The sequence below is a fragment of the Odocoileus virginianus genome, chromosome 1 (genome assembly GCF_023699985.2).
Source record: "Odocoileus virginianus isolate 20LAN1187 ecotype Illinois chromosome 1, Ovbor_1.2, whole genome shotgun sequence".
Taxonomy (NCBI): domain Eukaryota; kingdom Metazoa; phylum Chordata; class Mammalia; order Artiodactyla; family Cervidae; genus Odocoileus; species Odocoileus virginianus.
This window is the reverse complement of record NC_069674.1, coordinates 20,309,854-21,273,257: the sequence shown is the minus strand read 5'-3', so window position 1 is coordinate 21,273,257 and position 963,404 is coordinate 20,309,854. Positions and strand designations below refer to the sequence as shown.

Sequence of the window (963,404 nt, the reverse complement as noted above, 5' to 3'; positions counted from 1 at the left end):
TAAAGAGCTCTCCTGCCAAAGCAGGAGACATAAGAGATGCAGGTTCAGTCCTTGGGTTGGTAAGATCCCTTGAAGGAAGGCATTGGCAACCCACTCCAGTATTCATGCCTGGAGAAGCCCAGGGGCTGAGGAGCCTGGTGGGCTACGGTCCATAGGGTCACAAAGAGTAGGACACGCCTGAAGGCAACTTAGCACATATGCATGCATGATGCTAGTGGTTAGGACTCAGGGCTTTCACTGTTGTGGCCTGGGCTCAAGCCCTGGTTGGGGAACTAAGATCTTGTAAACTCTTGCAGCACAGCCAAAAAAACTCTGTATTTTAATCAAAGAAATATATCACATGGCTGAAAGCAAAAAGGTAGGCTTTTGCTGGTAATAGTAGTCCCCTGTCTGAATCCTTGTCCACTCCAGTTTTTCTTGATTCTTCTAATTCCCTGAGTGTTTATTTTAATGTTTTAAATAACATGTATATCCTGTTATTTCTATTTTAAACATTATCTGTTGATGACCCACAATAACAAAGGAGAACTTAGCTCATTTACACCACTTCTGCTATCATTCACCCCATGACACACCATCATCATGTGTCAGAACTTTTGGTTAAATCAATAGTCATTTTTTTTATATTATAGTGATTAATATGACCTATACCCATATTTCATCATATTTAAGATGTCATCAATTATAAGGCCTACTATTATTTTACATGCTACTCAGAAGAAAAAATATGGCAAATTTAGCATGACATACCATCAGTTATGTGGTGCAGTTTCAGAAATAACATGGGGTGAAAAAAATGTTATGTCGATCTACGTCCCCAAACTAGACAATCAGATCCATAAAAGCAAACACTCATTCTGTTTTAATCACTTCTGCGAGCACAGTACCTGACATGCAGTGGAGGTCCAAGAAGAAGTGTTGCATGGATATACAAATAATGCCGAAATGGCACACTCCACTTGCCTGCACAACTCAGCAGTCAGAACAAATCACACAGCTCTGCCCAAAGGCAAGGGGATGGAAGTTCAGGCTTCCGGGAGCCTGAAAGGAGATTAGAGGCAGATATTGACAAGCCCTGTGATGTCCATCATGACCACCTTCTGAATATCTCCCTTGCAACGGCCACAGTCACCTCACACTCAACAAGTCTGAAATGGAATAAGTCTTCTCTTATCCCATCTACCCTACCTGGGCCTAAACTGTGTATTCTTGCTCTTATAGATCCATACCACCACCCATCCAGTTTGCCTAAGTCTGAAACCCGATCACCACCCTGTCCCTTTCTCTCTAAATACGATTAGTCATAAAGTCTTCTTGATTCATTAAGATATTTTGATTTGGTTTTCCCTCTCTATCTCTAATATCATCTTAATTTCAACATCTCTTGCTTTTTAAAAGAGGCTCCTTTTAAACAGAGGGTAGAGGAGTGGTTACCAGAGGCAGGGGGGTGGGGTGCGAAGAAAATGGGGAGATGATGGTCAAAGGCAACAAGCTTCCAGTTCTAAGATGAAGTTCCCTAGACCTAATGTACAACACCGTGATTGTAGTTAATAACACTGTATTATGTACTTGAAAGTTGCTAAGAGTTCTCAGTCATGTCTGACTCTGTGGGCCCATGGACAGTATCTCTCTGGGCTCTTCTGCCTGCCAGTCTCCTCTGTCCATAGAATTTTCCAGGCAAGAATACTGGAGTATGTTGCCACTTCCTACTCTAGGAGATCTTTCCGACCCAGAAATCAAACCCTCATCTCTTGTATCTCCTACATTGGCAGGCGGATTCTTTACCACTAATGTCACCTGGGAAAACCAAGTTGCTAAAAATTGTTGTTGTTCAGCCACTGAGTCATGTCCAACTCTTTGCAACCCCGTGGTAAGAGAATAGATCTTAAATGTTCTTACCACAGGAAGAAAAAAAAAATGGTTATTATGAGATGTGATGGAGGTGTTAGCTAATCTATAGTGGTCATCATTTTGCAATATATAAGTGCATCCAATCAACACCCTGAGAGTTGGACCGTAAAGAAGGCTGAGCACTGAAGAATTGACGCTTTTTAACTGTGGTGTTGGAGAAGACTCCTAAGAGTCCCTTGGACTGAAAGGAGATCCAACCAGTTCATCCTAAAGGAAATCAGTCCTGAATATTCAATGGAAGGACTGATGCTGAAGCTGAAACTCCAATTTGGCCACCTGATTTGAAGAACTGACTCATTTGAAAAGACCTTGATGCTGGGAAAGATTTAAGGCAGGAGGAGAAGGGGATGACAGAAGATGAGATGGTTGGATGGCATCACTAACTCAATGCACATGAGTTTGAGTAAACTCTGGGAGTTGGTGATGGACAGGGAGGCCTGGCGTGCTTCAGTCCATGGGGTTGCAAAGAGTTGGACATGATTGAGTGACTGAACTGAACTGAACTGAATCAACACCCTGTACATTTTAAACTTACACAATGTTACATGTCAATTATATTCAACAAACCTGGGGAAAATGTTTCTCTTTATCCCTCCAGTCTTCATGCTCCAACCCATTCTCCTCACAGTTGTCAGAAGTAACCTCAACAAGTCAAATAGCAGGACTTCCCCAGCGGTCCAGTGGTTAAGGCTCTGTGCTTCCAATCCAGGGAGGGAGAGTTCAGTCCCTGGTTGTGGAACTAAGATCTCACACGCCGTCTGGTGCAGCCAAAAATGTTTTTTTTTTTTTAATTTAAAAAAAAAGGTAAAATTCAAATAGCAAATGTCAGTCCAGCCCTTATGATACTTCACTATCTTTAGGTTATGGTTCAGATTCCCTGGGGTTGTGGAGATGTCTGTCATTTGCTCCATAAATGAGAGCTTAACCTCCTCTACTCTGAACCCTCCCAATGATCCCCACTTCACAGTTAAGAGCCAGTATCCATCTTTCCAGGGTCCCACAAGTATTGATAAGTCTGCCTTATCAAACACACAGCTCTCAGTCCTCACACCTCACCTGCCCCTCGCTCACCTGCCCCAGGCATGCTGGCCTCCCCACCATCCCTCAATACAGCAGTCTCTTTATCATAAGACCTTGCATTGGCTGGACCTTCTATCTAGTATACTCTTTCCGCAGCTCTTGATGTGATTAACTCCTTCATCTCCTTCAAAATTTTGCTTAGAAATCACCTTCTCTGCTCTCCTCACTTATAATCCTCACTTATAACTCATCCTCTCCTCACTTATAATCCCATTTACTCTCCTTTTATCTTATCTTCCTCAAACAATAGCTTCTGACATACAATTTATCTTTTATTTTTCCTTGTGATTATTTATTTTCTGTCTCCTCCCTACTAAGCTCCCTGAAAGTAAGAAACAAAATTGTCCATTTTGTTCACTGATGTGTCTCAAGCACCTAAAAAAGATACAGTACATATTAGGTGCTAAGTGAATACATGAAAGAGTGAAAAAAATGAATCTCTATTGTATTACCTTGAATAGAATACTGTAATTTTCAACTGAATTTTCTGCTGCTCCCATTCAAGTGTGGATTATTTTATTTCTATGAGCCCAGTTTGATGCCTGATACATACATGCTCAATAACTGTTTAGTTAATCTATAATATAGGATAAACCTATAAGGCTACTGAGGCCTGCAGGGCTTGCTCTATGTTACAAAGGGAATAAATGGTGGTATGCATGTTAGTCACTTAGTCATGTCTGACTCTTTGCAACCCCGTGGACTGTAGCCCACCAGGCTTCTCTGTCCATGGGATTCTCCAGGCAAGAATCCTGCAGTGGGTTGCCACGCCCTTCTCCAGGGGATCTTCCTGACCCAGGGATTGAACCGAGGTCTCCGGCATTGCAGGCAGTTTCTTTACCATTTGAGCTACTTGGGAAGCCCCCATAAAGGGTGAGGCCGAAGCTAAAATCCAGGTCTTCAGTGACTTTGGGCTGAATCTCTCCAGTACACAGCCCAACTCTAACTAGAAATATTTTAAGGTACATCAGGTCTTCCATCTATGATGTAAATTTATTGAGATAGGGGCAAGGTACCAAGCTGCTTTGAAGCTCCAATAGTGCTAGGTAGATATCATACTTATCCCATAAATATTTGTGATTTGAGTGCTCAGTAAAAATATTATTATGGTTAGCATTGTTTCCACTTCCAATGATAATAACCTCCCAGCAGTCTACTTTAAATGGGTTCAAGACACTGAAATACAATTTTAACAGTGTCTTCCATCAGCTTGCTCCCCGGAGAGCCAAAATGAGTTCATAATGAGATTCCTGCAATGAGTCCAAAAGCAGAGAGAATGAGTGCAGAGTTTTACTGCAGTAGACACAGATGTTTCATTGGCATGTGGAAGCCCATTTTTCCTCTGCTACTCAGGCCATGGCGGGAGGGGTGGTAGGATGAGTCCTGTCCCAATGCTGAGCACCATCCTCTGTCTTGAGCATCACCCCTTCTGTGCTGGTTCATGTGTGGCTTAGGACTGGCAGAGAACTGTTACTCTGAAAAAACATAGAGTGCTACCAGCCTATGGAATGCATAGGCACCTTGGAATCACACACGGAATAGCAAATTGATTAATTGCCAGCCACCACGAAAGGTTATTTTCTCAGTAAGAAATTGTTGCAAAGACTTATTGCAAGCTTCTGCTGCTAATATGTTTGAGTTGCTTGATTTTAAAGTACAGGTTGATACCATCTGGTGTTTTTAAGCTTTAGTGATCAAAGTGTGAGTTCAATAGGATTCTGGGCCAGGGGTGGCCAAATAAATAATTGAATGGGTAGAAGCAAGTTTTCATCATATCCTTTCATGCAACTAATGTGTCATCAGGAAAAGGAATAGAAGATATAGGGAAAGTTAGTCTGGACTGGGGGCTTCCCTGCTGGCTCAGATGGTAAAGAATCTGCCTGCAACGCAGGAGACCCGGGTTCTATCCCTGTGTTAGGAAGATCCCCTGGAGGAGGGCATAGCAATCCACTCCAGTATTCTTGCCTGGAAAATCCCCATGGATAGAGCAGCTTGGCAAGCTACAGTCCATGGGGTCACGAAGAGTTGGACACGACTGAGTGACTAAGAATAGCACAGCACAGCCTGGATTGGAGGGGTTCTTAATAAGCTATTCTGTTCTTTTTTAAATATTTATTTTAATATTTAGTAATATTAAATATTTATTATAATGTTAATTAATATTAAATATATTCATATTTAATAATATTTTACTATTTTTACTTATTTATTTTCCAGGTCTTAGCCACTGGACCACCCAGGAAGCCACAAGCTGTTTTGTTCCTGATATGCTGTTCTCCATCTAGGGTCCATCAGGAGAAGACAACCCAATAACAAACTTCCAGAATGCTGTGCTGTTTATTCCTACTCCTGAGCTAGAGTATCCAAGGGTGTTCTTCACTCTCAATGACTCTCTGAAATAAATAAATGGGAATTTCCATAATTGTCCAGTGACCAAGACTCCTCGATTCCAATGCAGAAGGCCCAGGTTTGATCCCTGTTCAGGGAACTAGATCCTGCATGCTGTAACCAAGACCTGGTGCAGCCAAGTAAATAAATATTTAAAAATCAAATAAATAAATGAACACCCTTATTTCCTGGGCTTGTCTGTAACTCTGTGGCATCTTTTCTGACCCTAAGTGTCAAGCCACTGAGCTGCTGTAGTTCTGGCCAGGGTGCCCGAGGGTGACCTCCTCTGCGTGGGCAGTGTCTGCACGCACGCTCAGGGTTCTGCTGGGGCCATCTCAGCACTTTCCTGTATCCTCCCCATCTCCCAAATAGCGCAAACAAGTCCATGTAAAAGAACTCAAATTCCAAAGGCACTGCAAAGTTGCATACATTTTAATAGATTTTGTGATAAGACAGAGGGGAGAGCTATATTACAGTTTACTCAGCAACATTTTATCAAGATCCTTCTAATTTCATTTCAGGACCCAGGGGCCTGCCCTTCCCATTCCCCGATAGCTCAGTTGGTAAAGAATCTGCCTGCAATGCAGAAGACCCCAGTTTGATTCCTGGGTTGGGAAAATCCACTGGAGAAGGGATAGGCTACCCACTCCAGTATCCTTGGGCTTCTGGCTCAGCTGGTAAAGAACCCTCCTGCAATGTGGGAGACCTGGATTCGATCCCTGGGTTGGGAAGTTCCCATGGAGAAGGGAAAGGCTATCCATTCCAGTATTCTTTCCTGGAGAATTCCATGGACTGTATAGTACATGGGGTCACAAAGAGTCAGACTCGATTGAGTGACTTTCACTTTCAGCTACTTTGAGTTCAGCATCCTCATCTCTGCAGCTCCCTTTCCCCTTAGAATCATTTAGAGCTTCTCTTTGCATCCTCACAAAAGAACTTCCTTGGCATCCATCGTTCTTAGAAAAGAGGGAGATTGGAAAATGACATTTGGGGGAGTCAAAATGTACAAACTTGTAGTTTGAAAGAAATCAGTCATGGGAATGTAATTTACAACATGGTGACTACAGTTAATAATGCATCACATTGCATGTGTATTCAGTCGTGTCCAACTCTTCGAGACCCCATGGACTGAAGCCCACCAGGCTCCTGTGTCTACAGGATTTCTCAGACAAGAATACTGGAGTGGGGGGCCATTTCCTTTTCCAGGGGATCTTCCCGACTTGGGGATCAAAACCATGTCTCCTGCATTGGCAGGCAGATTCTTTACCACTGAGCCACTTGGGAAGCCCATAGTTGTTAATACTGGACCAGATATCTGAAAGTTGCTAAGAGAGTAGGTCTTGAAATTCTCATCACAAGAAAAAATAAGTTTTGCATCTTTGTATGAACTAGACTTTTTTTGGTGATTATTTTGCAATATATACAAATATCAAATCATTATGTTGTTCATCTGAAACAAATATAATGTTATACATCTATTGTACCTCAATAAGAAAAATAGCCCAATAATGACTGGATAGTGGTATTAGACTTATACCTTAGTTTTCTGACTCTAAATCAATGCTATTTCTATTGAATTGTGCAGTTTGTCAAAAATAACATTAAAATCTATTGAGGATAAAAAAGAAAATAACAGTTTTACCTTTGTAACATTATGTGAAGGGGGTTATTTAATGGTTGTTAAGTACTGAGACATGGGTTCCTCAAGCACCAACTGATACGTGATTCAGCTCATAAGAGACATGTGTTCCATCCCTGAGTCAGGAAGATCCCCCGGAGAAGGGAACGGCAGTCCATTCCAGTATTCTTGCCTGGAAAATTCTATGGACAGAGGAGCCTGGCAGGCTACAGTCCATGGGATCATAAAGAGCTGGATATGACTGAGCATACACACACAGGGATCACGTCTAGTGAGACTCCCGGGTCCAAGGGTAAGATACTGGCTGGGAGTTCAGGTGTGTGGAGGAAATCCCTTTACCCCTTTCCTCCTAGATGAAGTGAAGTGAAAAACACCTTCCCTGCCTCCTCTGTAGGGTGAGATTCTAGATGAGAAATTGGGAGAAAGAATAATAAACACACCCCGTGAAATGGCATCATCCTGGCTAAGATCTGTGATTTCCTTCCCAGTCTCACAGCTTCTAGTGGTTTCTATCTGTATGTTTGTCTCGTTTCCCCATAGTGGCCCAAAGAAAGCCAGATACAACCTCCAAACAGCTGAGTGGCTCGAACCATTAGCACATCCACATCCATCTAGTGCAGTGCTTCCCTTATTAGCCCTTTCTCCCTGCCTTTCTTATTACTAAGAGATACATTGCATTGAAATGAACCATCATTCCTTTTCTATTCCTGGTATTATTTCTCTTCACTGAGAGTGTATTTTCCAAGGCTTCTAAGGAAAATGCAGGGAATTACAATCACAATGGTAAGTTGAATTACATCCTAGTAGAATGGGGACGATTCTCAGGTTTAAAAAATGGTAATAATGTATGAGACATCTTTTATAATTTTTAGCAAAAGCATTTCTTAAAAGATATTTCACCAAATAATTTTTCTATTAACTTGACATCCAATTTAGCCACACAGGCATAAATAGGCAAAGCAGAGGCGGGATTGAAAGTCTAATTAGATCCAGGATTTTCTCTTCCTCTTTCTCTTTCTCTATTTTGCTCCAATCTATTGTGATCATAAATTGTGGTGGGAAGGATATGATCTTCCATCTGGGCATTTGTTGCCACTAAGAGAGAAAAAAAACTAAAAAACAAGAGTGGGTGGAACTTTTCTTTGATGCCAAATTCTTTTGCAAAGCCTTTCAAAGGACATTGGTCGACTTCATTTCATTTTCAAAAAATTTCAAAGCTCTTAGCACTGCCTTGACGATATCCCTGAGTCTCCTGGGCTTCTGTCTCTGCTCTGACTTTCTGAAACTCCCGTCTTGTCTGTCTCTTTCATACTTGATGGACCTGTTGATTCCACAACATGCCAGCACACGAATCCATCTGTCATGATGGCATGGTGCCCTTGCTTCAGCATGACATGCCAATATTCACTAGCCCCAGTGCCAGCCAAAGTGGCATTAGCAACAATGCCCTGCGTGACACAATAAACTGTATACCATTCAGCAAGGAGGTCTTCCCAGGGAAGGCACAAGCTGCCAAATGAGGAACACATCTCTCATTATGGAGAGTCACACATGGCCCATTTCAGTGTATACCCTCTCCCCTGGATGCTATTGGCTCTGTCTGCATGGAGATACTGGTCCATCTAGTCAAAGCTATGGTTTTTCCAGTAATCATGTACGGATGTAAGAGATGGACAATAAAGAAGGCTGTGTGCCAAAGAATTGATGCTTTTGAGCTGTGTTGTTGGAGAAGACTCTTGAGAATCCCTTGGACAGCGAAGAGATCAAACCAGTCAATCTTAAAGGAAATCAACCCTGAATATTTGTTGGAAGGATTGATGGCAAAGCTGAAGCTCCAATACTTTGGCCACATGATTCAAAGAGCCGACTCATTGGAAAAGACCCTGATGGTGGGAGAGACTGAGGGCAGGAGGAGAAGGGAACGAGAGAGGATGAGATGGTAGGATGGCATCACTGACTCAATGGACATGAGTTTGAGCACGCTCTGGGAGATAGTGAAGGACAGGAAGCCTGGCGTACTGCAGTCCATAGGGTCACAAAGAGCTGGACACAATTGAGCAACTGAACAACTGTGATAGCAACTCCTCTATACCAACAGGGCACGGAAAACTAGCCATTGTCAGAACAGCCATATGGTGACCAACTGATGCACGAGGAACGGAGGGTTTCCTGGGATGCAGGACTTGTTTGATAAAAATAAGAAAGTCTCAAACAAACCAGGATGAGTTGGTCACCCTATCTGTATCCAGCCCTACCGGCCCTACCAGGTAAATTCCTCCTGGTCCTCTCTGGGTCTCCATCTGATCTTGTTTCCATTTTCATGTTATGGTATGCATCCTCTGAGATGGCTCCAGTGACCTCCCCTTCTGCTTCTCACGACTTTTGTAATTACATTTTGTAATTACAAAATCCATCGAGCATGAATTAGATTTATTTGCTCCCTTCTAATGAGAAGAGGATGGAATTGAAAGAATGTCATTCTGTTAAGGGAAACACACTGACTGAAACCACCCACCGTGGCCACCATAGTAACCATTTGCATGAGTTATTTTACAACAGAAGGTCCTGGTAAGGAACATGGAACTAACAAACCACCACCAACCAAAAGTGTCCGGGAAAGGCCAAAGGGAGACACCACATGTACTACCACCACCTCCCAGAATCCTTTTCACTGGCATCCATCTTGGCCTAGCAACGTGTGCACCACCAGGAAGGACCCTGAGCAGATTTACTGGCCAGAGACGACCCAAAGCCTAAGCCCATCACCATAAAACTCCAGACTGGGGGCCATGTGGCAGAGCAGTCCTCCTGGGTTTTACCCTCCTGCTCTCCACTCAGGTGCCCCTTCCCAATAAAGTCTCTCACTTTATCAGCATGTGTGTCTCCTCGGACAATTTATTTCTGAGTGTTAAACAAGAGCCCGCTTCCAGGCCCTGGAAGAGTTCCCCTTCCTGCAACAATTCTGAGACTAATTTAGAAAAAAGATGATAGCTTCCTTCTCAGGTACTCCCTCCCCCTCTTTCCTCCTCCTCCTTTGCCGCCCCCCTCCTCCCCTGACTCCCCTCCACCACCAATGCTGCCTGGGTTCCAGCAGCCCGTGGAGAAGCCTACACGGCAAGGAATCCCTGTCTCCACTGCCAGCCAGCGAGGGTCTAAGACCGGCCAGCAGCCACCAGATTGGACGTGGACTCAGAATCTCCCTCCGTCCATCCCTGAATTAACTGATGACACCTTCCCTGTCACCTTGTGAGAGAGCCTGAGCTAAGACATGCTGGGATACCCAACACACAAACAACGAGGCAACACGTGTTTGCTTTTCAGCCACTAGGTTTTGGGATATCCTGGTACTTGGAAATAGATAACTATACAACTTGAAAGTCTGAGGGAGCCAGGCTGTTCAGAAGCACCCTGGACTCAGAATATCACGCTATTTAGAATTTACAGGGAGGACCTGAGAGCTCAACCATTTGGACCAATTCACTAGGAAGATAAGAAGCCCGAGCTGTAAGGAGGTCAAGGGACTTGTTAGGAGGCGAATGGGGACAGCTGGCCTGTGTCTTCTAATTCCTGCTCTGATGCTGGTTCGTTCAGTGTGGCTGCTCAGCTTGGCTATACCCAGCAACCCAAAATCCTGTGATCTCTGATTTGGTTCACAAAAGGAGACTTCCTTGAATGCACTAGTGTCTTCTTAATCATCTCTTCCATGCTAGAAGCCCTTGTAACTCCTATTAGCTGGCTGGATACTGCTTGTAAAGCTTTCTTGGTAGAGTGGAATGTGAGGCCCATCCTCCTCTTTGGTTCCTTTTAAAGTTGCATCCTTTCTCTGAGATGTTACAGGGAGGGACAATAAATCCAGCTTTGTCACAAGGTTGATAAACATAATAAAATCCTTTACACATGATCTAGAAACACTGCAGCTGTTTCCTGGCTCTGAGAATCAAAAAGCCTCTTATCCTGTTTAAATCAGATCTCTACAGAGTGAATAAACTATCATGTTAATTTAATTCAGCAAATATTCCTGGAACATCTATACCTATCATCTGTTCTAGAAGGGCTGGAAAAGAAGAAGGTAGGAATGGAAAAAATATATGACATGATTATTACGCTCAAGGAGAATTTCCGGGTAGACATCATAATCATAGTTATAGTGACACTTTGCACTGGAGACATATCTATGTTTATTTATAACATATTATTTCTTTTATTTAAAAATATCTGAAAAAATGATGAAATGTTAACAATTTTTAATTCATGTGATGAGCACATGGTTGTTATATTATTTTCTTTTTGAAAAAATACACTATGTTTTTAATAATGTACTTTATAATATATACTAAACCATATATTATACTTTTAAAATATAATGTATTTAAGTACAGATTATATTTTCTGTATGTATTTTGTTAATTAAAAGTATCTGATATTTAATGAGGATTTACTATCTCCAAGGCACTGTAACAAGCCCTTTAGCATAGGATTTCTCATTGATTCCTTCCACCAGTCCTTGGAGGAAAGTACTGTTTTTACCTTGTCCCAGTTCAGAAAGATCGAGTAACTTATCCAAAGTCACCCAGCTAATTAATGGAATCAAAATTTAGTTCTGAATATTCCAAAGCCAGTGATCTCAATCACCAAGCTTAAATTCTTTCTTCATTTTTTTTTTTTACCAAACTAAATTCTTACCAAGAAGCAATATATCTAGGTGGAAAAATAAGAGATACATGTGTAAAATAAGTTCCAGAAAGTTTAATAAGCTGCCACACTAGATATAACTAAAAGGGCGAATACAAAGTACTGAGTTAGCAATCAGAAAAGTGAGAAATCAATACTAACTAACCTCATAAGAGAAGGCTTCATGAAATAGGAGCCTTCCCACTTCCCAAGTGGCATAGTGATAAAGAATGCACCTGTCAGTGCAGGAGATACAAGAGACTTGAGTTTGATCCCTGGGTCTGGAAGGTCACCTGGAGAAGGAAATGGCAAACCACTCCAATATTCTTGCCTGGCAGGCTACAGTCCATGGGGTCTCAAAAGAGTCAGACACGACCCAGCATGCACATAATAGTAGTCATGAAACAGATTCATTCATTCATTCAACTACTAACTCTTAAGCCTCTGCTCTATGCCAAGCATGGGCGCTGGGGATAAAGTGTTGAACAAAACCAGCACTGATCTAGTGGGGCTCACATCTAGTAGGGAAGGGTAGACAATAAGTACACAAATAAGGTAATTTCACATTATGCTAGATGCTATGAAAAAATAAATGGAATGAAAGAGTGACAGAAGGGGGCCTCTTATTAATAGACTGATTTGTTTGGAAGATCTTGTTGATCAAAGTTTGAAATCAGTTTCCCTTTCTATCTCATTCCTCTGAAATGGAGAGCTTCACACAACCATGGGACCCAAAATTTTAGTGGATAAAGTTTGTAGGGACTCACGTGTAAAGATTGACTGTGTCAAGTGGAACATGAGATTCTTCTACTCATACAATCTCATTTAGGGATATTTGGATATGTTAGCTGTAGAGAGGAATGAAGTAGGAAGAATGTATGTAGTGTGAGAGAAAGAAATGCATCCTGAGTTTGGGCAACAGATCAGATAAGTGAGGGCAAGCATATACACTGGGAGTTAGGGAAAAGGTACTTCAGACTGATAAAGAAGGATCAAGGACTTCCCTGGTGGTTCAGTGGTTAAGTCTCTGCACTGCCACTGCAGGGGGCATGGATTCAGTCCCTGGCTGGGGAACTAAGACCCTGCATGCTGCATGGTGTGTCCAAAAAGTAAATAATGATTGATTTAATTTAAAAAAAAAAAGAAAAGAAGGATTGAACTTTTAAAGTCAGGATGTGGCCTTGGAGAAAAATGAGAGCCAGAGTAGATACTGCAGAAGAGAATAAAATGATAGAAAGTGATATTTTAAGTGGCTTATCCTGGCTATAGATCACACAGGGCAGACAGCGGTGGGAGGCAAGAAAATCTTCCAGAAAACTGTAGTTTAGATAAACCAGATGGAATCCTCATCTAAGAAGGAAATGGGAATAGAAAGGGTGTATCTAAGAGACACTGCAGAAATTCAACTGCCCAACGCCAAGAGCTACAGCTGGGAGACCTTTGGATGTGAGTTGCTTGAGCTCTCTGTCAGAGGTGGCAGTTTTATTTTTGCCCAGAAGTTCTGGAGGATGGGGTTGCTCTGGTCTGTTGATGTCTGAACAGATTGTGAAAATGATCGCTCCAACTTTTGGGTGCTGGACTTGTGATGGAAAGTTTCTCTGTACTACTTATGTGGGTAAGTGGGAGGATGACGCGTAGGACTTGAGCTTCCGGGGGCAAGAGAGCGGCTGCACAGATGGTTGTCTTACAGAACACAGAACTATGATCAACTCCAGCATTTAGGAGATTTCCTTTCTCACTAAAATTTGTTTCACCCTTTGAGAAATAACAAAAGAACTTGTGCCATATGCTTCAAATATCACTAATTGCTCCAGGACTTTCCAAAAATATTTAAACTCCTATTCCCTCTTTTATAATTAACACCTACCCATCAGCATATATAGGTTTTAATGGGATTCTGAGCTCCAAAGAGATTTGCCCGAGTTAACCTCCAAAGAATACAGGGCAGAGTGAAGAACTGTAAAGATTTGTAATGGGACCCAAACATGGGACTCTTCCTGTGTCAGAATCTTGGATCAGGCTTCCCAGCTTATGATTTTTTTTAATTAATTTATTTTTGGCTTCGCTGGGTCTTCATTGCTTTTGCATGAGCTTTCTCTAGTTGCATTGAGCAGGCTTCTCATTTCAGTGGCTTCTCTTGTCATGGAACACAGGCTCTAGGAATGTGGGCTTCAGTAGTTGTGGCTCACAGGCTTAGCTGCTCCGCAGTATGTGGGATCTTCCCGGATCCAGGGATTGAAACCATGTCCCCTGCATTAGCAGGCAGATTCTTATTCACTTCTCCACCAGGGAAGTAGCCCAACTTACGACTATAGGTGCAAAACACCTTACCTTCTAAACTGTGGTGAGAGGCCATTGACACAGAACAAAAAGGGGAAATAGAAAACATTTTGGCCAGTATTGGTATATCACCTATCCTCAGGCAATATAAGAGAAGGCAAATTTATTAAGGAGAAGAGAGGTCAAGAGTTGGGATATCTTTGGAAAGGGCCTTCATGTGTTGCTTATCCACTGTCCCCAACCCACCCCTTTACCAAATATGATTGGTGCTCTGCCCTACCCTCTTGCTTTCCCACTTTAGTGGGCATTAATCCCACCTCCTCCAGCCTGTCCTGCCTTTCTTCGCTTGAAGCTTTCTCTGGCTCTTACAACCCAGACAAGAAGTGCTGGTAATCAATACCTCTCCACCCTTTAGCCGGTGACTGTAAGCAGCCTTTAAGCCGATGACTGCTAGGAGTTGGTGTATAAATTTCCCAGGTCCCTTGTCCTTTGGGTGGGGTATGCTTCTGGAGACCCCAATCTGCCACACTATTTTATATGATCTCAGTACTTGGAAGTGAGTGGTGACTTCTTTTTTTTCCTAGCACGTGGTCAGTTTTACACATCTTCTCTAGGGTCTTAAAAAGCATAATCATCTAAAGATGTTCTTTACTGTGTTGTTGGGTGCTTTAGGCAAAGTTTATCAGTTAAAATGTTCATTTTTCTAGTCTTCCATCTTCTTACTGTGATTTTTGTCTGAGAGGTGGTTACAACCTCTTGCTAAGATTGTGGATTTATCTATTTGTCTTTTTAATTTCGTCCATTTTTGCTTTACATATTTTGAGACTATATTAGTAAGTATATTTTAATTTAAAGTGATTATATAATTTTTGGCTCTGTAATTATATCAGTAAGAAGTGATCATTTTTATCACTAACAATACTATTTTTTACTATTTTATCCATTATTCATATGGCTAAACTAGATTTATGTCAGTTAGTATTTACCTGGTCTAATTTTGTGCATTAAAATAATGACTCACCCTCAAAAGTTTCTTTGTACCCCCTCCTCTTCCCCCTGATACTCCTTAAGTTCTCCCCAACCAGTTTCCAGGCAGCCACTGGCCTTTTTCCTGTCACTATAGTTGGCTTTTTCTAGAATTTTATATACAGGCATACCTTGTTTTACTGCATTTCACTTTATTGCACTTTGTATATAGTGCATTCAATTTTGCAAATTGAAGGTGTGTGGCAACTCTGTGTCAAACAAATGTATTGCACCCTATTCCCAATAGCATTTGCTCACTTTGGTCTCTGTCACATTTTGGTAATTCTTACAATACTTCAAGCTTTTTCAGTATATTTGTTACAGTGTGATAAGTGATCTTTTATGTCAATATTGCTAAAAGAGTACAACTTTGATGGTTGAAATTATTAAACAATCAAATATTTTTCAATTAAAATATATACATTATTTTTTAGACAATGCTATTGCATAACTTAACAGACTACAGTATAGTGTAAGCATAATTTTATATGCACTGGGAAACTAAAAATTTCATGTGACTCACTTTATTGTGATACTTTCTTGTTTCAGGTAGGAAATTAAATTTGATTCCTGTCATTCCATCTTGGCTGGAAGCATATGTTATATCCATTAACTTTCTATACTTTATGTATCTTTACACATCTTATATTTCCCCATATCTTATCTATATCATTCTATAGCTTCATATTTTAGATGTAAATAGCATGTACTTGGATCTGAAAATTGTTGTGTTTCAACTAAAGCATTAGTCTGTTTTTATTAAGCAATTACTGACTTTCAGGTTTATATCTACCATCACATCCATATACTGTTCTTCTCTATTCAATACTTATTTTTTCCTTATTTGCCATTTTGCTTTCTTTTATAACTTTATTTACTTATTTACCTATTTTTGGCTGTGCTAGGTCTTCATTGCTCCTTGGGCAAGCAGTGCTACACTCTAGTTGCGGTGTGCAGGCCCCTCATTGCAGTGGCTTCTCTTCTTGTGGATCATGTGCTCTAGTGCACGCAGCCTTCATAGTTGTGGCACATGGGCTCAATACTTACAGCTCCCAGGCTCTAGAGTGTGGGCTCAGGAGCTGTGGCTCGTGGACTTAAGGTGCTCCACAGTGTGTGGTATCCTCCCAGATCAGGGATTGAACCCGTGTCTCCTACACCGGCAGGGGGATTCTCTACCACTGAGCCACTAGGGAAGTTCTTGCTGTCTTTTAAATAGATAACTTTTTATTTGCCTCATGTTTCCCCTCTGGACTAGTTTGAAAATTTCTAGGATTTTCCACTTCATGGAAGCAAGTTTTATGAACCTGATAATATAGTCAGTAAAATTCAGAATGAGGATAGCTCAGAATCCAGGTGCCATAATGAAATCACAACAGGCCTCCAAAAAGAGAATTTAAAGAATGAGGAGTACTCAGTAGCATACTACTGAGTAAAAAATTAATTAATAATGGGAGGGAAGATAGCTGAAAAAAATAACTTGTTATTACCAGAAAGATTCTGGTGGAAGAGGTAAAATGGCAATTGCTACTCTAGTTTTAATTACGCTTGCATGCCTTATGGCGCCAAGTAAGCAAATGAATTCTTAAGAAAAGCATCCCAGAGATGATAGGAGGTAGTAGTATAATAATCTAAGCTTTCTGCACCTTGCTCTTTCCCTAAATAAAAGGTCTATTCCTCAGGGAAATAATAATAATTATAATGACAGTAATGACAGAGTAGCTAACAGTTTTTGAGTACTTAAGTATGTGATGTGCAATGCAGCGTTACATGGTTTTCTCATTTAATCCTCCCAATAATACTTTGACACGGATTTGACTGTATAGGACTCTCCTTGCGCGTGCCCAGTCACTTCAGTCGTGTCTGACTCTTTGCGACCCTGTGGTCTGTAGCCCTCCAGGCTCCTCTGTCCATGGCATTCTCTCCAGGCAAGGATACTGGAGTGGGCTGCCCTTTCCTCCTCCAGGGAGGGCTTTCCCCGTATACCTCTTCAAATCCTCTGAGCCTCACTTATCGGTTAATCTAGCCAGTGCTCGGTGACCAGTGCTTCACAAAGTCCAACCAGCTTCATAAAGACAAAACCTGGTGATACCTGCCCTCAATCTCATGCTTTCTGCCCTGGGGCCTCTCTGCTTACATTCAGCACGGGTTGCTATGAGAAAGACCCTGAATATGTCCTTGGAATGGATGTATTCAGAAGTTGGCAGAATCCTCTTGTTAATTCTCTGACCTCTAGAATAAAAGCCACTAGTGATACGAAAGACAAGGTGGCAATTCTTGTCACTGCCCTCCTGCCCCACCTTTCTGGCCAGGACAGTAAAGCAACAATAGATCTCAGAGGAAACTGTGAGATTAGTGCTACCATCACAGGCTTAAAAGAGGCAGGAGTAGTGGTTCCTATAATGTTCCCATTCACTTCACCTATCTGCATGCTGTAAAACAAAAAGAGAAAATCCAGGATAGAACATGGTGCATGACGATCGTAAGTGTTAACTAGGTGGTAGCCTCAAACTAGCTGCTGTGCCATCTGTGGTTGCCTTACTAAACAGATCGTGTGTATGTGTATGTTTGTGTGTTAGTGTGTGTGTGTGTGCACTTAGAATGTCTGACTCTTTGCGACCCCATGGACTATATTATAGCCCGCCAGGCTCTTCTGTCCATGGGATTTTCCAGGCAAGAATACTGGAGTGGGTAGATTCCCTTCTCTAGGGGATCTACCCACTCCCAGGATTGAACCTGGGTCTCCTGCATTGCAGGCAGATTTTTTACCATTTGAGCTACTAGGGAAGCCCCTATAACCTGCTAGGCTTGTCTGTCCATGGAATTTTCCAGATAAGAATATTGGAGCAGGTTGCCATTTCCTACTCAAGAGCATTTTTCCAACCCAGGAATCAAACCTGTGTCTCTTGCGTCTTTTGCATTGGCAGATGGATTCTTTCCCACTGCGCCACCTGGGAAGCCCCAAACAGATCATCCCAGCCCCTAACTCTTGATATTTGCCCATTGATCTGGCAGATACCTTTTTCCCCATCCAGAGCTGTAGAGGAAGGATCAGAATCAGTTTAATTTTACACGAGTGGGACAGAAGTGCATTCAGTGTCTTGCCTGAGGGCTATGCTGACTTTTCTAGTCTCTGCCCTAGTAGAGTCTGCAGGGACTTGATTGTTCTGAGATTCCACCAGGACATCAATACCATCATGCTAAGGGGATTTGATGAGAATGGGATGGCAAACATCCCAGACACTCTTGTAAGTGAACCAGTGCCTGGAGATAAATTTTACAAAGACTTAGGTTGCAGGCACTGGCAATATAATTACTTACTAATGATTCTTAAAATTGTAAATTAAAATTATTTTTGAAATGTTGTCATAGAAAATTGCACACATGTGTTGGGTTGGCCAAAAAGGTCTTTTGTGTTTTCCATAAGCTGTTACAGAAACACCCAAATGAATTTTTTGGCCAATGTATAGTATTAGGCAGAATAATACAACAAACCACCATGTATCCTCATTTAGCTTCAATAATTATCAACTCTTAGATAATTTTGTTTCAACTGTAACTTCATTCATTTTTCTCCTTCCATATTATTTTGAAACCAATCCCAGACATTATATCCTTTCGTTTATAAACCTTCCATATATACAGTACTTCTAAAAGACTTCTTTTCAACATAAGTATAATAACATGTTTGCATCTAAAAATACTTAATAATTCCTTAATACCATCAAATTATCAGTCATTTTTCACATTTTCAGTTGTTGCATAAATGTCACAAAAATGTTTTAAGTTGGTTGTTTGACTAAATATAGAAAAAACCCTACACATTGCAAATAGTTAATATGTTTTTAAAGTCTCCTCTAACAGTTCCTCTTCTATCTTGCTGGTTTTTTCCTTTGCAATTGATTTGCTAAAGAAACTGGTTCATTTTCCCTGCAGGTTTGATTTGGTTAATGTCATCCATGTAGCATCTTCTGGCATGTTCCTCTATATGTTTCCTGTAAATACGTACTTAGTGATAAGAACTTTTAGAAGTCCGTCAAATCTGGGATGACCACGGGCGTTTGGTCTAAGGTAGAGGACAAGTCTTTGTATCTTACACATCCTATCATTAGGAAGGAGGAACAGTGTTTGATGAGCCTTTGTGGATTTTGGCCCCAGCATGACCTGCACTTGAAAATACTATTCTGACCAATTTCTCGGGTGGTCAGAAAGGCTTCCATTTTCAAATACGATCTGGAACACAAAAACAATTCAGAAATAAGTCTGGACTGTGCGGCAAACTGCCCTGTCGCTTGGGCCAAGTGACCCAGCAGATTGAGTAGTGCCAGGGAGATCCCTGGTGGGTAAGAATGCCAGGTGAAGATTCTGGCAAACCCTGCATGAGGATGAAAGCAGGTTTCTGGAGCAAGACCATCCTTCTGAATCGGAGAATTGTTCTCCTTTTCAGCAATAGTTCGTGGTATCCTACTGGGCTCTAGGAGAGATTAATACCTGGGCTGCCATATGGCTCTGAAATCCAAACTGAGTGTTCTGAGCTCACTCTTACCAGAACTTCCAAGTCATAGAGTCAGTTCATATAATGCATACATTCAAAATCCTATCAGAACAGGTCCACAATGCACAAGCAAATTTTGTGATTAATTGGCCTGGCTCCCATTCTACCCATGTTGCACGGCATTTGCCCCTCAGCTCGTACTAATGACTTTATGGAGTGGGAGGAGGGTGTCCTCATACCTAAATGATAGACGAAAGAAGAATTTACTTCACAGATGGGTTGGCATTATATGTTAGTGCTGGATTTCTTCCAAAAGTGGATTTTAGAAGTCCAGTGGTAAAGGGAAATTTTCTTAGTAGCCAGAGCAGTGATCAATAGTATACTTAATTGTTCCATGTTCTAAGGGAGGAGAGGTAGCCTGAGGTATGGTTAAACACAGATTCCTAGGGAGTGGTGAATGCTTATGATGATTGGTCAGGGACTTGAAAGGAATGAAACTGGAAGAGAAGTCTGGGGAAAAGACATGTGGATGGACCCCTAGGGATAAAGAGAAAGTGTATAGATCTTTGTATTTCTCACTGATGTCCAACAGAGAACATTCCTTGCAGAAGAGGCTTTCAACAGTCAGGTGAATAGACAGGTTCACTCATCCTATGTTGTCAGCCAGTCTCCTGCTAAGCCACTCCAGTGACAGACAATGAGTCTAGAAACAGAGTATCCTTGGTGGCAGGAATGGAGACTGTGCATGGGTCTGCCTTCACCAAGTCTGAACATTCAGCGTCCAATCGGCAAACAATGACCATCGTTTGTGTCCTTGATACAGCACCATTCCTCAAGGTCACCACCCAGACATTTGGTGTCAGGTTGATTATATCACATCCTACTAACCCAGAGGGAGCAGAAATTTGCCCTTCACAGAATTGACACTTCCTCCATATAGGTGTTTGCCTTTCAGCCCACAGTGTCTCCACCAGAGTCACTGTTATTGATCTACTGAACGTTTGACGAATTAACATAGAATAAAGTACTACATTGCCTTAGTAGAAAAGGTCCTTTGTTATGGAAAACAGGTGCAATGATGGCTACAGCACCACTGGATCCTCTGGTCTGACCACGTGTCCCCTTATTCAGAAGCAACCCTTCTAAGAGAACACTCTATTGAGGAGTGTCATCCCCAATAAGGCTCCATCTCAGGACTAACACCCTGCTGAGTTGTGACATTTTGCTCCCGGTTATAGTATGTGCATTGAGCCAAAGGAAGTTACACGGTGCTGTTTACCCCCATAGCTAGACTACACAGCTGTGGGGAGGAGGATGGCACCAGGGAACTCAGTCATCGAACTTACACCTGATGGCACTGGGATCCGCATGCTGAAGGACAAGGAGACTAAGAAAGGAGCTGGCAAAGGTGATTGACCCAGATTGCCACGGGAGCTACTGCTATACAGCTCGAGTAAGGAGGACCAAGACCGCAACCCAGGGATTCAGTGGGGGCATCTTAGTGATGGTGAGGATTTCAGTGATCACCGCCTGGCAAGGCAAGGCAACCAAAGCTTAGACTGTTCCGAGATGAATATCTGTATCACCTCCAAGGAGGGAAGCAAAGAGGGTGGGAGCCAACAGGTAAATGTTTCCCACCCTCTCCATTCCCCAGACAAGTGAATCTGAGTTGTACATTATATGTCTTTTCCAGAAGTCTTGCAAAAATCAAATTGCTGTTTGCTTATAGCTGGGACCCATTCAAACATACACTGGCAACTGGCTCACTCTCTGTTCCTCCTTCACTCGCCCCCTTATCCCATCCTTTCCTCCTGTTCTCTGCATGACACTTCCCAGTAAAATATTTGTGCAACAGGCCTCTGTTTTAGGCTGTATTTTCTGGAAACCTAAGCTGAAGCAGATACTACTGTTATTTCCCTTTTACTGATGTCAGTGAATTACTTGTCCATGGTTACACAACTACTGAATAGTGTGACTAGGATTCAGCCTCAGTCTGCCTGACACCAAAGGTTGTGCTCTCTGCCATTACTGACAATAGAATTTTCTGTAACCATGAAAATGTTCTCTAATTGCCTTATCCAATGTGGTAGCCACTACCCAAACATGGCTTTCAGGTGTGAAATGTACTTGGGGCAATTCAGGAACTGAATTTTTAATTTTATTTAAGGTTATTTAAAATTAGTCACATGTAGCTTGTGACTGTCACATTGGATGATCCCTGATTCCAAACCAAACATCTCCAAATCACTTTTCTCAGTTGACACCTAGGAAAGTTTAAAGGGTAAGCTATGAGGCACCATTGATTTTATGTTCATAAAACAGTCTGAAAGCATAGTAGCTAAAACCAATAAAGGTGTATTTGACTATTCTTACTGAGATCTAATTGTAAGAAATCCTCATGTTAGATATAAGAAGTTTATTTGACACATTCAGCACAAATTTGGAGGCAAGCATTGTGTTAACCAGTGGGGAGACAATGGTAAATGAGAGTGATGTGATCCTTGCCCTTCTCTTGGATTCAGTCAAGTCCAGATATTGCAGGAATGTTATCAATTTTTGCCTTCCTTCATCATCAAACAAGCAATCTGTGTAGAATATACATTTTCTCACCTATTCCTTGATGTATGATACTCTCATTGTGAGGTTATCCTCTGACCCAACTTCTTCTGAAGTACTACATGTGAAAAAAGCATGCATTAGTCCTAGAGTGGGGTATATCTGAATTTAAATCAAATTCACCTTTGAAAGACTTGCCCTATATTACATAGTGACTCACCACTCTGAGACTTAGTTTTTTTTTCATCTAGAATGGGATTGTAAGAATTAAATGAAGTCATATAGTCCCACAGAAATGTTATCCCTCTTTTTCTGATTCTGTCCTTTAGGAACTTCCTGTCCTAGTTCTCTTTAAACATTTCTAAGAATGTTTCACTAAACAGTCAACTACATGGCAGGGGAAGCCAATTCTAGGAGGCTGCTGGCAGTGACAAGTGAGCAACAAAATAATAGAAATAATTTACAAAGGGAGATAAAGTTATAGTTCTGGTAATCACATAGCCTTTTCAAAACAAAGAGAAAGTTTCCAGCCCATAATCACATAGTCCTGCCACATTCACCATGGAAACGTGTTTGGGTTACTAACCAGAGGCATGTAAACACTAGATAATAAAAAATAGATGACACTAGAGCTATGCTCTTTTTATTACTTTAGGAAATTTAAAACTGCTCATTTTACATGCAAGGCAGTATTAACAAATGCTTTTTTGAATACTCACTGTGTATTTATCACTGTGCTGGTCCCTGGGGATAGAAAGATCAGTGCAACTCGGCCAGCGTCCTCCACGCTGAAGTGGTCAGGTACCATGTTCAACACATGTCTGAGGTATCATGTGACAGCTGTCAAACTCAGTACAGCTTCCTGGTCCTGAGCTGCCTCGTGGACCTGGAGAGTAGACACAGCAGTGATGCGGAGGGGTACCAGCCAGGCTTCAAGGACTTGGCCAACTGGTCAGGTCAGGGTCTGCAGCAGGAGCTATACTGGGGGCCTGAATGATATTAAGAGAGGGGTTCTGGGCTCCTCTTTGAAGCCAGGTGAGATTTAGTTGCAGCTCAATTACCCAGTTCTGATGGCTCTCAGGGATCGAAGTGGAGGCTAATAGAGGTGCCTGCTCTATTCTAGCTCCTAGGTAGGGACTTGCGGCAGTAGTATCCTGAGATGCTTAGTGAGACCTCAGGCTGGACCATCAGCTGATGTCACTTCAGATGAAAGAGCTGGTTGTGTCTGAACACCCATTTTGGTTTCCTTATGGCAAAGGCTGAGTCCTCCTTGGCCCAGGAACTCTTGCTGTGGCTTTCTGTGGCAGCCCAACTTCACTGAGGGGTTAAAGCTCCCTTCTTGGTTCTCTCTTGGGAGCTCTTCTTAGGTGCTCTGATGGAATATGGTCCTCTGATTATATTGGGGTCAGTGGCACCTCTCTGAGGCACCTCCTGTTGCATCATTGAGTGTCCACTGAGAAAGAGAGCCATGAGGCCTGAAGGGATCAGGAAAGGCCTCCCAGCGGTGAGCCACGAGGAAATGAACAGCTGATTACATGGTGGTCTGTGTGAATGGGGTTCCCAGAAATGTGCAGTGCACAACGCTTGTAGCTGTATAAGGCATCCTGTGGACAGGAAGAGAAGAAGAGAATTAAGCATTCCTGAAAGTGAAGACAACACAGGGAAAGACCCAGAAACTCTCAGTAGATTCACATTCACTTATAACCATTTTAGCTTCCCTGGTGGCTCAGATGGCAAAGAATCCTCCTGCAATGAAGGAGACCTGGTTTGATCCCTGGGCTGGGAAGATCTCCTGGAGAAGGGAATGGCTACCCACAACAATTCCATGGACAGAGAAGCCTAGTGGGTTACAGTCCAAGGAGGTGCAAAGAGTCAGACACAACTGAGCACAGTAACACACACTCAGCGAATGCATCACTTGTTATTACTTCATTAACTCCCTCTGTATCTCTGGAGGATTGCTTTGTGGCAAGTATTATTACACTCACAGCAACTTCAGTGGAATACATTAAAATTAGCAACCTGGGTTCTGAGAGTGAATTATTGGCAGAGATGGGAAGCAAAAGCATCTCATCCCTGGGGTCTAGCTCCTTTCCAGTCCTGTCTTAGATTCTATCACTTACACTTAGGGAAAAAAAAAAAACCTGATTTTTTTAAGAGTGATGGAAGAAAAGTGAGCTGGTCATAAGTGCACTCCACTAAACAAGGGCCAAACCTGGAAGGAAATTTTTAAAAATCATGTATCCTTGTGCGGTGGCAAACTGAAGTTGCTATAAATGCCAAGAGAAAACAATACAGAGAAAATGGATGAGGATACTGGAAACATGTTCATAAATTTATGCAGTAAATGTGCTGTGTGATCTCCGATTGGCAAATGTCTGATATAAGACAATATGAAGGTACTGCAATATCTAAGTTAATATAACATGTCTCCACCACACTCTTTAGATTTATTGCCTGATTTTTATGGGTTTTAAATGGCCTTATCTTGACATTAAATATTTAGCCATTAACAGTTAATTCATCACTTTAATCGCAAATTGTTTCATATTGCATAATATGACAGGAGTTGGGAGGGAAAAGGCAGTGTGACATGGCTAATTCCTGGATTTGTGGGGAAGTATGGGGATGAATCTCTTTTCAGATTCTAGTTAGGGCAAAGCCTTAGAAACAATAACCGTCACGGTAGAAAATAATAATAGTTGCCATGTTTTGAACTCTTACTGAGCACTGTGCCTGTGAATGTAACCATCTCATTTAAATATTCTGACAATCCTTTGAGAGAGGATTAGCCCTGTTTTCCAGGCAGAGAAACTGAGGCTTAGAGAGTTAAATAAAGCATTAAGTCTCACAGAAGAGAGACTTCCCTGATAGTCCAGTGGTTAAGACTCCATGCTCCCTGTGCAAAGGGGTGCAGGTTCAATCCCTGGTCAGGGAACTAAGATTCCACGTGCCATCTGGCAAAAAAAAAAAAAATGTTACAGTGGAAGGCAGAGTTGACATTAGAACCCAGGTCTGTCACTCCCCAAGTGCTGGTTTAACTCTTATGTTGAAGGTGATCTAAACAATGATCTGGAGGAGATGGTCAAAGGAAGTCCTCAAGACTGATCATTGGGGTCAACTCTACCTCCCGTCTGGAACCATCCTCACATCTAGGGGCCAAAAGTGGCAGCATATTTCAGACTGCGCTCCTCCCCTGGACACACACAGGACTCTGTGGTAGGAGAACAAGGGAGGGGGCATGGTGAAGATGACTCTAAGAATGAGGTCTTCCTTGGTAAAGGTTTCAGCCAGACAGCATCCTAGCAATTGGATTTTGTCTGAAAGGCATGCTGGGTTCTCAGCTGCAAGACAAGGTGAGAGGGAAAAAGCCACAAATAGGTAGGGCTGGGGTTGACATGTTCATTTTACTGTCTGGGTGGTCCTCATGGGATGGTAGCCCAGTGAGGAGGGAGAAAGGAAGGAAGGAAGGAAGCAAGCAAATCCACAAGACCAAAGGGCTATAGCAAATTCAGATTTAGTCTGGGATGGCATAAATAAGTGGGAGTCTGGACTTTCCTGGTGGCTCAAATGGTAAAGAATCCACCTGCAATGCAGGAGATCTGGGTTCAATCCCTGGGTTGGGAAGATGCCCTGGAGGAGGACATGGCAACACACTCCAGTATTCTTGCCTGGAGAATCCCCACGGACAGAAGAGCCTGGGGAGCTGCAGACCATGGGTCTGCAAAGAGTTGGACACGACTGAGTGACTAAGCATGCCTAGCCCACTGGATGAGCCACATCAGCAGAAGTTACTAAGATGCTGAGATGCTTAATGGTAGAAAAAATGGCATTATCAAGGTTTAAGAAGTCCAACCTTACCAGAGCCCCATACTAGGTGGGCGTTTCCCAAGTACCAGATAGCACATCAAGGCCTCAGTCAAAAAAGCCTAAGGTTTACATAGAGAACAGACTGTGGACACAGCTGGGGAAGGAGAGGGTGGGACAGACTGGGACAGTAGCACTGAAACATACACATTACCACGTGTGACACAGGCAGCCAGCGGGAAGTCGCTGTGTAACTTCCCACACGGCGAAGTTGTGCAGCAGGGAGCTCGACCTGGTGCTCTGTGACAGCCTAGAGGGGTGGGATGAGGGCAGCGGGGTGGCAGGGAGGCTCAAGAAGTGGGGGATATGTGTTATACTTACAGGTGACTTGTGTTGTTGTATGGAAGAAGCCAACACAACATTATAAAACAATTATCCTCCAATTTAAAAAGAAAAATTATAAGGTTCAGAGCATGGCTTTTGTTCCAGCAGAAACACTAGAGTTTATATCAGCTAGTCAAGGTCATTTGACCTGGAGATTGGTCCCCAATTATCCTTTCTACTGTACCCTGGTTTTGCCCCATCCAATACTCTGGTTGACAGTGATTCCTGCAAATAGTACTGTAAAACCCACCAAAATGTCCTCAAGAGAAAGGTCCATTTATTAATTATTCTTTTTGTATCTGCAGTTTCTAATGCAAGGCGTGATCTAGAATGGGTCCACAAAGATGTCTGTTGAAAGGATGAATGGGAAGGGGTCTGTCCAGGGATACAATACAGGAACTTACCTTTTGAAGCCAAGACAATCCAAGTAGATCAGGCCTATTGCTGGGTTCAATTTCAATGACGGACTTGACTCTAGTTACTCATGACTTGAAAGGTCATCACAGAAAACAGCAGGTCAGCTCTCCAAACTGGGTTTAATTTGGATCTTCTTCAACCGTAACCATCTTATTTGAGCTGTCTGAGACAGGAACTTCCTTCCAATCCCAGGTGTCCTCACATAGATAAAGCTGTAAGTGCCAGAGAGCAGAACTGGGAAAAGATAGCCACAAGCTGAGGGTGGTAAGGCTGTCTCTCTGTGGAGTTGGTCATCCCATTTCATGAGCATCTGTAACGTTGCTACTGGAATCCAGGCTCCAGTCACTCTGAGTAGAAGGCAGCCAGAGCACCCAGCTCAGAAACCTCAAGTTGCCCAGACTTTGATAGAGTTAGAGGAGTAGGGCGGCCCAGCACAGCTCAATCTCATAACATAATTGAAATCTTGTTGACATTGCCTTTGCTTCTTACTAGATTACCAAGGCAGCTTTGAATTCAACCAATCTGAATTCTGTAAGCACAGGTTCTTTAGAGACAATGGGGACAACACCTTACCCTGAATCAAGTCCTTTCCTTGTGGAAGCAACAGTTGAAGCTGTGTCTGGGATAGCCAGGATTTAATGAACGTCTCTTCTGTTTCAGGCTTAGGGACTGTACAGATGCCAGCAACAAGATTTGCACTTCCATCTCTCAGTTTCCATCTTGTATCTTCCAGAACCTGTTGAATGAATGTAACATGCTTCTTACCCAAGGAACGTCTAGAGGTGCTGGAGGAACTAGAGGTTCTGAGACAGCTGGGTTCTTCTTCCTCGTGTAATATCTATTCATTTTTGGAAAAGCATGTGGATCGCTATGGATAAATGCTGTGACATACTACTCATATCTCCCAGTGAATGAGTTTCTCTAGTTCATTATTCATTGTATTTTTTAAATATTTATATTTATTTATTTGACTGCATCGGGTCTTAGTTGCAGTGTGCCAAATCTTCGATCTTCATTGCAGCATGTAGGATCTTTAGTTGCAGCATGAGAACTCTTAGATGCGGCATGTGGGATCTAGTTCCCCAACAAGGATTCAAACCCAGGTCCTCTGAACTGGGAGCTCAGAGTCTTAGCCACCTGACCACCAGAAAAGTCCCTCTTCTTTGTCTTGCTACAGTCTGGTCGGTCCAGGATTGGACTGTGCATGTTAGCTAGTCAGCCTTCCTAGAAGGAGTTCCAGAGCTACAATTCCAGATGCTGACTCCTCCACTGACTTTGATAAGACCACAAGGAAAGCCGTTTGCCATTTTTGTCTTAGGACCTTTATCTATTAAGGAAAAACAAGGATATCAAACCGACTTTTGTGATTGGGGGAAAGCATATTTGTTAGGTTGTCAAATTCTCAAAAATAGGGAGCTTAAAAACAATGGGAAGCAATTGACATGACACATGTTGCTGACTGCAAATTCCAAATACGGCAGTGGTGGGAAAATCTTTCTGTGACAGATGGGTAACTGTGGGCTTAACTCTTGCTTTTGATTTATCTTGTCTTTAAGAACAGTGAGCATTTCTGCCCTTTTGTGTTTAAAACCAGAGGGAAAGCTCGAGAGATTGACTCCAGAATTTGAGAGTTTCAGCTTTAAAAAAATCATTCTTTCTCCAAATGGCAGAACCTCAGAACTAGTGCTCCTAATTACTTTAGAGAAGGAAATGCAGTTAGAAGTAAAGGATGAAGTGGCAAAGGAAGGACAGCAAAGGACCCCTGGGAACCAGGCGGTGGCAAGCCAGAGCTGGCCCAGGGAATGGATGTTTCTAGATTCCCTCTCCAGCCCCTCTGTCATAGAACACTAGGTACTCACTTCCCGTATCTGCAAAATGGAATTGGTTATACTTGGTGCTTCTATCCACTGTTGTGAAAATGAATGGATTTAAGCAGAATAGATCTTTTCATAACAGTTTCACCTAGACTGAACCAAGACGTGATGAGCAGTGAATTCCAGATGTTGATGATCCCCTCCTGCTATCATTTCTCTCTGCGCCTGCCTCTTCTTTGACAGCGCAGGGTACGGATGGCATCCTAAGATGCCTCACTTTGCGCTCCATCTCTCCCCACTCTCCTCTTCTCCCCTCTCACTCTCCCTGCTCATTTCTCCTTTTGACGAAAACTGTCTTCTACCAAGGTGAAATACTTTGCATAGATTTAAAAGCAACAGGATATTTTTTTTTTCCTCCCTAGATATTGCACAAGTAGCAAACTCAATCAAAGATCAACTGCTTGGAAATATGAAAAGTGCTTTTCCAATGGTCCCAGGAAGGCGAGATACATTTAACGTGAAGAGGTTTACCAACTGTCACCTAAACGTAGTCTTTTTTTTTTTTTTTTCAGGAGACAAAGTGGGCCAGGGCTCAGGAAGGTCCCACTGCTTCTTTATTATTTTTTTAAAATTTCAAAGAAAAGTCCTGGTCAAAGTTTGATCTGTTTGTCAGAGATAGGCACCTTTCTATAAGTTTTCATGGTTGCTTACAGTTCCTTAGTGCTTGGAAGTGGAAGCTTTGATCAACAAAAAGGTAAGAAAATGTCAGTGTACCCAGTGGGTAATAAGACACACCCTGGGCCAAGAGAACCCCTCTTCTCCAGCAGACTTCCCCTGCTGGGAAGCACTAAATGTGCACAGATTAGATTCTTGCAAGCTATCAGTGGGCAGCTAACAATCTCTGAAAAGTCGCCTGTGTTACAGAAGAAATGAGAAGGGGCCTCTGACAAATAGGAAATAATAACAATAATTGTTGCTTAGTCACTAAGTTGTGTCCGACTTTTACGACCCCATGGACTGTAGCTTGCCAGTCTCCTTTTTCCATGGAATTTACCAGGAAAGAAGACTGGAGTGGGTTGCCATTTCCTTTTCCAGGTGACCTTCCCAACCCAGGAATCGAACCTAAGTCTCCTGTATTGCAGGCAGATTCATGACCCCTGAGCCACCAGTAATAATGTCAGATTTATATGGCAAAGTTTGAAACGTATTTTGTCCTCATCACAAATGTATGAATTAGAAAAGGCATTTTCTAGTCTCCAGAGATAATCAGCATACCAGGATCAGTCAGAAACTGATGGTTAATTGTCTGTGTCAACCTGACTGGTCACAGAGGGCCGAGAAATGGCTAAACATCATTTCTGGGTGTGTTTGCTGAGATATTTCTGGATAAAATGAGCCTTCGAATCAATGCACTCAAGTAAAGCACTCAGTAAAGCAGTTTGCCCTCCCCAACCTACTGTGGGCCTAAAGAAGAATGAATATATATTATATAATATATTAATATACAGTATATATTAATACACATTGTTATATGTTATTATAAATATGTGTTATATATAATATTACACATATATTAAAGTGAAAGTGAAAGTTGCTCTGTCATGTCCGACTCTTCACAACCCCAAAAACTATACAGTCCATGGAATTCCAGGCCAGAATACTGGAGTGGATAGCCGTTCCCTTCTCCAGGGGATCTTCCCAACCCAGGGTCCGAACCCAGGTCTCCCGCATTGCAGGCAGATTCTTTACCAGCTGTACATTAAAAACTGAATCACTTTGCTATACACCTGAAACTAAAACTGTCTTGTAAATCAACTATAGTTCAATTTAAAAAACTGTAAATATAATCTTATCCCTTGGACTGGGCAAAATCAAGCAGTGGCAGTTTTGGCCAGCACTGCCCTAGATCCCCGAGAGAGGGAATGACTGGCCACACAGCCGTTCCTCTGTGTTTTTCACAGTTCCCGGCTCACAGAATGTGCTCAGCACTTACTGAGTACATCAATCAATAAACGAGGCCAATGCCAGCCCTTACACTGCTTCCTAAAAAAATTCACTTACTTAGCCTCACGTCCCACCTGCTGTGAAGTCTCCCAAAAGGCAAGAAGCTCCCCCAGTTTTATGCCCCTCTCCTCAGCACAAAAGGCTCTCTGAGAAGCACTTACATTACACGGGTTTGTATTAATTGGCTGCATCACAAAACCTCCATCCCCAGCCTTGTTCCCCTAATTTCCCAGCAACACTTTGACCCAGTAAGCCAGGGAATTTGGATGTTGAAAGCACTGAGGAACATAGGTAACAGGTGTTTCTGCAACTCTCACCAGGAGAAGAGGAAAATTTCAACCACGTGAAATCATTGTGATGGGAATGACACATAGACCAGGGGAGAATAATGTTAGTGATCTGATCAAGCAGCATTACCAGCTTGGTATCATAGAAGCCCATCCGTGAGATGACTTCCCGCATGGATTCTGTCCTCAGTCCGGATAACCATCTGCGGACTCAGCCTGAGGGATTGATCACCTTCTGGTTCTGTGGCCAGAACAAGCACCCACCATCGATAAGATCAGGAGGCTGATTTAGCAAACTGAACTTTAAGATGATTTTCCTAAGAAAATTTATTATCCTCAGTCCCCCTCCAGTTTGTTGAAACTGTCCCCTCAGGAGATAAAGAGATAAGGAAGTCCCCAAACCATCCAGCCTTTGGACTCAGCACTATCCTGATTCTTGTAGACTGTGCGGACACACGGGCCGCATCCCAAGAACTCCCAGAGAAACATGGTGAGGTCAGAAAGAGCCCGTTTTCCTGAAGATGACAAAGCCCTGCAGTCTTTAGCCGGTGCTCTTGGGCTGACCCCAGGCGAAGACAGGATGTGAACAACAGCCCCAAACTCTCATCCCCAGCTGAGTCTTCCTTTAATTGACATGTCCCCACATAATCCTCTTCCCCAAAGCCAGGTCCTCTGGTTTTTAGTGGCTCAGATGCTAAAGAATCTGCCTGCAATCCAGGAGACCTGGGTTCAATTCCTGGATTGGGAAGATCTCCTGGAGAAGGGAATGGCAACCCACTCCAGTAGTCTTGCCTGGAGAATTTCACAGACAGAGGAACCTGGTGGGCTACAGTTCATGGGATCGCGAGGAGTCGGACATGATTGAGTGACTAACACTCACATCTATCAAAAGCTGCTCTCAGAAGGATCACTTTTTCATTCTGCAATTCTGGGCTCCCTAGAATAATTATTTATAACCAATTGTTTGTTGTCTGTCTCTTTCCACTGGAATATAAGCTCCAAGAGGTCAGTGTGAGCTATTTCCCTGACTTGAACAGGTGCTTAGCAAATCTTTCTTGAAAGAATTAATGAACACATGGTGTGTAGTTGGCTGCACAACTGCTGTCTCACTGACCCCAAGAGAAAAGAGGGGCTTGAAAGAAAACAGGGTCTGCTTTCTGCTTTCAAAAGGGTCAGAGACTCCTAGGCCTACATATAATCAAGTGATTATACTTGTAAATTGGTATTTTTCTATCAATTTAATGACTGTAAAGAGCTTAGAAAATTGCCTGGCTCAGAGGAAACAATATATAGGATTCTTTAGCAAACAAGCATAAATAAACAAAAAGCTGGCAAACCTTTCCCCATCACTGAGACAAATTAGAAAAGATAGTCTCACCTAACATCTCCCCTCTATCACCCTTCTTTTCCACCTTTCACCCCCATTTCTCTCCTTGCTCTTACATGAAATTCCTTGTTGCCCCTTCCGTGTAAGGTTATTGCTACTGTTTATTCTTGCCAGGTTTCATAGGTCTGAGAATGTAGGAATGGGAAGTGTCCCAGGTACCTTTCCCTTAGGGAGCAGTCCTTTTAAAAGCTCAGTGACCCATGTGTACCTATATAATCCCTGTTGCATTATCCCTGGACTAAAGAAATACATCTCTGAAGGTGTAACTTTGGGGATAAGGAATGGGCCCAACCGCCCCCTTCCCCTCTCACCTCCAGGTCTTATTTGAATATGTAAAAACCCCATTTGAAAGACCAGACCTTGGAGGAAGGTGTCTCTTCAGATTTAGTTTCATTTTCTAAGCTGGTAACCGTTGTTGTTGATGATAAAGATATAAAGATAATAATGATGAAGATGAAGACTGACCTGTAATGCATGCACTGGCCATGGACTACTCACAGGCTTTTTTATGAATTATCTTGTTTCACCCTCAGTCAAACAGTCAGTTCAGTTGCTCAGTCGTGTCCGACTCTGCAACCCCATGGACAGTAGCACGCCAGGCTTCCCTATCCATCACCAGTTCCCGGAGCTTGCTCAAACTCAAGTCCATTAAGTTGGTAATGCCATCCAACCATCTCATCCTCTGTCATCCCCTATCTCCTCCTGTCTTCAGTCTTTCCCAGCATCAGGGTCTTTTCCAATGAGTCAGTTGTTCGCATCAGGTGGCCAAAGGATTGGAGTTTCAGCTTCAGCATCAGTCCTTCCAATGAATATTCAGGACTGATTTCCTTTAGGATGGACTGGTTGGATCTCCTTGCAGTCCAAGGGACTCTCAAGAGTTTTTTCCAACACCACAGCTCAAAAACATCAATTCTTCAGTGCTCAGCTTTCTTTATAGTCCAACTCTCACATCCATACATGATCGCTGGAAAAACCATAGCTTTGCCTAGACAGACCTTTGTTGGCAATCAGTCAGTTCAGTTCAGTCACTCACTCATGTCCGACTCTTTGCGACCCCACAGACATAGTTATAATTTTATCCCCTGTTTCACAGACTTAGAGGTTAGCTAACTTTCCCAAGGTCAAAGTGTTTGTAACTGTCAAGGCCAGATATTCAAACTCAGGGCTGTCCTTATTCATGAATACTCTTCATGAGGCACAATGCTACAGACAATGCTTATATCACCCCCTAATTCTTGCCACAATCCTGCCAGGGAGGTCTTAGCGTCTCTCTTTCATAGTTGTGACAAATGAGACTCAGAGGAGCTCAGTGACTTTTCAAGGTTGCAGACAAAATGATGGATCCAGTATTTGAACTTAGAATTCTCATGTTCTTTCAACACGCCAGCATTATGGGTCATTTTTATTTTCTCCTTTAAATTTTAAGAACAGTTTTCACATTTTTGAAAATAAACATATATTATTTTTATCTTTTTATAGTCTCTTAATTACATTAGTAATGCAGGAAGACATGCTTACTGTAAGAAATTTAACACTGTAGAAGATATATTACTTTTATAATGAGCAGGAAAGATTACAGAAATGTTATTGTATGTTTCTTTGGGTTTACTAATGACTTCACTTTTGTTATCACTAGCAATTCTTACAGAGAGAAATGAGGTAGGCCTGTGGCAATGCTTCCATTTTTCAAATGGAAACCCTGGTAAGTAGGGAGATGGTTACTGACCATTAGTTTATGTTGAGAGATTAAGTACATCTCTTATCTTCCTGTATCTACTTGGCTGGCATGCCCTGGGCAGTTAGGTGGGCTTCAGAGTACCAAAGGATGCAGGTTTCTCATATTCTCCTAGAGAAGTGCCAACTACAAATTGGCACTTGCCATCTACCTCTGTAAGGATTAAATCATGAGCTGCTGCAGCTGCTGACCTTCAACAACCCCTGAAAAGAGTTCAGGATGAAGATCAGGAATGAGGCACTCTGTGCTCTGGGAAAAACTGGCAGAAAATGTCTTCAGATAGAAATTTTCAGGAGAAGATTTCATGATTCTTATATCTCCGTGTATCTAGAAAAACACTAAAATCATTAACGGTGACATCAGCTCCTCCTGACTAGTAGCAAGACTCTGCCAAAATGTATGCTCAACTGTACGTACCCCCTCCTTCACTAAAGTTGTATATATCACTGACCTTCCCCTTTACCTGTTTGGAGCAGTTTTTAGAGCTATCTGAAATGCTGTTTCCTGGCCTATGGTCCTCATTTGGCCCCCAGATAAAACAACTCACAACTCTCATCCTGTGCTTTTTTTTTCCAGTCAACAGGAAAGTGTAGGCTATACGCTGGTGGGACTGCAGGGCATCAGGGAGTGGACCCAGCATGTAAGGGAGCATTGGTGGGAATCAGGGCCCAGAGTTCTGAATATCAATAGGATCAGGGCAGGATAGGCAGCCCATTCAAGTGGGGAAATTGGGATGAGTTTAGTGAATGGGTCTTTTTACAAAGGTATGAGCGGGGTTAAAATGAACCAACAGGTGATAGTAAAATATCTGGATATCAATAGCATCAGTTACCAGCCTAGGGATAAAGGAGCAAGAGGAGGGAGTGGTTAGGGAAACTTGGATAGAGCTTTTGAGAGGGGCACCCAGGCAGAGATCTGGCTTTAGATGGCACAGCACAGTCACCACCAACCCACAGCCAAGGAGTAGGGCCACCAGGGGAATAAATGGTCCAGCTTCCCTCTCCTTCCACTTTATCACCTCCTGCCTGTAATTTGCACCCACAGAACCCAACAGAAGGCAGAGGGCAAGGGAGCCCAGTTGGTACAATTCATATGGACAACTTCTGGAGATAACAGAGAAAGCGTGATGAGTGGATAGGAGGGGCAAACAGTATAGCCACCCTCACCCTGCCATTCTTTTCAAAGTGAAGGAGGGCAAAGCAGGGGCTGTAAACGTCCCAGAAAGTGGAGCAAAAGAGAAAGGGGCCAGGATGGTAGCCCTGACGACCACAGAGCCTGTCACCCCTTTTTATTTTTATTATGTTTTTAGTGACTATTTTAGCTGCGCTGAGTCTTCACTGTGGTGTGTGAGCTTCTCTGGTTGTGGAGCACCAGCTCCAGAGCGTGTGGGTTCATTAGATGCGGTGCGAGGACTTAGTTGCTCCCAGGCATGTGGGATTGAACCTGGGTCCCCTGCACTGGAGTTAGAGAACAATGGAAAAGATAATACAAAGTTTCCATATACCCTGCATCCAGTTTCCCCATTATTAACACCTCAAATTATTGTGATACAACTGTTATAATTAATCAACCAATATTGATACACAAATACTATTAACTACAGTCCATAGTTTTCTCAGATTTCCTTAGTTTTTCTCTAATGCCTTTTTCTGACCCAGTTTCCCATCCAGCATATCACATTACATTCAGTCATGTTTCCTTAGGCTCATTTTGGCTGTGACAGTTTCTCAAACTGTCTTTGTTTTTGATGACCTTGACATTTTTGAGGATTTCTGATCAGGTATTTTGTAGGATGTCACTCTATTGGAATTGGATGTTTTTCTCATGATACAACTGGGGTTTATAGGTTATGGGAAAGAAATCTGCAGAAGTAAGTACCATTTTTATCATATCAGATCAACAATACATACTATCAACATGATTTATGACTATTATGTTGACCTTGATCACTGGCTGAGGCAGTGTCTTTGTTAGTTTTCTACACTGTATTTTTCTTTCCTTTCGGTTCTGTTCTCTTTGGAAGGAAATTACTATGTGTGATACCCCATAATAGGGGAATTCTGCTCCCTTTCCTTGAAGGTGAAGTATCTACATAAATGATTTGGAATTCTTTTGCATGGGAGCTATCTAGTTTCTCCTCCATTTATTTTATTCAGTCACTTATTGATCAGTATGAATCATGGATACTTATTTTCTACTTTGGGTTATAATCCAATACAGTTTTATCTATCCTGTTGCTCACACTGTCTCAGCTTTGGCCATTGGGAGCTTCCCAATTGGTTTTTGTACCCCCTTGACATATCTTCATCAATGGGTTTTGATTTGTGTGTGTGCGTGTGTGTGTGTGTGTGTGTGTGCGCGCGTGCACGCGCGCGCACATGCGTAGTCTTACTTCCTGGCACTATAAGATTCTCCAGGCTTTTCTTGCTGAAAGAATAATTTCCTCTATCCACAGAACATTTCTGATGCCAAATATCTGGGGGTTTCATCATATTAAGCAATTCTGACACTAACCACCTGGAGTTAGCTAAGACCCTATGAGGTTAACGGCCCAGTCCCACAAGACTGCACCCGCCCCCATTTCAGATGCCATTCACAAGCAGTGGGCCCACAGGTCATCGGCGCTCGTGTCTGACTTGGCTACAAATAGGAGGTTCTCTCTCCTTGGTTCCATAATTTGCTTTAATGGCTTCAGAACTCATAGAAACCCTGAACTTACTTTATTAGATTGCTATAAAAGATACAACTCAGGAGGAACCAAAGGGAAGAGACACACAGGGTAAGGTGAAGGGAAGAACCGTGGAGGTTTAATGCGCTCTCTGGCTGTCAGTCTCCCAGCACCTCCATGTCGCCAACCTGGAAACTGTCCAAACTCCATAGTTTAGGGGTTTTATGGAGGTTTCACGATGTATGCATGATTGATTAAATCATTGGCCATTGATGATTAACTCCATCTTTAGCCTCTCTTCCTTCTCTGGAGGGTTCAGCTCAGCTGGTAGAGAATCCACCTGCAATGTGGGAGACCTGGAGAGCAGAGGGCAGGTAGGGCTGAAAATTCCAAATCTCTAATCACACAGTTGGTTTCTCTGGCAACCAGCTCCCATCCTCCAAGAAATCATCTTGTGAGCATAAACTCTGGCATGGGCGCACGGGGCATATCATGAATTAGAGACGACATCCTCCCCACTCTACCACTCACAAAATTCTAAGAGTTTTCTGAGTTCTCTGTCAGAAATTGGAATGGTGACCAAATACATATTTCTTATCATGTAGGAGAAAACTGTGCTCACAGGTACTGCTTTTCAACTTCAACCGTACAGACTCACCAATCTCCAATGTTATTAATACTTAGGTCGGCACCATTTCCCATTTAGGTTCCTTGTCATAGACTGCATTTCCTCCTACAAACCTTCAACCCTCTAAATAGTTTTTTAAAATTTAGGAACATTAAGCTTCAGTCTTTGTGCTATACAAAGTTCTACAGGTTTTGACAAAAGCATAATGCCATATATCTATTATATCAATAGAATCAGACAGAATAATTTCACTGCCTTAAAAACCCCCTGTGTCTCATCTATTCATCCCCTCCCCACCCCCTTTCACCTGAGCCCCTGGAAACCACTGATCATTTTACTGGCTATATAGTTTAGCCTTTTCCAGAAAGGTATGAAATTGAAATCAAACAATGTGTGGCCTTCTTGACTGGCTTCTTTCACTTAGGAGTTTCAAGGTCCAACACGCGTTTTGGCAGCTCGATAGCTCATTTTTTAAAAATTCCTGACTGATACTCCGCAATATGGAAGAACCACAGTTTATCCATTCACCTCGAGAAGGATATCTTAATTCCTTCCAGTTTTTGATTATTAGGAATACAGCTGCTCTAAACATTCACATGCAAGTTTTTGTGTGAACACACCTTTTCAAATCAACTGGATAAACACCCAGGAGCACGATTCCTCAATTGTATGGAAAGACTATGTGTAGGTTTGCAAGAAAGTGCCAAATTGTCTTTCATAGTGACTGTATTACTTTGAATTCCCACCAGCAAGGAATGAGGGGTCCTGTTGCTCTAAGCCTTCCCTTTGAATTCAAACCATGTCACACACAATGTGAAGTAAAACTCCTAGCCAATCTCCACTGCTCTAGAAGGCAGGGTTTCCATAAGAAATAGTGGTGTCTGGGGCACAAGGGCTCAGAATCCACCATGCCATAGCTCTTGGGGCCACCAATTCCCAAAGGGCCCCTAGACAAGCAATACTTTTGCAGTATAAGAAGGTAATAATTCCCTGGATGAAATAAGAGAATATCATGTTGAGGATACCAAAGATGCTAGGAGTTCCCATTATAAAGCCAAAGAGTAGTTCTGGGATATCCAAAAGGAGTTCCACTATCCAGACCCTCAAGATGCACATGTGTTACCTTGGGTCCAAAGGTTTTCCCATGTTCACTACAGTTAGGACAAGTTTACCTGTAGGCATCTTCAAAGTGAAAAGATGTGACAAAGAGAAATTAAGAACTTTCCAAGTTTTTCATTTGCCAGTCCTTAACCACAGAGATGTGTGGAGCCTGTCTATGGGCCAGTGATTGCACAAGGTACTACATCCCAGAACTCCTACAACAATGGAGGAGACCAACACATCCACAGAGCATCACAGCTCAACACAACACACAGCACAACAGAGGGATACATGATGATTTTGGACCTGACGACACAAGCCTGGTTAGTAAACAGGAACAAGTGCAGTGGCAATTTTGACAAAAGCTTCTGTATCCATGAAACCAAGCCAGGCCACCCGAGGGGCCATCATTCCTTTTTCAGGCTTATGCTAAATTATTGCAACTACGTTTTTGTAGATGGATTCAAAAGAGGGGATGAATTCCTTTGTATTTTTGAGGCTATTGCCGAGGAAAACATGGCAGGAGGTAGAGGAAGAAGCCCAGCGGTGGAGCAGCCCTGGGCAGAGAGAGGCAGAGACATTTATTACGGGAGCAGCTGCACCCCACAGGCACCAGTACCCAAAGTTCCCCTATCATTTGGAGAGAAGACAGAGCACAATTTAAGGACACAGTGGAATGCGAGCGATTGATGGGTCAACACGGCTGGCTGGGCTGGTGATTTTGTAATTATGAAGCAGATTTTTTAGACAGAATGGTTACCCCAACTGTGTAATTAAGAAGATCGTTAAGGAGTGTTGCTGGGCTGTGCTTCACCCCGGGGCTAGAGCTACCACATGGTTACAAAAGAAAAATGCAAGCAGGCTTCATCATAGGGCCATTGCTAATTAATTGAAACAAATATTTGCAATAACAATTCCTATGTATGATATATTTGCAACAGTTGAATGCTGAGAATCTTAATAGAGGGGTTGGATCAGAGGGGACAATAACAGAAAAACAGGTGTTAGGCTCCAGGTTAGAGAAAAACCAATGGGCCAGCTGAAATTGAATGGCCTTGGGGTAGTTTTGGTTGAATCCAACTCTGTAGCGCTGGTTGGCACCTTATTTTGTGCAGCATATTTACCCTGAAGTGGGCCTGGGTAAATTGGAAGAGTTCCAGAAACAAATAGGAGTGATTCGAGTTGGAAAATGGCACCTAAGGGGAAGGTGAGGGAAAAAAGATGATTTAGTAGACTGGGTGGTAAATCTGCATAATATATGAATAAAGACCTTTAAAACTCTGAGAAGCAATTTTTTCCAAGGATGAATATTCACCATCTCCATTTCTTCTGAGCACAAAGAAAAAGTAAGCCTCAACCACAGAATGAAGAATTTTAACAATGTACAAATTTTGATGTTTTAGATTCTAAAACAGAAAGCTACACAGATATTTGATCTAATTCCCTCAAAACCTTTAGAACTGCAGAGAGGCCATGAATTCCCAACACAGGTTGCCTCCATGCTCTGTACCAATTTGTATTTTTCTTCATATTATTCTGAACATCTTCTTTGTTGGAAATCATTATACAGCCTTTGTTAGATGAAAGAATTACCTTGGAAAAAATACAGACCAAAGCTTTGACAAAGGAACTGAACTTAAGCCTGAGAAGTGAGGTCAGTCTGTTGTTTATAACTGAAGACACTTAAGGCTTCGGTGTGGACAATATATCCTTTAGAGGATTCTAATCTTAGGATAAGAATCTACTAATCTTAGGATGCTAGAAATTGATGATCATTTGCCTTGTATTTCCATTGCCTGCTACTAGGCCCAAAACATAGTATGTGCTCAATAAATACTGTTACTAAGGGACAACATGCAATATAATTACTCAAGGCCCTTTGTAACAGGGAACTTACAAGTTTAATAACCTCTCCAAGTGATTTTTCAAAATAGCATCAGTTATTTATTTATAATTTTTATTTTTGGCTGTGCTGGGTCTTCGTTGCTCCTTTTCTCTAGCTCTGACGAGCAGGGGACACTCTGTAGCTGCAGTGCGCAGGCTTATCACTGCGGTGGCCTTTCTTGTTGCAGAGCCTGGGCTCCAGGGCCTGTGGGCTTCAGTAGTTGCCGCACATGGGCTCAGCAATTGCAACTTCCGGGCTCTAGAGCACAGGCTCAATAGTTGTGGTGTATGGGTTTAGTTGCTCCACAGCATGTGGGATCTTCCTGAATCAAGGGTGGAACCTGTGTCTCATGCATTAGCAGGCAGGTTCTTTACCACTGAGCCCTGAGGGAAGCCCTCCAAGTGATTTTTGTATTGTTTTGTTTTGATTGCACCACATGGCTTTCAGGATCTTAAATCCCTGACTGGGAATGGAACCTAGGTCTTTGGCAGTGAAAGTGGTGAGTCCTAACCACTGAACCACCAGGGAATTCCCCCTCCCCAAGTGATTTTGAAAACCCCTGGCCTAAGACAACCAAACTTTGACACTGAGCTTGTGGTTCTCTCTGCAAACAGCATCCTAGGACAGAATGCTAGTGATCAGGCAGGGAGACAGTTATCTGGTCAACCAGTTCAGTCTGTATCTACTCATCCAGCCAGGTTGTCACAGCATAGTTAAAAAATGTGAAAGACCTTCTGAGATGAGCCTGCTTGTTCGCTGTGTGTCATGGTATCTTACTGGGCGTGAAGGGAGGTTCTGGGAGAGATCGGCACAGGTGTCACTCTCGAGTCTAATTACAAATCACTTTATTGTGATGGCCCCCTGTCTTCTGAAGGCTCACCACTGGTGGCAGGCCGAAGACTGCCACATCCTGAGTGCCCCCAAAGTTCTGTTCCTCCAGGCATTATGCTGAGTGAAATAAGTCAGACAGAGAAGAACAAATACTGGATGATATCACTTATATGTGGAATCAAAATAAATACAACAAACTAGTGAATGCGACAAAAGAGAAGCAGATATACAGATATACAGAACACAGGGGTTACTTGTGAGGGATGGGGGAGGCAATAGAGCATTTAGGGAGTCAGAGGTACAAACTATTGTGTAAGATAGACTCAGTATTGTATCGTACAACACAGGCCAATATGTTTTAATAACTATAGATGGAAAGTAACTTTTAAGCATTTTATTTTTAAGCATAATTTTAAAACATTTTTTTCTAATTTTAATTCTTAAACTATCATCGTCAGGAAAAAAAGAAAAAAAAGAAAAACCTGCATTCCCCCAGCTGCAATATGCAAAACCACGGCACAAATTGAATGCCTTCGTGGTTTATCAGTTGTATTCAATGTTCAGTGTTTAAAATCATTTTTCACATTAAAGCAAATGTGTTTGCTTTATATTATAGAATGAAAGATTCACATGAGCTTTGAAAAGAAAATGAGAGTCTTTAAAGAAATGTCTCCCCTGATGAAGTCCTGGCAGAGGCTCCAGAACCCCAGGGATGTGCATTTAGCCTACTCTGTCTGAGGACTGTTTAGAGCAGCACCATCCATAAAACTTTCTAGAGCCATAGAAAGGCTCTATACAGACACTTGTGCGATTGAGCACTTGAAATGTGGCTAGTGAGACTGAATATTTTCTTGTATTCCATCTTAATTTGTTTAATTAATTTAACGATGGATGCTGAAGCTGAAGCTCCTATACTTTGGCCACCTGGTACGAAGAACCAACTCCTTAGAAAAGACCCTAACGCTGGGAAAGATTGAAGGCAGGAGGAGAAGGAGGCAGCAGAGGATGAGATGGTTGGATGGCATCACTGACTCAATGGACATGAGTTTGAGTAAACTCCAGGAGACAGTGAAGGACAGGGGAGCCTGGCATGCTGCAGTCTGTGGAGTCACACGACTTGGCGACCGAACAAAAACAACAATTTAAATGTACATAACTGCACTTGCCTAGTGGCGACTGCCTTGGACAAGTTTCATGGAAAAGTTTATGTTTTATTCCCAACTTCTCTTAAGAAAAATTTCGGGAATTGAGGAAGACTTTAGGAAACGGAGCAGAGCATGAGGCTTCTAGAACATTTTCCCTCAGTCGCTCAGCTCCCTCGCCCCTCTTCAAGACTCTCCCCTCGGACTTCCCTAGCGGAACAGTGGATTAACCTGTTGGTGTAGGGGACACAGGCTTGACCCCTGGTCCAGGAAGACTCCACATGCCATGGAGCAACTAAACCCCTTCCCCACAACTATTGAGCCTGTATTCTACAGCCCGTGCACCAAATTCCTGAGTCCCATGCACCCTTGAACCTGTGCTCAGCAACGAGAAGCCACCACCACGAGAAGCCTGAGCACTGCAGCTAGAGAGTGGCCCCACTCTCCACACCTAGAGAAAGCCTGTGCCTAGCAACGAAGACCCAGAGCAGCCAAAACTAAAATAAATAAATTAATTTAAAAAAAAAGACTCTCCACTCACCGAGACCTCCTTCCCCAGTCTGTACAACTGAGTATATGAAAAAAACCTGCTTCTGGGGAAAGTTCAGGAATGGTGGCGAGTGTAGGAAGAAGTTTGGGGGCCCATCCTGGGCTCTCTGCTCAGCGAGATCTGTGGAATCTTAGATGAGTCACTTTTAAGTTCATCTCATCAAAGTGGAAACTGAGCCTTGGGGGTGGACATATTTATTGTTCCAGCCACTGGGTGAACGTGATGGAAACAGCACTTTCAGCCTCCAGCCATCGCGGGCTGCTCCCAGGAACGAGCCTGGGACCTTCCCAGGGGAAGGCGGTGGACTGCTCTACACTGGCCCGCCAGGCTGTTAAGATTTCAAAGCCAGACGATAGTCTTGAATTTGACACCATGGATCAGACGACCTAGAAATGTCCCTGTGATCTAATAATTCCTGTGCTAGTAATGCACAAAGTAAATCATGGGGAAATGTTGATAGTGTTATAATTAAGTGGAAGAAAGAAGTGCACAAATTATGTTGTATATTTGTATACAATAATATATGTTATATATTATATAATTAGAATACATAATATAATCATTATATAATTACATATACCAATATGTATTTTATATATAATCCTCAAGAACTTTTTAAAATTTTACTTTTAATTTCTTTCTTGGCTGTGCTGGGTCTTTGTTGCTGTGCGGGCTTTTCTCTAGTTAGGGTGTGAGGGCTTCTCATCTCAGTGGCTTCTCTCGTTGCAGAGCAAGGGCTTCAGCAGTTGCAGCTCTCAGGCTCTAGAGCGTGGGCTCAGAAGTTGTGGCACAGGCCTAGTTGCTTTGCAGTGTGTGTACCCCAGATCAGGAACCAAATCCGTGTCTCCTGCGTTGGCAGGTTGGTTCTTTACCACTGAGTCACCAGGGAAGCCCTCTCAAGAATTTTTTAAACGCACCTGCAAGTCTACTACAAAAGTTGGGAGAAAATATACCAAAACATTAATAGCTATTATCTCTCAGTGGTAAGATTATGAATGATTTTCATTTTCTACTTCCTACTTTTTGTATTAATACTTTCCTATTTTTCTTCAATAGATGTTACTTTCATAATTAGGAAAGCCAGTTATTTATACACACCAACACCTGGTTTATGAATTGTGATTTGCATTTGGTGAGAGCCCACAAATTTCTCTTCACTATGGTGAATTATATTGTCAGGCTTCGATTCTGCCCTCAGGGAGCAAGTGTTCTGAACAGCTTGTGATTTTAACCATCTTTGCTTTCCATGTAAGTTTTCTCTGAAGTAGCCCTGCCTGGAGACAGTCATATCCAAGAAGCAATGATGATGAGTAAGACACCAGGGTAGCCTGACTCAGGAAGTCTTCAGGGATGATGCTGGCTAGAGATCCTCTCCAGTGACCTAGAGCTGATTGAGGGCTGATCTGATAGCTCATGGCTATTGTCAGAAGGTGCAGGGTATTATTCAGGCACCTGGTAGGAAAAAACGGTGCCTTTTTCTAATTTACAAAACAGAGACCTCTAGGTGAACAGGAGCCTTGTATCGACACTTTGATATCAGTGATTTGCTTGATCGTATTCAGAGCCAAACACACATTCCTGGCAACAACCTGGGAGATTTACCGGGGAATCTGCCTCAGGCATCAAAGCAAAGGCCAAAATATCGAGCCTGCCTGGTTTCTAACCACAGACATGTAATCCTAGGCTCATCCCTTCCCTGAGGTGGCTTTAGGTTGAGGCTGATGGACTTCACTTTCTGAAAGCACTTACTGATCCAACTGGGTAAAAATGCAACTTCACGCTGGTGTGTGAGGTGTTGAGAGAGTCCATTACCCTCACGAGCCAGCTCCCTCAGCCCACCAACAGATGTAGGAACAGGGGCGAGCAGGGCTTTTTGTTGTGACAGGCTGCTCCCACTGAGAACACACTACTCCGCAGGCAGGACACGTAACATCGCGTTATACATCACCCAGCTTGCCACATCCCGTTAGGCAGCAGCCCGTAAGCCTAAGCCGTGATGGAGGCGAACACAACCTGGGGTGACAGGCAGCACTTTGTAATGCATCGTAACACTTACATCTACATCGGTCAAGTTGCACACATTGGTTTGGACACTAGATGTTCGTTATTCAGAGGATGAGATTTCATGTGGTGAGAGTATAAAATGCATCAGGGGAGAGCATCTGTGTCGCCCTCCATCTGAGAGCCGGAGTTCATTCACGACGCTGAATTACCAATTCTCCGCTGGAAGACTCTACACCGCTGGGTCCTTACGAGAGAAGATCAGACAAATGAAAGTCCTCCAAGCTCTTGAGAGGAGGATGGTGCTTCCCATCTACTGTGGGGTGGGTCATGCCCTGTAAGGAGATCTTCAAATATGTATGCTGCTGAATAATTGAATGCTGGTGTATTAACATCAGGCTGTCTAGGAAGCATACGACTGGATTGGGCTTCCAGGTGGCTCAGTGGTAAAAAGTCCACCTGCCAATGCAGGAGATGTGGGTTCGATCCCTGGGTTGGGAAGACTGCCCCTGGAGAGGGAAATGGCAACCCACTCTGGTATTCTTGCCGGGGAAATCCCATGGACAGAGGATCCTGGCAGGCTGCAGCCCACAGGGTTGCAAAAATGTCGGACATGCCTGAGCAAACAAACAACAACATAACTGGATTAACAGCTGTCACCTCTAGAGAACAGACTTATGGACACGGGGAGTGGGGGAGGAAGCAGAGGGTGGGATGTACGAAGAGAGCAACATGTAAACTTACATCACCATATGTAACACAGATAGCCAATGGGAATTTGCTGTATAACCCAGGGAACTCAAACCAGGGCTCTGTAACAACCTAGAGGGGTTAGATGGGGAGGGAGGTGGGAGAGAGGTTCAAAAGGGAGGGGACATATGTATACCTATGGCTGATCCATGTTGATGTTTGGCAGAAACCAACACAATTCTGTAAAGCAATTATCCTTCAATTAAAAAATAAAATTAATTAAAAATAAAGAGCCATCACCTCAAACTGGAATAATACTAAATGACTTTCTTACAGTTTAAACTTAGGATCTTGTTTTCATTATTCTTCTAACCAATGCATTAGTTACATGTGACTTTTCAGGAGCACTGTGATGGTGGGTGATGTCTGAATGAATGACCTGGATCCTTAAAGCCAGTTCTTCACTATCAAGATTTGACACCAGAATCCTACGGTCTCTTCTTCCAGTTGCTTGCTGCCTGAGAGACTGAGACCTGGTAGTCATGGAAACCCTATGTTCTCCAAACCCATCCCAAGGAGAAGTAAGGGAGCTTGGGAGGGTACAGCCCTCAAAGACTGAGATGCACTGGAGTGAGACTCAGGCTGTCATTTGTCACAGCAGGATGGGGATCCTCACAGGTTCCCTGTTGAAAGAAGGAGTCTCTGCCATTTCAGGAGGGCTTCGAGAGCCCACAGATGCCTTTAGGTTACAGATGCTTCCTAGTATACCCTTTTTAAAACATTCATATTCTGAGGTTTCCTTGACCCAGTCAGAGGGGGAGGAAAGCACCTGGGAAGAGGGGTCAAAGCTGTATTACTTAGGACACTCCTTTATTAAGTAGAATCGGAAACTGCCTGTAGATAAGGAGACACCCAACGACTTGCTGATAAGTAGCCGGCCTAGGGGCAGGGCGATATCAGGTAATGCTTTAGTTTGCATACCTCTGTCAGTCTTCCCTTCAGTTCAGTTCAGTTCAGTTGCTCAGTCATGTCTGATTCTTTGTGACCACATGGACTGCAGCATGCAAGGCTTCCCTGTCCATCTCCAACTCCTGGAGTTTACCCAAACTCATGTCCATCGAGTTGGTGATGCCATCCAACCATCTCATCCTCTGTCGTCCCCTTCTCCTGCCTTCAATCTTTCCCAGTATCAGGGTCTTTTCCAATAAGTCATTTCTTCGCATCAGGTGGCCAAAGTATTGGAGCTTCAGCTTCAGTGTCAGTCCTTTCAATGAATATTCTGGACTGATGTCCTTCAGGATGGACTGAGTGGATCTCCTTACAATCCAAGGGACTCTCAAGAATCTTCTGCAACACCACAGTTCAAAAGCATCAATTCTTTGTGCTCTTCCCTTGATGTAAACAAATTCTTACCTTCCAGCCTTCTTCAAGACTATTTCATTAGCAGTAATGAACTCACTCAAAACCCGCTCAATTAAAGGAAGTTCAGGGAATTCACTGACTGACCAGCAGTTAAGGCTCAGCATTTTCACAGGTTCAATCTGAACTTGGCCCGGGTTCAGTCCCTGGTTGGGGAATTAAGATCTAGCGAGTTGTGTGGCACACCCCACTTGCCCCCACAAAAAGTGCAGCTAGAACTTTCTAGAACGAGAACTGGAAAGTCATCTGAACCAAAGCAGCTCCTCTTCTACCTCATTCAGTCCCTCTCTCTTGCCAGCTGGCCTCTCACCTTCACTTTCCTCACAGAATGACTCCCCTCCCCTGCCCCCCAGTCCCTCCCTGGACCTCGCTGTCTCTCTTACTCAGCTTTCTTTGCCTTTCCATGTGCACATGGACAAATACGGCTACCTCAGCCTGTTCTAATTCTCCTCAAGAATGAAAATGACTGTCTGAAAAAAGTTCAGCCGACTGTCTGAATAAAGTTCTAGTATTTTGTAGTGCCAATAAAAATCCCCAGAAGATTTAGGCTCGTGTTTGGTCTACTCCTGTCCAATCAGTATTGTTCACTGATTGTCCACTTAATCCACTCTGTGTGGCCAGGCAGTAAGTCCATAGCTGCCATCATCCATTCCTAGGTGTATAGGTAGTTCTCAGGAGTGGGAACTGGGGGCTGAACATGCACCTTAAAAGGAATTCTTGTCACTTGTTTTCTAATCACACCTTCCATCTTCTGACTTGAACTTCAAACCAATCATGGCATACCCAGAGCCAATAGGCTTGGGAGTCAGGTAGACTTGGGTTCAAATACTGGGTCTATAATTACCAGCCATATGTAAAGAGCATGAACTTCCATTTCTCCAGAGAGGAAATTGCATCTATCCCAAGAGGACATTGAAATAATGAATTATTTTGGAAAGAGTCACCTAACCTTGAAGTCTTCACTTTTTCATTTTTCATTCATTCTACACACATTTATTTCTGGTTTCTGCTTCTACCTCTCCCTTGAAATTGTTTTTCATTAAGGTCAACTATAACTTTCCTGTTGCGAATGTTTGTCCTAATGTTACTCTTTTTTTTTTTTTTTGGAATTGACACTTTTGACCATTCTCGCCTTTTAAAAAATGTTCTTTTTATGGCTTCTATAACAATATATCCTATGTCTTACAAATCCATACCGGTTTCTTTAAAATTGTTTTAATGTTTGTAAATGAACAAAGAGAAATCAATATTTTCTATCAAAACCACATATTAATTACTACTAACATGTTCCTCTTTTCTGTTATTTTTTCTTTAAGAAAATCACTCCCTTTTGTAAAATCTTACTTGCACATGATATAAATGAAATTAATATGAATATTTGAAAAGTATTAGAAATTTACAAAGTACTCAAATCCCTTTACCCTGAAATTCTATTTTCACTTAGGATGACACAACCAAACAGTTTGTTATCCACAGCATCTTTTAAAAATGCAATATGAAACTAGGATGCACCAAGGAAACCAGATCTGAAAGAGACACGTGCACCCCAATGTTCATCGCAGCACTGTTTATAATAGCCAGGACATGGAAGCAACCTAGATGCCCATCAGCAGACAAATGGATAAGGAAGCTGTGGTACATATACACCATGGAATATTACTCAGCCATTGAAAAGAATTCATTAGAATCAGTTCTAATGAGATGGATGAAACTGGAGCCCATTATACAGAGTGAAGTAAGCCAGAAAGATAAAGACCATTACAGTATACTAACACATATATATGAAATTTAGAAAGATGGTAACGATAACCCTATATGCAAAACAGAAAAAGAGACACAGATGTATAGAACAGACTTTTGGACTCTGTGGGAGAAGGCGAGGGTGGGATGTTTCAAGAGAACAGCATCGAAACATGTATATTACCCAGGGTGAAACAGATCACCAGCCCAGGTTGGATGCATGAGACAAATGCTCGAACCTGGTGCACTGGGAAGACCCAGAGGGATCGGGTGGAGAGGGAGGTGGGAGGGGGGATCGGGATGGGGAATACATGTAAATCCATGGCTAATTCATGTCAATGTATGACAAAAAACACTACAATATTGTAAAGGAATTAGCCTCCAACTAATAAAAATAAATGGAAAAAAAAAAAGAAAGTAGGATGGCAGGGAGGTTCAAAGGGGAGGGGATACATGTATACTTAAGGCTAAAATGACAACAGAGGGTGAGATGGCTGGATGGCATCACGGACTCAATGGACATGAGCTTGAGGAAGCTCTGGGTTGCTGGGGATGGACAGGGAGGCCTGGTGGGCTGCAGTCCATGGGGTCACAGAGTCGGACATGACTGAGCAACTGAATTGACTGGAGGCTAATTCATGCTGTTGTATGGTAGAAACCATACAACACAACTTTGCAAAACAATTATCCTCCAATTAAAAATAATAAAGGAAAAATTGCAAACATGAAACCAGAAACTAGAAAAATAGAAATGCATTTTAAAAAATGAGTTCACGCTATAGATGCTACTTTAAGAATTAAACTTAATTTTACTTTAATTTAGTAGATATAAAACAGAACTGTTGAACTTCAAATAAATATTTCCTTTAGTACAATAGAAACAATTTTCTAAAAGATCCCTCCAAAGCTAAAAAGAGAATATGCAACATATTAGGAAGCTAAAGTCATTACATTTTTCTGTTTTAGACATCAGCACCCATAATTTCTTCCAACTCTCTGCCCACTTTCTGATTTGTGTTAGCTGTGTTGTTCCTTTATCCACACTTGAAACTTTCACTCTAATTTCTGTGCATAATTCCCACAGTTGTTTGAAATTCACTTTGGTTCAAAATTTGACTATATTGAAATGTATTTAATGCTCACAACATTTTTATCATGGAAAGTCCATTCTTGACTTCTTTATTTTTATTTACCTCTATGTGAAATTTTGTAATCTACAGTTTTTTCACAAGTGCCCATATCTCTGTATTCTTTATTTCATGCGTAGTTTTTACTTGAAGTCTTCTTGAATAATGTCAAGTTCACAGGTCACTCTGTCTCTTAGAACTCTGATAATGTTCCTCCTTTACTTTTCTTCCAACATTTAATACTCGTGTGGAAAAATCTGAGGTCAGCCTTTTCTTTATTGTTCCATACTGGATGCATGGGGCTTCCCTGGTGGCTCAGCGGTAAAGAATCTGCCTGCATTGCAGGAGCCACAGGGGATCTGGGTTCGATCCCTGGGTCAGGAAGATCCCCTGGAAGAGGTCATGGCACCCACTCCGGCATTCTTGCCTGGAGAATCCCATGGACAGAGGAGCCTGGTGGGCTATAGTCCATAGTGTCACAAACAGTTGGACACAACTAAAGCAACTTAGTGCATACACTGGATGCATGGAAAAATTTCCTTATCTGTGTTCATATACTGGGTTGGCCAAAAAGTTCATTCAGGTTTTTTTATACCATCTTACAAAAACCCAGATGACCTTTTCGGCCAACCTAGCATATAACTAGACTCTGCCTTGATATTCAGTAGTCTGAGTGATTGAGATACTGTATATGAAATGCCCAGAAAAGAATCTAAATAGTCCCAGGGCCTGACCAATGATGGCCCATAGACCAAACTAACCTACAACTATTTTTGTAAATGATTTATTGGAACACAACCAGAACAATTCACTTGTGTCTATGGTTGCTTTCCTGCTAGATGGCAGACCCAAGTAGTTGTGGTAGAGACCTTATGGTCTGCAAACCAAAAATATTTACTACTTATCCCTTTACAGAAAAATATCTACCAATTCTTGACCTTGACATAATCTTTTCCCTGATATTCACACTCAGTCTCTCTCCTATAGAATCAGAAAATGTGGCCATTGAAAGAAACTTTACATATCATTTTCTAATCTAACACCTTGTTTTCTGCAAGAAAAGTTTCCATAAAATCTAGACATGTACCTCCAGAGAAGAGAAGTTCACCTCCATTCTGTAATTTCCTAATTATATGGTATTATCTTTCAAAGATGAATTGATATCTATGTCCAGAGATGCATCCATAATTGAAGCAGAAAGATGCTTCATTTTAAAACTATCTACATTCAGAAATTTGCCATATTAACCTTCATAGGATCACATGGGTCATACCCACTTGTAAATAACAAATTGATATTAACCACAGCTCCTCGACATAGAATAAGTCTATTGAAGTAATTTTGAAATGGTTCAGATTTTTAAAGGGCATTACTCTAGTGACTGGGAAATGCACTTGAGCGAGACCCACCTGCTCCTTCCTCTTGGAGAATGGGCAGCTTTCAGCATAAGGAATACCTGTAGAGATATTTCCAGTTCTGAACTGCTATCTACATTCACTATCTCTTGTATACCAATTTGCGGAGAGTGATGAGGTTGACAAGATAGGAGAAAGGATTAATAGTCTGCTTTCTAAAGACTGGGAATGTTGAGAATAGATATTTAACAGAGGGTGAGATAAGGAATCCATGCTTTATGTGTGTTTGTACATGAAAGATATTATCAATATATCAGCCTTTTAGATATTTGCCTTAGGTCAGTAAAAATTAGAGGCAGAGACTTTATTTAACTCTGTTATCTACTCTTTGCAACTTGAAGGAGAGGTAGAGTAGTTAACATGATATCTTCAAATGGGTACATATTTGTGATTTATATATAAAAGGCTGAAATACAGCTTTTTCTATGTCCCCTTCCATGAGGGGCAGAATAAGCATCTATAAACCTGATAATTATCATGAACATACCACCCGAGAATCAACAGACCTAGAATGTGTGGACCTGGGCAAATCTCTGCACCTGCTCTGCCTTGGTTTCCTGATCTTTAAGATGAAGAAATACTAACCTTAACTATGTGCTACATGTGATTGTATATGATTCCCATTAATTAGTCTCATTTAATTCTCACAGCTCTTTAAGGTGCATACCATCGTCTTCTCTTGCATGAGGAAACTGAATGAGGTTCAAGCCATTAGTAAGAGGGATTTAAACTTGGCAGTCTGACTCCAGAGTATTAGGGAGTTTGTTAAAAACATTATAGAAAGAGAAAAAGTTCAAGTAAATTTCTTATTATGTGCCTGTATCTAGTAAGCATACAGCAAATGGTAGTGATCTGAAATAATGATGACCATTATGATGAAAAGAATTGTGGGGAAACTAACAAAGAATGTGGAGAAATTAACAAAATGGCATTAGCCAGGCTCTCCCACCCGACTCCTTCTCACCCTCTCACCCTGTGTTCTTTCTGTAAGCAATGATTTTGCTGACCTTGCTTGGTTATATAACAGTTGAGTTCACTTGTAGCACTGTGCATGCACATCCCATTGTACCCACTTGGCCCCAAGTCACTTTTGTTCTGTACAAGTGTGTAAGTCCTACCTGAGGACCCTGGGTTGCTGTTGCCCAGAGAAAATGTCTGCAGTTCCTATGGCTCCTCGGGTGCTTTTCCATCTTTCCCAATCGCGCCTTGTCCACCCTGGGTTCAACGAACAGTGTGAGAAGCAAGACATGAATAAAAACCAAAGTGATTTAGAAAAGGTGTGGTTAAAAGGTGAAAAAAGCTGCTAGCCAGCTAAGTAAACTATCCCCCTTGCCAGAGAGAGGGCTCTCTTTACCTGAGCTTGGGATCCCAATTGGGACCAAGACTGTTTCCTCCTGCCACACTGATGCTAGAGTCCAAAGCTGCTGAGATCATTATCAGGTTCTGGCTTTTGACTTTTGACTGTGGGGCTTGTGCTCAGTTTTTATCTTCTGCCAGAATCCCCAAATCAAGGGTGATCTTCCCACATATTCATGATGGCTGCTGGGTAGAAGTCAGAAAGTATTACTTGTAGCTATGGGAGGCTTAGGACTATTGGGCATCAGTGAGAAAAGATGGCAGTATCCCTCCTCTCGGAGTCCAGCCCTAGGCTTCTGCCTCTTACATTGAAGGCTGATGGTGAAAAGGGGGCTTGGGAAAGAAACTGGAGTCTATGAGCTGAAAACGGACTCAGGGAGGGCAGATGATGAGAAAGGGTGGAATCCAAGTGGTCACAGTAAAAGCAATAAGCAGGAACTCTTAATCACAGGGAGATGGAAGTTGGGGTAGAGTCACATGGTGAAGGAGATGCACAGTGCAACTAAACAGTAGGCAAAAACCAAAAGAAATGAAAGCAGGGACTCAGATATTTGTGCACCCACATTCACAGTAGCATTATTCACAATAGCCAATTTAGAATGTTATAACTATAAGATGTTTTATATAAATCTCATGGCAACCACAAAGAAAAAAAACCTCTAGTAGACACAGAAAATATGAAGAGAAAGAAACTGAAGCATACCACTACACAAAATTACAACAGCCAAAAGGTGGGAAACAATCCACATGTCCATTGATAATAAATGAACAGGTAAACAAAATATGGCCCATCCAAACAATTGTTACTGTTCAAATATTTGCTGCCCAACATGCATAGAACTCAATATTACAGCACTGTCTTTTGAGAAAAGAAAGAGCTTTATTGTGAGGTCCACTGGCAAGGATGCAGAACTAAAATCTGCTTCCTGAATCCAGAGTTTTGAGTGAAATTTAAGAGGTTTGGGGAATTTCAAACTTGGAAGCTGATCGGCTAGTCTTGAATCAGTGAGTGAAGTCTACACAGGGTCCTACAAGTCAGCTTTTCCTCATCAAAGGACTTCTTACTTTGTAAAGGGCTCTGGTGGCAGCATTTCTATTTTTTTCATTTCACTGACTGAAGATTCTGAGTTCTGGGGTTGGCCTGAGGACAGGCCACACATGTCTTGCACATGCGCAGTGCTGTCTATCAAATAACTCAAGTTTTGATTGAATCAACAGACTATTTAAGGAGGCAAAACCAGTGTAAGCTGGTCAGTGTTTTATGTGCTATTTCACACTGGAATATTATACAGCCTTAAAAAGGAACAAAATTTTGATATGTGCTACAACGTGGCTGAACTTGAAGATATTATGTTAAACAAAAGAAGCCAGACACAAAAGGGTAGGTATTGTATGATTCCACTTACACAAGGTCCCTAGAGTGATCAGATTCATAGAGAGAATCTAACCAAAGTAGGTTGGTGGTTGTCAGGGGCTGCGTGCCCAGTCGCATCTGACTCTTTGCAATCCCATGGACTGTAGCCCGCCTGACTCCTCTGTCCATGGGATTTCCCAGGCAAGAATTCTGGAGTGGGTTTCCATTTCCTCTACCAGGGGCTCTTCCTGACCCAGGGATGGACTCTGCACCTCTTGTGTGTCCTGCATTGGCAGGCAGATTCCTAACCCTTCCAACACCTGGGAAGCCCTGTCAGGGGCTGAGGGGAGGGGAAATGAAGAATTACTGGGGTCAGCCTGGACACTGTTTAATGGGTGCTGAGCTTCAGTTTGTGAAGAAAAGTTCTGGCAGTGGATGGTGGTGATGACTATAGAACAATGTGAATGTACTTTACATCACTGAACACTTAAAAATGATTAAAATGGTAACTTTCATGTTACATGTATTTTACCATAATAAAAATAATTGAAAAATAAAAGAACTTTCACAAAGAGTGTGCAAACATGAATGCTATGACTTAATTACAGCAGTTACTTTCTAATACACATCTATTATACAGACTTATTTTCCTATGTAGTGATGGTGGCAGCTGGGGTGAAGAGGAGACTGGTTAAATGTGTATAATTTCCATGTTTTGCCATTCTGAATCTACTGGTCAGAAATGAGGCCTATAATTTTTTCCAGAGAGCTGTCACAAACTGTGGGCAGTCCTGCCCTCCCATCAATTTCTCTCCAGAGAAGCCCATGGTGCCCAAGGGTGGCCTGATGGAGGGGGTCATCACCAGGACCCCTGACAGCGACAGCTGGTGAGAGCAGAGCAACAGGAAAGTAGGTCAATGGAGAAGCCGTTTGCCAGCTTCTGGAGACTTCGTCTGGGGAGCAGAAGGGCAGGGCTGCTTCCCGGCTGTGATTCAGGGCACAAGTGCCTTCTTATACGCAGGGGTAAAGGTGGTTAATATCACGAGGTGGCAAAGAGCTCTCTAGAAGCCAAACAGCAAGGCTCAGAGACTCTGGCAAGCTCCCCAGTGCTGGCAAACCAGGGCGTCACGGGACTCTAGTCTCCCTACAATTAAACAGATAATTAAGAAATAAGAACATATTTTTCCAATATAAATTGATAGGCGCTGCTTGGTAATGTTAGCATCAGGAATAAATTGAGCAGTAATCTGCAAAGGATGTTATTGCTATTGTAAAAATAAAGATCTGTCTCCGCAACCAATCAATTCAGCAGATATATACCAACAATCAAATTGTTAAAAATGACTCCTATAAATTACCCAGTGTTCCATCTAATGGTGCCAGAAGCAGCTGTGATACAATTTAGGGCTGAGATAACCATACATCGAAAGCGCTTCTTCATTCTGATGTTTTTTAATTCCCTTCTAAGCAGTTTTAGTCGAGCCCACAGCTTTGTTTAATGCCCCCATGTGAAAACAAAGTGTATTTCACTCCATGGGTTAGCAAAGTCATTTTGGCAGGAACACTCAGGAATATATGCATTTAATGTGGAAAGAATAATTCAATTTTCTCTCTATTATTTCAGCTACAAGGTTGCAATATCCTTAATTCTGCATTAAACCTTCTGGCTTGTGAGGAAGTTGCAATTCTTTATCAGCTCTCATTCCTCTTTCAAATGAGTGTAAAAAAGCCCCACGAAGGGATAGTTACAATCATAAATTTTTCAGTCTCATGTAATAGCCATTTCAATGAGATGATAACAATTTTGAAATTTTTCTTGATGCCTGCAGAACTTGAAGACTTCTTCTATCCAAACTTTGATTGTTAATGCCTAATCACCAAGCCAGCCTGTGATCTGTTTGTTTTTTTTTCCCTCCTTGCATATTCATGTAAGGCTCCAAAGCAGTTAAATGATGGCTGAAGCAATGTTCCCAGTTGGGAGCCCTGACACAACAGGCATCTATCTTTAATATAACTCTTCCAAACTTAGTTCTTTCATTGATGTTTGTCTAGTAGGCTTAGATGGTGCCCAAGCTGGGCCACAGTTCACTCCAGACAAAATTAACAGTGAGAGCAAAAACAGAAATAGCTGTCATTCATCTCCTATTGAGTGTTAAGTTCTTTCCTCAGAAAACAGGACACCAGGAGACATATCAACACAATTAAACATGGTCCCTGCCCTCAAATAATATCATGAGGAAATGGCTAATGGTTTGGGAATAACTAAGGAATAACTAAGATCATACTAGAATTCCACTTGGGCTTCCCTGGTGGCTCAGATGCTAACAAGTCTGCTTGCAGGGCAGGAGACCCATGTTTGATCCCTGGGTTGGGAAGATTCCCTGGAGAAGGGCTGCCCACTCCAGTATTCTTGCCTGGAGAATCCCGTGGACGGAGGAGCCTGGTCGGCTACAGTCCATGGGGTCAGACACAACAGAGTGGCTAACCCTTTCAAGATCATACAAACTAGGGTGAGTCCCATGGAAGAGACCTGCTTTAGGAGAGAAAGTTCCTAGTTCTCCCCAAGATGGAGGTTGACAAGCTCTACACAGGAGTTATAGAGGGTAAGACGGAACCACATACCCGTTTTGAGTTCAGTGACCCAGTGACCTAGCTGAGGAAGAAACTTAAAGTGATAGGTCATATAATAAGGTGAGATAAATAGATCTAAGTGCAAGATCAGGGGACAGAGAGAGGAGTTAAAGAGGGCTGAGTTCAGGGACAGGTTTGGAGGGGAGTGAATGAGACATACTCAGTTTGACACAGAAATCATGCCCAGCAATCAACCAAAATCAGTCTGGAACTCAGGAGAAAAGTCAAGAACAAAGATGATAGGTTCAGAAGTCCTGTTTTGTTTGTTTGGCCACACAGCTTGCAGAATCTTAGTTCTCTGATCAGAGATCAAACCTGGACCAGAAGCATGGAGTCCTAACCACTGGACTACCAGGGAATTCCCTAAAAGTCCTGCTTTCAACCCTCAAAAGTATTTAATTTCTTCCTCGACAAGTACTTATCCTAGAACTCCCATTGAAAACTCTCCATCTTTATATGGTCTTGGCCACTCAAGATGGCTGCTCTCCTGCGCTCTCTATATCCCCTGCCAGACCAGTGCCTGCCTCACCTACACCCTACTCACGTGACTGGCCTTCCTACATACTTGCCCCAGGCCCCAGCTGGCCCTTGTTCCAATCAAGAGGGCGGGTTCCCCCCTGCTGGTTTCCCTGGTAACTAATGAGCCCACCTGATATCAATCTATGCTCGAAACCACCCCCCCCACCACCACCACCAACCCGAGAGTGAAGACCACTGCCACCTCCAGTTCTGTCCACCATAGCAACATGTGGGGTGTCTCTTCAGGACCTTGCTTCAGACGTGTATGTTCTCCCTAGCTATTAAACCGTTAATGTTTCCATTGCTAACTTTGGGTTTTCTTTGGTCTTAAAGCTGGGCAAGTGCAGGCTTGCTGAGTGCAGCCCAACAATCTTATATTTTAACTTTTATTTTTTTTTAATTTTTGGCTGCACCTCCAGGCATGAGGGATCTTGGTCCCCTGACCAGGGATTGAACTGGCAACCCCTGTGCCCTTCAGTGGAAGCACATAGTTTTAACCACTGGTACCCTTTTCTAACTCTTTTAATACAAAATTCTTAAAAAAGATTTCTTTCTTTATGGCATGCCGGGTCTTCGTTGCTCCATGCAGGCTTCCCGTAGGTTGCAGTGAGCAGGGACTCCTCTTTGTTGCAGTGACGGGCTTCTCGATGCTGTGGCTTCTCTTGTTGAGGCCCCCAGGCTCTAGGGTATAGGCTCTGGAGTTGTGGCACGGGGGCTTATTTGCTCTGCGGCATGTGGGATCTTCCTGGATCCAGAGATTGAACCTGCATTGGCAAGCGTATTCTTAACTGCTGAACCACCAGGGAAGCCCTGGTACCAAAGTTTTGATAACTCCTAATTGGTCTGTGTACCAGAGATTTTTCTCAATGCACGTTCAGATTCTCACCCTATCATTTTTCATCCTGCTTTGTGACCCAGAGGCTGACCTTGCTGGACTGCATTATCTTGCCCTCTGGTTGCATAATAGTTTGGCCAATGGGAGACCCAGGCATAAGATAAGATTAGCAGCAAAGTAAGATCAAGGTGTCTTATGTCAGGGATCACTCTTCGCCCAGGATGAGGAGCTGGCTTTCTGTCTCTGCAGTTACTTGCCTTTGGTTCTACTAACCACGCCCCTCCCTTGCCAGTCTGGTCTTGAGGTGGTGACGTTTAGTGATGTTAGCCTGTGGGGTATAACACCATCCTTTGTTAGCGTCCTTAAATCATGCCTACACTTTTGTAAATAGTAGCATTATTAAGTGTCATTAACTTTATCAGACTTTGGAAAACTCTTCTCATTTACCTGGTTTGAATGCACTATTTCCTGACATGACTCTGATAGTTGTTGTTTAGTCACTAAGTTGTGCCCAACTCCTTTGTGACCCCATGGACTGTATCCCACCAGGCTCCTCTGTCCATGGGATTTTCCAGGCAAGAATTCTAGAGTGGGTCACCGTTCCCCTCTCCAGGACTGTGACAGAGTCCTTTGCAAATATTGATTGGCTAACTGTATTATCCAGTCTTGGTTCTAATATATCTTCCTTTAAAAATTTCTATAACATAGTAATGGTATTTGGGCTGATTTCTCTTCAAGAAAGAAAATACTTTAAGATAGTTTTCCCCAACCTAAGTATTCATCAATGAGGAAAACGGTTGAATAAATTATAGTTCATTTCTACATATGATACAGAAATAGAAAAAAATAAAGACAGTCTTGCAGATATGGACATGGAAGTATCTTCAAGACACAGCAAGTGTAAAAAAATCAAGTGACGGAAAAATAAACTCAGTATAACCTTGCTTATGAAGACAATATTAAACAAAATAAAACTAGACATTTCATATGAACTCTTGGTCCTTCAAACTGTGTCCTAAACTTTTCCTTTGCCTCATCACTACTACATTCCTGCCTTAAATTTACACTTCAACTACATTATACAATAGCTAAGCTAGACTAGGCATTCAATGCTTGTTGGATGAATGAATGAATGAATTACAATTTTCAAAAGTGTCCTGCACCTTCTTTCCCCCCTTCTTTATTTACATGTGAAGTGAAGTGAAGTCGCTCAGTTACTTCCAACTCTTTGCAACCCCGTGGACTGTAGCCTGCCAGGCTTCCCCGTCCATAGGCTCTCCCAGGCAAGAATACTGGAGCGGGTTGCCATTTCCTTCTCCAAGACACGATTGAGCACAGCACAGAAACACTTAAGATCTACCCTCTTAGCAAATTTCAAGTGCACCATGCAGTGTTAGCTGAATTTACCCTCTACTGCCGGGACACCACCATAGTGCTTCTTCATACTGTTCCATCCGCTCAGAGTGCTATTAACCCTTCCTTCATCTACTGTGATTAGATTAGTCCTCCACCATCCACTCCAAATGCTTCCTTATCTGTGAAGTCTCCCCCAAACACCTCAAGGTAGAACTTCCTGCCCTTCTTCTTCTGCTGCTGCTGCTGCTAAGTCACTTCAGTCGTGTCCGACTCTGTGCGACCCCATAGACGGCAGCCCCCCAGGTTCTGCCGTCCCTGGGACTCTCTAGGCAAGAACACTGGAGTGGGTTGCCATTTCCTTCTCCAATGCATGAAAGTGAAAAGGGAAGGTGAAGTCGATCAGTTGTGTCCGACTCCTAGCGACCCCATGGACTGCAGCCCACCAGGCTCCTCCGTCCATGGGATTTTCCAGGCAAGAGTACTGGAGTGGGTTGCCATTGTCTTCTCCACCTCTTCTGCTATTCTATAGCAATTTGTAACTTCATCTGAGCACTCAGGACATCTTGCTTTGTATTCAGATCTAGTTTGTCCATAAGATTCTAAGATCCTTGATAAAGCTTTGGCAATTTTGTATTCCTAATACATAGCCCAGCAGCTTGCACATAGTAGGTGCTCCATAACTCATTGGTACATTGTCTTGAATGAAATCTAATTGATGTTAGGGTTTAGCAGAGCAGGTCTTACTGCCTATTGTAGACTGTTAATTGAATGTCTTCCAAACTAACTAAATGGATGAATTTAATTATGAAATTGAGTATCACCATATTTTAAATAATTTAAAACTTCAGGTAATTTAAATCTAAGACGAAAAGCAGAGAGGGTGAGAGCATAAGTAGGGCAATTTTTTTTAAATGGTTGGTTATCAAAGTCAACTCAGAGAAGCTAAGAGCCTCAAGTAAAGTCCCGGCCTGGCCAAGGTAAGAATGGAGAACAGAGTTGGCACATATCTGGGTAACCTCCTCTCCCTTGTTCCCAGGAGAAAGAGCATATTTTAATGTCTCCTTTAGCAGCCATTACCCCGTATGGATTTCCCAATGAATCTGAAGCCGCCTCTTCACATACTCAGAGTCCATAGCTTGTCAGTAATTCTCAAATCTAATTTATTAAAAACTCATTTATTTTCAACAACACCAGATTTCTGATTAATTCCCAGCACCATGGGTTATTTAATGCAGTGGGTTTCATTGTCATTTCTGATTTCCCAAAGTGCTTGATTGATGGAAGCTATTGTGGGCTTAGTCTGTCAGCGTATTGTTCCTTCGTCAAGTGACAACAACAACAAAAAACCTTACTGATGAAATTGCTGGGTGTCTCTTAAATAAGGCAGAAATACCGTACGGCATTGGAGACCCACAAGTATTAGGCATTCACTAGAAAACTAAAAGTCATGCTTAGAAACTTCACTGAAATATAAGGCAGACATTCCTGTCTATAGCCTGCCTAGAGCAGTTTGCCAGAAAATGTATTTGTGTTTTTGTATCTAATGCCAAGGAAGATAGAGGTTTATTTCCATTTTGCCTTTTTATGAGGGTGATGAAATTCAGTGAAGTAGATTCAGAACCATAAGTCACCTTTAAAAGAGGCCAGCCTTATTGCGTGTTTGTTCTTTTAATTTTTCAGAACATTAAAGACCCATTTAAATCTTTGAGGAGAGTAACCCTTAGAAGATAAGATATGGTCATAAGGCTCAAACAAAACAAAAGTAAAATGTAAAAAAGTAAGAGACAATGTCATGATGTTTGTGTAGGTATCTGCCGCGCTCAAAGGGAACCCTCTTTAACCCCCTTGACCCCATCCCTGGTCCCAGATGACATCCCCAGTGTAGCCATGGATACAAGCTTGGGCATTAGGTATAAAAGTTGCCATAAAATGTCCACAAAGGGAAAAGAAGCAGGGCCTCCATACACTGGAAAAGTGCTTCCACAGTCTTGTGTACTCTTTCTGCGACACCGTGGCAAATCTCTCCTGTATACCTTCTGCTTGTGTTTTTGTGATTTGATCTCTATACTTCTAGATAGGCAAGGACCCTCATTGGCCTTTAAAAGGAAAATCCCATCCCCTCTCATTTCTCAGACATGAAGATAGATAACTTCTTAGTGAGGTCTTTCTCTTCTGAGCAGCGCTTTCCACCACCGAAGGGGATGGTAGTCCAGAGATTTCTATTAGCTTCCGTGTCAAATTTCTCCCTTTAGCCTGGTGTCTAACAGCTGGGCTCACGTGCTCTTTGGGAGACGTTCACTGTCAAAGAGACTCTGTACCACCTTGAACAGCTTAGAGGACACATACTGTGTAAAACTAAGAGCTAAGAGGGCAGGAGCCTGAGAAGAAAACATAATATAGGATAAATTTCCCATTGTCTCTCCATCACCTCTACTTGCCTCCCTGGAGGAAATTCCGAGAAGACAAACTAGAGAATGATGGCACAGACTCTTAAGATTCTACATCCTGAGCCCTTTATTATAAACAATCCAGCCCACTCATGTGCAAATTCTCATAAATAAATACAACTCTCCTGGCACTGATAGTAGACACCCTACTGGCACTCCCCTGTCAGAAAAGTGAAACTTTGAGATATTTTCCAAAGAGGTATTTATAGTAATTTATCTACAAACATCCGTATGCAAGGGCATGGATTTACTGAATAACTGTATTTAGGATGAATGAGGTCTCTGTGCCGTTTGCAAAATATATTGTTAAAATTGTGCCACCTCCAGTTTTCACTAAGATTGACTGAGATTAAAAAGTTAACTTATTAAGATGGTAAAGATAGGGAAGGGACACTTTTACATGGTTTTAAATAAATTGGTGCAAACTGTATGGAGGACAATTTGGGAATATCCATCAAAATGAAAATGTGCTATCAGAGATTTCCAATTTTAAGGTAGGATAATAAAGTTTTTCTGCCTCTCTTCTCAGCCACAGCCAACAAGGATGATGAGAAACAAAACATAAACTCCACAGTCCAGGAAATTAGGAAGTATTTATAACTACAAACAATAATATATGAAAATGAATGTAGGAGTTTAAAAGATGCAGCAGAGTGGACAAAGCCTGAGTAGTTGGTTACTGATAGGATTTTTAAGACACTTAATATCACAGAAAGTAAGAGTCAAGGAGGGGCTAAATAAGAACAGTTGATTAAAAGTCTCTCTAAGGAGCAGAGAGAACCCCTCAAAACCGCATCCCATCCAGAAGAGCCAGGTGAACTGTTTCTCACTTTACCTGGACCCCAGGGGCTCAACGGTAAAAAACCTGCCTGTAATGCAGGACACACAGACGTGTTTGATCGCTGGGCAGGGAAGATCCCCTGGAGGAGGGCTTGGCAACCCACTCCAGTATTCTAGCCTGGGAAATCACGTGGACAGAGGAGCCTGGCAGGCTATAGTCCATGGGATTGCAAACAGTCATACATGACTGAAGCGACAGCACACGGTGTGCACCTTCAAACTCAGGGACACCAGCCTAGTGGAAGGGCTGTAATAGGCACTAGGCTAAAAAAGAAGCTAAACAGACAGTGAAACCCATCTCCTACTCCATGTTCAGCTGCTGGGACACTGGGAACCAGCCTTATTGCCTTGGCCTCCTCCTTCCTTCACCACCTTCTACCCAAAGAAAATAAATTGTAGAATTCTTCTTTGGGATTACTGAATATCCCAGAAAAATTACCTAGAGACACAGATAGTGGTGAATTCGTGTAAGCAAATGACTTAGAAATACAAAGAAACATGAAGATTAAAACCAGAAGAAACAAATAAAAGGATTGAAAGTGGAGGACTTGGCCTGTGGGGTGTCAGGAAATGGTGGGGCAGAAGACTGTGGTTTTTGGTTATGTCTTTTAGCACTAATTGATTTTTAAAAATTATCCACCTGTGATAATTAAATAAAAAGTAAACATTTGTTTAAAAATAATAACTAAATCATATTAGGTGATCTTGAAAATTACATCTAGTCTTAAAAGGTGCTTATTAAAAACTTAAAAGGTAACAAGCTACTTGGAGGAGAAAACTATGCAATTGGCATGCTAAAGGACAAGACAGAGACTTTCTTTCTGCACAGGCTTTTTATTTCTTCTCTTACACTAACTCTATTGGCTTTGGAGCAGAAAAGAACATCTTTATATGTTTAGAACCTACCTCTGAGCTTTTGTTGTTGTTTAGTCGCTAAGTCATGTCTGACTGTTTTGTGACCCCATGGACTGTAGCCAGCCAGACTCCTCTATCCATTCGATTTCCCAGGCAAGAATACTGGAGTGGGTTGCCATTTCCTCCTCCAGGGGATCTTCCTAACCCAGAATCAAACCCACATCTCCAGCATTGGTAGGTGAATTCTTCAGGGAAGCCCACCTCTGAGCTTGGCCTAAGTTAATTTCCTAAAGAATACTGCTCAGTAATAAGAGAAAACTAACTTCTGATATGTGCTACAACATGGATAGATCTTTATGCTAAGGGAAAGAAGCCAGAACCACAAGATTAGATCATGTATGATTCTGTTTTATGTGTCATTCTGAAAAAGGTAAAAACTACAGGGACGAGAAACAGGTCCATGGTGGCCAGGAGCTGGAGGTCGAGTGTGGGGTTGACCAAAGGTGCTCAGGGATGCTTTTCTAAGTTAGTTAATTAACTTGTGGCTGCAGCGGGTCTTCATTACTGCGCGGGGTTTCTCCAGCTGCAGTGAATGGGGGCCACTCTGCTGCGGTGCACAGGCTTCTCACTGTGGTGGCTTCACTTGTTGCAGAGCACAGACTCTGCAGCATGTGGGCTTAGTAGTTGCAGCTCTCGGGCTCAGTACGTGTGGCATACAGGCTAAGTTGCTCCACAGCATGTGAGGTCTTCCCAGAGCAGGGGTCAAACCCCTGTCCCCTGCATTGGTGGCTGGATTCTTAACCACTGGGCCACCAGGGAAATCCTCAGAGAGAATTTTTTTTTTTTTTTTGAGGTGGTGGAATAAGTCTATATTTTGACTTTTCTGGGTGTTGAGAAACTATGCATTTGTTTTCATAGACATATGAAATTCATAGACACGGACACTAAAAAGGGTGAGAATTGTTACATATACATTGTTGGTCAGTCACCCAGTTGTGTCTGACTCTTTGAGACCCCATGGACTGCAGACCCCATGGACTGACATACATTACATATATAATGTATAATTTTGTTTTTAAAAGGATAATACCACATCTAGATATCCTTGTAATACTGAAAAAGCTAGGTACCTGAGATTAGAAATGAGTCATTAGAGAATAGAAATAAATTAGGCTTCTTAAAGTTTTATAAAATAGCACTTTACACCTTAAAAACCCTTGTTCCTTATAGGAATTTGTTCTCTAGTTATCCTCACAATGGTGTGCATTAATGCCATTCACCAAGTGAGCCCTTATTAGTCTAAATAAAGCTTTATTAGAGCATAGCCTTATCCATTCATTTACATATTCTCTGTGGCTGCTCTACAACGGCAGGCTTGAATAATCTGGATAGAGATTGTGTGTGGTTTCCAAAGCCTAAAATATTTGTTATCTGGTCCTCTAGGGAAAAAAATTGCTGATTTCTGGTCTAAGCCACTGGCTGTTGAACTTGAGTGTGCCTCAAAATTACCTGAAGGATCTATTAAAATAGATTGCTTTGTCCACCCAAATTTTTAATTCAGCGGGTCTGGATAAGGCCTACAAATCTGCATTTCCACTTCTTTATAATGATCCTCAAATTACCCTGCATAGGCAACTACCTATTCTGTGTTCTCTCTGAGCTGGTACTAGAAGGTCCTCAATCAAAGTGGCAGGTGTAATTCTGGGCAGTGCATGTAGTGTGGCATTGCTCTGCCCACTATGCCCTGAGCATTCTGCCCAGCACTGGGGTTGAGGTTGTAGCTTTCACTTCATCTTATCATAAGTCATTTAATCTTCCCTCCAGGTATTTGGTATTACCTTTGAATGCAGAAGCTACTTATTGGGTCAAAGGAAAAAAACATAGAACCTGGAAAAGAATAAGACCTGGGTTCCACTATCCAGTCTGCTGTGCCTTGGATAAGCCAGGGTACCTCGCTGAAGCCCTGGAGTAATCAAATGCTCTTAATGACTTCACATGGCCATTGTGAGAAAATGGGAAATTCTACACAAGTGATTCCATCAATGTTAACATTTCATAAATTAAAGTTATAATATTATTGTATATTATTGTTAGTAATCTATGGCATTAATAACATTGCTGTTATTGATAACCCTAGCAATTCAAAGCAGATGTTGCTAATGAATAGAGAAAAAGGCTTTGCCCAGAAAGAATTAAGAAAACATTAATGGAATCCATCTTTGATTAAAAGGAAGAACTTCTTTTAATTAAAAGGAAGAAACACCCAGTAAGTAGCTTCAGACATTATTCTGCATTCAAAGGTAGGTATTTGTCTTCATTTTTGGCAGAAAATAAAAGTGTACAGGACTGGCAAGTGGTATTGAGAGATCTGACTTGGCAGATTGGAAGCCCAAGCTGACCCTGCCTATGTTCCTGCCAGAGCCTCTCCTCCGTCTTTGGGTTCCATTCCCACTGGAGGCCAGCCTCCACAGCCATGCTGGCCTCTGAGCACCTCCAGTGCCTCCTGCTCAATTGCTCCAGGAGAACCCAAAGCAGTAAAAACAGCTGCCCACATAGGAGAAAGCTCAAGGAACCACTGCCAGTCTGTCCGCTCCAAACCACAAAGAGCCACCAGCTGACAATAACCCTTGGAACAGACACCAGTCTCCGGGCATCGATTCACTGCCCTATGCAATCCAGCACAGCTCATCACCATCCCCTGCAGCCGCCCACCTCCCCAGAGGCACCTAAACCGATGCTTGCTGGCTGATCTTATAGAGTGTCTCTCCTCCAACCTCACTGCTGTACTTCTTGGGGAGGTTAGCCGGAGGTGGAACCCTGCCTCTCTGCTTCGTGTTTTCTCTGTAGCTGTTATTTCAAGGTCAGCTTAACTCACTGGCAGCCAAGCCCCAAGTTACCCATCAGGCTGGTGTACGCCGCTGGACTCATGATTCAAAGCACAGTGCTTGCTTTGCTCTCCCACGCCACCCTCCCCGAGGTAGAGATCTGCTAATTTCAGTGTCTGTGGCCTTCCAGCAATTCCCAAGTGGCACAGGAGACAGGTGGTCTTCCTTGAGATCTCTTGGCTGATGCCACGCTGTTCACATCTCAACAGAAGGAACTGAGAAGGCTCAGTGACCACCAGGGCTATTAACTGCCTTGGGAGAACAGGTGTTTATCTAGTCTGCATGGAAGTGGAGCCTCCTGATCCAGACTTTTTTAGAAAGTTTTGTTTCCAGAAGGGCTTCCCTAGTGGCTCAGTGGTAAAGAATCTGCCTGCCAGTTTAGGACATGAAGGTTTGATCTCTGGGTCGGCAAGATCTCCTGGACAAGAGAATGGCAACCCACTCTAGTATTCTTGCCTGGAGAATCCCATGGACAGAGGAGCCTGGTGGGCTACAGTCCATGGGATTGCAAAGAGTCGGAAACAGCAACTCTGTCCAGAATGAGAGTGCAGATGGTTTTGCCCATTGGAAGAGCTGAGATCATGTGTGTGTTTGGGTTTGTCTGGACAAGACCAGAATACTCAGGCAGGCTTCCCTTGGAGTAAGGGAATAAGTCAGAAAGCTAAGTCCGGTTCCTGGTTTGCCACCAGGTTACTTTGGGGTCTCACATAAGTCACATAATTTCTCTGGGCCTTGGTTGCCTCTTTGAAATAAATGAAGGAGGAAGTTGCATTATGATGTGTATGGCTTCTTTGAGTGCCAAGGTTTTATGATTCTCTTGAACTCCAGGGCTCCCATTCCTACCACTTCCCCCGACACAACACACACACACAGACACACACACACACACACACACACACACACACACACACTCTCATAGAGAATGCAAACAATTTTTTAATATGAATCCAAGCAAAATGTAATAAGGAAAGTAAATTTGCTGTACAAATTTGCATAATGTATTCTCAAGCCAAGCAGAAATGGCATTTGGACTGTTCCCTGTTTTGAATTATCTGCACCACCGCACCCCTGCATTTGTGCAGATAATTGGGAGGGGACTGTATGTGGGGAAGATACACAGTTGTCACACATGGATCACACCATGGTAGTAATTCTCAGTTTGGGTTAACATGATTAACTCAGTTGGTGAAGCCCAAGGGAGAACATGAGTCGGATCTCTGTAGTTTATATAGATATGTATGTAATTTTATTTATTCATTTCTCTTTGGCTGTGCTGGGTCTTCGTTGCTGCACAGGCTCTTCTTCAGTTGTGGTGAGCGGAGGCTACTCTCTAGTTGCGGTGAGCAGGCTTCACATTGCCGTGGCTTCTCTTGTTGATGAGCCCAGGCTCTAGGCATGCGGGCTTCAGTAGTTACAGCTCATGAGCTCTAGAGCACAAGCTCAGTAGTTGTGGCGCAGGGGCTTAGCTGGGCCAAGGCATGTGGGATCTTCCCGGACCAGGGCTCAAACCTGGGTCTCCTGCACTGGCAGGTGGATCCTTAACCTCTGAGCGGCCGAAGAAGCTGGAGGTGGCACCCACCCGCTGAGCAGACATTCAGCATCTCAGCTCTGTCCTTCTTGTATGCAGCAACTTACTCAAACGCTGTGAAGAAATGATGTTACTCTGACACTTCCACAAGGCAAAAAAGCTATCAGCTTATCTGTGCAGGTGATTTGGAATGCATCTTGGAAGAAAGCCGAGGGCCTGTGCAAATGTTCCCGTTCACTTGGATTCAGACATGTGAACAGGCCCTTGTGGGGAAGGTCTTGGGGGCCACTAAGGCAGAACCAAGAAGCTGTCTCAAGGGCTTGGAAGGGGTGATTTTCAGACAAAAACAACAAAATTACTACTTGACAAAGCAGGTAGTAAAGAAATGAAACATGCTGCCCCTGAAGGCGATATAGGCTGAAAATAGAAATAGGTTCGAAAATTGCTTTGGATAAATTCAAGACTTATAAATCTACAATGGAGGGTTTTTCCTCTGTAAGAGGAAAGCTGGGTGTACTTGACACTTGACAGAGAATAGCTGAGCTTGCCCACAAAGCACCCTTGTCCCCACTCTCAGACACGGCTGCTATCCTTCTGTCATTGAGTGCCAGGTGATAACGAAAAACCTGATGTGTATTATCTTATTTAATCCTCAAAGGTACGCAGTATTAAGTATTATTATCCCCGTTTCAGAAGAGAGGAAACTGAGTATTGTACAGACGTCCTGGGTTGACTGTTTAGTTCATACAATACCTTCCCCATGTGAGTACATCTATGTCACATGATTCCGCCCCCTCCCTCCATGGTCTGCTGATACATGGGTGCCCTGACCCGAGCTAAGCTGCCTCGGTTGCATCCGCTGTCCCAGAAATGTGAGATGTGAAGAAGTAAGGGCGCACAGATGTGGAGTGTGCCCATTAATGGCAGAAATTCAGTTAAATAACATATCCTTAGAGAAATTGTAACCCACTCCCATTGCCGATGAGAATGTAAAATGGTGCAGCAGCTGTGGAAAATGGTTTGGCGGTTCTCCCAAAAGTTAATCATAGAATTGCCATATGATCTGGCAGTTCTGCTCCTAGGTCTATACCCCAAAGAATTGGAAACAGGGATGCAGACTACTTATGCATCTTATGCATCAGTGTTCACTGCAATCTTATTTACAATACGCAAATGATGGAAACAACCAAAATGTCCATCTTACAGATTAGGAAACTGAGGCATGGAGAGGATAGGTCAGATATTCAGAACATGATCACATAGGTGAGAAATGGTGGAGCCTGGATTTGAACTCAGACCGTCTGGCCCTCGAATCCATGCTCTGAACCACTACACACCACTGTTAGAAGAGCGGATGTTTCACTTCACCTAATTATCCCCAGCACTCTCTATCTGAGATCCATTCTGTTCTCATTTATGTCAACCTGTCAGGCTTCTGTAGACATTTGAATATGAAACCTTAGCATTATATATGTTGTAAAGGAAAGCCCAGCCTCTAAATTCAGCATTTTCTCTATAAACTCCTGGATACTTATCACACCACCAAATTACTAACTCCTGGATCTCAGAGCAAAATCAGTTCAGTTCCATCACTCAGTTGTGTCCGACTCTTTGCAGTACACCAGGCTTCCCTGTCCATCACCAACTCCCAGAGTCTACTCAAGCTCATGTCCATCGGGTCGGTGATCCCATCCAACCATCTCATCCTCTGTCATCCCCTTCTCCTCCCACCTTCAATCTTTCCCAGCATCAGGGTATTTTCAAATGAGTCAGCTCTTCGCATCAGGTGACCAAAATATTGGAGTTTCAGCTTCAGCATCAGTCCTTCCAGTGAATATTCAGGACTGATTTCCTCTAGGATGGACTGGTTGGATCTCCTTGCAGTCCAAGGGACTCTCAAGAGTCTTCTTCAACATCACAATTCAAAAGCATCAATTCAGCGCAAAATAATTCCAAACATTTACCCACATGTATTAATTTTTCAGTTTTTAACCACCATTTGTTACAGTCAATTACCCACCAACCCTCATTTCCTGTGGATTTTAAAAACACTATTTCTTTTTGGTCAATAGTTTAACAAATAGTTGTGTTATGATATGTTAAGGTCAACGTGATTTGGCAGGCTAAAAGCCCTTTAGGCCTGGGAGTTCAAAGATGCTGACAGAGTGGGGCAAAAGGAAGCATTGTGGGACCTGGGACCAGGCAACAGAATGGTGTGAGATGATTTGAAGGAAAGCAGAGGTTTCAGAAAAGAGAAAATTATCCGAGCAGAGGCAAGTCATTTATAGAGACTTGAAAACAGACAGCAAAGCCTTGGGGGTCAGGGGGCAGCAGGCGGTGGGGGGGCGGGGGGCGGTGCTCATATATTTCCACTCAGTTTGAAAGCTCTAGGAGAAGGAAAAGGGGGACAGAGGATGAGGAAAACACTGCTTAATTTGATACATAGCTAAGAAATTAATTTTCTGATTGGAAGGACAAGAGGTTCCTAAAAAGGGCAGAAAAGGACCTTGTTACATTTCTAGGAATGGAGAGAAACAGAAAGAGAAAGAATAGATAGTGGACATTGACTGCTTGTGCCTTCCTCAAACTCCTTCCCCTTTTCCTTCACCACTTCCAGCCTGTGTCGTTCTGTGGAACTGACCCCCTACAACAGGTCCAGAAATTTGCATGTGACCCAAGAATGGCCAGTCATTTTCCATCTGCTGATGACACTGGCTAGTTCGGTGATGGGTATGCAATTTAATACTGGGATTTTTACTGGGATTATTGAGAAAGATAAACTCTTGCATATACTTCTACTTCTAGCTATTAAAACAAGGAAGATAGATGCTTGAAGCTGCTGGAAGCTCCCATATGGGGAACAGCTTTTTGAAAATGATGTTTATGTAGATGAGAAAGAAGAAGAAAACTGAGTTCTAAGTATTTGATGTCTTTTAAGGCCCCTGGATCCAGCCATATCTGAAGGTCTGTACTTTGCATCAGGAGAACCAAGTTCCTTTTGTGCTAAAGTCAGTTTGAGTTAGATGTCTGTCACTTGCAACAACTACCAAAATAGCTTGACTTCTTTCTTTATGCTCAAATTATAATCCACAGCTAATCACCTAAGACATGATAAAATATAAACCCTTAAAAATTAAGCAAGTGGGGCTTCTGTGGTGGTCCAGTGGCTAAGACTCTGAGCTCTCAATGCAGGGGTCCGGGTTCAACCCCTGGTCAGCGAACTAGATCCCACAAGCTGCAACTAAGACCCAGTGCAGCTAAATATATTAATAATATATATTTTTTTAAAAATTAAGAGAAAGAGGAAGCAAGAGAAAGAGATGTGGTTAATAAAAGGAGAGAGAGATTGTGTCTAAGGGTATATACCGCAGAACTGGCAAGAGAAAGGTGCTGCTGGGAAAGAAAACCAGAGGCTCCTTCTGAAGCTCATGGGTTTGTGGAAGCAGGTTGGGCTGAATGAGGCCTAGGAGTCGCTCCCTCCCCAGTTTGAGTGTTCAGGTCCCTACACTCTGGAGGGCAGAGTCTGTATCACATAGAAGATGTGGCTGACAGCCCTGGAGGGAGTAATGATAAATAGTTTTGGACATAAGACTTGGTGTTTCAGAAGCAAGAACTTTGCCTCTCTGGGGGATATGTTTCTGTTAGTGTCACACTAGCCATCTCCTACCCTAGCCATTTAATCAATGATTTTTCTTGGAATTTCTTTTAGTTTTTTCAACACTTTCAAAGTTCATTTATTTGTGATTTCAATATCCTTTTTTAAATTGACTTCTGTTAGTTGTGATCACCTCTTTCTTCCCATTTTTTCCTTCTTCCTACTTTCCCTTTCCTTTGGGCCAATATTCTTTATATTCCATTTTTACATTATTTTCACTCTACTCTTCCTCAAGTTCAAGAGAGGTAGCTGAGATTGCCATCAATCATTATTTTATATATAATTGGGTTTTGATTAATACCTATGGAATAAGGTCACATCCTTCACTTAGAATTTCTGGCAGAGTGATGAAGGTGTAGCTAATCCTAACCCTGAGCCCCAAACTAAAATACTATGGACTGGGACCAATCAGCTGTCAACATTATTCAACATATACAAACGTAAATTGGAAGGGTAGGTTTCTTAAGTGTTGTAGTCATCTTTACTCACCGGAAAGGGTCTTACGTGAGCCCTGATTTCCACAACTGAATTTTCTAATTTAAAACTATATTTGTATTTTTTAAAGGTGGAGAATATGAGATACCATAATTTTCTTGTTTTTGATCAAAGAGTTTCAGGAGAACACTTTTCCTTGTAGGTTTTATCTTTACTTGACTAAAAAAAGCCTTACTTATTCCCATTGCAGATGGACCTAAGTATTAGTATCATGCGTGCGCATGTTAAGTTGATTCCGTCATGCCCAACTCTTTGCAATCCCATGGACTGTAGCTCTTCAGGCTCCTCTGTCCATGGGGTTTTCCAGGCAAGAATACTGGAGTGGGTTGCCGTGCTCTCCTCCGGGTGTCTTCCTACCCAGGGATCGAACCCGTGTCTCTTATGTCTCCTGCATTGGCAGGCGAGTTCTTTACCACTAGCGCCATTTGGGAAGTTGAAAGCAATATTGGAAGACTCCTCCCACTGTAATAAAATATTTATAGGATCTTAGAACTACAGAGCCTCTTGATGAAAGCGAAAGAGGAAAGCTTAAAAGCTGGCTTAAAACTCAACATTCAGAAAACTAAGATCATGGCATCCGGTCCCATTACTTCATGGCAAATAGATGGGAAAACAACGGAAACAGTGAGAGACTTTATATTTTTGGGCTCCAAAATCACTGCAGATGGTGACTGTAGTCATGAAATTAAAAGACACTTGCTCCTTGAAAGAAAAGCTATGACCAACCTAGACAGCATATTACAAAGCAGAGATATTACTTTGCCAACAAAGGTCCACCTAGTCAAAGCTATGGTTTTTCCAGGAGTCATGTGTGGATGTGAGAGTTGGCCTATAAAGAAAGCTGAGAGCCGAAGAATTGATGCTTTTGAATTGTGGTGTTGGAGAAGATTCTTGAGAGTCCCTTGGACTGCAAGGAGATCCAAGCAGTCCATCCTAAAGGAAATCAGTCCTGAATATTCATTGGGAGGACTGATGCTGAAGCTGAAACTCCAATACTTTGGACACCTGATGTGAAGAACTGACTCTTTAGAAAAGACCTGGATGCTGGGCAGGATTGAAGGCAAGAGGAGAAGGGGATGACAGAGGATGAGATGTTTGGATGGCATCACAACTTGATGGACATGAGTTTGAGCAAGTCTGGGAGTTGGTGATGGACAGGGAAGCCTGGTGTGCTGCAGTCCATGGGGTCACAAAGAGTTGGACACGACTGAGTGACTGAACTGACTGACTGACTTGATTTGGTTCTATGTCCGTGTAACTATTGACATGCCAAAGTTTTTGTAAGCTAGTAGGTACTTTTCCAACATACCCATATATATACATTTTAGTCTCTGCATTAGCTTCCTAAAAAATCAGAGCTACACTCAAATTAGTAATCCTTTTTCCCATGTCCCATTTCTACCACCCCATGACATTCATCCCTCATTTCTCAATCCCTCTGTTTCTTTTTTCTTTCTTATTGAAGGCCAATTGTGTTCCAGCATTGTCTACTCTGAAATGACACTAAAATGTCCCTTCAGTTAAATTACAGCCATTATTGTTCCCTATTATTTGACTTAATCCACTGAGGGAATAGTTTTTAATTTCGTCGCTGGAAATTTCCTCAGCTTCTGATTTCCCCCGGGGATTGTGTTAAGCAGGAAAAAAAAAAATTAGTCTCTCTCATTTTTCCTCCTAAGATCTCAGTGAGTTTGAGGGTTGATATACATCATTGAAGTTTTCTATTAACATTAAGTTAGTTAATTATGGCAAGCACATAGTCAACATGCTGTGATGATGGAAGAGAGAAAGAATGGCCCATCAGTCAGAGGAGACTCTCAACGATTTTGCTCTAATCGGGGGATATTGAAATTGATGGGTCTCAGCCCATCAACCAACCCAATATAGCATCTAGCTCTTACTGAGAGACTGTGCCAAAAGTTTTAAGGAACCTGAAACCTAAGTGGTCTGAGGATGGGTTGCATCATGTCACACTTGAACAAAGAACTATTTCCATGTCCCACACTTGTCACTAGCACAAAGACACACTTGGCCGTATTCTCTACACAATGTACTCTTTGAGCCTTACGTCTTTCCTGACTGTTCCATTGCTAACAGACATCTTCAGCTTTGTCCCTGAAACTTGTGACTTGACCACCTGAATTACAAGTGGTCCTGATGGTGTATGCTCAATGTCGCAGCCTCTACCTTCACTCCTGGATCACACCACCAGACAAATTGTTTTGCTCCAAGCCAGGACACAGGGGTGGAAAGCACCCACCAGCTAGGTCACAAGAACCAGGTGGCAGAGCTCCTTCCCTAACTTGATTAATCTGTGGCTGCTTTGGATTATTAACCCTGAATATCAGCGAAGAGCTGGAGGACACTTTACCACTTTAGTATTCTTGCCTGGAAAATCCCATGGACAGAGGAGCCTGGCAGGCTATAGTCCATGGGGTCACAAAGAGTCAGACACCTCTGAGTGACTTACATCACATCACATCACGTCAGAGATGGAAACCCACTCTCCTTTAGGCCCTGTCAATTCCCTTCTCCTTCCCTCACATTCTTCCTCCAGTTACTTAATCTTCTTTCGCTTCATTTTACACAAATGGGTATATTCAGAGCTTCCCTAATTGCACCAGGAGTCCTGGACTAAACTCAGGGCTGCTGTACAGAGAGATTTATAACCCCAGGTTGGCGCCGTGGAAGCTCCACCAGGGTCATTTTCCTATCAGAAAAGATTTTCGAGTCTCTTTACCAACCTGCTCTAAGTGTTCTCTCTTGTCTTAAAGCTTGTCTTTGTCTTCATCTGCATACATTTTGTCTCCTTAATAAGAGCGCCAGCAGCCTGGAGCACATAATTTTTCCATCCTGACCTCTTCTGGTGAGAGCTTCCTTTGACTGTGTATCATTTTCTCTGAATAAAACTGAATATTAAAGAAGAACACAGATTTTAGACCAAACAGGATGACAGCATTTCATCCACAGAGACAGAGGGTGTTAAAATGTTCTATAGTTGTGTGCTGAGGAAATTTCTTTCTGCTCACACCTTTGTGACGCCTGGAGCTGTGTCTAACAGGCTTTCCGTGCCACGTTTAGCACATATTTACAGTCTCACAGCTCCTAGAAGGGGATCTAATCTTGTTTCAAAACAAAGTCAGCTGGGTTGACCACCTTATCAGTCTGAACCTATTAAACCTGATTTCTTTCCCAGCTGCTAGGGATTCAGGTAATGGTTATTTATGTAGAAATTTGGCAAATGTCAGACGAAGCCAGTGATGCTTGTGTGGAGTCCTGTTTGCGCGAAATGGCAGTAAAAGTGTTCTTCTGTGTGCATTTCCTAGCCTTATTCTCCTAAGATGACCCTGTTTGTGGTCTTAGACAGCAAGACAGAGCAATGTCTGAGTGAGAGTGAAATGGTATCACTGACTGGCTCGCTGTGAGCCGAATGCTTCGGGAAGTATTATTTGCATCAGTTGTGTCACTGCTCTGCAAATTTACGGTGCAAAGATGTTCACAAAAGTCCTTTTGCTTTCCCTATTATGATTTGCCCTACCGCAAAACGTTCCCCTAGGCTTACTGGCAGAAAGCCCCAGGATTTCACTCTGAAGTTCACCTGATACTATAAGAATCAGTGAACACCAAAGACCTAATCCCCAGGGAGAAGATGTTGGGATGGTGGTGACAGCCCACGATAAGAGGCCAGTTTACCATCCTGCGCTACAATCCTTGAGCAAAGACACCCCTTCCCTGTGTTTCCCTTCTGGAGTTGTCTTGCTTCTCTGTCCACTTCACCGCCACCCCTTCCTTCTCAGAGACAAGCCCTTATCCTAAGAAGTACTGTCCGTAAGCAGCCTTGCCACCTTTCTCACGCTGCAGCCCCCCTCCCCTAAATATACTTGAGGTGGTCTGCTCAAGTGAATTTCTCTTTTTTTAATTTTTCATTTAATTTTTAAAGACATTATTTTGGCTGCATTGGGTCTTCATTGCTGTGCGTGGGCTTTCTCTAGGTGTGGCACAAAGGCTTTTCATTGCAGCAGTTTCTCTCGTTGCAGAGCACAGGCTCTGGGGTATGTGGGCTCAGTAGTTGCCGCTCGTGAACTCTAGAGTATGGGCTCAGTAACTGTGGTACGTGGGTTTATTTGCCTCAAGGCATGTGGGATCTTCCCCAACGAGGGATCAAACCAGTGTCCCCTGCACTGGCAGGCAGAGTCTTTAACCACTGGACCACCAGGGAAGTCCTCCCCTTTTTTTCCCTTTAAAGACTTTTCTATGTGGACCATTTTTAAAGTCTTTATTGAATTTTATGCTTTGGATTTTTGGCCAGGAGCCATGTAGGATCTTATCTCCCCAACAAGGGACTGAAACCACAACCCCTACACTGGAGGGCAAAGTCTTAACCACTGGACCACCAGGGAAGTCCCAAATGAATCTTCCTTGATAAGACAAAAACAGTCTTCCCTGGAAAGGTGGTCATTTTAGGTACCATTGTCACTGTATAAGCTCCCCAACTAACCCACATATCCAAAATCCACAATCTTATGGCAAAAAGTAAGATGCTTCCTTTGTTGTTAAGACCCAAGGTTACAATACTGCTGAATGCCACTTGCCAGACCTCAAGCCCCCCATGGTTTCTCCCAGGAGGCCCCCTGGGAGCTTGACTGTGGTAGCATCCAGGAGAGGGAGAATACATTCACTCTGGAGGCCATCTAGAGAGTCAACAGCAGTGGGACCTGCTGGGTCTCCTGCTGGCCTTGAGTCTCCTCTCTGTCCCCTGCCATCAGGCTCCTGGAATTCCAGGAGAGGCAGCCAGCCACATGACTCCCTGGCTGTCAGAGGGGTACAGCTCTTTGAGTTTAAAGCTATTTCACCTTGGAGGTCTCAGGTGCTGGGAAGGCTGGGTGAGGCCACAAGTTCTGCTTCAAACCAGCACTGTCTTTGGACAGCCAAACCACTCATTCTAAGTCAGCCACCAGCCCAGATCTCCTCCTCTTTTGTGGTGCCCTCTCTCAGGGACCCAAATGTTCTGCAGTCTGGCCCTAGGCTGGAGGACCATATGCCACAAATACTTTATGTCTTTCATACTCAGAGGGAAGGAGAGAAGGTCTAATATATTTCCCTCAAAGAAGTGGCACTATTTCTTCTTGTTTCTGAACGCAAATAGATGAGGATAAGGGTGGGGAATTATCGCTCCATCTGGCAGTGGCCAACACCCAACCTAATCCACCCCCCTTCACTACCCACGGTTAAGCTCCATTTGTTGCCAAGTCTAAAATGGTCTTTTACATGATGACATGTTTAACATGTAGTGACAGCAATACACTTCACTTACACTGTCCATTATATTTGTTTCATATTGCTGCTGTAACAAAATTACTCCAGATTTGGTGGCCTAGAACAATATCAACCTATTATCTTAAAGTTTTGGAGGTCAGAAGTCCAAAATCAGTTTTGTTGAGCCAGAGTCAAGGGGTTTGCAGGGCTGGTTGCCCAAGAAACTCTGAGTGGAGGATCATTTCCTTGTCTTTTTAAGCCTGTAGAGGCCGCCTACTCTGCTTGGCTCAAGGTGCCTTCCTCAAATCACTCCAATTTCTTGCTTCTGTCATCACATCTCCCACTGCTCACTCTGATCTCCTGCCTCCGGAGCTCTTACAAAGAACACTTGAGACTATATCAGGCCTATCCAGATCATACAAGATAAGCTCCCCTTCTCAAGATCCTCGACTTAATCATTTCTTCAGTGGCCCCTTTGCTATACAAGATCACATATTCACAGCTTCCAGGAATTAGGACAATCTTTTGGGCTATCCATTACTCAGGCTGCCATACTCATTCTGTTTTTTCAGGAACATTTTTAGATAAATTATCTCAAGTAATGCTTAAGACAACCTTCAGAGGCAGGTTATTATTTCTATTTTACAAAAGAGGAAATTATACAGGCTGAAGCTGAAGTGTCCAATATGGTAGCTATTAGCTACATATGGCTATTGAGCCCTTGAAATGTGGCCAGTCCAAATTGAAATGTACAATAAGGGTAAAATGCATACTGTTAGGTCCATTTGGTCTAATGTATAGTTTCAGTCCAATGTTTCTTTATTGATTTCCTATCTGGATGATCTATCCATTGTTGAAAATGGGGTATTAAAGCCCCCTCTGTTATTGATTTGTTGTCTATTTCTCCCTTCAGATCTGTTAGTATTTGCTTAATATGTTAAGGTGCTCCAGTGTTGGGTGAATGTATTAAATATATTTATAATTGTTATATCCTCTTGATGAATTGACCCCTTTATCATCATTAAGTGACCTTATATGTCTCTTGTAGCCAATTTTGACTTATAGTCTAAAACCCAGATATTTTGTGTTGCTTTTTTTTTTTTGTTTATTTGAACCTCAGCTTCAGATGGTTATATTGATTATATTCCTCTGTTCATTGCACACTGTCAACATTGGTTAGATTTGTTTTTCAAATCCTGGAACTCAAAGAAGTGTCTTTCATTACTGTATTCTTTTTAGAACCTCCACCCTCCCTGACTATTCATTGATTCATAAGATAATCATATTCACAGAGAGCAAATAACTCGATATAGAACAAAAGAATTCTTTATTCTCAAATACTAAATCATAGGATAAGATACTTGAGTGAACTTTGACTCTAAAGAAAATATTTTTATTTGTGTGGTATAAAATGGAAAACTATAATGCAAATTTCTTCTTGCTCTAACAACCAGGTTGACATCTTTTGCTTCTGATAGCTTGTGGACTGAAACAAATAATATAAATCTGATTCTACTCTATCTCACTTGAACAGCACCCTTAAGTAAGTTTTGAGGAGCAGAAATAGGAGACCCCATTCCTTTTTAGTAGCAACTATATTGCTCCTTCCCATTCCTTGGAACTCATACCAATATATACCTTTTAACTCATTCCTTATATATCTTTTAGATAAGCTGGTTGCATTCTCTCTTCCCATAGCAAACAGGAATATAAGCATCCTTTTCTTTGGTGTTGGCATAATCTTCAGTTCAGTTCAGTTCAGTTTCTCAGTCATGTCCAACTGTTTGTGACCCCATGAATCACAGCACGCCAGGACTCCCTGACCATCACCAACTCCCGGAGTTTATCCAAACTCATTTCCATTGAGTTGGTGATGCCATCCAGCCATCTCATCTTCTGTTGTCCCCTTCTCCTCCTGCCCCCAATCCCTCCCAGCATCAGGGTCTTTTCCAATGAGTCAACTCTTTGCATGAGGTGGCCAAAGTATTGGAGTTTCAGCTTCAACGTCAGTCCTTCCAATGAATACCCAGGACAGATCTCCTTTAGAATGGACTGGTTGGATCTCCTTGCAGTCCGCAGGACTCTCAAGAGTCTTCTCCAACACCACAGTTCAAAAGCATCAATTTTTCGGCACTCAGCTTTCTTCACAGTCCAACTCTCACATCCATACATGACCACTGGAAAAACCATAGCCTTGACTAGACAGACCTTTGTTAGCAAAGTAATGTCTCTGCTTTTTAATATGCTGTCTAGGTTGGTCATAACTTTCCTTCCAAGGAGTAAGCGTCTTTTAATTTCATGGCTGCAATCATTATCTGCAGTGATTTTGGAGACCCCCAAAATAAAGTTTGACACTGTTTCCACTGTTTCCCCATGTATTTTTCATGAAGTGATGGGACCAGATGCCATGATCTTAGTTTTCTGAATGTTGAGCTTTAAGCCAACTTTTTCACTCTCCTCCCTCACTTTCATCAAGAGGCTTTTTAGTTCCTCTTCACTTTCTGCCATAAGGGTGGTGTCTGTTTAGCAATTATACTCAGGCAAACAATCTCATTGACTCTTATCAAAAAGAAAAGCCTTAAATTAATTGTGCCAATTTCAAAATAGGCACCATAGTTATATGTGCTCCAGACTAAAGAACATTTATTTACCAGAAGATATTTTAGCTATCCAAAGCTGTTACCTGAGAAAAATTTTGGTGCTGTTTGCATATACACCTGAACCCTACCCAGGCTACAAATGGAAAGACCTTCTATCTAGGCAAGAATATAAATCAAGCTTCTTAGTTTTCATAGTAAAACTTCAGCCTTGTCATCAGCACATCAGATACATGCAGCTCCTGAATCTTATATTAACAACGTGGAGGGACTTCCTTGTTTGTCCAGTGGCTAAGACTCTGTGCTCCCAGTGCAGGGGGCCCAGGTTCCAGCTCTGGTCAGTCCACTAGATCCCACAGGCCACAACTAAAGATCCCACGTGCTGCAACTAAGACAGTGCAACTGAAATAAATAAGTACTTAAAAAAAAATTTAGAAGATCTATGCTTTAGTTCTAAAGTTTCCTGCCATTCATTGTCTGTTAATTACCCACCTGAGACAACTGATAATTAAAAAGAGTTTTCTAAGGAGCATACCTAAAAAGAAGCATTCCTCTAGCCTAAATTCTCCTCTGGCCTAAGTTTTATTTTCAAGCCAGGTTAAAAACTAGTACACTCCTATGATAAACTTCTTTAAACTACTTCTGAGGAAACCTTAACAAATCTATGACTTAACATCTGGTACAAATCAAGGATATACTGAGAACTTTCCATATAAAAATGTTCCTATATCAGAAATAAAATTAAAGATATTTAAATTTATCATATTAGTTGAATATCTCCATGACAGATAAATTCATTTTAGAATTTGATTATAGGAAATCTTTTTTTAAGTTGGTATATTTAATTTAATATATAGTGAAGACTTTCTGTCATTGTATTTCTTTTTTTTTCTTACTCTGTTGGGTAATTTGTTTTACACCAAAAACATTTTGTATTGGGGTAGAGGCAATTATTCTTGCCTGAGAATTCCCATGGACAGAGGAGCCTGGTGGGCTACAGTCCATAGGGACACAAAGAGTCAGACATGACTGAGCAACTGAGAGAGAGCAAGAGATTGCCAATTAATAATGTTGTGATAGTTCAGGTGATCAGTGAAGGGACTCAGCCATACATATACATGTAACCATTCTCCCCCAAACCCCCCTCCCATCCAGGCTGGCAATCTAACATTGAGCAGAGTCCCATGTATTTTGATTATAGGAAATCCTTTTTAGGTTGGCATATTTAATTTAATAAGTAGCAAAGACTTCCTGTCATTATATTTCTTACCTTAACTTCCAGAGAGCTCAGAACTGTTTAGGGATCTTGCGGTAGTTTTGCTTAGCCTAAATTTTTATGACACAGCTGTAATTCACATGTTGCTTGGCTTTTATTCTTTTGCCATGGTTTAGTGGTATTCTAGTATCTTAGTCTTTTTTATAAATCACTTCAAATCTTTTGGGAAGTAGATAAAATCAAAATAATATGTGGATAAACTGTACACAATTTTTATCAGCGTATCACCACTACTCTAGAAATTTGATAGCTTATAGTTAGAGAGAGAATGAATTGCCACAGGAAAAAAAGAAGGCATAGGTAGAAACAGAATAAAGGTAACTTTCTGCCCAAAAGGTAGAGCAGGATAAAATAATCTAATCTATAGAGCACACTTATTTTCTAAAATGGATTTGAATTTGCATCCACTCTAGTTACTGAGATCTCCTACTACTGCTTTGGACAAACAGTTAATAACCTGTTAACTGAAAGAGAAAGATACCATCTCAGTGATTGATTTTAATATAAGAATAATGAAAAATTATGGAGATCTCTAGACATGATTATTTATAATGGTGTATGTCTGTAGCTTCCTTGCTTGTTTAGGAGGATTTTTTTTTTTCTTTTCTCTTGCTTCATTTCGCTCCATGGACTATTCCTAGTTTTGTCATGTCTAAGCCCTCTTGAGACCACCAGCACAAATGTGTTCGGCAGAGCCCCTGTCATCAGCCCATCAGTCCTCTGTCCCATCCTCTGTGCCAACCCCCCTACTCTCAGGCTTGTAATTCCCAGTTCAGAAAGAACTGGCTGGGTGGTGAGTGTCTCTTGTGTCCTTCCATCACTTCAGCTGTGGGGTTGGGCTGTTGCCAGTCGACAAACAAGGTATCAGTCTCAGCTGTTTCAACCAAAGAGATTGATCCTTTTTAAATAAAATCTGTTGGGGTGAATAACACGACTCTCAGGTGCTCTGACAGGGAAGGGCCATACTAGCAAAGAAATATCAGGCCACAGTCAGAGAGGAATGTATATGGTAGCTCTAGATCTCACCAATTACAGAAAGACAGCTAGGGGACAAGTTTGGGTGAAAGGATGGCAATAAGGTTAATGTTTTTTTCTGGGCGGGGTGGTGGGCAATGAGCCAACTGATTTTGTAGTATAATTATAATCATAATATTGTAGAACTGAAAAGATAGCCACAATAAGCAAAGTCAGGGTGTATTAAGTGACAGTCTGTGAACTGCCTTTACATTTAATGCAGAATTGTGTAGATGCGTGTAAACATTTGTTTTTCTGGAAAAAAGAGTCATATTTCCATCAAATTTTCAAAGAGGTCAACAATCAAAGAAAAGGTTCAGAAGCTCTCACTGATCTAATCCAGTGCCCTCATTTCGTAGAACCCATCCAATCACAACTCGTCAAGTTGCTGTGCTAAAGCAGAGTTGCCAGGTGAGGGATTAGGAGAAATCAATCACAGGAAAGGAGCTTTCCTAATGAGACTTTCTAAATCCTTTAGCTTGCAACGCTAAAAATACTGGGAAAGGACCAAAGAGGGGCTGCAACATCTAGAACAGTAAAGACACTGTTTTTCTGTTCTGAATATTTCAGGTATGATATTTTCCACAATCATTTTCTATGTTCAGGAGTACAATTTCTCCAGAGATAATTGCATCACTTACAATAGCGGAACCTGCACATAGGAGGTGCTGACATCAGTTAGCAACACATGCCTGGACTCTTGTGAATCTTCCTCTCACCAAGAATACACAGATGACTCGAAACCCTGATCAATCAATTCCTGGGTTCACTCAAAACCAATAAAAATCACTTTCACGTTTTCTCTTTGCACTCCTATGGACCAGAGCCTGCCAGGCTCCTCTGTCCATGGGATTCTCCAGGGAAGAATACTGGGGTGGGTTGTCATACCCTCCTCTGGGGGATCTTCCCAACCCAGGGACTGAACTCTCATCTCTTAGGTCTTCTGCACTGGCAGCTGGATTCTTTACCACTCAGTTCAGTTCAGTTGCTCAGTCGTGTCCAGCTCTTTGTGACCCCATGAATTGCAGCACACCAGGCCTCCCTGTCCATCACCAACTCCCAGAGCCTACCCAAATCCATGTCCATCGAGTTGGTGATGCCATCCAACCATCTTATACTCCGTCGTCCCCTTCTCCTCCTGCCCTCAGTCCTTCCCAGCATCAGGGTCTTTTCCAATGAGTCAACTCTTCGCATCAGGTGGCCAAAGTATTGGAGTTTCAGCTTCAATGTCAGTCCTTCTAATGAACACCCAGGACTGATCTCCTTTAGGATGGACTGGTTGGATCTCCTTGCAGTCCAAGGGACTCTCAAGAGTCTTCTCCAACACCACAGTTCAAAAACATCAATTTTTTGGTGCTCAACTTTCTTACTGTCCAACTCTCACATCCATACATGACTACTAGCACTTTACCACTAGCACCACCAATAAGTCAGACACAACTGAAGTGACTTAGCACACACAACACTTTCTCAGCCATTTATTTCCAAGGTAGCATCGCTCGATCTTGTCATCATCTAGCATGTCTCTGTTTCCGAAAGCTTTTGTTTTATGATTTTTAAAAGTTTTATATAATTTTTAAACATTGCTCTTTTGTAGTTACTACAAAATATTGTCTATATTCCTCATGTTGTACACTGTACCCTTGACCTTATCTTATGGTTTGTACCTTCGTCACTGCAACTCCCATATTGTCCTTCCTCCCCACTCCCCACTGGAAAGTGTTAATGTTAGTTGTTCAGTCATGTCTGACTCTTTACAACCACATGGACTGTAGCCCACCAGGTTCCTCTGTCCATGGAGTTCTTCAGGCAAGAATCCTGGAGTGGCTAGCCATTCCCTTTTCCAGGGGATCTTCCTGACTCAGGGATTGAACCTGGGTCTCCTTCATTGGCAGGCAGGTTCTTTATCATCTGAGCCACATGAGAAGCCCCCACTAGTAACCACTAGTTTATTCTCTATATCTGTGGGTCTGCTACTTTTTTTGTTATATTCAGTAGTGTATTGTCTTTTTTAGATTCCACATATAAGTGATATCACATAGTTTTTGTCTGAAAGCTTTCATTTAAAGTTCTCCTCCTGGCAACTACTTTATCTACCCATTATTCCCCTTTATCTGTTCATTTACAACTGTGAACTGTCTACTTCCCTGACCCTTTAATTTTCCCCACACTCTTCACCTCTGTTCCCCTGATTTATCTTTCTTCAACTCTCTTGTCCCATTGTTTTCCCATTCAACCACCTGGCCAGACAGCATTCCTTGACTGATCCAACTGCCCACATTCTCTGTTTCTGAGTCCTTTATAGAATATAGGTGTGTATTCTATGTGCTGTGTTCTCTCTATGTAGAATTATATATATAATTAAATATGTACAATTCTCTCTAAATATATATGTCCTCTATGTCTAAAGAATTATATATGATTATATAGAGAGACATCTATATTACATAAAATTATGTATCTCATATATATTATATATAGAGAGACAGAGACAGAGAGAAATTGAGATTCACTTAAGGAATTAGCCTCTTGTAATTATGGAGGCTGAAAAGTACAAGATCTGTAGTCCCAAGCCAGAGAGATCAGGAGAGTCAATGGTTCAAGCTTCAGTCTGAGTTCAAATTTAAAGGCAAGAGAAAACTGATGCTCCAGCTTAAAGACAGTCAAGCAGAGAGAGAACTCTATCTTAGTAATCCTTTTAGTCTATTCAGGTCTTCAATGAATTGGATGAGGCCCACCCATATAGTTTTATTTTTTAACGTGTTTCGATAGTTTTGTTGAGCTATAATTGGTATACAATAAACTAGACATATTTTAAATATACAGTTTGAAAAACTTTTACATATGTCTACACTCATGAAACTGTTGCCACAATCAAAATATTAAACACATCTGTTGCCCCCTAAGATTTCACTGTCCTCTTTTGTAATCTCTCCTTCTAGCCCCTTCCTCCACTCCCTGTCAATTGCCATACAACTACTAATCTGCCTTCTGTCACTGTAGATTCATTTGAATTTTGTAGAATTGTGAATAAGTAAAACCATATAGCATGCTCCTTTTTTCTTGGCTTTTTTCAATTATCATAATAATTATATTCATCACCGTCATTGCATGTATCAGCAGTGAATTCCTTTTTGTTGCTGAGTTGTATTCCATTGTGTAGATACACTGCCATTTGTTTGGTCGGTCACCTGATGAACATTTAGGTTTGCAATTTGGGGTTATTACAAATAAATCTGCTATATATTACATTTGTGTATGTCTTTGTACAGACACATGTTTTCATTTTTCTTCAGTAAGTACCTAGAAATCAATGGCTGGGTCATATGGTAGGTGTATGCTTCTTTTCTAACCTTTTAATTTCATATTGGAGTATAGCCAGTTAACAGTGTTGTGATAGTTTCAAATGAACAGCAAAGGGGACTCAGCCATACATATATGTATATTTCCATTCTCCCCCAAACTCTTCTCCTATCCAGGCTGCAACATAACATTGAGCAGAGTTCCCTGTCCTATACAGTAGGCCTTTATTGGTTATCCATTTTAAATATAACTGTGTCAGTCCCAAACTCCCTAACTATGTAGGTGAATGTTTAATTTTTAAGAGGCCACCAACTATTTCTTAAAGTAGATGTACCATTCTACATTCCCACCAGCAGTGTATGTAGTGAATGAGAACGCCAGTTACTCCACATTCTCTCTAACACCTCGTATGATCAGTCTATAATTCTAGCCATTCTAATGGGTATGTTGTGGCATCTCACTTGTAATTTTAATTTGTATTTTTTAATGGCTAGTGACATTGAGCACTTTTTCATGTGATTAATTGTCATCTATATATCTTCTTTGCTGAAGTGACTTCTCAAATCTTTTGCCCATTTGAATATTTTAATACAACTGTTTCTTAATATCCTTTTTTCCTTTTATGGTTTATATTTTTGGTATTGCATTAAGAAATCTCTGTCTAAAGTCACAAATATTTTCTTCTGGAAGTTTTACAGTTTTTAGCTTTATAGTTACATCTAAAATCCATTCAGAGTTTTTTTTTTTAATTTGGCATAAGGTATGAATCAAACTTTTTTTGCACATAGTTGTCCAGTTGTTACAGAATCATTTGTTGAAAAGACTGTCTTTAACTCCACTGAATTCCTTTTGTGTCTTTGTTGAAAATCAGTTGGCCATATATGTGTGCATCTGTATCTGACTTCTCTAATTTGTTCCATTGCTGTACTGATCTATCTTTATGCAAATATCTCACTGTCTTGATCACAGTATCTTTATAGTAAGTCTTGAGATCAGGTAGTGTTAGTCCAAAATTGAACACATTCTCTCTTTTAGCTTAATCTTATACTTTTTTCTTTATCTCAATGAATGGTGGCATCCATTCAGGCCAGAGCATCCTATTAGACTTCTTCCTCCACGCCTGCATTTTATCAATTACCAGCGCTTCTTTCCTCTTTTACTGTGGCTAGTCTCAGCCACTATCATCTTTTCATTAAATATTCAAACTCAGTCTTTCTGTGAGTGTGTCTATCTCTCTCTTTCTCCAAATTTTAAAGTTCATAAAGACAGAAATCATATCTACCTTGTCACCATTGTATCCTAAGTCCCTTGCATGGGACTCAATAAACATAAATTCAATGAACAGATTAATTAGTTAACTTATCACCTAGATTCTTCAACACATACAAACCGTCTTTTCATGGGTTTCCTCTAGTCTTGGCCCAAATAATCCATTCGCTGGAGTAATTTTTTAAGCAGTTGTGATAAAGTTCATTTCCTTGTAGGCCTCTTCAATGGTCCCTCATTTCCGTCAATATCATTTCCAGGTTCCTTAACTTGATTCCCACCTCCCTCCCTAGCTTGGTCATACTTGGTTCTCTGGCCCCAACTCTCCTCAGATGCATCCCTAACGTTATGTTGTATGCTCTCTCTCACCTTTTGATCTTAGTGTGTGCTGTTTGCCTACTTGGCACAATGTTTTACCCTCCTCTTTCTTCTTCCCTTATATCAAGCTACTTCCTGGTTGTCTTTCATACTTAAGTTGTGATGTTATCCCTGACTTCAGCCCACATGGGTTCAATTTTTTTCCTATTTGCTCCTAGAGCACCAGGTATTTCCACTTATCACTACATGCCATAGTTATCCATACCCACAGGAGGCTCTGTGAAAACAGGGAATGTGACTATTTTGTTGATCATGTATTCCCAGCATCTAGTATAATACCTGGCACAAAGTGGGTGCTTGATAAATAGTTGTTGAATAAATGTTGCACACCCTGACCTACATAATTTAAACTTGAGTGATGTTGAAAACAAGATTAACCTTGTTTCAAATGCATTGTTCCATACTAACAAAGTTAAAACTCTTTTGAACAGTCAAACTTATTACCTTCAAGAAAGGTTTCATTTTGATATATATGGATGACTTTCAAAGAAATCAAAATCTAAATCAGTGCTTCTTAAATTTAGTGTGCATGGAATCATTTGGAGAATTTGTTAGAAGTTTCAGATTCCTGAATCCTATTCCTAGAGTTTCCAGTTCAATATAACTTGAAATGGAACAAGGATACTATAAAATTTTTAAAATTAATATATTTTTTATTGAAGGATAATTGCTTTACAGAATTTTGCTATTTTCTGTCAAACCTCAACATGAATCAGCCATCAGTTCAGTTCAGTTCAGTCACTCAGTCGTGTCCGACTCTGCGACCCCATGAATTGTAGCATGCAAGGCCTCCCTGTCCATCACCAACTCCCGGAGTCAGCCATAGGTATACATATATCCCCTCCCTTTTGAAACTCCCTCCCATCTCCCTCCCCATCCCACCCCTCTAGGTTGATACAGAGCCCCTGTTTGAGTTTCCTGAACCATACAGCAAATTCCTGTTGGTTATCTATTTCACATATGGTAACGTAAGTTACCACATTACTCTTTCCATACATCTCATTCTCTCCTCCCCTCTCCCCATGTCCGTAAGTCTGTTCTCTATGTTTCTCCATTGTTGCCCTGTAAACAAATTCTTCAATACCATTTTTCTAGATTCCATATATATGTGTTAGAAAACAGTATTTATCTTTCTCTTCCTGACTCACTTCACTCTGTATGATAGGTTCTAGTTTCATCCACCTCATTAGAACTGACTCAAATGCATTCCTTTTTATGGCTGAGTAATATTCCATTGTATATATATACCACAACTTCTTTATCCATTCATCTGTTGCTAGACATCTAGGTTGCTTCCATGTTCTAGCTATTGTAAATAGTGCTGCAGTGAACAATGGGATACATGTGTCTCTTTCAATTTTGGTTTCCTCAGCATATATGCCTAGGAGTGGGATTGCTGGGTCATATGGTGGTTTTATTCCTAGTTTTTCAAGGAATCTCCATACAATCTTCCATAGTGGCTGTATCAATTTACTTTCCCACCAACAGTGCAAGAGTGTTCCCTTTTCTCCACACCCTTTCCAGCATTTATTGTTTGTAGATTTTTTGATGAGGGTCATTCTGACCAGTGTGAGGTGATATCTCATTGTGGTTTTGATTTGCATTTCTCTAATAATGAGCAATGTTGAACATCTTTTCACGTGTTTGTTAGCCATCTGTATGTCTTCTTCGGAGAAATGTCTGTTTAGGTCTTTTCCCCACTTTTTGATTGGGTTGTTTGTTTTTCTGGCATTGAGTTGTATGAGCTGCTTATATATTTTGGAAATTAATCATTTGTCAGTTGTCTCATTTGCTTTTATTTTCTCCCATGCTGAAGGTTTTCTTTTCACCTTGCTTATAGTTTCCTTTGCTGTGCAAAAGCTTATAAGTTTAATCAGGCCCACTTGTTTATTTTTGTTTTTATTTCTATTACTCTAGCAGGTGGGTCATAGAGGATCTTGCTTTAATTTATGTCATCAAGTGTTCTGCCTATGTTTTCCTCTAAGACTTTTATAGTTTCTGGTCTTGCATGTATGTCTTTAGTCCATTTTGCATTTATCTTTGTGTATGGTGTGAGGAAGTGTTCTAATTTCATTCTTTTACATGTAGGTGTCCAGTTTTCCCAGCACCATTTATTGAAGAGGCTGTCTTTGCCCCATTGTATATTCTTGCCTCCTTTGTCAGAAATAAGGTACCCATAGGTGCATGGGTTTATTTCTGGGCTTTCTATCTGTTCCATTGGTCTGTATTTCTGTTTTTGTATCCGTACCATATTGTCTTGATGACCGTAGCTTTGTAGTATAATCTGAAGTCAGGAAGCTTGACTCCTCCAGCTCCATTCTTCTTTCTCAAGACTGCTTCGGCTATTCGGGGTCTTTTGTGTTTCCATATGAATTGTGAAATTTTTTATTCTAGTTCTGTAAAAAATGCCATTGGTAATTTGATAGGGATGGCATTGAATCTGTAGATTGCATCTAGTAATATAGTCATTTTCACAATATTGATTCTTCCTACTCAGGAACATGGAATATCTCTCCATCTGTTTATGTCATCTTTGATTTCTTTCATTAGCATCTTATAATTTTCTGTGTACAGTTCTTTTGTCTCCTTAGGTAAGTTTATTCCTAGATATTTAATTCTTTTTGTTGCAATGGTGAATGGGATTGCTTCCTTAATTGTTCTTTCTGAGTTTTCATTGTTAGTATACAGAAATGCAAGTGATTTCTATGTACTGATTTTGTATCCTGCAACTTTGCTAAATTCACTGATTAGCTCTAGTAATTTTCTGATACTATCTTTAGGGTTTTCTATGTACAGTATCATGTCATCTGCAAACAGTGAGAGTTTTACTTCCTTTCTGATCTGGATTCTTTTTATTTCTTTTTCTTCTCTGATTGCTGTAGCTAGGACTTTCAAAACTATGTTGAATAATAGTGGCAAAAATGGACACCCTTGTCTTGTAAGGATCCTATAATTTTAATAAGTATTGTATTAATCAAGGTAGCCTTCTGCCGTAACAAATAACCTCCAAACCTCAGATGGTTAACTTGATAAAAGATTTGTTTCTTGTTCATATCCCAAATCCAAATGGATTAGCAGATTTCCACACAGAGTTTCAGGAATCCAGACTACATACATTTTGTGGTTCTGTCACCTTCCACTCTGTGGAAAACCCTGTATCCAGCAAAAAAAATGAAGGAAGGTGGAGAATGTGGTGTATATAGTACATGAGAGGTTTGACAGTTTTTACAGGCTGTCGTAGCAGTGACCATATAAGTCCAGGGCCAAATTCAATCCAGAGGTCTCCCCTAACTGTACATTGAGAATGTGAATGTGGTCTTGTAGTATGTTTATGTAGAAAAGGAAGGGCGTGGATATTACTAAGCACTAGCATTCTATCTCTGGTTCCATTTGCTTCAGATGCAATATTCTCTGGGTAAAAGTCGGGAAAAACCCAGCTAGGTGGCAAAACTCAGTTCATTTCTTAGGAATTCTAACCGTGATCATTCATAGCATAGTGTGTTTTCCCAAGACTTGATTTTTTAATATCTTGGTAATTTCTCTTTAATTCATGTTTAAAGTCATATAATATGTCAGAGGGATCAGATCCATAATTTTATTGACTTAGAGCAAATAGTTGTTTTGTACCTTCTGTCAACTACTGACTGTCTGTTAAAAGAATTGTTTCAATGACTCCTCCTTTCTCACAGCTTCTGTTGAAAGCAGTTCCTTATAAGTTTCAGCTCTTCACATCAATTCTTTTCATGGAGCAGGGAAAGGAGGTGATTGCAACTAGATAAGGCATTTTAGCACTTCAGAAAAAAAACTTTTAGTAATTAATTCTATTTCTAGATCTCTCTTTGCTTGAGTGCCTTTACATCTTTGCATTTTATTTTCTTTTATGTGAGACCTCACTCCATGTTATAATCATGTGATTGATATTTTATTCTGCACATAAATGATTTTCCTTAGTAACTTCTTAGCAACTGACAACTTTCAGAAACTGCCTTCTTAAGTGAACTGCTTTCTGCGGAAGATTGCATAAGAAAGTAGTTTGTAAAGATTATTTGTTGTAAAAGTCCTAATAAAAATGATTGTGTGCAAATATTTTTGCCTTTAGAATTCACATGTGGAAGAGCATTTTAACATCAAAAAATGCAAATGGCGTAAAGGGGATTTTAAACTTTTTTCATGACTCAAGGACTGCAAAAATTATTTGCATGATTTGATGAGGGGCAGGGTGGCAAAGAAATTATTACTTCAACTCAAAACATATGGAATCCATCTTCACCTTCATTTTCTGCCTTGTAGAAAGACAGCTACAGACTAAGTCTAGGGAATAATCATTCTGAGATGCCAAGAGATCATTGAGGGCAGAAGGGAGAAAAGTGGAAAGCTTCTAGAACTCATTGTGTGGTCAGATTCTCAAATTCCCCTTTTCCTTTTCTTTTCTTTTTTTCAAATTGAAATACATATTCTCAGGTGGCTCAGTGGTAAAGAATCTGCCTTCAATGCAGGAGATGCAGGTTTGACCCCTGGGTCAGGATGACTCCCTGGAGGAGGAAATGGTAACCCACTCCGGTATTCTTGCCTGGAGAATCCCTTGGACAGAGGAGGCTGCTGGGCTACAGTCCATGGGGTCACAAAGAGTCAGACATGACTGAGTGTGAGCAAACACAAAACATAGTTGATTTACAATGCTTTGGGTATTCAGCAAACTGATCCAGTTACAGATTTATATTCTTTTTCAGATTCTCTTCTCCTATTAGTTATTACAAGGTATTGAATATAGATCCCTATACTCTACAACAGGTCCTTGTTATCTGTTTTATATATAGCAGTGTATATCCCAAATTCCCAATTTACCTCTCCCCGCCAAAAAAATATCTTTTTCTAATCTTGGGTAACTTGGACTGCATCACTCCCCAACTCCCTGACTCAGTTTTCCCACCTTGCAAGCCAGAATATCCTTCATTAATTTACAAACTTGAGAATCAAAGATAGAGGAATTGCGCCAAATCTGAAAATCACTTTGAATTCTGTCTTTAAAATATAATGAAATGAAAGACTGATGAAAATAGTGTTGGCCAAATGGGGTTCTGTCTCCATTTATTAAAATCATTCTGACTCTCAGACCTTTCTCAAATGGCCAGGGAGAAGGGTGGAGAAGAGGCTCAGCTCCCTTCCAAACAAGCAAATGTTAGCTCTTCTAATGCAATCTAAAGTTCAGAGGATAAGCAGGTGGAACACATCTGGGATTCGGTGGCAAAGGCTCTGTACACATTTCTTGGAATGAAATTCCCTTAAGCCCTGGAGAGGGCCAAGAGCCTGGTGAGGTATGGCCTTTCTCTCCCACTGCTGGGCTTCCTCTCTTACTACTGCTCTAAATGTTGCAGAAGAAGGTTTTGGTAGTGTTTCAGGATACTATTTCCTAGGCTCTACTCTTTGGGCCTGGGTGCTGGTGGGGGGTGGTGGTGAGAGGTGCGGTTGATGTCCCAATTCTAGCTGTGTAGAGTGGCTTCTGGAGAGAGTTCATCAGGATGGTGGAAGTGGCCCTGACCTCGGAGGTCCTACTCCCTTATCCTTGGCTTCCCTGATGGCTCAGCAGGTGAAGAATCTGCCTTCAATACAGGAGACACAGGAGATGTGGGTTCAATCCATAAATTAAGAAGATCCCCTGGAGAAGGAAATGGCATCCCCCTCCAGTATTCTTGCCTGAAAGATCCCATGGACAGGAGCCTGGTGGACTGTAGTCCATGAGGTCACTAAGAGTTGGACATGACTTAGCACACATACTGACTGACTGACCCCGTTGTCCACCACTGAGATCCTGAGGTCTTGGAATTTACCTTCTTTCTGCCTTAGTTGGTGCTGTCAGCACTATGGTTGTGCAAAGCGGTGGCCAGGGGATAACAAATTATTGAGCATTTTACGGGAAGAATTTCCCTATGGCTTATATGCCTGGACATTCATCTCTCTATGCTTAGATTACTTTTATGTCAATAGAAAAGATTAGGATTACTTTTATGTCAAATATAAAAAGAGGCTAATACTAATGCAGTATCTCATATTAACTTGAGGGCTTATTTAACAGTTGCTAATAAAAGTTCATTGGAATTAGCATAATTATAGCCTCTCTTAAAATCTGTTCAGTTGAATTTTTTTTTAATATTCTTTTACATGATTTTGGGAGGCTGAAAGCAATACAAATTTATTATAATTCAATTCTGGAGATCAGAAATCCAAAATGGGTCTGGGCTAAAAAAAAATCAAGTGTCAACAGGGCTGCATTCCTTTCTTGGAGGCTCTAAGAGAGAATCTATTTCCTGGTCTGTTCAGCTTCTACAGGCTACTGTATCTCTCAGATCATGACCCCTTGTTCCATCTTCAAAGTCAGCAAGGATGGGTCAAGTACTTCAGCACTGCCATTTCTCTTGGTCTTTTGCCTTCTCTTCTGTTTTTAAGACTTGTGATTACAAGTCTGATGATTACAGTCAGCACACCCAGAAATCTACTTATGTTTTTCTTTCTGCATTAAAATGTTTAATTATTATAAAATACACATAACATAAAATATACCATCTTAACTATTTTTAAGTGTCTAGTTCATTAGTGTTAAGTATATTCACATTGTTGAGCCTCTCCCTGTGTTAAACAGGAAATTCAATTACCCTAAAATACAGCTTGGATATTTAGAAGACCCTTATAATAATTCTTGACTTAAGAAGGAAATCAACACCAAAATTACGAAAGATTGACAAATGAATGGGCACAGCAGCCCTATATATCAAAACCTGTGAAGTATCACCAAAGAAACTTTATAGCCTTGAATACACTTACTGAAAAATAAAAAAGACTAAAAATAAATGAACTAGTAATTCATTCCAAGAACGATTCAAAAAACCACAGAAGGGGAAGTATTATAAAAATTAAAGCAGAAATTGATGAAACAATATAAATATGGTGGATTTGATCAATATAAACAAAAATGGATTGTTTTTTAAAGAACAGTAAAATAAACATCTTTGGCAATTCTTACAAAGATAAATGAGAAAGAATAAAAATAATAAACCTTAGGAAAAAGAATGCAAATACACTAAATGGCAGTAGTTTTTTAATTATAAAATATTATGTAAATTTCATGCCATTATGTTTGAAAATATAGGTGAAATGGATGGTTTTCTAGAAAAAAATAAATTTATATATTAGTTTAAGGAGAAATAAGAGATAGAACTGAACAATTCAGTAACTATAAAAGTAAGTAAATAAGTAATCAAAGATCTATCCTTTAAAAGGCTCAGTTCCAGACAATTTAGAGATAAGTTCTACCAAACTTTGAAGAAAGATAACTGTTTTTTAAAATTTATTTTATTGAAGTATAGTTGATTTACATTGTTGTGTTCATTTCTGCTATACAGCAGAGTGATTCAGTTATACATAAATACACATACCTTCTTTTTCATATTCTTTTTCATTGTGGTTTATCACAGGAACTCCACAGGTCCTTGTGCTATGGAGTAAGGCTTAGTTGTTTATTCATTCTCTATATGATAGTTGCATCTACTAATCACAAACTCCCAGTCCACCCTTCTCTCACTTTCATCCATCTGGGCAACCACAAGTTTGTTCTGTATGTCTATGAGTATGTTTCTGTTTTACAGATAAGTTCATTTGTATCACATTTTTGATTCCACATATAAGTGATATCATATGATATTTATCTTTCTTTTTCTGACTGACTTCACTTATGATCATCTCTGGTTTCACCCATCTTGCTGCAAATGGCATTATTTCATTCTTTTTTATGACTGAGTTTCTCTGATGGCTTAGACAGTAAAAGCGTCTGCCTGCAATGCAGGAGACCCAGGTTCGATTCCTGAGTCAGGAAGATCCCCTGGAGAAGGAAGTGGCAACCCACTCTAGTACTCTTGCCTGGAAAATTCCATGGATGGAGGAGCCTGGTGGGCTACAGTCCATGGAGTTGCAAATAGTTGGACAAGGCTGAGAGACTGAGCGATTTCACTTTCACTTTTCATGGCTGAGAAGCATTCCATTGTATATATACACCACAGCTTCTTTATCCGTTCATCTGTGGATGGACATTTAAGTTGTTTCATCTCTTGGCTGCTGTAAACAGTTTGGCCAAACATGGCATGCATGTATCTTTTTGAATTATAGTTTTGTGCAGATATGTGCCGAGGTGTGGGATTGCTGGAGTATATGGCAACTCTATTTTTAGTTTTTTAAGGAAACTTTATACTGTTTCCCACAGTGGCTGCACCAATTTACATTTCTACCAACAATATAGGAGTGTTCCTTTTTCTCCACATCCTCTCCAGCATTTGAAAGGGAAAGGGAAAGTAGCTTAGCCGTGTCTGACTCTTTGCCAACCCATGGACTATACAGTCCATGGAATTTTCTAGGCCAGAATACTAGAGTGGGTAGCCTTTCCCTTCTCCAGGGGATCTTCCCAACCCAGGGATTGAACCCAGGTCTCCTGAATTGCAGGTGGATTCTTTACCAGCTGAGCCACAAGGGAAGTCTCCAGCATTTATTACAATACAAATAGTGGTGGTGGTTGAATAGTATATGGTTGTTTGGAATACTATCAATTTAACACTAACACTCTTTAGGTTGTCATCAACCTTTTGCTGTTTCAAGCAACATTATTACAAGTATCCTTGAATATGTGTAAATATACAGTATAAGTTATTTTAAGTAGAATTTCTGGGTCATGAGCTATGTGCATTTTAAGTTGCTAGAAATCTCCTTTTCTTCCCAACAGTTACATATAAAATCTGTTTTCAGTATAATGTGTATATAAATATTGTTCTCTGCTGAGCCAACAGTTGTGCCAAAATTAAATTTATTTTCTTGGGCAAATTTTTGCTTTACCTGGAGTTAAAAATACACTCATTTTTCATTTGCTTAATATTCTTTGAAGGTAGAGTTAAGCTTTCCTGTACACTCACAGAGAAATGGAAAATGCCACTACAAAGAATTTTCTTCAGAGTCAAACTTGTCAGGAAATTGATCCATTCTAATTTTTATTTCCTGGAAATATTCTTCTTGGTACCACTTCCTTCCTGCTCCGATTGGGACCCTCACTGGCTTAATTTCTCCAGATAATAAATTTCTTATCTCCTGCAGGAGTGGGTGAGTAAGTGCCCTGGATTTGAAGTAGAAGTGGGGACAGAAGTGAAGAAGATGCGTGTTCCTAGACAGCCTGCAACACCATCTTCTCTGTGTTAATCCCTTTGCCTCACCCCTGCTTCCAAAGAGCCTGGTGCTTCTAATTCTTGAGTTTCCTATGCTTTGCAAAATCATTTCTCATTTCTCATGCAATTTCCCATCTTGACGGGGTATGATGTGAGGTTATACAGGACAAAAGGGAGTTCATGCTTCTGTTCACAGCTCTCATTCTTGTTTTGGGGGTGATTTTGGAGAGGAGAAAGGAGGTATATTTATTTAAGGTCCCAAGAGGAAACATGGCATACTAAACATTATAGTTTGGAGAACATTCAGTGTAGACATATAGGCTATTTACCAAGGTATGAATTAGATGTGTGAACCATGGGGTATTCAAGACGCCAGAGGCTATAGCAGAGCTGTTACCACTCCAGCTCCCGGCCTAAGAGGGAATATAGGGAAAGTAGCCAGGATCCAGAACGGAGAGTTAAACATGCTAGTGTGGACTTCCTGGGTGGTCCAGTAGTTGAGAATCTGCCTTGCCATGCAAGAGACACTTGTTTGATTCCTGGTCTGCGAAGATCCCACATGCAGCAGGGGCAACTGAGTCCAAGGGCCGCAACTAGTGAGGCCATGCTCTGGAGCCCCACTACTGACCCCGTGTGCCCCAGAGCCTGTGCTCCACCACAAGAGAAGCCAGCGCAGTGAGAAGCCTGTGCATTGCTCTAGGGAGTAGCCCCCACGCACTGCAACTAGAGTAACAAAGACCTGCTGCTGCTGCTGCCAAGTCGCTTCAGTCGTGTCTGACTCTGTGCGGCCCCAGAGACGGCAGCCCACCAGGCTCCTCCATCCCAGGGATTCTCCAGGCAAGAACACTGGAGTCGGTTGCCATTTCCTTCTCCAATGTGTGAAAGTGAAGTCGTTCAGTTGTGTCCGACTCTTCGGGACCCCATGGACTGCAGCCTACCTCCTAGGACAACCTAAAAGAAAAAGAAAGGCTAGTGAAGGCAATTTCATGTGCCTGATGCACCATAAGGTCAAACAAACCTAAATGGCAGAATTTGGAGCAGAGAAATTTTTATCATGGGGCCAAGCAAGAAGCCAGGTGGTTCATGTACCTATCCCCCAAACCTCAGACTCCCCCAAGGATTTCCCAGGTGAGGAAAGCAGGTTGCAAGGTATGTGACCAGTTCCTGCACAATTCTTTGATTGGTTGATGGTGAAGTAACAGGGTGGTGTCACAAGAGTTAATATTATCAATCCTTAGGGTTTGATTCCTGGGTCAGGAAGATCCCCTGGAGGAGGGCATGGCAACCCACTCCAGTGTTCTTGCCTGGAGAATTCCATGGGCAGAGGAGCCTGGTGGGCTACAGTCCATAGGGTTACAAGAGTTGGACATGACTGAAGTGACTAACACACTCCAGGAGGTCTGGAGGCTGTGTGCTCATGGTCACCAAGTAGTTAATACCTTCCATTTGCTGCAGGGTTTTCACATGTGTAAAACAACTCAGGAAAAATGTGCATTAGTTACTGCTATCTAGGCACTTTAGAAAGGAGCTAAAGCAAAGTATGAGGGAAGGGCCTGCCCTGGGAAGGCCCCACAGGGTCTCGCTCAGTTACAGAGGAAGCCACCTTAAGAGACGAAGCAGTGGCCTTTGGCTGAGGTCACCACATAAACAGGCAAGCAAAGGCCTTGTTCATCTTTCCTCCCTCTCATCTCCTGGGCGTGGAGGAAGGGTGCTCCCCTCAGGTGGAGCTCAGCCAGGAGCCAGGGGTCAGTGAGCCCACACTGATGGCTGCAGACATGCATATCAAGCGCCTTGAGGCAGAAAGGAGGGTAGAGAGGAGGAGAGGGCCTGGAGGGGCAAACAAGTCATCTGGCACAGGGGTAAGAATGCCTTCTGCAACTATTTTAAAACTTTGCAAGCTTGATCTCTTGGCTTTAAAGGTTATCTTTGTTTTTTGACCCCTAAATTGATGTTACATGGCCTAAATTTGTATCTCAAATCTCAGGCTTTAAAATCTAGCTCCAGCTGCCTATTTAACAACTTCACTTGCATGTCTGACTGACTGACATCTCAAACATAACATGTTAGAAACAGAATTCCTGATTTTCACCTCCAGATGTGGGCCTCTCCAGTCTTCCCCGAATTAGCACTGCCAGTCTCCTAATTGTTCATGTCAAAAATCTGAGCTACCATTGACTTTTCTCTTCTTCTCACTCTTTACTTAACAATACTGTTGATTCAAAACTTCTTGAATCACACCGCTTCTCTCAATATCTGCTGCCCTCCCCCTAACCTGGGCCCCCCATCATCTACTGCCCCAGTTACTCATTTAATGCCCCCCTTTTTTGGGGGGCCACACTGCATGGCATGTGGGACCTTAGCTTCCCCCATGCAGGGATCGAACCCACACTGCCTCTTGCATTGGAAGCATGGAGTCTCAACCACTGGACCACTAGGGAAGTCCCCCAGTTATTTTAAATAGCTTCTAATTGGTTTCCCTGTATAACTATTGTTCTATGATTTATCCTTCACACAGCAGCCAGAGAAATTTAACTGAAAACATAAAGCTAGATAACAATCCCACGCAGAAGATGCTTTCTTTCCAGTAACTCAAGAGTAACTCATGAGTGAAATTCTTGACTTCAAGAATGAAATTATAACTGCTGATCATGTTTTACAGGCTTTGGTCTGTCTGCCTCTCCAACTCCTTATGTTCATTCAAATGCAGACTTACACTTCATGCTATTTTTGTAATTGGCCCCTGAGAACAGCGCTCAAACAGTGACTGTTGGGAGTTTAGTTCAGTTGCTCAGTTGTGTCCGACTCTTTGCGACCCTGTGGACTGCAGCATGCCAGGCTTCCCTGTCCATCATCAACACCCAGAGCTTGCTCAAGCTCATGTCCATTGAGCCAGTGATGCCATCCAGCCATCTCATCCTCTGTCGTCCCCATCTCCCCCCACCTTCAATCTTTCCCAGCATCAGGGTCTTTTCCAGTGAGTCAGTTCTTCGCATCAGGTGGCCAAAGTATTGGGTGACTGTAGGGAACTGGTGCATAAATGCTGGGGAAAGCAGACTATCCAGTCCAGAACATGACTGTGTGATTTCAGGACAGGCCACTGCAAAATATACTGCACTGGTATATTGATTTTTTTTGAATTGTAGGTACTTGAAAAACAGCAAATGCGAGGAGAGGTGTCTCCAAACTTTGCTTATCTGCCTAAAGAATACGTCACTTATCTGTCTAAAGACAGATCCTCCAAAAGAAACTCAAGTGTCATGAATTCCTTCCCCAAGAATCTTATCAACTGGGGAAGACTGACTCATCTCAAGAGATGAAGCTAGAAGTCAACACCACCTGCAGACAAATGTGTCATAAATTATCACACATAGTCTTCTAAGGATCCTCTTACCTTTCCTAAAGATCATTTACCTTCCTCTTGCCCTATTAAGATGGTATTCAAGCCCAATTCTAAGCCACTTGGAGAGGTAATCATTTTTTCCCCAGTGTCTCTTGTGTATGTAGGAGGTGTAAGGTTAATGAATTTCTGTTTGTTTTTCTCTTGCTCATCTGTCTTGTATTAGTGAGGTCTCAGCTAAGAACTCAACGTGGTAGAGGGAGAAAATATTTTTTCTCCCCTTCAATTTCCCATCTCCTTCAACTCCGGGCTTGGATGATGCAGATTTGTGCTCTGGGCCAGCAGTCCCCAACCTCTTTTGGCATCAGGGACTGATTTCGTGGAAGACAATTTTTCCACGGACGGGGAGGGCAGCAGTTTAAGGATGATTCAAGCACATTACACTTATTGTGCACTTTATTTCTATTATTATTACAGAAGTTCCATCTCAGATCATCCGGCATTAGATCCTGCAGGTTAGGGACCTCTGTTCTATGCCATTTACCAGAGCTTCTTATGGGATTACTCTTCAGTATCTCAAGTGGGAGTCTCCCTGGTAATGCCCCTTCATTGGCTGCTTTCCTGTCCCTGTCTCAGCTCCCTGCTCCCTTAAGGAGTCTGCTTCTCCAGAATAAATTAACTGCTCTTGAATACTTGTCTAAGGGACTTCTTACAATAAAATTCAAAAGTGAGGCAGTACCACGGATAATACTGAACTGAGAGGAATATTATATCTCATTCTCCTGCCCACTTGCCCTCCCATCCCTCCTTCCATAGTACTTTAGTATGATTCCTAAGATTGAAAATGAAATAGGTCTAGCCATCAAACCTGGGTTATACAAATGAGGGTAATGCATCCAGGGTTCTTACACAGCTAGATGGCCCAATTCTAAAAGACACAACTCTGACTATCGTTTCAGCCCATCTGATCTCTGTGTTCAGTGGACATTTGAACTAATTTGTCTTTATTGCTGGGCTGGTTGCATCCAGTTGTCCTCCACTTTTGCAGTTAAATTGATTAACTCATTCTTTCACTGATCTGTAAAATTTCAACTTATCAGCAGTTATACAAAGTAGGTTAATGCCTTGTTTTATTTGAGCTTAAAACATTTTAATCCACATTGGGCTCAGTAACACTGGCTAATAATTTGATAATGCCATATTTAATGCTTAACATCCAGGCATTGAAAGAATTAAGGGGAAAAAATAAAAGCAATATAAAAAATATGAAAAGATTGAACATCTGTTAGACAAAAGTTATTGTCTAGAGGGTACCAATTTCTGTTTGGGATGATGAAAACTTTCTGAAAATGGATAATGGTAATGCTTGCTCAACATTGCGAAAATACTTAGTGCTATTTAATTGTACAAGTGAAAATGGCTAAAGTGGTCAATTTTCTGTTGTGTATATTTTAACATAGTAAAAATAAAACCACCCGCAACTTTTAGGTTCCAAAGTCCTTGTCCTGCCACTCTTTTGTACAAGAACCTTTCATTATCCAGGAGACCATTCCCATTGTTGAATGCCCCTCTGCCATGCTTCTCTCCTTGTTTCTTTAACCACTTGTTTAGATTCTTGATTGAGTGAGTGAGTGAGTGAGGTCACTCAGTCGTGTCCGACTCTTTGCGGTCCTGTGGACTGTAGCCCACCAGGCTCCTCCATCCGTGAGATTCTCCAGGCAAAAATACTGGAGTGGGTTGCCATTTCCTTCTCCAGAGGATCTTCCTGACCCAGGGATCAAACCCAGGTCTCCTGCATTGCAGGCAGACGCTTTAACCTTTAAGCCACCAGGGAAGCCCGATTGCCCAGTCTTAAAACACTCCTGTCCGTCTCAGAATAGGGCACTGAAATGAGCTCAAGGTCAAAATTCAGATACAGTCTGTCAACTCCCTGTGAAGTGAGAGCCTTAGGTCCTCACCATGTCAGACTTGGTGTCTAGTCTTTTCTCACCCTAGACCTTTAGAATAAGCATGTGCAGCCTGAAGGCTGCCATGCTGTCCTTCAGAACCACTGAGGTACCAGCCCCTCACTTGATCCCACCTCCTACCACCTCCATCTTGGTTTGTCGCTTCTGCCTTGGTTCTTTAACTCCTGTGTGCATTAGTCACTCAGTTGTGTCCGACTCTTTGCAACCCCATGAATGTGGCCTGCCAGGCTCCTCTGCCCATGAAATTCTCCAGGCAAGAATACTGGAGTGGGTTGCCATTTCCTTCTCCAGAGGATCTTCCCAAACCAGGGATCGAACCCAGGTCTCCTGCATTGCAGGCAGATGCTTTACCGTCTGAGCTACTAGGAAAGCCCTCTTTAACTCCCATCTCATCCCAACCAATTGACAGCTAATCCTCCCTACCACATGCTCAGACCAATGGGTACCCACCCCCATCACCTTGTAAACACAACATGGATAGTGCAATGTGGCGGTGTACTCTGATCTGGGAGGTACTGGGAAGTGCTCAACAGTGGTTCTCCGGTCTAAACAAAATAACATGCAAAGAAACAGCAACCACTGGATCTTTGTACCATTTGCTGATTTCTGCAGTAAAATACCACTACCATGGCCAATTTCAAACAGTCCAGGTGATGTCACTGAATGTGGAGTAGGGAAGAAATACAGAGTACATATCATTGTATTTCTGCCTGTGCCAGCCAGCCTCCAAGATAACCTCGCTGGTATTCACATCCAATGTTTACTCTTCTCCCACATTGTCCCAGAGTTGGTTTGTGTAACCAATAAATTACGGCAGATGGTATGTTACTCCCAGGGTTAGGCTATAAAAGACACTATAGCTTCTCATTCTCTCTCTCTCTTTCCTCTTACTGCCCCCTCTTTTCCTCCCTCTCGCTGTCTCATCACTCACTTTGAAGCTAGCTGTCCTGTTGTAAGCAGCCTGATTAAGAAGCTCATGTAGCAGGAACTGAGGCCTCCAGCCGAAAGTCATGTGAGTTAACTTTCTTAGAAGCAAATCCTCCAGCTCTAGTTAGGCCAGGAGATGGCTGCAGCCCCAAAGGTCATCTTGGCTGTAGTCTCATGAAAAATCCTGAGCCAGAAATGCCCATCTAAGCTGCTCTCAGATTCCTAATTTAGAATCCTGGTGAGCTAATAGTAGATAACTAATACACCACTATACAGATGAAATAAATGTATATAACTTCAAGAGCATAGATGACGGTAAAATAATAGTAGTAAGATAATTACAAAGTGTTAAGTTTTGATATTTATTAACTTTTGTTTTTAACATAATTTATGTCACTGTAAATTTTATATAATCAAAATTTTAATAATTGTTGTATTTAATAGATAGCATAAAAAAAGAACCCTGAAAATTTAACCATCAGCTCTCATTGGCCTATGTGAGCCAATTCCAGCACATTGACTTTTACCCAGTGGTTGCTAAAATTTTTTTTTGTTGCATATAGCTGTCAGCAAAAATTCTTTGAGTTTACAATCACAAAATGTTGACAGTTTTACATTATATACATATACTGCTTTATTAATACGGCCATTAAATTATTAAGGGAAAAATACACAAGACTTAAAAATAGATTTTAGTTCATTTATTTGTGTTATAAAACTTTTTCTTTTCAAGGAAACAAATTTTTTAAGCAAGAGAAATGTGTCAGCGCTATTAGATTATCACTGATTTCACCTATAATGTGGTTGAGCTAGAGCTCAAGCCGCAAGAAGGAAAAGTGTCAGCTTCGTCAATTTCTTGCTCTTTCTTTGTGCTTGCATCGTCAACGTTCAATTCAATTCATGGTCTCTCTGCAGGAATATTTTAAAGCTATCAATACTTCTTCATTTGGTGGATTAAAGTTAAACCACATAATCTGTAATACTGTGTTACTGTATACATACAAATGGCAATATTTCACAATTCTATGAAATAGAGTGAATGAGAATGAGGGTCATTGTTAGTCTCAATTGATTGTGGAATCTCCACTCTTTCCAAGACCCTTGGCATATCACTGATGACAACTGGCTGGATGGACCGAGTAAGGGTGGCATTGTCAATCCATAAAATAAATATTCTAGGTCCTCTCTCCATTCTCCTTTAGAGACCTTTGGTCTAATCCTTTGCTGGCAACTGGCACTGACACATAGTGTTAAATGGCCTTGTAGGTCCTCCAACAAGGACTCCTGAGAGGCACATCTCCTCTGTAAGACGTAGGGAATAGCTGTAACTTGGATTTATAAAATTGGATTGAATGCAAGGGATATAAGAACACAGACAGCTAGAAAACACTTAGCTATCTCTGTGGGGTGTAAAAGAAGAGCCCATAAAGAAGGATGCTTTAAAAACAAAACAACGAAAATTCACAGTAGAGACTCAACACAGGTGATGGATGTAACCATCAGGATTATGCTTTACTGAGAGCAAAAGTCCAAAGGAAGCCAGTAAGATGAAGAGAGGAGTTAGAAGTGTGATTTGCAAGCATCTATAAAGTCCCTAAATTTTCCTTTTCTGGGAAAATTTAATAGATGAATAAAGCAGTCACCCATCCTCCTGCAGAACATCTATAAATGTGTTATTTCCCCCCCACAAAATGTCTTCAAAGATAATCATTCAAATGCATATTTTTCTGCATATTATAAAGTAATTTGTCACTTCCTTTGTGTTTTGATAGATGTTTCCTGGTGTTTAGCTCCTTTCATACCTCTGAAGCTTTAAAAAGCTTGTCTCCCAACCATCACCTGCTCCCGATGGAGGGGCTTAACTCAAGAAATTGGAAGGTGCTGGTTATTTATGCTGGAGGCTGCACTTGACTTACCTTAGTTAAGCTTCTTCCTCACTACTTACAACACCTTTAGTTGTTGGGATTAGGGTGAAGCTGAAGAGAATATAATAACAGTGTTTCTTTTGTAGAAATCAAAGCAGGTATTCGATGTGGTATTCCAAGAGGAAAAAATATATAATAAAATAACCCCCATAATCATAGCCCTTCACATTTTCTAAAGTACTTTCACATGCTTTTCTGGAGCCCCCTTGTAGGTGTAGGTTGAGATTATTTTTATTTACAGTTGAAAAACCTGAGGTCAAGTGGATTTCCCAATTTACACAAAGCTTGTTTCTAAGGTAAATGTACACAGACACAGCAGGTCCTGGATCCTGTCATATGTGGCAAAAGAGTAAAGTAAAACAGATTTCTTTTTCCTTCTCTTTTGCTTCACATTTCATTACTTCCCTACCCCCTCTTGATCCAGCTTGAGGTAAGCTGATCATCCTCATTGTCTTTCCACTTGTTTTGAGAAGACTCTAGAATAAAAGTAGACCTCAGGACAGGATAAGGAAACAGGGAGAAGAAGACAGTATCATTGGAGGCATAAACCATGAAGTTGATTGCCAATATAAGGAACAGAAGAGGTTAATTAGAAATCTCTTTGGTCATAAGGCACAAAAGACATGAGGCAGTAAGGGAGATCAGGAAAGAAAACTCCAAATCCTTTATATCACTAATTTCCGTTTTCATATCATCTTAAGGTAAAATGAACAGAGACCCTGTTTTACCGTGTGTGTGTGTGTGTGTGTGTGTGTGTGTGTGTGTATTAGTCCCTCAGTCGTGTCCGACTCTGCAACCCCATGAACTGTAGCCCAACATGTTCCTCTGTTCATGGGATTCTCCAGGCAAGAACACTGGGGTGGGAAGACATTCCTTTCTCCCGGGGATCTTCCCGACCCAGGGATCTAACCCCGGTCTCCCGTGTTGCAGGCAGGGAAGCCCAGGTTTTGCCATGTAAGACTGTGTAAACTGGCTGAGTTACATGTCTTTGTGTCTGTTTCTCTCCTTAACTCACACAGAGACATATCTTTCCTTAATTCAGGGTTGCCAGACAAAATACAGGCTATAAAATACAGGGTATGCAGCTAAATTTGGATTTCAGATGAAACAATGAATCACCTTTTAGTCTGAGTATATTCCAAGCAATGCATAGAATAGACTTAAACACTTTAAAAACATGCAGTTGGCAGCTCTTGCCTTCTGAGATGGCCCACACTTTGTCTATGCAACGTGTTTCTTTCTAAATAAATCCATTTCTTACCCATCAGGAAAGATAAAAATGTGCTCTTTATCTGCAATTCATATTTAATTAGATGCCTTGTATTTTTGTTAAATCTGGCAACCTTTTAAATTAGGTTAAATTCAGTCAGTGCAGTCACTCAGTTGTGTCCGACTCTTTGCGACCCCATGAATCGCAGCACGCGAGGCCTCCTTGTCCATCACCAGCTCCTGGAGTTTACTCAGACTCATGCCCATCGAGTTGGTGATGCCGTCCAGCCATCTCATCCTCTAATTAAACGTCAGATCCACTTTCTACCCCTGAATGTGGTCTAGTCAGAGCAGAGGATGTTGTCACTGTCCCCTGCTGGCCTATGTTGAAACAGTTATTTTCTTACATTAGGACATGCACACTAGATGCAAATAATGCTTAGTTTCTGTCTGTCATTACTCAAAACTCACACTTCATGTGCTGTTCTCACTCTGCCGTTGCTGGGGGAAGCTTTTCAAGTAGATAGATCTTGGAATTTGTTCTCTCCCCAAATTCCAGAGATGCTCAATTTCTTCCACAACCACCAAGAAAGTTTCCTTTGTCAAGCCAGCAAACACCTCCGGTCAAGTTATAAGGTGAATTTCACATCCATTTCCTTATGGACCACATAGAATATCCCTAAGAAGGCTTAATCACCAGTGTCAGATGATTCTCTTTGGTAGGTCTTACAGATCCTTCTTCTGGGGTATAAGATCACAAAAAATTGTAGAATATCCTCCCCAGGAGTTAATTTAAGAAAGGTCATCTCAAATGGATTGAAGTCAGGTTTACCAAATGGCAGGGGCAAAAACTAAACAATCCTCAGATTAAATCAATTGCAATTTTATTTGCAGTAGCCATTTCTCCTTTTTTTTTTTTTTAAGAAAATCTATGAAATTGGATTTGCAGGGACAGTAGACCACTGCACACAAAAAATGTAGAGGAATACTCCTATCTCTGCACTCAACCATGAATCTGACCCCATCAATAGCACCCACATTCAAAACAAAGTATGATAGCTTTGTGAGCCCTACAGGGTTGCTATGGTGCATAGGAAAAAAAACCCAAACATTTAGAGGTTTTTAAATTGCAGTTGAATGTATTAAATTTTAATGAATTAAAGCCTAAGTTTAACCTGTAAGGTTTTTACTGAGGTGAAATTCACATAAAATTAACCATTTTATTTTAGTCTTTAAAACATGTGTTTATTTTATTTTTGGCTGTGCTGGGTCTTCACTGTTGTGCACCAGCTTGCTCTAGCCGTGGTGAGTGGGGGCTACTCTCTAGTTGTGGCGCCCAGGCTCTGGAGCACAAGTTCAGTAGTTGTGGCAGATGGGCTTAGTTGCTCCATGGCATGTGAGACCTACCCAGTACAGGCATTGAATGGGTGTCTCTTGTTTTGCAAGGTGGATTCTTAACTGCTGGACCATACAAGAAGTTCCTAAAATTAACCATTACAAAGTGGGAAAAAAAAAAAAAAGCAATCCCATCAATTCAGTTCAGTTGCTCAGTCATGCCCGACTCGTTGCAACGCCATGGACTGCAGCATGCTACGCTTGCCCGTCTATCATCAACTCCCGGAGCTTACTCAAACTCATGATCATTGAATCAGTGATGCCATCCAATCATTTCATCCTCTGTCGTCCCCTTCTCCTCCTGCCTTCAATCTTTCCCAGCATCAGGGTCTTTTCAAATGAGTCAGTTCTTCACGTCAGGGGGCCAAAGTATTGGAGTTTCAGCTTCAGCATCAGTCCTTCCAGTGAATATTCAGGACTGATTTCCTTTAGGATGGACTGGTTTGATCTCCTTGCAGTCCAAGGGACTCTCAAGAATCTTCTCCAACACCACAATTCAAAAGCATCAATTCTTCTGTGCTCAGCTTTCTTTATAGTCCAACTCTCACATCCAAACATGACTACTGGAAAAACCATAGCTTTGACTAGATGGACCTTTGTTGGCAAAGTAATGTCTCTGCTTTTTAATATGCTGTCTAGGTTGGTCATAACTTTTCTTCCAAGGGGCAAGTGTCTTTTAATTTCATGGCTGCAGTGATTTTGGAGCCCCCCAAAATAAAGCCTCTCACTGTTTCCATTGTTTCCCCATCTATTTGCCATGAAGTGATGAGACTGGATGCCATGATCTTATTTTTCTGAATGTTGAGTTTTAAGCCAACCTTTTCACTCTACTCTTTCACTTCCATCAAAAGGCTCTTTAGTTCTTCTTCACTTCCTGCCATAAGGGTGGTGTCGTCTGCATATCTGAGGTTATTGATATTTCTCCTGGCAATCTTGATTCCAGCTTGAGATTCATCCAGTCCAGCATTTCTCATGATGTACTCTGCATATTAAATAAGCAGGGTGACAATATACACCTTTCCCGATTTGGAACCAGTCTGTTGTTCCATGTCCAGTTCTAACTGTTGCTTCTTCACCTGCACACAGATTTCTCAGAAGGTAGGTAAGGTGGTCTGGTATTCCTATTTGTTGAAGAATTTTCCACAACTTGTTGTGATCCACACAGTCAATCGCTTAGGCATAGTCAATAATGCAGAAGTAGATGTTTTTCTGGAACTCTCTTGCTTTTTTGATGATCCAGCGGATGTTGGCAATTTGATCTCTGGTTCCTCTGCCTTTTCTAAATCCAGCTTGAACACCTGGAATTTCATGGTTCACGTATTGTTGAAGCCTGGCTTTCAGAATTTTGAGCATTACTTTACTAGCATGTGAGATGAGTGCAACTGTGCAGTAGTTTGAGCATTCTTTGGCATTGCCTTTCTCCATTTTCTTTTTTTTTTTTTTTTATTTTTTCCATTTATTTTTATTAGTTGGAGGCTAATTACTTTACATCATTACAGTAGTTTTTGTCATACATTGAAATGAATTAGCCATGGATTTACATGTATTCCCCATCCCAGTCCCCCCTCCCACCTCCCTCTCCACCCGATCCCTCTGGGTCTTCCCAGTGCACCAGGCCCGAGCACTTGTCTCATGCGCCCAACCTGGGCTGGTGATCTGTTGGGACTGGAATGAAAACTGACCTTTTCCAGTCCTGTGGCCACTGCTGAGTTTTCCCAATTTGCTGGCATATTGAATTCAGTACTTTCACAGCATCGTCTTTTAGGATTTGAAATAGTTCAACTAGAATTCCATCATCTCCACTAGCTTTGTTCATAGTGATGCTTTCTAACATGGGCTGAGTTGCTCCATGGCGTGTGAGACCTACCTGGTCCAAGGATCGAACTGGTGTCTCGATTCAGCCCACTTGACTTTGCATTCCAGGATGTCTGGCTCTAGGTGAGTGATCCCACCATCATGATTACCTGGGTCATGAAGATCTTTTTTGTATAGTTCTTCCATGTATTCCTGCCACCTCTTCTTAATATCTTCTGTCCTTTATTGTGCCCATCTTTGCATGAAAAGTTCCCTTGGTATCTCTAATTTTCTTGAAGAGATCTCTAGTCCATCCCATTCTATTGTTTTCCTCTTATTTCTTTGCATTGATCACTGAGGAATGCTTTCTTATCTCTACTTCCTATTCTTTGGAACTCTGCATTCAAACTGTTATATCTTTCCTTTTCTCCTTTGCCTTTCACGTCTCTTCTTTTCATAGCTATTTGTAAGACCTCCTCAGACAATGATTTTGTCTTTCTGCATTTCTTTTTCTTGGGGATGGTCTTGATCCCTCCTGTACAATGTCACAAACCTCTGTCCATAGTTCTTCAGGTACTCTATCAGATCTAATCCCTTGAATCTATTTCTCACTTCCACTGTATAATCATAAGGGATTTGATTTAGGTCATACCTGAATGGTCTAGTGGTTTTCCCTACTTTCTTCAATTTAAGTCTGAATTTGGCAATAAGAAGTTCATGATCTGTGCCACAGTCAGCTCCTGGTCTTGTTTTTGCTGACTGTATAGAGCTTCTCCGTCTTTGGCTGCCAAGAATATAATCAATCTGATTTCAGTACAGACCATCTGGTGATGTCCATGTGTAGAGTCTTCTCTTGTGTTGTTGGAAGAGGGTGTTTGCTATGACCAGTGCATTCTCTTAGCAAAACTCTATTAGCCTTTGCCCTGCTTCATTCTGTGCTCCAAGGCCAAATTTGCCTGTTACCCCAGGTGTTTCTTGACTTTCTACTTTTGCATTCTAGTCCCCTAAAATGAAAAGGACATCTTTTTTGGGTGTTAGTTCTAGAAGGTCTTATAGGTCTTAATAGAATCATTTAGCTTCAGCTTCTTCAGCATTACTGGTCAGAGCATAGACTTGGATTTATGTGATATTGAATGGTTTGCTTTGGAAACAAACAGAGATCATTCTGTCGTTTTCGAGATTGCATCCATGTACTGCATTTTGGACTCCTTTGTTGACTATGATGGCTACTCCATTTCTTCTAAGGGATTCTTGCCCACAGTAGTAGATATAATGGTCATCTGAGTTAAATTCACCCATTCCAGTCCATTTTAGTTAGCTGATTTCTAAAATGTTGATATTCACTCTTGCCATCTCCTGTTTGACCACTTCCAATTTGCCTTGATTCACGGACCTAACATTCCAGGTTCCTATGCAGTATTGCTCTTTACAGCATTGGAGTTTACTTCTATCACTAGTCCCATCCACAACTGGGTGTTGTTTTTGCTTTGGCTCCATGTCTTCATTCTTTCTGAAGTTATTTCTCCACTGATCTCCAGTAGCATATTGGGCACCACCAACCTGGGGGGTTCATCTTTCAGTGTCCTATCTTTTTGCCTTTTCATACTGTTCATGGGGTTCTCAAGGCAAGAATACTGAAGTGGTTTGCCAGAGTAAAACCTCTTACCCGTTAAACAGTTTATCCCTATTTCCTCCTCCTCCCAGACTCTGGCAACCACCTATCTTCTCTATTTCTATGAATATACTTATTCTGGACATTTCATATACATGTAATCATATAATCTGTGACTTTTTTGTCTGACTTCTTTTACTCACAAGGGCTTCCCTTGTGTTTCAGCTGGTAAAGAATCCGCCTGCAATGCAGGAGACCTGGGTTTGATCCCTGGGTTGGGAAGATCCCCTGGAGGAGGAAAAGGCTACCCACTCCAGTATTCTGGCCTAGAGAATTCCATGGACTGTATAGTCCACAGGGTTGCAAAGAGTCAGACATGACTGAGCAACTTTCACTCACTCTTTTACTCAGCATATAGTTTGGAGATTCCTCCACATTTTAGCATATATCAGTAGTTCATTCTTTTTTTTTTTTAATGGTTGAATATTTTCCTTAATTTTTTTAGTTCAGCTTATAAATTGTATTCTATTTCACAGAATTTGCAAATTTTGAACAATAACTTTTAAACTGGCTGATTAATATTTAGTCCATTTACCTAGTTAATTAACATTCCTTGAAAATTTCAAATAGCGCATATACTTAACATATTCAATTTTCTTTAATGCCTTAATGAGTTTTTTAATTGAAGTATAACTCACAGAGAGAAAAGCACACAATGCATAAGTATGGAACGGCATGACTTTTTCTCAAATCAGCACCCCTCTGTAGCTACTACCCGGATCAAGAAACAGAACATGACAAGCGTTGCAGAAGCTCTCTCTTGCCCCTGTGTGTTTTCCTGTGAAAGAATTCTCTTTAAGTCCTGAATCTTTCTGATTTGTGGCAGAAGATGTGCTTAACTGCCAAGTGTTCTACTAATTATTGGCTAGTCACTTGTGCCCTTTAACAACAAAGGCTGCATGGTACAAAGGACAAGATTCAGAAAGAAGCTCCATGTCAATCTTGGGGCTCTTGGTATCCCCAACATCGGATTGTTCTCTCTGAGCTGAGTACACAGCACATGTTGCCCTTTTGTGTGAAAGGATTAAAAGTGCAAGAGAATGACATTGTCTATCAACTATAGCTCAGGTCAAGATGAAGATCAACTACTAGTTACTGTATATAAATGTCCTACTGTTGTATGGACAGTGAATCCTTCTGTTATGAAAACCCTGTGCGTAGTACCAGGGATAGACAGAGGGTCTGAGAGGGCTTTAATGGCACTTGCTGTCAAGAGGTTTGGGTAAATATGAGAGAGGCTTTGAGAAGAATTTGTTGTTGTTATTTTTCAGTCGCTCAGTTGTACCTGGCTCTTTTGCAACCCCATGGATTCTAGCCCACCAAACTCCTCAGTCCATGGGATTTCCCAGGCAAGAGTGCTGGAGTGGGTTGCCATTTCCCTCTCCAGGATCTTCCCGACCCAGGGATGGAACACACATCTCCTGTGTCTCCTGCATTTGCAGTGTTTTGTTTGTTTGTTTACTTGTTTACCACTGAGCCACCAAGGAAACCCCTTGAAAAGAATTACTTCTTGCTGAAATTAACTTCAGTAGCAGCAGCTAGATGAACAGAAGACCCAGAGCTAAGATAAATGGGAAAAGCAATGTGCCATCCAGCAGAGGGTTTTGAAAGCTAGGGGAAGAAATCAGAGGGTTTTGAAGGGAGAACTGGTCAGATGCTGGTCACCCTCCTCCCCTTGGTCATGATTTGTATTTTTATTTTCAGAGGGGGTTTCTGAAGTGTAGGATGGAAGAGTGATTTGTCACCTAGGTGGCTTGTTGGGGGTGGGGGATGAACCTGTTCAGGGAGGCCTTTTATCAGCCCTCCAACCTAACCATGGTGTTGGTTGCCTATCCAGGCTACAGAGGAGTTCCGGACATGCTACCCTCAAATATGCTGCGTTGTCATCTTAATTACTTGGAGCTGAAGTTACATAAAAATAGTAGGTGCAGGAAGGGCTCCCTGACTTTTCCCATTCCACTAAAAAATGGGCCATGAAATTCCTCATGAGAAAAATGTTTTCCCTGTATTAGGAAGCAGAGACACATCCTTGTCACCAGAGACTGGGAATTGCTTTTCTACCTAAAGAATGGTGCCCGCTTGATATGTTTGACTGCAGAATGCTAGGAGGGTTTGTTGGAGTAAAAGTGGTTTAAGATCCAAGGCAAAATAACAAACAAAGCATGATGTTCTGAGTGCTCAGCACATGTTGGACTTCCTGCACAGAACAAAGCCCTCTGGGAATGAGCACTTAGAAGGAAAGATGGTTTATTATCATAATGGAGTATTCAATTACTTGCTCTGATGAGAGGTGGAGGAGTTTCCAAATTCATTGTAGTAATTTAGAGTTTGAAGGGGAGGAAATAATTAAAAATGTAGGCCACCTATGGGTGCTGCGTAATGTGGATGATATAATGTGGTTATAATGGGAATATGATACATTTTATTTATACAGTCTCTGGCTACAAAGAGTGTACTAGGTATTTTGCGGTAGACTCAGAAGCTCAAAACAAACAAGATTAAAATCAGCAATAATGCAGATCAGGAGCCTCTAGTGAAATTCAGCAATAAATTTGACACAAAGCCAATGAGATAGGCCAAAGACCTTTTAGAATTTGCTGCAGGTGGATGCTTGTGTTTTCTTATTTTAGTGATATGTGAGGATATAGAGCGTGGGGTTGGTGACCATGAGGTAAAGGTCAGCCAGGGCACACTTCCCATTGTAGGAAAAATGATCGTGATTTTGTGGGGAGAACAGAATTTTCATAACCTAGTCTCTAGGACAGCAAGGAGATGAAAATATCAAGGGAACAAGGAGCACCCCCTCCCCACCCTGGGCCAGACCCCATGTGCTGTCTTTCTCATCCCTGTCACAGCCATCACTACAGGACTTGAAGACTTCACTCCTGACCCACAGACAGCTTCCAAGGCCAAGGCTGAATCGTCTGTTCTATTGGGTCAGTACCTATGTCATATCACTCTTACTGTTTTAAATATCACGCGTGGATTAAAAGAATGAAAATCTCAAATCAACATATCCCAGGTTACTCTGGGTCTGTTTCCATTTTCTCCATCTGTTAAATGAGATCATTGTTAAAAAAATTCTTTTAGAACTTGATATTTTATCAAGTCACTTGATAGGTATAGGATTAAACAGTATTTTACTATCTAAGGTGTTACATCATCCTCTTAATTTACAATTCACTACATTTTGCCTCTCATTACACTCATACTAATCTATGGTTTATAACAGTTCTATTTATGTCTTCTTGAAGAAGAGTACATTTCCTACCTCATCACTGCAGCCAAAGAATCCAGCAGTCAGTGCTCAGGTGAAAACCATATTTATTAATCTACACATATTGGCACTGAACAGGTAACAGGTGGCAATGATGTTTCTTTTTTTTTTTTCCAGAATTGTGTGCATATCTGAGAATTTATTTACTTAATATTTTTGAAATTAAGTGTGTAAATTTCACAAACCTGTAAAGTTAAACAAATGTCACCTATTTTGCCATGACTTCATGCATCAAAGTGTTTGGAAAAGTGCAATTATTTACAGTGTCAAAGGAGTTGAAATTTTGAGCAATCATTTAATTTAAAAATTTTAAGTTTTAGAATGTGTAGAAGTAAAAGAACTGTGTATAGGGAACCCTGAAAAAAAAAAAAGGTATCAGAATTGCCAATGAAGTAATTAGGAGAAACTTTTGGAGTCTGAAATGGAGCATGGATAAAAAATGCTGAATAAAGAAGATGATTAGAAATAAAATGCCCTAGAGTTTCTCGAACAGAAGCTAATAGTCAACAGGCTGTTATCAGCTTAGCACAACAGCATGAGCAACATGCAAGCAGGACATTAGTGACAGAAATAGAAAATAAGTAAAAGCCAGAATATCAAAATTATTTTTCTGTTAAAACAGTATATGTTATATCAGGTAAAGTTCATTGTAATAATTTATTTAAACTACAATTTTTGAACAGATAATACATTTATATGGTTTAAGTTTTTAAAAATACATTCCTATCCTTTAGACACCCAGTTCCATCATCAAGAGGCAACCAAGATTATCATATTATCAGCTTCCTGTGTTCTTGTTTCCTTTGTTCTTGTCACTAGGTCGTGTCTGACTCTTTTGTGATCCCGTGGACTGTAGCCCACCAGGCTCCTCTGTCCATGGGATTCTCCAGGCAAGAAGACTGGGGCAGATTTTCACGCCCTCTTCCAGGGGATCTTCCTGACCCAGGGATGGAACCTGGGTCTTCCACAGTGCAGGAAGATTCTTTACCATCTGGGTCACCAGGGAAGCCCTACAATCCATGTATAAGGATAACCTACTCAGAATATAGATAAATTCAGTGCATTCAGAAAACAATGTATTTGCCAGTGCATTGTTTTCAGTTTCAGAAAAGTTAGTAAAATAGCACATAAAAGTAAAATACAAGTAGGCTATAAAACAAAGTCACTATCTCTGTAACCTCACCTAATCCAGCAGAACATTACCAGTTCCCTTCCCCTCCAGGCGACTCTTACCTAGAAGTTAACCATTGTTTTGAATTAGTATAGTTTATTTTGTCTGTTTTTGAACTTTAATTAAATGATAAACAGGGTGCATTCTTTTGTGTCTGTCTTGACTTTTTCCATATCATGTTTTGGAGATCCATTCATGTTGTTGGGCATAGCTGAAGCTGGCTTCTTTTTCATGGCTTGAGAGTAATCTCTTGTATGGGTCAGGCATTGTTTATGCATGCCACTCTTGGTGTTTTTCTGTAATGTTCACTTTGGGGATATTATGAATAATGCTGCTGTGAACACCTTTTACATGTCTTGGTGCATATGTCCTCATATATCTCTTGGAAATATATATATACATAAAATACAAGTAAATTTTAATGTTACCCTTCTTTCGATACACACAATGAATTTGTTGCAAGGTTATTAGTTCAGTTCAGTTCAGTCGCTCAGGCATGTCCGACTCTTTGCGACCCCATGGACTGCAGCACGCCAGGCTTCCCTGTTCTTCACTAACTCCTGGAGCTTACTCAAACTCATGTCCATCGAGTCAGTGATGCCATCCAACCATCTCATCCTCTGTCGTCCCCTTCTCCTCTCACCTTCAATCTTGCCCAGCGTCAGGGTCTTTTCCAATGAGTCACTTCTTCACATAAGGTAACCAAAGTATTGGAGTTTCAGCTTCAGCATCAGTCCTTCCAATGAATATTCAGGACTGATTTCCTTTAGGATGGACTGGTTGGATCTCCTTGCAGTCCAAGGGACTTTCAAGAGTCTTTTACAACACCACAGTTCAAAAGCATCAATTTTTTGGCTCTCATTGTTCTTTATAGTCCAACTATCACATTCATACATGACTATTGGAAAAACCATAGCTTTGACTAGATGGGCCTTTATTGGCAAAGTCTCTGCTTTTAAATATGCTGTCTAGGTTGGTCATAGCTTTTCTTTCAAGGAGCAAGCGTCTTTTAATTTCATGGTTGCAGTCACCATCTGTAGTGATTTTGAAGCCCAAAAAATAGTATGTCACTTGTTTCCATTGTTTCCCCATCTATTTGCCATGAAGTGATGGGACCAGATGCCATGATCTTAGTTTTTTGAATGTTGAGTTTTAAGTCAGCTTTTTCACCCTCCTCTTTCACTTTCATCAAGAGGCTCTTTAGTTCCCCTTCACTTTCTGCCATAAGGGTGGTGTCATCTGCATATCTGAGGTTATTTATATTTCTCCCAGCAGTCTTGATTCCAGCTTGTGCTTCATCCAACTCTGCATTTCACATGATGTACACTTCATATGAGTTAAATAAGCAGGGTGACAATATACAGCCTTGATGTACTCCTTTCCTGATTTGGAACCAGTCTGTTTGGAACCATGTCTGGTTCTAACTGTTGCTTCTTGACCTGCACACAGATTTCTCAGGAGGCAGGTAAGGTGGTCTGGTATTCCCATTTATTGAAGAATTTTCCACAATTTGTTCTGATCTACAAAGTCAAAGGCTTTGGTGTAATCTACAAAGTCAAAGTCAAAAAGCAGAAGTAGATATTTTTCTGGAATTCTCTTGCTTTTTTGATGATCCAATGGATGCTGGCAATTTGATCTCTGGTTCCTCTGCCTTTTCTAAATTCAGCTTGAACATCTTGAAGTTCACGGTTCATGTACTGTAGAAGTCTGGCCTGGAGAATTTTGAGCATTACTTTGCTAGTGTGTGAGATGAGTGCAATTGTGCAGTAGTTTGAGCATTCTTTGGCATTGCCTTTCTTTGGGATTGGAATGAAAACTGACCTTTTCCAGTCCTGTGGCCACTGCTGAGTTTTCCAAATTTGCTGGCATATTGAGTGCAGCACTTTAACAGCATCATCTTTTAGGATTTGAAAAAGCTCAACTGGAATTCCATCACCTCCACTAGCTTTGTTTGTGGTGATGATTCCTAAGGCCCACTTGACTTCGCATTCCAGGATGTTTGGGTCTAGTTGAGTAATAACACCATTGTGGTTATCTGAGTCATGAAGATCTTTTTTTTGTATAGTTCTTCTGTGTATTCTTGCCACTTCTTCTTAATATCTTCTGCTTCAGTTAGGTCCATACCATTTCTGTCCTTTATTGTGCCCATCTTTACAAGAAATGTTCCCTTGGTATTTCTAGTTTTCTTTGCAGCCAAAGATGGAGAAGCTCTATAGAGTCAGCAAAAACAAGACCAGGAGTTGACTGTGGCTCCAATCATGAACTCCTTATTGCCAAATTCAGACTTAAATTGAAGAAAGTAGGGAAAACCACTAGACCATTCAGGTATGACCTATATCAAGTCCCATACTATTATACAGTGGGAATGACAAATAGATTCAAGGGATTAGATCTGATAGACAGAGTGCCTGAAGAACTATGAATGGAAGTTCATGACATTGTACAGGAGGCTGTGATCAAGGCCATCCCCAAGAAAAAGAAATGCAAAAAAGGTAAAATGGTTGTCTGAGGAGGCCTTACTAATAGCTTTGAAAAGAAGAGAAGCTAAAGGCAAAGTAGAATGGTGAAGATATACCCATTTGAATGCAGAGTTCCAAAGAAGAGCAAGGAGAGATAAGAAAGCCTTCCTCAGTGATCAGTGCAAAGAAATAGAGGAAAATGATAGAATGCGAAAGACTAGAGATCTCTTCAAGTTTATTATTATTATTAATTAATTTATTTATTTTTGATTATGCTGAGTCGTAGTTGCAGGGCATGGCTTTCTCTAGCTGTAGGAAGCAGGGGCTACTCTCTAGTTGTGGTTCACATGCTTCTCATCGTGGAAGCTCCTCTTGTTATAAACATAGGCTCTACAGGACAGAGTCTCAGTAGTTGTGGTACACAGGCTTAGTTGCTCCATGGTATGTGGGATCTTAGTTCCTGGACTAGGGATGTACCTGTGTCCCCTGCATTGATGGACTCTCTTTTTTTTTTTAGAATAAAAAAGATATTTTAGTATTGGCTTACATATTTTTAAATTTAGTGAAATTCTGAGAAAATTACATTAAAAATATTTTTCACTTAGTACTGTTTTCAATTTCTAATCACATGGCTATGCACAGTCATCTTCATTGTACTTAGGGACTTTAAAGGTCTTCATTTGACCTGGTAAGTAGATTCTTAACCACCATACCACCAGGGAAGTCCCTTGCAAGGGTTTTTATTAAACAGGACTAATAAAGGCCTGTTAATTTGGGAGAGGTAATCAAATTATGGGGGCTTCCCTGGTGGCTCAGTGGTAAAGAATCTACCTGCAATGCAGGAGACTGGGGGTTTGATCCCTGGATCAGGAAGATGCCCTGGAGAAGGAAATGGCAACCCACTCCAGTTCTTTCCTGGGAAATCCCATGAACATAGGAGCCTGGTGGGCTATAGTCCATGGGGTCACAAAAGAGTCAGACATGACTTGGTGACTGAACAAACAGTAATAACAGCAATCAAGTGATAGTGAACCAATTCAACCTGATCATCTCTATTCAACAGGTGTTCAACCCATCAAAATTATTGATCCCATCTGTGAATCAGGTTTCCATGTGATGCTTTCCAATCTCTGGATATCAAAGGGCATTTTCATAATAAAATGATCTCTGAGGATGGTTGAAAATCCTCTCAGAAAAGTTGAAGATGATCATGCTATTGTAGCTGAACCCATTGCAATGGAAAATGTCGTTTCAGGGTGACTGAATTTCTTGAGACATTAATACAGGTATTCCTCGTTTTTCAAAAGTTCACTTTATACTACTTTCCTTTTATGAAAGACCTACATTGGTACCTATGTTCAGTATCTGAGAAATTTGAAGAGGATTTTCACCTTTATGGAAAAAAAAAAGGCTAAAAGCAAAAAAGCATTCAGAGTTCATTCTGCAGCAAGCCATTATAGAGGCAGCACATACCCAGAGCAGGCAGAATGGCCCTGGCAAGCTCCTTCCCCAGAAATTATACTCCGCACCTTAGCATCAAGCTGCCTTAGCTCTGAACTGTATCTGTATGCATTTGTGCTTTATTTTGATTTATTTTGTGCATCTCTTAACAAGATCTTCCCAGAGGTAACTGCTTCTTCTCTTGAGGCCAGTTTAACTTACAAAAGGTTTCATAGGAGCCCTCTAACTGTGGACAGTGGGGGAAACCTGTACTTGAAATCTTAGAATGGACAGCATCACTATTAATACACCACTGACTGGTACAAGTTTGCTTTGTTTTCTAAATCTCTGCTGAGCCATTTAAGGACAAAAAAGAGCATCAGATAAGTAATTAAATAGTAATTCAAAAGCTTTTATATTTTGTATATTTGCCTCATTCCACAATAAACATCTCTAAGCATTTTTACAGAACAAGCACATGGATTTTTGTATTATCTACAATTTTACTTATACATGTGAAAAATTTAAACAATGCATTAGAGAATTTTACTCCAGACAGTATGAAAAATTTCAGATATGAAATGGTGGTGCTGATTTTGTTTTAATGTTCCTTCTGATTTTACATATTAAGATGATATTATAATCTATAAATCTATCAAAATGTTTCTATTTTTGTTATTGCTCCCAAAAGGTAACTTAAGTTTGAATGAATTCAACTAAATGGTGAAGTCTTTTTAAAATTGCTAAAGGAAATACTGTGTTTGAATCACTTGTTATTAGTCTGATGACTGCAGTGACTTTTACCAGCCTCTCTGGTGTAATTTCCCATAAAACCAAGTATTTTTGGAAGATTTAGCCTCATTCTCATCATATAATATAGTAGAGAGGAGGCTTCAGCTCAACAAATATGGAGTCCCTTCTCTGTGGTAGGCACTGAGTGTATGAAAATGAATTCAATCAACTTTTTGCGCTCTCATTTACAAGTGAACAAGACTAAAGGGAACAAGTACATCCTCTAAAACCATTATGTTCTCTTGTCATAACTGCTACTAACCAAGAATTAAGGCAGCTGCGGTGTGTACATGTGTCGAGTGTAAGCGCTCAGGTGAGCTACTGACCTTGTAATGGAGCAGGACCCTAGGCGGCCTTCTCAGAATAGACCCCCACCCATGTCCTCCACCTGCCTGTTGTCTGCAGAAAAACCTTAGTCAAAGGATAAACTTAATCAAAGAAATAAGAAAATGCAGAAAGAAAGGAAAATAGTCAAGCAAGACCAAATAATAATACTTAGCTATTAAGCAAAGTCAAGGACCTTTAGTTCTTCCTCAAGGACTGTAGATAATATTCTGAACCATGTCTGCTGAGCTGCCTTGCAGACACTGAAACCCTCATCAAGTGAAAGAAGTTACCTGTGTACTGCCCACAAGCACGTGGACCCCAGACTGGTTGGAACCAGAAGGTTGATGTTGACTCCCAATTACCTCAGCACCAACCATCAGAAGAATGTCTACAAACTGATCATACCCTACGCCTTCAGCACTGGAAGACTCCTCACTACCCACTCTGGGGTGGAACACACAGTCTTAAGGGCATCGGTCCACTATGGCCCCCTTTGCCTGACAAAGCCATAAAGCTGTTTCTTTCTACTTCACCCAGAACTCTGTCTCTAAGATTTAAGCCATTACCTGTGTACTGAGACCAGATTTCAACAATAACCTTTGGCCTTAAAATGTAAGCACAATTTGCTCCCCCCAGCCGCCTCCCCACTCCCAGAGCTGTGCTAATTCTGTAGCTCTGTGGCAAGCCATGGACCTGGTGCTCTGACTTGCAGGATGGGGTTTATCAAAGTTGTCAATCATAAGACCTACTTCAAGACTGTGCTTGGGCTTCCCTCATAGCTCAGTTGGTAAATAATCTGCCTGTGGTGCAGGAGACCTGGGTTCAGTTTCTGAGTCAGGAAGATCCCCTGGAGAAGGAAGGAGTAACCCACTCCAGTATTCTTGCCTGGAAAATCCCATGGACAGAGGAGGCTGGCAGGCTACAGTCCGTGGGGTCGCAAGAGTCGGACATGACTTAGCGACTAAACCACCACAACCACCAAGAGTGTGCTCAGTCACTAAGTTGTGTCCAACTCTTTGCAACCACATGCAACCACCAAGCTTCTCTGTCCATGGGATTTTCCAGGTAAGAATACTGGAATGGGTTGCCATTTCCTTCTCCAGGGAATCTTCCCAACCCAGGGATCGAACCCACATCTGCATTGGCAGGCAGATTCTTTACCACTGACCCACCTAGGAAGCCCTACTTCAAGTGATACCAAGTTAAATTCAGAAGATGGAGAGAGGGCAAAACTGCTCAGAAATAATTGGTAATCCAAGATAAAAATATGTATAATACATGCAAATATAGAATGATAGTTCATGTAACCAACAGGGATGTCATTTGTCAGATTGCTTAGGCCCATATAGAAGGAGATATGATAGCTTGTGCAGTTTATGCTCATGAACTCCCAACGTATGGTGTGAAGGCTGACCTGACAAATGATGCCGCAGCATATTGTAGTGGCTTGCTGCTGGCCAGCAGGCTTCTTAATAGGTTTGGTGTGGACAAGCTTTATGAGGGCCATGTTGAGGTGATAGAGATGAATACAGTGTGGAAAACACTGATGGTCAGTCTGGTGTCTTCATGTGTTATTTGGATGCAGAGCTTTCCAGGATTGCTGTTGTTAAGTTGCTAAGTCATGTCTGACTCTTTGCAACCCCGTGGACTGCAGCACATCAGGCTCCTGTGTCCTCCCCTGTTTCCTGGAGTTTGCTCAAATTCATGTCTGTTGAGTTGGTGATGCTATCTAACCATCTGATTCTCTGCTACCCTCTTCTCCTTCTGCACTCAGTCTTTCCCCACATCAGTGTCTTTTCCAAAGAGTTGACTCTTCACATCAGGTGGCCAAACTATTGGAGCTTCAGCTTCAGCATCAGTCCTCCCAATGAATATTCAGGGTTGATCTCCTTTGGGATTGACCGGTTTGCCAGGACTACTACTGGAAAAAAAGTTTTTGGGGCCTGGAAGGGAGCTATTGATGGAGGCTTGTCTATCCCTCATAGTACCATGTGGTTCCCGGGTTATGATTCAGGAAGCAAAGAATTCAGTGCTGAGGGACACCAAAAACACATCATGGGGCAGAATACTGCAATTTATATGTGTTACCTGAATGAAGAAGATGAGGATGCTTACAAGAAACAGTTCTCTTAAACAGATCACCAGCCCAGGTGGGATGCATGAGACAAGTGCTCAGGGCTGGTGCACTGGGAAGACCCAGAGGAATGGGATGGGGAGGGAGGCGGGAGGGGGGATCGGGATGGGGAACACATGTAAATCCATGGCTGATTCATGTCAGTGTATGGCAAAAACCACTACAATATTGTAAAGTAATTAGCCTCCAACTAATAAAAATAAATGGAAAAAAAAAATAAAAGAAGGAACTAAAAAAAAAAAGAAAGAAACAGTTCTCTCATTACGTAGAGAACAATTTAACTGCAGACATGATGGAGTAAAAGCATAAGAAAGCTCACTCTGCAATATGAGAGAATCCAGTGGATAAGAAGCTGCCTAAGGAAAAATGTTAAAAAGAAAAGGTAGGACATTCCCAAAATGTCAGTTGTCCAGAAGAAAGATTGAGTAGTTCAGAAGAAGGGAAGCTTCCTTAGAGCTCAGGAATGGACTGCTGAGAGTTGATAAACCAAACCACAAATTTCTATCAAGATTTTTCAGATAAAGTCAATAATAAAGTTATTGCACAAGGCTAAAAAAAAAAGCAGAATTTTAACCAGGTGAATTGAAAAACATTTTTTCTTAAAAAATAACTGTAGGCTGAGCTTCCTTACAAGCACGTCTTACTATCTTTCCAAGTGTGAAAGTATCAGTTGCTCAGTTGTGTCTGACTCTTTGTGACCCCATGGACTGTAGTCCACCAGGCTCTTCTGTCCATGGGCTTCTCCAGGCAAGAATACTGGAGAGGGTAGCCGTTCCCTTCTCCAGGGGATCTTCCTGACCCAGGGATCAAACCTAGTCTTCTGCATTGCAGGCAGATTCTTTACCACTTCAGTCACTGAGTGTCTCAACAAACCTGAAGCTAGGTAACCACATTTTCACAGATGTGGTATCTAGGCTCCAAGACATTTTAGGTTGAGCACAAATAGGTAGGAAAAAGAGAAATTTAAGAATACCTGGTAAGAGTTCCCTGGTGGTTCTGGCATATTTGGGTCATGGCTAGAGAGTCGGGTACAATGGGAAGTAATTGACAAGGAAGCTGGGAAGACACTCTAGAGCTGGATGTATACTAAACAATATGAAGAATCATGCTTTGGACAGTGGGAGACCTTAGAGGTTTTTCATGTGGGAATAGAAGGATCAGATTCCTGCCTTTTTTGTTTGTTTAGAGGAGGGATTTATTTGAAGAAATACTACAACATATGAAAATGACACAAAGCCTTAATTTCTACTCATAGAGTGATAGATTTGATATGGTGCATAATATAATTGTTTGATATAGTGCATAATAAAATTTTTTAATCCATGGTGCAAAGTTCGATGACTAAGTCATTTGTTGATAAACAAAACCTCTTAGAACTGTTTAATATCATCAAGGGTCACAAATGCTGTGTGCAGTGAATCTGAACTGACAGATTTTGGCTAGTGGGGTAAGTAGATTGGAATGGAGGTGGTGTAAGAGGGGGAGCAAGTGGGAAGCTAATGAAACAGTTGACAGGAGAGATGATAAAGACCCAATCAAGCGGGTGGGAGTGGGAATGCTGAGAAGGGGATACATTTAAGAAACATTGTGCAGGTCAAATTAATAGAACTTGGTGACTAGATGAAAGATGACTTAAAGAATTCTACCATGATGTGTCTCCTCTCTCTCTCTCTCTCTCTCTCTCTCTCTCTCGGATAGATATAGATATCTTTTTGGGTAACATTTATAATAGTAGATTAACCATTTTAATGTGTACAGTTTGGCACCATTCAATAGATTCACGGGGTATGTGGCACTCTTTAGGTCCAGAACATTTAGACAGTTTATATTTAAATTTTGGAGGAGCCACCAAACTGTTGTACCAAGCAGCTGCACCATTTTATATTCTCACAGGTTCCATTCTCAGTAGGGCTCCATTCCTCCATACACCTGCCAATACTTCTTATTTTCCTGTTTTAAAAAGTTTTAAATTATAGCCACCCTAGTGGTTGTGAAGTGGTATCTCACGGTGGCTTTGTTTGCATTTCCTCAATGACTGATTTTGTTGAGCATCTTTTCCTGTGAGAGTTGGCCATTTGTATATCTCCTTTGGAAAAATGTCTATTCAGATACTTTGCTCACTAAAAGCATTGGATTATTTGTCTTTTTGTTGCTGAGCAATAAAAGCTTTTTATATTTTCTGGATACTAAACTCCTGTCAGATATATAGGATTTGCAAATATTTTTTTCCCATTCTGTAGTAGGTCATCTTTTCAGCCAAGAGTTTTTTTGAGCCATTTACTGAAACAGCAAACACAGAAGAAGAAGCCAACAAGGATAGAAAGAAGGTAGGAAAAATAAGTTCTCTTAGTGGTGTTGATTGGAAATCTTCAGGGGACCCAGTCAAAGGTATCCGGCTCACGTGGTGCCTGCAACATCCTATGCATTTGGTGTTTCTTGATTGATAGAATCTAGAGAGAAGCTGGTGGGCAGTTGCTGCCTTAGCTATAGGCCTCCAGGCTGTATCCCACAGAAACAAAGGACACTCCCCTTTCAACAAGGTTGTCCTTTATAATTGAAAATACTAGGACTTCCCTGGTGGTTCAGTGGTTAAGACTCCAAGCTTCCACTATAGGGAGCATAAGTGCTACTTTGCTTGGAAAACTAAGACCCTGCACGCCCCCATGGAGTGACCAAAATAATTAAGTAAAATATCAAAAATAAAATTAAAATTTTAAAATATCAATTTTGGTCAACTTCCTAAAACAGAAATTCAAATGCAACTTGAATTAAGCCACAATTCTGAATCAGACAACACAGGCTAAACCAGGTACGGAGAATATGAAAAATAAAATCGACCAGGGAGAGACATGGCCTACTGTGATCTACTTATACTCTTTTCCTTCAAACAGAAAACAACATGTGTATATCTTAATCTAAGCTTATATTTATGTAAGATTTATTTAAACCAAAGTAACTGAAAAAGCTGATATAAAATTCCAATCCTGTATAAATAAAATAGTCCCTTCTTTCATGCTGAAAGCATCACTGACTTTCGCCTTCAGTTTATAATCTATGTGCTCTGCCTTGATTTACTCAGCCATGCCTAAAGCACTCTTTTTATATCTTGGGTGAGCAGGCAATGTTGATGGGGGCATGAAATAGCTCCTTTTTCAGAGTTCTGCCCACATGGCTAATATTATGAGACACTCTTTTTAAAAATCCCTTGGATCTGTGCTGGGTGTCCTGCACAGACTCAGGTCTGGCATTATTATTACTTTTTTTATGAATCTCAGGGAAACCATTCTGCTGCTGAGCTAGCCTCACTCACACATTTCATTTATCTGCCATAATAAGAATATCAATACCTTGGATTTATACAGAGCCTCTCATCCAAAGAGGTCAAAGCTTTTTAATTTAATTGGATGTTCCCATGGCTTTAAGAGCCTCTGGGTATATTTACACATGTAATAATAAGAAACAGTCTGCCCTGGTTTACAATATAATAGACAGCATAAAACAAGACCTGAGCATACACTGCTTCTCACCTTCACTGCACAAACATATCTGATGCCTGGCCGTAGGGTTCAAGGTCCTTTCTGAGTGGATCTCTGTATTTTTTCACCCATGACTCCACTTTTTCTCTATGAATTCTTTATTTTACTCAAATTAATCGTTTAAAATAGGAGCCATGTCTTCACTTTGTATTGTACCTTAACCTGTTCTACAAGGCCCTTCACTTCCTCCTTAGGTGTTTTAAGTCTGTACTCTTTTTTGGGGCGGTGGGGGAGGTCAAGTTTACTTATAACCCACCTATTCCATGAAGACCACTGTAGGAAACTTTCCTACAGAAAGGAAAGCTTTCCTTGCTTGTTTCCCACTGAAACATCTGCAACATTATGCTCTTGTTCTTTGGGCATTAATGCTGTGGTTTATGGTCATTTCCTTTTCTTTTCCTGTATAGCATGTCAGCCCTTCCATACAGAGGAGTATATTGTCAATCCCTTGCTTGCATGTGTGTGCTCAGTCGTGTCCGACTCTTTGTGATACTGGGGAGTGTAGCCCACCCGACTCCTCTGTTCATGAGATCTTTCAGGCAAGAATACTGGAGTGGGTTGCCATTTTCTCCTCTAGGGGATCTTCCCAACCCAGGAATCTAACCCCAGGTTTTCTGCATCTCCTGTATTGCAGGAGATCAAATCACTTTGATGTTCATAGCCTTAGTTGGTCCAAGTAGGCTGGTGAGTTTGGGAATTTGCATTTAAGGTTGAATGTTACAAACGAGCAGACACACCGTGCCTTCCCCTTAAATTTTCCCTGTTGTTAACAGTTTAGTGCAAGTTTAGAATTAGTTTAGAAGATCACCTAGGATAGAAGCAATGTGAAAGGGTATGGTTGTCACCTGAAGATGAAAATACAATAGTACAAAGGTTTCCTGTAAAAACAATGTATTGAATGAAGGTTTAATTGGGGTGTGTTGATTTAATTATCATGTAACTGCGTTTCCAGTGATGAAAGTGGCCCATCATTTTTGATGCTTAACCAATTCTTGCTTTTTTTTTTTTTTAAAGTTCTGCTTACAAAAGCAATGCCTATTCAGGTAAAATTTGGAAAACACAGTAAAGTGTTAAAAATAATGAAAAAATTACCTTTTTCCTGCTCCTCAAAACAACTTTGTAATACCCAGTTCAGTTCAGTTCAGTCGCTCAGTCATGTCCAGCTCTTTGCGACCCCACGGACTGCAGCATGCCAGGCCTCCCTGTCCATCACCAACTCCCATAGCTTACTCAAACTCATGTTCATTGAGTCAGTGATGCCACCCAACCATCTCATCCTTTGTCGTCCCCTTCTCCTCCTGCCTTCAATCTTTCCCAGCATTAGGGTCTTTTCAAATGAGTCAGTCCTTTGCATCAGGTGGCTAAAGTATTGGAGTTTCAGCTTCAACATAAGTCCTTCCAATAAATATTCAGGACTGATTTCCTTTAGGATGGACTGGTTGGATATCCAGTTCAAGGGACTCTCAAGAGTCTTTTACAACACCACAGTTCAAAAGCATTAATTCTTCAGCACTCAGTGTTCTTTATAGCCCAGCTCTCACAACCATACTTGACTACTGGAAAAACCACAGCTTTGACTAGATGGACCTTTGCTGGCAAAGTAATGTCTCTGCTTTTTAATATGCTGTCTAGGTTGGTCATAACTTTCCTTCCAAGGAGCAAGCGTCTTTTAATTTCCTGGCTGCAGTCACCATCCGCAGTGATTTTGGAGCCCCCAAAATAAAGTCTGTCACTGTTTCTACTGTTTCCTCATCTATTTGCCATGAAGTGATGGGACCAGATGCCATGATTTAGTTATTTGAATGTTGAGCTTTAAGCCAACTTTCTCACTCCCTTCTTTCACTTTCATCAAGAGGCTCTGTAGTTCTTCACTTTCTGCCATAAGGGTGGTGTCATTTGCATATCTGAGGTTATTGTATTTCTCCTGGCAATCTTGATTCTAGCTTGTGCTTCATCCAGCCCAGCATTTCTCATGATGTACTCTACATATAAGTTAAATAAGCACGGTGACAATATACAGCCTTGACATACTCCTTTTCCTATTTGGAACCAGTCTGTTGTTCTATGTCCAGTTCTAACTGTTGCTCCCTGACCTGCATACAGATTTCTCAAGAGGCAGGTCAGGTGGTCTGGTATTCCCATCTCTTTCAGAATTTTCCACAGTTTGTTGTGATCTACACAGTCAAAGGCTTTGGCATAGTCAAGAAAGCAGAAATAGATGTTTTTCTGGAACTCTCTTGCTTTTTCAATGATTCAGTGGATGTTGGCAATTTGATCTCTGGTTCCTCTGCCTTTTCTAAATCCAGCTTGAACATCTGGAAGTTCATGGCTCACGTACTATTTACAAAGTGCTGGTCATGTATATGTCATAGTCTTAATATAATTGTCTGAAGGAAGTTCTATCATATGCTTTATAGATAAGAAAACTGAGGCCCAGAAAGATTCAGTAACTCATCTAAGACAGTCTGCTTCTCTGGTGGCGCAGTAGTAAAGAATCTTCCTGCCAATGCAGGAGACACTGCAGACTCCAGTTTGTTCCCTGGGTTGGGTAGATCCCCTGGAGGAGGAAATGACAACTCACTCCAGCATGCTTGCCTGGGAATCCATGGACAGAGGAGCCTGGTGCACTATAGTTCATGAGGTTGCAAAGAGTCGGAGACAACTGAGCATGCACACACTAAGATAATCTAACAAGCAGGTGAAGGGCTGGGAGTGAATCACAAGGAACCCTGCGTCTATAAAGCAGTTGCTATCCATTCCCACCACCTCTCAACCCCTGCAAATCACCCATCTGCTTTCTGTTTGTATGAATTCCTCTAATCTAGGTATTTTTTAAAAATAAACGGAATCATACACTATTGAGCCTTTTGCATCTGGCTTCTTTCACTTAGTATAATGTTTTCAAGTTTCATTAATGATATAGCATGTATTAGTATTTCATTTCCATTTATGGTTGAATAATATTCCATTGGATGTTGATATGTCACATTTTGTTATTACGGCACATTTTGTTGATATCTCAATCATATACCACATATCAAACCATAGTTTTTTCAAGATTCTTCTTGGCTATTTGAGGTTCCTTGCAATACATGTAAATCCCTTGTATTTAAACTTTTGGATCAGGTTTTCCAATGCTGCAAAAAGACTATTGGAATTCTCATAAGGATTGCACTGAATTTGTAGATAGCTTTAGGGAGTACTGACATATTAATGATATTAATTATTCCAAGCCATGCTCACAGGATGTCTCTCCATTTATTTACATCTTCTTTAATTTCCTTCAGCAAAGTTTTGTAGTTTTCAGTGTTTAAGTCTTTCATCTCCTTGGTTAAATTTATTCTTAAATATTTTACCCTTTTTGATGCTATTGTAAATGGAATTGTTTTGTTAATTTCCTTTTTTGATTGTTCATAGCTAGTGTCTAAAAATACTATTGATATTTTTGTTTTGATATTGCATCCTGCAACCTTGCTGAATTAATTTATTAGCTCTAATAGTTTTTAAAAAATTCTTTAGGATTTCCATATGTCAACCACCTTGTCTACACATAGAGATGGTTTTACTTCTTTCTTTCTAATTTGAATGCCTTTTATTTTTTACTTGCCTAATTGTTTTGGCTAGACTTTTCAGTACTTCACTGAACAGAAATGGCAAAGTGGGCATCTTTGTTTTGTACCAGATCACAGCTGAAAAGCATTCAGTTTTTGACCACTGAGTGTTAGCTGTGTGTTTTTAATAAACAATCTTTATCATATTGAATAAATTCCCTTCTACTTCCAGTTTTCTGAGCGTTTCATCATGAAAAGGTTATTCAATTCTGTCTAAAGCTTTTTCTGTATCTACTGAGGTGATCCTGTTTTTTTTTTTTTTTTTTCTTCTTACTGCCTACATCATTAGCCACTAGGCTCAATTACCCCTTTTCACATACGTGCATTCTTTAATTTTATAACCTGCTTTTTTGCAAGTATATCATGAACATCTTTTCTTCATTAAAAACCACTAAAATTATGATTTCCAGTGGCTACATGTTATATTCTTGTGTGGATGTTCTATAATTTATTTAATACTTCTATGCTGTTTTAAAAATTAAAAAAATTTCTTTTTTCTGAATCTCTTATTTCTCTAGAATCAGAACCCCTAGAACTGGAATTGTTGAGCCAAAGGTAAGGAACACTTAAAAAAAATATGTATGTGTGTGTGTGTGTGTGTGTATCTGCAAGTTATTTTATAAAATCACTGTGAACCTCTGCCAACTGACACCTGCCTAATCAAAGTAGTGGAGGTGCTCTGTGCTTGCTGTTTCACAGCTCCAGGACCTCTCTGTTTGCTTTCTATTCATCTCTGAGGTTCTTTCATCTCCACTGCTACTAAGCAGATCACTCGCCCTTCCCGCCTCAATTTATGCACTTTCCACTCTTATGGTAATCTTATTCTGTTCATTTCATCTACTGAATTTATGACTAAGCCAGTTGAACCAGATGCAGGACATATGAAAACTTACCAATAAAAATCTTAATAAAGCACATTTGTGCATTATTGCCAGTTATATTTTATTTAGCTTGAGAAGAAAAGGGATCTGCAAACTGGTCAGTTTTGCTTCTGGGTTTTTGTTTTCTTTATCAATATCCATTTGTGTGTTACTCCTTGCATGTTTTTTAGAATTGTCCGGAAATAACAAAATAACTGAATTCACACATTAAACTAATGCATAAGCATTTAGTTTTAGATAATACTACAGAAAAGAATTTCTGTATCTATCCATTTTCGCATTTTATTGGATTAAAAAAAAACTACTTGTGTTTAAAGTAAAAACTGTTATACAGACATCAAACACAGACCCTACTGAAATACACACCCCAAGTACGCATTTTGGCATCATCAGATAAATATGATTTAAAAACTAATAAAATTCTAAAAACAATAAAACTGGGGGAAAAACTCAAGATCAGAATAAATACAAATAAAGATATAAGAAGATTTCACCACATCGCAACTGTATTAGTTTTCCTGCGCGCCCTGGAACCGCGGAAGGAAACTACAGTTCCCAGAGTGCTTAGAGCGCGCCTGAAACTTACTTCCTAGGTCCCGCCTCCTCTCTTCAGCGATTGGGTTAGCCAGTTCCGTGACTTTGGACTTCCTTTCTCCCATTGGTGCATTCTCCAGAGAGGTCAATCACCGAGTTTACACTTGGTTCCTTCCAGCCCACCCGCTCTCCCCCTCGTACCAAGATGGCGGCAGAAGGAGCTGGTGGGAAATACAGAAGCACAGTCAGCAAAAGCAAAGACCCCTCGGGGCTGCTCATCTCTGTGATCAGGTGAGGGAGGCAGGAGGCAGGGGCAGGGGACAGGGGGCAGCGGCTCGATTTCCGCTTTGGAAGGGAGAAGGGTTAGCTGGGTTCCACCCTGCCGACCCCTCCCTTTCCTCCTTGCCTCCCCCCCAGCCCCTCCCAAGGGCCCCCGCAGTTCTCAATTTTTCTCTGGGGTTGGGCCAGAGGGAGGAGCCTGGCCTCTCAATGTTTTTCTAATTTACTGCCAGAGCTTTCCACTAGGGTCCCCGGGCCCTAAAAGCACGCTCTTTGGGGTTTGGTAGAGAAAGCCCGGTGTGTTCACTTATTCATACATGTATTGATTGATTGTCTTCAGCATCGCTCACCTTGGTCCCTGGACTTCTGGGTGTCAGGCCCTGACGTCCGCAGACCTCTGTCACAAATTGCAGATTTTGTTTTCACAACGTTGAACACCTCCAACCACCTGTGCATGGCTCAGCCTCAAATACGGTAGCCTGTCGTGAGCTGGTTAGAAGAGTTGTGGATTTGAAGGCACACGTCCGTGCTGATTTTTGTTCTGCCTTCGTATTCCTATCTAGTCTTTAAAAAGCAAAGCAAATTTCAAGTTATCCTCTATGCATATCATTTTCCCAGACTATATATGGTGGGAGTAAGGAGTGGTCGACCTTCTAGGGGCCACTTTTTCTTAAAGTAAATTATAGTAAGAGTGGAGAATTCATTCAGATCCTGCTAAGGATGATTCAGGGAGTGGCTAAAAGCAAGCTGAACAAAATGTATTATGACACTTTATGCTGTTAGCACGTGAATTTCAATCCATGTATTTTTTCATAAAATGAAACATCTCCCTCCCCCTTTCCCCCACCTATGCTAAACTTTTGGTTGAGTTTTGGAGGGCTTCTGATGACCTTTTAAAAACCCAGGCTCAACAGTATCTGGTTAGTAAGCATTTGAATGAATGAACAGATCTAACTTTTAGAACAGCCCACCTGCTCATGGACTGATAAAGACCCATCTCATGGGTATTTAGGCTTCTCTAGAAGTAAGATTGTGACATACGAAATCATTATTACTAAATTTTCTTTAGGATCAAGAGGATAATTCTTCTCTGTATTGGCATATGTGATATACTTGGTAGGTCATACAGAGGAAATGCAGTTTTCTTGTGGACCCAGTCTTGCCAAGACAACACACCAGTAGTGTAAATGTTTATCATGATACTAAAACTCCCAAGTACAATATTTTTAGTTCCCCAGCTTCATTCCTGAGGAACTATAATACATGAATTTATTTGGATTCCTTTTTCAACTTGTTTATTTATTTTTGCTTTATAGTCAACATTCATTTAAACAAGTTTAGTGTCTGTTGTACAGAGCCTGGCACTTACTATGTAGTTAGTAAATATTTGTTGAATGAATGAGTGAATGCCCTGAGTTTTGCAAAGATGAATCTGACATGATGGTACCCTTGAGAGTATAGACTACTTGAGGGATAAAATATGTAAGTAACAACGTGACATAAGACTAGAAGAGACAGATGAAATGTGCTGGAAATCTCGAAGAAGGAGCAGTTATTTTCAACAAAAGTGGAGTGGGGATTAGGGAAGATAGCAGTATATACAAATGTACCTTCTCAGTTATGTACTTATGATTTTGTAGTCTTTGCTCATTTCTTGTATTTTGTATATCAGTTTCCTTAAAGGTCATTTAAGTTTACCCAAAATGTCTTATATTTGGAAAAACCCTTTATGTTAAACTAAAGCTTTTTTTTTTTTTAACTTATACTGATTGGAAACATTCGTTGCCTTTGGTTGACTGTGCCTATATGTTCTTCAGGGGGAATCTCCTGCTGGGTGTTATGGAATATGATTTGGTGGTTGACCATGTGTTTCTTATTTCCATCTCTGTTACCTTCACATTACCACCATGATTTGGACCTGGACATTTTTCACTCTGACTTCTGTTGTATATTGTTAACTCATTTTTCTTCTCTGTCCTTGGCCACCTCAGACCACTTGAATAACATTTTTACTTTATTATAATCTGTTACCAGCATGCTATATTGGAGTGTCCAGGTCTAGCATCCTGGGCAAGGTTAGTAAGGATTGGGGTTCATGGTTACATAGGACCTTGTTTAAGACTGGATGTTACTGGTGTCGGAGTATTTCAACATTTCTCTGAGTCACAGGAAAATTTTGGTGTTGGAGTGAAAATTTGGGTGTTGCTAATTCCTTGTCTCCCACCTGATGTGCTCTGAAACAGCCAGTGGTTTCCATTTCATAAATAATAGCAGCGAATGAGAGGAAAATGGTCATTTTACTTTGGTATTTGGGGTGGGGGAGTTTCGGGAGTCGTACTTGAGGGAAGAATGCAAAGAGGAAAGTAGTTACTAAGAGAGTAGCTCTTAAAAGTTCTTATCACAAGGAAAAATCTGTGGTGATGGATGCTAACTTACTGGCTTAATCATTTTGCAATATACGTATATCTCAAATCATTATGTGTGTACCTTAAATAATTACAATGTTGTATGTCAAATATGTCTCAATAAAATGGAAATAAAAAGAATGGAGGATTCATATCTCTTGTTAGTAGATTGTTCTGTGACTCTGAAGTTGCTGCTTTGTCTATCTGTTCAATTTGTATTCTTCCTGTTACTCTTCTTGCAACATTGTATTCATGATTGTAAATTCCTCACATGAAACTTTGATTACCTCCTCTTATCCTTAACCTCTTTTCAAATTCTCTCTCAAAGACTGTAGCTTTCCTGGTTGCTTTGGCAACAAGCCTCAAAAAGGAAAACCATTTTAGACTCATGTTTATAAAATCTGAACATCCCTGAAGATGTGTCTGGTACATGCCAGTTCTCTTCCAGGCTTCTTTGGACCTGTCAGTCTGTCACAAAATAAATGACTTGTGAGTGATAGAGTCCATTGTCCTTTGAAGAGTTTGATTAGTTTAGCTTTATCTTTTTCTATCAATGGGCAGTTGTTTTCCTTTTTTGAATAGTGAATGTTAAAAATTCTCCTTCAGTTCTCCTGCTCTGATATGTAAAAGTGTCATTTCTGTACTCTATAATGTATTAATATTAGCATGGCACTTTATATTCTCGTACTATTCCTATTAGTTGGAACACCATTTATTGTTAGAAGCATCTTTTAACTGGAAAAAGACTGTAGGTGGATGAGGGTTTGACCTGAGGACAGTGTCAGAGTAGACATGGGGAATACCCACGCTTCATCACTATTTGCAGCCATGGTACCAAGTAATTAAATGGTGACTATTTTGCTTGTGTGATAGTGCATCACTTTAAGGCATTTAAAAGTCAAAATGATGTAAAAAAAATAGCGTAATTGTAGTGGAGGGGTTACATTTGGTGGATGATTTATTTAAGTGCTTTCAGACTCATAAGTGAAATTCCTAACCATTTACAAAGTACTGAATAAAACCATTTCAGGGCGGCCAGATGATTCGGAGGGTGCACTCTGGGATTTAACAAAAGCGGTTCTTTCGTGAGGCGGGGCTTTGATGAGGAGGCATAGTGTTTGGGATTGAGTTTAGAAGCTGCTGTTAACCACAGCTTTTGGTTTAGGTCTTGCCCCTGACCCTTTAAAATGAAACTAGTCAGGTGGACAGAGACCTGATTACCTGCTGATGTACAATTTGGACAGTTTTACGGACACACGCAGACATAGCATTTCCTGCTTCTCTATTGATCTTTTCCCCCCTAACCTTTTGCTTGGTGTGAAGTTGGGGCAGGCAGCCTCTCTAAATGGGAAACAAGCAAGATGGCATTTTGGAGATGCTATTTTATTTTTGTGAGGTCTTGTCAGATTTTTAATTGGGAAATGTGTCTACCACTTACTGTTAGGTGATTTACTTCCCAATTAAGTGTTGACTCTTCTCTTTATAAGTTGGCCTTTAATAGCCGGCTTAATTGGGAAGACAAACTTCAGCTGTGACTGGAGGAGACCTCCTTGAAACCTCAGAGCAGAGCTTTTGTGGACAGGCACTGCTTACAGATGGCAAGGAGGTCTGAAGGCAGTAAAAGGAGCACATTGTCATCCACTTTTGTGTCTTCACAGAAGTTGGAATTTCAGAAACGTAGAAAATGGTTTATTGTAGACACCTGTTAAAGCCCCTTTCTCTTCAGAGTATTTTGGTCAGCCCTGTATTTAATTCAAAGTACACTTTGTTGCGGGAGTCCACATTTTGGTTATAGCTTTGAACAAGCAGCTTTGAGGTCCATGACACAAATTGTGGCAGGAAGGCTCACTGGAGCAGAGTCCTGGAGATTGTCGGCTTCGCTTGTGGCCCAGTGGTAAAGAATCCGCCTGCGATGCGGGGGACCTGGGTTTGATCCCTGGGTTGGGAAGATCCCTTGGAGGAGGGCTTGGCAACCCACTCCAGTATTCTTGAGCTTTCCTGGTGGCTCAGATGGTAAAGAATCCGTCTGAATGCGGGAGACCTACATTTGATCCCTGGGTTGGGAAGATCCCCTGGAGGAGGGCATGGCAACCCACTCCAGTATTCTTGCCTGAAAAATCCCGTGGACAGAGGAGCCTGGTGGTCACAGTCCATTTGGTCACTAGAGTCGAACACAACTGAGCAACTAGACCACCACCACCACCCTTCTCCAACCTCCTCTCCCATCCAGGCTGTTTAATGTTGGGTGATTTGCTCAGCAGGAGTTTTTCATCTTAGTAAAATTCAGCTGTCACTTGTTTCTTTCATGGATCATGTCTTTGATGTAGCTAAAACCTCATTGCTGTACCCAAGGTCATCTCAGTTTTCTTCTTTGCTAACTTCTAGGTGTTTGATATTTAGATCTCATATTCATTTTGAGTTAATTTTTGTGAAAGCTATAAGATCTCTGTCTAGACTGATTTTTGTGGTGAATGTTCAGTTCTCACACCATTTGTTGAAAAGATTATCTTTTCTCCCTTGTTGTATATATGTGAGGTCTTCACCAACATTTTTTGTGCTTTTTGTTCTCTTTTTATGCATGCTTGTCATGGCAACTTTTCCCATTTTCTTTTATAAAAATTGTATCAGACAAACTTAAGAAAAAATAATCAAAGAGAAACATTGTCTAAAAATCCCATTTCTCAAAATACTGTTTTTGTTTTTAAGGTTTTCATGTAGATCCTGTCCAGGTACATACAGAGGCTTAATAGTTGTAGTTATGACAAAGTTAACATATTTTTAGCATAACAAAATCATATAAATATTATATATTTGTAATTGTATAAATATATAACGGGGAATTAAAAAATAAATTACTCATAGTCTCTTCACCTAGAATTAATCATTGTTAATAACTTTTCTTTAAGCTTTTAAATATCATTGCATTGGTATAAAAATGGTACATACTCATTATAAAGTAATCAAACCATGGAAATGCAAAAAATTGCAGATGAAAGTAAAAAAATATCATTCCAAACTTTATTTTCCTTAAGTTACCATCACTAGTATTAGCTGAACTTCATTTCAGATTTCTCTCTGTCTTTCCCTTTCTCTGTGTCTATCTCTCTGTATAAAAAATAATAATAATAATATCATACTCTATGTGTTAAACTTATAACTCTACTGTCTCCATTTTTAGAGTATATATACATATAGTAAAGTGCACACATATTAAGTATATGACAGTTTTTGCTTTTGTAACCACTACCCATGTCAAGATAAGACATTTCCAGCATCCTTGTTAATTTTTTTTCCAGTTTAGTTTTTTTGTAAGGATATCCTGTTGTTCCCAACACCAGTTGTTTAAAAGACTGTTCTTTTTCCCCTGAATTTCTTTTGTACCTTTATCGAAAATCGGGTGGCCAGTGTGGATCTATTTTTTGACTCTCTAGTCTGTTTATCTTAATGACAATGCTACACAGCCTTGATTTCTGCCTTTATAAGTCTTGGAGACAGATAACATAAGCTTTCCAACTCTCTTCTACTTTTTCAAAGTTAATTTTGGCTCTTCTAGGTTCTTTGCATTTCCATGTCCATTTTAGAATTAGCCAATCAATTTTTAAAATAAACCCACTGGGATTTTGGTTAGGGTTGCATTGAATGTCCTGATTAATATGGGAGAATTGACATCTCAACAATATGTCTTCTGATCCATAAACAGTATTATCTCTCTTCACTCAATTCCTCTCAGCAGTTTCTTTGTAGATTTCAAATGTAAGTCCACGTGTTGTCATGGACTGTCAGATTTACCTCTAAGTAGTTTAAGACACTTCCTGTCATCCCACAGCTCCCTGAATACTGATACTGTCTTTCTCTCTGTTTATTTTTTGGTCTTTTTTTTTTTTCCTAGGTGGGTTTCCTTTTTTTTTTTTTGGATATGGTTTCTGTTACTGTGTGTTAAACTTCATTAATCTTTTCTGCAATTCCCATTCTGCTATTAACTCCATGTAATGTAATTTTTATTAGATTGTGGTTTTGCTCTTTCAGAGATTTAATTTGGGTCTTTAAAAAAAAATATTTTCAGTCTTTCCTGTAGTTTCTTGAACATATGGAATACAGGTAACTCTTTAAGTGTTCTTATTTACTAATTTTATCATGTCATCATTTTGGGGTTCGTTTCAGTTGATTAATCTTCCCTCCCCCCATATGCTTTGCACCTCTTGGATGCTAGACTTTGTGATTTTTACCTTGTTAGGTACTCATGTTGGATATCTTTGTTCTCCCATAAATATTCTTGAGTGTTGTTTTCTGGAATGTGGTTAACTTACTCAGAAACAGTGTGGCCCTTTGAGGCCCTGTTTTAAATTTTGCTAATTGGCTTCCCCCCATGGTTCAGCAGTAAAGAATCCACCTGCAATGCAGGAGCCAGGGGTTCAATCCCTGGGTTGGGAAGATTCCCCTAGAGAAGGAAATGGCAGCCCACTCCAGTATTCTTGCCTGGGAAATCCCATGGACGGAGGAGCCTGGTGGGCTACAGTCCATGGGGTTGCAGGAGTCAGATGCGACTTAGCAAGCAAGCAACAATCAGGAGCCAAGCAGCGTTTAGTTTAGGGCAGTTTTATCTCAGACTGTGGCAGGATCCTTCTTAGTACTCCAGCTAGTGCTCTGTGAGTGGTGAGGTTTTTCACCCTGGCTGTGTGTGATTTCAGATCGTGGTTCTCGCAAGCGCTTTCAGGTGGTTCTTATTGTGGCCTTGAGTAGTTTTCTACCACACATGCTTGGGTGAAGACTCTAGGACGCTTCTCCACAGATCTCCAGGGTGCTCTGCTTAGCTCTGTCTTCTCCAGGACTCTGCTCTGCAAACTCCAGCAGCTTTCATGTCCAAGGTTTTGAAATCTTTTGTGTGTTGTTTTGGATGGGAAGGTAAATCCATTTCCAATGATTTCATCCATTCCCAGAGCAGAAGTCTATCAGTGCTTCATATTTAAAAAAAACCAAAATCTCAAAAGGTTAATTTTCCTGGGCCCAAATTTTGGGTTGCCTGTGCTCAAAGAGGAAGCATAAGATGCTCTAAAAAAAGTTGTAGCCTGAAAGTGAACTAGATACCTCAGCACTAATGGTCTTTCTGATTTTGCAGTATTTTGTGGAGTATTTAAAGTTAACTTCATATAGTTCTTTTTAAGGGGCTTTTCCTTCAGAACTCTTAGAAATGCCTTGGAACTAGTTTGTAGCTGTTTATATATTTATTTTTAAAAATATAGTTGTTTTATTTGATGCCTGTGATGGTATTGCTTGTTAGCCTGAGGTCCAGTGTGGCTAGTAGATGGATTTTCTTTGGACGGCATAGTACTTAGAATGTTTCTGTTGGTTGTTGGTTTTTTGTTTGCATTGGGGTGTTTCAGCTTGTGCTGGCATTTTTCAGTTTGCAGTGGTGAGCTCTGTTCCCTCTGGTCTTATACTCTGCTGCTCCTTACGTTTTTGTTAATGGCTTTCTAGCTATGGAATGAGTTATGACCTTGGTCTGTAGGTCCTTTGTGTGTTTCACCTTGAAAAACCAGGGACCCCCCCCCCCCCATTTAACAGGAAGTTATAGGGGAAAATTGTGTATCATGTGACATGGTAAGAAACATATTTCAAGATCCTTAGGAGAACCTTTGAACCTTTAATGGTTTTACTTTTAAAAATTTTTATAAAGCCCTTTCAAAGAATACCATGGCATGTAATTCACACGGAAAAATTTCCATGGTGTTTTTCCATTGGAAACTTGCTGTCTAAACTTAACTATCATTGCACTGAATATTACGAGCTTGTTAGAAATGCAGAATCTTCGGCACCACCTGAACCACTTGACCCGAATTTGCTGTTTTACAGGAGTCTCAGGTGAGTCCACCACTCATCAAAGTTTTGAGTAGCCCTTTAAGATGTAAGTTGGGAAAGTAAGATACAAGAAACCAGGTAGTGTTGTTAACTTGTTTTTAGCTGAGATAATGATATGACTATCTTTTGAAAAATATTACTCTTAAGAGATACTTACTGAAATAAACCAGTAAAATATCATGTCTAGGATTTGCTTCAAAATAATACAGAAGAAGGTTGGAGTCAGTGAGGGTATAGACCAAACAAGATGGGAATGTGCTGCTGATTGTTGAAGCTGAGTTTGATGAGTTCCTTAATTTCTGTTCGTGTTTGGAAATTTCCATAAACATGCACATGTATGTGTATAATATATATGCTGGGGAGATGGAAGGTGGTGGGAATGACAAGGTTCTGTAGGTTAATAAATTGCAGAAATGCTACATAATATATTCATGTTCTGTTCACTCCGTCCCCACCCAAACACTCTCTCCCAGAGGCACCTTGAACATTAACATATTAAAGTCTCCTGAAAATGAATGTAGTTACGAAACCTGCTTCAATTTGTGTAACCCAGAATTTCCAAACTAGCCTATTAGCATATAATATGTTAATATCTTATAAAGCACTATTTCTGAGGAACTCATGAGAAACTCCTCATTAGGAAATAGTCTACACGTTTAAAATGATCAAATGCTGTACTGGGTTGTAGTAAGAAAGACTCCACTGGAGGTGAAAAATTAGATGACTGAAGACATGCTTTAAGGATTAAAATGGGAGTGGACGAGAGGTGGAGTTTGGTTCACTAAGGGTGGGGGAGATTTTAAGTTGACTTTGTCAACCCTTGACTACTGTAGGCTTTATTAGGAGTGATTCTACTTAATTTTGGTAATGGCCTTCTCTGTTGGCTACAAGTTTACTGCTTTTGGTCCCCAGAAGTGTGGGTTATATAACTGAATTAATTGAAATACAAAAAACTGCACGCGTCGGGTGTGGTAATTGGCCCTAAGTGCTGTCTGAAGCAAGACACCCGTGAATTTTCCATTGACTTTAAAGCAGAAATTGTTTATTGTCACTTGATATGAAGTGAGTTTCTTTGGAGTGAATTAAGGGATGTTTTTATGCCTCAGAAAATTTTTTCAGAGGAGCTTGTCATTGTGAATCTCCATCAGTCAGGGTAGGATTGTCTTGTATTTTGTGGGATCTAATAAAACGTAATTAAGAAGTAGTTGCATTGTCTAATTGAATGTAATAAAATCTGATTTAAAAGTGTTATATTTGGTTATGCTTTGAGTGACGATTTCATATATAATCACGTATATAGTGATACATATCACATGTATTTAATGTGTGATCTTTTTTTTTTTTCTGACAAAACTCATAATCACGATGAGGGTCTCTTGTTTTCACAGTTCATTGGGAGCCTTGGGATTCCTCTTATCAAAGGATGCTGCTTCACATAACAGGATTTAAAGACCAGTTTGAAACTTGTTCAGGTTCATAGTCTTAGTAACCTCTCTTTTCATCATTGTAGTTTGTACTTAATGTTACTCAGAACTGTGCTTAGGGCCCTCCCTGACATAACAGGTATATGTTACTATCAGGGGTGTCTTAGGTTGGCTGTTATTAATACTATTTTTGAGGAAAAGAAAATTGGACTCACACTTTGAGATAAGGGCTGTGGTGGTGGTGGGTTAGTCACTAAGTTATGTACTCTTTGCGACCCCATGGACTGTAGCCCGCCAGGCTTCTCTGTCCATGGGATTTCCCAGGCAAGAATATTGGAGTGGGGTGCTACTTCCTTCTCCAGGGAACCTTCCTGACCCAGGGATCAAACTTATGTCTCCTGTATTGCAAGCAGATTCTTCATTGCTGTGCCACCAGGGAAACCCTTGAAATAAGGGCTAAGTGGATCTGATAATGTAGCTTAATATCTTCTAGTTAAAAGCATTTTAACTAGAAAAAAGCAGAGTTCACAACTTCAAGAATCATGTCAGCTCTAGACTTTTTTTTTTCTTACATGGGGCCAATAATGAAGAATATTATGTTTTAGAAAGATCAGTAAATTGTTTTCTTCCTGCTTGGAGTGAGGTTCTAAAATTAGTTCACCCTTGAATATCTGAGAATTTAACAGTTCTCGGTTTGGGCCTTATAATATGTTAGAACGTTGTAAAGATGACTCCTTGTCTTCTCTCTGTGAGGCAGTTGAAAAAATTCACAAGAATTGTCCTAATGAAAGAAGGCCATACTGATGGAGGGATTCAGGTGCTTGATGAGTGGGGAAAAAAAAAATGGAGGGGCTCAGTGAGAGTTCCGTTGAGTACTTCCCAGAATGGGGATCTCTGAAGAGGTTTAATTTTACTGTGGGTTTTGCTGTGTAGAGCTGTAGCATCCCGGTAAGTTATTTCTGGATATGTGGAGCCTTACTTGTAATTAGTTTTTCTGAGTTGCTTGGAGGGATTTCCATTAATTGTTCCGTTAATCTTTATTATTCCTGGAGGAGAGGTCACTGGATGCCGACAAGGAATGCCCTTAGTAGACAATTAAGCATATTAACTGTTTTCAGAAAGTCAGACCTAATGCTAATTATACCGCAGGTGTCACCAAAATTCAGGTGTATGATATTAAATATTTCTTATAGCAGGTTAATTAATTCAGTTATCTGAGACTCTTAGCAGGCAGCTGACTCTTCTCGTGGAAGAATCTGTGTTGCTGTGGTTAAGTGGGGGGGTAACTGATAACATCTGCCTTGAGATTTTACCTAAGCAGAATAACACTGCTTGTGTTTTACGGGGTGGTGTACTTGTCCGCTCAGGCAGCGGTAAAAAAAATAGCACAGCCTGGGTGACTGGGAGACTAGAATCTCCTAGTCTCTTCTAGGAGACCAGAAGTCTGAGATGACGGTACAGTCAGGGCTGGGCGATGGCCGCCTTCTCCTCGTGTCCTCAGATGGCCCTTCCTCTGTGAGCGGGTGGAGAAGGAGGGGGCTCTTCCGTGTCTCTTCCCCTCTATAAGGACGCCAGTTCCATCCCATTAAGACCCTGCACATGTGACCTGATGGAATCTTTATCACCTGCCTTCTAGGCCCTGCCTGCGAGTGCAGTTATGTTAGGGCTTCACCGTAATGAATTTGGTGGTGCTTGGTGGTGTGTGTGTCTGTGTGTCAGTGTCACAATTCAGTCCATAACATGTGGTACTCTGCGTTCTTATTTGTTAAAATATCCTAAAATGCTTTCAGAGTGATAATCTGGCAATCTTGAGAAGCAGGCAAGAGCCCTGCTTAGGCTAATTGTTTGCAACTGGTTGTCAACCTTACTACCTGCTTTTCTGTCTTATAATGTTTAATAGTCCTCTATTAGCCCTGTAATACCAAATACTTGTACTGTGGCCTCTCTTTAGAGAATTACTGTCTGGTTAGCTTGAACTATCAAAAGGCCTGCTGAAAGGCAGAAGTTAATGAAACATGATTTGATCCACTTAGTCCTTTAAATTCCCTAAATTCTCTTCTTAGATGAAAATCATTGGAAAGCTTAATACTCTGGACTATATTCAGGGTCTTTGAAAATCTCTTAGGTCTGAGTTGTGTTTTAATGTTACATTCTTGGAGGAACTTATAAGAAATGGCCATGTAAGATTTGTTACTGTTCTTAGAAGGTTGTTGAGGACATTGTTCACTGTATTGTATAATGTCTTCTTATTTTAAATGAATTATTTAAAGAGTTTAGTATTAAAGTTTGCTTCCTTGGAGGAACTGGAATCTGGCTTTTTAAGAATAAGAATTGGATTACTGGCTAGATTTCCCTTTTTGCATCGGCTACTAGGAACCTCAAAGTTGAATTGGGGGCTCATTTCATACACACTACATTTGTCCATATGACCTGCATACCTGTTTTACATTTATATGGCATTGTTGTTCTACATCTCTTTAACTAGTTCCCCTTTCTCGTTTCTATTGTCCGAATTCTTGTACTAACCATCTCAGATCTTCTTTGGAAAGAAGTGGAATAGAATTGAAATGAAACTTGAAAGTAATTATTGTTACTCATTATTCACCATTAACTGTTGTTTGAAAGCTCTCATTCTTTGCCTTGGTGCTAACTCCCAAGCGACTTGAGAGAACCCTCTGGAGTAAGAGCCCGAAAAGCTGTCCTGATTTGGCTCCCAGCCTCTTCCCTGACCTTGTCTCATCACTTCCTCGCTTCTCTGAAGCCACGTTGACTTCTCAGCCATTCCTCATTCCTTTAACCGGCCAACTATGTCCTACCTCAGGATCTGTGCATCTACTGTGGTCTCTGGAATCAGTGTTCCTGGGTAGTTAACTCCCCACCCCCTTCCACCCCAGTTTTCTAGAAAGCTCTGTTTAAATGTCATCTTTTAATTTTTTTCATTAAAATTTTTTTAAAAAATTATTTTTAATTGAAGGATAATTGCTTTACAATACTGTGTTCATTTCTGCTATACATCCACATGAATCAGTCGTAGATATACACATGTCCCCTCGCTCTTGGGCCTCCCTGCATCCTCCCAGCCCACCCCTCGAGGTGGTCACGGAGCAGCAGCGTTGGGTTCCCTGCATCATGCAGAAAGTCCCTGCTGGCTGGCTGTCTTACATGTGGTGATACGTGCTTCCGTGCCCCTCAGTTTGTCCCAACCTCTCCTTCCCGCACTGTCAAGTCTGTTATTTTTACTTTTTTCCTAATTAAAAAATTTTTTTTTGTCTTTTTCCAGGTCTTCATTGCTGTGTGGGCTTTCCTTTAGTTGTGAGGCTGGGACTACTTACTCTCTAGCTGCCGTGTGGAGGCTTCTCATTGCGCTGGCTTCTCTTGTTGCCGAGCGTGGACTCTGGGGTGCCAGGGTTTCGGGAGCGGGGGCTGCCGGGCTCTAGAGCACAGGCTCGGTCGTGGCGCACAGGCTTAGCGGCTCTGTGGCACGTGGGATCTTCCCGGACCGGGGATCGAACCTGTGTCATCTGCATTAGCAGGTGGATTCTTCACCGCTGAGCTACCCGGGAAGCCCCTCAAACGCCCTCTTGATCTGAGAGCCCGTTCCTGGCCTCCTTGTGTCAGAGTCTCCTCCATACCCTGCCTTCACTTTCCTGTAGCTGCTCCCTTGCTCTCCCGGCCTCCATGGGTTGTATGCACGGCTGCTTTCCCCACTAGACCAGACTGCGCGCCTCCTGAGGGAGGGACTGGTTTTTCTCACAGCTCTGTCTCTAGTCACTTCACAGCCGTGCCTGTGGAGGTGTGTCGGAACTGTTTGTTCTGTGACTGAATGGACTAAACAGGGTCAGGGGAACTCTTGTTGGCCCTTTCCTCAGATTTCTGAACAGGCATTTCTTTGTGTGAGATAATCTAGCTGCAGTTTTTCTTCAGGCAGGAAACCACCCTCCATGACCTCTTCAGATCCTGCATTTCGCTGCTACTCATTATTTAGCTTTGCCTAAGCACTTAATGTGCCAGGCACCGTAAGAATACAGAGAAAAGGTCTGATCTCAGTTCATAAATATCCTCAGGCATTTTCCAGCAGGGGAAGCTTTAGGGGGTTGGGGCTAACAGTGTTGTGATTCACAAATGATTTATTTCATTGCTAATAATGTTTCTACCCACGCATTGAGGGCACTTTATAATTTACAAAGTGCATTCATAACGCTTCTCCAATCCTCATGATAATGTGGTGGGGCAGGTTCTCTTATGATCCAGTCTGTTTGACAAGGAAAGAAACAGGCCCAGACATGTTCAGTGACTTGCCCAAGGTCAAAGAGCTTGAAAGTTTCACAAGATGCCTTATCTTTGACATTTGGTCAGTGTACTAAGACACTTCTGTATTCCTGATGGTAGAATTCTAGATTTTTTTTATTTTGCACCCACTTATTCTGTCTTTGACAGGAAGTTATTGTTTCTCTTGAGTGATGGGTTACCTTTGGGTGACTAGCCCTATTTTCATAGATAGGCATTTTCTTTTATTTGATCTTTCCTTTGTCTTTTTTAAGAGTAATAAGGACTTTTGTGTACTTTCTCTTGTCTGGACATCATCACTCTATTACAGTGAAAGCAAAATTGCTCCATAGAAGGAGCCAGTTATGGTGACTAGTTATTTTCCTTTCAAAACACTTGACTTGCTACCCTGAAATATAGAAGCTGGTATCAAAAAGGAAGCTGGCAAACTTGGTTTTAGATCTACAGTTATTTATCCTGGGTTTTTATGCTTGTTTATAGGGCTTGCTTGGAGCTGATGGCTGTGAATTCACTAGAATAATTTAGTGTACATGTTCCTTATAGCTTAGTGTAGGTACCATGGTCCTTGAGGTCCACTGGGGAAAGAAATTCCTTCCTGGGATTAATTAGTCACGGCCAGTGATATAATTCATCATGCAAATGCCAGAGCTGTCTTAGTGATCCAGAAATGTGTGTGTCCAGCTTTACTGAAATCTGTGCTTTTATGCTCCTCTATGGACTGGATAGCCCATGGGGTCACAGAGTCAGACATGACTGAGTGACTTTCATGAACTTAGCAATAGTTTGTAAAGCATAATGATTTTGAGATAGGAATCCAAAAAGTTCTGACGAATGATTCTGTATCTTGAAAGCATCTTGGGATGGCAACTTCAAGTAGTTTCTCCTCTGTTCCCTGTCTTCTTTTAGGTCATGCTTTTTAAACCTTCTGTCCAGATTCAAGACTGTTACTATTAATACTAAAAAAGCTGCTGGGTGCTCTCCTGACATCTCCTGGCTGTCCACTCCTCTCTTCACATGTGGACTGTAGCTTGATCAGGGTGCAGTCCTGCAGCCCAGTAGCTGAAGCCAGGAAAAGTAGGTTTCATAACATGTATAGTGGGAAGGGCATGGATTTTGACATTATACTTTGTTTTCATTTCTGATGTTAGCTGTGTACATTTGTGTAAGTTACTTTACCTCTCTGTTCCTTTGATTGCTGATCTGTAAAAAGGCAGTGATACTGTCTCGCAGGACCATTTTGAGTGTTACCTTAAATTGTGTGTACAAAATAACCACTTCATTGTTTGTATAATCAATAATCAGTAATTTGTATTCTGTGCCTCACTTTGATCTTCTTTACCCAAAATGGTGGGACCCAAGAAGTCATGTAAATTTGTGTATTTAGTTTGCAAATCTCCCAAGTAGATGAAGAGTGAAAGCTGGATTGTCAGCAGTTACTGTCAAAGGGATCTTGGATCATTTTTGGACTCAATATTTACAAAAATGCTATGTAGTTTTAGGTTACATTATTAGAAAGAGAGTGCTCTAATTTATGGGTTATAAAACCCCTTTCTATTTGTATGGTCACATTATACTAGGAGTGTGTTGTGTCAGTTGTGAGTACCACATCTTGAGAGGCAAGGTAGGGAACTGCTGAGGACCAGACTATCCAGGTTTGAGGCCTGGCTCTGCAACTTAAAAGTTCTGTGCCTCAAATGCACAACTCTGACTCTTCATATGTAAAAAGAGAACAATGGCACCTACTTCACAGGTTGTTGTCTGGAATAAATTAATATGTATAAACCACAGAGAGTAATGCAGTAAATCCTATTTGTGAGTGTCCCTTGTTTTCGAGGGGACTTCAGAAGAAATTAACAAGGCTGGTGGGCTTCCATGTTGTAGAAGAAATGGATGAAGAAACTGGATCTATTGAACGTGAGAAAGTATTAAAGAATCCTTTACTATTTAAAGAAAGACTACATAAAAGAGGGAATATACTGAAAAAGGCAGAACTAGGATCAGTGGGTGAAGAATCTGCCTGCAATGCAGGAAACCTGGGGTCTATCCCTAAGTCGGGAAGGGTCCTGAAGAAGGAAATGGCAACCCATTCCAGTATTTTTTCCTGGAGAATCCCATGGACAGAGGAGCCTGGCGGACTACAGTCCATGGGGTCGCAGAGTCCAACGGGACTGAGTGAATAACACTTTCACTCTTTTTCTCCCCAGCATCAATGGGTAGAAATTACAAAGAGGAGGATTTTATTTTAATGAAAGACCTTGTAGCAAGTAGAGCAGTTCAGAATTGTGGGGAGTGGCTTTGTGAGCGAGTGATCTTTTCTTTACCCAGAGGCTTAGCAGGCTGAGGAGAGATTCCTGACCTGGCTGGCAGGGTGAGCTCAATCACAAGCCTTCTTTTCCATCCTGCTCTCAGTTCAGGTCAGGTGACCCGCTTAAAGCAGGATAATTCCACACTGAAATTCGCTGGGTTTCAGGAGCATGTGTGGGGACTCTCTCCCTAGAATTAGTCTGCTCTTATGGTCAGTCAGTCATTCATTTTGCAGATATTTAATGTGTGAGGTGTTGTATTTCTGGCCTCATTTTGTTGAAAACAGGTTGGAAATGAATCTTTGTTAATGGTCGACTATTGCTCGACACTGTGCAGTCCCTGGAGGAACCCAATCAATTAGGTTTCATTTTTGTTGGGGGACAGTTCTCCTTGGGAAGGTTGTGTTTCTGAGGTTCTTGTGAGCAAAGTATGGGTGGCCTTTGTTTTAGACTCTCAAGGATGTTTGTTTGACCTGTTTAGAAGGTAGAGATAATTTTTCCCTCCAGAGCAAATGGCAGGCATGTTTACTGTCTAGTGTAAAAAATTCAGTTTTCAAAGCTCAGAGTCCTCTTCAGCAACTCAGCAGGCATCCATTTGGGCCCATCTTCCCACTGCCCATGGGGCTCGGGGGCAAGCGGTCTGCTACAAACATGCTGATGCTCTTGCTACTTGCTGTGCTATGACTAATGAAGTCCTTAGCTTCTGACCCACCCAGAAGTTTTGTGACTTCTCCCAGCATCCACGAAACTGTGGCAGGCCAACTTGTTAGCTTCTGAGTAGAATAAAGGCTCAGACTCTTCACAGTTCTTGATATTAAGGAGAAGTAAAGTGAAAGGGAGGTCAGGCCTCTCCCAGAGCCTAATGATCCAGTATTTGGGGGTGCGGGAGTTTGAACCTTTGTCTCTAAAGGATGCCCTTTCTGTGACATTGTGGAAAACTGTTACTGCCTTTATTACAGTTAACTACTATTACCATAACAATGGCAGCCACCAACCTTTTTTATGGAGTGCTAGTGATATGCCAGGCCTTGTTTAATTTCATCCAATTCTCACCTGCAACCCCATAAGGAAGGTATACTTACTATCTCCATTTTATAGGTGCGCAAAAGGAGATACTGTGACCGTGGTCATGTGGGCAGCAGCGGTGGAGCCTGGGTTCCAACCCAAGCAGTTTGATTCCAGGGTAGCCCACCAATCTGTAGGAGACAGGAGCGTAATCTGGAAACAGACTGATGTGGGTTTTGAATTCCTGTACTATCCCTTAGGCTTCCAGGTGGCGCAGTGGAGCCTGGGTTCCAACCCAAGCAGTTTGATTCCAGGGTCGCCCACCAACCTATAGGAGACAGGAGTGTAATCTGGAAACAGACTGATGTGGGTTTTGAATTCCTGTACTATCCCTTAGGCTTCCAGGTGGCGCAGTGGAGCCTGGGTTCCAACCCAAGCAGTTTGATTCCAGGGTAGCCCACCAATCTATAGGAGACAGGAGCGTAATCTGGAAACAGACTGATGTGGGTTTTGAATTCCTGTACTATCCCTTAGGCTTCCAGGTGGCGCAGTGGTGAAGAATCCACTTGCCGTTGGAGGAGAGGCGAGAGGCTCGGGTGTGATCCCTGGGTCGGGAAGATCCCCTGGAGTGGAAAATGCAACCCACTCCAGTATTCTTACCTGGGAAATCCCATGGACAGAGGAGTCTGGTGGGCTACAGTCCACGGGGTTGCAAAGAGTCGGACACGAGTGAGCAGTGAGCATACAGGCACACCCTAGCCCTTACCCTCATTGTCTGAGATGGGGCAGATTTACCGTCTTAAATCTCGGCTATGGCATCTGTGAAAAGAGAGAGGAAGTATGTTAACAGGACCCAGTTCAGTGGGTTGTTCTGTGAATTGAACATACTTTTTATAAAATGTGCAGCCTCTCTAGATATTAGTGGCTATTATTGCTGCTTCCCTTTTCTCTAATTAAAAAACAAAACACTTTTTAAGGACTTCTGTGGCAGTCCAGTGGTTAAGACTCTGCACTTCCAGTACAGGCGGCTTGGGTTCAATGCCTGGTTGCGGAAGTAAGATTCCACATGCTTCAAGGTCAAAAAACATAAAACAGGAGCAATATTGTAACATTCAATAAAGACTTCAAAAATGGTCCACGTAAACAAACAGATCCCAAAGCACAAACAAAACTTGAATGGTTTTGTCCTCTCAGAGTGCTCTTATGCAAGAAATTTTTGACTAAAGGCAAATGTCATTCAGCCCAGTTTACATCTAGAGGATGAATTTTGGATGTAGGGGCAAAACATGGCACAGGCTATTTCCTTATACAGATATTTTCTCTGAAAATGAACATAGGAACTGAAGCTCACTGAGACCCAGTTTATTCTCATCTTCATTTCAGTAACCCTTTTGGTTTTCTGAATCATTCCTAATGTGTGGTGATGTGTTACAGTGACAGCTGATGCCCACGAAGATGGTCTCTCAGCCCAACATTTTCCCTGATGGTAGTTGTACTAGTAAATGTGAATGATGTCAAATGCTTGGCATGTTTCCTTCCACAGATGGTGGGGAGGAAATCCTGCAAAGCCTCATAAAGATGGCAAACTGACTGAGTGTAGCTTTGAAAAAAGTCTGTGGCCATTTGCTGCGAACAGGGGGAACTAATAGTTAAACATCTAGGAGCGCTTCCCTTTGGGACAGTTGATAAATTGAAGGCATTTTCTGATTGTGCTTTATTCTAGATTAACAGCCTGGAAGGTTTCAGATTTAAAGAGCAAAGTTATGTATCATAGAAACAACATGATGACATGCTCAGCCACCCTGTACCCAAATATTGCAAGTAATACTGGTTGCTCTATCTTTGAAACCAAAACTCCACCCCCCCCCACCCCAAGGTCTCTACTCTGATTTGCTTAATTAGCTCAATGCTTGTGTATTATTTTCTTCCTGGAAGTAAGCTTCGAGGTAGTCTGGTGTAGGCTTACCAGTTGACAGAGGAGGACACAGGATCTGGCATGGGAAGTTCAAGTCTTGGGGTTCCCAGTGTGTATCCGGTACCGCTCCCTCCCCAAGCGGTGCCTTTTGCTTCATTCCATTTCTGTCCCTCCTGTTCCCCCATTTCATGCTGGACATCATCTCTTGACATCCCTTAACACATTTACAAAATTCTTTTTAGAGGTTAGATTAGTATCAGACTGGCCTGCTGAATCTCCCTCTAAATTGGAAGATATTGTTTTGTAAATTGTGTGACTCATGAATTAAGATCTTTTGCTCTAAATGACAGTTTGGAAAAAGACTGTTTTACAGTAGTTTGCTTACAAAAATCTGGAAGGGAATAGGTGATTGATTTGCTGACAGACCATCTCCGAAAGCAGTTCTAATGATGGACTTTATAATTGATTGCATCCATCACAGAAAGCCTAAACTACCTCCTCCCTAAATTAAAAAAGATAAATGAAATAAAGTATGCTGAATGTATAAGCTGACAAATCTGAGGGAATTTAATGGAGCGAAATTACGGCAGCCAACAGATAAGAGGAAAAGGTTTCTTTGTTACTGATTATAACACTTAATTAAAAAAAAATTACTCAAGAAGGATAATAGAGGAAACAAAGCTCTGTGCCCATGTATCAAACTAAGTTATTGAAAGATTTTTAATAAGTGTATCTATCTCACTCGCTGCTTATTGTTGATTCATATCAATCTTGTTAGTGCTGTTGGAAGAATAGTAAATGCAGGGGCTGTCTGGTAGGATAGCTGATATTATTGCTGTTGTAATGGTTTTTAGAATTACCATGACCTTATTTCTGGGTCGCTGGGGGCTCTGAACCAAATTCAGGTAATTTGAGTGAACTGTTTGGAAGGCAGTTCCTCAGTGTAGAAGCAGTTTTACAGTAAGTATGCTTTTGGCTCTGTTATAAAAGACCAAGTGAAAGTGACATCAGCAATGGATATTTATTAGCTCCCCTCACAAGGAGTCCTGGGGTGAGGCTGCTGTGGGTTGTCCACTTTGGTGGCCCAATGATGTGATGGCAGTAGCTTGGCGTTTCTCCTGGCTTTTCCTTCTAGGATTATCACATGGCTAATGTATGATTATCTGAGCTTTGTATAACAATACCCAGTGTTGGGAAGAGGAACTTGCTTCCTGTTAATCTTCTTGGAAGGAAACTACTCCTAGAAGTCCTTAGGTCTTATTGGTCAGACTTGTCACTGATAAGGGATGTGCACATACTAGGATTCATTCAAACAAATGGAGACGTGCCCAGGCTCTTACAGAGTTCATGCCGCCTCTTTCCTGATCATGCCAAGGGGAAAAGTGAAGGGGAAGATTCCTTATTTAGAAAACATATAAATCCACTTACTAGGCTACTGGAATTTACCACCCAAATGTCTCATGTCTTCCCTTAATAACTTGTTTCATTTCCTAGGGGCATGTACCCTCACTGACTTAACTCTATTTGTTTCTACTTTCAGCTTTTAAGTTTGACTCAGCCTGATACATTCTGTCTTAAACAGGACCCTGTCTACCAGTGATGATGTTGAAGACAGAGAAAACGAGAAGGGGCGTCTCGAAGAAGCCTATGAGAGGTGTGACCGTGACCTGGATGAACTCATTGTACGGCACTACACAGAACTGACAACTGCCATCCGCACCTACCAGAGCATCACAGAGCGCATCACCAACTCCCGAAACAAAATCAAGCAGGTGAGGCTCCATCCCTCTGAGAGTGGCTGTCGCATCTTCCGTTGGTCCAGGTGTTGTGACTGGGGGAGGTTCCCCGGTGGTGGTGATGACCCTAACAGAGTGATTCAGGTTTCTTTTAGCCCAGGCTGCAGGGGATCACAGAGGGCAGCTGGCCTTGCTTCTTTCTCCCCTAAGTCTGACCCTCGGCTTCTGCCATGATTTTTGAGGAAGCCTGAAAGGGGAGCTGTTCTAAGACACCGGGGCCTTTTACTGTTAGAGGCTCTCGTTTTAATGTAGCAGATGTAGTCACACATTGTGTGAATTGCTGTAGCAGTCGAAAATTTAAAAAAAATTTGGTTTTGAGTATGTCGCCCCATTTAAAGTCGGTTGTGATTTTCTCCACAGTCATTGTACCTTATTGGTAGTTTTTAAGAAAATCTCACTCACAAATTATTTAAATGTATAATGAAGTATTTATGAATCTTGAAATTCTTGAATATTCTTCAGTAGTGACAAGCATGTATTTTCATTTTGTAATTGTCTTGCATATTTTGGAGCTGTTTTTCTTTCACATTTTCTTCCTCACTTCTCTCTTCCTCTCCTTCCTTCTTCCTTCTTTCCTTCCTTCCTTTCCTCTCTCCACCCTTCCCTACTCCCCATCCCTCCCCGCTTCCTTTCTTCTGTGATTGGTCTTTGAAAAACTTTTGGTTCCCAGGTACTACATCTTTACTTCCTAAAGAATAAAGTGGATTCATAAGGAGTATTTTTATATTTGGCCAAAGGATGAATTGATCAAATAAAGGTTATGTACTGTCACATCATAGTTACATGGTTTTAGGCTGTGTATTTCGAGGGTCACTTCTTTAATACCTTCTATGACAGCTCTCTGATAAATAACAATTGTTACCACTTACTGATCACTGATTCTTTGCCTGGCAGGATTATGTCTGTTCCTCAGTCCTCAAATTTAGGATCTGAACTCTGGTCTCCTTGCTCTGAGGTCCTTGATTCTGGTTTTCAGACATCTTTTAAGCAGTACCCTTCCCTACCCTCCCGCCCCCAATTCTTTGTAAATGAGATTTTGCAGAATCTCAACATCCCAGTCGCCTCTTGATTCGTATTGGGGTGAGAGATGCAGAGCCTGATGCTGGGTCCCATCCTTAGCACTCAGCTGCTGACTCCCAAGCACCTCTGTGGCCAGAGGGCTGCACGGACCATGTGAAGATTAGCGCTGCCCTGTGGTGTTTTAGTGGTTTGAGAATTCTCTGGATGTATCTGCCTAGGATGGCTGTGCTTCCAGTCTTCTCACATGTTTTCTTTCCTGCCTTCTATACCTTATATTATGATGTGTAAGCAGGTACCGAAATTATTTTTCTCAGATGCTGTTATATATGAGTTTCAGCCTTGAGTCCAGTTCCACAATCAGTAGGCTCTTAACCTTTTTTGAAGCAATATGCTGACCTCTCTACATTTTAAAATTAACTGGACATTTTCAAAAGGAATACTGTAATTCTTAGCCTTGACAAGTGGCGAGTTCATCCCATGGATTTATCTGTGTTACTAGGTAAAGCTATAGATCAGTCGCCCTAGATTTAAAGTGAATGGTAGTCCATTTTGACCCAGTATACTGAGCTCAAGAGGGGTCAGAGAGTGAATGTATAGAGCTGCTGACCTGCCGCTTTGCCTCCGGTAATCACAGTAAGGGTGAAGGACCTCGTGGTATTTGTGTTTTCTGATTAGTCTGCTTGACTGGAGGGACTTTGTCCTGATCACCAGTGAGGCACTGCAGTGGTTTCTGCCTTGACTTCTATCTCTCTGAGTTGATAGCTTCTCTGCCCAAACAAAGAGTGTTTGCTGATACTAAGAAAGAGAGGCTCATTTTGATGATTTCACACTTGTTTTAGTATCCACAGTCTTTTTTGCCATCCTCATTTTTAAGTATGCCGGAGTTTAGAGCAAAAGGAAACAACAACAAAAATTTTGTGTTTATTGTATTAGATAGTTGTCGAGTAAATGTTATATAACTGTGTTATGAATTAGCTTCAATGTGGGGAAGAGAAAGAAAGGACTAAAAGTCTCTATTCAGGAAAGCCTTTAATGATACATGGGAGAAGAAAAATTTTGGGGAAACATGAAAGGGAATTGGTTTTCATTGTATAATTGGACAATTTTGTACTGTAAAAGTCTATTCCTTATCACCAAGGAAACACTGATGTTTCCTCGTTAATCTTTGCCTATCATTTTTGGCTTTTAATTGCACTTTAGATTATGTACAAAATAAAGGTATGTATATTTCTAAAGTAGAAATGGGGATGATTCACTTCTCATTGGATTATATTATTTCAGAGCCAAGCAACATGTTGAGAACATGTGAATATGAGTTGAAATTTTCTTTCTGTTCTCTGCCAAAAGAATGGGATGAAGATTCACTTAGTAAATATTTGTTGAGTGCCAGCTATGTGCTGGTGGTGTTTTAGATACTGAAATCTGTTTTAGATTTCCATATAATGGACAATCAATCCCTGTACAATCATGGACCTTACCTGCTAGTAGGAAGGCACAGGAAAACAGATGCTATTTAGCATCATTGATTTTGTCTCTGTATATTATCTGTTTTGTTCTGAGCATTGCTCTGGGTTCTGGGATATAGAAGTGAGTAAAACAGATAAAAATGCCTGTCCTCATGGAGTTTACCTTCTAGTCAAGGAAAGCAGGCTATAAATGAGTAAGTAAGAAGGTATAGCAGATGGTAAAGAAGTGCTGTGCTTAAAAAGAAAAAGAATAGAGCATTGCTCTTTTGAATAGAATGGTCTGGGAGGGCTTCACTGACTTTATATTCAAGCCAGCACCAGAGAGAGGGGATATCAGGTACAGAAAGATCCTGAAGCAAGAACATGATTGAAATTTGGGGCAGCAGCAAGGTTGGAGCTGGAGCACAGTGGTAAGGAGAGGGGGGAGTGGGAGGGAGAGGAGAGAGCTGGAGGTTGGGGTGTCTCGGAGTGGGTCAGGCCACGTGAGGTCTTGATCATTGTAAAGATTTGCATATGAACGCTTGAGTGTGGTGGAAAATCGTTTTAAGGTTTTGAGCACAAGAATGGCCAGTTGTGTCTAACATTTTAAAAGGGCCACTCTAGCTGCTCTGAGAATAGATTTTATTGGGGGCCAGGGAAGATGAAGATGTCCACATTCATACTTGGTTACCTTTTAAAGCTTGAGAACATGGAAACGTTTACACTGTTTACATAAAACTGTTTACAACTTGGTATTTCATGTGTGGATTTGTGTTGGTAGAATCTCTGTCCTTGAGGATATATGAGTTGACAGATGGATTTGATTCTTCTCAGATGCCCCAAACTTCTTTACATCAGCCAAGTCCATTTGGAGTTTTTTCAGGATTAAATGTGTAAATGCAATGCCTTGTACAATTGATCAGATCAGTCATGTGGATAAGTAAAACGGGCTATCTTCTTACCGTTGAATATGTTGTTATTGAGTACAAACGAGATGTTAGTACATTAGAAAGCTTCAGAATCTATAGGACCTACCAGTGTCTCTTATGATGACTGTTATCGCAACACCAAGAATAGATGAATGTGAATGGCTATGAGTTGGGGACTTGGGCTGTGTGGGTAGTGACTGTTGGTTGTAGTTGAATTTGAATGTTTCTCCCATCCTGTACTAAGTAGATGAGAAGACACCAGATTTCTTTAAAGATGCTAAGTACTCATCTAATGCTTATGGAAGTAGGTAGGCTGAAGCTGGGAAAGATTGAAGGCGGGAGGAGAAGGGTATGACAGAGGATGATATGGTTGGATGGCATCACCGACTCAATGGACATGAGTTTGAGTAAACTCCAGGAGTTGGTGATGGACAGGGAGGCCTGGCATGCTGCAGTCCATGGGGTCACAGAGAGTCGGACATGACTGAGCGACTGAACTGACTGAGGCTGCAGGAAAACACAGAAAATTGCCTCTGTTGTGATGTGTGCACAAACTTTTTATGTTTTGCCCCAATTTTGGCTATTCTGTTGGTGCTGGACCAAGCTGTTAAATAATTTTTCTTGCCTGTAATTGGAAATAACCATATGTGAATATTAAAGTGAAGTTGTTAGGGCTTAATCACTGAGTAATGTAACATTCATTATTTAATATTTAAATAAAATAATTTTGTCACTTTTTATATGAAAGTATACATTGAAAAGTAGAATTAGAGTGAAGAATAGCCTTAACTAATATAAAAAAGAAAGTCACAGGAGAATAAGATGATTTTGGTAAGAAGTTATTTTAAGCCCAGATGTAAGATAGAAAACCCTAGCTGCTTGTATGAGAAAGGAAAAAAAATCTAGAAATGGACATGGTACACTGTGGGCAAGAATGAGGTAGCATCATTGAAAATCTAGGCAGTAGTCTGGGTCATGAATGTAGTCACAGGAACTACAAGGGAACCTTTTCATTAAGTTTAACTGTATCTCTATTTATGTTCTGTATCCAGACTCAGCAGCTCAAAAGGATGGTGTTGCCTTTAGCAAGGGTTGAGTGGAACCTCTCAGAACTTAAGTCCTTAAATTGGAAGCTGAAAAACTAAGGGGCAAAAAGCATGGAAAGTAAGTTTGATTGTAATTTAAAAAAGATCTTTGGTTCCAAAGGGCTTTTAAGCAGAGCAGTAAGTAGTGTTTCTGAAGCTCATTCTTTTGAGATACTGTCTATAAGACTGTGGAAAAAGTGGGTTGGACACAAGTAAGGAGGATTCCCATAAAAATGCTTGTTATATAGGTTTGTTTTTTACTACAAAAAAGAGAAAATGTGATACTTTTAGAAATAAGAATAGTGTTGATTGCTAGATTTTCATTTACCGTCCCTTGTTTCTAGGGAATTTTGCAGGGTATTTCTGGTCTACAGTATCAGGTGCTTGCACGTTTGTTGGACTTTATTACAGATAATGCAATGCGTCCACTCAAAGGCCTTCCCCTCCTCGCCTGATCTTATACTTAATCCAAGCTCAGTGCTTTTCTGGTTTTAAGACTTTAGAGTTAAGGCCCCCACATCCCCTGTGCCTCCCCCAGCATCCTCCTACCAGATGCGCCCCCATTGGTTTCCTCCTCTCTTGATCTTTCCCAAGGCAGGGCTGCAAAATCTTGAGATATATATATATATATTTTCCTGCTTTATGTATCTCACATATCTATTCACAATGACCTGTTGGGCCCTGTGTTCTTTTATTTTCTCTTTTTCTAATAGTCTCTAATTAAAGTGACTTAGTTCTTACCATTTTTTTGAAACTGAAATTCCTGCTATTTCTGAGCAGATGATTTGGAGCAACTATAAAGTTACTAAAATTCTAAGGAAGCAGAGGAAACTTGTGTTTGAGGAAGGGTTTCTTTACTTGGGTTTTGATGTCACGATTTCAAAAGCTTGACTCTTCATGGATTTATTTAAGGAAGAAACAGTAACAGAATTTTTGAATCTTGGCTATCTTGATAAATCAGAATGGAATTAAAATGCTGTCACCACATTTCTAAAAGAACAGGCATTTGAGAAATAAAGGTTTAGGTGGAATATGATATCTTTCTTACATTTAAAAGGCGCCATTATTCACTGATAGTTATAGTCCTGTTTCTCCCCTCCCTGTTTCAAAAATTTTATCTATTGAGCTAGAGATTGCACACAATGAAGTGGATTATTTTTAGAGTACAGTTCAATGAGTTTTGGCAAACATATGTATCCTTAAATGTGTTTCCATTGCCTCAGAGCGTTCTCTTCTGCTTCTTTACAGGCAATAACCAACCGCCCCCCCCACCCCATCCTGCTTCAAACAAATACTGATTTGAAATCTATTCGCACATATTTTTGTTTCTTCTGGAACGTCGGAGTATACACTCTTGCGTCTGGCTTCCTTTGCTCAGCCTTAATGTTGAAATTCATATTTCTTCCCTTTTATTGCTGACTGGTATTCCCCCCATCACCCTGTTTTAAAAGAACATCTCTTCATAACTGTGACTTTCTGGTCAAAAAGCTGAAGCCTCAGGGCAATTCAGTTTTAAAAGTTCTTGTAGCTTTTTACGTCTGCATCTTCAGCTAAATTCAATTTAGGGAATCACTTTGGTGATGTTCATTTTCCACACAGCCTGATGCCATCTCTCTTACCCCCAAACCCACCCACACCTTTTACCTTCCTTTTTATTTTTCCTCCATTTAGTAAGCAAAATGAGGAGTGAGCGGATTACATTGTATATCCTGTATGAAATGCCATAATGGTCTTTTTCCAATCAGAAGGGAGTTTGCCGAGCTTTACTGATACACTATAAGTTTCTTTCACTCTCTTGATCAGGAGCCTAGTTGGGTGTTGTATGACATAAAATTTATTTTTAACTGTTGCCATAGTAACCATTACACACAGAGGAAAAAGCTGAGAAGTATAGAACCAAGGTGATATGAGTAGAATATCGGAAATTAGATTTTGATAGATTTCAACTAAGATTTAAAATAGAATGGATTTAATAGCTAGAGTTCTTAACCCAGGGACCAAGAACTCCTAGAGGGATCTAGGAATGGCCTTGAGAAATGTGTTTTAAAAAGTCAAATAAAATCACAAATGCTGATTAAAAACCAGCTCTTCCCTACCTCATCCTACCATAATACTAATTTTATACTTCAGTATGAAATTTCTTTTATTTTTTCGCCAGATAGTTGTATTTCTATATTTCAAAGTAATAAGCTTATACTACGTTTCTGGATTTTTCTATTTTGGACGTTATGTGTGTTAGTTGCTCAGTCGTATCTGACTCTTTGCAACTGTATGGACTGTAGCCTGCCAGGCTCCTCTGTCCATGGAATGCTCCAGGCAAGAATACTGATGGTGTTAGTCACTCAATCGTGTCCAACTCTTTGTGATCCCACAGCCTGTAGCCCACCAGCCTCCTCTGTCTGTGGAATTCTTCTGGCAAGAAAAACAGAGTGGGTAGCCATTTCCTTCTCCAAGACATTGTATATGAGGTTCCAGTTATGGTTCCCCCCTTCACTTCCCCCCCCCCATCTCCCCTCATCCTTTCTGTATAGTTGTATCCTAGTTTTTGGTTAAATAACTGGTGCTTATTTTATTCAGTTCAGTTCAGTCACTCAGTCATGTCCGACTCTTTGCAACCCCATGAACTGCAGCACGCCAGGCCTCCCTGTCCATCCACCAACTCCCGGAGTCTACCCAAACTCATGTCCGTTGAGTTGGTGATGACATCCAGCCATATCATCCTCTGTCGTTCCTTCTCCTCCCGCCCTCAGTCTTTCCCAGCATCAGGGTCTTTTCAGATGAGTCAGCTCTTTGCATCAGGTGGCCAAAGTATTGGAGTTTCAGCTTCAACATCAGTCCTTCCAATGAACACCCAGGACTGATCTTCTTTAGAATGGACTGCTTGGATCTCCTTGCAGTCCAAGGGACTCTCAAGAGTCTTCTCCAACACCACAGTTCAAAAGCATCAATTCTTCAGCACTCAGCTTTCTTCATAGTCCAACTCTCACATCCATACATGACCACTGGAAAAACCGTAGCCTTGACTAGACGGACCTTTGTTGACAAAGTAATGTCTCTACTTTTTAATATGCTGTCTAGGTTGGCTTCCTAGGAGTAAGCATCCTTTAATTTCATGGCTGCAATCACCATCTGCAGTGATTTTGGAGCCCAGAAAAATAAAGTCAGCCACTGTTTCTGTTGTTTCCCCGTCTATTTGCCATGAAGTGATGGGACTGGATGCCATGATCTTAGCTTATTTTATTATAATGACAGAAATGTTTACACATAAGCCATCCAGAATACTGTTTTTGTTTGTGCAATATTTTTGTTGTTTTTCTTGGAGTTAATGACTGGAGAATCCCCTAGTGTTTGTTCTGCATCAGTTTCCCCCTTTGCTGGATCCTGTGTATGTTCTCTTGTTTTCCTCTTGTATTGATGGAGTGTGTTCTTCAGTAGTTTGGTGAGATATAGCACAAATGAGGTCTATTTTTTTGAGAGCTTGCGTGTCTGAAAGTGTCTTCATTTTTTTCTTCACACTTGATTGAAAGTTTTTCTGGGAAATAATTCTTAGGATTTTGAAGAAATATTATTCCTTTGTCTTGTAGCTTTTAGTGGTACTATTGAGATGTGTTCTGATTCACAATCCTTTGTGTGGGTTTTTTTTTTTTTCTTCCTTTGAAAGCTTTTAGAATGGTCTATATCTCTGTGTTCTTACAAGTCGGGATAAGGTGCCCTGGCTTTGGCCTTTTTTCACTCCATTGTCTTGAACACTTGGTGTGCCTTTTCAGTTGGAAAATTCATATCTTTTGCTCTGGAACATTTTATCTAATTTTTTTTTCCTCCACTCTCATTTTTTTCCCCCTGGTATCCTTCTTTGGATCAATCACCCCATTTTCTTTTCTCACCTGTTTTCCTTTCTTTGTTTTTCTGTGTCTTACTCTTTGGAGATTCAAGAGTCTCTTTTAACCTTTATTGGATTTTTTTTTTTTTGCTATCATACTTATAATTTCTGAGAGCTGGTTTTCATTCTCTGAATTTATTTTTTGTAGCATCCTATTCTTGTTTCACTGATGTAATATCTTCTCCCCCAAGGGATACTCATCATAGTTTCAAAAATTTCTTTTTCCTCCCTTAGTTTCTGTTTCCCTACTCCACTCAGCACCTTTTTCTTTTACCTGTCTATCCATATTACAGGCTTTCCTTGACTGTATCGTGATCCTTGGCTGACTGCATGGGTGGGGGAGGAAGGTGCACAACACAGCTCGGAGTATGTGGTGGGACTCCCTTGTGATGGTTGGGTAGGTACCCAACAGTTTCCTTGGTCGAGCTTCAGATGTCACCGTTGATAGTTCTTTTCAACTGGTTGTTTTTCCCAGGGGAGAGCCATATGTTTCCCATATCGGGGCTCAAGAGTCAAGCTGAGTTTTACTGGAGCCAACCCAGCAAGGACGTTGAGGGTCAAAAGAGGGCTGAGGACCTTACTTGTTGGTGGGTCCGCTTTGACCTCATCTTCCTGTTTCCTGCCCACTGCCTACCTCCCTCCTCTCAGTTGGCTGACATTTCCTGGTCCAGATTCCTTCTAGTTCAGTTTCTTCAGATTGTAAACCTATTTGGCCAGGGTTGAGGGGAGGGAATTACATGCCTGTGTGGTTTGATGAAGATGGTTGAGGACTCAAAATACTTTCCACTCTGTACCTTTTTTTGGAATAAATTGCTATCTATGGGTCTGCTGGCTAAGTTTTTTGGCTGCACTATGTAGCATGTAGGATTTTAGTTCCCCAACCAAAGATCAAACCCACAACCCCTGCACTAGGAGCATGGAGTCTCCATCAGTGAACCACAAGGGAAGTCCCTCCACCCTGAATTCTTGCCTTTAGTATCTTGGTGCTTCCTTTTCAGTCTTAACTAACCCCACTTGATGCTGTCCATCTTCTTCAGTTTCCAAGGATTTCTTGCCATCCTTGCTGTTCCCTTCTCTCTGTTTTCTCTTTTCTTAGTGTTTTATGCTAAAAAGGAGTTATTTCACTATCTCTTTAGGATTGCAGGAAGGATTAGGGGTCATTAGAATCTTCTTCGCCAGATTGTTAAAGGGGTCTATCACTCCCTCAAAAGCTAAGTAATTCTACTATGCTTCATTCTACTATGCTTATCAGGAGAGAGTACAGAGTGCCCTTACTTAGGGCTCTTTTTACATTGGAGAGTTTGATAAAAGTATGATTTAAAAAAGGATAAAAGTTGTCCTTAAGTTGTAGGATTGGATTAGATGCTGTCTCAAGATACCTTCTCATTTTAGCATTCAGTCATCCTGTTTTCCATGTTTTTTGGAAAGATGTTAAAATTTAGTTTTATAATCATCAAAAAAAAAAAATAGCATCCTTGAGTCTGTGTGCCACAACACTAAATATTGTCGAAGACGACAGATACTTTAATTGTTACAAACATGGTAGACTTTCTCGAGTGATGGGAATGTCCTATACATTAATGAACGTTTGAATTATGCAGGTGTGTATACATTTGCTAAAACTCTTCAAGTGATATCCCTTCATGTATACATTTTACCTCATACAGAAAACCAAAACTGTAAACAAATATGAAATTCTAACTTAAGTAAAGACACATGTAAAGGACTGTCAAAAGTATATAAAAGTAGTTCTGTAAATTGTGAAAGCTCATGATTTTTACTGTATCATGCTATAAAAATAAAAATTTTTTAATTAGGGTAGGAAGTGGAAATGCACTTATCCTGAACCTTGTGACTACCCCTCCCTGCTTCTCTTCTCCTTTGTTATCAAGCTTTGCTTATCAATGCCGGCGCCAAACTGTGCAGATCTATGAGAATGCTGGCAATTGTCTTATTTAATATCTAAAAATCAGAATACATGGCAAAAAATTCTTGGCATGTTTTAATTCTCTTTATTTCATGATTGCCTCTGGATGTGTCTGCTCTCCTGGAAGCTGACTTTACTTTCATTTTAGTCAGTTGAGATGAACATCCAGTTCCTTGGTTATAAAATTCAGCTAAAGTTTTAGACCTCCAAGGATGAGCCAAGTGATTCATCAGCTGAATAGGAACTATGCCAGGAAGAATGGAGAAGGATTGATAGCGTGGTCTCTCAAATTAGTCACTCCCTTCTAGACATACTAACTTAGGTGTGGAACTTCCTATTTTCAGAGTGCTTTGTAGCCTGAGTAATTTTTTTCTAAATTACTCAGAGGTAGGTTAGGAGTAATTCTCTCATCTCACAGGAAAGAGAATACAGAGAAGTGGAGACCTAAGCAAGTGAGTCTGTGTCTTAACCAGGATTAGAATTCTGCGTATAGATTAGCCTCAGGAGAATGGGTGGCAGTGAGAACTAGAGACTGTTACAGCAGTAATGGTGAAGAATACAAACCACGTTGTAGGTTTAGTCTGGCAAGACTTTGGACTGACCCAAGATGGAAACTGTTCTGTTGCAGGTAAAAGAGAATCTGCTTTCATGCAAGATGCTATTGCACTGCAAACGAGATGAGCTTCGGAAGCTGTGGATTGAAGGAATTGAACATAAGCATGTTCTGAACCTGCTGGATGAAATCGAGAATATCAAGCAAGTGCCTCAAAAGCTGGAACAGTGCATGGCCAGCAAGCACTATCTCAGTGCCACCGACATGCTGGTAAGAGCACTGCCTGAACTGGGCGTGTCTGCTAAGATAGAAGAGTGCTTCCTTCTGTTCCCTCTGAATTCTGTCCCTCTCAAAGCACATGACAAACTGCCCTCTGGGCATTCATGAGCCCTTGCAGGTGAAGCCTGCCTGGTCCTCCTCCTGGTGTCAGTGTTTGCAATGGGAGGCTATGGTTATTTACGTTGTCTGCCTTTGGAACAATGGCAAGGAGCCTGATGGTAAGAAACCAGGACCTGGCATGTTGGAATGGCAATGAGAGGTGTTAGTTGGAGTGTCAGAGGAAGATAGTTCAGTTCAGTCGCTCAGTCGTGTTTGACTCTTTGCGACCCCATGAATCGCAGCACGCCAGGCCTCCCTGTCCATCACCAACTCCCAGAGTCTACTCAAACTTATGTCCATTGAGTCGGCGATGCCATAATGAATCCCATTTTGAAGAATGAAATCTGCATGAGAGAGAACTTTTGGAAGTTTCTGAACTATAGGTTGCACAAATTCTGTGAAAGAATGTTTACATTAGGGTTTTGTTTTGTTTAAGTTAATAAGAAAATAATTTTCAGGGGAATAATTCTGGAAGTAACTTTGTCCAGCAGCAGTATGCCATAGACTAGCCTTTATCCTGTGTCTTCGTTCTTTCTGCTACTTTCTGAATTAGAAGTGAAAATTCAAGAGATGGTTGCAGCTGGTGGTACACATGGCTGAGAGTCAGGATAATGAATAAAAAATAAAAAAAAATACAAATCTTGCTTCCTAAAAACCTTAACCTTCCAGAGCCTGTGGCTCTGAATGGGGGCTGCTCATTCTGCCTCCTCCTTCTACACCAGCTCCCTATTTCCTTCTCACAGTTGTCTGGGGATGAAGGAAACTCTCAGAAGCAGATGGACTGTATTTGGATTTTCTTTTCCATGATAGGTGAAAGTCCCTTATCTTTGTTTCAGCAAATTAGATTGCCTGTAACTCTGGAAGGAAAAAAACCAAGACACTGAGGGGAATTAATGGGAGCAAAACAGGTTAAATCCTCTAAGTGGTTCTAATTCATTCTGACTTTCAAGAAGAATTTTGCTTGAAGTCTGTCATAGGAAGGTTTAAAGGAAACTTGATAACCAAGAGATGAGATGTGCCATGATATTCTCTCATATATTAAAACCTGGTTATGTGATAGTGAATTTCCACAGTGGAAGGAGGTTAATAATGGTCTTTTCTTCAGAGTGGCAAAATAATTGGTTATTTTCAGTATCTTTATAGTGTCGTCTTCCTTAATAATGACTATATGGCGTCCAATAAAAAATTTACTTACCTCTCAGCTTTACTGTTGGTTTATATGTTAGGACGGCATGCATGCATGCAGACTCAGTCACTTCAGGCATGTTTGACTCTCTGCGACCCCATGGACTGTAGCCCGCCAGGCTCCTCTGTCCGTGGGGTTCTCCAGGCAAGGGTACTGGAGTGGGTTGCCATGTCCTCTTCCAGGGGAATCTTCCTGATAGAGGGATCGAACCCATGTCTCCTGCCTCTCCTGCGTTGGCAGGTGGATTCTTTATCCACTGAGCCACCTGGGAAACTCAGGAAGGCATATATGTACTGAATATTCAAGACTTAGCAGTCAGAATAGATAAGCTTATATATATACACATATATATATTTGTGTAGCGTATATACATCTATTTGAACTGTGATTTTTTTTGTACTGGGCCTGTTTTTAAGTTAGTGCCATATATTAAAAATAGGTTGTTAATGTTTATTTTGGTGTTATGTTCGTTTTAGGATTTCAGATTTTAGAACTAGCCTTTATTCCTCAAGGGCTAATTTATTTAAGAGCTAATTAATGATACCATATATATTTTTTTGAACTTATTTACTTAAGGACCTCATTAAATATTTCTGTAACTTCTTAGTTGTAAGTTGCAGAAATTCAGCTCTAGCTAGCTTAGGTAAGAGAATTGCTTTACCCATGTAGCCAGTCTGCTAAAAGAATGGGCATCTATGTGGAAGGCCATCTCTATGGTCTTCCTGCATTAAAAAAAATTTTTTTCTATAGACTTTTTTCCACATGTGGACAGAGTTTTGGTGTTTGGGGAAAAAAAGGGTTGTAAGCTATTATCTTACATCTTTCCAGCTTTGCAGAGGAAAATAATCTTTTAATTCAGAAATATGGGCTTAGGATTAATTAGTCAGCTTGGGTACTATGATTATCAACTCTAAGTAAAACTATGTGATTGAGGGACATGGGAGGCCTGGGGAGTTGGTTGAGAAGAAAGGGCAGTCACCTCTAAAAAAGAGTGAGGGTGAGAGGTACATTTCTCAGAAGTTCCTCTTTTTTTCTGTTTGTAGTTCTTTATGTACTCTGGATACTAATTTTTTGTTAGATGGATTGTAAATATCTTTTCCTGGTTGGTAGTATCTTTTTGTTTATGGTATCTTTTATTAAACAGTTTTAAAATTTAATTCAACAATGTTTTTCAGTCTTTTTTGCCTTTGTTATGTGACTTCTTTTGAGAAATTTATTTTTTTTTATCCCACTGTCACAAAGATAATTTCTTATACCGTTGTCTTTAATCCACTTAAAATGTATATGGCATGAACTAGAGATCTGATTTTACCTTCTGTATAGCTGCTTGGCTCAAGCCGTTTATTGAATTCATTTCCTACTGATTTATAATTCCACCTTGGTCACATACCAAGTTTGCATATGTGCATGGGTCTGCCTCTGAGCTCTTTATTTTGTTTAGTTGATCTTGTCTGTATCTGCACCAAAACCGTGCTGTTTTAATTACTATAATTTTATAATATATCTTGATAGCAGGTGAAGACATTCCCTCACTTTGCTATTCAGAACTATGTTATTCTTGACACGTTTTATTTTTTAATTTTACTCTTTACATATTTATTGTTTATCTTCACACATTTATTATTTTACTCTTCCATATGGATTTTAGTATCAGCTCATCAGGTTCCATGAAAAGCATGAGAGGAACTTTAAAAAAAACTTCTTGGCCATGCTCTGCAACATTTGGGATTGTAGATCACTAACCAGGGATGGAACCCCATGTCCCTTGCATAGAAAGTGTGGAAACTTCGCCACTGGACTGCCGGAGAAGTCCCAACATGATGAAATTTTGATTAAATTTAGGAGAATGTCATCTTTGTAATAGTGTCTTTCAGTGAACAAGCTCTCTCTCATTTATTGAAGTTTTAATTTGTGTCCTTTATAATAATAATGCTTAGTAATGTACTCCTTTAGTGGCATTACATGTATTTGTTCGTTGTACTTCTTACTGTCATTTTCTGGCTGGTTTTTTTTTTTTTTTTTTATCTGGCTGGTTTTTAAAGCAGTGGCTCTTAATTATAATTTCTAGTTATTTGTTAATGATGTACATGGGTGGGATAGATTTCTTTTTTTATGAATCATACATTTCTTTAAACCTAATCCTTATCCTTCCTACTTGGAAAATGATGATTTATCCTTTAAGATGTGGCTCAAATTTCATCGAGTTTCTGAATGCCCTAGGTAATTAGATAATTACCTTGTTTTTTAAAAAATGAATTATTATATATTCATTGTAGTGTTAATGCTTAACATAAGTATATTTATTTCCATAAGCTGGATGTATTTCACAGGAATATAATTGCTTTTGTTTGTATGGTAGGTCATTAAGGGCAGGGGCTATGTCTTACCTATTTTTGTCTACCCTGTACTTAGCATAATGCACTTCACATAGTCAAGTTCACTGACGATTAGCCAAATGGGTAGCTCTGTGGAAGACTTTCATACCAATAAATAGAAAAGGGCACTTCCTTTCTACAAGCTCGGGTCTGACTTTTTCCCTCTGATTTGTGGCTTTTGTTATGTTTTCTTTTTGTTTTCTTAATGGCAAAGTTCTCTTGTTCTAACCATTCCTTTCTACAATGTTGAAATGAACAACAAAAGTATAATTATAATAATAGCTAATATGTATTGAGCCCTCACTATGTGCTGGTACCATTTTAAACATGTTACCCTTGTTGACACTGAATTCTTACAATACTCTTATGAGAGAGAGGTTTCTGATATCCTCTCCATTTTCCAGATGAGGTAGTTGCTTTGCATGACCTGGGGGGTTAGCATTTCCTAACATACAATGAAGATTTCCTGGAGGTTGGATTTAAGATGTGCTCAAAAATTTGGAAATATTCTTCAATTTGCCTTTCGTATGTGAATAAATAGTAAGATCTATAATTGCTTTTTTATTGGACTTCATATGAGAAAATAATCACATTGCTTTTCCCCGTGGTTATGTGCTCTTAGAAGTAAAATCTACTTAAGGCATCTCAAGAGTCCAAATGAAAATCTGTGCTAAAAGACATCAGAAGAAAGTGAAGGCAGAACAGTCTAGTCTTTCAAACCCCTCTGATTTCCTTGGATCTTTTTATCAAAAGATTTTGCATTTCCATTTTGAGGCAGGTGCAGATGCCCACTAATTTAATCCCTACTCAGGTTAATAAATCCAGAGTAAATAAATCAGTGGTGACCCATAGCTCGTGTCAGCTCCTGCAATTCTTGTTTCACCATCAGAGTGGGCTGATGGCTACAGACTTGGCTTCTAGATGGGATATTTCTTTCTTTTGATATGATAACCTGAGAATTGCATAAAATAATTAAATTGTCATGACAGGGGATGTCTGCAAATAGGCCTGGCCTTTTGTTTCCTCTTTCAAGGTAAACAGCTGCTGTTAGCTTATGAAGAGCTAAAAGTGATCCAGCAAGAAGCCTGTACCCGTCATGTGGAAATCAGAGACTTGATTAATATTGTAGCCTGTAGCTTTGTGATATGTATGGTTTAAATTAGACCTCTGTAGTCATTGTGCCGGGTTGATGCAAGCACATTAATGACATAATTTCTGGTTGCTGCATCACATTTCTGCAGTCTGTCCTTTGTATTCCACTCACATTAATTGAAGTAATTTTGCCAGTGAAGCGTGTTTCAAACCTCTGCATTTAAATTGAAATTTTAATTCCCTTATTGTCTTGAAAAGACGGCTGAAGATGCCTTGTTACAGGTTTCATTATCACTCAAAACACTCCAGCTGCTGGTTCTAATGTACAATGACTGATTAATTCTGGGAAGAATTATTAATATAAGAATAGCAGCTTCTTTCCAGTGGCGTGAGCTAACCAGGAAGGTATTTCATGATAGTTAATATTTTTATGAACTATTTTTTTTTTTTAAGGAGAGTTTTGGGTGGAAGTCTCCATCAAACCGAAATTGCACAGATGAGCTTTGTAAACCACTTACACAAGTTCTGATTGATCAACCCGTAGAAGTCAATTCATAATTGCATTCAATCAGTGGAAACCAAGCCAGTGCAAGTAGTTTTGAAGCACTTTAGCTGACAGTCAGAAGGCTTGTGACTAAAATAATTTTTTCATTTCTAAGGCTTCCTGAGATTGTAGAGGTTTTGAATGTATTGTGATCATCTTTTTTTATTTATAACACCTTTGTAAAAAGAATCCATAGCTGTATAGCAGGATAGAGATTGTTAATGATAATTATAATAGCATATTTATGTTGGCTGCCTTCTTAGAGGTCCCAGAGTGCTTTGCTGAGAGAATGGTATGGTGGAATTATTTCACTTACCCTATGAAATTGTGGCCACATTTGGAATAAAGAGAGTAAAACAGCTACTTAATTGCATAGTTTTCAAAGATCCTATGATAAAAATAACTCTATTTGTCATATTTTTAGTTTTCAAGATCCTTTGCAATTGTTGGACAACATTCAAGGCTGTGAATATGAGCATGGGGCTTACTGAGGGTCGGGTGGACCTGGACTTGAATCCCAGCTTTGACTTTCACTAGCTGAATGACTTGGGGCTAATTATTTAATTTGGCTTAGCTGAAAGTTGGAATTAAGAATAATTGAATGCCCTCAGGGTTGTTGAAAGGATTAAATGAAAAATTAAGCTCTGGGACTTCCCTGGTGGTTCAGTGGTTAGGACTTCCCCTTCTGGTGCAGGTAGTGTGGGTTTGATCCCTGGTGAGGGAGCCAAGATTCTACATGCCTCGTGGCCAAAGAAACCAGAACATAAACAACAGAAATATTAAGCTATGTATCTAAAGTGCACCAAGTATCTATAGTAAGACCTTAGAAATGCTGTTGGTAATTAATTTGTTTACTGATACTGTAAGAAAGGACGTGGTGATTGCTACCATGTTATACTCTCAAAAACCAGTCTGAGGTGGACTTGTTTTGAGCTAAGAGTTGAAGTCGGACTAACTTAGGCAATTCTGATTCCTTTTCTTCTTGCCCTGAGTGAAAGACCAGTCCACATTTTATATGCTCAAGGAATCCCTGCAGGCAGAGAGAGAATTTTTCTCAGAACACACATCTCTTCTGGTCTTAACACATGCATAGTTGGATGACCAAGACCTCAAAGTTCTAGACCATGTTTTTGAGATCTGGTGTGAACAAATTCCAGATTGTGTTATCAGTCACCTCTTAGGCCTACATCAAGTATATATTCAATGGGTACCCATTGACTGTCCAGTGATAAGCAATGTAATTTGTTGGTAAGCTACCCACGATCAGTTTTTTGCAAAATCTAGTCTTAGGTGACCAGATGTGTTAATCTGTTGGGTATTGTAATCAGATATAAGCCAGTTCACTTTTAGAGGATGCCTATCAAAAGTGTTGACTTTAGTATTAGAGTTGTTATTCTTTCTGTCACTGCTTAGATGGCAGGACCAGTGAAGTTGGTCCCATTGGTGCCAGTAAACCTGTGTCATTAGCAAATAGCTTTTCTTCTCATTTTATGGATAGGCAAGGGGTGATCATGCTTCCATTATAAAGTAATGTACAAGTAAGAAACAAGGGGCCAAAATGCATATCCCCTTATGTGGCGTGAAAGTTTCTGAGATCTCACAGGACCTTTTTTTTTCTCTCCTGAGTCTGGAAGTGGTATTGAGATGAAAGCACTATGGCTATCAGGAGCTGAAACATTCTAGTGAACTTACTGGATCTAACGTGAAAGTGGTTCAGTGCCTGCAAAATGTTTCAACATTCCATATAGATTTCTCTACAACCTGATTAAAAAAAATGTATCCGTGATCAATAATGAAATAGCCATCATTAAAACCCATCTGTTCCTAGTGTAGAATATTGATCTTAAAAACTGATGCCAAGATTCTATACTAATAATTTATCAGCAAAGAATTTGGCATGTGTTTTGATAGATGGACAAATGAATATGACAGTGCCATTGTTGGTACATGGATCTTGAAGGTGACCTTAACCTTGAAGGAGCTTATATGCTAGTAGGAAGAGACAGATGATGAAGAAATAAACAGCATCTCATATCATGATCAGTACCACAGGAGTTCCAGGAATACAGGGGCTGGGAGTGGGGAAGTATGGTTTGCCATTAATATTTTAATAGGCTGGTCAGCTGTAGCTGCTTTTAGCTTTCTTTGGGAACCCTGAATTAAAACACCTACATCTAATTTTCTTGGCAAAAAGATTAAGGAAAAGCTAAAAATAAAGTTAGTAAATGAATAACCTTGGTTTTTAGATCCCTAATTAAGTAAGTAGTTTTACTGTGGCAGCATTATTTTTCTCCTGGAGAGTAAAAGTACAGGCTTTGTAGTAACTATTTTTCTCACTCACTGACCTTTTATTTTTTGTTTATTTTTTATTGAAGTATAGTCACTTGACTGTATTTTGATAGTTTGTGCTCTACAACAGCGTGAGTCGGCTGTAAGTGTATATGTCAATGCCACCCTCTCAGCTTGCCTCACTCTCCCTTTCTGCCCCCTTTTCCACATGTTCGTTCTTCACATCTGCGCCTCTATTCTGCCCTGCAAATAGCGTTACCTGTACCGTGTTTCTAGAGCCTCTATATGTGTGAATATGCAATATTTGGTTTTCTCTTTCTGACTGACTTCACTCTGTTTGACAGACTCTGGGTCCATCCACATTACTGCCAATGACCCAATGTCGTTCCTTTCTATTACTTAAGTAATATTCCATTTTGTGTGTGTGTGTGTATTTACCACTGCCCTTTTAATTTATGTTTGATTTTGAAGGCTGGGGTTTTTAAAAGCCACACTGTTTGATAGGCACTGGCTTATTGTAGTAGCTTCCCTTCTCTTTTCTTTGCTTTTTGTATCTGCTTTTCATTTACCTCTTTTAAAGACGTAGAAACTGTGTTACTCATTAAACCTCATAAGGTTCAGCAGTTTTCAGTTGGCTCACTTGGCTGTAGGGCAGTGGTTCCCAAACTCTGTACATCAGGGAATCCTTCAAGAACCCTAAAGCCCAGGTTACACCCTAGGCTTGAAATCTCTGGGGATGGGACAGTTGGCATTCTCCAAGTGATTCCAATGTTTGGACAGGTTTGGAACCAGTGATATAGTTTATAGCCTATGCTGTACAATAGACTAAAACCAATTGTCCTGGGCTTCATTTAACACCTGCTGTAAGTAGTAGGTAGAAATAAAATATTTGTGTTAAGACAGATCACATGGCAATATTCATGTGTATGTAGACATGTTGAAGGTTGACTAAAGTTACTTGTTGCTTTCCTCTAGTTCACCTTTCAGATAGAGCTGATGAGTATCAGGCTCTTATTCTGATTTTTTAGTCTGATTCTTTGGTCAGTGTGAGTTTTGTTTACTGGGTAGATTAGATGCTCTCCAGGGCTGAGCTGACTTGGAACCCTTTAGAGCTGTCATTTTGGTGCTCTGACTTCTGCATCTTTACTGTGTGTTCTTATCTGACTTATTGCTGGGATTTAATGGATTGAAATTGGGGCCCACATTTATTGACAGGTGGTGGCTAGGTCCAGCATGGTTTAGTAAAAACAAAAAGGTGTTGAAAAGCCAGAAGTTCTTAATTCTAGTCCTGACCCAACAATTTACCAGTTTTGTGAGGTTAGATGAATGCATTGCTTTCTTTCTTCCAGTATCCTCTTCTGTAGAGGAATACTTACCTGTCTATATTATAAAGTGGTGGTGAGAATAAAAATAAAATTTTGTACATGTGAAGTCCTTTGTGAAATGGAAGGCAGTTTACAAATCTGCTGTGGTGTAGGGGGCATGATTGTCATCACTATCACACAAGGCCAGGTGGAAAGAAAAAGTGGTAGTCCCGGGCTTGTCACATTAAGCGGCATTTCTCTCCTGATACTACCGTCACCGATGCATACCTGTTATAATCAGATGAACTGTAATTGTGCGTGCTTATGTTTATACACTTCAGGTCTGTAGGGGGAGTGATCTCAGTGAAGAACAATACACAGGTGCTTTGCAGTCTTTGCCTGTAGGGACTTGTTGGAGCAGGATTTTGAAGGGTAAGTTTGTGGCCAGGTGGGAACCCTGTGTGTGTGTCAGTGACAGCAGATGGCAGTGCTTGTCGTCGTTGGGATCCCTCTCTCGACCTGATAGTGGCCTGAGAATGCTGATTGGAAGTTTTGGTTGGCTTTGACAAGATAGGGGGAACTTGCCAAGGAAGTCTATTTTCCCTGAGATTCATCCCAATACTAATTACTTATGGTTGTCTACCTCCATTTTTAAAAAATACATTCACCTGCAGTGTTTTTTTTTTCTCAATAGAAAAGTACATCATCACATCTGCAAGCAATAGGATTTTTGCTTTAGCCCCAAACTCCCAATTTCTTACCACTTTTTGTTCTCACATATTGGCTAGAACAGCCATTGCTGTTGTTCACTCACTAAGTCATGCCTGACCCTTTGTGATCCCATGTACTGCAGCACGCCAGGTTCCTCTGTCCTCCACCTTCTCCCAGAGTTTGCTCAGATTCATGTCCATTGAGGTGGTGATGCCATCCCACCATCTCATCATCTGCCACCCCCTTCTCCGTTTACCTTCGATCTTTTCCAGTCAGTTGGTTCTTCACATCAGGTGGCCAAAGTGTTGGAGCTTCAGCTTCAACATTAGTCTTTCCAATAAATATTCAGGGTTGACTTCCTTTGGGATTAACTTGTTGATCTCACTGCTGTCCAAGGGACTCTCAGGAGTCTTCTCCAGCACCATAGTACAAAAGCATCAATTCTTCAGTGCTCAGCCTTCATGCTAAAAGATAATGCTGTGAAAGTGGTGCAGTCAATATGTCAGCAAATTTGGAAAACTCAGCAGTGGCCATGGGACTGGAAAAGGTCAGTTTTCATTCCAGTCCCAAAGAAAGGCAATGCCAAAGAATGCTCAAACTACTGCACAATTGCACTCATCTCACATGTTAGTAAAGTAATGCTCAAAACTCTCCAAGCCAGGCTTCAACAATATGTGAACCGTGAACTTCTAGATGTTCAAGCTGGTTTTAGAAAAGGCTGAGGAACCAGAGATCAAATTGCCAGCATCCACTGGATCATTGAAAAAGCAAGAGAGTTCCAGAAAAACATCTATTTCTGCTTTGTTGACTATGCCAAAGCCTTTGACTGTGTGGATCACCACAAACTGTGGAAAATTCTGAGAGATGGGAATACCAGACCACCTGACCTGCCTCTTGAGAAACCTGTATGTAGGTCAGGAAGCAACAGTTGGAATTGGACATGGAACAACAAACTGGTTCCAAATAGGAAAAAGGAGTACATCAAGGCTATATGTTGTCACCGTGCTTGTTTAACTCATATGCAGAATACATCATGAGAAATGCTGGGGTGGATGAAGCACAAGCTGGAATCAAGATTGCTGGGAGAAATACCAATAACCTTAGATATGCTGATGACACATATGCCGAAAGCAAAGAAGAACTAAAGAGCCTCTTGATGAAAGTGAAAGAGGAGAGTGAAAAAGTTGGCTTAAAGCTCAATATTCAGAAAATGAAGATCACGGCATCCAGTCCCATCACTACATGGCAAATAGATGGGAAAACAGTGGAAACAGTGTCAGACTTTATTTTTGGGGGCTCCAAAATCACTGCAGATGGTGATTTCAGCCATGAAATCAAAAGACACTCTTTGGAAGAAAAGTTATGACCAACCTAGATAGCATATTAAAAAGCAGAGACATTCCTTTGTCAACAAAGGTCTGTCTAGTCAAGGCTATGGTTTTTCTAGTAGTCATGTATGGATGTGAGAGTTGGACTGTAATGAAAACTGAGTGCTGAAAAATTGATGCTTTTGAACTGTGATGTTGGACAAGACTCTTGAGAGTCCCTTGGATAGCAAGGAGATCCAACCAGTCCATCCTAAAGGAAATCATGTCCTGTATATTCATTGGAAGGACTGATGCTGAAGCTGAGACTCCAATACTTTGGCCACCTGATGCGAAGAACTGACTCATTTGAAAAGACCCTGAAGTTGGGAAAGATTGAAGGCAGGAGGAGAAGGGGACGACAGAGGATGAGATGGTTGGATGGCATCACTGACTCAATGTGTGTGAGTTTGAGTAAACTCCGGGAGTTGGTGATGGACAGGGAGGCCTGGCATGCTGCAGTCCATGGGGTCACAAAGAGTCAGACACGACTGAGCGACTGAGCTGACGGCCTTTTTTATGGTCCAATTCTCATATCCATGCATGACTACTGGAAGAACCATAGCTTTGACTATACTGACCTTTGTCAGCAAAATGATTGTCTTTGCTTTTTAATATGCAGTCTAGATTTGTCGTAGTTTTCCTTTCAAGGAGCAAGCATCTTTTAACTACATGGCTGCAGTCACTGTCTGCAGTGATTTCTGCTTCACCCCAAATTCTATCTCCAAGGCTTGATTTGGCACCAGTGTATAGAGAGGCTGAACTTTGGGTAACAATGGGAACTGAGGATGAACAGATCATAAGATTAGGAACAAAGAAGGATTTTTTTTTTTGAGGGGGGGAGCAGCTTTTCCATAAGCAATTATAATGCTTATCTTAGAAGATCTGAGGTATAGTTTAATTTCATTAGGAAAGTGATTGTGGACAGAGCTCTTAAAAGTCCATTTAGAAAAAATAAGGCTCTTAATATGGCATTATGCATCAGAAGCCCGAAATAACTTTGTTCCTAGAATTCTACTTCTTAAATGTTAAGTAAAAAATTCGGAATTTTAATTGTAAGGTGTTCCAAATAATATATATACAAGGATAATTATCACAGTAAGATTTATGGAAGTAAAAAAAAAATTATCAGTTACTTAATATGGAGTTGGTTTAAATCATTTATGGGATATTCATATTATGTACTAGTATGAAAACACTAAAAATCATGTTTGGTGATGGGCGGATGTTCCCAATATATTGCCAAGTGGAAAAAAAACATGATGGAAAGTAACTGTGTTTTTGTAAAAACTTTCTGTGGAAAAATAATTGATGTCAGGTTAAAATGTATAACTTTATCTGACTGGATATGGATCTTTTCTGTTTGGTTTTTCTGTTTTTTAAGTTTTTTTGATTGTGCATCTATTACTTTTGTAATTTCAAAGAATAATAAAGGTTAAGAATAAAGATTTGGGCCCCACTTTTTTTTTTTTTAATCTGTAAAATTGGAGTGGGGCCTCAATCTTTAGAATTTTTAAAGGCCCCTTAAAATAGAAAATTCTTACCTTTCATTTTTCAGATGCTGTCATTCTGTGCTAATGGGATGGATATCTTAGAAGACCTGGTTTCCAGTCTTTACAAGAGGAAAAAAAATGATTGACTTTAATATAAGAATTAGATGTGGTAGAATGGTCGGATGTTTAAGAAAAAGCAAAAATAAGGGAGAACATTCAGGAAAGGTTAAGAGTAGTTTAAAGACTGGTATGCTTTTATTTCACTTCCCTGGTGGCTCAGATAGTAAAGAATTCCCCTGAAATGCAGGAGACCTGGGTTCAATCCCTGGGTTGGGAAGATTCCCTGGAGGAGGGCATGGCAACCCATTCCAGTATTCTTGCTTGGAGAATCCCCATGGACAAAGGATCCTGGGGTCACAGAGTCAGACATGACTGAGCAATTAAGCACAGTGCATGCTTTTATTTGTTTATTATTTGTTTGGCTCTGCAGAGTCTTAGTTGCCACATGCAGGATCCTTAGTTGTGGCATGCAAACTCTTATTTGTGGCATGTGGGGTCTGGTTCGCTCCCTGACCAGGGATCAAACTTGGGCCCTCTGCATTGGGAGCGTAAAGTTTTAGCCTCTGAACCACTAGGGAAGCACCTCTGTATGCTCTTAGAACAAGCCAGTGTTTCATGGCAGTCATAGGATAATTAAGATCATGACATCCGGCCCCATCACTTCTTGGCAAATTGAATGGGAAAGAGTGGAAACAATGACAGATTTTATTTTCTTGGGCTCCAGAATCACTCTTGATGGTGACTGCAGCTGTGAAATTAAAAGATGCTTGCTCTTTGGAAGGAAAGCTATGACAAACCTAGAGAGCATATTAAAAAGCAGAGACATCACTTTCCTATCAAAGGTCTGTCCAGTCAAAGCTATGGTTTTCCAGTAGTCATGTATGTATGTGAGAGTTGAACTATAAAGAAGGGTGAGAGTTGGACCATACAGAAAGCTGAGTGCCAAAGAATTAATGCTTTTGAATTGTGGTACTTGAGAAGACTGTTGAGAATCCCTTGGACTGCAAAGAGATCAAACCAGTTAATCGTAAGGGAAATCAACCCTGAATATTCATTGGAAGGACTGATGCTGAAGTTCCAGCACTTTGGCCACCTGATGTGAAGAGCCAACTCACTGGAAAAGACCCTGATGCTGGGAAAGATTGAAGCCAAAGAAGAGGAGGGTGGTAGAGGATGAGATGATTAGACAGCATCACCGGCTCAGTGGACATGAATTTGAGTAAACTCTGGGAAATAGTGAAGGACAGGGAAGCTTGGCGTGCTGCAGTCTCTGGGTTCACAAAGAGCTGGACAATTTAGTGGCTGAACAACAGCGGACAGGATGAGATCTTTCATGAAGCTGGAAGGCACATTTGATTTCTTTTGAATTTTGTTTTCTAAGGTCTATTTGAAGATTCTTTAGAGGAGAAATTCACAAGTAAAAGGCCTTTTTTTTGACTTTATAGGTCCTCCTCCTTTCTTCACTTATCAATAACTTCATCTCATTTGCTTTATCCGGTAAATTCCATTATCTCCTCAGCAGTCTATTGCATTAAGCCTTTAGTACCTAATATGGCCTCATTTACATTGACACATGCTTGACCTCAGCCCTTGTCCTCTCTTTGTTAATGCGCCGACAAGCACTGACATTTCTCTGGAGCATTATCATTTGGCTGTTAGCTCAGCTAATAACAACCCTTCATTTGAACTGATGAAGGTTTATTAAATAAAAACATGCAATAGCCCTGGCAGTAATGAAGGGAGAGCGGAGGTAGCCAGCACCCTTTTCGTAGTGGTGAGAGCCTGCTGAGTCTGCGGTATAGGTATTGGGCTTCCTGAGGGAAAGGAAGGGGCACTTGAATGGGGCTGATCAATATTATTAATATGTTAGCAGACTGACTTTAAGAATGGGCTTTTTTGGTGGCCTGATTTGATCGTTGTTGATTGGCTACAAGCAGAGGAGTTAGTGGGGAGAAAATGTGTGTTCTTGCTCCAGGTACTCAGCCTTGCCCTTTACAGCTTTCTTGGGAAGTCCGTCTTTTAAGTACCAAACTGCCAATAGCCCTGAGGTCTTCAGTCAGAGGCCAGACTGAACCCTAGGGAGCTGAACCCCTCTCAGTAGTCTCCAGTGAAGTTGGGATCAGGGATTCTGGTTTTCTGCTGAATTCCTAAGACCCCCCTGACAAAGGTCTGTCTAGTCAAGGCTGTGGTTTTTCCAGTAGTCATGTATGGATGTGAGAGTTGGACGGTGAAGACAGCTGAGCGCAGAAGAACTGATGCTTTTGAACTGTGGTGTTGGAGAAGACTCTTGAGAGTCCCTTGGACTGCAAGGAGATCCAACCAGTCCATCCTAAAGGAGATCAGTCCTGTATATTCATTGGAAGGACTGATGTTGAAGCTGAAACTCCAATACTTTGGCCACCTGATGTGAAGAGCTGACTCATTGGAAAAGACCCTGTTGCTAGGAAGGATTGGGGGCAGGAGGAGAAGGGAACAACAGAGAATGAGATGGTTGGATGGCATCACCGACTCAATGGACATGAGTTTAGGTAGACTCTGGGAGTTGGTGATGGACAGGGAGGCCTGGGGTGCTGTGGTTCATGGTGTCGCAAAGAGTCGGACACGACTTGAGCGACTGAACTGACTGACCTGAAACTGCTGCAACATCCTGTGCCCTTTCTTTTCCCTTGTATGTCTCATACTTTTGTGTGCAGAGCGTGCTAAGTGCTAAGTCGCTTCAGTCATGACCGACACTTTTGCGACCCCATGGACTGTAGCCCGGCAGACTCACTCCTCTGTCCATGGGATTCTCCAGGCAAGAATACTGGAGTGGGTTGCCATTTCCTTCTCCAAGGGATCTTCCAGACCCAGGGATCAAATATGCATCTGTTATATCTCCTGCACTGGCAAGTGGATTCCTCACCACTAGTGCCGCCTGAGAAGCAAGTCTAAGCCATCTTTCCTTAGGCCCTGTGTGGTGGCTGGTGTCATGCTTTAAACACAAATGAGCAGATGATGTTTATAAATTCTATTATTATTTATGTTTAACAGGTAAGATTATTGTGAACAAAGTCCTTTGGGATCACATTCTTCTCTGTTTTCTGTCCCATAGATATAATATGATAGTATATTCTGCAAGTAAAATTGTTCCTAGTTCCTCTATGTGGTTTAATACCTATTAGGACTATAAGGACCGCAACATTCTACTAACAGTACAGTGCTTTCCTGGGTGCATCAAGGCTTTCAGACTGGCCCCTTAATCTATTAGATTGAACCATATGAAACAGCCAATATTTGATCATTTTGGATAGGTAGAAACAGTAGTTTCATATGGTTCAAATTTCAAACTAATACAAGAAGTCATGGTGATTTTTATTTTTTTTAAATGTGCCCTTGGTTTCTTTTACCAGTTTTCTGTCTGATAAAATCTCTGCTTTGGGAAATATGGTATAGCTAAATGGGAATGGTTGGTAAATGAATGGTGAGAATAATCTTCCCCGCTTGTGTCAAGGTGGGTGTGAAGCATACTTCATTTAGACTGAGACTTTTTGGGTCCATCTGGGATCTCATGAGCCCATGGGGAATTCAGGGTGAGAACTCTTGAGGATCAGGCCTTGAAGACACCAGGGTTTGCCTTCCCACAGTTCAGGGGCCCAGTGGTGCAGACTGGTGACCTGGGTACTGAGTAAATCTTGGGTCCCAAGGCATGTTTCTTTTGTTCATAGCCAGAGATTTTTGGTGTTATTTAGTTGAGATTGTTCAGACTTTTATCTTATATACTTGTGGGATGAGACAGAATCAATTCTCTGAAATAGTCTAATTTCATATCTTACTATAACGTCTGGAAGTTGGGCCACAGTAACATTTTCAGAATGGTTAGATTGTTTAACTAGAAAAATGCTTCCATATAGGAGACTTACTGGCCTATTGGAAAGTGATAGAACATTTTGGAACCATGTAATTGTCAGAGTCCTGAAGAAAATACTTCTTTTGGACTCAACAGTGGCAACACATTTGTCTTTTTTAGGGAACAGTGTTGCCAAAATAAGCATTTTTATTAGCTAGCAGATGGTTTAGTTATCAGGTTGGATTTTTTGGCTTATATTTAAAAGGTTTTTCTTTTTGTGGTTGTTGGTTTGTTTGCTTTTGTTGTTTGGCTTGAACCTTAGTTCTGTTTAGAAAGTTGCTATCGTCATCCATCTTTGTGTATCTCAATTCCCCCAACCAGAAAAATAAATATCAGTGGTTTCTTTCTCAGCACTTTTTTCAGTGAAGCAGATGTTTGAGAATGGCCAACTCTGGTGTTCCTCAAAGACATTTCCATTGGTTCATGTTAAGCACAAAACTAGATCTTTTTACCTAATCAGCTTGAGTCAGGCTGGTAGAAGACACTTAACCATGAAATAATTATTTCTAACTTAAACTAAAATGCAATTGAGAAATCGTTATCTGGGAAAGAATATTTAAGGGCACTGTAGTTCTCATTATGAAGGTAGCCTTTTTTGTAGATTCATCTCTCAAAGAAAATTTTTTTTTGGAAAACATCAGACAGTTCTTGATCGTGTGCAGTTTATCTGTTGTGTTAGTCACTCAGTCGTGTCTGACTCTCTGTGACCCCATGGACTGCAACCGCCAGGCTCCTCTGTCCATGGAATTCTCCAGGCAAGAATACTGGAGTGGGTTGCCGTTTCCTTCTCCAAGTTTAACTGTACCTTTGACCTATTTCTTGAGTTATGAAAATATTTTTCAGAACTTATTTTCCTAAATGGATTTTTTTTTTCACTTCAGCCTTTTATTTTGTATTGGGGTATAGACAATCAACAGTGGTATAGTTTCAGATGAACAGCGAAGTGGCTCAGCCATGTATAGACATGTATCCATTCTCCCCCAAATTCCTCTCCTATCCAGGTTGCTACTTAACATTGAGCAGAGTTCCACTGAGCAGAGTTCCAAATAGTAGGCCCTCATTGGTTTAAATGGATAAGTTCTTAATAGTGAAACACACTGCCCTGTTCTATATCACGTGTTAGAACATTTTGTAGATGTTTGCATATGTTTGTTGTCCTAAAAGAAATATTTCTTTTCAATTGCAGAACAGATTTATCTGTATGAGCAGTTTCTAACCCTGGTGAGTTAGAACATTAATGCTCTTGTTATATTATTATAGGTGTTCTGTGAAAAAAATTCCCTGTTGGTAGTATCTATCTCTCTTACCTGTGCACCCCCCATGCTGATTTATTTTTGAAAATATGTGTAAGAAAGCTTCCAACTACATCTGGTTGGTTCATTATTTAGTAGTCTATCTTTAAGACATGGTGTGGTATACTTGAGAGGTCATGGTAGACATCATTTGGTACTTAAATTCATGGTGTTGTATCTGTGAGATAGACAACATTTTCCAGTGAACTATTCCACTGTATGTTGTCTGTTTTACTTTTCGCCTGCTGTGTCTTGTCCTATAATTTTAATATATATTTGTGACATTATTCAGTGTTGTATGTCACACTTTTGAATCCAATTTTGATTATTTCTCAAAGAGTGAACCTGTTGCTATCCACTAATTCATCTGCACCTCTTGAATTTCTGTTGATGTTTCATCAATGTGTTATTTAAAAAGTGCTCTGTGGTCACTGAATTTAGATAATGTGAAATAATTTATAAAATGATCACTTCCCATACATGAAAAAATATCCTTTAGTGATGTTTTTTCATCAGTAGTTACACACATTTCTAACTGTGTGTGTTGCTCAGTCATGTCCAACTCTTTGTGACCCCATAGACTGTAGCCCGCCAGGCTTCTCTGTCCATGTGATTTTCCAGGCAAAAAGACAGGAGTGGGTTGTCATTTCTTCCTCCAGGGGATCTTCCTGATTCAGGGATCAAACCTGCATCTTCTGCATTGGCAGGTGGATTCTTTACCACTGAGCCACCTTGAAAAAGCCCCATAGATGGATATTTAAGGATTTCTCTTCTAGTAAAGGCTGAATGTTAGGAAATACCTAAAAATCCAACCCCTCAGTGTAACAGCATTAAAAGTGGTGGTTGGATTCACTGCCTACAAAGTTTTCCTTATACATAAACTTTATGGTACAAGTTACTTAAAACCACAGAAGATAAATATCAGGTTTCTAAACTGATGTTCTAGAGATCAAATATATGCATTTACAACTATTTTCTTCAAATTGTTTTGAGTACCACTTAGGAAGGTTAGAGTCGGGGAAGACAGTGGCCTTGCTTAGCTTCCATAATTATAGCTTTATAAGTAGACTTTTCATTTGTGAAGGCCAGAAAATAAAGCACTGTGTCTTTGTACAGAAATAGAGGCTATTTCATGGTAAGGTTTTAAATCTTTGAAGTTCTGAGACTATTCTTGATTGTATGGTAATTGTACTTGTATTTTGGGTCAAGAAAACATATTCAGAAAATTTGTAGTCTGCATGGTTAATAATAGTTCTGTGATAGAAACAGCACTTTACTGCAAATGCCGCTTTAAAACATGTTGGAAACACCCTCTGAGGTTGCTTTATCCATGTGGTAAATAGGTTCTATTAAAAATAATTTGAGTGAGCACTCAGTATAGGCCAGGCACCGTGCTAAGTGCTTTAGCTATATTTAAGAAAAATTAAGTGGCTTTGAAAGTTAACATTGTCATATAGTTTTATACTTGGAACACGAGCTGTTTGGGTTAAAAAAAATCTTCATGCAGATTCTTACAAGCAAATTGAGTGTGGTTGTGCAGTGGGTGGTTTTTAAGCTTTAATATCTCAGCTGGATTTAATTACCTTGAGGGATAAGGCTACATGATGGGCCAGTGGTTTACCAAATTATTTTTCATTTTCTGAATCTTGATGTCACTAAAGGTTAATGCATCCTCTTTTCTCTGCTAGAGACCCGAGTTAAAAATCCATTTTAGAGCATGAGTATAAATGAATCTGTTGTTGTTTTTCCTCCTTGGGGACACTTTGGTCATTTCGCAAGGCAGGCAGTCTTTCCATCTGGAATTGCCTGCAGCTTGCACCAGGCATAGGGTCTCTCATAGCAGGGGTGGTGGCAAGCCAGCGTGAGCAGGGGCTGGCAGGCTTCAGAGGGCAGAGCTGGCCCAGGGCTTGTCACTCTTTCATTCCTCGAGTCTGTCTTGGTTAACTTAAGGAAACTTATTTGCTAGTGACATTTGATTATAGCACATCACAAAACAAGTGATGTATTTATGTCTAGGCCATTGCCTTTTCCTCCCTATCTTAGGCTGCTTTGGATTCGGCAGCCACAGAGTTTTCTGTATTCACTCTCCATACTCCCCTAAATTACTGTGTATGTTAGGATAGATCTGTGATCAAGATTTTTGATCACTGATGTTTTATGACTTCTACTGTCTTTTGATTGCTTTTGTATAAATGCATGATTTTTAAGGTGCGTGTTTATATCCATAATTACAATTACCCTAAAGTAGTCCCCTTGGTTGGGTTCCCCAGGTGGCTCAGTGGTAAAAGAATCACTTGCCAATGCAGGAGATGCAGGAGACATGGGTTTGATCCCTGGGTGGGGAAGATCCTTTCGAGAAGGAAATACCAACCTGCGCCAGTATTCTTGCCTGGGAGATCCCATTGACAGAGGAGCCTGACAGGCTGCAGTCCTTGGGATTGGAAAGAGTTGGACATGACTGCGTGGCTGAGCATGCACGTGCATAGTGGTGCTGGTTATGGCCTTTATCTGTATGAATGAGGACTGTTTAGATGTATAAGCAAAGCATGGGACAGTCATTGAACATTAATTCCTTGAGGGAGCTTGGTAGGGCTCTTTTCCCTGAGTTCGCTTGTAGTCATCTCTTCTCTATTATTACTACTACTACTATCATTATTATTGTTAGTCTTGGTGTTTCTCTTTTCCTATATATATAAAAAGACAGAAATAAAATTTTATATATATGGATGCCTGCTGCTGTTTAAGTCACTTCAGTTGGGTCCGACTCTGTGCGACCCCTGTAGACGGCGGCCCACCAGGCTCCCCCGTCCCTGGGATTCTCCAGGCAAGAACGCTGGAGTGGGTCGCCATTTCCTTTTCCAATGCGTGAAAGTGAAAAGTGAAAGTGAAGTCGCTCAGTCGTGTCCGACTTGTAGCAACCCCCTGGACTGCAGCCCACCAGGCTCCTCTGTCCATGGGATTTTCCAGGCAAGAGTACTGGAGTGGGGTGCCATTGCCTTCTCTGATATATATGGATAAATGAGATTATATAATACATACTGTTGTTTTTTTTCCCCTCCTTTGCACTTAGCACTTTGTTTCCCAAATTCCCTGAGTCCCTCATCTTCTCCATTTGTTGTAGGTATTGCTACACCATTTTTATACATTCAGTGCTTTTTGTCTTAAAATGTTCCAAATTGCACTTTACACCAAGAGAATCTGCCTCTTCATAGCTTATCTTCTATTCACCTTTCAAATCCCATTTCTTCTATCAAACTGAGTCAGTGCAAGGAGAGGTGAGAACTGCTGTTGTTTGCTTATAGCTTTCATGTAAAACTGCCTTTCCCTCTATGTGTATGTGAATATGAGAAAGAGCCAGAGAGACTTGACTATGTGTAAATATGTGTGTAGACTTAGGCTAACCAAGCTCTGACTCATAATGGCCCTGAGAATTACTAAAAAAAATTGATAGAGTGTGCTTTTACTGAGTCTTAATCTGAAAAGGTAAGTTTGACTAAAAGTTGGTCTAAATTATTAGTACATGAACTTCTGGTAAGGCTATAAAAATAATTATTGGGAAGTCATTTTATATGTGTCCATTGATAGGCAGTGTGTGTGGGAATAAATAGCACATACAACATTGAGGTTCTTGAGGTGCCTTCATGTTTATCATGGTTGTTTTCTTCAGCAATATCTGTTAAACCCTTCAAGAGCAGAACCAGGTCTAGCCACTCAAAGTCTCCTGTGTACTGATGAGGTTCTCACAAACTCTTTTGACAGTATCTTTGAAAAGATGAAAGTGAAAGTCGCTCAGTTACGTCCGACTCTTTGCGACCCCATGGACTGTACAGTCCATGGAATTCTCTAGGCCAGAATATTGGAGTGGGTAGCCTTTCCCTTCTCTAGGGGGTCTTCCCAACCCAGGGATCGAACCCAGGCCTCCTTCATTGTAGGCGGATTCTTTACCAGTTGAGCCAATAGCCTTTCATATTAACAATATTGTGGGACTGTTTTGTTGCCTGAATCGTTTTCTTCACCCTCTCCAGGTGTCCGCAGTCGAGTCTTTGGAGGGCCCACTGCTCCAGGTGGAAGGACTGAGTGACCTTAGGCTGGAGTTGCACAGCAAGAAGATGAACCTGCACTTGGTTCTCATAGACGAGCTGCATCGGCACCTGTACATCAAATCCACCAGCCGCGTTGTGCAGCAGAACAAGGAGAAAGGGAGGATGAGGTTAGTCAGAGAGGCTCTTTGCCACAGCATCTTGTGGCCATGTAGAGCTTTTAGGGGTATTATTTGTTTTCCAGAATATGGTTGTAGTTTATTTTACTTCTCTTTTTAACGTACTGTCTCTGAAAATGTAAGACGGTTTTGTGATAACAAACGCTCCCCGTTCTGAAAGGCTGACACTCAGTGTTTGTTCATCCCCTCACTTCACATTTCTTGTGGTCCTTTTATGTCAAGATACATAGGAAACATTTACTGTGGGCTTTTAATGTACTCGATCAGAGAGACTCTGGTATATCTCAGAAGGGAGAGAAAAATCCTTAAAATGATAGTGCAGTCCTCCTAATTAAGAAATACAGGCATATGAACTGAAGTTAGAAGATTGTTACTTAGAGCTGTGTATAATCCTCTTTCTGGGGCAGTTCAGGCGAGCTTGAGAGAGAACACTTTTGTTTTATCCTTGGTCTGGGCGTAGCACAGTCTTGTGATGAAGGGCCTGGGTGGACTCAGAACATTTATTAAGTTAGGGGGGACCTGGTAGGGAATAGACCAGATGGTAAGATGGTAGGACAGTGGTGTTACTAATGTGTGTCAGATAGCTGTGCACGGTGTGTGTCTTTCCAACATTGTTTCAGTTCAGTTCAGTCGCTCAGTCGTGTCCGACTCTTTGCGACCCCATGAATCGCAGCACACCAGGCCTCCCTGTCCATCACCAACTACTGGAGTCTACCCAAACCCATGTCCATCGAGTTGGTGATGCCGTCCAGCCATCTCATCCTCTGTCGTCCCCTTCTCCTTCTGCCCCCAATCCTTCCCAGCATTAGGGTCTTTTCCAGTGAGTCAACTCTTTGCATGAGGTGGCCAAAGTATTGGAGTTTCAGCTTCAACATCAGTCCTTCCAATGAACACCCAGGACTGATCTCCTTCAGGATGGACTGGTTGGATCTCCTTGCAGTCCAAGGGACTCTCAAGAGTCTTCTCCAATACCACAGTTCAAAAGCATCAATTTTTTGGCACTCAGCTTTCTTCACCGTCCAACTCTCACATCCGTACATGACTACTGGAAAAACCATAGCCTTGACTAGACAGACCTTTGTTGGCAAGGTAATGTCTCTGCTTTTAAATATGCTATCCAGGTTTAAAATAACCTTAATCTAACTGAAGAATTAAGATTCTTCAGAGGGCAGTTGAGTTGAGCACTGTGTCATTATTGACACTTTCTCATCGGCTATAGACGAGAGGAGCACTGGAAGCAGTGAATGCTGGGAATGAAGTCTGTAAAATCCTATCCTGTTCAAACCCAAATCACCAACTCTGTGATCCTTCAGTTCAATCAGAGCCCTGTGACAGAGAAAGAGGAGTTTCCATCTCTTTTCTGCAGTTGGGCACTGGAAAATCTTAGGCAGCTATAGGCATGTACCTTAGACTTAACCAAGCACTGGATCTGCATACAGCCTTGTTGGAGAGTCAAGTGGTGGGTGGGAGCAGTGATGAGGAAATTCCTTCCAGAGTGCCTGGTGGTAAGTAGTGGATCTAAATAGATTTTTTCCTGTGCAAGGATTAAAAACAAGATCCCCTTCCCTTATAAGCATGAGGGAAAAAGCATTACATTGAAGTCTCAAAGAAGAGTATTTACTTGAAGGTAAGGATTTATAAAGCTAAATAGGAAATGTTTTAGGAGACTCAAGCTCAAGGTCTGTCAAAAGATGCAAGATGATGTAGATTACATAATTGCTCAGAATTATCAGCCTTCCCCCTTCACCTGACTGGGAGAAGTGTGTTTCCTTCTCTCTGATTCTTGGGCTCTTGCTTTTGCTGATTGTTAGCATGTAACATGAGGGGCCTGAAATGTGCTTGTGCCAGGGAGCATGCCCTGTCATGCCTCTGTCACTGCCATGATGTTGTTGGTCCCTGGAGGCCAAGTTCAGCTGAGCTGGCTAGCCTGAGTCAGCCAGTCACCAAAATGTGCTCATTATTGAACATGACTGAGATTCTGTGGCTGTATGCAGCAAACAGATAGTTTCTATGAAATGATAATGAGGAGTTATATGAATGGGATTGGGCGAGATGCAAAAAGAACTAAACAGGAACAAAATGTAAGGAAAAATCAAAATAATAATAGGGAAATTAAATCTTTTTAAAACACTGGAAGAATAGAATCAGTGATATGGAGGGAAAACTTATCATGAGGAAGGAAAAGACAAGATGATGAGAGAAAGATAATAGGTGTGAAAGATGGAGAATAGTGATCAATAAATGATTTTAAGCACTGTATAGAATGACATTAAAATGATAGTGTTATAGGTAGAATTGTGTCCCCTTAAAATTCATGTGTTGAGATCCCTACTCCTAGAACCTGACGGTGACTAAATTTGGAGCTAGGGTCTTTCAAGAGGTATTTTAAATTAAAATGAGGTTATTAGCATGGGTCCTAATTCAACATAACTGGTGTCCTTATAAGAAAAGTAAGTTTGGACACACACTTCTGAAGAGGGAAGACCATGTGAAGACACAGTGATAGGACAACCATCTACAAACCTAGGAGAGAGGCCTCAGGAGAAACTACTTTGCCAACATCTTGTTCTTGGACTCCTCACCTCTGAAATGGTGAGAAAACAGATTTCTCTTGTTGAAGCTGCCCAGTCTGTGGTGCTTCGTGATGACAGCCCTAGGAAACTAATACATAGAGAAATAGTGGCAGTACTTACAGTGTAAAGAAAGAGACCTACTTAAACAGAAAAAAAGATCTTGGTCTGCAAGTCAAAATGATTCAAGGTAAAATTAGTGAAAAACTGACTCTTAGAATCAGAAAGCTTTTTATGAATTTAACAAAGAAATACTATAAGCACCAGGGAGAAAAATTATGTTCCCTGCTCTGGCAGAGATAGTTATATGCCCACCCGACCCATTCTCACCTTTATTTTTTTTAAAGTTATTCATTTACTTTTTATTTGTTTTTGGCTGTGCTGTCTTTGTTGCTATGCGCGGGCTTTCTCTGGTTGCGGAGAGCGGGGGCTACTTTTTGTTGCAGTGGGTGGGCTTCTCATTGCATTGGCCTCTTGTTGCAAGGCACAGGCTCTAGGTACGCAGGCTTCAGGAGTCGTGGCGTGAGGTCTCACTTGCTCTGTGTGGCATGTGGAATCTTCCCGGACCAGGGGTCGAACCACAGCTTTGGCAGGTGGATACCATCCACTGTACCAACAGGGGAGTCCCCTTTCCTTCCTCTTCTAATGACAACTCTTGTTTTGTTCATGGTGGCCATATATCCAGCTAAAAGGCTACATTTTCCATCCTGCTGCCATCCTTCTGTGCACCTAAAGGTGATTAGTGAGACTTCTACTTGCAAGATGTTGAATCAGGACTCATAGGAACATTCTTCAGAGGTGCCAGGAAAACTGGTATGCTCACTGTTTACCCTTTACCTGCCTTCCTTTACTTCCTGTCAGGGACTTGGATTGGGGCTGTCATTTTGGACACTAGGTGACCTTGAGAATGGAAATCAGATCTTAAACGCTTTAATGACATGGAGCCTCCATTATACCTCTGAGTGGCATTTTTGTATCTTTATATGAGAAGGAGGAAATCCTTTTGATTTACTCAGGTCACGGCTGTTTGGGTCTTCTGTTTATATGTAGTTGAAACAAGTCCTGATAAACAGAAAGGAGCAACAGTGAGACTCACCAGGATTTGCTTTAACACAAAATACTGGAAGACGGCAGAGCAAAGTCTACAAGGAATGAAAAAGGGTTGGGACCAAAAATCTCTATATCCAGCCAAGTGTACAGAGACAGCACAGCAACATTCTCAGATATAAATTAACACAAAATACAAACCTGGAATTCTTTTCCTGAGAAAAATGCTCAAAGATGAACTATAAGATAAGAACCAAAATCAGGAGCTTGAGAACAGTGAAGTTTGAAACTGCTACCAGGACTGACTACACAGCATTAAATATGTAAATTTGTATATGAACAACTGAGATAGTTTTTGTAATAGTTTGAAATATTTTGATCAGAAATATAAGCTGAAAACTTTTTGAAAAAGAAGGTCTCTGTGATTAAAGAATACTCTGTAAGAGTAAACAGAATTTATATCCCTATATTAAGTTAGTAGATACTGGGAAATATGGATAAGCTGGAGATGGAAAGGAATGCTGAATTCTTAAGATGAATCAGAAGGATTTTAATAATTATAGAGAAAATATATTCTTTTAATTTTGTGTTTATTAACCTAGATATATATAAAGATTTTTATATTTAAAAGTCAGAGAAGACAGAAGCAAATAAAACATATTCTTTATTATAGAGAATGATGTTTTAGCCAATATTCTTGACTGCAAATAGCAGAGTCAGTCCTGGTAATAAACAAGGAAAGAAATTTAGTGGAAAGTTATCAAGTAGGTCACAGCATCTAAGGAAAGTGAGTCTCTATAGACAGGCTCTAAAACCCTGGAGGGACCAAGGGAGATGAAGCAGCTGGGTGTACATCACAAGCAAGCCACAGGAAGGGTCTGGTCGGGTTGTGACATCATGCCCGCAATTGCTGAATTTTTAAGGTGAATGATCTCTAAATGTCACTTCTCTCTTTATTTTCTCAAGATTCAGAGTGTTGTCTGGAAGCTTCCAGTTCTTGGAGCCTGAGACATGTCAACTTGTATAGCAGGAAGAAGTGCCCTCTTTTTCCTGCTTTGACCCAGATCATGGAGACTCTTTCCAAATACAAAGACTGTTCCAGTTGTTGGTATCCAAAAGCAAACACCCAGCAGCAGATTTGTACTGTAGGAGAAAATGAAAGAAGTCACACAAAGGCACAGAGAACCTAGGGCTTAATGTTCTATACAGGGTGATCCAGACGCTGTTGAAAAAGCACGTGTACATGATTGTGTGTGTGTGTGTGTGTGTGTGTGTGTGTGTATGTATGTGTGTGTAGGGATGGAAAGACTCCTTTCTGTTAACTGTTTTGAAAGGCATGCATGCTCAGTCGGTCAAAGAGTCATGTCTGACTCTTTGCGACACCATGGACCACCAGGCTGCTCTGTCCATAGGATTCTCCAGGCAAGAATATTGGTGTGGGTTGCCATTCCCTTCTTCCGGGGATCTTCCCAACCCAAGGTTTGAATCCAGGTCTTCTGCATTGCAGGCACATTCTTTACTTTCTGAGCCACCAGGGAAGCTTATTTAAATTTTCTTTATATTTTCAAAAAAAAAAAAAAAGAATACTTAGTACCTTTATAAGATGAAATCAGTAAAAAAGTTATTTTAAGAATGGTTAGTCCATTTACTACTTGCGTGCATCCTGAGTTTAATACTTGATTTGATCTTGCTTCCTTGGACACTCTAGCTCATTGGGGAGAAAATTTCAGACCCATGGATTTTGGTGACCATATTTGTCCCTGGGTACATAAAGGGTGTCCTTGACTCTGTTGTATTATTTACCCCCTAACTATTTTGTCTTTAAATTTTTTTCCTTTTTATGTGTATCTGTTTTGTTATCTTTCAGGGCTTTTCCCCTCCCTCTTTGCTTAGATATTAGCTTCACTTTATTTTGTATTGCATGTCTTCTCTCTTGGGTTATCATTTGATACCATGACTGTTTCTGACTTCTCTACCCTCTGAATCATTCATGATTCTTTCTGTATGTTCAGGCAGATCTTAGAACTATAGAGAATTGCCATGCAAGGCATTCCTGATTCATTATTCCATTATATTTTCTCACTCAGGGCACATTATCTTCGACAGATCATTCTTAGCTGAGTTTGACTTAACCAACTTTTACGAGCACCTGCTCTTTGACAGGTCCTGCACCAGCTGTTGGGTTATAGGGTGAATATATTAGTTATTAGATTTACAACTTAGAGTTCAGATCACCTCTGTTAAGTTTTAGCTTGACAATAAAATCAACCAAATGAGCTGCTGCTGTGAATTTTGGATATAGGTGGACATATTTATTATTAAATGGAGGAACAGAAATAAGCTCTAATTAAAATGCAAACATTTAATAAGCTGTTAGCACTTCTAACCTTTCTTAAAAAAAAAAAGAAAAAGACATTATGGCTTGAAATACTGAAATGATACACATTTTGAAATAGATCCTTACTAGTTGGATGGACGTTTAATGGTCAGAAAGTCCTAGGGGTTATAGTGGTAGGGGGTGGTTTTTGGTGTGGTTAATTTTGCTTTATAATTTTCCTATCTGCCACCATGTGGTTATTAAATATCAAGGCACTCAGTTACAGTATACAGTTCCTGAATTTGGAAGGAGGGGTGCTATCTTATTCTAGAAGGATTTATGTGTATCATCTCTTTTTCAAGTCAGTTGTGAACGATTCTGAATTGATTTAAAATTTGTAACCATAGATATTTAAAAAGAAAAGTAGTTTCTATTAATATTTCTTTGAAAATAAAGCCATTTAGATGATTCATAATAATTAGAAGCAATTCACATTAATTGACAATCTATTTTTTACTTAAGGTAACATTGATTTTTGCATTGTATGTTTCTTGACTGCAACATTGTATTTTGACTTCTGTATGCACTTCAGTGTGCTCATCACCAACAAATTAGTTTTCCTTTTAAAAAATATTCTTATTTATTTGGCTATACCAAGTCATAGTTGCAACATGTGGGATGTAGTTCCCAGACCAGGGATTGAACCCAGGTCTCCTGCATTGGAAGCATGGAGTCTTAACCAGTGGACCACCAGGGAAGTCCCAACAAATTAGTGTTCATTCATCACCCTCCAGTTAATCCAGTTTACCTGTTTTGCCCTCCTCTCTCTTTTCTCCCTGGTAACACTACTCTGTTCTCTGTGGTGGTTGGTGGTTTAGTTGCTCAGTCATGTCTGTTTGCTAACTCATGGACTGTAGCCTGCCAGGCTCCTCTGTCCATGGTATTTTCCAGGCAAGAATACTGGAGTGTGTTGCCATTTCATTCTCCAGGGGATCTTCCCGATGTAGGGATCGAACTGCTGTCTCATGCATTGCAGGCAGATGTTATTTGTTTTGTTTTGATCATTTGTGTTTGATTTTTATATTCCACATATGAGTGAAATCCTAAAGTTATTTATCTTTTTTACTTTTTTTTCACTTATCCCAATACCCTCAAGGTCTACCCATGTTTTTGCAAATGAGGAAGATCTCATATTTTTTTTATTGTTGAATAGTATTCTATTGTAGGCACCTGTATATATATATACATACATAAGCACAATAGAAGATGTATATATACACACACACATTGTGTACATATATATCCTCTTTATCCATTTATATATTGATGGACACTGAGGTTGTCTCCTTATCTTGACCACTGTAAATATTGCTGCTATGAACATAGGGTGCACATATCCTTTTGAATTTATGTTTTCATATTCTTCACATAAATACTCAGAAGTGGAATATCTGGATCATGTGGTAATTCTAGTCTTAATTTTTCCAGGAATCTCCATTACTGTTTTCTGTAGTGGCTATACCAATTTGCATTCCCACTAACAGTATATAAGGGTTCCTTTTCCCCCACGTTTTCTCCAACATTTGTTATTGCTTTTAATGATAATCTAGTTTTTATTTTATTTTCTTGTTTTCAAAAATATGTCCTCTGAAAGATTGAAAACCCTTTGAGGCTACTAATACTTCTCAACTTTATTTCTGATGTACAATGAGGACAGGCCTTTTCTCACTTCCTAAATTGAAACTGAGAGGTTGGTATGTGATATTCTGTATTAGCAGGTACCCTTCTGTTGAGTTTCCTATCTGTAGTAACTAAATGAGTGTGTGTGCCCCCTTTCTTTTGAACTTTTATGACTAAGTTCTTCCATAAAAGAAGAAGAGAAAAACCAAAAGTCATTTCCAGAGTTACTTGCCTTTGGGTTAATGTTCACAAAGGAGAAAATTGAAGCCCAAGGGAAAATTTTAGAAGGAGAAATGAGTCTATGAAAATAGTTTCGCAGTAAATTGACTTTCTAAGAGTTTATTGATGGAGTTAGAGGGCCCTTCTGGCTCTGATAATAAAGTCAGTGGGTTATGTTTTTTCAGTGTTAAAATGGCAAGCTGTTTATCACCCTATATTTAACTGAAATATGTTTTTAGGTTAAAACTGAGAAGGTAGTTGTATGTTTTAATCTAAAGTGAATCGTGTGCACCTCCGTATTTACAGAAGTGTGTATTATGCTCACATATACATATGACTGTGCACACACATGTGTACTAACTGCTGCCTCATTTACAGCTGTGGCAGGCAGTATTCTGGCTGTGTACCTCAATTTCCTGTTAATAGATACGTTCATTTATCAATGCTTTAAAAATAGCTCTTCCACTTCTGTTATGAGAATACTTATTACATTTATCAAGTCTTATTCCTATTATTTAAAGTTGAAATTAACTTTTTCCTAGTTACTCAGAAATAGCACTGTCAACATTAGTGGTTATCCTCTGTCTCTTTGGGCATGTGTGTCCAGAGGCTAGGCAGGTGTGTAGAGGAATTTTCCAGTTATGAATAAGATAGAGATAAAAGAGAGGTAGCTGAGGAGGAGAAATGAGAAGATAAGAGTAGTCAGTGTACGAAAGCTGAGTGGATAAATATGTGATTGAATTGGTTTTATAATTAGATGATTATAGCAAATCAGTGGATTGGAAGGCTCTTTTAGATTTTCTTAAGATAGTGTAGGCAAATAGGAACTTACAGCTTTATATTGGAGAAGAGTTACTGGAGCTAACTATGTCAGTTCAATTCCTGGTAAATGCTATTTCTGTAACTTTTATGTCTTATTCTTCACTTGAGGTTTCGCATTAGTCTGCAAGTGATTTCAGCACTTGGAAATGTGTGAAATTGGGTTTAGCTCATATCTTAGTCATACTTCTTGGATGCTCAGCCCTGAGCAAAGTGCCAAGCACATGGCAGATGCTGAGACTTGTTTGAGTAATGATTCCCCCTTCCTAGTCATAAGTGAAAAGGGAGAAATTAATGACAGTCATAGCTACCCTCCCGGCCAAGGATGATGGCTGTCAACATTGTTCATTTCAGTCGCTCAGTCGTGTCCGACTCTTTGCGACCTCATGAACTGCGGCACACCAGGTCTCCCTGTCCATCACCAACTCCCGGAGTTGACTCAAACTCATGTCCATTGAGTTGGTGATGCCATCCAACCATCTCATCCTCTTGTCGTCCCCTTCTGCTCCCGCCTTTAATCATTTCCAGCGTCAGTGTCTTTTTAAATGAGTCAGTTCTTTGCATCAGGTGGCCAGAGTATTGGAGTTTCAGCCTCAGCATCAGTCCTTCTAATGAATATTCAGTGCTGATTTCCTTTAGGATGGACTGGTTGGATCTCCTTGCTGTCAACATTGTTAACATTCAATAAAAATACCTTAATGGATAATTTTGCCCTTTAATAAAAGTTAGTTTCTGAAAGTTTTCTGAAAGAACTTTTTTTTTTTTTAAATTTGCTTAAGGATGCACACATACCTAGGTTATATACCTTTGGTTTCAAAGGAGTGGTGGGATACAGGTGGGGATGTCACTATCGTTGATGCTCCAACTTCCGCACATTTTTTTCCTCCACTTGGAGGAAGCTTCCTTGAAGGTGTAGTCTTGTTCCTGTTCACCACTGTGTGCTCTCCCTTCCCAGTTCATTTGAGAACCACTTCCATGGTAGCCACTGTGACTGGTGGTGTTACTGGGACTGGAAGGAGGTGAGAACTATGGCTTTGACCCATCTGTCCTTGGAACATGAGTTAGAGAAGCTTTTCTGTTGGAAATGCAGAGTGATTAGATGATTCATTTTCTTCAACCGGTGTTATTTGCCTTGGCGCCGCCTACATTCTTGTACTTAACAGATGTCTATAAATGGGACTTATCTTGAAAATTTGTTTTTTATAGTCTTTGTGTCACTTAAAATTATTGTGTTTATATGGAGACACTAAAGTTAATAAGATGAGTTGCTGGACCTTTTTGGAAAAGGTGAAATGGGCAATCGAATGCTGAATTAACCTATTTGAGATTCCTTAAATCATCTTTCATAGGTGTGATTCTCAGCTTGATGAAATTTATGAACTTTGTTTTTTTTTTTTTTAAAGGAAACTAAATGTAGTGAATTCCCAGTGTATCTTAAAAAAATAAAAATTCCAGCTTGGTAAACACAAGTTAAACTGAACTTAACTATTTAAACTTTCATTCATTTATCACAGTAAGGTGTTATTTGCTCTTCCTTTGCTAATAAGTTTAATACAGAAATAAAGAGGTACTGAAGTTGCATGCTGTAATTGGGTTATAAGGTGGTTATCCAGATCATCAGAATATCCACTAATCTTCTAAGCCTAGTATTGAAGTAAAAAGGTAAAAATGTAAATATTTGGAATCCTTAATGCATCTTTATCCACTTGTCTGTGACAATCACTGCTTTATGAAATAGACTGGGGGGATACTTGAAATTAGAATGTCAAGAGGGTTCATGACAGAAAGAGAGGAATAAAGGATGGGCATGTCCTGGGATGTAAGTGGATTTTGGAGAAAGTGGTGAGTAACTACTGCTCTTCTTCCCCTTCAGCTCCCTGGTGAAGGACGCTTCTCCTGTCCCTCTGCTGGATGTCACAAACCTTCCTACGCCTCGGAAATTCCTCGACACCTCTCAGTATTCTACTCCTGGAAGCTCCAGTGGTAAGTATTTAACTCTTTAGCCACTCAACTGTTTTTAATGGGCTGCAGTTCCTGGGCCCAGGCCAGGGTGGGCATTCCATCTGAGCAGCGCTGCTTGTTTTCTTTGAAGTTGAATGCTTTTTGATGGTGTGTGTGTGTTTGCTCTGACTCCTGTTGAGCCTATTAGCTTTTGCCCAGCTGCGGCACGTAGTGCATTGCTTGCCGGGCCCATGAGAGCTGTGGAGTGTGTGGCCTCTGCTCTGTAGCTACACTCCTTGTGTTTTCCCAGTGGCCTGTCCACGTCTACCTGCGTGTGCGTGCGTGGACCCCTCAGTGCACTCTGAGGACATAGCCGCAGACTAATCTTGTTTCTTCGTGACCTATCTAATATGGTGCTGAATGAGACAGAGGACAGCCATTTTTGCCGATATTTAAGTTGGGGAGGGAAGTTGTATTTTTGATTATGGAAGCAAAGTTTAAGGGAATTCTGGAGTGGCTCAGACCTGCCCCATCGTAGGGTTCAGTTCATCTCAGTTGGGCTCAGAGCTTCTGGGCCGCTGCAAACACCTGTCCTGCCGTTGCAGCCTTGGGTTGGGAAGATGGTGCCTGGATTTTTTTGTGTGTGGGCTCTTCCACAGTTGCCTTGGTATGACCTTACAAATGCTTTTAAAGAAATAGTAATGTCTTTTAAAGGAATAACAATATTATTATTAGTGACTTTCAGATAAAACAGTTCTTACTAGTTCTGTAGTCCTATACAGCTTGAAATGATGAAAAGGTGGAAAAATAATTTGAGTTTAGTCAACGTATTTTTGTGCAACTAACTGAAAGTGTTCCTTTTGAGAGCCTAATAATATACTGTTGCTGACGCATATTTAATTACTTTATAAAATAAAATTTAATTAAAATTTAGGATTATTTAAGCTTGGAATCTTGAAATTTATTGCTTTTACTGTAGGAAAAGTATAAGAATTGCTTTTTTAAGGAGGGTTGATTTTCGTTTTTTATTGAGTTATAGTTGATTTATATTGTTGTCCTAATTTCTGCTGTAAGGAATTGTTTTATAATAAATTTTACTCATTTTTTTAAAACCCAAGCACATATTATGACAGTTTACAAAGCTGTGTATTCAAACTTCTTCCTGGAGTAAAAGGTTTTGTTTTCTGCCCTCTTTCTTTGCTATACCGCTGTTCTGTGAGTTTTGACACTGCTTTGAGCTGTTGTAGAGTGTGGAATTATGATCCAGAAAATACATTTATACTCTTGATTTATATTTTACCTCTGCCTTTGGTGGAAATTACCGATTGTTAGATCTTTGTCTCTTTATAATGTGAATTGCCACTTAGCCCGGTTATATCAATTTAGGTAAATATTGCTGAGTCAGTGGCCAAGTGAAATAAAAATTTTAATTGTTCATGAAGAGATGATGGGGCAGGCGTTTTGAAAATGAAAAGCATAAATACCAAATAAGCTGAAAAAAGGCCAGTGATGGCAAATTTCAGTGGAAGCTAATTCTGCAACATCTATTACTTTTAATGAGACAGCTTTTCCTTTCTGTGCACTTTTTCTGTCAGGCCCTGCAGTTAGCCTTTATCACTGAGTGGAGCTCATGGTGACACTTTGACTTCAGCCATCTGTCCCTTCGTTTTTGGGAATGACTCTGGAAGAACTGCGTGATAGATTAGTAGAGCTTGGGACCATTATGAAGATGGCTTGTAGATCTGGCCACAAAACTTTCTTTTTAGAAGGGCTCATTTCCTTTTCTGTTTGGAAGACTGCTCTCTTGATTTTTCTGGGGGTGACTGAAAAAGAAGATAGTTATTGATTAAAGTCAATAGTAACAGTAGTTAACATGTGCTTAGTATACCTTCTATCTGTGAAACAGTAGAAATAAGTGCTTTACATGAATTAACTCATGAAGTCCTTCAGTGATCTTAGGAGAGAGGCTCCCCATTTTACAGGTGAGAAAGGCAAGACTGAGGATGGTTAATGATAGATTTAAGTTGATGCAGCTGACACATAGTAGCGCTTGTGATTTCACATCAGGAGCAGGGTTCCAAAGCATGCACAGTTTTCCTGCAAATAAACTAGATACTAGATTTCTGTCACTGCTTCAACAGATTACCACAGGAAACGTGTATCATCCTATAGTTTTGTAGGTTAAAAGTCCAGTATGGGTCTCACTGAGCTAAAATGAAGGTTGTGGACAGCGCTGTGTTCCTACCAGAAGTTCTGCAGGAGAATCCATTTCCTTGCCTTTACGTGCTCTTAGAGGCTCTTGCTTTCCTTGACTTGTGGCAGGCTCCCTTTCTCCATCTTCACAGCCAGGGACAGTGGGTCACATTTTTCTTACCTTATACCTCTCTGACCCACTCTTCTGCTTCCTTCTTCCTCTCTTGAGGGACCATGTCATTAAATTGATTCCCACCCGGATAACCCAGGATCTTTTCTCTTTCTCAATATCCTTAACCTGAATCACATGTAGAGTCTCCTTTGTCATGTAAAGTAACATATCCACAGATTCTGGGGATTAGCTCATGAATATCTTTCATGGGCTTCCCCAGTGATGGCTCAATGCTGCAGAATCTGCCTGCCAATGCAGGAGATGGGGCTCCGATCCCTGAGCCAGGAAGATCCCCTGAACAAGGAAATGACAACCCTCTAGAGCCAGTATTCTTATCTGGGAAATCCAATGGACAGAGGAGCCTGGTGGGCTACAGTCCATGGGGTTGCAAAAGTGTCAGACATGACTTAGTGACTAAGCAACAACAATGTTTCAGGGCCCATTCTACTTGTCACAGTCTGCAAGTACTTATTTTCTGACCTAAGTTATTTTTAGAAGCCAATATATAAAAAATTTGACTTTCTTGAAATGATGTGTGAAGTCTTTGCAGTTCTCATTTTTAGGACGATATTAATCTGGGTCACATTATTAAAGGGGATTGTATAAATGAGAAAAATGTAAATTATGTAGAGAACTGCATAAAATGTTTCTAATAAGTACATATAAAAGTGTGGGGCTGATGAAATATACTGTAATAAAGGACAGAAATTTTGTCTTATTCTAAATAATGGACAGTAAGTCCTGAGAATCTATTTGTGAAGTGCTCTGCAAGTCAGCCTAGAAAGTAATAGTCTTTTTCAGCAGGGAATTTAGCATAGGCTCTTAAAGCTCCCTTCTCATCTTGTGAAATAGTAGGATTGAGGGTGTAATCCATTAGAGCTGACATTTCTATAGAGGAAGTTGCAGTAGGGAACCCCTGGGTAAAACAGATCTCCCATCGGGGTGCCATAAATTAAAGATGCAGGTGATTTCTGAGAACTTTCAGACTATTAATTACATGAGAATTTTGGTGGCTTGTGAATGAGTGATTTTTCAAATGTCTTATTTAGAGAGAGAGTTGTGAGTGACTTTTATGTGAGAGGTGTTCTATCATAGTTTACATGTTGCCGTTAGTAAGATCCTATACATCATTCACCTGATGGAGCGGTCCTAAGAGGTCACTGGGGCAGGTACTGTTACTGTCATGATGATTATTATATTTATGTCATGTTTAAGTGTATTGCCAGATATTTAAGTTATCATACAATTGTATGGAATTATCTGTCTGTGCATCATCTAATTAAAAATAAAACTTTTAATTATAAGATGCAAATTCCAGGCACAGATTGGCAGAAGCAAGTAACATATAAAGAGAAAAATGATTAGCATTCACTTAATTTTCCTACGTAATCATGAAGAAAAGCAATGGCATAATAAAGAACTGGGCAAATGGGCAATTCACAGAAGAGTCTATATACATGGAAAGATGGGCATTTATCTTACAGATGTTAAAATATCAAGAATATATAAAGAATCCCTATAAATCAGTAAGATAAACAAGTAGAAAAATAAAAATGTGAGCAGGCAGTTTGCATAAAGGGACAGCTATATTAGTCAATATATGAAAAACTGCTTATACTCTCTAGTTAATCAAGTGTTATTTTTAAAATAATATGAAAAATCAAATGTCATTTTACGAATATGGAAGCTGAATTCAGGGATGCTGAGTGATTGGTCCAGGTTCAACCAAAAAGGTATTTGCTGGAGACTGGCCTCATACTATCCTCACTCTAAATATGTAAAGGATGTATTTTGCAAGCATTTTTTTTCCTATTATTCTCATCAGTCATAGTATTTTATAATGTACAGGGAAACTAATGTCTAATTTAGATGTAGTCATTCAACTATAACTTAAGTAGAAGCATGAAAAAAGTGTGGAGAAAAGCCAATAATTATAGTAAAATGTTGGTTTAAGCTTTTGGATTCTCAGTATGTCTTTTTATTTGGCAAATTGCCTTTGGAACGTTCTGACTGAGCAATTACTCCCAAGGTAACACAGGCATTTCATTTGTGGCTTCTTTATTCATTTTATTCACACTCCTGCTGGGATTGCTGTGAATATAACTATAATGAAACTGGACTTTTCTCTCCCTTGCTTTCTGGTACCAGTATAGGTTAAGCAATAAAACGTAAAGAGCACAAATGAAATTATTTTTTCTTCTTTTGCTGCTGTTTTCTTGATGTTTTTGTTTCATCAAACCTTGTTCTGAGACTTGATATTTATCTCAGGAATTTGGGGTTCAATATTTTAAAAATTTTCTACGTGGGTTGGGAGCTATGAGTCCTAACAGAAAGGAGCTGAAGCACCTCTTTTTGGAACTCAAATGTCACTTTTAGAACAGTGAAGATCTGATTCTCCAAAATCTTGACATCTTTTGTATTACTTCTGTCCTTATGATAGGGTCTTCCTTGGTATTTTAAATATAACTGTTTCTTAGGCATCCATGCATTTGCTCTTATTAAGTACCTTTGATTTCTATGATTGACCAGAAGTAGATTTTAGGAATATCTACAAGGGGACAGAATAAGACTAATAGTTCAAATGTTTCTAAATAGAAAAATGAAGTAAGACCAAAGTTTGTTTATTAAAAATATATTAAACTGTATTAAACAATGTAGTTTATGTAAATACTATATATAACATATACACGTATATAAATATATAGACCCCAAATTGCAAAGACTTGGACATGACTGAGCAACTGAACTGAAAATTGCCAAAGTAATCCTGAGAAGAAGGAACAAAGCAGGAAGCATCCTCCTAACCTTTAGACAATACTACAAAGCTACAGTAATCAAAACAGTGTGGTACTGTGACAAAAACAGACATACAAATCAATATATAGAAACAGTGCCATCCCAGTCACTAAATTGTGTCTGACTCTTTGCGACCTCAAGGACTGTAGCCTGCCATGCTCCATTGTCCGTGGAATTTTTTAGCAAGAATACTGGGGTATGTTGCCATTTCCTTCTCTAGGAGATTTTCCAGATCAGGGATAGAACCCACATCTCCTGCATCTTCTGCATTGGTAGGTGGATTCTTTACCACTGAGTCACCTGGGAAGCCCAATACATATAATCTACATTTACACATGTACAACATGTATACCCTTATATGTACACACTCATAGTAAAAGTATGAAAACAAACAGGAAAAAGATACAGAATATAAGTACAGGAATACCTCAGAGATATTGTGGGTTTGGTTCCAGACCACCACAGTAAAGAGAGTCACAGGTATCTTTTGGCTTCCCAGCACATATATGTTAAATTTATTCTATATGTAGTGTAAATGCTATGTAAATAGTTGACAGCAAGCATCTGAGTTCAAGTTTTGATTTTGGGAATTTTCTGGAATTTATTTTCTATCCACGGTTGGCTGAATTTGGATGTGAAACTCATGGATATGGAGTGCCAACTTATTTGTCTTTATCCATTTAAAAATTTTATTTTTAATCTATTAATATCCATTAATGGATTTCTTAATATTGAACCAATTTCTCATTACTAGAATAAATTGCCCTTGATCATACTGTATTATTTTCTCAATGTAGTATTGAATTCTGTCTGCTAATATTTTATTTAGGATTTTTGCATCATGTTCATGAGTAATAGTGGCCTGTGGTCCAAATCATACTAGATTTTGGTTTCAATGTAATAATTTGCTGCATAAAAGGAATTAGGACGTTCTCTTTCATTTTTCAATGCTCTGAAACAGTCTGTGGAGCTCTGGGAGTATCTGGTGTTTGAAGATTTAGGAATTTCTTTGTGAAACCTTTTGGATCTGGTATGTTTTAATACATTTACCTTTTATTCTTCAATAATTTTGTTTCATCAGTGTTCTGTTTAAACTTTCTGTTTCTATTGGGATCAATTTTAATAATCTGTATCTCCCTAGGCAATTATTGATTTCATTTATTCAATTTTATTTATATAGAATAATGTATATAGAATAATGGCATCACTGACTCGATGGACATGAGTTTGAACAAGCTCTGGGAGATGGTGAAGGACAAAGAAGCCTGGTGTGCTGCAGTCCATGGGGTTGCAAAGAGTCGGACGTGACTGAGTGACTTAACTGAACTCATTTATATAGCTGTCTATAAAGTATTTTCTTACTGTTTTAAAATTCTTTTGTTTTCTTTATGTCATCTAATTGTGCTGTTTCCCTTTTCTTCTTGATCAAAGTAGCTAATGGTTTGTCTTTGGTGTTAGTTTTTTCTCCCAAGAAATAATAAGAATTTTGATGTATTGATTAGGTCCATTTTTTTGTTCTCTACCTCATTCCTTTATGTTTTTATTCTTTCTTCTTCATCCTTTCATTTGGTTTATTCTTTTCCTGCACTAGAAACTGAAAACATGCATTTTAATTCTTTCATTTTTTACTAATAAAAATATTTAGTGATAGAAAATTTTCTTTTATTACTACTTTAAATGTATCCCATAGATACATATCATTTACAAAGATTGTCTTATTTCAGTTTTTATTTCTTCTTTGATCCAAGTGTTTTTAGTAAAAGAATTTTAAGGATGAAAGGGTCTTTTGTGTGTTTTTTTAAAAAATATTTTCTAGCTTTATTGTGTTGAATTGAGAATGTTGCTTGTAATATTTTTAATTTATAGAACTTACATTTTCTTTGTGACTTAATATATTATGGTTTGTTATTTTTTTAATATTCCAGGGGTATTTGAGAAGAAGATGCAGTTTCTCTATTAGAAGAGGAGTTTGATGTATATTTGTGAAATTCTCATTATATTGTTTAAGTTGTCTATCTCCATTTTTATTTTTAGTGTTTTTCTTCTGTGTCTCTTTGACTCACCTATAGTTTTTGTTTAAAAATGGTGATTGCTGTTTTTTGGTATGTGAATAGTCATGTGTTGTAGTTTCATTTGTGAATTGTGCTTTTTGACATTAAAAAATGCCCTTCATTGATGTGGCTAATGCTTATTGATTGACATACTGTTCATTGAAATGTGGAAAATTCTTAAAGAGAATTCTTAAAGAGAATTGTTAAAGAGATAGGAATACAAGACCACCTGACCTGCCTCCTGAAAAATCTGGTCAAGAAGCAACAGTTAGAACTGGACATGAAACAACAGACTGGTTCCAAATAGGAAAAGGAGTACGTCAAGGCTGTATATTGTCACCCTGCTTATTTAACTTAAATGTAGAGTACATCATGAGAAACGCTGGGCTGGATGAAGCACAAGCTAGAATCAAGATTGCCAGGAGAAATATCAATAACCTCAGATATGCATATGACACCACCCTTATGGCAGAAAGTGAAGAACTACAGAGCCTCTTGATAAAAGTGAAAGCAGAGTGAAAAAGTTGGCTTAAAGTTCAACATTCAGAAAACTGAGATCATGACATCTGGTTCCATCACTACATGGCAAATAGATGGGGAGACAGTGGAAACAGTGACAGACTTCATTTTTTTGGGCTCCAAAATCACTGCAAATAGTGACTGCAGCCATGAAATTAAAAGACGCTTGCTCCTTGAAAGAAAAGTTATGACCAACCTAGACAGCATATTAAAAGCAGAGACTTTACTTTGCTAACAAAGGTTCGTCTAGTCAAGTCTATGATTTTTCCCATAGTCATATATGAATGTGAGAGTTGGACTATAAAGAAAGCTGAGCACCGAAGAATTGATGCTTTTGAACTGTGGTGTTAGAGAAGCCTCTTGAGAGTCCCTTGGACTTCAAGGGGATCCAATCAGTCCATCCCAAAGGAATTCATTCCTGAATATTCATTGGAAGGACTGACGCTGAAAAACTGGCTACCTGATGGGAAGAACTGGCTCATTTGAAACGAACCCTGATGCCAGGCAAGATTCATGGTGTGGGGAGAAGGGGATGACAGAGGATGAGATGGTTGGATGGCATCACCGACTCGATGGACATGAGTTTGAGTAAACTTCGGGAGTTGGTGATGGACAGGAAAGCCTGGTGTACTGTGGTCCATGGGGTCGCAGAGTCGGATACAACTGAACTACACAACTGAACTGTTCATTCTGTATTTTTAGTCTTTCTAAATTGGCTTTAGTATGTATATAGCATATATAGTTTGGCCTTGCTTTGTAAGCTGAATTAAAACCTTTTCTTAATAGATGAGCTGAATCCATTGATATATATTGATATGACTGATGTCTTCTGTCACAACTGTATCTTAGTATTTTGTAAATATGTGTATTATGTATGCTATGTTTCTTTCTAAGATATGTGTTCTTTTATTTTACTTATACAGAAATTTTTTGTCTAGGAAGTCCCCCACCCCCCACCCAGTGTTTGTCTTTTAATGTATACTTTTAAGAAAATGCTCTTAGACACTTTTTTTTTTTTGGTTAAACCTTTACTCTCAGATTTCTCTATTTTTATTGGTATACTTTAGTTTCCATCTTTTGCCTCCATAATAAACAATCAACTTGCTCTACTTTTCTCTTTTTCTTCTGCCATTTTTTTTAGTTGCATTTTTTTTTACTTTTTTACAGCATACTACTTTCATGTAGTTGTTTTCCACAACTGTTGTTTTTGTATTAAATCTACATTTAAATGTTCTAAATGTTCATGAGTAGACATTTTGTTCAAGTTGCCTAGTCATTTCTTGGTTGAATGAAGTTCATTATCTAAAAAATTCCTTGAGGAGTCATGGATGCAGAGTTTCTTTATTTGGAAACTTTATTTCTTTTTCCTAGAGCCTTGATACTTAAGGGCCACTTGGGGATACAAATGCCTTAGGTTACACTTTAAATTATTATTATTATTACAAAATACTAGCATTTTTTTTCTTTTTAGTGCTTTTTGAAATTTCTGATTCCTCAGGGTTTTTTCCCCTTATTAAAGTTCTTTGATCCTTAGGTCTTACAGATTTCTTTTTAGTCTTAGGAACTGAAAAGATTTAGTAGGATGTACCTTGGAGTCTTGATTTCTTTAGGTATTAATTTTCCAAGATACCCAATGGGCTGTTATTTCATTTTGTGCATTCAGCTTTTTCTTTTTTTTTTTTTTGTAAGTTTTCTTGGTTTACAATTTTAAATGTTCTGTTTACTTTTCTTCTTTATCACTCTATTTTTCTTTGCCTGTTTTCCATTTCTACTACTCTCTCTTTCATCTTTTCATTTCTACTACTTTATCTTATTCTCCTTTTTATCCTCCACTTGAGTTCCCTGCATTTACTCAATGTCCTTTATCAAATAAATCTTTTCAATCTATTCTGTCTTGCATATTTTATATTGTATTCTTGAGGTATGAGATAATATTGCTTTTTCTTCCCCCTCTTTCCTGATTTTTGTAAGTTTTCCTTTCACACTTTGCTTTTGATTGTCTGTGTCTGTCACAATTTTTCGATTTTTGACTCAAAGTGGCTTTTCATATACCCAAATTCTTGTTTGAGTATATTAATTCCACCTAGAGTGTTATCACCCAGATTTCTTGTGCTTCATGCTGATTTGTTGGATGAACTTTTCTTCTTGACGTCTGTTGGATTTTTTTTTGTAATACTCTCATAAGAATGCGTTCATTATATTTTCTATTCATTTTTTAAATGATGTTGGTGGTGTGTTTTGTAGGATTCCTAGCTCATTGGCTCCCTCTCCTGTCATTACAGAAAACTGCATTCTTTTATTCCAGTTCAGTTGTCACTAAGTTGTGTCCGACTCTTTAGGATCCCATGGACTGCAGCATGCCAAGCTTCCCTGTCCATCACCAACTCATGTCCATTGTGTCAGTGATGCCATCCAGCCATCCTCTGTCACCCTTTTCTCCTCACACCTTCAATCTTTCCCAGCATCAGGGTCTTTTCCAAGGAGTCGGTTCTTTGCTCAGGTGGCCAAAGTACTGGAGTTTCAGCTTCAGCATCAGTGCTTCTGCTGAATATTCAAGACTGAGTTCCTTTAAGGTTGACTGGTTGGATCTCCTTGCAGTCCAAGGGACTCTCAAGAGTCTTCTCCAACACCACAGTTCAAAAGAGTAAATACTTTGGCGTTCAGTTTTCTTTATAGTCCAACTCTCACATCCATACATGACTACTGGAAGAACCATAGCTTTGACTAGGTGGACCTTTGTTGGCAAAGTAATATCTTTGCTTTTTAATATGCTGTCTAGATTGGTCAAGGCTTTTCTTCCGACCAGTGTCTTTTATTTAATGGCTGCAGTCACCATCTGCAGTGATTTTTGGAGCCCCCCAAACATAAAGTCTCTCACTGTTTCCATTGTTTCCCCATCTATTTGTCATGAGGTGATGGGACCAGGTGCCATGATCTTAGTTTTCTGAATGTTGAGTTTTAAGGCAACTTTTTACTCTCGTCTTTAGTGGACCTTTTATTTTGGTGGTGCGGTAAACTTGTTTGCTCTCTGACTCATGACTCTCCTGTTCGTCACCCCATAGCCAAAGGGCTTTTATCTCTTTTTGTCTCATTTCTCTCTAAGAGGTTATGTGTTTCAGACACTGCTCTTTCAAATTATGTTTGCTTTTAAGTGCCTATAGTTCAAGCTGTGATCTGCTTGTATACCTTTTTAGTTTTGAAACTTAGGGTTGACTTTGTCTTTCTCAAACTTTGATTCTAAATCAGTCTTTAGGTTCATCATTAACTCTTTAAATTTCTTTATTATAGCTTTTCACAGTATACTTTTGCTTGTAACAAAGACTTATGGCAAACAAGTGGTGGGAGAGGAGCATGATATTACACTTCCTGGGATTTGGTGATTTTTTTTCTTCTTCTTATTTTTATTTCTAGTTATTTTGAGTTTGGGGCAATTTCTGTCTTTCAAGTTATCCTGAAAGCATGTTTTTTTTGAATTTTGTTTATTTTTATTGTTCTCTTTTGCTTCTGGAGGAAATGTTGAGAAATTGTGATCTAAGCCACCATCCTTGTCTTCAGGAACCCTGAAGTGTTAGTAAAGCTAGAGGTTTTAAAAATTCATTTTTATTTTTAAAACATTTGGTGTTTTTCCTTGGTGTTCATATTATCTCATTTAATAGGCACAATTCTCTTGATAATGTTATCTCCTCTTCACATTTGAAGAAATTGAGAGAACACTCAACTGGACATGATAATTCAAAGTGATGCCAAGCTTTTTGTTCTTTCTACTATATCATTCTATCTCTATGGGCAATTGAACTTACAAAATCATACATTAACAGCAGACTGTAGCCTAATAAAGTTTAGTGACATATTATTAACATAAACGATCAATTTATTCATCTGTTCCTTGTCTCTTATCCTGTATCCCTGTTACATTTCTAGTAGCCTCTTCTCCATTGATTGCTACTGTTTGTCCAAAGGGGCATCCTTTTTGCTCTAGGCAATATAATGGGCAGTTACTTCTGCTTTATTGGCTATGCCAAAGCCTTTGACTGTGTGGATCAACAAACTGGAAAATTCTTAAAGAGATAGGAATACCAGACCACCTGACCTGCCTCCTGAGAAATCTGTATGGAGGTCAGGAAGCAACAGTTAGAACTGGACATGGAACAGTGGACTGGTTCCAAATAGGGGAAGGAATACCTCAAGGCTTTATATTGTCACCCTGCTTATTTAACTTATATGCAGAGTACATCATGAGAAATGCTGGGCTGGATGAAGCACAAAATGGAATCAAGATTCTGGGAGAACTATCAATACTCAGATATGCGCATGACACCACCCTTATGGCAGAAAATGAAGAACTACAGAGCCTCTTGATAAAAGTGAAAGCAGAGTGAAAAAGTTGGCTTAAAACTCAACATTCAGAAAACTGAGATCATGGCATCTGGTCCCATCATTTCACGGCAAATTGATTGGGAAACAGTGAGATTTTATTTTGGGGGGAGGCTCCAAAATTACTGCAGATGGTGACTGCAGCCATGGAATTAAAATACACTTGCTCCTTGCAAGAAAATTTATAACCAACCTACATAGCATATTAAAAATCAGAGACATTACTTTGCCAACAAAGGTCAATCTAGTCAAAGCTATGGTTTTTCCAGTAGTCATGTATGGATGTGAGAGCTGGACTATAAAGAAAGCTGAGCACCGAAGAATTGATGCTTTTGAGCTGTAGTGTTAGAGAAGACTATTGAGAGTCCTTGGACTGCAAGGAGATCCAACCAGTCCATCCTAAAGGAATTCATTTCTGAGTATTCATTGGGAGGACTGATGCTGAAGCTGAAACTCCAATACTTTGGCTACCTGATGGGAAGAACTGGCTCATTTGAAATGACCCTGATGCTAGGAAAGATTCAAGGTGAGGGGAGAAGGGGACGACAGAGGATGAGATGGTTGGATGGCATCACTGACTCGATGGACATGAGTTTGAATAATCTCTGGGAGTTGGTGATGGACAGGGAGGCCTGGCATGCTGCAGTCCGTGGGGTTGCAAAGAGTCGGAGATGATGGAGTCACTGAACTGAACTGAGTGTTTTATATCACCTATGAAATTGATTCAACAGATGTTAGTTTTGTTTTTTATCCTAAGAGAGTATTCCACTCTACCTTCTCTCCAAACAAACCATCATTTTCTCCTCAGCCCACTTTCACTATGGAAGGATCAATGTATGTTCCTTGTGTTTTCAAAACTCAATGCAATGTGGGGTTCCATCTTCACCTCTGAATTGAAACTATCCATATGCTGAGGCTGTAAAATCTTCTAGCTCCTTGGAAATGATTGCCCCCAGTAGCATCAGCTGTCAACAGCTTTTGGCAGCCTCCTTTCAGGAGTGGGGTATTATATTGTCTGTAGTTTTCTTTAAAGTAATTTAATCTGCACCTTAGGGGTGCTTAGTTAACAGTTTTGAAGTACCTTAATCAGGAATGCACACTCTGGGGGTAGTTAGTTAACATTTGAAAGACCCTAATCAAGATTCTATACTCCAGAGGCAACCAGTGCATCAGATAGTGCTCTCTCAATATGCAGCAGTGGGTGCACTAATTAGAATAAAAGATGTTAGAGGTAAATTTTCATTGGTGAACCCAATGGTATTTAAGATAAGTAGTTGACCAAGTCGCTCCACTGGGGCATAAATGGAGGATAAGGATTTGATGAGGCCAGTAGCCTACCAGTGTGGGTCTGGAGCTTGGTTTGGTACTGTGCTTGCAGCCTTCAAAGGATTTTTGTCATCTCAGCTGTCCACTGGAGCATGCTAAGTCTCTAGCTCTACGTGGGCCAAATCCTGCCTGCCTTTGCGTGCTTCTCCACCCAGAGCTCATTGGACACACACTCTGGCTCCACTTGTTTGCATTTCTTGTCCACAGAGGTGATGTTGTCAATTTTGAGCTAACTATTTCTTTTTATTTTTTTTTATTTTTTATTTATTTTTTTTTTACTATTTCTTTTTAATTTCTTATCTTATATTTTATGTATAATTGAGTTTTGAGCAGATTGTGTATCTTAGGTATGAGTTTACAGTGCCAGCTTGATCAGAAGCATAAGAATTATTTTTAAGCGGTAACTCTTGTTTTCCCCTTAAGAATATTGTCAATGTTCTGAGGCTAGGCTCAGAACAGTGAGGGCAACATTGACAATGTGCAATTCTGTTGATACTTTGTGGTCTAATTAGGCTTGGTAATTTTTTTGAAGATATTTTTTAAATGCTGAATTCTGATTAACAGTGATAGTTCTCTTAAACAGGGATAATGTTCTTGAATATAGCTTGTAAATTCTACAGGTTGAAATCATATATATGAACTTTACATAATTTATGGACCCTGCGTAGTGTAAGGAGTGACATCTATAGAAATTTCTATAGGAAACACTACCATTAACTCTTTTGCCTTACTTGACATGTGTAACTATAAATGATAAATAAAATGGCATATTCAAAAAAAGGTTTAAGTGTATTACCAGGGCCCTTACCTTCTGCAGTTTAATGACATGCGTATAGGCCTGGCCTGTGTTACCTGTCTTCTTACCAAACATTCTGAGAAAAATAAAGCAGCCAGGGACTGGTCTAGGTTGCTTTCTATATTTACTGATGAACTGAAAAGTAGTTTTCTTTTATAAGATATTTAGCTGCATAAATGGACTATTCACCTTGCTTGTCTGTTACTAAATGGGCTCTTATGATTAGCTGTAGGCCTTAGAACCAGAGATACCTAGAGTTAACTATGGTTTAATGGAATCAGGGAATGATAGAGCTTGAAAAGACCTTAGATAGCATCTAGTTAATTCCTTTGTGACTACCATAGTATCCTAGTTAAACCCACCTTCCACAATCCCACAGATCCACTGAGGTGTAGATATATATGCTTATCTGTCTGCCCTGTCTTAGCTGTTTGCCTGTTTAGTAATACGTGTGTGTCTAAAAGAAACAACTGGGACCAGTAACATTTCAGTAGAAAGAATTGGTTAAAAGACATTGAAGTCTTTTAACATTTAGCACAGTCCTGTAGGTTAAAGTCTTCTAAACGAAGTTCAAGAAGTTCTCACTTCATAAGATCCTCAGCAAAAAGGAAAAAGAAAAAAAAAGTAAATATAAAAAATCAGATAAGAATATTGGGAAAGGTATAAAGTATTTCTAATTTTAAAGTGTTCTAAAACACTGAATACATGTTATAATAATAGAGGTACATGCAAATGGCGGATTCAAGTCAATGTATGGCAAAACCAATACGAGGTTGTAAAGTAAAATAAGTTAATTAATTAAAAAAGGAGTGATTTAGGGTTTATCAGTTTTGATATATGCGTATTTTGTTCTAATGGTGGTGTGAAGACTTGCTGAGTTTCAGCTAAATTATTTTTATACAAGGCTTTTTCCTTAAAGCATCAATAATTCTATCTGACCTCACCGGGTTTTTGTGATTATTAGATGCGTCTTCATGGCTGATGATATTATTCTTTAGAATCGCCTTTTAATTTTCAGCTGATGCAAGTGAAATAGATAATATAAATTAATTAATATTGGCTCTGTTCAGTGTTTATGCTCTAGGAGATTTCGGGAGACAGATAATTTTGTAAGCAAATGTGCCATTTGGGGCTGTGGCATTTTATTATTCATACCTTGCTTATTTGTTATTTTTAATAGGCTATCTGTCATATTAGTGTGCATATAAGTATCTGTATGCCATGTAGTCTAGGGGCTTGTTGATTTCAACTGCGTGTACCTTATCACCTAGCACTTGTCATCACTCAGAACGTGTGCAAGTTGTGACGTTTAGGTGGCCCTCTGATATGTCCTGTCTGTGACTCATGTGCTCTTTCGTGACGATCATTCTGTCCCAGCTGAATTTCTACTACTTTTTTTCCTGCCTAAAGCTCTGCTTAGAGGTTTTGCTTCATTTTCCCTCTCTGTCATGCTACATTTAGATGGCTCCCTGGCCGCTAAGTACTTTTCTACTGTTGAGGTTGGTTTTGCAGGATGGAGTACTTCTGCAGCCTGAGGTGTCCAGTTCTTTATGTGTAAAACAAAACCAGTAACTAAAATGTCTGTTCTTGGAATGTCATGGCTGGAAATATTGATGACTTTTTTTTTTCACTTGACTTCAGAACTGTCATGTCAGTTTAGAGGCTGAAAGCTTCTTGGTTCTACTCCCAGTTTGCTAGTATTAAAATATTTAAAATTAATTACCATATTATCAGATGCCCTCTATGCTGTGAAGGAAACCATATGGATTTGATCATTCTGTCTCCTCTCTTGTTGTGGGTTTCCAGGGTCTAGTGCGTTGAAGTTAAGGCAACAGCATTGTGGATGATCTGTAGAGGGCTTATTCACTTAGGGACAGATTTGTGTAATTATATCATGGATGTCATTAAGTGAAGTCATTACCTTTGTACGTTAGTGCATTTTATGAGTTGGGAGCAAAAGAACAAATTGAGGGGAATAGCGCACATACTATCTGAAGTAGAGGTTTCAGAGACTTTATCCAGTGGTTAGAAGGACTCATCCCATATACTGGGATATTTTCATTCTTCCCTAAATAAATTTCAAAATACTCCAGTGAAAACTCCTAGAGGAGAACATAGGCAAAACACTCTCCAACATAAATCACAGCAGGATCCTCTATGACCCACTTCCCAGAATATTGGAAATAAAAGCAAAAATAAACAAATGGGACCTAATTAAACTTAAAAGCTTTTGCCCAACAAAGGAAACTATAAGTAAGGTGAAAAGACAGCCTTCAGAATGGGAGAAAATAATAGCAAATGAAGCAACAGACAAAGGATTAATCTCAAAAATATACAAGCAACTCCTGAAGCTCAATTCCAGAAAAATAAATGACCCAATCAAAAAATGGGCCAAAGAACTAAACAGACATTTCTCCAAAGAAGACATACAGATGGCTAACAAACACATGAAAAGATGCTCAACATCACTCATTATCAGAGAAATGCAAATCAAAACCACAATGAGGTACCATTACACGCCAGTCAGGATGGCTGCTATCCAAAAGTCTACAAGCAATAAATGCTGGAGAGGGTGTGGAGAAAAGGGAACCCTCTTACACTGTTGGTAGGAATGCAGACTAGTACAGCCACTATGGAGAACAGTGTGGAGATTTCTTTAAAAACTGGAAATAGAACTGCCATATGACCCAGCAATCCCACTGCTGGGCATACACACCGAGGAAACCAGATCTGAAAGAGACACGTGCACCCCAATGTTCATCGCAGCACTGTTAATAATAGCCAGGACATGGAAGCAACCTAGATGTCCATCAGCAGACGAATGGATAAGGAAGCTGTGGTACATATACACCATGGAATATTACTCAGCCATTAAAAAGAATTCATTTGAATCAGTTCTAATGAGATGGATGAAACTGGAGCCCATTATACAGAGTGAAGTAAGCCAGAAAGATAAACACCATTACAGTATACTAACACATATATATGGAATTTAGAAAGATGGTAACAATAACCCTATATGCAAGACAGAAAAAGAGACACAGATGTGTAGAAGAGACTTTTGGACTCTATGGGAGAAGGCGAGGGTGGGATGTTCTGAGAGAATAGCATTGAAACATGTATATTATCAAGTGTGAAACAGATTGCCAGTCCAGGTCGGATGCATGAGACTAATGCTCGGGGCTGGTGCAGTTGGATGACCCAGAGGAATGGGATGGGATGGGAAGGGAGGTGGGAGGGGGGGTTCAGGATGGGGAACATGTGTAAATCCATGGCTGATTCATGTCAATGTATGACAAAAACCACTGCAATGTTGTAAAGTAATTAGCCTCCAACTAATAAAAATAAATGGAAAAAAAACCCCAAAAAACAAAAAATACTCCAGTGGTGCTGAAGAACTTTGATTGGGTCTGTAGTATAGTTGAGCTTGAATCTACTAAAGAAGAATGTACACAGTCTTTCAGGAGCCACATTTAAAAAAAATTCAAAAGCCTCTAAAGATTTTGCAGTGTGGGCTTCGGCAATTGTGGCACTCAGGCTTAGTTTCCCTGCGGCATATGGGAGCTTCCTGGACCAAGGATCGGACTCGTGTCCCCTGCATTTGCAGGTGGGTTCTCAACCACCGGACCACCAGGGAAGTCTTGAAGGGATCACATTTTAAAAGCCTTTGAGGTGTTTAGAAGAGTGAAGGAGAGAGGGGAGGATGGGAACAACTTGATTAGGGTCCATCCTTAGGCTTTTACTCACTTTGCTTTTGTCTATTGTAGTCCACCATTCGTAAAATAAGAAAATTATTTTTAGGCGAGAGGTTTTTAATCTGTAGTTCTTCTGGTTGTTGTGGAAACTCCTGAAGTTATATGAGAAGTATTACTTGTATGTTTGTTAGTTTGAGGGAAAGGCCTATGGTTTTCAGTAGATGACAGACGTCTCAGATCCCAGGCCTGCCGTCTTTCCACTCCCACAGGGGTTAAAAGCCAGTGTTAGAAGCTATTTCTTTCATCCCCAAACCTTACAGTTTAGATGAAAGCTGTCGTCTAAAGATCTACTACTCAGAAAACTTCCACGGATTGGCAAGACCTGTCTTTAGTAGATAATGATATTATGTTAGACATGTATTTAAAGAAAAATAGTAAGGTTTTTTTTTTTTTTTGTATTTAGGGAATATTCTTCTATTCTTCACAGTTGTTTCACTTGTACATACTGCTTTTCCTTTCTTTTTCTTCATCTCTTACTCTGTTATACTTCTAACTTATGTGTCTTTTCTTTTCCACATGTATTTGTCTTTTTATCAAGCTACTTATCGCTCCTAATTAATAAATATGAATTTAAGACTACAGTGTGGCTCTTTGGAATTCTGCAGCATCAAGTATGGCATTTTATAAACAGTGAATGTTGATAAATGTCACAAACCAACTGACTCATTGCAGAAGTGTAGGAAATTTTCCGTGAAGTTTTGCTTACTTTTAATGTTTCTACCCCTTATTAACTGATGGTTTGGGTATAATTTGAGGAACATAATTTTTTTTTCATGATTCTTTGAGAGTTACTGTGTAAGTATAATTTAATTAGATTTAATGAAAAGCGTCTATGATTCCTTTTAAGGGAGTGGTCCCAATTTTTAGATCCATACTGGGTTTTTTTTTTTAAACTTTTTATTTTGTATCGGGGTAGAGTCAGCTAACAGTTTGGTAGTTTCAGGTGAACAACAAAAGGTACTCAACCCTATGTATATATGTATCTATTCAGACCCATGCTAGTTTTGGATGTGGTTATGCAGTCTGTGGCTACTGATTGATTTTTCTTTTCTTTCTTTTTTTTTTTTTATAGCAGTGAAGGATTTAAACCTCCAGGACATCAAGGAGGATTTGGAGTTGGATCCAGAGGAGAACAGCACCCTCTTTATGGGCATCCTCATCAAGGGGCTGGCCAAACTGAAGAAGATCCCAGAGACAGTGAAGGCAATCACAGAACGCTTGGAGCAGGAACTTAAGCAAATTGTGAAGAGGTCTACAACCCAGGTGGCCGACAGTGACTATCAGAGGGGAGAGAACCTCACGGCTGAGAACCAACCAAGGTAGGTTTTTGCTAATTGTATTTACTATACCTTTTGAAGGGTAGGGAGTGGTAAGTATTATATGTATCTTTGTTGTTTAGTCACTAAGTCATGTTCGGCTCTTTGTTGATGTTATTTCTTTTTTTTTCTCAAAAACTTTATTTTGTACTGGGGAGTATACCTAATTAACAAATAATATTGTGGTCATTTTAGGTGAACAACAAAGGGACTCAGCCATACTTATATTAATATATGTATCCACTCTCCCCCAAGCCCCCCTTCCATCTAGGCTGCCGCATAACATTGAGCAGAGTTCCCTGTGTGATACAGTAGGTCCTTGTTGGTTATTCATTTTAAATATAGCAGTGTGTACTTGTCTCCATCCCACACACCTTAACTATCCCTTCCCCCAGCCTTTCCCCCTCTGGCAACCAGATGCTCCTTCTCAAAGTCTGTGAGTCTGTTTCTGTTTCATAAGTAAATTCATTTGTATCATTTCTTTTTAGATTCCACATATAAGGGATGTCAAAAGATATTTCCCCATCTGACTTACTTCATTCAATATGACTCTCTCTAGGTCTGTCCATGTTGCTGCAAATAGCATTATTTCATTCTTATGGATGAGTAATACTCCATTGTATATATCGTACCAAGTTGATGTTATCTCTTGAACTTTGGATGCTGTGGACCATACAACCTCAGATTGGTGAAAACAGCTTGAATGAGCATAGCTCAGCTGGTATTGGATGTAGTTGAGTTGTCCATACTCAAATGTAAGAAAGTAGCAGTTATTGAATATTTCTTAAGCACTAAACTGTATTCAGGGAAATTTATGTATTGCCTTATTTAATTTTCATTACAACTTTTTGAGCTACTCACTTAGTATCCACATTTTACAGTTAAGGAAACTGGGGGTTCAGAGATGAAGAAATTAGCTCAAGGTCCCAGAACAAGTGGCTAGTCTTGGAGTTGAGTGCAAGTCCTTGGTCTTTCCTCTGTCCTGTGCTTTCTCCTTCAATGTGTGGTCGTACTATATTTGCCAATAGGCAAATCAGTCTCAGGAATTCCTTTATGTAGTTAGAATAACTAATAAAGTTTGGATTTCATAATTCTTGTTTCATGGGGGAAAACCGAAATCATCCTCTGATTCTGACTCTCTTGACTGTCATACACTGGGCTTAAAGCTTAATACTCTAGAGTCGTCTGATGATGGGAAAATATTTCTCCAATCGAGGCTTTCCTAGAAAATCCAAGATTCACTCTACGTGGGTCTCTGTCCCTCCTGCTTCTCTATTCTATTCCTCAGCCTTCCATGGGCACCAGATATGGGTGAGGCAAGAATTTGCCTTCAGAGGGGGAAAGGCCAATGGAAACTACTATTTTATCTGAGAACAGAGGGCAAAGTAGGCATTTCTTCTGAGTTGCTCAAATAATATGAGTTCCTGGGAGGTGCTGGACTGTGTGTTCCAGGCAGTATCATAATCAGGCTAGCGTGTTGTGAAGGCAGTTCTACTCTCTGTACTTTGGACTTTAAAAACTTTAGAAAGAAGATAAGCAAATTTAAAGAGAAATAATAGCTTACTTAGTGTGGAGTCCCCCAGATGTACTTTAAATTTTTGAAGAAATTGATGTATTCTACTTAGGTTTTTTATATTCTTTGGATTTTCTAAATAACACTGATTTTAATTACACATTCATTCCAGTTCAGTTGCTCAGCCATGTCCGATTCTTTGCAACCCCATGGACTGCAGCTTGCCAGGCTTCCTTGTCCTTCACCAACTCTCAGAGCTTGCTCAAACTCAGGTCTATTGAGGCGGTGATGCCATCCAACCATATCATCCTCTGTCTTCCCCTTCTCCTCCTGCCTTCAGTCTTTCCCAGTATCAGGGTCTTTTCCAGTGAGTCAGTTCTTCGCATCAGGTGCCCAAACTATTGGAGTTTCAGCTTCAGCATCAGTCCTTCCAGTGAATATTCAGGACTGATTTCCTTTAGGATGGACTGGTTGGATCTCCTTGCAGTCCACGGGACTCTCAAGAGTCTTCTCTAATACCACAGTTCAAAAGCATCAATTCTTCGGTGCTCAGCTTTCTTTATAGTCCAACTCTCATGTCCACACATGACTACTGGAAAAATCATAGCTTTGATTAGACGTACTTTGTTGGCAAAGTGTGTCTGTGCTTTTTAATATGCTGTCTAGGTTGGTCATAACTTTTCTTCCAAGGAGCAAGCGTCTTTTAATATCATGGCTGCAGTCACCATCTGCAGTGATTTTGGAGCCCAAGAAAATAAAATCTGCCACTGTTTCCACTGTTTCCCCATCTATTTGCCATAAAGTGATGTGACCAGATGCCATGACCTTAGTTTTCTGAATGTTGAGTTTTAAGCTAAGTTTTTCATTCTGCTCTTTGACTTACATCAAAAGACTCTTTAGTTCTTCACTTTCTATGAAAAGTGTGTTGTCATCTACATATCTGAGGTTATTGATATTTCTCCTGGCAGTCTTGATTCCAGCTTGTGCTTCATCCAGCACAGCGTTTCTCATGCTGTACTCTGCATATAAGTTAAATAAGCAGGGTGACAATATACAGCCTTGACATACTCCTTTCCCAATTTGGAACTTAAAAATTAATTCTCTTGTAAGCTTCATTCTAAAGTGCGATTGGTAAAGAAAGCATTTTCTACCTCTCTTCTGCCATGGAGTATGTCAAAGCACATGTTTGGAAAAGCATGGATTTTGGAGTTGAGCAGACTTGACTTTGAATTTCAGTTCTGTAACTGAGGAAAATGCTGGGTTGGTCAAAAAGTTCTTTCGTTGTTTCATAAGATGTTATGGGAAAATCCAAGTGAACTTTTTGGCCAATCCATTAATACCTGTCTTACAGGCTAAGTCTTGTTTGATGAGGATATATGGTTATAGTTTGTTAGAGTAGTGCCAGTCAGTACCATTCCATGCATTCGTTGTGTATGAATACATAAGTTTGTTTATTTTTGGTTCCTTTGTCAACTTTCATGTTCATTGATCTTTCACGCTGTGGTCCAGAGAAGCTGGGAATGGTTCCAGATTGAACTGTGCTTGTCTTTTTTCTTTGCCCGGAGCCTGGATTTTCCTGAAGGCTTTTTACCTCCTTACTAATGAACCCTCCAGAATTCTGATTTGCTATTTACCCTGTTGCTGCAAGTCCCTGGATGAAAACACTGAACTTTCATGGGGAAATAGCGCAACTATAATATATACTGGAAATAAAAGGAAAAGGGCATGGATCAATAACTTTTCTGCAGTTCTCATTACAGTCCCCTTAAAAGCAATGCATCTTTCCTAGGATTTTGATCTCTTCTGCTTCCCTTCCCTCAGCCCCTTCCAAAATTCACAAGTTGAAATTACAGCAATAGAAGTGGAAATTGAGCATACTGCCCTAGGAAATAATAAATGTTTCTCTGTGAAGAATGAGTCAGCAGGAGGGTTTTTTCCCTTCAAGTTTCGTGTTTTGTCAGTATTTTAGAGGCTTTTGTGGGCAGAATATATTGGACACTGGCATGCGAACAAGCTGTTTGTCTCAATTTCATGCCTATAACATGATCTCCATTTTACAAAGTCTACGAACCTGAAATTTGGGGCCAAAACTCTTTATTATACAATGGCACAGAGAAAGCAAATGTTTTGATTCAACCATTCTTTTTGAAAGTCAAAGACTAAATTCTTGGGTTGATTTTCCAAATAACTGATAATTTGGAGCAAGTCTGTAGTGGCTATGTGCCAACAAATGCTATAAAACTCCAAGAATTAATTACCTGGGAAACTTCATTCCAAAGTGATGGCACTGTTGCTTCTAGAGGTCTAGAATTTTAGAGAGGATGTTGGCAGATGATTCTTGAAGCTTGCATGGTACTTCGTGTTAAACTGTAGTGGGAGGTGTCAGTGATACTATTTTAGAGAGAAGCCAAGTCTCAATAGTTTGCATTATTATTATTCTCTTTTACCCTTCAAGGAATCTTATCCTAAAGGGGCAAGAGTTTATTTTCCTTAAAGGAAGATGGAGCAGAGGCAAAAGAACCATGAATCCTTCTTCCACAAAATTCTTCTCTCCATCAGTCCCTACTTGTTCCAGTCGTTAGCATATAAATGCTACTCTGAGGCTAGGTACCAGAATATAACTTTTCCTAGAAGTTTCATTGCTCAGCAGCATCATCTTAAATATTTTCTGGTTGTGATGCATTGCAGGCCTGTTTTCATTTGTCTTTATGTAAAGTGAATTAATGTTGTGTGCTATTTGTCTAGAAAAGTAGTGGGAGCCAGATGAGTGAATTCTTTTTTGCTTTCACTTTCTGCAGAGCCAGAATACTTTGACAGCCAATTTCAAAAATTACCAGGTCCCTCACTTTTTATTTTATTTTATTCTTGACCCCCAACCTATCTATTGTCTATTTATAGGAGAAATATTTTGTCCTTCTATCCATTTTCTAGTGTCTTAAAACCTCTGTTTACTATGAAAGGAAAATATTCAACTACTGTTGTCACCAACTTGATAGACGTTAGGATAACATGTGCTTTAAAATCTCCCAGAACTACCTGCTACCCATAATTTCCTCAGAAGCCAGGTGGTATCTTCAGTTTCAGATGGTTGGTGTGGCCTGCAGCCTGTGCAGCTCAGAATCAATTTCTTCAAGTCCCACTGCCTAGTTTAGTTATTGGTTCTTTTCCAAAATCTAGCTCATGAACATTTCCTGTCATTTTTGTTTCAAAAAAGCTGGATGAGTTTCTTTATTATTTAGCAAATAAGTCCCTGGTGGTGCAGTGGTAAAGAACCTGCCTGCCAATGCAGGAGACACAGGTTTTATCCCTGGCTTAGAAAGGTCCCATGGAGAAGGTAATGACAACCCACCTCAATATTCTTGCCTGGGAAATCCCATGGACAGAGGAGCCTGGTGGGCTACAGTCTATGGGGTCACAAAGAATTGGACACGACTTAGCAACTAAACAACAGCAAGAAAAGCATGAGGAATACAGTGAAGAAACAAAATCTTCTCAAAGCTGTTATAGCTTGTCAAGAATATGGAAGAGAGAAGAACTGGGAAAAGAGAAGGATTGGCCTGTTGTAACAACCACTCGACTCATTTGAAAATGATCCTATTTAAAAGTGAAAGCAGGATGGGGAGGTGCTCAAGAATCCTTCCACCTTGGTAAGACTGCTGGTCGGGCAGGCGGATGCCATGACTGCCAGGGAGACCTGTTCCCCTTTTGGAAGATCATTCTGCCCTGTACCTTCATCTCTGTTATGAATGAGGGAAGATTAAGTGTCTGATATAAAAAGAGAACATTGCATATTCTGTGCTCACTGTGGTATTGAGGAAAGATTCATGGGAAAAATGGGAGAGAAATATGCTTTAATGCTAAAAATAGTTGTGTTTGGATAGTGAGGTTGTGGGTCCCCCTCCCCCAATTTTGCAGCTGTTAAGTTAATGTGAAAACTAAACTCAATATTTAAGAATTAATTTACAGTGTCACACAGGTTATTTAAATAAAAAGAAAGTATTATAGGACTTCCCTGGGGGTCCAGTGACTAAGACTCTGTGGTCCTAAAGCAGGAGGCCTGGGTTCGATCCCTGGCCAGGAAGTAGATCCCACATGCCACAGCTAAGACCTAGCACAGCCAAGTAAATAAATAAAAATAAATATTAAAAAAGAAAGAAAGAAATCATTACAAATGGAAATTCTGATCAGAGGTATTAGTGTGGAAAAATACAATACCTGTTTGTAGACCAGCTGGATCATGTTCATTAAGTTGCTTTTTGTGATGTGTGTGTGTATATGTGTGATTTTCTTGACTGTTCCTGGAATGGAATCTTCAAGAGCAGAGAGAATGCTTTTGCCTTGTTCAGTACCATATCTTTAGAATGTAGGCACAGTGTCCACCAGACCCATAATAAATATTTTTTGAATGAGACAATGAATTCCATTTACATTGAATGTCTGTCATAGACCAGGAACTGTCCTAAAATATGAAACACATATGAATGATCCCCATCCTTATGGAGTTTAAAAGTCTAGAGGGGAAGAAGGGCATTAATCAGAGAATCCTTAGATAACTGTATTATTACAAATTGTGTTTAAGTGCCATGGAGGAAGAGCAAACGTGTCCTAAGAGCATATACCCATGGGAATGCAATCTGGTCTGGGTCAGTAGGCATCAGGGTATATAGTATGTATGTTTTAAATAAGTAAGGCAGCTTCTACTTTTTTATGCTATCTCCACTCATTTGATAGCACCTACTTCTAGTTACTACTAGTTATTCTAGTTGTGCAGTTACCTTGACATTGACATATAAAATGTGAGAAGGAGAGCATCCAATTCTTGATGTGCCATTTTCAGTTTTTTTTTTGCTGGCTGATGAGAGTTTTATGGTTGATTAGATTTGATCATTATTGCCAAGTGTACTTTTCTTGGAGATAATACCAAGTTTTCAGGTCATCAGTAATGTTTGAGAGGTCCTGTATTTCCTAGTAAACAAATTGTACTATGAACATTTTTATCTTTGTCAGTCTGATCAGTGAAAAATTGTATTTTCAAGGTGGTTTCGATTTGTATTTTTTAGAGAAAATTTGAATGAGATTAAACTTGCTCTTTGTGTGATAAACTTTTTGTTATGGTATTTATGTTATATCTGGATATATTACTTCAAAATAATCTGGGTTGAGGGTGTGTGTAGTGATAGCTAAAACAAGATTAATGTTAAATGATAATTGTTGAATCAGGGTGATAGGTGCAGGATGGTTCATTATCCTTTCCTAAAAGTAGACTTATTTAAATATTGAAATTTTCAGTAATACAGTGGTCAAATCGTGTTTTATGTCCTTTTCTGTGAACACCCATTTTTCTATTATGTTTGCCTTATTGATTTGAAGGAACTCTTTATATATCAAGAAAATTAGTTCTTTGGAATTTATATTGTAATTTTCCACCAGTTGCTTTCTCTCTTGACTTTATGATGTCTGATTGTATACATTGTTTTTATTTTTATGAGATTGTATTTATTAATATTTTATTTTTAAAGGGTCTGGGTTTTGTGTCAGAAAATTTTCCAAACTTTCTTCTAGTACAGTTTTAGTATTTATGATTTTGAGAGATCTGGTATCTGAAGGAGTGGCCATGCTACTTTTAAACATCTGTAGCACGTATTACATTGTATTGTAATCAACTGTATACCTTTTTCATTTCTGCCCCGTAAGTATCTGCCATGTAATGGATTGTCAGTGTGAGATGAATGCTGGCTAAATAATTGCAACATTTACTTATCTGCTTTATAGTTATGTTTTTCTTCGTAGTTGGTATTTGCCTCATTTCCTAAAACTTTTTTTCCCTCCTGATTTCTCAGTCTACACAGGATATAGATTTGTGGAGATACACTGAATTATTGCTGTAAAAGTTGGAAAAATATACCTTCAAATATTTTAAAAATTCAGAGTCCAGAACTTGAAATAAGCGCATACTGTTTTAATAGGCCAGTCTTAAAAAGTGGTTTTATCTCTGAGACATCTAAAGGCTCAAGTCCCAAGGTTAGTTTTGTGGTCCTGGAAAGAGAAGCGAAATATTTCTCACGATTTCTTTATATCTGTGGCTAAAGTCAGGCATATATTTTTCAAATAAGTAACATTTCCTTTCATCTCTTCTTTCTCTATTGGTTCTCTTCTTCAAAATATCTGAAGGCCTGGTATGCTGCGGTTCATGGGGTTGCAAAGAGTTGGACACGACTGAGCAACTGAACTGAAGTGAAATATCCAAAATACAGGATTTGGTGAAATTGGCCACTTTATTTTACAGAAAAATTGTTTAAGAGCAGCTTTGAAGCAAGATCAGGTGTTTGTCCTGGTGGCTTCTTGTAGCCATTCCCAAGCACTGTATGTAGCACTTGGACTTGCTTGAAATCAGGGAGGGCTTCGATGTAATTTGGATGAGTGGTTAATTCAAATCCAAGCAAGCGGGAAGCAAGTAAATTTAACTTCAGTGATTATGATTCCATTTGATTAAATCTGTACTTCTGATTACACATATCAGTGAGAATATGCTCTAAATACACCCACTGTTAAACACTGAAGGGTATGAATAAGATGACCAGAGACATACAGAAAAAATCCCACTGTTCCTCAACTGGAATGTAATTCCCTGCAGCCTAACTGAAATATTTTTAGAACAAATGAAAAGAACTGCTTCTTTACCTATGGGACTTATTATACTGTTTGTTAACTGAAATATACAGCTTATTACCATGAAAGGTAGTATACTGGTCCCAAATCCACATACTTTCTTATAAGGCTTAAATTCATTGATGAGATCTCCTTGACATATCAGGTGAATTAATAACATTACCCGTGTTATGGGTATATTTATAGCTCTTCGGTAAACGTGTGGTTGGACAGCTGTCCTTCCTATTTTATGTTGTCCTTTGGTTATAGCCCCTGGAGAAAGGGTGCTTGGCTGAATGGGCCAGAGGTCTTACTCAGTGTTGAACTTTTCTTAAATTTTTGTTTTGCATTTGTCAGGGTAAAAGCAAAACATTGGCTTTTGATTTCTCTTGTTTTGCATACTATTGCTACTGCTAAGTCACTTCAGTCATGTCCGACTCTGTGCGACCCCACCCCTGGGATTCTCCAGGCAAGAACACTGGAGTGGGTTGCCATTTCCTTCTCCAATGCATAAAAGTGAAAAGTGAAAGTGAAGTCGCTCAGTCATATCTGACTCTTAGCGACCCCATGGACTGCAGCCTCCCAGGCTCCTCCGTCCATGGGATTTTCCAGGCAAGAGTACTGGAGTGGGGTGCCATTGCCTTCTCCTAGGAAGTTCAATTAGAGATTGAGTCAGTTTAAGGAAATGATGGATAAAGTGTACATTTCAGATTATTGATAATGTTACTTAGGTGTCAGCTTTCATGCAGCATCAATGCCACTTCCCTATTTGGCGGATGGTAGGGACTGCCTTAGATCTTGTCATTTTCTTCTTGCTTGTTGGTGTCTTAATATAGACATACTCCACACTTAAACTGGCACTGACTCTTTCTTGTAGCAAAAACACACAAAAACAGACTTGGGTCAAATGAAATTCTTCCCTTGGTGATGTTTAGGAGTGAGGTCAGATGTGATTAAAGTACCTTTGTGTGTTTCTTAGGCTGTATTTCCTATTTTCTGGGCTCCTCTAGCTCCTGGCCCATATTCTCATTATGTTCTCTAGTCAGATTGAGATGTAAGTTTATAAAAGGGGGGTTCACTTTCTGTTTGCAGCCTGACTTAGGGCTGGGCACATACTAAATGCCCAGGAAGTTTAATGAATGAATAGATAAGAAAAATGCAAAGAAGGTAATTTTTAAACAAGAGTAAGCAATTTTTCTATTAAAAAAATTTCGCAGCAGTACACATAGTGGGGTCTAAGGATCAGCAATACTGCTGTCACTTGAGATTTAGAAATGCAAATTCTCCCCATGGTGGAGAAATGATTAAATTGGAATCCCTCAGTGCAGGGCCCACAGGAGTCTCTACTTTAGACGACTGTACGTATGCTAAAATTTGAGAGCACTCTTTATAACATCAGAGACATCATGGAGTTCTGCAGTTTTGTAACATTTATGCTTTGCAGAGCAGCCTGCCATCTGGCGCCTCACCTGAGTGAGGCTCACTGTTGGCCTCATCACAGGCAGGGGCATTGTTATGAATCTCAGATTTGCCCAAGCAAATGTGAGAGCCGCAATCACTTGTCAGTTCACAAAGCTGGTTGGTGATGGTGGATTTCAGAGAAGTTGCCTCTTATCTGCCGTGGAAGTTTGCTTTCTGGCTTCCATAAGGATGGTGGTCCTAACTCATTTCCTGGGCCCGATTTTGTCCTTCCTCAGAAGAATGGTATTCATGGCCACACATCCCTTCTCCCACCCATGCTCCCTGCAGTGATCAGTGGCAGCCCTCTCAGCGACAGCTGGACTCCTTAAGAAGTGTGATCAGCCGCCACAGAGTAAATGAGTTTTAATTGGCTCTCTTGAGATGCAGACTGATGACCTAGGTACCTAGACAGTTCCCCTAGAAACCTTGTACATCCTTGTACTAAAGACTAATATGTGACTAAGTGATAAGAATAAACACATGAAATCATAACTTTTCTTTAAGAAGTGGATTTGTGGATAATTTTTCCAATGTTCTGTTATGACAATATATTATTTTTCAAACGGGGGAAAGGCTTTTCTTCCTCCTAGCTTTATTGAGATGTAATCGACAGATAGCATTGTGTAGGTTTAAGGTGTACAACATGTTGATTTAACACACTTAAATATTACACAATGATCACCACCATTAGCTAACATCTGCATCACCTCACATAATTACCATCTCTTTTTTGGTGGTGATAACTTTAAGATCGACTCTCTTAGCAACTTTCAAGTATATAATACAGTATTAACTATAACACTATGCTTTACTTTAGCTCCTCAGATCTTATTCGTCTTATAACTCAAAGTTTATACCCCTTGACCACCATCTCCTCTTTAACCACTCTGGTCTATTCCTTTGAGTTTGGCTTTTATAGTTTCCACATATGAGTGAACACATACAGTGTGTGTCTTTCTCTGTCTGACTTATTTTACTTAGCCTCATACCTTCAAGGTCCACTTCATATTGTCGCAAATGATGGGATGTCCTTTCTCATGGCCGAATAATATTCCACTGTGTGTGTGTGTGTGTGTGTGTGTGTGTGTTTTATCTTTTCATTGACTGATGGGCATTTAGGTTGTTTCTGTGTCTGGGCTGTTGTGAATAATGCTGCATGAACATGGGAGTGCAGATATTTCTTTGAGAGTCTGTTTTCATTTCTTTGGGATATATATACAGAAGTGGGATTGCTGGGTCATATGGCAGTTCTACTTTTAATTTTTTGAGAAGCCTCCATACTGTTTTTCACAGTGGTTGCATCAGTTTACTTTCCCACCCCTCAGTGCACAACGGTTCCCTTTATTCCACTTTCTCCCCCACACTTGTCATCTCTTTTTTAAAATTATATTTTATTTTTCGAGTGTAATTGCTTTATAGTGTTAATGTCTACTGTACAACAAAGTGAACCAACTGTTATATGTATCCGTATGTCCCCCTCCCCTTGAACCTTGCTCCTCACACCATCCTGTCTCTTGTCTTTTTGATGATAGCCCTTCTATCAGGTGTGAGGTGACCTCCGTGTAGGCTTGATTTGCGTTTCCCTGGTGATTAGTGATGTAGAGCACCGTTTTGTGTACCTTTTGGCCATTTGTATGTCTTCTTTGGAAGTAAGTCTTATTCAGTTTCTGTGCCCATTAATTGGATTGTGTTTTGTGTTATTGGATTGTGTGTTCTTTATATATTGGATATTAACCCTTTATCAGATATATGGTTTGCAAATATTTTCTCCCACTCATAGGGGGCTTTTCATTCTGTTGCTGGCTTTCTTTGTTCAGAACCTTTTAATTTGATGTTGTTCCACTTGTTTATTTTGCTTTTGGTGTGAAATCCAAAGAGTCATTGCTAAGACTAATGTTGAGGCCATCATCCCTGTGCTTTCATGTAAGTTACATGGTTTCAGTTCTAGGTTCAAGTCTGTAATTCATTTTGAGTTGATTTGTGTGTGTGTGGGGGTGTTAAGAGAGTGGTTCAGTTTCATTTTCTTGCACGTGACTACTCAGTTTTCTCATCACCTTTTGTTGAGGAGACTGTCCTGGCAAAGGCTTTTAAAGAGTGATACTAACACTTTAATTCAAAGAAAGAGGGCCTGGGTTTATTTTCTAATCTCAGTCAGTAATTTGCCACACGTTAGAAGTTCATTCGAGGTCATCTACTAAGAATTCAGAGACTGGGTGCCAGGGGCTGACTTGACAAGTAGGGAAGTGACACAGAAAGGAAGTTACTAGAGCCAGGACCCAGCTCTTTTCATTTTCAGTGTGTTCCAGCCTATATTGCTAATCGTTTTTTCCCTCTTCTTTTCATAGCACAGATGGAGAATTAGTCAGCACTCCTTAAATAGTAACTTCTTCTTATGTGAAGATTGTTGTTAATAAGTGGTGAAACTAATTTTCATCCCTTGGAAGTAGGTATTAGATAACCTTGAAGATTAAATGGCATCTGTGTCCTGTTTGAAATGAAAAATACTAGTTCAGCCAAGCTTATTATGAAAATGTGTATGTGAGATATGGGAGTGTAAAAACTAAGATCACTTTGATATGAAATAATCAATGATCAGTTTCTTTTAATTTTTCATAGAAAACCTAAGCTCAGAGGTTAGTGTTTTCTTGTCTTTTAGAGCATGGAGGTAGGGAAATAAATATTCTGTGGTTATTGCCTTTGTCTGTCCGTGGGAAACGCAGAACGTGATATTAAGGTCTCAGCAGATAAGCAGTAGAACAAAACTGATTTTCCACCTTGTGTGTGTGTCTTTGTTTCGTGACCAAGTAAGGCAGCTTCTTGGCTCCTAAAATGGGTTTTCCAGCCAAATGACTAATTCAAGGTTCCCTGGATGTTAAATTTAGATTCAGATAGTCGATAGTCGAATCTCACCTTAAATATTGAACATTTTTCACAGTTTGAGGATACAGCTTTATACCATAGACATTTCTTGCCTTGTGCAACTGTGACTATTCTTTGACATTCTCTTCTTACTCCTCTGCTTTTTTTCATAGTGGCATTCCAACATGAGCTGCATAGGACAGCTCTGGGTAGGAAGCTAGTGGGATACCTAAGGGAATAGGTAACATTTTGCTTGCCTCTGTAAGCAGGCTATTTTCAAAACCTGCCAGGTAATTGTAAGGATGTTTAAAGAACAAATACTTGCTTCACCTGACTCTTCCCTTTTTTTTTTTAAACACAAGATATATCTTATTACATTATTTTTCAAGTTAGCTCTGAATGCATATATCTTTCATCTTGTAACTACATTTCTTTTGGTTCTTGCATTCAGGTTGATAAGGCTATCTTTTGAGAAGAGAATTTTGTGTGAACTGTTTTTTGTTGTGGGGTGCTAAAGCCAGGAGGTTATAATATCTAATACGTATTTCCTCATCACTTGTTATCTGCAATTGGGTCTCCATCTCTCTCATCTACTAGAGCTCATTTTTTCATTCATTGATTCAACAAATATTTATTGCCTGTCATATGCTTACTCTTATGACAAGTACTGGAATACAGTGATAAATCAGGCAATTCTTAACCTCATTGAGTTTACAGTTTAGAGAGGAGGAGGTGAAGACTAAGGGAAAGGCAACTCCTCTAAGGGCTGTTTCAGCAATCCAGGGAAGAGAAAATAAGGCCTATGCGAGCAGAGCAACAGTGGCAATGGGGTGAAGCCCATTCTAGAGACAGTAAATAAAAGAAGTTGGTAATTGATTGACTTTGAGGAAGAGGGGGAGGGGAGGATGACTTGCTGGGATCAAGTGACCCCATTCACTGACTTAGGTAAGTGGGAAAGCAGGTTTGGGGAGGAGAATGATGAGTTTTATTTAAGAGATGTTGGAGTTGAGGTCGACAGCTCAGGAGAGCCATCTGGACAGAAGATACGTTTGGGAGGATTAGCGAGTGGTGATTGAGCTCACCTAGAGCGAGCGTGAGGATTGAGCAGAGTTGCCAGCAATTAAGGAGCAGGCTGGGGAAGAGGTTTCCGATAAGACACCACCAGAAAGGCAGAAGCAGAGTGGAAGAGTTGGAGGAATGAAACCTCTGACTTGCTGGGGCAAGTGATAACCTTGCTGGAACATTTGCTGGAAGGCAGTGTTTCGAGGAGGAGAACATGGTCAGCAGAAGCAAGTGCTGCACCTTCTTGAATAAGGACTGAAGAGGGTCTTTCCTTTTTCCTTCTTTCCTTTCTCTCTCTCCCCCTTCTTCTTTATTAGTATAGTTGACTTACAGTGTTGTGTTAGTCTCAGGTGTACGGCAAAGTGATTCAATTATACATATATATCTATTCTTTAGATTCCTTTCCCTTACAGATTGTTACAAAGTATAGTATACTGTTTACCCTGTGCTATAAAGTAGGTAATTGTTGGTTATCTGTTTTACATGGAGTAATGTACATATCTTATATTGAGCAAAATGCTGACTTGAGACTTCTGTGAGAATTAGTAGCATGCCAGACGTGAAAACTGGTTGGCAGTGAGAAGGTAGAGGCATTATGGGCAGTTTCATTGACTCTTGGCCGCCTTGGTTTCCCTAATGTCATACAGTACTAATAACTCTCTGTCTCTTTTCTTGAATTACTTCCTTTTTTTTTTTCCTAACACCATTTAAAAGAAATGCTGTCCCAAACTGAACACTTTGTTCTCTATTTCTGAGCTTTAGTTTTTTTGTTTATAACATGGGGAATACACATGGTGCCTTGCTCATAGAGTTGGCTTGCAGATTAAGCACACACTCCGTGCAGTGCCTGGCCTCTTTTCTTGAATTAGTTCCTTTTTTTTTTTTTTCCTAACACCGTTTAAAAGAAATGCTGTCCCAAACTGAACACTTTGTTCTCTATTTCTGAGCTTCAGTTTTTTGTTTATGATGTGGGGAATACAAATGGCGCCTCCCTCGTAGAGTTGGCTTGCGGATTAAGCGCACACTCCGAGCAGTGCCTGGCCTGTTGTCATCAGTGTGGCCGGGGTGATGTAGTGGTCCCTGTCATGGTCCTTATTTTGCCGTCATTGTTATCACCTCACTCCTGCCTCACTGTTCAGAGAGCTTGTCCATCATGAGAGCTTCAGCTGTGGGCACCATGCAGGAGGAGTCAGCAGGGGGCTTCCCCGGTGGTTCAGATGGTAAAGAATCCCACACGTCCACAGGGACTGTGTTCTTACTCTCTGGCCCAGAAGGCCATACATGTCACTGTTTTGTCCCTTCTCTTAGTCCATTGTGACCATCTGTTTTTGTTTGGAGGGATTATACAGTCAAAGAGGAATGAAGGAATTGACTCTTACTTATAATGTGAATTTGGGCTTCCCAGGTGTTGCTCGTGGTAAAGAATCTGCTTGCAGGAGATGCAAGAGACTCAGGATTGATCTCAGGGTCAGGAAGATCCCCTGGAGAAGGGAATGGCAACCCACTCCAGTATTCTTGCCTGAAACATCCCATGGACAGAGGAGCCTGGAGCCTGGCTGCATTCCTCCAGCTCTTCCACTCTGCTTCTGCATTTCTGGTGGTGACTTATCAGGAACCTCTTCCCCAGCCTGCTCCATGGTGTTGCACAAGAGTCAGACATGACTGAGAGATTGAGCAACGTGAATTAGGACTCTCTTACTTATCAGTGACAGAACCTGCCTCCCACTAACGTAATTAAAGAAGGGTTCTGTTGGGATGGTACTAGTGTATCTTAGGCAGTGCAAGCAGGACTTCACTAAGCTGGGGGAAGAACAGAGATGCCACTGGCCCGTGGGGACATCTGAAGTATAACTTGTCTCTTCCTGTTTTCCCGCTCCAGGTGGTAACTGTTAAAGATACAGAAAGCAGTTTACTATTGCTCTGAGTTTGCTATTCAATATACTTCCACTTAGAGTTTTCTGTTTAATTCTCACAATTTATAATGAGGAAGTTCACCTGAGGAAATTTGTGTTTTGAGGAGCCTGAGATTTGGAACAGTCTCATGATATGTTGATAATCTCATGGGTGTTCAGCAGAGAGCTGGTACCAAGTCTAGCTTTGTAATGCCAGTCCTGCATATAGGCATTTATGCCACATTGCCATCTCAGGACTGAAATTTTCTTTCACCAACTGTGATGTTATATTGAATATTATTGCATACTGTTTTGTGACTCTGGAAGTAACCTCTGTGTGTGTGAGAGAGAGAGATTTTCTTCTGACTGGTAGAAATTGTAGTTAATGGGAATTCTTATCTCTATGATTCTTAGGCTTATTCCTATCTGAGATCTTTTCTTAGTTCAGTTTAAGGACTGTCTGGTAGTTTAATGACTCTGCCTGCTCTTTTGTCTTTTGGATCAGTGGTGAAAAACTTGAGCCTAACGGGATTTAAGCAACTGAGCTAGCTGCAGTGTCCTGTTTTATTTCTTCTTTAGTTAATATTTTGTGGGGAGGGGAGAGTGGAGTGGAGAATGACATTCCTAGGGCTTTGTGTGGGGGTTATCCTGAGTGTGTCTGCCGCTAAAGGCAAGCACTTGTTTTCTCAGTTTAGTGTTGTGAGGGCAGTCGGCGAGTGTATACGAATATTAACAACATATTTCCGTTTATTTCTGGTAGCTTTAAATTGGAACAGACCAGTGCAGTGTATGTCCTGTTTATGTGAGTGGTGACTGGTCTCTGTTTGCTGCACTGGGAGAGAGTCATCTTGCTTTTTCATTTTCTTTTTTAGGCGGGTATGTACTGGTGAGGAATGGTGGGCCTTGGCAAAATGTGGGACTGACTTGGATTCTTCTTTGTTATTGGCCATTCACTCCTCATCTTGATGCTGAGTTCAGTGTCCGTTGCTCCCCTGGAACCCTTTCCCCAAGGTCACCAGGACCTGTGAGTTTTACGTTTCTGTCTTGACCTCCAGGCCTTGACTCTGTTGCTCTTCTCTTCTCCTTTGTCTCCTACGGTTCTCCTTCCTGTCTTCTTTTCTCCCTCCCCCCTTGCTTCCTAACCATCTTTTCACAGCTGCTATTTCAGGAAGTGTTGACGCTGGATCTGGCTTGCTTTTCTTACTCTGCATATTATCCCTGAGTAATCTCACCCCCTCAAATATTTATCACTTTGTAAATTTCCAGTATCAGTCTGTCTCCCGAGCTCCTGACTTGCATATGCAAGTACTAGTACATAACACCTTAAACTTAACATCTTCAGATCTAAACCCAGAAGGAATCCTTCAGTAATTTGTCTTCACTTTAATTCATTCTCATTCCCTTTGCCTCCCCTCCCCACCCCTCTGCCCTCCCCAGTCTCTCCATCTTTCTATCAGAAAAGATAACTGTTGTCTTCAGAGCTGCTCAACCCCAACAAAGGGATCCTGAACCCTCCTCGCTCTTTAATTATAGCACCATCACCTCGTCTAATTCTGTCCCCTTTCTAACGTGCTCCGTCCTTCAGTCGTGTGGGGTTCCTGGAACAGCTATTAATTACTGCTTGGTTTTTCAGATGGGGACACTTGGAGAAGTTGACAGATTTTCTCATAATTACGGGGTTGGGGATTTTCAGTGTTAGAAAGAATGCGCATCGTTTGCTTCTTTGAAGGCTACTTACATGAGAAAGGGAAAAACAGACGACAAGTGAACCAAAAGAGGAAAGCTCATGTCCTCCTGGTAGTGAGAGTCCACAGGAATCAGTGTTTACTTCACTTTTTGAGACATCAGGTTCCTTTTTCACTGTTGTATATGTTTTTGCTTCACCACAGGGGATGGCTTGAGACCTCAGTGTCCTAACTCAGAGCCACAGCTGATGGTTAAAAAAAAAAGATCTATTGAGATATGGTTCACATACTACACAAATCACACCTTGAAACATGGTTTTTAGTATATTCACAGCGTGGGAAACCATCACCACCATGTAGTTCCAGAACATTTTTGTCCCCTGCTGCAAAACAAACCCCATATGCTATGGTGGGCAATTCCCACCTACCTAAGTAACCACTGACATATTTTCTGTCTGTAGACTTTGCCTATTCTGAGTATTTCATATAAATAGAATTACACAATATGTAGTCTTCTGTGGCTTTTTTCACTTAGCATAATATTTCCAAGGTTCATGTTGTCGCATGTATTAGTACTTCATCTCCTTTGATAGCTAAATTATATTCTATTGTATGAATGTACCACTTCTTTTTGGTCCGTTTGTCAGTTGATGGATATTTGGATTATTTCCACTTTTAGGATTTTACTATCATTGTTTTACTAATATTTTAATATTATGAATAATGCTGTAGTCAGCATTTGTGTTGTACATGTTTTTGTACATATATGTGTTTTTGTTTTTCTTGGGTATGTACCTAGGAGTGGAATTTCTGGGTCCATACAGTAATTCTATGTTTAATGTTTTCAGGGACCACCAAACTGTTTTCCAAAGCAGTTGCAGCATTGTACATTCTCACCAGCGCTGTTTGAGAGTTCTGTACATCCTTTCCAATGCTTTTTTGTCTGTTTTTTTCATTATAGCCATCCAGGTAGGTTGAAATGGTATCACCTGGTTTTGGTTTGCATTTCTCTGATGGCCAAGATGTTGAGCATCTTCTGTTTGTTTACTGGCCAGTCATATATCTTCTTTGGAGAAATGTGTTTAATATATTCAAATCCTTTGTCCAATTTAAAATTTGATTGCCTTCTTGTTACTAGTTACAAGAAATCTTGAGATGTTTTAGATACCAATCCTTTATCAGGTAAATTATTTGCAAATATTTTTCTCCCATTTCTTGAGTTGCTGTTTCACTTTCTGGATGATATCACTTGCAGCACAGAAGTTTTAAATTTTAATGTCCGAGCTGCAGGTTTTATTGGTATAGTCAAGACTGTTCCGTGAGGAGGCAGAGGAGAGTTTTCCTGTCTTAGAAATTGGTGAATGTTTCAAAGTAGGCAGAGTGGCAGGTCGAACCTCTCCACTTCTGGCCTGGCTCTTCTCCTCCTTTTCTTCCCCAGGTAGCCTCTCTTATGACTCTTGATGGTCACACTGCAATAGATCTATCTTGGTCTTGATCCTCCAGGTGCAGTGGCCCGGTCTCAGCATTTTAATCGGGGATTGCTATTTCTGTAACGTTAGGATGCCATCCATCTCATTTTACACCTCAATTCCCCGTTAGGTCTCTTAGGGGCAGGCAGTGCCCCTCATGGCCGAGTTGCTCTTGTCCTGAGCGGTAGCCACGGTGTGTGCAGTCGTGGAGTCTGGTGGCCCCGGAGGTAACCAGAACAGCCCCCCCCTTTGGAGGAGCCACTTCTCTTCCAGTGTGTTTTATCTCGGGGTTGTTAGGCCTGTACCTAGAGCTTCATGCCATCGGGAAGTTGGGCACCAATTTGTCTCATGCTTTTGAATGTCATAAATCAATATTTTATTTCATTTCATTTCCATCAATATCATTTCAACAGAAACAGACTCGGATTTGGAAAATAAACTTAGGGTTGCCAAAGGGGAAAGATTGGGGGGGGGATAAATTAAGAGGTTGGGATTAACGTATACCCAATACTATGTATAAAATAATGAACAAGGACCTACTGTATAGCACAGGGAGCTCCACTCAGGATTCTATAATAACCTATATGGGAAAAGAATCCAATAAAGAGTAGGTAGTTGTTCATGTATAACTAAATCACTTTGCTGTATACCTGAAACTAACAAAACATTATAAATCACCTATGCTGTGCTGTACCAAGTCGTCTCAGTTGTGTCCAACTCTTTGTGACCCCATAAAAGTTCATTTTGAAAATGTTGGGGTATAGCTTAGTGTTACTAGATTTTAGTTTTGTCAAGTAAGGACTTTTGGCAATGTAGCTGCTGTCATGGAAATAAAATTTTTCTTATCACGAGAATACCAAAAGGATAAAATTAAATACATTTACTTTTGTAAAGTGTCAGTGTATGGCCTTACTTTTCTCTCTACCACTGAAAAATGCATTGTGGTCTGTGGACTGACATTTGGGAACCACGCTTTACACACTCAGCACAAATCATTATTTGAAAAGTAGAACCTTAGCTTAATCAGGTATATTTTCTGTATGATGCCAGGTACCATTCTTTACACAGATTATTTACCTACACTGAAGTTAACTATTTCAGTTGTTTACAAATACAGTATATAATTCTGAATTATATATGTATATTCTAGACTGGGAGGGCTACATAAATTTTTATTGATTCTGTCTTGCCTAAATTAAAATGTCAAAGAGATATTAGGGTTTTATCATAAGATGGTTACTGGCTGTCACGTTGGCACATTAGTTATAGTAATTGGGCAGTAAAGAAGCCATAGGAATAGATAATATGCTATACATTTTGATGAGATTGTAGTTATAGCCTCTTATTTATGGTAATAAAATCTTGTTAATCGACTTGCCGACAAGCTCTTGTGCTTTCCTTTTCTACTTTCCAGGTTGGTTCATAAGTCTCCTTAGGAACTATGAACTGAGAGCCACAGTCACATTCCAAGATTGTCTGTGCTCGTTCATGGTATACACATGAAATTCATTTAGCAGATATTTGCTGATCATTCTTCTGAGTGCTCCAGTGTATACAGTGATGTACAAAGCACTGTCTGCTCTATAAGACTAGTAATGGGGAAGGGAGGTGAAATGTCTGTATAGAAATAAAAGTGACCCACCTTGATTGAGTCACATATGGCAGCCGCGTGTGATAGGTTCCTTAAAAGTGGGATATACTACTATTCAGGTTCAGAAAAGGAAAGAATGATTCCAAGCATGGGTGATCAGTGATGCTGTAAGGCTCAGAGATGGGGGAGTTACTCTGCATCCATGATATGAGCTCTGCGCTATCTCTGAATATACATCTGCGTTGTAAAAGTACAGTGAGAGGTAGATGGCGATGGCTGGATGCACTGACATGGAAATCAGCTTTGTTCTAGGCTCAGCTGCCTTGCAACCTCATTTTGTGCCCTTGAGTATATAAAATTGATGTAATAATATGTGTCCAGCATCTCTCACTATGAAAAATGAGATAATGCGGAGGCCTTAAGCTGCTCCCTGTGGTGAAAGTCAGATTGCTTGGCAGGTGTGTATTTTTTTTTTTTCAGGCAAGTTAGGCCACACATTTGAATGGGAGTAAGCTCAGCTTTCCATGACTAAAAGGATTAGTGTCCTTACCAGAGTGCCCAATTTATTGCTAGAGAATAGCATATTCTGTGTAACATTTGAACTGTTGTCTGAGAGATTGCCTGAATTCCTTAGAAAAACTTCTTACATGAACATACAGTATAGTGATCACTGAATGATGTTAAAAAGGAAACAGTTGTGTATTGAGCTGCTACTGCTGGTTTATGGCCTTTACAATTGTCTTTAAAATTTTTACACCATGTCCATTTTTTAAAATTGAAATATAATTGATTTACAACATTAGTTTCAGATGTACAGCAGTGATTCAATTCTCTATATATTTATGTAGAGATTCTCTATATATTTATATATTATTCTCTATATATTTATATATTTTCCTTTACAGTTTTATCATAAATATAAATATTTATACTTATATAAATATTTAAATTAGTTCCCTGCACTATACAATAAATTCTTAATATCTATTTTATTTATAGTAGTTTGTATTTCTTGATCCCATACTACTAATTTATCCCTCCCCACTCCCTTTCCCATTTGGTAACTATAAGTTTGTCTTCTCTATCTGTGATTCTTTTTCTGTTTTGTGTATAGATTCATTTGTATTATTTTTTAGATCTCATGTGTTCACTGATATTGTGCACTACTTGTATTTCTGTCAGATTTCACCGTGTCCATTTTATAACAGAGGAACCTGGGGCCTCAATAAAGTTTCAGAGGTTACTTAGACAACTATTTGAAGTGCAGACTGTTGAAATGCAATGTGCTGTTTCGCATGGCCGTGTGCTACTTTAGTGTGATGTTTTTCTTGTAGCCCAGTGTCAATCAGTTGTGTGTGTGTGTGTCTATGTAAATGTTTGTTTTTTTCACTAGGTTACTTCTAGAACTCCTGGAGCTGCTGTTTGACAAGTTTAATGCTGTAGCCGCTGCGCACTCTGTGGTCCTGGGATACCTGCAAGACTCTGTGGTGGCTCCACTGAGTCAGCAGGAAGATGTCAAATTGTATGACATGGCAGATGTGTGGGTGAAGATCCAAGATGTTCTGCAGGTAAGGTCCTTTGACAAAGGGTGCCGTCTTGATTCAGGATAACAAGTAAGAACATAAAAAAACCAGCCACCTAAAATATTTCCTTACTCATAAACAGAGTGAGAATGTAGTGTTTCTATTTAAAGGTGATCGTTGCTGATGTTATGGAGTTCTGTCATCTTCAAAATACCTTTAAAACAAAGTTTTTTTGGCCGGACTTTAAAATTGGGACATTCTTAACATGTAGCAATCAGGTATCTATAGTATTTGACTTCCTGTTGTAATGTACATTACTTCGCTGGAATTAGTCATATGTTTATGTAACAGTGTGAAAATATTCTTAAAACACTGTTTTTAAACATACATGTAGCTTAATTTTATGACCATTTTTCGTAAAGTCAGCTCTTGAATATGTTGGGGTAAAAGACAGGTCAAGAGCTTATATTAAGAGATGAAGATAAACCTGTAAAGTATAAATGCATCACTTTGATTTGTTGATGATCGGAGCAATGATATTAGTGTTTGGTGTGATGCTGCAGAGGTGGTATTTAGAAATTTTATTATATTTTCTCTCTATGTGCCAGGAAAATGTATTTGATTTGGCCAAATGAAAATGAGAAATACAATTAAAAGTTAGCTGAAAGAAATTTGACATAGCTCAATAGAAGTGACTTGGTTAGACAGCATCTACTAATAGGAAAAATAATAAGTATATACAGGGAATTGAAAAATGTAACTGTAGAAATGAAATTATTTGCATGGCAAATAGGAGTCTTTGCAGGAAAAAATAAATCATGAATGTAAATTGTAGTCATTTTCGAGAGTATAGGCATGCTCTTGGTGGATTGATCGATTCCTGGTTATTCATTCATTAGACAGTTTTTTGGATGTAGTTTGTGCTTTATTGATGGTTCAGTAGAAAGAATATAGATTGCAACTATATTCTGTGAGTTTGTTTCGCTGCTCTGTTGATTACCATGTAGCCATAGTAGGTGCTTGTTGAATATTTGTGTATGAATAAAACATCTTTATTCCTCGGAAACTGGTTATTTAATATTTTATGTCTTGGTTTGTTCATCTGTCATGGAGATATAAGTTTTTCAGATTACATGCTTATTTTAAGGATAAGACAGTAGATTTTTTAAAAGTAATTTTTATTGATGTATAGTTGCTAAGATAATAGATTTTTAAAGCTGTTTCAAAAATAGTTAGAATTAAATTCATCTAGTTCTGTCCATGATGAGGTTACCTCCTACCCAAAATGACTTGAAAACTGGATGGACTCAGGTGATCAGCATGGTTACATGAGGTCAGTTTCACGTTCATCCCAGCTTCTTCTCTGGGGATGCTTTCCAAAGTGTGACGTAGGAAAGTGAACAGACATCAGCAGACTCTAAGCAGATGAAGCAGAGGTCAGGTTTCAGGGATGTGGGGGCAGCTGCAGTTTGTGGATTAGGGTACCAAAGGAGAGGGGATTGCAGAGTGAAGGAGCCCCGGAAATCTGAAAAGAGTGCTGTTGAGCCTTTGGTCAGAGATGAAGTTTCACACACTCCAAGGCGTGGCAGATAGCTGTCCTGGGACCGTGAGCTGAATGGAAATTGCACAAGTTGCCACATGCCAGCCAGCATTGGAGCTGAGACCAGTCAGTGTAAGGAGAACTTGGTGAACGTCCTGTGCTTTCAGATGTGCCCAGAAGGGTTGTTTTAGGACTTGGGCTGTTCTAGCTGTATAATAAGGGATGCTATACTTCCACATAATAAAGCTCCAAACCAGGTTTCTATCGTGTTAGCCTGTCCACTCGTGAATTAACCACCTGCCAGAACGAAACTGACTCTAAAGTAACATAATCTGGATTCTCAATAATGATTCACCACCTTGTCCAGCATACAATTATTATACTTGCAAAAAAGCTGAAAAATATGACTCATCACCAGAATTTTAAAAATGTAATAAAGATTAATGCCTGAAATGAAAAATATACCAGATGTATTTAGCCACAGATTGCGTGCTGTAGAAGAAAGAATCAGAAAACTTAAAGAAAAATCTATCGAAACCAACCAAAACTAAAGTACAGGGAGAAAATAGACTGAAGAGAAAAATGAACAAAGCCGTAATGTCCTATGGAACAATATCATGGAATCCAACATTTGTGTGGCTGTGAGTACAGACAGCGGGGAGAGAGATTGGGGCAGTTAGTTATTGGAAGAAGCAGTGACCCTAAATTTCTAAATTTGTTGAGAGACATAAACCCACAGATACAAGAAGCACAACAAATCACAACGAAGATTGACATGAAGAATACCATACCTGGACATATGATCATCAGGTAGCTGAAAAGCAAAGAAAAAAATCAAGGTAGCCAGAGGGAAAAAGGACACATTGCCTATAGGGAACCAGTGATAAAAATTTTTTTTCACTAACTTCTCATCAGAAATAGTACAAGCCAGAAATCGGTGTATATCATCTTGAAAGGTCAGGAAAATTTACCTCTAGTTTGATACCTAGTCCCATCCTTGACCTTCTGAATAAGAATCACTGTGGATAACCACCGGATTTTGTGGGGTTGTTGTTTCGGCTCCTAAGATGATTAATTTGTCTGAGATCCTATAATTGGGAACTGTTGCTTTGGGCCAGTGGTTCTCAAAGTATGTTTCTTGGACCAGCAATATCTGTGTTACCTGAGAGCATGTTAAAAATGCAGATTTTTATTCCTACTTCATAGTTACTGAATCAGAAAGTCTAGGGGTGTGGCCATACATTCTGTATTTTAATAATCCTTTCAGGTGACCTATATGCACGTCCAAGTTTGAGGACCTTTGTTTTAGGTGATACTGGCCCATTGTGGATTTTGACTGGTGTGTGGTGAGACGAAGTTGGCTTAATATGGTAGCGCTGAAAGGGCTGGATGTACAGGCTGGAAACTAAGGCAAGGCTACTATTAGTATTTTGTAGGCTAATGGAGAGTCAGTGGGTTATATTATTTGGAGATGTTGTCTTATAGTGGAGTAAACGACAGGCTTTCATGGAAAATGTTAGAGGAGTACAGTGAAGAGAGAAAGATTTGTAAACCTTTAGGAGTCTTTTGGAAACTCTAAAACCATCTAGTTGACTTTTGCTGCTTTTTCGTATGACAGATATTTAGTGACATTTTAGTGTTTAAGCTGTTGGGGCCAACTGTGTGCTCTCATCATCTGTCACCCCCTTCTCCTGCTCTCGATCTTTCCCAGCATCAGGGTCTTTTCCAGTGAGTTGGCTCTTCTCATTAGGTGGCCAAAGTATTGGCGCTTAGGGCCAAGTTAGTTTTCTTACACTTGTTGTGGAATGCTCTTTAGGTTAAGATCATTCCTGGAGAACAGATAAAGTTGAGAACCATAGATGCCTGCAGTTAAGCATGTACCTGCATGAATGACGGTGATGGGATCATATAAATGGAGTTTCAAGTGTTTAGAGTTCGAATTTCAGTGTTTCTTTGAACAGAAAGTGTTTCTTGCTGAAAAATTGAAATGCTCTTTTGTGTATTAAATCTTGGAAAAGAAAACAATTTTTGATCATGGAGAGACTTTGGCAGCCTTTCTCCACTGGAACCTGGGCTGTCCCCGGCAGGCAGAATGTGTCGTGTAGTTGGAAGGCTCATTTGTCTCCGTGTGTTTGTGCCTGGAGACAGCCGTGTGTGGAGACAAGGCTGTAGCTATCACAGTAACAGGGTGTCAGCGTTTTCTCCTGGTGTCGGCTCTGTGACCACACACCGCTGAACTTCCTTTTCAATTTTACACTCTTTTTGAAACTGTGATAATAGGAATACATGCTTTTGTCCCTCTGAGCAGCAGCAGCACATTCCAAAATGTCACCTGCTTGATGACATGCCTGTCATACCGTTGACTGCACATTTTCAAGTGTATCAGACTGCGGTACCCTAGAAATACAAAATACTCCATTTCTTGTGGGATTTAACAGAGGAAATAAGAGGATCACTTTGAACAAACATATCTTTCAGGTGTTTTGATTCTGGAAAAAAAAATCTAATTTTTTCCCACATTGCTTTTCAAAACAAAACTGCTTGCTTTGTCATTGTTGGCTTATGTGTGTAACCAACCCCTGAATGTACTAGGTAGGGTTGTGCAGATGGAGGCAGGGGGTTGTAATTACACTGTCGAACCAGTGGCTATGATAAACAAGAACACTTCACTTTACAGTGCCCCGATCTCTTTTTCGGGAAATGAACAGAGACAGAATGGAACATCATCTTACTTTTGCTAACTGCCACTGAAATGTTTAAATAGTGATAAAACTACCCTCATGCAGAGAGAACTTGAAGTTTGCCATCAGATATGAACATCCACAAATCGTATTGGTACTGACCCATGACCTGGAAGGTTTTTCAAGGAGACAAATGCAATTTCTATTTTGAATCCACGTCTGAAACTAGGTTATTCTTAGATTTTTATTTCATTTGATATTTTGGTTAGCTGAGGATTCCATTCACCTTAAAGGAAAACTAGGTTCCCCTCCTGCCCCCAAGTATTTTAGGCCGGATAACTTGTGAGATTATTCTTGCAGAAATCATTTCTCTTCATTTCTCAGCCTTTAAAGCTCTTTGATAGCCTCTATTTTGAGTGGCATATTAAAGACATGCTGTCAGCCAGGCCGTTGAATCTTCAGAAAGGTGCTAGGATGTTTGTTCTGTCTTGTCAATGGATAGTGTGTTGCCCGATGAATGGAATGCAGTTAACATGTGAGAGTTAAAGTAGAAATCTTCCTCTAAATTTAAGTCAGTTCCATAGCCTAGGACTCTCCGTAGGTTGTTTTATGTTCATTACTGAAAGCAAGGATTGCTGGGCAGTCAAGGAGATCCCTCTGGTTCCCAGTGCATTTATGGCAGCTGCACAAGTTCAAGGTTCCGTTACAGCACCGAAGAGTCATATGTAGAACTCTGCTTGCCCTGGCCTTCTTTTAAAATGTTTCAGTCAGTGATTTAAATGCCTACCTTGGCTTGGACTTTGACATGTTGACATTCAGCTGGAAAATCTATGATGTTTTTAGTTGACTCATTTAATCGAAGTGATTTTAGTTCTTGTATTTTTAAAGATTTTGGGTTGAGATATGTCTTATTAGGAATTTTACTAAGTGTCTGTACAGAAGTTTTACTTATACCTGTGTATGTATACATGTTTTCAAATTGTGAAAATTAAGAATTTCAAGATTCAGTGGATATCAGTCACTGAATAGAGATTTGGCTTTTCCAATCCTAAAATGCCAGGTATTTTTTTAGGTTCACTAAAATTGGTTTAAGCCCTTGCTTTACCCTATAGGGTCAAAAAAATGATCTCATTTATGTTTTTGCCAGTGGCTTCAGTTTAATAACCTGAATGTTCTGAATATCTTAGTAGTCACAACTATTAGTAGTCATTGAACCTTCCTCACAATCAGAATGATCTGTGGATCCTACATCTACAAAGCCTCTTTTAATAGAATTCCAACTGATTCTAGTGCACAATCTGGTTAAGAGCTACGATGAGCAAGTAGTTATAGGTGTGGTCATCTTAAAACCAAGAGTGTTAGGAGACAAGTCTTAAGGGCTGGGAGAAGTTTATAAGAAGTGCGTTTAGCTTTATTTGGAAAGATGTGCCACTGTGGCATGTTTAGGAGGGAGTGTGTGTTCTATGAAGTAAATGATGATAGGTGTTGAAGCTCCATAAAGACAGGAAAATGCCGTAATATCTACACACTTTCAAGAGGAAAGGAAAACTAAATGACAGTGCTGTAATTAATCTCCATTTAGAGATTTTGGTCAACTTTACTTACTTATTAGCAGCCCAAAGACAGCAAACGTAAGAAACAGATGTTTTGTTTCTTCTCTCCCCACCCCTGTTTATTACTTGTATGAGTTTTTCAGATTTAATGGAAGTTTGTTTTTGTTAACTAAGTGGAAAGGTATTTCTTTTTTAAGATGTATATGTAAAAGAAGTTTATGAAATTCCTTTTAATCTTGCAGGGAGTTGGGATGAAAACATAAAAAATACAGAGCTGTTTATGGTCCCAGGTTAAAATTTCAGAGATCACAGAGGAAGAGGTCAGAATGGGTTAAAGTACTTGAGCTCGTGGGCAAGGAGAGATTTGGAACATCCAAACATGGTTAGGGTTGAATATGTAATACAAATAGTATTATAGAGGGCTAGGGAGAGTGGAGGTTTTTTTGATCAGTTTTGGAAAGTATTACCGAAAGTAAGTTTGAATAATTTTGACTGCCATAGAGATCTTTAAATAATAGAGATAGGGCAATTTGGACTTGCCCCTTTTGTCCATAGGCTGCCATTACAGGTTTTTGGTTTTTTTTTTGGTTTTTATTATGGAAGATATCAAACATGTTCAGAAATACAGTGAAATGTATAATGAACCCCATGCAACCATTGTCACATTTTACAGTTTGCGAGGCAACCGATTTATAGTACTGTTGTCTCAGATCTACCCCTGCCCATTTCCCTTTCCCTTATTTTAAAAAAGTCCTAGAGAGCATATTGTTTTATCTGTAGTCCAGTGTGAATCTCAGAAAGATAAGGTCTCCTTTTAAAAACCATAATCATACCTAAAGGCATAATTTTCTTACTATCAGATATCCAGTCAGTGTTCACATTTCCCATTTCTCAAATGTCCTAATTGCATGTTTTTTACAGTTTGTCTGAATCAGGATTCAGATAAGGTTTAAACACTACAGTGTGTTTATTAAGTTTCTTAAAAACTATTTTAATGTGTAATTTCCTGTCTATCTCATTTTTACTTCTTGAAATTTATTTATTGACAAAGCCAGATCATTTGTCCTGTAGCATTTCCTACATTCTGGCTTTTAGTGATTGCTTCCCCATGGTGTCTTTTGCTCTTTATTGATGTTCCTAACTTAGGTCAAGAGGCTTCATCAGATTTAAATTGTTTTGAGGAGGGCATGATTACTTCATAGATGATGGTTAATGTTATACTTTTTCAATAGAAGAATGAAATGGTGAAAGTAGTATTTTTAGGATGAGTTTTCTGTGGATTTAGTATTTAGTTTTCTGTGAATTTCTGTATTTTTAGGATGCATTTTTTAGGCAGCAGTGTTCACAGTGAATCACTGGAGAAGGAAATGGATGGAGAGATACCAATTAGAAGGCAAGTTCAATCAATACAGGAAGGAGGGGCTAGACTAGGGCAGGGCCCGTGAAGAGAAAGAACAGATAAGAGAGATGTTGAAAGAGTGAATTTTCTGAGCATTTTAACATTGACTTTAAGAAATGGAGAGTCTCAAGTCAGGGTGGAGTTTTGAGCCTGTGTGGTTAGGAATTAGGATCAAGAAGATACTGCTTTGTGTTTGTTAAATGTGAGGTATTAACAGAATATCCCCATAGAATTGTGTTTCAGGCAACTAGAGATGGGACACTGGAGGCTAGGGGAGAGCTTAGGGTGGGAGATAGAAATGTAGGGACCATCTGTCTGCCTGTGGATAATAGCTGAATCTGTACTAATGGACCAGCCCAGAAGCTCATGAGTGTAAGAGTGAAGCAAGGACTGTTTTCCTTTGGTGCATGCGTGCGTGCTCAGTCACGTCCGACTCTCTTGTGACCCCATGGACCATTGCCTGTCACACTCCTCTGTTTATGGAATTTCTAGGCAGGAATACTGGAGTGGGTTGCCATTCTTTCTCCAGGGCATCTTCCCAACTCAGAGATGAAACATGTGTCTCCTGCATTGGCAGGCAGATTCTTTACCATTGCGCCACCTGGGAATCCCTACTTTCCTTTGGTAGTCCATCAGTTTAATCAGCTCTCCAATGTTGCTCCAATGAGCATATTTTATAGTTCCCAGAGATTGAGACTTCTTAACAGTGATGCCACCTTTTGCCTTTCTTTGCATCTGCATTTTTCCATTATGTGTGGTTGATACGGTAGCAATTTTTGAGCAGGACCCAAATGCTATTCCAGTTAGATAGAGATGGTGGCTTTCAGCATCTGGCCATTCCTTAGGGGGTGTGGACAGATCCTTGGAGAGGGAATAAAAGCCTGTTTTAACAGATCTGCAAGTGACCGCCAGAGGAAGTGAACAAACAAAGCAAGCAGGACAAAAAGTCCATTGGGCCAGCCATTAGGAAGAGACCTTGGAGTTGGGGTGATTTGAGGTTTATTTCCCTCATCCCTGGACCAGGCTACACCGTGGCTACATCATGACTGAGAATTGGTATGTGAAGCTGGCACCAAGTGTTTCCTGATACGTTCCCTGTTTCTTCTCTCAGATCCACCAGAACTCCAGGAAATGTGGTTAATGGGAAGCCACAAAAAGTAAATATAGTCATTAAAAGTCCTTCCTAGCTTAAAGGAACTTAAGAAGCTGTTACTCAGAGATCTCTCCAACTGCTTTACAGCATCTCATTCACCACCTATGTGTCATGTACACTTTTGCTTAGTTATAGAAGGATGGATAGAATACAGTTTTGCTGCCAAATCTATACCTGTAATACCATTCAGGTGCTGAAAAAACCTGAGCCCTTCACAGAAAAATTGTCTTTAGAATCATTTTAAGTTATTTTATCCTTAAGATTATAGCCAATTGTATAGCATTCAAAGGTGCATTTTTTTTTTTTTTAAGTATTTCTGGTCTTCCTGAAGTCTTTGTTGGTGTTGTTGGAGTGGCACAGTAGTGAGTGGCATGAATCCTTTTTGATGAGCTCCCTAAAAGTTCTGAAGGAGTTTTAAAAAATACAAAGTGAACAATGACACAAAATGCACCACTTGGGATAGGATTCCATCTCAGGAGAACAAGGGCTGCCTCCAAATGGACTGCAGCAGATGACGAAACCTCAGCACGGAATAGCCAGTCTCACGGGGGTGATAAATGACAGCACATCAGTTATGTGTTAGCAGCGTGATATGGCAATGAAAAAGGCCAGCACTATTTTGGGCTGTGCTGCACGAGCAGCGTCTCCTCCTGGAGCTGGGACTGATCATCTCCATCTACCCGGTCTTGGGGAGGTAGCATCTGGGTTGCTGCCGTGAGTGTCAGGCGCGTGTGCACCAGAATGACAGACAAATGGGTGGGAGTCCCAAGCCGAGCATCTGTAGTGATGAAGGACTTGAGATGAGGCACATTTCAGTGCTTTTTGGAGAGCTGGCATGTTTAGGAACAAGCACGGAAGCCAACAGAGGTTAACCTTTTCGGAGATGGGATGGCGCTGAAGAAACAAGCGTCATTGTGAAGTTAGTCACTCAGAGAGTCCTGACTCTTCAGTCATTAGCACTGACTCGATACAGAGCCCTTTTGAGAGGTTGCTCAAGTGTTATCACAGAGAGTGGATCATCAAAAAGGGCCCCAAAATAAAATGAAGTACTTGCTTACAGTCAACCAGGTTTTTAATCAAGGGATCAACAAGGATGGAAGTGTCTGCTTATAGTAAGAAAAGGAATAAAAAATCATGATGGATAATGTAGATCTGATGCTTTCGATTGGAAATTTGAATGCAGGTATTGAACTTGGCAACAATGGGGGTGAGACCTTTACAGTGATTTTTTAAAAATTCAAATGTGAAATGAACACAGTAGTATAGATGAGCACAGCAGAAAGGCACGCAGAATGTCAGCTGACATGTCGGGGTATTTCTACAGTGAGAACTGGCGGGACATAGGATGGTCCCCTAGGAAAGTGGAGTTGAATTTCATTGGCCGTTTGATCCTGACAGAACTGAATGTGTATCAGTTGGGAAATAGACTGAATATCTCTGCAGCTCTTTTATTTCTTTCTTCTCTGATTCTGGGTCCTGTTGATGATCTGTTCACCTGCTGTGATCAGAAAGAAACACCACCTCTTGTTTTCCCCCACCCCAAGGGGAGGGAAGCACATTTTAGGTCCTCTGCTGATTGACATAAGCTAAAGTGGAGATTCATTGCCCTGAGGTTGACCCAGCAGCAAAGTCGCCTGATCTTAGAGAATTACTCCCCTCTGTTTGAGATGCAGGTCAATAGGGTCCCTCACTGGAGGTGGATACTTTTGATCTAGAGGGGTGCTGGGTATGGGGTCAGGATCTTCTTTAGAGACACGTAATAACCCCGTAGGGTTGCCAGCTGGCCTCCCTGGGGTGCAGCGGAGTAGAAGACTTCAGGAGTGAAGACCAGTCCCATCCCACCTGCTCCTCCCAGGATTTTAATTTAAGGAAAAAGGATGTTGAGGTTAGGTGATCATAGACTCTTCCTCTATCCTGTAAAAATGTGATAATTCCAAGATTTTCGATGATTAAGGGCTCCAAAAGAAAATCTTGACTTCTTATGGTGTGGTGCATGTGCCTGTCTTTGTAGTAGCATCATTGTATAGTAAAAGAAGCAGATTGGAAATGCAAATTAAATTTAGGTTTATTACAAATGATCTATCTCCTTGTATTAATTAGGTTGTGCATAAGGTTTTTTCTTTTTTTCTTAGTCATTTAAGTGCTCCCACAATTTGGACAAAGCCTATTTTTCCTTCTTTAGTTTACCCTTGTCCTATGTGCTATGCTGTGCTCAGTCATGTCTGACTCCTTTGTGATGCTGTGGACTGTAGCGCTCCAGGCGGCTCTGTCCATGGAATTTTCCAGGCAAGAATACTGGAATGGGTTGCCATTTCCTTCTCCAGGGGATCTTCCCTCCCCAGGGATTGAACCCAAGTCTCTTAGATTCCTGCTTTGGCAGGTGAGCCATTTGGGAAGTCCTATGGAGATGCTGTATTCTAATTAAATTAGTCTCTCTCTGTCCTCCAAATATGACACTGTCCCTTCTCACAACAACACTGTTGATCCTGTACATCCTTCCCACTGTCTTTGCCCTCATGCCTGCATACCTTCTCTAATATACTCCAGTCTTCTCAGTCTTATCTCATCTGGAAGCATTCACTGAGCATTTCCTTTCAATTCAAGGGCAACTCATTGCCCTTGTATTACTACTTGTTTAACATGTCTTGTAGTTCTGCATCTTTTCTTTGCTGAATCTGCATCTTTTCAGTCAGATAGAAGTCCTCTGGAGGATCATTTCATATACGTTATTCAGTTTCTCACCGTGCTTTCCCACATTCAGTTTTTAATTCCTTTTTCAACTAGTCTTTAAGCTTTTCAAGAGAAGGAGTGGAACTGTTGTTTATTAACTGTGAGTTCCCTGCCTGCCCCTAAATTTGGTACTACTTCCTATGTTCAGTATGCACCTAATTAACATTTCTTGAATGGATGAATAGTAGATAGCCAATACATATCAGTTGATCGGTTGATTTTAGGATTGTGTTTTATTTACGTTTTTTAACGTATTTATTTGGGCTGCACTGGGTCTTCGTTGCTGCATGTGGACTTTCTCTAGTTGCAGCAGGCAGAGACTGCTCTCCAGTTGCGGTGCATGGACTTCTCACTGCAGTAACTTCTCTGGCTGCGGGGCACAGGCTCAGTAGTTGCGGTGGGTTCAGTTGCCCTGTGGCATGTGGAATCTTCTTGGGCCAAGGATCAAACCTGTGCTCCCTGCACTGGCAGGCAGATTCCCAACCACTGGATCACCATGAAGTCCTAGGATTGAATTTTAAATGCTTTGTAATTATGATGAACTTTGTAGATTTAAAAGTCATGTATTAATAGCAGAGGACTCATAAAGCTTTGTGACGATGAAGACTTGAAAGAGTGCTGCATTCCCAGGAGAGCAGTTCATCCTCTCCTTCACTGGATGGCAGTGAAATCATCCCTGGGGTTTCTCTTGACCAGGCAGAATAGCTCCAGGTTCCACACAAGAGACATGAAATAATGTTGGCAAGAGAAACTGTTAATAATTGAGACCATCACTGGCTTGTTAGTATTGGGTTGGCCAAAAAGATCATTAGCATTTTTCTGTAGGATGTTATGGAAAAACCCAGACAAATTTTTTGGCCAACCCCATAGAACAGTTTTTGCTTATCAGCATCATTTTTACTATGAAAATGACAATACTTTTTAGGAGCTTCCCTGGTGGCTTAGATGGTAAAGAATCTGCCTGCAATGCAGGAGACCCAGGTTCGATTCCTGGGTGGGGAAGACCCCCTGGAGGAGGAAATGGCAACCCACTCCAGTATTGCCTGGAGAATCCCACAGAGGAGCCTGGCAGGCTACAGTCCTTGGGGTCTCAAAAAGAGTCAGACACGACTGAGCGACTGACACATGAACTGATGATACTTTTGGAATATGGTGACAAATTTGCTAGTTGGTTAAGTCAAAACGATCCCCAAACTGCCCTAAGTTCTTTGGGGAAAAAAAAGATTTTACGGTTTGATTTTGCATTTCAATTGTCTTATCCGCATTTAAGAAAGTTCTCGTTCATATCTTGTTGTAAGTGAACCACACTTGCTGTAAACTGAATCCACTTCTTTCAGGGATATGTTTTGTGTATAATTGCCTTCTTTGAGTGCTAAGTCTTTCTTTAGAATCATTAGAGCTGCTATTATGGAATTCTTCTGAGTAGATGCTAGTTAATAAGAGCATGCATTTTGCTGAGGGGCAGCTGCCAGTGAGCGGCATGGAGGTGTGTCCTCAGATGTGGTTTGTGAAGTGGTCTGTGGTCCGCCAGGGGTGAGGTGCTGTAGAAATGTAAGGCTTTTATTTTAACTCCTGGGCCACTATACAGAAAAAAGCTGTGCTAACATTATTGATGATTCTTTGGCATACCAAAGAATTAAACAAAAAAAAGTCATCTTAATTTTCAGCTCCATTAGAGATGCAAGAGTCACAAAAGATGTTTGCCAAGTGGGAAGGGACTAAATTGGTAGGCAAAAAAAATTTTTAATTTCAAGCTTCAAGAGAATGTTACAAACCTAGCATTAAAAAAGATCCAACCAAAGGTGACAGTGCCCTTTTTAAAGACCAGCAAAGTTACAAGAGAGGGAAAAATGGTCAAAAGGAACTACAAGAATATGAAATTAAAATTGCCATAATTGAGTCAGTTTATGGTAGTAAATTACTTCTGAGAGCCTCAATTTGGAGGTGCCCAGCTAGTTTATGGTAATTAGTATAATTTTGCCACGGTCATCAAGTCTTTACATGTTGTTGCTGGTTGAAGAGTGGTACTTTTGCCTGGTTTTTTTTTTTTTTTTAAGCTGGTAGCAATTGGAGATGATGAAAATCCATTTACTTGGGGAAGGGTAAAGGTGAAATTCCTAAAATGAAACAGGGATGCTTAAATTGCTCACTTGGAAGGAAGTTTGCATTTTTAATAAAAAAATACTCTTATAATTTTCTTCTACCTACATATAAACACCATTCCAGTATATATGAAGAGCTGTTGTTTGTCTTCTCGGATCATTAATCCTAGGAATAGAGATGAGAAAGTGTATGCCATGAAGAGCTGTGCTCTTTTCTTTAAAATAAAAACCTGGAGGCAGGCAGAAGAGCTTGGGAAAACCCTCATCTTTATATTTATTATGCTCTTGACTTTATATCTACTGCAGCTCCTTTCATCCATGGCCAACTCAGAACTGATAGGGTAGGAGCAGTTTACAGCAATGAAGGAGCAAGTGAATAGGACCTCAGAATTGTAGTTGTGAATGCAGTTAGATTATTTTATTTAGACCCTGTATGACTCTGGAGCCAGTGAGTTTTACTGCTTAAGTTTAAAAAAAAAATTATATGTTATACACACAGTATTTAGAAAGGAAAAAGCCATCTGTTCATTCTGCCTACATTTCTGTGGGGAGTTAATCTGACATGAATCACTTGGGATTTGTACAGAATAAAACTAAGCTAACATTTTATGAAAAAGGCTGTTGGTTGGGACAGGGGGAACCAAAACTTTCTCTTTAGGGATTATTTAGGTCCCAGCTCAGTGGATGTTTTCCCCCCTCCTCCTTCTTTATTGCATATGTACTTGCAAACTAGTATGGTTTTTAATGTAAGTCAATTCTGACTCCCTCTGGAGTCTTAAGAAAATTTCTTAGACAGTAGCATCAGAAATGACTTTAGACAAATAATTCAAAGTGTGGTCCCCAGACCAGCCTCATGAGCATCACGTGGGAGGTAGTTAGAAGTGTGAGTTCTAGGACTCTACCCCAGCCTTACAGCTTAAGAAACTCTGGGGGGATGGGGCTCTTCAGTCAGTGTTTAACAAACCCTCCTGGTTATTCCAATGAGCAGGAGAACCATGGAATTAGACACCAGACTGTCATAAGGAAATACTAGTGTTACTTTGGGAAGTTTCAGCGCTACATATACTAATGATATGACCTGAGCCAAGCCTTAAATACATGATTTCCTTCAACCTTCACAACCCTTCAGAGAGCTTGGTGTTCTTATTCCCAGGCTCGGATGAGGACACTGTGCCTAAGCTGATCACGGGTAAGTGACAGAGTGAAGCTTTGCATCCTGGTCTGATTCCAACATTCGTCTAAACTACTTCTGAATAGGAAGACTCAAAACAGTGATTTTAAGTGGCTGTTTTGTGACTTTTTAGTAACTAAGTATATCATCATTAGGAAGGTACCCAAGAGTTCCTGTGGCAAGTTGGGTGCCGTGGGCGAACCAGAAGATAAACCTGAAACTCAGTTCTTGCCACATCTCTTCCTTCATTCTTCCTCAGTCATTTAATCTTACTCATTTACTTGATTCCTTAGATGGTTATCACTGCCTATGAAGAGTGTCACCTCTTTCATAGAACCAGGCTTCCACTTTAAACTGGAAAAACTAGCAGAGTGGAGTGACTTTTTCAAGGTCTTCATCTCCTTTCAGTGGAAGAGCAATAATTTGCTTCTATTCGTAATGATGTTGAGATGGCAATTGCTACCATCCTTTTTCTAAGAGCAAAGAAGTATAAGCTAACCAAGATGCTGTAGTTCACTTTCACCTACATTTTATTTAGGAGTTCCTTTGGTAAACCTAAAATATTTCTTTGACTTGCAACTTGTTGTTTATCACAACAGTCATGGTTCTATCCATCTCAAGCCTTAATTCATAACAGCCTTTGAACCCGTCTGGATCTATCACAAAAAGAGTCGATCTGGTCATCTTACCTCTCTCTCTTTTTTTTAAAAGCCCCCTGCCTATCACCTAAAGTTGCAGTCTCTGTAGCTGAATTATTAGCATATGGGCATCGAGAACAACTTCTTTGTTTTTTTGCCTATGAAGTGTTTCATAGCAGGCACTCAGAAATTTCATACAGAATTAATATTTCAATCCTGCCTTATCTTGCTATATTTTCCTAATATTTTCAAGCCTATCCTGTAAGTACTATGTCACACATCTTTCAATATTCATAATTCATCCTATGTTACCTCTAAGCATTTGTATTAACACTTACCGTTCCTCTAGAATGGACACACGATTCTTTTTCCTCTAAACTATTTTCTCCATTAATAATAAAAAAATGTAAAAATTATAGCTGACATTTACTGAGCATTTGCCACATTTAGTACTTTGTACACATTATCCCATTTAATCCTCACATTGATAATGCCATTATTATGCTTTCTCTTGAGGTGACAAAAATAAGATTTAAAGAGGCTAAGTGACTTGCCCTAGCTATTAAGTGGTGATGCTGAGATGTAAACTCAGATTTGTCTATTCCCAATTAGACACTTAACCACCATGATATATTGTCTCTATTGTTTTCAAAATTTATATAAGCATTTGTGACTTTGTCTCCTTCCCTTTATTATGGTATCTTACCATGTGTTAGGCTTGTTGTAATCTGGTGTGTGTTGGGGGGGGAAGATACATAGAGGTTATTAGGCAGACCTTCCAGGCCAGAACTCCCACACATAAAGTCTTGGGAATCTTCTACAAGATGGACCTAAATATCATAAGGACATAGGGCTATAACCTTCTGGATTAAGTTTTATTTCACATAGCTCTAACCATCTCCTCACTTTAGTTCATACTTCAGCTTGAGTGCCATTGGACTCAGCTGAGTCCAATATAGGTGTAAGGATGGGGTGTGTTCATGATCCTGTTAGGAAATAGGGTTACATCAGCATTTCCCTAGGATGGTTACAGACAATTCCTTTCATTCCTGGATCTTAGTGACTTTGTATGTGTGCATGTGAATCTTTTCCTTTACTTTACACTCACTGTCTGCGTTTGCTTTATTCACGTATATGCTTCAGTCGGTATGTGGACTAAAACATAATGGGGCCAGATTGTCATTTTAATAACATTTCCTTTCCAGATATTCCCCCCAATCCTTTCTTTCTTGAAGTCAGGATGACAAAGGGAGCTAAAAGCAAAACAAGAAGTTGAGTTTTGTTGTCCTCATTGTCCACCTTCTCCACTGAAGTCCTCAGGACCAAAGAGAACTGGATTCCCTGTAGTTCTTTCAGTGTGAGCCTAACTTAGTGACTTCACCTCCATTTTCTCTAAATGGAATTATTTGCATGTATTTCAGAGGATGACCTGTGGCTTAATTAGTATCTCTAAGCTGATTAGAGAACGTAAAGCGGTATGGAAGTGCTTATTATTTTTAAATTACATTTATAAAGGTTAAAATATTGATACCTCAACCATCATTATCATCATCATTTAGAATTTGTATGCCATTTACATTTCCAAAGTGCTTTATTCATGTAATTAGCTGGTCCTCCTGGTATTGCTATAAATTATGTTGGTATTATCCTCTGAAATGTTGACATTTTTAGTTTATAGTTTTTATTTCAGCTGAACTACACCTTGTTAAAAGGGTAAAAGTGATTAATAGCTTTTAAATCACCGAAGGTAAACATTCTTAAATATCCTTGTAGATAACTACATGCCTGGGGATGACTGAGATGGCTTCCAGGCCAGTATTTGAGAATGAATTTATTTCTGTTGTACAGATTATTTATCGTAGGTTTTTCTTTTTTAACCCTCTTTCACCTTGTCTATGTTTATTTTGTATTTTTTATAAATAGAAGAATGTATATATGTCATAAGTCTATATTTTTCCACATATTTTTATGAACTAAGCATACCCCTGTTGTCAACACCCAGGTCAAGAACTAACACACGTGAGGGACTCGGAAGCCCTCTCATCACTGGTTCATTTGAGGGCAAGATTCTGTCTTATAGACTAGAGACATAAAGATCAGGATAGTTGAAATGTGGGGCACATTGAGTTTTGATGCTGAGATGTTGCTTCAGTTATGAAACTCATCGTTATACATTCCACATGTTTTATGTCACCAGTTTAAATTAGCCCCTAGTGGTGTAGACAGAATAAGCTCTTGGACATCCCAGGAGTGAAGTTGGCCCCTTTTAGAAAGGCTTCACATGGAGGTGAGGTTAGAGCCAGGCTGCTTCTGGGGATAGAGAGCTTGGTTGAGTATTGAGTTATTTACTCCTGGGGGTAGAGTAAGGTTGAGTGAAGAGATGGAAAGAGGAGGAGGGTAGAGTGGCATGCATTCCAAGAAGGGAAAAGAGAAATAACCTTGCGTGTGGCATTTCTGGTTATGGGGAGTCACTGTCCCTCTTTGTTTGTAGTAGGTGGTTATTATAAGGGCATAGTCACCACTCGAGTTTGAGAGGGGAGTAGGGTCGGATTTTTGAGGATCTTGAATTGTCAGCTCAGGATTCATAGTAAACGGACACTTAGTGAATATCATTTGTATGTTAGGCATAATACTCTGTGCTTTTTGGTGTACCCTCAGGACAGTTGGTTCTGTGGGGGCTCTAAAGACATACAAGCAGCCTGGAATAAAATGGGGACACTGGAGGCAGAAGCAGCCGTTAGAAGAGGAGGGTTAATCAGACGTGACATGTTGGGACCTTGGATTAGGCTTAGTTCTGAAATTTTTAAATCCAGCTACATGCAGGTCTTGGACCTAGAGAATGGAGACTTCAGATTTTCTTGATGATTTTACATATTATCTAATGTAAGAGTTTAAAATAATGAGTATTTACTTGGTTAGATACTTCCCAATCACCTACTATAGATCCATCTCTACTGAATTTGATGGCTTGCTCACTCTGCCCCTCTGCTCACTTGGCATTAGTTAAATTGGGGCAGCCATTTAATAAATTGTTTCTAATATTTGTATATAACCTATCATTTAGGAGTCTCAGTGCTGACTGAAGATTGTGGTTTTACAGTGTTCTCTTCATTTTTCTTAGAAATTTTTTCTTTTTCACAGCAGCACGCCAGTGTCAGATCACTGAGTCTAGTTTATAGTTTCTTATATCATCATTTAGCAATCAAAGCCAGATCTCTTTGAGGAATTACATCTGACCACTTTTTCCTAGTTTTAGTGCTTGCTGGCCGTAACAACCATCCATGGTTTGTCTCAAGCCCTTCTTCGCTTCTCTCACCCTACCAGGAGGTCTTGTTCCTGTCTCATTTTGACATGATGAGTTAATAAAATTAGGTAATGAGAGGATGACTATAGAGATAGGTGGGATATGCTGCTTTGTAAATGAGTGGGAATTCTGGAAAATGTATTGAGTGCTAGGGAAATAAGGAAAGAAAGAAGAACAAGTACAGGAAGTAAATATACATGAAAACAGGAAAAGTATAAGACTTCGGAGTGGTGACTTGAGCTGTGTATAGGCATCGGTTCATGGTTGAAGTCAGGTTCTGAGACTCTTTACCAAGTTGTACAGGAAGCAATACAAGTTATCAAAAGGACTTTCAAGATCTTTTAACCAACTGGGAGAGTTGCCATGACTTTTCATATCACTTATATGCAGAGTACATCATGAGAAACCCTGGGGTGGATGAAGCACAAGCTGGAATCAAGATTGTTGGGAGAAATATCAATAACCTCAGATATGCAGATAACATCACCCTTATGGCAGAAAGTGAAGAAGAACTAAAGAGCCTCTTGATGAAAGTGAAAGAGGAAAGTGAAAAAGTTGGCTTAAAACTCAACATTCAGAAAACTAAGATCATGGCATCCGGTCCCATCACTTCATGGCAAGTAGATGGACAAACAGTAGAAACAGTGGCAGACTTTATTTTTTTGGGGCCCTAAAATCACTGCAGATGGTGACTATAGCCATGAAATAAAAAGACACTTATTCCTTGGAAGAAAAGTTAGGACCAACCTAGACAGCATGTTAAAAAGTAGAGGCATTACTTTACCAAGAAAGGTCTGTCTAGTCAATGCTATGGTTTTTCCAGTGGTCATGTATGGATATGAGAGTTGGACTATAAAGACAACTGAGTGCTGAAGAATTGACACTTTTAAACTGTGGTGTTGGAGAAGACTCCTGAGAGTCCCTTGGACTGCAAGGAGATCCAACCAGTCCATCCTAAAGGAAATCAGTCTTGAATGTTCATTGGAAGGACTGATGTTGAAGCTGAAACTCCAATACTTTGGCCACCTGATGTGAAGAACTGACTCACTGGAAAAGACCCTGATGCTGGGAAAGATTGAAGGCAGGAGGAGAAGAGGACGACAGAGAATGAGATGGCTGGATGGCATCACTGACTCAATGGACATGAGTTTGAGTAATCTCTGGGAGCTGGTGATGGACAGAGAGGCCTGGTGTGCTGCAGTCCATGCGTGCTGGGTTGCAAAGAGTCAGACAGGACTGAGCAACTGAACTGAACTTCATATCACCATGAAAGTCGCCTAAGAATCCTAGTTATCACTGCTGTTTATATACAGTATCGTTCCTTCACTGTTTATTGGGCAGTCTGAAGAAATTGAACTCTTTGTAGTAGGTTTTATATTAATATTGATTCAAACACGGAGAAGTATCTCTTTTCTTCTCTGCCCATCCAGTCAGTTTTTGAAACTCTCAGTGATATTAGCTGTCCTAAAATTTGGTCTGTCATAGATGGACAGGGCTTTGTGTTCTTTAAGAACTCGAGGACAAATCTTTTGATATTGAGTTCGAACATAAATCACAGTGATAAGAGAACAGACTCTGTATGATTTCAGTACCTTTAGACCATGAAATTTTGCACTGTATCTTATGTCCCTGGATATGTTGCAGTGGTCTCCTAGTTTATAATCTATGGGAACTAAAATAGAATTTATATCCTACTGTTGTGTGACATTCATATAAATTTTAATTATGTTGAATTGGTTCATGGTGCTTTTCAGGTCTACTGTATCCTTCTACTTTTCTATATATTCTTTCAATTAATTTTTGAGAGTTTGATATTGAAACTCCAATCAAGAATCTTAATTTATCTACTAAAAAATAATTACAATATATAGTGTTCCTCTATGGAACTTTCTTCTGTATTTTTCAAGTGTCCTGTAAATGTGGTATCATGCTTTCATAATAAAATAGAATTAGAGCATAAATCATCAGTTTGATTCTTTTTCATTGAAGATTTTTAAAAATAACTAGATATTAAAGAGTGTACACAGTGATTTTTGCATGACTTTTTAGTCTAAATTTTTGATGTGAGTTTAGCTTCTTCAACTTTTTAATCTATTCCTGAATGTATTATTTTTTAATAGATGTGGTGTTTATTTTGGAGTGGGAATGTTAATTACCCCTTTTAAGGCAAATCGCTATCCAAAACACATTAACCGTGCCTCCACTAAGAACCGTGGTAACACATTTTCACCTGACAAAAGGGGGTGGGCAGAAAATTAGCTAATGAAATAGTTGTTCCAGACTAGTATATAATTAAGGACTTTGCAAAACCCTTTGGGAAACTAGAAAACTGGAGATGAGTTATAAGTATGTAAATTATCTATTGTTCTCCTAAATATATGTGTAGTGGAAATGAATTTTTTCTCCGGAAAGTATTTAAAACAAGAACAAATCATAATTATATTACTGCTGCCTAAATATTCTGGCCTACTGAGTGCAGAAGATCCTAGAGTTACTTTTTGACTCTGTGCTGCTGCTGCTAAGTCACTTCAGTCGTGTCCGACTCTGTGCGACCCCATAGACGGCAGCCCACCAGGCTCCTCCATCCCTGGGATTCTCCAGGCAAGAACACTGGAGTGGGTTGCCATTTCCTTCTCCAATGCATGAAAGTGAAAGTGAAAGTGAAGTCGCTCAGTCGTGTCCGACTCTTCGAGACTCCATGAACTGTAGCCTACCAGGCTCCTCCATCCTTGGGATTTTCCAGGCAAGAGTACTGGAGTGGGTTTCCATTTCCTTCTCCAATGACTGTGCTAATTGCCATTAAGCACTAGTGTGGGCTTCTTTGTAAGCTGCAGAATTTGAAGGCTGTTGTTGAGTTATTCTTTCAGGTATGAAGGGGGCAAGGCTGATGGTTCATTTTAGCCTTAGGGAAATGAGTTATGGACAAATCCCCTAATTCAGTGCTTCTCAAGCTTTCCTGCATATAAATCACCTGTTGCTCTTCTTTGAATGTGGACTTTTATGCAGGAGTTCTGGGGTGCGTGTGTGTGTGCTCAGTGACGTCCGACTCGTTGTGACCCAGTGGACCATCACCCGCCAGGCTCTTGCATCCATGGGATTTTCCAGGCAGGAATACTGGAGCGGGTTGCCTTTTCCTTCTCCAGGGGATCTTCCTGACCCAGGGATTGAAGCCCCATCTCCTGCATCTTCTGCATTGCAGGCAAATTCTTTACCAGTGAGTCACTGGGGAAGCCCCAGTTCTGGAATGGGGCTAGATAATTTGTATTTCCAGCATGCTATCAAGTGATGGCAGTGCTGTGTGGACCACACTGTTTTTGAGTAGCAAGACACTAATATCTCTTAAAGTGAGAAATCTTTTTTTTAAAAAAATATACTTATTTGGCTGTGATGGGTCTTAGTTTGTGGCGTGTGTGATCTTTCATTGCAGTTCACAGACTCTCTAGTTGTGAAGCAGGGACTTAGTTGCTCCACGGCGTGTGGGGTCTTAGTTCTCGGACCAAGGAGTGAACCTGCGCCCCCTGCATTGCAAGGTGGATTTTTACCCACCGACTACCAGGGAAGCCCCAGAGAGAATTCATGGTATTCATGGGAAACACACGCATGCCCTCATGTAGCATTTCTCATCTTGAGAGGTTGGAAGCTGTTTAGTCTGTAAAGAGCTGTGGTCACTCCTCCTGTCTTTTCAATGTCCTCTTCCCCTGATTCTGCTATCCTGCCACATTTGTGCAAGGACTGCTGGCTGAGTATCACATGTGACCCAGAATTCAAGTTCTGAGCTTCTCTGTGGGTGGTCAGTCTTGGTAGGAATGAATATGGCCTATGATAGTGGTTGGCCATTATGGGGATGCCGACCTTGAGTCCTGTTATCTTTGCTTAACTCACTGCTGGGTGCCAAGCCAGCTGTGTTCTCCACCTTTGTGACTTCTGAATGTTATCATTCTAGATGCTCCACATCTTTTAAACATGTCCTACATTAATCACTACAGTTTAACAATTCCACACCTTCACATCTCCAAACCCCTCTAATTTCTCTCCCACTGCAAGACCACAGTTTTATTTGGGCCACCATTTACTACCCCAGGTCACTGTACCATTCTGTTAACCCTTCTTCTAACCCTGTCCTGATTTACTCCTGACATTGTGTTCTTAATGTCCCCACTGTGAAGGTTAAGTCCAGACTTCTTGGCATGGCATACCAGGCCTTCCTTGAGTCTGACCATGACAGCTTTTTCATTTTACTTTTGTTCTTTGATGGGGTCCCAGTTCTTCCTGCCTCCAAACTTTTGCCCTTAACTTACCCTCTGCCTAAGATATTTTTCTTAACTTTCCTTCCCTGGCTAACTCTTGATTTATCTTTCATTTCTCAATTTTGATGTCAACATGTCTGGGTCTTCCAAGGAAGGATTCGGTATCTCTTTTGTTGGCTTCCTGAAAGCTCTGTGTCCTTTCCTCTGCACAGATGTACTTTTTTTTTTATTCTGGTAAATGCACATAATGTAAAATATGTCTTAACCATTTTAAGTGTACAGTTCAGTGGTATTGAATGCATGTAAAGTGTTGTGAAACCATTACCACCATCTATCTTGATAACCCTTGTAAAACTGAAATTCTGTACATATTACACAACAACTCCATATTCCCCTCTTCCCACAGCTCTTGAAAACCAGCATTCTGCTGTCTCTGATGCTGAATGCTCTAAGTATCTCATTTAAGTGAAATCAAACAGTACTTGTGATTGGTTTATTTCGCTTAGCATCATGTGTTCAAGGTTCATCCATGTTGTAGCATCTATCAAAATTGCTTTCCTTTTTTAAACTTAGAAAGAAATTTAATTGGAGGATAATTTCTTTACAGTGTTGCGTTGGTTTCTGCCATACAACATGAATCAGCCGTAAATGTGCGTATATCCACTCCTTCTTGAGCCAGCTTCCCACCCCACCTCTCTAGGTCGTCATAGAGCACCAGGCTGAAAACTCACGTGCTATACAGCACCTTCCCACTGGCTCTATATTTTATACATGGTGCTGTACATATTTCAATGCTAATCTCTCAATTCGTCCCATCCTTTCCTTCCCGCACTGTTTCCACAAGCCCATTGTCCACATCTGCGCGTCGGCAAATAGGTTCATCAATGCTGTATTATTCCATTATTTGTATATACTTCATCTTGCTTATCCATTCATCTCTCAGTGGACACTTGGATTGCTTCCATGTTTTAGCTATTGCAAGTAATGCTGCTGTGAACATGAGTGTGTAAGTATCTCTTTAAGACCTTGCTTTGAATTCTTTTGAGTATATACTCAGAAGCTGAATTTCCGGCTCATGCAGTAATACTGTTTGCAGTTTTTTGGTACAGTGGCTGCATCGTTTTATATTCCCCTGAACAGTGTGTAAGAGTTCCAATTCCTCTGCATCTTTGCCAACACTTACTATGTTTTCTGTGTGTGTTTTCATAGTAGCCGTCCTGACAAGTGTGAGGTGGTATCTGGGTGTAATTTTGATTTCCATTTCCCGAATGACCAGTGACATTGGGCATCTTTTCATGTGTATATCTTTTTTGCAGAAATGTTTATTCAAGTCATTTATGCATTTTTGAATTAGGCTGTTTGTTTTATCATAGAGCTTAGGAGTTCTCTATATATCCTGGATATTAATTCCTTATCAGATAGATGATTTGCAAATCATCTATAGAGATCCATGATTGCTCCCATTCTTTGGGTTGCCTGTTTACGCCTTTGTCTTTTCACACACATGCTTTTTCAGATTCTCATGAAGTCCAGTTTGTCCTTTGATTCTTCTGCTGCCTGTGCTTTTGGTGTCATGTCCAAGGAATTTTTCAAACCAGAATTGTAAAACTTTTGCCCTGTGTTTTATGGTTTTAGGTTTTGTACATTTAGGCCTTTAGTCTCTTTTAAAGTAATTTTTGTATATGGTGTTAGGCAAGGGTCTAACATTCTTTTGCTTGTGGATATCCAGTCTTCCCAGCATCTTTTGTTCAAAAGACTCACAGCTGTATTCTTAGTGTTGGGCAAGTAGAAATATTTATTGAATGAGACTGAGTGAAAGAGTTAAAAGTTAGATATTTTATCTTTATTTTGTCCAAGGCAGAATTTATGCTTTTGGGTCTATGGAAATGTTCTATTTGTAAACATCATACAATGTTGATTGGGTAGTAAGTTTTAATGATGCATGTAGAATAAATGTCAAGAAAACAAAATTTATAATGTTATGTTAGTATATAGGCAGTGACCCAAAAGATCTGCAATAATATTCCGAACACTAATAACAGATATGTGAGAAGGTATAGAGAGGTTGTGGAAAATGGAAAAAATAAAGTTTTTTTTTTCCTTTTTGTGGTTTCTTTATTCACATCATGGTCAAATAATGTAAGTATTGCTGGCAAATGTTCATATTACAATCTCCTGTTTACTGGATGTGGTTTTTGTTTGCCTTTTGGGGCAAATGTACCACCCTAAAATGGTTATAATATTGTAATTTAGAGCTAACAAAAGAGAAACCGCATCCATCAATCCATCCATCTACCCACCTATCCATCCACCTCCACATCCCCAGTGTGCCTACTGTGGGCAAGGTACTGTGTTAGATGGCGGAGTTGTAAGCAAAATAACTATTATCTCAAAGATAAAATATGTCCAGTAATTAGAAAAACATCTCAAACGTGAGTTTGCTCTGGTGTTCTCAGAATAGTCAGTAGCTACATAGTGATCTACTGCTTGAAAAACTCTTTCATGTGCTGTGTCTCCTTTTATTCCTATATCACAGATGAAGAAATGGAAGCTGAGAGTAATTTACACAAAGTCATATGCCTTCCCAGGGGAGAAGGTAAACTTGGGCCCAGGATAGATTTCGTTTCCCATGCTGATTTCTTGCATGAATGATCTGTAATGCCACCATGGGCAGTACTGTGTGAGGACCTCACAGGACTCTTAACACATTGTTGAGATCATCATTTGAAAAATATTTTTATTTTTTGTATTTATGGTACATGTTCCAATGCTTAGTGATATTTGAGTGTTGTGGACCAACGTAACTAAATTTATGTTCATTATATCACCTTTTGGATCTCTGTTTCTTTTAAACATTAAAAACATGGTTTTATCCTTACTGTTTTCTGGGATTGTATTTTTAATTTAGTGGTAAAAAGGGTGTGTATTTTTTAAAATTTCTTTAGATTCTTTTCGCCTCCTAGAATTTCTTTGTTATACTGATGAAATGCAAAGGATGAAGTTCTTACAGCTAGGAAGAACTTTAGAGAAGGAAATGTATTATTGGAATTCTAGCATATAAATTAAATATAGTTTTTATAGTTCACTTTAAATTAGTTTTGTATCTGTTTGTACAGAAAGTCTTCATTTAGGCAATGGTAATTTATCAGTCAAAGGTATCATTTTATAGAAATGAATGTATCTATGCCCTAAAGTTCAGATGGTAAAGAATCTGCCCGCAATGTGGGAGATTGTGCTTTGCAATCCTGGGTTTGATCCCTGGGTTGGGAAGATCCCCTGGAAAAGGGAATGGCAACCCACTCCAGTATTCTTGCCTGGAGTTTTCCATGGACAGAGGAGCCTGGCAGGCTACAGTGCATGGGGTCGCAAAGAGCTGGACGTGACTGAGCAACTAATGCTTTCACCTTCACTTTCTTTCATGGTTTGTTATATGTCACATGCGATAGAAACATAAAGTGGTATTATCATCTTCAACTTGGGCAGCTAGTGAGAGGGAACAGTCTATTGCTACCAGTATGTGTGTCCCAGAGAGTGTGCAATGAGCCTCAAGTTCTTTATTAGGACAGCTCCTCTTGCCCTCATTCTGGGATTATTTACTCTTGTATTTGAAAGACTGTCAAATTTTAGTTAGGCTCCTCTAGGCCTGTTCTTGACTAGGCCTTGACCTTGGGCATCTCTGTTCCTCTTTACTGAGTCCAGTTTTAGCAATAATCCTAAGTGAGTTTAGTAGGGTATTTGATCACTGTTAATAATTGATTTCTAAATGTATACTTGGTTTCATTTAATGTGTTTTTGTCTTCTCAGTAATTATGCAATTATGAGTGGGTGCTGGTAGTGATAATGTAGATATTGGTGGTGATGCGGCAGGTGTTGGTGGTGATGATGTAGGTGGTGGTGGCATAGTGGGGGCATTCTTCACCTAAAGGTTTCTTTTGTTCTAAGCTCTGTGATGATCTCATTTTACCTATAATGTCCTGTCGTGTTTTACTGCCTGCTGCCAAGTGGCAAGGATTGGGCTTGAACCTAAATCAGTCTGACACCAAAGTCCACCAGAATGTACTTCCCACATTTTCTTCATTCTACCATGTGTGAATTCTATACATTTTCACAGAACTGTGACACTAGCCATGGGTTCTCTGTCTGTGGGGCGAGAAGGAGGTGGTCAAACAGATATCAATGATTTGTTTCACTTACTTTTGCATATTTTAATAGTCAGTACTTTGTATAGAAGATCAAAAGCCCTTTCTGAAGTACCACACGTAGCCTGTGTTGGGACCGTCTTGTATAGACAGTTTTCTCTGGCTGGAGCTATCTCGAGTGGCTGCATGAAAAGAGACGTGTAATTGAAATCAGATAAACTTCCCAGTAGGTTGGCACATAGATAAATCATCATCCTTCTTACTCACAGACTGTGCCTCTGCATTGCTCATCAGGGATTGTATATGTAGCAAATGTATAAATGTTTATCTAAATTACTATAACCGGGATGCTCAAGCCTTATTGCTACTTTATTGAGGTTTGGTTTTCCTGCTACAGAGCTACCATTTTGATGGCCTAAAAATGCCAGAATTTTAGCAGTCTTTGGTTTACTTTTACCAAATTCATTTCCTGTGCAGAAGCTGCCTGCCGCACACAGGAGGGGAAAGATGCGTGTCACATGTGTGCTCAGCGCCATGCTAACCCCATCTTCCCAAAGCACTTGTATGGGAATGTCACCAGTTCCGAGAGGCAGAAGGTACTGGAGGCTTCATTTCTTTGTTTGTGTTCAAAATGTTTCCAGAAATGGCCAGAGGAGTTGACTGGCTTTGACTTTTGTGAGCCATTACTACCTTTCAAGATCACTAGCTCAGAGTGGTGGGTGCGACTTCCTTCCACCCTCATCCTGACCCCTTGTTCCACTTCTCTTACTGTGGAACATATCTATTACCAACTAGCCTTGTTCAGCCTTATTCATTTGGCAGCTGTGGTCATTCAATTAATTCCTTCTTTCTGTTCTCTATGTTTTAATTACCCCAGGGATCTGGTATTCTGAAGAATGTTACTTTTGGCCAGCTCGATGAGTGCTGGAAATTCTTGGCTCTTCATAGCTCTGGGTTAGTTAGCCTTGCAGGGCTGGGGAAGGGAATTCAAGGAAAGAACTAGAAAATTATTGGACCTTACTTGCTGGGAAACCTGATGTCAGTTAACATTTTAAAAGAATTTTGCATTTTTCTTGTTCTTTATCATTTTTAATTAGTCTGTTTGAGTGATATTCTTAAGAGAACATTCAGAATTATTTGCCGTGTTTTACAACTACAGACATTAGAGACTCAGCATATGAATTTGCAGGGAGTCTCTTTTTGGCGCTAAGAAATGAAATGCTATTTTACCTGGGCCTGCCTGCTTATCACCTTCTCATTTCTTCCTTACCTCCAGACAGCCCATCCTGCTGAGCCAATATGCAGTGAGTGTGCTTTTGAAATGGTTTTATGTCCATGAGCAGTACACAGTTAGCCCGCTGGAATCTTCATAATGCATTTGGCATTGTGTTTCAAGGTAGCCCAAAGTCTTCGTATCAGGACTTATATCTTATAGGGTATCAGAGGAGGCAAGGAAGGCATTGTATTAGAGAAAAAACACTTATATTAGGGAAACTAGAGTTTTACATAGCTTTGTCTGAAGCACATTAAGAGTGATGAATGTATGTCTGTATGTGTGTGAATTTCTTCTTTGCATGTGTCTCTCTACATGTTTCACACTGTGCATATGTGGGCATCTGTTACTGTCTTGTTTTGTATTTTTTTTTTTTTTGATAAATACATCAAAAGTCCCCAAAAGATGGTTGTAAAGTTTATTGTTTGAAACCGACATTAACATCTACAGACCTAGACCATTTGAATCAAGCTAGGTCAATATCTCACATCTTATTTTACTTAAGTTTAGGACCAGTACTACACTGAAAGGGGCTATGATCTTAAGAGGCTGAAGTTACAAATATTGGCTCTCTTTGGGTCACTTAACTATGTTTTATTTTTTTGGCTGTTTATTATAAATTACATATCTATGTAAATAAGTTGTGGTCAGCTATCTTAAGATATCCATCTTTTATATTAAGAGGAACTTGGCAAAAGAATGTGTGCACATTAGTGTAAAATCATATCCTATCCTCTTATTAAAAAAAAAAAGTTAAACTTCATGCCTTACATCTGTAAAGTCATTTTTGGATACAGAGGAAGGAGCCTTAAATAGTTGATTCAGTATTAACCAAATGCAAGGAATTTGAAGCATCTTTCTACCACCTACAGATCGTAGATCCTCATTGAATCACTTTACCTGTTAAAGCATTGTCTCTAAGAGTTTATTATGACATTAGAAATAAACTTGAGAATTCTTATCATTAAATAGAAATCTTCTTAGTTATTTATGCGTTTTAAAGACATCCCCCCTCTTTCCCATGCTTGTCCTGACCCCTGCCAGTATGTTTAGCACATCCTTACGCTTGCAGAATTCTAAGTGGATCTTATCACAGATGTGTATCTGTAGATTTAATGTCTTTAGCACTCAGCATCAGCAAAAGCGGAACAAGTTCTTGGTCTTTACATTTCATTTAAACATGAATTGACATTCTCAAAGTCGTTTGAACAGAAATCCCAACATCAAATATCCTAGTGAAGGCACCTGAAGGGGCAAATTATGACCAGATTATGAGTGACTTATCTTGAAGGTCGCAAAAGCATGCTGGCTTAGGAGAAGCTGTGTCCCAACGTCAAGTGGACCATGACGGTTTATTTGGAACGCATGCTGTGTTGCTTAAACTGAAATACTCGAATGTATGTTTTCATCTGCTGTCCGTCTTCAGCTCTCTGAAAGTCAGAGGAAATCATGATAACAGAACACTTTTTTGCCCTTCATGTTGAGTTGCAAGTTTTTTGTTCCCCTCTAACACTACAGTTTACTTCTATGTGTGGCCTTTGAAAGGAAGAGGTAGGACCCCAAATCTTAAAGCAAATCATTAGATAATAATTGCCTTTCACTGAGTTTGTTTGTAGGGAGTGTTGCTTTTGAGGTTGTTACTTGGCTGCTGGCCAAAGTTAGTTCTGCTCTGTAGTGGGCAGTCCTAACTGTAACCCTTGTGGGACCTTCTAAGTTATGCCTTATTTCTGACTTCATACATGCTGAGTACTTGAGATTTCAGCTCTTTTGGGCCAACAATTGGTGGGCTGGCATTAGCTGATAAAAAAAAAAAAAGTGGCATGTTGTCATGGGGCATTTGGAGGATTAGACATGTTTTTGTTGGAATATATTTGAATAGTTTAATAGTCCCATCTTTATTTGGATATAGGTCTAATTCTTTTTCTTTATAATATTGTTAGTTTCGACTGTACAGCAAAATGAATCAGCCATCCAGATATGTATTTCCCTTCCCCTTCAGGTCACCACACTGAATTAAGGAGAATATCCTGTGCTATGCAGTAGGTCCTCGTTAGTCATCTTTTTTATACATAGAATCAATAGTGTTTATGCGTCAATCCCAATTTCCCAATTCCTTCCACCCACCCTTCCATCTCCTTGGTATCTGTATATTTGTTCTCTGTGTCTGTGTCTCTATTTCTGCTTTGCAAATAAGATCTCCTTCCATATTCAAGTACAAGGTTTTTTAGCACCTAAAGGTAGCCCAGTTCTGCAGCCTCACAGTTATATGTTCATCCCAAACAACATGTAGAATCAAATAACCTGTTAATTAAAGTAGAGTCTGGTCATAAGCCTAATTTTTATGACAACAGCAACCATAAGAAAAAAAAGCAATTATAAAGGACATTTTCCCATAAATAAACTCCCAAGTGGTATTAAAATTCAAGGGGAGAGATCAATTTTGAGGGTTTCTTTTTTCCCCATGGAAATAGAACCCGAAGTTTATAGTCATTCTGTTGTCTTTCTCAAAACACTTGTTTGATGACAAAGTACTAGGCAAGTACCCTGTCTCTTTCTTAGAGGTGCTGACGGCATTGTTGGTGCTCAGTTCGTGTTTAATAATAACATCATTCAGGGTTGAAATGTGGCTGGCACACCAGGGTTAATGCCAGTGTTCTTAGGAGAAGGGTGATTGGCATTTTAATCAGTGCAAACGTTCAGAACCTTTGTCTGAATGCCTGTATTTCCAACTCTTCAGTTTCCCTGCTCTGGCTCAGCACCGATTCAGAGGGGAGAGCTCCATCTACTGAAGGCCCATTTCATAATGACTCCTTCCATTGAGTTCAGTGATTTTCCTTTTTGCACAGCTTATTGAATTTCCTTTGGATTTACAAGCTTTGGTGGAAATTATGCTGAAACTGATGATTTGGTCATTTCAAAACCAGATTCCTTGTCATTTTGCTTAGCGCTTACATCCAAAGGATTTATCAGAGAGCATTCTTAATTTACTCTATTTAATAGTCATGTTTTGTTGGGACTTAGATGGTGAAACTGCCCTTAGGACAATGTTGCTGTAGATAGTCTTTCTTTAGTCATCCCTAGCTTGAATCTCCTTCCATACCCTCACGTTGGCATTTTATTGTTGATGCCATGGATACTTGAGAAGTGACACTTGGGTGTCACATTGAAGCTTGACTTTGTTTAGCCGCTTTGGCTGCCTCTGGGATATTGTACAAGTGAATTAATTTTTGTAAACCTCAGTTTTCTCATAGGGACTTGTGGGCCATGCTCACTGAGTTTGGACTTTGTTGGAAGGACAGTGGAACATGGGACTGTTCATAATTGTAGTGTAGGTGAGACTAAGTATGTCAGTGCCCAGGACTCTAGCTATGGAGCCCCTTCAGAGACTGCCAGTGCTGCCACGGGCTGCATGGCCCAAGATGCCTTTTCTAGGGCTGGCTTCCATTGAGCAGAGAGAGAGCAGAAAGGCCAGGCCGTCTCAGCCAAACTCTGGGTGGCTCCGGAGGGCCATCTTAGCCCATGGCTCCACCTAGTGTCAGCCGGTGCATCGTTTGGCCTTTATTAGGGTTTAACATCGCTCTCTCTCTCAGCTCCATCGGGCTTTTATTACTTCTCTGAGAAAGGAAGCTATGGGTGCTAATCTCAAGAGTCCTCTTAGTGAACATTCTGTACGCCAGACTCTGTCTCAGAGTTGTGATTTCTGGGCGTCCCAGTTTGGGAGTTTGGAAGATACAGATTAAATTACAGAATTTGGATGGTTTCCTGTAGTTACAAGGGGTCACTGAGATGATTTGAGCCCTGCTGAAAGCAGTGTATGAGGATGTTTGATCTGACTTCCATATGGGTCACACAGGGGAGAGTCTGGAGTAATAATTTTGAGATTGAATGAAGCAAGAGTTAATATGTACTAATGAAACAGGGGAAGAGAAATGGAGTTTTGCCGCTTATCAGCTGTGTGGCCTTGAAATTGCTTAGTCTCTTTAAGCCTTAGATTTCTGCTCTGTAAAGTGAAGGAATTAATATAGATATCATAAAGCTATTGAGAGGATTAAATGAGTTTATGTCAGGCCCATATTTTGCTGCTTGGTAAGTGGTACTTCCTTTGAATAGATTTGTTAATCACCACATCACTGCATGTCATGTACACAGACACACACACACTCCTTCCACACCCTTTGTTGTCTTTTGGTTAGAAACCTTTCAGCTTTGCCTTTCACGAATTCAAAGAATTGTGGGGTAGTCAAGCACTTCTCCTCTGTTGTGGTGCTTCCCTCTCACCTTCTGCCCTTCAGCTTCCCACAGTGCATGCAGCAGTCCAGAGCATTTTATGTTCTTCATGCTTCTTTGCTCGTGTACGTGCTTTTTACTTTTGCTGATGTGCCCTGGTGATGCTCTGGTCCATCTGGATTTATCCTAGGATAAATCCGGTTAACTTACAGAGTTTCTGCCTAGATAACCTACTCCTTGAAAAATTGACTTCCTTGTCTGTGTACGGTATACATTTCTGTTTCTTAGCCTTAGTACTCTGTGTGGTCATTCTGTGTTTTCTTAACCATCTTCGTTATGACCTTCTTGGACCCAGTCCCATCACTTCATGGCAAATAAATGGGGAAACAATGGAAACTGTGACAGACTTCATTTTCTTGGACTCCAGAATCACTGCAGATGGTGATTGCAGTCATGAAATTAAAAGACAGTTGCTCCTTGGAAGAAAAGCTATGACCAGCCTAGATAGCATATTAAAAAGCACAGACATTACTTTGCCACCAAAGGTCCATCTAGTGAAAGCTGTGGTTTTTCCAGTAGTAATGTGTGGTTGTGAGAGTTGGACTGTAAAGAAAGCTGGATTGATGCTTTTGAACTGTGGTGTTGGAGAAGATTCTAGAGAGTTCCTTGGTCTGCAAGGTGATCCAACCAGTCCATCTTAAAGGAAATCAGTCTTGAATATTCATTGGAAGGACTGACGCTGAAGCTGAAACTCCAACACTTTGGCCACCTGATGTGGAGAACTGACTCATTGGAAAAGACCCTGATGCTGGGAAAGATTGAAGGGAGGAGAAGGATGACAGAGGATGAGATGGTTGGGTGGCATCACCGACTCAGTGGACATGAGTTTGGGTAGGCTCCAGGAGTTGGTGATGGACAGGGAGGTGTGCTGCTGATGGGGTCGCAAAGAATCGGACATGACAGCGACTGAACTGAACTGGACCCAGAGCCCATGTTTTGCTTATGTTTTACCTTGCATCAATCCGAATGGTATTTATGGCACATCACTCACTTGCTCAGTGTGTCCTGCTCTTTGTGACCCCATGAATTGGAGCCTGCCACACTTCTCTGTCCATGGGATTTTCCAGGCAGTAATACTGGAGTGGGTTGCCATTTCCTATGGCACATCACAGGTACTCAGTAAATGTTCACTGGAAGTAGGTTGATGAAAGATTCTGGGCTGTACCAGCTGTGATCAGATTCTCATGGGGTTGAGACAGCTTGGTTGTAGCCCTGACAGGTTCCCAGAATCTGGGGTTCCTGCACAGTGCCGGGGTGCGTGTGCTCTTGCTTTGGCAATTGACAGGTCTGCTTTGCAGATCAGTGACTTGCATCTCAGAATCTTGGGTTAATAGAAGCGCTGATACCTTATCAGCTATACCTTGTGACTTCAAGATGTCTTGTCAGTTGATGGCTTTCTTGTCCTGAGAGGTCTGAAATTAGAACAAGTCTGCATTCATTCTCTGATGAGGAAATGTCTTTGGATTAGCGTTTTAAAAAAGTTCTCCTTTGATTTAGCTTGTTCTCTCACAGATTTATAATCTTAGCCCCTCACGGACTTATGCATTCTTTACTTTTTGGTCAGTTTGGGAGAGAAAATTTTTAAGCTATAATTGTAAAAAAATGAGTAAAATTGGCTTCAATAAGTCATTATTATAGTATTTATTAATTACCAACCTAATAATATCCTGCAAGTTGACTGCAGTATTTTGAGTCTAAATAATAAAGTAGATGCTAAAAGAAATTGGAAAGTGAGAAAGAGAGGCTAATTTTTTTTAATCTTAGAGTAATATGTTTATCCTAAGTATGTTTATTTTAATATTAAATAAAAAAATAAAATGTCCAGAAAGTGAAGTCTCTTAAGTCGTGTCCAACTCTGTGCGACCCCATGGACTGTAGCCTACCAGCTCCTCTGTCCATGGGATTGTCCAGACAACAGTACTGGAGTGGGTTGCCATTTCCTTCTCCAGGAGATCTTCCCTGACCCAGGGATTGAACCTGGGTCTCCCACATTGTAGGCAGATGCTTCACTGTCTAAACCACCAGGGAAGTCCCTGAAATGTCCAGAGGCAGTAGTAATTCAAGACATAGTGGAGAGAAGCAATATAACTTTCACCCCAAGCTCTTTTTGGGGAGGGTTGCAATTTTAAACATTGAAAAATCCTGAAAGAGTCATATAATAAAAACTAATATATCCTTCACCTAGATTTGCCACTTCTTAACATTTCCCAATATTTAATTTCTCTCCCTCTGTGAATGTATACATTTTATGTTGTATGTATATACATATCTGTACAAAACTATGGAAATACTTGTGTATTTATAACACATATGACATAGCACATATCAGGACCCTTTACTCCTAAATATTTTAGTGCATATCTTCTTACAGTAAGAGCACTCTTTTACATAGCTTTAGTATCATTTTCACATACAATTTAATACTGATGCAGTCATATTATTTAATATGCAGTCCATATTCAAATTTCACCAATTATCCTACAATATTTTTTACTTTTTGATTTTAAGAGTAATTTGGGATCCACACAAGGGTTGTGTATTAAAGATTGGTTTGTCCTGCTTATTTGATTTTGTTTAATCTAGAATAGTCCTTTCACCTTTCTTGTTTTTACAAGATATTTTTGAAGTCCAATCTACTTGTTTTGTAAGAATATCCCACATCTGGATTTGTCCAATTAATTCTTCCTGATTAGATTCAGCTTGGCAAATTTTGGCAAGACTATTGTAGAGGACATGTATACTTTCCATTATGTCTTTGCAGGAAGTATATATTTATTGTGTTATTGGTGATGCTGAGTTTGATCTCAAGTATTTCTTCCAACTGTCTGTTTTGAGACACATCTCCTTCATAATTAGTAAGCTATCTTAGAGTGGTACTTAGAGACTATTTGCTTAACCGCTTACTAGCCTATTACCAAATTGTTGTTGATTTTTGCCTGAATCAGTTATTATATTGATGATTATAAAATGGACAATAGAGATTTGAAAGTAATGTATCAGTTAATGATTAGCAGGGGTAAGGATGGATTTTATAGATAATAAATGACCCTAGAGCTGTTGGCTATTGATTTGGACAAAATTAAAATTAAATGTCCACCTCTTACTGTATAGAAAAATGAGTTACGAGTCTAAATGTGAAAAGCCAAACTCTAAAACTTTGTTAGGGGTAACACACTTGGGAAGAACAAGACATAGAAATCACAAGCCCTAAGAGAAAAGACTGACGTTTTGGAATAAATTAACATAAAAATCTTCATTCTAATAAAAAGCATTAAAACAAGATAAAAAGGCAGATGATAGACTGGGAGTATTACGTTTGCAACCCTTCTTTGTGATCACAGTTAAGCATTCAGAGTTCAGTTTAAAAGTCCTCTGATCAATAAGGAAAAGACAAACTACTCAGTAGAAAATGGGCAAAGGATGTGACTAAGCACTTCATAGAGGAAGAAGGCTGAATGGTCAATTTACCTAAGATGCTCAACATTGCTAATAATCAGGGAAATGAAAAGTAAGACCCTGGTGAGATTCCATTTTACACCTATTGATTGGCAAAACCTAATAAGTTTGCTAACACCAAGTGCTGGCAAGGATAAGAAAACAGGAGCTCTTGGACATGACTGATGGTAATAAATTGCTGTTTTATTTTTAGTGATCAATCTGAAAATACCTGGTACAGTTGAAGATGTACATATTTCACAACTTAGTTCAGTTCAGTCACTCAGCTGTGTCCGATTCTTTGCAACCCCATGGACTGCAGCACGCCAGGCCTCCCTGTCCATCACCAACTCCTGGAGCTTACTCACACTCATGTTCATCAAGTCGGTGATGCCATCTGGCCATCTCATCCTCTGTTGTCCCCTTCTCTTCCTGCCTTCAATCTTTTCTAGCATCAGGGTCTTTTCCAATGAGTCAGTTCTTCCCATCAGGTGGCCAAAGTATTGGAGTTTCAGCTTCAGCATCAGTCCTTCCAATGAATATTCAGGACTGATTTCTTTTAGGATGGACTGGTTGGATCTCCTTGCAGTACAAGGGACTCTCAAGAGTCTTCTCCAACACCACAGTTCAAAGGCATCAATTCTTTGGTGCCTAGCTTTCTTTATGGTCCAACTCTCACATACATACATGACTACTGGAAAAACCATAGCTTTGACTAGACGGACCTTTGTTGGCAAAGTAATGTCTCTTCCTTTTAATATGCTGTCTTAAGTTGGTCATAGCTTTTTTTCCAAGGAGTAAGCGTCTTTTTTTTTTGAGCAAGCATCTTTTAACGTCATGGCTGCAGTCACTGTCTGCAGTGATTTTGGAGCCCCCCAAAATAAAGTCTCTATTTCCATTGTGAGAGACTGATCTGACAGAGAGCCTGAAGAACTATGGATGGAGGCTTGTGACATTGTACAGGAGGCAGTGATCAAAACCATCCCCAAGAAAAAGAAATGCAAAAAGGCAAAATGGTTGTCTGAGGAGGCCTTACACATAGCTGTGAAAGGAAATGAAGCGAAAGGCAAAGGAGAAAAGGAAAGATATCCCCATTTTTGGAGAAGGAAATGGCAACCCACTCCAGTATTCTTGCCTGGAGAATCCCATGAACAGAGGAGCCTGGTGGGCTCCTCTGTTCATGGGGTCACAAAGAGTCGGACACAACTGAGTGACTAAGTACATACCCATGTGAATGCCGAGTTCCAAAGAATAGGAAGGAGAGATAAGAAAGCCTTCCTCAGTGATCAAAGCAAAGAAATAGAGGAAAACAATAGACTGGGAAAGACTAGAGATATCTTTGAGAAAATTAGAGATACCAAGGGAACATTTCATGCAAAGATGGGCTCAATAAAGGACAGAAATGGTATGGACCTCACAGAAGCAGAAGATATTAAGAAGAGGTGGCAAGAATACACAGAAGAACTGTACAAAAAAGATCTTCATGACCCAGATAATCACCATGGTGTGATCACTCACCTGGAGCCAGACATCCTGGAATGCAAAGTCAAGTGGGCCTTAGGAAGCATCATTAGGAATAAAGCTAGTAGAGGGGATGGAATTCCAGTTGAGCTGTTTCAAATCCTGAAAGATGATGCTGTGAAAGTGCTGCACTCAGTATGCCAGCAAATTTGGAAAACTCAGTAGTGGCGACAGGACTGGAAAAGGTCAGTTTTCATTCCAGTCCCAAAGAAAGGCAATGTCAAAGAATGTTCAAACTACTGCAGAATTTCTCAACTCAACCATTGTAAATACTTTTAGGGTTCAGAAAGTTGTCACATGTATAAAACCAGGAGACATATACAAGGTTGTTCATTGTAGTGTTACTTCAAATAGAAAAAAAATAGAAGAGTTAATGTAGTGTAATTTATCTCCTCATGCACTGCAACAGTTAAGATAAACTAGTTATTCTAAATAAACATAGTAATAAGTGAATAATCTATAAGAGATTATATGTGTAAATTAATTTATAAATGGATATAATGTATGTAATATAATTGTAACCTAATACATATATACCATGTTTATATGTATAAGGATAAACCAGCCTCATTAAGAAACAATCCACATATCATACAATCCACCTCTACTAAGTATACAGTATTCAGTGACTTTTAGTATATTCAGAGTTGTGCACCTATCATCGCAGTCAATTTTAAAACATTTTCTTTACTCCTAAACCCTTAGCTGCCAGCCCCACCCCAAGTCTCCCATCTCCTCTAGTCCTAGGTAGCTGTTAATAATCTGCTTTCTGTTCTTATAGATTTGCCTATTCTGGACATTTCATGTAAATGAATTCATATGATGTGTGCTTCTTTGTGACTTGTCTGTTTCAGATAGATCATGTTTTCAAGGTTCATTCATGAGGTAGTATGTTATCAGTCCTTCATTTCTTTTTATTGCCAAATACTATCCCATTGTATGGATATGCCACATTTTATTTATCCATTCATGAATTGATGGGTGTGTGGGTTATTTCCAACTTTGTGACTATTTAGAATGTTGCTATTAACATTGTGTACAAATTTTTATATGGACATGTGTTTTCATTTCTCTTGAGGTTTGTACCTAGGAGTGGAATTGCCAGACTACATGGTGACTAAACTCTATTAGAACCTCCAAACTGTTTTCAAAAATGGCTACATCCTTCTACATTCTCCCCAGCAGCATCTGATGGCAGTACTTTCTGCCTATCCTTGTTGACCCCTTGTTACAATCTGTCTTTATTATAAGCATTCTAGTGAAGCAGCATCTCATTGTGGTTTTGATATATTTTCTTGATAACTAATGATGTTTATCATTTTTTACATGTGTTTATTGAATATATATACATCTATAAAGCATAGAGAATATTAGTATGTATTCTTTCTCAATGCTTATATGTATAATCAAAGTGTAAAAGTGGTAAGAGATGGGAAAATGGAACTATAGCTATATTTGTATTATTTTACATCTTAAATAATGAAAGACCTGACATAAGTAAATATTAGCATTTGTTGAATCATAGTGGTAGATACATAGTTGTCTGTTAAATTTATATTTATTTCTGTGTATATGTATATAAAACCCTGTATCTCTGTATATTTATATGTAAGGGCAACCGTAGCACAGTTATAGTTGATGTGAGAGTAGAAAATTTTCCTGAGGAAGAACAAGAAAATGGAAATCCCAGGAATGCTTTGGTGCGTTTTTGTGAGATAGGAGAAACAGGAGATAAAGACTGGTCCAAAAGGTTTAAGTTGTCAAATGATATATTAGTACAGATACCATGTAGGGGTTGTCAGCAATGTCACATGTTGCCGAAAGGGGAAGAATGTGGTCTTGTTAAATAAAAACAGCAAGACCTTTTATTTCAAAATCAGTTCATTAATATTCTCCAAGGATGAAGTTTTTTTTAATTTTAGAAGTGAAAGTTCAAATTTAAATTGTAGTAGGGGAACAGTATATGGTATGTGAACTTGATTAAGACACAGTAAGAAGGCTGTCAGTGAATTGAAGGAGTGCAGTAAGACAAGAGCTTAAAAGGAAAGATGGATCAAAGAACTTTATTTAGCCTGTGCATTAGGCTTGTACAGTGCTTGACCATCATTTGTGGGAACAGCTTGGGATTTCTAAGTGCCACAGCAGCAGTGCTGTTCTGATTTGGAAGCTCAGGACTGAGTGCTACTTATTCACATCTTCCGTCCTTCCTCCCTCGTCAAGAACATGATGTTATTTGCATTTGTGGCTCTTTCTAGCTCAGGATCCTTTGGGTGAGGGAATGATGGGTTATCCATCTTTGTACCCCTGCCAACCACAGTATTTTGCACGTGCTAGATGCATGAATAATATACCTTAACTTAAAAAGAACAACTTTTTCGACATGGAGACACTTTATGGGAAAACCATCAAAGTGATGGAACGATTGATGAATGTGTATACAGAGTGCAAACAAAACACTTAACTTGTGGTCCACAAATGTCAGTATTCCCTCATGGCGCCTTCCCCTCCTGGACATTTGAGAGGAAATAATTAAGGAAAACCAATTGAGAAGACTCAGAAAGGTTGGCAGGGTTCAGTTTGGGATGGAGGGAGGGAGCAGAAGGCAGTGTTGGAGGGAGAGGAGAAATGATGACAGGTTGTGTAGTCTGTGACCTCCATGGGGTGAAGTCGGGTCCTGCGCTGATGGAGGAAGCAATGTGGGTATTGAAGGGAGTGAAGAGCCTTTGGAATATCTTTGTGTGAGTGAAGAAATAAAAGGCCAATGGCTAAATACATTGGTAACATTGAGAGTTCACTTGAATTTAGATATTAATAGTCTGAATGAAAACATCTTTGTGAATATGCGATTTTAATGCCTTGGTAGCTGGAGTTGAGGAAAAGCATACACAATATGTAATATCAGGGGGATTCACAGGGCTGCAAAGGAAAGATTTGGCGGAGACACAGGCATTTCATTTTAAATATTTGAACAGGCCCCATATCAATAAGCAAATCTTTTAATTCTATTTTATTAGAGGACTAAACTCAGGCTAAAGAGTTGGAGTAAGATTCCTGCTCAGTGAAAAAGCAAAAACTTACCAATAATGGGAGCTATCTGATATTGGAATATTCTATTTTGAGAGATGGGGCGTTTCCCATCATGGGGAAGGATTCAGAGAAGGGGTGAGATTTGAAGATGGAAGATCTGACGGCATGTCAACTGAAAACCTTTTTAACACTTAAGGTGTTAAAACGGTTTTATGATCAAAAGGTTGGTGGGGTAAAAAGATCTAGTTTGTAGTTAAGAGCAGAAAAAAAATTTAGTGACTGTGAGGCCAACCCAGTAGATTGGACATCTGTTGCAGCCAGAAAAGAGCCAAAGATCTAAGACAGCCAGGGACCATCCATGCTATAGTTACAAGCTTTTTTCTGCCTCCTTACTCTTAACATTATCAATATAGTCTTATCAGTTATAGCTTCATTACTTGCAGTCTTGCTCAACCATCCTATCTTATCAGGTCATTTATACTCCATGTGCTTTCACTCTCATTTAAAATTTCATTTTAGAGTGAATTAACTTCTTTGAAATATAAACCAAGGAGTTTTAAATTTGTTTCTGGATTTCACATGGGATACCCAAATATTTTAAATACATTTCCAGTTTTTGCCTGATTTTCTTTTCACTGGCATCAGTCAATAGGTGAATTTTTAATTTTGAGTGAAGATTACTAGTACTAACTTAAATTTCCCTATTTTTATTATGAATTCTGAAATAATAACTATTTCCTCACTTTACTACTGCATTTCATCTCCTCTTAGTAGTTTTATCAGTTTTATTCATCTCGGGGAGAGAACGTCAAATGCTCTAGGAAGTCCAGGACAAGGGACAGCTGATTCACATGTAATTCACAGATTGGTTTCTTTCTCAGGTCAGTGTTAAGTGTATGTAAGCTGTAAGCTGTGATCTTGTAGGATCCCAAACTCAACAAAATTCTTTTTTTTTGATGTGGTACATTATATCTGGAAATTTAGTATTGATTATTGTGATTTCTCTTGCTTGATCTCAGTACAAAAGGAGTGGGAAAGTAGCTTGTATCAGAAGGTTTGCCAGTTAGCTTTTTTTGCTTGCTTGCTTTGTGCAGTTGGTTTCTAGAGAACACTGAATACTATGTCTCTTTCGTGCCATGCTGCAAAGATACTATTGACTTAAAGTCCCAATATTGATGAAAAACTCTGTGTTAGAAATTACTAAGAAGAACATCTACAATGTATTATACAGAGGTTGGTGAAGTACTGGTGTGAAAAAACTGGGTCACTACACTGATTCTTGTGGGGTAAGGATGGGGACTACAGTCTTCAAGGAACCACAGCAGAATCTTTGGTTAGAACTTTTCTAAATACGCATAGTCCATGTCCTGAACCTCCGCTGTAGCCATCACTCCTGGCATTCTACTTTTTCTTTATCCTACTTTGAATCACTATATATACTCATTATCTGTAACTGCTGTTAGGATTATTATGCTTATTGTTAGATACAAGGTGAATATACTCTGGGGCTAGGAGACCATTGTAATTGATTGCCTAGGTATTTTATAGCAAACTCTTAGGTAGGATATAAGATTAGATAAAGCCCTCATACATAATAAGCTTTTAGAATTTTAATTAAAAATGAAACGAGAATGGACACTTATGGGGAAATACTGTAAGGATGTTATTTTCAGTGTTGAGAGAAGGTCATCCTTGACTGTGTTTAGAAGTGATATTCAATATGGAAAGTGGTTCACTGTGCTTTTCCTGGTATGAGTGAATTTAGGGAGTGCTGAGCAACAGAAGACACAGAAGAGACTCCTGGAAAGCTATTTCAAGTAGCAGGACGTTGAAGCAAAATGAAAGAAGGTAGAGTAGTAATTTCAAGAAAATAACAGAGAGGTTTTAATTTGAGGAACATCAGAGGAATCATCTAGTGAAAATTTTGGTGATTATGGAATAACATCACGGGGGCAGATGAACTGATGTATGGTCTGTAGGATTGGGAAAAGGTGCTGAAACAATAGAAAAGGGGGTTCATGGCATAGAACAGATTAAAGGCTTACCTTCAGATACTCATGTTTGAAATCCTCTAGTTCTTCAAGTTGGTATTTGTCATTGAAAGAATTAAGTTTTTTATACCTTACAATCTTCCAGTTATAAATAGGTACAGTCTTCCAGTTATAAAATAAATAAATCTTGGGATATAATGTACAGCATGGGGTATATAGTTAATAATACTCTATTGTATATGTTAAAGTTGCTAAGAGAGTAGGTCTTAAAAGTTCTCATCACGTACACAAAAATTAACTGTGTGTGGTGGTGGATAGTAACTAGACTTAACTGTGGTGATCATGTATATGTGTGTATGTGTGTGTTTATATATATATATGAAAGGAGAGTCATTATATTAAATCTGAAACCAATATAATATGTATATTATATAATAATATATCAGTTGTTCAGTCACTGAGTCGTGTCCTACTCTTTGTCACTAGTCGTGTCCGACTCTTTGCAACTCTATGGACTGCAGCATGCCAGGCTTCCCTGTCGTTCACCATCTCTTGGAGTTATATCAGTTATATCCCAATTAATTTTTTATAAAGTTTTAAGAACCAACAGCAAAGAATTTTACCACCTGTCTAAGGTGTTTTGATATGAAGCAGATTTGAAAAGAAAACTAAAGTCTGAATGACTGACACCAGGAAGGTAATGCATGATCAGATGCAGCCAGTTCTGAAGTGGTCACTGAATATGTCCTGGGAATCTTGGTGTATGTGGTTGCTGTTTAAAGAATTTTGTAGTCTGATTGAGACCAGAGCAACTTGAAAGGTCCACCCAAATGGAGGACAACTTAGACTGGTGTCAGAGGAGTACTGCTGCTATCCAGAGTGGGCATCTCTGGTCTGAGGCCCCAGTCCAGACCCACTGTATTGGTTTTCTGTGGCTGTCTCACAGATGACCACACTCTAAGAGAGGTGAAGCAGCACATACGTTATCTCCCAGTTTCTGTGGGTCAGTGGTCCTGGCAGCATAGCTGGCTCTTCTGTCAGAGTCTCTCACCAGGCTCCTGTCAAGGGGTTGGCCAGGGCTGGGTTCACCTTGGGGGATCCCTGGGAAAGATGGTGTTCCCAGTCTTTGTTGGCTGAGTTCAGTCTCCTCGATGCTCTAGGATTCATGGCGGTTTGCTTCTTCAGAGCCAGCTGACAATGGAGACTGACTGACTAGTAGAGAGTCAGTTTCCCTTGAAGACAGAGTCTTAACATCTTGTCATCTTTATCACATTCTTCAGCTAAAAGCAAGTCATAGGACCCACTTACACCCACGGGGAGGGAATTATACAAAAGTGTGGACAACAGGATGGGGGAATCGTGGGGACCACCTTGAAGTCTGTCTTTGACATGTACTAAATCAGTATCTACATTTGAACTGTATTCCCCAAATGATTACATTTTAAGAAGCCGAGTTCTAGATGATAGGTATCAAAAGAGTTTGATTTAGTGGGGAGAAGGAGATTCTTTGGGCATGGCTTGGCTGGGTCGACTTTTATGACCAGCAAGATAGTTTGTTTTATAAAGTCTTAGTCACATCAGAGAACTTACTATATCTCTTAGAACTACCCCACCCCACCCCACCAACTCCAGGTAGTATAGTGTTTTTCACTTTTGTGATATTGTTGTCCACTTCTCTCTGTGAGAGTCTTTGAGTTCGTAACTTTGACTTTTTGAAAAGAAGTTGTCCTTTTCGCTGATTCTGTTTTGATCGTGAGAGTTGATTGGTAGTACTGGGTTGGAGATTTTTCTCTGCAACTGAAAACTGCAACTGCAGCTTTCTCTGATAGCTGAGCAACTTACGGAAAGTCAGAGGATCATCCTTGGCCTCAGTTCTCTTGTGTGTGAATCTGTCACTTGTCTCTTAGATGATGATTGTGTGAATGTTGCTGAAACTCAGCCTCTGTTCACCGATGCCAAAGAAAAACATGGAGATGTAGTTTTGAGTTGAAGTAGAAAAGGACAGCTTTTTTGCTTTGCCAGGTAAAGGGGGCCACCACAGACTAATGCCTTCAAAACTGTGTGTCCCACCCTGGATTTGGGTGGTGTGGAGCTGTGTTTAAGGAGCAGAGTGTGGTCAGCTCGTGGACGTTCTTCTGATTGGTTAGTGGTGAGGTAATTGGGAGTCAGCATCGTAAGCCTTTTGGTTTCAAGTGGTCTGGGGTCTCCGAGCTTGTGGGTAGCATACAGTTAACTTCTTCCCCTTGGTGAGCGTTTCAGTGTCTGCAAAACAGCTCAAAAGGACATGGCTCAGAACATTATCTGTAGTCCTTGAGGAAGAACTAAAGGTCCTTGGCTTTGTTTAATGGCTAAGTATTATTTTGTCTTGCTTGACTATTTTTCTTTCTTTCTGCATTTTCTCACTTCCCTGATTATTTTTTCTCTGACTGAAGTTTCTCTATAGACAAAAGGTAGGGGAAAACATGGGTGGGGGTCTATCCTGGGAAGGCCTCATAGGATTGAATGAATTAAAGAATGCTCAAGTTCTTGGTGAACTTAAAGCACTACTTAGTGTTGTTGTGAACTCCTTTTGTTGTAAATGGCAATTCACAGAGCTCCCCTCTTTCCACAGAAGCAGGTCCCTAAAAGCCGTGATTGTACTTTGGTCTTGTCTGTCTCTCTGAGCACCGTGTATCAGAGCAGTGTAACCAACAGAGCCATATGGAGTTTTCCATCTTGAAGTTTGAATTTGGGGCCAAAAGAAGACCGGTCTGGCCTTGCTGATCTAATGTAAGGAGAGTAGAAACCTAGTGAGCTTTACTGTAGCTATCTTTCACTATGTGGAATGAGTGACAGAGGGTAGAAGGAAGTTAGAACATCATAGAGGATCAGAAGACTCACTTCTAGGGGTCCTGTCTGCTTCCCATTTCCTACTTGCTTTACCGGGTTCTGGCTACATTTTTGCTTTTGAGTTGTGTGTGTGCATGTGCTCAGGTGTGTCCAACTCTGCGACCCCATAGACTATAACCCACCAGGCTCCTCTGTCCATGGAATCTTCCAGCAAGGATAGTAGAACCATTGCCCTTTCCTCCTCCAGGGGATCTTCCCAACCCAGGGATTGAACCCTTGTCTCCTGCATTGGCCGGTAGGTTCTTTACCACTCGTGCTGCCCGGGAAGCCCTTTCAGTTGTGTAATACACCTCTAAAATTGTATGGTAAATGCCTCCTTTTATTTGTTTAGGCTGTTTTGAGTTGTTTTCTCTCGCTTGCAACTAGAGAACTGAAATGAGGGCCCAGTAAGTCAGGTAAACATTTTTGTTAAAATCCCTTTACTCATGGCTTTTTTTCTCCTCTCATGTCTCCATAGTTTGTTTTCAAAGGCTCATTATAGTCCTTCCTTTATTGAACAGTCATTGAGTGTTTTTTTTCAGGGTACATTAGAGATGTGAGATGAAGAACTGTGATCCTTGCCTTCAGGTAATTTTTAATGTACTGATGGAGGTGGACATGTAAATGACCAGGTGATTTTTTTTGCAAGTAACCAGCCTTTTTGTCTCTGGTTGATTTTAAGGTCTTAACTCATGCTCCAGACTTGTTTTTGCCTGTGCCTCTGAGATCCGTAAGCAGGCCAGGAAGTCAGGCCATGTATGCATTTCTTAATTAAACTAGGTAGTAGGAATTAAAATGATGTAGGCAGAACTGAAAGCAAGTCAAAAACAGAAGCTCAGATCTGAAATTAAAAATAAATATAAAACTTCCTCGGTGAAGTCATTAGCTCTCCTAAGGTAACTAAGTCAGCCTTACCTGGGGTGATTTGAGTGTTTCCATATTTAAGGTTGATCTTATAGGTTCTGTATTCCCTATAGCTTGCATTATGTATAAAAGAGTGCTTATATGGTTCGTACTATATACTAAAAAAGGTATTTAGTAGAAAAACTCTGTTCTCTATAGCTAGCAATATGTAAGGAAAGTGTACTTATGTAGCTTGCATTGCGTAATAAAAAAGTTAACAAATATAAGAGTTCTGTGTGCCCTTTAGCTTGCATTACATTATACAATGAGTGTTTAAATTAGACAGAAGCCAGTGAAATTATAGTTAAACTGCATAGGGCTGATTTTAGAAGCACGTTTTCTTAACATGGAGGTTATATAGGTTATATGTTTTATTGGCTTATGCAGCTCTTCAAAATGACCCAGTTCAGAATGACATTCAGCTTACAGCTGATTGAAGTGGGCATTGGAGGAATATCCCTTGGGGACTTACGGAGCAATTAAAAAACTAGGAACCTCATTCTTTGTAATAACAGAAAAAAACTACTTATAAGGAATTTTGGAGAAACATGTGAAGCTTTATCTTACTAATGAAATTGTGGGAAATGCTTAGTTTTTTTTTTTTTTAGAAAAAGAACTAATTAGTCTTATTTTGAAAATATCATTAGGGAAAATAATAGAATTAATGGAATAACCCAAGGATGAGCTAAATAATTTTCTTTGAAAGAAGAATTATTATAGAGATTAATTCTAAAATTGTCCTGGAGACTTTATAATACAGAGGAATTAAACCTCTATAGGTAAAACTAATACTGGTTTAGATATTCTATCCTGTCTTCTTTTCTTGTTTTAGATAAGCATCTTGTAGTTTTTTTTTAATATTACAGCACTCTTTATCCTACCTTTATATCATTTTGCTCATTTTGTAATTGTGTATGTATGTGTACATGTGCCTGTATGCACTCATGCATGTGTGTACGTGTATACAAATTTATTTACATTTGTGAGTTTCTTCTCTGATAGATTAAGTTCATTGAAAATGAGAACTATGTGGTTACCTTATTTTCACCGTGTACCCAGTACTGAGCACTGCCCTTGGACATAGAGGCACTTAGTAATTATTGAATGAATGGATATTTATTACTAATTCATATAACTCTGCACAGTACGAGTATTACTCAGAGATATGCCCAAAATACTTATAAGTAAAATCATTTTTTTGGCTCTTAGAATATTGTATATTTGATGTAAGGTTTAGTACGATAAATGTAGTCAGTCAATACTCCATAAAAAATGTGATCACTTTGACTCTGATTTCTTTCGTCTGTCAGAGAGAAGCTAACCTTAGTATAAGAAAAGAAGAGAAGAATGATAGAGGGATCAGTAGATGGGATGTTTATCATCCTGAACCCATGACTTGGCAAATGATTACTACAAATCTTAGGAAACGAAGCTTCTAGTAACTCGGTTAGCCAACGCACAGACAGGCTAGTGGGAGTTCTTGCAGCTGCAAACTAAGTCAGTGGTGGCGGCAATTCCAGTGAAGGAAGGAGTGCTGTTTTCTCCAGGCCAGAGCTCCAGAAATGGGCAAGACACTCTCATGGTGCCCCGTGCAGGAGGGGGCTGTGCCCCATGGATTCTAGTTACGGGCCTCTAGGGAGACTTTCTAGCTTTGAAGGCTGTGAGCTGAGCAGCCATGAAAACTCCAGAGGATTGGACACTGGTAGGGAGTTGCCCTTTCACGGGAGGATGGGATTTACCAGCTGGATTTAGTGTTAATTGTACCCCCCATCCCATACCCTTATATGTTTTTCCTGGTTCCAATAATGTTTCTCACACAGAATATATCACTGGCCAATGTGCCTGCCCAGATAGTAGAGGTGTTAACTGAATTCAGCCTTGATTAATTCCACATTTACTTTAAAGTTGGTGACATGGTGCCCCAGTTGGGAGTTACGTCTTAACCACCACAAAAGCAGTTCTGCACGTTTTGCCTGCAGATGGCTCTGAATCTGTCAGGGAAGGAGCAAGATAAATATTTTCTTATAAATATAAAAGGAAGAGTTAAACACTTATTGTTTAGAAACCAAGCTGATAAGCATATTACATTGTCTGAGGCACCAGAAGTAAGCAAATTAATTACATGCAAATAACTGTTGCTCATGAAGTGTGGGATAATAATAGTATCTGTTTGGATGTTTATGGTAAGTTTATTTACATGGCTCAATTTTCTGCTAATTTTCCTGTGGAAAATGAACAATACTTGGTTCCCTATGCCTCTCTTTCAGAAATACTTTGTAGAAATTGTGGAAACCATTACTTTGACTTGCTATCATTGCCTTGCCAAGGGCAGTTCTAAAGGCAGTATTTGTGTATGCATGGGGAGGAAGGAACTGTTGATTATGTGTGGGTTTTTTCCTGCCTAAAACAAGTGGACGTCATTATTAGCTTCATTACGTAATATAGAAATTCTTATTATTGAATTATTGTATGCCTGTCATTCAATCCATATTGACTTTCTGTTGATGTTTTTCGTGAACATCTTTTGATGTCAGCTTCTTGGTAAACTTCAGACGTTTCTTCTCTTAAGGCAACAGAGGGAACTGAGGAGTTTATATCGACAGTGCGCTCCATGATGTGGGTCTCTGCCTTTTCCGCTAATGAGCGGTTGGGTTCATTTTGAAAACATGGCTCTAAACTCTGCCTAGTGTTCCACACACTCAAAAGAACCTCTTGCATCCCGCTGTGTGCCTCCATGCTCCTGTATGTGTGTGTTCCTTGAGGTACATCAGAGGTGATGTGAGGAGTTCTTTTCTTTTTCGAGATAATCAGTTCTCGTGGGTCATTAACTTGGGATTGTGTATCAGCTGTGTCATAAGCTAGGGAACATTTTGGTCAGGATGAAGAGTTACTTGTTTTTCTAGCCAACTTTCCAGGCTTGGCGTATCTGTGGACTGCCTCCCTCGATAGGGTGGTTCTCACCCCTGCTAGGTTACTATTTTGTTCATTCTCTATGCTCAGTCTCAGGCATTTTGTTCACCTCTATGCATTTTCTCAGCAACGCTGCCTTTTTGACAGAATTTGGAAACTATTATCTTACAGCATGCCAAACAGTGTGGTTCATCATCTGCTCTTCACAAAACAGAGAGTAGAACAGAAACGGACTTTTGCTTGAATTGTTACTGGAGAAGGAATTTTTAACATCTAATAAAAAAGGAAAACAGCATTTTCTACCTGGAATTAGCATGTGTCAGCAACTCTCCAACCTCATTTTTCCATCTCGTGGTTAGGTTCCATGTGGGTAGGGGTGTAGGAGAATATGGGAGTGGTGTAGGAAAGTTAAACCACTGGATTCTGGAAATTCACAGCTTGCCTTGGGGGCTTCCTTGGTGGTCCAGTGTAAGAATCCGCCTTGCAATGTAAGAGGAAACTGGTTCGATTCCTGGTCTAGGAAGATCCCACAGGCTGCTGAGCAACTAATCCCATGCGCCACAGCCACTGAGCCAGTGCCCTGGAGCCAGTGCCCAGCAACAAGAGAAGCCACTGCAATGGGAAGCGCATGCACTACAACTCGAGAAAGCTTGCGTGCAGTAACGAAGACCCACCACAGCCCCTCCTGCCAAAAAAAAATACATCTTTTAAGAAATAAAAGAGATCTTGTCTCGGGGACTCTCTTGGCCGGTCCTCTATGTTGATTGCTGTGGTGGAGATTAGGGTTTGAAAGGCTGGAGGCCAAATATTTTGTGACTGTGTTTCTGGAGGATGAAGGGTGAAGGATGAAGGCAGAACGCATCTACACAGCTTGGGCTCCCTCAGTACCGCTGCTCTTCCTTTCAGATTGAGATACCCAGGTGGAGAACTTTCACTACCTTTAATAATCCCGATTAAAAGAAAGGGCAAAATCTATGATTAGATTCTGTGGAGAAAATCGATTCCCTTAACAGAAAAAGGATGAGAGACATAACCACCTTGTGTTTGCAAATTATTTGCTTTCAGTCTGTGATCCTTTCCAGAGTTTGAAAAATAGGGTATTTAGCTTCTCAACTTATGACTGATAGGATCATGGTGAAAGTGCTCCAGCCTAATGGAAGTTGAAAATGCGGCGCTCAGAATTGCTGGATCATACTTGACAGTGATTTGTATGTCTACGGATTATTAAACCTCAGCATAGAGAATGTCCTGATTTAAAAATTTCCAATTTTATTCCGTTGGTCTGATTTGAGGAGCAGCTATGCCTTCTATATTTTGTATAGTAGAATGCCGATTTCTCAGCCATGGGTAAGTTTCTGATCAGAGCCACCCAAACTGAGCTTCAGGATATTCTTCCCTCTGGGAGTTGAATTACTCACATGTCTTTGACCTTTGACTTTGTTCTTCATTGACATCAAATGCTATTTGTTATTCCAAGCAGCTTAACCTGTGCCACAGACTGAAGCACATGCCTTGGAATGATCAGGAAGAAGCCACTCAGAACAAATCTCCAGTTCAGTTCAGTTCACTCAGTCGTGTCCGACTCTCTGCGACCCCATGAACTGCAGCACGCCAGGCCTCCCTGTCCATCACCATTCCTCCTCCTCAGCAATTTGGCAGTCACCAGTCTACTCTCTGTCTCTATGGAGTCATCGATTTTGGACATTTCATATAATGGAGTAGGACAATATGTGATCTTTGGTGACTGATTCTAAGGTTCATCCATGCTGTATCATGTATGAGCATGTCATACATTTTGATTGCCTAATAGTATCCCATCATATGGTCATTTGATTTTTCTGTTCATTGGTTGATGGGCATCTGCGTTGTTTCCACTTTTTAGCCGTGATGAGTAGTACTGCTCTGAACATTTATATAAATGATTTTACATTAAGATATATGTACAGTTTCAGTATACCTAGGAATGGAACTTTTGGTCACATGGCAACTCTGTGTTTAACTTCTTCAGGAACTGCCAAACTGTTTTCCAATTGATTGCACAATTTTATATTCCCAGTATATTGGATATGTTACTTGAAATTTAAGAGACATACTGTTAAAAAAAAAAAAGTTTAGTTATCCATTGTTTCCTGCCCTTTTGGACATCATGTTTACTGGAATGAGTTATCACCTGAAATTTTGAAAGGTAATAGAATTTTAGAGCTGGAGAGATTCTAGTGGATTCATCTTACCGGAATGGAAGGTCCCTGAGGTTCAGGCATTTTGCTCAATGCTTTTACTCCTCTGAGATCAGTGCTATAAAATTGTAGGTGCTCAGTATATATTTCTAAATGAATGAATCTTTTCAATTACCTCTGTTTTAATGAGAAAAATGATGCTCAGAGAAGTCAGGTGACTTCCTAAAGGCCACAGACTTAACTGGTAGAGCAGTGGCTGGAATATTAGGTTCAATTTCCTTGCCAAGATCTTACCATCACCATCATCTTGAATTCACAATTCTTACTGAGCTTGGTGGTCCATGGCTGACCTGGTACAGCATTTTCTGACAGTTCTGTAGCTTGGCTCTGGGGGTTTATTGACGCTTAATGAGTGTTTTTGTTCTTGTGAAGTCATTTCCATGTTTACTGCTGAAGCCAGCATTCATATAAAGGAGAGAAACATTTAAATAACTGCATTTTACCTAGGGAAGATAAATTGCGGTTGTCCATCAATAAATAGATAACTTTCATAGCTGCCAGGATTATTAGATTGCGGAAGACAATAAATTTGTCCCCTCCCTTGGGAATCATTTGCCTTAAAAATTCACAACTAATTATCTGAAAGGGAGACAAGTTAATGCAGACTCGCTTTCTATTTACTAGCATTCTTTCCTTCCCTAATCACCCTTGTGGATGGGAGAATCCATTTTATCAGTCTTTCCTCCAAACTGTGCTCTTCCAGAGTAGCTTAGCGTAAGTAAGCATAGATTAGCCTGTATCAGAGGCAGTGTTCTTGGAGCCACATTTGCATGTTAAGTGAATTGTGTGCCATGAAGGATAGGTTTATAGACTGGACCCATAATGAAGTCGAGAATCACTGTGTAAAGCCTGTAGGCTAGGGGTAGAAATCTAGGGCCTTTGAATGCAAAGAGTGTCTATTATACCTGTAAATGACAAAGCCATTATTTTATGAGGCCTTATGGGGGACAGTTCGGTTCCATTACTTTAGTTACAACTCATTCCAGGAAACAGAATATCAAGACATTCTTTGAAGGTATTGAGATTAACCCTTTTCTGAAACTTTTCATCAGCTAATCGATACCTGGTATTAAAGTAACAGGTTTAATAGACTATTAGGAATTTTCGTGGTATTTGTCTAAATCTGTGGGACATATGCTAGGGAGGATCATTAAGGCCATTAGGGGCCTAATTGTATTTCTAATCTACTACATCCCTGTATTATTGAAAATATAAAAGAATTCTCCTTTTTGTTAAAGTAAGAACTAAAAGTTTTTTTTTTTTTTAAGGGATTAGCTTGGGATGGTAGGGAAAAAACGCAGGGTTATATTTTGAAGATTTATGCTCAAATGTTGGTTCTATGGCTCACTAGTTGTATAATCTTCAAATCACAGAACTTCACCAAGGCTTTCTTTGCTCATTCGTTAAATGTGGATGATAATTCCTTACGATGTAGATCTTGTAATTTGTTGAGATACTCTGTAGGACACGTGGTAGGCGTTCAGTAGTTGTGGAATCTGAACCCTGGGGTTCTTTGGACTTCCTTAATAAACTTTGTATGTATACATATGTATAGGGCTCTACGTATACATATGTATAGGGCTCCCCAGGTGATGCAGTGATGAAGAATCTGCCTGCCAGTGTAGGAGAAGCAGGTTCAATCCCTGGGTCATGAAGATCCCCTGGAGAAGGAAATGGCAGCCCACTCCATTATTCTTGTCTGGAGAATCCCATGGAGAGAGGAACCTGACAGACTAAGGTTCATGGGGTCACAGAGTCAGACACAGCTGAGCAATTGCGCACGCACAGACATATATACACACGTGCACATACACACAGCACGTGCATGCATGCTCACATCCCTCTTACGCCCGCTGTCTCCACCTCACTTCTTGTTTCTAGTGGGATTTAGCTGGCTCAGTGGTTGACAGGGTCACTCTTATATGTGTATGGAAAATGGGAACCTTTAAAAATGATCTTCAAGTGTTGTTTACTGTAAAGACTTGTTCATAGTGGTTCATAGTGGCTATAGATCCCCCATGTGCTTCCCTTTCTCTTCCAGTTTCTGTCAGCACCACCACTACTACTTACATCATCCAAGTTGGAAATCTTTTCTACTTGCTCTTTGATTTGTGATTTTGTCGTCCAGTAGGCTCTTTCTATGCAAAATTAACACTGCATAAAAGATTGTTGATGCTGATGCAAGGTAGACAGTTTATTAGTCAACAGATCATTGAGGTGATAAGCTTCATGTCCATTTTTACTCAGAAATACAATATAATCCCAGTTTTAAAGTTTTTATTCCATGTTTAATTCTTATTTTCTAATAACCTGCTAAATGCTAAGCTGATAAAATTGGTCTCTTTTACCTAAATAGTGTAAGTGACAAGAACTTTATATTCCATTAACAGCAAGATACCAGGTGTGGGTAAACAGAAAAACCTCTAGCAGTCTGAATCTGAGGGTGTGGTAGATTGGGTTACACTTAGCAATTATTCATTCCCAGCCCACTCCACCACCACCCAGCCCTGCGTCTGTGAAAGCAATGTTTCCTGCTACCGTTGACACTGGGGCTTCCCTGGCGGCTCAGCGGTAAAGAATCCACCTGCCAATGCAGGACATGTGGGTTCGATCCCTGGGTTGGGAAGATCCCCTGGAGAAGGAAATGGCAGCCCATTCCAGTATTCTTGGCTGCAAAATCCCTTGGGGAGACGAGCCTGGAGGACTGGGCTGCTGTCTGTGGGGTTAGTCAGACACGACTCACTGACTAAACAGCAGCCAGTCACTGATGTTGGGTCCAGACATGTGGCTTACCACGGCCAGTGCAGTTGTGTACCGATATGCCACTTGTACAGGCTAGAAAAGTGCTTGTGCACGTGGACTCTGTCTTTGGTGAATCCCAGCCCACCAGCGTATATGTGGGCAAGCCTACTAAGTTCTCAGGTGGTCACTCAGTATTGTTGTGGCAGTGACTAACAGATACAAAGGAATGCTGATTTCTTTTCAAGGTTTTCTTTGGGCACTGATTTGGGGGCCTTAACCCTCCCCGGAGAAACTTCTCTATTTGGTTGTCCCTATTTTAATGCCGTTTCTGTGTTCCTTCGGGATTGCAAGCTCAGTTAAAAGGAATGGGAACAATTCAGAACTGGAAGAAGGGTACTGGTTGACCCTGGCTATCTGTGCAAGCCTGTGTGTACTTGGAAGTTATTCTAGAAAAGGATAATGACCAGTGGCTCCTTTCTGGTTAATATTTCCCTGGTGGCTGGTGGAAAGGGCAATGAATACACAAAGCTGGTCTCTTTAATTATGGAAAGAAACTATTAAAATTCCATTTTGTCTGTAGAAGTAAGCATATAAAGGAATCTGAAGGAGCCCAGACACCTCTTTAAAATAATGATTGTCTTGTGCTAATTCTTTCACTGTGCCTGTGGCATCATTAGATGCCAGTCCTACTGCGTAGGATCATTTGCAAACAAAACTGATTAGAGAGGGGAGGCTGTGTCCGAGACTTCCCCTAAAGTGGAGTTTCAGACACCTGCCCATTGTTTAAACCCATTACCCTCAGCAGTGCTTTTATTTATTTTCCCTCTACCTAGGGGAAAAAGATAGGGGAAAAAAGATTGTTTATTTCAAAGGGTATTGGAACTCATCCTTCAAAAGAGAATACTGAAAAAAAGAGAAAAAAGGATATTGTGTAAAAGTGCTGAAGGTTTCCAGAATTTCCCTTTCTTCCCCATTAGAAACATGGTCTTTCCCTTTGCTCTGAGCTCCCCCCTCTGGCATTCATGGTATATTTCTCTTTCTATTATTACAAACTTCAAAGCTCTCCCGCCATGTCATTTTGTAAACTCTCTCGACTGTAAGTGATGGTTTGGGCTGCTTTTATTTCCTAGAGTTTGGGGGGTTGTGGATTAAGGAACGCAGAGGAACTGCCTGGAACATTTATTAACTTTTAATTCAGTGCAGGAAAGAAAAAGTCGGAAACCCAGTGCACCATTGATGTTGCCTCAAAGATGCTTTGAGCGTGTTTAACCAATTTTTAAGGCTTGTGTGCTAGGACTGAAATGAGGTGCCTTTTCACAGACCTTAGGATTGTGCTGCTGTAACAAATAGATCCATGTGGCTCTTTGTTTTTGCAATTCAAGTGTTATCTTTATGCTTTTTATGTTTAAATGGCTACCTTTGTTCTGATGAAAGCTGATTATATTGTCAGTAAACTCTTAACTATTGAATATTTTTTTTAACAAGAAGATTGGTAATGCCCAATTTATTTAGCACTGTTTAGGAATCAGATTGTCATTGTAGCTTTATTTTTCAGAAAACAAAATCTCATCCTTTTGAAGCACCAAGGATTGTAATTTAACACTTTTAAATGGAAAATTTTGTACAGTACATTAATACATTTTTCTCAAATTCGGTCTGTAGGGGAGGAAGAGGTTTTCCTTTCCTTTAGGGTCCCTGGCTGCGTCTGAGTGTTAAACTGATGGGAGACATTAACAGAAGAAAAGCAGCCAAATTTGTTTAATGTTAGTTTTACGTGATAAGGGAACCTTCATAAGGGAATGAAGACTCATGGACAGGTAAAACCTACTTGCCCGCTTCCTTAGAGGTCCAGTGGTTAAGAACCTGCCTTGAAACACAAGGGATACCTGTTCGATCCCTGATCCGGGAAGATCCCACTTGCTGTGGGGCAGCTAAGCTCATGTGAGACAACTACTGAAGCCCACCCACCCCGGGGTCCATGCTCCACAACAAGAGAAGCTACTGCAATAAGAAGCCCCTCCACCACAACCAGAGAAAGTCCACACGGCAGTGCAGCCAAAAATAAATACAAATTAAAAAAAAAAAATCTTACTTGCTTTCTTATATTAGGTTGAGCAAAGGGAGGCCAACATGGAAAAATGACTCAACTCTGTGAGGAGGCCAGAGGAAGATAAGATTTTTTTTTTTTTTGAAGGGGGTTGCTGTGCCATGTGGCTTGCAGATCTTAGTTTCCTGACCAGGGATCGAACCCAGGCCCCAGCAGTGAAAACACCCCCTGGACTGCCAGGGAATTCCTGAGAAGGTCTATTTGTATAGAATCCTTTCTGTCTCAACTTCTTACCCTTCATGGTAAGAATGTTACTTTCCTTCTGGTATAGAAAAGAGAGCTTTTACGGAGGAATTGCATCTTTTGCCTTTAAGAAACAGAAGAAAGATCCAAGTGTTTTTCTTACGTTTGGTGTTTCTCAAGTGCCTCTGATGCACAAGAGTTAACTTGCCAGAGTGACATATTTTGGGGTGACATGCTCTAAACTCCATCAGTCTCTTTTGTCACAAACTCCTGAGCACATTGGGATTTACCTTGATCGAAGGGCACGATTTTGAATCAGGTTAACTGATGATCCCTTTGGACTTTGCAGCCCTGCCCCTTACTGAGTGTGTTGTGGTGTCAGAGGTCATGTTATTGTCCATGGAGGCAGGTGAAATGTTGCCCTCACTTGGAACCAGCCCCAGACTTCATGTCTATCTCCTTGTCTGCTTTTCATGCCACTTGCCTTTTCCCCGTTGCTGTGTGGTTGTAGGTTATCATATCTAGCTGTTGATTGTGTCTGTCTCAGACAAGCTCCTCTTGCCTTTGGAATTGCCCAACTCTTTGGTATAAGCTCAAAGACAGGAAGCAATAAAAGAGGTTAGAATTCTGTGAAGAGTAAGGAAACAGAAGCGTCCTCTGGTGTCAGGTGTCTGAGTTATAAGTTATGAGTTTTGTAGCACAGGAAAATTTTAGCTGTGGATATCTCCTTTTTTCTTTACTGTTAAGTTCTCAGTGGTCTAGGTTTTCAGATAAATTAGGTATTATTAGGCTAACAGAGGATGAGATGGTTGGATGGCATCACCAACTCAATGGACATGAGTTTGAGCAGACTCCAGGAGAGTGAAGGGGACAGGAAAGCCTGGCATGCTGCGGTCCATGGGTTTGCAGAGTCGGACACAACTTGACTACTGAACATCAACAAGGCTAACAATGGCAATCGAGTGATACCTAAAACAGGTTATAGACACGCATATACACATACATAGCACATTTTTCTTATCCATGTTTCTGCTGATGGCCACTTAGGCTGTGGCATTATTCACAACAGTCAAGATATGGAAACACTTAATTTGTTCTTAAGGATAGCATAAGAGTTTTTGCATTATCTTAAGCAGTTTTTTTTTCATGTGTTGTTATAAAAAGATAGGATTTACCCTTGACAGTTGTTGTAAGAGGTTGGTGCTCTTATATCAGTTTGATTTTTTTTTTTTTTTTCCTTTTCATCCAGACAAACTGGATATGAACTGGTCAAACCTAGAGTGGTCTGGTCCACCCTTGTTCTCTTTTTGCTATCTCAGCTAGTATGCTCATCTCTCCACTCTGAGTTTGGCCTTCTGATTGAGAAGGTCTCCTGTTTGACTGTCAAGTCCTCTTTAAACCAGAGCTATTGTTACTCATGTAAATGATATTATTATCTTTGAGTCTGCTTTCTACTTTGCTCTGCATTTGGCATTGAGACTCAGAAGTAATGAAACCCACTTTCCCCTTAATCAGGACCGATACCCTTTACCTTTTCTCTTCTTTGTCTTTTTCCCCGAGAGAAGGCAGTGTGACCAATTAAAAAAAAAAAGTCATAACATTATTCTGATCTTATGCAATAGTCTGCTAACCTAACCCTTCTTTACTAAGGGGTCTGTAGGGGTCAGTTTTAGGAACCTGCTCAGAGGACTAGACTGACCTGTGAAGTAAATAGCCTTTGTAAGTATCATATACCTTTCCTGTATGTGAGTTTAGTGGTTTTCAATTTGGTTTAATCAGAGTGTAGTTATTAACATGTACTACATGGAATGCACTATGCTGTACACCCAAAGATAACCCCAAGGGAAGTCTCCCTCCCCCTTTTAATTTAGCTTGTAAAAAATGCAGCAGGTAGTCTTTTTGGCTTATGTTTATAATTGAGATCTTTTCTTATTAGCTTAGTGTCAGCCTCCTGAAAGAATACTCCTCTATGTATTTTTGCCTGTCTGCCCTGACTATAGATTGAGGATAAATTAATAAAAATAGATTTGCGTGTTTGTGGCTGGGGGTTGTGTAGAAATATGTGTGTGAGGAACTTCTGTGAATCATTAAATGGTATAATGATCACAATAAAGGTAGTTTTTAAGATTTTTGTTTATTTTTGATTTCTCTTTAAACTTAACATGTCTTTCAAATACATTAGAGGATTTTTTTTTAAAGAAAGTCCTGAGAAAATTTGCTCAGATTTATGGTATACACTGTCCTTTTTTTGGCTTTTATTTTGTATTTCCCAAATCTACTGTATTTATGTTAGTAGAGTTTTTAGGCTTTTGTTCTGATTATAGTTGATGATTTAATTACCCACCAGATGTGCAAGTATTTTACCTTTTGCTATTATGTTATTTCCTACATGAGAGAAAGATAAGCTATAATCTTTCTCTGTGGTTTAACTTTCTACTCAGAAGAAAAGGAAAAGTTTGGTGGCATTCACTTTCTAGCTCTTGGAATGTGTCCACGTTCAACTATCTGACGGTCACTAGCTGTTTGCTGCAAACTTGGTGCTCATGTTGGATGGTGTGGAACACGGTTTCTGGCCTCCTGGAGTTCACAACCTGTGTGGGAGAGAAAGTTGCTGATTTTACCACTAAGCTTTTCTTATTTGTTTGTTTATTATTTGTTTTCTTTTAGTTTTATTGAAGTATAATTGACGTACAGCACTGTGTCAGCTTAAGGCATTCAGCTTAATGGTTTGACTTAATGGCCATCATGAAATTATCATAGCAACTTGAGGGAACATCTACCATCTCATACAGATGCAAAAGTAAAGAAATAGAAAAAACAATTTCCTTGTGTTGATAACTCTTAGGACTTAGTCTCAACAACTTTCACATACAACATACAGCAGTGTTCATTATATTTATCATTACATTACATCCCTAGTAGTTATTAGTAACTGTGAGTTTTGCCTTTTGACAACCTTCATGGTGTTCTCCCTCTGTCAATCCCCCTGCCTCTGGTAACCACAAATCTGATCTCTTTTTCTATGAGTTTGTTTTTGAAGTATAACTGACCTCCAACACCATGTTAGTTCCTGTTACACAACATACTGATTTGATATTCCTACACATTTCAAAATGATCACTGCGATAAGCCTAGTTACAATATGTCACCATACAAAGATATTACAATCTTACTGATTATATTCCCCACACTTTACATTTCATTTACCACTAACACTTTCCATAATGTCTCATTGTAACCATTTTAAGATTGATAGGATATTTCATTATCTAATTTCCTCCCCTTCAAATCTTCTGTTTCCCCATTTTCTGTGATGTTTCCATAATGATTGGAAATGACTCCTCAAGTGTGTGAGTGAATTCCCTTAAGAGGCTGAGCTTCCCATCATGTGGGCCTACTGATTGGTATGAGTTCAGTTTTGTCAAGTTCCCCATCTGCTTTTGTCAGTCGCTATTTTTGCAAAGTCTTCCTTCTCTCTAATTATACAAATATGTCTTCTTCATTTTTCTTGTCAAAGACAAATTAAAAAGGATCAGTTCAGCTTCTGAGTGAGTATAGTCTTCATTAATTCCATACCCCAACTCTATATTTAGCAGCATTTTTCTTTTCTTCCTCTCCCCACCCCGTTGATACTTTTAAAAGTTCGTCTTCTCATGTCTGGCTTATTTGAGTAGCGTGAATTAATTTGCTCCATCTGATTCTCTTCTGGAAGTTTTAGCTGACTGTAACAAGATACTTTTCACTTTTCCCTGTATTTAGTTCAGATTTGTCTTTGTCTACAGATATTTGAAGAGTCATTTGTGAAACTACATTAGGTGTTTCTTGTTCATTATCGTTTTCCCCAAGAGGAATTTTAATCCTATGTGTGTTAATTATTTAATTATCTTAATGAAGTCTCATATGGTACTCCTTGGCCTCTTGCACACTGATGGAATTAATCCTTCATCCCAGGGCTCTTCAGCGTTCCTGGTTCTTTGATGTTTGTACATTTGTATGTAAATCGTTCTTATTCCAGTATTCTTGCCTGGGAAATCCCATGGACAGAGGAGCCTGACGTGACCGAGCGACTAACACTCACTCACTTATTAGTTTGTGACTAACTTCCCCTTGTTCACCCCCACCCCATCTCCCACGTTCTGTCTCTTTTTTCTCTGAAACCTGATGTTCTTTAGGTATAAATTTTTATTTTCCATGATGTTTTCTTGTTTCTTTCCATTGCCTCCAGGGCACATCATTATTTTCACATACACTCTGGTTTCCAAACTTTAATGGCCATGAAAATCACTATGGATTGCATATTAGAAGTTCAGGTTCCTGGGGCCCAAACCCAGAAATTCCATTTGGCCTATGAAGAGCCCAGATATTTTCATTTTTAACAGGCAAGCAAGAGGTTTTTGATGAGTTGGTCCACCAACCACACTACTGTACACTGTAGCTGCTATCTGCTAATTACCTTAAGTGCAACATACATCCATAAATTAATTTACAAAATGGCTACTCTTTGCAAGGCACTGTGCTGGGCACTCAGAATATCATAGTAAGCAAGATGGACTTTGTCTGTGATCTTGCAATGCTTACACTGTATTGAATCCTGTTCATGTCTTACTCAGTTCAAAAACGTCCTTAATTTCCTGTTGTTTACATGTAACAGTGAGTTCATCAATATTCTTGCTTGTGGGCTTTTAGAACATAAGAGCAGTGATTGAGAATCAGGAAATTTGGAGGCTGGGTTTATTTTTCCCTCCGACTCTGTGTGTGTTGATAAAAGAAGGTGGATTGGCTTAGTTCAGTAATATTCCTTATTCTTGTTAGTGGGCTTTTAGAACATAAAAGCAGTGGTTGAGAATCAGGAGATTTGGAGGCTGGCTTTATTTTTCCCTTTGACTCTGTGTGTGTGTGTGTGTTAATAAAAGAAGGTGGATTGTCTTAGGTCACTAATATTCCTTGCAGTCAGTGTTTGAACCTCTGTTGGTGCTCTCTGCCTTTAAGTTCTTATAGTTGAGTTTAGATGAAATGTACCTGTTTCTGGGCATACACACTGAGGAAACCAGATCTGAAAGAGACACGTGCACCCCAGTGTTCATCGCAGCACTGTTTATCATAGCCAGGACATGGAAGCAACCTAGATGTCCATCAGCAGACGAATGGATAAGGAAGCTGTGGTACATATACACCATGGAATATTACTCAGCCATTAAAAAGAATTCATTTGAATCAGTTCTAATGAGATGGATGAAACTGGAGCCCATTATACAGAGTGAAGTAAGCCAGAAAGATAAAGACCAATACAGTATACTAACACATATACATGGAATTTAGAAAGATGGTAGCAATAACCCTATATGCAAAACAGAAAAAGAGACACAGATGTACAGAACAGACTTTTGGACTCTGGGAGAAGGTGAGGGTGGGATGTTTTGAGAGAATAGCATCGAAACATGTATATTATTAAGGGTGAAACAGATCACAAGCCCAGGTTGGATGCATGAGACAAGTGCTCGGGCCTGGTGCACTGGGAAGACCCAGAGGAATCGGGTGGAGAGGGAGGTGGGAGGGGGGATCGGGATGGGGAACACATATAAATCCATAGCTGATTCACCTCAATGTATGGCAAAAACCACTACAATATTGTAAAGTAATTAGCCTCCAACTAATAAAAATAAATGGAAAAAAAAAGAAATGTACCCTGTTTCATCAGTTCTAATATGTCATTTAAAAGACCTCTCTCAAGATGAGCGATGTGAAAATGTGAAAGAATAGGCATCATACAACCAGTGAAATACTGCCTATGTGTTTGCATGTATTTGTATTTATGAGGATGATGACACTACATGAAGCTACCTTTAACTCCTGAAACATGATTACCTGGACAGCCCCCTCCCACCAAAGGAAAAAAAAAATGTATCACTGGCCTGGCATTCATGGAAGAATCAGAATTTATTAAAAAGACACAAAGTCTATAACACAAAAGAAGCAAAGGCAGTGGGAGTCTATCATTCCCTCAGTTCTGATGACTCCTCTTGTGTTCCCCTTGGATTTGCCTCACTGTTGAATTGTGGAGTGTTTGGAGATCTCTGACAGCAAAGTAATCAGGGTGACCATAGCTCAGTGGGCGGGTCTTCCATCCATCACTCAGTTCAGACAGCTCAAAGAAACCAAACTCAGGGTAACACAATGCTTCTAGTGAGTTACAGCCTCTTTATTTTTTCCTTTTAATTAAGCATGTTCATTTAAAAACATTTTTTAAAAGCAAATGTATAAATAGTGATCCAGTGGAATAATCACTTACTGGCACTCTCTCTCCCCTCCACATACTTTTAACTATGTTTTTATGTTTTAGTCCCTAAGTCATGTGCAACTCTTGCTCCACCATGGACTATAGCCCGCCAGGCTTCTCTGTCCATGGAATTTTCCGAGCAGGAGTAATGGAATGGGTTGCCATTTCTTTTCCAGGGGATCTTCCTGACCCAGGGATCAAACTCATGTCTCCTGCATTGGCAGGTGGATTCTTCACTGCAGAGCCACCAGGGTTGGTCAAAAACTTCATCCAGATTTTTCCATAAGATGTTACGGAAAAAACCCAAATGAACTTTTTGGCCAACCCAATATTTCCAGGCTAGGGTCTTGCATGGATTATTACATCAACCACATTTTTAAACTTTCCAGTAAGTTATCGTAGTTGTTGGAAGACCATAAGGGCCATTTTACTTCTTTTCATGTTTTCACTGAGTCTTGCTGTTGCTGAATCACATATTAATGTATACGGAGGAAAGTGCTAGAATCAACACTGTGCTTTTGTGAGAGCTCTCCCTCTTCTTCTCATCTTTACTCCTGGCTGCCCTCTCAATTCCCTCTTCCTTTCAAGCACTTTTAGCCTTAGAATTAGCTCCTCATGCTCCATTTGGTCATCAGTATTCATCATTTGACTGTGGAGTTATTTTAGTACTACTGGGAGATTCTGGTTGAAATCTTCCATTTCAGAAGTTGTAACTTTAACAGCTTGTGGTACATGCCAAATAAATGATGTGGCCTCCAGGTAGTAGGGAGTTAAAGGGAAGGAGAGTCCACTTGGTTATTGGAAAATGTTTCAAGATAAAAGTGGTGTTATGGATGAGTAAGCAAGTAAGGTCTGGGAAGCAATACTAGAAAAAGCTAAAGGCAGAAAGTGCAGGGAGTGTGTGTGGGGGTGGGGGATAGAACCGCACTAAATGGACTAGCACAGAGGCTGTACCTATGACATGTATGGCAGAAAATCCTGTACAGGTGGGATTGCACTGAGTCATGGAGGGTCTAGAAATCCCAGTGAAAGATAGCCCATTTTATTTTTTATGGAGCATGAATTTTTTAACATCTTAACAAGATATTTATCACTCCCTGTAAAGCTCCAATCATTCTTTAAGGGTTAGGGCTTGTGAATCACACAGTGGGGCTAATTCTAACTAAAATCACTAAACCTTTGTGTATTCTGTATATGTATCTGTGTAGGTTTGTCTACAAGTACAGTATACATCCAGTAGATATTCTTGAGATGAGAGGCCCTGAAAGGAGTGAAGGAGAGGACAGCACTGCTGGCTGAGTTTTCCTATTGTAAACAGTCCCGGAAAGCTGTGAAGTGAAATCCTGACCTCTTGGTTTTTCAGATCTCTTAATTTCTAATAATCTACCTGCCATAAGCAATGGGAAGCATTGGAGGATTTTTGGTTGTCTTGTGTTTGTGTTTTAAATGTTGGAATTGATATGAAATGACTGTTTTAGAAAGGATGTGTACTGGATGTAGTTTTCTGATGAGTTGGAGGGAATAACTCAAGGCCAATTAAAAGGACCCTTTTGAAAGTGTAGTGTGAGATGAGGAGGGACAGAATAAGGATAGTTAGAAAGAAAGGAACATAGGAAGAATTTATTCACTTAGTAAACATTCATTGAAATTTATTATACTTTAGAGATTTAAAGTTGAAAAACCTGGAGTCACTGCTTCATAGAGCCCTCACTAGCAGGCAGGCAGACACATGATGGACTTAATGATGGAACAGTGCTGCAGTGCTATGGAAACAGAAGGGGGAGCATTCCTCAGCCTAGTGGGGGAGGGAAGGGTCTCATGGGGAGCTTGAGAGAGGTGGTATTTGAGCTTATTTATAAGCTAAAGGAGAGAACCTAGTAGAGAAGGAGGGGTTGGTTTATGTTCAAAGAGAGAGAAAAGAAAATTTGATGAAAATACGGAGAAGGTAGGGGGTAAATTGATTTTGACTTCACGGAGAAGGCATTTTGGGGGACTTGAAGATTGGCTGGATATGGAGGAAAGGAATAAATCACAACTAACTGAGTAATCAGTTTTGTGTAACTAAAAGGATAGTGGTACTGTTTGTAATAAAGAGAAGATGGATTTGTTCTAAGCCCATTTGAGTTTGAAATGCTGACAGTCCAATAGGAAGCTTGTAGTGAAGCTTGATAAGGTTGACCAGTGAAAGATAAGGTTGAGCTCCTTATCAAAGAGAAGGTGCATAATGATGATGTCATCTATTATACTGAGTGTGTGTCTGCAGGGATGGGGGAGCTTGTAAGAGGGGTAGTTACTATGAAAGGAGGCATGGAATGAGTTATCTCATAAAATAAAGTGTATCCCTTTTGGGGTGGCACCATAGCTTCTGGTTCTTCAGATATTCTTCCAGAGGTGACACATTTGTCCAGGACGCCAGGTATGGAATGATTGTGGAGGCTAGACCTGGTGTGGGAAATGGAAGTAGTGCTAAAAGCAGAAGGATGACTTTGCAGGAAGTCCTAGCAGCAGAGGCAAGGGGAAAGTTAGGCAGTAGACACACCAACTTCTTGGCAAACTCCGCCCTGTGCAGTGTACAGTGTGGGCTCATTGCTGGTTTCTTCACCAGAGAGCAGCTGGGTAGTCTTAGATGGAGTCAGAAATCAGGCCTGCAGGTAAGAACTTGGTCTGTAAAGTGCACAGTTGCCCCCAGAGTCTGTTGTTACTTCATTCCGGTGACGGAAATTCGAGTACTGAAAGCTCGAGTTCAGGTGATCTGGATGAGGGCTTCTTTCTACTGCTCTACAGATTCAGCTATCTGCCTAGGGGCTTGCCCTCATTCGGGGGGTGTCCATGGGTGGTAAGAGTGGCCTTTAGGAAAAGTTTCCCTGTCTTCTTGACTGTGATGAAGGCATAGAATCAAGCATAGGACCTAAGGGCCCTGAGGCTGCATCTCTGTCTCTCAGAGTTGTATTCCCAGGAAGGTCAGCTGGAAAATGCTCCCTCAGGGTAGAATGTGGTTAAGTGAGTTGTTGTTTTCTGTGCACAGAAAAGCCAACAAGAAACCCCTGCAACAAGGTTCGTGCCCAGACAACAAAAGCAGGAGATGGTGGGGGTGGTGGAGTGTTGTCCTAATGTTGGCCATTGTGCCAGAACTGGGGACAAATGGCAGAGCCCAGGAGCCATGTGGTTTGGGAATTATGATCACTGTCTGTTCTCTTGTTCCCAGCAGACTTGGGTGTACTGCTCTCTTGGCCAAAAACGCATGCTGAGAACCAGATCTGCATCAGAGTAGGGTGCAGTTCACTCACTGACTATGGTTGGCCAAGGTGTCAGTCTGAGCATTGCCTTTGGGAGGAGCCAAATTACAGAATCCAGCTGGTTGACACCAAGGGTTTACTCTGAAGGGGTAAAGATGATTCTGGAGGAGAGCCACCGTAACAGACCAGAGACCAGAAAAGGAAGGATCAGAGCAGAGAGTAGCAACTAGTCTGAATAAGTGTTTTGTACCAGAGTGAGAACCTTTATATAGGGGTACATGGAATCTCAGGTGTGAAAAAGGAGCTCTTTAAAGAGAGTTTGACCATTTATGAGTAGTTTATTCCTTTTCTATTAATCTGCTTGAATCTTTCTCCTACTGTTTGCCTCTATTTAGATGCACACACAGTTAGTTGTAGAGTAATATTTATTGAGGACTGACTTTGTATCAGGTAATGTCTTAGTGTTGGGACCACAGCAATGAACACTGTAGTTGTGGGGACAGAGAAGAGTGCCTTCCCCCATGGAGCTTACATCCTGATGGGGAGATGGAGACAGTAGGCCCATACATGCATATATACCTATGAACAATAAGTTCCTTCCTGATGAGTTCTTATGAAAAAGAAAAATGAAGGGGCCCAGCGCTGTAGGGTGTGATTTGTTCTGGAGGTGTCTTCTTCAAGCTAGAATGGTCTCTCTTTGAAGGGCTGACATCTGATGTCCTTAATGGTGAGAAACAGTCGCCACATGTGGAGTGGGAAGAGTGGCTTTCTTTGGCCGTGTTGTTTGTGGTGTCTGTGAGGCGTGAGATACAGAGCTAGCAGGTGGTCATGTGCTTCTGGGTGCTCAAGGGAGAAACCGGGGCTGAGGGGTTGTATTTTAAAGTCAGAGGACTGGGTGAGATCGATTTACGCTTTTGTGGGACTTTTGTAATTGTCTGTTTGCCTAGATAAAGTCCATATAAAAGTTTTCCTTTAAATAGGACATTAAAAAGATTAGGCAGAAATTTGGGAGCATAGATACAATTTTGTATGCATATTTCCCCTCATATTTCTGAATCATGTATATAGTGATTGCTAGATTTCCCCTACCATGTACTTGATTCTAACAGCCAGCATTTCTCAAAGTTTTCAACTTCTGTCCTGAAAAATTGAAATTTTTCTAAACTCATTATAGAATCTACTCAAGTGTGCATATGTAGTCATAGGTTTCTGATCTTCAGATTTATAAAGAGCCCAGAAATCTCTCTTAGTACATTTTGTATTTGAAAAGGATTGCTGAAGCCTATGGAAAGCGCTTTCCAGTTAACACACATCTGACGTTCCGAAACGCCTTACAGTTGTGCAGAACAAGGCTTTGGAATGGGAAGTGACTTGACAGGGAAACAACTGAAACTTTTTAAGGCCAGCCGTAGAACCCATGACTTTAAGGTTTGTGCTGAAGCTCTTTCTACTACCTTGGAGGTTCTCAGCCTTGCCTGTACATTAGAATCATCTTAAAAAAAGTTACGCCCGCGCTCTGCACTGGAGGCCTGGACTCTTGAGTTCTGTATTACAGTCCCCCGGGCATTCTCCTTTGCAGCTGGAGCTGTGAGCCCCTGGCCTGAACCAACTGCCTTCCTAGGAGCTGTGCTGACACCAGATGTCTTGTCTCTTTTACTCCAAGAGTTTACTGAGTCGGCCGGGACTCTTTGTAATGACATTGGTAAGGAAGGCCTCTCTTTTCTTTCCAGTAAAGTTCACACAGAGTCCTGACTCTTTTGGGGACCGTTTTCAGTCTCTGTGAGTTTGAAGCATCACACTCTATTTCTTGGGCCACGCTTATTATCTCTGTGGGTCCTTGCGACCAGTGAAGCTGGACCAGCTTTTCATCTCTCAGCTCAATATCATTACCGCACAAGACTGTCAATAAAGCTGTCTTCTCACTTAAAAGGGGACTTTGTCCACATTTTAGGATTGAGAGATAGGTTTTTGTAGTTTTTGCTCCATTTTTCATGCTGTAATGTTCTCTCTGGTGATTTCTTTGTGTTTTGAGTACAATGCTGTGTACTCCCAGCTTTGAAAGCAGGTTTGTCTGTGAAATGAAGAGGGCTGCTTCTCTCATTTGCTCACTATTAACTGGTGACTACATGCCAGCTTCTTGCTTGACCAGATGAATGCCACTAACCCAGCCACACCAGCCAGTATGCTCCCTGGGACCTATCCTCACTGTCGTAAGTCTGGAGATTGAGATTGAACACTTAGAAACTCTTAGTGATTGGACAAAGTAATTTATGTCTATTGAGCTGAATAATCAAAATAGAGTTGGAGCTTAGGTTTTGTTCATGTGTCTTTCTAAAATGGTACTCTTTCTGTGTATTGAGAAAATATCAAAACTGATCCCTCTTCACAGATGCTTTCAGAAGCCATGGACTATATCTCTGAACCCAGCAGGAACTCGGAGGACTAAGGACCACCTGTCTTTTTGCAGAAGAATGGTGATATGTTTGATTTGGGACTAGTTTTGAGGATGTCGAGTGACAAGCTGTCTAGTGGTAAACTTCAGGTTTTGGCAATGGCAATCAGCCTACAACTCAGTCTCAATTTACAAGATAAATTTCTAAACCTATTTCTGACTGTTTATTTGCCACCTGGCTTCTTTAGGCTGCAGTTCTATTTCCATATGTTTGTTTATCCCATCGAAGACACAGGGACATTCTGGTAGGTTTAATGTTGGATTTTCAACCATGAGTCAAGAACTGAAGGGAAAGAATCATTTTTAGTTTGCTTTGTCAGTTTATGTTTCCATTTTCAAGAGAGTCTGGCTAAGTCAATTAAGCATTTTATCATTTTTTATTTTCAGATGTATTTTGGCTCTGCACTGTTATGCTCTAAAAGACATATATCATTTTCTAAAGCATACTGAGGTATGAAAACAGTATTGATCCTCTCTTCCACACATTGTTTAAGGCAAACAGGGACTTCCACTTGCTTTTTTCCCTATTGGGATGTCTAAATTTTACAGATGAAAAAGAAAGATTGGTTCACTCTCTGTAATTTCTGCAGAGTCCACCAGGACTCTCCCCTTGTCTCTTATATTATTATTTCATACTGTAAGAATAAGACATGGCCGTTACAGAAAATTTGGGAAATTCAGAAAAATAGAAGGAAAGTTAACTTTTCCACGTTCATGGCACCTAGAAATAACTGTTGTTACATTTTAGTGGATCTTTCTTCTCCATATTTTTGCTTCATTTAAAAAAAACAAAAACAAAATTGCCATTGTACTGGGAATGCAGAAATCTGTGCTTTTTTTTTTCTTTCTTTTAGCAGAAAGAGGTTTATTGCAGGTCTGAGCAAGGAGAATAGGAGCAGCAGGGTGTGGGGGTTGGCTCATTGTCCAAAAACCCCCAACTCCCTGAAGGGCTTTACAAAGCCTTTTTATTTTAAATTGGAGGATAATTGCTTTATAATATTGTGTTGTAAAGTGTGCAGCACTTGTTTATATAAGCCATTTTATTCAGTTTATAAAGCATATGCACTATAGATATGCTTAGAAAATAGAGAAAGTATAAAGTAGAAAATTAAAAAATCATCCAGAATCCTACTTTCCAGGGATGAATTTTAACTTTTGAATTTTTAAATGAATTTACTTTTGATTTTTTAAAGGCATAGTTGAGTTCATATCCTAATTATTACTATTGTTATCATCATCATTATTATTTTTGGCCATGCTGCATGACCAGCAAGATCTTAGTTCCCTGACCAGGGGTTGAACCCAGGTCACAACATGAAAGCAGCGAATCCTAACCACTGGATCACCAGGGAGTGTCTGCTATCCTAATTATTTTTAAGTATACCTGGTATAGGCATAGCCACAAGAAGTAAAGCAACGAAGAGTTAATGAAAAAAAAAAGCTAATGATTTAGGTTATTCAGTATGAGTTTCAAAGTTGTGAAAAATTATTTCTCATGCTTCTTAGTAAAAAAAAAAAAACCCACCAAAAAAGGCTAATATGTTACCCTATGTAATTATTCCCTTATATTGAGAAAATATAATTTTCATTTAGGTAGTTTTCCCAGGAATGTTGTCCTAAATGTGTCTAAAATAGTTGCGCTACCATTAGTTGTAGAAAAAAATTACACTGTTCCTGACTTGTGTGTATGTGTTCAGTCGTGTCCGACTCTTTGTGACCCCGTGGACTGTAGCCCGCCAGGCTCCTCTGTCCATGGGATTCTCCAGGCAGGAATACTGGAGTGGGTTGCCATTTCCTTCTCCAGTTCCTGTCGTATACCTAACTAAAAGATTTTGTTTGTGGGTCAGAGAAGTGGTTCACAGTGAAGGGCAGGAGAGGAAAGGCGCAGGTCTGGGAAGCTTTGAATGAGTGCTCTGGCTGTACCTGGCCCTTAAGCTGCATGGTATGAGCGCCCCAGTGTATGCAGTCTGGTTGGGTCATTGACATTGGGGTTGGGAAAATCCACCAATCATTTTGTATCATGACTTCCTTATGCTTTCAGTCCTAATTTCTACTTATCCCTGCTGGCCTTAAGTATATCTTAACTGTCCCAGTATAATGGATAGAATTGTGCACCCTCCCCCAAACTTGTGTTCAAATCCTAACCTCCAGTACTGGTAAATGTAACCTTATTTCGAAATAGAATTTCTGCAGATGTAATCAGGTCAAGAGGCGTGCATGCGTGCGTGCAGTGCTCAGTCATGTCTGACTTTTTTCGACCCCATGGACTATAGCCTGCCAGGCTTCTCTGACCATGGGATTTTCCAGGCAAGAATGCTGGAGTGGGTTGCCATAGATGAGGTCAAACTGTATCAGGGTGGGCCCAGACTAACCTAAAGACTGAAGATTACTTTTCTTATAAGAAGGGGAAAAAGACACGCAGGAGAATGCCATGTGATGATGGAGGCGATCTGTCTATGAGCAACCATCAGAAACTGGGGAGAGACAAAGAAGGATCCTCCCCTAGAACTTCCAGAAGCAGTATGGCCTCCCAACACCTTGATACTGTGAGAGAACCATCACTGTTGCTTTAAGCCACCCTGTTTGGGTCATTTGTTACTGCGGCCCTAAGAAACTAGTACAGTCCTGAAAACATTGGTTCCTTATTTTCTGAGCTCTCAAATAAGTATTCCGAACTTTCTTAAATGTGAGAATAATTTATTTTGGCATGCACGTTTTCCGTAAAAATCTGTAGACATTGTTCCATGGTCTGCTCTGTCATGTAGTATTGCAGAAAGGATAAAGCTATTCTGATTTTTGTTCTTTTTGTAAGTTCTTAGTTGTGCCCCCCCTTTTCCCCATTTGCCTCACAGATTCCATCTATCTAGAAAAGTTCATCATTACCCACTGCCCCATGCCCCCAAATATGGTAAACTCTTGTTTTAGTCATGGTCTTTTTTCTCCCAAAGCAAGAAAATATACTTCAGGTTGTGTGTGTGCGTGTGTGTGTGCTTGTGTGTACACATATCTTTTGTAAAAAAATAAGAATTTTTAATTAAATCCATTTTCTTGGATTAAATCCTTGTTCTCAATTCTTCATTTGTTCTCAACCTTTTCAACCTTTGCTGTTGTTTTTCCCATCTGAATTTGGAGCTACTTCTTAAGTTTGTTTTTTATACCTCTGATTTGTGCTTAATGGAATATTGATGATTAACTTTGTGCTTTTATTATATAGCTCTCTTTGGTTATGACGTTTCCTTTTATTTTCTTTGTAATTTTTCTCATTTTTCCTTTGTGTTTTTTATCTTATCCTAGTGTCTTTTCTTTTCAGCCTTTCATCTTTTTAAAGATTTTTTTTCTACTATTGCAGGAGGTCACGTGGTTTTATATGCTACTTGAAGATGTGAGAATTTAAGCTTTCTTTTTCCTAATTTATTGAATTCTATCTCTTCCTCACTGTTTCTGTTTTCCTGTATACTCATTCTCAAATGAGAGAAAGTTCGTGTAGACACAATTTTTGCCAACTTTTCCAATAGGAAGACTGCTTGTTAACCCATTACTTAAGCATTTAGGTACTAATGAAATAATTTTCTTAGTTTTACTGCTAGAAGTCAATTTCATGTGTCTTTGCTGGCTCAGTTCCTAGTTTTCATATAATGCAAATCTGTTTCCTTGAGATGGACTCGTTATACTACATTACTACCTGATTCCCTGGTACACAGAAAATAGATGACATATTAAAACAAGCATAAACATACCTTCCATGATTGTTTTTTTACATGAGACGATTCTATTTGTCAGATCCCCATTGCCAGCCTTATTCTGCTTTGTGAAAGGGAAAGCATTGGTCGCTCATTGTTCTTACTCTTTGTGACCCTTTGGACTGTAGCCTGCCAAGCTCCTCTGTCCATGGGATTCTCCAGTCAAGAATACTGGTGTGGGTATCCATTCCTTTCTTCAGGAGGTTTTCCCAATCCAGGGATTGAACCCGGGTCTCCTGCATTGTGGACAGATTTCTTTACTGTCTGAAGAGCATATTGTTGAATTGGAAGTGCTATTTCCAATGGATATTGGATAGGAAGTGTTAATGTCAGGTGGTAAGCGGAAAGGCTAGCTGCCTCTGAAGCCAGCATCTATGTAATTGTGAATGGTTGAACAGTTTGGTTTGGTTTTGAGAGTGCAGACCGTTGGGACACTGGGAAAAGCTTTGTGTACCTATTTCTGAGCAAGCAGACTCAATTTCATTTCCACTGGTGCAACAATTACCATTAAATTTAAGCCAAAAAGGTGTAGGTTTTAATCCCTATTCCATCAACCTTGTATTTTGTGGAAATTCTTTAAAGATTCTGGTGGTAGCTGTGTGTGGGTCCAGAGTTTTGGCATTATTAATTGTTTTCTTCTTCTTTTACACTCACAGATATTTTAATAAGTATGTGGGAGAAGTTGTGTGGGGTGTTGCTAGCCAAACACCATTTTTACATTTTAACTTGAAAGTCTGATGTTGATTTGTTATTTCCTACTGATGGATTTCCTGTTGATTTATGACCTAGGGCAAATCATCTTTTAATCTTATCTTCAGCTTTGAATGGGACTTTAAATGTATATTTTCAATGCAGATAAATGTAAATACCCAAGTAATTTACCAGTATTTCTTAATATATGACAGCATTTTTTTTCTTGTGTTCTTGACCAAATGAATTTTTCTTTGATTCACTTGGTAGATGGATAGTATTTTAAAATATTCACTTTCCCCCCCCATTTGTGTATTTTGTTTTTCTTTATCTCTAAGCATATATTATTTTAAAAAGCTTGAGTCAGAGAAAGAGTTAAAGGGGTTTATGTATGGATTGTTTATTGTTTATTTATTAATGCATGTGTGCATGCTAGGTTGCTTCACTCGTGTCCTACTCTCTGTGATTCCATGGACTGCAGCCTGCCAGGCTCCTCTGTCCATAGGATTCTCCAGGCGTGAATACTGGAGTGAGTTGCCATTTCCTCTTCCAGGGGATATTCCCAGCCCAGGGGTTAAAGCCATGTCTCCTGCCCTGCGGGCTGACTCTTTACTGCTGAGCCGTTGGGGAATTCAGTGATGTTAAGTATATTCACGTTGTTGTGTTGCATTTAAACTTTTTTTGTTATACTACTGGGAAGGGGCAAAGCTCTAATATTTTGTCCGACACACTGTAATTAGTTGAACAACCCAGCTTTTCTCATGAAAGAAGCATATAAGAAACACCTGAAGACAAAATAAAATGTAAAATAAGAAATGCAGGGAAGAAGGATAAAGCCTAGATTAGAAATAGTCCCTATAGCAGCAGTATTAATGAATATTTCATTTTCTCAATCTAAGTATAAGATTAGGGAAAAAAGAAAAGTTATCTTAAATGTGTACGTCTGTTGTTAAAAATAAAAACTGTCGATAATTATTTATAAAGATATAATTGCAACCCCATGGACTGTAGCCCACAAGACTCCTTTGTTCATGGAATTTTCCAGGAAAGAATGCTGAAGTGGGTAGTCATTCCCTTCTCCAGGGGATATTCCTGACCCAGGGATCGAACCTGGGTCTCCTTCATTGCAGGCAGATTCTTTACTGTCTGAGCCAGCAGGGAAGCATCCCCCCCCCCAAAAACAAACAAACAAACAAAAACCAAAAACCAACTGTTGATAATCATTTATAAAGATATAACTATTTTAGATATGTTACACTGTGAGAAAATCTGCATCACACAATCTAAGAAATACAGGGAGGTGTTAGGTACGGTGATGAGAAGCAGTGAATGTTGTGTCTGAGGAGAAAGCCAGTGACGGAAGAGGCAGGGTGGTGTCGGAGCATGGGCGTGGAGAAGGACCAAGGGCCTTCCTGCCAGCCCCACAGCCACGGCCTTCTTCATACTCCCCCCAGCCTGTAGCTCTCTGCCCATCTCAGAGGTCCAGAACAGCTAATGCTCATCGATTCTAGGTAATAGGGGTTTTTTTTTTTCCCCCTGTAAAATTTATTTTAAGATAGATTTCTCTGATTCTCCACCACTATGGGCTGTTGACAGCAGCTGACAGTCTAACAAATGGATACTGTGGAAACATGTTCTTAGTGATAATGACTGAATAGCCAACAGAATGTTACATATGTGAGCTACTAACCTTTGTGTTTGCTCTGAGCAAATGAGCAATACATAGATGCTTTGAAATATGTCTGTTTAAAATTCTGTCACGTGAGCTTAGTTCAATTCTATAGTCCATTTTCTGCTTTATTTTTTCCTGTGAAAAGTGCCTTATAATGGCATCACCAATTGTTCGTCAATTTCCTTTCCATTATGTAAACTCCTTGTGTGTCCACCCTCTGTTGGTCTGTAAGTTTATCATGACATATATACATGGAATGGATTATTACCTTTTCTGGAAGGAGAATAAACCATAAATATGAACGAGGCTTTAGAAGAACCTAACATAAATCACTGTGAAAAATCTGTAGTAGGCTGTGAGACTATAAAAATCACTGTGAATTATAAATAAGACAGCAGGGTTATAGAAATCATTTTATATGAAAGTGGATATATATTTCTTCCTACAATAGCACTCAGTGATTTTAATAACATTGGTTGACCATATTCAATGTGAAATATAGTAGAAAGTTCCATAGGAAAAATCCTGGGTTATAATTGATAACATGAAACACTGATGCTACTTATGCTATTGGAATTGCATTTGCTTTATGTTATTATCAAAGTATTGTCAAAAGAAATCTTTCTCCTTTTTCTTTACATCTGTTCTTAGAAAATAAAATGTAGATTTTCAGTCTTTTAAAATTAAAAATCACTACTGAAACATCTCATACTTTGTTTTATTTATTTATCTGAAATTAGTGATTATCTTTTGGGTTACTTATTTATGAAGCATCTAGAGAACCTCCTTAATTTTTTTCCTATCTTAACTAACTTTTCTAAGGAAAATTAATCATAAATATATAAATAAACTTTAAAACATGTTTTAAAGAGAATATTCTATATATTAAAGGTATCATTTTTGGTTAATTAGCTGTTTTAGCAAACAGGGTATATTTTAAGAAGTTTTCTTTAAAATATGTAGCTCTTACACAGGTAAGAGTTATATGTTAAGTGTACAACTTTATTTTGAAAACAATGGTTCCATTTCTATGTTAAAAGTGCTTTCTTTGTGTCACTGGAATTGAGCAACCTCTATAGATAATGTAGGAGATAAAGAAAAAAGTATTAAGACAGTGCTTGTTCTTCGATTGCTTCCTAGTTGAGATCAAACTAATATTATTTTTAACGGCACTGACATTTCAAGACAATATATGATTAAGTTCTAAATTGTGTGGTTCAGGCTGCTTTTAAATGTCAATGTTAAAGGAAACTAGAGACAGGCTACTATTACTTTTTTACCCCTATTCACACATAACTGGACTGAAAAGCATTCTAAATGTTCAGCTTCCAATAGATTAGGAGATGTTTTCCTTAATTCATTTCTAAAAGGAAATTTCTTTTGTATTAAAACAACCCCTTGTTTTTTATATTTTGTATTATGTTCTAAGTTCTCCAACACTGCCTTTATTCCTTAAGAGGATTTGCTTGGTTTGTTGTTAGGCTGAAGGTTAGAAACACCAAACTCCTTCCCTACTGAGAACAGAGCACATCTCTAAGGTGGCGATTTGTTGCTACTGTTGTTTAGTCGCTAAGTCATGTCTGACTCTCTGCAACCCTCTGGACTGTAGCACCCCAGCCTTCCCTGTCCTACACTGTCTCCCAGAGTTTGCTCAACCTCGTGTCCATTGAGTCAGTGATGCTGTCTAACCATCTCATCCTCTGTCACCCCTTCTCTGGCCTTCAATCTTTCCCAGCATCAGGGTCTTTTCCAGTGAATCAGTTTTTCGCATCAGATGGCCAGAGTATTGGAGCTTCAGCATAAGTCCTTCCAAGGAACATTCAGAATTGATTTACTATAGGATTGACTGGTTTGATCTCCTTGCTGTCGAAGGGACTCTCAAGAGTCTTCAAAACCATCAGTTGTTTGAAAGCATCAGTTGTTCGGCAGTCTGTGATTATTGTTGTTTTAAAATGTTTGCTTTATTTTTGGCTGTGCTGGGTCTTTGTTGCGGCCTGCGGGCTTTTCTCTCGTGGTGAGTGGGGGCTACTGTGTAGTTGCATGGACTTCTCATTGCAGTGGCTTCTCTTGTTGTAGGCCACAGGTTCTAGGCACATGGACTTCAGTAGTTGTGACTCCTAGGCTCTGGAGCACAGACTTAATAGTTTTGACACATGGGCTTAGTTTCCCTGTGGCATGTGGGATCTTCCCAGATCAGTGATCGAAACAGTGTCTCCTGCATTGGCAGCAGATTAATTCTTTCCCACTGAGTTACGGGAACTCCTGTGATTATTATTTAATAGAATTTTCATCTTGCCAACTTGCAGCTCATCTGTGACAAAGCTCAGGCATATCACCATCTACATTCATATCATTTATTTTTAGTTCACATATTGTGGTTGACAGGCTTCCCTTGTGGCTCAGCTGGTAAGTAATCCAACTTCAGTGGGGGAGACCTGGGTCTGATCCCTGGGTTGGGAAGATCCCCTGGAGAAGGGAAAGGCTACCCACTCCAGTATTCTGGCCTGGAGAATTCCATGGGCTGTGTAGTCAATGGGGCTGCAAAGAATCGGACACGACTGAGCAACTTTCACTTTCATGATATGAGCTATAAATTGAGATTATATCAATATGATGTATATAGGATGAGATGGTTGGATGCATCACCGACTCGATGGACATGTGTTTGAGCAAGCTCTGGGAGTTGGTGATGGACTGGGAAGCCTGGTGTGCTGCAGTCCTTGGGGTCGCAAAGAGTTGGACACAGCTGAGTGACTGAGCTGAACTGATTGAGGCTGACACATGAGGAAAAATAATATTTTTTATTTCCTAAAGTTGTTACCTGTAGAACCTTTTTTTAATGGAGAGTTTTAGATTTCTTTGAAAACTCAGAGTTGATGAATCTGAAAATTCAAGTGGTAGATATATGTCTGAACCAATGTCAATAGATAAGGTTGAGCTGGTGATTGCTTGCATAGGAAAATGCTGACTGCAGCTTTGAAACTGCATGTATAATATGCCTAATTGACACTATAGATTTATGAGTTTTAACTTACTGCTATTTTGACTTAAAAATTATCCAAGTGACATTTTAAGCAGCAAAAGTAACACAATTCCATAAACATAGGCAGTGCAGCTCTTGCCCTATTTATCATGTCCCAAATCATAACCTATATTATTTATTAATCTGAGAATTACTGATTATTTAAAAAAACATGCTCTGAGAATATAAATTCTAAGAAGTTAATTATATGAACAGTCTGTTTCCTTCCATGTTGGGCTGAACTAGAATGTCTTTGGTTGCTGTGCTATATTCTGTACTCATTTTAAGTGTATTCTGCCTATATTCATGGAAGCTATTATTTAATGGGAAATAGGTGTTTTTCAGTTGAGAGTAAATGCAAAGGAAATGAAAGCAACTGTATTTCAGCCTGTACATGGTCATTAATGAGTTACTGTAACTGAATCCTACAATCACCATATTCATATGGGTCACCACATTCCGAAGCGACTAGAAAATGTTTAGATAATGACTTCATGGGTCCAGAAGAAAGAATAGCTCTACCAAAGCCTATTTTGAGGCATTAATCATTACATGTCCCCCACGTGGAAGTACAGCACTCTCGGGAATGATAAGTTTTGTTGCCTTTATGGAGCACAGCAGCATCATTTACATTCATGTGGTCATGTACCTGAACCCCTTCAGGAAGGGGGAGGAACTTCCAGTGGAGCTACTCTGGTAAATTGGGTCATAATAGCAAACTAGATTTTGTTCTGTCTAATCAGTGTCTCCTGTAAGAGAAAACTTAGATGATGCCATGAATTGAGCTCTACGAGTTGCTCTGGATGGTGGGGGTCATCATCTTGTCTTGAAGGTTGATGTATCTTCAGGTCTCAGAGCTTACTATTGGGTTGTGGCTGCTACCCAGATAGAATAAGTTATCAGAGCCTGTGGTTGAAGGACATAATGGGTGATGTGGAGAAATGGTCACTCCATGTAGTCAGTGAGGTGACAAATGAAGGTACATTAGTGCTTTACACATAGAAAGTGAAAGTCGCTTAGTCATGCCCAACTCTTTGCGACCCCGTGAACTGCAGCCTGCCAGGCTCCTCTGTCTGTGGGATCTCCCAGGCAAGAATACTGGAGTGGGTTGTCATTTCCTTCTCCAGGAAGCTTCCCTACCCAGGGATCGAACCCAGGTCTCCTGCACTGCAGGCAGATTCTTTACTGACTGAGCTACCAGGGGAAGCCCCAAACACATAGCTTCCAACACATAGAAGACACTCATAAATATTACATAATAAAAGAAAGTACAGTGACAAGCCAGAAAATATGGGGAACAATGATAGGAGTCAAGTCAGTGACTGGAGTCTCTTCTGACTTAGTGGTACTTTTTTGTATATATACTTTGGTGTCACATTTGTAGTATTTTAAAGGTTAATTTTATTTGCAGAATTATTTGTGTAAGTCGACAGAGAAACTGCTATAGTTCAAAGGAGTGGAAGATCCTTGCACACTGCTGCAAGCTCTTTCAGGGCACAGACCATCTTATGTACAGTGCCTTGCAATCAAAAGTGTTGGTTGAACGAATAGAAATGTCAGTGAAAAATTGATGTTTGTGCTGGGCCTTGAGAGGTGGTTGAATTTGATGTAGCAGAGGGAAATGAGACGGGTTTGTAAATTAGAACACTGAATAAAGGCACAGATGTTGGAATGAGTTTAACTGATTTTGCAAGACCCTGGAGAAGTCAGTCTGATTAGAGGCCTGTGGTGGATATTGTGGTGGTAATGGTTGTATGGGTTTGTTTTAATGACCGATTCCTCAGAATTTTGTGTTCTGTCTTTGTTGATGCTCTGTCTTGATTATCTTGTTGGGTAAAACTACTTTAGGAGAACAGGTTGTTAGTGAGGGCAGGCTTATGGTTTTCATCTTCAAAAAAAACATTCATTCAGTTGGTATTCATCGCACAAACACACAGAGTAAGTAAGACTTCTTTAGGGGAAAAGAGATGGTTCTGCTGAGGTTGTCACAGACTAATGTCAGAACTTCCAACCAAGTGCCTTCCTGTATGCTGTTGGTGGCACTAGCAGAAGCAAGTTTGATAACTCAGCACACCACCATCCTGCAGCTGCGAGCTCCCCAGATTTGAGGAGGGTCATTTCTTCAGTCAGGTTGCTTATTAAAAGTCTTACCGGGCTTCCCTGGTGGCTCAGTGGTGAAGAATCCTCCTGCCGATGCCGGAGATACGGGTTCGATCACTGATCCGGGAGGATCCCAAAGCCGCCGAGCAACGAAGCCCATGCACCGCAGCTGCTGAGCCTGCACTCTACAGCCCGGAGGTTGTAACTGCTGAAGCCCAGGCGCCCTGGGGCCCGTGCTCCGCAGGAGAAGCCCCTGCAGTGAGAAGCCATGCCCTGCAACCAGAGTGGCCCCTGCTCGCCGCAACTAGGAAAGCCCGTGCGGCAACGAAGACCCAGCGCAGCCAGAAACAAATAAAGTTTTATATATATTTAAGCATATGTCTCTCTCTCTATGTATGTATCTTACTGATACTTGGTGTATTGAAGCAAATGTAAAAGTCTGAAACTATCCTCAGGAGGAAGGAACCCCCTGTAGTTTAAAGTCATTGTATCCCATTGTGCCAGCTTTTGAGAGGCACCTACGGATGCTGCTAAAAGGACCACATAATTTAACAGAAGCACTTTCCAAAATAGCCATTAAAGAAATTCTTCTCTGCTTCTTCCTTTTTCATCTTAAATTGGCTAACTAGTATATTGTATTACATTTTCACTTACGGATTTTTTTTTGTTTTAAACTCATGAGCTTTGGTTTGTTCTTCAGAGAAATGTAATCCTAATAACTACAAGTATTAGAAATACTTCTGACAGCGCTGGTAGATGTAGGCCTGGTAGTAACACTAAGAACCCATGCTTTTCCTTTCAAGTATGTTGTAGGTACTTTGTGCTGAGCACACACCGCACTGTTTTTCAGACGTTTAGAAGGAATAAAAGAAGCAAGAATTAGAAGTATAATCAGAGACAAAAGCAGAAAATGTAGGATTGTGAACGGGATCGTTTACTTCCCTAACTGTGTACGTAGATTAAAGAATCATTTGTACTGGCTAGATAGTACACTACAAATAATTTACAATTTTGAGCTCCGCAGATATTCTGTCTAGAGCACTACACAGCTGTTTATCTTTGTCATTGTTGTTCTCAGCCATGGTCATACCCCAGCTCCTTTTAGGCTGCAGAATCTGAGATTGAGTTTTAAAGCTGGAGTGGAGACCTGATCTGGGGTTTGGGATCTGCCGTTTATCCTGTGGCAGTGCTGAAGCACCCACACTTTCGGTGAAGTGCACTCCAAAGATGTGGTTTTGCTTCCAACTGTGATGGCAGTATAATTGATCAAATATATTCTTTCAAAGAATCATAAATTCTTATTGGAGTTTGAGGGGATGTCATGTTCATTTGTCAACATGTCACTCCGGGGACACAGGTGCAGCAAATTTATGGAGGACTCGCCTCGTGTTTCTCCTGAGCCACATAAATATGAAGCCGTCTTGATTGGAAACGTGTGGCTTTCGATTACTCCTCAGATGGAGAGCAATTAAGATCTCTCCGTAGAAGGCATTTCACTGCGAATCTCAGGTTTTCACACAGCACTGGCGGGGATCAGGTCTGAGGGGGACACCAGAGAAATTTTTGGAGATCTGCAGATGTTGTCTCAGGAAAGAATACTAAGGCCGTTCTTCTCTGGCAGAGTGAATATTGCACATTTTCGTCAAGTGCGTGATTAACTTTGACATTTGAAAATAGAACTTTACGTAGAAATAAGCATGGTACTTCTGCATGTTTAATTAAGATGCTTAGTTCCTGTCAAGACTGATAGTTTTTTGTTTTTTCCCCTTTGAAGGGCAATATATTCTCAACTTCTGAAATTTCAGAAACCTGTACTTAACCTTTAATCGTCATTCCATTTACATGGAAATCTGATTAACAACTTTTAAAGTTCATGAGCTCCTGGTAAATGCAATTAAGACCTTTTTGGAGTTTGTTATTAAGAGCTGGCATTTACAGAAGACTAGGACCTGGCTAGTGTTGCTGTCTTCTCCATTGCAGGCTGTCTTAGGCAATTAGCAGAGAACATGAGGTACACGAATTGTACTGTATTGCTTCTAAGTTAACATGGTTGATATTTAAATAGCATGCAGTCTTTTTCTTTCCTCTGACTTGCTATATGGCATGAGCTTGTTACTGCGTGGTAGAATAGGGCCAAGGATAAATGAGGTGGAGTTATAGCAATTTGCGTAACTAGGAGGTTGGGGCTCCTCCTTCTTTCTGAGATATGCTGAAGTCATGTTTACAAACATTCATTTTCAGGTTGTAAGGAGTCAGGTTAATCATCCTACTATATTGCATATTTATTTTTTGGGGGGATGTGCCATATGGCATGCAGGATCTTAGTTCCCTGACCGGGGATAAAACCCATGGCCCCTGCAGCAGGAGCATGAAATCCTAACCACTGGACCTCCAGGGAAGTCCCTACACTTGTTTTGAATTATAGTTGACTTAAAGTATTATATTAGTTTCTGATATACAGCATGGTGATTCAATATTTTTGGAGAATAGACTCCATATAAAGTTATAAAATATTGACTATTATACCTTGTACTGTACATTACATCCTTGTAACCTTACTTATTTTATACCTAGTAGTTTGTACACTATAGTCCCAATTACCTATTTTGCTCCTTCCTCTCATCCCTCCTCCTGGCAACCACCAGTCTGTTCTCTGTATCTGCTTCTGCTTTGTTCTATTTATTCATTTGGTTTATTTTTTAGATTCCACATATAAGTGAAAACATAGTGTATGCATTTTTAAAACTGCATTCTTCTAGAGGGTGCGGTAGTCTTTTTGAGAGTTAAAATGAAAATTGTACATTTTGGAGAGAGAAATGATTCAGGCATGCAACTTCTTTCTAAACTTTTAGCCTTTTCAGCTATTGAGACATTTTCCTTGGATTGTGGGGACAGAAGAGAGGACGTAAAAGTGTTAGAACAGGTCAGCATAGCATAGTTAAACACTCTGGAATGTGCTATGATGTATGGAGAATGGGAAGTAAATAGTTAAAAGCGAGAAGGATCCTATTGGGCATATACTGCCAATCTGGCAGGTTTTTTTCATTGCCAATAGAATTGGACTCTCTGATAGATGCACAATGCATTTCTTAGGTACTTTGTGCAGAGCACTACTTATTAGCATTTAGAGGAATGACAGGTGAAAATAATGGAAATATCAACAAAGGCAAATCATTAAAATATATTGTATATAACAATGTTACGAAAGAATACTTGAATGTTTACATGTTTCCATATCAGCTGAATTTTTTATGAGCATATATTGCTTTTAAATAAAAGATCAAAATAGAGAAATGTGTGGGGAAAAATAAATTTAAATAGAAAAACTGATCTGAAATAATTAAATTTGATGCCAGAAATATCAATGAAGCAGTTCTCCATTTTTGGACCCTAGAGCTTCTATGCTTATTGTGAACTTAAACCAGCAGTGCAGTTAACTGGTTAATCTTATAAATTGTAGGCTAGCCTGAAATGTAGCAAATAAATGAGAATAGTTTAGTCACATGTTTTGAATAACATGAAAGATTTCAGTAGAAATACCATTTAGTAATTGTGGGCCTCTTACAGATTTGGAAAATTATTTTCTGGCCACAAAACTGATAAAACAGGATTACTACAACCAAGCTGTCAATGTTTTTTTTTTTTTTTTAATCAGTTTAATATCTTACTTAAGAGAAATATGTATGCACATATATACATGTATATAATTTCATCACTTTCAGATAGAAGAGTTTTGTTTATTTAATAGACAAAATCTTTCTTACAGATGTAAGAGTGAGTATAGAAATGAGTGATATTAAGTTGCCCCTTCAATTTTATTTATTTATTTATTTTTTGCCCCTTCAGTTTTAAAGGATTTCAGTTAAGGTATTCCAGTTGGCATGAATCTTTGGAAATACAGGGATGTATTAGAGTGCCTTCTCATCAAGTCATGTTGGGCATTTAAGAACTAAGTAGAAGTGAAGTGAAGTTGCTCAGTCTGTCTGACTCTTTGCTACCCCATGGACAGTAGCCTACCAGGCTCCGCAATCCATGGGATTTTCCAGGCAAGAATACTGGAGTGGGCTGTCATTTCCTTCTCCAGGGGATCTTCCCAACCCAGGGATTGAACCCGGGTCTCCTGCATTGCAGACAGATGCTTTACCATCTGAGTCACTAGGTAGAGGTAAAGTTAAATATCCAGCAGTGTATGATTAATTGCCAAATCTAGGTAATCAACTCTGGGTCCTGTAGGAGTTTAAAGAGATTACTTAAGATAGATTGGTTAGAGAAGGTTTTGTGTATTTGGTAGGAGCTGGCCCTTTAAGGGAGGCTAGGCTTTAGGGGAGTGGGAAGATCCTTCTAGGTAGGTATGATGTTACATGTATGACAACGGTAGGTATTCACTGAATTTGCCATATGCACAGTTTGTACAGAGTGGTGTAAGATGTGATCAGAGAGATAGAAGCCAGGTTCTGAAGAGCCTTAGAGGAATTCAATTGAAATCTTTGTGGACCCTTTAATGAAAGGAGCTGCTTTTTCCTTGTGCTTTGTACTTCTCCGTGCCTCCAAATCTTGTTATCTCCCAGTCTTAACAGTATTTCCCTCAAGCCCTAATGGAAGTGTACTTAACACAGTTCCTGGCACTCAGTAGGTACAAAATAAAACGTTAATCAAGTCTGAATCTGCACTTGTTAGTCCTAAATAATCCATTTTGAATGAACTATAAGCAAACATTGTTTTTCTTTTTTTTTTTTGGTGGGTGTGTCAGTGTTCACAGATTACAGATAACCAATACAAAGGAGGCTCTAGTAACTGAACTGCTAATTGAAAATTCTGGGTCATAGCCACTTAATTGAATAAACTGTCTCCAGAGAGCAATTTGGGTCTTTTCCAAGATGCATTAACTCTTTCAGGTCATTAGGGTAGCACTTATCTCATTGGAGCAGAAACTTAATAAATGGTATTCCTGTGATGTGAGTAAATTAATGTACCTCAAAAAGCCTGGTTTCACCATGGGTGTTACAGTTCTACTCCAAGGAGCTCGCCTGTGAATGTAAAACATCAATAAGTAGCTGCCCTTTCAAGCATCTTACTTTCAATTTAGGTAACCTACTAGGGAGCATCTACTTTGTTCAAGGCACAGTGCTAGATGTTAACAGAGACACAAAGAAAAGACATGGTTTGAACTCAGAGGCAGGAGAGAAGGCAGATAACCATAAGATAAAATCCTTGAGAGCTGCGGACTACAGTGTGGGTTTTAATGAGAGCAAGGTATCATAGTTAACTGTTAGGATAGATGGTAACCTCCCAGAAGGTAGGGACCTTGGCTTCTTCACACAGTGTTCTTGTTCATGTTTATTTTCTCAGTTGGGAGTTTAAGAGAGAAGTCAAGGAACAGTTAGAGATATATAGATACACACACATAATGGTAAGATATGAGTTAGATCAATCTGAAGCTTTTTTTTTTTAAACAACAGTTTACACATATGTGCTTTTCTCCCCCCTGTGAGATATGAATTATTAATGTCTGCTGTTGATCTAAAATGAAAGTGGTAAGGATGTGAAAACCAGAAAAATAAGATAGCATCCTTTGGAGATATGCTCACTGATTGTCTAATTGTCTCAATTTGTCTGTCAGCCTACTGATGGGATATTGACCTTCAGGTAGTAAAAAGGATACATAGAGTCTCTTCTACTCACCAGCACATGTTATACATTTATGTTTGCTGTGAAGGTAGAGGCAGCTATTGTAAGACTAAGGGTAAGTGACAGACCACGGGGGAAAAAAGAAAGTAGAGACAACACCTCCATAGGAAGCTAAAACTCCCAAGATGTAAGGCCAGCCTCTGCTTCTGCATGCGTGGGATTGCTGTCTCCACTGGGCACGTGGGCAGTGATCAGTAGCATCTGGATGGGGCACGTGTGTACTGTGTTAAAAATGAGTCAAGTTAATACTTAAATTCACTTTCTTGACCTCATTCTCTCATATGCTTGATTAATGGTAGTGGTAGTTACGAGCAGGGGGAAAAAAGGATAAACTTAGACATGATGAAAACCCTTGGGACCAACTTGTGGAATATGAAACTGTCTAGATTACCCAAATGGTAATTATGTAAATACAGCGAGTAGGAAATATGGTTGGAGAAGCCAGTCAGGGTTGTGGAAGGTGCTGAATGCCAGAGAGGAGATACAGGTTATTTACCGGCAAGGAGGACGCCATTGAGCAGAATGATGGCGCCAAGCTCTGTTATGAGCATAAGGGGTGAGGGATAGATGGTCTTAAGAGGTGTAAGGAGGATGGGAGATTGTTGGACTAAGCTCTGTGAAGGATAATGAGGATCAGATTTAAAGGCACGAGGGTCGGAATGAAAATACTTAAAAGAGGGAAAGGACATGAGATGTGTAGTATAATATAAGACTTGGCAGTCGATTCGGAGAGTAAGACGGAGAAGAGTGAGAGCTAATTACAGGTTATGGTCCTGGGAGGTCAGAGAAATAACAGTAGTGCTAACAAAGAGGGAAACTAAAGGGACCTTTCTTTCTCCCTTCCTTCCCCCTTTCTCACCTTTTGAAGGGAGGTGACGATAAAGAGTATGCTTGGCCAGGCGTTTGTTGAGCTCATGCCCCAGTACTCGCATAATGTCTGCTGTGCTATTCTCACTTCCTACTGTGACAAGACCCTCTTGCAGGCAATGGCAGTGCATCTCTGGAGCTTGGAAAAAAGTGCAGTGTGATGGCAGAGGAAGGTTTAAGAATCATCTGGAATACAGGTATAACTAAATGGAAGAGAGCAATAATAAGAGGAAGGCTACTGGACATTCAAATACTTAAGAAGACAAATGGTGTAGTCAAATTCACTGAAGTGAAAACATTCCAAAGTTTAGTGATAAATATTAGCAGAAACTTAGATTTAGCGATTGAGAACACTGGCTTCCCATTGTGGTGGCTTCTCTTGTTGAGGTCTATGGTGCGTGGACTGCCAGAGTTGAGGTTCACAGGCTCAGTAGTTGCAGCTCCTGGGCTCGAGAGGGCAGGCTTAATAGTTGGGGTGCAGGGGCTTAGTTGCTATGCAGCATGTGGGATCTTTCTGGGCCAGGGACCAAACCAGCGTCCCCTGAATTGGCGTGCAGGCTCTCAGCCGCTGGACCACCAGCAAATTTCTTCCTTAATTATTAATGAGGTTAAATATTTGTGTTTTTTGAGTAGCTGTGTTCCTCTTTAATCAAATACTAATGTCCTTTGCCCTTGTGATACCTATTGGAGTTGCTTTCTTTTTCATATCAAGTTACAGGATCTCTTATATAATAAATATAATTTATATGGCAAAAAAATAAAGATGGGGAACCAAGGTTCTTGGATTCAGAAGGGTAATATCTTAGTTGCCTGGTTCTTGGGATTCATTTAAGAAAAAATAACAAATTTCTGAGTCTTCTTTTCAGAGGTAGTAGCATTTGTGAGCCAGGCATTTTCAGTTCAGTTCAGTGGCTCACTCATGTCTGATTCTTTCTGACCCCATGGACTGCGGCACGCCAGGCTTCTCTGTCCATCACCAACTCCTGGAGCTTGCTCAAACTTATATCCATTGAGCCGGTGATGCCATCCAACCCTCTCATCCTTTGCCATCCCCTTCTCCTCCCGCCTTCAATCTTTCCCAGCATCAGGGTCTTTGCCAGTGAATCAGCTCATAGATCAGGTGGCCAAAGTATTGGAGTTTCAGCTTTAGCATTAGTCCTTCCAGTGAATATTCAGGACTGATTTCCTTTAGGATGGACTGGTTGAACTCCTTGCAGTCCAAGGGACTCTCAAGAGTCTTCTCCAATACCACAGTTCAAAAGCATCAATTCTTCAGCGCTCAGTTTTCTTTATAGTCCAACTCTCACATCCATACATGACTACTAGAAAAACAATAGCTTTGACTAGACGGACCTTTGCCAGCAAAGTGATGTCTTTGCTTTTTAATATGCTGTCTAGGTTGGTCATAGCTTTTCTTCCAAGGGGCAAGTATCTTTTAATTTCATGACTGCAGTCACCATCTGCAGTGATTTTGGAGTCTAAGAAAATAAAGTCTGTCACTGTTTCCATTGTGATGGGACTGGATACCAAGATCTTAGTTTTCTGGATTTCGTGTTTTAAACCAACCTTTTCACTCTCCTGTTTCACATTCCTCATTCACTTTCTGCCATAAGGATGGTGTCATCTGCATATCTGAGGTTTTTAATATTTCTCCCAGCAATCTTGATTCTAGCCTGTGCTTCATCTAGCCCGTGCTTCATCTAGCCCGGCATTTCTCATGATGTACTCTGCATATAAGTTAAGTAAGCAGGGTGACAGTATATAGCCTTGACATACTCCTTTCTCAATGTGGAACTCACAAGAAACTGTGGAAAATTCTTAAAGAGATGGGAGTACCAGACTTCCTTACCTGCCTCCTGAGAAATATGCGTGCAGGTAAAGAAGCGACAGTTAGAACTGGACATTGAACAACAGACTGGTTCCAAATTGGGAAAGGAGTATGCCAACCTTTTTATGTGTGTTTATTTTAATTCTGTGAAGCAGATTGTATTGTTACACTTATTTCACAGTTGAGTGAAATACAGTTTAGCAAGGTTAAGTAACTTAACAGGGTCACATAGCTGGTTAAGTGGTAGATTTGGTTTTAAGCACACACTTTTTGTATTTCTAAATTGCCCTCTCAATTTATAGTTCTAAGGTGGGGCACATGAATCTTTAAAATAGTTCTTCAAGTGATTCCTATGTATAGATCAGTTTTTCTTAATAGAATTTTAGCTTAAACTGAGAAGGAAAAAAAAAGAAAGGAGAAGGAAGAGGAGTATGTATTTTGGGGGAGGAAGTAAAACATTGTGGTCAGAGTTGAGAATTCAGAATTGGAGATGTTGGAGGTGGAGTATTTCCAAAGAAGAAAGAATGTCAAAGAGCAATACATAGAGGTCATTGAAATTAAGGAGACTGAGAAAGACCATGTAATGGTAAAAGGAGTCATTAATATATCCTAATGAAACATGTTAAGCGTTAGTGCAGAGTAAGACTGTATCATCAGTAGCTAACATTTTGTAATGGTGTAAGAAAATCATGGAGCTTGTGTCAACTTTGATGAGGAAAGGGGAGAAAGTGATACAAATATACAGAATGACCCTTAAAATATAGTCATTTTAGTCATTTTATTTTAGTGAAATGCACAGAGAATATTATGAAGCTGTAGTTAGCAATAGGCCTTTGGGCACTGAGACCACATCTGTGTTTTCCCCTTCATAGCCTCATTGCCTTCTGTTTTTTTATGGGTGAACAATAAATAAAAAATCATGAAAATGCTATGGGATCTAAAATGCATAGAGGAAAAACTGACAGAATTGAAATCAGTGAAAAATTCAACAATTGTAAAGTTGAAGATTTCAATACTCTTTTAAAATAATTAGTGGAACAACTAGACAGAAAACCTATAAAACTTGAACTGTACTATCAAGCACCATGACTTAACATGACTACCACCATCAGAATACAGATTCTTTTATGTACATTGACTATCATGGTAGATCATAGACGATGAAGTTCAAGTCTCAGTACATTTAAAAGGATTGAAATCACAAAAAGTATGTTCTCCATCCATAACAGAATTAAATAAACATCAGGAAGAAATTTTGGCACGTCTCAAAATATTTTTAAGTAAAACAACAAAGTTCTAAATACACCATGGGTGTAAGAAGAGAGACCTAAGATCAACAATCAAAGTTTGTACGCTAAGATCTTAAAAAAGAAAGGGGAAAAATGAAACCCAAAGCAAGCTGAAGGACAAAAATGATAAAGATTAGAGTGAAAAATCAAATAAAAATCAGCAGAAGATTTAAAAAAAGTAATGATGTTAAAATTGGTTCTTTGAGAAGATAAAAAACTAATAAATCTTTAGCTAGACTGATAAATTAAAAATGGGAGAACTCTCAAAAAATGATGAAATTAGGAGTGAAAGAGAAGGCATGACTGTAGACCATATAAAAGTTAAAAAAAATTGTGATGAATAACCCCATTTAGATAACTTAGACGAGGTGGACAAATTCCCAGAAAGAAACAAAATACTGAAACTAGTTCAGGAAGAAATAGAAAATCTAAATTGTCCTATAGTAAATACAGGCATTTCTTCTTTTATAGCAGTTTGCTTAATTGAGCTTTGCAGACATTGCATTTTTTAAAAGTTGGAGGTTTGTGGCAATCCTATGTTGAGGAAGTCTGTTGATGCTCTATGTTCAATAGCTTTATTTTAAAATTACAGTATGTACATTTTTTCAAACTTAATGTACATGTATAGGGTAAACATGGAGAAGGCAATGGCACCCCACTCCAGTACTCTCGCCTGGAAAATCCCATGGACGGAGGAGCCTGGTGGGCTGCAGTCCATGGGCTTTCGAAGAGCTGGACACGACTGAGCGACTTCACTTTCACTTTTGACTTTCATGCATTGGAGAAAGAAATGGCAACCCACTCCAGTGTTCTTGCCTGGAGAATCCCAGGGACGGGGAAGCCTGGTGGGCTGCCGTCTATGGGGTCGCACAGAGTCAGACACGACTGAAGTGACTTAGCAGCAGCAGCAGTGTAAACATACATTTTATATGCTCTTTGAAACAAAATCTTGTGACTTGCTTTATTGCTATATTCACTTTATTGGAATGGTCTGAAACTGAACCCACAGTATCTTCAAGTTATGCCTATAAATTAAATAATTAAAAAAATTTCTTGCATGTACATAAGTATACAAGTATTTTATCAAGCATTTGAAGAAGAAATAATACCAATTTCTGTTTTGGGAAACAGAGATGAGGAAACATTTTTCAGCATATGCTGTGAGTCCACTACTTGATAAAAATTTGAGATAGCAGAGGAGACTATAGATCAGTGTTCTTTATGAACATAGATGCAACAACCTCAAATGAAGTACTAACAAATTGAGTCCTTTAACATATAAATTGTGTTATGTAACGACAGTTAACTGGGATTTATCACGCAAAAAAAATCAATGAATGTAATATGCCATATTCATAGAATAATGGGAAAACCCACGTAATTATCTCAGTAGATACTGGAAAGCACTTGATACCCACTGATGACTGAAGAAGCAAAAGCAAAACCTTTTAGCAAAATAGTACTAGAAAGAAACTTTCTCAATCTAATAAAAGGCTCTAAAAAATCTGTAACATAATAAGGGAAATTTTTGGAATGTTAGAAGTATTTTAAAATGACTCTGGTGCTGGTTGCACAACCTATACATTTATTTAAAAACTTAAAAACATGACAATTATGGTATGTAAATTGTACCCCAACAATGCTGTTCTAAAAATACAGGATAAAATCAGATTACAAATATTCAAAAATAATGTCCTTCACAGTATCCTTCAGAGAACTCCTAGACAAACACTTAGCGGTCCTAATGGAAGTTAATTAGTGTATAAATCAAGGAAATCTCATCAGCATTATTTCCCCTTTCACAATTATGTATTTGAGGGTGCACATGAATATTCATATGCTTCACAAGGGATTATATTCCAAACTAAATTTATTGTTCCTATCAAACTCATTTTTCTGTATTCCTGATCATTGTTCATGGAACCATATTTTTTTAGTCCCTTGAATGTGCAATCTTTTTTGCCATTTTAAAACTTGTCTTCTTTCCTTCTGGAGTAGCTGGTTAAATTTTTTCATATTTTTTCTAGACATCAACTCAGAAATGTATGCCTAATTGTAAAGACTCATTACCACTACTTTAGCTTAAAATCCTTTTTATTTTTTAAAATTCATCTTGGTGTAGGTCTTTTTTCCCCTTGTCCCCTCCCTTTATCTTATTTCTTTAATCATTCATTTTTTCCCCACAAATCCCATTGCCTTCTAATCTATTATTGTATATTCTAGCAGATTAATTTACTTAGATTATATCCATCAACATTTTATTTACCTATTGAAAGCCTTTTCCTTCCTCCTTATTCTGTACTTGACTTCAGTACTGGGACTACAGACCCTGAGAAGTTTGTGGATTTCCCATCTTTCCAGGCTTCTCTCTCAGGCTTCATTTTTATGTTACCTGAACTATTTTGTAGTTAATGGAAGACACCTGAAATTTCCCCAACACCGTTTCTTAATTTTTTCTGTTCTTTCTGCCTTTTTTTTTGTTTTGCTTTTTACCCATTATAAGATTGTATTTTTGTCCTATAGTGCTGTGATCTTGAAACTCTTTATTGTCCTGTGCATGCTTAATCTCTTCAGTCGTGTCCGACTCTTTGCGACCCTATGGGCTGTAGCCTACCAGGCTCCGCTTGTCCATGGGGTTCTTCCAGGCAAGAATACTGGAGTGGGTTGCCTTGCCCTACTCCTGGGAATCCTCCCGACCCGGAAATCAAACCTGTGTCTCCTGTGTCTCTTGCATTGCAGGCGGATTCTTCACCCACTGAACCACCTGGGTGGGAGTAATCTTATCCTGTAAATGCTCACAACAATTTCTTTGACCCAATGCTTTCTGCTTTCTCTCTTGTGTTGTAGTCATCCTTGTGTCTCTATGACCAGATAAGCAAATTGAGGGAATGATTGATTGATTTGGCTTGATTTGACTTTTAATTCCTTTAAAATTTTAATTTATATGTAGTAAAATTCACTTGTTTTGATATTAGGACTTTTTTTTAGTCTTGCTTCCATATCTAGGACAGTACTTTGCATAGTTTACATGTTAAGTAAATATGTTTAAAAAGTAAATGAAAACTTTCTTTTGAAAGCTGTCTAAAATTGGGATTTCTTTGTTAAAAACTCTTCTTTTGAGGGGACTGAGGGGAGCTAAATGTCTCTTTGAGACTTTTCTTATCAGGAATTTGACAGAGGACCAGAAAAATACTTGTGTAACTCTTGGAATTTGTTGGTTTCTTTTACTTTGAACACTAAGGAACTATTCACAAGACCATATGCATAGTAGTCTTGATACAATTGCCACTGATAATATAGTTTATTTGCAGAATGACTGTTTTTCTTATGGCAGAATATTTTAGTCTTTAGGGAAACAAGACTGTTATTTTCAAAAGATAACTTTTTCTATTTTTCTTTGTTACAAATATTTCACTCTTTAGCAACCTTATGGGGGCAATCTGATAGTTTGTAGTAATTGTAAATAGTGGTCCTCAGTTTTTAAAATATCATTACATTGTTTCAGTCTTACTGTTTAATGTGTCTGGAATCAAGGTGATAGTCTGAGGGGTGTATGACTCTGATTTTGCTCCTCTTCTTCCTCCGGATTTCTGTTCTCAAATTCTGGACCTCCTGGTCTGCCTTTACCTGGGCCTTGTGTCCACCATCCAGAGAGACTGGAGTTTCTGCTTGGTTTCTACTCTAACTCCGTGGTCACTGAAAGGGGTTCTCTGCTGGAAAGCCAAGGGAACTCACCGAGTGTGCGTCCTTTCTTCCAGGTTACTGCCTAATTTGGTTCCTCTCCAGCGTCTTCAACTTTTGTGTTTTTTTTTTTTTTTAATTTTTTTTCCAGGTTTTATAATTATTATCAGTATGAGCATTAATCCATTAGAAGCCACTTCGCTGTTCCTAGAACAGAAACTCCTGGGCATCTGTATTTTAAAAGAGCAAATTATTAAAAGCTGCAGTGTTTATTATAGGCATATACAAGGCACCACATAAGGAAGTTGAGTCTTAGTTCATAGTGGGAGCTCAAGGTGATTTTTTTTTCCCCCACCTCAGTACTGCTACCATCATGTAGTAATCTAATTCTCAGATTCACGGTGGGGAGGGGGTTGGTAGGGGGACACAAATACAGTATGGCTTTGATATAAATCAGTGAACATCTGAAGGTTGTAGTCTGAAGAATCACTCTCCTAGTTGCAGAGGTTGAAATCTGCACAAACTACTGCTCCTGTTTTCATAAGATACAGTGTTTTACAAAGAGAGTATTTGTGATATAAATGTCACTAGATGCCTATTTGTATATCATTAGTATATATTCATTAATACATAGAATATATTCTGTATACATAGAATATATACATAGATGCATATTAGTATATATTCATTTATCCAGAGATAGCTTAGTGAAGAAACAAAGACTCATTCAGATTATTATAAGGAGAAAATAAGGCAACATACTGAAGACTGTAAGGATATATTGCGGGGCCCAAAGGTAGAAAGTCTAAGACCTTATCAGATAAGTTTGAGACCTTTACACTGTGGAAAACTTAGTTTGCAAACTGTGAATCTTTCTCCTGTGAGTCTTCTGTTTCTCTGTGGTCCTCTGGTTCATTCTTTATTCACTCTGTGCAGATTGGCTTTCTGTGATTTTTCATCCACATGGTAAAAGATGGTTGCCCCAGAGTATTTACATCTCCTCACTTACATTCACCAGCATGGACTGTATCCCACTAACACATTCCTGGGAGAGAGAAATCTGACTGGCTGATTGAGGGTTGGCTGTTTCCCTGGCAAGGTAGATTCTGACCTAGAGAGATCCCAGGGTACAGGCCTAGCTCCTCCCATGTCCATTAATGGCTGGGAAACAGTCCTTATGTGAGGTGAGGATTTTGTAAGCTGGAAGACACTAAAAAGCATCTACCATATTAAGTATCTAGAAGGATCTTGATGTTTCAGAAAGTAGCTAGTTGGATAAATGGAGAAGCTGATAATAGGAGATGTGTTAATTCTAAGTCTGTAAATCTTGCATTTATTTTAAAACAAAACTCTTCATGTATAACCACAAGCAGCCACAGTTAATATGTTGAATAAAGAGGACTATATAGTAAATGAGGGATTCATTCAGAGTGATGTTATCAGTGTTAGAGCATGTTATAAATCTCAACATCTTGGCCCTGCTTTATATATCATGGAACTTCTGACTCGCATTTTAGCAACTGCTAATCAGTATTCTAGCAGAAGAGATGCCTGACCTCCCAGTCTGTATGCTCTGCTAAAGCAGTATACTTCTTTGCTTCTACCGCAGAACCATCGAACATACCAGATACTCAGTAAATACATTTGAATCTTGATATCACTGGTATATATAGATTTTTCAGGTACTTTTCAACTATATTTTCATATTTCTTGTCTTCAGTTTTATTAAGTTGAACAGAAAGGTGGGATTTTACCATAATACCATATAGAAAAACCCTGAACAAACATTTTGGCCAACTGAGTACAAATGAACACCTTGTAAGTTAAACTTAAAGCACAGATATTAACTATGCCTTTTAATTTTTTGAACTCCTGATCAACAAGAAATAGTACTTCCTGGTACTTACAAAGAGAAAAAGGATGCATGTCTGAGATTAGAAAGAATGTAAAGCCAAGAGTTATCTTCTGCAGATTTTCTGTGGGCGGACTGTATTTGATACTATATGAATGCCCTTTGACCCCAGAATTCCAATCTTGGGTGATTTTCCCCAGGCAAAAGACAAGCTGTATAGCTTATTTCTTTTCATAAAAATGGAAATTTGAACTCATCTGTGAGCACTTAGGAAATTTATGTACAATTTAGAAGATGCAGTATGTTATCCACAATGATGTAGAATCACCGAGAAATGATATGGTTATATTTTTACCAAGCATCTGGTGTTTGTGTCAAGACTCTGTAGTAGATTTAACCTAATTCAGACACATTTCAGGCATTGTAGAGTAGGGGCTATTTGTTCTTTGAGATATTAAAAAAAATAAACTACACCTTTGCCAATTTGAGTGTCAACATAAAACTTATACCTGTTTTAAGGCAGTATTTTTCAGCTGGTGGTGAACTTTATTAGGAAAGAGAGGGAAACACAACGAAGGAAGCAGACATCACAAAGCCTGTGGTTAAAATTGCACCTCTCCTTTTTTTGCTTTGTTCACAGTGTAGGTTTTTGTACTCTGGACTCATTTATAGGGCTCTTTATGCTTTGGAGACTATCGCTAATTTGCATCTAACAACATATATACATCAAGGCTTCTCATCACTTGCTTTATAAAAAATTCAGTGGTTCCCTATGTTTTTTGGTTCACTGATATGTTGCATGGCTCTGTGGTGGAAGTAAAGAAATATAATGCTTTAAGGAACATAAAGTTCCTCCTATTTATTAATGGTGAGGCATCTTTTCATTATAATAGCTAACAGTATTGGGCAGTTTTGGATGAATACTTACTTACTGATATGTAAAGTGGGTACTTGAGGAGCTCAGAAAAGGAGACAGCTCATCTCCAGTGGCCTGGGAAAGGAGTTGTTGAAGAGAAAATATTGGAACTGTTTTCTGGAAGGGTCTGTTAGGAGAGAGGGTAATCTAGGATAGACATTCCAGAAATGAGAGGGCCCAGGCATGTATAGGCAAAAGTTAAGTCTGTGATCTTGATTGGAGTGCTGGCTTCACCTTAAGGAGAATAAGATATGATTGGAATATTGAGGTCAGATTGTTGTAAATGATGAGATGAGGAGCCTAGTGATGGCAGCAGCAACTGTGTTTGTTTGTTGGTTTTTTTCTTTATGATTTTTATTGGAGTCGAGTTAATACTGTGTAAGTTTCAGGTATGCAGCAGCATGAATCAGCTATACATATATCCATCCACTCTTTTCTAGATTCTTTTCCCAGGCGGGCCATTTCAGAGTACTGAGCAGAGTTCCTGTGCTATACAGTAGGTTCTTAGTTCCCTTTTTTATGTGGGCTTCCCTGGTGTCTCAGATGGTCAAAGAATCCGCCTGCAATGCAGGAGACCCGGGTTCGATCCCTGGGTCAGGACCATCCCCCGGAAAAAAGAATGGCAACCCACTCCCATATTCTTGCCTGGCAAATCCCGTGGACTGAGGAGCCTGATGGGGTGCGGTCCAGGGGTCGCACAGAGTCAGACACAACTGAGCGACTCACACTTTGACTTTGTTCTTTGTTTAGTGTGTATATGTCAGTCCTGATTGCCCCTTTGCCCCCTGGCAACTGTGCACATTTCTTTTCTACGTCTGTAACCCTATTTCTGTTTTGTAGATAAAGTCACTTTTACACTTTTTTGGAGCAACATTTTTTTTTTAAGGAGGACCACTCTATTGAAGGTGTAAGAGGATTGGAAGAATAAGAGGTGGGAGACAGAAAACTCAGTGAGGAAAACTGCATGAGTTGAACTAATGTGGTGACTGTCAGAATGAACCAGAAGGGGCAAATTTACAGAGTTGAGAAAGATTAATGAATTTGGACACTAACTCCTTTGTGAATACAAAGGATAAGGGAATGTATTAAAGATTGTTATGAAGTTTTAAACCTGGAGATCAGTGACAGTAAGAAAATAGTAAACAGAAAGTTGAAAGAAGGAATTACTAATTTTTATGGGAAGAGGATTTAGGTTTCAGAATTTGGGATTGATTTTATGTGAAATAAGTGAATAGGTCAGGCATGAAGTCACAGATGTAGGATTGAAGCTTGGGAGAGAAAAGAGGGATAAAGACCATATTATGGTAGGGGACATAATATGTGTGGAGACTGCTTTTTGAAGTTTAGAACCAAAAGACAGAAAGGAAAAAAGGTAATAGATTGTGAGAACCAAAGCAAGATATTTGTCGACAAAAAAAATGTATTAGAAATAGTACATTTGTATAGATAGAATGAGAGAAGCTGGTGAATAGAAAGACTAAGAATCCTGAGCTCTAATAATTAAGGGGATGTGGAGAAAAAGAACAATGATCATAAAATACCTGGATTTTAAGGATAGTGCTTACTTATGTCCTGGTCAGTCAATATTTTATTATAAAAGGACAGCCATTGATTTCTAGGACAATAATTACTTCAGAAGAATTACTTTGGTGTAGTGTGGCTTTGGTAGAAACATAATTCTGTCATGTTGGTGTAATAAACAACGTTTAAGTGAAACCAGGGTATTTGTAGACATCATTCTATGTTGAAATTTGAAAGATGTTAACAAGTTGAAATTCTTTTCTGATTTACTCACCTTGTTTTGATCACAGATTCCTGCAAACTTTATTAACATCAGTGCTAAATCTGCAAAATAATTGAGTCCCTCACTGGAATTGTTACTACAGATCCAGTTCAATTGTCTGACTATTGTGCAATTTGCGTGATATATTAACAGAGATAGTACTTGTCATTATATTACTTCATCAGCATACTGAGTAATACTCCAGGGACCTCATAAATAAAAAAAATAAAACTTTGACCAATCTCTTAACATGTTTTATTCTTTCCCAGTGAGCTCTTTATTATACAGAAAATAAAATAAAGTACCTTTATTGTGCAGAGGATGAAATAAAAGAAGCCCATAGGGGCTTCTCTGATGACTGCAATGGTGAAGAATCTGCCTGCCGTCGCAGGAGATGCAGGTTTGATCCTTGGGTCGGGAAGATCCCCTGGAGAAGGAAATGGCAACCCACTTCAGTATTCTTGTTGGGAAATCCCATGAGCCTGGTGGGCTACAGTCCATGGGGTCTCAAAAATGTCAGACACAACTTAGTGACTAAACAGCAACAACAAAAGTCCATTCACTGACACCTGTCTTCAGTCTCATTGATAGTTTTTATGCAGTTAGTGAGAGTGGACTGCCATGGGCAAGAAAACAGACTGGTGTGAACTAAACCTCAGTTGAAATCCTGACCTGTTACACTGTAAATATAAGACCTTAGGCTAGTTTCTTCTTTCCTCCTTCCTTCCCTCTCTTTTTCTTTTGAGTTTTTTAAAGAGCATTTTAAAGCTCATAGTAAGTTGATGGGGAGCATACAGAAAGTGAAAGTCACTCAGTTGTGTCCGACTCTTTGCAACCCCATGGGCTATACAGTCCATGGAATTCTCCAGGCCAGAATACTGGAGTGGGTAGCCTTTCCCTTCTCCAGGGGATCTTCCCAACCCAGGGATCAAACCCAGGTTTCCTGCATTGCAGGCAGATTCTTTACCAGCTGAGCCCCAAGGGAAGCCCAAGAATACTGGAGTGGGTAACCTATCCCTTCTTCAGGGGATCTTCCCAACCCAGGAATCGAACCAGGGTCTCCTGCATTGCAGGCGGATTCTTTATCAACTGAGCTATCAGGGAAGCTGGAGCGTAGAGAGATTTCCTGTTAACTCCTGCTCCCCCACACCCACATGGACTTGTTTGTTTAACACTGCTAATTCTCAGTTTCCTCATCTCTAAATTACAATTAGTAACAATTCATAGATTTGAGGATTGAGTAAGATCATGTTTTCAAAATGCCTGATATGTGGTAAGCACTCAGTAACGTGTATGTGATCATAATAGAGACATAATCGGCTTTAGAACTAACTTGGAGCAGTATATTCACAGGTGCTTCATAAATGTTTTTTGATGATAATGCTTAATATGGTTCTCACACTTTGAATGAATGATTACACACACACACACACACACATATACATACACATACCCCTACCTCTATGTAGGGATACTAGTGATTATGGGATCCTGAGTCTGAAAAGCTTTCACTTCCCTCCTGAATAGAATTGTTTGCCTACATGTACTGTATACCACTTGGTTATAGTGAAATTGTAAATGTGGTAAATAATTATAGAAGTGAGTTGATAGACTTTAGCCCCAGGTTAGATATTCTTAGGAACTGTGGTGATTTCTCTTCTAGATCTGTTGTTTTCTTTCCGAACAGTGGGGGCTTTTTACTACACTTGTACTAGAGATAGTACAGCTGATTCTAGCCTAGGCCCCCGAACCCTTGAGGCTCTGAAGTGGATTGATTTTTATAAGCAGGACCTCCTGGCAGTAGTGATTTAAAAAAAAAAAACCCTGTTGCTTTTGTTGCTTTGAAGCTCTGCAGATGAGAAGTGGCCCTCGAAATTATTTGCAGGTCAAGACCACTTAGTCCACTGTGGCCTCCGCTGGCCTGGTTGGCAGGTGTTTTAGGTTGCTGGTTCATTTCCTTGTCTATGTTCTGAGAACTGACCTCCCTGATAAGATTTTGTTCTTTAAATGAAGTAACACATCTAAATGGATTGGCCCCTTGCCTGCAGAATAGTAAGCCCTCAGTAAACATTATGGCATTACTGCTGATGCTGCTCTAATTTGGAATAATGAGGATTAAATTATGACTGCAGGATTATATTGCTTGACTCACCCAACTTCATGCCTGACACATAGTAGACCCTCAATAAAAACTTCCCATTTACCCCCATGTGCAAATGCCCACTATACCCTGTTCTCAGTTTTAGGCATGGGTAGCAAATCGATGACTTTCTGGCCATAATGAATCTTTCCTTAGGTCTACTACTAGAAATAATGAATAGCTAGGTTAATATCCTTCTTAGTCAAGGAGGTTTTAGAATTAGGTCTTCATGGTTTTAAAATTGCTTTTTCCTAATAGCATATCGTAAAGGTGCATGTTAATTTTAAGTGTTTATCTGTTTGTACAGATGCTGTTGACTGAGTACTTGGATATGAAAAATACACGTACAGCCTCTGAACCATCAGCTCAGCTCAGTTATGCCAGCAGTGGACGCGACTGTGCAGCCTTTTTTGCCAAGAAGAAGCCTCAAAGGCCAAAAAATTCTCTTTTCAAGTAAGTATCTCCCTGCTGGTAAGATAGATGTTCAGATGTGTTAGATCCAAGCTGAATGGTTCTCTACTTTATTAACAGTCATTATTTCACCCAGTTAAAGTTGATTTGAAAGAATTATGATAGCAATATATATTCCTCTCATATACTGCATATATATATTCAATTTTGTGTATTTTCGTCTTCTGTAAGAGAAGTGGCTATTTTGAACTATGGTTGCTGGACTATCTAAAATTTTCAAAAAAAAATTTCTGGAATTCATTTCTGGGTATTTTTATATAAAATGAAGAGAAATTCCCTTCTTGTTTCTGGGGAATTTTGTATGGAATGAAAGGAAATGAAGTAGTATAGCCTTTGCAAAGGCCTCAAGTGCCAAGAAACAACCTTTGTTAATAAAATTATAAAGCTAGCTAAGTAGTATTGGGTTTTACTTGAAGTAATAAAAGAATAACGTGGACATTCTTTTTTCCTCATTATGATCAACTACCCTCCTCAGCTGGTCATAAGTTGGTGTCAGTTGGTAATAGCTAACAGTTAATATTATTATTAACATTAATAGTAATAGCAGTAACAGCTACCATTGCTCAAGTGCTTACTATGTACCACGCATTGTGGTAAATGGGTTTTTCAGGAGAGTCTCAAATTAATCATAATTTAATTCAGATTATATCAAATTTGGGCAGCAAGAGTAGTGGTTAACACTTCTGAGTCCTTACTAAGTGTTAGCCAAGGCATGAAGCCATTTTCATGGATTATCTCATTTACTCATTCATTATAAAAATCTTATGGGTGTGGGTACTATTTTTCATCCTCTTTTACACATGAAAAAAAATTGAGGCACTAACCTCTTAGACACATACAATTTAGTAAAGAAGACAGACAAGTAAACACTTGTGATGGTACCATGAGTGCATGGTATTGGTGGAGGCCATGAAGGGACTCCCAATCGAAAGCAGCTCTTAAGCTTCTCAGGAGACTGCTGAACCTTCCTGGGAGCAAAGCCAGCCCTTCCCCTGAGTTAGCAGTGCTTTGGGAAACAAAGGCTACCAGGCACTACTGGTATCGTTCATTCTCATGGCCAATGACTTTCTCTGCTCAGCACTAGCCAGAGGGGATTATTGGACAACATACATGGTAAAGAAAAAGCTCATTGGAAACTGAAGTCTATTTGTCAAAATTACACATGATCTAAATGCAGTGTGGTATCCTGGAACAGGAAAAGATTATTAGTGGAACACTTTTGTGAGATTCAAATGAAGTCTGTAGTTCAGTATCATACTCATGTTAGTTTATTAGATGCAACAAAATGTATTGCAATTATGTAAGGTGTTAACATGAGGGAGGGTTTGGGGTGAAAGGTGTACAGAAACTCTTTGTGCTGCTTTGTATCTTCTATAAACTTGATTCCAAAATTCAGTTTGTTTTTTAAAAAAAAATTTAAAACTTGACACAGAAGAGGTTAAGGAACTTACATAAGTTCACATAACTAGCAAGTGGTAGAAACAGGATTTAAATCTTGGCTGACCTGTGTTCTTGTGAGGATTAATAAATATTTAAAAAACATATCTGCAAATCTAAGCATGTAAAGTGAGTACAGAAATACATCCCAGTGTTGTCAATTCCTTCTTTTTGAATATTTGGAAGTCCAGTATCTTCTGTTGATTCACTTTGGAGATTTGTTTTCTATCAGGAGAGTTCTTAATCATTAAGGTTTCAGCAGTTCATTTATCTTGTAGTTTTGAGGAGAGGAGATTTCCTGTGCCCACACTGTAGTAAAATCCATTCTGTTTATTGAATTTGTTATTTAAAAAAAGCAAAACAAAATACAACACAGTTTTATTCACAGGTTGTTTGCAGTATGAGTTAAAATGCTTTAGTCTGCAAGTAACATAGGACCCCAAGTGAATAGGTTAACTTGTAAGAAGGTTATTACCTCACACATAAGAGTGACTATAGAGGACTCCTCAGTTCACCAATACAGTATCATCAAGGACTCCGTCCTTTCCTTTTCTCTTTGCATTCAGTCCCACTCCAGTAAAAATGGTGGTGTTAAGGAAAGTGTGTGATTCACCCCACAAATCTTTTTTTTTTTAATTAGTAGGCTTAATTTTTTATAGCCATTTTAGATTTGCAGAAAAATTGATTTCCCTTATGTATGGAGATTTCCCTTATGTTCCTCTGCTCCACGAGTCTCTCCTCTGATTAACATCTTGCTTAGGCGTGGCACATTAGTTACAGTTGAGGAACCAACATTGATACATCATTGTTAAAGTCCTTTGTTTATATTAGCGTTCCCTCTTCTGTGTTGTATGTAGTTCCACTGGTTTGGAGAAATACATGATGTCATGTATCTACCGTTATAGTATCTAAGGGAGTAATTTCACTGCCCTAAATATCCTGTTTTTCACTTACTCATTCCTCCTTCTTTTCCTTACTCCCGAACCCCTAGAAATGACTGATCTTTTTTTGTTTTTAAACTATCTCTGTAGTTTGCTCTTTCTAGAATCTTTTACAGTTAGAATCATACGATACTCAGTCTTTTCAGACTGACTTCTTTCACTTAGTAATATGCATTTAATGTTCATCCATGTCTTTTTGTGGCATCTTTTGTGTTGCTAAATAATACTAGTTTTGTGACTGTACCACAGTTTTCCCTTTCAATTACTGAGAGACATCTTGGTTGCTTCCAGCTTCTGACAGTTATGGATACAGTGGTGATAAACATTCATGTGCAGGTTTTAGGGTCAGTGTCAGTATTTGACTCATTTGGGTAAATGCCCAGGAGTGTAATTGCTGGATCACATGGTAGGACTGTGTTTTAACTTTGTAGGATACCATGGCACTGTCTTCCAAAATGGCTTTACCATTTCAAATCCTTTTTAATTCATGAGTAATGGTTAGTCATCCATTTGTTAATCTTTTCTGCCAGTGGCAAAGCCCCTCTGCAAGTTTTCCTCAAGAAAACTAGGCCTGAGGCCCATTCCTGAACCAGTCACTGGCAAGGGGAAGGAGACCATGGTGATTGTCTTTAAACCAGTGAGAGTTCATCTTTGGTAATAGGTCTCTACCTGGAGAGGGGGCCCCTTCCCCTGATCTTCCTGCTGAGTGAAGAGGGAAGGAGGACATAGATGCCCAGATAGAATTGAGGCTGTGCCAGCAAGCAAGATACAGTGGGAGATAGGTGATTGATGGAGGCAGCTATGACTGCCTCAAGTACTGCCTAAGGCCTGCTGTTAGGCCTTTTCTTTTCCTCTCTCCCCTGCCTTCCTTCCTCCACCCCTCCTCATCCTCCTATTCCCTCCTCAAGCCCAACTGACCATTTTCAGTCTACGCATGTTGCCAAAAGCAAGTTTCAGGGTGTTTGGATTTCATGCTGTCACCCCTCACCCCTGACTTTGAACATCAGACCATATAAGCATTTTTAGACACCTAACCAATCTTGAAATTGTGGTTTTGGAAAACATAAGTTATTGAAAGTAAGTAAGTGAACTTAAGAAATCATTACACCTGTATTATTAATGCATAGTAATAAGAATCATCACTCACACAGAATTAGGCCATTCTTACAGATCTGCCGCTTCTCGTCTTGGTTCCACCACTAATGAGTCATGTGAGTCAGGGCTGTTCTCCTGTCTTAGTGGCCTTTAATGCCTTCGGCTGTAAAATGAGGTGAGACTGGCTAATCCTTCTTGTCTCTGTAAAATTTACTGTAAAATTGTATCAATCTGTGGCTTGTTGCAAACACAAAAAGGATTCCCAAGTAGTAAAAATGCACCAGGTCATAAAGGATTCAGATTCTGGCAAGTCCTCTGTTCTTATCACATCCATGAAGAACTTTATTGCTCTCTTTAATTGCCCCTAGCCAAGGTTAATTGGGTGTATTTAAGTCTTCTCTTATGGTATTCCGTGTGCCTTTCTAGTCTTTGCTCGAGTTTTTTTTTCTCCTTGCCGATTCTGATCAGTAGCTGTCAGTGTGTTTTCTGGAGGTCAGTGGTTTCTTGTCAGCTCTTGGCTGGCAGGTGGCACTTTTGAAGTCCTGCGCACTTTGCCTCCTTCTGGCTATTCGTGCCCTCAGTACTTGGCAGGGTGCAGAGAAGGATCAGGTAACTCAAGTGTTTCCCTCACACTGACATTCATCTTGGTATTCATCTTCCTTGTCCAAGAATGGATAAAGAAGGCATAATTAAGAAAATACTGGTGCTCCTTTGTTGTGACCAGAAACCTGTCCCATTGTCACTGATGCTCATTCATTGTGTTTACCCCCGAGCGGCTATAATTCTTAGAAGGATTTCTCCTGTCAGCCTGTTATCCTGGCTTTGAAAGCCTCAGGTTTGAAAGGGGATTTCTTAGCACATCGAAGGATTTACTGTTTGATATAAGCATAATTTTTCCTGTTTGTTGTTGTTCCTTATCTGCAAGTTACTCTTTTTTTATTTTTTAAAGAATGAGTGAGTGAATGGACAATGCCTTTACCTTTTCTTTTTAATTAAAGAAATTGGTGCCTTTTAATTTATTTATTGTTGTCTGCCCTGTGGCATTCAGGATCTTAGTTCACTGACCAGGGATTGAGTCTAGATCTCCTACGTTGGGAGCCCAGAGTCTTAGCCACTGGACCACCAGGGAAGTCACTCTGCAAGTTACTTTCAAGACTATGATTTGTTTCTGTTTTTATTCACTTTGTTGTCATTTTAGCTTTTTAAGACATGTTCTAGATTAGGAACCCATCCACCATGTTTCTAGCCTCTGAAACCATTCCTGGGGAGATGTAAACAGACATTGTGTAGCTTGTTATTTTTAGAAGTATTTTCTGTGGCAGGTGGCAGGTAATAATCCCAACAGCTGCTTAGAAAGTATATGGTTTTTGAGGGCTGTTAGGGAGAGACCACAGATGTCTTATTTCTCTGGTGTAGCTATTTAACATCATTTCAAACAGCCCACTGTGCTCATCTTCTCACTAGTTGGAAAGGCAAGAGTTTGGCTCCAAGGAGCCAGTATTTCTGTGGTGGCAGCTGGAAGCCACTGAAGGCTTTTGGGTGGCATAGGAGGAAAGTCTGAATGACTTTATGAGATGCTCTTGTGGATTGTGTATAGGGATCCTGGCGATGGATCTGAAGACCAAAGAAAGTTGCAAGAGATCAAGTTGTATTAGTTGAAATCAAGAATGAGCAGAAGATCCAAATACTGTCACGGAGGAGCATTTCACCAAGAATACCATTCACAAATCTTGATCCATGGCAGCCTGCCCTGGATCAGGACGTCTTGGTCATGGAACACTAGGGAGCATCCCAGGGATGGAGTAGGATACTTTGGGGATGCTGGACACCACCTATTTGGTTACTCCCTCACTGTGTGTTTTTTGCTGCATTTCATTGCAGGTTCGAATCTTCCTCCCACGCCATCAGCATGAGCGCCTACTTGCGAGAACAGAGAAGAGAGCTATACAGTCGGAGCGGAGAACTTCAAGGTGGGTAACTGACCCTCCCTGGAAAAACTCATTTTCTGGAGGAAGATCTGAAGTGTTTATAGCATGTGAATTTGAGGTCTGCATTCATAGGATTCTTTGACAGTAGCAAAGATTTAAATACTTGGTAGTCTGTTTCTTCTATCATTTCCCATCTGCCACCAAGCCGCTAAAACTGTTAGTACGGCCGCAGGATTTATAGACCTGCCACCATTCAAGTGTGAGCTCAAAGTGAAAAGAGAAGGAGGGCAATTTCTTCTTGCTTAAAGATGACGGACATGATTCTAGTCACCGTCTAGAGGAATGCCCCTCTTCTGTGGCTGCCATGGTTATTTTAATTATTGTTTTCAGTACTTTCTGGAGTATCACAGGAATGCTTGAGATTTGGAAAAGGGCAGACGCTACCTCTGTCATTATTTAAAGGGAAGAAGGATGCCTTTAGACATTGTGTGCTGATGAACATAGCTTTGATACACAGGATATTTGATACTTAGGTGTGGTTACTAAAGAGTTGAAATCTGAAGGAGAAAATACTTAAGAAAATAAGTAAATTTAATTAAATAAAAAAAAATCATGCCAATAACATTTTTTTCCCTGTGATCAAAAGGACGCTAATCATGGTAAATGTGATCAATCAAGAAAGGTTCGTGAGGCCTGCTAAATGCAGCACAGGCAAGCACTGAAAGGGGTGGAAGTTGTCTGGTACAAATAAAAGATAGAGCCTGAAGATCCAGTTGTGAAAATAAGGGAGGAATATCAATATCAGGAACTTCCCTGGTGGTCCAGTGGTTAGGAATCTGCCTTGCAATGCAGGAGATACAAGTTCGATCCCTAGCTGGGGAGTTAAGATGCCCCATGGTGCACCTACAACAAACAAAAAAACCCTTCAGAAACCAAGCAGTGTCAGACAGTCAGTGGTTAACAGCTAAGCAGGTGGTAGGCAAATTGCAAAGTTTGTTGAGGGAAGGGAATGATTCTTTAGATTGAATTTCTAGAATTAAAAACCTAGAAATATGTTTGAGGATGTAAGGAAAAGGACATTAGCTTACCAGCATCTTATTTAGTACTAAATATTGCTATATGTTCTAGAAAACATGAAGTGTGTGTCTTGGAGTCTTGAAGTGGAGGAGTATGGAGAGTAGTTAGATTTGGAATAAGTGAAGGAGTGACCCGCTGTGTGGTCAGACAAGGAGTGAAGGAGGAATGTGATCCAGGTCGCTGCAGCCAGCGACCTCCTAGCAATGCAGGATGAACTACAAAGCTTGGAAGGCAATGACAGTTTTGGAACACACATTCTTGTAGGACTGATTATACTTGAACTGCCAGGTAGGGGGTCTAGCAAATCATCTCACAGAGTTCATTTGTGAATTCAGAGTTGGCCTAAGGAATAGTTTAAAATTTACCCATATAATTCCTTTTCACCTGGCTTCTAGTATATGATCTAAGGTTGGGAAGATCTCCTGGAGAAGAGACTGGCAACTCACTTTGATATTCTTGCCTGGAACATCCCATGGATAGAGGAGCCTGGTGGCCCACAGTGCTTGAGGTTGCAGAGTCAGACATGACTGAGCACACATAAGTATGCACTAGATTCTTCTTTTTGGTTAGATAGTAAGCCCAGTGAGTAAGCAGTCTGCTCTAGCCATGTGGAGGGATTTTCTCTGCTTCCTCCCCAGTCGTGGTCCATGATCTCTTGAGAGACAGTAATAGCCAATCAATGAAGAGTAGAGAATTCTGGGCCCATATTGCCTGCATTTCAAACCTAGCTCCCGATTTCCTAGCTTCAGAAGCTCTATGCTTCTGCTTATCTGTAGATGGGGATAAAAATAGCAGTGCCTACCCCATGAGGTTGTTATGAAAATTAGGTGAGTAAAGCTGTGAACAGGGTTAAGAAAAGTGCCTGGCATGTAGTAACTCTAATGCCTTCCTCCTCAGATGTTGTTATTACTAGTTCTGTCACTGTAGAGTTTTCACATACATTCTGTTTGTCTCCTCATTGGGCTAAATGCAACTCAGCTTTCCTACTTAAATTTGTCATTTACTCTGCTGGTCCCTCCTCTCCCTAACTAACCTCCTGCCCACCACCCAAAAAACCACACACACACTGTTTCTACCTCTCTCTGAGCTCATTCCCCCTGCTGTGTGCTCACACATTTAGTGTTCCCTTTCTGATCACTTTCTGCACTGGAGTGTGGATTAATGCTCACTGTTTGAGTCGGCCACTGAAGTATAAGCTCTGAGAGGGAAGTACTTCTTTATTTCCTGTGCTTTGCACAGTGCCTGGTATGGTATATGTTCGATAAAGACTGACTGACTCACTGACAGGAGGAATATGGGTGGTAGCGGTCTAAAGTAGGATGGACAAGGTCTAAAACAGGATGGACAGCTTACCACTGAGAAGTTAGGGGCCCAAAGGAGATGGGACCACTGACAGCCATTACCAGCTTCCTAGGTTTCCATTTGCTTTTAAGTTTAGGCTGAAGTAGAGCCTATACATGGAGAAGGCAGTGGCACCCCACTCCAGTACTCTTGCCTGGAGAATCCCATGGATGGAGGAGCCTGGTAGGCTGCAGTCCATGGGATTGCACAGGGTCGGACATGACTGAAGTGACTTAGCAGCAGCAGAACCTATACATAAATACATTTTTGTTCTTTGCAGTTATACATGGCTTTATTAAGTACAAAGATTGCCCTTGAGCTGTCTGGCCTATGACAGCATTGCTGTGTATAATTGAAAAACATTAAAATCCAGTTAAATTACAGAGGACTTTCATTCTGCAAGGGTGGTTAATTGAAGAATCATCATCATCTTAACTAGGAACTTCCCGTCTTTCAACAAGTTAATTGAAATATGGAACTTTCAAGCAACAGTCTATTGTACTTACCTGTGTTGAGCAAAACAGGCGCATTTATCTCTGGTTACAGGTAGAGAGTAGCTAGCAAACATGTCATGTTCATAATAGTCATTAAAAAATAATTGAACTGAACTGACACATCACATGCTTGGTGAGAGACTATATCACCTGACCAATTATTGTACAAGTCTGGTAGTGTTTCATTTAGCAGCTAGAGTTTCTCTGAAGAATGCTTTTAATATTTCAGGGGAAAAAGGTGGGGAGGGTGTCATACCAATTTTTCATTAAAAACGGTCATTCTTTCTCAGTTATTCTATTAATCTGACCCGTCCGAGGACCACAGTGAGATCCACATTTCAGCTTATCCTGAAAAGGTGTAGCTTAATAGTTCAGTCACATCATGAGAGACTGGCAGGGGATTTTTGTCACGTCTCTTAACACCACGTAGCTGCAGTGGTTTGGTTCATGAGGTCAGCTCTTCCTTCTGTATGTAGGAGCATGGTAAAAGACAGACCATCAAAGTAACATTAAAAAGCTCAAATCTGACAAAAGTTCAGTTCCTGCCAACACTTCCAATTCATCATGCAATTAAAAATGTTACCCAACCTAACAACCCACAAGGGGGAAGAAAAGAATAAAAAAATGAGATTTCTTTGGTACCATCAACCCATCTCAGTTGGCTCTGTCAGGGTACAGATGGTTCATTATATAGTCTGCTGTTGGCAATTGGGCTGAGGACGTGGGGGTGCGATTTCCAAGTGTGCAGGGTAACAGGTGGAAATCAAACTTGTGTATGTGTCTCCGTTAATCACAGACGTCCTGTTGTTCCGAGCCTCTTCACTGACTGGTTCGTTGTTCCGCTTAGGCAGCCATGTGGTCGCTTAGAAAGATACTCATTTTAATGAATGTTTAGCTTGAATATAGCATCTCAGGTTTAGTGCATGATTCTCCAGGAGAATAAGATAACTGATGAACACATTATCTCATGAGGGTTAAAAAAAAAAAAAAAAAAGGAAAGTCAAAATACTCACTGCAACCCATGACTGAAATAAGCTCTTCGGTTAATCAGTCCCCTGTGCCTCGGACCTCTCATTTGAAAAATAGAGCTGTTATCATTTCTGACTCTTTTAGGGGGATATTGTGACTGGTAGACTCGATATTAAACTCTGGAAAAATTAGAATAGCTGTAATTGATTGAAATTAAAATGGTGTGTAAAACAATTGATTGTTGCTGACTGAAGGGCGCTGCCCCCTCTTTATCCCTCATTTTCTCCTCCCCTCCACTCCCGTTGTTCCTCTGGGTCGGCTCTCCTCAAGGTCACCAGTGACCTCCATCTTGGCAGATTTTGTGTTTCTTTTCTGTCTTCATCTCACCGCCTCTCTCAGCAGCTATTTTCCGTTCCTCTTTCTCATGTTCTTTCTGCATCTTCTCGAGGCCTCCGCGGAGCGTCTCACGGTTTGTCCTGGAATCTCTCCTGTGCTGTGTGGCTTTTTCCCAGACGAGCTCAGCCAAAACCAAGCTTTGCCTGCGGCCTCGATACAGATGACTTCCAAGTCTGGGTCTCCTGCCCAAATCTCATTATTGTTTCCCGATCTCTTCCAGTATCCTGTCTCCCCTTCTCGCATCCTAACATTCTTAATCTCAGCAGGTTTTTTATTTTCCTCATGATACATTAAAAAATATATATACATCTTCTTAACACGTTATTGACTGGCGATTTTTTGCAGAAGCTACTAATCCCTATGGTTGGCGATTTGTTATGTAAGTGAATTTTGAAACACTCCGGTCAATAATATTTGGGTAACAAAAGATGTACTAATACTCCTCTGGTCAATCAGTGGTTAACTTGTTAATTTTCTACACATCCCTCAGAATGCAAGCATCGATGGTGTGTTCCATGGCCTGGGACAATGCTTGACTTGAATTAGGCACTTAGAAAATACATGATGAAGGAGGAGGCCTCTGTCCTCAACATCTTACATGTAGGTTCAAGCTTACTTATTTGAGAAACCCTAGTGGGGGGGTTTTAAGAAACAGACTTATAGTTCTGTGATTTGTCTATGTTCATTTTTAAAGATGTTGGAACTCATGAGTGGGTAGGGTACATTAATTGTCACTGATCCAAGTTGAAATGTACGCTCAGTTTCGATTCCAGTTTCTTCTGTGTCCTGGGGCTACTTAGTGCTTCTATTTGTTCTCAGTCATATCACCTTTAAGAGTATTAGTTTTATTCCCATTAGTTTAATGAGTAGCATTTCTATGGCCCTGACATTGAAATAGTCTGTAAAGCTCCAACCACTTGAGAATTGACTTCTCTAAGAGGATTTGCTTTACATAGTAAATACAGACGTACTGGCATCAGGGAAAACTGGGCTCTTACACTGACCTGACCTGAATTTTCTGAGTTTTTCTCTCTAATGGGTTGTTGGTTACTGGGGTTGTGAATACTTAATAATATTGTATGTAATTAATCTGCTTGGAGGTGCCTTGCCTTAAGGTAAGGCAATATTTGAAATAGATTAACCATGAGTTGATTATCCTTTTCACAGAGAATTTATAATAAGAGTCTCCTAAGTAGCAAGCTGTTCTATAATGGAACATTTAAAGCAAGGTTTCTCTTATGCATATATTTTCAGGGACATTTTGGCTGAAGTGAGGCACAGTGATTTCATACTCATACCACTCTTTTGTTCCACAGCCTTAAATATAAGAACTTGTAAAGCTTTATATCCTGAAATCTGATAAGAAAATTCTTTGTAGTCGTTAAAATTTTGCTTAATGACTTTGTTAATAAATCAGTAACAATATGCAGGTGACATGCATAAAAAAGAACTTTTTTTGGTTAAAATTGCGTATAATTATTTCAAAATAACCTTTATCTGTTAGAGTTAGTGCTTCTGTTTTAAGTTCTAAAATAGTATATGAAAATTGATTCCCCCTCCTTTGGGTATTTAATATTCTTTTTAAAAAGACAGATCATAACTTACTTATATGTAAGATTTGTCTCATAATGAAATTATAATCAAATTTTTATAAGTGCTAATTCTAATTTCTTTGTCTGTTCCTAAGAAGTAGTATTATAATAAATGTACTTTCCTCAGGTCGTGAGCAGACAAATGCATTATTTCAAATCATGTAGAAAATAAAATGCCACGACTGTTATTGAGTGTACCAACTCTTAGCCTTAATCTATGAAATGTAGGTATTTTATTTAATTTTTTTTGTTTTTGTGGATTTAGTTTATATAAGTATTTATTTTCTGAGTAAGTCTAGTTCATACACCATCCTTTCTACATAGTGGACAAATCACTGGTAGCTGAACCATGGAGAAAATGGAACAGGGGAGTGCAAAGAGGCCATTGCAAAGCCTCATTTAGTAAAGTCTAAAAAACTCACTCTTGACAAAGGATCCTTGGTCATTATGCAGAACTAGTTGATAACATGTAACCTTATTTTAAAAAAGCTTTTGTCCTACCCATTTATTATTCATCCATACAAATAGGAAAGAAGGGGAAATGCTGCTAAATGAGATATATATATTTGAGTTTTAAAAGTCATACATATGCACGTCTATTTATGTTATACTTCAGTTAAACTTTTTTTTTTTAAACCCAAGTATGAAGAAACTACACCAAAAAATTCTAACATGATGCAATAGAATTTTGAAAGTTAGCTTCTGTGATATTTATCATCATTTGGTTCACATTAATTTTTTAATAATGTGAAGATAGCAGCTTCCTGCTGTTCCTTATTTTCTTAGACTTTCTTTAGGATCATAAGAAATTGCATTTTGACATCTCTAGTAGTTTCTATGATGCAGCTCATTCGGACTTGAGATCTTTTAGAAGATAGAGAAGACCACAAGCATTTATGGTATGTAGTGAGGAAAGCAGTTATTAGGAACTAGTGGGAGTGCTGTATAACAAGTTTATCATTGCCTCAATAAGATATAATTCATAAGGTAATATTATATTTTCAAAATGTAATACTAATGAAATACTAATAGAGATTACCTTATCGAAAGTGATCTGATATAAAAATTCAGAAGTTGAAGTAAACTTGCATATAGTATGACATCTAGAAAATAAAGCAGTCGATTTTTAATGCTAGAAAGTGCTATGGAACTCATAATCTCGTGCTTTTAAACTCATTTTCAATCATAGAGCCCATCTTCTGTTTATGTCTCGTTTCACAGTTCAGTATAGAAAAGAGATGAAAGTGGCTATGATTTGACTCAGCGAGGCTGGGGGTCAGCCCCTCCCCGACTTAGACCCTGCCTCTGTCTGCTCCTTTCCCCTTCCTCTTTGGGTAACTGGCAACTCTCAGAAGTAGACACCTACCCAAAGGAAAATTTGATATTGGGGGAGAGAGGATATTATAGGTTTGGAGGGATAGGACAGACTTATCAATAATGAGTGATGAGACAATTGAGTACCTGTAAAGGAAAAAAAAAAAAAACGTTGGATTTGAACCTCATATCATTTAGGAAAAGACATTTTTGGTGGTCAGAGAACTCAAATGTGAAAGGCAAAACTTATGGACAAGTATGTTCATAGTAGCATTGTTTGAATAACAGAAAATTGAAAATAAATGCTATAGTCTGAAGAAAGGAAATATATTAATAAATCATGGTATAGCCATGGTTGCAAGTGGAGGGATAGTAAATAGCAATGAAAAAGAATGAACTCTGCTTTGCATTAGTTTGGTTGGATCTCAGAAGCAATCACATAGGACTGTGTATAGGCTTAATTCCATCTACATGAAGATCAGAAGCAGTCAGAACTGAATAGTATCTTCTTTAGGCATATGTCTCCTTATGTGATGAAAATGCGAAGAAGGTAAGATAGGGGCATAAATATAAAACTTAGGAAAGGGATCACCTCTGGAGAAGATGGAGGAGTATATGATCCAAGAGAGGAGCACATGAGCCTTGAAAGAGAATAGGAGTGTTGTGTTTCTTAAGCTCCTTGGTGGAAATGCTAGTGCTAGTCTTATTATTTTTAAAACAATACAAATGCCAAGTACACTCTTACATATATTATACATTTCATTAAGAGTAGAAGTATAATAATTAATTTTTAAAAAGCCCTCTAGGTCTCCGGAGACACAATCATACATTGCAGTATAATGCTACTGTTTAGAAGTCTAAACTAGATTGGAGTTTTCTGCAATAGCTGGGTTCGTTTTTTTTTAGGCCTGCACCATTTCATTGGAACTGCATGCCCCTGCTGAAGCCGTGAATGATTACTGAACTAGTCCTGTACCTTACGGACTTCATGAGAGGACAACTTTGGAGTTAGGAGGGCTCCGTCTCTGACTTGCGCCTTCCTCTCTCTCATCCTGCATCTGGGTGTCAGAACCTAACTTTAAGTCAGCTGCTGTTCTCCTTTTTCTTGCTGTGTTTTCTAGGACTTCCTGTTGATTTATTGAATTGGAATGGATTTATCATGTGTATTTGTGCTGGACACATCACTAGGCCATTAGGGTACAATGATGAACAGAACCAGGTTTTGAGTTTTGCCTTTTAAAGTAAAAAAAAAAAAACAGAAAGGGACTGTGAGTGTGTCACAGAGACTGGCATTTGTCTCCCAGCAATTGTTCTGTATTGACAGAACCCCTAATTTTTAGCTGTACACGTGGCTACCTCCAAATAGAAACACGTCTAAGCTTTCCTTGCAGCCAGCCAGGGACACATAATCCAGCCAGCTGAGGGTGAGTAAAAGTGATGTGTGGAACTTCAGGTCTTACGTTTAAAGGGAAGGAGAAGACTCTTCTTCCTTCCCAGCCTGGTGCGTGTGTGCCGTGTGATGTTCTCACATACACAGTATGAATGCAGTGTGGTGGGGAGTCATCTTAGACCACGTGGGTGAGGCCACTCTGTAGGGATGGTTGGGCAACAAGTGAAAAAAGAGCTGAGGTTTCTGGTCCCATGGAGTGTTACACTATGATGACCAGAGCCACCGTCCCACCTGTACGTCTCCATGAAAGAGGAAGATGCAGTCTTGTTTGTCACTAATAGTTGGATTCTCTATAACTCGCAGCTCTACTTATGTTGCAGTTAATTCAATGTACAGGCAAGTGATCACAGTGCTCTGATACGTGCTATGATGGAGCTGTATATATATGTATGTAACTGAAATGTGTGTATAAGTTCCGGAAGAGGCAGGGTGACTTTCATAAGTATTTAAGGTTTGAACTGCTTATGAAGAATGGAAAGTAGCTTTCCAGATAAAGAAGGAAGGGGTGGGCATTTCAGGCAGTGGGTGTGGAGGGATAGAGGCATGTAAATGTGAAAGTATAGGCTTTTCTTGTTTTGTAACATTAATTGGCTATAACTTTTTCTTTAATTAAGGAAATCAGTTCATATATACAGACCTCTACTGATTATAATTTATAACTTTGGGGAACCAGAGATGACAGAAAGGATACCAAAGCTGTTGTGAATGGCTCTGGCTGTTGTGCATCATAGCATTTAAGAGATGAAGAATTGATAGAAACCAGTGGTGTGCTGGTGATGATAGGAATATAAAAGATTATACTAGACCAAAAACTAAATATAATCACATACTGGATTTTCTGAGTGGTGTTCAAGTAGTATAGCCTTACCACTTTATTAAAAATCCTACAGGAAAAAATAACTGTTTTAAATGCAATTGCGGTAACAGTATTGTATCAGACTGTACAGTAGTTTTGGCTGGAGATCCTGGCAGCACCTGGATCATGAAGGACCAGCCCAACCTAATTCCAAAGTCCCTTGTTTCAGCTCAGGCTGCAGATGGCAGCTTACTTCTGTATGGAGGTGGCAGAGTTGTGTGTACTCATATTGGATTTCCAGCTTGTCATTGTGGTGTGGATGAAAATATACATCAAGTCACTGTTGGCTTCACCACAATTTTAAACTGAAAAGCCCATATTACAGTAATATATGATAGTCTCTCTGAATGCTACATGAATATTGTAATAGTCATAATATAGGATGTTCATTCCTAGAATTGTGATGACATGTACTGAACTGCAGCCAGTTCATTTGCATATTCATGCCCACTTAACTCAAATAAGTCCCTGTTTGTTTGCACATTAGTGCCTGATTTCAGCACCAGTTAGCTCATTTACATATCCCTGTTCAGTTGGTTAGTGAGGTTTGTATGTGGAATATTGGTGCGGCTGTTTGCGCTTTGAGCAGCTATGGGAGCATTCTTGTTTAGTGGAAGGGGTACTTACTTAGTATTCACCTTGCTTTTACCAAGCAAGGTATTTTACGTTTCTGAGCTCCAGATTACTCATCTGTGTAACAAAGCCAGCAGTACTCTTACCTTGCCTCTTTCTTAAGGTTCTGGTAATTGACATGTTGGCTGTGACAACATAGTCAACGTTTTCAGGCCAACCATATTTTAGGTGCTGCTCCTAGGATGTCTGCATGTGGAAGAGTTCTTGGTTCTGTAGGAGACAAGACAGGCCAACAGTTTTCATAAATGAGTACCTTGGGGAGCACGGAGGAGAAAACAGAACATTGCTGGGATAGCCATAGAAGCTGTTACAAAGGAGGAATCTTTGTACTGAAATGGGATGGACTTCCCTGGTGGTCCAGGGGTTAAGAATCCAGCTTCCAGAGCAGGGGACTCAGGTTCCTTCCCTGGACGGGGGATTCAGTGTCCACATGCCATAGGTCTGCCCCCACTGCCGCAGCTAAGACCCTATGAAGCCCAAAGGAAATAAAGAAATATTAAAAATAAAGTTGAAAAGATGAGTTAACTGGACTGACCAGGGGAAGGGCACTCACCGCAGGTAGGGAGAGGCTGTAACACTATACACAGCTGTGTGCGAGCTTCAGGGAGATGCAGGTGTTTTGCTGTGGTTGAAGCACAAGGGGAAGGTTGGACCCAGTCAAGGGGGACAGTTGGCAGATCTCAAGGGACCTGGTATGACAGCAGGAAGGCTTGTGAGTGATGAGGAGTCGTCCAAGGATTTAAAGCAGGAGAGTCACCTAATCAAATCTGCATTTTAGCACAGATATTCTGGTGGCTTATGGAAGAGAATCGGTGCAGTGAGACTGGAGATAAGAAGGTACATTGTGGAGCTGTTTCAGGTGAGAGCTTATAGGAGATTATGCCAGCTTTTTGGAAGGGTGGTAGCCAGTGAGGACGGAGAGGTGGGAGGAGATCCAAAAGCTAATTTCGGGGCAGAGTCACGTGGACAGGATTCATTCTGTGTGGAGTCTGAGCAATAGATAGGCTTGGTTCCCAGTTTTCCAATCTGGTGACTTGGGTAGATCACGATGTTATTTGTTGTAAGATAGGAAGTACAAGAAGAGAAGTAGTTTTTATGGAGTGTTAGGGGCGAAGATAGCTTTTTATAATACCTATTTTCATGTTTCTCTTTTAGTTTTGTTTAGATCTATTTAACCTTAGCTAACCTAACTAATTGGATTAATCTGTTATCAACTCTGGTGATTAAGGCCTTCAGCATGTTTGATTACCATTACCATTCCCTTCCCTAAGTGTAATGGAGTTAAAGGTTTTTCCCCCCCTCCTCTTCTATTTTTAACTTGCAAATACTGCTTTCTCCTTTCTAGGATTTAACTGATCTATTAACTTTGGTGCCCTTTCTATGTCTCTGAAGAAAAGGAATTCTTTAATTTTTGTTTCCAGATATATCCTCTATTTTTGCTATTAAAATCAAGCTACTATCCATCTTTCTTAATAACTTGCTTTTTCGATTCTGTACAAGTTACTTTCTAGTTGTCTTAATTGTAAAAAGAAGTTAAATGACTTCTCTGAGTCTCATTCTGCCCAAACCTCTGGATTCTTGAGTCTTAGCCTCTCAGTCATTCTCTGTTCTGAGTCTGAGGACTAGGAGTATGGTCTCTGTAACAGGTTTCCTATCTGGGTGACTTTGGGCAAATTAGCTCCTTTGTATGTCAGTTTTATTTTCTATAAACTGTAAATGTATCTATCTCATAGGACCATAGTGAGGATAGAAAGAGTTATTAATATGCGTAAAGTGTTTAGAACTGTGCCTGGCACATACTAAGTGCGGAATAGTTGCTCAGTCATGTCTGACTCTTTGTGACCCCATGGACATTAGCCTACCAGGCTCCACCCTCCATGGGATTCTCCAGGCGAGAGTACTGGAGTGGGTTGCCATTACCTTCTCCAGGGGATCTTCCAAACTCAGGGATCGAACCCGGGTCTCCCTCATTCCCGGCAGACGCTTTAACCTGTGAGCCACCAGGGAAGCCTGAATAAATGTTAGTTATTGTTAATTTATCTATATCTGCACCCCTCCTGCCCCCCATCCCCCACCCCAGCACTTAGCATCATTCTTCATATATGGGAGATACTCAAAAATAAATTCTTCTGAAATTAATGATTGAATAAGCTTGCTAATGGACAAAGAAATTCTAGTAAAATCTCCTATAATGGTCCTCTTTTGCTTCTTTTCTGTTTTCTTTGATAAAAGCCCTTTTAGTTAAAGACTTGAGAAACCATGTTTAACGTGGTGATCATCCCAGTCTTATAATGTTAAGTGGCTTTCACAACAGTAATCTGGATGGAATTCACATATATCTCTAACCAAGAGGGCAGTGCTTAGTGCCTCTATAGTGATCTGCTCTTCCTAATTATTTCCCCGAAATAAATATGGCCATCATGAAAGTAGCCATTTCTCTTCAAAGTTACTTTGCTCTTCAGTGTCACTAAGTCTGAATTTTACTACAAAAATAATTTAGATTGATTAGTATATAGCAAAATAAAGAGGCTAAAATGTAGTGGACATGCCTTCTATCTATGAAGTAACTACTTTAGATATGAGCATTTGGCAGTGTTTTATGTACCTTGTTGTTCTGCCTTCCTCTTTCCTCCAGTTTGAAATCATTGCTTTGCTACTTGTGAAAATGAAAAATAAAAAAAGTTACACTCTAACTCATGATTTGCTAACAACTCAACTTAAAATATCCTCGAGCTAGCAGAGGGATCAATTTAGTATCATAGAGAGAAATAAATTGAAATGATCTATTGAAAACAATGCAAATTCTTAAAAACAACAAACTGTATGACTGAAACAAAGTAAAACAAACAAACAATTACAGCTAATCTGAAAGGGGAGTTTTTGACTTGTCCTGAAAGGTTAGCAATGAGCGATGTGTGGACAATATTTCCCACCACGTGGCTGCAGAAAGAGAATTGATCCAAGTGAGGCTATGAATGGGACAAACCATTCACTCATTGATTATCTACCCTTTTAGATTCTTTGACTTTCTGGAATCCATTGGAATCAATAATTCCAACTCCTCTAAAATGTGTCATTTAAATTTTTTTTCAAGAGAAGGTCTCCTGCCACAAACATTGTTTTGTATCTAATTTGAGTGGTTGACTACCATTTCAAATCTGTTTACTCTGATTAATGTAATAGATGTAGTTTCCTCAGAATAGCCACAGAACTTGGTCTTATTTCCTAAGGAATTGGATTCCTTTGTCATCCCCAAATCAGTCAGTATGGTTCCTTTTTTTTCTTTTTTTCTTCACTTTCACTTCTAGGACATTTTGTGGTAAATATAATGCCCTAAGGGAAATAACTAGCTCAATTTTAGATGGTGTTTGCTTAGTTTCTAGCCATAATTGTTTTATTTTACACTTTGAGATTTGTCATTGCCTCAGATATTTTTAGAGTAATCATGTAAATTATATAAACAGGAATTGTCTATAACATGTGAGCCTTAGAACTGAATCCTTTCTGTTTCTTCTCCCTTATTTTCTTTTAATGACTGCCATTTGTTATATTTTACTTATTATTGAGGAAGGATATACTACACTGAGGGCTTCCCAGGTGGCTCAGTGATAAAGAATCCACCTGCCGATGTAGGAGATTTGGTTTTGATGTCTGAATCAAGAAGAATCCCCTGGAGAAGGAAATGGCAGTCCACCCCAGTATTCTTGCCTGGGAAATCCCATGGATAGACGAGTTCTGGTGGGCCATAGTCCATGGGGTTGCAAAGAGTCAGACTCAACTTAGTGACTCAACAACAACAGTACCTACACTGAAGTGTGTGACATATGCTTGTCTTGAATATACATACAAAATTTGACATATATATGCAGAATCATGTAACCAGCACCCAGGGGGTTTTCCCATGCTTTTTCCCAATCAGCCTCACCTCCACAAGGCAACCACAGTTCTGATTCTAATGTATCACTTAGTTCTGCCTATTCTTTCACTCTTTATAAATAGAATCATAACAGTGTCTTATGTATCTGGCTTCTTTCATTCAGCATCATGTCTGGAGATTCATCCATGTTATTGAAGGTACAGTTTGTTTTTATTGCTATATATTCCGTTGTATGATTGTCGAAAAAATTATTCATTTCCTCTGTTAACAGACATTTGTCATTTCCACTTTGCAGCTGTGATACATTAATATACTGTGAGGAATTTTGTACCTCTGCACTCATTTCTCTTGAGAATTAGCCTAGGAGTGGAATTGTTGAGTCATGAGTTAAGCATGTATTTCGCTTTAGAAGATAACTAACAGGCATTTTAAAATTACAGAAATTAATGAGAAACTGTATGAAAATTTCATCATTCTACATTCTCGCTAATGTGATTGTATAAGCCTGTTAAGTTTTCTCCATTTGGATGGATGTGTAGTCTACTTTATTTAAAACAAAACAACCCTCTCCACCCCCAAACTCTAAGATCCCCCTACTTCTGGATATGAGTATTCCGTTTAGAGGCTGCTTCGTGATTCCCTGATTGATTTCAGTACTACAGGTTTTCATAGTATGTGAGCCTGTATTCCTGGGAAGTCCTGCTTCTGTACATACAGTGTTACCCAGAATTCTTGGGTGTCTTTTTTTTTTTTTAGAAATCACCTATTAATCTCTTATCACTTTTGTGATGGGATATAATGATCTTCTGTCTTCTCTGTCATTTTTTTTTTTTGGTCAGTGACTTTCTACTTTGAATTACATCTTTATTACAGGTATCTTACTGGTATTCTTACTGATATTACAGGTATCTTACTGATATTTAGAGTTCTTACAGAACTCTGAACTGACACCAATGACACGTGACATTTATAATTCCTCCTCTTGTGTTTGAGCCAGATTGTGACTATGATGAAATATCATCCCCTTGCAGATATGATTAAAGTTCCTAATGATTTATCTTTGAGTTAATCAAAAGGGAGATTATCCTTGGTGGGCCCAACTTAATCAAGTGAGTCCTTTAAAGGGGCCAGAAGTGGTACAGATGTTACCCTTGAAAACATAATTCTTGTGAGAAGAGTGGGGTCTGTGGCAAGAACATGAGGTGGATTCTGGGAGCTGAGAGTGACCCCAGTCCAATAGCTCGCAGGAATACAAAGACCTCAGTTATATAACTACAAAGAACTGTATTCTGCCAACAACCTGAATGAGCTCAGAAGAGGACCCCTAGCCTCAGATAAAATTGTAACCCTGACTAGCACCTTAAGTTCAGCCTAGTGAGATCCTGGGCACAGGACCTAATTAATCCATGCCTGGACTCCTGATCCACAGAAGCTGTGAGGTAATCAAGGGTGTTGTCTTAAGCTGCTAAATTGGCAGTAAGTTGTTACCCATCAAAAGAAAACTAATATAGTTCCCAGTCTTGATACTTCATGATTCTTCCTTTGAGACTCTGAAACATTCTCTTAGATAAACGGATGGAAGTTGCTAACCTAGTTCCCTTATTGTAAGTAAGGAAAAGAATCAGCTTTTTTCTTCCTACTTCAGATTTACTTGAGCTGCCAATCTTGCAATTATTCCTTGTCCCTCTAGTTCTCTGACTTTAATTTAGAAGCTGAGAGGGACCTTGAGGAAGGATGCAGTTTCTAATATATTTTTGTGTCTGTAGACTTTATAGTATGAGGTAACAGTTTAAAATTTTTAGTAGTAATTTATATATACAATAAAAAATATCATCATGATAACCCTTTAATGCAAGTCAGAGGGTTACCTCTCTGGGTTCTCATGGGCAGCAGACAATGAACATGTCCAAATTGAACTCATGATCTCCTTTTCTCCCAAGCCTGCTCTTCCTTCAGTGTATTCGATTTCATTAAATGGCATTCTTGGCTTATTAATTGCTAAACCCAGAAGTCATTTCTGTTTTCCACCTTTGCATTATACAGTCTGTTACAGACACGGCTGATACCATCTCCGCACCCATCTACCGTGATAGACCCATCTACTGTGATAGACCCATCTACTATTTTTATAAATGGCTCTTGCCTTACCCAGGTTCTAACTACTATCAGCTCTTCATTGTTTACTGCCTTGAATTCTTCCAAACCATCTGCTTATACTGGATCCAAAGTGATTTCTTATGTCTCTTGTACTAAGCCGTATGTCCTTAATATGCCCAATAAGATCTGCATGATTTGCCTGCCATTTATACACAGCCTCTTCCTGTTCCCTTTTTCTCACCGTGAGCTTCTCATTGCACTTCTTATGACTGACTGTCGCACTTCTCAGAAGCTGCCAAGCTTATTTAGGTCTTGGGTCCCCTTTATTTGGAATTGGTTTCCCCTATCTTCTCCTTCTCCTTGGTAAACAGTTGTCATCTGAAAGGTAGTTCTTTGCTTTATAAAAATAGTTTTTAAATAAAGCTTATTAAATACCATGTGTCAACCAGTATTTTTAAAAATCTTGCATGGAGTATCTTCTTTTGTCTTCTTAACTATTACTTTCTTCAGGGAGCTTTGTCTGTTTACTTTCTCCCAGACAAGGTTGGTTTCCTTGTTTGTAACACATAGCATGCTTATGGTTATTCAGCTAATTGCTTGTTTGTTTGAAATGTGTACTTGATTTAAGTTGCACACAGGCAGGAACCTTATCAGTTGTGTTTACCTTACACACCAAGCTCCTAGTTCAGTGTCTTGCATATAGTAAGTGCTCAGTAATTATTCATATGTCTTACAAATGAAAAGAAGCTCAGTGTTAAACACTAACCAGATGGTGAATTCGGCAGAAGTTTAGGTCTTTTCTCTCCACAAGTTTAGAGCTTTTTCCAGTGTGTTAGTAATACTGGAGATATATGAGTATATCAGAGGTTTTATGAGGAAGGAGATAAGGGAAACTAATACTGAGGAAAGAGAGTGAAGTTACTGAGACGTCATTTTTTGAGTAGGGACATAATTCTCAGTGCTTCTCTGGCGGCTCAGTGGTAGAGAACGCACCTGCCAAGGCAGGAGACTTCTGTTTAATCCCTGGGTCAGGGAGATCCCCTGGAGAAGCAAATGGCAACCCACTCCAGTGTTCTTCCCTAGGAAATTCCAGGGTTAGAGGACCTGATGGGCGACAGTCCATGGGGTTGCAAGAGTCAAGACATGACAGAGTGACTAAACAACAACATAATTATCACTTGATTCTCATAGTAATTTTGTCAAGTAGGTCTTGTTTTCTAATTTTTTATAGCTAAGAAACCACTGCTTATGAGCGTTAACTAACCTAACCAAAGTCACAAAGTGGATAAATGATTGAGATGAACAGTTAATATAATCGTGTTTTATTATATAAGGTTTGCAAATTAACTTGCATTTGAGATGACTTGTGACTTTCTCTGTTTTATTGAGATAATGTAGCTTATTGTATGTGAATTCATTTAAAATGAACCATTTGATGAGTTTTGATGAGTATGTATACCTGTCAGGAGACGGCCATTCTCGTCACACAGAAGGTTCTTTGTGGCCTTTTGAAGTGTGCTTCTCCCTCCATTCCCAGCACTAGTTGTTGTTCAGTCATTGCTCTTTGCGATCCCGTGGACTGCAGCATGCCAGGCTTCCCTGTCCTTCACTATCTCCTGGAGTTTGCTCAAACTCATATTCATTGAGTCAGTGATGCCATCCAACCATCTCATCCTCTGTTGTCCCCTTCTTCTCCTGCCTTCAATCTTTCTTTCCCAGCATCAGGGTCTTTTCCAATTCAGTTCTTTACATCAGGTAGCCAAAGTTTTGGAGCTTCAGCTTCAGTCTTTCCAATGAATATTCAGGGTTGATTTCCTTCAGGATTGACTGGTTTGATCTCCTTGCTGTCCAAGGGACTCTCAGGAGTCTTCTCCAACACCACAGTTCAAAAGCATCAATTCTTCGATGCTCAGCCTTCTTTATGGTCCAACTCTCACATCCATACACGATTACTGGAAAAACCATAGCTTTGACTAGACCAACCTTTGTTGGCAAAGTAATGTCTCTGCTTTTTAATATGCTGTCTAGGTTGGTCATAACTTTTCTTCCAAGGAGCAAGCGTCTTTTTAATTTCATGACTGCAGTCACCATCTGTAGTGATTTTGGAGCCCAAGAAAATAAAGTCTGTCACTGTTTCCATTGTTTCCCCTTCTATTTACCATGAAGTGATGGGACTGTATGCCATGATCTAGGTTTTTGAATGTTGAGTTTTAAGCCAGCTTTTTCACTCTTCTCTTTCACCTTCATCAAGAGGCTCTATAATTCTTCTTCATTTTTTGCCATAAGGATGGTGTCATCTGCATATCTAAGGTTATTGGTATTTCTCCTGGCAATCTTGATTCCAGCCTGTGCTTCACACAGCCCAGCATTTCACCAACATAGAAGGGTGACAATATACAGCCTTGAAATACTCCTTTTCCAATTTTGAGCCAGTCTGTTATTCCATGTCCAGTTCTAACTGTTGCTTCTTGACCTGCATACAGGTTTTGCAGGAGGCAGGTAGGGTGATCTGGTACTCCCATCTATTTAATAATTTTCCACAGTTTGTTGTGATCCACACAGTCAAAGGCTTTAGCATAGTCAATGAAGCAGAAGTAGATGTTTTTCTGTAATTCTCTTGCTTTTTTTAATGATCCAGCCCCAGGCAGCTACTGAAATGATTCATGTCATGAGATTAGCTTGCAATTTCTACATTTTATATAAATGGAATCATGCAGATACAATTTTATGTCTGGCTTCTTTCATTCAACATAATGATTTTGACATTCATCCATCTTATTGTGTGTATCAGTAGTTTGTGACTTTTTATTTTGTTATTGTTTAGTAGAGCTCTGTTGTATGGATATACCATAGTAGATATGGACATGTCACATTGTTTAACCTTCCAGCTGTTGGAATTGTTTACAGGTTTTGGTTGTTGTAAATAGTGCTGCACTGAACTTTCATGTATTAATCTTTGTGTGGGATGTATATTTTCAATTCCCTTGGAAATACTTGAGTGTGGGATTGCTTTATCATATGGTAGATGTGTGTTTAACTTTGTAAGGAAGTACTAGTTTTCTAAAGTGAGTGTGGTATTTTATATTGCCACCAGCAGTGTATGCCAACCTTGGATTTTTCAGTCTTTAAATTCAGACTTTCAATGAGTATGTAGTGGTGTTTTATTGTGGTGTCTTGTACATTTTTAATGTAATATTGATGTGAAAAGCGGTGCAACTGTGGATTTGAACATTCTAAATTCAAATTAGAATCCACCTCAAATATTTTTTCTCTTGTTGTAATGACTAGCATAAAAACAACTAGACCTATGTTGTTACTTTTGAAATAACTTTAAACATATTTAGCTCTATGACATTTCTAAGTATAGAGAAAATAGAAATCCCTATTTCACAAGTCAACTGGATATATATATATATATATAAGGTAACTCAGCTGGTAAAGAATCTGCCTGCAATGAAGGAGACTTGGTTTCGATTCTAGGGTTGGGAAGTTTCCCTGGAGAAGGGATAAGCTGCCCACTCCAGTATTCTTGGGCTTCCCTGGTGTCTCAGGCAGTAGAGAATCTGCCTGCAATGCAGGAAACCTGGGTTCAATCCTAGGATTGGGAATACCCCCTGGAGGAGGGCATGGCAACCCACTCCAGTATCCTTGCCTGGCAAATCCCCATGGACAGAGGAGCCTGGCAGGTTGCAGTCTATGGGGTCACAAAGAGTCGGACACAACTGAGGGACTAATCATATAACATATATATATATATATATATGTATGTATGTATGTACACACACACACACACACACACACACACACACTCAGTCGCTCAGTCATGTCCGGCTCTTTGTGGACCCCATGGACTGTAACCCTCCAGGCTCCACTGTCCATGGGATTTTTCAGGCAAGGATACTGGAGTGGGTTGCCATTTCTTATTCCAAGGGATCTTCCTGACCCAGGGATCGAACTTATGCCTCCTATATCTCCTGCATTGGCAGGTGTGTTCTTTATCACTGTGCCACCTGGGAGGCCCTGTGCCACCAGGCCGATATTCATATGTTAACATTTTTATGTTAAAAACAATGGTTGTTAAAAGTACTGATTATTGTATATCTGTATAGTTCCAGCATCTTCTGGAAGTGTTTAATATTTTTAAACAGCAGTGAGTAAGTTCTAAATAAGTCCTGCTCTGACGCTAAAAATTCCCAATTGTTGCCTTATTGGTAATCACAGGACTAATGCAAAGTGCTGCTAATTAAGACGTTCTATTTTTCTTTGCATGCCACCACAGCAGCAAATGGTATCTTAAACTGACAAGCTGTAAATTAAAACCTGCCGAATGCAAGACCTAGCCTAGGGAAAATGAAGTTATGTATAGGTGACTTGTTCCATTTGAATTAATCAGAGAGCTGCTGGTGTAGACCAGCTGTGTTCTCTGATGACAAAAACGAATCTTGACATTTGGGATAATGAAAATTCAGTTCAGCACCTCTTAGAGATGTATGATAATATATTGTCAGTCAGAAGCAGAGAGAAAGGAGGAAGCAAAAACCCCTGGCTTATTAAAGTAGACAGTGTGACAAGTGGACATTGCTGGATCCCCAGTTTCTGGGGAGAAGAAAAACTGTCAAGGGAAACCTCTTTTACAAAATGATAGGAATAGCTGTTTGTGGAAGGAAGGTGAAAAGATTGGACTTTTGATGTCTGACCTCTTTGGCAGTTGGCTTTGTTCATGATTCCTAGTTTCATGGTTTATCTTAACTTGGGTGCAGGGTGAGACATGAAAGGCCTGGAAAGGAGACTCACTGTTGGTTTGACAGTATTAATGCAATCATCTAGTTCCTACCTTGTAAGCCCACTTATTATTTCCTCTGCGTGTGTTTTTTCTAGTTTAGCGGATTAGCTGCACTGTCTCTTCAAAGGCTATCCAATCAAGGAGGGGTTATTAAAACCAGGGCGATTTATGTCTGAGAATTAATTAGAGAAGCATTTTCATGCAAAACATCCAATTTTTTGATTAGCAATGGAGCAGGGCCGCAATTAACACTCTAGGAAGCTTAAATTTCCAGCTTTTTGATTCTCAGGAAATGAGATTATCAAGCCAGGGTCAGACACTTGACAGCAAAGCAGGGGTGGGAGAGTGTGAAATTATATGTAAGAAAAAAAATTGTCTTTTGATTTTAATTTTGAGATTGCTATCAAGGCAATGGAAAATTGAGAGACATGGAAGAGCAAAAATCTGACAATGCAAGTCCCTGAAATGCCTGATTCTTCAGTGGTCTATTTGCTATGCAAAGTATCTGTTATAAATGTTTGCTTAGAATATGTTTTAGAAACACAGCAATATATTTTGATTCTGTATTATTACTTATTATTCAGTCTTTCTCCAATAAATTCCTTTTAGATATTCAGTGGCTGAACAAATATTTAAAGTGTTTGTATGCTTTGGAGAAGAGCCAAAATTCTTTCTCATTAGAAAAGGAAGTTTCTTTTCTAAATGGTGGTTTGCTGTTTTTTGGAGTCTATTTATTTTCATTGGTGTTTTTAATTATCTTAAATCACTTGAGGCATAGTTGAGATATTGAGTTATCTCAAGACATAGATTACCATTTAATAATAAGTGACCTTTGTCAAGCTTAGGCATCTGTGATAAGCAAGGCAACCCCAGACCTCCTGTAAAACAAAGTGGATGCTGTCATCAGCATAATTGGTGCTCCCCAAGGAAATACAACATAATGAAAATTCATTTGTTCTGGAAAATATTTTTCACCTTCTCTTCTCTTAATTTAGACATCTAATTTCAATTGAGAAATAGGGGAGCAATGTATCTTTTGTGTTAGCTCACTCCATTAGGGTAGCACTCTGTCTTTCCCTTCTTTATCCGTTAGGTACTAAGACTCCTGGGTAAAGGGACTCTGTCAGTACTTTAAAATCACCAGCCCTTCTCTGCAATGATTTTTTGCGCTTTGGATGGTGCTTTGTGTATCTAAGGTGTTGATATGTACTGTTTATGGACTGCCTGCTGAATGCCATCAAGGAAATCATTGGCATCCAGTGCTAAGATGAACACAGGGGAAGGGTCCCTTCTTTCGCCTGGGACAGAGGTTGAGGGTTAAGATTTGTTGAAAGGCCTGTGTGATAGTGGTTTATCTCATATTCTGCCAGACTTTTCTATTTCCATAAAGGGTAGGAGCTTTTGTTAGACTCTTGAGGGTTATTTTTAAAAACAGCTTTGTAAGCAGCTTCTGGGCTATGCTAACCATGAATGGAGGAGACCACGTGACATCATATAATCAGTGATTTCTGTGATGCCATTTTTCTTCCTAAAGCATCTTTGATTTGGGAACATGATTCATTGATCTAGTCTATCATTTTTACAATCCCACTATGGATCCTCAGCTTTATTTGTCAGTTTTGCTTAATCCTTCTTCCATTGTTGGTGAAGAGTGTCCATCACTGGCTGGATGACAATTGGCTGCAGTTTAATCTTGGAGAGAGAGGAGGAAAAACTGCCGTTCAAAGGCTGAAGTGTTGGTCTTATCAGATTTGTAGCCGTGTCAATGCTGATCTTCATGTGTTTGGATGTTGATGATTATATGCTTTTTTGCTGAAATATTTGCTGAAGAAATTATAGTGTTAGGTTTATAGATCTTTCTTTGTTGTTGTTGGAAAATGTTTCTGCATTTCCAAATCTATAACATAGGGATTTAAGCAGCTGAATTAGGGATTGATAACCTATGTGTGCATGTGTTGGGGGAAAAGGTGTATGGATGGCCTACAGGGAATCTGTAACCCCATCATTGTATACAGATCTGTGGGGGAGGGGGAGAAAGGTTGCCTTGTTTTCATGAGGTTTGTAAAATACTGTTATTACCTGTATGTGTAAACACACATTCATAAATACATATACAAGTATAGTTCTGAACTTTGAGAGTCTTATTGTTTGTAAAAGAAAACAATCAAAGACTTCCCTGGTGTCCAGTGGTTAAGACTGCACTCCTGATGCAGGTTCGTTTGATCCCTGGTCGGGAACTATGATTCCACAGGCCGGGTGATGAGGCCAAAAAATTAAAAACAAAAACAACAAAAACCCAATCAAAAAAAAAAAACAAAAACAAAACCCCAATCAAATAACTAATGAAAACACATAATATGATGCCCTTTTGTAACAAGTATGAATTAAATATGTGTATATGTATATTCAAATGTTTAAGTATCAAGGGTAGGCAGAAATAAATGAATTTATAAAAACTGGAAAAATTAATCAGGAAAAGGATAGTAATTTAATATGAATCATTCTAAAGAAAGCAAGGATTCTGGTTCAGTGGAGTGGAAAAACCAAGAGGATTCTAGGGCCTTTTCTGTAATCGTAGGTTTTTAAAAACTACAGTTTGATAGAGCTCAATCAATTATTTAAGGAACTTGGTTTGCTTTAAGAGGCTTACAATTGGTAATAACATTATTACATTCTGGATTTCCCAGGGGTGTCAGCTATTCTACTGGCAACATTTCTGCTTTGTTTGGTTTGCTGTGTGTTGTTTATACAGTGGTGAATGATGGACCTGGAAGATTATTTAAAAATTTTTGATGATGATAGAAAAGAAAGCTTTCACTTTAACTATGATACAGTCAACCTTTAATAGTGACTGACTCATGTATGTTTATATGATTATACATATACACATATAGATATTTAGCTATTTAACCTGTAAATACTGATTTGGGTATAGTAAATATTCATAGGTTTTATGGAAACCTATAAATACTTGGAATTTATACTGGGCAACTTACATTGTTATTGAGTATCTGAAATTCTCTAACCCAGTTTCCCGTTGAAATACTTGATTTGATAAGGATATCCTATTGGTTCCCTTGGTGGCTCAGACAGTAAAGAATCCACCTACAGTTCAAGAGACCTGAGTTTGATGCCTGGATTGGGAAGATCCGCTGGAGGAGGAAATGGCTACCCACTCCAGTATTCTTGCTTGAAAAATTCCATGGACAGAGGAGCCTGGTGGGCTAGTCCATGGGGTTGCAAAGAGTTGGAGACGACTGAGTAACTAGCACTTTCACTTTCTTTTGACGCTTCCAAGGTGGCATTAGTGGCAAAGAACCTGCCTGCCAATGCAGGAGACATAAGAGACATGGGATCGATCCCTGGATCAGGAAGATCCCCTCGAGGAGGGCATGGCAACTCACACCAGTATTCTTGCTTGAGAATCCCTTTGGACAGAGGAGCCTGGCTGGCTACAATCTGTAGAGTCACAAGAGTTGGACATGGCTGAAGCATCTTAGCAGGCATTCTAACAGAAATAGCTAGTAGTTAAAAGAAATCCATTTTCTGAGGATTCTGATCAATCTAATTTATGAAATTAGATTTTTATAAGCACAAGGGTTGGTGTTAGCCAGTTAAATGAAGGATTGAAACCTCAGGGTTCAAAGCAATGGATTAGAAGAGATTTAGATCAGAGATTGAAATATAAGAGCCATTTGTGTGGTAGCTATAAACTGGAATTGCTGAGCTTTTTAAAAATAAAAAGTAGGGATAAATGCAAAGAAAAGCTCAGGATTGTTTGAAGAAGCACAGCTCATGAGACATAAGGCATATCTTGAATAAGTTAGGGAGAAGGGTGTGCATGAGGATAGCTAAGATTTGTAAGTGTAAAAATTCTTCCTCCATCATCTTCTTTAAAAACTCAACTGGATGAGGTCATAGTGATTCCCAGCAACTATAATCAAATGTTTGCTTTTGCTTCTAGTGCCCTTTTATCAGTTTTGATAATTATACCCTTGTCTGTGAGCCTAAAGTGTCCAAAGCTATGGATTTATTTTAATGATGTAATAGTATACTCTTGAATGCAAGTTTCTGAGTTAAGATTGTAGGACTTTTGCAACCACTATAATGATCAGTGAAATATAGTCTTTGAATAAATGATGGCATCACATCTTTAAATGTTTTGCTGTGATGACATGAAATGAATCAGAACCATGAAAATTTTTCTGACAGATAACGTCAAGAATTTCTCTCTTTTATAAACCTTCTTTGAAGCCCAGGTAATTGCATAACCTCCCAAGTTCCTGAGAGTATGCCAAACTCACTCTGATTCTTCTAAGAATTTAGTAGTATGAGAAATCATAGTGTTTTCTGATTCTCTCTAGTCGCTTGATACCGAAATAGCAAAAGCTTGATAATATAACAACAAAAGCTTGATGTTCTACAGATGATTCCCTTAAATAATATAAAAAATATTATAAATGACTGTAGCTCGGATGACTTCTCACATCTTTCTCTGGGAGTCCTAAGTGCGGTGTTTTTGTGGCTGTGTTCAACTTCATTGCAGTTAAACACCGCTGCAGTCTCCTGTTTACTCACCGTACAGTTGGTGCCTATCGGTGGTATTTAGCATAAGATGAATGAACAGTCCTTTCTTTGCGTTTTCAGTGAATATCTACACACTTCAAAGGTTCTTCCTCAACCTGAGTCTCTTTGAATGGGAGATATGCTGAAGAAATATTTTCAGAAATACTTATTCCACAGAAGTTGGCTTATTTGGTAGTTGCATTAGATTTGGCAATTGGATGACAAGTTGTATCTTAGAATAGCTAAATGAATTAGGAAGATATTTTTCTTGATATTTATGTATGATTGATTTAAGTTGAAGGTAAAACTCCATGGTAATTGAGTAATCTAAACATAGTAATGTGTAAATGAAATTTGGATGGTTTCAGTGATATTAAATCCCTCAAAATATATTTTACTGTGGGGCTTGGAAACATCTTTTGAGATGATATGGTTTAGTGGTTTTAAAACTGTTTTTATTCTAGAACACTTAGAAGCTTGAAAAGGTTTATGAAATAGGGCAGTCAGTAATCCTAGTGCTCCCTTGAGACCTTCCACGAGGACAGCTTAACGTCTTTGCTTTTTTGGTTGTATTTCGATTCAGTGTAAGGTTTTTTCCTGCCAGTGTTCCTCTGTAAAATTCTGTTTGTTTTGAATTTTATTCATGAAATTATGGTCCATGGTGATGGAATTTTATACATGAAATTGTTGTGAACCTTTAATAAAACCACTTAACCTCTCATTCCTGTTCATCTACCCAGATGATCCACTGGAAGGAATTTAGTATGCATCTTTCTACTTCCTGGTCTGTGTTTATAATATGTATCAAGTGACCTCACATATACATATTTTCCAAACTGCTGTATCACAAAAGTTGCAGTGAATACTTTCATGAACATTTTTGAATACTCCTTTAGAACAAATGTCTAGAAGAGGAACTCTGGTAAGAGGAACTCTTTGTTAAGAGGATGTCTCTTCAAAACTTCAATATGAAAATGTGAATCTCTATAGATTACTCAATTACACTCCAGAAAATTTACCAGTTCACACTCCCTCCAAATGCCCATTTCTGTGTGTCTTTGATGTCATTTGACATTAGTTTTTGAAAAGCTTTACTGGAGTGTGTACCTGCTTATTAGTCAGGTTTAGCATCTTTTTCTTCATTTATTTGACATTGTAGACTGTTCACTGAATTACTACTACAGAGTTGAAAACCCTTTGAATTTAACCCCTTTGCTACTTTTTTTGGGTTGTTAGTCTGTTTTTACTTTAATGATTTTTAGATATTTTTTATATGTTCTAAATTATAAATACTTTTTTCTTCCAGACTCTTGACACTTAGGCAAGATTTAATTTGGGAAAAAGATTATTTTTCTAAAAATAATTTTAAACCCACTAAACTAGTAATGTTTTTGATGGTATGATTTCTTTCAGATGAATGGATAGTTTTTTAAAGATTCTTAAGTAAGTAGCTGTTACAGTTTTCATTGGGTAATCAATTTTAATGTCTCAACTCTTATAAGCCTTTATTTCTCAACTTACAAAAGCCTTATAAGGAATTATGAACATCCTCAATTAGTTTGAGTATCTATTCAGCTTAATTAGCAGTCTAAAATATTTTTCTTATCAACATAAAATATCAAGGTTTTATTGTCTTCTAATTAATGTTTCAAGTTTTCATTACTTAGTAGCAACTTGATTCCAGTTTTTCTTCCTAAAGTTAGTTTGTAGACCGTAATCATCATAGTATCCCTTCTAGATAGATTGTGTATGCATATCTGCACTCTTGAAGGGAAGAACATCTAGATGTCTAGTAACTTGCTGTGGGATCGTAACACAGCAGAACCAGAAATCAGAATCTTACTTTGTTTAGATGTGCTCTCAATTTAAGATACATTTGGCTTGCCAGTAGGGCATAACTATTTTGTCTAGCAACACGTGACTCAACCTGTGGTCTTTCTTGTAAAGGGCATGAAAATCACTTGTGTTCTATTACTCCAGAACTCCATGAGGAATCACCACGTGGTGGCTGATCACCACAGCTGAGCGTGGCTGGAAGAACTCTAGTATAATGAGGTGACTTTTTCCTCATCCTCAGCCGCTAGTGGTGAGGTGTAAACCAAGATGGAAAGTACATGCGTGCTCAGTTGCTCAGTCAACTCTTTGCAACCCTGTGAACTGTAGCCTGCCAGGCTCCTCTGTCTGTGGGATTTTCCCAGGCAAGAATGCTGGAGTGTCGCTATTTCCTCCTCCAGGGGATCTTCTTGACCCAGGAATCGGAGCTGCATCTCCTCAATTGGCAGATAGATTCTTTTTATTTATTTTTTTCCATTTATTTTTATTAGTTGGAGGCTAATTACTTTACAATATTGTAGTGGTTTTTGCCATACATTGACATGAATCAGCCATGGATTTACATGTGTTCCCCATCCCGATCCCCCCTCCCACCTCCCCCCCTACCCCAGCGCTCTGGGTCTTCCCAGTGCACCAGCCCCGAGCATGTCTCATGCATCCAACCTGGGCTGGTGATCTGTTTCACCCTTGATAATATACATGTTTCGATGATGTTCTCTCAAAACATCCCACCCTCGCCTTCTCCCACAGAGTCCAAAAGTCTATTCTGTACATCTGTGTCTCTTTTTCTGTTTTGCATATAGGGTTATCAGCAGATAGATTCTTTATCACTGGGCCACCTGGGGCATTATAACTCCTCTCACAATCCAAAATCAACAAATGCAACATTTATTTTCTTATCCATGCCACAGAGGTACCTTATTGAATGTGTAATGGTATTTATTTGTCCTTGAAAACTTACATCTTTTCAGTGAAAGAAGTGTGATGTGGGTTATATGCTGAGACAGAATTTTCCAACTTCAGGGTACACCAGAAAGCCTGGAGGATTTGTTAAAACAGGGATGGCTGTTCCCCATTTCCTGAGTTTCTGATTCCATAGGCCTGGGGTAGGGTCTGAAAATTTGCATTTCTAGCATGTTCTTATGTGATGCTGATGGCTCAGGGAACTCATTTGGAGAATCTTTCCTCCAAACCTAGTAATAAAAACAAGAAAAGATGGTGCTAATCAGGTTAGTCCTGTTGTCTCTGACCAGCTACTTTTGTTGCCTCTTTTTAATGCCACAGCACTTAAGAATTATCTTATTTTCCCTGGAGAAAATCAAACCTAATAGAATTATGCATGTGCATTAAGAGATCATCAACCTTACACCTTTTCCCCTGGGCCTAGAGCAATTTGAAAAGAGACATTCCCATCAAATGACATGAAACCTGTAGCTATAGTAACAAATTAACAATTACCAGGCTTTATAATTGGGTGTTTGTGTAAGTCTCCTTCATTTGGGTAAGTCTCCTTCATTTGGGTTTATACATGAATTACAGAGTTGGAGGTGGGAGAATGTTTAGGGACAGGGTGAAGGACTATTTTTCAAACTCTGTTATTCCAATAGAGATTGCAGACTCTTAATTTTGTGTTAAAAATGAGTAGTCAAAAAAAAATGAGTATTCAGTTTAGACGTTTGTATAGTAGCATCACATTCTTGAGAAGAATAAAATAGTATACAAAGATATTGTCTTTGTATAATGTCTAGTTGTATATTAGAGTTGAGTTTTTATTCCACACTTTCTTTTAATTAGTTTTGGTCCTGAGGATTTTAAAGGGAATCTAGCAGAACCTGCTGGTTGCTTAGTCAGATCCATTTACCTGCCTGTGTCTCCTTTTTTTTTTTTTTTAAAAAAAGAAAAACATCCCTTTTCTGGTTGTATTCTAGATAATGATGTTCCTAGCTTAAACACATTTCCAATTGTTGTTTGCAAGTGGGAATGACCAGTGAAATATAAGCAGAGGTAGTTGGATAGAACTTTTGGGACAGTTCCCTAAAAGGAGCTGACTCAGGAGATACCTGTTTATAAGCCCTTCTTCTTTCTCTCTGCTTGAAGTCTGGATGTGATAGCCAAAGTTTCAACAGTCATCCTGATCCGAGGCCACCTTGATCTTGGAAATCAAGCACTGATGCCAGTTGAACAAAAACGACCCTCGATACCTCATGACCCTGGGTCAGCATTCCAGCTCTGGACTGTTTACCTTCAGATTGGATAGAAAAATAACCCTCTGTTTTGTTTAAGCATTTACTTGTACTTTCTGCTATTTGCAAGTAAACCTTGTAATTAATATTAGAGGTGGCATTTCCTCTCTTTTTAAAGAAGGGCTGATCTTTAAAACCTATGGGGTATTTTCACTGTTGACCCTGTAAATTCATTATAAATTAAGCCATATGTGTGACTGGATCCCTGTCATCTTATACCGCTTTTTTTTCTTCTTTCCTCTTGGTGAAATTACATATTTTCAGAGCTGGAAACACCTCTTTTATTCTTATCAGTTTTATTGAGGCATAATTAACATTTAAGATTCACCCATTTGAAGTGTACAATTCAGTGTTTTTGACGAGTTTACTGAGTCGTATGGACATTATCACAATCCAGTTTTAGAATGCTATTCATCCCCCCAGTAAGATCCCTTGTGTCCGTTCACAGTAAATCCTTACCCCAACCTCAATCACTAATCTGCTTTCTGTCTCTGTAGGTTTGTCTTTGGGGACATTTCATATAAATAGAATCCTACAGTTATGTGGTCTTTTGTATCTGGCCTCTTTTAGTTAGCCTGCTTTTTTGAGGTTCATCTGTGTCGTGTTACACATCAGTAGTTTGTTGCTTTATATTGATGAATGGCATTTGGTTACATGGTTATACTGCATTTTGTTCGTTCATTAATAATGGACATTTGGATTGTTTCCGCATGCTCTGAATATTAATCTGCAAGGCTTTGGTGTCCCTGGCTTTGAACCTTAGCTCCTCCACTGAATAACTTGGTGACTTCAGGTAAGTTGCCTAACTGCTCATCTCTAAGAGATGTGATTTCCTCATCTCTCAGAGATCATGATACAGTCTTCCTTGTGGAATTGCTATGAGAATTAAATGAAGTACTGTAACAGATCATTTATTGAGAAATCTAAGCACTGGAGACATACAAGCAGTAGCATTGTTTTGAAAGCACACATTAAAATAAATCACCCAACTGTAGTGATTTTCAGTGATGCCCTGTGGATGGTGATAATGTGACCTGCGAATGACTGGTTAATATTGTCATGATCGTTTGTTAAGTGCGTTATGGGCAGGGTGGTACTGATCACAGCAGAAGTGGTAATGACTGTATTACTATAGTCCTGGTGATGCATTATTTGTGGTGTTTGGTTGTTCAGATGGATTGGCAGGTCAGAACCATCTTACAGTTCTAAATCTCAGTGTACAAATACATATTTTAATGAGAGAGGCCATGAGAATTAAATAGAAATGCAACTTTTAGTCCTGTGTTTGGTATTATTTTTATCTTTAAAATGTTTACCATTTTCTGAAAAACAAAAGGCTCTCTAAAATATTTCATGTCTTTCTGAAGAGAATATTCTAAATATAAGATAACTTTATTGATATATGTGAATCATCATTGCATACTTCAAGCAGAATTGTATACTTAGGTTTAAGTCTGTTTGTTCTTGGTCCAAAATACCCAGCATCCTGACTCTGTGTCTTCTTGGTGATTTACATTGCTGTAGGTGATTTACATGTCTTAATGATATTGATAATGTTTTAATTTAATATAATTTAGTTTAATTTTCCCACCCCTCCCTCCCTTTTCTTTTTGTCAGATATTTTCTTTTGCTCTGGGCTTTCTTCCTTCTAGTCATTTTTATTCTCATTGTTTTTTCTTTAGACATAGAAGTGGGATATAAGACTGTGTTGCTCTCTGTAAAGTACAAATAAATAGACTTGAGGTGAGTAGTAAGGCTTATGAAATTTGTAACATCTACCTTGTCCCTTTAGCAGCCTTTCGTGTTTACTTCTATTTCTTGATTATTATCTGGATTCCTGAAATCACTGGGTGTTCGTGAGCTCTGTCTGTTCTCTGAAATGCTGGGCAGCAACTGGGCAGGAGATGTAGCCAGTTATTGGATTGAATGGTGTTTTTCTGGCATCCACTATTTGTGGCTTACACATTGTTTCGTATCATGTCTGTAGTGTGATGCATAAACTTTATGAAATGTCTGTTATATCCAGATATTGCTCGAGGTGACTTACATGGATTAATGATATTGATAATATTTTCTTACAAGTCATGGAATACAATTTGATTTAGTTCTAATATTCAACTCAGAAGAGCATCCTTATTTTTAAAACAAGTAGCTATTTTTTCTTCTTCATATAATTTCTAACATTTACTTTTAGAATGACTGTTCTAGAAAATTTGACAGTGGGTGCTTCTGTACATCACCAGATAATTCCTTTAGTATTTAAATAATTGATAGGAGGCTCTCTAGTCTAGGGGATTCCCTGGTGGCTGAACTGGTAAAGAATCTGCCTGCAGTGCAGGAGACTTGGGTTTGATCCCTGGGTTGGGAAGATCCCCTGGAGAAGGGAAAGGTTACCCACTCCAGTATTCTGGTCTGGAGGATTCCTTGGACTCTCTAGTCCATGGGGTCACAAAGAGTCGGACAGGACTAAGCAACTTTCGTTCACTTGCTTCCCAGTCTAGATTTAGAGACTGTCCATGGAGGCAACAGGGTGCACCAAAAGTTTCATTTTTTGTGTGTGGTGTTACTATATTATTGTTGGTTTTAATTATTATACTGTGAGAGGGATAAAGAAGTGGACAAACATTTTTTTTTTGCAATTGGTTTATTTCAATGCACAGCACAGTGTGTTGCAAGAACTTCAGAATATACTTTCTTTAGGCAAGCTCTAAGAGCTTTATGTCTTCCGACCCTGGAGGTCGCTCCATCAGTAACACAGTTCAGTTCAGTTGCTCAGTCATGTCTGACTCTTTGTGACCCCATGGACTGCAGCACGCCAGGCCTCCCTGTCCATCACCAACTCCCGGAGTTTACTCAAACTCATGTCCATTGAGTCAGTGATGCCATTCAACCATCTCGTCCTCTGTTGTCCGCTTCTCCTCCGGCCTTCAATCTTTCCCGGCATCAGGGTCTTTTCCAATGAGTCTGTTCTTCATATCAAGTGGCCAGAGTATTTGAGTTTCAGCTTCAGCATCAGTCCTTCCAATGAATATTCAGGACTGATTCCCTTTAGGATGGACTGGTTGGATCTCCTTACAGTCCAGGGAACTCTCAAGAGTCTTCTCCAACACCACAGTTCAAAAGCATCAATTCTTCGGTGCTCTGCTTTCTTTTTAGTCCAACTCTCACATCCATACATGACTACTGGAAAAACCATAGCCTTAACTAGACAGACCTTTGTCGGCAAAGTAATGTCTCTGCTTTTTAATATGCTCTCTAGATTGGTCATAGCTTTTCTTCCAAGGAGCGAGCATCTTTTAATTTCATGACTGCAGTCACCATCTGCAGTGATTTTGGAGCCCCCCAAAATAAAATCTGTCACTGTTTCCCCATCTGTTTGCCATGAAGTATTGGGACAAGATGCTATGATCTTAGTTTTCTGAGTGTTGAGTTTTAAGCCAACTTTTCACTCTCCTCTTTCACTTTCATCAAGAGGCTCTTTAGTTCTTCTTCACTTTCTGCCATAAGGGTGGTGTCATCTGCATATCTTAGTTTATTGATATTTCTCCCAGCAGTCTTGGTGATTCCAGCTTGTGCTTCCTCTAGCCCAGTGTTTCTCATGATGCATATGAGTTAAATAAGCAGGGTGACAATATACAGCCTTGACGTACTCCTTTCCCGATTTGGAACCAGTCTGTTGTTCCATGTCCAGTTCTAACTGTTGCTTCCTTACCTGTGTACAGAGTTCTCAAGAGGCAGGTCAGGTTACCTGGTATCCCCATCTTTTTAAGAAATCTCCACAGTTTGCTGTGGTCTGCACAGTCAAAGGCTTTGGTATAGCCAATAAAACAGAAGTAGATGTTTTTCTGGAATTCTCTTGCCTTTTCATGATCAGTTGCATGGGGCACTGAATTTTCAAATGGCACTTGTTTTCATCAAGCCAAGTTTTTATAGTAGCAAAAATAAGTGCTCTAGTTCGACCAGTTTCTTAAGAATCTGTCAATAGCATGTCTTCTTACAGTTTAAAATCCTGATCAAACTAGTGAAAATATGCCATTGAAGAGCCTTGTTGTCAGTAACTGTGGTTTCATCACTCTTAATAGAAAATTTATCTTTGTTAATTGACGTCTCATCAATACATCTTTGAGTGGAATCATTCCTCAATGTCAGGACTTTTAAAATCCTGGAAGGATTTTGGTGTATCACTGCTACAATTACTGTGTCTAACATGGGTCATATGACAGTCTCAGCAACTGGATGAACAAGAGAAGGTTTTAGGGAGCTTTTTCTTGAGATGTTTTGCATCTTTTTTTCTGTTACTTAAAAAACAATCTGTATTTTTGGCTGTGTTTGGTCTTAGTTGCTGCATGTGGCGTCTTCACTGTGGTGCACAGGCTTCTCTCTGCTTGTGTGTGGGCTTAGTTGCCCTGTGGTGTGTGGGCTCTTGGTTCCCGGATCAGGGATTCAATTGAACCCACTAACCTACATTCAAAAGTGGATCCTTAGCCACTGCACCACCAGAGAAATCCTTTTCTGTTACTTTTTAATGCAGAACTTTATTGAGATATCATTCACATGACCATACAAATCACCCATTTAAAGTGTATAATTCAGTGATTTTTCGGGTATGCACAGTTGTGCAACCATCACCATTATAAATAAAACAAATGGAAAGGCTAAAACTTTTTTGCTCAACAACTTAACACCATATTTATTTTTATATTTTAAATCTATATGAAAGATGTATTCCTTTGGAAACCAGCAGATTGGCAAAGCCAGCTCAGAATATCTGAGAAACTGTATTTATCTGTTTTACTTGTTTAGGGTGTGAAGTTGACCTATAGTATTTTTTTTTGATACATAACAATAAATTGATGTTTTAATAGATTGTGTTTCATACAAAGGTTTTACTGGTGGCTCAGTGGTAAACAATCTAACTGCTAGTGCAGGAGATGGAAGTTCAATTCTTGGGTCAGAAAGATACCCTGGAGAAGGAAATGGCAACCTACTGCAGTATTCTTGCCTGGAGAATCCCATGGACAAAGGAGCCTGGTGGGGTATAGTGCATGGAGTCATAGAGAGTTGCACAGGACTTGGTGACTGAACAACATTTCATCCAAAGTTATTATAAAAAATTCACTGTGCATACTGTGCTTTTCATTCCATCATTTTAACTCATTTATGCCTAATAATTTGTACTTCTTAATCCCCTTCATCTATTTTGCTTCTCCCTGCATGCCATTTGTTCTCTATGTGAGTCTTTTTCTGTTTTATTAGATTCATTCATTTGCTTTATTTTTCAGATTCCACATACAATTGAAAGCATACAGTATCTGTCTTTCTCTCTGAATTATTTCACTAAGCATAATACCCTCCAGGTCCATTCATGGTGTCACAAACAGCACAATTTCATTATTAATCAGATGCAGTCCTGTTTTGGGTGTACCAGAAGACCTATGCATTTCTCTTAATGTACCTACCACGTTCTTTTTGTATTACTGTGTTTGTATCTGTGTTATTCTGTAGGGGTACGTTATTCATTTTGATGTTTTCAGGGACAAGCACAGAATCTTGTCCATAGGAGGAATTCAGTAGCATCTGAATGTGAAGGAATTGGATTTTGGGGCCCTTGTTTTACTGAAATGTGAAATGTTGACAAATTCATTTGTCAGTTGATGAACCTGATTTGAGAAAAGGGGAAAACAGTGCTCAGTTAAAGTACTGTACAGATTTTATTTGTACCAAATACAGTATTTGGTGCAGAATGTTTAAAAAGAAAAACATATTCTGATGAAAAAGAATGAGTACTGAAGTTACATTATAAATGCAAGTGGGGCAAGTTATTAGTTTACATCAATTAGTTATGGAAGGGCATTCTGTTGCTCTTGCTAATTCTTCTCCCTTTCCGTTCCAGAAGTCCTGCCTTCATTCCTCCTCTCTTTTTTCACCTCTCTCCTGTTTTTGTCCTTTATCTCTTCTCTCTGTTCCTGCTTCTTGTTTTTACCCCCTCCTCCCTCTTTCCTGCCACACAACAAACTCAGCACGATAGTGAAGATTTTGAGTTTCATTTGTGCATTTCTCCACCTAGCCATAAAAATCAACCAAGTATGTATTGAAGATGGCCTGAGTATGATGGGAAGTAAACTTCAGATGCAGGATTATTACTGTCGCTGATGCTGTATAAAGGATTTCATGTGGAATGTTGACCCTTCAGGGCTAGTATGCACTTATTACCTGATTTGGATGGTAAACTGAGCCAGCTTAATAATACTGGCTAGTGGAAATGACAGTGTTTATAAATCTGTACATTGACATTTATATGAAATCAGGCTTTAACTTTTATTGCATTGAATACACTTACTATTGTTATCTTAATCATTCTTTTAGAGCTGTTTATGCTATGGGAAACACTAGTCTATAACTTGAAATCTGTAGAAATCAGGTGATTTTTTTATGTTACCTCATCTTTCATATTGGTTGTAATTAAGATTTTATTTGTAAATCACCCTGCCGTAGCACATGAGAAAAAAGCTTTTTCTTTCATGAAGAAAAAAGCTTTTTCTCACTGAAAATAATTTTTGTCATTTCTGGTTTTCAAACACTCCCTTAAACCATCAGCGTTCCTTATTTATTTCTATAGTTTTTGAAATTTGTTTTGTCCCCTGTGTATTTCAACAATAATGGGAAAAATGAAGGATAACCTGGAATTACCCCCCAGAGCAAAATATCGTGTATTTATTATTTGTTGTTTATTCCACTTCTGTTTCATACAGTATTTGTTACTTTAGCAATGCAGTCATAATAATGTGGATTCAGCTTTCCTTAAAAATGGATTTAAGTAGTTTATATAATGATCTTATTTATTAAATCCAAACCAGCAAAGGCATTTCATCAAGACTAACATTTATCCTCTTCAGCCACTTCAGTAAATTTTAAGAAGGGGAAGTGAAGTTTAATATCTACTTTTAAATGTTAATACATTAAAAAAAAAATAAATGTTAATACATTTAAATGCTGATACTTTTAAATGTGCTATAGCTTAATTTTTAAAATAATCTAGCTGGGAAAAGCTTTCCCCAAACAAACAAGCAAATAATCCCCCAAACTACACGTGTGGGCCATCATTACATTTTCTGACTTTTGTGCCTATAATGTGTTTCAAGTCTCTCTGAGGTGCATAATACATGAGATTTGTTTGAGTTTCAGTCATTATGGACTTTACATATAATGAATTTCACAAAATACATAGCAACAACTTCTGCTTGTACATAGGCAGTAATATGATGGAGTGATCAAATACAAATGCTTCTTTAATTTATTTTACCAAGACATTTATCTATGTTTTATTTATAAGGCAATTGAAGTCATTCATTTTGTATGGAACTCTTCCCCTCTGAATAACAAATAATATATTATCATATATACTGCACTGGAGGAGAGAGTGATGAAAACCATACTTAAAAATAAAAGTTTAATATTTTGGGCTCATTGGGCACAATTATAGTGGCTCTTCCTTTGTTTTCAACTGAATCGTAATTGCATGTGCAGATTTTTTTTTTAATTGAGATGGCACAGTGGTGTAGAAGATAGAAAATTTACTGTTCAAAGAGAGGAAAGGTGTTTCTTTTTAGCTGCAGAACATTTTAAATGCACAGAATCTGTCTTAGACATATCCCTTTGTGAGGTCCTTGCACACACATGCCTTTAAGTAGCATCATTTTAAGAGTGACTAGAATAAATCAGGAGCCTTCCTGCCCAAGGATCCATGATATGGCCATCTGAAACCCGTGGTCTACGGTTCCATTTTGAAGTCTTTTCTGAAACAATCTTATTTGAAGGGCATCTACAACATTTCATTTCTGAACCAAGTCAGGTTGCCTACTGGTGCTTCACTCCACTTTGTGTTTGCTTTTGCCTGATGCCAGACAGAAGTACTTCTAAAGCTGCATTACAGTGATAACTGTTATTTACCCTCAGTTAAAATTCCAACTAGTAACTGTAATGTGCCACCACTTCTTATGCACTCATTGCTTGAGACTGCCCACTTCGGGTTTAATATAGAGGAAGAGTCATGAAAGAGAAGTTGAAAGTTTTAGAATCTTGTAACATAAATGGGAGATGGTAGTTAGCTCTTGCACACCTCTGTTTAACCAGAGGCTGTGTATTGAATTCAGTGAGGACTTACATATATTAATGGTCAACAGATCCCTATAAATTAGTTCCGGTAGATGCATGCAACGTTGAGATAGTTTACTGTCACTTTTTCCCTAACCATGGCCCTAGACCACTCAACTCTTTCTATAAGATCCCTGTCAATGATAAGTCCTTTCTTAGTATCTTGAAAGTATCTGACTTAAACCACAGTTTCAGGAATATCTCTTATGCATGGTGATTGGGCTATCAAAATATATTTGATAATTACAAAGATGTTGATTTATGATCGCTTTAGAATTTCACGAAGTTATTCTGTTGTCAGGCATTTTGAAATCCTTTCACACAAACAGCTTTGGCCTGGTCCATCTTGTATGACATCTAGCCATTGGAATTATCCTCCATGGCCCTTCTGCTTGGTACTGCTTTCATACCATGAGGGCGGTATTTGGAGTCACTTCAGTGGTACCTTACATGAGGTGTTCCCAACCTCCAGGGTCTATTGCATGAAGATCTGAGGTCAAGCTGATATAACAATAATAGAAATCAAGTGCACAATAAATGTAATGTGCTTGAATCATCCTGAAACCATTCCCTGACCCCATCTATGGAAATAATGTCTTCCACAAAACTAGTCCCTGGTGCCAAAAAGGTTGGGGGCTGCTGCCTTAGGTAGGATTTTGGACTGAGGAGAACGTGACTCCTGATGACAATTTTGCAGAATTATCTCTGGGCTTCCTTTGCCTGTCCCAAAACAGCCACTGTTGTTAGATTAATAAAGGTCATTGTTGTTCAGTCACCCAGTTGTGTCTGACTCTTTGTGACCCCATGGACTGCAGCACGCCAGGCCTCTGTGTCTCTCACTGTCTCCTGAAGTTCGCCCAAGTTCATGTCCATTGCATTGGTGATGCCATCCAGCCATCTCATCCTCTGATGCCCTCTTCTCCTTCTGCCCTCAATCTTTCCCAGCATCAGGGACTTTTTCAATAAGTCAACTCTTCATATCAGATGACCAAAATAGTGGAGTTAAAACTTTAACATCAGTCCTTCCAACAAGTATTCAGGGTTGATTTCCCTTAAGATTGACTGGTTTGATCTCCTTGCTGTCCAAGGGACTCTCAAGAGTCTGTTCCAGCACCTGTGGTTCAAAGGCATCAATTCTTTGATGCTCCGTCTTCTTTGTGGTCCAGCTCTCACAACCATACATGACCACTGGGAAGACAGTTGGCCTGACTATACAGACCTTTGTCGGCAGAGTAATGTCTTTGCTTTTCAACACACTGTCTAGGTTTGTCATAGCTTTCCTGCCAAAAAACAAACGCCTTCTGATTTCATGGCTGCAGTCACTATCCACAGTGATGTTAGAGTCCAGAAGAGGAACTCAGTCACTACTTCTACCTTTTCCCCTTCTACTTTCCGTGAAGCAATGGGACTGGATGCCATGATCTTAGTTTTTTTTTTAATATTTAGTTTTAACTTGGCTCTATCACTTTCCTCCTTTACCCTCATCAAGAAGCTCTTTAATTCCTCTTCACTTTCTGCCCTTAGGGTGGTATCCTCTGCGTACCTGAGATTGTTGATGTTTCTCCTACCTGTCTTGATACCAGCTTGTAACTCATCTAGCCCAGCATTTTTCATGATGTGCTCAGTGTATAGATTAAACAAGCAGGGTGACAGCCGACAGCCTTAATAAAGGTCAACCAATTGGTAAAAAATTATTTCTCTTGAGAAGTGAAATGCAAAGGAGAAAAGGAAGGATATACCCATCTGAATGCAGAGTTCCAAAGAACATCAAGGAGAGATAAGAAAGCCTTCCTAAGTGAACAATGCAAAGAAATAGAGAACAATAGGATGGGAAAGACCAGAGAGCTCTTCAAGAAAATTAGAGATACTAAGGGAACATTTCATGCAAAGATGGGCACAATAAAGGACAGAAACAGTATGGACCTAACAGAAGCAGAAGATATAAAGAATAGGTGGCAAGAATACACAGAAGAACTATACAAAAAAAGATCTTAATGACCCAGATAACCATGATCGTGTGATCACTCACCTAGAAGCCAGGCGTCCTAGAGTGCGAAGTCAAGTGAGCCTTAGGAAGCGTCACTATGAACAAAGCTAGTGGAGGTGATGGAATTCCAGCTCAGAGGAAATAGAACATCTTAATCTTTTTTTAGGTTTTATTGTTTCCAAGTAAGATTAATAAACTGGTTTTGTTTCCTAACACATTTGTGGATTTCAGAGAAGAACAATGTGTATATATATTTTTTTCTTGTTCTTCCTCACAATGGGGTTTATGCTGGTGTATCTGGGACTACTTAGGAACATTCTCTGTTCTCCATCCTACTTTCTTCTTTTAAAAGGAGAATTCTTTGGGACTTGCATGGTGGTCCACTGTTTAAGACTGCCTTTCAATGTAGGAGGAGTGGTTTCGATCCCACGTCAGGGAACTAAGATCCCACCTGCCTCACGACCCAAAAACCAAAACATGAAAAGAAGCCATATTGTAACAAATTCAATGAAGACTTTAAAAAATGGTCCACATCAAATAAAAAAAAACTTAAAAAAAAAACTGGAATTCTTTGCCTTTTTTGAATCATGAACTCCTTAGAATGAGATAAATGCCTTAAAAATGTATAGAGGCACAAAAGGAACCAACTACATTGAAATAGTTGTAATATTAATAAATAACCAGTATCTAATGGCAAGTCTAATGACACTGTAATTTCAAGGCAGTTATGAGCATTAATGTAGTTTTGAGATACTTAACAACATACGTTAATGGGCTATAACCTTATATGAAATATTGATTTCTATTGGTGACAGTGCTACATGTATGTTAATATTATTGTAGTTATTACCTAGAATCATAATGGAAGAAAATGCTAAATTTCAATTAACAGTTGGTAAGTTAAAGAGATTTTTTTTCGCCTCCATCTGAGGTCATATGCTCCTTGAATTCTATCCATGGACCTCAGATGAAGGTCTCATCTTTTCAAAAGGGATTCTTGCCTGCCTGATCAGTACTTTTCCTGAGCTAGTATTCCAGAGAGAGATTGTTATCTACCTTTGGTTCGCCAAGGGCTGACTTCTTACCCATTAGCAGATGAGGTCCATAATACTGTGACGACTTCAACCTCTGTAGCGTCTTCTGCCAGGAGAGACATATGTTCAGTGCATCATTTTCATTTCCCTAATAATTGGCTCTTTCTTCACTTGAGAGACCAATACCATTTTGTTACTCCAACTGTTGAGGAATTTATTTCTTTGGAATGGTGTAGACCAAAGCATAAATCAGTTTGACAGAAATCCCCACTCTTTTTCTTTTCAATTTGCTCAAATAAGTTAATCTCATTTATAAATGTTGACTACTCCTCCTGTATCTAAGTTGATGCCAAGTTAGGAATTTGTGATAGAGGTTCTGTCACCTGAAATAAACCAGTGATTCACTGGACTAAGAGGAAAGACCAAACTGATTTGTGGAGAATTTTTTTTAAATACATGATCTAAGATTCTCTAAAACTTTCCCCATTGATCCTGCATTCCGTTGCTCAAGAGAGAAGTCTACATAGCTGAGCACATCAGTTCACAAAGGCATTTCACTTCTCTGAACACATTAGGGAGAATCAGCAGCAGGAATGTGACTGATTTTACTGGAGAGACTTAATGGGACATAGATTGGGAAGACAATAGACAAGGGAGCAAAGTTACAGGGACCCTAACCATAATGAGAGTGAAAGTGAAAGTAGCTCAGTTGTGTCCGACTCTTTGCAACCCTATGGACTGTACAGTCCATGGGATTCTCCAGCCCAGAGTACTGGAGTGGGTAGCCTTTCACTTCTCCAGGGGATCTTCCCAAGCCAGGGATCAAACCCAGGTCTCCCACATTGCAGGCAGATATTTTACCAGGTGAGCCACAAGGGAATCCCCGAATAACATCTCTATTAATTGTATTATCCTTGTATCAAGCTGTAGTTGATTTGAGGTAAATACCATGTGTTTAAGTTATGTAATAGTTGGAGCCTTTTATGTGGTTAACTAAGGGCTCTGAGCATATGAAGAGGCCATTATCTAGGACCAGAAATGTCTGCTGTATATATCTCTGGATATATATCCAGATATCCAGATATCCAGAGCTGTAAGTTAAGGAATGAGAAGATTCAGGCAGTGTAATGGAAGATATTTTGGAAACGTTTGGAAAGCCTCTGGAAAACTAAAGGTAAGTTAAGAATCCTATTAAATAGTTAGAATAAATTTCAGATCGTATACAAGGGAACAATTGTATGTTGGTAAAACAAATGGTTTCAGTTCATTTTGGGATGCACGAAAAAATGTGATTTGCACCTAATTGAGAAAAATGGCAGTAGTTGAAAGTGTTCTGTTGGTCTACAGTGTAGGCCACTGTAGCAAGCCCTACAAGACAGTGTCACCATTCTTTAAATGAAATATAACATTGTTCTAAAAATTATCAAAATGCTTTTCTGTTTTTTTTCGGGGGGAGGTGTTGGAAGGAAAGAAAAGATGAGAAAAGAAAAAAAAGTGGTAGGGTCACATATTTACTGTTCAGTTTTCCCTTTTCTCATGGTCAGGCATCCTTGAATATATTAGTCATTCTCAAACTTTATTTGTATTCAAATCTCCTGGAGGCTTGATAAAACCCAGACAACTGGATGTGTACATACCTTCACACCCCCCAAGATTTCTGATCCATTATTGCACTAGGAGTGGGACCCCAAAATTTTTATTTCTGATAAGTTAGGTACCACCCATTGAGAACCTCTGCACTGTATTATCCATGTAATTGTTTCCTAGCAGTAGTGATGACTTACCAGATAATCTTTTGCTTCATCAATCTGCATGATCAATAGAGCACCTCATCTAATTTAAAGTAAAAAGTAGTAGTTCCATAATTAAAAGAAGCTGTTTGATAAACATACAAGATGCTCTGAACCTTGATCTCAGAAACATTCATATTCTTTAGTTTGGAGAAAGGTCCATTATAACATGTTTTCTTGTGGTTTTAGCAAATATGGAGGTGAAGATGTGAATGTGATGTTAATGTTGTTAACTGTGAAAATTCTGATTGTTAGAAGTTCACTTTAAATGTTATATTCAGACGATTTTGAGTTTGGCTTTAGTGATGGCCTGGTTAGGTTTGATTCAGTCTGTAGCTATACATTTAAAATTTTTCTGACACATCATTATATTGTTTTCAAATTGTCACTATCACTTGGTTTATGCAGATCTAAATAGGGTCTCAAATTCTCTACTTTGGTCATTGTATTTATTGGTTCATTCAAATTCTGGGTGATCATTTAATGGTTTAAATGAGCCAAGACCCTTAAAAATGCTCAGATTGAGAGGATATATGGGTATTCATACTATTTAGTTTTCTGTAAGCCTAAAATTGCCCTAAAATATAAAGTAAGTTGATTAATTCTTTAAAAAGTGCTCAAAGCCAACAAAAAAAAGGAGGGATTAGAAAATATACATAAGTTTGACAGTTATTGGAGAAGAAAGATCCCAGATGTGCAAGGTGATTTTTTTTTTAAATCCCTCTTCATTTATACATCCAAGCATCAACAGATGTATGATTTAGCATTTGCCCTGCACCTCTGGCTCTAGGGACTATGGAGTTTTTGTATATAGATTCCCTGCTGCAGTGAACTCTGTCATTGTTATGAACAGCTGGGAATGGAGTATAGCTCATTAAGACAGGAGATGTTATCCAAGCCTCCCCTGGCATCCTGAAGAGTAGTGAATATGTTTTGCTTCCCCACATCTAAAGTATCCATTTCGTTACCACCTAGTGTTCTCTTTGCTTTTATTGAAAAAAGCTACTGGCCCCATTGCCTCTTTGAATGATGTGCACAGTTGATACCAGCTGTTCCCTTGTTATCTCTTCTCCCTCTTCTTTGCCTTTTTATTATGTTTATGGGGAATGTTGTGGCTTTTATTTCAAAAAATAAAGCCCTAGTGTAATTTGTACATATCACTTGTTTATGCAGTTTGAAAAATCTTAAGAACAGATTTTCACAAATAAATCCCTAATGTTCAGACATCCTTGCTCCCTTGGGGATGAAAAGCAACTTTGCTGTGGAAGGGGTTGCAATTTAAATTCATCATGCTTATCAGGGAAGGGCTGTCACATTTGAATGCTTATTCTGTGCCAGGTGCTTCTCTCATGTCACTTCATTTGATTGTGGTAATAAATCTGTGAACTTTAAATACTATGATCCCATTTTGTAGATGGGGCACTAAACATCACAAAGATCTGATAACTCAGTTGTGGAGCAGGGATTCAAACCTGCATCTTTCTGACATTGTAATCTCTCTTTCTCTATTATGTATGCAGATTTTTGATGAGTTAGATTAATATATGAACTCAAATGCCCATGTTCATTTTTCACGTTGTTTGCATATGAGGCATATGGGCATATGAGGCATTGTTTGTATAAGAGGCATGATTATCCAGAACAAAAAGACAACTAGAGAAAGCATGTTAAAAATTCTGTTTTTATCTGGAGGTTCAGATTCATATTGAGGTCATCATTTTTCTATTTGGAAGATTATTCAGTCTTTGCAGATGAAATTGGCAGGGCTGATCAGAAATAGTAATCTGGAGCTTTGTTTATAATAGGAAAGAAACATTTTAACCTCTCTGCTAACATATTTTGGGATTTGCAATGTGTCAGCCACACATGTGTGTTATTTCACTTAATCCTCTAGGAAGTGTAGGAAGAGATGTGGAAAATGAGGGCCAAAGCAGTTAAAAATTATGGCCAACATAACCTGAGGGGAAGCAGTGAGGAAGAGCTGCCTTTAGATTCCAGAACTCACTGTCTTAATCTGTGGTACCTTGCCAAGAAGTGGAAGTTTGAAGAGGTGATATCATAGCCTAGAAAAGGAGAGGTAATTTATTTGAATACCTACATCCACCCCTCCGCTCCCCACCATCTATGAGCTAGAAGTATTAAGCAACTGGAAGGGCATCTGCCCCTCCTTGAATACTAATCTCATAAAGAGAAATTGAAGTACATGTATATTTACCTTGTATACTTTTGTTTAATCCAAGAAAGTTGGTTATATGATTTCCAAGTCCCTCTGGTTGGGTATAAAAAGAAAGAACTGGAGATTTAAGAGAATAGAGAAGTTAAAAGCAGTGATGGAGAGGCTAGAGGCTTTGCATTTGTACAGCTTTGTCAAAGGTAAAAAGAGAGATGAAGGATGTGAACCTGATTCACTTTTTTATCTCAAAGCATCTGTGAGGAAGTCTGTGAGTGATGTCAAGTGCTGTGGCCTGTTGACTGCATAACCTTGAGTGTAGTGGCTGGGCTTACCGTGATCTTTTTTTCCTAAAGCACAATAAGATAGGTGACTTTTCTGACCTCTAGGCCAGACTCGGGGAGGCAGGACCTAGTAGAAACGGCAATCACTGAACATTTGAATGGAGTAATAGACAGTTCTTAGTATCCATATACATGCAAATACCTCTCAATATGCAATACATATACAATATACAGTATATTTGCTTTGCTGCAGAAGTGTAGCAGAAGGGTGAAATTTTGAATGAGGAAAAGATTTTAATTAAAATTATCAGTATGGTATTGTTATTCATGCATCTTAAATATATAGCTGACATTGTCTTTATATGAGAAGTTATTTTTCTTTTATTTTATTGACTGTAAATGCAATTACATGGTCTTTATCAGGTTCATTCCTGAACCACAGATTCTTCTATGGGTGTTTTACGGAAGCTTTTCTTTCTTTTTCTTTTGCTGTACAGTTGATTTACAAGGCGGTGTTATTTCTGTTGTACAGTGAAGTGAATCAGCCGTACATATACATATGTCCACTTGTTTGTAGACTCCATTCCCATCTGGGTCATTTCAGAGGCCTGAGTATACAGAAGGCTCTTACTAGTTGTCTATATAATATATGTATATTGTGTTTGTATGTCAATCCCAGTCTTCTAATTTATCCCTCCCTCCTGCCTTGCCCACTGGTAGCCGTAAGTTTGTTTTCTATATCTGTGACTCAATTTCTGCTTTTGCAAATAGGTTCATTTGTACTGTTTTTTAGATTCCATGGATAAATGACATCATTTGACTTATCTTTCTCTGACTTCACTCAGTCTGACAGTCTCTAGGTCCATCATGTTGCTGCACATGGCATTGTTGCATCCCTTTTTATGGCTGAGTGGTATTCCATTGTATATGTGTACCATATTCTCTTTATCCATGCATCCGCTGATGCTTCCACATCCTGGCTGCTGTAAATGGTGCTGCAGTGAACATTGGGGTGAGTGTATCCTTTCAAAGTATGGTTTTCTCCACATATATGCCTAGGAGCGGGATTGCTAGAAAATATAGTACCTCTAATTTTAGTATTTTCAGGACTCTCCATATGGCTCTCCATAGTGGCTCTACCAATTTACATTCCTATCAACAGTGTAGGAGGGTTGCTTTTATTCAGCACTCACTTCATTTATTGTTTGTAGATTTTTTGATGATAGCCTTTCTGATCAGTGTGAGGTGATACCTCATTGTACTTTTGTTTTGCATTCCTTTAATAATTAATGTGGTAGTTTGAGCATTCTTGGAGAAGGAAATGGCAACCCACTCCAGTGCTCTTGCCTGGAAAATACCATGGACGGAGGAGCATGGTAGGCTACAGTTCATGGGGTCGCAAAGAGTCGGACACAACTGAGTGACTTCACTTACTTACTTGAGCATTCTTTGGCATTGCCTTTCTTTAGGATTGGAATGAAAAGTAGTCATGTTTGGATGTGAGAGTTGGACTATAAAGAAATTGCCGAAGAATTGATGCTTTTGAACTGTGGTCTTGGAGGAGACTCTTGAAGAGTCTCTTGGACTGCAAGGAGATCCAACCAGTCCATCCTAATGGAAATCAGTCCTGAATATTCATTGGAAGGACTGATGCTGAAGCTGAAACTCAAATACTTGGGTCACCTGATGCGAAGAACTGACGCATTTGAAAAGACTTTGATGCTGGGAAAGATTGAAGGTGGGAGAAAAAGGGAAGGACAGAGGATGAGATGGTTGGATGGCATCACTGACTCAATGGACATGAGTTTGAGTAAACTCCGGGAGTTGGTGATGGACAGGGAGGCCTGGCGTGCTGCAGTCCATGGGGTCACAAAGAGTCGGACACAACTGAGTGACTCAACTGAACTGAATAATTAGTGATGTTAAACTTCTGTTCATGTGCTTCTTGGCCACTTATATGTCTTTGGAAATATGTCTCTTTAGATCTTCTGCCCATTTTTGATTGGGTTTGTTTGGTTTTTTGATATTGAACTGCACAAGCTGTTTATTTTGGAGATTCATCCCTTTTCAGTTGCTTCATTTGCAAATATTTTCACCCATTCTGTGGCTTTTCCTTTTGTTCTGTTGATGGTTTTGCTGTGCAAAAGCTTTCAAGTTTAGAACATCATCTAACACCACATACAAAAATGAATTCAAAATGGACTAAAGGCCTAATGGTTAAGACCAGATACAAACACAGGCAGAACACTGACATAAATCACAGCAAGATTTTTCTTGATCTGTTTCCTGAGAGTAATGAAAATAAAAACAAAAGTAAACAAATGGGACCCCGTTTTATGGAATCTTAACCATCCATGTCAGAGGTATCCATGCTTCTTCAGTTAGGCTTTTGAAAACATTTTCTGTTTATCTTTAATCAATTTTAATATGATAAAGCATTTCATGTTTAGCATTTTTTATTTATAGTATAGTATACTTGAATTCTAACTACAGATTCATTAACTGAATTTGCATTTTTTGGTTAAATTTTACAAGTAGGTGAAAGTTGGAAGGGAGATGAACTTTGTAATAAAATCAAGAGAAACTGTTGTCAAGGTCTGTGCCACTAGCACTTATTTTGAGACCAGGATAGGCTTGCGAGCAGGTCTGTCTACCTCAATAACAAAAAAGATATGAAAAAATCTTTTTTTCATGTGAAAAAAATGTTCTCATCTTCAGGATATGGCTCTTTCTTGGAGTTTTCAGTTGAGAATTCAGTTATACTGCATCGTTTCAATGAAGCTGACTTTTAATAATATACATTTTTTAATATATAAAAAGCAAAACCTTTCCCACTGAATAGTTTTTAGAAATTAGTTTTGAACAATAGAGACCTACAAGTACCCAGTGTTTATTATTTCTCATTTTGGGGAACCCAGTTCTTTCTAGGAGTTCTCTGAACTTTTTCTTTCTCTATTAGTCTGAAGTTGGCTTCTTAATTGTACTCATTAACATATGGCCCATCATAATTTAGTATTTTAGAAAAATAAAAGGAGAGATACATTCAAAATGACAAGATTTAGGGTGAATTGCTTCAGTGAAAACCCTCTTAGGAAGTGAGTGTCCATTGTTTTCTCCCACTGGAGAGCTCTTCCCAACAAAGAGCCTGGAAGCCAGTCACACTAAGAAGTGGTGCTTAGTTCTGTGGTGGTGTTTTCCTGAGTGCTGAGTGCTTTTCATGCTATGGTTGTAAGTTAATGCCAGGAAACAAAGCCCCAAAACTGGAAGACAACCTTTGACCTACAGGAAAACCTGTCTGTGTTGATACCCTTTTCTTGTAGAGGTAAACGGGACTTGGGTGTTGCCAAGACATAAATTAGCATTATCTGTTCTTAGGTGTGGAAACCATTGAGTTTGAATCTTAACAGAATGACAAAAATGAATTATTTACTCCCCTATAAATTTGTTTGAAGGTGTTTGTAATTGGCTTATTTGAAGCAGTAAGGTAATTGAGCTAATTTCAGAAAATTTGCTTTTGAGAAGGAATTCTAATAAAGGATAATTTAGACAATTATGTGTGAAAAAAGACTGTTTACTAAAAAGGGAGTAATGCTAACTAAAGATAAAGGTTAAAATGAGAGATTCTGCCTGAAAATAGTCTCCTCTTGGAGGTTGCAGAGTGAAAATTACATGGATGAAGTATGACCTAGAAACAAGCCCTGTCAATGATTGCCACTGGGAAGACAGTAATTGAAGATTTTCCTGTGTTGATTGACTTTCAGTATCTGATTACAGAAGCTCTGAGCAGTGTATCTTATTCTTTGATCTGCTTTGTTACCTCTTTTCAGAAATGCTTGCAAGATGTGTCTGGTTTATCTATTGATTTTTGGAGTGTTCGAAGGTCATTTAACCATTTAGTAGTTATCAATAGACTATTTCAGATGACAGCATTATTAACATTATAAAAAACCTGAAGTTTACTAGAATTTACTAGAATTCTAGGACTGATGTTTTTCGCATATAATAGACTTTTCTCATTTATTCTTTGTAGAACCTCAGGTATCTGAATGTTTATGTTGAAATCCTTATTGATCTTCAGTGCTAGGTTAAAGGGCCGATGCAAGGGCATTGTAGCTTCTGGATACCAGCCCTTTTAGAATGACTCATTGGTGCAGGTGATATTTTGAGTAAATCCTTCTTTAGGAATTTAACTCAATACTGTCAAAATGAGAATCTGGTTACTTTATTTAGAGTTTAACACTGACAGAATGTATTAATGGACTTAAGAAAAAAAAAAAAGATATCCGTATCCTATTCTACTGTATCTGTGGGGTAGCCTGCGCAGTGTGGATTGCTTATAGTCAGCTGTTATTGTTCAGCCACTAAGTCACATCTGACTCTCTGTGACCGCGTGGACTGCAGCACACCAGGCTTCCCTGTCCTTCACCAGCTCCTGGAGTTTGCTCAAATGCATGTTCACTGAGTCAGTGATGCTACCTAACCATCTCATCCTCTGCCACCTCCTTTTCCTTTTGCCTTCAACCTTTCCCAGCATCAGGGTCTTTTCCAATGAATCAGCTGACAAAATGTTGTTCACTGGAGGAGGGAATGGCAAAGCGCTCCAGCATTCTCGGTGTGAGAACCTCATGAACGGTGTGGTCAGTTCCTTGCCATAAAACGCTGTAGTGGTGCCGCAGCTGACTTTCCACTTCTCTGTAGATTTTCTCGTTTTGCTTGTTTTTTTTTGTTTTTTCCTGAAGCAGTACTATGCTACTAGAAACTTTGGTGGATGGATTAAGACTCCATTGGAAAATGGACATACCTTACTAGTTTATTTTTGCCAGGATTACATTTTGACTCTTTAAAATCCAGCAGTCTACTGCAGTTTTCCCATATATTCTGATTTGGCCTGGGTTCAGGGTAGTGAATGATGAGCAAAGGGAAGGTAAGGAAGGAAGGCGATGTCATTGTCCTGAAGTCTGTGTATGCGATACCTAACTCCAAGTCTCTGAGAGGGACAAGTGCGTGAAGTCCACATGCTTTTCCTAAGCATTCTTGTTTAGCATAGATCAGGGGATTTTATTTCAGCTCCAATAAGCACATGGTTTGTGTTTCTAGTATACCCCGTATTTTCACAATCAAACCATACCCTCTACCTTTTGATGTTTTGTTTTGCTCAGCACTTTTGTTCATTATATTCATGTTTTTATTGTCATTTTTGATTTAGTATGAGACTTGAATATTATTGACCACCTACATTTTAAACAGTGTCACGTTGGCAATGTATATTTGTTCAAATTTATGTGTAATCAGTAAACATATGTTTTTGGTGTTTCCTTTCTGTGTGACAGATGCGTGTTTGGCTGTGGTCGTTTTCAAAGCCCCTCTATTTTGTCCTGGGTTGCAGAGCCTTAGCTAATTTTAATCATCCTGAGCTGTCATTTCTGTTCATCACTGTCACATTAGCATCATTCCTGTTCATCAGTGTCACATTAGCAGCAAATCTGAACTTGCTGATTAGTAAAGTGGATGGAAATCACAGCTCTGTGTGTGTCCAAATAGCTACTCATCAGCAAGGCTTGTAATGGGGTCTGATGGTTTAATGCCGGCCTTAATCAAGGGCTGAGAAATGTTTTCTATGCAGCTTAACCTCGTAGTATTGAATTGCATTAACATGTATATACACTGGCACACACACACGAAGTCGTGTTCCATTAGTGTTCAGAGTCAGTCAGTCTGAATCAAACAAAGGGAGAAAATGAATAGCCTTCGAGGATGGCTTCTCTTGCGGTTTCAAGTCAATAGAAACAGCGTTTTTACCTTTGGTCTCATTGAGTCGTTTGTATCCAGACGAAGAACTGCTTGATTGAAAATGTACAATCTTTGGGGACAGAAAATGGAAAACTATGAGGTCGATGGGGTAGCTTTTCATGTTTAGGACTGATATTATCCCAAGTGGTGGTTTATGGGTTGCATTTAAGAAAAATTCCTCATATCTTGTGCTTATAATCCTATGTGAGTGACCTCAGATACTGTGACTCCTCACTTCACCTAGGGTGAGCATTAATGTTAGAAACATGGTAGAAAGCAAGGCTGACACCAGGATTTACACCACCATTCTCTCAGAGGATTGTAGGATTTGCATTCACACTGTTGACAGCATGGGGATGAGGAATCTGGCACTATTGATGTTTAATGGAAGCCAGTGTAATACATCGTTGTAAAGTACCATCAGTTCTTTTATCTGATTAAAAATGTATTTTTACCTTTTGGTAGATTTTTATTTTCTTTTATAGAAACTTGTTCTGGAATAGTAAATGTGTGTCTTCTAAGCATGCTTTTACTGTCTTCTAAGATTAGTTAGAAGTTAGTGCATGTTTAAGTATTTCCAGCATGTTTTGTTGCTGTTATAAACTCTGAGTGAACATACTCATTTTCTTCCAAAATTTCTGTTACTATCACACTATCTTTCTTTTCTAGTGGCTCAGATTAATAGAGTGCCATCACATATATTTTTCCTGTCTTTTATACCAGATTGGGTGTTTTGCTTTGCTTCTATTCTGAGTCCAGTTAGTTTTGTTCAGAAATTTAACTTTGAGGCAGCAACAGCATGAAATGGAAAGTTGTGCACCTTTGAGAGAGAGACCTCTGAATCAGGATTCTTCCTTCTCTGCTTACCTGCTTTTTGAGTCACTTTTTTTCCAGCCATACTGTGGGACTTCCCTGGTAGCTCAGCTAGTAAAGAATCCACCTGCAATGCAGGAGACCCTGGTTTCATTCTTGGGTTGGGCAGATCCCCTGGAGAAGGGATAGGCTCCCCACTCCAGTATTCTTGGGTTTCCCTGGTGGCTCAGGTGGTAAAGAATCCACTGGCAGTACAGGAGACCTGGGTTCAATCCCTGGGCTGGGAAGATCCCCTGGAGGAGGGCATGCCTACTCACTCCAGAATTCTTGCCTGAAGAATCCCCGTGGACAGAGGAGACTGGCAGGCTACAGTCCGTGGGGTCACAAAGAATAGGAGACGACTGAGCAGCTAAGCTCAGCACAGCCACGTTATGCTGGTCTCTAATCAGAGGGATTAGTTGGTTTATTGTGAAGATTCTGTAGGGTAACTGAAGAGAGTGAGTGTCCCTTACTCAGAGTGAATGTTAAATAAATTATAATTTTCTTTTAATATGCAGTACTCCTCCCTTTCTCCCCCTCTTCCTCAGTTACCCCCTGTCTCCCCATCTCCCTCTCTTTGTCTTTCTCTCTCTGTTTACAACTCCAAAATCTTAGTGGTTCTCAGGAGGTTGCACTTACCCACTTGGAAGATTGCTCTGGTCATTAGCTTAGATAGGGTCATCAGTATCATTTCTAATCAGATTGTTTATTAATATTTGAGCAAAGTATGACTTCATCATGCTACTTTCTAGTCACCCATTGTCTCCCATGTTTCTTAACTATTTTATCTGAGCTTCTTTTTTTCTGTCAATCCATTTTAAAACTTTCCTTATCAAGTTGACAGATTTCCTGCCAAACATCTTTATCTTGGCCATAGGAGTAGGTTTGGTTATAAACAACAGAGACTCAACCTAACAGTCGTGTAAACAAGATAGAATTTTATTTCTCATTCCTGTCAAAGTCTTTACCATCCAGCCCTCACAACCATATGTAACCGCTGGGGAGACTATAGCCTTGACTGTACGGACCTTTCTCGGCAGGGTAATGTCTCTGCTTTTCAACACACTGTCTAGGTTTGTCAGGAGAAGACTTTTGAAAGCCCCTTGGACAGGAAGGAAATCCAACCAGTCTATCTTAAGGGAGATCAACCCTGAATATTCACTGGAAGGACTGATGCTGAAGTTGAAGCTCCAATATTTTGGTCATCTGATGCGAACAGACGACTCTTTGGCAAAGTTCTTGATGCTGGGAAAGATTCAGGGCAGAAGGCAAGAGGGCGTCAGAGGATGAAATGGCTGGACGGCATCACTGATGGAATGAACATGAACTTGGGCAAACTCCGGGAGATGGTGAGGGACAGGGAAGCCCATGGTGTTGCAAAGAGTCAGACGCAACTGAGCGAATGAACAGCAACGGCATGTCAGAGTCTAGAAGTCAGGTCCTGGCGTGGTGACCACCATGGTGCCTCTGGGACCCAGGCATTTTCTTCTCAAAGTTTCTTCCTGTGTATGCACCCTGTTCCTAACGTCTCCTGTTTGTCCACTATGGGTACCTGCCATCACATCTTCTTGTTATTTGGCAGGAAGTAGGCAGAGGCAAAGCAGGACATGTCCTTCTTCACATATTATACTTCATCTTTTTGAGTCTGCATTGTCTGTGACCATGCGTTCTCTGGTGGCTCAGCTGGTAAAGAATCTGCCTGCGATGCGGGAGACCCGGGTTCAATCCCTGGGTCGGGAAGGTCCCCTGGAGAGGGAAATGGCAACCCACCCTAGTATTCCTGCCTGGACAATCCCATGGACAGAGGAGCCTGATAGGCTATAGTCCCTGGGGTCGCAAAGAGTCAGACACGACTGAACAAGTAACACTTATCTGTGGCAATAGAATACCACCTGTCCTCCTTGTTCATCATTTTCTTACTAAGAGAAAAGTGTCCCTGCTAGTCAAATTCTTTGTTGCCTAATGAATCAGTGACCCTGATCTTTGGCTGCACACTTAGCAGTTCTGATAGAACGCCACATTGGGTTTTTTCCCTCCCTGTTCCTATGAAAGTAATTCCACATGTGGATATTAGTACTGTTTTCAACCAGAATAATGTTGTTGTACAACTCTTCAACTATTTTCATCTAAGTGTCTGTGGAAATACAGCCCATATTTAAGATATGTCAGTCCTCAGGTATAGTGGTGAACTGTTTTGAAGATGTCATTATAAAAAGTTGGACATGTTGGTCACAGCAGCTCATTCTTTTGGTTCAGTTTGTTTTCTTTTATCAATAAATGTTTCCTTTCTTTAGTAGCAGCAACAAGAACTTGCCCTGTCTTTTCCACATACGTTATTGTGGTTGACTGGCCATATGAGCACTTTTAATAGATGAGGCAACTGGGTTCAGGGGTAACTTGTCCAAGGTCATAAGTAGCAGATCTAAGATTCAGACCAAAATCAAGTCCAGTTCCTTTTGCACTTTGGTAAATGCAGGAGCTGGAAACCAAGCACAGTTTCGGAAGTCTTTCACTTACCACAGATTGTGAATGCTCAGAATTCCCTGTTGCGGCTTTTTTATAATGGATGGATCAGCCTTCATGGGAGAATCCCTACTTCTTCGAAAATGTTTAGCTGGAGCAGAATTGTTTTTATTTGTTGTTTAAAGGTTTTCTTTTCATCCATAGCATAGAAAAGATCTGTTTCCCCTCCTTAAACTCTTTTGCTCTTAGTTTTTTTCCTCTATGACTGAATTTACTTGTTAAAAATTTGTGGCTGTGCTCTCAAGGAATTTACATTTTCATTAGGGATACACGATGTATGTATCAGAAACAGCCACGTTGCCACACTTGTCTCAGTGAAATTGCTGCCTGTGTATGTTTTTCTCTCCTTTTAGTGTTCTTTATCCAGTCCATTTTTAATATAAACTGATATTGCTCTGTCATCCTCTACTCCGGGAATATTTACTCCAGGAATGTCATGGGTACAGTTAAGGCTTTGTATTACTCCAACACTTCTGGAAAGGACAATCTTATATTTATGCACACACACACTCCATCATCTTATAATTATAAGAAGTAGAACAGGAGGCAGTGACAGTTTTCTACCTGGCATGAAAATGGGGATCGCACCATTCTTCATCCTGACCTGCTTTAAGCATTGTGATGCTTTGATTAAGTAAGAATTTTCTCTTCTTTTATTGCTGTCAGCTGGTATCTGATGCAGATAGCCATCTCTCCTGTATCTCATTTTGTCCTTAACCTCACCTCCTGGGCTATATTTTTCCATTTTGCATTACTGCCAATGTCTGAACTTTAAAATGAGTTTAACTCATCCTTACTAAAGTTCCAGATCTCAGTTGCTTTCTACTCTCGGCTGACTTAACTGAAGACAGGCTATCATACATAGTATCTGTTAATCAAGAATAGAAAAAAGCCATTTGTCTCAGACATGCACGCGTGCATGCTAAGTCACTTCAGTCGTGTCCAAATCTTTGCGACCCCATGGACTATAGCTGACTGGGCTCCTCTGTCCATGGGATTCTCCATGCAAGAATACAGATTGGGTTGCCATGCCCTCCTCCAGGTGCTGTTCCCGACCCAGGGGTTGAACCTATGACTCCTGCATTGCAGGCAGTTCTTTACCACTGAGCCACCGGGGAAGTCCTGTCTTAGACATAGGTCCTCTCTAAAAGCTAACCATAATATCTCTGTAGGTTGTGATAGTTTAGTAATTGGGAATTTTTCCCTTTATGTGACCTAACAGTTTTCCAGATAGGAAAGGAAATTATCACATAGTTTCATAAGCAAGAAAACTTTCCCTAGTTCCCATCATGGATATAACTGAATTTTCAGTTGTTTGTCTGGAAAAAGTCTCAGTAAAGTTTATGAGTCTTTGGATCTGAAAGTTTATGGACTCTTTGCCAGAAAATTATAAGGGGGCGTTGCGACGGGCACTTCAGCTCTTTAGAGGTGGTGGATTTGCTATAGATAATCTCTTGGAATCCCTTCTTGTTTTGTGATTCTTTGATAAATATCTCTATAACTGAGATTAAAAAAAAAAAAAAAAGAGTACCAGCAACCTCCAAAAACCTGGGAGGAGCAGAGAGCCATTTTCTGTCAGTAGTTTTCAGTATTTTAGAAGGAAGGCATTAGATAAACATAAGGCATTTTTTGTTATTACTGTTACCATTACTTGTTATCATTTATGGAGCACCTGTCTCACTAATGCAATTGCTTACAGGAGCTGCAATTTTATTCCTGATGGCCACTTTTTGTCATTACGTAATCAGTGGTAAATCACATACCATCTAAATGTTGTGGTTGGATTTCTTTTTTCTTTCAAACTCCAGCCTTAGAATACTGTTTCTGTCCCATTTGTCAATGAGCCACTAATGGAAATTTTTTAGGAACATATGGTGCTGGGTGCCCAGGAGAAGAAAACATATTAAAAACCAAGGAAACTCCAACTGATTACCCCATCACAGTTCTTATTACCTCAGAAAACTATTAAAAGAACATTAATAAGTTTTCCATGCCTGGATTCATTTTTATAACCAATTGCTAAATTGCTAAGTTGCCTTTTTATTTATTTCCAAATTGACAAACATAATTTCCAAACCTGTGCTTTTATTCACTAATGCATAGCTCATTGTATATAAGTATATGTGTGTTTTTCTGGTAAATTACCATTTTTTTTCCTTATTCAGAAACTTTGAGTCTTATTCTGCAAGATTCCTGCCAACAGTTTTCAGTTTGCATGTCATGGGATGATATAGTGACCTGATGGACTTGGGCAGTTTCACTTGCAAAACTAATAGCTTCTTCTGATAAAGTAGAGAAAGACTTGGCTGCAGAAATCAGTTTATTTATTCTTTATTTACTTCTCGTCAAAAACCTTAAAAAAATATTGATTTGAAATTTGGAATCCCTTGAAGTGTGTGGTTTTACATGATGAATCAAAGCACTACTGTCTAGCTATTACCCTTTCTCTGACATTGAAGAGAAATGTTAGTTGCTTAGTTGTCTCTGACTCTTTGCGACCCCAGGTTGTAGCCGGTCAGTCTCCTCTGTCCATGGGATTCTCTGGGCAAGAATAGTGGAGTGGGTTGCCATTCCCTTCTCCAGGGGATCTTCCTGACTCGAGTATCCAATCCAGGTCTCCTGCATTGCAGGCAGATTCTTTACCATCTGAGCCACAGAGCGTGTGCTTTTTTTCCGACATTACTAACATTTTTTTTTTTAAATTCTAGTAACATGGAAGTTTTCCCATTGTAAAGATAACAATAAGGAAAATCATGGTTCATCTTTTGGATATTTATGTCTACAAGAAAGAATTAACCTCAATTAAGCTGATTATACAGGACTTCCCTGGTGGCTCAGATGGTAAAGCGTCTGTCTACAATGCAGGAGACCTGGGTTCGACCCCTGGGTCAGGAAGATTCCCTGGAGAAGGAAATGGCAACCCACTCCAGTCCTCTTGCCTAGAAAATCCCATGGACGGAGGAGCCTGGTGTCCATGGGGTCGCAAAGAGTCGGACATGCCTGAGCGACTTCACTTTCACTTTCAAGCTGATTTTAGTCTGTTTTTTTTTTTCTCTTTGGAAATGATTCTCCCTGTTTTTTTAAACAATTGAGAATTTGTGCACTACACAGAAAGCATAAGTTAGATGTGCCATTTCTAAGAATCTGTGCCCAAATGGCACTTGCATTAATTTTCCATGTCTGAAAGACCATCACTGTTACCTGCTTTGTTTGGGGACACTACTGGTTAGCATCTCCTTAGTTACTTTGAAAGCTATTGGCCATAGACACTTGAGAATATTGATGCATGTGTGCGTGCATGCTAAGTCACTTCTGTTGTGTCCAACTCTTTGTGACCCCATGGACTGTAGCCCGCCAGGCTCCTCTGTCCATGGGATTCTCCAGGCAAGAATACTGCAGTGGGTAGCCATTCCCTTCTCTGGGGGATCATCCCGATCCAGGGATCGAACCCACTCTCCTCCATTTCCTGCACTGGCAGGCAGGTTCTTTGCCACTGAGCTGCCTGGGAATTCTCAATAATGATGCATGTGAAAGTCACTCAGTCGTATCCAACTCTTTGCGACCCCATGGAATCAAAAGTCCATGGAATTCTCCAGGCCAGACTACTGGAGTGGGTAGTCTTTCCCTTCTCCAGGGAATCTTCCCAACCCAGGGATTGAACCGAGGTCTCCCACATTGCAGGCAGATTCTTTACCAGCTGAGCCACAAGGGAAGCCCAAATTATGATGCATAGTGCCCCATAAATAGTTGTGTTGTTATTTTTTAATTGTTATTATTTTTTAAACTATGGATCATCCGCCCAAGTGTATTTGTGTGTGTGTGTGTGTTTTAATATTCGTTTGTTTGTTTTAGGCTGAATCAGGAGGAAGGTTGCATTGTGGTGCGCAGGCTCAGTAGTTGTGGCGCTTGGGCTTAGTTGCCCTGCAGCATGTAGTATCTTTTTTCTCAGACCAGGGGTTGAAGTTGTGTCCCCTGTGTTGGAAGGTGATTGTTAGCCACTGGACCACCAGGGAAGTCCCATTATATTTGTGTTTGAAAGAATAATTCTTATATGTATTCCTGGCCCTTTAGTTGGTGGGTGCTTCAGCAGTCTGATACAGTGAAAAATTCTCAGCAGTGTTGAAAGTAATTTTGAGGTAAGAAATTTTGTCCAGGCCTTATATCTGCATCATGTGAGTGAAGGGTTCCCAGTGAGGAAGACTGGGTTCAGGGTTCTCTTGTGGGTGGTCTTGTACTTCTTAGCCCAAGGTGTTGAATTCTCATATCAGTCTGTCTCTTCCTTTAGTACACAGTGTAAATGTCTTTTATAAATGTTTTGGGGGAGAGGAGCTCAAAACAACAAACATTTATCACCTCACTGTTGCTTTGAGTTAGGAATTAAGGAGTCACTTATGTTGATGGTTCTGGCTCTTGATTCCTTGTGACATTATAATTAAGATGCTGGTCAGGACAGTTGTCATTTAAGACTTTACTGTGGCTGGAGAGTATGGCTGCTAGCTGAAGACCTCAGTTATAAACTTATTTTTAAAAGTACTTTGAGAGAATATGTTGCTCGGAGACATTTATTCATTTTTTTCCTTTCTAGTATTGAGATATAACTGACATATAACACTAAGTTTAAGGTGTATAGCCTGTTGGTTTGATATGTTAATGTCTTGCAGTATGATTACAACATAGCATTAGCTTACACCTCTATCACGTCACATAATTATCATTTCTTTTTTTAGTGGGGACAATTAAAAATCTGGTCTCTCAGTGATTTTCAAGTATATAGTGCAGTGTTTTTGTTGTTGAGTATCACTGTGCTGTGCATTAGATCTGGGTGCTTGGTGGTTTAGTCCCTAAGCTGTGCCTGAGTCTTATGACCCCATGGACTGTAGCCCGCCAGGCACCTCTGTCCATGGGAGTTCTCCAGGCAAGAATATTGGAGTGGGTTGCCATTTCCTTCTCCAGGGATCGTCCCGACCCAGGAATCGAACCCAGATCTCCTGCATTGCAGGCAGATTCTTTACTGACTTAGCTATGAGGGAAGCCCCATAGCTTCCCTGGGACTTACTAATAAATAAATCTGGGACTTATTATTTGCTAGGTCCTTGCACTGCATCTCCCCACATTCTCCACCCCCAGCCTCTGGTAACTACCATTCTACTCCATGTTTTTACAAATTTGGCCTTGTTAGATTCTATGTTCTGTCTGACTTATGTCACTTAGCATGGATCTATTCACCTTGTTGCAGATGGCAGGATTTCCTCCTTTCTCATGACTGAATAATATTCCACTGTGTATGTGTGTGTTTATGTATATGTGTACACACACATGTACACACACACACTGCTCACATCTTCTTTATCCATTAATCTTTTTTTATTCACTAATCTGTTGAAGGATACTTAGATTGTTTCCCTGTCTTGGATATTGTGAGTAATTCTGCAATGAACGTGGGAGGGCAGTTTATCTCCTTGCCGTCCTGTTTTTATTTTCTATGTATATATACCCAGAAGAGAAATTGTTGGATCATATGGTATTTCTATTTTTAATTTTTTGAGGCGTCTTCATTCGGTTTTCTAGATAGTGGCTGCGGAAATTTGCATTCCTGCCAACAGTGCACAAGGGTTCCCTTTTCTTCATATCCTCAGGGACACTTGTTGTTATTATTTTTATTTTAGGGTAGCCAGAGAACGCCCATGTAAAAGTGTCCACAAAATGATTTGAAATGGTTTGAAACTTAATGAATGACGTTAAATTCTGTCTGATTATCTGTATCCAGAAAAATTTGAATTGTTTTTTTCGTTGTTTTTGTTGTTTATGGATTCAGAATTAAATTTAGAGATTAAAAATCATATTTGTGTTTAAAATAGAAATATGCCAATTGAGAGCCATAAAATGATCAAGGTTATAAAAAGAAGCTTTTCCTTCTTTTTAGTTAGACCACAGACATAGCAGCTTGCGTGTTTTGGGAAACTTGAGCTTTTTAGATTTGTCCTTCAGCTCTTGGTTGGCTTTGCAGTCTATGTGTTTGATATTTAGTTCCCTTTGGTAATGACTTAAGAAGGCAACCAGATTTTTTGTAACTCTTCCAAAATCCACTTTGTATGTAAATTGTATATCCTGACATAATCCTAGTGGCCTAAGATTTTTCCCTAAAGCGGATTTTTATGTTTCTATTTAATTTTTTTTTCTATTTAATTTATTATTTCTATTTAATTCAGTATTTTGTGGGGAATCTCAGCAGATTATGGTGAATATTCCAGATAGAATTTAATTAATTCTATTGACTCCATCCAAGCTGCTGTTTCGTTGCTATTCCCTAGTATCCCTTTTCAGATGAGTACTTTTTATAACTTTCAGTATCTAACGCTTATACTGTGGGCACGTCCCGTTCTTCATTTTATGTGATTTCTTCGTTCCCATTTTTGCTTGAGTTGCTCCCTTGAGCAGCTTCACCTATCCTTTATACAATAAGCTTTCCTATATTTAATAACTATTATTAGATTATCCTTATGCTGTCTTTTCTTCAGCCATAGTAATCTCACTTCCTTTAAGCTTTATTTCTATACTCCTTTTATCCAGGCCTTAATGATTTTAGTGGCTTCTTCTAGATCTTCTTTAGAAAAGAGTAGGATGAGATTATAAAATGAACCTCCTGCTAGAAGTGTGCTTATCATTTATCCTCTTTATCAGTCAGATTCTTGAGACCCTCAAACTGAAGCTTCTATGGGAACATTTATTATTTGTTCAAATATGGCCATAAAAATCGACTTTGCAATCATATTGAGTCATCTTGACAGTGCTGTGAATGACAGAAACTAATCTTATCTGCTGGCTAGCATTTAAAAAATGATAAATGGGCCCTCAGTCTTTAGTTAGCCTATAAATTAAATTAGGTTTATCTTATTTCTCCAAGAAATAGCATTACTTAGAAAATTTTGAATTATACCTTTCTGAACAAAGTTAAATAGTAAAGGCTAGGGGCTACATTTTGATTATTATTATACACATAATTTTATTGCTTGGATTTTAGCATCCAAATAAATGGTGCTCTGGGAATATGAAAGTGTTAAGAACTCAGCACATATTTCCTGAAGAGAACAAAAGAGTCCTCATCATCTATGCCTGCAGCCATTCTTAAAAATTATACCCAGATAGACTGAAAACTACATGCTTAAATTTTTACCAGGTATTTGTGCTTTGATTTTTTTTTTTAGCTCTAAAATAAATTTTAAAATCTTGATAATCACACAGCATGTCTAGGACTACTGTTTTCATTGTTTTAGCTGCTTTCCATCTAGTCTCCTAATCATTTAGAGATCAAGTTAAATTGAAATCTAGTACAATTCCTGCTGGTAAAGTGATTTTTATAGTTAACTTCTGCCATTCATTTGTTTTCCTGGTAGGACACTGATTTACTTTATTTTTTTATGTGGTTCAGATATCTTTGTTTTGAAACTGTCTTTTCTTTGTCCATCAGGATCAAGGACTTTAGAACCCATTTTTATCAACCCCTTTAACAAATTAAATTAGGTCATCTCACAGTGTCTAATTCCTTTTTCTTCTACATTTTAGCTGAAATTTTAGAATCTGTAACCTTGTTTTTTTCCCCTTTTCTTCCATTCTTGATCTCCAGGACCATGCTAATAAGTTTGTTAGATAGTGTTTTGTCAAATGAGAGGTTTAACCAAATCAAGGGAATTAAAGAAGTTACCTTTTATGTTCTGTTTCTAAAGCAACAGGATATTGATGTGCTGTGTTGATTGGCTGCGGGAAAGACCTTGTTATCTTCCATTTGTAGATTTCCTTCCTTCTTTCTCCTGGTCAGCATGTTTCAGAATTTTGTATCTCATACATCAAATAAGATAAGATTTGAATGAGTAGGAGGATAACTCTTTTCCTTTTGTCCTGATTATTATTATTTCTTTTTAAATTCTCCTTCAGTTTGCGCTTTTAAAGTCAGGAGATCTGTATATATGCTTGATGTTTGAGAAGTTGCCAGGGAAACAAAAGCCTAGTTAAACAATTTGTTTTTTAACTATGTTATTTCTCTGCCAGATACACAGAAATGACAGATTTAACCCCTTTCACACTTTAGGTCAGGACTCCTGCTTTTTGGAGAAAACAGTATAGTAATGCCTCATTTGTTAGCATCATTAAGAAATGAAGTATCTCTCAAAAGTTAATTTTCCAGATAACTAAATTCTCTCTCTGAGAATCAGATTGGTGTTCAGTGGACATGTAGTTAAATTCAAGTAAGAATCTGAGCTCCTCCAGTGTCTAGATGTTGAGCTAATGGTTGAACTTCTCTGAGCCTCAGTTTCCTCTTTTCTAAAGATGAAGTTGTAGTAATATCCACTTCAGTGGGTTATTCTGAACATTGAATGTGTGTAAATTGGACAGTACTTGATACCAAGTAGTCATTTAATTCATATCAGGTTCTTTCATTTTTCCTTTTAAATATGATAACTTGATTTACCTTCCCTTTCTCTTTTTTCTTCAGATTCTCATGGTCATAGAATCATACAGATTTTACATTCAAGTAATTTTTTTTTAAATCTTCCTTTCCATATTTGCTGTAGGTTCCCCAGTTCAGATGTTTTTCATCACTGCCTTGAACTATTTTCAGTAAATATTGAAGGGTCTTAAAAGTCGTCTAGTTTGACTACTCTTCTAAGACTTGTTCTCTCTGCATTGTTTCCTCAAGTTTTCCAGTCTGTCTCTATTGCTTACACATGCTGGTCCTACTTTGACCCTGTCTAGCCTCAGAGAGTGTCTGATCCCACTCTCTCATTGCAGCCCTTGCGGTACATGAGGGTGGCCATCATGTTCCTAGCAGTCCTCTTCTTTTTCAGGTGAAAGCCCTCAGTTTCCAGTTTATATTTCTGTGTTTCCAGTACCCTTGGCTTCTTTTTGATATTCTTGCCTATTTCTGTTGGTTCAAATCTCTCTTTAAAAAAAAAAAAAAAAGAAACTTTTTTCCAGATAAGATTTTCCCTATCCAGAGGAGAGTTGGATGATGTACTTTTCTTATTCTTGATACTGTATATCTGCTAATTTAATCTAATGTTACTCTAGATATATTTTAGAGCTAGTTACTGTGTTGATTCATACTGACTTTTAAGTGTTCTTCATTGGTGCTATTTTAAAGCTAAATTTGTCCACTTTGTTTTTTATCAGGATCATATTTGTCAAATAAGCGTTCCAAGGGCAGTCCCCTTGTCTCTCTGGCATCTGATAACTGTGACCCCAGCATCACATAGGATTACAGACATATAATAGGTGCTCCCTAAAAACAGATCTTTAAGTGTAGGCCTGACCTGTTTCATAGCAGAATGTACTGTGTTCAGTTGTATAAAGTACCAGGCACCTTTTCGGTATAAGAGGAATGGCTTTTCTATTTTTTACTACCTCCAGCAGAATCATTCATTTAGGCTTTTCTATATTGAATCACCCATTTTTATAAATTACAGAAAGCAGAAGCACCCAAACTTGGCTGAGAGACAACTTCAGGAGTGCTGTCTACTGTTGTCTAACCCCACAAATGAGAGCATGGTGCCAGATTCTGCATTATTACCTGTGATTCTCTTTCTGATGTGTCAATTCAGCTAGGCTACAATCTTTAGTCAGTGCAGTAAAACATTAATCTGGTGTTGCTATAAAGCAGGAGTCCCCAGCCGATAGGCCACAGATTGGTATTGGCCCATGGCCTATGAGAAACCGGTCCTCACACTAGGTAGTGAGCAGTGGGCAAGCTAGTGAAGTTTCATCTGTATTTACAGCTGGCCTCCATCGCTTGCATTATTGCCTGAGCTCCACCTTGTCTCAGAGCAGCAGTGACATCAGATTTTCACAGGAGTGAGAACCCTCCAGTGAACTGTGTGCGTGGGAGGGATGGAGGTTTTGCAGTCCTTATGACAATCATCCTGGAAGCATTCCCCCTCCTTCCCCCATCCTCTGTGGAAAAATTGTCTTCCATGAGACTGGTCTCTGGTGTCAAAAAGTTTGGGGACTGCTGCTGTAAAGATCTTTTGTAGATAGAATTAAAGCCCATAATCAGGTAACTTGGTATGGGAGATTATTCTGGGTAATCTGGATAGCCTGATTGTGCTTGCAAAAGGTCTGAAAGCAGAGCTGCAAGCTTCCCAGAAGGAGAAATTCTGTGACAGCTTCACCTCCTGCCTGCAGGTTAGTGCCTACCCTGTGGATTTAAGACTTCCCTCACTAATGCCCAGACCATCTCACCTGCCTGCTGAGAAACCTGGGTGCAGGTCAAGAAGCAGCAGTTAGAATGGGGCATGGAACAACAGACTGGTCTCCAAATTGGGAAAGGAGTACGTCAAGGCTGTCTATTGTCACCCTGCTTGTTTAACTTACATGTAGAGTGCATTGTGCAAAACGCCAGCTTGGATGAAGCAAAGCCAGAATCAAGATTGCCAGGAAAAATATCAATAACCTCAATAGGCAGATGATACCACCCTTATGCGAGAAAGTGAAGAACTAAAGAGCCTCTTGATGAAGGTGAAAGAGGAAAGTGATAAAACTGGGTTAAAACTCAACATTCAAAAAACTAAGATCATGGCATCCGGCCCCATCACTTCATGGCAAATAGACGGGGAAACAATGGAAACAGTGACAGACTTTATTTTCTTGGGCTCCAAAATCACTGCAGATGGTTACTGCAGCCATGAAATTAAAAGATGCTTGCTCCTTGGAAGGGAAAGCATGACCAGCCTAGATAGCATATTAAAAAGCAGAGACATTACTGACAAAGGTCTGTCTCATCAAAGCTAGAGTTTTTCTAGTAGTCATGTATGGATGTGAGAGTTGGATCATAAAAAGAGCTGAGTCCCGAATAATTGATGCTTTTGAACTGTGGTGTTGGGGAAAACTCTTGAGAGTCCCTTGAACGTCAAAGAGATCAAGCCAGTTCATCCTAAAGGAAATCAGTCCTGAATATTCATTGGAAGGACTGATGTTGAAGCTCCAGTACTTTGGCCACCTGATGCAAAGAACTGACTCCTTGGAAAAGACCCTGATGCTGGGAAAGATTGAAGGCAGGAGAAGGGGATGACAGAGGATGAGATGGTTGGATGGCATCACCAACTCAGTGAACATGAATTGAGCGAGCTCTGAGAGATCGTGAAGGATAGGAAAGCCTGGAATGCTGCAGTCCATGGGGCTGCAAAGAGTTGGACATGACTGAGCGACTAAACAACAACAACAGTTGTTCCCCAGTTCCTTGTTATCTCTTAATCTGTATCTCCTACTGGTTCTTTCTCTAGTTAAACCATGACTGATACATTGCCCTGTTTACAGAGCTGGTTCCTGATTATTTAATAGTGAATAGTGTAATGCAAAGCATGGATTCTAACTCATCAGTCTATTCTTAAGTTATAGGTTATAAAAGACTTTTGCATTTTGAGAAATGCCTCTGTTTTGCAGACTTTTCATCTTGTAAATTTCTGGTCTAGAGTATATAGGGAGATAATGTTTCTGTAATTTCAGTTGTTTTGAAATTGCTCTGTTTACTTTTTTGGAAGGAGAAAAGTAACTGCTAAGCTTTTTGGTTTACCGTATTCAGTTGTTCAGTGTAGACCATGTGAGCACAAGGTTTAAATGTGAATGTTCTAGAGCACCAGTGCAGAGAGCTGATATGGGGGAGTGTCAGTTATTCTGAGGTTGCATTCCAGGATTCTGTCACATGCTGATATAGTGCCAGAGCATATGGAATCTCCATATGGTGTTTCTTTTGGGCTTTTTACCACCTGTAATCTAGCTGATTTTCATTCATTTAAATTTGTCCAAGAGGTAAGCAAACTAAATATGGAAATGGAAATAATATGCCAGTGTTAAAATGCTGAAGTTTGGGATGAGTTACTGTTATTATACTAATTACCAAGGGGAGAAAAATCATTAAATGAGTGCATTAGTATGACAGCAGTAGTGTTTCTATCACCTCATTAACAGCGGGAAGCAGCGTATCCATTTCTGACTTGTGGAGTGGAGAGGGAAATTAATTTTTTTATTTTATCGAGTCTTCATTTGAAGATAGAGTTAGATCATTTGGGGCATCTTTAAAAGTAATAATGAATTTAAATATGTCTTCATGGTTCAGGAATAATGGTATTGTGAATGGCATTTGGCGTTTTGATTGTGTTATAAAAAGTAATAAAACTGGTTGCATTCTGACTGCATTGTATTGCAGTTGTTTTGTATCATTAAGAACCTTTGATTTCAGAAATGAAAAAGCAAAAAAAAAAAAAAATTGTTCCTTTGAACCATGATTTTCAGACCTCATAAAGATGCTTCTCTAAGCTCCAGACAGAGTTATTGGTTTATGTGTCAGCTAGCATTGTTTTACCTTGCATCTTAAATGTTTTAGCTTCTCTTCAAACAGGCTGTCTTAACAGACAGGGCAAAAGTCATCAAAGGTGTCTTGGTGCTACTGTTGTTATGTAAAAACCAAAAGATCCTTCTTGTTTACAGGCTAGTGAACATTGACAACTTTTAACCAGAGGTATTTTATTTTACCCCCATGTTAGGGAAATTGAGGGATAATTATTGATATTTGAAATTATTCCAAAAGCCAGATACCCTAGGCATTACCTCCTTTCCACCACAGCCAACTTCTAGGAACATGTAGCAGATCAGACAGTTGCTGTAGGTTCCCTTTGCTAAAACTCAGTGGTGACTTGGAATGGGGGAGGCAAGAAAGAGATTTCTCCCAACTGGTGATCATACACATCTAATCAACACAGCCAGCCCCATCAACCCTCACCATATTCATAGCCCCTGGCAGTGTCTGGTGCAAAGTACTAAACATCATCTTTTCTTGAAAGTAACAATTAATGTTTTTCATATTTAAATGTTTCTGAAAGCAGGGCACGTCTTACCATTAATGTTATGTTTACCCATCTTTTCAAGCATTTTTATTAAATATTTGAACACAATGTGTTTGAGCTATCAAAGGAAGGAGCACAGTTTACCCTTCCTTATCTCTGATCTCTTTGCATGTTGCATATTTGAAGGGTATCAGATTAATACACCACAAAGCTCTAATATGACCCTTGCCATTGACCAGCAGATCAGTAACATTGGGCAAGTTGCAATATCTCAGGCACTGATTCTTTACTGATAAAATAGGAGCAGCATTTTATATCCTACTTAATTTACAGAATTATTGTGAGAATCAAATAAGTAATGCTATTTTATGCTTATAATAAATACTCTATGCATAGAGTATTTTGTGCAGTGTGATATACATGTAAAAGATTCTCTTATATTACAATGCATCTGTAATTTAGTTTTTTCTTTCCCACTGCCTCAGTTAACTCGTCTTTTCCTTCCTCATGTTGGGGTTATGCCTGATTTGCTACTAAATAAATTTCCCATCTCTGGCTTTTATAGACTGTGTCGAGTAGTGCTGAAATATGATTCCAAATATGCCACTTTCCTTTTCAAGACTTCCTGGTATCACTGGTCTCCTCTGCCAGCTGTTATTTTTCTCCTTATCCTTCTTCCTCCCATTTCATTCCCTCAACTACTCGCTATGCTTTAAATTCTCTGCTTGCCACCTGTATGCCTTTGAATGTGCTGTTACTTCTACCCCGAGTCCTTTTCTCCCTTTCAAACCTAGTTTGTATTTACTCAGTAAAATCTGATCTGTCTTTCAAGGTCCATCTCAAGTATGAATTTCTACCTTTATTTATTTCCCGTACTTTACCAGACCTGATTTTAATTTACTAGAGATGGCATAGACAATGGGAACCAGGAATAAGGGTTGAGAGGCATTATGACCCAATTTGACTTTCTGTTGTTCCCAACACAGTGAGAGGTGATCTCAGGTTTTATTCTGCTGTTGGAAAATTAAAAGTTGTGATAGGTTTTTATCTGTCGTGTAGCATGTCACCCACCACCGTCTTCCGTCCCCACCCACATCTCTTCTATGGTACTTATATTTTCCTTTTCTTATTAAGTGGATTGATGGTACGTAGATCTATAAGTATTCCCTTTTTATATAATATACATTTTAAATAAATCTTATAATGTAAATTCTTAGAAAGCATGCTGTGTTGAAAGTAAAAATTCACTTGATATATTGAAAAATTTCACAGTTTATCTGTTATATAAATTTAGATTTTTATACATCAGCCTTTCTTAAATAATAATGATACTTTGTCTCATGTTAAGTGGTAATGTCTATAGGAATGTATCCCTGGCCAATTTCTGAAAGCTGTAAAATGCTCATAGGCCTTATTACCTTAGGTTGCTCAAGTTTTAAGTTTTAGTTCTCAGTCATTTAATACTGTGCTCTAGAAGTCTTCTTTGCTAGTACAATTTGAGTAACAAGAATTGTGGAAAATAGGTTTACATTCTAACTTTCTAAGCTCTCTACATCAAAAATAGATTTGTTATAATCTTTGTCAGTTTCAAAATAAAGCTCTGGATCTTTGGTAGAGTATTTCATTGCTTCTGTCCTCTTGCCTTTATTCAGTGCTAGGCCAGTATTCACATGGGCCTGCATGATCTGTGTTTCAAAACATGCCACAAACCGACTCACCCCTTGCCACCCCCAAAAAAATTACCATGAACCAGAATTCCAATCACAGGGATCATTTCAGGTTTTAGGTTTTGTGGCCATTGTCATTTCCTTTTCATTACTATACCTTAACATGCTCTTTTCCTGGGCCTGCCCTGACATGTTACTTTTTATCAGGAGAGCCTCACCTGATCTCTCAAGAGTTTAGTGTCTTCTCTTTCCTGTTCATTAGCTCTTTATATATTAGCAGCCATCACATTGTATGCATGTTTTTATTTATCTGTTTCTTTCCACAAATCAATTGTGAGACCCTAATGGGCAGGGTCTAATTTACTAATTTTTAAAAACCCTGTGCCTTGCAACCTACATGCAGCAATAAGATTCCTTCTGTTCTAATTCCCTGTAGGCACAGCACTGTGTCATGAAACATAGAGAAGCCTCCAAGACTGATATGGATGAAAAAATGTTTGGGAAAGCAGTGGATTAGAAGTTATTGGAAAAACTGAATCTAGCCTGTAATGCCCCTTGGGTATGGATTAATTCCTGTAACATAGAATGATCTGAGGCAAGTTATTTATCTAAATAACAGTGAACAAATATTTATTGAGTCCCTATCAGCCTAAGGGACTCTATTAGATGTGGTTATTCTGTGTATAGATTAAGGTGTATAAATAGATTGTCAAACTAGCAATCATTAAAATGCCTTTTTTCTTTGCTGGTCACTGAGCTTGTGGCGGTTAAGAAGATGCTAGTACTGGGGTAGCCAGGAAGTGCATTCATAAGAGCTTACAGAGAAACGTTAACAATTAAGTGAAAGTTGCTCGGTTGTGTCTGACTCTTTGCAACTCCATGGACTGTATAGTCCATGGAATTCTCCAGGCCAGAATACTGGAGTGGGTAACCTTTCCCTTCTCCAGAGGATCTTCTCAACCCAGGGATCAAACCTGGGTTTGATCAAACCAGGTCTTCCACATTGCAGGTGGATTCTTTATCAGCTAAGCCACAAGGGGAGCCCAACCCAATACATTAGCCATGTGTTAATAACTATTTTCGCAGGTCAGACATTTCAAGTCTTATCTTCACAGATAACCTGTAACTTTATTCTTTTAAAGCTGCTTTAATTTCTTTACAATAGTAATATTTTTGTAATACCTATGTTCCCCTGTTTTTAATTTTTTCTTTTTAGTAAATTCAAAGACATTAAACTTGTCCCTCTGAGAACCTAGGTTTATATTGAGAAGCCTTCGGGTGTCTTGAGATACATACAAAGAGAAAGCACACAGGCTTTTGAATCGAAGGGCCTGGGTTTAAACTTTGGCTCTGCTATTTCAGCCACATGATTTGAAACAAATTTACTTCAGCATCTCTGCCATTTTGTTGTCTACAAAATACAATTGGGTTATCTACGTCATAGGTAGATAGGGCTTCCCTCATAGCTCAGTTGATAAAGAATCTGCCTGCAAGGCAGGAGACCTTGGTTTGATTCCTGAGTTGGGAAGATCCCCTGGAGAAGGGATAGGCTACCCACTCCAGTATTTTGGGGCTTGCCTTGTGGCCTAGCTGGCAAAGAATCTGCCTGCAATGTAGGAGTCCTGGGTTCAATCGCTGGATTGGGAAGAGCCCCTGGAGAAGGGAAAAGCTACCCACTCCAGTATTCTGGCCTGGAGAATTCCATGGACTGTATAGGCCATGGGATCACAGAAAGTTGGACACAACTGAGCAACTTTTACTTTCACCTCATGGGTAAGTCTGAGGATTAAATGAGATAATGCAAATAAGACTCTTTAACAATGATGATTTGCTATTATCACATACATTTCATATGCAACTGTTTTTGAAGTAAAAATTCCAAATTGGCATATCCCTCCATAGCATGAAAAATGAGGTTTTGAACTCTCAGAATTTTGAATTTTCACATTTCGTATGTGGAACCAGATAAGGTAAGTACCTAAGTGAAACTTGCTCAGTCATGTCCAACTCTTTGCAACCCCATGGACTGTATATAGCCTGCCAAGTTCCTCTGTCCATGGAATTCTCCACGCAAGAATACTAGAGTGGGTAGCCATTCCCTTCTCCAGGAGATCTTCCCGACACAAGGATCGAACCTGAGTCTACTGCATTGCAGGCACATTCTCCTTTGCATTGCATAGCTACCATATGAAGTAGTTATGCTTTTTATTATAGCATTGTCAGATTAGGTCATTCCTCATGTAAGTAGGGTGTGTGTATCACTGAGAAGATGTTCATCCCTGGATGATTTTTTCGCCGACTTTATTTTTTTGTCAGGTGTTGCCCACAGTTAAGCTGCTGTAGTGTAGCTTGGTATCTGTGCTCTTCAGCTTGTCACCAGATATATTCTTAATGGATTGTTGTAACTTTAATGAAATCCAGTCTTGCTGAGTCACTGAACCTGTTTTCTCTTGGAAGACTCTTTACAGGACCTGACAGATCACCTCTCCAGAGCCTTCAGACATCCTGGCCCTCTAATTCTTCTCCATAACGAGTTCTGTGCTGCATGATAAAATATTCATGTTCAAATAGGTTCTAAACTAATTATCTGCAGCCAGCAGTTGCCACTGCAGTCATTTGCTGTTAGCTTGGCTCAAGTTAATGACTTGTATTTCAGTACAAATAGTCCCTTCTGGCTGTTGCCTGTCGCTGATTCTTATCCTAAATGGAATTTCCCTACATATCTAGAGTTAATTCTTCTTTTTTTGAAAGGAGATTTTTTTTTTGCCCTATTGTTTCCATCCCCATTTTTCCTCCCATTTTAAGATGACTTGTTCCTTGTGATTCACCTCCCATCTTCAGTCCTGCATTACTGACAAATTCACGACTCTTATTCTGTCCAAATAGAAAAAGTCAAGCCCCAAGTTTGCATTTAGCAGGAGGTACTGTGTCAGCTTTTTAAAGAAACAAAGTCAAGTACTGTGGTAGGGATGAGTGTGCGTATAAGAGAAGCATTTCTGCGTAGATGCTGGAGACCTACAAAGGGAGTGTCATGATAGGAATTATCCACTTGGGGAAGAATTGGGGGCTGTATATGAGGGAGATAGGGCACTGCCGGACTGTTTGTGTGTGTGTGTCTGTGTGTGTTGGTGGAAACGATGAGTGAAATGCTGAAAGAGTGAGTGGATTCAGGAACAGAGATGACTGAGAACTTGGTCTTGGTCTTGGGGAAATCCGCAGTGATGAAGCAGTGAGAAGGAAAGCAGCCAAGCCAGCAAGGAAACCCTCCTGATACCTAAGGACTGGATCAGCTTCCCTGCCCAGGACTTTCTTAGACACTTCCTGCTTCCTTCTGTTTCAGCAGCAAGGGCGTGAATGAGTGTGAATGGAGTTAAGTCAGAGAAAGAGAGTACGTTGTTAGATTGATGGAGGGTGGGCTCCTTTGGAGTGTTAAGTGTCTCTGCCTCAGTGTTGGTCATCTGCCTCTTCAGCAGAGAGCAGCTATCCTAAAACAGATAACCGGGGTTTTAGACCATGGAGACAGATACTCAGCCCTTCAACATAAATAACACAGCTTTTATTCAACCTGATTTTCTTACAATGCTGTGATCATTACACTCTCTTCAGCACCACCCAGCCTCTTTCCTCCTTCCCAAGTACTGGATTCTATAAAATGCCTCTGAAGACCTCAGACAAACTTTATGGCCCACCCAATAAAACAAGCACAAAAATCTCAGATTGCACCTTGGTTCTCTGCCCATTAGCTGATACATACATTTTCTAAATGGCCTAGAGATTTCATGAGCCCAGCGCTAATGATATGATTTTAAAAATCAAAGGTTTCCATTTTTAATGAACTTAAAAAATGGGAATTTTATTTTGAATAGAGTTGTTACATTCATACGCTTAGAACCTGTCAGGATGTGAGATACAGGTGTTTGGTACATAAAACATGAATGATTTTTACTGAGTTCTGAACAGTAAAGAAAATTCTCCTGACACTAACTGTCTAAATTCAACAGTTCGTTCTCCTTCGTACTTAAAAGAGCACATGCGTGAGGAATTAGAATGCTAAGTGTTTTCCTCTCAAGCGTTGTTTCTGACCTGTGTCATATGTTTGTTAATTCATCTGCTTTTTATTCCTTGATCAAAGCCAAAATATGTCTGTGAAAACACCCACGGTGAAATGCTTCCTGAAGGAACTGTTAGCTGGCATTTTGGTTCTTTTATTTTTATTTTTTTTAGTAAAAACATTTTTGCCCTGGAATCTGTTATAAATGTAATTCCCAGGAAATGGGTAAAAGGAACATCGAATAACAGTATTAGAATTGTGGCTTCTTAGAGTTCAGAGAAAGTTTGAAATTAATCGAGAATTACTGCATATTTTAATCTGCATTCATTTTCTAGGTCAGTCAGTCAGTTCAGTCGCTCAGTCATGTCTGACTCTTTGCAACCCCATGAATCGCAGCATGCCAGGCCTCCCTGTCTATCACCAACTCCTGGAGTTTACTCAAACTCATGTTCATTGAGTCAGTGATGCCATCCAGCCATCTCATCCTCTGTCGTTCCCTTCTCCTCCTGCCTCCAGTCCCTCCCAGCGTCAGGGTCTTTTCCAATGAATCAACTCTTTGCATGAGGTGGCCAAAGTACTAGAGTTTCACCTTCAGCATCAGTCCTTCCCATGAATACCCAGGACTGATCTCCTTCAGGATGGACTGGTTGGATCTCCTTGCAGTCTGAGGACCTCTCAAGAGTCTTCTCCAACACCACAATTCAAAAGCATCAATTTTTCGGCGCTCAGCTTTCTTCACAGTCCAACTCTCACATCCATACATGACCACTGGAAAAACCATAGCCTTGAAGAGATGGACCTTTGTTGGCAAAGTAACGTCTCTGCTTTTTAATATGCTGTCTAGGTTGGTCATAACTTTCCTTCCAAGGAGTAAGCGTCGTTTAATTTCATGACTGCAGTCACTATCTGCAGTGATTTTGGAGCCCCAAAAAATAAAGTCTGACACTGTTTCCACTGTCTCCCCATCTATTTCCCATGAGGTGATGGGACCAGATGCCATGATCTTAGTTTTCTGAATGTTGAGCTTTAAGCCAACTTTTTCACTCTCCTCTTTCACTTTCATCAAGAGGCTTTTTAGTTCCTCTTCACTTTCTGCCATAAGGGTGGTGTCATCTGCATATCTGAGGTTATTGATATTTCTCCCGGCAATCTGGATTCCAGCTTGTGCTTCTTCCAGCCCAGTGTTTCTCATGATGTACTCTGCATGTAAGTGAAATAAGCAGGGTGACAATATATAGCCTTGATGTACTCCTTTTCCTATTTAGAACCAGTCTGTTGTTCCATGTCCAGTTCTAACTGTTGCTTCGTGACCTGCATACAGGTTTCTCAAGAGACAGGTCAGGTGGTCTGGTATTCCCGTCTCTTTCAGAATTTTCCACAGTTTATTGTGATCCACACAGTCAAAGGCTTTGGCTTAGTCAATAAAGCAGATATAGATGTTTTTTTGGAACTCTCTTATTTTTTTGATGATCCAGCAGATGTTGCCAATTTGATCTCTCGTTCCTCTGCCTTTTCTAAAACCAAGTTGAACATCTGGAAGTTCACGGTTCATGTATTGCCGAAGCCTGGCTTGGAGAATTGTGAGCATTACTTTACTAGCATGTGAGATGAGTGCAATTGTGTGGTAGTTTGAGCATTCTTTGGGATTGCCTTTCTTAGGGATTGGAATGAAAACTGACCTTTTCCAGTCCTGTGGCCACTGCTGAGTATTCCAAATTTGCTGGCATATTGAGTGCAGCACTTTCACAGCATCATCTTTCAGGATTTTAAGTAGCTCAACTCGAATTCCATCACCTCCACTAGCTTTGTTCATAGTGATGCTTTCTAAGGCCCATTTGACTTCACATTCCAGGATGTCTGGCTCTAGGTGACAGATCACACCATCGTGATTATCTGGGTTGTGAAGATCTTTTTTGTACGGTTCTTCTGTGTATTCTTGCCACCTCTTCTTAATATCTTCTGCTTCTTATAGGTCCATACCATTTCTGTCCTTTATCGAACCCATCTTTGCATGAAATATTCCCTTGGTATCTCTAATTTTCTTAAAGAGATCTCTAGTCTTTCCCATTCTGTTGTTTTACTCTATTTCTTTGCATTGATTGCTGAGGAAGGCTTTCTTATCTCGTTGCTATTCTTTGGAACTCTGCATTCAAATGGGTATATCTTTCCTTTTCTCCTTTGCCTTTTGCTTCTCTTCTTTTCACAGCTATCTGTAAGGCCTCCTCACACAACGATTTTGCCTTTTTGCATTTCTTTTTCTTGGGGATGGTCTTGATCACTGCCTCCTGTACAATGTCACGAACCCCTGTCCATAGTTCTTCAGGCACTCTGTCTATCAAATCTAATCCCTTGAATCTATTTTTCACTTCCACTGTATAGTAATAAGAGGTTTGATTTAGGTCATACCTGAATTTTCTAGTGGTTTTCCCTACTTTCTTCAATTTAAGTCTGAATTTGGCAACAAGGAGTTCGTGATCTGAGCCACAGTCAGCTCCTGGTCTTGTTTTTGCTGACTATATAGAGCTTCTCCATCTTTGGTTGCAAAGAATATAATCAGTCTGATTTTGGAGTTGGCCATCTGGTGATGTCCATGTGTAGAGTCTTCTCTTGTGTTGTTGGAAGAGGGTGTTTGCTATGACCAGTGGGTTCTCTTGGCAAAACTCTATTAGGCTTTGCCCTGCTTCCTTCCATACTCCAAGACCAAGTTTGCCTGTTAACTCCAGGTGTTTCTTGACTTCCTACTTTTGCATTCCAGCCCCCTATAATGAGAAGGACATCTTTTTGGGGTGTTTGTTCTAAAAGGTCTTGTAGGTCTTCATAGAACCGTTCAACTTCAGCTTCTTCAGCATTACTGATTGGGGCATAGGCTTGGATTACCGTGATATTGAATGGTTTGCCTTGGAAACAAACAGAGATCATTCTGTCATTTTTGAGATTGCATCCAAGTACAGATTTCGGACTCTTTTGTTGACCATGATGGATACTCCATTTCTTCTAAGGGATTCCTGCCCACAGTAGTAGATAAAATAATCATCTGAGTTAAATTCAACCATTCCAGTCCATTTTAGTTCGCTGATTCCTAGAATGTCGATGTTCCTTCTTGGCCATCTCCTGTTTGACCACTTCCAATTTGCCTTGATTCATGGCTAACATTCCAGGTTCCTATGCAATATTGCTCTTTACAGCATCAGACCTTGCTTCTCTCACCAGTCACATCCATAGCTGGGTATTGTTTTTGCTTTGGCTCCATCCCTTCATTCTTTCTGGAGTTATTTCTCCACTGATCTCCAGTGGCATACTGAACACCTACCGACCTGGGGAGTTTCTCTTTCAGTAAGCTATCATTTTGCCTTTTCATACTGTTCATGGGGTTCTCAAGGCAAGAATACTGAAGTGGTTTGCCATTCCCTTCTCCAGTGGACCACACTCTGTCAGACCTCTCCACCATGACCCGTCCGTCTTGGGTGGCCCCACATGGCATGGCTTAGTTTCATTGAGTTAGACAAGGCTGTGGTCCTGTGATCAGATTGGCTGGTTTTCTGTGATTATGGTTTTAGTGTGTCTGCCCTCTGATGCCCTCTCGCAACACCTACCGTCTTACTTGGGTTTCTCTTACCTTGGACGTGGGGTATCTCTTCACGGCTGCGACCTTGTCCAAGGTAAGGAGCAGCGGCTGTGCTTTGCTGGAGCAGCAGTGAAGAGATAGCCCACGTCCAAGGTAAGAGAAACCCCTTTTCTAGGTACAACCTCATAATAATCAATTTCTTCAATTAAATGTATGAATAATGCTTTCTTTTAAGTTTGTGAAATACCTGAGGCATTTTTAGGGGAGTGGGTAAAATATTGACGAATTTAATGTGAAAAATGTGTTTAAACTAACCCCTCTTCCCTTTAATGGTGGAACAATAATCTTGGCAATTACAAAGAAATGTTGTACATAGTCTTTACATTTCTATTCCTTTTTTTTCTGTTTTCAATTTTAAAGGAGTTAACATATATATATATATGTTTTTCTGGTAGTCCCCTTAGGCTATGGTTATGCTCACTGAAAAGATATGAGATATGAATTTTGTTTAGTGGCAGCCTGATTGTTTAAGATATTTGACAGTTAACCCTGTTGCTACTTCTTCAGATCATTTCATAAACTTTCAATTGCTCAGCAAAGGAATGCTGCTAATGACTGTTTTTAAGAGTGAGAGGGCAGAAGCAAAGTCTGTGCTCAGCTGTGGTACCTCCAAGGGGAACAAGTGGCCAGCTTCATTAGCCCTCTGTACTGTTTTAAGACTAAAGAATAAAAGATGAGAAATATATGATAATATACAGTAATTATGTAAAATGCTCATTACATCTATGATTTTAAGCAGTTAAACTATTTACTCCAAACTTTGGTTTGTATTTGGTATATGTTTCTCTTTCTGTTTTTTTTCTTTCTGAAGTGCCTGTTCTAATCTCTTGACCATTTTTCTGTACCTTTTTGTTAACTTTTTTGTATGTATTATATTATATCCTTTCTCTTATAAGTGTGGCACAATCATTTTCTTCCAGTCTGTTGTTCACTTTTTAAACTTTGTTTATGGTATCTGTCATGCAGAAGTTTAAAATTTTGTGTCAGTTATTATCCTTCCTTTTTTCTTTACAGCTTCTTATTTTATAATGTTTTTGAAATAAACCTTCCCAACCTCAATGGACTTCCCTGGGGAATCAGATGGTAAAGAATCTGCAGGCAGTGCGGAGACCTGGGTTCAATCCCTCAAGAAGATCCCCTGGAGAAGGGAATGGCTACCCTCTCCAGTCTTCTTGCCTGGAGAATGTCATGGACAGAGGATCCCGGAGGGCTACAGTCTGTGGGGTTGCAAAGAGTCAGATAAGACTGAGCAAGGAACACTTTGGCTTCACCTCAGTATTAAAGAGAACACTTTTCTCTATAGTCCATAATTAGATTTTTCCTTATTATAGTTAAAACTTTCCATTAGTCAATTTTCCTTTATCATATCTAGGTCTTTAATACATATGGAATTTATTTTTGTGTAAATGTGCAATAGGACTTAATTTTTTCAGATGTGAAATTGGTGATGCACTCACCTTTTATTGATTAATCCTGGCCTTTCTCCAGTGGTTTGAAATGTATAGTAGTCTCCACATGCATAATTAGGTTTTCTTGATTTCAGATGAAAAGGAGGCAGCTTAGTGAGCTTAAGAGAAAAGAGGTCATTATTCAAAAGAGTGGGCTTTTTCTCTGAACCCCAGAGCAGGAAATGCGGCTGAGCCTTGGGAACAACTCTGACCAGTGACTCAAACACATCAGGTTTTCATTCTCTTTCTCATTTCTTATCTCTCTTTTTGTCTCTACATACTGGCTTTATTGTTCTTTCTCACTGTAGACTGTCTTTTTCTTACTGGTTCCTGAGCTTTTCATCTGCCCAGAAAGAGAGGGACTCTCTTGGTCTGTAGTCCGAAAGTCTCAGTTTGGATCAGCTGCCTTTCTTGTGTCCTGGAAATGAAGTCATGTAAAAGCACAGCCAGCCCACCCAGAGCCATCTGGAAAAAGGTGTGGTGACTAGTAATTCTTCCTTAGATGTCTACTGTTGCTTGGGTACGTGGATTTGGTTCTAAGCTCTATAGAAATGATAATTTAGCTGTTAACCCATGCCTGTTTTAATTTAATGCTGTGTGCTGTTGTCCTTAAAAAACTGTAGGGCAAGTACCTTCTTTTTTTTTTCTCTTTAAGAAATACTACTGGCTGATATTTATTCTTCCAGATGAAGTTTAGAATCAGCGTGTCAAGTTCCATTACACATGCCATCATTTTTTACCATGGAAGTATATTGAATTTATAGATTTATAAACTGAGAATTGGCTTCTTATTCTGATACCCAAATCATGGTATGCCTTTTTTATTTTTTTATTCAGTCTTTCTTGAATGTTAAGCTGTCTTACATGGCCACATTAGTGTCAAATGAATGTTCATTCCTAATGTGTGCTTAACCAAATAGTGCTTCATGGAGTAATAATAATTTAGAACACATGTGAGTGAAGGACGTAAATAAAGATATCCCCCCTTCCTGCCGTTCAGGAATAACGGTTTACGTTGAGGGACATGATGGGACTGCATCTTCCTTGGGGTAAAGACTGTAGGATACAGGAATTGGCACTTGTTTCCGTAAGAAATGCATTCACTTCTAGGTATCAGGAAGCCCCATTATACAGCAGGAGTTTAATACATGAAAAGTGTGAAGATGGGCAGTTGGTTCCATGACTCAAAGAAATCAGAGCTGATTCTGTACAGTTCTTTTGGCTTTTGTCTGCTGGTCACATGATGGCTGCTGCAATGACAGTCATTATATCCATGCTTGAGGCCGGAGAATAAGGGATGGGGTGTGTGATTTAGTCCCCTTGTCAGAGACATGAAAGGTTTTTCAGGTCACCTCAGGTCTTGTGGCATGACCATTCCTTTCTGCAGGGAAGGTTGACAAAGGCAAGAGTATGGCATTTGAGTCTCTGTCTTAGGAAGTGGTGTTGGATTGGCCTTGTGTGGCCATTTAACACCATCTGTCTTTGCAAATAAGGTGAAAAGTCACTCTTGAAAATATTTTAAGTTGTGTAACTCAGCTTTGTAACATAGGTGGTTAAGTTCTTCTGGATCTTCTTTAACCAGGATTTCCCTGTATCCCTTAATTGATTCTTCACTTTTTCCCCCCCTCAGGGATTTCTAAGAAGCCTTTTTTCCTACTGGCCTACCACCCTGACAGTGCAAGACAGCGTCCTGGAAACCCTGAAAGTCCTTTACATTTCATTCCCATCAGTTTTAAAGCTTTGATTCTTCGATACTGGATTGCCTCGGTCATGCCTCATGAGTTGGAGTGGTGACTCTTATTTGTGTTTGTCCATTTCCTCTTTACTGTGAAGAAATAGTTGAACTTCTGTGAAGGTGCTTTCGCTCTCTCCATCAACTTTGCTCTCCTGTTTTGGACTGCCCATGCCCAGGAGCAGGTTTCTGCTCCAGTGATAAGACGGCCACATCTGACCCCTAGACTAGTGACTCATGGTGCTTCTCTGATTCCTGAGTCCTGCTTTACGAGGTTCCTCTGCCTCCCGGAATCGCTGCCTTGTGCTTCTGGTTCACATGCTTCTCTAAATCCCATTCATCTGGCACTTGCAGACTTGTCATTTTTATTAGGTCTCATTGCTTCAGCAGTTATGGCAGACCCCTGACAAATAGAGTTCTTTCTTACCTCGGAAAAATGTTAGCTTTATTTTAGCCATAGCTGTTTTCACAAGTGTGTGAAGAACTGGAAAATTGCAATTAGTTTCAGATAAGCACAGCTGAAATATTCTTGTTTTGTACTAAGGCAGTAAATTGAAAGACGGTTTGAGGGCATTGAGTCATTGTAGTTTCTAATGATACAACGAATGTATTATGGGGTTCATGTGTCCTTCTGGGACCTTGTTAGTTATGAAATCTGCAATAAAAGGATCTTAATGTGTCCTTAGTAATCCTCATGTCTCTTAATAAGAGCTTTTAATTTTTAGTCCCCGAGTCATCACATTTTTGTATTGCTAGCCCCCCTGTGGCCAAACTGAATGCTTGACTAATTAATTTTTAATAATAGAAAGACTCATTAGGAACTGGGGAGTCCCCAGTGGCTTAGCAGTAAACAGTCAGCCTTCAATTCAGGAGATGCAGGTTTGATCCCTGGGTTGGGAAGATCCTCTGGAGAAGGACATGGTAACCTGGTCCAGTATTCTTGCCTGGGAAATCCCATGGACGGAGAAGCCTGGTGGGCTACAGTCTATGGGGTTGGAAAAAAATCAGACAGCTGAGAGACTAAACAACAACAATATTAAGAATGAGCTGGTCTGCTGGGATAGACTGGTGACTCATGAAGACATATAAAGAGGATAGAGTCAATTTGGTGCTTTCAGTATCACTTAAAAAAATTTTTTTTAAATGGCTGTTGCAAGACAAGTAGTACTATTTGTAGTCAGCCTCGGGAGGTTGAGTGTTATATTTCATTTATTTGATTTGTCCTGATGGGTTATCACACCCTGGCATTAGTGGTCATTTTTAATGGCATATGAAATTGAAAGAAACTGAAGTGTTGGAAGGAAAACCGTGGTTTTTAATTATTAATGTGTCCAGAATGAAATGAGCTTTTTTTTTTTTTTGGTAAGTCTAAAGATGTGTATGTTTTTAAAAAGTAAATCAAACTCGGGCAAATTCTCTCATGAACATCTGTAAGCCTTGAGTTTAATTGCCCTGCAGCTGCTGTTGGTTGGGGGGGTTTCTAGTTATGTTCCTCCTTTGTTACATGTCACTCTCCGATTCTCTGCTGTTGAGTGAGTCACATGGGTTTGCTTGTATAGAGAAGTTTAAGAGGCTTTAGTTATTTTTAAGATTCTAAAGATAAGTGCGCTTCTATGTTAAAGTCTTTTCCTCCAAACACCAGTTAACAGTTGAATCAAATCTCCACCAGCTGGAGCCTAGTTATGTGTGGTTTGAGTGGGAGGCGTCTGATGCGTGGTCTGTCTTGACTGTTTTCATGCAAGTGGATTTGGTAAAAGTAGGTGGCATAAGTTAGTTCGAACAAATGAGACAACTCCTATGCTAGATGAAGATCTTGCAAAATAAGGCCTTAAGACACAGTAGTTCAATATTACTGGCTTGTATACTTTCAACATGAATGCAAAATTGGGTGATGGTATTAACAGAAATTTGTTTTCACAGAATTGCCAGGTATTGAGTTAATTGCACATTGAAACCACTGATTTTGACATCAGCTACTTTGTTCATCTGAATTTTCCTGCTGAGTTACTCTATGGGGCCTCGTTCTATAAAATGGAGTTATATTTCAGTGGTGGGTTGGCACACTTTGGCATTAGTGGTCATTTTTAATGGCAAGTGAGATTGAAGGAGACTGAAAAAAAATTAAGGTGCTGTCAATGTTTTATTTTTATTAACTTGGGTATGAATCAAATTGAGCTTTATTGAAAGATCATTTGCTATACAGGAATTCTTTTATTTTGCCTACCCAGTTGCTGATCACAGTCTAGTGCCCACCTTTTTGCCCTCTTTCTCCACTTATTTGAAATAAATTAAATTATTATTATTTAGTCACTAAGTCGTGTTTGACTTTTTTCGACCCTGTACACTGCAACATGTCAGGCTTCCCTGTCCTTCACTATCTCCTGCTGTTTGCACAAACTCATGTCCATTGAGTTGGTGATGCCATCCAACCATCTCATCCTCTGTCATCCCCTTCTCCTCCTGCCCTCAGTCTTTCCCAGCATCAGGGTCTTTTCTAGTCACTCGGCTCTTTGCATCAGGTGTCCAAAGTTGGAGCTTCAGCGTCAGTCCTTCCAATGAATATTCAGGGTTGATTTCCTTTTGGATTGACTGTTTTGATTTCTTTGCTTATCCAAGGGACTGTCAAGAGCCTTCTCTAACACGTGCCATGCTTTTAACTATACCTTACTAAATCAACCTCTCATGACCCATTTTGAAGGTCAGGACCAAACTGCTGAGTTTTGGTGAGTGACTAGTATTAGACAGGTTAACTTTCACTTTTAATTTAATAATGTTTTAGTGTAGTATGTTGGGCTTTTGACATGTAACATGAGGAGAAAGATAAAAGAGATATAGTAACTCCCTGAGGGTAAAATCATATCCTAACCTAGAGCTAAGCTACTAGTTATTGTCAGACTGCAAATTGAGGCCTGCAAGTTGAGCTTGCTAAGGTCAGCTCAAGCTGTCTGAACTGTAGTATTCAAGGAGTTCCATGATCTCACGTTTCACCCCTCCAACTACAGGTAACCCAGGGTTCTAATCTAGTGAGTGGGGAATTGCAGTAGAAATCTCTTATTTATAGTAGTAATGTTGAGTTTCCCAGCTGTACCATTGTTAGTTTGAATTACAATCCTAGTTAGTGACCCTGGGAAAGACTTTTCCCATTCAGAACCATAGTAAAATGGAGGTAATTAGGAGCCAAAGATTGGGCATGCATGGTGTAGTCAGTAGGGAAGATCATAAACTGGGTGGACTCTCTCAAGCCTGCTGTATCCAGGGCTTAACTTCTTTTATTCTTAGTTTTCTCATCTGGGAGATGGTAATGGTAGTTAATAATGGTAGTTACCTCATGGGTTTGTTTATGGGCTTTAAAAGAAAATCCATGGAGACTACTAAAAATAGTGCTGGGGCCTTAGTGTTCAATGAGAATGTTAGCTGTTACAGATGCTGCCTACTCAAAGGAGTTAACTTAGATGCAGACTTGGTTAGAAATAGCTTAGGGAGGCATTAAGTCTAAGCCAGCGGTTCTCATACTTTATGCATGCATCAGAATTAACCTTGAGGATGTTTCAAAACTTTTTGCTGGGATCCACCTTCAACAGTTTTGAATAGGTTTTAACTCTGGTGTAGAGTTGCCATAAAAAATATAATTGTTAGTTGTTCAGTTATGTCTGATTCTTTGTGACCCCATGGACTGTAGCCCACCAGGCTCCTCTGTCCATGGGATTCTCCAGGCAAGAATACTGGAGTGGGTGTAGCCATTCTCTTCTCCAGGGGATCTTTCCTACCCAGCGATTGAACCCAGGTCTCCTCATCACAGGCAGATTCTTTACTGTCTGAGCCACCAGAGAAGGCCTGGTGGAGTTCTCTATAAAATATAGGATGCTCAGTTAAATTTGAATTTCAGGTAAACAGCAGCTCATCTTCAAAATATGTTCCTTGGGGCATTTGGAACATACTTATACTAAAATTTGATTTAACTGAGCATCTCATTTATTGTTTTGATATTGTTAAATCTGGCAACTCTAGTCTGTGTAGGGTCTGGGAATTTGCATGTTAAGTGAGTTTCCTCCCAGGTGATACAACTGCTGCTGGTTCAGGATCACGCTTAGAGAACCTGTCAGTACTGCCTTGGATGAGACCGAGGACAGTGGTGACAATTGGTTTTAAATGACTGTAACTAAAGACTTAGATAAAGTTCCCTGCAAACTCAGAGGACCTCAAAGACAGAATGCAGTAATTGTTAGTGTCTAAACAGTTACAATTCAGTGAGGGGTATAGATATATTGTGTAATTTTTTAAAATAAATATAAAATCAGTATTAAGATTACCAGGAGAAATATCAATAACCTCATATATGCAGATGACACCACCCTTATGGCAGAAAGTGAAGAAGAACTAAAGAGCCTCTTGATGAAAGTGAAAGAGGAGGGTGAAAAAGTTGGTTTAAAGCTCAACATTCAGAAAACTAAGATCATGGCATCTGGTCCCATCACTTCATGGCAAATAGATGGGAAACAGTGGGAACAGTGGCAGACTTATTTTTGGGGTTCCAGAATCACTGCAGATGGTGACTGCAGCCATGAAATTAAAAGAACTTGCTCCTTGGAAGAACAGTTATGTCCAACCTAGACAGCATACTAAAAAAGCAGAGACATTGTTTTGACAACAAAGGTCTGTCTAGTCAAGGCTATGGTTTTTCCATTCGTCATGTATGGATGTGAGAGTTGGACTATAAAGAAAGCTGAGTGCAGAAGAAGTGATGTTTTTGAACTGTGATATTGGAGAAGACTCTTGAGAGTCCCTTAGACTGCAAGGAGATCCAACCAGTCCATCCTAAAGAAAATCAGTCCTGTATATTCATTGGAAGGACTGATGCTGAAGCTGAAACTCCAATACTTTGGCCACCTGATGCGAAGAGCTGACTCATTTGAAAAGACCCTGATGCTGAGAAAAATGGAAGGCGGGAGGAGAAGGGGATGACAGAGGATGAGATGGTTGGATGGCATCACTGACTCAATGGACATGAGTTTGAGTCAACTCCAGGGGTTGATGATGGACAGGGAGGCCTGGCGTGCTGTAGTCCATGGGGTTGCAAAGAGTCGGACATGACTGAGAGACTGAACTGAACTGATCGTTTATAAAGGTATGTAAATGCATTGGCCTAATTGAAGATAATAGATTCCATTTTTTTGCATGATTTTAATTTAGCCATATCTTCATGAATTTCAGATTTATGGCCTTTTAATGTCAGCAATTATATTTTGGGCTAGGAGTGAGAGGGCCAAGGGCCAAACTTGAAACTCAGCTGTGCTTGATATTTTCTCTTTAAGTCAGAGACCAGAAATTAATCACACAGGAGGGAGTATGTGAGAGTAGTTACTTCATGAGCTTTAGAATTAGACAGTTATTTAACCCTTTCATGCCTCAGTCTTCTTATCTATATACTGCAAATAATAGTACCTATCTCAGAGGTTGGTTGTGACTATGATAAATTAGAGTGCACATATAGTGTGGTTTAAGCATGTAGTCAACACTTAAAGGTCAGCTAAAATGGGATTAGGATTAACACATCTCAGATCTTCAATTTGGTGGATAAATCCTTAAGGCTTCCATAGTAGCTCAAATTGTAAAGCATCTGCTTGCCATGCGGGAGACCCGGTTTCAATCCCTGGGTTGGGAAGGCCCCCTGGCAGAGGAAATGGCAACCCACTCCAGTATTCTTGCCTGGAGAATTCCATGGACAGATATGCCTGGAGGGTTACAGTTCGTGGGGTCACAGAAGAGTCGGAGATAACTTAGGGACTAAACAGCAAAAGATCCTCTGATTAAAAATGCATATTTAAATTTACTTGGTTTATTTCCTATCAGATTATTTCCGCGAGTGCAGGAGCCATGCTTATTTTCTTCTATTTTATCCTGTTTAGAACAGTCTTCTTCATAATAAGTGCTCAATAAATATTTGTGGGAAGAATGAAGAATGGCCTCCATTGACAAATACTTTAAGTAAACTCTATTTTAAAGATTTTAATGTTATAGGTAATCTTGTTATACAGGAAGATTGTTTTTAGGGGTATAATGTTAGACTGAAGGTTTAGAATATTCTAAACAACAAACCTTGGAGAAGGACATGGCAACCCACTCCAGCATTCTTGCCTGGAGAATCCTGTGGGTGGAGGAGCCTGGTGGGCTGCTGTCCATAGAGTCACACAGAGTCAGACATGACTGAAGCCACTTAGCATGCATGCATGCATTGGAGAAGGAAATGGCAACCCACTCCAGTGTTCTTGCCTGGAGAATCCCAGGGTCGGAGGAGCCTGGTGGGCTGCCATCTATGGGATGGCAGATTTGGACATGACTGAAGCGACTTAGCAGCAGCAGCAGCAAACAACAGACCTGGGCATATATACAGAATCATACAGAATGTCAAGAATAAATGGAAAGGCTTTTTATGCATTTGTGCTTTTTTCTTTTAAGTGCTGATGTGAGAATAAAGTCTCTTGGTTTTTTCCCCTCTTTCTTTTGAACATTTTGATACACTGAAAGTGAAAGTCGCTCAGTTGTGTCTGATTCTTTGCGATTCCATGAACTATACAGTCCATGGAATTCTCCAGACCAGAACACTGGAGTGGGTAGCCTTTCCCTTCTCCAGGAGGTCTTCCCAACCAGGGATCAAACCTAGGTCTCCTGCACTATGCTACTTTAAATTTTTTTTTTCTTTGTTAAAAATATCATTGTAAGTAAGGTAATAAACTCACATGCTTCTGGATTCCAGAGTTTAAAAATGTTTATGATAAACAGACTTTGAGATAATGGTGATGCAGTTCAGCCTCACTTTAGAGTTTAGGAGAGGAAAACCTAAGGAAGTTTCATTTTTTTGTCTTTTTTTTTTTCCTGAATGTATCAACCCATCTGATGGCAGAGATGTTATTAACAGTGAGGTCCTCTGATTTGCTTATTGGTCTTTTCAACATGTGCTTCTCTTGTCATAGTGGTTCTTGATTTCAGTGCACCCCTAGTGGTACTTGGTAAAAAATACAGATTGCTGATCTCCACTCTCAGAGATTCTGTTTTGGCAAATCTGGTGTTTGGGACCAAGAATCTACCTTTTAAACATGTATTCACTCAGATGAAGATGGTACTTGTTCTACTCCATGAGAAGGATGGTCTGTGTCCTGCATAAAGCTGGAGCACATGGAAGTTATACTCCCGAGGTCTCCCATCTAGGAAGTGGTGAAACCAGGACTTGTATTCATTCCTCAGCATCTTTTCTGATGTGTGGTTTTCATGTTGTGGGAAGTGAAGTGGCCAATTCCACCCAAGGTTGGGAACAAGATTTAGAAAGCAGCTATAATCAGTGATGATTCACAGCTTAGTGGGACATTGGCTTGTTAATTACCAGAGTAAAACTGCCCAGCATCAGCCACCTTTAAGTAGGGATTTAAAATAAATAAGATTATTACAACTAATGTTTAAAAAATGATTTGATTTGACACTATTTAGGAATGCTAATTTAAATACTGAGATCTTTGCACTTTCCAATTGTTATGTTATTGAGTATCTCCAGTGGCTGTTCCGAAGCAGACAGTGGAGTTTAGAATTGTTTCAAAACTCTGTCTTTAAATAACTTATAGAAGATCTAAGTCAAATATATAAAAAATTAAGGACAATATTAAAGGAATTATTAAGTGATTACTTGTGTGGCTCTAAGTCATGTAATGTTTTCCAAGAGACAACTGTGAGTCAGAGGAGTGACCAGATAATCCCTTTGATGTTCCATACAGCCCAATGGATCAGTGTTATCAGACAGAAGGGAGCCAGTGAATGTAGACATTACTCATAACAATTAATACCTTTTGAAGAAAGTTTATTGAAAAATTAAGGGTTTACTGTAGAAGTAGATATGGAGATTTTCTTTGTTGATGAGCCATTGGTTGAAAATAAACTGAAGGATGGTAGAAAGAATCTAATGGAAAAGGCAATAGTATTTATGAATGAAGAATTTGTCAGTAGGTTTAAAGCAACGAGACTGTTATTTATGGTCATATTTGTTTGTGCTTAGAGATATTTCAACACAACATTCCAGTTTATTTTCTTTTGTCTCCCCATCATTACAGCCTGCATTCTTGTCTAGAATGCTGTCTAAATTTTTGTTCCAAATTTGAAGCGATGCAAACAGTAAATCTGAATCATAGCAGTGAATAAATTGAATAGGCTCCAACATGAACCTGCCTGGAAAAGACAACTGGAACTGAAAAATCAATAAGCTTAGGGGAAAAGCTTGTAGAAGCTTACTCAATATAAAAATAGCAATAAATCAAGAATAATAAACAACCAAGTTGCTTAGATAATCATTTTACTTTGAACCACATAAACAAAAAGAATTGATAGTTTCTGCCTATGTATATGAGGGATTTCTAGCTTTTGAAAAGTTACCAGCAGAATGAAGCAAGTACAAATGAAAAAGAAATTCCTCTGGCATGCAAAAATCACTTTGGGACCATAAAATAATAAACTTTAGTGAAGGTATGATACTGATTTGAATAACTCTTGGCTGTCTGGGGAAACTTTTGGGACATCTCTAAATGCCATCATGCTGAAACAGCATGTTTTTGATTGCTGATAAATAATCCACGAATAGTGATCAATAACTCAATATGAGTCATAGTGACTAAAATGGTCGTGACTTCATCTCTTACTCATGACTACTAGAAAAATTCCCATTTATTAAACTGACTTCCTAGCTGTGAATATGGGGAATATTTTGGGAAAACAGTCTATTATTTTTGAGTTTTTCCGTTAGATCTCTTCCACTTACCATGGAACCCTAGCCAGATTGTAAGATAATATTTAAAGATATACCCATATGATAAAGCACTTACTATATGTAGGGTAATATGAAATTGTACTAATTATGAAAACAGAGTGTAGTCATATATGGCTGTGATAATGCATGAATGTTACAGCTTAAATACAGTTGATATGTTGGTTTTAGGGTTTCTCATGAGTAGAAGAAATCAGTACTAGTCTTCGATGTATATTAATGATCAAAGTTTACATAGAATGTTAGAACTGGAAGGAACCTCATTTTAAAGAGTCTGTAAACTGAGATCTAAAGAGGGGAGTTGACTAGTTATGGACAGAACAATAGGAATTCAGTTTTTTGGGGGTGGTTGGTGTCATCAGTCCATACAAGTCATGAAGCTATTTAGAAAAGTGGAGGAAGGACTAGCTTCAGTGACAGAGTGGAGATAGGGTAGTACTTGCCTCATCCTCTGGCAGGCCTTCGTCTCTGGTCTTCTGCTTGGGCCCATCAGGAATCATCAGAGGCAGCGCTAATAAACAGGGAGTTAGGGACCCAGGAAAAGTGCGGTAGTACACCCCAGAGTATGTAGGGTCCTGCGGAGCTTCATTGACTTAGAGCTCGGCCTTTAACTGCCAGCCTGGAGTGTTGGTTTGCAGCTTTCAGAGTTGTATGCTCATGTGTTAACTGTGAATTAAAGATGCTGGGAACTTTACCTGTGCTGTGAGAAGATATGCCCCAGCCTTGTAAAATGTTTAAAATACCTTTGGTTTTGTGTTATAATTATTGCATTTATCATTTAGTACATAAGGCACATTTTGTGTTTTCAAAGTACTTCTTAGTATCATTGGCTATTAGGTAGAACTTCTAATAAGCTTCTGCTCTTATTAGTACTTTGGGTGATTATACATTATTATTTATAATCAATGTCTGAGATGAATAAGTAGAAAGTATGTAGTATGTGAAGAGATAGCTCTGGCTCTTGAATTTGCCACAGTGTGTGTGTGTGTGTGTGTGTGTGTGTGTGTGTTTGCACACTCATGCTCACATGTATGTCAGGTATGTATATAATACATATATAATTATGTACAGTCATATGTATAATTGTATATACAATCTTTATGTATAAAAACCATATACAAATATAATATTTAAAGATTTATATATACATATACCAAAGCACACACCAGTGCTTTTAAAGATATATTTAGGGAGAGAATTAGACTTATTTTAGATTATAACCTGTTGAAATAGATTGTAAGCTCCTTGAGTGCAGGCAGTTTAAAATATCCTTGTTGTGTCTCACTTACAGATGCTGAATAAAAATGTGTTGATTGCTATAGTTTTAGTACTAAGTAAGTTTAGTACTGAGTAAGGTGGCGATGTTTTCTGAAGTATAATTAAGGTGAGGGCTCTTTCTTTTGTCAGTTTGTGTAATGCTGATCTGCCACTGCTGCCCGCTGCCTTTATCCCGAAGTGTCTACGCTTCACATGTGTGAAATATGAAGCTTGTGATCAGCATAATCATGGCTTCTCTGAGGTGTACAAGTCCCTCTCTTGTTAAATTCTACTTTTGTCTCATGCTGGCTGCTCTCCCTTGCTTCTTATTAGAACTCGCCTCTGCCCTCTGCACCCAATGCACCTGAAAAGATGTCACTGACAGAGATGCTTTTTGGTGACGATTTGGAGCCTCTTAAGCTTACAACATTATCTGTTATCTTCCGTGGTGCTAAAAAAAAAATCTGTTAGAAGCAACTTTGTAGAAGGAATATTTTAAAAAAAGTGATACCATTCATAAAATGGATTCAGGGTTCAGTGTGACTTTGTATTACCTAATCAATGAATTGTTCACCAGTAAACATATAATTGTGTTTATGATCATACACATTTGTTGAAAGAAATGTGCTTAATTCTCAGCCTCAGAAGTTTTAAAGTGGATTTTTCCCCACAAAGGAAGTGAGTATGTATTCATTATATGTACTTCTGGAGGTACTGCATTTCTTGATTATCTCATAGATCTAAACTGTCAACCAAATCTTGTCATATTTCTCTTTCATTTATATTTACCCGCTGTGGCTTCATAATCTCATCATTCCCACCGTGTCCATGTCTTCATCCCCTCACACCTGCGTTACTGTACAACTATGCCTCTCTCTCCTCATTCCGATCCATTCTGTATACTGTCTTCTTCAGGGCACACTATGTGCATCTTGACTGGAAGGCATTACAAAGCGGACAGGAGAGGTGTTGACTTATAGTAGAGCATTAACTTTAAAAAGAGCTCCTCCTCACCTTAGAACATAATTATGGTGGGGCCGTAGCACATACAGTTCTGCTTTAGATACTGAAAATATTTAATGAATGTTTAATGAATTGGCAATATACTTGATTTAAGCATTTTCCTGCTTTAGTGATAGAGTATGGGAATGGGGTGACTGTAGTGATGGGTCCATCTCATATGTTCAGTGTCAGAATCAGTTCTGGGAATGAGGAGACACTTTCTTGAATTTAAAGTTGTCATAATAAGCACAGTGGAGCCAAGTGGGTTTATAGCATGAATGGCACCTCTCTTCCTTCCACACTGTTCTGATGCCCAGTGGTGGACAATTCCAGTGTATTCTGGGAAGTGGTTGTAACAGTTTTCTAATTTTCCCCTTGCTTTTCTTCACCTCCAGGTTCATCTTAAATGAATGTCTCCCTGGTCCCAGAAGGCCGGTCCGTTTTTGCATTCCTCAGTTCTGATTTCTTTTGGCAGGAAGACTAGATGTGGTTGACAGATTATATCTGAAAAGGGCTCTGGTAATTGCCTGTTCTGTTCGGTGACTGTGCTGCCGACAGATGGGCACAGTGAATATTGAAAGTGTTCTGGACCTCCACACGCTCCTTCAGCTTGCGAGTGGTGAGCCCTGCCAGCATTTTTCTTATTATCTATTAGCAATTTTCAAAAGAATTGCTTGGATCTTTGCCTCTTTTTTTTTTTTTAACCTAAAACTAAATCACATTTATGGTGAGGTTCTCTCCCACCTCTTCAACTCCCCCCTAATTATATATATATTTTTTGGAATAGAGAAAATTCTCAAGATGTTAGTGCAGGCTGGCATGAATGGGTGCCAACAGTTCTTTCAGACTTGTGAAAAGATTTATTTTTTGCCTGAGAATTACACATATGGCCTAGAATGATAATATTAGGATCTGTGTTGGTTGAGATAATTGGCAGATCACACCTTAAGAAAAGTGATTGGTTGACTTGTCTCTTTCATTTTAATCCGTTGTCTCCATCACAGTCAAATCATCATTATGTAGTATATTCCTGTGTCTTAAAAAAAAACAAAACTCTTTTAACCCATTTATAGGGGGCGTCTGTTCACTGAGCTTGAATTATTGAAAACATTCTCTTACATTGTCCAATTTAGTAACAGCCAGCAAATTCTAAATGAGCAAAAGAGGGGATCCCAATAATCCAAGCTCTATAAAGATGATTTCTTAAGGAGAAGGGGCAGTTACCACCCGGATAACATTAGAGATGATTTTTTTGCTGTTGTGATTTAATCGCCACGTTAGGTTCGACTCTTTGTGACCCCATAGACTGCAGTACTCCAGGCTTTCCTGTCCCTCACCATCTCCTGGAGTTTGCTCAAGTTCATGTCCATTGAATCCGTGATGCCATCCAACCATCTCATCGTCTGTCACCTTCTTCTCCTCCTGTCTTTTCCAATGAGCTGACTGTTGACATCAGGCGGCCAAAGTATTGGAGCTTCAGTTTCAGCATTGAGTCCTTCTGATGAGTATTCAGGGTTGATTTCCTTTAAGATTAATTGGTTTGATCTCCTTGCTGCCCAAGGAGATGATTTTAGATAGTCTCAGTAGAAAAATAAATGTTCAGAAGTGAGAAATGAGGCCCGTGAAACCCTCTCAATGAAGACCGGTTATCACCATGGAGACAGAATACTGGACTGCAGTGTTCTGTTGAAGAGGAAACTGAGAGGCCTTAACACCCATAGAATTCTCCCATCACACAGCAAGTCTTTATTGAGGTCCTTGAGATTTAGGGCAAATGAATCCATTCATTTAATTTCAGTAATGACAAATAAAAGTGATGACCTTTAAAATATCCACAGTCATGGTAATTATTAATTCAGCTTTTGTGTAATTACTGGCATTGTGCAACAATCTCGTAACAGCTGACTCTTGTGAGGGTAACAACAGACATTTATTTCTGCTTATAATAAGATGCTAAAGGTAAACTAAAATTTTTTTTTTTTTTCTACTTTCTAGTTCTATTCACTATTTGTATCCATGTGAATGCGTGAATGAGAGAGAAAAATATGTTCCGGGTTGGATATATGTTTTCATTTACTAGTAGATGGAGTAAGATGCTCATACACTTGTAGGCACAGAAGCTTGGACTTGGCAATCCCTTTCACAATATAATTTAAAACTGTGTGTGTATTAATCACTCAGTTGTGTCCAACTCTTTGTGACCCCATGAACTGTAGCTCACCAGGCTCCTCTGCCCTGGAATTCTTCAGGCAAGAATACTGTAGTGGGTTGCCATTCCCTTCTTCAGGGGATCTTCCCAACCCAGGGACTGATCCTGGGTCTCCTTCATTGCAGGTGGATTCTTTACAGTCTGAGCCACCAGGGAAGCCCAATTTAAAAATAGACATAATTGAAAAGAATAAATTATACAGATTATGGAGTGGGACACATTTGATGATGTTTGGATAGTATTTTAGATTAGAAAAGTGAAATGTGTTACTGCCACTCACCCTTAAATATTTAGTCTGCTTAATGCATTCATCAGAGCTTAGGAAGCTGGGAAATAAATGATTAAGTAAGAAACATGTATTTGTCTTTTCTCCCCTTTGTTTCAATAATATTTTTCTTTATGAAACTATAAAAGTATCACTTGGTAATTTTCTGGATCACTTTAATAACTGTTCCTAAACCAACTGTTCTACAAATCATTCCAATGATTATTATAAAGTTAGAGATTCTCTTGGATAAAATCTAATTTGCATTATAGAGGATATAACTGAGCCTTCCCCTTCCCCAAGTTAAGTGACTTCTTTAAGATTGTACAACATCTTAAGTCATGGAGTCTTTAGAAGAACCCAGATCTCCTTGTTTCTGCTCATCACTGCTGATTCTAGTCATGCTGCTCCCTATCACAAGTTGCTTGTAAAAGTTAAGAGAGTGCTGACTTCCCCCCTCAGAAAATGTGAAATTAAAATAAGAAACCAAGATAGATCCGTCTCATTTGTTTGGAAGGACATTATCACATGGTGAAATACTAGCATAATTATATTATGAAAATATGTGTTCATAATCAGAGATAAATCAACCCTGTGGAAATTGTAGATTTTTAGAATAGTACAAACATTTCATAATCCCTCAGGGCTTCCTGCAATGTGGGAGACCTGGGTTCGATTCCTGGGTTGGGAAGATCCCCTAGTGGAGGGCATGGCAACCCACTCCAGTATTCTTGCCTGGAGAATTCCATGGACAGAGGAGCCTGGTGGGCTACAGTCCATGATGTCGCAAAGAGTTGAACATAACTGAAGACTAAGCACAGCACAGCAGAGATGTTTCATAATTCCCCCAATAGGTAGATTACAGATTTTCTCAACTCAGTATGTATATTTGATGTTGTTATTCTTATATTGTCTTAGTTTGTTAAAGTTGTAGTACTTATCATCTGTAACAGAATTGTCACACAGGATTCAGAGAAAAGGAAGCCCGTGGTTCTGTATTAACCCCCTTTGGCCATATTTCTCCCTTTAAACTTGGCTTCATCTCTTATCAAATACTTACTGGGATTTTCATGTTTTACCTAGCCATTCTTAGTTCATAGAAAGAACTCTTTTTACTTTACTTGATGCTTCAGAACCTTGAATCCTGTTCTTACACTGCTGATTTTTTTTTTATTGAGAAGCAACTTCTTATTCTCTAGTCACATGGTTTTTTAACCTGGGATATACTTTTATATCTCAAAATCAGTGAGAACTTGAATTTTTCATAGCCATTATATTTCTTATCATCATGGCTCACTTGAAATAACAACATGACTTAAAGTATATATTAATATAATCATGATATGGCGAGGTACTCTGGGTAGTCATTGAATTAATAGATTATTTGTACCTTTGCATCAAAATGAGTTGCTTCACTTTGGGGGATTATCAGTCAATTTGCATATTTTTTATAATTAAAAAGTAAAGTGATAAGCTATTTTACACAACTGTCATTGCTGTCAAAGTTCTAAACATTCTTTGCAGTTTTAGAGCTGGAAATTCCCTGGTCATTGAAAGAAAGCAAAGGAACAGATCTTTATTAACATTGCATTCTTCTTATTCTCATGGGTTTGTAGTGAAGAACAGGTGTTGAAATTAGTTTGGCGTCATGAAAAAATAAAATAAAACTCTTTCAGATGGCTAGGGCAAAATGACTTTGGAAGCTCATATTAACCTGGAAAACTCCAGGATTATATAAATAATGAATGGTCCCAAAATGCATTGGTTTTTGTAATGCAGATGAAGGTAAGATAACTTGTCAGGACTGAAATTTACATATTAGAATAATTGAGTTATCTTATCTTGTTCTTTAACAAAATAAATGGCTATGAATATTCATGGTTCAATTAAAATATTAATGGTATACTAATACTTTACTTTTAGGTCTCTAGCCATCCCTAAAGAGTTTTATTTAAACTTGATTAACAGTGAAGGGATGGTTTAATGGAGTATAATATATTGGCTTTTTGTTTCTGAAATGAAAGTGTAGTACTTGGCATGAGCAAATAATTTGTTTACTCTTGTAATGCATCATTTCTTTTGATAAGGAAAGACCATTCTTGAGTATAAAGTAAACCATAGACATAATATGAATATCTTTTGATGCTTAAGTACTCTTTTTTCTTTAAGCACTATTATTTATCATTATTGAAGTGAAGTTGCTCAGTTGTGTCCGACTCTTTGGGACCCCATGGACTGTAGCCTACCAGGCTCCTCCCTCCATGGGATTCTCCAGGCAAGAATACTGAAGTGGGTTGCCATTTCCTTCTCCAGGGGATCTTCCCAACTCAGGGATCGAACCCTGGTCTCCTGCATTGCATGCAGACGCTTTAACCTCTGAGCCACCAGGGAAGCCCATTTATCATTATTAAGTAGTTGAAATTTCTTGAGTTGCTTCATTGACTTAATTTTTAAATTTTTAATTGTGGTAAAATACACATAAAATATACCATCCTAACCACTGTATACAGTCCATGGAGTGGGTAGCCTTTCCCTTCTCCAGGGGGTCTTCCCAACCCAGGGATTGAACCCAGGTCTCTCACATTGCAAACGGATTCTTTACCAGTTGAGCCACAGGGGAACCCCAGTACAGTGTTATTAAGTACACTCACCACTGTCCTCCTCTAGAAATTTTTCATCTTATCTAATTGAAATTGTACCTATTAAACAGTAATATGGTATATTACCCCCCTCTCTGCCCCTAGCAGCCACCATTTTACTTTTGTCTCTGTATATTTGACTAGTCTAATTACATCATATAAAAGTGAAAGTTAAATTAAAGATGCTCAGCCCTGTCAGACTCTTTAAGACCCCATGGACTGTAGCCTACCAGGCTCCTCTGTCTGTGGGATTTTCCAGGCAAGAAGCAGGTTGCTCTTTCCTTCTCCAGAGGATCTTCCCGACCCAGGGATCGAACCCTGGTCTCCAGCATTACAGGCCAACGTTTTACCATCTGAGCCACCAGGGAGCCCTCCATCATATAAGTGGAATAATATACTTTATGTGACTGACTCATTTCCCTTAGCAGAATGACCTCAAGTTTCATTCATGTAGCCTGTGTCAGAACTCTCTTCCTTTCTGCATTATATTCCATTGTATGTATGCACCACATTTTGTTTACTCATTCATTCATCTGATGGATATTTGAGTTTCTTCTGGCTTTTAGCTATGTAAGTAAGTAACAATATATAGATATTGTGAATAATGCTGCTGTGAACATTGGTGTACATATTCTTTGAGACTCTGCTTTTAGTTGTTTCGAATATATACCCAGAAGTAGATTACTGGATCATATGGTAATTCTGCTTTTAATTTGTTGAGGAATCAGCATATTGTTTTTCATTTTACATTCTAATCAGTAGCACACACACGTTCCAAATCCTCTACATTCTCATCAACACTGGTTGTTTTTTGTTTAATCTGTGGATTTTAAGTTATGCAGGTTACATATATTTACTATATAGATACTAATAATGCAGAAAAAGGTGCAGTAATTTTGAAAATACTTCTTCACTCCCTCTGACTGACTGGGTGGAGGAATGGGAAGGTACAAAGAACAGAAAGAAGTGTGATTTGACCATTGGCGTGGGAAATTAGGTGATGGAAAGTTTAGTTTTGACAAAGGAAGGGCACGATATAGAGATAAGAGTTCAGATTGTTGAATTTGAAACGTATGAGATTTTCAGGTAAAATCTGGAGCTTGAGAGAGAGGTCAGGACTGTTTGAGTGTAATTAGTATTCAGGTGGTAGTTGATACCGTGCTTGCCTATTGGAGCATTCAGGGAGAGAGAAGAAAAAGAATTGGGGAAGAGACCCTTGGGGGCCTTGACATGTCCGAATGTACAGAGGCCACATCACCTGAAGTCAGAGTTGTCATCTCTCCTCAAAACCCCCTTCTTCCTAAATTTTCTTGTTTTCTCCAGATAAACGGTATTCTCAGTGTAGTTGGAAGGTGAAATTGCAAGTCTTCTGTGGCAATGATCTTTGCCTAATCTGTCACCAGGCTCTTTTGCTTTTTTCTTTTATACTTCTCAAATCTGGCATTTGTTATTTTTTTTTCCACTTGCATCATTTTTTTTTTTTCAGGCCGTTGTTGTTAGTCTTCTGCAATTTTCTCTTAGCCTACCTTTCTGTCTCTGGAATTTTTTCTCAGACTTTTTTCTACTTAACATATCAGATTTCTATATAAGCTTTCAAATGACAAAGGAAAGTTATTTTCTTTAAGAAAAATAATGTTCGAAACTGATTCTTCGTAAAAAGACAGGTCCTGACATTTAAGGCCCTGTAGAGTCTTATCTCTCAGAGAAGGCAATGGCACCCCACTCCAGTACTCTTGCCTGGAAAAATCCCATGGATGGAGGAGCCTGGTAGGCTGCGGTCCATGGGGTCGCTAAGAGTCGGACACGACTGAGCGACTTCACTTTCACTTTTCACTTTCACGCATTGGAGAAGGAAGTGGCAACCCACTCCAGTGTTCTTGCCTGGAGAATCCCAGGGACGGGGGAGCCTGGTGGGCTGCTGTCTGTGGGGTCGCACAGAGTCGGACACGACTGAAGCGACTCAGCAGCAGCAGAGTCTATCTCGTTTATCTTTTTGAATGTGAATTACAGCATAAATGCCAGGTTTTTGCCATTCTGCAATATTTGATGCTCCTGAATTTTTGCCTTTCCTTACACTGTTTCCATTACCGCCTTCACGCCTCCTCACTTATACAAAAGCCCAATTCAACAATTCAAGTCTCATTACCTCTTTGAAGAGGAGGCAGTGTGGTGCTGTATAAAGAACTTTGTATTAACCTTTGTGCAACTACTGTCTGAGTAACTTTGAAGAACTTTCCTGAATTTCATATTCTTTATTTATAAAACAGGCCATTGTGTGGGATAAATTAATAAAATGAAATGTGAAGCACAGTAGTTAATATTTCTGATCTTTGTCCCTCTGGGTCATTTTAGTCATTCATTTATTTATCCATTCAACACACAGTTGCTTTGGTACCTCCTTAAGTCATGAGGATGCATGGACAATGCCTTCTGTCATGGAACAAATGTTCTAGAATAGGAGTTGGATGACAAGATAAGAAGCATATATGTTCTAATAATGATAAATGCAAGGGAGGAAAATTAAAGAAGAAAAGGGAGACATACAATAACAACAGGAAAGGTGGACATTTTAGATGGAGTGGCTGGGGAAGGCCTCAGAAGTTTTCTGTTTAGAAATCCTGAAATGCTTGATAAAATCATTGTATTATGACATGTTGTTTGCCTAGAAGTATATGTTTAGACTCGGTCTTTGACCTCAGCTCTGTTAGAACTCCTTGCACTGAGGGATACATTTTTATTAGCTCTCTTGTTTCCTCACTGCACTTTTATTGCAGTGAAAATATATCATCCTGACAAGGAATTGATACAATATCAAAATATAACTGGATGTGGTACAAAAGGCAAGGCCTTCCTATCCAAGAGGAGGTTGATGGGATTCCATACAAGTTAAATATTTAATACTTGTTTCAGCTAACTCTTATTAGCCCAGACACTCCAGAAGAATAAAGACTCCTTGTCTCCGTCAGGTGTTATTTATGGCTCTTTGGAGACTGAATGAGGATGCTAGTGCCTTTGAGCTTCATAATGAAATCTGGAGCTCTTAGGGGAAATTTCCTGAGCCGAGAACTAAGTGAAACTCCAGTACTCATGCTAAAAGTGACTAACTGGCCTTGGAAAGGTGGAGAGTCTGCAGCCAGTTTTGTTCAGATCATTTGTGTTTTACAGGGTGTTTGCATGTCCGACTGAACAGAAATCATCAAGTAAAGTGCCCAAGTTTTAGCACCATTGCTTGAACCCATCAGAAAAATCAGCTGATGGCTTGAGTCTGTAATTAGCAGTTAAATTTCTCCTCCAGATTTCTTTAGCTTCCAGCTTACCAGGCAGGAAATTGGAATCTGGAAGAGGGACCCAGAAACCTGTAACTCTTCATTTCTGGGGTTAGGTTCTGCTAAAGAGAAGTTATCCTGTGAAGAGTTAAATTTCCTGCCAACAGTGACATGAAAGCTGTGTTGTTGCTTTTGCTTTTGTTTTGGACTTTGAAACAAAGAAAATTCACCAAACACCATACTTTGATTAGTTTGAGCAGTTGTTTTTCCTTAGGGGAGATTGCAGACTATAATTTCATCACACAAAAAACTGGTGCCTGAGCTCCAACCAAAGTTTGTGCTTGTTTTTGCCCTTGGGGATTTGACATTTTCTGTTTCCTGACATTTTTACCATTGTTAGGCACACTTCTTTGTGTTCTTGCCCTGTATTCATCCCCTAAGGGAATTTGTGTATTTTATCTACTGGAAGGCAGGTATGCCTTCTGTTTCGGACAGGACAGGCCATTTAATTGTTGAAATAAATCCAACTATAGTGTAATAGACCAATCATTAGAAACTGGGCCATGTGGCTGCATTTAGATCCATGACACCCAGACCCTTCGTTTAATCTAGAAAGGAAATTAAATACCACGTACCGCAAATAAATGATTTTCTTTTCTCTCCTTATCCTTACCTGGTCCTTCCTACCCCATCCTTTTAAAATATTAAATAGCATCTTAAAATACAAACAAAGTGCTGTTTGTCCCAGTGTTTCTGGCTTGCTAATTTATGGCTTTCTGTGTGACAGAATAATCATTTATTAGCCATTAAGTAAAGCAGTAACAAAGACTTATCTTTTTGCCATTCTCTTCTATGTGTTTTATTAAATTAAGAGGTCCAAATAAAAAGGAAAGGAAGGCCTAGCAGTTTCTTGCTCCCTTTTCAGCTACTTTAATGTAATTCCATTTTAATAATTAAAAAAATACAGTCATATTTCTTAGCAATACTGCCTCTTTCCCTTTGTTTTTAACACCGTATGTCTTTGTTTGAAAAATAACACCTTGTAGAACTAATTTGCTGATATGAATTTGTTTAGGGGCCTGTTTACTGTTTGCAGACATGGATTCCCTTAGGTTTGTACACTGCAGGACAGAGTGGCAGTTGATTGGTTTATAAAAGGTAACTTGGGGGATTTAATGAGTGTAGGTTTGAGAATTGACTCAGTTGCTTTCGTTTGCCCTGTGCTGTGGCATTAAGGTGGGCTAAGTTTCACAGACTTGTGGCAGTGATTTGTGCTTTATTCTGAGACTCTGAGTCTCTTGGGTCTGTTGAGTGTGCTCACCAGTTTTTGTATCTTTTTTCCCCATTCATAACTGTGAAATTCACCTGCTGTGATTATTCTTTGGCCAAATCAAAGATTGTAAGATCTGGACTTGAGTTCTTTGCAGCCCAAGAAACCTTTAGAAAGCATTCCCCTTAGGCTACTCTGTTGCCTACAGGAATGTACATACTTGGAATTGCCTAGTGAGGCCTTGAAAGGTCCATCCAGCAGCTATACAGATGTGAATCAAAAGGGTTACAGCTTCAAAAAATTAGGAAAGTCCTTCTTTCCATTTTGGTCTCGGTAATTCTTCTCTGCCTTCGTGAAACGCAGGAGAGAAAGATCACTCTTGGAGTTCTCTGGCAGTCCAGAGAACTGCACTTTCACTGCTGAGGACCCGGGTTCTATCTGTCATCAGGGATGTAAGATCCCACAAGCCACGAGGTGTGACAAAAAAAAAAAAAAAAAAAAAAACAGTGAAGCAGCTACTACAAAGTATTACAAGTAATCATCACTTGTCTGCCATAGGTAAGTGTTGCAGTTTTGTTTTTACAAGTGAAACAGGAAAATGAGTGACATCCAGGCAAAGTGAGATTTGTTTGATAAGACAAGCTTGGAGATGCTGCCTTATTGTTCTGGTTGTAGATGCTAGCATTTTTTCATTAGCCTGGGTGTTTCCAGTTCACTCTCTGAAATTAACTCTGGTAATCCTTACCCAGCAGGCATAACATTCAGGGCTTGAGATAATCCAGCTAGAAATCTATAGGCCATCTTGCTCCCTGAATTACTAATGCATCATCTCATCTTTGGGAGTGTGGATTGGGAAGAATAGCTGATGAACTTCGGTTGTCAGATTTCTGACAATATAATATAATATAATATAATATGATAATATAATATAATATAATAATTTCTGACAATATAATATAATATAATATAATCAGAGGGGATATTTATGGATGGAGGCTCTTGAATTATAGACAGCCCTCCTGATTTTAGATTCTTCAGTTCTGTTTCCTACACATATAAGAATTGACTTTAAAAGACAATTCTTTTCTTGTTATATCCACTTGTCACAACTTCTATACCTCACTTTTCCAAAATTCTTGTGGCGGAGTGTTTCTATAATAGATGAGCAAGTGTATTAGAGCAAAGAGTAAAACATATATCTTAAAAACAATACACAAATTATTATGCAAACAAAAGTAAACTCATTTGTGTTTTATTCTGATTAAATATTAAAACAGGAACAAATGCATTTTAGTTTCCTGTCAGAATCCACATTTTAAGTGGTTACATAAAGATGTAGTAGAATTTAATAATTTCTTAGAAATGTATTTATAAAAAAAATTCCTCTGATATCTAACTGTACATGAGATAAAAGTATTATTTTTCCAGCAGGTGGAATTGGGAGATAGTGATTAAGAGACTATTCTCAAACCAAAGTTAGTCATATTGACCGTTCTGGGTGTCACTGAGGCAAAACTATCACAGCCTGAACTGTGAGAAGAATTTAAGATTCCAGAAACCTTAAAGAGGAACCAACTTGATGTTAAATGTTGAAATTATGTGGACTGTTTTGCATCTGGAAGCCCACCTCTCATTTATTATTTGGTTTGGTGTCTGTGATGAGATATTTGGGAGAGAAGTGGTATGATTCTTAATCTACAAAGTACAAATTCATGTCCAACTTGACTTTATTTCCACTAATACCAGAGAATAAGTTAGAGGACAGGTATTGGAAACTAGACAGATCACTTGACCTTTGAGATGTTTGAATGATCCTCACATTGCCTTGCATTTTCATTTGTTTTAAACTACTGATCATCTGTGGGTGTCTTTGGCAAGATGCTGCACCCTTTGGTATCTTGATTTTCCCATCCGTTGCTTCAATAACATGGTACTTCGAGGCTCAGATGAAAGTATGATTGCAAAAGCAATTTGGCCATTTAGCAGCTATGGTATTGTAAGGTATTGTTATCTGTGTAGACCTGTTTTCTTCTTCAGTGAAACGAGGGTGCTGTGGTTTCCCACTTGTCCAGTCATCTAGGTGCAGAGTATCCTCTATTATCTGCGCTAATGGAGAGAATCAATGTCAATTTTCCAAAAACGAAGATGATTAGAAAATCATTTAGAAAATACTTCAGTATTTGCATATTACAATGACATATTTCCAAGAGTTCATAATTCAGGAAACAAAAGTGAAAAAAAAAAAAAAACACGAAAATTCAGTCTGATTCAGAGGCAAATAAGCAGCTTTACAACTTTACCATCTTATCCCTTTGTTCCCCCACACCCCCTTGTGGGGTTGAAATGCATTCATATCTCTAATCAGTGAGGGTTTTAGCTTAAAGCATTGATGTCTTATTTTCTTAAAATTTCAAGCATTTGTATGGTCAGAGAGGAAAAGACACCTGTGAAATTGTCTTTTTCCTAGCTTGTATAAAAGCATCAACTATATACAGAGTATGCCAAGACAGTATATAATTAAATATTGCCAATATATATTTGAAAGCAGGTTTGCTGTGAATCATGGATCTTGGGAATAATCCCCTGAAGATTGTCCTGGTGACAGTGATAGAAATGTGACAGACGTAGTGTCCCTTGCCCTTCCTCCCCCTTGTTTATATACTGCTTTTTCTTTAAGAAATAATTTATTTGGTACGTTTTTTATTCTTCATCACAGACCTCTTTGTAATCGGGACGTGTTTTCAGAGGTAAAAAAATCTCAGATTGGTGTTTTAGTTCATCAGAAAGCTTAATGTTGCTGTTTATGGGATTGCTGGCCTAGAATACTCACTGATAGTTACATTATTTCTATTCAGAGGAATCTCTCCGCTTTTATGAATAGAAAGATCTGGTGGAAAAATCTCATGTTAGAAGGTGGTCTGTGAAAATGTTTGGAGGTGTGTGTATATGTGTGTGTGTATATACATATATGTGTGTTTATTAGATACACATATATGGACATACATTTTAAAATTTTTTAATATTTATTTATTTGTCTGTACCACTTACTTGTGGCCCATGGGGTCTTTAGTCTTCTTTGTGGCACGCAAGATCTTTAGTCGTGGCAGGAAAAGTCTTGGTTGAGATATGTGGGATCTAGTTGCCTGATGAAGAATCAAATCCCGGACCTCTGCATTGGGAGGGGAAGTCCTAGCATGTATTTTTTAAGAATTAAGAGCAAACGCATTCCCTTCCATTCTAATAGATTGTAAACCACTCTGAATGGTTGTATCCCACCATTATATATGGACTTCCCTGGTGGCTCAGATGGTAAAGAATTTGCCTGCAATGCAGGAGACCTGCATTAGATCTCTGGTTCGGGAAGATCCACTGGAGAAGGGAATGGCTACCCACTCCAGTATTCTTGCCTAGAAAATTCCATAGACAAAGGAGTCTGGCTGGCTAAAGTCCATGGGGTTGCAAAGAGTCGGGCATGACTAAGCGACTAACACACATGAACACCATTTTACATGTGTGTGTATGTGTGTGTGTGTGTGTAATTCCCGTGGTGCAACTCCTCTTTATAAATATAAAAAACATCTCAGTACAACCTCCTCCTCCTCTCCATGCCTCTTTAGTCCCTGCTGCTCTCCCCAGTTCTGCCATAGTTGGAGAGAAGTGAAAAGCCCTAGAAGTGGGACTATCGCAGACAAGTCAAGCTCACCGTCCTGCTTTTCTTTGCTTTCCTTCTCCTGGATGACAGAGAACAGCTGTGCTCTCTCCAGCTACAGGAGCAGTCGTGGCAGCTGCTATCTCTTAAGGTATGATCATGGCCTTTGCCATTTCACCAGGACGAAGCCTAAAAATAGAACTGGTGGCAGAGTTAAGTCAAGCTTCGTGGCTTTGTGAACGCCTGGGACTTGTGTCTCTTGCCAGCAAGGCTTGACTCCAAAAACACTCTGTCCCAAATTTCTAGTTGGAAGAAAGCTTCCAGATCGTCTCTGGGACCTGAGGGTAATCCCGTCCAGATCCTGCACCTGCCCACCCAGCTGCTCACCAATTGCGCACGTTCACATTTTGCAGTGTTTTTGTTGACTGTGTCACCTTAATTGTGTGACTGTGTCTCTAAATGGCAGTGTGGATGTGGCTGCGCATGTGTGTGTGTTTGTATAAATACACAGTCCCAAGTAGAGAAGTGCACTATGGTATCATAAACAAATGTTATCTCGAGAATGTCTGTAGATGTAAACTTTTTAGAGTTTTGCTAAATTGGATCCAGCATGATGCCAACACACTGACTTCCATGAAATCGGTTTTTATTAAAGTCTGCAGGTTATTCTTGTACTGGCAATGGCTTTGATTAAGCACTGTATTGGGGTCATATGCTAGAATAGCAGCGTCTTGAAATCCCTGGCTGTTTTTGAAACAACTGTGATTAAAGTCCTGGCTCCTTTCCCATGATTACTAATGTCTGCTGAGGGTTGAATTTCCCTGGTTGTTATTGGTGATTGAGTTGTGTGGCAGCCCCTTGTGCTGTCTTGCCAATATCAGTGGCATTCTCCAGGGGAAAGTGATTTTTGCATTGAAATGCGAGAACTGAAAGCTATAACAAAATTAACACAGGGTCTAGGGTTTCTGGTATGGCTGGAGAGCTAGAATAGGATTGTTTCCTAGAGCCTAATTCATCTGTGATTGAATTTCAGTAAACAATGGGGCCATGATGAGAAGGGAGAGAAACCCATCTAAAAGAGATTATGGATGAACAAGCTGAGGAATACGATATGGCAGAGCTGAGATGTAGACCATCAGATACTTCAGGTTCAGCCAGGCCTTTCTTCTTGACAGGTGTGTTCTGTGCCTTGGCGTGGGCGCCCCGGGAAGTGGCACGCTTGGGAACCCCATGCCATTAGGAATGATGTCTTTGCCTGCCAATGGAAAATGGACAATGAACTCCTTTTGTATGTGTGCAGAAAAAATATGTAATAAGTGTGCGTGAATCAAGGAATGTGTATTCCCAGGTTCAGAGACATACTGTGGAGTTATAGCCATCTAAATAAAAATAATTATTGACTATCTATTACTACCCCAGTTAATAAGTTCTTTGGGGAAAAAAATGCCAGATTTAAAAAATTAGGAATATTGGACATGAGATTTTTTTATCAGTTGCTACCAAATTAAAACCCTATGTAATTTTATTCTTTTATTTGCTAGCCTTTTGTCTTTGCAAGTTTTAGGGTTTGAGTATTTATTTTCTACCCATGTAGGTTATAAATTCCTTGATGATACCATATCTTTGACTCAAGTTGTTTTCTCTCACTCTACTGTACACAAAACAGTTCTGAATAAGCTACCTGTGGATTGATTTAGAATTTATCCTTTGTGCTCTACAAAAAGTTATTTTTAAGCTTTAATGCAGTATTATAGACAAACCTAAGGTAATTTAAAGTTACCTTAACTTGAGAGAGTTCTAAACGTAAAGAATAGGCACACTTGTTACTTTTTATTTAGGTATGTGTATAACATTGCATATAAACCTTAATGCAGTGTTATACGCATACCTAAGGTAACACAAAGTTACCTAACTTGAGAGAATTCTGAACTTGAGAATTGGCATACTTGATACTTTTTATTCAGCTTTTTCCTTTTTTTTTTTTTTTTCATGTTTCCATTAACTTTCAGGGCTGATTTCAAGATGGAACAGTGGACTTCTGGTCTTATTTCTGCTCATCTTTTATACATCATTAGGTATTGATGTATGAAGCAGAGAGCAAAACTGTAGTAGGTGTGTATACACACACACACATACATATATATGTGCATGAACTTCAGAGACTAATTCATCAGTTATTCAGCAAATATAATGCTGAATACCCACTGTTGTCAGATGTTGTCCTAGGTACTTGAAATAGAAGAGCAAAGTTCTTGTAATCTTTTATTAGTTTTATTTTATTTTAAATGTTTATTGAGATAAAGTTCACATACCATAATACTCAGTTTCCCAGTATGTAAGTCAGTGATTTTTAGTGTGTTCAGAGTGTTTGGCAAACATCACCCCTCTAGTTCCAGAACGCTGTAATCACCTCCAAAAGGAATCGCTATCTATCCGCGATCTCTGTCCATGCCGCCTTCCCTCAGCTCCCGCTAACCACGAATCTGTTTTCTGCCTGTCTGGATTTGCCTGTTCCTGACCTTCAGTATCGATGAAACTAAACAATATGTGGCCTTTTGTGTTTGGCTTCCATCATTTAACATTGTGTTTTTCAGGTTCCTCCATGTTTGTAGCATGAATCAATACTTTATTCTTCTTATTTTTTCGGAGATAAGGAAGGCCGTTGGAGGAGCAGGTGGGGAGTGGGCGGTTGGTCTGAGTCTGGTTTGGGATGTTAGATTATTCATTCTATGAGCAATCCAGTGGAGGTGCCAAGGAGTCAATTGGACATACCAGTCAGGAGTTCATGACGGAGGTCTGGACTGGAGATAGGAATTGAGGCATCATTGGCATATAGATGATGCGTGAAGCCACAGCTTAAATGGTATCTTCCATGGCATGTATGTAGAGCAGAGCAAGGGTTCAGGGGGGTGAGCCCTGGGGTCTCCAAGTGATATAAAGTCAGGAAGATAAGGGGCAGTGAGCCAGAACAATGGAGAAGGACTGAACAGTAAGAAGGAAAAGCAAGTGATGATATGGTCCTGGAAGCGAAATGAAGAAATTGTTTCTAGAAAAGAATGGCTAATTGAGCTGGTTGCTGCTGCTGGATCCAATAAGACAGATGAGGGTTGAGAATTTTACAAGGGTGGCTTCCGTACCACCATTGAAAACCTGAAGGTGGGCGCCTCACAACTGTGTGTGTTCCTGTTAATTTCCATGGCCCTCAACCCCCCGCAGCTCTTACCAGGCTCTTCTCTGGTCTGTCCATCTCGTCATTCTCATCATGCCCAGTGTCTCATTCATGTCAGTCACCACAAGGAGTCCAGGGTCCTCAGTTAGCTACCCTCCTCAGGCCCCCTCCCCAACACTGCTCTGCACATATCCGTTTCCCTTCTCTCTCCAGTAAATTTGCCTGACTCATCATTGAGAATCCTTTATATCCTAGAGGTCCTAACTGAATGTTCTTTTAACCTTCTTCCTAGAGCAGTTGGAACTAAAACCCATCTCACCTTTGAAAGCCTGCTTCCCTCGCTGCTGTTTTAAATGGTGGCTCTTTTCTGTCACATAGAGACATGCAATAGGTGTCTCTCTTGCCTCTTCTGTTTTCTTTGTCTTCTCCAGAAAAATTCCCACACCTTCAGATTATTCCATCTGTTATTATTTCTTGTTGTAGTTATTTACAGACCTGAGCATTGTTCCATTTCTTCCCCCCTAGCTGTGGATCATGCAATCTGTATTTGCTAATAATAATTTGTTTTCCCAATTTGGGCAAGCATCAGTATTTCAGCCTGACTTCAGTGTTTTTTTTACAATAGCAAGGACAGTTTCTTGAGACCAGTTTTTTGAAACATTAGTAAATATGGAAGATGACAAATGGATTAGTTAAGCTCCTGCTGCACTGGCCTAATCTTTTGTTTTTAAAAAAGGGGGGAATTTTAAGTGATTTATATAGTTGAAAAGAGAACTTAACATATGCGTCAGATATGCTGATCAAATGATAAAGTAGAGGAAAATCGAGCCTCAACCTTTTATGCAGGCAGTGAGAGGAGAGGCACATTGCAGTTTTTGGAGGCAGATGGAATTCGAACAACTAATAAATCAGGTTTTGAAACATTGAAGAACAACTTATTTCAATGCATATGGTGTTGGATCTTAGACAAGATAGTACTGGGAGTAAAAATAGATTAAGCAGCATCAGAAGTCCATTGTACCTAAGTATCATCTGCATAACAATATTTAAATACATTTCATGGCACCAAACTCAGAAATTTAGTAAATAAATAATTATAGTGCGCCAAGAGGCGCCTTCAAGATCTCCATGGAGTTATACATGAAAGAGATCAGAGTGAAATTGTATTACCACAAGCATTCTCTGATCATTCTAATATTTCTGTCCCCATTGTGTTTTAAGAAGATCAGAAGACTATAATCACTTTATAGATTTCTCATAAAAAAGCATTAACAGAAGAAATGCAAATGATCATAATGGACAAATTTGCATCAGTGCTTGTGAGCCTACTTCATGCTTGGAATGTAGCTGCATAGCTTTCTCTTTGTTCACAGAATGATAGAAAATGAACCACTGCAGAAAACTACATGCAGCTTCAGTGTAAAAATAGATTTTAGAAAAGCAAACAAGTGTGGCTCTAAAGTTTGAATTTATTAATTTGCCAAAGAAGGATGTAGAGGGACAAGCAAAAATTTATGATTTTAAGAAATTAAGTCATTTTTTTTTGACTTTTTATAAGTGTAATAAGGAACTTTTCTTTTGATTTATTTTTATAAGGCATTTTTAGTAGAAGATGCTTTAAATTTCTATAGCAGAATGTTCCTTGGAGTTTGTTTTAAGCTAGATTCTGAATCTTGAGTATCAAACACTTTAATGTGAGACTGTGACTGTTTTTTGATTGGGTAAATTGAGGAAAAAGACAAATTCTCATAGTCCTCACAGTTCTCTAGGTTAACAATATGCTTGATTATGTCATTTGAGTTTGAGTTTCTCAAAATGGTGTTATATTATTGTGTTCATCAATTACTGAACACTTAGCTAGCAGATAAAAAGAATCTGCCTTTAAGATGGTCTCAGTTCCTGGGAAGAGAGTGTGCAACATGTTTAACTGTCTGAAAAATGCAGTGAAATTAAAGATGACACAAAATAATAAAATATGAGATCCATTAAATTAGCTTGGCAGAACAATTATTTGTTCTGGGCCCTGAATTATAAAACTTTTCTCTAAATATGATAAACTTGCAACAAACTTGTATCCAATTATATTTTTACTTTCAGCCTGCCTTATGGTTTGGAGGGATACTATAAGCGTATGTTAAGTCAGCTTACTTTTGAGTCCATTGAATGCCACCACTGAAGCAACTCGTTAAATATAATGCTTCCGATGTTATCCATTGACTGTCATGCTGTTAAGCCTTCTACTTTGCCTAAATCATGGCTTCCTGAGTGTGTCCCATTTGCCAGGCCACTACTCAGTTAAAGAGATCTAAAATGACTAAAGGCAGGTGTTTACCTCGAGGGAGTCTCCTGTAATAGGAGAGCAATCAATAGTGTGGATGAAGTGAAGGAGAAAGGTCAAACAAGAATCCTGGCTTTGTGTAAGTACTTTGGAGTTGGAGAATACTATCCACAGTTTTGACTTGAGTAGTTAAACTTTGTTACTATTCTTCAATTGTTTGTAATGATGACTATATATGTAATGTTCAGCCATAATGAAACTGGATTCATAGAAGGTGTTTCCTAATTCTACTGGACCAAGGGAAAATGAATACATGTTTTTTGTGTTAAATCTTCCTCGAGTTATGATGGAGTTACATCCCTGTAAGTCCTATTGTAAATTGAAAATACTCGAAGTCAAAAATGAACTTAATACACCTCACTTGCAGAAGTCATGACTTTACGCTGCCTACCTTAAGTGTGCTCAGAACACTTACCTGAGCTGGCAGTGGGCAAAATCATCTAACGCAAAGCCTGTGTAATGAGTGTTGAATATCTCATGCCGTTTATCAAATCCTGTACTGACAGTGAGATCCAGAATGGTTGTCTGGGTACAGAATGGTCGTGTGTCATTTGTTTACCTGTGATCTTGTGGTGACTGGCAGCTGCGTTTACTGCTGCTGTTGGGCATCCCAAGGGAGCATTGTACTGCTCATCACCAGCTCAGAAGAGATTAGGGCCTCTCTCCCTGTCCCACCACCAAAGAACTGATTATTAAGCATTTACTGACATATCAGTGGTTATAGTCAGTCAAGACTATATACTATTTTGCTGTCTTCTATTTTATACTGTATAACATTTTATATATTAATACTATTTACTAATTTATAGTCTACAGTATTTTATGTGTGTGTGCACTTAGTCGCTCAGTTATGCCTGACTCTTTGTGATCCCGTGGACTGTATGTAGCCTGCCAGGTTCCTCTGTCCGTGGGATTCTCCAGAGAGGGATACTGGAGTGAGTTGCCATGCCTTCCTCCAGGGCATCTTCCCCACCCGTGGCTCGAACCCAGGTCTCTTGTGTTACAGTCAAATACTTTACCTCCTGACCACCACGGAGGCCTTAGTATTTTATAGTACCCGTAAAATGAGAGGTTCAAATGCTGCTTCATTGCTCTGTACCGTCAGGCTTCAAAAAAAAAAAAAAGCATGCTTTTTTTTTACATTGCTTTATGATCATTTGCTCTTTAATATGAGCAATATTCCTTTTTATTCTTGATATGACTCACCATAACTAGATATAATTAGACATATATTTAGCTTCATGTTTATAATCTATGTGACTGTGGCATATAGTGGTAAACTTTCGGGAAGTTGACTACTGCACAGTTCTTGGTGATGGTCTTTGACTTAATAATATTTATAGGTTTAATCTCAGGGCATTTTTATGAAATCCCAGAATTTCACTGTTTGAATTGATTCTGACTTTCCAATCATTGCTTTAAATCTCTTTTATGCTACCTCGACAAATGTGTATCTGGCTTGTCTCAGGAAAAACAAAAATAAAGATCTTACATTACAAGGGAAAAAACTCTCTCCTAAAACAGGCATTACTTTTTTATGCTCTACTTATCCTTGGTAAAATTTTCCTTTTATAAAGCCTGAGCTGCCTTTTTGAAGCTTCTAACCTATTTGTCCTAATACTGTCTCTAAGACCACAGAATGTAATTTTTTTTTCCTTTTTCATCACGTAACACTTAACAGATCTGAAGAGAACATTCGTACTCCTCCCCGCTGTCCCATCCCTCTAACCTCGGCATCTCGAATTTCTTCTATCCACCTTCCCATTTTTTAAAAATTACTGAGAATAAAACTATGGCTTAAACCCGCTTACCTCTGAGGATCTGACTCTTGAAGCTTCTTCATAGTGAGGATTAGCAAAACACAACCGATTCCATGTTACGAAATCTATTACTACACTGTGCTTTGTAAAAATTTTAGAAAGAGGTTCACATACATAATTTTCCTTGTTTTTTATCATAAGTCCTAGAGGGCTAAAGGTGTGTTTTTATACTGTTTATAGATATGTTTTTAGATACAATACTGTATAGATACAATAAGTGGAGATTGAAAAAGTTGAAATGCCTTGACCAAGGATAGACACATACGGAGGAAGTAATGAAGTTGGGATTTGAATCCAAATCTGACTCCAGAAACTTCTTTTCTGTTTATACCTGAGGTCTCTGGTCTTAAGGCTGCCTGTGCACCCCTGGAATTGCTTATAAGATTTTGTCTTCATGTATATGTGCATTTTTTCTAAGGAAAAGATCCATAGAAGGTCAGATTCTGAAAGGCTTTTTTAACTTCAACAAGGTGAAATATTTTCGTGTTGCCTGCCTCTCTGAAAGTGTGTGCATGCATGCTAAGTCGCTTCAGTCGTGTCCAACTCTGTGTAACCCTATGGACTGTGTAGCCTGCCAGGCTTGTCTGTCTGTCAGATTCTCCAGGCAAGAATACTGGGCTGGGTTGCCTTGCCTTCCTCCAGGGGATCTTCCTGACCCAGGTATTGAACCTGTGTCTCTTTATGTCTCCAGCACTGGCAGGCAGGTTCTTTCCCATTAGTACCACCTGGGAAGCCCTCTCTGAAAGTTTAATCATCAAGAAATTATTTAGAGATAGAATCTTCAGTAAATAAAAGCTTTGGCTTTAATACTTCCCTTCTTTTAGAGATAGAGCTTTCATTGAGATTCACGTCATAGAGTAAAGATCCTTCCCTTTGACTGAATCACTGGGCTATATTATGTGAATGTGTATCTAATAAACATCATACATGGGCTTCCCTGGTGGCTCACTGGTAAAAAATCCTGCCTGCAATGCAGGAGATACAGGTTCAATCCTGCGTTGGGATGATCCCCTGGAGGAGAAAATGCAACTCACTCCAGCATTCTTGCTGGGATAATTCCATGGACAGAGGAGCCTGGTAAGCTGTAGTCCATAAGGTTGCAAAGAGCTGGACACAACTGAGTGTGCGTGCACACACACACACACACACACACACACACACACCTTACCCTTTTTCACTTCTTAGATCTAACCAGATCTCTCTCCCCCTCAACCTTTTTCTTTTTCTCTCTTACTCTCACACACATACACATTTTATATTCTCTTATTACACTTTCCATTTGTTCCAAATTTTAACATTCAGAAATAATTTATTGTTAGTTTTATAAACAATAAGAAAATAAATTTTAAAAAAACCTGGCTTATGGAACTTGTCTTATTACTTTATTGTCACACCTCATTAAATAATATTGAACTTCTGTCAGAGTTTAATGTGTGCTATCAATTCACTTTGGTTATTTTGAGTGGAGCTGTGTTTTCATTTATGTAATAAACTGAAAAGTGTTCTAGGACTCTTAGGTATTAACATTAGGTTGGGAGAACTGTGAAATGCTTAGAAGAGGTTAGAGTGGGTATAGATATAGGAACATTTGTTTTTCTGGAAAAGGAAATATGAAGGATGTCCAGGATGTTTATTTTCTTGGTAAGGTAAAAAAGCAAGGCCATCCAGTAAGAGTGAGGGAGAAAGTGGTATAGTTGGGACGCTTGAGAGTGGGGAAGGGTTGATATGATTGTTGTGGAGAGGGGGAGCTGAATTATCCAGAAAAATGTGGTTTACTTGCTATGCAGTGTTGAAGGACCCATTTTTGTTAGCCAATCTACTTTGTTTGGTGTCTGTTTATGGGAGTGGCTGATAAAACACAGAGATGGCAGGTAATCGGACTCCTCCATGACTGTCTTTTATCAGGTCTGATGTATGAAAAGATAGAAGGTTGAGTGATGGTATTAGCAGAGGTGGGCCTTGCCCTGTGCAGCTTGAAATCTTGGTTGAATAAGGAGGACAATAAAAAGATTACTTTATTATTTTATTAAAATTTTAAAAAGGTAATGAAATGGGAGAAAGATAAAGGGCCTGTTGATGGGAACTTATGATGGAGGTAGAGAAGATTGGGTGAGTAGAGTGAGAAGCTCATGGTTAGATCGTGAGTCTGGGCAGGGACTGAGGGAGTGGGCAACTGTTGCAGGTGGGGTTATCCAGAAGCAGATACTGAAAGAGTCAAAGGTGCAAGATACCTGATGGGAGCCATCACCTATGAAAAAGTCCAGGGAGGAATTAGGATTTAGCAGAGAGAAAAGTGAAATTGGAGATAGCTTCTTGAGAGCCTCTGCCAACACAGCAGGGATCAACTGGGTGGATCTTGCCCATCAGAATTGTCTTGCATTGAGCTGAAATAGCCAGGACTTTATGCTTATTCACTGGCTGTGGGCCTCCAGAGGAGGGGCTCTGAATTGGCAGACCCTGAGGTGGCTGGCATCTGGAGCCTGTCTGCTGGAGGGCTTATATCTGTGTCCACCATGGGGCCTGAGGTTGAACAGAGGAAGTCATTGGAGGTGGCAGTGTCACAGCTCTCAGTAGCCTTTGCTTTTTATGGGCCAAGAGCGTAAATGTTGACATCATCCTAGATACTGGAGGACCTTCTGGTAAGAAGGAGATTATGGAGCAGAAGTCAGATTCTTAAGTGGTAGGGAAACAAGATAGGTAGAGTGACCCAGCACAGTGGGATGGGCCTTAGAGCCTCAGAATTTTTAAGAAGTTATTTTTCAGATGCTGGAGGTGCAGTGGTCTGGAAGCTGCTTTGGAATATCACACAGGCTACCCCATCTATCCTCCTGCCTCTGAAGGAGGAAGTAACCAGTGCTTCAGAGGCCTGTGCAGAGATGATGTTCACGGGAGAGAACCAGGGATAACAGAAGATTTGGAGATTGGAGGAAAGAAGGATCTGAATCAGGAGCAGAGAAATTTGGAGTATTAGAAAGAAGGGAGTAGGGTGGTAACAGATGGTCACGTCCAAGAGATTGACTAATGACACAGGAATGAGAGATGTGGTAGGCTTTGGGCTAGTGGCCTGTGGTTTTGACACTTTTCTCTTGGTTGATGGTGGTCCCAGGAGCTGCAGATCCTGGGCACTGCTTGGCAGAGGGATTTGAAGGAGGCTTCAGTTTGCTTTGGAGAAGATAGGAGTGGCATTTTGAAGCTAGACTTAACATCTAGATAAAAATCAGGGAGCGGGTTATGTTAGAGGTTACTCTGAGTTTTAAAACACAGGATCTATTTGCATTAAATCACATCACTCTCCTTCTCCAGATATTTTAACAGCTTCCCATTATGCTTAGGATTTAAAGCATCCTTTCCTTGATACAACCTGCTGCTATGTGATCTGGCTCTGCCTACCTCTCCCTTCCATTTCACGCTTCTTCTTCACTAGCCTGCTGACACTGGACTCTGTTCTCTGCACCTTGAATGTGCCGAGCCCTTGCCTCGGGGCCATCACACATGTTCTTCCCTCTTAGCTGAACACCCTTCCTCTAATCTTTATGGACCAACTTCCACTCAGCTTTCAGGCTTTGTGTAAAAGTGTGTGTGTAAAAGTGTGTAAAAGTGACACTTTCAGGCAAAGTGTCACTCTGTCTGACCTTGAAGCCAATTAGCTGCTAATAGATACTAGAGAGATTATTGTTAAGTGTTAGAGAGGCATCGTGGTCCCTCCTGTTAATTCTCTTCCAGTCTCACAACATAGAAGACAATTTGTAATTACATATATATTTGTGTGATATCTTAATGTCTATCTCATAACCCTGTGTTCAACTCCATAAAAGCATAGCTCTGTCTTTTTTGATCACTTTTCCCCGCTGTACCTAGCACAACAGCTGGTATGTAGCAGGTTTTCTAATAATTGTTAAATAGTGAATGTTTGGTGCATCCATACAGTATTATGCTCTTTAAAATCATGTTCTTAAAGAATAATTAATGACTTGGGCAAATACTGAGGATAATTAGGAGGAGAAAGCTGGCTGGGACAAATATGTACATGGTTTCAGTATTTTGTGTGTGTGCTTCAGTTGTGTGCTTGAGTGAGGCATTTTAGTGGATTCTCTGTGTAGTGTCTTCCTCAGATTGATATCAACATGGCCAAATTTCAGGAACTTAGTTTTTCATAGGCTTATAGCTGCGGGTATGTAGAATATGTCCTTTCTACTGACTAAATGTATTATTTAAATGAACTCATATTTTATTTGATTTTCATTTTGTATGCCCAGAAGGGCTTACTGGGAAGAAAATAGTTGAGTGAAGTCTTGAAAGGAGGTAAGGAAGTGAGCCATTTAATTCTAGCGTGTTACCAGGCTAAAGGAACAGGATGGACAGAGGCCCTGAGGAAGACACGTGCGTGGTGTATTCACAAAAGAGCAGGGCAGGCCATATAACTGGAAGGGGTAGTAGGACTTGAGCCCAGAAAAGGGGCAGATAGTAGAGAATCTTCTAGTCATTGAAAGGAGTTGGGCTTTGACTTCAGGTAAGAGGAACATTCACTCTAGAGAGAGAAACATTCCAGACAAAGGAACATACATCCTAGAGAGCGGAGCATTCTAAAGAGAGGGGTACCTGGATTGGCCTTGTATTTTAACAGGATCACTCTGGCTTGAATGTTGAGAATCTCCTGAAAGGAGGCAAGGATGGAGGTATGGGTACCAATTATGAGACCAGTAATCAGGAGACAGATGGTGGTGGCTTAGTCTAAAGGAGTGGCAATGATGAGGGTGGTGAGAAGTGCTGGGATTCTTTGTTTAGAAGTCTGAATGGCCAGGACTGGCTTGATGGATTGGATGAGAAGCATGAACGAAATAGAAGAGGCAGGATAACTCCAAGGTTAACATGAACAACAGGATGTTGTTAACAATAATAACAGGATGATGTTACTCTTACTGTTGCCGAGACCTTGTTTGGACCTGTAATGTGGTTATGTGTGCTTAGTCGCTCAATCATGTCCGACTCTTTGCGACCCTTTGGACTGCAGCCCACCGTGCTCCTCTGTCCTTGGGATTCTCCAGGCAAGAATACTGGCGTGGTTACCTTGTCCTCCTCTAGGGGATCTTCCCGACCCAATGATGGAAACTTCACCTCGTATGTCTTTTGCATTGGCAGGCAAGTTCTTTATCACTGGTACCACCTGGGAAGCCCTGTGGTTGGTACTTTAATAAGTACTTGTTGAATGTATTTGCATTTAACCCACCTCCTGTCTTTTTGTACTAATCTCTTTTTAGTTCTGTATAGCGAGAGTGGTGCTTGATCATCTTTAAAAAAAAGTTCACACTGAAGCTATATTCATGGGCCATCCATTTCTAGGCCTAAGTCATGTTGTCTAGTATCTTCAAAGACTTTGTTAGTTACCTCTGCCTCTCGGCTCCCTCCTGAGCTAAATTGACAGATCATTTTTTTGTTCATTTTAATAAAAGACTTGTCGATATCTTAGACTTTCGAAAAACATGTAAAAAACAGATTCGCCGATCTTTGAAGAACTACAAAAGAAAAATATTTTTCCAAGAAGAGGTTGTAGCAGTAATTTTATATGATGCATTTAGAAAATGTTGATAAGTAGCTCCTTTGTTTTGTGACTGAGTCACTATTTTTGATCAGCCCAATGGAGCATTTATTGAGTACCAATATTAGGAGTCCTGTATTATGTGTTATCTTTGCTAATCTATTTTCTTGTATTATTAATATCGAGGCTACTTTGTAGAGGAACAATGTCATATTTTTTATGTCAAACAGCTGAAACTTCACATATCTTCCCTGGCTTCTGTAAGTTGGTTTCCAAACTCAACAGTGATAGGTGTATCATTTTGGAATGCTATTTTTCACTCTTTTAGTACAATTTATAATACCTTTGTCTCTTTTAGTGTGTTCTTTTTTATACCTCAATCAATATGAACTTCTTGGTGTCATGAACTATGTCTTTTAGTTAGATTTAAGTCTCCATGAGATCACTCCTAGGCACAAAACTGCTGAGTTCCTGACTATAGATTGAACTCAAATAGTATTTTCCTTTTAAATGAGTTTCCATCAGAATTACTTTTTTGAAGCCATTGCTTATGACTGGTTTGTTTAAAGTTCTCATGCCTGCTTTGGGGTGAATAGTTGAGAAAGGCTTTAGGTTAAAATTGCACAGACATGCCATGAGTTTTGCCCATTTTATTTATCCACCTTGGGGAATTCTTGTCATAATCAAGACAGAATCTAAGATGCTTCAGATAAAAAAGAGCATAAGATAATCATAATTAGATAGTATAAAAATGTCAGCCCCAAATGATACTAATTATTTTTTCCTGAAGCATAACTAATATCCCAAAGCAAAAGTACAGTTGATTTTCATTTAAAATCCCATTAGAATTATTACATATGGTGATTATAATAATTGACATAAATGTCTACTTGATGAAGGTATATATATGTTATACAGTGTCAAAAATGTAAATAAAACCATTGAATAGAATATGTTATAAAGGAAATTTTAGATGGAGGATTTTCTCAAGGATACATTATGTGGTTCATTCTCATTTTATTGATAAAACTCAGAGAGGTTAAGCAACTTAATGCCATATAATTATTTGATATCAAAATTGGAAAGAGAGCTTCATTCTCCTCATCTCATTTTATAATTTACTATATCAAATTGTGTCTTATTATATATTATATCTTACTATATCAAGTTAATCATTACATTTACAACAAGCTATATTTATAGTTTTTTATTTTTTAATTTTTGTTAGATTATTTGTAATCTTTATCTTCAGATAACTATGAAAATTAATTAAAGACAAACAGCCAGTAGTAGGGATATCTGAATAGGCTCCAAAGGTACCTGCATTGGAGTAACTGAATTCAGAGGGGAAGTTATTTGTAGACAGTTCTGTGAAGAGTAAGTTGTGTGGAGACTTATCTTTATAGCAGTATGACTGGTACTTTACCTGTACTTCCCAGGAAAAAAAATTTTTAATGTTGGATAAAACACTTTAAAGGTGTTAAGTTGCTTTGATGAGTTGGCAAGTAAGTTAGGGTAATTGAAGCAAAAAACATAAAAGGACTGCAGAAAAATGTTAAAGAAAGTACTACCAAGGTAATTTTCATCCTGAGGGTATTTGCCAAACCTGAGTGAACTTGCAAGACACAGAATAGAAGCAAAACCCAGAACCTACCCAACCTGGGGCATCTAGTAGAATGTACCCCTGACCTCTCCATAGAGTATATGGATCATCTAGAAATACAGTCTATTTTCCATAGTCTCTCCACCTCCTGTAAGGGACTCATAGGCCAAAGGGAGGAAAAATTGCTAGGGAAACCAGCTTCATTGCTAAAATACACATCCTCTGGGGGATGTGAGAAAATTTCAAAGTGAGAAGTTAGTTTACAGTGGGTTCCAGGTTGGTAGTACCCTTAAGTAAACTAGTAGACACTATCACATGTTTTCTGGTAGAACATACCTTCTCACCAGTCCTCAAAGAATTGCTCAGGATAAATTTCTAAGGCAATGATCTTATGAAACATACATACAGAATACATATAGGATAAAAAGTTCCAGGAATAAGATTCAGTTCGTGGGGAGTGGGGTGCAGGGCTGCCCTGGTGATCCAGTGGTTAAGAATTCTTTGCAGTGCCAGGGAGGCGGGTTCGATGCCTAGTGGGGGAACTAAGGATGCCACACGCCATGGGGCAACTAAGCATAAGCCCGAGTGCTGCAACTAAGACTAGACGCACCCAAAAATAAATAAATAAATTTTGAAAAATTAGCATATTTAAAAAGAAAATAAGATTCAGCTGAGGTGAGAGACAAAAGAATCAAATCAGCAAAGACTTCAGTATTGCAATTATGAGGCACTTAATATAGGCTTATATCACAATGTTGTTTTAATTTATAACCTTTTGCCATAATGGATTTCTAACTTTCAGATCTTTTTCTTGCTTCATTCCAGTATCTGTATATTTTTAATTGCTGCATCATATTCTAGTAATAGACATGATTATCTATTATCTATAAATTTATCTGTATATGTAAATGTTTGTATCAGTTATATGCATATTTGTGTGTATGTTTGTAATTGGTTCTCTATTCTGCATTTTAAGTGATTTTTTTTTTTGAAGTTTAATATAGTGTTCTGTGATAAACATCTTTGTTGGTCAAATCTGAAATTAATCATGATTTTTTTTTTATGGAGCCTAGGTGGAAATTCTTAGAAATTTTGGGGTCTAGTAGTATAAACTGTTAACATTTAGGGTTATGTGCTTTTCAACAATCATGGCTGATCAAATGGAAAATTTTAAATTTGAGAATAAGTACAAGATATAATCTTGCCAGAAAAAAGTGGAGCAAACACAAGTGTAAAAATTCACTACAAATTTATTCTTTTTTGGTGGGTGGCTGACATTGAACTTGCTGCATTTAATGCAGGACCAGAGGTTAAGATTTCAAACATAATAGGCTCATTTTTTAAAAAATGATTGTCATTATTTCAATTGTAGATGAATGAGAGTAATGCATTCTTTTTATTAACATTGTATTCCATTAGAGTAAAAAAAATGTATTGGTCATTGAGAGCTGCAAGGAATGGAGAGTCTAAATAGGTTGTAAAACACTGATTATTTTTTTCAATTAATTGGTTGAGCATCGGGTATGCATGATCCTTTATTGTGCTCTGCATAACAATAGACAAACAAAATGCCTCTGCCAGGTCTAGTACTGAGTGTTGATCATGTCATGGTTCATGTTTGGCTGACTTGAAAGACCGATTTTGTTTCATTGAGAATATTGCAAGAATTGTTGCCTAGGGTGCCTGGAAAGTTGACTATTGCTGATTAAACCTAAACAGTGACTGGTAAAGTTATTTAAAGCCACCTGTGCTTCAGTCATCCAGATGCTTCCAACGAGCCATGAAATAATGCTGTTTCTGTTTAGATGCCAGCTCTGATTGTCTTTGTCAGTGAGCTGAATGCTATCATGTTGTGCCACTTGTATTTCGACTCTTAATTTGTATTTGAGGAGACCTTTATCTCTCTTACTTCTGATAGTCATTTTAGGTTATTATACTTTATACCTGTCACTTCAGGCCCTGCAAAATAATTCTCCTTTCAAACTTTGGGAGTGCTTAGACTTAACCATGACTCTGAGTGTGAAGATAGTGACAGCGTTTCACAATACCATTTCTTCCAAATGAACTGCTTTATTTATGCGCTAATCATTTCCAGTGGCCTGGGCTCTATTGTAGACCATTTCACAGGAAAAATAAGATTGATGGGCCCAATCTGTTTTTAGCTTGGTGCTTATTCACACCATAAATCTACCACTCAGCTGGCAAGACATCCTCAGAAGACTCCTGACTAGTCAAACATACGTGTTTGGTCAGCCCTGCAATGGGCTCATCTGATTAGAGACCTTCACTGCATTCTGTCATCTTTCTTATCACTCTTGCCTTATGTTAACAAGAATGACTGAGCAAACAGTAAAATCTTCTGCAATCTGAAACTTGAGTGAGGAGAGAAACCTTATTGTCTGTTTTAATCACGGGTGATGAGCCAGCATGGAAATAGTACAGAAAGCACAGATAGTTACCAAGTTGCACCAGTGCCTAAGTGCTTATGCCCTAGGTGTCACCTGTGACACATGGTAATGCTTTTAGTTAATGGTGGAAACAGACAAGGCTGCCCCTACCGAGGGGCTTCCCAGGTGGCTTAGTGGTAAGGAGTCCACCTGCCAAGCAGGAGGCTCAGGAGACACAGGTTCGATCCTTGCATCTGGAAGATCCCCTGGAGGAGGAAATGGCATCCTACTCCAGTATTCTTGCCTGAGAAATCCCATGGACAGAGGAGCTTGGTGGACTATAGTTGATGGAGGCAAAAAGAATCTGACATGACCTAGTGACTTAAGCAGCAGCAGCCACTTCAGGAATTAGCAGATGGGGTCTAGGGCTGGCGGGAGAGGGTTTTTCTGGAGAAAAATACATTTCGTCTGAGTGCTGACCACTGCAGCACACAGCTTACACACACACACACACACACACACACACACACACAAACACACACATCAGATTTTATGTTTAAATAATTAGTTATTTAAAAATATAACCGTAATCAACATTGGGGCATAGACTTTTTGGAAGACAGTCTGCTAGTGTCTCAAAATGTTAAACATAGAGTTACCATATGACCCAGCAGTTCAAATTCTAGGTATATACTGAAGAGGAAATGTATGTCCACAGAAAACTTATCCATGGGTGTTCATACTGACATTGTTCATAATAGCCAGAGAAGTGGAACTATCCACATGTGTATCACTTGGTAAATATATATGTGTGGTATATACCTACACTGGAATAAATATTCAGCCACAAAATGAAATGAAGTGCTATACTGATAAATGGGCTTCCCCAGTGGCTCAGCGGTAAAGAATCTGCCTGCAATGCAGGAGATGTGGGTTCAATCCCTGGGTCAGGGAGATCCCCTGGAGGAGGGCGTGGTGACCCATTCCAGTGTTTCTTGCCTGGAAAATCCCATAGACAGAGGAGCCTGGCAGGCTATGGTCCATAGAGTTGTAGAGTCAGCCACGACTGAAGCGACTTAGCACACATGCGCTAGTAAATGGTACAATGTGGATGAACTTTGAAAACATTTTGCTAGGAAATCAGGTCCCCCAAAAGTAAGGTTGGAACTCCAGCTTACATACACGAGAATCTCTGAGCTAGATATACCTGACTAGCCACAAAAATATATGTAATAGATGGAAGATAATTAAACCTAGAAAAGCTATTAAAGAGTGGAAAGAGAAAAAAAAGAATCAATGCAGTCTCCTGCTGTAGCCTTAAAATAAAGTGAGTTGGAGGATAATGTCACTAAGATAGGAATGCTCCTCACCGATGGTCAATTAAAGTTCCCTTGTGCCTTATTGATCAACCATTAAAAAATCTGCATGCAGTGACTGTGGGTCCTTTGGTAATTGGCTCATACCTCACATTATGCTCTTCTTAGACACGCATCTCAAACTCCATTCCAGAAACAGTCAGGTCTGTTACTTTCTTTGACTTATGCTCATGAAGAGCTCCAGGTGAACACATTTTATAGATGGCTCAGGATGAGTTATTAATAACCTTAAAAACTGTTGCTTCATTTCTCTTTGTTCCTTGTCGTCCCAGCCTCCAAAGCCTCTTCTCGTTTATTGTTAGGAAGATAATTAAGGAACTGATGTTTTGTTTTTTTTTCTCCTCCTGATTTAAACTAAGAGACCACCCCTCAAATAATAGATTATTATAAATTTCACTTGTTACTTAGGAGCAAGAGTATATTCAGTTCTTGAACTACAAAATGTGATTTTTACTTCTTTGTAAGAATCATTTCATGATCTTTAACTGAAAATCTAGGCGAGATTGTCTTACTTAAAGCAACACTCAGATGACTTCCTTGCTTCCCAGCAGCCTGCTCCTGGTGAAGCTGCCAAAAAATAAGTTAGTGTGGTGCACAGTACTGTACTGTTTTTTGTGCTTCTAAACACGTACTGTGTATCCTCACAATAACCCATCATTGGGCAGTCCCTTATTTAGATGGTTCTTTCCCTACATGATACCTTATATAACTAGTGAGTGACTCTAGGTAGAACCAAAAAGGACTTCCCTTTTCCCTCTGGTCTGAGATCCTTGGAATTTCCTTTCTTTCTTTCATTTCTCATTCTTACCCCCAGTCAGTGACTGTCCATGCTTCTGACAGGGAAGAATGGCAACCTGAGAGATACATATCGTCCCTATTTCATTATAAGCTTTGAGTACCACAGGAATCCACCAGCATCACTTGCTTTTCTCATAGGGTTTTCCGTGTTCATATTAAATTACAGGTGGTTGGAAGTCGGAAAAGGGAGGATGTTTTTCATGAGTATTAGCCCAGAATTTATCCTCAGCATTTTCAAGAATTAGAGAGGGCAGAAGAAATGGAGACAAGGGTATGGTATGATTGGAATGTACTAACAGTGAAATATTCTTACCAAAAAAAAATGTGAAGTTAGAGACATGTTAAGTAACTAGATGGGGCAAATCCTTTCATGATGGACACATAATATATCAGATTTTTATGGTGTGTATTTTAAATATCTTATGGTGTTAACTGTATCTTAATAAAGCTGAAAAGAAAAAGTATAGACAAGGTTTTAAGTTAAAAAATAAAAGCCTTTATTTACATATTAGGACTGCTCATTTATTGTGAGACCTTTGAGACCCTTTCATCTTCCCCTTTTCATTTGTTGCTAAACTTAAAAATACACAATATATGGGCCTTAAATGAATAGACATGTAGAACTGACCTGTAGTAACAGTTAAAAATAATAATAATAAAAAGCACCAACAGCAGCAAGGAAGCTTATTGGAATTGTTTGCTTAAAAGGAGAAACAGATTTTTAAAAAAAATGAATTTCTGCCCGTGTTTAGGCATTAATACAGGCAGATTGTACAAGTTCCGTCCTCAAAGGTGTCAACCCTTTCTTGTCTTTCTCCCTTCATGTCCCTGGACCTCCAAGGAGCCATCAGGAGTAGTTTGAGTTTGGAGGGGGTCATGATATCCTCCACTGGCTAGTCCAGAGAGAGGGGGGAAAAGTAGAATTCCAATTCTTGTTGTATCAGGAAGTGTTATTTCTGGCCTCAGTTGAACCATTAAATGTCTTTCCCCTGAAACATTTTCTGCATGATGGTTTTATCCATAGAGTGTTGTTTTTCTTAAGCTTCACTTACATTTTTGATCAAGAGGTTTCTTTGTGCATTGACTTGGATAATCAACTGTGATATTTATAGTGTTGATTACATGGAAAATGCATTTTATGTGTCAAGCCGCTGTAAGGCCAGGGTTGGTTGTTGTTCAGTCGCTAAGTTGTATCCAACTACTTTGCAACCCCATGGACTGTGCGCAAGGGCTCCCCAGGTGACTGAGTAGTAAAACATCCACCTACCACTGCAGGAGACAGAAGAGACAGGGATTTGATCCCTGCATCAGGAAGATCCCCTGGAGGAGAAATGGCAACCCATTCCAGTGTTCTTGCCTGGAAAATTCCATGGACCGAGGAGCTTGGTGGGCTACAGTCCGTGTTATCATTGTTGTTCAGTTGCCAAGTCGTGTCCAACCCTTTTGCCACACTGTGAACTGCAGCCCGCCAGGCTCCTTTGTCCATGAGATTTCCCAGGCAAGAATACAAGAGTGGTTTGCCATTTCCTTCTCCAGGGCATCTTTTCAACCCAGGGATTGAACCCAAGTCAAAACCTGCGTTGCAGGCAGATTCTTTACCACTGAGTCACCAGGGAAGTCCCTAAAGAAAAAAAAATCAGGATTTGCTGTTCCCTATTTTAGAATTTTCCTGTGTCTCTCATCATCTACATCATTAGATTTAACCTGTGAGTTTCTTGGCACTATAAGATATTAAGCACAGTGGACTTCCCTGATGGTCCAGTGGTTACCAATCCACCTTGCAATGCAGGGGATGCAGGTTCAATCCCTGGTCAGGGAACTAAGATCCCACATGACTGTGAGCAGCTAATCCCATGCACTACAACAAAAGATCCTGCATGACACGAAGGAGGCCCCACCTTGCTGCGACTAAGAGACCTGATGCAGCCAAACAAAGGCCCTTTAAAAATATTAAACACATCATAGCATATATAGTTGGGAAAAAATTGTTTGAGTTCTGGACTAACCATGTGTGTGACCTTGAGCAAGTCACATCTCCCAGGCCCCTCACTGCTGCAGCTGCGTCGTCACTTCAGTCGTGTCTGACTCTTCGCAGCGCTCTGGACTGTAGCCCGCCAGGCTCCTCTGTCCATGGGATTCTCCAGGCAAGAATACTGGAGTGGGTTATCTTACAGGGATACTATTATTATCCCTCTCTTGACCTTATTCCTACACCCTGTGTAATACTTTCTACCTGACTTAATTGTGAGCCATGTAACATTACAACTAGCCAGGAATAATATATAATTGAGCAATTAAATGTAGGCAAGCCATTGACATATCTTATGGTGGGAATAACTAATTTATTTCTATTTTGTAGATTGTCTTCTACAAAAAATATTTTAAATGAATACAGTTTTTCAGCACTTTATTGAAATGTGGATTCCTCACTGAGCATACTTCAAGCAAAACACAACTGCTTGTTTCTGTGTGCTTTGTACATAGAATTCAGTTGGTCTGAAAGAAATATTCTTTATCATTTTCCATTTGCTTATTCATGTACTTTTTAATTGAAGTGTAGCTGGTTTAAAATATTATGTTAGTTTCAGGCAGAGTAATAGTAATAGTGTTAGTTGCTCAGTTGTGTCCAACTTTTGCTACCCCAAGGACTATAGCCTGCCAGGCTCCTCTGTCCATTCTCCAGGCAAGAATACTGGAGTGGGAGATATATGCAGATAGTAACATGGAAACTTACATTCAATTCAGTTCAGTTCAGTTCAGTCGCTCAGTCGTGTCCGACTCTTTGTGACCCCATGAATGGCAGCACGCCAGGCCTCCCTGTCCATCACCAACTCCCACAGTTTACTCAAACTCATGTCCATCGAGTCGGTGGTGCCATCCAGCCATCTCATCCTCTGTCTTCCCCTCTCCTCCTGCCCCCAATCCCTCCCAGCATCAGGGTCTTTTCCAGTGAGTCAACTCTTCGCATGAGGTGGCCAAAGTACTGGAGTTTCAGCTTCAGCATCAGTCCTTCCAATGAACACCCAGGAATGATCTCCTTTAGGATGGACTGGTTGGATCTCCTTGCAGTCCAAGGGACTCTCAAGAGTCTTCTCCACCACCACAGTTCAAAAGCATCAATTTTTCTGTGCTCAGCTTTCTTCACAGTCCAACTCTCACATCCATACATGACCACTGGAAAAACCATAGCCTTGACTCACTCAAGGGAGTGAACCCACATCTCTTGTATCTTCTGCATTGGCAAGTGAATTTTTTTACCACTTCACCACCTGGGAAGCCCCAACATATACACACTACGTATGTAAAATAGGTAAACAACAGGGACCTACTGTTTAGCACTGGGGATAGTACTCAATATCTTTTAATAAACTATAATGGAAAAGAATCTGAAAAAGCAACCCAGGGATCAAACCCAGGTCTCCCACACTGCAGGTGGATTCTTTACCAGCTGAGCTATAAGGGAAGCCCCCAAAAATGTGTGTCTATGTGTGTACAGACACACACACACACACACACACACAGACACACACACACATCATTTGTATAACTGAATCACTTTGCTGTACACTTGAAACTAACACAAGATTATAAATTATACTTTAATTTAGAAAAAAGTAGTTAACCTTCAGTGTGGTTCTTTTCTATTTGGAAAGGCCAACTTTAAGTCCAGAACACATTAAAAATGTCAGGTGAGGCATACTGTTTTCTGTGGCTCAGCAAAAATGGCTATCTAATTCTATACTGTTTTCATCTAATTCTTGGCACAGAGGCATTCATCATTTTCACATCTGTACATTTAATGTTGATTTTTTAAAAGTTATGTGTTTGATTGCACTGGGTCTTCCTGGCTGCACAGTTTTCTCTAGCTGCGGTGAGCGGGGGCTACTGTTCTGCGCAGACTTGTCTCGTTGCAGTGCATGGACTCTAGGGTGTTCGGGCTTCAGTAGTTGCAACATGTGGACTCTAGAGTACATGCTCAGTAGTCAGGTTGCTCGGGCTTAGTTGCTCCCAGGTTTGTGGGATCTTTCTGGACTGGGGATTGAACTCATCCATAGTCCCTGCATTGGCAGGTAGATTCTTTTCCACTGTGCCACCAGAAAGTCCAAATACTGATTGTTTTTAACCGAAAAATTAAGAGAAAGATTGGTTTTCTTCTGTTAGGCTGTAAGTTTTCTTAGCAACTGTTTCAAACTTTCACTGCAATGCTGTTGACTCCAAATTAAGACAGACCTGTTTTTATTGGTCTCACAAATGATATTGACTAGTATGGTGTTGCCTAAAGTATCATGGATAGTAGTTTTTGAATTTGAACCTTTAGTATATTCAGTTTATGTTCCTCTGTGTGTGTGATCATTTAAATCCTTATCTGTTTAGTAATTCTAAAGGGAAAAGTAGATAATCATTTATTTGAGATGTACCAGGTGTCAGACACTGTACTGAATGTCCTGGAGTACGTTATCTTCTTAAATCTCTTTGAAAAAGTTTATTGCAATCTTTGTTTTATAAATGTGAAAGCTGAGGCTCAAAAAATTTGAGTATCCTTGTCACCATTACACTAGTAATAGGTAGAGATCTGGAGTCTGACACAAGTCTTTTTGATTCTTCCCATTGTCCTCTCTGTAGCAACCTTTCTTTCCCTTTCTTTTCGAGATCTTGGTTTTGTATTTTATTAACATGACTATGTTTATAATAAACTACATCAAATTCTAGCTGGGAAGAAGTCTGGGAGCTAACAACTTATAAGTAGATGGATTCTTAAAGAAGGGCCTAGCTAAGATGCTGTCATCCTGAAGTCACTGGATGGCCCTGGCACCTTTTGCCGCTCACCTGAGGGAGCCTGTCAGCCACTGTCCTCCTTGTGAGGACCAGGAAATACGATGAGGGCATCTCGCCCCCTTCGTTCTGCACAAGATGTATTCTACTTGTAGTACGGTTGTCAGCTCCCCGGTCTCTCCAGCCATCCATCACCTTTCAGCATTTTCCCTGGTGCCTGTCACCTGGCCTGTGACTGCGGGGATTAGACTGTGGGCATCATGAATGAAGGGGAAGGAAATGCTCCGTCCTTCAACCCCTACTTTTCTCAGGTTGGAGCAACATGTTCCCCAAGAACGCTCATGTCAACAGCTCCCGGCTTACTTCATGACCAGAGCATGTGAGCAGAGGTGGCGGGTTGTGTTTCTCATTCAGAATATTGAAAAGCGAAACCTCAGAAGCGAGAGACTCGCAAGCCCTACAGTTTTTTGGCCATGGCCTTTACTTTTGGTTCTGACAGCTTTATTTTCAAGGCTGTTTTCACCGGGTTGGTGCTGTTTACTAGTCATTTAGTAAGCTAGATTTGGACTTGTAGCCTGTAAAGAGGAAATCACATCAAATACAGTGTCGATGGTGCTTGTTGATGGACCTGGTAAAGTATACAGAGGTCCTATAGATGAACTTTTGGTTGTCGGTTGAGGTGGAGGGGGGTGATTTATTCTGCTTTCTTTTCCTTTTCTTTTCAATTCTGCCCAGTCTTTACTTTTTGATTAGTTTAACCCTACAGTGTGAATCAGTAATAGTCTTTATGTAGCTAACAGGGACCTAGAGGAATTGAAGCAGGTTGTCTCTTGATGTATTGTCATCATGCCCTATATGGTCACAGTGATATCTTCTCGCTGACATTTCTGGTGGCTCCTGTGCCTTGTTTTTGGTGTCGCATCTTTATGTTTTATGTGTGTTCATCATATGATGGTCATCAGCAAATGTTGATTAGGCACGCCTACCATTTATAGCACTTTGTGGATACAGAGAAAATTGCTGACACGTATTATGTTCTTGGCAGTTTATGAAGGACTTGCACATAATACTTTCTCATCTGATTCTGACAACATACTACTAAGTTAGGTCATTGTTTCTCCCTTCATTCATTCAACAACTATATATTTTGTAAGTACTTTCTGGGATGTTACATTCCACGCGGGGAAGAGGTTACATAAGAATTAGAAAACAAATGACAGTAACAGGAGACTCACGTTAAGGTTATGTGATTGATTTTATAGAACGTCACTGCTGGGCTTCCATGGTGGCCCAGTGGTTAAGACTCTGCACTTCCAGTGCAGGGGGTGTGGGTTCCCCCCCAGGTTGGGGAGCCAAGATTCCACATGTCATGAAGCGCTGACCCCCACCCCCCCCCCCCCCCAGAAAAAATCACACAGTAATCCAAGTCTATGCCCCGACCAGTAATGCTTGAGAACCTGAAGTTGAACGGTTCTATGAAGACCTACAAGACCTTTTAGAACAAACACCCGAAAAAGATGTCCTTTTCATTATAGGGGACTGGAATGCAAAAGTAGGAAGTCAAGAAACACCTGGGGTAACAGGCAAATTTGGCCTTGGAGTACAGAACGAAGCAGGGCAAAGGCTAATAGAGTTTTGCCAAGAGAACGCACTGGTCATAGCAAACACCCTCTTCCAACAACACAAGAGAAGACTTTACACTTGGACATCACCAGATGGCCAACACCAAAATCAGATTGATTTATATTCTTTGCAGCCAAAGATGGAGAAGCTCTATACAGTCAGCAAAAACAAGACCGGGAGCTGACTGTGTCTCAGATCATGAACTCCTTATTGCCAAATTCAGATTTAAATTGAAGAAAGTAGTGAAAACCACTAGACCATTCAGGTATGACCTCAATCAAATTCCTTACAATTGTACAGTGGAATTGAAAAATAGATTTAAGGGACTAGATCTGATAGAGTACCTGATGAACTATGGATGGAGATTCGTGACATTGTACAGGAGACAGGGATAGAGACCATCGCCAAGAAAAAGAAATACAAAAAGGCAAAATGGCTGTTTGAGGAGGTCTTACAAATAGCTGTGAAAAGAAGAGAAGCGAAAGGCAAAGGAGAAAAGGAAAGATATTCCTATTTGAATGCAGAGTTCCAAAGAATAGCAGTGAGATAAGAAAGCCTTCCTCAGAGATCAATGCAAAGAAATAGAGGAAAACAATAGAATGGGAAAGACTAGAGATCTCATCGAGAAAATTAGAGATACCAAGGGAACATGTCAGGCAAAGATGGGCTCAATAAGGACAGAAATGGTATGAACCTAACAGAAGCAGAAGATATTAAGAAGAGGTGGCAAGAATACACAGAAGAACTGTACAAAAAAGATCTTCATGACCCAGATAATCACGATGGTGTGATCTGTCACCTAGAGCCAGACATCCTGGAATGTGAAGTCAAGTGGGCCTTAGAAAAAAAAAGAAAGAAAGCATCATTACGAACAGAGCTAGTGGATGTGATGGAATTCCAGTTGAGCTATTTCAAATCCTGAAAGATGATGCTGTGAAAGTGCTGCACTCAGTATGCCAGCAAATTTGGAAAACTCAGCAGTGGCCACAGGACTGGAAAAGGTCAGTTTTCATTCCAGTCCCTAAGAAAGGCAATCCCAAATAATGTTCACACTACCACACAATTGCACTCACCTCACACGCTAGTAAAGTAATGCTCAAAATTCTCTAGGCCAGGCTTCAGCAATACGTGAACCGTGAACTTCCAGGTGTTCAAGCTAGTTTTAGAAAAGGCAGAGGAACCAGAGATCAAATTTCCAACATCCGTTGGATCATCAGAAAAGCAAGAGAGTTCCAGAAAAACATCTATTTCTGCTTTATTGACTATGCCAAAGCCTTTGACTGTGTGGATCACAATAAACTGTGGAACATTCTGAAAGAGATGGGAATACCAGACCACCTGACCTGCCTCTTGAGAAACCTGTATGCAGGTCAGGAAGCAACAGTTAGAACTGGACATGGAACAACAGACTGGTTCCAAATAGGAAAAGGAGTACATCAGGGCTGTATATGGTCACCCTGCTTATTTAACTTATATGCAGAGTACATCATGAGAAACGCTGGATTGGATGAAGCACAAGCTGGAATCCAGATTGCTGGGAGAAATATCAATAACCTCAGATATGCAGATGACACCACCCTTATGGCAGAAAGTGAAGAACTAAAGAGCCTCTTGATGAAAGTGAAAATGGAATGTCAGAAGCTGGCTTAAAGCTCAGCATTCAGGAAACTAAGATCATGGCATCCGGTCCCATGACTTCATGTCAAATAGATGGGGAAACAGTGGAAACAGTGTCAGACTTTATTTTTTGGGGCTCTAGAATCACTGCAGATGGTGATTGCAGCTTTTAAATTATAAGACGCTTGCTCCTTGGAAGGAAAGTTATGACGAACCTGAACAGCATATTAAAAAGCAGAGACATTACTTTGCCAACAGAGGTCTGTCTAGTCAAGGCTATGGTTTTTCCAGTGGTCATGCATGGATGTGAGAGTTGGACTATAAAGAACGCTGAGCTCCAAAGAATTGATGCTTTTGAACTGTGGTGTTGGAGAAGATTCTTGAGAGTCCCTTGGACTGCAAGGAGATCCAACCAGTCCATCCTCAGGGAATTCAGTCCTGAATATTCATTGGAAGGACTGATGCTGAAGCTGAAACTCCAATCCTTTGGCCACCTGATGTGAAGAGCTGACTCATATGAAAAGACCCTGATGGTGGGAAAGATTGAAGGCAGGAGGAGAAGGGGACGACAGAAGATGAGATGGTTGGATGGCATCACCGGCTCAATGCACATGAGTTTGAGTAAACTTCAGGAGTTGGTAATGGACAAGCAGGCCTGGTGTGCCTGGGGTCAGTGGGGTCAGGACTGAGCGACGTAACTGAATGAGTGGCATTGTGGACATCAGGAGAGGGGCATCTGACAGTTTGGGCTATACCTCCTGGGCCCTAAAGGAGTGGTAAGAGACAAGCAGTCTCCCCAGATAGAGCCCAGTGTGGGCCGGAGCATTGAGGTAGTCATCATACAGTGTGTTCAGTGTCCATGAAGATGCTAGTTTGGAGCTGTGTTAATCAGGCCTGTGTGTAGTTACTGAGTATCTAAAATCAGAAATCTTCAGAATTTTTAGAAACCGTTAGAAAGCATGCAGTCCACTCATATTTATCCTTTGAAGATATGCTCATACTCATATTGAGTAGATTAGTGCATTATTTTTGTAGATTTATTTGTTTTGTAGGAAGTCATTTGAATCATTTATGTGTTTCCTAGAGTGTGGAATTTAACCTGGTTTCTTCTGCGCATGTGCACGTTTCCTTGGTGATTCCGTTGTGACTTGGTTTTATGATCTTGAGAAGTATTAATAAAGATATTATTATTCTGTGCTTTTTTTTTTTTGGTCTGTAACCAAATCATATGAAGTTTGGAGGAAGATTTTTATTATAGGAGTAGTGTTTGTTGTAGTGTTGACTCTCTTGTTTTACTTTTAACCAAGCAAAATCATTGACTTAGCAGAACACTGATATCTCCAATGAAAATATAATAATACAAGATGCATTTTTTTTTCCCAAATGAGAACAAAAAGCTCATGATTTTGAATCAAGTGCTGTACGTGTCATTGTATTTTCTGTATTTCTTAAGAAAAACCATTCTTTGATTCATTGGTGGAAACAGCTAATCCAAATGGGATTTGTTTAAACTCTGATGCCTCTGGGAAGTCTTGATGATCCAGGCTATAGATTTCTTAAGCTTCACATGTTTTTATCAGTCAGTTTCTAAGATACCTCAGAGACCATTAAAACATAGTAAATCAGGTGAGGTTCAGTTATGTTTGCTCTCATGCAAAGAACTATAATTAAAAAGAAGTTATTTAATTCAGAAAAAATGAAATGCAATATTGTATGTGTAGATTGTTAGGGTTTTAAGAAAGTCTATTAAATAGACTTCCCTATCTAGAGTTCTGATACTATTGTGAAATAATGTATGTAAGCAAATGGAAGGTGAAATACCACTTCCACTTTTCTGTTGATAGAAGGCAGACTGAAAGTGTAACCTAGTTTGAGAGCAAAATGTGTTTGCTTGCTGAACATCAGAATTAGACAAATTTACTTGCTTTTAAAAGGTGCTAGACTATTTCATCCTTCTCTGACAAGGTAGACCTTTATTTGCTAAACTTAGTGAGACAATACTGACCTTGTATAGGCATTCTGATTTCTGAAGTGAAATAAGAATGTTGCTAAGCTGTGCATGCCCAGTGTTTTCTTCTCAGTTTTACCAAAGGAGATTACTCTGCCAGGGTGAGTGAAAGATGGAGAGAGGCCAGAGATTACTTCAATTGAGCTTCATTTTAATGCAAGGAAACAGGATTCTGGGGGAACATTTCTCCCCACAGCCGTCGATGTACATTTGTCACATTGTCAACTCTGAAATTAGGCCATATCTTCAATTAGTGATGTCTTAATGGCTATTAACAGGACAATAGTCATAATGACTTGTTTTTGCCTCAGTATGTGTGAGCTGAGTGGTTATTCTTCACATCTGAACCCTTCAGTATTTCAATTAGTGAACCTGTTAAAGACCATATGAGGAAAGAGTATGAATCTTGGTTGGTATGAGAACACCTTCTCTTTAAACCTTCTAATAGCATCAAGAACATATCAATATTAAACCTTGCAGAATGGATATCAGCAGTTTGAAGTAAAATACTGGATGTACTCAAATCTTAATAAAGTCTTAAGTTTATTTATAAATTATTTAACCTAGTTTTGTAATGTAAACTATAATAAAGAACTTTGAATAAGAAAAAGAAAATTCTAATAAGGAAGCATTGTATACTTTAGTTAGCAGGATTCTTTTTCCTTATTGTTGCTTATAAGAGTAGTGTATCTTAAAATTAATGGGGTTTTAGATTTGATGAAATGGGCTTGGCTAGGTTCATATGTGCTCCAACCTTTGCAGCCCTACCTAGACAAGCCTGAGCGGCCCGTCTTCCTTCCTCTGAACTGTGCTGTCAAAGGCTGACACTAAATAGTTATTCTTACTGCGCTTCCGTGTTCTCACTCCAAAGTGAAAAATGCTAATCCATTGCTTGTTTAATGAGGAAGACTGGATCAAGTCATTCAAAATAATTTTGTAAACATTAAAGGCAGCTGTTTTCAAAGTTGATCTTCCTTATGATAGGATAACATCCATCTGATAGGCTTTTTTTTTTTTAAGTTCTAATAAGCTAATCTCTCTTTTACTTTTTCCTGAAAGGGGGTCCTGATGACAACTTAATTGAAGGTGGAGGAACAAAATTTGTTTGCAAACCTGGAGCCAGAAATATTACTGTCATATTCCATCCATTATTAAGGTAAGTCAAATCCTATGTACTTACTGAAGATCAATATTTTCATTATTTATGCTGATATGCTGAATGCCAGTAGGTCTGTCAACATTGAAACAAGTCATAAAAAGACATTGTTGTGTTTTATAGGGCCTCACAATCAAAGTTGTCAATAGAAAAATAATGTCAATCCTCCTATGTAGCTACTTAGTCTCAAGAGTAATACTTCATAACTATGTTTATTTGATCTTCTTTCTTTCCTGTTCCCTGTCCCTCCCCTTGTTATTATCCCTCTCTTCCCCTCCTTAACTATTTCAGGGTTGGCAAAACCCATAGAGAAATCTAACCTGTCACTTGTTTTTGTAAGTAGATTTTTAATTGGCACAGTCATGCTTATCCATTTATGTATTGCCCATGGCACTTCTGGGGCTCTAGGTACAGAGTTGAATATTTGAAACAGAATCCATATGCCTCACAAAGCCAAAAATATTTTCTTACTGGCCCTTTACAGGAAAAAATTGCAGACCCATGATCTGTCTCACTGATTTAAACTGATGACTTTGAGAATATCCTTTGAGAATTAGCAGTTCTCTGAACAAATAATGACTTACAAAAACTGAAAAGCATTATATCAATCAATATGGTTTTATATATTGAAGGATAAAACTTGGTGAGTAGAATGAAATCTATCACAATGCTTAGTTTATTGTGATAATGTGATTTAAGAAAATAAGAATCTGTGATACTTCCATTTGAAAAACTTCTAAGAACTTCCCTTGGTGGATCAGTGATTAAGATTCTGCACTTCCAATACAGTGGTTGCAGGTTAAATCACTGGTTGGGGACCTAAGATTCCACAATGCTGTGTGAAATATATAGTGTCAATTAATTTATATAATTCATTACATGCTGTGTGTGTGTATATAGATAAATATAAATATATATACACATATATATATTAAGTGCAACTTTTAGAATTTCTAAATTAATTAACTATCATATATATCAACTGAGTTTGGTAATTAGTTTAGGACTTAACGCTTTTCCAATTACAATTGATTTCTACTTAGTCAGTGTTCCTACTTGTTAGGAAAATGGGAAGATAGCTTAATTATTATAGGCATCTTCTGAGCTAGATCAAACACCATAATTTACTGCCAACTGTGCTATTGCTTCAATAAATGTAATCCTAATATTTACATTTGTTTTTAACTATGGAAGAAATCTTTGGGAAGTTTCATTAGCAGTATTGTCACTTCTCAAGATTTTTTTTTCCCCATAAATTTATTTTTTTCTTTTTAAACATGAAGTTAGGAGAATAAAAAATGCATATACTTATTTCACACTAAATAATGCATTTCTGGTAGAAATACTGGTAGGATTGAATGTATTCCTGACAATTCTTTATTTTACTTTTTTATTTATGTTGTTTCACTAGAGAGTTGTTTTACAGCTTGATAATACTTTTACCAGTGTTATTTACTTGTTTAGCCTCTTTTTTTATTCAGTATTTTAATTGATTATTGATTGGAACTAGAGAGAATTTTGTTGCATAATGCAAATAATTAATTATTCTTTCTCTGTGTAACTCTTAGTGGAAGTCAGAAGACTGTTAAGTGGTCTACAAGGTGACTTAATTCCTTCCTAAGCAAATGATCATTATAGACTTTAAATTAGCCTTTGGGTCAGGTTTTAACCTTGCTTCTCATGGTTCCATGGGCTTTTGGAACTTTAAATGACTAAGATCTTTTAGTGTTTTTTTTTTTTTTTTTTTAATTTTAGTTTATACACTTCAGCATTGGCTGATTACTGAATTTATTGTTTCTTCTAAAGTTTAGAAGTTTATGAGAGCTCCCTGGTGGCCTAGTAGTGAGAATTATGGGCTTCCACTGCTACGACTCAGGTTCAATCCCTGGTCAGGAAACTGAGATCTTGTAAGCCCTGCAGTGTGGCCAAAAAATAAAGAAGTTTAAAATTTTAGTGTTGACAGTGAGAAGAATCAGTGTGCATTATCTTACTAGTATATTTTACTTTGATAACTATCATAAACCATTTCTCATTTCTCCTGTAGTCATTCATGTATCCATTTTTGAGGTTGTTCAGTCACTAAGTAGCGTCTGATTCTTTGCTGCTCTGTGGACTGCAACATGCCAGGCTTCCCTGTCCTTCATCATCTCTGCGAATTCGCTCAAATTCACATCCATTGAGTCGATCATGCCATCCAACCACCTCATCCTCTGCCACCCTCATCTCCTCCTGCCCTCAATCTTTCCTAGCATCAGGGTCTTTTCCAGAGTGGGCTGTTTACATCAGGTGACCAAAGTATTGGAGCTTCAGTTTCAGCATCAGTCCTTCCAAAGAGTATTCAGGGTTGATTTCCTTTAGGATTGATTGGTTTGATCTCTGTGCTTCCCAAGAAGCTCTCAAGAGTATTCTCCAGTAGCACAATGCCAAAGCATCAGTTCTTTAGTGTTCAGCCTTCTTTATGGTCCAACTCTCACATCCATACGTGACTGCTGGAAAAACCATAGCTTGAACTATACAGACATTTGTAGGCAAAGTAATGTCTCTGCTTTTTAATACACTGTCTAGGTTTGCCATAGCTTTTCTTCCAAGGAGCAAGCATCTTTTAATTGTGTGGCTACAAGCAGTGTCTACAGTGATTTTGGAGCCCAATAAAATAAAATCTGTCAGTTGCTACTTTTTCTGTATCTGTTTGCCTTGAAGTGATGCAAGATGTGAAATGGGACCTGATGCCATATACTTAGTTTTTGAATGTTGAATTTTAAGCCAGTTTTTTCACTCTCCTCTTTTACCCTCATCAAGAGGCTTTTTAGTTCTCTTTGCTCTCTGACATTAGAGTGGTATTATCTGGATATCTCAGGTTGTTGATATTTCTCCCTGCAACCTTGATTCCAGCTCGCAAGTCTTCCAGCCCAGTATTTAGCATGATGTACACTGCATATAAGTTAAATAAGCAGGGTGACAGTATACAGCTTTGATGTACTCTTTCCCAATTTGGAGCTAGTCCATTGTTCCATGTCTAGTTCTGTGGCTTTTTGACCTGAATATAGTTTTTGCAGGAGACAGGTAAGGTAGGCTGGTATTTCCATCACTTTAAGAATTTTTCACAGCTTTTTGTGATCCACACAAAGGCTTTAGTGCAGTCAGTGAAGCAAAAGTAGATGTTTTTATGGAATTCTCTTACTTTTTCAGTGACCAAGTGGGTGTTGGCAATTTGATCTCTGGTTCCTCTGCCTTTTCTAAATCCAGCTTGAACATCTGGAAGTTCTCAGTTCATGTACTATTGATGCCTAGCTTGAAGGATTTTGACAGCTACCTTGCTAGCATGTGATATGAGGTAATTATAAAGTAGTTTGAACATTCTTCAGCGTTGTCCTTCATTGGGATTGGAATGAAAACTGACCTTTTCCAATCCTGTGGCCACTGCTGAGTTTTCCAAATTTGCTGGTATATTAAGTGCAGCACTTTAACAGCATCATCTTTTAGGATCTGAAGTAGCTCAATTGGAATTCCATCACTTCCACTAGCTTTGTTTGTAGGTTTGCATACCAAGGCCCACTTGACTTCACACTTCAGGATGTCTGGCTGTAGGTGAGTGATCACACCACGGTGGTTATCTGGGTCGTTAAGACCTTTTTTGTATAGTTCTGTAGTTCTTCTTGCCACCTCTTCTTAATGTCTTCTGCTTCTTTTAGATCCTTGCTGTTTCTGTCCTTTATCTGCCCATGCTTGCATTACTCAGCCTAACAAGATATTGTGTGCAATTAAACCCTGAATAAGCTTTTAATGGTGAGAGGTTATCTAATCAGTTTTTCTGCCTGTGGGTCTAAAATGAACAAAAGCATATTGAAATAAAAAAATTTCTAGCCATACCTAGGTAGATTCTGAGATACTTTGACCAAAATATAAACCTAAAAAATAATAGGACTTATATTTGCCCCACCCCAACTCCCGACCATGGATGAATTTGCTCTAATAGACTGGTTTTATTTTAAAGGCAGTGAATTGGGGGAACTGAAGGAAGATACATTAATGTTGAAACTTGAATGACATGTTTCCCTTCTTTTGTCTAGGTCTGCCATGAATTTATATTTTCTCAAAAATTTCTATTTTTGAGTAATTGCATTATGGTAATTATTAATCATCATCTAAAAGTTAATAAAGTTAAAAATAAAGTAAAGTAAAGTCACTCAGTCGTGTCCGACTCTTCTGTGACCCAATGTACTATAGCCTGCCAGGCTCCTCTGTCCATGGGATTTTCCCGGCAAGAATAGTGGAGTGGGTTGCCATTTCCATTACCAAAAAAGTATGTATTTTATTGAGGTATTAACCACAGTTTGCTATAGAGTAATAAGTTTCAGTTATAATTAATACATAATCTAGCCATTTTAGGAACTTTGAAATTACTTTGTGGCTGCTGTTTGGGGGGGGGGGTCGCAGAGAGAGTGAGAATTTATTTTTCCCTATCTATTTTCTTAATTTCTTATTATTCTTTATTCTCTAAAAACAGATTATATTGTACCTTAAATTTGTTAGTGGGCTTCCCTGCTGGCTCGGTGTCAAAGAACCCGCCTACAAATGCAGGAGATGCAGGAGACTTGGGTTCAATTCCTGGGTCCAGAAGATTCCCCTGGAGTAGGAAGTGGCAGTCAGCTCCAGTATTCTTGCCTGGGAATTCACATGGACAGAGGAGCCTGGTGGGCTACAGTTCACGGGGTCTGAAGAGTTGGACATGACTTAGTGACTAAGCAACAATGACAAGGTTTGTTAGTACAATTCTTTCCTATAGCAAAAAAAAATGGGTGAAGATAGAGTTATTACTTGAAGAACTAATTGACTGCAGCCATCTAACTGAAGTATTTAGAAAACAGTCTAAAGCTTTACCTCTCTTTACTGCATGCATTTATTATTGCATGCATTCTGGAATAATTAGGTGCATTAATGTGGCTTGTCACTAATGTGTCTCTAATGAAATCAAAACCGTGCATTTGACTGTTGTGTTCACCATCTCATATCTGTGTGTAGGTTTTTGGTTTTAAAGGTGGACTCATCAAAGAAAGGTCGTGGGATTTAATGCCAGTGCATCATCATTTGAGAAACAGAAATTCCAAGTGTTTAGAGCCAGTCAGACATGAGAACTCAGGAGTTCAAAGAAGTCTTCTTATTGTATCCTCACATAGCCCCTTCCCCTTCTAACTGGGACCCTAGTCCTGTTATATTAGGGTCTCGCCCTTATGAAATCATCTTTTCTTAGTTATCTACTGCAAAAAAAAATTACTGCAGAGAATGTACATTAAATTTTGCAGTTAGAACAAATTTGGTGATTTAATTTATTAACTGATTTATTTGATCATTCTTTAAGCACTAAAGCCATTGTTTCAATGGAAAAGAGATTTGTATACTGCATGGTAGAGAGGACAGACCATTAAAAGTGGGTGTGGGGGAGTGGGTATGAGTGACCACTTTGTAGTGTTTCATATTGGTCAAAGCATTGTGTGTCTTCGTTTCTCATATCTATAAAGTAGAGGAGTCTAAATTTTGTTTACTGCCTTCAAAGTTTTGCAATTTTGTGATTGGGAAATGCTTTTTACAGTATTTCGGTACTCCAAAGGCCTGACATTTAAAATCTGAAAAGTCCAAATGACAATGCATTGTTTCTTTTGCTTATTTGCTTTAACCAGCCTTTAAAAGCCATTTGGCCCTTTAGGATAATGAGCATTTTGCATTTATGAAGTACCTTTCTTGTGAGATGGTTGCAAGAACAGATGTTTGTAGTCTTGGGGTGACTTGGCAGATGTAAGAGGCTGGAGACATAGTGGATGATGATGGTATTTAAAGTTGCAAAAATGTCACTGATGCTTACTCTGTTGAACACAACTGGAATATTCAGTATGTGGGCTGTGAGCATTTTTCACTATTTTTAGCCACATTTCATTAAATCAGGCAGCAATTAAATACTTCCTGGGTAGAAGCAAAAATATTTATTAGTCAGTAAGGAGAAAGCTGGCATTTAGGTCGGTTAGGGGGATGAAACTTTTATGGCCACGTGGGTTTTGCTGACAGTGTCTTTCTGGTTTTCTGTGTGCCTTTCTTTGAGCAAACAACAGTAGGAATGACAGGTAATTGTAATCATACCATCTAATCATTCTTGTCCATAATTATGGAGAAGAATAGCTTCTAAAAGTTAATCATGTCAGATGTATGATAGAAGCTGCCAGTTAGCAGCTGTGTAGGGAACTGTTTCATAGCCTCAGAGAATGGCTGTTAGTAAAAACTATTTTCTAAGACTTCATGTTACTGCAGTTTGAATGTGTAAAAAGCCCTCTTTTTATGGGTGAAGCCATTAACATTCATCTCTTTGGTACAGTAGAAGTCCTCTGTCCCTCCTAAACTTATGTTTCCTGAAATCGAAAATAAATCTCTGACACTGGTCAAAATGTTGACAATACTATCCAAAGATACTGAGCAAATGCTCTTATGCCATTAGCCTATCAAGATGTTTAGTTCAATTCAGTCACTTAGTCATGTCCAACTCTCTGCGACCCCATGGACTGCAGCACACAAGGCTTCCCTGTCCGTTGCCAACTCCTGGGACCTGCTCAAACTCATGTCCATCGAGTCAGTGATGCCATCCAACCATCTCATCCTCTGTTGTCCCCTTCTCCTCCTGCCTTCAGTCTTTCCTAGTAATAGGATCTTTTACCGTAAGTCAGTTCTTTGCATCAGGTAGCCACAGTATTGGCACTTCAGCTTCAGCATCAGTCCTTCCAATGAATATGCAGGACTGATGTTCTTTAGGATTTCCTGCTTTGATCTCCTTGTTGTCCAAAATGGACTCTCAAGAGTCTTCTCCAGCACCACAGTTCAGAAACATCAATTCTTTGGCACTCAGCTTTCTTTATGGTCAAACTCTCACATCCATATATTACTACAGAAAAAACCATAGCTTTCACTAGACGGACCTTTGTCAGTAAAGTATTCTCTCTGCTTTTTATTATGCTGTTTAGGTTTCTTCCAAGGAGCAAGCATCTTTTAATTTCATGGCTGCAATCACCATGTGCAGTGATTATGAAGGAGTTATTCTGTGTGACTTTCCATATATGAGAGTTTTTAAATAGTTGTGGCTGAACTATAAATTATTGTTTTCTCTTGAAGAGGTAGTATGGTTCTGTGGGCAGCTTTGCAGAAGTTTTGTAGGTTTTTATTTGTGTGGTAGTTTTGTAATAAGCTTTGCCAACAAATCTAAGTTTTTTATAGAGAATAATTCAGGAATAATCACTTAAAAACTATGAATTATGCAGATTATTGGTCTAAACTGCTCTAGCTCAAAAGGTCTTTTCAACCTTTTCTGGTACTGACTTGCTTATAAGTGATTTAATTTGGTAAGACTGTTTTATATCTTCAGAACTCCAAGTCTGCAATCCTATAATATCCTGGATTTCTGCCCTTCGTAATCTTCTCTCCCATATATTTTCCCAACATTACTTCCACAGTAAGAGGGATAGTGGTTCACATGTATCTTATGTGTGAATGGGGTACCCAGTAAATATTTGTTTAAAGAATTAATAGGTAACTTATAGGAGTGCTTAGCAATTATTTGTTTATTTGAGGTGAATTTTTTATCAAATATGAATAAAAATATAAAGGGAAATGTTTTAGTAATGATATTGAAATAGATCACTTTCTTTTGTACCTAAAAATGGTGTATATATTTCATATATGTGTGCATTAAATATATATGTGTATATATATGTGTCTGTGTGTATATATATACACAAATATATTTTAATATTGTTTTATCTCTATTGTAACTATAGAGTGTTTGTTAAAGGCTAAAATACCACAATGTTAAAGTGAATTTGGAAATTAATTTTTTTAATATCATTGATCCTAAACTGCTAATCTTTTAGACTCATATTTTGTTTTTAGTGGTTATATAATGGAAGCAGATCCTTTTTCTTTCACCTTTTCTTTCTTATTACTATATTGAAAGGTTATGGTTGCATAAAATAACTTTTTCCTTATTCTTTCATGAATTATGAAAACCCTTTTCAAGGTTATAAAACCTTTTCTAATAGAAGCAACCTTGCTTTAAAAGCTTTCTTAGGTAGCTTCTGATTCTGTTAGGTTGTTTTCATTGTTGTTATTTTTACTTTATTTACAAGGGTACCATAGCCCCTGGATTCTTTCTTTATACTAGATCGATAGTTACGTAGATACATTGTGAGAGTGTATGTTTGATTGTTAGAGTAAGTGTGAAGGTCTTAAGCAGAAGTCATCCTTCTGTATTTCTTTCTCAATATTTTTGTCTTGGAGAAATGCACAAAACTTGGCCCACCATGTCAGTTTGATGTGTGCATTGGCATTTGGCAGAATATTATTCTGAGTCTTCACAGGTATGTGATATTTTTATACAGATAACATGTTTGTTCTTAATGAGCTAAAGCTTATATAGACATTTTGAAAGATGCTGGTGATTAGACAGTCTAGGAAATAACATTGTAGATCATACATTATTCATGCATGAGAGGAAATGTGGCTACCCTGTTGCATTTTTATGAAACACAATGTTTTTTTTTCCCCTGTCCTCAGAATTATGAAAAATATTGCTGTCTTTTCAGAGTGTCTGACCTGTGAAGGCCTGTGAAACACTGGAGTTGTGGTATATTTAGATTTCAAACCCCACATTTGAGTCACTGCTTTTGAATTTATATAATATTATTTTTATATATTGTATTTTTGAATTTATACAGTAAATGTTAAATGCTTTTAATCTTCAAACTAAGTAACCTTTGGAGATTATAAAAATGTCTTTTTGAAGCTTTTTTTTTAACTTCTGTATTTTCAAAATATGATAATGGTATATGGCTGAACACTGATTGCAACTAACTAGCAATTTTGTATTAATGGAATGAAGTGGTAAGTCCCTCAAGGTTTCAATCCACATGTCAGTGCACATTTCAGCAACAATGTTAAGAGAGGTAAGACAGGCCAGTCTAATTAGCAGAAAAGCCTTGGCTGATCCTTATGAGAAACAGCAGGAAAAATAAAAAATGTTAGTGAAAAACAGAAGATTTGCTACCTGATTTCAAATGTATAAAATGCCACTTAAAAGAAATAAAGCAGTTTTGTTTTTTGTTGTTTCATAAATCTGGAGTGGAACTAGTTGGTTGGAGGTGTAAGAGGTTTGACTCTACATAGTGAGAATTTTCTAATGAATAAAGCAGTTCAAAAATTGGAAAAATTTCCTTGGAAGACAGTATCCTTTCTAGAGATGCTTAATCAAAAGATGGATTCAAGGTGCAATTAACAAGGTGCTGAGTTGTGAGATCTACATTCTTTAAGTCTGTGATTGGAAGTCTTTCTAATATACTGTGCAGCTTCAGAACTCTGGTTAGAAGTGTTTCTTCCAGTCTTGCTCATTCAGGTTAATTTTTATATTTCAGTTTAGTGCTTACGATTATCATTGATCAAGTTAAGGTGTTACAGTTGACCAGGTCTGGCTGGTCAAAGTCATTACAGCTTTGACTTTCTTCTTTCCAACAAGGATAAGAGAGAAACTCAGATCCTGGCTGTACAGAGAGCAGTTGTTAGAGGAACTGCACCCTTCTCGACAGTGGAATTCCTTTTACTCTCTTTTTTTTCTTCTCTGCTCCTGTTTTTTCTATTTTTCCCCCCTCTGTGCCAGTAACTGGTGCATGTGTTGTAAGTTAACCCTTTTGGTGACTTGTAAGACAAAATTAAAGCATACTTGCTTCTGCTGTAAGGCTAATATGGGACTAAAACTATATTTTCAGATGAACCTAAAATCATCATGATTGCTGCCATAATTTTGACTTCAATTTAAGCTGATAGTTTAGTTGCAGATTTTCTTATTATCAATGAAGTTTTCTAATGCTCAATTGACCTTATTGGAAGCTTACATATACGAGACTGTAGAGGAGATTCTTTCCAGCGCAAAATGTTTACCTAATTTGTGTGTTGCTTTTTATGTATTCTGAACATGTATTTGTCTTGTGCTGCAGTAGCCAAAATATGCTTATTCAGCATTCAATGAAATACGTTTCCTTCCAGCCAGAAGCCCATTTACATCTGATTTTGAGACCTAAATTGATAATATAATTTGGTATCAGAAATAGCATATGACTACCTAGAGGAAAAACATGGTCTCTCCCTTTAATAACTTATATTCCTTCATGTGTTGACTGTACACTGTTTATCTGTGTCATTTGGAAGATTATTTTACCATTTCCCCTTGCCTCTTCAAAAACAGAGGCCCCAACCCCATTCATTTGATCTCTGTTGCTGTTTCATATACTTTGTCATTAGCAATTTTCTTACTTACAGTAATTGTGATTTGAACATTTAATCATTAATACTGCTGAGTATTTTTTAAAAATACGTTGTACAGGAAGTTAAATATATTTCATTTTATGGCCAAGAAACCCTTTTAATTTTCCTCTTGCAGTAAAAAATAAAAAGAAACCTCAAGCTAAGCATGTGTTTTTTGAGATTTTGTTACTTAATAAATGAGAAAGGAGAGTTCCTTGATTCAAGCCAGAGAAGCAACAACAATCAGATTTAAAGAATTGACATGGAAGTGCCATTAAAGATTGAATTTTTAATTACCTTAATTTCATGTTTTGAGTAAGAGCAGTGGTTTTGAACTTGAAAATGCTGGGTGTGTACTTTCTTTTCTTTTTGCAATTGAAATAGATACTCGAGTCTTTGATGTCCTTAAGTAGTTTTCAGCACTTGTGGGAGAATACTAATGATTTGGTGATTATTATCATTAAGCTCAATGAGCATTCTTTTTAAAAATAATTGTATTTGTTTATGTATACCTGTGCTGGGTCTTCATCGTTGGATGCAGGCTCTCTCTGCTGACGGCACGCGGGGTCCGCTCTTTACTGTGGTGTGCAGGCTTCTTATGCGGTGGCTTCTGTTGCTGTGGAGCGCAGGCTCTGGATGCACGGGCTTCAGTAGCTGCAGCATGTGGGCTCAGTCGTTGTGATTTGTGGGTTTAGTTGTTCCGTGGCGTGTGCAAACTTCCCGGACCAAGGATCGAACCCATGTCCCATTCATTGGCAGGCGGATTCCCATCTGCTGCACCACCAGGAACATTCTCAATGAGCATTCTTTAGAGCCTATTTTTATAAGCTACCACACTGTAAATAGGTACAAAAGTATCTGATGCACAGCAGGAAGAAAAAAGTGTAATGCTCGAAAGTTTCTAGGATATTGCTCTTAGTGAAAGAATACTCAAGTATTTTACATAGTTGGACTCTGAAAGTGACAGCCGCTCAGTCCAGTCCAACTCCTTGTGACGGGATTTCCCAGGCAAAACACTAGACTGGGTTGTTGCCATTTCCTTCTCCATGGGATCTTGCTGACCCTGGGATAGAATCCAGGTCTCCTGAATTGCAGACGAATCCTTTACCCACTGAGCCACCAGGGAAGTAGTTGGACTCTATGAGTTCAAAATCTGTAAATATTTTGCAAGCTTATTTCTTTTTAAATTTTTATTAGAATATGACATATATCATTGTGTCCAAATCCTTGCAATATTTGTGTATTCATATATTTCTATGAATTTTTACATATATATATTATATATGTAATATATATGTTATATATGTGTGTGTTATATATATATGTAATATATATGTTATATATATATGTGTTATATATATATATATATATATATATTCTCACATGTAACCACAACCCAGGTCAATATGTGAAACATTGATATAGATCATTTTTTGTGTCCCAGAAAACTTCCTCTTATTGACAGTTGACATCCATCCCTGAGAGGTACTTGTTCTTATTTTTTCAGTTGTAGACAGATAGGTTTTGCCTGTGCTTGAACTCTATCTAAATGGAATACTGTAAGAAGTCTCTTTGGTGTAGCATTATATGTCTGTGTCTGTTACCATGTTGTTGGAAGCAGTAACAGTACTTGGTTCGTTTATGTCAGTCATTGTATCAGTATATGGTTATAAAATGTGTAGTTATAAAAACAAAATTTGCAATTTGTAGTTATAAAAGCAGTATTTAATTATTGTTTGGGAATAAATGAGAACTTTTTAGAGTTCTGTGGGCCTAAGTACTACTTACCAATCTAAACTGCTTCAAAGCAAATTTTCAAGAGATCTTCTGATTTCCTATCTTGTGGGACCAAAGGGCCAGTTGAACAAGTAAGAGATCTGGTGGGGGTGGGGTGGGGTCGGAGGGGAGGGATGGTGGTGAATGCTGAGGGGTGGTCCAGGTAGGTGGTCAGTTGGGGTGCCCAGAAACAAGACTATATAGATAATGAATATATACGGTGCCGTATAGCCTGGGAAATAAAAGTGAAAGCCAGGGAAGATAATAAAACTAATTGACTCTGTATTTCCTAAACTTTGGGATTTATGAATCAGTCAATGACAAAGATAATTGGAACCAACATCATTTGCCAGTTTTAATACAGAATAAGAATTTCAACACTAAGGAAAGTGAGAATCATATAACTTCATAATTAAGATTTATGTTTTTCAAAGAAAGATAGTTGGCACCTTAAGTCAACATTCTCCGAAAAAGGTATTAATATGTAGAAATACCACAGGAAGCAGTGAGCCAGCCCAGGCCCAGGCAAGAAGCTCTACCTTAACTGTAGTGAGGAGGTAAATCATGTGATTCTGGCTGGTAACAGACAGTAAAAGTGCTTTGAGTAAATGAGCAAATGAGCTGTTGGTAAGTGGATGGGCAGGTTGTAAAAAGCACAAAATAAAACTTGATGAATATAGTAGGTATAGTAGACCCACAGTAGGAATCTTGCATTTTAGTTCTTGCATATTAAAAAGACGTGTTTTTAAACTCTTTACACTCTCTTGGGCTTAGTTAGTTGCTATTGTTCACTGCCATCAGGTTAGCTCCCTGGCTACCAGAACATAGTATGTTCTGTCCAGTTGCATTTGTCATGGCCACTTTGTTTTCTGAGTTGTAATCCATCTGCAGTCTCTCCAGTGGCCACGAGCATCCCCTGTCAGCTGTGATGCCTGCCGCCTGTAGGCAGCTCTCTTTCTCTGCCCAGTGTGTTTGGGGCCCTGGCATCAGCAAAGCCACCAATATCTCATTTGCATATTTTATTTTATTTTTTTTCAATGTCAGAGTGGAAATAAGAATAGCAAAGAAAATTGTATGAAAAGAGGTGACTCAATCCATTCTTTAAAATGAAATTAGAAATGCTGAGCGAGTTGGTAGAGGTACATCAATGCTCAAAAATGCATCTAAGTGAATCTACACTTCTTTCTTATTTTGAAGCTTTCAAGCAAATTGAAATGAGCATTTCACTGAAGAATAAAAAGGACTCCACATCCTTCTCTAAAAATTGGAAGCCCTCTGCTTTATAAACCTTAATTCATTACATTTTCTCTTTTACATGTTTTTTGATTGGCAGGCTGATTTTTCAAGATTCAGCTCTGACATTCAGTAGGAGTTGCGTGTACTTAAACTGAATTTTCAAGGGAAATCCTTCTGTTTAGTCATATTTTTCTGTTAATGACTTTTTGCTCATTTGTTTCCTTTTTTCCAACAAACACTTAATGAAGGATTACTGTGTGCCAGACATTGTCCTTACCTTTTTTCGTTATTAAAGCATCCTGGTAATTTTAGAAGAAGAAGATCTGTGAGAAAGAAGTCTGTTATCCCTCGCACCAGTGCTGAATTTCCTTAATTTTTCTTCTGTACTCTTAGGCGTTTATTTGTCATAGAGGCACACTTGTTTGTGTAGCCTTGTCTTTTTCAGAGGCAGTTTCTCCTCTAGATCTTAATTCCATTTCCCTCCATGCCCTGTGGGATCTTGTTCTTTCTGTTAGATTCTCCCTCTCCTCTGTCCTCAGTCTTTTCGTCTCTACTGGCTCCTTCCCCAGGACCTATAAATATTTTAACCTCTCCCATTTTATAAAAATCTCTTAATCCTGTGTTTCATCCTCACCTCTCCAGCCTATCACTTGAGTTTCTCTTTTCTTTTCTCATAATCTGTTCAAGGGTAACCTGTGCTCCCCCTTTCCTTCCCCCTCCCATTCATTTGCACACTCCTGACCAGTCACTGTCTCACTGCCAAAGCTCAAGGTATGTTTTAGCCTTGTCTTACCTGATTTCATAAATATTCTATACAACTGATGCCGCTTTTGTATTTCAGCCTTTTCTTTCTTTGCTTCTCCATCGCCACTATCTCTGACCTCCTGTTCTTCATACCATTTGTCCTCAGGCTCATGAACATTCCATTTTCTCTACCCGCTCACTCAACACAAATTCTCCAGAGCCTTCCTTAACTCTTTTCTGCTTCCTCTGCCATTATTGTATCCATTCAATATTTTTAGCTATAAATTTCAAAATGGTATCTCAAAACTGAACTCTCTCCAAAGGTCCAGGTCTAAACCTAAATGATAATAATCTGGTGAAATTTTCCATCCCCAACCCCCAGTCCTATACACATACCTACAGCCTCGCCCAAATCATCTTCTGTTTCTCGTCTTCCTTTATTGCCTATCCTGAAAGATGATGCCTCCAGCTCTTCAGTCATCCAGACACCACCACCCCCAAATATCTTGGGGTCCATCTAGAAAACTCTATCCCCCTCACCTGCTTCATGCACTGTCATTCATTTTTGTCCATCCTGCTTCGCAATTATGTCTCAAATCCATTTTTTCCTTCCCGTACATGTTGTCATTGCTTTACTCTCTCCTCTTTCTAATTCGTTTCCACTCTAAACTTCTCTATCTTCCGTACCTCTGCCAGAATGATCATGTTGCTTCCCCTCATCTTTGTGATTTTGTGTCGTCTACTATCCAAGTCAGAATGCCTTTTTGTAGAGCATAAGGCCGCCTCTGACCTCACCCACACAGCTCTTGGGCTTCTTGGTGGCTCACACAGGAAAGAATCCTCCTGCAATGCAGGAGATCTGGGTTTGATCCCTCAGGCAGGATGATCCCCTGGAGAAGGAAGTGGCCACCCACTCCAGTAGTCTTGCCTGGAGAATCCCATGGACGGAAGAACCTGGCAGGCTACAGTGCATGGGATAGCACAGAGTTGGACATGACTGATCTACTAACCAGAAGCATAGCACGCAGCTCTTGTGCTCACCTTTTATGCTCTAGACCCTCACTGGACCTCTCCTTTTCTTAGATCTTCCAAGCTTGCCCATAGTTATTTATTTCTACCTGAATCAAAATCATGCCAACCTTCTCATTTTCATTATCTGGTATACTCTTTGTCCTTCGAGATTCAGACCTGTCTTATCTTCTCTCTCAGCTTTTATCTGGTCTTACACTTACCCACTCTTGCAAGATGTAAGTTAAATTTCCTTTTGAATTTTTTGAAATATTTTTTTGTGTGTGTGAATTTTTAAAGTTATTTTGCTTTAGACAGCTTCATTATAGCACTTAACACATCATCTTGAGATGGCTCAGGGCAGGACACAGTCTTACGTTGAGATTAATATACACATACCCAATGAAAATGTTAGAAAAATGGCCATCGTCTCAGGGGAAAATGGTAACATCTGCAATTACTAGTGAAGTTTAGGAAAAGGAGAATAGGGATGAGGAAGGGAATTGGATTCTATTCAGACTCAAGACTTTAACTTGGGTATCTGTTTGATTTCCAAATACATAAATAGATTAATTAGATAAATTTACTAGATAAATTTAATTAGGTAAATTAGATAAAATTAATTAGGTAATTTTAATTTAGACAAATTAAAAAATTTCCAAACGTGTTTGGTGGTAACGTTATTTAAGGAGAACTTATTTAGGTCGCTGTAGAGATGAGGATGAAGCAAAGTGAGAAAGTCACCCATTTTGTGCTCTTTAGCGCTTATGCTTGCTGACAGGCTGCCTGTGTTTGATTTAAAATGATTGTCTGTAAAACTTCTTAAGGTAGACCGTTAATTTCCCATGACAGCACATAAAGCGCCTCCCCTCCTCTCTCCCCAAACTCAAGTGCACAAACCAGAGGTACCTCTTGTGTGAGACATTTGTTTAATGTCGTCTGTCAGAAAAGGTAGGACAAGAAGTCAGTCAGGTTTGAAGTTTGCAAACATCTTTCCACCTTACTGAACATCACAAAGGCTGTCAAAATTTTTATTTCCCCATATTTTCTCTTCTCTGTAGGAGAAAAACCATTACAGATGTAAATGTTAGGAGCATTTTGTAATAGGCTTTGGAGAGTCTGCAGGAAGTGTTATTAAGAGTTGGATTGGGGAGAGGAAGAAAGCCTCTGCTGATACGTTGAAATCTTTCTAGCAATTTAAGTGAACTGCACTGCTGGGAACTAGATATTTTTACTTCCAAATATTAGTTATATCTTGTTTCCTTTTTTCTACTTTCTCTGAAAAATAGACCTTGATATTTCTAAATATTCATTTTATGTTTCCTTTTAATTTCTTCTCAGTCTTGTAGACTCTTTACCAAACCCATTCTTATGTTAAGCATCCCCTAGGGGTTTACCTGGGAGTGGGATGAAATACATTTATTTGTGCTACAGTTCAGATAATTTTTGGTGGATAGTGAATAACTACTGAGAAAGAAACCAGTTGCTCTTTTAAATATAATTAGCAATCCCAGCCTTCAAGAAGTTTGCGTTTGGTTGTGATGAAGCCTGTGGCATGCCCTCTGCAAAGACAAGAAGGGGAAGATGGATGTATTTCTAATGCAATCAGGAAGCCCCTCTGTAATTTAAATATATTACCATATCCTGAGAAAGCTGGTGTTTGAATGTCCTAAGATAACTCACAGTTTCTCCCTAACAAACATGATTGAATTACTTGAGGGAATGCAGCAGGTGTAGTCTTTAATGGATCAATGCTGTCTATGTTCATTATCACAGCAAACTCCAGGAAAACTATAACTAAAGTCATAAGGAGTCAGTTTATTGATGCAGTCTTAGTGATTTTGCTTGCGCTGCTCACATCCAATTTGCCACCAAAAGTTTGATGCCATGCAAACATTGCATTTCTCAAACACCAATATTGTTTCCTGCTTGTACCCAGAAAGAGGGATGAGTCTCCATCTTGGATGTTTGTTTCAGTTTATATATTGAAGACTAAACAATAGTTTTGAAACATTTGGAATTCTAGAAATGATAGAGTAATGTGGGATGGAATTATCATCAAAGTGTGCATTCTGGGTGTCACCTTTGCAGTCTGCTTGTAAAGGTCTCAAGTGAATAATAATAAAAATAACATTATTGAGTCCTAGTGGTATACTCAGCTATGTTTTTTAAACATTTTAAGGTTATGTCTAATTGATTCTTCACCACAACTCTATGTGGCAGGGGTTATGAGTATCTTTATTTTATAGGTAAAGAACCTGAGGCCTAAAGAGTTGAAGTGGCTTAACCAAGATCACTCTGTTGAAAATGGAAGGGCCAGGGTTCAAGCCTAGGCAAAAGTACCCCAGAGCCCAAAACCTTGACATTATTGTTGTTCAGTCACCAAGTCGTGTCCGACTCTTTGCGATCCCATGGACTACAGCATTCCAGGCTTCCCTGTCCTTCATCATCACCCAGAGTTTGCTCCAACTCCTCTCCATTGAGTCGGTGATACCATCCAACCCTTCTAATGGGAGGTTTCTCAGGCTCTAAGATGTGAAAAAAGCTGAGTGCCGAAAAATTGATGCTTTTGAACTGTGGTGTTGGAGAAGACTCTTGAGAGTCTCTTGGACTGCAAGGAGATCCAACCAGTCCATCCTAAAGGAGATCAGTCCTGGGTGTTCATTGGAAGGACTGATGCTGAAGCTGAAACTCCAATACTTTGGCCACCTCATGCGAAGAGTTGACTCATTGGGAAAGACCCTGATGCTGGGAGGGATTGGGGGCAGGAGGAGAAGGAGACGACAGAGGATGAGATGGCTGGATGGTATCACCGACTCAATGGGCATGAGTTTGAGTGTACTCCAGGAGTTGGTGACGGACTGGGAGACCTGGTGTGCTGCGATTCATGGGGTCGCAAAGAGTTGGACACGACTGAGTGACTGAACTGAACTGAACTGAAGACTCTTCTACAGAAGTAGTTCATAAGCAGAATTCTTTCTTCCTGGGTTAAAATAAAGGATTTTTCTATAAAAGAAAAAAATGAAGAGCAGAAGACACAATATGATTAGCTGTAGGTCCCAGAGTAATAGCAGGTGAGATTAAGATCAGAAACTCAGAGTACTTTGTTATGATGGTCTAGTCTCATCATGATGCCCTTCTTAGTTTTACTTCTAAAAGATAAACATCTGAAAATAGTTTGCTGATTTAAAAGAAAATTTTATGAATTTAACTGGTTAATTAGGTGTAATTATCTGCATAGCTTAGGAACCATTATTGTATAAATTTACCCAAGGTCAATTTTCAAGCCTATTTAAAAGTTAATTTATGTGAAAGAAAATTTCTCTACACAAATTAGAGATGTTTCTATTGCAAGAAAGACTTAGCACTTGGATATATTTAGAACAGAACATTTCGATCTCCCCATTAGCTTTGCCTCTTGATATGAAGTGAAATGAAAAGTTTCAATAACCTTCCTGGAAGAATATCACCTTTATGAACATTCTCCATTGGCATTTTCTTCTGGAAAGCATGCATTTCCATGTGTTTTATGGCATTACATTATTTTCCCAATGATTCCTGCTATTGTAGGTTTTTTGTTTTTTTTTTTTTTCAATGAGCTATGATGACTATCATATTGGCCTCAGATATGCTTGTCTTTGGGGCTCCCCAGGTGGTGCAGTGGTAAAGAATTTGCCTGCCAATGCAGGAGATGCAAGAGATGGGGGTTCGATCCCTGGGATGGGAAGATCCCCTGGAGAAGGCAATGACAACCTACTCCAGTATTCTTGCCTGGAAAATCCCATGGGCAGAGGAACCTGGCGGGCTACACTTCCTGGGATCTCAAAGAGTCAAACATAACTGACACGGCACACGCTAGTCTTCGTAATGTTATTTCAAATTGACTTTAATCTCATATCTCTCTTAATGTATATGATACTTTTCTTGTTCATTAAAGCAGGATGACATAAGGAGAGCAAAAGAATTCTTATGTACCCAGACCATTTGTTTGTGTCATCTTGCTAATCCTCACTCTTACATGAAGAAGAATGGACACGTCTATATATTTATCTGGAAAAGTTTAAGTGATTAGCAGTTTGATTCAGAAACTTCAGTTTTTTCAAAGTTAATTTTTATTTTATATTGGAGTGTAGTTGATTTGCAACGTTGTTTCAGGAGTACAGGAAAATGATTCAGTTATACATATATGTACATCTTTTTCAGATTTTTAAAATTTACTTAATTGTTCATTCAGTGTTTATACTTTCCCAAAAGGAATGTGAACAGCTGATTAAACACAGTTAACCCTTGTTTAATCAGTTAACCCTTGAACAATGCAGAAGTCAATCCACCTATAACTTATAGTTGGCCCTCTATCCAAGGTTCCTCTGCCTCCTTGGATCCAGCTGTCCCTGGACCATGTAATATTGCAGTATATACTATTGAAAAATAACCACTTGTAAGTAGACCCGTATCGTTCAAACCTAACTTGTTCAAGAATCAACTATATTTTGCTTGAGGAGCCGCTGAAAAATCAAAGTTATGGAGAAACAATTGATGAAAGAGAAGCAATAGAGGTATTTAATTTTTCTTAATTCATTTCTGTTTATATACTAGTGCTTTTCCATCAGACAGCTTATACATCAGGAAGAAAGAGAAATGAATGGTTTTTCTCTGCGTTGGATTGATTGCAGTGAATATTGAGTAGACTTTTTTTTTGTAGTGTGGTTAATCTCAGAATACCACTTATAAAGGAAAATAATTTTCAGCTTTAGAATTCAGCTTAGCATTTTCTTGAGCTTATTATTTCAAAAGAATACCCTCTCTCCTTTTAAAAAATACTGATGTTGCAAACCCTTTGTATAATTTCTCTCCAATGTTTGCAAAAATCCCCTTGGGGTTTCTTCTGGTTCCATGGGATTTCTCTTCTCCACATATTGACAAAATCATTACACAAGCCCGAAGCTTCGTGATGACTTTTCCAGCACCACTTTCATTGCTCTTTATCATTACATTTAGTTATGTTTCATCTAGTTTTCAATATATGTGACAGGGTTCATATCCCAGCCAACTGGAATTAATTTGATAGCTAAGCATTTCACGAGCTGGCTCTGTAACACACTCTGCCAGATCCTGCCATGTGTAAAGCGTTACTACTTTCTTACCAGTAAAGATTATTTATAACTTGACTTCCTCCATGCTCATTTGTGTTTCTCAAGAAGGCAAGGGAGGGTGTGCTCACTCAGAGTGTTTCTCTTGGCATTCCTCTGTGTAAACCTCACTAATACTTTCAGTCATCACCTCTTGTGTCTTTCCTTTGGTGCACAAGGAGGAAAATGGAGATGCTTTGAATGGCAGGCATTGCTTCTCAACAGGAGGATGCTCTCCGAAGCTCTGGTGTCGCTCCAGCTTCTCTCTCTCTCACTGCCCATTAGTGGCTTGAGAGGGTTTTAAGATTGAGAGTGTGGTTTGGTAGGGAAACTGTTGGAGTTGACCTCAGTAAACAATTTTTTAAGAGCTTAATCCTTAGAGGTTAGCGTGGTAAGTGACTGGGGAATAATTGAGTATTATTTCACTACTTGTGGGAAAAATAATTTTAGCCAAACATTTCAAGGATAAGAGAAAGGAAGTGTTTATATTTCTAAGATAGGGCATCGTTCCAGATTGCTACCCTTTTGTAAGAAGCCAAAACAGATTTATGAATACTCTGAACCAGCAGAGAATGAGTGTTTTATTTGACCATTTTTCCTTTATTTATCAGTCTGATATTTTAATTTTATGGCCAATACATGTTCCCCAGTTTAGAGATTTCCCTCACATGGCATGATTAGCAGTCGTGTGTGAAATGATTATGTGGAAACATTACTAGCAAATTACTGCTTGTCTAAATACTGTATGTTTTCACTTGAGAACATTGGCTCTGGAATGTATTTCTGGCACTGTGAAAGGGGAAAAAAAGTCTTGATGTTAAAATGCAGCCAGAATTTAATTTGTGAAATGGAGCTTTAAACTCAGTTGTTCCTCCCACTGGCAGCAACTTAAGGTTGCTTATTTCCTTTCTAGAATGAAAATTTGCCCTTTAAGACTACTTAGTCGTATTTTTAATCATCAAATTGATAAGTTCTTAGAGAAAAAGCCAAAACTTTGCACCATCCCTATTTATGTCTCTGTGTTACACAGGATCTAATTTATAAATGTTAGTTAGTACCATTTAAAACTAATGGAGTGGCCATTTCAAGGTCCATAACTACAGTAATTATGCCTTGGAACAGGGAAGTACATTTTATATTAAGATTTTATACCAATAATTGTGGCTGACTTCTCATACAGTCTTGGACCCTAATCAGCAATAGTATTCTTATTATAAATGTAATCAGTAACCTACCCTGCTGGAGATTTACTTTTGGGGAGAATTGACTCTCATGTATAAAATAGCTGTAATACAAGAAATTCAGAGAGGGAGAAAAGCCAGGAGACATACTTTTATTTTCTAGGTTATTTTATCTTATAGTAGAAAGAAGTTTATCATTTTGCCTTATAAAAAAGCTTCGTTAGTATTGAGATGGGTTCATTTGATTTCTGGAGTACACATTTCTTCCATGCGTGCTGAATTGCTTCAGTCGTGTCTGACTCTTTGTGACCCAAAGGACTGTAGCCCGCCAGGCTCCTCTGTCCATGGGATTCTCCAGGCAAGAATATTGAAGTGGATTGCCATTTCCTTCTCCAAAGGATCATCCTGACCCAGGGCTGGAACCTTCATTTCTTGCATCTCCTGCACTGGCAGGCACATTCTTTACCCCTAGTGCTACCTGGAAAGCCCACACATTTCTTATGTATCCCCGAAGCACTAAAAAAGGTGTGGTGGAGGTTTCTCTGTTGATTTCATTATTCTGACCGAAGAGATTCTTGGCTTATGTCCTGAATACTCCCCATGTGAGAAAGGAAAAAGTTGAAAGAAGTCATTCACCGCCTCCGAGTTCTGTAATAAAAATGCACTTTCTCCTCTCTCCCAGCATTTGATGTTGATGATTGACAGTGTGTGTGGAACCTTAGTCTCATTAGAGTGCAGGCCAAGGAAGGCATCATAACCCAGAACATCAAAACTCAGAACTGAAGTGGGAACTTCTCATTCAAACTTGAGTGGATACAGAGGAAAAGACTGAGATACCGTCCAAAAATTAGAAGTCAAAAGAAAATGGTTAAAAAATCAGCACCTATATTCGCTTAGCCCTACAGATTCTATGTTTGTTGTGAATTGAACATTTTCAGAAAAACATCATGATTCATTAGTCTGAAAAATTACTGCATTATCATAAGAAAAAGATTGTTGATTCTAATAGAAGTCAGCTTTGGATCACTTATAGTATGAATTAGCCTCATAGCATTAAACCATGCTAGGAAGATGTAGATTGCTTGTTCACTGAATAAGATGATTTTAAATATGACTCTGAGGGCTTCTGTTACCAGAATTGCCCATAAGGACCTTACTTTGTAATTCCAGAACTCTGGGCAAACACTGTTTCGTAGATTGATTTCTTATAATTAGCTTTGAGATAAACAGAAAAACTGGTTGGCTTCCTTTTGTAGGTAATTTGGCTATAATGGTATTGGATTATAACTGTTACTTGTCCTGGTGACATCCACAGTTAATAGTCTCAGTATAAATGAAAAGCTACCAGCATATATGCTTATCAAATAAGGATGTATCTTGTGAAATGTATACATGGGGGGGAAATTATTACATTCACAAACAGCCTAAAGATACAGTGTCTTTTTAGTGAAGGTACAGTGTCTTTTTAGTGAAGATACATGGGAGGTGGTGGAGAATATCTTCTTTGGGTTGTTCCCAAAGGAATTAAAGGCTACATACTGGCGAAATGTGGTTTTCTTTTCTCTCTCTCTCTTTTTTTTGTTCTTAGAGAAATACAAGCTATTTGATTTGTCTTTAATATAATATAGAGATTGCAGTGCTTAGAGCATCTCAGTTGCATCTAAGCCATTTAGAGGGAATGGAGCAAAGGAAAGAGTGGAGAATGAGAGAGGGAAGTTGAAAAGAAAAGAATGACACGGATCCAGAGTGAAGGGGGAGCAGAGTGGCAGAGTGGACAGGGTCGAGGAGGAGGCGTAGTTAAGAGAGAGGGCGGTTCAAGGTAGCAGCTGATGAGGGAAAAGCAGCCCCAGGACCAGTGCCCCATTGTCTATCGGCCTCAGAGCAATTGACTGTTTTTATTTTTTTTAAATAGCATTTTGACTGTTTCTCCATGCCCTAAACTCTCATTCACCGTCTTTGTTTTCACTTGCAGATACAAAAATAAAAATAGCTTTCGTGACATTATCTTAAAAACTCACAGACCAGGCAGTATATGAGAGTGGACCCTTTCTGGATTTAAATAGTAATCCTGGCTTTTCCTGGTTGAAAAGAAGAAAAAGAGTAAAAATCTTCAGGCAGAGAAATTTGACAAATCTAAAACTATAAATAACAATGCTTACTCTTTTCTAATTTTCTGATTAGAGTACATTTGAGGAAGAGAGAAAAATAAGTAAACAAGTGAGATTGTATCCTTTAAGAGTGCTGAAACCTTGAAGCTATGCAGTTTCATCCATCATGGACCAGTTGTAGATAGTGTTTTCTATGTACAACATAGATTTGGATGGGCCTGAGTGTATCTTCTAATGCAACTTCAGAGAGGAAGGAAAACATTAATATTAACACCAAGAATGTTCTATGTTTGTAGGTAGATATTATATTTTCAGATTCTTCATTTCATGAAATTGGTTTGGCATCTAGTACCATAACCAGCTTTCAGAACTTTCTTTTCTAAAGGCCAAGGCAAGCCTGTGCAATTTACCAGGATCAAATGTTCCTCAATGTATTTGTCTAACACAGATAGAAAATGCCCACTATACCAACACACCCTTTTAGTTGTAGAGCTGTGGCTCAAGTTCAGTTTTCGATGGGTTGACAGGGTTGCTCTGCACCATTTCTGTATTGTTTTTCATTTGCACACAGGCACAGCAGTTCATTTACCTTTTTGAACTCTTGCTCCTCTCTGTCCGGTTAACAGGACAGATACGTTTTTTAATAGTTTTCCCACCCCCCCTCCTGCCCCGGAGTCCTCAGCTCTGCAAACATCCCCTGATCGCTTGTAAACTCTCTAAAGCTCACCAAATACCTTTCTGTGTGGAGCTGAATTTTCTTCCCTGCACAGTTAGCTCCTCTTTCCTCTTTTCCGACAAGAAGGGAGCCCAACTTTCTGAACCCTCTTCTGTTGTCACTCTCCCAAGAACTTCTCTGTTTCTGAATTGCACAGAACTTGAAGTGAACAGACTAGGAATATGTGAGGGTGGGGTGCTCTCTGTTCAGAGCTCTCAACTTTGTGCTGGCCTGGGAAAAGAGTAAAGGTGTCAGAGTGCCCCGGGCAGCTGAGAAATCAGGGCTGAAAGAATTCAGTTTCTGTTAGGCCAGGGTGAGAAGGAGGTAATTAAGAAACCTAGTTGGGAAAGATACAGGCTGTCATGGAAGAAATGAATTTCCTCATAGATAACTGTTCCCCTCCATCTTGGGGACTCATAAAATAGAGTTTCTACTATGTGGAAGTTTTTCTTAATAAGAAATCATATAGCGATTTCTGTCATTCAGCACTAGTTCTGTGAGTGCGTGAATAAGGGTTTATAAAAATCAGTCCTGCGTTAGAGAATATGCCTTAGCAGAAATTTAAAGGAGTGCCTTAAATTCATTAAAATTCTTAGAGCTGTAAGTTTAACCAAAAATACTGTTGAGATTCAGGTGTTAGAGTCAAACCATCAATGTTCCATTCCCATTGTAGTTACTGAGTGTTGATAAGTCTCAGTTTTTTCATCTGTAAAATAGGAATAATGCCATTAGCTTAGTGGCATTGTCAGACAGTGAGCCAAGTTAGTTACCTAAATTACTTAGAATTGTACTCGAAACACAGTAAGATCTGGGTATATGATATTTGTAGAGATTGTTGTGACAGAAACTGAAAATGGATAGTTTAAATGGGTTACTATTTTAGATGGTCTGAGAGGCCTTGGCATTTGGGGGGTGTTACTGATAAAGCACACTGAGATGGTGTAAGGGGAATGTATGGATAATCTGCCCATAATAGTTGTAGAGTATCTATCCTCCTATCTCTCTACTGGGTTCAGCAACTCTCCTTTTCCTGTTTCTTTGGGCTCATTCATGGTAAACTCATAGGAAAAATGGCTCCTATATTGATGTATGGAAGAACTGGGAGAACAGTTGCTCACATTTAAATTATTAAGGGCTGAATTTTAAGCTTTCAGTTCAGTTAAGTCACTCAGTTGTGTCCGACTCTTTGCGACCCCATGGACTGCAGCATGCCAGGCCTCCCTGTCCATCACCAACTCCTGGAGTTTACTCAAACTCATGTCCATTGAGTCGGTGATGCCATCCAACCATCTCATCCTCTGTCATCCCCTTCTCCTCCTGCCTTCAGTCTTTCCCAGAATCAGGGTCTTTTCCAGTGAGTCAGTTCTTCGAATCAGGTGGCCAAAGTATTGGAGTTTCAGCTTCAGCATCAGTCCTTTAGTGTCAAAAGTAACATTTGTTGGGACTTCCATACGAATGCATGGAATATGCCATTTTCTTTTCTGCCTATGCAAAGACAAGAGTGAAATTGAAGACTGGAAGAAATAGAAAATATCCAAAGTATGTAACTAAAATAGAATTATTTTTAAATTCTAAATACATATACTGAGTAGGTAAAAATATGCAATACAAAAGCAAAAAAAAAAAAAAAGCCCACTTTACTAAACTGATGAATGACCTGTTAAATAATGGTGCAAATGAAATGACATGTGGGAGATCCATGTGTTACACCAGCTCTCTAAGTGGTTCCCATGCACACCCTGAAGATTGAAACCTACTAGGGTCATTTGGTCTCACTGACTTCCCATTTAGCACAGTATTAAGGAAAGCTGCAGTCACTTTCCTATTCTTTTTACTGTATGAGCTTTCTGCAGCTCTGCTTCCTGAGAAACCCTCTTTGCTTTACTTTAAATGGAAACGTGGCCATTTAGTGCTGGTTGGCTGTTGTTCGGTTGTTAAGTCATGTCTGACTCTTCGCAACCCCAGGGACTGTAGCACGCCGGGCTTCCCTGTCCTTCACTATCTCCCAGTGTTTGTTCACACTTATGTCCATTGAGTCAGTGATGCCATCCAACCGTCTCATCCCCTGTTGCCCCCATTTAGCGGCCTTCATTTACATGGGTTTTTCCAGAAATAAGTAAGGTGTGACTGAATTGTCTGCCTCTCTGGATAAGTCTTCTTTCCCTAGCATCATTTTCTCAAAAACTCAAGAAGCCTGACACCTGTGTACTATCCACCTTCAGTATCATGTGGTTAATAACATGCTTTCCCTTTTCCAATCAGAAAGTTTGTTACTGCCCTTGGGCAATATGTTCAGCACTCACAGCCTGAATGTTCAAAACGAGGTAAAAAAAGGACTGAAATTCTGCGCATGTTTTCATTAACTTTTTTCACAGCCTTGAATTGATTGCTTCCCTTCCCCCAGAGCATACCCGGTGTGACCCTGATTCAGTGTGGTTTAATCAATAGACTGCAGAATGACTCATTTGTTTCCAGTCATTTCTTTACAGAGTATTTTCCAAGCAAAGGTGAATGTGGGAAAACCACTGCCTGTGAGCGAGAGTGAAGGGAAACATGGGGAAGAGACGGGCGGCTCTGTGCTTGTGTTTACTGCAGTAATTTTTTAAAGAGAATAAAAGGTGGAGAGGAAGAATGGCCATAAAGCTGCCTCTCCCTCTGAGATAATGTTTCTGCCACACTTTGCGAAACGCCTCTTGATAACAGGCGTGTGGCACTTTAATGCTCATTATTTTTATTTTGTACTGATCTCTTTAAGCCATGGAAAAGATAAATTCCCTACTCAATGGGTCTGGTGGAACTCTGCAGATTTTCAAAGCATCCAATCAGAACAATATTAAACCTTTGAGGGCAGTTCAGTATTTTCCTTTTCCTCTTTTCTTCCTCTCTTAACTTGATTCTCTCTGATGATTTTATGGGAGACATAGTGCCCGTTTTAGTCTTTGGGGATACACAAGTACCTTGCTGAAGGTGCAGAAGGGTGGGTGAGCGGGTGGCGGCGTCACCTGCAGAAGTCAGCCGTAAGCCTGCAGGGAGGGAACTGCCATGATTCATTTTTTAAAGCCTCTGCTGTGTCCTAACTACTTTTCACGTCCAGTCTTAATTCTCAGAGCAGTCATTTGATTTGAAAAATCAGGAATCTGAGAAAGAGGCAGAGTAATTAGCTCAAGGTCATCGAACACAGTACCATGTGGTGAATTAGAGATTTGAGCTCACAGTTTGCCTGGCATGAAATTTCTTTTGCTTCCCAGCTCACCACTCAAGCCAGCCAGGGTAGTGCTGTTGCTCGGAAGAGGGACCTAAGAGAACCGCAAGACACAGGGCTTCAGCAGCATCCCAGAGAGAGAGAATGGAGGTCAGCCCGAGGCCACAAGTGTATTCTTGTCACTGTGGCTCTGTGTTTGCAGAGCAGTTGTGGCCTCAATGAGTAGGGCACTGGGAATTATTACTTTAAGAGATGCTGCTCAAGAGAAAGAAACACAAAATCACAGTGAACCATAGGCACATTTCACATCTTTGGTCATTGAGCCAGACAGGAGGAATTATATACAGTTTCCTAACTACCTCAAAAACCTGAGCCATGGTGGTATTCTACCCACTTCTTCTGGGAAAAAGTAAAAAGATGATGGCTACAAAGAATGTGGAAAGCTCACACAGAAGTGGTAAAATACACATTTTACTGGCCCTGTGGATATATTTTATTTGCTATTTATGGTTAGGCACTATATATTTGTGAAGTAAAAGACAAAAGTGAGAAGTTGTATTTCAAGGTAGATTATTGGGCAGTTTATGTTTTGACAAATAGGATTCATTAAAAAGTACGCAGTGAACTACTTGTTCAGCAGAAGTTTGATGTGACCACATAACTTTAGAAAGTTCTTATAGGTGAAAACGGTACAGGTATGGGTTCGAAGTGTTCTGTTTGTATTACCTCCAAGACGATTCTTAGAACAAGAGAATTAAATATTTGCAATAGAAATGATTTGTTACTTGAAAGATATTAATATATGCAAGTTTTGTAGAAAAAGAAAATGCCTTGAAAAGAAGGGGTTCTGACTATCCAGATGACAATTTCTGGACTAGTGATTGTTGACAACAGATGTTTCTGTGTTAGTCACTCAGTCATGTCCAACTCTTTACTAGACTGTAGCTGTCCAGGCGCCCCTGTCCATAGAATCCTCCAGGCAAGAATACTGGAATGGGTTGCCATTCCCTTTTCCAGGGATCTTCCCCACCGAGGGATCTCCCCACCCTAAGTCTCCTGCATTGCAGACATACAGATGATTCTTGACAAGGATGGGAATGATTAAGTTTTAGCAATACAAAGTGTGCAAGTGAAACTTTGATTTAAGATAATAGTTCTTGAATCTTCCCTGGTGGCTCAGATGGTAAAGAGTCTGCCTAATGCAGGAGACCTGGATTCAGTCCCTGGGTCAGGAAGTTCTGGAGAAGGGAATAGCAACTCACTCCAGTATTCTTGCTGAACAGTCCCATGGATGGAGGAGCCTGGCGGGCCCCAATCCATGGCGTTGCAAAGAGTCAGACACGACTAAGCAACTCACACACACAAGAGTACCTAAAGCCAACTTAATTTTTGGCTTCCCTAGTAGCTCATCCAGTAGAGCGTCCGCCTACAGTGCAGAAGACCCAGGTTCGACCCCTGGGTTGGGAAGATCTTCTGGAGAAAGAAGTGGCAACCCACTCCAGTATTCTTGCCCAGAGAATTTCATGGACAGAGGAACCTTGTGGGCTACAGTCCATGAGGTTGCGAAGAGTTGGACACAACTGAGGGACTAACACACACACACACACAGTAGTTTTGAACATTTATTTAGCAGATGAGAGTCTATGTGATACTTCCTTCATTTCTTTGTCCCATTCCTTCTCGCCTCCAAAGTAAATTTATTAAGTACATATATAAAACAAAGGTCAAACAAAGTAACATGATGTCTTCCTTACTGAGAACAGCAAAATAATACCAGAATTTTTTTTTTTTTAATCTTGCTCAGACAGACTTACTAAGAATGAGTATATACAAGATGGCATCAGGTGATGTGCTAAATGTATTAGTGGACTCTATCTAGAGTGAGATTTCCTATGCTTTTTACTGAGATCTCATAACATTTCACAGACATGCTCGATTCTCATAAATAAAATATGACATATGTAAGGTTGTTAATTTCCTTTGTGGTGGGGGGGGTTGGTAATAGAGAAACTGAAATTGAAACAGAGATAGCATGGGACAAGTATAACCCTCAGTTTTTCATTTCTGTGTCTTCTCTCCTGATCCCCGCTTTTCCTGCTCATCAGAACAAAGTGCTACCACTATTATGACCAACTGCTTTGACTTGTTACTAAAGCTGTCTGTAGTATTTAATGTGGTTAATCGATGCCTCCTTCTCAGAAGACTCTCTTGGGCTGGCTCCCAGGGCGATGTCTGTATTCCTCTCACGTCACTGGTTCGTCATGAGTTTCTTCCTTGCCTCCCTGACCTCTTAGCCTATGGTACCCGGGCTTCAGTCCTTGGCCGCCTTCTCTTTTTTGATCTACGCTTATTTCCTTTGTGGATCTCACTTTATTGTAGGAATTGAAATACCTTCTCAAGCTGTTGACTCCCAAATTTATATCTCCAGCTTGCACTGCTCCAATGAACTCAGCCTTATTGTGTTTTTAGCTACTTGACATTTCTGTTTGTGTGTCATATGGGAATTCCAACTTCAAAATGTCCAGAGCTGAGATCCCAACATTTCACACCGTCTGTTCACCAACTGCTACCCCTTAGCCTTCCCCACTTAGATAAATGGCACTGCTGTTCTTCCAGTTGTTCAGGCCAAAGATCTAGGAGTCATCTCTCTCACATCCAGAAGCAAGCCATCAGCATATCCTACTAGTTTTTCCAAAAATTACCCAGAACCTAACCATTGCTCAGCCACCATTGTGAGTTCTAGCCTGGTCTATGCCACCATCATCTCTTGCTGAGATTAGTGAATTAGGCTCTTATCTGGTCTCATGCTTGATCTCTTGCTCTCCTCCCTTTTAGCCATAGTGATCCTGTTAGAATGTAAGTCATGTCATATAAACCTTTTGGCTCAAAACTCTCCAATAGCAACTCATGCTGAGTAAAAACCAGAATTCTTTACAATGTTTGAAAAGACCCAACTTATCCTTGAACTGTTGAACAGCAGAACATTTACTCTCTGTTCCTCCACCGGCCATACGTGTGAGTCACCACCTTCATACCTTTGGAGCTCTTCTTAGATGTTACTGTCCCAGTTTAACCCTGCCTGGCTATCCTATTTGAAATTGCACTATGTTTTACTTTTTGCTCTTCATTTCCCCATTTGCTATCTATGGACTCTATCTCTTATCTGTTTTATTGCCTGTCTCCTCCCACTAAGAATGTCAGTGGCACAAGAGCAAGGATTTTTGTCTCTTTTGTTCGTTGTTACTTCCCTGTCCTCTAGAAATCGGGCCTGGCACATCCCTAGGCCCTCAGTGAATTTTGTTGGAATGAATAAATGAAGTTTCAGAACCTGAAACAGAGTTGTGAAATAAGACTATGTAAATAAACATGTGTCTGTGAATACAGGTTTTCTCCTGGTTTCTGAGCTCCAATCCTAAGATGACAATTTCCCACATCTGAACAAAGGTGCCTCTGAGTATCCAGATCTTTATCCTTGCAAACAGCCATAGCCTATTAGAGCCAGTGTGAAGGGAGAAGGACATACTACCATCTCCATTCCTGTAAAATCCCTGTGGCCCAGAATGGTTTCAAAAATGCTGTCCCAGGAAGGCAGACAAATCCAGAGACCTTAGTAGTTTCCCTTAGCTCTGCTGCATTAGCCGAAGATAAATCTGTGCAGAGTTCACTACAGGGAACAGACAACTGCATTAGGCTGTGTAATGGTGAACACTAATGGCCTGTGACAAAATGGGTCTCCGTAGGCTCAGCTGCCATGCAAGTTGGGGATTTTTCCCTCTATTTGATAATGGTCATGAAAAAGCAACACAAAACCATAACCAAAGATGGGAAGGAACAACCTGCAGGCCAAGTTCAAGGTGATTTTCCTGGTGTCTTTGTTTTTCCTTTTTGTAAATATATACATCTTGAGTGTAAAAGGTACCTATGCTATTGCAGAGTGATGGGGGACTCTGCTCCATTAAATAGAAATGTACTGCCCTTTATTCCCAATAGCAACCTGATGTTGTTCATCCGTTTCCTTTTCCAAAGCATATGCATTATCATGCAAATTGTTAAATTGAGTTTCTTACCTGCTTGTTATTTTACTCATCGACACTTAGACTTTTATCATAGTGATCCATGCTGGTTGATTTCATTTTCTGTGCATTTCCTTTCCATTCCTAATTTAAGTGAGGAGCTTGTTTCTTTATGTGTCTTTCTCCTCCCCTTTGGAGTTTCACGTGGTTAGCCTAGTGATCCTGGGGTAAATTAGTTGACTTTTTTCTGTTGCACATGATTCTTGTGAGGATCAAATACCTGTGGATAAATATGCTTTATAAACTACTGTAAACAGTTAAATTGATGATACCAGTGTGGATATTAGACCAGTTGCTCTCCAAGACGTTTTTTAATTATTGAACTAAATTTATTTTTAAGACTTCTCAAAGCAATGTTTCTAGTACATTCTACAAATTTAGGTAATGGCATACATGAATGCCTTAGGTTCAACTCTTAGAAACCATAGGTTTTACATATATACATCATATTGGGTAGTCAGGCCTGATCTAGGACTTAAAAAAGAAAAAAATATGCAGAATGTCAGTGTGACCTACACATCCTATATTTTCAGCATGTGCCTCTCAAATATTCAGAACACATTTTACTCTCCTGCAGAATGATTTGACAAGTTTTGTTCTTCACCTCTGACTTGCCATGGATGATCTACCAAAAAATAGCACCTCCACTTGTTACTAAATAAAGCCCCAGTATGACTCTTCTATAAATCCAGTTTTATTACCTTCTTCCAAAGTAATTTCTGATAATCCAGCCAGAACCCTTACTTTTTGTTTGTCATATTTAGGCTCGATTCTTGAAAAAGAGGGCTAGTTCTAATTTTAGCCTAAGAAGAAAAGATTACAAGGCCTATTTCAAGACCTTGGTTTTGCATACCTGATCTACTAAGTTTGTAAATTCTAGCAATCCATTTTATTTTTTAAAATAAGCATTTCTGTTCTTATTTTCAGTGCCAGTTTGTTTCCTTCAGCTTTCCCACATGCATGACTTTTATAGCCCCATATAAAGCAGAGTGCTCTGCCATATTGATTTAATGGTATGTTTCAATAAATTTCCCCTGTTACAGTGCTTGCTCCACACCAGCCAGCCAAGTGGGGGAGCAGACGGATGTGCTGGTTAACTAATTTTCAAAGAGAAAAAATTTCATTTTCTCCATTCTTGAATGTCATAGCTGTCCTGCCAATGACCTGATACTGAGATGTATTAGGTTCTCCCTGACATATGTTACAGGAAGTAGTGACCTGACCTTTTAAAAATTTTATTAACATTTATAAATTTGTTTTAGTGTATTATGGTGGAAACAATGATTTTTCTTCAGAATGGATTGGGGTGACTGGTGAACAGATTGATAGCCACATCATATATTAAGCTGGTGGACATTTTGTAGAATAGATAGATGCTATCTTTTTCCCTCTCTCGTCTCCTGTCTTTCAGGCTTCTGCTGATGGGGATGGTAACATGTAAAGTTTTTCTTTAAAGCATTTTACAAGCAACTGAATCATTACTGAGACCCTTTATGTAGCTGGTCAGATTTTGGTGATTGCTTAATAAAACACTGAGGCACGGATATTCATCCATTCTTTCATTCAACCTTTCCTCAGTGCCTAATGTATTCCATGTGCTCTGCTAGTCAGTAGGGATGTAAAAGTGATGGCCTCAGTCCCTGTTCTCATGTAATTTACAAACTGATGGGTTAAGAACCTATGGAAAACCATCAAGATCCTAATTAAAGTTTTCTTTTTCTTTTTTTCTTGTCTCAACTCTGTGTTCAAAACCTTTACCTGTACCTAAAAATTCTTCTAAACTCATGTCTTGCTTCTTTCTAGGAACCAATTTCATTTATACAAAGTGTTGGGTAAAACTATTTGTCATAGATTAAGAAAGGAAATCTTGATAAATGTTAACTATTGGAACTTAGCTATAGCCAGTATTATTGACTTAGCAATTCTTATCTTTCTCTCCATGCCCTAAGAGACCGAGCAGTGTGTGGTTTTATAAAAACGGCACCTCTCCCATGACAGGAAACAGGCGAGCTGGCACGCTGCCTTTCTAACCTGTTTGCCGCAATAGCAGTTGTGATGGTGATGGTGATCGACACTCCCATCTATCATCTGCCTTTTCCCAGATGCTTCTGAAACATAAATTAAGCCTCCTAACTCCTCAGTGAGTATGGATTGCTGTTTTATTTTACAGTAAATATTTGGTTATTTTATAGACAGGGAAATTGAGGCATTGGGAACCTAAGTGGCTAGATAAATAAGTTATGGACACTGCTGGGAAACATCAGCTAATGTTTATTGAGCCCGTGTGGAGCACAGTGCTTTCATAAGCCCTGTGCAGTCTATTTTGTTTCCGGCTTTCCCCCTTAGTGCCTAAGGAAAGGGTGCCATGGAACTTATTGGCTCGATTTTATTTACCTGTCCTTATGGAAACTGTTGTTTTGTGGCTGTGCGTTTTACTTTTACACTTGCATTTTCTTAATACTTCTTACTTTAGCTAGGCAGGACCTAATTAAAAGCATTTGCCATATTTCCAGGCTCCAGGCTTTTCCAGTTTTTTTTTTAAAAAGGTGAACATTATCATGTATCAGGTACTGTGCTAAGGGCCAAGGTCAGAAAGGTGAATTAAGACACAGCTCTTGTTTCCAAGAAGTTCTGTTCCAGTTGATTCTTTCTAGTATCATACACATGTAATATACTTTCTGTTCGCTTGATTTTAAAATGAAGAACTGTTTGTTGTGGAACTTTTCAGAGCTTTCCTAGAAAGGGTTTGTTATGAATTTCCAGAGGCAAATAGCATATGCAGCCTTTTCTAAGCTGATGGAAATGATAAATCCATTACTTAAGTATATTTTAGAGTAGGTATTCTTTAGGACACATCTTAAAGAACTAATGACATGGCCATTTTTCACCCTCCACTTGCCAGACAGTGCTAGAAGTGAGCATGGGCAGGCAATCCAGCTTTCCCTGAACAGCTGTTGGGGATGTAATCGAGTTACTCTTTAAAGCTGTTTTTTCCCCCAAATTGAGTAGCAGCCTGTGAAAGAGAAGCAAACTGCCTCCCCACAGCTTACACTTAGGCTCAGTCTGCAGAAGGTATTTTTGTCCTTGAGATCGACTCTTAAAAGATTAGCAGTCCCTCATTTAGACCCTATATTCAACTTGAGAGGAGACTGAAGCTGGTTTACAAAGGCTTTGTGACTGACCTACGATAACAGAACTAGTTAAAAGCATAGCCTGGGAAAAAGCAAAAGCAAAACACATCTCCCGAGTCTACCATTATACCACACTGTGCCTCAGATGATATCTGATTAGAAGTTTTCTACTTCAAATGCTTGAATCCCCAACAACCAGTGCATTTGGTACAAACTCCTAAATAACTAGACTTTACAATCAAATAGGCTAAAAGTAATCTTTACAATCAAGCTTTTTAAAAAATGTTTTCCCACAAAATTCCTGAATAAGGCAACTATTTGTTTTTTAGTTTATAGTTTTGTCATCTAATGTGCTGCTTATTCCATCATAGTGTTTAGAGTGTTTTACCTAAATAACCATGTCGTGTTTTTTAGGCAGTGGTGAGCCTCTTCCTCCCACCTTCACAAATAAATACTTTAGTGACTCACTATTAAAATCTGATGCACTACAGAAGCCCTGAGTAGGTTATTCTGAACGGTTTTATGTCAGAGAAAGTGCAATAAATGTAGGGAGGGGAATATAACCCATTAAACGTATGAGTGGAAAATAAGTTATAAGAAGGCCTTGCTTTTATCATGAATCCTTTTCAGAAGTGCCATATAAGTCAAATAAAAACACTATAGGTTGTATAATAGACTGTGGGCACCTGTAGGTCATGTTCATGATTATTTGCCAAATGGCCGGCCTGTTTTTGTAGTTTTTCTATAACAAGGTACTCGGTAGCATCATAACAGTATGTAGTTTCATACTTGTGTATAGGTTATAGTCCATGCATCTGGTTCATTTGTTCTTGAGTTGTTTGTAGCTCAGAATGCATTTCCTCATGGAAATAATCCTATTTGGTGCAAACCTCCACAAAACAGTTTTTTCCATAGTATATCTGTAGTCTTACTGTAGCTTTCTCGTGTTTAACTTAAATATGAGCATGTGTCCTGGGAATGGATTTAGAGTTGGACTGGAGATTCTAGGAGTGCATCTCTTCCTTTTGAAACCTGGCAGTGGGGTCAGAAGTCATATGTAATATTGCTGTTGCTGCTATTTATTTGCTCAGTTGTGTCCAAGTCTTCGCAGCCCCATGGACTATAGCCCATCAGGCTCCTCTGTCCACGGGATTTGTCAGGTAAGAATACTGGAGTGGGTTGTCATTTCCTCCTCTAGGGGATCTTCCTGAGCCAGGGATCGAACCCTCTTCTCCTGCTTGTCAGGCAGATTCTTAATCACTGAGCCACCAGGGAAGCCCTCATATAGCGTTGAAAAGAAAGAAAGTGAAAGGGAAAGTTGCGTCGCGTTGAAAAGAAAGAAAGTGAAAGTGAAAGTTGCATCAGACTCTTTGCAACTCCATGGACTATATACAGTCCATGGAATTCTCCAGGCCAGAATACTGGCGTGGGTAGCCTTTCCCTTCTCCAGGGGATCTTCCCAATCCAGGGATCGAACCCAGGTCTCCCGCATTGCAGGCAGATTCTTTGCCAGTTGAGCCACAAGGAGAGCCCAAGAATACTGGAGTGGGTGGCCTATCCCTTCTTCAGCGGATCTTCCCGACCCAGGAATTGAACCTGGGCCCCCCTGCGTTGCAGGCGGATTCTTTAGAGCTGGTGTTGGGATACGGTAAATAGAAGGAAATGTGTAGATCATCCAGGCCAGCTTTTCTACTTTAGAGATGAAGGGCGACATCCCCAACATGCCCTCGTTGTTACCAGGGCCTGGGGCAGAGCCTTCTGGAGTCACTGGTGTGAGGAGTAGGGTATGACCTGGGTCTGACAGCAGTTCTGGGGTGAGGCGTGGGAAACTGAAGTAGTGGTGGGGGTCTGGGCTTGGGAGGGAATATGTGAGACCCTTCTTGACAGGCACCAAGGAATTGTTCTCTATTTTTGCCTCTCTCTTTGTACCCTACTCCTTCTTCTGGCCCTTGCTAGTTATTAAGGAATGTCAGGTGAAACCCTTTTCTTTGGGTAAGAGAACATTTATCTTTTTATTCTGCACTAGCACTGTCCTGAGTCAATACAGATTTCCCCCCTTACCCATGAAGGCCATGACTAGAGGGAAGAGGTGAAGATCAAATTCGATTTATTCCGGCTGGGTCCATAGTCTGCAGTGGTTCGTGGGGATGCAACAGGATGTTTCTGGCAGTGGGTGAGGAACAGAAGCTTCTGTGGCCCCCAGCTGGGGGTGTAGGCAACCAGACTGCCTAATTACCTGGTGTAGGTAACGGGGCTGGATTTCCACATCACAGTGCCTGGGGATTTCCACATCACAGGTGGGGAGAAAGGTTAACATGAGATGTAGAGAGAAAAACAGTGCTCACTTTCTGGCTGGGCCGGGGCTCCTGTGTGCCTCTGTGGGTGGAAGGGAGAAGCAGAGTTCTCAGTGTTGTTCTGATGAATCGGCATCTACGATACAGGGATAAGTCCTGGATTATTTGGTGTGGAAAATTAGATTTTAGGAAACAAACATATAAACCCCACACTGAATCAAGAACCATGATCATTGAATGGACCAATGGTGTTGGACACACAAGAAAGTATATTTCTTCACCCTGAATCTTCTAAATATTTTTATTTTTAAAATACAGAAATTTCCAGTGGCATGTCATTGTGTATGTTTGAGGTCAAAGAGGATGCTTGAAAAGAAAAGGAAGCTAGAGGGACTGATACAAAATCCAGTTCTTCACAGGGGTCTGAGGAGAATGTAGTGAGTGTGCCTTGATTCACTGCAGCTTCTTGAAGGCCGAGAGAGGATATTCTCGTTTCTGAGAAACACCTACAAGGACTCTGAATAATGTTCTTTCTCTTACTATGTTTGTACATGGAAGTATTTTCATATAGGTTATGGAGTTTTGTTTTTTATCTTTGTAATGAGATTGGAGGAGGAGAGCAATTAGGAAGCTCACTTTATATTTAAGACTGCAGTCTGTGATGAAATTTTCGTAATTTTCTGAAGGTTAGTTATCTCAACTTTTGGAAGTATGGTTCTCGGTTGGTTTAGGGCTCCCCCAGTAGCTTAGATGTAAAGAATCTGCCTGCAATGTGGGAGACCTGGGTTCTATGCCTGGGTTGGGCAGATCCCCTGGAGAAGGGAAAGGCTACCCACTCCAGTATTCTGGCCTGGAAAATTCCACGGACAGAGGAGCGTAGCAGGCTACAGTCCATGGGGTCGCGGAGAGTGGGACACAACTGAGCAACTTTCACTTTCACGCACTCACATTAGTGATGAGCATTACTGTCGCCAGTAAGGGGTTTGAGTGGATGCTTGTTTGTGATCTTAGTGTCTGGTTCAAAAGTTGGCTCCTACCTTGCTGTCAATACTTGAAACACTGCCCTCAGTGGCTGTATGAATTCACCATGGTCTGTGGAGTCACATTTCGGGGGAAGTTCTCGCTTTGTGAGCTTCGTGGCTTCAGGCGGATTCTTGAATCACCGGAACTTGTTTTCTCACCTGTAAAATGGGGCAGGTAACAACTAGCCGGCCGTGGGATTCCAAGTGTCAGCTTCAAAGGATCTTCGGGAAAGGTCCTGGCATTGGCTGCCCAGCCCATGTCTGGTTGGTTTGAGTTTGATTCTGTTTCTGACTGTGTGCTCCAGGTCAGTCGCTAACAAGCAGACGGGGAAACGGCAGCACAGCCTGGCTGGAGGGGATTTGCTGAGCCCCTCGACTTGCAAGACTGCTTTGTCTCTGTCAGGAGCAGGAACCCCTGGGATTTCCTTCCTAGATTCCCTAATTCTCCCTCCTTCCGCAGGTGTAACCCGTTACCAGGGGGCTGCTCCTGCTGCATGTTTGTTTGTGGCTGAATCTCTCTATGTTTGAATGGTATTTGCCTGTTCGAGGTCATCTCAGCTGGTGGACTGAGTTAATGGATCTGGGGAATTTTCTTTTTACACATCCCTATGTTAGGGCATGTATCATAATGATGTAATTTTTTGTTTATATTTAACAAAAATTTACCTAGCTCCTATTATGTTACAAGCAATGGAAAAAAATAAAGTCCCTGCTCTCATGGAATTTATATTCCAATGGGAGGAGTCAGACAATAAGCCAGTATAAAATATGTCGGATATAGTATGTATTGTGAAGGAAAATAAAGCAGGGTGCTCAGAGAGCATGTTCAAGCTAAGACTGGAATGATGTTCAGAAGCAAACCATGAGATATGTGGGAGAAAAGCATTCAGGCAAAGGAAAAAGTAAGCACAAAAACCTCAAGACCAGAATAGCTGAAGGCAAGTAAGCAAGGAAGAGACTTTGTCAAAGATGGGGGTCAGAGAGATGCTGGGAACAGTGTTCTTCAGATCTTGGAGATGGTGGTCAGGACTTTGGATTTTATCCTGAGGTGGAAAGCTATTGGAAAGTTTTGAAGAGATGACTGTCATAATCTGATTTAACGTTTCTCAAGTACTATTTGCCTGCCATGTGAAAAATACGGTGTAGGGGGCAGAGTCGTAGCAGAGAGTAGAAAGCCTTGCAATCATCCCGGTGAGGCATGATGTCCTGAATGCACTAGGTTGGCAGCAGGGAGTTGAAAGGTGGGTGTATTCTGGATGTCTTGTGAAGATTTTCCAATGGGTCAAATATGGGTGTGAGAAAAAAAAAAAGAAGTCAAGCATATCTCAAATTTTTGGCCTAAGCAACAAGAAGAACAAAGATGTGTTTTCTTTTTTTTAAAAATTAATTAATTAATTTATTTATTTTACTTTATAACAATGTATTGGTTTTGCCATACATTGACTTGAATCCACCATGGGTGTACATGTGTTCCCCATCCTGACACCCCCCCCCACCTCCCTTCCCATCCCATCCCTCTGGGTCATCTAGAGAGAGTGAAGACTATGGGAAGAGATAGCTGGAGAGTAAGATCATGAATCCAGTTTTGGAAATACTAAATTTGGGATGTCAGATAACCAAGTGAATATGTTGAGTAACTAGTTGAGTGTATGACTGGATAGTCTGAAAGTTAGAGCTAGACCAGCATTGTCCAATAGCATGTTTGCTGTGATAGAAATGTTTTATAACTTCACTCTCCAATATAGTAGCCACTAGCCATGGATACCTACTGAGCACTTAAAATGTGTTTAGTAAAGCCAAGGAACTTATTTCATATTTTACTTAATTTTAATGAATTTAAATTGAACTTTGAACTGCCACAGGTGGTTCAGGCTACTGCATTGGTCAGCATGGAAGACAATATATAAAAATTTGTCTTGAGCATTTCTTTGCTGCATAAGACCATGGGCTTCCCTGGTGGCTCAGATGGTAAAAAATCTACCTGCAATGCAGGAGACTTGGGTTTGATCCCTGGGTCAGGAAGATCCCCTGGAGAAGGGAATGGCTACCCACTCCAGTATTCTTGCCTGGAGAATCCCATAGACAGAGGAGCCTGGTGGGCTGCAGTCTGTAGGGTTGCAAAGAGTTGGACACAACTGAGCAATTTTTACTTTTCACTTAAGGCCATGAGGCTGGGTAAAATCTGCTTGGAGGCAGCTTGGATAAAGAAGGAAAGATGTCAGAGGATCAAGACCTGCAAAGCAAAGCGGTTAAGAAGATACAGAACTATAGTCAAAGAATGTTTTTAAAAAGTAGCAGATTGTAAGAATGCAGAAGGCCAAGAGAAAGTGGTTTCCAGGAAACCAAGCAAAGCAGGTGTTGTGAGACGAGTGAGCCGCTCTGTCGAACGCTGTGGAGGGGTCTTTTCCCCTGTTAGTAGTGAATGACTTTTGAACTTGTCTCTAAAGACTGCTCATCCACAAACCCAGAGTGTTCTTACTGCCTTGTAGGTGCAAAATGAAGAATGTGGAACAAATGAATGGGTCACTCAATCAGCTTTTACAAACTTATTTTCAGGAGATATGCTCCCTAATTTAATGTCAGTGCACTGAAATCTTAGAACTATTATTACCTTTTGGAAATCCCAAACTGTATTCAGTACTGCTTTCTCACTGGTACTTTCCCCACTATCTCACCCTCCCTAGTACTAACGGGGTATGATTTTGGAGAAGCTGGGATGGAGACAGCATCAGTACCGCCTATGTCAGCAGTTGATGTTAAAGAACCAGATACCTGCCTGGCCCTAGGCCTTCCCTCTAACTGTGTATACACTCAGTCCACACCAACTTTTATGGTCAAATGAAGAAATTACTGGGTATGGCTGGGAAGAAGTAGAGGATTTTACCCCAAATCCCTGAAGTATTGATATACCTTACTAAATTGACTATTGTGATAGCTACATGTAGTTTTTTTTTTTCTTTTCCCAGCTTCCCTTGTAGTTCTTCTCATCTCTGCATACTGATGATTTGTCTCTCTTGCCTTTTCTCTTGTGTATATTTTTCCCTTGGTCTTCTCTCCATTTAGTCCCTTCGTTTTGTTTTTTTTTAAAATAACATTTAAAAGTATCCAGCAATTATTTTATTTATGTGTGTGTTTGGTTATGGCTGTGCTGTGCAGCCTGTGAGGTCTTAGTTCCCTAATCAGGGTTTGAACCCATGCCCCTTGCTTGGAAGCACACAGCCTTAACCACTGGACTACCAGGGAAGTCCCTCCCCTAGTTTTTGAAAGTCCCATTCCTTGTTCCTATGCCCTGACTCAGATTATTACTTGGTATAGCCATGCACATCATTGCTTTGTCTTGCTCTGCCCTCATGTGCCTCCATTTGGAAGTTCTCTGCTGCTTTCAGACCTCTGACTCTATTCTGTGCGCCTGGCTCTGTCTTCTGGTCCGTTCTGTATGTCACACCGCTTCCCATCATCTCTGACTGGCTTGCTGATGCTGCTGCTGCTGCTAAGTTGCTTCAGTCGTGTCCGACTCTGTGCGACCCCATAGACGGCAGCCCACCAGGCTCCCCCTTCCCTGGGATTCTCCAGGCAAGAACACTGGAGTGGGTTGCCATTTCCTTCTCCAAGGCAGGAAAGTGAAAAGTGAGAGTGAAGGCACTTAGTCATGTCCAACACTTAGCGACCCCATGGACTGAAGCCCAGCAGGCTCCTCCATCCTTGGGATTTTTCAGGCAAGAGTACTGGAGTGGGGTGCCATTGCTTTCTCTGTCTGATTGGCTTAGAAATGTCAAAAACAAAGAGACAACAGGCATATCTTTCTCCTTGGTACCATTTATATGTTGATTAAAACATATGGTAATCCTCTTAAGTATGTTTTTAAGTACTTATTATGATACTTTGTTGTTAATGCTCATTTTTCTTTGTTCTTTGTATTGAACCAAAATGAATGTTTTAACTGGCGCAGAAAATTCATGATTCCTATTGTTAAAATGCTCATGGCCACATGCGTAGTACTGGTGCTGCATTGTATAAGGAGGAACAGGTGCTAGGGTAATAAGGGGCTGGACACTGGAGATCTACACTGACCTGAGGTAAAATCCAAGAAATTTGTGTCAATCCCAAGCCCCACCTGAGCTTAAATCTGCCAAGGGAAAAATGCAGAGTTGTAGCTTGCGTTACATGATTAGAAGTCACATGAGGGTTGGGGAAAGAAAACCCCAAAGGATTGGTAGCCAGAAAATCTTTCACAGCAGTTGCATGAGACCCTGAAAATCAGCAATGGAAAAGAGAGTGGATTATATATAATACAAAAGACAAATGCACACACATTCCCTGCCGAATGGGCTTTTAATAGAAGACAAGCCGATTAAGACAAAATGAGCAGTAATTAAGGGACATCTTAGGAGGGGTCAGGGTTGCTGAATTCTTCACACATTCATACATTTAGTTGATTTTGAGTTCTTCTATTATGATAATTACATTATGGTATGAATTTTCACAGTCCAGTTACATGAAAATGACAGATTACTCAGGGAGGTTCGTGTGTTTAACCTTGTGATTTGGTTATATGCCATTTATGTGCCTTGCCTACAGTGTTTGCCTTCTTATATTTCTGTGTGTTAACCCAGCTGCCTCCGTTTATTGCTGCCATATTACAGTGGATGTTTTCTGCATTTTTATGAAGAGCCTATTAGCAGCTTAGGCTTGATTTAAAGAATTTCTACAGTTTATGAATACAGTTCATCTCTGTGAATGAATTTAGCACTTTAATGCTATTTATTTACTCCACACCATAAAATGTAATATAATAAATAATGGGTCCCTTGGGCTTGTGGTAAAACTCAGTGATCATCCTCTCAGCAGGAAGATGAACACAACTTGAGTGGGGAAATAATGATCAAAATTCACCACACTCACTAGGATGCCATTTATATACCTGAATCTAATAAAGGCTGAATTACAATGCTTAACATTATGCTTATTAGTACTAACATCTGAATGTAATGAGACTGGGAGAGGGAAAAGACTCAGTCATATTAGCAACATTTCAGAAGGTAATATCAATTCCAAGTTAGCGATTCAAGAAAGGAAGTGTTCTTAAAAGCATATGATACCTAATTTCTTGGGCTAAATAAATGTTAGCTTAGTGTTTTCCACCAGCTTCATCCATAGAAAACTGTTGAACTTTGTGGTGAGGGTGAAAGCAGTTCATAATTCCTTCCTTATCAATTTATTATTAATTTGAAGGTTTTCAAGATGACCCTGTTGGTTATCTATAAATGAAATATGTACAAGCCAGGCCCTCAACATGATCACTGGTCAGTAGATCTGTTCTGTTTCATTGTTGAAGTCCATCAAGAGTTAACTCATGAGTGCTCAAAACTCTGTGTGTATAAACATGTATCTGATTTTATTCCAAGATTATTCAAGTTATTTTTGTAGTATCTTTGCTTTTATTTACCTTTATTAGACATTCATCTCTTGAGATAAAGGGTTGCAGGTTTCCATGCCTTCAGGAGCTTGATTAATAAATGAATGACTTGGACAAATAGAAGGACCCTTGTTCCATCTAAGGGGCCAAGCTGTGCTCAGGTCCAGTCAATCTTTGTCATGTGGAATATAATTTCAGTGAAGACAGATGGACTAAATTTGAAAAAAACACAGCATCATAGCTTTATTTTCATGTGAAATCTTCACTATCAGTTGTTATCTAATTTTTAAAAGTTAAACATCAAATAAATCAGCACTGTGGTTTGGGTTCATAGGTGGCCTGCTTGATAGTTCTGCTTTAAACATAAGTTCCCAAACATGTTTACACAGTCAAGGCTTCTGTTGCACTATTAGCTGCAGTCCTTCACTGCTGGTTTGAATGTGCCTCCGTTTTGATTCTCCTTGGTCATGCCTATTGACATCATGATACATTGCTAGAGCTTTCTCTTGAAAGAAAATCACTTAAAATTTTTAGCATCTTTAAAGAAAGGAATGCTGAATATAGTGAGGCATTGCAAAGTAGAGTAGGTAGCACTCAGTAAACACAAAATACTCAGTGTTGTTTATGTTGAATTTTTCTTTTTCAGTCTTTAAAAATCAGTACAGTTAAATTTTATTTTATTGTGTATTTATCCAGAAATGAATGGAAGAGGAATATGCTGAGGCTTACCTTTATGGTAATAGTCATAGACAAGTGATTGGGTGATGGTGTTTTTCTACGACTGAAGTGACTTAGCAGCAGCAGCAGCATTAGCAAATGATGAACAGACTCACCACCAAATGGAGGAATCAACTGCAAGCTTACCACTTTTTTTTAATAAAAAAAGTGTCAAAATATTTTCTCACTTCACCCAAAGCCATTTGCTGAAGTCATAATTTGATTATCATATGATATTTAAGAGAGTTCATACTGATTGGTCTCTATGACCCAGTGTTGCCTCTATAGATAAAAATTGATTTAGCATCAACTAGGATGGTATATTTGTACATGTATGTAATAGCATATCAATCTATGAAGGCTTTTTGTCTTCATAGTTCTCTTTAAGGATATGTGAAATCACCTTAGAAAGCCCCAGGTTATCCATAACCACCAGACAGTGTATTACAGAAACACACGACAGGCTGTGTGTAAGCCTGTGGTTCTCAACCAGAGGAGAGTTGACTTTATCCTGCAAGATTCTTAGGGCTGATTTACTAGTTGTCTGCTTGTAGTGTGAACAAGTCATTCTACTTTGTAGGCCATTCGATTTAGAGCTGACTGTATTCCTGATGGCCCTGTTAAGATAAATAGCCCTGGACTGTATTTCCCGATAACAGGGTAGGAGTGGAAAAGAGTGTAAAATAACCCTCTGATGAGAGCTGTCAGAAAGCACAGTTTTGATTTGGGAAGCCAGGAGTTGCAGTATTTCTTCCTGTTTTGGACAGTCTCAATTATTAGATGGAGATGAAATCTGCTTTCTTGTAATTTTTACTTCTAATTTCCACTTCTAAATTCACATAGTACTGTTTGGTTCTCTTCTCTGGCAGTTGATCGTTTCTGCCTTGTGCATTATCTGTACTTGTCTCATGAATAAAGAACAGAGGCATTTGGGAAGGTTGCTTACTCCATGAGCCTGCAGATTTACTGAAGCACATAAGTCAGATCCACTAATGCAACTCAGTTAAGCAGAGGGTCACAAGATCAGCAGGATGAGAGTTGCAATCACTCATTAAATAAAAAAGTTATTGAATGTTCATTGTATACCAGGCATTGTTCCGGATACAAGATGGCACTCATACTCTAACTTTGTGTCTCAATTTCCTTTCTAGACTCTAGATTCTTTAAGAATAGGATTCTTGTCTGATTACCTTGTATCTTGTACCTCACCTTACACAGCATAGTATATGTGCTCAGAATTTCATTCTTTAAATAAGTGAAAAATCTAGTATACATATTTTGGAGAGCACTGTAGAAGAGATCTAATCCTTTTGTGACAGCCTTGAAATATATTAGTCACATTAACATAATGGCCAGGCTTGTTGTTCAGTCGCTCAGTCATGTCCGATTCTTTGAGACCCCACGGACTCCAGTACGACAGGCTTCCCTGTCCTTCACCATCTCCCTGAATCTCCTCAGGCTCATGTTCTTTGAATCAGTGATGCCATCTGACCATCTTATCCTCTGTCATCCCCTTTTCGTCCTGCCTTCAATCTTGCCCAGCATCAGGGTCTTTTTTAATGAGTCAGTTCTTCACATCAGGTGGCCAGAGTATTGGAGCTTCAGATTCAGCATCAGTCCTTCCAATGAATATTCAGGGTTGATTTCTTTTCTTTCCTTTTTTTTTTTTAGGGTTGATTTCTTTTAGAATTGACTGGTTTGATTTCCTTGCTGTCCAAGGGATTCTCAAGAGTCTTCTCCAGCACCACAGTCGAAGGCATTAATTTGATGGCCAGGCTAAATAGTCCTGATTTCAGCAGTTCTTTCTTCTACACAGTTGGATTGCCTTTCTTTAGTATTGCCCCTTTTCATGTGTAGGAACAGGACTGAATACAGTGTTCAAGATGAGATATGATCTTGGCAAGGTGGAAGGGAGAGAACTCTGCTTTCTGTGATTCATACATTTCCCATAAGGCATTTATTAACTACCACCTTCTTCTTTTTTTCCCCCCAGGGTTGCCTTACTTTTCTTTTATTAAGTAAATATAATAATTGATTAACAGGACATTAAATATCTGTGTGATATTTAAAACAAACATGCTGTAGAACTATTTCTTGTTTTCCTGGTAATTTTCATTAGTGAAAAGATTGTCTATGATTAAGATTTTCTATTTGCAGTAGGAAGTTCTTATGTATATTATAGAAAGCTTTTCAAAAATTCACATACAGTTGTCATTTGGGAGTACAAATATATGGTATATGTGTAAGAGACAGAGAGACAGGGAATGGGATTGAATGATCAATCTCCAAGGTTTAGCGTTCTTGCCTCTTTTATTTTGATGGTATTATAATCATTCTTTATATTGATAATATTTGTATTGTTGTTGTTTAGTCATTAAGTCACGCCTGACTCTTTGCGACCCCATGAACTACAGCATGCCAGGCTTCTCTGCCCATCACTATCTCCCTGAGGTGAAGTGAAGTGAAAGTCGCTCAGTCATGTCTGACTCTTTGCAACCCCGTGGACTATACAGTCCAGGGAATTCTCCAGGCCAGAATACTGGAGTGGGTAGCCTTTCCCTTCTCTGGGGAATCTTCCCAACCCAGGGATCAAACCCAGGTCTCCCGCATTGCAGGCAGATTCTTTACCAGCTGAGTCACCAGGGAAGCCCAGGAATACTGGAGTGGGCAGCCTATCCCTTCTCCAGCGGATCTTCCCGACCCAGGAATTGAACCGGGGTCTTATGCATTGCAGGCAGATTCTTTACCAACTGGACTATCTCCCTGAGTTTCCTCAAACTCGTGTCTGTTGAGTCAGTGATGCCATCCAACCGTCTCATTCTCTGTCTCCCGCTTCTCCACTTGCTTTCAGTCTTTCCCAGCACCAGGGTCTTTTCCAGTGAGTCAGTTCTTTGCATCAGGTGGCCAAAGTATTAGAGCTTCAGCTTCAGTGTCAGTCTTTCCAGTAAATACTCAGGATTGATTTCCTTTAAGATTGACTGGTTTCATCTTCTTGCTGTCCAAGGGGCTCTCAAGAATCTTCTCCAACACCACACTGCCGGCTCCATGCTTGCTTTTCCTTATAGAATATTATCCTGTTTTATTTGAACTCCTTATTTCCTATGCATGACATAAAACTAATTAGTTTGATGGTTACTAATGTTTCCTTTATTCCTTAGTTTTAAATTCTAGATAAAAAGAATTACAAGATTCTTATCCACATCTTTGTCACAGTTAAGATGTGCTGCTGTTTTATAGGAACAGGTGACAAATCCCCATGTCTCTGTCACTGCACATGGATTCTGCCAAATCCACGGATCAGAGTACCCTGTCCAGGTGATTTACTGCACTAGATTTGTTCCATGATTTCATCCTTAGACACTTCCATCTTTGTCAGCTCCATCTTTGCACAAGAGATGTGTAGTAGAAATTCTCAGATCTCAGATGTCAAATGTATTGCAGGCAATTAAAAAAAAAAATGTCATCCAAGTTGTCAACTGTGAGAGTGAAATTCCAGAGCTTCAATCTGGAATTTCAGGTTTGTGTTTGAAAGTTTGCTTTGTTCATGTTACATTTTGCTTTCTTTCTACATTCCAGCTTCCTTTATTCTTCCATTTAATTTAGCAAATATTTAAGTCATCACTGTGTGCAAAAAACTGGGCTCAGTGCCTTGATAGTTACAAAGGTAATGAAAGCTCCATCCTTTTTCCCCACTCCAAAGCTGCTCAGGAAATATTCACTCTGAAATCCTTCCCTTTCTGCTGAATAGCATCAAAATAGAATTCTTTTTTTTTTCCTTGTTAGCTTTAACTTAAAGATTTGATATTTTGTTTATTTCTTTCATTGGTAGATATTTCTTAGGGGGCCTTCATCACTTAGTAAATTCGAATGTTTACTTAATGCCCTGTTATGTGTTCAACAGTATACCCAGCTTAAAATGCATCACCATAATTGTGCTCTTAAACTTCCATTGACTATTTTTTAATAAGGCTCTGTTTTCTCCTGTTTTGTTCAAGTTAAGAATAAACTTTAAAAAAAGGTGAGGTTAATGGTTTGGAAATTATGCCTCAGTAAAGCTGTTCTGTATATGTAGAGTAATCTCGAAGATCTTACCTAAGTAATATTGCTATATAAACACAAATAGCCTTCTTTGGCTATTTAGATTTAATCCCATGTATAACAAATTTGCTGGGCCATTTTGTACCACTGTAGATGGACCCCTTTATTCCACATACTAACTCCAGTTCTAAAACTAGATGGAATCTTAGTTAACTAATTGAAACACTCATTTGGATAAGAACTTAAGCAAGGTTCAGTAATTCTCAATTTCCCACTTTGCTTGCAAAACACGATGTAAGTACAGAATTACACTCTTCACAGCTTATTACACTGTGTGTTCACTCACAGGGAAATAATTTAATGCAATTTACTCCCAACTGTTTCCCTCATGCTGACCCCTTTATTAAAGTAACTGATTTCTCAAGGTTATGTTTATTTTCAAAGAAAAAAAATTTTTGGAGGTCATAAATGTCATTGCACACCTGGTCTCATTCTCCTTTTGTTTTTTTTGTCCCCCTTTAAAATTTCCACATTGCGTCACCAGACCAGCTCTTGATAACATCTACCCTCTCTTTCTGCTTGGTTGATCTTACTTCTTTCACTTGGATATTCCATTTTTATATTTGTCTTGTTATTCTTGATGTGTTCAAACCAGTCTTATGTAATACATAAGAAATATATATTACACATCAATAACTTCAGCTTGGAGTATTTTTTTCTAATGCTCCCATCCTTGGACAAGCAGGACATGTTTGAATGTCCCTGAAAGTCTGATGCTTCTCTCTCACATGTTGTTCTTTTGAAGACAGTCATTCATTCCACAGGGGAATGTGCCACTTAGGTGCATTCTTTTTTCAGAATTTACAAAGCCTTTTCTTTCCTTAGGGCTTCCCTTGTGGCTCAGCTGGTAAAGAATGCAGTCCTGGAATGCAGGAGACCTGGGTTCGATCCCTGGGTTGGGAAGATCCCCTGGAGAAGGGAAAGGCTACCCACTCCAGTATTCTGGCCTGGAGAATTCCATGGGCTGTAATTCCACGGGGTCCCAAAGAGTTGGACATGGCTGAGTGACCTTCAGTTTCCTTCCTTGTGCTACCTTTACAGTCTCAAAGCATTTTGAGAAGCCTATGATAAGTCTTTAAGTTCCCCTTCTCATATTTGGGCTTGCCTTGTGGGTCAGCTGGTTAAGAATCCACCCGCAATGTGGGAGACTTGGGTTCGATCCATGGGTTGGGAAGATCCCCTGGGGAAGGGAAAGGCTCCAGTATTCTGGCCTGGAGAATTCCCTGGACTATATAGTCCATGGGGTCACAGAGTCAGACATGACTGAGCGACGTTCACTTTTTCACTTTTTCTCATAATTGATTGTGATCTAATATATCCCCTTTCCCATCTCTGAAGGCCTCTGAGCCTTCTTCTCACTGTGGATGGCCATCACACAGCCACTCAGAGCAGAGCCTTCAGCTTGATGTTCACAGCACTGCTACTGGGGCTTTGTAATCATGCCCAGAGAGCTGGCCCTGGGGAGTATTTTTAGCTTTACTTGAGTTTCACCTAATCCTCATTGAATGGTATAGACACTATATTAACTATATGGCTTTATAATCAGTGGAAATTGCCAGTCGTTCTTTGTGGCAGGCATTTATTTTCTCCTACATTTTGCATTTTCTCAGCACAGAACATCAGCAACGTAGAATGTTGATACTGAAAGATTACTCAAAATGGCCATAGATAACATTAGTCTCCTAATCTCTCTATGATCTAACTGTGTGACTTAAAAGAAAATTTAAAATGGTTAACACACCATATCTTATTGATAAGTAGTGGGTTGTTGTGGTTTTTTTGTTTTTAAATTAGGTAAAAGTCTTTCATACTGATTTAATTTAATGGATGAATTTATTTTCTCCCTTTATTTTTGAACATAATCTCTGAATCTGAGGCTAAAAATCTTTGTTTTACATTGGGAGAGCAAATGGATGTTCCCACTTCATTCTCAGACAAGAAGGTGATTGATGGCTTTGATATCATATTATTAACTGAAATAAATTTTGTCTCAATTTGAGAGGAAATAGTGATAACACAGGGTCCTTTCTGTCAGCCAACCCAGGCATATTGGACCATTCTTTCATCTTTATTTACTTGTGTCCTAGACTTAAAATCTCACACTATCTCCTAAAATTGATGGCAAATGTTTAAAATTACCTAAAACAAAGAGTATAGCACATTCTACTGAAATAGGCCTATAGTTTATACATGCTTGGTCTAATGCATTCCTCACCTTACATAAATCTCCAGAAAAGCTATAGGAAGCAAGCACATTCCCCTGACACGGCGGGGTGTAAAATGGATATAAACCAATTACTTTTTGCAGTTCTTAGTCTCAGGAATACTGACCCTTCTGACTTCATTTTCAAGCCAGAACTCTCGACCCCCACCTTACAAAGAAAAGTAATTGAGTAGAATTCCTAGCAAGAGGCAAATCAGGGCTTTCAAAGAAGAATTTTTGCCAGGACCTATGGAGCAAATCACCTCTAAAACATGCCAAAGATAGTTATTTAAATACATTTAGCTTCTAATCAAAGAAGTCTTTGATGAACTTTTCCCACTTTAAATACATCAAGGTAAGTAAAGACAATAGAGAAAGCCATTAGGAAATCATTATAATAAACACCAGCATTGATCCACTTCTCTCTCCTTCAGAACCTCCCCTCCCTGTGTCTTTAATTCTTCAGGTGGGCTTTAAATAGTGAAGTAATCAAACTCTCACAGGCCATCATAAAGAAATACATGAATAAAAAAAAATTCTTTTGGATTTCAAGGAAACTGGGCAGTCCTGTGAGTGCCCAGTTTTCAGCTGTGACTTTTCAAGTTGAACCTTTTCGATGGTAAATAGCCTCCTGCTTATGCCTGTGTGTTTTGGCTTTAAAAAAAAAAAAAAATCAATCTCTGAGAAAATGGGCTTCCATCTTCCTTTCAGCCCCGTCTCCTTTGATGATTGATGTTAATTCAGTAAGCTGCTGACCCAAGAAAAAAGAATTGTTTATGCTGTTGTTTTGAATAAATAAACTTACAAAGAATCAATGGCTGTAGCTTAGAGAAATTAGATGGTGGAGAGCTTCAACTCTCTTTCTGCCCTGTTTCTCATGTAAATAAAGCAGGTAAAGGGCATTTCAGCTTCAGATATCTTTTTGAATGATGGAAACTTGCTTTGAAAGGGAACTTTTTTTTTTTCCAGTTAAAAGGAAATGTTCTCTCTGTATCTGTAGTAGGGGGGGTGGTGTGAAATCTGTTTTTAAGACAAAATAGGACAACTGCTTATTCCTGTAAACAATTTCAGACTGGCAGTAGCAAGGCAAGCATGCCCATTTACTGGGTCTTCGCTTACATTTAGTATTGTTAGTATATGGACTTAGGTCTTTCCACATTTCTGAAAGACTCTAGAAGGTTTTCTTTAGTTTTAAGATAGAAAGACAGTGTGGTCTGCCAGAACAAAATAGTTCACCCAGCAGATTTTTTCTGATCCAGCTGTCTGTTTATTGACTGATCACATACGAGTAATTTTGCTTTGCTATGCCGCAATTTCCTTTCCCTAAACCATACCACCAGATACTATGATCGCGGCAAGAAGGTGACGTCCAACAGTAATGGCTTTTCTTCAGACAAGAGTGTCATTCAGTGGGTTTCTGGCCATGAGGCTTAAAATCAGTGTTCTAGGCAGCCTACAAAAGGTGCCTCGCTCTTTATTACCCTTTTATTTTGGTATCACTTACACAACAGTCTAATAAAAACTATGTTTCACTTCATAGTATACTTAATCCACAGTTCCAGGCAAAGCAGAATACATTTATGTTAGTAATACATATCATGTCAGAACTTAACATTCATGTTTTATTAATTGCGAACAACCTGAGCATCAAGGAATAGTGGGAAGACAGTAAATGTTGGTATTTTCAGTTAGTGTTCTATTATATGGCTGTGAAGTCAATTTTCTGTTCTCTAAAATGAGCTCATAGGGCTGAGATGAAGACTACATATGTTCATATATGGGAAGAACTTAGAATGTGACTAGCAGATAAGCATCATATAGCTTTTTACTATTTTATTAGTGGTAAATGCTAAGAAATGTCCATGAAGAATCTTTATTAGTGAAAAGTATATGTGTTTCACCTGACTTTGTGATTAGAGATGCAGTTTGATCTTAACAATGTGAAATGTTACTAGGAGGTAATATAATAAATAGCAAACATATTTATCCCTGGGTATTATTTTTATTTTCCTCATTTTATTTTTTTCCTGTATTTTTTGTTTTTGTCATATGAACATATGTTCTACGATTTGAAAAAAAAAAGTGTGATTTCACAAAGTGTCACAAGCTCTGACATAATATCCATTTTGTCTAAAAGAAATGATCTGAGGCATCCAGCTATGCTAAGGCAAATTCATATATAAAAGAGTGAATATCCATCAGTGTAACTCAAATGTAGAATTACAGCAGAGTTCTATCTATTTTCATGTAGATAGCATTGTTCTATCTATTCAAGTAGATAGCATTTACTAATGCTAGCAGTAAACACCTTAAAACCTTAGAAGCATCATCTGTAAAATGGAATTAAGGTCATTTTTTTCCCCTTTATCTCATAAGATGGTTGAAAGGATGGAATGAGGAAATATATGTAAAAGTGCTTTATAAATATTAACTAAATCTATGTAAACTAGTATATCTAGGTTTTTTTGTTCTATAGAATTTCAGTGTTACAAACTTTCAGATATGAATGGTAGTAACTAAAGATATTTACTAAAATTGTTAAGAAAGAATGAGTAAAATTTGATTCAATAGTTGGAAAATAGGTTTATCTGAAACTCTTAGTCTTTGGTCAACACTACATCCTGCCTTGGGGTTCAGCTATCTGAGAAGAACGGACTCAGTTGTTCAGAGTCGGTGTGTCCAGTCGCTCAGTCATGGCCAGCTCTTTGCAGCCTCATGGACTGTAGCTCACCAGGCTCCTCTGTGCATGGAATTCTCCAGGCAGGAGTACTGGAGTGGGTAGCCATTCCCTTCTCCAGGTGATCTTCCAGGGGTGGAAGCTCCAGAGTCTTATTTTTTTGGAAAAGAGAATCAAGTAGACCTTCTTAGGTTGGTAAACAATACTCTCAACTTAGAAGGGGAATGGTGATTTTTGTGCACAGACAGCTGAGTATGAAATGTTTGTCTCCTAGCCCAGCCCTCTTTACTTTCTATTCAAGATTAGTCTGCAGGAAAAGGAATTAATCCCAATGAGTGGGTGTGCTTAATTTTTCCCCCAGTTTGCTGTTTGGCCATTGAAATCTTCCAGTGCTGGTACTGAATTAGCACTGCCTTGTAATGGAATCTTATCATGAACTTGGGAATTTACCCTTTTCTTGTAGGGAGCTGACTATTTTTTTCAGGCTCTGTATATGTATTCATAAGGTAAGGAATTCTTGTAAAAGTCAAAGAAAGTGATATATGTAAAACTGGCTTTGGAAAACCCTTAAATTACAGATACAGGTTATTTATATAGCTTTGAAATATCTCTCCTGAAGTATTTATTTCTGTGGTGGTTTTGAGACCAGAGGAAGAGGGCAGGGCATCACCCTTAAAGAATGACATAGCTGTTGAGAAAAACCTGTTGCTGTTTGTTTCTAGGACAAAAAGTAGTTAAAATGCATTAGGCCCAAGATGGCGAAAGATTTGACTTTGACCCTCATTGTATGTTCATCATAATACATTAGCATATACTAAATGACACTCCCATGGATGCCATGACTGTTCTGAGGCCAATCATAAAAGGTCAAAAAGTGGATCATGGTCCAAATCTTGGAAATCGCTAACCCTTCCCCAAAATAGTTGGAATAATTCTCCCACACGTTAGCCTATAGTTTTACCCAGCCCATAAACACTAACCACTCCATCTTTTGAAGTCCCTCTCACTTTCTGAGATAACATAATTCTGCCTATGGGATGTGTATCTCTCTAAATAAACCTGCTTTTGCTTTGTTGTGGCAAAGAATTCTTGAATTCTTTCCTGTATGACTGTAGCCCTGCCAGGCTCCTTCGGCCATGGGATTCCCAGGCAAGGACCCTCACTTGGCAGCCTGTCCCAGGAACTTGCCAAACACCTGGGACGTGACCATCCTCTTGTTCCCTGTTCTCCAGTACCAGTTTTAACATAAATCCACAAATTCTTTGACACTCTTCCCTCCAATAGGAGCCAAAGTCAATTCCCTTTCTCTGGAGTGTGTACTGGACATGGTGACCTACCAGAGTATCTGGAAAGGGAAAAAGAATAACTTGAAGGTGAGAAAACTTGATAGACACCACCTTGTAAGTGATCAGTGTTGACAGCACAATAAGGCATAGATATCATGTAGCCCCTGATGTGGTCAGATGAAAAGAGCACTTCATCTCTGTGGTATCCTCCCGGAAAATCTATAACCACAGTCCAATCCTGGGAAAATATCAAAGAAACTAAACAACTAGTGAGCACACTACAAAAGGTTTGAAATCATGAAAGACAAAGACCAAGGAACTGTCATAGATTAGAGGAAACTAAAGACATGACAACTAAATTCAGTGAAATATGAAGGATTAGACCCTCAAACAGGGGGAGAACATTTGTGGAGAAACAGGGGAAATCAAAATAAAATCTAGAGTTTGTAGTAGTATACCAATGTGGGCTTTTTAGTTTTGGTAATTGCACAATGGTTAAATATGAGTATATAGGAATATACTCTGTATATATAGTCTGAATATAGGAATACTCTTTCATTTGTATTTACAACTCTTCTCTAAGTTGTATACTTATTTCCAAATAAAATGCTGAAGAAAGGTCTAGCATAGTAGGAGGTGTCATGCCAGGTGTGTTAATAACTTTATTCAGGAGAAGGGATATGCTGGGTACTGAATTAACTTGTATATAATAGAGAAAAATCTATGTCATCTGTATAATTAAAAATTTTATTAATCTGATGAAATTTTGACAATTTCTTTCATTAGCATTTTAGAGAAATTAATTTTCATTGGAATTTTTGTTCTGATAGACCTGCTATTATGCCTTGCCTTTATTCTGTTGTTTGTTGTTAGATATACACATGTAACACATTTTCCATTTACTGTCTGTGAGGAATGTTGTGTTCAAATGGTTGAGATGGAAGCTCATAAAAATATGAAAACTGTCAAGTTGGATAAATATATGGAAATCAGTGTTAATGGAAAAGATAATGTCATTGGAATAGCCAGCAACTTTGGAATGGTATAAATCTAGCACTTTTTAAAATCATTTTACATATATTCATTTATTTAATCCTTACAACTAACTTATGATCTATGAGGCAGGCACTGTCACTGTCCTCATTTTGTAGATAAAAGGAATTGAGGCACAGAGGTTAAGCCAAAGTCTTAGAATACATAAACCAACCATTTTCCTTACTTCTGAGAATTCATAGACTGCTAGGTTCATACCGTAATGTTTATTAAAGTAGCACCCTGGTACCGTGGTTGGCATTGTGGAACAGGAACGTACCCTGAACAATTTCATAAGCCACCTTTCTCATGCACACTTTATCATTTCATTGGCCACTAGTCTTGCTGCTTAGGCACTGCATTGTGTTCAGCTCTTTTGTGGCTCCACGGACGTTAGCCCACCGGGCTCCTCTGTCCATGGAATTTCCCAGGCAAGGATACTGGAGTGAGTTGCCATTTCCTTTTCCAGGGGGTCTTCCCAACCCAGGGATCAAACCCAAGTCTCCTAATTGGCAGCCGGATTCTTTTAGTTTTGTAGTAGGTGTAAAGTAGTGTTTATGATCAGACCCTTTTATACCACCATGTTGGGCCTGAAGCTCTCAGTCAAAAATGATTCAGAGCTACACCTGTGGGGTCCTGGAGCACACTGTTATTTTCTCAAGCACCAATACATGCTTTTGAAGGAGAGGAGTTGGACCCCAGATGGTAAAAGCCTGTATGGATTTCCCCTCTGTGCTGAGACTATGAAAAGCTTTTCTTTAAACGAGTTGGTGTTCTGATCTTGCAGAGACTTTGTCATTCTATGAATGCAGGGATAAGTATGATAGCCCCTTCAAAGACCGCACATCCCCCCTTGCTTTTCTGAGCGCTGTGACTTTTCATTGTCATGTCTCCGCTGCTTTTCCACCTGTCTTTATGGGCCCTCACTCCTTCCCTGTGTTTATATGACATGGCTCATTCCAGCTGACACATTTTGTTAGTGTTACCAGACAGATTAGAAGGAGTAAGATCACCATGAGTGTTGTTTTGCATCCTTTCAGGTCAACAGGCTTACTTTCAAAGATAGCACTCCTTGATTGCTCTGCTTGGGGCATAATTGATCAGTATCAGGTTTGCAGCCTATTCAACATCTGACTTGTTCATTTCACTAACAGTGTGCTGATTTCACATGCAGGATTGGTTCATGTGTTAGGGCTCACAATCTCACATGTATTTTAAACTGTTTAGAGACTGGCAGTTGAAGAATGCAATTTACATTTTGCTCATCTAGCCGTTATTTTGAATCAAATAATGGTGATTATTATTCTTTCACTGATCATTAATTATTGTTTAAGGTTAGAATTTGTAAAAAATAAATAAATAAATAATAGTAATAATTTCCAGCAAAATCCTCATGAGTAGTAGGCTTTTACCCTACTCTTAGCATAGTTTTGTGATCTCTACAACATCATGTCTGTTTATCCAACTTCAGGGGAATTCGCATGAGATTTTTTGGTAATTTTGAACCAAGGAAAGCAACTTTGCCAGTTTTGTTAAATAGTTATTACTTGAATGACACTTTTTTCATATGGAAAGAAAAATAGGTAAAATTGACATCAAGATATGACAAGTTAGTGAATATTTTACCAATACATCTAAGGATGTAGAATAAAACCCTACAAAATGGAAATTTCCCCCTTTTTATGTAGCATATTAAGCAAATGATCACCAGTTTGTTTATACATGTATAGCAAGGTGTCCTCGGAGAAGGTGCTGGTGACCCACTCCAGTACTCTTGCCTGGAAAATCCCATGGATAGAGGAGCCTGGTATGCTGCAGACCATGGGGTCGCTAAGAGTCAGACACGACTGAGCGACTTCACTTTCACTTTTCACATTCATGCCTTGGAGAAGGAAATGGGAACCCACTCCAGAGTTCTTGCCTGGAGAATCCCAGGGATGGGGGAGCCTGGTGGGCTGCTGTCTGTGGGGTTGTACAGAGTCAGACACGACTGACGTGACTTAGCAGCAGCAGCATCAGCAAGGTGTCCTTGATCTAGACTTTAGAAAGTCAAAAAATCACACTTGGTATTTTAAAGTTGTATTATTCTGCCAGTATAACACATCAGGTTTATCCAATTAGTTGCTTTAATAAACTTTAACTAGTGCATGCTATTTAGCACACATCCGAAGAACTTATACAAGCATTAGACGTAGCTCAGAAAAAGTATATCTTAGTGTCATATCATCCTTCTGCCTTTTGACAAGATTACGTGTAAACATCGAAATAGTGTTTTACAAGTGAAAGATAAGATATTCATGTTTCATGATGATGTATTAAATTTAAATTCATTAATATAAAATTTAAGTGCCAGAAAACATTATTCTTTGAGTTTTAATGTACTCTTGTAACTTTATAAATGATTCAAAATTACAGTGTAACCATACATAATGTAAACTTGATATACTTCTTTTAAATTGAAGTATAGTTGATTTACAGTCTTGTGTAAATTTCTGTAAAATTACACAATCTTGTGTCAATTTCTGCTGTACAGTAAAGTAACTTAGTTACACACACACACACACACACACACACACACACACATACATATATATAAATTCTTTTTTACATTCCTTTCATAATGGTTTGTCACAGATTATTGAATATAGTTCCCTGTGCTATACACAGGGCCTTGTTCTTTATCCATTCTATACAATATGCTTTTAAAGACAAATCATTTTAATACAAAAGCACCATATTTTTGATTTTCAATTTAAGAACTGGTAATTTTTTAAAAAGCCCAATTATGTCACCTTTGTAATAATTGGATTTGGTGACGTAAAAAGATCTTGCATAATATATGACAGATCTGTAGGTTCTAGGTCAAAGGAAATGGGGAGGAAAACCTATTGGAAATGACCACATAAAAGTGAAATGAAGGGACTTGGGTTTCTGGAAAGGGGGGAAGCTAAAAAGTCTGGAAAATCTGCCAGTATAAAGCAGTTAGAAAAACTGCATATAGTGTAATAAACTTTCTTATAAATGTATTGCCGACCTTGTTAGAGAGTAAGAGGTCCCTTAGGAGTGAAAATAAAGAGAAAAGGAAAACTCGGAGCAGCAAGCTGATACTGATATTGCCGCTGCCTTGGGGGTATCTGTCAGACTCACTAACCAAGAGGCTTCAGTTTTAACAGCTGCATCACTGCTGGAGACAGGGCCTTGGGCCTATGCAAGAGTGAATATAGAATTAGAACCAACATGTAAAGCCTAGAATTTTTGATGGGTTACATTTTCAGTGCAAGGGTAAAATAGAAAAAACATGCTCATCAACAAAGAGAGATGACCAAAAAACTTGTCCTGGAAGAGCAAAACAATTCTTCTCTAGAGGAATAGGCCTATTTTAGGCCTTGATTCTTCTCATGTTTAAACTTTTTAATACATGAATTCACAACCCCAAATGATAGACAGCCGAGAGCTGGAGTCAAGCAGAGGTCATAATGAGTTGAATTAGTTCCCAATAACTTCAGAAATGTAATTACAAATTGTAGAATATAAAAAAGGTTCATTACAAACTTTTAAAAAATAAAATTTGCATCAAAAACATGATAAAAGAATAAGATGCTCTCAAAACAAAAAGACTAGGCAGTCTTAACAAAGAACCAAATAGATTTCATACATTTTAATCTTTGCATTAAGGATTTAATATATGGTTTATACATTAGATTAGACACACTCCAGAGAAAATTAGCAAACTATTTAAAACATCCAAAGAAATTACTTAAACTGCAGTGTTTAAAGATAAAAGATTTAGAAAATAGGAAAGAAAGTTAAAATATATAGAATGCTGTGGCCCTTTTATCAAACAAAGGACCACAGATTTTTTGATGCTCTTCCTATCTTGAAGTCCATGCCCTTGAAACTGGGCAGGCCTGTGACTATTTGAACTGGGTATGTAGCATAAATCCTATTATATAATTTCAGAGTCTAAATCCTAAAAGACTATATAGCTTCTACCTTGACTGCGGCCATGAAATTAAAAAACGCTTACTCCTTGGAAGGAAAGTTATGACCAACCTAGACAGCATATTGAAAAGCAGAGACATTACTTTGCCAACAAAGATCTGTCTAGTCAAGGCTATGTTTTTTCCAGTAGTCATATATGGATGCGGAGAAGGCAATGGCATCCCACTCCAGTACTTTTGCCTGGAAAATCCCATGGACAAAGGAGCCTTGGTAGGCTGCAGTCCATGGGGTCGCGAAGAGTCGGACACAACTGAGCGACTTCACTTTCACTTTTCACTTTCATGCATTGGAGAAGGAAATGGCAACCCACTCCAGTGTCCTTGCCTGGAGAATCCCAGGGATGGTAGAGCCTGGTGGGCTGCTGTCTATGGGGTCGCACAGAGTCGGACACGATTGAAGCGACTTAGCAGCAGCAGCAGCATGTATGGATGTGAGAGTTGGACTATAAAGAAAGCTGAGCGCTGAAGAATTGATGCTTTTGAACTGTGGTGTTGGAGAAGACTCTTGAGAGTCCCTTGAACTGCAAGGAGATCCAACCAGTCCATCCTAAAGAAAATCATTCCTGACTTCATTGGAAGGACTGATATTGAAGCTGAAACTCCAATATTTTGGCCACCTGATGCGAAGAGTTGACTCATTTGAAAAGACCCTGATGCTGGGAAAGATTGAAGGCAGGAGGAGAAAGGGATGACAGACGATGAGATGGTTGGATTGCATTACTGACTCAATGGACATGAGTTTGGGTAAACTCCGGCAGTTGGTGATGGACAAGGAGGCCTGGTGTGCTGCAGTCCATGGGGTCACAAAGAGTCGAAATGACTGAACTGAACTGAACTGTTTGTGGAAATAATTGTTCTTGGGACCCTGAGCTGGCAGGAAACACATCCAGCTCACCTGTGGCTGAAATGGTTTGAAGAATCCCAAATCATATAGAGTCCAGTCCCAACTCTTTGGGTCAGTTTGTTGTTTGACTGTTTCAAGCTGAGGTACCAGACATCCTGGAACAAACACAGTACAGCTCTGCTCTGCTCTGTGAATGCTTTAACCACACAATGGTGGTGACTACTGAGGTTTGAAATGGTTTCTTACTTAGCAGTGGGTAAATGGAACAGAGAAGATGAGAAGTTCTAGCATATATCTGTTAGAAATTTCAAATGAAAGTAATGGAAAAATGAGGGGGAAAAAGCACTATCTAAGGAAATAGAAGTTTAGAAATTTCCGGAATTGATCAATGACATACATCATTGGATCCCAGAAGTATAATGAATTCAAAGTAGGAAAGATAGAATAAACTCATGTCTCATGCAGCAAAGTAAAAGTGTAGAAGACCAAAGTCAAAGATAAGATATTAAAAGCAGATAGAAAAGATATGTTACTTAGCAGTGGACTACAACTTACATTAGTTGGTAATGCAGAAATAAACTGGAGATATCTTGATTTTTCATTGGTAGAAGGATTGATGAATATATTGACATATGACAACAATAAAAGGCTACCTATACCATCCAGCAGTAAGAAGGAGTTGAACGGGAGCTGTGTATATCAAGGTGAATCAGTCTCCCAAGCATAATATATGGCAAAGAATATGATGTGATGGCATTTATATACAATTTTTAAATATGAGAAACTATACAAGTGGATATGTCTTCATGTGTGCTTTTTAGCAACACATACATGTGAAAATACAAAGATGTATTTTGAATGATAAAGTCTGTATAATGGTTACTTCTGGAGGTGGGAGTAGAAAAGGAATGTAACTGCACTCAACACTTTCACTCTGTAGTGTTTTATTTCTTAAGCTGGGTAGCAACTATATGAATATGCATTATTTTTTACACTTATTTATACCCCTGAATATTTTATAATAAAAATTTGACCAAAACTGTGAGGATTTACTGAATGGTAGTAATGGGAAGCTTTGTGACATCTCCTTGAAGGAAGCACATATTTAATCTGAAAGGATTTGGAGAGTGGAGATTGAGCAAATCCTGTGTACCTTTTGGTTTAAGTGAATGGTGTATCACATAGGAAAAAGATGAAAGCCTATGAGGCATAAGATCAGTTCTACTTGATTGGGAGATTTTAAGCCTTAGTAGAAGGGGTAGATGGAGGGGAGGAAGTGAAACGGTAGATATGGAACATTATGGCCCAAGTCTTGGAATTGTGAGAAATTAAATATCTTGGTTGTAAATGAATAAGGTAGAAGTGAGCTTTTATATCCTTAGTAATACCATTGAAAAATATTTATATTCTTAAAATTTTCTGAATATCTCTAGTAACTAATAGCCTGCTACATTTGCTGAAGATGACTATATTTCACTTCTCAAACACCTGCAAACACCTGTAAATGAGTAAGGTAGAGATGTGAGCTTTTATATCCTTAGTAATACCATTGAAAAATATTTATATTCTTAAAATTTTCTAAATATCTATAGTAACAAATAGTCTGCTACATTTTGCTGAAGATGACTATATTTCACTTCTCAAACACCTGTAATCAACTGTGATTTCCCAGCCATAAACGAAGTCTGGTGAGTCTGAATAGAAAAGAGTGGGGATGGGACTGGGGATGAGAGACTGGTGAGAAATAGGTGAGTGTGAAAGTCGCTCAGTCGTGTCCAATTCTTTGCGATCCCATGGACTGTACAGTCTATGGAATTCTCCAGGCCAGAATACTGAAGTAGGTAGCTGTTCCCTTCTCCAGGGGATCTTCCCAACCCAGGGATTGAACTCAGATCTCTCGCATTGCATGTGGGAGATAGGTGGGAAGTGAAGAAATTACTAGTCATAAAATTGCTAAGAATGCTGCTTGTGAGGGCATTACTGTCAAATTTATTCTTCTCTCCAGTAGTAGTCTGGTCAAATGGATAAGGACAAGTGAGTTTCCCTCACAGCTGACCTAGAGATTTAGCTCAGTTTTTCAATTCATTGGCAAACCTTTTGCTCAGTCTCTTAGTTGGATCTTTTCTTTGTAAAGAAAAGAAACTCATTCAAATTATTCCAGGTGTTATGGCATGTTATGTGATATACTTGAGAGTTATTAAAAATGCAGGGACAACAGGAATGATAGTAAACATTGTAAAGGTAGCAGAAAGAGACAGCAGAACCTGGCCACTCGCCAGCCCACAAATACTGTCTTCCTATAAATGACCCAGCTAACTTTTTCCTCCTTGTAGTTTTAAAAATTCAACTTACACATCATGACATTACCAGCATTTCTCTACATAATAATCCCTTAGTTGCTTTTTCTTTTTTCGTCTAACTACTTTATTTAAATTTCTTACTGGGAATAGGAATTTGAGTTTGGCTTCTAGCCAGCCTTTGAATTGGCTGTCATTGGATAGTTGTTGTTTACCTTTGGTCCAATGATAGGGTGGAGTCAAGGGTAGAACAGGGTCTCTAGGCTGATCCCATCAATAGGTACTATGTGTGGAGCATATGCACTCAGTGATTGTGGCAGTTACTTGATCTAATTAATGCATGCAGCTATGTACAGCCAGCGGAGTATGATTTCCATCTAGTCAGCTAGCTCAAACTGAGACTTGACTGGGCTCCTCCATATTGATAAATCTCTAAGCACAGAATAGTTTTGTTTTGGAGTGGTACTATGTTTAACAACTGGATTTCTCTAGTGTCCTTATCATTCCATATATAGTATTTTGAGTTCTAAATTTTTATATTGGCATTTGCCCCTCTCTCTGTTGCTTCTTAGCATCTTTGTTCCCCACAGCTCAGGACTTTTTGATACAAGTATTTAACCTTTCTCTAAACTAGTTAAAATTTTCATTCTGGCCTTAAAGTATATTCAAGCAGTTGTTCATTATTTTAGCTTAACTAGTTATTAATCAATTGCCACAAAATGCGGCTTAAAACTGTTGGATACTGGAATTTATTTAACATAAGTGTTTTAATTGCATCTTAAAATGTTAAACTGTATGAATCCAGCAAACTGTGTGTTCAGGCATATGTAAGAATTTTATAAGTAAGTCTAGGAGTATCTATATTTGCCTTAAAGGACTCTTAAAATAGTTGGTCCAGAGTAGAACTACTTACCTTCACTTTACATGTCACTGAGCTCAGTTAGAATTATTTGATTTAGACACCTTGTAATGTAAATAAGAAATGTCCTGTCGTCATTGCATAATTTTATAGGGATCTTCACCAAAACTTGGAAGAAGTTAGTACATTTTATAGCATGATTCACTCTGGAAAAGCTGGCCTTTTTGTGAGGCCACCTGAAAATGCAGTTCTTTCTGTAGGCACGCAATATATAGAACAGGGGTTATATCATGTACATACCTACATGCATTTTTCCTTCAATCAATGTATACATTTAATTAAATAGTCTTCTTCCAAAAGTGAAAATATGTATTGAAAAAAAAAATGGCAGCAATAAAACAGTAATCTTGCAGCTTTTTCTTTTGAGTCCCGGCAGATTAGTGATTTTACTTTACATTGGAAATAAGTGGTGATTATTGCTCCTTTGGGACTGATAAGGAAAGAAATGGTGCCCAATTTTATAAGTCATTAGTATTCTCCATTATAAATGGTATGGGAAGCTTTGGAACAAGAAGAGCAAGACCTGAATATATATTTTTTTAAACAAGTAAATGATCATTCATTATCAGTAAAAGTGTAGTTTGTCTGCCTTAGAAAAATAAAACCTTGAAGTGTAATTTAGCTTGTCTGTCATTATAAACATATCAGAAGACATAGCATCCTGGTCCAGGCCCATTTTTCTTTGTCAGGTGATGCTTCATAGCTTCATTTATGAAGTTTTAACATTTTTATTACACTGTGAATACTTGAGAGGGGCTTCCTAGGTGGCGCTAGTGGTAAAGAATCCTACTGCCAATAGAGGAGACACAGGAGACCCAGATTTGTTCTCTGAGTCAGGAGGACCCCCTGGAGCAGGAAATGACACCCAACTCCAGTATTTTTGCCTGGAGGGTTCCTTGGGCAGAGGAGCCTGGCTAGCTACAGTCCATGGGGTCACAAGAGTCAGACCCAGCTGAGCATCTGAGCACAGCACTTGAGTAACCAAAAGATTGACCAAGGATATTCCCTCTAGCGATGAGGCATTCAGTTTTCTGTGTATGTGCTGAAATTGTTCAGATGCCTGCGTTCCTTATGTGTAGTTTGTTCTATCACTATTTAGCTAAGTAGTTTCTTCATATGCAAGCCAGTGCTTCTCATCTCCAGATTTACTGATGTAAGTTAAATAGTATGGAAAGGAAATCTAGTCTTGCAACTCTTGAAACTAAATCCAGTCTCTAAGTAAAGTAGCCAATACATCAGCAACCTCTTGGTAAGCAGTTCTTTTAGCAGTGTGATTCTGACCATGCTGAAATGCTTTCCCTGATCAATTTAAGCTTCCTTCTTTAGTGTTCAACCAGTTTCTCTTGCATCTCTCTATTCTACCACATATAAAATGCAGAAAACTGATCAGTCTAATGGCCCAATCTTAATATAGCAGTTTAACCATGAGAGCTGTGCATTAGTACTGATCTTTACTTTAAGAGAAAAATCAGTTTAAAATTCATATTGAAGCAAACTATGTAAAGACCATCTTCACATAGCTTTTTCAAACCCCAAAGTTAAGAGTCTCAGTGGCTGCTAAACATGTGTCCACAGGCCCCATCTCACTGTGCTGCTTCCTCATTGCTCTGTTCTTCCTCCTCTCAGGGCCCATGCAGACTCTGTCTCCTTGGACACCTGGCCTTCTCTGCAGTTGGCCTTATCTTGGGGGAACTCGCAAATAAAATGCTTCATCTCACCATGCAGATATATTTGTTTATAGGCTGTTCTTTTATACAAAGGATTTAAGCTGGTGACTCAGATAGTAAAGAATCTGCCTGCAATGCAGAAGGCCCAGGTTTGATCCCTGGGTTGGGAAGATCCCCTGGAGAAGGGAATGGCAACCCACTCCAGTATTCTTGCCTGGAGAATTCCATGGACAGAGGAGCCTGGTGGGCTACAGCCCATGGGGTTGCAAAGAGTTGGACACAACTGAGCTAGTAACAGTTTCACTTTCATAAAGATAGTTTTCATCTTTCCCCACCTTCAGTTCAGTCCAGTCGCTCAGTCATGTCTGACTCTTTGAGACCCCATGGACAGTAGCATGCCAGGCCTCCCTGTCCACCACCAACTCCCAGAGTTTACTCAAACTCATGTCCATTGAGTTGGTGATGCCATCTCATCCTCTGTCCTCCCCCTTCTCCTCCTGCCTTCAATCTTTCCCAGCATCAGGGTCTTTTCCAATGAGTCAGTTCTTCTCTTCAGGTGGCCAAAGTATTGGAGTTTCAGCTTCAGCATCAGTCCTTCCAATGAATATTCAGGACTGATTGGCTTTAGGATGGACTGGTTGGATCACTTTGCAGTCCAAGGGACTCTCAAGAGTCTTCTCCAACACCACAGTTCAAAAGCATCAGTTCTTCGGCACTTAGCTTTCTTTATAGTCCAACTCTCACATCCATACATGATGACTGGAAAAACCATAGCTTTGACTAGATGAACCTTTGTTGGTAAAGTAATGTCTCTGCTTTTTAATAGACTGTTCAGGTAGTTCATAACTTTTCTTCCAAGGAGTAAGCGTCTTAATTTCATGACTTCAGTCACACTCTGCAGTGATTTTGGAGCCCCCAAAAATAAAGTCTGTCACTGTTTCCATTTTTTTCCCCATTTATTTGCCATGAAATAATGGGACCAGATGCCATGATCTTCGTTTCTGAATGTTGAGTTTTAAGCCAACTTTTTCACTCTCCTCTTTCACTTTCATCAAGAGGCTTTTTAATTCACCTTCATTTTCTGCCATAAGGGTGGTGTCATCTGCATATCTGAGGTTATTGATATTTCTCCCAGCAGTCTTGATTCTAGCTTGTGCTTTATTCAGCTTGGCATTTCACATGATGTACTCTGCACATAAGTTAAAGAAGCAGGGTGACGATGTACAGCCTTGACGTACTCCTTTCCCTATTTGGAACCTGTCTGTTGTTACATGTCCAGTTCTGTTGCTTCCTGACCTGCATACAGATTTCTCAAGAGTCCGGTCAGGTGGTCTGGTATTCCCATCTTTTTCATGATTTTCCACAGTTTGTTGTGATCCACATAGTCAAAGGCTTTGGCATAGTCAATAAAGCAGAAATAGATGTTTTTCTGGAACTCTCTTGCTTTTTCAATGATCCAACAGATGATGGCAATTTGATCTCTTGTTCCTTTGCCTTTTCTAAATCCAGCTTGAACATCTGGAAGTTAACGGTTCATGTACTGTTGATGCCTGGCTTGGAGAATTTTGAGCATTACTTTGCTAGCATGTGAGATAGTACAAGTGCAGTCATTCTAATATTCTTTGGCATTGCCCTTCTTTGGGATTGGAATGAAAACTGACCTTTTCCAATTCTGTGGCCACTGCTGAGTTTTCCAAATTTGCTGGCATATTGAGTGCAGCATTTTTACAGTATCGTCTTTTAGGATTTGAAGTAGCTCAACTGGAATTCTATCACCTCCACCAGCTTTGTTCGTAGTGATGCTTCCTGAGGCCCACTTGGCTTCGTACTCCAGGATGTCTGGCTCTAGGTGAGTGACCACACCATCGTGTGATCTGGGTTATCTGGATCATTAAGATCTTTTTTGTATAGTTCTGTGTATTCTTGCCACCTCTTCTTAATATGTTCTGCTTCTGTTAGGTCCATACCATTTCTGTCCTTTATTGTGCCCATCTTTGCATGAAATGTTCCCTTAATATCTCTAATTTTCTTGACAAGATCTCTAGTCTTTCCCATTCTGTTGTTTTCCTCTACTTTTTTGCGTTAATCACTGAGGAAGGCTTCCTTATCTCTCCTTTCTATTCTTTGAAACTCTGCATTCACATGGGTATATCTTCCTTTTCTCCTTTGCCTTTAGCATCTCTTCTTTTCTCAGCTGTTTATAATCATTATTTAATGGCTGGGACCAAACCAAGCCATTAATAGCTTAAATAAGTCTGTTGATAATTGTTACTCTGTTAGTGACAGTAGCTTTTCTAGTCTTCATTATCAGTGATGTACATTAACTTGTCTCAGCATTTTAAAAGTTTGACATGAAATTCTACAGGCATTTGAATTATGCTTATCTGAATAATTATATTGCATGCATCAAATCCTATTATGGTAAAAGCCAAAAGACTGTCCAGATTCATTTATTATACTGAAATTTGTCTGTTTTAGGCATTGCTTGAAATAATATTGTCTTATATGAAGTTTAACACATCAATATATGTCAGGTATTCTCCACGTTTGTACAGGTGAAGAACAAAATATGCTGTTCCTCAAAGTGCATTTAAAAGCATGACATGTTAGTGCAAAGCCAATTGATATTCCCCCTTAAATTTTTGTCTCTTTTTTATATAATTGCTTAGGTTTTGTTGTTGTCATTGGCAGTGAACATAATATATTGGTTTCTTGAAATTAAATCCTTTAGAGCAGCACATTTATCCCAGTCTCCCTTTTGCTGTGTTTTTGTTATTGCATTTATCACAATTTCATTTTATTTGTTTACATGTCAGCCTCCCTTAATAAACTCTGAAGACAGACATTCTTATTTGTCAGCATCCTGTGCCTAGGATATTATTAGTGTAGTTTTCAGAAATTCTTTTTAAATGATATCACAAATGGTTCACTCAATCACATGCCGTGTGTTTATTTAATAAACATTTATTGAGTACCAGTTTTGTGCTGGGACAGTTACCTATTTTAGGAATTTTGCTTTAAACCCAAGTCTGGAGTCGGCTACCCCAGAATTACCAAGGTAACTTCAATAGCAGTGTGCATTCCTGGGCTCCATTCTTGGTGATCTTGATAGTATAAGTTAACGCCTAGGACCTGGGAAACTCCATGTAACCCTCAGAGTCTGAGAGATGAAAACATAGTCCTTTCTCTAGACTGGTTAGTCCTCCTTATTTTTTGTCACTTTCTTTATTTTGCTTGTTCTTATCTTTATCCTCATTCATGGAAACAAATGAAATAAAATGGGGAGGTGCGGTGGCCTTTTTTTTAAGCTTAAGGAAGGGGAAGGCACTTTAACATAGATTATTTCATTTAACTGTTGAAGTAACCCTGTGAATTAAGTATATTCCCTTTCTTCCCCCATACATTACTAAAGGTTATAAAACCTTAAGGTCAGACATCTAGTTAATGGCAAAGTATAGTTCAGAAGGCAGAACTGAGCCTGTCTTCTTTTCATTTGCTACAACCAGCCATACCATAAAAATGAAATTAATTGTAAAAATGTGTAGTGCTGGGACTTCCCTGGCAGTACGGTGGTTAAGACTCCGAGCTTTCCCTGCACGGACTCGGGTATGATCCCTGGTTGGTGAACTAAGATCCCACATGCTACATACACTGCATGGCATAGCCAAAAACAAAAAATACACAAAAATGTACTAACTGCTGATGTCTTTTAAGAACAAAGGAGAAATGCAAAGAATTGAATGCCTCATAAAAAACTCAAATGCTCTATGGGGAAAAAATGGTTACATTTATATTTGTGACCAATGGTTTCGTTTTTTCCCCCTCTTGCTTTGTGTATCAGTGCCTCGTCATGGGTCCTTAGGCTATTTTTAAAAATCATTGTGTATAGTTTCAAAGAATGGCTTCATGTTTGAAACTTATGAGTCATAGAGATATTATACAGCCTTATTTTTAGCACTACAGTCTATTGCTTAAGCTTATGAAAATAGCTACCAACACTCAATAGACATATTACTCTGTATCAATATCTAATGTTTTTTCTCATGTCACATATGTTGGCCATTTTTTTCTTCTCTTGATGGTTTTTGAGGCCATGTATTGAAATTTTGCAAAGAATGTTAACATATAGAGGTTCATGGTTCATTTACTTGCGTGAATTCTGTGCCTGTAATATGGAAAATAAAAGTCGGGTCATTATTAATAAATTAGTCAATAAAAGTAGACATGTGCTTTATCAGTTCTATGCTATCTGTGCACGTATTATTTCTGTAAAACTGTGCACTAACCGGAAGTTGCTTTTTAGAAGTGCTGTTATTGTTTAGTATTGACATTTACCTTTTTAAGAGCCACACTGATAGGATATAAATATTTGCAAGGGTGAAATTAGAATGTTGAAGAGGCTACTGTGAAGTGTATTTACAGAGGAATATACTTACATTTAGACTGTTTAAAGATTCTATATTCTTAAACTCCTCTCTGTTTAGGCTACCATCTTCAGCCCTTCAAGCAAATTGAAATTCATCCCTCCGCTCCACTTCTCAGGAAAGCTTTCTGTGTCTGACCCTTTTTAGGCTGAATCAGTATTTGTTCCTCTGATAGCTGTCTGTAATGATTTACTTAGGTATGTCTTCTTAACTAAATGTGAACTCCTTCATGTAAGGACTATCTTGGTGGAGCTCCAGTGGAGTCTGAAACATTGCACAAGTCACTCAGTGTTTGATTTTGGTTTAAGGAATAAAGTTTATGATTTGCCTTGGCAAAGGAAAATATATTAGAGCAATTAATTTTGAATTGTATAGTTGTGTGATACATTACGACTTTTGGGAAAACTGAAGCCCAGGGTAGCTAAATAGTTGGCTAAAGTCATGCAGAAGGTTCCTTAAATTTAGGCTGGCACCATCTTTATTTCTCTTTCAGCCCCATACACTTTTCAACACCTGCATTTGCCAAACTATACTCCACAGGACACTAGTGCCCTAGGAAGTCATGCAACTGGAGTCATGGCCAGTAAGGGAGAAACTGGAATTTGACAAGGAAAAAAAAAGAACCCTTTGGTTAAGTAAAATTTGAGTTTCTTTCTTTTTTTTTTTTTAACTCCAGCACTCTCCTGAGCTATAATGTGTGAAAGTGCACATTGCCAAAAGAGATTGCTATAACATGGAGTAGTTTCCAAAGTTACATGTTAATAGAATCCCTGTCTTTAACATTACTCTTATGAGACTGTTTTTTTCAAAAGATGCAATTTAAAGAAGCTTTAATAATTGAATTCTGTATGATGTTCATTCAGGTTCTTTATGTCAAAATCAGCTTGACTTTGTGAACAGCAAAAAAAAAAAAATATTGGTTGTGGACAAATCCTTCCCTGGATTTGTCTCTGATTTCTCTATGAGTTTTGACAAATTCCAAAATTGCAGTAAATTGTTTCCATTTATCCACTGGTGAAGGGAATCTCTGGGGAGACACATGGTCAAATATTCAATCTTTGGATTTGTGATTTTGAGCCTATAGTCATTGTTTTGCTAATAGGTCCTGGCCGAGATGTATGTGTCAGATCATATTATAACAATAATAGCAGACAGTCCACATGTGTTTATTTTACTGAATTTATGTTTTATTGCCTGAAAGAGATTCGCTTGGTAATTGCTTTTTATATGGAGACTTAGTTGTCCACTGTGGTCCAGGGAACGTTACAGGGACCACTCTCTCTTTTATTGGGTTTGGCCAACCTGATAGTTTGTTAGTTGGTAAAGGAGAAAAAGAATTCTAAAGTGATATTAAATGTTAATTTAATAGTATCTGTTGTGAGAAAATTTGACTTTATCAAATTCAAATCCTTGACTTAATATGAATTAAAATTTAATTATAAGATGGTAGTTTGAGGTAGTTACATTGTAATTTGAGAAGGAGACCTCAGAAAACTATTAGAGATTGTAGATTTGGAGAGAGAATCCATAGCACTAGTTTCAGAGACAACCCATTAGTGTCTGGGATAATCAGTGCAAGGGAGTATTAATGCCAGCACTATGCGGGATTTATAATAATAGAAGGGAAAGTTGAGTTTTTATAGTTTCCCCAAGGGAAGAAGTAGCTTAATTAGGTTAAATACAGCCTGGAATAAAACATCCACACAGAAGAAATACTGTAGATTTCAGAAGGAGAATATTGGGTCTCTCCAAATTTGAAAGGGAAAGGCGAGCTCTAGACTTAAATTGGGGTTCCCAGGTGGCGCTAGTAGTGAAGAATCCGCCTGCCAATGCAGGAGATGCAAAAGATGTGGGTTCAGTCCCTAGGTCAGGAAGATCCCCTGGAGAAGGACATGGCAATCCACTCCAGTATTCTTGCCTGGAGAATCCCATGGACAGAGGAGCCTGGTGGGCTACAGTCCCTCGAGTCGTGAAGAGTCAGACATGGCTTAGTGACTGAGCCCAAGCACAAGACTTGAATTAGTCTGGGAGGAGTGTGACTCAGAACATCAGACTCCTCTGTCTTCTGTCTCTGTGACCTTGGTCAGCTCCATCTCTCTATTTACTTAAGAGAAAGTGGAAGGTCATACCTCATATGACTAATTCCATGATTCTGAGCTAGGAATGTAAAAAGAAGTAGGGTAGACTTGTCTTTGCAATTGAGTCAGCATGTTAGAAACATGCTCATAAACAGATTTTTTAAATATCCTGCTTTGATAATCTAACTGACTTTTATCCATAGAATACTTACTTTAGGAGGGTTTTTTTTTTTTTAATATAAAAATGCTGCCATTGTTAAAAACTTTAAAAAAAAAACTCTTTTTTTGGAATTACCTCATGGCAAGTGTAGGGCTTCCCTGATAGCTCAGTTAGTAAAGAACCCACCTGCAGTGAAGGAGACCCCGATTTGATTCCTGGCTCAGGAAGATCTGATGGAGAAGGGATAGGCCACCCACTCCAGTATTCTTGGGCTTTCCAAGAATACTCAGCTGGTCAAGAATCCGCCTGCAGTGCAGGAGACCTGGGTTCGATCCTTGGGTTGGGAAGATCCCTTGGAGAAGGGAAAGGCTATCCACTCCAGTATTCTGGCCTGGAGAATTCCATGGACTATATAGTCTATGGGGTCACAAAGAGTTGAAAATGACTGAGCAACTTTCACTTCACAGAGCAAATTTAAGGACCCCCAAATTAAGTACAATTCTTTTATACATATGTTTTATATACACCTCATACATTATTTTGTGTGTGTATATGTATATTTTTAATATATATTTTTAAACAGCAAATGATACTACCTTTTTCATTTACTTTTATATTCATTAGACTGAGGTTTGAATGATTTTAAGTGGTCAGAAAATCTGTAGCAGACAAAGAAAAGTTACCATTTACTTTCTTTAAGGCAGTTTCTAAAATATTTAGAATTCTAGACTATCTTTAACAATAGTGGCAGCTCTGAAGTAAATATCTAGCATCCATCAACAAGAACCTTGGAAAGACTAACTCTTACTTGGATGTTTAGATTCTTGTTTGTTAATTAAAAAATAGCAATTATCTTATAGCATATCCTTACCTGGTGAAATAAACAGAAAGGATCAGGTAAGCAGTAGATTTGAAAATCTAAATTCAGAGATCTATATAGAGTATCTTGAATTGTAAATGGTATTACACCAAAGGGTTCAAAATATCTAGAAAGCCTTAATTTTCCAAGTAGAATTTTTCCCTGAGTAATTAAACTGTAGTCCTCAACTTTAGAAATTTTCCATTATCTGAATAGCTCTACATCCTCAAAAAGATCTGTGCAGAGTGTAATAGAATTGCATAATTCACAGTATGAAATGGGATAATTTGAATTGGAGCTGAGTTGAAGCATAATATTACCTTAAGGATTTTAATGATGAGAATATTAACACTATTAAACAAGATCAACAGCATCAAAAGCTAATAATCAAAGCATTTTTAGACACTGTTAAAGAGATTGCTTCCACTGAGGCTTTGCTGTGCCAATTGTGTGTAATTTTTATTTGTGTATTAAATTATACTTTTTACTAGACAGCATTTGACTAGACGTTCCAGTGCATTTAAAACTTTAGAAATGATCAAGCTTCATTTGAAATAGAAGTATCATATTCACCTATTCTTTCTGTTAGTGTGTGAATGGATTTTCCTACCGACCATTTAGAATTAATGCCACTGTGATGACCACCATGTGCATGCATGGATGTAGGTCTGCATGAAAAGATATATTTATGTGTATTTCTTTTAATTGGATTAGTTCCATTAGCTTTAATATAATGAAATTATGATGAAAACATCTGGTTAACTACATTCCAGCATGGTGCCTTCTTTCTGTATTATAGAAACTTATAGACTTGGTTTATCAGTTGCAAAATCATACTACAAAGGTGATTGACACACATGTATATTTCTATTTCTGTTTGTTTACATTTATACACATAAACAGTCTTGTAAGTCCAGTTTAGACATAGCTTTCATTGACAGATGAATGCTCAAATTAGCACTATCTGAAAGAAATATGAGCCACAAAATGTAATTTATTTCCAGTAGAGATATATATATACCCAGTTTTTTAAAAAGTATAAGGATATGGGTAAGTTTTAGTAATATATTTCATTTATACCCAATACCTCCAAAGTCTCAGTTCAGCCTGTAAGCCACAGAAAAATTACTAATCTGTTTTGCATTCTTTCTCATAGTGAATCTTAGAACTGTGTACCTTACACTTAAAGCACATCTCAGTTTGGCCCCCCCACATCTGAAGTGCCTGCGAGCTCTGTGTGGCTTTTGGCTTCTGTGCAGGATGGCACAGAGCTTGATGCTTGTCAGTGTGGACACCAGGGTGAGCTGGGAGGAGGAAGGGGGTGGAGAAGATAATGAAGTTAGGATGAAATCTAACAGCCTCTCCAGTAATCACTGCCTCTTTAGAGAAGGTAGGAAAAGAAACACTGGGTAGAAAACAAAAGGCAGCTTCCTATATATATGTGAACACGGGGGAAAGGGCTGCCTATATTGTTTTTCTTTCTTTGCTGACAGAAGCAACATTTTTCAAATACCACATTAGGGGTAAGACCCACAGAAATTTCCAGACCTTGCTGACTCCTTCTCAGGCTGGGGAGGAGTCTCCCAGCTCTCCCAGTCTCCCAGCTGCAGGAGGCCCACAGAGATAAGATGCTTCCTCTACCACTACCATTCCTGGTGTGGAGGGCTGGGACCAGTCTTCTGGAAGGGGAGGCACAGAGTTGTTTGAGTAATTTGCTTCTCAAGAGAGATTGCACCTGCAGACTCTCGGGCCCAGTTAATATGAACCCAGAGACAGAGCATGAAGGGGTGCCTCAGCTGGGACTTCTGTAGCAAAATGCTATTAACTAGGTGGCTTCATCAACAGAAACGCTTATCACAGTTCTGGTGGCTGGAGTCCAAGATCAGATGCCAGCTTACTGGGCTCTGCTGAGTTCCCTCTTCCTGGCTTACAGAGTTGGCTTCTCTTCTCGCTGTGTCCTCAAGTGAGAGAGCTCTGATGGTTCTTCCTCTTCTTAGAAGGACACTAATCCTATCAGGAGGGATCTACCCCAGGACCTCAGCAAAACGAAACCTAAGCCTAATCGCCACCCAAAGATGCACTTCCAATACCATCACATAGGGGATTAAGGCTTCATATGTGAATTAAGACAGGAGATGGGGGAGCAGGGCATATATTCAGTCCAGAGTATGGAAACTGCTTTCATATCTCAAGCTTTCACTATATCCATGCCTGGTAAACCAGCGTTCTTACAGTATTTTGTGTGTGTATACATGCAGTGGCCATTCCTTCTTTCTTTTAAAAAATAAAATTGAAACCAAAAAGTTCATTTCAGCAGATAAAATTAAGTGCTAGGTAGTTTGAAGGGTTTGCATTGAAGTTTTTATTGGTCAAATTATAGAATTCAACTTATGCCAGTGATTAAGAAAATGACAAAAGAAGAGTCATTATAAATAGAAACAAAGTTGGCAATTAAATACCAATTAATAAGAGTAATACTTTTTTCTTTTAAAGTAGATTGTAGAAATCTGCTTAGTTTTTTCTCAACTCCCAAATTCTCATTTCTGGAAAATACTCACTATCATTTTTGTTTCTGACAGATTTGAGGACCTGATACCCTGATTATATTAAGTGACAATGGTCAGTTATTTAGGTAAACAAATAACAGAATACCTGAAATTTGTATGATGTTTATAGTTCATATTATTTATAAAGTGCGTTTTTGAAATCCTTAAGATAGAGTCTAATGAAAACCTTCAGACTCAGCGTTTCGGGGTAGGGCTACAGAACTGTCAGCTAAGACAATCTTACTTCTCACTGGAGATCCGTTAGTTCTTCTGTTTACAATACAAGCTTATCTCTCAATGTACAAGAATTACTGTAAGATGAAGAAGACAAAAAAGTGACTATGTGGTCAATACAGGAAAAAAGAATTCTTCATAAATGACTGAGTAAAACTAAAATGAATGAAGAATTTGAGGCATTTGTCATCACAGACTCTTCTTTAGATTTCAATACTAACTTTGGGAAATAAACATTTTGGATGGTTTGGCAGGGACATACTGATTGGATTCAGTAACTTAGCTAGTCCTAATAAAAACATTTCTTTGTATATCACTAAAAAGAGGAACTGATAATAATCAACATTACTAAAAGGAAAGAAGCAATCAGTATGTTTATTCTTTTATTACTTATTAATAAAATTAATAATTAGTAATTAATAAATTACTTATTATTTATTGAACATTTATTTTGTTCTGCAGAACAGACAGAAAAGAATCTTTGTCATCCTAGAGCTTAAATCCTTGTGGGGGAGGCTTTGTTTTCTTACAGGCAATGTAGTAGATACTTTTTGTATTCTCTTAGAAGTTCCATAGCAAACTATGGCATAACCATTATTTCCAATTTGAAATTGAAGAAACTGGGTCTTACTAAGTTGCTTAAGACTATATAACCAGTAAGCAACAGGAGTTGGTGCCAGTAGTTAAAGCTTGCCTTGTCTGACCCCTTCACTTTACAGCTCCACTGCTGTACCATCTCCTATGGACACATTCTTTATAAGAATACCTTACCAAATGTCATCATTTAATAACGTTAGAACCTGTAAGTTTGCTCATCATTCAGTTGCTTTTTTCAGAGCAGTCATTTTGTAGTATTGGGCTTGATTGCATTTTCAAAAGAAATTCCGCCTGGTATGTTGAGCCTGATCTAGTAGCACAAACGACAGCTTCGCCTCAATAACAACAGGAAGATCCTTAATGGGCCCTGTCTTCAGAATGGTAATTCTGATAAGCAATTGCCTCTTTAATAGTGTAGTTAGAGTAATAGCAAAGGACAGCCAATTATAATCAGGCAGTGTCTGCCAAGGCTGACCTTGGTAGGGGTACTGTAGAAATATATGGATTTTGTGAAGGGATAGTATTCAGGAGATGACATCAAGAGGGAAAAAAAAGATAAAAGTGGGGAAGACAGTTTCACACGTTTCTGATGAGCACAGGGAAAAGTTCTGCTAACTGATTATCAACAATGCCCTGTCATCAGGCACCGCCTGGGCAGGTTAGCGTTGCTATCTGCCAAGTTGTAAAGATGCCTTGTTTCTATTGCGATTAAGGCTTTGGTTACATCTGTCTCAATAGAAAGGGGCAGAATCAAATTTAGTGTGTGTTTGGTCAAACCTTAGACTTGGAGCTGGGAGATTATATCTGATCATTGCCTATATGACTTTAGCATTGTTTTTTAAGATTTTCTGTGATGGAATCGGGCTGCCAGGGTGGTGCAGTGGTAAAGAATCTGCCTGTCAATGCAGGAGGCACAAGAAACGCAGGAATCATCTCTGTCTTAATTTGTTTTCTATTTCATTTTTCGGGAGGCATGAGATTTTAGTACGGTGGTGAAGAACTTCTGGCTCTATATGCAGATTGACTTGGTGTCAGTCTCTTCCTTGTTGCAAAGCCTTGGGCAGATGACTTAATCTACTTAATCTCTCATTGACTCAGTTTCCCAGTTAAATGGGAATAGCAATAGAACCCACTTGATAGGATTTTTGTGAGTAAAGAACTTAGAGAAGTGCCTGGCCCATGGTAAACACTATGTGCAGTTAGTGGACTGTGATTGTTGATATTATTGTTGTTACTGTTATAGACATGTTATCATGGCATAATTATTGTGGTCACTGTTATCCTCTTAACATCAAATGGCAGATGAACAAGAGCATTTACCTTTAGCTTCTTAGTACTTTGTGAATGTTGGGACATGTATATATTAACCATAAAAGAACTTGTAAATTTAATGTCATAATAGTCATGGCGTTTAGGACAGAATATTTGCACTGCATGCAGTAGTAGGCATTTAGGACAGTATATTTGGTATCTTAGTTTTGGTTGCTATAACAAGAATTCCACTGGCTTAAACAAGAGATATTAATTTCACATAGTTCTGGAAGCTGGAAGTCCAGAATCAGGGTGCCAGCAGATCCCTGTCTGATGAGGACCTGTTCGTTGACTTGCAGGCAGCCACCTTCTTACTTACTGTATCTTCGCATGGCTGAGTTGAGCGATCCTCTCTCCCATGACTCTTCATATAAGGGCTCCAATCCCAGTCATGAAGGCTCCACCTTTGTGACCTAATGACCTCCTAAATTTCCCACCCCCAAATACATCACATTGGGCTGTCAGGACTTCAGCATGCAGATTTTGGGGGACACAATCCTTTAAGAAACAGCACCAGCAGTGGTGGGGCCCACGTCCCCGGTTGGGGCAGATCTTGGGAGTAGGCTTATCCTCTGATCTCTTAGGCACCTTCCTTCAGCTTTTCTGTGGCTTCCAGCCCTGGGTCGGTGCAGCTGCTGTGGCTGCTATTGTGTGTGTGTGGGGGGTGGATTACACTCGGTGGTGATATGGTCTGGACGTGAGAACTGGTTGCAATGTAAATTGGTAGGTGCAGATACAAAATTGCTACTATGTGAGACCTCGCCTATAACCTCTGCTGTTTTTATTGTGTAGTCAGAGAGACAAAGGAGTATATTGCAAGGCAGCTGCTACTAATTTCTTTTTCTTTTGTTTCACTTTGACATAACTGCCCCATTCTTTTGATTTTTTTATAAGTAATCCTAAATCAGACAGCCATGTCATGTTAGGCTTAAAATTAAACTCCATCAGGCTGAATTTTAACAACCACAAAAAAAATGAAAAGGAAAAGTCATTACCGCAAGTATATCAAACATGTTACAAAATGAAGGAAGGAGGATGGTAAATTAAGCACACTCTTGGTAAAGTGGAGTTCAAGGTATGGGGATACAATATGCCACACTGCCCCTATAGAACAGTGATAGAAAATAAACTGTATCATTTTTTACTGACTCATTCTGTCAGTGATTGAGGCATTTCAGTGCACAACCAGGAAAATAATAGGTTATTTTCACAATGGTAGAAGTTTAACAAATGCTCAATCATTCTCCTACATCATCACTGTCGTTGGCAAGAGCTTTACTGTATGATATTGATGCCTTGCTTCTTTCTTATTGCTGTATTCTTTTCAGATTCAATCTTTCTGCAATGGACCACTAAACATTTCAATTTGCTACCTGTAGAGCTGGATTGCATGACTCAGACTGAAATGAGAGAGAAATGCATTTCCTGAAACTCAAAGTTGAGGGTTTCATGGATTTTTGTAGAAGGGCGCCAGACTGAAACCCACTGATAAGGTGCACACAATCGCTTCTGAGTGTCTCATAAAAGTACATGGTATTAAGCAATTCATGGATGTTTTTAGGGAAAATAGGCTCAGCTGGATACTGATGGAACCCCTACATTTTGAGGAACTCAGACCATCAGCCTGGGGTGTACGTGCCTATAGTCAGGGTTCTCACAGTGGCCCTTGAATACGTCTAACACTGCTTGTTTAGGTGCTCTTAAGAGCTCAGGTACTGAAGAAGAGGATAAAGTCTAAATTATTTTCTGGCCCAATCCAACTGAAAGAAAGGGTTTAATTCTACAGTTGGGAAGAGATTTTTTTGTCCTTTTGCAATTTTACGGGTAGGTAACATAAGGACAAGTTGGCTATGGAGGAGTGAAAAGCCAGGAGAATCATGTAGAGCAGGGGACAGGCACCTTGATTTTCCAGTTCCTGATGTCCTCCCGCCTTTGGACTGCTTGCTGCAATGGAAAATATATTGTCGGTCGTACTGCTGTTTTCCCTTGCTGCTGAAAGCACAGTGATGGCTAGATCGCCTGGGATATTTATATTCCATAGTCTGTGTTGTACACTGAAACCTGTAGTGTTACTTTAGAAAATAACTCTTGTCCTTTAGCAAGCATCTGACAGAGTGGAAATGACCTAGAGGGGAAGTGATTTGTCTGAGGCTCAGCCAGGATTGCAGTCCTCATCGTTGGAGCCCAACTCTGGCCCCTTGTCCCATTCATATCATTATCACAGTCATAATATAATCCAAAATGATTCTGGACCAGGAAGGGGTCAGTGACTGTGCAGGCATGCCCCTGCTCTGTCACTGTATGATCTTGAGCAGGACGTCTTATCTCTGGACCTCAGTGTTTCTCTTTCATAGAACGGGGTAGCTTGTATCCGGTGACTCTATATTTTCTTGTATAAACTCTCTGGTTCTGTTAGTTTTTTGTTTTTTTTTTTCTTTTTCCTCCATTTTTGACTTCTTTTTTTTCTTCGGAAAATTATGAGTATATTCACAAAAGAGCAACTGTTTCTTGCTGGGTTTTAGAGCTAGAGGAAAGCTAGCGGTAGAGGATGGATTTTTGTAGAAGGATGAGCAGACACTGAAACCCACTGATAAGGTGCACACAATCGCTTCTGAGTGTCTCATGAAAGTACATGGTATTAAGCAATTCATGGGTGTTTTTAGGGAAAACAGACTCAGGTGGAGAGGAAGAGTTATGAGTAACACTGTCTGAGTCTTCAAGGCTCTGAAATGGCAAAAGTGTTGTTTGGGGACTTCAGATGTCTCATGGTCCTCTGACTTCTTATTGTTACCACTGGACACTCACAGAAGGAAATGGTCTTTCTTCATTTGAGGCTATACAGTGGATCTAGTCTCCCACCATTTCCCTCTGACCCTGAAGTAGTCATGAAAATCATGAATGTTTTCCAATGATTTGGGGGAAGGGGGTAGATAGTAATATTGAGAATTCAACAAACAGGAAAGATGCAAGGTTAAAGGTTTGAAAAGTTAGAAATGAGGGGCCCCACATCTTGACTAAGTGTTACAGGGACTTTAAGAGACATTTGGCCTTATCCATGTTCTTCTTTTGTGTTTTACTCTTCCTTCCTAAGCTGCTGCTTACGGACTTTCTGTCCCAATTAATTTTGATGAATTTGAAGGTGACTCCTCCTCGCTTGTGCATTTTGAGTGTTGTTTCATGAGACATTGCCTGCTTGCTTGTTTCCCCCTCACCATTAGGGGCATTAAGAGAGAAAGAGTGAGGAGGGGAGAAAGAGGGGAGTGCAAGGGCACCAATGCCTTTGGTTATTGAACTTGGAGAGGAAAGGGTTCTTGTAGTATAGACACATGAAATTAGGCAGTCTGCTTTTCATGGTAACTCTTAATTCTTACTCTAGAAAGCACATTTCTTCATGGGAAAGATACTGTTGAGGATTCCTATTCAAATGGCGAAAACCATTTATGGGTGATGCAGAGTCATTAAAGCAATTAACATTGCATCATGTCACATGTAGAAAGCAAAGCATACCATGTATAAATCAAGAATTTTTTTCTTTTTAAAAATACAGAGAGGTTCTCAAAGACTGTTAACTCTACTACCCTTAGAGAAGTTGCTTCTAGCATGATACTTGTTAAATATACTTTTTCTAGATTCTATTCATTTAGTGATTCATGCAACAAATTTATTGAATACTTCCTATGTGCAGAGAATTGCAGAGTGCTGAGGACCTAGATGTGAAAACGTTGAAATGGGACTCTTACATCAGTGGGCCTTCAACATGGTGGAAAAAGCAAATTGAACAGTTGAAGAGTCTTGTTATAAAGCTAAAATACTGGTGTATGGGAGAGACTTCTGTGTGAAAACAAGCTATTTATAAGCATGAATTTAGAAAATTTTGAGAGTTGAGTACTGGTTGAGAAGAACCTGTGTGAGAAATTCTCCCTGTTCACAAAATAAATATAGTCTGCTTTCCACATCCACAGATTCAACCAAATATGGACTGAAAATATTCAAATAAAGTAAAATTTCCAGAAAGTTCCAAAAGGCAGAACTTCAGTTTGCCTTACTTCGCAACAATTTGCATAGCATTTACATTGTATTTACAACTATTTACATAGCATTTACACTTATTCCTGTTATAAGTAGTCTAGAGAAGATTTATAATAAACAGGAGGATGTGAGTAGGATATCTGTAAATACATATATACAAATACATATATGTGCAAATACATTTTGTGTAGGAACCAAGTACCCAAGGGATAGATTCTGGGAACAACTCTATGCACTTTTCATATCTGGCCTTAGCTATTTTATTTGAGACTTAAAGTGATTTGTAATATTATAATATAGATCTGGTTTTCTGGCATGAAATATAAAAATGAGTTACCACCAAGTTGGAGCCTTGTCCTAGAGTATTTCTGTAATTAAAGAGTTTGTTTTGCATTAGTTTTAGAAAATCTTCTTTAAAAGTGTAATTCTTCAATTGCCAATAATTCACACTGGTTCTGTGTTTTTTAGACATAAACAGGAAATATGTTATTTTTTGATTCACTTAATTTTTTTTTAGTCTTGTTAGCAAGTTATTCACCTTGATATTTTCCATTGATTCAGCTTCAGCTCTTAAAAAAAGAGAAAAGAAAAAGTCCAAAGAGCAAAGAGTTGTCAGAACTTCTGAAAGTTTCCCTGCTGTTTCTTATCCTTTCAGGTGGCTACTGCCAAATAATGAAATCAGTTAAATTGCTCTTTTTTGTGTAATTCAAGGTTAATAACTGGTGAAAGAAATTTTTATCTTTAGGTAAGCGTTATAATTTTACAAATGATAGGAATCCTCTCCTTTTAAATTAGTATTGTTCATTTAATAGCTAAAGAATTCACCTATTTCTCATTCCGTTATAGACTCTTGCTCCTTTTTAGTCTGATTTATTCATGACACTCTACTAAAATGTGAATGTTCTGCATGTGTGCCCTTCCCTACTCATTGGAGATGCTCTCCATGTTCCCCACTCTACCCCATGATTTTGTATAATTTTATTATTGTATGTCATCCATCTTTCTGTTAGGTTATGAACTCCTTGTGCCAGAATAGTATCTTTGTAAACCCAGTGCCCAGCACAGTGCTTGGCATATAATAGGTACTCATATTTATATAATGATTGAATGAAATGTGGCCTTCTGAAGAACAGAACCTACTTATACACACGCACACACACACAACCAGCAAGTAGGCATTAATCCTTGTTGTATATAGGGTTGCCACTGGGCCTGTTGCAGGTACTAAATTTATAGGGCCCCTCCCATACCTTTAGGAAGATGAAAATTTCATTGGATTCTAAATGCACACAAGCGTATGTTGTTTTATTGACTTCACAGATATTAGGTTTTTTACATACTGAAGGTTTGTGGCCAGCCCTGCATCAAACAAGTCTACTGGCACTATTTTTGCAACAATATTTGCTCACTTTATGTATCTGTGTCACATTTTGGTAATTCTCACAAAATTCAAACTTTTTCATTATTATTCATACATTATGGTGATCTGTGATCAGTTATCTTTGATGCTTCTGTTGCCGAAAAGATTTCAACTAACTGAAGTCTCAGATGACACTTAGCATTTTTTTAGCGATAAAGTATTTTTAATTAAGGTATGTGCATTATTTTTTAAGACCTAATGCTATTGCATGCTTAATAGATTACAGTATAGTGTAAACATAACTTTTCTGTGCCCTGGGAAACCAGAACAACCTACAGGACTCACTCTACTGTGACGGTCTGTGAACTCAGAATCTCTCTCAGGTCTGCATTTGTTAGTGGAAAAGATGCCGTAACTAATAACATATCAGAGATGTGCTTTGCGTAGAGGCCAAAGGATAAACTCTGCTATAGGATCCTTGGAGCTCCAAGGATCCCCTTTCACTAAGGACAGTCAGGAGCTGCTTTGTAGAATAAGTGGGACTTTAGCTCAACTGTAAAAGAGTGGTTAACATTTGTGCCAAAAGGCATCATAGGTGGTGGTTGTGTCCAGTGCATTCCATCTAGGTCTTCAGTCACCATGTACCAGGATTCAACGTCACCCTGCGTGTGTTAAGGAATGGATTTTACTAAGGAAATGGGAAGCTTACACGGCTCAGTCAGGAGGAGAAAAGAAGGCACAGTTCCCCCAGTGTTCCCAGTATCCCACTGAGATGTGTGCTGGGTTTGGGCTTTGTGAGCCTGCAGTGCGGGTTTGAGTTCTCTTGTCATTCTGCCTTACCACAGGGAGAGAATGAGAAAGCATCCTTGGCATCGGAGGAATACTCAGACTGCATAAGTTCCATACAGTTCAGTTCGGTGTCCCAGCTGTCTCTAGGCATTTACGCGTGTCAGCTTCTGGACTGGAGGCTTTCAGACCCATGGGAAGTTGCAGTGTCCTCTTCTGAGGGAGGAAATCACCAACACTGTGCATAACTGATAAGAAGTACAGTCCCTTCTGCTGGGAAAAAGGTGTTCACCAGCCCCGTTCGTCACGCAGGTGACTGCCTGAGCTCGGGTCGCCATCAGATGGTCCTGCTCATTGCACTACAGGGTAGAGTTTGGCCCTGAAAGTAAAGACCTCAGTTCAAATCTTTGCTTGTCCACTTACTGGCTATGTAGGTTCGTAACCTCTCTAAGCCTCAATATTCTGAAATGTGTAATTAGGATAATAGTAACTCATTCTTCATAGAACTGTAATGAGAATGAAATAAAATAGACATTTAGTATGTAGCAAGTGTTTGTTGAACATTAGCTGGAAAGCAAGGATTATGATTCTCTAAGAAAGGAAATAGAATGTTCCAGAATGTTCCTGTGGGGGCAGGCATTGTTCCAGGGACAGAGGATGGGCCCGTTTTGTCGGGAAAGGGCTTCTTTGGGGGAGAATAGAACAGTATTGGGGGAGGGCACTTGAAGAACCATCCTCTGGTCAGCTTGGAGCCATTGGAGATTTTCTTGTCAAATCATGATATGTAGTGGAATTTTTCAGAAAAAAGCAATGTGGTGGTAGGCATTCTAAGTATATTAAAAGGAAAAGAAACTGAAGACAGGCGTACCTTCTAGGCTAGAAGTAATTTATTTTCCAGGAAGCTGCAGATTTGAGTTCTGTGCACTTTGACTTCCGTTTGCTTTGCCATCAACCTCTTCCAGCAAGTTATAATGTTAGCTGCAATATGCCTTCAGACCTCTGTCCATCTGCTGCTGTTCTTCGTGTGCAGGCATTGTAATAACAAAAGGTTTAAAAAGTAATCTAAGTTATTTTTAATAGGATATAGGAACAGATAAAAACAGTATAAGACAATACATCTAAAAGGCATTTCTTTGGATTTTGGTGATTTCTCACTATATTGAATTGACAGACTCCCCCTTTTCTTTTATTTTCCTTTCTTTTTTTTTTTTTTGACTGGAAGATAATTGCTTTACAATGATGTGGTCTCTGCCATACATCAGTGTGAATCAGTCATAATTATAGATATATATATCCTTCCTCTTGAGCCTCTCTCCCCCTCCCCCTTTTCAAGAAATAGATTTTTTAATGTTATAAGCCAGGTTTTTATAAAAGTTTGCAGTGCTTTACTTAGCTTTTTGTTTTCCAACCCTTCCCAGTGTAATACTTGAAAGAAAGTGAACAGGAATGATGGCTAAATGAATGAACAAAATAATGGGCTGCAAAGGAGCTCAGAGTTGTTGGCCTTTACCCTGTGGGATTGTGCCTTATGGAACATGATTACCTGACATATTTTCTACCATCACCATGACTGCCGTGGGCCTCTTGGAACAAGGACTGAATCTCTGTCGTTCTCACTGTATCTCTAGTTCTTAACTCAGTACCTTGGATGGTCTGTCATTATTTCTGAATAAGTGAATCTGCCCCTGAAATAGGATTAATTATGGGATTTTGAGAGTACATCATGATGAAGAGTACATCACTGATTGTATCCTGGGCTTTGGGCCACTCACTTAAGATCTTAGTTTCCTCGGCTATAGAAATTAGTATAGCACCTATTTTGCTAATAAACAGTAAGTTAAAATATACTACAAATCACTTCAGAATTTTAATCATTAAGTCAGCTAAATATGCAACTAATAAAGGGACTTATCTCCTGCATGTTGCCCATTAGCAATCCTGACAATGAAATTTCAAGAGCCCATAAGGAAATGACCACTTACATAGGGAAACCATGATGTGCAAACAGCCCACCTTAGGATCGGATTTTGGAGGTATTTTATTTTCGTCTTCATGTAAAATGACAAGGAGTAGTTACTTGGGGATATTTCCAGTTATAAAACTAGGAATTTCTGACAATGTGGTAAATTTTGCATGCCTGTCTCAGTTGTTTGCTGTTAAAATATCAGAGAAAAAGAGCTTCTCATAGAGTCAGAACAGCGCTTGTCTTACCTTGCATCCTTATGACAGTTCAGCCATGTGTCTTGTTGTTGTTGTCATTTAATCACTCAGTTGCATCTGTCTCTTGTGTGACACCATGGACTGTAGCCCATCAGGCTTCTCTGTCTATGGGAATACTGGAGTGGGTTGCCATTTCCTTCTCCAGAGGAGTTTTCCGACTCAGGAATCGAACCTGCATCTCCTGCATTGTCAAGTGTATTCTTTACCTCTGAGCCACCAGGGAATTCCACTGTGGTGTTTACCAGACAATGACATTTCTTTGATGGGTAAACAGAACATAGACCATTTGGAGAAATGAAAAATGACCTTCCCAGCAAGGGGATAGACAACTTGAAATGGAGTTGACTGCCATTCAAAATATGTAGTGTTGGTCAAGGTTTAAATTTATCAGATAATTTTAAGAAGTAATTTGAGGCTAAGATAGAACTTCTTAGCATTAAATAGGGCCCTTCAAGTTTCCTAAGTAAATATGCAGCTCAGTGGTGTTTGATATTAAGGCTGGCATTTTGCTCTGTTCCTTTTGCTTCTGGTAGATGTGCCCTTGCATTTACCATCCACATCCAATTAAGGGAAAATGGAGAACTTGAAATTCAGAGACCTCATTCTTCTTGTCACTAAATTAATGGACTGGCCTTGGTTTGGGGTAGAGATGGGAAACTGTGGAGCTTCATTTCCATTTTTTCATCAAGATTAAGAAAAACAACCATATTTTGCACATTTGTCAGCAGTGGCATCACCTTGCAGTTTTCTATTTTCCATACTCTTAGGAGCTTATTATAAAGAAAAATACTTTGAAACATCATCAAGCTTGCTTTCTGAGTGTTATCTAGCTGGGGCTCATACACTATCCCTAGGGAAAGAGCTAGGAATCAGATTGGTAATTGGAACCATTAATAAAATAGAGAATCTCTTTTAATACAGACACAGTGTGGTGTAGCAAAAACACTGATAGATTTGAAAGTCAAGAGGCCTCACTCCTGTTCCTAATTTTGTTACTACATAAGAGACAAAGTTTTGTCCCATTGGATGTCGACTGTTTTAAGATTTAAGACAGACAGAAGCAAACATAATATGATGCTGAGTATAAGATGGAGTAGGTTTTTGAACCTTTGTAGTCAGCCAAAAGCACCAGTCTTTTTACCTGACCTACTGAATTGAGTGTCTCTTTTATGTATAACCACTGGGCAAGTATACATAGTAAGAGATGATGTGTATTGGAATATAGTTCTCCTTGGGTCTCTTGTGCCTCATGTCTCATGGACAGAATAGCATGACACACTTTTGTTGGGGACTGTCTTCTCAAGGATGATTGTCCATTGGATATCCTTGGAAGAAGTAGTGTCTCTCCTCTAGAGCAAAGGGCAGGGTTGTTTACAGTCTAATATCATAAAAACAGCTCCCTCCAGGGTGCAAAGATGTAGCGGGCTTGCTTACAGTCCATTATAAAGGATCAGGGTTTCCTAACCTCTGGATTCCTGTCTTGTCCTGTTCCCCGTTATATATCATGTACTTAGTTGACCTGCATCACATGGCTCCAAGGCACTTGAGCCTCAAGGAACTTGAACAAGGAGGTAATGATTCGCTGCCTCCTATTATTGCTGAACGTAATGAAATGTACTTTGTCTCTGACCCACAGAATTTTTTTCTTGTGCCAGCATCCTTGAAACTGGCATGCTAGCTTGCAAGTAGGGTAAAAACTCAGACCCTTCATGTTCTTGACAGAGTTGAGCTTAAACATATTAATTTAAAAGTAAGATACATAGATATAATTGCATCTGATGAAACTGGGAACTGCCTATGAGTTCTGGCCAAAAAGAAGAGGGCAGAACTCAAGATAGAAACTGTACCTTGAAGACTTTTTGCTGAGCAGTCTTTACTTATTATCCCATTTGAGACTTGCCTTAAAACCATTCTTTCATTGCCATGACGTGTTAGACATCAATGGATAATGCAGTTTGATTTTGAGAGTTTAAGACAAAAAGACTAAAGAAAAACTGTTTCTTTGGCCACACATAATCAGCTGTTTTACCTGAGTTCATTAAATTCCTGTTGCTTTTGCATTTATCTAGGTTTCAGGGGGGCATCTGAGGCTGTGTCAATGGAAGAAATAGTTAATTTCTTTCTCCTTTAGAAAAAAAAATCAAGATTCTGCAGAATGAGGAATGTTAAAGAAGAAATAAATCTGTTCTTTTCACAAGGAAATGGAAGCTGGCTATTGTTAGAGTCTGCTTTGAGCAATTACATGTCTCTATCAGTAGCCAATTTGAAAACATTATTGAAACTTTAGGTCTTTGATATACTATAACTGGTGCAGTAAGCAAAAGTGATAGCGGTTAGGTACTTCAGCTTGAATTCTAGGCATTTTAAAGGTCACTGGGAAAGGGAAAATAATCCATTAATTTTTACTAGAGTGTTCATTGAAGTATCTTCTGTGAAAATTAATGTAAAATCTCCTTGCCATTCAAAATGCAGAGTGATGTATATTATCACCACTCCCAACGACTCTGTATTGTTGAATTTTTAAACAAGCAGGCTTTTGAGTTATACCCTGACCACATAAATTCAGCTTCTCAGATTGGATTATTGCCATATGGAAGCAGTAGCAGGAAAAATAAATTTATGTCGGTCTGAATTCTACTTCTGAATTTATTATTTAAGCTGCTCTTAACCTTTTCCTAGGTCAGTGATCATCTCATAGATTTGCTTTTATGCATATGCCTCAGAGAATAAAAAGTCCATTCTTTATGAGTATTATTCATAAGTGAAATGTTACTTCTCCGTTTACATTAGTAATCTTAAATTATTTACCTGCTTTGAAATTCATTCGTTGCAAATTAGAAAGATGAAAGCTGTCAGATGAGTGAATATGTTTGTGCTACTCATCCGTTTGTCCATTATGGTAGCTGGTTTGGGGGTTTTGGCGAAAATAGAAAGTCTGTTTTAGGAAAGTTGGCAGGGGCATAAGTTAGGAGTTTGGTGTTAAGGTAACTCTTTGCAACCACATGGACTGTAGCCCGCTAGGCTCCTCTGTCCATGGAATTTTCTAGGCAAGAGTACTGGAGTGGGTAGCCTTTCCCTTCTCCAGGGGATCTTCCCAACCCAAGGATTGAACCCGGGTCTCCCACATTGCAGGCAGGTTCTCCACCATCTGAGCCACCAGGGAAACCCAGTGTATACACAGTACTATATATAAAATAGATAATCAACAAGGACCTACTGTATAGCACAGGGAACTCTATTCAATATTCTATAATACTGCTATGGGAAAATAATCTGAAAAAAATAGATATATGTATAACTGAATCACTTTGTTGTACACCTGAAACTAACACAAAATTGTAAATCAACTCTACTTCAATATAAAATAAAAATCCCTCTGTTTTAAAGGACATAAAAGAAGGGAGAAAGAGGCCAGGTGGTCTATGTCAAAATGAGCCCTGCTGCAGCTGGTATCAGCTGACCTGTGGCAGCTTTCACTAAACCTTGAGTGGCTGCATTCACCTTCCCACCTCCTGTGTGTTTCCTTCATTAAATCCTGGGAGGAGTTGGTTAGGGTGGAGAAATAGAACACAGTTTAAAACCAGAGAAATATTGTCTCCTTCTGGGCAGCCATATGACAATACCTCCTAACTTGATGGCTAATATATATGATAATAATATCTTGAATTGCTAAAGAAGTATACTTTCTTTACATAATCATTTATTCAAAATTAGCAAAGCCCTGACTTATATAAACAACAACAAAAACTTACACGTGATTACTAGTCATGCCTATCTGAGTGATGTAAGAATCGAAAATTCCATTATCACTATTAACAGTGAACTCCAGGCTGGTAGATTGGGCAATGGCAAGTTTTGCCCTTGGACTGGTAGATTTAGTCTGAGGCCTTGGGCTGTTCAATCAGATCTGGTTTTCCCAAGCTGATATTTCCAAAGCCTTTCAGCCTTTTTTGTTGAACGGGTTGAGGCAGAGAGGACTCAATGGCAGCTATTGAGAAAATTTCACTTTGTCAGTTACTGTAAATTCAAGGGATAAGAGATCTCAGCAAAACTAAGCATTGGTGGAAGTAAAAGACAAAATTAAAAAACAATTTTTTTAATCAAAGTATATTTGATTTACAATGTTGTGTTAGTTACTGGTGTACAGAAAAATGATTCGGCTCTGTGTGTGTGTGCATATACCTATATAGATAGATACCTGTGTATATTCCATGTTCATATGTGTGTGTGCATGCATATATATAGATGTGAGTATACACACACATACAGGCACACCTATGGAGAATGAAATGGCAACTCACTCCAGTATTCTTGCCTGGGAGATCCCATGAACAGAGGAGCCTGGTGGGTTACAGTCCATTAGGTAATAAGAGTCATACATGGCTTAGTGACTCAATAATCAGTTCAGTCGCTCACTCATGTCTGACTCTTTGCGACCCCGTGGACTGTAGCACACCAGGCTTCCCTGTTCATCACCATCTTCCGGAGTTTGTTCAAACTTATGTCCGTCGAGTCAGTGATGCCATCCAATCTTCTCATCCTCCATTGTCCCCTTCTCCTCCTGCCTTCAGTCTTTCCCAGCATCAGGGTCTTTTCCAGTGAGTCAGTTTTTCACATCAGGTGGCCAAAGTATTGGAGCTTCACATTCAGCATCAGTCCTTCCAATGAATTTTCAGGACTGATTTCCTTTAGGACTAAACCACTATATATACCCATGTATATTCATATTCTTTTCCATTATGGTTTATTTATTACAGGATATCAAATATAATTCCCTGTGTTGTATAGTATGACCTTGTTGTTTTATCTATTTTTCATATAGAAGTTTGTATCCACTAAACCCAGACTCTTAATTTATCCTTCCCCCACCTCTTCCCCTTTAGTAGCCATAAGTTTGTTCCCTATGTCTGTGAATCTCCTTTTCGTTTTGTAAATAAGTTCATCTGTATCATGTTTTAGGTTCCACATGTAAGTGACATTATATATTAAAGACAAAATTTTAAACCCACATCTAGGAGATAGGCCATTGAGGCAGATTTCAAAGAAGACCCTCTTAAATCTGAATTCTTCTGGAGCCTCTTCTACCGGGTGTTCCCATTTATTCATTCACTCACTCATTTACTCAAGAAACATTTATTGAGTACCTACTGTGTACCTGGCATTGTTCCAGGCTCCGGGGATACGTCGGAGAGCAAAATAGACAAATTTGGGGGCTTGCACACTGTAATGGCGAAACATAGATATTAACAATAGTATATCTTTTATTGGTGAATCATAAAATATAGATATAATAGGTCATCTGGTGACGCATGCCGTCAGGACAGACAGAGTGGCCCAGTGGGCTGGTTAGGAAGGGATCTCTGTGAAGGTGCTGTCTGAGCAGAGGCCACGGAAGGGGAGGTGGTGATTCCTGCAGATACTTGGAGACAGATGTGAAGACCGAGGGAACAGCGGGTGCGAGTGCCTGAGACCAGCGTGTCTTTGGCAGGAGGAGGGCACTGTGATGACCCATATGATTGGAGCAAAATGAGGTGAAGAGTGAGAGGAGATGGGGGCAGAGAAGTGGTGGGGCCCTGGGGATGGGAGGTGGTCATATAGTAGGCCTTACCCAAGGCTTTGACATTGAATAAAAGAGGAAGTTACCGAAGGGTTTCGAGGCACGGAGGGAAATAACCCTCCATGCCCAACAGCAGTATCCGTGACGTACTCCACTGTGCAGAGAGAAAACAGACGTGTGCTGTGCTAAGTCAGTTCAGTCATGTTACTCTGTGTGACACTATGGACTGCAGCCCGCCAGGCTCCTCTGTCCGTGGGATTCTCCAGGCAAGAATACTGGGGTGGGGTGCCATGCCCTCCTCCTGGGATCTTGCCAACAGGATTGAACACGCAGCTTCTGTGCCTCCGCACTGCAGGTGGGTTCTTTACCACTGAGCCACCAGGGAAGCCCTGAATGGAAGCTAAAACCGATGAGGACACAGTAAAGTAGACCATAGGATGGGTATGAGCAACCCAGAAGTGATGTCCTAGCAACCAGATAAAAGCATGTCCAAGAGAGAGCCATCAATACTAGTCAAATGCTCTTGGGGTGCAGTAGGCCCATGTTTATTCGTGGAGTCAAGAATTATGGCCACACACTACTCCATACTGACTGCTGTTGAGTTGTAATGTACCATCCCTCTGTTCAGAAGCCTTTGATGACTCCCCTTTGCCTGCATAAGTCAAGTCCAAGACTGGGAATTTATATTTTTTAATAAGACTATGAGCCAAACTGCACAGCATTTTACAAGTCTCCAGGAAGCTCTGCAATGTTCACATCTCCTTATTTACTCATTCTGTTAAAATTCCTTTATGTGTGGGATGCCATTCTGTCTCTCTTTGCCTCTGGAAATCTTGGCAGTCCATTAGGGGCTGATTCTGATACCCTCCTCTCCATGAATACTTCCCACTTGCCTTTTCTCCTTTTCTCTCTTCTCACCCATTCTTCAACCTGTGTCATGGTTCTCCCAACATTCCTTCCACTTTACATTTGATTCCAGTTGTTTGCTTTAATTCCCATATGGTATTTTAGATTCCCTATAATCAGGAGCATGGTACTGGAGTAGACTGATTATAAGCATGAAGAGTGATATAAAATAGACTTGTTTTTAAATACCATCTCTGCCATGACTAGCTTTTGACTTTTGCTCAGTAACTTAAACTCTTCAAGGCTCCATTTCTGCACTCGTACATTTTAGACAAATAAGCTTTCTTGAGAATTAGATGAGATAGTCATATTAAATTTATGCATTTACACTTTGTCAGATTAAAGCTATTCCCCCCCCCCATGGAAACAATGTATCATTAAGTTTGTGCAAGGAAAAATCATCAAGAGATTGTTGTTATCTCAATGAAAGCTTATCACTTTCTCTTGTATATACCTCCTCTTCAATTATTTACAATGAAAGGATTAAACATTACTTAAATGCCTTAAGTTAATTATAGGTGAATTGTCTTTTACTTGACAATCTTGGTTGCAATTTCTTTAAATAATTGCCACTTGGCAGCTTATTAACTTGACAAAAGCACATAAGTATCCTATTCTTCCTTTGCCCCCGAATGCTACTTTCCTTGTTAATCAACAGAGCATCTCTGAGTGAGGAGGAGCTGCAGCTCCAGTCAATACTTATAACTTTTTCATTAGACCTTAAAATGTTATGTTAAAAATTGGTGGTACATCAGGTGAAGAAAGGGAAGGTGACATGGAGAGCTAAACCTTTGCTTAGCACCTCTGTGAAGCTGCAGCACTAAGAAGCATCATTGCTCTTTCCCTAAAATGATGATTTGCTAGTGACTTGTCTTGAAAGGATTGTTTCTGTCACAGCTTGTACTGGGGAAAGTTTTATTGAGACTTTCCGTTGGTGCTGTCACAGAGTGTTTATTGAAGACAGCTTTTTATTTCAGAATGGCAGATAACATTGGAAGTTGTAGACTGTCTCAATAATTTTTGACTGTATTGAATCAACCAAAGAATACCTTCCCTTGTCAGATTTGAGCTGGGTTTTCTGTCTTTCCTTTAGGGGAAAAAAATGGTTGTATTTGCTGACAGTTTGTCTTGATATTATTAGATGCAAACTTTCCTTATTTCATTGCCTTCTAGCTATTTGTAACTTATGTTATGTCCCCCTATAAGATGATGTAAAATCTATCTCTTCTGTGAAATCCTTTTGGGCTCTTAACGCTCTTATTAGTTAGCTTATAACAATGATAAGAATGACTTTTATGTACAGGCCATTTTACTAAGAACGCTCAGGATCTTCTGAGACACGATCTCCTCTGTAGTAACTGTTTATCTTGAATGTGGTCTGTTCCAACGTTTAGACTTTTAGTAATACAAACTCTCCATCTTTTGAGGAAACTTACTTCATCATTCTGTGAAACTGACTTTTACAAAGCATTTTTTACTTTGTTTTGGGGGGCTTGAGGTTTTTTTGTGGTTGTCTGTTTTTTGTGCAAACACTTTGTCTCCTAAAAAGCCTTACCTCCCCATGCCAGTTCTAGCCTGGGTTTTTTTAAGGAAAGTAGTCTAATCCCTCTTCCACAGACAGTCCTTCAAGTGTTTGGATGACAAAAATATGGTTCTATTCTAAAAACCCTGAAGGTCCTCAGGTAATGTCAGTCATTGATAAAGTTTCTCCCTTGATTTTTCCTTAGAATTAGTTTCAAGAAAAGTTGCAGACAACAAATGCCAAAAACTTCATTTCTGACTACAAACTTGGGGCAGGCTATAAGAAGAAATGTCGGAATGATTGACAGGTGGCTTGTTTACTCTCTGTTGAGTAAATATATACTATGCTATTAAAAACAAATCTTAGTTGCATGACTATATTATGTAATTGTTAAAGCATGACTGTTTGCTTATTCATTACTAATCATTGGATTTGGACTTGACAAATCTTGCAACCTGTTGTATGAAGGAATGAAGAAGAAATACATGAAAGATACTTCAAGGTAAATATTTAGGTTGAAGGAGACATTGCTGTCAGTTCACTGCATATTAGGGAGCTGTGGAGAGGATTCATCTGGCTTCCCAGTGAAATGATGTTATCTGGCATGATTGGAAGAGGGTTCTTACTTACAGGGTATCTTCTTGGGCCCTTGGAGTGCAGTAAGATTTGTGAAAACTTTCCTTATGTAATTTTGTTTTTAGTTAGAGGTAGATTCTTATGTATTACTTAATAAGCCTTCTTTTGCTAAGTTGCATACTCAGGTCTTTTATTAAAAAAAATTTTTTAAAGAATCGAAGCAGTCAAAATCAGCTTTCATGATTCTCCTTTTCTAAATTGTCTCGTGAATTCAGGAGACAAGCTCTCTCCTTACTGTAGAAGATTGTTTAAAAAAAAAAAAGCAAAATTTCCTTTTCTAGGTCTGAAATAGCTTAGTCTCATGGTCAAAGGAATAAGATTAATTAAATTTTAATCTGGAAACCTCCCAGAGGAAGATATAAAGTAATTGACCTCTAGAAATTAAATGTAATAGCATATAAATGAGTAATCATTGGCTATTTTGATTACTTTTCTTAGGTTTAGGTAAAAGAAATAGATGATGTAGGCTTTTGGCTAAATAACACCGTACCTTTGATTTTCTGTTATTCCAATACTGCTACTATTTCTAACAACCACAAAAAAAGAGAGGTTGGGGAAAAAAAAAAAAACAAAAGCAGAAACACACTCCACAGATCTTAAAGGCAGATAAATCATCTTTTTAGTAACCTTCTTTCTTATTACCTGTATACTGCAAATGAAATGATTGGACCAGGGTAACACTTATTGATGACAATAATGGGAATCTTGTTAAATGGATTTGAAATTATATTCTCTACCTGGAGAATCTAATAGGGGAAATCCTAAAAGTTAGGAAGCAGGATTTCCAAGTACAAAGTTTTATGATTATTTGCATATGATGACCCTTTACTGAAATGTTCTACATTTATATTCTTCCTTCCAAACAAATGATAGATTGGTAAGATGTTATTAATGGTGCTGTCATATCTTTTGAGCATGGCTCTAGGGAGAAAAGATAGCTTTTTTATATAGTCAAGTCAACTTGGTGAACTAGCGAATATTTCAGATTTGGCAGATCCCAAGAGTTCTTGGATACTTGCTTAGATGTGTTCAGAAACCGTTAGTTTTCCTTCTTTCCCCTTTCTTTTCCCCCTCTCTTCCTTCTTTTCTTAATTTTTTAAATTTATTTATTAAAATTTAAAAAATATTGTAGTTTATGACATATGTTTCAGGTATATAACATAGTGATTATACTCCATTTATAGTTATTATAAAATATTGACTATATTCCCTGTGCTATACAACATATCCTTGTAACCTATTTATTTTACTTGCTAAATTCTGAACATACAGCAAAGAATAAGACCAGTCTTTGTCTCATGGAGCTTACAATCCAAAGCATTTTGGAAGAACTGTGTAAAAATACCAGTATTAAATATTAAATGATATAGAATTATGTGCTTTATTGCTTCCCCTCTCACCATTTTATATGAATTAGCTCACATGAACAGATATGGGTCGTTACGGTGAGCTTGAGTCACTTCATGTTAATTTTGTGAAAGACATAAGCCTTTAGTAAGACTAAGTATTCTTTTTCTCTCTTAGATTTCATTTGACTTCATAAAACGTGCTTGATAGTCATTGCACAGTGAATCTCGCTGAGAAGTCAAATGGGAAATGAGATTTAGTTCTTTCTGTCTACTTCAGATTTCAGCTAAAGCGTGGGTCACACTTAGAGGAGCAATGTATTTAACACAGATAATGAAAAACAGTAGTAGATTTCATATACTTATTTACTTTTCTTACAGTTCAGACTTTAAATGTGGTTTTACAAATGTTTTATTATTTTCATTATTGTGATAAAATATGCATAACTCATATTTGCTATTTTAACCACTTTTAAGTGTACACTTAAATAATATTAAATAATAATAAGTACATTCACATTAATCACATCAATGCTATCCCACTCCAAAACGTTTTCTTCTTTCCTAAACTGCAGTCCTACCCACTAAAATATAAATCCCTCCTTTCCTCTTTTTATTGCTTTTGGTTTATGTAGAACATAAACTTTAAAATACTCTTTTTCCTTGGACTCTTTGTAAAAATAATAGGTGCTAATTAAAGACTTTGTTTATTGCTAAGATACGATTAAGAAAAAATCGTACTAACTTCTGGGACTACTGAATTTGCAAAACAGGAGAAAGAGGATTAAGAGATAAAATGATAATTTGTTTAGCCAAATCTGGATGTTAATTAAAACTTCAGGTTGAATCCTGGCTTCTGCACTTAACTCTAGCTGCCTCTGGGCAAGTTACTCCACCTTGTTGGTCTGAGTTGTCTCAGCTGTAGAATGGATATAACAAAAGCTTGCTTTACTTATCTCACGGGCAATTGTAAGGAACCAGGAAGTTAATTCTATCAAAGTATTCTGCAAATCAGAACTCATATTTCATATGTTAATCTGTATGTTATTATGCCAAGTGTCTGAGTGTTTTCCTCTTACTCCCTTTCCTTGCCAAGTCTAAATAGCCTACACTGAGATTTTGTCATTACGTTGGACACATGGGCATGTTCTCTAATTATTGTTGTCCTTAAGCTTTAATTTTTATAAGTTTATAAAACTTTTCAGTATTCTAACCCACTGTGTCTTTGTAGATATCTTGCAGTGAACTTGAGACACTTCTCTTCTAATTCCCCAAGATACTATGCAACTGATCAGTTCAGTTCAATTCAGTTCAGTCACTCAGTCATGTCCAATGATAGTAACCTGTTACTTTGTAAGAGTGGGTGGGTATTGTTCATTGGCCCTCTATTCCAAACATGTCATGTAGATTTAATTTAAAATGCCGATTTTAACTCATTTTTAGTGAAGTCCCGAGAAGATATTTGCCTAAAAGATTAATTTTCTCCTCTTCACCAAATAGTTTTTGCTATTTTTCACAATGTGGCTCGTGACAGAGGAATATGATATTTAAGTAAAATTTGTAGAGTCAAAAAAGTGCCGAAGTTAACAGCTTTTTAAAAAGGCTATTCTACAAACTCCATAATTGACATTCTGTCACTGCTCAGACTTTATTTCATTTCTGCTCAACTCAATATATGGATTTTTATACAAACCATTTACCAAGCACTAGACAATAGCGCCTATGGCAGATCAAATTCATACAGGTAGGTTGTTTGTTATCCACATGAAAGCTACATTGTATCATGGGGACAGCTTCCTTTAGCAGGCCAGGTTGAGAGCTGGTGACACTTAAAAACTCAAATTATTGATGGGAACATCCCAAGTACTAGAAAGAGTTTAAAATTAAACCTTTTAAGCCTTTGTAGTCGTTATCACATTAAGCAAGGAGATGGTGATGGGTCATAAATTGGTTTTCCATTTTGTTTAAACAGGACCTGGCAGAATGTAAATGGAATCTTTGAGGTTCACTTATCTCATGATAATTCTTCATTTTCTTTCCAACCTACATATGAGGTTGAAACTTTAGATAATCTTTGATTGTTTCTGTTAGCCTCCATTTGTTGGAAAAATTATATTTAGAGTTCTGTTTTCTAGTTCATTTTAGTTTCTGAATGCCTTCTACAAATTCAGGGATTCCTTGATATTCCAATTTTCCTGTACTGATTTCGTGTAACTTTTTGAAACTTTAAGGAATTTAACAAATTGTAATTCTTAATTCATTGCCAGAAATTCTTGAAGGAAAAAATGTAGCTTAGTGTTAGTCAAGTGCTTTAAGGTCATTCGTCGCTTAAAACTTTGGTTCGTTCTTTAACTTTCTTGAAACTTAATGTAGATGTCAGGTGAAACTTTGGTTCGATCAGTCTTTTTCTTTTTTTTGTAAAGCTAGTTGGTGTCTGACTTCTAATTTGAGCTGTGTTGGCAGTTCACAAGTTTATCTGAGTCCTTTCCGTTTACTCCAGTCATCTTCCTGACTTTTCTCATAAGAAATCTGATTGGTTACATTAGCAGAAGATTGTGTACCTGCCTCAGTTAAAAGAGATCTTGAGTGTTTTGCCTTTGGAGATGTTATGGTTTTTCTCTTCTTCTTGAAGAGAACTCTTCCTCTGTTAATCTACCTATTGAAACCATTTGAAGAGGATGCTCTTAGCATGACCCTGCTCCACTCTATCTCAAGTATTTCTCTTTATCTTCCTCTTACTTCTCTTCCATTTTCATTTTTCTGGGAAATAAATCTTTTTGCCACTGACTTAAGCTCTCCATTTGTGCATTTAATTGTATCCTCGCTCAAATTTTCCAGAGTCCTGTTTCATTGTTCCCTGTTTACCCCGGTCCAGCTCTTTCTTCATGCCCATATTTATTTTCTGTACATCTGCTGATTTCTTTCCCTCTACCTAAAACATACTCATTCTGTCCTTATCCTAAAGAAATCTTCTCCTGACTTAAGATCTTCTCAAGACCCTGCTCTCCTTTCTACATCAAGTTTATCCAAAGATTAGCTTGTGCGAAAGTGAAAGAGGAGAGTGAAAAAAGTTGGCTTAAAGCTTAACATTCAGAAAACTAAGATCATGGCATCTAGTCCCATCACCTCATGGGAAATAGATGGGGAGACAGTGAAAACAGTATCAGACTTTATTTTGGGGGGCTTCAAAATCACTGCAGATAGTGACTGCAGCCATGAAATTAAAAGACGCTTACTCCTTGGAAGGAAAGTTATGACCAACCTAGATAGCCTATTAAAAGACAGAGACATTACTTTGCCAACTAACGTCCATCTGGTCAAGGTTATGGTTTTTCCAGTGGTCATGTATGGATGTGAGAGTTGGACTGTGAAGAAAGCTGAGTGCAGAAACATTGATGCTCTTGAACTGTGGTGTTGGAGAAGACTTGGAGTCCCTTGGACTGCAAGGAGATCCAACCAGTCCATCCTAAAGGAGATCAGTCCTGGGTGTTCACTGGAAGGACTGATGCTGAAGCTGAAACCCCAGTACTTTGGCCCCCTCATGCAAAGAGTTGACTCATTGGAAAAGACCCTGATGCTGGGAGGGATTAGGGGCAGGAGGAGAAGGGGACAACAGAGGATGAGATGGCTGGATGGCATCACTGACTCAACGGACGTAAGTTTGAGTAAGCTCCGGGAGTTGGTGATGGACAAGGAGGCCTGGCGTTCTGCAATTCACGGGGTCACAAAGAGTCGGACACAACTGAGCAACTGAACTGAACTCTATTCTTTTCTCTTTCTCCCTTTTCTTCTTCCTCTTCCTCTTTTCCCCTTCCATTTCCTCTTCCTCCTCTTCTCCTTCCTCCTCCTGCTGTTTTTTTTTTTGTTTGTTTGTTTGTTTTTTTAATATATTCTTGTTACATCATTTTGTCTAGAATAGTGGTTTTCAAACCTGGCTGCATTTGAATCATCTGGATGGCTTTTAAAAACTGCAAATGCATGGGAACCACCCTGACTCATTCTGCTTTAACTGGTCAGTGGCAAGCATCCCCATTGATCTTTTAAAAAACAATCTTCCCAGAGGATTCTGATGTACTGCCAGGGTTGAGAACCACTGTCCTAATGATCACTGTAATTGTTAAATCCAACAGGTTCTCTCCTTATGTTTTGTTTTTGTCTTACTAGTTCAAGATAGGTAAAAACCTTTCGTTAAGCTCATAAATATTCCTGGTTGTAACTGTGCACTGTATTTGTCTCCTACCTCTGTGACTGCTCATTTTCCCTGTCCTCTTTTTCCTCCTCTTTCTCTTTGGTACTCCTAAAGTATCGCTTCTGCCCAAAGCATCAGCCTAGATAGATCTTCCAGTCTTTATAATCTAGATCACAGATCTTATGTCCTTGCTTTACAATTATAGTTATGTCCTGTTTCTCTGCTCTCTCCCCCTAAATCCAGACTCCTCAGTATAAACTGCCTTCTAGACACTTTTACCTGAATATACCATTGCCGCTTATGTCCAAAGAAAAGCTTATCATCTAGCTGGGGTTGTTTTTTCTTTTCCTTTCTAGTTTCTGTTTTTTTAGCTGTGAATGCCAGAAGCATCATATTTATCTTCAATTTCATCTTTCTTTTTACCACTACCATTATCATCTAAATCCTATAGATTTCATCCTAGGAACTTCTTTTTGGTTTGCTCGTATTTTACTATTTCCACAGGCATTAATCTTGTTCTGGTTGCATATGAAAAATTACAATATCACATTAGCTGACCTTTCCTGTGTCCTGTAGCACTCTAGGGTAACCATACCAGTGCTGTTATATTCATCTTCAGGCTCAGTTCACTTTTCACTATTCTTTAAACCTTCTATGGATCCGTACTGACTATAGTATTAATAGGATATAATTATCAGGCAATTCTAGGCATTTGATAATAGGTCCCTGCCAGCATTTTCAGCCTAGCCCTGTTTCTCTTCTGTTAGACTCTGTGCTTCACCTAAACTGGGCTATTTGCTGTTCCCTCACCTTTGAGCTTTTTCTCTGACATTCTTGTATAAATGTTCCATCTTATGAAGTCTACTAACTTTTTCTGAAATCCTTAGAAAGGAGAATTTTCGCCATAAAAGTTCTAGGCTGCATGGATCCATCTCATGTTTGACCTCCAAAGTCAACTAAGTAGCTTAAGGTTTCTGGTTGCTTGAATATAATTTAACCAGAGTATGTTTGTAGTTTCAAAGATGGCTTGTGGCTGATTGTGATGCATGGCATATTCTGGGACTTTGTTTAGCTAACTGTTCTTTATTTCACACCATATCAGGTAAAGATGAGGTTTTTCTTTTTCTTTCTTTTTTTTTTTTTTTAAGACAATTCCCATGTTTTCTGTAGGCTGGAGTCTATCTTCCTAACCTGGACCTTTTGATAAAATATGCCATTCAGCCCTTTGAATTCAGTGACAAAATAAATATCCTAGAAAGTTGGACTGATATCCTTTTAGATTCTTTTAACTTTGCATGCTTTCTGTGCCCCGCCATTATTAAATCCAAACTGTCCCCCTGCTGTCTCGAAAGAAATGAGATTTCTCAGCAGTAGCACACAGTAATGTCAATCTATTTGAGACTGTTAATGACTCATTTATAATTCTGGCAGACACATGAAGGCTGGAAAAATTAAATGTACAGCATCATTACCTTTGTGGTTAGCATTGCTGGGAAACAATATAATGCTTTTAGGGCAACATTTTAAAAGCAAGAAGAATTCTCAGCAGAAGGAGCTTTATACTTGAAGGTGTGGATAATGGAATGGCAAACTGATCCCTTCTTGCTATTTGAGCTTCCTGCTACAAGGCATTCAGCAAATATTAACTACAGGCCCTGCATTTCTGCAAAAGCTGAGCTGTTTCAGTCACTATGACCTGTTTTACATAGATAATTTTGGATATGCATTTTTGGCATTTTGAGAACATCATTTTCACAGAACATGACTTAGAATCTTTTTTTTAGAGTACTAATTATTTGAAATCATCTTATTAGCTTCTTCTGATTTGAAGATAATGCTACTTACGTCTCCAGGGATACTGCAGAAAGGAGCTTGGGTACCATCTGAGTCAGCCGGCCTGAAACTTCCCTTCCAGTTCCCTTGTGTTGTTAGGTCCATTCCATTGGAATTCTTCCCCAGCCACGGAGATGAAAATGCTCTAGTTTTTCTTTTTTATATGTAGAACACATTTATGAAATAGATGGCGTGTTTTGACAGTTTGTAGGTAGGGGAGAGAACAAAACTAACTGGCCCAGATGAAGCCAAACAAAACGTGAGATGTAAAAAGTGCCGTCTAGACTATCCAGGGTAATATGAATGCAAACTCCGTGTGGTCCTCTGAGACCTAACACTGCATCCTCTCCTGTTGTGTTAAGAAAACTACTGCAGTACAGAACTGTGCTTTTTCTAACAGGAAACAGAAGATGTTTTGTGAAAGCACACCACTGAACTTCAAGACATTGACCTACCATTTCTTTTTTCTCGATGATTAATGTGTACCTTTAATTTATCAGAACACCTTTTGCAGTTTTAATTATGTGTTGTGTCCTTGAGTAACAAGTTCTATACATCTTCTACTTATCATTTATGATACTTTCTTGAATTTGTTCTGAAAAGATCTTTAAACTTGAAGATAGGACCCCTCTGTTGTAGAGTTAAGCAGTTTGGTGAATGAATCTGCATATTGTTTTTAGACATTCTTTTTTTCAGTGAAGAAAAATATGTTTTTGTATCTATTATCAGCCTTATGTTGTCAGATTAAAAAGCCAATTGATTGTTAAAATGAATAGGGCGTCACTGAGTACCTGGTGTTTGTACAGTGGAGGGAATGCAGGAAAGGAGAAGATACAGTATCTGCCGTCAAGAGGCTTGTGCCAGCTGGCCCTTAAAGACCGCAGACCATTGCTCCATGAAAATCACGTCTATATGCATGTTACTCTGAGATATCTTGAAGTGCCTTGAAGTTAGAGACTTGGCCTTGGGAAACGTACATTCTGATCAGAGAAAATTGGTTAGACCTAGATGGAGGAGCCTGGTAGGCTGTGCAGTCTATGGGGTCTCTAAGAGTCAGACACGACTAAGCAACTTCACTTTCACTTTTCACTTTCATGCATTGGAGAAGGAAATGGCAACCCACTCCAGTGTTCTTGCCTGGAGAATCCCAGGGACTGGGGAGTGTTAGTGGGCTGCCGTCTATGGGGTCACACAAAGTCGGACACGACTGAAGCGACTTAGCAGCAGCAGCAGCAGCAGCAGATGGTTTAGTTAGGCAATCTGAGCAAAGACATTGAGATGAGAGGCATTATATGTTGAAGAACTGATTATCATAAGCAATGTTTTTGTTTCAAAGCATTTTGTATAAATTTTAAAAATGGTACACTTTTGGCTGAGTATATGAGTTCAGGAGTTGGTAAAAGCCTTGTCCTGTTACTTTCCTCTTGGGTGATCCTAGGAAAGCTCTTGCTCTTGTCTTAGATTCCTTATCAGTACAAAGGAAGTAATCATAGTTTTCCTATGTTGTTGAGGTGAACTGTTATATCTAAAACTCATAAAATAGGATTGTGCTTTTAGTGAAATTTCACCTTCTCATAACATCTGTATCACAGAATTCTAAGCATAGTAGTGTAAGTCACTCAGTCGTGTACAACTCTGCGATCCCATGAACTGTAGCCCACCAGGCTCCTCTGTCCATGGGATTCTCCAAGCAAGAATATTGTAGTTGATTGCCACTCCCTTCTCCAGGCATAGCCAGGATATATAATTACATCATTAGTGTTACTATGGGCCTGAGAATCCTATATAATGGCTCATTGTATTTGAGGGTATGATTATAATGTTGTAAAATTAAGAGTAAATAAATGAGAATATTAAGGAAAATTCCTTTGAAGCTTCCATCATCGATTTATGAGCTCAATTCTATAACAATATTTCATATTATAGTGTAATTCGATTCAGCAAATTAACTGTTGCAAGCTGAAAGATACTATAAGCGTATTAATGGACAGTCATCATTGCTACCTTCATTCAACCATAGGAAATGAAATCCCACTGAGTGTACAAAGGAGCTTGAACTTGGCAGGAGGAATTGATCTGCATTAGCTAGTACCCTCTAAGCAACAGGTATGACCCTTTGCAGTATCTAGGGCTGTGGAAGTTGCAATTGTCCACACATTTTGTATATCAAACCTACATGAATATTAGCATGTGCGTTACTAATAAGCCCTGTCCTCTCAACTTCAGGCTCTTGATCCATGATTACCTGCTGGGATGATGCTTAACGTGCTTCATACACATGGTTGCTTCATCAGCCGAGTGACACTTACTCAAGAGAGTCTTTCTTTAAAACAACCAAAGAGTTCTCTCTCTGGAAACACTCCAGTAATGGTGGAGAGTTTCATGGTTTATTGATTGTCTTCCTTCAGATAGAATCTAGCCCTCTTTTCCATAATGACAGTGTAAAATGCTTCAAAAACACTCATCTCAGCAAATTGCTTTTCCTCAAGACAATTAGTTGCCCTTTCCATTAACATTATCCAGACAGGGTGGTACTTGCTGATAACAAAAGTCTTCTTTCTCACTCCCCCGTGTGCTAATGATGATGACCTCTCAGATCATCTGCAGAGGTCTTATATATGTCACTTCATGTGATCTTCCAGGAATGATGGCCCCCCTGGATCACAGGCATAGGGTACCATAGGAATGATGGTCCTCTTAGATGAGGAGGCAGATACTAACATCCTTGTGTTAGAATTGAGGAAGGTAAAACATTGTGAGTTGGAGGTAAGCAGTTTGCTGCCCCTCTGTATTGCCTACCCCCTTCTTCCTAGCTGTCAATGCTAAGTTTTGTTCTCTTGCAAGGCCATATGCTCAGGGAAGGGTCCTTTTCCCTGCTTCTCGGTGTACATCATGATTTATCTATAGGCCAGTCATGTTAATGATGTTTCTTTCAGCAGTGATGGTCTGGGTCACAAATAAGTAATACAGTTCTGTTCAGAAAGTCTGAAAGTCTGCTGAGGCATTAGGGGAAGGATTTTCTTTGATTAAATGATAATAGAAAGAAATAGGCCCATTTGTTTCTGTTAACAATGTCCAATATATGTGTGTTACCTGTGACTGCCATTTTGCCACCAAAGAGTGGTAAACCTCTGATGCTAAAGATAGAAAAATGGAAAAACCCTGAGTCCTTAATGGTGTTGTAAAGCCGCTGAATCAAATAATGCTGAAACTGCTCCACCTTTGGAATTCTTCTCCTGAATGCCAGTATTATTTTTATTGTTTCATCTACCTGTGAGTCTGGTGGGTTGGTACTCAAAATTCCAGGCTCCTCCTCATGGGCCCTCGGGACTACATTTCCTGATCTCCCTGCAGCAGAATTCAGGGGTTAATTGAGTTCTTCTTACTGTGTCTTCAGATACTCCGTCGTGTCCGACTATTTGCAAATCCCATGGACTGTAGCCCGCCAGGCTCCTCTGTCCATGGAGATTCTCCATGCAAGAATACTGGAGTGGGTTGCCATGCCCTTCTTCAGGGGATCTTCCCAACCCAGAGATCAAACCCATGTTTCTTGAGTCTCCTGCATTGGCAGGTGAATTCTTTACCACTAGTGCCACCTAGGGAGCCCCTAGGTTCTTCTTAATAGGTGCATTCATGTGGCATTTGGAAGGGAAAATTGAGATGAAGGTTCTTTTGAGGGACTTGGCTCTTTTCTGGGAGCAAGAATAGAGATGTTGATATTTTTGCAACAATTTTAAAAGTCACTCACTAGTTTCATGGCTATCAAGAGGTGATTGAAGAGTGGGCAGCCTCTTAATTCCTAGCTTTCCTGATAGTGCTGGAGAAGGGAAAGGCTACCTACTCCAGTATTCTGGCCTGGAGAATTCCATGAACTGTATAGTCCGTCAGGTTGCAAAGAGTGGGTCACAACTGATCGACTTTCACTTTCCCTAATAGTGACCTCCTCTGGGGGGGTCAGTTCTTTAGTGTTACTTTTAAATAATTTTCTGGAAACGCGTCTTAAGTTCAGCTCCACCAGCCCTTCCTGTGATAGCATAAGCACTCAATTTCTTACACTTAGTTTCTTACATTATTTTCTGCTTAAATTAACTATAGTTGTTTCTGTTCTTACAGTAAAACCCTGTTTCCCACTTTGAGTCAGTTTTCTGTTACTTGAAGCTGAAAGTTCCCTGGTTGAAACAGTCGCACACATAGTATTGGTAAAGAGTGGAGCTAGGACGTCAGTCCAGGTCACATGACAGCACATCTGTAGCTCTTTCCATTACACCCTGACTAGGATGTCAATAAGAGCTAAGAAATTAAACTCAGCTTCTGGGAGATGACTCTGCTTTTTTCTTTCCTTCTGTCTGCTGTTCCCTTTGTCTTCCACAGCAGCCTCTCAGCAGTGTCTCTACCTCTTGGCACCCTTGTCTTTCTAAACACAGGTTTTCTCTTGTCAGCACTGGTTTGTCCCTACCCACTTGAGGCCTGAATTGACCCGAGGATGCTAGGGACTCTTTTTCCATACTCCTCCAGTCCTGCTGTTGTTCTTCTGATGGCCATTTCAAATATATTTACAGTGAAAGTGAAGTCTCTCAGTTGTGTCCGACTCTTTGCGACCCCGTGGACTGTAGCCTATCAGGTTCCTCCGTCCGTGGGATTTTCCAGGCAAGAGTACTGGAGTGGGTTGCCATTTCCTTCTCCAGGAGATCTTCCCAACCCAGGGATTGAACCCAGGTCTCCCACATTGTAGGCAGATGCTTTTAAAGATCTGCCTTAAATATAACACTTTTAAACAATGAAGGCTCTCCTCTTTTTTTCTTTGGCTGGCTTAACATCTTGCTCCTAAGATAATTATCCTCCTATCACACTGTGTTAGAGTTGTTAGAGTGTTTCTGTCCACTGCACAATGACCTTTGTAGAGAGAAAGACCATATGCCTTTGTATCCTTCTGTCTGGGGCGTGGTAAGCACTCAAAGTATCCTGATCTGCTGAAACATTGTCTAAGTGTTTGAATCCAGCTCTAAGCAGATCACAGTGTTATTCCTTGGAGTTCATCCATTCCAAAATCCTGAAGATATTTTTCAGTTTTCATTTCTGAAATATGTCATTGCCTGAACCAGTCTTTCACTAAAGCATATTTGAAACCTATGTTGTGGACGGATGTCTGTGATTATTATCGGATGGTGTGATGCACAACAGTTGTACAGATTACAGTGTGACTTGGTTTCTCAGTATCTTCCAGTGAATTGCTTGCCATTTCTTAATCTGGACTGATGATGTAGCCTATGCCTGTGACTTGATGACAGTGATGCCCTCAGGGGGTCTGATGAAGTTATTTCTCTAGAAATCCATTTTCCCTTTCCCTAAATATCCCTCTAGTCTGTAAACTTGTTAATTTATAATAGATGTGCCTTCATTGTTACAATACTATGCTTTATGGGGACTGTACTATTTCTTCTACTTCTGCTGCTTCTGCTTTGGAGAGAGCCATTTCAGCCGTATACCAGTCCTTAACCCCCTTCTTTAGTCTAATGATTCTTTCATTTCATTTAGTTTTTTCCTTTGGATCCATTGGCTGCCTTTTCCTGTTGCTTTCCCCTATGCTTCTTGGATTTTGAACCACTCACTTGGTTTTTAGACTATTCCCAATCCTTTTTTAAGAACACTTCTTTCCTTCTGGAATATGTAATAGAATTTGTGACCAGGGTTTGTTTTTTGAGAACTCCCCCATTTAGATATTTCTGGTTTCTTTTAGTGTTGCTAACATCTCCTGCTTTATTTTCCTGTAGAGTTGCTTTAAAAGATGAAATAAAGCAGAATGAGGTACACGAGCCAGCCTGGCTTACCAGGGTTTTCTTAACTCCTAAGAAAATTGATTTCCACTCAGGGTTACTAAATTGTGTTTGCTTATATTGAGGTAGACCTCGATAGCAATTTAAGACTCTCAACCTACAACACATCATTAATGTTCTTGAAAACTGAGATATATGAGGAATTGAAAAGTTTAAAGTGCTTGAGAAATAATTAATTTTTAAATGGGTTTCCTATTCAATAGCAAGAAAACTTCACATTTCTCCCTGACAAAGGAAGCAGGAACTGTTAAAAGCATTTGTCAATGATACATGAATATGCAGGACAGCTCACCCAATATTGCTAAGGTGTTTTGAAGCTGAAACTTTCAGTACAACAGCGTTTAAAAAGCATACCTGCAGCTCCAAGGGATGTCACCTTCATTCCTGGACTGCCCACCCCTCTGGAGTTGTTGACCTGGGAGTTCTAGTAGATTATGTGCTGAAAGTAAGGGACATTGTATTATTTTAACATCAGGAGAGGAACAAAGAAAAAGGGGTTGTTTTTCTTTTTCCCAGCTGCCCCCTGGTGGCAAAGGCAGAACAGACCGCAAAGGCATTGAACAAAGATGCTCTCTGTGTAGTTGCTGCTGGTGATTTTTAAGAGGGTCCCCCACCAAAGTCTGTGCTGTCCTTGTGTGCTTCTGAGAAAGAAGAGCTGACTATTGGATCTCCTAATTCCATCTTGCTTCGCTGCAGCATCTGTTCTTATCACAGTAACACCAGGCTCTCCTGGCTCAGTCAATACTTGTATATTAACAAGAGACGATCGATAGAAAAATTAAAAAGGAAAGTCAAGGTAATTAGGCTAAAGCTGCTGCTTATGAGTTTTCAATAATTACTTTAGCTTCCTCTTGTTTTCCCATCTCCAGAAAAATAGGGCCTGATTGAAGGACTGGGTCGTGTTTGACTGAGGACATGTCAAAATTACACAAAGCCAGGCAGGAAATAAAATTAAGCCGTATTTGTATGAGAGCAGTAAAAGGGGCTTTGCCTGATGGCATGGGAAGAATAGGCGTTGATTTAAATGCACCCATGAGCAGCTGCGCCATTGTGGATACCTGCTGCATGTCATCAGTTTTTGCACCACTGGCAGAAGCCCACTCTGAAGTACTGTGACATGTCATGTATCAAAGCTCCAGAAGAAGAGAGCAGATGAATTTCTCCCAGACACAGGATCTTTGGGGAAATTAGATGCCATCCTTTATAAAACCACGAAGTAACTCAAACCCTATGGCTGCCATACTTCGGCCACTACCTCCTATGGACGTTATTGACAAGATTCACTTACCACGCCACCACGAGCAAGCAGTCCACATTAGGAAAATGAGCCTAATCTTTGATTTTTGAGCTACTGTGTCATTTTTGTGCCCTGATGCTGGGAGTCCTAAATAAATCAGAGCCACCCTTTTTCTAGCTGCTCCGTGTGAGGTTGTTCCATCTGCCTCTTTGTGCATGCTCAGTTGTGTCTGACTCTTGGCAATCCCAAGGACTGTAGCCCACCAGGCTCCTCTGTCCATGCAATTTTGCAGACAAGAATAATGGAGTGAGTTGCCTTTTCCTTTTCCTGGGGATCTTCCCGGCCCAGGGATCAAACCCCTGTCTCTTGCGTCTCCTGCATTGGCAGGCGGATACTTTACCACTGTGCCACCTGAGAAGCCTCTTAGAGGAAGGGGAAAAACAGAGGAGTCCCTAGTTTGAGAGATAAATCTAAGGAGAAAAGATAGGTTAGTGAGAGAGATATTTCATGTTTTATGTCCATTTGCAGTCTTCATTTGCACTATTTCTGTCAACTTAAAGCACTTTATAAACTTTACAACCAAATTATGTACCAACATCATTTCATTTGCTGCTGATACATAGCTGTTAAACATCTGCCAGGTATGTATTTCCTAGAGGCAAAAAAAAAAAAAAAAAAAATTTGTAGAAGAGAATGAGACTTGGTTAAATATACAGAGAAAATTTAGATATGGGGGAATATAATAGGAATATATTTTTTGAGCATCTGCTATGTATAACACATTATAAAAGATTGCCTGGGTACAGGAAATAATACCGTAGACTTTCTGAACACACCCCCAACCCAACCCACCCCACCACCTAAGTTTATAAATCAGAAGTGAGTGATGGAGCCAAAATTTGAATCCAGGACAGTCTGATTTCAAAGCACAAGCTCTTAACTCTTTAAATACAGTATCACTTTTCCTTGAGGCTTAATTTAAAAAAACTTTCTAGGGGAAGATGAAATGTGTGATGTATGATCTTTACTCAGTAAACACAAATCTGATTAATTATAGTAATGCTAGGGGGTGGGAGAATATTGAATAAAACATATACACCCAAAGTCACTGAAAAGTAAGATGAGGGGTCAGGTAAAACTAGAGCTCTAGTGAGAACTGTTGTCACTTGTTCTTAATATTACAAATGGTTGTATATTATTCCACCACAGTTGGGTTTGCATATGTGAATTTCTGCTACCTGTAGCACTTAGCAGCAAGTAAGACCAGTGCAGATTGGTGATTTGGGTCTGTCACTTTTATAAGATTGCGTGAAGGCTCTCAGAAGATTCTATTCAAATGCAGCTAAACTCAGACACATCTAATGCCTGAATTCTTTGCTGCATATTTCCCATGCTGCGTATTTCCCAAATGTTGCAAAGGATCCAGCTGGTACTTTTTATCGTGAAAGTAATACATAAGCATTTGTTCCTTTACTTAAAAAAAAAGATCTTATTCTAGGACTTCCTTTTTGGTCCAGTGGTTGAGACTCTGTACTTCCACTCTAGGAGATATGGTCTCCTTTCATCTCTGGTCAGGATGGATCCTGCATGATGCCTGGCAAGGCTAAAAAATATTATTAGAATAATAATACACAATCACTTTTGGATATGTTTAGAAATATGCCTAAGAGATGATTTGTGAATTTTGTTTGTTTTTGGCCACTCCATGAGTCTTGAAGGATCTTAGTTCCTCGCTCAGGGATTGAAGCTGGGCCCTGGAAGTGAAAGCAACAATTCATAACCACTGAACTTCCAGGGAATTCCCTAGGGGATAATTTTTGAAAGCTCATTTTCCTCCTCCCCCCTGACCCATTTTATCTTGACATCCCAAGAAAAACTTTTTTCTACTTCTCTACTTTTTTTCTCCACTTATTGCTTCTGTTGTCACTCCGTACTTTTTTCATCTTGTTGTTTTCATTTTCACCCTATGAAACCTTTGAGTACCAAATGCCAAATAAGTGGTGGAATATTATGCAACCGTTGAGGCAGTATAGTCTATGTGATAAGTGCTTAGCTGTGAGTCCCAACGCCTGGCTTAAATCTTAGGTAATACTTATTAACTGTAACCTTTAATAAGTTGGCTAAACTTACTATCTAATTTTTTGTCTGTAAAGTGAGGATAGTAGAAGTACCTATATTATAGGCTTGTTATAAAGATTAAATGAGCCAGCATATAGAAAGTGCCTTGTATACAGTGCCCTATAAATGTTAGCAAGAGAGTTCCAGAAAAGCATGTACTTCTGCTTTATTGACTATACCAAAGCCTTTGACTGTATGGATCACAACAAACTATGGAAAATTCTTCAAGAGATGGGACAACCACCTGACATGCCTCCTGAGAAACCTCTATGCAGGTCAGGAAACAACAGTTAGAACTGGACATGGAACAACAGACTGGTTCCAAATCAGCAAAGGAGTACGTCAAGGCTGTATATTGTCACCCTGCTTATTTAATTTATATGAAGAGTACATCATGCAAACTGCCGAGCTGGATGAAGCACAAGCTGGAATCAATATTGCCAGGAGAAATATCAATAACCTCAGATATGCAGATGACACCACCCTTATGGCAGAAAGTGAAGAGCTAAAGAGCTTGATGAAAGTGAAAGAGGAGAATGAAAAAGTTGGCTTAAAGCTCAACATTCAGAAAACTGAGATCATGGCATCTGGTCACATCACTTCATGGCAAATAGATGGGGAAACAATGGAAACAGTGACAGACTTTATTTTTTGGGGCTCCAAAATCACTACAGATGGTGACTGCAGCCATGAAATTAAAAGACGCTTACTCCTTGAAAGAAAAGTTATGACCAACCTAGACAGCATATTAAAAAGCAGAGACATTACTTTGCCCACAAAGGTCCATCTAGTCAAAGTTACGGTTTTTCCAGTAGTCATGTATGGATGTGAGAGTTGGACTATAAAGAAAGCTGAGTGCAAAGAATTGATGCTTTTGAACTGTGAAGACTCTTGCGAGTCCCTTGGACTGCAAGGAGATCCAACCAGTCCATCCTAAAGGAAATCAGTCCTGGGTGTTCATTGGAAGGACTGATGTTGAAGCTGAAACTCCAATACTTTGGCCACCTGATGTGAAGAGCTGACTCATTGGAAAAGACCGTGATGCTGGGAAAGATTGAAGGCAGGAGGAGAAGCGGCGACAGAAAATGAGGTGGTTGGATGGCTTCACTGACTCGATGGACATGAGTCTGAGTAAACTCCGGGAGTTGATGATGGACAGGGAAGCCTGGCATGCTTGCAGTCCATGGGGTTGCAAAGAGTCAGACACAACTGAGTGACTAACTTCAAATCACTACTGATTCAGTTTTCTAAAATACTATTATTGCTGTACATTAAGACCTCTTCTTTTACAATTTTTATATATCAGAATGCATTGCAGTGACACCCCTAGAAGCAGTTACTGTGAAAGTAACATAATCCAGAATATCCAGACAAATGTCTACTTAGTAGAAAGAATAAATGGTCAGTGCCATGTTACTCTTGTGGAGGCGGTGGTGATCTCTATTACTGTTATTATTTTGTTTTTCCTTTTTGAAATAAATTTGGCTTATTTAACTTATAGTAAGAATGCTTAGAAGATTAGGAGTAACAAATTCTTTAAAGTCATGCCAGAAATTTGCACGCTCTGAGGGCCAAAAGAAGTAATGTGCGAGTTGGTTTCACACGCATTCAGTGCATTCGCGTGCATTGAAATGTGTGTTGACAAAATGTCGATGTGTCTTTCTAGACCCTTATGTAGTGAATTCTGATTTGAGCTGTCTTGCTCTTCCCAGAACAGGACTGAGCAAGCAGTGTAACTTAGCTTCTTCATTCTTCCCCTCCCCCAACCCCCAAAGCTCAATAGAACTCTTCCTGTTCTGAGGCAGTTTCTAAAATCTGTATGATTCAGCAAGAAAAACCAGCAATGAGGAAGAATATTAATTTATTTTCATGCCTATCAGCCATCACCACATAATTGAAGCATCTACATCCTGACTGAAAATTTAGTCTTTCAGACTTAGAATATCTAGTTAACTTTTTGCTCCCTGTTCTCACGCTGAAAAAAAAAAAAGGATCTAAACAAAGAGGTCAGGAGACCACTAGATTTTCTCTTCCTACGGATACGTCCCTTAAACCTTCCCTTTTGTTCACCAACCCTATTTACAGATCGAGGAACTGCTGGTGTCATGTGAGCTGAAGTACTGCAAAGCTTGTATTTCCCCAAAATACTTTTTTTTTTGGCCATGCTGTGTGGCTTGTGGAATCTAGGTATCCCGACTAGGGATTGAACCTGCACCCTCAGCAGTGAAAGTGCAGAGTCCTAACCACAGCACACCAGGGAGTTCCTCCTCCAAATATTTCTTATGCTGATCAATCATTGAACTAACATCTTTCTACCTAGCCTTAGATTTCTACCAAGAGAATTCATACTTTGGATTAGATAATGATCTTGAGGATGTTTTCTTGAAAAGAGTACTTGAACATACTTTTAAAGGAAGACCTCAGACCTTAGAAACCTATGATTCTTTGCATTAATATGGTTTTATGAACAACCTGGAACAAACTTCAAGAGAGGAAAAGTGAAACCACCAGTGAATGAATCCTTGTTACAAGAAGAAGCACATGAAATCCCAGATTGGGAACTCATTTCATAGTTCCATTGGGAGTTCAGATGATCACTCTTATTTTTGGACATTCAGTAGGACTCATGGAACTCAACATAAAGTTGTACTGTGGCTAAGATTTATAACAGTGATGTAGTCAGGATACACAACTGGCTGATAAGGGGTAGAGGCTCATATAGTTCAGTTCAGTTTAGTTGCTCAGTCGTGTCTGACTCTTTGCGACCCCGTGGACTGCAGCACACCAGGCCTCCCTGTCCATCACCAACTCCTGGAGCATGTTCAAACTCATGTCTGTCGAGTCAGTGATGCCATCCAACCATCTCATCCTCTATCGTCCCCTTCTCCTCCTGCCTTCAATTTTTCCCAGCATCAGGGTCTTTTCCAATGAGTCAGCTCTTGGCATCAGGTGGCCAAAATATTGGAGTTTCAGAGGTCTGCAGGAATTCATGTACTGGCTTCCTTATGCTCTCCACACTGCCCCACTCCCCACTGAAGATCACTAAGGACATCTTCTTCTTCTCCCAGGAACAGAAAGGCAGCAATATGTATGAGAAATTCAGCACCCAAGGTCAGGGAGTGGTCACCGGGTCATGTAGGCACCCTTTGCCAAGCACCGAAAATCCCAGACTACAAGAAAGAAGTTTTTTGTTGTTTCCTGGAAACCCTGCTCTAGTTGATAGACTTTTCAGTGCAGTCCAAAGGGGTGAGGAAAAGGGGAAAGATTTCCCCAGAGAGCCTACTTCACAATTTTACTCATGTCTCTGGGTTCTGATGGGTGATGGCCTTTATCAAAAAACTATGTAAAATCAGGCTGAAGAACTCTAAACCTGTGGCTTGTTTTGAGTGCTGTGCAATAATAATTAATTCTAAGTTGGTCAGACTTCACAGGGATAATGTTGTGCCTAAAATTCCCAAGTTCAAGCACTGAGCAGGGTCCGTCATGAACTAGTATTTTAATATCATATCAGTGGCCAATTCTTTTTCCACACTAAACTGATTCTTCTTTTATAGTCTCTTCCCAACCCAGGGATCAAACCCAGGTCTCTGACGTTGCGGGTGAATTCTTTACCATCCGAGCCACACGGAGAGCCCAAGGATCCTGGGGTGGGTATCCTGTCCCTTCTCCAGGGGAACTTCCTGACCTGGGAATCGAACTGGGCTCTCCTGCATTGCAGGTGGACTCTTTACCCGCTTAGCTTCCAGGGAAGCCCTTACAGTACCATGAGATTCAGTAAAAGGCTTTCTAGCCACCTGTTTTACATACTCCCTTCTTCCCCCTGTTGGCCTTAATATAGGCTGGTTGGCTTTCTCTTTGCTAATAGGTTCTAGTGCCTTGAATACTAAACAGACAAGCCTCTGAGACTGAAATGAGATTTGCGGGAAATTTCGCTGAAGTGAAGGAAAGTTACAAGACCTAATGTTCTGATTTTTCTAGTCATCAAGAGAGAAGGTAGATTGCATATTTGAGTTACTTGGGGATTCAAATTACATGGGCTTCTGTTTCTGGACCTTATCTGCCTCCATTGTCTCCTTTCCCTCAAGATTCTGGATTCTATATGCCCTTAATATTGAGCCATTGTTATTAATGGCTGATGGAAATATGTTTTGTATTTCAAGCATAATTAGACCCTCACATGTTTAAGAATCATTGGCCTAAAGCAGTTTATCCAGTGTGTGCATTGAACTCCAGTTTCTCGGGCAGAATCTGGCTACTTTGATTTTATTATGCACTTCCTGGGATGGGAGACCCAGAGCACCATTGGTAGATCGCAGGTTTCCTCTGGAATTAACCTCATATGTAAAGCAGAAATGCTTCTGGTGCTTCATTTTCTGGGGAGTCCAGTTCTAAAATGCTGTAATACCGGCGAGATGAGTGATGGCTGTGCAAGGGGATTGTAAACTTGTTTTTATCTTTGTCAGTGGGAAGACCTCATAAAATCAATTATTGGGAAATATGAAGCTTCCTAAAATGCAAGAGGCAGACTACTTAGAAATCATTTGTGTTTCGTACCCACACACGTATATTAACCTGCAGGAGGAGACTCTTACAGAAAGTCCATTTTCCCCTCAACTGGTTTACCGAATCCTTTGAATCACTTGTTTCGTTGAAGACCATAAAAATATTTGGAGACCCAGTGTATTTCACAGTCACAAAGGCACCTTTAATTGCTTGCATGAAGTTGGATCCTGTCTTTCTTCTTTCCCACCAAAGTGACATGTATTAGCATTTCTCTGGTAGTTATTTGTAATTGCACTAGTGTTCACCATTCCCAAATGTTACAATTGAATCGTTTTGAGAGTCTAGTCACATCTCTAAGCAGATGTACCAAATTATAGCTCAAGACTTCTGCTTGAAATCTAGAGTTCCAATTAGTCAAATAGCCAGCATGAGAAGGGCTAGCAAGGGAAAGACCTGAGAAGGCACACAGCCCAAAATAGTCTGAAATTTCCTTGCTCCTCTGCCTCCTCCCAAATTTGATTTGTCAGCATGTGAAAGGGTGTTAGATCTTCTAAGAAACTGCTTGGTTTCCATTGCATTCAAGTATAATTGGTTTTCAGGGACTGAATTAAAGCAGGAAAGCAGAAGTTAGGTAGATGATGTCAGTGAGCAAATAACTGTATGTAACAGCATCTTGACTTGAGTGTTAGTTCTTTGTTGTTCTGCATTTTCGTCAAAACCACAGTTTCATATACCATTCTTTTTGGCATACTGGTGGACTTTATGTGTTGTTTTAAAACACAATGGTGAAATAATTGTATCTAATTTTCTATTTCAACTCGTTTCAAGAGAGTTCACACAGCCCTCTTACTACTATTCCTTTCACTTGGAATGGCTACTTTATCATATCTCCTGAATTTTCTAATTTATTTTCTTATGACCAGCATCTAAAATCTTTTCTTCCACTTAATCTTCCTTTTCCAGTGGACTCATTTATAATCTCTCTAGATTGCTTCTGAACTTAGCTAATTCAGTTGCTTTCTCTTATTGCACTGCTACTTAAGGGAAACTGTGTGATCGGGAAGAAGGAGAATCTGGTGGTAGATTCTGAATCATTCTGGGTTTACACTTGACTTTCTTGCTCACAATCTCTGAGTTTAGTTACATCCGCTAACTTTTTGGGGTGATGATATTTTCATAATAAGATGGGACCAATGGCATCTGTCTTTCTGGGGGGTTTGTTATTTCATTTGTCCCTTCTTTGGTCTGTGCATTCTTTCATGCATTCGTTCACAGTAGGTATTAAGCACTGACTCTGGTGAGCACCATGCCAACTGAAGGGATGTCAAAATGGAGGTGGTCTGTGCTTTTAGGATGCTTACAATCTAGTGGGGAAAGTGGATATTAAACAAGTAGTTACAAGCATGAGAGAAAGAAGAAAGTTAGTTACTTAGTCGTGTCCAACTCTTTGTGACTCCATGGACTGTAGCTCACCAGGCTTCTCTGTCCATGGAATTCTCCAGGCAAGAATACTAGAGTGGGTTGCCATTTTCTTCTCTGGTGGATCTTCCCGACCCAGGGATCAAACCCAGGTCTTTCACATTGCAGGCAGACTCCTCACCGACTGAGCCACCAGGGAAGCCACTACAAGCATGACCAATGTTTAAAAGCAAAAAAAAAAAAAAAAAAAAAAAGAGTAAGTACAGAATGCCACAGGAGCGTGACAGGGTAGAAACAGTAAGAAGCTGTCTTGGTCCATTCCAGCTGCTCAAGAAAATACCTAGGCTGGGTGGTTTAAACAACAGAAACTTATTTCTCACAGTTCTGGAGGCTGGGAAGTCCAGATCAAGGCACTGGCAGATTCACTATCTGGTGAGGGCCTGCTTCCTGGACCATAGAGGGCTGTCTTTGCATTGTATCCTCACATGACAGAAAGAACAAAGGAGCTTAGGGGATCTCTTTTATAAGGGCACTAATCCTACTCATGAGGGTTCTACACTTATGACCTAATCACCTCCCAGCAGCCCCACCTGCAAATAGCATCACATTGGGGATTAGGTTTTACATTTGAATTTTTTAGGAGGACACAAATATTCAGTCTACAGAAGAAGTCATCAAAATATTTTTAATTTTTTTGGCGGGAGAGAGTCAGAGAGAAGTCATGAGCAGCTTTGCTCAGCAAATAAATGTTGACTTAATGAATGTTTCCATGGAAGGTGAACTAAAATAGGCGCTACTTTGCTGACCTTAGCAGATTTTGCACATCTTTCACCAGGCTCTCAGTTTTCCAATTTGTCTCAATCTTTGAACCCTCAACTTGCTCTGTCAGACATTATTGCACATAATTGCCTGCATCTGGCCCCTTGTTTTCTAATGCTGCCCTGTGTGGATGAAACCTGCTTCCTTTCCCTGAAATTTGCTTGCTCTTGCTTCTCTGACATCATTCCTCTTGTCCCCAACCTGCAGAATACTCTTGACGTTTTTCTCCACCATTTTGACCATCTCTTTCAAAAATAAAAGAACTTATCTCTTTGGAATCTGATTTGTGTGTTCTGAATCTTTTCAGCTTAAATTTATAAATATAGGAAACTTGAATCTAATAGGAACATGAATACCAAGAAGCTGAAATAACTGTTCTCTCCTAAAACCAACTTTGTAGTCTTCATTGTACCTATTTATTTTTTAAATCTTTTACCTTATGGCAAGGACTGGAAGTGATTCACTGTTCTATCACTAGCACACCCAAGAATATGATGCTTGGTAGATGCTTGACAGGGCTCCCCTGGTGGCTCCGATGGTAAAGAATCTGCCTGTAATGCAGGAGACCTGGGTTTGATCCCTGGGTTGGGAATATCCCCTGAAGGAGGATATAGCAACCTACTTCAGTATTCTTACCTGGAGAATCCCCATGGATAGAGGAACCTGGTGAGCTACAGTCCGTGGGGTTGCAAAGAGTCAGACATGACTGAACACCTAAGCACAGCACAGAGACTTGGCAAGATTTTTAAATTTTTTAAATTAATTTTTATTGGAGTATAGTTTCTTTAGTGTCTGCTGTACAACAAAATGAGTCCCACACACACCCCTTCCCTTTTGGATTGCCTTCCTATTCAGGACCCCACAGTGCATTAAGTAGAGTTCCCAGTGCTATACAGAATGTTCTCATTAGTTGTCTGTTTTATACATAGTAGATATTTTTAAGTAAAGGACTATATTAACAAATACTTGGGGATGAGCTTAGATTACATCTAAATAAAAAATAAAAACTCTAGAAATGAGAAATGTAAATATCTGCTAGGTATAGCAAGATGTCATTTGAGCTGCAGAGATATGCTGAAGAATTAAATGACCTCTGCCTAAGATGGTCCAGAAAGGCTCTATGGCCAATACACCACTGTCTTAATCCATTCATGCTGCTATAACAAAATACCATGCTGGACAACTTATAGACAACAGAAATTTATTTCTTATAGTTCTGAAGGCTGGAAGTCTGAAATCAAGGTAACAGCATATTTGGCTGAGGGCTTTCTTCCAGATTTGACTTCCTTGATAGCTCAGTTGATAGAAGAATCCACCTGCAATGCAAGAGACCCCGGTTCGATTCTTGGGTCGGGAAGATCCGCTGGAGAAGGGATAGGCTACCCACCCCCATATTCTTGGTCTTCCCTTGTGGCTCAGCTGGTAAAGAATCCGCCTGCTATATGGAAGACCTGGGTTCGATCCCTGGGTTGGGGAGATCCCCTGAAAAAGGGAAAGGCTACCCACACCAGTATTCTGGCCTGGAGAATTCCATGGACTACAGCTCACAGGGTTGCAAAGAGTCGGGCACGACTGAGTGACTTTCGCTTTCTTCCAGGTTGCAGGCTTCTCATTCTGTCTTTGCATGATGGAAGGACTAGGGGACTCTGTAGGACCTCTATGAGAGCATAGTCCTATTCATGAGGACTCTGCTCCCAGGACCTGATCCCCTCCCAAAGGCCCCAGCTGCCCATACATGTGTCACCTTTGGGGGCTGATACTCCAGCACACGAATGTTGTTTGTTGTTGTTTAGTCATGTCTGACTCTTTGCGACCCCATGGCCTGTAGCCTGCCAGCCTTCCCCGTCCATGGGATTTTCCAGGCTAGAATACTGGAGTGGGTTGCCATTTCCTTCTCCAACACTAAAGTTGGGAGGACAAAAACATTCAGAGCTTCTCGACCACTTATGTTAAATCTTAAAGGATGACAAGAATTTCTCCATGTGAACAAGGAAGAAGCACATTCTAGCTTGAGAAATCAGCATGTTAATCGCATAAATTTGAAAAGATGTGCTTACACATTGGTTCAGCTGCAGGTTACTCACGTGACCTGGAGAGCTGGGAGTATGTGGAGGTGCACTGAACATGCAGCTGGAGAGGTGGGCTCAGCCTAGAACCTACGGGTCTCTGTTGTGTTTAGGGGTGGTGACTTTAGCCTTTATGAGTTGGGGAGTACTGAAGGAGTTCAAATCAGAGGAATGTTTTCATCACATTTGAACTTCAAGGATAAGATGGAAAAAAGTGAGGAATAGATGAGTTACTATAATATATTGGGTTGGCCAAAAAGTTCATTCAGCTTTTTTCCATATGAGTAAACTTTGTGACCAGCCCAGTGCCAGCTAGAATCCACGCTCTCCACCGGTTCTAACTCAAGTAACCCTCCCATCTTTAAGGCCCACAGTCATGTGTCAGTAGCATCAAAGATATTTTGAAGCAGGCAAGACTGAAGGAATGAGAACAGCATATATAGTAGGTTGCTTGAGAAATGATGGGGTCTTACAATAGAATTGCTTCAGTAAAAACTAGAGTGAGGAGGTCTTGTGGCAGAATTGACAGATTTTGGACAGGCTGTTGGAGGTGAAAGGGAGGAGGCCAGGATGCCAATTCTCCCTTGGGCAGCTGGGGATATGGCGGTGCCCTTCTCTGAAAGAGACTTTGAGAACAGGAGCGGGTTTCTGGGGAAAGTTGTTAAGTTTAGGTTTGAGCTTGTGCCATTGGGTCTTGATGAAATATCCAGAAGGCGTGTGTTAGTTATAAACACCCCTCAGGAGTTCAAAAGGGAAGAGGTAGGAGGTTACATGTAAGGGAGCTAGCGCTATTTGCATGATGTTAATAGTCAAAGCCATGACAGTAGTCGAAATGGACTAGGGAGTTTGTTAAGTAAGAAGATAAGTGGGTGACACCTTAGGGAACATGGCACTTAATGAATGGGCAGAGGAAGGGGGCACTCAACTGAAGATACTGCTACTGAAACTATTGTAATTCTTTACTGTGATCAACATTTAAGCATTGTAAATGTACAGTACCAATTGATTATACGAGGTACTCTGTTGCATGTGACATTTAAAAACATGTGATTTTACTTTAAATCTAGGAGCTACAAAGTATTATTTATAAGATTCAGATCTAACACTGCTGAAAGAAACAGAATTGATGCCTTTTCCCAACATAGATGTTCTTGCTCTTGCCAAGGAAGTATGTGTGTGTGTGTTAGTCGCTCAGTCGTGTCCGACTCTTTGAGACCCCGTGGACTATAGCCCACCAGGCTCCTGTGTCCGTGGAATTCCCCAGGCAAGGATACTGGAGTGGTTTGCCATTTCCTCCTCCATACCAAGGAAGACTGGTACACATTTTTCTATAGGTCTGGAAACACAGTACTGCAGTTGTTGATGATGAGTAAATAAATATTTACTGATAATGACCTTTTTTCCTCTGGAAAGAGAATACCTTGGCAAAAAAGGCTGAGCTTCCATTTCTCTCATGTGTCTCCCTCTGTCAACATAGTTTATTTAAAATGCAATGGAAAAGATAAAAGCAAATATAATACAGATGCTGAAAATCTAAGTTAAAAACTACTAGAAAATAGGTGCTAACAAGTCCTCAGTTCAACAGTTTGACTTCTAAAAGACCTATTTGATGCTGTATAAAGTTCTTCACACAACTTAAAAGCTTTTGCACAACAAAAGAAACTACAAGCAAGGTGAAAAGACAGCCTTGAGAATGGGAGAAAATAATAGCAACCGAAGCAACTGACAAAGAATTAATCTCACAAATATACAAACAGCTCATGCAACTCAATACCAGAGAAATAAGCGGCCCAATCAAAAAAATGAGCCAAAGAACTAAACAGACATTTCTCCAAAGAAGACATACAGATGGCTAACAAACACTTGAAAAGATGCTCAACATCACTTATTATCAGAGAAATGCAAATCAAAACCACAACGAGGTACCATCTCACACCAGTCAGAATGGCTGCTCTCAAAAAGTCTACAAACAATAAATGCTGGAGAGGGTGTGGAGAAAAGAGAACCCCTTACACTGTTGGTAGGAATGCAGACTAGTACAGCCACTATGGAGAACAGTGTGGAGACTCCTTACAAAACTGGAAATAGAACTGCCATACGACCCAGCAATCCCACTGCTGGGCATACAAACTGAGGAAACCAGAATTGAAAGAAACACGTGTACCCCAGTGTTTATCACAGGACTGTTTACAGTGGCCAGGACATGGAAGCATCCCAGATGTCCATCAGCAGATGAATGGATAAGAAAGCTGTGGTATATGTACACAATGGAATATTACTCAGCTATTGAAAAGAACGCATTTGAGTCAGTTCTAATGAGGTGAATGAAACTGGAGCCTATTATACAAAGTGAAGTAAATCAGAAAGAAAAACACCAATACAGTATATTAACACATATATATGGAATTTAGAAATATGGTAACGATGACCCTATATGCAAGATAGCAAAAGAGACACAGATATAAAGAACAGACTTTTGGACTCTGGGAGAAGGCAAGGGTGGGATATTTGAGAGAATAGTATTGAATAGTATATTACCATATGTGAAATAGATGACCAGTCGAAGTTTGATGCATGAAACAGGGCACTCAAAGCCTATGCACTGGGACAACCTTGAGGGATGGGATGGGGAGAGAGGTCGGAGGGGGTTCAGGATTTGGGACACATGTACCCATGGCTGATTCATGTCAATAATGTATGGCAAAAACCACTACAATATTGTAAAATAATTAGCCTCCAATTAAAATAAATTATTTTTTTTTTAAAGTTCTTCACACAAGATTGGAAAGCCATAGGAAGCAATCAGCCTCTCATTTATTTTATTGTTGTTCAGTCGCTCAGTCATGTCCGACTCTTGCCATCCCATGGACTGCAGCACGCCAGGCTTCCCTTGTCCTCTACCAATTCCCGGAGCTTGCTGAAACTCATGGCCATCTAGTTGGTGATGCCATCCGGCTATCTCATCCTCTGTCGTCCCCTTCTCCTCCTGCCTTCAATCTTTCCCAACATCAGGGTCTTTTCTAATGATTCAGCTCTTTGCATCAGGTGGCTGAAGTATTGGAGTTTCAGCATCAGTCCTTCCAATGAATATTCAGGACTGATCTCCTTTAGGATGGACTGGTTGGCTCTCCTTGCAGTCGAGGGGACTCTCAAGAGTCTTCTCCAACACCACAGTTCAAAAGCATCAATTCTTCAGCACTCAGCCATCTTTATGGTCCAACTCTCGAATCCATATATGACTACTAGAAAAACCATAGCTTTGACTAGACGGACCTTTGTCAGCAAAGTAACGTCTCTGCTTTTTAATAAGCTGTCTAGGTTTATCATATATCTTCTTCCAAGGAGCAAGCGTCTTTTAATGTCATGGCTGCAGTCACCATCTGCAGTGATTTTGGATTGGCCAAATCTCATTTATTGGGTTGGCCGAAAAGTTCCTTTAGGTTTTTCCACACCATCTTATGGAAAACCCTGAACAGACTTTTTGGCCAACTTAATACAGTATTTCAAAGGAGCTATAGTATAATAAAAGCAGCATGAAATTCCAATTGTGGATGCCTACTGTCCTGTGGGCCTTTGGGCAGATAGGTACAATCCATGTCTCTCTGTTGTCCTGATAACTAGATGCTCACACTCTGAACCTCTTATACTCGTTCCCTAGTGATTCTGTTTTTAATTCCTTTGTGTCTTGACTTGAGGTGAAATGTTGGCTCCTGATACCTTGTCTTCCCTTCTTCTCTAATACCTCACCCTCCCTTCTTCTCTGATACCTTGTCTTCCGTCAAGACCTAGCTTGTTTTACCTGACTCTGCTTGGTGGCTCCCTTCCCAACGAAATTACTGGAAAAACAGTATGATACTGATGACAGATATAGATGAAGAAAAAAATTATCACTCCCTTCCAACAGAACAACCTTTTTAAAATTCTGTACCCTCCAGTTATTTTCCTTATGCACATATATATTTATACAAGACTACAGGCACTAATTTGTATTCTGTTTTTTTCTTATATAGCCTGTTTTCCATATTTTTGTATGATTTTCATAATTATCATTTTCATCATAAAAACAGTACGATCCCATTACAGAAAATAAGTCACCTGTAATCACCATCTTGATGACACTTCCTGCGTGTTTTCTCTAAGTACCTGTGTTAAGATTTATTTTTTATTTTTTATTTATTTATTAATTTTTTCTGTGTTAAGGTTTACAGAGGAAGTTAGGGATGTTTCAACAGCTTAGGCAGCTTCCATTGCCATTTTACTTTCTTTGATGATGTAAATTTTTTTGTTTTTCTTTTTCAAAACACCTTTGAAACTGACATAACTGTTCTGAACTTCCATTATCCCACCTATTATGCTAAATGAACATGCAAGGAATAATTTGAAAAGACCTTAAGGTAGTTCCCATCTTCCAAGAAATACACAGTGAGTTATAGGATGTTGCAGAATGTTCAAAGATGGATGAGAAAAGTCTCAAGATGATGAAGAGGTTTCCATGGGAAAATGAAGGAAAACATATCCTCCAACTTGTAAAGGCTCAAGGAGAGGCATGCTTTCAGTTCAATTCAGTCACTCAGTTGTGTCCGACTCTTTGCCACCCCATGGACTGCAGCACACCAGGCCTCCCTGTCCATCACCAACTCCCAGGGTTTACTCAAACTCATGTCCGTTGAGTCAGTGATGCCATCCAACCACCTCATCCTCTGTTGTCCCCTTCTCCTCCCACCTTCAATCTTTCCCAGTATCAGGGTCTTTTCCAATGAGCCAGTTCTTCACATCAGGTGGTCAAAGTATTGGAGTTTCAGCTCCAACATCAGTTCTTCCAATGAACACCCAGGGCTGATCTCCTTTAGGATGGACTGGCTGGATCTCCTTGCAGTCCAAGGGACTCTCAAGAGTCTTCTCCAACACCACAGTTCAAAAGCATCAATTCTTCGGCACTCAGCTTTCTTTATAGTCCAACTCTCACATCCATACATGACTACTGGAAAAGCCAGAGTTTTGACTAGACGGACCTTTGTCGGCAAAGTAGTGTCTCTGCTTTTTAATATGCTGTCTAGGTTGGTCATACTTAGATGCTATCAAATCTTTACAGCCAGGCACAGAGTGAATTAAAAGACATTTGCAAAAAAAAAAAAAAAAAAGACATATGCATCAAGCGCTGATATATTGGAACAACTCCTGCCCTGTTGGATCTGTCCCACCTGTAGAATGAAGGCATTGATCAAGCTTGTCTCTGAGATTATCTCTAAGTCCTTTTACATGATAACCAGTCTATGACTCTTTTAATGTAATAAACCTCTCTAACATCGATAGTTCTTTATTCTTTGTGTCCCACACTCCATTAAGAATATGGCAAAAGCTTTGGATTCTCTCCATTAAAAAATGCCACTGTGCACAAAAACATAAAATGTTTCATGATCAAGGAACCAAGAATTTTTTGCTCCAAGCAAAGAAAAGAAACTGGAAATGACATAGAATTCAGAAAGTATTTCACATCCAAGAAATAGCAGAAATGATCTGGTTCATTTTTCTCTAACGCTGTGTAACCCAGAAAGAAAATGAAAAGACATTCTGGAAGACATGTATAAAACACTTTGAAAAGTTACATAAAAACATTGACCAAAATGAGTTTAAAATATTTGGATATGATCTAAGTATATAATTTAGGAGACTCTGTATTACTGTAGTAAAAATGGTGACTCTTGGAGCTATACATGGAAATACTGAGTTCTGGCTTCTAAAATGAGAGGGGACGATGGGCAAGACCACAATTGTCTGGCTGTTTTTAGAAAACGTGTACTGATGGACTAAGTATATCCCCTAGCTTCTTTGTACCTTATTAGAAACTCTATCTGTGAAGTTGGTTATTTGCGATTTTGTTTTCTATATGTTACACTGACATTTGGCTTTAATACAGATGAGGCCACTCTTTCTTCTAACATCGTCTCCTTCTGTGTGAAGTGAGTGGATTCTCACTTTAAACTGAGATTATTGTAGAGAAGTGATGTAGTGTTGACTATAAGCCATTGAACATAAGTTGGATTTTGTGGCTCTAGTTAAATGCTCAGGATTTTTCTGCTGTGCTAAAGTCAGTAGGAGAAGAAAGCTGTTTTAGAAAAAGAATATGAAGTGTCTCATTTTTTAAAAGATGTGGACCCTGTTCGCTTTGTGATTCAGATGTTTAAAGGAGTGTCACAAGGATGCTTCAGTTTTGGAAATGGGTAGTTTGAGATGAGAAAGAAGACTGTCATCAGACAGCTCTTTTTCCCAAGAGATTTTGGAGTCAGAACTACTTGATGGATTCTTCTAAGGGCAGCTTTTTTTGCCATGTTCTTCCAACATGTATTAAATTGTAGTTTAAAAAGAACAATAATCTTACAGTGATATGTCTTGCATAGTGTGTAGAAAAAGTCTTTATGTGAACATTCTTGAAGTACTGCAGATCTGGGCAAAGACCAGGTATTTATGGGTCTGGATTTTAGACAAATAATTATTTGTTCAGTGAACTTACAGCAGTTTGTTTTTGAATGCCTCTTCCCTGGTGTCTCAGACAGTAAAGTGTCTGCCTACAATGCGGGTAGATCTGGGTTCAATCCCTGGGTCAGGGAGATCCCCTGGAGAAGAAAATGGCAACCCACTCCAGTACCCTTACCTGGAAAATCCCATGGATGGAGGAGCCTGGCAGGTTTCAGTCCATGGGGTCACAAAGAGTTGGACACAACTGAGTGACTTCATTTTCACTTTCCTAAGTACCATCCATATCATATCCTATTGTTTCTGTCTGTCTGGAGAACCCTAGTCACTATAGTACTATTTTTATTCCCGTTTTGAGGAGTCTGAGTCTTACATATTTTAAATAACTTTTAAAGATAAGTGGTAAAGCAGGAATTAGAACTAAGGCTCTCTGGCTCCAGAGCCTACTGTCTTACCTGGAGAGGTTGAAGAAGGATTGCTTTTATGGTTGCTTTTATTTTCTGTTCAGTCAGACAAATTCTGAATTAGTAGGCTGTTTAGGAAACATCTTTAATAGTATTGCTTATGATTTTAACTGAAGCAGAACATCATGAAGTTAGTATAAAATGAGTACATCGGTGCATAATTTACCCATTGAGTAGAATGAATATTTATCGAATATGCCATGCTAGGCTTTAGGGGGTACAAAGATGAAAAGGCCAGGATCTGTACCTGAGGGGCATGGTCCACTGTGTAGAGAGGCAGACCACCAGGTACGCTTGGGCTGAGAGCTTCTATAGTGAAACAGGTTATATAGGCAGTGAGAGCATTGGGGATGAACACATGTGCTTTCCTTCTTACCCTTATTTTCTGTATGTCTGGGGTTGGCCAGAACATTTGTTTGGGTTTTTCCATAAGATGTTACAGATTCTAAAACATCCCATAGTAAGAAAAAAATTCCATTTACTTTTGTTATATGAACACCTCACAAATTTATATGACAATAGAATTTTTTCCCTAGAATACTGGCTTAATATATTATTTCTCTAAGCAGTCTTCTGATGGCTCTCTGGGAGAGGCTAATAAATGATGAAGAGATGATGATGATAGCATTAATGATGTAATAACATAATATATCTAAGCTTCCCTGGATATTTACTGTGTCCCATGTACAGATCTACAGTGGTTTTACATGGATTATCTCATTTAAATACAGCAATTCTGTGAGCTTTCTCACTTTGCAAATGAAAAAAGAATAGGCTTAATGGGATTACATAACGTTTTTCTTCATGGTCACACACACAACTAGTCAGTGTCAAAGCCACTGGTGACTCCAGAGCCACTTATCTCTGTCTTTACCTGCACTGTGTAATCCTACAGATAAAGTGCTCATCAGACACTTACCGTCTAGAATCACTGAGTCATTGTCCCCTTTTCACCATGACAGCAAGCAAGAGAGCCTTGGGGAGTTGGGGTTCTGATGGATGATGAGACAGGAGTGAAGAGAAGAGGCCTCAGCCCATGAATGTTCAGAGGAGTGGAAGCAGGGGAGTAGGGGTCAGAGTTAGGAAGGAGCACCTTTACCGGTGGAAGGAAGGTAAAGTGGGAAGGTAGGTAGTGGTAGGCTTCTTTTGTTTTCCAACTTGGTCTAGAAGCAGCCTCTTTCTTTTCATGAGGAATGTGATACAGAAGAAGCAGCAGCAGGGTGCAGGTTAGAATAAATCACTGCCTCTCCAAGTCAGCACGAGTCTGACCAAAGATGAAAAAGTCAGGACAAGTCAAATCCCTTACAGGAAAGATCACTGGGAAGAATCTCTGTTTTTACCCACCCAATTGTTATGCTCAGTTCCATAGAGTGAGGCTCTTCCAAAAGCCTCTGGATATAGCACATGGTATTAAGTGAAAGCAAATTTGTACAGTGGAGGTATTTAGAGGGCCCTGTGCTTGTTAGTCTTTTTTAGTGAAGAGAGTAGCATTTTGGTGTAGTATCTTTGTACAGTGACTATATTTGAGTATGTATACTACTCCTGTTTAACAGAAATGCTTTCAAAATATTATTTTAGTCATGGGATATGGAAGGAAACATACCATCTTAATCTTTCCCTTGAATAGGATATCAGTTCTTGCAGCGTGCAGGGAAAGAGAGTGGAGAGTGCTGACAGTCCCTGACAACCTGTCCCCTTTGATCTTAGACTCCAGCATCTCCCAGGGCAAGTCTCTGATGCTGGTACCTCTCTTCCTGACCTCACTTCACATCTGCAGTTTTTCTTTGCGATTTCCGGGACTTCCCTTTTGCCCGCTGGTTGGACCTAGCACTATTCTAGGCCTCATTTAGGAAAGACATTGGTAGCAAAGGCAGGACCTAGGTCTCCTGGTTTTTATTCCTTTCTCATCTCCACCCTGGTGGTTCAGACAGTAAAGAATCTGCCTGCAATGCAGGAGACTGGGGTTGGATCGCCCTGCAATGCAGGAGACCGGGGTTGGATCGCCCTGCAATGCAGGAGACCGGGGTTGGATCGCTGAGTCAGGAAGATCCCCTGGAGAAGGAAATGGCTACCCACTCCAGTATTCTTGCCTAGGAAATCCCATGGACAGAAGGGCATGGCGTTGTGAAGAGTCAGACATGACTTAGCGACTAACACTTTCACTGTCTTTCTCATCTCCACTTGATAAATAACTATGTTTCTTTAAAAGCTCAAACAATGTGTCTAATGTTTTGTCAGGCTAGTTTAAAGGAAGTCTTTTTTTTTCTGGATGACAGAAAGTTCTGGGTGACAAAAATATTTCCGAGGCCTAGGAAATTGTCTCCTTATTCTGAGAAATATTCTATATGACGAAATAATAACAGAATAAACAGCGCCATCTCATCTTCTGGATTTTCTGTTATCATTCTTTGATTATCATGCTTTACAACTTGATGACAAAAACAAAACAGCAAATTCACAAAATTTACAAAATCTGCAGCAAAATATGCATATATCAGCCTATCCACAGTCAGGGAGAGAGCAAACAAACTGGTAGCTTAAGAATTTAGTTTTAATAGTAAATCTACTGGGGCCTCAACCCTCCCTTTTAAGAAGTCTTAAAAGAAGATTAACATTTTCTGTTGATATTTACCGCTGAAATTTTGAACAAAACAATACAAGTAGAAGATACCCTAAGGAGCATTTTTGGAAAAATCCCAACAATTGCATAGAGCCCCACAGATGAAATGATTTAATTAGCTTGGATAATGCTATGTCTTATAAAGTCTGAAACGGACTTGGGAAACATAAAGAGCCTTGTATTTTGTAATGTATGTGAGAGTTTAAGGGTGCTTTAGAGCCTACTTTGAAAGATTGGCTCTGAGCCTCCCTTGTTGAAATGTAGTATTGCCAGAGTTACAAGGAAAAGAGGCTGACAGTAGTATTAGCCAGTTCCCAATGTCTTCATAGAACTTAGAACTGGAAAGAGACTTTAGAGCTCCTCTTTTTACAAAAGAGTGAAAATGATGGATCAACTGGCTGTTGACTCCATGAATGTCCATCACAAGTGGGAACTACAGAGCTAAGGCAGACCTCAGATTGCCTGAAAGATAAAGATTGCCTGCTCTTCCCACCCAGTTGGGAGTTGCTTGATATTGATCAAGCTTTTGCTAATCTGGAGTTGAGATCTATTATGCATATCTACAGATCTTTCTTCTTTGTGTGACATCTGAGAAGTGGTGGGAAAGACAAGAAATTCAAACTCAACAATCTGGATTTGCTCCCAGGTGTGCCATTTGTTAGGTAGGTGACCTTGGGCAGAATATTTAACCTTGCCATTCTCAAATGCTGCATTATTAAACATAGATACTAATCAGTAGGTAATTGGAATTGTTGTGACCATCAGAGAAGGTGAAATATGTGAAAACTTTATATAACCTATGAATTCTTATATCAAGGTAGGTGGGACTTGTTAGGCTACAGACTGCTATTTTTATGTTACACTATGAACATAAGTTTGGGGGGGGGTTGTATGTTTGTTTTGGGTTTTGGGTTTTGTTGTTGTCTCTATAAAATGAGCATATCCTGTTGCTTTGGGCGAGTTTACACTTTCATTATTGAATCACGATGGCTGTTTTTTCCTCATTGATTTCAGGACTTAGTATTTAAATGGAAGAGATCTCTGACAGAGTCATGACCCACCTCCCTTTTGATTGATTTTATCACTGGTTTACCTCTAACCTGTGCTAGTTAAAACTTTAAAGATAAATAGTTGGATCTTTTTGTATACAAAGTAGCTAGGATTTTAAAATGGCTTGTTCTCATTTTGAAAACCCAAGATTAATGGAGTACTTTTAACAATGGTAGACTAGGGCATTAGAAGTTGTGTGTCTCTCTCTAGATGTGTTCTTTTACCATGGGCAGATCATTTGTTTCTTAATCACTAAAAGCATCAAGTTTTTGTAAGTATAAGAAAAAAACAGAATGTATTTTAAGGTCTTTGTGTAGCATTTTCTCTTTTCTGCATTAGTCATCTTCCCCTGTATCTTTTCTATAAAGAAAATGTCAGGTTAACCCATCATTTTTCTTTCTTCTGTGTTTAAGTAAGCATGTATGCTTTATAAACCGTGAGTCATAATTCCTCTCTCTTTTGTAATTTATTTCCCTTTTCTCTTTTGAGACTCTTGGGCCTCAAAGTGACATATGATTTCTGGGTGACTCGCTTTGTTTTTGAAGGACAGAGGACTTATCGAGGCGATTATGTAAAATCAAGCTGTTAAAAATAGATGTAATTCTGTCTCTGCCAGCTGAGGGATAGTACCCCAAAAAATTGAAGTAAGGATGAAGTCTGGTCAAGTTCAGGCAGAGCTAAAGAACTAAAATCAATGGAACTTTTATCGGGAATTCTGAGTGAAATAATTGTTTGCATTCTCCTATGTTCCCCCCTCAGAAAGATTTCTTTTCTTTGTATTCTTTTGCTTGAATATGGCTTCTAGGAGGCTCATAGTTAGATTTTCTGTGCTTATTTTAAAAAAAAAAGCTTTATAATTGCTATGTAAGGACTATGAAGTGGGAAGGAATACATTGGCAAGGCTTATTACAATTACTTTGTCATGCATCTGGTTATGTTGGCATATTTGTTTAATTAAATTCCCTGCTAATTATAACTGTATGTACTTCTGTTAATTATTATTTGCTTAACACAGGAAACAGTGTAATTCTTTAAAGGAAAGCAGCCCACTCTCTATTTAAATTAAATTTCAACTTAATATGCTTTCTAAAATAACAGTAGTGATGTTTCATTAGAATGGTAGTTGGAAAGTATTTATCAACTTCAATGGGAATTTGGACTGGCTAAAATGTAACAGAGCTGTTTTAATATCAAATTGTAATTGGAAATGAACAGCTTCAGAGTATAATGGTCAACATTCTCAAACCATTCCCACCATCCAATGCTGCATATGGTTCATTTACTGAAGGATACATTTTCACCCTTTAAGGTAAAACCTTTCCTACCCTTCAGAAACTCATTGCCTACTCTAGAAGGAAGAGGGGGAGATTTGCACTTGAGCATGATATCCCAAGACCCAAGTTCACTTCTCTTTCTAATACACACATTCTCTGAAGCATTTGTTTTATAATATTGTCCAGATTGCTTGGTTATGATCACTCATGATACTGAATACATTTATAGACTTTCTCAAGCCTGCAGGTCTTCCATTAGAGTTAAAATTCCCAATGAAGTTGATTTTTTTCCATTTCACTTTTTTCATCCTCTCTCACAATTCTTCTGTAGGTTTCCTCTTCCTCCCACTCTTTGTCAGACATGATGTTTTAAAAAAAAAAAAAATTTCACTACTTATCTCCTGATGAGCTGGGAACTCTCATTTACTTAACTGTCCTCTGTCATTTGCATATACACTGGCCCCGGTTCAAAGGGCTCAATTCTTGTCAGTACCTTTCCTTCATTTAGTTTAAAACTAGTTTTCTCTCTAAAATAGCAGCTTAAAATATTTGCAATGTATTCTTACTATTAACTCTAATTCACAAAAAGCTTTCTTTTCTATCTCAAGAGCTTTAGCTTTGGCCCTGCACAGAAATGGGCTTCTGTTATAGCTCAGTCAATAAAGAATCTGCCTGCAATGCAGGAGACACGGGCTCTATTCCTGGGTCGGGAATATCCCCTGGAAAAGGAAATGGGAACCCACTCCAGTATTCTTACCTGGAGGACTCCATGGACAGAAGAGCCCGGCGGGCTACAGTCCATGAGTTGGAAATGACTTAGTGACTAAATCATCATCATCATCTACACAGAAATGGGTTTAAAACATGCCTCTTCAGGTAAATTGCCACTTTTCTGAGTCTCAGGGTTCTTAACTATGAAATGGGGCTATAAGTAGTGTCTTTACCTTGTAGGGCTAAAGAAGAAGTCAAATGATAAGACGTATTTAAAACATCTAGTTTAAACCATCACCAAGATTAGATAATGAACCTTAATTGGTGAAACTGGAAATGAAAGTGAAAGTGTGGTTGCTCAGTCATGTCCGGCTCTTTATGACCCCATGGACTGCAGCCCACCAGGCTGCTTTGTCCCTGGAATTCTCTAGGCAAGAATATTAGAGTGGATTGCCATTTCCTTCTCCAGGGGATCTTTTTGACCCGGGGATTAAACCTGGGTCTCTCGCATTGTGGGCAAATTCTTTACTACCGAGCCACCTGGGAAACCTAAAAGTGGAAATACTGCGGTGTTTTTTTGAATGGGAGTCTTAGTTATCATCTGAAATTTGTATTTGGCTCTCAGGAAGGTAACATCTATTAGCTACATGATAACACTCCAAGAAATTCCGCAAAATATGACTGAATTTATGACAGCTGTTCAACTCAATAGATACTTTTTGACTGATTGCCATATACCAACCCTGCACTGCGTACAAGAGGAAAAAGTCAAGGTCTCTCTTCTCAGAGAGCCATAGTCTTGTGAAAAAGTCAGATCGTTCAGAATATTATGTTAAATGTTATGGAAGAAACCTAAAGAGCAGGTTTGGGACCATAGAAAAGAGGATGTCATGTCTGAGACCATGACATTGAAAGTGAGTTTTTCAGAATCAGTTAGAAATTAGACGAGTAAAGAAATGGGGAGGATGCCCTCCCTATCTATATGCTTTGTCTTTGAGTGGAGAATACTTGGTCTTTGTCGTCCATCTGATACACCAGAGACCAGCCAGCCATGTGCAAGGCTGTGTGGTCTCACACAGGCCAATTATTTAATTAACCTCTCTGAACATCATTTTGCACATCTCCATTTAGGGTTTACCGCAAAGCATTGTGAGGATGCATATAAAAGGGCTTAGACCTAGTACATAATTGTTTAAAAAATAAGTTTGTTTGGTTGTAAACACTGAAAATTTGGCATTCATTGCCAAGGAAGCCAAATTTTGGTATTTGATAGTGGCTGAATTTGCCAACCACCTACACAGTGGTTGGGCTACTGGAATGGAAAGTTTCCTAACCAATTAATACACCATTTTTCTCAGAGACTTTGAACAGGCATATTTTTGATCCATCAAATCTTTTCTGTCCTGGGGTTGTGTCTGGTTTTTATTCCAATTTTAAAGTCTGTCTGCACACATTGTGCCTTGAGCCATGTAGCAGATAGAAAGACAAATGATTTCCTTTTATTATTCTTTTTATTAACAACTAAGGGAAATAACATTTAAGGAAAAAAGAAGACTTACTTGAGAGAAACTTCTAGTTATTTTCTAATGAGGGAAGAACTCTCTAAACGCAGTATATCAATCCTATTTCCAGGATAACAAAGCAAATCTGAGACAGTTTTAAGCTTTTCCCTTATTCCCTTTATCATGAATGTTTAATATCCAAAGGAACCAATTTTTGTTCAGAATTAGCTTCCAGGTTTGAAGGACTATTAGCAATCACCACAGGGAGCTTCACACTCCGATGATGTCTGCCACCCTTTTTTTCTGGAACAGAATCATTTTCTGTATCGTTATAGCAGGAGCCTTTGTTTCACTGGCCTCATCAACTCTAATATATTTTAAATATGTCTACCTGTGCCAAGATGAGACATCAAGAAAGTAAGCACACTGTATGTTGAGAAAGAGTAGGTCTTTGCTTTAATAAGCTTGTAAAACCAACATGTTTAGCCTTCTATACATGATCCTTCATGTAGCTATTTTGATTTGAAATGTTATAAATATTGTTACAATCATGTTATAATCATAATATGGGTTGACTACTTTTTAACCACTTAACGCATGCTAGGTGCTTCATATAAGTGGTCTTGTTTATCTTTACAGTGGTCCTGTCGTGTAGATGCTCACGTGCTATCATTTATCTAGAAAACTAAGGCTTCAGGAAGTCAAGCGACTTGCCTCTTATTCTGTGGCTCACAGGACCGGAGTACACACCCCAGCCTGTTTGATTCCAGAGCCCAGGCTCTGATACGCAAGCCGACACTGCATCCTTTCAGTCCTTCTGTGATGCTCTAAAATAGACTTTCCACGTGACAGTCCTTAATGTAAAGCATTATTTGATGTCTTATGACAGTACTCACTCTTAAGCTAGTACTTACTTAGTACCAGCTTATTACCATTTATTTATAAACATTGAAAGCAAGATGAAGCCGGTATAGGCTTAATAAGATATGTATTTAGCAAGGATGTTCTTGCTAATAATAAACCAAACATTATACCAGGCATTGGATTTTAAAAAATAAAAAAAGATATCACTTGACCTTAAGAAGGTCACACCTAGTTGGCAAGATGTGTAAGAGTTCCCAAATCCAAATTCCAAAAGCCTCTGAAAAATGAAAGTTTTTTGTTTTGTTTTTTTTTTTTTTTTTGTATGAGGCTCATTTAGCACTAATACCTGACCTGAATTGATAGTAGGCTATATATATGGCCTTTGGGAGTTGTAACATAATCTGTAGTAAATGCCCTGCATCACTTTTCTAAATTCTGAACTTTCTTATTTCTGAAATACATCTGGTCATAAGGGTTTAACAGAGGGGATTGTGGATCCATACAGTGGATTCAGATGTGGAGGTCCCACAAAAGGAGTGGTTACTTGACCTGACTGGGTTAAAGATACACAGAAGAGAGGTTTCAGGCACTGAAGATGGAATTCACCAAAAAGTAGAAAGCAGTCCAGGCAGAGCAAAACTCAAGGGCAAAGATAACACAGTCATGAAAGAATGTGATGAGGGTATATATGGGAGACAAGACTAGAAAGGCAGTTTGGCCTCGGATCACAGAGGGCCTTGCATGCCACAGGCAGTGTGCACTGTTCTTGCTGTGGCCGAGCCCTGGGGAAGCTTGGGAAGGCCTTAAGCAGAGGAGTCATCTCATCAACTTTCTACATTAGAGAATTCCCTCCTGCCTCAGCAAGGATGCTGTGTTAGTGAGTAGGGCCCGAATGATGAGGATTTGCACCAAGGTAGTGGCACTAATTAATCAAAGACAGAGAAGGAAAAGTAAAAGACCTCAAAACTGACTTCACAGTTTTCTAATTTGAGCATCTGAGTCAAGAGAATGCCACAACCCAGGACATGGAATACAGAGCGAGGCACAAGAGCTAGTGGTCATGTCCATGTTGAACCTAACTTTCCTCTATATCATGTTTGTGGAGATGGGGCAGGCAGTTGAGATTTGGGATCTGAAGCACTGGCTTTAAGTTTTATATTTAGTCATAGATATTTATAATGATTTGAAGCTACTAGAGTAAAGTAACTAGAGTAAATTATTATCGAGATGAAAATAATGCAGGTGACCCACATTTAAGGTTAGATGGAAGACATGAAGCTAAAGAGATTAAAGAGGAGCAGTTAGTGGACAAGAAAAGTGGAGGTGTATCAAGGAATGGAAGGATGGCGGTGTGTCTCCTTCCTGCATGAAGCAGGGAGTCAGGAGATGCTGTCAGATGCTGTGGAGACATCGTCAGAGCATGCACACTCTCAGGAGATCACTTGGCACTTTCAGGCCAGCATGTTCCGGAAGAACAGCTGAAGTGGCTGAGGACGGATGTACCACTAGTACAGACTGCTCTACAAAACCTGCATGGACTAGACAGAGGGTTCTGTCATCTTTCAAAATACTAATATTTGGGAAAGGCAACAATTGATTGAAGTAATATGTTAAGAGGCATTAGCTATAACATGGCTTACTGCTCATTTCCTGTGTAAATAAAGGAGAGAATCCTACCAGCTAAGCCTCTTGGACTTTGCCTCCAAAAGCGTGAATTAAAGAATAGCCATTGAATGTGTTCCCAGTGCAATTAGTGAATAATTGAGTAGATTTTGATTTTAAGCTGTGGTGATTAAGGTTTGGTACCACTGACAAGCCTTCATGTGTTCTTTCTAGGATTTTATTATACCATATGTTTAAGAAGTACATTCAGCTATGACCCAAGAAACTTCTACCACTTGGTGATAAAGTAGCATATCAGTTGCAACTTCCATATTTTTAGGTGAGACATGGAAGTGTGATGATGGGAGAATAAGTTTCCAAAGTGAAGAGAACAAAGGGGTCCAGTCGCTTCATATCTTGAAAATAATGATGCTTGTCTTCTTCATCAGGAGTTTTTACTTTGCTTTTAATGGAACAGTTTATCATTTTAAGCAAGAAGGTACTATGGGAAGCAGTTCTCTTAAGAATTTCTTTGTTTTATCCTAATAGAAAATTCTGTCTTGTGGAATGTCTGTGTTGCTAAAGAAGATAGCCTAAATGCATCTTCTCTAGCAACATGTAAGCAAGACATCTTACACTGATTAATTACTCATAAAATCCTGAAAGATTAGCATCTTTTACATACAAAAGCATCATGCCTGGCCCCTAAGGAAACTGACTCATGAGAACCAAGTCTCAGCCAGAAGTATAGAAGCTGCTGTTTGCAACCTCCAGACCCATGGTGGTGTGATTGGTGGGGAAAGGGTGGGTAATGACTTAAACTCATAAATCACCTTCAGTAGGCAGTTGTATGTCATATCTCACAGTCACTCTCCCTCTAATCAGCAACATGTTTTATCACTCTGAAGAAATCCACAAAATTACATCACATAATTGACTATTCCGGTGCCATAACTGTAACTGCAGGGACTGTCCTTTTATAAGTCCCAGGACCGTAATCTCCATGATTTAATATGAGGGCATCCAGGGACACGTCCTTGTCCAAGAGTCTTTTTCCCTTAAGTCTATTACTGCAATTGAATTCTGCTACTAGAGGTTTGTTGATTATTTTCATTTGTTTATTATCCTTTATTTTATCCATTCAGCCATCAAATATATGTTGCATGTCTTGAATGTACAGCTTCTTCCTAGGCATTCTTAAGAAATAAAGGTATGGTCCCAATCCCTTGTCAAGGGAGCTGCAGTTTGGAAGCACAAACTATGTAGGAAGCCTATAGTAGACACTCTAAGTAATCCTCCAAGCAACTCTAAAACGTTGACAAGAGATTAGGGTACACTCCCTGGGGGGGAAGACAGGCTGGGCACTGAGGATGAGAAATATCACCCATGCACCAAACTGCAGCTTCTTTTCGTCTGAAAACTAGGTATCTTATTTCTGGATATCATATACAGTGCTTTGCTTCAGTTCAGTTCAGTTCAGTTGCTCAGTCGTGTCCGACTCTTTGCAACCCCATGAACTGCAGCATGCCAGGTGTCCCCGCCCATCACAAACTCCCGTAGCCTGCCCAAACTCATGTCCATTGAGTTGGTGATGCCATCCAACCATCTCATCCTCTGTTGTCCCCTTCTCCTCCTGCCCTCAATCTTTCTTAGCATCAGGGTCTTTTCAAATGAGTCAGCTCTTTGCATCAGGTGGCCAGAGTATTGGAGTTTCAGCTTCAACATCAGTCCTTCCAATGAACACCCAGGACCAATTTCCTTTAGGATGGACTGGTTGGATCTCCTTGCAGTGCAAGGGACTCTCAAAAGTCTTCTCCAACACCACAGTTCAAAAGCATCAATTCTTCACCACTCAGCTTTCTTTATAGTCCAATTCTCACATCCATACATGACCACTGGAAAAACCATAGTCTTGACTAGATGGATCTTTGTTGGCAAAATAATGTCTCTGCTTTTTAATAGGCTGTCTAGGTTGGTCATAACTTTCCTTCCACGGAGTAAGTGTCTTTTAATTTCATGGCTGCAGTCACCATCTGCAGTGATATTGGAGCCCAAGAAAATAAAGTCTGCCACTGCTTCCCCATCTATTTGCCATGAAGTGATGGGACCGGATGCCATGATCTTAGTTTCCTGAATGTTGAGCTTTAAGCCAACTTTTTCACTCTCCTCTTTCACTTTCATCAAGAGGGTTTTTAGTTCCTCTTCACTTTCTGCCGTAAGGGTAGTGTCATCTGCATATCTGAGGTTATTGATATTTCTCCCGGCAATCTTGATTCCAGCTTATGCTTCATGCAGCCCAGCGTTTCTCATGATGTACTCTGCATATAAGTTAAAAAAGCTTATGTAGAGGTATAATGAATGTATGAAATAAATATTCTCCAATCAAATTTCTTTTACCTCAGCGTAGAAGTCAGTGAAGAGAAAATCTTGAGGCATTCTTTTTTTTCCTTTATAAAAGGTGGTCTTAGGTAAGGTACTTCAGTGATAAAGTCTGGACAGAAAGTAACATGAAGGTATTAAGAGGGAGATCAATTACGTAATTTTGAGGCGATAAACCCTGAATCGAGAGGTTCACTGTCAGTGACTTCTAAGTGAACTTCTTGGCACTATCTTTCTGGCCAGAGCAATCTTTCTGAGATACCCAGCCAGTTACTTTGTTACTTAACCTCCCCTTGCCCGCTTGCTGGGTAGAGTCCAGACTCTTGGGTGAGGCGTGCGAGATCTGGCCCTAGGCATTCAGGGTCTTCTTTTGCTTTGCCTTGCTTTGCCTCTCTGTCTCACACTCAAATGTCTTATGTCCACTCCTTCTCCACCTGGCATTTACCCTAAGAGTCAGCTCTCTGATGATTAGGCCTTCCTGAGAACGAATTGCTCCTTCCTTTCCTCTCCACCATAGATGGTATATATTTGTATCACAGAGTCTCTAATATTTCATGCAGTCATCTGTTTACGTGTATCCTTTTATTAGATAGTACATTTTTAAAGAACAAAAAAATATATATTTTTATCTACATATCTTTGTACTTAGCATTATGCCTGCTTCATAGTTATCATTCAACAAATACTCATTGTATAGAAGAATAGATTTATGGACAAATGAAATATTTTGTCCTGAGGGGACCATTTATTTGGCAATCTATTTCACAAAGTCTATTAGCCTTGTTTTCCCTTTGGGCCAATTTCACTCTCTATGGCCAGAGCCACATAAGAGTCTGGACAAGGTATTGTAGCTGAGCTAACACAGGAAAACTCAGATTTGATTTTCAGTACAATAATTACTTATCAGTACTCTCATGGGCAGATGTACATATCTGATGCATAAGTGGATTACTGGATTTTATTGGTCTTGAATATGTTATAATTAACTGACTCCTTCTGACTATGAGGTGAAGAGCATAGCATTTAAAAAATAGAACATAATTATCTGCTGTGATCATCTAGATTAAATATTATGGCTTATTTTACATTTCAATAATTTGCATACTAGAGCTTTTTCAACATTTACCAGTGTCCTACATCTCAGCTAATTCTTAAACAGAAGTTGGAACTGACTTTAAGAAGTTATGGGTTTATCTTTAGACTTTTGACACTAAGATCATTATTATACTGTCTGATTCCTCCTTGTGGAAGAAAAATGAGGAAGAGATATGTCTAATAAGTAGAGTCTGAAGTTAAATTTAAGTAGCTGACAAGCACTAGCTCACTTGAACTTACTTTGAGGTCATCTGTGTATTTAATGAATATTTTTTGTTGACCAATTTCATTGCTTTGGTCCAAGGGTTTTCAAAAAGTTTAGCCATCACTAACAGTATACAGGCATGCATGCATACATACATTCTTATGTACACACACACACACACACACACATTTATATAGGGATATCTGAAATAAAAAGAAATGCAAAAAGTCAAAATGGCTGTCTGAGGAGGCCTTACAAATAGCTGAGAAAAAAAGAAAAGTGAAAGGCAAAGGAGAAGAGGAAAGATATACCCACGTGAATGCAGAGTTCCAAAGAATAGCAAGGAGAGATAAGAAAGCCTTCCTCAGTGATCAGTGCAAAGAAATAGAGGAAAGCAATTGAATAGAAAAGACTAGAGATCTCTTCAAGAAAATTAGAGACACCAAGGGAACATTTCGTGCAAAGATGGGCTCAATAAAGGACAGAAATGGTAGGGACTAATAGAAGCAAAGGATATTAAGAAGAGGTGGCAAGAATACACATAAGAACTATACAAGAAAATATTCATGACCCAGATAACCATGATGGTGTGATCATTAACCTAGAGCCAGACATCCTGGAGTGCAGAGTCAAGTGGGCCTTAGGAAGCATCACTATGAACAAAGCTAGTGGAGGTGATGGAATTCCAGCTGAGGGTTTCAAATCCTAAAAGATCATGCGGTTAAAGTGCTACACTCTATATACCAATAAGTATGGAAAACTCAGCAGTGTTCACAAGACTGGAAAAGGTCAGTTTTCATTCCAATCACAAAGAAGGGCAATGCCAAAGAATGTTCAAACTACTGTACAATTGCACTTATTTCCCATGCTAGCAAAAGTCAAATTGAAAGTCGCTTAGTTGTGTCCGACTCTTTGCGACCCCACAGACTATAAAGTCCATGAAATTCTCCAGGATAGATTACTGGAATGGTAGCCGTTCCCTTCTCCAAGGGGTATTCCCAACCCAGGGATCAAACTCACTTCTCTCACATTGCAGGCAGATCCTTTACCAGCTGAGTTACTAGGGAAGCCCCTATGCTAGCAAAATAGTGCTCAAAATTCTCCAAGCCAGGCTTCAACAGTACATGAACCACAAACTTGCAGATGTTCAAGCTGGATATAGAAAAGGTAGAAGAACCAGAGATCAAATTGCCAAGAACCGTTGGATTGCAGAAAAAGCAAGAGAATTCCAGAAAAACATGTACTTCTGGTTTATTGACTATGCTAATGCCTTTGACTGTGGGGATCACATCAAACTATGGAAAATTATTTAAGAGATGGGAATGCCAGACCACCTGACTTGCCTACTGAGAAATCTATATGCAGGTCAAGAAGCAACAATTAGAACCGGACATGGAACAATGGACTAGTTCCAAATTAGAAAAGGAGTACATGAAGGTTGTATATTGTCACCCTGTTTATTTAACTTCTATACAGAGTATATCATGTGAAATGTCAGGCTGGATGAAGCACAAGCTGTAATCAAGATTGCCTGGAGAAATATCAATAACCTCAGATATGCCAGTGACACCACCCTTATGGCAGAAAGCGAAGAGGAACTAAAGAGCCCCTTGATGAAAGTGAAAGAGGAGAGTGAAAAAGCTGGCTTAAAACTCAACATTCAAAAAATGAAGATCATAGCATCTGGTCGCATCACTTCATGACAAATAGATGGGGAAACAATGGAAACAGCGACAGACTTTATTTTCTTGGGCTCCAAAATCACTGCAAATGGTGACTGCAGCCACAAAATTAAAAGACTTCTTCCTTGGAAGAAAAGCTATGACCAACCTAGACAGCATATTAAAAAGCAGAGACATTATTTGACAACAAAGGTCTGTCTAGTCAAGGCTGTGGTTTTTCTAGTAGTCATGTATGGATGTGAGAGTTGGACCATAAAGATGGCTGAGTGCTGAAGAATTGATGCTTTTGAACTGTGGTGTTGGAGAAGACTCTTGAGAGTCCCTTGCACTGCAAGCAGATCAAACCAGTCCATCCTAAAGGAAACTAATCCTGACTATTCATTGGATGCTGAAGCTCCAATACTTTGGCCATGTGATGCAAAGAACTGACTCATTGGAAAAGTCTCTGATGCTGGGAAAGATTGAAGGCAGGAGGAGAAGGGGGCAACAGAGGATGTGATAGTTGGATGGCATCACCAACTCGATGGGCATGAGTTTGACCAAGCTCTGGGAGATGGTGAAGGACAGGGAAGCCTGGCATGCTACAGTCCATGGGGTCGCAGAGTCGGACATGACTGAGCGACTGAACAACAAGGTTATCTGACTACATATATTTTCTGTTCTGTTCTGTCCTATTCCATTGGATATCAATGCATTCCATGCTGATTATGATACAGTCTGAAAAAGTCTGCTTTGATCCTTATCAGTAACATATATTTGGCCAGGTCAGAATGTGACCTCCACTCCCAGAAAATTCTGCCTGGTTATGGATATGCATTGTCCCGATACTAAAGGGGGTGAGTGGCAAGTACCATGGATGTGTCACATGCAGGGTCTCATACAACTTCTGTCTGATGACAGTCTTTTATCTTGTTTCATTCAGCCTCATTTGTTCATGTTTCTTGCTTATTTGCAGGATGTCATGGATCCCTTTGGGGAAACGGATGAGTAATCTTGTGAATGGAATAGTGAACTGAGGGAAATTGTTTATTTTCAGTGTTGATTCAGGCCCTATTTCGTCTTAACCCCTCGTTAGAGGACATCAGTAATGATTCTGTTTCTGCGACTCATTCCTAAAGAAAATTAATTGGAAGCTAGATAGCTCCCTAATAACCACACTTGTTTTTACATAATAGAAGGAGAAAAGGATTAAGTTCTTTGTTCTAATTAATAGGAATGAAAATAGAATCACAATCTATGGTATGGCAAAATGAGAGAAAATAAGGCTTGTAAGTAATTTTCATGGTTGTTTAGGAATAATTGTTTCATTATTGAGTTAATAGTTTTTACAAACAGCTTCCATTTCCATATCATATTTCTGCAGTAGCTCTTTATTGAGATTGCCTAGGCAGAAGATGACAAGAAGTTGTTTTAAACCCATCACTTGTCTAAAATATGAGTTCCAGAGTAGTTAGGAGAGGGGGCTACCACAGGAAAAAAGGAGGTAGGGGAGGGAAAAGGGGGGTCAGACTGAAATCAGTTGATTAATAAGACAACAAAATTCATTCACCAGCTTGTTTCAAAGGAGACTCTTATTATTCTGGAGAGAAATTAGACATCAGATCTCTCATAGGCCCCAGGCTCTGACATGTGTTTTATAATGACAGTTAATTAGATACTGTCTGCAGCAATCATAGGCTGTCATTTCTAATACATTTCTGGGAAGTTGAAGGACAGAAGAAGTCACCCCCTCCCCATCTTCCCTCTTCCCGTAACTGAAATCGGTTGCCAAAATTAACTATGAATATATGAGGTACAAGTTCAACAATTATACAGCCGTTCTGCACATTTACGTTTTCCTACTTAGTATGTGCTCTGCATCTCAGGCTGTGCCGGGCATGGATTCTGCAGAGTTGTTACTGCAGCCCTGGTAATATGTAGGAATATCTCACACCGCAGCCTCTCACACCTGGCCTCATGGAACATACCACTCATCTTTGTATCTTACATGTTAGAACACAGAGAATTTTTCACACTGTTGAATTCAAACTCCAGCTCTACCCCACCCGCCCCCCTGCCACCCTCCCGCCTTCCATCTTTACTAAAGAACTTGCCATGCATTAATTAAAATGATGTATTCTCATCTATAAGCCTTAAATTTGGATAACTCCGGCAGGGGTACCTACGCTAGATTTTCAATGCCCCCTTTTGCTGAATGTCATTGTAAACATGGCAGTCGAGTACAGTGTACAAGAAGCTAAACCATGAGGCAGAAATCCCGCCCGAGACAGCTTAAAATCATAGATGGTTGAAGTTTTAAAGGACCTTAGGAGTAATCTAATCAGTTCCTTTATAAGCAGGACATTTGAGGCCCAGAGAGCTTAAGCAGTGTCAGGGCAACCCCGAGCTAAAACCTGGTTCTCCCGACTTCTGGAGTCTTGCTCGTTTCCCTGTGCAGCACTGCCTCCTGCCTGATTGTCTGGGTGACTGTGAAAATCGCTGGACTTTTCTGACTTTGGGTTTTTTCAGCTGCAGAATGAGCAGCCCCAGAGTTGCAATGAGCACAAATGGGAAGGCTGCTCCACGGTCCTTTGCGGGACTCCAGGCAATCTTGTGTTGCCCTCTGACCGCTCTCATCACACGTCAGCTTTCCCCCAGTGCGTGCCTGGCCTTATCACCACCTGCCAGGAAACAGAAGAAGGTGCTCAGCCCCTTTCTGGTTGAAAACAACCCTTCTTACAGGCTACCCACTCGGTTTCTGTTAGCTGTTTTTTGAGACATGGCCACTCAAGTCATGTGCAGAAATTCTCTCTTTCTCAACCCAAAGTATCATCCCTGATGTGTCGAGCGGTGGTTTCCAAGCATGACAAATAGGACTCCCATGGAGTTTCTTAAGGTCTTCCCTGAGAGCTTGGTTGGTAAAGAATCCTCCTACAGCACAGCAGACCCTGTTTAGATTCCTGGGTCGGCAACATCTGCTGGAGGAGGAACAGGCTCCCCACTCCAGTATTCTTGGCTTTCCCTGGTGGCTCTGCTGGGAAAGAATCTGCCTGCAATGCGGGGGACCTCGGTTCAATCCCTGGGTTGGGAAGATCCCCTGGAGATGGGAAAGGCTACCCACTCCAGTATTCTGGCCTGGAGAATTCCATGGACTGTATAGTTCTTGAGGTTGCAAAGAATCAGACACAACTGAGTGACTTTCACTTTCAGAGTGTTTTTAAAAGTACAGATTCCTACTCCCCATGGGACTTCCACCCTCCTGTCAGGCCCCCTTGAGAAGAAAACCTAATGTAGTGGGTTTGCAGCAGAGCCTGATCATCAGTAGATTAGCTAGGTTTGGTTTTACTTGTTTTTGCTTTTTGAGCTCCCTGGATGACTGCTGGGGAAATGTTGCTTACCCAAGCAGATCAGATCCCCAAATGTGCTACCTTCTACAGCTGCTAGAATCTCTGGGTACTTCTCCGTGGGTTCTAATTAACTTTTACATTTTAGAGGTTGAAGCGTCAGCAGTATGCTGGTACTAACAATTCTTGGAGGCAAGAATTGGTTCTCATTTTCTTGCCTTTATGGAGACATATACAAGCACTGCCACCCGCGTCCCCCACAACTCCACCACCACCCTGTCTGCAGCCTTTCCAACCTGAAATAGTGTAACAAGTATCAGTGTCGATAAAGGTAAGTCTGCTGTCCACTTCCAGTCTGAGATTTGTTTTGTGGCAGTGGTGATTTTAATCTCCCCACATCCACCTTCCCAGTAATAGGGCTGAGTTTATATTATACCCTTCTCTCCTACATCTAACCCACTCCAGTACTCTTGCCTGGAAAATCCTATGGATAGAGGAGCCTGGTAGGCTGCAGTCCATCGGGTCCAAGAGTCGGACATGACTGAGCGACTTCACTTTCACTTTTCATTTCCATGCATTGGAGAAGGAAATGGCAACCCACTCCAGTGTTCTTGCCTGGAGAATCCCAGGGACGATGGAGCCTGGTGGGCTGCCGTCTCTGGGGTCGCACAGAATCGGACACGACTGAAGCGACTTAGCAGCAGCAGCAGCTCCTACATCTGGTCCCCTTGTGACTGAAGATGTGTTTTCAAAACACGAGGTTGGGATTAAGGATATGGTGTGTGATGCTGAGTGATGATCTCTGTGCAGAATAAACTGGTACCAGGAAGCAGATTGAGCTAGATCTTGACCTTGTTGTATGATTCTCTATCCATGAGCTACCAGCTGGGGCAAAGTAGGGAAGGCTACAGGGGTACACACCATCAATATCCCTTGAGATCTAGACTGATATCTTGAACTATTCTTAGGCATGAGCAGAGTGGATGCTTAGCCAACTCCATATGTGTTACTATAATGGTTCACTTGCTTTCTAAATGAAGGCAGCCTCCTTACCAGCTGTGGACTCTTCAGTGTTTGTAAAGGTTTAAAGACGTTCCAGAAGGAAGTAGAATGACATTGAATAAAGATGTTGGAAAAAGAAGGCAATGAAAGATAATGAGATTTTACATAGATTTAAAGTTAGTTTAGACAGAGCCCAGTATATAAGTAAGCATATAATAAATGTTAGCTCCTGTTGAGGTTATTGCTATTATTCTTATGTCCATGCTATTTTAAATCAAGCTATTGCTGATAATCAGTGGCATATTGACCATGGTTATTAAGCATTAAAATTTGAGGACAATTAACTTGACTTTTTAGAAAAAAGCAACTTTAAAAATGCACTTAGTTCAAGCCTAACTTCTTACTCTATTTGTGCATATTATAGTATATGGTCCTTAACTTATGGACATTAGTTCTGAGTTCATATTTCCATTGGGCTTAGTGAGTTAGATGTTTTTAGGTGAATTAAATGGGCTGTATGAATCCCATCCCCAGGCCAATTTCAGGAATCACTGAGGCTTATGGGTAACTCACAATGTCATTTCAAAGTTTATGATTATTTTTCCCTGAAGCTTCTAATCCTCCATTCAATTTACCCCTCCCCTTTATTAGCTGATTTAATAATGAAGAAAATATAGTTAACCTGACTAAAGTCTGTTACCTCCAGCAATGACTCAGATATATGGCAATAAGATGGAGCAATGCATTTATCCCAGAGCTCCATATCAATGGATTTTAAGAATATTTAACTCTTTATGGAGTCATAATTGTGACAATTTAAAAAAAAAAAAAACCATAATATTTTACTTGGTTTTGTTGCTTCAGTTGACTTCAATTCGGTCGCTCAGTCCTCTCTGACTCTTTGCCATCCCATGGATTGCAGCAGGCCAGGCTTCCCTGTCCATCACCAACACCTAGAGCTTGCTCAAACTCATGTCCTTTGAGTTAGTGATGCTATCCAGCCATCTCTTCCTCTGTCATCCCCTTCTCCTCCTGCCCCCAATCTTTCCCAGCATCAGGCTCTTTTCTAATGAGTCAGTTCTTTGCATCATGTGGCCAGAGTATTGGAATTTCAGCTTTAGCATCAGTCCTTCCAAAGAATATTCAGGACTGGTTTCCTTTAGGATTGAGTCCAAGGGACTTGCAGTCCAAGGGACTCTCAAGAGTCTTCTCCAACACCACAGTTCAAGAGCATCAATTCTTCAGTGCTCAGCCTCCTTTATGGTCCACTTCTCATATCCATACATGACTACTGGGAAGACCATAACTTTGAGTAGATGGACCTTTGTTGGAAAAGTAATGTCTCTGCTTTTTAATATGCTGTAGGTTGGTCATAGCTTTTCTTCCAAAGAGCAAGCTTCTTTTAGTGATTTTGGAGCCCACGAAAATAGTCTGACAGTGTTTTCATTGTTTCACCTTTTCTTTGCCGTGAAGTGATGGACCAGACGCCATGATCTTAGTTTTCTGAATGTTGAGCTTTAAGCCAACTTTTTCACTCTCCTCTTTCACTTTCATCAAGAGGCTTTTTAGTTCCTCTTTACTTTCTGCCATAAGGGTGGTATCATCTGCAGATCTCAGGTTATTGATATTTCTCCCAGGAGTCTTGATGAAGCTTGTGCTTCATCCAGTCTGTCATTTCACATGATGTAGTCTGCATAAAAGTTTGATAAGCAGGGTGACAATATATAGCCTTGACATACTCCTCTCTCAATTTGGAACCAGTCTATTGTTCCATGTCTGGTTCTAACTGTTGCTTCTTGACCTGCATATAGATTTCTCAGGAGGCAGGTCAGGTGTTCTGATATTCCCATCTCTTTCAGAATTTGTTGCTTAGTTTGTCTTGTAGGGAGTCAGGAATTTTGGTTCCTTCTGAAACCCTTTACTATGTTGTGTACATGCTAAGGTATCTTATTTTCTTTAATATGCAATATCCCTGTCATTGGGGGAAAGGCATAGAAATCAACATGGATGAAATACAGAGCCTGTATGTGTTAAGCATTTAAATAAATTAAGAGTGTACATTGATCTTTCTTAGCTTGCATCGTGGAGAAATAATTTCTAGCCATTTGTTAAGCTATTCAGCAAAAGAGTCAATTTGATAATCCCACAGGGTGATCTGCAAACACAGAGTTTCCTTAATCTGGATACACAATGGAGCACTGTCCTTGTGCTCTTGTCTTTTGGTTTGTCATCCTTAATGAAGTTTGAAAAGAAGACAAGTTAATTACATCTGCCAAATATAAAGTAGGTGCACCTGGAAGAATACATGTATAGAATGTATACATGTATAAGAATACACTTATGTTATCTGGTGTATATTCGCCAGTATAGCTTTTCTGTGGGTTTAGTACAATAGAGAGGCCTGTTACACAGTTAAGGCATTAAAATATCCAAAAAAATAGATGAAATCATTCCCTGTACATGTTTTGTGTGTGTGTGTGTGAGAGAGAGACTTCCATAAACCCACAAGTTTACTGTTTCATTCTTCTGTTTAATGTCTTTAGTCCATAAATACGTAGGAGATGGCAGGACTAGTATGGAGCCTTCTCTCAGTGCAAGTAAGTCATGGCTATAAACCATTTGGGATGTTGTAGTGTCCACAAAAGAAAAACTGAAATTGTGCATACTTGAAACTTCAGGAAAGGATTTCTCAGGAATATAGAATTAGACTAAGTGCTGGAAGAAATGATATCATCAGTTTTCTTGAAGAAATTGCATGTGTCATCTTTTTGTTTTCAGTCTTAGTAGACTTAAGGTGCTTTGTACAGTTATGGGTATTCTGTGGATTAAAAGCACTCTTAAAGACACAAGGCAAAATAAATTCAAGATATAGCTCTGGCTAGGCTAGAAAGCTAAAGAAAGTGGGGACTTCAAATTGCAAGCATGTGTGATTTTTAAGGAATAGATGAACCACTTGAGGAAACGGACTTTAGTTTCTTTTTTTTCACTATCTCCTTATGGATCATCACATTGTTTTCTTTCTACCCTTTGGTGGCAAGGAATAAAACTGGTGGCATTTTTTGTTGTTGGCATATTGTTGCTCAGTGACGCATACGTCCTCCTTACCGTTTATTCTCCTTCCTCCCTCCTCCCTATGCTAAGTGCACTGACATGATTTGTATTTATATATTAGTTTTAGTTCTATATTAATTTATTCAGTCATCTTTCAGAAGTTAATTGAACATCTTGTCACTTGTTCCAGACATTTGGCACGTGTTGCCCCAAGTTCAGTCTCTTTATATGGAAAAAGGGACCACCCAAGGAGGCTAATTGACCTCTTTGTGAATGAGGGACTATAGTACAAGAATGATGAATTGGGTTTCATGTGCATATGGACAGGATTCATTCACTCTTTCTAATTTTTAAGATCTTGTGCAATTTTTGAAAAACTCAATTCATGTTTGTTTCCTCTTAAATCATCAGCATATTATTTTTTAAGAGTTATCAAATGTTCAAGAGCTAACATTTGGCTCAGAGTAAACCTATTCATATGCCAAATAATTTGGATTAAGTTCAGAAACCCATTTCTTTGAATCTTAAAATTAGTATTCTCAACAAAGTAAGAATTTTGTTTCTTCATTGCAAGTTATGGGCCATGAACTTGTTTCCTTCTTTATGATGTCCTCCTAATTGCTTTGTATCTAAGAATACTTCCATGCAGTTCACAACCACATTAAAAATATGAAATAAAACTGTTTTGGAACAAGAAGGCCCCTTTAGCCTTCTGGAAAGGAACTAAAGTGAAAATAAAAGCAGCACAAGCTTTCATTTAGTTCTAAATATAGGACCGCTTGAGGGCCAAGAAAATTACTTAATTTATATTTTTTTAATGCTTTTCATAACTTTATCATTTTTTTATATTTAGTCTGCTAAGATTATAGGCTTAAAATGTATTTACTCGGATCATTAATGATCCTTGTTCCCTATCGAGGATAATACTTTGACCATTATTGTACTTATCAGAACTTCTACTGAGATTTGTTTTTTTGTCAATTGATTTTGCCTTTATAGATACATCTTTGGAAGATATTCTCAGGAAATCTTATTACTGAGTTGTATACCAAAGTTTGATTCAGACTATCTGAGGATCTCTTTTTGGACCACAATGGATAATAAAAATCCTTCCTGCAGAGCATAATGTTAGAAGTTGTTCCTCTAGAGATGGAAAGTACTTTCACCTTCTTAATGAATGCCATTATAAAGAAGAAAACAGTATTGTGATTATTGGTGATATCAGAAATGGCTTGCTTTGGAATTGTAGTAAGAAGCTGATAAACAGTATAGATTAAAGATACAGCATGTGGTTGAGAATGCAGACTTTACGAAAATATCCTGTCTAGATTCAAATCCTAGCCCAGTCATTTATATTAGCCATGTAACCTTGACCAAGTCACTAAACCTCTGTTTTTCAATCCTCATCTGGTATATGGGGATAAATAATGAACCTATCTTGTACAATTGTTGTAGGGATCAAGCTTGTTAATACACATGAAGTTCTTAAAACTGTCTCTGGCATAGAGCTAGCCAGATATAACACGTTTATTATGAGCCATTATGAAGATTGTCTTGGTCCAATACCTTAGCCAGGTGATACTCTGTTCTCCCTGGAACTACATCTCCCCTGTACCCCAGTGCTATTTGCAGCCTATATATCTAGTAACATTCACTCTTTATATTGACCTCTATGTAGTCAAAAGAAGGCTTCCCTGGTGGTTGAGATGGTAAAAAATCTGCCTCCAATGTGGGAGACCTGGATTCGATCCCTGGGTTGGGAAGATCCCTTGGAGGAGGGCATGGCAACTCACTCCAGTATTCTTGCCTGGACATTCTTGTCCTCTCCCGTGGACAGAGGAGCATGGCAGGCTACAGTCCATGGGGTAGCAAAGAGTCAGATGCAACTGAGCATCTAAGCATAGCACACGGTCAAAAGAAGAATGTCCCTGAAAGGCTTATAGAGCTACACTTGATTGATGAGTATTGCGGGCATTCTTCTTAGGACATGTTGTCCTGAAGACAAAGGGACGGTCCAAAGTATGTAGAATAAGAGGTTTAACTCAAGTTGCCATTAATGCTCCCTATCTCTTGATTCAGATCTTAGGGAATAATTAATGAGAAAAAAATATAAACCAAGTTCCTCAGGATTCCCTTAACTTTAAACAAGACTTAATCTAAGATACGATCTCATATGACTTTTCCACTATTTCTCCAGTATTGACAGAATCAGGAAGTTGTGGTTCACCTACTATCTTTCCACCATTACTAACTTCAAAAGTTATACTCTAACCACGGTTTCAGTTATTTTCCTCTTCATTCTACCTTATAGCAGAAACAATACCCAAGCAATAATTACTTTATCTAATCCCTTATTAGTCTATAATGTGGTCTCTGCTTTGTCGATTTTTTTTCTTTTAATTTAATTCTTCTAAAATGCCAACAGCAGTTCCCTTCTGAGTTAGCCTCGCTTGGGCTGCATCAGAGACTCTTAAGTAAATTGTTACAGTGTTAATTAAGATTTCATGGTCAGGCTCTTTCCCGTAATAGGTATGATAGGATTTGGCCTCCTCTGTATCTTCAAATGAACAATCCTCAGACATCCTTATGATGTTTTCTGCTGCCTTAGAAGATTTGATATAATGGAGGAATGATAAAGCAATGAAACTATTGACTATTGAGTCATCTCTGTGAGTATAATTCATATATCAGTAAGTACTCTGGATGCCAAATTACCTTTGGGGTTTAAATTTCGATTGCAAAGTTGCATCTGAAAGCTAATTTTGTTTTGGTAGGCCACAGGGCTTTGCTTTTAGAGACTGTAAAATGTATGTCTACATGCCGTATTTGTTGTATAAGTGAGAGCTTTAAATACTATGCATTAAAATGGCTTTGTCTATAAAAATGAGAGGCTTTCTTCTTAAATGGCTTTCTCAGTACAACTTACTCTTATGTGCTAGGTGAGAAGTATGGATTTGTGAAACAATAAAAAGCAAAGAGTAAAGGGAAAAAAGAGAAAGTACAAATATCTTAGAAACTCTACCTTGAAACCTTCTAGAACTCACTAGGCCTTTGGATCATTTGGGAAATTTCGGTTAGATTACTTGATATCTAGGTTGGAGGACTTTCCCTGATGACTTACTAGGGAGGAAATCAGTACACTCTGGTGGGTTGGAAGAGCAGGGGTTGGATGCTGGAAGGATGGGCTTTGTTTTACAAATGATGTTAGCATAAAAGTAATGGGGTACTAACAGTTGTTTTTTTTTTTAACAACTCATTATGTTTTTATTTCTAGTCATCAACCAGTACCCTAAATGCCATAACATTCACAGGTAACATCCTTTCCTAAAAAATCCTTCATTTTCTTTATATTTGAAATAATTTCTTCTTCCTATGATTGCTTTTTAAAAGCTAAAAAAGCCACAATTTTAGCATTTTACTTGAGAGTGTTACCAAGTCAATGAGTTTTTTGTTGTTGTTGTTGTTCTGTTTTTGAAAATTTGGAAAAGGAAAGCATTAATGGTGTTAGCAGTCTTTGAGATGTGTTGGGTTGGGGGGCTCAAAAATTGGTTTAAGCTTATCACCAAACATGTTTCTTTCCTTTATATGTGTTTCCCGCCCACCGCCAAACTGCCCTTTTCTGTTAATAGAGTCACCTTCTTGACTGGACTTGGCAGCTGTCCCAAGTTTACTGGGAGTCTCCCAGAATTACTGTTAATAATTGCCGAGAGCAATGTCTTTTCTTCTTTTTGGAGCTGAAATAGTGTCGTAAAGAATACCACACTGGGTTTCAATGGCCCAGTTCAAGTATGCCTACCACACTCACTAACTGGCTGGGAGTACCTCCAGAGAGCATGGCCACCATGAACACCCAGGGGGTCTGAAGGTGTGGTGGCCGGAGGTTGGCAGTCAGCTCTGCTCCCCATAGCACATCCCCTCAGAGGGAGATCTAAGTGGAGCACCTCTGTGGCTGCTATAACCCCTGTTAACATGTTGATATTTTTAAAACTGGGATTTAACTCTTGCCTCCTGACATGTGAAGTGACTATTTGAGCCTCTAAAGATTGCCATGATTAGAATCAGCTTTGCCTCATGGTGACTCCACTTATGAACATCACTAAAATGAGTAGATGTTCTTCTATTAGTTTTTGGAAACATGAGACACTAACCATGTCTTAGCAACATTGATGAGAGTAGAAAGTGCTGCCTCTGTAACCTCTAACACTTTGGTTCTAAAAGAAAATGATGGCTCTTGGCTTCTATTTTTTTCTGTATAAGGGAGATATCAAGTATCAAGAAGCAGAAACCCCTCTCTCAATGTAGAACTTGAAACAGCCCATGCCAAAGGCAGTTGGAGGCTGAAAACTTTTGAAGGCTGTGTTAGGTTGCCTGGTTCATTTGCTCTATGGCGAGGGAGTGGGTCATTAAACAACTAGATTATACCAGATTTCTTGGGGTTCCTGGAATCACTCTAGAAATAAATTGGCTTTCTGTAGATTCTGAAACCTAAAGATAATGTGTCTACCCTGTGGTAAGGTTCTCTGATAATGGGCTCGGAGTTGGTAGACCCAAGTGTGGGATCAGGTTCTGCCACTCACTTGGAGAACGAAATGGCAGCCCACTCCAGTACCATTGCCTGGAAAATCCCATGGACGGAGGAGCCTGGTAGGCTACACTCCATGGGGTCGCAAAGAGTCAGACACGACTGAGCGACTCCATTTCTGCCACTTACTAGTTGTGTTTCCTCCAGCAAATCACTCAGTTTTTCTGGGTTGGTTTATTTATCTGCAAGATACAAGAACTGAAACACCAGTGAATGCAGACATGCTTTCCAATTCTAAAATCTGTTGATTCTGTCTGGGGTCTTCCCATGCAATAAAAGCCTATGCACTCCCATACCTGAAGCTTGTGGGAAAAATATATGCATCCCCAGAGATTTTGTCTTAGCATGGGCCTCCTTTACCTGTGTGAGTCTCCCACATGGGGCTGAGCATCCCCTGACTATGATCAGTTTAGAGATAGTGGTAGAGAACCTCAACTCCCATTTGTGTTCTTGACTTATCATAGCTCTTATGCCTTTGGGCAACTTGTCTAACTTATCTTCAGTTTCACCAGCCACAAAACGCAAATAATAACCTCCTTCCACTTAATGAGTGACAACACAGAAAAAGCTTTTGTTGTGTCAGAATCAACCTCTTATAATTTTAATCATTCCCCTGTGGCTTCTAGTATGTATGTATGTGTGTGTGTGAGTGTGAGTGAGTGTATGTGTATGAATAATTGTTCCTTGGTAATCCTAGCCTGTATGAGTTTTCCATTGAATTTATCTTTGGGGATGAATACCACCATCTTGGGCCAAAACAAATAGGCTGCCAAGGGTTATAGTACTGTCTACAACTAAAAGCTGTTCATAAAAATTTTTAAACTTTTGTTGAGAACATGTGAGATTCCTTAGCTCAGAGGGAGTCATCAATTCAGACATTGGCAGTTATTTGTCAAAATGCTACATCAGGAACTATTATATTTATGCATATCTAGGTTTTCTAAAATAAATGTAACCTCTGAGGGAATGCAGTCATTCTGGGATCCAAATTAGTTAGATACCTGGGCCTCTAGGCTTAACATTACACAAATATCCCTTCTTGGTTTTATAAAATTGTTAAATTATTTCAAGTCACACAAATGCACCCATCCTTGGGGCCTTGAGGGCATTAACATTAATCAAAGTGATGCAAAATTCAATTAGAAATTATCTGATGCTTCCTGCATGTTGATCTCACTAGACAAGAAGTCTCGTTTGCAATAATCTACTTGAACAGATGAGGCTCAAATCAGTCTCTGAAACTGAAAGCTGTCAAAGGATAAGTTTCAAATCAGGGCAGAAAAATGATCCCAACATGGGAGACTTTTTCGAAGCATCATCCATAGTAGAAGTGGAGCCTGGGGCAAATCACACTTTAATGGGTCCCCTGAAACACTTTCTTTTGTCGCTGACATCTAGTTAAATGAATGGCGGGAATTATTGCCTTTAGATTAAATGTTCCCTGGACCCAGGTACATATGTAACTACAATTATACCGTACATATGGAGAGAGGGACATGCTATGAAGTGCTTGATAGTATTGTATGAAGTATACAGACAGACAAGGTCACTTTCCACAGACCTGCCCTCTGGCTTCAAGGCCACACTGCTGTGGTCCCTGGCTCAAGCCATTGGAAAATAGGTGGTCACAGAGTGGAAAGACGTAGGTGTTAAGTCAGACTAGGGTTTGAATCCCAACTATGCCATTTTTATTTCCCTAGTGACTTTGGACAACTTGCTTCACTGTGCTTCACCTTTAAAACAAAGATGTTTATCTCATGGGAATATTATGAAGGTTAATAATAAATATACATGTAATACATATAATGTATATAGTGATTTTTATAGTTCATAGTATTCAATGATTTCTTTAAAGAACCTTCTGTAACTATTCTATCATGGATATGAGCCACTGTACCCCTTGAAAACTTTACTCTTTTAGCCCTTTCCCAGTCTTATGGTACTTAGAGAAACCACATGTTCATAGCATTCTTAAGTCTCAGAGCTGCTAAGGACTGGAGATATCTAGACACAGGGATTAACTGTGGTTAACTGTGGAAGAGGATCACATCTCATACCTGTGTGGATTTTGATGCTTACGTATGAAACCCTGGGCTTCCCAGGTAGTGCTAGTGGCAAAGAATCCACCTTCCAATGTAGGCGACCCAGGAGACACAGGTTCAATCCCTGAGTCAGGAAGATCCCCTAAAGAAGAAAATGGCAACCCACTCCACTATTCTTGCCTAAGAAATCCCATGTACAGAGCAGCCTAGCGGGCTGTAGTCCACGGGGATGCAAAGAGTTGGACACTACTGAGTGAAATAAACTGTAAATTACAAGTATGAAGCCCTGCTGTGTGTGACATCATGGTGTCTCGCCATGGCCCTGGCCATCATCCTACTTGCAGTTCCCCTAGGGCATAACTGTTCTTAGGGACAATGAATTTTATGTGATTCCTAGTGGCAAAAGCTCAGTGTTCATCTCTTTCACCAGTCCGAATTATTCTTCCACATTTGTGCTCTTGAATTCTTTCACTTAAGCAGTGTAACAAACTGCATTCAGTGAACTGTGTGAAGATTTAGTGTATAGGATCATTGCTTGTAGGTAATTTTTAAAACTGTAAATTATTTGGAAGGGAGGAAGGTTCAGGTTTTTGCAGACTAATGAAACTTAATTTTTTCTTCCTTTGCTTATGATATATCAGTGATATATGTTCTCAGTAACAGGAGGTAATACAGATTTGGGGTTATCATGCTCTGAGATTTTGTTAAACTCTCCTATGCAATTTGATTGTTCAGATCCTTAGTTTATGGTGGTGAGTCCCAACAGAAAGCTTCCTGAAGCAGATGAAATGTATTTATTTTTGATTTGTTGGACAACTTAGGGATGTGATGGTTTCTTCACATCCCCATCCTTATGTTCTTAAAGAATAGTAATCACTAGTTTAAAACATCAATTTCATCTGTCCTTCCATTTTCAATGATAATATTAACAATTATTATGTTGATTCAGATCAGCAAAGTTTTAAGTTATTATGCCATTTAATTTTTTCTTAAAGCACTTTCTCATTTGATTAACACATAGGTTTTTCCTTTGTTCATGTTTTTTCCCCTCAATCTTCATCATCTCTCTCTTACCAGGCAAAAGGTCAAGTACAAGTGCTTGTAATGGTGCATTGTAGTTATTGAACCCCAGTGGTTAAGACTTCAAGAGACCATTAAGAGGACAGAAAAATGTACCTTTGATATCTTAATTTGATCACTCTAATTGAGAAAAATACACCTTAATAATTATTCAGTAGGTGTATTGACCTAACTGTTCATTTGCCTTCTAATTTGGACCCTCAGTCTCTGTCTTTCTGAGTTTTATCTCCATTTAACTAGATGATATATGGAGACCCTGAGACATCAATATTCAGGTGATGGAGCACAGGCCTTGACCTGCGCCTTTTTCTCTTCTTTTTCCCTCCCTGGAGTCCGCTCTTTTCGTACATGGCGTTGCTGGTGGGTTCCATCAGGGAACTGCCAGCATAGGCTAGTTATAATGATGCTTTCAGATTGCTTCAGAGTCTGTAATTACATGACATCACTAAGTCTTAAATGCATCTGCTGTGAAAGTCAGAGGCTAAATTATCCCATTAGAGAAGAGTGTTACTTGCTATTAAAGAATCCCGAGTTTAGTATGCTGAAGCGTTGCTTCAGGAAAGCTGTTGAAAGCCAGTTGAGCATGGAACATAGTGGGAAGATGGGAGGCTGGAAGGCCGCATGGCTCAGAACAAGCTCTTCAAGAATCACAGCTGCACTCAGGCTAACTTGTTAAAAAAAAAAAAGAAAGGCATTTTTCCCAAATGCAGTTAACTGCTTGGCTGCTGGTTTTCACTCTGAAGAGTTATTCGAGGCAACTACTGTCAACTACATGACTCTAGAGTAGTATGTTGTAGTTTATTGGAGCACAGTTTGAGTGAGACCAATGCTGTGAATTTAGTTCCCATAGGACCAACCAACTTGACTCAATTAAATCACCAGTTACTGTGTCTCTAACCCTAGTTAGCCAAACCACCCTCTCCCCTCCATATTATTGCCTCAGAGCAGAAGAGAATCTGGAGAAAGAACCTTTGTCAACTAGCCCAAAGTCCCATCACTGTTAGAGTGAGACTAATGAATCTGTGTCTTCTATGCCTGTTTGGGGTTGCAAAGAGTCGGACATGACTGAGTGACTGAACAACGACAAAATGCTTGTTTGGGCTTCCCAGGTGGCGCTAGTGGGAAAGAACCCACCTGCCAATGCAGGAGACATGAGAGACTCAGGGTTGGGAAGACCTTCTGGAGGAGGGCATGGCAGCCCACTCTAGTGTTCTTGCCTGGAGAATCCCATGGACAGAGGAGCCTGGCAGGCTACAGTCCCTAGGGCTGTACAAGAGTTGTACATGACTGAAGTGACTATTTGGCTTACACAGATTTTATTTGTTTACTTATTTTATTTTAAAGATTTTTTTTCCTTATGTGGACCATTTTTAAAGTCTTTATTGAATTTGTTACAATGCTGCTTCCTTTTTTTTTTATGTTTTGGTTTTTTTTTTTTTTTTTTTTCTGACTGCACAGCACATAGGATCTTAGCTTCCTGACCAAGGATTGAACCTGTATCCCCTGCATTGAAAGGCGAAGTCTTGACCACTGGACCACCAGGGAAGTCCCAGGCTAAGGAATTTTTAGAATTAACTTTTAGAATTCTTGTATTATTCCTTGTGCTACTATATGAAATATTTGTTTTGTCTTTGTCCCAGGTTCCCTACAGAAAGCTCTTAAAAACTTTGGACTCTCTGGAGTGACAGAGATAGTGTCTTTTGTATGCTAATGAGGTGACTGGTGGCTGGGTATCCCTGGATAGCTTCAGGATGGGGGCTGGTGCCCAGAAAGACCAAAGCATGATTATTAGAACTTTTCAGCCTCACCCCTTGGCCTCCTTGGAGGGAAGGAGGCTGGAGATTGAGTTAATACCCCATAGCCAATGATTTTATCAACCATACCACCCACCCTAAGAGCCCCTAAACAACAGGGTTCCTGGAGCCTCCAGGTTGCCAAACACGTCCACTTATGAGGAGGGTGGTTGTCCCAGCTCTACTGGGACAGAAGGTCCTTTATAATAAATGAAAGTGAAAGTGAAAGTCGCTCAGTTGTGTCCGACTCTCTGTGACCCCATGGACTGTATAGTCCATGGAATCCTCTAGGCCAGAATACTGTAGTGGATAGCCCCATTCCCTTCTCCAGGGGATCTTCTCAACCCAGGGATCAAACCCAGGTCTCCTGCATTGCAGGCAGATTCTTTATCAGCTGAGCCATAAGGGGAGCCCATTTATTATCATAAATAGTCATAGTAAGTCTATTGTTTTCCCTGATTCTGTGACCTGTTCTAGCAGATGACCAAATCCATAGAGGAGGTCTTTGTTTCCACAGCCTAGCTCCTGATTTAGCTAGTCACTCAGAAGCATGAAAGACTTGGGGCCTGTAACTGGTGTCTGAAGTGGGGGCAGTCTGGTAAGACTCAGCCTTTAACTCATGGAGTCTAATGCTAACACTTAGTAGTTAATGTTAGAATTGAACTGAGTCACTGGACATCCAGTTGGTGTCCGGAGAGTTGGAGAATGGACTGGGGAAGAAAATCTGACACACTGGGTGTCAGAAGTGTGATTAAAACCAGCTCACACTCATTCATTAATCTTTCTCAGTCATCAGTTGTGATGCTTCCTTTTAAATATAAAAAAATAATATAGGTACTTGACCAAGTCTTAGGTTTTCCAGTCACTATTTTCTGTGGCACTTCTATAGACTTGAGATGTTTCCTTGCTAGATTTATTTCCTTCCCATATGTGTCTGGTTTATTGCACTGTATCATAATTCGGGTTTTATCCTTTGTTTACTGAGTAAGATAGGGAGAATGGTGAGAGAGTCTGGAAGTGGATGACAGGGACAAAAACCTCCCCATTATTTCTTCCTTCTTCTCTATGCACATACTTAGGTTCTTGAAATTGCCTGACCTCTTCCATCCTCAGCCCCTGAGAAGGCCATTACCTCCAAGTCACCAAATGAGAGGTCAAAGGAAGAGATAGAGGAAGGAAATGAGCAAATGTTCTATATTCTCAATTTTACTTTAGAAACACTGAAAGGTCTTCTTCCTTCAAATCTCATACTCTTTCCAATATACACATATATCAATGATAGCTTTTTTATTTTATTTTATTTTTAAATTCTGTTTTGTTTTGTTTAGTCTTGCTCTCAGGCATGTGGGATCTTCATTCCCTGACTAGGGATTGAACCCATGTCCCCTGCAGTAAACGTGTGGAGTCTTAGTGCCTGGGCCACCAGAGAAGTCCCAGTTACTTTTCTTTCTTTCTTTTTTTTATTTTATTGTAAGTAAAATAAGCCAATACCCCCACCCCACCTCAAAAAAAAAAAAAAAAAAGATTGAAAGGACAGTAATCCAAGGTTTCTTTTGGAAGGGCAGAAACCAGGGCAGCTCTGGGACCGCAGCCAGGGGAGATTGTGTGTCTTTGCTCTGCAATGTGCTCATCACATGACTCAGCTCTCCCACTTTTGCCAGTTACCTTTGGATGTCATGCAAATCAATTTGTGTAAAGACATGGCCATGCAACAGAAAAACTACTTTCAAGGCATCTGTTCTTCTGGGGGTTATGGATTCTTCCCTGAGGAAGGGCCTGGGTGGGCCATCCTCAAAGGATCTATATTCTTATTCAAGTTACTAGAGGCTTCATTTTGTTGGGTTGACCAAAAGTTTCTTTTTTTTTTTTCTATATGGAAAAACTCAAGTGACCTTTTTAGCCAACTCAACAGTTCATCAAAAAGTAGGTGTCAGAGTCTTTTAGATCAGCACTTGTTGCAGAAATGTAATAAATGCTCTCAGAGCGTCTTCAGTACCTGAAAGGCTTGGAACACTAGGTGTAGAAAAGCATTTTCCTCTGACTAAAGGCTGCATCGAGGATCTACGTCCAGTGTCATGTTACATTTTGCTGATCTTTACTTAATTGTTTGCCGCTTCTTCCCCCATCTGACAGAAGGCCAGGTAAGATCTAACAGTGAGGACCTCATCATCCTGTCTGATGGTTTATGGATCTCTAAGCAACATGTTAGTTGGTTGCATATTAAGTTTTCCCTTCCAAGTATCCAGGAAAATGGAGAACAGCCCAAAGATCTATTTCCTTTGCCCTGTTAAAAATGAAAAATAATGAAATTAATCCACTAATGTGTGTATGTGTGTATTTGTATGTATTCAAGCTTCTACAATGCTCAGAGTCTTGTGCTTGAATTGTGGAGAATACAAGAAGGTTGATCTAGATTCTGAATTCAAATAGCTTACACTTTAGTTGACAATATAACACATAAACATTAAGTAGTTACCATTACACTTCAAGGTTGTAAATAAATCCCAAATGATCAGTATATAGATGCAAAGTGCTTTAGACATAAAAGAGGAAGGATTCATAGAGAACAACAATAATGAGAAGTAATATTTATTGAGCATTTTCTGTCAGGTACTGTATTGAGCACTTTTTTATGGGTTGTGCCATTCAGTCCCTCAACATATAGGTGGTATTGTTTTGTAGATGAAGCAAGAGGCTCAGAGAGGTTAAACAACTGATTTAAGTTTGCACAGATAGTAGGGGCATGACCTTCTCAATGCTCATAGTCTTAACTATTTTTGACAGTTTTCTAGAGGAAAGGAAATAAAGTTTGTGTCTGTTCGAAATACTATAACAGGTTCTTGATCAACTCACCCACTCCCTCAGAGCTGTGACCCTCTCCTTGGCTTTTCCATTTCTGAAGTAGGGTATCTCAGGACTCAGTCTTTGTGCCTCTCTTCTTTTCTCTTCCTAATCTCATGCCTTTAAATACCAACTCAGTTCAGTTCAATTCAGTTCAGTCTCTCAGTCATGTCTGACTCTGCGACCCCATGAATAGCAGCACTTCAGGCCTCCCTGTCCATCACCAACTCCTGGAGTCTACCCAAACCCATGCCCATCAAGTCAGTGATGCCATCCAGCCATCTCACCCTCTGTCATCCCCTTCTCCTCCTGCCCCCAATCTCTCCCAGCATGAGAAACGCTGGGCTGGATGAAGCACAAGCTGGAATCAAGATTGCTGGGAGAAATATCAATAACCTCAGATATGCAGATGATACCACCCTTATGGCAGAAAGTGAAGAGGAACTAAAAAGCCTTTTGATGAAAGTGAAAGATGAGAGTGAAAAAGTTGGCTTAAAGCTCAACATTCAGAAAACTAAGATCATGGCATCTGGTCCCATCACCTCATGGGAAATAGATGGGGAGACAGTGGAAACAGTCTCAGACTTTATTTTTTGGGGCTCCAAAATCACTGCAGATGGTGACTGCAGCTGTGAAATTAAAAGACGCTTACCCCTTGGAAGGAAAGTTATGACCAACCTAGATAGCATATTAAAAAGCAGAGACATTACTTTGCCAACAAAGGTCCATCTGGTCAAGGCTATGGTTTTTCCAGTGGTCGTGTATGGATGTTAGAGTTGGACTGTGAGGAAAGCTGAGCACCGAAGAATTGATGCTTTTGAACTGTGGTGTTGGAGAAGACTCTTGAGAGTCCCTTGGACTGCAAGGAGACCCAACCAGTCCATCCTAAAGGAGATCAGTCCTGGGTGTTCATTGGAAGGACTGATGCTGAAGCTGAAACTCCAGTACTTTGGCCACCTCATGTGAAAAGCCGACTCATTAGAAATACCAACTGTGCACTAATATATTCTAAAAATTTTTATCTGACCTGCCAGGCTCTCCTCTCAGCCCTAGACTCATCTGTCCAACTCCCTACTTGACCTCTCCACTTAGATGTATAATTGGCATCTTCAGCTAAATTCATCTGAAGCAAAACTCTTCATTTCTCCCTAGACTTGTTCCTTTCATTGTCTTGCTCATCTCAGTAAATGCCAGCCCCATCCTTCTGTTGGCTCCAACCAAAACTCTTCATGCCATACTTGACACCTCTCTGTCTTTTATACCCCATACACACCAGGTCTTTGGCAAAGCTTGTGTGCTGTACCTTCAGACTACATAGAGAATCTAGCTACTTCACACCATCTCCACTGCTCCTGCCCTGATCCAGGCCAACATACTCCCTCATCTGCATCACTTCAATAGATGACTGATGCTCTCATGACTTCTCCTGCCTGTTAAACTTCATTGCCCATATGGCAGTCATTTGCATGAATCTGGTTTTAAAAAACCAAACAAAAAACAAGGTAGATCATGGCACTAGTCAGATTCTTTACCATGGTCTTTATTTTTTTTTCAGGTTTTTTTTCCCCAAAAATGTGGACCATTTTTTTGTTTGAAGTGTTTATTGAATTTGTTACAATGTTGCTTCTTTTTTTAATTTTTTTTTTTTTTTTTTTTTGCCATAAAGCATTAGCTCCCCAATCTGGGATTGCACCCACACCCCCGTAATTGGCAGGGCAAGTCTTCTTTTTTTTTCAATTTATTTTTATTAGTTGGAGGCTAATTACTTTACAGTATTGTAGTGGTTTTTGCCATACATTGACATGAATCAGCCATGGATTTACATGTGTTCCTCATCCTGAACCCCCCTCACACCTCCCTCCCCATCCTATCCCTCTGGGTCATCCCAGCATACCAGCCCTGAGCACTTGTCTCATATCCAACCTGGACTGGCGATCTGTTTCACACTTGATAATATACATGTTTCAATGCCTACTGGACTGCCAGGGAAGTTCCTACCATGGCCTTTAAAGCCCTGTTAACTTGCCCTACTTGATGTGTGTCTATTTCATGTCTGTCTGCCTAACTAGAATGTAAGCTGTATTAACATTTCTGTCTATTCTATCCCTAGTGTCTAGAACAATATCTCCCACATAGTAGATGCTCAACAAATACTGTGAATTGATTAGCTGTTGGGCTCAGATGTTTATTCGACACTAAACAAATCAGTCATTTTAAGTACAGTTCCATGAATCAAATGTCTTAATACCCTGCAGTGACCTGAAAGAGCGTGTCTTAGAAGGTTTTTGCTGTGAGATCCCAGTGCAGGGACAGTTTCTGGCATTTTCATAGGGAACCCTGAAGCTGGAATATGTGATCATTTAATAAATATTTGTTAACTCTGGTTGGACCAGATGCTATTCTAGGCTTTCAGAGAGGTTCAAAGATGTGTAAGACACGGGAGCTGGCAAGTGAGTGGCTCCCACAGTGTCACTGCCTCGTGCTAATGTCGTATTGAAAAATCATAATGAGAACACTGTGAAACCTGCCGTCTCTGTTTAGGCATGTTCCACGGTGATGCCACTGAGTCTGCACACAAGCGCATTCCTGGATAACGTGTTGCGTAGTTTCTGAGACCCACATCAATTTCTTTTTGTTATCTCACTGTTAGTTCACAGTTCACTGGATTATTCTTCATACAAATCTATGGCCTTTCAGTTATCTTTAGACTGGCTTTCAGTTCATTTTTGGATTGCCTTGGTTTCTTCAGACACTATTCCGTTAGTGATTATGAACAAAAAATAAAAATAGTGATAGCTGCGGACTGTAAGTTAATGAAGAACCCAGAGGATGGTTTTTTGTTGTTGTTGTTTATTTATTAATTTGACTGCTCTAAGTTTTAGTTTGGGGCTCTTTAGTCGTGGCATGTGAACTCCTAGTTTATGTGAGTTCTAGTTCCCTGACCAGGAATCAAACCTGTGCCACTTACATTGGGAACATGAAATCTTAGCCACTGGACCACCAGGGAAGTCCCAAGAGGAGGGATTATTAACATGTTAAAAGGCAAGAGTCATCTACCAACTGATGAATGGGTAAATAAATAAAATGCACTATATCCATATAATGGGATATTATTCTGAATATAGAAGAATGAACCACAGATCCATGCTATAACACGGATGAACTTTGAAAACATTATGCTAAATGAAAGAAGCCAGTCACAAAGTTGACCTATTGTATGATTCTGTTTATATAAAAAGTCTGGAACTTACAAATGTATAGAAATAGGAAGTAGATTGGTGGTGGCCTAGGGCTGGAGGTAGGGGTGAATTGGGGGAGAAATGGGGAATCACTGCTGATGGGTATGGGGTTTTTTTGGGGGGTGATGAAATAAATGTTCTAAAGTTGATTTTGGTGATGGCTGCACAATTGTGTGAATATACTAGAAATCATTGTAATAAACTTTAAATGGGTAAATTGTATGGTATGTGAATTATATCTTAACTAAAGGTAATATGAAGGAAGGAAGGGAATTATTTGAAAAGTTCTGGAACACTGGGCTGAGAAAAGCATTTTCTTCAGGCTTCCGGGTATACAACTCTCTACCTTATGCCACTTTGCATTTTGCTGACTTTGATTCAATTCTATGCCATGTCTCAGCACCTCACCCTACCCCAACATAAAATAGCACATATTTTTCTTTTGTATCTCTTAATTCGTTCAATTGTTAATTTCATTCATGCTTTCTAATATAATTTTATAGTCAACCACACTAACAATATGGGATTACCATTTGATAATAAAGCAAACCAAAGCATTATATTGCAAAGAAGACCAGAGGAAGATTGGAAAGTCCTGGATTCTTTACTAACCTAGAAATAACTAACCTAGAAATACTAACCTAGAAATAACCATTACTAACCTAGATATAGCCATGTTCAAATTACAGAACTCTATACCTCAGTTATTTACTTCCATTATAAGATTGTATTACCATTATAATGGTCTTCCCTGGTGGATCAGATGGTAAAGAATCTGCCTGCATTACAGGAGACCCAGGTTCGATCCCTGGGTCAGGAAGACCCCCTGGAGAAGGGAGTGACTAGCCACTCACTCCAGTATTCTTGCCTGGAGAATTCCACGGATAGAGGAGCCTGGTGGGCTATATATAAGTCCATGGGGTTGCAAAGAGTCAGACACAATTATAATAGTAGCAGGTGTACTAATCAGTCTAAGGCTATCCATTTCAAAGAGAAATGTTATTTTGATGTCAATTGTGGAGGAGAAAAGGCTTTCAGTTTCTAAGAATACAGTGTTGTTGAAAATAATGACAGACTGTGTGTGTAAGTTTGTGCATTTGAACCATCACAACTGTATTACCATATTTCGTTTCTAACTCTTCATCTTAGATGTAGTAGTCAGCATATTGATCATCTGGTAGGAGTGTAAGGACTTGCCACGTTTTCTGGCCAGCAAGATCTTCAGCCCATTGACCACATAATTAGGAAAAGTACATATTCTTGTGTAACAGACCTGACATTATAGAGTTAAGTGGCGCCTGAGGGAGCCCAGAGCTGCCTCCAACCTGGTAAATAATGAGCACGTATCTAACACAACCTGATCTTCCCAGGAGAAGAGTCCGCCTACTTTATGGTCTGCAGTGTGGTCAATGAATCAGTGCTTGCTGAGTGAACTGCACTTAGCCCAGCTGGAGGAGGATCAAGCTTTCTTAAGCGCAATAGAGCATGCAATAGAGTATAGACAGGAAAGGAATTTGATGAATTGATTTTCACTGGAAAAGTCTAAGAGATGCCTTTACCTAGGATTGCTTAATAGTCCTAAAGCTTGAAGCTGCTAATGAATCCCTGCCCATCCCCCTGGGGACACTTAATACAAGTTGCTAGGCACTGAGTGGTCTGAAACAGATGATGCAAAAAGCTGTGCTTGGACTTCCTGGAACTGTGGGGTGATCACTGGTGACATCTCCAATTGCACCAAGGTGAGAGAACTTTGGAAGAAAGTTCTATTGGAAGAACATTGGTAGAAAATATGTAGAAGCTCTTTGCTTTTATCACATTGGTGCTGTTTTACATAATTTTTATTTTCTGAGTGGCCACATGCAAGCCATTTTAAATAAATAATTAGGCAAATTCGTCATATAATTTATCACCTACTGCTAGAGCTGGGTTACCCTCTTACTTAAGATTTACAACCAGCTAGCAACTGAAGGAAGGACATCATGACTGAAATGTTCTTCAGCTTCACTAAAGGGCCTTTCCATCTCAAGATTGTTGGGTAGATGTTCATGGTACACGCTGCGGAGGCCTCTGTGGAGTCTGCTTGTCAAATAAGCAGAGTGTTCATCCTCAGGTTCGTGGTCCCCATAGCTTTCCATGCATTAACTTACTTAGAAAATAATTAGTAATCAGAAAGGCGTTTAAACTCAACTCTCTGAAGCATGGAGGCAGATGTACATTACATAAATTGAATTATCATTATAAATACCCACTTTAGTTATAGACATAATTAGGTTTTCATGAAAGAAGACATTTATGTAGATTGGGGAGATGTGGGAATGTTTTAATCATTGAGGAATCTTTTTTATTGGGGTTGGATAGTCAGGGGCTGGTATTGAACTATGGGTCCTGTTGTCTCCACTTAGAATGATAAGATCTTAGTGTTTTAGAAATCTTAATATTTTAGAACTAGAAGGAAGCTGACAGCTGATCTCATTCAGCAGCTGACTATCCTGGATTCCCAGCTTCTAGAAGTCTGTGAAGTTGGTGATAAGCTTCACAAGTTATTTTCAGTATTTTCATGTGTATGGATGCACTCATGATATGGCTGCAAAATTACTAGTCAGTTTATTTGTATTCTGACTGGTGTTGTATCACCTCAAGATGTACTGCTTACTGTAGGCGCTGTAGCAGTGGAAACCAGGTCTACCCTAGCTCAGGCATGTGTCCTTAGCATCCTGAATAGGTCCTCACAATCGCTTGAAACTTAATAAACACTTGTTGGTCACATGGTTAGACAAATGGAATGAAGCACTGATCAGAAGTTCTGTTGGCAGTTATATAAATTTGGATTAATTTTTTAAAGGAGAAACAGATTATTGTTTAATAAATGCAATTTGGTTAGTAAAAATATTTCAAAACAAAATTTCAGTGAGAGTGCATCACTAAATTACATTTTGGATGTGTTAACTGCTTCCAGTAGTTCTGAACCAGGGCCTGGAAAAGCTTATTGGCTTGCTCCAAGCTGAGCAGCAGTGTGCGTATAGCATCAGGATTAAAACCCAGAGCTGTGTGTCTACACAGTGTCCCCACATGAATTATGTTAGCTAAAACTGATCAGGTTTCTTTGTATGTTTCATGGTTATGAACTGAAAATATTATCTAAGATTTAGAAAGCAAACATCTGTGGCTCTAAATAAAACTTACCTCTGTGGTTGCTTCCTTTTACTTTTATGTATGATGCATGGAAACTAAATTGAACGTTGTTTGTTTCCATGCAGATGAGAGACTATTGAATTCTGTGGTTTAGGGAATTTGATAAGGGGTGGTTACAGCTGCCTGTGAAAATCTGGTGACAGCTGAGGACCCCGGAGAAAGGCTTCTATGCCCAGACCCACGCAGTGTTACACACTGCGTCTGGTCATTCACAGACTCTGGGTTAAGGACACTGAGTGCGGGGATCGACTGCCTTTTCTCTCGCCCCTCCATAGTCTTGGATGTTCTCTTTTGAGCTTTCACATTTACTTCTACTCAGATCACAACTAAACAGCCCGTAATGGTTCATCATCTAAAACACCCCCAAAGGGACTTTTCATATTGTCCATAGAAAGTGATTATTTGGTTCACAACTAAGGCATTCTCATTAAATATATACATATATATATAATGGGGAAAAAACTGCTATAGAAGAAAATTGTTCACAGGAACAAAAGTGTAAATTACTATGCTGTGATGAGCTGTTGTAGAATATGCATGTTTGCATGGAAATGGAACTGTAAAGACAGACAGTTTTGCTGCTCTGAAAAAACAAGTGTGTAAAATTATGTGTTTACAGCTCTTCAGGGTTAAGTATCAAACGGGGTAGTCAAGTTCGGGTTGTCTGAGTGGGTCTGGAACCTCCTTGGCATAGACAGAGGCCGACAGGGAGTTGTCGCGTCCCGGATGGGACAGAACAGCCCTTGCCTTCGGAACCTCTGCTAGACTGGTGCCTAAAAAGCGAAGATAGACATGCCCTTGGCTTTTTAGAGGCATTTCCTCTTACCCCCACCTTTTTTTTCTTTACCTGTAAAAATACGTCAATTAGTGAGAAATGCACAGTATGTTTAATTGGCAAATGAAGATGTTTAATAAAAGTGAGGCCATGGAATCCTCAAAGAGGAACTTGATCAGGGAGCCTGGTCCCTCTTCTTCCATCTTCAGTGATGATTCAGAGACTCTGACAGAGGCAGTGGTGCTCTGTTAACCTTGACTGTATTTATCAGAAGCTCATGTAACTTTTGAACCTGAATCTCAGACATATGACCCCAAGAGGACTTTTGGCTTTACGTTGGCTCTCCTAACACCCAAGAAAAGATCCCCATGACTTCTGTAGGTCTTTTTCCCCCATAGCCTCTCTTGATATAGTGAGAGACAATTCAAGAATTAGATTTGAGGAGCTTGAGCTTGTGGAGCCTTTTTATCCTCATAAGTCTTACCCAGTATTTTGCTCAGTGGATTTTCCCCCCTAATATCCAGTCTTTGTAATTGACTTTGAATCCTTCATAAAGTCTCCTAGTTGGAAAAATAACTCTTTAGAGATACTGTCTCATATATCGATACATTCAGGTGACCTCAGTACTTAGAGTGGTATTTTCACCTTAGCTGTCCAGATGAGGCGTAGACTGCTTCCCATTTTAAGTGGTGAATTAATTCAGAAGGCCAGTGGCAGCTTAGACCCTGGTCACCCCTACTGAAGACCTTGATGCTCTCTGACCTCCCTAGGAAGCCTGGAAGCAGAGCCTCCCTCTTCTGCCTTGGAATTCTTACTTAATTTTTAATATTTGTAAAGTCTCCAAGTTAAATCACCCTTTTCTTGATACTGAACTTTAGTCTCTAGGTTATCCCATCTCTTCTCTTAGCACCCGAGCGGCACCACCTTGAATTTAACTCTTTCAAGTTTCAGTTCTTCCAGCCGAGGTGTTCCTTCCATCATTGTCTTAGTGTTCCTGGCCATGTCCATGCTGTTGACAACAGCCAGAATGTATTACAACCATCTGCCACTGAGCACCTTCTCTTCTTCAGTAGCAGGACTCTCCGGCTCTATTGACCGAGCATCTCTCAGTCTAATCACTGTTAATCCCTCTGTTTTTCTGCAGCAGCTATTCATTATGAGTGCTGTAAGTGTTCCATCAAAGAGACTGTGTATTCAAAGAACTTAAAGAAAGAAAGTCAGGTGTTACACAAGCAAGTTCATATATAACTATCATAGAATATAACTCTTATCCTCAATAAATAAGGAAGGAAGACACTCTGAAAGGGGAGAATGGGCCTGCCTTTCCCTTTAGCCACAACCATGAAAAAATATAATCCTCATTAAAGGGCCGTAAAGTTGTCTGCTGTAGTAATTCAGCACATTCATGCCTTCTTGCTTTTAGTAGCGTTTTAGTATGTTGACCCTCTGTTCCTGCAGCTGGGAGTTCGTCTTTGTGGCCTTTGGAAATGAATATTCATAATGAGATACCAGTGAGACTTCAGGTCCCTTTTAGCACCCTCAGGAAAATACTCTTAGCTTCTAGGAAAGCTGAGGAAAATGTCATATTATGCCAGCCTCCCATATTGACTCATGTAAGGGGGCGCGGCATATGCAGAGTGTCTGGGAAGTTCGTTTCACCAGTAAACTGAGGCCCAGGGTTCCTAATTATAAATTGGACACCCAGATTGGCATCCACTCTTTGGATACCCAAGCCGTGTTCCTCCATAGCATCATGCTGACTCCATATTAATTTGCCATTTTCATTCCTGGCATCCATGAATGCTCACTTAACTAATCAGAATTTGACCATGGTAGTGAGAGGTTTGTGACATAACTGCTCCAAGAGGGAAGGGAACTGGAAAAGGGTCTCTGTCAACCACGTGGGCTCTTAGTAGTAAACTCCCACAATATTTGGGGGCTTTAATTTCACCCACTACATCACCTTTTTCCTTCTAAAAATTATCATCATGATTATTAACAACTTTGTGACCTCCTTAAGTTGATTCACAGAGAATTTATGGGACACCTGCTATTAATAAATGGTGGTTGTTATGGTAAATAGAGTCCAGAATATAGAAGATACATGATGGTTCTTCCTTTAAAATTTGTTTTTCTCAATTATACTGTAAGCATCCTATGAAGATTTATAATTATAAGATAACTTTGTTAAAATTCTTGTGACTGTATTTTAATTTACTGTAGTTACCCAGTCCTCACCCTTAAAAGTTTTAGGTTAAGTTCTACTTAACTTTCTCCATAGGGAGCTTATTTTAATGTGTCATACTCCTTTAATTTCTTGATGAAATCAGGTCAGATGAAAGAACAGTTTTGCTTCCCCAAGGTGATGTCACTCGGATCCCAAACTAAACTGTTTTTTTTTCCTGGAATGGAGACCAGTCAGATTTCTGGCAGTAAAGGGCTCTAGTGGAAAGATGACCAAAGGGCCGCCCTTCCTAATCAAGCCTGCCCAGGCAGGTTCCTAGGTTGGCTGAAGGGTAAGCTAGATGGCTTTGCCTATTTTAGGCATGGTGTCAGTGTAACATTAGACTCATGAATTTACTTTTAGTGATCTGTGTCTTTGGTTTTCTTTAGAAGAATCTGACTTTATATAGATGGACTCCTTCCCCAATTATGTACCCAGGAAGCTAATTATTCAGTCGGAGGGTAATGAGAGACCCGGCCATCTGTCTGCCGATTTAATGGAGTGCCAGCACATCCCAAATAGGAAGTAATTGGATTGACAGACTTAAAGCCAGTTATTAGACTGTTATTATCTGATTGGAAAAAGCAGGCGGAGAAGAGGCATACAACTGTAGCAAAACTAATCTGTTGGTGTCTGTGGTTCCCGGTATGCATAGTCCACCACACAGAATTCATGGGCTTTGAAACTCCTGACTGTCTTAGGAGTATTTGGAGTTCCGGCCTCAGAATTCATCTCTGTATTCTTATTGCAAATCATTATAAGGCAATCTAATAGAACACAGTTTGCATAAAGATGGGGCCCATTTATAAAACTGTCACTGTAGCCTCTCTATTAATAGAGCCATTTTAAAGATTTATTATGAGCATATGTTACTTCTTACAGGGGGCCAGATTGAGAGCTGCAGGATTGGAACACAAGAGAATGTGTTACTGGTGATAATTTAAAAAAAAAAAAAAAAATTTTTTTTTTTTTCAAGTTGCTCTGCCCAAGGAATGTCATTAGACCCATGCTCTCTTCTTACATTTCAGGTGTGATCGTTAAACAATAGTCTTAAAGAGGCATGAAAGAAAGGTGATAAGATCTAGAATGCCATGTTGCATAAACATGTTTTTTCTCTCACAGATTCCAGTTTTACTGGCTGGCACCATTGAAGGTCAGAGGACATGGGGGATGGGCTCAGTGTGAGAGCAGGGCAACAGATAAGCTCTGCAGCTTCATTCTTCTCAGAACAAGGGGCTGGGAGGGCTCTGATGGAGGGGGGTAGAAGTGGTAAATATAGCACTTCCCTTAGTCATTGATGGATTCAGGGAGAACCATCACCTCCTAGAGTTTTTAGTCTTCCGTGCTCATGGCTGGAACTAGACCAGAATCCAGCAAGTTTATATTTGTTCATCAAGTGTCTCTAGAGCACCTGCAGCATCTTATGCACTTTTCTAAGTTGTCCACTGGAAACTAATGCATGGCCTACAAGTTGAGAATTATGTTTTATTTGGTGATAGCTTAGTTGGTAAAGAATCCTCCCGCAATGCAGGAGACCCCAGTTAGATTCCTGGGTTGGGAAGAGCCCCTAGAGAAGGAATAGGCTACCCACTCCAGTATTCTTGGGCTTCCGTTATGGCTCAACTGGTAAAGAATCTGTCTGCAATGTGGGAGACCTGGGTTGGGAAGATCCCCTGGAGAAGGGAAAAGCTATACCCACTCCAGTATTCTGGCCTGGAGAATTCCATGGAGTGTAGTCCATGGGGTTGCAAAGAATCAGACACGACTGAGTGACTTTCACTTGGTGAATTTGCCAAGGACTTAAGCCCAGGACACAGTCTCTCAGCTCTGAGGGACTCTTCTAAAGAAGGAAGGGAGGAGTCAGGATAGTCAAAATATCAAAAGATTCCTGTTAATTAAAGAAAACCAGATATCTCAGGGCTTCCCTGATGGCTTAGTGGGCAAAGAATTCCCCTGCCTTGCAGGAGACCCAGGAGATGTGGTTTTGACCACATGTGGTCAAATGTGGATTGGGGAAATCCTCTAGAAGAGGAAATGGCAACTCACTCCAGTATTCTTGCCTGGAGAATCCCACAGACATTGGAGCCTGGTGGGCTACAGGGCCTGGGATCACAAAGAGTCAGAAAGGACTGAGCAACTAAACACACACACACACAGAGACATCTCAAGTTAAGAAATTTAGTGCCTTTTTATATATGGGAAGATGCAGTAATTTCAACATCAATGAAATTATTGCTTTGATGAGCACCTGAGCTGTCTGGGGCCAGTATCATATGCTTTCTCATCCTGAGTCTCCTCAGGGTGCATCATTGTGGGTGGCTGGAGTGGGTCACAGCTAAATCAGAGTGTCCTGTTTCCATCCTGAGTTTCCTCAGGGCTCACTGTCAGGGCTGCTATAATGTGATGGCCCGATGGCTGCAACATCCTATTATGCCTGACAGAGCAGGCAACATTTTTTCCATTCACATAGTTCAACATATCCACCTATAAATCAACCTAAGTTCCTGCTCTCCTGGGGCTTACATTGCAGTGAGGCAAATGGAGAATAAACAAATAGGTGAGTAGATACATTGTTGTTCAGTTGCTAAGTCATGTCCAATTCTTTGTGACTGCATGGACTACAGCACCCCAGACTTCTCTGTCCTTAACTACCTTCTGGAGTTTCCTCAAATTCATGTCCATTGAGTCGGTGATGCTGTCACCATGTTATCCTCTGCCACCCCCTTCTCCTTTTGCCTTCATTCTTTTCTAGCATCAGGGTCTTTTCCAGTGAGTGGGCTCTTCGCATCAGCTGGCCAGAGTATTGGAGCTTCAGCATCAAACCTTCCATTGAATATTTGGGGTTGATTTCCTTTACGGTTGACTGTCCGTCCTGAAGGAATTGCTCTCCTTGCAGTCCAAGGGACTCTCAAGAGTCTTCTATGATATCCAATTATAATTAGTTCGACAAAAGAAAAAGAGGATGCAACTTAAGGGGATAGTAGTTGGAAAGCTATTTTATGTGTCAGGCCTTCCTTGAAATTCTTCAGAAGTCGTGTGTGCAGAGACCTGGCTGAAGTGTGACTAGAGGAAGGACAGACCAGAGAGGGGGCCCAGCACTTGCCTGGAGTACATTTGAAGTACATTGTCCATACACACCAGGTGCTGCCAGGCTGCTTTGCATGAATAAGGTCTCCAGCGTTTCTTGTCTGCAAGTTAAGAAAGACTGATAGTATATATGAAAGGGTTTTGTGAGCTCTAAACGGTATGCAGATGTGGATTTGGTTAGGAAGTTCCAGGTGATCTCTAGACAGCTCCATTATTGTAAACTGAATCCTTAAATGTTTCAAGGGAAGTCCTATTTATAGACACTCAGTGATAGATGAATTTTCATGATACAAATACTTTATCATTTATTTGATAGGCACATTTTCAAATAAATGAACACATTAATTAGCTGTTAGTAGCATTTGTTGTTCTTCAGTTGCTCAGTCATGTCCAACTCTTTGCAACCTCATGGACTGGAGCACGCCAGGCTTCCCTGTCCTTCACCATCTCCCAGAACTTGTTCAAATTCATGTCCGTTGAGTCGGTGATGCCATCGAACCATCTCATCCTCTGTCACCCACTTCTCCTCCTGTCTTCAATCTTTCCCAGCATCAGTTCAGTTCAGTTCAGTCACTCAGTCGTGTCCGACTCTTTGCGACCCTGTAGACCACAGCACAACAGGCCTTCTTGTCCATCACCAACTCTGGAGTTTACCAAAACGCATGTCCATTGAGTCGGTGATGCCATCCAGCTATCTGATTCTCTGTGTCCCCTTCTCCTCCTGCCCGCAGTCTTTCCCAGCATCAGGGTCTTTTCCATTGAGTCAGCTCTTCACATCAGGTGGCCAAAATATTGGAGTTTCAGCTTCAACATCAGTGCTTCCAGTGAACACCCAGGACTGATCTCATTTAGGATGGACTGGTTAGATCTCCTTGCAGTCCAAGGGACTCTCAAGAGTCTTCTCCAACACCACAGTTCAAAAGCATCACTTATCACTTCTTCAGCACTCAGCTTTCTTTATAGTCCAACTCTCACATCCATACATGATTACTGGAAAAACAATAGCCTTGACTAGACAGACCTTTGTGGACAAAGTATGTCTCTGCTCTTTAATATGCTGTCTGGGTTGGTCATAACTTTCCTTCCAAGGAGTAAGCATCTTTTAATTTCATGGCTGCAGTCACCAGCTGCAGTGATTTTGGAGCCAAAAAAAATAAGTCAGCCACTAATTCCACTGTTTCCCATCTATTTCCCATAAAGTGACAGAACTGGATGCCATGATCTTAGTTTTCTGAATGTTGAGCTTTAAGCCAACTTTTTCACTCTCCTCCTTCACTTTCATCAAGAGGCTTTTAGTTCTTCTTCACTTTCTCCCATAGGGTGGTATCATCTGCATATCTGAGGTTATTGACATTTCTCCCGGCAATCTTGATTCCAGCTTGTACTTCATCCAGCCCAGCTTTTACTTCATCCAGCCCAGCATTTCTCTTGATACTCTGCATATCAGTTAAATAAGCAGGGTGACAATATACAGCTTTGACTTACTCCTTTCCCTATTTGGAATCAGTCTGTTGTTCCATGTCCAGTTCTAACTGTTGCTGCCTCACCTGCATACAGGTTTCTCAAGAGGCAGGTTAGGTGGTCAGATATTCCCATCTCTTGAAGAATTTTCCACAGTTTGTTGTGATCCACATAGTCAAAGGCTTTGGCATAGTCAATACAGCTGAAATAGATGTTTTTCTGGAATTCTATTGCTTTTTTGATCCAGCAGATGTTGGCAATTTGATCTCAGGTTCCTCTGCCTTTTCTAAATCCAACTTGAACATCTGGAAGTTCACGGTTTACATACTGTTGAAGCCTGGCTTGGAGAATTTCAAGCATTACTTTACTAGCATGTGAGCTGTGTGCATTTGTGCGGTAGTTTGAGCATTCTTTGGGATTGCCTTTCTTAGGGATTGGAATGAAAACTGAGCTTTTCCAATCCTGTGGCCACTGCTGAGTTTTCCAAATTCCCTGACATATTGAATGTAGCACTCACAGCATCATCTTTTAGGATTTGAAATAGCTCAACTGGAATTCCATCACCTCCACTAGCTTTGTTCTTGGTGATGCTTCCTAAGGCCCACTTGACTTCACATTCCAGGATGTCTCGCTCTAGGTAAGTAATCACACCATCATGATTATCTGGGTCGTGAAGATCTTTTTTGTATAGTTCTTGTGTGTATTCTTGCCACCTCTGTTAATATCTTCTGCTTCTGTTAGGTCCCTACCATTTCTGTCCTTTATTAAGCCCATTTTTGCATGAAATGTTCCCTTGGTATCTCTAATTTTCTTGAAGAGATCACTAGCCTTTCCCATTCTATTGTTTTCCTCTGTTTCTTGGCATTGATCACTGAGGAAGGCTTTTTTATCATCTCTCCTTGCTATTCTTTGGAAGTCTGCATTCAAATGGGCATATCTTTCCTTTTCTCCCTTGCTTTTCACCTCTCTTCTTTTCACAGCTGTTTGTAAGGCCTCCTCAGACAGCCATTTTGCCTTTTTGCATTTCTTTTTCTTGGGGATGGTCTTGATGCCTGTCTCCTGTACAATGTCATGAACCTCCATCCATAGTTCATCAGGCACTCTATCTATCAGATCAGGTCCTTTAAATCCGTTTCTCACTTCCACTGTATAATCATAAGGGATTTGATTTAGGTCATACCTGAATGGTCTAGTGGTTTCCCCCACTTTCTTCAATTTAAGTCAGGGTTTTTCTAATAATTCGGTTCTTCGCATCAGGTGACCAAAGTATTGGAGCTTCGGTTTCAGCGTCGATCCTTCCAATGAATATTCAGGACTGATTTCTTTTAGGATTGATTGGTTTGATTTCCTTGTAGTCCAAGGGACTCTCAAGAGAATTCTCCAACGCCACAGTTGAAAAGCATCAATTCTTCGATGCTCAGCCTTCTTTATGGTCCAACTACCTTGTAACGAGTGCTGCTATATTTCAGGAGCTTTCTTTTTATATATTGTATGGTGAATATAGGGCATTCATTCAACGCATGCATCATTGACAACTTTACAGTAACCCTCCAAGGGCGATATTGTTTCCCTGTTTTGTAGATCAGGGGTCTGGGGGGCGAGTCAAGGACGTCCTCTGGTTCAATACCTGGAGAGGTGAGATTTCAACCCAGGTGTGTCTGACCACAAACCTTATGTATGGTGTTGTCCAAAAGGTCATCCTGTGGAGTTCTTAACAGGAGTGGCACATTGTGTTAGAAACCATGAGACATAGAGAAAAAAACTAAAAGGACAGTCTCTGCACTCAGAGAAATGAAAATATAGCTGGGAAGAGATGATTACATTAGAAATACCCACAGACAGTGACAGATGAGATATAAACACAAAATTGCGTTCCATGGTCTGTGAAAGCTAGGGAAAAGAGGGAGATGAATGCAGGCTGGAGACAATAGGCCTGAAGCTTAGCTTTTAAAAGACAGGTGGGATTTAGGTAGGCTGTATCTTGGAGTTTCAGTAATATATGAGCATTAGCAGCTACTCTTGCTCCTAAGGGGAAAATCAGATATCATGATTATCTGTGGAAATCACTTAGCAACTTAGAGATTAACTACCATCTCTTAACATGGTAAATACAATGCAGTTAGGTTTTTCTCCAGGGTTTTTCTTTTTCCTTTTTGGTTAAGCTCTAAGAGAAGTATTCCCCTTAGGAATGATAGGCATTCTAGTGCATTCAAAATATATATTTTAAAATACCAGATTACAGAGTCAGAGTGGCTAGATAGATGCTGATACCAAAAAAAAAGATAGCCCCGACCTGAGTCTGATCAAAAGACCTGGATCTGTGTCTCCCTGTTTGCATACCCTGGGACCTGTTCTGATGAAGCAGAATGGCAGTTTGAATACCTGGTAGTATTTCCACTGCCCTCTCAGCCCGTGTACTGTTGATTTCATTTATACTGAATATGTTTGTTCTGAAACGTCACTGAAATGAACTGTGCTCTGAATGAGTGGAAAGGCGTAAGTGAAAAGTCCAGAGCAGGAATAATAATGGAGTTCTTATGAGATAATGAGCATCCTGGAGAGATGTGAGAGCATAATAATGTGGCCAGGAGAGCCCTGAAACCCAGAGAGAGAATATTGGGTTAATGTAATGGAAGTTGAAGCCATAGAAGGTTTTTGAGAAATGGAGTATCACTGTGAAAGGGATCTTTAATGTAGAATAATCAGGTTGGTGGAGCTTAGGGTAGATAGTGACGTGGACTTGGGAAAGACTGGTCCAGAGACAGTTTGTCCGAGCCTATGAGAAGAGGGATGGACAAGAATGTTAGACCAGTCATAGAGATGGGACTTGTTTGGAGAGAACTTTGTTGCCTTTTTGCCTTACTTGATCTCCTTAAGGGGAATGATGTACATTCAAAGGAGTACGTTAAATACAAGTAAATTACTGAATCATCTAGCTGTAGCTTTTTGGAATGTACATCCATCTATCCATCCTACATTCTTTCCTCCCTTTCTAAGTTTATACTTAAGAAGTCAAACACATTTCCCCAGGTAACAGTCCCAGTGTAGCATTACGTTGGAGGTATAAAAGTAGGTAATGAATATGAAAGTGACTCACATTCTAAAAGCAAATTTGAAGCATCATGGCTATTATTCTTTAGTTTTCATCCCTTTTGAGTTCTCTTAAACTCATGTTTAGAATAGGTGGGTAGATATATATACTGCTTTGTACATTTGAAAATAAATACATCCTTCAGCGATCCAGTTTCTTATTATTCTAATTCCTTCTGCATTTTTATGACAGTACCTTCTACTAGAAAAGTAGTTGATCAAGGAAAAAGGAAGACTTCCTTTTCTTCAAGACCTAAAATGGTTACTTTGCTTCTCTCTATAATACTCTGAATGGAAGAGGCACATTCCAAAATTGTTTGCTGTTTTAATAACATCTTTTATTTTCCTCATAAGACAATATTAAAGAATAGTCATATTAAGTAATATTCCTACAACTAATTTTCAGTCCTCTGATAGGGTTTTCTTTCTTTTGTTTCAGAAATTCAAATAGTTTAGGAACAGTAGTCAAAAACAAGTCCATTCACTTCAAGTTCAACATTTCATGGACATCTCCTGATCATCGCTTTAAGGTTTAGGTGTTGACATCCAATTAGAACTCCCTGCCCCAGTGTGGGGACCTAACAAGCAGGCACCCTCTATTCTCCAGTAAAAATGCTACAAAATACTGGGTTTGCTATGGAAAAACACGAACTAACTTATTGGTCAACTCAGTATCACTGCAAAGTCAAACATGCAATTTCTCAAGTCAGAGAAAAATATATAAAAATTTAAAGACTATCTCATCTTTTCCTTCCTTTTCACTTTTGTAACTTGCATACATTACCTTCTGGAATAGAATGGTTCAGCCTTGTAGTCAGAGTTGGTCAAGCTTATCTTTTCTTCAGATGAAAAAAAGTATTGTTATTTGATAACTGACCAAAAACCATGACCTGCATGGCAGACACCCATTGAATACTTTAATGTAGTGAGGGCAGTTGGTGAAAGCATGGCGTGTGTGGCCGGGGTGACTCGAGAGCTTGAAGATGATTCTCTTTCTCCTTGTTATTGCTTTCTTAACAATGCTATTTATTCTTGTGCTAATTTCCAAGGTGAGTAATGAGATGAGAAACATGCAACCCACTCCAGTACTCTTGCCTGAAAAATCCCATGGATGGAGGAGCCTGGCAGGCTACAGTCCATGGGGTCATAAAGAGTCAGACACAACTGAGCAACTTCACTTTCACTTTCTTGGCTGTGAGATATTATTTGCTAGCATCCCCTCATGCTTATGTTCTCTTGTTGGTTGGTTATGTCATATTTGCTCTTTATGAATAATCAATAGGCATACTCCCTTGCCTTAAACCACTGCCTAACCAGCTAATAAGAGGCACAGTTTGTCTTAGCAGCAATGTTGTTTGTAATTCCTGAATACTTCTTAAAGGAAGAACTATGAATTAATTAGAGCTTGAACAATTGAAGTTAGATCTAATTGTTATGGGTAGAGAAGATATAAGCATAGAATGGTCATAAACAGCAAATGGCCAACTGCAAAAGAATATACATTTTCCTCACATATACTCAGTTAATCACAGACCTAAGTTGGCTGGCTTGTATCAGGGCCATTTTCAGAGACGGCTTCATACACCAGTTTATGCAGGAGTTTTACAGTGAGCTTCAACTAGTGTACTGAACTGTGCTAGGCACGGAGGGGAATGCAGTGATAGAGCTTACCAACATTCTGCACCAAAGATCCTCAAGTCTTGTAGTTGGGTGAGACATATAAACACATTATGAAGTGGTTGATACCGTGAGTCATATTAGATTGTCTGGAGAGCATTCTTAAATTCTCTGCTCTCTGAATCAGTGGCTTGCATACAGAACAGTGAGGTGTGTGTATTTTACACCCTGATCTGGTATATTCCTACTATGTGTCTGTTTGGGGGGAAAAAATGAATAAATATGAACATACACATATACCTGGTCTTCTCTGGTAGCTCGATCAGTAAGAATCCACCTGCAATACAGTAGGTGTGGGTTCCATCACAGGGTTGGCAAGAGCCCCTGGAGAAGGAAATGGCAACCCACTCCAGTATTCTTGCCTGGGAAATCCAGACAGAGAAGCCTTCCGTGGGGTCTCAAGAGTCAGAAACGACCTAGCAACTAAACCACCAAGCACCATATGTATATCTATAAAATAAAGATTATACAAATCAATATTTACCATTAATCTATGTAATCAGTTCAGTTCAGTTGATCAGTCATGTCTGACTCTTTGCAACCCCATGGATTGCAGCACACCAGGCCTCTGTCCATCACCAACTCCCAGAGTTTACTCAGATTCATGTCCATTGAGTCGGTGATGCCATCCAACCATCTGATTCTCCACCTTCTCCTCCCACCATCAATCTTTCCCAGCATCAGGGTCTTTTCCAGTGAGTCACTTCTTCGTATCAGGTGGCCAAAGTATTGGAGTTTCAGCTTCAGCATCAATCCTTCCAGTGGATATTCAGGACTGATTTCCTTTAGGATAGACTGGCTGAGTCTTCTGCAGTCCAAGGGACTCTCAGAGCATCTTCAACACCACAGTTCAAAAGCATCAATTCTTTGGTGCTCAGCTTTCTTTATAGTCCAACTCTCACATCCGTAAATGACTACTGGAAAAACCATAGCTTTGACGAGATGGACTTTTGTCGGCGAAGTAATGTCTCTGTTTTTTAATATGCTGCCTAGGTTGGTCATAACTTTTCCACCAAGGAGCAGTCATCTTTGAATTTCATGGCTGCAGTCACCAGCTGCAGTGATTTTGGAGACCAGAAAAATAAAGTCTCTCACCATTTCCAGTGTTTCCCCGTCTATTTGCCATGAAGTAATGGGACCAGATGCTAATGTCTTAGTTTTCTGAATGTTGAGTTTTAAACCAATTTTTTCACTCCTCTTTCACTTTCATCAAGAGGCTCTTTAGTTCTTCTTCACTTTCTGCCATAAGCGTGGTGTCATCTGCATATCTGAGGTTATTGATATTTCTCCCAGCAATCTTGCTTCCAGCTTGTGCTTCATCCAGCCCAGCATTTCTCTTGATGTACTCTGCATATCAGTTAAATAAACAGGGTGACAATATACAGCCTTGATGTATTTTTTTCCCTATTTGGAATCAGTCTGTTGTTCCATGTCCAGTTCTGATGTTGCTTTCTGACCTGCATACAGGTTTTTCAAGAGGCAGGTTAGGTGGTCAGATATTCCCATCTCTTGAAGAATTTTCCACAGTTTGTTGTGATCCACATAGTCAAAGGCTTTGGCATAGTCAATACAGCTGAAATAGATGTTTTTCTGGAATTCTCTTGCTTTTTTGATGATCTGTCAGATGTTGGCAATTTGATCTCAGGTTCCTCTGCCTTTTCTAAATCCAACTTGAACATCTGGAAGTTCACAGTGCATGTACTGTTGAAGCCTGGCTTGGAGAATTTTGAGCATTACTTTACTAGTGTGTGAGATGAGTGCAGCTGTGTGGTAGTTTGAGCATTCTTTGGCACTACCTTTCTTTGGGATTGGAATGATAACTGACCTTTTCCAGTCCTGTGGCCACTGCTGAGTTTTCCAAATTCGCTGGCATATTGAGTGTACACTTTCACAGCATCATCTTTTAGGATTTGAAATAGCTCAGATGGAATTCCATTACTTCCACTAGCTTTGTTCGTAGTGATGCTTCCTAAGGCCCACTTGACCTCACATGCCAGGATGTCTGGCTCTAAGTGAGTGGTCACACCATCACGATTATCTAGGTCATGAAGATCTTTTTTGTATAATTCTTCTGTGTCTTCTTGCCATCTCTTCTTAACATCTTTTGCTTCTGTTAGGTCCATACCATTTCTGTCCTTTATTGAGCCCAAATTGGCATGAAATGTTCCCTTGGTATCTCTAATTTTCTTGAAGAGATCACTAGCCTTTCCCATTCTATAGTTTTCCTCTGTTTCTTGGCATTGATCACTGAGGAAGGCTATCTTACCTCTCCTTGCTATTCTTTGGAACTCTGCATCAAATGGGTATATCTTTCCTTCTCTCCTTTGCTTATCCCTTCTCTTCTTTTCACAGCTATTTGTAAGTCCTCCTTAGATAGCCATTTTGGTTTTTTTGCATTTCTTTTTGTTGGGGATGGTCTTGATCCCTGTCTCCTATACAATGTCACAAACCTCCGTCCATAGTTCATCAGGTACTCTGTCTATCAGATTGAGTCCCTTAAGTCTATTTCTCACTTCCAGTGTATAATCATAAGGGATTTGATTTAGGTCATACCTGAATGGTCTAGTGGTTTTCCCTACCTTCTTCAATTTCAGTCTGAATTTGGCAATAAGGAGTTCATGATCTGAGACACACAGATCCTGGTCTTGTTTTTGCTGACTGTATAGAGCTTCTCCATCTTTGGCTGCAAAGAATATAGTCAATCTGATTTCAGTATTGACCATCTGGTGATGTCCATGTGTAGAGTCTTCTCTTGTGTTGTTGGAAGAGGGTGTTTGCTATGACCAGTGCGTTCTGTTGGAGAAACTCTATTAACCTTTGCCCTCCTTCATTTTGTACCCCAATTCCAAATTTGCCTGTTACTCAAGGTGTTTCTTGACTTCCTACTTTTGCATTCCAGTCCCCTATAATGAAAAGGACATCTCTTTTGGGTGTTATTTCTAGGCGGTCTCATAGGTCTTCATAGAACTGTTCAACTTTAGCTTCTTCAGCATTACTGGTTGGGGCATAAACTTGAATTACCGTGATATTGAATGGCCTGCCTTGGAAACGAACAGAGATCATTCTGTCATTTTTGAGATTGCATCCAAGTACTGCATTTCGGACTCTTTTGTTGACTATGATGGCTACTCCATTTCTTCTAAGGGATTCTTGCCCACAGTAGTAGATATAATGGTCATCTGAGTTAAATTCCCCAATTCCAGTCCATTTTAGTTCGCTGATTCCTAAAATGTCAATGTTCACTCTTCTTGTCTCCCTTTTGACCACTTCCAATTTGCCTTTGATTCATGGACCTAACATTCCAGGTTCCTATGCAGTATTGCTCTTTACAGCATCAGACTTTGCTTCTTCTTGTTTTTGCTTTGGCCCCATCTCCTCATTCTTTCTGGAGTTATTTCTCCACTGATCTCCAGTAGCATATTGGGCACCTACTGACCTGGGGAGTTCATCTTTCCGTGTCTTATCTTTTGGCCTTTTCATACTGTTCATGAGATTCTCAAGGCAAGAATACTGAAGTGGTTTGCCATTCCCTTCTCCCGTGGACCACATTTTGTCAGAACTCTCCACCATGACTCATCTGTCTTGGGTGGTCCCACACGGCATGGCTCATAGTTTCATTGAGTTAGACAAGGCTGTGGTCCATATGATTAGATTGGTTAGTTTTCTGTGATTGTGGTTTTCAGTCTGTCTGCCCATTGATGGAGAAGGATAAGAGGCTTATGGAAGCTTCCTGATGGGAGAGACTGCCTGAAGGTACCCTCTGATATTTTCTATCCTGTTCAGCCCACCCTCCTTCCCCCTACTCTGTCTCTATCAATGCTGATTGCAGTCCTTTCATTTTGTTTGATGACCCCTCATAGGTAAAAATAATGGTTTGGATTCAGCATTGCTTCAGCCTAAGCTCTTTTAAGAGAAGATTCTTTTTTTTTTTTTTTGGCAACCTGGATCCTCAGCAGTAAGCATGTGGAATCCTAACCACTGGACCAACAGCAAATTCCCAAGAGTGGGTTCTATGTTTTGTATGTTTTGTCCATTTTTCATTCTTGTCATCTAGTGGAGCATGTTGTATAGTAAGCACACTAAATGTTTGGTGAAGAAGTGAAGAAATTTTTGATCCTTCTTGACAGATAGTACAGATATATTCCCTATAATCCTGACTGACAGAAATAAAAAAATAAGTTATGTGTCTTATTGTGTCCTGTCTGCTGAGATGCATATAACAGGACTATGATCTAAATATTGAGAAACAATTCATGTAGACCAAGTGGAAGCAAAACATCTACCACCCTCAACTTTTAATACATTTTACTTCATTAATGCTCTCTCTTTATTCAGTATGCTCTTGAGGATTTTTTTTTTTCTGAAACCATGTCTTAAGGAATGAAATCTGCCTTCAATTATTTATGGTTTAAATTAATACAAATAAGACTTTCTGGCTTGCTGTGCTGATACTCATTAATAAATATTTTACTGGGTATTAGGAAGATTCAGATTGACTAAATGAGGTTCTTTTTCAATATAAACAAAAGCCCTTGTGTGCATGTGTGTGTGTGTTTGTGGTTTTTTTTTCTTTCCGCAACTGCGCCTGCCCGATTCTTCCGTCTGGCTTTCATTAAGGCAAATGAATGTTAGATGGGTGCAACCTCAAAACGCTAGGTCTTTGGGGACCTGGAGTCAGCAGGGGCTCCGCTGTGAAATAATCCCCTTGTTAAACCAAATTTAATCTCATTAGCAGGGTAATTGTGCTGTTAGGAGAAATGGCCAAACAGGTTAAAGAGAAACCCACATAGTCTAGTTATTCTTTCATTTTTGTCATTGAAAAATGGAACGCTGAACCAAGAGGCAAAAGATGCAGATTTTGTGTTCGGCGTAACTTTGTGATTGAGTCTTAAAAAATTCTAGATCTCTTGCAGCTCCGCTGGCCTGCGTATGACATTGGTGTTATGTCACAACACTATCTGGAATCTTTTCCTATAGAAGCACCCAATAGCACAGGTTCCTGTTATCTCCTTTTTATACACGCATTTTGCCCACTCACTTTTCCAACCAAGTTGTATATATTTGACTTTGCCGGTGTTTTTAAAACTATCAAAATATCCCAGACTTAGTTGTGAAAAATATGCCTTTCCATCTTTGGAAATGAGCGCATTGGGAAATTTTCTAAAATCATTGAATCTGTGACCATTTATTTTGCTTTCTTCTGAATTTCCATGCATATGGGCTTTGCCATTTTTAGGACAGGATATAGAAGAAAGAATGGTGAATAAATGAAGAGCCAGATCGAAGTACAAGGCACAGTCTTAAAACTAGATAGCAGGGTGACCTTCAGTAAATTACATAACTTGTCTGAACTGCAGCTCCTTCATTTGTAAAACGGAAATAATTATCCCTATCAAAACATCCTCCAAAGCAAAGTGAGGTTCAAGTATATGAAAGTCCTTTGCAAGTGCTAACAAGCACTGTGGATGTGAGAGATCATCCTGCAGCCACTGGCCTTATGACCTGGCTTCCCTTGCTCCTGGGTCATGGCCTAGCCATGGTCAGCAAATGTTAACTTTAATGAATGAACAGATTAGATATTAGGGAGGTTCACTGCCATGTTTCACATTATTGATTTCACCTGAATGATGATTGCTAAGAATTTGTCAAAAATAGAGTTGCATACACACTCTTTTAAGAGAGAGAACACAACGAATCTCTCCTGTCCAAGAGGAGCTTACTACATAGCCGCCAAAACAAAATATGCATGTGGGGAATGATATTAAAAAATACTTTAAGGTGTTAGTAATTCTGAATGCACATAAGTAACAGTCTGAATACATAAATGATAAGTGTAGAACTAAGTGTTGTGACTCTGGCTATGATTTTGTGTTGTTAACCTCATAGAAGTTGTCAGTTGTGTACAGTTGGCCCTCCATATGATGGTTGACACAGAAGACTGACTGCACTGTGTCATTGTATTTAAAGGATTTGAATATCCGTGGATTTTGGTATCGGTAAGGAGTCCTGGAACCTAGTATTTCCTAATGCCAATAATATTAGGTTATTAATATTATATATAATATGTACAATGTATAATAATTTTCAAAATGATAGTATTAGGTTATATATATGCATAATATGTATGGAATATATATATATATATATATATATATATATATATATATATATTCTCAGAGGAAATTTACAGCCAGTCTGATGAGTTAGATATTTTTTTCAAAAGTTAAATATGAAACAAAGTAGGCTTTTGAAATAAATTTTTCCAGTAAGATGTATTTCATATTTGTGCAATTGTAAATCATATTTTCATTACATTTTTTCCATTGCTTTGAAAACAGGAAACATTTCTCAGATGAAATCAGGGCTCACATTGGCTTTTTAAAAAAGTAAGGTTCATACTACTTTTATAGGCTTTTTCTATTTCTTGCATATTCAGTAGCGATAACCAGGCCAAGAGTGTAACTCACTGAACAGAGTAACCTGACTGTAGACACTTGACTGTTGGACAGGTCTTTTATCTGCTCTGTGTTTTAGGTATTTGTCATCAGTATAATCTAGAAGAGTATCAGTTCTGCGGGAACTGATAATATGGTAATTGAAATTCTTCTCTAGAGTCTAGTTTTTTCTTCAGAAACATGTATATTATTCCATCACTTTAATGTTTCTTCGATTGATAAATATTAACCTACAAGTTAATCTGCAGACAAGAGGATTTCTTTTCTTCTGTATTATTTTTACATACAAATGTAATAATCTATGCTGTTCTGTATCTCAAGATTTTTGAGCAGAATTTAAAATTCTGATTTAGCCTTAAAGAGGGTATGGAAACCTGAATACAAGAGATGGTAGGAATGATAAAGTGTCTAATTCCTCCAGTAAGTGGACCTATTTATGAAACTATAAAGAAGAAAATGAGGCCAGCCTCTGGAAGGAAAGGAGGACAATAATAGTAGAATGCCAGCTGAGATGGCTTAAAAATATTTAGCTTAGTTCACATTCAATATTAAGTTGATATTACTCCAGCCCTTTTTATCATGTTAAAACCCTAAGAGTGATATGACTCTCAACGGCCAAAAGCGAGGCTCTTGAAAGCACATAATCTCTTCTAAGTAGTAAACTCTGTAGGAGGTAAATTTGAGGAGAACTTTGAACCATTATAGAGAATAACTTTGTGAATATTTGTAAGATAATTATAGATATTGGTCTGGAAAAGTATGGAGATGGGAGCAGAGGTTGGAACCAACAGTGTTTATGAGAAGACGAGCATGGCCTAATTGAAACAATCAAATATGTGAGTAAAGGAGATAAAAGCAAAAAAGTTTAGGCAAGCAATGTCTGTGACTCTCATATATCAGAATCGTCGGCTAAGGGATCACTCATTGTTTTCCAGGTACTTTTTCTTGGAGCACTTTAGCATTCAGGTTGGCAGTTAATCAAGTGATGATAAACCTAAGAGCAGGATATGAAATAATAATAAGCTAAGTTCAGAAACAAGGTTAGCTGCCAAATAGGCTCATTAGAGATGATTCAAACTGAGTTTTCCAAAGCATTCATTTATTAAATATAATCAAATCCATCCTTACTGAAGAACAGTGAAGGAGAGAACCAAGTGACCAGCCCATCTCTTCCAGCACATGTATACTATAATTTTATCCCAGCAGGCTCACAGTTCATGTTTTGACACATGATATACATCAACCTCTGACTTCTGTCATTGATGCCAAAGTAGTAGTCAGTTTAGGCCAGAGTCAGTAAATTTCACATTACCAGGAATGTGATCAGGATGTGATTTGTTAATAGTTTGCCTAAAAAGGCCTCATATGGATAGATTTCACATAATGCATGCATCATTTAACTTCACAGACTTTTATTTTCTCTTTCACTATCTCTGTTCTTTTTTTCACCTTATTTAGCCAGCCATATTTATACCTTAAAACATAGCCTGACAGTAGTTTGTAACCCTTCAAAAAATGCATTGTAACCCTGCAAAAAAGCACTGGCCTTTCAGACAAGCCTAACCAACTTGTGATAGAAACATAATATTATCATTTCTTAAAACATTTATTGACAGTGTCCACTGTACTTGACATAGCCTATGTGCTTTGAGTGTGATTAGAAATGTACAGAGCACAGTTGCTGCTCTGAAGGAGCTCTATTCTGATAGGAGAGAAAAGCACCTAGGGAGAAGAGTGACTAATGCTATCTAATGAAGTAAAATAGTTCAAATTAATAAACTGGCTTAAAGAGATCAGGGAAAACCATGAGTGAGTGAGCTTTGAATGAGTCCTTGAAGGGAGGTTATAATGAAAATGACAGTTTTTCAAATATCCACTCTAGCTTGTCACAATATAAAACATGCCTGGATGAGCTAGAAAAAGACCACATGAACATCATGAAGAAAAAAAAAAGTTTTGTTTTTTTTTTAAATGTAGTGAATACATAGAAAACAAAATTAGATGAGTAAAAGTTGAAATATATTACTTGTTTCTTAATTTCCTATTAGATGCTAGACACTATCTTCAAGAAACAAGACACATCCCCTCTGCTCAAGATGTTTACAGAGTAGGAGGGAATACAGGCACCTCAACAGGAATATTCTTTGGACCTAGGGTCCTATGGGTGGGGGGCGCAAAGTGAAAGGCTTTCAACTGGACTCAAGGGACAGGTTTCCTGGAGAAAGTATTTCTAAGCTAGAGGCTGTTGGGCAAATGACATTTGAAATAAGAGGTATGGGCAAAGTGTTTAGGCAAATAGACCACCATGGGGAAGACCTAGAAGTAGGAAAGAAAGCAGGGCTGGTTCATGAAAATGAAAGCAGTTATATTCTGTGCTTTAGTGAAATTAATATAGCAGCTGTATGTTAGATATTAATGCATTGAAGGAAGAAGAGCTGAAAGATGGAAAAACCAGTTAGGCAATTGTTGTGGGGAAGCCTGGGAAATAAATTATCTTTATTAAGTTCCACCTATTCATCTATGTCCTCTAATTTAATGAAAGGCTAAAGGATGCTTCCAGGTGTTATAAATGGAGATGCAGGGAAGTTTTCGCAGGGTATGGCATGGAACTGTTGAGGTGGTACCATTCACATTGTGTGCTATGGTCATGGCAGTCCCTGGGCAGGGCGATTTCACTGTGAATGCTTTAGCCCCTAGAACAGTTCATGGCCTCAGGTAGACACTCCATAGATACTGCTTGAATAAATGAAGGAATAAACAAGTGAATCAAGAGACAATATAAAGAAAACGTCTCTTAAGTCTGGAAGTGTCTTGCATAAGTAAGAATGCTAAAAATAGAAAGAAGTAAAAGATAAATAATTTTGAGACTGGGTGACTGCAAGGGGATGGTGCAAAAATAGAGAACGCAGGAGAAGATTGAAATCATGAGAGGGTGGCTCTGAAATTCCATTTTGGACATAGTTTGAGTTATCAGGACGATATCCAGAGAAAGTATCTAACAGATGATTTAAAATGCAGGTTAGGAGCTTGGGGAAAGAAGTAAGGACTAGAAATCAGATTTATTATATTTCAAGAGAAATAATTTAGTATTTTCTAATATTTGTATTTAGCAATATTACGATCCTCTCAATCCACACACAAGGTTCGACTACATCAACACACGCGCTAAGGTTCTCAAAATGGAGTCTGTTGACTGTGTTCCCCTCACCAGCCCTCCTCAAGAGATCTAACCTCAGGAAGGCATAAATGAAGCAAAGCGTGGCAATTGCTTAAAGCAGTGCTGGCATGTCATTAGCACAATATAACTCTCAGCTATTAACGTTACTGTTATTTTTTTCATTTGCTCATTTTCATCATTTGTAAAATACAGATATTAATAGAGCAGATTTCAGGGAGTTATTGTGAACACTGCAGAAAATAATCCATATAAAGCTCTTTAGTTAGAACATGGTAGGAACTTCCCAGGTGGTGCCACTGATAAAGAACCTGCCTGCCAAAGCAGGAGACATAAGAGATGCAGGTTCAGTCCCTGGGTCGGGAAGATCCCCTGGAGGAGGGCATGGCAGCCCACTCCAGTATTCTTGCCGGGAGGATCCCATGGACAGAAGAACTCAGTAGATGTAAGTAGTTACTAATACTGCTCCGACTCACATAGCAATGGGTAGATTTGCCAGATTGCTCTGGAACACTTAAATTATGTTTAATATATTACATGTAAGTTTCCAGGTGATATGATGGACATCTTATAAGTTGAGATTCTTTTTCTTGAAAATTTTTCTGACATCCTTATTTTCTATTAAAAAGATGCAAAGGAGAGGTAATTTTCCTATAAATAAGATAAATGAAAAGGATGAAAACAATTCCAGGCCTGTTACATGGAAGCAACCTAGATGCCCATCAGCAGATGAATGGATAAGGAAGCTGTGGTACATATACACCATGGAATATTACTCAGCCATTAAAAAGAATTCATTTGAATCAGTTCTAATGAGATGGTTGAAACTGGAGCCCATTATGCAGAGTGAAGTAAGTCAGAAAGATAAAGAACATTACAGCATACTAACACATATATATGGGATTTAGAAAGATGGTAATGATAACCCTATATGCAAAACAGAAAAAGAGACACAGATGTACAGAACAGACTTTTGGACTCTGTGGGAGAAGGCGAGGGTGGGATGTTTCATGAGAACAGCATCGAAACATGTATATTATCAAGGGTGAAACAGATCACCAGCCCAGGTTGGATGCATGAGACAAGTGCTCAGGCCTGGTGCACTGGGAAGACCCAGAGGGATCGGGTGGAGAGGGAGGTGGGAGGGGGGATTGGGATGGGGAATACATGTAACTCCATGGCTGATTCATGTCAATGTATGACAAAACCCACTACAATATTGTAAAGTAATTAGCCTCCAACTAATAAAAATAAATGAAAAAAAAAATTCCAGGCCTGTTGGAAGAAGCAGGATTATCATTTCGTCTGAGTTTTATATCAGTAGTCCTTATTTACATGATTTTTTGTTGTTGTTGTTAAAAAAAAAAAAGGATCACTTGATATTAAGACTTAGCATTGGAGTTATTTCAGTTTCCAAATTACATGCTTAAAAAATTTAAACAGCTGTCATTATAAAGAGGCTTACTTCATTTTACCTAAAGTGCTTCTCAGTCTGGAGGGAACACTTAAGTACAGTCACAAATCACTTGCTATCGCAAATGTAAGATTTTTTTTTTAAGTTAAATTTGTTTACAAGCCTGCAGAGCTCAAATTTTGTAGATAATTTTCTTTTCTACCTTTACTTAATGATTTCCGCCTCTTTTCTCCTCTAGTCCTAGGCATGAATTTCACTCGTTACAAAGAGAGCACCCAAATCCCTTTTTATTTCATTAGTTCAGTAAATTGTCTCCTAGGGGTTTGGACTGAGGACATGATTGGTCTCTGCAATGATGAGCTTGTTTTGCACTTTTAGCCAGAAAATCTTTATATACAGAAGTCACAGAAAGTAGTTACACTCAGCGTGAACAATTACAGGCTGTTGGGGGAGCCTCCTCCTGATGTGCTGGTGACTTACTCCTATGAATTAAGAGGCAAATGTGCTCCAAAGTGCATTAACCTTTATGGATTTTTTCTTCGGTTTTCATGTTCCCCTGATTTATGGTCTTAAATATGCCTGTTGCTGCTGTTTCTGAACGAGTCCCTTGTAAATCATTTCTAAATGATCTTTCTCGAGCCAGATAATCCAAGTCAGTTGAATATATCCCCAGTCAATTCCTCTGAGGCTTCTTTCCTTCTTTGCCCAAGTTATTTTCAGTTTGCTCTGTGCCTTAAATGTCATGTGTGCATGTGTACTGAGTCGCTCAGTCGTGTCCGACTCTTAGCGACCCCATGAACTGTAGCCCACCAGGCTCCTCTGTCCGTGGGATTTCTGAGGCAAGAGGACTGGAGTGGGGTGCTATTCCCTTCTCCAGGGAATCTTCCTGACCCAGGCATCAAACCTGCACCTGCTACCTCGCAGGCAGATTCTGTACCCACTGAGTCACTTGGTACCAGTCAAGCGTGGCAGGGGTTTTGAGTGTGTTCTATAAACTCATAAAAGCCCACTGTTCCCCTTAGAGTGACGTGCAGGAAGTGTCGTGAGCACGTCGTTCCCTGTTATTAGTGGTGTTTGGCCTCTTGTCACGTGGGCCTGTGTTTCTCCAGAAGAGTTCTGCATTGAGCAGTCAGTATTCCCTTCTCCTTCTGGGTTTGAAGATTGTCTTGGATTTGAGGGAAAATGTGAGATTTTTGGTTTCCTCATAACTATTGTATCATTCTGGCTATAAGGTGGCTGTTACTGCTATTGTTTGCATTCTTTCCGTAAAACGAAAACAAAATCAGTTTCAGAAAATTCAAACTTAGAATTCTGGCTTTTAAAGCACGAAATTATTTATTCATGTCTCTGTCATAAACAGTGCATCACTGCTTATTGCTAACCAAGTTTTAATGTAGATATTTATAAATACCTGTGTCCTGTGACATTATTAAATGTACATACATTAAACGTGATCGTGGGGTTGGTGACATGGGGATTTACCTCTGAATATGCTTGATGACATAAGCAGATTTTGCAGGCTTGTAAATGTCTCATAACTTTTCACATAGAAGGCTTGAACTTAAGGAAGGGAAAGAGATGGTTCAGATTTTCTTAAATGTCTTTAAAGCCATTATGCAGTAGAAGAGATTCAGAGCTGCTGGTTGGAGGTAAGCATGATACATCTCTGCAGAGTGGCAAGACTGGATTAGAAGTTACTTTAATGGAAATGATATGTTGCAAGATCCTGCAGAATGCAGGAGGTCGGAGGAATAAATCACACATATCTACTAGTTCTAATACATAAGCTCAGGGGGAAAATCCCAAGCTTTTCAGATAAATATTGTGTGTATATAATGCAGCCCAAACTACCACACATGTGTGTGATAATATGACAAATTCAGGAATAATCAAAGTGAAAAGAATTAAAATGTTTTATGTTGTATGATATACATTATATACAGATGTTTGTGTTAAAAACAGAATTAGCAGTAAACAGTGACATATTGTTTGTGAGAGAGCCATGAATGAATTCCTTATATTCCAAAAGCCAAAATTCTTAATTTGAATTCTCTCAAGTTTATACTTTGGATTTGTATTTTAGTTCTCTGGAAAGATGTTATTTCCCCATGACTAGATTCAGGTTATGCATTTTTTGTCAAAATTATGCATTTCTGGCAAGAAGTGATGCTCTGTTCTTCTCTGTATCATGTCAGATGGTATATGGTGTCAGTTTGTCCCATTACTAATGTCAGCTGTAGAATCTTTTAAATTACTAGACTATGAATATAAGGAATACTTATTTACTGTGAGCAACTATTTTTATTCAACTGAGTGTTGCTCTCATTGCAACTTCTTGAACACGGAGGATCCAAATTGTATTTTAGGATATTTCCAGCTGGTAGCAGCCATAATTGTTGACTGAGATGAAATGGAGCTTTACAATAAGATGGAATTTGTGATGAGGAGTCTGGGTTAAACAAGGGGCTTGAGAAACTTGAGTGAAATTTTAATGAGTATAATTTTCCTGGATAGAAATCAAATCAGGATAAAAATTTTGAAAATACTAGGTTAAGTGTGGGTACTGTGTGCTCATGTATGTGTTCCAAAGTACACATGCTTGCTATAAGATAGAGTAAATTTAAAATATAGGGGGAACTTGCTATACATAGCACAAGGAGGTCAGCCCAGTGCTCTGTGATGACCCAGAGGGGTGGGATGGGAGGGAGGGCCAAGGGGAGGGGATAGATGTATATATATAACTGGGTCACTTCGTTGTACCACAGAAGCTAACACAACATTGTAAAGCAATTATATTCCAATTAAAGATAAAATATAGGTATTACATATGTATAGATTTTTGGAGATCCTCTGGTTGATGGTAATTTGAAAATGAAACCTTTGGTAACATAGTTACAAATGGCAACATTTGAATTTAGGAAGTAAGATCCATGCTTTAGACATTCCAAGACAATAAAGATAGATCGCCTACACTCTTTGTTCTCTGGTTTATCCTGCTCTACAGCTTGAGGATTGGGAGGCTGATCTGAATAACGTTCTTCAAAACTCCCGTAATCAGATACTCTGCGTCTTTCATTATGTAGATCCTTCTCCTTGAGTCTCATTGTCTCTCTTCCCATGTACGCAAATGTACCTACGCTTTGTGTTTGCCTTCTCATCCTTTACAAGAAGAGGAAATCCCCAGTGTGAAAGCACTTCACCAGATTAGATAATACCCTTTTGACAGGGTTCCATCTGTGTTCCATCTTAACTTTGAAGTGAAGTGTTTTCTTTCCTAATGAGACTCCTTTCACTGTTAAAAATTCGATGTTTTCTTACTTCCAAAGAGCCGGTTGGGAGCATTGTTGGAAAAACTGGGTTTTTTGATGCTTCTCTTCAACACCCTTGACTCTGTCTTCTGTCTTCTATTCAACAGATGATTTTTTAAGGTACTTAATAGGTAAAAGGAGCCATGCAGCATTCTGTGGGAATCTGGGGGAAATAAAATATAGGCTCACTGATGAAAGATGATGAGGAAGTACTCCTAGTATTTTAACTCATGGAAAGAATTCCACAGAAGCAAACGAAAGATGTTCACTGTAGGATTATCTATAGTAAAGCCAGGAAGCAGCATTGATGTTCCCTAATAGATGTTTGGGTTTTCCTGGTGGCTCAGATGATAAAGAATCTGCCTGCAATGCAGGAGACCCAGGTCCAATCCCTGGTTCCAGAAGATCCCCGGAGAAGGGAATGGCAGCTCACTCCAGTATTCTTGCCTGGAGAATTCTGTGGACAGAGGCTACAATCCATGGGATCACTAAGAGTCAGACATGACTGAGTGACTAACACGTTCACTTTCTTTCAGTAGATGTTTTGGTTAATAATGTGTTCGAAACATGACGGGACTTCCCTGATAGCTCAGTTGGTAAAGAATCCGCCTGCAAGGCAGGAGACCCCAGATCGATTCCTGGGTCGTGAAGATCCCTTGGAGAAGAGATAGGCTACCCACTCCGCTATTCTTGGGCTTCTCTTATGGCTCAGCTGGTGAAGAATCTGCCTGCAATGCGGGAGACCTGGGTTTGATCCCTGGGTTGGGAAGATCCCCTGGAGAAGGAAAAGGCTACCTTCTCCAGTATTCTGGCCTGGACAATTCCATAGACTGTATAGTCCATGGGGTCTCAAAGAGTCAGACAGGACTGAGTGACTTTCACTTTCATTAGATGATGAAGTGAGTCTTAGGCTTACAAGCACTAATAACTTCTGTGAAATGGTCAGTATGAAGTAGTGTGAACAACCTTATTGCATGAAGCAAAAAACAAGTGAGAATGTGGGCACAGAGTAGAGAGTATTCTTTCAACCCAAGGCATCTATGGTTGAGATATAGGATTATTTTCCTTCTTTCTCTTTTTTTCTTATAAGCTTTCATTTGGGCCTCTACTCCAAATCGTTCAGAGAAGGGCACTATTCATCAGAGAAGTCACAGTCTAGTTTTAGGAACTAAGGGTAAATGAAAGGACCTATTAATTACTTTATTCAATACTTGATTCAGCAAATATTTCCTGAGACCTACTCTGTGCCAGCAGTAGACTAATCCTAAGCCCTGAAGATATAGCAGGGAGAAATTTACACCTGACCCCTGGCCACATGGTGTTTCTGTCATTCCTACATACATGCATTGATGAAATAGTCCAAGTAATAATCTAATGGCCCAAATTGCCAATTATGGATAATTGCATGGGGAAGTAAAGGAGAGAGTGAAAAAAAATGGTAAAATATGTCACACTTTGCTCTAACTCTCCAACCCCATCAGGATTTATGCACTGATAGCAATTATACAAATAGCAGCAGCCACCACCTACTTAGCAGTTAACTGTATGTCAGCCTCTGTGATGAGCACTTGCATTTTATTTCCTTACTTAATCGTCAAAACAAGTCCTGTATGTTATATCCATTTACAGAGTACACAAATAGGATGAAGAGAAGCTAAGTAACCTGCCCTAGATAGTACATTCAAGATTCAGACTCAGGAATGCCTACTTTCTGTGTTCCACCCTTGGCCATTCCATTTCCCTAAACCTTTCCTCTCTGCACAGACTATGAGTTCAATTCACCTCTTAGATGCCTAGGAACAATCTTCCTCTGTGTCCTTTCTGCCTAAGAAAGGGCGTTTTGCCCATTTAATGTGATTGCTTCTCATTCTTGACCAGAGTGGAGAGAGGCTGGTGAGACAGCCCTAATTTTTCTCTTTCGTTTTCCCCTCATGTCTTATGCCTTCTGCACAGTGGGACCCTCCCAGCTCCAGAAGCAGATTTGGAAACATGTTGAATGGGTCCCCTCGAGTCAGAGATGACACCATCAACCTGACTGTGTCATTTTAGACAGATGTGTATGCTTTAGGGAATAAATGACTTGTATTCGGAAAAAATCATTTGGCTGAAGGTGATGGAAGCTGCTCCATCCGTGCTGCTCAGAGTGGTTTCATATTCGAGGGGCACCAAAGGCAAATAAGGGACTAGAAAAGAAGAAAAATGGGGTAATTTAGAGCCTTCTGTCACTTTGTTTAGGAGCAGGTTAACTACTAAAAATCTCCTTCAAATAATTGGTAGATTTTGAAAATGCAAGAAGTACTTCTGCTCAGAAAACTCTTCTTCTAAGACCCATGGGAAGGAGTAAATAGGGATTCTGATGACAGGTGTATTTATTTGTTATCAGATTAATAACAGTGGTTGCCTTTCAGAGTCAGACCAAGGGAACCGGGATGCCACTGGGTGGAGGGTTTCTCTGTGAGTTAGATGAGATCAGAGGGGATCACTGTAGCATGATGTGGGATCTGGAGATCTTAAAACTATAACCATAGTTAACTATCTGCTGTTTATTTCTTCATTTCTGTGCCCCCCCCCCCACCCAACCTTCTACTCAATCTCTTCTTAAAGATTTCTTGTATCTTGTTTTGGGTCAGGTTTTAAAAATATGTATTTATTTTTATTTGTCTGCACCAGGTCTTAGTTGCAACATGCAGGATCTTTAGTTGAGGCATATGGAATCTAGTTCCCTACTCAGGGATTGAACCCAGGTCCCCTGCATTGGGAGCCCAGAGTCCTAGCCACTGGACCACCAGGGAAGTCCCTTGGGTCAGGCTTTTACTTCCCTTTAGTTGTTGACAACATCAATTAAGAAACCTCATTGCTGTTTGTCATGGCTTCTCTGTGTCCACTTTCCTGGGTGACTTTTCCACTGTAATAATCCTCTGTGTTCTCTTTCCTACCCCCACTTCCCCTCCGAGGGCCTGGAGGTTAATGGAGTGTTTAAGTGGTGATATGGAAGAGTAACCATGATGTATGTGTTTATTAAGTAAAGGAAACTCTTTATTAGGTTAAACAGCTGAACTTATGGAACATTTATACCCCAAACTTTAAATGTGATCTCATTAGAAAGCAATTTATGAAATAGAGTCTTTGATAAATGTAGATAATTTTTATATTGTCTAATTTAATTTTATTTGAGTTGCTAATATACTCACAGTTTTTTTAAAGTCAAATGATTATGTAAATTATATTGAAAAATGCATTCCGACTCCTTTGCGAGACTCTCCCCCCAATCGCTACTTCCTATAAATACTCACATTTACTAATTTTATTATGAACCCTCCCAGGATGTCTTTATAATAAAACAAATAAATATGTAATTCTTATAATAAAACAAATAAATGTATAATTCTTATACAAAGGTGCATATTGGTATGCACCTTGCTTTTCTCACTTAACAATATACGTCCTAGAGATCTTTGCATGTAAGGTCATCAAAAGCTTCCATGTTTGGGAGCTAGGTTTCTGCCCAGTATTGCAGTGTCTAGATTCACCATAGTTTATTTAACTGATCTCTAACTGATGGATTTTTTGTGTTGTTTCCAATCTTTTGATATAAAAACAATTCTGCACTGATCTCTGTATCCTGTGCATAGGTCATCTCATCCATATTCAGATAATAGCTGTTGGAAGAATTTCCCAGAAGTGAGATTTCTGGGTCAAAAGGAAATACATTTGTAATTTTGAATGATAGTGCCAATTTGTCCTTCATCAGGGTTGTAACATTTTTCACTCCCATCAATAATATATGAGAATGTCTCTCTGCCCACACTTAAACCAACAGTGTGTTTTCAAACTTTTGGAATCTGGCTGATGCGTGGGTATAAAAAATGGTATCTCATTGTAGTTTATCTTTCATTTCTCTCATTATGAATGAAGTTAAAACTTTTTCTTATTGTTTAATGTTCACTCACTGTAAAATGTCTTTTCATGTCTTTTGATCATTTTTCTACTATGTTCCTTGGTTTTTTTACTGCCTGTTGTCTGTGACATAGGTTGCAAATAGATCTTCCCAGCTAATCACTAATTTTTTTCTCTATTTCATTAGATTCTGTTTCATTTTATTTAACTTCTATTCTTTTGGGAAAAATTTAAAGTGCAAGGCCTTTCTTGCTTTACAGAACATTGTAGATCTGTAAAATTCACCAGGCAAAGCAGTATTATTAATCAATAGGGGAAAATCACAACTGTTTCATGACTTGAAATTTTTTGGTGTGAAAACGTTAAAAATTCTTACAATCAGTTACAAATATATACAGAAATGAAAAATAAAACTAATATGTATTAGTACCCTGTAACATTAGAAACATTGAGAATCAGAGTTTTGTTTCTTTGTTAAAATCTTACCAAGAATGGGCTTCCCTGGAGGTCCAATGGTTAAGACTTTGTACTTCCACTGCAGGGGGCACTGACTTGATCCCTTAGATCTGGGAACTAAGAGATCCCATATGTCACATGACCTGGCCACAAAAACAAGTCTTACCAAGAGGAGTCTGAACAGTGCTTGCCACCATCTTCTTGTTGGGTCATTTACAATACACAGCAAAAATCTTTTCTCTGCTTTAGTGAAATGTCATACTTCCCTCTCAGTTTGGGTCAGCTGCCAGAATTTTATTCTTTGCTTTTCAATGTCATGAAATACCTCCAAGAGTTCTCTAAGGTAACATATTTTGGTCAACATCACTTCCTCTGGGACATCTTTCTCTCTTTCGTCACAACTGTTTTTCTCTTTTAAGGTCAGGAAGTTAACCCTCCGTCTGGCTGCATGTTCCTCTCACATGTTCCCAGGGTCTGCCATTTCTTCTGTAAATCCACTTAGGTTCAAATCAAATTTTGCTCCCAGTATTACTTTTAGATTTTTTTTTCCTTTAGCTTTTTTTTTAGCTAATTCCCTTTTTCAGTTATCATTTTCTGTAAACTGTCACAGGGGTTAATCACTGAGAGACGAGGAGACAACGGCTACCCACATTGCTGTCTTTCTATGAACTGAGCAACAGATGTGAAGTGACCGTTCACTGATTTGACTTTGAAAGAAAGAAGTGATAGGACAGGTCATTGATTATGATGAACATAATTATGAATTTATGTAAATTATGAATTTACACAGAAATTTCTGGATTGAAGCACTGGAGTTGCTGTTTCATGCCTCTACTCACAGTTAATGTACTATGGTAACTGGGATTCAAATCCTGTTGTTGTACTGGTGTGATTCGCTAAACTGTAGTAACTTACATTTGTGCGTATCAGAACCATGAAAGCAGGAGCTGCCAGCGTAGAAAAATACAAAGAGTAGCATAACTAGTATCTGCGTACGCATCTGTGAGTTTTGACAGTTAACATTCTGCTATAAGTGTTTTAAGTGTTTTTCATAAAGGAAATTGATCATTACAAATAAAGTTAAACTTCTCCTTTGTCCGCACCCCCATCCTATTTCCTTTCATAACCTCTCAACCCACATTAGTGTCATAAATTTAAAGACTTATCCTTATTGGAAAAGACCCTGATGCTGGGAAAGGTTGAAAGCAAAGGGAGAAGGGGGTGGCAAAGGGTGAGATGGTTCGATAGCATCACCAACTCAAGGGACATGAATGTGAGCAACCTCTGAGATATAGTAGAGGAAAGAGGAGCCTGGCATGCTGCAGTCCATAGGGTCACAAAGAGTCAGACATGACTTACAGACTGAACAACAACATCCTTTATTTTCTCTCTTTTTGAAAGTTCTGTCTACACATATATAGAGCTTAAGAAATATGCAGTATGGGCTTTGCTCTTTACTTTGCATCATAATTTGTTTTCTGTCTATCACACTTTCTTTTGCTTCTTATATTTTTATTTCCTTCTTGAATTAATAAATATTTTTGTCTCTCCTTTCTCCCTACTAGTTTGAAATTTTTGTTTCTGTTTCATCCTGTTCTTTTCAATAAGTGAAATAACTTGTGTTTAAACAACAGACTCATATGTAGGTGGATATTAAAGTGGCCTGCCCTTGTTTAGAATTCTGGTAATTTCCCCAGATCTCTCCATAGCAGCAAGCAGAGATACCCATGTTTGGTCATATGTCTATAACTATCTTTCTGATATGTTTGACAGTGGTTGTGCTCTGTTTGTCTTCCAGATTTATTCAAGAGATAGAGCACGCCCTGGGACTTGGTCCTGCCAAACAGTGTCCTCTTCGAGAGTTTCTCACCGTGTACATCAAAAATATCTTCCTCAATCAGGTCTTGGCTGAGATCAACAAGGAGATTGAAGGAGTCACGAAAACATCTGACCCCCTGAAGATCCTGGCTAATGCAGATACCATGAAAGTGCTGGGGGTGCAGCGGCCTCTCCTCCAGGTAATCACATTTTTTGAACTTATTCTATCAGCAGTTTTCATTGACTTGGCAAGAGTTACAAATTGAAAAGAGAAGAAGAATTACCATCTGCTTCCATGTTCATCAGGGACAAAATAAGAGGAAATAAATTAAATGGGCACTAGGGAAATTAACGACTAATGTAGAGATAATGGAAAGTCCTGAAGATCTTTAAGAAAAAAATGGTTAGTTTTGAGTATGGGAGATGGTGAGCCTCATTAACATGCAGGCAACTCCTCATTATTGGCCTGAAATTTGTCCTTGAATAGAATTCTCTTTCCAGTGGTGAGTGCATGCTGAAGTAGAAGGATTTACAGGGAGGAAGTGACTCTGCCTAACTTCAATGACCAACAATAAACCCTCAGTTCCATTTGAATGCTGATTTGGCTAGCTCACGGTGAATCTGAACCCACGTTGCAAACGGGCTTTTGAAGGTCAGATCATTTGTTAATTCAGGTGACGATCATCTTAATATGAAAATGTTACTTTCCCTATTTTAAGCAATGGTTTCTGGGCAACAGAAGTAAAACAAGTTGTTAGATATTCAGATTAATTAACGAGATATTTATTTTACATGCTTTAAGCCAGTGACTTGGAGGTAAATATAAAACCAAAAGAAAATTTGTATTAATATGAATTTCAATTATGAGTATACATTAATTATTGTTATCAGTTCAGTTCAGTCACTCAGTCATGTCTGACTCTTTGCGACCCCATGAACCGCAGCACACCAGGCCTCCCTGTCCATCACCAACTCCCGGATCCACCCAAACCCATGTCCATCAAGTCGATGATGCCATCCAACCATCTCATCCTCTGTCGTCCCCTTCTCCTTCTGCCCCTAATCCCTCCCAGCATCAGGGTCTTTTCCAATGAGTCAGCTCTTCGCATCAGGAGGCCAAAGTATTGGAGTTTCAGCTTCAACATCAGTCCTTCCAATGAACACCCAGCACTGATCTCCTTTAGGATGAACTGGTTGGATCTCCTTGCCGTCCAAGGGACTCTCAAGAGTCTTCTCCAACCGCCAGTTCAAAAGCATCAATTCTTCGGTGCTCAGCTTTCTTTATAGTCCAACTCTCACATTCATAATGACTACTGGAAAAACCATAGCCTTCAGTAGACGGACCTTTGTAGACAAAGTAATGTCTCTGCTTTTTAATATGCCATCTAGGTTGGTCATAACTTTCCTTCCAAGGAGTAAGCGTCTTTTAATTTCATGGCTGCAGTCACCATCTGCAGTGATTTTGGAGCCCAGAAAAATAAAGTCAGCCACTGTTTCCCCATCTATTTGCCATGAAGTGATGGGACCAGATGTTATGATCTTAGTTTTCTGAATGTTGAGCTTTAAGCCAACTTCTTCACTCTCATCTTTTACTTTCATCAAGAGGCTTTGTAGTTCCTCTTTACTTTCTGCCATAAGGGTGGTGTCATTTGCATATCTGAGGTTATTAATATTTCTCCCGGCAATCTTGATTCCAGCTTGTGCTTCCTCCAGCCAGCGTTTCTCATGATATACTCTGCATATAAGTTAAATAAGCAGGGTGACAATATACAGCCTTGATGTACTCCTTTCCCTGTTTGGAGCCAGTCTGTTGTTCCATGTCCAGTTCTAACTGTTGCTTCCTGACCTGCATACAAGTTTCTCAAGAGGCAGGTCAAGTGGTCTGGTATGCCTGTCTCTTTCAGAATTTTCCACAGTTTATTGTGATCCACACAGTCAAAGGCTTTGGCATAGTCAATAAAGCAGAAATAGATGTTTTTCTGGAACTCTCTTGCTTTTGTGATGATCCATCAGATGTTGGCAATTTGATCTCTGGTTCCTCTGCCTTTTCTAAAACCAGCTTGAACATCTGGAAGTTCACGGTTCATGTATTGCTGAAGCCTGGCTTGGAGAATTTTAAGCATTACTTTACTAACGTGTGAGATGAGTGCATGAGATGAGATGAGTGGCATTGCCTTTCTTTGGGACTGGAATGAAAACTGACCTTTTCCAGTCCTGTGGCCACTGCTGAGTTTTCCAAATTTGCTGGCATATTGAGTGCAGCACTTTCACAGTGTCCTCTTTGAGGATTTGAAATAGCTCAACTGGAATTCCATCACCTCCACTAGCTTTGTTCTTGGTGATGCTTCCTAAGGCCCACTTCACTTCACAGGATGTCTGGCTCTAGGTGAGTGATCACACCATCATGATTATCTGGGTCATGAAGATCTTTTTTGTAAAGCTCTTCTGTGTATTCTTGCCACCTCTTCTTAATACCTTCTGCTTCTGTTAGGTCCCTACCATTTCTGTCCTTTATTGAGCCCATCTTTGCATGAAAAGTTCCTGTGGTATCTCTGATTTTCTTGAAGAGATCTCTAGTCTTTCCCATTCTATTTTTTCCCTCTATTTCTTTGCATTGATCGCTGAGGGAGGCTTTCTTATCTCTCCTTGCTATTCTTTGGAACTCTGCATTCAAATGGGTATATTTTTCTTTTTCTCCTTTGTTTTTCACTTCCTGTCTATCACAGCTATTTGTAAGGCCTCCTCAGACAGCCATTTTGCTTTTTTGCATTTCTTTTTCTTGGGGATCATCTTGATTCCTGTCTCCTGTACAATGTCACGAACCTCCATCCATAGTTCATCAGGCACTCTTGTCTATCAGATTGAGTCCCTTAAGTCTATTTCTCACTTCCACTGTATAGTCATAAGGGATTTGATTTAGGTCCTATCTGAATGGTCTAGTGGTTTTCTCCACTTTCTTCAATTTCAGTCTGAATTTGGCAATAAGGAGTTCATGATCTGAGCCACAGTCAGCTCCTGGTCTTGTTTTTGCTGACTGTATAGAGCTTCTCCATCTTTGGCTGCAAAGAATGTAATCAGTCTGATTTCACTGTCAACCATCTGGTGATGTCCATGTGTAGAGTCTTCTCTTGTGTTGTTGGAAGAGGGTGTTTGCTATCACCAGTGCGTTCTTTTGGCAGAACTCTGTTAGCCTTTGCCCTGCTTCATTCTGTACCCCAAGGCTAAATTTGCCTGTTACTCCAGGTGTTTCTTAACTTCCTACTTTTGCATTCCAATCCCCTGTAATGAAAAGGGCATCTTTTTTGGGTGTTAATTCTAGAAGGTCTTGTAGGTCTTCATAGAACTGTTCAACTTCAGCTTTTTCGGCCTTACTGGTTGGGGCATAAACTTGAATTACCGTGATATTGAATGGTTTGCCTTGGAAACGAACAGAGATCATTCTGTCGTTTTTGAGATTGCATCCGTGTACTTCATTTCAGACTCTTTTGTTGACTATGATGGCTACTTCATTTCTTCTAAGGGATTCTTGCCCACAGTAGTAGATATAATGGTCATCTGAGTTAAATTCACCCATTCCAGTCCATCTTAGTTCACTGATTCCTAGAATGTTGATGTTCACTCTTCTCATCTCCTGTTTGACCACTTCCGATTTGCCTTGATTCATGGACCTAACATTCCAGGTTCCTATGCAATATTGCTCTTTACAGTAGTGAATCTTGCTTCTACCACCAGTCCCATTCACAACTGGGTGTTGTTTTTGCTTTGACTCCATCCCTTCTTTCTTTCTGGAGTTATTTCTCCACTGATCTCCAGTAGCATATTGGGCACCTTGAGAATCCCATGAACAGTATGAAAAGACAAAAAGATAGGACACTGAAAGATGAACTCCCCAGGTCAGTAAGTGCCCAATATGCTACTGGATATCCGAGGAGAATTAACTCCAGAAAGAATGAAGGGATGAAGCCAAAGCAATTATTGTTATATTGTATAATAATTGGATCTTCGCAATATTTTTTCATTTAAGAGACTGATGGGCATAATAGGACATTTTTGCATATGTTGCATGATATGAGGATATGTCAAAATGTGGAAGACTTGAGCTTTTCAAAGAGAAATTGGATAAATGGGATAGTTGCTTTAGTTGCCTTCTTTAATATTTTTACATATGTCATCCTTGATTCTTCCTTCTTTGTACACTAGAATGAGTAAAAGTGCTGGCCCTCTCATAGGGAAATATCCTAGTGTGAGCATTCTCTTTTTTTATGAGCAAAGTCTTCTGTGGTCTTGAGAACATAGATGAGAGGCATTCAGTTTTCCCAGGACTAGAGTAATAGCAACACATCTAGGAAGATGTTCATTTGGATTGTCTGAGTCTGCGTTCCTAGTGAAGGATCTGTCCTGAGTGTGGGATGCAGAACAAGGAGAAGAGCAAAGGCATGTGCTCACTTACCCTTCTGTTGGCTCATTCTTCTACTGGCTCTTTGCATGGCCAGCCTCTTCTCTTGGTATCAATTCAAATGTCACTTCCACAGGGAAGCTTTTCCTGACTTATCTACCTAAGTAGGTTCCCTTCCTCAGTTATTATTCATCTTCCCTCCTCCACCTTCTCAATCTATTCTCAACACTGGAGCCAAATTTTATGGATGCGTCACCCAAACTCCTATGCCAGGTGACTTATCATCAGGTTCTGCCAATAGGAAGCGCTAGCAGGAAGTTGGAGGGTAAAAGGAGAAAGAGAGATTGGGCTCTTATCTCCTTCCTCTCCGTTTTGGATCAGAGTTCTGACCTTGGGTGCCTCCCTCCATAATGAGAGGTCCTGCCAGATAACGTTTTCCCCATGGCTCCAGCTCTCACTGAACTATGACAACACCATTTCCTCTCCTTGGTCCTTGATGAGAGCTTTCTGCTGTGACCAGTCTCTGGCAGCCTCAACATCCCTTATTGCTTCTTTCAATGCTGCCTATAACTCTATAAGTTCTCTCTTCTTTAGTATTTCTTCTGTTAATCATCTGAATGGAATTCTGTTTTTCTTTTAGGATCATGAATAGATTTCCCTAGTTAGTCACTATTTTCAGGTTTTAATTTTTTCCTTTCTTAGCACAACTGTCATAGTTGTTTATTTTCTAGCTTGTTGATGGTGGGGGACAGGGAGGCCTGACGTGCTGCAGTTCATAGGGTCACAAAGAATTGGACACGGCTGTGTGACCGAACAACAACAGCAACGGGCTTGCTGATTTCCTATCTTTTCTTACTAGAAATTAAGTTCCAAAAGCATAGTACACTACCAGGCAGGAGGAATGTGCCCAGGAGTTTGTTGGATGAATGTATATGTGGGTGGGTGGGTGGATAGATGGTCACAGTGAATAGGTTTTGAGTGTCTTAACTGCAGAGTCAGAGTGGGAAGATGAGAAATAGAGAGTGACAAAAACTTGTTTACTTTTATGTTATGTCTGACCGTATCATTAATTTCTTCTCCATTAGAAAACCTCTCGGTATGTATATCCCTCAAGTATCATGCCATATGCTGTACAGAGCAACTTTAATATACTTAGTGTGACGAATTTAAAAGAAACTACACTACAGAGTGAATCTGGGAGTTAAAGATACTGGCTCATTAGACATGATAATTTTCAACTTGAGTAACAAAGACACGTAAAACTCCTAACTAGTTGACTACAGTCTGGGCCATGTCAGGGCCACACACTGCTGGCTACATGGCATCTCTGGGCCGTCTACCAACGTGCTTGTCAAGTCACTCCTAACCTCATCACCAGCCATTTGTACGTGTTACTACACCTCTTGTTCTTCGAGTCAATGACTCCATTCTGAGGCCATGTTAAGAACTCCAGCCTTACCTCTTCTTTCTTTGACCTTGTCCAGATATGATAGTTACATGTAAGTGAATAAATCTTAAAAGCCATTCAAGCTATTCATCTCCAAATACATTTACAGAGCCCAGATACCTGCTTTCTTATTTGGTTATTTTGTTCTCCCTTTCTTCCTCGGGGTTTTATTTTTGACAATGAAAATGAGTTAGACCATCCATAAATTGGTTTAATATTCTCAGAGTTAGCTTAAAAAAACACATGAGGAGGAGGTCATTTTCCTTTCTCATCTTGAGAAAGTCTCTGGCTTTCTGATGATTGTAGATTGTTCTCTAACAATCTCTCTCGTGCTCAAATTTCAGTGTTTCTTAGATGTGTTTCAGTGTCACTTTAATATTTTTTTATTCCCAGCTAATTATAGGTAGCTAATATAAAGAAAAATAATTGAGAAGTAATTCACAGTAATTGTAGCTGAGAATCCAAAGCAGTTGTGAAGAAGAGAGCTTGGAGAAATAGCTGTATGTGTGAAAGATGCAGGAGGGCTAAGTATCGAATTCTGTGTCCTTTAAAGTCATTCCCCCTGCTCACTGTTATTTGGTTACAGACTGGAAAGGATCGTGCCTTTCCCTGGAGGCAGCACCCACTGTCAGAAAGCATCAGCCCGATGGGGTTCTCTGGGGACAGTGGACAGACAGCTGTCTCAGTGCTGCTTCCGTTTATTTCATGATGTGCAGACACAGAGAACCCCAGGATACTCGGTCCTTTCCTCTCTCAAATGGCATTTGGTCTGGGGAGACAGTCAGTTATAAGGGGGCATTTATTTGGGCCATAACGTGCTTTTACATAGACTTCCCAGGTGACTCAGTAGTAAGGCATCTGCCTGCCAGTGCAGGAGACTCAGGAGACATGGGTTCGATCCCTGGGCGGGGAGGATCCCCTGGAGGAGGAAATGGCAACCCACTCCAGTATTCTTGTCTCGAAAATCCTGTGGACGGAGGAGCCTGGCGGGATACAGTGCATGGGGTCGCCAAGAGTTGGGACACAGCTGAGCACACACACATGCTCATGTGCTTTTACATTGGTAACTTTACTTTCTAGGCACATAGGAATGAAGAAAGGAAGGAGATAGGGAGGAAGAAATTACAAGCACCATTTTATAGGTGAAATAACTGCGACGATGCTGGCCGCTGATACAGCAGTGTTGTACTAGCATTGTACAGTAGAAGCAGTAATGATAGCAGTCATAATAGTAAATAGTAATAATGGTGACAACTCACACTTTAATAGCATTTACTATGAGCCAGACACTATTGAGTGCTTTATGTGTATTGACTTGTAAATGTTTTATATGCATTGACAACAGCTTTGTGAAGATGGCATTCTTATTGTGGGGAGGAAACTGAGAAACAGTGAAATTAAATAATTTGCCCAAAGTCATTTAGCTCGCATCACTAAAACTGTAATTCAAACCCAGGTGACCTAACCCTGGAACTCGTGGGTTCTAACTTAGTTTTACTCAGTGTAAGAGAATGCTTGCATGTGAGCTATTCTTTTTTTTTTTTCTTTGCATGCATGCTCAGTCCTGTCTGACTCTTTGTGACTTCATGGACTATAGCCAGCCAGTCTCCTCTGTCCGTGGAATTTTCCAGACAAGAATACTGAAGAGGGTTGCCATTTCCTATTCCAGAGGATCTTTCTGGACCAGGGATTGAACCCACGTCTCTGAATTGTAGGTAGATTCTTTACCAGTGGGCCACCCAAGAAGCCAAGCTGTTTGTTAGCAGTCTGCTATGAGATGGGCAGAATTTGAGACTTTTTTTTTTTTAAGCAATTTGACATTGTCTCTTGAGCCTAATAGTAAAAGATTGGAACTTGTGTTTTTATCCCTGAGTTTTTCAACTTTCCTTTTTTTCTAGTAATTCATTGTTATTTATAAATCTGCAGCAGACAGGGAGGACAGGGGGAGAGTTTGGAACCAGATTCTCATCGTAGTCAGAGATACACTACTCTAAATCCATGTATTGCCTACAGGGAAGTAAAAGTGTAAAGCCAACCATGTTCCTTACCTCAGTTGTCTAAGCCTTTTTCCAATGGATGGACTAGCTTGGATATTTGTTGCAGATGGTTCTCTCTTTGATCCGCAGCTCCTACAGCCTTGGCTGCTGTAGAGAAGACATTATTGAATAAATGGCTGAGTGAATAAAAATGAATGAGCTCATGATGGCTTCGTTAATACAAGGTTGTGTGTGTGTGTGTATGCAGGTTTTGCCCCCACAGGATAAGTTTCCTCGTCTTGAGTTTAACATGCATTCAGTTCAGTTCAGTTTCTCAGTCGTGTCTGACTCTGCAACCCCATGGACCACAGCACGCCAGGCCTCCCTATCCATCACCAACTCCTGGAGTTTACCCAAACTCATGTCCATTGAGTCGGTGATGCCATCCAACCATCTCGTCCTCTGTCATCCCTTTCTCCTTCTGCCCTCAATCTTTCCCAGCATCATGACAATGTTTAAATTAAAACATCACAGATCTTATACCTCTAATGCTGTTAGATGAAGGCAGGTAAACTATGCTTCATGCTCTTACCATCTGAGAGTCCTCTGTTACCATCACTTTTTCTGCAGATTGGCCTCCATCCATTGCAAGGTGAAGCATGCTAACTCAAGTGAAAGAAATCCATTAAGAGAAATTCCTCATTTCTCTTGACTCAGATCTTCTGACATTCCAGACATAGAGCTATGGAAACAGTTGACTGTTTGAAGTGGATACCCCTTCATGCCTTATATATCACAGCAATCAACCAACTGTTCACTCATCAGACATGAGGAAGCATTCTCTCTGTTCCCTAACTTGTCCTTGGTTTGGGGATGTAATTTGATTTATTCCTCTTTAGTGTCTTCACCCAGAAAAGGGGAGAGGAGACTAATGCTTAGGTTTTTCTCCCTTAACTGCCACACAGCTGAATGAACATATTTCGGTATGAACAAAAGATACAAGTAAAGGTCCTTCCCCCCACCCCCCGCCGGTGGAATACCTGGTATCCTTGTTACTTAGAGAGGGACCTGTGGACAAGAACATCTGAGTCAGAATCTGCATGTATACGGCATCCCCAGGTGTTTTGTACATACATTAGATTTTGAAAAGCACTGTCTTGAATGAGCACAGCTTCCCTCGTGGCTCAGTGGTGAAGAATACGCCTGCCACTATAGGAGACAAGGGTTTGATCCCTGGTCAGGAAGATCCCCTGGAGTAGGAAATGGCAACCCACTCCAGTATTCATGCCTGGAGAATCCCATGGTCAGAGGAGTCTGGTGGGCTACAGTCCATAGGGTCGCACAAAGTTGGACACGGCTGAGTGCCTGACCACACAGACACTCCTTGTACAAGAGCAATGTGAAGTGTGGTCCATGGACGTGTGCATCATATCACCTGCTGCTGCTGCTAAGTCGCTTCAGTTGTGTCTGACTCTGTGCGACCCCGATATCACCTGAGCTTATGAGAAATGCAGATTGCTCAGCCTCAGCTGTGCTCAAGAGTGGAGCTCAGGAATCTCTGGTCTGACCAGCCCTCTCAGTGATTAATAGAGGTGGAAGTTTTAGAAGCATTGTCTTACATAATACCAGCATTTCCAGCTGGAGGCTAGGCAATGGGGCTCTAATGCTGTGGGCTTCTAGCACTGCGGCAAACAACAGTAGTTACTTCAAAAAAATGATTCAGCTTTGTTTCGTACAGACGCCAAATTTGTAAAAACAATATTTGCAGTGGCAGCAAAAGCTGCTTCCTAGTCTAGCACATTGCTGAATGTTGCAAAGTTCTTTCCAGACACAGGCTGAGTGTACGTTTCCTGGCTCATGTTGAGCAATGTGAGACAAGGACAGCTTTCCTAATGTCGAGGCTTACATTCCCACATTCACTGGAGGAAAAAACCATAAACTGTGCAAGTTTGAAGCAATCTTCAAACATGTAAAGCACATTTTCATTTTCTTCATTGACTCAGTGTGTGTCAGAGCCCTTCTGAGAGGTGAGATGGTTAGAGGCAGCCTGCAAACCGTACATTCTCCTCTCTTCCTCATCCTTCTGAGCTCCCCACTGCTCCCTGGGGGGTGTGTGGGGCTCAGTAACAATTCTCATTAGAATCACCCAAGAGCTTTCTGAGCACACCCAGGGAGTTGGTTCAGTTGATCAGGGGTAAGCTTCCATCCCAGAGATATGGTTCAGTAGATCAGGGGTGAGGTCTGGGCATCCAGGTGTTATGAGCTGTCCAGATGATTCCAACATACAGACAGTGTTAGCATCACTTGTCGCTGGTCTGCATCTTTCTACTCCATAGAATCAACTACTGCTATGATAGTAAGTACAAAAAAGTTATAAATAAGGGATTTGTTCTTTCAGTCAGTTTTGTAACAAAGGATCTGTTGGATACTTTGAATCAAGCTTGATATATAAGACTTGGGATCAGATACAAATAGATTTAAATCCCAGATGTTTCAGTGGATACTTTTGTGATAAGGACCAAGTTGCTGCCTCTCCATACCTATTCCCTGCTCTATAAAATAAGAATAATAAAATATGTGTCCTAGGAACACAGACATCATTTCTAAGGTTTGGATGGAATAATGGTTGTAAAACATACCTCCTTCCTTTTCCATGTCACGGATGCCTGGACTTCAGCCTTGACTACTCCGATGCCTGCTACCTGCCCACAGCTTAACTCTCAACCTCATAGCCTTTGACTTCTGCTAACCATGCCTCACCACTCCTGTTGTTTCTTTGTAGATTTCAGCCTGCATCTCCTCTCATCACTAACGTGCTGTTTACTCACTCCTGTTCTCTGTACTCCCTCACCCAGCTAGTAACTCGTGTTTCCTGCTTCCCATTACCTTAGAGTGACAGCAGGAGATGGTATTGTTTCACTTCGTTCCTCTTTTTCCTGGATTTGCCCACTGGTCATTTGTTAGCAGCAGAAACAGCATGCAATATTTATGATCATTGAAGCTAGTGTGTTCGTTTCCCAGGGCACGTATAACAAGTTACCACAAACTTGGGGGTTGAAAAAATAGACATTGGTGGACCCACAGTTCTGGAGGCCAGAGGCCACATTCCCTTCAGAGGCTCTAAAGGAGGACCCTTCCTTGCTTCTTCCATTTCTGGTGGCCCTGGCCTTTTTTGGCTTTGGGGAGCATAATTCTGATCCCTGCTTCCATCTTAACATTATCTTCTTCCACATTCTCCATTTTTCCTTTTCTTTCTTTTCTCAGGACACTCTCATTGAATTTCGGGCACACCTTAATCCAGCCATGACCTCACCTCAACCCTTACCATATTTATATCCACAAAGACCCTATTTGCAACTAAGGTCACATTCTGAGGTTGCCTGTGGAATGTCGGGAGGACACTGTTCAACTCACCCCAGCTAATAACTGTTAGCAGTCTATGTAGAATGCAACATGTTCAACCTGCTATATTTTCCTAGAAGACACTCTGGCAGGAAGCAGTATAGAAGTAATGTTGTTAAGGCAATAGGCCCAGAATGGTCTAAATTCCAAATGTCAGCAAGCTTCCAAATGAAAGTTTTTGGTGGGCTGAGTGATTGCTGGAGCTCTAGTTAAGCTTTATTGAATGTTAGTAGACACAGCTGCTTACAGTATAATGATTTGCCAGAGATAATTACACTGATGCCCAAGCCTATTATCTCCCCGGCTAAGTCAAGGTGCTGCCAGTAACCTCTTGTTGGTTTCCCAGGGAAGTATGGCCAGCAGAAGTAGCATATTGTTTTCATCATATCAAATTATGTTAATGTGAATAATGTTAGATTTGAGTGGTGTTTGCATTACAGCCAGTTGTTGCCACTCTGCTCGGTGGTACAGAATAGATTTAGTTTTTATTAGCCTAAATAGATTAGTCCCATTTAAGGTCTGCTGGAAGTCATCATGGAAATCATTAAGTGGAAAAGAGAGCTGATCAATTTTTTTTTTTCCTCCCCTGTAAGCTTGGAGAGGTGGTGCTAATGGTCTCACTGTGCTAAAAATAAGTCTCAGAACCAAGATGCCTTGAGGCCTAATTTGATTCTTCAGTGTTTACCTAAACCTAAAGAAATACTGACTTAAATAGTAACTTTGAATTTTCCTTTGATAAAGGTAAAATAAAAGTAAAATAAAACACTCACCAGCAATATTATTTAGGCCCTTCGTGATGCATGAAGGCCTCAAGTAACCAACTGCTAGTGGCTGCTTCAGGTTTTATCTGGGAAGATGGGCCTCAAGATTCCTTTGTTCCTTTTGATTGTTCAGATTGTCACCATGGCTTTCAACTCTCCCCTGTCCACTTCTGAGACAGCTGAGCAAATTAAATCTTTCAATACTGATGTGGACTTTGGGTGTGTCTTCAGATTTTATTATCAAGTTGTGTTATTTTTGTATGATTAATTTTGTTACTAGTTTAAAGCATTTTATTTGTTGTAGAATTTTTGGTGTGATTCTTCATAGCTATTCAGGAAAATAACTCACGTAAATTTCACCCTGGCATGGTAGGAAAAGTATTTAAAATGGGGATCTGGTCTCCCTGTCAGTCCAGTGACCTTAGACAAGCCCAAGCCACTTATCTTCCCTCAGCTTCATGTTTCTCTATGAGAATGATACTGGCTTAAACTACCTCATAAGATTAAGGTGAGGAGTACAGTGAGATCATGTATTTGGCAGGGCTTCCTGAACTGCTCTACGTATTGAGTTGTCTCATAATTGTTATTATTGGTCCACACACCTACATGATCATTCAGAAAATCCATTAGCATTAAGGAAAATGATGCTAAGAAAACACCTACAGAAATGAAAAATACTTCCTATTAAATGAGAGGCTTCACTAAGTTTTACCAATAGTTTGTTTTATAAATGATTGGACAACCAATATAAGAACCTGGTATTCCCCCCCCTCCCAGAGTTTATCATGAAAATATTTGAAATATCTAAAAAGACTGAGAAAAAAAAAGAAAGAAAACCACCCACAGCTCACTATCCAGATTTTACAGTTAGCACTTTTCTGAATTTGTTCCATAACCAAACCTGATAAATTTGAATTCTTTTTCAGTCATCCTAGAAATGAATTCCCAGTCATTCCTAAGCACTTCACCATGGTGTTGTTCACAGGTTTTTAATATCTTACTTAGAAAATCTGAACATAAAAAGAAATATATTAAGTGAGAAAGTAGTTGCTTTGTGTTGTGTCCAATTTCTAAAAGTATCCATCCAGATGTTTCCTTAAAATAGTATCATGGAACAGGAAATTGACCAACCCATGCTTGTTGTTAATCTATTACTTACAGATTGCCTTTATTGAATGATACTACTGGGGAATTTGCCCTTAACTACTGATGAAAAAGGCTGTGAAGTGAGCAAATGAGAGATGATTTTTATATACATGCAGAATAGGCACATATGATCAATTTTTTATATGTGCACATATAAATATCTTTATAGTCTTATCTCTGGATAAAGAAGAAATAGGACCTTGTTGTCCATTTGGCTGGTTTTCATAGAAAGTCCCCGGTTAACTAGGTGGGAGAAAGGGGTATGTGTGTGTGTAAATACACATGTATTTAAACTAACTTCTATACAGTATAGCCAGTGAGGCATTTGGAGAAAACCAAGAGGGGCTAGAAATAAAGAAATCATTTTTTCTTTTGTCTGCAGAAAATCATCTGCAGCCAACCCAATGCATTGTATAAAAATCATTAATGATATGAAGTTTTTATTTTTTGAAGTCTGTTAAAAATCCAGCTGTTTTCTCCAGCATTCCATCAATTCTCAGAATGTATTTGGGACAGATTTTAATTTAGATGCAACTTTCCCAGAATTCATTTATTGCATTTGGGTTATGAGGTCAGTGTATAACACAGAGGCTGAGAAGGGCTTATCCCCAGGGCTGGAGGAGTCATGAGAGGCTGCTGAATGAGAAGGTAATTACAGTCAGTGACACTTGTTCACCAGCTTTGCTTGGTACTAAGAAAGTTGCTTGAGCATTAGGCTGTTTCAGAATGACATCAGTATAGAGTTAAGCCCTGGGTTTTAAAGGAGGATTCTGAATTTACTTTCTAAGTAAAAGCAGGCCCACTGATGGCCATCTTGGTTTTCACCTAGACTGTGCTATGTACCAGGGCTTATTTGGGGTAAGTATTTTGAGACATTTGATTGGCTGCTGTCTGTCTTGATCTTGCCTCGGCCCACTCCTTGGTGGATAAGCAGGAGAGAAGGTAATGACTAATGACAGATCTGCTGACGGGGACTGAACTGCATTAACACTCTGTCGCTCAGATCTTTAGAGAGCTGTCTTTGCCCGAAATAGATTTGACTTTACTTGCTAACAAAGGCATCTTCTGATGTATTTTTCTTTCTTAAACACTGGAGAAGAGGAAGAACATCCCATCAAGAGATAGCAAGAAGGGAGAAAAGACTGGCTTGACAGCTCAAGCAGATGATAGTTATAGTTCTTGTGAGCAGCAGGATTGCTGACCTGGCAAGATGACTGGTGGAAGCTGGATGAGCATAGACAGAGAACTGCTGTTCTTGGGGAATCTTTGAGGTCCATATCCCAAGTCATTTTTGCCCTGTCTGGATAGTGCAGCTCTGGCTTAGGGATGTTCTAGTGAGCCAAGGAAGAGGAAGAAGACTGCCTCAGCTTGAAAGTTAAATGGCCCTTTAAGATAACTGTTCAAGTAAAGTAGATGTTTTTCTTCATGCTTTTCAAGGATCCTTTCCTGCTCACAACCTGGCATATGCTTTCTCTTAGCTTAGACACCCTAAGATGGGCTGGTGAAAATCTGACACATCAAATAAAACAAGAGTGACACAACACAGCTGATTAATTTCCACTGGTGAAATTCTAATAAAACTAAATGATTATTCACTACACACCTGCTTTGTGCTATCACTGGACAAGGAGATGAGGATATACAAAAGAAATTTAAAGACTGTCTCCCACTTCTCAGGGGCGTCCAGTTTAGTTGGGGAATCAGAATTCCTCATGCCTATAAATGTGAGCAGCAGAAGACCATGAGTACCTGAACACTGAAGGTGATGGTTCAGAAGATTTGCAGTTTAAGAGAAAGATGGGAACGATGACCCTATATGCAGGACAGCAAAAGAGACACAGATGTGAAGAACAGGCTTTTGGACTCTTTGGGAGAAGGCGAGGGTGGGATGACTTGAGAGAATTGCATTGAAACATGTATATTATCATGTGTGAAATAGATCGCTAGTCCAGGTTCGATGCATGAGACAGGGTGCTCAGGCTGGCGCACTGGGATGACCCTGAGGGATGGGATGGGGAGGGAGGTGGGGGGGTTCAGGATGGGGAACACATGTACACGCATGACTGATTCATGTGAATGTATGGCAAAAACCACTGCAGTATTGTAATTAGTCGCCAATTAAAATAAATAAATTAATTTAAAAAATAAAAAGGAGTGGTGCACTCAGCTGAGGGCTGGAGAATTCTAGAAGCTTTAAACAAGAGGTGGGTCCTGAACTGGATGGACATTGTAGGATATGTAGGAATAGAGAAGGGGAAGTGTTACATGAGCCAAAGGATACATGTGAAGACACCAAAGGGGTTGTTCTCAAGCTGGTGGGATTAGTCTAGGTGAATGAAGGAATGGAGAGTGAGAAGTAAGGTTCTCAGGGCACAGAATTCCCGTGGAGGTCTTAAACTTTGGCGGAACTATTTCCTTTCTAACAAGAGCCTGGAAGGGTGTTCTTTAACGGGTGCTCTCTTAAGGGAGAGTGGGCTTGGGCAGTTCACAGGTGGGATTAGAAGGCACCCAATGCCTAGGAATTCACTTGATCTGCTGGGCAGAGGCATTTCAAACTCAGGGAACACATAATGGGAATTTAGTTCTATGTGTCCCAAAGATATGTAATTCTCTTTGGAGGTTTTACTTAATAAGAGCTGTGCCCCAGAAAACCATCTTGTTTAACCAATGTGATAAGCTGACAGTGCAGTTTTTCTCTCTGATTATTATGTACTACTCGTGTAGTCAATACACTGGTACCATGTGAGTGTAATTTCCTCTTTTATTTTATCTCAATGCACTGTGTTATAAATAGTTAAAAACAAAGCAAAAAGATGAGAGACAAAGAGCATGGGGTCAGAAGGGCCAGCCAAGATGGGAATCCAATAATCCAACCCAGAGAGTAAGATGGTTTCCAATGAGTGTTTCTCTCTTAGACAGAAGCTTTAGGTAGTAACCTCACGGCTGCCCGAAGTTTGGTGAACCCCAACCTTTTGCTCAGATTCGAAGTCATTCTTTTGATTGATTGTCATGATTGGCCAGACACCCCAGATGGGTTTACTTTCTGGGATGAGTATTGTGCTCGTTAATCGTCATCAGGTTTTTCTCGCCGAGCCCTCAACCGGCAGCCACTGGATGGTGTCCTGTCCTTCATCACCTCTGTCCACAAGAGCAGCTGCTTGGCTGCACCATGTTCATATTTGTTTAAAGATTAAGCTGTACATTTCTCCCTTATTACCTTTTTTAGACACACAGGAGCTCTGTCAGTTAAAGCCCTGCTTTGGGGAAAAGGCAACACGCAGCTAACTCATTAACAGGTTATCTATGTCATTATGTCCTTTTTGGATTGTACATAGTGGAAATCGTCTTTTGAGGAGAAAAAAAGAATCCATCTAGGCTTCTAGTTTCCCTTTCTTTTTCTTCCTCATTTTTATCTGCCTTTTTTCCCTCCATAGTTATAGCTATTCCCATGATGGATGGTCATATCTTTGGAGTCCAGAATACCCTGAGTATTCACTTGCAAATAGCTACAAAGTCAAGTTCAGATAACTGCACTTCAGTGAGAGCTATTCTGTACTCTCCTCATCGGACCCACACTATTTCTCTCTGGCCCATTGCAACCACAGGAGCTTAATTGCTTCTTCTTTTTATTCCACAAAGCATCTTTTAATTTGTTCTCCCCTTGGTCGTTCCAAGGTCAAGGCTGCCTATCAGGTGCTTGCAGAAGTGCCCTGATGACCTTGCTTGCTGTGTTTGCCCGTAGCTTCCAAGGCTGGGTCCAGAATGAGCAGCTTGCCTGAGTGAGAGATGTCTAGTTGGTATGTGAATTTCTTACCTCTTGAGCAAAACATATCTGTCCTTCCAAAGTTTTGCTTTGGAGCCCAAAGAAATCTCTGACACATAGTAGGCTCTCATTTGGTGAATGAGTAAAATAGAAATTGCCAAAATAGAAATTGCCTTGAACAGTTATGTTCAAGGGTGGCCTCCGGCTTACAGTTAGGTAAAGGGTGTATAGAAGCAAACCTATGTTGTTTGCCAAGGAAAGGAGATTTAAATTTTATGGTTCTTTAAATAAACATTTTATTTTAGAAAGGTCCGAGATTTATAGAGGAGTGGCAAAGATGGCACACTTCCCATACACCCCACACTCAGTTGCCCCCTCTTACTAGTATCTTATATTCATATGGTAAATTGGTTGCAATTAATGAACCAATATTGATACACTCCTGTTAATTAAAATCCACACTTTATTCAAATTGCCTTGTCTTTCACCTGATGTTGTCTGTTCCCAGATCCCATCCAAGATACCACATTATGTTTAGTTCTGTCTCTTTAGGCTCTTCCCAGATATGACAGTTTCTCAGACTTTCTTTTTTTAAATGGCCTTGACGGCAGGTTAGGTATGTTGCAGAATGTCCTGCAACATGATTAGTCTGATGTTTTTCTCATGATTTGACAAGGGGTATGTGTTTTCGGAGGGAAGACCACAGAGGTAAAGCATCTTTCTCATCATGTCACATCAAATATATATAGTATCAGCATGATTCATCACTGTCAATATTAACCTTGCTCTCCTGGCTGAGGCTCAGATTTCTCCATTAGAAAGTCCCCTCACCCCTTTCCATAGTTAACTCTTTAGAAGGAATTCATTATGCACAGCAGACACACTCAAGGAGTAAGGGAGAAGAAAAAGTGAGGATTTATGCTCCACTTCCGTGAAAGTAAAGTTATCTGCATAAATGATTGGGAAGGCTTCTGCCTGAAAGATGTGTCCCTTCTCTCCCATTTTTGTGTTTATTCAATCATTTATGTCAGTGTGAACTCATGGATTTTTATTGCATACAGTGGGTTAATATCCAATACTGTCTTTGTTTTCTGTTTTAAGTACCAGCTTTGGCCATTGGAAGCTCCTGTATCATCACCCTTGTGGTTTTTTTAATTAGGCACTTATTTTCTGGCACCCCAAGATGCTACAAGCTCCATCTTTGTATTTCTTGCCCCAGTCCTAGAATCAGCCATTTTTCCCAGAAGCCCCAGTTCCTGTTATTAGAGAAAATAGATTTGCCGACTAAAATCTGGGGATTTGATATGATTATTTTTACTTGGGTGTCATTATGTCTGTCCTCTCAGTCTACAGAGAAAGGAAATATATGTGTATGCTAACCCGTGTATATATTCATATCTCTGTATATTTCTGTATGTGGTCCCTTTACTTATTGAGCTAAAACTGAGTTTATACTGATGTCTCTGCCTCAAGTTCATTGCCACATGGATTATTCTAACCTCTTCCTCTTGCTTATCTGTTCCCTTCCTCTCCAACAGTGAAAGAACCTCCGACCGCCTATAATCCATGTCCCTCACTGTTCAGTTCCAGCTTCCATGCATAGCAATATCAGAACTGATAACCCGTGCCCTGTGAAAAACAACTTTATTCAACTCATCATAGTCCTTATGTATAATTTCTTCTGCCTTTAGTTTTATAGATTACTAATTTCCAGAATTTCTTGGGCTAGTACCTTTTTCTCTCGCTTTCCTTTCAAGAGGGTTATTCTATACATTTGTGATATAGTTAGATGGTTTTATCATAGTCTGTACTTCATTAAATTAAGGTATTGTGGGATACCATAACCTTCTAAATAAATTTTTAATTTGCATCTAGTAAGGCTTATTATAAGTTCTGTGGGTTCTGATAAATGCATAATGTGTATCACATAAAATGATTTTTACCCATCCCCCAAATTCCCTGTACTAAATGCTGAAATCTGTTCAGCTTTTGTCTCCTCTCCTCCCCATGCCTTTGACAATCACCAGTCATTTTATTTTCTCTATAGTTTTGCACTTTCCAGAAATCATATAATTGGAGTCATGCAGTATTTAGCTCTTCCAGACTGGCTTCTTTAAATTAGCACTATATAAAAGATTCACTCGTGGCTTGACAGCTCATTGCTTTTGATCACTGAATAATATTCCATGGTATGGATTACGGATGTGGTATATGATATAGAAATATCAGTTTGTTTATTCATTCACCTATTGAAGGATATCTTGGTTGCTTCCATTACAAATAAAGCTGCTGTAAACATCCACATACAGGTTTTTATGTGGTCATAAGTTTTCAGATCAGTTGGGGATTGTTTTTAACTGTGTGTAGAAGTAGTGCAAGTAGATGGGGTTGTGGGTGGTGGTGAGGACAAACTCACAAATAAGCAAGTACTTTATGTGATAAGTGCTCTAATAGACATATGAATATGATGAGTAAACTGTTGAATCTAAGAAAAAGGCAAAAGTAAAGATACTTCAGTTTACTCTTAGGTTCTATTTTAAAATGACTCCTCAGCTCAGTTCAGTCACTGAGTTGTGTCCAACCCTTTGCCATCCCATGGACTGTAGCACACCAGGCTTCTCTGTCCATCACCAGCTCCCAGAGCTTGCTCAAACTCATGTCCATCAAGTCAGTGATACCATCCAACAATCTTATCCAACAATCTCATCCTCTGTCACCTCCTTCTCCTTCTACCGTCATCTTCCCCAGCATCAGGGTCTTTTCCAGTGAGTCAGTTCTTCACATCAGGTGGCCAAAGTATTGGAGTTTCAGCTTCAACGTAGTTCTTCCAATGAATTTTCAGAATTGTTTTCCTTTAAGATTGACTGGCTTGATCTCCTTGCAGTCCAAGGGACTCTCAAGAGTCTTCTCCAACACCACAGATCAAAAGCATCAATTCTTCGGCACTCAGCTTTCTTTGCGGTCCAACTCTCACATCCATACATGACTACTGGAAAAACCATAGCTTTGACTAGATGGACCTTTGTCAGCAAAGTAATGTCTCTGCTTTTCAATATGCTGTCCATGTTGGTCATAGATTTTCTTCTAAAGAGCAAGCATCTTTAATTTTGTGGCTGCAGTCTCTATCTGCAGTGATTTTGGAGCCCTAGAAATTAAAGTCTGTCACTATTTCCATTGTTTCCCCATCTATTTGCCATGAAGCAATGGGACTAGATGCTATGATCTTCATTTTCTGAATGTTGAGTTTTAAGCCAGCTTTTTCACTCTCCTGTTTCATTTTCATCAAGAGGCTCTTTAGTTCCTCTTTGCTTTCTGCCATAAGGGTGGTGTCATCTGCATATCTGCGGTTATTAATATTTCATCCGGCAGTCTTCATTCCAGCTTGTGCTTCAGCCAGCCTGGCATTTTGCATGATGTATCCTGCATGTAAGTTAAATAAGCAAGGTGACAATATACAGCCTTGACATACTCCTTTCCCAATTTGGAACCAGTGCGTTGCTCCATGTCCGTTCTAACTGTTGCTTCTTGACCTGCATACAGATTTCTCAGGAGACAGGTCAGGTGGTCAGATAGTCCTATCTCTTGAAGAATTTTCCACAGTTTGTTGTAATCCACACAAACTGTGTGATCGGTTTGTGTGATCCATACCACAAAGGCTTCGGCATAGTCCATAAGCAGAAGTAGATGTTTTTCTGGAACTCTCTTGCTTTTTCCATGATCCAACAGATATTGGTAGTTTGATCTCTGGTTCTAAATCCAGCTTGAACATCTGGAAGTTCACAGTTCATGTACTGTTGAAGCCTGGCTTGGAGAATTTGGGGCATTACTTTGCTAGTGTGTGAGATGCGTGCAATTGTGCAGTAGTTTGAACATTCTTTGTCATTGCCTTCCTTTGGGGTTGGAATGAAAACAGACCTTTTCCAGTCCTGTGGCCACTGCTGAGTTTTCCAAATTTGCTGGCATATTGAGTGCAGCACTTTAACTGCATCATCTTTAAGGGACTTAAGATAGCTCAGCTGGAATTCCATCACCTTCGCTAGCTTTGTTTGTAGTGATGCTTCCTAAGGCCCGCTTGACTTCGCATTCCAGGTTGTCTGGCTTTAGGTAAGTGATCACACCATCATGGTTATCTGGGTCATGAAGATCTTTTTTGTATTGTTCTTCTGTGTATTCTTGCCACCTCTTCTTAATATCTTCTGCTTCTTTTAGGTCCATACTGTTTTTGCCCTTGAGTTACTCTTAAGCTTCATTAAAAAAAGAAAAAAAAGCAATATTTTACATTGCTTTCCAGGAAAACACCCTCCCTCCAACTTCTTCCCCTTCCCCCCACCAAAACCCACCAATTTACTGAAGACTTTCTGCTGCAGCTACAGTGAAGACCATGAGACAGGTGGCCCAAAATATTCTGCCTGGAAAAAGAAAGTCATAGGAATTCGCTGGTGACAGACTCCTTCACAACTTAATAGTGAGGGAGAAAATCCACATAAGGTTGAAAAAAAAAACAGCTCTTACTGATGAGAAGGGGAAAAAAAGCATAGAGACTTTTAGCTCTTTGGAAATCTGGAACTAGTAGGACAAAGGAACTGATGTAATTTTTTTTTTTTACCAAGTCCAGAGCTAACAACAAGTAATTTATTCTGGGATCTGGGGTTCCTCCCCCAGAGATTTCTCATAGAAAGAGCTAAACCCAATGAAACTAGCCACATGGGAAATGAAATCCTGCTTTGTCAAGAGCTAAACCAGTATCTTTCAAGAAGAGCTTGTGTGTTATGTGTCCAGAAAGAGATGCCAGGGAGTCATGAAAAGGCCTCTCGTTTCTTGCCTGTGCACTTTTGGATGTTAGCTGTCTGGGTCCACTGAGCCACCTGGAGCCTGATGTATACACCAGTCGGTGATAAAGAAGGTGGAATAGCAGGAGAAGGAAAGTGTATTTACTGCCTGGGAGATGGAATGCACAAGAATTGGTCCACGAACACCCTTCTTGAATGTATAGTGACCTGCATTTTAGTAAAATATAATACAAGCACAGAGGCTTGATTTCATAAACAAGTTCTCTTCATTTACAGAGTAATTAATAGGAAGGAGTATAAACAGAGATCCAGATTGTAAATAAAGAAAGAACTTTCTCCAGCACCCTGGATAACAAGAAGTGTGTTGGCTGTAAGTTATCAGAAACTTTTTGATGCGTGGAACATAAATAAGAGTAAATTAAAGATTTCTCCTTAAGTGAAAAACAAAACAATAATCAGAGAGAAGTTGTAATTTATAATGCTACAATTTAGTTGGTGAATATTTTTAATTAGTCCCTGGGTAACTGTCTTTTTAAAAATCTTGCTAGAGTACATATATTTGTCTAAAATGCAGTGGTTAAATATTTATGTGATTAGTTATATATTTATAATGTCTGCCTCTTCATAGAGTAGTTTTATAGAAATAATCATAAGTGAGTGGATTGAAAGCTATTTTTACTCTTTCTCAACTAGCTGTATCTAGGGGAAACGAAGCTAATGAATTCATGAAGCTACTTCCCAGAGTGACCTCATGAATGCTAACCCAATTGCAGACCTTGTACCTGGGTAGAAATAATCAATTGCTTTAGAGCTAGCTTAGCAAATGCAAATACTTCAAGTACTGTCCAAAATTTTAGGTTTATTTGAATTTTACTTCCTTCCTTCCTTCTTCCAGGTCCTGGACATATAGGCACAGGCTAGTTTGCCTAGATGATAGAAATATAGCAGACAAGGAATGTTGCAACCAGACTCATGTACATGAAACAAATATTCTTTGTAAGTCATAGCTCTGTTTGATCAAGGACTAATTGTGTGTGGTTAGCCTTCAACATGAATTTCCCCCAGCTAGTGTTGGAATTCTCTAGCATGTAAAGACTAGACTTCAGCAGCATTTTAGTGCAGATTTTTAATCCAAATCTGAGTGAAGTCGAGCTCAACAAGTTTACTGTCTTGTCTTAGGAGGCCAGTGGCAGCTCCAACAGTAGAATCCAGGTTTCTCTCCTGCTCACCCACTTCTCTTTCTTTTCTTCCTGCAGTGTTATTTAAAGCCTGCTACCCTTTCAGGTACTGAGTAATTTATTTATATCAGACCTTTAACAGCACCAATGCTTGTACTATAAGAAGAATACTTGCCTGAACTTCCAGAAAAGTATCATTTTGAACCACCTCCAATGACTCTGCTTTTCCTTTTGCTTCTTCCTCTAAAGGCAGAGCACGTTTCAATTGCAAATCAAATAACAAGCATCTCTCTCCTAATTTATGGTTTTCAGAAATTCAGAGTTTTTTTTTCCTCTTGCTGTCCAGAATGCTGTCTGAAAAGTCACAGTGATTTAAATAATTGATGGCTACTTTATGAAATTGTCAGCCTGAATCCATCCCCTGCCTCCCCCAGCTCCAGGTCCTTGAGCAGCTAATCCTTTTATGTTGTATGCTTGGGTTTTTTTTTGTTTTACTTTTTTTTTTTTACTATTTCATTTAGATAATTATATTATTCACCCCGGAATATAATTGCCATTGTACTGTGGGGGAAGGGGGGTGGGATAGGGTAGGCTGCCTGCTGTTGGCATCTGCAGGTTGTAAAATGTCTGTTATGCTCTAGCCTCTAATTTCTTTGCCATCCCACCTTTTAAAGATTTAATTATACCTGTGTAAAAGCATAATTTGAAATGTGACTTCTGATTCTTTTGGAAGATAAAAGAGAGATTAATCTATTGTTAAACATGAACAACCATGGTACAAGGGAAAAAACTTTGGACTGTCATGGTGGGATATTTATTCAGTTGAACAATTTTTGAATGCCTACCATATACCTGGCACTGTACTAAGCATTAAGAAATACAAAGACTTACATAAAAACTGCTGTTAGGAGTGGAGATAGTGGTAACCTGCCACCCAACTTATGACTTTGGGAGGGACTTCTCTGGGCCCCAATTTTCATCTAAATGAAGGATATTGTACCTCTTCAGAATGTCCTTCTAGCTGTAAAATCCCATGATGCGCTGAAGAAAAAGGGCCATAAAGTAGCTGCCACATTCCTTCTTTGTAAGATTTAATTGGAAGATTGAGAGATAGTAAAAAAAGTATACATTTTCTGTGACTGAAGTCAATTCATCACCTCTGAAATCAAAGATGGGCCAGCCTGAATGCTCTTAAAGGATTCCTTAATTTTTTTTAAGTATATTTGCTACCTGCTATGTCCAGAATGCCCAAAACAGGGTGTGTTTGGAGGCAGAAAGTAACAGTCTCTAAGCAACTGAAAGGTGTTATCAAAGGAGCAATAACTTTTCCTCTCAAATTACTGCCTGACATCTTTTTGCCAGCTCATGGAGCTGTTTTTCCAGGGAGGATTCTTTTTTTTTTTTTTTCCCCAGGGAGGATTCTGATTCTAACATGTTTTTTTTCACAAGGCTGAACTTTGCCATCCATTGACTGGAGGGAAAGGTCACAAACTGGTTCTTGTGCTTCTTTATATATTGTTCTTTTCTCTTTGGAAGCATGTAGTTTAGATATAGTGAAACATGCCAATTCAAGAAACTAGGAAACTTGATGTTAAGTATAAACACAACGATAATTCAGGCTTTGTAACTTTTAAGAGGGAATGGTGTTCATCTCTAGTCAGAGCCTTAGTGTTGGATAAAGTAAACCCAAAATGACAGCATATAGCCTGTTACAAATGGAACATAAGTAACACGTGTTAAAATAGAGATTTAGAGTGGATTTCATGTTTATTTTCAGGGAGCAAATCATAATCCATTTGCCTTATTGGAAAAACAATTTTCCTGTTACACAGGGAAATGGAATATTTAAAAAGGAAATGAATATGACAGCCAAATGGACTTGGTTGAAATTGGCAAATGTGTTTCTTATTTACTTGTTTTTGCACTGGTGGAGAGTAATATGGGGCCTGAATCTGCTTTCAGCAGTAATGCTTCTTTTTTGAAAAAGACCTCACCATCTGGGGTAAAGTAAGTTGCTCATGTCCCATCTTCTCTAAGGGTAGAAACTGAGGCTAGAAATCTTCCCTTCCTATGCAGTATTAATGCTTTCCATAATTTACAATCTACCTTTTTCCTCCCCTTCATCTTTATAAAACTCTTTGCAAGCTACCCACCCCTCTATTGTCTAGTAATAAAAACATTGTGACTAGTAGTAAACCCACCTCTTTTTTGTAATTTTCTTTGTTTTTAGGACTGTGTTCTTTAGACCAGTGCCTCTAAAATTTTAATATTCATGTTAGTCACCAGACATCTTTGCAAAACTCATATGCTACTTCAAGCAGTCTGGTTAAGACCTGAGATTGTGCATTTTGAACAAGCATTTGGGTGATACTGTTGCTACTAGCTCATGAACCATGCCTTGAGTAGCAAGGCTGTAGACCAGGCATCAACAGGCTTTTTCTGTAAAGGGCCAGATAGTAAATATTTCTGTGTGGGTATGTGAACCATATGGTCTCTGTTTGAACAATTGTACCATTGTAGTATAAAAGCAACCCTAGATAATATGTAAATGAATGAGCATGGCTGTATTCCAATAAAACTTCACTTACCCAAATATGCAACAACCCTATTTGGCTTGTGAGATATGTTTTGCCAACCCCTTCTTTAGACATTGTATTTGAAATGAGGTATGTATATTTTTAAAACTCAAAGGCTTTCGTCCACATGTTTAAATAGGATTGTTTTACAGTGCTGGGAACATGTATAAAATGGTTAGAATTAAATTTGTACTCTAATGCGTTATTATGCAAAAAAAAAAAAAGTAAGCCAAATAATATCTTTTCCCTCTCGAGGACTTAGAATAAGGTAAGAGGCATAATGTTTTAGCGCTGTTGTGGCATAACAATGACAACAGTTTGAAAAACCACTTCCAGCTTGGCAAGCAGTGGTTTACAGTTATACATTGTTAGATGTCTCTTTCCGAACTTCCTCTTTCCTGCGTATGTGTGTTTCTTTTATCACATCCCTTGCCATATCATTTGGCACTGATCCATATTTGGGTAATGAGATAGTTTGTTGTGCCTGCAATGAAGAAAATGATTTAAAATGTTTTTTAATAAGTTAACAGGAGCAAGTGTTGAAATTACTGTAATGAGATAATGACAGTGCAGCATATTGCTTTGAAGATTGTGCTCTGGTGAAAAATGTACGCTGTTAATAAATTCATTTTCACTGGGTTTTCCTTGATGAGGTCAGTTAGCAGTGGCCTGTTTTTCTGCCAGTAATGGAGAAATGGACCCAAGAGTTGGAAGTCCACAAAGAATGAAGAGCAAGGCTGGCAATCATTTAACAATACTGCTGAGTTTTAAGCTATCAGCCATGGGAGACCCATTGCAGTTTTAGATTGCAATAAATTAGAATCCAAACTAATGAGTGACTTCCCTGGCAGTCCAGTGGTTAAGACTCTGTGCCTCCACTGCAGTAGGCACAGGTTTGATCTACGGTTGGGAAGCTAAGATCCCACATGCTGTATAGTCTGGCCAAAAAAAATTTTTAATTAAAAAAATAAGTAAAAGCAACTACAGATTAAAAACTTTAAAAGAAAGTACAAGCTTAGGAAACTTAGGTCACTGTATTAGATTCAGTTTTTTAGTATTTGTTGATATAAATCACATGTACTTTCTTTGACATTTGAAATGTTATACTTTCTATTTTACAATAAAAGAGATTTCTTGAAGAGAAGATCAATCCCTGAAGTGAGGCAGTAGAAAGTAGAACAGGAAGGAGATTTGGCAGTTAGGCAGGGGAATCACAGACGACTGATTCAGGTGAGGAAGGAGCATTAGAGTGATCCCATGATCCCAAGTTTTTAATTTGTTGATCAGAAAGATGGCCTTTGCTGAGATGGGGAATACATTCAGTACCAGCCACAACTGGCGAGGCCTTTCCTGCTTCAGCTTTCTCTTCTTTTAGGCCCCTTCTCATTCTTCACAAAGGTTGCTATTCAAACCTACTTCTTGAGGTAAAAGTTGGGTTGGCCAAAAAGTTCATTTGAGTATTTTTGTTGTTGTATCTTATTGTTGTTCAGACGCATTGCGACTCCAAGGGCTATAGCACACATCTGATGGAAAAACCCAAATGAAGTTTTTGATCAACCCAGTATAAATTGCTACCACCTCCACCACAGTCCTACCGAGAAACTGCTTAGTCACCCGTCTTCAAATCTCCACTCATTCCATCAATCGCCTCAAATTCTCTCTCTCTGCATAGACACACACACACACACACACACACACACAGTCTTTTACATTTTTAGCCAACCAGTTTAATTTAGCTGATAATTCACTATATCACACATTCCTTTCTTACCACTTTGAAACATGCAGTCCTTAATGCTCACTGGTCTTCTCCATGTCTTTGTCCATACCTCTGTGCTGTGTTTCTGTAGGTATAGCATATTGCTTTGTCCTTCTCCCCAGATTCCACTTCTCAGTGTTACAACCAAATTTAAAATCCCCTTCAGAAACCCATCTCTGAATAAAAAAGATCATTGTTGGCCTTCTCTAAACCAATCCCTGAAAATACTCGTGTTTATGTTAAAACCACACTAAGATGTTCTACTTTGATTGTAATAGATTTTGTTCTTTCTCATATGGCTTTCTTTCTTTCCTTTCTAATTTAAAAGAGCCTTTCATTAACTCAAGACTGCAAATCCAAACCTGTATCTTGAAATGAAATTTGTATATGTGTAAGTAGCCTCTGTGTCATGGGAGCTTTGGCTTTTATTGCTTGTGTATTTTCTCTTTATATGAAATAGACTGAACAAGCTGTTACTTATTTAGAAAGATGCTGTGCCTACTGTGACTAGGTAGGCAGCTGCTTTAGGCCACTTTTCTAGTGCACGAGCTTCATTTGCGTCATCCATACTTATCCTGTTGCCTGGGTCGTCGTGTGACAGATGGCCCACTGGGAATGTTCCATTCAGTCGAATGTGTTGAGGGCTCGGTATGGGCAACTGCTGACTCAAGAGTTCCATGGCTCAGACCCTGCCTGCACTGGTGTCTGATTCTCTTGGAAAGTCAAAAGTCCCTGGTCGGGCTCGGTCCGCTTTCTCCCTGACACAGACACCTAACATACATCCCAGTCATGATGTCTCCTCTCCCCCAGCAAAGCGCATCTTTTTAAATTGCCAGTTTGGAGCTCAGATGAAACAGAACTCTGTACTTTATGTTGCCATGCAGTGAGGTAGAGGAAGCTTTGCTTCCTTGAATAGACTGGAGGTCCGTTTTTGCAATCATGTCATGAACACAGGTCTTAGTAATCTGGTCTTTGCCGTAGTGGTGTCAGAGTGCTGACGCTGCACTCTTTTTGGAACTAGGAGGAAATGAAGTGTCTCTGGTTGACTGGTTGAACTTGTCAGCCTTCTAGGATATGAGAGAGCATAAAAGGCAGGCATTTTGTTCACTGTAGTGAACCAACAGGCTTTGCAGTAAATGCAATGATCATCACCCCTTACTCCCCGCCTAGAATACACATACACACTGGGAAAAATTTAATTTATGGCAAAAAATAGTACAACAACATACTTGTTTAATGTCTTCCTGGTTGGTCTTCAGTGAAGCAAAAAAAAATAGGGGATAAAGTGAAAGAAAATTTGAGAAAAGATGATGCAAAAAGCAAGCTGAGACTGGAATTTCATAAAATCCATTTCTATCTCCATCACCTACTTGCTTCATTTAATCTTTGAAACCTTCAGTTCTATCCTTTTTGTTCAGTTCTTTAGTTTTATTTAAGCCTCACCTGCTTGATAACAGAAATCACAGGCCCTCCTGAAATTAGTCAAGTCCTTTGTAAGCTCAGTCTTTCTACTGCCCTTGGCTGAGTTGTGGTTGATGCGTCAGTAACATGAAACCCATGCTGGTACCGTGGGCCTGGAGGGCACCTGTCGGGTACTCAGTACCTCTGGATCACTCCACTGCAGGTGGGACTGGGAGCATCCATCTCTTCTGGAAATCTTGGACCACTCTACTGAGGCAAGGTGGGGCCTAGTGCAGGGTCAGCAGACTTTCAGTAAAGGGCCAGATGGTAAGTACTGTAGGCTTTGCAGGGCATATGGTCTCTCTTTCAGCTCTTCAGCTCAGCCTTTGTAGTAGGAAGGTCGCCGTGGGCAGCACAAGAATAAACACATGTGGCTATGTTCCTCTAAAATTTTATTTACAGAAATAGGTAGCAGGCTTGATGAGGACCATAGACCATAGTTTAGACCTCTGACTCCTAATAGAGTGGCAAGATTACTGGATTTTGAAGTGGGTTTTCACATGAGATCTAAAAGCTGTATATCACAATGTGGTCATAAATGGGTCTCATCACTTGTGTATTCATTTGGTAAAATTTGTAAAACTAACACTCGCCATGCCTCCCTTAGAAAGTTAAATAGGGTAATGTGGATGAATAAGATTTATTCACTGTGAAGTGCTGTGTAAATGTAGCCTTTTTCCAGCTGACTTTTATTAGTGGCAGCAAGGACAGTTTTCCTAGAGGAGCAGCGGATTCGAACTCACTTACAGTCTCTCTCAGTTACATCCGAGTCTCTCGGAATTTATGGGTTTGGGAGCAAAACCCCTATAAGCCATCAGAGAACCTCACTCTGGGATGTAGTGTGCCCAGAGATGTTCTTGTGCCTGTGGTCCTATTTTAAAACCCCAGCAACACAAGAGGGGGCGAAATCAGAGATGGCCCTTTTTGTCTGAGTACGCAGCTTCAGGAAGGTCATATAGGAGAAGGGAGAGGATGCCAACATGGTCTCTTATAGCTGTTACATCAGCCCTGGCATCAGTGGGATGATCAGTATTATGGATGGTCTCCCTCTCATCTAAGTGTTCTCATGTAAAAAATAATTTTTTACTGAAGTGTAGTTGATTTTCAGTGTGATGTTCATTTCTGGTGTACAGCAAAGGGATTCAGATGTACATATTTTCAGATTCTTTTTCGTCATAGATTACTACAAGATATTGAGTATAATTTCCTATGCTATACAGAATGTGTTTGTTGTTTATATATTTTATATAGAGTAGTTCATATCAGCTAATCCCAAACTCCTAGTTTATCCTTCCATACCCATTTCCCCTTTGGTAATCATAATTGTTTTCTATGTCTGTTAGTCTGCTTCTGTTTTGTAAATAAGTTAATTTGTATCTTTTTTTTAGATTTCACATATAAGTGATATCATATGATATTTCTTTCTCTGTCTGACTTACTTCACTTGGTATGATAATCTCTAGCTCCATCCATATTACTACAGATAGCATTATTTCATTTTTACAGCTGACTGATACTCCATCACGTGTATAAACCCCATCTTCTTTTTGCATTCATCTGTCAATGCACATTTACCTTGCTTCCATGTTTTAGCTGTTGTAAGTAGTGCTGCTGTAAACATTGAGATGCATGTATCTATTCTAACTAGAGTTTTCTCCAGATCTCATGTGAAATTTTTATGTGAAATCTCATTTGAAAAATTTAACTTGCCAAGAAGGATTTGCTATACTCAAGGAACATCATTTTGAAATTTTCCTAGTTTCTGTATTTTTTTTACACTAATGAATCTAGCTTGTAAATATGTCTCATAAGGGTTAATAGTAGAAGATAATTGTATCTTAGATAGAATGGTATATTCTTTGTAACATGAAGTTTCTAATTCTGGTGACAGTCCTCAAAAGTATACTTGGCATTTGACCCCTTAATGTGACGTGTAACACATGTTTGTTGAGTGAAAATATGTTTAGGGAAAAATAAATATCTTTTTGGTGTGGGAGAGCCTTTCAGAAGCTAAGAATCTTTACCCTGGCCATTTTTTTAAAAGCCAAAGTATAGTTGATTTACACTCTTATGTTAATTTCTGCTGTATAGCAAAGCGATTCAGTTATACATTGTTTTTCATTTTCTTTTCCCTTATGGTTTATCACAGGACATTGAAATTAGTTCCCTGTACTATATAGTAGGACCTTCTTGTTTAGCCATTCTGTATATAATGGTTTACATCTGCTAACCCCAGACTCCCAGTTCATCCCTCTCAAACACCTACTCCCCATTGCAACAAGTCTCTTTATGTCTGTGAATCCGTATCTGTTTCATAGATAAGTTCATTTGTACCTGTTTTTTTTCCCACATATAAGTGATATCATGTGATATTTGTTGTTCTCTTTCTGACTTACTTCACTGACTCTAGGCCTATCCATGTTGCTGCAGATGGCATTAACTCATTCTTCTTTATGGCTGAGTAGTATTCCATTACGTGTATGTGCCACATCTTCTTTATTCATTCGTCAGTGGTTATTTTGGTTGCTTCCATACCTTGGCTATTGTAAATAGTGCTGTAATGAATATTAGGGTGCATGTATCTTTTCAAATTATAGTTTTATTTGGATATATTCCCAGGAGTTAACCCTGACCAATTTTAATCTACTAATATCTTGGTTCTGAATGCAGTGCTGAAAAGAACATGATTATATGGAATTTTCACTGTAAAGAATCAATGGACATAAATGACCTCAAGAACATGGATAATAGTAATAATTAGGTCTTTAATGTCTGGGTTTAAGAACTCATTTGCCAAAGTGGTGAAAACAATTCACTCTTATGAACAAATAGGAGTCAGCTCCAGCCCATCACTATTCTTAGCACAATGTATTATAATGATTTATTTGTCTTTCTTCTTCCCTAAAGAATGAGCTTCCTAAAAGCTTGATTTACTGACCATTACATCACTAATGCCTAGCACATAGTAGGTACTCAGGTACTTGTTGACTGAATGAATTATTCCAGTTGTTTGCATTCTCACCAAATTAATATGCCATGAAACAAAAGGTAGGGTTTCTTTTTCTAAAAACCACATTTTATTTTCTTGGTTTTGACCAACTTTAACAATATATACTTCTATGAATGTTCATCTCTAGGCCCTTTAGCTTATGAAATATTAACATTTTCAATATCTTGCAACTAAGGATATGTGAGTTATTCATGGTCATAGTGTTCAAAGAAATAACTCAATATATAAATATGTCCAGGAACTATATTTCAGTAGAATGTCAATTTCTTTGATCTGTGTTCTTCTAAACCAGCAGAACACTACCAATCCCTGTGATATGTACATTACTTCTCTTTACAAAATTGAAGAGAATTATATTTTGTCTGTATGCTGTGTGACTTACATGTTTTCAGCCTAAAGTTTTGGCATTGACCAAACATAGAAATTCTAGTATCTGTGCACTTTAAGGTATTCTAAGGTGAAAATAATACCCTCCTATAGTATAGACCCGGTTTCCCTGGTGGCTCAGTGGTAAAGAACCTGCAAATGCAGGAGTCATAGTTTCCATCCCTAGGTTGGGAAGAGGCCCTGGAGAAGGAAATGACAGTCCACTCCAGTATTCTTGCCTGGAGAACTTCATGGACAGAAGAGCCTGGTGGGCTACAGTACCTGCAGTTGCAAAGAGTCAGAAATGTCTTAGTGACTAAACAAAAACAACATAGTGTAGGTTAACATTTCTCAAATTTATTCTATGGGATTCACTTCTGCAAGATGTTAATAGGCATTATGTGAGAACTGGTTCCAAGGAAAAATGGGCTTGGGGAAAAATTAGTTTAACATTAAATAGTATTTTTACAGTAGCACATTAAAGAGTGGGATACAGTATATACTATTTCCCAGTGAATTTTTTTCATAAGAATTTTATCACAAGGACCTGATGTTCACAGGAGCACTCTTTGGGAAATATCACACTCACAAATGAACAGACTTACAGCATCATATAATGTTGAGAATTGAGACCTCTAAAAGTTATCTTGGCTACCTCTCCTGACTCCCTCCTCAATGTCAGAATCCATTTTGCATCACCCCTGCCAGGTAGCCGTTCAGCTTAACTGGAATGCCAACCTTAGCAGGAAATTCGCCATTCCACGTCTAGCCTCCTTTCCTTTTTTTAATTTTTAAAACAAAGTCCCTACTTATAGTTGAACCAAGAATTTGCCATGAATTGTGCATTACTTCTAGTTTTATCATCTGAAATATTGACAAAACACGCTTCCTTCCTTCCTGTAAGATAACTGTCGTATCTCCTGTTTAGCCTCCTCTTCTTTAAATTGAACAATTCTAATTTATTCAAATCCTCCTCCTATGAGGAATGTTCTAGAATTTTCACTATCTTGATCATTCTCCTCTGGATAACATCCAATGTCTCTCTCCAAATAAGATACCTAGAAATTAAATACAGTCTGCTATGGTCTGCCAAGCCCAAGTATTTAGCTTTTTAGTCAACAAATGCTTCTGGAGTCACTCTTCTATTTCGGGCACTTTCAGACACTGGGAATATAGCAGGCAATAAGACAGGACTGGTAGTGGAAAAACCAGTAAGTAAATGAGGGAAGATGATTGGTAGTCAAAAACGTTATAAAGTCAATAAGATAAGAATGTCTATTATAATAGGAAGTATTTGGGAAGGAGGTGACTTGTTTTAGGTCAGTGGTGCGGGAAGGACCCTAGAGAAGTGATGTTTCAGCTGTTCTTGAATGATGTAGAGGAACCCCAAGAAGGGAACATCATGGGTAGTGTTATCAGTGGGAAGGAAGACCGTGTTGGGGAGTTTAGGAAGAGAATGGGAGAGTAACATGAACTTCTAAAGGGTTCAGTTCAGTCAGTTCAGTTCAGTCGCTCAGTCGTGTCCAACTTTTTGCGACCCCATGAATCGCAGCTTGCCAGGGCTCCCTGTCCATCACCAACTTCCGGAGTTCACTTAAACTCAGGTCCATCGAGTCGGTGATGCCATCCAGCCATCTCATCCTCTGTTGTCCCCTTTTCCTCCTGCCCCCAGTCCCTCCCAGCACCAGGGTCTTTTCCAATGAGTCAACTCTTCGCATCAGGAGGCCAAAGTATTGGAGTTTCAGCTTCAACATCAGTCCTTCCAGTGAACACCCAGGACTGATCTCCTTTAGGATGGACTGGTTGAATCTCCTTGCAGTCCAAGGGACTCTCAAGAGTCTTCTCCAACACCATAGTAATTCCAGTTAATTCTATCTCCATTGATGGTACATTGAGAGCACAGTGATTTGCGTTTGATTGGACATTCTACTGCTTCTAATCCAGCGCACAATTTTTGGTTGTTGCTGTTATTTTTCTATGAATCTGATCAAATTTCTAGTTCCCATGGGTTTTTGATAAATTAAAATCCTTAGGTCTTTGGTTTTCCTTATGCTAATGATAAAGCCAATAATTTAGAATCTTAAGTGAAAAATATTTGCTGTTCTTAAATTGCATAGATTTGATTTCCTGCTTATCAGGAAAATGTTGGATTCTGATTTTGTCATCAGTGGTAATAACAGCAGTCTCAGTTTTCTGTTTTTCTTAAATTTAATAAATAAATCTTATATGCCTTTACTCAAATTTATCAGCAAAATTATTGCACAGGTTGTTGCCAAGGACCACAGTCTGTTAGCCTTTTAGGTTGAAAATAATCCACTAAGCATTCCTTTCTCAGTATAACTTTTCAACCGCCTGCTCATAATTGACTCCACGAACTCGCTTCCACTCCAAATTTTTACCATAAGGATAGCCCTTCAGATAATTGAAAACATAGATCACTGAGTCTACTAATCCTATAAGAAAAGAAAATTTATACAATACCGTAGTGAATGCAGGATAACTCTTAGATAACATTTCCTTTTCTCAATGTTCATAACTCAAAAGATTGAAATTTAATCAATTCTTTCTGAAATACATTCTCTCTCATTAAAAACAAAACAAAAATCCCTAGCATTTTCTGACTCTGGTTTTTGAAATCGAGATTAGGGAGCAAGCAAAACTCTTAATGGAGTCTTCTTTGACAAAAGCATTCTTTCTACGAGAAGGGAATAGCAACATCTGTTGTGGCTTAAAGTCCCTGCCCAAAGTGAATTCATACAAAATAAGTTTATATTTTTTGAGCACTCTCATATTGACCTAGGGACCAATGATTTGTTAAAAACACAAAATGTAACAAACAAATAAATTAAAAGACAATCTGGTATCTCTTCTCTTAAGTCCTTCTTAAAGGCCTGGCGGGTCTGAGAGGGGGTTAAGTTAACCAGAAGCTAGTTCTAGTCAATTACCTGTCTTTTTCTCCTGATGTTCAGAATCCAGTAAATGATTCTAGCCTAAGGTACACGAGTGCCTGTTAAAGTGCAATTTGGCCGTGAGTTAGGCAATCAAGGTGTTGGGAACAATGCCATCCTTTAGTGTGACACCAAAGATAACTGCGTGCTTCGTCACCAGCCAGAACACCTGCTCCTTGTAGCTAGCTGGGTTCTGTGCTGTCCATTTCTTTCTTCTCACTGTTGTTTTTGTCAAGATCTTATTGTTTTGATAGTCATCACCTCTCTTTTATGAAGAAAATCTTTGCCAAACCTCAAAGATGCTTGGCAGTAGGCTTAGGCATACCTGAGGCCCAGCAAAGCGTTCCCTATCTGCTCCTACTCCACAGACATCCCAATTCCATTTGGTCCAGTTCAGCATGCATGTATTGAACCCTTACCATGTGCTCATATTTGTGTTCATCTTGGGAGGGCACAGAGATCCTGCTCTAACATTTCCCGCCTCTTCTCACAGGGTTTAACCTCAGAAGAGCCTGTCAGGTCATGTTAGCTGAGCAGCATGCATGAATTATACCCTCCTCCTCCTCAGAGAGAACTCAGTCTCCAGCTGCCTCCTTTTTCTGACTTGTCTGTGAGTGCAAAGGTTCTCACGTACAGGTTCTGGCAGTCCCCAGTATCTGGTGGGTACCCAGTTTACATTTGCCCCGTGGAGGTAGAGTGTTGAACCTTGGAGAAGATGTGCACACAGAAGAAAACAGCCCTAGTCGGGAGCTGGTGGGCAGCTGCCTCATCAGAGAGGCAGTGTTCCAAGGAGAGGGTGTGTGTGAAGTGGTCCGTCCCATTTGACTGTGGGGAGAGGCCTCCTAAAGGTGCATTAGCCATGTCCATTCACGCCTGGGCCCTCCAGACACTGGCCAGCCTGCTTCCTGCTTCTCAGGGTGAGTCGGGGTAGAGCTGAGTGATAGACAGCAGGCCATGTGGGGACCTTGGGATTCATGGAGTAAAGTGCCTTTGAAGGCTCTAGGGACAGCACCGCCCTCACACAGAAATGCCCCTTCTAGGCTGGTTTTCTGGTTATGAGGTGTTTTCCTAGCACATTCTCCTCCTGGGCTCAACTGTTTAGAAGGAAAAAAAAAAATTAATCCTGTACTTTATATGCTCCAAAGCTAAGAGGGAGTGCAAGAGGCAAAAAGTTTACATCAGACCTGACAGTCTTACTGATCGTTGCTGATAAAAACTGGCAAAGGGAAAGGTAATCAGAGCCTCGGGAATTCAATTCACTCCTTTAATCCACTCAGCAGATATTTTATTTTTAAAACACAAACACAGCCATCAGCAAAATTGAGAGACTGTGTGGGACGCTGAGGTGTATTAAATTTCTGAGCCCTCTTCACTCCCACCCCACCCTACCTTCCAATAGTCCCTCAGCCATTTCTTCTTTTTGGATGTATCTTCCTGACTACCCTTTTCCTTTATTCCTTGGAAACCAAAAAAAAAAAAAAAAACGTACGTGTTGGCATTAATTAAAAAGAAGCCTTTTGATCTACCATCAGCTAGAGACGTGTGCAGTACATCATACCCACTTGGGACTCTTAATTGTTGTTCAGTCGCTCAGTCATGTCCGACTCTTTGCAACCCCATGGACTGCAGCACGCCAGGCTTCCCTGCCCTTCACCATCTCCAGGAGCTTGCTCAAACTCATGTCCATTGAGTCAGTAATGCCATCCAACCATCTCATCCTCTGTCATCCCCTTCTCCTCCTGCCTTCAGTCTTTCCCAGCATCAGGGTCTTTTCTAATGAGTCGGCTCTTTGCATCAGGTGGCCAAGTATTGGAGCTTCAGCTCATTTGAAGGAAGGAAATAACACAGGGTTTCTCTGTAGCTGATGATGGACTTGTAAGTGCATCCCCCTCCTCCCCACCCCCGCCTGTTCCCAGGGGTAGTACTGAATCAGCTTCTTTCACCAGCCAAGAGAAGTGGACAGTTGCTTCTCACACTCAACTTTTCTCAGACACTTAGTAGAGTCATTCTACTACTTTATATTCCTCTCTCAACCCCTCTCAAGCCTTTCTGGAATAATCTAATAACCTAAGGCAGAAAATCAACTTGGTTTCACCTGTGAGTTTTAACTCCCCCTCTGTAGTGCAGCAGGTACCCTGGAAGATTTCTTCTGTCTAATAAGATATGAAAAGAAAACTTAAGAACACCCACGTCCGTGTCTTTGACTTACCAGGCAAGCAGGACTGTTACCTCAGTTCCAAGATACCAGCACAAGGAGATAGGCCCTTTGTGTCTGGACCCTGGGGTTCACATTTTATCCTTCAGATCTCCAAGTTCATTTTCTCTGCACCAAGTGCCCAAGAGGTGATGTAATAGTACTCAACATGATGTAGAATGATGAAGGGTTCTGAAAAGCCAAGTGTATGTACCTTTTTCTTTGAGGAGAGAGTGGAAGCAATTAGTGACAGGACAGTAGGCATTAAGTCAGCTTCCCATGTTTTGTGTGCCAGTTAGGGCATTTCTTTTCACGTTCAACAGTGCTGACGAACAGTTATCACATGTGTAGGCTCTAGTGGAAAACATCAATTTAGAATCTAGCACCTCCTTGTAAGCCTTTAGTTTTATCACTTATTAGCTGTGTAAATGGATACTCTCCCTTAACACCTAGGAGCTTCAGTTTCCTTATCTGTCATCTGAGATGTTTACCTTACATTGTTGTCTGGAAGATGGAATGATCTGGAACATGCAAAAGCACTTGGTAAAGTGAAACCCTACATGAATTTTGATTTCTGAGAAACCTGGCCCATATTGTTATGAAAGCATGGCCTTTGGAATTAGACATGGAGTTGGATTCCAGACCTGCTGCTCACTAGCTATATGGCCTTTCACAGGAAGTTACCTTAAGCCTTTGTTTCCTGACCTATCGATTGGAAATAATACTGTCTTGACTCTTATAGCATTTTCCTCCTTTCCTAGTCTCTCAGTCTTGTCCGTCTCTCTGTGACCCCGTGGACTATACAGTCCATGAAATTCTCCAGACCAGAATACTAGAGTAGGTAGCTATTCCTTTCTCCAAGGAATCTTTCCAACACAGGGATTGAACCCAGGTCTCCCACACTGCAGGCGGATTCTTTACCAGCTGAGTCACCAGGGGTGCCCCTTATAGCATTAGTATGTGGGTTAAATGAGTGAGGCATATAAAAGTACATTATGTATGTTAGTTCTGTACAGATTCAAGTCACTGGTACAACTGTAAATGAGATGATGTAGTGACTTGGAGTTCTGAGAGCATCATGTCAGTTGAGTACCGGGGCACACTACTCAGGCGTATTCTTGGCACTGCCATTTACCAGCAGTGTGACATCACCTCTTTGTAATGGCTTGTTTTCTTCTCTGTCACCCACAAGTCTTCTGTGAATTTCTTGTATGTAGACTTGTCTTTGTGGAGAAGGCAATGGCACCCCACTCCAGTACTCTTGCCTGGAAAATCCCATGGATGGAGGAGCCTGGTAGGCTACAGTCCATGGGGTTGCGAAGAGTCAGACACAACTGAAGTGACTTAGCAGCAGCAGCAGCAGAATTGTCTTCTTACTGCATATGCATCTCCTAGTGGAGAATCTAACATGTAGTAGCTTGGAACAAATCTGTTGGATGAATAAATACATGATTTGTATCATCTGCTATACCTTCTATAAGGGTTTCCCAGGTGGCTCAGTGGTAAAGAATCCATCTGCCAATGCAGGAGACACATGAGATGCAGATTTGATCCCTAGATCCAGAGATCCCCAGGAGTGGGAAATAGCAACCCACTTCAGTATTTTTGCCTGGAAAATTCCATGGACGGAGGAGCCTGGTGGGCTACAGTCCATGGGGTCTCAAGAGTCAGACACAACTGAGCATACACCCATTTTATGCTGTTGTACCTCGTAAGTACCGCTCATGTTTATAAAACTAATCAAGATTTGAATGGTAGGGCAGTGACCAATTAGTCTAACTTTTGGTGAAATACACAACGCTGCTTCTATTCTGCGTCTCCGGGCTTCTTAACACCTCTTGATTCGCCTTCCTTGCTTGATCAGTTCTTATCGAAAGCCAGAAATGCAGTAGGGAAATAGAACATTTTAAAAATAACACCTCCACTTGATCTACCTGAATGATTGTCCTCTAATACCTTGAGACTAAACAGGCATCATTTAGTTGCCAGCTGGCTCTGGTAAAGACGTTCTGAGTGCCTCTTGGAATCACACATTTTGGAAACTCCTCGAGGGTAGGGACTTGATGTTGTGCAGGTGCTCAAGAAATGTGGCTTCTGAAATGGGATGGTGTTCTTCTCAGTTCACGAACAGGGAGTTTCCCTATACTTTTACCCCATGGCACTTTTCAAGCCGTGTAATATTAAATTATTTTCAAGTTAGTCAAAGTAGCGTCACCATCTCAGGCATCTCTCATGCTTCATCTGCTGAGAACAGCAAGTGGCATCTTGTTGCAGCTTGCTGTCCAGTGCCAGCGTGCATTTTAAATCACAGGTGCTTGTTTTGTGACACCCATCCACTCCAGCAGGTTGTTCTGCTGCCATCTTTAGCATCCTCTGGGTCCTTGACTCTTCTCCCTCCCAAAACCTTGCCAGACCCCACCCAGTGGCACCAATTTGTTTCTCAAAGACCTTATTTCACTTGCTCATTGATCCTCTTCGATTGAGTTAAATCTACACCCATTGTTTGTGTAGCCCATTCCCTACCCCTGCTACGCTTAAAGGTAAATGGCACCCCATCGACTGATAGGTTTCAAGCACGCTTCCCAAAGGTAGCAAGGCTTCCTATGTCAATCTTCAGTGCCACCTGGCTCCCTGATATGCTTTCTTTTTTAGATGTAGCTCCATTGTCGGGAGCTTCCCTCCCACTCCTCCCACCACCTCTCTGGAAAAGCTTTTCTGAATATGACAACCATCTGAAGATGAATTATCTGCTCGAAAAGTTAATTTCTGTTTCTCATCAGGGAGCCATGGGTTCCCGCTGGGTTTGAAAGTGCTGTTGTTTGGTTAATGGATGAGTGTTTCTTGGATCCGGAACCCACAGTGGAACTGCAGCAGAATCTGGCTTCCCATTTACTTTAATTTCCTACTTGCAGCTGGTGTTGGAGACCTAAATGGGCTTATTCATAGGATAGTGGCTTCCGGTTGTTAGCACCGGAAGGAAGTCATACTGCTGCTTCCCTGCCATCTTCACTCACTTGGGAGGGTTTGTTTGGTTTTTTTTTTTTTTTTTTTTTGAGAGTGAAGCCGCAAAATCCTTCCAGAGGTAGAAAAAATGGCTTAACCTAAGAAATTCATCATGGAGTTTTAAGAGTTGGAAAAGAATGGGACTTTTGTATGTATCTTTGGTGTACAGGATTGTGAAAATAAAATAAGATGCTAGGTAAAAATTGCTTTGAGCACTTTTAAATGTAATAATGTTGCCACTGTTTTGTATGCTGAAGCTTTTGAAAATGCAAGAAGTTTTGTAACAAATAGTTGTATTATCATCAAGAAAGCAGAGCCAGAAGCCAACTAGAAAATTCCTTAGAACACATCTGGAATGCTTCCGTCAGGTTATGAAATCACCTCTTTCCATAGGTTACACAGGGTCAAATGTTGGCAATTTCATATGGTTAGCCCTATATAGTGCTGGCTTTTTAGACAGAATCCTGAAGGCCAACAGCATCATAGATGCATTTTTCCCTTTGACAGAAATCCAAAGCCTGTAGGCCAGTGGCCATATGTCCTTGAGAGGATCCCAACTCTAAGCTGTTGGCTGTGGGAGTCAGAAACATGCCTCAGAACTGCTCTACGAGGGGAACATCTGGCTGTACAGACGGGCTCATGTTGGACAGCTTGCTGTCCGTTTCTGAGCCTCATTTTCCTCAGCGTTTCTACATATGACATGGTCAAGCTAACAGAGCGTGACAAATCATCAAACTTCAAGTTCCGAGGAAGAAAGGAAAAGAGTCAGCAATTCCTCATTCCAAAACCTGCCACTTACAATGAAAAACTTTAATTCTGGCCATTTGTGAGAGAGAAGAAGGAACTATACAAAATAAATTAAAAGCAAGTCTCCTCCTTTCCTCCATGTCTCCCTCACTCCTGCCCTTATAGCTGCTGTGTGACTTAGGGAAAATATCTTAATGTCTACTAGTTTTGGTTTCATAAGGAGGAAAATATACTTCAGAGAAATAGCAAATTGAAGCTCAAATAGTGAAGAATCTAGTATAGAGCCAAAATACTTTAGTACTTATGGATGTTACTTCTGGTCTTACTCTGTTTGTTTCCAGGTTTCAGACCTGGAATTTATTTATTTTGTCTGTTTTTAATATCCGTTGATTTCTTCCTCTTTTTTTTTAGGCCTTTTATTTTGTATTGTGGTATAGCTGATTAATAATGTGATAATTTTAGGTGAACAGCGAAGGGAGAGAATGGATACATGTTGACCTGGAGTTTAAATTTTTTATATCCATACAATAATGATGCCCTATAGAAAACACTATAAACTTTTAAAAGAATCTATACATATGTATAATCTCATGATCTACCTAAATGTATCATATGCATAGTACACATGTCCATGTTTATATGTTTCTCTGTACTGGGCTTCCCAGGTGGTGCTAATGGTAAAGAAGCTGCCTGCCAGTGCAGGAGACATGAGACATGGGTTCGATCCCTAGGTCGAGAATATCCCCTGGAGAAGGATATAGCAACCCACTTCAGTACTCTTGCCTGGAGAACCCCATGGACAGAGGAGCCTGGCGGGCTACAGCCCATAGGGTCTCAAAGAGTCAACATGACTGAAGCAACTTAGCCCTCATGCATGCATACTATATAACTAGAAATAATTCAGCTCAGTGACTCCTTATCACCTTTACATGATGAGGGCATTCTTATTCCTTCACTTTTCTCTATTGGGAATGTCTTTCCATCCGTTTCCAACTATCCAGATATTACTATTTAATAGGTTAACTGCCATCTCCTTTACAAAGCAACTCCTAATTCTCTTCAGCATAAAGTAATTCTCTTCATCTATTCTCAAGTCAAAAAAGAAATTGAAGCATGAGAAGGGAGGATTCCTTTAAAGCAGACCTGTGATCAGGCAGGGCAGGTGCTAAGTTGTAGAAGAGATCCCCAGTGGTTGTCAGGAAATGAGAAGAGCTTTCGATAGGACCAGAAACAGTGGTTCTCAAATCCGGGTGTGTAAAAAACTGCCTGCGGACTTTGTTTTAAAATGGAAATTCCCAGGTCCCTCCGCACAGATTCTGATTCTCTGGATCTGGGCTGGGGCATGAGAATTGCCAGCTTTAACAGACACTCCAGGGTGATGCTCATGAAGTTGTTTCTGGACCATACTTTGAGAAACACTGGTTTGGAAGTAAGTAGCTCACATGTCAAGATAATGAAAGGTGGAGGAGGCAAGGTTGGAAAGTCAAAAGGATGTTTTCAAAGTTCTAAGATCAGACCCATTTTCCTTGGTGACTGCAAATAAAAGTCATGAAACAGGGTACTTGATCAGCTGTTTGCATGTGTAACTTTAGAAACAGTCTGATAAAGCCATAAGGCACACACCAAAACTGACCCACATGGTTCATATCTTTAGTTTTCTTTATCCTTTTTTTCCCCTTTGTTTTGCTTCATTAAAAAGAGCTTTATTCCTGGAGACTTCATTAACTGAGGCATTTTATTTCTTGGGTTGCTCAATTGATTTATTGATTGATTAACTGAAATCCTAGTTATGGCACAAAAGATGACCTTTAGGTAAGCTAAATCATTGCTTTCAGCTGTGAAACTGATGGCTGCTCCTAAGATTTTTCAAAGCTCTCTACAAGAAGCCAAGGTTGTTTTTTAAAGCAAATACAGACACTTGTATACATACATATACACATACATGTTTCTTTTTACATTTGGTATTGGTGATAGATTTTTGTTAATGGTGAGAAGTTATATTAGGGCAAAGATTTGTGAGTAAAAGCTTTTAAAAATTACTTCTAAAGCATCATTTACAAGGCTGAGTGCCTGAGTTTTTGCAAGGTTCGTGAATCTGAATAATTATATATCATACATAAATGGACTCCATCAATACAGATAGAAGTTATAATAACAATACACTATAATATGATCTATAAACATTACTGAATTCATAGTATTTTGGTTCATTATATAGTTGCTTTATCAATGAATATTGAAAGTACAAATACCACCAGGAGGAGGTCAGCACAGTTTTTCATATTAAAGACAAATCAGTGAAGCAGAATAGAGGGTCAAAAACAGACAACAGATGGTTTATGACAAAAGTGCCCTTGGAGGGCCATAAGTGAAGGGTGATCATTTCAGTAGTGGGTGCTGGATCAACTAGATATCCAACTGGAATTTCAAAATAAGGCTTTTGTAGGAGAATATCTTCATGACTTAGGCAAAGACTTTTCAAACAAGACATAAAAAACACATAATGAAAGAAAAGATTGAGCTTCATTAAGATCTTCTGTTCACTAAAAGACATCTTAAGAGGGAGTAAAAAAGCAAACCCTAGAGTGAGATTTGTACTACATGCTTTCAACAAAAGATATGTGTCCAGAATAGATCTAGAACTTCTACAAACTAGTAATAAAAGACACACAACCCAATTTAACAATGGGCAAAAGACTTGAATAGGAAGTTATGAAAATAAACTCAGTACACATAAGAAAAGATGTTCAGCATCATTAGTCTTAAGGGAAATATAGAATACCATATTGATATACTGAGATTGTTATATACCATCACCAACTCAATGGACATGAATCTGAGCAAACTCTGGGAGATAGTGGAGGACAGGGGAGCATAGAGTGCTGCAGTCCACAGTGTCACAAAGAATCAGACGCGACTTAGCAACTGAACAACAACCAACTGAGATACCACTAGCAAAATGGCTTCAAAAACATTGCCGTACCTAATGCAGTAAGAATGGAGGAAGTAGAATTCTCACACATTGCTGGTAGGAGTGCAAATTGACACAACTACTTCGGAAACTCTTTGGCAGTATCTGGTAAAGATGATCATATTAATAAATATCCTGTTATCAGCAGCAGTTCCACCCTTAGGTATAAACCCAATGAAACTATGTACATATATTCACCAAAAAGCATGAACTAGAATGTTCATAGCATAACTGGAAGCAACCCAATGTCTATAAACAATAGATAGTTTATAGTATGTCTGCTTACAGGAATACTATAATGCAATGAAAAAGAATAGCCTCTTGCTAAATACCACAACATGGATGAATCTCACAGATATAGTATTGAGCCAGAAAACTATACACAAAAGTTTCTATCAGTTCAAAAACAGGTTGGAGGAATCAAAGAGATCCAAGTCAGGACAGTGGTAAATTGTGGCCAAGGAAAGCAGCTGGCAGAGTGAATAACAGAGGCTTCTGGAATGCAGACAGTGCTATCCTGTTGATTCAGTTCTCTTCAGTTCAGTCACTCAGTCGTGTCCGACTCTTTGCAACCCCATGAACTGCAGCACGCCAGGCCTCCCTGTCCATCACCAACTCCTGGAGTTTACCAAAACTCAAATCCATTGAGTCGGTGATGCCATCTAACCATCTCATCCTCTGCCGTCCCCTTCTCCCCTTGCCTTCAATCTTTCCCAACATCAGGGTCTTTTCAAATGAGACAGCGCTTTGCATCAGGTGGCCAAAGTATTGGAGTTTCAGCTTCAACATCAGTCCTTCCAAAAAATACCCAGGACTGATCTCCTTTAGGATGGACTGGTTGGATCTCCTTGCAGTCCAAGGGACTCTCAAGAGTCTTCTCCAACACCACAGTTCAAAAGCATCAATTCTTTGGCACTCAGCTTTCTTTATAGTCTAACTCTCACATCCATACATGACTACTGGAAAAACCATAGCCTTGACTAGACAGACCTTTGTTGGCAAAGCAATGTCTCTGCTTTTTAATATGCTGTCTAGGTTAGTCATAACTTTCCTTCCAAGGAGTAAGCGTCTTTTCATTTCATGGCTGCAGTCACCAGCTGCAGTGATTTTGGAGCCCAAAAAAATAAAGTCAGCCACTGTTTCCTATTGATTAGGTAGTCATTATATGGATGGGTTAACTTCATAAAAATGTATTGAGCTTTATGCTTCTTCTTAATGCACTTTTCTATTTATGTTTTATATTTCCTTTAAATATTTTGCCAAGAAAATAAAGGCTGTGTTAGAGTATGCCTAAGAGAATGGGTGCAGGAAGCCACTGAAGGCCACCCTCCATTCCTCCTTGCTGGCCCAGTTATGTTTGTTTATGCTTTTTGGTCTGTTTGTTTGATCCTTTGTGTTATGTGCGTGTGTGTGTATGTTGGCAAGAGGCAGGTCTCTTCCCCAGTTCCTGGGCTCAGGCCTTGGTGGGGTGGGAGCCCTGATGACTCTGCCCTACCGGTTTCTTTTTCCTGTTTGTCCTGAGGAGAGCTGAGGCCAGCTGTTCTCCTGGGTCTCCTGTCCCAGTAAGGAGTAAGGCAGGGCTATGGGGGTGGGGGGTGAGGGCAGGGGACACTGAGAGTGGGAGACTGAGGGAGGAAGACCAAGAGCCAGAAGTGAGCCAGTGTGAAAGATCCCGCCTTGAGCCTGGCAGATGCAGTTTGGGATGGCTTTCTTTTTTTGAAAAACTGCCCAGCTATGAAGCTCTGATATACTAGTGACTGACAGTTGTGACAATTAACAGTTCTACTGGAATCTACTGGCCAAACAGAGCTTTATGAGTAAACAAATTTCACTGTACGTATTAGGTGGCTATTGAGTTATTTTCTATTTATACATGTTTAGGATGATATTAGCAGCCATAATAACTCTATCTTCTCATGTTGTTTCTGGAATTTCTCCTTTACATGTCTAAGACTTACTGCTTTCACCGTCATCAGTTCTTCTTTTGATAATGGCTATCTCTGCTGTAATCTCTGCTGGCTGCTTATAAATAGCCCCAATGACATGGTACAGAGCATTGTGTTATAGCCACTGTGATTATTTGTTCATAGGTTTCTGAAACTTGATTTGACTAGGTCCGTAGATGGCTTCCCTGGTAGCTCAGCAATTAAAAAAAAAAAAATCTGCATTCTACAGAGTAGACACATGTTTGATCCCTGGGTCAGAAAGATCCCCTGGAGAAGGAAATGGCAACCCACCCCAGTATTCTTGCCCTGGATATCCCATGGACTGAAGAGCCTGACGGGCTACAGTTCATGGAGTCGTAAGAGTCAGACACGACTTAACAAGTAAGCTACCACAAAATTTATTTCTATATGGAAATTGATGAAATCAGTGAATATTTGGACAGCATCTTAACTAAAGCTGTGGTATCATGTGCACAACAGCCTTGTAAGGTAGATTGTTTCTTCCATTTGATAGAGAAGGAAACTTATGACTTAGTTACTGTAGCACAACTAGTCAGTGGTAGATCGGGATCTAATATCCAGATCTTCTAACCCTGACTCCATGTTCTTCTCTCTTGACTTCACTGCCTCTTCTGAATCAGGAAAGTTTTAGGGGGTCATGTTAATTTATAAAAGTTGATGAGACTGTTAGGTATTTCTACCTGCTCCCAAAGTTTTCCTGTAAATACTAGTATTTTTTCCTGTAAATATTAGTATTTAGTAACTTGCCAAACATCAATCAGTAACATATTGGTAAGCAGTAAATTGTCAAATCCTTTTCTTATGGCCTTTCAGACATTTGTATTCAAATTAGAAAAGGCAGCGGGGTTTGGTTAGTATAGGTAATTCTAGAATAAGAGATAGCTTTCCTGCCACTCAAATTTTGGGATTTTGTAAGTAAATTACATATACCAGTTGTGGAAAGCTAAATATTGACATGCTATGGTGTATTTGGATCTAGTCTGACATGGTAAGAGGTAAAGATATAGAAGAGAGGCTAGCTGATGGGATTCCTCAGAACAGGAACTCTTAAGAGGATAGACCCAAGGATTGGTCTGCTAGTCCTCATCAGTCCAGTTCAGTTCAGTCGTGTCAGACTCTTTGCAAACCCATGGACTGCAGCACACCAGGCCTCCCTGTCTATCACCAACTCCCAGAGTATACTCAAACTCATGTCCATTGAGTTGGTGATTCCATACAACCATCTCATCCTCTGTCGTCCTCTTCTCTTCCTGCCTTCCCAGCATCAGGGTCTTTTCCACTGAGTCAGTTCTTTGCATCAGGTGGCCAAAGTATTGGAGTTTAAGCTTCAACATCAGTCCTTCCAATGAATATTCGGGACTAATTTCCTTTAGGATGGACTGGTTGGATTTCTTTGCAGTCCAAGGGACTCTCAAGAGTCCTCCAACACCACAGTTCAAAAGCATCAATTCTTCGGTACTCAGCTTTCTTTATAGTCCACTTCTCACATCTATACATGACTACTGGAAAAACCATAGCTCTGACTGGACAGACATTTTGCAGTAAAGTAATGTCTCTGCTTTTTAATATGCTGTCTAGGTTGGTCATAACTTTCTTCCAAGGAGCAAGAGTCTTTTAATTTCATGGCTGCAGTCACCATCTGCAGTGATTTTGGAGCCCAAAGAAATAGTCTCTCACTGTTTCCACTGTTTCCCCATCTATTTGCCATGAAGTGATGGGACCAGATGCCATGATCTTAGTTTTCTGAATGTTAAATTTTAAGCCAGCTTTTTCACTCTCCTCTTTGACTTTCATCAAGAGGCTCTTTCGTTCTTCTTCACTTTCTGCCGTAACGGTGGTGTCATCTGCATACCTGAGGTTATTGATACTTCTCCTGGGAATCTTGATTCCAGCTTGTGTTCCATCCAGCCCAACGTTTCTCATCATGTAAGCTACATATAAGTTAAATAAGCAGGGTGACAATATACAGCCTTGACGTACTCCTTTTCCTATTTGGAGCCAGTCTGTTGTTCCATGTCCAGTTCTAACTGTTGGCTTCCTGACCTGCATAAAGATTTCTCAGCAGGCAGGTCAGATGGTCTGGTATTCCCATCTCTTGAAGAATTTTCCACAGTTTGTTGTGATCTACACAGTCAAAGGCTTTGGCATAGTCCATAAAACAGAAGTATATGTTTTTCTAGAACTCTTGCTTTTTCGATGATCCAGTGGATGTTGGCAATTTGATCTCTGATTCCTCTGCCTTTTCTAAAACCAGCTTGAACATCTGGAAGTTCATGGTTCATGTACTGTTGAAGCCTGACTTGGGAGAATTTTGAGCATTACTTTACTAGCATGTGAGATGAGTGCAATTGTTCAGTAGTTTGAGCATTCTTTGGCATTGCCTTTATTTGGGATTGGAATGAAAACTGACCTTTCCCAGTCCTGTGGCCACTGCTGAGTTTTCCAAATTTGCTGGCATATTGAGTGCAGCACTTTCACAGCATCAACTTTTAGGATTTGAAATAGCTGAGATGGAATTCCATCACCTCCAGTAGTTTGTTTGTAGTGATGCTTCCTAAGGCCCACTTGACTTCACATTCTAGGATGTCTGGCTCTAGGTGAGTGATCACACTATCATGATTATCTGGGTTGTGAAGATCTTTTTTTTTTTTTTTTTTAATGTTTTTTTTTTATTTTTATTAGTTGAAAGCTAATTACTTTACAATATTGTAGTGGTTTTTGCCATACATTGACATGAATCAGCCATGGATTTACATGTGTTCCCCATCCCTATCCCCCCTCTCGCCTCCCTCCCCATCCCATCCCTCAGGGTCTTCCCAGTGCACCAGCCCTAAGCACTTGTCTCATGCATCCAACCTGGGCTGGTGGTGAAGATCTTTTCTGTATAGTTCTTCTGTGTATTCTTGCCACCTCTTCTTAATATCTTCTGCTTCTGTTAGGTCCATACCATTTCTGTCCTTTATTGTGCCCATCTTTGCCTGAAATGTTCCCTTGGTATCTCTTACTTTTCTTGAAGAGATCTCTAGTCTTTCCCAGTCTTTTGTTATCATCTATTTCTTTGCACTGATCACTGAGGAAGGCTTTCTTATCTCTCCTTGCTATTCTTTGGGATTCTGCATTCGAATGGGTATATCTTTCCTTTTCTCCCTTGCCTTTCACCTCTCTTCTTTTCACAGCTATTTGTAAGGCCTCCTCAAACACCCATTTCACCTTTTTGCATTTCTTTTTCTTGGGGATGGTCTTGATCCCTAGTGACGTCCTGTACAGTGTCACAAACCTCCGTCCATAGTTCTTCAGGCACTGTTTATCAGATCTAATCCCTTGAATCTATTTCTCACTTCCACTGTATAATCATAAGGGATTTGATTTAGGTCATACCTGAATGGTCTAGTGGTTTTCCCTGCTTCCTTCAATTTGCATCTGCATTTGGCAATAAGGAGTTCATGATCTGAGCCACAGTCCGCTCCCAGCCTTGTTTTTGCTGACTTGTAGAGCTTCTCCATCTTTGACTGCAAAGAATATAATCAATCTGATTTCGGTATTGACCATCTGGTGATGTCCATATGTAGAGTCTTCTCTTGTATTATTGGATGAGGTTGTTTGCTATGAGCAGTGTGTTCTCTTGGCAAAACTCTGTTAGCCTTTGCCCTGCTTCATTCTGTACTCCAAGGCCAAATTTGCCTGTTACTCCAGGTGTTTCTTGACTTCCTACTTTTGCATTCCAGTCCCCTATAATGAGAAGTTAGTCCTCATATACTGTGATAATACTTGATGGCCCAGGGCCAGTAAAGGGATAGAGCCTGTCTGAACACTATCTCTCCAGCCCTGAGCTCCTCCTGTGGTTTCTCAATCCGGTTACATTGTCATTATACCCATCTTCCCCATTCTGTGCTCTGATAGGGAGATATGCCCACGTGGTTGCTCTCATTGTCTCTGGAAGCCATTGGTGCATTTGATGAAAATGCCAGAGGTTCCTTTTCTCTAACTCCTATGGTTATTTCAAGACGCAAATAATCAGTGATTGCTAACTATTTACATACAAACTACAGCATTAGGTGCTCTGAGATATACAAAAGTGGATAGGACCTAGCTTGCATTCAAGAAACGTAAATTCAAGTCTGTATATGAAAAATACATCTCTCTCGTAAATCCTCTCTTATTTATCAGTTCTCACAGTATTGTACTTTTCATGCATCTGAGTTCCTGTTGTTGAAGAGGGTAGTAATGCTTGCATCTAGTTTCCTTTGAATACTTGACTGATTAAGAAAGTTAAGTACTGAAAGTTGGTTAATACAAGCAAAACTGAATACTTCCGAGTTAACATGAACAGCAGTCATAATAAAACTGGGTACCAAATCCCTTGTGCTTCACCCTTGATGCTGCTGCTGCTAAGTCACTTCAGTCGTGTCCGACTCTGTGCGACCCCATAGACGGCAGCCCACCAGGCTCCCCCGTCCCTGGGATTCTCCAGGCAAGAACACTGGAGTGGGTTGCCATTTCCTTCTCCAATGCATGAAAGTAAAAAGTGAAAGTGAAGTCGCTCAGTCTTGTCTGACTCTTCACGACCACATGGACTGCAGCCCACCAGGCTCCTCTGCCCATGGGATTTTCCAGGCAAGAGTACTGGAGTGGGTTGCCATTGCTTAGTCAAAGCCTATTTATTCTAGAAAAGGTTGTCTGTCTGATTTTCTGATTTGCAGTACTTTACTGAGAGTAAGAATATATATTACTAAACAGGTTGATATTAATAATGATGAATCATTAATTTGTTATGAATCATTATGGAATTACATTAAGACCTGTGAAGTCTTCTCCAACAAGTGCAAATGTATGAATATATTTTCCAAAAAGCATCACAAATGGGTATGTAAGAAATTATATAAAGTATATGGTTGTATGGGACCTTTGTCTTATTAAGTATTATTTTGAAATAAGTAAAGCACCTGTTAGGGGATTAGGATTTTGAAAAATTTTGCCTGAAAAATGAAAGTGAATAGTTAAGGATTAATATAATATATATTATATATAATAATATATGCAATAATATATATAACATAATAATATATAATATATAGCAGTATATAATAATATATTATACATAATAATATATTAATATATAATCCACATGTAATATTATAAATATATATAATAAATATATTATATATTAATATATACTATATAACAATATATAGTATATAACAATATATAATAATAATATATATTATTATTATATATAATTTCAAAGATGTTTAACATTGTATTAGTATAATGCTTTAACATTTTTCCTAGATAAATTTCATGGGACAAAGTTTTTATCTTCACTAGTTCCATTTGCTTGATCAATTTGAGATGATTTCTGAGATTTTTATTTTTAATTAATTTCTTGTTTTCATTCCCTTAAAAAAATGGAAACCTTTTATTTGTAGAAATGAAGATTAAAAAATTCTTTGACAGTGCGTTGAAAGAAACAGATGAAAACAAAAGTGTAGCTTGTTTTCGATGCCACCTTGAGAGTCCTCTTATGTCATTTACTTATGTGTAGAAATGTGTGTTAGCAGTTCTTTTAAATTATGATAATATTGCCAGCATGTTTTTGAACTAGATTATCTTCGCATCTTTTGCATTTTCATTTTCACTCATTCCTCTGTAGAAATACTTGTATCCTAGTTAATTGCTCAATTGTTTAGTTGCTAAGTTGTGTGCTATTCTTCCCAAACACATGGACTGTAGCCCACCAGGCTCCTCTGTCCATGGGATCTCCCAGGCAAGAATACTGGAATGGGTTGCCATTTCCTTCTCCAGGGAATCTTCCTGATCCATAGATTGAACCCACGTCTCCTGCACTGCAGGTGGATTCTTTACCTCTGAGCCACCAGAGAAGCCCTGATTGCTTCATTACGGTACCTTTATTATTGTCCACTCATTGTGAACTTGGAGACATCTATTTTGCTGTGTGTATTTTCTTAGTAAAGACTATATTTATTTCTCAGTATTTTCTCAGGAAAATTGCATTCATTAAACTATCATTTATGAAGAAGGCAATATGTTTTTCATATGTATGATCTCATTTAATCTTTGCAACAGTCATGAGGTTGAGAGAAATCAAGTGTGACTTTTTGAGGTTACAGGGCCAGTCACTGACAGAGTCTGCGGTGAATCCCAGTCTTTCTGACTCTTGCCTCGGGCTGTCCGATGTCTACTGCCTCCCTCGGGCATGGGGCTTAGAGGGTACCAGATGCCGACCGGCCACTCAGAATATTCAGGGCCTTGTGTGTCTCAAGCGCTAGCTTCAGTGAATGGTCGGGAGTTGGGAAAACACTTAATTCTGTAGTCATAATTTGTCCAGAGCACTGTGGGAACACAAAGGGATAAACGACCAATTCAGGAAAAGTGAGGAAAAGCTTCACAGAGAAGGCTAACATTTGAGCTTGCAGATTGAGCAGGGGAGTACCAAGCAGAGAAAGGAGGAGTGGCCATTTCATGTATTAGAAAGAGAAGGTCCTAAGGCCCTGATGTGGCAGGAGTCGTGTGGTTCAGGACAGCCGTGGATCTTGGGGGAAGAAGGCAGGAGATAATGCCAGCTAGGCAGGCGGTGCTGGTGAGACCGCTGGGCCTTTCCTGGTGAGGGGGTGTAGGGTGGGCAGTGGGCTTGGTTCATTTGGGGCATTGCCACGCCCGTCCTCCACTGAGCCCATCAGTACCTTCCAATTTAATTATCTGATTTCCCTGTTCTACTGCCTGTGTAGCCTTGGTCGCATTTCCCACCCTCTCTGTGTCTCAGGTTTCCCCTTTGTTTTATTTACTCATTTATTTTTAAACTTTTAAATTTTATGTTGATGTGTAGCCAGTTAACAGTGTTGTGATGGTTACAGGTGAACAGCAAAGGGACTCAGCCATACATATACATGTATCCAGTTCAGTTCAGTTCAGTCACTCGGTTGTGTCCGACTCTTTGTGACCCCATGGATAGCAGCACGCCAGGCCTCCCTGTCCATCACCAACTCCCGGAGCTTACTCAAACTCATGCCCATTACTCAGTGATGCCATCCAGCCATCTCATTCTCTGTCGTCCCCTTCTCCTCCTGCCCCCAATCCCTCCCAGCATCAGGGTCTTTTCCAATGAGTCAACTCTTCTCATGAGGTGGCCAAAGTACTGGAGTTTCAGCTTCAGCATCAGTCCTTCCAATGAACACTCAGGACTGATCTCCTTTAGGATGGACTGGTTGGATCTCCTTGCAGTCCAAGGGACTCTCAAGAGTCTTCTCCAACACCATAGTTCAAAAGCATCAATTTTTTGGTGCTCAGCTTTCCTCACAGTCCAACTCTCACATCCATACATGACCACTGGAAGAAACATAGCCTTGACCAGATGGACCTTTATTGGCAAAGTAATGTCTCTGCTTTTTAATATGCTATCTAGGTTGGTCATAACTTTCCAAGGTGTAAGCGTCTTTTAATTTCAAGGCTGCAGTCACCATCTGCAGTGATTTTGGAGCCCCAAAAAATAAAGTCTGACACTGTTTCCACTGTTTCCCCATCTATTTCCCATGAGGTAATGGGACCAGATGCCATGATCCTAGTTAGTTTTCTGAATGTTGAGCTTGAAGCCAACTTTTTCACTCTCCTCTTTCACTTTCATCAAGAGGCTTTTTAGTTCATCTTCAGTTTCTGCCATAAGGGTGGTGTCATCTGCATATCTGAGGTTATTGATATTTCTCCTGGCAATCCTGATTCCAGCTTGTGCTTCTTCCAGCCCAGCGTTTCTCATGATGTACTCTGCATGTAAGTTAAGTAAGCAAGGTGACAATATACAGCCTTGACGTACTACTTTTCCTATTTGGAACCACTCTATTGTTCCATGTCCAGTTCTAACTGTTGCTTCCTGACCTGCGTACAGGTTTCTCAAGAGGCAGATCAGGTGGTCTGGTATTACCATCTCTTTCAGAGTTTTCCACAGTTTATTGTGATCCACACAGTCGAAGGCTTTGGCATAGTCCATAAAGCAGAAATAAGATGTTTTTCTGGAACTCTCTTGCTTTTTCGATGATCCAGCAGATGTTGCCAATTTGATCTCTGGTTCCTCTGCCTTTTCTAAAACCAGCTTGAACATCTGGAAGTTCACAGTTCATGTATTGCTGAAGCCTGGCTTGGAGAATTTTGAGCATTACTTTACTAGCATGTGAGATGAGTGCAATTGTGCAGTAGTTTGAGCATTCTTTGGCATTGCCTTTCTTAGGGATTGGAATGACAACTGACCTTTTCCAGTCCTGTGGCCACTACTGAGTTTTCCAAATTTGCTGGCATATTGAGTGCAGCACTTTCACAGCATCATCTTTCAGGATTTGAAACAGCTCAACTGGAATTCTATCACCTCCACTAGCTTTGTTCATAGTGATGCTTTCTAAGGCCCACTTGACTTCACATTCTAGGATGTCTGGCTCTAGGTGAGTGATCACACCATTGTGATTATCTGGGTTGTGAAGATCTTCTTTGTACAGTTCTTCTGTATATTCCTGCCACCTCTTCTTAATATCTTCTGCTTCCGTTAGGTCCATATCATTTCTGTCCTTTATGGAACCCATCTTTGTATGAAATGTTCCCTTGGTATCTCTCATTGTCTTGAAGAGATCTCTAGTCTTTCCCATTCTGTCGTTTTCCTCTATTTCTTTGCATTGATCGCTGAGTAAGGCTTTCTTATCTCTCCTGGCTATTCTTTGGAACTCTGCATTCAAATGAATGTATCTTTCCTTTTCTTCTTTGCTTTTCACTTCTCTTCTTTTCACAGCTATTTTTTTTTTTAATTTTTATTAGTTGGAGGCTAATTACTTTACATCATTACAGTAGTTTTTGTTATACATTGATATGAATTAGCCATGGATTTACATGTATTCCCCATCCCAGTCCCCCCTCCCACCTCCCTCTCCACCCGATCCCTCTGGGTCTTCCCAGTGCACCAGGCCCGAGCACTTGTCTCATGTACCCAACCTGAGCTGGTTATCCGTTTCACCCTAGATAATATACATGTTTCAATGCTGTTCTCCTGAAACATCCCACCCTCTCCTTCTCCCAGAGTCCACAAGTCTGTTCCATACATCTGAGTCTCTTTTTCTGTTTTGCATATAGGGTTATCGTTACCATCTTTCTAAAGTCCATATATATGTGTTAGTATACTGTAATGGTCTTTATCTTTCTGGCTTACTTCGCTCTGTATAATGGGCTCCAGTTTCATCCATCTCATTAGAACTGATTCAAATGAATTCTTTTTAATGGCTGAGTAGTATTCCATGGTGTATATGTACCACAGCTTCCTCATCCATTCGTCTGCTGATGGGCATCTGGGTTGCTTCCATGTCCTGGCTATTATAAACAGTGCTGCGATGAACATTGGGGTGCATGTGGCTCTTTCAGATCTGGTTTCCTTGGTGTGTATGCCCAGAAGTGGGATTGCTGGGTCATATGGCAGTTCTATTTCCAGCTTTTTAAGAAATCTCCACACTGTTTTCCATAGTGGCTGTACTAATTTGCATTCCCACCAACAGTGTAAGAGGGTTCCCTTTTCTCCACACCCTCTCCAGCATTTATTGCTTGTAGACTTTTGGATAGCAGCCATCCTGACTGGCGTGTAATGGTACCTCATTGTGGTTTTGATTTGCAAAACTCATTCTATGAGGCCACCATCACCCTAATTCCAAAACCAGACAAAGATGCCACAAAAAAAGAAAACTACAGGCCAATATCACTGATGAACATAGATGCAAAAATCCTTAACAAAATTCTAGCAAACAGAATCCAACAACATATTAAAAAAATCATTCATCATGACCAAGTGGGCTTTATCCCAGGAATGCAAGGATTCTTTAATATCTGCAAATCAATCAATGTAATACACCACATTAACAAATTGAAAGATAAAAACCATATGATTATCTCAATAGATGCAGAAAAAGCCTTTGACAAAATTCAACATCCATTTATGATTAAAACTCTCCAGAAAGCAGGAATAGAAGGAACATACCTCAACATAATAAAAGCTATATATGACAAACCCACAGCAAGCATCACCCTCAATGGTGAAAAATTGAAAGCATTTCCCCTGAAATCAGGAACAAGACAAGGGTGCCCACTCTCACCACTACTATTCAACATAGTTTTGGAAGTTTTGGCCACAGCAATCAGGGCAGAAAAAGAAGTAAAAGGAATCCAGATAGGAAAAGAAGAAGTGAAACTCTCGCTGTTTGCAGATGACATGATCCTCTACATAGAAAACCCTAAAGACTCTACCAGAAAATTACTAGAGCTAATCAACGAATACAGTCAAGTTGCAGGATATATAATTAACACACAGAAATCTCTTGCATTCCTATACACTAACAATGAGAAAAGAGAAAGAGAAATTAAGGAAACAATACCATTCACCATTGCAACAAAAAGAATAAAATACTTAGGAGTATATCTACCTAAAGAAACAAAAGACCTATACATAGATAACTATAAAACACTGATGAAAGAAATCAAAGAGGACACAAGCAGATGGAGAAATATACCGTGTTCATGGATTGGAAGAATCAATATTGTCAAAATGGCTATACTACCCAAAGTAATCTATAGATTCAATGCAATCCCTATCAAACTACCAACAGTATTTTTCACAGAACTAGAACAAATAATTTCACAATTTGTATGGAAATACAAAAAACCTCGAATAGCCAAAGTAATCCTGAGAAAGAAGAATGGAACTGGAGGAATCAATCTGCCTGACTTCAGACTCTACTACAAAGCCACAGTCATCAAGACAGTATGGTACTGGCACAAAGACAGAAATATAGATCAATGGAACAGAATAGAAAGCCCAGAGATAAGTCCACGAACCTATGGTCACCTTACCTTCGACAAAGGAGGCAAGGATATACAATGGAAAAAAGATAACCTATTTAACAAGTGGTGCTGGGAAAACTGGTCAACCACCTGTAAAAGAATGAAACTAGAACACTTTCTAACACCATACACAAAAATAAACTCAAAATGGATTAAAGATCTAAATGTAAGACCAGAAACTATAAGACTCCTAGAGGAGAACATAGGCAAAACACTCTCCGACATAAATCACAGCAGGATCCTCTATGACCCACATCCCAGAATTTCAGAAATAAAAGCAAAAATAAACAAATGGGACCTAATGAAACTTAAAAGCTTTTGCACAACAAAGGAAACTATAAGCAAGGTGAAAAGACAGCCCTCAGATTGGGAGAAAATAATAGCAAATGAAGCAACAGACAAAGGATTAATCTCAAAAATATACAAGCAACTCCTCCAGCTCAACTCCAGAAAAATAAATGACCCAATCAAAAAATGGGCCAAAGAACTCAACAGACATTTCTCCAAGGAAGACATACAGATGGCTAACAAACACATGAAAAGATGCACAGCTATTTTTAAGGCCTTCTCAGACAACCATTTTGCCTTTTTGCATTTCTTTTCCATGGGGATGGTCTTGATCCCTGTCTCCTGTACAGTGTCACGAACCTCCATCCATAGTTCATCAGGCTCTCTGTCTATCAGATCTAGTCCCTTAAATCTATTTCTCACTTCCACTGTATAGTCATAAGGGATTTGATTAGGGTCATACCTGAATGGTTGAGTGGTTTTCCCTACTTTCTTCAGTTTAAGTCTGAATTTGGCAATAAAGAGTTCATGATCTGAGCCACAGTCAGCTCCAGGTCTTGTTTTTGCTGACTATATAGAGCTTCTCCATCTTTGACTGCAAAGAATATAATCAATCTGGTTTTGGTGTCAACCATCTGGTGATGTCCATGTGTAGAGTCTTCTTTTGTGTTGTTGGAAGAGGGTGTTTGCTATGACCAGTGCATTCTCTTGGCAAAACTCTATTAGCCTTTGCCCTGCTTCATTCTGTACTCCAAGGCCAAATTTGCCTGTTACTCCAGGTGTTCCTTGACTCCCTACTTTTGCATTCCAGTCCCCTATAATGAGAAGGACATCTTTTGGGGGTGTTAGTTCTAAAGGGTCTTGTAGGTCTTCATAGAACCGTTCAACTTCAGCTTCTTCAGCGTTACTGGTTGGGGCATAGGCTTAGATTACTGTGATATTGAATGGTTTGCCTTGGAAACGAACAGAGATCATTCTGTCATTTCCGAGACTGCATCCAAGTACTGCATTTTGGACTCTATTGTTGACCATGATGGCTATTCCATTTCTTCTAAGGGATTCCTGCCCACAGTAGTAGATATAATGGTCATCTGAGTTAAATTCACCCATTCCAGTCCATTTGAGTTCACTGATTCCTAGAATGTCGACATTCACTCTTGCCATCTCCTGTTTGACCACTTCCAATTTGCCTTGATTCATGGACCTAACATTCCAGGTTCCTATGCAATATTGCTCTTTACAGCATCAGACCTTACTTCTATCACCTGTCACATCTGCAACTAGGTATTGTTTTTGCTTTGGCTCCATCCCATCATTCTTTCTGGAGTTATTTCTCCACTGATCTCCAGTAGCATATTGGGCACCTACCGACCTGCGGATTTCCTCTTTCAGTATCCTATCAATTTGCCTTTTCCTACTGTTCATGGGGTTCTCAAGGCAAGAATACTGAAGTTGTTTGCCATTCCCTCCTCCAGTGGACCGCATTCTGTCAGACCTCTCCACCATGACCCGATGGTCTTGGGTGGCCCCACATGGCATGGCTTAGTTTCATTGAGTTAGACACGACTGTGGTCCTGTGATCAGATTGGCTAGTTTTCTGTGATTATGGTTTTAGTGTGTCTGCCCTCTGATGCCCTCTCGCAACACCTACCGGCTTACTTGGGTTTCTCTTACCTTGGACGTGGGGTTCTCTTCACAGCTACTCCAGCAAAGCATAGCCACTGCTCTTTACCTTGGATGACATGTATCCACTCTCCCCCAAAATCTCCTCCTATCGAGGCTACCACATAACATTGAGCAGAGTTCCCCATGCTATACAGTAGGTCCTTGTTGGTTATCCATCTTCAGTATAGCAGTGTGTCCATGTCCATCCCAGACTCCCTATCTCTTCCCCCCATTCTTCCCATTGAAAAATGGCGATAACATTACCTACTTCACAGGGTTGTTGCAAGGATGAAAGAAATTACTGTGTAAACTTCTAACTTACATATTAATGTGAACACCGTCTAAGGTGTTAAAACTGTCAGAACTCAGTGAAAGTTCACTGTGGTCATTACCATCACTGTCCCAGTACTTCCAAAGCATGCAAAACCTCCTGCCCTTTCCCCCTAGGCAATCTAGCTCTTTTCAGAGACCTGGATGTTAGATTTTCTTTTTGGGAACTGCTTGAAGCAAAAGGCAGCTGTTAATCCTTTCCTGGGGAACCAAAGATTTGCTTTTTCTTGTACAAGTGGGAGCAGAAAAGGAGAAGAATATTCTTATAGAGTGTCCCTGCCCCCCTCTGTCCTGCCAAGGTTCCTGTCTCAGTGAGAACAGAAATGAGTCTCTAGAAAATTATCCTGCCACATTCACTTAAATGTGATACTTGGTCTGACCTGTAGGATAACAGTGGAAAACTCTAATCACTTACTTAAACCTGCCAAAGACTAATTTTTAGAAACCTCAGAGGTGGGTGTGCATATTAAAAGAGACTGGGTCCTTTCAGTAGAACCTGAGCAAATGTGTATTGATTGACTTAATTAAAGGAAGATTATGACTTGTGCACTGCCCTCTGTGTGTTATCTGACTGTATGGTTCCCAGGGATCTTGAAAGCATGTGTGCTAATGGTCTTCTCATTTAAAGCAGCATGAATCGGAGGTTATTTCATCAATTTGGTAATCAAATAATTGCCAAGAACACAGAAGGTAAAAAAACAAGCATTTTCTCTAATAAGTAAATTAAAGGACTTGAAACCCTCTGTAATAAGAGTTCTGTATGGAGGTTGCTGCAAAGAGATCCTTTCTAGTTTTCAAATATTAAGGGTCAGAGCTCTTTAGCTTTTATTTGTTCTTTTAACTCACTTCCTGGCTTGGGCTGGTGTCATGGAACCTTGAAGATTTGACTGGGTTATTTGTTTGAGATACCTCCAATGTCAGTATCTTCAGGTCATTTCTCTTGGACCAGACTTCCCAGAGAAAGATTCTCTCATCTGCTGCCTGGAGGTTGAAGGCCTCACTGCCATCATCCAGGGAACCAAGTGGGAAGAAGATGAAAGAAGGCCAGGGATATGCATAAATTCACTTAACTCCTCTGTTTTCCCCCATCTTTAGTTGTTCATTCTGTCTCTGAGCCCAGAGACCTTCTGTTTCACTCTTTCCAAGGAATAAACCTTCAGATTTTTACCAGAGTAGAGGAGAGACAGTGACCCAACAGGGAGTGTAGTCTGTAGATCTACTTTTTTAAAATAATAGACTTTCAACTAATCCTCCTTGTTTTAGCCACTCCTTATATTAGTCACTCCTCTTCTTTTGCCCTCACATCCAGATAAACCTGGGGCTGTCTGGAACTTGCAGTGGAGAGTGGACTCTTTCTCTGCTTTTTCTACTACTGACAAGATTCCACTTTCTTGAGCCTGTTAGAAGCATCTGCTTTCTTGCTTCCAATATTGCATTGTCTTTGTCTTCTCCCTCCTATTTTCTTTATCCTATAGATTTCTGTCTTGGCCAAAAATAGTCTCCTTACTGTCATTTCTTGAGATTTGGGGGTGGAGAGAGAGAATGAAAAGAGGTTCTTTACCCAGAGATAAATTCTCCCCTAAGTACATCTTTATCATCTTCACTAAACATAGTTATTCTGTTTTTCTGTATCCAAGCTGTGCCACATTAGCTATAGCAGGAAGATAGGATCTGTCCTCTAAACTAGAATTTTATGGCAGGAAATGCTTATCACTTGAGAGAAGCTATCTGGGAGGAGCTAGAAATACAGTATTCAATACAGCTGAAAGGGTCTTAATCTCAGTATTAGCTTTACCAAAGCCAACCAGGGGCTTACAGCTGTGCTTCCTCTTAGCAATTATAAAAGTGAGAACTGTGTTAGCTGACTTCCAATTCAGTCCTCAGTTTGCCACTTGGGATCTGGAAGCTAGCTGATTTTTTGACCTCAGGTGCTCTGCTATGTAAGGTTGCCAGTTATAATTATATGTTCTGGTGTCAATTAGCAAAACAGCCCATTATTTGGCAGCTTGAAGTAATGAGATGGATCTTGCACTGATCTTCCAGTTCTACAAGCAGTTGATAAATGCTTTAGCCATAAAATTCTTTATTGTACTGCACCTAGTGAGATTATCTGAAGAGCTGGAGGTCAAATTTTCAATGTGAATTCCTTTGGGAGCTCATGAATTTTCAAATATTACTAGAATCTTGAATAACAAATAAGCAGAAAGTTTTCCATAAACAGTTTCACACTCAAACACGCAGAAGCATTGGTTTGTATACAAAGTGACAAGAATTTCAAAGACCTCATGGAACAGATAGAATGGCAATTCATTTAGTGGAAAAAAATTACTGAATATGACTGTAGTACTCTGTGCTTGACTATGGAGAAACCTTGATGAGTGAAATGACTGACTTTCTCCAAAGGTTACTAGTTCCCTGTGATATTTGACATTTTCTTCTCTCTGTATCAGAGCTTTACATTTTCTCCTCTCTGTATCAGAGCTTTACATTTTCTCAGTGCCATGTCAGATACTAACACTAAAATTGTACTCGTGATGTTCCTGAATCCTCTTTTTATACAGTTTATCATTACTGCTCACCTAAGGCCTTTTATTTCATGAATGTCCTAGTCTATTTCTTTACTTCTGTTTCCTGTGAATAAAGAGCCTACGTAGAACAGAGTGGAGAGGCAGGCCCTCATTTAGAGTGTGATGCTAGGTGGTAGGTTTGTGCAGTGGTCTTTTGTTTGATGCTCACGACCTATGGCATGTTAGAAAATGTAGACTCAGACCTTCTCTGAACTTACCTTCTCAAACTCCCTTTTTCACACTTGACCTCTTGGTCATCTCCTTTCATCAGATTAGAGTGGCTATTTGGTTTGTTTATATATATATATATATGTAAGCTCCATCATTTTTCTTTGATTGCCTCTTCCTGAATTTATTTCCTGGTGTGGCGAATTCTGGACATTGTGAAGGTCAAGTTTCCACCCCATGATCCCCACCCTCTGATTTGAGAATGGATGTGTTTGGATACTCACACTCATTGATGTACAGCTGGCTTCCACAGGCTCCCAAGAACTGGCTGTTAAAATTTTCAGAAGTTGTGTGAGCCAGTTAGTAAACACAGCCATTACTAAAAAGTAAGTCGTATAATATTTTTAAGAAAAGGTAATAAATACTAAACTCATCACTTGATTATTTACTAGTATCTCTGTTCTTAGTTTTTTGCCCCTATTATAGCTGTGGCAGGAGCACTGTATTACCAAGTGTGTTACTGTGCATCTCTTCCCACCTCTGAGTTCAGAGACATCACATTGGAAGCTTGAGATATGCTGTGGCGGGAGTGTCTACAAGTGGAAACCATCAAACATTACAAATCAGGACTCCCTCAGCTGCCTAAAGAAAGAAAAAGTGAAAGTGAAGTTGCTCAGTCATGTCTGGCTCTTTGCGAGCCCTTGAACTCTAGCCTACCAGGCTCCTCCATCCATGGCATTTTCCAGGCAAGAGTACTGGAGTGGACTGCCATTTCCTTCTCCAGGGGATCTTCCCAACCCAGGGATTGAACCCGTGTCTCCTGCATTGCAGACAGACGCTTTACCATCTGAGCCACCAGGCTGTTAACCTCTTGCCAGCACATGACCACTCATGCTGTTCTCGTCCACTGCTGCCAGCATTCTGGGCACTGATGATCTTGAGCCACTTCAATTACCATTTATCTTCACGATGGCAACACTCCTCCACCAACGTGGTCATGCCCACCTTACATGTCCTTGCTCCAGGTTCCTGAGAACATCAAGCCCAATTTTTAGAGTGACTCCATGGCTACTTCTAAGCTGCCCTTTCCTCCTTCCTTCTCATTCCCAGTGAATCAGTCTTTCATTTCTCTCATTCTCCCTGTTTTCCAGCATCCTTCCTCCTTCTATCCTTCCCCCTTCTTCTTCCTCCTCCTTATTCTTATGAGCAAGCACTCTGGTGCCAGACTGACTGCCCCCACATCAGTTCAGTTCAGTCGCTCAGTCATGACCGACTCTTTGTGACCCCAAGGACTGCAGCACACCAGGCCTCCCTATCCATCACTAACTCCTGAGTTTACCCAAACTCGTGTCCACTGAGTTGGTGATGCCATCCAACCATCTCATCCTCTGTCGTCCCCTTCTCCTCCCGCCTTCAGTCTTTCCCAGCATCAAGGTCTTTTCCAGTGAGCCAGTTTTTCGCATCTGGTGGCCAAAGTATTGGAGCTTCAGCTTCAGCATCAGTCCTTCCAATCAGGCTCCACCGCTCACTGGTTGTGTTACCCTGGGCTTTGTGCCTCGATTTCATCATCTGTCAAGTGGAATTCATAGTAGTATCTGCCTCGTAGAGTTACTCTGGGGATTAAATGAGTTAATACCTTTAAAAGCACCTAGAAGAACGCCTGGCATATTGTAAACAATATATGCGTATTTATTTAAGAAACTAAACACTTCCAGTTGCTCTCCATCCTTAACCCACAGGCTTATTGTATGGTAGATAGTTTAAGACAGAAAAGAGAATAGCAAAAGAAACATCCAGGGGTGAAAGAAGAAGAATGGCCTGGGGTTGTAACACACGATTAGTAGCTCCAGGGAACTAGGAAAAGCCTTAATGAAAAGGGCTTCCCTTGTAGCTCAACTAGTAAAGAATCTGCCTGCACTGCAGGAGACCCTGGTTCAATTCCTGAGTTGGGAAGATCCCCTGGAAAAGGGAATGGCTACCCACTCCAGTATTCTGGCTTGGAGAATTCAGTCCGTGGGGTCACAAAGAGTTGGACATAACTGAGTGTCTTTCACTTTAATGAAACAACCTGGAGAAAAGGTGGTGCTCGAGAGGGGAGACAAATAGGAAGAAAAACAGTCACATTTCAGAATAATATGCAAAGATTAAAGTATACAAATGTCTATTTTAGATATACACACCAAGAAAATTAAGGGATACTGTGTAATGCATAGGAATTTCCCATTTTAATTTAAGCAGTGAAACCAATTTTGCCCCCTCATCCTGTGTGGAGATTTGGTTGTCACGCACTGAAGGTTTAGGCTAAATCAGATTTGTACTGAACAAGAGCCTTAGAGCCTGAATGGGAGATGTCCGTCCATATCTTGTGAAAAACGCAAGCCCAGAAGCCCCATACTCGTTTGTCTGACCATCTGGAAATCTCGAGTGATCTAAGCACTTAATTTTACCCTCATTTTTAGAACAAAAAGGAAATAATAAAGGAAGAAAACGGGCAGCAGGGACATTCCACTTTTCATTAAAAAAATAAAATCTTAGTGATAAAAGGAGCAGAGAGTTTAAAAGAAAAAAAAAGAGAAACCATTAAAAGGATTTGAATGCTCTATATTTTGTGGTAGGCTCTATTGTTTTCAGTTACATGGGAACGGTGGTAATTTTATGAATCATTAGAGTTTTCTTTCCAAATTATATCTGCCTGTTCTTAAAGTACCTCCTGAGTTACCCACAATAAGAGGCTGTTGAACAAATTTATTATTCCATTTAGTACATTTGAGTTTGTGTTAATTTCGTATTGTAAAAAATTGTATGCTTACAACTTGAAGATAAAATCTTGACAGCTGAATCTTTCTGTGCTTAATTTCTCTTAATTTTTAAAACATGTGAACCTGTCTCTGTTCTCCTTCATCTAATAAGAGACTCCAGGGTAAAGACAAAATCCTGTTTTGGTGGAATGATGACCACCCACCCCCTCACCCCTACAGGTGAAAACAGTCACAGCAGTTGAACGTTGTCCTTGGCACTTTTGTCTCACCAGCCAGAGTGATCTGTAAAACATGGACGCTGTTAATGATACCTAACCCCTCCCTCATAGAGCTGTGGTTCCAAAGCCCAATCTACCAACCTGGCTGAGTCAGCCCAAAGTGGGATCCACAGAGAATGGATACAGTAAAATCAGCATAGTGGGGGTGGTGATGGGGGGCGGGGGTAAAGGTGGGTGTAGGTGGGTGTGATGTGGGTGGGTGCAAGAGAGAGAGAGATTTTTAAATTTACTTTTGGGGAAAGAACTGTCCTTTTTTCTGATATTTTTTTCCTCCTCTATTTTTTTGCTGTTAAAGCATTCATACTTTTATCATACTTCTGTAAAAACAGTGATAGTGTAGGTGATCTCTTTTGGTTCTGTTTAAAGCCTCATAGCTTGGCACCATCAAAAGTTGAATCTATGTCAGTCCATTTATGTTTCCTGGCTGGGGATATCCTAAAGTCTATAAATTATCATGTACCTAAGTGCTGGCTGTATCTTTGCCAGTGACGTGGGTGTTTCCTGTGTGAAGAAATTCTCATACAAGGAGACACGTCAAAGCTTCAGTATTCTGATTCCTAGCCACTAATTGTTTTTGGACTCTGGAGAAAAGCTGCTTCCCTGGGCAGTGTGTGTGGGTGATTCTGTTATTGCTCCTTCCATGCAGACTTTGGCAGGATGCCATGAGTTGAGTTCATCAGATGCATTGTGAAATTTCTCATCTCATATAGGCACAGATCATGTGCCTTGATAACTAAAATCTAGGATAAATATGTATGAGTCACCTCCTAAACTTGGGGAAAAGAGGTAAAGCTGAAATCAGCTTTATGGTGGACAGGCTCAAGATGTCACCATGGATCATGAAGATTATCACAGCCTTTGCCAATGAAGAAAGAGCGAGTTCAACTTTGTTCAACTTCAATCTTGTTCAACTTCCCAAAGGGAATCAGTGTTATAACCATGTTTGGAACTCAGGTCTCCTGATTTCTAGTGACTTGATTTTTGCCCAGTGGTTCATATTGTTCTGGTGATGGTGGTTTAGATGCTAGTGCCCAACTCCTCTGACCCCATGGACTGTAGCCCACCAGGCTCCTCTGCCCATTGGATTTCCCAGGCAAGAATACTGGAGTGGGTTGCCATTTCCTTCTCCAGGGATCTTCCCAACCCAGGGATTAAAACTGCCTCTCCTGCGTTGCAGGTGGATTCTTTACCAACTGAGCCACCAGGGAAGACCTTCATACTCTTTTGCTCAGCATGCACAGGTCACGTAGAGCAGTTAACTTTATAGAATGAGCTAGAATGCTGGACATGAAACAGCCAGTTTTTGTCAAAAACCAGATCTAGTTTTTTAAATTCATGAGCTCATCTCAAATTGTATTGGCCCTCCCAGTATGAGTCATAAACAAGTTGGGTCTTTACCCTTGAACAGATTTCCCCTTGCGTGTGCACGCTCGCACGCTTCCTCGCACACTCTCTCCCCCAAATAATCCCATATGTTCTATTTTCCTGAAAGCTGAGCTCCCTTCTCATTCTCCTCCTCGGAGGGCTCCAGCTCTCACCTCTGAGGGGCCTGAGTAACTGAGGCTGAAACGATTTGGAGGGAAACTTGTCAGCATAATTGATGATTATATGGTGTGAGCCACCGAAGACAGGTGAGCCTGCAGAGAGTGGAACAAGTGTGTGTGTAGCATGCATTTCCCACTGGGTTCAGCTGGACTTCCTCCTCTGACATGTTGATTTATAGGTTTGTAGCTCTTCCCTAAGGCATTGTGCCCCCACTGTGGGTCATTGGAACTTCCTGCTGCAAAGGCCTTGCCTTAACTAGAAAAAAGAATTATAAAGGTTCTGCTCTGTGAATTTCCAGGTTTGTGTGTGTTGGCACTAAATGGAGTGACTGAGGATGTGTAGTCTTCAAGAGGACAAAATAATCACATAATATACTTGAATGGCACCACTACATCAAGAAAGGGGTTTCTGTGAATACAGATGCTTTGCAACTTGACAGAAAGTAGTCTGAGTCGAACAAGAATTTGAAAAACATAGCCACATGCAAGCATTTAGGACCACCTTTGGTGGTGACTTGGTGTTCTAGAGTTCTTTACAAACCTCATTCGAACTGTTATACTTGTTCCTTGAAACTGATTTAAGTGTTAGACTTGCTAAAACATAGAGATGGTCACGACTGCTCTACTTTCTCACAATCTGTTGGGATATTGATTGAGATATTTATGCAGTACTCCAAGTTTTCAGGAAAAGGGGTGTTAGAAAATGCGACAGTGATGATGTTGGCAGGGCATGGAAAATTATGTGACAATATAATCTCCAGAAAGATAAGTTTGAGACAGTTTGAATTACTAATCTGAGCCTGTTTGGCAGTCTTATGTCCGTCTGTCTAAACCTTTTGTCTCAGTTATCAGTTCTGGGTGATGTAAGAGGGTGGGATATAAGGAAAGCATTGAAAGCTTAGACCTCTTGTTGGCTTAGCATTGTCCCTGAAGTGTCTCTTGGCTGCTGGCATTGGAGTGGCCTGTCCTTCCACATGGCAGGTTAGCCAGGAGAGTCTGGGACCAGGAGTCTCCAGTCTTCACTTCCTGCCCTAACTCCATCCTGTCTGCTTGCTGAGCTCCTTCACAGCTTCCTGTAGACCAGTTATGGTCTCTCCAGTCACAACACTGACACTGTCATCTGAAGTTCATAATAACCTTCCATAATCAGTCCTCATGCACTTTGACCGTGCTTGTGCTGGACACCGTGGACTACCTGGAAAGATTAACTCATCACTGACTGTATCTGTATTTCTTTCTAGAAGCAACTACAGATTCAGGCTGCCTGGCTGGAACTACAGCTTTCTAGTTGTGTGACCTTAAACAATCTGATCTCTTAGTATTTGGTTTCCCCAACTATCAAATGGGCTTCCCAGGCACAGTGGGCAAAGTATTTGCCTGTGAATGCAGAAGATGCGGTTTTGATCCCTGGGTGGGGAAAATCCCCTGTAGGAGGAAATGGCAACCCGCTCCAGTATTCTTGCCTGGAAAGTCCCATGGACAGAGGAGCCTGGTGGGCTATAGTCTGTGGGGTCTCAAAGAGTTAGACACAACTGAGCAATTGACCACAGCACACAATTACCAAATAGGGATAATAGTACTCTTCCTATAGATAGTAAATACATATTATATAAATAAAATATATAGAGAGTTAAATGAGGTAATGCATAGTAGGTGCCCATTAAGTGTTGGATAGGTTGATGGATGATGAGTAGGTAGCTCATTCTAACATTTGCTTTTATATTATAATATACATGCTACTTATCTTTGCCAGTGTATCCAAAATAAAAAGGAAACAGATATATTTTATCTTCATTAATCTAGTCAAGTAGTGGCTAGAATTTTATTACCTTTGAGTATGTGTTTTCTATAGTCTTGTCTATATTTGTTCTTTTTCATGCCTTTTTACTTTTATGTGGCTTCCTGTTATTCATTTTTTCTTTGAGTAAATTACCTCTAAAAAAAAAAAAGAACTTGTATTGGTTGCATTAAGGAGAAGAGTGTTTTGATTGTTTTTAAATGTATATATAACTAGAGTGTAGAGCATGGAATCATATTGGGCCCTCTGAACAGAAAGAGAACATTTAGAAATGTACAGTGGGGAAATAAAATTCCTGGGAAGACTGTTACCCAGATTAAGCCTTCCATTGAAGGTTCTTACTGCTCCATTAGAGCTTCCCTGATAGTTCAGTTGGTAAAGATTATGCCTGCAATGCGGGAGACCCCAGTTCGATTCCTGGGTTGGGAAGATCCCCTGGAGAAGGGACAGGCTACCCACTCCAGTATTCTTGGGCTTCCCTTGTGGCTCAGCTGGTAAAGAATCTGCCTGCAGTGCGGGAGACCTGGGTTCAGTCCCTGGGTTGGGAAGATCCCCTGGAGAATGGAGAGGCTACCCACTCTAGTATTCTGGCCTGGACAACTCCATGGACTGTATAGTCCTTGGGGTCGCAACGAGTTGGACATGACTGAGCGACTTTCACTTTCTCTGCTGCATTGGAGGATTTGTGAGTGGTTGGTTTCCTAAAAGTCAGACACCCTTACACTACTCCTCTTCTTTGAAATTCTTCTACCTTAGCTTTCCTCATGCTTGTTTTCTTGATTATTTTGTCTTTGTCCCTCTCTTTTTCTCTGTTGAATCTTCTTTTCCTCTTACCACCACTGCCCAAGCCACCCTACACTACCACCAGAGCTTCAATCAGTCCCATTGTGCCAGTCAAGTCCATCCTCATCTAACACCATTTCCCCCAGGAGCAGTCAGTGTGTGGGGTAGTAAAGAGAACATTGAAATGGGAATCCAAAGACTTCCTTGCAAATCTCATTTCCTTTTTTTTCTTGATGTTTTTAAGATTTTTCTATTTATCCTTAATATTCAGTAATTTGATTGTAAAGGGCTTCCCTATAGTTTTTGTCATCTTCTCTTTTATGTTTGTTGAGCTTCTTGGATCTGTGGGCTTGTAGTTTGCATCAAATTTGGAAATTTCTCAGCCATTATTTTTTTCTGCCCTGCCATCTCCTTCGGGAACTTAAGTCGCATGCATAATAGGTTATGCTTGATCTTGTCTTCATCTTTTTTCCTTCTGTGTTTTATTTTGGATAGTTTCTATTGCCATGTCTTCCATTTCTCTCCTTGTCATGTTCATATTTTTCTTTTATGCTCTTGAGCATAAGAGCATATTTATAATTGCTATTGTATCTTTTTCCTTAACGGTTTATTCTGTTATCTGTGTTCTTTCCGGTTCTGTTTCTCTTACTTTTCCCCTCATATGTGTTTCCCCCTTTTTTGCAAGCCAGGTAATTTTTGATTAGATGTGTACATCTGTGCTAAGTCACTTCAGTTGTGTCTGACTCTTTGCGACCCTATGAAGTGTAGCCCACCAGGCTCCTCTGTCCATGAGATTCTCCAGGCAAGAATACTAGAAGGGGATGCCATGCCCTCCTGCGGGGGATCTTCCTGAGCCAGGGATCAAACCTGCATCTCGTGTGTCTCCTCCATTGGCAGGTTTATTCTTTACCACTAGTGCCACCTGGGAAATGATTGGATGCTGGACATGTAATTTTGATACATCATTCAATTCAGTTCAGTCACTCAGTCATGTCTGAGTCTTTGCGACCCTATGGACCACAGCACACCAGGCCTCCCTGTCCATCGCCAACTCCCAGAGTTTACTCAAACTCATATCCATTGAGTCAGTGATGCCATCCAACCATCTCATCCTCTGTTGTCCCCTTCTCCTCCCACTTTTAATCTTTCCCAGCATCTATCATCTATACATCATTGGATGATAGATTTTGCTGTAGTCTTTTAAATATTATTGAGCTTTGTTTAAGACACATTTTAGTGACATGGAATTAATCAGTTATTTCAAGCTTTACTTTTAGTCTTTGTTATACATGTCCACAGCAATCTTTAGTCTAAAACTAACTTGTCCCACTACTGTGGCAGTACCTTTCTGAGAATTTAAACAGATTCCATATCTACAGGGAGATCCTTCCACTCTAGCTGGTGAGAACATGAACCATTCCTGCTACTGTGTGAACTCTGGGATTTCTACCTGCTCTTTACAGGTAGTTTGTTCACCAGCCTTGGGAGTTCCAGCCACACAGGCAAAGATTAGTACTCAGCCAAAGATTCAGAAAACTAAGATCATGGCATCTTGTCCCATCACTTCATGGCAAATAGATGGGGAAACAATGGAAACAGTGATAGACTTTATTTTGGGGGGCTCCAAAGTCACTGCAGATGGTGACTGCAGTCATGAAATTAAAAGACACTTGCTCCTTGGAAGAAAAGTTATGACCAACTGAGACAGCATATTAAAAAGCAGAGACATTACTTTGCTGACAAAGGTCTGTCTAGTCAAAGCTATGGTTTTTCCAGTAGTCATGTATGGATGTAAGAGTTGGACTATAAAGAAAGTTGAGCGCTGAAGAATTGATGCTTTTGAACTGTGGTGTTGAAGAAGACTCTTTTGAGAGTCCCTTGGACTGCAAGGAGATCCAACCAGTCAATCCGAAAGGAAATGAGTCCTGCATATTCATCGGAAGGACTGATGCTGAAGCTGAATCAGCTTCACTCCCAATACTTTGGCCACCTGATGTGCAGAACTGACTCACTGGAAGACCCTGATTATAGGAAAGATTGAAGGCAGGAGGAGAAGGGGACGACAGAGGATTAGATGGTTGGATGGCATCACCGACTAGATGGACATGAGTTTGAGTAAGCTCCGGGATTTGGTGATGGAGAGGGAAGCCTGGCCTGCTACAGTCTATGGAGTCGCAAAGAGTCAGACATGACTGAGCAACTGAACTGAACTGAACTGAACTGAAAAATCTGAGGGGACTCTTTTTTTTTCCCCTTTATTTTTTTTGAAAATTTTTTTTATTTTTATTGAAGTATAGTTGATTTACAATGTTGTCCTAATTTCTGCTATACAGCAAAGTGACTCTGTTATATACATACATGCATTCTTTATATTCTTTTTGATTATGGTATATCCTAGCAGACTGAATAGTTCTATGTGCTACACAGTAGGATTTTCTTGTTTTTCCTTCCTAATAGTTTGCATCAGCTAACGCTGAACTCCCAGTCCACCTCTCTCACTCCTCCCAGTCCTTGGCAACCACAAGTCTGTTCTCTCAGTTTATGAGTCTTTGTTTTTTCTCTAAGGTAGGTGCATTTGTGCCATGTTTTAGATTCCACATAGAAGGGATATCATGTGATATGTGCCTTTCTCTGCCTGACTTACTTCATTTAGTATGACCATCTCTAGGTCCATTTGCCGTGCTGCAAATGGCATTATTTCATAAGTTTTTATGGCTGAGTAGTATTCCATTTGTATATGTGTACCACATCTTCTTTATCCATTCATTTGTAGACTGCTTAGGTTGTTCCTGTGTCTTGGCTATTGTGAATAGTGCTGCTGTGAACATAGGGGTGCGTATATCTTTCTGCATAATATTTTTGTCTGGCGGTGTGCCAGGAGTGGGATTGCTGGATTATATGATAGTTCCACAGCATCAGTGCTAGGGGGATAGACTTAAATTACAGTGATATTGAATGGCTTGCCTTGGAAATGAAACAAGATCATTCTGTCATTTTTGAGGTTGAACCCAAGTACTGCATTTTGAACTCTTTTGTTAATTATGAGGGCTACTCCGTTTCTTCTTTGAGATTCTTGCCCGCAGTAGTAGATATAATGGTCATCTGAATTAAATTCACCCATTCCCGTGCATTTTAGTTCACTGATTCCTACGATGCCGATGTTTATTCTTAGCATCTCATGCTTGACCAAGTCCAGTTTACCTTGGTTCATGGACCTAGCATTCCAAGTTCCTATGCAATACTGTTCTTTGCAGCATCAGATTTTGCTTTCATTACCAGACACATCCACAACTGAGCGTCATTTCCACTTGGGCCTGGCCACGTCATTCTTTCTGGTTCTACTAGTAGTTTTCCTCCTCTCTTCCCCAGTAGCGTATTGGACACCTTCCAACCTGCGGGACTCATCTTTCAGTGTCATATCTTTTTGTCCTTTTATACAGGTCATGAGGTTCTCACTGCAAGTATATTGGGATGTTTTGCTATTTCCTCCAGTGGTATTAGGTGATACCACTCTAATGGCAGAAAGTGAAGAGGAGCTAAAGAGTCTCTTGATGAGGGTGAAGGAGGAGAGTGAAAAAGTTGGCTTAAAATTTAATTTTAAAAAAACTAATATCATGGCATCTGGCTCCATTAGTTCATGGTAAATAGAAGGGGAAAAGGTGGAAGTAGTGACAGATTTCCTCTTCTTGGGCTCTAAAATCACTGTGGATGGTGACTGCAGCGATGAAATTGGAAGACAACTGCTAAGAAAAAAAAAAAGAAGACAACTGCTTATTGGCAGGAAAGCTATGACAAACCTAGACAGTGTGTTGAAAAAAGAGACACTATTCTGCCAACAAACGTCCGCATAGACAAAGTTATGGTCTTCCCAGTGGTCACATAACGGCTGTGAGAGCTGGACCATAAAGAAGGCAGAGCACCAAAGAATTGATGCCTTTGAACTGAGGTGCTGGAGAAGACTCCTGAAAGTCGCTTGGACAGCAAGGAAATCAAACCAGTCAATCTTACGGGAGATCAACCCTGAACACTCATTGGAAGGACTGATACTGAAGCTCCAGTATTTTGGTCATCTGATGCCACAGACAACTCATTGGATAAGTCCCTGTTTTCCATAGTGGTTGCACCACCTTACATTCCCATCAACAGTGTAGGAGGGTTCCTTTTTCCCCACACTGAGGGGACTTTTCTTGATGATCTACAGAGATCTCTCTCTGTTTCTCCCTTCCTCCCCCCTCCAACTTTCTCCCTCTCTCTTTCTCTTTTCTTCCCTCCTCCCTCCTTCCCCTCTTTCTCTGTTCAGCCCCTTCCTTCCTGGTATTTTGCCCCATCAAGCTTCCTTGATGTTCTAAACCTCCAAGTTCTGTCTCCTCAACTCAGCAAGACTTCCAGGCTCTGTTTAGGTACCACCTTCCTGCATTATGGCCTGGAAATGCCAGCTGGGGTGGCCATAGGGCTCACTTCATGCATTTTCCTTCTCTGGCATCTGAAAGCTATTGCTTCATGTGTCTCATCTGGTTTTCTAGTTGTGTAAGCCAAGATTTCAAGCTGTTTTATACCAAAATACTTTAATACTACTTTACAGAGCAAGAGCATTTTCTTATCAAAATAACATTGCCACTGTTTTCAACATTAGCAGTAAATTCTTAGTGTCATTTAATATCTAGTCTGTTTTTAAATTTCACAAATGTTACAAAGCTGTTCTTCACAACTGGCTTTTCCAAACTAAGATTCCATCTAGGACCATAATTGTAATGTAGTTTAAGTAAGTAAGTAAGTAAGTAAGTAAGTGTGAAGTCACTCAGTTGTGTCCGACTCTTTGTGACCCCATGGACTGTAGCCTACCAGGCTCCTCCATCCATGGGATTTTCCAGGCAAGAATACTGGAGTGGGTTGCCATTTCCTTTTCCAGGAGATCTTCCCCACCCAGGGATCAAACCCAGGTCTCCCGCATTGTAGACAGACGCTTTACCATCTGAGCCACCAAGGAGGATTAGACTGTGGACAGCAAGTTGCTTTTGGCACTATAGTTAAGTTTCTGGGCTTCACTGTCTAATACACTGCCTCTTTCTCTCCATCTGCAGGAAAAGACCTTCAGCTTGTCATTCAGTCTTTCCACAAACTGGTTCTCCCCTGTCTGGTCAACCTTTCTCCAACCACTCTTGACTTCTCTTTGCTATTTGAGACCAGCTCAGTCCTCCTTCCCAGCCTTTGCAACCCTGTTTCTCTAGCCTGAAATATCTCACCTCCTCCTTTCCATATATCCAAACCTGACCCATCCTCCAGGTCCCAGTTCAGGCTCCCTGACTCCTCCTCCATTGCCTTTCACACTTAATTTCATCTCTTGGAATGCCAGTCGTTTCTTGTTCTGAATGATATTATCCCAAGTAGACAGTCATCACCCCTTTGAAAAGAGACCATGCTTTATACCAAGAACATTGCTTGACAAAAATGAAGTACTGTAGCTGCTAATTTTGTTACTATGTTAGTTCTGTGACCATCCTAACATGTAGCACTAGGTAGTTGGCAGAATAGTAACCTTTGAAATATGCTTGTGTTTAGAGGGGAGGGCAGACTTGGGGATACTTCTTGCAAGTGCTAATGCTCCCCTGTTGTTGATTATTTTGCTTCTGTGGGTTCCATTACACACCAAGGGGAATTGATAACCAGGCCACAGAGTTACATTGATTTGGAGTATATAAGTCAACAAGTATTCCTTTGTTATCTAGTGTTAGCTCAGGAAACAAAGATGCCCCCTAGGATCTCACAGTCTAATTAAGCACAACTATTCCACACTTCTTTCCCCTTGCCTGCTATTTGTTTTGTTCTGAATATGAAATCACAACCCCCTAAATAAACCTCATAAAAAGCCAGCTGTGCTTATAATGTTAGGCACAGATTGTATTCAACCATAAATGATCCTCTATTCAAAATGTTAAAAAATAAGTATTATTAGTAATTTACATCATGTGTATTTCAAGTTTTTACTTGGCAGATAAATTTTATGAGCACTTTTGTGACTTCTACAGGGATATAGTATTTTCGATTGCCCAGAATTTAACCTTATATTTTCTTTGTTTAAACCTACTTATAAATTCTACCTGACTCTTGAGGCTGCCAGAACTCAGAACACATTTCCCTTTTGGTTATATGTTTTTCTTTTCTGAACAGTGGAATGGAGCATTTTGAAATTGTCTTCCTACACTTGAAGTGGATCATCTAGTGACTAGTGACATCAATTGGAATTAATTTGTTGTATTTTCCTGCTGGAGAAGGAATATTCAAAATATTTAGATACCATGTTTGTATGTGTTGTAAAAAGGCCTCCAGGATCTAGCTTCTGGGTCCTCTCTCTGCCTGCCTTCCCAGTCTGCATAAACATGGCACACTCTCACCCCAGCCGTGAGGAACCACGTGCAATTCCCAGAATTCCACACCATTTCCTGTTTATGCTATTGCGTCTACCGTAAGTGTTTCTCCTGCCTTCTTTGTCAGTTGACAAGTTGCTATTTATCTTTCTGGACTCAGTTCAATTTTAACTTCCTCTTTCTGAGGATGTCTTCCACCCCTTTTACCCTAGTGCAGTGAGCTCCTTCCCCCTCGGTGCCTCTGCTGCCCTTTACACAGATGCCCAGGGTGGCAGTGTCTGTGACACTGTATCGTCCATATTTGTGACCTTGTATGTCTCCTCCTGTGGAAGACTCTGAAAGAGATGGGAATACCAGACCACCTTACCTGCCTCCTGAGAAGCCTGTATGCAGGTCAGGAAACAACAGTTAGAACTGGACATGGAACAACAGACGGGTTCCAAATAGGAAAAGGAGTAAGTCAAGGCTGTATATGGTCACCCTGCTTATTTAACTTATATGCAGAGTACATCATGAGAAACGCTGGGCTGGAGGAAGCACAAGCTGGAATCAAGATTGCCGGGAGAAATATCAATAACCTCAGGTATGCAGATGACACCACCCTTATGGCAGAAAGTGAAGAGGAACTAAAAAGCCTCTTGATGAAAGTAAAAGAGGAGAGTGAAAAAGTTGGCTTAAAGCTCAACATTCAGAAAACTAAGATCATGTCATCCAGTCCCATCACTTCATGGCAAATAGATGGGGAAACAGTGACAGACTTTATTTTGGGGACTCCAAAATCACTGCAGATGGTGACTGCAGCCATGAAATGAAAAGACACTTACTCCTTGGAAGGAAAGTTATGACCAACCTAGACTGCATATTAAAAGGCAGAAACATTACTTTGCCAACAAAGATCCATCTAATCAAGGCTATGGTTTTTCCAGTGGTCATGTATGGATATGAGAATTGGACTATAAAGAAAGCTGAGCACCAAAGAATTGATGCTTTTGAACTGTGGTGTTGGAGAAGACTCTTGAGAGTCCCTTGGACTGCAAGGAGATCCAACCTGTCCATCCTAAAATAAATCAGTCCTGAATATTCATTGGAAGGACTGATGCTGAAGCTGAAACTCCAATACTTTGGCCACCTGATGTGAAGAGCTGACTTATTTGAAAAGACCCTGATGCTGGGAAACATTGAAGGCAGAAGGAGAAGGGGACGACAGAGGATGAGATGGTTGGATGGCATCACCGACTCGATGGACCTGAGTTTGAGTAAACTCTGGGAGTTGGTCATGGACAGGGAGACCTGGCATGCTGCAGTCCATGGGGTTGCAAAGAGTCGGACACGACTGAGTGACTGAACTGAACTGAACTGAACTGATGTCTCTTCCTCCTATCTAAGATTACTGGAGTCAGGAAATTTGTCTCTTCTGGATCTTTATCTCCTACAGTTAGGTTAGTATTTGGCATACAAGAAATATTTACTTAATAAATATGTATCTATTTAATCAATTTGTTAAATTCTCTGCTCTTTATCCGCAAAACTTCTGTTCCTTCTGAACAGTTCTCATTTATAACAGTGGTCTATAATAATATTGCCAACAATACTGCTGCATCTTCACATTTTAAAAATACACCCTAAGTGAAAATCATTATAATAGAAGCCTTATATGCTTACATATGGTATTCTCAGACAAAGTTTTGAAGGGATGCCTATTCATTTGTGTAATGGCTGGATATAAATTGTTCAGAGTTGAGATATAACATGTGTGCGTGTAACCACCGAGCAGATGTCCCTCCCAGTCAGTACCCCCTCCTCCCTTGCAGTGGGTATTAATCTGGGCTCCCCAGAGAAACGGAACCAAAAGAAGAGGAGGGAGAGATGGCTATATAGATGAATGTGTTCTAAGTGCTTGTAGCAGGAGAACCTAATGAAGGTGAGGAAGAATCTTCCTACAGAAAGGAGTTCTTACCTAAGACCTGAAGGATAGGAGGAAGTGCTCTAGGAACGGAAGGCAAGGGACTGAACCTTATAGGCAAGTGCACAGCCTTGAAATGAGAAGGGAAAATGGAATCAGCCTCATGTAGCCAGATCTTAGAGTGCAAGGGGGAAATGGCAGTATTGAGGCTGGAGGGGTAGACAGAAGCCATGCCATGAAGGGCCCCATGGGTTATATAAGGATGATTGGTTATAGAAGCATGATTGGGAAGAGTGTAGAAGTGGCAGTTTCCTTAGTCACCAACTCCTTGGATGCATAGTCTTTTACCAGTTAACTTATTAAAGGAGCAAACCATTTCAGATTATTTTAAACATCACATAAGTCAAAATATAGATTATAAACCTGAAACAAGATTTCTGTCATTATTGTCGTTGTTATTGTTTACAACCAACAACAACTCGGAGCTGATAGTAACTGGAAGGACAATATGCAATGATGAGATCTGGCAACTTGTAGTTGGATATATCCTCCTAAACAGAAACATTGTCATCATTAAGTATTAGAAAAACCCCCTCCCTCCACAATTATTGCTGTGTGTCTTGCTGAGAGGGTGTGGTGGGGCATGTCTGAAGTGATAGATGGATTTACTGTTTTCTTTCAAATTCTTCCTAAAGCAGTTTCCCAGGACCCTAGGCTATTTGCAGCATCTCTGAACCATCCCTGATCCAAGGGCTAAAATAGCACACATATAGAGACCACATTCTCCACACTGAAGTTTTTTGTTTTTTCCTGAGTTGAGAATTTATTTATACATCTTAAAACTTTAAATTAATTTAGTTGTGTGTGTGTATATATATTTATGGATTATCATTAAAGAAAAATAAAGCAATTAGGTGAAATTAGGAGTGTTTTTATAGAGAAGTCTAAGATCTTCAGTCTTTAGAACCATGAGAATTAAGATACAGTGATGTAGTAATAAAGAGACCATATTCTGATTCAGCGTTACCAAATCAGGCTTTTGAACCATTACCCTCCTTTATAATTCTATTCTGTCTTTTCACCCCCCTTGTTCTGAATGTGCGTCAGTTCATCTAATAAACATCTGTTGAGCACCTGCAATGTGCCAGATACCTTCTCCTAGGCAGTAGAGATATGAAGGTATAGTCACCCATCAAAAGGATTTTGTAATGTGATGGAAGAGACTATAAGTAAGGAAGTGACAGACAAACATCATGATATTGTTTATACATGGAATCTTTTAAAAGGGTACAAACGAGCTTATCTATAAAACAAAAATAGAGTTACAGGTACAGAAAACAAGCTTATGGTTATTTAGGGGTTAAATGGGGGAGGGATAAATTGGAAGATCGGGATTGACATATACACACTACAATATATAAAACAGGTAACTAGTAAGAACCTGCTGTGTAGCACAAGGAACTCTACTGAATACTCTGTAATGAACTGTATGGGAAAATAATCTAAAAAAGAGCAGCTATATGTATATATATGTATATATATATACAGCTATATATATATGTATATATATGTGTATGTGTGTGTATATATATGTACATATATATATACAGCGCTATATATATATACATATAACTGATTCACATTGTTGTATACCTGAAACTAACACAACAATGTAAATCAGCTATACTCCTATTTAAAAGAAAAGGTTTACCACTGGTTGCTGTACCCCACTAGGACTTGGGCTAAGTGGACAATGTCCTTAATGTCCAATCATGTTTATTCATTTATTCATTCATTAAAAATTTTAAGTGCAGAACCAAAGAGCTGATCCTTATATACCATCTTCTTATTTTACATTGCTGATATATACCTGTGAGAAACTTTAGTTGTTTATTTTCATAGCAATTTTTTTTTTTTTTTGCCTCAGCTATCCTGGGATTTTTTTTTTTTCCTTTTCTCATTTTTCATGTCAAGCTCAGACTTATTACCTGGTAATATGTTGCAAGAAATGAGAATTGAGTTATTTTTAAACAAATATCAATCATGTGTGATATGTTTAATGGCAATTATAATGAATAAAATCAAGGTTTTACTTATGATGAAGTCATTATAGTCACCACTGGCAAATCGCCAAATTAATAATGAGACAATAAATCATTTGTGATGCCAAAGGGATCAAATAAATAAAAACAGGATTGACCTTGTTAGACATTTGATATTTTCAGTATTTATCTGTCAGAGCCACTGATTTGGAAATTGTTATAAATTCTTGGAAAATGGAATCTTTTTCGTCTGTAAAAATGCCCATCGTTTGGCAAACTACAGTGTTATTTTCCTTGAAGAGAATGTAGTGATTGATTATCCAGAGTGCTACCATGACAAAGTAAACCAAGCAAATAGCTGGAAAATTGTATATAATCATATAGCATCACATAGGCCCTATGTTGAGCACAACCATTAGAATTAAACCATGGCATTCTAATCATTCCCTGCAGGTACTTTCTGTTTACCCCAAAACCTTTATCTCCAGAGGATATTTCTATGTGCTTCCAACCTCGCCTTCCCCTCCAACTGACATCAGCACAATTCTGGTCACCCAAAAGCCCTGAGATAAGTATAGACCAAACCGAATCCACCCAAAGAGACTTCAAAATGCAAAGATGTGTGTGTCTAGCATCCTTCACATATATGACATCCCTCACATTATTTATATGAGTTAGAGTATTAGTCCTGTTTCTTTGATTAGTAGTACTGTGCTGAAGATCCTAAGAAATTAACAGAACACATGAGGAAAGGGAAGGGTGGGAAGGTTATATTTTATTTTTGTTTTGTTTTTTTATTTAAGTTGGCTGAATTTAAGATATTTTTAGTTGGAGGATAATTGCTTTACAACGTTGTGTTCGTTTCTTCTGTACAAGAGTGTGAATCAGCTCTAAGTGTACACATATCCACTCCCTCGTAAGCCTCCCTCGCACCCACCTGCATCCCACCTGTGAGAGTAGCCCTGACATATACACTGCCATGTGTAAGATAGATAGCTAGAGGGAAGCTACTGTGTAACACAGGGGAAGTTTTAGAAAAGAAGAATACTGGTGTCACTTTTGAGAAGGTGATAGTCTAATCAGGAGGAACAAACACACCTGAGATGACCTGGAACAGTCCAAGTCTGCAAGCACCAAGGTACCAATTGAGTGATGACGGCCAGCAAAGGACCATCAAGTCATCCTTGGTGTCCAGAAGGCTAGATGGAGCCATCAGAAAGGCTGGCGCTCCCCAAAACTGTCCCAGCGTGGATTGTCAATAGCATGGTTGGAAATAGAACCAGGCCCTTTCTCTCAGTGATCTGAGCCATCTGCTTGTGCTCACCTTCCCTGCAGTGTTTCAGATTTTAAATGGCTTTTGTTAGGATGGCTGGAGTCCACTCTCCTTTATTAATTGCTGTCCACGTGTGGTAGGATATCCTGTGTTCTTAATCAGGATGAGGATTTTTGATTCTTCATAGCAGCATAGGGACATGTAGCTGAGCAGAATCAATTCCTGTCACTCACACACAAACACCAAGGAACAGAATTATGGATCAGGGGGAAGCTGCAGTGCTTTAATCTTAAAATCAATACAGAAAAGGAAGTTGAATTTGCGGGGATTCTATAGAGACTGTAATTTGGTTTCCCATGGAGTTTTCCCTACACGATGTAACTGCTCCTTCCTTTTCATCTTCTGATTATTTTACTTGGGGTGTGGAGAGAGGAGAGGCAAAGAAGAAACCTCTAGAACCAAATAAGCCTAAATAAGTGCACACGTGTAAACTCATAACTTAAGCTGGTCCTCCACTGTGTTGAGAAAAGCTGTACACTTTTGTCCATTCTTTTTGTCTGTAGAAGAAAGAAAACCAAAACCCTGTACCCTAGAGTCTGTATTTAAGCATAATTAAATGCCTTTGATTATTTCAAATGTCACTGTCAGACCAGAAAAAAAAAAATTTGGTGTTTACTTTTCTGGCTCAGTCTGGAATTCTATATAAATAAATACATATTCATCAAACCAATTATTGACCGAAGGATTTCAAAATGCTAAGCATGTGATTAATATTTACTCCTGTGTAATTGTGCTCTTTGGGAAAGAGACACAAACCAATGGTTTGAACAATTATACCTTTTCTTTTTTTCTGGCATGGCTTGCCACCTTCTTTTTTTTTTCGTAAGCAAAAATTTAGAATTTATTGAAAATGCCTCTGTTTAGATATAGCATTGTTTCACCACACAGTATTATTAGTCTCTAAAGATGGGTTTATTTTTTCCCTTGGATATTCCTTTAATTCACTTTTAAAACACATCTATTTGGACACTGCTTCTACAGTGACAAAAACAAGAAGTATGATGATCTCGTGAGAAATGTTTCTAAAGCGCAATGGTGTAGTGAAAAGATTGCCGTCTGGAGTCCCTGCTTTGCATTTTTCTTTCTCTAAGCCTGTCTCCTCCTTTTTACACTGGGGATGGTTAAGGGATTCAGTTGATAGGTAGGTTTGTTGAGAGGATTAAATGAGATAAAGCATGTACAGTGTCTAGCTCAGTACCCTGCACTTGTAAGAATCCGTAAGTGTTCGTGATTATCATTATTATGTGCGTTTCAAGTGAGGGTAACATATGCTGTATATGTGAAAACATTCTACAAGCTGTAAGGCACAATACACATGTTATTTGGTATCCTTAATAGTTTGATGGCTTTGAAACTTTTAAAAACAACTCCTGGAAGGCTTTTTCTTCAGGCTGCCTGTCATGGATCCCTAATCTAAAAGTAGAACCCTGAGGGTGATAAATCTGACTGCAACTGAATATGTATTTCCTTTCTTAAAAGCCACATAGAGATATCTTGTGAATGCCAAGAATTTGGTGAAATCAATTTGAAATTCCCTGTGCTGTGTCCTTCCATAAAAAACACCTTCTCATGTCTTGGGAGGATCAGCACTATGTAAGATACTTAATTCTTTTTTCATTGAGTATTTTTTGTTTGTTTGTTTTTATTTTTTTTTTTCATTTATTTTTATTAGTTGGAGGCTAATTACTTTACAGTATTGTAGTGGGTTTTGTCATACATTGACATGAATTAGCCATGGATTTACATGTATTCCCCATCCCGATCCCCCCTCCCACCTCCCTCTCCACCCGATCCCTCTGGGTCTTCCCAGTGCACCAGGCCCGAGCACTTGTCTCACACATCCAACCTGGGCTGGTGATCTGTTTCACTATAGATAATATACATGTTTCGATGCTGTTCTCTTGAAACATCCCACCCTCGCCTTATTTTTAAATGTCATGTCCTTCTAGGAAAGTTCAGGTGTCTTAAGTGATTACATCCTTTAGTTGTCCTTCCTTGTCCTACACATTACCTGAGTCCGAACCCTCATAAGCTTCTGTGTTCGCTCGTGTTCTTTTCCAGAGCACAATCATTGTGGAGAAGACAGTGCAAGACCTCCTGAACCTGATGCACGACTTGAGTGCCTACTCGGATCAGTTCCTCAACATGGTGTGCGTGAAGCTCCAGGAATACAAGGACATCTGCACCACAGCCCACAGGTAGAGCATCTGGTGGGAGCAAAGCAAAGTCAGTTCAGAACTTGACCATGGGGTGGTTGGTGGTGTTGCCTTCATAGCCTCAATTTCCACCATTATAGAATAGGACCATCCTTCAGTTTGTCAAGAAGCCTGATGAGAACATAGACGACAGCAATAGTCTGCTAGACACATACGTGTATATCCACAGAGAATGGAAGGGACAAACGGACAGAGCCACTTCGGACTGCCACCGAGTGGCTTAGATGAAGCGTCAGCCTTGATTTTTACGAACATCTAGAATCACAAGGTGTGTCTTCCTCAAGGAAATTCCAGATTTGATTAACCCCTCTTGGGATTCTAAAAGATCTTTAAAGAAAGCAATTTTGAACTTTTAGCAACCCTTAATAATCTATATGATTTTCTTTTAGTTAGTACAAATGTATCCCTCCTGATAGTTAATCTATAGCATCCCTACTGTCATGAAAGGATGGTTACCCTGTTTTTAGCATCAGTGGATGTGAAAGGTCATTGTTATAAACTTGAAAACCTTTCATTTTCCTCCTGATTTCTTTTCTCTGAGTTCAAAATTCTCTTTGAGCTTGTAGAAAAGATCATAGCACTTCTTGTAAAAAGCTAATAATAGGAAAAAATTATGGTCTGGTTGACAAGACCTGAAACAATTAGGGAAGAAAAATTTTATGTGATATATAATTAAGGATAGACAGTATAGCACAGGATCAGGTCCTACTTGTACACTATGGACTGTAAAAGCAGAAGGAATAAAACATGAAAGAGAGTGACAGGCTGGAGTCAAGAGAAATTGCACAGAAGGTGAGATAGGTTCAGAACCTTAGAAAGATGGATGAGATTGAGGGAGGTAGAAAGAAGAACTAGGAGCATTGCAGGGATAAAGAATCAGCAAAAGCATAGTTATCTGATATTTAGATGGATGGTTGAGGAGGGAGAGGTTTGAGTGGAACAGAGTTCCTAAGAGAAGATAGTAGGAAATAATGTTGAACAGGAAAAGTAATACCATATAACAAAGGGTCTTAAAAAATAAGACTTGGAAATTTAGATGTTGAGTAATACATGATAAGGAGCCATTATAAGTGAGCCAGGAAGCAGTGTTTAGGGAAGATTAACCTGGCCAAGAATGTAAGATAGATTGATGCTTAACCTCCTTAACTCCAACATTAAATAATATTTATCCACAGCTACATGAACCAAAAAAAAAACCCAAAAACAGTCATTTCACTGAAAGATGCACTCCCAATAATATTTTTTTTGTTCAGTAATTATTCATCAAGAATGTTAATACATTTAGGTTAAAATCATACATATAATCAACATATATGTTATACTCAATTATGTAATTGTGATACACAAGTGATAATTCTAATGGCACATCAAACAAAAATGTTAACATTTAGTATTTTGATAAAGAAAATTTTAATTTAAATTTTTAGATTTTAATTAGATGAATTTTTTGCAGAAAACTATAAATAGATTAATAATAAAATACTTTCAGGCATTAAGATATATTCCATTAGGATAAAACTTGGTGAGGAAATGAAATAGAAATAATACTTCAAAGAGAAAAATGAAACCTATTTAACCATTAATAATAATTAATGAAGTCACTTAGCTGTATCCAACTCTTTGTGATCCCATGGACTGTAGCTTGACAGGCTCCTCTGTCCATGGACTTCTCCAGGCCATAATACTGGAATGGGTAGCTGTTCCCTTCTTCAGGGGATCTTCCCAACCAAGGAATCAAACCAGGGTCTTCTGCATTGCAGACAAATTCTTTACCAGCTGAACTACAAGCTTATTTTCATATATTTTAAATGTATTGTGGTGGATATCAAATCCCTAGGGTACTGAGATTCTATTGGTTACACTTAAAATAGTGATTTAAAGTATCAATATTTATAATGTGCCAAAAATTACATATTTTATAACCATTGAACTCATGCTTAAAAAAAAGAAAAAATACCCTAAATTAAATTTGGAAAAGAGAATACAGTTTTTCAAAATTCGTTTAAGAGATACACATAAAAATTTTAAAAGCCATTGCCCTTGGTTAATTAGTTGTCTGAGAGTGGAATTTCTGGACCAAAGCTGTATTTTTAACTTTACAAAACCAAATTCCATAATGGTTGTACCAATGTCACATTTACCAAATGACAGTCAAAAAACATATTTTAAAAATCTATTTTTACCTTTACTTTAAGTGGCATTGAATTTTAAGATTTTTTTTTTAAAGCAAGATATGTCTTCTCTTTTTTATATTTCATTAAGTCAAGTGAAGTGACGTTGCTCAGTCTTGTCTGACTCTTTGCGACCCCGTGGACTGTAGCCTACCCGGCTCCCCCACCCATGGGATTTTCCAGGCAATAATACTGGAGTGGGTTACCATTTCCTTCTCCAGATTTTCCCGACCCAGGGATTGAACCCAGGTCTCCCTCATTATAGGCAGACGCTTTACCATCTGAGTCAGCAGGGAAGTTCAAGGGCAGCCCATAATTTCTAACACATAATAATGCAGTGAGTATTAATTATAATGGAGATTGTATAGCTTACTAAATCCACAGAGCGCAGTGATCATTATTGAGCATTCTTGTTTTGAAATGATACTCAGATTGGGGATAGTTCTTTTTCCTGGAGTGTTTCCAAATCAGTTTCAGCCTTACACGTGAACAGCCCTTCAGATATGTGAAGATGTCTGTCGTGGTCCATTTAGTAGTTTTGGTTTTTTTCACTCTAGATTGAACATCCTTGGTTTCTGATGCATCCTGGGTCCACAAACCATCCTACTCTTCTTTCTTCATTGCCATTAGCCTGACAGTGTCTGTCTTAAAAAAGGAGCACTCCACTCTGAGCCCAGTGCTCCAGATGTGAAACCACTGCCTTCTTTTTGCAGGACCCAGTGCCGAAGCACATCCTTCATTGCATGTGAATGTGTAGGACTAAAGTAGTCAGTTACAGATGATATCTTTAATGAGCTTACATTCTTGGTAAAGCATGGAAAGGAAAATAGGAGACAAAGAAAGCAGCCATACATGCCCACAGCATTAACTTATGATAGAAAATCTGGTAAGTTAGGCAATGATGACATGCTCTAGGAAGAAGAAATTACAGAGGATAAGAAAGACTTGGTGAAAGATATAAACTTGGGCTTGTGAAGAATGAGTAGGATTTTAAAAATATTTGTTTATTTGGCTGCATCTTTAGTTGCAGCACGCAAACTCTTAGTTGTGGCATGCAGGATGCAGTTCTCTGACCAGGAATCAAACCTGGGGCCCCTGCATTGGATGCGCAGAGTCTTAGCCACTAGACCACCAGGGAGGTCCCTAAAACAAGGAGGATTCAGACAGAATTTAAGCTGAAGGAATGAAGGAACCAGAACAATGTCAAGAAGGTAGGAAGAGCAGGAAAAGGATGAACAAATGATGGATATTTGGGTTTTGGAAAAGATGGCCAAGCCAAAATAGAGGCTGTTGAATACCAGGTTCAAGGAACTTGACCTTTTGAAGTTGGGTAGTGGGAACCACTGTGGATGAGTAAACAGTGCCAGGGCAGACCTGTGCTTTAGGGAGATGTTTCTGAGCTTGAGGAAGATGGATTGGAGAGGCAAGAGTGTGGAGGTGTAGTAGAGAGAGGCAGAGCGCCTGAATTAGAGGAGATGTGGGGGAAATGGAGGGGAAGGGGCAGACCAAGAGACATGACGGGGTGAATTTGTAGGACATGGTCACTGTCTGGCTGTAGACGGTAGGAAAGTGTAAGAAGAAATATTAGCTGAAATTGGCCTTATCTTTTCTAAGCTGTATTTGAAGGAATTTTTTTTTAACTTAAATTCATGATCTCACTTGTAGCCTTTGGACTTAATGTTATTTTTAGCTCATCATTTCAGTCTATTGAGATATTTTTGAATCCTCATTCTGTCATCAAAAAAATCATAGCTATTCCTCCAAATTCCATGTCATTCTTGATTTTATAAGCAATCTTTTGGTTTCTTTGCATATGTCATTTAAAAAATGTTCGACAGGACAGGGCTAAGTTAAGAACTTTGGAGTGTATGCCTTTCAAGACTTCTGTTGAGATTGACATCCATATACTGCTCAGTACTTCAGGGGTTCATATGTTTTTCTCACTATAAATCCTGGACTATAGCTCGAGAGCAGTCTCTGGGGCCTAAATTTCAATACCAGTTTTGTCACCTGTTAGCTTTGACCTTGAACAGAGTTACTCAGCCTCTCTGTGCCTTACTTTTCTCATCTACAGAAAGAAAATAGTTCTTCTCTCATAGGATTGCTTTGAAAGTGTCAACTTTTTAGAACTGTCTTAGCAAAATAATAAGCCCCCTCCCAAGTGATGAGTTTATTCATATTATTTTGATAATGACAATGATGATGATGACAAAGATTACCTTTACTACTATCCGTGATCAATGCCCTTATATTTCATCATGCATCCTATAAGAGATTTCTTACTAGTGTCCACCCAGTTCTGATCCTTATAATGCAGCTAACCCTTCCTTCTGTATCCCCATGATGGGCATTAGAAGACAGTGGTAGACAATACCTAGTTCTTTGTTCTGGAATCCTCTCATTGCTTCACTTTTAGGATTCATCGCCTCCTGCTTTGCCAGGATTTTTGTTAAGAACTGTCCATCTTAGAAACAAAGTCTCTTGACCTTGAGCCAAATATTACCATTTTTTCATTCAACTCATGACATACCCAGTTAGGAAAGGAACAAAGTCATGTTACTTGTTTAATTGTGAGATCTTCCTGTCTCCTAGTAAGTACCACCTCCTAACTGTTCACAAACCATCATTAATAATCTATTCTAGAATTTTTGCCTATAGTTCCAAACAGCCAATTTCTGTAATTTACCTTCTTCTATGAACATCAGCAGAGAAGGCAATGGCACCCCACTCCGGTACTCTTGCCTGGAAAATCCCATGGACGGAGGAGCCTGGTAGGCTGCAGTCCATGGGGTCGCTAAGAGTCGGACACGACTGAGCGACTTCACTTTCACTTTCACACATTGGAGAAGGAAATGGCAACCCACTCCAGTGTTCTTGCCTGGAGAATCCCAGGGACGGGGGAGCCTGGTGGGCTGCCGTCTATGGGGTCACACAGAGTCGGACACGACTGAAGTGACTTAGCAGCAGCAGCAGTAGCAGGAGCATGAACATCAGGGCATTTGTTCTCAGGCATTTTTTCTATTTGCCAGGATACATCTAAGATTATCAGCAGTGGTTCTATGATTCTGTGCTTTGAATTATTTCTGTGCCCCAAGGTTCTTGCCTAAATTTATTAAACCTATCAAAGTATTATTTAATTTCAGTTACTTTTGACACAGCTAATTAGTTTCTCCTTAAAATGGTTCATTTGCTTGGTCTCTAGAATTTCATTCATTTAATGAATGTTTACTGAGTACTTATCCCAGGATTTGTAGATACAGCAGTGAACCAAACAGAAAATATACTGCTTTCATAGGGTTTACACTCTATTGGAGATGGGAGAGAGGAGATATACAATAAATAGAACACATAAATCCATAAAGAATTTTAGAAAATAGTAAACCCTTTGGGGGGAAATGGAGTAGAGTCAATAGACCCTGGGATGTAGGAGAAGAAGGTTGCAGTTTTCAGTAGGGTGTCCCAGTAGGTCCTGTCATGTTGAAGTCTGATAAAAGACTGGAAGGAGTTTGGGGAGTTAGAGAAGATTCTCTGGAAAGAATGCCCTGGCAAAGGACAGAGGGCCTCAGGCGTGACTGCACTTGACACTTTTCGGAACCAACAGGGAGACCAGCGTGTCTGGGGTAAATTGAGCAGGTGGGAGCTGGAAAGATATCCAAAAGGGAGCAGAGGGCCAGGCCTCATAGGGCCTTGTAGGCCACTGGAGGGCTGTTGACTTCTATCTGATTAAAACAGGAGCCATTGCAAGAACTGTGCCTGCAAGCAGATACAGTCTGATTTTTATTTTAAACCATAAGTGCTGAGAGTAGGCTATAGGGGGGACACAGATGGAAGCAGGGAGGCTGCAAGGGCCTGTGTGGTTATCCAGGTGAGCCTTGCAGCTCATCCTGGTTGGCGGCAGCACAGGGGGTGAGAACTGGTTCAATTCTGAATACATGGTTGGCCTTTGAACAGCCCAAGTTTCTACTGCATGGGTCTGCTTCTCATATGCACATTTTTTTCAATAAATATCGTACCTGGATTTTCATTCTGCACATCTTTAAGTGTGGGGGAAAGTTGGTGTTTGATTACAGCATGTGGAATCAAAAAACTTAGGGTTTGGGTCCTGATTCTGTCCAGACTGTTTCAGTTTCCTGCCCCTGGGTGAGTCACTAATCAGTCTTTGGTTTTTGAGGCAGAAATAGTATGTGGATTTTTAACTGTGCAGGAAATCAGTGCCCCTTACCCCTGCATTGCTCAAAGATCGACTGTATTTTGTAAGGGCCAGCCAACAGAACTTCCTGCCAGACTGGATATAGTGTGAGAGAAAGAAAGGTATCAAAATGACTCAGGATTTTTCATTTAAATGGTGAAAAGTCAGAGTTGCCAGAATTGAGATGGAGAACATGGCAGGTTTGGGGGCAGTAGATAAGATTCCAATTTGGAGTGTGTATTAGGCAACCACATGGAGATATGGGATGGGCAGTTGGGTATATGTATCAGAAGTCTGCTCTGGAGATAGGTATTCTCAGCCACCAACATATAAATAGTGTATATAAATGGTATTGAAAACTATGAACTACATGCAATCTCTAGGGGATTGGAGGGATTTCTACAGAGGAAAGGACTGTGGAATTTAAGAAGTTTGTAAGATGAGAAACCAGCAAAGGAGACCAAGAAGTGATCATCAGTGAAGTAGGAGGAAGATGAAGACACTGTGGGGTCCAGGAAACCAAGCAAAGGGATGCAGGGATCCTTGGTCCCGGTGCTGCCATAGGATCGTGTTAGAACTCAGCTTTGATTGAATGATAAATGGAACATGGGGGTATTCCCGATTGTCACAAGAGTTGTTTCTCTGGACTCGTAGATGGGAAACCTGGCTTGATATGGACTTAAAAAAGAATCTGGGAATAGAGAACTTGTAAATACAGGCAGAACTTTCACAGTGAGTTCTGCTGTGAAAGGGAACACAGAAATGGAGTAATAGCTGGGGAACTGAGACCATATGAAGGGTTTTTAAATTGTTTTAGCTGTTATTTTAAATAGAAATAAGTGCATGTTTATATTTTAAGAAAATTATTTAGGACAAAGGGAAAATTATCAATGCAGGAGAGAAAGACTGAACATTGCTAAAATTGTGTTGGGAGGTTGGATTCAGTGCAACAAATAGTAACTGGCTTTAGGCAGGCACACAGATAGTTTTGTTCACCATGCTCCATCCTTCTCACAGGAACGATTTCTGTCATTTATACTTCGCCATTGCGTCCAAACAATGCACCAATCTGTTATACTACTGGGTTGGCCAGAAATTCATTCGGATGTTTCCGTGCCATCCTGTGGAAAACTCCAAATTCACTTTTTGGCCAACCCAACACTCTTCTCTTGGAAAATACCCGTCACTTTTGGTTCTTGACATGTTGTGGTCAGCAGGTGTCATGGCGCCTCTCCTGAAGGGCTGTGTCATTTTGGCGTCCTTCCTGGCCCAATTCTCTGGAATGATGTCCCCTTACTGGAGCCCACGATCACAGCGTTCCTTCTTCAGTCTTCTCTGTCATGGTCTACCACAGTTGCTGAATTCATCTCAGGGTTGGGAAAAGTACTTCTGTGAAGCTTTGACGGGGATTAAATAGAAAATCGTTTACGTGGTTGTTACACAACAGCGCCCTCACGCACACAACATAGAACCCCATGGTGCCTGTTACCTGTCACTTAATCAAGCTTTCGAGGCTCGGAAGACAGTGTTTCCTTATTGTGTGAGTCTGAAGATGTAAAGTGTCCTTACTTCCTCTCTTCCCATGTGTTGCCCTCCCCCAGACTGGCACCTGCTGAGGAGTAATTAGGGCAGTCCTAATTTGGACAGCCAAATCCTGATTACAGTGAGAGGAAAAACAGGAAATGTTCTAGTTTTGCAGCCAGCAAATGACTGACTTAAATAGAAAGCCATATACAATTCAAATGATGCAAAATGATATAACATTGGGGAAGGAGGAAGGGAGCAGGGAAACATCGCAATCGGATTCTTTCTCAGCAGATATCTTTTACAGAAAGAATCTGATCCACAAGCTCACAATGCCCTCTGCTGAGAGCTGGCGTGTTTTCCAAGTCTGCCCTGAGAACCCAAGCATCCTACTGGGAGTCTGGAGACCTAAGGAAGGGTCAAAAACATCTCACCTTTCTCTGAGCCCTTCACTCTGGAGAGAAAGCCTGTTATGTATACTGATGCCATGTTATATGCTTTGGATAAAAAGGTTTCCTGTAAGGGAGATGAGGACTAGAAGTCTACTTCTTAATTAGTCACAACTCTTGAGTCTTAAAAGAGAACTCAGCAGTGGATTCTTGGGTCCTCTGCTTTAGTGAGGGCCTTCCCAGGTGGCTCAGTGGTAAAGAATCCACCTGCCAATACAGGAGTCACTGGAGACAAGGTTTCGATCCCAGGAGACCCAGGTTTGATCCCTGGGTTTAGAAGATCCCCTGGAGGAGGAAATGGCAACCCACTGCAGTATTCTTGCTGGGAAATCCCACAGACAGAGGAACTTACCGGGTCCCATGGGATTGCAAAGAGTCAGACACGACTGAGCAACCGAGCACGTATGTATGCTGCATTAGCAACAGGCAGCCAGTCTGTTGGTCTGCTACTTGCAAGCTGAGTAGTTTCTCTCCCTTTATCATCCTCTTTGTCCTAAGGTACAAACAACCGCTTATGTGCCCCCAAATAGTCACTTGAAAATGGGAAATCATTTTTGTAAAGTTTCTGTCTGTTCCAGTTGAGCATCAGCTCATTAATCAAATTTCTGGGCCCTCCTGCATTGTGTTGGGCCTTGTAGAAAATACAAATAAAACATCTTCTAATCTTGAAGAATCAGTTGATACAGGACAAAGGCATGTTTTTATTAGGAGAAGGTGGAACCAACCCCAGAGCCCACCTTTCACCTCTTCTCCTTGGAGGCCTGAGAACTCATGCCAAGGCATGCATGACATGGAGGTACACATACCGTCACCAATGGCAGAAGCCAGGCCTGCCATAAGCCTGGACACCATGTGGGGCTTCAAGATATTTATTGCTTGAAGGAGTAAGTTCCTGACAGACCAAAGAGGATGAGCAAGCAGTCGGGTAGCATGGATGGACATGATGCATGGGGGAGAGGTTGAGAAATGAGAATGACCGGGGTGGTCAGTATAGTTAAGAATGGGCAGAAAAGGTTCTTTTTCTTTTAAGTTTCCCCATGTTAAGTACAGGAACACCATCATGGGTACTCGGGAAGAGGATGACCTATCCCCTCTGATCAAAGTAGTGTCTTCAGAAGCTCTCAGTGGCTTCATTGTGCCAAATAGCAGAGACTAGACACCATGTCTTGTGAAACCCCGTGGGTTTCTTGTGCAGAAAGAGGCCAGGGCCCTACAGGAATGAGAGTCTAATTGAGCTGGTCTCACTGTCTTTGCCAGCTAACTAACTCTGAACCTCAGAAGAGCCAAGGGCTATGCCAGGGAACCCTCGTCAAGCTCCATGCTAGCCTGTCTTCTGGTTTGCCTCTTAAACCTATGCTTTGTCCCCTACTCTTGACTCACCTACCACTGATAACATTCATTTTTATTAAATAGTGAAGAGATCATAAAGACATTTATAAAAATATGTATAGTATCTGATTCACAGAGCACAGTCCGCAAATGAGAGCTTTTGTTATGTGCTCCTATAACTTATTAGGCATAACAATTTCAGTACTTATCCAATTGTATTATAATTTAAGACTTTTATCATGTGTTATTTGATGTATTATTGGTTTACATGTCTTTCTTTCCCAAACACTGTGGACTCACAAGTTATTTGAGGATATTTTAAAACACACCACCTGGATTTCTCACATAAGGCTCACAGAATCCTGGGCCTGGGCAAGAGTAGTTTAAAAATGTCCCCAAAGTGATTCTTGTATGTGTTACTAATCTGAACTCTGGAGTTCTAGAAGCAAGTTACTATGTCTTTTTTTCCACATAATTGTCCCCACATTTAGCATGATATCTGCATATAGGCCTTTCTCCCATGTCTATTGATCAAGTGAATAACTTTACTTTACTGTGTGCAAGTTAAATCACTTCAGTCGTGTCTGACTGCAACCCCATGGACTGTAGACTGTAGCCCACCAGGTTCCTCTGTCATTCTCCAGGCAAGAATATTGGAGTGGGTTGCCATGTCCTCCTCCAGAGGATCTTCCCCACCCAGGGATCGAACATGCATCTCTTACGGCTCCCGCATTGGCAGGCAGATTCTTTGTCACTCATGCCACCTAGGAAGCCCCATATTCTAATGCCCATCAACCCTCTTCCTGCCAAGTACAGACACTGCCCTTCCAACCAGATGTCCCAGGAGTTACCCACCTAACTCAGTCTCCCACGATGAGTGAGGAGTCCGTTGCAGTCAGTTTGAAGCAAAGTAGTAAGGACCTGGACTAGAACGGAAATACGCACTTGGGAAGGTCCATAGTCAGTGTGCAAGGACTCCATAGTCATCTGCTCATTTCGTGAGTCACAGCAGTTCCCAAGATTAGATTCTCCCAACCTCACAAATGAAAACACAGAGGTTCAGAAAGGTTCATGCCATGGCTAAGGTCACAGAGTAAGCAAGTAGTTGTATATGCATGAGAAGCTAAGTCTGGCTCTAAAGCCCAAAGAGGAGGAAATGGGAAACTCAAACAATGTTTCAGATCAGAGAGACATTATAATTGGACCACAGACTCCAGAACAGTCACTATGGGCTCAATTCAGGCTCTACGCTCATCAGCCACTTGGACATGGACAAGTCCTTATCTCTGTACCTTGGTATATCATCTATGAAATGGGAATATAACAGTGTCTACCATAGGGTTGTTATCAGGATCGAAACAGTTAGTGTTGATATATGTAAAGTGCTTAGAAGAATCCTTAGTGGCTTATGCCTACTAAATAAGTCTGGAAGTGAAAGTGTTAGTTGCTCAGTCGTGTATGACTCTTTGAGACCCCGTGGACTGTAGCCCACCAGGCTCCTCAGTGGAATTCTCCAGGCAAGAATACTGGAGTGGGTAGCCATTCCCTTCTCCAGGGGATCTTCCTAACTCAGGGATCGAGCTGAGGTCTCTCGCATTGCAGGCAAATTCTTTACCATCTGAGCCACCAGGGAAGCCTATGAATAAGTCTGAGTCAATATATTTATTATTGCTGCTGTTTGTTGGTCTTGTTATTATTTACTTTTAAATTAATTCATTGATAATATTGTTGATATCTTCTATTTAGATGCCAAAAAATAATTTCATGACATTTGTTATATCCCTGATCTTTTGGGCTTCAGTGATATCATTCATTCAATCTGTTACTTTATCCATTTGGTAATTATTGATTAAGCATGTCTGGAGTCCATCATTACTCTAGAACTAAGAGGAGAAATGAATAAACTAGGCAAGGTCCCACCTTAATGAATTTTACTCTCATTAATGGAGGGACATAGAAAATAATCAAGCAAAATAAATTTCTTGAAATAAGGGTGATGTGATTAACAACCCCTTCTCCCTGCCAGAAAAAGATTCAGGATGAGGGGCAGCAATGGGAAAGACCTCACTGAAAGCCTGACGTTTGAGATCGATTCTGGAGGATGAGGAGTGATCACGCTGGAGACATGGGGAAGAGCGTTCCAGGAAGGGGAGGGGGCAGGTATGAAGATGGCAGCAGGCTTCAAGCTGAACCATAGTGAGATCTCTATAACCAAAACTGAGGGCAAAGAAACTGAAGATTGAGTGAGGTTCTACAGGTGGAGGTGTCACATCATTTGAGTTATTCCTGACTACAGGCTGGAATCACTTAAGAGCTCAAAGAATACTTGTGCCGGAGTCCCACTTCAGAATGTGAAATTGCTACATTTTTTAACATGCTTCCCAGGGGTTTTAATGTACAGCCAGGATTAAAGACCTTTGATGAGGGATATCAAGTCCAGGGGATTTGAGTTTGAGTCTAGATTAGATTCTCCCAACCTTACCAAAAAAAAAAAAACAACAGAGGTTCAGAAAGTTTCATACCATGGCTAAGGTCAGAGTAAGCAAATGGTTGTATATGCGTGAGAAGCTAAGTCTGGCTTTACAGCCCCAAGAAGAGGAAATGGGAAACTCAAATAGTGTTTCAGTTCAGAGACATGTTCATTTAGGGTGGAAACTGGGAGTTACCTGGTCTGAGATCTTTTTACAAAGTTCTTCAGTTCAGTTCCATTCAGTTCAGTCGCTCAGTTGTGTCCGACTCTTTGTGACTCCAAGGACTGCAGCACGCCAGGCCTCCCTGTCCATCACCAACTCCCGGAGTTTACCCAAACTCATGCCCATTGAGTTGGTGATGCCATCCAACCATCTCACCCTCTGTCGATCCCTTCTCTTCCCGCCTTCAATCTTTCCCACCATCACAGTCTTTTCCAATGAGTCAGTTCTTCACACCAGGTGGCCAAAGTATTGGAGTTTCAGCTTCAACATCAGTCCTTCCAATGAACACCCAGGACTGATCGCCTTTAGGATGGACTGGTTGGATCTCCTTGCAGTCCCTGGGACTCTGAAGAGTCTTCTCCAACACCACAGTTCAAAAGCATTAATTCTTTGGTGCTCAGCTTTCTTTAGAGTCCAACTCTCACATCCACACATGGCTACTGGAAAAACCATAGCCTTGACTAGACGGACCTTTGTTGACAAAGTAATATCTCTGCTTTTTTAATATGCTGCCTAGGTTGGCCATAACTTTCCTTTCCAAGGAGCAAGCGTCTTTTAATTTCACAGCTGCGTCACCATCCTAATGATATTTATATTTAAATTGGATTCTCATTTTAAAAAAAAATCTGAGCCCTGACAGTTGAGGCAAATTTTGTATTCTTGGTCCACTGTGTTATAATTATTTTTCTTGGTTTTTAAAATATCAAACAGTTATAACCCTTCATGTGAGAGCTTATCTATTTAAAGGTTTGTTATTAAATTATCCCCCAAAATTACCTTCGGTGAGCTCTGAAATTTCAGGTCTTTTTCCCTGGGTCCTCTTAAGATTATTTCTCTCTCCCATCACCCATCTCTAGAGTTATCAGATGTTTCTTGAGTTAGGATTCCAAGGTGGAGATACACACCATCATAAAGCTCTCTGAGCAGCATTGCATGTGATGTGAAAAACAACCTGATGTTTCTCTGCTCTTTTCCTATTTATTCTGCTCCATCTTTTCTTGAGAGAATCTTTAGTTTTGCATCTGCTTTTGTGCGTGCTTGATTTCAGTCAGTGGCATAGTACCAGCTCTGCGTTCTGCGTTCATTGTCATGATCAGCAAGTTGCTGGATGTTGCACTGCAGTTTGACAGGTCCAGTCATTCACGGTCAAAAATCGACTATAGTGGCTTCATTTGGACCAGCCTTGACGGGGTTCCTTTCTCTAGCTTGGCTCCTGTTTTTTTTAAAGTGTCTGAAAGGTTCAGTCTGGGAACACAAACATCATGCCCAGGCTGTCCCCAGACAGCTGAGTCCAATTAGCCCCACCTGCCCCTGGTTGCTTACCTAATGAATGGCTCAGCACCCCAGCTGTGTCCGGGGACCAGGCGCCGTGTACTTCCCAACTGTTCCAGCAAGGAAGCGGTGCACGTCGGAGCCTGTCGACACCAGCAGATGTTTTCTGAATGAAATTCACTCAGCTGTGTCTAGAGGGTGGACTCTTCCCATGACAGCCTCCTCACCTGTTCCAAGAGGTATACCTCTTTTCCTCTTCCTCCTGGGAGCAGGTACAAATAGCTACACAGATGGCCGTGTCTGTGGCCCACTGAGCTGTGAGTTAATCAGTAGATTATAGTTCTGGTAGTGGTGATTAACCCTACCCCTCTTGTGAAGTAATTGTTGTAAATTTAGTTCTCCTCTTTGGGGGCTGTTTGGATATGTCCTAGAATTGTGTCACCCACATAGTACCATTTTTCACAGAATTATAAAGTAATACGGTTGATCAGGATGGGAACTTTGCCATTTGAATGAAAAATTCCCGTTAGGGTAATTGTATGTTGCTAATCAATGCTAATATTTCAAATTAGGATATTTGGAATTGCTTTTGGGATTGATGTTCATTACAGTATTAATAATTTATGGTTGAGGGCATTATATAGGTGGGTAGCATGCTCGTTAATTTGGATTACTGCTTTTTAATAAGACAGGATCTATGAATATTAGTGGAGACAGTAATACTGTACTATTGAATTAAACCAGGCTTTAAAAAATACATAAGTAAATAGCATGAGTACTTTTAACATAGTATCCCACTAAGCGATATTTTTTCATTCCAACCAGTGTTAAAATGAAAAATTCTAGATCTTGAAAAATGTACGGTACTATCTCATGCCTATAGACCCAGCCTTTTCCCTGAACCCAGGAACAAATGAGGGCCAGCATGGATGGGCTCAAAGATTTACATGCTGGAAAACTGTGTTAGGTTTGGGCTTCTAACTCCATGGAACAGAATTTTGATTTGTACTGTGGGCATGAGAGGAATTGAACCACTCAACCATAGCTCTTAATATATGGACACTGAAATTTAACTTTTTAAAAAATTTTATTTTTTAATTGAAGGATAATTGCTTTACAGAATTTTGTTGTTTTCTGTCAGACAGCAACATGAATCAGCCATAGGTATGCATACATCCCCTCCCTCCTCTCTCCCTTCCCATCCCACCCCTCTCAGTTGATACAGAGCCGCTATTTGAGTTCCCTGAATCATATAGCAAATTCCTGTTGGCTGTCTATTTTACATATGGTAATGTACATTTCCATGTGACTCTGTATACATCCCACCCTCTCCTCCCCTCTCCCTGAATTCATAAATCTGTTCTCTATGTCTGTTTCTCCATTGCTGCCTGCAAATAAATTAATCGGTACCATCTTTCTAGATTCCATAGAAATTATGTAAAGGTTAAATAAATCTGAAATTTAACCTTTATGCAATTTCCATATGTCACAAAATAGTTGTCTTTAGATTTTAAAAAAGCATTGAAAATATCAGCACTATTCACAGCTTTTGTAACACATACGAAATTAGCAGGTGAAGCAGATCTGACATACAGATAATATAATTTGACCAACCCATTGTAGAAGACAAAGTCCTAGCTATGAGGTTATAAATTGTAAGTATAAAAGGAGGGGTTTTGTTCATTTGCTTTCCAAAGGGGAAAATACCGTAGCCTGACATAGTTAACAAGGTCCTCCCAGAGAAAGTGAGGCTTTGAGGAGACTTTCCAGTAATAAACCATGTATGAGTAAGTGAAGTGGAAAGGGAAGGTTTGACAGTAATTACTCCTTGGCTTGTTTGTCTTGTGAGTCAGGACTTTTTAATGCTGGACTTTTTTTTCTTTCCAGAGGGGGATACACTTCTACTCATTATTCTAATTTTTTGTTGAATTCATAGAGGTATAGTAAGAGCATGGCAGAATGATATATACTTTGGTCAAAATGCCAGATGGTTTGATGGCTCACCTGAGTCATTTGGTGCAGAGAAGGAGTAAAGGGAAACCACTAACATGATTTTCGCTTAATCAGTTACCCAAGATTCCTAAAACCGAAGAGGCCTTATTTTTATGCCCAGTTCAGTTCTCACACACTTGCCAAATACCAGGTATTGTGCACGGCACTGGGTGCACAACAACTAATGAGGAATCAACTCTGTCCTCAGAGAGGTCAGCATCTAGTCAGGGATACTGGCTTGGAAAGAAGTGTGGTAGCACCGGTGAGAGCAGAGCTATGTGGAAGGTAGTGGTTCTCACCTTGGAATGCCCACTGCAATTACCTGGGACGCTTTTAAAAATTTTGATGCCCACATGTCGTCCCCAGAGATTCTAGTTTTAGATGTGTTTAGATCTAGTGTGTTTAGATGTGTTTAGATGTGTTTAGATCTAGTTTAGATCTAGGTTTTAGATGTGGCCCGGACATCTAGTGATTTTTTTAAAGCTCCCCAGGGCATCCCATATGGCGCTCACTAATGGTAAAGAACCCTGCTACCAGTGCCGGAAACAAAAGAGACAAGGGTCTAATTCCTGGGTTGGGAAAATCCTCTGGAGGAGGGCATGGCAACCCACTCCAGTATTCTTGCCTGGAAAATCTCATGCACAGAGGAGCCTGGCGGTTATAGTCCTAAGGTTTGCAAAGAGTTGGGCATGACTAAAGTAACTTAGCATGCATGCACAGATGCAGTCAAGACTGAAAGCCCTTAGTAAAGGGTGATAGGCACAAATGAAAGGACTCAATTGTCTCAAGGCAAGAGCTGATGTAATGTTTGATCAGTAGAGGCAAAAAAGTAAGATGGAAAAAAAGTTCTCTAGGCAGAGGTGATACACATAAGCAGGAAGCATTCAGAAAACATTAGAATTCTGACTGTGGATGGGATGTTCAGCCAACACGGGCAGGGATTTGACTGTGTGTGTGTGTGTGTCTGTGTGTGTGCATGCGTGTGTGTTAGTCACTCAGTTGTGTCTGACTCTTTGCAACTCAATGGACTGTAGCCCACCAGGCTACTCTGTCCATGGGGATTCTCCAGGCAAGAATACTGGAGTGGGTTGCCATTCCCTTCTCTAGGGGATCTTTCCAACCCAGGGATCAAACCCAGGTCTCCTGCATTGTAGAGAGATTCTTTACCATCTGAGCCACCAGGGAAGCTGTGGCTGGGAGTAGTGAATATACAAAAGAGGAAAGCAGTAGTAGGAGATTAAGTTAAAAAGATAGATATTCATGACTTGCTAAGTTTGGTCTTGGTATTAGAATTAGGAATCAGTGAAGACTTCTAAGAAGGAGAAAACAAGATTGCATTTGTATGGTTTTAGAGAAATGACCCTTCCAATGAAAGTGGTGAATTGGACCAATGGTCTTGAAGTTCCAGGCAAGACACCCAGTTATAAGGTTACAGCCAAGTCCAAGTGAAAAGTGATGAGGGTCTGCATATAGGTGAAGGGCAGTGAACCTAGTCAAGAAACAACAGACTTACAAGATACTAAGAACATGAAATCAGCAGGATATGGTGTCTGTGGGTAATGAGGATGACTCCAAGTTTCTGACTTAAATAGCAGGATGTTTGGTTGGTCTGTCGATCAAACTAGGGGATACTAGATATTCAGTGGGACAGGGAAGGGTGAATAATAAATGAGCTCTTTTGACTCAGTTTAATCTAAATTGCTTGTAGGGCTTTTAAGTAGAGTTCTCCAGTTAGCCTTTGTATATGCTGATCCACGACTTAGAAGAGAGGGCAGCCCTGAAAATATTAATTTGGGAGTCCCCAGAACACTCGTGGGTTGGGTCTGGCAAGAAGATGAGATTGCCCAAGTGGCACAAGCAGAATGCTATGGAATCCAATATTTAAAGTAGGGAAAGAGGAAAAGAGCCCTTGGTTTGGCTGAGAATGAACTTAGGAGGCATAATGATGCCAAAGGAGTATTATTTTTAAAAAGGAATAGTCAAAAGTATCAGATGCGTCCCAATAATCATAGTGTAAGGTAGAACATGCCCATGGGTTGGAAAACAGTTCCAGGGGAACAGTAGTTTTAGAACCCTGACTTCAATTGATTTAATACTGAATTTTGACTTTGCTTAGAAGTGTGGAGTGGGTATATTTAGGAAACCCCTTTCCTACTCCAACACATAGAAAGTCCAGATAAAAATATATGACTTAAAAAATATATTTTAAATATGTACCCAAATTCAAAAGAAAGAATTCTCCACATGCCTCAAATGAAAGAGAAACTAAAAGCTGTCACAACAAGCAAATGTTGCAGTTGGTAATCCCACCAATGTATGAGGACCACATCTAGAGGTAGTCTTTGTCTGTTTGGTCTGCTGTAATAAAATACCACAGACGTGGTGTCTTATAAACAACAGAAATGTATTTCTCACAGTCCAGGAGGCTGTAGTTTAAGATCAAAGTGCTGGAAGCGTCAGGGGAGGCTCTCTTCTGTGTTGCAGCCTGTTTATTGTATTACCACCTGGAGGAAGGGGCTACCGAGCTCTCTGGGATATCTTTCATAAGCCACTAATCCCATTTATGAGGGCTGCACCCTCATGACCTAATCACTTCCTAAAAGCCTTGTCTCCTAATACTGTGACAGTGGTGGTAGGATTTCAACGTGTGAATTCCAGGGGGACACAAACATTCAGATCATAGCAGAGGTGAAAACCCAATAGGGGCTAGCATATTAACACCTACATGGCCTGGAAGTTTATCTGTGCAGAAGTTATACATGGGGTATTTCCACCCATAAATGAGACTAGGAAAACTCTGTGCTTGGGGATAAGCCACCCTACTCCCAGGAGAAAAGTTCAGTTCAGTTGCTCAGTCATGTCTGACTCTTTGCGACCCCTTGGATTGTAGCACGCCAGACTTCCCTCAGTTCAGTTCAGTTGCTCAGTTGTGTCTGACTCTGCGACCCCATGGACTGCAGCACGCCAGACCTCCTTGTCCATCACCAACTCGTGGAGCTTGCTCAGACTCATGTCCATCGAGCCAGTGATACCATCCAACCATCTCACCCTCTGTTGTCCCCTTCTCCTCCTGCCTTCAGTCTTTCCCAGCATCAGGGTCTTTTCCAATAAGTCAGTTCTTTGAATCAGGTGGCCAAAGCATTGGAACTTCAGCTTCAACATCAGTTCTTCCAATGAATATTCAGGACTGATTTCCTTTAGGATTGACTGGTTTGATCTCCTTTCAGTCCAAGGGAAAAAGTGGCCTCTAAAAGAAATCAGAATCCTACACATGTGACGTGTGCAAGTAAGGACCTCAATTTGTTCCACTCATGTAGGGAGAGAAAGTTGTAAGCCGGAGTAAGGAAGGAAAAAAAAAAACTTAAAAACTTATTTGAAAGTAGTGAAACTTACAATATCCAGGAGAGGCGAACACAGCTCATCTAATAGTGACATCTCCAAAGCACAGGGCAAAATGTGGGATTCGTGCAAAGGTCAAGTCCCTGTGAGGTAGAACGTGCAGACCTGAATAGCAAACCACTGTCATGAATGAAGGAGGAAAATGCAACTAATAGGACATTTGACATCCAAAGTGAAAGGGTCAGTGGCTCAGTCGTGACCAACTCTTTGAGACCCCGTGGACAGTATCCAGCCAGGCTCCTCCATCCATGGGATTCTCCAGACAAGAATACTGGAATAGGTTGCCATTTCCTTCTCCAGGGGATCTTCCTGACCGAGAGATCAAACCCAGGTCTCCCACATTGCAGGCAGATTACTTACCATCTGAGTCACCAGAGAAATCCCAAAGAACTTTCCAAAAATACAGGGCTATACAAGAAGAACTTTAAAATCTCTGCTTAAAAATGATTCAGAGAAATAAAGGAAGGATAGAATCCACAATACAGGTACAGAACATTTTAGAGGAAAGAAGCCAGTGGATTTGTAAAAGAGCTAAATAGAAAATCTAGAAGTAAAAATTGTTGAAAAAGTTGCAAGAAGTTGGCAAGCCACAGGTTTGTTCTGCAAAAGGCCGATTAATGAAATTTTAAGAAAAAAAGGTTCTTTTTTCAATAAATGGTTTATTTTAGGAAAAAAAATAAAAAGTTGCAAGAAGGAACAGATGGGTTAAACCATAGAGTAGATCCTATAGGGAGACTTCAGGAATTGAAAAGGTAAATGAGAGGTGAGAGAATGAAGTGACTGGGTGAAGGCCACATTCATTTGATAACTGTGTATGTGGAGGGAGAGAAGTATTCTTAGGTAGAAATACTACATCAGGAAAGAGATTCAGTTATTCATTCATTTAAAAAATATAACATAGGGGATTGAGGAATATATTGAGAGAGATCCCAGTTATGCAGGAAAGGGGGGGGGTCATTGGAAGGAGGGGCAGAGAAAGGAGCCCCAGGAGCCTAGATGGAGGAATTATTGCAAATCAGTGGGGATGAAACAGATTTGAAGATATTTTTATGGAGGATAAGAGGTGAGCTGTTTGAAAGTATATCCTTCAGTCCCCTCCTTTCTTTGACAGATGGGAAGAATGTGGGGGTCAAGCAATGTGGAGATAGAAGACAAAGGTTTAAAAGATAGCCATAGAGGGAAGGAGAGAGGAAATTGATCAGAGACAGGTAAAAACAATGCCAAAGAATGTTGAGGATTCTTCTGACATGCAGTAGCATAGATTTGTATTCGGTAAGACTGAATACAGCACCCCATGTATAAAAGTATAAAGTTATCTTGTGGGATCAATCCATGTAGATTGCAGGAAGATACATGAAACTAACAAAGAAAAAAACAAACAAAAGATACCAGTCAGAGTAATTTGAGAGGTCTCAGGGAAGAAGATTCTGTAATCTAAGTTTTGTATCACTGACCACAGTTACTGTTAGAAGCCTTTCGCTTGTGGTGAGTGAGAAGAATTCTAGAAATCGACTATGGTTCTCTTATTTATTCTAGTTTATTTTCTGAGAACCAGGGCAGTGTTGCTCCCTGCAACATAGAATTTTGTTACCTCAAGTTAGGTTGTCATGAGTCAAGGTTTTTAGGTGTCAGCAACTTCTGTCTATGTACATTGTCTGTTGGGTAAAGGAGGTTTTGTCATACATCCAAGCATATACACTATGTATGTATTGTATTTAGAAGGACATCATGTTCTTCAGTATAACCATTATACCAACATAAATTCCTGCCTGTGATGGAGAGAACTTCTCAGCTTCAGAGGGCTCGCCAGCTAATTAGCAGTCCTTTCATAAATAAATGCCATTCTGTCACCTAGAATTGCTGAGGAGGATTTCTAGACCATTGAAATTAGTTACAGTGACAGAAATGTTGAACGGAAAGGGAAGCTTTTTAATTAAGTTGGAACTGAGTGTTCACGATGACTTTCCAGGTGTGTTTTGGTAAGAGCAGTGTTAATAGCTCACCCATGGGCCCTATTAAAGGACTTGAAGTCTGTCACTCCAGGTCACTTGTCAGAGCCCACTGCAGAGAACAGTAATCAAAGACTTTTTCTACCTGACATCAAGAGCAGAAGGTTTCTCTCTGATGATGGATTTGCTTTCAATAGAGGGGTGTCCATGGTTCAAAAAACACCTTCAAGTAGCACTAACTGGTAGTTCAAACCAAGAGGTCAGAGAACAACCCTTTGTAACACTTCCATCACCTTTCAGATATCATTTATGTTGTTGTTTAATTGCACTGTCTTTATGGTTAACCCATTTTTTGTTTGTTCAACATCTTTCTTGAAAGAATCCCTTCCCACCCACCCCCCCACCCCCAAAAGACCTACCATACACTTTTATTTATCCTCAGGGATTAACTAGGATAAGGGGAGCTAATTAATATTATTAGTTTCACAATTACTCAACAATGAAGAAACTAAGAATGGAATCTAGAAATGATGTTTCCCACAAAGGTGACCTATTAGTGGATGTCATGCCTCCAGCTGGATAATGGGTTAGGTTAATAAGAGAGATGAGCACGGCATCTTTTTCCAGCAACAAAGGTAGATGGAAAATGCTGATGAAGCCAGGCAGTGTCCTGAAGTGTCTCTTTTCTGTTGGTTGTGTTCAGGGGTATCGTCCAGTCCGAGGAAAAACTTGTCATCAGTGCATCTTGGGCAAAAGATGATGATATCAGCAGGCTCTTGAAATCTCTACCAAACTGGATGAATATGGCTCAACCCAAACAGCTGAGGTCAAAGAGAGAAGAGGAAGAAGATTTCATAAGGTAAAAACACTTAAAAAGGCCTGCCCTTGTACGTATATGTTGTATGTTGCAGTTGTTCTTAACATGCTCCCTAGTTCATAGAACTTAGGTAAGCCTTGTGGAAATGCAGATGTGCTTCCCACATTTGTGCATATACAGTGCTTTATTTCCGATTGTTTCCTACATGTTTTGACAAAAATGAAGTTTCTCAACTTAATCATGCAATATTTACCTTTGTACAATTTATTTCTTATCAGTGAAAACGTGGCCTAATCTGTTGATGCTCTTGAATTTCATGTGGCTGGCCTGGCACAGTGAAATATTTTCACCTCTGTCATTTTAGAGCTGTGTAAATTGGTAGACAGGTAGGGGAGAAGTGGAGGTAATATTTTGTCACATTAAAATTAGGTTTATTCTTATTGTCTTTTTGCCTATCCAAGTGAGTGAATAAATATTAATAAAATAAAGTAAAAGCACTTTAAAGAAGCAAAGACCAGAAAAGGAATAAAAGAAGTAGTGGCCAGTATTTTACTTTTAATTCATCACAGAGCTGTGAGCTCATCTCCTTCTCAGAATGTGGGCTGCAACTGTAGATAAATAGGCCTTTAGTGTTCACAAAGTTAACTGTATTTGTATACTGTGGTGCCATATCTTTACTATTTTATTATGAAAAATTGCTATAGTGCCATTTAAAACTTCCTCGAAATCATGAGACTCAAAAGTTCATCCATAATTTAACATAATGCCTCTTGATGAAGGTGAAAGAGGAGAGTGAAAAAGCTGACTTAAAATTCAGCATTCAGAAAACTAAGATCATGGCATCGAGTCTTATCACTTCGTGGCAAAGGGATGAGGAAAATGTGGAAACAGTGTCAGATTTCATTTTCTGGGGCTCCAAAATCAATGCGCATGGTGACTGCAGCCAAGAAATTAAAAGATGCTTGCTCTTTGGAGGAATAGCTATAAACAAAGCTAGACAGTATTAAAAAGCAGAGTCATCACTTTGCCAACAAAAGTTCTTATAGTCAGGTCTGGTGTGTTACAGTTCATGGGGCTGCAAAGAGTTGGACACAACTTAGCGACTGAACAGCAACAACAATTTATGTTTTCTTCCTTATATTTCACATTATCTCAGAAAAACTTGTCAGCTAGTTACATTGGTATAAGAAAACATATATATATATATAAGAAAATACACATATACATATATATATGAATATATATGTAAGTTTTTTTAATTAATAGATTTTTATTTGTATAAGGGAGAAGTTTTAGGTTTCTTAAAAATATTGAGTGGAAGATGCACAGTTCCCATGTGACCCCTCACCCACCCTTACCCCCAGATTCCTCTACTTTTAATACCTTGCAGCAATGAGGTACATTTGTTAAAACTGGTAAGCTGATACCGACCGACATTATTATCAGCTGAAGTCTGTAGTTCACATTGGGGTTCACTCTTTGTCTTGTACATTTTATGAGTTTTGAGAAATGTCTAGTGATTGTGTCTATTCACTGGTTAAAGTAAATGTAACCATTTTCAGTATCACTAAGAATAATAGTTTCTCTGCCCTAAAAATCCTCTATGCTCTTCCTGTTCATCCAGCCCTTCTCTCCTCCAACCCCTGGCAACCCCTCTTTTCTCTTCTGTCTCTGTAGTTTTGCTTTTTCCAGAATGTCATGTAGTTGGAATCACACAGTATGTAGCCTTTTCATATTCGCTTCTTTTGCTTAGCCCTATGCACTTAAGGTTCTTCTCTGTCATTTTGTGGCTTGATAGCTCTTTTTTTTTTTTTTTGAGATGTCTGAATAACATTTCATTGTATGGACATACCAGAATTTGTTTTTCTGTTCACCTACTGTTAGATGTCTTGATTGCTTCCAAGTTTTGGCAGTTATCCATAAAGCTGCTGTAAACTTTCATGTGTAGGTTTCTTTGTGGATGTAAGTTTTCAGCTCATTTGGGTAAATACCGAAGAATATGGCTGTTAGATTGTATGACAAGAGTATGTTTAGTTTTGTAAGAAATTGCCAAACTGCTCCAAAGTGGCAGTCCCATTCTGCATTCCCACCAACAGGGAATGGGGGTTCCCGCTGTTCCATATCCTTGCTAGCATGTGGTGGTATCAGTGTTTCAGATTTGGTACATTCTTACTAGTGTCTGGTGATCTCATCGTTTTCATTTGTATTTTCCTAATGACATATGTCAGACTTCTCTAGTGGCTCAGACAGTAAAGCATCTGCTACAATGTGGGAGACCCAGGTTCAAACCGTGGGTCAGGAAGATCCCCTGGAGAAGGAAATGGTAACCCACTCCAGTATTCTTGCCTGGAAGATCCCATGGATGGAGGAGCCTGGTAGGCTACGGTCCATGGGGTCGCGAAGAGTCGGATATGACTGAGCCACTTCACTTTCTTTTCTTTCTTTAATGACATAATGACGTTTAGCATCATCTCATTTTTTATATAATAAATAAGAATTTATTAAAGCAGTGACTGCTGCTTAGTCACTTCAGTCATGTCTGACTCTGTGCGACCCTATGGACTGTAGCCCGCCAGGCTCCTCTGTCCTTGGGATTCTCCAGGCAGGAATACCAGGGTGGGTTGCCATGCCCTTCTCCAGGGGATCTTCCCAACCTAGGGATCGAACCAAAGTCTCCTGCACTGCAGTCAGATTTCTTACCACTGAACCACCAGGGAAGCCTATATATGTGTGTGTGTACACATACATATGTATGTATATACATGTGTGTGTGTGTGTGTATATATATACATATGTAGAGAGAGAGAAAGTAAGATATCTGTTCAGATGTTTTCCCATTTTTCAATTAGGTTGTGTATTTTCTTACTGTTGAGCTTTAAAAGTCCTTTGTATCTTTTGGATACCACTTCTTTAGTTGACAGGTGTTTACAAAGGCTTTCAGTCTATGCCTTGTCTTTCCATTCTCTTCACAGAGCCTTTCATAGAACAGAAGTTTTTAATTTTAACAAAATCAAACTTAATGATTTTTTTTAAATGGACTGCACTTTTCTGCTGTCTGGTTTTGAGTGTTTTTGTGTAATTCTACTGTATCACCTTAGTGTATATATTTGGGTTTTTTGCTTTTTTAGAGGTTGCACTAGAGTTTGCAGCATACTTTTGTGACTAATGAAAGTACATTATAACAGAGTAGTCCTAGTTCTTTCCCCCCATCCCTTGTAACATTGCTGCCATTTATTCCATTTGTCCATAAACTATAATCACTGTGTATAATGTTGCTATTATTATTTTGAACAAACTGTTACCTATAGATCAATTAAGAATAAGAGAAATAAAAGGTTTTATTTACCTTTAATTATTCCTTCTTTAATTCTCTTCCTTTTTAAATGTAGGTCCAAGTTTCTCACCTATATTTTCTTTCTTCCTAAAGAACTCCTTTAGCATTTCTTATAAGACAGGTCTATTGAAGACAAATTCCTTCAATGTTTGTTGGAAAAAGTGTTTATTTTTTCCCTCACTTTTGAAGAATAATTTCACAGGGTTCAAATTTCTAGGTTGATAATTCTTCCAGCACTTTTAAGTATTTCACTTCACTATTCTTGCTTTATGGTTTTTGAAGAAAAGTCCAATGTAATTTTTATCCTTGTTTTTCTGTGTGTAGGGTAATTTTTTCCTCTGGCTTCTTGCAAAATTCCTTTCTTTGTTTTTGATTTTGCACTATTCAAATCTTGTATGTGTGTGTGTGTTTCATGGTGATGATCTCTGAACTTCATGGATCATGGTGATTTAATGGGTATCATTGGTTTGGGGAAATTCTCTGTCATTATTGTTTTAATTTTTTTTTTCTCTTTCTTCTCCTTCTAGTATGCCCAAACATACATTACACCTTTTTAAATTGTTCCTCTGTTCTTGGATATTCTGTTCTGTCTTTTCATTCTTTGTCTTTGGGTTTGGCTTTTGGAAATTTTTATTGCCATTTCTTAAAGCCCATTGATTCTTTCCTTGGTTATGTCCAGTCTATTAAATAAGACCATCAAAAGCATTCTTCATTACTGTTATGGCTTGTTTGATTTCTAGCATTTCCTTACGATTCTTCCCTAGAGTTTCCATCTCTCTGCTTATATTGCCTCTGTCTGCTTACATATGCACATGTCAGAGGCACAGTTTAGCAAATTTTCATACTTCTCATTATGTAACCAGTATCCAGGTCAAGAAACAGAATAACAGCAACAAGAAACAGGACAAAATGATAGTGAGCCTTATAGTTCCTCCTGGTCACTAGTCACCTCTTCAAAAGTTACCTGTATCTTACCTTTAAGTACCTAGATTAGTTTAATCTGTTTGGGGACTTTTATTTTTAATGGAATCGTGCAGTTATATATTTTATGACTGGCTCCATTTGTTCCACATTATATTGACAAGATTCATCCATATTCTTGTGTATAGTTCCTTTTTCCTCTGTACTCTATATCATATTTCATTATGTGCAGCCCATGGGGTCGCAAAGAGTCAGACATGACTTAGCAGCTGAACAACAATGAATGTGAATACACCACAAGTATTTTTTTAATGTTGTATCGTTTGAATGTGTATGTGTATATATTCACTCATTTATTTTACTCCTGTGAGGTACACCTGGGCAGTTTCTAATTTGAAACTGTTACAAATAGTACTCTTTGTATATTCTACTCTACCTCTCTTGGTAATCATATGCATATGTTTCTGTTGTTTATATTGTAGGATTCAAATTGCTGGTCATAGCATATGCATATGTTCAGTTGTAGTGCACACCACCAAATATTTTCCCAAAGTGGTAGTAAGAGCTTGCCCTCTCAATCAACTTTTTTTTTACTTTTTTTTTTTTACTGTAATTGCTTTACAATGCTACGTTAATTTCTGCTGTACAGCAAAGTGAATCAGCTGTATGGATACATATATCCCCTCCCTCTGAAGCCTCTTTCCCCCCAATCAGTTTTATTCATTGTCTTCAAAAGCTTAGAGTTAAAGGGAAGGGCTCCTAGCCCTATTTAGAAATAGAGAATGCTAATCAAGAGATGAGCCTCCGTATACCACCTCATATGTCTGATTTAAAAGAACTAGAATTTAGTTCTTGACTTTGTTCTTTTCTGTATGTGATTTGAATTGTTACATTCCATCTTAAATTTGAAGGCAAAACAAATCATACATATTTTTAAAATTTTTTGTGAATTATTATATCCATTAAGTAAGATGTTCATCTTAGGTGTATAACTCAGTGAAATGTTACATGTTATTTAACTCATGTAACCACCTCCCAGGTCAAAATAGGAAAACTTTTCTTGTACCCAGAAGGTTACCTCAAGGTAACCACTGTTCTGACTTTCATCACTGTTGTTGCCTGTGCCTGAATTTTATATAAAATTTTCCATATTATCTGGTTTATTTTGCTGAATGAGATGCCTTGGATATTTGTTCATGTTTTTGCATGCAAATAGACATGGGTTGAAAACACATTCTGTTTGCTTTAACAGAAGAAAAATAATCTTTTATGTCTATTTTGCTTTGTATGTGATTGATTCTTGTCTCTTAATCTATCACATTCTCTATCCTGAAACCAAAGGTAAGTGGAGGGGACATTCTTCATTGATATTCCAATGTGGTCGAGTTGACAGAGCCTTGATTTAGCACGTTAGAGTACCGCAGGAGCATGGCATGAGCCAGAAAGACTGAAAAATCACACTCTCCTCCTGTAATTAGTTTTTAAAGCTTAGAGGGCTCTTTGGCGCCTGGATGAATATAGACTCTGGTGCCCTTTGCATTGAATAAAGGTTATGTTCCCTTCATTACTAAATGAGGCCCTTTTCTATTCTCATTTTTTAACTAAAAAAAAAATAAAATGTATTATTTCCTGGCTTAACTTTGAATAAAGGGGGAAAAATAGGTCAGGCCAGGGCCTTAATAGAAAAACGAAATATAGCAAATACCCTTTTGTTCCCAAAGTAGCTGAAAGCAGGCTTTCTAGCCCATTGTCTTTGTGCCTGTCTTATATATGTATATGGTTATCCTTTTGATATCCGTGGATAGCCACTGATAAAAGCAGTCCTGCTTTCTGGAAATGTAATTAACAGAAGAGATGAGGTGTTGGAAGAAGTAAAGGGATGGGGAGGCCCTATGTATTAGAGACTGTCCCCCATAATCTGTTACACCCATTTCACTCAGGGCCCCATAACTTCAAAGAATGAGAATCATTTCCCTAGAGCTAGGTTTGAAAATCCTGAAGTGGAAAGATGTAATTGACATTTGTCTTGACCAGGAAAGTGTTAATCACTCAGTCGTGTCAGACTCTTTATGACCCCATGAACTGTAGCCCACCAGACTGCTCTGTCCATGGAATTCTCCAGGCAAGAATACTGAAGTGGATTGCCATTTCCTTCTCCACTTGACCAGGTAAAAGAGTATTCAAATGATAAAAGTTAAAGAATATATAAAACCTACAAATTGTTCTGGAACCCCAGCGTGAAGCAAAATGAATGATAAAGCATTAAGTTTCTATGAAGCTGTTTAATGTATTAAAACAATCAGAGTTGACAGTGTGTGGCACTGAACAGGGCTTCCCCTTTGGCTCAGCTGGTAAAGAATCCGCCTGCAATTCAGGAGACCTGGGTTCGATCCCTGAGTTGGGAAGATCCCCTGGAGAAGGGAAAGGCTACCCACTCCAGTATTCTGGCCTGGAGAATTCCATGGACTGTGTTTACAGGCACTATTACTCTCATTCAACAGATAAGGAAACTGAGGTGCAGAAAACTTAAATAATAACTGCCCCAAATTTGCAGAGCCACTAACTTGACAGAACTAGAATTTGAGCCCAGGTAGTCTGGTTCCCAGTACTCTTGCCTGGAAAATCCCATGGACGGAGGAGCCTGGTGGGCTGCAGTCCATGGGGTCACTAAGAGTTGGACACGACTGAGTGACTTCACTTTCACTTTTCACTTTCATGCATTGGAGAAGGAAATGGCAACCCACTCCAGTGTTCTTGCCTGGAGAATCCCAGGGACGGTGGGTCCTGGTGGACTGCCGTCTATGGGGTCGCACAGAGTTAGAAACGACTGAAGTGACTTAGCAGCAGCAGTCTGGTTCCCAGAGCCAGCACACGGTGATCATCCAGTCTTATATTGGCCAGGAATTTTACTTTTGGACATTTGAGTTATGCCTTCATTTTCATTGACCATCATAATCTTGACTGATATTTTAATAGTTATTTGCCAATGGGTTTTCCTGGTGGCTCAGATGGTAAAGGATCTGCTTGTGATGCAGGAGACCTGGGTTCAGTCCCTAGGTCGGGAAGATCTCCTGCAGCAAGGAAAAGCAACCCAGTCCAGTATTCTTCCGTAGAGAATTCCATGTAGAGGAGCCTGGTGGGCTACAATTCATGGGGTTGCAAAGAGTTGGACAGGAATGAGTGACTAACACACACACTTTGTTGCAGAAATTTATCATACAGATACTTTTACCCTTCATCATTATTAGAATTAATTGTATTTTGTGTATTATATTTTTGACCATTTTTTTCCCTTTCAGTAACAGGTTGGTAACAGAATATCCAGCTGTTTGAGGGAAAGACAGGATAATGATACCAGGAATGTACTTGCTTGATTGTCTTACTTCCCTCTGAATTATATGTTTGCCTAATCAAAGAAAACAAAAAAGAAAACAATCATTGTTGGAAAAAAAGATACAAAGGGGATGACAATATTAAAATGATATAAAGCAAGTTATGTTGGTTTCAGATAATGTGTGATACAGACCTGAACAAGGAAGAGAAAACTAAAGATTTTCAGTTATTTTTATTTAGAAGATAGCTATTTCATCTGGAGAATCAAATGAGTGATCTGTTTATTAAGACTGACTTTTGTTATGTTTTGAGCTATGTGAATTCAGTGCTTAAAGAACAGCAATTTTGTTTCCAAATATTCTTTCCAAAGAGCAAGGCAATTGCTAAGATCTTATTTGGCATGAGTTCTATATTAAATGTTTAATGAGAGAATAAAAGTAGAAAGCAGGTTTGTACTTTTACTTTCCATGGACACTGCTAGTACTTCATTGGCCCTCAATAAATGTTGAATGAGTGAAATTGAATTCAGAAATAGGAATGATCACTCCCTCTTTTCTTAAAAATAATTCTGTTTATTTATTCATTTCTGGCATGCTGGGTCTCCCTTGCTGCATGGGCTCTTCTCTAGTTGCGGTGAGGAGCTACTCTCAACTTGTGTCGCTCGGGCTTCTCACTGCAGCGCCTTCTCTTGTTGCAGAGCATGGACTCTAGGGCACGCGGGCTTCAGTAATTATAACATGTGGGCTTCAGTAGTTGTGGCTCCCAGACTCCAGAGCACAGGCTCAGAAGTTGTGGTGCACAGGCTTATGTGCCCCAGGGCATTTGGGATCTCCCCGGACCAGGGATTGAACCTGTGTCTCCTGCATTGCCAGGTGGGTTCTTCACCAGTGAGCTACCAGGGAAGCCCTCATTCACTCTTCAAATGAAAAACTAAAATAAAAAGTGAAGAATAGTGAGCCAGTCGCAATTAAGCAAGAAAATGCTTTCAGTGGCCTCCCAAAAGCTTATTCCTTTTGGAAGCTCACAAAGGTCTGAGTTCTAGTCTTCAGCACTGCCATTAATTAATCATTTTTGTTTTATTTAGGGGTTTGTCTTGGTAGTCACACCTCTTTACTTTCTTCATCCTGCTGAGATTAAACAATTAATAGAAGTAGAAATCTTGTAGGCCTAGGAATGTGTTTAGATGTAAGCAAGTATCAGTATTAATAAAGTAGAACACAAATAAGTTACAGAAAAATCCCACTTGGAAATGTCAAGGTCCTCAAAATAATATAAACAATGACTTAAAAGGTTCTTGATTAAAAGGTTCTTCTTAAGGTTCTAAAGAAGAATCTTTAGATAAATTTGAAGAAATAAAAGATCTGACGCAGGGGGCAAAAAAGACTTTAGCTCGAACAAAATGTTCGTTAGAAGAGAGACATTTATTCTACTATCTCTGCAGACTTAATATGACTTTAAAAATATAATTATAAAAGGAAAGATGAATCAGAAAATATGAATATATTAAATAAGTACAGGAGTAGAAAATGCTTTGCAAGAATTTTTTTTCTCTCGATAATACAAGATGAAGGTCATGGATGTATGTAGAACACAGAAAGACAAGACTGGATGAGAAGCAGACTTAAATCTCAAAATTAAACAAAAAAGACAGGTAATTAACTGGAGACTCAGCTACAAACATATCAATTAATGTTCAAGATGATTGAATTAGGCACTTTGTTATTATATCAAAATGATATGACTCTTGTTAGCATAAGATTGGCAGTAAATGAAAAAAGATGTAAATCTCCTCTATACAGTCCATAAATGCAAGTCTGTTGAGACAATTATTCGAGGATTATGATTATCTATTAGTACCATTAAAAAGTCACTAATACAGTATTTCTGTATTTTATTTTTTGTTTCATTTTAGATCATGGAATTATTTAACTTTTTTTTTTAACATAGATAGACATTTAATACCATCCCTCTCTCTCATCTGGAGTCTTAATAAAATTTAAAAGTTTATCCTTCCAATTTAGTTTTACCCACCCCTTCAGAAAGTGAAGCTGAAAATGATGTTCTGTGCCATTGTGTTGGTGGGCAGGATACCTGTTACCTCTCTGGGGCAGGAGCAGGAAGAGGCGTTCCTAAGAGAGGGTCAAACATGAATGAGATGGTCCATGCTCTTCTTGCCCCAGGGCTGTCTCTGCTGGTGGCTGCCTTCTGCTGCAGGCTTAATTCCCTGCCAGATGATGAAGGACCCATGGCCTTCTCACCCCTGTCTCACTGAGCCTTTCCAGGTCTCCAGTCTGCCATGCTCTTCCCTCCCCCTGTGTCTTTGCCCGCGGCCGTTCCTCTTCCTGCCCATTCCAGCCCTGCTTCCTGTACCTGTCCTGTCCAGCCCTCAAGATACAGCTCGGGTGTGAACTCCTCCAGCATCTCTCCCCCGTAACCCTTTCCCTTTCTTCATCCCACCCTGCCTCCCTCCTGGGTTAGGAGCTCACAGTCTGTGGAGGACTTAAATAAGAACTTAGAGCATCATGAGTGCAGCTACTAGGGGCAAAGATGATATGTAAATATATTGTAAAAGAGACCAATAGAAAAACTAAAAATAATAACGTAACTGTACTCTGAAGCGGAAATTGGTATAATCAGGGAGTTGCCAGAGGGGACATAAATAAGCTAATTCCTCACCATTCATGTCCTCACCTCATACATTCATAAAATGTATATATCAGTGAGTAGTGGTTTCCACAGATTATATGAAAAGATGGATGTAACATTGAAAGAATTAGAAAAGGAATTTTTTTTTTTTTAAGTTTTAGGTGCTTCTTTCTGGGACTAATGTATAAGGTGAGAAGGGGTGGGACAGGGGATCACTGTTCATCATTATTGACTATTTAACCATGAGTAATTAGTACTGAACTTTTAAATTTTTATTGGTTAAAAATTTTTTTTCCACACGTCCTTAAACCCTGTTATTATTCACTGCCAGTTCACCAGTTCTCCACAAATACAGTCATTCTAACCTTTCTTTATCCCCGGTGGAAAAAAAAAAAAAGGAACTTAATCTGTCTATATTTTTCTGCTAATTTTGTGCAGAGCTTTACTCTTCTCTGTAGTAGTTTACTTTGACCTTGAGGTTCTTCTCTGTCTTCCTCCAAACCCTCCAGCAATTCCCTTATCCCTTCCCCAGAGAACTACCTTCAAGACATGACACTTAGTTGCTTAGTTCTGGAATCATCACCATTGCTTGAAATCAACTGTTTAATGTCTCTGCTCTGAACAGATGTAACTTTTTTCCCAAAGGAAATTGTATGGCAATTTGAGAAATAGCCAGAATCATCAATAAACTGAAATAGTTGATGAGGAAGTTCACTACTATATACATTTTGATTTTTAAATGTCATTATTCTTGGTAGTTGAAAAACTAGAGTATGTGTTCAATTAACAATAAGTAATTATTGGTTATTTTAATCTTATGAATTGATCATCTGTTTTGAAGCTTAAGAAATGTTCTTTTTCTTTATTTTTATTGAAGTATGAGGTACAATGTTGATTCCTGTTGTAGAGCAAAGTGATTCAGTTGTACATACATATATATGTATTCTTTTAAAAATATTATTTTCTGAGAGATGTTCTATGGACATCTATTGTTGTTTATAGGAATGCATAACTTACAGTGGCTCCTGGTGGGAAAACTACACCTTTGGAAATCACAGCACCTACAGAAGAAAAAACAAAAAACAAACTGGTACCTTATTGTGTATATCCCATGTTGCTTGACAACATCTTGCAAAGAAAACTTAGTAACCAGGCTTATTTGAGTGGCTTGGCTAAAGAAAGATGCATTCATGTTCCAAGCTAACAGAGCATTTCTCATGCAACTTTATTCCAAGTTGAGTCTATATCAAAACTCTGAGCGGCCCCATCAGTTTGAAAATAATGCACTACTTTGCAATTCATTCTTTTCTCATTGTTACCTAGTATCAGTTTTCATGGAAATTTTCACTGACTTCACACACTGATAGATCAGTTTCTTCATCTGCTTGGGACCAAAAACAGGGGTACAGAATGTGGAGAAAAGCCTGAGACTGAGCCCTGACTTCCTGCCCTACCCTGCCCCTAATTCTCAATATGTCCTTAGCCAGGTTCCCTCACTCCATCCCTCACCTATAGATGCCAGCTTTTAAAAACTATGATTTTATTGACGTTTAGTTGGTTGGCAATGTTGTGTCAATTTCTGCTCTACAGCAAAGTGCTTCAGCTATATATACATTCTTTTTCATATTCTTTTCCATTATGGTTTGTCACAGGATAGTGAACTGAATATATATCTCCCCATGCTATGCATTAGATCCTTGTTGTTTATCCATTCTATGTATAATAGTTTGCATCTACTAATGCCAAACTCCCAACCCATCCTTCCTCCAACACCCTCTTCCACTTGGCAATCATAGTTCTGTTCTCTATAAGTCTTGCTTCATACACCATTTGTGTCATGCTTTAGATTCCACATATAAGTGATATTGTCGTATGGTATTTGTCTTTCTCTTTCTGACTTACTTAATATGCGAAACTCTCGATCCATCCAGATGGCTGCAAATGGCATTGTTTCATTCTTCTTTATGGATGAGGAGTATTCCATTCTATATATGCACCACATCTTCTTTATTCAATCATTGTTAGGTAGCTTCCATGTCTTGGCTACTGCAGATAGAGCTGCAATGAGCACTGGGGTGCATGTATTTTTTCAAATTAAGAGTTTTGTCTGGATATATGCCCAGGAGTAGGATTTCTGGGTCATATTTTTAATTTTTAAAATATTCTGGGTCTATTTTTAATTTTGAGAGGAATCTCCATACTGCTTTCTATAGTGGTTGTACCAATTTGCATTCCTACCAACAGTATAGGAAGGCTTCCATTTCTCCATACCCTCTCCAGCTCTTATTATTTGTAAACTTTTTATGATTCAGGTCATTCTGACATGTGTGAGGCGATACCTCATTGTAGTTTTGATTTGTATTTCTCTAATACTTAGAGATGTTAAGCATCTTTTAATGTGCTTGTTGCCCATCTGTATATCTTCTTTGGAGAAATGTCTATTTAAGGTCTTCTGCCCATTTAAAAAACTTTTTTTTGTTATTGAGTTGTGTGAAATGTTTGTGTATTTTGGAAATTAAGCCCTTGTAGAAACAACAACCTTTGATTCTTGAACCTATGTGCTGATTGTGTGTGTGTGTGTGTGCACACATACTTTAACTAGCATGAGAATTGAGTCTTCAAGAAAGTTCAATTCCATGATAAGAGTCAACTTTTGTGTCTCTTGGTGAATCTCTGGGCAAAGGGAGATGCTAGAGTGGCCGAAACTTGTGAGAGGCAGCATGGCTTGTGGCCCAAGAACAAAAAGAACTCTGCTTCCATCATGGCTGCAGCTGTGCAAAGTGAGCACATCTCCTGCCACGGGCCTCAGTTTCTCCATAAAATGGTTCATAGAAGTTTGCCATCTTCAGGGGACACAGTCAAGGAACTCATTCACAGAGCCAGATTTTAACATAGCATTTTTCAAACTCTGGGTCATGGCATATTAGGGAACTGTGAAATGTTTCTAGTGGACTTTGAACCCACCACAGGAACTAGGACAGAGCCTGAGTAATAGTAGATTCCTAGTAAATGTCTGATAAAGAAGGCATGGCCTGATAATAAATAAATAACCCAATTAAAAAATAATCTAAGGGTCAGAATTGCCACTTCTCTAAAGAAGATAACACAAATGATCAATAAGCATATGAAAAGATGCTCAGTATTGTTAGCCATCAAGGAAATTTAAATCAAAACCAAAAGATACTGCTTCACGTCCACTAAGATAACTATACTATAAAGATTGGTAATCACAAGTATTGGCAAGGATGTTAAAAATTGGAACCATTATATGCTATTGATGAGAATATAAAATTTTGGAAAATAGTCTGGCATATTCTCAAAAGGTTAGAGTTAGTATATGAGCTAGCAATTCCTTTCCTAGTGTATACACCCAAGAGAAATGAAAACATACATCCACTCAAACATTTAGATGTGAAGGTTTAGAGCAATATTATTCATAATAGCCAAATAATGGAAATAACCCAAATATCCATCAAGTGATGACCAGAATAAATAAAATTGGACAGAACTGTGACATACCCAATGCAATACTGTTTGGTAATAAAAGAAATACTATTTCATGCTTCAATATGGATGAACCTTGAAACAATGTTAAATAAAAGAAACCAGTCACAAAAGATGATACATTGTATTATTTCATTTATATAAATAGGAATTATATATGAATGTCCAGAATAGGGAGATCTATAAAGGCAAAAAGTAGATTAGTAGTGACCTCGGGCTGGGGTTGGAGGTAAATGAGAAGTCGGATTTCTTTTTTGGAGGAGATAAAAGTGTTCTAATTATATGATTATCTGATACTGTGAGTAAATTTTGTGGTATGTGAATTCTATCTCAGTTGTTGTTCAGTCGCTCACTTGTGTCTGACTCTTTGTGACCCCATGGACTGCAGCATGCCAGGCTCCCCTGCCCTTCACCATCCCCTGGAGTTTCCTCAAATTCGTGTCCATTGAGTCAGTGATACCATCCAACCATCTCATCCTCTGTCATCCCTTTTTCTCCTGCCCTCACTCTTTCCCAGCATCAGGATCTTTTCTAATGAGTCAGTTCTTTGCATCAGGTGGCCAAAGTATTGGAGCTTCAGCTTCAGCATCAGTCTTTCCAGTGAATATTCAGGACTTATTTCCTTTAGGATGAACTGGTTTGATCTCCTTGCAGTCCAAGGGACTCTCAAGAGTCTTTTCCAACACCACAGTTCAAAGGCATCATTTCTTCAGCACTCAGTCTTCTTTATGGTCCAACTCTCACATCCATACATGACTACTAGAAAAACCCTAACTTTGACTAGATGGACCCTTTGTCAGCAAAGGGATATCTGTGCTTTTTAATATGTCATCTAGATCTGTCATAGTTACTCTTCCAGCGTCTTTTAATTTCATGGCTACTGTCACCATCCACAGTGATTTTAGAGCCCTAGAAAATAAAGTCTGTCACTGTTTCCATTGTTTTCCCATCTATTTGCTGTGAAGTGATGGGGCCGGATGCCATGATCTTTGTTTTTTGAATGTTGAGTTTTTAAAAAATTTTATTAAAGAAAAAAATGCCCATGACGGAGCCCCACCTGTGACCAATTAAATAAAACTTTCTACAAGTCAAATGTGGCATCAGGTATTTGGTTTAAGCTTCCCTGGTTAAGTTTTTAATGTCTAGCCAGGATTATGGCTTCTGCTTTAGACTATTTTCCAAGATCCTTCTCAGTGTTAAAGCACCATGATTCCTTAAGTCTGGTGTTTTATGTCTGTCCCAGTGAACAAGATGATTTAAAAGCACAAGGGAACGAACTGGTGGTCACCCCCTCAACACACCTTAATAACAGTCATGATTAATTTCTTTGGCTGACATCTTTGAGTAAGCAACCCAGAAACTCCAATTTCCCTATAACCAAAAATACTTATATTTGTATGTGTGTGTACACACACACACATATGTATATATATTTATTTGGCAAGTGTATCAAGAGTATTGCAAGTTTCTAAATCGTGGACAGACAGTAAACAAAGAAAGCAAATGAAAAATCCTTGATTGTGATTAGTGAAAGAGGAGACACATTTCTGAAGAGGAGCAATTACTTATTAAATATGAAAAATAGCTACTCATATGATCATCTCTAATGAAAACCATTGAAGAATAGACTTAGTGATGAGTTTTAGCAGTTTCTAGGAAGAAAAAAATACTATAATTGATAACTAAGCTGTTTTATGCCTTCCTGTTTTTGAGGGCTTAGTCAGGATCATTTTAGAAAGGTAGTTTTTGAAGACCTGAGGAAAGAACTCTTCAGAATGGTTACCACCTCCATTATTTTTGACACAGACAAATTAGACAGGTTTTGAAAGTGTTGAAGACTGAGCAGTTATAAAAAGCAGGAGTGATAGATGAAAGTGTCATTGTCACATCTCATAAGAATCACCCGGTATTATTAGGAATTTAGGTAGGTGACCTGACCTTTTTATAGCCTTCATCAGTTTAAGCTCTGACAGATAATAGTGAAGAGATCTTTACAGGTTATCTTAACATGTCTCAGTTTCTCTATCTATACAACAGAACTAATTAATCCCATGCTAAAGAATTTAATCAACTTCCAGCTGCCTTGAATGTGACCAGACATCTTACTAGGTCCAGTATAAGTCAAGGTCTTTCCTAGAAAACAGAAATCCCTTCAAGTAATCTCTTTTCATTAGAAAAGACCCTGATGCTGGGAAAGATTGAAGGCCAGAGGAGAAGGGGATGACAGAGGACGAGATGGTTGGATGGCATCACTGACTCAGTGGACATGAGGAAACTCATGGGAAATGGTGAAGGACAGGGAAGCCTGGCATGCTGCAGTCCATGGGGTCATAAAGAGTTGGACATGACTGAGCTACTGAACACCAACAAAATTCCCTTAACTTGGACTTCCCTGGTGGCTCAGTAGTAAAGAATCTGCCTGTCAATACAGGAGATGCGAGTTTGATCCCTGAGTTGGAAAGATCCCCTGGAGAAGGAAATGGCAGCCCACCCCACTATTCTTTCCTGGGAAATCCCATGGATGGAGGAGCCTGGCAGACTATGGTGTCGCAAAAGAGTCAGACACAACTTAACAACTAAACGAGGACATTCCCTTAATTTCCTTCAAGTTGAATTTAAATGGAGAGAATTGGTTTCATAGGACAATGAGGATCTGCGTGTCAAACAGGGGACATTAAGAGAACCCATAGAGTTGCTTCTCACAAAAGCCACTGCCTCTGTTTAGCTGGGGGGCCAAGGGGAAGAGGTTTTTACTGGAACACAAATTAGTCAAAGAATTGGCGCATGGTAGAAGCTAGAACCTAGAAGGAGATGCGTCTGTTGCTGGAAACATCACCTGAGGCAGAGGGGAGGGAAAGAACAGAAAAGCCCTGGATTCTCCTTTCCCTTTAGCCTTCAGTTTCCCACCAGGGTCCCCTGTGGTCAGAACCTGGAACGCAGCCTGCAGAGTCAGCCCCTGACTCCAGATACAGAGCAGAGCAAAAGTGAGGAATGGGCCTTAGGGAAAACAAGCCTAGGGCTTTCAGGGTTCACCCCTTTTTTAATTCTGTATCTATTAAAACTTGATACTTCTGCCTAATACAAGGTTAACAATTCATCATATAAGGGCATCCCCCCCTCTCCTCAACAGAAGTGAGTCCGCCTCATTCATCATTGAGTTCTCAGAACTAGCATCTCTGCAGTCCCCCATGTCAAGGCAGAAGTGAGTCTTTATATGTGGTGACCTCTGAGGTAGAAGAAAAGTTAATGCCACCAGTTACTCATGTAAAATAGTTTGTAATGAACCTCACATTCATTATGATGACTATCATTTTAAAAGTTAAAATAAAACAGTAAATAGCAAATTGTGATGAGGATGTGGAGAAGTTGGAAGCCTTGTGCATTGCTGGTGGAAATGTAAAGCAGTGCAACCACTCTGGAAAACAGTATGATGGTTCCTCAAAATAGTAAACTTAGAATTACCACACAATCCAGCAATTCTGTTTCTCTGCATATACTCAAAGGGATTGAAAGCAGAGATTCAAACAGATACTTGTACACCAGTGTTCATAGAAGCATTATTCACAATAGCCAAAAGCTGGAAACAATCCAGATGTCCATCCTCACGTGAAAGGATAAACAATATGTGGCATGCACACAGTGAAATACACAGCCTTAAACAGGAACGAAATTCTGATACATATTACAACATGAGTGAACTTTGAAATGTTATGGTAAGTGAAGTAAGCCAGACACAAAGGGACATATGTTAATCCACTTTTATAAGGTACCTGGAATAGGCAAATTCATAGAGGTAAATGGTAGCATAGTGGTTACCAGGGACTGGGGGGAATGGGAAGAGGGAATGGGAAGTTCCCCTTTAATGAGTATAGAGTTTCTATTTGGGAGGATGGAAGAGTTCTGGAAATAGTGATACTGGTTGCACAATATTGTGAATGTACTTAATGCCATTAAACTGTACACCTAGAAAAGGTTAAAATGGTAAGTTTTATCTTGTTGTTTAGTCACTCAGTCATGTCCTACTCTTTTGCGAGCCCATGGACTGTAGCCCACCAGGCTTCTCTGTCCATGGGGATTCTCCAGGCAAGAATAGTGGAGTGGGTAGTCATTCCTTTTCCAGGGGATCTTCCTGACCCCGGGGTCAAACCTGGACCTCCTGCATTGCAGGCGATTCTTTACCATCTGAGTCACCAGGAACTGTTGTTACTATGGCCCTGGAAATACTCAAAGGGGTTCCAGTGAATCCGATGTAGTGCTGTCTGCCTTTATTGCATGGAAGCAACTCTCTTTGCCCTTGGCAATTGAGATCAGTCCTTCCAGGCATCAGAGTGACCCCATTCTCCACCTGTTGGTTCAGTAGTGCGAGAAACCTGAAATAGCCAGATGACAGTCTCTCTTTCCCACGTAATTTAGTCACTGTTGTATTTTCTGGTGGAAGCCTTCCTTTCTGAGTGCCTCTAGACCAGTTTAGCCCAAAGCTGTGAGAACAGTGACAGAACTTCCATGGACGGTTTTAATAATGAGAAAAGGGACCATTCCTACTTCTAGCCCTTGGGTTTCCAGATACATATTTTCTTGGGGGAAAATAAAGCAGCACTATATATTGATCTCTAGGTCAAGTACTCCAGCACTGCAGCCTTGCAAAAGTTGTCTCCCATCTGGACCATAGCTGAATCTTGCATCAGCCATTTTCACCCAAGAAGTTTCTTGGCCAGAAACATTGTTGAATAGAATATCATGATCGCAAATAAGAGCTTGAGTGAATCTCCTGGTAATGGTGCTGCTAGAAACATTTCAGGTCAGGAAAGCAATTCCACTGTCAGTGTGGGTACAGCACTGCCCGCTCCGGGACACAAGAAGTCTGATGATCTGCTTTTCCATCTGAGCCTGGCTGTGTCTTCCTCTTGCTGTCTTCTGGATCACAGGGGAATTTGGGCAGTGTTTCCTGTTTCTGGGAGCAGTTATCTTACAACAGAGTCAGCAAAGGGAAGCAATGGTATTAACAGAAGACTTGGGGAGTGGAGAGGGTCTGAGCATATATGGTATGTGGTCAACTATAGCCTAGATCTGCAAATCACTTTGAAACTATTTGGGCTATTTCTTCTCAGCACCATTTAGTCTGCTGAGAGTGTACTCTTTCTTTTTTTTTTCCTTCCTAAGATTTCAGGGAGAAAAACAGAATTACTTAATGACTAAATGGAGACAGTTTGCAGCCTCTTTGGCAAACTTCTCTTAAACGAATTTTTGTCAGCTAGACCTCTTGAAAGATTATGATTGTGTGGTAAGATTAAGTTAAACAGGTTTTACACTCTCGGCAAAATTCTCTTAAATGAATTCTTGTCAGATTCAGGCTCTTTAAAGATTATAATTGTGTGGTAAAATAAAACTTAACAGGTTTAACATTCTTCCTTCAGTTTCTTAGGCTTCTGTGTGAGTGTGTTGGCCTACTGATGATAAAAGTGACTTCTCAGATAGGGTTCAGTGACTGAAACAATGAGTGTTGGGTTCTGATGTCTGTTCCTGGGTATGCCAGATAATCTTTGGGCCATAACTGAACTCTTTTTGCTTCACTTTCTCTAGGTAATGATTACTCTGATGCCCATTTCACACAAAACATATGTAATACCTTCATTAAACAATGTGCTTTCATAATAAGCAGAAGATGAAGGCTAAATAAAAATTCAGATCTAAAAAGAGGAAACACTGCTAACCGGATGCTGGCAGGTAGTCGTCCTAACAGTGAGACCTCTGAGGTAGACGCTGACCACCATGTTTTTGTTTTTTTTTTTAACATTTTTTAGAAAGTTGAAGTATAGTTGATGTACAATGTTTCAGTGTACAGCAAAGTGATTCAGGTGTAGATATAGATGATTCTTAGATTCTTTTCCATCATAGGTTATTTCAAGATACTGAATGCAGTTCCCTGTACTATGTAGTAGGTCCTTCTTTATCAATTTTATATACAGTAGTGTGTATCTGCTAATCCCACATTCTTGATTTATCCCCACCCCCCTTTCCCTTTTGGTAACCATAAGTTTATTTTCTATGTCTGTGAGTCTCTCTTTTATGTAAATAAGTTCATTTGTATTACTTTTATAAGTGATATTTTATGATGTTTGTCTTTCTGACTTACTCAGTATGATAATCTCTAGAGACATCCATGTTGCTGCAAATGGCTTTATTTTACTTTTTTATGGCTGAGTAAGATTCAGATATATATATATATATATATATGTGTGTGTGTGTATATATATATATATGCACACACACACACCACATCTTCGTCCATTCCACTGCTGGTGGACACTTAGGCTGTTGCCATGTCTTGGCTATTGTAAATACTGCCGCTATGAACATTGGGGTGCGTGTATCTTTTCGAATACACAAATAGAGTTTTGTCTGGGTATGTTCCCAGGTGTGGGATTACTAGATCATATGATACGTCTATTTTTTTTTAAGGAACCTCCAAACTGTTCTCCACAGTGGCTGGGCCAAATTACATTCCCACCTTCAGTGTGGAAAGGATCCCTACTGATTGCAGGTTGAGCAAGCTGCTGGAGCCACGGTCCAAACCAGCCTTGAGACCAACCAAACTTGCCTCCAGTTTGGCTCAAATAACTGCAATACCCAAGTCCTCTAATTTTCCAGGCTAAAATGCTTGATGCATACGTTTGAAAGGTTTTTCTGACTTGTTATAGGGTTTTCAATAGTTTTTAATTATAAAGTAAATATGTCCTTTGGAGAAAGTATGTAAAATACAGAGAAGCACAAAGCATAATCAAGTCTTGCAACATTTTGACAGATACATATCCAATCTTATTTCAGTTCATATAGATACATAATTCTGTTCTTTTTATATACAGTGCATACAGTTTTATAACTGTTTATTTGACTCAATTGCATATTATGCTAAAAGTATACAGTATCAAGCTTTTTTCTTGGTACCAAGTATTTTCTACTATGTATTAATAATTACTAATGATTGCATAGTTTTCCATAGTGTGGGTATGCCATAATTTATTTAATAAATTAGAGGGTTTAGGAAAAAATCTGTAGTTGAGCAGCTAGAGCCACCCCCTTAAGGTTATTGTAACACATAAAAACCGTCCACCAAACTCTCTGACACACACGAATCCTCGAAGGTATGATTTTTCGTGTGAAATGGCTCTAGCTGTCAATCATTTATTCTCCGTGTCATGGTTGTGGTGCTCTCTCCAGGTTGTTAGGGGGTGATTATGAATTCCTGTCAAATGAGATGTCTACTAAGTATTCAACACGAGGCAGTTTGTATTCTTCTTCGTCTATTGCTTTCCCGTCGGAGGGCGTTAAGCAAATCTGTGAGCCAGAGGGGAATGGGATAGGCGTGAGTGCTGGCAGGCACAGCAGACATGCCCTAAGCCCAGAGATCCCCAGATAAGCAGATTAGACTGCTACATAAGTACATTTGTCTTGATTGTCACTTTCCACCCAGGGTTACACCTACATGCATAAAAATGGCTCCAAGCCTATTTTTTCAAAGCCAGTTTGCATCCCTTGTTGCTTTTTAACTAGCCAGCTCAGAGGCAATTTTTTGTGTGTTATATCTATCAAAGATGATTAAGGGACTGGGAGAGTTGATGTATAAGGACGGATTGAGAAAACTAAATATTTACAACTTGACTGAGTAACAGCCAAGGGGAAGATATTATGACTGTCTGCTGGGCTCAAATCATGGAGGAGATATTGTTTTGCCTTCCCCAGTAACTCAATTGTAGGGATATCTAAATTCAGGGAAAGTTTTCTGCAGATGACATCACTTATGCTAATTAGATAATTGTGTCAGTTGAAATTACATTTCACCGCTAGTAGCAGAAACTTGCAATAGCAGTGGCTTAGACAAATAAGGTTTCATTTTCTCTCCGATTATAACACGAAGCCCAGAAATGTATCATCTGGGTCTGCATGGCAGTTCTGTGATGTCATCGGTGCCTCTGTGTCCTCCTGCCTTTGGCTCCGTTACTCTCAGGGTGATTTTCATACTCAAGGTCGCCTGGTATTTGAAGGAGAGCTAACTGCAGCTTCACTTATCCTGGCTGCACTCCAGAAAGGGGGGAGGCAAAAGAAGTCCCTGCCAGTAAGACTGCTTGGAAGGACTTTCTCAGCAGTCCGTTTCCTGATTCCAATTTACATCCCATTGACCGCCATATCCACAAGAGAGGCTGGGAAAGTGAGCAGGGTTTTGGTTTGGTTTATTTTGATTTTACATTGGGTACGTTGCTTACTGCAGCAGTGAAGACCCTTTGAGAAGGTGTGGCAGCCTGGAGATCGCGTAGGCAGCTGGTGGTTTCGGTCACAGTGACTTGCCTCTTCAAGAGTCTGAGACGTCTGGACTCTGAGACACGGCAACGTTTGCTATGATATTACAAGGTTCCATTTGTAAACCTAGCCCTAGCTATCTAATTTATTTACTTCTGATCACCCATCTATTTCAATTTATTCATCACAGCGTACCCTGGGTTGACAGTAAATAAACCCGTCATCTCAACAGACTAAAGAATAATAATGACTACAACTTATTAGCTTTCATCCAGCTCCATGCACTGTGTTATGCATTACATCACCTGAATGATTTGCTTCAAAATATTCCAGGGGGGATGGAGAGTAGAACTGAATAAATGAAACAATACTCACCATGTAAAAGTGAGAGTTAGTCACTCAGTCATGTCCGACTCTTGGCAGTCCTATGGACTGTAGCCCGCCAGGCTCCTCTGTCCATGGGATTCTCCAGGCAAGAATACTAGAGTGGGTAGCCATTCCCTTCTCCAGGGGATCTTCCCGACCCAGGAATTGAATTGGCGTCTCCTGCCTTGCTGGCAGATACTTTACCGTCTGAGCCGCCAGGAATCACCATGGGTTGCTAGTAATTGAAGCTTGAGCAATGGCTACGGGGGGGGTGATTATATATATTCTTTGCTCTACTTTGTAATAATGGAAAGTTTCCCAATGAAGATCTTTAAATCACTTTCTCAGCTTCTTCCATGATTTCGTCTGAGGTCGGTACCATTAGCCCTAGCTAACCATGCTCAGGGCAGGTAAGCAGCATCACAGAGCAAATGAATGGCAGTTTGAGGACTCAGACCCAGGTTTGCCTGACTTAGAAACCTGTGCTGTAACCCCGATTATTCAAAGAAAGTGTGTCTTCCAGGGAAGGAGACTGAAACTTATGAGAAATTCAGACTTTTGGGTCCCACCAAGACCTGTTACACGACCCTTACGTTTGGTTTGTGTGCTTACCCAGAGTTCCCATGCTCTGTCCATGGCAGTGTTAATTGCCTCCATAGCCACCGCTTACCCAACTCAATCAACTGTGACTTTCCTTAAAAAAATGTACCCACTTTTAGAGAGAGAACGTAGGTACACCTATGACTGATTCATGTTGATGTTTGGCAGAAACCAACACAATACTATAAAGCAGTTACCCTTCAATTACAAATAAATTAATTTTAAAAAATGCTACCCTCTTTTGAAACAAGAAGTCTTATCATGAGCCACTCTTTGGTAGCGTTTAACAACAATTTAATAAGCATTTAATTCAGAGCAGTTACTTCTTTCAACATTGAGCACCCACCTTTATTGCTGGGCACTACATGCCTATGTGTGAATTAAGCATTGTTCTGACCATATTGTCAGCTGCTAATAATCACTGCTTGCTTGAAACTAACTTTGGTTTGTTCTTAAATAATGCTCTTGCTCTGTTCACTTAAGGTATTGTGAGTTTCAAAAGCTTTGGGACTTATAGAAAATTTCAAGTACCTGTTCTTCTCACCATCTCTATTTACCTATGTCTACTTTTTCCAAAATGTTGTGTTTTTGTTTTCCCTATAGCATCTTCAGTCATCTTGTATCATTTCAGCCATGTTTTTGAAAGAAAGAGAAATATGGATTAGTTTTTATGTACCATGCAGGCAAAACACTTAACCTTCTGAGCCTCCATCCCTCCTTTTGTACAGTGGCTGGGTCACTTCCGATGTCATTCTTCTCTAACCTCATATAACTTGATCTTTCAACCCATCCCCTCCCCACAAAAGAAAACCACAGAAACATTTTGAAGATACGGGACTGTATGGGAAATGCACTTGATTATATTTTCCAGCCAGTTAAAGGATCCTTCACTGATTTGTACTGGTTTCTCTATCCAAATAGATGTTTTATAGCTTCCTTGCCTCCAGTCCTTTTTAGAACAAGGAGAAGACTCTTCAAAGTCCCTTGGACAGCAAGGAGATCAAATCAGTCAATCCTAAAGGAAACCAACCCTGAATATTCATTGGAAGGACTGATGCTGAAGCTGAAACTCCATTACTTGGACTACCTGCTGCGAAGAGCCGACTCATTGGGAAAGACCCCGATGCTGGGAAAGATTGAAGGCAGGAGGAGAAGGGGATGACAGAGGATGAGATGGTTGGATGGCATCACCGACTCAAGGGAGACAAATTTGAGCAAGCTCTGGGAGATGTTGAAGGGCAGGGAAGCCTGACACGAGGCAGTCCATGGGGCTGCAAAGAGTTGGACACTACTGAGCAACAACCACAAAATGAATCAATGAATGAGGCCTGTCATCCATTCCAACTATAATCTGCTTTCTTAAAGAGATTGGACCCTCTTTGCTTTTGAACAGCTTAAAACATTTTCTGGCTGCCAAGTTAATATGGCTGTTTCGTATATTATAATCACCTTCAAACACTGTATATACCTAACACCCTAACCTATTAGTCAACTTCCATAGCAGAAGAGGCAAGAAGAAAACCTACAAAAGAGCAGGTGTCAAAGCCATCCTCAAGGACTGTCACTGTATAATCAGGCCCACACTGGTTGGAGTACAAGTATCAGGGTCACTTTGTTCTTCTTCTTCATTCTTTCAATGACTCTTTCTCTTATAACAGGAGAAAATATATGCATATGATAATGCCAATATATGTATATGATAATGTTCTCACAAAATAGAACCTAGGAAAAATAGCATGCTGTAAGATAGTGATGATAACAACCATCTTTGCTAGACAAGCGTTAGAAAGTCTTGCCACCTCTGTCTTTTCAAGGCTGTAAGTAAAGTGTGTTTCTGATTTGTTGTGCAGGGCAGCGTTTGGCAAGGAGTCGGAAGTTCTTATTGGAAACCTGGGTGATAAATTAATCCCTCCACAAGACATCCTCTGTGACGTCAGCGACCTCAAAGCCTTGGCCAACATGCACGAGAGCTTGGAATGGTTAGCAGGCCGAACAAAGGCAGCCTTCTCCAGTCTTTCTACGTCCCAGAGTGAGTACTGGTGGGGTGGATCTTGTGGGGCCAGCTGAGAAACTAGACTGAGTACATTCATTTGAGATGAGAGAGCGTCTACACGTCTCCATAGGGGCACATGTCCAAGTTGTCAGAAGATCCGTGCAGGGATTCTGCTTGTGCTGAGCCTCGGGTACTTTACGGTTCTGTGAAACAAAGAAATCTTGACTTCTGTGTTTTGGGGCATGGGAAGCCAAAAAAGGTCCCTGTCAGCATAGCTTGACATTAAACCTTAGAAACCCAGGATCATGCAAGATTGAACCACCATGTCTCAAGAACAGAAAGCAGTATGCTTTTTCCTCCTTATGACTTCTTAAAGGTAGAAACTATGTCTCGGAGCTCAAAGTTGTATATTTGGTTGATGTTTTCATTTCAACTGAAAGAAGAGAAATCAAAAGTATCTAAAAAGACAATTATATTAATAGAAATGGTTAAGGTGCTAGAAAACAGACAGTGAGAAAAACAATTATTCTAGGTAAGAGATGGCTAAAAGATAACCTCATTATACATTTCAGGGGAATTAAGGGATATGGTCTGAAGTAAAAATAGGAAACCTGTTTTTCTATCAAGGACCAATGATCAGTTATTTCAAAATAATTTGAAAACTTTGGGACACAAAATTTATTCATTAAATACAGCATAAATACTTTTTTAAAGCATTAGTTAAGTGTTAAACAGTTAAAATAAAGGCAAAGAAAAAAGTGATATGCAGAAGGAATAAAGGAGATGGCAGATTTGAATGCATGAATGGAAGGACAGAAAACAGGATAGAAAAAAGCAAAATAACAGCAAGAACATGAAAGAAACTAAATCAACTCTGAAGTTAATATTAGACTGAACTGTTAGAAGATTATTAGAAGGAAAAGCTTATATTATTTGGACTGTGAACTTCAAAGAAAGTTATTTTTTATCACTGTCTCTTGAAAAGTTATTATTACTTGATGAACCATGATTTCAAGACCCAAGAGGGAGAAGATGTGGATGAAATAAACTAGAGTAAATTATTTCCTGGAACATGAGTCTCATGGGCAGAGTCTAGGAGACTTTTGAATGCTCACTACTTACAATCTCCCGCAGGTTGTGTAGCTGTCCTGGGGGTCAACAGCGGGTGAGGAAGAAGGATGGAAGGAGGGGGCTTTTGATGTTAGGTATTCTGCTTTAGAAATCTCATTAAAATGCTACTCTTTGATAATACTTTTATTTTTATACTTTTATTATTTAAAATATTGCTTTTAGCTGATAAATACTTGGGTGCAGTATTGGGTCTGAGCAGACTCTGCCTAAGTAGATACCTTTGGGAGGCTTTCAACTTTGTGATCTCTTCAGATCAAGGAACCTGTCCCAAGTAGTAGTTGAAATTAGCTATTTTATCTCCCACACTCACCCCACTCCACCACCAACAACAAAAAAAAATCAGGGAGGAGCTGACTTCCCCTTTTGTTCCTTGCCAAATAAACAGCTCTGAAGAGGAACCAGATGCTTCCTGTCCCAGTATCCTTTGACTCTTGAAATGTAGGGCTGCTTGGGCAGGTGTGTTAGTGACGACTGGAAGGAGTCCTCTCGTTTGGTGGGTCATCCAAGTCTGATAGTTAATAGTGCAATCTCTTACTTTGGCAGCACAGCAGTCCAGATTTCTACTCTTTTAAAAGAGTTCCACAAGGCAAAATAGGACACACAACCTCTCCAGCAAGCCACCGAGTGATTCACACAGGCTAACCTGGCTTAACTGTTCTCTGCAGAGAAAGACATGCTCTCATAGTTATGCTCAACTCTGTAATTGCACCATCCCGCTGTTGTGTTCATGTCACTAAGAGTCCCCAGTACAGTTGATGTCTAATTCATGCCTTCTATCATCTCTGTTTTTCTGACAAAGATCTCTCGTACCACGCCCGTTAATACCTCTCATATGCTCAGTTCCATTTTATAATATAAGTTGTACCCTCTCAGTTCCTTTCAGGGTGATTATTCCACCCAGTGAGTGATTTAAGTGACTGTCAGCATTTTGACGATCAGCGCAAAACCCAAGTGAACTGTAATCACTAGTTATGTTGTCTTTGTTAAAACAAAGCATCGAGCAAACCTGGTTTATTCTGTTAGCAACATGCCTTGCTCACCCACACTTGTCTAGTCTTCGAATTCCCAGCAGAGATGCCCATTGCTGTTTATAATTTGAACAAAGCAAGGGATTCTCTGATAATGGGTTACTTTGATTGTTCCATGTCAGTGTGACTTTAGAAAGGGAATCAGGGACAGCTCTTTATACTCTTTTGAAAAGTGAACCACATGATTGCTTTAACAAAAGTATTGCCAAGTCTGGAGACTTGATAGCATGAAGAAAATGCCAGCCTTTTTATCTGGCACTCCCAGAGACTCAGGATGGGGAAAAGTCAAGAAAAGAAGTGTAAAAGTTGCCTCCAACTAATAAAAATAAATGGGAAAAAAAAAAGTGTAAAAGTTTATTTTTTGTCCACATCTGTTTACCTATTTTGGATGGTAATACTGTGCCTTATTATAATTAAGGTACATGGAGAAAGTTTGCAGAAAATTATTTTCATAGTAAAAACAAAAATCTCTTTAGATATTACAATAGGATTCTCCTCCACTTGAAATATTTCATGTCTTTATGAAATATTTCAAGTAAAGGATAATGGCAGAGCATGGCTGGCCATGTGCCCAGGAAATAAGAGTAGACCCTTTTTTCAAAGATAGTTTTTCCATCTCTTTTAGTGTTTGCACCCACACCCTTCTGTCTTCTTTACACTTAGGAGAGTCTCCTTACCTCATGTAGATCCTAACTGCACCAGAGACACTGCTCTTTTTTCATCCTTCCGCAGTCCTTGTTCCTTCTCCATGTCTCCCAGTATTCTCCTGCTCAGTCTTCCTTAAACTTACTCTGCTTAAAATCCTTTCTGCTGAGTGCTCAGTTACTTCAGTCGTCCGACTTTTTGTGACCCCATGGACCACAGCCCACCAGGATCCCCTGTCCATGGGATTTCCCAGGCAAGAAGCCTGGAGTGGATTGCCATGCCCTCCTCCAGGGCATCTTCCCGACCCAGGGATCAAACCCACGTTTCCTGCATCTTCTGCATTGCAGGCAGATTCTCTCCTGCTGAGCCACCAGGGAAGCCTGGTGACAGTCACAGCCCAAGTAAAGGACAAAAAATATTCTTTATTTATAAAACCGGTAAATCTTTTTAATGGCTGAGTAATATTCCATGGTGTATATGTACCACAGCTTCCTCATCCATTCGTCTGCTGATGGGCATCTAGGTTGCTTCCATGTCCTGGCTATTATAAACAGTGCTGCGATGAACACTGGGGTGCACGTGTCTCTTTCAGATCTGGTTTCCTCGGTGTGTATGCCCAGAAGTGGGATTGCTGGGTCATATGGCAGTTCTAGTTCCAGCTTTTTAAGAAATCTCCACACTGTTTTCCATAGTGGCTGTACTAGTTTGAATTCCCACCAACAGTGTAAGAGGGTTCCCTTTTCTCCACACCCTCTCCAGCATTTATTGCTTGTAGACTTTTGGATAGCAGCCATCCTGACTGGCGTGTAATGGTACCTCATTGTGGTTTTGATTTGCATTTCTCTGATAATGAGTGATGTTGAGCATCTTTTCATGTGTTTTTTTGCCATCTGTATGTCTTCCTTGGAGAAATGTCTGTTTAGTTCTTTGGCCCATTTTTTGATTGGGTCATTTATTTTTCTGGAGTTGAGCTGGAGGAGTTGCTTGTATATTTTTGAGGTTAATCCTTTGTCTGTTGCTTCGTTTGCTATTATTTTCTCCCAGTCTAAGGGCTGTCTTTTCACCTTGCTTACAGTTTCCTTTGTTGTGCAAAAGCTTTTAAGTTTCATTAGGTCCCATTTGTTTATTTTTGCTTTTGTTTCTAAAATTCTGGGATGTGGGTCATAGAGGATCCTGCTGTGATTTATGTCGGAGAGTGTTTTGCCTATGTTCTCCTCTAGGAGTTTGATAGTTTCTGGTCTTACATTTAGATCTTTAATCCATTTTGAGTTTATTTTTGTGTATGGTATTAGAAAGTGTTCTAGTTTCATTCTTTTACAAGTGGTTGACCAGTTTTCCCAACACCACTTGTTAAAGAGGTTGTCTTTTTTCCATTGTATATCCTTGCCTCCTTTGCCTCCTTTGCCATATGACCCAGCAATCCCACTTCTGGGCATACACACCGAGGAAACCAGATCTGAAAGAGACACGTGCACCCCAGTGTTCATCGAAGCACTGTTTATAATAGCCAGGATATGGAAGCAACCTAGATGCCCATCAGCAGACGAATGGATGAGGAAGCTGTGGTACATATACACCATGGGATATTACTCAGCCATTAAAAAGAATTCATTTGAATCAGTTCTAATGAGATGGATGAAACTGGAGTCCATTATACAGAGTGAAGTAAGCCAGAAAGATAAAGACCATTACAGTATACTAACACATATATATGGAATTTAGAAAGATGGTAATGATAACCCTATATGCAAAACAAAAAGAGACACAGATGTATAGAACAGACTTTTGGACTCTGTGGGAGAAGGCGAGGGTGGGATGTTCCAAGAGAACAGCATCGAAACATGTACATTATCTAGGGTGAAACAGATCACCAGCCCAGGTTGGATGCATGAGACAAGTGCTTGGGCCTGGTGTACTGGAAAGACCCAGAGGGATCGGGTGGAGAGGGAGGTGGGAGGGGGGACCGGGATGGGGAATACATGTAAATCCATGGCTAATTCATTTCAATGTATGACAGAAACCACTGCAATGTTGTAAAGTAATTAGCCTCCAACTAATAAAAATAAATGGAAAAATAAATAAATAAATAAAATGGAAACCAAAAAAATAAATAAATAAAACCGGTAAATCAAAGACTTCAGATGTGGCTGAATGCAGAGGTTCACAAGATAACAGTTTAACAGACCTGTTTACGCACCTGCCTTGCCTCTCCCCCTTTCTCTATTTTTGCTGTATTCCCTTTATTTCATCTCAGGGAAGACCTTTTCATATGGTAACATTCTTGGCCACCAGCAGCCCCAGGATTATTTGATCCCAGACAAAAAGAGCATTTTTACTAAGAGCTCCTGAAGCCGTCCTAGAGAAGACTTGGATTGACCTAACTAGGCCTCAGCTCGTGGGTCTCTCTGTTTCTCCTTGTATACGCCTTGGTTCTAACTCTCTATCCCCCTACCCATGGCTCAGTCTCCCGCTCCCACTTCTAGAATCTCTGTGTTCAGGATCTGTTCTTAACAAATATGCTTTCAGTGCAAGGAAATTGAGCAGGATCATATTTAGTGTTGGACATTCAGGATCTGGATTTATAGGTATCTCCCCTCATTGATCGGGATTTCAACTTGTAGTAAAGGCACAGATTATCTGTCCTCTGTAATAGCTGCTGTTTGTAAGAATACTAAATAAATACTCTGAAATTAACTTTAAGAAAATTCTCAGCAAAATGTGACCTACATAGGAATTGTTAAAGTGCATTCAATTGGAACACTAATGATTTTCTTTTGTATTTTATCCCTGTGTTTTAAGGAGGTGTTGCTTTTAAAAATAGAGTACAGAGAACTTGAAGGGGGCTCCAGGGCTTATTTTCACTGCCTTGCTTCCTCAGGGGTCCCGTCTTTCTTTCCTGGATTCTGTAAAAATCTCCAGGATTAGAGAATCTACAACTTCCTTGATTATATATTCTGCTCTTTAAGTAACCTTACCGTTGAGGAGGTCATCTAGTTTCTATTAACCTCCCTTTGCTCCAGTCTAAACCTCTTTCTTCTGTCCTATGCCTCAGGAATTAAATGTTGAGTATTTGTTCTATAAAATAATAGGCCTGAAAAGATTTCCCTGGCCTCTACCTGCCCATCCCTGGATGTTAAAGACTTCTGGCCTGAGGCTCCCAGTCTCTCAGTCCAGAACCACCAAGCTGGGCTCAGGCTCCTGGCAGCATTAGGAGCCCAGATCAGTCTCTCACATGGTGGTTTGACTGTTAGCCTTTCTGAATTTGGCTGACATTGCAAGTTCCTTTGACCCCAGGTTTATCTCTCTCTGGCTCCCTCAACTCCCATTACTGTGGTTCTTGTTGTGCCCACATACATGGATAATAAAAAGTCATACTATAATCTTTTCTTCTTTTTGGGAAACCACAGGGTCAAATAAATCTCGTAACTTTGTTTCCTATAATTGGTTCATGAATTACAGTACTAGCTATGCAGTTATTTATATACTACTGTTTTTTTCAATTGTGTTAAGAAATATGTAACATCAAACACACCATCTTAACCGTGTTTAAGTGTACAGTTCAGTAGAGTTGTGTTCATTATGTGTTTATTACTATGCATCAGGTCTCTGAAACTTTTCCGTCTCACATAACTGAAACTGTACCCCTCAACAACACCCTATTTCCCCCTCTCCCCCTACCCCCGGTGTAACCACTGTCTTCTATGAGTTTGACTATTTTATACATATATATATATTTTTTTTAATTGAACTTTGTTGTTTTTTTTTGTCACCGTGTGACATGCAGGATCTTAGTTCACCAACCAGGGATCAAACCCACACCCCTGCAGTGGAAGCCCAGAGTCTTAACCACTAGACCACCAGGAAAGCCCAAGGTTGACTACTTTAGATGCCCCCATATAAGTGGGCGGGGGGGGGGCTTCCCTGGTAGCTCAGTGGCAAAGAATCCGCCTGCCAATGCAGGAGACGAATGTTCAACCCCTGGGTCGGGAAGATCCCTGGAGAAGGAAATGGCAACCCACTCCACTGTTAGTATTCTTGCCTGGGAAATCCCATGGACATAGAAGCCTGGCGGGCTACAGCCCATGGAGTTGCAAAAGAGTGTGACATGACTTAGTGACTAAACAACAACAATATAAGTGGAATTATACAGTGTTTGTATTTATATAGCTGGTTCAATTCACAGTGTCCTCAAAGTGTATCCATATGATAGCATATGACTGAATTTCCTTTTTTTCTTTTAATGGCTGAATAATATTCTGTTGTATGGATATACTGCATTTTCTTTATCCAGGCATCTCTCAGGAGGAATTTATATTTCATCCATCTCTTGGTTATTGTGAATATTGCCACAGTGACACAGAAGGGTGCCAATTATACTTCTTTCTTAGAATGGAACTATTACTAGGGATCTTAGAAATCATCTGGTCTAACTCAGATGTTTTGCACATAGGAAATTAAGGTTTCAGAATGATCACTCTGCACGTCTCTACCTGAACTCCAATGGAAACAAGTCCTCAAATTGCCAGTTTAACTTTCTGCCATATCATTGTCTTGACCATTATTGAGGTTAAGTACTAGAAGTGGTAGCACTTCATACCATATTCCTCCTAAACCACCAGGAAGGTCATCTTTTTTTTTTTTTTTCTTTTAATGAAAGCACTTAAATGCCTACCATTAACTTGTCATCATTTCTGATCATCATTGTCTTTTAAGTAACCAGACTTTCTGTGCTTTAAATATGTTGGGTATTGCACATACCCCTTTCTGAATTTTATCTTAGTTATAATGAAATAGTTTTTCTCCCCCTTTTTAATTGTTCTACAGTATTTTCTAAGTTAGAAACTCCACCTGTCTTGTTATTATGTTCAGTTCAGTTCAGTTCAGTTGTTCAGTCATGTCTGACTCTTTGTGACCCAATGGGCTGCAGCACGCCAGGCTTCCCTGTCCTTCACCAACTCCCGGAGCTTGCTCAAATTCATGTCCACCGAGTCGGTGATGCCATCCAACCATCTCATCCTCTGTCGTCCTCTTCTCCTCCTATCTTCAGTCTTTCCCAGCATCAGGGTCTTTTCCAATGAGTTAGTTCTTCGCATCAGGTGGCCAAAGTATTGGAGTTTCAGCTTCAGTATCAATCCTTCCAATGAATATAAAGGACTGATTTCCTTTAGGATTGACTGGTTGGATCTCCTTGCCGTCCAAGGGACTCTAAAGAGTCTTGTCGAACACCACAGTTCAAAAGCATCAATTCTTTGGCGCTCAGCTTTCTTTATAGTCCATCTCCCACATCCACACTTGACTACTGGAAAAACCATAGCTTTGACTAGACAGAACTTTGTTGGCAAAGTAATATCTCTGCTTTTTATTATGCTGTCTAGGTTGGTCATAGCTTTTATTCCAAGGAGCAAGCATCTTTTAATTTCATGGCTACAGTCACCATCTGCATTGACTTTGGAGCCCAAGAAAATAAAGTCTGTCACTTGTTTCCATTGTTTCCCCATCTATTTGCCATGAAGTGATGAGACCAGATGCCTTGATCTTGGTTTTCTGAATGTTGAGTTTTAAGTTGGCTTTTTCACTTTCCTCTTCCTTTCATCAAGAGGCTCTTTAGTTCCTCTTTGCTTTCTGCCATAATGGTGGTGTCATCTACATATCAGGTTATTGATATTTCTCTCAGAAATCTTGATTCCAGCTCATGCTTCATCCAGCCCAGCATTTCGCATGATGTACTCTGCATATGGTAAATAAGCAAGGTGACAATATACAGACTTGATGTACTCCTTTCCCAATTTGAAACCAGTCCATTATTCTATGTCCAGTCTAACTGTTGCTTCCTGGCCTGCATACAGGTTTCTCAGGAGGCAGGTGAGATGGTACCATCTCTTTAAGAATTTTCCACCGTTTGTTGTGGTCCACACAGTCAAAGGCTTTAGCATAGTCAATAAAGCAGAAGTAGATGTTTTTTTGGAACTCTTGTTTTTTCAGTGCTCCAACGGATGTTGTCAATTTGATCTCTGGTTCCTCTGCCTTTTCTAAATCCAGCTTGAACATCTGGAAGTTCTTGGTTCATGTACTGCTGAAGCCTAGCTTGGAAAATTTTGAGCATTACTTTGCTAGTGTGTGAGATGAGTGCAATTTTGCAGTTGTTTGAACATTCTTTGGAATTGCCTTTCTTTGGGATTGGAATGAACACTGATCTTTTCCAGTCCTGTGACCACTGGTGAGTTTTCTAAATTTGCTGGCATATTAAGTGCAACACTTTAACAGCATCATCTTTTAAGATTTGAAATAGCATGTTACAGAATATATTCTAGCTACTGTACTGCCCTATACAGCAGCCACTAATCTTGTATAGTTATTTATATTGAAATTAATTAGGATTAACTAAAATATAGAATTCATTTGCTTAGATATACTAGCCACATTTCAGATATTCAGTGACTACTGTATTGAATATGGCAGTTATAGAACATTTCCGTCATCACAGAAAGTTCTGTTGGATAGTGTTATAGCTCATCACATAGGTCACTGTTGATGAATATCTAAAATAATGCCAGTCCATACAGCTGGCTTTCTGAAACTTACTTGAAATGTCCTCTTAGTTATATCAAGACATGGATAAATACTTCAGTTGTCCAGTCTCCAAATCTCCTGACAGAGAAGTATGTTTTAGGCCTAGCATTTTCTAGAACTTTTCTGTTGATGCTAAAGGCAAGACAGTTTAGTGATCAAATACACTTGAGAAACATTAAAGAACATTAAATATAGTTCCTACATATAGTAAAACTGTTCAAATGGTTGGTATGTTAACGAGGGACTTCCCTGGGGTTCCAGTAGTTAAGATGTCACCTTCCAGTGCAGAGAATACAAAGTTCAGTCCCTGGTCAATGAGCTAAGATCCTACATACTCCATGGCCAAAAACCCAAAGCATAATATAGAAGCAATATTGTAACCAATTCAATAAAGACTTTTTTAAATGGTCTAAAAAAATTCTTTAAAAAAATATGTTAATGGAGTAATTACGACAGGGCAGTGTTCCCCAGACTTCTTTATTGATGGAATTCTCTTACCTCAGAGCATCTTACAGGACTTTACTGCTCTATTTGTATAATTTGTTCAGAGTCTTTTTATTTCTCCCAACATAGTCAGGCACAAGACAGGACATACATTTCCCTGTTGCAGGAGTGCAATTTCATAATATTGGCAGATCTGCACACTGTCAGATGACTTCTATTGCAATTTGGTTATTTTCTTATTTGATTTGATTATCTTTAGAAATGTTCAGGCCAACCAATATGAAATGACTATGACTTCCTTTTTGCTTGTTTCAAACCTGACTGCTCTCCAATCATTATACTTCCCTCACGATTCTCAAAAGATTTCAGCTACTAATGTATTGTGTTGGCCAAAAAGTTCATTAGAATTTTTTCATAAGGTGCTATAGAAAATCCCAAAGTAACTTTTTGGCCAGCCCAGTGGTTCCACACTTCAGTTCACTGATGAGTGCTAATATATCCATTGTGGGACTCCAGAGATTTATTTTTAAGAGAAATTTTAATTTAGAACACTTTTATATTTAGAGTATACTTGCAAAGATAGTACAAATTTCCCATGTGTATCTCATACCCAGTTTTCCCTGTTAACATCTTAAATTTGCCACAACTGATAAACCAATTTTGATCCCTTATCATTAACTAAGGTCTATATTCATATTTCCTTAGTTTTTATCTAAAGTCCTTTCTCTGTTCCAGGATCTCATCTAGGGTATCATAATACATATAATCATAATCTCTTTAGACTGTGACAGTTTCCTAGTCTTTCCTTGTTTTCGATGATCTTGACAGCTTAGAGGAATACTGGTCAGATTTTTTGCAGAATGTCCTTCAATACAGATTTGTCTAATCTCTTTTCATGATTACATTGGGCTTGTAGGTTTGGGAAGGAAAAGCACAAAGATAAAACCATTCTCATCACATCTATCATGGAAAACTTCTATCAGTGTGACTTATCACTGGTGATGTTCTGGGATTGATTTTTATGCCTCCAATTCATATAGTCCCCTCTAGACTGCTCCTTCTGAATTCTAGATTGACTTTCCACTTTCCCACCACAAATTGCTTTTGTCTATCTTTCTAGTGACTATTTTTTTTTAACATGATGAATGCATCTATTATAAGCCCAATGTTTGGACAAGTTGAATAGCTTGCTTAAAAAAATAGTTGTCCACCTTAAACAGTTATGCAGTTGATAGATTATGATCTTGTGGGTCTGAAAGCCTTTATACAGAAGATGTTTCTTCCTCCTCTGAGCCACTCAGTTAGGGTCTGTAGCTACTTCTTAGTTACCATGTGTGCTAAACAATCCATAGTAGATGTGTACAATCATGTTAATTTCAGACAAGACCATGCTGAGATTAAAGTGCTCTCTGAATTTTTCTTCACCAAAAATAGTTTTATTTTAGCTCATTTACATTAGGTCCTTCTAATATGCATTGTTGACTCAAAACTCATTTGTAAGTGAAAGTTATTTCCTGAAAAATGTCCTTTTAGAGTAGCAGTTCTCAAAGTTAGCTGCATGTCAATTGTAATCAGTTGGGGAGTTTTAAAAAATACTCATCAACACAACAGTGTAAAGCAATTAGCCTCCAATTAAAAATTAAATTTAAAAGATGGTCAAAATGCAACGCCTCTTCCCCCCAAAAAATACTGATGCTGGGCCCCACTCCAGATTTTCACTTAATTTTTGCCGAAATGTGGCCTGGGGATCCTTAAATCATTCAAATCAGGGGTTGAGAACCACTGTTGTAAAGGATTGGTTCTCAACCTTGACTTGTATTAGGATGACTTGTAGAGTTTCCAGTCACATTCTCTGGGGGATATGCTCAGAGTACAAAGCTTTTAACCATCATCTCAGGCAATTTTGGCTTCCCTGGTGGCTTAGATGGTAAAACAATCTGCCTGCAATGCAGGAGACCCAGGTTCAATGCCCTGGGTTGGAAAGATCCCCTGGAGACGGAAATGGCAACCCACTCCAGTATGCTTGCCTGGAGAATCCCATAGCCAGTCCATGGGCTACAGTCCATGGGGCCACAAAGATTTGGACATGACTGAGCACTGAAGAATTTATGCTTTTAAACTGTGGTGTTGGAGAAAACTCTAGATAGAGTCCCTTGGACTGCAAGAGATCCAACCAGTCCATCCTAAAGGAGATCAGTCCTGGGTGTTCATTGGAAGGACTGGTGTTGAAGCTGAAACTCCAGTACTTTGGCCACCTCATGTGAAGAGCTGACTCATTTGAAGAGACCCTGATGCTGGGAAAGATTGAAGGCAGGAGGAAAAGGGGACGGCAGAGGATGAGATGGTTGGATGGCATCACCGACTCAATGGACATGAGTTGGAGTAGACTGTGGAAGTTGGTGATGGACAGGGAGGCCTGGTGTGCTGCAGTCCATGGGGTCACGAAGAGTCAGACATGTGAGTGACTGAACTGAACTGAACTAACACACTCAAATACACTCAGGCAATTTCAACAAATAGCCAAGGTGGAGAGCCACTGATTTTTGATCCAAAATTCCTCCAAAATTTCTTATTTAATTTGAGTAGCTCTTCTATTTGGGAAACACTTTATTGTTATTTTGCCAGGTCTAGTCTCAAAAGTTTGGAGTTAGCACAACTTCCGTTTTTACAGACAAAAACACCAGGCTGAGAGTGTCCTACAGAGGCAGGAGAGCCGCCCACTTCTGCTCAGCAGTCCCTAGTTAGCCCAACTGTTTCCCCACACCTGATTAAGGATAGAAATCTTCCTCTTCCCTTCTTCAAATCAGTTAAATGAGAAGGGCACAGGAATCAGTGTCTCTCTTAACAAAAAAGGCTGTGATCGCCAAACCAATTGAATGAATGTGGAAGTGTTTACAAATGAATTGTATCATTGAAAATGCAGATGGACAAGGTCCAGGTGTCTGTACACCCCCATCCCTCAAACACATGGGTTTGTGCAAACCAGGAGATCTTCGTGCACTGCTTTGATTTAACATTTTCTAGGAGACGGAATCGGAATTGAATATGAATAGAGCTCACTATCAGGGCTTTTGCGGCCTTAATGGCAAACAAAAGATAAAATCCAGGCTCCCCCTCCCCTTGCTGTTTGTTTTTCTGCCGTGACACAAATGAGAATCAAAATGTCCCTAGCCAAGATCTCGTGGGACATTGTCCTGTTTCAGCTTTGCTTTTGTCAAACCATTAAGCCAGAGTTTTCCTGTCATGATTTCATCTGATTATTTTTAATTAAAACTCCGTGCATGGTAATTTCTCTCCTGCTCCAGTATTTACAACTTTCAAATATTTGTAGACTGTTATCAGACCAGTTCCTCCTCAGCAGTTGCTTCGCCTAACTCTACACATTTAATTTCTCAAATCGTCTTTTCGAGGTTGGGCTTTCTCCGCCATAATCATTTTTTGGTCTCATTAGCTGTCATTTTCTTTACGCAGCTTTCATTCTGTGGTTTCATCATTCCTCTTCCTCTTTTGGTGACAGCTTCCAAATTCATTGTCATTGGCTGGTTTCATGAGTATACTGTTTACTGGGAAAATTGAATTAACTCTGGAAGTATACCTTGTTCAGGAGTTGGCCGCCTTCTGCCCAATTCAGAATTTGTTTTGATCTTACCTATTATCAATTGATGCAGCTTCTACTTTTGTGTGAGCCTTGAAATATTTGGAACTGTCCAAATATACTCCCAATATACTTGGGACATGCCCAAGATACTTGGTATGATGTCTTACCAGTTTCTAAATCAATCATATATTTTGCAGGAATAGAAACGCTAAATAGTAATTTTATGATGATTCAGCTTTGTTCATTTCCGGTCTTAACTGTACTCTGTTGTTCCTTAAAAATTGACTGAAATTTATTTTAATGAAGAAAGAATTGTGTGCAAAGTCCCTGTGCTCAGGGTGTTCACATCATGTTAGGAGTTTTCTGAGACCGTGTTGTTACAAACAATGGAGATGCTGGTAACTCTTTCACTTTATAAGGAAGAACATGTGGACCCTCCCAACTCCTTCTCCACAATGATGTGCTCTGCGGCACTGTTACTACTGATTGTCATCCAGGCTTCAGGCTGACCCATGGGGTTCCCATGCTCCTGTCTTCTTAGTGCATCTTAAGTAGTGATATGCAGGAGTTAAGCCCCCCTTTTAAATATGTCTACTCATTTTTCCCCCTTTCTTCTCATTGAATACCCTCACATGGCTCCTAGATAGTGGTGGTTTGCTTCCCTCTAAACCTCTCTTTTTTACTTCACAGACTCTCTCCTTTAGTCTAACACACACATATATATATAGTATATACTTGACTTTGAAGTCAAGCGCACCTGGGGACAAAGGAGGCGAGTTATTCTATCGCCAAAGGGAAATTATTTAGCCTCTCTGAACTAAATTGGTCTCGTTACTTGTAAACTAGATACGATTCTGGATCCTCATTGGGTTGGTGTAACCGTTACCTGAGAGGATAAACTTGGAGTTCCTCATGTGTAACACTCCATGGGAGCTCAGTGCGGGCCTCCCGGGCTGTCCAGGCTCCCGCTGTCAGTCCTGTCACGGGGCCCTCACTCACTGTGCTGCTCCCCGAGTACAGGGTCTTCACTTTCCTGCCCCTCAGACTTCTCTTTACCTCAAGTCTTGTGAGACAAAAAGTCACAGCCTTCTGTGCTAAGAGAGACACTGATTCCTGTGCCCTTCTCATTTAACTGATTTGAAGAAGGGAAGAGGAAGATTTCTATCCTTTCAAAACCCTGTTAACATCTGTCCTTTGCTTTCTTCAAAACTATGAAGAGAGGGTTCCAGTGCTATTGGAAATCATGCCGGAATCAACCACAGTTCCCTCCTGTCAATTAACTGGTCATCTGTAGAGTCCGCAGTCCCTGGCTGAGTGCTGGTTAGAAAACAGCCTCCTACCTCCCTCGGCAAGGAGGTGGTTATCGATTGTTGTGAAGCTGTAGAGGGCTAGGGCTAGAACAAAATTATTGTTCCAAATGATTTTGGAGTTCTGAGTATCTACTCATCATTACATGGCTGTTTCTTTGAAAAGGCCAAAATTTGTATCCAACAGGGAAATATTTGATGAAAATCCAGTAATATCATGGATGGCTTAAGTGTGGTGGCTGGCATTAAAAAGAATACATTTGAATCAGTTCTAATGAGATGGATGAAACTGGAGCCCATTATACAGAGTGAAGTAAGCCAGAAAGATAAAGACCATTACAGTATGCTAACGCATATATATAGAATTTAAAAAGATGGTACCGATAACCTTATATGCAGGACAGAAAAAGAGACACAGATATATAGAACAGACTTTTGGACTCTGTGGGAAAAGGTGAGGGTGGGATGGTCTGAGAGAATAGCATTGAAACGTGTATATTATCAGTGTGAAATGGATCACCAACCCAGGTTGGATGCATGAGACAAGTGCTCAGGGCTGGTGCACTGGGAAGACCCAGAGGGTTGGGATGGGGAGGGAGGCGGGAGGGGGGATCGGGATGGGGAACGCATGTAAATCCATGGCTGATTCATGTCAATGTATGGCAAAAACCACTACAATATTGTAAAGTAATTAGACTCCAACTAATAAAAATAAATGAAAAAAACAAAAGTGTGGTGGCTGGGAGCTTCCAGCTGAATGATTGAATCTTCCAACAAAACTCTGAAATGGAATCCATAAAGAGAAATAGGAATGAAAATCTATGGGGAAACAGAAAGGCAAAAGAAAGTGGAAAACAAGAAAGGGCTTTAAAATGGCATGCTGAAATAGAACCAGGCTGAGGAGAGCATGGAAATATGAGATTCCCTAGGTGGACACCTTGAGTGGAAGTGAGGAGCAGTGGCTACCCAGGCAGCAGGACTTGAATGAGAAATCGGAGAGGACTGATTTGGCTGCCAAACAGGGAAATGAAAAAACCCTTCAAGTGAATGAGAAGCAAGTGAAAGATTGTACCTGAAGGCTCTGATGATGCTATTAAACCTGAGCTCTTATCTGAAAAAGCCCTCAGATCACTGAGTACTTTAGAACGTGAGATAAGGTCCCTAACCACCATGAAGCCATGACTTCCTGAACTCCTCGCTAGAAAAAGAGCATGTCTTTTCATTTCCTCACCCTTGAAACTCAGCGTGGGTATATGTCAAATGCAGGGGACCAGGAAAGACAAATCCTGATGGGGAAATGGAAAGAGGCTAAAGGGTTAGCTTGGATTGAATGGAAGAAATCTCCCTCACTTGTAGGATTGGATTTAGAAAAATGTTCTAAATGTAAACTGGATCTGCCTTTTCAGACAGCTTGCTTATTAATCCACAGTGCACAAAGGCCCTTTGCAGTCTGCCGGTCCCCCAGGAGAGGGTAGCAAAGCGGCGGTATGTGCACGCGTGCGCCTGTGGCAGTCCCAGAGGACGCCGCAAGGACAGTAATGGCACTCAACATGTAGACTGCATTTCATACTTTTTCAAGGACCTTTATAATCATTAATTCTTAATCCTTTATCCCTGCCTCAAGCTGAAGTTAACAACCTTTATTCTCTCCGTTTACAAAGCATGAACATGAAACAGAAGTTTGACCGATGGCCCAAGGTCAAAGTGAGACGATGACGTTAGGCCAAACCTGACTTTTCTCAGTTAACAACATCATCGCCTGTTTCTAATGTGCCTCAGAACATGAAACTAGCACACTTCTGTTTCCCCTCGTGGTTAATGCTGTTCTTTAGCTGTCTCCCCAAATCACAGCAGTAAGATGAGTGCCAGGCCTCCCTAAATGCGTCTAATGAATGGCATTGGATGTACTTTATTTATTTTGACCATGCCATGTAGCATGTGGGATCTTAGCTCTCTGACCAGAGATTGAATCCGTGTCCCTTTCATTTGGAAGCACAGTCTTAACCACTGGATAGCCAGGGAAGTCCCTGAATACACTTTAAAAGGGGTGGTCTTGACCTTCACCTGCTGTGAAAAACTAAAACTACCATGTCCCTGCTAGGGATCTATTTTGCAACCAGATTTTTCAGGCATGTATTTAGGGAAAGGTTCTCTGGAGAATTCCATGGACTGTATAGTCCATGGGATTGCAAAGAGTCAGACATAACTGAGTGACTTTCACTTTCTCTTTTACTTTATTATCCTAAATTTAATATTGTAACTTATATCCACTCATAAACTCTACAATAAAAATGTAAAAGACCTCCCTCCTTCTTCATACGAGGTACAGGAATGTATCAAGTGTAGGTCTCCAAGGCACAGTGTTTATGAAGAGCGGTTAATGTTGTGTACTAACATCTTTAAGGTCTGGTCCTTGAATCCTAGATGGATTTGACTGGAGTTCTTAACTAACAACTTAATCCAATTTTTATGAAAGGAAGAATATGGAGGACTTTTCTATGAGACTGATGAAAAAACCTAAGTGTTTTTCTAGAAACCGTGAATATCTGATCCGATTCTTCAAGGAAGCAAAAATCCTGTAAATGTCAGAAAGATGTTACATACTGGAAAACCCCTTTGGTCAAATTCATCTAAAAAAGGTGCTATTTGTAGGTGACTTTTCAGCAAGTCTGTCAAAAGCTTCCTGCTACAGATAAAAATTCAATAACCTTTCACTGGGGAAGTGCCACAATTATCACTCATTTAAAAACAGTCCCTCTAATAGAGTATTTTATCATGCTGGACAGTCTCTGCATTGTTCATTATTTAGTGTTTGCTAAGCTGATGGCACTTCCACAGCACTTTTCTTATCTCTCCTTCTTCAGAATTGGATTTTATATTTCCGAACCAGTCAGATATGACAAGTCATTTTCTTCCCTCTTGTCTTTTAAGAAACGCAAACTTGATTTCTTTTTTTTTTCCCCAACAATCACCACTTAAAGATTAAAGTTATGGGAAATGTCTGTATTAACTAGCATTGGGACATGCAGTGGAAGACTATTGCATTTTAATTGCAGTGGGGGGGTTTCCTCTTTTCTTTGTGGTTCTTTTTATTTTCCAATATTTGTGTATTCTGTAGCTCTTCAGAGCCTCGTTCTTCTAAAACACAGTGCATGGCAAAGATGAGGTATTAGGAAATCTGATGTTGCTCGAAGACAAGGTATTATCAGAATTATTGTATTACTGAACCTCAGGAAAGGAGGTGATAAGCTTTGTAAGTGGGTTTCTGTATATAAAGATTGTCTTTATATGAGAAACTTACTGAAAGGAAAATGATAAAGTCATTAGCCTAATACCTGGAGGGGAATGCCAGTTCAAACAATATCTCTTTCTATATATAGCTCATTATTGAGAATCTTAACATTTCAAGTCTGAAAAACTTCAGTGGTTCCAAGTGGATGATTTTTTTTTAAAAATGTGTTGTCTTTATCTAAGCTTTGGACCTGATCCACAACACATACTCTTAGGTGTTTACATTTTATCCCAGGTTTTTATCTCGGCCACTTTCCTGAAATAGTTTATTTTCAAATTAAGATCAGGTCTCTTCTCTTTATAATGGGAAATCTCTGGGAGATTTAGGCAAGGCGTCCTGAACAAAGAATCAGAATAAAGTGGGCACATATGTTCTTACTTTATTGGAAACTCTTTTCTTGAGCCTACTGAGGACCTGTCCATTTCCTCCAAGGGTTTCTCTTGTACAGTTTTTAGGAAAATATAAAACTTCACTAGAGAAATGATGACAAGATTTTTGACCTTTTCTGCTACAGTCTTCAAATAGTGGTGTCAGAATACTAAGAAGATTGTGTAGAGAGAAACTAACCCAGAAATATTAATTTTAAGATTTACATATTATGATTGTAAGTATCAAAACAGAAACAACATTAAAGTCTTTTCTCATACACTAATTATAAAGGCCATCCTTTGGATCGACTTTATGAAAAAAAAAAAATCTGCTGAAACTTTACCCAGAGAGAGATGTTCCGAACTTTTATCATGTCTGCTTCTGAGAGAGGAAATGTGACGAAACATCCACCATCGTTATTATGTTCAAAGGTACCACAAGCCCAATTAACGCATTTGCTCAAGCCAACAGCCTTTGGGCTTTTCACAGGAATCTTGGAAGTGTGGCTGAGAAACGCCCCCACACCAGAGTTCTGCATATGCTGCTGGGTCCGCCTGGCTCCCGGAGGCAGAGCAGGGGTCACTGACGGACAGATGGCTGCCACAAGCGCCACCAGTGGCTGGAAACTCCTCCCACCACCTCCTGTTTCCCCAAACAAGCGGGCAGAGATGGCTTTCTTCCACACCGTGCCCAGACTCTTCTCTCGCCCTGGACCCAGCCTTACCATGGAATATGGAGGCAAGACCGACATCCAGTGTTACAGTCCAGCTTTATTTCTCTTCTTGGCACCAACATAACAGAGGAACATGGCCATGGCCTGGACCTTGGACAGGACACTTTTAACATCATCGATGGTGTTGTCTGTGTTCTAAATCCTTCGCAGTAGCAGTCCCCACTACCTTGGCACCAGGGGATGGTTTTGTGGAAGACCATTTTTCCACGGACCAAGGAGGGAGGGGATGGTTTCCAGGATGATTCAAGTGCATTACATTTATTGTGTACTTTATTTCGATTGTTATTACATCAGGTCCACTTCAGATCATCAGGCATTAGAGCCTGGAGGTTGGGAACCCCTGCCTTTGAGGACCAAGTCAACTACTTTATGCCTGACACTTGATCTAGTGCCTACCATACAGTGATCTTTCAATAAATGGTAGTTTTTTTCCTTCTGTTTCTTCTCCCTTTAAACTCATTTCCTCATTCTTAACCATCCGATTAAGAGTATTTCATTTCTGACTTTCATTTTACTGTCCATGTTTCCCCGCGGTGGAACTCAGTGTGAAATGCCCAAGTCTGACTCTAGTTTTTCCCCTTCTCCTATCCTTCCTGTTGATAACCTGGCCTACTTGTCTACTTGATCATTTTATTTCACCATCAAGGGATCTTTGGTGCATTGAATTTGAAATTCGATCTTGAGCAACGTTTAATAGCCTTCCAAGATCCATATGGCCCTTGAACTCTGGCACAGGCTGTTTTTATTCAGGGCCACAGTGAGTGAAACTTAAGATTAAACCTCCACTCTCATTAAGTGACTTTCTCTGTAAACTTGTACTTCCCAATCAGGAGGTATGAAAATGAAGGAGCTGTGTGGTTTTAGTTAAAACTATAACAAAATGACAGTCCATCCAACACCAGGGCCAGGAGGTGCTCTGAAGCTCTGAGTCTTTTAGAAGCATCAGTGAATTCTGTGTTCAGCTGCCTCTCTTGTTAATTAGGGATTAACTTGAACATGTCTCATTGAGTTGATTGTTCATATGGACTTTTTTCAGTTAGATATCTTATACATTGTTTTATTTTTTAAAAAACAGAATGAAAAGTGAAAGTGAAGTCACATAATAGTGTCCAACTCTTTGTAACCCCATGGACTATAGCCTGCCAGGCTTCTCTGTCCATGGGATTTTCCAGGCAAGAATACCAGAGCACGCTGCCATTTCCTTCTCCAGGGGATTTTCCCGACCTGGGGATCAAACCCAGATCTCCTGCATTGCAGGCAGACTTTTTACCATCTGAGCCACCAGGGAATTAAAAAAAAAAAAAAAAAAAACCCAGAATAACTAAAGACAATTAAATATTTTAGTAACCCTGAATATCCCTAGGAAGGTGAACAGGATACTGACACTTCATTATTACCAGAAAGAGTGAAGTTTTTAAAATAAATATGCATTAATTTAAAACATCTGCCATAACTTTAACATACTAAAATTTTATTAACTATAATCTTTGCATGCATGCTAAGTTGCTCAGTCATGTCCAACTCTTTGCAACCCTATGAAACATAGCCTACCAGGCTCCTCTCTCCATGGGATTCTCCAGGCAAGAATACTGGAGTGGGTTGCCATTTCCTTCTCCAGGGATCTTCCCAACCCAGAGATCAAACCTGAGTTTCTATGTCTCCTGCATTGGCAAGTGAGTTCTTTACCACTAGCACCACGTGGGAAATTTTATTAACTATATTCTCTAGTATTCAGTAAAATTCTGATGGCAAGGTATAACCAACTCCAAAGTAAGACTTTTCTTGTAAAGATCTAAGGGAGTTCAAGCCGTTCTAGTGTTTAGATTAAGAATTTTCCTTCTAATTGAGGTAAAGTTGATTTACAATGTTGTGCTAATTTCTGCTGTACAACAAAGTGATTCAGTTATAAATACATATATGTAAGATATATATATATATATATTCACTTACACTTTCTTTTTTTATAATATTCTTTTCCATTATGCTTTATCATGAGATTTTGAGCATAGTTCCCTGTTCTATACAATAGGACCTTGTTGGATAGCCATTCAATATATAATAGTTTGCATCTGCTAATCCAGACTCCCAATTCATCCTTCCCCTACAGTTTCTGCCCCTTGGCAACCATGTATGTTCTCTATGTCTAGGAGTCTGTTTCATAGTTCATTTGTGTCATATTTTAGATTCCATATGTGATATCATATATTTGTCTTTCTTTTTCTGACTTAAATTCACTTAGTATGATAATCTCTAGGCTTGTCCATATTGCTGCAAATGACATCATTTCATCTTTTTAATGACTGAGTAGAATTCCACTGTATATACATACTATATCTTCTTTATTCATTCATCTGTTGATGGACATTTAGGTCATTTCCATGTCTTGGCTATTGTGGATAATGCTATGAACACAGGGGTGCATGTATCTTTCCAAATTAAAGTTTTGTCTGGTTATATGCTCAGAAGGCAGATTGCTGGATCAACATGAATTTTCAAGTTGCACAGACCCAGAGTGCCCAGCATAGTGGATGAAAATAGACTTAGATTCCCACCAAGTCAATCACTGCAAAATTGCAGAGCCCTCAGAATAAAGAGAAAGTGCTAGACTGTCTAGAGCAAGGGGACACAGGAGAGGTTTTAGAGAATCGAGAAGCAGAAAATTGCTCCTCAATGTTAACACCAGAAGCTAGAAAACAATAGAAGAATACCTTTAGATTTTAAGAAAAATTATTTCCAACCAAGAATTATATACTTGGTCACACTACCAGTTCAGTGTGAGGGGAAAAGAAAACCTTTTCAGACACACATAGTCTCAAAAAAACATACTTTCCTTGCCTCCTTCCTCAAAATCTACCAAACTAAAAGAGTTTACCTGAAAAATAGAAAGTCATAGTACACAAGGAATAGAGATTCCAGCACAGAGAAAGAGCCCAAAATTGATCATGGCAGAAGGTGCCAAGACGGCAACAGGCATAGAGAGTAACTAGCCCCCAGAGGAATGATTCAGAAGGTTGCAGGAGAGATTTGTTCAAGTAGGTGATGTTGATAGGAAACCAAATATATTTTGATGTATTGAGAGAGAAGTATTTGAGGCTGAACAATCTCTTAAGTACAAAAAGATTAAGCAAACAAATAACAAGATTGTTATTAGCACCAGAGAAAACACCTATTGTGCAAGCAGAAAACATGGCCTACTACATGGCCCCAGATGTCAGTAGCATTTGTCTAGTCATAATAACATGAAAGAGAGTTAAAGAGCTGGCTTAAAACTAAATATTAAAAGAACTAAGATCATGGTATCCAGCCCCATTACTTCATGGCAGATAGGAGAAAAAGTGGAAGTAGTGACAGAGTTCCTCTTCTTGGGCTCTAAACTCACTGTGGATGGTGATTGCAGCCATGAAATCAGAAGCCAATTGCTTCTTGGAAGGAAAGCTATGACAAACCTAGACATTGTGCTGAAAAGCAGAGACATTATTCTGCCAAAAAGGTCCATATAATCAAGGCTATGGTCTTCCCAGTGGTCACGTATGTTTGTGAGAGCTGGACTGTAGGCAGAAGGCAGAGTGCCAAAAAACTAATGCCTTCAAACTGGTGCTGGAGAAGACTCCTGAAAGTCCCTTGGACAGCAAGGAGAGCAAACCAGTCAATTTTAAGGGAAATCAACCCTGAATGCTCATTATAAGGTCTGATGCCAAAGCTAGAGCTCCAGTGTTTTGGTCTTCTGATGCTCACAGCCAACTCATTGGAAAAGTCTCTGATGCTGGGAAAGATTGAGGGCAGAAGGAGAAGGGGCATCAGAGGATGCGATGACTGGATGGCATCACCAATGCAATGGACATGAACTTGGGCAAACTTTGGGAGATAGTGAGGGACAGGGAGTCCAGGAGTGCTGCAGTCCATGGGATCACAAAGAGTTGGACCTGACTGGGCAACTGAACAAAGCAACGATAACATGAATTACTGATCTAACCACAGTTGAGACAACTGAATGAGAAAGTAATGGGAAGAGATATGCATATGTGGAGGTAGTTAAATCCTCACCTTTCTTAGTGGGAGGGCAACAAACACCTGAACACTAAAAGTTAAAAAAACTCTCCAGAAAGTAGGCATAGAAGGAACACACCTCAACATAATAAAAGCTATATATGACAAACCCACAGCAAACATTATCCTCAGTGGTGAAAAATTGAAAGCATTTCCCTTAAAGTCAGGAACAAGACAAGGGTGTCCACTCTCACCACTACTATTCAACATAGTTTTGGAAGTGTTGGCCACAACAGCCAGAGCAGAAAAAGAAATAAAAGGAATCCAGATAGGAGAAGAAGTAAAACTCTCACTGTTTGCAGACGACATGATCCTCTACATAGAAAACCCTAAAGACTCTACCAGAAAATTACTACTAGCTAATCAATGAATACAGTAATGTTGCAGGATATAAAATTAACACACAGAAATCCCTTGCATTCCTATATGCTAACAATGAGAAAACAGAAAGAGAAATTAAGGAAACAATACCATTCACCATTGCAACAAAAAGAATAAAATACTTTCGAGTGTATCTACCTAAAGAAACGAAAGACCTATATATAGAAAACTATAAAACACTGATGAAAGAAATCAAAGAGGACACAAATAGATGGAGAAATATACCATGTTCATGGATTGGAAGACTCAATATTATGAAAATGGCTATACTACCCAAAGCAATCTATAGATTCAATGCAATCCCTATCAAGCTACCAACAGTATTTTTCACAGAACTAGAACAAATAATTTCACAATTTGTATGGAAATAAAAAAAACCTCAAATAGCCAAAGCAATCTTGAGAAAGAAGAATGGAACCAACCTGCCTGACTTCAAGCTATACTACAAAGCCACAGTCATCAAGACAGTATGGTACTGGCACAAAGACAGAAATATAGATCAATGGAACAGAGTTGAAAGCCCAGAGATAAATCCACAAACCTAGGACACCTTATCTTCGACAAAGGAGGCAAGGATATACAATGGAAAAAAGACAACCTCTTTAACAAGTGGTGCTGGGAAAACTGGTCAACCACTTGTAAAAGAATGAAACTAGAACACCTTCTAACACCATACACAAAAATAAACTCAAAATGGATTAAAGATCTAAATGTAAGACCAGAAACTAGAAAACTCCAGAGGAGAACATAGGCAAAACACTCTCCGACATAAATCACAGCAGGATCCTCTATGACCCACCTCCAGAATATTAGAAATAAAAGCAAAAATAAACAAATGGGACCTAATTAAACTTAAAAGCTTTTGCACAACAAAAGAAACTATAAGCAAGGTGAAAAGACAGCCCTCAGAATGGAAGAAAATAATAGCAAATGAAGCAACAGACAAAGGATTGATCTCCAAAATATACAAGCAGCTCCTGCAGCTCAATTCCAGAAAAAATAAATGACCCAATCAACAAATGGGCCAAAGAACTAAGCAGACATTTCTCCAAAGAAGACATACAGATGGCTAACAAACACATGAAAAGATGCTCAACGTCACTCATTATCAGAGAAATGCAAATCAAAACCACAATGAGGTACCATTACACACCAGTCAGGATGGCTGCTATCCAAAAGTCTACAAGCAATAAATGCTGGAGAGGGTGCGGAGAAAAGGGAAACCTCTTACACTGTTGGTGGGAATGCAAACTAGTACAACCACTATGGAGAACAGTGTGGAGATTCCTTAAAAAACTGGGACTAGAACTGCCATATGACCCAGCAATCCCACTCCTGGGCATACACACCGAGGAAACTAGATCTGAAAGAGACACATGCACCCTGATGTTCATCGCAGCACTGTTAATAATTGCCAGGACATGGAAGCAACCTAGATGCCCATCAGCAGACGAATGGATAAGGAAGCTGTGGTACATATACACAATAGAATATTACTCAGCCATTAAAAAGAATTCATTTGAATCAGTTCTAATGAGATGGATGAAACTGGAGCCCATTATACAGAGTGAAGTAAGCCAGAAAGATAAAGACCAATGCAGTATACTAACGCATATATATGGAATTTAAAAAGATGGTAACGATAACCCAATATGCAAAACAGAAAAAGAGACACAGATATACAGAACAGACTTTGGGACTCTGTGGGAGAAGGCGAGGGTGGGATGTTTAGAGAGAACAGCATCGAAACAAGTATACTATCAAGGGTGAAACAGATCACAAGCCCGGGTTGGATGCTTGAGACAAGTGCTCAGGGCTGGTGCACTGGGAAGACCCAGAGGGATGGGATGGGGAGGGAGGCGGGAGGGGGGATTGGGATGGGGAACACATGTAAATCCATGGTTGATTCATGTCAATGTATGGCAAAAACCACTACAATATTGTAAAGTAATTAGCCTCCAACTAATAAAAATAAATGAAAAAAAAAAATAAAACAACATCAAAAACAACAAAAAATAAATAAATAAAAGTTAAGAAAGTAGCTAAGTAGACAAGTTCTTTATACAGGGATAAGCACTAAGGAAATTGACTAAAAGATGAAAGCTATCACCTAATGAAAAAGCTTATAAAATCTACCTGATTCTTGAATCTACATGCATATCTAGGTTTGATTAAAATAAAAAGTGAACTAAAAATTATTACAGTAGCAAAAGTCTTTGCTAAATCCTCATTTTTAAGTTTTAATCAATTCTAATGAATAATTTACACTATTATATGAACTTGTTAGGTAGACCCAATCAAAGAAGAGCCTGTTGTCCACAAAGTTTCAGTTCATCTTCCTGAGATCCAAAAACTAAAGAAAAGGGAACCTTCCAAATGTCCCTTGGAATCTGAGCTTTCACCATTTCTCCTGTGAAATTTATGGCTAGATTAACTATGGATCTGCCCTTGTTCCAAGTACTCTCCACCAAACCCAGCTCTTACCAGAAGAATTTATCTGCTTGGATTTGGATGAGATAATAAAAGCTCTACTATCTAGCATGTACTAAGTTCCCCAGGAGGCTGCTTCTACATTCTGCCTTGCTCGTGGATGCACCATCTTGACCACGATATTATGGTTTCATAAGGACTATTAGATAGCTAAAATTAATAGGATGCCTAACATAGGCTAGAGAGAACTAGTTTCTGCTTATGAGAAATAGTAGAACCCTGATCATTTGACTTGTATTTTTTTTTTTTAAGATACAGTGAAAAATTTTAAGTCCTTAAGTTATATGTGCACACATGTATAAGTAAATTCACAAGAGAAAAGTTGGCAAAGTAATTCAAGTCTGTTTAATATTTAGAAATATAATATTATACCCCCATAAGTAATATTATAAATAATTCACTGTTGTTAAGATATTTCCACAAGCTGTCTGACAGTTTTTGAGGCAAATCCCTATATAGTATGATAATCATTCTAGAAGACTTTACTTACCTCAAATTGCTACCAACAGATTAATCTGGAGAGCCAGATACTTTGCTGTAATAATATTCTAACTGTTAACAGACAAGTGTTTATAGATCAGAACTTGGAGCCTATTTCTTTATGATCAAAACATAAAACTGTTAGCAAAACATTTACCTACATGATAAGATGACAGAACTCCCAAGATTGACAGAACCTTAATTACCAGTCAGCTCCAATAATGGGAATGCTGCTACTTATTGAGAGTTTTATCATGTGCAAGACACTGTACTGGGAATTTTAGAGTATTATTTCTAACTTTCATAATGCTGCGAGGCTAAGTGTAGTAGGCAAAATATCACTCTCCTAAAAGTGTCAGCATCTTAATCCCCAGAAGCTGTGAAGATGTTCAGCAAAGGGGAATTAAGATTGCAGATGGGCTTAGAGTTGCTTGTCAGCTCACCTTAAGGTGGGGAAATTATCCTGGATAATCCAGGTGAGCCCAGTGTAATTACAGGGTCCTTAAAAGTGGAAAAGGGAGACAGATGAGTAGGCCAGAGTGATACAGTGAGAGACTAAACCCTCTTGCTGGCTTTAAAGATGGAGTAAGGGGGCTGCAAGCCGAGGAATGTGGACAGCCTCTAGGAGCTAGCTAAGGCAAGGAGACAGATTCACCCCTTGCGCCTGTGACGCCTCAGTTTTAGCCCATTGAGACTTATGTCAGATTTCTAATCTCTGCAAGTGTTAGATAGTAAGTCTGTGTTCCTTTAACCTACTACATTCGTAGTCCTTTGTCATGGTAGCAGTAGGAAACCAATACAGTAAGCATTATTGTTTCTAGTTTTCAAATGATAAAAATAAAGTTCAAAGACTGAGTAACTTCTCTACAAGCATGCAAATAGTAAGAGGCAAAGCCGGGCTTGGAACCTAGGACAGTGTGATTCCCAGATGTCCCACGAGTGAATGCTGACATTTCATTTGCAGTTGTAGCTGACATTTATTGAACACCAACCAAGAGTGAGGCAGGCCCTGGTCTCAGATCTCCACCTGCTATCTCATCCTTACAACAACCTATGAGGGACGTGGTGTTACCCTCATTTCTTGCAGAACAGAGTTGGGACTGAGGGAGGTCACAGAGAGTGATGGAAGCAGGGTTTAAATCTGTGCCATCAGACTCTAATGCCCACACTGTCCATCCCAACACCATTTTGCCTTCTTGCATTGAACAAGAAAACTGAGCGCCAACTGGCTGACTCTCGCGAGGTCACACATCAACGTGGGGCTAGAACCCAAGTTACCTCCTGCCTCCCTAAGCCTTCCTCCTCTTGAAGAGTGTACTTAATGTGGAAATATTGATGGGAAAAAGAAGACCTGAGACAAAGATACTCTAGAGAGAAGAGGGCACATTTGCTGTCTACTTCGTGTTGGTGAAGTTCAGTTTTCTGAGAAACTTGACACCTATCCCAAATCATTTCTGCCATAAATAAATCATAAATCATTTCTCCCAGGTAGCTCTCTTGTCCATAATTTAGTGGCTAGAGGCTCATTAACATTATCTTTTGCCTTAGATGAAGCTTCTCATTAGGTTAAATGAGTTAAAAGATGATCACTGTGACTACTAAGCTCTAGCTGGGTCACAGATGGCCCGCCCTCGACCCTGGGTTTCCTCTGACAGACCCTGCAGAGAAAAGGCCCAAGAGGTTGAAAGAGCTGTGCTCTCATTTTCTTCACTTTTATACATAATCTAAATCTTATCACACAAACAGCACTTATCATGCAAGTTAAACAGATTTAAATTTCAGCAAAATTGAGTGTCACCACATGTGCTTCTGCCAGATCTATATAATTCTTCAGAGGTTTCTGGAAACATGAACCAAGCCATTTACACTTCATGGGAACAGATTATATCATTTGAAATCCTCAATAAAAATGCAGTCTCATATTCTACAGATGGGTGTCATTTAATTAAAATATGTATTTAAAATGCAAAGGGCTACATTAATTCCGTACTGTGGCTGAGATTTTAATTGCACTCGAGTTAGGAAATTCTGAGTTAATGTTCCCCTGGCATCTCTCATTCAGCCTCTTAGAACAGATGTATTGTGATCCAAAGAGGCTTTCAATATGTTTTCACACGTGGTACATGTAGGGATGGCTTTGCGATGTGAAGGTGGCAGGCATCATACAAAAAAGGAGATGGTTCCACAAGGGGTGAGCCACACACCCTGTGGCCACTTGCCCTGGTTCCTCCACTTTATCATGTGGCCCCCAGGTAATCACTCCCTGCCCGTGTGCCTCATCTGACTCCCCAGCATCACATATCCCCAAAAGGTTGTCATGGGGCTCCCTTTAAGGAGGGTGGGGTCTTCAGTATTTAAAGGGCTTAGGAATTTTTTTTTTTTTGAGAAAGCAAATTTGTGAATGTCTTTCAGGTTTAGAGCATGTGGGGATGGTTTAGTCGCTAAGTTGGGACCGACTCTTTGCAACCCCATGGACTATAACCCACCAGACTCCTCAGTTCATGGGATTCTCCAGGCAAGAATCCTGGAGTGGGTTGCCATTTCCTTCTCCAAGGGGATCTTCCCAACCCAGGGATCAAACCTGCATCTCCTGTGTTCTGGGCAGATTTTGTACCACTGAGCCACCAGGAAAGCCCCTTAGAGCATACTCTTAAGTGTTTAGTAAATGCTAACTGACCTCCAGGAAGATCATAGGCCTCCCCTAAGTACTGTAGTGGTATAACAAACAACAAAGTATGTTCCATGTGGAACACAGGAATTTTGAACTTTAGGGACTTCTCTTTAGACTACAGACAGTCCAGGGGCAAAAGAAATGCCAGCAATCAGAAGCGTTTCTGACAAGTAAAGTAAGGAATTTAAAGAAAGTGACAAGTAATAGAGGCCATGGGCACCAAGCTGGGATAATTGGTGTCAAGGATTTGGGGAAAAGACTGATTTTTATACTTAAATTATTAGAAAGAAATTTGTGATATTAAAGTATCAAAAAAAAAGAAGAAGATGAGAATTCCCGTGGAGGCAAAGAGAAGGATGAAATTGACACCAACCCTTCCATCCCTTCAGTCAACAGCCTGCTCTGTGCCCAGGCCTGGGGGAGGGTGTTCAGTGGTGAACAGAAGATTGGGGGGTCTTGGCGATCTGTGGTCTTCGAGCTTAGTGAGGCCGTTAGCTACAGAAGACAGGAATGCAGATACGTGGTTAAATTATGCAGAGGGTGTTAAACACAGTCACCTAGGAAATATTGAAGATTATGGAGAAAGGAAGAAAGGGGTAGCTCGACTTGAAGGGATGAATGTTAAGACTAAGTTTAGAAATAGCAACCTGTCTTATATATTTTATGAGATTGTTTTTATTATGTATGTATGCCCCTGTGAAATCTTTTTAATTAAAATCTGCAACTCTAATATAAGAGAATATATGAGAAAGAACAAGTTGTTAGGGAAATCAGCAATATATAAATCTCTGAGGAAGAAAATAAATTCAAAACTCTTAGAAAAAGGCAGTAAAAGAACCAGTCATAGGACTCAGGTCTTCTGGTTCCTAATCTAGTTCTTTATTTCAGAATACAATACAGTCTCCCTGATACTAACTTTTTATATTAGAAAGAGAAAGCCAGCTAAGTTGAAGAAACAAACTTTTTTCTCTCAGGCTTTAAACTTACTTTTATCAGTCCACACTTCACTGGTTCAAGATTGTCAGCCACAGAGCCAACAACGCCCACTAGAAGGAAGACTCCAGTTTCCAAATGGCCTTCTCCAGACTCCTCTTTCTTAAAAACAACCTGTGGAGCTGCTCGTTTAAGGCTGAAAAGAGAACCTAGGCCCTGACTGTGCAGTCCTTTGTGAGCTGCAGTGGTTATAAGCCCCAGAGAAATGAAATGCAATGATATGCCTTCAGGCCCAGGCCTGGCTTTTTAATTCTGCAGGGGAGATAAGGTTTAGAGGACCTTGGCTGGTGGAGAAACATGATCGTCAGAGTTAATGTGCAAGACTTGACTAGTAAAAGTGGTTTTTCTTTATTGTTTTAGAGGACTAACGGGGCTCAGAGTTGTTGATTTTTTAAAAAATTATTCCCAGCTCATATTGGGACTCATGTAAATCATGAATATCTGTAAAATCTTATGGAAGATTGTTTTGGTGCTTTTTTCTTAAATTGTTATAAGATAGAGAAAGGAGGGAGATGAGGGAAGGGGGAGGGAGGGAGGGAGGAAGGAAGGAAAGGAGCACACTTTCTTAGGGCAGGATGTTTGCACAACCTAACTGAAAACAAACTTTTTTTTTTCATTTATTTTATTAGTTGGAGGCTAATTACTTCACAACATTTCAGTGGGTTTTCTCATACATTGACATGAATCAGCCATGGAGTTACATGTATTCCCCATCCCGATCCCCCCTCCCACCTCCCTCCCCACCCGATTCTTCTGGGTCTTCCCAGTGCACCAGACCCAAGCACTTGTCTCATGCATCCCGCCTGGGCTGGTGATCTGTCTCACTATAGATAATATGCATGCTGTTCTTTCAAAACATCCCACCCTCGCCTTCTCCCACAGAGTCCAAAAGTCTGTTCTGTACATCTGTGTCTCTTTTTCTGTTTTGCATATAGGGTTATCATTACCATCTTTCTAAATTCAGAATGGATAAGGAAGCTGTGGTACATACACACCATGTAATATTACTCAGCCGTGAAAAAGAATTCATTTGAACAAACTTTTTTTTAAAAGGAATTATTGCCTGCTTAAAGTGCTGAATTTCCATGTGAAAGATGTACCTTGCAGAGGCAGAGAGGAGTACCTCAGGCAGTTCTTTTTTTTTTTTTTTTTTTTATTAGTTGGAGGCTAATTACTTTACATCATTACAGTAATTTTTGTTATACATTGAAATGAATTAGCCATGGATTTACATGTATTCCCCATCCCAGTCCCCCCTCCCACCTCCCTCTCCACCCGATCCCTCTGGGTCTTCCCAGTGCACCAGGCCCTAGCACTTGTCTCATGTACCCAACCTGGGCTGGTGATCTGTTTCACCCTAGATAATATACATGTTTCAATGCTGTTCTCTTGAAACCTCAGACAGTTCTAAGGAGACAGTTCATTGTAGTGTTCAGCTGACTCTGTGCAACCTCTTCATTGTTTGTGTTTACTCAGCTTGGGTGGGGCGGTGGGGGTGGGGGGAATGGGAGTATGGTCAGGCCTGCTTATCACAGCTCATCTCAGTGAGTTTACATCACTTTCTGAGCTTTGTTGGGCATCCCTCCTGTCTTCACTGAATTGAGTAGACCGTGGGTACCAAAAAAGCTCTGAGTTATTCTGTCCATTTAAAAATTTTCTTCCTTTCTCTCAGACTTGCTGCTATGTCCTCAGCAAAACCTCCATAGCAGTCTCCATTTGTAGCTTATACCACAGTCATCTGTTGGTTCATCTGCACAAATGCATCCTGAGCTAATTAGAAAGCTACCATCTTTATTCCCATTTTACAGGTAGAAAAGCTAAAGCAAAAAAGTGTGAATTCTGCTTAACCAGTATCTGAGCTGGGCTATTCATCTTGGAGCCTCTTTACTTTTCATCAAACTAAAACCATTTTACTCTGTTTCTCTTTTTTCTTCTCAAATCCTATATTTCTCATTCTTTCAGCACCCCTAATATTCTGCATGATAAATCTGTGCATCTGTGTTTCCCACTTCCTCATATGACAGATTTTTACCCGTCATTTATCTGTTGTGCTTTAATTTCCTTCTTAAAAAATCCTTTTTGGTGATTCTTAGACATGTGTTCTTAATTTCTGGATTAGAAAGTCCTTTGTCTCTCTTATTTAAGTTGCTTCCTTACCTAATAAAAGAAGTATAATGACATTTTATTTATTTATTTTTTAACTCCTTATTTTGTATTGGGTAGAGCCCATTAATAATGTGATAGTTTCAGGTGAACACGTGTACATACATGTGTATCCATTCTCCCCCAGACATTTTAACAAACTTGAAATGTCAGAATCCCTCAAGTTCAGAGCATGTTTGAAAGCATACTGTGGTAGGATGTGCAGAGGGGATGTTATTCATGTGTCTTCATGTTTAAATAAAGCAAATCTTAGATGAACTCCACAAATGCAAGAATTTAGGGATTCACTGTCCGTATTAGGGGAATTCTTGTGCTTCTTGTGTGTTATGGATTGTTTGAGTTGCAGAGAATAAGGAAGGGCTGGAAGTATCATACTCACAAAAGTGAATTTGGCTTCCCCCTGTTTTTGCCTTTGACCTCTGACTGTTCTATTGTGTTTGGGCTTTGCCAGCTGCTTTGCTTTCCATCCATCTTCTCCAGTAGGCCTCCCCTATTGAGAGGACAAAAAGACACATAGTCAATTAGCTGGAGCGTCACAATGGTTACAGGTTTAGACAAGGATTCATAAGTCATGTGTTCTATTGAATTTATCCAATAGTTAATTTCTATTGGCTAAATGGAAAATTTATCTTGTTTAATTTACTAGATCAGTGAAGCGCTATCTCATGAGGCCATCAGGGAAGATATTCATTCATCCAGTAAATATTTATGGATCAACTTGGTTTAACAAATAACAGAGTACTAGAGCCCTGTGCTAGAGCCCTGAGGAGATGAATAAACATGACCCAACCTCAGCCTGCAGGGGATTTGTAAGTCATGGAAAAGATGGGCATGAAAGTAATTATACCATATTGTGATTTGGCAACTATGGGGTAAACACAACATACTATGGGAATATATAAAGAACACGTTTTAACAGAGAATATAAATATCAGAGAAGGCAGCAGCTAATCTGAGGCTTAAATGATTGAATAGTAATTAGCCAAACAGAAGGGCCTTTTAGGAGGAGAAACCAAGAAGGGAAGGAGAGAGGAGGAGAAAAGGCTATGAAGTGGAAGAAAATATGGTGAGCTCAGGGTAGTTCACTTATTCCATAGGGCTGGAACATGAAGTTCACTGTAGGGAAGCAACAACCCATGAAACTGGAGATAGGAGCAAAGGTCAGTTGGGATTTTATTTGGAAGACAGTCATGATATTGAAATATTTTAGACATGGAGAGTCTAAAATATTAGACTTTTAAGAGTACACACAGCTATTAATTATCAAGGACACATAGCTATTAATTATGAAGTGGTGGACCAGAATTTGAACCTACTTAGCTTGCCTCTCCAGTCTGTACTTTTGACCACCACACTGTTATACAGCACCCAGAGAGCTCTCTGATGAGCTCTCACAGAAGCATCATAGATGCATGCACAGCAGACACAAAATGTAAGGTGAGCCTGTAGGTGAAGTGTCAGGGAGGCAAAACCCAGAATGACCTGCCGATACCTGAGATACTGAGGGTGTTTAGACACAGAAAACAGGAATTGGATAGGCCCACAGTTGGTAAAGTGATGAAGCTCATGAATAGAAAGCACAACCACTCTATTTCTCATTTATTTCTTTCTTACTTAGAAAGGGGACTATTCTCCAAACTAAAGAGCAAAAAGACAGGCCAGGACAGCTCGTGGTAAGAGACAGTTGTGAGAAAAACATCAGATGTCATCTTGTTTCCAAAGTGGAGTTCAAATACATTATCTTTTGGGTGTTTAAGGAAATTTAGGGAAATGTGGAACATGTAAAATATGGCAGAACACCAGATTGCAGCAGATATGCCTTTTCATTTTTTGGGCATGCCACGTGGGATGTGGGATCTTAGTTCTCCAACCAGGGACTGAACCTGTTCCCCCTGCAGTGGAAGCACAGCATCCTAGCAATTGCCACAGTAGGGAATTCCCAGATTTGCCAATTCTTAGAACAATGAATGCTAAAGAAATTCTAGACACCATAGACACGAGTTTGACAATGATGCCTGGAACCTATATGATTGTTGGCACCTAAAAAAGACTGAGTGCCCGGAGTCAGTGTGGTTTCACAGGAGGCAAAGAAGAGCATCATAGCTGCCCAAGGGCCACCAAAAGATACTGGACAGGATCTGTAGAGAAGAGAATGGGGCCCTGTGCATGTCTTTGTGTAATTAGTGGGCAGAGACAAATCTAACCACAATCTCAAACATATCTGCTTAATTTCCAAATAGATGTGAATATGTTTTTCAACTTAGCTCTATGTTTATCAAACCAAGATTTACCACTATCGTCATCTTGTTTCTCTGAAAATGGAATTCTGTTAGTCCAACAGAGGAAAATGGGAAAATTTTTAAATGTTACTCACTTTTTAAAAGTGGGTGTTCTAGCAAACGAAGCAACTGGCAAAGAATTAATCTCAAAAATATACAAGCAACTCCTACAGCTCAATTCCAGAAAAATAAATGACCCAGTCAAAAAATGGGCCAAAGAACTAAACAGACATTTCTCCAAAGAAGACATACAGATGGCTAACAAACACATGAAAAGATGCTCAACATCACTCATTATCAGAGAAATGCAAATCAGTACCACAATGAGGTACCATTTAACGCTAGTCAGAATGGCTGCTATCCAAAAGTCTACAAACAATAAATGCTGGAGAGGGTGTGGAGAAAAGGGAACCCTCTTACACTGTTGGTGGGAATGCAAACTAGTACAGCCACTATGGAAAACAGTGTGGAGATTCCTTAAAAAACTGGAAATAGAACTGCCATATGACCCAGCAATCCCACTGCTGGGCATGCACATCGAGGAAACCAGACCTGAAAGAGACACGTGCCCCCCGATGTTCATCGCAGCACTGTTTATAATAGGCGGGACATGGAAGCAACCTAGATGCCCATCAGCAGACGAATGGATAAGAAAGCTATGGTACATATACACCATGGAATATTACTCAGCCATTAAAAAGAATACATTTGAATCACTTCTAATGAGATGGATGAAACTGGAGCCTATTATACAGAGTGAAGTAAGCCAGAAAGAAAAATACCAATACAGTACACTAATGCGTATATATGGAATTTAGGAAGATGGTAACAATAACCCTATATGCGAGACAGCAAAAGAGACACAGATGTATAGAACAGTCTTTTGGACTCTGTGGGAGAAGGCGAGGGTGGGATGATTTGAGAGAATAGCACTGAAACATGTATATTATCATATGTGAAATAGAGTGCCAGTCCAGGTTCGTTGCATGAGACAGGGCACTCAGGGCTGGTGCACTGGGATGACCCTGAGGGATGGGATGGGGAGGGAGGGGGGCTCAGGATGGGGGAAAAAAAAGTGGGTGTTCTGATGCATAACCTAAGAACAAAGAGATCTAAGCCTTTATGGGTCAGTATCTAGGTGATTTCTCCTAAACTTCATGCCTTCAACCTGGTTACCAAAGGGCTGGTGATCCAAACTATAGAGCCCAGAAGTAGCTGCATATATAACATTCCCAGGGATGTGGAGTATTTGGGGGATACCTCAGTGTTAAGCCATAGCTTTTATATAATCATTGAAAACAGCTCTAGACTGAGTGACCTCACTAAGATAAGAAGTCTACTTTATGCAGTCTACATCTTCAATCTGTGATTTCTTTTGAAAATGGCAGAAATACCCATGGTAGTTTTCTGAAAATTTAGACAGCAAAATGATTCTGTGACACATTTTCAAAGGGAAGATTGAATCTACTTTGCCAGGGAATCTTGGCGTGCATTAGTCAGAATGAGAGCAATGCATAATTTCTTCAAATCTCAGTAGATACCCCTAAAATGATCCTACAGTTCATATAACTAAAATGATAAAGAGAAAGCAAGTTATTTGTTCCCAAGTAAATGTTATTTCTGTTACTTAAATAGCTCTTCCTGCCACTCATCCCCATTCTATAGGAGTTGTGCCGTAGTTTAAACATTTGGCCTTTGTCCCTACTTTGACTGGCTCTGGAGGTTGCAGTGCAACGGGACGTTGTTTGCTAGTGACCAGATCCTTCCTTTTCAAGGGCTATTCCTGTCATTCAGTTGCTAAGCCATGTCTGACTCTTTGCGACCCCCTGGACTGTAGCATGCCAAGCTCATCTGAGTTCCACTGTCTCCCAGAATCTGCTCACACTCATGTCCATCAAGTTGGTGATGCCATCCAACCATCTCATCCTCTGTGGTCCCCTTCTCCTCCTGCTTTCGATCTTTTCCGGCATAAGGGTCTTTTCCAATGAGTCGGCTCTTCGCATCAGGTGGCCAAAGTGTTGGAGCTTCAGCTTTAGCATCAGTCCTTCCAATGAATATATGAAGTTGATTTCCTTTAGGATTGGCTGGTTTGATCTCCTTGCAGTCCAAAGGACTCTCAAGAGTCTTCTCCAGCACCACAATTCGAAAGCATCAATTCTTTGGCACTCAGCCTTCTTTGTGGTCCAACTCTTCAAGGTCAGTGGTTTGCAAATAGCTATTTTAGCAGCAAGCTTGTGCTGCCAAACCTTAATAGATAATGAGTGAAACTGGAGCTTCTCTGATGAAGGTGGAGGAGGGCGAAACTGAGAGATTAGATTAGGAATGCTGCAGTAGAGCACATCTTGAGAATCCTTGCCTTCGTGGTTACAATGTGTCCTTCAAGGGCAGCCCAGGGGTTCTTGGTGACTCTTGATCCCACCCCTTCCTACGCCAAATGTGCTCTGAGATCGGAGTCGCCATAGCTCAGAAATATGAGTAGAAGGTTGTATTTATTCATCAAGGCTCAGTCAGGAAAACAGAAGTCATTGTTTAGGGATTTCAGGCAAGAGGGAATTTAACACAAGGAATTCAATGTTTCCAAAGTTGCTAAGAGGGCTTAGTTGGAAGGAAGCAAAGAGCAAGGAGAACTAGCAGGTGGCATGTGGGGAAATGAAGAAATACAGGAACCACGCCAGTGGTTCCACCTGCCCGCAGCAGGGAGGCGGCTGTTGCGGGAGCAGTTCTGGATGCTGGTACGAGCCTCTTATTTGCCATCTGCCTGAGCATCTTTGTCCCACTGCAAGGGAGGAAGGATGCCCTCCCTTTCCTTTTATCTTCCACGTCTTTGGGGAGTGCCCCTCACCAGCAGAATCTAAACTCCAAATCCTGCTGGCCGAGAGTTGGAAAATGTCATTCCTATGCTTCCAGGAAATGGACTGGGGATGATGTCAAGATGACAACAGAAAGGGCATTGGGTATTTTCCCAACTCACTTTCTACAGTAAATTTAATCTCAGGTGATATCAAATGGAACACAGTCCTAAGAAAGCAAATAATATAGCCAGTCCCCCATGGTGGTAAATAGAAAAACCATCTTTCCAAAATAAGCCCGATTCAGCTGTGTCAGCCTTAATAGAAGATCCGACTTGTCATTGTCTTTATGTGCGTATTGAAATAATTTATAATGCAATTTCAGTCTCTTCGAATGAAATCACTGTTCCTATCATTTCAGGTCAAAATTTCAGAGTCTCTATGATAGGTTCATCATCATTGCTCCCTTACCTGTACCACAGGGATACACACTCAGGTGTATTTCTTTTGTCTCCTCATAATGCCTTTGGCAGAAGGGGAAATAAACTGTAACCATGAAATAAATGCTGATTCAAAATATAAATATGACCTTTCAGGCCCTATTGAGTAAGGCAGACCTGATCTCTCAAAAACACAGTTGCAAAGCTTTGTTGAACATCCAGTTGAAGTCCTAAGATAACACCCAAGTTCACTGGTTATAGAATCAAGCACTGGGGACATGCTTGTCTTGAAAAGAGAGATCCCTGTCATTTCCCCTTCAAAATAAGGTGAGGAACACTGCTTGATCTTCTCCCACGCTGCTTCTGAGTGTCATTCCTTGCTTTCCCACCAAACTCCCACCTCCTCTTGCCTAAAAGGCCACCTTTTATTGGATTTGCAACTCTGGGGAAAATCATTCTCCCCCTTTTTGCGGGTGAAAAGATCAAATTTAAGCCTGCCACCCTGAATCCCTTTTTCCGCGTGCATGTCTCCACTGATTTGAACTTTGCGAGAATTCTGCTGTGTTCTCAGACCTTGGCAGTTTCTTATTTGAAGGTCAAAATGTCATGAGCTTATACAGTTTGAATGCCTTACTGTCTCAATATGTCATTTCCTTTGTATTCCTTAGCCACAGGAACAACTAAGCCTACAGCTGTCTAGTTTTTGCAAGGGCTTCCCGGGTGGCTCAGATGGTAAGGGATCTGCCTGCAATGCAGGAGACCCGGGTTCAATCCCAAGGTCGGGAAGATCCCGTGGAGAAGGGACTGGTGGCTCCCCACTCCAGTGTTCTTGCCTGGATAATTCCCTGGACAGAGGAGCCTGGCAGGCTACAGTCCATGGGGTTGCAACGAGTTGGACACTGCTGAGCGGCTAACACATACTTTATCTTGATGAGTAAAGATATGAGTCTAGGAATTTCACTCTTTCAGGGTTCCTTCTTGGAGGTCCAACAATAATCACTTAGATTTACTGAGCACTTACTATATACTGGACACTGTTATGAAAGTTTTGTGTGTTTTATATCATTGAATCCTTACAATGTCTTACAATTTGGAGGCTGAAACAGTAACTGCACTGATTCAAAGTTTTCAGTTTGCCCAAGGTTATTCAGCTGAACTGAGTCAAGCAGTTGAGTCAGAATTTAACCACTACTTACTGAGTCTAAACATAGGTAGTCAACCCCAAAGAAATGTAAGAAATGTTGTGGTAGCTAGAAAAAATCAAGTTTATAATTAATATGAGAACCATATTCTTTTGCTTAGTAAAATAAAATGATTTAGATTTTCAGACAGTATCCTGAAATTATATGACCACCTGATAAATGATTACTCTGTATAGCTTGTCCTTAACGGGCATAGAAGCAAATTATTCTTTTGATTTTTAGAAAGTTGATTCTGGAAGCATCTCCTTGAACTGTTAATTATCCTAGGGCTTATGTGGCGAGACTGGAATGGATGTGTGAACAGTATTCATGTGTTACTAACGCATCATGACTGAAATATGGCTGTGTATTTTGAACCTTCACAAGGCATTAGTCAATAGGTCCATGGCATCCATTCATCATTTTAGCATGCACAGGGAGTGTATGACACAAGAGAAATTAAAGGGGAACTACTGAACTGTTATGTTTAGCCCATCCTCAGGAAGTGGCCACACTTATCCTCACACAGAGTAGAAATACTCTTAGCAAGATTTACACCTGCAAACCCTGCACTGTGTGTAGGTGAGTTGCTTCTCTCTGTATTTCTCACTTCCAGCCTCCTTCGCAGGGAGCTGTCCTCAGCTACACAGCTAGTCTTGGTGACTGTGTGCCTGGCGGCTGAATCAGCTGTGTCTTGCAGTTAAATCAGTTGTCCGTGTGTTTTCCACATAGCAATAGGATCAGAGTGACCAGTGCTTCTAGAATTTTACCTATTTTCTCTACAATGACAGTAGCTCATCAGATTTTGACATTAAATGTGTCAGTTCAGTTCAGTCCGGTCACTCAGTCATATCCACCTCTTTGCCGCCCCATGGACCGCAGTACGCCAGGCTTCCCTGTCCATCACCAACTCCCCGAGCTTACTCAAACTCATGTCCATTGAGCCGGGGATGCCAATCAACCGTCTCATTCTCTGTCGTCCCCTTCTCCTCCCGCCTTCAATTATTCCCAGCATCAGTGTCTTTTCAGATGAGTCAGTTCTTTGCATCAGGTGGCCAAAGTATTGGAGTTTATTAAATGTATAAAGCTAGTCTCATTGTTGCTTTACCTGAAGCGATAGATAAAGGAGAAGGACACTGAGTTTTTGTCATTTTTTTCACTCAGCACATCTTTACTGAATATATAATAGTAGTGGTAATAGTGACTGATTTGCTCCGCTGGTGGCTCAAACAGGAAAGAATCTGCCTGCAATGCAGGAGATGTGGGTTCAGTCCCTGGGTCGGCAAGATCCCCTGGAGAAGGGAATGGCAATGCACTCCAGTATTCTTGCCTGGAGAATTCCATGGACAGAGGAGCCTGGCAGGCTACAGTCCATGGGGTCACAAAGAGCTGGACACCACTGAGTGACTAACATGCACAGTACGAATCTCCATATATTAAGGCTTTGTGTGCCGAACACTTGGAGAAGGTGATGGCACCCCACTCCAGTACTCTTGCCTGGAAAATCCCATGGACCAAGGAGCCTGGTGGGCTGCAGTCCATGGGGTCTTGAAGAGTCGGACACGACTGAGCAACTTCACTTTCACTTTTCACTTTCATGCATTGGAGAATGGCAACCCACTCCAGTGCTCTTGCCTGGAGAATCCCAGAGACGGAGGAGCCTGGTGGGCTGCCGTCTATGGGTCGCACAGAGTCGGACACGACTGAAGGGACTTAGCAGCAGCAGCAGCAGTGCCAAACACTATTCTAAGTGTTTATATATTTTCTCATTTAATATTCAGAATTCCATGAGGAAGATATGAGGATTCTTTTTTACAAGTAGAGAATTTGATATGGAGAAGTTCACCCAAATGGTATATAAGAATTTGAACTCAGGTCTGTCTGTCTCCAAAGGGTATCATCTTGTTCATTGAACTTGATACTCGATGGCTGATTCCAGAAACTGCATTATATGCTGGGTCTGCAAAGATAAAAGTGAGGTTGTACTTGCTGTCCATTAAAAGGTGATGATTATTTTTCAGCTTGGCCAAAATTTTTGAATGATGTAGCTGCCTGAACAGGAAACTCGTGGGGAAAAAAAAGACAACAAGAAAAAATTAAAAAGAAGAGAGACTCCATATGGGACTTTCTAGTTCTATCTTTATTTATGGCACATTTTTGGGTTTTTGGTTTTTTGCTGTCATATTGGAATCCAAGCTTTATTTCTCTTTGGTTCAGTTTCACCGTTTATAAATGGACCTAATGTTTCTAATTTAGCCAGTCAATAAGCCATCCTCTGAGGCTCTTTGGACGATTTACAAATGCAAAGCTGGAGGGATCCTGTTTGAACACATGGATAAATGTTATCTCTTTGCCATAAAATATTTTTGCCTCTATAATTCTGTTAGAACTTAAATTTGTTTTGTTTTTTTCACCTACTCTATCTGGTTAAGTAGTTACTAACATTTTAAGATGTTCTTTGATGCAGGGTTTTACAGGTATACCGAAGGCTTACAAAGTCCATGGAAATCTAAGATATCTCACAATAGTGCCTTTTTCAACAGAAGGACAGGAGCTGTTCATTAACTCTTCTCCCCACTTTCTCTTTCGTATCTGGCAGGACCTGAATTGGCCAGACCACACTGCTTTTTAGTAGATGATTAGGTTTTTTACCAAGCCTAGGGAAGGGTTGTTTGGAATAAAAGAGAAATCAATCTTACTGTTTTCCCTCCAGGGCTGAAAGAGACTGAGGTCTGTTCTCTCATTGTCCCAACGTGTAAAGACCACGTGTGTGTGTGCTGTTTGCACTGCGTGGACATAGCAGTCTAATGCTCCGTGTAATGAAGGACCAGGGCTTGCTTAGGCTTGTGAGCGTCAAGCATTGTGTCATGAGAAACCAGATGTGATTTTCCTGCTTTGGAACCAGGCGGTGTGTAGTGTAAACTGTTGGCTCAGAACTGGCCTCTTCTCCCGCGGTAGCCCAAGGAAACAGCTACTTTTTTTGTACCTTGGTTCTTATTTTTGATTTGCTTTTCACAATAGGTCTTACATCAGTCTTCTTTCTTTTCCCTATATAGGTCCATATTTGGCATTATTTTGTAATTTCAAACACTCATAGGTTTTCCAGAGCTTCAATTTCTTACCCTGAAAAAGAATAACATCACAGGCCAGTGAACTGTTTGGAAGACATTAGGTTAATGTCATTGTGAAGATGTTAATATAATGGGCAAAAAAGTTTATGAAATTCTTTGGTCCTTCACTTGAAGGTTAAATTCAATGGGCATTATTGCTGAGTGTAAAGAAGAGCTATAGGCTGTGAGAGATGCCAGGAGAAATAAGTTATTGCCTCTGTTGTCTTAGATCTCAGAATCTACCAGGTATTCTGTAGGCAAATACAGCCCGAGATGGAAGTGTTGAGGCGAGAAGGAGGAGGCCGAAAGTTACTGGAGTTCAGAGGGTGATCCCTCGCTCTGCAGCAGGCCCTGTGTTAGGGACCATATTCCCCATGTGGTCCCCACAGCAACTCTCCAAGCTGAAGAGATGAGGAAAACAAGGTTTAGGGTTGTTGAGAGATGTCTTCTAGAAGGGATAAAAAAATGAAAGAATAAATTTGACTCCTTTCGGAAGCAGTAGAAAAGAATTTGTTTTCATTTAGATGAAAATTACCCTTGAGCATCATCCTTCAAATTAAATGTGCGTTGTTTTTTTTTTTAATTGAAATATAGTCAATTTACAATGTTGTTTACAATGTTAGTTTCTGGTGTATAGCAGACTATTTCAGTCATACATACATACACGTGTGTGTATATGTGTGTGAGTATATTCTTTTTCAGATTCTTTTCCATTATAGTTTATTATAAAATACTAACTATAGTTCCCTGTGCTATACAACAGGACCTATTTACCTATTTTGTATATAATAGTGTGTATCTATTAATCCCAAACTCCTAATTTATCCCTCCCCCCATTTCCCCTTTGGTGACCATAAGTTTGTTTTCCATGTCTGTGAGTCTATTTCTGTTTTATAAATGAGTTCATTTGTATAATATTTTCAGATCCCACATATAGGTGATATCATATTTGTCTTTGTCTGACTCACTTGACTTAGTATGATAATCTTTAGGTCCATCCAAGTTGTCGCAAGTGGCAAAATTGCAAGTTCTTTATAAATTTTGGTCTTTGGGTTCTTTTGCTTTGGTTTTTGCCTTATAATAATGCATTCCCAAATAAGTGTTACCGAATATCTGGGACACTGGGTTGGCAGTGAGTGGCATATTTTTTCAGCCCCGAAGAGTTACTGTTTACAGTTAGGGGACTGTACGACATTTCAGAGGGAAGAGAGGGAAATGAGAGGGAGAGGTTCCAAAGAGCACTAAGAATTTATATCGCCCATTGTCTTATGATTAATAGTGAGAAAAGATGTAATACATGATCATTAAATGACAAACAGTACCACAACTGAAATTATTTGCAGGGCAGCAGTGGAGACACAGACATAGAGAATAGACTTACTGACACAGGGGCAGGGGGAGGAATGAGAGGGGGAATGTATGAAGGGAGTGACATGGAAGCTTACATTACAATATATAAAATAGACAGCCAATGGGAATTTGCGGTATGGCTCAGGGAACTCATATCAGGGCTCTGTAACAACCTTGAGGGGTCAGATGCGGAGGGAGGTTCAAGAGGGAAGGGGACATGTGTATACTTGGGCTTCCCTGGTAGCTCAGTCGATCAAGAAACTGCCTGCAGTGCAGGAGACCCGGTTCAACCCCTGGGTCAGGAAGATGCCCTGGAGAAGGAAATGGCAACCCACCCCAGTATTCTTGCCTGGAGAACCCCATGGACAGAGGAGCCTGGCGGGCTACAGTCCGTGGTATCGCAAGAGTCGGACAGGACTTAGAGACTAAACCAGCACCATGGCTGACTCATGTTGATGTTTGGCAGAAACCAGCACAATGCTGTAAAGCAATTACCCATCAATTAAATAAAATTTTTAAAAGGAAAAAACCAAACATTACCACAGAAAAGAAAGTAGGTCCCTGCCTGCCTCCTGTACTCACTGGAAGCATTCTTTTGACCATGAACATGTTATCAATTAGGAAGTTACACACAGAGAAGCAAATAAAAGTAAAACACCTTCCCCTCCTCCTTCACTTCCCCGTTCTTAACTTCTTTTTCCTTCCTTATAATGAATTTTTTCACTTTTCCCTGTCCCAGTTTTAAAAAGTCTCTTTTATTTGCCCTTCTTCCCCCAAAAGGGAGACAAAAAGAAAGCTCCCTTCCAGAAGCAGCAGTGAAAAGGCTTAGTGTTCTTGCATGGCTGTGAGATACAAAAAGATTCCTTGGTTGAGTGTGATGTCTCATAGAGCAGGCTGTATTTCCAGAGCGGGTTACACACATGTGTATACATGTGCACACAGGGTCTGATCTGACTAATGCACAATGTATCCCCATACGTCACAATCATAATTAGGTCAAGGAGCAATTTGCATCAGCATATTTTGCTTTTCAGCATCAATTGACTTTGCTAGTTTAAACCCTAAATTTCTAAAGCTATCAGGGCTGAAAAGAGGTTGTTGTTTGGGGACAGGAGAACCATTGCTTTTGAAATAGGAAGTAAGATGGAGAGAGCCTAGCAAACATGTTTCTTAGATAAGGCCCATTCTTACATCGAAAAGAACCTAAAACTTGAGTTGTTAGAGGATTGGGGAAAGTGACTGTATGACTTGATTATAGGGGCTAAAGCTAGCACTATTGGCAAAGAGAAGCTAGGTATTAAAGTAGGTTTCAAGAAAGAGAAAGAATGTTCAGATGAGTCACCGTGAAATTTTATCTTGGAGTAACTGACTTAGTTAAGGAAGAAGGACATCCCTATGCTAAGAAAATTCAACATAGATGCTAACAAGACAGTAGATACTTTAGCTTGTGAAGATCACCTGTCCATCCCAGAAGCCTGTAGGTTTCATAAATAGGGAAGTAATATATTTAAGAATACTTTAAAAGTTCCCACTGTGTACAGACCACTGGGATTGAGGAAGGTTAGCATGCATATGTTGCAAATAATTTAAGGGAATGAAAAGTAGGGATAGTGGTATAGAGACATTAAGAAAGCTGAGGATAGAGCTCTCTGGCATTAGAATTTCAACTTTGACCTGGGGTATTATAGTGTAAGACATTTCTAAATCCTTCTCTAGCATTGGGCTTGACAGTAGTATTAGTATATCCCACAGGTATTTAAAGAGAAAAAAATAGGTTAGCTGGGGGTCTCCTGTTGCAGCCCCTATTAACTCTGTAAGCCCCGGGAGTTCTTAATGTCACAGGCTGATCAGCATCCTTAATTTTATTTTTTTACAATGTGTGCCAGATGACAACATCTCAAGATTATTTACAAAATCTAATAATACATTGCACCAGGAGTTAGGAAGGTCCTGTTACAATTTTCTAGATAAGGAAACTGAAGATTGAAAATTAAATAATTTTATTCCATGTTCAAGCAGAGATCATTTTGTGGTATCTGTACAAATAGAAAGAGGGATCAGAAATAACAATTATGCCAAAATTTGCTCTTCTAAACTGTTTTCCAGTGGGACATCTCATGAGATCATTCTTCATCGTCTTTTTCTCTTCTTAAAAGTTTGAATGTGCAGTTAACCTTCCTTTTCCTGCTGTAACCATCTTCCCCTGTTCAATTTATCACTTTCATGACAGCTGATACTAGTCTGAGCTAATATGGTAACAATTTGAGATAATATTGCAGATGCACAAGGACGTGCTCATATGAGTCAATTAAAGAAGTCGCAGTAAGTTGCCATTGAAAGTGTGGCAGCTGCATCCTTGAAAACAGATGCTCTTCTGGGTCTGAATGAGTTCAATTTTGACTAATTTTAAGACCTAAACAGATTTCAGTCTGGTTGATATTAGGATGTGGAACCACTTGAGACATCCTAATGCCCTAGACTGATTGCTTCTCCATGACAGTTAGTATATGTCTTTCCTTGAGAGATGCTGAGTATTTGATATGCCAGGGATTGTATGTCCATAGGAAATATAGACGCTCAACTCTCGGCTGTAGGAATGTGGACTCATGAAATCAAGGTGACTTCTGAAGGCAATGCAGTTTGTTTATTTATTTTTTTTAAGTGCTTTGACTGTAGGGATTGACCGGAATTGCTTTGTATTATACATATGCAAGATTCCTTGACAGCACAGGAAACTAGCTATAATAAATGATTTCCCTGTCTTTACTTTGTCCCTTGGATACACTCAAGAAACTAAAGTGAAAGTTAGTTGTAAATGCCAAGTCATTTCGTCTCCTGCCTGATCTTTATCAATCTGTTATTATGTGAATTATTTGTCATGTTATATTGGTCAATTAAATAATTTGTTCTGTTTGAAAAATCAGAGACTGAGCTCCTGTAATGCCTCCTATTATTCTGCTGGCCCTGAAAATAGGGGTGTGTGTGTGTTGAAAATCCCTTACTTTAAGGAGTTAATGATCTGGTAGGCATGCGTACTGATAAACAGGTGATAAACAGAATATGATAGCTAATAGAACTGTGTGAAAAACATAACCAGAGGAACCAGTGGCCCTGCCAGGAAGCATGAACAGTTCAGAAAGAGGAATAAGAGCCGTCAAAGATACAGAATCACTAAACACCATGATATGTTTACGGAATTTGCTCTAAAAGGGTAGCAAATCAAAGGGCTAGAGCTGGGGAAGGGAGAAGTTTGAGAGAAAGGAGAAAGTGGTGAGAGATGGAGAAAAACTGAAGTGTTAGGCAGAAAGCAAAAATCATGGAAAGCCTTTCTAAGAAGCTTCATCATATAAGCAATTGGAAACATTGATGTTTTTCCAAGTAATTCTTAATGCAGTTCAGTTCAGTCGATTAGTCGTCTCCGACTCTGCGACCCCATGAATCACAGCACTCCAGGCCTCCCTGTCCATCACCAGCTCCCGGAGTTTACTCAAACTCATGCCCATCAAGGTGGTGATGCCATCCAGCCATCTCATCCTCTGTCGTCCCCTTCTCCTCCTGCCCCCAATCGCTCCCAGCGTCAGGGTCTTTTCCAACGAGTCAACTCTTCGCATGAGTTGGCCAAAGTACTGGAGTTTCAACTTCAACATCAGTCCTTCCAATGAACACCCAGGACTGATCACCTTTAGGATGGACTGGTTGGATCTCCTTGCAGTCCAAGGGACTCTCAAGAGTCTTCTCCAACACCACAATTCAAAAGCATCAATTTTTCGGCACTCAGCTTTCTTCACAGTCCAACTCTCATATCCGTACATGACCACTGGAAAAACCATAGCCTTGACTAGACGGACCTTTATTGGCAAAGTAATGTCTCTGCTTTTTAATATGCTGTCTAGGTTGGTCATAACTTTCCTTCCAAGGAGTAAGTGTCTTTTAATTTCATGGCTGCAGTCACCATCTGCAGTGATTTTGGAGCCCCCAAAAATAAAGTCTGACACTGTTTCCACTCTTTCCCCGTCTATTTCCCATGAAGTGATGGGACTGGATGCCTTGATCTTAGTTTTCTGAATGTTGAGCTTGAAGCAACTTTTCCACTCTCCTCTTTCACTTTCATCAAGAGGCTTTTTAGTTCTTCACTTTATGCCATAAGGGTGGTGTCATCTGCATATCTGAGGTTATTGATATTTCTCCCAGCGATGTTGATTCCAGCTTGTGCTTTTTCCAGCCCAGTGTTTTCTCATGATGTACTCTGCATAAAAGTTAAATAAGCAGGGTGACAATATGCAGCCTTGACGTACTCCTTTTCCTATTTGGAACCAGTCTGTTGTTCCATGTCCAGTTCTAACTGTTGCTTCCTGACCTGCATACAGGTTTCTCAAGAGGCAGGTCAGGTGGTCTGGTATTCCCATCTCTTTCAGAATTTTCCAAAGTTTATTGTGATCCACACAGTCAAAAGTGCAGCACTTTCACAGCATCATCTTTCAGGATTTGAAATAGCTCAACTGGAATTCCATCACCTCCACTAGCTTTGTTCGTAGTGATGCTTTCTAAGGCCCACTTGACTTCACATTCCAGGATATCTGGTTCTAGGTTCACATCAGGGGGCCAAAATATTGGAGCTTAGGCCTCAGCATGTCAGTCCTTCCACTGAATATTCAGGATTGATTTCCTTTAGGACTGACTGATTTGATCTCCTTGCAGTCCAAGGGACTCTCACGAGTCGTCTCCAACTCCACAGTTTGAAAGCATCTATTCTTTGACACTCAGCCTTCTTTATGGTCCACCTCTTATATCCATACGTGACTACTGGAAAAACCATAGCCTTGACTAGACAGACCTTTGTCAGTAATGTCTCTACTTTTTATTATGCTGTCTATGTTGGTCATAGCTTTTCTTCCAGGAAGCAAGCATCTTTTAATTTCATGACCGCAGTCACCATCTGCAGTGATTTTGGAGCCCAAGAAAATAAAGTCTATCACTGTTTCCATTGTTTTCCCCATCTATTTGCCATGAAGTGATGGGACCAGATGCCATGATCTTAGTTTTCTGAATGTTGAGTTTTCAGCCAGCTTTTTCACTCTTCTCTTTCACCTTCATCAACAGGTTCTTTCGTTCCTCTTCACTTTCTGCCATAAGGGTGGTAACATCTGCATATCTGAGGTTATTGATATTTCTCCTGGCAATCTTAATTTCAGATTGTGCTTCATCCAGCCTGGCATTTCTCATGATGTACTCTGCATATAAGTTAAGTAAGCAGGGCAACAATATACATCCTTGATGTACTCCTTTCCCAGTTTGGAACCAGTCCATTGTTCTGTGTGTGGTTCTAACTGTTGCTTCTTGATCTGCATACAGGTTTCTCAAGAGGCAGGTTAGGTAGTCTGCTATTCCCATCTCTTTTAGAATTGTCCACAATTTGTTGTGAACCACATAGTGAAAGACTTGAGCATAGTCAATGAAGCAGAAGTAGATGTTTTTTTTGCCATTCTCTAGCTTTTTCAGTGATCCAGTCGATGTTGGAAATTTGATCTCTGGTTCGTCTGCCTTTTCTAAATCCAGCCTGTATACCTGGAAGTTCTCGGTTCATGTGCTGTTTTAGCCTAGCTTGAAGGATTTTGAGCATTTCTTTGCTGACATAGGAAATGAGTGCACTTGTGTGGTAGTTTGAACATTCTTTGGGATTAAAATGAAAACTGACCTTTTTCAGTCCTGTGGCTACTGCTGAGTTTTCCAAATTATCTGGCATATTTAGTGCAGTACTTTAACTGCATCATCTTTTAGGATACTTAATAAAATAATCAAGTATGGATATTGTTGAAAGAGTAATCCCCAACATAAATATACAGACACAAGCCTCTAAAGGTGTACATGCATGTGTGTGTGTATGCGCACATGTCAAGTAATCTCTGATCCTGACTGTAATCTCCCAAGGAGATTCTGTCAGCATTGCTTTTTTTGGTAGATTTCCATTTGACATTTAAGAGGTAGTTAATTGTTTTGTGTTTTCTTTGCCATCCTCAGCATTTCTTTGCTCAATACATTCCTTCTTGTTAAGAAAACTTCATATGTTTGAGTGAGCTGAATTCTCAAACCAGCTTTTCAGTGGATGTTTTCAGTGGAGCCCTGGGCATCATTTTTCATGTTGCTTTACTAAAATGTTATTTTTGCTATAGATTACAGTTTAGCAAAATATAAAGTGTGCTGCTGTTATAAACTATTTCTACCTCATTCATTGCAAGTTTTACCAAGACTGCTTATCTGGCTGTTAACTTACTCTAATTGGGGTTTTTTTTTTTTTACATTTGTAGAGTTTTAAAGTAGTCAACTGCTACACATGATGAAATTACGTATTTCTGTAAGAAGAAAGGGAGGTTTTTTAACTTGGTGAAATTTGTCCAAATGCCATTTGTAGGTTGGGAGATTAGTATAGCCTTGGACCTTAGACCTTGAACAGGGCTTCCTAGGTGGTGCGGTTGGTAAAGAACACACCTGCCAGTGCAGGAGACACAAGAGATGGGGGTTCGATCCCTAAGTCGAGAAGATTCCCTGGAGTAGGAAATGGCAACACAGTCCAGTATTTTTGCCTGAAAAATCCCATGGACAGCAGAGCCTTGTGGGCTATAAGCCATGGAGTTGTAGTGTCAGATACGGCTGAACTCACACACATGTGTGTGTTTAGACTATGAGCCCAATTTCCTCAGGGTCTGATTTCCTCCTTTTTTTTTTTTTAATTGATATATGCTTTGATCTTCCTGGCACAGTGTCACACAACAGAGGGATTTAAGTGTTCAAAAGCCCTAATTGCCTTGAAATATTAGAACACTGTTGCTTATAGTTGCTTTCACCCAGTCTACCAAAAGAAAACATTATGATGGCCGTGATCTCATCTTGTATCAAACAACTTGAGAAATGATAGCATTAGAGAGGAAAAGCAGTGTCTACTTTGAGTCCTGCAGACCAAGTCAGTGAACATCTCAGATAATGCCAAGGCTGGTAATAACTGTAAATCTCCATCACTGTGTTTCCTTCCTCCTTACACATCCGTTCCCTTAAACAAAATTATTTCTTTGTGTGTTTTCCATATTTTAATTTATTGAAGTCTGCTTCCACAGTGGAGAACTTAGCCTTTTAAGTCTTGACTGTCTCCCTGGGCTCGTCTCCATGCGTGGCTGAGTCTAGGAACAGATGCAGCGCTGAAAGCATACAACTGCAGGTATGCCTTCCACTACGGGTGTTGACGCCCTGCGCAGTAAGGCAGACACCTTCCGAGTTAAGTCAGCAGTACCTCGCCAAATCCCATGTCCCCTAAGGCCAGGGAGCTCTTCTTCCAAACATTTCATCCTCTGAGGAAGAGAATTTTCACATGGAAAAGCAGAAGATACTGATCAATGGAAATTGAACCTCAGGGTGGATAGCTTTATCTTTTAAGTACCTTGTTGCTATAATTAAGCTTAGAACTCTTAGTCTGGGGAAATCACATGCTACAGAATAATTCTTAATATTAATATTGCTTGTGTTTGTTATTATGTTAATATTGAGTGAGTTTTCTGTGCTGTTGTCCTAAGTATCAATATTTTATCTACATTAACCCATTCAATACTCCCAACAACTGTAAACTATTCAAAGTTCCCAACAACATGCTGTAGGTACAGATCCCCCTTTTATAGAAGAAACTGAGGCAGACAGAATTTAAGTCATTAGCTCTTGGTGACAGTATGTAAGTAAGTAACAGAAACTGGACTCAAGGCCAGCTTTTGAGTCCGTAGAGAACTCAAAAGAATTTTTGAATGAAATTGCCAAATTATTGTCGGTGATGTTTGAGAAACTGTGGGAAACTGTTTACACAACAGAAGTCTAGACATAAGGAAATACTGTTCACATTTTTGTTTAGTATTTTGCTGATGAAAAATACCAAATGCTATTAAATGTTTTATCAGTTACTTGGGAGAGAGAGAGAAGTTAGGTTTATCAAATTTTCCAAAAAGACCTTTTTATGAATTTCAGCTGATTGTAAGTAAGCTCGATATGAGTTAAAGGAAAATGCAGCACTCTTTTTGTGTGTGATACTCCCTGCCCCCCACCCTAGGAGATTTTAGGCTCCACACAAGGAGCATGGCTTCTAGAACCTGAGAGTTGATCATTCTCTCTAGACAGGTCAGGCAACTCTGTAGCATTTATAACGTTTGGTTCTGAGTCCCACATTTCAAGGGAAATAGACAATTGGAATGTTTTTGTTGGTGAACTATGAAAATTATAAAATGGTTCAGTTGTTTTATTTGAAGAATAGTTGAAAATCTGGGAATATTTAGCCCAAAAAAGAGAAGAGCTCAAGGAAGACAGAAGAGAGATTTTTAGTATTTGAAATACTGACACATGTGAGAATGATTGTTAAGTTGGTAGAACCAGGGCCAATGATTAGAAGTCAATGACAACAGATACAGATTGACATAAGATGGTCATATCTTTCTTAGATAGACTAGGCTGTCACAAAAGGTATTGAGTTTCCTTTCACAAGGGCTTCCCAGGTGGCACAGGGGTAAAGAATCTGTCTGCCAATGCAGAAGATTCAGGAGAAGCATCTTGATCCCTGGATTGGGAAATGGAAATGGAAACGCACTATATCCTGGAAAATTCCATGGATATAGGAGCCCAGCGGGCTACAATCCAAGAGAGTCGAACACCACTGAGCACACACACCTAGCCTAGCTAGCCTTCCTGTCACAAACATTTGTATGCAACCAAATGCTCCTGGGTGTGCAACCCAAGCATAGACCACATGGTTGGGCCAGATGACTAAATTCACTTCCAAATCTGAGTTTCTGTTTCTATCATTCTGTGAATTGATGCAAGACAATCCGCTGGGCTTGTATGTTTAATCAAGTACAGAAATAGTCTGTCATGTCTCAAATGTCTGATGCTGCCAACACTAGCATTAGCCAAATTGATAAAAACAACATGATGAACAACAAAATCATATGTCATTTCAAGATATCTCTGTAGGTATCTAATGAAATGATGGGTGTTTTGTCCTCATCTCTCTTTGCAGATCTGTCTCCTGCTCAAGATAACCATGTGAATGTTGATCTCCCTCCAGTGTCAGAGCAGATTATGCAGACTCTAAGCGAACTTGCCAAGTCTTTCCAGGATATGGCTGACCGCTGCTTGCTGGTCCTACACCTGGAAGTCAGGTATGACTTCTTCAAGTACAAGACTTTGTGATTTAAATGCACTGTGGGTCATAAATCACTCACTTCTTTCCATGGAGTGTCACCATCCATTTTGGCTCTTATTATGGATGTTGTTCTTTTTTGATACTGAAAGTGATTTTTAGTATTATTCAGTCACTGTTAGTTTTTAAGCACATGATGTATTGTGAATATGGTGGATTGGAGTTTGCATGGCCTATGACATCAGAAATGGTCTGGATCAGAATATCTATATGGGTTGGCTAGGCCATCTTAAGTAACTTAAACTTGACTAATTCAGTTTCCTCCTCTTAAAAATAGAGACAATAATTTCTAACTTAGGGACTTTTTAAATGAAATAATAAGTGCAATGCCTGCCACAGAGTAAGTAGCTTTTTGACTACGGGACTTTATTGCCATTGATATTTTTATTACAGTATTCTGTTAATCAAGAAAGGAATGTACAGATGCAAGAACTATGACCCCTTCCTTTAAGAACTTAAAACCCAACTGAAGGAATTAAGTTCAATCATAATTCAAGAAAATAGTTTCTAGGATGTGATATTGCTGGGCTCTTGTTTCTTCCCCTGAAGTGTAGAATACTGTGATTAGTTTGTTATCTATTATCTGTCTAGACTCTATTATCACACCTGTGGAAATGATAGGAAGTAAAGACTAGGAAGTCTCCAATCATTTATTTATTCATTCAATAAATGTTTATTGAGTGTTCTAAGAATTGGGTAACAGCAATGAAAACAACACTCAAGGTCTCTGCTCTCATAGAGCTACATTCTTAATGGGTAAACAGCCCATTAAATACAAAGGAAAATTTCAGATTAGTATAACTAAAAAAAAAGAAAAACAATAGCAGAATGGAATAAAATGGTGCTATCACATAGAAATATAAAGTGAGCTACACATGTGAACCACATCAGTTCAGTTCAGTCACCCAGTCGTGTCCGACTCTTTGCGACCCCATGGACCGCAGCATGTCAGGCCTCCCTGTCCATCACCAACTCCCAGAGTTTACCCAAACTCATGTCCATTGAGTCGGTGATGCCATCCAACCATCTCATCCTCTGTCATCCCCTTCTCCTGCCCTCAATCTTTCCCGGCAACAGGGTCTTTTCAAATGAGTCAGCTCTTCGCATGAGGTGGCCAAAGTATTGGAGTTTCAGCTTCATCATCAGTCCTTCCAATGAACACTCAGGATTGATCTCCTTTAGGATGGACTGGTTGAGTCTCCTTGCAGTCCAAGGGACTCTGAAGAGTCTTTTCCAACACCATAGTTCAAAAGCATCAATTCTTTGGTGCTCAGCTTTCTTTATAGTCCAACTCTCACAGCCATACATGACTACTGGAGAAACCATAGCTTTGACTAGACAGACCACATAAATAATTTAAATTTTCTAATAGTTGATCTTAATGTGTCATATTTTATCCAACCCAGTATATCCAAAATATTATCATTTTAATTTGGAATTCACAAAAAAATTATTAATGAGATAGTTTACATTTTTCATCCTACACCTTTGAAATCTATGATATCTTATGGCACATCAAACTTTGGACTAGTCTCATTTCAGCTGCACAGTAGCCACGTATAGCTAGCATTATCATACTGGACAGTGCAGAGAATGGCTGAGGTGTACTCGAGAGGGGAGTTAGGTAACTTTATGTTTTAGATAAAGTGGTCAGGGAAATTGTACCTTACAAGGTACCAAGAAAGAGTCATCCGTACAAAGACCTTATGGAAAAGAGTTTCAGGCAGAAGGAGGGACACAGAAGATCCTGAGGTGGCAGATTTGAAGAACAGAGAAGGCCCTGTATGACCATAACTCAGTGAACAAGAGGATGAGAGGAGTGAAAGGAAAGGTAAAGAAGCAGGCTAGAGCCTGATCATGGGGGTCATGGGATCCAGTCCATTATAGGATCTTCAGTTCAGTTGCTCAATCGTGTCCGACTCTTTGCGACCCCATGAACTGCAGCACACCTGGCCTACCTATCCATCACCAACTCCCAGAGTCCACCCAAACCCATGTCCGTTGAGTCAGTGATGCCATCCAACCATCTCATCCTCTGTCGTCCCCTTCTCCTCCTGCCCTCAATCTTTCCCGGCATCAGGGTCTTTTCAAATGAGTCAGCTCTTCGTATGAGGCAGCCAAAGTATTGGAGTTTCAGCTTCAACATCAGTCCTTCCAGTGAACACCCAGGACTGATCCCCTTTCGGATGGACTGGTTGGGTCTCCTTGCAGTCCAAGGGACTCTCAGGAGTCTTCTCCAACACCACAGTTCAAAAGCATCAATTCTTCGGCACTCAGCTTTCTTTGTAATCCAACTCTCACATTCATACATGACCACTGGAAAAACCATAGCCTTAACTAGACAGACCTTTGTTGACAAAGTAATGTCTCTGCTTTTTAATATGCTGTCTAGGTTGGTCATAACTTTCCTTCCAAGGAGTAAGCATCTTTTATTTTCATGGCTGCAGTCACCATCTGCAGTGATTTTGGAGCCCAGAAAAATAAAGTCAGCCACTGTTTCTACTGTTTCCCCATCTATTTGCGATGAAGTGATGGGACCGGATGCCTTGATCTTAGTTTTCTGAATATTGAGCTTTAAGCCAACTTTTTCACTCTCCTCTTTCACTTTCATCAAGAGGCTCTTTAGTTCTTCTTCGCATTCTGCCATAAGGGTGGTGTCATCTGCATATCTGAGGTCATTGATATTTCTCCTGGAAATCTTGATTCCAGCTTGTGCTTCCTCCAGCCCAGCGTTTCTCATGATGTACTCTGCATATAAGTTAAGTAAGCAGGGTGACAATATACAACCTTGACGTACTCCTTTTCCTATGAGACTCAGATTTTGTTCTAAGTGCATCAAAAAGTTATAGGAGAGTTTTAAGCAAGGGAGAGATATTCATTTATTCATTCACTCATTCACATTTTTAGGTCATTCTGGCTGTTGTATGGGGAAAAAAAATTGCAGGGAGAAATATGAATGGAAGCAGAGAGATTAGTTGAGACCAGGTATGAGCACCAGAGTGACAGAGGTGAAGGTGTGGAAAGTGTTGAAACTGGGACATATTCTCAAGGTAGAGCTGATAACATTTATTGATAGATTGGACTGGGTGTAGAACTGGTGGCAGGTGAGAGAAAGAAAGGACTCCAGGAAAACCACCAGCTTTGGGGCCAGAGCACCTATGTGGATGCCAAGGCTATGGAGTGAGGTGACAAAGTCTGAGGGAGGAGAAACACTGGGGGAGAGGTGGAAATCAAGAATTCCATTTTGGTGACATCTGGTTTGAGATGTTTGTTAGACATCTAGGTACCAATGTCAAATAGACAGCTGGACATACGCTTTTGAAATACCAGAATCAGAAAGTGTATAGTAATATATTTTCTTCTGTATTACCATGAGACATTATTAAAGTTGATAGAGTATTGTCTTTTTGTTTGGAGTCTTTAGTAGACTTGGGTTTTCAAAATGTAAATAGGATTTTGGTTTGTATGTTTGGGCTCCAGTTAGAACTTGGCTAGTCTTGTAGGTGTGCTCAGGCAAAGCTAACTGATAATGTATTGTTGATGTCACTTCTTTTGTATGCTACTTACTTTTTTCATTCTTCACTATCTTGTCCTGTGAATTACTTGATTATTGCTTGTGAAGACCTTTGAGTAGGGTAAGAGAAGTAGCATTGTCGATTTGTAGTCTATTTACTCAGCATTATTTCTATTCTTATTTCTTACATTCAGTTGTTTAGAATTAAAGACTATTTCTCTATGCTTTCTGATTTTATGATAAATTTTAGATTTGTTTTCTATTTATTTACCAGCTGACAGTGAAATAGATCAGATATTTTCTGTGAATAGATAAATGCAATTGATGAGAAAAAAAAAAAACAGTAATACCCTGATGCCTCTGTTACCTGGGTTGTGCAGAAAACCATCAAATTAATTACTATCGCAGCTCCTAGAATTTATGAATTGCGTGGGTACACAATGTGTTCTTCATTTGGAATTATCAGCTTTTTTGTAGTGTAGTTAATTTAAAGTGTGATATTTTCAAGGCATTTGAGTAAGATCATTTTAATCCTTAACCTCTAACCTGCTTTTTAAAATTTTTGTACATCTTGGCAATAGTATTTTTAATAATGTTAAGCATATTTTAGTCATTATTTAATAATTAACTTTACAAGAAACCATTCAATGCTGTAACATCTATTGCCATATCTCCTTCCTCATTAATTTAAAAATAGAAAAAGGATCATTTTAACACTAAATTACAAAAAAATACTGAGTTTTAGAGTCCTGGGTGCAGAATTATCTTTCCTTGACTGTAAATGAAAACACTAAATATGTTTATTTTTTCCAAATTAAATATTCTTATATCTTCTTTTAACATGGTTTCAACATTCAGGTTGCTTTCCTAAGATTATGCTCCAGATTGTCTTTGCTCCTTTTTTAAGTATGGTACAAAAAACTAGACAGAGCGCTCCATGTATGGCTCAGATAGTGGATGTTGACATACTTTATTCATTCCTTGTCACAATAACAAGATTTTGTTTGTTTGTACAGTTAATGATAGAAAATGAATAAGGAGAACCTCAAGTAAGTCGTTACTGTAGTAGTCCGATGCCGCAATAGAGGAGATGGCTAAGGGCTCTGGGTACCCACAGTGGGTGACTGTGGAAGAAACTTTTAGCACCTGGGAGGCAGGAATCAGGTGTGCCTCATTCATTGCTCTGGCTCTAGAACCTGTAACAGTCCTGTTTTATAATAAGTGTTCAGTAAACACTTCTGTGACTGGAGATTTAGCTGGTTTGAAATCAAACCCAGATAAAATAAGTGCAGGTTCCCCAAACAAAACATGCCAGTCATCAAAGACAGTGAATTGGTTTGGAAATCATAGCCCACCATATGGATTGGGTTGGCCAAAATGTTTGTTTAGGTTTTTCTATAAGCTGTTATGGAAAAACCCAAACGAGCTTTTAGGCCAACCCTATACTTAGGTGGTACAAAGACTGCATGGCCTGACATCATCCTTGTCATCATAATCAGCTAAGGTAAGTTTGTCCCCATTCGGTTGTAAAGGAGAATCAGCTTAGGACCTATGGTCCTGGAGCTGGTACAATGAAGAAGTGGCTGGTTTGGCACTCTGTGGCACTTTTGCCCAAGAAGCCAGAACAGACAGAAAAAGGAGAGGGGAAGGGGGGCGCTATTAATGGCAAAAGCTAGCAGGAAATCTAGAACGACTTCGAATACCAAAAATTTGTCTTATTCCCCTAAATATTTTTACATCCATAGCCCATCTTTTTCTTGAACATTGTTAAAGTTCAAACCAAAAAGTGCTCTCAAAGCCAGTAGATTCTGTTTTGAAGGACATGTGACATTTTACCTGTGTCCCTGTAGGTCACATTTAACCACTGAGCAATGCTTTTTTTATACAGTTTGAAGCATAAGACATGTGACAACCCCAAGAGATGAAAGACATGGTGAGACCATTAAAAATGGTTGAGGTTTTTTGGTTTTGGTTTTTTCCCCCATTTGAACTTTAGAAGAGGTAAATTAACTTGCCATTTTAGTCTGAGATGCTAAGAATGTCACCTTTTTATCAGCTGATTTCTCTCACCATCAGGAGGGTTCTAAGTGGGTTCAGCAGTAACTGCCTGTCGCTGTTGGGATCCTAAGCATGCACTTTCTGAAAACCAACCATCCTGCTGTGTAATCAGCAATATTTGCAGAAAAAATATTAATGCCAAAGTCATGTTAAGGTCAGAAACAACATGCCAGGATTCCAAAAGAAAAAACCCACTTTTTCTGAACTTGATATTTGCCAATGACTATTTTAAATTCTTTTTCATCTCTGATCATTTGGGGAGAGGAAGATGGTGTCTTAAAATAGTTTTTCTCTCTCCTCTCTGCCATTCACTTCAGTATCTCATGAAAGTGTTAGTCGCTCAGTCGTGTCTGACTCTTTGTGACCCCACGGACTGTAGCCCACCAGGCTCTTCTGTCCATGGGCTTTTCCAGGCCAGAATACTGGAGTGGGTTTCCATGCCCTTCCCCAAGGGATCTTCCTGACCAAGGAATTGAACCCTGGTCTTCTGCATTGTAGGCAGGTTCTTTACTGTCTGAACCACTAGGGAAGTCCAGCATCTCATAAACACCTCCAATTCATAGTAATTTCCTAAGCAGTCTCTACTTCTAGTTTCTATCATTCTCTACCACTAATTTACTCTTCACACTGTGCCGAATCATCTTGCCAAAACTCATATCTGGTTATATTGTTTCACCTCTTAAAATCCTGTTTAGATGACCTCACTCCTATGCCAACCTGGTCCCTGACTATCTCCCCAAGCTCACCTCATGCCTCTGTCATGTCATCTCTGTGTACTGAAAGGAACCTCTGGTCACTCCTTAAAACCGCCCTCCATTCACACCCTCATGCCGTTGCACAAGGGTCTTCCCATTGTCTGAGGCGTGCAAGCGTGCTCAGTCACTCAGTCGTGTCCGACTCTTTTCAACCCCGTGGACCATAGCCTGCCAGTCTCGTCTGTCCATGGGATTTTCCCAGCAAGAATACCGGAGTGAGTTGCCATTTCCTTCTCCGGGAGATCTTGTCAACCCAGGGATGGACTCCAGGTCTCCTGCATTGGCAGGCGGATTCTTTACCACTGAGAGACCTGGGAAGCCTCATTGTCTGAAGTGGTAATGTCTATAGTTTACTGTAAAAGTATTTTAGCGTTGATGACTTGACTTTATTTTCAACTAAGAGTTACTTAGTTTAAATTTCAACTGTGAAATAGCAATCAATTTCCCTAGGCATGAATCCCACTCCAGGGTTGGTCAATTTTCATTTTATCAAAAATGTCTCATTCTGGAAGGACTGTAACTGGTGCAGTTATCTGGTATCCTGATCAAAACCATACACTTCAATAATTAGCATATGAATGTCAGAATGAGTTTTTACTGGCAAAATTAATCTTTAGTTTTTAGTAACTGTTAAAGTGATCACCTATCATAAAAACGCACTGATAGTCAAGATATTTGGATTTCCTTAAATGAACAGATTCTAAAAATATAGCACATCCTATGCAAAACTTACTTTAAAATGGATCATACATCTAAGTGTAAAATTTCAAACTGTAAAAATCCTAGGAGAAAATATAGGAAGAAATCTTTGTAACTTTGATTGGGCAAAGTTTTCTTAAAGCTAACCCCTAGAGTATCATCCATAAAGGAAAAAAATGATTAAATTGAACTTTATCAAAATTTAAAACTGTTCTTTGAAAGACATTGTTAAGATGAAAAGACAAGCCAAAGCTTGGGAAGAAATATTTACAAAATGCATGTCTGGTAACTTGCTATCCTGGTGGCTCAGATGGTAAAAAGTCTGCCTGCGATGCAGGAGACCCACGTGTGATCCCTGGGTCTGGAGGAGGGCATGACAACCCACTCCAGTATTCTCGCCTGGAGAACTCCATGGACAGAGGAGCCTGGTGGGCTACAGTCCATAGGATCACAAAGTCATACACAACTGAGTGACTAACACTTTCTTTTCAGCCTATATAAAAAACCCTCAATACTTAATAATAAGAAAATAAACAGCTCAACAAGAAAAATTAGGCAAATGATATGAATACAAAGATGTATGGATGGCAAATAAACATATGAAAATGTATCCAACATCATTAGTTACTGCTGCTGCTAAGTCGCTTCAGTCGTGTCCGACTCTGTGCGACTCCGTAGACGGCAGCCCACCAGGCTCCCCCATCCCTGGGATTCTCTAGGCAAGAACACTGGAGTGGGTTGCCATTTCCTTCCCCAATGCATGAAAGTGAAAAGTGAAAGTGAAGTGGCTCAGTCATGTCTGACTCTTAGCGACCCCATGGACCGCTGCCTACCAGGCTCCTCCAACCATGGGATCTTCCAGGCAAGAATACTAGAGTAGGGTGCCATTGCCTTCTCCCATTAGTCACTAGTAAAATACAAATTAAAGCCCCAGTGAGACACCACTGTACATCTATTAAAATGACTAAAAAAAAAAAATATTTTTTTAACTGACGACACTTGAGGGCAGTATCCTAGAAGAAATAAGCTAAACAAAGAAAGACCACTACTGCATGGCATCACTCTATGTCAAACCTTTTTTTAGGAAATCACAGAAACAGAATGGAAAAGTGGTGGCTAGAGGATGAGAGAAATAGGAAGTGGTTGGTAAAAGGCTACAAATTTCAGCTATAAGATAAATAAGGTCTGAGGATCTAATGCAAACCAGGATGACTGCACTTGATAACACTGTACTTTATAATTGAAATTTGCTGACAGAGGAGTACTTAAGTGTTCTCATTTTTTTAAAAAAAGAAAGGATAAATATGTGACGTGATGGCTGTATTAATTACCTAGATGAAAGGAATCCTTTCACAGTGTACACATACATCAAGTTGTCATGATGTATACTAAATATCTTATAATCACTTAATTCCAGTTACACCTCCACAAAGCTTAAGTTTTGATAAAAATTTTAAAAAGCTAACAACAAAAAGTGCTGGTGAGAATGCAGAGCGACAGGAACTCGTGTACACTGCTAGTAGGAAAGCAAAATGGCACAGCTCCTTTGGAAAACATTTTGGTGGTTTCTTACAAAATTAAATGTACATTTACCATATGATGCAGGGGCAGGAGGAGAAGGGGACGACAGAGGATGAGATGTCTGGATGGCATCACCCGACTCGATGGACATGTGTTTGAGTAAACTCCGGGAGCTTGTGATGGATAGGGAGGCCTGGCGTGCTGCGATTCACAGGGTCGCAGAGTCGGACGTGACTGAGCAACTGAACTGAGAGCTGAACTGAACCATATGATGCAGCAATCCTACTTCTAGATATTTACCCAAGAAAAAGAGAAAATTTTATTAACACAGAAACCTATTTGTGAGGTGATTAATTCATAATCACTGCAAACAAGAAACAACCCTGATGTCAGCTGGTGATGGTTACATCGTGGCACATTCATGGGTAGGAGGTCACGCAGCAATAACAAGGAATGGACAGCAACATAGATAAATCTCAGATGTTTGAGGCAGACTGAAGGACACTAAACCCCAAAGGCTACATGCTATATAATTGCATTTATATGGCTTTCCAGAAGAGATGAAACTGTGGGGACAGAAAATAGATTTGTAGTTGCAAGAGCCTTGGGGTATAAGCAGGGATTGACTTCAAGGTGGCACAATGGAGTTCTGGAAGTGATGGAATTGTTCTATGATTTGATTATGGTGATGCTTATACAACTGGTTGCATTTGTCAAAACTCATAAAACTGTACACCAGAAAGGTGAATTTACTGTTTGTAAACTGTCTGTCACCAAGATGATGATGAAGCCTGTGGTTGCATTATTAGGGATGATGTTCAAGGCTGTGGCCATTTGTTTAGGCATATTCTCGTTACCTGATGCCAGCTCCAAGCATAACAGAATCCCGACTCTGGATTATCATCCTGTCTACTTCTAGTGAACCTTTCCTGTCAAGATCAGACAGAATACATAAAACAGTCCCTAAACTTACAGAACAAACCTGTTTGATCTATACCTGCCAGGGGGTGGGGGAGAGATGGGGTGGTTGTATGTTTGTTTTTAGTAAATACCTGTATGTGTGGTAGAACAATCTGGCCTGAAATGTGCTTTCATTGCAGCTTAATAGAAAGGTTATGGAGTAGCCAATCCTTCCCCAGCTCAGACTTCCTTGACAGTTAGTGATATCTACCAAAAAGAACCTAAGAGTTGCGCATGTTCAGACTGACTGATTTCAACATAGGAATGCGCTGTTTCCTCAAGCTCACTCAGATGTGTCTTCTAAGACAAATGTCACCTCCTGTCCTGAACCTTTCCTAATACCCTCTGCACACTCCCGTGACACCCTGGATACACGTGCTTCTGAGTTAAACACCATCCTCTTTTGGTTGTTTTTTCTTGGTCGTCCCCATTAAGCCATGGCATCTTTAATGGCACAAACTGTGTCCTGTATTTTCACACCTTCTAACAAATTCACACATGTTCAGTAAGCGTTTTGCTTAAGTAATAGAGTAACAATAATAAATATAATAGTAGTGCTACACCCTGTGCCTTTCTATGTAGTGGTTCCTCAAAACACCCTATGAGGTATGTGTTGTTATCATCCCCATTTCACAGATAAGATAACTGAGGTGTGGCGAGATTAAAAAGTAACTTGCCTAAAGTCACACGGCTAGCAAATGGCAATGGAAACCAAAGCTTCAGAGATCTGTGACCTCTACCTCTCATTTTCACTGCAACAGTATTCCTTGAAAGAGATAATACTTTTCACTCTGTGCAAGCAATCTTGTCACCGGAAAGATTTTTTAGCTTATCTATTCATCACCCCCAATGTGTAGATCAAACAAGGGAGGATCACAGAAGCTGACTTACTCAAGATCACTCAATTTTTCTATAAGATAACTAGGATAGCTTTCTGGTGAATAGGGGAAGGGATACATAAAAATTTAAAGGGCCACTGCTGTCTTAAATATTTGGGTGCTCTGTCACAAGAAGAGGGTTATTTTCATCAGGAAGAATCATTACTAACTTCTTTCCCCGTCCCTCTGTCTTCCAGAGTTCACTGTTTCCACTATCTCATCCCTCTCGCGAAGGAGGGGAACTACGCCATTGTGGCGAATGTGGAAAGTATGGATTATGACCCTCTGGTGGTGAAGCTGAACAAAGATATCAGCGCCATTGAGGAAGCCATGAGTTCCAGCCTCCAGCAGCACAAGTTCCAGTACATATTTGAAGGTCAGACCCTGCCCCTGTCCCTGAGAGTTTGGGAGGAAGGAAGGGTGAAGGTTTTCCTGATTTTCTGTATCACTAAAGCTCAAAACTTGTAGAAAAATGTTTCTGATTTTTTTTTTTTTGTTTTTTGCTTTTTGGATTAAAGCAGCAATACCTAGCCTCTCTGTGTATGGCTAGGTAGGCAACAATATGGCTGCCATCTGCTCCTTCTTGATGAGGAGATTTAATCCAAGGTGAGGCAGATGGCGGCCCGGCTGCCTCCTTGACACACCACTCATGAGAGCTGGGTAAGTGTGTGGAGTGGACCACAGATTAACTCAAGAGGAGCTCATAAAGAAAAAAGAAACACACACAATATGGAGAGAACCCTGAGAGATCCCCTCATTGGCTAAAATTATCACTGGAAGGGGAAGTTTTCTTTCAGAGAATGAATTCTTGTCTAAAGAGAAAACAGAAACTGCTGATGAGCAGCAGTTCTGAGAAGTCTACATCCATAAATGCCTTCAGAGTCAAGGAAGCAAGGAAGGGTGTGAACGACAGCACTATCCAAAGGTGTTTGCCTTCAACATTTAAAAAATGAGCGGCCAGCCAAATCATTTGCGTGATGAATTCCTCCAAAGTACCCTTTTTTAAGACTTCCAATTATACCCCCTTTTTTCTTGTTTTGGTTGGTTTGTACAGACCCCAGGGCCAAAAGTATCTGTGATGTTTCACAGAATTGAGCCAATATTACTTAAACTAAGTACAAAGGTACTTAGTGTAAAGGATTGTGGCAGTTTCAAGATAGAAAGAAAGTGTCAATGCCTGACCATGTGTTGCTTTCTGAAATGATTCTGTTCTAGCTAATGCAGGACCCACCCCGCCCCCAAAAAATCCTGTTTTCCCATTAAATTATGTCGTAGTGATGAAGATGTGTTCTGAAAGGGAATATTCCTGAAAGACTTTAGCCAGAACGTATAAGTGATAAAAAAAAGGCTCGTCAGCCCCATGGCTCTGTGTGCTGGGGACTGCAGTCATACTGTCTATCTTAACAGTATAGGACCCATCTAAGAATCACTCTCCTGACCACACAGAATTCCCTTCTGGCTTTTGACACTGGCTCTTCCAAGTCCCACATATCACCATTCACATCCCAGAGTTTTTCTCTCATTTGGACCAGATACTTCTTGACAGCTAATCCTTCTGGGAAACAATAGAGGTATAGTCCTCAGACACAGAAGAGATTTTAACTTAAAAAAAAAAAAAAATCATAAATTGGAAATTTCCTCTTTAAAAAGCTGGCTATCCCCTGTCATATCACTTTCTAAATTCAAGGGCATGTTATTGAAGTTCCCAAGTGGAGGAGGCGACAGCGGTCTCAGCTCTTGATGTGGCAAGGAGAAATATTTTATTAATTTTTTAAGGAGTGTACTTAATCACAGATATTGTTTAAAATTCCTGGTGTATAGTGATAATACAAAGCAGACCAACCTTCATTTGGTTTATTATTATAATTTATCGTGCTTAATTATTATATACATTTATTTCTGTAATCTGCTTTTTATTCTCTATAAACAGTGCACTTAGGGCAGACCACCTTAGACCACTGCAGAACAAAATTCTGCCTGAAATTATGGGCTCAAGGGCATCATAGCAAAAGAACCTACAGAGATTTTTCACATAAATTGTCTAGCTTTAAATGTAAACTCCACGTGTGTGTTTCTGTTCCTTTGAGTGAAAAGCTTTTTACTTCACCTTAGAGGAGTAGCTTATTTGTCATCTTGAAGCAACATTGGGTGAGTGTAGCTAAAGCAGGAGATGATGCCTTCTGTCCTTTTCCTGCATGTATCCTAATCAAGGGAAAACTTGCTCTGAAGACAGAAGGAGCCTTTGAACCTGAAGTTACACCCCGAGACAAAAATAGTAGACTATTCTCAACTAGTCGGACTAACTTGAAATTTCTGGGAAAATATCTTGCCAGAGTCCAACTTTGTAAGAATAAGAGAAGAAGGAGGAAGAGAGGTTTACTTAGTTCCAAGTATTTAGAATTAAAATCTAACTTCTAAAAATGTAACCCACATGTTCCTTGGGTTGTTCTGAACCGACATTCCTCAACTTCATTACCTAAGATAACCTGAAATGGGATCTCCTAGTTTGTTGACATCCTAACCAGCAATTTGTCGAGTTTCACAGACCTTAAGACAGTCCTTTGGCAATGAGGACAAATCACTTAACGACACCCTGAAAACTACACAGGAGTCTTGTGGGAACTCAGCAGTCAGTGTGTGATCTGCGTTTCCTTCCACTGTGTTTCTAGTTCTGTTCTCTCCCCTTACTCCTTTAGAAATATACCCCATTGTCAGTGTTGAGCTATGTTAGCATTAATGCCAAGACTCCAATTTCCTATTGATTTATTTTTATTTACATAGGTTCCCAATCAACTTTTGAGCCAAAAGTACAACCCCCACCTGTTTTGTAGGAGGAAAAGGAAGCTAAACAGATGATAGTATTTACATGTGGTGTTCTCTGCTTTAAAATAACTCAACAGGAAAAACAAGCTTTATGCAGTAATTTAAAACAATCTAGCATATACTCTTAAGCCTTGGCATGTGGCTTTAGCTGTATATGGCAGTGCAGAAACTGTGGATGTACCAGGTTTTTTAACAGCATAAAGCCTCCCCACTTGTAACTCCTTGGGCGGTATCTAACTACTCCAAAATCATGGTAAGATCAGGTGGTCCATCCATCAGAGCTAAGTTTTCTTTGGTCATTTACAGTTTCTGAGGAGTAGAGAGAGGAATCCTGTGTGTCTGTTTCTTCAAGATGGCATTAATCTGTCTCCTCCCTCACTATCGCCCTGTGCTGATCCCTCAGGCCTGGGACACCTGATCTCCTGCATCCTTATTAATGGGGCCCAGTACTTCCGGCGCATCAGTGAGTCTGGCATCAAGAAAATGTGCAGGAACATTTTTGTCCTGCAGCAGAATTTAACCAACATCACCATGTCACGGGAGGCAGACCTGGACTTCGCAAGGTAAGAGACGGTAGATTGGACTCAGTTTGTGTTCCAAAGCATTCTACCAAATCATTAATAAAAATGGATTCTTAATCATTAAAAAGCTAGTTTAAAACATGAAACAGAAGTGATGGATGTTAATTAAACTTATTGCAATGATCTTTTCACAATATATCCATATATTGAATTATTACACTGTACATCTGAAACTAATATGTCAATTATACCTCAGTTTTAGAAAAGGAGAAAAATGGAACTAACAGATGTCCTTTGGTAATAGAGAAGTAAGTCTATAAAATTGTTGGATGTTTAACGACTGTGAAACAAGTAATTTTTCCTATTGTCTAACTTAAGTTCTTTTACTACAGAACTTCAGTAACTTTGTTTTCTAATTGTAAAAGTAATGTGTGCTCATTGCATAAAATATGTAACATAAAATACAAAGAAGAATATAAACATTACTCATAAACTTTTAATCTAAAAATGTGATATTTGATATACTTTCTCCTGGTTTTTATGCATGTGTTTTGTGTACAAGTGAGTCTCATTCATGGGCATGTGTATCATTTCTCTTTACAAAATTGTTAATGGGTTTTTTATTCATTTAATTTGTGTTTTCCTGTATCATCAGTAACCTTTGAAAACATGGTTTTTCCCATATCCATTAATGTCTCTTGAAAACATTCTTTTTAATACCTGAACAAATGTTTCATGGGTTAAGTCATAATTTATTTATATGATTATTAATATTTGCAGATTTGTAGACATTGGGATTTTTTTACATTTTCTCTCATTATAAATAAATATGTATTGAATGTATTTTTACATGAATCTATTTCCTTATCTCTTCTGTCTTTCCCAATTGAAATCCATCCCCCCTTCTTCCTTTCTTTGGGGAGAAAATGGTTACTCATCACTCTCCATGCTATTCTTTCATGTAACTGAAGGTTATTTTTTAAAAATAGCATTTGGACTTTCTCTTTTCAAGGTTTGCTGATCTCAGTTTTTAGGGTTTCCTTGTAATACTCTTTGTCAAATGTAAGAGTTAATCTTCTCTCTTTATGTGGTCTCAACACTACCCATACCTTTCTTAAGTCAGTGGATCTTTGGGGCTTTAATGAAAACTTTAGAAGTTTTGAAGAGGATGGGTGACGATTATGGTGTTGGTGTTTTATTGCTGATTATACCTGGATGAATTTTTCCATGAACCCCTTTATTGCTGGGGAGTATTGTGTTTATAATAGTCCAGCATGCTCCTGCCTATTATTTAGTATTTCTGTGTCTTTTCACTTGACTTTTTGATTCCTGAAGAAGCTTAATAAAATTTGAAATAAGTCTTGAGAAATTTCTGGGGATAATAATATGCTTTATCACTTTGACAGTTATTAAGACATCCATGCTAGGATCTTTGTCTTGAAATCACATAGCCATACATCTTCACTTCCACCTTTCTTCTCCAAGCTGTCACTCATTTGTTCCATTGCTACCCTGTTGTTCTGCTTCTCTGTCCTCCTTCTCTATCATTTTCTTTCTGTTTGAGTGTGTGTGTTCCTTAAATTCCCTATCTTAGGCTAAATTTGGTGGAAAGTGTTCCTTGCTCAGATTAGGGAAACCAGGTGTGACTGAATGCTGCATTTATTTGGCCTCCCTTATGGGGAATGAGCTCATTATTGAATTAGTCTATTCATAATAACATTGAAAATGGAAGTTAAGAACACAGAGGCCTGAGGGATACAGAGAAGCATTACTAATTCTCTGAGGAATATAATTCCTAAATTCAATCACCCTTTTTTAAATGATTTTTTTTAATTTTGCTGTAGTAAGTAAATTAACACAGCTTTTGACAGATACTATGGGACCTTCACACATACTAAAAACCCTAGCATCTGAATAATGAAATGATGACTGGGCAGTATTGAGGTTGACATTGATGGGCCATGTACCAGCAAAGCATTTCTTCAGCGAAGCCATGCCTATCATGGTTGGATTTGGGAGTGATATCCAAGGAAGTGGTTATAAGCTAAAAGATGACCACTTGGGAGAGGTACTGCTCTTATTACTCTTCATGGATTTTGAGAGGAGATAGGCTAGCCTAAGTATAGAGCATTAGATGATTCTGTCATGATCACAGTTCAGAAAGACACATCTTTACTAGACTTGTAAGCTCCAGGAAGCCCAGATTTTCTGTTTCCTTGGTGTGTAAACCAGAGTAAGTGCTCACTTTCTATACTGGATGAATGACTAGGTGTCAAATCAAGGCTTCTCTTTGTGGTAAGGAGCTTGGATAATGGCAAAGTCTAGTTTATCTTTAACATCCCGAACATTTTAACCAGCTGATGTGAGATCATTTTCTTATAGGCTGTTGAGAAACAGAGCATCTCCTTTGCAATTCGTTCTTTCTAGAAAGTGTTACAAGAAGGAATACTACATCCCTAACTATTCATAGCCTCTTTCTCCTTCATTTTCTCTTGCTCTCCTACATACACATAAACTAAACACACTTTATAGCCTTGGTTGGTTTTTTTTTTTTTTTAGTTTTTCTTTTTGTTTTTTCTGTTCGTGATTTTGGTAGGGACAGTTTTTGTGAAATGGGCTCCATCAGTTCTACTGAATGTGAAGGGATGTAAAATAAACATAAGAGTGATACCAAAATAGCCAGAAATAATAGACTGCAACAGTGTGTCTCAGCATTCCTTAAGCAATGTCTAATCAAGCATGGACAACATCTGTATTTCCAGCAAATCTTTCTAGGAATGTTATCTTCTAATGCAGTAATTAATCACTAGTTGCTGTGTGTCAGAAAAGTTACTTAACAAGAAGTTGCAAGGCTCCTGTAGCTTTTCACTTTCATAGCCTTCCTGGCCAGTGGAAAATAGAACACTCTTCCACAATAAAGAAATGAGAAGATCTGAACTCATTCCATTTATGATAACTCTTCTACTCATGGTATTGTTAAGTTGTCTCTTTCTTTGTACACACCTTTGGTCCAACTGATCTCTAATAGGAATAAATCTTGGGTGAGCAAAGGCTCAAAATAATCTATAAAATGACCAGAACTGCTGAGAGACCCTGTCACGTATGGTAATGATCTCTGCTATGATTTTGACCCTTTTGACCCAACCATTGATTTTCAAGCTCAAAAAGAGGCCTTGTCCTCGAAAATCACTACAGACTAGCTAGAAAGTGGAAGGCCTCTATGAGTGTGCTCTTTAGTTGCCTTCATCAAAGATCATCTTACCCTGAACTTCATGTGCTTTGAAGCAACCCACTAGTCAGGAGTAAAAGGAGAGGTGTGAATGAGTACTTCCATCCCCAGGGTGAATCTGGCAGTCTTTATAGTTGAAGTGAAGCCATTGTTGGGAAAAAAAAATCCCAGAATTTTCCTCCTAGTACTGCCATCTCTTACCACATTTCCCTTTTGTATTGGTCTCTCTCATTACAGTTGCCTCTCTTTTCTCCTTTCTTTCTCCTGTTGCCTCTATTATCTCTCCTTGGTTCTGTGGTCTTTTTGGTTTTCTTTAGACTGCTATCTCTCTCATTCCTTAATCTGGCACAGGTAAGGAAATGAAAGCTAGAGTTCAGGAAGTGGTGAGGCCCTAACCCATAAGGAAGTGTCCTCATCCGTTCACTCATTCATTCAACAAATATTTATTGAGTGTGCATCCTCTCTAGGTCCTACCCTTGTAGAATTTACACTGTTACAGGCAAGAGAGACAAACTAATAAACAAGTAAAATACCAAGTATGTCAAATGATGGTATGTGCTATGGTGCAAAATTAGATATTAAGAAGAATAGAGTGTATTCAGATATAATGAAGGTAATTTGTAATTTTGAGTGTTCAGGGAAGTTCTTAATGAGATGATAACATTTGAGGAAAGACCTAAAGGAAGAGTAGGTCATGTAAATATCTAGAGGAGCTTCTGAGGAAGGGAGCACTAGGAGCAGAGAACTAGAAAGAGGCATGTATTTAGCATTTAAAGAACAGAAGAAAGGCCAGTAAGGCTGAAGTAAATAAACAAGGAAAGAATAAGAGATGAGTCAGAGATTTAATCAAAGAAGCTGAGATCTTGAAGACCAGTGTAATAACATTGGCCTTTACTTTGAGGTTGAAAGCTATTAGAAGAATTGGAACAGAAGAATGCCATGATCTGACTTATGTTATAAAAGAGTCACTCTGGCTGCTATGTGGAAAATAGATGATTTTCTATTTTTCCTGAGGAGGGGAAATTACAGACAAGGGCAGAAACAGAAGATTCTGTTAGAAAACTATTGCAATAATCTGGGTGAAAAATAGTGGTGATTCAAACCACAATTGTAGCAATGGAGAGGATGAGAAATGGACAGATTAGGATATATTTTAAAAGTAGAGATAACAGGATTTGTTAAGGGATTGGAAGTGAACAAGTGGCCCCAAGATTTTTGTTCTGAGCAATTCAAAGGATGGTATTTTCATTTATTGAAATGAAAATGAGCCACATGACGGGAAAGGCAGATTGAGTTGAGGGGGCAGGCAAATACAAAGAGGCTATCAAGAGTTTGGATTTAGAAGTATGAAGTTTGAGATGCTGATTAGATGTCTAGATAGAGGTAAAGAAGAGAGACCTGGATATACAAATCTAGAGTTCAGGAAAGAGGTGGTTGTTGTCTCTCAGTCGTGTCTGACTCTTTATGACCCCATTGACTGCAGCACGCCAGGCTTCCACATCCTTCACTACCTCCTGGAGTTTACTCAAACTCATGTCCATTGAGTCTATGATGCCATCCAACCATCTCATCCTCTGTCTCCCCCTTCTCCTCCTGCTGTCAGTCTTTCCCAGCATCATGGTCTTTTCTAGTGAATCAGCTCTTCTCATCAGGTGGCCCAAGTATTGGAGCTTCAGCTTCAGCATCAGTCCTTCCACTGAATATTCAGGACTGATCTCCTTTAGGATTAATTAGTTTGCTCTCCTTGCTGTCCAAGGGCCTCTCAAGAGTCTTCTCTAGCACCACAGTTTGAAAGCATCAACTATTCGGTGCTCAGGCTTCTTTATGGTCCAGTCTCACATCTGTACGTGACTACTGGGAAAACCATGGTGTTGACTATACGGACCTTTGTTGGCAAAGTGATGTCTGCTTTTTCAGGAAAGACATATAGGCTGGAAATGGGAGTTTGGGGTTCATTAGCTTATAAATGTGATGTTAAAGCCATGAGACAGAGTGAGAAGTGAGACTGCAATGAGAATGAGTAGAGCAGAAAGAAAGGCTGACCAAGAATTGGTCCTTGGGTCCTCCACTGCTTAGATGTTGGAATGCTGGGAAAGAACCAGCAAAGGAACCTGAAAAGAGCCAGCTTATAAAGTAGGAAAATAGCCAGGAGAGGTTTGTGTCCTAGAAGTTAAGAGAATGTTTGAGGAGGAGAGTGTCTTCATCTGTGTTAAATGCTGCCAGTAGGTTAAATGAGCTCAGGATAGAGAATCAGCCACTAGTAGACTTGATCAGATATCTGAAATGCTTTGGTTTGCATTCCTTTATCTGCCCTACAACTTACCTAGTGTAGCAACAAACTTGGAACATATTTAGGGAAGGCTGCTCACTCCTCAATTCTGTGGTAGGGTCTGAAGCATTCAGGGCAAACAGAAGTGCAATTAGTGTGATCTATATAAAAGACCAAATTGGCAACCTCTTTTCTCTCATTGAAGAGTTTAAAAGAAAGCCCTGCTCTTCCCAGCATATGTACTCATCGACTTCCCATGATGAAGCGGAGTTGTGATCACTCTTAGAGAGATACTAACCAATGGTGAAAGAACCCACCTGCCATATGGGAGCCCTGGGTTTGATCCTTGGGTTGGGAAGATCCTTTGGAGGAGGACATGGCAATCCACTCCAGTATTCTTGCCTGGAGAATCCCGATGGACAGAGGAGCCTGGGGGGCGACAGTCCATGGGGTTGCAAAGAGTCAGATATGACTGAGTCACTAAGCAGAGCACACAACTAAGTGAATTTGCTTTTAATGATGGCAGTCTCTGCTGCTAGGTGCTCCACCCCTCTTTAGCCCCAGTTCCTCTTCCAGAAGCTCCAAGTTAGCTTTGAAGCTGTTCTGTACATGTTGACTTAACCAAGTCCTTTATCTCCTGTATATAGTACCCATACTATGGAGTGGGAACATCTACTCCACAGAAGACAACAGAAAAATCTTACTGATGGAGAGTAAACCATTTGGTACCTGGTAACAAAAGAAGAAAAAGCCTTGCCTGAACTGCCTCCTCTGGACATAGGTTTATGTGGAGAAGTACAGTACATCATATTTGTTTGACTCAATAAGAGGTTGAATCAAGAAAGTGAAAAGACCACCAGTAGAATGGGAGAAAATATTTGGATATCACATATCTCATAGGAATTTATATCCAGAATATATAGAACTCTTACAACTCAATAATACAAAAGCAAATAATCTTAATTAAAGATTAGGTAAAGATATCCCAGTAGCAATGTGCATACCTAGTACCCCAATCTGACTCTAAGTACTGTTCTTCTATAAAAGGAAGCAGGGCTCCTGAAGGAAATGACTGATTGTAGGACTGGAGCAGGAAATAGACAAGATGAGCCTGTAGTATTAATACTTTCTGAAAATCTCCTGGAGAAGGAAATGGCAACCCACTCCAGTATTCTTGTCTGGAAAATCCCATGGACGTAGGAGCCTGGGCAGACCACAGTCTATGGGGTTGCAAAGAGTCGGACACGACTGAGCGACTTCACTATAGCACCAGAAAGTAAGGAAGTACTGGCACACGCACACACATAACACAGGGTGTCAAAGAGGCACAGGAACCAACTGGAGTAGCTCCCAATGGCAAAGAGGGGACCATTTGAGCAACAGAATAAGCAAAGTACTGCTGAATATTAACCCAAACTATCAAGTCCATGCTGATGTAAATGGTTGCATACAGTAATAAACAAGGAGGAAGAGAAAAATCTGTACAGAAGCATTCCAGATAGATTATGAAGCTAATCTGAAGGTAGAGGCCCACTTTTTAAGGCTGTTGTACATAATGACTTCCCTCCAAAGAGTACATATGGAATGTGGGGGACTAACTTTATAGTGGAAAAATCTGACAAATAGTATTTCAGCCCCATGATCAAGGTCAGCATCAATATGCGTAAATCGTGACCCATATAATAAAGAGAAAAAGTATCAAATAAGTTCCAGTACATGAAGATCCTGCAAAATACCCATCCAGTTCTCCTCAAAACTGTCAAGTTTATTAAAACCAAGGAAAATCTAAGAAGCTGTAATAGCCGAGAGGAACCTAAGAAGACGTGATAAGTACATGTGATGTGGTAAACTGGGTAGGATTCTGAAACAGAGAAAGGACACTAAGTAAAAACTAAGGAAATGTGAATAAACTATGGACTTCAGTTAATAATTTATCAATATAGGTTCATCAGTTGTGCTAAATGTATCATACTAATGTAAGATGTTAAATTTGGGTATAAGTCAAACAGGAAATCTCTGTTCTAGTTCTATCTTCCCAATTTTTGTATTAGTCTAAAACTGTTGGGAAAAAAATGAAATCTATTAATAAAAAATTGGGCAAAAAATTTTAATAAACATTTGTCTAACAAGACATATAGATGGCCAGTATACATATGAAAAGATGCTCAACACTATTTGTTACTAGGGAAATGCAAACCAAAATCACAATAAGATACCACACCACAGCTACTAGGATTACTATAATCAAAAAGACAATAACAAGTGTTGGATTACTGTAATCAAAAAGACAGACAATAGCAAGTGTTGGAGAAAATGTGGAGAAACTAGAATACTCATATCAATACATTGCTGATGGAAATGTAAAATGCTGCAACTGCTTTGGAAAACAATTCATAAATTCCTCAAAAAGTTAACCATAGAGTTACTGTGTGTGTGTGTGTGTGTGTGTGTGTGTGTGTGTGTGTGTGTACTCAGTCGTGTCCATCTCTTTGGGACCTGATGGAATATAGCTCACCTAGGCTCCTCTGTTCATGGAATTTTCCAGGCAAGAATACTGGAGTGGGGGACTTCCCAGTAGTCTAGTGGCTAAGACCCTGTACTCTTAATGCAGACAGCTGGGGTTCCATTCCTAGTCAGAACACTAGATCCCACATGCTGCAACTGAGACCTGGTGCAGCCAAATAAATAAAACTTAAAAAAAAAAAAAAGAATTCTGGAGTGCGTTACCATTTCCTCCTCCAGGGTATCTTCCTGACCCAGGGATCGAACCCACGTCGCTTGGCATCCATGTGATCTAGAAATTCCACTCCTAGGTATATACCCAAGAGAAATGAAAATTTATATCTCCACAGAAATTTGTACATAAATGTTCAGAGCAGCATTATTCATAAAAGCCAAAAAGTGGAAACTGCTGAGGTAACCATCAACTAAGAAATAAAATATGATCAATCCATACATACAATAGATTTATTCAGCTATAAATACAAAAGTACTAATATATGATACAACATGGATAAACCTTGTAAACTTTAAGTGAAAGGAGCTAGTCACAAAAGATCATATGTTCTTTAACTCCATTGATATGAAATGTTCAAAATAACCAATGTTATAGAAGTAGAATGCATAGTGGTTACTTAGAGCTAGTGGATTGGAAGAAAATGGAACATGGGTGCAAGGTCTCCTTTTGGGGTGGTCCTAAGATAGATTGTGTTGACAGTTGTACAGCCTTACAAATATATTAAAAGACATTTAATTGTGCACTTTTAATGAATGAATTATATGGCATGGGAATTACCTCTCAATAAAGCTGATTTTTTTTTTTTTTTTAGAAAAGAAAAACTGACACAATGTTATATGGCAGTTATACTTCAATTTTTTTAAAGGTTGAACTTTAAAGATTTTTAAAGTCCTAAATGTTATAGGAAATAAGTAGCCCAAGTTTTGTGCTCACATTAATGGGGAGCTTTGTAAAGGAAATATCTAACACTTTTTGAGTTTCCCTAACCCATCTGAGAGAGAGCAAGACAGAATTTTGGAGGAGATAATACTTAATACTAACCTTTTTTAAACATATCTGTTTGTTTGGCTGTGCTGGGCCATAGCTGTGGCATGCTCACTGAGTTACAGCATGTGGGATCTAGTTCCCTGACCAGGGATCGAACCTGGGTCCCCTGCACTGGAAGCATGAAGTCAGCCACTGGACCACCAGGAAAAATCTCAATACTAATCTTAACTGAAATTATCCAGGATAGGGAGAGAGCCGTTTGGAATAGAAAGGGCAGTTCAGGGTGGCCGGAGCAGATGCTCAAGGAAGGCGGTGGTGAAATGTAAGACCTGAGGGGAGACCAGAGCTGGCTCAAGATAAGCCCCGCCTTATCAGAGACCTTCTCTCTACAGTTCCAAGACACGCCTGCTTTTCCTGTCAGCACTCCCTGTATTCCTTGCCCTGATTTGTTTTTTAGCACATATCACCATCCGATGTATTTAATATATACTTGTTTCTTTGTTCCTTGTCTATGAACTCTAGAAAGCAAGAACTCTTGTTCATTTTCTGTATCTCCAGGGCTAAGAACAATACCTGGCACGTAGTGTTGTTGTTCAGCCACTAAATTGTGTCCAACTCTTTGCAACCCCATGGACAGCAGCAGCACACAGGCTCCTCTGTCCTCCACTCTCTCCAGGAGCTCGCTCAGACTCATGTCCATTGAGCCCGTGATGCTATCTAACCCTGTCATCCTCTGCTGCCACCTTCTTCTTTTGCCTTCAGTATCCATCTCCCAGTATCAGGATCTTTTCCAGTAAGTATGCTCTTCACATCAGGTGCCCGAAGTATCAGAGCTTCAGCGTCAGTCCTTCCCATGAGTATTCCGGGTTGATTCCCTTTAGGATCAACTGGTTTGATCTCCTTGCAGTCCAAGGGACTCTCAAGAGTCTGCAATAGGCATTCAGTAAACATTTGTGGCGTGATAACTTTAACCTTGTTGTGGCCTAAAGAGCTTTAAGCAGAAAAGTGAGATGGTCAGATTTGTTTTCTAAGAAGATTATTTCAGCAACTGTATAGAAAATGGCCTTGAGGGCAATAACCCAAGAGGCCTTTCTGACCAATTGGAAGGTAATTGTAGAGAGAGAGGTGTGTAGAGCCTGAACTAGGTCAGTCCTGGTGGAGATGGAGGGGACAGATTTGAGGTGTATAAATGAGCTGAAATGTGCAGGATGTAAAGAGTGATTGAATGTTGAGGATAAAGAAAAATGGGTCCGGTTTGACCCTCCCCTCTCTGACGTGGATGTCTAAGTGGGTCCCCACACTGTTAAATCAGATAAGCCTATAGGAAGAGGGAGGAGTCGGCTCGGCAGAAGGAAGACCATCAGTGGACGTGACAAGTATAAGATGTGTGTGAGATTTCCAGTGGAGATGGCTCATGTGCAACTGGGTGTGTAAGCTAGAAGCCTGGAGAAGAGTGGAGGAGGAGAGGGCCCTGGTTTGAACGGTTTGGGGAATCATCAGCTTGAGGTTGTTATTTCAAACCATTGGAGGGCAGGACTTCTCTGGCAGTCCAGTGGTTAGACTGGTGGAACCCCTCCGTGCTTCCACTGCAGGGGTCATGGGTTTGGTCCCTGGGCAGGGAACTAATATCCCATAAGCTGCCCGGCACACCTAAAAGGAAAAAAAAAAATGAGAGGAGACAGGGAACAGCAGCATGAAAAGGGCATGAGAGGAAGAGGGACCCAGGAGAGGACAGGGAAGGAGTCACCCCACAGTGCAAGGGCCGGAAAAGAGCAGCATGTGAGATTGCTACCTGCACTGACATGGCACTTTCCCCACAAACTGATCCAGCATCTTTCTTCCCAATCGGTGAACACAGCTTCTCATTTTAATTTCTCCCGGCTCCTCTTCGAGGTAGACTCTAATGCTTTCCTCAAGGCGGCAGAGCAAGTGACAGAGCCAGCCTAAGCATATCCGCTTGGACTCCTGCTTTATCCTTGACCTTGTGCTTTCTCTGAGGCCAGCGATGACCTCTAGCGTAGCTGAGAATGTTGAATTCCTTCCAGGGGAGCTGCTTTGGTAGACGTGATTCCTACAAACCTATTGTCCTGGGAACATTACTTTGGATTTCTGCCGAAAAGGTTATTATGGGTTTTCCTATCTGAAGTGACCAGGGAGCTGTTTGATAGGTAGGGATTAGCAATGACATGCTGCCATCTACTGGAAACACCCACAGTCATCCAGAGAGACCTGTGGTCTCTTAACTCCCCGTCACTCTGAGTCAGGAGCGGGGCTGCCTCAGTGGTAGGCTTCAGGGGTGAAAATAATAAAATGTCCTCACCTATCACATGAAATTTCCTTAGACTGCCTTGCTTAAAGAGCAACTCTATTCCTAAAATATATGTGTGTATTTTCCCATTATTTTCACATTTTCCCCCAACTTTATTGTGCTATTAGTCTTATCTGCCTTTCTGATTCTGGGGTAATGCATCCTTTTTCCAACCTTTACCTGTCATATATTCCAGATCTGTGGTTCAAGATTATTAACCATATGAATTTGTGATTAATTTTGCGGGAGAAATTAGTCTGCTATCAAAATTCTTTTAATGATGATGCCACTAAAAATTCTGTTACATTCTCCTGAGTTTCCTAGTGATGCCAAGCTAACCCTGACTTTCCTAGGTACCCAAGTCATTGGGGAAATATAAGAGGCTACATGGCTTTTGCTCCCTGGAAGAAGGAAATATGCTAGTTATTAAAATTTAGTAACAAAAGAAAACTTTGTATGGCATGACCTTTGAGGTAATTTTTGTAAATATTATTACGAGTAGATTTAAATATCATTACATTCCCCCTAATTAAACTTGTATTTGACTTTGCTTCTGACCATACCTGTTTCTAACCATACCACTTTCTACTGATCTCCTTTTTCTGTGTACTGCACTTATAGTAGGTTCCATACATTCTACCAACTAATTGGTAATTAATTGCTTTATTAATTAGGTGAGTATGCCTACTGGTCTTCATATCCCCCAAGAGTACAGCAGAACAATGAGTACTCAGAAGGCTCTCAAAAAATAACACCTGTCAGTATTGGTGTTTGATTCCTTATAAACCTATCCAGTGTGTGAGCTTTGATTAAGTAAGATTTCTTTTGATTATGCTCAATTAATGTCACCATACCTTGTACATATATAATGTCAATGTATAATTTAGGGTTCCCCGAGATTATTGGCAGCCATAGTCGTTGTGTTCCCTTTGTTGCACATGTGCTAGAATTGGAATGATTCAGAGATTAGCATAGATGGCAGGTGTTATTATATCCAATAAAGATCCTATGAAACAGAAATCAGAAGTGACTTGTCCAAAATGTCTCATCAAGTTGTGCTATTTATATCCCCTGCATGGCCTCTGTAGTCACCATAGTGCGGAAATTAAATTAATTCACCCAGTGAGGCCATTTTTCTGCCAGGAAAGGATTGTATTGTTCTAGAAAGACATTGCACTTATTCTGTGACTAAAGCCCAGGAAAGATAATTCTAATGATCACTTTATTAGAATCCTTACTGAAAAACTTGAGACTGGAAGCTGACACCTTTCTTGTCTTATAAATAAAGATAGAGGGTTTAATTTTGATGCTTAAAAGGAAGAAACAGGCACCATTGGCTGTAGTGATATAAACAGAGCTACAACCCTTTACAAATCATAAGGAGGCCAGACTTCCTCTGCACTCCCTCTCGTTCCATTTTGTACAGAAGGCCCTTCTCTCCATTCCCACCCACTGCTTGGCCTAACACCATTTGCCGGTCTAAGAGAATAGTGCTGAAGGGAGGCCACGTGGCTGCAATGAGCTCAGTGGTCAGCACCCAGCCAGACCATTTTGCTCACTCAACCCCCCCTAACAGTCAGGTCCATATCCATTTCTCACCTTATCATCTCTTTCCTCTCCACCTCAATTTTCTACCCTCTGTAGTTATTAAATAATACCTTATTATATCCATATGGTTCTTCATTTGTTGCTGTTCAGTCACAGGGTGTGACTACTCAAAGTGTCCTACTCTTTGTGACCCCATGGACTACAGCACACCAGGCTTCCCTGTCCTTCACCTGCTCTTCACCCAAACATCAATCTCCCGGAGTTTGCTCAAACTCATATCCATTGAGTCGTTGATGCCATCCAGCCATCTTCATTGTACCTATTGTGTAATTACTTTATTGCTCTGATTCTTACTAACATGTTCTTCCTCCCCACCTCACTATAAAGTTCTCGTGACTAGTTACCATGATTGTGTTTTGCTTTCTTTTGGTTTCTGAAATTTGTCTTTTGTTTTCCTTTTCTTCTCTGTAATAGTCAGCAACCTAAAGTGTTCATGAAGATAATGTGAGTTTCCAAGCATGCTTGATGAATATGAATTTCCTTGCATGTTTCAGAGAGCATCCATAGCTAATTATAGATAGGTTACCAAGAAATAAACATGTGCCTGATAGACCTGTAGCTGCAGACTGCTTTCACTAAAGCAAAGACAGCATCTAGCAGTCAAGTAACTTTAGTGTAGATCACCTAGAGGCCTAATTATTTACTTTCTCCCAGTGACGATGATGATATATTCCCATTTTAATAAAAGAGTAGTTATTTTTACTATTATATAACTGAACTCAATGAATGACATGAACCTTAGGAAGTGTTTTATCTACATTGGTTCACTGAATCCTTCCTGAAACTCCATATGTAGCTCTTATCGTCCCATTTTCTAGTTGAAAATAAAACAAAAGCTAAAGCTTGAGGAAGCTAAGTAAATTCCCAGTTTACACAATAATGAGCTTCAGGATTCAAACTTAGGTCAGTCCAACCCCAAAGTCTCTGAATGTCCTTAACCATGCGAAACCAGGCCTGTCGTTTGGTAAATCCTAGGCTTCTGTTTTGCTTTGTTTAATTAATATATGATTTTATTTTTCAATTAGGCTCTTCTCTTTTTCATTCCTTTATTGTTTCTGGTTGTGTGTCTCCATCGAGCTCTGGTCTTGGCAGCTGTGGTTAGCTTTATTTTTTTTTTTTCCATTTATTTTTATTAGTTGGAGGCTAATTACTTTACAACATTGCAGTGGTTTTTGTCATACACTGAAATGAATTAGCCATGGATTTACATGTATTCCCCATCCCAGTCCCCCCTCCCACCTCCCTCTCCACCCGATCCCTCTGGGTCTTCCCAGTGCACCAGGCCCGAGCACTTGTCTCATGCATCCAACCTGGGCTGGTGATCTGTTTCACCCTAGATAATATACATGTTTTGATGCTGTTCTCTTGAAACATCCCACCCTCGCCTTTTCCCACAGAGTCCACAAGTCTGTTCTATACATCTGAGTCTCTTTTTCTGTTTTGCATATAGGGTTATCATTACCATCTTTCTAAATTCCATATATATATATATTAGTATACTGTAATGGTCTTTATCTTTCTGGCTTACTTCGCTCTGTATAATAGAACTGATTCAAATTAATTCCTTTTAATGGCTGAGTAATATTCCATGGTGTATATGTACCACAGCTTCCTCATCCATTCGTCTGCTGATGAGCATCTAGGTTGCTTCCATGTCCTGGCTATTATAAACAGTGCTGCAATGAACACTGGGGTGAACGTGTCTCTTTCAGATCTGGTTTCCTCAGTGTGTATGCCCAGAAGTGGGATTGCTGGGTCATATGGCAGTTCTAGTTCCAGCTTTTTAAGAAATCTCCACACTGTTTTCCATAGTGGCTGTACTAATTTCCATTCCCACCAACAGTGTAAGAGGGTTCCCTTTTCTCCACACCCTCTCCAGCATTTATTGCTTGTAGACTTTTGGATAGCAGCCATCCTGACTGGCGTGTAATGGTACCTCATTGTGGTTTTGATTTGCATTTCTCTGATAATGAGTGATGTTGAGCATCTTTTCATGTGTTTTTTTTGCCATCTGTATGTCTTCCTTGGAGAAATGTCTGTTTAGTTCTTTGGCCCATTTTTTGACTGGGTCATTTATTTTTCTGGAGTTGAGCTGGAGGAGTTGCTTGTATATTTTTGAGATTAATCCTTTGTCTGTTGCTTCGTTTGCTATTATTTTCTCCCAATCTGAGGACTGTCTTTTCACCTTGCTTATAGTTTCCTTTGTTGTGCAAAAGCTTTTAAGTTTCATTAGGTCCCATTTGTTTATTTTTGCTTTTGTTTCTAAAATTCTGGGATGTGGGTCATAGAGGATCCTGCTGTGATTTATGTCAGAGAGTGTTTTGCCTATGTTCTCCTCTAGGAGTTTCATAGTTTCTGGTCTTACATTTAGATCTTTAATCCATTTTGAGTTTATTTTTGTGTATGGTGGTAGAAAGTGTTCTAGTTTCATTCTTTTACAGGTGGTTGGCCAGTTTTCCCAGCACCACTTGTTAAAGAGGTTGTCTTTTTTCCATTGTATATCCTTGCCTCCTTTGTCAAAGATAAGGTGACCATAGGTTCGTGGGTTTATCTCTGGGCTTTCTATTCTGTTCCATTGATCTATATTTCTGTCTTTCTGCCAGTACCATACTGTCTTGATGACTGTGGCTTTGTAGTATAGTCCGAAGTCAGGCAGGTTGATTCCTCCAGTTCCATTCTTCTTTCTCAAGGTTGCTTTGGCTATTCGAGGTTTTTTGTATTTCCATACAAATTGTGAAATTATTTGTTCTAGTTCTGTGAAAAATACCGTTGGTAGCTTGATAGGGATTGCATTGAATCTATAGATTGCTTTGGGTAGTATAGCCATTTTGACAATATTGACTCTTCCAATCCATGAACATGGTATACTTCTCCATCTGTTTGTGTCCTCTTTGATTTCTTTCATCAGTGTTTTATAGTTTTCTATGTATAGGTCTTTTGTTTCTTTAGGTAGATATACTCCTAAGTATTTTATTCTTTTTGTTGCAATGGTGAATGGTATTGTTTCCTTAATTTCTCTTTCTGTTTTCTCATTGTTAGTGTATAGGAATGCAAGAGATTTCTGTGTGTTAATTTTATATCCTGCAACTTTACTGTATTTGTTGATTAGCTCTAGTAATTTTCTGGTAGAGTCTTTAGGGTTTTCTATGTAGAGGATCATGTCATCTGCAAACAGAGAGAGTTTCGCTTCTTCTTTTCCTATCTGGATTCCTTTTACTTCTTTTTCTGCCCTGATTGCTGTGGCCAACACTTCCAAAACTATGTTGAATAGTAGTGGTGAGAGTGGGCACCCTTGTCTTTTCCTGATTTCAGGGGAAATGCTTTCAATTTTTCACCATTGAGGGTGATGCTTGCTGTGGGTTTGTCATATATAGCTTTTATTATGTTGAGGTATGTTCCTTCTATTCCTGCTTTCTGGAGAGTTTGAATCATAAATGGATGTTGAATTTTGTCAAAGGCTTTTTCTGCATCTATTGAGATAATCATATGGTTTTTATCTTTCAATTTGTTAATGTGGTGTATTACATTGATTGATTTGCGGATATTAAAGAATCCTTGCATTCCTGGGATAAAGCCCACTTGGTCATGGTGTATGATTTTTTTAATATGTTGTTGGATTCGGTTTGCTAGAATTTTGTTAAGGATTTTTGCATCTATGTTCATCAGTGATATTGGCCTGTAGTTTTCTTTTTTTGTGGCATCTTTGTCTGGTTTTGGAATTAGGGTGATGGTGGCCTCATAGAATGAGTTTGGAAGTTTACCTTCTTCTGCAATTTTCTGGAAGAGTTTGAGTAAGATAGGTGTTAGCTCTTCTCTAAATTTTTGGTAGAATTCAGCTGTGAAGCCATCTGGTCCTGGGCTTTTGTTTGCTGGAAGATTTCTGATTACAGTTTCGATTTCCTTGCTTGTGATGGGTTTGTTAAGATCTTCTATTTCTTCCTGGTTCAGTTTTGGAAAGTTATACTTCTCTAAGAACTTGTCCATTTCTTCCAAGTTGTCTATTTTATTGGCATAGAGCTGCTGGTAGTAGTGTCTTATGATCCTTTGTATTTCAGTGTTGTCTGTTGTGATCTCTCCATTTTCGTTTCTAATTTTGTTAATTTGGTTCTTCTCCCTTTGTTTCTTAATGAGTCTTGCTGATGGTTTATCAATTTTATTTTTTCAAAAAACCAGCTTTTAGCTTTTTTGATTTTTGCTATGGTCTCTTTAGTTTCTTTTGCATTTATTTCTGCCCTAATTTTTAAGATTTCTTTCCTTCTACTAACCCTGGGGTTCTTCATTTCTTCCTTCTCTAGTTACTTTAGGTGTAGAGTTAGGTTATTTATTTGACTTTTTTCTTGTTTCTTGAGGTAGGCCTATAATGCTATGAATCTTCCCCTTAGCACTGCTTTTACAGTGTCCCATAGGTTTTGGGTTGTTGTGTTTTCATTTTCATTCATTTCTATGCATATTTTGATTTCTTTTTTGATTTCTTCTATGATTTGTTGGTTATTCAGAAGCGTGTTGTTTAGCCTCCATATGTTTGAATTTTTAATAATTTTTTTCCTGTAATTGAGATCTAATCTTACTGCACTGTGGTCAGAAAAGATGACTGGAATGATTTCAATCTTTTTGAATTTACCAAGACTAGATTTATGGCCCAGGATGTGATCTATTCTGGAGAAGGTTCCGTGTGCACTTGAGAAAAAGGTGAAGTTGATTGTTTTGGGGTGAAACGTCCTATAGATGTCAATTAGGTCTAGCTGGTCGATTGTGTCCTTTAAAGTTTGTGTTTCCTTGTTCATTTTCTGTTTAGTTGATCTATCCATAGTTGTGAGTGGGGTATTAAAGTCTCCCACTATTATTGTGTTACTATTAGTTTCCTCTTTCATACTCGTTAGTATTTGCCTTACATATTGCGGTGCTCCTATGTTGGGTGCATATATATTTATAATTGTTATATCTTCTTCTTGGATTGATCCTTTGATCATTATGTAGTGTCCGTCTTTGTCTCTTTTCACAGCCTTTATTTGAAAGTCTATTTTATCTGACATGAGTATTGCGACTCCTGCTTTCTTTTGGTCTCCGTTTGCGTGGAATATTTTTTTCCAGCCCTTCACTTTTAGTCTGTATGTGTCCCTTGTTTTGAGGTGGGTCTCTTGTAGACAGCATATATAGGGGTCTTCCTTTTGTATCCATTCAGCCAGCCTTTGTCTTTTGGTTGGGGCATTCAACCCATTTACATTTAAGGTAATTATTGATAGGTATGGTCCCGTTGCCATTTATTTTATTGTTTGGGGTTCACATTTATACCACCTTTCTGTGTTTCCTGTCTAGAGAAGATCCTTTAGTATTTGTTGAAGAGCTGGTTTGGTGGTGCTGAATTCTCTCAGCTTTTGTTTGTCTGTAAAGCTTTTGAGTTCTCCTTCATATCTGAATGAGATCCTTGCTGGGTAGAGTAATCTAGGTTGTAGGTTATTCTCTTTCATTACTTTAAGTATGTCCTGCCATTCCCTTCTGGCCTGAAGGGTTTCTATTGATAGATCAGCTGTTATCCTTATGGGAATCCCTTTGTGTGTTATTTGTTGTTTCTCCCTTGCTGCTTTTAATATTTGTTCTTTGTGTTTGACCTTTTTTAATTTGATTAATATGTGTCTTCGGGTGTTTCACCTTGGGTTTATCCTGTTTGGGACTCTCTGGGTTTCTTGGACTTGGGTGGCTATTTCCTTCCCCATTTTAGGGAAGTTTTCAGCTATTATCTCCTCGAGTAACTTCTCATGGCCTTTCTTTTTGTCTTCTTCTTCTGGGACTCCTATGATTCGAATGTTGGGGCATTTCACATTGTCCCAGAGGTCCCTGAGGTTGTCCTCATTTCTTTTTTTTCTTTTTTCCTCTCCACTTCATTTATTTCCACCATTTTATCTTCTACCTCACTTATCCTATCTTCTGTCTCTGTTATTCTACTCATAGTTCCCTCCAGAGTGTTTTTGATCTCATTTATTTCATTATTAATTTTTAATTGACTTTTTTTAATTTCTTCTAGGTCCTTGTTAAACATTTCTTGCATCTTCTCAATCTTTGTCTCCAGGCTATTTATTTGTAACTCCATTTTGTTTTCAAGATTTTGGATCATTTTTATTATCATTATTCTAAATTCTTTTTCAGGTAGATTCCCTATTTCCTCCTCTTTTGTTTGACTTGGTGGGCTTTTTTCATGTTCCTTTACCTGTTGGGTATTTCTCTGCCTTTTCATCTTGTTTATATTGCTGTGTCTGGAGTGGGCTTTCTGTATTCTTGTGGTCTGTGGCTCCTTTTTATTGTAGAGGTTTCACCCAGTGGGTGGGGTTTGATGATTGGTTTGTCAAGGTTTCCTGGTTAGGGAAGCTTGTGTCAACGTTCTGGTGCATGGAATTGGATTTCTTCTCTCTGGAGTGCAATGGAGTGTCCAGTAATGAGTTTTGCAATGGGTCTATGTGCTAGGTATGACTTTGGGTAGCCTGTATGTTGACACTCAGGTCTATGTTCCTGCGTTACTAAAGAATTTGTGTGGTATGTCTTGTTCTGGAGCTTATTGGCTCTTGGGTGGTGGTTGGTTTTGGTGTAGGTATGGAGGCTTTTGGATGGTCTCTTATTCCTTAATGTTCCGTGTAGTCAGGAGTTTTCTGGTTTTCTCAGGTTTTGGGCTTAAGTCTCCTGCCTCTGGATTTCAGTTTTATTCTTCCAATAGTCTCAAGACTTCTACAACTATACAGCACTGATAATAAAACTTCTAGGTTAATGGTGAAAATCTCCACCGTGAGAGATAACCAAAGAGGTTCACAGAGTTACATGAAGAATAGGAGAGGGAGGAAGGAGATAGAGGTGAGCAGGAGGAGAAAAAGGGGACTCAAGAGGAGAGAGACAGATCTACGCAGTTATCTGTTCCCAAAGTGTCCTCCGTAGCCCAGACACCCACAAAGATTCACAGAATTGGATTGGGAAGAGAAGGGGAAAGTATGAAATAGAGGTGTTCTGAGGTAGAAAACAGAGAGTCAAAAGTGGGAGAGTAATCACCACACTCCTGAATAGAGATGGGAACTGAATATTGGATTCTTAAATGTCCAAAATTTATATCACATACTGAAAAACAAAGATTAAAAATCTAGTGTAGAGGTTAGACTCTTTGAAATACAATATTTAAAAACAAACACAAAAACACACAAAAAATTTAGAAATGTATATGAAGTTCGTTTTAAAAATAGGGTTTCTCTCTCTTTTTTTTTTTTTTTTTTGGCAAGGTTATAGTGAAATGAAAATGAAAATTAAGGACTAATAGAGGAGTATTACAGGGCTTTAAAAGGAAATAGGAGAGAAAAACAAGAAAAAAAAATTTTTTTCCCCTAATTAAAAAAATCGTAAAAATATATGAAAATGAAAGTTGAGGAGTAATGGGGGAGTAATAGGGAACTTTAAAAGAAAATAAAAGAGAAAAAATAAAAAATTTTAAAAAAGGAAAGAAAAAAAAAAACATATATATCTAGGAATTTCTCTGGAGTTGTTGCGGTCAGTGTAGGTTCAGTTCAATTTCAGATAGCTCCTCTTTCCAGCTTACACTTCTCGATACCTATAGGCCCCTTCCGGTATAGTTGGTGTTACCTTCAGGGATTTTACTCTGTTGCACCGGTCCTTTCTGAAGCGGTTCCCTTTGTTTATTTGGCTTCTGTTTGCCGTCTCTTCAGTGTCTAATTTCCGCCCTGACACAGGCGGGCGGAGGTGATCTCTTATTAAGGTTCTCTAGCAGTTCAGTCCTGCTACGGGGAGGGCGGGGCGCTGCAGACAGATACCGCTCTGTGTGAATAGCACTCACCGTGTTCCGGCCACACTGGGTTTGCCCCGCTCACGGGTGTCAGTGCTTTCCCCTTCTACACTGCTCAGGCTCCCGGCTGCTCTATATGGAGCGGGCCCTGCGTTGAGTGCGGTTCCAGTTTTCGGGTACTCCACAAAAGCGCGGATTCAGTTGTGCCTGCGTTTTGTGCCTTCCCCGGCCTGAGCGGTTCAGGCAGCCAGGGGCTCAGGCGTACTCTCCCCGGTGCAGCGCACCTTTTCCCTCCGCGTCGAGTGGCCCAGGCAGCCAGAGGCTTGGGTGCACTCTCCCCGGATGTGGCGCGCCTTTTCCCTCTGCGGCGAGTGGCCCAGGCAGCCAGAGGCTTGGGCGCACTCTCCCCGGATGCGGCGTGCCTTTTCCCTCCGCGTCGAGCGGCTCAGGCAGCCAGAGGCTTGGGCGCACTCTCCCCGGGTACGGCGCGCTTTTCCCCTCCGCGGCCCCAGCGCGCGCCGCCAGTCGGGTCTCAGGAAGTCTTTAGATAGGAACCGGGGGCCTGTTTGCAGTGTGGGAGGGGGTGGCTTCTCAGGGGCTGAGTTTGCCCTTTTCCCCTCCCCCATGCCTCCTACCTCCAGCGGGGACGGGCCGGCTCTTCTCTGGAGTTTCTCAGTCCCTTTGTTTTTCGAACTGCTGGCAGTGTGTTCAGGCCGGTTAATTTTGTCCCTTGCTATCCCACAGTTTAAAAAAAGCTCCCTCCGATTGCTCTCAGGGTCTTCGGGCCGGTCCTTAGCCTAAGCAATGCCACCCGCTCCTCTCCATTCCGCCCCCGCTTGTTGCTGGCGGGTGCGGGCGTCTGGGGTGCTTTTCTGCTGGGAGTTGCTTTTAGGCACCTAATCTGTGGGCCTTGTTTCATTTTTCCTCCCGTTAGATTGCCGAAAACTTCCCCCAGTCCCGCCAGTGCGAGGGTTTCTGTGGTTAGCTTTAATTAGCAGCATCCCTGGAGGACTGCAGGCTCCTCTTTCACGAACGTGTTGGGGCTGGCTTTGCTCAGCCAGTAGGTACCGGTGCTGCTTGCTGGTCACCTGCCCACTTTCCAGACAACTGTCCAGGAGCAGCAGCGCTGGACGCCCAAGACCATGCTCTTGGATTCATAGCGCAAATTAGAACCACTGCATGATTCACATTTCCAGCAAACTCTATGGTTAGGCCCAAGTACATATGCCTTTGCTTTAAAAACGCTATGCCAAGTGGCCCTCAGAAGCCAGAGGGTGTAAGAATTTCCCAGGGAATTTGCTTTTGGTGGAATTCTCTGACTCCATCCATAAAAATTCTGATTTAGACAGCTGAGGGTGCGGTCTGGGCATCTGCAGTTTGTTTAACAGGTGCCCAGGGATACTGATCCAAGTAGTTTTTGGACTCCTTTGGCGAAGTACTGGTCTAACCTCATGTTCTTTGAGACTCCACAATATCCAGGCCATTTTTCTTTTACCTCTTATTCTCCTTTCTTCCTCTTTACCCTTTTTTTCTCCTGCTGCAGGCAATGAAAGTAAAAATTATTTGAAAGCACTTTCCATCATTTAAAACCCCTTATGGAGTCACCATTATTGTTTTAAGGAGGAATCAAGTTGTGTTCTTGAAGTTTGGGAGTGACCAAAGTAGTGTTTTATTACCTAGTGGGAGGCTGGTAAACAAATTCAACCCATGATTTTTGCATAAACTTGTGCCCATCACTTGAGCTCTCTTGGCTGAAGTTTCCTCCTCTATAAAACAAATATTTGACTAGAAAATCAACTGAAGGGTATCTTGAATCAACTGAAGGGTAGACTTGTGCAGTCAGAGATGGGATTCAGGGGTCTAGAGCTTCACCCCAACCCCTAGCTCTTAAAAGAGACCATCCCAGGAAAGGCTTTTAAAAGGAGGGAAGTGAACTTCAGTTTAATTCCACAAAGACACTGTAAAGATTTCTGAGATATACAGCATGTAACAGGCGCTTTAGTATTTTTTGATAGGATGAACAAATGAATGCATGTGTGTATGACTGGATGAATGGATGAATGAACAGAGAAAGAAGTAGTGTGGGCCTGCTTCTTTCACAGTCAAGATCATGGTTGTAGCATTGCTCCCCCCATGTACTGGGGAGTGAGACAGATAGAGAAGCTGGCTACTGTTTTTTTGCATGACCTATAAAGGTCTCATAAAGCTCTGAACAGTAATTCAAAAAATAAACATGTAGGTACTCAAAAATATAAATGTCACATCAGCTATAGCTCTTCATCTCCTTTGCTGCACTGTGGTTTTCCAATTGATGGAAAGGTTTTATTCAGATCAGCCATTTCACTTTTTCCTGAAGGTACTCTTAATCTTTGTGTTCTAACCTTTAAGGATATAGGCTTCGGTTGCTGCTATAATGATTTCCATTGCCTGGCATCTACATGTTTAAATTTCTCCAAAGAATTGCACACCTTCCGTTTTTTGTCGATTGGAGATGGAATCAAATGAGGAAAAAAACAAGTGGGAGTCGGAGAGGCCGGTTCTTGATTGACATCTCTCTCTTGATACCTGGGTCAAGGAAAGGAGTGGATCAATGGTCTTTACTCTGCTGCCAGCGTTAACACCGTGTCTCATGCTCCTTTTGGCGATCTGTTTCACAAAGATGCTGATTAAACATTTTGGGGTCCCAGGGACAGAGGAAGGAGGGAGAGCCTGGTGATTTTTAGCAGCTCAAGCATTTTATTGACAACATTAAAGGCTTCATAATATATTCGACCAGAAATTAATTACAGCCCAGTTCCCCATTTCTCCCTTAGGTGACAGTCTTCTGTTGATGTGTGCCGCTGTGAAAGTAATAATAGGTTTCAAATGTTTGTGAAAAACATAAAGTAATTACTTGCTGTGATAAATCAGTCATTTGAAGTTTCGACTTCTCTCGGCTCTATATATGTGGTGGTAGGTTTGTTTCTGTTGTTAACTGTAATTATATAGCACTGAAGAATTTTTACTTTTCGGTTTTCAGGAATTTTGCTTTCTTTCTCCCTTTTTTGGTTTCCTGGTTCTCCAGGGATAAAAGTACTGAAATGATAATGACACATAACTAACATTTGAACAAGGGAAGCATATGTCTGCCAGGGAACTGATTGCCTTCGTTAAATTCTGTAGCTATTGGCTATCAGCTATTTGCCAGTTCCTCTAATGAGCCTTAAATATTTACTTTTTTGTTGTGTGGAGAGAAAGAACCTGCTCTCAGGCATTTTGAGGCTCCTCATCAATGACATATGTTTAAATCATGGGCCCTGAAGCCAGAGAGATTCTAATAACTCTTTTTCATTTTTTTAAATTATGGGAGAAAAATGCAGTTTCTTCAGTAAAACCTTCAGTTGCTTTCCTGAGGTCCTTTTCTTCTGACAGCACCTGTGCAGATCTGCTTGGATAATATCCACCCCTTTGTTAGCTCACCTGGAAAATGAGAGGGAAATTTCCTTTTGGCAACTGTCTTAAAAGGGATCCTCACCCAGACAGATACAGTAGGCAGGACTAGATACTGGCTGGTGTGACAACCATCACACACGGGTATCCCACTGTTGGCATGAAGGCTGGCTCACCCCTAAAGACGTGAACGATACATTATACATGTTCACAGTTCTTTTTAACTCAATTAATATTAATATTAAGTTTTTCTATTCCGTCTAATCTGTCTTGTCCTTTCCTGATCAGTGAGCCATTATAAATCCTAACTTCAAAGGTTTTCTTAAATCTCCATCAGACTGTCCTTTTCTTAGAATAATAAGTTTGTTTTTCTTTTTCCCATATGAATCTCTTCCTTTGAAATAGTGTTTACATTTAGAACCAAATAGAAGAGCAGCAAGAATTGGTTACTGATAATTCTTCTGCACAAAAAAAATCATACAGAATGGTACTTCTGTGTTTTTTCATTGCAATAATAATTGGGGTTCGTGATGTTTGCCCCTGAGAATGGAAGATCCTGTCCACTGTCAAAGAAGATTACTGCATTCAGCATAGTTTTAGCATTACATGTATTTTCCTGTATTCTGTCTTTTAAAAATTGATGACTCAATATGATATCTCAGTATAGGCCAGAATATCTGATTAACTGTAACCCCTGATTTTCTTTTGATGCCACATCATGAAGTTTTTATAGCTCTGTAATTCTGTCACAGCATTTCATTTTTCCACATATAGTAACAGAAAATTGCTTAAAATAAATTTTTTTAAAATTTTTATTCATATTACTAATAACAACTACTGTATTGAGTACTTACTTTGTGTAAGGCACTCTGCTTATGTGATTTACACACATTATCTTATTTAATCCTTATGATAACTTAGTGTGCCCATCTATTAGCATTTTCATTCTACAAATGGGAAAATTGAGTCTCTGAAAGATTAAGTAACCCAAGGTCTATACAACTGATAAATGACAGAACCATGATTCAACTGGGTCTGGTTGCATTTTAGCTATTGTGCTATACAGCTCATGACAATGTAATGTGTTAGTATTTCAAAAGATAGATCAGGGCCTCGATGATTTTATAGACTCTATTAAAACAATGATGATGGGGTGTTCCTAGTTGAAAGGGCTTTTAAAGGAGGAGTAATATTTTTTTAATCTTCCTTCAGGGAAAATGAAAGGAGAGATTGTTTTGTAGGCCTGTAGGGATAAACAAAAGAAAATCAAAAAGGTGATGAGAGTGGATTTTAGCAACAGCAAGATCCTGTCTGGGAATGCTCAGTAGTCATTGTTGAGCCCAACAAGGCCAGGATGGGGGCGGGACATCCAAGAGACCGGGCCCAGCAGCAGCAGCATTGGAGCATTGGTCAGGGAGGAAAGCTAGACTCCCAGGGAGAGAGAGCTCCCTGCCAAGTGGACACCTCAGCTTCCCAGCTCAGTCCAGTCGCTCAGTCATGTCTGACTCTGCCACCCCATGAACCGCAGCACACCATGCCTCCCTGTCCATCACCAGCTCCCGGAGTTTACTCAAACCCATGCCCATCGAGTCAGTGATGCCATCCAGCCATCTCATCCTCTGCCGTCCCCTTCTCCTCCTGCCCCCAATCCCTCCCAGCATCAGGGTCTTTTCAAATGAATCAGTTCTTTGCATCAGGTGGCCAAAGTATTGGAGTTTCAGCTTCAACATCAGACCTACCCATGAACACTCAGGACTGATCTCCTTTAGCATGGACTGGTTGAATCTCCTTGCAGTCCAAGGGACTCTCAAGAGTCTTCTCCAACACCACAGTTCAAAAGCATCAATTCTTGGGCACCCAGCTTTCTTTATAGTCCAACTCTCACATCCATCCATGACCACTGGAAAAACCATAGCCTTGACTAGATGGACCTTTGTTGGCAAAGTAATGTCTCTGCTTTTTAATATGCTGTCTAGGTTGGTCATAACTTTCCTTCCAAGGAGTAAGCATCTTTTAATTTTATGGCTGCAATCACCATCTGCAGTGATTTTGGAGCCCAGAAAAATAAAGTCAGCCTCTGTTTCCACTGTTTCCCCATGTATTTGCCATGAAGTGATGGGACCAAATGCCTTGATCTTAGTTTTCTGAATGTTGAGCTTTAAGCCAACTTTTTCACTCTCCTCTTTGACTTTCATTAAGGAGCTCTTTAGGTGGTAATACAGTGACTGATGAAGTTGTCTAAAATAGCTTTTAAGAAGCTACTTTGATTTTTTCAAATGAATTTAATATATTCAGAAAGGAAGGGATGCAAGAACTTTGTCTTTTTGTTGTATTGGTAGAAAACCCAGTCACTTTAAAGGAAAATACAATAGTGACATATGAGTGACACGTGTCATTTTTTGTCCACCTAGCTTCTACATCTCTTCCTGTGTTTAGGGAATTCCCCACAGTGTGGCCTTGAAGGGAGGCAGGGCCCATTTCCCATTATAAAAACACAAAGGCCAGGCTTGCTTACTCTGTGGTGACCCAACCTCAGCTGAGCCACTTGGATGCACCTACTCAAAACTAATCAGGGTGCCCAGGACGAGTGCAGGGGTGATGGGGAGTCTTGTGATGTGGCATCAGCAGTAGTGGCAGCTGTCAGTCACCTGGGTCAGTGGCAGCAGCCGTGACACGGTCAACATCCATTTCTGCCGGCAGCAGAGCAAGACATGGGGTTCTGTGTTTAGCATCGATAGTGGTCTCTTCAGAAAACTGTCCTTGAAGGGTGATTCCGGAGTGACGTGGGCCTTGATCCCTAACACTGTTAATTCCTGCTCACTTTCCAAGTCTGATTCTTCTGTCTTTCTGAATCATCTATGACTTACCCAGAATCCTTTCAATAATTTCTTCTCTGCAACTTAAAACCAAGACTATTCTTTACAGACATTGTAAAATCTAGTGAATCTGGTAAAATTTAGCCTTTAATCCTGTCATCCTCAGTAAAGCTTGGAGTCTTAAATTATTACTCACCACTGTTGAAGTTTTGATATAAAGTTACATCATATCTCTTTATCTTGATCAATTATAGAGAACACTTTAATTCATATCAAGAATTTTACTTTTAAAAAAAATAGAGAAAGCAAAATTGGCTGGATTGCATGCCCTGAATCTTGGTTCCTTCTAGAGCTGAGAAAACTTAATTGTTGGATGTATACATTTATTTCCATTATTCTTTGCTATATAATAAATCATCCCAAAACTTAGTACCAAGAGCAACAACCATTATATTGATTCTCTTGATTTAGAAGATTAGGTCCCATCTGTACAGTTCTTCTCCTGAAGCATCTTGGGATTTCTTGCATGACTGTAATCTGATGGCAAATGGGGCTGGAACATCCAAGATGGTTTGCCTCATGTGTCTGGTGGGAGTCGCTGGAAGGCTGGACTCAGCTGGGACACTCAGATGATTGGATCCCTCCTTCCCCCTTCTCCCCATAGTCTCAAAGATTCCTCCCTCTCATATAACTTTTCCATGTGCTTTCTCCATCAGGGTGGTCCTACTTCTTACACAATGACCTAGGCCTCCCAAAAGCATGCAAGTAGAAGCTTCCAGGCCTTTTTAAGGCCTACCCCCAGGACTGGTGCCATTATCTCTTCTACCACATTCTGTTAGTTAAAGCAAGTCACTAGGCTAGCCTGGACTTAATGTAGGAGAAGACAACACAAAGACATAAATAAGGGAAGGTCTCACTTATTAGGAGCTATCTTTGGAATGTAACTGCCACTCTGTCTAAACTTGAGGCCCTAGATGAGATGTTCAGTGCTTGGTACAGTAAATATCTCATGTTTGTCAGGGTTCTTTCAGTTATAAGGAGCAGAAACCAAATCCAAACTAGCTTAAGCCAAAAAAAGAGAATGTATTGAATCATGCAGTTTGAATATTCAAAACGTGATTGGTTTTAGACTTGATTTTTATCCAAGGGTTCAAGCCATATCAGCAGGTCTCAATATTTTTGTTTTTTCCTGTCAAACTCTTGCTTCTGTTCATATCTACTAGACTTTATTATTGTATAGCTTAACTCCCCGGGTGGCAAAATATTATCCCTGAAGTTACATCATACTCATAGCTGGAAATCTTAGTGGAAGAGATAGTTCTCTCTTCTAAAATCCATGTAACAGACCTCCTGAATAGATTCTGGTGGACCCTGTCCATCTCTGAGCCAATTGCTGTGGCCCTATTGTGAAGGGTTGATCCATCCAAACTGGACCTCTTAGAACAGGTTCCAGAGAAAGGGGAAGTTTCTGTTATCAAAAGAAGTGGGGTGAATGCTGAATAAAATGCTGTATTATTAATATTACATCTAATAACTGCTTGCTGGATGAAATTTAATTGTGGCACAGCCAATAACGTTTGGAGTTTATCATGTGCCAAAGAAGACAGACAATTAAAAAATTATTTTATGGAGAGAGAAAGAGGTGCTGCTGGGACATTATTCAGAGTGGACTGGAATAATTAGAGAAAAATGCAAAAGAAGCAATTTTTTAGCTGTCCTTTGAAGAGATGAGATATGGAAGGAATGGATGATATTTTAGCCAAAGGATTACTTTCTTGAGAAAGTAATCAGAATCAAAAAGCTATTAAAAAGATTATGAAGTTTAATTCTGGGGTGCTACTGTTCTCCTTAAACTATACCCTCAAGAAAATTCAGAGGCTGATTACTATAGTGTTTGTACTGTGTAGTTTCAAATTTAGTTGGTTCTAAGGAAGATTATTTTTTTAACCCTGAATATGACAAGTGGGTATTTTACGTGTTTAAGGGACTCATACAAAAATAAAACTTCCGAGGTGATTGCAATCAAAAGAAAAGAAAATCTTTCAAAATATATATTCAATTTGTGTCTTCTGTAACTTTAATTAACAACAGATGCCAAAATTATCAGAAATAATAGTAATCTGCATTTCTGCATATATAGTCCTCTTGTGAAGTTGAAAGTTTCCATGAATGTGAATTGATTTAGCTCCTGTCTCATGTGCAAAAAGGAGAAAAGAAAGTGAGCCCTACTCCCTCTCTTCCTGTCCGTCTCAAAGTCAAACATAACAGAGTATGAAGAGAGAGTAATAGGACCTGAACTGTCTAAATTGGCTACAGTTTTAATGAGATTGGTGAAAAGAGAAAGCAGTAGAGGGCAGAGAGGGGTTTAGAATTTGGTGAGTTTTGGGAGGGAAAGATAAATTAGGAGTTGGGTTTAACATAAATGCACTATATATAAAATGGATGAACAACAAGGACCTACTATATAGCATAGAGAACTATACCCAATATCTTGTGGTAACCTAGAGTGGAAAAGAATCTGAAAAAGAATACATACATATATATGTATATCCTTTTTCAGATTCTTTTCCATACATATATGTATGTATGTATGTATGTACATATGTATAACTAAATTACTTTGCTGTATACTTGAAGCAAACACAACATTGTAAATTAACTATATTTCAAGTGAAAAAGAAAATAGAAATGGAATTTGGTAAGAAGAGTTCTGATGACTCCCAGATGTCTTGGATCATATTGTCTTCCCAGAAACCCTTGTTGGATAAGACTTTGAAATGGTATCACCTGGTCCCTTCCTTTGACTCTCACGAACATGGAGCAACAGGCCAGTGAAGGGTCCTGATAGGAAGAGAGCCCAGACTTCTTGACTCCTCATTCAGGTCTCCCTCCCGGAGACCTTGATGCCTCCTGCAGGCTGATGTCAAAGTGGCTTACAAATTCACGTTCACATCAGAAGCCATGACTCCCCAGGGCAGTTGACAGGCACCCTGGGGAGAAGAGACATCATCCTGGGTTTGAAACCCCCTCCTAGTTTCTGATAAAACTCTCAGGGTGTTATGCTGACCTCATTCCCCTTGTATTTGCCTTCTCTGAGGCTAACAGAGTAATATGGCTGCTGGCCACATCTTTATAAACAGAAATTACTATGTGATAACAATTACAGCTTCTGTTCCCTATGTGCCTGTCCTTGTTATTGAGGGAGCACAGAGAGATTATTAGCTTTATTAGCTTTTAGTATTGATATCGCCATGTTCTTCCTAACCTATAAATATCTGTTCTACCCACATCAATTTGAATCTTTTTTTTCTCAAGTAAATTAAAGTAGAAATGATAATATGATTAGTTACTATCTGAATTTCAGTAAACTGTTTAAGAGTCATATTTTTTGTTTGGCTCTGGTGGATCTTTGCTGCTTGCAGGCTGTCTCTAGTTGCAGAGAATAGGGGCTACTCTTCATTGGGGTGCACAGACTTCTCATGGTGCTGGCTTCTCTTGTTGCAGAGCAAGGGCTCCAGGGTGCTCGGGCTCAGTAGTTGTGGCTCCTGGGCTTAGTAGTTCCACGGCACGTGGGATCTCCCCAGACCAGGGATGAAACCCATGTCTGTCCCTTGCATTGCAAGACAGATTCTTAACCACTGCCACCAGGGAATCCCCTGATAAACTCTTAAGTCAAAACAAAATATTAGAACTGTGATTATGTGAGAGAGAGAGAGTGTGTAGGAGGATAGTGTAGGAGAGATAGTGTAACAAGTCTATTTCACTTGTTAGTAAGGAGTGGAAAGGCAAGTCCTGGTCTTCTGGGGTCATCCCGGTGTGGAAGATAGCTAGACTCTTGAGTTGAATGTCATTGCTGTCTTGTTATGGTACTAGTCTTCCACCTCCAATGAAGATTATCCAGAGGTTTCCCTCCTGAGCCCCAGAGTTCATGATGCTTATGTTGAGAAATAGCCGTAAAATGCCAGGTAGACAAGTAGACAGGGAGGATCTATATATCTCTGACCAGTGTACTCTTTAAATGGGTTAATTATGTGGTATGTGGATTATATTTCAATAAATCTTTTTCCAAAAAACTCCATTAAGAACAAAAATTGAGAGTAGTGGTAATAGAATGACAGGGAGCCCTCCCCAACCCCATTTATGTTTCTTTTCCTCTCTCCTTCTCATTTCCCTCCCTCCCTCTCTCTAAGGAAAGAAATACACTGTTTGTCATGCTGCCTCTGGTAGCAAGCAGATGCTTTTATTAGTCCTGGTGATTTTTTGTAATTATTATAGAGTTGGTTATGAAGGTAATTATGACTAAAAACCTTTCAGGCAGAGAAAGAGGTAGATTGCACTTGGAGGGAAGAGACAGGTATTACCTGTTTCAGATCTGACATGTGCTTCCATCCCAGCTGGGAGAAGACTTACTTACTATAGCAAAAGAGCTGGGCTGTAAGAAGCTATAGAAGAAATAACTCAGAAGTTAAAACAGATGCATCTAACGAAGAGAAAGAAACTTCTGTGCAGATGAAGATAAGACTCCATTATAGATCCACTAAGTTAAGCGCAACTAAAGAAATATCAGGGAATTCTTTTGTTTTTGTGTTTGCAGTGAAGTTTTGTCTTTTTTAAGTTTTTATTTCTCACTCCATCTCTCAATTAAGGTTGTTCTAACAAGCAGACAGTGAGTTTAGTTACAAAGTCATGATTAGGATAACAAATGTCCAATTTCCCTGGTAACCCAAGCCCTCTGAGATTATAAATTGCAACTCTTTTTTGCCACCTTGGAAAAGACCCGGATGCTGGGAAAGATGGAGGGCAGGAGGAGAAGGGGGCGACAGAGGATGAGATGGTTGGATGGCATCACCAACTCAGTGGACATGAGTTCGAGCAAACTCTGGGAGATGATGAAGGACAGGGAAGCTTGGCGCGCTGCAGTCCGTGGGGTCACAAAGAGTCAGACAAGACTTACCAACTAAACAACACCAACAGTTGCAACCTGATGACAACAAAGAGTACAGCCCTTCTAGAAAAAGCAAGCCTTTTGAGAAACAAAATTAACCCCTTCCAAGCTGAAAATCAGAATCTTTGATGGTGACAAAGGTCCTATATAAGGTCTTCTGACCTTGGTGTTAGAGATCTTTCTAACAGAGGTATCTTTTGTCAGAGGCATCTTGAAGCAGATTGAAGTCTTTTCTCATAACCGTGTTACCGAGAAAGCGATTTTTTATGTATTGAAAGTGAGTGTCAATCTGTTACATCCAAGTGGGAGGCATGTGTCGCCCTCCGTCTGTCCCCTTCCTCCTGCAGTGGGAGCTGCTGTCTCTGTCCAGTGGCGACTCCCAGGGTGTCATGGCAGCTGCCAGCCTGTTCTCACCACGGCTGCTGTCGTCACCAGCACATACAAGCTGATGCCCTTGTGACTGTCATCCTGCTGCTAATGGGAGTGACTGGCACCTCGCCATGCCACATCTAGGGGCAGAAGCTGTTCCCCAGCCGCAGGCACAGAGCCATCTGACACCCCTTACTGCCACTGCCCGTCACCACCCTCCCAGCCATGATGCCAGCTGCGACCATCACTTAACTGGCACAGGGGGTGTGACAGTCCCCTTCCAAACCTATGGAGGCAGCCTTTCAGTGAGGCCATCCCTGGGCACTCAAAGAATCTTTGCGCTTTAAAGTCAGCACATCACAGCCCAGCGTCTCTCTTTCCTATTTGTTTCTGGAGATGTGAGCAACTTGAAAACTTAAGCAGTACCGTGCTCCTCCCTGACTGTGCTCTGTAAATTTCAATGCCTCTGTTAGAAATTACTTTAAAATGTTCTCCATCATCGCCAGTATTTTAAGTTGATGCATTGTATTTTTATTTCTATTCAGTTCAAGAAATTTTCTTTTTTTTTTTTCTTCTTTTTGGCTTCATTGCATACAGGATTTTAGTTCTCCATCCAGAGGTAGAACCTATGCCCCATGCATCGGAAGCACAGAGTCTTACCCACTGGACTGCCAGGGAAGTCCCACGAATATTTTTAACAAAGCTTGTGAGGTTTAAAATAATATGTAGGATTCGAGATGGCCGACCAACTTCTGTCCTTTCATGGAGAAACAAAAAGGAATAAATCCACAACTGAGAAAGAATAGGAAGGGGTTTACCAAGGAACAAATGAGGTCAACAAATTTCTGGAAGATGAGAAGAATGGGACACAGTTAATGGATAAACTAGCTGATGGGGGAGGGGGGAAACCTCAGTTTGAGAAATGCAAATGAGTGCTCTGGAGTTCTAAACTCATAATCAACACTATTCCCCACCCCCCCAAAAAAAGTGAGAGTGTCAAGAGAAACTGAAAGCAGAGGGATTAGTGAGAACTTTATAAATGAGAAAATATATAGCACTATTTTGTTCACCCCTTCAACATGGTAACATATAAAATTTATTCCTGAAAGGCATCTTAGGAAATACTGTGTCAGTCAAAAAGTTTGTTTGGGCATTTCCATAACATCTTACCAAAAACCTGAACAAACTTTTTGGCCACCCCAGTAGTTAAGGAAAGTCAAGTCTTCTTGGCGTGGATGCTGAGCCCCAGGATAAACCCTCCTCATAGTGGCACCAGAGAAAGAGGTTCCCAGCCTGACAGCTGACACCCTACCTTCTCTCCCTAAAGGAGAAACCTACTTGTTAGCACTACTTTCTGCACCACCCACATGATCCTTCCAGGCGGAACTCCCTCCCACTCAGAGTAGAGGCTTTTTAGAAACCTATACTTAGAGACCTTGTTGTTTAGTCACTAAGTCATGTCCGACTCTCTGCAACTTCATGGACTGTAGCTCGCCAGGCTTCGTCCATGGGATTTCCCAGGCGAGAATGTTGATGTGGGTTGCCATTTCCTTCTCCAGGGGACCTTCCCAGACCAGGGAATCGAGCCTGTGTCTCCTTCATTGGCAGGTGGATTCTTTACCACTGAGCCAGAGAAGCCCCATACATACAGGCCTAGCATCCAGCTAATTGGAGTCCCAGGGAAAGATCAGAAAATGAAGGGGAAGGGAAAGTACTGCAGAATTAGGAGAAATGCTTTTCTTAAAACTAAAAAGTGAAAGTAGCTCAGTCGTGTCCGACTCTTTGTGACCCCATGGACTATACAGTCCATGGAATTCTCCAGGCCAGAATACTGCAGTGGGTAGCCTTTCCCTTCTCCAGGGGATCTTCCCAACCCAGGAATCGAACCGAGGTCTCCTGCACTGCAGGCAGATTCTTTACCAGCTGAGCTATGAGGGAAGCCCTTCTTAAAACTAAGGAAGGGCACAAATCTTCATAGTAAAGAAGCGTATTGGGATCCCAGTACAGTGAGTGGAAAAAACAGCCTCACCTGTACCCCGCCTCCTGAATGATCAGAATGTCTAAACTCCCTAAAAGTGACAGAGAGAGAGGGAGGGGAACGAAAGTCAGCTGGCGTCAGACTTGCAATCAATAGCACTAAGTGCTAGAAAATAATGAACTGGTAGCTAGCTTCTCAGCTCCGAGAAAGAATGATCTCAACCTAGAAGTACATATCCAAAGAGTGTTTCAGTCAATTCTGAGGGCAAGATAAAGACATTTTCAGATTTCTAAGGATTCAGAAAGTTTGCTTCTCATGTTCTTCTTCCAAGGGAACTAATTAAGTGTGTGTCTGAGCAAAGAGAGTAAGTCAACCAAAAAAGTAGAAAAATGTAGTGTTTAAAAAGCACTTGCTCCCACTTAGAAAAACAGTGCAAGGGCATCCACAAAGCAGGCTCAGAGAAGCAGTCCAAGTTGGAGTAATAAGATACAACTACTCAAGAAGGTCTCCAGGGAGGGGAAAGACTCAAGAAAATAGATGGTAGGATTGAGAAGTTAGGGGGGAAAAAAATTGAAGTATGATAAGTATAAGTAATGCAAGAAAAAGGAAAGTCAACTGGAAATCTCGGGGCGGGGTGAGGGGGGACCATGCAAGACATTTGTGGTCCAAATACAAAGTAAACTTCTAGAGCATCCTCTCTGAAAGGCCCTGGGGCTGCAACTGATTGATGGAGCAGGAAATATTTTACCTAACTGCACCAGGCCACGCACAGAAGAGTACTGAGAATACACAATAGTGCAAATGCTTTTTATAGTTTTTCATGACTAACACAGAGCATGAAAGGCTTGATTGTGTTTGCAGCACAGTACAGGCCAAAGGTAAAATGTAGCTGTGAGAAACTGGAAGAAGGGGGCAGAGCGAAAGGTGGTCCAGGAACAGTAGAGGGAGGAACGTTTTCAAAAGGGTCATTATGGACTTCCCTGGCAGTCTAGTTATTAAAGACTCTGCACTTCAGTGCTTGGGGGCGCAGGTTCAATCCCTGATCAGGGAACTGAGTGAGATCCCACATGCCTCATGATATAGCCAAAATTAAAAATAAATAATAAATAAAATGAAGAAGCTGATAGAACCATCTAAAAAATATTAGATAGTTAAACCTTAAAAAACAAAAGATAATAGCTTCATCTCAGAAAGTGGGGACAGGCAGGAGACTAGTAGAGGTACAAATAATGGTTTAGGTAGTTTATATTTAAATTACTCAAAATAGCATTTTCGCACTAAAATATAATATAGGAAGAGGAGAGAAGGATTATAGGTGAGCTATATCTTTATCTTTCACATCAAGAGACTTATTAGGATACTTTTGACTGCATATAGCAGAAAACCTTGACTGAAGTCACTTAAAAAATGTTTATTTTAAAAAATGTTTGATCTCCCATCACAAGAAGTACCAAGACAGGGTGGCTTGAGAGTCAGCTAATTCAGCGGCCCATTGATGTTGTAGCGAACCTGGGTTCTTGCCATCTCTCTGCTCTTCCTTCCTCAAGGTGTGTTGGCTTCATTGTCCACAGCCCCTTCAGTGGCCCTAGGCTGGTTCCTGCATTTCTAAGCACCATAGAAGTAACCAGTGGCAAAAGAGTATTTTCCTTCCTCTGCTTTAGATGTGTCAAGAAGGAAGCAGTTCCCGTAGTCCCTAGCAGACTTCCTCTCATGTCTTATTGGCCCCAGCTGCATCACACCCTCCCCTAAACCAGTCAGTGGCAATAAAAAATGGGAAGCTGCCTTCCTGCAGCCAGTCCTCAGGCAACTTGACTTGGCAGAATGTCCCTGGAAACGGCAATTTGTATCTCCACATGAACCTAAGACTTGAACACAGCAACTGCCAATCTCATCTTTCTCTTGTTAAGTGTTCATTCCTACCAATGGACCTATTAAAGCAAAGTGGTCTTTGGCATCCCTGTACTCGATTTAATTACAGACATAATTCAGAAAAAAAGACCAGAGTGATGATCTAGTTTCCTTCTTTGGTAATCTTTCTTTGAAATATAGAAATATAGATTCCTTCTTTCTGGTTGATGCATCAAATCTGAATCCTCAGAACTGCTGAGTGTTTTTTTCTTTATTAAACAGCTTTATTTAATTCATAGATCCTGTAAGATCCTTCCTCTATTTAGATAGTCCTTAGCTTTTCCATATTGTGTAGATTCTATAAAGAGAAGGCTCCTACGTCTCCTCTCAAAACCTCTGTGTTTTATACCTTGATAAAGTGGAGCCAAAGTGCAAACCCGGGCTTGAATCCCAATTCTACACTACTCACTAGTAGCTGTATAACCTCCAGTCATTTCTTGATCTTTAGATACCTTAGTTGTCCTATCTCTAAATAGAAATGATCTGCTTACATTTTAGGATGATTGAACTGCCAATAGCAGTACCTAATATAAACATAAAGAGGATGTGGGCAATTGTTAATTCTATTTCTTCTTAGTGTAACACGCAAAAGGACACCCAGTGCCTGGTTTCCGTGTTTTTATGTTTGATAGTTGGTTGACATTATTGAAAAGTGAGTCAAATTAGGGGGCATGGCAGCAGAATTTAATTCTCATTTGAAACATGAATATAGTAACAAGGGGAGAGATGAAAGGCAGCAACGATAAAGACCAAAGGAAGGAGATATCAGTGGTTCCGACTAAGTTTTCTCAATCAAAGACCACAAGCTGCTCCCACATTGCCCTGAGCTGGATCCTAGGGAGCGCCATTGAAAGAGATTTCAGTAGAATGGTTCCTCACAGAAGGAGACCAGGGCAACTTGATTTCTTCACTGAAACACTTTGAATTATAAAAAGAAATCGGGTTCAGATAATCAAAAAGCATGAGATGATGGATAAAATATGTTATAGGATTATAAATTCAATAATAATTGAATGTCTGGAGTGTTTTTCCCTGGCGGAGAAGCTCAAAGAAGTTCAAACATCATCTCAATGAATTACAACATGTGTCAGTTATCAGTTGATGGCGAAGAGGGCCTGGAGTTAGACTTTTTGCTCTTCACATCCTAGACCAGGACACCAAGGCAGAACAATGATCATAGCTATAGTTTTAGCATCCTGGCTTTAGACACTTTGCTGTGAATATTTTAGGCACAATGAAGAAGTAGGTTATCCCCATTCCTCCTCGAGGGCTTTGTTGGCACTGAATGGAGATATTATCTTTCTTGTCTCATCTCTGGATGCCCTTAAAGCAGTTGCTCTGGTTGAACAAAATGCCACAACAAAATAAAACATCTCCCATGTCTTTCTACAAGTTGTTAGTCTGCATCTGTAGCCCAGGAGTTCTTGAAAAAGCACATATTTTTGTTTCCAGTATTCCAATTATAAAAGAGTAATCCACAGCATCTCTTGACCAACCAGCTGATTCTGAACCTAGGGAGTTCTTTTCAAAACGCCTAGCACCATGAATGGCAAGGAACTGAAATAGGTTAACTTGTCTTTCCACTGCCTGCTTTTAAAAGGTCAAGATGAAAACAAAATCCAGTAAGCTGGTATCGGCCTCCTTCACCCACAGTGGAACAGACATCGCATTCTCTGAGGCCTGTCTGAGAAGCATGAGGCTAAGGAGTTGCAGTATTGATTGTGTAAGAATTAGCATATCTGGCAGATGGGGACTGTCTGAACTCACTCAACTGTGAGGCATCTGGACCAGGTGGACTGGCATTGCTCAACTTTCATGCATCTGGTTTAGGATTTTAACGTGCCGCCCGAGATGTAGCAGCCTGAGATTTTTCCTGTGGAGATCCGGTGAACACATTAGAAGATTTCCACCTTTATTAATTCTAGCACTGCGGCATCAAAGTATTTTCCCCAAGGGCTCTGTTGATACTGTAGGCATTTGTATTTGCATTTCTGCTCTTTGGGAACTGCTGCCTGTGGTCAGCTCTTCAGATGTGGTTGGCCTTCTCTAATTTGTCTTCCATATCTTTTCGGTTGTCTTAGAGTGCTGAGCTAAATTGTGTGGGTAAATTAATCCTTTTTTTGAGAAACCAGTTGCAAAACGTTCTGATTCTGCATCTCTCCCTATCTCTACCTTTTCATCTCTGTTTTACTTATTTCACTGCTCCTTGCCTTATGTTCCTGTGCTGTCCTCCAGGGCCTCCAGACCCTCATCTTCCCCAGCAGTATAAGGTGAGGCGCGTACCAAGCAGAGTAGGCATAGTATAGGATGCTGCCAACCTGTATATGTCACCAGCAGCAATAACAAGGGGCTTTTGTAAGACCCCTAGGCAAGATGCTTGAACCAGACTAGCTCAGGATCCTGAGAGTCAAGATAAGTGAGCATTTGCATACCCAAGATCCTCAAAGCACTCCAAGTGCACATGGAAAGATAGTCCGTGTGTGTGTGTGTGTGTGTGTGTGTGTGTGTGCGCGCTCAGTCGTGTCCGACTCTTTGCGGCCCCGTGGACTATAGCCCACCAAGTTCATCTGCCCATGGAATTTTCCAGTCTAGAATACTAGACTTGAGTGCCATTTCCTCCTCCAGGGGATCTTCTTAACCCAGGGATCAAACCCACGTCTCTTGCATCTCCTGCATTGGCAGTCACATTCCTTACCACTAGTACCACCTGGGAATCCCACCCATCTGTGTGTTCCTAATCCCATACAATAAATCCCATAGCTCATGTTGCCCCTTCCGGTGATACTGAGGTTTCTTCCTCCATTTTCTTTGCCACAATGTGAAAAGATCCACCTTCCTTTCCGTTGTCCCACTCTCTTGCTTCTATATGGTCTGAATAGAGATCCTGATTAATCAGAAATGGAAGTGGGTAAAAGACAGCAACATGCAGATGCATTAGTAGATACATAAATAGATACATGCATATGAGTATGGAGTATGTTTGTGTAGAAAAGATGTGTCTTTCAATATAGATATTTGTGGGACTCACAATATCCACCTGCCAAGGCAGGAGACACGGGTTTGATTCCTGTTCCAGGAAGAGCCCCTGTAGAAGGAAATGGCAACCCACGCTAGTATTGCCTGGGAAATCCTATGGACAGAGGAGCCTGGTAGGCTACGGTTCATGAGGTTGCAAAGATTTGGACATGACTTAGCAAATGAACAACAACAACAATTTGTGTGTAAGTGTTTGTGTGTGTCTGGGAGTATTGTATTCAGAATGTAAACCATATAATCCTAACTTGAAGTGCATGATGGAGCTTCAGGAGCTCCATAAACACCCTCAAATTATGTGCAAAATCTAGTTTATGGGATGTTAATTTTCTCTGGCAAGATAATCCCTAATTTCACCAAGTTTTCAAAAGATACTGTGAAATTCTAAATCCTTTCTCTTCAGCCCTCTATGATCCTTGGAACATTCTGAACAGAAAGTTAGGGATCAGAACAGAGTATCATGCCAATGATGAAATTATATAATCTTACCAGGCCTGACAATGTTGTTGCCCTCTTCACTGCCCACCGTCATGGTCCTCCATTTAGAACTGACTGCCCCTCCCCAGATACTCATATTGCTTTGCTTAGCTGTTTCAATAGAATGTATGATCATGGGCATAGAGTCTCAGAATACACAGGCTTTCACTTTATTGAAGCATTTACATTTGGAAAGAGCTCATCTTCTTTCATAAAGCAAGTTCCCACACCTAAACCTGACAGCATTCTCCACTCAGGAGAGAGTTTGGATAGTCATTGACTCCTAATTCTCTTTCATTACACTTTTCTGGTTCTCGCAGTTCTTCCTTCAAGTTTTCAGATATTAATCATTGGTTCATTCACTTTAGTTTTGGTTCTCTGTAAGAGCAGGCTCAAGATGTGCCAAATTTGAACCTTAATTCTGTTCCCCACCTCCTAACCTTAAAATTTACATTACAGAAAGTTCTAACACCTCTCACGGCTCTTCCTTCTATCATATCAACCTCTTACGTCCTTGTTGATGCTTCCTCTAAATGGCACTCAGTTTGATTTCTGTTTTGCTATCCCTACCATCACTACCTTCTCACATCTGGACTAAAGCGACGGTCCTGGAGCTGATGTTTGTCCTTTAATCTCTTCCCTTTGGTCAGCCTTTGTGATACTGCTTCCCTTAATTTGATGCTCAATACTTAGAATGACTTTTTGTAAACACTCTATCCAGCCAAACTTGTCAGGCCTGAATAAAAATTCTGCTAATCACTGTCCTTTCTTAACTAGCCAGCTTCTCCCATTATTTGTTCCAGAATCTTCCATTCCCAGTGATCTCACAGTCCTCCTTACACGTGATGTATAGTCCAATCTCCACTTTGTTCAGGCTATTGTTCCTTTTCTTCTTCTTCTTTTTATTTTTTTGACTGCGCTTGGTGTTTGTTGCAGCCCTCGGGCTTTCTCTAATTGTAGCGCACAGTTTTAGTTGCCTCCAGGCATGTGGGATCCTAGTTCCCCAACCAGGGATTGAAGTCATGTCCCCCGCATTGAAAGGCAGCTTCTTAACCACTGAACCACCAGGGAAGTCCCTCTTGTTACTTATTCTTAAACTTCCTCCTCTTCAAAATGAATCACACTCCCACCCCTTTTCTGAAATGACTGACTACTCCAGTTGGCACTCATTTTTCCATTGTCTACAGATATTGGCATCTTATTTGTATCTCCCATAATGCAAGTACATGACATGTAATCGATACTTAGTAAATATTTGATTATTTCAAAGACAGCTTTCTAACCAATGGAATCTTAAGAATAATCAAGGTATGTTTGGGGGGAAAGCAGATAATGGCTGGACCAGAGTAGTCACTGCACAAGTTTTTACAAATATACAGCAAATTCTGAGGTCACTGAGACTCAGTTACAATATTTGTCATGTCTTCAGTATTCCTGTGTGTCTTCTGCATGTTTAATGCTGATGATTCTAAGGGGTAGCCAGTCACCCATTGAAACCAGGAATGGTACTGTCATCAATCACCTTATATGGTGTAGGTAACTGGGCCTTGTCTTTGACTAGGCAAGTAAATATTTAACACAGCTTCCCAAGTATATTCCTTGACTGAACTGTGAAATGAAGTCAACTGGTGTATACCATTACCCTCTGATAAACGTAAGAAGGCATTTCCCATCTCCCAACTGATAGAAAACACCACTAAATTTGTATGCACCCTTCTTCCCTGTGGTTATGGCATCAGATATTGTGTACAGTTCTATTCCAGTTGATCCCAAATAAGGAAGAATTTAACCATTGTAATTGCTGTTCCTAAAGGGTAGCATAAACTGCGTTAGTCAGCAGAATATATATACAACATCTTTGCCTTGCTATATATTAAATTGCTGACTCTATCTTCTTTAGACCCAGTAGTCATTTCTTTGCCTCCTTAATTTATGCATGAAGCCAAAAGAAGAATCACTTAGTATTCTTAATAAAATGACATAAGGTTTAGATAATTTTTTACTATATGCAGTAAAAATGCAAATGTGTGTGGCTTATTTGCAAATGCAGACATTAATAACTGATATTTAAACAGGCTGGATTAGCAATTTTACTGATATAGTCAAGAGATTTTTCCAATAATTTGCACACTCGAAATCAATTTGAATACAACAAGTAAATTGAATTTAATTTTTTGATATAAAATTGTAGTTATCAGCTTGAACCATTAAATTTACTATTTAATATATGCTTTCCAGCTCACTTGGTTAGAATTTCATTGCGCCTTATCTATATAAATTTAATTAGGCTTGATATCATCAGTATATTATAGAACTAATTAAAGATTTAGATAAGTGCTGAGGGGTCTTATTGAAAACTCCATAAAGTTCCATTTGGAAAATGAGATATTCTTCCTTCAGTTCATTGTGAGAGAATGAAACAGCGAGAAGTGTTTCTTGCAGTGTTTCTGAAAAATTATTTAACTGGATTTAATGGACTTATTCCATTCTTTGAAGAGCTTTTTAATTACCCTGTATCTTTGTGCAGTTCAACAACAGTTATAATCTGTATTTAAAGACTTTAAAATGCTCTCCTCCCACTGAACTAAATGTCTTGTATTCTGGTGTGCGTGTGTATGTGTGTGTAGAGGTAGGTGGTACAGGATTTTTACATCCTGATTGAGATCATACAGTATGTAATGGTTTTTATGGGGAAATCTCCCAGTCCTCACAAGCAGGATAAACACAGAAAGATCAGAGCATGCCGGCCATGAACACAGTAGGAAAAGAGAGAAGATAAGAAACCCTGACCCAAGAGAGAGCACCTGGGCAAGGCTGAGGTTCTGAGTGTGGCTTCTTTGAGTCAGTCATTTTGTAGAAATCACTTTGAATTCCCTTGTATCTGTGACTCCACTGTAGAATATAAAGCGGATTATTTAAACGACTGATTTCAACTAAGTGCTTTGTGTCTTCATTACAAAGCACAATAAAGCCTTTTATTACAATGAAGCCACTCTTACTTTCCATTGATTATGCCCTGAAATAAAGCTGCATCTACTGTACTTCCAGGGTGCTTAGTACTCTTGTCAAAAAGCACATTTTTTTTTTTCAGTGCAGATTGAGTGCACAATGCATGGTTAAAAAAAAAAGAAAGAAAGAAAGTGAAAGGACAAATAACAAATGTAGGCCATCTATGATATGACCGGGCACATTGTTGTTCAGTACATAGGCACCCAGGAAGCCAGCCAGCCAGAAAAACTGTTGAGAGTCTATGTGGTGTAATTGAAAAGTTCCAGGCCATGGGCTTAGGAGAAACAGATTGAAAGCTCTGCTGTTGATTAGCTGTGTGACCTAAGCCTAATCTAAGTTTCTTTGCCTGGAAAATGGAAATAATATCAATAATGATGCCCCTCCTGCCTACTTCAGTCTGCCTCATGGGTGGGAATGGTTTTTAAGTGTCATTCATTCTAGTTTTAATCCCATTTACTTTTCCAGATGCAGACACTGAGGTACAGTGGGATGGAGTGGTACCATCATTGTCACTGACAGAACTAGAGGCAGGGCCAGAACTGGAGTAGCTGCTTCTGAGCTCAGTCTGCACCGTCGCGAGGAGTATAAAAGAACACACGGGCATCTTCTTAGTGACATCCTAGCAGCACTTGGTAGCACTGGGATTTTTTTTTCCCCAAGCAACTATTTCTGAAACACATCACTTCAGTTTTCCTGCCCAAATGGTTTGTAAACATTTGCACCCCATAGTCTGAGAAAACATTTGCAGGAACATTTGGGTCACAAACCAATGTTTGTTTCACCACCACGCTTGAAATGTTTCTCTTACAAAACATTAGAAATGTTTGCCAGTAAAGCAGATTCTCAACAGAAGTATAAGCCTGGAGTGGGAGGGACACCCCCAGCTACCTGCTCGGGGACGTCCAGGCAGCTCCAGGCACAGCAGTTCCTTCTTTGCCTAGAAGGAATGTGCGGCGTCTCCCAGGATGACCTTAGACTGTGACATTCTTTGATTTTGAACTATAATAGCTACATGAACTAAGGTACATGAAGAAACTACAGATCTGTTGTTGTTGTTCAGTCAGTAAGTCGTGTCTGACTCTTTGCCACCCTATGGACTGCAGTGCACCAGGCTTCCATGTCCTTCACTATCTCCCAAAGTTTGCTCAAACTCGTGTCCATTGAGTCAATGATGCCATCCAACCATCTCGTCCTTTGTCGCCCCCTTCTCCTTCTACCCTCAATCTTTCCCAGCATCAGGGTCTCTTCCAATGAGTTGGCTTATCGTATCAGGTGGCCACAATATCGGAACTTCAGCTTCAGCGTCAGTCCCTCCAATGAATATTCAGGACTAATTTCCTTTAGGACTGATTGATTTGATCTCCTTGCTTGTCCAAGGGACTCTCAAGAGACTTCTCTAACACCACAGTTCAAAAGCATCAATTCTTTGGTGTTCAGCCTTATTTATGGTCCAACTCTCACATCCATACATGACTACTGGAAAAACTGTATCTTTGACTAGATGGACCTTTGTTGGCAAAGTGATGATGTCTCTGCTTTTTAATATACTAAGTTTGTCATAGCTTTTCTTCCAAGGAGCAAGTGTCTTTTAATTTCATGGCTGCAGTCACCATCCGCAGTGATTTTGGAGCCCAAGGAAATAAAGTCTGTCACTGTTTCCATTTTAGGGGGACTCGAAATAATTCCCCTCTACCATTTTCTTTCCATTTCCTGATCCCAGGTCTCAAGAGAAGCATTTCTCTGGGGCCACAGGAGAACTGTCATAAGCCCCGTCCTGCTTGCCAACAGAGCTCCACTAGACTATATATGAAGCACTATGGAAATTCATTAGACTTTTGAAAGCCCTGGAAATTATGAGATGCTAATTCTGAAGGTAGCAGGTATGAGGAAATGGTGTAAACTCTCTCACACTTTGCTACTACCTTCTTCTGCAGTATTTGTGGAAAATTGGGTTCAGGAGCCCAGGTTATTTCTGCTGTTTTTTAAAATAACTTTTCTCACCAAGGATCAGCATATTTTTCTGTAAAATCTTTACCCATCCCACACTACACCTTCCTCTAGTTACAGTCTCAGTTCAACCGTAAAGAATCACTGGCTGCCAGGAATAAAGATCTGAAGGTCAGCTGTGTGAAAGAGCAGATGATTATGAGAAGTCTCAACTTTCATTTTAATTTAGCATAAGGTAATGGTGTTGGAGAAAACTCTTGAGAGTCCCTTGGACTGCAAGGAGATCCAACCAGTCCATCCTGAAGGAGATCAGTCCTGGGTGTTCATTGGAAGGACTGATGTTGAAGCTGAAACTCCGATACTTTGGCCACCTGATGCAAAGAGTTAACTCATTGGAAAAGACCCTGATGCTGGGAAGGATTGGGGGGGCAGGAGGAGAAGGGGACGACAGAGGATGAGATGGCTGGATGGGATCACCGACTCAATGGACATGGGTTTGGGTAGACTCCGGGAGTTGGTGATGGACAGGGAGGCCTGGCGTGCTGCGATTCACGGGGTCGCAAAGAGTCGGACACGACAGAGTGACTGAACCGAGTACAGCAGTCACACTTTGTGCTGTAGACGAAAAATGAATCTGTAGATCTGAAAAAGAGACAGAAGTTTTTATTTAAGCCAAATTTAAGGATTGTAATTGGCAAAGAGCATCTTGGAAAGCTCTAAGAACTGTTCCACCCATTAGAAGTCAAGGTACAGTCATGTAAGTTTTCTTGAAACAGAGGGCTGTGCATCAAGTAATGTACTACTGAAGTTTACATAACCCAAATTTAACTGTTGTCATAGTGGGTCGTGTGACCCTGTACAAGCTCAAGAAGGAATGTTATCTTTTAATGGATTGTCTTGTTGATGCTAAAAGAATGTTGCTCTTTGTGGTTGAGCAGGTATTTCTGCCTGATGGCCTCGATCTGGTCAATGCATAATACAGATATATAATGCGCAGTAGGGGAGAGAAAGGAAACCAAAAGGTACAGAATTTCTATGTTTAAAATTTTTCCTGTCTTTCCATAAAATATGAGTTTTATTTCATAGAGCAGTCAGCTTCTGTGACTACACCTCAGATTCTCATTTTCCCCCTATCTGATACCCAGTTTGAAATAATATTCATATAGTGTTGCCACATATGTATATTTGCATTAGCCCTTTACAGTGCTGTCACATATATGATCGTGATAAGTCTCTTGATTATGAATAACACTTTTGTCTCCCCAGGCTTGACTCCGGGTGGGAATTGTTTTCTCATGGCCCAAATCGGAGCTTTTCTGGAATGATCAGGGGGAGGAAAGCTAGGGATCTGGCTATTGTTAACCAGGCTGCCAATCTTAGGTACTTAGCCTTTGTGATGCTTAATTGTAAGGATGACATCAGGTGAACCTTCAAGCAGTTAGTGGTGCCAGTGGTCAAGAATCCACCTGCCAGTGTTAGAAACATGAGAGATGCAGGTTCGATCCCTGGGTCAAGAAGATCCCCTGAAGTAGGAAATGGCAGCCCACTCCAGTATTCTTGCCTGGAAAATTCCATGAATAGAGGAGCCTGGCAAGCTAACACCTATGGGGTCACAGAGTCAGACATGACTAAGCATGCACACCAAGTGTTAAATAGTAATAAATGGTCATTGTTTCTCTTAATAAAAAATCAGTATAAAAAATCAGTATAATCATAGTAGATCTTCTACTCAATTATATTTCTGTTACTCTGTAATCATATACCTAGAATTGTTCTCAGTCTTATCCTATTTTCCCAGTGGAGGTTATTCATTATGAGTTGTCATAAATTTTTCCTGAGAATAGACTATAAGGATGGAGGGAGTTCAAAGGCATTTGGTGCAAAGATGCTGGAAAGTCACAGAACCTACAAAAATGTAGAACCCTGAGAAATGGCTTTAGTTCATTCAGGGCACTCAGTGAAAATGTGAGCTGGTGAAAATATTTCTGTATCTGTCAGCTTACAGAATCTTTTCTGCAAATGTCACAGAAGAACATGGAACTGCAGCAAATGTCTTGATTAATGGATCAGTCTTCACAACAGTATTGGCTGTGGGTATGCATCTTCTGTATAGTTAAGATGGAGTTCTAGTTCATAAAATTAGCATTTTTATAACAGCTTTATTGAGATATAATTTACATACCATAAACATTAACCCTTTTGAAGTGTGCAATTCACTTTTCTTTGTGTAGTCGTAGAGTTGCATAGCCATCATCACTAGCTATTTTTAGAGCATTTTTTATTACCCCCCCAAAAGAAACCCAGTAGCCACTAGCAGTCACTCCTCATCCCTGCACCCCACCCCTGGCAACCACTCATCTCCTTTGTCCCTGTGGATTTGCCTGAGCTGGTTATAGCGTGTAAATAATAGCATGTGATCTTTTGTGATGAGCTCCTTTTAGTTAGTATATTTTCAAGGTTCATGAAGTTAGCCGTTGTCTTAATGTTAGGATATGAGACTGAATTTAAAAATCCAGGTACCCACCCCAACACCTGGCCTGTTGCCTGCTCGCTTTCTTTTTTATTCAGAGTAGGAAGTGGGAAAAGGAAGGTAATATGTTTTTATTGAAGTATAATATACATACTGTAAACTGTACAAATCTTAACTATATGGCTTGATTACTTTTTTAATATTTACTTTTATTCATTTGCTTGTTTGGCTGCATTAGGTCTTAGTTGTGGCACATGGAATCTTTTAGTTGGGGTGTGTGGGATCTAGTTCCCTGACCAGAGGTGGAACCCAGGCTCCCTGCATTGGGTGGGTGCCTGGAGTCTTAGCCACTGGACCACCAGGGAAGTCCTCACAGCTTGATTACTTTTTTCAAAGTGAATACACTCCGCTAAAGATAACCATCACCCAGATAAAAACAGAGCATATCAGAGTCAGCCCAGAAACTTCCTCGTGCCCCCTTCTTAGTCCTTACCCCCAGCACAGATATTTCCTACTTTTCTTTGGTTTGATTTTTCTGAATTTGATTCCCTGCACAAGTGGGTGTCCCAGCCTCCACGAACTCTGATTTCAGGACAGACCAGACGTTTCCCTAGCACTCAGGGGCCTCAGTCACTGCGTTCATTACGGCTGGTTCCAAGGGAAGTAAAGCAACACCCAGTCCTCCCAGAGCCCCTCACTGCACACGGTGTCCTCCTGACCCCAGGCAGCTTTCCTTCCAAACATTAGCACTCCCTCGGCGTGGGTCATTACAGCGAAGGGGAAAAAAGCATTCCCTTCCAGGCAGGTACAATTTGTGACCAACGTTGACCTCCAAAGGCCAGTCTTTTGAGGGGTGATGCCTACTTGCAATGAAGGCAGCCCCTACTCTGCCTTCAAACTCACCTGCTGTGTCACCGTCTGGTTTTTACTCTGAGCAAAAATGTATTCCTCTCATGAAATTCTGTGTGTTAGCCTCACTGCAGAAATAAGAAAAATAAGATCTATTATTCCAGAAATTAAGTTTTCATTTTAAATTCACTTTCTGCTCTTTGAAAACTTTAGTTTCTGTGTGGTCCAGAGCTATAGGTTAGCATTAGCATTTAAATAGAGGTATTAAGCATACTGAAAGACCTTTCTCTCATAACGTTGCCCTTTCTGAGAGGTTTCTCAAATCTGATACTTTTTCTTCCTAAAAAAAGAATGCAAATGCTATATATATTTTCCCCATCAAAGGCCCTTTTCTCTTTAAACAGACTTAGGAGAAAGGCACCGTTGAGCAGTCTCACTGTTAGTCTTTTTATATGGAAAGAGTCAGTTTAAAAAAATTGCTATTCCATCCCTCAATGCCTGATATTCTCTGCTAACTCTAAAAATTAATTTTCCTGTGGTTAATTTTATCCTGTTATGTCTCATTTCCCTTAGACCTCCTCTGGGAACTCAAACCCCAATTCTAAGAATCTGGTGCCAGCCTTTGCCATGTAACATGCCACTCCCAGTACCAGTGCTCGCAGAACCTCCCCATAACTGCGTAGAGGACCCAAAGGGCCAGGGTCTGCATCTAGCGTCAATCACAAGAAGAACTTGACCTTCCTCTCAGAGCCTCTGTTTACCTGCCAAACTAAGGTTATTAAGCCTATTGTATGTGGTTATCAAGATATTAAACAAGATAGTGACTTTCCTCCTAATTTATAACTTTATACATAATTGCGAGCATCTTAAATCTTCCCTCCCTCACATTGAGCTCCCTCAACCAGACCAGTGGTTACAACTAAATATATATAAAAAGTAGAAAGTAGTGTCAACTAAATATATATATATATATATATATATATACACCCAACCTAAAAGTTGAGAGTTATGTGTATTCTCTGGGAATTATTAGGACTTCAAGTCCAGATATCTCAAATTAAGGAATTTAGTAGTGCTGTTCTATGTATGGGAAGTGTAAGCATGTGGGCTCACTGAATTCATTCCTTTCATATGCATCTCAGCTATGGGGCCAAATCCTGCTTCTCGATTATTCACATTCTTAATTCCTCATTCACACTGGGAGTAGCAGATGTGGGATGCCTGCCTTTTGTGCTTCCTCCAACCCCACCTCCATGACTGTGACATCCTTGTTTACCAATATGGCAGGAAATATTTCATTTCCCAGTAGCTTCTGGTGAAAGGTATCCCTCCAGCTTTCTCCTGATCTTACTGCCAGCCTTCCCTTTCCTCTCCACATCATCTCAGTCCATAGTGGGTACTGTAATAGTTGATTCCAATGGTGACCTGAACAAAAGCTACTAGAAGTGAGGGCCTAAATTTTCCAGGCTTTTCTGTCAAGGTATTGGTGCCCTTCTCTCTCTTTAAGGTTGATTTTGTTCCATTACAAGCTTGGAAACAAGAGTTGTGAGGAAACTTAGAAGATGGATATGGCCTAATAGAGGAGATCGGAGCAAAGCTAGGAGAAGCTGGGTAGTCCCACAGCCTGAAGATTCTCTGGCTTCTCAGACCATCTGTCCCCCACCTGCAGAACCACCTTGAGAGGTCTTTCTAAAACCCAGTTGTCATCATGCCTGAAAATGCAGCTCTGATCTATTTCAAAGACCAGATCATGAGGAGAGACCATCTCATGGACAGATAAGACTTTTGCAAGCAGAGAAAGAGCAAAGGGCAAGTGCCCGCAGTGAGCAGAAGGCCTGCAGCGGGCAGACGGATAGGAGCCGATAAAGGGTTGCTGGGAGAAGAGCTTGGTGATGTGGCTCCAAGATGGAAGCTGCCGCGGGGAAGACCACTGTGTCTGTCCACTGGGATGTCATCAGTGACCTTTTAGTTTCAAACAAAATGGAGGCCTTTGAAGGATAGTCAATACAAATGATTTTTTTATTTTTTGAGAAATTTGACAATAAAAGGGAGAAAAAAGACGATGAGACAGAGTGGACACAGGATTGTGTGAAGGGCTTGGAGTTTGTTGTTTGGTTTGTTTTTTTCAAAATATGAGAAACAGGATGCTTGAAGTGGATGTTAAAGAACCCATGAAAGCAATAGATAGTAGATAGTAGTAGATAATAGATAGTAGTGTTATGCCCGATGTCCGAATCCCCGAGCGGGAAGAGAGAAAGCTACCAAGAGACAATGCAAAACGCAAGAAGGAAGTTTATTGCTAGCTCGAGCTAGGGCCCCCGCTGTGTCCAACGCAGTGGAGCACAGGCTGAGAGCCCCGAGCCCGGTTTTCTACCCATATTTATAGAACATCCAATTTCAAACATAAGCAGGGGTCATTTAGCGAAGCGGATTGGTTACATGTTCGCGGGGGTCTTTTCATTGGTCAGACATTCGCGCGCGCGGGATCTTTCCGTAACAAGTTCTGATTGGCTGTATCTGGGTGGCCTGATAGTCTCTGACTGGTTGTGTCTTGGTGACCTGATAGTCGCCTTAGTTGCCAGGGTGAGGGCCTGGTCTTCCTGCTTCTGCCTCCTATCATGGCGTTATGTTTACTCTTTCTACATTCCGTTTGTTCTCCCTACATTCCCCCCTGTCTTTTGATTATGGGGAGGAATCTTCCTCTTCTTTATTTCGACCTATCGGCCGGTATTGTTGCCTTAGCACCATAATCTGGATAGTATTTAGCTGTGTCCTGATAAAGGTGATCAGTCTATTTAAAATACAAGGCCCAATTGTAAGTATTAGTATTAACAGTAAAAGTGGGCCCAGGAGGGTTGAGACCAGAGTGGTTAGCCAGGGTGACCAGGATCCAAACCATTCCCACCATCCCCGTTGGGCTTCCCGTTCCCTTTTGCGTTGCGCTAGTCCCTCTCTCACTTTCGCCATTGAATCCCTCACCACACCTGTATGGTCCGCATAGAAACAGCATTCTTCTCCAAGAGCTGCGCAGACCCCACCTTGCTGAAGAAAAACTAAGTCTAATCCCCTCCTATTTTGCAATACTACTTCAGACAAGGAGGTTAGAGACTTTTCTAGGTGGCTGATTGATTCTTCTATGCGAGTCAGGTCCTCATCTATGGCTGCTCGGAGAGAGGACAGCTCCTTGGTTTGTAGAGACAGTGAAGCTATTCCTGTTCCTGCTCCTGTCAACCCGAGGCTGAATAAAGCAGCCATGGTGATTACACTAAGTGGCTCTCTCTTTTTTCTACGTACTCCTTGGTCCCAATGTGAGTACATAACTTCTTCAGAATGGTATAAAATCTTTGGCATTATAGCAACCAGGACACAAAATTCTTGACTCTGGTTAAAAACCTTCACATTCAAACATGGGGTCAACCCCGTGTGTGAACAAATCCACCATCCCCCGACCCTGGGCACAATCCAGTCCTTTCCTTGAAGGCTTAGATTACCTTCGGTCTGAGCACACAGGGAAGTCTTGTCCCGTGGTACTGTGCCTAGGCAAAGTCCTTGTCCCCATACCTCCTTCATCGTGAGACCAACCTTACGTTCCTCCCATCGACATTGGGGTGGGTTCTGGCCTGAAGATAAGTCATAGGAGACGTTGAGGCCTATGGCCTCATAGTAAGGGGGGCGAGGATTATAGCACAGCCAGCAGGATTGGGTTGCATTAGGGTCAGTATTATTTAAAGTTGCAAAGGCTGCATTTACTAAAGCCCATAGAGGATCTGGGGGGAGCGGACTAACAGTTGTGGGTGTTCCCTGCAAACCAGGTTTAGAGGGGCCAGGCTCTGAGGTCCTTCTGGCCTCTGGGCTGGGCCTGCGCGAGGACGGAGGTTTTGGAGCTATCACCTGGTTTGGTCCCAGAGCTACTTTGGGGGCCAAATAGAGTGGTCCTAGTTTTAATTTAAGCTCAAACCGGACTCCAGTGTCATATCCGTTCTTGTAAAGACGGAGGCCCCAGACACGGCCAAAATCCCATCTGGTAAATCTTTTTCCTTCATCTGTGAACTCAATCTGTAATGGGAAACACTGTCCTGGTTTGGGCATTGTCTGCCAGTTACGGTGGTTGGGATCTGACTTTACGCTAATAAGGTCCCTATTAGAATCCCCTCGGAGCCAGTCTACGGTCCCGGTGGTTTCACATCCCCAGGCGGCGCAATAAAAAGAGTCAACTCCCCCACATTTATTAGTTTGGCTCCGATCTCTACCATCCCCTGGGCAAACGTACACAGGTACCTTATTCCATCCATGAGTGAATAAGCCAAAAGTGCCATGGGCAAAGAAGTCACTTAGCTGGTGGGGACCAAAGCCATTGCTGTCAGCTACCAGGACGCATAAGTCGAAAGTCAAAATAGGCCACCATGTTCCCCGAGGGGCCACAATCGAACTTGAGTTGATCAGTTTTCCGGTCTCTGGATTGCAGACCACCCAAGTCATATTGACAGGATGATGGGGATCGTCCATGTGGCCATGAGAAGTCATCCCTGGATTGACGATGGCTGCCATCAGCAAGAGGACTAGGAGGCTCCCCGGCGGGTGAGCTTCAGTTTCAAAGGATCCGACGGATGAGCATTCGCCTTCCATTCTGTCTGTGCCTTATTTCGTTCCTCTGGCGTGGCCTGCCGCACGTGGTTGCAGTGAACCCAGGGTCCAATCCCGTCAACCTTAACAGCGGTAGGGGTGGTTAGGAGAACAACATAAGGACCTTTCCATCTAGGTTCTAATACTCTAGATTGGTGTCGTTTTACCCAAACCCAATCACCCGGGCTAATATTATGTGTGGGGAGTGCCTTCTCATTTTGGTCCTCGTATACCTCCCGGATCAACTTCCAAACACGGTTATGCACCTTGCTTAATGTCATTATTGTTTGCCGGAATTGTCCCAGAGCAGGGGGTGGCAGGCACTTTCCTTCAAAAATAGGATACACAGGAGGGGGTCTTCCATACAAAATTTCAAAGGGGGTAAGGTTCAGCTTATATGGGGTGTTACGCGCCCGGAAGAGTGCGAAGGGAAGGAGGGTCACCCAGTCCCCGCCAGTCTCTATTGCCAATTTTGTCAGTGTTTCTTTTAGGGTCCGATTCATTCTCTCAACTTGTCCTGAGCTCTGGGGATTATATTCGCAATGTAACTTCCATTTCGTCCCCAGAGCTCGGGCCAGCCCTTGTACAATCTGGCTCACAAAGGCAGGTCCGTTATCAGAGCCCATAGTCACTGGCAGCCCGTACCTAGGCACTATTTCCTCTAAGATCTTTTTAGCAACCACTATGGCTGTCTCTCCCTTAGTGGGGAAAGCTTCCACCCACCCCGAGAAGGTATCTACCAGAACCAACAGATAGCGATACCCATACTTCCCTGGCCTTACCTCAGTAAAGTCTATCTCCCAGTGTTGCCCGGGCCCCTCCCCCCGGTACCTCACTCCTGAGTGCTGCTTCTTCTCTGTTTTCATTAACTGGCACGCTTTACAGGCTTGAATTATCTCTCGTACAGTTGCCTTTTGTCGGGGGAACCTCAGGCAGGCCGTCTGGAGAAGTGTCAAAGTCTTTTTCTCTCCCAAATGTGTGGTTGCGTGTAGGTGTTCACACAAATGACGACCCAGGGTGGCAGGCAATATCAGGTTGCTGTCTTGGTCCCGGTACCATCCATCTTTCTTATCCTTCTGGAGGGTGGTGTCCTTAGTGATCCAGTCGAGATCAGGGTGGGAGTACTCGGGAATTGGTGGCAAGGCCCCCATACCGGGAGGGGGAAGTTCCACAGTCAATATGGGGGCGACATAGTCTTGGCTGGCTGCCCTCCGAGCGGCCGCATCAGCCGCCCGATTACCTCGTGCCTTTGGGTCTTCCCCTTTTTGGTGCCCGGGAACGTGCACTATAGCTACTGCTCGGGGCAATTGGACAGCTTCTAGGAGCCTGCGAATCTCAGGCAAATTCTTGACTTCTTTTCCCTCAGCTGTCCGAAATCCCCTTTCTTGATATATGGGGCCCTGGATGTGGACAGTGCTGAAGGCGTATCGACTGTCCGTGAAAATGGTGACTCTTTTCCCTTTCGCTCGCTCTAGAGCTTGTATTAGGGCAAGCAATTCGGCTTTCTGTGCAGAAGTATTTGGGGGGAGTGTTTCAGCCCATATCGTCTGCCCAGACTCATCAACTATGGCGGCCCCCGATTTTCTTTGCCCGTCTTTGACATAACTGCTCCCATCGGTGAACCATACCAGCTCACTGTTGCTTAGTGGCACATCAGTTAAGTCTTTTCGTGCCGCCAGGGCCTCAGCCAGTATCTCACTACACTCATGGAGAGGGTGGCCTTTCTCTGGGTTAGGTAGGAGCGTGGCTGGATTCAGGAAGCAGGGGGTCTGAAAACGCACCCTTGGGGCATCGAGCAGCAGGGCCTGGTAATGTGTCAAGCGGGCGTTGGAGATCCACTTACCCGGCGGCTGCTTCAAAACCCCTTCGATGGCGTGGGGGGTGAAGACCGAGAGTTGTTGCCCATACGTCAACTTGTCGGCGTCGCGGACGAGGAGGGCAGTGGCTGCAATGATGCGAAGGCAAGGGGGCCACCCAGCGGCCACTGGATCTAATCGCTTCGACAGGTATGCTACTGGCCGTTTCCATGGTCCCCATTGCTGCGTCAAGACCCCCTTTCCTATTCCTTGCTTCTCATCTATAAACAGTTGGAATGGCTTGTCTGGGTTAGGCAGGGCAAGAGCTGGGGCTTCTAGTAGGGCCCGTCTGAGTGTTTGGAAAGCCTGTTTCATGGGCTCAGTCCAGGTCCAGTTTGGAGTCTCTCTGCTTCCTTCATATAAAGGCCGAGCCTTCTCTGCAAACCCCATGATCCACAGTCTACAATATCCAACAGTCCCCAGAAACTCCCTCACCTGGCGGGGGGTCTTGGGCTCTGGTATCTGTAGTATTGTTTCCTTCATGGCCTGGGTTAGCCATCGTTGCCCCTGCCTGATCTTATACCCCAAATAGGTGACCTCTTGCCGGGCTATTTGTGCCTTCTTTGCGCTAGCGCGATACCCCAAGGTGCCTAGGGTTTGTAAGAGGTCACCGGTGGCACAGCTGCATGCCTCCTCCGTGGTTCCAGCCAACATAAGGTCATCTACATATTGTAGCAGAATGACCTCTGGGTGGCGAGTCCGATATTCATAGAGGTCCTCACTCAGAGCCTCATTAAACAAGGTAGGGGAGTTCTTGAACCCCTGTGGGAGGCGGGTCCAAGTTAACTGTACTACCGGTTGGCCCTCCCCCTCGGTCCACTCAAAGGCAAATATCTCCTGGCTCTGGGCCGCCAGGGGTAGGCTGAAAAAGGCATCTTTCAAGTCCAGCACAGTGTACCAAGTGTACTCAGGCAGCAGACTGCTCAGGAGGGTATATGGGTTAGGGACAGTGGGGTGGATGTCACTCACCCGCTTGTTGACTTCTCGCAGGTCCTGGACAGGTCTGTAATCTGTCCCCCCTGGCTTCTTCACCGGCAGTAAGGGGGTGTTCCAAGGGGATTGGCACCGCCTGAGAATTCCGGCATCCATGAGCCGTCGAATGTGGGGAGTGATCCCCCGCCGAGCCTCCTGGCTCATAGGGTACTGTTTCACCCTCACAGGAACTGCCTCTGACTTTAGCTCGATGACGATCGGATGTCTCTGCTTGGCCAGTCCCATTCCTGCCGTTTCTGCCCAGGCCAATGGGTATTTATGGACCCACGGCTGTACTTCTGGTGCTATGACCTCTGAGGGCTTAGGCACAAAAAGTCTGTATTCATCCCTTAAGGCTAGAGATAAGACATGTATCGGCTGTCCAAGTCCATCTGTGACTGAGATTCCCCCAGGGTCAAAATGGATCTGAGCATTAACTTTAGTCAACAAGTCTCTTCCAAGTAGAGGGGCTGGGCATTCTGGTATCACCAAAAACGAATGGGACACCTGATGGGTCCCCAGATTTACTTTTCGTTCTGTGGTCCAACAATATCTTTTCGTCCCCGTGGCTCCTTGTACTATGCTGGTTTTCTTAGACATTGGTCCCAGCCTTTTATTCAAAACAGAGTGTTGGGCGCCAGTATCTACCATGAAGCCAACGGGTTTCCCCTCCACATTTATGGTTACCCAGGACTCGGGGAGGGGTACCGAGCCTCGACTCCCCTAGTCACTGTCTTCTCCCATGTATAAGGCCCGATTTTCGGGGGGGACTTTCTCCCTCTGGGCCATTCCTTTCCTTGAGTCTCTCTTAGAGCACTCGTTTTTCCAGTGCCCCAGTTCCTTGCAGTATGCACATTGATCTTTCTTTAAGGTCTGTCTTTCTAGCTTCTCTTTCTTTCCCGCTTGTCGGCCCCGAAGCTCCCTCGCTCCTGATCCAGTTCTCATCCCCGTAAAAAGAATCTTGGCTAGCTCCTTCTGGTTCTTCTGGTTCTCCCTCGTCCTATACTCCCTATCTTCTTTCCTGATCCTTTCTGCTAGTTCTCTCTCCTCCCGTCTAATCCGTTCTTCCCTTTCCTCTGCAGTCTCTCTGTTATTGAACACTTTCTCAGCTGCTTTCAATAAGTCCTGTATTGTCTGCTCTCCTAGCCCCTCTATTTTCTGCAATTTCTTTCTGATGTCTGGAGCTGCCTGGTTTACAAATGCTAGTATCACGGCGGCGCGCGATTCGTCAGCCTGGGGGTTTATGGGTGTGTATTGTCTAAAAGCTTCCATTAGCCTCTCTAAGAAGGCTGCCGGACTTTCAGTGGGCTCTTGCCTCACCAGATTTACCTTTGCCAAATTGGTTGGCTTCCTTGCTGCAGCCCTCAGGCCAGCCATCAGAGTCTGGCGGTACACTCGGAGACGCTCCCTACCTTCCGCCTGCTCAAAATCCCAGTTAGGTCGCAGCAAGGGAAACCCCTCGTCCACGAGATGAGGCTGAGTAGTAGGTCTCCCGTCGACACCGGGGACTCGTTTTCGTGCCTCTGCCAGGATTCGCTCCCGTTCCTCCGTGGTGAAGAGTACCTGTAACAACTGTTGGCAATCGTCCCAGGTGGGGTTATGAGTAAACAGAATAGAGTCTAAGAGGTCAATGAGGCCTTGGGGCTTCTCCGAGAAGGGGGGGTTTTGTGTTTTCCAATTGTATAGGTCACTCGTGGAGAAGGGCCAGTACTGATAGGTCCGTTCTCCGCCCGGGTTAGCTGGTCCCACCCGGACGGGGAGTGCCTGAACGGTGGATGACGGTAACTCTGGGTCCCCAGGGTCTTGCATACTCCTATCTCCCCTAGTCCTTCCCCGGGTCCCCAGTGCTGGTCCTCCCTCGTGGTCGCCCCTTGCCGCCCTTCCTGATCCTTCCCCTCCACCCGGGGGTTCTAAGGGGGGTACATAAGGGGGGGGTCTTGCTTCTGTTTCCAAGTCTATTAGGTTTGGGCAAGAGGCATCCTGAAAGACCGGTTTTGAGCTCTCTTTCTTCTTAGTTTCTTCCGAAGTGAGTTCCATCACCAGGACCTGTGGATTAGAAGTTCTGTGGACGAAAGGTTTTAACCAGTTAGGTGGGTTTTCTACCAGATCTTGCCAGACCACGATATAAGGGACCTGGTCTGGATGGCCCCAGGGGTCTGGCGCCATTATCTTTTCTTTCACCGCCTGTATTATGGAGGGCTGAAACGTACCCTCCGGGGTCCATCCGACCTGGAGGGTAGGCCATTCTGCAGAACAAAAAGTTGTTAATTTACTTTTCTTGACTGACAGAGACAAGTTATGAGCCCTGGCTCTCACATCCGGAAAATGATCAGTCATGAGAGAGAGTGGAGTAGATTCTCCCTGACCCATAGTTAAGGAACAAGTGGTATGGAAGAAAGGGAGAGAGAGAAGTCAATGAGAACAACCACCAAAAATCCTATCAGGAGTGGTGGCGGCCAAGAGGTTGGGCTTATGGTATGCTTTTGGAACTGTTTATGTGCCTGCGTCGTTGCACGGAAGTTTTCTTGCTGGGGGCGGGCACCCTAGGGGTTTCTGGCCCGTTCCGTGACCCCCTTATCCTTTCACGGGAGTCTTCAAGTGGCAGGCGCCCTAGCGGCTCTTAAGTGCCTGACCCGTGCCCACACCAAGAATTTTAGGCCACGTTCTCAGTTTGAGATATTAAGGGGGAGCTTCACCCGGTCGGGCTCTAGTTACTTAGGCTCACTTTTGTTGGGCCTTCAGAGTCCACCAGAGTGTAGCCCTGGCCAGGACTCATCAATTGCCCTCACAATTGTTCGCCCGTTCACTGAAGCTCCCAAAGAGATTAGGAAATTGAGATCAGATCAGACAAAACGAAATAGCAAATGACACACCAAAAGAAGACAAGAAGCGAGACAATGCCGGCACTCACACAAACACGGAACGGCGCAGACAAACACACGGACAGACAATTGTCGGCCGACAACCAAGTGCTAGGTCTCTGGGGGGTGCGCTCCCCCGTAACAGACTCAACTTACCAAACAGTGTCCACTGGTCAACTGCCGCGGGATCAGGGGACGAAAGACCCCTTTCTCCGCAGAGCCGGTCGCCTTCCAGCGTTTTCGCTGGCCTTGGTCTCACACCGGCAGGAACGTTCCCTGCACCAGCTACCCCCCTGCTCTCCTAGCAGGCCCCGGTTTTACACTGGATTTCCCTGTACCAGTTACCTCCCTGCTCTCCTAGCAGGCCCCGGTTTTACACTGGATTTCCCTGACCTGACTGGGTACCGGTACCGTTCGGATTCTTCCTTCTGTCTCGGGAGGTTTCTCTCCTCGCCAAGGGATCCCGGACGAGCCCCCAAATGTTATGCCCGATGTCCGAATCGCCGAGCGGGAAGAGAGAAAGCTACCAAGAGACAATGCAAAACGCAAGAAGGAAGTTTATTGCTAGCTCGAGCTAGGGCCCCCGCTGTGTCCAACGCAGTGGAGCACAGGCTGAGAGCCCCGAGCCCGGTTTTCTACCCATATTTATAGAACATCCAATTTCAAACATAAGCAGGGGTCATTTAGCGAAGCGGATTGGTTACATGTTCGCGGGGGTCTTTTCATTGGTCAGACATTCGCGCGCGCGGGATCTTTCCGTAACAAGTTCTGATTGGCTGTATCTGGGTGGCCTGATAGTCTCTGACTGGTTGTGTCTTGGTGACCTGATAGTCGCCTTAGTTGCCAGGGTGAGGGCCTGGTCTTCCTGCTTCTGCCTCCTATCATGGCGTTATGTTTACTCTTTCTACATTCCGTTTGTTCTCCCTACAGTAGTAGTAGTAGATAGTAGATAGAGTTAAAAACAAAACCCCAGCAGGATCCTAAAAGCAATGGGAGGGATGGGGATTAAAGGCATAAAACCAATCTTAGAAAGAAAGGAGTGGGAAAGGCTAGAAAAGAAACCCATCTTTTGAGCCCAGAATTGAAAGGGGAAAGATTAGTAAGAAATCATTTCAGTGTAGAAGGTATGATGCCTGACACAGTTATGATAAAGTAGGATCCAAAGAGAGAATATATATATGGCCAGTACAGTAAAAATTAGCTGTGTATTTTTATTTTTGTGTGTGTATGTTTCCTTACCATTTTACATAGTGAGTGTCCTACCATGTCATTTGATTTAATCTTCAAATCGCCCAGGAGACATTATATTATCCTACCTCATTGCATAAATGAAGAAACTGAAGTTCGAATAGGCTAAGAAATTGCTGAGGTCAAAGAGATTAAGTGAATATGAGATTGATGTCTAATTCTGCCAAAGAATGAAAGAAAAGTTGAGAGGATTGCACATCACTAACCAAAAACATACATCTTCCCTCCATGCCCTCCCTTTTTCATTTGCAACCATTTATCCCAGACATCCACATCACCATCCTAGAATTATATTAGAATACCATTTACCCTGTTACACAAAGCCACCTGTCTCTGCTTCCCCCACCTACCGTCTGGGGTCAAAGACTCATCGACTGTGCTTTTATCTTGTGTTTGGTCACTTAATGAACTTTACCGACTGTTGGCTCTGTCATTCATTCTTTCCTTTTCCTTTATTCACCACTCATTAGATGCCCTGTACTCAGCCCCTATGGATAACAACAAATGGTACAGAATTCAACCCTGCTTTCATACAGCCTGCATTTGAGGATGGGAGACAGACATTTATGTAATCAATATTTACACAACTCTGTTCCAGCCACGGTCCTTCATCATTTGATCCTTGTAACAACCTCATTTACTTTTGCCTTTCTCAGATGAAGAAAATAAGGCCCAGAGAGTCATAAATTGCCCAAGAACACGAGGCAGAATTGAGATTTGAACCCAGGTTCCTGACTCCTGAGTCCATGATGTTAACCACTGTATTATGCTGTGTCTAATTGTGTGTATGCGCACACACATATTTTTAAAATATATAACACATATTAAGATACATCTTGGAAAAAAAAACATATTTTTGATGAGGGTGAAAGCTAGAAAGAAAACAAGCTCAGGAACAGGATAAAGCTTAATGAGGATGGGCAGGCATCCTTTAGGTTAAGGTAGTCAGGGGAAACCTCACCTATTGATAAGCTGACATTTGAGCAAAAATTGGACTAAATTTTTTGGAATCTTCTATTTTCCTCTGGCCTTCTGCCCCTTTAATCCCATTTGATGCTCTTTTCTTATTTTATTCCAATTGGCTTATAGCATAAAGCAGTATAGAGCTATGCAGTTAAACGAAGACAGGGGTTATCATCACCTTCTTGTCCTGTAACTGATACTTTATTAATAGTAAGTAAAAAGAAAAAAAAAAAAGCCCTGATTTAATGCCCTTAACCCAACACACCCTCATGGATATATATATATATATATATATTTTTTTTTTTTTTTTTTTAACCAGTGCTGTTCTAAGTTTCTCCCAACTATTGAGTATGTTGTAGTTGTTTAGTAGCTAAGTTGTGTCCAACTCTTTGTGACCCCATGGACTTTAGCCCACCAGGCTCCTCTGTCCATGGGATTCTCCAGGCAAAAATACTGGAGTGGCTTGCCATTTCCTCCTCCAGGGGATCTTCCTGATCCAGAGATCAAACCCAGCATCTCCTGTGTCTCCTGCATTGGCAGGTGGGTTGTTTTTTGTTTTTTTTTTTACCACTGTGCCACCTGGGGAGCCCCACTATAGGGGATCAGAATTTCTTCTAGACAGATTCACCTGGGTTTTTCTAAAAAAAAAAATCTCATTCCATTACTTGCCGCCCACAATTCTAAATTCTCTGGCTTCCTTTACATTATTTCTATTACTTCGTTGCTCTTCCCAGCCTTTCCCCATTTGGTAGCATTTGACCTTTTCCACACTGTTTTTATATGTTCTTGCACATTAATTAAAATGTTAGGTGAGATCGGTTAGAAGGAAGTGTCCTTAGCATTCAGCGGATGCTTTCACTTCTGAATTTGATTTGCCTTCGTCATTACCCTTTGTTTATTTTTCAGTCTGTGTCCTATCGGGGTGGCCATTCAGAATAAATTCATTTTGTTAGTTGCATTTTTTGAGAGGCACTGTATAAAATGGCTCACTGACATCCAACTAGGTATCAGCCACAGTGGTCTTTACATCCACCAAATTCATACTGCTATCCAAAGCTATCCATCACGTTTGTCAGAATATTTGGATCTTTAATTAAACCCTGCTGGGTATTGTACACATTTCCATTAGCTCCTTCTGATTTCATCAGTTATTTTTCTAATTGACATCCATTCTGAGTCACATGTCCTGGAATCTCAGGTGGCCCAGTTTGTAGTTTTGGCTTATATAGTTGTTTTTTCTCTTTCATAAATAATCTAAGGGTTTAGTAAACACACCCTTGAATTTTTGTCCTTGGGACCTGCTGATTTCCATATGCTCATACTTTACAAATAATCCCCTGATTTTTTGGTCTCTCTGCCCAGACTGTTTTCCTTTCTGGCCCTTCAGTCCTAAAAGATATAGTCTTTTGTCTTGGCAAAGTAGAGAAATTTCCTAAACACTATTGAAAAGCATGGGAGGGTCCTTGACTAGGACTGAAAGGTAAGGAAGGAGTCAGTGTTTGAGTAACTCAGCCAACTGTTGGCTGAATAGCAATTTTTACATCTTAAGCCCCCAGCAGGAATAACGGCTTGCTTGAACTGTCCATTCAACCTTGTCCAGTTTTTGTCTTAACATACTGATGAGGAAGCTGGCTGGGGCAGAGTCATTTGGATGCAACTAACTGGCACCTACCAGAGTCAATCCATCATCCTTTTCTCATTGGCTTAATATTCTAATGAACATGTTCTACCATCAAACCATGCAGTCTCTGCCTATCCTTTCTCCCCAAACACTGCAGGTAGAGAAGAATCTCCATGTTATAAATACAGGAACCCAACACCTGTTACCCCTTCACTTCTCCCTCTCATTACCTGAAGTAGAAACCTTGGTTTCTGTACCTTTTCTTGGGCCCTTCAACTCTTTTCTCATGATCTGAAAGAGAGCAGTCGATTATTAAAACATTTCCCTGGTGTCTTAGTGATCTTTGATCTGGGCCTAGATTGGATTTTTTTTTAAGTGTAGGTTAAAAAAAAAGCTTCTTGAAGCCAAGGACTATACCTTGTATATTATATTAGCATTTAAAATGTTATTAGAGCTTCCTAAGCATTAGTAATAATAATACTAGGTTTTTCTTTGAAGAAATCCTTTGCATTATTTATTGAAAAGTTGATCAGTCCATTTCATTACTTAAAACTGAAAAAGCCATAGGACTTTTGAATGATTTTTATTCAGCATATCTCAGCAGTTGTCTCCCAGATTGCTAATCTGAGAAATAGAGATAATATCTAATACAAGGGCCTTGTGCTAATTGGTAAACAATTTATAGTGTTGAGGCCACCAAAGTGCATAATGCTGTCCTCTTATCAACCCATGATATTAGATATCTTTTTAATTGAAAAGACTCTCTAAAGTGATATTCAATAAGTTATACTTTTTTAATGGAGAAGACTCTCTTAAGTGATAGCACAGCATAGCTCGCCTTAACCTGAACTCACCTTTTGATAATCAAAAGAGCATTTACAGGAGTATGAGACAAACACAATTATGAAAGTAAAATGAAGGACCTAAATAAAAAATCACAGAACAAGAGGGTAATTCTATTCACTCTTTCATATTTCATTATTTGATAACATCAGAAGATGAATCCATCAGAATTGCTTTGGCAAGTGCAAACAGAAATGTGCCTGATCAATATTTATTAAAACCTTCAAAATGGGAGAAGGAGTCGAGCAGACTTCTTAATGGACTGAATAATTATTCATACCAGTGGGGTTTGACCAAAGGCAGTGCCAGACCAAAGAGACACAGTTTTAATTGTACTGAATTTAAAAATGCAGATCTTCCTCCAGCCCTGTTGCAGAAAACTTAATTTAAAAAATTATCTGATGCAGCAGAGGGTGACATGTGAATCCTTAAGTCGTTGAGGAAGAAATTTTAACCATAGATATTTATAATTTAGAATGTGTTCCAAAGGTGGGGAGCAAAACTTCCAACTAAAGGAACAAAAAGACATTTTCTTCCCGTTTCGACAACCACTAACTGAGCTTAGGAGAAGGTCCTCCTCTCAAAAGGGCTGGATCTCAGAGAGGTTCCTCAGAGTAGTTGTATTTTTTAAAGAGAAATAAAACAAGGCGCTGGCCACTGCTATCAAAAATATCAGGGTCCGTTACTGAGAGGAATGAATGCAGATGACTTTAAGGTTTAACGGACCAATGGATGACCATCGTTTAAGCATAAGTGCCATTGATGGAATCGGTGGTATATGTACCACGTTATATAAAGAAAATGTAGGTAGATGACCCATCCAGTTTCTGCAAGCCTTGTAGCGGTAGCCTCTAGGCTCTCTACCTCTTGAACGGTTTTCAGCTGCCATCAGCTGAAGGAATTTCTGCTCTGTTTTTTTTTTCCTAAAGACCATTCTTCACTTGTCTTCTGGATTATCCTGGTCAGAACAAAAACTGCACAACTTGTTGTAAGGAGTGTTAATAACTATCCTGATGTAGAATACAAATGTAATTCTGCCACGAACTCTCCAGAAAATTATTTAGCTTTTCTCTACCTTAGTTTTCTCATTCCTGAAATGGAAATAACTTTAGCTCTTTCAAATTAGAATTTTCAGTCCTGTCTGTAATAAACTCTGAGCTATTTGAAGGGGAAGACAAATGAGAGCAATTATATTTATATTTTTAATAAAGTAATTTCTTTTTCTGACACACAGAATTACCATCAATTTTATTATTGGTCTGGAAAGTATATCTGAGCTAGGTTTACACGTGTTCAGAATGTTTTCAAATCAATCAGTACTGCATCTTGCTTCCCAGAGCTTAGGGAAAATCAGCATCAGCTAATTCTAATGGAGGCCCAGTGTGATTTTTTTCAGTGTTTATTATTTATTTATCTGGCTGTGCCAGGTCTTGGTTGCTGCACATGAGATCTTTGATCTTCGTTGCAGCATGCAGGATCTTTTAGTGGAGGCACAAAAACTCTTAGTTGTCACATGTGGGAATCTATAATTAATTCCCTGACCAGGGATTGAACCCGGTACCCCTGCACTCCAACAGAGAAGTCCCGGAAGCCCATGATTTTAAAGGACCAAGCAGAGGATGCTGTCGTTGTTCATTGGCTCGCTCATGTCTGACTCTGTGACCCCATGGACTGCAGCACACCAGGCCTCCCTGTCTTTCACCATCTCCCAGAGCTTGCTCAAACTCATGTCCATTGAGTCAGTGATGCCATACAATGGTTTTGTCCTCTGTCGTCCCCTTCTCCTCCTACCTTCAATCTTTCCCAGCATCAGGGTCTTTTCTGATGAGTCGGCTTTTTGTATCAGGTGGCCAAAGTATTGGAGTTTCAGCTTCAGCATCAGATCATCCAAAAAATATTCAGGGTTGATTTCCTTTAGGATTGACTGGTTGGATCTCCTTGCAATCCAAGGGCTCACAAGAGTCTTCTCCAACACCACAGTTCAAAAGCATCAATTCTTTGACTCTTAGCCATCTTTATGCTCCAACTCTCACATCCATACATAACTACTGAAAAAACCATTGCTCTGACTAGACAGGCCTTTGTCACCAAAGTAATGTCTCTGCTTTTTAATATGCTGTCTAGGTTGGTCATAGCTTTTCTTCCAAGGAGGAAGCATCTTTTAATTTCATGGCTGCAGTCACCATCTGAAGTGATTTTGGAGCCCAAGAAAATAAAGTCTGTAACTGTTTCCTTTGTTTCCCCATCTATTTGCCATGGACTGATGGAACTGGATGCCATGATCTTAGTTTTTTGAATGTTGAGTTTTCAGCCAGCTTTTTCACTCTCCTCTTTCACCTTCATCAAGAGGCTCTTTAGTTCCTCTTTGCTTTCTGCATAAGAGTGATATCATCTGCATATCTGAGGTTATTGATATTTCTCCTGGGAATCTTGATTCCAATTTGTGTTTCATCCAGCCTGGCATTTTGCGTGATGTACTCTGCATATCAGTTAAATAAGCAGGGTGACAGTATACAGCCTTGACGTACTCCTTTCCCAGTCTTGAACCAGTCTGTTGTTCCATGTCCAGCTCTAACTGTTGCTCCTTGACCTGCATTCAGGTTTCGCAGGAGGCAGGTCAGGTGGTCTGGTATTCCCATCTCTTGAAGAGTTTTCCACAGTTTGTTGTGATCTACATAGTCAAAGGCTTTAGTTGTAAAGGTTTTAAAATCCAAAATTACCAGTGCTTGTATAGCATCTGCTGTAACCTCTTTGTTTTTTATGTCAGAGGCAGAGGTTCAAAAAACTAACAGCAGTTATACAAGTTCACATAACTAGTGAGGCAGGAATGAAATACTTAACCAGAATCTAAGCTCAGTTGATCTCTTGAGGATCTACTTCTCCAGGTCTTTCTGCTATAACTACCTCTCAATTATTTATGGGATGATTATCCAGTTTATGGATTATTCAGTTTCTTTTCTCTTCCCATTTCCCTGCTTATTACCTTATATACCATTGAGTGAGCAGAGAAAACAGGAGTTGAGTATTTTACCTGACAATTTAGTTACCTATCAACTACTTGTTTTTTATTAAATTGTTCATAATGCTGTAAGTATTGGCTAAAAAGAATTTGGGAGTGACAATCAATACTAAATCATATTCAGGTAAATTTTTCTTCCTTAGAAACTTACATTTAAGAAGTCAGCTCCAGAGCTTAATTCTTTTATTGATATTAATACTGTCATTATGGCAGAAAGGACTCGATGAGAAAGTCTTCACAATGAAAAGCCAGAAGTCTTTCCTGTGACTCTTGAATGCTGAATATACAACATGACTTCATTATCTGGTTTAGAGTGCTGAATTCCCAAATCAAATCCAGTGTTATTCAAATATTACTGCGAAGTGTATAAATGAATTTTGAATTGCCACACTATTAATTTTTTGCATTACAATGGAAGGCAGAGGGTTGAGTTAGTATGCGAATTTTATTTAATTCATATTTCCTAAATCATGACTAAAAATGATTAAGCTCGACAAGTGTCCTGTGAAATTAGTACTTTTGCTTTTTATAGTTTCTGTATTAGGGGTGACTTTGGAGCAGGTATAGAGTTCAGGGTCCTTCATTTTGAGGCCCTGGACAAATCACCCACACTCTCTATAGTTCAGTTTGCTCATTTATAAAACGTGGATGATTGCAGGAGTTACTTCCAAGGGTTGAATATGTTGCTGCTGCTGCTAAGTCACTTCAGTCGTGTCCAACTCCATGTGACCCCACAGATGGCAGCCCACCAAGCTCCCCCGTCCCTGGGATTCTCCAGGCAAGAATACTGGAGTGGGTTGCCATTTCCTTCTCTAATGTGTGAAAGTGAAAAGTGAAAGTGAAGTCGCTCAGTCATGTCTGAGTCTTCGCTTCCCCATGGACTGCAGCCTACCAGGCTCCTCCTTCCATGGGATTTTCCAGGCAAGAGTACTGGAGTGGGGTGCCATTGTCTTCTCTGGTTGAATGTGTTAATGTAACTAAAATTTTTACATCACTGTTAACTACTGCAGTGATCATGATGGATTATAAAACCCAGTCTGAGACATAGCTGTGTATCTGTGGAAAATATAGTCTCCATTTGGAGATCCAGGAATCTGAACCCCAACAGTGGAGGGAGGCAGAGGGCAGAGCTTTCTCCAGAGACTGTGGGCAGGCCCCCAGCTGGTGCCTTCCTTTCACTCCCGTACCCAAACGTTATGGACCGCCCGCAAGAACAGGGATGAGGGGGCACTGGGTTGAAAATAACTGGTCTTATTAGGGCTTTCTTCCCTCCCTTGACAAAGAAGAGAATGGAAACTCTTTCCCAAAGCTCTCAGAGATACAGTGATAATTTTGAGTTTGGTGAAGTGGGAAGGAGAACCAGGGATGAGAGACTAGAACTCTCCTTGCTTCATGTCTGTGAAAACTTAGGAAGCTCTCTTAAAGAGAAGTAAGAAAAGCACTAATACGCAAAAGATACAAAGATATTAACAGTTTGCTTATACATATACACATACCCACGTGCTTTAAAAGGGCTTTCCCAGTGGAGGAATGCATGGCATCCCACTTACCTTGAGAATCTCGTGGGCAGAGGAGCCTGGTGGGCTACAGTCCATAGGGTCACCTAGAGTCGGATACAACTAAAGCAACTTAGCATGCATGCCCACACATTAAAAATATATATATGTAGGTAAAAAACTTGTTCAACCTCATGTAAATTAAAAGAAAATGAGGAGCTAGGGGCTGTCATATGCTGTTGGTAGGAAGATTTTGATACAGCTTTTTTAGAAAGCAATTTGACGGCATTGCCAAAGTCCTAAAAAGTATATACTTAATTTTTGACTAATTCTGTTTTGGAAATCTGAACACAGGAAAGAAAGTTTTTTAAAATGGAAACAACCCAAGTGTCCAATAGTGTGTCAACCTAAACTTTTCAACTATAAGAAAGAAACGGTAGACTTCTACATGTGGGGGGGAAAATCTGGAAGGAAATGCTAAATATGGTGTGTCTTTATGATGGAATTATATGAGTAATTTTTTTTCAGCTTAATCTTTCTGTATAATCTGTGTGTCCTATGTGAAAGTGAAAGTCACTCAGTCATGTCTGACTCTGCAACCCCATGGACTGTATGTATAGTCCTAGAATTCTCCAGGCAAGAATACTAGAGTGGGTAGCCTTTCCCTTCTCCAGGGGATCTTCCCAGCTCAGGGATCAAACCCAGGTCTCCCCCATTGCAGGTGGATTCTTTACTAGCTGAGCTACAGGGACAACTATGACACATGTATTAATATCCAGTCACAGAAAAACATACTTTATTTTTACACTTGAAAAAGATTTGCCCAACTTACCAAAATGTTCTTCATATGCTTACTGTTATGAATGTTTTCAGACAGAATTACTAGGGAGAAAAAGTTGCAGTGCCATACCATTAAAATAAAATAAGGGAAAAGTAAGGAAGAAAGGTCTGTGGATAAAGGAGAGATGAGGAAGATATGAAAAAATAATCTGCTTGGATCTGAGCAAAATGCAAACGTTGTCATGTTATAGACTGTGAGACCCGTCTATATGACGTCGCTTTTCTATCTTTGCACTCTCTCCCTCTTCACTCATTAAACTTGGGAACTCTGCCCAAAGGCACTCAGCAATGCGAGAGAAAAACCGCAGGGAGGAACCACCTCTGCACAGAACGTTCCACCCCTAAGCAGTACATGGATCTCTGGTTACTGGAATGGGATATTTGGTCCATGTCTAGCAATTGGACTCTAAATATCATCGGCTATGAAGAAACTTGCTCTACAAGTCATGAACCAGAAAAAGTCTCAATCAAATGTGTATTCCACTGGTCCCATCTAGGGAGTCAAGTAGAGTACCATCCTGTATAAAATGTGGGGCCCTGGAAGCCATGCTCCTATTTTAATTTGTGATGATAAAGACCAAGCTTTCATTTTCCTGGGCCCTCAATAAGCACTGATAAATTATTTATCCCGCTCAGATTGCATGTTCATTTCAGTCTGTCAGTGTTTAGCATGGAGGCTCATCCTAATTGTATAGTTCAAGGCATTTTCCTATTTTCTCCTTAGGGCACCTTGTAGCACCCTTTCTCCACCTCCAAGTAGAACTGTTGCTATGCTGATTTAGTATACCCTTTGCTCCTGGGTACTATTCTGAAAGATGAATGAATTTCATTCTGTCTTTAAATATTTATGTTTCTTTATGATCTAATATATCATCATAGTTATGGGGAATTTCTTCCCCTTAACTATGGAAAATACACCATCAGTTACCTGTCAATTTTGTTTAATAACTCAGCTTTGCAGTTCTGAGGCACTGTTCATCCGAGGCTCCTGAGGACTCTTTTAGTCTCTCAGTCCACTTCGCAGTGTCATTCTGGGATTTATAAAGGTCTTCATCGCACAGAGGATATTGAAACATTAAGGGCTTAAGTAGCATGCCCTTTATCACTTATCACACCGGAGGCTCCAGGACTAGAAATCCAGGCATCTTTGTTTTGTTGTCTGCTCCCAGCATGAAACCGTGGTCTCTGTAAAAAACCAGCCAGTATCCCTGGAAACAATTCATTGGATTTTTCAAAAGAAATCCAATTTCACTTGGTCTGGTGGGTTCAGTGTTACTTCTTAAGATAAATGATGAAAATATCAACATCATAGTACAAAGAAACCCAATTCTTTTGGCTTAATCTCAGTGAAAAGCATCACAACCCACCTACTGCTTCTGTCTCCTTCCCTAATGCTTTGAGATCCTTGGCTCAAGGAGGTGGGAATGGGTCTGTAACTATTCCCTTATCAAACAGACACTGGCTCAGAGTCTTGCCTAGCTCTAAACTTTTGGGGGTCACAATCTCTGGGGATGGAGGTCTTGGGGACCTGTGCTTTTCCTAAGTTCCCTAGTAACTCTACAGTTGGCGAAGCACCATTCTAGAACTTCAGCTCTCAAGTCCCTTCTAGCTTTTTTTCTTTTTTTAAGATTTTTTGATGTGGACCATTTTTTAAGTCTTCATTGAATTTGCTACATTGCTTCTGTTTTATGTTTTGGACCCAAGGCATATGAAATCTTAGCTCCCTGACCAGGGATCAAACCCACACTGGAAGGCAAAGTCTTAACCCCTGGACTGCCAGGAAAGTCCCGTTTTCTAGCTTTGAAAGAACCCTGAGTTCCCAATCCTCTTTTATTCCATGTGACAAATTTAGCTTCAAACATGTGTCCTTAAACAATTGTTTCAGTGTTTTCTTAAGTAGTTCCCTAAAATAGCTGTCTCCCTCGACTGTGTCTCTAGGGCCCTTGAGCCGAATGGCTCTCAAGTCCCTTCCTTTTTGCTAGAATTATACCTGGTCCCTTCCCAGATCCTCCTGCTTGCACACTGCCATCACATTAATCTTCCAGAAGCTGCCGCTCTTCTCAGCAGAACCTGGGACCCCAAGTGCGGAGTGCTTTATTGACGTGCCTCGGTCTCAAATTCTCTCTTGACTCAACTAACCCAATGCCAGACTCTGTACCCGTGCCCTTTCGTGCCTTTTCCCACGGCTCTCCTCTATTCAGCTGCACTCCCAGGCCCGCCGGATTGCTCTTCCCTGTCTTTGCTCATCTCTTTCCTTTAGTCTAGAGTCTCCTTCCTGGAAGCCCCACCTGACAGTGTCCCACCCCATAGGAAGTCTTCCTTGGTCCCTCACGTCCAGCAACATGGCCTGGCTCCTCCTCCCTCTGCCGTCAATTCATAGCATTGAGGCCTCACTCGGGGCACTTGGAGTGTCACGTCTGCGTCCTTGAAGAAGAGTACTGGACTTAGAGTCCCAAACCTGAGCTCATTCTAGCACAGTCACAGATGTCTCTGTGACACTGGGCAAGTCCTGTCGCTTCCCTGGGCTTCAATTTTCTTATCTGAGAAAAGGGAGTAATAGCTCCCTAGGTATTACTAGTGGTTACATGACCCAGTACATGGAAATTAACTTTGCCAGCAGTTTTCTCTGCTTTTCATTGCCTTCTCCTACTTGTCTCTGAGCTATTTAAGGAAAGGGACTGTGTTTTTCTCATCATTATATACTACTATTTTTATTACTACATTACTATTAATGTATTATTATAGATCTGTTTCCAGTAATAATAGTTAATGTTTATGGAGCAGGTAGAATTATGTCAGGCACCATTCTAAGTTCTTTATATGGATTAACTGATTCTTCCAGTGACCCTAAGAGGTACTATCGCCTCAAGAGGTACTCTTGTTATCCCACTTTATGGAGAAAACCGTATATTTCACAGAGCCTCCAATGAATAAGTTGATGAATGAGGGACTGAATGAGACAGAAACTACTAGCAATGCCTGCCGGATGGTTATTTCTCTCACTTCTGTATCCCAACTTTTCTTTCTTTTTTATATCCTGAGGCAAATGCAAAATTAGGGATCTGAGACCCTGATGAGAGGTCTCTCTGGGTCTGCATTTAGACTTCTTGCGAAGTGAGTTCCAGGATGACAGACATCATATCTGTCTTACTCTCCATCATAGTCACTGGACCTGGAACAACGTCAGCATGCATGCTAAGTCACTTCACTTATGTTTGACTCTTTGCAGCCCCTTGGACAAGAGCCACTGGGCTCCTCTGTCCATGGGATTCTTCAAGTAAGAATACTGGAGTGAGTTGCCATGCCCTCCTCCAGGGGATCTTCCCAACTCAGGGCTCGAACCTGAGTCTCCTGCATCTCCTGCACTGCAGGTGGATTACTGCTGAGCCACCGGGGAAGCCTGGAACAACACCCAGTGATAAGTGAATGTTTATTGAATAGGTAAACGCAGTAGCTTATGAACAGCACGTGCATTATCACTGAAACCATGTCGACTGCTGACCATGCAGCCAGTGAACCACGTTGTGTCTTGCTTTCCCAGGCAGTACTACGAGATGCTGTACAACACGGCCGACGAGCTCCTGAATCTGGTGGTAGACCAGGGCGTGAAGTACACGGAGCTGGAGTACATTCACGCCCTGACCTTGCTGCACCGCAGCCAGACGGGGGTGGGAGACCAGACCACCCAGAACATGCGGCTGCAGCGGCTCAAGGAGATCATCTGCGAGCAGGCAGCCATCAAGCAAGCCACCAAGGATAAGAAGATAACTACAGTGTAACGGGGTGCATGGCAGGAAGGGGCCAGGGGATGGGTCACTTATGTTTTCTCAGTCACAGTCCCTTCTTTAGTATGTTGGTTGGTATATTCTGAGCTGACGTAGTTTTCTCCACACTGATGCTTGGGTGGAAAGAAGGCATAAGGCTTATTTTCTCTTTCTTTTTGGCTTTTGTATAAATGCTAAAGGGACTTCACAGTACAGAGTGTTTGGGTTGGACATTTACTTTGATGTGGTCAGTTTCAGAGGGTCTAAGATGCAATGGGGAGGAAGGTTGTAAGCAATAAAAATGAATGCATGAATGACTACACCTGGAAATCTTTGGTAAGTAGATTGTTACCTAAGTTCTAGTCCCTTCCTAAAACTGCTCAGTGGGGTTTTATTATTTAGGCAGTAGGATTTTTATTCTCTTGACCTTGTAAGTTTACAGTTCTACAAAATAAGTGTATGTGTATTGTTTTCTGTCTCTATTACCAATGGCTTTTGAGCTAGCTGTAGTTTTCAACCAGTTTTCCTAACCAAACAGGACCTCTTCACCTCTTCAGGTCTTGGGGGATAAAGTCCTTTTATCTCAATCCTTGGGAGAGTTTTGTATGCAGTAGCCTGGACCCAGGTGATCTGTTGGTTTGATGCCTTTTTGTTTTTATTTCTGCTGTATCAAAACCAAGCACCACCAAATTAATGACAAAAAATGGAAGAATGAAAGGTGATTCAATTCTTCTTGATTTTTTTTTCTCCTCCACTCTCCAAGAGAAAATAATGGTTAGAGAACTTTTAATCTCACTTGACACCGTGCCTGGGTGTTAGTTATTCTTAAATGCTCACTCTCCTTGGGAGCCCCTAGGCCTTCCTCATCTTAGAAGGTAGCTCCAGCTGGCAGCCGAGTGCAAGGAAGCTGGTACAGCCATGATCTTCCTCCTCTGTGCACCCTCCAGCCGAGGCTGTTTCTGCAGTGCTTTCAGCTGGGGTGGGAGCCCGCTGCTCCCCGCATGCTTGCCTCCCCACTGTCCCCGTGTCTCCAAGTGCTCTTGCCACCTATGGCTGATATGTCACAGAAGAAAACAATGCACTGACTGGGACCCAACTTGAAAACACGTGGCAAAGAAAGCAGAAAGGACTTGGACTACATGAGGTCACGTGTCATGACCTGATGGTCCAGAATTTTACACCCGCTTGTACAACTTAGGTCGTGGTGGGAAAAGCAGACAATTAAAACAAAATGCTTCAAGAAGCCTAAATGTTGTGTCTTGTTTTTCTTGTATTTATTCCACAAACATGCCCTGAGACCCTAATAACGCGCCAAACGCTGCGGGGCACAGATCCGCAGTGTTGAGCGCTCCCGTATTACCTACCTGGACGACAGAAGAACAGAAGCTTGACTCTAACCAAAATCCTAAGAGATGTACACTCAGGGCTGAGTTCAGAATCAGGCCAGTGGGGCGGCTGTGAAGGGAACTCAGCAGGCAACTGGAGCATGGTCTTCCAGGAGATTCTAAAAGGAATGTTGTAAATCTCTGTAGTTTCAGAGGCCCAACGAGGAAGAAGTTGAATCTACATGGGAGATGATCATGCAAGAAGGTACTGTCCCTAAACAACATCATTGGAGTAGTCTCCCTGAGAAGTGGGGGTGAGGGGAGGTAGACGAGGGGAGTCAGAGCTGATTGTTGTGGTTTGGAAGCCTCCTCTTGGTGGCCGTGGCCTGCCGTCAGCACTTCTGTGCCCTCCCTTTCTTCCCCTTCCTGTCCACTCTGGACAAAGAGCCCTGGAGTGGTGACAAGGAGACCAGAAGTGCCAGGGTGGGATGGGGGAGTGCTTAGAATCGTTTAATTGGATGCAGAAAGGGACACGGGTTTGGACAGAGTAGACCGCCAAGAACTTTGAGAACCGACAGACAAATAGCAAATGAACTGTTTCAGGGGAGCATTTAGAAAAGCGAAATCCTTGCTTTGCTTGCAATAATGATAGGCTTGAAAAATGTCAGTTCTGCACAGAAAAAGCAGTCTATGATTCTTGGTCCCAAATCACTATGCAGGATGATGCATCAGTCATTATTCTTTAAGAGATCAAGAATAGCTACTCAGTGATGATCCCGTGGATGCAGATAGAGCTGGTACAGCCACCTCAAAATCTGCCTCCATCTGGAACACAGTGACAGTTTCTACTTGTTATGGTCCTACTTTGGGGATATTTTGTGAACCTGCTTTTGTGCTGCTCACAGCTATGATCAGAAATCACTGGAGAGAGCCAGGGTCTCCCAAGGGCAAGGTCCAGCATCCACTCACACTGATATACGGCCACAAGACTTCATTTCCAGCCTTGAAAACCACTCCCTAAATGTGTTTTTGCTATTATAAAGGCCAATAAAGTAGGCCTCCCAGAAAGGGCATTAAAACAAAGCAGAATATCATCTTGCTCTTCTGCAAAGTGACAGATGGAATGGACACATGTGGGATACTGTCTGTACCACTATCAGCATCATGGAGAAGGCTTCTGAGGAAGGGTCTGGAGGTGGACAACAGACAAGAGCCCCAGGAAGGAGGACTGGGAGGTGAGATCCAGCCCAGTCATGAGAGAACCAACTCCATAAGCCAGAGCAGCTCTAGGGAGAGCTTCCTTCTATTATCGTCACTGTCATCTGCCCTCTGGCACTTAACATGCTGTCCCACAACCATGCCATCAATACTATGGTCTTTCAGGTCTTGGAAGATGCTAAATGGAATCTCTCCCAACTCAGCCTCCCTTAAAATAAACTTTTTGAAGAAGAAGTACTCATTCTAAGGATAGGTTCCTTTGAACCTTGATAGATTTTGGTCAGTTGTATTCTCAGAACTGCTGACAGTGGTTTCTTCTGGGGTGTTTTGTTACTTTTGACTATCTTGTTATCACTTGTGATTGCACCTCTTGATTTTTAAACAATATTCTGGATAATGCTGTGCCGTTCACCCCATGAGCACTCATTTATACCTGCACTATGGTTACGATTTATCTCAGGGATTTTCATCCTTGTGCAGTATTTTTATTCCTGCTTCACAAATGTTTTTTTAATCTTACCGCCCAAGAAGAACTTCTCCCTCTCACAGGTGGTTACATCTCTGCTGGTGAGATAAGGATCAAGGATATAGGTTCCTTGTGAAGCCCTTGGCTGAAGAGGACCCCTGCGTCCAGGCTCTGAAGGACAAGTTCATTTCTGAGTAGGTGAATCAGCTCAAATTCAGTGGTAGGACCAGACCTAAGCTCCCACAGCTCATACCCTTGAGACGGGCAGTCATGCGGAATCCAGCAGGGACCTCCAGCTGGAATCACTGCCCTGGGCACAGTGACCTCACCTGTAGAAGCTCCAGCCTCTCTCCAGGACATCATTCTTACCTGAATATTTTCTTAGCCTGATAGTCATTAATTTGTGTTTCAAATAGCTTCAGAAGAAAACCGCAAAAACAGCCAAGTTGATTGGCAACCAAAGCCTGATCATTCTTACTGTCAAGTCATATCCGTGAAAGTCTTAGTGCTAAGGTGTTCACTGTCAGTCAAAAAAGATATGATTGAATAAATAAATAAATAAATAAATAAATAAATAAAAGATATGATTGCCTGTTACAGCAATGACAAATCCTGATACGGAATAACGTAATGGCAAGCAAAAGAGACAGTCCCTGTGACATGGAGTGGGAACCTGCACTCTCATCTGGCCCTCCGCAGACTCCGTATTTCCCAGGGCTACCCTTTCATCTAGGAAGACACACAGTAGGATTGAGACCTAAAACCTTCAGCCTAACCCTCTGCTACTCTGAGCTTTGCTCTTCTGGATGGCAGTACTATGTCTCACTAGTCTCTCTTTACTCCTTAACTGGCAAAGAGCCTGGAAGTTGATGGAACAAATGAATTCCTGCTCCACAGAATGTACCAAGGCCATGGTGTTCAAGATTCTTGCTCTGAGACGTAGCATGGCTGCTTCCGCAGTACCAGGGCATAGGAATTTCATAGTAAACAACAGAGGATAACCAGGGTCCCACCAGCCCAAGCTAGACTCCCTCCAGTGGAGTCAAACATGATAAAGACCACCAGCCAAGTGGCCATCCTTCTAGCAGGATGTGAAAAGGAGCTTTGCAAAAGCCGTATGTGTGCTGTAATACACACACCTGAGAACAATTGTCTTAACACGGCAGGGATGGAAAACAAATCAAGCATAATTTGGAGGGAGGGTAATGAGGTACCACAAACAAGAAAACAAGAATGACTGGGCTCAGCAAAGGTCTTGACTTTGTCCTAATTAGGCACAGTTGTCCTAAGAAGTACATAATTAATAAGCGGACGACCAGATGTGAAATATGGAGATTCTTCCTGAGGTGGAAGTTGTAATGAAGTGTACACAGCTGGAGGTGGTTGTCCGGATTTGGCGGAGGCTCAAGGCCTGCCTGGAGTTTTGAGGAGGTGTAGGGGGAGGCCCACCACAGCTCTACACCTGAAAACAACACATCCTCTTCCAACTGGGCAGGGGTGTAATGAGAGAGCTAATTACCGAGAGTGTAATGAGATGCAGAAGCCCCTGGAATTGAGCTGGAAATTTCTTTCAAAGTAAAATGTGCCCAATTTGAGGACTCGCTTTCCAGTACCTGAGCCACAGAATTGTGTCTGAAATTAAAAATATCACCAGGACATTCACACACCTGGAGTGGGAGTCTCTGGGAACCCAAGAACGCAGTGACCTGTAAAAGTTGCACGTGTACTTTTTTTCAGGTATGTGCCGTTTATTTATGTACATAGAACTGAAAAGAAATAAAAGTCAGGTGCTGTTTGGTGAGTGTAGTTCCCATTATGTTCAAACTCATTTAGAAACGTGACCTCTGCTTCCTGCTGACTTCGAAAATAGATACTCTAGGAGGAGAAAAATTGGCAATCTCCTCATCCCAAACTTATTTAATTTCCTACCAGGCTGAGTTTCCTTTCACAAGGATTTATTTACTGTGAGAGAGCAGGAAGCTCTCAGTACCTGGTTTTTGTTACTGTTTTTATTTTACGATTGTTATTGTTATTCTAGATAATAATAACACCTATTGAATGACAGTTACTGAATAATACTTATTGAAAGTTGAATATGTGTCAGGTGCTGCACTCAATGTATTAACATTTTCCCACTTAATCCTTGCAGTAATCCTATGAGACAGGTGTTAGGATCATTCCCACCCATCCCCACCCGCGCCCCTTACAGAGGTAAGGAAACAGAGGCTCAGATTAAAGACTTGACTCCAGACAGATGCCGATGCCAGAGTCCGTGTTTGAAATCCCCTCTGTTCTCTATTGTGAGCCAAAACCCCTCATCCCGTGAAGCAAAGGGAGGCTACCTCGCCTCCTGTATTTGAGTTCCAAGTGACATTTTCTGGTAGTTTGACCCCTCCATTTGCTCTGCCCTCTCCTGTGGCCCCCAGAGGGAACCATTCTTGAATTTGGAGTTACCTGGCTCTCTCCTCTGCTTCTCCTCAGCCCCCCAACTGCCTGAGGCCACCCCTGTGGCCAGTGCATCAGCATAACTCTTGGGAGCCAAAACCTTGGGCTCAGAGGCTGAGCCAGCCAGCTGGAGACTTAGGACCCACACCTTGCCCAAGTGATGGAGTGGCCAGGAGGGTGAGAGTGAGATGCTCAGGTTTTAAAATCTGCCCTGCCTTGGCGCAGAAGATCATCTCAGCCTTTTACAAGTGGTTTGCTGCTATACAAGTTGTTAAATGCCCTAAGCCTCAGTTTCCTCATCTGTGAAATGGGATGATGATAATAGCTCCTATCTAACACTGTTGCTCTATAAAGTAAAAGAGAGTGTTCAGTGCCTGGCACATAATAAGTATTTATATATATATGTGTGTGTGTGTGTGTGTGTGTGTGTGTGTGTGTGTGTGGTTAATAATAGGCTAATAATATTATCTTGTCTGTTTCTGTAGGGTGCTGTTGACTCAATATCTAGAAAACCTGCCCTTTTGATATGACATATGAGTACAGCCATCCTGACCAGCCCTGTTGTTAGAAAAGCCTAGGTTTTGCCAGGTGGAGCCCAGGACTTGGAAGCCTGAAGCCTCCCCCCCACCCACCCCCGACTCCTGATATTATTACTGCACTGTTTGAGCCCCCTCTCCCACAGAGGACAACTGGCCCTGGTGTCTACTTCTCACACTTGCTTCCCTTTTAGCTGTTAGTGAGTTTGCATCCCATTGTCTGCCAATGTATTATGCACATCTCATTGAACTCTGAAGGCTCCAGTACCCTTTAGAGACCAGACCTTAACAGACAAAGTGGCCTCTGCCTGGGCTTTGACTTTGCTGTCAGTCTTCACACCCGTGCTGAGGAATGTCAGATCCTGGATCTCCAGATTCACAGATTGCTCTGGGAAATTGAGGTGAGGAAAGTGTCACTTAAAAAAAAAATTGTGAATCGAATCTAACTCTGAGCTCTCACTTAACCATTCTGAGCAAAAGTCCGAGTTCATTCATTTTCTGTGGTTTCTTCCTGGGGGACAGGGTGGGGAGGGGAGGCATCCCTGAGGACAGTATGCTCATCCATGTGTCCTGATCTCTTCGTCACCTCTGCTGTGGATGCCAGCTGCCCTCAGGTGCCGCGGCTCCGGATGCAGAGGTCCTCTCCAGTGTTGGCAGGCATCAGTGACCAGCCTCCAGAGGTGACCCCTTTTCCAGTCATCCCCACCCAAGGTCCTGCCTGCTGGGAGGCGCTGAGTGGGGTGTGGGTGGGAACCACCATGGAAGCTATAGCCCCTGTCTCTCTTCGGCACTTTGGGGGTCTCAACACTCTAGATTGGACAGTTCTCTTTCTTCCAAAATGCCAACATCTCTTCTCCTTTCTGCCACTGGGTGATCCAAGGCCCTTTCCCAAGGTCTAGACCTTTCAAAACTTGAAAGGGAGTCCTCTCCTTCCCCTATTCTCTTCTGCCTCTCTGGGCTCCAGGAGCAGTCCCCAGATAACCTCCCCTTTGGGCAGCAGAGGGAGGGGGTGTTTATTCTAATTGGGGGTGAGGAGATGACATCAATCAATTTCTCAGTAGGGGCTTCCCAGGTGGCACAGTGGTAAAGAATCCACCTGCCAATGCAGGAGACACAGGAGACATGGGTTCGATCCCTGGGTGGGGAAGATTCTCTGGAGGAGGAAATGGCAACCCACTCCAGTATTCTTGCCTGGGAAATCCCATGGACAGAGGAGCCTGGCAGGCTACAGTCCATGCGGTCACAAAGAGTTAACAGCACTGAACAACTAAGCATGCATGTAATTTCTCAGTAACCCACCCTGTTGTGGATTCATAAGACCTGGGTAGAACTTTGGAGAGCTTTTGTTCCAACCATCTAAGCCTTCTAAGGGGTCAGGGGAGGAGTTCCAAGAGAACAGAATGGGGACACATAGTGACTGAGGCAGGACTAGCACCTAAGTCTCTTGACTTAAATTCCAGGGAGGCTGCATTAAGAGCCCAAATGTGCCCCTACTCTATTAGGCTGCCAGGTGTAGAAGCAGAAGGCAAGGACCTGACTTCAAAGACATGACAGTCACATGGAAAGAACCAAGAAACAGGCATGAATCAGCTATGGAAAACTGCCAACCAATGTGGTGCTAAAAGTTCATGGTGTGGTTTAGACTAAATACTTCAAGAATTTTGAAAAAAAAGAATAATATTATAGGCTACTGTTAGCTGGATATAGCTTCATGGAGGGGTAGGAACTGGACAATGATCTTGAAGAAAGTGTAGAGCCAGGATCATAATAGGGGGACTTGAGATGAAAGGCTGCATTTTGACAAATGTTGCCGTTTGGAAGGAAGCAAAGGAAATTAAGCAAAAAAGAAAACCTTCAGAAATATAAGAAGGATCAGCAAAGTATAGTTATGAAAACTGTCAAGAGGAAACACCAGTCAGGGAGGAGGCCCAGCACATTGAATGTTTTTTCATTTGTTCTAAACCTTGCTGGGAGCCAGTGGATATGTGGGGATCTTTGAATCTCCTGGGATTACATGGATGCAACATTTGGAGGGCTGGTTTGTTAGTGCATTTTAAGAAATAAAAGTCAAACTTTAAGTCGGAGTCTCCATATGTCCTGTTTTTCACCTTCCAGAAATGTGGTAAGATAGCATTCATCTTCTGGCTGCTTCATGTTTGGCTGAAACCATATGGTTAGGTGGCCAGTGAATTGGGTAGAGGTATGTCACTTCCCAGCCAAAGCATTTACCTGCCTCTGTACAACCCTCCACAGCACTGCCCACTCTGCCCCATCTAGCAATGTTCCAGGCAGCGAACACTCATTGTGCTTGGGTCCCACAGGGAGGAGGACGCAGAGTTCCAGCTGACCTGCAGGAGACATGTGATGTAAGCATGCAATGAATCTTTGTTGTTTTAAGCCATTGAAATGGGGTGGGGGGCGGCGGCTGTGTTTGTTATTGCAGCCTAATCTTGCATATCCTGACTAATGCACATAACTAACATGAGAATGGGAAGACCAAGGGAGTTTTAATGAAGGTTGAAGTATTACATCAAAGAGAACTATTTGAGTGGAGTGATGGGAACAAGAGGTAAATTTGGAGGCTCAAGGGAGAAGAAGTGGTGCTTTGCTGCTTTTAGTCAGCACGTTTGTCTTAGAGAGAGGCAACAGGCATGTGTTGTTCACTTAAGAAAGGACCCTGGAGCCCCCAGTTTATTTATGTCTTTTGCTTTTCTGCCTCCATCCTTTAACTTATGTAATAATAGTAGTGATAATTATGTAATGATTATGTAATTATGTAATAATTGTGTAACCAATAATGTAATAATAGTAAGGTCTCAGTGTTTCTAAATATTCATAGGAAAGCCTCTCTATTCAATACATAAAAAATTAATGCCTATGATAATTAAAGTTATTAAAGCTTAAAACCTCTCATTTTCACTGAGGTCTAATCATCCCACTGGACCAGCTCTTTTTTCCTTTGAAAGCTTTCTAACACAGGGCCATTCAATGCCAGTCCCCAGAATTGTGTTTTTAATCCTCTGACAGTGCAGGTCCATTCACCAAAGCAAGAAGACTGAGAGAAAAAAAAAATCTACTTTCTGTTTTTCTTTACTCTTCTCCAGTAGCTCAGAGTTCCTTATATTTCTCTGATGTCCCAATGGAAGTAAATGTTAATGGCTTTGAAGGAGATAATGAAGTTGCAATTTGAAAATGAAGAAACATAACCCTGAGAAGCTGTTAACTCAGCCAGTTTTAAGAGACTAATAAAGCACAAGGTACTAGGCTTTTGACACTTAGAAAGCTGCAATTTACTCATCTACTATATAGCAAATGTTTAAAGTATTTTCACAGAGGTTATAGAAATCCTTAAGTTTTGCAGTTGTATTAACTTTTATATATATATGTATATATATATATATATTTTTTTTTATTTTTATTTTTTTTTTTAGTTTTCATTTCTGTGTTTCCTGGGTACAGTTAGATGTGGTGCAGGTCATGCCCCAGTAGACCCCTGAGGATGGTTCCACTGTCCCAAACCTTACTCAGAGTCAGAAGGCAAGAAAGAGTATCTAATTCACATTATATTTTGCCCCTTGATTGAGGTCTGTGTGTTTAGTCCTACTGGCAGGTGTAACAAAATACAGTAGACTGGATAGGTTATAAGCAACAGAAAATTTATTCGTCACAGTTCTGGAGGCTGGAAAGTCTAAGATCAAGTCACCAGCAGATTTGATGTCTAGTGAGGGCCCACTTTCTGGTTCATGGATGGTGCCTTCTTGCTCTGTCCTCACATGAAGAGGGCTAGGAAGCTCTGAGGGTCTCTTTTTTAAGGTCACTGATCCTATTTATGAGGGCTTTACCCTCACAACCTAAGCACCTCCCAAGGAGGGATTTTAATTTTGGGAAAACACAGACATATAGGTCATAGCATGTATGTAAGCCAACTTGATAATTTTATTTGTCAGGTGCCGGGGTCCAGCCCCAGCAGGATCCAGGGGAACCCTCAGGATGAACGTCATCTGCGAGAGAGAGATACGTAGGACCGGCCTTGATAGGGCCAAGTCTGCAAGGGAGAGAGAGAGAGAGAGAGAGACCAGACCAGGATATGCAGCAGAGTCTGGCAGTTGCTTTATTTTTCACCATAGCCTTTATACCCTAAGTTGGTGCATTTCTAAGGGGCAGATAAGCACACAGACTTGGTTTAACATGACATCAGCTTGTCCACGAAGCCAGGTGTGCTCTGTATATTTTTGTTTATGAGAGTCTTTTCCCATAGATTTTTGTACATTAGCTTCTGGCCTTGAGCTCAGCAGGAAACAGAAAGGTGGCAGTCTCATGATACAGCAAGTTGTAACATAGTAGAAATACAATCTTGTTAACATAAAAGTCAGTCTTTTTGCAGAAATTCTCAGCTAAATTTATCTAAAAAGTTTAACACACAAAGACTCTGTGGCTCTGATGAGGCAGCCCCTGTTTAGCACTCCTGGTTAAAATTAACAATTATCTTATTGTTTTTACACTAGGGCTAAACTCTTATTTTACTATATCTTTAACTATATTAACAATAGTTTCCACTGCACAACCTCAGCACATTAACATCAATCAAACGTTGATCTAATAACCACTTTTAAAACAATATTTTTTGTATTCTCTAATAGGGCTTCCTCACCCCCCAAAGGGCTCTGTGCCTATTAGGGCCCTTTTTATGGTTAATCTCTTTGTATAATATCTTTTGGCTTTCAGGCCTGTTGACAGTTTATGGCTTGCACCTGGTGCAACTTTAAGCAACTTCAGTAGCCAACCCTGTCTTTTTTGTGGTTAATCTATTTTCTTTCTATTAGGTGTCATCTCCAAGGGAACTAGGTAGGATTACATTTTCACAGAACAGAAATGCAAAGGATTGCAGAAACAGCAGATATGGCACAGAACAGGCTCTTAGTCCAAAAGTTAATTACCTGCAAGAAGTCACCAGCTAATCTCTATCTAAGCTATTTTCTATTAGGTGTATATGTGGCTACAATATTTGTGTGCCTTTTCTCACCCCTCGGAGGGATCTATGCTTAATAGTTTCTTTTGTTAGCGTACTGTGCTTAGGATGTTTAGAACAATCAGGAGCATTTTGTGCAATGAGAGCACATATTTATCACACAAGCCAGAATGCCAGCAAAAGGGTTTGAATTGAAGCATTTCCTTCATCCCTGGCCCCTTCATAGGGTACCAGCGTCCAGGAGATTTATTAGTTAGGGTTTTAAGTTGGTCCTCATTCAGTGAAAGAGGAGCAGGAGAGCTCTCGGCAGGCAACGCAAGAATCCACAGCAGGGCAAACAAGAACAACAGCAGAAAAGCGGGGAGGATACAGGGTGGGATACAGGCCGAGGCCAACCTGGAGGGTCCCTTATCCTAGACGGCCTTGCCTGTCAGGTTTTTCCTCGTGACCTCGTCATGGATGGGGTCCCGGATGGCCTTGCATGCCCAGTATTTTCTTCATGACCTCGTCACGGGCGGGACCTCCCATAACGGCTCCCGGCAGTCAGGTTCTTTTGGTAAACATTATTAGCCTTCAACCATAAGGTAGGAACAACATACCGCTTTCCCATGACTTTGCTAGCAGGTAATATGCTACAAAGAAAGCAGGCCACAGACAGCATTTAGCAAGCAAGGACAAAATTTGCCTTCCAAAATGCTCTGTAAGTTCATCAGAGTCCCTGCTCTCTGTCCCTTCTCTCTGACCACCACCATTACTGAAAGGCAAACACAAAAATATTTTGACAGCAGCACCAGACTCACCTTCTAGTCATATGTGGAGTCAGAGTTCACCATGATTAAGGGGAAATCAAAGACCCAAAGTACTGGGTCCAAAGTCCATAGCTGTCAAATACTGGATTTACTTATTTTTAAATTCATTCATGAGAAAGTGGTAAAGCCTGTAAAGTCTTTATCAGCCAAGCACATGTCTTGAACACATCTCACCACTCATTTCTAACCCCTCTCCTTGGCAGTTAACCAACCCTTTGGAACTGGTCAGATTGAGACGGCAAGACTTGTTTGCCGCAGCCACCTCTGGAGAATAGCTCCCGGACGGACGCCCCTGAGTCTGTTCTTTGGGGACAGAATTTCTCAGAGAGGCATCCTACCCCTCATGAATAGCCCGCCCTTCAGACGCCCTGTTTGCAGCAGTCTCTAATCCCCCGCAATAGGATATCTGCCGGTTGTCATTTTCCAAGTTGTGGACACAGCTCTGCACTGAGAGGTCCGTGTAACCTTGGGACCTGAAACTCTAATTTGCTGGGCAGGACCCAGGCTTCCGTCCCAACCTGCCTCAGAGCACAAGGACACTAGCTCCTTGGTCCACTGATAACAAGGCTGGCCCCAGCCCCAGCGATGTGGCTTCACTAAACCTTCCACTCCAGCCACGCACAGTCAGGGAGCCTGACTCAGAGAGCCCCCCAAACCTCACCCCTACTGCTGTTGCAAACTGCTCCCTGTCCAAGGGGGCAGAGCTTTATACCCTTCTCACGCCAAGATTTATAGTCCATTTAACTTACCCTGCTAATATCCAAGGCCACGCCACCAGCCACTAGCTTATTAATAATGTATCACTGCAGCCTCTGACTTAGTGAAGCTACAGACGTCCCTCATTTGCATGATTAGCTCTTACCTTACTGATTAGAAAGTTCCATCCTGTCCCCAAACCTACCCTTTCTGAATGAATGGCTATTTTTTAAAGGGAGCCAATTTCTCTAAAATACATCTCAAGTCCAAATAAAGAGGAACCAACCAACAACAAAATTAAAACCCCGTTATTCTTTTTGTGGAAGGAGAAGAGAGGCGCTTAGGAAGGTTTTAAAAAGTTCAGCACCGTGCTTATTTCAGGACAGAGAATTAGCTATGGTTGTCAGCAGGGATAAGAGGGGCATACGATCTGAGAAGGACTTGGGGTTCACAGGAGATGTTAATTAACTGTTTGTGTTTACCTCGAGGAGTGCAGGGTAACTACTAAGGATTTTAAGCAATAGAGTGGAATCAGGTTTTGACTTGACAGCTATTACCCTGGGAAGATGATGAATAATAAACTGGAAGATGGATGACAGGGAGACTAATATAATCCAGGAGGAAAATGATGCTTCACTTTATTGCTCTTGTCAGATATTGCTTTCTTTTTTTTTTTTTTTTACACAAATGGAAGGTTTCTGGCAACCCTGCATCAAGCAGATCTATCAGTACCATTTTTTTAACAGCATTTGCTCACTTCATGTCTCTATGTCACATTTTGGTAATTCTCAAATATTCCAAATTTTTAAATTATTGTAGTGATCTGTGATCAATTATCTTTGCTGTTACTCCTACAACTCAGATGACGGTTAGCATTTTTTATCAGTAAAGTATTTTTAAATTAAGATATGTACATTTTTACACATAATAATATTTCATATTTAATAGACTATAGGATAGTGTAGACATAACTTTTATGTGCACAGAAAAAATCAAAGAAACTGTGACTCTCTTTCTTGCTGTATTCACTTTATTGCAGTGGTCTGGAACTGAACCTACGATATCTCCCAGGAATGTCTATATGCTAAAATCCATTGAAATTATACACTTTAAAAGTGTGACTATTCTGGTATATATCTCAATAAAAAATTTTTTTAAGATAAAAGTGTCTACTTTCCAACAGAGAAATTATGAGACATACAGAGAAGCAGGCTCATACTCAGGAAAAGAATCAGTCAATAGAAATTATCCCTGAGAAAGCCTGGATGTTGGACTTACTATATGAAGACTTTCAGTCAGCTATTATGAATACGTTTGCAGAATTAAGAAAATTGTGTAAAGAATTAAAGGGAAGAAAAAGAATAATGTCTCACCAGATAGAAAACACCAATAAAGAGAACTGGATATGGAACAATAGACTGGTTCAAAATTGAGAAAGGAGTACGTCAGCACTGTATATTACCTGTTTATTTAACTTGTATGCAGAGTACATCATGCGAAATGCCAGACTGGATGAAGTACTAGGTGGAATCAGAATTGCTGGGAGAAATATCAATAACCTCAGATATGCAGATGACATCACCCTTATGGCAGAAAAAGAAGAACTAAAGGGCCTCTTGATAAAGGTAAAAGAGGAGAGTGAAAAACCTGGCTTAAAGTGCAACATTTAAAGATCTAAGATCATGGCATCCGGTTCTATCGCTTCATGGCAAATAGATGGGGAAACAACGGAAACAGTGACAGATTTTATTTTCTTGGACTCCAAAATCACTGTGGATGGTGACTGTAGCCATGAAATTAAAAGACGCTTGCTCCTTGGAAGAAAAGCTATGACAAACTTAGCATGTTAAAAAGCAGAGACATCATCACTTTGCCAACAAAGGTCCATCTAGCTATGGGGTTTTTCCAGTAGTCATGTATGGATGTGAGAGTTGGACTATAAAGAAAGCTGAGCGCCAAAGAATTGATGCTTTTGAACTGTGGTATTGGAGAAGACTCTTGAGAGTTCCTCAGACTGCAAGGAGATCCAACCAGTCCATCCTGAAGGAAATCAGTCCTGAATATTCACTGGAAGGACTGATGTTGAAGCTGAAGCTCCAGTGTTTGGCCATCTGATGTGAAGAGCTGACTCATTGGAAAAGACCCTGATGCTGGGAAAGATTGAAGACAGGAGAAGAAGGGGATAGCAGAGGATTAGATGGTTTGATGGCGTCACTGACTCAATACACATGAATTTGAGCAAACTTCAGGAGATGCTGAAGGACAGGGAAGCCTGGTGTGCTATAGTCCGTGGGATCGCAGAAAGTTGGAAAGACTGAATAACTGAACAACGGCAACAATAAAGAGATTTTATTTTTTTTAAAGAGGCAGAATTTAATTCCACTCCCCTTGAGTTGGGCTGCAGTAAACAACTCAATTCTACTGAGTAGAATAAGGCAAAAGTGATGGTGTGTGATCATATTAGGTCCTGTAAGTACTGAGACTTCGCCTTGCTCACTTGGATCACTTACTCTTGGGGAAGCCAGCTGCCACATTATGAAGACACTCAAAACAGCCCTATGGGGAGAGCCACATGGCAAGGAACTGAGACCTCCTGCCAACAACCATGTGAATGGGTTACCTTGTGCAAATCTTCCAACGCCTATCAAGGTTTGAGATGACTGTAAACATACCCACTGATGTCTTAGTAACTCATGAGAAACCCTGAGCTGGAACCATGCAGGTAATTTCCTCTTGGATTCCTGACCCTCAGAAACTGTGTATCTCACACAGATTGTTGTTTAAATAGCTAAGTTTGGGGATCATTTTTTATGCAGCAAATATTAATGGTAACTGATAATACATGTGGAGAGGGAAAAGGCCTTTAAAATAATCCAAGAAAAGAATTAAGAGCATTAGCGAAATGTTACCAGGGAGCTAATTTTGTTTTAAAAGAGGGAAGAACTTTCTGTAGTGAGAGCAGCCCACAGTGGAACAGGTCACATTTTAAAGTAGTGAGCTGCTTGTCACTTAAAGGTTTCAACCAAAGATAGATGGCCACTTATCATAGATGATGAATGTGGTTTCCTTCTCCTGTGGTAGAGATGATTTTTGAGAATGACTTCTGTTTTCGATTTTGTTTATAATTTGACACCTACCACTAGCACTGCCATCTGTTTTCCAGAAACAATTTGAAGTTCTCTGGTATTATGACCCACATGCATAAAAAAGCTAAAATGAAAACAAGAAGCAGAGATCAGAAATGACATAGACGAGTTAGGAAAACTATTGCAACCAAAAATAAGCCTAATAGAAGCTTAAAGATGAAGAAATCCAACTACCAACTGCTGGAGATGTTGACTCGTAGGCACAGAGTGGGACCTGGCCATTTGTTCCTTTTTTAAGCCCACTAACATCCTGGTTGGAGGATCTACTGGCCCAGAATGTTCCTCCAAATTCTGTATGCTTTTCTCAGGGGCTAAGCATTACCCAGTTTAAGGTAAACTGAAGAATATTCCCTGTTACAGAGTAGGAAAAAAAAAATCTCTATAATGTCTTAAGCTGTTGTACTGTAACTGATCCCTTAAAGTGAAGTTGCTCAGTCGTGTCTGACTCTTGGGGACCCCATGGACTGTAGCCCACCAGGCTTCTCCATCCATGGGGTTTTCCAGGCAAGAATACTGGAGTGGGTTCCCATTTCCTTCTCCAGGGGATCTTCCCCACTCAGGGGTTGAACCCATGTCTCCTGCATTGAAGGCAGACGCTTTACCCTCTGAGGCCACCAGGGAAGTCCCAACTGATCCCTTAAGGTAAGAGAAAACCTAGCTCCCTCTTTAATGGGAAAAAGCAGATCTCACTGTCCATATCTTTCAGGACTGCCTTGAAGTCTCCTAAAACAGACTATTTAAACTTGCTAACATTGGCAGGCAGTCTCCTTGGTTCACTCCAATGGAGTATGAAGGAGGTGGTTTGGGCTCATAGACTATTCTCGCTGAAACAAGCTCCTAAGTAACCCCAAACAAGTGTCAATGGACCAGCCCCAAGGCATCCTGCACTCTGACCAGGGATCAACCATCACAACCTGATATAGGATGGAACATCCACATTCCTAACAGATTCCTCTAATCCCTAAACCTCTCCTCCTGGTTATTTCAGTGCTCCTGAAAAAGACACTAAGATGTTACAGCTCTAATTCTGAGTTTGACTTGGGCCAAATTATCATGAACATATCATTTGGCCACCTCAGCCATAAAAGTTTTTGGAAGAAATCTAACTTGGAATTGTACTGCCTTCCAATGAAAACTCAAGATGATCGGTCATACCCAAGGTCCTAATAACTCCTGCATTCTCAGATTACAGTGCTCTGAGCTTTGGGCAGTGAAATCAGATATATGGAACCTGGCAATCATGCATCCCCAACACTATCATGAAAGGAGGACACATACTTGCTAATCGAAATCAAGTCTGAGACCAAAGTAGAGAAATGGCACTTGATGTTCTTTTCAACCAAAGTCTCTGCTTAATTCCAAACATATTCTGCAGGCTGGATGTCGGGCAGCTGAAGGGTGATCAGTCTTATGCTGGAATTAAAGCCTGCTGGGAGGTTAATGAAGAAGCACCAGTGGGTTTGCTAGAAGGTAATTTAGATCTACATAATTATGACTTAATCCCTCACCCTGTGACATCAAAAAAGGTCCCTACCCAAGTGGAAGCTGCATGATTTCATGCCACGAAGAGTATAGCCATGTGCCTCCTGTTCGCTTTTGTGTATAGTGCTCACATCAGTCATGATAGCTTTATTAAATGGTGTGACCCAACCCAATTCTCACACACAGGGCACTATCTTCTAATCAAAACTGCAAAATGTGTCTGGGCAGGCTGTGGAGAGAAATCAAGATCTGCATCTTAAACAGCAGATTAACTGCTCCAGTCCGCCTGCTACAGGCGAGCAGGCGGGCGTAGCTCAAAGCAAGCTCAGTTTTTCATGAGCAGCTGGAAGTACAGTTTTGAGTAGTTAGTTGGAAGTGAAGGAGGCCTCAGGAGCTGTCTTCAGAACTCCAGCACTGGTCTGGGCACAATTGTCATGGCAGGATGTTGTCACTGGGACATCCCTTCATCACACGCAGCAGGTTCACCAGGCCACGGAGAGCCCTCTCTGAACCACGTGTGTTCCCTTGCATCTTCTGAGGGAGATGAGAGAAGCAGGGTCAACATTCCCTTCAAAAAACATCCTGGAGCCCATTCAAGTACCTGAATCAGATGCAAAGCTAGTGCTTCTGTCACAAAGCACAGAAAAGTTATGGGGGCTACTCAGGCCTACACCTGGGATGTTTCCAGAAGGAGGTGACATCTGAGCTTGGCTGTTAGGATGATGTTATGGATTGAATTTTATCAAATCAAAGTTGATATGATGAAGTCCTAACCCCACAGTACTGCAGAATACAACGTTATTTGGAAAAGGGTCATTGTAGATGTTAGTAGTTAAGATAAGGTCATACTGTAGTAGGGTGAGCCCTTAAGTTCACTGTGAGTGGTCTCTTTCAAGGGGAAATTTGGACACACACATGTGCGTGCACGCACACACTCACAGATGCCATATGAAGATTGGAATTATGCTTCCACGAGCCAAGGAACTTAACCAGAAGCTAAGAGAAAGGCCTAGAACAAATCTTTTCCTAGTGCCTTCAGAGGTAACATGGCCCTACTGACACCTTGATTTCAGACTCGCTTCCACAACTGTGACACAATAAATTTCTGTTGTTCTAAGAAGCCACCCAGTTTGCAGCACTTTGTCACAGGAGCCCCAGCAAACTAATACAGATTTGTAGGACTATATGTTTAGACATGGGAAAAGAGAACCCCAGGTAAAGAGAATAGCACAAGCTAATGGAGTTAAGAATGTGCTCTCATCTCAGGAGGACCCTGTAGTTCAGTTCTATTGGAAACAAGAGTCTGAACAGGAGCCGGGGGAAGTTGTACTGGGGCCAGGCGTAGAGAGATTTGTCTGGGGGAGTTTGCTTCTCAGCTGATTTGTGTTATGTTTGTATTTGTTTACGTCCACTAGGGCAGGAAGTGATTTGAGGTGTCTGCCTTTAGTCTGTAGGTCATGGGAAAGCAGATTGGATGCTGGAGGTGACTTGATCTGCGCCTCTACAGGACAATGAACTTGGCCAAACATCCTTAGGGATAAGAGAGGCAAGCCGCGCCTATGGTAAGAAGCCACAAGGATAATCTGAAAAAAAGAAGCAAAAAAGGACTGAAGGAAGCAAATGGCAGCAGAACAGAATAGGGGATGAAGACAAATGGTAAATAGTCTTTGTTGACCTGGTAAATGTTCATGAGTGGAGAGGAAGAGAAAGGGAGGAATTGACAGCATTTTGAGCCTGGTGACTGGGAGGAAGATAGTGCCATTAACACATTCAATGAGGACCTCCCTCCGGTGTGGGGGGAGTTGAGAGGTTCTAATGCCAAGTTTCAGCCTCTGTAGACTGGTACCAAATCAAATCTCAGAGACAGCGTTTTGGTGCAGTAGAAAAGAGTTGTTTTATGGTTTGCCAGGCAAGGAGGAGGACACAGTGGGCTCCTGTCCTCGAAAATTGTGTCTCCCCACCCAGAGGAGTTTGGTGAGGAGTTTTATGGCAACAGTTCAAGGATGGGGCTGCTA

General features: G+C 40.0%; 2 protein-coding genes and 1 pseudogene across 2 annotated transcripts; 2 read left to right on the top strand and 1 right to left on the bottom strand.

The window, feature by feature from the left end:
* The first annotated feature begins 120,523 nt into the window (after positions 1 to 120,523).
* LOC110127711 (large ribosomal subunit protein uL18-like) lies at positions 120,524 to 122,426 on the top strand (annotated as a pseudogene).
* An 8,246-nt stretch (positions 122,427 to 130,672) lies between these two features.
* EXOC4 (exocyst complex component 4) lies at positions 130,673 to 945,547 on the top strand. Its single transcript, XM_070465647.1, has 18 exons — positions 130,673 to 130,797; positions 151,563 to 151,752; positions 162,691 to 162,885; positions 184,615 to 184,799; positions 195,334 to 195,443; positions 214,456 to 214,702; positions 236,273 to 236,447; positions 336,084 to 336,229; positions 341,602 to 341,690; positions 475,577 to 475,673; positions 676,252 to 676,471; positions 758,892 to 759,028; positions 780,717 to 780,872; positions 805,680 to 805,858; positions 858,357 to 858,498; positions 869,122 to 869,300; positions 872,151 to 872,310; positions 944,075 to 945,547. Exons 1-18 carry the CDS (start codon positions 130,712 to 130,714, stop codon positions 944,310 to 944,312), a joined length of 2,931 nt encoding a protein of 976 aa, XP_070321748.1. The 5' UTR covers positions 130,673 to 130,711; the 3' UTR covers positions 944,313 to 945,547.
* On the bottom strand, positions 928,197 to 931,426 carry LOC139034426 (uncharacterized). The gene is made up of 2 exons (XM_070465642.1): positions 930,660 to 931,426; positions 928,197 to 929,704 (listed from the first exon to the last, which is right to left on the bottom strand). Exon 2 carries the CDS (start codon positions 929,677 to 929,679, stop codon positions 928,366 to 928,368), a length of 1,314 nt encoding a protein of 437 aa, XP_070321743.1. The 5' UTR covers positions 929,680 to 929,704; positions 930,660 to 931,426; the 3' UTR covers positions 928,197 to 928,365.
* Positions 945,548 to 963,404: the final 17,857 nt, after the last annotated feature.

Bases quoted from the DNA above. Each gene is read 5' to 3' on its own strand.
- EXOC4 (XM_070465647.1), top strand. From the start codon at position 130,712: ATGGCGGCAGAAGGAGCTGGTGGGAAATACAGAAGCACAGTCAGCAAA. The intron at 151,753-162,690 runs GTGAGGCTCCAT...GTTCTGTTGCAG, and splicing joins CCCGAAACAAAATCAAGCAG to GTAAAAGAGAATCTGCTTTC. The intron at 805,859-858,356 runs GTGAGTACTGGT...CTCTCTTTGCAG, and splicing joins CAGTCTTTCTACGTCCCAGA to ATCTGTCTCCTGCTCAAGAT.
- LOC139034426 (XM_070465642.1), bottom strand. From the start codon at position 929,679: ATGGAACTCACTTCGGAAGAAACTAAGAAGAAAGAGAGCTCAAAACCG.